The sequence below is a fragment of the Ictidomys tridecemlineatus genome, chromosome Y (assembly GCF_052094955.1).
Source record: "Ictidomys tridecemlineatus isolate mIctTri1 chromosome Y, mIctTri1.hap1, whole genome shotgun sequence".
Taxonomy (NCBI): Eukaryota; Metazoa; Chordata; class Mammalia; order Rodentia; family Sciuridae; genus Ictidomys; species Ictidomys tridecemlineatus.
Window position 1 is genome coordinate 27966649 of NC_135494.1, and position 1153433 is coordinate 29120081.

At 37.0% G+C, this 1153433-nt stretch overlaps 5 pseudogenes; 1 reads left to right on the forward strand and 4 right to left on the reverse strand.

The window, feature by feature from the left end:
* Positions 1 to 273730: 273730 nt before the first annotated feature.
* Positions 273731 to 874528, reverse strand: LOC144371914 (protein transport protein Sec61 subunit alpha-like; annotated as a pseudogene).
* LOC144372138 (guided entry of tail-anchored proteins factor 1 pseudogene) lies at positions 395021 to 395458 on the forward strand (annotated as a pseudogene).
* Positions 649651 to 650085, reverse strand: LOC144372139 (guided entry of tail-anchored proteins factor 1 pseudogene; annotated as a pseudogene).
* LOC144371875 (dolichyl pyrophosphate Glc1Man9GlcNAc2 alpha-1,3-glucosyltransferase-like) lies at positions 660913 to 663102 on the reverse strand (annotated as a pseudogene).
* Positions 874529 to 1139615: 265087 nt separating the features above from the next.
* On the reverse strand, positions 1139616 to 1140242 carry LOC144371876 (E3 ubiquitin-protein ligase RNF152-like; annotated as a pseudogene).
* Positions 1140243 to 1153433: the final 13191 nt, after the last annotated feature.

Genomic DNA, 1153433 nt, shown 5'->3' on the forward strand with positions numbered 1-1153433 from the left:
CCCATTAAGGCCCCTACAGGGGTCTCTGATGGTGGAGGACCCACTGATGCTGTCAAGCATCTTCAGATAATCAAACTTTTGAAACCACAAATCCCTGAGCTCACATATCATCCCTTAGTGCTGCCTAAATCCCAGCTCCCAGATTTAGATACCAATACATTAGATATTTTGGAAACTACCTTCTTCTTGCTTAATAATTCCAACCCCACCCTTTCTGGTGATTGCTGGCTCTGCATGACAACAGGGGCAGTCATGCCTATGTTGGTTCCTATTAATTCTATCATAGACAATTATAATACATGCCAACCCAGATTTCCTTTTAAAGTACAGCCTATAGGCACATTTACATTATGTCTTTTAGGCACAATGCAAAATAATACCTATGATATTGATGTTGGAGTTACTTCCTTTGGAAATTTCTCAACAGTAAAAAATTATTTCTCATCCACCCCATCTCTTTGTCCCCCCAATGGCACAGTTTTTATGTGTGGAGGAAACTCAGCCTTCCCCAGGCTTCCAGCGAATTGGACCGGTGGCTGTGTTCTTGCCTTATTACTCCCTAATATAACTATTGTCCCAGGAGATGAACCTCTACCCATTCCTAGCCTAGACACCTTAATTAAAAGACATAGGAGGGCAATACAGGCCTTACCACTCCTTGCCACCCTTGGAATTACAGCTGCTGTGGGCACAGGTACAGCTGGCTTAGGCACAGCTATACACTCTTACCGTCGCCTATCTCAGCAACTTATAGGTGATGTACAAACTCTATCAGGAACCATTAAAGATATACAGGACCATATAGACTCCCTGGCAGAAGTGGTCCTTCAAAACAGACGAGGCTGAGATTTGCTGACAGCTAACCAGGGAGGTATTTGCTTGTCCTTAGGGGAATGATGCTGCTTTTATGCCAATAAATCAGCCATAGTACGGACTAAAATTAAGCAGCTTCAAGAAGATCTAGAAAAGAGACGAAGGGAACTATTTGAAAATCCCCTCTGGACTGGGCTTGATGGATTTTTACCCTACCTTCTTCCACTATTAGGCCCTTTGTTGGGTTTACTTTTAATAATGTCCATAGGACCCTGCATTATAAACAGGCTGGTTCAATTTATTAAAGAACAGATTGATATTTTAGCCTCTAAGCCCATACAGGTTCACTATCATCATCTGGAGATGGAAGACCGCACTGCCAACATTTAAAAGGATGCTATACCCTTCTCACAGGCTTATTTCTTAAGTTTACATCCCCACAGATCCTCCTTTCTTAAAAGTGTCCTTTTACCTGAACTCAAACAAGACCAAACCAAAAAGTAAATTGTATGATATTTACTAATTACTGGCCTGTCATTTTGACTCTTGTTTTTTCCTTAGATTCTGTATTTTTTGAGCTCATGGACAAGTTAATGCTTTCTGATCAGTTCTATTTTTGATGAACTGTGGAGTTTTTAAACATTGCAATGGAAATTAAAAAAAAAAACTACAAGGCTTTGTGTATGTGTTACACTCATGTTATGTGTTGTATGTCCTATGTCTGTGTGTGTGTGTATCCATATATCATGCAGTTATATGATAATTGGCAGGTATACAAAGAGTGCTCAGAAGAAAAAAAAGGGGGGGGATCCAAATATCTTTGATTCACGTGATTCAAATGGTTCAATTTAAACTGGGTAAACAGATAGAAGTAAAGATGTCTTTAAAATTAAGTTTATAAGTTTTTTCTAGGTGTTCAAAAATAAAACCTAATAAAATTTTGATGTCTATGAAATAATTGCTTAAATTCAGAAATTTCCAATATTATTTCAAAATGTGAAAAAAAAGAAGGTTAACAGATGAAAAAGAAAAACTAAAAGTTTCTCGATATGGATTTAATAGAGGGAAAATCTGTTTCTGGATAAAAAAGTCTATATGATTAAGTTAACAAAAGAGCTTAAGCAAGTGATGAAAAAGGTCTGTGTAAATTGGTTATATGTATAAGTTTTTAAAATTATACAACTATGGTTAAATAACAACTGTTATTTCTTCAATATTGTAATGTTATTTCTTTAAGAGCTAAACTCAGTCAATATAAAATCATCAATGTAATTATGGTGCTATTAATTCATATCTTCCAGGTATAGAAGCCTGTAAGGTAGAAGCTTCAAAAGAGCATTATATCAAGCTGGTGTTCTGAAGTTATATGGTAATTTTAGGCTTAAAAAAACATGTTGGAGATTTTATTTATATCATTTGTGTTCTCTAACTGGATTTGTTATCAATAAGATATGTAAAATTCCATGTTACTTTACACTGAGATACAATTTAAATGTATTTTCAAGTTAATGGGAGCCTAATCTGTGTGAAGGTTTTATTGTACAACACAAAAGTACTTTGCTACTTAAAAAAAAAAAGGCGGGGGGTAGAAGTTTTCAGCCTTTAATTCATGTTGTAGATGTGATGTGTTAGCTAATGTTCATGTAAACATGAGCAACAATTTATGTAGGCTTTGTAAAATGATGTCTAAAAAACAAAGATCAGCTTCAGAACTATAGTACTTAAGATTTATAAAGAGCCCTGCCTTGCCTGAGATAAGGCTCTATGTCCTGTCTCACTACATGTGAGAGCAACTATGAAAGAAGCAGACCAGATTTCAGTACATTTAAAAGTTGTGTCTAAAAGTTGGTTCTTGTCACGATTACCAGGATCTCAAACAGGGGATTATAATGTATAACTCTGCCAGAATTCAAGGTAGCTATTACATAAACTAAATATGCTTTTACCCTAGTTAATTTTAGTTTGTAGTTTGCTTATAGGTGGTCTAAGGATTGCTTGTTGCTGTTCTACAGAGGTACTGATTTAAGAACACACAATCTGGGCTAATTTAAGATAAGGAGTTATCACCTACAGGATAGAGAGACATTAAAGCCCAGTACTATTAATATAAGGCTTTTAAAACTTATTTGCTGGATGTTTAAGATTAAGTTCTAAAATTAAAGTTAAATTAAAAGGGCCAAGAAAACCAATATTTGGCTCTTGCCCTCAGAGTCAGTCTGAGTCAGGGAATAGGGGACTTCTCCAAAGGGCTCTGCAACCCTAGGCCACATACCCTCCTGAACAGGGAGATTAATGAGACCAGTGGAGGACAGAAAGCCAATCAGTGCATTTGCTGTGAAGAGGAGGGTTACCAGAATAGGGAGACATCCCTGATGCTTCCAAGGGAAGCCACGTGGTCAAGCAAGGCCTGGACCCATCCTAGCGCAAATGGCACTAGCAGAACTGAGAAGCTGCTGTGAAGTTCCCCAGGATTTCCAGAGTAACTCAGCTGAGTTAACAATAGGTAGAAACAAAAATCAGTTTGACTTGCTTCATCTTAAACACTTAGCAAAGACAGTAAAAACCTAAACACTGCTATTCCTGGGCATTTTAAATGATAATAATAGTTAAATGTAACTTCCAAAAATAAGTAAACTGGAGGCTACAAAAGAGATTTTCAGACAGGAATGCCTGATAACCATCAAAAGGAACTGCCAGAATAGTTTTTAGTTTAAGGCATTTATTTCTAACCTACACAGGTAGGCTTAATGTTTGCTAGTATGGTTATCCAGCCCTAAGTAACAAAATTAAAGATTTCTCTATTAGACATTGGCCGGTAAGGTGTGGTCATATATTTTATATAAGTAAGGGGGAGATGCCAGGGACCAAAAGGGAGTTCTCCTTCAAAGAATAGCCTGACAGTGCCAGGGACCAAAAGGGAGTTCTCCTTCAAAGAATAGCCTGACAGTTACAAGAAACAGCCCCCTAGGAGACATCTCGCCTGGGAGACACCCTGCAGCCATTCATTTCCCTGAGACATCCTGCGGCCATCTGTCTTCCTGAGACATCCTGCGCTATCTCACCTTGTGAAGACTTCTAGCAACTGCCGATTAGAGAGCTCCCCCCTCCCCAGCCCATAAATACCCCTGTGTGAACAATAAAAGTTTGCAGCTTGATAAGAACTTTTGTCTTGCTGTCACCCTTCATGTCTCTTGTCCCTTCATTCCTCCCCATCTAGGTTCGGTGCCCACATTGATGTGTCCTGCCGGTCAGGGCAACCAGGGAGGAGATGGGCACCAATGTGCCTTAGGAAAAACAATCAGTCAATACCAAGTACTCAAGCACAACTTGGACCCTGTAATCCCAGGAACATGAAGGCACCAGTTTCAGAGAAACACAGCTGTGGGATTTGGAAAGGGAAAGTGGAGAATGCACTGAGTAGAGTACAGAGAGAGGCAGATGTGCAAAACAGAGGCTTAATGCTCATAAGCTGCAGCCTAGGGTGGTGCTTCTGAAAAGAACAGCGAGGACTTTGATTTGCACTCTGTGCTTTGTTTTGTGTGAACTTGCCAGATGTGACAGGTTCATATGCGACTCATGTGATGACAAATCCAAGTGAAACAAGCAAAGCTGAGCGAAATCACTGTTGCACATGGAACTTTCTGATGCTGAGCAACTCATTGTTGGGTCAGGAACAATTAGGAGAAATCCTCTTCTCCACAATGTGCCAAATGACTCACGTTTGCTTTCTCTGGGCTACTACCCAGAGCTTCTCTCATAGCTGTGGCCCTCTCCAAGGCATACGTGGGCCTGTTTGCTGAGTCGGGAGTGCTTGTGGGCAGGACACAGCCCAATCTACTAAACTTGATGAAGGAGAGCAGAGGGAGGCAGCACTGTTCTTCTCCTATGCTGAGTGCTAGAGGCGCAACCACAGCAGGGCACTCTTTATTGACATTGTATTGCCAAAACTCTGGACCCAAGAGTCTCTTCATAATGCACCTCCTGTTTCTGCTTGAGCTCTTCAAACAAGACTTTGTAGCACTCCACCTTTTTACATAATTGAAAATACATAAGATCTACAAATAAAAGCCTCCCTTCAAAAGGAGTTTGCATCTTCTTGTTTTCCAAGGCTGGGCATCTTGGGCACAGCTTTTCATCTCTAGTTGTCAGATCTCTTCTGGTAGGCCTGTCTTTCTTCCTGTCATGTTCTCACTCTACCATTTCCCTCCCATTGTCTACCTTGTAGGAGACACAGGGGCTCAGTTGTTGATCCCTGGGTGTTTAGAGCCCCCAGACCAACTTTTCCAGGGACAAATCACCTCTCGAACTATGCAAAGCCCACAGATGTCCCTTTTCTGAGTCTTCATGACAACTCCAACTGGCCAAGATCACACCTGATTTTTTCTATGTGCCTCTTCTTCTCTTCGCTGCTGATCACCCTCCCCACCCATTGGCTGTTGTTCTAGCCTAGCAAAGAGACTGCTACCTGTCCACACTGCTCTCACAGCCCAGGAGCTCCCAAAAAATCCCATATCTATAGCCGCTCACCTTCTCACCCTCATCAGGGACCACATACATCCTCTCTGTGGCAGCCACCAGGTCTCTATGAACAGTCACTTCTTGTGCTCTGGAGTTTCCTTCTGGGATATGCATGTCTCTAATTAGCACAGGCTGGTATTCTGATGCGTTAACCCACAGTATACAGTGCACATCAGTGCGAAACATATCAGAGAAACCGAACTAAAAAAACTTTTAATTTGGGGCTCTATCAATCTCTATTAAGAAATACATTAAAATAATAGTTTTTAATTGATTATAAAAAATACATGAAAGGGGAATGCATTACAATTCTTATTATACATATACACCACAATTTTTCATGTCTCTGGTTGTATATAAATTATATTCACACCAATTTGTTTCTATATCCATATATGTTTGATTATGATGTCCATCATATTCCACCATCTTTACTAACCCCATGCCTGCTCCCTTTTTCTCTCACCCTTCTGCCCTATCTAGAATTCTTATATTCTTCACATGCTCTCCCTCCTTAACCCATTAGGATTCAGCCTCCTTATATCAGAAAAATTCAGCATCTTTTTTTTTTTTGAAATTGGCTAACTTCACTTAGCATTATCTATTTCAGTGTCATCCAATTACCTGTAAATGATATGATTTTATTCTCTTTCATTGCTGAGCAAAATTCCATTGTGTATATATGCCACATTCTTTTTTATCCATTCATCTACTGAAGGGCATTGAGTTGGGTTCCACAGTTTAGCTATTGTGAATTGTGCTACTATAAACATTGATGAGGCCTCTGTGGTTATGCTGGAAAGATGTCAGCCACTGACCATAAGCCTGGTGCCACCTCCAACTCAGTCTCTCAAGACGTGTTTATGAACAGAGCAGATCAACAGCGCAGACCTTATTCTCATCACCAAAAAAAACAAATTTTGCAATGATCAGTTTCTCTAGAATAACCACAAACTTCTGGTTACCTGAAGATTAACCTACTGTGGTGAATTTCCCAAAAACCTAACTTCTTTGTGTAACAGGGTATGATATTTATGGCAATTGATGCTTAGCATCCCAAGCAGCCATGTTGTATAGATGGATATCTAGCCCTAGTCATGCAATTTGCAATTGGCCTGCACCCTGTATTATTTGGTGGAGGCATGAGTTTCTTCTGGGTTTAAGGGTTTTGGGGGGGAATTTTAGTGGAAAGGTGCTGGATTATTTGGTGGAAAACAAGAAATGGAGGGAGGGCATGCAGCCAAAAGGCAATTACTGAATATATTTCACAATAATTGGACAAAAATGGAATTTTCAAGAGATTGCCAAGTAAGACAGGAACTGGAAGATTAAATAATTGTTAAGGAGAGGAAGACAAAAGAGGTATGACTCTGAAGGTGTTTTCCCTTTTTGAAATACTATACTGGGATAAAGTTCATCATCCTTAAATACATGAGTGAGTAAGCAGTTTGTAATATACTTCTCACCTCTGGACAAAAATCACCATATTATATTTGAAATACTTCCATCAGCTCTGAAAGAAGACCTGAAGCTTCTATAGTCACTCCCAGAACCCCCACCCTTCTTTCCCAATAGCTACCCTACATTCTCTCTGCATGAACTAACTAGTTCTTGATATTTACAATAGAGATTACACCTATTCTTTGATAAAGTTGTCTTTATTTAGCTCAAGGTGTGGAGGAGCCCTGCAGGTCATGTATCACAACTGTCTCCCTCTTAAACTGGAATAATCCATATTCTACCTCCCTCATCCTCTCCATTGTTCTGTCCATTCTTTATTTGTTTTTTTTTCTGCTTTTTAGGTTTGAGCACCACTGACATGGCTCCCTGCAGCTGCATAGCCATCCCACTGGTCTTTGTGGTGAAGTAAAGTGGCAGCAGAACACTGGAGCAAGGAATTGTGGTACCAGTGGGATCCAGGTGGCAAGCATGACCTACAGCCATGTGAACTCGCCATACAGGCACCATTAATCAGAGCCCAGGCCAGTGAAGCCATGCCCACTTGTTACTTATGCTCATTCAGGCCTGGGCCCAGTACTGAAGGCCTGTTGCAGAAGCCCCCTTCCTGCAGTGCTGCATTCCCATTCCAGCACCTAAATCTTTCCCTCTGACCTGTCTTAAGGAAATGGAAGTTGGCAGATCTGAATAAAAGTCAGAACTCCAGAGCCGACTAATAGCATTATTGCCTTTCCAAGCTCTCATTAGCATAAGTTTGGACCAATAGCACTAACCCAAGTGCTATATACACCCTGAAAAGTGCTATATACTTCCCTGGCAGGTCAAATCTGCTGTTGCTGTCACCAGCATCTTTTTTTATGACAAGTATTTGGTTTCCAATCTTCAATAAATACTATGGTTACATTGATTCAATTTGGTTTGTGGATTCCATCCATCAAAAGCACAAGATAAAAATCCGAAATAGAAAAAAAAATTGGTAGTTTGCTTCTGAGGTTTTCTGCTGCACTTTTTGGCTTCACTTGCCATCAACCATGGTGAGCTTGCTTTTGTCTCAAATCCATGGTTTTGTAATATAGCTATGAACTTCACACACAAACATTATTATCTCATTGTGTGGCTATAGTTCTCCAGAGTGTATACTTAGAGGGGACTTATTGGGTTTTGTGGCAACTCCCAAGTTTCATTCCTTAAATAGTCTCCCCTGATGTGATATAATGAAACCAGGACTAATGAAGGTGGGACATCTCTAATCTCCTTGGTGCCACACAGCCCCATGAATCTACCTGTCTGGAGGCTCTCAGAACTGTAGCTTAGGGTGAACAGGAGTTTTTATTTTTTGGATGTGGATGGGGACTCACTGGTAGAAGTGAATATCAATCCCTGGCTCCCTCTGTTTTTTGGAGATCCAGGAGTGAGCTCAAAGTTCCACCCTCTAATTACATGCTGGCCACTCTAGTACTCAGTCCGGGCCTCCAAAGGCTTCTCATAATTTCACACTAAGGTAAGTCCCACAGGGTATACTGAGTAAACAACCACCCAAGCACTGTTCCTTGACCCTCCATTGAAAAGGAAAAGTGTGTCGCATGGTGGCAAAGGCTAAGGCACACTCCAGATCGCTATCATTACAATAGCTCTTCCTCTGCTGACACAGTGCCTCTCCTAGGACTTCTGCAAGTGCCCTCACTATCCCAGCACCCACTCTGGTTCTCCCACCATCTGCCCCATTCTGCAACCAAAGTGGTTCCTTCAAAACCTATTACTTCATGTAACTCTCTAGTCAGAGGCTTCCAGGCACTATGTCTCCCCACCACACCACAGTCCTCACAAGACCTCTGGAGCACAGCAAGATCTGGCCCTCACTGCCTCACACCTGTTGAGAGCCACAGCCGAAGAAGCCCCTGCAAATTTTCAGCTGCCAGCTGATTGGCTCCTCTGTGGTTATGCTCATTGGGCTGTTTCCCCACCCTTTCAGATCACAGAGCTCCTAATTGGGGGATTTTTTTCACTTTGCCCACATGACCCAGCCAATCAGCCTCAAGAGAAGGATGAGTGGGGGAGTTGAGAGGCTTGTGGGAAGCTGGTGTTGGCAATTGGGCTCTGAGGGAATTCCTGGAGAACCTCCTGTGGTGCGGCATGTGTATTCTAAAAATAAAGTTTGTTTCTGCTTGATAAGTTGCTCGTGAATTGTGCCCAGCCAGATTGTGGCACATACCCATACTGGTCAGTCTTTGATTCACCTGAATTTTTCCTGGCTCCCCTTTCTTTTCTAACACTTCATGCACTACCTCTCTCAGGAGCTGCACAGGGTTCCAAGGTCCTCTGACTAGCCCTGTGAACCTCAGAATGCCTGCTTTTACAACTGTGTCCCACAGAACCCCTGCCATCAGCACTTTTTCCCCCAGGTCCCTGCTCCTGGAATTGTGCCCCTCAGGACACCCTGCCACCAGCACTGCCTCTGCAGGACCCACAGTCCTCCTACACCTCTCTTCAGGTTTCTGCTGTTATCATCTCTCATCATATCAGGGATCCCTAGAAAGTGTTGAGTTCCTCTCTCAATGCCCTCTCTGAACTCTTCCTAGGTCTGATTGTGATCTTCCAAGTTCATGTGCTGGAAACCTCATTCTGGAAAAGAGTTCTAATAGGAGGAATCTTTAAGAGCTGACTGGTCTGTGCAGGCTTCACCCTTTTTTCTCTCACTTAGTCTTGGCCTTTCTAGCCCTAAACTGTGAGAAAATTAAATTTATTTTTTTTATAAATTATTCAATCTGTTTACATGTTGTTACAGCAGCACAAAATAGACTAAGAAACACTTTAACCTGGCTTCACAGTACTAAGCAGTACAGAAGACCTGCATGCTTGATTAGGCCTCTGTCCCCAGAAATGAGGGCATGGAATACGTTTTTTTACTGCATATGTTCATCAGTTTCTGGTGGAGGTTCAGAAAATATTTGTTGATGATTTAAGTCTCTCTATGACTGAAATAAGCATTGTCACTCTGTATATTAAAAAAAGATGAGAAATAAACAAAAACATACAAAGTGTAATGACCACAGCAAGATCCTTTTTATTAAGTCTGACATACAGAGGTGAATAATGCAAATCACAACACAGATAGTTTGACAAGACAGGAGAAAATACAAAATAAATAGCCACCATTAAGATTGCCTTGGTTATCTAGACCTACCGTCATAAGAAACTCCATGCACATGTCAACCACCTGTGTTCTCCCCAGGCTCTGATTCTGTTTTCTGTGTGAGTCAATTCCACACAATGTAATTTTGTCAAATGTAATATAATTGCTCAATGAACCTCTGCACACTCACAAAACTGTGTAACCAGATATGTTATCAATAAATAAACGTGTTATTTATTCTGACAGGAAGAGTCTGGACATTTTCATCTGTCTCATGAAGGTCCAAATTAAGGTAAGCAGTATGGCAAAGATGGAAAGCATGTGAATTGGACAGTCTGAAGACAGTTTCTCAGGCTGAATAATCCTTACAGGTTCTAGGCCAAGTGTGGAGGACACAGCAGGGTGAGAACAAAGAGTCATAACCTTCCTGGGGCCATGGTGAAAACATGCTTTCTGAAAACATTCTAAGATCTGTGTGCACTGTGTGCTGGAGACTTTTGACTGCTCTGTTTTCCAGAGTCCCAGGCATCTTGTGTCTTGCTAACAGCTCCTCAGGAAGTATTCCTGGCAGAGCCTCACCTGCTGCTGATACAACAATCAATAATACAACAACAATCAACAATACAACAGTGGTTCTCAAGGTGCCTAGATCCTGCCTTGCTTGCACTTTGGTCTCTTCAAACTCAGGGAAAGGGGTGACTACACCTTTGAAATGATGCTGCTGGTTTCCAATCCATGCCATGTGTACTCTGCAAGAGGCAGTTTCCAGAAGTCACCTGAAGATAGTTAGCTGCTCTGAACCTATTACCTCAGAACCCGAGTGGGAGGTAGAGTGGGAAGGTTTGGGTCCTTCTAGCTCCAGTCATCTACAATAGGAATCATGCAAATCCAGACAGTGAAGAGGAGCATTAATGGTTTATATCAGCCATGAAATTAACTAGATAGACTGACTGGTCAAGAAGTAACATGTAAAATATATCAGCTATGACATACTGAAAAAAACACAGAAAACAGACACTTTCTTTATTTATAAACAATTGAAAAAGATGATAACTAATAAAGATCTTCACAACAATTATATGGATGGTTACTCAAGTTTTAGGATCATTACAAGTGGTAGGCCAGGTATAAAAGCACACATAGAAACTATCTAAAAATTAATTTAAAAAAATCAGTAGACACACCCAACATTCTGTTATATTTGTCCATTGCAGAAAAGACAAAAATTAGTCCAGACCACATGGGTTCGGCCTCATTCTGCATGTTTGAGAACCATTGAATGAGACCTGAAAACAATAGGACTCAACTTTTGACAATCTGGTCTGCATGGTGGGCATACATCTGGTTGCTCTTCTCAGTGCACAGAAAGCAGAAATTAGTCAAAGGCCACTGGATAACAAAGGCCTTGTGGGGTCCCTGATGTGCTGTGCTTTTCTGTTGGCAGGGAATAGGGAAGCTGCCTGGCTGTCAAGTGCAGGTGGGCACACCAGAGGCCCCTATGATGAAGCACTATCTGGAGGCACAGCAGGATTCATCCCATACAAGAGGAAGCTGTGTTTCACACACAGTACCTAGCAAGTAAGGCCAATGTCTGCAAGGCAAAGAAGTGGGCTTGAGTACTACAAGGCAATGTGCCTTGCAGACCCTGCTCTGGCTCCTTATTTTGCCTTGGCCACTGGGACCAATGTCTATTGGAGGCAGTGAAGTAAAAAGCCCAAGGTAGAGTTATCTTGAGTCCTGTATGACCAGGGCCAGCAAAAGGGAGAAGAAAGCTATCCTGCAGCAGCACAAGACACGGTAGCCAGACATGACCCCACCTGGTTGTCTGAAGCTTGTCCACAAAAAGCACAGTCCTGTGAAAGACCAGGAAAATTCAGGGTGTGGAAGACCATAGACATCAATTGGTAGGAGAGGCAAGGTTTTTTGAGTTCCAGGGGAGTCATGTGTGACACTTCAGAGGCTTCAGGACCTATCCTGAGGACCCAGGGACACTGGGAGCCTTTGTGAACCCTCATGGAGAAGCAGCCTAATGGGACTTCTGTGTTTTAACATAGCTTTGCTTTTGTTCTCATCAAAGCTTCTCCCTGTGACTTCCTCTTAGGAGAGAGCCAGTGTTGAAGTCAATCCTTATTCTCAAACTGCAGAATAGCTTCTCCCAGGGCTGCAGCATGGGCAGTAAGCATAAGCTGCCATCCAAAATCCCCATGCTGATGTGGGCCCAACGTGGATAAAGCCAGCACCAAGGCAAACCAGGGCACAAAATCCACTGAGCTTAGGCAGCCCTGCTGGGCCTAGTGTGGATACCTTCTCTACACAGTGCTACATCCAGAACCCCCAGGTTCCATGATCGCAAGACCTCAACCTCTTGCTTGACAGAAGAGAAAATGAGAGTGGAGCAAACCTGAATTTAAATTGAGGCTCAAGCATTGTTGTAATAGCTTCAGTACTTTTCCAAACCCTGATTAGCATAAATTTGAACCAACAGCCTTGATCCAAGTGCTAGATTCATTGCTCACTTACTACACTTAGATGGTGACCTGTTATTGGGTCTGTTTTTATCTCTGTAGGAGTACTGATTTTATTTTCATATCAATTAAATTCTATTCCATTAGTCCGCATTCCTTATCTCATTAATTTAATTCTTTGGATTTCATTACTTTAATTCTTTAGATGTGTGAGGCAAACTTAGAAAGACATTAGTGGAAAACTGCTAGAGCTTATTGGAGAGAGCACAGCAGAGGTTCAGAGCTACAGCACTGACAGTTATGATATGCCACTTAATGATAGTGGAGAAGATTCAGACTTTGCTGGCTTCAATCTTCAAAACTTACATTTGTATATGATGTGGATTTCTGGATGCTAAGCCAAATCAGCCATCCTATTGGTGCTTGCGAAGATGCAGTTATGGAGCTCATGTGGCCCGTGGCCCTGAGGAGACTGCCATGTAGCCAAGGTAGTCTTGAGGCATGGCAGACCAGTGCTGACATAGGTCAGGTAAAGCTATTCTGACACTCTGTTGAATCCTGGATTGTACACATGGGCACACCTACCATAGAAGTACACTCAATAGCAGTGCCATGGCTTCAGAAATGCACTGAGAATGTGCATTCAATGATTTAGTCTCCTGATTCCCAAAGTAGGGAGCAAAGTAAATCTAAGTGTGAATTGGATTCAGGACTAACAATGTAATTATTGATTTTCCAAGCCCTAGTTACCATAGTTTGGACCAATAGCAGTAAAACAAGTGCTGTATACATCCCTAGACTAGCAAACATGGCAGAGAAAACCTGCTGTCTGTTTCTTTCTTGTGTGGCATGAGTTGTGTTCATGTTACTCAATTGATTCTAATATTACACTCACTCATACTGGTTTGATAATTTCATTCTTTGAATTCATAATATACAAAAGAAGAATGAAAGGTGAGCTGCTGGATTCTACTGCACCACTGGTGGTCATGGTTTGACATTAGGAGCTGCAGTGCTTCCTCGCTGCAGAGGCCTATAGCTTGTGCAGATCTCACCCAGCAGCAGCAGCAGTGAATAAAGTTTCACCTCAAAACTGTGGTTTCCTAAGGCATCTCCTCTTTTATTAGCTGCTAACCCTTAAAATGAGCCAGCTTGGCTATAGTGATCTGCATCTTTACAGACTGGTAACCGGCAGAACTTGTGAATTCAGCTTCTTAAACTCTCTCTCTCTCTCTCTCTCTCTCTCTCTCTCTCTATATATATATATATATATATATATATATATATATATATATATATATATATATATATAATTCAACTTCTTATACTATATATATATAATATCTAGTGTATATATATATATATATATATATATATATATATATATATATATATATATATATATATATTGCTTCTATCATTGTTGCTTGAGTACAGACAACAACTCTAATGAGTGGCTACCTTATCTGTTTGTGGTGTTGAGATTTAAGATAAGTTTCAAGATGGAGCCCTGGACCAGAATGCAGGAACATAGAGATCTCTACTAGCTTTTGCTGTTGACCTTTTCACACTGGGTTTCTAAAATCCTTGAAAAAATGAACATAGTAGCTCTGGCCCCTTGAGATCACTAGTAAAAAGACTTTGTGAAGCCCACTGATTCCCAAACAAGAAAAGAAAAGTGCCTAGTGCCAATAGGGTGAACATCACCCTGTGTGGTGAAACTGCAATTTCTAGAGAGCATGTGTTTTTGTTTATTTCATCATTTTATTGTTATTTTACTGTGTGGTCTTAGGCTGAAGTCCATCAATCTATAAGAATGAGTTTATCATATAGAAAAGTGTCTTGCTCTGGTAAGGCTATGTTGGGAGGACTCAAGCTGGAATTAAGAATCACTGTCAGAAAAGAACTGCAGTCTCTGCATGCACATCACAGAGGGACATGGCCTTTTTTCTAGCACTAAGGGCACAATAATGAGACCAGTTGGAGATGAAACTTCACCTTTTCCCTTCGTGGGATGAGTCTGTGCACACTGCAGGCCTATGCAGCCAAGAAAGCCTGTTTTAGTTTTTACTGTTAATCACAGCAGAGGATGCCTGCATTGTCAGCTGTGAGGGTGGGAATTGGTCACTACAACTACAACTGAACAGTGTGTTTCAGCTTTGTGCTAGAGCTCCATTCATGGGGAGGGCCTCCAGTATTGTGAGAGACTCTAGAACTTCACTACTAATTTATTTCAAGGTTATTCTCACACAAATCCAAAGGATGTCCCAGAAGATAGGCATGAAAGCAGTATATTTTTTTAAGTATAAAAAATAGATACAGAACTCTTGCAATGGCAAGAGGGAGACCTACAGAAGGTTTTCAGTGTAAGTGAGCAAGCCTAGGAGATTATCTAGTACTTGGGTCAATGATATTAGTTCAGACTCATGATAATCATAGTTTGAAAAATTACTAATATGATTGTCACAACACTGAAGCCTGAATTTGCATTAAAGTTCACCCAAATAATAATATTTTTGCAATATTGGGTGGCAAGCAAGAAGTTGAGGTCATAAGATTGTGGAGGCTTGAGTTCTGGAGACAATGCTTTGTCAAGTAGGCATACACACTGTCCTAAGCCTGGTCTTGATAAATCAGGTACACAATAATGTGGTGGGCTCCATCTGGCTACAGCTTCAACCCAAACTCTAGGCCATGTGGGCAGCCATTCCAGAGCTCTGGGACAAGGGTTAGCTTCAGTAAGGTATTATGATACAGGAATTATACTCTAAAGTAAACAATGATGAAAATATCAGGAGACTAATGTACCTTTCTTCCAGTCTCCTTCTCTTATGAGCATGGGACTGTTTTCCAAAGTCCATGAGGTGAACATCACAGCACCTGGGTATCATTGCTAACCTATTATGCCAGCTGTCTTCCAACAAGACAGACATTAAAGAAACTAAAAAAAAAATTAAAGTAATACTGCATTATTATAAATTTTCTCTGGAAAATACATCTACTTTTTAATAAATTGTCTATTCTAATGTGCAATGAGTTTAAAATAACTTAAAACAAATTAATTAATATTTCTAAAATTTCCCAATCTTTGTTTCACTGAAAATATTTATACTTATTATTAACTCACAGGAAATTGTTTGGGGGGTCCTCATAATCTTTAAAAATGTGAAGGGATTCTGCAGCACTAAGAAGAGCTGATACAAGAGTGTTCCTGAGAAATATGAACACAGTTAGGTCACTGGGGTTGGGTCTGTGAGTGAAGGACAGGGCTCAAATGGATCCACATCTAGTTTTTTTTAAAAAAACTAGATCCAGTTTTAGAATTTTAGCATTCTGTGGAGCTGGGTGGTTTTTATACCATACTTTTGTATCTTTTGATGTGTCTTAAATAATTCATAATGAAAATAAATTGTCATGAACATGTCAATTAGAGTGATGGAAGGAATTACCAGAAACAATATCAACAAACATGGCTGAGTTTTGGGTTTAGTGTGAGGACCAAGGTGGACAAGAAAGGCTGTAAGACTCAGCACCCTGGCAGTTGAGCAGGTTCCATTCCACTTGATACTGGATACACCTCCTCCGCACCTTGACAAATTAGAATCTTCAAACAAATCAAGTGAAGAGAAACGGGGGAAATGGAAAACACCATGCAAAATGTAGAGATGAGGAGAAGTTCTGCAAGGAGGAGGAACTGCACCCTCTGTTAGGTTGTGGGACTATGGGGGCTTTTTCTTCCCCTTCATTTTTTATCTATTCTGTTATGTGGCTGTATAATTTTATGTAAACCATGAAATTATTTTTTAAATTAACAATAGATGAAAAAAGACATTTTTTTTCCTCCAGGGAAAGACTGGCTACCACATGGATGCCTGGTGGCTGCCAACCTGCTGCTTCTTAGAGACTGTGATTATAGGTGGATTCTTCATCTCTCCTAGACTCTTCTTTGGCTGCCTGTCCTCAGCTGGTGCTGCTCCCTCCAGGGCCTGCTCTTTCTGGATCTGGTCTTCTCTGTCTCTCTGTTTCCTCTTCTTTATTTAGAAGATTACTAATCTTTGAATTGGAGTTCACCCTTAATAATTTTAAATAAACTCTATTTGCAAAGACCATGAACCTCCCATTCGAATATTCAAGGTGAACATGAATTGGGGAGTACATCATCAACATACTACAGAGACCAAGTAAAATGAATTACTAAAGACACATGCTCCAAATATACTTCTTGCTTCAAATAAAGAAGTACATGGGTTAAACGTACGCTCCTTTGATAGAACTCTAAAGCAACACTGTACACACACACACACACACACACACACACACACACACACAAACTGTTTAAATTTCTAGAACAACAAATCATTTTTTGATGTGATATGTGTATCAACCACCCATAAATCCAAAGATGTACTCATCAATATGAGTACTGAATACCTTCATGCTTTTACACTCTTCCAGGTGTATTAATTTGTAACTGAAACTGAGCTTTCACAAGAACCAAGTTCAACAGAAAATATTCTCATTCACCCTCCAATTGGCAAACAGAAAATTTGTTATATAATAGGCATTAGCATAGTATTTGTAGGTATAATTATAAAATTTGCTGTAGGTGTACTATTCTCTTTGAAGACATGTGTTTGTCTGTGAGTGTGTGTATGTGAAGTGAATGGGTGGATAGATAGATATTGATGCTAGACAGGATCACAGTGGATAGCTGGGAGGGTGCTCTCCAGTACTGCCGTCTCTTAATGGCACAGCTCTCTTTGAAGTTGGGCTGGGTGCATGTGACTGAGCCCTCATAGTAGTTTGGATGGATCATTTTCCTCACTTTCATACCTGGAGAAAATTCCTCCAGTTTCTGTGTACTGTGAGAACAGATAGCCATGTATCACAGGTGGCTTTAGTACCAGCTCAAACCAGCATGAATCCCTGGGTCAGCAAGGACTCGCAACCGGAATGGAAGTGAGAAATAGCCATGCTTGTCGATTTCATGGAGCCTTTTTTTAAGTGTCTTTTCTTGCCATAGTTTGGGCATTTAGAGATTTTCCAAGGCCTATTTACTGAGGCGTTTTCCACTGGGTGGTGCTATTGGGAGGAAGTGGAACCTTTGAGAGCTGGGCTTATTCTTAAGTCCTGAGGCCCCTGAGATGTATCCATGATGAGAAGTATGGGACCCTATCTGTTTCCTCCACCTCTTTGACATCCTGGCTGATGACAGGAGAAGTTCTTCTCTGCCACACCCTCTAACCATGATTGACCACCCCACCACATGTCCAAAGAAACAGCACCAACCCATTATGAACTAGCATATCTAGAACTGAGGGTCCAAAGTAACCCTTTGTCTTCATAAGATACTTATCTCACATATTTCTTACAGTGAAGAAATTGGACTTACACAATTATCAACTTTCTAGAGACTCTGAAGCAGTAATACACGCCCTCCTCTTGCTCTTATAGCCCAGCATCCACAGTGCCTCTTTGAGGCAGGCCTGGGCAAGTGCATGACCTGTTTCCTTGTAGATAGAGCTCTTTCATGAGGCTGGCTCCTCTGCCTTACTTGTTGTTATTGCCCAGGCCCAGGTATAAGGAGCACACGACTTTCTGATTTGTCTTTCTGGATAAAAGAGGAAGAATTTGTAAAAATCTCAATTTTCAAGTAGAATTTTTTATAAAGTCGATGCCTCTATTATTACCACTAAAGTCTCACACCTGAGTTGTCACAGATCCAATTGAGCCTTTAGCCCTCAACAATGAACTGTCTGCACTGGTTTCCAGACCCTTCCACTCTTTTCTTCCCCATCCCAACTCCAGCCTGCCCAGCTCTCTGGGCATATATCTTCCCACTTCCCAGGAATGAAGGTGACCTGGTGGTAATGGCTCTTTTACATCTTGGCATACATAGCGGCAGGAAGACACACTCTTATTCACATCACTTCCTGCAGCTTCAAGAGGTATTCCACCTCATGTCTTTACCAGTTGTCTCTGCTCTGTATATTCTCCTGTATGGCCATGTTCCTCCCTGCAGTGTATAAACATTCTAAAAATTTTCATCTCTTGTGTGAGAGAGGGGTATTATTTTATTTTGTTGCATATGTATTTCCAGTTTTCCAGCACCATTTGTTGAAGATGCCATCTTATCTCCAGTGTATGTTTATGGCCCAATTACTAATATAAAATAATTATAATCTTGTCAATTAGTGATTAGTCTCTGTGTCCTCTGTTCTGTACCATTGGTCTACAAGTCTGGTGTGGTGTGAATATCATCCTCTTTTTGTTATTATTTCTCTGTAGTATAGTTTATATCTGTTATAGTTATGATACCTCCTTTGCTATTCTGGCTAATAATTCCTTTAGCTATTCTGGGTCTCTTAATGGATCAAGGACCTAGGAGTTACACCCCAGAGACTCTGCATCTAATAGAAAAAAAATGGCCCTAAATCTTCATAATATGGAGTTAAGGTCCCAACTTCTTTGATAAGATTTTGATAACATAAGAATTAAAATAAAGAATAAAAAAAATAGGATGAAATCAAACTAAAAAGATTATTCTCAGCAAAAGAAACAATCTATGAGGTGAATAGAGAGCCTACATCCTGAGAGCAATTTTTTACAACTCACATATCAGATAGAGCACAAATATCTAGGGCTTACAAAGAATTAAAAAAGCTAAGCATCAAAAAAGAAAATAATAATAATAATCCAATCAACAAATAGGCCAAGGACCAGAAAAGACACTTCTCAGAAGAGGATACATAATCAATATATGAAATATATGAAAACATGCTCATCATATCTAGTAATCAGAGAAATGCATATCAAAACTACTCTAAGATATAATCTCACTCCAGTCAGAATGGAAGATATTATAAAGACAAACAACAATAAGTGTTGGCGAGGATGTGGGGGAAAAGGCAGGCTCATATAAATTGTTGCAGTCAATATGGAAATCAGTATGGAGACTCCTTGGAAATCTGAGAGTGGAAACACCATTTGACCCTGCTATCCCTCTCTTTGGTCTATAAACAACAACATAAATCTTTAAAAAAGTATACTATAGGGACACAGTCATATTAATGTTGATAGCAGCACATTTTACAATAGCTAAACTGTCTGAATGCCTTTCAGTGGAAGGATGGTTTAAAAAAAGTGGCATCCATAAAAAATGGAATTTTACTCAACAATAAAAAAGAAAAAATTATGGCATTTGCAGGTAAATAGATGGTATTATTGAAGATAATGCTAAGTGAATTTAGCCAATCCCCCCAAAACAAAATGCCAAATGTTTTCTCTGATATATGGAGGCTGACTCATAGTGGCTTGGATAGGGAGGAGGAGCACAGAAAAGTAGATGAATTTTATATAAGAAAGAAGGGTTGGAGAGAAAGGGAGGAGGCAAGGATTGCAAGAATGCTGGAATGTGATGGACTTCATTATACATAGCACAAGGATGAAGAACCACATTGGGTGTCAACCTACTTTATATACAACAAAAGTTATAAAAAAACTGAGGTATATATGTGTAATTAGATTTTTAATACAAAAAGGTACATTTATAAAGGCATGAAATGGCGTGAACATATTCTATATACAAAGATATGAAAAATTGTGTTATGTGTAATAAGAATTGTAATGCATTATATTGTTGTGTATTTAAAATAATAAAATCAATTAAATAAAATATAAACATTTCTATTTATTAAAGCAAAACTTCCCCTCTGGATCCTCAAGTTGACAGGAAGGAAAAGGGAGCTACACTCGCCCCAGGCCTCAGACAACATCATGTATACAAAAAACAGGCATCATTTCAATTCAGCTGTATCCCTTTTTTCCAAAAAGATGCTTTTTTAGCAGATGGAGGAGGCCAGTGGACACTCTCCAACAGGTTTTTAGTATCTCTGGCTTTACCACAGTCAGGGAAACTGACAGTGTGCAGAAACATTCCTAAGCTCACAGGCTCAGGTATATGCTTCTCTTCAAAAACCTTCCTACTTCTGCACAGCCCATCCCCTAATGGTGGAGCTGCATATCACAGTGGCTCTGCCTCTGACTGCAGTTATCTTCAACTGTGGAGTTCACCTGAGAATCACCACTGGAAAAGGGAGGCTCTGCCACTGCAAAAAGAGTGGAGGATGACCTGGGCAACCTCCAACCAGGCCCTCTGCATAGAGGTCACAAGGCTTTGTCCTGGTCCTTGTGGTCCTCAATTCTGTGGTCAGAGTGCACACAAATCTGTTCCTGTCTGCTGGCCAAGCTTTTAATACAGGTGTGCAGTTTACCTGGATTCAGTAGCTCAATTCCTTTTTCCTGCCAGACACATTCTGTATTTTACTCCTGAATGATCAATTCCCCGCTTAGACCATGGCTTTGATAAACATGGTATCACATCATACACTCAACATCAAAGGGCCTTGCCAAGAATCTTGTATGTCCTTCTGTGGTCTGCCTCTAGGAATGTGAGAACCCTGAGCTAGGTGATAAAATGTGCTAGATTCCCAGTGAATTTCTGTTTAATGAATGAGTGGAAGGAAAAATAATCCCCCTTTAATACCCATAGCTTGTCACCAAGTTTGTTCTATTTTATTTCCTCAAAACTTGCATGTCCCTAAGCTCCTTTCCCTGCTTTCCTAGAGTGAGTTACCTGGAGTAACTTCCTGCTGAGCTTGGAGCACAGCTCCTGCTAGACCTGTCACTCAGCATCTCACACTCCTCAACACCACTCTGATGGCCTTGGATGTACCACACATCACACTGCTATACCACTCAGAGCCTCTGCACAACTGCTCTCATCCATACTGTGTGGAAAATGAGACAAAGGACGGCAATGAGGCCTTTTTGTGATGGGATCCAGTCCTATTATAAGCATCTCCCACATGATTTCCCACTCATTCTCCTAGCACCAGCCAAATGAAAGTATCTCATGTGCCCCATGCCCAGGTATTTTTCTGAAGATAAACTTTTAGTTTTAGTTCAGTTTTACTTTATAGGAAAATTAAAAGACACTGCAAAAGATTAGTGATACCCTCAGCTAGTTTCACTAATGGTTAGCATAGACATGGTTTGAACATCTGTCACAATCAATCAATCTACACTGACATGTTGACTAATTCCAAGTATTACTCTGTAGTTCTTGTCTTTCTTCTGTCTACAGATCACACCAAGGACACTATGTTATGGGGTGTGGTCATGTTGTGTGGGCTCCTCTGAACAGTCATGATATCTCAATCTTCCTGGTTTCAAAGTACTTCACAGAAGCATTGAGAGGCACTAGTCAGGGCTTTGTACGTCATTCTAAACTACTCTGCTTTGAAGCAATTTTCCAGCCTATGATCTTGGGCTTTTATTCTATTCAGAAGAAAGAAATTAATTCACAATTAAAATAATTTCTGTAATATTGAAACAATTACTGGTAATAACAATCTTCTCAAGCAAATTATCCTGGGAGTTATTTAGAAAGAAAAAAATGAACAGCAAGTGCAGTTGGAATTTGAGTTAACAGCTAATTCTTCAACTGCCAGTTTAGAATTTAAGAAAAGTACAATTTCTAAAAAAAAGAAAGAAAGAAAAGAAAAGAAAAAGGAGGCTGAAAGAGGATAGGAGAAAGATGAGGAGAGAGGGAGACAGGAAATGTTCTGTGTCGACTGAACGTTAGAGTTTTTAATTTGAGAAGAACAAGGATTTGGTAATATTAATCCACCTGTGCCCTTGATTTTTATGGAGACTTCTAAGTACAAAGAGAGCAGTTTGTTATGACTGAAGGGAAACACATCCCTATAGGCCTTCATCCAGGTTTAAAAAAAAATAGGAACCACAAAGGAACGTGGAGCCTTTGAAAATCTATAAAGATGAGTAGGAACAAAGGACATTAAAAATTAATTCAAAAGACTGAAACTGCACCACTATGAAATCCCCTGGATTAATCCCCTTGTGGCTGGGGTTTGGTCTTGCATGGGGGCAAGGTTGTGAGTGGGAGCTGCTGTTCAGGAGCTTACCCAGGTGGTTTTAAGAGGGCCCCAGAGGCACAGGTGAAACCTGTTATCTGACTCATGTCATTATGTTAACTTTAGTTTCTGCTTGGTAGTTTCCTAAAGCAGCAGATACCTGGCTACCTTGCAATTGAACCTGCCCTTGAGTAGACCAGGGAGTCTGTAACTGATGCACTCTCCTCCTCTTGGAACTACAGAATTCACATTTCTCAGGTCAACCATTCATATCAGGTGACTTAAATTCCAAGCACAGTTAAAGGGTGTGTGTGTGTGTGTGTGTGTGTGTGTGTGTGTGTGTGTGTGTTTTCCTGAGGCCTGAGTTTTAATCACAGGCTGACCCATGGGTGTTGGGTAGAAATACACCTGGTCAATCATGTATGTCCACATGGCCAGACTATAGAGCCCATGTGGTCACTCAGCCTGGATGTTGCTGCAAAGACATTTTAAAGATGTGATTGACACTGAATTCTGCAGAACGAGAGTCAACAGATTTCCTTCCATAATGTGAATGGGCCTCAGCAAATAAAATTCCTTAGGAAATAAATCCTTAGGTTTCTGAAAAGAAACCTCTGCCTGCAGAATAATTCCAGATAAAGCTGCAACCTCAGCACTTCCCTGGGCCTTCAGCCTGCAATATGCCCTGCACATCACCTTAAACTTGCTACTCTCCAAAGTTGATGAGCCAGTTCATTAAAGTAAGGTGCTCTCTCTCCCTGTCCCTTTCAGTACTGCAACTACACAGTTCAGAAGATCCATGCTTCCTAACATGTGACCAATGTGATCCTACAGATAGGTTGGAACTTACTAGTGACAGGGAGTTCAACATGCTGCAGTGTAAATGAAGCAACAGAGGTCTCCTCTCAGACTGGGCTGGAAGTCACCCTACCATGGACTTTGGTTCTTGCAGGCCCACACTGGGCATACACTCTGGACACATTGCATTTTCTTCTACTTGGCAAAGTTGGGAAGTGTGCAGGAACAGAGTTTTGCTATTCTATCATCTTCAAACTATGAGATGCCATTATTTGAACTATCAATGAAAGTGATGCTTGAAATTCATCCTCACCAGAAAGGCATTCTCTCACCCAGGAACATAACCAATAAGGAAATTACACTCAGAGAAAAGGTAAAACTTAAGAGAATTTAAGAAAAAAAAATCAAAGAACTTCCCTGATGACCCTAGGTGGGATCTGTGTTGAGGAATACTTACAGAATTGAACTCTGGCCAATGTTCAATGACAGGGGCCCAGTATTATAATGTACTCTCTGAGAATCAGTTACTTCAACATTCCCTTATTCTCACCTTGGTAATCTGAGATCCTAGAGGATTCTCTTTTCTTTTTGAGCCTCTTTCTCCTCTCACTGCCACCAAATATGAGAATATGAGTAGATCCTTATTTTCCAATAGAGGACCTCTCATTTCAGATGAACTACCAATGGTGAGGGATCATTTGGAGAATACTTTCTGGCAAAGGCTGTATTTTAATCATCAAGTGCATAAGTATCATTTTTTCAAAAAGTTAAAATGTAACCACATTTTCAGTTAATTTTTTTTCTGTTTTGAGCATTTTGTCTCCTTAAATATTGAGGTATCTTTTAGCACTCTGAGTTGCCACCTCATTATCATGTGCTTTTTTTTTCATAGTACATAATCTGCCTCTTGTTGAGAGCCATATTTAAGTCGGAACGGCACCTAGCATTTTGCCAGAGGAAATGGTTGAAAGGTGAAGCCAGTGAGGCATTGAGATGATGATGGTTATGTTAAGCTGTGTATTCAATTGTATATAGACTTTTACTGTCTAGCAATAGGGCTGCTCTTGCTGCCTCAGGTGCCTGTTACTTTGGAGTTCCTTTTCAGTTCTCACAGGGTTCAAGACGAAAGGCACAGAGCCTGGCAGAGAGCAGGGAGAGTTCCTGGGCAATGTGCATGGAGTTCTGGTGGAGTTTGGGCAATAGTTTCCTGTTTGAAAATACAAGTGCTTTGCGGCAGCTCGGTGATTTGTGCCCAGACTGCAGCATTTGGTGGCCCATAATGGGAATGCCTGAAGCTTGGGGGTAAGTAAAATTGCTTGCCCCTAAGAGAAGGTGAGAGAATAAGTGACCATTTCAGAAAACAATGTTTTTTTGTTTTGATTGGTTTTGTTTTTGTTTGAAGCTAACTGTCCCTAGAACTTTCTCAGAAAAACTGGGGAAAATGGTTGGCTCAATGTTTGAATTTGTTCACCCCTAAGATAGAAATAGATCACGAATATACATTTCAAGATAATAAGAAAATTCATACAATGCATTTTTGTTTTGTTTTGGTTTTATTCTGTATCAGTTTTGTTTTGTGTTATCTTTATAGTAGAAATATTGAATCAGAAAGTAGTAAAAAACAAACCAAAAGAATGTCAGGTAAATTGTTAGAGGTTAAGACTATGGTAGAAAACATGTTAGATAAAGCAAAAGAGAAGGTCTCTTGAGCTAGTAAAACAGAGGAAGAAAATTTAAAAAAAGAAGAGCCATCAGGAGGGGAAAAAGTTACAACAGGAGGCTCCTACTAACACCTTTCGATCACCAGAGGGCATAAATGCCCAACCAACAGCTCCATCTATGGAGACAACATATTCTGGGGCCCCCCAACCCCCATAGTTGATAGATGGGATCCTGAGACATGACTTCAAAGATTAGCATGCCCTGAACTTAAGCAGGCAGGATGACAGCAAATTCACCATGCTTTAAATTTCAAAACAGTGAAGCAGTTAAAAGAGAATGTAACAACCTATGGTCCCCAAGCATTCTTCACTGTAAGCATAGTCAAATCCACTACCAACTTGGACATGACGCCAGCATATTGGGCTAGTATGTGTAAAGGTGTGCTAAATGAAGTTCAATATTCTTATGGAAGGTTGCCAATGGGGAATTTGCATGGAGACTGTTAGGCAAAATACAGTAGCCTTTTATTCTAAGAGAAATATAGATATGTTGTTAGGGAAAGGACCTTATGAGGGTCAGCTGCAACAAATTGCATATAATTGTATAATATACTCACAAATTGCTGCAGATGCATTTAGGAAATGGAAGACTTTACAAGGTCATGGAGGTATACAAGGTAAAGGAGCTAATGAATCTTATGCTGAATTTGTAGACAGGCTTATTCAAACAGCTACAAGAGTTTTGGTATATACAGAACAAGCAATGACATTAATTAAACAGCTAGCCTTTGAACAAGCAAATCATGTTTTCTTGGTGCAAACAGGCCATTAGACCATGAAAACATGAAGATTTAAACATATATATTAAATTATGTAGAGACATTAATGAACAAGGGCAAGTATTGGCAGCTGCAGTACAACAGGCTTTAGATGCCAGACTAAAAACATGCTACAATTGTGAAAAATCAGGACAATTTAAAAGGAGTTGATGCATAAGAGGGGTGTTTAACAAACCTAGGTATCAAAGGGGTAGAATACCTGGTATTTGCCCAAGATGCCGTAGAGAGAGATTGGGCTAATGAGTGTCATTCTCAAACCACCTTAGAGGGTACTCCTTTATCAAAAAGTGGACAAGAACCAGGTGTTTACCCAAGGTATCAGGAGAAAGGTATTGGGCTCCATTACCAAATAATAGACAGAAGGGCCCAGTGCTCTGGTGCCCATGACCACAAATATATGGGGCACTGGAAGAACACAGAAACACCATCAGGGTAGTTCCCAGGACACATTATACATCAGATCACTCATTAGACAATCCAGAGTGAGTGCAGGGTTTGACATCTGTGCCTCTGCCAGAGCAGTACTAACTCCAGAGTTGGAAGTTAAAATCATTTCCACATTGGTAAAAGGATCTTTTCCCCAAAGAACAGTAAGCTTATTATTAGGACACAGTTCTTCTACTCTAAAAGGACTTATGATAAGTCCTGGAGTAATTTATCCTTATTATGAAGGGGAAATAAAAATTGTAGCTAGTTCTTCAAGAGGTGTATCAATAATTTTACAAAGAGATAGAAGAGCACAGTAATTAATAATATCCAGCCTGCATGATAAGTTTTCCAGTATATCTATAGAACGAGGTTCCAGGGGATTAGGCTCCACAGGTGTAGATTGGGCTATGCTGTCTTTAAATTTAGATTCTCGCCCAATGCTAAAACTAAATATTCAAGAACAAGAATTTAATAAGCTACAGGACACAGGTCCAGACATTAGCATCATCTCTTCTCAAGAATGGCCAAAACATTGGCCATTACAATAAGCCACTCAAACTCAAACACTTTGAGGCCTAGGAGTGGTGACTAATCCCCATAGAAGTGCAATGGTATTAGATTGGAAAGATCCGAAAGATATGAAGGAACTATACAGCCATATGTATTGAATCATCTTCCTATAAATATTTGGGGATTAGACGTTCTAGATCAATTGGTTTTGACATTAACAAATAACATCAATTCAAATGTGCCCACTATTATGGGTAGACAAGGTTTTAGGAAAGGAAAAAGATTAGGAGAACAAGAACAAGGTATAGCAGCACCAATACAAATAGATCAAAGAACAGAGAGACATGGATTGGGTATTCAGGAGGGGTCAATGAGACAATATAAATTACTTGGAAATAATAAAGACCTGTATTGGTTCCTCAGTGGCCCCTGACTAAAGAAAAGATACAAGTAGCCCACGACCTTGCCAAACAACAATTAGTGGAAGGACATATATATACTTCCATATGTCCCAATAATACTCCCATTTTTGTCAATAAAAAGAAATCTGGTAAATGGAGATTTGCAAGATTTAAGAGCCATTAATAATGAGATAGTTATTATTATCATAGCTTGCTCAATCGGGGATTACCCCATTATCTGCTTTGCCAAAAACCTGGTATGTTTTAGCTCTAGATATTGAAGCTTTTCTGTTTGTTTGTTTGTTTTCTGTTTTTTTGTTTGTTTGTTTGTTTGTTCTAATTCCAATTTATCTTGAGGGGATAGTCCACGTTTTGTATTTACTATCACTGAACTGAATCATGAAGGTACTGATCAGATATAGATAGAAAGTACTCTCTCAAGGGATGGCTAACAGCCCAACTATGTGTCAACTTTATGTTAACAAAGCAATCCAGCCCCTTAGAAAACAAAATCTTGAACTACAAATATTTTACTATATGAATGATGTATTATTAGAACACAAAGATAAAAAAAAATTTAGAAAGTTATGCCATACTTAGAAACTTATTAAAAAATTATAATCTATAGATAGCAATATGTAAAGTATCATTACATTTTCCAATTAATTATTTAAACGTTCTATGGTCTATTCACCAAAATTTCAAATATGAGTAGATCAACTCAAATCACTTAACAACTTTTAAAAGTTATTAGGAGACCTAAATTGGATAACACCTTATCAAGGCATACCCACAGGAGAGTTGGAACATTCATTTGATATCCTAAAAGGTCCATCAGGTCCAAATTCACCCTTCATGTTAACACCTAAAGCAAGAAATACATTAAAAATTATTGAAACATATATGAAAATATGCATTTGGATAGAATTAATATATCAAATTTGCCTTTATTACTTATTGTGCTACTAATAGAAAATATTTCAACAGGAGTATTTTGGCAAGAAAGTCCATTATTGTGGATACATTTATCTTATTATCTTAACGTTATTCTTACTAGGTATCCAGAGGCTGTAGGACAATTCATACTCAAAGAAATAAAAGCAGCAAAGTGAGTGTTTGGAATTTCTACCAGTACAATTATTACTCCATATACTATGGATTAAATTGATGAGTTAGCTAATGAGTTAAATACTTGGGCAATAATCATGTTTAATCATGTTTTATTTGATAATCACTTGCAATCTAACCTTTTGCTGTTTTTCTGGTCTTCACATCCTGTAGTTTTTCCAAAATCTATCATGAATGCTCCAAATATATTCAATAATAGGTCAAATAAGGGTACAGCAAAAGTAGTTACCCTTGATCAAACTTTTACATTTGTAGTACCCGCACAATCAGCTCAAAAGGTAGAGCTTAATGCAGTATTACAAGCTTTTGTGATGTTTAAATATTATGTATTTAATTTATTTTCTGATAGTATATAGTTAATTCTATACTATTGCTTGAAGATGCTGGTAGAATTACTACTTCTACTATTTTTTCTTTGCTTTCCACTATCCAAAGTCTAATCTGGGATAGAAAAGATCCATTTTTTATAGGACATATAGGGGCATATACAGGATTGCCTGGAGCCCTTAGTTTGGGAAATGATTTAGCAGATAAAACTACACATGACCTACATATTTTCTCTACACTAGAAGAAGCTACAAATTTTCATAAAAAGTTCCATGTTAATGCTAATTCTTTACAAAAGCATTTTAAAACAACTAAGGGAAAAGCTAGACAAATAATGCAACAGTGTCAAAATTCCGTGAACATTTTACCACAAATTAATCTTGGAGTCAATCCTAGAGGACTGATGCCTAACTATATTTGGTAGTTGGACCTCACACACTTTCCAGAATTTTGAAAATTAAAATATTTGCATGTTGCAGTTGATACTCTTTCAGGATTTTTGATGGTTCCCCTTCATGCTGGAGAAAAAAACTAAAAATATTATAGCTCATTGCTTAAAAAATTTTGCCACTGTGGGTGTTCCAAAACAATGAAACATAGATAATGGTCCTGGGTATATCTCTACCCCTTTTAAACAATTTTGTTCATAATTTGGCATTACTCATATAACAGGAATCTTATACAATCCACAGGGAAAAGGCATAGTTAAAACAGCTCATCAAAATATTGAAATGTACTTATTAAAGCAAAAAGAGGGAATTGGGGAGGGTTATATATCCTCCAAAGATAAACTTAAAATAACTGTTTTTACTCAAAACTTCTAAAATTTGGATTCCTCGGGGCTTAGTGTCGCAGAAAGGCAAAATATGTACATAAGCCCAAGGTACTTAGGAAGGATATTCTAACAGGACAATGGAAAGGTCCTGACCCAGTGATTGTCTGGAGTCATAGGTCTGTTTGTCTGTTTCCACAGGGAGGACAGCAGCTGATTTGGATTCCAGAAAGATTAACTAAAGCGAATTCTACAGACCAAAAAAAAGATGACTTGTTTCAAATCCATAACAGCTGATATCCTTACATCTGTGACTGTGGTTCTCCCACACCTGGAAACTAATGAATAATTAACATTAAAGCGTATTTCAAATGTAAAAAACCTTGGGCTTGCTTGTGGGAATGCCTTCAGACCCATTATGCAAGTTACAGGAATATGGATGGATATGCAAAGAAGAGTCAAACCCAGGTCATAACTAGGATGCCTTTTTCAATATCTATTTTATTATTTCCTTTTCCCATATCATGAAGTTCTATTTTATTTTTTGAGCTCATACAGACCTAGGTTAATGTTTTTCTGATCATTTCTATTTATTGTCTGTGGAGTATTTAAACATTGCAATGGAGATTTCACCTTTTAAAAGCTACAATGTCTTTACTACTATGTTATGTATTGTATGTATTGTATTATGTGTGCACACTTTTGATTTGTGTTGTATGTCTTCATGAGAAAACGAATCCAAATATTTATTTTATTTACGTGATTTAAATGTTTAATTTAAATTGGGTAAACAGCTGTTGAGGATTGTTTTAAGATGTGAACAAAAAAAGAGGTTAACAGATCTGCTTTTTACTTCCACTTTTCCTTTTCATTATACCTAATTCTATTCAGAATACTAAATTGTTTAGAAAATTACTTTTTTTTAGTGCCTGCTGGAATGCTACATAATTTTTTTTAGCCATCATTGCCATAATTCCTATCTTTATCCAGTGTCAGTGAAGACAAAGATAAAACCAAACTACAGTTTCTGTGATAGCTATCACAACAAACTGTATAAACTAATCCATCAATGAATAATGTAACTTAACAAGTAATGCTCAATCAAGGAGTCAACTTACTTTGGGAGAAAATGGACATATTAATGGATTCTTCTACTTTAAACTGCTTGCAGAACTTCCCAGGACTATGTATCACTTGTATTCATTGTGAACTATCCTCCCCCTTCTGCTTGTGATGATCTAAAATTTGGGGGCCAACAGAGGTGAGGCAAAGAACCTCACCCCCCTACTTGAACCAAGAGCAAATTTCGGGGACAACAGAGGTAAGGCAAAAAACCTCACTCCCCCACTGGCACCAAGGATAAATTTGTGGGCCAACAGAGGTGAGGCAAAAAACCTCCTCCCTCCAACTGGTGCAAAGGCCAAATTTGGGGGCCAACAGATGTGAGACAAAGAACCTCACCACCCCCCCCCCGCACACTGGTGCAAAAGCCTATCCACAAGTATGGCTGTATGCTGGACCAGTAGTCAATATCGGGTAAGATTCAATTACAGTGGTACCAACCTAAGACAGAAGGGTTACGTCTTGAGGTCAGCTCATGTCATGATGGGTAAGGACTATATGTAGTATTGGACAACTTAAGGCAGGCAGGTCCCTAAGCTACATGCTTGTTGTTTAATTAAACAGAAGGTGGGAGATGATGAGAGCCATAGTAAAGTTGGAATGACTGACACCTAGCCTTTTTGTTAGAGGGAATGGTTGAAAAGTGATGCCAGTGAGCCATTGAGATGATGATGGTTATGTTGAGCTGTGTATTCAAATGTATATAGACCTTCACTGGCAATAGGGCTGCTTTTCCTGCCTTGAGCACCCTCTACTTTGGAGTTCCTGTTGAGTTTTCAGGGCCCAAAAGGGTAGGTGCAGAGCTTGGGAGAGAGAAGGGAGAGTTCCTGGGGAGTGGGAATGGAGTGCTGGTGGAGTTCAGGCAATAAAGTTTTCTGTTTGAACATACAAGTGCTTTATGGGGGCTCAGTGATTTGTGCCAGGCCAGACTGCAGCAGCCCCTGGTAATAATAAAAGGTTCTCTCTAATTCTTCTTCAAGATCTTTGACATGCTTTCTATAGATCTCCAGCTGTTCAGTTGTATGGCTGATGTTTTCATTCACTTTGGAAAGTTTCTTCTCTCACTCTTCCTGGTAATTTTCCTCTACTATTAATTTTCTTTGGAGTTTCATTACAGTTTTTGATTTAGTTCAATAATGACATTAAACTTCTACTAAAAATTCTTATTCTCTCTTTTAAATTATGTATTTTTGACTGCAAAGATGCTCACTCTGTTCTAAGATTTTTACTATGTTCTATAAGGTTTTCTTTTACTTCATTTTCTTCAGATAAGAAAGTAAACATTTTTTTCTCCTTCTAAGATTTTAAATGTGGCATTTAACTTAGCACCCTAAACCTGTTCCTTCAAAGCTTCTTTTGGCTGATCATCTGAGAATAAATCTGATTCACTCTTCATTTTCAATTCCAAGTTACCATCATCTTTTAGTTCTTCTCAAAGCACAGAAGCCTAATCTTTCATCTGCCACCAAGTGTTCAGTAAGAGACTAATTTGTTTTTCTTTCTCTCTTAGAACTTGTTCTGCATATACTGTAGAGTCTTCCAGTGTTATTTTCTGTTTATTAAGGTCATTCACTTTTTCTCTCAGTACTTCAGCTTTTTGTAAATGTTGTTTATGACTATCCTGAAGTTGGAATTTTTTTAAAACCTCTTTTGTTGCTACCTTAAACCCTTCTGCAATTGTTTGAAATATTTTCAAGGTTGTTTCAGCTTTGGTTGTTAGTAACTTGAGAGGTTTTGATTCATCTTCTAGGAACTTAATCCTTCTTGATATATCTGCTATCAATTCAACCTGTACAGAATTTTAGTTTTCTCTTCTTTTAGCTCTTTTTCTAGAAAGAGTATTTCAATCCCAATTTTAGATTTAGAGATATCTAGCTTTTCATATATTGCCTCCAAATTTTCTGCTTTTATGGACTTCTTCTTCAAAATGGCATCCTTTAAAGATTACTCTAAGCCTTCATACTCTTTTTGAACAAGGCTAACTTTTTCAAATAGTTGACAATTTTATTCAATTAATCCAGCAAGTTTTAGAGTAAGCTTTTTCTCTCTTCTCACATAACACCTGCTTCTAATACATTGACAATATCGCCACAGAAACAGGAGAACAGCAAAAAATCAAACAGCTGCATATATCACCAACTCCCAAGGATATCCATAAAGATGAGGGCCTGGATTCATATCTGCAGATAATGATGCCAAAGCCCTGAATACTTCTTCCAAGACCAACCCACATACAGTTGAAGGACAACCCCTTCATCACACTAAGGCTGCTTTGCTTACATCTCCTGCAGACAAGGCCTGCCCAGCTACACCCAAAAGCTGTGGACACTCAAGTCTTTGGTCAGGAATGCAAACCTGAGCCAGGCAAAAGAGCATACCATTGTGAAAAAGCTCTAGGGGTGACGGATTTTGAAGCTTTGGGCATAGACAAGGGAAGCCAAAGTCATATGCTTTCAGGGGCCTAGCACTTTCAAATGCCTTTCAGGGAAGTCTTGGCTCCTTCACTATCTTGTGCATCCTGAAGAAGTGCAAGTTCAAGTCTGCTCCAATTGAGGCAGAAAGGACTCCTGTCCATGTCACCCTCCCCTTGGTTTAGTTTTAGCCAGGCCAAGGTGGAACTTATTATATCCTATTCCATTCAGTCATAATGTCAACTAGTTTAATATAACTAAAATTCTAAAGTTTTGTAAAATGATTTAAAGAGATAGTTCATCATATATTTATATTTGTAACACTTGCCCTTTTATTGTAATGACTCATTTCTTGTCCTCCCCTCTTGTCCACTTCCTTCTCCCTCCCTTCTTTCTTCCCTTTCTTCCTCCTTCCTTCCTTCCTTCCTTCCTTCCTTCCTTTCTTCTTCCTCCCTTCTCTCACTTTCCTTTTCTTCCAGTGTTGGGAGTTAAACTCCAAGGCTTTCTCCATGCTAGGCAAGCTCTCTAACACTGAGCTACATCTGCATCATGCTGACTCTTAAAACAAAAATAATCTGATTTATTTCTATATAAAAATTCTCATGTCAGATTATTTCAAAAGTATTTTTTTTTTAGAAATGTTGCTAACATGGGCAAAAATCAGTTTAACAAGTTGCTTTTCTAAAATGCTGCATATATAATATTTCTAAAAAAAATAAAACTTGAGGTTGGAGTATGGCTCAATCGGTAGTGCACTTGCCTGGCATGCACTAGGCACTGGGTTCAATCCTTAGCACCACATACAAATAAAATAAAAATATTGTTTCAACTGAAAACTAAAAAATAAATATTAAAAATTCTCTCTCTCTCTCTCTCTCTCTCTCTCTCTCTCTCTCTGTGTGTGTGTGTGTGTGTGTCTCTTTCTCTTTTTCTCTCTCTCTCTCTCTCTCTCTCTCTCTCTCTCTCTTTCTCTCTCTCTCTTCATAAAAAATACTTTGTAATTTAAGTTGGCTTTCATATCAATTTTTTTAGAGTACCACTTATTTAAGTCTTCAAAATCATTTTTCAGATGTTCTTTTGACTCCTTATAATATATAAAACTTCTAAGAAACTGGGCAATTATAAATATATAGCAAAAAGAAGGATAAGACGTGACTCTTTGAAATGGCTTTAGTTTCTGTAAATGAATTAGGATGTTGTTAAGATAGAGTTCATCGCTTGATGTAAATAAAAGACATCTAATATATTTTTGTTCCTAATTATGCTTGAGTTTCTGATCAGCCAAATCTAATGTTGAAGGAAAGAATTCACTAGTAGTCTTTGGTTTCCTAAATGTCTCTGAAGTTCAAAGGCAATATGCCACCATGTATAATTAGACCAATTCTATTTCTAGGGCCAGAGGTTTATCAATGTAAACTAAAACTCTTTTTCAGTTCCAAAGGATATGAAAGTTTGGAAATATTTTAACAATGTAATTATGTGATATTACAAATAAGTTAATTAGTTTGTGGTGAATATTTTACAATATTATTCTGTATCAGAATCAAATTATTAATTTGGCACAGTGTCACACACCTATAATCCTATTAGCCATTTAGGAGGCTAAGGCAGAAATATCAAAATTTCAAGGCCAGCCTTAGCAATTTAGGGAAATCTTGTCTCAAAAAATGTCCACAGATTGTTCCAGATGCATTAAGCTGCAACAACACTTGCTGCTGTCCGCTGCCAACTCATGACCCTGTAGGCCTCACTAGATACTAAATAACATGTCTTTTCTTTATCATTTACCAAATGGTGAGCCTGGAGACTTTAAATTCAGCAAATATGACATCATCATATTTTGATGACATATTGTTGAAAACTGGTTCAACAGGGTAAGTCAATGGGATCAATAGCTTTTTTCTCAACCAAGTTAGTGCAGATTAATAAACCACAGCTTCAGCTCCCACCTTAGTACAAAGCACTATATGACTTTGAAGTGAAAGACAAAAAAGCAGCAGACAATGACTGCCTTCCATTTTTTTAAAAATGATGCTCTGACTGTGATTCAAAGAGGGGATGTAAGCTGTGTTGAAGGAATGTTGGCAGAAAAAAATAGGAATACTTATAATTTCCTACATTGAGTTTAACTTGGCTGCTAAGGATGTGACACAATGGAATAAGCCTCCGATGCCTTCAGTTGATGCTGTATCATGTACCTCAGCAGCAGCCCAGAGAAGCACTGGCCCAAAGCACTCCCGACACCAAGAAGAACACCAAAAATCTCCACTCCTTCACTTCCTTCACTTTGGCAAACAAGTCCTTACCTGCATTCCAATACTGCAATTTCATGGAGGTCATCCCTCCTGTGCTCATCAGCTCCAGCAACCCTCAGCTGCCACAAGGTTCAGAGAACTTCCTAAGATTTCCTTAAGTGTCCATTCTCAAATTCACGAGAGTACTTCCATGTTCACTGTGACCCCACACCCAAGCAGCACATTGTCAACTGGCCGCTTATTCATTTTCCCATTGGATATTCCCTCTCCAGGTGCCTGTGGAACTATGAATCCTCCCTTTCCAGCACTACCTTCTCCTGGCTACCACTATCCTCTCATGTCCATCCTGCAATGTGCTGTGCTGCTTCTTCTGGAATGATACCCTGTCTCATGGCAGAATCCACTGCTCACAGGTTAGAAGATTGAATATTGTAAAAACATTAGTTCTCCCCAAGATTATCTACATATTTGATGATATCTCATTACAAATTCTCGAAGTCAATTTTCTGGAAATGCGTATGTTAATTCCAAATGTATATATTAATAAACATATATCAATTTCAAAATTTAAACCAGTATACATCATCTTAGAAACTGGGATCATAGTATGGTGAAAGTAATTAGGAAGGGTTGAGTTTTGAGTATTAATTATTCTTGCTTTTTATATGATCTACTTAATTTTTAATGATGTTAGGGTTTAGCAATGATTTGCAAAATTTATTTTAAAATACTCTCATTTATAAATAAATGAGGGTTGATTTTAGCAAATCAATGATTACAAGTATCCAGGGATTATTAGATATCTATGATTTTCTTACCAGAAATCCTTAAGTACTGAAATAATATTAGCCTAATTAAAAGAAAAAAATAAAGAAAAAATAAAATGAAAGAAACTACAGCCTCTGATCCAAAATATGTAATTTGATTTTCAAGACGAAGTAGGTTTTTAAATAAATAAGTCAATTTTTTTTTTTTTTTTTTTTTTTTTTTTACGATAGGGCTGGCTCTCCTTACATATTATAGGTCAAGTCTATGGATTTAGATCTGGAGAAAACTTCATATAATGTTCTGCAAGCCATGTAAGAAAAGGAGGGTCATGAAGTGTCCATGGTTCCTTTAAAACAATATACATTATTCCCAAAGACAACACCTCTGGCCCCAAATTGTAAGTCAACCATTGAAGATGCAAATTCCAGACAAAGATGATTTATAATTAAAGTAATCACAAAAGACTAGAAATTTGTTTATACATTACATCATAACAACTCCAGAAACCTTTTATCCATCATATAAATGTTGGTTGATAAATGAAAATTAATAAGCCATGAGTTTTCAGTATGTCTTCAGGAGAGCCCTAGAAATGCTACTATGCTGCATTCTTTCAGGAGGTTTTCTTCTACCTATTATTGTGTAAAGTTTACACTAGTACAAATTCTTTAAATTTTAATTGAAGGACAGCAACCTGTGTCTTGGGTATTTCATAGGTGCCAATTTCTAAGGTGCCAGATTGTATATATGGAAAGAAAAGCCTTTTGGCTAACACAGGAGCTGAAACAAATGGCTATTTTGTTCCCTAAATATTTCTGGACATGGAATATAGTGAAGAATGATGATTTTACTGAAGATGGATTTAGAAGGAGCAGTTTATGAATAAGAAAATGTCGAATAAAATATCACACTGTTCTGAATGATTGCAGAAATGAATCCTATTTTAAACCAAAGATAATACTCTAAACAGGCCAGACTTTAGGTTAATATGAATCTATAGTTTGCTTCTTGCATGCACTTGCCTTCAACACATTTACAGAACACATATGCTTTGTTGTGTGACCTTTTGGCTGAGTCCTGATTCCTCAAGTTTCCATATCTGATATACTTGTAACACCCCGAGTTATTGAGGTCAACATGAGGATCCTAAGTCCATGAAAATAAATCTCTTGTTCACATTCTGCAATTAAAAACAGGTTAAAAGGGGCTGGGGATGTGGCTCAAGCGGTAGCGCGCTCGCCTAGCATGCGTGCGGCCCGGGTTCGATCCTCAGCAGCACCACATACCAACAAAGATGTGTCCGCCAAGAACTAAGAAAAAATAAATAAATGTTAAAATTCTCTCTCTCTCTCTCTCTGTCCCCCTCTCTCTCTCACTCTCTCTTTAAAAAAAAACAGGTTAAAAGCAAGGAACTCATAACATAAGGTAACTCCTTTATGAAAAGTCAAGCGGCTGTCCTATATGATTTCAATTTTAAACTATTATCTTGATATGTTTAGGGCTTTAATTTATGGAACAATCAGGCAATCTTTATATTTAACTTTAAATACCTGAATATTAAAAATTACCTTAGATAAACATTTAAGGTGAAACTTCTGAACAACTTGTCACTTTTATTGTACAGCAATGATTTGTAAACAATGGTATGATGAAATCCTAGAGTATAATTTAGGAACATAAAAACAATTCAATAATTAGGCAGAGATTATGTTTAAACAATCTTAGCAGACTAAAAGTAATAAGTATTAAATTAATCAACACAGCTTAATTGAAGCTCTATGTGTAACATTTTTTATTGGACTTGTTATTAATGGACTTTTAAATGGTACCACAACTTTAACTCTGGGTAAATATGGATAATGAACCACTGTTGCACACACAAAAAAAGAACAAACACTACTTTAATAGCCCTTTCTTTCCATGGACCTTTTTCTGTTTTACAGAGTAAAAACACTGAGGACTCTCTCTTTCCCTCCCAGGGATATCTACATGGGTTGGCAAGATATTGTGTTGAAGGCTGCTGAAATAACTAAAGAAAAATAGTGAAAAAAGTAAAATGCAGTAGCTAAGGCTGGAAATGATAAAAGAATATTTGTTTGTCTTCAAACATACTTTTGTTTTCAAATTTGTACTTCTTGTATTTTTTAATTTAAATGTCACCATAATATACAGTCATATGCCACCTAACACTTTGGTAAACCAAAGACCACATACATAATAGCATGTACCACATAGCTAAGCATGCAGTAGGCTATACCATGCAAGTTCTAACATGTGTGCACAATATCACCTAAGATGTTTTTCTCAGAGGTATCCCTGTTGTTAAGTGCATAACTCTACATTTAAGAATGCTCTAGTTTTATGGTGGTACAGACTTAGCTGAACATGTCTTCCAATCTCTTCAGCTTTCCGTTTTTGGCTTTCTTTTTAACTTTCCCCTTCTTTTTTTTTCCACTTTTGTTTTTTTTCCTATCAGTATGGTCCCCTTTCTTATGGTTCACATTTATTTGTCTCTCTAGAGAGTGCAAAGTCTGATCACTGGCTGTGGACATAGATTCTCTTCCTGATTGTAAAGTTCAATCTGTGTCTTCTTCCATGGGATAATAACATAAAATAAAGACAAGATATATGGTGAATCATAGCCACAAAAGTAAGTAAGCAAAAATGATTGAGAATTTTACTTTTTAACATTTTTTACAGCAAAATAGTCCTTCTATCAACTTTGATTACAACACTCTTTAATTTTGAGAAGAATTAGAAGAAAATATGGGATGTTGATGAGTCCCATACACACATGTCTGCTCTGTGAAAAGGATATACCACAGAAAGACAGAAACAATTTCCTGGCTAGATAGCTAGATGCTTCTATATGCACAATAACATTCTGGTTTCTACACAACATGTATGAGTGAATTATTTCAACTCTCCTTACAAAGCACAGACCTCTCAGAGACTTTGCATTATAGTGGCAAAATAAAAGAAAAGAAAACAAGCACGTCTCCTTTATCAAGTGCTTTCTTTCTTTTAGTAAAGGCAGTTTAGACACATCCTTGTCACTCATTAATTTGGTAAATTGTGTCACTTAATAAAATCACACCACTGTTAGCACAGGACTTCTTTCCTAATGGTCCAAATAGGTCTATTTATGAGTTTTGGAAACCAAGTTGTTGGCTTTTTGGATTTTAAAAACAATAGATCCTCAAGGGTTCTGAAATGTTTTTTTTATATTGTTAATGTCAACATCATTAGTGAATGCTAACCTAACATTTCATTTTACTCACTAATAAACGGGTACTCTCTTCTGAGAGTAAGGCCTAAGGAAGCATCAGTAAACATTTGTTGAATAGATGACCATATAAACAAAGAGCTAAATATATGAAAAGTTCTGGTTTTTTGCTCTCTACTTATAAAGAATTACTTTACAAAATTTAAAACCATAAGGGTATAAAGATATTTTTTAGTAATTTAGTATTTTTATTGGAAAAGCAAAGACCAGATGTAAAAAAACTACACAGGATGACTGACTGTCTTCAAAAGGTATAATTTTAAAATGACAAAGTGGCTTAAATAAATAAAATATTAATACTGGAAAATTTCACTAAATTCAACAAATCTTCTGACCACCACCAACTTTAATCAATTAATGATAGGTAAATATCTATGTATTAAAAATTGATGAGAGTGGCCTCCTGGGTATACAAAGCTCTACATAGGAACTGAGCATGTGATTGTAAATATTGTGGTTTTTTAATTCTTATTTTAGTTGATTATTTTGACTTTGGAAAAGGGGAAAAATTAACAGCCAGCAATGCAGATGATGTCAAATAAAAGGATCTGCTGTTCTTGCCTCTGACTTTTAACACAAAATGTCAATTTTTGGCAAGGGAAACAGGTTTTTCTGAACAACAAATGTAATAATGAAGACAAAGATAAGAGCAAATGCCATGAAACATGAGGAAAAGTCAATTGATATTTAGAAGGGTACTACAGAATGGGTTTCAAAATAGAAGAAAATTTCAAATTCTTTACTCCTAAGATACTCTACTCTAAAACACACTGTTTAATTTTAAAACCATCTCTCAGTACATATGAATAGATAGATAAAAATACTAGAATTATTCTTCCATTGTTCAATTTTACTCTGCATTCTAAACTTCTCTCTAATCCAGGCTCTCATATGAATTGAGTAAAATCTCCCAATGGTAATGGTAGTATGTCACTTGCATTCTTCTTCTCTTCGAACAAAATGCTGCAGAACAGGAACAAGGAGGCCTCACATTCAGTTTTATAAATGCTTGCATATTTGCTTATGGTTCCCAAATGATTTTCACATTTAAATGATGGTTCACCATGGAGGTTTTCTACCCAGTGTGATATAATGGCATTTTTTTTCAAAGTCAAAATCAAATGTAAGGTTCATAATAATCAAAAGGGTAGTACCCATAGCACTATTTATGGTGTAAAAAGTGTAAAATGCAGGGCTGGAGTTGTGGTTCAGCAGTAGGCTGCTCACTTAGCATGTCAGCATCAAAAAAATAAAATATAGATATTAAAATTATTTTTTAAAGGATAGAATGCATAGAGATTTGCTGAGATCATGTATATGGGGCTGTGACAATGTATACTCATGGAGAGTGTGTGGTGTTATCAAGAAGAAGCACCCCTAGGGCTGGGGTTGTGGCTCAGTGGTAGAATGCTCACATAGCACAATAAGAGGCCCTGGGTTCGATCCTGAACACCGCATAAAAATAAGTAAAGATATTTTTTCCAATTACAATTAAAAAATAGATATTTTAAAAAGGAGATCCCTTGCTGGAAGGATTGTGAGAATTAGTATGCAGTTACAGAGCTTCCTGAGCAAACCAGAGGCAAAAGGACCAGTCAGGAACTCCTAACAATAACATCAAATATTAAATAATGAGAGGTCAGGCTGAATTGTAAAGAAGGCATAAAATTAGTGTTCTTGAGAATACATTAAGAATGCTTGGCAATGAAGAGTTTATACAATGAGATGATAATTCCAAATTTTGAGCCTGGAAGTGCTAATGAGAAAAATCATGATCATCCATTTTTATGTGTGCAACACTAAGTGTGTAAACACAATTTCTTCTCTATCTTTTGCACTGCCAAGTGTCATTATTCACCTGAATTATTCCATTAATATTATATAAAGAAGAAGCAAGAGTTGTGGCTCAGTGGTAGAGCACTCACCTAGCACATGCAGGGTACTGGGTTCAATCCTTAGCATCACATAAAAATAAAATAAAGGTATTGTATTCAACTACAACTAAAACAAAACAACAGAATATATAATATGTAAATGTATCCTTCTTACCACCAACATTGCTACTTGCCTTACCTTCCCCCCAATGACCCATTTCAAATTCATGGTCACAAAAATTATAATATTTTACTTGAAATTCTTTAAAAACTTGTAAAGTTCCTTAGAATAAAATGTAAACAATTAAAAAATTTACCATGGACTATGATCCTCTCTCTACATACATCTGAAACTCATTCCTCACTATGATCTTACAGATACTGTATACAACATTCTAACAGAGCTATGAACTACAGAAATCTTGAGATGGGCCCCATTACACACACTACACATAGCCCCTCTTTACCCAGTTGAAGATTCTCAAAAGGGAGTACTGGACCGAAGCAATATCTTTCTGGGAAACGTTTTCCACTTCTACATCTACTTTCTTCTCCACCTGAAATCTACACAAGCTGGGTGGGTGGCCCACACTTTGAGGCCATAACAACCTGTACATTACCATTACACTCAACCACACAACTTATTATGAGTTGATTACATCTGGGTTAGATTGCTCCTAGACCCTCAGGAACTTACAGCCAAAATATCAGAATATAGGTGCCAAGTTTCATTAATACATGCTTTGATATTTAAGTAGTATTTGTATTATGTGATATCCCATTTGGAAGATTGTTTATATATTCCAGAAAATTACAGGATTTTAAATAAAAAAAGATGTATTCTAAGTGTGATTTTGGTGAAATATTTAAATACTTTATTCTTAAAAAAAGATTATGAATAAGAATTCTATAATTCACACAATTTACATATGAATTTCATGCACTTTTGCTGAAGTTACTTTTAATCTGAAAAAAAATAAATTTAAGAAACAGTTTTGGCTACTTCACATGCAGACACCCATGCTAAATTCACAAAATGCAGTGTTTTCTGTGAACTTGACCCACTTTTTTTGGTCATCTATGACTCCCTTGTGTTGTCCTGGACTGAAGGCCTTCTTTTTTTCTTTAAGGTTCCATGTGTGATCAGCCACAATCTGTAAACCTATACATCTTTTGATAGAAATCTACAATTTTTTCCACATCCTGACTCCTGTTACTTATGCTAGAATGAAGGTGCAAGTGCTAATACATTTTTTAAATATCAATTTCAGTTCTTTTGAATAAATGCACAGAGATGGGTTCGCCAGTTCCTGAGAGTTTTAGTTAATTTTTTTGAGGAACTGTCATACTGGTTTCCATAGCAGCAATAGCATTTTTTACTCCCACCAATGTAGGGGTGCCAATTCTCCTAGTCCCCATTAGCACTTGATGTCTTTTTTGGGTTTTTGAGAGAACACATGGAGCTGTAGTATGTGGTGTGATGTTTCATTGAGGATCTGATTTTCATTTCCCTGAGCACCTTATAACAATCATCTGCCACACACCAAATCAACTGAATCAAGGATGAAGATCACATGATTATCAAATTCAACACCTTCACAACAAAAACACACAATAAATTAGAAATAGACAGAAATTAACTCAACCCCATAAAGGCCATACATGAAAACCTAATAACTAATATAATACTCAGTGGCAGTGGATGCTGTTCATGTATGATCAGGAATAAGGCAAGAATGCCCAAGTTCACCACTTCTCTTCAGCAGAGTACTAGAAGCCCTAACCAGAGAAGCTAGGAAAGAAAGAGAAAGAAAATATGCCTCAATTAGAAAATAAGTAAAAAAGTCTCCATTTGCATATGGCAATCTTATGGACATAAACCCATAATATTTCCATAAAAAAATCAGTGAAAAATAACATGCCTGCATTTTAAAAGATGAAAAAAGATGCTTGTCTTATGCCACTTGCAAATCACTTCAAAATGAGTGTAAGACTAATGTGAGACTTATGGCTATAAACTTCCTAGATAAAAACAGGAGAAAAAAACTTTGTCTAGTCATTCTTAATAGTCTCAGAAATGATTCGATGTTTCTTTCTTTTTTTGTTATAATATCAATAGCACAGACAACAAAACAAGTATAGATAGTGGACAACATCTTCCCATACTGCAGAAGGGGACAAACAAAGTTAGGACAGAAAACAACCTGCAGTTGTAAGGAATGCTTGTACACTGTGAATTTCCAGAATATATAAGAATGTCCTAGAGTTTAATAGCCAAAAAAATTACCAAATGAAATCATTTCCAAGAACTGGAAGAGACATTTCTGCAAAGAGACCCATCTTTTTATTAGCCTAAGCACCCCCCAGGAAAGGTATGGTTGTGAGCAAGAAATGATGCCCAGTTACTTTCCCCAAGAATCTGAGGTCTGATCCCCAGCTGGTGGGGACCTTGATTACAATGATCAATTTAAAAATTGCCACAATGACAATAAATATGTTATTTAAATTGAAATTCTTGGCCAAAATTTAAGCATGCACTTTAAATTTTGGTATATGTTCTGAAACTTCTCTGACAATTTTGCATTGCAATTATCAGAGCATGAGAATTCCATTTTCCAATCATGTCAGCATTAGATTTTCTCATTCTCTTTATTCTTTGTATTACATAAGTACACACCCATACTTTACATATTCTTTGGATAACTATATTGACATGAAATGCCATCTCAAGTTTATAGTATTTCATATTTTATAAATGACCTACATCTGTCTTTTTCCTTTTTTAGTAGGCTGTTTGTTTCTTTTTCTGGAATTATAGGAGCTTGGTGTATGATTAACCCCTGGTGAGTGAACTGTCCAGACACCCACAGAAACATCACCAAAGTACGGTTTTCAAGCAACTGTCAACAGTTTTGCCTCATGTACAGAGCTCTTTGCCAGCTTAGAAATTCTGATTCTACTTCTAAATTTCCAAAGTGAAGTCAAATTTTTCAGATATGATATTCTGGTGAATATGGTTGATATTATTGACAAGTCCGAGAAGATAATTTCAATATTTCACAATGATGTTTTATTTTTACATGGATAATATTTGTAATTTGAAATTAAGTACTATAATATGAGCAATTCAAGATTAATTAATGAATAGATTCACTCCATGAAATACTACTGAAAGTAAATGCAAATGAAATCAGGAATATACATGAGCTGCTTTCATTTATCTATTTGTATGTCTATCTATTTATTTATCTATCTATCTGGGCTATTTGTTTCTTGCTTAGCTCCTAGGGACTTTCCTGGTGGAGGGATTGACTTGCAAGTTATCTAGGCCCTGGCAGCTGTGCAGGTTGTAAAGTAAATTCTGGGCCAGGCATAAGCTCTCACAGGGGTCTCCTGGTGGCAGGATGGATCCAGGACTATCCCGTGCATGGGTTCCCATGCATGTAAGAAGGGCATATTTTGAAGGAGCAAGAGCTCCAGCAGGGTTCTGCAGGTGGTAGGATAGCCCTGGGCCTATCCTGAACTCCTGTTCCTGCACAGGTCGTCGAGAAAGACCTGGGCTTTGTATAGCTCTGAAGTGTGTCTTCCTATGGGCAGAGGTGATCCTTGGTGGATGTTAAGTTCTAGTCTGTGTATCCAGTTGGCAGGATGAACTCATGACTAACCTGTGCTGAGGCTTCCCTGCAAATCTACATGGTCAATCTGGGCTGAGACTGAGCTCCTGCTAGGTTCTGCTGGTGGCAGGAAAGACCAGGGCTTACCCCATGCTCCTGCTCCCGCTCAGTTCATAGAAGCTAATCTGGGCCAGTACTGGGTCTTGGCTGGTGTCTTTCTGTTGCAAGAGGAGAGCCTGGGCCATGCCTGAGTTTCAGCAGGAGTTTTAGTTGGTGGAGGCTATCCTGAGCTGTAGCTTGGTTGGCTGTTGGGTGCAGGTTGTCCGGACTGAACCTGAGATCTGGTGAGGGTCTCACAGAGGCTTAATGGACCCTGGGATACCCTGTCCCTTGGCTCTTGGGCGTTTTGGCAATGTAGATCTAGGTAGAACCTGAGATCCAGGGGGAGTCAGTCGGTGGAGGAATGGATCCTGGGTTACATTCAGCAACATCTTTTGTTTAGATCGGAAAAGCGGACCTTTGTGAGACCTATGGCTACAAATTGCCTAGGGGAAAAAAAAACGAAGAAAAATAAACTTAATTTTTCAGTCATTCTCATTAGTATTGGCAATGATTTCTTTGTTTTTTATTTTTCTTCCTTCCTTCCTTCCTTCCTTCCTTCCTTCCTTCCTTTCTTTCTTCCTTCCTTCTTTCATTCCTTCCATCTTTTCATCCTTTGTTTCTCTGTCTCTTGTTCTTTCTGTCTTCTTTCTTTCTTTCTTTCTTTCTTTCTTTCTTTCTCTCTTTCTTTCTTTCTTTCTTTCTTTCTACAACATCAATAGCATGGACAACAAAAGCAAGAATAGATAATAGACAATATCTGCTCATAATGCAAAAGGGGACAAAAGTCAGGGCAAGAAACATTCTGCAGTTGGAGGAAACACGTGAAACTTTGAATTTCCAAAATATATAAGAATGTCCTAAATTTTAATTGGAAAAATGTTACCAATCCAATGAAAATATGGCCCAAGAGCTGAGAGAGACATCTCTAGAAGGAGGCCTCTCTTTTTTTTTATTGTAATCAACCCCCAGGAAAGGCATGGGTGTGAGCAGAGAAATGGTGCCAAGTGACTTTTTCCAGGGACCTGAGGACTTATCCCCAGCCAGTGAGGACTTATCCCCAGCCAGTGGGGACATTTATTACAATGATCAATTTCTTTGTAAAATTTAAAAAAATTGTCACAATAACTATACATATGTTATTTGAGTTGGAATTCCTGGGTTAAAAGAAAATGTGAACTTCAAATTTTGGTATATATTTTAAACTTCTCTTCAGAAGGGTTATGACAATTTTACATTGCAATTATCAAAGCATGACAATTCCATTTTCCAACACTGACAACATTAGGTTTTCTCATTCTCTTTATTCTTTTTATGTGATATGCACACACACACAAATGTACTTTATATATTATTTGGATTACTATATTGACATGAAATATTATCTCAATATATGGTATGTCATATTCTATAAACAGCCTACATTTGTCTTTTCCCATTTTTATTAGGCTGTTTGTTTCTTTTTCTTGAATATTAGGAGCTCAGTAAATGATTAATCTCTGATGAGCTGTTCAGAAGCCCAAGGAAATGTCACGCAAATACTCTTTTCTACCAACTGGGAACAGTTTTGCCTCATATAGAGAGTTTTTTTGCCAGCTTGGTAATTTTAGTTCTATTTACCAATTTCAGACATGAAATCAAAATTTTTAGATGGGGTATTCTGGTGAATATGATTGATATTTATGAAAGTCAGGAAAGAAATACTTAATATTTTACAATCATGTTATATTTTTACATGGATAACATTTGGGCCACCCAAATCAAGCCTAGGTAATAGAAGTAAGTCTCTTACATTGAATAGAGTCAATACATGAAGTCCTACTGACAGTAAATGAGAATAATGTCAAGAATAAAATGAGCTACTTTTCTTTCTTTTTCCTTCTTTCATTTATTTAGTTATTAATTGTTTTGGTTATTTATTTATTCATGAGTTCCTGGGGTGGTTTCTCCTGGTGGGATGGACCCATACCTAAGTATGGTCCTTGTAGCCATGCAGATTAATTAGTAGGATCTGGTCAGACCTGAGCTCCATTGGGAGTCTGCAGATGGGTGCATACAGTCCTGGGCCCTTCCTGAGCCCTGGAAGTGTCTGCCAGTGGACTGAATTAGTTGAGCCTCAATTTGGGTTAAGCCTCAAATCTGGTGAGGGTATACTGGTGGCTTGATGGTCTCAGGCCTACCCTAGGCAAGGACTCCCAGGTAGTTGCAATATGCTGATCTGAGCACAGCCTGAGCTCCATAGGAGGTCAGCCAGTGGTGGGGTTGTCCTGGGCTTACCCTGAGAATGAGCTCAAGAGAGTTTGGACAGGTGGATCAGATCTATACATAAGCTCCTTCAGTGATTGGCTGGTGGGGGAATGGACCTGGGGCCATCTGTGCCCAGGCTTCCACTGAAGGTTGTCCTGGCAGATCTGAGATGATCCTGGGCTCCCAAAGTTGTCTGGCAATGAGAGGATGCAGTCCTGATCTGAGCCTAAGAACCATAGAAGTAAGGTGGTGGCAGGTAGAACCATGCTTTCCCTGGGGCCCAGCTCCTGAGCAGAGGTTGAGCTCCAGTGGAGGTGTGCAGGTGGTGGGATGCAACCAGTTCTACACTTTTCAGGGTTCCTGTGCAGGTCAGTGAGGGAATCCGGTGCCAAGCCTAAGCTCCACCTGCTATCAAGCAATGATAGAATGAACTCAGGCCTACTACCCTGGAACTGGACTCCTACAGGTATATTAGAATAACCTGGGCTTAGCCCAAGCTCCAATAGGTGTCAGCAAGTGAGAAGAGGCAGTCCTATCCTGGGCCTGAGCTCTGGTGTGCATTTGACCATAGATAAAGGTGATATTGGGCGGAGTCTAAGCTCTAGCAGGGTTCGGTCACTGGTGGGATGGCACTGCACCTACCCATGCTCAGCCCCCCATATGGGTGGACTAGGCTGATCTTAGTAGAGCCTGAGCTGAGTAGGTGTCTGCTTGTGCAGCGAGGCTGTACAGTGTGTCCTGAGCTCTGCTAGGGGCCTGCTTGTGGCAGTTGGTCCCAGTCTTATCTTGAATCAGTCTCTCACACCTGTCAGCACTACTGATCTGGGTAGGGTTGGACTTCTGTGACTGATTGTCAATGGGTGGAGTTATTCATGGGTGGAGCCTGAGCTTTGATGCCAGTCTCATTGTGACTAGATTGACTTGGGCTACGTTGGACTTGGGCTTCCTCTCCTGCCAGGAAACAGAGTGGGATCTTGGCATAGCTAGAGCTCTGGTGGGTTTCTGTAGGTAGCAGAATGGAACTGGGGCTCCTCTTGCCCGGGTTCCCAAAGGTCAGTGAGGCCCATCTTGGCAGTGTTTGAGCTCTGCCTGTGGGTGAAGGTGGTCCTCTGTCTGGCCTGAGTGCTTCTTGGGGCCTGATTGAGGCAGATGGTCACAGACCCATCTTGAGCCAGGCTCTCGAGCATCTCAGCAAGTGTAATCTGGACTAGGGCTTAACTTTAGTGGCTGTCTGACAGTGGGCAGAGTCATTTCTGGGCAGAGTCATTTCTGGGTGGAGCCTGAGCTGAGGTACCAGTCTAAAGGTAACTGGATAGATATGGGCTACCTGGGCTCAAGTTTCCTACTGCCAGGTGGAAGAGTTAGATCTAGGCAGAACTTGACCTCTGGTAGCGTTCTGCATTTGGTATAATGGAACAGTCCTCTCCTTGCCCAGGCTCTTGCGCAGATCAGGGAGGCCAATATTGGCTAAGTTTCAGCTCTGCCTGTGGGCAGAGGTGGTCCTGTGTCTGGCCTGAGCGCTGCTTGGGGCCTTCTTGTGGCAGTTGGTCCCAGACCTAACTTGGGCCAGGCTTCCTTGTCTGTCAGAGAGGGTGATCTTAACTGGGGCTGAATTTTGGTGACTGTCTCACAGTGGGTGGAGTCATTTCTGGAGTCATCTCAGGTACCAGTCTGAAGGTGACTGGATGGACTTCTGCTACCCTGTGCTTAGGCTCTGTCTCCTGCCAGGTCTTCGAGTTCGATCTGGGCAGAGCTGAAGCTCTGGTGGGGTTCTGCTGGTGACAGGATTGAGCTCAGCCTCTCCTAGCCTCAGCTTTTTCACAGGTCAGCGAGGAGAGTCTGAGCTCTGCAGGGGTCTGCCTGTGGGTGTTCTTCCTGTGGGTGGAGGTGGTCCTGGGCTGAGCCTGAGCTTAAGCAGTGCGGCAGTCTGGCTGTGCACAATTCACAAGCCACTTATAAATCAGGAATAAACTTTATTTTTAGAAAGCACACCCCACCCCCCCAAGAGCTCTTCAGGAATTCTCTCAGAGGCCAACTGCCACCATCAGCTCTTCCAGTGAGCACCTCAACGGCACTTTTCCTGCCCTTGAGGCCTATTGGCTGGTTCACGTGGGTGGAGCCAAAACAATACCCCAATGAGCAGTTTCTTGGTCTGAAATGGTTGGGAAATAGGCCAATGAGTGTCACCACAGAGGAGCAAATCAGCTGGAAGTTTCTGGGACGGAAGTGAGCTAAGCAACTGGAAGTTTGCTGTGGCCTATGTGAGCCAATCAGCTAGAAGTTTGCTGGGGCCCTTTTGACTGTGGCACTCAACATCTCCCCCTCTCTGTTTAATTAAACAACATGTGGCTTAGGGACCGTGCCTAACTTAGGTTGTCCAATACCACATATGGTTCTTACCTGTCATCGAATGAGCTGTCCTCAAGGCATAAGCCTCAAGTCTTAGGTTGGTACCATTGCAATTGGACCTTACCGGTCATTGACTACCGGTTCTGCATACAGCTATACCTGTGGACAGGCCTTTGTACCAGTGGAGGGGTGAGGTTATTTGCCTCACCTCTGATGGCCCCCAAATTTTAGCTGAATGACCATAACAAGTAGAAGGGAGGAGGATATACTAAGCCAATTGATGGCTCCTTTTGGAAAAATTGTACCACCAATGACACCATTAGCAAAAGTACCCTGGGACTACCACAAGTCACTGCACCAACAGATAATTCACTATGCATACAAGTGATACATAGTCCATGCAAGTTCAGCAAGAAGTTCAGTAGTAGCTATTGCAGAAGCTGTAGATTGGTTTTATCTTTGCCTTCACTGGCACTGGGATGAAGATAGGAATTCTGGCAATAATGGCTAAAGAAAAAATTATGTAACATTCCAACAGGTACTAAAAGAAAACAATTTTCTAAACAATTTACATTATCCTGAAGAGAATTATTAAATATAATAAAAAGGAAAGATAAAAGAAAACAAACAGATCGGTTAACCTCCTTCATTTTTTACATATTTAAACAATCCTCAACAAATGTTTACCCAATTTAAATTAAACCATTTAAATCACCTGAATAAGAAAAACATATTTGGATCTATTTTTTCATGAGTGCTCATCATATATGATATATGGACTTACGCACATACAAACATACAACACAAAACACAAGTGTGCACACATAATATAATGCATACAACACATAACATAATAGTAAAAGCCTTGTAACATTTTACAGGTGAAATCTCCATTGCAATATTTAAAACCTCCATAGTCAAAAAATAGTACTAATCAGCAAAACATTAACGTAGGTCTGTATGAGCTCAAAAAGCAAAATAAAATTTTATGATGTGGGAAAGGGCCCTAATAAAATAGATATTGAAAATAAAAGCATCCTGGTTTCATTAGCCTCCAGTTGTGGGAGAACCACTGTCGCAGATGTAAGGATAGCCACACTAGAGTTTTGGATATCAGTTGTTATGGATTTGAGCCAAATCATCTTCTTTTTGTTCTGTAGAAATTGCTTTAGTTAGTCTCTCTGGAACCAAAATCGGCTGCTGTTCTCCCTGTGGAAACACACAAACAGACTGCTAACTCCAGACAATCACTGGGGTAAGCACCTTTCCATTGTCTTGTTAGAATATCTTTCCAAAGTACCTTAGGCTTATGTACATTTTTGGACACATATGCTTTTCTGTAGCACAAAGCCCTAATAAATCGAAATTTAAAAACTTTAAAGTAAAAATGTTTATTTTAAATTTTTCTTTGGCGGATATATACCCTTTTCAATTTCCTCTTTTTGCTTTAATAAGTACATTTTAATAGTTTGATGAGCTCTTTCAACTATGCCTTGTCCCTGTGGATTGTATTAGATTCCTGTTACATAAGTAATGCCAAATGATAAGCAAAGTTGTTTAAAAGATGTAGATGTAAAACCAGGCACATTATCTGTGTTTAACTGTTTTGGAACGCCCACAGTGGCAAAATTTTGTAAGCAATGACCTATAATATCTTTAATTTTTTTCTCTGGCATAAAGGGAAACAATAAAAAATCCAGAAGAAATATCAATTATGACAAGCAAATATTTTAATTTTCCAAATTCTGACAAGTGTGTGACATCCATCTGCCAAATATGTTTAGGAATCAGTCCCCTAGGATTTACTCCAACATTAACTTGTGGTAAAATGGTCACACAATTTTGGAATTATTTAATTATTTTTCTAGCTTGTTTCTTAATTATTTTAAAATGCTTTTGTAAATTATCAGCATTGACATGGATCCTTTTATGAAAATTTGTAGCTTTTTCTAGTGTTGAGAAAATATGCATGTCATGTGTAGTTTTATCTGCAAAATCATTGCGTAAACTAAGGGCTCCAGGCAATTTTTTATCTTCCCTGATATGTTTTATAAAGAATGGATTTTTTCTGTTTCAGATTAGATTTTGCATAGTGGAAAACAAAGAGAAAACAGTATAGAAAGAGGAAATCTTACCATCATCTTCAAGCGATACTATAACATTAAGTATACACTGACTAGCAGAAAACAAGTTAAATAAAGAATCTTTAAACATCACAAAAGCTTATAATACTGAATTAAGCTCTATCTTTTGAGCTGATTTTTTTTGGGTACTAAAACCATAAAAGTTTGATCAGGTGAAACTACTGCTGCTGTACCATTATTTGAACCATCATTGAATATATTTGCAGAATTTATGATACATGTTTTTCTTGTTATTTTTGGAAAACTTACAGGATGTGATGACTAAAAAAGACAACAAACGACTAGATGGTAAGTGGAAATCTAATGTTTTAAATGAAACATTAGATTTGCACATGATTATTGCCAAAGCATTTAACTCATTAGCTAACTCATCAATTTGCTCCATAGTATATGGATTAATAATTTTATTGAAAGAAAATTCAAATACTCCCTTTGATGCTTTTATTCTTTTGAGTATTAATTGTCCTACAGCCTCAGGATACCTAGTAAGAATAGTGTTAGGAGAATACAATAAATGTATCCATGATAATTGACCTTCTTGCCAAAATACTCCTGCAGGAATAATTTTTGTTGGTAGTTCAATAAATAATAAAGGCAAACTTACATCAATTCTATCCAAATGCATATTTTCCATATATGTTTCAATGATTTTTAATGTCTTTCTGTGTCAGGTGTTAACATGTGGGGTGAATTTGAATCTGATGGAGCCTTTAGGATATCAAATAAAGGTCCAACTCTCCTATTGGTATGCCTAGATAAGGCCTTATCCAATGTATTTCTCCTAATAACTTTTGAAAGTCATAAAGTAATTTGAGTTGATGTACTCATAATTGAATTTTTGGTGTATGGACCATGGTTTAGGATAATATAACTCCTAAATAATTAATTAGAAAATTTAATTGTACTTTATCTATTACTATCTCTAGATTTTAATTTTTTAAATTAATTTGTAAGCGTAGCATATCATTCTAGCAATGTGTTTTTATCTTTGTGTGCTAATAATACAACATCCATATAGTAAAATATTTGTAGTTCAGAAGTTTGATTTCTTTGTGGCTGGATTACTTTGTGAACATAAATTTGAAACATAGTTGGGCTGTTAGCCATCCTTGAGGAGTACTTTCCATTCATATCTCTGATCAGTACCTTCATTATTCAGTACAGGGATAGTAAATGCAAAACGTGGACTGTTCTCAAGATGAATTGGAATTGAAAAAAAAAAATCTTTAATACCTATAACTAAAACATACCAAGTTTTTGGTAAAGCAGACAATTGAGGAATCCCCAATTAAGCAGGTCCCATAATAACCATCTCATTATTAATAGTTCATAAATTTTGCATTAATCTCGATTTACCAGATTTCTTTTTGATGACAAAAATGGGAGTATCATGGGGATATGCAGAAGGTTGTATATGTCTCTCTACTAATTGTTGTTTGACCAGGTCATGGGCTGCTTGTATCTTTTCTTTAGTTAGGGGATACTGAGGAACCCATACTGGTCTTTCTGATTTCCAAGTAATTTTTATTTTCTTGAAGACTCCTCCTGAAAATTCAATTCATGTCTATGTATTTATTGATCTATTTTCATTGGTGACACTATAATTTGTCCTTTTTCTTCCAATCCTTTTTCTTTCCTAAAACCTTGTCTAGCCATAATAGTGGATACAGTTGAATTAATGTTATTTATTAATGTTAGTCCTATTTGATTTAGGACATCTCATCCCCATAAATTTATAGGAAGGTGATCCAATACATATGTCTGTATAGTTCTCTTACATCCTTCAGGATCCTTCCAATCTAATACCATCGCATTTCTATGGGGATTAGTCTCCACTCCTAGGCCTCAAATCATTTGAGTGGCTTGTTGTAATGGCCAATGGTTTTGCTATTCTTGATGAGAGATGATGCTAAGGTCTTTCAACTGTATCCAGTAGCCCATTAAATTCATGTCCTTAAGCATTTGGGTTTAGCATGGGGCAAGAATCTAAATGTAAAGAAAGTATAGCCCAATCTACACCTGTGGAGCCTAATCCCCTGGAACCTCTTTCTACTGTACCAATGAAAAATTTATCATTTAGGCTGAGGATTGTTAATAACTGTACTGTTCTATCCCCTGGTGAAATTGCTGATATTCCCTTTGGAGAACTGGCTATAATTTTTATTTCACCTTCATAATCAAGATTAGTTACCCCAGGACTTATCATATGTACTTTTAGAGAAGAAGAACTGCATCCGTATAATAAGCTTACTGTTCCTTTGGGAGGAGGAACTTTTACCCATGTAGGAATGATTTGAACTTCCATCTCTGGAGTTAGTACTTCTCTGGCAGAGAAACAGATGTCAAATCCTGCACTTCCTCTGATTTCTTTAGTGAGGGAGCTAATACATATTGTATCCTGGGTACTACCCTGATATTGCTGGGTTCCTCCAGTGCCCCATATATTTGTGGTCGTGGGCCCTGGAGCATTGCGCTCCCCCCATCTGTTTTTTGGCAATGGAGCCTGATGCCTTTCTCCACAATATCGTGGATAAACACCTGGTCCTTTTCTGGTTTTTTTTTTTTAATAATGGATTACCCTCTATGGTGGTTTGAGAATGGCATTCATTAGCCCAATATGTCTGTACATCATTGTGGGCAAATACCCAGTATTCTACCCCCTTGATACCTAGTATTATTAAACCCTCCTCCTATGGGGTAATTCTTCTTAAAATGTCCTGTTTGTTCACCATTGTAGCATGTTTTTGGTCTGGCATCTAAAGCCTGTTGTACAGTAGCTGCCAAGACTTGCCCTTGTTCATTAATGTCTCTACATAATTCAATATATGTGTTTAAATCTCCGTGTTTTCATAGTTTAATAGCCTCCTTGCACCATCTGTTTGCTTTTTCATAGACTAGCTGTTTAATTAATGGTATTGTTTGTTCTGTATCCCCCAAAACTCTGGTAGCTATTTGAATAAGCCTATCTACAAATTCAGCATAAGGTTCATTAGTTCCTTGTATTACCTTAGATAATTGACTTTGTAAATCTCTATGTCCTTGTAAATTCTTCCTTGCCCTAACTGCATCTACAGCAGTTTGTGACTATGTGGCAGAATCTTATGCAATTTGTTGCTGCTCACCTCCATAGGGTCCCTATTATAACAACATATCTAGATTTTTCTGAGGATAACGGGCTGCTGCATTTAGCCTACACATCTCCGTGCAAAATTCCTCATTGGAAATCTTTCATAATCTTCCATAAATCTTCCATTTAGCCCACAGCTTTACACATATTTGTCAAATCTGCTGGCATCATTTTCAAATTGGCAATGGATTCAACCATGCTTACAGTGAAGGGTGCTTGAGGACTGTAAATTGTTACAGCCTCTTTTAGCTGCTTCACTGTTTTGAAATCTAAAGCATGGTGAATTTGCTCCCCTTCTGCCTGCTAAAATTCAGGGCATGCTAATCTTTGAAGTCCTGTTTCAGATCCCATCTATCAACTATGCGGGTTGGGGGCCTCCCAGCGTATGGAGGTGGAGCTGTTGGTTGGACACTTATACCCTCATGTGATAGAAAGGTGTTAATAGCAGTCTCCTGTTGTAACTTTTCCCCTCATGACATTTTCTTCTGTAAACTTTCTTCCCCTTTCTGACTACCTCAAGAGGCCTCCTCTTTTACTTGATCTAAAATGTCTTCTTTTTGACTAAGTAAACAAGATTGTACCAATGTCCATAACAGTAACGTGTCAACTGGGAGAGTTTCTGAGCTTTCCTTTCCTACCTTTTTAAATCATCAATGTATGCCTTAATTTTTCTTGATATTACTGGGGTGCCTCCTTCCTCTAACAATTTACTTAATATTTTGGGGTTTGTTTTTTACTTATTTTTAGTTCCATATTTCCGTGACAAAGACACCCCTCACTAAGAAAATGGAAAACAAAACTGAAAAACAATAAAACAAAAATGCATTACGACAGCCTTTTATCATCCTGAAATCTCCATCCATACTTTCTCCCTATCTTTTCCTCAGACGCAAATATTTTTTCCTCAGTTGTGTGTGGTTTTTCTTCCATCTCTTTCATCTCCAGGGACAGGCAACATAAAACAAAAGCAAAACAAAAAAAAGAAGAATCTTAAAATGGCTACATATACTCCTGCCGTGCCCTCAGGGGCGAGCAGTTTACCTTATCACTTCTCCTCAGTTGTTCCCCATATGGGCCACCAAATGCTGCAGTCTGGCTGGCCACAATTCATGAGACACTTTTCAAGCAGGAACAAACTTTATTTTTAGAATGCACACCCTGCACCACAAGAGCTCTTCTGAAATTCCCTCAGAGCCCAACTGCCACCATCAGCTCTTTCAGCGAGCACCTCAACCGGCACTCTTCCTGCCCTTTAGGCCGATTGGCTGTTTCATCTGGGGGGAGCCAAAATAAATTCCCAATGAGCAGATTTGTGGTCTGAAAGGGCAGAGAAAATGAGCATCACCAATGAGCATCACAACAGAGGAGCCAATCACCTGGAAGTTTTGTTGGGCACTTTGGCTGTGGCTCTCAGCATAGCAGGTGTCAGAAAGTGGAGGATTGGAACATACCTATCATTTCCTTTGCTCTGGTGCAGGTGGTCCAGCTGGATCTGGGCTGGGACTGAGTTCTGTAGGGTGTCTTTTCTATGGGTGGAGTTGGTCCTGGGTCAAACCTGATCTCAGGTGGAAGTCTGGTGGTGGCCATATGTTCCCAAGGATACCCTGTGCTAGGGCTTCTGTGCACATCTGCAAGGCTTCTCTGATTGGATGCTGAGATACAGCAGGGGGTTGGCTGGTGGCAGGAAGGAACAGGACCTACCCTTGTCAGGATACCTAAGCTGATCAGCAAGGTGGATCTGTGTTGCAGCTTGGGCAGGGGTCACCTTTGTGCCCAGAGTATCCTGTTTCTGGCCTGAGCTCTGCTCAGGGACTGCTTATGGCAGTTGGGGCCAGGATACCTTGGGCCAGGGTCCTGCGCCTGTCAGGAAGGCTGATCTGGACTGGGGCTGAACTTCAGTGACTGTCAGTGGGTAGATTCAGTCATGGGCGGAGTCTGAGCTCTGGTGCCAGTCTCCTGGTTATGGGATTGCCTTGGGCTATCCTGGGCTTGGGCTTCGTCTTTTGCCAGGTCATGTAGTTGTTTCTGGGCAGAGGTGGAGCTCAGGTAGGGTTCTGGACATGGCAGGATGGAACTGGACCTCCCCTTGCCTAGGCTCTGGCACAAGTCAGCAGGGCCAATCCTTGCCATGTCTGAGCTCCGCCTGTGGGCAGAGGTGGTCCTGTGTCTTGCCTGAGGGCTGCTTGAGAACTATTTGGTCCAAAGCCTACTATAAGCCAGGCTCCCTTACTTGTCATCACTGCTCATCTTTGCTGGGGCTGAACTTCTGCAGCTGTCTGACAGTTAGCAGAGTCCATTATGGGTGAAGACTGAGTTCTGTTGCCAGTCTCTTGATGACTGGAAGGACATGGACTACCCTGTGCTCAAGTGTTCTCCAGCCAGGTCGACGAGGTGGATCTGGGCAGAACTGCAGCTCTGGTGAGGTTCGGCAGGTGGCCAGATGGAACCAGGCCTCCCCTTGCCCAAGCTCTCGCACAGGTCAGAAAGGCCAATCTTAGCCATGTTGAGCTCTGCCTGTGGCTGGAGATGGTCCTGTGTCTGGCCTGAGGGCTGCTTTGGGTCTGCTTGTGGCACTTTGTCCCAGACCTACCAAGGGCCAGGCTCCACTGCCTATCAGATAGGTTGATCTTCACTGGGGCTGAACTGAGTTGACTGTCTGATAGTGGGCAGAGTCATTTCTGGTAGGAGCCTGAGCTCGAGTGCTAGTCTGAAGGTGACTGGATGGATTTGGGCTACCCTGGTCTTGGGCTCCGTTTCCTGCCAGGTCGTCAAGTTGGATCTGTGCAAACCTGGAGCTCAGGTGGAGTTCTACAGATGGTGGGATAGACCTAGGCTTTCCCTTTCTTGGGCTCTTATGCATGGTAGAGAGGCTAATCTGGGCCTTGCATGAGCTTTGGCCAGGTTTTGCCTGTGGGTGGTGTCAGTCCTGGGCTGAGCCTGAGCTCAGGTGGTGGTCTGGTTGCGGCCATATGTTCCCAGGGCTACCCTGTTCCCAGCTTCCTGTGTACATCTTTAAGGCTTACCTGGTTGGATCTTAAGATCCAGGTTGGGGGTGCTGTTTGCAGGAGGGAATAAGATCTACCCCTGTCAGGACTTCTGAGTGGATCATCCAGGTGGATTAGGGCACAGATGAACTCCAGCAGGGCACAGCTTTTAGGCACAGACTGTCCTGTGTTTGGCCTGAGCTCTGCACAAGGTCTGCTTGTGGCAGTTGGGACCTGGCCTACCTTTGGCCAGGCTCCTAGACCTGTGAGCAAGGCTGATCTGACTGGGGCTGAACTTCAGTGACTGTCCGTCAGTGCACAGAGTCAGTCATGGGCAGAGCCTGAGCTTTTGTGCCAGTCTAATGGTGACTGGATGCATTTGGACTACTCTGAGCTTGGGCTTTGTCTCCTGCCATGTCATGGAGTTGGATCTGAGCAGAGCTGGAGCTCTGATGGGGTTCTGCATGTGCCGGGATGAAACAGGGCCAATATTTGCCTGGGACCCCAAGAAGGTCAGCGAGGACAATCTTGGCCAAGTTTGAGCTCTACTTGTTGATTGGTGGTGGTCTTGTGACCTGCCTGAGCTCTTCTTAGGGCCTGATTTTTGCAGCAGGTATCAGGCCTACCTTGGGCCAAGATCCCGTGCCTGTTAGTGAGGCTGATTTGGGCTGGGGCTGAAGTTCTTTGACTTTCTGTCAGTGGGCAGAGTAGGTAGTGGGAAGAGCCTAAATTCAGATGCCAGTCTCTTGATGACTGGAAAGACATGGGCTACCCTGGACTCAGGTTTTATCTTGGCAGCTCTTTGACTTGGATCTGGGCAGAGCTAGAGCTCTGGTGGGCTTCTGCAGGTGGCAGAATGGAACAGGGCCTCCCTTTACCTGGGCTCCTGTGGAGAGTAGTGAGGCCAAATCTGGGCCTGTGTGAGCTCTGGCAGGGTTCTGCTTGTGGCAGATTCAGTCCTGTGCCAAGCCTGAGCTCTGGTGGTGGTCTGTTGTTGGCCATATGTTCCCAGGGATACCCTCTCCCCAGGCTCCTGTGCATATCTGTAAGGCTTATCTGGTGAGAGCCTGAGGGGGCCTGATGTTTGTCTGAAGGACCATAGCCTACTCTGGGCTTCAGCTACCAGTAAGGTTGTTGAAGCTGAAATGGGCAAGGATTGGCCACCAGTGAGTGTCTGTTGGTGGGCAGTCTGTCCTGGTCCAAACTTGAACTCTGGAAAAAGCTGCTAGAGGGTGGAGACAGTCCTTGGTAGAACCTGAGCTCTGGCACCAGTCTTGAGATGAGGGGGGTGGACTAGGGGTATCCTGGGCCCTATCTCCTGTGCAGGTCTTCATGGTGACTCTGGACTGGATCTGAGCTCCTGCAGTGGTCTGCTGGTGGGCAGAACCAGTCGTGGCCTGAGTCTCAGGGAGAGTAAGCCAGTGTTGGGATGGACCCGGACCTATCCTTTCTTGTGCTCCATGCAGGTTCTCGAGGCTGATCTGGGAAGAGCCTGAGCTTGGAGCTCAGGTCTCTGCCAGTGTGGGGATATAGTCCTGGGCCAGACCTGAGCTCGGTGCAGGTCTCCCAGTTGAGGGATAGACACAGGCTTACCCCATGTCTGGCCTCCTTCCAAGTTTGGTGGGGACAGATTTGGACTGTACATGACCTCTGGTTGGTGTTTGCATGTGAGTAGAAGCAGTCTGGGCTGGGTCTGAGCATTACATTGGTGGCGGGATGAAACCAGGCTACTAAGCCCCAGCTCCAGTGCATCCAGGAAGGGCCTGATCTCAGGCGGGTTATCTCTGACCTTTATTTTATTCATTTGTTCATAGAAGGTACTGAGAGTCAAACTCAGTGTCTCATATTTGGGAGACAAGTGTTCTATCTCTCAGTGACAACCTCAGCCCTATTTGATTTTTGTTGACCATTAGTCATACCATCTTTTTGTTTAATATCATTTTTTTCATGCATGCATTTGAAAATTAATAAATAACTACTATGTGATATCACCAGCAATGCTTCCCAAGCTGGCCCAAAATTAGATCTTGATCCTCAGCAGGATTACATCCCACACATCCATGTCACCTCTAGCATAGGTGTGTAAGAGAGATGACTAAGACATGGTCCATGATTCTGAACTTTTGAGAAAAATTGCTTTGAAAAGTAAAGGATAAGTGGTAATTTGACAGAGATATTGCAGAATGTAGAGCAGATATGTTTTTGAAAAACATTTATGTTTGTAAAGTTTGTTTATTTCCTTTTTGCTGGCGTTCATTTATCTGTAATTTTATTTTCCTTTTTTTGGAACAGGGATCACACCCATGGCTTTGGGAATAAGAGGCAAATGCTTTGTTGCTTTGCCATTGAGTCTCTTCCTAGCTTATTCATTCATTGTCAGCGTGGGAATTCAGGACTGCTTATATGAATGAATCTACTATGAAAGTTAAAAAGAAGACTGACCAATCACATTTATAAATGTGCAACCCAATTAGCAAAACTTTGGGTCAATAGCATTGGTACTTCTTTCAAGTCCTAATTAGCAAAAGTTTGGACCAATAGTATTGGATCAAGTGTTATATAAAGCCCTTGAAGGCTGTTCTGAGGAAGAGAAGCTGCTGCCCTGGAGTTCTCCAGAGTTTTGCTGAAATTTTCAAGAGTTCCTGAGTCCACAGGAGGTCTGCCGTAAGTCCACAGAAGTTCCAGCTTGCTTTTTTCTTGGAGATGATTCTTCAACTTTGAAGAGATGGCCCAGAGAAGAAGAAATGGTTGAGTATCTGCTGGGGTCTGCTGCAACGCTGGATTGAATGGCCCTCCATAAAGAGTTAGGTCTCCTCTCTGCTTCAGAGGTCTTCTGGCCCTGTGTGTGCAGACCCCTACCTGCCAGCAGAAGCCATGGAGTTTCATCTTTGAACTCTGGTTTCAAAGGTATTGTTAAATGTTAGATACTTAGCATCATAATATTGAAATTTGTTAATTTTAATTTCTAGTAGTGAAAATTGTGATATTTATAAAGAATATAAAATTATTTCCAACAGTTTTGGAGGTAAGAAGCTTGAAAAAGTCTGTCCCAATAGTTTTGACATCATTTGGCAGAAAAGTGAGAGAGACTATACCCAGTCTTAAAAGGCCTTTTTCTTTCCATTCATTTGAAGTTGATTCCAGACACTAGAAAAGCAATATGTCAATCAATGGAAGGGTAACTGATGTGATACAGCAATCTGTATACAGGGTAAAGTTGGAAGTTAATAACCCGCTTGAATCAAACTATGAAATAAGATGTATTAAGAACTGTGTAATGTTTTGAACGACCAACAATAAAAATAAATAAATAAATAAATATTTAAAGAAACAGAGAAAATGTTTCATTTTATTAATTTTCACTTATTGGTTATTTTTAGTTATGAAATTAATTTGTTTTTAATTTTTTAAGTTGTTAATGGACCGTTTATATTATTTTATTTATATGTAGTACTGAGAATTAAACCCAGTGCCTCATACATACAAGGAACGTGCTCTACCACTGAGCCATAACCATGGCCCATAAAATTCATTTTGATATAGTCCATATTTGTATAGTTATACCTTATCTCTTTAGAATTGCATTCTTAGGATGTACATGGTTGTGGAATTCACTGTGTTGTTTCCACATTTATAGTTGGGAAAGCTGCATCAGAGTCTTTGCACTGACCTTTTTTTTTTTTTTTTTGCTTATGTCCCCTCCTTTCCCTCCATTCCCCATTGTCTACTCTACTGCACTTTTGTTCCCATCACTCCTCTTGTTTTGAGGTAGCTTCCACATACCAGATAAAACCTTTGTCCTTTTTTTTTTTTTTTTTGTAAACTGGCTTAGCTTCACTTAGTTTGATTGTCTTCAGGTGGATCCACTTATGGGGAGATTCAGTAGTAATATTTTTTTTTATAAATTAGTATGTTTTCTTTAATCAACTTTATGAGAATATTGTTCTAATTCTACATGACAATGGAATGCACTTTTATATATCATACATAAATGTAGTATGATTTCTCAGTTTCTGATTGTGCAGGTTTTAGCATCATATCAGTAATGTATTTGTATATGTACTTTGGATGATAATGTCTGATTCATTCTACTATCCATTGTACCCAATATAATCCTTCCCCTCTTTTCACTACTCTAGGCAATGCAAAGCAACTTTATACTTCCCTACCCCCCAACTCCCCTTACTTTGATTAGCATAAACATATCCAGAAAAATTTCAACCTTGGTTTTTGGGCATGGGCTTAACATTTAGCATGATAAGATCCATCCATTTACCAGCAAATGTCAAAATTTTATTCTTCTTTAAGGCTGAGTTGTATTCCATCATACATGTGCTTGTGTAAAATTGTATTTTTTTATATTTTATATATATATATATATATATATATATATATATATATATATATATGCACACACACACACACACATACACACCACATTTTCTTTATTCATTTATCTGTCAAAAGGAACCTAGGTTAGTTTCATAGTTTAGTTGTTATTAGTTGAGCTGCTGTAAACATAATGTGGCTGTGTCATTATAATATGTTGATTTTAAGTTATTTGTGTATAAAAAGAGGAAAGTGATAGCTGTGTCAGATGTTGATTCCATTCCACATTTTCTGAGGAATTTTTTTACTGCTTTCCATTATGGTTGCATGAATTTCCAGTCCCACAAGCAAACTTTTCCTCACATCCTTGCCAACATTTATTGTTATTTGATGATTTTATTCTTGATAATCATGGTTTGACTGGGTTGAGATAAAATCTTTGAGTTGTTTTGATTTGCTTTTCTCTAGTGTCTAAACATTGAATATTTTTTCATGTATTTCTTGCTTTTTCTGTGAGGTATCTGTTCATTTTCTTAGCCCATTTATTGATTAGATTATTTGTTTTTATGGTGATAAGTTTTTTGAGTTCTGCATATGTTCTAGGAATTCATGCTCTGAGGTGCATGTGGTGAAGATTTTCTTTCATTCTCTTTTCACATTATTGATTTTTTCCTTTGCTGAGAAGATGTTTTTAGTTTGAACCTATGCTGTTTATTTAACCTTGAATTTACTTCTTGGAATGTAGGAGTGTCCTTAAGGAAGTCAGATCTTAGGCTGTCATAGTGAAGAGTTGAGCCTAATTTTTCTTCTATTAGGTCAGAATTTCTGTTCTAGTGCCTAATTTTTGATCCATTTTCAATTGAATTTTATGTAGAGTGAGAAAGAGGGCTTGACTTTATTTTTTTTTTCATGTGGCTTTACAATTTTCCCTCCACCATATGTTGAATAGGATTTTTTAAAATATAATATATGTTTTTGCGGTCTTTGTCAAATGTGAGATAACTGTGTTTTTGTGAGTTTTCCTCTGTGTCTTCAATTCTGTACCATTCATTAGTCTCTCTCTTGTTTTGGTGTCAAAACAATGCTGTCTTTGTTACAGTGACTCTGTAGTACACTTTAAGCTATACTATTATGATATGTCTTACTTCACTCTTCTTGCTAAGAATTGCTTTGGCTATTCTGAATCTCTTATTTTTCCACATGAATTTCATGGTTGCTTTATCTAGTTCTGTGAAGAATTGTCTTTGAGATTTTTATATTAATTCCATAAAAATTTATGCCCAAACACAAATTAGTTAAAACTATGAAAAAGAATCCCAGCTCACCATGGACCTGAGAGCTATCTTGTCACTGGTTTCTTTTGAGCCAGCCACTATCTCTTTCACACTTGGTGGTGGCTAAGCTGAGGTGACTTGTTAAATTTTGAGGTTGAGGGTGTCTTAGATTTTAGTCTACTCTGCATATTGGTGCCGAAGTTCAGGTACACTTTTGCCACCACACAGCCTGGGATACCTTTCTGGGTTTCTTAAACTTTTAATTGTGTCTGAAAATTTCTTTGGGCCTTTTAATCACTTTACTTGATCAACTTCTGTGCCCTAGGCATAATACTAAGTGTGGAGTATGGAGTGAATAGGCCAAGTTCATGCTTCCATGGAACTTAATGAAGTTAGTAGGATAAAAATAGCATCTATGTCTACCTCAATGTTACTGTGAAAATTAGAAGACCGTATGTCTGGTAATAACTGCAGTGCTGAGGACTGTAATATTGTTGAGGAAATTTGCATAAGATTTCATTAGGCAACACTTTGATTTTATATGGGAAGTCTGAGTAATACAGACATTTAACACAGTAATATAAACTTTATATCTGAAGCCTGTGAATTTCAGGGATCCCTGTGTGTTGCTTGTCTCCAGGTCAGATACACCACCCTGTGCTTACTCAATACAGGTTTGGATAGAACCATGAGAGCCAGTGCTTCATTGTCAGAAAGTCAATTCTGAGTTCAGATTAGAATCCTGGAACATTGGCCTCCTGTGCAAATCTCATTAAGTTAATCTCCATTAGCCTCAGATCTAACCTTTCTAAAAATAGAATGCTGCACTTTTTTCTGAGGGCCCTTGGGAGGATTAAGGAAGCAGACTGGATGGGACAGGCAGTTTCATCCACACAGCCTTCCTCATGAGGCCAGGAAGGTGGTTCACAGGGAAGATGCTTAGATGAGGAGGGCTGTAACTCATGGGTGGGCTAGTCTGTCTGATGCATTAACAATTTGAAAGAACTCCTCGGTGGTAACATAGGTGTGTGTGCATGGAAGATATAGGTCACTATGCATGTGGCCTTGGATTATATCTGTCCCTGGCCTCTTTTTTTTGTGGTGTTGGGAATTGAACCTAGGGCCTGGTAAACAGGGGACAGCATTTCACCAACTGAGCTATATTACCCACTTCTTCTTTATCTCTCTGGTTTCTGGCTACCAGGAGCCCAACAACTTACTTCCATGACACCCTTCTGCCATGATGTTCTGCCTCACCTCAGACCTGGGGCAGTGGACTGGGCCTAACATGGATAGAATCTCAGAAATTATGAGCTCAAACTAAACTTTCTCTCCTCTAAATGGATCCTGTCAGGTATTTTGGTAATGGTATTGACATCTGACTAACACAATGACTGTTATGGGCAAAGTTGGGTAAATGTTTTTTAGAGCTCACCATGAAGGACATACCTAAGACATCTCGGTGAAAAAATACTTACAGACACATTTTACCATGGGGAAGAGCCAGGCACAGAGGCTAGCAGTTTAAGGAGTAGGGATTTCCGTCTAGTGTGTGTAGGTGAGAGAGGAGAGTAATTTGGTGGGCAGAGGGTGGAAGGAGAGGTAGGTGTGTGGGACAGGAGTTTAGTGTAGACTGATTGAGCTCTGATATAATACTGTGCTTGTGAGAGTACCCCACAGGTATGGGGATGCTAAAGGTGGAGAGCATAGAGTTGATAAATCTAGAAGGCCACCCTTCCCTAGTGCTGAATAATATTCCTGAAGGGAGGAATGAAAGGAATCACTTGGATTGCCAGGGTGGGCAATCTGTAGCTTGTGTAAATATGCAGAGAGGATTAGGACACCTGTGTGAACAGGGGACCAGGTGCCAGAGTCCTATAAATACTGCTGCCCTGACTTGGGATTGTGGTATCAAATAAGACCCTGGTTTCCCTTCCTGTGAATGCAAGCCTGAAAGGGGGCTTGCTAGGTCATCTGGTAGTTCTGTTCAGGTTTTTTGAGACTCTTATGTCATTTGCCTTTATCCCCACCAGCTACAGAAGCATGGTTGTCTTCTCTCTACCTCCTGATAGAAGCCGTCCTAATTGGCAGGAATTGTTCTCTTGTGGGGTGATTTGCTTCTTTGATGGTTAATGACATGGGGAAACTTTTCTGATGTCATTTTAATGTTGGGCAAATGTTGTCTCCAGTTCGACTTTCTTCTTGCAAGATTTTCCCGTCCTCCAGATCCACTTTCTCCTTCTTTACCTTAGTGGGCCTCATTCAGTTTGGCAGCATAAAACTCATCCTTTTTTCCCCCATTTCTTTATGTTCCTTTTTTCTTGCTTTTGTATTGAGCAATACAGTATTCCCAGGGGTAATAAACACACTAATGCGTACTCATTTGCTTTACGTGTATTTTAATGTAAAAACCAAAGCCCTCTAAATGGACATATGCATCCATAAATAGCATACAAATAACACACAGTATTTACATTTTAATAGCTTATGCTGTAAACACTATTCCACGGTTTACTTTTTCCCTCAGTGTCTAATTTCACAACTTCTCTCTGCTGTGTTGTGCTGTACATGAGATGTGTAGTCTGCCCCTGTGGCATAGTCCCAAGTCCACTCTGCTGTCAATCTTCTCTAACTTGGGTAGCTTCCTCTGCCCTCTTTGGTTCTTGCTTACTGAAGGGTACTAAAACACAACATAGTGTAATTACATAAATATAACTCTTGTTTCTCTCAGATTGTAAATTCTTATAAGGCTGAAACACTATTTGAGATTCTTCTGCACTCTAGCAATTGATGAGCTTGCACCCAATGCAGCACACAGTCAGCTGAATGCTGGAAGTGTGGCCAGGTAATGTGGCAGCTTCTCCAAGACAGAATGCACCTGACTAGGGAAGAGACTTTCCACTTAGGAATGAATTTCCCCCAGGATCTCATGCTTGGTTACAGAGAACTGTGAAGTGATGGAGGGGTTCTTGACCTGCACTGTCCAGCTGGGGGATTTGACTGCAGATATTGTAATTGTGGCTGATTATTGGAGAAACTGAATTTTAAATTGTGTTTATTTTTGATTAATTTCAATTTAAATAGTCATATGTTGCTTGTGTCCGAATGAAAAGAGCAGATGCTGTCTGCTGATAGTAAAAAATAGTTTTTGTTGTTGATGTTGTTGTTGTTTTTCTTGTTGTTGTGTCCTTGAATGGTCATCCTAAAACTTAGGAATGATGAGTAATTTAGCATACATTCACAAAGAGCCAAAGGTGCCTATTGTGTGCTGGGTTTCTTTACCTCTATGGCAAAGCTGATGGCATCTCTTGATAGGACCATGAATAAGACAAGACATCTCTGCAAGGCCCTTCAGAGAGTGCTTTTAAAAAAATGGTAGCCATCAATCTTCTCAGCCCCTGGACCTTAGTGTGTAGTGTGCAGTAGAGATGTGCATTTTACCTACAGCTCCTGCTCTTTGAGTTTGAAGAGGACAGAGTGGACTGTGGCAGCCAGGTCACCCCCATCCCAGCTGTGTCCCTGAAACCCAATGTTGGGGTCATTTCTGGTTTTATAGCTTGAGTACTGCTGCAACTCTTTGAGAGTGCCAGCTGTTTTTGCACCCTGAATGATGGTATGAGCACCTTGATCCTTTTTGGCCCTTTTTAAAGGTTTCAGGACTTGTACTCTCTGTCTGGCTGCTCGCTGGCTCTCTCCTTGATTCCACAGATCACAGGAGCCTCTTCCAAAATTCCAGCTATGATCTTGCTGTGTTGCTTCTCAGCTCCTCCAGGGTTCCTTCTTTCCTGGAGGTCAAAACCCACTTCCTTTGACATGGGTGCATCCAGTCAGTCTGTGTCTCCCTCTCCCTTATGGAGTCCTGCTTCCTGGTGTTCTTGCCATTGGGGCCCAGCACATGCTCATCTCCCCCATAGGGTGCTCTTGATGATTGCCCTTCCTATCCACAATGCCTTTGTTTTCCCTTTCTGCCCTACCCAGATGGCCATGTCTCCTCACTTTCCTTTCTCCCAGAGCTGTGACCCCAGTGCCCAGGCAAGCACTACCTTCATGTGAAAAAGACCCAGCCTCCTCACTGCCTACATCTGTTTCTGCCTGAGTTTGCATCTGGCTGTCTTGCTGAGTGCTTATGTTCATGGGTTTTCTTTCTATACTTTAAAACCCATGAAGAAAAGGGTGGTTTCTTGAGTATCTTTGTCCCCACGGCACCCCCACACCAAGCACATCAGAAGTTGAAGATTTGTTAAAACAAGTGAGAAAGTTAACAGCAGCTTTTCAGTATCAGGATCTGGGTCCTTCTAGAGAAGGATCCTTTCCTAACGAGAAGGACTCCTAGACACTCACAATGTGGCAGTTTCCCCAGAGAAGTCCTTTGTGTATGAAACCACAGAATGTATCTCTTCTTCACAAAATCACAGGTCTCTGTGTACCAAGAACTTTTAAATATTTGCCAAGAGAGGATGGCCACTGTGGAGAGCACAGCACCACTCATGATTCCTGCAAGCTAACACTTGGAAACATGGGTTGTTTCTCATAATGCTGGTGAAAGGCAGCATCAGCCCTTGCTTCACTGAGTGTATGCTTGTGGTCCAAGGCAGCATTTAAAGTGAAATTTACCTTGTTGACTTCACGTTTAGATTTAGGTGCAGTGTTGACACTTCTATGAAAGCAACTCGCTTTTGTTCTCAATTTGAGCCAGAGACAGATTGCTGGTTAGCAGAGCTGTCAGAAATGTCTTGACCAGATATCCTGATGTCTTGAGTTTCCACAAGTTGCCACAAGTTGCCACAAGATTTATTAAGAAAGATGCACTGACACCCATCACAACTCAAGAGAGGGTTTGATGAGTCATCAATATGCACAGGGAGTGCTGTTGATTTCTGGATTAAACTACAAAAGCAACTTTTGGTAATGGAACAAAAGCTAAGAAAAGGTCTGAAATGACTACAAATGGAAATCTTAAAATCTAGCTGTTTCTAGTATCTATAATATAATAAAATTATATTAGAATATTATCCAGCTTGTGGGAGAGACTGCACAATGAGGCATTTACCAGAGCTGCAGGGAAAGGGCCAAAAAAGGCATGGAGCTCTTGGGCAGTTAATGTTTTATTCATGTTGAATTCTCCTTCCTCTGGTTGTCATTGCTATTTTTGCCTCAATGGAGGATGGGTGCTACTGCTTGACATTGACAATGACATTACCTTGAGGGTTTCTACTTTAAATTATGATGAGACAAAGAAAAGACATGGCACTTCAGCAGGAGAATAAAGTGAATAGCATCCTTGCAGAAACCTGCAAATTGAAAAGAGCCAAGATCAGAGAGCACAGGCCCCATGCACTCTGTGGCCACACAGCAAACCCTGGTGAAAGCTTTTTCTTCTGAGGCCTGGTACCTGTAATGGGCCAAGAGGAGCAGCAGGGAAACTACCAGTAAACCTCGGATTAATTGCACATTTTGTGAAGTTAAAATGCTTTGTTATCTATCAAGACCTTAAATAAACATCTGAATATTTCTTCTTAACTGAGAAAGCCAGTAGTGTAATATGGTAGGTATCTGTCCCTTTAAATGGCCCTTGATAAAAAAAAAAAAAAAAACACTCAGTGAATATGTTCTGGAAAATGTGAACGAGGCAAATGTGCTTGCTGTTCATCTGGTCCTTATATAAGAATCAGATATTAAAAATTGAATATTGAGTGCATGGCTGCATCATCATTGTTACCACCCATGCTGATGAAAGTTTTCCTTTGAATTGTGCTTTTTAAAGACTCCAAGTATTTTGCCTAGATATTTGCTCTGGATCTCATAACATTGGTGGGGTATGGAGATGTTACTTTCATTTTAATCCTGAGAAGACTAGGGTAGCAGAAGTTCTTGGGTTATTACTGAGACCACGATGAGAGTCTTACAATTGAGAGCACACTGTTTTTTAGGTACTAAAGCTAAAAAATATTTCCCCATTCAGTGCATAAGAAGACTCCAAGAAAAAAGATTGCAGGGTACAGATGGATGGCATAACCTACACATTGCTGTGCACCTTTCAGTATCTTCAGTGAGTCTTCTGTTTCTTGACTTTGGGAAGTGAACACGGATGATGTCCTCTTCTGTTTTGGTGTACCAGCATCTTCTTGGCTTGCTGACCTCGTTAAGCTCTCCTGATGGTGCAGGCTTAGGAATAGCAGTCTCCCTCTTGTCCAAGCTGTTGGGAGCCCTCACAACTGGCCTGTAGGGAGCCAGCCTGTGCTCAGGGACAACTGTGCTCCTTGCATGCAGCTCCCAGTCTGGATCTTTAGTTGTTAATGGCATGATGATACAGTCCTGCATCTTTTTGTATTTCTTAAGGAAGTTTTCTATTTGATAAATTTATTTTCGATGTGCACAGTATACAGAGAGTTCTCATATCCCCAACACCAGGTGCCTATCATAAATGAGTGAGCACATTTTTTACAATGTTGAACCCATGTGGAAGAATTAGTATTGAGGTAGGTGCTTGATTAATCCAGGTATCCTTGCATAATTATTATTTCTAAAATTGCATTACAAAAGCATAATTTTATCTAAAAAATTTGCTTTTGTCTCTCAGTATTTGCAAGCATGAATAACTCCCAATATTAAAAAATGGTCTAAATATTTTTCAATGTCAGGCTAAAAGTTGGTGGTCATTTTCCAAGAAACCAACAAGAAAAAAAAAAGTTTAAAATGGGACACCAACCTGGAAGAATCTCCCAAGGAGACCAATAAAGCTGCATCTTTGGAAATTTCCTCCAGTGAGAAATAAACCCCCTTCATTTGTCTATGTTCCCTCAACTTTTTTCAGCTTTCATAAACAGGACCACCTCAGGAAAAAGGTCAAATAAATTTTAAAATTTATATTTGCTAAACTCATAATTTTGATTCAATATGCTTAGGTTAATATGTTCTTCTGATTATACTCTGCTTTATTCTAAGGCCAATTTACAAGGGTTAACTCTCAATCTAATAGGTTCTTAAAAATAAGCTACAAGGCTTTTGTTTGTCTATTTGCTTTGTGTGGGTGAACCAGTGTACTGTCTGTCTACATGTATTGCCATGTCTACATGTATTTGATACAAAAAATTGAAATATAAGCTAATAAATTAAAATTTTAAAAAATGGATCTAAATACTTTTGGTTAATATAATTTAAAAGATTCAATTTAAATTGGGGAAATAGATAAAATACAAATGTCTTTAAAGTTACTAATGCACAGATTTGTTTCTATATGGCTATACAGCTGTTAAAATGTTAGTGTCTACAAAGTTTCTGATATTCATTGTCTCTCGGGTTTTTATTCAACAACAACAAAAAAAAGATTACTAATACTATTCAATGCACTTGTCTGATACCTTGTTTTTAAAAAAAGATATGTAAATTTCATCTAAGCATATAAAAAATTAATCATATATGTGTTTGTTAAAGACATCTAATTGGTACAAAGTTAAAATGCTAACTGTTAAATATAATATCAAATGCTCTTAACTCCTTAAATTCCTTAAGGTAAAACATTTAAACAATGTTGGTGTTTTCATAAATTGGTAAACTAAAAAACAAGTTTAAATTTATTTTGTGTTATTATAAAAACAAGGTTACTATAAATTACAAAGTACCAACAGGTATAATTCTACATACAAAGAGTCAATATGCTTCAATTATATTTCAGTTAAAGTACTGTAAATAACAAATATTTCATATTATTACAAAAATTAATTTAGCTAAATTCAAAAATTTATAAGGGTTATTTCAAGGTACAAACAAACAAAAAGAGATAAATGGGTTAATATTATTTAAAAGTTTTAAATATAAAAATATGTTTAATGAAAAACTTTTCCAGGTAAAAAGTCTTTATGTGATAAAGTATAATTATAATACATCTAAGTAAACAACAAAAGGCTCTAATTAAGTAATATAAAGGTCTATAAATAAAGACAAATATTAAAGGGTTTATTTGTAACTAAGTTGTAATAGTTAAAACTATTCAAGGTTGTTCCTTAAGGACAAATAATAATGTACTGTTATATTTATATGTGAAAATGAGAAAAACTTCTAAAAAAATTTTAAGTGTTAATTTTTATCCTCTAGAACAAGTAATCTTGGAGAAATTAAGGGTTTTACATCTGTGGCTAAACAACAACTGTTATTTTAAAGTATTGTCCTACATTACAAAGTCTAGATTTTCCTTTAAAAGTTAACCTTAGTTAATATAAAAACATCAATAAAAGTGTGGTACATTACTCTTATTTACAGATTAAATGTGTCCATATCTTTCAGGTATACAAGGTAAAATATTTAAAGAAACATTTTATCAATGTGGTATTCTCCAAACTAAAATTGTCTGTAATGGTAAGTTAAACTTATAAAGATAATAAATTTTATTGGAAATTTATTTATTTCAATTGATGTTTTGTAACCAAATCTTATGTTACCTTTTACCCTAAATTTCAAAAGTAATGAGAGCCTAATCTATTTAAAGTTTAATTATTATAAAACATTCTTCCACTTTTCCATATTTAAAAAAAATTAAAGGCTCTCAGCTTTTTATTAATTAATGTTTCAAATATATGTCATATTGTGCTAGCTAACATTTATACAGAGTCAAAAATCAATATATGTAAACTTTATAAAATGATATCTAAAAAGAGAGACAAATATCAGCTTTAAAACTAAAACACTTTACCTAAGATTTGTAAAAGGCCCTGACTTACCTGAGATAAGGCTCTGTCTCCCACCTAAGAGCATGTCAAAATAACTTCAAAGTAGGCCAGATTTTAGTTAGTTTAAAGTTATATTCAAACATTAATTTATTAAAAAGATTACTGTGATCTCAAATAAAAATACAATGTATAACTCAGCCAAGATTCAAAATTATATATAAGCTAAATATGTTTTTACTATTAATTTCACTTTGCATTTTCATTATATCTAAAAAAAATGTGACCACTGCACTCAGAGCAACCAAAAAACCTTTACTGTGACAGTGTCTGATTAACACAAAGAGAGAGACAGAGAGAGAGAGAGAGAGAGAGAGAGAGAGAGAGAGAGAGAGAGAGAGAGAAAAAGAGAGAGAAAAAGAGTGAATGACAGCAGACAGGGAAAGTAAGAGAAAAGGGAGAGAGCAAGAGAGGAAAACCTGGCAAGAGAAAGTTTTTATAGCCGAAATCTAATGGGTCTTGGGGTCTGCAAGCTGCCTTGTTGGTGTATAGTGATTGGATCATACAGTCGATGCTAAGGTGTTACCTTCTGCCTTCAGGAAGATCTTCAGCATTATGTAAATTAATAAATAAAATAACAATATTGTGTTATGTAAAAATTAACTGTAAATTTATAAACATTAAGTTAAAGTCCAGCATTCTTATTTTAAAACTGGTAAACCTGACTTGCTGGATGTTTAAGGCCAAATTTAAATATTAAGGTTAAAATAAAGGGGACACGAAAAAAAAAACAATATTTGGCTCTTGCCCTCTAAGTTAGCCTGAACCCAGGACAGGAGAAAAAGCTTTGCAACTCTGTGCCACATAACCTCATGATAAGGGAGATTAATGAGACCAATGGGGAACAGAAAGCCAATGAGTGTAAATGATGAAAAACAGGAGGGTCATTTAAAAAGGAGAGATGCCTGATGCTTCCAAGGGAAGCGATCTGCTCAGCAAGACATTGACCCATCATAATGCAGATAACACTAACAGAGCTAAAATGCTACTCACAAATTCCTCATGAATGTCCTCCAAGGAAACTCAGCTGATAAGATACCGATAAAAACAAAGTCAGTTTGACCAGCTTGGTCTTAAGCATCTAGCAAAAACAGTTAAAATAAAAGTACAACCATTCCTGGACATTTAAAAATAAAACAACAGTTATTTTAATGTAACTTAAACTGTACACTAGTGTTATTTTCCCCCAAAATAAGTAAGACTGGAGGCAAAAAAACAAAAAATTCTTAGGCAAAAATGCCTGATAACTATCAATAAAAAACTGCCAGAAGTTTTTAGTCAGTTTAAGGCCAACAGATCTTCCTAACTTCCTACACAGGTAGATGTGATCAATGTTTATTAATATAATTATCTAGCCCTAAGTAACAAAGGGATCTTTATTAAAAATAGAGGTCATGCCAAGAAGGTATTTTTACAAGAATTAGATGACATTAACTAATTTAAGTAAATGTTTCTACATTCCTGATAATTCTGACAATTTTAGAGATTTATGTTCCCTAAAAAGAAAAAAAAATGCCTTAGTAGGCTTTGTTAGGCCTTGTTATGGGGACATTTTCTCAAGTCTTCTGCCTCCTGGTAAACAATTATTAACTTATGTCATTTACATGATATTCATGGACAGGTTTAAAGTGCTATTTTGTATTAATCTTACTTCAGCACTTATGTCTTTTTGTTTCTCTCATAAAAGTGCCCACCCCAGGTGAATTTACATCCTGTTCTTCCTGAACCAGGTTTTTACCATGGACTCCATGACCCACTCAGTGTCTAAAAAGGGACTCCAAACTGCTTGCCCACTGCACATCGCCCCCATTCAGTGATCATTGCCCTTTTCCCTTATGGCACTTGGAGGTCCCTAATATTAGAGGAAAAATTATGGTCAACATAGATGTTCCCCAATATGTCTAGCTCAGGGAGCTATATCTGAAAAACTACTCCCAAGATCACCCTGGGTGATCTCTATTAAAGAGACACTTGCTTCCACAACCCAACTTATAAGTGGGACAACTCCCCATTCACCAAAAATTGTTCTTTCCGGGTCTCACTTCAAACTTCTTGCCTATATCTCCAAACTGTCACTAACTTTAAACTATGTAACCTACTATTTTGATGAAATAAAGGGAAAAGAACACCTGGACTAATTAAAAGTCCAGGTCTCACTAATTTATCAACATAGACTGGCTACCCCCGTTTTAGTTCCCCTTCTAGCTGGTTTGGGAATAGCTGGATCTACTGCTCTAGAACCTGCAGCTCTTTTCACATGATATATATATCAAATAGGTATAAATTTAAACTTCAAACAATTTGTTCCAAAAACCTATTCTCAAGGTCCCCTTGGTTGAGTACTAACATTTCAGCTCTAGTTGGACTCCTAGTCCTTCACCTGATTGGTATTACTGTAGGACCCTGCCTCTTAAAAATCCTCCTAAATTATATACACAAAAGAATGTAGATGGGGTCAGATTTATGGTCTTGCGAGCCCAGCATAGTCCCTTAAACACAGAAGGATGAAACAAAAATTGAGGACTAATGATGTGCAAGATTGACATCAAACCTACTAAAACCAGTGGGGAATGTGATAGTAGGAGCAAAAGTGACTCTATTTTGTTTTATGACTTCATCCTGTAAAACAACCATGCTAAGTAGAAGAGTCATAACTGGATCAAGATATTATTTTCCTTTTGCTATAGAAATCTTTAAGAACACAGAACTACCTAATGGGGTATTGTTTCTGTAACTAGGGTAACGAGCTCTGTTTCTGTAACTGGGGTTACTGGGCTAACTGTGATTGGTTAGGCATCCCTCCGCTTGACTGCAGTGTCCCACTTCTTTAACCTGGCTTGCTTGCATTGTCTAGACACCCCGAACATCCCTTTTGCAGTTTTCAGGCTTATAAGGATTGCCCTTGTTATTTTGGATGGTTGAACAGCTTTATGTTCTGGTCAGCCACCACCTCTGTGCTTCAATAAAGGCTTGATTTGATTATATGTGAGTGGTCTGGAAGTCGGTTTATGAAACCCTGGGACAGAGCTTTAAATATAACACTTAGTTATTTGGTTTGGTTTGGTTTTGGGGATTGAACCCAGGGGTGCTCTAGTTTTAAGGTATATCCCAAGCCCTTTCTAGTTTTTATTTTGAATCAGAATCTCACCAAGTTGCTGAGGCTGGCCATTAACTTCTGATCCTCCTGCCTGATTCCAAGCTGGGATTATAGGCTGGCTCCACTGTGTCCTGGGCATTCTTTGTTGTTGATGACATGGATGGTTGAGGAATGCTTATCAGGCATATGTAGACTAACCCTTGGCTGTGATTTGCCTGATGGTTTTTTTTTTTTTTACCACATTTTTGTTGGTGTTTGGGGAAAAATACTACAGAGACCTTTCCCATGCTCTGGCTTTGAGGCTGTCAGCCATCACCTTGACTGCACTGCTGCTGTCAGCCTCTCTCACCAAGATAAGGCAGCATGAGTCAGGTTTCTCCAGGACATAGGTGACTCATATTAAAATGGAAAACTCCTGGACAACCATAAACTGAGCTTATTCGAGCAAAACAAAAATGATTACAAATCAGGCAGCCCCAGGAACCAGAAGAGGTCCAGCCATCAATGTGACCAGGCAGGGTGTATGGAAACTGAAGAAGGGAGTTGCGACCTTGTGCTTGCTCTGTTAACACCTCCTCTGACTGATGTCAGCCACAGAGATGAAATATCAACCATATGGTCCATCCTGCCTGGGAAAGAATCTCAAGGGTGTAAGTGCCTTCTGCAGGTCCTCCTTCACCCTTTTTCATTCTGAACTGTGCACATTGGAGTAGGTGCCATGCAGGGCCCACTATGGAGGAGCAAGGAGCCAGGATGGAGCCTCCTTGAGGGTGGACTGTCTGCTGGTCACTCATATTGCTTCCAAGGGAGGGGACCCTCTACATACCCCACTTACCTGCTTATGTCCCATGATTCCTGATACTTCTCTTGGATATTGACCTGGATATTATTGACCCACACCTTGTGTCACCTTGCCCCTTTGATCCAGTTTCATCCTCAGGCATTTTTCTGGGTGCTTCTGTGTCTCTTGACACCTTCCATCACCTGATAGGACTTTTTGTTATAGGGGTTTTCTTTTAGTGCTTCCTGACTTCTGGCACCACCAGAGACTCTAAGGATGCCTTGTTTGTTTTTATTTTCTTGCCCAAAAGTCACCTGTCACACAAGGGAGTCCTAATTTGTCTTATTGAAGAGTGAGATTAGAGAATAGGATTATGTGAAACTCCATTTTTATCAAGGGGATATTTATAGGAAATGAATAAAGACAGGTGACATATTGTAATGTGGGCAATTTAATCTACTTGGGCTTCTAGGAATCATGGAGAGCAGCATCAAGTCCAGCTGGGTCTCAGTCCATAGGAAGGCGGGGTTTCTTTTGCTTTTTTTACAAAGTCAATGAAGAATAGAACTTATGACTGTATGCCATTATATACAATAGTTCACAATGTTATTGCAAGCTTTTCACATAGTTGAGAAATATCGGATGCTTTCATAGATGGGCTTTCCTGATTGATGAGCTTGTGCTAGTTCCAAAACCAAGAGTTCAGTGAATTAGTTACAAACTAAAGAGGGGAATATAATATTTATTGGGAAAACATGTGATTTGTATATGCTAAGCATTTAGGAGGACCAGATTTTTAAACAGACTTATACAAAAGCAAAGGCATAAAAGAGAACCTATACTTAAATTTAACCATAGGAAAAAGTTTGAACTTGCATGACAAAAAACAGGAATCAGCCTTAAGCTTGGAGGATGGTACACAAAGAATTACTACAACAACAGTAAAAAGACCAAGAAATTAAAAATGAGAAGTGTGAGCTTCAGTAGATAAAAAGGAAAATCAGAACAGCAAAACTACTGAGTGAAGTCCACCTCACAAGGCCTTAAGTGACCACCTATCCCAGTTCCAGTAAAGTAGAATTGCACAGGCCTCATGCTATCAAACAGGTACTGTAGAAGAGTCCAAGGTGCCACCAAGGGTCAGCTCTCCTGCCCACTGCTGTTGGGGTGAGTGACCAGGCTCTATGGAAGAGACATTTATAGAGCCAAACCCACCTTGATGATGCTTCCCCAGGCCCTAGCAGCTCAAATTCTAAAGATCTGTCCTGTAGGAATGCACAAGGGACTCACAAGCATATAAAAAGTAAGAATGCTCTACAGTGTTGAGAACCACAGCCGAAGGGGCCCCAGCAAACTTTCAGCTCCCAGCAAACTTCCAGCTGCCAGCTGATGATTGGCTCACAGCGGCCCCATCAAAATCTAGCTGATTGGCTCCTCTGTGGTGATGCTCATTGGAGATGCTCATTGAGCTGTTTCCCTGCCCTTTCAGACTGCCAGCTGATGATTGGCTCACAGCGTCCCCAGCAACATCTAGCTGATTGACTCCTCTGCGGTGATGCTCATTGGGCTTTTTCCCATCCGTTTCAGACCACAGACCTGCTCACGGGGGGACTTCTTTGGCTCCACCCAAACGACCCAGCCAATTGGCCTCAAGAACAGGAGAATTGTGGGAGGTGGTGAGATTTGTGTTTGTGTGAGAGGCTGTGGGAAGCCAGTGGTGGCAGTTGGGCTCTGAGGGTTTTTTCCTGAGGAGCTGTTTTGTTTGGCGTGTGTGGTCCAAAAATAAAGTTAGTTTCTTTTGACAAGTGGCTCCTGAATTGTGCCCAGCCAGACTTCGGCACTGCATTATAACAGCAAGAAGCCCTAAGACCTAGGGTGCATAGGAGAAGGATGAATGAGCAACAAGTAGCAGATGCTTAGGAGGGAAACTAAACAGCTTCAAAAAGAATGAATAAAGGGGCTGGGAAATTATCTCAAGTGGTAGCGTGCTCACCTGGCATGCACAGGTTGCTGACTTCGATCCTCAGCATCACATAAAAACAAAATTTCAACTCTTTTCAACTCTTTTCTATGTACTTTACAAAATGAATCTCTATTTGAAATCCTCCTGCTGAAAAACAAAGTGTGAATTATTATTGCTCAATTGATAAAACATGGAGTAATGCAAAATATTTTCTATATGTATATCCATGTGATTATAAAAATATTTTTAAGGTAGGAAAAAATACTCATGACACCATAGTAATGGTAATAATTGGGGATGTTTTCGGTAGGAAGCTTAGAAATGCAGAATAACATATATTGTGATCATCTAATCTATAATAAGAATGGATTCCTGTATAAATAGTAAACTTAAAAATTTTATTTATTTTTCTGTTGTACTGAAGATCAAACCTAGGGCCTCACACATGCAAGGCAAGCAAGCACTCTACCACTGGGCTATAACCTCATTCCTAAAAATTAATTTTTAAAAAATAAAGAAAAAATTACATATATCTCAGAAAAAGAAAAGAACACAACGTTTTTGCTCTTAAAAAGGCAAATTGTATTTCTAACCATATTTGCCAAAGTTCCAAGAGCTGCCATTTATTGCTGAGGAGAAAATAGCATTCATGTTTAGAAGTTGGTTCATTTTTGGCTAAATGCACTTTTCATGCACATAATACATGGATCACTGTGGTTTTCATTTCTTGTTTCTTTTCAAATAGTTTTATTGCTTCTTCTTCCTGAAGATTAACAACTCACTTCCCTTGCCTGCAGAGTCACAACTTTTTCAGTTAAGATAAGATTAAGATAAAAATGCATTGATTATAAAAGTAATAATCTTCAGATAAAAGGGGCTTATTTAAAAGGACTGTAAGGAAGAAATCTTCAGCAAGAACTTGAAGAGATATCCTCTGTCCTCTAGCAGAAATGGAATCAGGCCATTCCTCTGCTTGCATTCTGAGTAACCAAGACTTGAGCTTATTGCTACCAGCTCCTCCCCTCCTCCCATGGAGGCTGAAGACAGTAACCTGGCTGTTCTGGAGCCTCTTTCCCCTGGAAAACATGACCTGTGAACCAAGCTACAAAAATCTCTACACTGGGAGAGGACTGGAACTGAGACTCCTGAGAAATCCAGGAGAAGTGGGAACTTGAATGTTTTCCTCCAGCTTCCCAGTTCTAAAGAACAAACCTCATTAACCTGTTCCACTGACTCCTTTTTCCTCTGGTTATTGTGCTTCAAGAATGGGAAAAACTCTCATTGACATCTGGTATTTTCTTAATCAGTAGAGACATAAATGTTTTACTACTGGTGAACAGAACTTTCTGTGTTCCGGTGCAATACTAGTATGGGATGTCATGACTAAGGTTCCCCTGCCTCTTGCTCTTTTAAAGCTACAAAATAGAACACCTTCTGCCTGAAGACACCATTCATCCATTTCTGCCTTAACTATTTGCTCATCATTCGGGTCACAAACCATTGTGTAAACACATTTCTTGTGTTTATGGAGCTTATCCAGAGGTAAGGAGACATTATGCAAAGGCCATAAAGTGCAAATCCTTGGCTTTGTGACCCCTGCATTTCTACCACAACCACTTAGCCCTTCTGGTGCTGCTTCAAATCAGCCACAGCCCCTGCAGCCACAGACAAATGGAACTGGCTGTGCTCTAGCAAAACATAATATGAATATGAATGTTAATTAATAGCAGGTTGGGGAGTAGATTTGCCTGGAGGGTTGTACTTTGCTGATCTCTGATATAGATAATAAATTTAATAAAAATAAAGCTTATAAAATTATTAGAGGATATAAAAGAAAAGGAAAAAGATTTAAAGTGTGGAGCAAATGAGCCATGCAACTTTAAGGGTCTAAGAAGGTGACACCCGGGAAAGACTTGGAGAGTGACAGCCAGTCCTGGGCTCTGAAGGCAGAAGCTTTTTGCAGAGGAGAAGTGTTGTCTTTGTTCATTAGTGTTTATGTTCCTTAGGATAGCTCTTGCTTCTTCAGCCACTGTATGCCATAAACCTGCCCCTCAGGATGCTCTGTTTCATCTTTTCTTAGTCAGCTCTAAACTGACCATTGATTTCTGGATGCTGCCTAGTTGATAGCTGTTACCAGTTTGTGTTGAACATGGAAGACAAGAGAGAATCAAAAATCTTCCTTCAGTTTGCAAAATAATCCCAAGATTTCTCATCCCCTTTATTAAGAAGAGGGGTACATATGGTTAAAGGATAAAACCATATTTTGAGTTTTGTTTATGTTTTGGATGTTATCTAACTCACACGGCTTAAATAAAGTAAATATTCTAGTATTCTAAAAAAAGTATATTTTCTTCATTTTTTTATGTTACCATGATTTGTGCATCAAAATGAAATGCAACAGAATCACAGTGAATTTCATTTTATGTTTATCCTAAAATTCCTATGTACTGACAAAAGCAGACCAGACTATTTGATGCATTTTCTTAAATAAAAAGAGGCCTTAAAGCAGGAAGCAGAGGCAGATTCCTTTTCTCCTTTTTCAGACTTTCAGAAGTCTTCAGAATCATTACAGAGGTCAATGATGGGTGCCACTGGAAACTCTGTGTGAAGATTCCTTTGGGATTTAAGTTTCTTCGATACCTGCTAAAAATTTATTTCAAGTTTAAGTTGATTCTAGTACAATGCTCCTAATTTCATTATATTTGTGGTTGTACAACACTCACTTCAGGTGTGAAGTCACATGGGGTTCTTTCCAGTTACACTTTTATTTTTTATTTTGCTTATCCCAGACTAAGATTATTTTCTATCTTTTTGATCAGAGCAAGAATAAATATTTTTTTAAAATGCAGAGGGAAAGATATCCAGCGAGAGACAGCACATTTTCTGCCTCCATGCTAGAGGTATAGAGAGTAGGCCAACAAACCCATTCAGCTCTGCTGAGCTATAATGTCTGTCCTGCTCCAAACAAAAATCCTGCCACTCCTACCACAGTCCTCACTTGGCAGTGTTCAAGTACAAGAAGAATGCTGTCACTCTTTGAGACTATGCTTTTCTGTAGTGCAAAGAAATTGGGGTGCTTTAAAAATATCCCCCTTTATCACAGAAAAAGGAGCCCCAAGATGACACTCAAGAACTTGTTCCACAGAAGCCGTGTAGGCTAGGTGAGAGCAGGAGGATAAATTCAATGTGCTAAAAGGAAAAAAAGGGGGGTAATCTCACCAACTAAGAGTACCTGGTTCCGCAAAACTGTCTTTTAGGAATGAGGAGGAAGTAGGTGATGACTCTCCCAAAGAAATGCCATGTTCCCGACAATGAGGTATGTCCCTGGACCTGCTGAAAGGAATGAAGTTGAAGAAGACAAACAAAATTACTAATTAGCAACATAAAACATATAAAAGCACAGACAGCAACACTGTAATTAATACTGAGTCAATATTTCTCTCCAGTTTGTGGAGAGTAAAAAATATTTAAGATCACTATAGCTCAAACAGATTGTCAAGATAGTCGTGCAAAGTGATGGAAATGTTGACATCAAAAGCATAAAATGTGTGTTTTAAGTAGCTAGTCAAAGCACAGAGTTGTATATGATTGAGATTAAGTTATTAACTGCATAAAATGGTCTAAGATTTTTATATAAGCTGTGGTAACCACAAAGCAAAAATCTACTTCAGAAGCACAAAACACATATAGAAGAAAGACTAAGCATACCAGGTGCTGTAAGTTGAGTATGTCCCCAAGGGTTCAAATGTTGTTTTCATGAGAGCATCAGTATAGGGTTTTTGCTTATCCACTGTCTTAGTCCCCTGACACACACAACTCTGCCCAGGAAGGAAGGAAAGTTGAGCAGACAGTACTACTCAGGGTGCATCCACAACTCTATGGTCTTATTGCCAAGGTTGGAGTTCTGGACTCAGTAGTCACTCATTTTGTGATTATGTTGGGCCAGTCACTTAAGCTCAGGAAACCCCACTTAAGTCCTGAGAAACAATAGGAATTACTTTTCAGGATTGCTGGAAAAGGTTATACAGAAAAATGTGGGAAGCACTTGACCCTCACTCAGGATGGCTCTTAATCACATCTCTATGAGCACTGAGCTGTCAATGGGATCCAGCACCCAGCCAAGATCAGGATGCCCAAATGTTAGTAGTCACATGAGTAATACTTATCATTACCCGTGGCAGTTCTGTTCAATAAAGTCACATGGAAACTTGAGCTGGGGAATGTTGGAGTTTTTATTCTAGTAGCAGCAGGGCCAGGTGCCTTTCAGCCTCTGGTTGCACTTGCTTGCAGCCACCCACCAATATGTCACCTTGTGGCATGTGTGATTCTGTTTGAGACATCTTAATTGATACATGGTGCTAATTGGTTAGCATGAAACAGGGCCCTCAGCGAACACCTTGTGATAGAAGGAAGATTCTTTGATTTGTGTGTTCTCTCTTAGACAATCTCAGCCTTCTTTTTCTCAGGAGACCAAGAGTACTTCAGTATGATATATGGAGGGTGTTTAAACAGAGCTCTGCACAGGTGGAGAAAAAGACACTTTTTTTCAGTTTCTTTTATACAAAAAGCAATGCAGAGGCCTCATCCAGCCTCAGCATAGAATATATCTATCAGGTGGCTCTGGGCACATTAGCGCTGATTTGGGGGTTACAAAAAACATTTACAAGCAGCAAACTTGAAAAAACAGAATACATATAATGAAGATTGGCTACACCTAAGGTGGTAACTTTTGGAAAATGTTCACTGTTACTATTGTTGTAATTAGAAATATACTTTAGGACAGGGTTAGAGAGAGACCTCCCTTCCATCTGGCAGTTCTTCAGGGTGTCCTGGGAAAGCATGGGAAACAGGAATCTATCTTCAGGTTGCTCTGTGCCAAACATTCCCCCTTTCCTTCTATACTTTCTCTTTTTTTTCTTTTTTACTTCTTGGCATTTGCAATGGTCTGGATTGAAGTATAACAGTGGCTACAAAGACCACATGCCATCTCCCATCTCCTAGGAGCTATAGTGCTGGGTGCTGGGAGGCTAAGGCAGACATGCAGCTACCAAGCTGCATGAGACAGGTAACATCATAGACACATTTCTGAGCCCAGTTGGAGATCCCAATATCATCCTGCTGACCTCCCTGTCCTGGTTAGCCAGGATACTCAGTCATTGGAACAGAAACTTGAGCACTAACCAGAGTTCAATTCTGTGGGTATTTCTCAACCCAGATCCCACCTAGGGTCATCAGGGAAGTTCTTTGATTTTTTTCCTTAAATTCTCTTAAGTATTTACCTTTTCTCTGAATGTAATTTCCTTATTAGTTATGTTCCTGGATGAGAGAATGCCTTTCTGGAGAGGATGAATTGCAAGCATCACTTTCATTGATAGTTCAAATAATAGCATCCCATAGTTTGAAGATGATAGAATAGCAAAACTGTTTCTGCAAACTTCCCAACTTGGCCAGATAGAAGCAAATGCAATGGGGCTAGAGTGCATGCCCGGTGTGAGCCTGCCGAAACCAAAGTTCATGGCAGGGTGACTTCCAGCCCGTCCTGAGAGGACACCTCTGATGGCTTCATTGACACTGCAGCATATTGAACTCCCTGTCACTAGCATGTCCCAATTTACCTGTAGGCTCACGTTGGTCACATGTTAGGAAGCATGGATCTCCTGAACTGTGGAGTTGCAGTACTGAAAGGGACAGGGAGAGAGAGGGACTTACTTTAAGGAACTAGCTCACCAACTTTGGAGAGTAGCAAGTTTAAGGTGATGTGTAGGGCAGATTGTAGGATGGAGGCCCAGGGAAGTGCTGAGGTTGCAGCTTAATATGGAATCAGTTTGTGGGCAGAGGTTTCTTTTCCAGAAGGAAGCCCAGACTTATTTACTAAGGAATTTCATTTGGTGAAGCCCATTTACATTATGGAAGGCAATCTGCTTGACTTTCCTTCTGCAGAATTCAGTGTCAATCACATCTTTAAAATACCCTTGAAGCAACATCCAGGCTGATGACCACATAGGCTCCATAGTCTGGCAATGTGGACATACATGATTAACCATCACACTCTCTTCTTCTCACCAGGTATCTTCCTACCCAACACCCTTGGGTCATCCTGTGATTAAAACTCAGGCCTCAAAAAAAACCACACCCTTCCACTGTGCTTGGCATTAAAGATAGCTAACAGGTGAATGGTTGACCTGAGGAATGTAAATTTTATAGTTCCAAGAGTAGGAGAGTGGGTCAGTTACAGACTCCCTGGTCTACTCAAGGGCAGGTTCAAATGCAAGGTAGCCTGGTATCTGCTGCTTTAGGAAACTACCAAGCAGGAACTAGAGTTAACACAATGACATTGAGTCAGACAACAGGTTTCACCTGTGCTTCTGGGGCCCTCCTAAATCCTAAGCTCCTACACAGCAGCTCCCACTCCCAACCCCATCCCCTATACAAGACTAAATTCTCAGCTGCAAGAGGGCTCTGCATTACTGATTTCTAGGGGATGTCACAGTAGCACAGTTTCAGTCTTTTTAACTAATATTCAATGTCTTTTTTCCTACTCACCTTTATAGACTTTCAAAGGCTCCATGTTCCTCTGTGGTTCCTATGTTTTATCCCTGGATGAAGGCCCATAAGGATGAATTTCCACTTCTGTCATTAGAAACTTCTCTTTTTGTACTTAAAAGTCTCCATAAAATCAAAGGCACAGGTGGATTATTATTACCAAGTCTTTGGTCTTCTCAAATTAAAAACTCTAATGTTTAATCAACACAGTACACTTCCTTTCTCCCTCTCTTCTCATTTTTCTCCTTCCCTCTGACAGCCTCCTTTTTTTCTTCATTCCTTTTTTTCCTTAGAAATTGTACTTTCCTAAATTCTAAACTGGCAGTTGGAGTATTGTTAACTTTAATTCCAACTATTCTTGATGTTCATTCTTTCTCTTTAAATAACTCCCAGTGTCATTAATTTGAGAAGATTGTTATTACCAGTAATTGTTTTTATACTACAGAAATTATTTTCATTGTGTATTAATTTCTTTCTTCTGAATAGAATAAAAGCCCAAGATCATAGATTGAAAAATGACTTCAAAGCAGAGTAGTTGAGGATTATGTACAAAGCCCTGAGTAGTGCCTCTCAATGCTTCTGTGAAGGTCCTTGAAACCAGGGTAGAATGAGATATCATGACTATTCAGAGTAGCTTCCACAAAATAGCCACACCCCATAACATAGTGTCCTGGGTGGATCTGTAGACAGAAGAAAGACAAGAACTACAGAGTGAGTAACACTTGGAAATTAGTCAACATGTCAGTGATTATAACAGATTGATTATAACAGATGTCCCAACCATGTCTATGCTAACCATGGGTGAAACTAACTGAGAGTATCATTAAAATTTTGCACTGTCTTTTAATTTTTCTATAAACTATAACTGTAATAAAACTAAAAGCTAATTTTCAGAAAAATACCTGGGCATGGGGCACATGAGATACTTTCATTTGGCTGATGCTAGGAGAGTGGGAGATCATGTGGGAGATGCTGATAATAGGACTGGATCCCATCACACAGGGCCTCATTGCCTGCCTTGGCCTCATGCTTCACCCATAATGGACGTGGGCAGTCATGCAGAGGCTATAATGGGCATAGCAGTGTGATGTGTGGTACATCTGAGGCCATCGGAGTGGTGTTGAAAAGGAATGTGGGATGCTGAATGACAGGTCTAGCAGGAGCTCTGTTCCAAACTCAGCAGGAAGAAATGAGACCTGGAGTAACTCACTCTAGTAAAGCAGGGAAAGGAACTTAGGAACATGCAAGTTTTGAAGAAATAGAAGAGATCAAATTTGGTGACAAGCTATGAGGATAAAAGGGAGATTTTTTTCCTTCTACTCATTCATTAAACAAAAATTCACTGGGAACTTAGCACAATTTATTACCTAGCTCAGGGTTCTCACATTCATAGGAGCAAGATAGACCACAGAAGGAAACACTAGGTTCTTGGCAAGGCTCTTTTATTTTGAGATTATGTTGGGATACCATGTTTATCAAAACCATGGTCCAAGAGGGAATTGATCATTCAGGAGTAAAATACCAAATGTGGCTGGCAGGAAAAAAGGATTGAACTACTAAATCCAGGTAAACTGCACACGTGGATTGAAAGCTTGGCCAGCAGACAGAAACAGACCTGTGTGCACTCTGACCACAGGACTAAGGTACACAAAGAGCACAGCCAAGCTTTGTGACTGCTAGGCAGAGGGCCTGGCTGGAGGCTTCCCAGATCACCCTCCTCTCTTCTTGCAGTTCCAGGGCCTCCATTTCCCAGTAGTGATTCTCAGGCGGACTCAATTGGTGAAGAGAGCATCAGTCAGAGGCAAAGCCATGGTGCTCTGCACTCTACCATTAGAAGATGGGCTGTGTAGAAGTAGCAAGGTTTTTTGAAGAGAAGAATTAACCTGAGTCTGTGACATTAGAAAAGCTTCTGAGTGCTGTAAGTCTCCCTGAATGTGGTGAAGCCAGTAATGGTAGAAAACTGCTGGAGAGTGTCCACTGGCATCGTCCGTCTGCTAAACAGTGTCCTTTTGGAAAAGAGGATATCGCTGAAAGGGAATGATGATTATTGGTATTCATGAGGTTGTCTGAGGGCTAAGTGTAGAACCCTTCTTCTTCCTGTCACCTGCAGGATCCAGAGGGGGAGATTCACTTTAAAAATGTAAAACTTTTTTTTAAAAAAATATTTAATTGATTTTATTTTTTTAAATACATGATAGCAGAAAGCATTACAATTCTTATTACACATAACACAATTTTTTATATCATTGTATATAGAGTATGTTCACACCATTTCATGTCTTTATAAATCTATTTTTGTATTAAAAATCTTATTACACATATATACCTCAGTTTTTTTGTAACTCTGGTTGTATATAAAATATACAATTTGTGTCTTCATCTTTGTGCTTTGGATAATGATGTCCATCACATTCCAGCATTCTTGCTAATCCCATGCCTTTTCCCTTTCCTTCTAACCTTTCTTCCCTATATAGAATCATCTACTTTTTCTGTGCTCTCCCTCCCTATCCCAGACACTATGCGTCAGCCTTATTATATCAGTGAAAACATTAGGTATTTGTTTTTTGTGGGGATTGGCTAAATTCACTTAGCATTATCTTCACTAATGCCATCTATTTACCTGCAAATGCCATGATATTTTTCTCTTTTATTGTTGAGAAAAATTCCATTTTGTATGCATGGCACATTTTTTTTTATCTGTTCATCTACTGAAGGGCATCCAATTTGGCTCACAATTTAGCTATTGTAAAGTTTACCGCTATCAACATTAATGTGACTATGTCCCTATAGTATACTGTTTTTAACTCCTTTGAGTATAGCCCAAGGAGAGGGATAGATAGGTCAAATGGTGGTTCCCTTCCAGATTTCCAAGGAATCTCTATACTGCTTTCCATATTGACTGCACCAATTTGCAGTCCTACCAACAATGCATGAGTGTGGCTTTCCCCCACATCCTCGCCAATACTTATTGATGTTTGTCTTTATAATAGCTGCCATTCTGACTGGAGTGAGATGATATCTTAGAGAAGTTTTGACTTGCATTTCTCTGATTGATAGAAATAATGAGCATGTTTTCATATATTTCATATATTGATTATATCCTCTTCTGAGAAGTGTATTTTCAGGTCTTTGGCCCATTTGTTGATTGGGATAATTGTTATTTATTGCTTAGCTTTTTGACTTCTTTGTAAACCCTAGATATTTGTGCTCTATCTGATATGTGAGTTGTAAAAATTTGCTTCCAGGATATAGGCTCTCTGTTCACCTCATAGATTGTTTGTTTTGCTGAGAAGAAATTTTTTAGTTTGATTACATCCTATTTATTAATTCTTGATTTTAATCTTGTGTTATAAAAGTCTTATCAAGGAAGTTGGGGCCTAATTCCACATTATGAAGATTAGGGTCTAGTTTTTCTTCTATTAGATGCAGAGTCTTGAATCTAACTCCTAGGTCCTTGATCCATTAAGGGACCCAGAATAGCTAAAGGAATTGTTAGCAAGAAGAACAAAGCAGGTGTCATCACCATAACAGATATAAACTATACTACAGAAGAATAATAACTAAAAAGGATGGTATTGGCACCACAACAGACTCGTAGACCAATGGTACAGAACAAAAGAGAAAGATAAAATTATAATTATTTTATATAATAAAAGGTGCCATAAACATACACTGGAGATAAGATAGCATCTTCAAAAAATGGTGCTGGAAAACTGGAGGAAATTCATATGCAACAAAATAAAACTATACCTCTCTCTCACACACAAGAAATAGAAATCTTCAGAATGTTTACATACTGCAGGGAGGAACACAGACATGCAAGAGACTATACAGAGCAGAGGCCATTGGTAAAGATGGGAGGTGGAATACTTCTTGAAGCTGCAGGAAGTGATGTGAATAGGAGTGTGTCTTCCTGCAGCTATGTGTGCCAAGATGTAAAACTTCCAATCCCACCGGGTCACCTTCATTCCTAGGAAGTGGGAAAATGTATGCCCAGGAATGTGGGCAGGCTGGAGTTGGGATGGGGAAGCACAGAGAGGAAGGGTTTTGAAACAAATGCAGAAAGTTTGTTGTCAGGGGATAAAGTCCCAGTTGGACCTGTGACAACTCAGGTGTTAGACATCAGTGGTAATAATGGAGGCATATACTTTATAATAAATTCTACTTGAAAATTGGCTTATAAATGAGATTTTTACAAATTCTTCCTCTTTCATCAAGAAAGACAAATCAGAAAGTCATTGCTCATTATACCTGGGGATGGGCAATAACAACAAATAAGGTAAAGGATCCAGCCTCATGAAAGAGCTCTATCTACAGGGGAAAAAAGTCCATGCATTTACCCAGGCCTGCTGCAAGGAGGCTGGAGGCTGGGCTATAAGAGCAAAGAGAAGGGCGTGTATGAGTGCTTCAGAGTCTCTAGAAAGATGATAATTGTGTTAGTCCACTTACTTTTATGGTAAAAAAAATGTGAGCTAAGTAGCTTATGATGAGAAAATATTTCTTTGGACCCTCAGTTCTAGAGATGCCAGTCAACAATGGGTTGGTGCTATTGGTTTGGACATGTGTTGGGGTTGCCCATTATGGTGGGAGGGTGTGGCAGAGAAGAACTTCTCCTGTCATCAGCCAGGAAGTCAAATGGGAGGAGAAAACAGCTAGGGTACCACACTTCTCCTCAAAAACACACCTCAGGGGCCTCAGACCTAAGAATAAGCCAAGCTCTCTAAGGTTCCACTTCCTCCCAATAGCACCACCCAGTGGAAAACGCCTCAGTAAATGGGCCTTGGAAGATCTGTAAATACCCAAACTATAGTAAGAAAAGACACTTAAAGAAAGGCTGCATGAAATGGACAAGCATGGGTGTTCCTCACTCCCATCCCAGTTGCCAGTCCATGCTGACACAGGGATTCATACTGGATCGAGCTGGTACTGAAGCCACCTGTGGTGCATGGCTATCTGTTCTCCACAGTATAGAGAAACTGGAGGAATTTTCACCAGGCCTGAAAGTGAGGGAGATGATCCACCCAATCTACTATGAGGGCTCAGTCACATGCACCCAGCCCAACTTCAAAGGGAGCTGTGCCATGAAAAGACGGCAGGACTGGAGAGCACTCTCCCAGCTTTTCACTGTGATCCTATATAGCATCACTCAAGTTCAATATCTATCTATCCACCCACCCACCCCACATACACACACTCAGAAACAAACACATGACTTCAAAAAGAATAGTTCACCTACAGCAAATTTTATAATTATACCTACAAATACTATTCTAATGCTTTGTCCATTATATAACAAATTTTCTGTTTGCCAATTGGAGGGTGAATGAGATTATTTTTTGTTGAACTTGGTTTTTGTGAATGCTCAGTTTCTGTTACAGATGATTTAAATCATTAGCACAAAAAAATAATAAGTAAATTATATATATATATATATATGTGTGTGTGTGTGTGTGTGTGTGTGTGTGTGTGTGTGTGTGAATTTGTTATGTTAGTCTATCAAAATGTGCAAATATATTGTAGAGACTTTATAATTATAACTGCATATTTTTATGAGACTTGAAGAGGAATTTTTATCAAATTTGCTTTCATATATAGATTTAGCACTGTCTTTTATTATATAGGCTTAGTAAAATATATAAGAAAAAAAACATCATGTTGTGAAAAAGTGAACAAAATCATGTACTGAATGCACAGCTTTATGTACTCTGTCCACCATCTTGTGCCTACCATTTCCCTTCCCCAATGGGAAAAAATTTTCAATATTATAAAAAAAAATTTAATACTTAATTATTTATGATAGGCATCTGACTCTAATTGTTTAAACTCAAAAAAAATAAGATATTCTCTTAGCTATGGCATGTCCTGTGTGATACTTAATAATAAGAGAGTATTGGTGTTTTCTCTTTAAGCAACTGAAACTCTAAAAATAGTCTCATAGTCGGAAGAATTTGTTTAAAACTTTCTTTTGCACAAAATAACCATTTTTTTTCCTGAAAAGATAGGAGTTCTTATCATGTGTGTGTTCGAGACAGAGAATCTTGGAAAAAAAAATAGAAGTGGGACAGGAAAGAACTTGGTAAGTACTATTAAGAAAATACAAATGCTTTCACTCTAAATTTTTGTTCTTTCTGTAAGAATAGACTTTTGGCAGACAAAAGATAAATATGAAAGTACATTAAGTTAGAATAACTTTATGTAAGCCACCTATTGTGGAGATCAATTGCCATTTTGTCTCAAGGACATTTACCCAATACATCAATTCTTGCAAAATTCCTTGAAAAAGTTTTCTTTGTTGTTGTTGCTTTTTTTGTTTTTTTTAGTAATAATATCATAAATTCACGGTAGGATATATATGTACAATAATGGTAATTTTATCTTAGTATTTTAGCTCCTTATTCTCCCAGAATTTTCTGTAAATTCAACCATTTAGTTAACAGAGGTGTAGTCATTCTTCAATTTTTTTTTTTTAATTTATATTTCAGATTTCATTTGGTAAGGAAGTCTGTATTAGAAATAATATTAAGAGAAAAAAGATATACTAATATAGCTTATGGTTATTAGATTCGAGCTACTTTCAATCATGGACTAATTTTACACTAAAAGTAGTGTAAAATTTGATATCTGACTTTAGCTGTATAAATATATAATGAAACATTTTGAATCCCTTTTGTTACCTAATTTACAAATATTTAAAATTGTGTTACAGTTTTGTTTTGCCATTTAATAACAAGCTCTATTAGAGAGGGAAAATCTTTTTGACATTTCCACCTTATGGAATAATTCACGGGGCTTAAAAACAAACCAGTTTTATGTGAAAGGATATTAATCTTAAGGTTGTATTATCAAATCAAAAGAGGAAATTACAAAGAAATATCTCTTGTATATTCTCATTTGTGGGGAAGGAAGAAACACAACCAATGGCAGACACAGGTGTGTGTGTGTGTGTGTGTGTGCACGTGCGTGCATGTGTGTGCGTGCACACACACACACACACACACACACACACACACACACACACACTTTTTTCTTTAGTATGTGCAGACTCCAGGAAGATGTTGATAAAATTAGGCTAATTCCCACCTAAGATAGGAGTCCATCTCATCAAAAATTATAAAGACTACATTTCTATTTTTTGTAAATACCAGTTTTTGTATTTTGACTAGCCATATTTTAATGTTTTAAACTTGCTTCGAATGCCTGCACATGCCTTGAACTCATCCATGCCTGGCTTTTCCTGACCAGGTAACAACCCTCTCTGAAAACTTAATGGTGCCTCGTGAATTTTTATGTTGGTATCTGAATGTATTTCTTAACTTGAAATGTTGAGTCATGTGGATCACTAACCTACTATCTGATTTTGTACTATACTTGTCAAAATCCTGTTAACTGTAAGTTCTCAAGACACCACCCTTTGAAACTTTTTGTGCTATAAAACTTATTTCCTGAAAACTGGGTGCTGATCTCTGACCCATGTTGGGACAGATAGCTGATGATCAGATCTCTTTTTGTACACAAATAGAATCTTGCTTTATTTTGATTTTACAAAGGATTTATTCTTATTTTGTTTGCATGGTGGTTGAATGATGAACAAAAGCTAGCAGCTGTTGGTAACTCTGGAGAAAGACCTGGGGGGAGATTTTACTTTCTAGATATTCCTTTTTGTGCCATTTTAATATTTACTTTATTCAAAACTAAAAAAAATGTTGAAAATAAAAAAAAAGGTTTTTTTTACCTTAAAAACATCTGACTTATACTGTGCTTTGAGGATGGATCACTGTCCCCCTCACAGCCCTTAGGTTTGGTTTTCTGGACACAAGGAAGACACTGGTAGCTCATGTTAGCTTCTGTTTTGTAGGACTTTGTTGGCACTAGAATACACTGAAGAAAAGGTTAATAAATGAAGCCCCACAAGAAGTAAGTTGAGTGACAGGCTGTATCCACATTTCAGGGTGCAGATGGTGCAGCCTTTGCAGATTGAGGGAGACCTTGGTGCCTTGTTTGTACTTTGCCATCCATGTCAGATTCGAAAATTCACAGGATTTGAAGCATGTATTCTTTTTCATGTCTGTGGTGGACAGTAGATTCTCAGGTTGCTGAGAGGAAGAGCAAATCTCAGTGTTTGTTTGAGAGTGCTTTTTAAAAAGAGTCTTATTTCTAGTGTTTGGGTGTATAAGCCCTTATCCCCAAATTTATGACTCATATGTGACTTTTCATTATTATCAATTGTTTAAAATTTTATTTACTTTTATAAAGAAAACATGTTTGAGGAATAATTATAAAGTAGGTTTTGTAATCCCTGTTTGAAGATGAGAAAGCTAAAAAGATTCATGCTGAGTGGCTCTGCCTACAGTTCACAGCACTGCAATGCTTATCCTTGTAAACCTCTGCATCCTCATGACTGACGGTTCTTTAAATTACCTGCTTCATAGGAAAGTGTTAGGTACTAAATGAGCAGGTATATGATAAAGGGTAGGTATTTTGTGATGTTATTATTTTCTCATTTATTCTTACTTAAATATTTAAGGCACTATTTGCAGGCCACACATTATTTTGCCCCACATTTTTTATTGGTACATTATATTTTTATATAATGATGTAATTTTTTGTTATGTATTTGCACGTACACACAATATAGCAATATCATTTGGCCAATATCACTCCCCACCTCTTTCCCCCTATCTCCACACTTTCCACACCTTGGTCTCTTTCCTTTATAGATCTCACTTTGATTTTCATGAGATCCACTTTCACTTTTGTTTTCTTTTTTTCTCTCTAGCTTCTGTGTGTCCGAGAAAGCACAAGACCTTTGACCTTCTGAGTTCCACTTAGTTTACTTGAAATTATGGTCTCTAGTTTCATCTATTTTAGTGCAAATGACATTATTTTTTTTCTTTATGAATGTAGAAAGATAACTGTATATTAAAATTATATATATATAGCTGAACAAAGTGGTGCATGCCTATAGTATCAGCAACTTGGGAGGCTGAGACAGGAGAATCACACATTCAAACTTAGTCTCAGCAACTTAGCCAGGTTCTAAGCAACTCTGAAAGACCATACCTTTAGTAAAATATTAAAATAAAAAGTTGAGGATGGTGCTCATCATTAAGTTCTCCTGAGTTAATTCCTGAGACTAAAAAAGAAATGATAATCCTGTATAAATACCATATTTTTTATTGATTTGTCCATTGATGGAAACTTATCCTGGTTCCATAGCTTTGTTATTTTGTCCTGTGCTGCTATAAATATGACTATGCATGTATATCTATAGTAAGATGATTTTAATTCTGGAATTCTTACTGCAGAGTTGTATAGCAGGGTTATATGGTGGTTCCATACCTAGTCTTTTGAGGAGTGCCTCTATACAGACTTCTGTACTTGCAATAATTTGAAATTACACAAACAGTATAAATGTGTTTATTTTTCTCTATATCCTCCATTCTATTTATTATTATTTGTTGTCTTTATGACTACCATTGTGATTGGTGTGCAATGAAATCTTGGTTAAAGTTTTTGTTTTTCTTTTCCTTTTTTAATAAGAACTTTATGGTTGTACATAGTAGCTGCATTCATTCTGATGAACTTACACATGCATGAAATTCAATTTCAGATCAGGACTCCCCTTTTATCTTCCATCATCCTGCCCATCTCATTCTCCATTCTTAGTGTAGTTGATTTGCATTTTCCTAGTTGCTGGTGATGTTGAACATTTTTTCACATGTTTGTTGGTCATTTTTTTTGAGAAATTCATCTTTGATTCATTTGCCCATTTATTAATTGGGTTATTTGATTTTTTGGTGTAAAGTTTTTTGAGTTCTTTATATATTTTAGATATTAATCCTTCATCAGAAATCTGCTAGAGTAGGTAACAGATTTTTTTCCCATTTTGGAGGTTCTCTCTTCACGTTTTTTTCATTTTTTCACTTGGCGTGCAGAAGCTATTTAGTTTAATGCCATTCCATTTATTAACTCTATCATTTCCTGAGCTTTAGAGGTCCTATTGAGAAATCATTGAGCCTAAAAACTGGAGTATTTACCCTATGTTTTTTTTTTTTGGTGTTGTATAAATTTTGGTCTAATTCTTAGGGCTTTGATTGATTCTGAGTTGATTTTTGTGCAGGGTGAGAGAAAATGGTCTTGTTTTATTCTTCTACCTATGGAAACCCAATTTCTTTTTAAATTGTCTTTCGTCCAGCATATGTTTTGTTGCCTTTGTCAAAGATCAGTTAGATATCTGCAGATGTGTGGCTTTGTCTCTATGTCTTCTATTCTGTACTATTGATGAAAACTTCTCATTATCAGTAGCAGGTGTGGAAATGGTAAATAATATCATGGACATGAATACAAAGTATCCCCCAACTATCTCTGTTGTATCCCCAGACTTTGGGCTCCTTCAGATAAAAATGAAACCCAAGTGGAATTGTTGTACCTCTCTGAAATTGCAGCCTTACCAGAAAGGGTCTACCCACCAGATTGCCCACACCAAGCTCAGTGCTTCACAGAGAGCTGATGGTAACTGTGTCAAGATCCTGAACATTCTTATGTTGAAGATATGTTTTCAAAATTTATGAACAGTCTCAAAGATGTAATTTTATGGCCTTTTTTATTCACTTATGTTCAAAATCTAAGCTTATAAAACATCCTAGTTTTGTTCTTCTACATATGGACAACCATTTGTTTATAAATTCTGTCTTTTTAATTTATTTTTATTAGATGATCAAAATATTTCAATGATCTTGAAATACCATACATTTGATTCAAATGGGCTACATAATCTTAATCTTATTTTTCCATGTGTACAGATTGCACGATCACATTTGGTATACAGAAACATTTATACTAAAGGCCATACTTTTCTCCAGTGTATTCTGCTGCCCTTTCTATCCCCCACTCCCCTCCCTTTCTCTCTTTCTCCCAATCTACTGTGCACTCTCTCTCTTTATTCTCCCACCTCACACCATCTTATATGTAATTTTGCCTAATAATGAAGGTCTCCTACCATCTTCTGTTAAATTACCTTTCTCTCTCCATTTCCATGCACCTCTCATCCCTATTTAACGGTAATCTTCTTCTCATGCTCTTCCTCCCTGCTCTGTTTTGAGGGGCTCCCCTTATATCAAAAAAGACATTCTGCATTTGTTTTTTAGAGATTGGCTAGCTTCACTTAGCATAATCTGCTCTAATTCCATCCATTTCCCTGCAAATGCCATGATTTTGTTGTTTTTAGTGCTGAGTAATATTCGATTGTGTATTAATGCCATGTTGTTATTTTTTTCCATTCATCAATTGCAGGGCATCTGGGTTGGTTCCACAGTGTAGCTATTATGAATTGTGATGCTATGAACATTGATGTAGCTGTGTCCCTGTTGTATGCTCTTTGTAGGTCTTTTGGGTATAATCCAAGAAGGGGAATAGCTGGGTCAAATGTGGTTCCATTTCCAGCTTTCCAAGGAATCTCCATACTGCTTTCCTAATTGGCTGAACCAATTTCCAATCCCACCAGCAATGTACAAGTGTACCCTTTTTCCCAAATCCTCACCAGCACTTGTTATTGTTTGACTTCATAATGGCTCTCATTTTTTACTGGAGTGAGATGTTATCTTAGAGTGGTTTTAATTTTCATTTCTCTAATTGATAGAGATGGTGAGCATTTTTTTGTGTGTGTAATTGTTGATTGATTGTATGTCCTCCTCTGAGAAGTGTCTGTTCAGATACTTGGCCCATTTGTTGATTGGGTAATTTGTTTTCTTTTTGTTTAATTTTTGAGTTCTTTGTATACTCTGGAGATTAGAGCTCTAACTGAAGTGTGAGGGATAAATATTTGTTCCCAGGATGTAGGCTCCCTATTTACCTCTCTTATTCTTTCTTTTGCTAAGAATAAACTTTTTAGTTTGAGTATGTCCCATTTGTTGATTCTTGCATACAGGATGAAAAAGGCAATAGCACATCAGACACTACAGAAATACAGAAGACAATTAGTGAAGCCCAGGACTGGATGGGTATACATAAGAGTTTTACAAAACCTTTAAAGAAGAACTAATACCAATGTTTTTCAAGTTATTTCAGGAAATGGGAAAACAGAGAGAATTTTCAAATTCATTCTACAAGGCCAAGAGCACCCTGATTCTCAAACCAAAGACACTACAAAGAAAGAAAAGTACAGACCAATATCTCTAATGAACATAGATGCAAAAATTCTCAATAAAATTTTGGCAAATCTGATACAGAAACATTTCAAAAATATTGAGCATCAAGATCAAGTAGGAATCATCCCTGGGATGCAAAACTGGTTTAATACATGAAAATCAATATGTTATTCACCACATAAATAGACTTAAAGATAAGAACCATGAGATCAACTCGATAGATGTAGAAAAAGCATTTGACAAAAGTATAGCATCACTTTATGTTCAAAATACTAGAAAAACTAGGGATAACAGGAATATACCTCAACATTGTAAAAGCTATCTATGCTAAGACTCAGGCTAGCATCATTCTAAACAGACAATAATTGAAAGCATTCTCTCTAAAATATAGAACAAGAGAGGGATGCTCTCTTTCACCACTTCTGTTCAACATATAAAATCAACACACATAAATCAAAGGCATTCCTGTATATCAGTGACAAATCCTATGAAATGGTAATGAGAACAACCATCTCATTTACAATATTCTAAAAAAAATATTTGGAAATCAACCTAACAAAAGAGGTGAAAAAAGTATGCAATGAAAACTACAGAATCCTAAAAAGAGGAATAAAAAAAGACCTTAGAAGTTGGACAGATATACCTTGTTCATGGATAGGCAAAACTAATATCATTAAAATGGCCATATTACCAAAAGTACTCTACAGGTTTAATGCAATTCCATTCAAAATCCCAATGACATTTCTCACAGAAATGGAAAAAGCAATCATAAAATTCATCTGGAAAAATAAAAGACCCAGAATAGCAAAAGCAATTCTAAAGAGGAAGAATAAAAATGGCGTTATAGCAATACCAGATTTTAAACTACACTATAGAGCAATAGTAACAAAAACAGCATGTTACTGGTACTAAAACAGGCAAGTAAATAAATGGTACAGAATAGAGGACACAGAGGCCAATCCACAAAATTACAACTACCTTATATTAGACAGGAGTGCCAAAAGCATGCAATGGAGAAATAATAGCATTTTCAACAAATGGTGCTAGGAGAACTAGAAATCCATATGCAAAAAAATGAAATTGAATCCCTTTCTCTCACCTTGCACAAAAGTTAACTCAAAGTGTATTAAGGAGCTAGGAATCAAACCAGAAACTTTGTGTCTGATAGAAGAAAAAGTTGGCCCTAATCTCCATCTCATGGGGTTGGATTATAAATTCATTAATAGGACACCTATAGCACAAGAGTTAAAAATTGTCTTTCTTCCAGTGGATTTATCCCTGAGGCCTGGGGATAAAACATAGATATTCAGGGGATACTTTGTTTTCATCTCCATGATATAAGCAGATCCTTTCTCCTCATTTTCTAGTGTGTCTAATGAAAACAGATGAGCTATCTGCCATCATAATCTGCTTAAAAACTATATTAAAACATTGATACCTGGAAATTTTACATTGTCCATTTTTCTCTAAACTCTATTTCCAGTCCATTTTTCTCATTTTAAATTATGACTTTGGGTTATGTCGTTTTGTCCAGCAGACTGTCCTTGCCTCAACTTGCCAGATCAGTTGCAGTGTTTGTTTGCATATACAATTTGTGTTATTAAAAAGCTCATTCTATTCAGTGAACAAAAAATCACTGTTTATCACAATCACTCATTTATAATGATCATTCTGGTGAAAACTCCATGAAGTCTTTGTTGAATTTTTTAAGAACAAAATAATTGGAAACCATCTTACTCGCAAAAGAATTCATTGTCCTCTTGTTAGAGTAATTTATATTCTTTCAAGATTTTGAAATGTATATGAAAAAGGCATTATTACTGCCAAAAAGATTTAAAAACTAAAAATCCAAACTAAACAAATAAGTATTCCTGTTTCTTTTTTCATCTGGATAAGAAAACAGGATTATTAATTTTATGTTATTTTTGAAAGCATAACAGTTAATTTTTATATGTTCTGCATGTGAGTATAGTGTGTGTCATATGTATGTTTCTGTTTCACTAAAACCTTGGGGTACAATTTACCTTGTTCCATTAGTGGATTTTTTCCCCCATGTAATCTAGTTGGTAAAAATTTGCTTTTACTTTCAAAATAAATAGTTAAAATAATTATCTTTTGTCATAAAAGTCTGACTTTTTTTTATACTTAATTAAATAGGTCAATATATATTCATGTAACAACTATCTCAGTATTGATTTCTAAATTTAAGACAGTGTTTTCAATATGTCTTCTAGAGGACTCCAGTCCCCTCCCTGTGGTATTAAATTAGAGCTTCTCTCATCTGCAATCTCTACTATTTCTTAATTCACCAAAAGACACCATTTAATTTTTACTCCATTTGCCACAGCTTGGGAATTGATAATAACTGGCATCAACAAAGATGCAGGTAAGCATAACATAAAATGTTTGAGAGTTTCAGAACCATTTTAAGAACCTTTAGCATCATCACACCAAGTTGTGTATTCACACACCTTCTATGGCAGTGGTTCCACACTTGGAAATATGCCCTGAGGAAAGGGTATAAAAACTGACATGAAAGTATTGCCTTATGGATATTATTTGCATTAGCAAAAATAAATAAATTAACAAAGGCAGGTTATTGGGGGTTTGTGGAATATTTTTCAGTAGGAAAATAAATAATTTTTATATAATCTCAATATAATGAATGAAATAAATAAATTATAGTTATAAAGGTCAACATAAGCAAACATAAAATATAGTGTTGAGGGTAAAAAAATATCTCACCAGGTAATAAAAAGTCAAGACACCATACAAAGGCAGTCAGTAACTACATACTTGTACATGTGAAAATTTGTTATACACTGAAGGTGCTCTTTCAGGTAAGTAGGAAAACTATGGATCACTCAGTCAGTGAAGCTCAGATCATTGATTTCAAAATGGGAAAAGTACTAGATTTCTCCCTTGTACCCTTAACAGACATTTGCAAAAGAAGATCCAATTTCATAAGAAAGAAGTTTTAGAAGACAACAGCATTGGCTATCTTTATGACTTGAAGTGGGGAAGAATTTTTAAAGCAGAAGAAACATTTATCCTCATTTCAATGAAATATTCTTGGAGAGGCTTTTTCTTTATATCCTGTGTAGTGTGTGGTCATTTCTTTTGCCTTGCTTTATCTTTCCAATAATACTTGTGATGTCTTGAAACTTATTTGCCTATTTTCCATCCTGGCTTCCTTCTTTGTAAAACTCCATGCTTGTGATTAATTGTTTCATACTTACTATTGAGTAAACAGAAAATCTGATAATGTTGGACTATACTGAAACAAATATGTAAATCAAATAAGAGGATAAACTAAGTGCAAAGACTTGCAGAACAATACCAAGACTAATAAAATTAGTTGTTCTGATAAAATAATTAGTAGAGGGTACAGATAATTCACAACTAATAAACATGAAAGACACTCAGCCTTACTAATATAAAGACAACGCATGTAAAAATCACATTGAAAAACTATTTTCCCCTCACCAGGTTGGCAAAAACTGAGTAAATTGGTGGGACTATTAATTAGTACAACTACTGTGAAGACTAAGGTAGCCTGATCTCATAAAGCTGGAGAGGATGCGGGTATTTATTATCCAGACATGAGCCTTAGAGAAGCTTATATATACAAAACAAACCTGAAAAAACAATTCATTGTAACATAGATTGTAGTAGCTGGAAATTAGAAAGAACTTAAATGTCTAATGACTTGAGAATCTAAATCTAAATTTCAGAAAAGTGAGTTTGAATACTGTAGAGTAGTTAGAAGAAATTCATTATACCTAACTGAAGCTGCAGAACCAGTCTCAGAAACATTGCCTTGAGAAAAACAAAATTTTAATAGTGGGCACACTATAATGCTGTTTAAATTTTAGGAACATGACATGTGGCTTAAATCTGTTTCTCAGAACCCAGTATGGCTAAGAAAATTGCATCTTGTGTTCAACCACAAAAGAAAAAAAAGACCACAACTCTGATTTTAAATAAAATTAAAGCAAGCTTGCATTGTGTACACACACGAAAAAGACCTGATCAGGGGCTGCCTCTTTAAACCTAGGCTAAAAATCTGCATCCCAGCTTTCCAGGAAAAAGTTTTTATAGCACAAAAAGTTGCAAAGGGGGGTGTCTTTAGAATTTATAGATAATAGAATTTTGACAAACATAGGTTAATGATCTACATGGCTTATTATTAAATGGTAGGAAATATATTTATATCCAAACATCATAATTTATGAGGTGCTGCTGATGTTTTAGAGAGGGTTGTTATCTGGTCATGGGGAGCCAGGATTTATGAGATACCATTAGGGATTTAAAGAGGGTAGTTTTCTGCTCAGAGGAAAAAAAAAGAAATGGGTTAGTTCAAGGCAAAGGCAGGAATTCCACAGAAGTTTAGAAATCACAGTAATTTAGAGTAAAACAGAAATTAACTTTTCATGACTTTGTGATGAGATGGCTCTCAAATTTAAGATGGAATAGGCTGGGTTAATCACTCAGAGTACTCAACTTCAAATTCAGGGCAGTGTAGACATGTATGTACAAGAAATACCCAATAGAAAAATTTTTATGTGTCAGCTAAAAAATAAATTTTACTGTTAACACTTGCTACCAGCACATTGTTCTAATTGACAGACGTTCCAATCAAAACCATCCTCAAAACCAGTTGGTTTGGGGCTAGGATTGTCACTCATTGGTAGAGTACATTCCTTGTATATGTGAGGCAATGGATTCAATACTCAGCACCACATAAAAATTAAAATATAAAGGTATTTTGTTCACCTACAACTTAAAAAAAATGGTTGGTTTCCCTGTCCTTACAGGTGAAGTTTTCTACTATTACATTTTTGTACCAGTTCCACATGAAATATCCTTTAGTTGGAATTTTCCCACAAACCCTAATGTGTCTTCAGTCAGCCATTTTTGCCAGTTACTCTATGATTTCCCCATATGTTTAAGGTGATATAAGGTCTGATTTGTACAGTGAATATCATTGTTTTCAGTGCCAGTTACTCTGTTTATAATTGTATAGTAACTACAATGATGCCATCACAAAGCAAGATGAGGGACTCAGGTGTAGCTCAGTGGTAGAGCATTGTCTAGCATGTACAGGGACTGCAACTGCTTTATCTGAGGAGATGAGGTGGAAGATTTTGAGTGTCTCTATATTCCTCAGAGCTTAATATAGTGATTCTGCTTATTTTTAGTTCTGTTTTATTCTCTAGTTAATAATATTAAAAAATCTTTCCTCAAGCAAGATTTCTGTACATGTCTCTTAGTAGTAACTTGTTTAATGTTCAAGTAATATGTATGCTTACAAATGTTGTCTTTTTTATTTATTGAGATATATTAAAATATCTTCTTGCCATTGTGGATCCGACCAACTTTATAATTTTGCCAAGTTATTCATAAAACTTTATGCATATGCTATCTTGTTAAATAAATAGTGGCCTCAAGAGGCTGGGTGTGGTGTTATTTAAAATCATAGTTCTTATTTTCAATATTATTAGTAATTTTTATTCCTCAAGCTGAGTGAAAGCCAATCACATGCTTATTTTATTAAAAACAAATGTTTAAAGTTCATTTTATGTGCATAAAATGTTTCATACTTTGAAATATGTATATGCTTATAGCACAATAAAATAAAAATAGTCACTTTGGATTAACAAAATTATGGATTTTTAAATTATTTTTATGTTTTCTTTGTGAAATTGTATTTACTTGGATGAAAACTATTTTTAATTTTTAAAGAAAACCTATAGTAAATAATCATGAAAAAGTTAACACAAATACTTAAGTGTTAGAGTAACACTTAAGTATTTCAGCTGTGTGATGTCCCATGTGGGAGAGTGTTTTTAAGCTATAAATCAGGACAGGTGGCCCACTTTGTTCTAAAACCTCATTTCCTAATCTTATTTTTTTCATATGGGAAATTTCACTCCCACACTTCTTTTTAGCCAAAAGTAAAATTATTTAAATTTCAAAATAAAGTATAAGAAAAAAATCAGTCTTTGTTTCATTTCTGCTGAAAATCAGCTGTAAGTAACAGCAGAAACTGCTCATAGGGAGTTAAAGTACCCCTTCATCCCTGGCAAATAAATAAATAAATAAATAAACAAATAAACAAACAAATAAATAAATAAATAAATAATAGGTTAATAATTAATTAATCAATAAAAACTCTTACTTTGGGAACAGAGTGGGCTGATATAAAGAGTCACCAGAGCTAGGTACATTGCTTATAAATTTCAATGCTTTTTGATATGTAGTTTAGTTAAAATTTAAGAAGTACAATATCTTATATTGAGAATTATATGACTCTTTTACATTGGTGACTCTATCCTATTCTGTGTCAATCTCCAGTGAAGACGATGCTGAGAAAAAATTTTAAAAGATCTGACAAAATAATTAGTGTAAATGATTGTGTATCTAGAAATCAATGAAATACATTTGTAGATTAAAAAAATCCAAAAGTGTTTACAAGGAATTTATGAGATTTCACTTTTATATATAAAAGGTTGATATTGTATTCAATTTTTGTCTTCCTTTTTTAACAGATATCTTAAAATTTATTAGGATTGTAAAATAATAATATTTTTAAGTTCAATTTAAATTTTTTTTTTCTTGCCTTCTGGATTTGTATTTTGTTAATTATCACTGCAACTGCTTCCAAGGAATGAAATTTTATTTTGAAATGGAAGAAACCTAGAATGTCATTTTCCATGCTAAGTTTATTGCTTCTTGATACCCAGGTCATAATTTTTTGTATTTGTGGAATTTAAATTTAAAAAAAATCTACCCATTTTCAGGAAAGTAGTCATTGCAGGGAGAAAAAAACCCAACAAGTAAATGAAGATAAATAGATAGATGATAGATGATCGGTAGGTAGATAGATAGATAGATAGATAGATAGATAGATAGATAGATAGATAGATAGATAAAAAAGAAATTATGTGGAATTAGATTTTTAAAATACTACAGTACCCAAAAGCATGCACTAGCAACTGGGTTCTTGTTAATATTCAACAAAATTTCATGTGAACATCAGAGATTCTGGATTTCTAGACATCTCCACCTGGGTCAGGACCTTGCTGAGGGCTGCTGCTAAGACTGCAGCTTATCTACTGCTGTGTTCACAGAAGGGGCCTCCTGGAGTCACTTCAAGGAGTGGTGGGTGCACTCTGTTTCCTGGATTACTGTGAAAAGGACTCTTCTGTCTCTTTAGGCCCATCAGTGGCACCAGGGAATTGAACACTATGTGCAATGATTGCAGGCAGGTGATGTTATGGGTTGCATTATTGACATGAATAAGCACACCATGATATTCACAGTATATGGCAAAATTTTGCTGAATGATTCAGGTTTCAAGATGTCTTTCAAAGACTTCAATGTTGGTGATGATGAGTCTGCTCATTTGATTAATTTTAAGTTTGTGGTACAGTGAAACCATGGTTCTGATGCCTGGTGTTGTAGGGTAAGTGAGCGGAAGAGCCAAAATTTTTATGTTCCTTGGGCACACAAGGCCAATTGGATCAGGCACCATTGTAATATCTGTAGCAGAATGGCTGGTGCTGCTAGCTTGGATTTTGATAAGGTAGGAATATCTTTGATTAGTGTCAGAAAACAAAGGTTGGGGCAAAGGATGGATTTCCACAGTCCTGAATGGCTCAATTTGAATTCCCCTGGTTAATGAGCTGCTTATAGCCTGTTTCTCTTTATTTCACAAAACTGCAATGAGAATCCACAACTAATTAGCTCCTCTGCTTGAATCTGAGGTAACTAAGAAAAAAAAAACTGGTCCTCTGTTTATTTAGATTTCAGTGTGCCAGTGGGTGTTGCTTGCATAACCTCTATTTTACAGAAATGCTTCATAGAAGCTCCATGCAGAAGCAGTCTTCTCTGGGCCATGAGATAGGTCTGGAAGTCCAGTTGTAAAGTAAATTTGAGGACTTTGACAAACCAAAGGAGATGGTGCTTGTCTTTCAGAGATGTACTTCTATGTGATGGCAAATGGTCACATGTGCCTGTGTAGGGTTTAAATTAAAACACATTAATAATTGCACTTCTCCATTACACTAGCTATATGTCAAGTGTTCAGTGCCCAGCAGTGGCTAGTGGTAGCTTTAAGGTGTAAGTTAAGTAGCTTTCAGTTGGGAGTCATTGTAATAAAGCTGCACTGAACACTTAGTACAACAACCATTGTCAGTACCCCTGAATACTTTTTTATGATCCACCAGAGATGGAATTACTGAATACATTCTGTGTCTGTTTTAAGGTTCCATGATAAACCATAGCAGTGGTGCCATATATAAATAATGATTAAAGAATAGCAAAGAATATGGCAGGTCTCATTGCATTCCCACCACCTGGATTTGAATACTTGGTCTGAATCCTTGATAAGTGGATAGACAAGAAGGACTATTTCATGCCAAATCATATGCAAGGTCCAAATCAGATGCCATGGTCCCAGGTCCATGACTACTGTGGAACAACTGTGGAGACTTTCTTCTCTGGGTTTTGGTGTGTTTGCACTAAACATTGGATCATTTCCTGCCACAGTATATCTTGGGTGTGAAACTAGCTATGGAGATTACTGAATCCGTACTTGTGTGGACAGTTGCACTCCAATTTTGTGACTATTTATGGTACCACTTCTCTGAAGTGTCACTTAACAATACATATAAAGAAACTGTAGATTGTAAATTCCCTCCCCCTGACTCCTGCAGATTCTGATCCTTGTTCTTCTATCTCCAGCTCCTTTGTTTGTTGCCTCCCTCTGCCTGTGAGCCTCAGTGCTGAAGATGCATTGCTACCAGCCATTTTTCAGTACATCTCATACATGGGTGGCCTGTGATCTTCAGCTGGTTTTCTAATGAGTAACTACTCAATGAAATTTATCTGATGGACTCACTCTCATAGAACTTGAACTCTGGTAGGCAGGAGCTGAGGATGGGAAAAAGGTTAGAGAGTGAGATTTAAGTGTCCTTTAGCCTTCCAGTTACATTCTTATTTTCTAACTTAATCAGGTTTCTATCACTGTGACAATGAAACTGAAATGTTTATACTATTTTTTGAAGATGAGGTCTGCATAAAGAGGAGGCCTCTAAGGTGAGAATTTGGTTATGATCTCCCAGGTCACAGTGGACCCCCAACAGCACAGTGTCCGTTTCTACTGCTTTCTGCATTCTTCTCTTCTGAATTGAACAATGAAATCCACAGCAAGGATTAGTGAGAGTAAGAGTAGGATTTATTGAAGAATAGAAATAGAAATGCTACTCTCCATTTGTGAGAGGGGGAACCAGTGAAGGGTTTTCCCTCCACCTGTGATAGTGTAGGGGAGTGTAAAGCACTTGTGTCATTGTTATGGTTCCATACTTATTCCATTTAGCATATGAACAAAATACCAATTCTGCTGATCCAAACTTATGATAAGTAGTGTTAGAAAATATACTAATGCTATTGCTTAGCCCTAAATCCAATTTACATTATTTTTAATTTTCATTTTCTTTTGGCCTCTTCTCTTTGCAAAAGTTTAAGATAGAGAATCCTATAGGCTCAGTAGGTAGAACAGGGGTGCTTATGTTCTGTATCTGCAGCCCTGCCTAAATTAGGGATCTGCACTGGCCCATGTGGAGTTGATTGTTGATAAGATGATAGGTCAGTGTGCCTTGGCTCTTCTGCAGAGATGGCCGCCTGTGCCTCAGACCACACTCACCAAAGTGTCCAACCCACCTGGGGCTGCCACTGTATTACTGTTTCTTCATTCCACTGCTAGGCTGCAAATTCTTTGTAGGGATCATGGGTTGGAGTGCATAGCTCGGTGGCTAGGGACCCATGTCTATTGTCACCTTATATAAATGACATATATGGAGTACAGACTAAGAGACGAAAGATGGTGGAATGGAAGAAAGCTGGATTTCAGGCTATGATGTACGTCAGTACCAAAATATTGGTGTACAGCTTCTCAGCATGTTCTATGAATAACATTTTATATTAGACACTCAAATGGCTTAAGGACTCAGAAATTTTGGTACAAAAAAAAAAATGAGGCACTACATCATTAATGGCCTGGCTGCCCTATGAGTGCCTCTGGTGCTAATTCACCACAAACAGCAGAAGGGTGAAAAGAGTTTCGGTTAAGAAAAGCCTGAGATGATAAAAATGCTTCCAGATCTTATTCAGAGACTTGAATGTGTGCTGGAGATTGAAAACTATGCTCTATATCTCATCTGGCCTCTGGGAACTGAATCAAAAGCCATATCTTGGTAAGATTATTGCCCTGGTGACTAGGGGTCTTGGGATATCTGGGGAAAAATAAGACCACAGCTGCAATATCTCAGCCAGCACAAATAGAGTGACCAAGGAGTTGCCGATTGAATAAAACAGGCACAGAGTTTTATTCTCCATCCTCTGTGATTCAAGTAAGAAGGACAAAGGGGAGCTCAACTCAATTGTCCTTTGTGTCTGGTGGATAATGTGACCAGCTGAAGTGAACTAGGAGTCTGACCTGGCAGGGTGAATACCTGAGGGGCTAAACCCATGAATGCTGTGCTCATGGGCAAAAGTTAGTAGAAGATTAGCCCCTCTGCCCAACAATTGATTTTTAGGGAGTCTCCTGAAGACCAGACCCAAATCAGAGATGAGCTCCTGTCTACCCTAGGTGCTAGTCAGTCTAATCTCTCCCAAGGTGGCACCACTTAACAAAGCCCATTAGGTCTGATTAGGCTTAACCTCCATCTACTGGAACTCTTCTCACTGAGTGCTGCAGAAGTGATACCCTGAGTAGACCAAAACTGTGTACCCCACTGTATTCCAGGCATCAAACTGGGTGAATGGAGAAAATAATACTGCCAGTACTTCATAACTACTTCAAACTCATACTAGTGGGAAGGGAAGCTGAATCTTATATCAAATATCTCAATCTCAAGCCATTCCCACTGGCAACTCAGAGAAAAACTCAAAAACAGAATGGTGTTAACACCTCCCACCCCTTGTTCTGTCAGTATTTAACTCAAGAAGAAAAGAAAAAAAGACACTAGGACATTGAAAGTGACCACTGAATACAATAAACTTTTTTGACCATCTCAGTGAAGATATTTTCTTTATTCTACACTAAGATGTTGTGTTTTCTAAATTTTCATTAATTTTTATTAATTTTTTTCCCTAAAATAATTAGTGGTAGAAAAGGGGTCTGCAATGGCCCAGGTAGAGTTGGTTGTTGCTGAGATGATAGGGCAGTGTGAATTCTGGCTTTGCTGACTGGTTCATGCACACACTTATTTTTTCTCTAATTTTTAGCATTTTTAAATGTAGCTATTATTTCCTAGCATTCTCAAGTATCATGAATTCACCTGATAGGTCATGTGAATTCACATGATAAGTCATGTGAATTCCAGTTGTGCTGATTGGTTCAGAGACATACATACATACACTTATTTCTTCTCTCATTTTTAGCATTTTTTAAATGTACTTATTATTTCCTAACATTCTCTACGAGGTGTTTGGGTTTGGGGATTATATATTTTGTTTTTCTTTTTAACTAGTGTCCTTTTTTTCCTTTTGTTTCTCTTTGTTTCTTCTTTAACTAAGGGCCAAATTGTGTCGCTCTTTCCCTCTTTCCCAATAGCTTGCTGCTTCTATTTTCTCCCTCCTTTCATACAGAGAAAATATACTGCATCTCTTCTGAATTGTCTGTTGATATTTTGAAATTGAAAATTCTTTTATAACTCCCTAAGTTCTTTTTTACCTAATCAAGTGTATATTTACCATGCTAGAGAACTAATGTATTTATATAACCACTGCCCCCCTTTAGTGCTACTACAGTAATTACTACTGTGTATGATAAAGTTGACATCTTTACTAAAGCCATGTGTAGTTCATGGTGATTGTTTTCATTGTTGGCAATTGACAAATCTATTATTCTGGTTTATTGGTTGTAATGAATGTCCCAGAGTTCTCTATTTACATGGCTGATGAAAACTCTCAGGAATCTTTGGATGAACAGTGACAGAGAAATGAGTTCAAATTGTTAAGGCAGAGCAAGAAAATAATTCAGGGAGAATGATCTAAGAAGTTAAGAAGTTCAGTGGCAGATGGCCTAAGGCAAAACTGCATCTGGTTGCTGGTGAGGTCAGCAGAAGTGATCTCTCTTGATCTGCTTGCTGATTTCTGATTGGGTGTAATTTTTTTTTAAGGATGTCTATTTGGAGTGACAGGATGGACACTAACTTTCTCTGCAACCCTCCCTGATGGTTGTACCATGAGTCCTGACCTATACAGCCTGATTGGTCACTGACCATAGTCAATCAGTGTGTCCTGGGAGGATGGACTCTTCTGATAGGCATTATTGATCTTGATAAAATTAATTAAATATAAATATTAAATTAAGTGCTCAGTTAATATTAGTATCATATTTTGTAATAAATATAAATACACTCACTGTCAATGAATTTCAAAGAGATAAAAGATAATCTAAGTGATCAAGTATTTGATATTTTTTTCTGTGATATGGTGTTCATAATTCTTTCTGTGCTTGATTGAAAATTTGAGCTATTTTAATTTCGTGAGGAATATACTAATGTCTCATGTTAATTTTATTTATATAAGGAATAAAACCCAAGTGCACTCTACCACTAAGCTACATTTCCACACTTAACATATATATATATATATATATATATATATATATGTTAAAATAAAAATATATATATATATATTTTTTTTTGAAACAAGATCCCTCTAGAATGCCTAGGCTGCCCTGAACTTTGCTTTCTCTCCTCAGCCTCCAAAGTAACCAGGATTGCAAGATTAAATATGTGTTACATTTCACAAATTTGAATTTTTTTGTTTGTTATTATAATTTAACCCAAGGATCATTTACCACAGAGCCGTAATTCAGCCCTTATCCTTTTTTTTAAATTTTTGAGACATGATCTCACTAAATTTCTTATGGCCTTACTAAGTTGCTGCAGATGATCTTGGATGTGTTATTCTCCTATTGTAGCCTCCCAAGTCACTTTGATTACAGGCATATGCAACTGTCTCTTGCAAAATGAGATCTTCTACTAGTCATTGCACTAAATTATTTTGCACTCAAAAACATGTTTCATAAGATATAGAGTTTTCCATATATTTTATTTTTTTAGTTGTAGTTGGAAAAAATATCATTTTTTTATGTGGTACCAAGGATCCAAGCTAGGGCCCCACATGTGCTAGGTGAGTGTTCTAACACTGAGCCACAATCCCAGTCCAAGTTATCAAAATATTTAACTTAAATCCATTTCCAACTCTTTTTAAAGGACTAAAGATTGAGCCCAGCCCTTGAGCACAATAAAAAGTGCTCCACATTGCCAGGCACAGTGGTGTGTGCTTATAACCACAGCAGCTCATGGAGGCTGAGGCAGGAGAATCCCAAGTTCAAAGTCTAACCCTAACAAAAGTGAGGCACTAAGAAACTCAGTGAGACTTTTTCCTCTAAATAAAATACAAAAGAGGTCTTGGGATGTGACTCAGTTGTTGAATGCCCCTGAGCTCAATTCCAATACAAAAATAAAGTGCTTCACATCCATACATATTAAACATTCAACTTGAATTTTCTGTGTATTATTATTTACACTGTAAATTTTTTTTTGAAATACAGGTCTAAAAACTGTTTATCATTGGGAATTTCCTTAGTCACACTTCTCACAATTCTTTTATTATGTGTTATATTAATTTTGTTTGTTACATACAAACCACTGTATAGAGCTATGATAAGTTAATTTAGACTTGAATCAAAAATATGTTAAAGAGATGGTATTTACAGTCTCAAAAGACATTTTCTAAACTAATTTGTGGAAATCAAATTTGCTACTCATTTTTTAAAACTTTGCCATATTGCATTAAACTAGGTTTGGCCTGAGGACAACTCCACCCTTGAGTCTGGGATCTGACAATGAAGGTAGTGCTCACCCTACCTAGTGAAATCTTAGTGCAGAGGACACTCCTAATACTGCAGAGTCTCAGAAATTGCAATACTAAGCCTGTGAATTGCAGAATCCTAGGAATGGGGTTCTGTGTGACCTGGAAGTGGTTTTAAGCCTCACTGTTCCTCTGCATCATCACCCCCTGCCATGTGGGAGGCATAACTGCTGTGAAGATATTCCAGTCCTTAGGACTGAAAATAAGTGGGTCATTTTGTCTCCATTCTCTTTTCCTTAATTAAGAAACTCCACTAAATGTAACATGTCTGCCAAAGTCTCAGCTTGGCACAGAATCACGAGCCACCACACACCTTGTAGATTCAAACAGCAATCCTTTATCCTCGAACTCACACCGGCCTCTAGAAACACGTTCTCGGGAAAATCCAAGTTCTGCCCGCCCAATTCATGTCCCCAAAACTTTTTGTCCATGAAAACTCAGAGGAAACTCAGGCAGCAGAAACGTCCTATTCCCTGCAGCAATAATCTTAAACCTGGAACTTCCCTAAAACCACATTGTCTGAAAACGGAAAAACCTTAAATTTGTCTTAAACCGGGAACACCTTAAACTCAAGAAGCAGGAAACTTTCTCAAATCTGATAAGCTCTAAACCCGGATTTGCCCTGGTCTTTGAGCAAGGTCACCTTACTAAAGCATACATGTAATGTCCCATCAAATGTCCTCTAAGCAGCATGGGGTACGCTGGCAAGGAGATTTCAATGCGTCATTCCTACTTGGCAATGGTCCTCAGCATCTCCCCTCTTCTGATTAATTAAACAACAAGCAATGTGGCTAAAGGACTGTGCCTGGTAGGTTGTCCTATTCAATATATGGTTCTTACCCGTCATGGGAGAACTGACCTTTAGGCATCAGCTTCCTGTCTTAGGTTGATATCACTGAAACCAGATAAACCCATAACTAACTACTGGTCCAGCATTCAGCCATGCTTGTGGATAGGCCTATGCACCAGTGTGTGTGGGGGGGTGAGGTTCTTGCCTCACCTCTGTTGGCCCCCAAATTTATCCTTGGTGCCAGTGGGGGGGTGAGGTTTTTTGCCTCGCCTCTGTTGGCCCCCAAATTTTAGACCATCAGTAGTAGAAGGGAGGAGGATACAGAAATGCCATGACACCAAGCCAATTGATGGCTCCTTTGGAAAAATTTCGTCACTGATGACACCATCAGCAAAGATGCCACAATTACCACAATTAACATGGAGTGCGCTGGCAAGAAAATTGCATCACTGGTGAAACCATCAGCAAAGATATGCCAGCAGTTCCACAATTTGCTGCCCTAGACGATAGTTCACAATGCATGCAACTGATATATAGTCCAGGCAAGTTCTGCAAGCAGTTCAAATCGGAGGAGTCTATCAATATGTTCATTTCCTCCCAAAGTAAATCAAGTCCTTGATTGAGAATTATTTGCTGAGTTATATTCATTGATGCATAAGTTTATAGAGTTTACTGTGACAGCTATCATAGAAGCTGTAGTTTGGTTTTCTTAGTCTTCACCGGCACTGGGATGAAGATAGGAATTCTGGCAATGATGCTAAAGAGACATTATCCTGAACAGAATTATTAAATATAATGAAAAGGAAAGATGAACGTAAACAAACAGATCTGTTTATCACCTTTAAAAACAATCCTTAACAGCTGTTTACCTAATTTAAATTAGTAAGCAAACAGATCTGTTAACCACCTTTGAAAACAATCACTAACAGCTATTTACCTAATTTAAATTAAACCACTTAAATCACGTGAATAAAAAAAAATTTTGATCAATTTTTTCATAAGCGCTCCTCATATATGAAATATGGACATACACACATACAGACATAAAATACAAAACAGTGCACACATAACATACAACACATAATAATAACGGCCTTGTAGCTTTACCTAGGTAAAATCTCCATTGCAATGTTTAAAAACTCCACAGTCAAAAAATAAAACACAGTCAAAAAATAAAACTGATCAGAAAAACATTAACCTAGGTTTGTATGAGCTCAAAAAATAAAATAGAACTTTACAATATGGGAAAATGCAATAATAAAATAGATATTGAAAAAGAAGCACCGTGGTTAATCGCTGTTACAGATGTAAGAATAGCCAAGCTGGAGCTCTGGATATCAGCTGTTATGGATTTCAGTCAAATCATCTTCTTTTTCTGTAGAAATTGTTTTGGTTAACCTCTCTGGAATCTAAATCGGCTGCTGTTCTTCCTGTGGAAATACACAGACTGAGCCCCGACTCCAGACTATTACTGGCTCAGGACCTTTCCATTGTCCTGTTAGAATATCTTTCCAAAGTACCTTAGGCTTATGTACATTTTTCGGATACATATATCTTTCTGAAGCACTAAGTCCTGATGAATTCAAATTTAGAAAGCTTAGAGTAAAAAATTTATCTTTGGGAGATATATACCCCTTTCCAATACCCTCTTTTTACTTAAATAGATACGTTTTAATAGTTTGATGAGCTCTTTCAACTATGGCTTGTCCCTGTGGATTGTAAGGGATTTCTGTTATATGAGTAATATCAAATGATGAGCAAAATTGTTTAAAAGAGGTAGAAGTGTAACCAGGACTGTTATCCGTTTTTAACTGTTTAGAAACACCCACAGTGGCAAAATTTTGTAAGCAATGAGCTATAACATCTTTAGTTTTTTCTCCGGCATGAAGAGAGCCCATCAAAAATCTGGAAGAAGTATCAACTGTAATATGTAAATATTTTAATTTTCCAAATTCTGAAAAGTGTGTGACGTCCATCTGCCAAATATGGTTAGATATCAGTCTTCTAGGATTGACTCCAAGATTAACTTGTGGCAAAAATGTCACACAATTTTGACATTGTTTTATTATATGCCTGTCTTGTTCTTTAGTTATTTTAAAATGCTTTTTTAAAGTATTAGCATTAACATGAAACCTTTTATGAAAATTTGTATCTTCTTCTAGTGTAGAGAAAATATGTATGTCATGTGTAGTTTTATCTGCTAAATCATTGCCCAAACTAAGGGCTCCAGGCAATCCTGTGTGTGCCCCAATATGTCCTATAAAGAATGGATCTTCTCTGTCCCAGATTAGACTTTGTATAGTGGAAAACAAAGAGAAAACAGTAGAGGAAGGGGAAATCCTACCAGCATCTTCAAGAGATATAATAGCATTAACTATATATTGACTATAAGAAAATAAATTAAATACAGAATCTTTGAACATCACAAAAGCTTGTAATACGGCATTAAGCTCTCCCTTTTGAGCTGATTGTATGTGTACTAAGAATGTAAATGTTTGATCAGGGGTAACTACTGCTGCTGTACCATTATTACACCCATCAGTGAATATATTTGGAGCATTCACGATAGGTGTTTTTCTTGTCGTTTTAGAAAAAACTACAGGATGCTTAGACCAAAAAGACAACAAAGGATTAGATGGTAAATGATTATCAAATGAAACATTCGATTTACACATGATTATTGCCCATGTATTTAACTCATTAGCTAACTCATCAATTTGCTCCATAGTATATGGAGTAATAATTTAATTGGGAGAAATTCCAAACACTCCTTTTGCTGCTCTTATTGCTTTGAGTATTAATTGTCCTATAGCCTCAGGATACCTAGTAAGAATAGTGTTAGAAGAATAAGATAAATTTATCCACAATAATGGACCTTCTTGCCAAAATACTCCAGTAGGAATATTTTTTGATGGTAGTACAATAAATAATAAAGGCAAACTTATATCAATTCTATCTAGATGCATATTTTCGATATATGTTTCAATAATTTTTAATGCCTTAGGAGTTAACAATTGGGCTAAATTTGTATCTGATGGACCTTTTAAAATATCAAATTAAGGTCCCAACTCTCCTGTTGGTATGCCTAGATAAGGCCTTATCCAATTTATATCTCCCAACAACTTCTGAAAGTCATTAAGTGATCTGAGTTGATCTACTCGTATTTAAATTTTAGGAGGACGGACCATGGTTGAGGATAATAAAACTCCTAAATAATTAATTGGAAAATTTAATTGTACTTTATCTATTCTTATCTCTAGATTATAATTTTTTAACAAGTTTGTAAGTGTGGCATAACATTCTAGCAATGTGTTTTTATCTTTATGTGCAAATAATACATCATCCATATAGTGAAATATTTTTAGTTCAGGATTTTGATTTCTAAGTGGCAAGATTGCTTTATTAACATAGATTTGACCCATAGTTAGACTGCTCGCCATTCCTTGAGGAAGTACTTTCCATTCATATCTCTCATCAGGACCTTCATTATTTAATGCAGGGATAGTAAATGTAAAACGTGGACTATCCTCGGGATGAATGGGAATCGAGAAAAAACAATCTTTAATGTCTATAGTTAAAACATACCACGTTTTTGGTAAAGCAGACAATTGAGGAATCCCTGATTGAGCAGGTCCCATAATAACCATCTTATTATTAATGGCTCTTAAATCTTGCAATAATCTCCATTTACCAGATTTCTTTCTGATGATAAAAATGGGAGTATTGTGGGGAGATATGGAAGGTTGTAAATGTCCTTCTGCTAATTGTTGTTTTACCAGATCATGGGCTACTTTTATCTTTTCTTTAGTCAGGGGCCACTGAGGAACCCACACTGGTTTTTCTGATTTCCAAGTAATTTTGATTGTCTCAGTGGCTCTTTCTGAAAATCCAACTTATGTCTGTCTGTTCCTTGATCTCTTTGAATTGGTGCTGCTATACTTTGTTGTTGTTTTCCTAATCTTTTTTTTTTCTTTCCTATCACCTTGTCTAGCCCTAGTAGTGGGCGCCTTAGGAATGATGTTATTTGTTAACATCAAACCTAGTTGATCTAGGACATCTCATCCCCATAAATTTATGGGAAGATGATCTAACACATATGTCTGTATAGTTCCTTCACAGCCTTCAGGATCCTTCCAATCTAATACCATAGCACTTCTATGGGGATTAGTTGCTTCTCCTAGGCCTCAAAGTGTTTGAGTGGCTTGTTATAATGGCCAATGTTTTGGCCATTCTTGAAGAGATATGATGCTAAGGTCAGCACCTGTGTCCAGCAGTCCATTGAATTCATGACCCTTAATATTTAGTTTTAGCATTGGGCAAGAGTCTAAATTTAAAGACAACATTGCCAAATCTACACCTGTGGAGCCTAATACCCTGGAACCTCTTTCTACATTAAGACTAGAGAACTTATTATGTAGGGTGGGTATTATTAACAACTGTGCTATTTTATCTCCAGGTGAAATTAGTAATATACCTCCTGGAGAACTAGCTATAATTTTTATTTCACCTACATAATCGAGATCAATTACCCCAGGATTTATCATAAGTCCTTTTAATTTAGATGAACTATGTCCCAATAATAAGCCTACTGTTCCTTGGGGAGGAGGTCCTTTACTCCTGTAGGAATAATTTGAACTCCCATCTCTGGAGTTAATACTGCTCTGGCAGAGGCACAGATGTCCAACCTTGCGCTCCCTTGGGTTTGTCTGATGAGGGATTTAATGGACAATGTGTCCTGGGCACCACCCTGGTGGTGTTGCTGGGTTCCTCTACTTCCCCGTGTATTTGTGGTTGTGGGTCCCAGAGCATTGGGTCCCCCAGTCCATTTTTTGGCAATGAAGCCAGATGCCTTTCTCCACGATATTGTGGTTAAATACCTGATCCTTGTCCGTTTTTTGATAAGGGAGTACCTTCTATGGTGTTTTGAGAACGGCATTCATTAGCCCAATGTCTCCCTCTACAGCATCGTGGGCAAATACTAGGTATTCTATTCCTTTGTTTCCTAGTTTTGTTAAAATCTCCTCTTATGGGCAACTCCTTTTAAAATGTCCTGTTTGTTGACAATTATAGCATGTTTCTGGCCTGGCATCTAAAGCCTGTTGTACTGCAACTGCCCAGACTTGCCCTTGTTCATTAACATCTCTACATAATTTATTATATGTGTTTAAATCTTCCTGTCTCCATGGTCTAATAACCTCTCTGCAGCAATGATTTGCTTGATCATAAGCCAGTTGTTTTATTAATGGCATTGCTTGTTCTGTATCCCCCAAAATTTTGGCAGCAGTTTTAATAAGCCTATCTACAAAGTCAGCATAAGTTTCATTAGGTCTCTGTATTACCTTAGATACCATGTCCTTGTAAAGTCTTCCATGCCCTAACTAAGTCTGCAACAATTTGTGAATATATAGCAGGATCATATTCAATTTGTTGCCATTTACCCTCATAAGGTCCTTTTCCTAACAACATATCTAGATTTCTTTGAGGGTAACCAGCTGCTGCATTTCGCCTAGCTGTTTCTGTGCAAAATTTCTCATTGGCAACCTTCCATAACAAATACTGTCCTCCACTTAGCACAGATTTACACAAGCTAGCCCAATCTGCTGGCGTAAGGTCCAAGTTAGTAATGGATTCGACCATGCTTACTGTAAAGGGAGCTTGGGGACCATAGGTTGTTACAGCCTCCTTTAACTGATTCACTGTTTTAAAATCTAAAGCACGTTGAATTCACTGCTCTCCTTCCTGCTCAAGTACAGGGCATGCTATTCTTTGAGGTCCTGTCTCAGGATCCTATCTATCAATTACAGGGTTTGAGGGCCACTCAGCTATTTAATCGGTGGGGCTGTTGGTTGAATTATGCCCTCTGGTAATAAAACGGAGTTAGTTACAGCCTCTTATTGTGACCTTTTTCCTAATAACCCCTTTTCCTTTAAATTTTCTTTCTCTCTCTGACTAGCTCGAGAGACTTTCTCTTTTGCTTGATCTAAAATGTCTTTCTCCATGGTCTGAATCTCTAACAATTTACTTAACACCTTTTTGGTTTCTTTTTTACTAATTTCTAATCTTCTATAAAGATAATGCAACCCAATAAGATAACACAAAACAAAACCACAACTGAATGAAACAAAAACTGAATAAAAATTGGCTGTATCAGTTTTCTCTTTCTCGAGGCTAACAAACCTTGAGCAAACCATTTTTCCCAGTTTGCCTGAGAAATTTCTAGGGACAGGCAACTTGAAACAAAAACGAAATAAATCAAAACAAGAACACATTGTTTTTTGAAATGGTCACCCATTCTCTCACTTTCCCTCAGGGTCGAGCAATTTTACTCACCTCCAAGTTTCATACGTTCCATGTAGGGACCACCAAATGCCAAAGTCTCGGCTTGGCACAGAATCACGAGCCACCAAACACCTTGTAGATTCAAACAGCAATCCTTTATTCCCGAAATCACACCGGCCTCTACAAACACTTTCTCGGGAAAATCCAAGTTCTGCCCACCCATTTTACATCCCAAAAACTTTTTCTCCATGAGAACTCAGAGGGAACTCAGGCAGCAGAAACGCCCTATTCATTGCAGCAATAATCTTAAACCTGTAACTTCCCTAAAACCACATTGTCTTAAACTGGGAATGCCTTAAATTTGTCTTAAACCAGAACACCTTAAACTCAAGGAGCGGAGAAACTTCCTCAAACCTGATCAGCTCTAAACCCGGATCTGCCCTGGTCTTTGAGCAAGGTCACCTTACTAAAGCATACATGCAATGTCCCATCGAATGTCCTCTAAGCAGCATGGGGTACGCTGGCAATGAGATTTCGATGCGTCATTCCTACTTGGCAATGGCCTTCAGCACATGTCTAAGAGGTTTTCCTTTAGCCTAAAAGTATGGGATGCAAATTAAAGGTTATTAATTGTCACATAATTATAAATCTGTGATACTTACATTTAAGATCTATTCACATCTTATGGAAATATTATATTTAAGATGCAACAGTATTTCTTATTAATGTTTTTGATCCTAGTATGCTCTCTGAGCTATGGCATGCAAAACTGTTATGAAATTTTTAGCAAGAATTAAAATAAAAATACATTTGTTGACATACTTGCATACATAAAATATTTATCAAAGAAATGAAGTTTGCATGATGGTCTAACTCAAATTATACCAAAAATATAAATCACATTCTTTGTCTTTGCAAATTTTGAGGAGAAAAGTGAGAAGAGACAGCAGAATTTCTGCTGAGGAGTGAATCCTAATGGAAATGGAGCAGAAAATTTTGTGGAGAAATATGAATGGGTGATCATTTCTCAGAGATGAGCAGGTGTAGGGCACAGTGTTAGCTTTCATAGAGTTCTGAGTGTTTTATAGAGGCCTCCAAATGTCATACTATGAAGAAAGACCCCTTCAGGCTCATGGGGAGGTTTATACAAGAAGTCAATCTTGGTTGCCCATTTCTACAGGTGCTCAGTTTATTGGTTGCCCATTTCTAGCTGTGCCAACCCAAATCTTTTCACTGCCTCAAAGGAATAAATTTAGAAGACTCAATCCACTCCCCTAACTAAAGAAATTGGGGTCCAAAGTATTAAGGACCCTGCACATACAGTCAATAATTGATTGCTACATTGATGGATTAGAGAAGAATGTGCTCCTGTTCCTCTTTGGATGACATCCTAGAAATAGACCAGTGTTGTAGCTACCTGAAGTTATGCACTTGCAGGGACTAGCAGTACATTTTTTGTTCAGTTGTGACTTGGTCTCTGGCTAGTCTAGATAAACATGTGCTTGGTCAAGTAGAAACTAGGGTGTTATATGGCAGAGGTGCTAATTTTTCATGTGAACACAGAGGGATGAGCATTAGTGCACATTGAAAGTGAAGTCCTCAGAGTTTGAGGTTCATAGATAGCCCAGCCTCTGTAAGCACATGCTATACCTACAGCTGCAGGTATGCACTGTACAGTAAGCTTAGAAGGCTGGAGAGGGCAAACTTGTCACAGAGGAGCTTCCATAGCTCCTTCTCTTGAAGAGCAAATCATGAATGAGTTTTGTCAGAAAAACCTTATGTGTATGGTCAATATTATGATGTGCTAAGGCCTCACTGAGAATGCATGGGCATGTCAATGAGAAAGTACATTTTCACAAAGGATGCTGAGAGAACAGATAAATGCATAGAAAATAATGGAATGAGATTCTCTCCCTCACTTCATACACACAAAGAGACACAAACATACACACACAGACACACACACATACATACACTCACAAACACTCAAAATTACCTTAGAACTCAATGCAAACCTAGACTAAAAACTCTTAGGAAAAAATATAGGAATACATCATTTTTGTCTTCACCATCTAAGCAACAAAAATAATAATGAGTAAATTGATTTTTCTTAAAAATCAAAAATTTTTAGCATCAAATAATGCACTAAGAAATTGAATTGACCACTCACAGAATGTGGAAAATATTTGCAAATCATAGATTTTAACTCAGAAATTACTGTTACCCCAAATATAGAAAAAACTGTTACAACTAAGCAACAAAAAAAATTCAATAAAAAAGTGTAAAAAGACTTGAATATGCACTTCTGTAAAGGTTATTATGTTGTTCAAACAATCATCCTTTATCATTTTTCATTAAGCAATTGCAAATCAAAATCATAACAAGAGATCACTTTATGCCTAGAAGGATGGCTACAATCAAAGACATGGACAATAGCGTATGTTTTCAGTGATAAGAACACACAGTAATCTGGGGAAGAAAATGTAAAGGATGTGCCTGATTTCTAGCACAGTCTGGCAACTCCTTCTATGTTAGACACAGACTTACTAAATGAACCAGCAATTTCACTTCTAGGTGTACATTCAAGAGAAACTAACATAGGCATGTTCACAAAGGTATAAGAGTGTTCACAGCAGCATTATTCAAATAGCCAAAAAGTACAAGTGACTCAGTCAACTAACAAAATAGATTAATAAGTATGGAATATCCATCTGATGGAGTGCTGTTCTGCAGTAGAAAGCAATGGGGTATTGATAATATGCTATGGCATGATTGAATCTTGAAAATTTCATGCCAACCCAAAGATGCCAGTCACCAAAAGACAGGGTCTCATTAAGTTGCTTAAGGACCTGATATTATCCTTGATGAATAAAGGGTCACTTTCTTTGTCCCATGTGCAGACAGCCACACATATCCTCAGTAAAAGTTAGAGAGACAGGGTTACTGAAAAATTTCTAGGAGAAGCCAGGTTCTATAGCGTGCTTTGCATGTTTTCTGCCCCAAGTTCCCTGGGGTCACAATACCTTTCAACACCTGTTTCTCCAGCAGGTCCTCTAGACAGAAGGCAGCATCTCCCAGTATATTTTTTGCCATGCCATGGCATTGGCCTGCCCAAATTTCTCCATTCCTGCCTTCCTCTGGACCTCACCAGAGAGCCACTTTCTAGGTTGCTCAGGGCAGAGCTCATTGCTCTCAGGCAGCAGGCCCTGCAGCCTTCAAAAGGTGCTTTCCTTAGAGATGTGAGCTAACAGAATAGAAGGGACTCAGGAAAAAGTGCATCATGCTATTTATATCACAGATTTTTTCTATGGGTAAATAAAGTATATTCATAATTTGAATAGAGGTTTACATGTCCCAAAGGAAGTTTTTATTTTTTATTTCCAGGAATCTATCACTTTAAAACACTCTAAGGATAGGAGACCACATTTGTCATATTTTTGACCTTCATAAAATTGTATGTTGAAAAAGAAGCCAGAAAAATTAAGGTGTATGTTGTCCTCAGACCCAATATTAATATAGCTAATGGCATAATGACTCATTCAACCAAAATTTCATGCAAGGCTTTAGCCAAAGCATGCCATCAACAACCAAGCTCTCTCAAATGAATCCTCAAATGGACACCTCACCAGACTGGATATCTCAGAATGTGTCACCATCTAAAACAACCATTGAAACTGGGACACTTTCTATCATCATGAGAACCCACCTGTCTGTTCCTTTAGACTCAACAGCATCCTCACAGGCACCCCTAAGTTGTTCTCCATTTTAAACATTTTATTGTGATTAACATATAAATGATGTAAAATTTGCCATGTAATGACTTAAATATATTATTTTTTTTTTTAGTTGTAGATAGTCATATCTTTATGTGGTGCTGAGGATTGAATCCAGGACCTTGCACTTTCTAGGTGAGTGCACTATCACTGAGTCACAACCCCAGACTTCAAATTTTTAAAAAACAATCTTTTTACTCAATGCTCTCTGATCCACAGAATATTTGAGAAATATTGATATCCCTGAATAGATAAATTTAATTCATTTCAGCAAAATTCTATCATACCCCTTTCCACTAATATAGAAGAATAGATGCTGACCAATTGAAAGGAAATATTTCAGACCTTTGGTAAAAACACTATAGAATCAAAGAATCCCTGTAATGGATAGAAAATTATTAAATAATTCAAGTTTAATTGTTTTTGCTTATCTATTTTGGGCTTGTATTTTTTTAATGGAGATATACTCATTTCCTTTTTAAATTATTTTAATAGATATTGAAACATAATCATGGGCTGGGGTTGTGGCTCAATGTAGAGCTCCTGCCTAGCATGTGTGAGGCACTGGGTTTGATTCTTTGTATTACATATAAATAAATAAATAAAGTAAATGTCAATCAAAGACCAAGACACTCACATATCAGTGAACCACAGCAAAATGTGTATAAAATAAGAAGATGTAAGAAAAAACAGGGACAGAGTGAAGTTAAATTATGGTTTTCAAATTCCTACAAGTTTTCTGAGAACTGGACCATTTTTTTTTTTTAAATCTCCTATTTCCATGACATGTTTAGTTGTTTTATGGTGTATTCTTAACATGGTATAGTTATTCTTTTTTTTAAACAAAGAAGCTAGCTGATTTTTATTATCATTATCAATGCCAAACAAAACTTTAAATCAACAAAAATCTTTCATTAAGCATTAAGTTTCTTTCACACTTGCTACAATCAGAGTAAATGTGTTTATTTGTATAAAGGGATAGCCTTTAATTGGAGTTTAAAATATCCCCAACTGCAAGATTATATATGTAGAACTCCAGCTAATGCTCATATAATAATGCATTATTATCCAAATTAAATGTACTCTCCAGATTAAGATAAAATGGAAATAATTTACTCATAGCACACATATTTAAACATCTTTGTTTACAAATTACTATCCTAAAAATTATCATTCCACTGAGCTTCAATTGGAACAAATGTGTAATCTCTTAAAAGCAGTTACTTAAACTAAAAATGAGATATATATTATTTTCGAAGGAAGATAAAAACTATTGTCAAGATTCTTGTTGTTCTTCAGAATGTTCAGTAGCAGGCTCATTTGAATGTGAAATCAAACCTTAAGGGAATTCACTTATACTTTCAGAATGCAGGGCTGGGATTTGGGGAAAGAAATCCAGCTCTATGGGGGAGATAATGAGGATAATGTGGTCCCATTAGAAATGGAGGGGTTTGGTGGGCACGGTGGAAGATATTTTTGATATGCTCCACACATGTTTCCTGGAGCAAGTGAAGGGGAAAACGGCCCTCTCATTAACAGACATCTTGAATCCACTAGAAACAATGGACCTCTGATTGAAGGGATAGGTGAGAAAGCAAAGCCAGAGTCAGTCTCTTGGTTTTCAGCAGGGAGAAATGAATCAGGCACATTGAAGTCTCCAAGATGGACTTTGGTTTCATTTTTACTGGATTCTATTTCTGAAGATGTAGCCCTGTCCGTTTTATGCAAAGGCGGCATAGTGGAACTTCTGAGTTCTGCTGATCCAGATGGGCTACCATAATTAGAATAACATCCATCTTGCCTTTGTAGAGAAAGCTTTGAATCAGAATATGGTTGGCCTTGTTGAAGAATCAATATTCTATGGACCTGTTACCATGGATGTGCCAGGGGCCCAGTGTTGGAAGCTGCTCTCTGAGGATCAGTTAACTGATTACAGTTTGATTCTTTTTTTTCATTGCTAGTCAGATGGTGCAGAGGATTTTCTGGGACCCTTGAACCTCTATCTCATCCCACTGGTAATAAAGGTGAGAGTATGAGTGGACTATTATTTTCCAAATGAGAAGGACTTGTTTAACATGAAGTTTGACCCAAAGGTGAGGGACCATTTGGTGAATTTTCTCTGCCAAAGACTCTATTTGAAACATCAGGCACAGAAGCATCTTTTTCTACAATTTTAAATTTGAACTCCATTTCAGTTATTTTTTCTCTGTTGTGAGCATTTTGCTTCCATAAATCATTGAGGTATCTTTAAGCACTCTGAGCTGCAAACTCATTCCCGTGTGGTTTTTTCTCATAGTACATAACATGCCTCTGATAAAAATGAATGGTTATCTCCAATTCTTCAAGATCTTTGGCTCCCTTTCTATAGGTCTCCAGAAATTTAGTTGGATGGCTAATCTTTTCTTCCACTTTGGAAAGTTTCTCCTTTTGCTCTACTTGGTAATTTACCTCTCCTATTATTTTCCTTTGGAGTTATGTTACATTTTCTTCATGTAGTTCCATCATGGCTTTAAGTTTCTTCTGAAGATTCTGATTCTGATTTTCAAACTGTGTATTTTCTTGCAAACTTGCTTTTTCTGTCTTAAGATTTTTAATATGTTGAATAACACCTTCCTTTGTTTTAATAGATTCAGATAATAAAATATAAACTTTGATTTCTTTCTCTTTCTAAGGTTGTAAAGGAGGCCATTAACTTAGCAACATATACAAGTTTCTTCAAAGACCCTTTAGGCAGATTTCTAAGTGAGCACCAATTTCTGATTCACTCTCCATTTTCAACTCCAAGTTACCTTCCTCTGTTAGTACTTCTCTAAGCATAGGAGCCCAAATTTTTATCTGCAGCAAGTGTTCAGTTGAAGACTTAATGTGATTTTCTTTTTCTCTTAGAACTTGTTCTGCATGTATTTTAGAGTGTTCAAATATTTATTTTTGTTTGTTTATTTGTTATGGCCACTCACTTTTTCTTTCCATACCTCAACTTCTTTTAAAACCTGTTAAAATTATTAGTAACTGTGCTATTCTATCTCCTGGTGAAATTACAGATATAACCTTTGGAGAACTGGCTATAATTTTTATTTCACCTTCATAATCGGGATCAATTACCCCAGGACTTATCAAAAGTCCTTTTAGAGTAGAAGAGCTGCGCCCCAATAATAAGCCTACTATTTTTTTGGGAAGAGGTTGTTTCACCCCTGTGAAAATGATTTGAACTCCCATCTCTGGAGTTAGTACTAATTTGGCAGAGGCGCAGATGTCCAACACTGCGTTTCCTCTGGTTTGTCTGATGAGGGATATGATGGACAATGTGTCCTGGGCACTACCCTTATAGGGTTGCTGGGTTCTTCCAGTGCTCTGCATATATGTGGTTTGGGGCCCTGGAGCATTGGGGCCCCCTGTCCATTTTTTGGCAACAGAGCCCAATGCCTTTGTCCATGATATTGTGGATAAACACCTTGTCCTTGTTCGTGTTTTGATAATGGAGCACTCTCTATGGTGCTGATAACGCCAAGGTCATGGGTTCTATCCCTGTAAGGGCCACCAAATGCTGCAGTCTGGCTGGGCACAATTCAGGAGCCACTTGTCAAAAGAAACTAACTTTATTTTTAGAACTGCAAATGCCAAACAAAACAGCTCCTCAGAAAAAAACCCTCAGAGCCCAACTGCCACCACCGGCTTTCCACAAGCCTCTCACCCCAACACCAGCCTCTCCACCACCCACAATCTTCCAGCTCTTGAGGCCGATTTGCTGGGTTGCATGGGTGGAGCAAAAGAAGTCCCCCAATGAGCAGCTCCGTGGTCTAAAAGGGCAGGGAAACAGCTCAATGAGCATCACTGCAGAGGAGCCAATCAGCTAGATGTTGCTGGGGCCGCTGTGAGCCAATCGTTAGCTGGCAGCTGGAAGTTTGCTGGCAGCTGGAAGTTTGCTGGGTCCCCTTTGGCTGTGGCTCCCAACACTCTGAATTTGAGAATTTTCATTCAAAGCCTTTTTTATTGCTACCATAACTTATTTTTCATTTAGTTGAAATATTTTCAAGGCTATTTTAGCTTCAAGTATTTGTAATTTGAGGGATTTTGATTCATCTTCTTGGGATTAAGTTATATATATCCACCATCGATTCATCCTGTTAACAATGTTAAGTTTTCTCATCTTTTAGCTCTTTTTTCTTGAAAGAGTATTTCATCCTCCAGTTTAGATATGGACCAATCCAGGATTTCATATCTTGCCTCCAAATTTTCTGCTTCTATTTACTCCTTCGCCAAAATGGCATCCTTTAGAGATGACTCTAAGCCTTCATACTGTTTTTGAACAAGGGTAACCTTTTCAAGTAGTTCACATTTTTCTCCAATTAGTTAAGAAAATTTTAGAGCAAGCATTTTTTTTTCACTTCTCATGGAATGTCTGCTTCTCACAGACTGGCAACTTCACCATAAAAACATGGGAACAACAAAAAATCCAATAAATGTACATATCACCAACTCCCATGGAAAGCCATAAGGACTGAAAGGTTAATAAAATAGGTACTTGTCACTTGTTTTTCTGTATGCTTAACAAAACACTGTTGAAATCTTGAGAATTGTTTGCTAAATCTTGTTCCCAAAATGTGCTGTCCCCAACTGCCAAACTGTAGGATGCACTTCCTCACTCGGTTGCAAGCAAACTGCCCACTTGCCCTGACCCATCAATGAACTTCCCTTCCTTCCCTTTCCAAGGAAAGTATATAAGCTCTGCTTAAGCTGTTCTCAGGGCTCTATCTTTCTTTGCTCTAGTGAGCTCTGAGCCCCAGCATGCTGGTTCCCAAATAAACCCTTTGCTGTTGCTTGAGGCAGTCTCTTGGTGGTCTCTTCCTTCGACATTTCGCCGATCTACTAAAGGACTAGGGTGTGTTTTTATTTCTTCAGAAAATCCACAACACAATCCTCTTTACTTCTACCAGTACCACGTGCAAGTAGGGCTGAGAGGCAGCTGTTGCCCCTCCATCATGCTAAGGCTACTATGGCTATGCCCTCCACAACCAAACTATGCTCAGTCACACCAAAACAGGCTTTGGACACTCAAGCCTTTGGTCAGAAACAAACATGCACCAGGCAACAAAGCAGACCATTGTGCACCACCAGGTAAGGGAAGGGCTATGGGCATGGGTATGGCGAGTCCTGGTCATGAGCTTCCAGAGGCATAACACACTCAAACTACCTTTCAGAGAAGTTTTGGCCCCTTCACTATGCTGTGCATCCTCACACAGCACAGGTTTATGCATTTCCCAATCAAGCCAGAGAGGAGTCATCTCCACGTCACCCACCCATTAGTTTGGTTTAGGTTAGGCCAAGGCAGAACTCTATACAGTCATAATGTCATCCAGCTTGATGTCACTAAAATTCTAAAGCTCTGCAAACTTTTTAAAGAGCTAGTATATAATATATTTATATTTATACAACTTGTCCTTTTGTTTAAATGACTCATTCGTTCCCATGCCCTCCTGTTCCCTCTTTTTTTCTTCCTTCCTTCCTTACTTCTTTCTCCCTTTCCTTTTCTTGCAGTATTGGTGGTTAAACTTCAAGGCCTAGTACATTCTATGCAAGCTCTCTAGCCCTGAGCTACATCTCCAGCTCTGTTGAGATTTTCTATACAAGCCATGTGATTTCTTGCCATAGAAAAAATCTCACATTAGACTATCTTAAGAGTAATTTTAGAAGAATTGCAAAATGAGCACAGTTTGGATATGTTATTTTTAAGTAATACAGCTTATGTAATATTTTTAAAGAAGAAGCTTAAAACTTGAGTTGGTTTTCATGTCAGTTTTTGTAGAGTAATATTTACCTAAGTGTTTTCAAAATCCTTTTTCAGATGTTTTCTTTCACTTTTCATAGGATGTGAAAACTTCAAAGCAAGCTGTTCATTATAAATACATAGCAGTGAGAAGGATGAATAAATGAGATCCTGCTTCAAAAAAAAAAATAAAATGCTGCATGAGATTTACAAAAAGACAGGTGACACCAGGGTATTCAATAGGAAACAGTGTTTATTTGTGTGCATTCCAGCCTATTGAATTCTTATCCAAAGACTGGCCATTTAGTGTAGGGAGTGATCCCTTATATAGTCTGGTGAGTTTCTGTTTACATATTAAGTTTGTCTTCATATGAGGTAATAAACATTCATTTGAGCATTCTATTACTATACTACAAAGTAGCAGGAATATTCAAAACTGATTTTATTAGGGCTCCAAATGATACAGATGGCATCATGTTCTCTTTCCTTTCTTCTCAGAAATCTCTACCACAAAATGTAAATCAGTGGTAAAGCACCCCTAGCTTCTATTCTCAGTACTACACCAAACAATTGGCAGAAGCACTTCATTTAGAACAGAAAATTTAGAATTACAATGAGTTAGAGTGAGTAAAGTTTGCCCTAGGTCCCTTAGACAAAGAGCTCTCTATCTTTGACTGGTTTAAGCTGGTTCTTCCAGGTCTCTTCTAAAGATCAGTTTCTAAAACAAAGACACAACTTTAAGTGATTTTAGGAGTGAACTTCAAATGATGTCAGCAGTGAGCAGCTCTCTACTGCAATAACAAATGTTGCTAAATTCCTGCTTATCATGTTGCTCCCTTCAGACTTTTTCCTGCTGGTTAAAAAAGTCTAAAATGGAGCAGAACATTACATCTGTATCTCTTGAGGGAATCCCTTTCTCTTAAGCTCTTAAAAACAACTCCTTGGCAGCACCTCTAGTATCAGAGAAGGAGAGAGTTTGAATGGCCTTTGAAGGTAGTGCGTTGAGCACTGATCCCAGGCTCTGAGCTCACTTTACATCCCTGGGTTGTGGTTGTTTTCTGGGGCATCTCAAGGCCCTAATTTTGGAGAATTTTATTTCCATCCCACCTCTATGCCCTCCAGTTAACTGAGAACTTCAACTGCAGTATCTGGAGTTGGGGAGGTTCTTCAGGCAATTGACTGTTTTCTTAGCAGTCTATCTTGACCTTGACCATACAGAAGGCAGTGCCCTTGGGGCTACCCAGTAGAACACTTTTGGGCTGTTACTTATGGGGTTGAGTCTTAGCAGTTGTTGCCAGATAGGTGTTTACCCTTGTGCCCAGGATCTCCCTCCCTGAGGTAGTAGTTACTTTTTGATTAAGGCTGAAGGCTATATAGGTTCCAGACACTCACTTTTCTCACTTTCTCTGCCCACTGGTATCATAATCTGCTATTTCTCTCACAGCCCATTGACCAAGGTACAGGTAATCCAGGAGGCTTTAAAGGCTAGTTATGTAGGAGCGGGTGGAGCCACTCTGAATTCTGCAAAGGGACACCCTTGTTCTGAGAGGCTGCAGTGATTGGAATCACCTGCATGTTTTCTTCTAAACTATCTTGACAGTGGGGTTGTGATGAATGCAGTCAGAAATTTCTTTAAATCAGCTGTCATTGTGGCTAGAGGTGGACCCAGAAGCCTGGAATTCAGGGCTATTAAAAAAAAAGCATTTTAGGGAATGTTATACAGGAGAAAAATTGTTCGTTAGGGGTATTTAGGGTGTGGGGAAGCTTGAAAATGTCTCTGAAGACCTTCCTGGGAAACTTGGTAAGAGGTGCCAAGAGGACAGGCAGGAATCCTGACCCACCAGCTCATGATCCATCACTGCTCAGTAGCCATAGATTCAAACCCTCATCTTCATGCAGTGCTGACTGCCAAGTGGTGGCTGAAGTGCAGAAGGCCAGAGCAGTTCAGGTCTTTGTGGGATGATTTCAGAGTCCAGCAGTGATGACAGGCTTGCTGGCTACACACTGGTATGAATCAAAAGGCATCATCTAAGCTCTCCATGCAATGAGTGTGGATTAGTGCAGAAATATAACCTGATACAAAGAGCTCCTTCATGTTCTTGGGCTTCTGACCTGTTCTGAGTATCACAGCTAGATTTTAATATGAGCAGAATCATATGTAATGGAGTAGAAACTATCACCAAGAGACAACTTGTCAGTGGCCAAAGTCATACATCATTGAGGTGGCTCAACCCAGGTTAAATTCAGGCATTATCTCTTTACTCAGTCCCTCACACACTCAGCTCTATGAGCTTCTGTCAGTGGTAGGTCAGCGGATCTAAGAGATGGTCCTAGGAACCATTGTGTGCTTTTCCAGTGGCAGGATTTTGCATTTACTGTGCTCTGCTATCCCCATAAGAAACTTGGGTTAAGGTGATCTGCATGGTATAGGATAGAAAATAAAATACTGAAGATGTCCTGAGATTTGGCAATGAGCACACAATTAGTAAGCAGCAAACAGGGACTCGACCAGGGGTTCTACAAGCTCTTTGTTCATGGGCCTGGCCTCATGACTTCTTATTGATGAGGAAGCTCACTAGACCTGCCTGGGTGGGAGGGTGATAGAGGTGGAAGGTGGACTCTTATTCACTTTCTGGGTTTGTAGCACCTGTGAGGTTGGCTTTGACTGCCCTAGGTCATATCCTCAGGCCAGATGAGGAATCAAGTAATTTTTATTTTTTCTCCTTTGATATTACCATAATGGGAGGTTGCTTAAAATTAAATGTTTAGTAAATGTTTAAAATATTTATTTATTGGTGCTGGGTCCACATCGAAGGTCTTTGTGCATAATATGTGCAGACTCACCACTGAACTACTTCCCTAGCACCTGAACAGTTTTAGGAAAAACTTTTCCTATTTCCAGATTTTAGTCAAGATGAATTCGATGAATATAGTCAATTTCTAAGACTTATACAGAAAGTATTAGTCAAAGAGTAAGGGACACTTGGTAAGAGGTGCCAAGAGAACTGGCAGGAATTTCTATCACTGCCAACTTCCATATTCAGAAGGCTTGTGTTGATGTACATTACAGCAGTGTGAGTGTAGAAGAAGCCCTCTTGAATGCTGTTAGTGAGCCTAATAAAGTTTTTCTTCCTAATGTCTTGCTGCAGGGAACACCCAGTTGTTGTGTAGTGACAGGACAGCTAGTCCAGGGCTTCTCCTGTCTCCAGGCTGAAGGGTGATTTTTAAGCCTCTGCAAACTTTTGCACACCAACTCTAGTGTCACATACAATGGAAGTGAGTAACTAAGTAAATGAAGTGGAAGAAGCCAAGGACATACTCAGACCAAACCTGTGGGCCACATGCTAGATTGTGTGGCCCTGAAAGGTGCTGCAGAAGATCCTAGGTGTTAAGCATGGTTCTCTGTGCTGAGCATTTATTAAGCCTCATGGTTGTAAAGCAGAAGCATCTCAGCCCCCAGATGGAGGAGCATCCCTTGCCTATGTGAGTCTCCAATATGTGATTGGCCAGGCCTCAGACAGGTGGCTTCCCCTCCTGAGTTGCCCCCTGGACATTTACCTGATACAAAGTTCACCACAGCCCATTCCCAATACTGAGAGCCTCAAAGAGCTTTGTGTATGTGGGTGTTCTCTTTCATATTTGCCACAATAAAAATTAAAACTGAGAAATTAAACAACACTTAGTTCATTTATGTCTTCATTTGAAGGTAATATAAAACTTTTAATGTTAACATAAACAATCTTTTTTTAATTAATTTATTTATTTTAATTAGATTTATGTGACAGCAGAATGCATTTTTATTACTTTCATGCAATTGCAGCACAACCTTTCATTTCTCTGGTTGTACCTAATGTGGCATCATACTATGTGTGCAGTCATACAGGTACCTAAGTTAATGATGTCTATCTAATTCCACCATATTTCATCTCCCCATTCTCCCTTCCTACCCTCCATCCATTTTGTGCCATCAAAGTTTCTCCATCCCCCCTCCCATTATGGATAAGCATCCACTTATTAGAGAGAATACTCAGCCTATTTTTTTAATTGGTTTACTTTGCTTAGCATAATATTCTCTGGTTTTATCCATTTACCTATAAATGCCATAATTTATTCTTTTTTAATGCTGAGTCACATTCCATTAAATACATATACGAGAGTTTCATTATGCATTCATCTTTTGAAGGGCATCAAGAATATTTCCACAGTTTAGCTATTGTGAATTTAACTGCTAAAAACATTGGCTGCATTACTAAGCCATAATCCCAGCCCACGTTAATTATTTTTAAGTGCACAAAAAATTTAGAAGTGGTCAGTACATTCACTATCACAACCATCTGTTGCTAGACTTTATCTTTAAAACAGAAACTCTGTACCCATGAAATAATGCCATCCCACTGCTCACCCACTCCCACTCCCCTTCTTTTCGTATCTGTGGATTTAATGACTCTAGATACATCTTCTATAGAATCATGTACTAAGTGGTTTTTGTGTGTGTGTGTGATTGTGTGACTACACTTAACATAATGTGGGGTGAATTATATTCCGTTGTGTGGATGAACATGTTTATTTATTCCTCCATCAATGGATGCTTGCATTGCTTCCGCTCTTAAGTTCTAGGAAACTACTACTTGGCATATCTGAAAGTTTAAGCACTAGAGGAGGTGGACAATCTATAGAAAATGAGCTGTGGTTGGGATCTCATGGGTCCATGACTTACACCTTGATGTAATCTATAGGCAAGAGGAGACATGAGCTGATCCTGGTGAGGGCACCTGCAGATATCACAGATGCTACAAGAAAGATCAGAACATCCTCTTGACATTACAGAAATCGAGGCAATAATGAGACTCAAAGATAGACTTGATAAGAGAGCCCACACCAAAGGAAAGGGGAAGTAGAGCCACACAAGGAACACAAGAAGCAATGAATGTGAGTGAAGGATGAGCAAAGCTCAGGTACACTCTTCTTTCCAACATCACAGGTTGCACCTTGCTATCTTGTATTTATCAGTTGATGAGCAGAAGCCTTAATGTATAGTAGGTTTCAGCACTTCAGTTTCCTATATCACAGTTACCTGCACCATTTAACAGAGGGAGTATCTTTTACAGACTTTCCTTTTAAGGACTTAGAAGTTCCTTGAGTACATAGGCTGAGTCTACATGTCCCAAGTGGCCTGACGCATAGTCAACACTAGACCTTTCTGCAGTCTTAGACTGAGGGCAGGGGTCAAGTCCAATAAGGAAGATGTAGAAATCCATCAGTTGAAAAAAGATGAAAGACACTGTGGGAATATTGATCATCCTTTATTCAGAGATGGCAATATCCCTCAGGTCCTTTTGCATACTCCTTTTTAATATAAAGGCCAGACAAAGAAGGCGCATTGCCAACAAGCTGGTGCATTCCCACAGGCAAATGTTTATGACCTTGATTTCATATGTTGAATCACCATGTTTTTGACCTTTACCACAAACTGACCATAACATAGCCATTTCATAGCCTTAGTCACTCACTAAAAGCCAAACAGCTTACTGGAAGTCTGGCAAAGGAGCCATTTTGGCCTTGCCCCAATACATGGCTTCAGCTTGAACACTGATCTTCTGCAAACTGTTCACCAGTTTTCATACACAGAGGCAAGGACTACCTGTGATTTTTCTCCTTAGGAGCTGACATCACTGATAGAGAGGACACAGCAACAATAAGTCACTGGGACCAGAACCTTGAGAACAGCTTATCATTATGAGGAGAGAGAGAGGCCTCATTCCTGCTCATGCTGAGAAAAGAAGGGCCTTGAGAATTGTTTCTGTTTTGGGAATAAGTTTTAAGATGGCACAAAACAACAATAAAAGCAAATGATTATTTGCCTGTAGAGATGGTAAGAGGTTTTGATAACATATTATAATTATTTAAATTATTTACAATAATTATATTTAACGTCATCTGACTGTTATCAGGTGAGAATTTTAGAGCTTGCTTGGGGATATTTGCTATATGCAGGTAACCTTCTTCTTCCCTGATTATTAAGTCATCTTGAAAGCAAGACAAGGAAGATTAATAAAACATAAATATTAGCTGCCTGGCATTTCTTTTGATATGATGGGGATTTGGGGGGAAAAACAGAAACATACTCATAATTCAACATAATATTTCTGTCAGAAAAAAAAAGAAGTAAGACTGGAAGATTTTTAATTTCCTTCAGTGTCCAAAACCTCTGTTTCCTTTCTATATTTAAGGTCAGTCAATAGCACTTTGAAGTTAAACCATTTTTGTTTGATCCAGTATTCTATATCATTTTTAGTCCAAGTTTCTCATTGAAGGAGAAAAAATAAAATTATTTTGTAAATACCCCAAAGAAGTACAGAGTTGCTATACAAATGTAAAGGACATTTAAAGACAATGGAATGTCCAATATTTATGCAAGACAGAATACAAAGTGATGACTTGTTTTTACTTTTATAAGCTCTGTATCCCAGCCACATGGCATGGTGAGTCACTGAAACTGGGATGACCATAGATGGCTGTACTGTCCCAAATAAATATAAAATTAAAATAATTATAAAATATAAAATTACACACTCATGGGGGAACCCATAACTATGTATCTCACTGATAGTATAAACATAAAGATAAAGGGGGAAAATACAAACTAATATAAGTAACTTTATAACAAAGCACTCTTGCAGGATATTACTGGTAAGATTTATTTAAAAAAATAAATAAGTAATCCTGAACTGAACTTAAAGATTTGTCTGGGCAGTGTTAGGGAGTATGAGTCCCATGTGTACCTGGGGTTCAGGAGATGATATTGTAATCAACTAGTGTTCTCACTGTGGGAGAAACAGATGCAATGTGGAATGGGAGTGGATTGGATTCAAAGTCTCAAAATGAACTTTCAGTCAGTTGATTGATCATGCAATCAGTAGTTCAGTCATTCTATCAGCTCTGTTTACTGAAAAGGCCTAGAGGCAAATACAACACAGTAGCCATGACCACCTGATTATTTCCGCATCATTTTGTTTCCAAATGCCATATACATGCAAGATATGGCTCATTGGAGAAATGGTTGATTATTCCAGGGCGTCATCAAGGAAAGCATAAGCTAAGCCTACAGCATCCTGCTGATGAAAAAAGTAAGATCATATTCATCAACCCATGGAATATATTCAAAGGACTTGGGAAGTGCTTCAATGGGCCCACTTGCAAATTATAAATATTTTGAACCTAAAAAGGAATATTGGCAAAAATGGGTGGCACCACATTGAATAAAAAGTCATACCATGAGACCAATGGTTACAAGCCGTAAAAACCCACAGGGGAAGGTAAAGAAAAGCTATTTTTTACAGAAGAATAACAAATGACAAAGGGGAAGAGAAAACTAAACATAAAAATAATATATTCTACAATTACCAATGTAATAATTATTTTAGGCAAAAATGTTGATGTATGATGCACTTATTGAGGGAAAGAATATTGGGAATGCAATATATGCACACTAAGGTTTTGCTTCACAGATGGCTTATTAAATACAGAGGGGAAGACAGGTATCTTTGCAATAAGACAATATCTGGGTGACACCAGCATCCCAGTGGCCACATTGAACAGCACCAGGATTGAGTTAATCAGGGGGAGGAGGAAGAATGACATCAAGTCCCTCTGAGGTGATGCACAGGGACACAGCACTTCCCTAGAAGGAACAATGCTCAAAAAATGCACAATCATACCTCCAGTCTCCCAGTCTCCAAGGGAACAATCAGAAGAGTACATGTTAATACCACCTGCAAAACGACTGACAATGCCAAAAGAGAGAACAGTAAAGTATGGATAACTTTTTCTAGAACAAGGGCCAACTGAGCACCTGGAAGCCATAAATAATCTGTGACTGAATCTTAGATCAAGAAAACAAAAATCCCAGTCTCACAGGATATTGTCAAGAAAATTTGCACAGTAGCTCTTTATTAGACAGCAGTGTGTCAGTCCCTGACTTCACTACAGAGCCCCTAAGCCTCCTCCACATGGTGCATCTCATGTTCTACTCAGGTCTGTCAATTCTTGTCTGCTAATAGGGTTGAGATCAGTCTACCTTCTTCTGTTGTTCCCAGGACATCCAGGACATTTGGAACTTGGTTGACTGCTGTCATGAACAATTTTACCTTCCAGGCAAAATGTCAAGAATCAGTGCATAAAGTCACTCTCTCTGCCTCTGCCACCCTTTCTGGCAAGGAGCGGCTAGGATCAGGTGAGGAGGATGATAGAGCAGCCAAACCAAAGTGAGGCTTCAATCAGTCTGTGTACCGTCAGGCCTACAATGAGCTTAATCTCCTTCTAATCATGTCCCCCCAAAACCCCTGACCACACTGGACATGTAGCCTGAATAAGATTAATGTCAGATACATGCTGAATTGACTGTTATCTTAGCACAAACAGCTTATCTCAGGTGATATATGTGTGTTCAAATCTGAGTGCAAATTAAAATAGCCAAATAAGTTACTTAAATAACAAATAAGTCAAAGAGTTTACCTTTATATGTGGTGACACACCACATGAACATAGGAACTCTATAAAGCCAGGAGTTCTGTCTTGTGGGAGAATAAGGTTGCACATCAAGGTACAGCTGAATATGTGCCATATTCTGAAGCCCCAGGACACTTTATCACTATGAACATCAGCCAAGAAGGCTCTGCTCTTCATGGGAAATGTGAGCCCCTGTGTGAGGGAGGAGGAAGGTATAATCCTTCTACCCCTTCCTGCCTAGGGAATTCACTAAGCAGTTGTACCATTGATTACTTTGATTGCTGGATAGAGCTGGACACTCTGAAATCCAGGTCAATTCTTTGTGTCTCTGAGAGAAGAAATAGAATGTGGGTGTCTCTCACCATAACGCTTGCCCATATTTTGCACTCACGGTAGCGGAAACCCTGCAGAACACATCAAATAGGACTCTGGGTGACAAAGGTGCTATATGATCAAATCTGGGGCCCTCTTATGCAAATGTCCATTCACTTGTGTACACAATGACATGGAAAGAAACATAGGAGGCTGTGCAGAGGCTGCCCCTCCAGTGTCACACTGGGAAAATCATGGCAGAGAAATTCACTGTCTGCCCCCTGCTCTTGTGCACACAGTCAATGTTGTGTGTCTTCCTTCCCATGTATGACAATACAAGCTCATGCTGTGAAATGACTTGGGAGAGGGTGGAAGGCGTGGTGGGTAAGAACTGCATCTGCTTGGTGAGGGTATGGCTGCCTGTGCATCCACCAACATGTTAAACAACCTTTCTGTGGAAGGTTTATTAGCTTGAAAATGAAATAGGGACAGGGCCTCCCCAGGGCATGATGAGGATGTAATGATTTGGTTCATGCAAAATTCTTACAAAGGCACCTGCCTCATGTGTACTCAACAGGCATTATCTGTTGTTGTTACAGGTCTAGGTAATAATAGTAATATAATACAATTTCTGAGACAAAAGGGAAGATCCATTAGAAAAAATAAATCTAGCACCATGAAAACACTTCATGTTTTGCTTTCATAGGAAGCAAAAGCGATTAGAGCAAATAAAATGGGAATGAGCCTGGGTGATAAATAGGGTTCATCGTTTGAGAGATTAAAGTCAGAAAACAACAATCACCTGCAAGTACCTAGTACCATGCAAAAGAGATCAAACTGAGTGAGCTGCATCTCCAGTTAAAACACAAATCTAGGGCATGAGAGCATTGAAGAGTTCAGAAAAAAAAATTGGTTTTTACCAGGAAAGCACTACCCACCTCCTACCCAGTGGCTAAAGGAGATGTCAGGAAGCCCCAGTAGAGAACAGGGGTTCACAAACAGTTCTAGCTGCCAGGAACCTAGTGGTGAACTTGTGAAACTACAAAAGAAAGGAAAGTGACCCTATTGTGGAGGGTGTTTCACCCAACCTCCTAGTGCAGCAGGGGCTGGGCCCTCTGTGGAAGATAGAGAAACACAACCTGAGTGCAGAGACCCTATTGCATATGTGCCTGGTCTATTGGAATGGTGAGAGTACATGGGAATGATTTTCTGGAAGAGTGTATTCATTACTCACAGGAGGTGGCATCAGCATGGGAACAGTGAAGATTAGTGCCCTGGGGATGAAGGATAAAGTCCCTCTTCAAAGTGTGTACTTTAGGAAAGTGGATCCTTGCACAGAGCTGGCCCTTTGCACCCACATTCCAGCAGTCATGTAAAGCAGGGCATTTTAGGACAATTGCCAGAGATGGCATTCACATCAAATCCAGCTGGTGGTCTGCACTTCTTATGGAGGCCCAGGGAACAGGGAACAATATTTTTTTGGCATTGCCAGGCTGGGCGTTCTTCACCTCAAACCCCATTCTACTTCATGCAGGGTAGGGAAGGAGAAGGGAGTTGCCATTTTCCACTGAATAACAGGGAAAGTGCAAAAAATCAGGAACCTTAATGTAATGAAGTCCTAAAGGTAAAAGGCTCAGATAATGAGGTTATGGGAGTCCAAGGAGTAAAGAAAATGTGGACCACAGAATTCAATTACATCAAGAGGCTTTCTTACAGAGAAACTGAATATAAATGCTGGGAATGACTAAGATGAGAGGCAATCCTTTTGGAAATAGTAACAAATCCAGCAGGTGGTCAAAATAACATTGAGTGTAACAGGCCAGGCTTAGTAAATAAGGGTGTGCAGGTAGTATGTGTTATATAGAGGCCTCTAGATGCTTGGGTCAAACGTTCTAGCAAACTATAATTTTTATAACACACAAAGTCATTTGCTGTAGTTTCAAAGTCCTCCAAAAAACCCATGTGCCTAAGACTTGGTAACCAGCCTGTGGTGTTACTGGGTGATAGTGGAACCTATAGGAGTTGGAGCCTATTAGAAGTAAGTTATATTACCAGGGACATGCCCTGAAAAGAGTAATGGGAATTCAGTCCTACCTCTTCTTTTGCTTCCTGACTGCCATGATATGAGCAGACTCTTTGGCCATAGGGTCTCACCATGATGAGCTTCTTTAGGCTCGGGCCCAAAGAAACAGAGCAAACAGACTAGGACCTGAAACTCTGAATTCATATAAATCTTCACTCCTTTAAGCTGATTTTTTCTTAATTGTTTTTGAAAACAATGGGAATCTGGCATCCATGAGAAGTGGGGTGGAAGGTAGATGGACAAAGAAATTCAGGACCTAATCAGAAGTGCTGCTTCTGCAGAATGAGGGAGTGGCTGCAATCTATCATAAAAAAGCAATCAAGTAGGTATGAAAATAACCATAGCCTGCCCACGGCTTTCTCTATTTCCAGGGCTATGCTAGGACTTGACAGAGTATCCTATTTAATTAGAATTTTAGCAATTATACATAAATGTGTTCCTACCAAGAAAACTTCCTCTGGCACAATGAAAAAAATACAATTGGAAAAATAGCACATCTGGTTAAAATGAAGAAATAAGAAAGGAAACAATTCTTCAGCCATTAGGAAGTACAGGCTCTCTATAGGGAAGAAGTGGTAGATCATCCTTTGGGGCCTGGGCATCCTATGGGCTGCTGCCTCATTAGGTAATGAAGAATGTGCATGCCCCTTCATATTTTACTATTCATCTCTTCCTCTCCACTACAACTGACCATGATGCCCCACAATTGTCATAACCTAAATGTAGGTGAGTCTACTGTTTTATTGGAACTCATAGTGGTCTGGTGTATATCATGTCAGAGAGCATGGTGTTGTGTAAGGACAGAGACATGGACATAACAGGATCTTGGCTAATATTCCAAGTCCCGTCACTTCTTCTCTATGGAACCTTGGAAAAATAACCAGCTCTCTTGGGACCTCAGATGCTACATTACCAAATAAAGCACAGAGGCCCTGTATTACAGATGGTAGAACAAGATCTGAAAAAGTAGGGTAACTAACTCAAGGCCATACAACTGATAAGCTAAAGCCTGGGAACATTGTCATTGCACATGATCCAAGGCTCATGGAGCACATAGGGGATCAGCATCAGGCCCACAGTGTTTCTGTTTCAAGCTCCCTGCATCTTCCTCAGTTGTCAACTTCAAATAATACACACAGGACCATGTGCAAAAAATGAAAAACCAAATATCTCTGTATAACCTAAAACTTTCCCAACTTGGCCAAATGCTTTAGTTGTTTATTTTCAGCATTAATATAAGTCATTTGTAAACAAATAATGTAGTTTTCATATTACCAACAAAATCTAAATAAATTATAGGGCTAAGAAGTGATTGAATAATTAGTAATTAATAAAATCTTTACATAGTTATTCAAGGTTCCTATTTTATTAAAAGGTGAATCCTTCCAACATTGGGGCTATCTTAATTAAAGATCTTTAAAATTGTGCAAAACCCATAAATGTTCAGGAAATATTAAATAACAGAACTAAGAATACATCTCTGCTATCAGTACACAGTGAGGTATTGTTTTTAACCAAATTCATATTAGAAGAACAAAATAAAAAAATATGTTAAAAATTACAAGCAACCATGAAGTGCAGAAGAATAAAGTTAAGGCTCAAGACCAGAGAAGATAAGTTTTGGTAGAGTAGGGACCTTTCTTTTATTTTTTTTTAATTTTTATATTTTACTTGTAAATGGACACAATACCTTCATTTTATTCATTTGTTTTATATACAAGTGAACCCAGTGCTTAATACATGAAAGGCAAGTGCTTTACCACTGAGCCAGAATCTCAGCCTGGCGTCCTTATTTTTCTGAGAGTACTTTCAGAAACCAGAGGCCAGAGTAAGAATAGGCTAGCAAGCATTGTTTCAATGAGACAAACAATGTATGAAAAAGAAACCTCTTAACATGCCCACCTACAACTCCTTTCTAATAATTAAAGGAACACTGGCACCAGGATATAAAAATTTGGGTATTGCTGTTTTATTTTTTTTAAGTTCAATATGAAATTCATAAGATATATTTAACTTAGATAAGGAGTTCATCAACATTAATATTCAGCAAGCATTCACCTATCACAATCTCATGAAATCGTCAAACACCAACAAGGGGCTACTATGCTTCTTTAGCATAAAGTACTTTACATTGATTCATTACATCTTTCTACAGATCACTATTCCCCATTGGTGTTGCAATTGCAAGTGGAGTAAATGATCATTTAACTTGCCTTCTCAATGCAAAATGGGAAGAGTGGAAGGCCAACCATTAAAATAGGTTAGCTCTGACACTTCCTTCTGCCTTTTGGTTATCTTGTATAACATTTTATACCAAATACAATCCCAAGATAACAACCTATGAGGCCTCAGGTTATTCACCTACAAAATAGGGTCAATGCTTCTGGTGTCAAGCAGAGTCTGACTTATTCTTTCATCCAGAATCAATTCTTAATGAGTTCAGACCTCCAAGGCATCTTTATGTCTTTCTCTTCTGGTGAATCCCAGTGCCCCAGAAAATTCTCTGTTCCAAATTCCAGAAGTTTTTCCTGCTCCCATCTCTTGAGAATTATGATACCTTCCAGAAACACACCTGTTTTCTGTCTTGAGACAAACCTGGGTCTGTAGAGTCTTCCTATTCTTCCAACTACCCTACATACTAAGGGACTCACCAGGTGCAGATGTAGCAGCATCAGAAACAGTCCCAGGTAGAGTTTGCAGCTGTTGGAGAAATTTTCTCCACTGGTGTTGGATTGAATATAGAATAACATGCCATTAATACAGAGAGGCAGTTGTAAAGTAAAAGAGAATTGTGGCTCTTAACAGAGCTGTGATTCTCATCTGCAAATTTTTTCAGAAAATAGGGAAGAAAGAAAACTTCCCAACTCATTCTACAAGGCAAATATTCTTTTAGAAAGAATCAAGAGTAAACATGCAAAAAAAAAAAAAAAAAAAAAAACACTTAATGTCCCTCCTTAGGAAAAGCAAAAATTTATAATAAAATACTGGTCATCTGAACAGAGCAACACAGACAAGGAGTACATAATATAAACAGGTAGAATTTTCCAAGAATTACAGATTTGTTTAATATCTCAAAAACAGTCAGTCATTGAGAATGACCATCATCTGCACCACAGAGGGCACCACAGGCCTGCTGCATGCCTGTTACCTTCCCTAAGCACTGCTAGAAAGCCTGCTGCATGAAAAAGAAACAATATTTTTTAGAATAAGAAGTCTGAGACCAAAGAGCAAGCTGTGGAAAAAGGATAAAGAAATTTCAAAAAATTCCCTGAACAACTCACAAAGAGGATGCCTACAGAATATCTACTCCCCAAAAAGCCACCAGGTTATATGTTAAATGATTTCATCAATTTGAATATTTATTTTGTCTTTTGGTAAATACATTTTTCTAGGAATTTTCCACTTTACAGGAATTTACTGCTGTGTTGTTATAAAAGTTTTTATAAATATAGTTTTCTAGAAATTTGTCCACTTCATCTGAGAGTCCAGCTCTATGGATATAAAATTTTCCATACTCTCCTCTTGTGAAATTTTAAAATGTATGTGAGCCAGGCAATGATGTGAGCCTTTTCATCCTCTGTCAGGCCCTTGCACTTCTCATTCACCCAGGATCAGTAATCAGGGATCTATCCCGTTTACTCTTTCACTCGAAAAAAACTTTTGGCTTTGTAGACCTTCTTCATTGAGGATTTTTTTTCCATTTGTTAACTTGTGTTCTTTGGGTTTTCAGAACTGTCACCATGTCTGGGCTCCATTGTTCCTCTTTTTCTTACTTATTGAGAAGGTGCTTCTCATCTGGGTTTGCTCCCTCTGTCCACCCTGTGTACACAGGAAAACCTGTATGTTTTCCCCTAACAGTGGCATTAGTTGAAGCCTGCAAATTTTTATAGCCTTTCTATGTTCAGTTAAAAATAATATCTGTATTCTCTTGGGATTATTTATATTCCAATATTATTGAGAATTATATTGCTTCTAAATAGGGAGAAGTACACAGGAGCATTTTCTAAAAATGTATGATTCCTCATTGAATTACAAAAAAATAAATAAAAAAACTCTGAATGATTGATGAAAATCTATGATGAAAAATATGATCAGTTTTGAAAATTTGTTTAAAAACACTGGTTTATATGCCCTGAAATGTTGCATTATTCTCTCAGTGTTTGCACATTGATTAAATCCTCTAAAATTGGATCCATTACTTATTTATACCAATTTTGGTTCCACAAGTATGTGTCCATGTGCATGTGTGCATGTATGTACTGCTTAAAATTGAACCCAGGACCCTATGCCTGCTATGGAAGTGTTCTACCCCTGAGCTACAGGCTTAGACCTGCTTTTCTATATAACAAAAACTTCTAGTTCTGGGGTTGTGGCTCAGTGGTAGAGCACTTACCTAGCAAGTACAAAAGTGAGGCACTGGGGCACCAAATAAAAATTTTTAAAAGATGGTTACTTTTAACCTACAACCAAAAAAAAATATTTAAAAAGAAAACTTTTATGTTTTACTTGTCTGTCTCTTTTTTAGATTTGTTCAATTCATATAGATACACAAAAGTCTGTAAAATATTTTCACATTATACTATATTCTTCAACATAAATCAAGCCTTCATAAATTTCAAATAAGTTAAATAATTCAGCTTTCAGAGTATTTTCTTTAGAATAAATTAGAATTAAAAAATATTAGAAAATAAGGGCTGAGGCTGTAGCTCAGAAGTAGAGCACTTTCCTAGCATATGTGAGGCACTGGCTTGGATCCTCACCACCACATAAAATTAACAAATAAAATAAAGGCATTCTGCCCGTCTACATCTTTTTTATTTTAAATTTTAAATATGAGAAAATCACCATACCCATAATAGGTATCTATAGAAATATACATATATTCACACATACATACCAGGTTATTAGGTGTAATAAAATAATTAAAAAAAATCTTCCAAAGAACAAAGCCTTCTGTGATCATGTGATCATCTCTCCATAATATTTGTACTTAAATTCTATTTTGTGTAATATTAAGTAGTCATACCACTGGTTTTAAATATTTTTATGGCTTAACTTTCTGAATTATTTTCTTTACAATTTTCTGTGTACTTATGTTCTAAATTGTTTCATATAAGAAATATCAGTTTTTATTTAGTCTTATTTATGGCTTTTAATTTGAATATTTATCCTACTCCATTTTGCATAGCTCTTTTAAGTATTCTGGATTATATTATCTTGTCAACTCATCCTTCTTTTTCTTTGCTTTATTTTGGCTTCTTTTGAATGGATTATTTTTAAATTTTTCAATTTTCTTTCCATCAGCTAGAAAGTCAGAAACCCTGAAACATTTGTTAAAGGATTAGTTATAGAAAATGATATGTTACTGATGGGCATAAAGCTGGAAGAGAATGGGAGTGTGCCACTTCTGAAGCTGTCCATGAATTGGAAGCTCCAGGTTGATTAGGCAGGGATCCTGCTCTCCCCCACTTGAGCTGCAGGTGAAAAAAGTATTGTTCATCATGATGGTAGTCACAGTGGAACAACAGGAAGAATCACTTGGAGGGAACAGCAACCATGTGGGCTAACCTCATTCAGTAGGTATAAAGAAAAATGAAAATTAGGAAATGAAGACTGTGTAAATTCCTAATGTGTGACTAGTTTCACTTAGAAAATATTGACCTAGAAATTATACAGAAAAAAGGAAGGCTGTGGGGAGGAGGAGTGGAGGAAATAGTTAGTAAAGTTAGCCAAACCCAATGAAACAAATGTCAAATGATATAAGAAGGCTGACTCATAGTGGAATCGGTAGGGGGAGCATAGGAGGAATATACAAACTCTAGACAGGGCAAAGGGGTAAGAGAGGAAGGAGGTGGCATGGGTTAGAAATGATGGTGGAATATGATGAACATCATTATCCAAAGAACATGTATAAAGACACAAATTGATGTGAACATACTTTTTATATAACTAGAGATAAAAAGTGTGCTCTATATGTGTAACAGGATTTGTAATGCATTCTTCTGTCATTTATTTTTTTTAAAAAATCAATTTAAAACAAAACAAAAAGCTAAAGGGAAGGGGCCTATACTCATTAGTAGCACTAGAGGGTGCCAGAAAACTGGAATTCAGTAAGAGAAACCCCATGATATGCATTGAAAAGAAAAGAACTTCAAACAGGATGAATTCAATACTGCACAAAACGTGCCCCTGCCAAATGACAGCTGGGCTTTTAACTCAGTCAGTTTGCTCACATTTTTTGAATTCTACGTGTCTGTTTTTGGGATTTTATTATTTAATTTTTAGGTTATTTTTTCTTTTTTAAAAATATTTATTTTTTAGTTGTAGTCAGACACAATAATTTTATTTCGATTATTTATTATTTATGTGGTGCTGAGGAGCGAACCAATAGTCTCGAGCATGCAAGGCGAGCACTTTACCACTGAGCCACAATCCCAGTCCCAGGTTATTTTTTTCTTAAACTTCTATTTAATAAGTGCCCCAGAAACACAGTATAGAAATAAAAAAGCCCAAGAATACTCTGATTTACAATTAAACATTTGGAGAAATAAAAGAGGATTTTACCTTGTTATTAAAAGGGCACATTATGTCCCCACCCCCAAAGTGACAAAAGCAAATGAACCAAAAACATTAAAATACATCCTAAGGGGGCTGTGTTGTTGCTCAGTGGTACAACACTTGCCTAGCATGTGTGAGACACTGGGTTCAATTCTCAGCATGGTATATAAACAAATGAATAAAATAAAAGTTCATCAATAGCTAAAATTTTTTAAAAAAATACATCCTAGATCATCAGTAAATAGAGAATAAGTATCTGGTGGTCACATACTGTTTCACAAGCAAAGCAACTTCAATGAGTCATTTCTGAACTGTGAAATTAACTGGAGCCATGGATGAATAAACATTGTCTATCCAAGAGAAAGTAATGTAGGTAAGAGAGTGTTGTCTGTTACATCTTCACAGGGGACGCCCCCTGTCTTCTTTATCTCAAGACTAGAACTTGCCCTACAGTGTTATGAAAGGGTGTCACTTAGAATTAAAGGACACTACATATAACTCAAATCCACACAGAGAAATTAAAGTAGCAGCTAAGGCAGTTATGTCCTGTGGAATATGAAACAGGATTCACATGCCTATAACTCCTTTTACCCAATGTTCATTTTAAAAGACAACTGAAGAAAGCAAGAGTTACAAAATTGTGTTGAAGGACTTAAAATAACAGAGAGAAGACTTGTTTTACAAAAGAGCCCAAAGGAAGTGTGAGGAAATTGAGTTATATTGGAATCCAGTATTTGTACCATATTGAACTTAATATTAATCTGATTTGGTTTGTTTTTAAAACCTCATAAAACTCCCTATGACTATTACTAAGAAGTTAAAATTTAAAATTCAATAAAAGAAATGAGACTTAAAATAGTACACTAGAATGTACCCACTTAACAGTAAAAAAGGATAAGTGGAGGGTCTAGTGTCTTGGCTCAGTAGAAACACTTGCCTAGCACATGTGAGGCACTGGGTTCTATCCTCAGCACCACCCAAAAGTAAAGGTTAAAAAAAGAAAAAAGAAGGCATAAGTGGAGAAACAGAAACGTCACACACATGCCATATCAAAACATGAACCAGACGTGACTTCTACCTCCTCAGTAATCACGCCAAATGGAAATGGACTAAACCCTAAAATCAAATGGTATAGATTGCCCAAGTGGTTTGAAAAACAGGATCATGTATCATATTGCTAATGAAGAAACATCTTAAGATTCAAGAATATAAATAGGTGGAAAGAATTAGGGAGGATAAAGACATGGCAAATAAGCAAAGTTGGCATGACTCCACTGAAACAGAATAATAGACTTTAGAACATAACTGGTTACAAAAAAAGGGAAGGACATCTTATGGCAAGTGGTCAATTTATTAAGAATGTAAGTAGGAATAAACAAACATTAGGAAGGAAAAGAGCACCATTAGGAATGAAAAGTGACAAGATTAAGGGAGCAACCAATCATTCAATGTTAACAGTGGAGACTTTGACATGCCACCTAAGTAAGGAAGAGAACAACCAGGAAGATCCTTGAGGAGTGGAATCCTGAGCAACAGCATGTGGGCACCTACAACAATATTATGTATTCTGTCCAGAGCCTAGCTGGACAGTGAATCCCTGTGACTAGTGACTAATGCAGGTGCCATCACTGCATCCTTGGGGGAGAGACTACCTGCCACAGTCTGGCTGGGCACAATTCAGGAGCAACTTGTAAAAAGAAACTAACTTTATTTTTAGAATTACAAACGCCAAACAAAACAGCACCTCAGGAAAAATCCCTTAGAGCCCAACTGCCACCACAGGCGTCCCACAAGCCTCTCATGCACATCCCAGCCTCTCCACCTCCCACAATCCTCCGGCTCTTAAGGCCGATTGGCTGGGTCATGTGGGCGGAGCCAAAGAAGTCCCCCAATGAGCAGCTCCATGGACTGAAAGGGCAGGGAAACAGCCCAATGAGCATCACCACAGAGGAGCCAATCAACTAGATGTTGCTGGGGTTGCTGTGGGCCAGTCATCAGCTGGCAGTCTGAAAGGCGGAGAAACAGTCCAATGAACATCACATCAGAGGAGCCAATCAGCTAGATGTTGCTGGGGCCGCTGTGAGCCAATCATCAGCTGGCAGTCTGAAAGGCAGAGAAACAGCCCAATGAACATCACATCAGAGGAGCCAATCAGCTAGATGTTGCTGGGGCCGCTGTGAGCCAATCATCAGCCAGCAGCTAGAAGTTTGATGGCAGCTGGAAGTTTGCTGGGGCCCCATTGGCTGTGGTTGGCTGTGGGTATCAACATCTCCCCCTCTCTGTTTAAACAACAAGCATGTGGCTTAGAGACCATGACTGCCTTAGGTTATCCAATACTACATATGGTCCTTACCCGTCATCAGATGAGCTTACCTCAGGGCATCAGCCTCCTGTCTTAGGTTGGTACCATTGTAATTGGATCTTACCCATCATTGACTACAGGTCAAGTATACAGCCACACCTGTGAAGGGGTACCAGCGGGGGGGGGTGAGGTTCTTTGCCTCACCTCTGTTGACCCCAAATTTTAGCTGAACGATCATGACAAGCAGAAGGGAGGAAGATACACCAAGCCAATTGACGGCTACTATTGGGAAAATTATACCACCGATGACATCATTAGCAAAAATACCCCAACACTACCACAAGTCACTGCACCAACAGATAGTTCACAATGCATACAAGTGAGTTCACAATGCATACAAGTGACACATAGTTTAGGCAAGTTCTGCAAGCAGTTCAGTGATGGCTATTGCAGAAACTGTAGATTAGTTTATCTTTGTCTTCACCGGCACTGGGATGAAGATAGAAATTCTGGCAATAATGGCTAAAGAAAAAATTATGTAACATTTCAGAAGGCACTAACAATTTTCTTAACAATTTACATTATCTTGAAGAGAATTATTAAATATAATGAAAAGGAAATGTGAAAGTAAACAAACAGATCTGTTAACCTCCTTTTTTTGTTTACATATTAAAACAATTCTTAACAGTTATTTACCCAATTTAAATTAAACCATTTAAATCACGTGAATAAAAAAAAATATTTGGATCCATTTTTTCATGAGTGCTCATTATATATAATATATGGACATACGTACATTCAAACATATAACACAAAACACAAGAGTGCACACATAATATAATACATACAACACATAACATAATAGTAAAGGCCTTATAACTTTTTACAGGTGAAATCTTCATTGAAATGTTTAAAAACTCTATAGTCAAAAAAAAAATAGAACTGATCAGCAAAACATTAACCTAGGTCTTGTATGAGCTCAAAAAACAAAATAGAACTTCATAATATGGAAAATGGCAATAATAAAATAGATATTAAAAAAAAGCCTCCTGGTTCTGTCGCAGATGTAAGGATAGCCAAATTGGAGTTTTGGGTATCAGCTGTTATAAATTTGAGCCAAATCATCTTTTTGGTCTGTAGAAATTACTTTAGTTAATCTCTCTGGAATCCAAATTGGCTGCTGTTCTTCCTGTGGAAACACACAAACAGACCCCTGACTCAGACAATTACTGAGTCAGGACCTTTCCATTGTCCAGTTAAAATATCTTTCCAAAGTACCTTGGGCTTATGTACATTTTTTGGACACATATGCCTTTCTGCAGCACTAAGTCCTGATGAATCCAAATTTAAAAAGTTTAGAGTAAAAAGGGTTATTTTAAGTTTATCTTTGGGGAATATATACCCATTCCCAATTCTGTCTTTTTGCTTTAATAAGTACATTTTTATAGTTTGATGAGCTCTTTCAATATCTCTTGTCCCTGTGGATTGTATGGGATTCCTTTTATATGAGTAATGCCAAATGATGAGCAAAATTGTTTAAAAAAGGTAGAAGTATAACCAAGGGCATTATCTGTTTTTAACTGTTTTGAAATGCCCACAGTGGCAAAATTTTGTAAGCAATGAGCTATAACATCTTTAGTTTTTTCTGCGGGAGCCCATCAAAAATCCAGAAGAAGTATCAATTTTAACATGCAAATATTTTAATTTTCCAAATTCTGTCAAGTGTGTGACATCCATCTGCCAAATATGGTTAGGTATCAATCCTCTAGGATTGACTCCAAGATTAACTTGTAGTAAAAAGGTCACACAATATTGACATTGTTTTATTATTTGTCTAGCTTGTTCCTTAGTTATTTTAAAATGCTTTTGTAAAGTATAAGCATTGACATGGAACCTTTTATGAAAATTTATAGCTTCTTCTAGTGTAGAGAAAATATGTATGTCATGTGTAGTTTTATCTGCTAAATCATTGCCCAAACTAAGGGCTCCAGGAAATCCCGTGTGTGCCCTGATATGTCCCATAAAGAATGGATCTTTTCTGTCCCAGATTAAACTTTGTATAGTGGAAAACAAAGAGAAAACAGTAGAGGAAGGGGAAATCCTAGCAGCATCTTCAAGGGATATTATAGCATTAACTATATACTGACTATCAGAAAATAAATTAAATACCAAATCTTTAAACATCACAAAAGTTTGTAATACGGCATTAAGCTCTACCTTTTGAGCTGATTGTTTGGGTACTAAAAATGTAAAAGTTTGATTAGGTGTAACTATTGCTGCTGTACCATTATTTGACCCACCAGTGAATATATTTGGAGCATTCATGATAGGTGTTTTTCTTGTCATTTTTGGAAAAATTACAGGATGCAATGACCAAAAAGACAATAAAGAATTAGATGGTAAGTGGTTATCAAATGAAACATTAGATTTGCACATGATTATTTCCCAAGTATTTAACTCATTAGCTAATTCATCAATTTGATTCATAGTATATGGAGTAATAATTTTATTTGGAGAAATTCCAAACACTTTCTTTGCTGCTTTTATTCCTTTGAGTATTAATTGTCCTACAGCCTCAGGATTACCTAGTAAGAATAGTGTTAGGAGAATAAGATAAATGTATCCATAATAATGGACCTTCTTGCCAAAATACTCCTGTAGGAATATTTTTTGTTGGTAGTACAATAAATAATAAAGGCAAACTTATATCAATTCTATCCAAATGCATATTTTCCATATATGTTTCAATGCTCTTTAATGACTTTCTTGCTTCAGGCGTTAATATTCGGGGTGAATTTGGATCTGGTGGACCTTTTAGGATATCAAATAAAGGTCCCAATTCTCCTGTTGGAATACCTAGATAAGGTCTTATCTAATTTATATCCCCAATAACTTTTGAAAGTCATTAAGTGATATGAGTTAATCTACTTGTATTTGAATTTTGGGTGGATGGACCATGGTTGAGGATAATAGAATTCCTAAATAATTAATTGGAATATTTAATTTACTTTATCTATTGCTATCTCTAGATTATAATTTTTTAATTAGTTTGTAAGTGTGGTGTAACATTCTAGCAATGTGTTTTTAGCTTTGTGTGCTTATAATACATCATCCATATAGTAAAATATATGTAGTTCAGGATTTTCATTTCTAAGTGGCTGGATTACTTTGTTAACATAAATTTGACACATAGTTGGGTTGTTAGCCATTCCTTGAGGGAGTACTTTTCATTCATATCTCTGATCAGGACCTTCATGATTCAGTGCAAGGATACTAAATGCAAAACGTGGACTATCCTCAGGATGAATTGGAATTGAAAAAAAAAACAATCTTTAATATCTATAACTAAAACATACCAAGTTTCTGGCAAAGCAGACAATTTAGGAATCCCCAATTGAGCAGGTCCCATAATGACCATTTCATTATTAATGACCCCTAAATCTTGCAATAATCTCCATTTACAAGATTTCTTTTTGATGACAAACATGGGAGTATTATGGGGAGATTCAGAAGGTTGTATATGTTTTTCTGCTAATTGTTGAATGATTTGAACTCCCATCTCTGGAATTAGTACTGATCTGGCAGAGGCGCAGATGTCCAGCACTGCGCTCCCTCTGGTTTGTCTGATGAGAGATCTAATGGACAATGTGTCCTGGGAACTACCCTGATGGGGTTTCTGGGTTCCTCCAGTGCTCTGTATATTTGTGGTTTGGGGCCCCAGAGCATTGGCACCCCCTGTCCATTTTTTGGCAACAGAGCCTGATGCCTTTGTCCTTGATATTGTTGATAAACACCTTGTCCTTGTTCATTTTTTGATAATGGAGTACCCTCTATGGTGGTTTGAGAATGGCATTCATTAGCCCAATGTAATGGAATACCCTCTATGCTGGTTTGAGTATGGCATTCATTAGCCCAATGTCTCCCTCTATGGAATCATGGGTAAATACCCGGTATTCTTCTCCTTTGATATCTAGTTTTGTTAATCCCTCCTCCTATGGGGCAATTCATTTTAAAATGTCCTGTTTGTTGACAATTGTAGCATGTTCTTGGCCTGAAATATAAATCCTGTTTTAATGTAGCTGCCACAATTTGCCCTTGTTCATTAATGTCTATGACATCTAAAGCCTGTTTTATTGCAGTTGCCATGACTTGCTCTTGTTCATTAATGTCTCCACATAATTTAATATATGTGTTTAAATCTTCCTGTTTCTATGGTCTAATGATATCTCTGCACCAATGATTCACTTGGTCATAAGCCAGTTGTTTTATTAATGGCATTACTTGTTCTGTATTCCCAAAAATTTTGGTAGCTGTTTGAATAAGCCTATCTACAAATTTAGTGTAAGGTTCATTTGCTACTTGTATTATCTAAGATAAATGACCTTGTAAACCTCCATGTCCTTGTAAAGTCTTCCATTCCCTAATTGCCTCTACAACAATTTGTGAGTATTCGCCAGAATCCTATGCAATTTGTTGCTGCTGATCCTCATAAGGTCCCTTTCCTAACAACATATCTAGATTGCTCTGAGGATAACCAGCTGCTGCATTTCACCTAGCCATCTCCTTGCAAAATTCCTCATTGGCAACCTTCCATAACAGATACTGACCTCCATTTAGCACAGCTTTGCACATATTAGCCCAATCTGCTGGTGTCATGTTCAAGTTGTTAATGGATTCGACCAAGCTTACAGTGAATAGTGATTGAGGACAATAAGTTTTTACAGCCTCTTTTAGCTCCTTCACTGTTTTGAAATTTAAACCCTGGTAAATTTGCTGTCCTCCTACCTCAAATACAGGGCATGTTAATACTTGAGATTCTGTCTCAGGATCTCAACTATCAACTGCAGAGGTTGGAAGCCTCCTAGCATATGGAGGTGGTGTTGTTGATTGGACACTTATGCCCTCTGGTAATAGAATGCTGTTAGTAGCAGTCTCCTGTAAAGGTGGTGCTGTTGGTTGGACACTTATGCTCTCTGATAAAAAGGTGTTATTAGCAGTCTCCTGTTGTAACATTTCCTCTGATTGCTTTTTCTGCTTTTCACTTTCTTCCTCTGTCTGACTAGTTTGAAAGACCTTCTCTTTTACTTGAGTATTTTTCTCTGTCTGACTAACTTGAGAGACCTTCTCTTTTACTTGAATCAATATGTCTTCTCTTACCTCTACCATTGTCTGAATTGAAGGCTTTGGACTAAGCAAACCATATATGAATGCCCACAATGGCAATGTGCCAACTGGAAGAGTCCCTGGGTTGTTCTTTTCTATTCTTTTTAAATTTTCACCATGATGGTTCCATTGTGATATATTTAACAACTCCTCCTTAAAAAGCCATGGGCTATATTTTTGTATTGTATCAACGTATGCCCTCACTGTTCTTGATTTTACTGAGATGCCTCTTTCCTCTAACAATTTACTTAACAGTCTTTTGGTTTTTTTTTTTACTAACTGCTGATCCCATATTTCTACTATAATACAACCCAACAAGGTAACACCTAACAAAACCGAGACAGAATGAAATAAAATAGAATCATGAAAACTCATTATAGCCTTTCGATACTCCTGACATGTGCATTCGTCCTTTCTCCCTATCTGTTCCTCAGACGCAAATAGTTTTTTCTCAGATGTGAGAGGTTTTTCCTCTGTCTCACTCATCTCCAGGGACAGGCAACTTAAAACAAAAATGAAGCAAAACAAAAGAGGAAACTTAGAATGGCTACCCATCCTCTTGCCCTGCCCTCAGGGGCGAGCAGTTTACTTACTCTCAGTCGCTCCCCTTGTGGGCCACCAAATGCCGCACTCTGGCTGGGCACAATTCAGCACTTGTCAAAAAAAAAAAAACTAACTTTATTTTTAGAACTACAAACGCCAAACAAAACAGCTCCTCAGGAAAAATCCCTCAGAGCCCAACTGCCACGACAGGCTTCCCACAAGCCTCTCACGCACATTCCAGCCTCTCCACCTCCCACAATCCTCCGGCTCTTGAGGCTGATTGGCTAGGTCGCATGGGCAGAGCCAAAGAAGTCCCTCAATAAGCAGCTCCGTGGCCTGAAAGGGCAGGGAAACAGCCCAATGAGCATCACCACAGATGAGCCAATCAGCTAGATGTTGCTGGGGCCGCTGTGAGCCAATTATTAGCTGGCAGTCTGAAAGGCGGGGAAACAGTCCAATGAGCATCACCGCAGAGGAGCCAATCAGCTAGTTGTTGATAGGGCTGCTGTGAGCCAATAATCAGCTGGCAGCTGGATGTTTGCTGGCACCTGGAATTTTGCTGGGGCCCCGTTGGCTGTGGCTCTTAACAACTACCTGTGCAGAGGTTCTTGAAGGTTCGGAGGGCACAGAGGCTTGTCCTTGTGGCAATGAGTGTGTGCTTTCAGAGGTGCTTTTTATGCTGTGCTATTTAAAACACAAAAGCTATCCAAAATGATGCTTGAAGATCTGAAAAACTTCAAATAATAGTGAAGAATTAAATAGCTTAGATTTTTTAAAATGTAATGTTTTGAACAACTAATAACATTTTAAAAAATATTTTTAGATGTAATTGGACACAATACCTTTATTTTATTTATTTGTATGTGGTGCTGAGAATCAAACCTAGGGCCTTAAACGTGCTAGGCGAGACAACTACTGCTGAGCACAGCCACAATTCAACAGCTTAGATTTTGGGGTTTGATTTTTTCTGGGGTTGTTCACCAAATCTACCACAGGCAGGTCTACTAAGTTGTGATTTGAAGTCAATGTGGGAGCTTCTTAAATATTAACATGTCCTCTATCTTTTCCTGGGTCCCAATTACGAAGATATGTGTTTTATAACAAGTCATTAAGCTGCATGGGTAGTGATATTCTTTTTTTATTTGTAAGTGCCCTACCTAAAAAAAAAAAATCATGACTTTAAAAAGGTATTAACTGATTCTGATAAAGTTATCAGAATCCCGAAGAATTTGTTGGGAAACAAAAGAAGAAATAAAGTCATCTATAACAGAAAATATTTGATTGACCTGAGAATTTTCTTCAGAATTATGTGAAGAGTTGGTGGAATTCTGCTTCAAATCTCCTGTGAAAGATTAAGGTTGGATTTTGCTCCTAACAAGTGACAAGCAGGTTTCTGAGAAAGTAATGACCTTGCAATAATCCATTTTTAAGCACTTTTGTAGTCCTTTCACATCTAAAACACTTTTTATTCCACAAAACACTCTTGGGGGTGGTCGCTCTGATTATTCTCATTTCCAAAATTAAAAGAGAGGCACAGAAGAGTTCTATAAATGTGTGAGTGAAGAGGAATAGGTGGTTCTGAACCCCAGCAGAACCACCACAGAGCCCCTTTTCAGAGCTGCATGAGCACAAGAAACACATAGGAATTCAAAATGCCCTGTACACAAGTCTTCTTGGAAAGTTTACTGATGAATGAACTTCTTCTATTCAAGAAATTAACTGATAAGTATAATAAGACTCTTGTAGTGAGCAGGGTTCCTTATGTATAAATTTGATGAAAACAGATTCATGGCTTATGAGTATAGAACAGAATGAAAATGCTATCAATTCCAAAGGAAAAAAAAATGACATAACCAAGTACAATTAGGAAAACAGAGAATGAAAATATATTTAATATGGTGACATCAATTAATGATTGTATAAATAAATTTAAAGGATTACAGTAAATCCTAAGAAAAATAAACTTGGAAAAAATGAGCATGGGGAATAAGAATATGAAAGAATTCAAAACAAACTATTTTCAAGCCCCTGCAATGCAAGTAACCAACAGAAAATACCTATAGATTCAATGAAAATATTCTTTTAATTAAAGATAATTCTAAAAAACCCAAACTATAAACCTTCCATTTTCAAAAGGCACACAAAGCATAACATTAAAAAATATAGATCACATTGAAAAAAATATATTCTTAAAGAAACAAGTGAAACAAAGTACAATGCAAAAGTAGAATCAAATACATTGATAACATCTGCAGTGTAAGTGGCTTTAACTTGCCTATTACAGGCAAAAGGACTTGGTGTGGATCAGAAAGTAAAATCCAGGCATTTGTATTTACGCACTCAAGAAAGGTCATCTCAGGAATGATAAACCAAGATAACAGCCAGTGTTCCTGAAGTTTGACCATTTCCAAGGCAAGTAACTAAATTGATTCTCCCACACCTGGAAGCTAATGAGTAATGAGCACTATTAAGGCTTATTTCAAATGTAAAAAACCTTGAAATTATGTACTAAATAGTTAAGAAGGTTGTTTTCTTAGTGCCTGCTGGAATACTACAGGATTTTCTTTAGCATCATTGCTGGAGTTTCTTACTTCGTCCCAGTGCTGGTGAGGACGAGGGTAGAAGAATTTCCAGTATTGCTGAAAACTGTACGAAACTGTACGAAAAGAACTAGATGAGACTTCGGATCAAGCTAGTGGCTTGCAGAACTTACCTGGACTGCGATTTAAGCTAGCTGCCTGCGTGAATTACCTGAACTGTGATTTACCTGGACTGTGAGTTAATCTATTGAGACACTGCTTTACCTGGACTGAAACAACAAACTGTAATCTACAACCAATTGTAACTCGGTATCTTTGCTAACGATGTCATTGCTGATATAATTTTTCCAAGGGCTTCTTGCATGGAGCCATCAATTGGCTTGGTATTGTGGCATTTTAAATCTTCCCCTTCTGCTTGTAGCAGATTATTTATGGTGTTTCTGTAAAAACCACTATGGTTGTTATTTAAATTAAACAAATGGGGGAAATGTTAGGGTCTGTAAACAAGTCAGGATTGTGCCTGGCATTTTGCCAGAGAAAGTGGTTTGTGAAGTAACACCAGGGAGCCATTAAGTGTGGAGACTCCTTATTGGTTCACTGCTGTGTCTAGTTTATGATAATTAAGATAAGCTGTGTAAAATGTATATATACCCCTCCTGTCCTACAATAAATGGCTCCCACTCCAACTGTATCAATCTACACAAGTTGCTCCTTATCCACCGGTTATTTTGCTGCAGCCGAACTGTGACAGTTCTGGAGCTCTGGATGGGATCATCCTGGGAATCTGGTGTTGGGAAGTGGCCAAACTGTGCAACTTTCTAAAATTCAGATTACTTTTTTTTTTAAATTATGAGACAATATCATGCTTACATTTCCGGTCAGCCTTATGATCTTTCTGCCTCCATCTACTGAGTAACTGGGGTTTTAGAATTGTGCCACCTTGCTCTGCAATGTTTGTTTCTGCATTTCAAGTTTGAAAGTTTATATCAATATATCCTCAAGTTTTCTGAAATTTCTTTTAGTCACAGCTGGTTTACTAACAATCCCTGCAAAGACATTCTTCATTTGTTTTATTTTTGCTAATATATTGTTTTTTTTTGAGAATGTATATCATACTTATATAAACATCTGTTCTTTTTATGTTGCCTGCTTTTTCCTTTAGTCTTTACTATTAAAATCACAGTTGTTTTAATTTTATGGTTTGATTATTCTGACATCCTGCCTTATCTGAGTCTAGTCCTGACACTTCTCTGTCTCTGCCTTCTCTGCTTGTGTTTAATTATTCATTATAATGCTGTGCATGACTTCTAGGTCAGAGACTTCAGGCACAGAGATAGTGATATGGATAGTGACTTGGTTGTAAGGTTTGGGTTGAGGATAGGCATTGTTTCTTGCAGTGATGAAGTTGTGTACTATTAGCAAACCTGTGTTCGTCTTTTACAAGAACATCATTTCATATTTGTATCCCTTTTGCCTGCCCCTAAAATGGGACACGAAATATCAAATGGACTAAATTTGAGCATTTCCTTCTCCAGGTTGGTGTTTCCCTGATTAAACCCAGTCAGGTGGGTTCAGTTCAAATATTTTCTCTTCATTGTAGGCCTCATTGAGAAGCAAAGAATGTTCTAGGAATATTTGAAAACAGTTGTTCTTCCTCTCTTCAAAAAGCATTAGTGTTTGTTTTCTCCAACCTTCACTCTGAGGACCTGTAGGCTACTGGAGATTATAGATAGATAGACATTGTTTGAACTCAGGGGCACTTTACCACTGATAGCTACATCCCATAAACTTTTTATTTTTATTTTTGTTATTTTTAATTTGATTAGAGCATTATAATTATACATAGTATTTGGGTTCATTTTGACAATATAATGTGTGCAAGAAATTTGATTAAAATCCACATTTCCCTTGCACATTTCCTTCCCTCCTCCTTCTCCCTATTCTCTTTCTTCTCCATTATTGATTTTCCTTTTGCTCCTTTATGTATTTTTGTTTGGTATTTTCTACATTTACATAAAACTGTAATTATTTTTGTGACATTGAAAAATGTATATAACAATAAGTCTATTTCATAATTCTATCCCTTTTTCTTTTTTTCCTCAAACCCTCTTGTTATTCTCCTCCAGTGATCAACCCTAGATCTTCATGATATCTTATCCCCTCCCTCACCATCATCTTTCCCTTATTTGGACTAGCTCCCACATATGTGAGAAATCACTGGGCTCTTGATTTTCTGAGTCTGGCTTATTTTGCTTAGCATGGATTTCTAAATTTCTTTTTCTTACCTAAAAAATGCCATTATTACATTACTTTTTATGGTTGAGTAAAACTTCATTGTGTGGAGATATATTTATTTTTCTTGAATGGGTCAAGAAAACCTATAGATATTATATTGTATAATATCTATAGGTTTTCTTGACCCATTCATTTGCTGATTAGCATCCAGGTGGATTCCATAATTTGGCTATTATAAACTGTGCTACTCTAAACTGTGAAGTGGCTGTATGATTACAGAGTGCTGATTTTAGGACAAATAGCAAGGAGTGAGTTATTTGAGTCATATTGGCTTCTATTACTAGGGTGTTTTGTGTCTGTTTTTGTTTATTTGAGGAGTCCCCACACTGCTCTCCACAGTGGTTGTACTAATTTTTAGTTTGTTTTTTAAGACAATGCCTTACTAAGTTTCTGAGGGTCTCACTAAGTTCTGAGTCTGGCCTCAAACTTATTGCCTCAGCCTCCCAATTCACTGGGTTTACAGGTGGCACAACTACACCCAGCCTCTTATTTTCAAGTTTTTATGTTGTTGTTCTGATTCCCATTTATTTTATTATTTTTTGCATGGTTTATCTTATCTCATTCTTGTACATTGTATCTGTAATTTATACTTAAAATGTGTCCCTTGTTTACAGCATGTAGATAGATTTTTGCTTTGTAAGTCAGTCTAGTCATCTTTGCCTTTTAGCTTTATTATTAGAATCTATCATGTCATTTTAATTATTAATAGGGTTACGTTTAACTGTATGTACCATCTTGCAATTGAGTTTAAATTTGTTCCATGGTTTTTTTTTCACCTTCTCTTTTCTTATGGATTAATTTTTAAATTTTTAAAATATTTATTCTATCATTGGGTTGTTAGCTATTGATCATTCCTTTGTTTTTTAGGTGTTTGTTTAGAATCCAAAACATGCACCTTTAAGTTACCTCAATGTACTTCAATTTATTTTATTACTTCATTTTTCAAAAAGTACCATACAAGAGTGAAAAGAATGTCACTCCATTCCCTATCTTGAACTTTGTGCTTTCATAACATACAAATTCCTACATATTGTTTTTGTGTAGTCAGTGGTTATTTTAATGGTGACTTAAAAATTAGAAAAAAAATACATTTATATATATATAATTTTATTTTTTTAAGTAGATGAAGATTTCACCTGAGATTTTTGTTCTGTCTAAATGATGTTTTTTTTTAGTATTTAAGGGCAAGTCTGATGCATTGAATTCACTTGGATTCTGTGCCAAAAAATGTCTTTGACTTTTACTTTAGAAATACAGTCACAAGTTATAGAACTCCAGGTAAATAATTGTCCTCCCTATATATTGTCCTCTTTTCTTCTGTATTTTTAGCAATTTGATTAGAACCTGCCTTGATATATTTTTCACTGTTTATTCTGTTTGGGTTACTTGAGGTCCTTGGATATGTGACTTTATAATTTTTGTCAAATTTGGAAATATTCAGTCATTATTTTTTAAGATGTCTTTTATTTTGTTCATCTCTACTGTCCTGGGATATAAACTACACTTATGTTCAAGTGAATGGAATTATACCCGCAGGACACGATTGTTTTGGTTGTTTATTTCTTTGATTTTTTGTCATGTTTCCTCTATGCTTAATATTAAGTGGTTACATTTTCAACATGCTCCAAGATTACTATTATTGTCCCCAACCCCTGTCAAAATTCTAGCTGATTTTAAAGCCTCTTTGTGCACTTGGACAGGACTGAGCCTATGGCACCCCCAACCTCTCCTTAGAGGGTCTACAGTGTGCCCTGCACCACAGCTTCCCATGAGTTCTCTGTTGGCCTGCCCCTGGCTCTTGTGTACTACATCACATTGATTTCTCCCAATAACTGTTTTATTCTCTGAGCTATAAATTGAATGTCTTTTCTCTTTTCCTGCATCCTTCATCCCATTCACTCATTCTTCCCTATTCTTTGAGAACTCAGATGCACTCCACCTTTATCTTTGCCTGTCCCCACTCCTGTCCCATGATATTCAATCACCTGGCTTGGTAGTACTCCATCTATCTTCAGTTGTCTGATTATTTCATTCACATCTGTCTCCCCAGCCAGTCTCTCAGACATAGGAGGGTGGGGCCTGAATTTGTTTATTTCCATGTCCTCAGAACCGTCACTGGGCCATGGAGAGAACTGGGAGAAATCAGGGAGGTCATATCTGGGCTACAGCAGGCAACAGCATTGGTCAAAACCAGCCTCACACTGACCCTGGACCCCCAGCACCATCCTGCTGCCAGCTGTACATTCTAGAACTTAGATGAGGTTGGAAAATGACCTGGATCACAGTGAGTCTCAGGCAGTTTCTGATGGAAAGAAATGTCCCAGTTTAAAAAAAAAATGTTTGCACTGTCAGAAGAGCAGAAGGTGAGAGCTCCTGTTTCTTGTCAGTGTGCTATTTAAAGGAAGAGGTTCTGGAATGTTGCTTAACTAGCTCTTCCTCGCTTATAGCTCTTACACACCATCTAGGGCTCTTCTATTTTGTAACTTAACGTGCTTTCTTGAATCTAATGACCTAGCAAAGGATGTAGCAGGTAAAATTATTTTTATATTTTTGGATATTTATTAAAATGTGTGTTTTATTGTTTTTAGTAAATGACAACTAACCATTTCTGTTGTGCATAGAAAGTTAATCCCAGTTTTATATAGTGCAAATGAAAAGGTACTGATCTAATATAAAATGAGAGAACATAAGAAATACCATTGTATTCTGATTGGTCTTAGAGAAAATAAAGATAAAGACACAAAAAAACCTGACACATTGAAACTAACTCTACCACTGAATATAAGCTCCTATAGAAATAATATGTAGAAATAAATCTTTAGTTGCACTGGTAATTATCATTTCTAGTAATTAAATAAAATATTGTTTATTTTAGTCTGGAAAGATATAACCAGTGGAAATATTGATACTTATGTGCTGTAAGGAAATCACTTTTGTCTTCTGGAACCTGACAATGAAGACTTCATCAAGAACTACATAATCACTTGTCTAGAACTATCATTGCTTGCCAACTTTTACATTTTTTTTTCTCTTTGCCTTACAATTGTCTTCTTGTTTATACAAATTTAACTCAGTAGTTTTAGAGATTGGGAGTCAAAAATTTTTACTGTCAGAGTAATTTATTACATACGAATAAATGTATTTCTCCACGGATTATTTAGGTATCTATATAACTTAATGTATAGCATAAAATTATTTTTAAATTAACAATGGATCAAAAAGACAGATAATTTTTTTTTCTCCTGGGAAAGACTGGCTGTTATGTGGTTCTTTCTCTCCTGGTTCCTCTCACATGTATCCTCCTCTTTGCTCTTATAGCCCAGCCTCCACAGTGACTGCTTGCAGCATGCCTGGGTCATGGCCTGTTTTTTCCTATAAATAGAGCTCTTTCAAGAGGATGGATCCTCTGTCTTAATTTTTTTATTGTCAGGCTCCAATCATAAGGAGCATACTACTTTCTGATTTATCTTTCTGCATGAAAGGGGAAGAATTTATCAAAATGCCATTTATAAGCAAATTTTCAAGAAGAGTTTATTAAAAAAGCAGGTGCTTCCATTATTACCACTGAAGTTGTATGCCTGAGTCATCAAAGGCCCAGCTGGATCTTTATCCCCCAAAGATGTCTGCAATTCTTTTCAGATATCTCCTCTTTGTGCTTCCCAATCTCAACTCTAGCCACCTACCTCTCTGGGCAGACATCTTCACTTCCCAGGTATAATGGTGACCTGATGGAAATGGCTTTTTCCCATCTTGGCACACACAGTTGCAGAAAGTCACACTCCTGTTCATGTCACTTCCTGCAGCTTTACAAAGAATTCCACCTCCTATCTTTACCAGTGGCCTGCTCTGTAGTGTCTCTTGCATCATTGTTTCTCATTGTAGTGTGTAGACACTCTCAAGATTTCCATTTCTTAAAGCAAAACTCCCCATCTAGAGCCTCCTGGTGACAGGAAGGACAAGGGAGTGATGTTTTCCCCAGCCCTTAGACAACCTTTTGCATACCAAAATAGATAGAATTTCCTTTTTTCTTGGTCCTCTTTAATAAAAAAATCTGTTTAACAGATGGAGGAGGCCAGTGGACACACGAGAAGAGGTTTCTACCATTACTGGCTTGACCACAGCCAGCAAGACTACAACACCCAGTAACATTTATAAGCTCACAGGCTCAGATTAATCTTTGTGTTCACAAAAACCTTTCTACTTAAGAACAGCCCATTCCATAATGGTGGAGCTGAAAAGAGAGTGGAAGGTAAGCTAGGCCGTCTCCAGCCAAGTTCTCTGCCTAGCAGCCACAAGGCCCAGCCCTGCTCTTCGTGGCCCTCACTCTTATAGTCAGAGTGCACAAAGCTCTACTGCTTTCTGCTGGCCAAGCTTTTAATCCACCTGTGCAATTTACCTGGATTCAGTAGTTCAATTCCGTCTTCCTGCCAGCCACATTTTGTATTTTACTCCTGGGCAATCAATTCCACTCTCAAAACATAGCTTTGATAAAAATGGTATCCCAATATGCTCTCACCACCAAAGGGCTTTGCCAAAAAACTAAGGTGTATTTCTGTGGTCTGCCACCCTCCTTGGAATTTGAGACCCCTGAGTTGGGTGCAACATGTGCTAGGTACCCTGTTAATTTTTGGTAAGTAAGTGAATGAGTGGAAAAAACAAAATTACCCCCTTTTTCCCCACAACTTGTCACCAATTTTGATACATACTGTTTCCTCCACAACTCTCATGTCTGTCAGCTCCTTTCCCTGCCTTCCTGGAGAGAGTCATCACAGGACTCATTTTTTTCTGCTGAGCATAGAACACAGCTCCTGCTACACCTGTCACTCAGCATCCCACCCTCCTTCTCAACATCACTCCAGATAGCATGGAACATAACACACATCACACTGCTGTTCCTCTGAGAGCCTCTGCACAGCTGCCCATGTCCACACTGGGTGGAGCATGAGGCCGAGGCCAGCCATGAGGCCCTGTGTGATGTGATTCACTCCTATTTTCAGCATCTTCCACATCACGTCCTACTCACTCTCCCTGAACCAGTCAAATAAAAATATTTCTTATGATCAATACACAGGCTTCTTTTTTGAAGACAAACTTTTAGTTTTAGTACAGTTTTAGTTCATAGATACACTGGAAAGACAGTGCAGAAGTTTAATATTACCTCTCAGCTAGTTTCACCAATGGTTAGAATAGAAATGGCTCTGAACATCTGTCACAATCAATGAATCTACACTGATGTGCTGACTAATGTTCAAGCATTAATCATTCTGTAGTTCTTGTCTTTCTTCTGTCTGAAGATCCCACCTAGGATGCTATGTTGGGCAGCATGGTCACCTTGAGTGGGCTCCTCTAGGCAGTCATTATACCTCAGATTTCTCTGGGTTTTGAGAACCTTCACAGAAGCATTGAGAGGCCCTGGTTGGGGGTTTATAGGACATCCTCAAATGCTCTGCTTTCAAGACATTTTCCAGCCTATGATCTTGGGCTTTACTCTGTTCAGAAGAAATAAATTAATTCACAATAAAAATAATTTCTCTAATATTGAAAGAAATACTGCTCATTACAATTTTCTCAAGATAATGATCCTATGAGTTACTTAAAGAGGAAAGAATGAACTTCAAGAGTAGTTAAAATTCGAGCTATCAGCTATTCCTCCAACTACCAGTTTAGAATTCAGGAAAAGTACAATTTCTAAAAAAGAAAAGAAAAGAAAAGAAAGGGAGAAAGGAAAGGAAAGAGGCTTTGAGAAGAAGGGAGGAAGAGGAGAAGTTAGGGAAAATGAAGGTTTACCACATCCATTGAACATTAGAGTTTTCAATTTGAGAACAACAAAAACTTGAAATAATAATCTACATGTGCCCATGATTTTATGGATATTTCTAAGTACAAAGAGAAAAGTTTGTTATGACAGAAGTGGAAATACATCCATAAGGGCCTTTATCCAGGGATAAACAAATATCCAAAAAGGAAAGTGGAACCATTGAATGCCCATAAAGATGAGTAGAAACAAAACATATTAAAAATTAGTCAGAAAGAATGAAACTGCACCACTGTGGGTAGGCCTAAAAAAATGAAAGACCTTAAGAAATAAAACTGGACTTCCCTCTAGAAAAGGAACCTCTGCCTGCAGACTGCTTCCAGACTAAGCTGCAACCACAGAACTTCCCAGGACCTCCAGCCTGCAATTGGCCCTGCACATCATGTTAAACTTGCTACTCTCCACAATTGGTGAGACAGTTCCATAAAATAAGGTGCTCTCTCTCTCTCTGTCTTTCTCTACTGCAACTCCACAGTTCAAGAGATCCATCTTTACTTACATTTATGATTCTACAAGTAGGTTGGGACATGTTAGTGACAGGGATTTTGCTATGCTAAAGAGGCAATGAAGCCTCAGAGGTCTCTTCTCAGGCCTGGCTGGAAGTCAACCTGCCTTAAACTCTTGTTTTAGCAGAACCAAACTGGGCATGAACTCTGGCCACATTGCACTTTCTTCTACCTGGCCAAGTTGGGACATATGAAGAAACAAAGTATTGCTGTTCTATCATCTTCAAACCTTGGGATGCTATTTTGTGAACTATCAATATAAGTGGTGCTTGTAATTCATCCTCCCTTCCAGCACAAGCTGTGGAATTGCTGGCCCTCTTTCATGCTAATCAATTAGCAGGTGTATATCCATTAATGTGCCACAAACAGAAGCACACATACCATAAGGTGACATATTGGTGGGTGACTGAGAGCAAATGCAACCAGAGGCTGGAAGGCACCTGGCCCTTCTGTACCTAAGGTCAGCACCCTGGCACCCCCCAGCTCAAGTTTTGAGGTGAATTCACAGAGCATAACTGCCACAGGTAATGAGAACTATAATGCAGTTGACTACTTATTTTTAAGCATCCTGATCCTGGCTGGGCTTTGCATCCCGTGGGCAGTGGCTCAGTGCTCACGGGGATGTGATGGAGCAGAGTCATCCTGAGTAAAGGTCAAGTGCTTCTCACTTTGTTCCCCAGGCAACCCTGAAAAGTAAACCTTGTTATTGCTCAAGACTTGAGTGGAGTTTCATGGGCTTAAATGACTCCCAAGGTAATCACAAAACCAGTTAACTGCTGGGTCCAGTAATCCAGCCCTGCCAGTCAGACCATGGAACCCTGGGTGCACTCCGAGTGATACTGCCCACTCACCTTCTTTCCTTCTTTCCTTGGCAGAGTCATGGTTGTTGGGAGACTAAGATAGTGGGTACTCAGAGAACCTAGACTAATGCCCTCATGCAAATTACATGTAAAACCTTGAGGAAATATTTGACCCACAGCACCTGGTGGGTTTATGCTCGCTTCTATTTGTGTTTTGTGCTTTTGAGGTAGATTTTTGCTTTTCGATTACCACAGCTTATATATAAAAAAGACAATTTTATGCAGGCAAGAACTTAATCTCAATCATATACAGTTCCGTGCTTTGACTAGATACTTAAAACACACATTTCATGTTATTGATGTCAGCATTTCCATGACTTTGTACCAAGTATCTTGACAATCTGTTTCATCTATAGTTGTCTTAAATATTTTTTTCTATCTCCATACTGGAGAGAAATATTGACTTAGTATTATTTATATTGTTGCAATCTGTGCTTTTATATGTTTTAACGTTGCTAATTAGTAATTTTTTTTAGTCTGTTTTAACTTTACTCCCTTCAGCAGTTCCAGGGACAGATCTCATGGAGGGGAATGTGGCTTTTCTTTGGGGGTGTCATCACCAACTACCTCCAAATTTCTGAGGACAGTTTTGTTGGAAAAAGTATTCTTGAATGGCGAGTTTTTTTTTCTTTTTCCATTTTTTTCTTTAGAACATTGAATTTATTCTCCTGCTCTTGTCTAGCTTACAGGGTTTCTGTAGAACAAGGCCTTGAGTGCCACCTTGGGATTTCTTTGGAATAAGGAGGGACATTTTTAAAGCACCACAATTTCAGTGTACTGCTGAAAAGAAGAGTCTCAAAGAGCAACAGGGTTTTTCATTTACTTGAACTCTGCCAGGTGAGAACTGTACCGGTTGCTGCATGAGTCTTGTTTAGTGGGTCACAATTTATAACAAAGCAGAGTTGAGTGACATGGAGGCTTGAAATGTATTCTCTTTCACTTGTGATCTCTGGGATTTTTTTTAATTGTTTTAATTGTTGTTGCTCTGATCAAAGAGACAGAAAATGATTTTAGTCTTGGATAAGCAAAATTTTAAAAAAATGTAGTTGGAAGGAACCTTATATAATGCCATTCTTCTAGCCAGTGTGAGATAGCCACAAATTTAATGGAATTAGGAGCATTGCACTTGAATTAACTTAAACTTGAAATAAATTTGTAGCAGATATCCAAGAAAATTAAATCCCACAAGAATCTTCACACAGAATTTCCAGTGACACCCATAATGGATCTCTGCAACACTTCTTAAGACATGAACATTTGAAAAGAGAGAAAAGGAATCTGTTTCTGCTTCATGCTCCAAGGCCTGTTTTTATTTTAGGAAGTGAATCAAGTGGTCTCATCTGCTATTGTCAGTAGACAGGAATTTTAGAAAACATATAAATGGAAGTTCACTGTGATTCTGGTTAACTTTTAAATACAGCACAAAAGCATGGTAACATAAAAACTGAAGAAAAATACCCTTTTAGAATTTTAACTTTATTTAAGCTACATGAGTGATATAATATCCAAAACAAAAACAAAACTCAAAACATGGTTTTATCCTTTACTCACATGCACCCCACTTATTAATAAAAGGGGTTAAAATATGGGGATCAGTCTGCAAACTGAAGGAAGGTTTTTGATTCTCTCTTGCTCTTCATGTCCATCACAAACTAGAAATAGTTATCAACTGGACAGCATCCAGAAATCCAAGGTCAGTTTACACCTGACCAAGAAAAGATGAGACCAGTGGTCTTGAGGAGCTGGCTGGTCGCCTGCAGTGGCTTAAGAAGCAAGAGCTGTCCTAAGGAATATAAGTAGAAAAGAACCAAGACAACCCTCTTTCTCTGCCTGCAGCTACTGCCCTCAGAGCCAGAGCTGGCTGTTACTCTCTAAGGCTTTCCTGGGTGTCACCTTCTCAGCCCCTTAATGTTGCAAGACTGATTCTCTCCACATTCCATATCACCTTTCCTTTTATTTGTTATCCTCTAATAATATGGTAAGTTTCCTTTTTATTAAGTTTATTGTGTAGATCAGAGATCAGCTAAGTATAGCCCTCCAGACAAATCTGGCCCTTCACCTGCTATTAATTAACATTAATATTCACATTATGTTTTACTAGAGCACATTCAGGCCCCTTTGTCTGTGGCTACAGGAGTTTTGGCTGCTTTAAAGAAGCACCAGAAGGGCTATAAGGTTTTAGTAGAAATATAGGGGACACAAAGCCAAGGATTCACACTTTCTGGCCTTTGAAAAATGTCTCCCTACCTCTGGACAAGCTACACAAATACAGAAAATGGATTTGCTCAATTGTGTGTCCCAAGTGCTAAGCAAATAGTTAAGGCAGGAATGGATGAATGAGGCTTCAAGCAGAAGGTGTTATTTTTTGTACCTTTAAAAGAGAGACAGGCAGGGGAACCTGAGTCACCACATCCCATACTACTATTGCACTTGGAACACAGAAAGTTCTGTGCACAAGCAGTGAAACCTTTATGTCTCTACTTATTAAGAAAACAACAGATGTTCATGAGAGTTTTTCCCATTATTCAAGTTCAAGAACCAAAGGTATAAGGGCATTAGTAGAGCAGTTTGATGAGGTTTACTCTTGAGAACTGAGAAGCTGGAGAAACCATTCAAGTCCCCACTTCTCCTGGATTCCTCAGGAGGCTTAGTTCCAATCCTCTCCCAGTGGTAGAGGTGCACTTACAGATTAATGTAGCTAGGTTCACAGGTCATGTTTTCCAGGGTAAAGAGGTTCCAGAATAGTCTAGTCAGTTTCCCCGGCCTTCATGGGAGAAGGGGAGGAGCTAGTGGCAATAGGCTCAAGTCTTGGTTACTCAGAATCCAAGCAGGTGTATGTCCTGATTCCATTTCTGCTAGAGTACTGAGGATAACTCTGTGATTTCATGCATAATATTTCTTTCTTACAGTCCTCTTAAATAAGTCCCTTTTATCTGAGGATTAATGCTTTTATAACCAATTAATTTTCATTTTAATATGTACTGAAGTTGTGAATCTGCAGGCAAGGGCATGAATCAGGAAGCAAAATAAAGAGAAGCCATTTTAAAAGTATCAAAAAACAAAAACCACAGTGATCCATGTAATATGGGCATGAAAGGTGTGTTTAGCAGAAAATGACCTGACTTCTAAACATGAAGGCTATTTTCTTCTCAGCAATAAATGGCTGCTGTTGGAACTTTTGCAAATATTGTTACAAAACAATTTGCCTTTGTTAAGAGCTAAACTTTGTGTTTTTTCTTTTTTTCTTTTTCTGAGATATAATTAAATTTTTTTTCCAAAATTAATTTTTAGGCTTGGGGTGATTGCTCAGTAGCAGAGAGCTTGCTTGCCTTGCATGTGTGAGACCCTGGGTTTGATCCTCAACACCACATAAAAATAAATAAAATTAATATTAAATGTTACTATTGATACAGGAATCCATTCTTCTGACTGCAGGTTAGATCATCACAATATGATATTTTGCATTTCCAAACTTCCGCCCTCAAACATCCACAATTATTACCATTACTATGTTATCTTGAGTATTTTTACCCACCTTAAAAAGTACTTGTATATCCACATGGATATACATAAAGAAAATACTTTGCATTATTCCATGTTTTATCATATAGAGCAATAATAATTTATAATACTGTGCTTTCTTCATTCCAAAACTTGTTTTTAAGCAGAAGGATTTTTGAGAAAGGTTTATTTTGTAAAGCAGAAAAAAGAAAGACAAAAAGAAAGACTTCAATCTTTTTGAAGCTGTTTACTTCTTATCCTAAGCATCTGCTACTTGTTGTCCATTCATCCTTCTCCTGATGGTCCCTGGGTCTTAGGACATTTTGCTGTTGTAATGTAGAACATTCTTACTTGTCATATGCATTTGAGTGCTGCATGCATTTCTCTAGGACATACCTTCAGAATTTGAGCTGCTAGGGCCTGGGGAAGCATTATCATGGTGAGTTTGGCTCTATGAACTTCCCTCCTTTTGAGCCCAGTCACTCACCCCAACAACAGTGGGCACAGGTGCTAACCCTTGGTGGTACCTTGGATTCTCTCACAGCACCTGCCTTGACAGCATGAGGCCTGTGCAATCCATCCTCACTGGTGCTGGTGTGTGTGTGTGGGGGGGGGCACCCAAGGCCTTTTGAGGTGAACTTCACTCAGTTGATTAGCTGTTCTGATTTTTCTTTTTACCTACTGAAGACTAACACTTCTCATTTTACATTTGTTGGTCTATTTACTGTTGATGTAGGAATTCTTTGTGTACCATCCTTCCAGCTTAGGGCTGGATTCCTGTCTTTTGTCATGCAACTTCAAACTTACTGGTGTGGTTATATTTAAATATAGATTCCCTTTTACACATTTTGCTTTTTTTATGAGTCTGTTTAAAATTCTGGCCCTCCTCCATGTTTAGCAGATACATATCACATGCTTTTCCAATAAATGTAACATTTTCCTCTTTTGCTTGGGCCACTAGTTCAGTGGACTGTGGGTTGTAGAACAAGCATGGGCTCACCCCTCAGGCAAGCCCATCTATGAAAGCATCTGATCTTTATCAACTATGTGAAAAGATGGGAATCACATTGTTTACTATTGTGTCTGATGGCATAAAATCAAAAGATCTGCTTTTCAGTGACTTTGAAAAGTAGCACAAACCCCCAGATTACATATGGACAGAGATCCAGCTGGACTTGATGCTGCTCTCCATGACCCCTAAAAGCCTAAGTAGATTAAAAGGCACACATGGTCATATGTCACCTGTCTCTTTTTCATTTCCGACAAATATCTCCTTGGTAAAAATGGACAGATTCACCATATCTCATTCTCCAATCTCCATAAGAGAAATCAGAACCCCCTAGTGTGACTGTGGGGAAAGGGCAGAAAACAAACAAGGTGTCCCCAGAGCCTCTGGTGAAGACTGAAATTTGGAATCACTAATAGAAAACCTCAAGAACACAGAGACCTACAAAGTTATGTAAGGTGTCATGGGACAGAGCAACACCCAAAAATGCCTGGGGACAAAACTGGATCAAAGGAACAAGGTGACACAAAGTGTGGGTCAATAATATTCAAGTCAATATCACTCCAAGACAAGTATCCAGGAGTCATATGACATAAGCAGGTAGGTAGGTTATGTAGAGGGTCCCCTCTCCTAAAATTAATCTGAGTGACAAGCAGACAGTCCACCCTCAAGGAGGAGGCTCCATCCCTGCTTCTTGCTCTTCCTTAATGGTCCCTGCATGTCACCTACTCCAATATGCACAGTATGAAGTAAAAAAGGGTGAAGGAAGACTTGCAGAAGGCACTGACTTGATTTAGCTCCTCTCCCAGGCCTGATGGCCCACATGGTTAAGATGTATCATTTCTGTGGCTGATGTCTGTCAGAGGAGGCACTAACAGAGCAGACACATAGTCATCATTCCCTGCTACAGTTTTCATATACCCTGCCTGGTCACACTGCTGGGTGGAACTCTTCTGTTTCCTGAGGCTGCCTAATTTATAATCATTTTTGTTTTGCTCAAGTAAACTCAATTTAAGCTTGTCCAGCTTGTTTTCCTTTGTAACGAGAGTCAGCATGTCCTGGAGAAACCTGACTCATGCTGCCTTAGCTGGATGATGGAGGCTGACAGCAGCATTGTAGCAAAGGTGGTGGCAGGCAGTCTCAAAATCAGGGCATGGGAAAGGTCTCTGCAGTCTTTTGCCCAAAACACCAACAGACATGGGATCAAGAGAAAACTGCAAGGCAAATCCCAGCCAAGGGACAGTCTACAATATGCCTGATCAACATTCCTTAAAACCATCCAAGTCATTAAAGACTAATAAAGTCCAAGACATAGTGAAGCTGGCATATAATTCTAGCTGGGGATCAGGAAGGAGGCCCACAAGTTCATGGCCAACCTCTGTAACTTGGTGAGATCCTATATATATATAAACAAAAACAGAAAGGGCTTGGGATATAGCTTGAAAGTAGAGCACCCTTGGGTTCAATCTCCAGGACCAAACCAAACAAAAAACTAACAAATCACAAAAACTGAGATACTGCCACAGTCCCAAGGAGCTTAAGGAGGCATGGTGAATCCTGGAGGGGGTTCTGGGGCACAGAGGACCTCAGGATTATTTAACCACCCGCCTGGATACTAATGCTTACACATGGGTTCAGCATTGTGAAAAATGTACCCACTCATATACAATGGGAACCTGGCATCAGGGATATGGAAACTCTCGGTACTGTGTGCAGATCCAAAAAAAATCAAATTAAAAAAAAAACTTCCTTAAGAAAAATGAAAAGGTGAAGGACTGTGTCCTCATGCCATTAACAACTGGAGATCCAGACTGGAAGCTGCCTGCAAGGTGCACAGATAGCCCTCGGCATATGCTGGCTCCCTGCAGGCCAGTGATGATGGTTCCCAATAGCTTGAACAAGGGGAGACTCTCCCTGCTATTTCCAAGCTTGCAGCACCAGGATGGCTTGATGAGGATAGCCAGTCAAGAAGGTTCTAGTACACCAAAACCAAAAGAGGACACCATCTATGCTTACTTCCTTAAGATGATGAACAGGAGAGTCACTCAAGAGACTGAAATGTGCATAACGCTATGTAGGTTATGCAGTCCATCTTCAGTCCTGCCATCTGCCTTGCTGGATTCTTCTTATGCACTGACTGGAGAAAGATATTTTAGCTTTAGTACATAGAAACTGATGGCTCCCAAATGTAAGACTGTCACCATGGCCTCAGTAACAACCCAAGAATTTCTGCTACCCTAGTCTTCTCAAGCTTAAAATAAGAGGAACATCCCCAAACCCCACCAGTGTTATGAGGTCCAGAGTGAATACCTAGGCAAAGTACTTGGAGTCTTACAAAAGCACAGTACAAATTAAAACTTCCATCAGCATGGCTAGTAACAATAATGATGCAGCCATGCATGTAATATTGGAAATCCGATATCTGTTACTTATCTAAGAACCAGATTAACAGCAAGTACCATCACCTCAGTCACATATTCCAAACATATTCACTGAGTGTTACTTGTTTATCAAGGGATGTTTAAAAGGACAAATACCACATTGCATTACTGGCTTTCCCTGTTAAAAGAAATATTCACATGCTTATTGAAGGTCTTGATACATCACAAAGCATGATTATATCACCAAATGTGCAAGTAATCTGAGGTTTGCTGGTATTTTCCCTGCTGCTCCTTTTGACCCATTACAAGCCCAATGCCTTAGAAGTAACAGCCTTTACTAGAGTTTGCTGTGCAGCCCTAGAGAGCATGGGTCCAGACCTCTCTTATCTTGGCCTCTTTTCATTTGCCAGTTTCTGCAAGGATGCTCTTCTCTTTATTCTCCTGCTGAAATTCCATCCCTTCTCTTTGTCTCATCACAAATTTAGTATAAAGAGCAATGACAACCAGAGGAAGGAGATCTAAAAATTAATAGAAACATTAGCTTCTCCTAGAGCTCCATGCCCATCCTGATGCATTCTCTGCAGCTCTGACAAAGGCCCTGACTGTGCAGTCTCATTCACAAGCTTGATAATGTGCGCCTTGCAGAGATGTCTTGACTTATCCACAGTCATATCAAGAGGCACCATGGGCTTCACCACGGAGGTGAAGAAACTCAGCACACAGTAGGCCACTTTATCTCTTTGTTAAATGTTTGCTAGATTACTCATTATTCCTAAGTATTAGGATGATAATTTAAGAACACAACAATAACAACAACAGCAACAAAAAAAAACAACTATTTCTCACTATCAGCAGGCATCATCTGCTTTTACATCCTTCCACAAGACCCTCAGGACTATTAAAATAAAAATTAAAATTAAATAAATTTTAAAATTCAGCTTCTCCATAAAATCAGCCACATTTACACAATCTGCAGTCACAACCCCAGCTGGATAGTGCAGGTCAAGAACCCCTCCATCATCACTGCACAGTCCTCTGAAACCAAGCATGAGCTCCTGGGGAAAATTCACTCCTAAGTGGAAAATCACTTCCCTAGTCAGGTGCAGCCTGTCTTTGGGGATACTGCCACACTGACCAGCCATACCTCCAGTATTCAGCTGACATTTTGCTGCATGTAGTGAAAGCTCATCAAGTTCTGGAATACAGAGGAAACTCAAATATGGTTTCTGCCCCAAACGAGTTTACAGTCTAAGAAAAAGAAGAACCGTGTTAACTGTAATTACAGGATATTTTATTGTAACATATATGATGAAGCATGAACCAAACAGACAGGGAAGAGGAAGCAACCCAAGTAAGAGAAAGATGAATTCAGGGTGGAATTGGGACCATAACACAGGGGCAGCTGGAGCCAGAATTTCACATCACATGTACAGCACAGCACAACACAGCATGGAGGGGTTGTAAAAACAGACACTGAGGAAAAAGGTAAACCATGAAACAGTGTTTAGAGCATGAGCCATCAAAATGTAAATTCTGTGTATTATTTTTGTGCTATTTATGAATGTATATGTCTATTTAGAAGGCTTTGGTTTTTAAATTAAACTGCAAATAAGAAAAATGAGAAACCATTACCAATTGTAATATTGTATTTCTCAAAACAAAAAAAAGAAGTAAAGAAACATGGGGAAATGGAGGTCAAAAAGATGAGTTTTATGGTGAAAAATGGAATGAATCCCCCTCAGGTAAAGAAGGAGAAAGTGGATCTGAAGGGCAGGATGGGATAATCTATAAAGAAGAAGGTGAAACTGGAGATAACATTTGCCCAACATAAAAATGGCATCAGAAAAGTTGTCCCATGTAATAAACCATCAAAGACACGCAAATAACCCACAAGAAAGGACACCTCCAGCATGTTAGGATGGCTTCTATGAGAGGGCAGAGAGAAGGCAACCATGCTGTAGTAGTTAGTGGGGATCAGGGAAAATGGCATAAGAGTCTCAAAAAAATCAAACAGAACTACAAGATGACCCAGCAAGCTCCCTACAGGCTTCTATCCACAGAAGGTAAAACCAGGACCTCATAAAACACCATACACCATGTCAGTGTAGCAGTATTTACAGGACCCTGTGAACCTGGCCTGCTGTTCACACAGGTGTTCCCATCCTCTCTGTAAACTTCCAAAAGCTCCAGAAGGCCAATCCTGGCCACCCAGGTGATACCTTCCATGCTTCCCCTGAGGCAAGTTCTTCAGCCTTAGGGAAAAGTTGCTTTCTGGGTTGTTCTGGTCTTGGTACTCCTCTTTCACTCCCCCATACCTGTGAGATTCTCTAACTGGCAAGATCTTTCATCAGAGGTCAGTCATTCTATACTCAACTCCTGTCCCACTAACCTTGCTCTCCTTCTATGTTCTGCCCACCAGACTACTCTCCCCTCTACCCTACAAACACTGGACTGAAATTCTTACTCCACAAATGGCTAGGCCTCTGTGCCTGGCTCTGCCATATGGTAAAATGCATCCATCAGTATTTCATCAGAGAGATGTCTTAGGTATGTTCTTCATGGCAAGCTCTAGAACAGATTTACCACATTTTTCATAACAATCATTGTGTTAGTTATACATCATCACCATGAACAAAATACAGGATCCACTTAGAGGAGGAAATATTTATTTTGAGATCATGTTTCTAAGATTCTGTCTATGTTTGGCTCAGTCCACTGTTCCAGGTCTGAGGTAAGGTAAAATGTCATGGCAGAAGGGTGCCATGGAGGAAAGTTACTGGGCTCATGGCAGCCAGGAAGCATATATATATATATACAGAGAGAGAGAGAGAGAGAGAGAGAGAGGGGAATATAGCTCAATTGGCAAAGTGCTTCCTCCTGTCCACAAGGAATCCTGTCCACAAGGCATTAGATTCAATCCCCAGCACTGAGAAAGAGAAGGGTGGGGGCAAAAGGCAGATATTATCCAAGGCAATATGCACAGTGATCTATTTTCTTCAGCTACACCCACCTAAGTTATCACACAGTAGTTCTTTCAAATTTTTAATCTATCAAACAGACTACCCCACCCATGAGTTACAGCCCTCCTCATCTAAGCATCTTACCTGTGAAGAGCCTGCATGGACTTATGAGGATGGCTGTGGGGCTGGAACTGTGTGTCCTTCCCATTCTTTCCTTAATCTTCCTGAGGGCATACTATTTTTACAAACATAAGTTTCAAAGATTATGGAGATTAACTTAATTAGATTTGCCCAGGAGGCCAAAGTGCAAGGATTCAAACCCGGGCAAGCCACCTCCACATCTTGCAGTCTTGGTGCTGGTTTACCATGTCACTTCCAAAGTCAGCATTCCCTGGGGTGAAGGGGTAATTTTTAAACCTAGAGGAACCCTAGAAATTACCATTCACATCTTCCACTTTGAGGGATGAAGAAAGGAAGCTACAGAAACCACCTGTACAAAGGTCACCTGGGAGTCCTTGGCTAAGCCTGGGCCCAATGTGGCTGCTTGAGCTCATTAAAGGCTCTCACTGCACCTGCCCCTCTGTGAAGCTACCTGCCTCCCATGTTGAATGAGCACAGGAGGTCAGAGAGTCCTCACAGCACCCTGGCCTGCATGGACCCCTCAGTGAAGTCAAGCACGTCTGACCTGGATCAAAAGTTCACAAGGCCCTGCTTCTGTCATATAGGCCATATTTTCCAGGGTCAGTCCACTGATGCAGTCTTTGCTCCACCATCTTTGTGGATCTGCTGGAGATCCTGTCACCAGCAGTATGTAGCCAGCCAGGTTAACTGAAGATGCATGCACATTTCATGCATGCTTGCAAGGCTATCCTGTGGCCTATTATTTTTCCTCCTCAGTCTTCCCATCTGTAGAATGAGAAAAACATAAGTGTGTACTTCAAAACACTTTTGTAAAATTTCAAAGATCACACACTGAGTGCTAACCTGCTCCTTAGCAGAGGCTCATGAAATTTATTTTAATCCATCACTACTCTTCTCCACTGTCCTGTCCACATGGGCTCTGAAGAGGCAAGAGGTGTCCCTCAATGGAAGTGGCAATAGCTTGCATGTGCCAGAAACCTGACTGGTGAATCCACTCCTCCAGCATCATGGTGAAAGTGAAATGCCCCTCTTTCTGAAAAACACAGAGCCCTGTCCTTTCATGGTTCTCAATCTGGTAACCCAGTCACTGACAGTGATCTCACTCAAGGAGAATGTTCCTGGGGCACCACCCGCCATTGGAGCAGAATCAAGGGTATACCTTACCCTTCAAAAACTATGCCTTTGATCTGCAACCACTCCAGAAAATTGGAATTTATTTTCTTTCATTTGATGTAACTTGCAGGCTTTGATGAGCTAAGAAATTCCTAAGTAAATAGCAAATTGTCATTAGGCCAAGTGTAGTCATTTGAAGTGCATTTGAATGACTGTGTGTCCCAGAAGGCTCTGCAGCAAGATGGCAAGCATTGGGTGTATGTTTCTCAGGAGCTGCTCAGGAACCCTGACGAATGCCCTCTTAGGCCCCCTTTTTGCCTCCTCACCCCAGCCCCACTCCAGATGTCTGGCTAATATACCCTTAAAACCCAAGGTCTGACAAAGAACCTGGAGAGAGACTCTTATAAAACCTCTTAAACATCTGGATTGCTAAAATGAGCTCCTATTCTAAACACAATCTTAGTTACTCATTGCACTTATTCAGTGTGATGAAATAGATTATCTCTAAGGAAATAAGTGGAGGATGGATCCCTTCTACCCCACCAACCAGCCCAGTGGTTACACACACTTATCCACAAAGCACCAGGGCTCTCTGAAGCTGGATGGTCATTCACTGTGGCTCAGGTCCTGGATTTGCTTCCACAGTATTTTCGTTTCTCATAAGCATAATGGAAGCTTTATTAAATAGCCAACATTCAAAGAAAAAGAGAGTGACAAAAATTAACTGACTTACTACTTAATTTTATTCTACCTATTTCTAAAAGAGAAGTCATGGCATCTCATAAAAATATATAATTCAGTAACATTATATTATACAGACAGAAATTCAGACAAATGGAAAACAATAAAAATGATAATGAAGAGTAGCTGAAGACCCTCTAACCATCAAATATTAGTTGATGGGGTTTCCAGTAGCCAGAACATAGAGGAAAATATAATTAAAATGTTCACAGAGCTTCTACGTAGGAAAAAAAAATAAGAGAAGCTTCTCCTTAAAGCCAGATTGAAGAGCCATCCCAGGAGGTCATAGTAGCAGGAGTTCCAGAGTTTTCTGATCAGAGAGAGCCAGCCAAGAGTCCAGGATGTGCTGAGCTTGTAGTGAGTCAAAGCCCTATCGGTTCCAGCTCTTTGGCTTACTAAGATGGCGACTCCTTGGAGAGCCACAGGTTTCTGAGGAACAGTTAGGAAGCTGAGGGAGAAGTGCTGGCTCCATTTCCCTGCTATCTCTCTAGGATCCACCACCAGCATCATTTGACAGCCGTGCTTCTGCTAAGTTGGACATTGTGAGTGGTGCCAGGCACTCCTCTAGGAAACAACCTGCACTAGAGACATGCTCCTGCACCACACTGTAAGGCTGGCAGGCCTCATTGTTGCCCTTGACCCTGGCCACAGCCCTGTTTCAGAATTACTCAGGCATTAGATATAGAGAAGTAATTATTTTCTTGGCATTTAGAGTCATCACATCAAATATTTGCAAGTTTGTTTCTTAAGCTTCACTGAGACAAAATTGATAAATGCTGTATATGCAAATGTATAACTTGATGTGGAGATACATGTACACACTATGAGATGACTTCCAGTCAAGCAATGAGCATATCCATCACCTGGCATGGTCACCTTCAGATGTGTGGGCAGAATCACTAGTGAAACTGGAGTTTTGAGATGAAACACAATTTACTTCCTCCACTGGTAGGTAGAGTCTAAAAAAGCTTGCAGTCCTGCAGCCTAGAAATATTGCAGCCTTTAAAGGTGGGCCATGCCCTCCAATGTTGCACAAATGCCAGCAGATCACCCTCAATGTCTTTTTCTTAGGTGCTGCTCTCCAAACTTCAAAAAATAAACTCCTTAGAGCAGGATGAGCATTAAACTCTAGGACATATAAAAAATTCAAAAAACTTAAATTCAAAAAACCAAATAACCCAACCAATAAATAGGCTAAGGAACTGAACAGACACTCCACAGAAGAAGAAATACAATGGATCAATACATGAAAACATGCTCAACATCTCTAGATATTGGAGAAATGCAAATCAAATGAAGATTTAATCTCATTCTGAGTTGCCATCATGAAGAATATAGGTAACAATAAATTTTGTCAAATATGTGGTGAAAAAGATACACTGACACAGTGCTGGTGTGACTGCAAATTGGTGTAACCACTATGGAAAGTAGCATGGAGATTTCTCAGAAAACTAGGAATGGAACCACCATTTGACCCAGCTACCCCACTCCTTGGTTTATTCCCAAAGGACTTAAAATCAGCATATTGTAGTGATGCAGCCACTTCAATGTTTGTAGCACCTCAATTAACAATAGCTAGAATATGGAAACAACTTAGGTGTCTTTCAGTAGATGAATGGATGAGGAAATGTGGAATATATACTCAATGGAATATTACTCAGCTTTAAAAAAGAGTAAACTCATGGAACTTTGGAGTTTGAGTTGGATAATATCATGCTAAGCAAAATAAGCCAAGACCAGAAAACTGTGTGATAGGAGGAGCAAATGTGACTCAATTTTGGTTTGTGACTTCATACTCTAAAACAACCATGCCAAAAAGAGAGTCATGAGGGGGGCAAGGTGTTCTTTTCCTTTTGCTATAGAAACTTTTAAGAACACAAAACTACCTAATGGGGTATTGTTTTTGTAACTAGGGTAACAGGGCTCTGTTTCTGTAACTGGAGTTACTGGGATAACTGTGATTGGTTAAGCTTCCCTCTGCTTGACTGCACTGTCCTGCTTCTGTAATCTGGCTTGCTTGCATTGGCTAGACCCCTGTAACATCCCTTTTGTTGTTTTCAGGCTTGTAAGGAGTGACCCTGAAATTTTTCAGGGCTGATCAGTGGAACAGCTTTATGTTCTGGTCAGCTGCCACCGGTGTGCTTCCATCAAGTCTTGATGCGATTATATGTGAGTGGTCTGGAAGTCAGTTTATGATACCCTGGGACAAAGCTTTAACTATAACAATGAACTTCCTATTTTTTCAACAAATATGCAGATATTAATTTACAATAAGGATGGTGGTAGTAGAAAAGAAGAGCGTTACTTTAGATTAGGTAGAAAGAAGTGATGGGAGGGGAAGGAGGGGATGTGGGGATAGAAAAGATTGTATATTGAAACAGACATTTTTACTGTATGTATATATGTGACTGCATGACTAATATGATTCTGCAACATGTACACTCAGAAAAATGAAAAATTATATCCCATCTATGTATGATATTTCAAACTGCATGCATGCATTATACTTTTATATATAACTGAAACAAAAAAAATAGAGCAGAGCCTAAAGCCTCTAATCCCAATTTCCCTTCCTGTCATAACCCCCTAAAATGTCCCTATTAGCAATGAATGAATGTATAGAAATGAATTTGTTCCTGTCCACTTTATTTTATATACATATATATGAAATTATATAGTGAAAGAAGTAACTTCTTAACTTTAACATTGTTTATAAGATTCACATGTCCCACTGCCTAAAACCCAAATCTCTTCATCTTTTTTGATAGTTTTCTATGGTGTTTTTTTTTTTTCTATGAATGTGTTTTGCTTTAAAGAGTGTTACAACCAGTGGGCATTTGGGTTGCTTCCTCTTTGGAGTTATGATGAAGTATCCTTCTATATGATAGCTGTTGTAATGTATTTGAGTAAATTGCATGGAAGTATTTTTGTTATTTATATTTGTTATTTATATCCTAAGCATAAATTTTATCAGTTATATGTATTTGAAGTTGATTATATATTACCAAATTCTTTCCAAAATAACTGAGTGAATTCAATCCACTAGTAACATGGAGACACTCTAATTACTCCATATCCTCAGTTATATTTATTACAGTCTGTCTTTTTTTTTATCTTAGTGATTCATCTGAGTAGGCAATAGTGATATATTGTGTCTTAATTTGCATGTCACCAATGACAAAAACCTTCTGCATTTAATTTTTTTTAAAATTTCTAAATGGCCAAAAAATAAATTCTTTATTTCTGAATAAATGTTTAAGATGTAATATAATGTCCATTGTTTCCAAAAATTTTCTTGAACAGATATGATTAATACTGTTAATCACATTTACTGCTATTACTATTTTACAGTTAAAATAAAAAATTAAATTTAACATAATTGTTATTAATCTCCATAAATATAGTTTCTTAAATATAGTTTCTTAAATGAAATTACAACTGACATCCAACTACTGCTGAGGGCCATTACCAAGTAGGAATGATGCATCGAAATTTTGTTGCCAAGCGTACCCCATGCTGCTTAGAGGACATTCGATGGGACATTGTATGCATGCTTTAATAAGGTGACCTTGCTCAAGGACCAAGGTGAATCCAGGTTTAGAGCTGATCAGGTTTGAGGAAGTAACCGACTCCTTGAGTTTAAGGCATTGCCAGTTTAAGACAATGAGTTTTAGGGAAGTTGGAGGTTGAAGATTATTGCGGGGATTAGGGTGTTTCTGCTGCTTGTTCCTGTTGAGTTCTCATGAGATTAAAATGGGATTTGGAGATAGCCTCTTGGAGGAGGTGAATTGTGTGGGCAGACGGGAGAATGCGATTGCCCCTGGACCTGTGTGGAGTCGGTGTGAGAGCGGGAATAAAGAATTGCTGTTTGAACCTACAAAGCTGTGTGGTGGCTCGTGATTCTGGTGCCAAGCTGAGACCTTGGAAACTACTTTCTCCCTTTTTGTTCAGTTGTTAAAGAAACAACAGAATACAGTCTCAAATCTCTTCTCAGAAAGCTGAATTTACCTCCATTATCCCGGCACTGAGATTATTTTCTACTACTTTAAGCATTACCACAGATTGTGAATATATAGATAAACTTTTGCCTCATATTTCTGCAGCTGTGTTATCCCCTCATTTGTATTCCAATTCGCTATCTCTTTTTTAACCCTTCAGACTCTTTTACAGCATCACAAGTCTCCCATCTTCCTTTCTCATATGCACAGCCACACCAAGATTCCTGGACCTCTGACAAAGAATAACTCCAAAACAGATAGAGTTGTGAGATACCTAATCTTTTATTGTCAGATGCTGTAAAACTCTTTCATTTTTTCATCAAAATACTAATTGATTGAAGCTGAGGTTGTGGCTCAGTGCTAGAGCACTTGCTTAGCATGTGTGAGGCCCTGGGTTTTATCCTCAGCACCACATACAAATGAATGAATAAAATAAAAATATTGTGTCCATCTATAACTAAAAAATAAAAAGTCAATAAACTCATGCATTTTCTGCTCATGAATGGAGATGTTTTCCATTTCTTCCCCCAAAGCTTAGCCATTGTGGATAACTGTTCTTACTGTAAACCTTTCTGAACCCCTATGTGGAAATCTATAAACCCAAAAGGACTATATTTTAATGCACTTAAGCAAAAGAATTTTAACCAATTTCCCTCTCTTTCATCCTTATTTCTTTCTTTATATTGCCACTGATAACATTCTGGGTGTGTTTGGGCTACTGCCAGTTGATCTAAAAATTTACCTGATTACAATTCTCAATTATTACTCTGTTTTTCCACTGTGGGCAATTCTACTTATTTAAACAACAGATTATATATTATTATATATATATATATATATATATATATATATACTGTGCTTTTGCATAATTTGCTACTCATTGGAATATAATTTTAACTCATATAATTACTCATACTCCTACCAAACAATCTGCTTGAATGAGCACATCATACTCTAATGACATGCCAAATACATAAAAAAAATTAAAAAGGGGACAAAACCCAAGGTAGAATAAAATTTTTAATTTTATGAAAATGAGCATAAAATAAAAGATATAGGGGACAATGGGAATTAAGTGTACTTAAGTGGTGGTTTGTAATTCCTAAAAGTTTTTCTGAGAGCTTGAAACTTCTAGTATTTGAAATCTTCTGTTTACAGGACAGTCATGTTTTCTTGTTTACACTGAATATGCCCTTGTTATTCTAATTTATAGAAGAACATGCTGATTTTTATTATCATCAATGCCAACAAGGCTTCAAATAAATTAAATTATTTCATTAAACATAAAGTTACTTTCACATATGCTACAATCATCATAAGAACAATTTTTTGTATAAAGGCATATGCTTTCTTTGGATTTTAAAATATTTCTGACTTCAAATTTTGTATATAAATCTCCCAATGTAGCCTATATAAGAGTAAATTAATCAAATTAAGTTACACTATCTAGAATAAAATAAAATTGAAATAATTTACTCAAATGATTTTTTTAGAAATCATCTTTATTTTCAAATAACTATCCTAAGAATTATAAGTCCTTTAAGCTTTAACTGGAGCAAAAGTATAATCACTTAACTAAAAGCAGATAATTTAACTAAAAATGAGAGATAAGTCAAATTACTTTTAAAGAGAAATAAGAAACATCAGGTTTCTTGTTATGGTTCTGGATGTTCAGTAGCAGTCTCATTTAAAAGGGAAATCAACCCTGAAGGGAACTTTCAGAATGTGGAGATAGGGGAGGAATGCAGCTCTTGTAGAAAGATAAGGAGAAAAACACCTCAGTTAATAGAAATTTCCCATGGGAAATGGAGAAGGTGGTGGGCCCGGTGGAAAATAATCTCCAGATGCTACATATATATTTCCTGGAGGGGGTGAAGGAAATAAAGGTCCTCTTCTCATGAACTGACTCTTTGGGTCCACTGAAAACAATGCACTTCTGACTGGAGGCAAAGAAGAAAAAAAAAACAAAACTAACAAAACTGGAGCCAATTGCTTTATTTTCAACAGGCACATTAGAATTACCAAGATTTACTTTGATATCATTTTTACTAGATTCCATTTCTGAAGACAAAGGCTCAACCATTTTATCCAATGAAGGCATATTAAAAGTTTTGTGTTCAAGTGGTTCAGATCATCTACCATAATTAGAATAATATACATCCTGCCTTTGTAGAGGAAGATGTGAATCAGAATATGGTTGGCTGGGTGGAGGGATCATCATCCTACAGGGAGGTGACAGGCTCCATTTTTATAAGACACTCTGAGGATAAATTAACCCAGCATAGCCTAATTTTTTTTCTTTCATTTGTAATCTGAGGTCCCAGAGGATTCCCTCAGCCTCTTGAGTCTCTTTTCCTCCCACTGACACTGAAGATAAGAATATGAGTGGAGCCTTCTTTTCCAAAAGATGACCTCTTGTTTCAGATAAAGATTGACCCAATAGTGTGGGACAATTTGGAAAATGCGCTCTGGCAAAGGCAGCATTTGAATCATAAAGTGCATTAGGATCTTTTTCTAAAAGTTTAAAATTTAACCTCCTTTTCAGTTAATTTTGTCTGTTTTAAGCATTTTATTTCCTTAAATATTGAGGTATCTTTTAGCAATCTGAGCTGCCAACTCATTATCAAGTTCTTTTTTCTAATAGTACATAATCTGCCCCTGATAAGAATAAATGGTTCTCTTAAATTCTTCTTCAAGATATTTGATTTGCTTTCTACAGTTCTCCAGTTGTTCAATTGTATTGCTGATATTATAATACACTTTGGAAAGTTTCTCCTCTCACTCTACCCAGTAATTTTATTTTTCCTATTAGTTTTCTTTTGAGTTTTATTACATTAATTGATATAGTTCAATTATGACATTAAGTTTCTCCTGAAGATTTTCATTCTCTTTTTAAATTGTGTATTTTTGACTGCAAAGATACTTGCTCATTATTAAGATTTTTAATATGTCTATAAGGCCTTTCTTTACTTCATCTACTTCAGATAATGTAGTAAACATTTTATTTTTTTCTCTTTCTAAGATTTTATATGGGGCATTTAACATAACACCATAAACCTGTTTCTTCAAAGCTCTTTTTGGCTGATCATCTAAGTGAGCCCCAGTTTCTGATTCTCTCTTCATTCCAAGTTGCCATCATCTTTCAGGTCTTCTCCAAGCACAGAATCTCAATCTTTAATCTTCAAGGGAACTTATTTCTACTTTCAGAATGTGGAAGTAGGAGAGAAATGCAGTTCTTGGGGAATGATAATGAGCAAAAAACACCTAGTGAATAGAAATTTTCCATTGGGAATGGACAGAGTTGTAGGCCTGGTGGAAAATAATCTCCAGATGCTCCATTAATGTTCCCTGGAGGAAGTAGAGGAAATAAAGTTTTTTTTCTCATGAACTGACTCCTTGGGTCCACTGAAAACAATGCACCTGTGACTGGAGGGAAAGATGAAAAAACAAAATGGAGCCAGTTGTTTGGTTTTCAGCAAGTGATCAGTCAGAGACTTAATGTGACTTTACTTTTCTCTTATAACTTAGTCTGCATATACTGTAGAGTCGTCCACTGTTATTTTCTGTTTATTAAGGGGATTCACTTTTTCTTTCCATAATTCATCTTCTTGTAAAAGTTGTTACTGATTATCATAAAGTTGGGAATTTTCTTTCAAAAACTCTTTTATTGCTGCTATCTTAAATCCTTTTGCATTCATTTAAAATATTCTCAAGGTTATTTCAGCTTTGGCTATTAGTAACTTGAGAGATTTTGATTCATCTTCTAGAAACTTAATCCTTCTTTATTTGTCTGCCATTAATTTATCCTGTTGAGAAGGTTTAGTTTTCTCCTCTTTTAGCTCTTTTTCTAGAAAGAGTGTTTCATCCCCAAGTTTAGATTTAGAACTATCCAGCTATTCATATATCACCTCCATATTTTCTGTTTCTATGGACTTCTTCTCCAAAATGGCACCCTTTAGAGATGACTCTAAGCATTCATTCTCTTTTTGAAAAAGGCTAACTTTTTCAAGTAGTTATCATTTTTCTTCAATTAGTCCGGCAAGTTTCAAAGCAAGCTATTATTCTTTTCTCACATAACATCTGCTTCTAACACATTGACAACATCTCCACAAAAACAAGAGAACAGCAAAAATTCTATAGCTGCATATATAACCAATTCCCAAGGATATCCATAAAGATGAGGGCCTGGTTTTATATCCACAGACAATGATACCAAACCCTGTGTACTCCTTTCAGGACCAGCCCCAAATACAGCTTAGGTGCACTCTAAAAAAATCTTAAGATATCAAATGCAATTTGTTATTATTTAGCTAATGAAACTACAAATTCCCTCTAGAAGTTTTCATATTATCAATATAAATTTATTTTTTTTCTTATCTCATATTGCAAAGCTCAATTAAGTGTGTTTTAGGGCAATGCCTTTTTAACATCCTAAAAGAGCTATATAAAAAAAGTCAAGCTACTAAAAAAAATATGTCCATCTTTGCAAGACAAATATTTTCACTTTTAAAGTTCTGAATATGATGTATCTTAAAATCTACAGTTACAAGTAATAGGAAATATTTGGTTCTGTTATGTTTCATCAAATCAAATCCAAAAATATATAATAATAAGGTATAATTTCTGGCAATATTTGATTATGAAAAAAATTACATATATATATATATATATATATATATATATATATATATATATATATATATCTAACTAAACCTTCTGAATAGGATGAATTAATGGCAGATATATCAAGAAGGATTAAGCCCCTATATATTTTATAAAAGTAAAAAAAAAAGAAACATTACTGTATGCATGTTCTTGGCTGCAACAGAACTGATTTATTATGATGGATACAGAAGCTGCTTTCTAACAACCAGGGTGGTCATATAATTTGCATAGGAGGAGGAGCAGATTATACATGTTCTGACCTGTGAATCACAAATAGGGCCTTAGAGATAAGGGGACCTAGAATAAAAAACTCCATTTTAATCCAGAGAGAAAGACACAACATGGAGGAACCAAATAGATTCAATGAGACGCAAATGCTGGCTCTTGCTATCTCTGCAGAATGAACGTAAGTGTTATAAATGATGACAGATACCAGGTAATACATAGATCCCAAACCCTTCTCTTGGCCCCCAGGTGGTGCTTCTGCCATGATTTCAACACTGTGGAGAGAAGGCAAGCCTGTTCAGCTCCATAAATGCAGTCACTTGGGATGTGCTCAATCCAGTTGATGAGAACAATCAACCATGTCTCTATGTACATCTCTGTAGAAAAGAGGAAACATACCAGTAGAATAAGTTTGGGACTTTTTGCTCCTCACCACTGTCCTCCACTACATGTTAGTAGCTTTTTATCAACAGCCTACTAACTATCCATAATGGCATTTGCAGGATGTGCTACATCCGTGAAGACATCTGTCTAATCAAAATACTCCTCAAATGATGTTCCTCTTTTTAGAACAGTGGTAATATGGTGTTTTAACTTCAACAGGTTACCATAACTGAGTTCCAGCATAGAACAAGAACCTTCTGGCCCAGTATCTAACAGAATGCAAACAGTGGAGGGTGGGTTGCTGAGGCATAGACCTGAAAAAGTGAGATTGCAAATCAGTTTTCAGTGAGGGAATGGGTCCAGGCCAGGTGAAAAAGCCTGATCAGACATAAAAAGTATGGCACTTGGGAAAACAGAGGAGGAGCTAATGGATCCAGGTGGCCTTGCTCACAACCCTGAGGCATAAAAGGCCTTTTTGACTCTCATCCTCATGACCACCAGCAGTGAGGACACTGCTTATTATTTGTTTGCTTGTTTGTTTTTAAGAAAAACCAAAATTTGCTAAGATGCAAGGCTCATCGTATAATACAATATATTTAGTGAAATGTCACTGATGACCTATTATAACATACAGAAAATCTTTCTCTGTCCCCCACCTTTCTTGCACACAGGCAGCAGTTAGCCAAGAGCTCACTCATTTGCCCAGACCTGAGCCTCAGATTGTGGATTACAACAGATCTCACAGAAGTTATGAGGGGTTATCAGGCAGGATGTATGTTATCATGCAGGTAAGAAAATGAGTATAGGTAATAATTAATTAATTAGCATTAATGTTAAAACTAGAAACAGTCTCAAAAACAATCAAACTGCATACGCCAGAACTTCTTAAGCTTTATTCTAAAAATTTCAAACAATGGATTTTCAAACATAAAATTTACTAAGAACCCCAATGCATAAAAGAAAATCAAAAGGAACTGTTAAGGCAGCAAAGAACAATAGCAGATAAAGCTTAGAGCCTCCTCTATGCCATCAAACTAAGAAGTTTGCCTAACCAAAAGACTCCTCAGATGATCTTACCTCTCCTGACAAAAAGTCCCAAAACACAGTTTGAAAATCAGTGACATTGTAGTCAAACTAGATGAATGGGATGGCAAAGACTTCTGGGAATTTGCATAGGATGCCTACCCTGAGGAGTGGAAGAGAATTTTTTTACAAGGGTGGATTTAAAGATGTGTTGGCTAAATTGAAAGAAACCAAGTATCTAAAAATAAACCTGACTTTACATACACGACCTTTTACATACACCTGACTTTACATACACCTGACTTTACATACACGACCTTTGTCATACACTGAGCATCACTGGGTCAGTTGCCCAGTGTTGGGTATACATGCCCTTGCTTGCCAGGCTCAGTATGAGTTTTCAAGGGCTAATATGACTCCATTGAATTTCACCTTAGTGTATCAGAAGAGACTCATGCCCAATGTATCACACACACCCACAGCACTCAGATGCTGGCCAAGAAGAATAGAATCCTAGCCAATGAAGACAAACATTGATGGTATATTCTGCATAGACATGGGCTCTGATGGGTCTAGGCAGGGCCAGTTTTCTCCTTTTACACAAAGGAAGAAACACACATGTTAGTGGCTCAGGACTCAAAGAACTACCCTTGAATATCCTCCTGTTGTGATCAGAAGATTTAAAATAAATTTGAACTGAACCAGTGCTGGATGATCTGCAGCCTTGCCCATTGCTGGGTCTTGAAACCCTCCAGTCACCTGGAGTACCATGACATCCTCAGCTGCCTAAAACCCTGAAGCCATTTCATCTCTGAATTCTGCCAAAGGGAAGGAACAGCACTGGACACCATGGCCATCTACTAGTCAGAAGGTCAGGTGTTCATGGACCAGAGGCCCATGTGCTCTTTTCCCAATTAATGGAATTGAAGTTATGGAGATTCTGGGTCCCAGTAATTCACTCTTGGTGTATCCTCAGCAGAATTGTTTTGCCATGGGACACATGTTCAAGGTATCCACCACAGTATCATGGCATGGGGAAGAATCTCTTAATGTCCACCTCCTGCTGCCCTCTGAACGTCTCATTGAGAGGAAGCACTCTTGTTCTTAAAAGAGAAACTATTTTATTACAACATGACCAGCGCTGTTATGGTTTGGATGTGAGGTGCCCTCCTAAAAGCTCATGTTAGGCAAGGTAGCAGTGTTCAGAGCTGAAATGATTACAATATAAGAACCATGACCCTAAGCAATGGATTAATCCATTTGATGGATTTGAAGACTACTGTACTGGATGGGTATCCATAGGCAGGTGGGGCATGGCTGGAGGAGGCAGGTCCCTTGAACATGCCCTTGGGGATTATATTTTGTCTGCCAAGCTCCTCCATCTCTCTCTCTCTCTCTCTCTGCTTCCCAGTTGCCATGAGCTGAACAGATGTCCCCTGGTATACCCTGCTGCATGATGCTCTTCCTCACTCTTAGGCCCAGAGCAATAGAGTTGGGCCAACAATGGACTGAGACCTGTGAACCCATGAGCCCAAATCGAGTTTTCTTATTTAAATTGTTATTGGGGGGCATTTTGGTAACTGTGATGAATAGCAGATGAACACTGGTCCTTGAAAACATCCATCTCCTTCATCTGGTCTCATCTTGGAAAGGGTAATGCCTGTTCCTCCCTGATGGGTGACACAATTAGACACACAGAGCTCTACCATTGATGTGGAACAAACCCCATTTCTGTCTTCTAAGCCATCACAGTCATCACTGTGTCCTAGTAAGAATCCAGTTCTGGCTCACAGATATGGATCCCCTAGAGCATACTTGCCTCTTTCCAAATATTTTGTAGCCTTCACTTTTTAATCATCAAGATGGCCCAGGGAAGCATGTATTCTCACACATGCTCCTCACCCAAGTACATGGAGACACAGGGAGAATAATTAAATCTCCCATGATTACACAGTTAGCAAGAGGGACAGCCAAAATGTGAGTTCCAGAGATGATTTTCTAAGCCATTCTCAGAACTGGCTTCCTGACAGGACACATTGTCCCACTGCTTCCTGAAGAGGCTCATCATGGGTCCTGGCCTACATGGATACAGGAAAGCCTGTGGCCAAGTTCAGGGACCTGAGTGAGCACAGAAGCTCCATACAAGCATCAGTGAGGACATGAAATGTCAGAATCCCACCATGTACATGGATCATATGGGCACTGCAGGACCTGTGAAGAGCAGTTTGTCTAATGGAATTGAAGTTATGGAGATTCTGGGTCCCAGTAATGCACTCTTGGTGTATCCTCAGCAGAATTGTTTTGCCATGGGACACATGTTCAAGGTATCCACCACAGTATCATGGCATGGGGAAGAATCTCTGAGCCTGGAGACGACTCAAGCATCCTCTTGCACCAGACAGATAAGCAACTTGCCATGTCTACTAAAAGTCACACTATCCATAATGACTGACAAGATGAAGCCAAATCTGGCAAAATCAGACATGGAAGAATGTACATGAAGTCTGAGTCAGGTAAAACTCAGATGTAATGTTAGTGAACAGCACTGGGTACTGTGAAAATAAAGGAACACAGGAAGCCACTGCCTGAGTCAGCAAGTGATGACTTCAGAGTCTGTGGTTGGGCAAGGGCACAGGAGTCTTCCAAGAACACCTGCAACCTAATGTGGCACCTGACTGATCACTTCAACTGCCTGTCAATTATAATAAAGGCATGCATTCTTTCTGTATGTGTCTTATTGCACAATTTTAATAAAATAGAGAAAAATAAGGGTTCCACCAACACAAGTAGCAAATTTCCTTACAAATATCTTTAAGACCCCCTCTATGCCCAAGTGACTCTGGGCTACTTTGCCCACAACTACAAGTTTTCCTCTTTAGATCTGCTTCTCCATCAAACAGCAGCACTCCACCTGACCCCAGCTTTATCTTCAAAAATCTGCATGTGTGAAGCTGGTTTTGAACTGGTGCCTCAACCTCCATGTGAAAGGACACCAGGCTCAATCACACTATTCTGAACATACAAGACTCCTGTCATCATTGCCTTCATTCCAGAATCAACACCAAGTCTGGGGGAGGGAGCTCTTCCTATACATTTTACCTTTCCTTAAACTCCTATTGTTCCTTTACTGTTCTACTGTTCATATGGCTGTTTTACTGACAGACTAAGCCCCAGTAAACCTATGGGCTTCTGAACAGAAGTATAAAGGTCTTACACTTGTATCAGATTCTCTGGGGCTTTCTGAGTATAGTAATGATATACTGATTCTCTGTCCACATCCCTATCTTTTCTGTCCCACCAAGCATCTAACCATTTGTTGTGTACTGCCCTCTGACACATACCCATCATGATCCTCAATGTCACTTGATGCCTCTTTCTGTGAATCAGTGGCATGCTTGTGTCTTGGCTTCGCACATCCATCTAAAGGTTCTGAGTTGCTCACACCACAGTTAATCACTCTGATATCATCTGATGGAAGAGCTCATGGAGAGAGAAGACACCAGTGGCTGAGATTTTCCTCTGGGGTACTAAGACACTTCTTAATCCATATGTGCTTCTGTCAATCTTTTAGAGTAGGTAGAATCTGGAATTTGGCTATAGAATCAGTTCGTCCTAGGGAAGAGCAAGTCTTAAGTATACTCCCAGTGCTCCAAGTGTTGCTCCAATTTATAATGTTCCTTGGGTCCTCAGAATGATCTGATGGAATGGCACATTTTGCATCTATTATTTTTCTATCAAATTTTTAAACAAAGAGAAGTCACTCAACCATGATGATGCAGATAGAAAACAGTAGAAGCAGTATTCCAGCTGAGGGAGTATGCAGGTCCCCATGACAGAATCAGAAGCTGCTAATTATTTTGGAACAAAGCAGGAGAAAGCCTGATATCTCTGCCTTCCTTTTGTATTTGTCTTCAGACTCTTGCTCAGCTCTGCATGAAGGTGTGTTCTCCTTTATGGAGTACTCTTCTAAATCCTGATAGCATAAGGTTTATTAGACCTGATTTACCTAGTCTTCACAAGATGATATGAGAATAACTAAGGAATTTCTAAGGTTTTCAGTGACAGCCAATGTCAGATTTCACATCGTCCTGTTCCACAGCCCTGGAGTGGCCTATAAGTCTCCATTCATTGCCATGCAGCTCGCACAAACAGCAGAACCTTGCATAAAGATCAGCTGATGACAAGGCTGGCCAAACCAAGCAGGTGCACATGTCCAGTCAGAAACAAATTGCCCCCTTCTGGACCTACAGTCAATAGACAAGCCCCTTCTAGGAGCACCAGAGAGATAATTATGACAGAATCAGTTTTCCCAGGGCTGCAAGCTTGTTAAGCCCTCTTGCTCTGCCTTATTCCCTGCTCTTTTTAACCCCAAATCTCATGAGAGCATTCCATGGAAAGAACCAAGACCCTGAAGCTCACTTTGCTTTTCTGACATAGCCATGATGAGGCTGATTACATGTTTCCCATGTAATCAGTTGAATATTCAAGTTAGGTTTCAAAGTCTATTCTTTCATAAGTTTGAAGGGAAAAACTTACTATTCATCTTAGTTGGTGTTAACTATCATACTGGGCACTGGTTAGTTTATAAAATATCACCATATATCTCTGATTTTAATCAGATTTTAAAGTACTTAATGTCAACATACAAACAAAATTAGAGAATGAAAATCTCTTTCATTTTCCTGCCCACAGGCCATTGGGCTGAATTAAATATCTGTTAAAAAATATGCATTTCAATGTTTTTGAAACAAAAAAGGTATATATTAACACACTTATAATTTTAGAAAGTCTTATTTTATAAAACTCTGTACAGTATGTCTCTTTTATTTTTAAGAAAAAGAATGCATGGCTTTTACAATTGAAAAGACATAAGACCAAGTAGAAAAAAGAATGGATGTAGTCCAAATTTGTTCCATTCAGGGGAGGACTCAGTCCATCTTCTGACTCCTTCCAGAAATTGTTTCTGCTGGGTTGTCTGTGTAGCTGTATGGTGTAATCCTGGCCCAGTGCAAAAGGCCCTATTCTTTCCTTGGGGCTGCAGAAATAAGAAAAGCAGAACAACAGCAAACAGGGATGGAATTGTAGTTCAGTGGCAGAGCACTTGCCTAGCTTGTGTGAGGCACTGGGTTTAAATCTCCGAACCACATTTAAATAAATAAATAAAATACAGGAAAATAAATAAATAAAACCAAAAGCAAACCTTTTCTGGAATGCTGTTGCACAATAGGGTGGTAAATATTTGTAACAGTTAAATATGATATATTTCAATAAGCTTAAAGAAAAGAGCCCACATGTTTCCACAGTATACAAAGGGGAAATGTTTAAGGATGTAGGTTTTTTTAACCTGATTTAAACATTGTACCTTATTTGGTGTATCAAAACATCACATGATACTCTATAAATACCTTCAATTTTTACATTTTATATATCAGTTGGCCACCAATTTAAAAAATTTTCCATATTCTCTGAAGTTTTATAAACAAAAATGGTTAAAAAGTTATTTATGAATCTAATCAATAAATTCTGAATATTGTAGGCATTCTCATTTTTATTTCACTTACTATGGGGTTACTTTATCTAGGGTTTTGGTATTTTCATTTAATATATTTTGGCACACAATTAAGTAAAAATTAAAGTTAAGTTTGCCCTGCAGCAAACATAAAAGTCAGGTTCTGGAACATGTGTTCCTATAAGATGTTAGGATGACACAGTCAGTTCCTCTCCCTGTATCAGATCCCTTGTGATACTCTGCCTGACCATTGTTCTACTTTTTCTGAATAACTTGTTTATTTATTATATTTGCTACTTGTTGTCTGCTTTTTTTAATGAGAATGACACCCACAAAATAGGTGATTATTTTTTTTTATTAATTTATCATAAGATACTGTGAAGCAGTGGTTGGCAGATACTGGGTACAATATGAATGCTTGTGTGAGCAAATGCAAAACTATCTACAACTCTAAAATGTGAATTGGCGAATAAAGATAAGGAATTCTGCAAGGTGAACTTCAAGTAAGAGTGATTCTATAAGAAAAGCATCAAGAGGCATAGGAGATATATATACGCTAAGGAGGCTTCAAAGATATTATTGAATTACTCCAGCATTCACTTATGCAAAATTAACTTTCTTTGATTGCATACAGTATGCTACATGGAACCAGGAAAACCAGGAAAGCTGCCCCTGAAATACAGAAAATTTTCTACCTCAGGGGTATGTCTTCTGAAATAAAGATCAAGACAAGGTGTGAATTCCCATCTGTGCTACTCTTTTCCTTGGCTCTGAGTGTAGATTTAAATGGGGAAATACATGGAAAATGAAATCTCTCTCTCCCCCTTTTTTTTTTATTTAACAAATGAGATAACTGGGAATCACGAGTTTCTTAAAGTAGAAACTATTTTGCTTTCCCTCTTTTCCCAAAGCAGCAGATTCCTGGGCTCACCAATCAACTAATATTGTGAGTTGGAGGAGGATGCAGCTGCCTTTGTAACCGCGATCAATTCTCTCACTTCCAGGGCTGGTGGCTACATACTCCCCAGGCCCCACCCTGTAGCAACTGAGATGCAGGCAGCCTTCCTGCCAAGAATACCTTCCCATTGGATGATCTGGTGACACAGGGGACATCAGGACTCTCCTGGGATTTAGACTGACAGTGATCCTGGACCTGGTGAATGCTGCCTGTGCCTGCATTACCTGCTGGGCCCTGGCCAGGCACCCTTAGCTAGTGGGAAAAAAGAAACAAAGTTATAGGCACCTGCCAGGGACATGAATGCAAGCCAGGGGAAATGGGACTCTCATTGCTGCCAAGCAGATTTCTATGACATTTACCTGCATATTGCTGTTTCACCCCAGGGATGACCAATACCAATGTACGGTGATAGAGTTCTCTATTGTCTGGTTGTGAAACAAATGAAGGAGAAGGAAAGGCTTAACCTTGTGTATCCTATTTCTTTCTTTTTCAAAATTTCTCTTATGCTGTTGGGGATGGAATCCACAGCCTCACACATGCCAGGCAAGTGCTGTTCCCATGAGTTCCACCCCAGTGCAATCTTCTCTTTCTTTGTGTTTCATTCAGTTGTCAGTAGCTGTGCTGGTTCTTACATCCAGTGCATCCCAAACCTGGCCTTGACTCCATACCTTCATTGCTCTCACCTCCCTGGTCAAGCTGTGGTCTCTCCTGTTTGCTGGGATGATGCCAGATGGGCTCCTGGCTTCTCCCACCTGTAGACTCCTATCATGAAGGAAAAGACCAGTGGAGGGTATATTTCCCATCTTTTTCTTTTTAAATTAAGCATTACAACTACTAAAGTTTGAATGACCCCTCCAGGCCCAGGTGGGAAAGCTTTTGTCTCAGCCCACAGGTGCTATTGGGAGAAGGTGGGACCTTTAAGGGGAGGAAGTAGTGGGAAGTTTCCTGTTAGGGGACTGCTTTCAGGAGACTGAGGAAACCTGGCCTCTTAATTTACCACTCTCTGCTTCCCAGCCACCATGAAGTGAGTCACTTTCCACCATGCACTCCCAGATTATGTGGTTCACCCCAGGCCCAAGAGCAACAGAAAAACTAACCATGAACAGAAGCCTGCAAACAGTAAGCCAGAATATACCTTTGTGTTTCTAAGCTGATTACCTCAGATATTTATCACAGTAATGGAAAATAATGCAAGAATGAAGCAAGGGAGGGGGACCACAGTGAAAAAGGTGTAACAGTAAAAAAATTGGGTGAAACATCCTGTAACCAAGTCAGAAACAGCACCTTGCCAGCATCCCATATGGCTGCATCCCAGCCCTAGTCCCTCCTCCATCCAGAAATAATCAGCCCCATTGCCCACATGCTCAAAGACTAAGACACCCCATGTACCACTTGGCATGTCTTGGTGCAGGTCTTGGTTTGCATGTTCCTCACCCTGTGTATCTTTTCCTTGGTCTCTCTTTGTTACAGTGGCAGGTCCTATTACCCATGGAAGTTCTCACACCAGGATTCTGCTAATGAATATTTAAAATATAGTTCACACCTTCCTTTTTCTTTCCTCCATATCTCTTGCAGAATGGCAGCTGGATGTAGAGACCTGTACAGAGTGACCTGTGATGCTAAAAAAAATTCTGAATTTTAAGTTAGATATTGGGACCTGAGGGAAATAACATTAGAAACAATATCACAATACTGATGTCCACCAATTGAAGCTCACTAGGGTGTCACCTTTGGTCAGAGTCAATTAACTTAGATTTCTGGTGGCTCCACAGCCACATAGAAGCATCTCAGAAAGAAGCGAGGAGAAGTGCCCCTTAGAGGGTTCTGGCTTCTATTCAATGACTCCAAGATATGAGTCATGACAGGGTCAAGAAGTGAGGCAGTTTGGTGATTGTGCATCTTAATTACTTTTGTCTCAGGGGTGGGAAGATTACTGGAGAGTCACAGTTTATGTTGGTAAAGAGTCAGCTGTCACTCATGTTAGAAAAAGGATGGACTCAGTGATTTTTCTGGACTTAGAGTCAGCCTCCACCTAATTTTTTATATTACCACCATGTGTTTTTGTCTAAGGTTTTCATTCTATTAACAGTGCATGCTTTGACATGGGGAGATCATGGATGAGTCACCTATTGTCAGCAAGGTCATTTCCCTTTCTCAGTTCCTCTCAGGGTCTAGATGAAAGCATCACTGATGTTATTTTATCAATGGCCATATTGTTAAAGGCCTTGAATTTCAGTGAGAGGATGTTTATACCTAGTAAGGTACATGATATTTAAATAGGATGTGTCTTCCAAAAGCTCATGTGTGAGACAAAATGGAATTGTTCAGATGTGAAAAAATTATACCATTAGAACTGTAACATAATCAGTGGATTAATTAATTTGATGTGTTAATAATTTGAAGAGGTTAATGGGTGATATTTACAGGTGAGTAGGATTTAAGCAGGTCATTGGGGATGTACCTTTTTGTTTATTTTTGTCCCTGAGCAGTGAAGCTTCATCTTTCTTTCTCTCTCTTGGTAGCCATGAGCTGAGAAGCATTTATCCAAATTCTACCATGATATTCTGCCTTACCTCAGATCCAGAGTGATAAAGTCGGCCAGGCATGGACTGAAGCACTGAAACCATGAGCTTAAACAAGGTTTTACTCCTCTAGGTATTTTGTTTGGTATTCTGGTGCCAGTAATGGAAATCCAACTAACAGTGGATAAGAGAGCCACCAGGACATTTGGGTGCTGGAGTGCTCAGCTGAGCATAATGCTTGAGGGATCAGTATCCATCAATATTTGGGGAGACAGATGATGTGAGGCAGATCTAGGAAGAGGCAGTACTAGAGGTGCACCTGAGGGGAGGAAAGGATGAGGCTGCAGCCAGACAGGAAACTCACAGAAAATGGAGTGAGTGGGGAAGCTGAGGTCTGCCTGCTGCATTTTTTTTCTAGGCAAAATGGAAAGTGATGGTGAGCTGTCAAAACTAGTCCTGGTTCTCCCAGTCACTTGGTCAGATGCCTCAGGACTCTCTATTGTGAGGGCTCCCCATGACCCCACTCTGGCCAATGGGGTCCTGGGAAATGTTCTTATATCTTGTCAAAGTAGGAGTGTAAAAAATTTGCTCCCTAAATGACCATTTTCCTCTTGTTCTGGCAAACCTGTGGTAGGTAATGCCTGGTGTTATCCTTCAAGGTTTTGTTCTAAATTTCTCAACATATTAAGAATTTTCTTAGTTAGGAATGTGGTCCTTTGTAGTGCAAAGCATACCCATTGGAGTGCCAGAGACAACTGGACAGTCTGAGGTGGCAACACACCTGTCCATGGAGCCTGAAGAGGATGAGAAGCTGGGGAAGGAGCTGTACTGGTGGTGGGTAAAGAAAAAAAAAACTTTGTTAGAATCTTCCAAGGGGTATGTTGACAGTGAATGTCAAGTTTTGGATCTTGGAATAGAGACAGCCTGTGAGGAAGCAGGTGGAATCCTGGCCCAAGGCTGTGGATTATGTCACAGGATAGAAATCCAGCAAGTGATCAGAAATTCTTGGTAAACCAAGACTAATGGTTCTCCATGTTTTCAGATATGGCTATTAGAAGTTGGTAAATTCAAGGTCTGACTGGATTTTTGCCCTTCCAAGCCCTGCCAGAAAAATAAACCACATCACTTGCAACTATACAGACACGACCCACTGCTCACAGGAGATTTTATTTCTCCTTTTCTGTGCCTTTGTGGGTTTTTTTCTTTGTTTTTATTCAATGGTATAAATTCAGCTGTCACTACACTCTCTAAGAATTTTTGCATCAGCAGAGTGGCCTGCTGGAGAGATAGAGCCTGTGCACACAGGAGAAGGAGAAAATGGAAGTGTGGGGTGCAGGGCTATGACTGTGAATCAGGAAGCATGGGTCTCATGGCGAGTCAGAGTTCAAGAGTGGGAAGGAGGCCTGGGAGGACCCTTGGTCTGCTAATCCCTCTCTCTTTTAAAATGTCAACCTCTAGTGACTTTAAAGTAGAAAAAGATATGGGGAAAGTGAGTAACAGAGTTGTCCATTTTTCTAGAACCAGGGATGAATTTGACATTGGAGCCAGATCTACTCCTTGGTCTTGCTTTCTTCCCTTCCCATCACTGAAAATAAGATGAATAATCAAAAGAGGGCTTGGAACAAAGAATCATAGGATCCACTCCATGCTGAGGGACATCGTTTAGAGTGCTCTGTGGAGCAGACGAAGCCAAAAAGGGTTACAGACCTGAAGGGCAGGAGTAAGAAGCTAGGAGAGATGGAGCTAGGATCCAGTGGGGACAGTGGAGGAAGGTTTGGAGAAGGCTTCGTATGTTCCAGAGATAGGGTTGATTTACTGTCCTGATGGACTGCTGAAAGTGATGTGACACAAATGACTCCCAGGTTTCTTAACATTAACTGAGATGGTTTAGGAGCAGCAGGTTTAGAGGGAGATTGTCTCCATCTGTGCAGGCTGCTATAACCAAATACCATAGACCAAGCAACATATGCATGACATAAATTCATTCCTTATCATTCTGGAGGCTGGACATTCTGAGATCAAGTTGCCAGCAAATTCCATGTCTTGCCCATTCTGGCTCATGGAGAGGCCTTCTCCATGTATCCTCACAGGTAAATGAGCTTCTGGGTTTCTTTGATAAGAATGCTAATTTCACTCATAAAGACTTATCCACTTGACCTAATCCCCTCCCAGAGGCCCCTCCTGATACTTTTGGAGTCTGGATTCAGCCTTTGGCTTGTTGTGTGGGTAACCAGCATTAAGGATAGAGTGAAGGCATGGACATTTTCACTTGGACAAGTGGCATTTTGATTAATCTTGGCAGGTGGAGTATGATTCAGAGTTAAATAGAGTTTCAGGCCATAGATATGAATGTTGGGGGACCTGGGTGGTGTTGAAAACCTCTAGCTTCAGAGGATCTCCTTAGAGAGAATGCTAATCTTATCAAATATGGGGGCACCTCTTTTATCCTGGGCAAGTCATGTCATTGCTTGAGACTTTTTCTTGACTTAAATATGTGAATTGAAGTATTTTTTCTCTAACTTCCTGTCTTGCTCTGAGATTCTGCAGTAAATTGTCTTCAAAACAAACATATTGGTCCAAACTGACCAAATGGGTGCTTTCCACACATCAGTGCTGATCTCTTCTAGATTAAGATCTGGGTTACCTGGATTATCATGGGACTATCACTGCAGGTACTCCTGGTGTGAGATCTGCGATGGCTCCAAGTTCTTCAAGCTGATCAGCAGAAGGTGTATCTACAGGAAGTCAGAACCACTCAAAAAACCAATCAAGGTGGACCAGTCACTTTTGCAGCCATATCCCCAAAACCTGTATGCAATATGTTCTTCTCCAAGCCATGAAGCTGAGCACTACAAAAACAACAGAGCCCATTAGGAAAAAATTTACACTTCTCCCTCTATCAAAATGTGAAGAAGAAAGCCTTTTCCCTGACTCTACCCACAAGGTCATTGGTCTATAACTTCTTCTATAGCACCTCGTACAATTGTCTAACCCAACCCCAGCCAGGCTCTCCACAATTCCCAAGTCCTTATCTGTGGTGTCCTCATGGAAGTCAATGTCAAAAGCCAGCTTACCAAATGGAAAGGCAGCACAGATACTAAAAACACAGAACCAGAAGTTATCACTCAACATTTATAGTCACTGTTGAATACTGTTCTGAGAACAGATTGGATATGTGTCTCTCTCTGCTGCTTAGCCTTTTTTGTATAAATCTGGATCCCTCTGCACAAAGCCCAGGTCTTTAATTGTTGAGGCAGAAAAGTCCTAGCACAGCATTTATTTAAAAAATATATAAAGAAAATATAAAATATTCTCTCATATAAGACTAAGAAAATGTGCTCTGTCACAAAAAGCCAAGTAATTGAAGATATGTTTGTATATCTCTCACTTCATATGATATTTATAATCCCCAGCAAGAGCACAATGTGATCTCACACTGAGAACTGGTTCTGAAGCTAGTTTAAAAATATAGTTGAGAAAATATTCAATTTTATCTTCTAGTTGTGTTTTCCCCTCATTTTTTTTTTGATTCTCTGAAATCCATCCAGAATTGTTTGATACTGGTGTGCAGGATGTCATCTTACTAAAATGAAGTTTGACTGAGCATGTGTTTCCCTAGGAGAAATTGGTTTCTCTCCATACTATCATAGACTCCAACCCCTAGGTTTTCCTAACTGTATGGTCTTAAAGTTCAGTGTCAGTTTATAGACCAACTCCCAGTCCCTTGTTAAGTGCTATAAAGAAAAGGACACACAATTAATGTGGTATGAGCTTGCAGTACACCACCATGTGCACAAAGCACACTTACATCCAGTAATAACAAGACCATGTGAATAAGATACAGATAGATAGTTCTGCAGATTAGGAAAGGCCAGGTCCTTCTCCAAAAGCTCTGGACAATTAATGCAAAAGCTATAGAATTCCCACTATGGAACAGGGTCCATCCAGCTAAATGGTGGCCAGTGAGTGTGTGAAGGCAAGAGATAAACTGATTGGGTGGGGGGAAGTCAGCACATTAAGGTTGTGTCATCTATGTATGTGACCTGGAGACTTGGACTTGGCCTGCTGACTATGAAGCACTGGCTCTCATGGTTATAAAAGAGGCTTCAAGGGTCTCCAAAAACCTGTATTGAGTAAGCACAGGATTGTATGTCCGACCTGGAGACAGGCAACACACAGGGATCCCTTAAGTTTACAGACTTTAGATATAAAGTGTGTTAAATGTCTGTTTTTATTACAGAAAAGTAACAACTTTACATTACTCAGACTTCCCAGACAAAAACAAGATGATGCCTGATGAAATCTTCTGCAAATATCCTCAACAGTATTTCAGTCCTCAGCACTGCAGTTATTAACAGACATACTGTCTTCTAAGTTTCACAGTAACATTGAGGTACATGCTATAATTATCCTACTAACTTCATTAAGTTTCAGGGAAGCATGGAATTGGCCTATTCACTTTGTACTCCATACCTAGTATAGCGCCTAGCACACAGAAGTTGATCAAGCAAACTGATTAAAGGACCCAAAGAAATTTTCAGACACAATTAAAAATTTATAAAATCCAGCAAATTTTCCCAGACTGTGTGGTGGCAAAGTGTGACTTAATCCCAACCTCAGCACCATCATGCAGAGTAGACTCAATTCTAAGACACTGTTAACACAAAAAGGCAAACAGTACCCTCAGCTTAACAACCATCACGTGTGCAGGAAATAGTGGCTGGGTCAACAGACACCAGTGTCCAGACAGCTGTCAGGTTCATTGTGAGCTGGAATTCTTTTATACAGATTTAACTAATTTGTGCATGTGCATACATTTTCATGCAATTCATATAAAAATCCCAAAGACAATTCTTCACAGATATAGAAAAAGCAATCATGAAATTCATGTTGAAAAATAAGAGATGCAGAATAGCCAAAGCAATCCTTAGCAAGAAGAGTGAAGTAAGGCATATCAAAATAGTATAGCTTAAATTGTACTATAGAGCCACGATTAAAAAAAAAAAACAGCTTTGTATTGGCACAAAAATGACACAAAGGCCAAAGAATGGTACAGAATAGAAGGCAGAGACAAACTCAAAGAAAAAAAAAAACATAGTTATCTCATACTAAACAAAAGTGACAAAAACATACATTTAAAAAAAAAGCCTATTAAAAAAATGGGAACATTGTACAGCCACATAAAACAAAAAGAAAGTAAAGCGCTCTCTCCTCTCTACACAAAATTCAATTGAAAATGGATAAAAACTTAGACACTAGAACAAAGATTTTCACCTAATAGAAGAAAATGTAGGCCCAAATCTTCACTGTCAGCCTAAGATCTGGCTTCCTTAAGGAGACTGCTACATTCCAAGAAGTAAATCAAAAATCAATAAACAGGATAGATTCAAACTTAAAAGCATCAAAGGAAATAATCATTAATGTGAAAAGAGAGTCAACATAATGGTTAGAAAATCTTCACCACATGCACCTCATAGCATTAATCTCCAGGACCTATGCAGAACTCAAAAAACTAACACCAAAAAAATGAATAACCAAATCTGTAAATTGGCTAAGGAACTGAAAAGACACATCACAGAAGAAGCAACAGATACATGAAAAAAAAGTTCAACATTTAGCCATTAAAGGAAAGCAAATCAAAACTACTCCAAGATTTCATCTCATCCCACTCACAAATGTGATTACCAAGAATACAATCAACAAGTATCAATAAAAGTTGGCGAGCATGTGGGGGAAAAGGTGCATGCACACATTGAATGTGGGACTGCAAATTGGTACAACCATTATGGAAAGCAGTAAATGTGGAATGGAACTAACATCTGAAACAGCAATCCCTTTCCATATTTTATACCCAAAGGGCTTAAAATCAGCATATTACAATGACACATCCACATTATTTTTCAGCAGCTCAACTCGTAACAGCTAAACTATGTAACTAACCTAGGTGACTTCAACAGGTAAATGAATAAAGAAAATATGATGCGTATATACACATATGTATACACACATATACATATGAAAAAACACATTTAATATATATATATATATATATAATGGAATATAACTAAGTCTTAAAGAAGAATGAAATTATGACATTTGCTGTTAAATGGACGGAGCTTATCATGCTAAGTAATAAGCCAATCCCCAAAAACCAAAGGTTGAAAGTTTTCCCTGAAACACTTTTGATAATCACAAAAGTGATGGGGGAAAGTATGGAAGAAAAGAGTTGCTTTAGATTGCATAGAGGAGTGAAGAGAGGGGAAGAGGTATAGTGGGTAGAATGGATATTAGAATAAATCAGACATTAAAATCCAAAATACATATACAAATTCATGACTGATTGATGCTAAATCTTGCACGACCAGAAGCACAATAAATTATACTACATTTATATATGATACGTGAAAGCGCATTCTATTGTCTTGTAGAATTAGAACGATTTTTAAGTAGATTAAAAAGCATATCAATTTGCAGAAAAAAATATGACTACTATATCTGCCTATAAATTGATCCTCCTGGAGATAATCATGCTAACTGAAGCTAAGCCATTTTTTTAAAAAAAATAACAAAAGATAAATGTTTCTTTCTGGTATGTGAAAGCTAAGCCACAACAGAAAGGCTGATGGGAACAGAAGTGCAGTAGATTAGACAATGGGAATGGAGGGAAAGGAGGGGGAAAAGCAAAGGAAAGAAAGTGCAAGGACCCTTACACAGCTTTCCTATGTAGATACGTGGAAACAACACAGTGTATCCTACCACCATGTACATCCTAAGAATGCAACTCTACAAAATATAATTATACAAATATGGACTATGTCAAAAGGAATTTCATGGGCCAGGGTTGTGGGTCAGTGGTAGAGCATTTGCCTAGCATGTGGCATTGGGTTTAATTCTCTGCATATAAATTAAATAAAATAAATGGTCCATTAACAACTTAAAAAATTTAAAGAAATGGGTTTTATAACTAATAATAACCAATAAATGAAAATTAATAAAATGAAACTTTTCTTATGTTCCTTTAAACATTTTGATAGCACTGAAATAAACTTAAAATAAATGGAAAAAAAAGGGCTTTTAAGAGTGGATTTAGCCTCTTCCAATTTTCTGCCAAATGATAACATTACTATTGAGACAGACTTTTCCCACTTCTGACCTCTAGAACTGTGGGAAATAATTTTTCACTCTTTATGAATCTCATAATTTTCACTACTATAAATTAAAATTAATAAATTTCAATTTATTAATTAATAAATTAGACACTAATTATCTAATATATATCGATACCTTTGAAACCGGAGTTTGAAGATGAAAATCCATGTCTTCTGCTGGCAGGTAGGAGTCTGCTTGCGCCGGGCAGGGAGGTCTTTGCAGAAGAGAAGAGTCTTAGCTCCTCATGGTGGGCCATTCCAATCAGCATTGCAGCAGACCCCAGCAGATCCTCAACCATTTCTTTTTCTTTTGGCAGTCTCTTCAAAGTTGAAGGATCATCTCTGGGAACCAAACCAGGCTGGAACTTTCGTGGAACTTGGGTGGAACTCCTGCAAAACCCCAGGAAACTCCAACTAAATTCCTATGAAACTCCAGCAAAGCCTTCATGGCCTCTGCAGATTCTCTTCATCAGAACAGGCTGCAAGGTTTTTTTTTTTTTTTCAATAGCTCTTGGTAATGCTCTTGGTCCAAATTTATGCTAATTAGGACTTAGAAGAAGTACTAATGCTATTGCCCCCAAGTTATGCTAATTGGGTTGGACACATAAAAATTTCATTGGTCAGTCTTTCTTTAATATTCATAGAAACATTTATATATAAAAGCAGCCCTGAATTCCCACACTGATAATGAATGAATGGGCTGTGAAGCTGCTCAATAGCAAAGCCATAAAGCTCTTTCTTTGCATTCCCAAAGCCATGGGTTACATTCTCATGACAAAATAATAATAATAATAATAATAATAATAATAATAATAATAATAATAATAATAATAATAATTAAAGATAAATGAATGGCAACAAAAAGAAAATAAACAAACTTTATCAATACATAAATCCTTATTCAAAAACATACCTGCTCTGAGTTCTGCAGGATCTCTGTCAAGTGACCCTGTATCTTTTATCTCTTCAAAATAATTTTTCCCAAAAGTTGAGAGTCGTGGAATATGTCTTAGTCATGACTCTTTCATACCTATGACAGAGGTGACGTGGATGTGTGGGATGTAATACAGCTGAGGATTAAGGTCTGATTTGGGGCCAACTTGGGAAGCATTGCTGGTAATATCATAAAATAGCTAATTATTAAAAAATCAAATGCATGCATGAACAAATGACATAGAACCAAAAGATATTATGATTAAAAGTCAAGAAGAAGTAATTAGGGCTGGGGTTGTGACTCAGTGTTAAAGCTCTTGTCTCCCATGTGTGAGGCACTGGGTTTGATTCTCAGTATGACCTATGAAAAAATTAATAAAATAAAGTTCCCAAGACACCAGGCCAAGGTCAGGTTCTTCCCAGATGCAGTGGAGTTGGGGCCCAGTCTAGCCTAATTTCATAACAACACCAGCAGAATTCTCAGGCCCAGACCAGGACTGCTTCCATTCACAGTCAGAGTTCATGTACAGTCTAGATCTTTCCCCACTGATCTGCACAGGAGGTCAGACAGAGGGTAGGCCCCCGCTTATTCCTCAACCAGTAGACCTGCATGGAGCTCAGTTCCAGCCCAGAACCACCTCCACACCTCTGCAGAAATCAGCTGGAGCTAAGATTCTCCCCAGATAAGCCTCAGCAACCTGCATGGAGCCCAGGAAAGGGTAGGTCCCGGGTCCATCCCAACAGTGACTGACCCTCTCTGGAGCTGAAACTCAGGCCAGGACTGCCTGTGCCCACTAGCAGACCACTGAAGGAGCTCAGATCCAGTTCAGAGCCACCACAAGGATCTACACAGGAGACAGGGCTTAGGGTGGCCTATGTCCATCCACTTACCATGAGACTGATACCAGAGCTCACGTTCTGCCCAAGACTGTCTCCACCTACCAGCAGCTCCATCCCGAGTTCAGGTTTGGAACAGGACAGACTACCCACCAAGAGACACTCACCAGTGGCCAACCCCAGCCCATTTCAGCCTCTACAAACAGTGTGGTAGCTTAAGCCCAGAGTTGGTCCCTGTCCTTCCCTCCACCACCCTGCTGGATATCAGGGTCCTACAAGAGAAGCCTTGCAGATGTATGCAGGAGCACTGGCAGAGAGTAGTTCTAGATATATATGGCCACTATCATACCTCAATTTGAGCTCAGGCTGCACCCAGGACATACTCTGCCCACAGGCAGAACCCTGCAAAAGCTATTACAAGGCCCAGATTGGCCTTGCTACCCTGTGAGGGAGCACAGGTAAGGGGAGGCCAAGTTTCATCCAGCCACCAACCTATCCCCCCAGTAGATTTCAGGCTCTTACCACATAAGCCATGCAGATTTCCAGAGGAGTCTGGACACAGAGTAGCACTGGGAATATACGGCCAACAACAGACTTTCACCCAAGTTCAGGGTCAGCCCCAGACCAACTCTGCCCATAGGCAAGAAACTCTCTATAGCCTAGACTCTGTCAAGGTCCATCTGGATCACCTGCATCACAGCTTGGGCAAGAATAGGCATGTTTCATTCCACCACTGGCTGACCCCTCTGGAGCTCAGGCTCAGCCCAGACCCACCATCACCCACAAGCAGACCCCCTGCCAGAACACATAAATGGTCCATACTGGCCTTGCTGACCAATCAAGAACCCTAGTAAGGGGAGGCCTAGCTCCATCCCGCCACCAGAAGAACTGTACCACAGCTCCAGATCTGTCCAGATCCAATAAAATGACCTGGCAAAAGATGTAGCCTGATTCCCAGGGTAGCCCAAGTCCATCCAGTCACCTTCAGACTGGCACCTGAGCTCAGGCTCCATCCAGAAATGACTCCTCCCACTGTACGACAGTCACCAAAGTTTAGCCCCAGTGCACATCAGCCTACTGACATGTGCAAGAGGCTAGCCCAAAGTAGGTCTGGGACCAACTGCCAAAAGAAGGTTCCAAGCAGAGATCATGCCAAACACAGGTCCACCTCCAATCAACACATGGAGCTCAACTCTGCCAAATTGGCCTCACTGACCTCCTCAGGAACCCAGGCAAGGGGAGGCCAGGTTTCATCCCGCCATCTGCAGAACCCCATCAGAGCTCCATCTCTGCCCATATGCAACTCCATGCCCTAGCAGGAGAGGAAGCTCAAGCCCAGGGTAGCCCAAGTCCATCCAGTCACAATAAGATGGGTACCTCAGCTCAGGCTTCTCCCATAACTGACTCTGTCAGTCACCTAAGTTCAGCCCCAGTGCACATCAGCCTGGCTGACAGGCCCCAGAACCTGGCCCAAGGTAAGCCTGGGACCAACTGCCACAAGCAGGCCCCAAGCAGAGCTCAGGCCAAACACAGGACTGCCTCCATTCAACAGGCAGAGCTCAAATTTGGCCAAGTTGGCCTCCCTGATCTGCTTGGGATCCCAGGCAAGGGGAGGTATGATTTCATCTCTCCATCTGCAGAACCCCACCAGAGTTCTACCTCTGCCCAGATCCAACTCCATGACCTTGCAGGAGAAAAAGCCCAAGCCCAGGATAGCCCAAGTCCATCCAGTCACCATGAGACTGGAACCAAATCTACTCATGACACAATCCACCCATGTCATACAGTCACTGAAGTTCAACCCCAGGCCAGATCAGCCTTGCTGACAGGCACAGAAGCCTGACCCAAGGTAGGCCTGGGACCATCTGCCACAAGCAGGCCCTGAGCAGAGCTTAGACCAGACACAGGACAGTCTCTACTCAAAGGCCGAACCTTGCCTGAGCTAATCTGTGTCCCAAACCTGCCTCTCAGATCTGTTCAGTAGTCCTAACAAGGGTAGGTATTATTCTCTCCAGCCACCAGTCGACCCCCCGATGGATCTCAGGATCCAACCAGATAAGCCTTGCCGATGTACTCAGGATTCTGGGCACAGGGTAGCCCTGGGAACATTTGGCCACCATCAAACCTCCACCTGAGCTCAGGCTCAGCCCAGGACCAACTATGCCCACAGGCAAGACACCCTCCAGAGCTCAGTCCCAACCCAGGTCAACCTTGACCACCTGGTCAAGGGTCCAGGCAAGGATAGGCCTGTCCCATTCCTCCACTGGCTGACCTCAGGATGGGCTCAGGACTACCTCCATCCACAGGCAGACACCTGCTAAAGCTCATAAATAGTCCAGACTTTTCTTGCTGACCTGCACAAAGCCCAGGCAAGGGGAGGCTAAGCTCCATTCAACCACCTGCAGAACCCCACCAGAGCTTCAGCTCTGCCAGACCCATATAGACAACATAGCAGAAGATAGAGCCAGAGCCCAGGGTAGCCCTAGTCCATCCAGTCACCTTCAGATTGGCACCCGAGCTTACACTCCACCCAGAAATGACTCTGTCCACACTCAGACAGTCACCTAAGTTCAGCTTCAGTCCAGATGAGCCTCGCTGATAGGCATGGGAGCCTGGCCCAAGGTAGGCCTGGGACCAACTGCCACAAGCAAGCCCCATGCAGAGCTCAGGCCAGACAAGGGACCTCTTCCTCCCACAGGTGGAGATCAAACATTGCCAAGATTTGCCTCCATTACCTGTGTGGGAACACAGGCAAGGGGAGTCCTGGTTTTGTTGTGCCACCTGCAGAACCCCACCAGAGCTCCAGATCTGCCCAAATCCAACTTGATGACATGGCAGGAGACGAAGCACAAGACTAGGGTAGTCTATGTCTATCTACTCACCTTCAGACTGGCACCTGAGCTCAGGTGCTGCCCACGAATGACTCCACCAACTATTAGACAGTCTCCAAAGTTCAGTCACAGCCCAGATCAGAATTGCTGACAGATGTAGGAGACTGTCCCAAGGTACCCTGGGACCAACTGCCACAAACAGGCCCCTAGCAGAGCTCAGGCCAAACAAACTACAGCCTCCCACCACAGGCATCTATGTGAGACCTATTGGCTATGAATTTCCTAGATAAAAGAGGAGGAAAAAACCCTTCATTTTCCAGGCATTCACATTAGTCTTTGAAATGATTTCTTTCCTTTCCTTTCCTTTTCTTTCATTTCTTTTCATTTCCTCTCCTCTCCTCTCCTCTCCTCTCCTTTCCTCCTTTCTTTCCTCTTCCTTTCTTTCCTCCTTCCTTTCTTTCTTTCCTCCTTTCTTTCTTTCTTTCTTTCTTTCTTTCTTTTTTGATACAACATCAATAGCACATACAAAAAAAGCAAGAATAGATAATGGACAAGATCTGCCCATACTGATCTGTGTTGTTCATAAGGAGGTGTCAGAACTCTGTGGTACTTTACCACATGCAGGTGACAGTTCAGTTCTGAAGTAAGTCATCTGCCAATCATTTACATGGAAAAAAGCCCCAGAAAGAGAATCACATTTCATTTATATTAAATCCCATCTTGATCAAAATACAGGGCATGATGAAATAATTTCCTGCTTATTCACTATTTGTCACTTCTCAGAATTAAATGAACAAAGTTGTTAACCACCCCATCATATACTCTAAAGCCAGCAAACAGAAATGCCGGATGGTGCTTGCAATGAGAGACAAGTGGTGCCAAAGGCTTCATCAGAAAGCTGTCACTGAGCTCTGACATAATAACAGGAAATAGAAACATTATTATCACCACTGAACAAAGAGAACAAAATCTAGGATCAGTGAAGCTCAGTCCTTTCAGAAAGATACTCTTGGTGAAGCAAGTCCTTGACCCCAGACTTCTCCATGCAAGAGACTCTTCTCTACACTGCCTGGGCCCTTGCCAACTAAGAAACAATAGAAAAATAGCACCCTACTTTCTCTGCATACTGGAAATGAATGCAGTGTAAATTTGGGAGAAGAAGGGGCTTTAACCTCTAATTTGATTTTTAAAGAAACACGTAAAACCAGTTCATTATAAAATCAAATAAACACTATGTAGCTTTAAGAAATAATAGCAAAGAAATTTTAAGAATTAGCTCATCAAAAATGGGTATTAGCATTCACCATAGGGAATGACACCACAGTTCATGCATGCAATTATTAATTAAACCATCCACCTGTAGCTTTCAGGAGTGAGAATAGATTATTCAATGAGGGCAGGGCTCAGTATACTACAAACAAAGATGGTTTAAACACGCTAGGGCTTACTCTTTGCAATAGATGTCCTAGCTGTCAGTCACTAAAATAGCATGGATATAGCTCAAATTTCACCAAATTATGTTCTAAAAGTTGAGTAAATCAGGGACTATGGTTGTAGCTCAATGGTACAGCACGTTCCTTACATGTGTGGGTTTGAAACACTGGGTTAGATTCTCTGCACCAATTAAAAAATAAATAAAATATCATGTCCATCTACAACTAAAAAATAAATTTAAAAAATGGGATAATCGCTGTGTGTGGTGGTGCAAGCCTATAATCCTAGAGGTTCTGGAAGCTGAGGCAGGAGAATCAAGAGTTCAAAGGCAGCCTCAACAAAAAGTGAGGCACCAAGCAACTCAATGAGACACTGTCTCTGACTAAAATACAAAATATGGCTGGTGATTTGTCTCAGTGGTTGAATGTCCCCAAATTCAATCCTTGGTATCCCCTCCCAAAAAAAGATGGGGAAATCATGAGCTGCCATTGATTTAAGCTAAATGTATAAAATTTTATGCTTTGACCCAAGGAAAGGTAGGAGATGCCAAATACAAAAACCCAATGTTGAGATATATTGCACTACTCATACATGCAAACCCTGTCACATGTCATCTTTAGTAGAATCTTAAGTTACTTGATTTCTATGTTTTCCTCCTACTTTTAAGTTAGCAGTAGAAATTGAGCATGTCTTTATTTGTAGCTATGCATATGATTCCAAGTTCAAGACCAGCTTTAAAGAGAACCTGTCTCAAAAAATTTAAAAGTTTGGGGATGTAGCTCAATGGAAAAGCACCTCTGGGTAAATTCCCAGAACCCAAAACAAAACAAAACAAATTTTAAAAAGCTACTAGTAGAACAGACACAGAATCTGTGCTTAATTTGTTTATTTCACAAATCATAGAATCTGAAACACTGTTTAAGTTTTATATTCTGTGTCCTTAGTAAATTGGCTCCAATGAAAATAACTCCTTGTACTTAGCAAAATAGAAACAAACCAAAAGGACAAACAAAAACGTACTGGAAAAGCGGTCTATTGAACAAAACATCAAGGATGAAAGGAGACAAAAGAAGAATCACAAGTTTTTCAAAATCATTTTCTCAACTTTTTACATAAGTTTGAAAATGCATTCCTTTATTTATTCTACCCAGCCCCACTCTTACCTTTGCAAAGGAAGGTAGGAAATTCAAGAGATCAATGGATAAGAAGACAGTGATGAGCCAAGTCGCCTTTGCAAGATGATTAAAAAACAAAAACAAAAACAAAAACAAAAAACCACCAGAGCTTTTCCCAAAAGAAAAGAAGACTGCTGCACATACAGGCAGTTCCAGGGGACTCTCTGAAAAGTGTGTTGTGGCTAAGTGTGCCTAGGAACAATAGAGACTGACTCCACCAACAGTGCAAAACTGTGAAATATCCTGAGGGAAGTATGTCAGTTCAGTACTCAAACCACCTATGCAAGGAACTACTTTTCATTTCCAGTTCATAATGCAATGAATTTCTAATAAAATGTCGTAAAACTTTTAGAGAAATTAACATTTTAAAATCAAGACATAAAGAATGCATACCAACAATTTCAAATTATTAACAAACAGGCATTAAATTTCTCCCTTAAACAGGTATAAAATTGGGACTAGGGGTGTGTATCAGTGGTATCGAACTTGTCCCAAACATATGGGGAATTGGATTTGATTATTAGTAACACATAAAATAAATAAAATAAATATATTGTGTCCATATACAACTAAAAATTATTTTTAAAAAATAAATATAAAATTTCTAAGCCTTCACACTCAGTATCTTTACTCACCTTGTCACACATCAGTAACAAGTTTTGAGTGGCCAGATTCCTGGTCCATGGCCACACTCTTGAATAACAATGCATTTAACCACAAAGTTACCATATTCTGTAATATGCATCAACATCTGTTGGATACCATTTGGGAAATGCCAATGTAGAGCACAAAAATACATAACAGGGTTAGAATCAAATTCCCAAAAAGTATCCATCCAAGCCACCTACACATTATGGAATTTTCTAGCTGGAACTCATAGCTGAGATAAAATAAAACCTCTATTTCTTGCTTCTTTTAGGTGAGAACAAAAAAAAAGGAAAAATTTGAGATGTTCACTAGAGGATCTCAAATGACAGTGTAAGTTGAAATTGCACTCCTTTCCCTGCTGCCAACCATTTCTGGCCTCAGGGCTAACATCTTTGTCCTGGAAGCCTCCTGATTTCTCAGAAATGACCTAAATCTTTCCTTTCTCTTGTTGACTATTTGTGTCTTCATTGAGCTAAGCAGTTTCTCCCAAAAGGTAAACACAGTACCTTTTAGAAAAGGTCTTCCTGAATTTGGACGCCCAGTACCAAGCAAAGCTAGGCAAATAGAAGGCAAGCAATAAATGTTAAAGGGACAGATAAATAAAAGAGTGGATCTTCTCAGTGTTATTTCATAAAATAGAGCCCTTACATGATGCTTCTGTGAAACACATCCCAGATCAACTATAAAAAAAAGGATGCAGAAAAGTGACAATTCAACACATCAGACAGATAAGCATAAATTCCTAAAAACACAGATACATTTGAATACCTTATTTACAATGTTAATAAACTTGAGAATTAGCCTAATTACATACCAATACCTTATTCTTGAATAAGAGAGATCTCAAGGTCCAGGTTTCTAACTACTTAACAATTTTCAGGGAAGGTTATAAAAACAAGCTGGGTATGAGTCACGTGTTTGATGAAAGAGGGTATAAAAATCTTCTCACCTAACACTACAAGACTCATACAAACAGATGATGTGGAGCCTGTAGCAGTTTCCTTCCAGAATGGGTTCAGAGAAAACAAAATAAAATATTTATGGAGCAAAGCCCAAAAAAGTTGCAGATGGTAACAGAACTTCAGAGACTCAGGGTTCAATCTCTTTCCTGGAGGAACATGAGGCTCAAGTTCCTTCAAAGCAGTTTATACCAAGCAAGGGTAACTTGAGGCTATGGTGTATTCCATTTCAGAATCTGGAAACTAAAGAGTACTGTGAATATAACAGGAAGAGTCTCCATGGTATTGAATGAAATTGAATTTAACCAGTGTAACAGTTATGGGAACTTTCCCTGACTTTTTCTTTTTTTTGGTACTTGGGGTTAAGCCCAGGGGTGCTTAAACACTGAGGCACACCCTTAGTGTGTGTGTGTGTGTGTGTGTGTGTGTGTGTGTGTATTAGAGACAGGGTCTTACTGAGTTCCTTAGCAACTCTCTGAGTTGCTGAGGCTGGATTTGAACTCGAGATCCTCCTGCCTCAGCCTCGAGACACTGAAATTACAGGCATGCAACCACTTGACATGGCTTCCCTCAGCTTTTAAAAAAGATGCATAATAGAAACACTTCAGTGCAAAGTGTTAACTACTGAGGTAATTTATGAGCTTGCAATGAATATCTTTACTAGGCACAGCTCCATAAGATGACTGCTCTTACCACAGGGGCATGGGAGTTGCTCTTTTATTTTTCTTCATGGGCTCTTTTACAATCTTGCTACCCTATAATCATCTTTCCTTCATCTGAAAAACTTTTTTGAAAAGTTTTATCTAATTCCTCTGGTACACAACTATGTATACATTCATAATCTCTCTCTCCTACTGATTTTAACTGATTACTCTTTTTGATTTTTTTGATTTCTTTTTTAATTTTTTAAATTTTTTACTATTATTAGTTGTTCAAAACATTGCAAAACTCTTGACATATCATATTTCATACATTTGATTCAAGCAGATTATCAACTCCCATTTTTACCCCATATACATATTGCAGATTCACATCAGTCTTCTTTTTTTAAAGCACTAATCACTTCCTCAATTTTTAAGAGTCATTGCATGCAACACCAAATCAGACATTGAGTAAGTTTTTGCTGTTTAGTCATTGCAAGGATCTCATTTTCTGGAAATGCTTTGACAAATTTTGTAGCAAAAAAACAGTTCTCAACTGTAAGTCAGAAAACTTGGCTTCCAGAGCAAGAGATGCTACTCACTAGTGTAGAATTTCTTCAAAGGCATTGAACAAGTCTACAAAGAGCCTCAGCTATATCATTAGATAAACAAATAACCCATAACCCATTGCACTCTAATGACAACCTGATATTCTGTGAGATGAAAGAACCTATCTGCAGAGGAACACTACAGATAATGTGGAGTGGCTGGTAATACAACTCATGCTAGCAATAAATTCCCTTCATTCAGAGCCCAAAAAAATGGATTATTACTCTGAGGAATAATTTTTATGTTCAATCAAGTATAACAAAATAATCCAACCTTTGGACTATTTAGAATAACAATGTTATAAACATAAAAATATTAACAAGGTCCTGCTAAAATCAGGTCTTTCAATTTATTGAAAAATTCTAAACTAAGATCTTTAGAAAACAAACATTTGGAAACACTTAATAATTACTTCTTGATTTATTCTCCAACTATGAAACCAACTGTGAAGTTCTGCTCACAGATTTTGGGTTACCATATACAAGGGGAACTAAGAAGGGGAATATTGGTCAAAGAAAAAAAAATGACCTTTTTTCACTTCAGGTTTGAGGTGTTTTTTAAGCAGCTTGGAAAACTTTGCCCATTGTCTGTTCATCTTGATTTGAAAATATAACTTTAAGCTCAAAGACAGATAACTTTTAATAATGTAGGCAACTAAACCATCCTTTAATTAATCTACAAATAATCTCAGTCCCTCTACAAAATAAGAACAAAATCTGCACAAAAGCTGATATGCAGAAAAAAAAGACCAATTCAATTTATTCATGTCATCCCTTAGCAGAAAAATGGGGAAAAGATTTTATATTCAGCCAATATGTATTAACAGAACCTGAAAATAAATTTCAAATCATGTACTGGACCACACTGCAAGCCAAATTTAATTTTATACATAACCCAGAGTTCTTATGTATGCTCTGCCAGTTTTTGTCTTGTTCTTTCTAGGTAAAGAGTCAAATGATCAAAAATTGAAAGAAAGAAAGAAAGAAAGAAAGAAAGAAAGAAAGAAAGAAAGAAAGAAAGAAAGAAAGAGAACACACACACACACACACACACACACACACACACACACACGAGAAACAGATGGAGCAAGGTAAGGTGCAGGGAAAAAATCCTGCCTCATAAGCTGTTAAGATACAACAATATAACTCTTTCTAAAATAGCTATTTTCACAAACCTCTTTAGGCAAATTTGGGAACCCTCCCCCTTTTTGGTGACTACTTAGTTTTCTGGCAGAATTAATTAACAAAGTAAATGAAAAACTTATGTGAACAACTGAAGGATTTGAATGGATATGTGACAATAACCAAGGGGTGCATTATTTATAAAGAGAAATCATGGACTAGGGCTATGTGGCTCAGTAGTATATCATTCACCTGGCATGAAGGAGGTACTGGGTTCAATCCTTAGCACCACATAAAGATATAATAAAGATCTTGCTACAACTAATATATATATATATATATATATATATATATATATATATATATATATATATATTAAAAAGAGAAAGATAAATTACTCTAATGCTTTATACCAACCTGCCTGCTGACTGCAGGCCAGCCGGATGGTAAGCCAGTTCCTGAGTTATACTCCATGGGGTCTTTGAGCCTATAGATGTGTGGCTTCAGGAATTTGTGTTTCCCCTGACCTATAATCTGTTTTTCAGTGCTTTCTAAACAAAATTACCAAGGAAAAAGCATTTACCTGTTCTCAATGAAGAAGTTTAATGACATCTTGATAAAGAGCACAAAATGGTTTTCAAGGTGGGGAACAGGAAGTTTTCTATTTTGATAAAACAAACCCTCCTATGTGACCCTATGCCAGCACCTCAGCAGGGTAAATGCCTTCAGAGCTGACTCAGCAGGTGCCATTTCCACAGGAGCAGCTAATTCTGCATTCTTTGCCTACACCTGCTGCAGTTATCCAGCTCTCAGGCGACCCTGTTTGCACCATCAACTTGTAACCCAACTTCCCATCTCTATCTTCCCAAAAGCATTTCCTAATATACTCATGTAATAATCAACATATTCTGCCCCCTTTTTGTGAGAGAAAACACAAATTGTATCCTAGCCATGAACAATGCTTTAACACTTACTTATGTAATATCAAAAATCTCCATAGCGAAAACAGAAATACGACTCAAGGAGCCAAACCCAACTGGTTGATAAGCATCTGAAGTTTCTGAGGCCTTATATTAATTTAGCTTAATATGTCAGAAACAATGCCTGTGGTCTTCAAAAACTGATTAACTTGAAATATTGAGTCAACTTCACTGAGGTCACTTCACAATCAAAGTTAAGCCATGTTTAATTCACTATCAAACTTAAGACTTGGTATGTCTATAAGACAGGAAAGCATGAATGGTGGCTGATATCCCCTGGGTGTCTATCTCTTAGGAGATGTTTTCTGTTAATTATGCCAAACAGTCTCAGAATCCCAATCAGCAAGGCCTCCACCTTTCCCATGGTCCTTGTGTAGGCATTCCATCCAAGGCATCTTAACTCTGATTAAAGATCTCATTCTCTCCCCTAGGTAAGTATCAGCTAATAATCAAGAACAGAATGTGTGCATAAAAAAAAATTAAAAATCATGCCTCTTCTATGTACAAAAGTACACTCCAAACTGTGTATGCACCACACCCATGTGTTGTTACTTTAAGTGCAGTATGATACCAAGTGTCAAGTCATCCTGACACTTAAAGTTGGTTGCATAATTGTGCACCAAAGCTTCACCTGCTGCTATCATTGCCTATTTTGAAAGTATATTATTAGTATTATAAACTAAATGATATTAACTATGTTAATAAAACCTTAAAGAAAACCTAGAACAGTGCTATTAAAACTTGAGGTTATGACATATATAAGCTTTAAGAAATAAATTTGGCAGAGTGAGGCAATTCTTTTTTCAGAAAAGAAATAGTACTGAAGATGGTTGGGAGCTGTGATAAAGTGGAGTATCATTTTATGAAACTTGGGGCATGCAAACATGTTGGTTGCATTACTGGAAAAGCATTCCTGAGGGCTGCAGTGCAGGCTGGAGATCCACTGCATGTCCACCTAACTACAGTGCAACTATTATCTATGGGGCTGATCACCGTATCTGGGTGGTGTCTACAGTAACTGGTGTGAAGGCAGCTTATGTCAGAAACTCCATGGGGCCCAGCAGGTCTTCTGAGTACTTCCTCTCTTGCTTGTACTGTCTGCTCTGCTCCACTTGCAGTTTCTCTTTGGGCAGAACAGATTCATAACAAGGAGCATACCTGAGTAGAAGAAAATAATTTGAATTCTCTATGTTGCCCCCCAAGCAAAAGGGAAACCCTAAAAAAGATGCATAACAGAGTTAACTACACCCTTAGTGAATGTGAAGATGGGCAGAACCTTCTGTGAGAAGTGAGAAGAGAAACACACCAAAAAAAAAAAAAAAAAAAAACAGAGGCAAACTAACTTTATTTCTTCAGAGCAGCACACAAGTGGAAAGAAGAAGCCATCAATGTTGAAAATCTCAAGCATTTCTTGAACAGGCTGTGTGTCATTTGAGAATGAGATGCTTGGGACACTTAGATGAACTCACTGGTTCTCCATGGGTGCTGATTTGGTGAGCTTAGAGTGTGAGCAATACAACCTAGCAGGGGAGAAACATTAAGGAATGTAAAACATTTTCATCTCAGAGCATCCAAGAAGTGACAAAGCAATGCACAATGCTGGAATGCACTAACTGTAATGTGACACACTAAACTCTTACTAAAGAAAAAAAAATGTTTTTTTTTTTTTTATAGACCCAGGCTACCTGTTAGAAAAGGGATCATCCAGCAAACGGAAATGTCTCCATGTTGCTAGAAGATTTTTGGTGCACAAATTATCTTATAGTAAAGAACATAATGATGGTAGGAAATATTCTTCAGGAAAAGATGTGACTTTAAATAGTTACTTTGTCACTTAGATGGTGCAACTTTCAGCAAATCACCTCACTTTTCTAAGCTTTGATTTTGCCATCACCTTCTAGAATTGCCCTGATGATTAAATTTATGGTTTAAAATGTCAGTCTTGAGGCTTGTGCTGCAGATCATTGATACCCCACTTGCCTGGCATGTGTGAGGCACTGCATTTGATCTCAGCACCACATATAAATAAAGGTTTATCAATAACTAAAAAATAACACTAATTTTTTTAAAGTGTCAGTATTAGACACACCAGACACTTTTTTTCAGGTTCTTTTTTAAATACTATAACCTCTTTGATTTATAAATTCAAAATAAAATCATGTAAAAATAATGAAAAAAATGTCAACATTATTTCTTACAGTGTATTGTTTAGAGAGAGATTTTATGCCATTTGGTTTATATTACAATTTATTTCACCTGATATTTTAGTTGGCATCTCAAGCACTGCAGGATACAATTAGAGGCAGAAAAATAGTACTTGATAATTGCTCATTTTTGCCCCAGTGATCTACTGCTCAGGCTACTCTGACTATTCCAGAACTCGTTTTTTTTTTAAATTAGTCTCAAGGACTCACTAGAAGAAGGGAGGTCGGGTCCTCCCAAATTCACACTCTGACCAACACAAACATAACTCTCTATTTCAGTAAAACACTAAAAAACAACACTAAACTTAAAAAAGTGTTTTTTAAAATCAGATTTATGACACATGCTTTGCATTTTAATGATACCTGTTTTTTATCTCTGGCATGCCAAGATTTTTACCAAGAACATTTTTCAATGCCAAAAACATTATTTCAATAATATTCATATATTCATGCAACAAAATCACTATAAAGTAACTCTCTAAGAATTCCCTGAATATAATAAAAGCATCTTTGAAATTTTATGAGGTAGCAACACAGTCATTGAAAAAGGCCTGTTTCTGTGTAGAGAGTTCAGTTAATAGACATGTTATTTTAGCTATTCTTATTACAGTCAAAACAAGTATTTACTATAATCCAAATATATTGCTCAGTTTAAGGGACATTTTAAACTAATGTTAACAGCTATCTCACAGTCATCGATGTAAAGTGTTCTGCAATGTCTGAGACAGGAGAGACTAAAGTGAGCTACCTGAAGTCTACAGTTTGAACAGCACTCAGTGCTAAGCCATTTGACAGCATCCCCACTTGCATCTTGGTCAACCCATACTAGATCCATGAGAACAACATGGCTGTTCTCAGTCTGAGCCAAGAAGGTAAATAACAATAGTGAGTAGGAAACCTGAATCACCTCTCTTTAACTGATGTATTACATTGCTCCATGCCTCTTCTGCTGAAATTTTCTGAAAGCACCAGGATACCTCACACTTTTGCTCTTTAAAACACCTGGAATGCTCAAAGAAAAACACTGCATAACATTTAAATTGAATGGAGACACGGCTTAAAACTGTTGCTTTTGAGCCAAATCTTGGTGTCAAAGAATATCTCCACTCCTGTCACACAATGTTCACTTACAACAAGTGTTGTCTCCTCAAAGTTACCAATTTAGATTCAATTTAGGATCAGTTACAATTTGGATTCTATATCACCCACTGAAAATAAAATAACGTGAGCATAAACCCTGAGAAGATGTTCTTAACTACTATGAAACAGCAATGGGTAACTCAAACTTCACATGTGGCTCTGAGCAATATCAATCTGAAGCAAGCAAACCATGTGAGAGAATGTGTCCTTCAATGACAGGCAAAATGTAGTTTCTTTCATTTAAAAAATATGGACAAACACTTTCTCTTCATAAAAAAGTTTCAAGATAATTTTCTTCCAGAATTTCAAAACACCCCCATCCTTCCTGTGCCATGTGCAGTCACTGAAATGTTTTGCACTCTTATTGTTCTATTTAATTGATATTCTGTAATAAAAGACACAAAGCTCCCAACTCAGTTTTCTAAGCACTAGATACTTTCAATGTATTGAAAGGAAAAGCTTTGAACTGAATGCAAAACCAAAAATGATGAGATATGCCATAAAGCTAAAGTAAATATGCCATGAAGCTAAAGTAATGCTGTCTTATCAGATTTGATTAATGATACAAAATTTCCCCACTATTCTCTGACCAATGAAAAAACACTTGTACATTGCTGGTGGGACTGCAAATTGGTGTAGCCAATATGGAAAGCAGTATGGAGATTCCTAAGAAAGCCTGGAATGGAACCACCATTTGACCCAGCTATCACCCTTCTCGGTCTATTCCCCGAGGACCTTAAAAGAGCATATTATAGGGATACTGCCACATCGATGATCATAGCAGCACAATTCACAATAGACAGACTTTGAAATCAACCTAGATGCTCTTTAATAGATGAATGGATTAAAAAACTGTGGCATTCATACACAATGGAGTATTACACAGCACTGAAAAACGACAAAATCATGGATTTTGCAGGAAACACCATCAATTTTGTAGGAGAAGAGGTCGTTGCCAATGCCATTGCAGCACAACTCTTCACTGCTTTTAGGGTAGGGAGAGTACCCCTCAGTGGAAATGAGTCCACTCACAGGTGAGTCTCTTCCACTATCATGAAGGATTTAGTGTGTATACTATGAGTTCATAGTACCACTTCTTATACTAAGCAGACCCTTCACTGATGCCTAAGAAGATGTTGGGCCTGATGCTTTAAAGAGAGAAGAACAGCACTCGAGTGAATGCCAGGCCACTCCCTGTGTCCTGTGCATCTCACTGTTCTGATTCTTAATCCTGTTTCTCTAGAGTGCCATTGTAATGAATCTTCTTCAATGATACAGAGAAGTTAAAACAACCACTGAGGAAGCACAGAGCAACAGTCTCCAGCTTACTTTCAGGAAACATTGCTTGCTTCTTGGACTACTAGACATGTCATTCAAGAGTCTAGGAATTTGTCTATTTTGCACTACAACAGATTTTGTATCATTAATCAAATGTAAGCCTCAAAGGGGACACCTTAGAGGACACATCTGGAACTAATGGGGTTGTTATTAACCCAGGACACATAGATGGTTCCAGCTGAGCTTCAAGTCACACAGATGTGAGGCTGAAGCATTCCCTACCCTTCATGAAAAAACAAATGTGACAAGTATGGGCTGTTCCCTCCATGCCCTACTGTGGACTGAACAATTTTTAGCAATTTGTATTCAATTCCCCTTTATGAGGGGACCTACAGTTTTCAGTCACCCCAGGGATTAGTAATAGTGTCAGGAAATACTACTCATTAGGTTAGGTCTGTTACGTAAGGAAGCCTTAAACCAATCCTGTTCAAACAATGCAAGGCAGGATACACAACTCACTCAACACTTTTGTTTCAAGTAAGATAAAGTAGCATGTCTCTCCTGGCAGCCACTAGAAGCCAGAGTCACTGCCACCACACAGAATGAATTGTTGACTCAGAAGTGTGTTGCTGGTTATGTTTGTTTATTTCAGGAAATAGAGAAGGTGAAAGTGACAGGGCATGGCACTTAAGAGCTGGGTCTGAAGATGGGCCATAGTCCCACCTCCAGTTCTGCATTTCTGAACAATAATCTGGAGGTAACAGGTATACCCAGGAATGAATACACACACACACACACACACACACACACACAAACACACACACACAAACTGACAGTAGAGAGCACATAAGGCTTGGTAGCTGGCATGTTATACTCAAAAAACATTAGATTACTTAAAAGACAAATATGACTGTAGATGCCATTTTATTGGCTATTTGTAAAATTTATTTTATTTCAGTCTTCTTTTTATTGTATATAATGGGAAACTCAAAGTGATATTGAAGGATAATCCTTTTGGCCATTCTGTAAGAAGGCATGACATGATTATATACAATGACAGCCCTGTTTAGTTGTCAGTAGTATTTCCTAGAAGTATCAATTACAAATCTATTTACACATGAACATGAACAGAAGCTCTTAGACACATATTTGTGAAAAATACATATTTTGTTTGGTCCATCTATTATGATTATCTCACCTTCTTGGTAGAAAACAATGCTTATATTATTTGCAAGAGAAATACACAAACAATTCTAATAAAACTAACCAACCATCTGTTCCTGGTTACAGAGCTGGACCAAGAGATTTTTTCCCATATTATGTCCTTGTGGCATCATCCATCTTAATTTACCTGATAATATGGTTCACAAGACAGGTCTTCAGTAAAGGATTATGTCTTGGCAGGAGACTGTCTCACAGATGATATGCTGATTAGACTGGAGAGTGAACCCATTACAAACACAGAGTGAACACAAGACATCCAGGACCTGAAAGAAAAGCAACACTGGAAGAGTCTTATTGGCCTTGGATACAAATTTGGCAGCATCTTCCAGGAAGCAAACCCACCCACCCCCCAGGTACATCTGACTCAGCTGTGTTAACACATGGTGGGAATTCCACTGGTTCTCCAACTTCTCTTCACACACAAATTGAGAGCTCTTTAGGCCCCTACTGATACAATGAAGAAACACTGATCATTATTTTACACCTGGCGTCCCCAATAAAGTTCATGTGCCAGAAATAAGATATCTAATGTAGTAATGTTCAAAGGTGAAATGAGTGGATCATGAGAGCTGTAACTTAAATCTGTGGATGGATCAATGGCTTTAATGGGGGACTGTAACTGTAGAAAAGTGGGGTACAGATGGAAGAAGTAGGTCTCAGGGGACTTGCCTTAGGGATCTGTATTTTGTCCCTGGCCTCTCACTGGCTCTACTTTCCGGTTGCCATGCATTTAGCAGCTCTGCCCTGTCATGGCATTATACCAAGGTGTTCTGCCTCACTCAGAATCATTCATGGTGATGAAGTCTGCTGACCATAAACTGAGCCTCTGAAACCCTGAGCCAAAATAAACTCCTTCTCCTTTAAATACTTCTTGTCTCAGTCATAGCATCAAAAAGCTTCCTAAAACGTAGTACCTGAGTGAAGGCTTGAGACAAAGATACAGTAGTGTGCTTCACATACAGAAAGAGTGGGGGGGGACAGACAACACAGGGCCAGGTTATAGGCATATTGGCAGCACAGATGTAATCCTGCAATAATGAAGTCTTCCTCATGCAGCTCCTTCCATCTCCCTGAGGTTTACAGTATGGAATGTTTCTCAGTTTACAAAATAAGGGAAATATACAAATGAATACAAAGAAAATATAATAACACAATAATATACCAATGGAAAAATGACAGAATATTACTTATCTTAAAGTTTGAAAAAGAAAAAAATCTCATTGTGAGCATAAATTTGAAAAGCTTCATGAGTACATCCATGTTTCATCACTTGGGAGAAAGCCTACCTTATCAATCATGGCATTGGTTTGCAGCCATGATCCCAGTTCACAGGGCACAAGATGTCTCCACTTCCCTCCCTCACCAACTACACATATATACATCTACACGTACGACTGAGGACTGAGACTTACACAATATCGGAACGGCCTCTGAAGCATCTTGCCAAAAACTCCACACCCCTCAGAATTCACTTTCTTGGAAAAGAAATATACAATGTCTGTTTACAAAGGCAGAATATAAAAGTAACTCTACAACTTTTATGATCTGCTCTAAACTCTAGTCCCAATTCACTAGAAAATTAAGGTTTTCAATGCTAATTTCTTTACTTATAATTTGTTAAAATATGAATGTATATTTGGTTAAAAAGCACCCCAAAAAATCTTGAGATAATCTGGAGGTTGTTCAAAATAAGTGGCTGATTTCCAATAACCTACTAGAAACTGAAAATCAAAAGTAGCAGAAAATAATAATGTAAGAAGCTGCTAAGTTAAAGAAGTTCTCTTAAGTGTAGTAGAACTGTTTGCTTTAGTTGTCATTAAAAATGCAGAAAGGAAACAAACTCAGTAATTCTGAGCTGATGTTAAACTAACATAGGGGAAATGAAAAAAAGACTTTTTAAGATAAGTCATGCTAATTCCTGATGTTTTATTTGGTCTTTCAGTATTCTTTACAGAACATAAAACAGTGTATTTCTTTAAATGAAGTTTGTCATTGTGGTTGTGTTTATGTTTTGCATTCTCCATCACATTCATTTACAGATTGTTAAGGCCACTTTTCCATTGCAAAGGCAGAGCCAAGTGCCTGTGGCAAAGACCTTACTGTTCATAGAGCCTATGGCATTTGCTATCTGGCTGATGTGGGCAGATGTTTGTGTCTCCCTGAAATTGGTATGTTAAAATCACAACCTACAGAGATGACATTATGAAACAGGTCCTTTTGGGAGATAATTGGGTAATGATGGCAGATCCATTATAAATAGGACTAGTTACCTTAGGAAGGAGGACCCACAGGACATGTCCATTCCAGCATGGAGGATGAGCTTTCTATGAGAAGAGGAAGCCTTGCCAGACAACAAATCTACTGTGTCCAATCTCTAACTTCTCACCTTGCAGAAGAGAAAGTAATACCTTTTGTTGTTTATAAATACACAGTTCAAGGTACTTTGTCATAGCAGCCCAAAGACAGACTTTGGCCTTTAACTGCAAAAATGAACAAAATCCCTGCTATAGATTTGACTATTAGGAAGAAAAGACAAAGAAAAACAAATTCTTTTGTAAATAAAAACTCATGAAGGTCTATAGCATACATATTAAAGAATATTAAAGAATATGTAAGATTCATTTCAGATATGAACATCACAATCATCAGGAATAATAACATGACAATAAAACACTGACTTTTCTTATATGTAATTTAGTCTAATTGAAGGACATCAGGAATTTGGCTTTACTATTAAAAGTGGGTTTTTTTCTATTTTTCTTGGTCAAATCCAATAAGTAAACCCTTAGTTTAATTGTACATACTAGTAATGATCAAAAAACATCAGATAAATCATAAATATTTTCATCTGTTGAAATAAGTTTTAAATATGCTTGTTTATTAAAGTGAAAAATCTCAAGAAACTAGATACACCTGAGGACTCATTTTCAAGACAAACAAATAATATATAATCATGAGCAGTTTAAATTATACTAAGGTATTCCTTGAGCCCTTTAATGAGAAATAAAGATTACAGCAACACTCAACTAAAGATGATATGACCACTAAATATTAAATATATTAAATAAAGCCCAGAAATAGCAGAGTTTCATAAAGCTTATTGTTACATCTCAAATAAAAATTTAAAAGCTTGGAAATTTTTAATAGTATTATGGCAATGAGAGAATTATGAATGTGCTAGTAAAAAAAAAATTGGATTTTTCCAAGTGACACCAAATTGTTTTAGTGAATTTTTAATGACATGGAACTACATAATGTATAATATAACATTCTGAGAGTAGACATACTTTCTATTGCAACTGTGTACTTTTACAAAATACTAAATTCAAAAGTGACCACAAGCTAATACAAAAATATGTTATTGCTGGTTATTGTTGGATAAGTATACACCTCTTTCAGTATATCAAAGGTCAATGGAATTAGTATAAATAAAATTGGCCAAAGCTCCTTCTCATGGTATTAACATCTTGAGAAAAAAAAAGCATGCATGTGAAGGAAGCTAAGGGGAGCAGAGTTATGGTAAGGAGGGCTCCATGAAGAAAAATGTCCAAGGAGCATCTTTGTTGTTTTCTGGGTTTTCCCTTCATCAGTAATAATGAGGCTACAAGACTCTCAGTTAAATGTTAAGACATAAGAGCTTCTGTGGGATCAAGAATTTGAGAGGTTCAATAAAGATACATAATGGGTGCTTTATCCTACTCATTTAAATTAAACTGCAACAAGTGATAAATATTGTATCGCATCCAGTCTTGCTTTCTCTTAAGGGTGGGCATAGAAATTTGGAAAAACTGCAGATATAAGAATTAAATAAACATGGCCTGAGCTGACTGAAAGCTGAATTTTCTCCTGTTATGCAAGGAAATTTTTACTCACCCAGAACAATTAGTTGGAGTTGGATTACAAAGCAATATGTGGCATAATTGCATCATATTTTAAGCATTTACTGTGGATTTTAATGTCACAGTTTGTTCGAAGTTTCATCAGAAGAGTATTTTTGTTTGCAATTTTAATACACAGCAATTTGAAGTCAAGAAACTCAGTTTTGATAAAAAACTAAAAATTCTATTTTCTTAACATTTTCAACAATTATAGAAAGAGAAATATACAAAGATAAAAGGTGCATTTTACTTGTTTTCTGCAATAGAGCCCAATTCATGAAATAAATACAAATTATTCTAAATAGGAGTCCCACATCTCACCCAAATGGGGAAAGATAAATGGATTAAATTGATACTAATATACAATAATATGAAAGTTTAAAAATAACAATGGCAAATAAGAACAGGCAGGAAAAACACATAATTACACATACTTCAAATTGTTCATAAAGGTTTTGAGGTGAAAGAACAACATATTCTCATTATACCTTGAACTCACATGAAGTTGAGAAGAGAAAGTGACAGAGATTAAGATTAAAGTACAAGAGAGCTTGGCAAAATAGAACAGGAGAGAAAATTTAAGAAAAATGAAAGTTAGTGTCTCACATTCTTATTCACATAGAATATCATGGAAAAAATACAAAAGCAAAAATGAAGGGCATAGGGTATGTTTTGCATTTTGTTTTGTTATTGTATTTTTGTAGAACATAATGAATACAGGAGTACTTTACCACTGAGCCACAATCCCTAGCCCCTTTAAAATAATTTGTTATAGTTGGACAAAATTGAACCCAGTACATACCTCACCCTTGCAAGGATCTTGCTAAGATACATACGGTTTTCCTAAGATGCTGAGGCTGGCCTTGAACCTGTGGTCTTCCTGTCTCAGTGTCTGGAGTAACTCAGACTACAGGCATTCATCACCACACCTGGTTTTAAAGTGTGTGTTTGGAAGATAGATGTGAGTCAAAGTTTCCCAGGGTCAGTCAGTTATGGAAAAATACAAAGAATGAACAATGGGATTATGATGCACTGTGTGTGTGTCCCTCAGGCTCTCAAAGGCTGGCTGCCTTAAGTTTAGAGACTTATGAAAGTAGAGGCTAAAACTATTAATTAACAGAGTGTCAATTAAAGGAAGTTTCTGATAGAACAACTAAATAAAAAAATGTTACAATCTGATTCTATATTTATTTTTTTTTAAAGCCAAAAGAATGCAGAATGACAGTCTTGAAACTCTAGATTTTGTAAGACATCCTCATGTTACTGACTTCTTGCTTTGGAGATTTTATTTTGTCACTTATTCTATAATTTATCATGGAATACATCCAAGAGGCTGCTAACTGTTCTAGGTCTTGGGAATGAGCAAAAAGAGGAGTATAAGTTGCCATCACTCCTGCTCTCACACAGTTTACAGTGTGCAAGTTCAATCCTAACTGCACTATGTCCTTAGACCTCAAAAGAGTCACCTCTAAGATGCATGGCCTCATGTGCTTAACCTGTAAAGTGGAAAAAACAGAATCCACATAAAAGCATAACTTTGGGAATTCAGTGGTTTAACCCTTACCCAAAATTCTTGCAACCAGAAGTATTTCATATTTTGAAATATTTGCATATACATTATAGGATATCTTGGGAATGGGGCAAAATCTAGACTTGATTGATATTTGTTTCACATACTTTATATTGAAGGCAATTCAATATAATATTTTAAATAATTTTCAACATGAAACTGAAGTCTGCCCAACAAGTGAGTGTAAGAGGTGTTCTTCCCCTCAGGGATGCTAGCTAAGGTGAGTTCTATGCCTGTGCTCTGACTGTTCTGTCATAAGAAGTTAGGTGTCTTGATTTCTCCTTGTGGTACCATATTGGTGCTTGTAAAAATTTAGATTTGGAACATCTAAGATTTCTGACTTTTGGATTAGGGATGCCCCAGTTACACAAAATTCTCAGCATAGTACATAAATCCATTTAAGATTTCCTTTGCTGTGCAATGAAAACCTAAGCAGTCACTAAAATTTGCAAAACATTAATGATTGCATGTCTCTCTCTGAAGGGCAGAATCCACAGCAAGGCTGGCATATGAACAGCATGGTCTAAAGTCCCTTGAATAAATTTTAAAAGCTATGTGCACGTGAGAATTATTAAGATGAACTCTCCAGAGCAAGGGCAATGCAGATTAATCAGTTCTTAAAAAGTAGATTCTGAACAGATGATGCTACTCATTCAGGACACAGACACTTAACATGAAGCATGACTGAAAGACAAGTGACCCAGTGTGTTACCTGATAAATAGTCATGGTAGTATTCATAAATAACTTGAGTAGAGAAGCCAAACCGAGTCAGGCCAGACAGTTGCAATAAACAGCCATCAATTAGCAGTAGTGCATAACAACTGCCACTTTATTTCTGTTCCTGACAAGAAAACACTGCCTCAGCACCCCACAGGACTAGAAGCAGGCCAGGAGGAATGTGAAATTACCATCTATTATATTATTTTCTAATAAGCAGAGTTCCCAAGTGAGGTCTCACTGGATCCCATGTCTTGTCCTGAGTCAAGATATCCTCTTTATTCCTCTGGCTCATGAGGACTGTATGAATGTCCCCCTGAAGGGCTGTGCAAGGTGAAGTAAAATCAGCAAGAAGTGGTAAACCTGTGCAGGCTATAGGTAAATGGGCTCCAGAGGAACCCTGGTCATTGGAAGGGAACAGGACATAAATTTGGATTCCAAAAATTTTCTCACCCACGCCCTGCTACCACACATACACACATACAAAATACATACACAAAATTTCACTGGATTAGGGCCTGGCATGAGGGGGAGGCTGTAGCCTGGAGAAAGGACAGGAGAACAAGACAGCTGGGAACAACTAAGGTAGACTTGTCCCCACAGGCTGGCAACTGCTGACTTTCTACAAAATTTGCAGTGGGGCAGCCCAGGATTCTGGGCCAGGGTAGAGTACTGTCAAGACAGTGCAAGCATCGTGGATTAGAAAAAACAGGATCCAGAGAACAATATACCCATTTCTGGGTCCATGCCTGCTCATCAAACAGGGAGACACTGGTAAACACAAATCACCACAATGCCTCAGTCAGATCAGGCTTATCTCCAAGGCAGCACTTTCTTCTATACAGTCAGATCTGAAGAGTTCTGCACTGTGATGCCAATGGCTGTCAGACTTCGCCTCATGTTCTTCCTAAATAGGACCTATCAGCAGCTGACATTCCAGGGCAATGCAAGCTTCCTGACCATATGAGAGCAATCTGTCACAACTATCATCAAAAAATCACAGAAAGTACCACTGAGGCAGAATTAAAAGCAAGCCAAGAATAGAAAAGAACATGGTAAGTATACACAGAAAATTAAATACCTTCTGTCAACCTGAAATGCTATTCAGTAAGAAGACACATTACAGAAGAAAAGGGTCTTGTAAATGAACAATACAGGGAGCCACCATTTAGGAACTGGGCCATCCAGGACTATTTCTGTCTCTAAAAGTTGAAAGGACACCAGCAACTTCCAGTGCCTATTATTTGAAATGAGTAATGTTCTTGAAAATGTATCCAGGGAAAATGACGACAAAATCACCCAATGATATATCATAATAAACTAAAATATTTTTCCAACATGAAGAAGGTTCAGAACATTTGGAAAAATACTTTCTCAAACTATGATTTGTTACCTATCTCATTAAACCCAAGCTTTAATAAAAGCATTCTGAAAACAGTAAGCTTTTCAGATAAGAAAGAAACTGAATGTTTTTCCAGTTTTCTATTAAGAAAATTCTGTGTCATTTAGAGTTTGCTTCGGGGGACTTTTTCCGCCATTTCATATTGCTCATAAAATAGAGTGAAATACAGGAATCACTCCTTTTTTTCTTTTCAGCTATAACTTACTGCTTGGGAGAAGAAGGAAACAGGAGCATGGCTGCCTGCACACATTTCCAGCCTCACTTAAAGATGCTTAATTTTTGACACTAGGCTAACAACTAAATAGGTAACTTTTAATTATGTATTTTATTTCAAATGTTTAGAATGGATATATCCTAAAATGAAAGCAAAATTTCTCTGCATTCACAAGTAATCAGTCAGTATTGTACATCTGGATTAGAATTCCCTGGGATTATTATATAAAATATTAATCACCATAATGTGACATAGGTGAGCTGTGGGAGCTGGTGGATGATGATGGTGTGGAGCCATAGGACCTAAAAGGCACTGACCTAAATATCCATTATATAATTTCCATTAGAAGTCTCCAATGTAATGATTTTTCCAATTTAGTTTTTCTTCCTAGTTCAGGATCATGATCTCTCAGGTTCAGCATGACTGACATTCCCAGAAATCCAAAACTCATGCTGCCTTTTCCAGGGCCATATCCTGCCTTTTCCAGGGCTGCCTTTTCCAGGGCCAGTACTTAATCACTGAGCCACAATCCCCAGCCCCTTTAAAATAATTTGTTGTAGTTGAACAAAATTGAACCCAGTACATACCTCACTCTTGCAAGGATCTTTCTAAGATACATATGGTTTTCCTAAGATGCTGAGGCTGACCTTGAATCTATGGTCTTCTTGTCTCAGTGTCTGGAGTCACTCAGACTACAGGCATTCATCACCACACCTGGTTTTAAAGTGTGTGTTTGGAAGATAGATGTGAATCAAAGTTTCCCAGGGTCAGTCAGTTAGGAAAAATACAAAGAATGAGCAATGGGATTATGATGCACTGTGTGAGTGTCCCTCAGGCTCTCAAAGACTGGCTGCCTTAAATTTAAGGACTTATGAAAGTAGAGGCTAAAACTATTAACTAACAGAGTGTCAATTAAAGGAAGTTTCTGATAGAACAATTAAAGAAGGTTCTTTACTTTTCTATAACATTTCTCTTTCCTAATTCCTGGATATCATATTACAAGATCCTTAATGGGCTGAACTTTGCAATGTTTTATTTGCTGTGGTTTTCCCAGCTCCTAAAATATACTGTAGCCACTAAATACACTTTTCATGAATGAATGAATGAGTAATCCAAATTTACTTCTTAAAAACACTTATATTCAATATGTAGCTTGTGCATCAAGCTAATGTTCTTACAACTACTTACTTGCAAGTCATCTAGCATAATAATGTTTATTAATCAGATACAAATTTCTAGAGTTGAAGATAGTTTTTTCTGATATGTGAAATGTGGAAGCTAACCCACAACAGGAGGGGTGATGGGAACATATGTGCAGTAGATTAGACAATGGAGAGAAAGAAGGGGGGATATGAAAAGGAAAGACAGTGGAAAGACTCTGATGCAGCTTTCACATGTATATACATGGAAACAACACAGTGAATCGCACCATCATGTAAATCCTAAGAATGGAACTCTAAATAGACAAGCAATAATTATACAAATATGGAATATATAAAAATGAATTTTATGGGCCAGGATTGTGGCTCAGTGGTAGAGCAATTACCTAGCATGTGTGAGACACTTGGTTAAATTTTCAGTACTGCATACAAATAAAATAAAATAAATAGTCCATTAACAACTTAAATTTTTGAAAAAAAATGAATTTTATAACAAAAATAATCAATAAATTAAAATTAATAAAATGAAACATTTACTAGGTTTCTTTAAACATTTTCATAGCACTGAAATCAACTTTTAATGAATGGTAGAAAAAGGAGAGCTTTTAAAAGTGGGTTTATTCTCTACCACTTTTCTGCTAAATGATGACACAACTAGCGGGACAGACTTTTCCTGCTTCTGACCTCCAGAACTATGGGAAACAATTTTCATTAATATAAATCAAAATTAACAAATCACAATATTTATAGGCTGATTATCTAACATATAACAATACCTTTGAAACCAGAGTTCAAAGATAAAAAATCAAAACTTTTGCTGGCAGGTAGGGGTCTGCACATGCGGAGCAGGGAGGCCTCTGCAGCAGAGAGGAGTCCTAACTCTTCAGGGCGGGCCATTCCATCCAACATTGAAGCAGACCCCAGCAAAGTAAAGACAACCATTTTTTCTTCTTTCAGCAGTCTCTTGGAGAATCATCTCCAGGTACCAAACCAGGATGGAACTTGCACAAAACTCTGGCGGAACTGCGGCCAAACCCAGGCAAAACACCAGCGCAGAAATCTCCAAGGTGTGGATTGCTTCTCTTCCTCAGAACACCCTCCAAGGGGGTTATATAGCACTTGGTCCAATGCTATTCGTCCAAACTTATGCTAATTAGGACTTGAAAGAAGTACCAATGATATAGGTCCAAAGTTATGCTTATTGGGTTGGACACATAGGAACGCCATTGGTCAGTCTCTTTTTTTAATCTTCATAAAGGCAGTCCCGAATTCCCATGCTGACATTTAATGAATGGGCTGGGAAATGGCTCAATGGTAAAGCCTCAAAGTGCTTGCCTCGCATTCCCAGAATCCTGGGTCTGATCCCTGTTACAAAATGGAAAAGGAAAAAAATTACAGATATAGGAAAAATAAATTTCAGTAAAAAGAAAATAAACAAACTTTATGAATACATAAATCCTTATTTAAAACATACCTGCTCTGCATTCTGCAAGATCTCTGTCAATTGACCCCTTATCCTTTACCTTATCAAAACAATTTTTCCCAAAAGTTGAGAGTCATGAACCATGTCTTAGTCATCTCTCTTCTGTACCTATGCCAGTGGTGATGTGGATGTGTGGGACTTAATCTGGCTGAGGATCAAGGTCTCATTTGAGGCCAGCTTTCAAAACATTGCTGGGGATATCACATAATAGCTACTTGTGAAAATTCAAATGCATGCATGAACAAATGATATAGAAACAAAGATAGTACGATTAAAGGTCAAAAAGAAGCAAACAGGGCTGTGGTTGTGACTCCCATGTGTGAGGCACTGGCTTTAATTCTCAGTACTACATATGAGCAAATGAGTAAAGTAAACGTCCAGAGACAGCCTCCTGAGCTAAGGCTCTTCCCAGATGCATTGGAGGGGAGGCCGGGATTAATCTCGCTTCCTGAAGAACACTACACAGAACTCCAGGTCTGCCCAGATCCAAGTGGTCGACTTGGCAGGAGACAGAGCCCTAGCAGCAGGGTAGCCCAAGTCCATGTAGTCACCATGAGACTTGAAACCAAGATCAGGCTCCGCCCATGACTGACTTCGCTCACTGACAGTTACTGATGTTCAGCCCCAGCCCAGATCAGCCTCTCTGATAGGCGTGGGGGCCTGAACGACAGAAGGCGTGGAAACAATTTGCACAAGCAGGCCCCAAGCAGAGCTCAAGCCAGACACAGGACTTTGTCTTTGTCTTCAGCAACAGGCCAAGACCTGCCTCAGCTCATCTGCAGCCCAAATCTGCCTTCCTGATCCAAGCGGTAGGCCTGGCAAGGGTAGGTCTTGTTCCATGCCACCACCAGTGGACCCCCCACCAGATTTCAGGCTCCAACCAGATAAGCCTTGCAGATGTTCATAGAAGCCCCAGTGCAAAGTAGCCCCAGGAACATATGGCCACTATCTGACCTCCACCAGAGTTCAGGCTCCACCTACGACAGACTTCACCCATAAGCAAGACCCTCCAGAGCTGTCTTAGCCAAGGTCCACCTCGACCATCTGTGAGCGAGCCCTGGCAAGGATTGGAATGTTCCATTCCTCCACTGACTGACTCTTGCAGGAGATCAGGTTTGGCCCAGGATCGCTCCCCTGCCGGAGCTCATAAACCGCCCAGATAGGCCACCCTGACCTGCACAGGAACCATATAAGGGGGAGTCCGGGTTCCATCATGCCACTTGCATAATACCACCAGAACTCCAGATCTGCCCAGATGCAACTCGACCAACTGGCAAGAGAGGAATCCAGAGACTAGGTCACAGGAGACTGGCCCCAGAGCTCAGGCTCAACCCACAACTGACTCCACCCACTGACCTACAGTTGCTGAAGTTCAGCCAGAGCCTGGATCAGCCTCACTGACAGGCTTGGGAGCCTAGCCCAAGGTATGCCTTGGACCAACTGCCACAAGTAGGCCCAGAGCAAAGCTAGGCAAGAAACAGAACAGCTTCTGCCTACCAGTATTTCCCCTGTCAAAGCTAATATGCATATGCGTGCCAGATGTGCCTTGCTGACCTGTACTGGAGAACTGGCAAGGATCGGCCTGGTTCCATCCCTCCATTGGCCGACTCCTGGCTGAACTTCAGCTTCATTGAAGTCTTCCTGGCTCCCCTGCACAAGAGACAGATGGCAGGGTATGCCTGGGTGTTTCCTGCTGCCACATTCTGGCTGGGCACAAATCATGAGCCACTGAAGCAGGAATAAAATTTATTTCTGAAGTTCACCAGCACACTCCACACATGCTCCCTGAGAATCCTCCCCTAAGGCCAGGCAGCTTGTCCAGGAACTAGCAGCCAGAAAAATCCCTCCTCCAGCACGTCCCCAAGCAATGGGAACTCTCCAGGAATTCCCAGGAGAGCTCAACTGGAACTCAAAGAGAACTCTGTGAGAACTCGCTGGCGTCACCTCTCAACCAGTACTTCTGGCAAAAATGACATGAGTCATCCTGACTTGGGTAGTGGCTCTCAACATCTTCCCCCTTCTGTTTAATTAAACAACAAGCAATGCGGCTTAGAGACTGTGCCTGTTGGGCTGTCCAATACTACACATGATTCTTACCCATCATCAAATGAGCTGACCTCTAGGCATTAGCCTCTGTCTTAGGTTGGTACCACTGTAATTGGATCATACCCTTCACTGACTACCAGTCCAGCATATAGCCATACTTGTGGATAGGCCTTTGCACCATTTGGGGGGTAAGGTTTTTTGCCTCACCTCTGTTGGTCCCCAAATTTGGCCTTTGTACCAGTAAGGGGGTGAGGTTCTTTGCCTCACCTATGTTGGCCCTCAAATTTTAGACCATATCTAGCAAAACAGAGGAGCATACAGAAATGCCACAAAAAAAGCCAATTGATGGCTCCTTTGGAAAAATTGTATCACCAGTGACACCATCAGCAAAGATAGGCCAGCACTACCACAATTCGCTGCACCAATTGTATTCACAATGCATACAAGTGATACATAGTCCAGGCAAGTTCTGCAAGCAGTTCAAAGAAGAGGAATCCATCAATATGTTCATTTCCTCCTAAAGTAAATTGACTCCTGGATTGAGCATTACTTGAGTTATTATTTATTGAGGTATCAGTTTATACAGTTTGTTCTGATAACTATCAAAGGAGCTATAGTTTGGTTTTATCTTTGTCTTCACTGGCACTGGAATTAAGATACAAATTCTGGCAATGATGCAAAAAAAATATGTAACATTCTAACAGCTACTAAGAAAACAATTTTCTGAACAATTTATATAATCCTGAATAGAATTATTAAATATAATGAAAAGAAAAGGTGAAAGTAAACAAACAGGTCTATATAACTGCTTATTTGTTCACATAGTAAAACAATTCTCAACAGCTGTTTACCCAATTTAAATTAAACCATTAAAATCATGTGAATAAAAAAAATTGGATCCAGTTTTTCCTGAGCACTCCTCATATATGATATATGGAATTACACATACAGACATACAACACAAAACACAATTGTGCACATATAACATACAACACATAAGACAATAGTAAAGGCCTTGTAGCTTTACACAGGTGAAATCTCCATTGCAATGTTTAAAAATTCCTCAGTCAAAAAATAAAACTGATAAAAAAACATTAACCTAGGTCTTTATGAGTTCAAAAAATAAAATAGAACTTCCTGATGTGAAAAATGGCAATAATAAAATAGATATTGAAAAAAAGCATCCTGATTAATGACTGTTGCAGATGTAAGAATAGCCAAACTGGAGCACTGCATATCAGCTGTTAAGGATTTGAGTCAAATCATCTTCTTCTTGGTCTGTAGAAATTGCTTTGGTTAGTCTCTCTGGAATGCAAACTGGCTTCTGTTCTCCCTGTGGAGACACACAAAGAGAACCCCAACTCCAGACAATCACTGAGTCAGGACCTTTCCATTGTCCTGTTAGAATATCCTTCCAAAGTACCTTAGGCTTATTTACATTTCTTGGACACTATTTCACAGCACAAAGCTCAGATGAATCCAAATTTTAAAAGTTTAGAATAAAAATGGTTATTTTAAGTTTATCTTTGGGGGATATGTACCTCTTTCCAATTCCCTCTTTTTTTAATAAGTACATTTTAATAGTTTGATGAGCTCTTTCAACTATGCCTTTTCCCTGTGGATTGTATGGGATTCCTGTTATGTGAGTAATACCAAATGATGAGCAAAATTGTTTAAAAGTGGTAGAAGTATAACCAGGGGCATTATCTATTTTTAACTGTTTTGGAAAACCACAGTGGCAAAATTTTGTAAGCAAAGAGCTATAATATCTTTAGTTTTTTCTCTGACATGAAAAGAGCCATCAGAAATCCAGAAGAAGTATTAACTCTAACATGCGAGTATTTTAATTTTCCAAATTCTGGCAAGTGTGTGACGTCCATCTGTCAAATATGGTTAGGTATCAGTCCTCTAGGATTTACTTCAAGATTAACTTGTGGTAAAAAAGTGACACAACTTTGACATTGTTTTAATATTTGTATAGCTTGTACCTTAGTTATTTTATAATGCTTTTGTAAAGTATTAGCATTGGCATGAAACCTTTTATGAAATTTTTTAGCTTCTTCTAGTGTATAGAAAATATGTATGTCATGTGCAGTTTCTATCTGCTGAATCACTGCCCAAACTAAGGACTCCAGGCAATCCTGTATGTACCCTGATATGTCCTATAAAGAATGCATCTTTTCTGTCTCAGATTAGAGTTTGGATAATGAAAAACCAAGAGAAAACAGTAGAAGAAGGAAAAATCATACCAGCATCTCTGGGATACTATAGAATTAACTATATACTGACTATCAGAAAATAAATTAAATACAAAATTTTTAAACATCACAAAAGCTTGTAAAAATGCATAAAGCTCTAACTTTTAATCTGATGTTTTGGGTACTAAAAATGTAAGAGTTTGATCAGGGGTAACTACTGCTGCTGTACCATTATTTGACCCATCAGTGAATATATTTGGAGCATTCATGATAGGTGTTTTTCTTGTCATTTTTGGAAAAACTACAGGATGTGAGGACCAAAAAGACAACAAAGGATTCGATGGTAAGTGATTATCAAATGAAAAATTAGATTTACACATGATTATTGCCCATGTATTTAACTCATTAGCTAACTTATTAATTTGATCCATTGTATTTGGAGAAACAATTTTATTTGGAGAAATTTCAAACACTCGCTTTGCCGCTTTTATTCCTTTGAGTATCAATTGTCCTATAGTCTGTGGATACCTAGTAAGAATAGTGTTAAGAGAATAAGTCAAATGTATCCACAATAATGGATCTTCCTGCCAAACTACTCCTGTAGGAATATTTTTTTGTTGGTTGCACAATAAATAATAAAGGCAAAATTATATTGATTCTATCCAAGGGCATATTTTCCATATAAGTTTCAATTTTTTAATGCCTTTCTTGCTTCAGTTGTTAACATGGAGGGTAAATTTGGATTTGATGGACCTTTTAGGATATCAAATAAAGGTCCCAACTTTCCTGTTGTTATGCCTAGATAAGGTCTTATCCAATTTATGTCTCCTAATAACTTTTTGAAAGTCGTTAAGTAATTTGAGTTGATCTACTCATATTTGAATTTTTGGTTGATGGACCATGGTTGAGGATAATAGAACTCCTAAATAACTAATTGGAAAATTTATTTGTACTTTATCTATTGCTATCTCTAGATTATATTTTTTATATATATTTGTAAGTGTGGCGTAACATTCTAGCAATATGTTTTTATCTTTGTGTACTAACAATAAATTATCGATATAGTGAAATATTTGTAGTTCAGGATTTTTATTTCTAAGGGGCTGGATTGTTTTGTTAACATAAATCTGACACATAGTTGGGCTGTTAGCCATCTCTTGAGGGAGTACTTTCTATTCATATCTCTGATCAGGACCTTCATGATTCAGTGCAGGGATAGTAAATGCAAAACGTGGACTATCCTCAGGGTGAATTGGAATTGAAAAAAAATCTTTAATATATATATAACTAAAACATACCAAGTTTTTGGCAAAGCAGACAATTGAGGAATCCACAATTGAGCAGGTCCCTTAATAATCATCTCATTATTAATGGCTCCTAAATCTTACAATAATCTCCATTTTACCAAATTACTTTTTAATGAATGGGAGTATTATAGGGAGATGTGAAAGGATGTATTTGTTGCTCCACTAATTTTTGTTTGACCAGGTCATGGGCTGCTTGTATCTTTTCTTTAGTCAGTGGCCACTGAGGAACCCATACTGGTATTTCTGATTTCCAAGTAATTTTTATTGTCTCAGTGACCCCTTCTAAAAACCCAATCCATGTCTATTTATTCCTTTATCTATTTGAATTGGTGCTGCTATACTTTGTTCTTGTTCTCCTAATCTTTTTTCTTTCCTAAAACCTTGTCTAGCCATAATAGTGGGTACATTTGGATTAATGTTATTTGTTAATGTCAAACCTAATTGATCTAGAACATCTCATCCCCATAAATTTATAGGAAGATGATCCAATACATATGGTTGTATAGTTCTTTCACATCCTTCACGGTCCTTCCAATCTAATACAATTTCACATCTATGGGGATTATTTGCCACTCCAATGCCTCCAAGAATTTCAGTGGCTTGTTGTAAGCACCAATGTTTTGGCCATTGTTGACGAGATATGATGCTAAGATCTGCACCTGTATAAGGTAGCCCATTAAATTTATGTTCTTGAATATTTAGTTTTAGCATGGGGTGAGAATCTGAATTTAAAGACAGCATAGCCCAATCTACACCTGTGAAGCCTAATTCCCTGGAACCTTTTTCTATATACTACTGAAAAATTTATTAAGTAGGCTGGGTATTAGTAATAACTGTGCTATTCTATCTCCTGGTGAAATTACTGATATACCCTTTGGAGAACTAGCTATAATTTTTATTTCACCTTAATAATCAGGATCAATTACCCCAGGACTTATCATAAGTCCTTTTAGAGTACAATAACTGTGTCCCACAATAAGCCTACTGTTCCTTTGAGAAGAGGTCCTTTGACTCCTGTGGGAATGATTTGAACTCCCATCTCTGGAGCTAGTACTGCTCTGATGGAGGCACAGATGTCCAACCCTGCGCTAACTCTGGTTTGTCTGATGAGAGATCTGATAGATAATGCGTCCTGGGAATTACCCTGATGGGGTTGCTTGGTTCCTCCATGGTGTTTCTGGGTTCCTCCAGTGCCCCACATATTTGTGGTTTTGGGCCCTGGAGCATTGGGCCTCCCTGTCCATTTTTTGGCAATGGAGCCTTATGCCTTTCTCAAAATTATCGTGGGTAAACACCTGGTCCTTTTCCATTTTTTGATAATGAAGTACCCTCTGTGGTGGTTTGAGAATGGCATTCATTAGCCCAATGTCTCCCTCTATGCATCATGGGCAAATACCAAGTATTCTATTCCTTTTATACATTGTTTTGTTAAACCCTCCTCCTATGGGGAAATTCCTTTTAAAATGTTCTGTTTGTTCACAATTGTAGCATGTTTTTGTCCTGGCATCTAAAACCTGTTGTACTGCAGCTGCCAAGAATTGCCCTTGTTCATTAATGTCTCTACAAAATTTAATGTATGTGTTTAAGTCTCCATGTTTTCGTGGTTTAATGACCTCTATGCACCAACGATTTGCTTGGTCATAAGCTAGTTGTTTAATTAATGGCATTGCTTGTTCTGTATCTCCCAAAACTCTGGTAGCTATTTGAATAAGCCTATCTACAAATTCAGTGTAAGGTCCATTAGCTCCCTGTATTACCTTAGATAGTTGACCTTGTAAACCTCCATGTACTTGTAATTCTCTCGTGCCCTAACTGCATCTGCAGCAATTTGTGCATATATAGCAGGATTATATTTAATTTGTTGCCGTTGACCCTCATAAGGTCTTTTTCCTAACAACATATCTAGATTTCTTTGAGGATAACCAGCTGCTGCATTTCGCCTAGCCATCTCCTTGCAAAATTCCTCATTGGCAACCTTAATAACAAATATTGTCCTCCATTTAGCACAGATTTACACATGCTAGCCTAATCTGCTGCTATCACGTCCAAGTTGGTAATGGATTCGACCATGCTTACAGTGTAGGGTGCTTGAGGACCATAGATTACAGCCTCCTTTAAATGCTCCACTGTTTTGAAATCTAAAACAAAACCGAAACAGAATGAAACAAAAATGGAGCAAAATATTGTATCAATTTTCCTACTTTCGTGACATGTACATTTGTGGTCTATTTCTATCTTTTCCTCAGGGGTGAAAAACTTCAAACCTTGAGCCAAACATTTTTCCCAGTTTGCCTGAGAAAGTTCTAAGGATAGGCAGCTTGAAACAAACAAACAAAAAAAAAAAGAAATATAAACAAGAAAAAATTTTCTCACCTGGCATAAGGGCCGAGCTTCAGGAGTTCCCTGCACAGGCCACCAAATGCCGCAGTCTGGATGTGCACAAATCCTGAGTCACTGAAGCAGGAAGAAACTTTATTTCTGAACTCCACCAGCACACTCCACACACGCTCCCTGGGAATCCTTTTGAATGCCCTGTCCAGGAACTAGCAGCCAAAAAAATTCCTCCTCCTACACTTCCCCAACCAATGAGAAGTCTCTGGGTATCCCTGGGAGAGCTCAACTGGAACTCAATGGGAACTCCGTGAAAACTCGCTGGAATCACTTTGCAACCACTACTTCTGGTAAAAATGCCATGTGTCGTCCTGACTCGGCTGTGGCCCTCAACATCCTGCCACCTGAAGACCCCTGCTGGACTTCAGGCTCCACCCTGATCTGCCTTGAGGATGTGCACAGTAACCCTGGCAAGGGTAGGCCTGGTTTTGTCCCGCCACCTGCAGTACCCACTCAGAGCTCTGGCTCTTCCCAGATCTGCCTCACCAACCTCAGTTTAGCCTGAGTCCATCCCATCACCTGGAGACTTGTGCTATAGTCTAGGCTGCCCCAGGACTGCCTCCATCCACCATCAGCTCCTGCAGGAGCTCAGGTTTGGCCAGGAGGGAGTCTGTCTACTGGCAAAAACCCACCAGTCTCAAAACCCTGAGCAGAAGCAGGAACCCAGTGTAGACCCGGGTCCCTCCCACCACCAGCAGGGACTGGCTCTGCTCACCTCCAAACCCCCACCGGGTCTCAGACCCGACCTTGGATAGCATCAAGGACCTGAGTGAGAACAGGAGCAAAAGATAAGCCCTGGTTCTTGCAGCCACCTACAGACCCCCCGTCTGAGTTCAGACTCCACCCAGATCTGCATTGCAGGCCTGCATGGGAGCCTGGGCCCAGGATAGCTCAGGGTGCATACCACCACCATGAGACTTTCACCAGACTACAGGCTCAACCCAGGCCTGCCTCCACCAACCATCAGCTACCTCCAGAATTCAGGCATGGCCCAGGGTCACCTCTGTCCACTGCCAGACACCCAATGGAGCTCAGCCCAGCCCCATGACAACCTTGGTGAACTGAATGGGAGCCAGAGTGCACGGTAAACATGGGTCATTCTGGCCACTGGCTGTCCGCGCCAGATCAGCCCAGACCTGCCTTGCCAATGTGCACAGGATCCCAGGCACAGGGTAGGCCCGAGTTCATCCTGCCCCCCTCCAGAACCCCACCAGAGCTCAGGCTCAGCCAAGGACGGACTCCACCCACTGGCAGACCCACTCTGGAGCTCACAGGAAGCCCAGATCCGCCTCATTGACCTCGACAGAAGCCAGAAACCACATTAGGCTTGGTTCCATCCCACCAGTCAGCAGAGCCACACTAGAGATCAAGCTCTATTCACATAGGCCTTGCCCCTATTGTAGCTCAGGCATAGCCCAGGACTGAATCCACCCAGCATCAAACCCCTCTGGAATTTAGGCTTAGCCCAGATCAGACTGTCCGACCTGCATTAGAGATGAAACCCAAGGTAGCTCATCTGCACCCAGTCACAGCCGACCCCCCTCAGGAGCGCAGGCTCAGCCCAGGACTGACTCCACTTTCCTGCAGACACCTGCCAGAGATCAGCCCCAGCTCAGACAAGACTGGGACCCAGGCCAAGGTAGGCCTGGCTCCATCCTGCCACCAGCAAAACCCCCACTAGAACTCAAGACAGACTCAGGAATGCCTCCTCCCACAGGCAGACACCTTCTGGAGCTCAGGATCAGATAATATCAGCCTAATCCACTCCATGGGAGCCTGAGCAAGGGTAGGCACATTTCCATCCAGCTAGTGTTCGACCTCTGCTGGAGACTAAACTCGAGATTAGACCACCTCCACATTTCTGTCACATGCCCAACGGAGCTCAGGCCTGGGCCAGAACTGCCTCTGCTCACTAGCAGACACCTTCTTTAGCCTGGACTCAGCCCAGATTATCCTATTACACCTGCGGGAGTCCAGAACCAGGGCAGGCCCAGGTTCATCCTGCCACTTTTAGATAGCCACTGGAGCATAGGCTTGTCTCAGGATTGCCTCCTCTACCTGTGCAGGAACCATAGTAGGGGGTAGGACTGGTTTCATCCCACCACCAGCACACCTCCAATGGATCTCAAGCTCTGCCCAGGAGCTGGACCCCAGGGAAGACTCTGGTTGTACCTGCCATAACCTGACATCTGTGGTTTTTAGATTTGGCCAAGGACTGCCTCCTCTTAGTGCCAGGCATCTTTGGGAGCTCAGGATAACCCCAGATCTGCCAGGATGTTCTGTTTTGGGACTTCGGGAACACTTTAGTCCCAGGTCCATTCCACCACCAGCATGTCTGCCAGATCTCAGGTTTGGCCCAGATCCACCTTGCCGACCTGCACTGGAGCCACAGCTCAGTATAAGCCTGGGTCTATCCCACCAACAGTTGACCCCAGTCTGAGCTCAAGCTCTGCCCAAGACAGCATCTGTCCATGGGCACACCCTGCAGGAGTGGTGGGAAAAAAAATGACTTCAGTTGGGAACTTCAAAGAACCAGAATTCTCAAACTGGCAAAGAGATCTCTACAAGAGGCAAAACTGTTGCCAGTCTAGAAAAACCATATTCTGGTGCTGTTACTATGGGTGTCTGCATAGCTCACAAGAGGTTAATTACATACAGGGCTCATATGAGTCAATTAAGAGAAAGACAGAGGCCAATTAAAATCAGAAAAGCTAAATATAGGCTGTTTATACAAGATGAAATACCAGAAATTGAGATGGCTTTCAATGCCAACAATACAGTGTTCCAAAAAAAAAAGTACATTTATATTTTTCTCTATCAGATACAAAGAATACAGAGAATGAGAAATATAAAGCAACAGTGTTGGAAAATGGAATTATTATGCTCTGTTAATTGAAATACAAAATTGTCATAACTCTTCTGCAAAAAAGTTTCAGAAAATATGCGAAAATTTAAAATGAATGCCTACTTATAGCTAAAAAATTTCAATCTAAATACCTTATATATTGTTATTGTGGCAAAGTTCTAAATTTTGCCATAAAATTGTTTATTGTAATCATTTTACAGGCATATATAAAATATATTTTATTCTAGTTTTTTTGGTGTAGTTGGACACAATGCCTTTATTTTATCTATTTATTTTTATGTTGTGCTGAGGATATAACCCAAGGCCTTGCATGTGCTAGATGAGCAATATAATACTGAGTTACAACCATAGACCGTCTAGTTTTTTATTTCTTAAAGAATACTTTTACATATCTGTATACATATTCCTGTATATTATATCTGAGACACATTTAAAAAAAAAGTTAACACATGTGCTGGGATTGTGGCTCAGCAGTAGCACATCTGAGGCATGGGTTTCATTCTCTGAGTTATATATAAATAAATAAAATAAAGATCTATCAACAACTAAGAATTTTTTTAAAAAGAATATAGATGGTGTTTTTTTTTAAAGAAACAAAGTTAACAGCTTCAGTTGTACAAGTTCATGCTCATGATATGAGACAAGTAACATGTTAACGTTTTTTAAGAGTATGGTTCTATGGTGCCATGTAGAATCACATTATTATACAGCAATCACCATCATTTGTCCACCCTTAGTACTATTCTACTCCCCAATTCAACATGTCTTCATTAAATACTAAATTGACATTTTTCCCTGTTCCTAACCCAGTAACAACCATTCTACTTTCTGTCTCTATGAATTTGATTATTTCAAAGATTCATTTTAACACCACAAATGTAAAAGAGCAATGTGAGCAGGTGTATGTGTGTACATGTACATGCACACATACACCTTCATAAACATACAAAATATGCATTAGTAACATACTTTGCTTTCTTGCTTTCCACATTTATGCTTATAAATCCTCCAAGATTGTATAAATATTCATTTATTTTCTCCCAGGACTTTGATGATTTATACATTTATCAAAGCATTTGGAGTTTATTTTAATGTACATAATGAGATAGAGATTGGATTTCATGTACTTATCTACATCATTAGGCATATTCAAAATTTACTGAATAAATTGTCTTTCTCCAAATAAAGGAAATGTAACCTTTGTAACATTATAAAGAATTTTATCCATGCAAGTATTTCACTGATATTTATTTTGAGTTCTGCCACTCTTCCCAGTTCTTACACTTCAGATATTACAACTCTCTTTGTGAAGTTAACTTTTGATGCTAAATTCATGACTTACTTTACTTTTCAAAAATGATATTTTGTGCTGTGCATAATGGTGTATGCCAATAATCCCAGTTTCTAGAGGGGCTGAAGCAGGAGGATTGAGTGTTCAAAGCCAACCTCAGGAACTGTGAGGCAATAAGCAACTCAGGAAGACCCTGTCTTCAAATAAAATACAAAATAGGGCTGGTGAGCCACAGAAGAAAGGGCCCCAGCAAACTTTCAGCTGCCAGCGTATTTCCAGCTTCCAGCTAATGATTGGCTCACAGTGGCCCAAGCAAACTTCCAGCTGCTAGCTGGTGATTGGCTCACAGTTGCCCCAGCAAACTTCTAGCTGCCAGCTGATTGGCTCCTTTCCAGTGATGCTCATTGGGCTGTTTCCCCACCCTTTCAGACCACGAAGCTGCTCATTGGGAGACTTTTTATTGGCTCCACCCATGCAAGCCACCAATCAGCCTCAAGAGCAGGAGGAGTGAAGGGGTTGAAAGGCTTGTGGGAAGCTGGTGGTGGCAGTTGGGATCTGAGAGAATTCCTGAATATCTTGTGTAGTGTGGCATCTGTGTTCTAAAACTAATGTTTCTTTCTGCTTGATAAATGGATCCTGAATTGTGCCCAGCAAGACTGTGGCATTTAATGGCCAGTACAGAGAAGGACTGAGGGTAAGTGATAAGGTAAACTGCTTGCCTTTGAGGGCAGGGTGAGAGGATGGGTAGCCATGTTAAGATTCTTTTTTGGTTTTGTTTCTCTTTGGTTTTAAGTTGCCTGTCCCTGGAGATGTGTAAGGTGAAAGAAAAGCCACTCACATCTGAGGAAAACCTATTTGCATCTGAGGAACAGATAGAGAGAAAGGACGGATGAACATTTCAGGAGAATAGAAAGGCTATTATAATGATTTTTTGTTTTTCCACTTTTGTCTCATTCTGTTTCGCTTTTGTTTGGCATTATCTTGTTGGGTAGTATTATAGTCATAGTAGAAATATGGGATCAGAAATTAGTAAAAAACGGTGGCAAAATGGAGTATTACTATGTACTAAAAAATTACAAAATCATGGAATTTGCAAGTAAATGGATGCCACTAGAGCAGATTATGCTAAGTGAAGCTAGCCAATCCCTGAAAAACAAATGCCAAATATCATCTTTGATATAAAAAGAGCAACTAAGAACAGAATAGGGAGAAAGAGCATAAGAAGAAGATAACCATTAAATAGGGATGAGAGGAGAGAGGGAAAGAGAGAGATTACGAAAATTGCATGTAAAAAAAGGAGACACTCAATGTCATAAAAAAATACATATAAGAGGAAGGGAGGGGAAAGGGGAAAAACAAGAAAAATAAATTACAGTAGATGGGGTAGAGAGAGAAGATGGGAGGGAAGGAGAGGGGAGAACAGCGGGATAGTAGAGGATAGGAAACACAGCAGAATACAACAGACACTAGTATGGAAGTATGTGAAAAAAGTGAATGTGTAACCGATGTGAATCTGAAATATGTATATGGGGTAAAAATGGAAGTTCATAATCTGCTTGAATCAACTGAATGAAATATGTCAAGAGCTTTGTATTATTTTGAACAACTAATAATAAAAAATATAAATAAAAAGAGAAATTAGTAAAAAATGAAGCAAAAGACTGTTAAGTAAATTGTTAGAGGAACGAAGAATGTCAGTAAAATCAAGAACAATCAGGGCATACATTGATACAATACAAAAATGTAGCCCATGGCTTTTTAAGGAGAAGTTGTTAAATATATCACAATGGATCCATCATGGTGAAGATTTAAAAAGAATAGAAAAGAAATTCCCTGGGACTCTGCCAGTTGGCACATTGTCATTGTGGACTTTCATATCTTGTTTGCTTAGTGCAAAGCCTTCAGTTCAGATGATGGTGGAGGAAGGAGAAGACATATTGATTAAAGTACAAGAGAAGGTCTCTCAAGTTAGTCAGACAGAGGAAAAGATTCAAGTAAAAGAGAAGGTTTCTCGAGCTCATCAGACAGAGGAAAAAATTCAAGTGAAATAGAAAGTGTCTAGAGCTAGTCAGACAGAGGAAAAATTCAAGTAAAAGAGAAGGTTTCTCAAGCTAGTCAGACAGAGGAAGAAAGTTTAGAGCAGAAAAAGCCATCAGAGAAAAAGTTACAACAGGAGACTGCTACTAACACCTTTCTATCACTAGAGGGTGTGTCAAAAAAATAGCACTACGTCCATATGCTGTGAGGTGCACAACCCCCTTAGTTGATAGATGGGATCCTGAGATAGGACGTCAAAGATTAGCATGCCCTGTATTTGAGCAAGCAGGAGGGAATCGAATTCACCATGCTTTAGATTTCAAAAGAGTGAAGCAGCTAAAAGAGGCTGTAACACCTTATGGTCCTCAAGCACCCTTCACTGTAAGCATGGTCGAATTTATTACCAACTTTAACATGATGCCAGCAGATTGGGCTAGTATATGTAAAGCTGTGCTAAATGGAGGACAATACCTGTTATGGAAGGTTGCCAGTGAGGAACTTTGCCAGGAGATGACTAGGCGAATTGCAGCAGCTGGTTATCCTCAGAGAAATCTAGATATGTTGTTAGAAAAAGAATCTGATGAGGATCAGCAGCAACAAATTGCATATGAACCTGCCCTTTACTCAAAATTGCTGTAGATGCAGTTAGGGCATGAAAGACATTAGAAGGACATGGAGGTTTACAAGGTCAATTATCTAAGGTAATACAGAGAGCTAATGAACCTTATGTTGAATTTGTAGATAGGCTTATTCAAACAGCTACCAGAGATTTTAGGAATACAGAACAAGCAATGCCATTAATTAAACAACTGGGTTATGAGCAAGTGAATCATTGGTGCAGAGAAATCATTAGACTATGGAAAGAGGAAGATTTAAATACATATATTAAATTATGTAGAGACATTAATGAACAAGGGAAATTCTTGGCAGATGCAGTACAACAGGTTTTAGATACCAGGCCAAAAACATGCTACAATTGTGAATAAAAAGGGCATTTTAAAAGGAATTGACTCATAGGAAAAAAAAAACTAGGTATCAAAGGAGTAGAATACCAGGTGTTGGCCCACAATGCCATAGAGGGAGACATTGGGCTAATGAATGCTGTTCTCAAACCACCATAGAGGATACTCCGTTATCAAAAAACAAACAAGGACTAGGTGTCTATCCACGATATTGTGGAGAAAGGCATCAGTCTTCATTGCCAAAAAAATGGACAGGGGGACCCAATGATCTGGGGCCCAAGACCACAAATATATGGGGAACTGGAGGAACTTAGCAAACCCATTAGGGTAGTGCCCAGGACACATTCTCCATTAGATCCCTCACTAGATAAACCAGAGGAAGCACAGGATTGGATATCTATCCCTACACCAGAGCAGTACTAACTCCAGAGATGGGAGTTCAAATTATTCCCACAGGGGTAAAAGTACCTCTTACCCAAGGAAAAGTATGCTTTTTATTGAGATGCAGTTCTTCTACTCTAAAAGGACTTATGATCCTGATTATAAAGGTGAAATAATAATTATAGCCAGTTCTCCAAAGGATATATCAGTAATTTCACCAGGAGTTAGAATAGCACAGTTACTAATAATACACAGCCTACAGGATAAATTTTTCAGTCATACTGTAGAAAGAGGTTTCAGGGCATTGGGCTCCACAGTTATAGATTGGGCTATGCTTACATTAAATTTAGATTCTCACCCCATGCTAAAACTAAATATTCAAGAACATGAAATTAATGGGCTACTGGATACAGGTGCAGACTTTAGCATCATCTCTCATCAACAATGGCCAAAACATTGGTCATTACAACAAGGTACTGAAACACTTTGAGGGCTAGAAGTGGACTAATCCCCACAGAAGTACAATGCTATTAGATTGGAAGAATCCTGAAGGATGTAAGAGAACTATACAGCCATATGTATTGGATAATCTTCCTATAAATATATGATAATGAGATGTCTAACATTAACAAATAACATCAATTCAAATGCAGCCACTATTATGGCTAGACAAGGTTTTAGAAAAGGAAAAGGATTGGAAGAAAAAGAACAAAGTATAGTGGCACCAATACAAATAGATCAAGAAATAGACAGTCATAGATTGGGTCTTCAGGAGGGGTCACTGAGACAGTAATAATTACTTAGAAATCAGTAAGACCAGTACAAGTTTCTAAGTGTCCTCTGTATAAAGAAAAGATACAAGCAGCCCATGACCTGGTCAAACAACAGTTAGTGGAGGGACATGTACAACCTTCTGTATCTCCCCATAATACTCTCATTTTTGTCATCAAAAAGAAATCTGGTAAATGGAGATTATTGCAAGATTTAAGAGCCATTAATAATGAGATGGTTATTATAGAACCTGCTCAATCAAAAATTACCCAATTGTCTGCTTTGCCCCAAACCTGATACGTTTTAGACATAGATATTAAAGATTTTTTTTCAATTCCAATTAATCCTGAGGATAGTCCACGTTTTGCATTTATTATCCCTTCACTGAATCCTGAAGGTCCTGATAAGAGATATGAATGGGAAGTACTCCCTCAAGGGATGGCTAACAGCCCAACTATGTGTCAAATTTATGTTTACAAAGTAATCCAACCACTTAGAAATCAAAATCCTGAACTACAAATATTTCACTCTATAGATGATGTATTGTTAGCACACAAAGATAAAAACACATTGTAGAATGTTATGACACACTTACAAACTTATTAACAATTTTTAATATAGAGATAGAAATATATAAAGTAGAATTAAATTTTTCAATTAATTATTTAAAAGTTCTATTATCCTCAACCATGGTCTGTCCACCAAAAATTTAAATACAAGTAGATCAATTCAAATCACTTAATTACATTTAAAAGTTATTAGGAGACATAAATTGGATAAGTCCTTATCTAAGTATACCAAAAGGAAAGTTGAGACCTTTATTTGATATCCTAAAAGGTCAATCAGATGCAAATTCACCCCGAATATTAATGTTTGAAGCAAGAAAGGCATTGAAAATCATTGAAACATGTATGGCAAATATGCATTTGAATAGAATTGATATAAGTTTTTCTTTATTATTTATTGTACTAACAACAAACAAATATTCCTACAAAAGTATTTTGGCAAGAAGGTTCATTATTATGGATACATTTATCTTATTCTCCTAACACTATTCTTTCTAGATATCCAGAGACTGTAGGACAGTTAATACTCAAAGGAATAAAAGCAGCAAAGGGAGTGTTTGCACTTTCTCTCATTAAAATTATTACTCTATATAGTATGGATCAAATTGATGATTTAGTTAATGAGTTAGCTACTTGGGCAATAATCATGTGAAAATCTAAAACTTCATTTCATAACCACTTAACATATAATCATTTATTGTCTTTTTGCATCCTGTAATTTTTCCAAAAATGACAAGAAAAAAAAAACCTATCATGAATGCTCCAAATATATTTACTGATGGGTCAAATAATGGTACAGCAGCAGTAGTTACCCCTGATTAAACATTTACATTTCTAGTACCCAAACAATCAGCTCAAATTTAGAGCTTAATGCAGTATTACAAGCTTTGTGATGTTTAAAGATTCTGTATTTAATTTATTTTCTGATTGTCAGTATATAGTTAATACTATAATATTCCTTGAAGATGCTGGTATGATTTGTCCTTCCTCTACTGTTTTCTCGTGGTTTTTCATTATCCAAACTCTAATATGAGACAGAAAAGATCCATTCTTTATAGAACCTAACAGGGCACATACAGGATTGCCTGGAGCCCTTAGTTTGGACAATGATTTAGCAGATAAAACTACACATGACCTACATATTTTCTCTACACTAGAAGAAGTTACAAATTTTCATAAAAAGTTCCATGTCAATGCTAATATTTTACAAAAGTAATAAAAAATAAATAAAGAACAAGCTAGACAAATAATAAAACAATGTCAAAATTGTGTGACCTTTTTACCACAAGTTAAACATTGAGTCAATCCTAGAGGACTGATACCTAATTACATTTGGCAGATGGACATCACACACTTGCCAAAATTTGGAAAATTAAAATATTTTCATGTTACAGTTGATACTTCTTCCAGGTTTTTGATGGGCTCCCTTCATGCTGGAGAAAAAACTAAAAATATTATAGCTCATTGCTTATAAAATTTTGCCACTATGGACATCCCAAAACAGTTAAATTCAGATAATACTTCTGGTTATATGTCTACCTCTTTTAAACAATTTTGCTCATCATTTGGCATTACTCATGTAACAGGAATTTCATACAATCCACAGGGACAAGGCATAGCTGAAAGAGCTCATTAAACTATTAAAATGTACTTATTAAAGCAAAAAGATGGAATTGGGAAGGGGTATATATTCCACAAAGATAAACTTAAAATAACCCTTTATACTCTGAATTTTTAAAATTTGGATTCATCAGGTATTAGTGCTGTTGAAAGGCATATGTGTCCAGAAAATGTACATAAGCCCAAGGTACTTAGGAAGGATATTCTAACAGGACAATGAAAAGGTCTTGACCCAGTAATTGTCTGGAGTCAGAGGTTTCTTTGTGTGTTTCCACAGGGAGAACAGCAGTCGATTTGGATTCCAGAGAGAATCGAAAGCAATTTCTACAGATGAAAAAGCAGATGATTTGGCTCAAATCCTTAACAGCTGATTTTCAAAACTCCAGTTTGGCTATACTTACATCTGTGACAGAACCAGGATTTTTTTCCAGTATCTACATTATTATTGCCCTTTACCACATCATGAAGTTATATTTTGTTTTTTGAGCTCAAAGAGACCCAGGTTAATGTTTTTTTCTGATCAGTTCTATTTCTTGACTGTAAAGTTTTTAAACATTGCAATGGAGATTTCACATTTTAAAAAGTATAAGGCCTTTACTATTATGTTATGTGTTGTATGTATTATATTATATGTGCACACTTGTGTTTTGTGTTTTATGTTTGTATGTATGTGTGTTCATATATCATATATGAGGAGCAGTCATGAAAAAATGGATTCAAATTTTTTTATTCACGTGATTTAAATGGTTTAATTTAAATTGGGTAAGTAGCTGTTGAGTATTGTTTTAATATGTGAACAAAAATGGAGCTTAACAGATCTGTGTGTTTACTTTCACCTTTCCTTTTCATTATATTTAATAATTCTGTTCAAGATAATGTAAATTGTTCAGAAAATTATTTTAGTGCCTGCTGGAATGTTACATATTTTTTCTTTAGTCATTATTGCCAGAATTCCAATCTTCATCCAGTGCCAATGAAGACAAAGTTAAAACAGCTACTGCAATAGCTATCACTGAACTGCTTGCAGAACTTGCCTGGAATATGTATCACTTGTATACATTGTGAACTCACTTGTATGCATTGTGCACTATCTGTTAGTGCATCAACTTTTGGTAGTGTTGGGGTATTTTTGATGATGATGTCATCGGTGGTACAATTTTTCCAACAAGAGCCGTCAATTGGCTTGGTGTATCTTCCTCCTTTGTGCTTCTCATGATCATTCAGCTAAAATTTGGGGGCCAACAGAGGTGAGGCAAATAACCTCACCCCCCCCCCCCGCTGGTACAAAGACCTATCCACAGTTGTGGCTATATGCTGGACTGGTAGTCAATGACAGGTAAGATCCAATTGCAATGGTACCAACCTAAGACTGGAGGCTGACACCTTGAGGTCAATGATGAGTAAGGACCTTGACACCAATGATGGGTAAGAACCATATGTAGTATTGGACAACCTAAGACAGGCATGGTCTCTAAGCCATATGCTTGTTGTTTAACCAGAGATGGGGAGATGTTGAGAGGCACAGCCTAAGGGGCCCCAGCAAACTTTCAGCTGCCAGCAAACTTCCAGCTGTCAGTTGATGATTGGCTCACAGCGGCCCCAGCAAACTTCTAGCCACCAGCTGATTGGCTCTTCTGTGGTGATTATCATTGTGCTGTTTCCCTGCCCTTTCAGACCACAGAGCTGCTCATTGGGGGACTTTTTTTCGCTCTGCTCACGTGACCCAGTCAAAATGCCTCAAAAGGAGGAAGGGGGGGCAGGTTGAGAGGCTTGTGGGAAGCTGGTGGTGGCAGTTGGGCTCTGAGGGAATTCCTGAAGAGCTCATATGGTGTGGTGTGTGTATTCTAAATATAAAGTTTATTTCTGCTTGATAAGTGACTCCTGAATTGTGCCCAGGCAGACTGTGGCAACAACTCTCTGTGTGAAATTACCTTTTAGTGCTAAATCCATTACTTACTTTACTTTTCAAAAATAATATTTTGTGCTGTGCATAATGGTGTATACCAATAATTCTAGTTGCTAGAGGGGCTGAGGCAGGAGGATTGAGAGTTCAAAGTCAACCTCAGGAACTGTGAGGCATTGAGCAACTCAGTAAGACCATGTCTTCAAATAAAATACAAAATAGGGTTGGTGATGTGGCTCAGTGGTTGAGTTCCTCTGAATTCAATCCTTGGTACCAAGTAAAAATTTTAAACACACACACACACACACACACACACACACACACACACACACGTACATATCACACACACATACTTTAATTACTTAATTTTTCAAAATGATTTTAGACCTGTTTTATCTCACATGATACTTTACTTGGAAGCAATACTTTATACATCTTGAGAGGGGGAAAATATATAGCTGGTGAACACTGGCCTCTCTCTCTCAAGAAATATACTTTACCTAATAAATGTGATTCTTATTTTTATAGTTTTATTTATGCAGAAACCAAAACTCTTGAGAACATCTGAGTGCTGCATATAAGTATTTACTTCCTTTCTAAGTTCCACCAATTTCTTTATTTTTTTGTATTGGAGATTGAACCCTGGGGAGCTGAACTACATTCCTAGCCCTTTTTTTACTTTATTTTGAGTTGCTTATGGCCTTGCTCATTTGCTAAGGCTGGCTTTACACTTGTAATCCTCTTGCCTCAGCCTCCATGTGACAGTTTATCATGTTCAATCACTTTATTATTTAAAAAAATATTTTAAAGTTGTTGATGGACCTTTATTTTATTTAGTAGTATGTGGTGCTGAGAATCAAACCCAGTTTCTCATGGATGCAAGGCAAGTTCACTACCACTGATCCAAAACACCAAGCCCCTCAAGCACTTTATTCTTAACACATAAGACACATTAATTTGTGCATCTGTGTGCTCCTGTCATCTTTGTCTTCATTACAAAATCAACACCAAGTCTGGTAGACAAATCTCTTCTTAAATGTCCTACCTTTTCTTAAATTCCTAGGGTTCCGTTACTGTCCTCCTGTTCCTTTTGCTGTTTTTCTGGTGGAGTGAGCTCCAGCATACCTGTGAGCTTCTGCACACCATCACAAGATCTGACACTTTTATTTGATTCTATGGGGATTTCTGAGTACAGTAATGATGTGTTGATTTCCAGCAATGACCCTAAGCTAGAATCTCTAGTTTGGTAGTGCTGGTGGTAGCACCCTTGCCACTCTTACTGTTCTAAGGAATCCTCAAGAATATACAATAGAGGAAAACAGATGAGTGCCCAAGCAATTTACTAATTACACCACAGTGTAGAGAACCTCAAACACCGTGTGAACACCACAGTTCTGGGATCTGGGGAAACTGAGCATTATCCCTGGCCTCATGGAATCCAGAGGGCACCCTTGCAGAGGAAATGGCAGGCACTAGAGCTCTGAAGCAGCAAGGAATCTGGCATGGCCCTGCAGGCTCCCAAGGCAAGCTGTGGAATGGGTAATTTCCAGAGGCCCTTGTGGGCCATCATAGGGCTTTGGGTTTTTCTTGGAGCAAGATGGAAAAATCACTGGAATATTTCACGTTATAGGGTGAGATGGTGTTTTTATTTTTTTCACAGTATTGAAGATTAGTTTATTCTGGCTACATGTTGTAAAAGTCCTAATAGTTGATCTACTTTTTAATTTTTTTTTCATTTATTTTAATTAGTTTTACATGACAGTATAATACATTTATGCACTTTGATATATGATACATAAATTTGGTTAGTATTTAAAAGGCCTATGGTTAAAGAGCCTAGTGAGGGTGTCTATAAAGTCCTGAGGAGTTCCAGGAGGAGGTTCACATACCATGCTGGAGGCAGGGACCAGGGCTATTGTAGTAGATTGTCCACAGGGTCATTTCTTCATGCATCACTAAGGCAAATCCAGATGAAGGTACATAGAACGGACCTCATAACTTTGTTCCCATTGAATTAGGGACATCCCCACTGAGGTCACTGTGTAGATTTTTATGCTGAAAAAAGGAGAAGGCAATCACCAGCGAGGTCAGACCAATAAAGAAAGAGATCTGAAGGCTGTGGATCCCCAGACATGGGGTTTCTGCACTCTCTGTCCCAGGTGGTAGGCACACTGGGTGTGTGGAGCAGAGGAAATCTGAATCCTCTGTACTTACAAATATGTCAACACAATCACACACTCTTCATACACACACTTGTACACTTGCATAGCAAAAAAAAATCACAAACACACTCACACATACACACCTTTCCACATATACATATGTTCATCCTTGTGCGTGAATAACACACACACAAGAAGCATAAGCACACAAAGGTGCCACTCAGTCACTACATTGTCCTGAGAGAAGACAGTATCATTCCAACCAACAAATCAATGTCTTTCACCACACACTCACCCCACACATAGCCCATCAGCACATGTGCACAGGACACATTGGCTTCTCAGCAGTGCAGAAAAGACATACACCTTTTGGTCTTTTCTGAATATAAACACATGCTCACTCATATGTTTTCATCTATGGAGAATCTGAGCTGCTGGTGACTTGATGCAGTGCAGCTCTCAGGTGCCCTGGGTGCCAGAGGATGAAGCATCACAGATGCAGGAGCTGACGAGGGCTATGGGGAGAAAGCAGAGGGAAACTGAACCTGAAGGAAGACAAGGATTCAATTCATGAATAGCCGTGAAAAGTATTTGTTTAATCATTTTGCTGTAAGTGATGACTTCATTTGCTTGTTTTTAAATTATCCTTTTGCTCCAGGGAATCCGAGCTCACCTAAAGCACAAGTTTGGTATCTTCAAAGCTTCTTCTCTAAGAACTTGAATAAGGTCTGACATATACCTATTCCCTTAGAGAGTAACTGCAGAGTCCTTAAGTGCCTACACAGCCCACCCTGGGCTCTGAGGGATGTGAAGTGCCTGGCTTCTTACATGATGAGCTGTTTTAATCATTCACGAGCAGGTAGGATCTTCTTCCCCTTCACAAGCAGGTGAGATTTGTATTCTTTCACCTGGGAAGTGGTTTTTAATAAGACAGAACCAAGCTTCCAAAACCTATTGGTGACATTAAAACTGTGGAAAAAAGATTTGTATTCTTTCACCTGGGAAGTTGTTTTTTAATAAGACAGAACCAAGCTTCCAAAACCTATTGGTGACATTAAAACTGTGGAAAAGGCAGAGAGAGGGGAATGAAGAGGAGGACTATAGGGAGAGAGAGAAGAGAGATGAAAAGGAGGGGAGAGCTTCACATAGGAATTGAAGAACAAAGACTGGACACCCTCAAGGTCAATTGCCTGTGGACACTAAACCTAAGTTCCACTTGGGGAATGATACAACCCAGAGGACAGAGGGAAATTGGGACAGTGTGCAGGTCAACAATCATGTGGTCTGTCTAAATCCTTTCTTGTTTCTGGGCCTAAATTGTGCATAAACTCAGGGACTGAAACAGGGCAGAGTTTTCCTAAGAGTCCATTCTGCTCATTGTTATTTTTTAGGTTTGAGGTGATCCCCCAAAGGTCATGTTTGAAGCAATATAAGAATTATTAGAGGTAAATTGATTAAATCATGAGTTCTGAACTAATTAATCTACTGATATGGATTTATTGGGCCTTAATTCTATGAAGCTAGGCTGTGGCTTGAGAAAGTGGGTCACTGGAAGTGTGCCTTTGTATTTTGTCCCTGGTTCATGAAGCTGTCTCCCTGCTTCCTTGTTGCCATGTCCAAAGCTGCTTTCCTCCACCACATCTTTCCAACATGATATCCTGCCTTTCCTCAGGCCCAAAAATGGAATCGGCTAACCATGGACTGAAACTCTGAAACCATAAGACAAAATGAACTTATGTTCCTCTAACTTTTTCTTGCCCTATCTTTTGGTCATAGCAACAAAGAACTGACTCAAACAGGCACTTTTCAGGGGGTGGTTTAACAGCATTTATTTTATTAATTATCAGAACAAAAAAAAATAGCCAAAAGGTCATGATAAGGTTAACTAGAGAGGAGGCCAAAGACTGGGAATGTAGGTGATGTGCCCTGGGGGAAGCATAACCACAAGCTGTGGGAAGAAGTGGGTGCCCATATGTTGGAAATGCTGTCCTAAGTGACCTTGATGCAGTGTTCTGCTCTGTGGCTTTAAGGCATAAATGTCCTAATTATCAGGCTGTGCACAAGTTTTTTCAAGTGGGGTCTTGAGGAGTTCTCTGAACCCTTCAACCACCCTGATCTTGGAACAGAAAGCAGATCTTACCTCATGCTGTCATCCACCTTCTGGAAGCCAAGAAGCATCCTGAGAAGTTGGGAATATCCTAAAGGCCTTAGACCCTGCAAAAGTGTACTCTGGGCCTTTACCTTGGTTGTTCCCTCCTGGGATACTCTTCCTTGTGCTCTAATTTGATCACCCTTTTCTTCAGCTCCCCATAAATATGTCAGTGCTCTCTGCATGCCCCCACCTGGCACATGCCCTTTCCAATCTTGAACTCATGGTAAAGACTTGTCTCCAGGGCTGGAAGCATCCTTTTTACTTGGCAACACACTGAGGGCCCAGTGAAGGCTGTGAGAGGAGAAGCAGTGTGGGAAGTTCACTGCCAATTTTTAGCAGTGTTCTGGGTTTTGCTGGGTAAAAATAAAATACCCTCCCATAACCTAGTCTCCTCCCTTTGCCTTCCAAACATACTCTGTTTCTCGTCCAAGCCACCCAAGGCTGTTTCCTTTTTTCAGCAAAGATGTGGTGTCTCCATAGTCGAACCCTAGCTGGTATCAGACTATTAAAAACAGTAGGTGGATCTGAGACTCAGTCAATCAGATTTTGTGCCTAATATCCTCAGAGAGTCTATTAGGGGGCCCAAATGGGTTTTATGGCTCACCAGGCTCCATGGGGCCAGGAAGAAAGCTTCTGTCTCTCAAGACACCCACAGATTTACTTACAGTGTTTGCATTCCACAAATGACTTGTGCTGCAGTCTGGCTAGGCACAATTCAGAAGCCACTTGTCAAAAGAAACTAACTTTATTTTTAGAACTACAAATGCCAAACAAAACAGCTCCTCAGGGAAAAAACCCTCAGAGCCCAACTGCCACCACCGGCTTCCACAAGCCTCTCACCCCCACACCAGCCTCTCCACCTTCCGATTGGCTGTGTTGTGTGGGCAGAGCCAAAGAAGTTCCCAAATGAGCAGCTCAGTGGAGGAGCCAATCAGCTAGATGTTGCTGGGGCCGCTGTGAGCCAATCATCATCTGGCAGTCTGAAGGGAAGGGAAATAGCCCAATGAACATCACCGCAGAGGAGCCAATCAGCTAGATGTTGCTGGGGCCGCTGTGAGCCAATCATCAGCCGGCAGCTGGAAGTTTGCTGGCAGCTAGAAGTTTGCTGGGGCCCCTTTGGCTGTGGCTCTCAACATCTCCCCCTCTGTGTTTAAACAACAAGCATGTGGCTTAGGGACCGTGCCTGCCTTAGGTTGTCCAATACTACATATGCTCCTTACCTGTCTTCAGATGAGCTGACCTCAAAGCATCAGCCTCCTGTCTTAGGTTGGTACCATTGTAATTGGATCTTACCCGTCATTTACTACCAGTCCAGTATACAGCCACACCTGTGGAGAGGTCTTTGTACCAGCGGGGGTGTGAGGTTCTTTGCCTCACCTCTGTTGGCCCCCAAATTTTAGCTGAATGATCATGAGAAGCACAAAGGAGGAAGATACACCAAGCCAATTGACGGCTCTTGTTGGAAAAATTGTACCACCAATGACATCATCATCAAAAATACCCAAACACTACCAAAAGTTGATGCACTAACAGATAGTTCACAATGCATACAAGTGAGTTCACAATGCATACAAGTGACACATAGTCTAGGCAAGTTCTGCAAGGAGTTCAGTGATGGCTATTGCAGAAGCTGTAGATTAGTTTTGTCTTTGTCTTCACTGGCACCAGGATGAGGCTAGGAATTCTGGCAATAATGACTAAAGAAAAAATTATGTAGCATTTCAGAAGGCACTAAAAGAAAACAATTTTCTTAACAATTTACATTGTCTTCACCGGCACTGTGATGAAGATAGGAATTCTGGCAATAATGGCTAAAGAAAAAATTGTGTAACATTCCAGAAGGCACTAAAAGAAAACAATTTTCTTAACAATTTACTTTATCTTGAAGAGAATTATTAAATATAATAAAAAGGAAAGGTGAAAGTAAACAAACAGATCTGTTAACCTCTTTTTTTGTTACATATTAAAACAATTCTTAACAGTTTTAAATTTACCCAATTTAAATTAAACCATTTAAATCACGTGAAATAAAAAAAAATATTTGGATCCATTTTTTTCATGAGCACTCATCATATATAATATATGGACATACGTACTTTCAAACATATAACACAAAACACAAGTGTGCACACATAATATAATACATACAACACATAACATAATAGTAAAGGCCTTATAACTTTTTACAGGTAAAATCTCTATTGCAATGTTTAAAAACTCTATAGTCAAAAAAAAAATAGAACTGATCAGACAAAACATTAACCTTGGTCAGTATGAGCTCAAAAAAAAAAAAAAACAAAAAAAAACAAAATAGGACTTCATGATATGAGAAAGGGCAATAATAAAATAGATATTGAAAAAAGCATCCTGGTTCTGTCCCAGATGTAAGGATAGCCAAATTGGAGTTTTGGATATCAGCTGTTATGGATTTGAGCTAAATCATCTTCTTTTTGGTCTGTAGAAATCACTTTAGTTAATCTCTCTGGAATCCAAATTGGCTGCTGTTCTCCCTGTGGAAACACACAAACAGACCCCCGACTCCAGACAATCACTGGGTCAGAACCTTGGTTAATCTCTCTTGACTCCAAATCGGCTGCTGTTCTTCCTGGGGAAACACACAAACAGACCCCCAACTCCAGACAATTACTGGGTCAGGACCTTTCCATTGTCCTGTTAGAATATCTTTCCAAAGTACCTTGGGCTTATGTACATTTTTTGGACACATATGCTTTTCTGCAGCACTAAGTCCTGATGAATCCAAATTTAAAAAGTTTAGAGTAAAAAGGGTTATTTTAAGTTTATCTTTGGGGAATATATACCCCTTCCCAATTCCGTCTTTTTGCTTTAATAAGTACATTTTAATAGTTTGATGAGCTCTTTCAACTATGCCTTGTCCCTGTGGATTGTATGGGATTCCTGTTATATGAGTAATGCCAAATGATGAGCAAAATTGTTTAAAAGAAGTAGACGAATAACCAGGGGCATTATCTGTTTTTAACTGTTTTGGAATGCCCACAGTGGCAAAATTTTGTAAGCAATGAGCTATAACATCTTTAGTTTTTTCTCCGGCATGAAGTGAGCCCATCAAAAATCCAAAAGAAGTATCAACTGTAACATGCAAATATTTTAATTTTCCAAATTCTGGCAAGTGTGTGACATCCATCTGCCAAATATGGTTAGGTATCAATCCTCTAGGATTGACTCCAAGATTAACTTGTGGTAAAAAGGTCACACAATTTTGACATTGTTTTATTATTTGTCTAGCTTGTTCCTTAGTTATTTTAAAACGCTTTTGTAAAGTATTAGCATTGACATGGAATCTCTTATGAAAATTTATAGCTTCTTCTAGTGTAGAGAAAATATGTATGTCATGTGTAGTTTTATCTTCTAAATCATTGCCCAAACTAAGGGCTCCAGGCAATCCTGTATGTGCCCTGATATGTCCTATAAAGAATGGATCTTTTCTGTCCCAGATTAAACTTTGTATATTGAAAAACAAAGAGAAAACAGTACAAGAAGGGGAAATCCTACCAGCATCTTCAAGGGATATTATAGCATTAACTATATACTGACTATCAGAAAATAAATTAAATACCAAAACTTTAAACATCACAAAAGTTTGTAATACGGCATTAAGCTCTACCTTTTGAGCTGATTGTTTGGGTACTAAAAATGTAAAAGTTTGATCAGGTGTAACTGTTGCTGCTGTACCATTATTTGACCCACCAGTGAATATATTTGAAGCATTCATGATAGGTGTTTTTCTTGTCATTTTTGGAAAAATTACAGGATGCAATGACAATAAAGACAATAAAGGATTAGATGGTAAGTGGTTATCAAATGAAATATTAGATTTGCACATGATTATTGCCCAAGTATTTAACTCATTAGCTAATTCATCAATTTGATTCATAGTATATGGAGTAATAATTTTATTGGGAGAAATTCCAAACACTCCCTTTGCTGCTTTTATTCCTTTGAGTATTAATTGTCCTACAGCCTCAGGATTACCTAGTAAGAATAGTGTTAGGAGAATAAGATAAATGTATCCATAATAATGGATCTTCTTGCCAAAATACTCCTGTAGGAATATTTTTTGTTGGTAGTACAATAAATAATAAAGGCAAACATATCAATTCTATCCAAATGCATATTTTCCATATATGTTTCAATGATTTTTAATGTCTTTCTTGCTTCAGGTGTTAACATTCGGGGTGAATTTGGATCTGATGGACCTTTTAGGATAGAAAATAAAGGTCCCAATTCTCCTGTTGGAATACCTAGATAAGGCCTTATCCAATTTATGTCTCCTAATAACTTTTGAAAGTCATTAAGTGATTTGAGTTGATCTACTCGTATTTAAATTTTTGGTGGACGGACCATGGTTGAGGATAATAGAACTCCTAAATAATTAATTGAAAAATTTAATTGTACTTTATCTATTGCTATCTCTAAATTATAATTTTTAATAAGTTTGTAAGTGTGGCATAACATTCTAGCAACGTGTTTTTAGCTTTGTGTGCTAATAATACATCATCCATATAATGAAATATTTGTTGTTCAGAAATTTTATTTCTATGTGGCTGGATTACTTTGTTAACATAAATTTGACTCATAGTTGGGCTGTTAGCCATCCCTTGAGGGAGTACTTTCCATTCATATCTCTGATCAGGACCTTCATGATTTAGTGCAGGGATAGTAAATGCAAAACGTGGACTATCTTCAGGATGAATTGGAATTGAAAAAAAAAAACAATCCTTAATATCTATAACTAAAACATACCAAGTTTTTGGCAAAGCAGACAATTGAGGAATCTTCGATTGAGCAGGTCCCATAATGACCATTTTATTATTAATGGCTCTTAAATCTTGCAATAATCTCCATTTACCAGATTTCTTTTTGATGACAAAAATGGGAGTATTATGGGGAGATACAGAAGGTTGTACATGTCGTTCCGCTAATTGTTGTTTGACCAGATCATGGGCTACTTTTATCTTTTCTTTAGTCAAGGGCCAATGAGGAACCCATACTGGTCTTTCTGATTTTCATGTAATTTTTATTGTCTCAGTGGCCCTTTGTGAAAATCCAACCCATGTCTGTCTGTTCCTTGATCTATTTGTATTGGTGCTGCTATACCTTCTTCTTGTTTTTCTAATCTTTTTTCTTTCCTAAAACCTTGTCTAGCCATAATAGTGGGTGCATTTTGATTGATATTATTTGTTAATGTCAAACCTAATTGATCTAGGACATCTAGTCCCCATAAATTTACGGGAAGATGATCCAATACATATGGCTGTATAGTTCCTTCACATCCTTCAGGATCCTTCCAATCTAATACCATTGCACTTCTATCGGGATTAGTCTCCACTCCTAGGCCTCGAAGCGTTTGAGTGGCTTGTTGTAATGGCAAATGTTTTGGCCATTCTTGACGAGAGATAATGCTAAGGTCTGCACCTGTATCTAGTAGCCCATTAAATTCCTGTCCTTTAATATTTAGTTTTAGCATGGGGCGAGAATCTAAATTTAAAGAAAGCATAGCCCAATCTACACCTGTGGAGCCTAATCCCTTGGAACCTCTTTCTACAGCATGACTGGAAAATTTATCATGTAGGCTTGGTATTATTAGTAACTGTGCTATTCTATCTCCTGGTAAAATTATTGATATACCCTTTGGAGAACTGGCTATAATTTTTATTTCACCTTCATAATCGGAATCAATTACCCCAGGACTTATCAAAGTTTTTTTAGAGTAGAAGAGCTGTGTCCCAATAATAAGCCTACTGTTCATTTGGGAAGAGGTCCTTTTACCCCTGTGGGAATGATTTGAACTCCCATCTCTGGAGTTAGTACTGATTTGGTAAAGGTGCAGATGTTCAACCCTGCGCTCCCTCTGGTTTGTCTGATGAGGGATCTGATGTCTTGGGCACTGTTCTGATGGGGTTGCTGGGGTTGCTGGGTTCCTCTAGTGCTCCATATATTTGTGGTTTCGGGCCCCGGAGCATTGGGGCCCCCTGTCCATTTTTTGGCAACAGAGCCCGATGCCTTTGTCCACGATATTGTGGATAAACACCTTGTCCTTGTTCATTTTTTGATAATGGAGTACCCTCTATGGTGGTTTGAGAACGGTATTCATTAGCCCAATATAATGGAGTACCCTCTATGGTGGTTTGAGAACGACATTCATTAGCCCAATGTCTCCCTCTACGGCATCGTGGGCAAATACCTGGTATTCTACTCCTTTGATACCTAGTTTTGTTAAACCCTCCTCCTATGGGGCAATTCCTTTTAAAATGTCCTGTTTGTTCACAATTGTAGCATGTTCTTGGCCTGGAATCTAAAGCCTGTTTTACTGCAGCTGCCACAATTTGCCCTTGTTCATTAATGTCTCTGGCATCTAAAGTCTGTTTTACTGCAGCTGCCATGACTTGCTCTTGTTCATTAATGTCTCTACATAATTTAATATATGTGTTTAAATCTTCCTGTTTCCATGGTCTAATGATATCTCTGCACCAACGATTCACTTGGTCATAAGCCAGTTGTTTTATTAATGGCATTGCTTGTTCTGTATTCCCAAAAACTCTGGTAGCTACTTGTATAAGCCTATCTACAAATTCAGTGTAAGGTTCATTAGCTCCTTGTATAATCTTAGATAATTGACCTTGTAAAGCTCTATGTCCTTGTTAAGTCTTCCATGCCTTAACTGCATTTACAGCAATTTGTAAATATACACCAGGATCATATGCAAGTTGTTGCTGCCGATCCTCATAAGGTCCCTTTCCTAACAACATATCTAGATTTCTCTGAGGATAACCAGCTGCTGCATTTCGACTAGCCGTCTCCTTGCAAAATTCCTTATTGGCAACCTTCCATTACAGGTATTGTCCTCCAGTTAACACAGCTTTACAAACATTAGCCCAATCTGCTGGCGTCATGTTTAAGTTGGTAATGGATTCGACCAAGCTTACAGTGAAGGGTGCCTGAGGACCATAGGTTGTTACAGCCTCTTTTAGCTCCTTCACTGATTTGAAATTTAAAGCCTTGTGAATTCGCTGCCCTCCTACCTCAAATACAGGGCATACTTGAGATCCTGTCTCAGGATCCCAACTATCAACTGCGGGGTTTGGGGTTCTCCTAGCATATGGAGGTGGTGCTGTTGATTGGACACTTATGCCCTCTGGTAGAGGTGGTGCTGTTGGTTGGACACTTTCGCTCTGTGATAGAAAGATGTTATTAGCAGTCTCCAGTTTTAACTTTTCCCCTGATGGCTTTTTTTGCTCTAAACTTCCTTCCTCTGTCTCACTAGCTCGAAAGACCTTCTCTTGTACTTGTATCAATATGTCTTCTCCTTCCTCTACCTTTGTTTGAACTGAAGGCTTTGGACTAAGCAAACCAGATACGTATGTCCACAATGGCAATGTGCCAACTGGCAGAGTCCCTGGGTTGTTCTCTTCTATTCTTTTTAAATCTTCACCATGATGGTTCCATTGTGATATATCTAACAACTCCTCCTTAAAAAGCCATGGGCTATATTTTTGTATTATATGAACGTATGCCCTGACTGCTTTTGATTTTACTGGGAAGCCTCCTTGCTCTAACAATTTACTTAACAGTCTTTTGGTTTGTTTTTTACTAATTGCTGATCCCATATTTCTACTATAATACAAACCAACAAGATGATGCCAAACAAAACCGAGACAGAATGCAATAAAAATGGAACCACACAAAATCAATATATCAGCCTTTCTATCCTCCTGACATGGAACCTGACATATGCATCCGTCCCTTCTCCCTATCTGTTCCTCAGACGCAAATAGTTTTTCCTCAAATGTGAGCGGTTTTTCTTCCCTCTCACTCATCTCCAGGGACAGGCAAGTTAAAACAAAAATGAAGCAAAACAAAAGAGTAAACTTAGAATGGCTACCCATCCTCTCACCCTGCCCTCAGGGGCGAGCAGTTTACTTACCCTCAGTTGCTCCCCGTGCGAGCCACCAAATGCTGCAGTCTGGCTAGGCACAATTCAGGAGCCACTTGTCAAAAGAAAGTAACTTTATTTTTAGAACTACAAACGCCAAACAAAACAGCTCCTCAGGGAAAAAACCCTCAGAGCCCAACTGCCACCACTGGCTTCCACAAGCCTCTCACCCCCACACCAGCCTCTCCACCTCCCACAATCCTCCTGCTCTTGAGGCTGATTGGCTGGGTTGTGTGGGCAGAGCCAAAAAAGTCCCCCAATGAGCAGCTCCGTGGAGGAGCCAATCAGCTAGATGTTGCTGGGGCTGCTGTGAGCCAATCATCAGCTGGCAGTCTGAAGGGCAGGGAAATAGCCCAATGAACATCACCGCAGAGGAGCCAATCAGCTAGATGTTGCTGGGGCCGCTGTGAGCCAATCATCAGCCGGTAGCTGGAAGTTTGCTGGCAGCTGGATCATCAGCCGGCAGCTGGAAGTTTGCTGGCAGCTAGAAGTTTGCTGGGGCCCCTTTGGCTGTGGCTCTCAACAGACTTGTCAAAGACATAATATAAGCTGGTTGTCATTGCATCAGCTGTCATTTGCATCAGTTGTCATTCCAGCATCTCAGAAGGCTGAGTCAGGAAGGTCACAAATGCAAAGTCATCCTCAGCAAAGGCAAGGTTCTAAGCAACTCAGTGAGACCCTGTCTCTAAATAAAATACAAAATTGTGTTGGGGATGTGGTTGAGGGCCACTAAGTTCAATCCCCACTATCAACAAAACAAAGCAAATATTTACTACCCAGTTACCCAGGGAGGTATCCTTCTCACAAGTTTTCATGAAGACCACAGATTCACATATGTTTCCTTGCACTTCCTGGGTAAGGCATCTGCTCTGAATTCACAATGCAGAACCCAGAGCCTGTGCAGGGTTTATGAGGGGCACCTCCCAACAAAACCCCAGGGATTCCCTCTAACCATTGGAGAGCTAGTAGAAAGGGCTCTATGTTATCTCCAGAAGGGGGACCTGTGATAGCCTGGGAGATGAGGCAAAAATGGTCTGGGCAGATGAGACCCTCAGAAGACATATAGGCCTGTGGTGTCCAATATGCATGAACTTGTGGTTCTGTGAGTCAGGGGTCAGGTACCCAGGAAAAATGTGCATGAGTTCCTGGAAGATAGAAGCAGCTTCTTGTCTTGGAGTCCCAATTCCTGGACCCTAATGCCAACCAGCTCTCTGAAGCTCTTGGACTCCGTTCCACCCTAGCCTCCCCATCTCTCACTCCTGCACTCTGGAGGTCTCTCCTTCCCAACCTCAGCCTATTTTTGTGTCCCTTTCAGTCTTTCTTCCTCTGTGCACTTCTCTCTGTCTCTGTCTTTCTCTATTTTCTGTGTCTTGGTTTTGTCCCTTTCTGGGCTCCACATACCACAAAAAAAAAAAAAACAGGGATCACTGTGTTTGTAGATGAAGAAGAAGTGCTGGGAACATTCAAAGTTGTGCAAAGTGGGCTTTGAACTTTGTTGGTCCTGGTTGGCTTTGAACTTGGTCTTTCCCTATGCCCCTTGCTCCTTTCTAATGGACCCACTTTGCACAGCCATATTGTCTTTCACCTGGGCAATGACTCCTGTCCCTCTGCACATGTTGTGAAGAGCCTGAAATTGCAGAAACCTCAAGTGCATGCTTATGAGCCCTGTAGATGAGGAGTGACCTGCTTGACCTTGGGCATGTTTCTATCTCTCTAACCTCATGGCTTCCATCTAAAAATCATATATATTCACTAGGCGCAGATCACAAGAGTAAAGAGAAATTAATTTGAGGAACAATTTTTGTTCAACCAAAGCAGGAACATAAGCACAGCCACCTCCAGGGCCAGGCCAGGAACATAAACAGCAGAGGGATGAACTGGAAGTAGGGCAGAGTAGGGACTGTGGCAAACTGGAGAGCTTAGGAGGCAGAGACCTTTCCACTCAGCTTCAGCTGATTACTGCTATGCACAGGCATGTCTACTGAACATGGTTAAACTCTAGACTTTCTACAGCTAGAAGACAGATCTGTGCTTAAATTTGTTCATATGGAGAATTTTACTTTATAGACAGGGTGTAGACTGGTTTTCACCAGCCTTCCTTTCTGCATATGAGGCCATAGCAAATGGGCCTCTCTGATCACCCACCTCTGCATAAAGGTCACAGGCTGAAGACTCACTGTCACAGAGCATCCCTTTGGGTTAGTAAGCTCTTTTACTTTAAAAAGTGTAACTTCACATTTTGAGTTTTGGTAGATGGTAACAGGGTGGCAATTGACTGAGGGATGCTTTCAGATTGGGAATGTAATTTGTCTCCATTAGTGAAGTTACTGAGACCAAGCCTGCATGTTGAACAGAGTTCAGGAAATCTCACTCTACCTTCTAGAAATTGAAGAGCGGGAGCTTGGGCATTCATGTTGTGACTGTGAGGATGCAGGCAAGAGATGAAGACCTGATATTCTGAGAAAGAGCAGAATGCTGAAAGACCCTGAAAACACAGTGATATCACACTGATGTGACACCAGCCCTAGGTCCTCAGAGTTCCAGGAGTTTTGTTCATATAGGACAAGAAGATATCTTGTAAATCCTAAAATTATTTGTTGAATGTTCTATAACTACAGCCAAACATAACCTAATTTACAGTATCTTCTGTCCAGAGTGAGCTCTGATGGAGCCTTGCTCAGGAAAAAATCAACAAAAATGCTATTGAGCCACACTTACAGACTGGCCATTTTCTAGGCTCTTAGATTTTGAGATGAATTGAAATCAATCCCTGCTTTCACAAAAGTGGCAAACATAGAGGAAACAACATGCAAAATTGTCAGGCCATACACATCGGTCTGCCATTGCTCATGGTTACTCCACATTGGAAATATTATGCTTAAAGACCTGCTGGATCCTGGGTGACCAAAAATGATGGAACACCATATGTCTTGTTGGATGAAGTGAATCTGTGCAGAACCAGTCCTAGGTCCATGAAAGTTTATACTAAAAATTCAGAAAATTCTAGAAATTTCTGATTATGGACACTTGAGTCAATCAGGTCAAATCAGTTTCCCATGTGTCCAGTGCCATGGCTCTGCTGGCTGGGAATATAATGGCCTTGATGGTGTGTGTGGTAGGCAGCTCCCAAACAAATCATTGCCCTTCTAGTAATCCCTGTTGTCTAAATGCTCAGGCTTTGGTGTCCCTTCTTTGTAGAAAGCTTTACCAGCCTCATGCAAGTTCCAGTTACAATCATGCACAGTGTGACTTTTGTAAAAACAATCTTTTATAAACAAACATCATTGTTAAATTTGGGTAAAATATGTAAACATCTATGAATATACATAGGAATTTAATTTCTGAAGTAGATAGTGGATTCTTTTTAAAAAATGTTCCAAGGCCCCTGGGGAACTTACTCTACTTCAATTTATATATTTCTTATTAGAATTTGGTAAGAATATTGAAGAGGAGAGTGGTCCCTTCACTGAGTTCCAGGCCAGAGCAGTGGCACCTAGATACCTACTGCATAGCTCTCTAGAACTGCTTCCTCTGCATCACTGAAATTTTAGACCTTTTGATTGACAGATACCCACCCACCACCACCAGCAAACCCCCCCTAGCACTATCTAGAACATATTACAGACCTCAAGTGTTTGGAATCCAGTATTGTTTGTTGTGGAATTGGTACACTTCCCTTGACCATCTGTGACGCCCTTGAGCTCTCATAGACTGCAGGCCTTCTTCCTTTTTTTAAGGCTCCATTGTGTATTCACCATCAATCTGTAAACCTATGCATATTTTGATGTACATCTAAATAGTTTCCACATCCCAACTCCTCTGACTAATACTTTAATGAGGGTGGAAGTTCTTATATCTTTTTCAAATCTCAATTTCAGTTCTTTTGAGTACATACACAGAAATGGGGTGACCAGTTCCTAAGAATTCAAGCTCTAATTTTTTTTAGGAAATACCATATCAGTTTTCACAGTAGCCACACCATTTTGCAATCCCTCCAATAGAAGGGTTCCAGTCCCCTAATCTCCACTAGCCCTTGATGGCTTTGGTGGGGTTTTGATAAGAACTCATGGAGCTGTAGAATGTGCTGTGATGTCTCATTGATGTGCTGATTTTCATTTCTCTGTACACCTTATAACAGTCATCTGTCACACACCAAATCAACTGAGTCAAGGATTAAGATCACAACAAATACATTCAAAAAAGTGTAAATAATCATAAATTAACTCGACACCATAAATGTCATATGTGAAAACCTCAAGTTAATATCATACACAGCAGTGAGGGGGGAGCTGTTCCTGTAAGAGTAAGAACAAGGCAAGGATGCCCAAGCTCATCACTTCAGTTCAGAAGAGTACTGTAAGCCCCAACCTGAGCAGTTAGGAAAGAAAAAAAAGAAAATACACCCCAACCAGTAAAGAAGCAGTAAAAATGGCCTCCATTTGCATATGATGATCTTATGGACACAAAACTATAATGACTCAATAAAAAATCAGTGAGAAATAATAAATGAACTCAGTAAAGTTGCAGAATACATAATAACTTATAAATCTTTCTTGCATTTCTATACATTAATGATGAACTGTCTGAAAAGAAATTAGAAAAATAATAATAATCAGGAAGAAACTTAACTAAGCATGTAAAAGGTCTGCACATTGTAGACTACAAAATATAGATTAGATGATTTCCAAAAGATACGGAAGCAAAAGCATTGCATGTTCATAGATTAGGAGATTTAATACTGTTGAAATATTCCCACTAACATAGCCATCTGCAGATTTAATGCAATTCCTGTCAAAGTCCCAATGGCACTATGTTTTCCAGAAAGAGAATTGAATGATTCTAAAATTCATACAAAACCTTAAAACAACTCAAACAGATAACACAATAAAACAAACAAAAACCCTTGGACAGGAACAGAAGTAGAGGTTCACGGTTTTCTGATAACAAAGCTACAGCAATTAAAATGCCATGGTACTGGTGTAAAACAGACCTAGAGATGCACTGAAGAACACAGACAGCCCAGCAGTAAATCCATCCACCTATGGACATTTGGTCTTCAAAAGGGAGCTAAGAATACCCAACAGGTTGGAAAACTGTACTCCCACATGCCAAAGATTGAAACATGATTCTTATCTTATGCCACAGGTAAATAAATCACTTCAAAGAAGGTAGAAGTCTTCAATGTGACACCTATGGCAATAAACTTTTTATAATGAAAAACAGGAGGGAAAAAACCTTCATTGTCTAGTCATTCACATTAGTCTTGGGATTATATCTTTTCTCTTTATTTTTTTCTTTCTTTTTTTGTTTCTTTCTCCCTTTTTTCTTTTGTCTTTGTCATTTGTTTTTTCCTTTTGACAAGACATCAAGAACATGGACAACAAAAGCAAGAAGAGATAGTGGACACTATCAGCTCATATTGCTGAAGGGGAAAAACAAAGTCAGGGAAGAAAACAACCTGCAGATGGAAGGAAACCCTTGCACACTGTTAATTTCCAAAATATATAAAAATGTCCTAAAGTTTGATAGCAAAAATAAAGCAAAAAAAGAAGCTAATAATTCAATGAAACTATTGGCTAAGGAATGGGACAGACATTTCTGCAAGGAGACCTGTCTTTTTATCAGCCTAAGCAGCCTCTAAGAATGGCTTGGGTGTGAGCAGAGAAATAGTGCCCAGTGACTTTTCCCAGGGACCTGGGGTCTGATCCCAGCTGGTAGGGATCTTTACTACAATGAAAAATTTCATGATAAAATTTAAAAATTTGCCACAATGACAATAAATATGTCATTTAAATTGAAATTCTTAGGCTAAAGGTAAGCATGTACTTTAAATTTTGGAATAGGTCCTGCAATTTCTCTGCAAAAGGCTTATGACAATTTTGCATTGCAATTATCAGAGCATGAAATTCCATTCTCCAACACTGTCAATATTAGATTCTATCATTCTCTTCAGTCTTTGTATATGATAGACACAAACACACATACTTTATATTTTCTGTAGATTACTATATTGATATGGAATGTCATCTCAACGGTTTGGTATGTCATTGTTAATAAATGGACTACATTGGTCTTTTCCTATTTTTATTGGTCTATTTGTTTTTCTTTTTGAAATGTAGGAGCTGGGTATATGGTTAACCTCTGGTCAGCTGTCCGGACCCACCAAGAGGAGCATCACAAAATACTGTTTTCTCGTAATTGGCAACAAGATTGCCTCTCACAGAGAGCCCTTGCCAGCTTGGGAATTCTGGTTCTTCTAAATTTCCAGTTGAAGTCAAAAATTTTCCCCAGCTCTGGCGGTTGTCTTTTGGTGAGTAGCGGTGGTCCTGGGTGAGGCCTGGGCACAGGCTGGGGTCTGCAGGTGGCAGGATGGACCCAGGCTTATACTTGGCCTTGTCTCCACTTCAGGTCGGCAAGGTGGATTCTGGCCAAGCTTAGGCTCTGGAGGGTGACTGCCGGTTGGAGTTGGCAGTCTTGGACTGAGCCTGAGCTCTGGCAGAGGTCAGCTACTGGCACGATGCTCCTGGTCTTACCCTGAGCCTGGGATCCCACACAGGTCAGCGAGGTGGATCAGGGCTGCGCCTGAGCTCTTGCAGGGTTTGCCGGTGGCGGGATGGACCTGGGGTACCCTGTACCGGGCTCTTGCTGCAGTTGGTATTGGCAGACTTTGGGCGAGACTGAGCTCCCAAGGATGTCTGCCTAGGAGCGAAGGCCGTCCTGGGCCGAGCCTAAGGTCCTACAGGCGTCAGCCAGTGGCAGTTACAATCTAAGCCTACCCTGGGGTCGGCTCTTGTGCATTCCTGAAACCCTAGCCAGGTTCTGTGGGTGACTGGAAGAAATGTGGGCGGACCTTTGCCAGGGCTCCCCACGCAGGTCAGCGAGGAGGTCCTAGTAGACCCTAAGCTGCAGCAGGAATCTAGTGGTGGCCTGATGAACATGGTCTTAAGCCTGGGCCTGGGCTGCACTGCACTTCTTTCAGGTGAATCTTGGCGAAGCCTAAGCTCTGGTAGGGGTCTGCATGTTGTGGGATCCTTCCTACTCTGGATCTGGACTCCCGCAAGAGTATTAGGCTGATCTGGGCTAAGCCTGAGCTCCAGCATGTTTCTGGCAGTGAGCAAAGGCATTTCTAGCATGGGCCGAAGCTTTGGGAAGGATATGTGGGTGGGTGGAGATCCTGGCACTGGCAGAAGCTCTGGTGGGGGTCTGCTTGTGGCAGGTTGGTCCCAGGTCTTCCTTGGTCCAGGCTCCCTTGCCTGTCAGCTAGGATTATCTGGTCTATGGCTGATCTCTGGCAGGTGTCCTACCATGGGAAGACTCAGTCCTTAGCCAAGCCTGAGTTCTGTTGCCAGTATCAAGGTGTCTGGATGGACTCAGGCAACCCTGGGGTTGGACTTCAGCTCCTGCCAAGGTCGGTGAGTTGGATCTGGTAAGAGCTGGAGCTCTGATTGGTTTCTGCCTGTGGTGGGATGGAACACAGCCTACCCTTGCCCCCTGACTCAGGCACAGGTTTAGGTGGTGGATCTGGGCTGTATATGAGATTCAGAGGATGTCTGCCTATGTGCAGAGGTGATCCTGGGTCTGGTCTGAGCTCTGGTGGTCTGGTGGTGACGTGATGGTCCCAAGCCTTCCTTGGTCCAGCTTCCTGCGCCTTTCAGTGAGGCTGATGGGCCTGGGGCTAAATACAGGAAGGTGACTACCAGTGTGCAGAGTCAGTCCTGGGCAGAGCCTGAGATCCAGAGGTGGGGTCTGCCAGTGGGTGGAGTCAGTCCTGGGTCAAGCCTGATCTTCAGTACCAGTCGACTGATGACCAAATGGACCCGGGCTACTCTGGGCCTAGGCTTCTGCATAGGACCGCAGAGAGTATCTGAACTGCACTTGAGCTCCTACAGTGGTCTGCTGGTGAGCAGAGGCAGTCCTGGCCTGAATCTCAGCCTCCACAGTGGTCTGCTGCTGGCTGGATGGGCCCATGCCTAGGCTCAGCCCAGGACTTCTTGTGCCCACCTACAGACCCCACTGGAGCTTTTGCTGTACTCAGGACTGCCTGTGTCCACCAACAGGCTTGGATGGGGAGCCTGGTTTAAGGTAGGCCTAGGTCCATTCCAACACCAGCTGACCCCCACCAGAGCTCACACCAGAAACAAGATTGCCTCCGCCCACAGTCAGAGAACCACTTGAGCTCAGGCTCAATGGAACAGTTCCACTTTGCATATATGCATGGAGCCCTGTCACTGCAAGATGTCCGCTTGAGCTTAGCCTCAGCCAAGGACTGCCTCTGCCCACAGGCAGAAAGTCTCTTGAGCTCCAGCTCTGCCCAGATCTGACTCACCAAACTTGGGAGTTGCTGGAGTCCAAGCTCTGGGCTGCTGGAGTTCATTCATCCACTATTATATTGGAGCTGAGGCCCAGGGTAGCCTGGGTCCAACCAATCACCATCAGACTGGACTGAACCTCAAGCTCTGCCCAGGACTGATTCCACCCACTGGTAGACATCTGCCAGAGTTCAGCCCCATCTCAGATCAGTTTTGCTGGCAGGCGCAGGAACCTGGACCAAGGAGGGCCTGGGCAATCCGGCCACCTCAAACCCCATCAGAGCTCATGCCTAAATAGGGACTGCCTCTGCCCACAGGCTTAGCTCAAGCACAGACCTTACTTGTGGACCTGTGCTTAAGCTGGTGCAAGGGTTGTCCTGACTCTTTGTTGCCAGTTTCATACCTCTACTGGAGCTTATATTTGGCCAATCCCACCCCAAATTATCAGCAGACCCACACAGGAGCCATCACCGTCATGCCACCCTTGGACAGACTGGCGCCATCAGCATCATGATTCATTAGAACATTGGTGGCTATAGGGAGAGATGTCACATGACTCTGTACGGGAGCAGGGGACATGGGGGGCTGTGGGCCTGGGGACCCCCAGAAAGACCCCTAGAGCTCCACCTGTGCTGCTCTCATCCAAGGACACAAGGGACTTAAGCAGGGGTGGGGGGTGGGTGGGAGCACAGTGACAACCAGGCAGGCCTGCCTACCCCACCTCTGCCTGCATGAGACTCAGCCACCATCCTTGTCCCTTGTGGACCCTATTCCCCATTGCCCCAGCCATTGGAGAACCCCAGATCCCAGCTGGGTGCCAAACCCAGGCTGGAGGCTGAGGCTGGAGGCTGAGGCTGGAGGATCGCAAATTCAAGGCCAGCTTCTGAACTTGTGAGATGCTGTCTTAAAAATTGAAAAGGTCTGAAAATTGGCGGTGGCCAGCGCTCCTGGGTTTAGTCCTGTCCAGCGGTCTCCACCACAGGAGTGAATCTGACACCCATGGCACCCGCGCTCCGCTGCCAAGGGGCAGCTCTGGCCTATGGCTGCCTGCACTCTTCACCCAAAGCAGGAACTTGTCGCACTCAGGACATGGTGGCGACAAGCTACCAGGGTCTCGAGGCTTCAGTGCACCCCATTTGACTATGGTGCATTCCTCCAGGTGACCTGGGAGACCTTTGAGGTGACCATTCCCCTGGGCACCATCCCTGCAAACCAGCGGCCTCGTGACTGTCCCAGCCCAGTATGACTGGCCTAGGCCAGAGGCCCGGGGTTTCCAAAGTGGAGAGAGAAGATGTCCTTTACCAGGAGCCTGGGAGCAGCTGCACACTGAGGATGCACCACAGCTGACTGGAGTCTGGACAAGAGGACTTGGCAGAGTGGTCCCCTGAGGGCACCGAGCTTAGCCAGGTGAGGGTGGAGGTGGCAACCCCAGGTCTTCCCTGGAGAAGGACAAACCTTCCTTGCCTCGAGGTGGCCATGAGGTGACAGAAATGGCAGTCCTGGTTCTGCCCCAGCATGAGGCTCATCTGGACACTTGGTGGGAGAGAAGCCACTCATGGCTGGGCAGGGAGCTGTGTCATCCTGAGCCCAGAGGTCCCAACTCCCCCCACAGGAACAGTCTGCACCCAGAGAGTGCCACCACTGGTGAAGATGGGGACATGCTGGTGACACTGCCCATGTCCCCAGAGGAGGTGCGACCCAACACCTGACCACCCCTAAGTCCACACACAGAGATTTTGTTCTTCCAACCAGAGTAAAAAAGCGACCTTTGTAGGGTCCAGGCACGCCATGGTGGCTGCACACATCACTGAGGGGGTGGGGGAAAAGGAGGCCAAAACCAAAGTCAGACAGAAAACTGGGACAGCACTTCCCATCCCTGTCAGGACTGCAACTGCCAAAGCCAGAAGGAGGAGAGGAGCTCCGCCAAGGGTGTCAGCCCCATGGTGTAGAGGAGGGGTAGATGTCAGCCAGATGGCAATATCTCCACATGCCACAGCACTGCTGCCCCCAGCCACCACTGCCTTCCAAAGAACTGCCTGGCATCCTCCCAGGTCCTTGGGCAGGTTTGGCTCTCTGAAAAGCAGGGTTCCCATGCTGCCCACCTTGCTTGGCTTCTTGATGAAGGTCTCAAAGGACTGGGAGATATTGGTGACCGCCAACAGGATCCCTGTCCTCAAGCTGATGGTGCTCAGGAAGATAGCGAGGACCTAGAGATCCCCAAGGCATAGGCCCCCAGAGGCTGCCACCATGGCTATGTTACTGGGGGAGGGCAAGTGGTCAGCCCTGGGCCACCACAGAGCTCCCAACCTGGCCACCAGTTTTGCCCATGCCTGAAACCATAACCTCAGGAGGCCCCACCACCTCCCTGAAGCATTATCTGCTAACTCTCCTGTGCACCCCACTAATGCTATGGGACCTAGTTTCTGCTAGGGGACTGTGACTAGTCCACACTGAAAAGCTGATGGATGCAGTGGTCCACAATGTAACCCCAGTAACTCAGGAGGCTGAGGCAGGAGAATCACAAGGTGGAGGCCAACCTCACCTACTTTGCAAGGCCCTAAGCAGCTCTGCAAGAATGTGGCTTTTCCCACGGTTGCTTCTTTCAGGAAAGGTCACCAAGTGAGAACCCACAGGAAAACCTAGACTGCCACCTGACTTTGTAGACACAGCCCTTCTCACTGTGGCTGCTGCCGAGTGGCAGATGAAGAGCTAAGAAAATGGCAAAGGGCACCAGGGAGGCTGAGGCGTAGCGGCACTCAGGCTACCTGGCCGTGGCCCAGCTGGTCTCTCTCTGCCATGACCTTGTCTTCTGGAATTAACCTCCCTGCTTCAAACACCACCAGCCCTTTGTGGCTCTGCTGGCCTCTCAGCCACATCCACCATCTCTCTTTTTTCGGTCTTGGGGGTTTAACCCAGGGGTGCTCAACCCCTGAGCCCTCTTCCCAGCCCCTTTTTTGTATTTTATTTAGATACAGGGTTTAACTAAGTTGCTTAGGGCCTCAGTAAGTTGCTAAGGTTGGCCTCCACCTTGCCATCCTCCTGCCTTGGCCTCCAGACATGCCCCACAGAGCCTAGCACTTCAGCTCAGGTCCATCTGGAGTCCCACTCTGTGTTCAGAGCCTGGGAACCTGCTCCTGGATGCCTAGGGCAGCATGCCACCAGCATGAGCAGAGGTGAGGGTCCCCTGCTGCCAGAACCCCATGCTTGGTCACAAGGCTTTGTGTTCCTGACTCTGCTGAGGGCAGCAAGCATCTTTTCTCATGACCCTAGCATCTAGCACTTAGCAGGTTCATGAATATTCAATGACACAGGGGCTTTGCCTACCCTTTGATCCGAGAATGAGACCCATAGACACTGGAGACACCAAGGCCCACCAAAGCTGGAGGCCCGGGAGCCACACCTGCTGTTTGGGGGCAGGTACTGCACTCACTGGTTGAGCTCACGCATCATGGATGTCTCCCAGTGGTCCTGCATCATCATCTGCTGCTCCTTCAGTTGCTTGGCCACCTGCATGATGTCCAGAGAAGAGGATGGGCTCAGGGGTGGGTTCAGAGGGAAAGGTCTCAAGCTGCTGGACAATTAAAGGGTTCTTTCTGCAGCTCTATGTCTTTACACGAACTTTAAAATGCCCTAAAGGCTAGGGGTGCACCCCTGTTATTTCAGTGGCTTGGGAGGCTGAGGCAGGAGGATCACAAGTTGGAGGCCAGCCTCAGCCACTTAGCAAGACCCTGAGCAGCTCAGCAAGACCCTGGCTCTAGATGAAATCTAACAAGGACTGGGAGGTGGCTCGGGGGTTAAGTGTCCCTGGACCAACAATGTGCCATAAGGAGAAGACAAAACAAGTGTGATTTTCCATTCTGACTTTAGGTTCTCTGACCTGCTGCTGATGGCTGAGCTCCATTCGTCTGTCCTTAATGTTCTGAACTGTGTCACCAAGGTGGGTGGCCCATCTGCATGTCATAAGCCATTACTGTGACAAAACAACAAGTTTGAGTGACACTTTAAGCACGTCTGTGATGCAGTCCGGTTGGGCAAAATAACTGGGAGGTGACAAGCATCTTGAAGGTTGAAGCAGGAACTGCTTTATTGTGGGGAAGCTTAGAGGGAACTGAGCGGGAACTCAAGGTAGCGGGCACCCAAGGTAGCAGGAGCCGCCTTATTGCAAAACAGCAGAGGTATATTTACCTAACTGATTACACACATCTTGACTCAATTAGCATCATCCAGTTATGGAACTCAGCCAATAAAATGAGCTGAGTAATGGCTCAGTGGCATTGGTTCACAAACCACTCCTCCTGGCAAACTGCAAGGTGCCATCTTGACTTGATTTGTGTTCCCCAACACTTCCATTCATACCTACCTACGTCCTTGGCAGAGGAGCCTGAGACCTCATCCCAGGTCTCAGAGAAGAAGGCACAAGAGCCCAGAATAAACATGAGGTACATTACCACATAGACAGGATCCTCCAACACAGAGCCAAAGGACTCCAGCGGAAACAGGTAGTAACACAGGCCACCAACTGTGTAGGTGCAGGCGGGGCCTCCAGAAGATTTTCCTTGGAAGAAGGAACAGAATGTATGGGACACTGCGTCTACTGAACCTGAGATTAAAGATGAACCCAGACCAAAGACTGATTGCAGCCAGGTACAATGACACATGCCTGTCACCCCACAGCTCAGGAGGCTGAGGCACGAGAATAGCAAGTTGGAGGCCAGCTTGGCAACTTAGAAAGGCCCTAAGCAGCTCAGTGAAAACCTGGCTCTAAATAGGGCTGGAATAGGGCTCAGGGGTCAAGGGCCCCTGGGTTCAGTCCCTGTTACAAAAAACGTCCTGCACAGAATTTGGGAAAGGACACAGGAGAGGAGATCTGTGGGTGAGACACTTGGTTAGGAGCAAGATGCACAGATGCTGAGCAGTGCCACCCACACTGTGGCCAGGAGAGGTTCCTTGGAAACATCTGACTTACAAACCAGGTGCCCAACAGGCTGACAAGCAGAGGCCCATTAAAGCAGGCCAACAGCATCTGGGAGATGATGTAGAGGTGGGGACCAGAATGGACTGCAGGAAGATTGGGACATTGGAGGTAAAGAAGAGCTCAATAAGATAGTTGTGGTACTCGCCCTGGTAGCATGCAGTCTTTATGGGCAGGTCCACCCGGAAGCCCTGAGGACACAGAACAGGGGCCCTTCACTGCCTCACTGCTTCCTATGGTCCAGAGACGTGGGAGGTGGCACCACCTCTGGAAACCTGACTTCTGACAGTGCTAAAGAGCACCTACCTCTTCCCTTACTCCCACTGTGTTTGGAGCACACATAGAAAACAAAAAACAGAAAAACTGGTTTTAAAATGTACTAAAGGGCACTCTATGGCCATTTGTATCTAAACAAACAAACAAACTAAACCCAATTATACTGAAACCAGAGACAATGGTGCATGCCTGTCATCACCAGCAGCGCTGGAGACTGAGGCAGGAGAATTCCAAATTGGAGGCCAGCCTCAGCAACTCAGTGAGACTCTGTCTCTAAATAACATATAAAAAGGGTTGGGGATGGTGCTCAAGAGTTAAGTGCCCCTGCGTTTCATTTATGGTACCAAAAAATTAAAAAAAAAAAAAGAAATACAGACTTTCTGACTTCCTGTGCTCATGCTGGACACACCAGGAAATGGATGACCACAGAAAAGACAATGACAGGGGTGATGAGATTCATGAGGTCTAGGAGATTCTGGCAGGAGAAAGCCTCTCTAAGTGCTCAGATTTGTCTGTGCTCCTGGCCCAGAGATGAAACCATGCAACGATGGTGCCCTCCAATTCCATGCCTGTTGGCAGAGGAGGACACCAATGTGAAGGGAAAAACAAGGGGCTGGACTCTGCTGGGTCTTAGGCTGCCTCCTGGCTAAATCAGAGGCAGGAGAACAGAATCAGCCAGGAGACTAAGCCAGGAGACTCAGCCAGGAGTCTCAGCACCCACAGTCACAGGGTCACGGTCTGGATATTTTTTGGCACCAGGGATGGAACTCAGGGGCCCTTGGCCACTGAACCCCATGCCTAGCCTCTTTGTATTTCATTCAGAGACAGAATCTTGCTGAGTTGCTGAGGCCTTATTGTTGCTGAGGCTGGCCTCCAAGTTGAGATCCTCCTGCCTCAGCCTCAGCAACAGGCCACAGACCGGCCAGGGACACTGAAGCACAGGGCGCCAAGGTCCGACCACTTCAGAAATGGTGTGAGACTTACTTTAGGACAAAAACACAGTGGGAAACACTGTCACCATGGCCCCTGCTGCCAGGTCAGTGCTTCCCTAGACGTGGCATCTGTGGGCAGAGTGGCTAACAGCTGGGGACTCAGATGTACCCGTCTCTCCCTGGGACAGCATTTTTCTGTCATCCCAGAGTTGGGACAGCAGGACTCCCATCACTTTCTGGACGGCCACTCAGATGGGCCATCTGTCCTGTAGACCACATGGATGGGATGTCTGTGACAGAGAAGCTGTCCTAGTGTTCCCTGGCCCCCTGGCATCCCCGTGGTTGTCTTCTGACAGCCCCTCTTCCTGCTGCCTCTGGCTGTGTGGGAAAACAGCTGATGTCCCTGTGGTCGAGAATCTGGAGACATGAAACCTTGAGCATTCTATAAAAGAGGAAGTTCAGCAATCCCAGGGGGAGAAAGCAGGGACATGTCATGGCTCCTCTTGCCACCAATGACTTCTCTGTTCTCTCTTCTCTTGCTTCACTGAGCTAAACCTAAAACACACCAGCTCATCTGTGCCCCAGGGCCTTTGCACCTGCCAGGTTCTCTAGACAGATCCATAACACTCTTCCCCAGTCACCAATTTTTCTTCTCTGCTCTACTCTGACCCGGAACCCTGGGGTGACACTGATGCTCACATGTCTTACGTAATATCTCTTTGTATTCTTAGCACCCACAGAAGTGCCTGGTGCTTAACAGCGCCTGCCTGACAAGTTTCTGGAATGAAAGGTGGGTGACAGCAATGGCGGGGTGAGGGCCTTAGGAGTTTTCTGAATGTTTAATGTGGTCATTTCTTGCAAGTCTCTACCCACTGATCTCTGGGAACTGGGTTGTTTCATGTGCTATGTCGCCCTGGGGGCAAAAGCAGTGTGACATCTGTACTGTCCATCTCCCTCCCAGCCTGGATTGTCCCCCACCTCAGGGAAGATGGACCAACTGTGCTCTCCATTTTAGGGTACCTTCTACATCCCACTTTCCAAGTTGCAAGTTGAGCCCTGGTGGCACTCCTGGTAACAGGTGGCCCTTCAAGCTGCAAGCTATCTGTGCCTGCTCCACCCTCTTCTTGCTGTCCTGGGGTGTCCCCATGGCTCCACCATTTTGGCTCCTTAAAGCACCACTCAAAGCCCCCCAGGTAGTCCCTGTGCCCTGACAAGTCTCAGAGGTGGCCAAGGGCATCTACCTTCAGGTCTCCATTGTCTGTGTCCTTCAACTCTCAGTAAGTTCTAAGGCCCTCACTCTGATGTCACAGTGGCTGGCTCAGGCTGGATGGCTGTGCCATCTCCCCAGTCATTTTTTTAGCCTGTCTCCCAGGGATAGCAAATCATTCCTTCCAAAACTGTCTGCTAACTCACTATCCTGCTCCAGAGAAAAGTCATCCTCTGGCTGGCTGCCATGGCTCAATCCTTCACTGACTGGTCCCCTGTGGCCACCACTGCTCCCTCTCCTTTCAAAGGCAGACCTCACCAAAGCCAGGAGGTCTTAGCAGACACCCCTACTTCCACACAGCTTTCACTCCCAAATCTACAGCTGGGGCCCAGCTTCTTTGCACTCCCAGATCCTGAATTCACCTTAGATTTTCTGAAATTCTAGGAAGAGTCTGGTGTCACTTTGCCTACTCTTCTGTAAGTGTCCCCAACCCTCCTTCCCAAGGTCCAGTCTTTCTTATGGGATCCCTCAGGCACCCTGCAGGGATTCATCTGCAGTTTCCTCAATTTGATGATGTGGCACTGGAGGCTGGCCGAGAACAAGCTCCACAGTCAATTCCAAGAAAATACAAAAATGCACACAAATATTTTCCATGAGAGACTTCCCAGCAAATAACAGATTCAGGATTCAAAGGCCAAAAGAAAAAAAAATTCAATTTCCCTCTCCTAAGAAGTCTCACATATTTTGAAATTTTTATTTTATTAAGATTTGTAAGCCAGGTGTCATGGTGCACACCTGTAATCCCATGGCTCTGGAGGCCAAGGCAGGAGGATTGGTAACCTCAGCCAAATTGGGGCTCTAAGAAACCCAGCGAGACCCTGTCTCTGAATATAATACAAAAGAGGGTAGGGGATGGGGCTCAGGGGTTAACTGTCCCTGAGTTCAATCCCCAGTGCCTTCTGTCCCAAATTGGCAATACTGAGGATTGAACACAGGAACAGTCATTCTACCCCAGCCCTTTTGAGACAGAGTCTCACTTATTTGCCAAGGATATCCTTGAACTTGTAATCATCAACTAACTGCTCCTTGCCTGAACAAGTGGTATGGTGTAGCAATTTCATTTTTAGAATCTTATTCACTAAGAATAACTGCTAAAATATGTGCAGATGATTGCCCGAGGATATTCGTTTCGATGCTAACTGTGAGTGAGAAAGGACTGAAATGTCCACCAGAAGATAATTGGCTAAAATCAACACTTCTTTATCCTTGCAGTAAAGGTTTCTGCTAAGAAATATGAGGCAGGATTACTCTGTGTCATATTAACTACCCTTGAAATATTTTTATAAGATGTGAAAGTTTAAATTTCATTTTGAATATAAGTGTTGTTGTTGTTATTATTATTATTATTATTATTATTATTATTTACAAGGTATTTATCCCAGGACCACTTAACCTCTGATCCCTGTCCCCAGCTCTTTATATATTTTATTTAGAGACAAGGTCTCACTGAGTTGCTTATGGCTTCACTAAGTTGCTCAGGCTGGCCTCCAACTTGTTATTCTCCTGCCCCAGCCTCCTGAGCTTCTGGGATGACAGGCTTGAACCTCTGCACTCAGCTATATTTTTAAAACTTCGCACACTGATAATTCAGAGGAATTGTTTCTGAAACACATGTTTTCCCCCAGAGGAATATCCTGCATGCAGGGAAACTTTCTGCAGAGGTGCCCCATGGGAGGCAGGGCCCTCATCTTCATTGGTGTTTATGTGGTGGGGTTGAAGGCCTTCCTCAGGATGGTATAAGAAAAGTTGCTTGAGATAGAGAGGGAGAAGCCAGAGTCCAGGCCATGACTTTGTAAAGAAGCTCATCCAAAAAAAGAATGATCGAGCTTGCCACAAAGAACTGCAGAATTAAAATAAATAAATTCATAAAAGTGGACTCTGTGTTACTGGCCCCAAGGTCCTGATTCCTTCCATCTTCAATGATTGGGCTTTCTACTATAAACTCCAAATAAGAGATCCTTCTCAATCTGTCTCACAGGAGTTCAGAAGCCAAATCCAGGGTCTTTCTATTCTCTAATTTTTTTTAAATCTATTTTTTTAGTTGGAGGTGAACACAACATCTTTATTGTATTTTTAGGGTGTGCTAAGCATAGAGCCCAAGGCCTTGCGTGTGCCAGGTGAGCCTCTACCACTGAGCCCCAGACCCAGCCCCTACATTTTTTGTTTTTGCTTTTTAATTGTTTAGGGGTTTACAGGTGGACAGCATGCCTTTATTGATTTTAATATTTCTCATCATAAATGGGCACAGAGTATTTATTTGATTGATTTCTTTTTGGGTGGTTTCCAGCCTCCAAACCAGGGCCTCACCCTGCTCAGGCCAGTGTTTATCCCTGAGCCCAGCCCTTAGCCTGGCCTGGCCCCAGCTCTGGCTGAATACTGATGAGGAGGAAGAGAGATGGCGGGGTCACTCAGGAAGCGGGGTGCGAGTAGGTTTCACCTGCATGGTGATCAGCAGACAGATCTCAGCGCCCATCACTGAGAGGACCCTGTCCATGCCTGTCATCACATCCATCATAGAATGACTGATGGTGACGATCATGCTGAACAGTAGGTTACCAACAAAACTCTGAACAGAGTTTGGCAGGACCATAGATGACAAATACTGACACTGCTCCCCCCTGCCCTGGGGACTTGGTGAGGAGTGTCCAACTGTCACACATCAATGCACATAAGAACTCAGAGGCTTTGTTCTTTTTTGTGGCTTTAGGGATTGAACCCAGGGCCTTGTGAATTGTAGGCAAGTGCTCTACTACACCTCAGCCCAGTCATCCTAAATTCTTTGTTTAAAAAATGATCTTGAGGAGCTGGGGATGTGGTTCAAGTGGTAAAGCGCTCACCTGGCATGCATGCGGCCTGGGTTCAATTCTCAGCACTACGTACAAACAAAGATGTTGTGTCCACCGGAAAAAACCTGAAATATAAATATTAAATAAAATTCTCTCTCTCTCTCTCTCTCTCTCTCTCTCTCTCTCTCTTCTCTCTCTCTCTCTCTCTCTCTCTCTCTCTCTCTCTCTCTCTCTCTCTCTCAAATGATCTTGAATTCTTAAGATGAAAAAAAAATTTAAAAAAATTGTCAAGTGTAAGGAGAAAACTTCTGGGGCTGTAGCTCAGTGAGAGAGGCACTAAGTTCCATTCCCAGGTTTTCAAAAAATTAATGTTAAAAACAAAGAGAGAAAGAGAAAAAACAACCTGATTTGGGCTTTAGAAAAATAATGTAAATTTCTTTTGTTTGTTTGTTTTGCTTTTGATACGGGGGATTGAACTCAGGGGCACTCAACCACTGAGCCCTATCCCCAGCCCTATTTTGTGTTTTATTTAGAGACAGGGTATTACTGTGCTGCTTAGGGCCTCACTGTTGCTGAGGATGGCTTTGAACTCACAATCCTCCAGCCTCAGCCTCCTGAGCTGCTGGGATTAGAGGTGTGTACCACTGTACTAACCCAAGTATATTTTTTAATGTCCAAAATAGAAATTAGAAAAAAAAACACTTATTAGTGCTTTAGAAGAATAATGCATTAATTTAAGGCATTGAATAATAAATGCATTACTTAATATTTAATTATGCATTACTTATTTTATTAATGATTAATGCATTAATACATAAAAATATTCTACAATCTTGATTTATGTCTGAAACTCATAAATTTAAGTTAGATTGATTTCTCACTCAATTATTTTACCTTCTAACTTAAGATCTCTGAGGCATGCTGTATAGAAGATGGCAGAGTAGAAAATTGTAACTATTGGTTTCTAAATAATACATTCCAGTTAACAGAGGCTAGGCTTGGCTGGTCCCCATTATTGGCGCTGCCTATCATTTGATATGGCCAATACTGAGACTCCAGAACTATTATCTAAATTTCTTCTGCATCACAAAACTAATCAACAGCAGAGATAGACTGAGAGGATAACCTTTTTGCTCATTAAATCTTTTTAAATGCCAGAAGAAAAATAGCACTTGCTAAATAACTACCATGCACTAGGCACTGTGGGAGTGATTATAAAATTTAATCCTTTTTTAAATTTAGTACTGAGGACTGAGCATACATGCTCATTGAGACCATGTATCTAAATAAAATATAAAATGGCTCGGGATGGTGCTCAGAGGTGAAGCATGAGCACCATCCCCAGCCACTCTTTATTTTATTTAGATACAGGGTCTCAATGAATTGCTTAGGGCCTCACTAAGTTGCTGAGGCTGGCCTCTAACTGGTGATCCTCCTGCCTCAGCCTCCAGAGCTTCTGCAATTACAGGCATACTCCACAGCACCTGGCTTTGATTTAATTTTTATGACAGCTCTGAAGTAGATGTCACCTCCATGGAAATCATGCCTGGTGAAGTGGTGACCTCCATGTCCTGATTTTTCAAGTACATCCTCTGGGGCATTCCTGGCCTTTCTCCATACCCAGAATCTTCCAGAAGTTCTCTCTTACTAACAGGAAATGGAGCACCTACAGGGTTGGCAGGCCAAACATACAGGCAAAACTGGGCTGTTTTAATGCCTCCAATTTTAGAGCCAATTCAAATTTTCAACTAGACACCAGAACTATATCCATGATCTTTCTTAAACTTCTGGGCTCCATTGAAGAGGGCTTAGTCTTTTGGGGTGTTACACACTTCATTTTTCTTGGTTCCAGCCAAGAGCTGCATGATGAAAATTGTAATCATACCCAGCTCCATGAGTGTGCCGAAGGAAAGAGGAAGCCACAAAGCTGCTGTGAGCTCAGAAAAGCAAGACATGACTTAATAAAATGAACCTAAAAAATTGCAAGTTACCCCTTCTCCACACTGCATAGGCTTCAGGTTTCAGGCAGCAATTATAGACTAACTCCCCCAAACCAAAGATAAGAACACAACTGAGTCCCTCTGTTGAGCCCACCACGCCCCATGTAATTCTGTTTGGAAAGTCATGTACCCCTCAAAAGCCTACTGCATTCCCATCCCCATGGATAGATACATTCTGGCTGGACAGAGGTCAGAGAGGCCCATCCTTCATCAGTTCATAGAACTAGAGAACATTCCAATCATTTCCAGAGGCTGCAGACAGGGTTGGCACAATTGGATCTAGTTGGGAATCAACCTTTTCTTCCCATCATGTTCAGATGAGCTCTGATTCTGAGTGACTGGAACATCATTGGAACCTCATTTTTAAACCATGTCCATCAAATGCACCAACAACATACATAAGAAAATCATTTCCAGACCCACAGGTGACTGGTTAGAGTCAACCCTCCACTGTCACTCATGGTTTTGATTTATATATTTCACTTGTAGATATAAAAAAGATGCATCTGAGAAAACAATGGAAAGTTCTGGAGAATGTTCTAGATGGACTCACCATCTCATTTCAGGGATTTCAAACTCTCTAGTTTTTTTCAAGTTTTCAGAAATTCTCAAGCAGAGACTTATCTTGCTCTTCCAGATTTTGTATTGCATTCAAATCGAACCCAAGAAAGATGGTGTTGCCCAGGCTGAAAGCACCGTTGATCTGACTGTACGACGTGGCACATGCAGACTTTCCAGGTCACGAAGCTTCCCATTCTCTGAGCTTCACAGAAAGGCTGTCATTCAACTACATGGTGCTGGTCCAGCAGAGAAGAGGCAGAGTGAGTCTGAGCCTCCCTCTGTTGAAGGCCAGAATCCCTCACATCCGGTAGAAAGAGTCTGCAGAATATGAGGCCATTATATGAAATAGAGGATCTGGAAACAAGCAGAAACCACAGGAATGGTGTGTGTGTCCCCCCTCTTCCCCCTTCTCTAACAACAGCACAGAAGACTGTATTGGCCTGTCAGCAGACCAAGAAGATGAAGGGGGGGTGGCCTTCCACAGCACCTTCTCCTTCAACTGGATCTACAGAAGAGGCAGAGTTAGAGGACATAAAGTTTCCCAGTAAGTAAATAAAAATGGAATCACACAGACCCTTTCTCTAATCACCAAGGAAGGCCAAAGAGGGCTGGGGGCACAGCTCCATGGGGAAGCACTTGCCTAGCATGCATGATGCTCTGGGTTCAGTTCAGAAGATACCCCTTCCCAAAAAAGAGAAAAAGCCACACCATGCACCAAGCAGTGTCCTGAAAGGTGAGTCTCATGCTTTCTGTGGTCAAAGCCAATGTGAAGGTGTCTGTAGGTGTCATGTCAGAGAATACTCATAATTATATAGCATCATGATCTTTCCAGTGCTTAAGTGAGTTTAATAGCAAAGCTGTGCTCTTAACCACTGACATGAGCAGTTTAGATTCTCAAGGTGAGGCAAGAAAAAGGTAAGTTCAAAGCCAGCCTCATCAAAAGTAAGGCACTGAGCTACTCTATGGGACCATGTCTCTCCATAAAAAACAAACTAGGGCTGGAGACATTTTCCCTTGCTTCTGAGTTCAATCCTAGAGATAAACAAATAAACAAACAAACAAACAAACAAATACATTCTTTCCATTGTTAATATTATTAAAATAATATTCTAGTCTTTATATTATTTACCTCTTCTCTGAAGTTCAGTATTTTTTCTTCTACTAGTTTTGAGTCTGAATTGTTCTTGATTTTCTAACTCCTTGAAGTAGAAGTCTTGGTTGTTTTCTCTTTTGATGTAGGTATGTACTGATCTAATCTTCTTAAAATTGCCTCTGCTCTATGCTATAGTGTTTTTTATTTTGTGTTTCTGTCATAATTTTTCTAAAGATTTTTTTAAATTTCTATTCTATTTATCAATAGACTCTTGTTTATTTGAGAGCTTGTTGTTACATTTGCAGACATGCAGGATGTTTCTGAAGTTCCTACTGTTGCACATTTCCAGTTTTATTACATTGTGTTCAGGAAAAAGTCATTTTAAATTATTTTTAGCTTCTAAAATTTGTTAAGGTTTGTTTTGTGACTTAACCTTTTGTATAGTCAGTCTAGAGAATGTCATTGTTACTGTTGTGAAGAATTTGACTTCTTTTCACTTTTGTTGAAAAGTTCTGTCCATCTGCTCTGAAGTGTACTTTAAATCCTGTATAAACAAAGAAGAAGAGACAGAAGCAAGGTTCAGAGGCAGAATGACAGAATGGCAGAAAGTCTCCTTGTCCAAGCTGCCAGCTTTACTTATAGTAGTAGGTTCCAATAGGTCACTAGCATCAGTAGTACATTATTGTTTATTGTGCCATTAGGCTATAGATTTAGCAATATTATGAAGCTTCATTGATAGTTACCTATTAAGATTTCAACTTGCAATGTTAGGAGATTTATGTGGCTCTCAAGTAAGTCCATTGCTTAAAGTTACTATTATGTGAAAAGCTTCAGGGGCAGCAAAGCTTGGCAAAACACTGGTTTTCAAAAAAGATAGTCCTCCAGGAGCTCAGTGCTTTTAATGTCAAAAAGATTTCTCATGCAAGGCCAGACCACTGCTATTGATGATGCCAAAGTCCACTTTTAGCATCTCGTAGACTGAGTCATTTGCTCTGGAAAACAAACACATATTAAAGTTCAGTTTGAAGCACTTATCTCAGCATAATGTCAAGAACACAGTATATGGCCCATTCCCCTTTGTCATATAAGGAAAAAATTGCCACCTTAGACCCACATATGGCAGTGTTCAAAGAACCTGGACCACAGCTGCCTGTCTGTGGCCCCATCTCAGGATGAGCTTTCAGGATCCTCTGTGGACAGAAGGCTTCTCCTCACTGAAATAGAAGCTGCAATAGATTCCTTCCCAAAACATGGTGCCAGTTCCCTCCCCAGTTCATCCAAAGAAAGAGATGCCATTTTCTGATTGATTGCCACCTTATAGCCCACATCAGCAACCTCTGTAAAGGCCCATTGACCAAAGATTAGGCTAACAAGTTCTGGAGATGAGAATGTGGGCCTGTCTTTAGAGGAGACTCTGTTGCCTAGGTCCATGTGCTAGATGGTCACTGGCACTGTAGGTGCTGCTGCTACTGAGCATTCCATCTAGTGGGACAGAGAGCTGCAGAATGGGAACACATGGAGGGACCCCTTGAAAAGCATCTTCAGACCCTTGGGCAGTGGAACCATAAGAGTTGCTGAATTGGCCTCCACTCAAACAGCTGTCAAGTAGGAATAATTACAGGTGTCCTCTTCAAGGACTCAAGGTTTCTAATTTTTGAAATGGTGTTCTCTTGAAAAAATTTTAAAAATGATTCCTGGCTCCTGATATATATAATTATATGTATATACTTGTATATGTGTGTGTGTGTGTATATATATATATATATATATATATATATATATATATATATATATATATATGATTTTATATAAGTCTGTCTATATATGTGTTTATGTATGTGTGATTTTAACAAAATCTTTACACAAAATAAGGTATAGATGACTGAATCATACAGGATGTTCCTGAGAGGCAGACTAAACCTTCCCTGTGTTCTTTCACTTTTTAGTTAACCCTTTAACAGAAGGAGAGGAGAAGCTAACACCAAACAGAGGCAAGGAGGGGCAGCTGCACTGGGTAGTTGCAGAGGTGCTGCGTGGCCTGGTGAGAATAGCCTGCAGCTGCCTCCTTCTTCTCAGATCAGTTGTGAAGTGTAAGCTCACTGCGAGACACAGCCTGATTCATGCCCCATGACCCATGATGTGCTGGCTGTCTTAATCAGCACTGTGTTTTGGTTCCATGGCCAATGGTTAAATATTATCAAAAAGTAATTGGGTTTGTCAAATTGATTGACAGGGAGACCCTCCCCTCTTTCATTAGTGATTGCTTCCATTTGGATCTAGGGGTCCCCAGAGGCCAGGTGCTAATGTGGTTCCTAGTCTGATGTTGACAGGGTGAAGATCCTTTGGGGACTTTGTAGAAGGCTCTAGATCATGGGCCTTGAGGGAGGCTACATGAAACCAGCTCTATCTTCTTTCTCCTTTGTTCAGCGCAAAAGTGAGTAGATGTTTTCTCTACCCCATGCTCCCTGCCACAGGGTGCTAACTCAGCACAAGCTCCCATACCTGACCAAAATCTAAAACCTTTAAAACTATACACCAACAAACCCCTTCTCTCTGCACGTTTATAACTCAAGGTTTGCTCCAGTAATGAAAGCCACCGAAATGTCACCATGTTGTCTGGACTACAGCAGCAAAGAAAAATCCAAGAAGGGAGATGGGGATGGATTCCAGTCACATTTCCCAGTGCACATTGGACCAGGGCAACAGCATGTAGAGGGCCTGTTCTCTGCAGAAAGCCTAGGCTTTGATTCTCCTCTTCCCTGTGGACAACAAAGCCTCCCTCTGCCCCAACAGCAGTGCTTAAAAGAAGAGGGCTTTGAATATGGGTTCTGGTGGCTCACTTCCTGAGGTCTAGGTCCAACAGCCAGATGAGGCAGGAAAACACTTGCCCCCACTTGCCAAAAGCACATCACTTTCATGCATAGAGCCATGTCCTCTGTCTTGTTTTCTTGGCTTCAGCTTATCTCTTCTGAACCTTTCCAATTTGCTTCTTTTTCTAATCTTTTAATTTTTTGGCAACACAACCTTTTATCTTCTGGTTTTATCTTTATTACTCACATTCCCTCAGGATGAGTATTCATTACAATATTTTAAATTAAGACCTACACTGCCTTCCTAGTTGTGTGCATCGGGGCTCCCCACACAACATGTGTAATTCTTATCACAGATTTCAGGCAGTTTGTACATTATATTCTATTAAAATCTCAGTTCCACTCAAGGTTGTCACAACCCAGGGATCACAGCTTCCTGCTATATGATGTGCTGAGATATATTCACACTTGCCTGTTAACAGAAATTTCTCTCCACAGCCCTGTGTTTCACACCTCATTTGATATCACAATGCACCAGAAGGCATAAAAAGAAGTGGTCATTTATTTACATTTTGGAAGGGATTCTAGAGGGATACTATATAAGCATAAATTATCACACCACAACTATAATCCCTGGCCTTCTTCAGCCCTGGGGAGGAGGGTTGGTCCAGGAGCTGTCAATCACACGGCTCTTTCTCAGTCACTTCTATGAACTGCAGACTCTGCTCTCAGAAAACATCAGTGACAACCACCTCCAAGAACTTGTGTTGTTCTCTGCATTTGAAACATTATCATTTGAACAAATATTTCAACAAAATTTTCTCTGCATGGAGCTTGGACACCATCACCTACCCAGTGTCCAAGGATGCAGAGATAGATGGCACCCAAAGTATGTTCTGGGGATATAAGGACTCCTGACACTTTGGTTACTGTCTGGCTCACTCTCACTAAAGTCTGCTTCAGAGTCCATGGCCCCCAGATTCCCTCCCACCTTCTATCCCAGTCCTTCAGCTGAGGTTGATGGGAACCCCTGACTTCAGGGCTGGCTATGACAGTTTCTCAGGGGATCATATGATCATAGTTATATCCCGAGAGCCAGGGATGATCAGGACCTGTGCTGGGCCTGTCTGGGAAGAAAAGCTTCTATCAGAATGACCACATCAGCAGATGGATGCAGATGTAGTCAGTATCCACCATCCTCTTTCAGGATGAAGAGAATCTGAGAGCAATATAACCATGGGAAGATGGGAACAGGCTCTGAAGAGAAAATTGGAGCCCCAATCTAACACTCCTGATTCCCATCCACCATGAACTTCACCTGCCTGAAGACCTTCATTGTTAAAGGAAAAATAGACAAAAGCACCTGATAAACCAAGCACCTGAGAGGAACTTTTCCACCAGGAATATGCAAAGCAGTGCTATGGGTTACAGTGTGGGTCTGGAAAGTCCCCCAAAGTCTCATGCACTTAAAGGCTCAGTCTCCAGTGCAGCAATGTCCAGGGGTGGGGCTGATTGGAAATGACTCCATCCCCAGGGGCTGACCTCCTCAGTGGAATAATGCACCAGATGGATTGAAGATGGGAATGGATTATTGGGAGTGGAATCCCATTGGAGGAAGGTTATCACTGGGGATGTGGCCTGAGAAGGTTCATCTCATCCCCAGATTCTGTCTTCTCCACTCCCAAGGCCTGGAGCTGAGCAGCATTCCCCACCACACCCTCCAGCCATGATGTTTTGCCTCACCTCAGGCATAGAGCAATCTATTTTACCTACTATGAACTAAAGCCTCTGAAATGGTCAAAGTTAACCTTCTTTCCTCAGAGCTGTAGGGGTCAGGTATCTTGGTCACAGTAATGAAAAGCTGCATAACACACTATGAAAAACAGAATAAAGCCACAGCCCTTGACAGACACCAATTCTGACGAGTCCTATCTGCAACTCTCCCCTCTTCATTCCCTAATGAGAGAGACCATCTCCCACTACAAAGCCCAAAATATTACCGAACATGTGTAAGTCGCATTGATCCCAGGCATTGGGCACTCACCTTCCTTCCCATAAAACCTGCAAAGCCACTGCCCAGGTGTTCATTCTTAATAGTAGCAAAACACTCTGTGGAGTGTTTCAAGATGAATAAATAAATAGATAAAAGTATCATGACTGCTCACCCCAGCCTGCTTGTTCTGAGTGGGGCTGGGATTGAGGCTCAGTGGTAGAGCACTTACCTAGCATGTGTGAGGCACTGGTTTCAATTTTCAACATCACATTAGATAAATAAGTAAATGTACTGTGTTCATCCACAACTAAAAATTATTTTTAAAAAAGAGGCTAAGTGTTCTGTCTTGTTCCATGAGTACCAGTGGTGCAAAAACTCACAAAATCCAGAGAAGACTTATCATTAAGAGAGACTCAAAGAAGGAGTGGGCAGGGGGCGCTTGCAGGAAGAAGTCCACAGCTGATCAGGGTCATATGATCTGACCTGGCACTCAGGACTTTCTAGAGGGAAGAAAAGAAATCCAGTGCCTCCCTGGGAACCGTGCCCTAGTGCCGGGTGGGCCCCCTGTCAGCTGGACTGGATGGGTTTCCAGAGTGTTTCTGAGGTCACCAGTCCCAGCAAAGGCTGTGTTCCCCTCTCAGTCTTTCTTCTTTTTCTAGCCTGCTCGGGTCTAGGGTGGGTCAAAAAACGAGACAGTCACCTCAGGAGTCAGAGCTCGCCCACGCCAGGGTGGGAGGACAGGCCCCAGGACATAAGAGCCTGGTAACAGGGGAGGCCAGAGGCCCTAGGTCACCTCTGCACAGAGGGCTGGAGGCCAGTGGTGACTGCGGGCTGCTCGCCATGCACTGGGCCTCCATGTGCCACTCCATGCCCCGGGTCTCATCTCTCAGATCGCTGAACTCTGAAGATTTCAGGGCTTGGTGGTGTCTATGGCACTCTGTTCTAGGGCTCTTACCTGTCACTCTCCATCACTATGAAGGCACCAGCATTGAAGCCTGCATTCCTGGGGGTTCTACGGTGCCACCTGCTGTGTGCCCTGGAGGACAGGCTGCCCGTCATCTGGAAAGGACCAGAGCACAGCATCATCTCAATGACGCTGAAAGTGACCCATTGGGGAAACCAACTCCAGGATGAAGTTCCTGGGCGCCTGAAGGGATCTCAGGGAACATGTGAGTTGAGAGTGGCCTGCAGAATGTGGGTTTTGGGAGGAGTTTGCGTCCTGTAGGCTGTTCGACAGCAAAGAAGACCCTCAGTTTACACTCTGGGCTGGCCAGTCAGTGGGCACTGTCAGGTAGGAACACCTGGGGCCACCCGTGGGAGGTCAAAAGGATGAAAACAACCCCTCCATTCCTGGGGTGGCAGAGCCTAACAGAGGGGCATTTTATAAAAGATATGAAGAGCTGGAAAATGGTCAAACTAGTGTATTTTAAAGTTGAAATAAAAGCTTGCAAAATTTGAGGACCGTACGGTTGTGTACCTATTGTCTAAATAAATATTAGGTCATTGACTTTCTCTACCCTTTTAGTTTTTTTTTTTTATTTTAGTGAATAATCAGTTTTGCCAGCATTTTCTTCAGGAGCTGAGCATTACCCACAGCAGGGAAGACAAACTTACAATTCTCAGATTGCTTTTGACTTCAAGTCTGTGCTCCTGCACTTCTGAATTTAGAGGAAAATTATTTCTTGATGTATTTTTCATGTGTGATTTCTTCCCTTATCCTCTAGGACCCGGTGGTATTTGTTCATTGGTTTTTATAAGCATCTATTGAAATGTAGTTTTTGTATGAAATACTCCCAGTTGCCACAGAGTGTAGTTTGAAAATTAGAAAGTGCGGTCAGAGAAAGCTGCTAGTGGCTTCATTTTCCAAGAATGTAAATCATTTTCTTTTTGTGATTTCAGGGAGTTGATATTACATAGCATCTGAACTTTGTGGGGACAATTTTTGGTAATACATCTGTCATTAAAAAGGCTTTGGGGTTTCCTTTCTAGGAGCAGTGCATAAATTTAAGCCAAGCAATGTTGAAGGATAAGACGTTTTTAAGCATCTAGAGCATTATAAGACTACTGTAGAAATAAATTATAACAACCAAGACCTACAAATGGTGTGCAGAATGGAGTGTGGGAGAGGGGTGAAGACCAAAAAAGAAAGAAAAACAGATGACTTTGCTTTTGTCCTTTGTAATATCAAATTTGTAGCACTTGTCATTTTCTTTGGGTTTAGTTTTGGGAAATAAAAGGTTTATATTTAAAAGAAAATACTTCACAATATAAAACAATTGACATTTGAATGCCTTTTGAGTATGTTTGTAAACTTATTGGATTCATATTTAATATTAAAATGGACTTTTGGTAGGATTATTAGATATAAAGGGTCCCTGAGGGGAAATCTCATATCAGTTTATTTGCAGTATATCTTCTTCAGAAAGCAGACTGGCTATAATATAAACTAACCCACCCTGCAATATCCCCCTTTGAATTGCTTGTAAGAATCCCTGAGATTTGCAATTGATAAGACAGAGTAAGCAGCAGTTCTTGCAGTGCTCAAAACATTTTAGGAGGCAGGAAATCTTTCTCTATATCCAGTCCCTCTTTTTGGTCAGTATCAGGGGTAAGTACAAAATTTGAACTTGAAAACTTAAGATGCCACTTGTTCTACAGGAAAATGCCTGAAAAGAGCATGGCTATGATACAGACACTACTTTTGAAAACAAATTCCAGTGCACCAGGTAACAGTTTTTAGCTACAAATTTTTAAAAAAATTATTATTAGACTGGGCTAGCTGAATTAGGGGTGAATTAGAGCTTTTTCTAGATTCTGTATCCTGATTCCACCTTTAACTATGCTCATAAAGCTTTTGGATTTCAGAACTTATGACATAATAGACTGTGTACACTTTTGTAGCAGACACTTGGAATGAGAGTTTCAAACAGAATTATTTTTTACTGAACTGTCAGTCTTAAAGTTCAATGCAAATGATTCCTGTCTCACAACATACTTTTTTTCATAAAATTATTCTTTTTGTGGTTTTCAACTGGAATATTACACATTTTAATTTCTAAAGATGCGGGATTTTTTAATAAAACCTGAAAACAATTTTTTATTACATGGAAGGCAGAACCAAGATAAGATTAATTCAATCCAGATGTAAAAAGTATGTGAATTTTAAATTTGAATGATCTTAACAAACTTTATTTTTCTTGATGAGGCTGTCTGGTTCTCAGATAACACTTACAAATTATCTTGTAGGTTTTTTTCTGAATTGATAAACAAATATATGGGCATTCTCAAAAACCATTTTACCATGATTTTAAAACTTTAAAAGGAAGAAAGTGGAGATTTTTTTCTTATTATTTATTAAGACATACTTCATAATGCTCTAGTTTGGAACATAAAGGCTTTTTCTCAAGTGGGAAAATGAGTTCTTTAACACTTTGTATCCTTATGGGCAAGGTATAGAGACTTTCTTTTTTATTCATACAATTTCAACTTTTTTCTTTTACAGACAAAACAAGTTTTAGTCTTCAATGGAATTCTGCTACAAAACAGTTTGTAGTTTTGAGTGAAGCAATTGGTTCTTGTATAAAGGCTTTCAATCCTCTATGGCCTTCTTACTCCTGAAAACAAACAACAAAAATAATTTATGAGAAAACTTCAGTGTATTTCGTAATCTGTGTCCATAATATTGGAATTCTAAAAGGTATTTGTGGCATACTTACAGTTATATATTTTAGAATGTCTTTGTATAAATAATATATATATATATATATATATATATATATATATATATATATATATATACATATATATATATATCACAATTTGAGAGTTTGCTACATTGTGATTGTGTTTAAAACAGAAGGAGGAATAGGAGAAATGTAAGGAAAGAATTTATGCTAATGAAATTTTAGTTAAACTATATCCTTCCTAAACCTAAGCAAAGAAAATGGTATTGTGGGCCTCTGTAGTTAAACTTCAATGTAGGAGTAGACTTTTTAAACTGTATCTTATCTTGGGGTAGAGACTTGGGAGGGGGCTATAGCAATAAGTAAAAACAAGTTTAAGAGATAATTTGAGATGAAGGAGGAAGTAGAATACTGGGCAATCTGTTGCAAGGAAAATTTAAACTTAGAAGGATAAGTATTTAAAACAAAGCTGAGGTAGGAAGATCTTTTAATTTAGATGTGGGAATTAAAGATTGAGATTTTCTTTAGTTGAGGATAAAGAACTGAATGAATGGAATTGAGCTACTTGTAAGCATGGAATATGTCTCTTGTTGATAATTGCCTTGGAAACCTTGTCTGCCTCAGTGTCATGTTGAATCACTACTTTGATGTCAAATAACGTACAGAGATTGGGTGCTTATTTCTGTCCCATACCTCTACCAAAAGCCAGTTTATTTTTAAAAGATTGGGAACATATTTTATCTAAGAGCTAATGATGAAATAAATACAAATATTTAATTATTTCCTCAGCATTTGGGGAAGCTGCTAATGCCTCCCTCTTAGGCTGTAGGACCAAAAGGAGTAACAGCAGTAACAGATGAAGTTATAATAAAGTTTTGCGTATAAATGAGCAATCTGTATGTCCCATTATCTTATGTAATTTAGGGTATAGTTATTTCTGATGCAAGTTTGTATACTATCCCTGTTTATATGAATCATAATGAGCAATCATGCAGTATACCATAGTGATCAAAAAACTACAGAACACTGAGAATGGCTAAGAATTAATTGATCTGACAATTGGTCATATTACCTTACCAAGATAAAAATCTTCTAAACAAATTCCTAGATGAACTCACTACACACATAATGAGAAGGCAGTGCTTTTCTGGACAGTTATTTGAGTTTTATAGCATTATCTTGAATGTCTTTTCTCATCTGTGGCCTTTCCAGTAGAGTTCCATCTCTACAGCAAAAAATTGGTAGAGATTGGTTCATTACTGAGGTGCTTGAATTAATGTGGTGATAGTTGAGGTGATTTTCATACCCTTAGTATTCCAGATATTTTCTGATGTTTTCCTAGTTTTTTTTTAATCTTATAGAAAACAACACCTTATATTAATTGATAGCCATAGTTTTATGTGAGAGAAGAATTCATTGTAAGAATGAATTCTGGAAGAAGATCTTAAGAAATGAATTGAAGTTGTACAATTTACTTTCTAAGTGCTTCTCTTTTTGGTCATATTAAATGATATGTAATGAATTTTCTCCCCAGAGGTAGCACCACTTCTGGTATATCATTTCTGGTATATCTGGTAGATGTCCTCTTTCTCCTCCTCCTCCTCCTCCTCCTCCTCCTCCTCCTCCTCCTCCTCCTCCTTCTCCTCCTCTTTCTCCTTTTTCTTCTTCTTCTTCTTCTTCTTCTTCTTCTTCTTCTTCTTCTTCTTCTTCTTCTTCTTCTTCTTCTTCTTCTTCATGAGGGTGGGAACTCATTATGTTATTTTTGCAAATTTATTCTTGAATTATTATATATAGCCAGGAAAATCCACAAATCAGAAACATATAGCACAAAGTTATAACATTTGGGCATCTGAGTCAAGGAAGAAAAAAAACCCCACTGTATGGTCATTGTCTTTGTACCAAGGTTAACTACCATTCTGACTGTTAATGTCATAAGTGAATCTATTGTTGTTGGACTGAATTTAAATTCAATCAAACATAAGATGTCATTTTTGTGTCTTCTTTAACTCAATATAATGCCATGTAATATGTCCAAATTGATAAAAAATAGTAACTTTTTTATTTGTATGATTGAATATACCTAAGTTTTTATCCATTCAGCTGATAAACATTTGTTGGTTAACATTTTAATAGCTCATAAAGTTAACATTTTAGGTTGGAAGGAGAACACAGTCTTATGATTAACAAAATAACTTCCAATTTTTTCAGAATAGTCCATTCTTTAAAACAAAACAAAACAAAAAAAGCTGCAAAGAAGGATTCATTTTTTGCATTCTTCCTGTGTTTATGCTTCTCCCCCTATACAAATTCCTTTGCTTACTCTACATCACCTCCTCCAAATTAAGTTATCTTTTCTTAAATAACCATGAAAACATTCAGTCTTTACCAAAAATAGCAGTGAAATTCTGATGTTAAAGTCTGTGATGGTCCCAAGAAAGCTCTTTGTATAAAACATAGGGTTATGTTTTTACTGAGAGATCTAATAAAAGAATACAAAGTGCATGTAAAGGATAATTATTTGTACAAATATTTTATTTCATGTTTACCTCAAGAATAAAGGACACTTCATGGTTCAAGAAAAGGGTCAACCTTTTAGTTTAGGCCCATTAAAATGTGAAAATAGATAAAATTATAGATGTTTTACAAGTTTGTAGTAAATATATCCTGCTTGGATGAGATACTGCTTATAATAGCAGAATTTAGCTTGTCTAATGTTTGATTTTTTTTTCCTTTTAAAAGTGCTGATTATAGATCCACTTTGATAAGTTGCTCAGTGAGTTATTAATGTATATTATATTTTAAGTATAGAAGAGAGGCAAGAAATTGAAGTGTTAAAAAATAGATATTTAAGGTTAGTCTTCTGGGGTCCAAATCCAGTTCTGTTATTCTCCATTATTATGTAATTTTGGGAAAGTTACTTCAACTCTGTGAAACTCTTTCTTCATCTGTAAGTAATAATAGTAACTTACCACAGAGTTGTTTTGATTATTAAATAAAATGTTTCATATAAAACAACTGGCCTGGTCTCTGCCGTATAGTAAAAAGTCAATAAATGTTGGCTACTATTACATAAGACAAAAAGAAATTATATATAGAAAGATTTGTGGAGAGAGAGAGACAGAGAGACAGAGAGAGACACAGACTGACTCAATGGTCTCTGTCTTCAAGAAAAAAGATGTCATTCATTGCGAGTCCAAGAAAGCTGATCCCAGATTTCCTCATTTTGCAAAACACTCTATAAACTTGACAATAAGTAAATCTATCACAGTCTTACAAATTCACTAAAATGCATCTGGCTTCTCTTTGCCCTAATTAAATATGGAAGGCCTTGAGACTTCTTGTTTCCTGGGATCCCTTTTCCTTGGATGAATGGAGATGATGTGTGGAGTCCTCACTTTTCTTCTTTGCAGCACCCTGAACCTCTACCTTATTTTCAGTCTTTGACACCTTTGGGGGCCTCCTCTTGCATAAAAATAAGATATATTTGAATTTACCTAAAAATATTTTACCATCAGAATATGATGACATCAATTTTGTTCTGTTATATCCTGCCAGCTGAGTAAATCCCTCAATAATAAAATAGTCTACACACGATCAGCAGTATTCCAATAGAAAACCTTTATTACTGGCCAGAGCTTGCTCACGAACTAAGAGTTGCCACTACTGATGTTAGGGAAGGGTTGAAAAGAAAAAAAAAAAAAACAACCACAACGTTACTGTTTTGATGGCATTATTTTTGGTCTTATCAGTTTACAAAGACCCTAAGAACCTCAGCAAGATCTTGTCTCAATTTTTTTTTAAGAAAGAAATTTAAAGGGGCAGGGAATGTGGTTCAAGCAGTAGTGTGTGTGACCCAGATTGGATCCTCAGCTCCACATACAAACAAAGATGTTGCATCCGCTGAAAAAACTAAAAAATAAATATTAAAAGTTAAAGAAAGAATGAAATTTAAAATCTTGTGGGGGAAAAAAAGGGAAAAGAGAAAAAGGAGTGGGAATAGAGCTACATTAGTGTAATACTTGCCTCATGTGCACAGGGCCCTGGATTTACCCAGAATAAGTACACAGTCAAACACACACACACACACACACACACACACACACACACATGCACACTCACACACCAAAAAACTCACAAAAACACATACTCACACAAACACAAAATCTGGCCATATTGCTCAGTATTTTAACACTCAATATTATTTAGAAAACAAATAAGATAAAAAGCAGAATTTCCATTCATCTCATACTGTTTTGTTCACCCCCCCATGGGAATATTACATATGAGCAAAGACATACATTATTTCTAGGATGAACTTGAAGTGAACCAGAGAAAGGCTGAGAACTGAATTAAAGAAATTAAAAAACAAAACATATTTTTAATTTCTCATCAGAGAAGAAATTTTAAAATGGATATGTTTTATTACACACATATAAATAATGCAACATGCTATGGATTCTGCAACCAGAAAATTGTATCTGTATTACAACATTCTTGTAAATTGAGGCTGGGTGCAGTGGCACATGCTTGCAATCCCAGTGGCTCTGGCGGCTAAGACAACAGAATTGTTAATTCAAAGACAGTCTCAGCAAGAGTGAAATGCTAATAAACACATTGAGGATCTGTCTCTAAATAAAATATAAAATTGGTCTTAAGATTTGACTCAGTGTTCAAGTGCCTCTGAGTTAAATCACTGGTCTAAAAAAAAGAGTTTTTCAAATTGAAAATATTAAATTCCACATGAGAACATGAAGAGGTGAAGTAAATATGGCAATGTTTATGGTCTATAAAACAAAAGATACACAAATCTCCACTATTAGAATATTTTATCTGGGAGTATAACAACAACAACAACAAATACACACACACAAAAAATATATATATATATGATACATTTTGGAACTTTCTTTAAATTAGAGGATTTAAATTAGCCTCAAATTATAAATCATTTTCAGGTCTTTGGCTGTTGTGCAGGGGCTGAGACCCAGTAAACAAGGTTTAGGGCTCCAGAAATTTAAAAAAAGTTGTAAGGAGCAGGTGTGATAGTAGGGTTGCTTTATTTGAATGCAACAGTTTTCTCTAGCCAGATTCTAGCTTCCAGACCTCAGTTCCCTAAATTATTCCATACTATATATATATATATATATATATATATATATATATATATATATATATATATATATATATATATATATATATTTAACTGCAGGTCAAAGAAGACACATTGCCAATATTTTACCAAAGTAAGTGCATAAACTCAAGCAAATGTTTATGACCTTGAGTATATACACTGAATAAATGTGTTTATGAGCTTTGCTATCTACTCAAACCATAGCCCTCTGAAAGGCCTGCCCCCTTGTAACACACTCAGTCACATTTGGCCCTATAAAAACCTCATGGCATTGAGTATTTTACAACTTCTGCTATAAAGAGCAGTGCTAACTTCTCCATTTTCAAGGCACTACACAGAATGCTATTCATCTCTAAATCATGCAGACATAAAAACAAATGAGTCAGGGAATCTCTTGCCCCTTGTTTAACTTATTTTTATAAGTCCACAAATTATACTTGATTGGTAAAATGTGATAAAATTAAATTCCCGGGCGCACCCTGCCTGTAGTTCACTGGAGCCATTGGCTGCTCATCATTTTATGCATGACCATTGACTGGATTTGCTGGCCTTTATCCCTTCTCTCTTTCCCTGACTCAATCAACATTATGAGGAAAGTTGATGGGAATTTTCAAAGTACAGAGATCCTCCTCTACTGATTGTGCTCTGGCTTTATAGGCTTCTTGTTTGTCTTCCAATTTTCTCATTGTGTCAGTCTCTCATACATTTTTGTCAGTTTCTTTGTTGTTGTTCATTTGTTTTCTTTTGTTTTGTTTTGTTGGTAATGGGGATACAACAAAGGCACTTAACCCCTATGCCATATCCCCATCCCTGGTTTGTATTTTAAATAAAAATGTGGTCTCTCTGAGTTGCTTAGCACTTCACTTTTTATGAGGGTGGCGTTGAACTCAGGTTCCTCTTGCCTCTACCTCATGAGCAGGTTGGATTACAGGTGTGAACCACCACATCTAGCTTTGTGTCACTTTTTTTCTGTCATATAAGTATAAACCACTCGTACTGTGGACCTAGCACCTGCACATGGTCCTTAGGCTATTTCTACAAATCATCAGTGCTACTCCTGCCATTTTTCTATAGTCCTTTGTGTAAACTAGTTTGTGACAGTTAAACTTGCTGGGTTCTTGCAAATACACAGTGCAATCAGAAGCCTTCCTTAAGTTTACAAGAAATGCATCCTATTATATCTTAACTCTTCATAGGGATACATTCTAATAGGATTGTGGACACTGAGTTTTTTTATTGTTTTTTGATTGCCATAGGTGCTTCCTGCTCCACAAACCATCACCACTTATATATCAGGGATCAGGTATCTCTCACCTGCAAAAGATCCTAAAAACTACACCAGTTGTTTTGTTGCAGATCTGATCCAGGCAGCAGAGGTTGGGTCTCTAACAGTTGAAATATATGAGGCACAGTAGACATAGTAGTCATGCTTATGCAGAGGTGGCCATAGCCTCCTGCATCATTCCATAGGATATATATATACATAATCAAAAAAGAAAGGCAAATTCAAAAATTTTACATAGTGAATACTTACTGAAAAAGAAATATTTTTGATCTTGAATACATATACTGAATCAGGGTGTTTATTACCTTAAATACATAATAAAAACAAACCTGCTAGAAGCATCAGCAAAACAGCATATCTATTGCCATCATGGGCCTGCCCAACAATTCACATTTTTAGGATCCCTCATCATAAAATCCAAACATCTGAAGTCACCTGAAATAATCCCGTAGCAAAAAGGTTAGACCTCTGCATCTCCAGACCAAAACAGTGTATGCTTCAAAGTCATGTGACCAGAACACAAGACCCCTGCCTAGTATTACTAAAAGCCTCCTCCAGATGGTACCCAGACAAGCTTATCATTCATGCAAATGATCATTGGTTAGTTGCTTTGTGGCTGCAACTTCAGAAAGCATATGTGCTGAAGCCATACTAATATTATTTTAGTCATCTAGAATACATAAACAACTAAATATTTTACATACTCATCACTGTTCTGCTGTTAACAAACAAAATGTAATGTGATTATGCAACACAATATTATATATTTGATATTTTATTCATTTACTAGAAATAGATCCTTCAGTCTGTGTCTTAAGGCTTGCGCTCTATGCTCTCTCAAAGCAATTATCTGCATCTTAGTCAGCATGGATGAATTTAAAAAAATAAAAATAAATAAAGTACCTCATCCCTGGGAATAACTGGACTTACAGGCATACACCATTAGGTGAGTTTGTATACTCAAGTTTAAGAATGTTACAAAATAGCCATGTACAGAGTCATGCACTTTAATACTAGTGATACAGGTTTCTGATGCATGAGGATCAAAAGTTTAAGATTAGCCTAGACAACTGAGAAAAACCCTGTTATAAAAAAAGAAGAAAAAAACTCGAAGTGTAACTCAGTGATAGAGGAGTTATGAGTTCAATTCTTCATATTGCTAACTAAGTTAGAAATATGAAACAAAAATATTATTAAAATTAATACTATTAACATTTTATTTTATAGACTTCTCTCTAGCTATAAATTCATAATAATTTTGCACAGGTATTGAAACCAGTGTTCTATAGAGAGCAGAGAAAGCATAGAAATTTTACAAGATGAATTATATTTTCAAATTAAATCAAGTTTTACACTTAATCAAATTGTATAAATAAAATGAGAATCAACAGGCTCCTAATTAAAATAATATTTCCTCATTATGTGTCAAAACAAAACCAATGTTTAAACCTTAGTAAATAAGAAACCATTTAAGATGGGGTGATTATCACAGCTCTATGTCTGTTTGACATCCCAATTTTGCCTTTGTATGAACTGAAAAGAACTGCTATAATGATGTGTTTCTGTAATTTCAGTGATGCAGAAAATTTAGGCAGGGAGATTTCACATTCAAGGCCAGCTTCAGCAACTGAGTAAATACTAAAGCAAACAAACAGACAAAAAATGATTGTTTTGGGTAAGGTGCACACAACAATAATCCCAGAAGGATGGGAAAATGAGGCAAGAAGATGGTAAATTCAAAGTCACTCTCAGCCAAAGTGAAACCCTAGACAACTCAGTGAGACTCTATCTCTAAGTATACTAAAAAATAGGGCTGGGGATGTGGCCCAGGGTCAAGTGCCCCTGGCTTTAATCTCTGGTACAAATAAAATAAAATAAAATAAAATGAAATAAAATAAAATAAAATAAAATAAAATAAAATAAAATAAAATAAAATGGGGCTGGACGTGTGACTTTGTGCTTAAATGCCCCTTGGTAAGATGTCTGGTAAAAAGAAACAAAAATTCTGCTTTTTTGAATGTGTCAGTATCTAACATCAAAAAGAATATGAAAATATTGATAACTCATGTAGCCTGAGGTTACTTTTGGCTTTGAGATAAGGTAGAGTTGAACAGAATACCAGTAAATTTACTTGATACTTGTGAGACTTAGCAAATATTTTTTCACACTGAACACCTATGTGAACCTCATCTATTATAAAAGGTACAATAATCATAAATGTCAACATGTAACAATTCTTCAGCTTCATCTATATACAGAAAGTAGATGAAATGTTTTCACTCTTAAAAAAATGTAGAATGTGCTTCCAAAACTTTGATTATGGTCTCTTATTATTTTTTATGGATTATGTAATGCTGTGGCTATGAAAGAGTATTAGTCAGGTATCTGGTCAAGAAACATTTGAATGTTTTTGTTTTTGCTTTCAGACACTGTTACCTGCATGAGAACAAGCCCACATTATTATTTTTTTAATCATGAGTTATTTTGGGAAAAAAAAATCAGAGTGTTTTATTGGCAACCAGATTACACTCTAAAGTTCAGTGTACTTACCAACCATCAGCTAATCATATGCAGCAAAGACTTCAGGTGAACTCAGCCTAAATTGACAGTAATCCCAAATATGAGCTAATAAGTTTTTGAACAAGTTAACTAGTGACAGATAATAATTTATTCACTATAGGTTGGATGCCAGGATTCAATCACATGATATGCAGAGGTTGAATGAAAAACAGCAGTCATCTTAAAGATAGTAATTTATTTTTTCTTCATTAAAATTTTATTAACTCTCTTAATAAACTGAATTGAACTATAGAAAAATATTTATAGACATATATGCCTTTAATTATGAAAATATTCCCCCAGTACCTTATAAATTTGGTATAAATATTAGAACAATTATTAAAGCCAAATATCTCAATCCTGCCTCTAGGGTCAAGGTAAAATTACAAATAAGTTTCCCTTTATTGTATTTTTATAGTAAAGTCTGGGCTACTGAAAAATCTAAATACCTGGCACCATCCACCTCATGGGACACCAATTCTTTATGTTTACCCTGTGGGATCTAAAATGGGAGTCAGATTCTGCCCATGTGGGGAATGCCTCCATGTACTTATGCAAACTGCACTTGGCCTATTGGGGAAGAACCTTCTAGAATGGCCAGCTGTAGGGGCTGCCCCTTCCCACTCACTCAGTGGCCCTCTAACCCTGAGATGGTCAGTGATGGGGATATGCTGAAGGGACCCAGGAGCCAATAGAAGGCTCTGAACAGCCCAGCTGGACCAGCCTGAGCAATCAGAGAGAGTCATTCTTGGTTTTCACCCAGTGCGTAGTGACATTCCCTAGTCACGCTGATGTCAGAGGAACTTGGTCAACATAGGGGGCTGGGCTCAGCCACCTGCAGGTTCTAAGTCACTAAGGTAAATGTGTAGCCACTGAACCCAGGAAAAACACTGCCCTCCACAGGTGGACAGGAGAGTAGGGACCATGTGGGTTTGAAGTGTCCCCTGGACCCAGCCAGGAGGTGCTGGTCAACACCATCTGGATGCATCAATAGCAAGCACCTCTGACACAAGGGTATGGTGGACTCTCCACACCCAGGGTCCCATTCAGGTCATGAGCTCAACTGAGGGACACGAGCAGAGCACCTGACCAGTCCTCCCCTAAACTGTTGAGGTCACTAAGAACAAGAGCCATTGAAAAAAAGGTCATGGCCCAGGGAAGCCTTTAGAGATGGGACACCAAGTCCCCTGGCTAGAATTTTAGGTTAGAAAAAGGAACATCAGGGAAAATGGAAGGTGATGGTTGCAGGTGGTGACTGGGTCCTAACTACAAAGGATGATGGGTGACACATAGAATACACTGCCACTGTCTCATTGCTCTGCAAGCCAAAAACTGTTCTAAAATGCTATGTTCCCCCATTATGGCCCTAGGCATCGAAGCCAGGGCCTCACATGATTGTAAAAGGTTCCAAGAAGCCATTGCAGTGGGGCTGGCCTGTCATCCCAGCAGCTCCGGAGGCTGAGGCAGGAGGATTGCAATTGGAGGCCAGTCTCAATAATTAGCCAAGTCCTAAGCTACTCAGCGGGACCCTGTCTCTAAATAGAATATAAAATATGGCTGAGGATGTGGCTGAGAGGTTGAGTGACCCTGGGTTAAATCCCTGATACCTCCACCAAAAATATGGAAGCTGACTGGCCATGAGAGCCCAGAGCAGCTTGGGCACCTATCTTGGTACGTGGAACTGGCCTCATTAAAGTCCTGGGTATTTGGAGATTGTGGTCTTAAGATCTGACTTTTAAGGGCAGATTTTGCCTGGGTCCCTCCTTTGACCCAGAACCCAACCTTATCCAGGAACAGGCCAGAGGCCGGAGTGACAGGAGGCCCCAGTTGTGGGTTGGGACAGAGATGCCCTTTTAACCAGAGGTGTCTTCTCATATCTGCTGCTCAAGTGTCGGGGAGGTGGCCTGCTTGCTCTGGGCAGCGGTGGCCCTGGATGGACAGGTGGGATAGCCAAAGAGCCTGATTACAACATTCATCTCCCAGAGGAAGTTTTGACGAGTGACACATTGCCCATGGTGGGCAGTTTCTCCATCCATTACGGGCAGGACAGAGCCCGGACGGGAGCAGGGGATTTGTCACATCTTATTGGGGTGACACACCAACTAGCGGCCATGACAGCACCCCCATTTTTTGCCCCATTTCAGCCAGAGCCAGAAAAATGGTTGTGATGTTTAGATGAAGGGGAGGGGGCCTGGTCCCCAGAAGTGGTTGAGGTGGTCACAGCTGGGCCCAGGCTCTTGGGTTCCTCCCAGCATGGGATTAAGTTGCCAATCAATCCCAGCTTCCTGCTCACTCTCAGACGCCCCTGTGAGAGTGAGAACTCAGAACACGAAGGGCATTTTTTTGGGCACCAGGGTTCCTTACACACTGACCCTGTCCCCAGCTTTTTTATATTTTATTTAGAGCCAGTTTCTCACTGAGTTTCTCACAGCCTAAGTTGTTGAGGCTGGCCTCCAACTTTTAATCCTCCCTCCTCAGCCTCCCAAAATGCTGGGATGAAAGGTATTTGCGATCCAGCCAAGCTCCTTTCTGTTATTTGAGCCTCAGTTACCCCATCTGTAAGATGGGCATCTGTCTCCTATCACTGGAGGTGTGTGACCATATCCCATGAACCTGGGAGGTGATGTGTGATCAGCCACCCAAGTAGCCTGGATTGAGAGGAGCCCCCACTCTGGGTCCCTTCAGGAAAAGGACCTGGCAGTCTGCAAAAAGAAGATCCCCCACTGACCAGCTCCACCGTCCCCTCCCAGATGCTGGGTTTAGAAGAAAAATCTCTATTTGGAGGATTAGAACTGGAGGCCTGAGGAGGGCCCCAGAGCCTAGGATCAGACCAGGGGAAGTTATTGGCTCCACCCAGTGTCCCCACTGGGAGAAAGATCCTGGGATGCTGCCGCAGGGCTGTACCAAGTGGAGGAAGAAGGCATCTCCCTCCGTCCCAGGCCTTGGTAAGCAGAGCCTGGGACAGAGGGCAAAGGCCATCCTTCTCCCCACTCACCCATTGGTCAGAACTGTGCCTTGTCCCCTCCCCATGGTGATTCACCAAACTGCCACTTCCCATTTGGAGGATATCAGGCGGAAGGCCCAGTATAGGAGGCTGCTCATGAGGCCTCTTTTTCCTCATCACCACAGCAGGGGTGATTAATTGGTGCAGCTGGCACTATGCCCAGCTGCGTTGACATCCCGCCCCCGCCCTGCCCCACGAGATCAGTGGGTGTCTGCAGGTGGGCAGTCATGATAAGATGGGCCCATGGGCCCCTGCTAATTGCCTTCTCCATCACCTTCCATTGCTGTCACCTGCATGCTGCATGGGCAGATTGGTGCTGACATTGTCATGATTCATGGGGACACCGTTGGCCATGGGGAGGAACATCGTGTGACCCTGTGTGGGACTCAGGGGATGGGAGGAGGCTGTGGGCACGCAGTGGGACCCCTAGAGTTGGCACCCGCACCGGGCTCATCCAAGGGCCCAGGGACTTCATCAGGGGTGGGGGCAGGAACACAGTGACAACCAGGCAGGCTTCCTTACCCCACTCCTGCCTGCGCCAGACTCAGCCACAATCCTTGTCCTTTAAGGACCCCTTTATCCATTGGCCCAGCCCCCACAACTCTCTGATGATAAATGTTGGTCATAAGAGCCCCAAGCAGCTGTTAAACCCTGCCTGATGTGACCAGCTCAAAATCTCTCCTCCCCCTGGGTCCCCTTGTCCTTTTTCTGTGTTCATCTTGGGATACTCATTGGATCCCAGCCATGCGCATAATAAAAGAAGGTCCTAGAGGTGACAGATCTGAACCCCTGAGGGAGTTGTGCCTTGTTGGCCACCTGGTCGAGGGGAGGGCACACTGGATAGAGAAAGCTTGCTTTGGCATCAGAGGGAGGCACAGTAGGCACAGGTAGGATGGGTGGAAGCTGATAGCACACACTGTACTAAAAGCCACCAAGTTGTGTCACTTCTGGGCCATTCATCACTCATGGCAGGAGGACCCAGTGTCAATGAAGAGGCAGGTGCTGGAAAATGGAAAGAGCCCTGAGATACCTGGGCTGTGACCTTTCCCCAGAGCAAGGGAGAAGGAAGAGAAGGAGGGAGGGGCCTAGACTCATGGGGGTACCAGGAGTTTCATGAGGCTGAGGCATGGATGGCTGACCTGCAGAGCACTTGAGTGGAAGGTCAGTAGCTTCAGGGCCCCAGGCTTGTGAAGCTGGTGGTGAAGGATTCCTTTTGTTCTCACCACCATCTTGCCAGCCATGGGCAGTTTCTGCTCTCTTTCCTCAGGACAGAATTATCAGCATTGTGTGGGTGTCACAGGATGAGTTACACCACACCACCAACCTCTGATCAAGATGGATAGTCTATGGACTCGCCCCAGTGAACCTGTCGGAAGATGAAAAGTGAACATGCACATACACACACACAAACACACACACACACACACACACACTCACACACATACACACACACATACACACACTCACACATACACACACACACACACACACACACACACACACACACAAGTCCATATGTGAGTCACTTGGGTAGAAGTTTGGAATCACCTCTGACTCTGTGCCTCCCTCCCATGTCTGATCTTTTAAAATTTGCTGGATCCTCCATGACCACCAGCTGACTCTGTCAGGTCATCTATCTCTCCAGCCACTGCACAGGACTCTTGATGGCTCTTTCTGCTCTGCACATAGTCCTCCATCCTGCAATCTGCTTTCCACCACAGCCAGAGGAACCTGGTGACAGCAGAACCATGTCTGGCCTCATTGTTAAACAGCCAGTTAAATGAGCACTGTTTAATGCTCGCATGTCCATTCCACCTAGAGAGAGACCATGGTCCTCACAGAGCCTGGGAAGCCCTGCAGCTCTCTCCACCCCACATGGCCTTGCTTACCCACAAGCCATGTTCACCTTCCCACTTTCCAGCTATGAGCCAAGCCCACCTCAGGACATTTTCACAGCCCCCCTGAGATCCTGGCTCAGTCCTTCACCTGTCAGGAGTTACTTTGTGAGACTGGAAAATACCATCTATCTCTTCTACCGCCCCAGGCTGCCTAAATCTCATTTTACACCTACATTAAAATTCTCTAGCACTTACACTATGATATCCCAGCTAAACTGTAAGCACCATGAGGACAGAGACTTCTAAATCTTTCATTTGATGCCTTATTCCAGGAATGAATCTATATAAGTAATAACGATCTCTCCAGTCACTCTGCTATGCCCTGCAGGACCTCAGAACCCAGCCAAAACTAAGATTCAAGGTCCCTTTAATGACCCAAAGCTGAATTTCTAGACACTCATAGAGCATCTGGAAATATTTATCTTGAGAATCAGAGGAGCCCTTTTCATCCTCCACTCCTCAAAGGTATTTGTTACCTTAGTATTTCTACTTTATGGCTTATTTGGGGGACTCTGACCCCAAAGATTTCAGCAAAGTGAAATTAATTTCTTAGTATCTCTCTCTGCCCATCTGCTTCTTCCAATTTCCCTTTCCTCTTGGCTAGTCAAAGCCCCTGTATTGTGTGTCCTAGATACTCCCCCTGAATCTCCCAGGTATTGCCCATTGGTCTGTTCCTACTAATCACAAAGACATTTTTCTAATGTCCAGAAATTCTGTGAGTGTAATGGGGATTTTGCATTAGGAAGAAAACAACTGAAAACCACATATCTGACAAAGGATCTATATCCAGAATATGCAAAGAGTGCCATAGCCCATTAACAATGAAAGACAACCCAGCTTCAAAAAGCAAATATCTGAACAGGCATTTTCCTTAAAAAGCCGTGAAGCTGATCATGACTGTCTGTGTTCAGCTTGTTAGTTACTGGAGGAAACCATGATGAAAACCACTTTATGCATCTGAGGAAGCCTGGGATCTGACACCTGGCAACCCTGGGTGTGGGGAAGATGGGGAGCAATGGGTGATCTCAAGGCTGCTAGTGGAATGTAAAATTCTGCAATTACTTTGGAAAACATTTTGGCAATTCCTCAAAAATTTAAACATAATGTTAGCCTATGATTCAAAAGGGCCACTTCTCACTAGGTCCGCAACAGAACTGAAAACAGATGTTCAAGTCAGCATTGTTCATCCCACTCAGAGGGTGGCCTTTGGGAACATCCACTGGTGTGGTGCTGAGCCTCACAGCATCATCCAGGTGAAAGAAAATGGGCAGACCATAACATAGAAGAACATAGTGACCATTGGAAATTTTGCACTAAAGGAAAACAGCCACACACAGAGGGCCAATGCTTGCCACAGAAGTTCCCAGAGTGACAAAAATCCATGCAGACAGACCAGAAATTGTGGGACTGAGGATCAGGGAGGCACAGGGGTGACAGTTAATGAGGTAGCAGGAATATTGTCAAATTTGCCAGTGCTGATGGTTGTGCTGTTTTGTAAAACAGCAACAACCCACCCATCATAAGTGTCCCAAGAACCTATGCATCTTGTCCACAAGAGGCAAGAGGAAGCCTATAACAGGATATTTTTAAGTTAGAAAAACTCATTATTTTTGTTTGTTTTAATTAGTTACACATGACAGTACAATATATTTGAATCAGATGGGATTTAATTTCTCATTATTCTGAGTGTACAGATTGCAGAATCACATTGGTCATGCAGTCACATATATACGTACAGCAATAATAATGTTTATTTCATTCTACTAACTTTCTTTTTCCCTTCCCCTACCCTCTTCTCCAACACTTCTTTCTGCCCAATCTAAGGTGATGCAATTCTTTTTTTCCCCTCACATCATCATACATGTATTTTGTATAATGATAAGGGTTTTCTTTCATCTTCCATGCAATTCCCCTTCTCCCTTCCTTTTCCTCCCACCTCTCTTTCCTATCTAGATGTAATCTTCCTCTCATGCTCTTCCTCCCTATCCCATTTTGAGTCACCCCTCCTTATATCAGAGAAGACATTTGGCATTTTTGGGGGGAGGAATTGGCTAACTTCACTTAGCATAATCTACCCTAATGATATCCATTCCCTGCAAATGCCATGATCTTGTTATTTTTTATTGCTGAGTAATATTCCATTGTGTATAAATTCCACATTTTCTTTATCCATTCATCTATTTAAGGGCATCTAGGTTGGCTCCTCAGTCTAGCTATGGTGAATTGTGCTACTATAAACATTGATGTAACTGTGTCCCTGTAGTATAGTGTTTTTAGTTTTTTTGAGTTATAGTCTGAGAAGTGGAATAGCTTGGTCAAATGGTGGTTCCATATCCAGCTTTCCAAGGAATCTCTATTCTGCCTTCCAAATTGGCTGCACCAATTTGCAGTCCCACCAGTAATGTATGAGTTTATCTTCTTCCCCCTGCATCCTCACCAGCACTTATTGTTTTACTTCCTAATGGCTCTCATTCTTCCCGGAGTAAGATGGTATCTCAGAGTAGTTATAATTTGCATTTATCTGATTGCTACAGATGTTGATCATCTTTTTGTGGATTTGTTGATTGATTATATATCCTTTTCTGAGAAGTGTCTGCTCAGATCCTTGGCCCATTTGTTAATTGGGTTATATAGTTTTTGGTATTTAACTTTTTGAGTTCTTTGTATACCATAGAGATTAGAGCTCTGACTGATGAATTTGTCATTTTCAATATCCTCACACAGGGCTGAAGTGTGGCCAACAGGAGATTGGAGGCCACCAATGTTCTGCCCTTGTTTTCCCCTTGTTGAACATCACCAGAGCCACCATTCACACTCCCATGCCACAGTACAATTCTGTCATGAGAATGTTTATTCATCACAAGGGATGCACTCCAGTCCCTGACTTGGAAGGACCACCTACCACCAGTCACACATGGTAACATGTTCATGCAGATGCTCTGAGAAAATGGCAACCTGGGAGTGTCTCAAGTCCTCATGCTTGTCGCATGTCCATGTGGTTAGGCTCCTCCATGGCCTGTCACAGCCTCTTGTCCATACTATGGGTCTTCCCCATAAAGTCATCAGCACTTAGTCAGAGGGTCTCCAACTTGACTGCTCACTGCCACAATCAGCAGTGTGACAGCAAAGCTAACCATTGAGGCTCATTGCAGTATCAGTTGGTAGGAATAAATCCTTTGCTTGATGATTTTTAATAGTGCCTCAAGTCACATGGCTGGGTTTGAGAAACACTCCTGGAGCAGAACCAAAATGCACACAAAGCACTGGACACAGAGTGGATTCAGTTAGCAAATGTGAGGCTAGGCTGCAGATGGCAGTTGTTCCCTGGGACACCTTCTCCGAAAATACCAATGAGTATAGAAAGAAAGGCCAATTCCAGGGTCTCTTGGGCCTTCTGGCTTCGAAAACTTGGGACAGACCAGGGAATGCACTGTTCAACTCAGGATGTCAGACTCCTCTCCCTGGTGCCACCTGTGCTGAGGGTGCCCTGCTCCACAATGCCACCTCTATCTTTAGATGGCAAGACCCAGCCAATGCAAGTAGTAAATCTCATTTTGGTTGAGCCTTAAACAGATGTCTAGGTGCAGCCTAACAATCTCAGGCCTGCCCCAGCCTCTGGGGAGGTGATGTACACAGCCTGAACCCTGCACATGGCCACATATTCCTAGGAGTGTTGTGTAAAGTAGGACAGGGTGCCAATCACTCAGTGATTCTGACAACTGTGTTCCCTCTCTCTAGAGCAGCCTCACCTCAGGAAAAAGAGCAGCTGCCATACACAAATCAGCCAAAAAGCTTCCAGCAAATTCTGCTTTAACTGTCAGGTGGCCATGTCCGAATGCTCCACCACCCACTTTATCTCAGGGACTCTCTTGACCCAAGTGGGTTTTAGCTGCTCTCTCCAAACCTCTTATTGAATCCAGAACTTTTTCCTCCAAAAAATGGTCTTACCTCTGTCCCCCCATTATCCTCTGTTCCCAGCCTTTTTTGGGGGAACCCCTGCTGTGGTCTGCACACTTAAGCACTACGTCTCTGCCTTGAGTGAGGGAATCCAGGTTTTCATTGTGTCACAGCAGGAATTTATGCTCAGAAACTGATTTTAGGTGCTGTGTTAGAGGAGGGGATGTTTACCTGCCTGACTGTGGTAACCTCTGCATTAGGAATAGCAAAGCATTGTACTGCATCCCTTAAGTGTCCAGAATAAATAAAATGAAAATAAACTCTGGATTTTATTCTTGATCTTGATGTTTGCTCAGTACACCAGCACTTTTTTCATTTTTTTCCAAACATCCCTATGTAGCCAGTCAGACCTGTTGAATTTATATCAAAAAGTAAAATTCTATGTCTTATATTTGTCTTGTTGATTTCTGAAGTTATAAAACACAGTGATTCAAGTTGATGCAAATTCTAGGAAGACTGCGCTGGGCAGAAAATGGATAAAGTCATATTAGTGACTTTTTTTAAATGATTGCATTATTTTCTAATTATATATTTGATACTTATTTAGGACCAAGATTACCAATACTATTTTGTAAATTCTGTTATCAAATTTGTGTAATTGCATAAAAATATAGTGGAAAATGAGGAAACACATACTTTTTTTATTATGGACATGAGCACAGCAATGGTGCTCTGAGTTGGGCTATATTAGCAGCCTGTTAAGTGCAGTTGTATGTTAAAACAACTTAAACATAGAGATTGACAGTGTAAATTAAAAGCCATTTGGAAAAATAATGGCTAAAAAAGGAAAACAATAATTTTCTAAGCATGCCCTGTCATTTAATGGCTTTGTACTATTGAAGAGACTGCTAAGACACAAGTGTGTCTGCCTAGGGAATCAGGACAGCCCCTCTTCTCTGCAATCACTGATGGAGGCTCTGTGTACCATGGAGAATGGTGTCAAAGCCAGTGTTTATCAGTCACTTCATGTGAGCTGGCTAAGCTGTGAATTTATCCCCTCATTTGGTCTCCATAATGGCCTTAATAGGTGGGGTTTTATAGGTGTAGCCATCTCACATTTAGGGAAAGTAGTACCCAGAGAGGTTAAGCAACATGCAGAGATCACACAGCCAATGAGGGGCCAGCTGGACTTGGCAGCAGAGTCTGTGTTCTACCATTCCAAGTATAGGACATCCCTCCAAGTCAATGAAGCAAAAATTCAGACCTATTACAGTGAACTAAAAACTTTCTGATTTCAGGAACCTCTGTGGTTTCTTAGCCCCTGAAATGAGACCTAAATATATTTGGTGTTCAGCAAAGATTTCTAAAATTAGAGAATGGGTGAGAGTCATGTTGTAATTAAGTGATGAAGAGATACCATGCCCCAGAATAGAGGAAAACTGGAAAATGGGCTCAGTCGAGGTTCACAGGCTCATGGCTCATGAGATCAGAATCTGCTCACCCCACAGGGCACATGACAGTGGGTGGTGTCCCCTTTGAATGGGCGAATCACTTGGGACATGGATAACCATGGAATCCTACAGGTCCTGTCCATCAGAACCTCCACACAGCCAAGCTGGCTTGGGCCTTAGGTGAGGGAATCTGCTTACTGTGTTATCAGTATTTATGTCTCCTCAATTCTTATCTTAGGGCTTTACCTTTTCTTCTTGCACATGCAAATCTGAAAGTCATTTTATTTTTTTCTGCCAAGATTTAAAGTTTTAACCTAACAATGATAATTGTTAGATTATCATAAATATGATACATATCATAAATGCCTCAAGTTCAAATTAATGATAGTGTGTGTGTGTGTGTGTGTGTGTGTGTGTGTGTGTGTGTGTGTGTGTGTCTGGGGGTGCAGTAGGGCTTTGATTTTTAAAGATGTAGCAAAACGAACATTCAGATAAGGGTGATAGGATTTTATGACCCCAGTGTGAATGCACCCTTATCAAACTGATCTGTTCACCAAGCCCCCAGGGTGGGAAGTCCAAGGACAATGTTTAGGTCTTAATGTCAGAGTGATCTAGGGGTGTGAGGCCTGGAGTCAAATAGAAGGGGCCTTACTGTCTCTTGACAGATCCACTGATTGCCCTCTTGCTTTGGTTATTGATGATATTAGTCATCTTGGGGTAAATGACAGGTGAGCAGTCCCTGTGTTAGAGGTGGCTGGACAAAGGTGGTTTGAGCCTCTTGCTCTGTGCTGGCCTGTCTCATCAATCAAAAGTGCTACAGGGATGAGAAAACTAACATTGAGTCCCTTCTCACTCTGTGGATGTAGGTTCACATGCTCATTTCACATCACACTTTCCCTTCAGCTCTTTTGCATCCTGTATGTACAAGCATGTTTGTGTGTCAATAATTTTGTGCAGCTGGATTCCATTTCAGTGATGAGGCCATCAGTGATTGGGACATCATCTTAGCTCCTATCACAACCATCTACATCTGGTAGCTTTCTTTTCAAGCCCATGAGGAAAAGAAATCTGCAGCAGATCAGTAGTGATGGCAAGTTAACTGAAACTGAGATACACAAATCTTTTCCCACAAACTCAAGTACTGCTGATGTTGAAGACAAAAGTCAAAGAGGAGTGGTGATTCCTTGGCTTCTGTGGGGTGCAGCACATAGATACCACTGTCCCCTCAATCCATGGAACTTTCACTTGAGAATTTTTTTAAAGGGCTTGCACCTGATATCTTGGGCTTTTTGGCTCATCTGTCTCCCTGCAGTTCCCAGCACAGTTACTCTTTCCTTACAGCATCCTACTTCTTTACCTAAATTAGAATACTCTTCTACATTAGACATGGTCTATTCTGCTCCTGGCAAAAGCCATGCTGGGCCAGTTAATTTTTTAATCTTTTTAATTGGAGGGACAAATTACTAGAAGTAGCTTATGTTCTGCTTCATGCAAAAGATGCCTTGTCCTAGTCCTATGGGTCACGAGAATGCTCTTGAGTGAGGGCTTTTTCCCATCTTTCTAGCTGCCTCAGCTACCAATACAAGACCAAAAGAGAGCTTCCCACTCCTACTTTTATCTCTTTCTAATCACCTCTTTCTCAGGTTAACCGTAGTTATTTTCTTCTGGCTTGCAAACAAATAATCTCCTCCCACATTTCTACATATTTAAACATTTTTGGCTCAATAGTTTATCTATTGAGTGCCAATTCAGTGCTCAGAGTTGGTCTGAGATATTAGCAAGGCCTGTGGAATATCTGCCCTTGAAAGATCAGGAAACTTCCAGTAGGCATGGTTGTGGGTTTGGGCACTGTGCAGTTTCCTGAGGACAGAGACATTTGGATAACATCACCAGTTAAGGGTTCTGGTTACAAGGGAAGGACATAGATTGTTCATGTGTTATTTTCTTAGCACTGTAATAAGGTAGTCTTGCATCCCACACACATGACAGCATTAAACTGAGTCCTTTTCTTCTGGATTCTGCCATAGGTTCTCTAGAGGACCTTCAGGAGAAGCTGCTTTATCTGCAGCAAAATCTCCTGGCTATAGACAAGTCCTTCCCTGTGCCCAGGCTAGATACCTCTCAAGCCCCCTCAACTTCTGTTCTTTGCAGAATGACATGGTGTCTTGCAGTTATGGCTTCCTGCACTGACCAACTGGCCTATTTCACAAGGTCTTGGGCCAATAATCCTACTGGTGACTGTGTTGTAACAGGTCCTCCTAATCACAAAATCATCTGAGGGAGCAGAGAATTTTTGCTTTTCTCCCCATATCTGTTGATTTACCTCTTTTGGTGTTTTTTTTTTAAATACTGGTAAATCTAGAAAAAAAATTTAACCATACAACTTCACAATTACTCATACAGTAAAAATATATTTGTAACTAAAATTTTAAACCAAATTCAAAAATTCACCTGAAGCTGAAAATTACCCAAATACATCCTACTTCATTTTTTCTCTAGCACCTTGAAGCCTATCAAACATTTCAACCTGACATGGTTGACAGTGAATGTGGGTTTTTCATGTTTTCTTTGACATAGGTGTTTGAGAAATAAGCTATTCAGTTACTTAGTCAGATAAGATATCTGAGTCAGAAATGTATTTCCCCCACTTATTTAGTACCTTAACATATTTAAAATAGGAACATATTTCAACTGAAAAGAGAAGCCATTAATATTTTAGCATCCAACTCAGATTTTACATTGATGATTGATAGAAATAAAAGTAGTATGTACTTTCGGAGCACAGATACTCGTTTTAAAAACACTTTTTTTCCACCACAGAATAGATTTTCTTGTCCTTTAAGAAACCCAGGTTGACAGGAGAGACATGTGGAAGCTCAGGACCAGTATGCTTGGCACTGCCCTCGGTGTTCTGTGTCACCACAATATACCCCAACACACCTCACCTCAACTTTCTTCTCTCCTGTACTTTTATAGTTTGGGAGTCAGAGTGTGGAGGGGTTGCACAATAAGCAGTTATGTTGAGTGATCTCACCTACTTTTCTAGAGTGCCATATGTCCCACAGTACAGAACACCACAGCAGCAGCCAGTGTGTGGAAAAACCATTAAGGGTTAGAAGGTCCCAGTGCCCACTCATTTCTAAACCCCTGTCGTTGGTGGACCATAACTTGGCAGAATACCTTCTCACCTGGCCTGTGCTCAGGCTACACCCCTAAGAGCCAGTGACACTTATTGCTTCTACCATATTTTATTGATGGCCATCTACATGCTCGTAGCTGAGATACAGAAAGGTGGCTTCCCCCAGTTCCATTTTTTTTATTGTGTATACTAGTATAACACACTTCTCATGGGCTTTTCAAGATTAGTGCTCTTGTCATCAGCTCTGGTCACCATGCTGTACTCTGGCTGGTGGACTATGGCAGGCCTCTTCCAAGGCTTGACCCTATTCTTCCACCCCCATCTCAGCAACATGGCTGCCTCCTGAGAATGAAGGGATGCTGCACCCAGGAATGACCAAGCAAAAAAGTGGAAACAATCCAGACCCCTTCTTGACTTTGGATTAAGGAAGACACTTGGTTAATAGTTAACACCAGCAACCATATCAACTCAGAATTTTACTTAAGAGGAAGTAAATCAGGGTTCTAATAAATCCAATAAATGAGAAGTGGAGAAAGGAAAAAGGATGCTCTTCAGATCTCAAAGAGAGTGAAGTGTACACAAAAGAGCTGACTTTCATTGAACACATTTTTGCACCTGCCTATCTGCTAAAGCTCTTCTCTGCATTATGTCACCCATTGCTCCCAACAACCGTATGAGAAAGAAGCTGTCATCTCCTTTCCCAGATAAGAAAAATGGGGCTTAAGACACACTTAGTGTTCTCCAAGTCACAGTATAATAACAAGTTCCCAGAGTTTGGATCAAAGTTACTGACTACACATGTGCCTCTCTACAGCAGGGAATGTGGCAGGCTGGCCTCTGAGGGCAGCTCCAGTTGGTCCTGAAAACATGTGGGGGAAAGAATTTCTGGTCACCAAGCAAAACTGATGGGTTGAGCAGGAAGGTATGGTGATGCCTCAGAGAGGTTTCCAGGTTCCTGGGAGCCTCGTATGGGTTGGCTGGATCAGCAGATAGAGTCTAAAAATTCTGGAGTCCAGAGGTGTAACACAAAGACTCAGCAGGGCCCTGCTCCATCTGGAAGCTCCAGGAAAGGGTCTGCCTCAGATCCTCTCATAGTGCCTAGTAGTTCCTTGGCTGGAGAAGCAGGGTTAAGGCCCACATGGAGCTCTCTGGGGATGTATGTCTGAATCTGTATCCGAATTTCTTTTCTAATGAGGTCCCCAGACATGTTGGATTAAGGGCCCAGGCTGCTCCAGGATGACTCCATTTTAATCAGCTACAACTGCAATGACAATGCTTTCTATTCAGGTCACAGTCTGAGGAGCCAGGGAGGGACTCAGGGGTAGGAAAAGTCAGCACCTAAGCCAGGCATTGCCTTAGCTGTGATATCGACTTCCCTTTATTCCTTTGTAAAAAAATAGAAAATTAGAGAAGCCCATCTTTGGGACTGTAGTAAACTATTAGTTAACCATGCATTTGTCTCTTATTCAATGTCTAATGCTTTCAGGGACTTGTGTAAGCAAAAAATTATTGTCTATTTCCACACAAGATGAAACTCATATTAATAATCCCTGGTGAAAACAGCTGAGGTAACAAGTTAGGAAGCGAGAATCAAACAGTGACCTGACAGTGACATTAGTGTGAGAAGTAATGTCCAACCAGGACTTTGATGCCATGCAGGAGGTAGATTTGGAAAGGCAGGCAAAATTCCCTAGAGAGCCAACCTCTTCCTCTCACTAGAAAAAAATATGATTTAAATATGTTGGAGGAGAGCCCCAGACCTAAAGAAGGGTACCTGCAGAAGATTTCAAGTGTAAGCAATTTCAGGGGCTATCATTCCATCCCACAGTGTCTCCCACAAGGCATGGCAGCATGGGACCCCTATTTCATTGGAGACAGTAAGGCCCAAGATATTGGCAGTGCCTATTCAAGGTCCAGGGGACCAAATGGGAGGGCTATGTGTCCTTTTACTTAGCTGAATCTGCCTTGCCATGCCATAAAAAGACAGTTCATTCCCAAATGAGTGATACCCCAGGACCCTCTATATGTACTTCTCATTCAGGTTAGGCACTTGCCATATATATATATATATATATATATATATATATATATATATATATATATATATATATGTATGTATATATAGTTTGTTTGTTTTATTGAAAATGAAAATGCAATCCCTTCTCTGGGAGGTGAAGGTCTTAGCATGTGCACTCACTTCCTACAACTCTGAAAGCACCGTGTTTCTCCACAATTTTGATGGCAAAAGTTTGGGGGCTGTTAGGATTTGTGCTAAAGAAAAAAAATCAAAGCATGATCAAGCAGTAGATTTTTGGACTATGGGGCACTGCACCATAAGTTTCAGCCAAGATGTAGAAAAAAATAAATAATGAAGCTAAGACTCAAGGCTGAACACTCGACCCCCCTTCTCATCTGGTGCAATGGAAACCCACATCTAGTGCCTGCCCCATCTGTCAGAAGGCAGAAGAAGACACTACTATGGGATCCAATCACCGTATGCCAAAAAGTCAGTTTGCAGACCCAGAGACTCCATTATATTTGGACAATATAAAAACTATATATCTCCCTGCTCTGTTGGCTGTGGGTGGTTAAAATGTGGATGGTTGATAAGGAAAACAGATAATAATAACAACAATAATATATTTAGATGTTTCTGCTACAACTGTGTTCTTTGGGAGCTGGTTGGAAGTGAAGGAGGCCTCAGCCAATGCCCTGCATCCTCTGGGACATAACATATGTTTTTTCTCAGCTCCACCTCCCACAAATACACTTTGTAGTACAATAATCAATGTCTAGTTGCAGAGCAAGAAATTGGCTACAATAGAATATCCAGAACACCACTAATTATGGGGACCCCCACTGTTGGTTCATTTATCTTTGACTTTGTCCTCGAAGAAAAGAATAATTTATCAGCAAACTATCCTCAGCAATTTTTAGAAATGATGCCAACTTGCACAGAAACAGATACATGTCTCATGTAGATAAAAGAATTTAGGCATCTTTTACCTAATTTTATGTGTAGATTCTGAAATGAAAGTGACCCTAACACTAGGATTGTTCAAGAGATCTTTATTTCAGTAGTTCAAAAGGAGAAAAGAAGAGAGAGAGAGAGAGAGAGAGAGAGAGAGAGAGAGAGAGAGAAGAGAAGAATGAGAAGAATGAGAAAGCAAGAGAAAGCAAAAGCAAAAGAAGAGATAGGTCAATAGAAAAAAGAGAGAAAGAGCAAGAGAGGGAGAGAGAGAGAGCAGAAGCAAGAGAGAGAGGAGCCTGGAGGGAGAGAGTTTTCATATAGTTTTTATATTGTCCAAATATAATGTAGTCTCTGGGTCTGCAAACTGACTTTTTGGCATACAGTGATTGGATCTCATAGTAGTGTCTTCTTCTGCCTTCTGACAGATGGGGCAGGCGCTAGATGTGGGTTTCCATTGCACCAGATGAGAGGGGGGTCGAGTGTTCAGCGTTGAGTGGTGTTGCGTGTTCAGACTTGACACAAACAGGTAATAAAGGACTAGACAGAGGGAGATTTGGGTGTGTGGGTTACCCTGCAGCTAACATTTATTCAGACTTTCCTGCAGACAACTTATTGCAGCCTGCTCTGCTCCTAAAAGATTTATTCTCAAATAAGTAAAGCACCCAGTTTTTTAAAAGACAAATACTTAAGCAACTAGGATTTTGTTTTATTACATTTGCTTTTGCATAAAAAAGTATAGATCTCGGGTGTATTTTTCACCATATAAGCCAATTTTTACCTCACAACCATAGCTCAGTCTCATTTAAAGGGCTCCCAATTGACGAACAGGTAACCCTGGAAAGAAACACTGGAAATCAAGCTCAGGACATTTATTGCAAAGTGGAAATTTTGTGACATCATTATTTGTTGTAGATTTTCCATGGGATTCAGATTTTCTTACAACTTAACTTCTCTCCACATCCTAGATCTGGGCTTTAAAAAAAGGTGGCCCAATTGTCACAGACAAGTTTCACTGATTATGTTAGTACCAGAAAGCTCTTCTCCCTCCAAGGAGAACTGTCTGTGCTGACAGTGACCTCAGGGTCATGTTATGCCTCCTACATGCCATGTACTGTTCCAAATCCTCTGCAGACATAGTTCACTGAATCCTTAAAGCAATCCTGCATGAAAGCTATTATTGTTATTATATTTCAGGAAAGGTCAAACAACTTGCTAGAATTTGCAGAGGTATTAAGGATCTGAGCAGGAATATGAGCCCAGGTAATCCAGCCCCAGACCTTCCATAACTGTTTTCTATGTCTATCCTATGACCTGTGACTTTGCCTGTTTTTTATGTTTTCTTCTGTCCCTAGAGCCAGAGACACAACTGGAATAGGCATGTAACTTAGCAGAACCAAACAAATTTTGTTAAGAAGATTTCCCAACTGTTGGCCCACAGAACATTACTCTTTCCTCTGAGATTTCTCCTTATTATCAGGATGAGATCCTGGAATTGCCCAGAGCTGTGTTTTCAGCTCATGAAGAAAAAGTTCCCTAAATAGATGCAAGCACAGATCAAGATATGTTATGCAAATGAGAGAAAGATAAAGACCTGGTGGTCTCCCAATCAACTTCCAACCAGAGAGTTAGCAAAGTCTTTTTGTATGCATAAACTGTTTTGATATGGTTATGTGGTACTTTTCTCTTTAAGAGACTTGAAAAACAAAAATGGAGAGTTAAAATCATGTATTTAAACATACATGCTCACATTACAGCCATGTAGCCAAGGCCCTCAAAGACCTGACAATTAAAATATCCACACAGAATTTTCCAAATTGAAGCTATTAATAAGGGGCATAATGAATGAGAAAACCAGGTGAGCAGATCCACTGGCCATTCTGTCATGGACCACTGCCAGCACCCCTTTGTGCTAGCTGAGGAGTGCTGCTACAAGGTTCAAAGTCAACTCCCACAAACTGGTACAAATAAAAGCAACCTCAGAGCACAGACATCATGGGCTATGCTTCTAAAATACATAGCCATAGATACAATGAGGGAATTCAATTATTATTAAATTTAGTCTTCACTTACCTGGTCCTACAATGCACACTTGATCTGGGCAAGACATGACAGGGAACCCAGTAATCAGGGAAACAACTTTTGGATGTTAGCTGAGGTCACAAATTCTCCTAAACCCATTTCAAATCAGTTGGTTTAATTCTTTTGTTGGGGCTGACTACTCAACACAAGATCTTACAAATGTGCAGTCTTGTTTATATGCACAAATGTTAAATGGGGATAGCAGTGTAAAGGTCGGGTGAACGTTGGAGGAAAAGACCACCAATTGACTGTCTCATGCAACAGCAAAGGGTTTATTGGGTGTCCAGCATGCTGGGGCTCAGAGTTCACTTCAGAGGAGCAAAGAGTTCTGAGAACAGCTTGAGCAGAGATTATATACATTCTTTGGGAAGGACAGGGACTTCACATACAGCTTAGCAAATCATCACACGTTGCGGGAAAATCAAACAACAACTCTAAAACATGATTAGCACATTCACTGGTGGGAACAAGTCTGGTAGGGATTATTGGTCAGTACAAAGAAGGGTATACATTCAAACTGATTGGTTTAAGCCCTGAGATGTGTGCGTGCAGGAATGCACGGTTTTTAGGAGGGGGAGCGTTGTTCTTACAGAGCAACCAGATGGTCAGGGGAGATTTCACCATATATTTCAGTGGCTTTTCCAGGACTTGTTTTTAACTTTTACATGAATTTCAGGTTCCAGGAAAACAGAACTTAATCTTACTTCAGGAAAATGTAACTTAACAGAACTTGAAAACTTTACAGAACTTGAAACAAATCTTATCATTTATATTTCAATTTCTTTTACCTTTCAGCAGGTACTCGTGTTTTGTGCATTTAAAATCCAAAACATTATTTATATAAACATGAAGCATGTAGTTGTTGTGATACAGAAGCTTCTGTTTTTGTAGAATATAAAATCTTTTTCTATGCACAGAGAACACATGTATTTGCCTGGGAATGCAGGCAATTTATGTGATGTAGATATACTCATATGCTAAAGAATCTGCACAACATTTCCATAATGTTTACCTTGTGAATGCTTCATTCTTCTGCCCTGTGAGCATTTCCATCCTATGCAGACATCCATGGGTCTGAGAAAAACTTAAGCACGCACAGTATCCCAGAACCACCCTACAGCCAGGTCTCCATTCTTACCATGGATCCAAGCTCTGAGTTCCAGCTCAGACTCTCCTCTTTCAGCTTCATTCAAGGTTCATGGAATTTCAGAAGGATTAAAATGCAGTCCCAAATGCAGAAGGATGAACCCTGTTTCTTTTTTTGAAAAATAGACCTCTTCCTTTTTGTAATTTTTTTTTCACTTCTGCTGATTTGAACTGGCATCAGAAACAGTAGCAGATACTGAATTAAGATAGAGCTTTTAAAAAGAGATTAGGGGGTTGGTTAAGAATTGTAATGCAAAAATAAATTTAAAAAATAAAAAAAAATAAAAATAAATAAATAAAGTACTGAATAAAAAGAGATTACATTGGCCAATAAAAATGATTTTATTTTTATTCAAAACAAAAAGAAATCAAGAGGATGAAATAAAGGAAAAAATTACTTGTAAAAACTGACAGATAATTTGTGCCTAAATAGAAGTGGGTTTTTTTTTCTTTAATTTTTGGTGCTCACATGGGTGAGAACATTGGTGCTCACATGGGTGAGAATGTTCTACATGGGTAGAACATTACAACCACTCACTTTGTCTTAATTTCCATGTTTAACAATTTGTTCAGTGAAACAAGAAAAAAAGCTGTTAAAAATAAAATAAATCTGAAGAATGGTACCTTAAAGAGTAAAATTGGTTGGCATTTTGAAAAGATCACATTATATCATTTATAAATAAATAAATTTCTATGTTTTAGCATATTATTTTATAGCCAACCTCCAAAAAAAAGTCACATCCTAATCATACCACAGACATGGGCAATAAGGAAAAGCATTAGAAAGGAAATGAATGAAGGAGGCTGAGAATAAATTAACATTTATGGTAGATGAAAAATGAATAGATATTGATTTGTAATAGATGAATAGGTATTGATTTGTAATAGATGTTTTACTTATATTAACTGTTGTAATCATAATAGAAGTATCACACAGGGTAATATAATGTCTAGTATTATGGATAATATAAAAACTATTAACTATCACTCATGAAACTGTTTTTATATAAGAAAAAATAGGCTTGGAAATTTTAGGCTTACATTTGTAATATCTTTTTTCTATCTTTATCTGAACAGAGAACTGAGGAGTGGGCTCTATTAGGACATTTATTTCCAAATACTCTTGGCGAATAAGTGGCAGAGTAACAGAGCCCAGACTTCAAACCAATTTATTACATGGTCTCATGCTGGGTACACTGCAAAATGCTCAACAGAGTTTCCAATGTGCAGTAACTGTCAGTTGAAAACAATGTTTGCATGGAGCCAAGAGGAATTAACCTGGCTAAACCAACAGCAAATTCAGTAAACTATATCAACGGATTTAACTGGTGTGCCAAGAAAACAAGTTAAGCAAATACAAGTACTTGGTAAATGTTAGGGTTGACAATACAAATAAGAGAGAAAAAAATCTTTTAAAGAAATAGTTGTCTTTTATGTCCCTACTGTGGTGAGCCGCCTCTGTCGTTTATGCAGACTATGGTCGCCATTACAAGATGGCGCTGACTCCACTGTGGTATGTGACAAACAACTCCTTATTTGGGAGAGTTGGCACATGGTTTTTCATCACCCTATGAAAAAGTTCCACGTGGCAGCTTTGCATTGGGGCTTGAGATGCTATATTAAGGCTGGGAGGGGCATCCGAGGGATTAGTAGAAGAAATATTAAGGGCCTGAATAAACCGCTGAAAAAAGATTCTCGAGTTGCGTCTTCCTTGCGGGCAAGGGGTTGCAACACCTACCTCACACCACACACTCTGTACATTGAGAACAGTGCCTCAGGGTCTCTCTCAGGTACAAGCCTTGATTAACTTCTGTTGTTTGAGGCAGCCTCACCAAAGCAACCACACCATGCACTCTTGCATGAGGGTATTCAGAGGACAATGAATCTCCACTGGAGCCCAAGAAGCCATGCTGGACTAGAACCTGGCACAGTGGGATCTTCATATCAACCACCCCTGGAATTAAATGGGCACAGGAGAGACAGAGGAGAAATAAGAGGTGAACATGGCTTAGAGTGACATAGTGGGCTCACCTTGGAAGTATTATGGCACTTCTTAAAAGTGAGTGAACTGGAATCTTTGCTGTGTTTTGTTTGTCCTGGGCTAGAACACAATGTACAGGAAGGTCATCCTGGTGCAGGGAGGAAAAGGTCAGCAAACTTTTCTAGTCAGGTTTTTCACTGCTGTGACTCCTAAATCTGACAAGAACAATTAGAGAAGAAAAGTGTGCTTGGAAACTCACAGTTCAGAGATCTCACTTTAGACGTCATCCAAAAATTATGGTACAATAGTGTGGCAGAGGGAAGCAGCTGGGGACGTGGCACAAGGAAGCAGATATATTGTTATAGGGACAAATGAGGCAAGGCACTAAAGATAGCAAAAAACAGTTTTATTTGGTTTCAGGCAGGTTCAGAGGGCACAGCTTTTTCTGTAATCAATTAATCCCCTACACCCCAAGTTTAGGGAGTTTCAAAGTTTAATACCAAGCATCTAAGAGGAGGGGCTCAGAAGTTCACAATCTTCAAAAGTTTACACAAAAGCAGCTTTTTTTTTTTTTTTTTTTTTTTTTACTTTTCTGGGCATGTTAACACTTCAAGGACAACACCTGAGAAGAGGAAAGCTTCTTCTTTCTTCTCCCTTTTCTTTCCTCCCCCTTCCATCTGTTACCATGGAACCAAATTATAATTATCTTAAAAATATAGACATCTCTGTGAAGCCCATCTAAAGGCCAGAGACCTTTTTTGCACATTTCTTCATAGTACTATATGGTATATGTATGTGAAAAACTAGTAAGGGGGTGTCCAGAACCCGGAGTGCTGGTATCTTCTCAGCCAGTGCCCAAGTAAACAAGGTGACAAAAAAATAGGAAGTTTACCTATATTGGACTCTTTTGTGGAGACTCTTTTCCTGACAGTCCTAAAATCAGCCATGGAGAAGAGGGCTTTTCTATGGATAAAGGGGATTCCACTTTTAAAAAAATGCATTTGGAAGCCTAGTCTTCCTAAAATTGTAGTGAAGCTCTCATGACCTTCACAGTCATGGGATCTATTTGGAAACTGATCACTAGATATATTTCTAAGAATAAATCATTGCTTTGCAGCATGAAATCTTTATTTAAAAAACTATCAGCCTAGAGTTAGGTGTCACCATTTAAAGTCCATAATAGAATTTTGGACCCAAGACCCATGAACAGCAATAAGGCAGAATAAGACCCACCACCATGATTTACACCACATCATCACCATGGAGCTCCCTGGAACATCTCCTGCTCCTAAATATCATAGAATTAGAGGAAATTAGGTCTCCTCCAAGCACAAATTCAACATATCCATAAAAAGTTCACATTTCCAACAGAGGCTCACAGGTTGAGTTTGCACTTTACCACCCCCAACAGTGCCGATGCCTACAAACACCCTGGCTACTGGGGCCAGTGGGATTGTTTCTGGCCCCTGCATTCTGGAGAGGGTCTCACAGGCCACCCACGCTCTTCAGCCTGGTAGTCACACTCTGTTCTCAATCTCATTACCTAATACCTTCATCTTTTCTTAGCCATTTTGTTATCTCCTCAATCCCTTTGTCTTTATGAAAAATCACTGTAAAAGAAGAAACGTTTGACTTTCCAGTAAAACACAAAAAGTGAATCCTAAGAAAATAGAATTTAATAGTAGGAAGAGGTCCAAGTGGAGACTGCAACACTCTGCACAACACAAAATTGTTAAAATACAAGAGGTTGAGGTAAGTCCAGCATTGCCCACAACTCAAATGGGAGGGACCCAAGCTCACAGCTTCCTATTCACTCTATTGTGTCCTTCCTTTTCTCTTTCCCTTCTTTCCTCTCCTCTCTCATTACCAAAGAGCACAAATTTGGATGTGTACGTTAAACCAGGAACGTAAGAACTACTTTATGAAAATAGTTAAAACTCAATTTTGTAAATAGAAAGGCTATAATCCTTTTGGATGAATTGATTTAGTCTTTGAGTTGCAAATTCCACCCCAAATCCGGCCTTGTTGTAGAGAATACATAATTTTTTTTGCAATGACTTTCAACTAATCTGATCATCATTGTAATAAAGATCACATGCAAAGAGAATTTAGGCATAGAGTAATAATTTAAATTTTTTTTAAGAGAGAATTTTTTATTTTTATTTTTATTGTTTAGTTTTCGGTGCACACAACATCTTTATTTCTATGTGGTGCTGAGGACCAAACCCAGCACTGCATGCACTACCACTTGAGCTACATCCCCAGCCCCTTGAATTTTGAATGTAAAAACTTCTTGAATTTACTGGATAGGCTAAATAAGAAGCTTCTTCTATTATTTCCCTCTTAGGTTGACTTTGTAGGAAAAAAAAATTTGCAAGTAATGCCTATTGACAACTGGGGCCATTAACTATGGTGTTATGAATCTAAAACCTTGAATGGTCATCAATATATGTGGTTGAGAATCTCATTGGGTCAATACATATCACTTTAAAAAGAAAAGAAATTTACAAATACTTTGGCACCTTTGCCTTCTCCCTTGGGTGTGCACCAGCCTTGAGGTTCTATTTGTTTTGCTTTGTTAATTTGAAATATTGAATGGCCAAAAGCAGCAAATTAAAAAGCATCAGACAGTTTCTTGATTTCTTTACCCTTATAATTCCACGAGATACTCAGCTTTTCCTCAAACTGAAATAAAATTGGAGGAGGGGGACATTTGTCTTTACAATTCATGTTTCTTTGCCTGAAGTGACAGAGGCATTAAAAGCCAGAGAATAACTGAAGGAGTGAAGCAAAACTCTAAAATTAATATATTAGTGCTCAAGATTAGATTTTTATCCAAGATTGTGATATTATCTATATAAAATGGAATTTTTCATAGAAACATTTGAAAATTTAGTGAATCTTTATCTGTTTATTTCACAGGTTTCTCAGAAGCAGGGACTTCAACTCCTTCCTAAGAGAGCACTAATGAAGCACAAATACATTCAGTACTCAGGCAACCCATGGAGGACCGAAATTTCTGGATGCAGTGTTGCAGTAGACCAAGAGTGGTGACTCACCAGGCACCTAGATGCAAAGTCAGAAACCATCAAAGGCCCAGGAAAGCTCTGCACTCAGTCTCTCCCAGGGTGAGAATGACAGAATTATTGCAAGTTATATCACAAGAGCATAAAGAGACTCAGGTCCTAGTGAAAAATAAAGGAACACAGTGGGAAAAGCAAATTCCAAATAGATCATGTAATTCAGTCACTATTAGCACATTATGATGAATGTCTTTGACTATTGTTTTCTGGTTTTATAAGATGCTAACATAGCAAGCTGTATGTGAGATGTATGGGAACGTGGCAACTTTTCCAGAATTCTAAAGTCATCTCAATTTTATTTTAAACAAAATTTGATACTAATATTTTTGCCACTTCTTCTCCACAATATACAGATTCCTCATTTCCAAAATATAAAATGCCCTCCTAACACTGAAGCAGTAGCTCCTCCCCATCACACTGTCTCTTTGTAGCTCAGTTTATCTTTATGGAGCAACTAGCATGTTCCTGTTTTAAAGCTAGCCCAAGATGTTTACAGAAGTATTAATTGTGGTCCACACCCTTGTAGTACTCACATGATAGCTATAGACACCAGCCAGTTACATGAAGACAAGTAAATTCCATTCCCTATTCTAGTAAGTTGCCTAAAAAAAATTCTTTCACCTTCTAATGTTTTGAGAGTGGGATGCCTTGTGCATTTTACAGGGTACCAACATTGCAATTGGCATCATTTTTTTTCTCAGTGGTACAATGTAACATTGGTGCATTTTTCATAGAGGGGATTTCAGATTCCATGGAAGATGGGGATGAAAGTCTAATGTATTCCATCATGATCCATGAGAGCAAAAAGAGAGAGGCTTCTTGAGGGGTGCGACTGGGGCCAGTGCCTCACTTGTGCTGGAAAAGAAGAGGACATTTGCCCCCTTTCCCTCCACAGGCATGATGTTTAATTTGTTCTCTACTATCTTTTCTCTCCAAGATTCCCTGCCCTTCCTGGGCTGAGCTCATCCAGACCTTTCTACCCAGTTCACTCTCCACCCTGTCACCCTCATGTTCTGCATTTTCTCCATATTTATTGAGTATGAAGAACAAATAGAAATTATATATATTTTAATAAAGTTTCCATTGTAGAATGATTACTATGATCAAATTAATTAACACACCATTGCTTCTTCTTTTCTATGGGATAGGATGGCCATTGTGCCCTGGCCTGGGTTCCCTAGGAACAAGGTGCTTTCCTGTGCTTCCTGCTCTGTTGGCTGGATGCCAAGGGCTCCCAGGTACCTGAAAAGAGCCAGACCCTGGCACCACAAGAAAATAAGTCTGTTGACACTAATTACCTTGTGCTACTCTCTTGAGATCTGGGATTTCTTCATATGAATATCTGCTCTTTCTTTAATAGTGAGATAATGTATAATGTTATGATATCTTCAAGATAATCACAATCTCAATTTTGAATTAAAAGTTACACTGACTAGACATGACCAATCAATGTAAGGCAGTCTCCTTGATGAGATCCCAGAATAGAAAAAAAAATTAGGTAAAAATTTAAGGAAACCTGAATAAATTATGTACTTTAGCTAATAATAATGTGTCAATATTGGTCTATTACTTGTATCAAATGCAATACAGCCAAGCAACATTTTAATAACAGGGGAAATTGCAGGTGAACTGACTCTATCAGAATGGTTGAGTCTGCTCACTTATTTTATAAATCCAAAATTGTTTTCAAAATAAAGCCTATTAACATATAAAGTTCCAGCTAATTTGATGGATAAGTTCTAGAGATCTATTTTTTATAAACGTTCCTGTAGTAAACAACAAGAAATAATTCACTTAGAAATTGTCAGAAGCATTGCTCTCCTTTTTAGTACCCTTCTAACACCCTGCACAGGTGTACACACCAAGCCACAGAGACACCTGTCCCCACCCACATAGGTGCTGGAGATCCGGCTGCTACTTGAAGATGGTGATGACATCAATAGGTGTTTGGCATACCCAAACTCCCCAAATTATGCATATTCAACATTTGAAGCTCTTTGTATATCAATTTTACCTCAGTAAAGCTGCTTCTAAAAATAAATTTAAACATTTAAATGCCAACATTCTAAAAATTCACATTGATTGGATGCTTGCTTCTGCCTAGCACAGCATGACGACCTGTTGGAGCTGGCTTCCTCATGGGCTCAACATGGCAACGGGTCAGACTGTAAATTCTCTTTCCCTCACCTTAAGCAGTTTTCTCCTGTCCCCAGAATCCTGTCCCCACAGTTGTCAGGGAAGCCCTGGGTCTCACCTGATCAGCACTGATGCTCGATTGCTCATGGCTGGCTTTCGAAAGGCCTGATGGGTATGCAGAGGTGGCTCTCTAGTGGGTATTTCAGTGACCATCCAAACACCACAGTCTTGCTCAGAGAAGGCCACCTCTCCTGCTTCCTGCTCCAATTCCCTTTGCATCTGTCCCTGCAGAAGAGCAGGGCCTCACACTACTAGGGTCTTCATTCCCTGTTTAGCTCCTCATCCAGGCCAATATATCCCCTGTGGGTGCAGTGGTGGGATGCCTTATTCCACTGATCCTCCAGTGCAGCCACCCACTGCGTGGTCATCAAGGCCTTGCTATCTACAGGGTGAATCCAGGCCAAGCACTTGTGGCTACACCCACCTAATTGGCAGATTCACCTAGAGCTCTGATGGTGGCTCTGGCAGGTCATATCCTCATCCCTAAACTTGTTTCTTGTGTGGAGAGGGATTAAGCTCATAACACAGCTCTGCAGAAACACTTCCTGGGCTGTCCCCACCATTTCTAAAGTTCCTGAGGATCTGATGCATTATTATGCTCAGTGGGTTTGTCTTAGAGAAAAGAGTTTGTGGTAAAAATAGTGAGAGAGATCTTGACATTGAAGATACAAATAAAAAGGAAAACTACCAAAATTTATTTTCTAGCCCTCTATGAAAAAGAGAGTCATGCCTATATATTCACAGAGATTCAGGAGGCTGAGGCAGGATCACAATATCAAAGCAAGCTTCAGAAATTTAGTGAGGCCCTAAGCAACTAAACAAGACCCTGTTTTAAAATTAAAAATAAAAAGGACCAGAGATGTGGCTCAGGGGTTAAGCTCCTCTTGGATCAACCCCAGTAACCCCCTGTCATAAGGGGGCAAAATTGTGACATAGGCAGTTGAGAGGAGAAATAAAAAATTTCCATGCACTTCTGTCCCTTTCAATGAATTATTCAATCAAATGACTCAATGAAATTCCACTCTTCACGTTCTTAATCAAAAAAATGACAATTCTTAATGCTAGGCACTGCAATAGACAAAATTAATTCACAGCAAACAATTCTAGATTAATTCTAAGCACTGCAAAGCACCCTTAATCATGATTGGCTACTGGCAGACATTCCTCCTGCATGCTACCTTTAAAGGCCTTAAGACTAGGCTTTGAGTCTAGCAGATGCACACTCACTCAGGCAGCAGTGATAAGGTCCAGAACAAAGGCAGGCTTTTACTGGCAAGGTGTAGATGACTGGTTGAGGATAGGATCAGAGGAAGGAGTTGTGGCTTTTACTAAAGCCCAGATGAGGTGGTAGAGTTTGAGAGTGGTGAGGATCATGCGGAGGCTAAGGAAATGAAGACAAGTGATAGGGTGTCAGGTCGTCATCAGGCTCTCTAGCTCAAGTGCAGCCTTGTTTCTGCTGGCTGAATCCTGGTTCATTTGCTCTATCATTGATACTAAATTTTGAAAGTTTTTTGACCCCCTTTCAATCCTTATCAGCTACTATCAGGTTTCTCAGTTACATCAGTCACACTGGGTCAGAAACAGCTGGTTTTGTGGTCGCCACCCTGATCTTCTCACCTTTCCCTCTTGTAAGAGGAGGACACCCTGCCAAAGCCTTCACTCTCTTTATCAGGGTGAGAAAGAAGGAGCCTGTTTGAGGCCTCACTAGACAAATCTGTGGGTGTGCCTGGTGAGTTTGCAGGTTTTTTTTTTTTTTAATGAACTTGCTTAGGCTAAGGCCAAAGGCCATCCTACCACCCCCACTGCCCTCCCCCCAAAAATTCAGGTTATTTGTTACTAATATATTTACCATAAAAACAAATTAAAGAGCAATGAGCAGAGCAGAAAAAAAGGGCATGCAGCAAGTTCTGCGACCTTCTTCACCTTCCATTGTGGACTGAGGAGCAGCGTGGGCTGCATTCCCTTGCCCCTCAGCCATAGGTCTCTGCACCTGCACAAAATATCTCCCACAGCTGCAGTCAGTGGGGAGGGTGCAGGCAGTTGGAAAGTGTTCAGCCTGAGCAGCTGAGTCCACTTAAGAGCTCAGGTGGAAGAGATGCCTCCTGGCCCCTGAACAAGCCACCTGCACTGCCACATCACAACCTCTGTCTTAGTAGAAAGCACAATAAAAACAAATAATTTTTCATATCTGATGGCACAGCTCACTGGGCTGGCCACTGCACACACCTGGAATGCCCTGCAGCCACAAGGCCTCCTGCCATTCCCTCAGGCTCCCCACTGTGTGCTTTGCTTTGTTATGAAAAATACTTAACCAGAGAGCTGTCCTCTTAACACATTTTAAAGGGCAAAATGTCATTACATATGAAAATATGTGAATAAACCATCCTTATTTTCAAACCATCATTCTTAGCTCATAAGAGCTCATTAAAAATAGTTGCACCGTAGTTTCCCAGCCATATTGCTGTCTTGGATGGGTTCCTCATAGTTTTAGCTATTCCAAAAATAATCTGTAAAACATAACCATCTTACAAAAAAATAATAAAAGAAGAAGTGAGTGCAGAGGAAGTATTTTTGGTTGGGGAATGATTTCTTTTCTCTCCTATCCCTTTTCAACCAGAACATAATTTCTTAAAATTCTAGGTTTTGGAGAGAAGCTCTGTTTTTAAATTGATTGGATCTCTGTTTCTTAGACTCTTTGTGTCTCTCACCCCTACTAAGCTGTTTTTCTGGTGTAGTTGTACTGAGTATGAGCAGGTGGGATTCATTGACCCCCCTAAGGATGACACCTACCAGCACTGAGAGAGGAGCCAGAGAAAGCCAGACTAAAATCCAGTTGTTAAACAGAGCTGAGAAGAATAGAGCTGAGTGACCAACTGTGAGAAAAAATAGCTCCAGCACAATCCTCCACCAAATATTGCTTTCTGAGGCAGAGGAAATGCACTTTATGAGCACACTTTTGTTTAAGCTGTTATATAAAGCCATCTCCATTTACAGGATGAAAAGTCTTGGAGTCATCAGGATGAAGACAAGGTGTGGTGGGGCTCATCTAAATAATTTTTGTTTTTCCAAGTTTTTTTAAATTTCTATTTCTATAAGATCATTAGCCTCTAAAATGTCTTCTGGTTAATCTCTTAGGTGAGAATAAAGTGGCACCCCCTCTCTCCACATTAAAAAAAAAAAAATTAACTGGGCTTCTCCAGCAATTCTCACCATGGCTGATTTTGGGTCTGTCAGCCAAAGAGTCTCTGAGAAAAGGTTCAATATGGATAAATTTCCTATTTTCCTGTTGCCCTGTTAAGCTTGGCCACTGGCCAGGAAGATACCAGCACTCCAGGTGCTGGGCACCCCCATAATAATTTTTCACAAATTTATGCAGTATAATAGTTTGTAGAAATGTGCTAACAAGGCTTCTGTCCTTGATCTGGGCTTCACAGAGATGTATACATTTTTTAAGATAAGAAGAAGATACCAATTTGGCTTCATGGTAATAGCTGGCAGGGGAAGAAAAAAAAGGGGAGAAGAAGTTGTCCCTTTCTCAGGTGTTGTCCTTGAAGTATTAACTTGCCTAAAACAGTGAAGGAAAAAGCTGCTTCTGTGTGAACTTCTGAAGACTATGAACTTCTGAGCCCCTCCCCTTACATGCTGGGTATGAAAACTCTGAAACTACCTGTATTCACTGTTCAGGGGATTCTTTGATTGCAACAAAGGCTGTACACTCTGAACCTGGCTGCAGCCAAATAAAACTTTTTCTGCTATTTTTGGTGCCTTGCCTTGTTTGTCCCTACAACATTTTTGGCAACCCGAATGGGACAGAGGAAATAAGGAAGGCTATTCTGCCTCTCTTGTTTCTGGGGACAGGCTTCCCTGGGGCTGTGGGGAACAGCATTCCCCTTTGTGCACCCAGGCAACTCTTAGCCTAAAGGAGGCTCAACTTACCTAGCGCCCTGGGGCTTTCACCCAGGAGCACAATAGAACCCAGAGGCAGTGGGAACCAAAATTAGGGTTTTGGAGCACCGCCCATACGACCAGGTTCCATTTGGTTGATTAGCCCACCTGACTTCTCCTTTGAGGCCTAAGTGAGTAAAAGAGAGGCTTGATCTTCCTCTGTTGGATTCCAAGTACACTCCAAAGTGGTTGGAGCTGAAACAAACCCAAGGAATCACCCAAGTAGTCTCTGTTCAGGGTCAGCAAGCAGAGGCGAAACCGTGGCTCCCTTTTCTGTTTGGTTTTAAATTGTTCGAATTCTGTCAGTATAAAAATTCTGTCCAGGCTTTGTCTATGTGAAAGTGTGTGAATGAGACAGACAAAAGAAAGGGTTCCAAACCAACCCTAGGGTCAAAGTGAGTGCAGAGTCCTCATCTGTGGCTCCGTGGAACTTCATACAATCTATGGTGGAATTTTACCAACCAACATCTAGGTGAAAGCTCCAGATTGGGGGTTGATACTCACCCGCAAGGTTAAGAGGGCCCTAAGTCCCCGTGAAGGGAATGGCTAGAAAAAGAGTTTTGTCCTAAGTTTGTGACACTGACTCAGGATAATACCCATGAGAGGCACACAAAGTAAACAGAGTTCTTTGAACCCCTTGGAATGTATGTTAAAAAATTTTAAGAAGGGTTTTAAGGAAAATTATGGGGTGAAACTCACTCCACAAAAGTTTCATTCTTTCTGTAGCAGAATGGCCCACCTTAGGTGTGGGCTGGCCACCAGAAGGATCTTTAAATGAGAGAGTCATTGCTGAGGTCTTTTTAATAGTTGTTGGTACTCCTGGGCACTCACACCAGTTCCCTTATATTGACTGCTGGCAAAAAATAGTACAGAAGCAGCCCCCTTGGTTGAAAGCCTATCTAGATGGATAGTCCAAGCTGATGTTAGCACAAAACATAGAAGCCTCTAAGACACAATAAAAGGCACATAGATAGAAGGCACCTGACAAAAAATGGCAGAGAAAAACCAGTTTTGTCAAGTGATCCAGAAGAGACTCCACCACCATATGTACCACTCTACCCAACCTTACCAAGACCACTGGACCAACAGCCTGCACCCACAGCCCCCTGAGCTTCAGAGGTTAAAGATGATAGTGCTCCAACACCCTCTACTCCTTCTTCTAATTTGTCCTTAGAGCCAAAACTTCCCCTGAACCTAAGTCTTCTCTTCCACCTCCTGAGACCAAAATGGGAGCCTATCCTAAAACTAGAGCCATTACTCAAAGGAGAGTGCTACAGATGCCTTTACGAGAAGCTAGAGGACCAGCCTATGTTGACCAGGAAGAAAACATTCAAGGGAGACAATGCATTTCACCTACACTGACCTTTTAAATTTGAAAAAAATCATACTCCATTCTATACAGAAAAGCCTTAGGCAATGATTGATTTGATACAATCCATTATACAATCTCTACCTGGGAGGACTGCCATCAACTCCTTCTGACTCTATTTAATACAGAGAAACATAGATGGGTAACACAAGCAGCTTTAAAATAGCTAGAGAAACATGCTCTGGATGCACAAGGCAATATCCAAGCCTATGCCCAAGCCCAGTTCCTGGACACTAACCCTGGATGGGACCCCAAAAATGAGGAGGACCTCCAGAAGATAAGGAGATATTGAGAGGCTTTTATAGGAGGCCTAAAGGAAGGAGGAAAGAAAGCTCTAAATATGAATAAGATATTATAAATGATCCAGAAACCAGATGAAACCCGAGTCAATTCTACCAATGACTGTGTGAGGCTTTTTAGCTCTTTACTCCCTTTGATCCTGAGGCACCAGACAATCAGCAGATGATAAACAGTGCCTTTGTTGGAAAAGCTCAGGGAAACATTCGCTGAAAGTTACAAAAACTAGAAGGTTTTGCTGGAAATTGTGCCAATAAACTGATTAAGGTTGCTGCTACAGTGTTCACCAATGGAGATCAAGAGGCCCAATGAGAAGCAGACAAAAACATGAAAATGAAAATGGATTTACTTGCAGCTGCCTTTATTGTGAATTCAGGAGTCCCTCAAAGGGGGATCTTGCCAGAACAAAGCCAAAACAATATTCCAAATTGCAGTTAAATGCAGAACCAAAGAAAAGTCTGGCTGGAGGGATCTTTACATCCTGAGATTAAGCTGAGACCAAACCAGTGCAGCTACTGCCATCTAGAGGGCCACTGGAAGATTGAATGCCCCAGGCAGAAGAAAGCCAATTGGGCTGCTGCTACTTCTTACCAGGACAAGGGAAATGAATCATTAGAGGATGATACCAGCCCTACAAAAGGGTCTCCCATGATGCTCAATGCCACAAACACCCACCTGATACCCCAGAAAAGAATTTTGTGGGACTGGCAGCCATAGAAAGTTATAATGAGGACTAAGACTGACCAGGCTCCATCCCATTGGGCCCCCAAGAGCCTATGGTACAAATGTTTGTAGGGGGCCAACTCATGGACTATATGGTGGACATTGGGGCGCACAACTCAGTGGTGATCAGTGGGACCGCTTTCAAAACTACAATTATTTGGGTCACATGCAACAAAGCTCTTCATTCTTTCCTGTTGCCTTGGCAATAAACTTTAGCAGGTTAGGAAGTAACTCATGAGTTTCTGCATATGCCAGATTTCCCAGTACCATGATGGGTCAGTTGAGACTTGCTAGAAAAACTCTGGGCCCAAATTACTATTGATGCAAGAGGTCAGGCAGCTTTATTATTGGGAAAAAAAATTAACCCTCACCATTCCCCAGAAAGAGGAATGGCACCTCTTCAGCTTAGTAGAGACACCACAACAAAAGCCAGAGCTTCCTTTCCAAGTTTCAGGAGTATGGGCAGAGGAAATCTCACCTATATTAGCCCAAAATATTGCCCCAATAATAGTGGAATTAAAACCAGGAGTTATGATATTGATCATGTTCCTCATAAGGCACAACTAGGGATTCAAAAACATCTGGACAAACTTTTAAGACATGAGATTTTCAGGCCATGTCAATCAGCATGGAATACACATCTTTTTTTTATTCAAAAACAAGAAACTGATTACTACAGACCAGTCTAAGATTTACGTGTAGTAAATCAAGCCACAGTCACTTTACATCCTGTGGTCCTCAATCCATATACACTCTTAAGTCTTCTTCAGGCTGAAGCAGCATATTTTACTTGCCTGGATTTTAATGACACCTTCTCTTTTATTCAACTGGCACCACAGAGTCAGCAGCTCTTTGCCTTTCAATGGGGAGATTCCAATGGGAACAAAGGCCAATTGACCTGAACTAGATTACCAAAAGGTTTTAAAAACTCACCCACTATCTTTGGGACAGCACTGGCTCTCCATTGGCTGACCTAAGGACCTTTCCTGTAAGGCATTGTGGTGCACACTGCTCCAATATGTAGATGATCTATGTTGGCTGATGCAACTAAAGAGGACTGTATGAAGGGAACACAACTGCTCCTCCCTCTCCTATATGAGACTGGTTACAAAGTTTCAAAGAAAAAGGCCCAAATCTGTTAGGAAACGGTCAAATACCTTGGATTCTATCCAACTCAGGGGCAACGACAGCTGGGCTCTGAAAGAAAACAGGAAATCTGCTTAATTCCAATTCCTTCAAACTGCTGCCAAATTAGAGAATTTTGGGGAGCTGCTGGATTCTGCTGTATATGGATCCCCAGATTTTCAGTTATGGTGAAACCCCCTCTAAGAAGCCACAAAGTGGGGAGAACAAGATCTTCTGATGTGGGGCCAACACAAAAAAAAGCCTTTGAAGACATTAAACAACATCACGAGTGCACCTGGATTAGGGTTTCCTGTCTTCATGAAGCCTTTTTTCCTGTATGCCCATAATCGATCTGGAGTGGCTGTGGGAGTTTTGACTCAGATGCTGGGAACATGGCACCATCCAGTGGCCTATTTGTCCAAAGAGCTGGATTCTGTAGCCAAGAGCTGGCCACCTTTTTTACGTGCCCTTGCAGCCAAAGATTTTCTGGTGTTGGAAGCTGATAAACTGAAAATGGGGCAAGAACTGGTTTTCAGAGTTTGTCATTCAATTTTGATATTGTTAGAATATAAAGGACACTAATGGTTGAGTAATGAAAGAATGATTAAATATCAGGGCATGAAAGCCCACGTGTTTGCACTGAGGTTGTTAAAACTCTAAACCCAGCAACTTTGCTGCCCATTGGACCTGGAATACCTGATCACAAATGTGTTAGGGTCATGAATAAAGTGTTCTTCAGCATACCAGACCTAACAGACCAGCCTCTCAAGGATGCTGATGTAGAGTACTTTACAAACAGAGGCAGTTTTATTAAAGATGGGATTTATTTCGCTGGATATGTAGTGGTCACTTTGGACTCTACTGTTTAGGTGAAACCTCTGCCACAGGAAACTTCAGCAAAAAAGGCAGAGCTTATTGCACTGACTCGAGCACTTCAGCTGACAGCCGGAGTCTGTGCAAATATTTTCACACACTCAAAATATGCATTCACCACCCTGCATAATCATGTGGCATTATATAAAGAAAAGGGGTTAATGAACTCAGGAGGAAAAGACAAAAATTATGGGAAAGAAATTCTTAAACTTTTAGATGTGGTGTAGGCTCCCAAAAGGGTTGTGGTTATGCACTGCTGGAGTCATCAAAAAGAAGATACTGTGGTTGCTCAGGGCAACCAGAGAGCTGACAGAGAGGCCAGATCAGCTGCCTACAAGTGAAAAGATAATCCAGCCTTGGATTTAAATGCTGCTCTCCTGCCAGACCCACTAACACCATGGGAGCCAAAATATTCCTTGTATAAAAGTAATTGGTTTAGGACAGAAGAAGGAAGTTATCTCCCTGGTGGATGGTGGAAATTTTCTGATTGCCATATAGCCATTCCTGAGATTGTAGCCCCAGCCTTGATCAGACAGTTCCATAGAGGGACACATATTGGACATACAGTACTTAAGACAATTCTGAGCCAATATTTCTATATCCCTAGGCTCACAAGCATTACCTGGGTGATTTATGAACAATGTGAGTTGTGTGCATGTAACAATCCACACCAGGGCCAAAACTTTCACCAGGAATTCAAAGTATAGGAGGAGCACCTTTCAAGGATTTGGATGTAGACTTCATGGAACTACCACACTTATAGGGCTATAAATATCTTCTGGTGTTTGTCTGTTCATACTCGGGTTGGGTAGAAGCCTTTCCAACCTACTCTGAAAAGATTTGAGTGGTAGCAAGAGTGCTCCTCTGAGAAATTATTCCCAGATTTGGTATCCTGATAATTATTGGCTCAGACAATGGGCCAGCTTTTGTGGCTGAGGTGATACAATTACTGGCCCAAAATTTAAATATCAGATGGAAGTTGCATACCGCCTATAGGCCTCAGAGTTCTGGTCAAGCTGGAAGGATGAACAGGACTTTGAAGACTCATTTGAGTAAGCTGTGTTAGGAGACACACTTACACTGGGATGAACTTCTCCGTATTGTACTTTTGAGGATTAGATTCACTCCCACCAGGAGGACTGGATTTTCTCTTCATGAGATAATGTTTGGAAAGCCTCCCCCTCTTATTAGAGGTCTATAGGGAGACTTAAGAGAGATAGGGGAATCCCTTAGGCAGCAACTTCAGGCCTTTGGAGGAAATTTTGAAGCTTCTCAACCAATGGGTTAGAGAGAGGATGCCAGTAAGTTTAACCATAGATGCACACTTCTTCAAGCCAGGAGATTCAGTCCGGGTCAAAGAATGGAATATTTAATTTTTAAAACCTCTTTGGAAGGACCCTTTCTCTGTTATTTTATTCAACCCAACTGCAGTCACGGTTGCAGAAATAGCCCCCTGGATTCATTACACAAGACTCAAGCCTGCAGCTGCAGACTGGGAGTGCTCTCCAGATGCCACAACACCCTTGAAGCTGACCATCTGAAGAAAATTAACATCAGAGAAGCTTAAGAATCAGAAAGACAACAGCCCTGCTCCAGTCACTCTGGAAGCTGACTGGTCTATGAACAGCCAAAGCTTGTTTCAGCCACACAGGAGGGAGTTGCTTATCTATTCATCGTGAAAGATAAACCTCCTATGAAAACTAATGAACCTTTTTAACCTCTAAGATAATTATTATAGTGTAATGGTTAATACTCTGGGCTCTAAAAAACAAAATTTCACTTATGTTCATTATCTTACTTATATAAGTTTCTAAGAATTGTTTGATGTTATTAGTTTGGCTTTGCTAACTTAAGCTGTCTAACCTATGCTAACCAAAATGTTACTCTATTACTTAGTATGGGTTCTTTTGTTTATCTTAAGGAGTTCTGCCCTACTCCTACCCCAACAGTGGAGATCATGCAAACCACATGCCAAGCCAATCTACTATAACCAAAAGGTGGTAAAAAAAATATACTAAGGACCTATCCCACCAGAGGAATACTATAGGTGGATGATGGTTTGCCTCTGGGAAAAAAAAAGAGTCTACATGGCACCAATCAAATCACAATTTAAGGAAAAAATAACTTGCCCAGAAAATTTCCCCTTTACTAATGGCCACTAGACTCCCAGCCACTAACTTGGAAAAGTTTTATAAAAAGTGATTCCAAATCAGCTGCCTTGAGACCTACTCTAAGTCCTTACCCTAAAGCTAAACTGTATGAAGAGTTGAGGCCAAATCTCAACCTTCCTCCCTTAGGGAAGAATCACTTTCTGGACCTATCAAAAATAATTGCTAAAAACCTTGGGGTTAAAAGTTGTTTGGTCTGTGGGGGAGCCAGTATTAGTGAGAAATGGCCATGGACAGGAATAGGTCTAGATGCTTACTCCCTACAACTTTGGAATAAAAGAGAAATGAAACTAAAAATGAAAGGCCCCCAAGAATGGGTTCTTATTTCAGAAATATTTGGTGAAGAATACATTTGCAGAATTGGACCCCATCATACACAATTTGTTGGTGAAACCTCATGTAATAGAATATTGTTTTGGAACTCCACCTGGTGTCCAGAGAAACCTACTTAGTTTGGGGCAGATAACCCAGGCTGGCTAGGAATTAGAGATCTAATATGCAAAAAGTCCCATAAGAGAAGAGCACTTTTTGACTGTACGTGTCTAGACAGTAACCAGATCAGACACTAACCAGATCCCTGAAATCCATAAATTTTGGAGCATCCCAGCTCCCACTAACTAGAAAGCTCTAACTGGAAAGCATCTATTTGTGGGAAAAAGACTTATACCCAACTTCCAACAAATTCGAGAGGAACTTGTACTACTGGCACTATTAGACCAGGTTTTTTCTTACTGCCTAATGCTAGTGGAAAAGACCTAGGAATCCCCTTTGATGAGGATCTAGGGCCAAGAAAAAGGAGATACATTGGGAAAAAGATTGATCTAGGAGGCCACCAATCTTAGGGTGAAGATGAATGAACACCCCCAGAAAATTATTGCCACTTATGGTCCTGCTACCTGGGCACAAGAAGGCAGTTGAGGTTATAGGACTCCTATTTACAAACTGAACAGAATTATCTACTTACAAGCTGTACTAGAAAAGATAACTTATCAGACTGCCATAGGTCTTGACCTCATAGCTACACAACATCTCTGCCATCTCTCAAAACCGCTTGGCATTAGACTTCCTACTGGCAGAAGAAGGAGGAATATGTGGAAAGTTCAAACAGCTCAGATTGTTGCATCCAAATAGATGATAATGGACAATCAGTCAAAGATATAGCAAACAACATAAGAAAAGTGGAACACGTGCCATTTTAGACATGGAGAAGCATTAAAGTTTGGGACCCTAACACACTTTTAGGGGGTTGGTTTTCAACTCTTGGTGGGTTTAAAAGCTTAATTGGTATAGAGGGTATTCTGCTCTTAACCTGTTTATTGGTTCCATGTTTGGCTCCACTGTGCATTATAACTATTGGTTCCACTATAGAAGCTGCTGTTGAAAGGAAGACTACAACTAAAATTCTGGCATTGTATAAGGCTTGAGGCCAAGATAATATAAATGGTTCTCTGTAATTTAAAGATTAAATAATGGGGAACATCATTAAACTGGCACCCTCTCTTCACGGAAAAGGTCTTAACTGGGCTTCTCCAGGCATTCTCACCATGGATGATTTTGGGTCTGTTAGCCAAAGAGTCTCTGAGAAAAAAGTTTAATATGGATAAATTTCTTATTTTCCTGTTGCCCTGTTTAGCTTGGCTACTGGCCAGGAATATACCAGCACTCCATGTGCTGGGCACCCCTTTAATAATTTTTCACAAATTTATCCAGTATAGTAGTTTCTAAAAATGTGCTAATAAGGTTTCTGGCCTTAAGCTGGGCTTCACAGAGATGTACACATTTTTTAAGATAAGAAGAAGATACCAATTTGGCTCCATGGTAACAGCTGACAAGGGAAGAAAGAAAGGAGAGAATTTCTCCCTTCCTCAGGTGTTGTCCTTGAAGTGTTAACTTGCCTAAAACAGTGAAGAAAAAAGCTGCTTTTGTGTGAACTTCTGAAGACTGTGAACTTCTGAACCCCTCCCCCTTACATTCTTGGTATAAAAACTCTAAAATTACCTGTATTCACTGTGCAGGTGATTGATTGATTACAGCAAAGGCTGTACCCTCTGATCCTGGCTGCAGACAAATAAAACTGTTTCCTGCTATCTTTGATGCCTTGACTACAACAGTTTTTTATTATTTTTTTCCTACAACAGTTTAGCAGAACGCAACACACATGTCCAGATGGCAAGCAGCTTTGGAGTTGCAGCGGCAGCAGCAGTGGACTTCTGACTCCAGTCCTCCTGGAGCCATCCTCCAGCCCCTGAGCTGCCCTGGACCCCCACCATGCTCCCAGATGGCGCAAGACCCTCTGTCCCCAGCCCTGCCACTCAGCCCCAGGCCCTGCTGCTGTTTTTCCCCACTGGAATCACGCTACAACTAAGCCCCCTGTGGCCCCTTGCATTCCTCTTCCTGGTGTCCCCCCCACCCTTCGACATGCCGCCTGCCACCAACCCACTGGCCACCATGTCTATGGAGCTGGAGGAGGCCCTGCTGCTCATGGGCCCAGAGAGGGCCAAGAGGACAGTGAGAGGGTAGTGGGAGAGACAAGTACTGCAGTGGCCCCTAGTATAAGAGCAGCCACAAGAAGAACCAGCTGGGCAAGTACAGCCAGCTGGTGCTGGAGTAGTCTGCAAGCTGGGCGAGCAGGGGCTACTTGCTTTGGAGGCGAGAAAGCTGGTGGAATTTGACCAGCAGAATGGCCGCACCTACCTCAAGTACTTGGTGCACGCTGGTGCAGAACAACTTGCTGCTGCAGGTCAAGGGCACAGGACTACCAGCTCTTTCAAGCTCAACCAGTAAAAATAGCTGGCGGCCAGCTAGCAGTGGCCCCACACCTGCGCTTGCAGCGTACAAGCCCAAGAAGGGGTGAGGGTCACGGTGCCACATTGACTCCTGATCCACCAAAGGAGACCCAGGCATCAAGCAAGTGTCCCAAAGGCTGCTGCCACCAAAAACAAGGGCAGCAGGAGTGGCAGCAGCAAGGCTACAAAGGCAGCCAAGCCCAGCAACCCCACGGTGCCAAAGAGCTGCAAGTGAGTGCCCCAGCTCCACCCAAAAATGTTCAGGGGGATGTCCCTTGGGGGGCTATGACCTCCTCTCCCCTCCCCACTTGCCACCTAGACTCCCCTCCCCCACCAGTGGACTTGGCCTCCCCTTCCCCATGCTCTGTGGAGAGATTTTTGAAATAGCCCGGGTGCCACCCTGATTGGCTCTGTCCCTTAGCAACACCCATTGACGTGGTTGTCGCCCCACCTGGAGCAAATGGGCAGGGTCTGGGTTGGCCAGCTGCTGCAGTAGCGAAACCCGGCCCCCTCCCCTCAAGGCCTCTGGGCTCTGGACAATTGCTCAGGGTGCAACAATTGCTCAGTGTGCAGCCCTCCCCCCTCCCCAGCCACAAAAAATGATTGTTGACCTTTGCAAAAAAAAAAAAAGAATAATTCAAGTGTAGACAGAAGGATTTAGAAGTGAAATGTGGTGGCATAGAACTATAATTTCAGCAGCTCTGGAGGCTTAGACAAGTGTCTCTCAAATTCAAAGCCAGCCTCAGAGATGATGAGGTGCTATGCAACTCCATGAGACCCTGTCTCTAAATAAAATATAAAATAGGGCTGGGGATGTGGCTCTGTGGCTGAGTGCCCCTGATTTCAATCCCTGGTACTCACTGCTGCCCCCCATCCCCCCAAAAAGAAGGATATAGAAATCTGTATCTAATTTTAGAAAGTCACTTTTGAATAGTTTTTAGTGCTAAAAATTAACCAATGTGCTGACATTTTCATATAATTCCTATTTCATTGTCTCTAAGATGCCATCATCTTTAAGACACTTAGAACATACTTATTCTATGTATCACTCAGAAGAAAAATTGCCATGAGGTTACAACATGCCAATTTTAAAATACCATCCATCTCAGATGTGCATCTAAAAAATCAATGAAATTCCTTAATTATAAACCACAGAATTGTACGGTAAATTATTTGTTTTACTTCCAGTTAACTCTTATGTCTCTCAAATGTAAAACTTCATAAAGGCATGCATGTTTTGTCCATTTGACAACATATCCTCCATGCTTAGAAAATAAAACATTTTTTAATATCTTTATAATTTGTTATTTATTTAGTTTACTTAGGAACATGTGAATATGAAAAAAAGTTATAATTTTTAATCAGTATTTTTAACAGTACTGACATCTTTTATTCTGGGACATTTTACTTGCTAAAAATAAAAAAAAAATAATGAGTTTCAATTTGGCTAACTTCTCAGGTCAAAGAGATTCAATATATCTCTAGAAAATTGAAAATATATATTTTTCCGAAATGTCTTTATTTACATGTTTGTTTCCACACACCTTTCAATAGCAATGAGCAACAAACACCTTACATGATTCTTAAAAAGTAAAAATAAACATCCTTTTTAGAGTTAAACAAGTTGAAAAAAATTTTGTTTCACTGTAGTTAACTTGAGCTAAATTTTATTTTAATTCTTCTCTTTCATAAATAGCAGTGTTTCAAATAAAAAGATAATTTGTAATAAGCCATACCATGAGGATAAGTATATGTACATCTATCTACATTTTCCATATTTGCTAATATATACACAAGTATAAAGGGTTATTTTAAAACTGATTGCATCTGGGCATGGTGCTGCTTGCTTTTAATCCCAACAATTTTAGAGGCTGAAGCAAGAGGATCCCAAGATTGAGACTGCTTCAACAGCTTCAGAAGATTTAATTTCAAGAAGGGGAGAAAGGGCTGGAACTCAGTAGTAGAGTGCATCTGGGTTCAATCCCTAGTAAGTAACCCACCCCCCAAAAGTGATGACATGAATATATATTCTACTCAACTCACACCTGCTATCATACACACTGCTGTCACTTCCCAACTCTGTTTTCACATAAAAATGCTAGAATGAGTCTTGTGTTTAGTTGTCAACATCTTAATGTGAATTCCAATTAAAAACAGAGAAAATTTGCTAACAGAAATCAACCTTGCCTCTTAAGATTCTAGAATAATTGAAAAAAGTGTCACTAATTAAGATCGTGTCCTTTTTTATGTCAGACACTTCAGAAAAAATAATTTTCCCAGAAAGAAGTTTTTTCGCACCCTATTTTTGTTAAAATTAAGAAGATAATAGATATGTTCTTAATAGTATTTTCAAAGAGGCAGAACTGTCCTTAAGGAAAATTTTTAGTTACCAAAGAGACCAGGGAACACCCAATTTAGTGTTTGGGGGCATTAGTGTTTAGGGCACAGGATCTAGGCTTCACATAATGCTTGGGTGCGATGGATCTGAATCATCAAGATTCATCCTGGCCACAAAAATCTTAAAATGGTTTAATTGAGCCCATTTTAAATGAACATTACTTTAAGATACAATATTTAAAAGATTTATAGGAAACGCTACCCTCACCTCTTGCCTCGAACTATGTAAGTCAAAGTAGTAAGGAATGCTTGAGAATAAGGAAACTAAAAATTAGTGCTAATTTATTCACACTACACATGAACTCAACATAAATTAAATTTATAGTGAGTATACATAGACTAGTATATATGCTAACAGTATGAGATGGCACATAAAATTTACACAATGAATCCAAAAATTTCAATCTTATTAATATTTTACTTATTATTTATAGCAACTGAAGGAATTAATTACTATTTTTTCAAGTACCAGTACCTCAAAGCACAAGACACAAATAATGTGCTCTGACATTGTGGGGGGAAAAAAAGGGATCCATGCAAGGGTCATAGTATGACCTGTGGGTAGACTGAGGCAGCCTGTAATTTACCTTGGTATGTCATCCCTACTTCAATCTAGCCTCTTCTTATTATTAGCATATATAAGGTTGTCCCAACACTGTTTTCTCCCTAGTTTCCATCTTCATCTCCCTGTTGATTTTTCTGTTTGAACTAGATCCTAATATATACTTTTTTTAACCAACTCAAACTTCTTAAATTGCAGCAGTTGCAAGCACTAAAATGCAGGCTGTCTTCCACTAAAGCTGAAAGTTCTGGTTATAATTGAGACAGCAATGCATGTCATATATTGTCTCCCTTTATTTCTGTTCTATGTGTTAGTGAAAGTATCAAACCCACTTTCACTTATGTGTGTAGGTAGGTTCTTTTTTTTAGGAACCTACCTCACTGCTCAGTAGAAAATTGAGCTTGGTAAACATTCAACACCAAGTAGAGGAGCCTTGGTACTGGGGTGGACAACCAACTATTCCAGACTAGAATCGGTGCTTCAAGGGGAATCAAACATTTTTTTGCCTGAGGCAAGGCTTTGGCTTCAGTATTCCAATTTTGTTGTGCTAGTAACCCCACCCCTGGCATACAAGAGTCACTCTAAGCCCACCTCTGCCCTCTTACATGGGGCCAATAGATTGTTAATGGTGGGAGACTTCTGGGAATCAGACAAAAGGCATAGAAAAAGCCTGTCCCAATGAACTCACATACCATGCTGCATCCAATTTCAGAGTGGATCCAAAACACACCCTCAGCAGCCTCACAAAGACTGAAGGAAATAAGCTGGAAGCACTGCTGGGAGAAGGAATGGAAGAAAGATAGTGGTGCAGGCCTATGCTAGTGTTGGAAGCCCATTTCATCATGTCCCAGCAGTGTGACTTTGGGCAGGGCACTGCACCTTTCTGTGCAGTCCCAGCATGAAATCGCACAAGTTAAGTGCCTGGCACACAGAAAAATGGAGCTGCCATGGCAAGCAGTGCAACTTCTCTACCCTGAGAAACTGAGACAGGACATTTTAAGAAAAGATTAACTGATTTTTCTTCAGGGATGATGTTCCAAAATATCTTATATGCATCCTTTGGAAATTTAAAGATCCTTTTAAATTGAAGTATTCCAAAAGCATTTTGCCTTAGTTTTTAGAATTACTTTAGCCTTTTAATTTTTTGATGTGTTTTTAAACCAATTTCTTTGTAGTTTAACATTTTATAAATAGGCTATTTTGTATAAATTTTAACTCCCTCATCTGAGACTTCTAATATCTATACCACCAGAAATTAAAGTTGATGGGCTTTTTTGAAAGAAATTACTAATAATCTTCTTGTTCTTCCATTTTATCCAATATTTGACTTTAAACTTCTCCCTTCTACATTTTATATCTTGAATTCTGTATCTAATACTTGTCTTACCTTTTTGCATTTTTTTTATCTGAAATATCTTTATTTGATATTTTTAACCATTTTTAAATCTGGTTTCTATCTCCTAGTTTTATTTTAAGGTTGGTACATTCACCTTTAGTTGCTTTTTTTTCTCCTAGTTTTTTTTCCTATTTTATGGGTTTAAAATTCTTGTCTTCCTACATCTTTTCTATCTTCCTACATCTTCTCTATATTTTTTTACCTTTTTGTAATTCTGTCTTTAAAGTTTTCCTCTTCAAATTTTTAATCTTTTTTATCCAAATATCGTTTATCCTATTATCTTCTCATTTTATGTGTTTTTTTAAAGTAATGCTTTTAAGATTAACTAGGCTTCGAAAGATGCAATTTTTTCTGCACCATGAAGGCATCTTCACCACCTTTAATTTAACCTTTTAAAGCCTTTTATAACTTACTTAGATATTTTATAACTTTTTACTGAACCACATAAAGATTCTCTCATCTAGAAACATTTCTTTTTTATTTAACATTTCATATTAAAATATGTTTCAACATCTTGAATCTCTTTATGTCTTTTTTCTAGCCATTAGCACTTTTTATAAATTCACATTCTGAAACAACCCTTATAAAATTTCTGAATTTAGACAAATTACTCCACTTCAATAAGATGAAATACTTTCATGTTTTTTTTTTCTTTATGGTACCATAATACTATAATTGAAACCCAACTGAAACTTCTTATACTCTTTGTATATAAATTACACCTGATAGAATGTTAACTCTTAGTAACTTTGTTTCAGCAAAGACACAGACACAAAGCAATATTAAACATTTTTTCCAATTACCAATTTATGAAAACACACATAATGTTTAAATATATTATCTTATAAAACTTAATAAGTAAAGAGTATTTGACCTTATATTTACTAGTTGATGTTTTAGCAATTTAGCTTTGTAAATTAATCAGATGCTGTAAAACCCAAGATCTCAAGCAAGTGTAGTAAACACAACTAGCCATCTCTTTTTTTGTTGAAGAAAAAAAATTTTTTGATGGTCTCACCGTGATATATTTAACAACTCCTCTTTAAAAATCCATGGGCTACATTTTTGTATTGTATAAACATATGCTCTAACTGTTCTTGGTCTTATTGCGGTGCCTCCTTCCTCTCTCTTCCTCAGGGGTTAGCAACTTCAAACTTTGAGTCAACCTTTTTCCCCAGTTTGCCTGAAGAAGTTCTAGGCACAGGCAACTTGAATTAAAAACAAAATAAATCAAAACAAGAACACATTGTTTTTTGAAATGGTCACCTATTCTTTTGCTCTACCTCAGGGGCAAGCAATTTCACTTACCTCTAAGCTTCAGGTGTTCCCCGTATGGGCCACCAAATGCTGCAGTCTGGCTGAGCAAAAATAACTGAGCCACCACAAAGCCTTGTAGGTACAAACAGCAATGCTTTATTCCTGAACTCTAACCAGCACTCTACACACACTTTCCTGGAACACACTGCTTCCACTGGGCTCCGGGCGCCAATTCTCTCAGAACCCTGGGAGAACTCAATGGGAACTCCAAAGTAGCAGGCGCTTAGGGCAGCAGTATCCACCCTAATCCCAGCAGGATTCTTCCTAATCCTGGAGTAACTCTATTCCCAGCAGGATCTGCCCTAAACCTGGAGCAGGATCACCTTGCAACTATTCCCTCTGACAAAATTGCCAGGAATTATTCTGACTAAACTGTGGCTCTCAACAAGCAAGCATTCAAGATTATGTAGAATACCCATAGGAAACAAGGCATCACAGGCTCTGATGTGGGAATATATGGTTAATTTTTGCCAAGCTGGAGCTTCTGGGGCTGATGGTGGTATCATAGAAGACACTCAGCAGGCAGGTCGTACAAAAAAGAAATCCCCCCAAAACCTGTGGAAATAGATTATTTATTTACATTTGATGAAATCTCTAAAATACTGAGACAAAAAAAGTCTGTAACTATAAGTCCCATCGTTATCAACAACCCTAGGTGTATTACAGCCAAGATACCAATGGTAATGTTTGTGGGCTAGATCCTGTGCTAGAAAAGAAATGTGAAGTTGTAGAAGAAAATGGTGTTAGCTGAGACCTCAAGATAAACTTCAGAGAAAAATATTTCTTATACTAATAAAATAATATAGTTTGTTGGTGTTTTTCATCTTTTTTAATATTCCATATAAATAGTATATATCTTAGGAGAAAATGAAAAAAGTTTTTTCATTTCAAATAGTATCATCTTCATAAATCTCAGCATATTCTATTACCAGGGATTCACCCAATATGCCTTTTACCCACTTCAGTTATCAAGTCTTTCTAACACTCTCCAGGTGCCATTCCCATATTATTAGCAAATCATGTCTGGATTATGTAATGGTATCTGAGCTCCTCCTTTACTTTAGCTTTTCTATATATTCAGAATTACCATATATTTTCAAAATGGTTCTAGATATAATTTTATCTTGATATAATCTCAGAGGTTTTCTGGGGGTAGTGTGTAACTTTGATTTCATCTTTCTCTTTGATTAAACACTAGAAACATATTGAGAACTCTACAATTTTTGGTGAATAGAAATAGAATGATTGCACAAAAGTAAAAAATTGCAACCTTCTCAAAAAATAAATCTCAATGTAGTAGGTATGAACATAGGTGTATTGTTTTAGTGCTGTATTTTTTCCCACTTATTACCAGACCTAATGTCTTTAATATATCATCAAAAATGACACTGAGAAGCATCCTCTCTAAGATGTTCTTTTATAAATTTGTATTTATGTTTTTCCATTGAGTTCAAGTTTTACCTTGATGCTAAATATGATCATCTCATAGATGAAATCAATTACTTATATTCTATAGCTATTATTTATGAAAGAACAGCTATAAAATATGGATGTATTTTTGACATAAAATGTCCTCAATAAAAATGTTGATCATTATGTTTTAATTATGCAGTTCCTCATATATGAGACTTGGGAGATTTAAATCTCTTGTTTTAATAATGGCTATATATGTTGCTGTTTCAGAATATTTTCCATGATGTTAGAATATTCTAGATTATGTGTAGAAAGCTCTTTGACAGTATTTTAGGACTGTCTTTGAATCCCTAGTGTAGCTATTCATCTTACGTACATGTTATTATCATGACCAGAAAAACTATCTTAAGTGACCAAAGTCCAGCTATTGAATATCAGTTTTCTCCTCAGTAATATGGAATACAGGTGGTAATTAAAGTCACAGTTCAGGTCAACTCAAAGTCATTCCATTGTAAGGTTTTTAATTAAAGGACAATTATTAGACCAAAGCCTATAAGATGAACTTCCATAAGAGTCCCAATATTCATCTGCTTGAAGTAATGTATTTGTCCTGTAAAGAAAACATGCATAAACTTGAGACAAAATAAAATTGATGTTAATCTGATGGCATATTTTTTATAAAAGGTATGTTGTGTTTTAAGTCAAGTGTCTGAAATAGTGGGCATATATTTTGAATTGTTTCCAGCTATATATTTAAAAATACCAGTCATTAGTGCTAAGATTATGGCTCAATAGTAGAGCACATGTGAGGAACTATGTTCAATCTTCAATACCACATGAAAAATAAAATAATAAAATAAAGTGTAAACAAGTTTGAAAAAAAATAACAGTTACCAGAGACCCATGTAGATGAGGCTAAATCATTCCATGACTCTTTAGACTTGTAGATCCAAAAGACATGACAGTAAGAGAAACCAAAATAGTGAAACATTCATGAACATAGGATGCCATTTAAAAATCTGAGGTGATATAGATATTTGGTTAAAACACCAAAGAGTTTATTTCTGTTTATTTCAATTTTTAAATTGAATCTACTATTTGTACTTGGATATTAGACCCATTATTATAACTCAACATGTGTATATAGTGTGTAATTTTCAGACCAGGGAAATTTTTATCTCATTAAAATTATTATTTTTTGTTTGAGACCTTCAAAATTCTGGCTTTTTTATTTATTTAAGTAGTTATTATAGATTTCAATCAATTTATATTGTTATAAAACCTATGAGTTTCTTTCTGGTCTTAATTGTTTTTGGCACTGCTTACACACAATCAGTCTTTTTCTCATTCTTATCATAAATCTGAAAATCTTTTGTTTTCTCAGTTTCTGAAAGATCAACTTTTCAGCTTTAACACATAAATTCCACATGCAGTATTTGTGGAAAATAAATGCCACTATTAGGAAAATAAAATATTATCCTTAATTAATAACTAGGGAAATTGGCACAATTTTCTGCATTCATTCATTTGGTTTTTTGAACTTTTCTAAAATCATAAGTATAGAAAAAGAATAAAAAGATATAAATAAAATGTCCATATTTGTTCAAGATTTTTTGGGTCACATTTAATCACTAGGAATAAGTTTTTGACATCTATGTTTATAAAAATGGCACATGTTAATTCTTATAAATTTATTTATAAGTGAATATATTATATGTATGTTTTTATATTATAAGTTTAAATAGATCCATATTACTATGGAATAAATAACTTTTAAAATTGTAGTAGAGTTGGAACAGTGGTAAAGACCTGTCAAAACAGAGGATGTGGAGGCTGAGGCTGGGGTATTGGTAGATAAAAGCCAGCCTCATTAACTTGGTGAGGTCCTGAGAAACACTTTAACTCTGTATCAAAATAATAGAAAGGAAGAAAGAAAGAAAGAAAGAAAGAAAGAAAGAAAGAAAGAAAGAAAGAAAGAAAGAAAGAAAGAAAGAAAAGGGAAACCAGACACAGTAGCACACACCTGTAATCCAAGTGGCTCAGGAGGCTGAGGCAGAAGAATCATGAGTTCATAGTCAGCCTCAACAATGGTTATTAACTAAGCTAATTAGTGAGACTCTGTCTCTAAATAAAATTTAAAAAATGGGGCTAGTGATGTTGCTCAGTGGTGGAGAATCCAAGAGTTCAATCCCAGTAGGGCCAAATCAAATAAATAAAAGGTGCTGGGAATGAGGCTTGCCTTGTGGTTCACTGGCACTACAATTTCCTGTCATGTGTGAGGCACTGGGTTTGATTCTCAGAACCACATATAAATAAACAAAGATCTATCAACAAAGAAAAAAATATTTTTAGAAGACTGGAGATATATCTCAGTGGGTAACCACAAAATACACTCACCCTCTACCCCTTCTCTACTTGGGATGCCCACCCCAACACATGTGAAACAACAATGTCTCAGCATGACCACATATCGAGCAGTACTCCTTTAACAGCCCACCAGGACCCATTCAGATCTGTGTCTGTCCTCAATTGGTGCCCATCCTTCCATACAACCATGAGCCTGCAAGGGCTCTACACAGAGTCACCCCTGAACAACTGGTTGCTAAGGTCCAGGTGAAGGTATCCCTTATTCATTCCACTGGGACATTATATTTTTTAAAACATGTTTCTAACATTTCAAAATGGCATGTTTAGGGCTGAAAGTACAACTCAGTAGTAAATAATGTTTCACATGTGCCTGGCTTGGGTTCCAACCCTAGCACTTAAAAGAAAAAAAAAAATCCAGGCAGGCCTGGTGGCACATGCCTATAATGCTAGTGGCTACGAAAGCTCAGGCAGGAGGCTTACAAGTCCAAGGACAGCTTCAGCAATATAGTGAGGCCCTAAAAATCTTAGAAAGACACTGTTTCTAAATAATAAAAATGGTTGGGGATGGTTGCTCAGTGCTTAAGCAACCCTAGATTTAGTACCAACAACCAAAAAGAATACCAAACCCAGACTGTTGTAGGGACAAATGAGATAAGGCACCAAAGACAGCAGGAAACAGTTTTATTTGGCTGCAGCCAATTTCAGAGGGCATAACTTTTGCTGTAATTAATCCCCTGAACACTGAGTTATGGAGTTTCAGAGTTTTATTCCAAGCATGTAAGGAGAGGGGCTCAGAAGTTCACAGGCTCTCAACCAAGGGGGTTGTTTCTGTAATATCTCTTAAAGCAATCAATATAAGAGAATTGGTTCAGGAATTCCAACAATAATCTGAAAAATTACCTCAGCAATGACTCTCTCATCTAAAGATCCATCTGGTGGCCAGGCCACTCTAATTCACAGAGTATACAACTTCCCTTTGTCCATCTCATTCACATACTTTCATACACTTTCTCACATTCATGTCCAGGACAGAATTTCCAGACCGCCATAATTCCAACAGTTCCAAACCAGACAGAAAAGGAAGCTATGGTTTTCCTCTGCTAGCTAACCATGAACAGAGACTACTTGGGTGACTTTCCTGGGTCGGTTTCAGCTCCAACCACTTTGGGTACTAAGGACCCAACAGAGGGTAATCTAGCCTCTCTTTCACCTGCTTAGGCCTCAAAGGGGAAGTCAGGTGGGCTACAAAACCAAATAGACCCGTGTCCTACCTGTTCAGATGGATGATGCTCCAAAACCCTAATTCTGGTTTCTGCTGCCTGTTGGTTCTATTGTGCTCCAGGGTGGATGCACCAGGGTTGCAGCCCCAGGACACTGGGTAAGTGGATCCTCCTTCAGGCTAAGAGTCACCTGGGTATGCCAAAGAGAATGCTGTCCCCCACAGCCTCAGAAAAGCCTGATCCTGGAGACAAAAGAGGCAAAATAGCCTTCCTTATTTCCTCTGTCCCATCTGGGCCACCAAAAATATTGGAAAAACAAAGAAGGCAAGGCACTAAAGATAGCAGGAAATAGTTTTATTTGGCTGCAGCCAGGTTCAGAGGGCACAGCATTTGCTGTAATAAAACAATCCCCTGAACCCTGATTTCAGGGAGTTTCAGAGGTTTATACCCAGCATGTAAGGGGAGGGACTCAGAAGTTTACAGTCTGCAGAATTTCACATAAAAACAGCTTTTTTTTTTTTCACTTTTCTGGGCAAGTTAACCCCTCAAGGACAACACCTGAGAAGGGAAGATCTGCTTCTCCCCTATCTTTCTTCCCTCTTCCAGCTGTTTCTGTGGAGCCCATTTATTACTTATCTTAAAAATGTAGACATCTCAGTGAAGCCCAGATCAAGGCCAGAAGACTTGTTTGTACCTCTCTTCAAAGTACTATACTGAATATATTTGTGAAAAACTAGTAAGATGGTGTTTAGCACCTGGAGTGCTGGCATCTTTCTGGCCAGTGGCCCAGTAAAACAGAGCAACAGAAATACAGGAAGTCTATTTACATTAAACTCTTTTGCAGAGACTCTTTTTCTGACAGTCCTAAAATCAGCCATGGTGAAGAGAACTTTTCTGTGGAGAAAGAGGGTGCCACTTAATCATCACTTGTCATAATTTTCTGATCTTCTGTGTGATCCTCACCACTCTCAAAGTCTACCACCTTCTCTGGACCTTGGTGAGAGCTTCAACTTCTCTCTACAACACTGTCCTCAACCACTTTTGCACTCCATACCAGAAAAATTATGCCTTTGTTCTGCACCTGAAAACTGCTGTGTGAGTGAGTGTGCGTCTGCTAGACTTAAAGACTAAGGCTTAAAATTTTTGATCTAAAATTTGAATTTAGTAGAGGAAATGTCTGTCACTAGTCTGTCATGTTAAGGGTGTTTTGCAGTGCTTAGAATTTATCTAGAATTACTACTGTGAATTTATCAATCTATAATGTTTGCTGTGAATGGATTATATCTATTGCAGTGCCTATCATTAAGAATTGTCATTTTCCTGATTAAGAACCTATAGAGAAAAATTCAGTAATTTGAAGAAATAAAGCATTGAAACTGGCAGAAGCATGTGGACATTATTTATTTCTCCCCTCAACTGCATATGTCTCAATTTTGCCCCCTTAAAACAGGAACACATTGACTATACTATTTTATTTAGAAAGAGTCATTATTTCTAATGTTATCTAATTTTTTCGGCTTTCTTCTTATGTGAAAGGCTCACATCAATAAAGCAAAATATTTTAATATTACCCTTCAGATTTTGGAGAAGAAAAAAAATACAAATAAGGCATCCTTTCAAAATAAAATATGCAAAAAAATAATTGATCATGATGAAACTGGAGTTTTAAGATAAAAATAAATTTTTCATTTAACCAATTTTCTTTGGAATTTTTCTCACAAATTTTGAAGAATAAAATCTATAAACACTCAGCAAAGGTAAGAGTAAGAAGAATAGGATTTATTTTAGCAAGGAAAAATACAACTTCAATGATGTGTGAGAGTGTGTGATAGCAGAAAAACCCATTTTGCTGTGCCAGCTTCACAGTTTATATATATGGGTTAGGCATCGTTACTATCAAATGGGTTCAAGCAAATGGGTTTAAGTTTGTCCTATCTGTATTCTACCCTCCTTCCAGTGACTTCCATCTGAGTTAACCCCAAAGACAAAGTATTTGGTAAAAGGTATTCAGGGTTGTTTTTTTTTTTGTTGTTGTTGTTGTTGTTTTTTACATTTGAAATAGGCTTTAATGGTGCTTATTAACATATCTATCCATTAGCCTCCAGGTGTGGAGGAAAGACCTATACTATACAACTGCTTGGTCTTTTTAACTATCTATTTTATTTTAACCTCAATTAAGGTGATCAGGGAACTCTGGCATTGAGAATTTAAAGAGTGAACTGTAATTCTAAAGATTTAATCTCAGATGTATGGTTAGCTAAACATGATTTTTTTGGATATCAGATAGCCATTCTGGATTTGAGATACTTTTCATTATACATTTAGAAAGCTCAGGAGGCATTAGGATGATGAGTTAAAAGCCATCCTCAGCAACTTGAGATTTCTAAGAAACTCAGTGAAACCCTGTCTCTACATAAAAATATAAAAAATTTTTGAGGATTTGAATCAGTAGATAAACACTATTGGAAATAATTCCTGGTATAAAACAAACAAACATATAAAAAGCAACAACAAAACAAAAGAAAAAATTCAGGAGGAGCAAAGACTGGGATCTCTAAAAACAACAGCTTCTCTCATGCAGGAACACAGCAAATGGAGCTGGGTCCTCTTCTATTAATTATCCCAGTCTTCACCTCACAATCTAGGAAAATACTAAGGTAGCAGCACACAGATGCCCACATAGGAATTTAGTAAGGCCCTCAAAACATTATACAATCATGGAACAGAAGGCCTGGGGTCTCAAATGCTGATCCAATCTCCACTACACTAGTCAGAGAAAACTGAAGCCTGAATTGCCAAGGAGAGACCCTCTGGCCACCAGACACTGAAGACAATAATGAGGATTCCTTGGCCACAAATTCCAGTTCCTTCCATTGCTGTCCCAGTGACTTCAAACAGTTTCCCTACTCAGTCTCAACATAAGAACACACACTTACCATTTCCTGGCTTTCAGTATGCTTAGTGTCCCCATTGTAGTTTTTTTTTTTTTTTTTAGCTCCTGTGTAGCACAGAAACCTGCGGTTCCCAATCTATGACAGGAAACACAGAAATGGATTCAAAGAATGGCAGGCTTCAGAAACAAAAGGAACAGAAGAATGTGAAACCCCACCCCTCATCACTGACTCTGTGTTGATTGGACAGTTCTCACCTAAGAGACAGATTGGAAAGGGCTTCAGACACTTCCTCAAAATTGAGCCTGGTAAGTCTACTATTTGAGTGACAGTAAATTGTATTCAGACCAGAAACAGAGTTACAAAGACAAGTTCTTGGCTACTCTTTTTTGTTGATAAAAGACTTTAGATCAACAATGTGTTTTGGTGCATGCCTGTATTCCCAGCACCTGTGCATCTGAGGAAGAAGGATTGTGGGTTCAAAGCCAGCTTAAGCAATATTAAGGATTAAAAAACTCAGTGAAACGCTATCTCTAAATATAATACAAATAGGGCTATGAATGTGACTCAGTGGTCATATGCCCCTCAATTAAATTCACAGTTTAAAAAAAAATGGGTATAAGATCAAGGGGTATTCACTACTGAGACCCATGATCACAGATAAATGGATTTATGGATGGATAGAAACATACATAGAGTGTTAGGAAAGGGTCTCAAATTCTTCTGTGATGGCTTTTCAATTAACTGATTTTTCAGGAAATCTCCACATCCCTGATTTCTTTTTATTTGCTGTGAAATGAATTAAGTGCCTAAGGACAGAATTATCTTATGGCAGATTTTCCTCCAAATACATAGATCCAGAACAGACAGAAGTAAAATCTTCACTGTATATAAAGTTAAGTCAATTTATGAATACATATGTTATATTTTTATAAAAATTATTACAATTAATTTTTTTTAATATTCATGTTCTCTTGTCTTATGAGAAAACAGCTTGAGATTTCAACTCATAAGTAATTCTCTGAGGCAGTAATATCACCATCCCCTAGAAATAAGGAGACACAGGTAAAATTTTAAATTTTCTATTATTAACATTAATAATGAAAAAGGGTGGAGGGTGCCAGGTCTCTATATCTGTTAGCACCCCAGACCCTAGAGTATAAGTAACTAGAGAATAATTATGCTTTGAGATTAATCAAAGAATTATATCCTTTATTTTCTTTTGGTATGGAGTATTATGAGAATATTAGCACAAATCCCTGGCATTAATGTCTCTGTGTATGTGCATATATAACTTAATACAACCCATCAACAGAGTCAAATTTGAATTTAAATGAAGAAAAAGTAAATCACTGTTGCCAAGGTTAAGCCCCAGTAGGAATCAAGTGTCCTGAACTACAGGTGCTGAAGGATAAGTGGCGTCCATGAAAAAAGAAGAGAAAGGATGACAGGTTGCAAGTTGTGAGCAGCCTTCAGAAGTATCTGCTGCCCCTAGAGAGTGTTTATTTTTATCTTTTTTTTGGTAGTTAATGTATAACATCAAAACTTCTTTGGTTTATGTAATTTTCAAGAGTTACAATTTTTTGGACATATATTAATTATCTAAAATATTGAGCACATTGTTTAAGATATTTTCCTGTAACCTTTGCCAATCATGATTAAGCTTTTACATTTTCACCCTAATACCCAGGGGCTCGAATACACAACTTGACTACCCATACTTGAACTATTATTACCTTTCAACTTTAAATCATACCTATAATTATTCCACTGACCTTTAAATTTAAAGCATACTTATAATTATTGGTAAGCTTTTTTATTTCTAAAGTCCCAATAAAACACACTTAAAACAGTGAAATCCTATTACTTAAAAGCTTACTACTCTGAACTGTCTCAAAAATATGTCTGTATCAATTTTACATTATAATGTTTTTAAATTTCAAGTTAATTTTCTATTTTCCTGTTACCTACTTAACTGCTTTCTTAAAGAATTTCTTTGATCATTGGTCAAGGTACATGGATTCTGATGACTTTGTAATCTTTAATTAACGGGCAGCTGTGGACCCCAAACCATTTGTCATTCATATTAACTATTTCCTATTTTTATCACAAATTCCTGTGTAAAGCAAAGGAGAGTCTGTTAGTTGGAGAAATATATGTCACATAGGTTGTGGCTTTAGAATGGGGGGCTTAGTGTAAATTGTTAAGCTTTTTCTCAGGAACCTTGATTTGCAATCTTTCCCCCATAAACTACTTGAGAAATAAAACTATTGTTGTATCCTCAGAGATATTGAAACATATCTCAGGGCATGTCTTAATTGTACCCTTAGTCTCATTCTGAAAATTTTTCTGCAATCTCAGGCAACACATACTTTTATTATTGATTGATGTATGCCCTTTTATTTATATAATGAGTATCATAAACAAAACACTTAACATTCCTAATGGTTTCAGATTCCATGTGTTTCTGCTCTGACACAGCATCCCCCATGTGACCATGTAAGTGGGTTCAGGAACACCTTTACACACTATCTATAAGACACCATATGACTTCATATGACTTCTGTGGAACTTGTAATTGAATCCTGGAATCCAGCCTATAATACTGGAATAGTTATGTATCACTGGATTTCAAGTCATTCTATAACTTATTGGCCCACTTGAACCCTGATTCAAATCCCCAGCCCTATTTTATATTTTATTTAAAGAAAGAGTCCCACTGAGTTACTTAGCACCTCATGTTTGCTGAAGCTGGATGTGAACTCATAATTCTCCTGCTTCAACCTCCCAAAATACTGGAATTTATTTCAGTAGTGCACCACTACACTCGGTTATGTTCACATTATTTAATGCCAGGTTTTCCCTCTCTGCATTATCAACTATTTTTTTTTCCATTCTACATTCCAAATGAATGATGTATTTATAATGTTTTATAAATAACTGGATTGCAGTTTAAATATTTTGCTTTCTCTTTGTGACCATTTTTTACATGAGAGAAAAGCAGACAAGCAACTTAAAATTTGAAAAACAAAAACAATGTGTCTTTTCCCTCTCTGTCTTTTCAGGCACAGAAACCTTATCAAAATGTCTGATTTGAAATTTTTCTTTTAAGACTTTTTTGTGTGATGCATGCTCATTCTAATCTCCCATATTGTCCTACTTGGGGGTTTCATTACTGCTTGACCAAAAGCAGTGAAGAGACACCATATCTAAAGTCTGTTGAAGTGTCTAGTGAATATCATTATTTTTTTTCCTTCTAGAGAGCAGTATAAAGTATGAAGTGAAGGCCACTCCAGGGAGTCCCTGAGAGCCCTTCAGATGTTAAGAATCTTTTAGTGATATAGGGCTGGGACCCTCTGGGAAACTGAGGTACTGTGAAGACCACACTCCTTAAAATACAGATTTTTTTTCAATCAAGACATAAAGTTCCCAAACTTATAGATCAGAGTTTCAAGCAAATAAGTTTATTAGAAGTGATGTCAAAGAGTAAAAAGGTGACATTCTAAAGAGAGAGAGTTTCTCTCTGAAAAGAAAACTCTTACATGGCTGTCTTGAATTCTTTTTTTTTTTTTTTGAGATCTAAACAGAGATTTCAAAGGGTCCAGCCCAGGTACAGTTCTTGACTTTGTACTGACAGTTTGGAAAACATCAAACTCTCAAGTATCCACTGCCATCACAACTTTAGGTTAATTATATTAATGCTCACCATTTCTAAATGAACCATAAGCATCAATTTTTGCAGATTTTGTTACTAGTAGGAATTAATTACCCTTGTTTCCTCTGATTTTCAGAATCTGGTGTAACATGGTGACAAAATTCTCCTGTTCAGGGTAACTTAAGTTGCTCTTTGAACATTATTTTGAAACTGCATTTCTCCTGCAGATAACAGTTTGTTAAGGAATGTGACATATCCTGTCCAGCTAAGCCAGAAAGAATGCAAGTAAATTGCTTTTTAGAAAATGAAGCGTGGAGTCAATATGTTGGTCCTATTTATTTGTTTATTTATTTGTTTGTTTGTTTATGGTACTGTGTGTTGAAACCAGAGCTAGTCTATCACTGATCTACATCACCAGCCCTATTTTTATATTTTATTTAGAGACAAGGTCTCACTCATTTTGTTAGTGTTTCTCGGATAAGTTGCTAAGAGTGGCTCTAACTTCATAATTCTCCTGCCTCACCCTCCTAAGGTACTAAAAATATAGGCATGTGGCACCAATACCAACCTACAATTTATCTAAATCTGTAAATAATACTACAATGAAAATGGAATGCAGTGTTTTCTATGATGTAATGGCTCTAGTATTTTTTATAGATACATACCCAGAATTACTACTAGTGGAACATAAGTCTTTTTTATTTTAACTATTTGAAGAACCTTAACACCATTTTCAAAAATAGCTTCATTCAGTTAATATTCTCACCAATATTTTTTCAACTGAGTGTTTTTATATGATGCTTGTATGCTCTGGAGTACCTACTATATTTCAGATTTTTATTTTTTTATTTCTAAAAATAAAATAGATAGGCAAATGACTTATATTTTATTTATTCATTTTTGTATGGTACTGAGGCTTAAATACAGTGCCTATGATGTGCTGAGCTAGAACTATACAACTAAACCAGAATTCAAGCCCCAATCTTTGAGATTTTTAGCATAGGCATTCTGACAACATTGCGCAAAGTGCAGTGTATTTTTATTTGAGTGATACATTAAATTACCAATGCAAATGTGTTAGATTCTAGGCTTTAAAGTAGCCAGAGAAAGAGTGTCCTGTAATTATTGTTTGTGATGAAACAGGGATCTGTGATTTATAGAACTTTGTGAAGACTACTGCTGAAAATTTTTGCGTTTGGAAATAGTTACAAACAATGCAAATCCAATGGTTTGAAATATATAAAGATTCGCACATGCTCAATCTCTATTGCTTATAGAAATTGAAAGTTTAGGATATAATCCCATGAACAGAAGTCACTAATATTAGACATTCAGTTCATGGAGAAACTTCTTCCAAAAACCAATTAGTAGGAGTGGAATTATTACTGGAGTGAACAAGGATAGGTCAGGGCTCAGAAAGTGCTCAAATCTTACTGGGTCTATCAGGAGATTAATTAATTTTGTCCTTTTGTACCCTTAATTGAATCAAAAGGGAAGTAATTCTACCATCAAGAGAGGTTAGCAAAACCACTGGTAAATATCTTTTGGGGACAACTGACACCTTTGAGGTGTAATTTCTATGCACTGACTTGTGGTTGTGAAACAAATCAAAAGGCTTACTTAGTCATAGCAGAAAATCACTTTGTCATTTTTATACTTGTATTTTGCTCCTTCTTTAACCAATGAATAAATTAAGATAAAAATCACAAAAAAATTTAAAGTCAGTTTATATATGATCTCAATCTCCCCTTACTGAAGGTGCCCTCAAATTTGTAGGCATGTTTCTAAAAAATATGGCATTTCAGTAAACAACTCAAATGCCCACATGTACCCTAGCTTTTTCTATTCATTTGATTGTAGATATTTTTTTTACTTTTCTAATGTATGTAAATCTCAGAACTCATTTATGATTTTGTCAAAGTAACACACATAACATGAGTAGATGTGTATCAGTATATCAGTAGAGAAAGTGTGGGTTAGAAGTCTTCTCTTTTGCTATATTTCTGTTATGGTCCAGCTGTGAGGTATTCCCCAAAAGCTCATATGTGAGACAATGCTGGAACGTTTGAAGAAAAAATGACTGAATTATACCCTTAATTAATAGAATCAATCCCTAAAATAATTAACTGTGTGGTAACTGAATTGATAGTGTGTGGTTGAAGAAAGTAAGAATTGTAGATATAGCTTTGAAATCTAAATTTGTATATTCACCAAAAAAAAAAAATCTGTCTCTTTACTGTGATCACTATGTAAGTTGATTCCCTCTAACACACCCTTTTGCCATGATGTTCTGCCTAACCTTGATCCCTGAGAAATGGAGCACTCATCTATAGACTAAGACTTTTGAAACCCTAAACCTGTAAATAAACTTTTATTCTTCTACAATTTCTTTGGTTAAATTCTTAGTCACATTGTTGAAAAAGGCAACTAAAACAACTTCAAACCTGATCTCAGCTTAATATCTGCTTTTTGTGATGAGTTTGAACTCAGTACCTTACATATTCTGCACACCAACTCTCAGGAAACTTTTACCCCTTCTAACTTTAGATTGTATTGTATTATCCATTTATTTCTGGTGTCATTTTTTATATGGATAGACTTAGCCCATTGTATTGCTCTTAACATTAAAAAAAATACATGCATATGGATTCATCTTTTTGTTTTGTTCATACTCTACTATGACTCCTTGGTCTTTAATAATGTATTATAAGTTTATTATATACATCAGTGTCTCTTAATGATTGTAATAGTTGATTTGTTTCTCTGAAGGAGAGGTTTTGGAGGTGTTTCATATATACTTTTCATTTCAGGTAATTTTTTTTTTCTTCAGTCTCTTTCTTTTAAAGAAGAAGCATGCTGTAATTTCTTTGTTAATGTTTTCCTTAGTTGTAACTGTACACAATATCTTTATTTTATTTATTTATTTTTAAGTGGCTGATGATTGAACCCAGTGCCTCACATTTGCTAGGTCAACACTCTATCATAACCCCAGCCCTATATGCTGAAATATTGGTGAAAAGTATTACAGGTTACATTCTAGGAAAACTGTTGTGTCTGTAATGATGTGTAGTATCTAAATACATGAGTGTAATTGGGTGTTTTCTGTCCTAGTTTAAGCTTTGATTTACCAATAAATTCTAGATATTTCCCCTTAATATGTATATGAAATGTGTGAAGTAGTATACAAATGTGTTTTTCACTGTTATGTTGAATGTAGTGTGGCAAAAATATGTCTTAACAGTAGAAACTACTTTACTCATACTTTATTATTTTTATCTTTATAATGTGCACATTATATTTTATTTCACCTTACAGATTTCACCTGTATGGACAATTCAGCTCTACTTTTATATATTATTATGGTTTTTAAGAGCAGTCGTTTTTATAAGTTAATGCTACTGGTGGGGAAGTATCATGTCCTTCAATAAGCACACATTTTTTACAAACAGATAGCAACTTATAATTCATCTGTAGTAAATGAGAACTTTTCATTCCACATCTTCATGAATACTGTTTAGTTTTATGTATTTGGTTATATTTTCTTGTCTTTTTTTAGATATTTTTAAGATGCTGACATTTTTATGACTACTGAACCCTTAGATACCATCTGTATAAAGAGAATAATCAAGTCGCCTGTTTGTTCTTCTCTTGGTGTCATTGTCTTTTTCATTCTAAATGTATTCATTCATGCATCAGGTAAATTATTTAACCTGTTACTTTATACCCTTTAATGGTATGACTTTATTTATTATTTTAATGCCCAATTTATTAATTTTGTAACATTTTCTTTTGTGCAATTTTGAAAAAAAATAAGGTTCTTATTACTGTGTGGTTCTTATGACTGAAATCAAGTGTGCCTTTCTATTTAAAACTAGACTCTAGTCTTAATATTATATGAGACAGAGTCTCAGTAAGTTGTTCATCTCTATGAAATTTATTTTATTATTATTATTTATATGAGACAGTGGAATGCATTATAATTTATATTACACATATAGGGCACATTTTTTATGTCTCTTCATGTGTACAATATATAGCCTAGGATTGTAGTAGTATACAATCTAAATGTCAGTACACAGTATGATATTTTCAAAAAAAGCAAAATCACTTTGAGTGCATTTTTTAGAGTTAATGCCTGTCTTTTAATGAGGCATTTTCATACACATACTATACATTACAAGAACTGATGTAAGTTTTGTATGACTGCTTTATTTCAGATTTACCAGAGCATTCATGCAATTTTATTTGTTTCTCAAAGCTCAAAAATTTGACACCACTGACACATTAATGGCTATTATTGGAGATTAGTTTTATTTTGAATATTATTATTATTATTATCATTATTATTATTATTATTATTATTATTATTATTATTATTATTGGTATTGGGTTTTGAACTCAAGGGCACTCAACCACTGAGCAACATTTCAAGCCTTTGTTTGCATTTTACTTAGACACAGGCTTTCAGTGAGTTGCTTAGCACCTCCCTTTTGCTGAGGCTGACTTTCAACTCACAATCCTTCTGCCTCACCCACCTTGTTAGTTTTGCAAGATTCTTACTCTTTTTTTCTTTGATACTGAGGGCCTGCTATCCTCTTATGTCATTGATTGCTGAACTCAGCAGTTTTCAGTGTGCTTCTTTTCACATTTTGACACCATTTTCAGCAGATCCAAGGTCTTAAATAAGATAGTCCTTAATACATAGTTTCTCATTTTGACTTCTTGGTTAATGATTTGTTTCCATCTGTAGGTAGATCCAAACTATTATTGAATTAAATAGTTTTTATTCCAGTTTCTTTACAAAATTCTTTTTTTTTCCCTTTTCTTAAGTCACTATGTTTCAGGTTACAGTATTAACAGGAGATGCTTTCAGGTCATGGGAAATATAATTTCAAGAAAAAAAGAATTTTTTGAATGAATACTAATGCTTTTAATAAAGGAAAAAATGATTTGTTGAGACACATAAGGAAAATTGACAATATTAAAATCATGTTTAGGATAGACTAGAAAGAAATCATATTTAATAAAAGAATAAATGCAATTCATCCAGAAAGATTTTTAAAAATTTGAAAATGCCTTTTACTCAGAAGCCTGCAGAACCATCATTGGATTTGGTAGAAAATAGCAGCATAAAATCTTTTAGGTTCTCAGGTGGAGACTAAAGAAAAAGAAAAATGTTGATGGCTTTAATAGTTCTTTTTCTCCTTATGAGTTTTTTTAATTATAATTACTTTTAATTTGATGGAGAGATACTAAAATCTTTGATGGCCCAGGGAGAATTGCCTCACCTCTCCACCTCCTATGCCCTCCACCATATTTCTTTCTTTTTTTTTTTTCTCAGTCCACCTTTGGCCCCCTCCTCTGCCCTGTCCTTTCTCCAGTGACAGGACTTGGCAGCAATCACTGCCAAGGAGGAGGGGTGAGGAATGGCCTGGCTCAGAAGCCCCCTCCTCTGCTCACCAGCTCACATGGTCCATATTTCTTGGCAAACGCTGAGATGCAGAGGAGGAGGGGGAGGAGTGGAGCTGGAAAAGAAAGAAGAGTAGGAGGGAAAAGGAGGAGGAGTGGAGGAGGAGGGGGAGGAGTGGAGGAGGAGGAAGGAGTTGGGGGAGGATATCCATTGAAATAACAACCTGGCAGAAGTTATTAACACCTGAACTTGACTGCCGCAGTCTCAGCTACAGTTTCTGAGGGAAGGTCAGCACCCAGGGCAGCCACCACCTGAAAGACCACTGGAGCCCTTCACCGTGCCTTCCCCAGGGGCTGCGAGGGCAGGTGGGAGGCAGGCAGGACCTCATCCCCTCATCCCCACCGCCCCCCGCCCCCCCCCCGCTCTGACTGCCCTTGGAGCCCCCCCAGTGATGGACGTTTCTGGGTGCGGGCACTGCTGCCCCAGTGAGCAGTACCACACTCATATGAATACATTATGTTGTGGCCAGCTGCGGCGGAGCTGGGAAGTTGGGGTTTGGGGACTGGGAGGGCGGCAAGCGGTGTCCCGGGAAAGGAGGCACTCTAGCGCCTTGCTAAAGCTGGAGAGACGAATCCCCTAGCGCGAGGCCGGCGAGGCGGCAGCCCACAGTGCAGGCCAGAGGTGAGCTCCGAGCACAGGGAGGCCCCGGGCGCAGGCGCAGCCCCCACTGGAGAAGCGAGTGCCTGAGGCCAGATCCGTGGGGGAGTCGGAGACAGCCTAGGCTCCAGCTCTCCCTAGGGCACAGGCTGAGCTTGGCAGGTGACTTGGAGAAGGTGCATATTTGATGGATGCAGCGCAGGGTGGGAGTCGGGTGAGGGGAGGCAAGACTCGGGAAGTGCTGCGGGTGTTGAAGGTGAAGTGGAGTGTCAGAGGCAGACAGCGGATGAGCCTCGAGGAAGTGGAGAAGGAGGACAAGGGGAACCCCGCCTGGCAGGCGGCTGCCCTTGTCATAGCCAGGCGCAGGGACGAGGAAGGGGCTCTGCACACTGCGGGCTGACGGGAAGAAGCGGCAGCGGGCAGGGCGGTGGCGGCTCCTGCAGAGTTGGCCAGGGCGATGGGAGCCAGGCTGGGTAGCGGTGGGGAGGAGATGTGCCCCCCGCTCCCGCCAGCTGCGGTGGGGAAGGGGAGCCCTTAGAGGGGATCCAGGAAAGGGGCCTCAGAGGCGCTGAGCTCGCCCCCCCCCTTAACTTTCTGGGTGGGCATGTGTGCCAGAGGGGAGCTGGATCCTGCCTGGGCAGGAGGAGCCCACCCGTATTTCATTTCAAAATTGCATTTATGGAGTTGTTGATGTCTAAAAAAAATTTCTTTATGAAAAAAACAAATTAACTCTCAACTTATCTTTTATTCATTGTAATTAAATTATTTCTTTGTACATAGAATGAAAAAAAATTATTAAATTTATTTGAAGACATTTGATTATGCAGTCTGCCTATTTTAATGTTAATATGACTTGCAAAATTGAAAACTGCAGAGCAATTCCAAGTCAATAGAAAAATCTCTATACATCTTTAAGGACATTCACCTCAAAATGTGGTTTTAAAATGAGACACTTCACCATCTGACCAAGAAGAGAAAGACAAGAAACCAAATAAAATACTAGCAAACTTTGACAGAAACTCTCTTTCAGAAATTAGACTTACTAATCTTCACATGAGAGTCTCCATTTTCTACAGAGGGCTTATTCTTTAATATACAAGACTCCCTCTCCTCCCCACTAAAGTTTCTGAGAACATTGCACTGGTTTCTTAGGACTTCTGGCCAAGTTTCTTCCTTATGAACCACTGACATTCTGCAAATCTCCTCTAAATATTGTGAGAGATAGAAGTGGCTTTTTACTTGGAAAAGTAGTTGTGATTTAGAATTATCAGTGAAATCCCTTGGGGCTATCATGTCAACAGCTGTCAGTAATAATATGTACTTTGCTGGCCACAACATAATGTATTGATATGTATAAAATAATGTTATAAATTGGAAAAGAAATATTTTTAATAATTTATCAGCATTTTTATGCCACAAGATAATGCAGCCTTATGAATAATACAGAGCTTTTTGTGAGCATCATGGTGATGTAGGTAATAAATTTACCCTGTTCTCTGTCCTGCCAGGAGAGTTGTAAAGCAGTATATATTAGTTCTCCCTTGTGATAATAAATAACTTTAGTATTTCCGTAGGCTGTAGCTAACATTTACTTCTGAGGTCTTCAAGAACAGTGTGCTCTATAAACACTTCCAGAAGTGTTTATACTGGCTCTGACACTCCTTGGTAATGTTTCAGTGAGTGATATGATCAGATAACAAGTGGCAGTATTTCTCAAGTATTGATATTGTGATATCTCTTGTAGTTTATTTCCTGAAGTAGCTGATTTTGTCTTAATTGGATCTGTAGTTCTTTATGTCTATTTTTAATGTGACTTTTTAAAAGTGGTTTATACACTTGTGCACCTGTTCTAAGTGATATCACCCTTTTTTTTCTCAGTTATTTTTGCATGGATAAGAAATCAATATGTCCTTACTGTTCTTGTTTTATTCTTTTGAAAAAATACAGACACCCTTATAGGAAATGTTTCTCTGGAAACTGAAATAGCCATCAATTCATCACCTCTTCATGTGTTACAAATGGTAACAAGACATCTGCATTGGTAGAAAATCATAATTGATTATATCAATATAATTTAGAGGAAACATGTTTACATAAACGTTGTGAGAATTGCCACACTTTCTATGTTTATTAATTTATCCTACAATAATAGCAAGGATTGTGATTTTTGCATAGGAAGAAAAACTGATATTCAATCATTCTTTTGGCTGATAACATACAACTTAATTTTTAACATGTTGTAATTTCCTCACAGGATAACAAAAAAGAAATAAATTTATAAGAAGCACTTTATTGAAGGTAATAGCTTTTCTACAAGGGGTGAAACATTTTATTTTATTCTTATTTTCTTAAAATTCCAGAGTAATGCTGAGAAAGTACTTAAGCACTTTCTTTATTTATATACATTTTTGGATGTTTATGGGTCTTTATTTTGTTTATTTTGTTTATATGCAGTGCTTAGATGAAACCATGTGCCTCAAACATTCTAAAAAAGTGTTCTACCATTGAGTCACAATACCAGCTCCTGGCACATGTCTTTCAGCTCTTTCTTGATGTGTAGAATTTCTCACGCATGCCTCTGCTGTCTTTATCTAAGTATCCATACATTTACTTCACACTGATACAGTGATTTGATGCACATACAAAATACCATTTACTGCAACGAAACAGCATGGTTTATGACTTAATTCCATTTTAAGCATTCAAGCTAATTAGAGGCATAAAGCTATAAGAATAGTGCCTTTTAATCCACTGGTATATTAACCTATATAAGATGGGTGGGCTTTTTATACAAAAAATTCTGAAGTATTCCTAAAGAATATTTTGATTGAAACAGGTGGAAAATAATATTTGAGGCCCACTGCTTTTTGTATTAATGCAGAGACCATTAGGAGCAGCACACTAGCTGAGCTGAATAAAGATGGCCAATTTCTAAGAAAATCAGAATTTATATAATACTTGACCTTTTAGATCACATCAGGTTGACTCCTTTGTAAAGCAAATGTGTAAGCCACGCAGCTCACAAGACATGACATGGCTCCTCCACGTTCCACCTGGTTTATGAGGCCTCTGTTTGGCAGCAGAAGATGCTCAACACTGGCTCCCACCGAAGAGATTACTGCAGTCCAATATTGGGATTAGAAAAGTGTAGTAAACTATGGTGAAAGCAATTTTGAAGACAGATGCCTTCTGTTTGTTTCCAGATAAAAGACAGTAAGGAAAATATGAGTGAAAAAGTCCTTTTCCATGAACTCCTTTTTGTTTTGGTTTGTGAGCATACCCTATAGAAGAAAATAGAATTCCCACTGTGAGGGGAAACCTGGGCCTCCAGTGATTGTTATAGAAGAATAGAAAATGCTTACACCAAGAGTATGCTATGAAATATTTAGTATAGGACTGCCTACTTCTTTGAGAGAAGGCTCTGTGGTAAATAGAAGATGCTGGTAAAATCTTTTCTTTTGGTTTCATAAAGCCTAGAGTTTTATTTAATGTTTGACATCCATTGAGTTTTAAAATATAATCTTAGCATCCCTGCCATAGGTTAATATGAAAGGTGATTTAACATACTTTGGTGGGCTAACATCAATTGCTTCTTTTATGGGAAATATTTTCTACTAAAAAAAAATTAAAAATGGCCAATAATCTTTAATAGGAAATTTTATACATCATTGAATGGAGGCTTTCTTAAATTTTTTTTATTCAAACACATCTTTTTTTAAGAGAGAGAGAGAGAAAGAATTTTTTAATATTTATTTTTTTAGTTTTTGGTGGACACAACATCTTTATTTGTACATGGTGCTGAGGATTAAACCCAGGGCCGTGCGCATATCAGGCAAGCATGCTACCACTTGAGCCACATCCCCAGCCCCTTCAAACACACCTTTTATTTAAAATATAGAAATGACTGGCTTTACAAAGCCAGTCATGTAAAAAAAAATCAGACACTTTATAGTAAAAGTAAACAGATCACTCACATTATATTTTCTACAAACATATATTATTTACCATTTTATTTAGAGAAATATAAAAGAATCAAATTATTTCACATACATATAAAAGTTAACCTTATATAAAACATATATACATTAATACATAGTGTTCTAGAATGCATATGCACAAACACATTCTAAAATATATAAAAGATTTCATTGACTTAGAGAAAAATATCAGAAAGTATCTAGTATTGATATTATTTAATAAACTTTCATGGATAAAAAATTACAAAATTGTGTCTAAAGTTATGAGAAATAGTTTTATATTTTTTCTTTATCTCAAGAAAATAAGTTTTCAGAGATTTATCAGAGGATAAATAATCTGTCATTCCTCACAATCTTATCATGCATTCACTACTTTTCTTATTTCTAGCATTGTAGTACTAGATTCTCTGGTACTTAAGAATTCTTTCTTTGTTTGTATATTTAGTTTTCCACTTCTACCTATTTTGATTTACTTTCTTAATCATTCTTTGTACTCTGTTTTTTTTTCTGTCTCAAAGAATAGAATTAAATGAGAGCATATATTACTTTTTAAATAAATGAATATATTTTAGTTGCTTCAAAAGTATTTTTTTTCTTAATATGTTATAGTTATTCTTGAGTGTTGCAAATTCCACAATGGACTATATAAAACATTTTCAACATATATAAACATGCTTTTTTTAATTTTTACTTTTGTTTTAAAATATTTTATTTCCTCTGGCTTTGCTCACAGTCTTTTATAATGTAATTTTTAGATTTTATTCTAATTTGTTATACATGACAGTAGAGTGCATTGTAATTCATATTATGCATATAGAGTACAATTTTTCATATCTCTTGTATACATCATAGAGTCACAACATTCATGTTTTCATACATTTACCTAGGGTAATGGTATCCATCTCATTCCAACACTTTCCTATCCCCATGCTTTTTTTCTTCCTTATTCCTCCTCATTGCCTTATCTATAGTTTGTCTATTCTTTCTATGCTTCTCCATCCTTTCCATTACGTATCAGCAATTTTATTTCACAGAAAACATTCAGCATTTGGTTTTTGGTGATTGACTTACTTCATTTAGCATAATATTCTTCAGCTCCATCCCATTTACCTGAATATGCCATGATTTCATTCTCTGATGATGACCAAAATCCTATTTTGTATAAAAAGGACATTTTCCTTATCAATTCATATAGTGAAGGGCATCACAGCATACTACAAGAATGCAGCTACAACAATGTTTATAGTAGCACACAATTAAAAATTGCTTTTAACTATCAGATTATAAATGCTTTTTTATAAAAATCTAATATAAAGATATAAAAACTCTACTTTACATGGTTTCTATTGAACACTGTGGATGTTGAAGGTGTTGAATATTTTCTTATATAGTAATCATCAGAAATACTATGTTTTTTCTAATAAAATTTTTCTAAAATGAAAATATTAAATGGAGAACCCAATAAAGTAATAACCTTGCCTCATAATTTATTAGGTGTAAGACTTTGTGACTATTATAGTATTTTTTAGGTGTAAAATCTCAGCTAGATTTCATTTTACTTTATTTTATTTTTTACACTTCAAAATTTTATTTATTTTTTATTTGTTCTTTTTAGTAATGCAGGACAGTAGAATATATTATACATATATGCAGTACAACTTCTTGTTCTTCTGGTTTTACGTGATGTTGAATTACATTGGTCGTGTATTTATATATGAACATAGGAAAGTGATGATTGATTCAGTCTATTATTCTTTCTATTTCTATTTCCCCTCCCTTTCCTTCATTCTGCTTTGTCTACTCCTAAGTGCTTTTATTCTTCCCTACTCCTCCCCTTCTTGTGAATTAGCATTCACATTATCAGAGACAATATTAGGCACTTGGTTTTTGGAATTGAATTATTTCACTTAGGATGATATTCTTTTTCCTATCTGTTTCCTGGCAAACACCATAATTTTATTTCTCTTTATAGCTGAGTAATATTCCATTGTATATATGCCACATTTTTTTATCCATTTATTTGTTGGAGATCACTTATTCTGGTTCCATAGTTTAGCTACTGTGCTATAAGCTGCTATAAACTTTGATGTGTCTGAGTCACTATTTTTAAATTCTTTAGATATATAACAAAGAGTGGGATAACTGGGTCAAATGGTGGTTTCATTCTAAGTTTGTTCAGGAAACTTCATACTGTTTTCGAGAGTGGTTGTACCAATTCTCAGTCCCACCAGAAATGTATGAAGGTACCTTTACCCCACATCCTTGTCAACACTTATTGTTACTTTTATTCTTGATAAATGTGATTCTGACTGGTGTGAGATGGAATCTCAGTGTAATTTCAATTTGCATTTATTTTCTAGAGATGTTGAACATTTCTTCTTCTGTGAAATGCCTTTTCAGTTTCTTTGCCCATTTATTTATTTGGTTACTTGATTTTGTGGTATTAAGTTTTTTGAGTTCTTTATATATCTTGTTCTCAGAACATTTTAATTTTTGGATCAAGAGAATGGGGGCAGGGGCTGTACAATATCGAGTTGACTGGTATCACTTTGACCTTGAACCTAGTGCTTTTGCCTGATATGTCATCTGGTTTCCTTGAGCTTGAATCTCTGTCTTGCTTCTAAGACAGAGTATGCTTGTTTCTATGCATCCACGCTTCTTTCTTCTTTCTTTCATTTTTTAAGCCATTCTTCCTCTATAAGTAGATTTCTCTTATCAACTTGTGGATCTTTTGAATGATGAGTAGACCTCTGCTTCTTTTGTTATTATGTTTCAAATGACCACTGGGGATCTTACCTCTTATTGATTTTTTTTCTTAAACTGTAACAGACACTGACTTTTTCTTTTATATTTTAATTTTTTATTTATTTATTTTGTATTGGTTGTTCAAAACATTACAAAGCTCTTGACATATTATGTTTCATATATTAGATTCAAATTGGTTATGTACTCCCATTTTTACCCCAAATACAGATTGCAGAATCACATCTGTTACACATCCACATTTTTACATAATGCCCTATTAGTAACTGTTGTATTCTGCTACCTTTCCTATCCTCTACTATCCCCCCTCCCCTCCCCTCCCATCTTCTCTCTCTACCCCATCTACTGTATTTCATTTCTTTCCTTGTTTATTTTCCCGTTCCCCTCACAACCTCTTATGTGTAATTTTGTATAACATTGAGGGTCTCCCTCCATTACCATGCAATTTTCTTTTTTTCCTCCCTTTCCCTCCCACCTAGTGTATCTGTTTAATGTTCATCTTTTCTTCCTGCTTTATACATAAATGTGCAAAAGGCTTAATTGTTCTAAGGCAAGGAAGCAATGTAAACCATAATTGTAACTACGCAGTTATAAATCACATTTTTAAACAGAAGGGCAGAAAAACAGCAGAAGGACAGAATTAAAGAACAAAATAAAGTTATTGACTCAAATAGAAGGCTTGAGAATCTTTACTAAGAGAGTAAAGATATCCAGAAATTCCTCTTTATGAAGATAATTTGTGAAAGGTGTGAGCTTTTTGTTTCTGAAGAAATCTTTACAGAAAGTATAGAATAAGAGAAGGAATAGTAAAAGCACAAAAGTCACAGAAGGAAGCTCAAGTCTAGTAAGATATTCAGCTATAGGGTTGGGGATATAGCTCAGTTAGTAGAGTGCCTGCCTCATATGCACAAAGCCCTGGGTTCAATCCCCAGTACCACCATAAAAAAAAAGATATTCAGTTACAAATTTTATTGTGTTTATCATGATGTCATTTAGAATTATTATTAGAATTATTATTTAAATCAGGAATTGAACCCACAGGTGTTTAACTACTGAGCCAAACCCCAGCTTTTTTTTTTTTAACTGAATCTTACAGAATTTCTGATATTGGCTTTGAGCTTGCAATTCTAATGCCTTAGTCTCTAGAGCCAACCAAGATTACAGGCATTTGTCACCATATCCAGCGAAATTTTTTTAACTGACTTTATTTCTATATATCAGGACTTCATCTGAAAATGATTGTATTTCTTTTGCTAATGTTTTATATATAATCTGTACCTTATACCATTAATAACCTAAAAACTCTTTATGTAAATATGATATTATCTTGGCATAAGTGGAATGACTCTACACTTTCTTGAAGTGACTCCCTAAGTATGGTCAACCATAATGTCAAATCTTTGATATTTTTTCATAAGAAATTTGGAAAAGAATGTAGAACTTTAAAAGTTTATTGTAATAAAGTTAAAAAGCCTTGAAAAATATGTCCCAGATACTTGTACTTCAATCCATTAGGAGTAATGCTTTAGAGTGTATAGTTGAGAAAATAAATGTTGTTTAGGACATCACATCTCAGTGATTTATTTAATTAATGTTTATTGCCCACTCTAAACGTGTAAAATGAACAAAATCTAATGGGCAGGCAGGTCTACTGAATGGGTTACATCTGAGATAGTTCTCAGAACTCTGGGGTTCCTGCATTTCATGGTTTTTATGAATCATTTTTCCTCTACAATTTGTTAGTATCACAAGAGTACTTGTTCTCAACAAAAATATCCACCTTAGTCTCCCAGACCTTAGCAACCTTCACTTTGTGATGGTGTGCTGTGGGAGAGGCATGAGCCTTCAGAATCAGTTTTAGCATTTACCACATTTGTTTATGTTACTAGGCATCTTAAGAGATTTTTTTGAGCATAAAGTATGCTTAGAAAGTTATTTTGTGTATGGAGAAAAACTTGCATTTTTATTTAACTTGCCTCTTTGCTGACTCATGTCTCTTAACCAGTGATGTGTTTCTGTTCATAATTTTACATGAATAATAAATGAAAAAGCATATTTAATAGGATGAAGTTATAAGTAAAAATAGAACGAGTCATTATGCCTTCATTAAGATTGCCAAATGAGAAAGGAAATAAATTTATTTTAAATATTTGTAATTTAAAATTATTGTACTTAAAATATTATAGCAAATAGGGTAAATTTAAAACTCTTTCTTTATCTTAATCTATATGGTTGAAACTTTATAACTTAAAGATTATTTTTTCAAACCTGAGCTCAATGAATCACACCTCACAAGGTGCAAAGCTAAAAAATGAAGGCAGAGAATTTGTATATTAAAAACAAGATTAAAAATTAACAAAAAATAGATGGCTATTATAAAACCGGAAAAATAATTTTGAAAGAATTCTTCAGAGTGAAAACAGAAGATTGGACAAGAAGAATAAATTTTCCTTACATAATTCTAAAATGAGAGAAATGAGATATGGAAAAGGAAAGATAGAACATGAAAAAATAATATTCCCTACTGCTGAGTGGGAATGTGAATCTTGAAAAAGCTTAAAGTCTTTCCATAAAGTAAAAAGTGATCATGCATAAAGGTGCAAAATCCACAGTTGTCCCTGAGTTACCACAAGTCTACCTGTCTAAAGATATGGGAGACAATCTTTCAAGATTTTTGAGATAAGGTTTAAAACTAAACATTTAAGCCAGTCAACCTTTCTTTAAACAAGGAGCTATAAAGACTATGGTGTCTACAAAGACTTCATATCCTGTGATATTACTGTGTCTTTGTTTTAAACAATTTTATCTGTTGCTTTATGAATTTTAAACAATGACTGTATTCTGTATTTGAGTCCTTTGTAAATTACCTGATAAATGTTGAATTAGAAAAAGTTATCTACCATAGCTGGAATATCAATTAGGACATGGTGAAAGGCATTAAAATTAATGAATCTAGAGAACTAGAAGTAAAAGTGTCCTAGATATATATGTAAATGTGCTAATTTACATTTAACTTCTGGATTCTTACCATGTACCCATTGAAATATAAGATTTGAAGAAAAATGTTTTTTTCAGACAATATGTGCTAGTCTGTCCTTTGTCTTGGCTAAGGGAAATCAGACCTCTTAAGACCTCCTCCATTCCCCCTTGATATAGCACTAAATTCTGTGTTGTCCTTGCACTGGCTTTGGCTTTGTTTTTCAGGTCCTACTGTTTCATAGTACTTTTTGTTCTGACATTATTTAAATACTGCTCTCATTCTGGGTGGTTTTACACATTCTATATTAATAGCACAAGTACAGGGTGATTATTAATTATTAAAGAAATACTAACGCAATTTACTACTAAAAATAGATAAAGCGAGCTAACCATTATTTAACTGTTTTAAGACCTAAATATAACTACTCAAAAACTTGTTCTTCATTTTTTTTTTTATGTCAGAGTAGAAAGATGTTAGAGAAAAACATGGACAGAAAAAGAGGATGTATAAAATTTTCTGAGGTTAAACTTTGTTGTGCACACCCATTTCTCAAGACTTTGCTTAGAATTCTGATTTTTTTTTTCATCTAATATATTAAATCATTAAGATTTGGTAAATTAGAATGGTTATTAGTTCTGACTTTATATCAAATTGATTCTAGATATTTTCTTGCCAAGAAATTATTTATTTCATGATCCTCTGATTTTTGAGGCTTACTTAATATTCTTATCATCTTTCTCTTATGCTTGCATTATTCAAAGAAAGAATTAATGTACTCTTTCATAAGTATTTCTTAAGAGTAAAAACTTCAGAGTATTTGTTTGGGTAACAAAAGTATTTTTAATTAATATTATAGTTAAACAACTCTAAGTACTCCTTTCTATGTTTCTATATTTTCAAATTGAGGTTTTCTTCAGAGCATATATTTCTGAGTACTTGTGTTTCACAATAACAGACTCAGAAATTTTAGTCACTATAAGTCATTTATTTACTGAGATATGTAAAATTTGAATTTTTAATTTTTACAGCTATAATAATATTTGATAATAATATTTATGATGCTTTTATGAACAAAGTATATTACAAAAATATATGTATTTCACTATACCTTAATAAAAATGGACATGCACATGTATAATTATTTAAATCTTTATTTTCACCTCTGAGTATACTTTACCAATATTACTATAAAATAAATCATATAACATTAATAAATTTATGTTTATTTGTTTGTACCATATTTGTTTATTATGTTATTGTTATATACATACTGCTGGTTAAAACATCTTAAAAAGATGTTTTGTGAAGCCTCAAGAAAACAGTTTTAAAATGGAAATAAAGGGGCCTTACCTTTGGCCCTTTGGTAAAGTGCTTTGTGAAGGAATGTGTCTGAATCAACCTCTTGGCACTGTGTGAGGCTGTGGTTTAGTTTCTCAGCACCCCATAAAACTAAAAAAAATCCCATATTACCATCCAAAACTAAAATTACAAAAAACAGCAAAAAAAGTAATTTTGGATTAAATCTCTCACCTTTCTCTGGTAAGGCTCCTCCATGAAGTGAGAAAAGGGATCCTTTAGTCAAATGAGGTATTCCAAGCCTTGCAATAGCTAGCACATAGGTGGTTGGTTTTTTCATGACTCCAGGACACATAAAGAATCTACCCCCAGCAGTCAGTAGGCCTCTAATTTGAGAATCAGGGCAGTATTAAACAAAATCTTCTACTAAATCTCATCTAAAATTAGTCAAGTTCCCAATGAAGCTACACAAACCGAATTTCTATCAACATTCTCTGTTGATAGAAATTTTTATTTGCCAAAGTCAGTTGTAGTCATTTCCTATGGAGTGATAGTCATATCCTATCACTAACTTTTGTATCCCAGATCTGGTCTCTTTACTTCTTAAACCCAGCTTCCCAGTTTCTTCTCTGCCTCAAGCCTCCCATTCCCATGGGTGACCCCACTGCCCCTTGTCTAAGACAGTGTACTTTCACTTAAGTAACTCCTCATGCTCTGTCTAGTGTGTGTCTACTTCAATTATCTGTTCACAAAAAGAACTTGGAACTGCAATCTTTGTCATTGCATCCATCTGGCAAGAACATCTTTCATGATTAGAATTTGAAAATGACTAGAAATAGAAGGAAGAAAAACAGCTGGATGATATAGTGTATACCTGAAATCCCAGCTATTCAAAGTTTAAGGCAGAAAAAAACAAAAGTTCTAAACCACCTTTAACCCCTTGACCAAACTTTGCCTCAACATTTTTAAAAGGGTCAGGATTTAGTTCTATGGTTGGGAGAATAGGATATCCTAGATAGATTAAACTGCAAGAAGTACAGGCAGAGGGCATGCTAAATTAAAAGGAAGAAATCTACTAAATTCTGTTCATAAGCAAGATATAGTTATATATGGAGAATCTCAGGATTCCAAGAAGACAATTGGCACAATTAATAAATTAAGCAACAGTGTCAATACAAAACCCCATGCACATAAACTGTGTTTCTATACACTAATAACAAAAAAAAATATATGGAAAGAAAATCAAGAAAACACTTTCATCTGACAAGTAAATAAAATGTAATACTAGACCCAATGTAATACTACCCAATAAAGTAGATCAAACGTGAAAAATTAAAAACAAGCAATGAAAATTAAAATAACACCAAAAAGTGAAATATATCAATGATCATGGGCAGGGACACTTAAACTTGTAACATATCAACACTACCCAAAGAAATCTACAGTTTCTGTTCTATTCCTAAAAAATTGTTAACTTCTTTTTTTCATTAATACTATTTTTATTTTATATTTTCACTTACTCATATTAGTTTTACATGAAAGTAAAGTATATTTTGTTTTATTCATAAAACATGTAATACATCTTATTCTAATTAAGATTCCAGTCTTGTTGTACATGATGCAGAGATTATTCATTGCAAAAGTTTAAAATTCCATCCTAAAATGATAGGAAATATGAAAGCAACAAACTTTAGAAACATTTTGTACAAGAACAAAATTGATTGTCTAACCTGGCATAATTTCAAAACTCCCTGCTATAAATTTACCGGTCATCCAAACACAAAAGATAAAAATGTTGATTAATAAAACAGGAAAAGAAAATCCAGAAATGAAAAAAAAAAGTTCTCAAGTGATTTCTGACAACAGCATGTCATTTCCATGTACAATCTTTTCAAGACATACTGTTGAGAAAACTGAATAGACAGCAACATATCAAACAAGGAAGTTGGGCCCTTAAAGAATAACTCAACATGAATAGAGTACATAAATGTAAGATCTGAAACTCTAAAACTCATAACACACAAAAGAAGAAGCCCAATGACAAGGGATTTTGAAAGTGACTTTTTGAAAAACACATCAAAAGCACAAGCACCAAAAGGAAAAAAAAAAAAAAACAACTTAACTACATCAACCCAAAAACTTTGTTTAATCAAGGGACACAGTCATTAGTGAAAAGATGACTCACTAAATATAAGAAAGAATTTGAAAATTATATTTCTGCTTAGAATTAAGATCTATGATATAAAGAGCCCTTATACTTAAACAATAAGAAAACAACAACCCAATATTAAAATGGGAAAAGAACTTCCACAGTTGTTTCTCCAAATAAGATATGCAAATAGCTGGGAAGCACATGGAAAGATGTTCAATATCAATAATCATTGGAAAAATCAAAATCAATATCACAATGAGATCCAGCTTCAGACATGATGGAAAAGAAAGAAACAGAAAACACAAAAATTCCTGATTGGCTCCCATCCACCAGCCCAGGATACAAGAGGCATATCCACCCAGCACCACAACTGAAACATAAAACACCAGTGCTGCTGAGAATGTGATGGAGCTGGAACCTAGTGGGTTAGAATGCAAAGTAGTACAGTCTCCGTGGGAAACTGATTGGTGGTTCCCCAAATTATCAAAAGGATAATTCAAATGACCCTTGAATTCTACTTTTTTTGAAGAGATATTTATATGTTTATAATTTCTTCAGGATTATTTATTATACACAAGTGTCCATTGAGGAAGAATATTTTAATTTTTTTGTTGTGCATTATAGTTATACATAAGCATGGGATATAGTTTGTTCCAAGTCAGTCCTCAGAACTTGCCCTTTTCCTCCCCTTCTCCCTGACCCTGTTTGCTTTCTTCTTCTATACTGGTATTCCATCCGTGTATTTATAGTTTTCTTAACTCATGCTTTACAGATATAAATAAAGATACAACTCACTGTGGTCTCCTCATATATGTATATAGGATAGTTGGTCAATTTCATTGTACAGTTTTGCCCTTTTCTATCCCAAAGAAGAATGTTTTTACATGTAGCACACGACAGAGTATTATTTGGTCTAAAAAACAAAGAAAATCTTTGCTGATAGTAGAGCATGGATGGACCTTGAGAACACATACTGTATAATCCTACCTATGTGAAGTACAGTACACAGAGTAATTAAAATAATACAAATAGAGAATGGTAGCTTCTTAGGGCATGAGGAAAATTGATGATTAGTGTCTAACAAATGAGCTTCAGTTTTGCAAGATGAGAAAATTTCTGTGGCTGCATGCTGGTTTCAGAAAAATGGAAAAATAAATGTAATGAACACCACTGATGTGACTTCCCAAATAGTTGACATGGTAGAACTTTGCTGTGCATATTTGAAAATGTATATAAAATTAAACTCCTTCTACTTATTTCCACACAAATAAAAACCAAGTAAATTCTACACTAATAGAAACTGATCAGAAAAAAATTTCTCATGAGTAGATATGTGAAAGGATCATTCAGGTTAAAAGGATGGATCACGGGCGTTCTATTAAGGAATTTGGAGCCCGACCCCACAATATGTAGATCGTAGCCAACTTTTCCTTCTATCAACTTTTCTTTCTATTAGAACTCCCGTAGCCCAAGAGTTAATGACAAGAATAAACAAATGGGACCTACTTAAACTAAAAAGTTTTTTCTCAGCAAGAGAAACAGTAAAAGAGGTAAATAGAGAGCCTACATCCTGGGAACAAATTTTTACCCCTAACACCTCAGACAGAGCCCTAATATCTAGAATGTACAAAGAACTCAAAAAATTAAACAATAAGATAACAAATAATCCAATCAAGAAATGGGCCAAGGACCTGAACAGACACTTCTCAGAGGAGGACATACAATCAATCCACAAGCACATGAGAAAATGCTCAACATCTCTAGCAATCAGAGAAATGCAAATCAAAACCACCCTAAGATACCATTTCACTCCTGTAAGATTGGCAGCCATTATGAAGTCAAACAACAATAAGTGTTGGCGAGGATGTGGGGAAAAGGGCACACTTGTTCACTGCTGGTGGGACTGCAAAATGGTGAGGCCAATTTGGAAAGCAGTATGGAGATTCCTGGGAAAGCTGGGAATGGATCCACCATTTGACCCAGCTATTGCCCTTCTTGGACTATTCCCTGAGGACCTTAAAAGAGCACACTATACGGATACGGCCACATCAATGATTATAGCAGCACAATTCACAATAGCTAGACTGTGGAACCAACCTAGATGCCCTTCAATAGATGAGTGGATAAAAAAATTGTGGCAGCTATACACAATGGAGTATTATGCAGCACTAAGAAACGACAAAATCATATAATTTGCAGGGAAATGGATGGCATTAGAGCAGATTATGCTAAGTGAAGCTAGCCAAGCCCTAAAAAACAAATGTCAAATGTCTTCTTTGATATAAAGAGAGCCACTAAGAATAGAACAGGAAGGAAGAGCATGAGGAAAAGACTAACAGTAAACTAAGACGAATGGGGGGAGAGAAAGGAAGAGAGAAGGGAAAACATATGGAAATGGTAGGAGACCTTCAGTGATACACAAAATAATAAGAGGTTATGAGGGGCAAGGGGGTGGGGGGGAAAAAGGGGAGAGAATTGAACAACAGCAGAGGAGGTAGAGAGGGATGTTGGGAGGGGAGGGGAGGGGAGGGGGGATAGTAGGGGATAGGAAAGGTAGCAGAATACAACAGTCACTAATATGCCATTATGTAAAAATGTGAGTATGTAACAGAAGTGAGTCTGTATTATGTATTTGGGGAGTTCAAAACCCAATTGAGTCGAATGTATGAAAGATGATATGTCTTGAGCTCTGTAATGTTTTGAACAACCAATAAAAAAAAAAGGATGGATCACTCATTTGGTCATGCCAAGAAATAATGAATACAAAGTGGGTAGCTCCCCAGAAAAATTTAAAGCAAGTATCATTGTACAATCAGTTTTTAACTCCTCTCCTAATATGACTGAGGTACAGTGGTGTAATAATTATAGAGCTTGTGATCTTGCCAGAGCATGCACACCATGAGGCCAGTCATGTGCACATATGGGCCAAGGACTTGTGCTTATGGTCTCTGTCTTTGTCTTGGCAGAGTTAAAAATGCAGGGGAGTATGCAACAGATGCAAAAACAACTCTCTCAACAATTGTTTTTGGATCTGTGAAACTTCTGGCAGTTTCCTTCCAAAGTCAGTCCCTTTGAACCACAATGGCCATACCTCACATCTTGGAGGAAAAGCGCCCCCCCCCACTACTCCTGAGGAACCATCCCTGATAAGCTCCCATTCACCAGCCCAGGATCTAAGAGGCACATCCACCCACCACCTCAACTAATATAGACAACGTCAGATAAGAATGAGAAAGAAAAAATCACTTTTGGAGCTTCAGATCAACAGAAAAAAGGGTCAGTACACATGGAAAATGCTTGCCAACACCAATGTGTTCTTGCTACCACTTACAGCCACAAATGCACTCAGATGCCACCCAGCCACAGAGACCTGTGAACACCTTTTGCTGAGGCACATACACGTGAAGATGCACACTCATTAAAACCCCTTTTGCCACAGATATCATTAAAACCCCTTACATTTTGAGACAGGTGTGTGACCCACATCTCACTATCCCACCAAACATACAGATGCATAAATCACCCTTATCCTTGCCTTATACATACACCACCACTTCCTTTCTAAGAAAATATACTCTATGCATACCAACAAGTACACATGCTTGTTATCACCCAGGTACTGATGGACATGCAATTGAAATGTATGCTTTTCCAAATGCAGGCTTATACATTCCTAGATATTCTACACTTCCTGAAGACATGCACATATCACAAATCACAAAGTATGCATGCACACAGAAAAACAACATGCAACTCATCTACACAAAAAAAAACTAATTGTTACCAGAAGTCACATAAATAAAATCCTAAGTACTCTAGAAAATCTCACGGACATGATCCTCTAAACAGAAATACACGTTCATCCCCAACATACACAAAAAGCTCTTTGAAATTCCCCCAAATTGAGTGCAATTAGATATACCCTGATTAAAACATGTAACATCCTTAACAACTAAAGGACACAGGTACAACCACCAATACACACACACGTATACATAACTCCATATTCCCAGAATCACTTGATTTGCAAACACCAACTAAAAAACACACATGAAGTTTTCCAACCCTCTCCAAATGTACTCACAATGATGTCAACCACAATCTCTACTCATTATCATTTCCCAAATACACATAAGGCCTTAATGCACATATTTTACCCCTGCACTCTCTAATCTCACACCCTTCCCAAACCAAAAAATAAAATTAAATTAAAAATTCAATATTTTGTTAATATTAAAAAGTATTCACCAAAATAGTCCATTAAAACACTCTTCTTAATAATTATTCATAAGTCCCACCACATCATAAGTAACCCTTATACACTGAAAGTAAACAAGCCTCCTAACTTTTATTCCCATATAAATATAAATTTACATTCTCTCAGTGGAAACACACACCACCCATCTACAGTTTGAGAATGAATACTCAGCCATCACATTTCCTAAACACTTTTACAGTCCTAGATTACATAAGTCTGAGAACACATGTGTCTGTCTGAATCTACAAATCTCCAGTACTCCCACAGACCCAAAGTACTTGCACTCAGTATTAATGGGTGCAGAACTCACTATTAATGTACAGAACTTGTTATATTTCCTGATAACTCAGTCAACAGCACACAACACTATGAAAATCTGAAAATCTTCAATTGCATAAACTTCCTATATTCCAGATGCCTGAATGTAAACCCAGAGTTCCTCATGCCCAAATTAAAACAAATACACAGCAAAATCCAAACAATTCCAATCAATAATCTTTCTTACAAAGTGTCACACATATTTCAGTCACCTCCCAGAAACTCTTAAAATAGATATGAACTAGGACTAAAGAGGCTGGATACATCAGGAGTTTTCAGAAAGCAGATTTATTGGCTGTAGCCAACTGGTCCAGAGTTTAGCTCATGCCTGAGACATTATCTAGACAGATAATTTCAAAATATTTTGAATTTTATAACTCATGGGGAAAATGGGTCTTGAAGATTCACTTGACAAGTGTTTTTCATTCCATTCTTTAGGCCAGAAACAGGTTTCACAAGATTTTACCAAACACACACACACACACACACACAAACAAACAAAAAAAAAAACTTGGCATTTACAAGAAAGAGAAAGTTACAACCACAGAACCACCGTAACCTCTGCTTACATGCTGCTGATTTTACAAGAGAAGAAGCTTAATTATAGCAAGGGTCTTTTGGTTGGGAGCGTCTGGTGTGCTACAGATACACATACCTTTAGACCCCAGAAAAACACACACCAATCAGTATCATCTGAAATGCAATCACACAAACTCTCCCTCAGTAACTAAAAAGATGAAACAAATTACTTATTAACATATGACAAATTTTTTTATTCTCAAATGAAAACATATACAATTACCTGTATGTTGCGAACATGCATGTACAAAAAATGCCTCAGAATATAAAGTTCAACAACAATGTCTCAGACACAGGCACTGCTAACTCCTCCTACTCACAAAGGATACCCCTCAATTCCCAGGAATTAAATGATTACATCAAAGCCCTAAATAATATAATACACAGCCGTCCTCTTGAGATATTATCGATAGAATCTGTACACATCTATGTTCCACATATACATAACTTTAAACACCCCAACATTATTCTATTCTCTCCAAATCTCTGTACACCAAAGATTATGTCCCTAAATTCTCACTTAGACACCATGAACATACATATACATTCTAAAATTGGAAAATGCACAGATCCAAAATATAATGGTAAGACAACATCCTAACTCTTCTCAAATGCATTCATAATAGTCACGTTCACAATAGTCCACAATGCCAACAACACCTACAGAAGCACCACTGAAATCCTAAACACATGTTCTGCCAGAAAGGTACTCAGCCAACACAACACCAAGGGCTTGTGCACCTGGGCTCTCCCATCAGTCATGTCAGCTTCAATTTCTGAATGGGGTCTGATATTACTGACATGTTTGTTGCTCAAAAGATGAGTAAATTATCAGCTTTTCTGGGCTACATTCAGACAGAAGAGGTGAATATGGTAAGAGAAAGGGCCTGAGGCCTCTTGTGTTTTGGACAGCAGATGTCCTAATCACTTTCCAAGCCTGTGATAATATAACTGAGATCACTACATTCAAAGGAGCAGAGATTTATTTTGGCTCATGATTACAGAGAATATAGTCTATGGTCACTTGGCCCTCTTACCTCTGGGCCTATAGCAAAAGAGAAAAACTGGCAGAGAGTGTGTGGTAGAGGAAAACTGATCACCTCATGGCTGCTAGGAAGCAGAGAGAAACAGAGACAGAAGTGCATTAGGGTCCCAGTAGCCAATCAGGGGAACATCCCCAATTAACTAATTTTCATCAACTGGGCCCCACTTTCCAAAACTTCCAACACCTCACAATAGTGCCTTCAGCTGGGAACCAGACATTTAAAAGGTGAGCCTTTGAGGAACACCAAATGTTAACACAAGAACACCTACCCCAAAAGCTCATGTCTGTCTCACAGCAATAAATCATTAAAAATAAATAAATAAATAATCAAACAAATAAATAAATAAATAATCATTTGAACTCTAAGAATCCACAAATATCAATAGTGTATTCTCAACAGTTTTTGTCTGAGACTCAAGGGAACACAGTGATGCTGAATTCTTAATTGAAAGTGTTTTTCTGCCATTTTCTTTTTTTTAATTAATTAGTATAGTTTTCTTTTCTCCCCACAGCTTTAATTTTATCTTAGTGATTAACGATAGGGTCAGTTAAAAGCACTAAACTCAGTTAAAAGTCCTCTTGCACTAGGCACTCCTCCTTACTTGGTCATACGAAATGTCCAAATGAATAGGTATTGGAAGAAGTGTAGAGAAGACACTGACTAGAATGGAAACCAGACACACACACTTTGAGAATTGCAAGCATATAAACAATCACATTATCTTAGATTCACAGGTCTGGAATGTGTCAGAGTCCACTAGACCAAGATGAAATCCATACAATACCAGCTTTTCTAAATGACATTTTTTAAAATATATATTTTTCATTGTCCATGAATCTTTATTTATTTATATATGGTTCTGAGAATTGAACCCTGTGCCTCACACATGCCAGGCAAGCTTTTTTCTAGTGAGCCATGAACCCAGCCCCCTCTAAAGGACAGTCTGTCAACACTAGTAAACTGTGCTTGTGTCCACCTGTCTAAGACTGAAAGAACAATTCCACACAACACACTGTATACTGTTGAGAGCCACAACCAAAGGGGCCCCATCAAAGTTCCAGCTACCACCAAACTTTAAGCTGCCAGTAAAATTCCAGCTGTCAGCTGATGATTGGCTCACAGCAGCCCCAACAACTTCTAGCTGCCAACTGATTGGCTCCTCTGTGATGATGTTTATTGGGCTGTTTGCCTGCTCTTTCAGACCACAGAGCTGCTCATTGGGAAACTTTTTTGGCTCCTCCCATGTGACCCAGCCAATCGGCCTCAAGAAAAGAAAAATTTGGGGAGGTTGAGAGGTTTGTGGGAAGCTGGTGGTGGCAGTTGGGCTCTGAGGGTTTTTTTTGAGGAGCTGTTTTGTTTGGCATGTGTGGTTCTAAAAATAAATTTTGTTTCTTTTGAAAAGTGGCTCCTGAATTGTGCCCAGATAGACTGTGGCATTTGGTGGCTCACATGGGGAACGACTGAGCGTAAGTGATCAGGTAAACTGTTCGCCCCTGAAAACAGAACGAGAGGATGAAAGAGAAGGGAAAAAAGCAAAGAGAGAAGAAAAAAAAAAGGTAGAGGAGAAAAAAAGATAAGAGGAGAGGAAACACACATAAAATATTTTAAAACTACTAATGTCAGGAATAAAAGAAGTTCATCAACACTGATGTCATGGACATTTAAAAGTTATCAAAAATATTATGAAAATTATGTATGCTTATGAATTTTAAAATGCACTTATTCCTTGAAAGACACAAAATACCAAAACACAGTGTCTTCATATATTCATGAAGCTATGTAACAGTAAAAAACAGGTGGATTGATGTTATTTTGAATTGACCAGAAACTTATTTCTCATCTTACTGGAGGATGAGTGGGTTCAAAATCAATGCAAGCCATCAGCAGTTTCAGTGTCTGATGAGGATCCACTTCCTAAAATATGGATGAATGTGTTCTCACATGGCAGAAGGGGTGAGGATACCTGTGGCTTCTCTTATCAATGGACTAATCCCACTCATGAGGTTTCACCCTCAGAAATTAACTGCCTTTCAAAGTCCCTACCTCCTAAAATCATCACATAGGAGACAATGTTTTAACTAATATATATTAGAGGGATACTAACTCAGTCTATAGCATTCACAAAAGCAGAAATAAATAATTTTAAGTAGGTTTGGTTTAAATAAAAAAAAAAAGGTGAATAGTCAACAGTCTTCCAGTAAAAAAAAACAGGTGCAGATAATTTCACTGTTAAATTATACCAAAAATTTAAGGAAGGGATGATGACAATAACTTATAATCTCTTCCAGAAAATAGAAGAACATAGAACATTTTCCAAATTATTCAATGGGGCTAAATACAAAAACAAGATAAAGGCAAAAATAGAAAAAAATACATGCTGACCAATATCTTTCAAGAATATAAGATTTTTTTAAAATCCACAAAAAAAGTATTGGCAAACAGATTCTAGCAATACATAATAACAATTCTACACCAAGACCAAGTGATATTTATTCCAGATGTGTAAGACTAGCTTAACATTCAAAATATAGTTAAAGTAATTAACTCATCAATCAGACTAAAGAAGAAAAATTATTTGATCACATAAAAAGGTCCAGAAAATGAATCTGACAGACTTCAATGTTCATTCATGACTAAACTTTCAGGAAACTAGGAATACAATAGAAATTCCTCAGTTCAATTTAAAAATCTATCAAAAAAAATAAGAAACCCAACAGCAATGTAATACATAATGTGAACAGCTTAATGATTGCTCCTAAGATCAGAAGGATGGCATGAATACCCCATTTTACTGTTCCTGGATTCTTAGCTAATGGAGTGTAACAACAAAAATTAAAAAAATAAATTTATGCAAATTTTTAATAAAGAAATTAAATGCTTTTATTCACAGATGACTTGATTTTTATGTAAAAAAATCTTAAAGATTCAACCAGAAAAACTTCTATAATTAAAAAATGGTTATACAATGTTCCATGATATTAAGTTACCATACAAAGTCAACTACTTTCCTATATAACCTTCAATGAACAATGGGAATTTGAAATTAAAAACACAATACTATTTGCATTAGTATCAAGAAAATGAATACTTTGATATAATCTCGTAAAATATGGTCAGAGTCTATATGAGTAAAATTTGAAAATTCAATTGAAAAAATTAAAGAAGATTTAAGCAAATAAAAAGATGTTTCATGCTCACAGATGAGAAAAAATAATGTTGTCAAGAGGTCATTTCTCTTCAAAATAATCTATGCATTTAATACAATTCAGTGAAGACACCAAAAAATTTATTTTGTGGAAGTTAAAAAACTTATTCAAAAGTTCTTATAGAAAGGCTTAAGACACATATAGTCAACAATATTGGAGAAGAAGAAAAAACTTATATGACTTGCAAATTGGAACAAAACAGAGAATCCAGAAATGAAAGCACATAAACACAGTTAACTGTTCTTTTACAAAAAAGCAAAGGCAATTCAATACAGGAAAGATAATTTCTCCACACCAAGTAAAATCTTTGTATATTTATCAGTTGAAAATGGGGGAAGAGGAAAAAGAGAGATGGAAAAGCAGCAGCAGTAGAAAAAAAAGAAAAAGAAAAAATTAATCTAGATATGATCTATGCTATTCAGTTTTTCATTGCTGATACTAAAGTACCTGACACAAATTGGAAGAGGAAAGATTATTTTTGGCTCACAGTTTCAGAGGTTGAAGTCCTTGGCAGGATGGTTCTATTTCTTAGGACTGAGGTGATGCAGAATATTATGGTGGAAGCATTTAATGAAAAAAAAAAGTTTTCAGTTCAGGGAAGCCAGGGAGCAGAGAAAGAGAGGCAAAGAAACAGGCAATGGAGAAGATAATCTCCAGGTTTGTTCACAAGTGACCTACTGGCTCCAACTAGTTCCTGCCTCCCAGAAGTCTATTCAGCTATCAATAAATTAATCCTTTGATGAGGTTAGAGAACTTAGGATCCAATAATTTTCTAAAATCCCCATCTGTGCAACTTGATCACTGGGGACCATGCTTTCAGAACATGAGCCCTTTGAGATCAAAAACCATAACACTAGATCAAAACCATAACACTAAAACAATCCTTACTCCTTTCAATAAATATTTATTCAACCTGCATCTAAGATGTAATTTTTATTAACATTATTAACATTATTTTAAATTGGGAACTCTTAATTATAAATATTTATGGAATAACATGATTTTTTATATATGTATACGATATGGAATTATTAAGTGGGCAAGCTTATTGACATATCTATCTAGTCATTCAATGATCTCATATTTTTTTGGTAAAACATGTTAAACTTACTTTTAGTTATTTTGAAATATATAATAAGGTTCTCATTAAATTTTTCTGCATATGCTATCCAGTTTTCTCAAAACCACTTGTAAAAAGGCTGTCTTTTCTCCAATGTATGTTTCTGATATCTTGTCAAGGATCAGATGACTCTAAATGTAGGGATTTATCTCTGTGTCTTCTATGTTATTCCACTGAGGACATGTCTGTTTTGATACCAGTGTCTTGTAACAATCATTTTACTCTCTACTTCTATGAGTTAAACTTCAAAACCCAAATTTTTATAGAAGACATTTCTAAAATAGCATCACAAAGTGTCTAGGTGACCTTGAATTTGACAGTGAATATTAAAATTCAATAGCAAAATATAATCCATGAAAAAAAATACTAGTAAATTGTAAGTTTGATAAAATGAAAACCTTTAAGAACCTGGAAGGCTGAGGTGGTAGAAATATATGGGTCTAGTATTTAAGACAAACCTGGGCATAATAGTGAGATATAATCACAAATAATGCATGAACCAATCAATCAATCAATCAATCAATCAATATCAAATACTCTGGAAAAAATGTTGAAATAATAAAGAAACAAATCATAGACTGGGAAAATATATTTACACAAAAAATATCTTCTTAAAACCTCCATCCAAAGTATAAAAGTAACTCCAAAAATACAATAATAAAAAAAAAAACCACAATTAGTAAATAGATTTTAAAAAACCTGAAAACTCATTTTACCAAAGGAAATCTACACATGGAACAAAAGCTTGTTAAAAACTACATAATACCATGTGTCATTAGGGATTTTTAACATGACACTACTATGCAACAATTGAAATGGCTATTTTTTAAATGACAATATCAAATACAAGTGAGAATATGAAGTAAAAGAAACTTTCATGGGTGTTGGTCAGAATGAAAAGTGGTACATTCACTTTGAAAGACCACTCTGAAGTTTTTTGAAAAGACATAGTTTTACTTTAAAATCCAGCAATTTCATGCCTAAGTATTTGTCTTAATGAGTTAAAAATTTATGTTCAACAAAATCCTGCACATTTATATTTATGAAAGATTTGTTGATAATCACAAAATGGGAAGCAACCCAGATGTCTTTCTCCTGGTTAATAGATGATCACACAGAACTTCATGCATACAACAGAATATTACTCAGCAATAAAAATAAATGAGGTATGAATCCATAAAAAGACATGGAGGTATTACAAATGTATACTAGTAAATGAAAGATGGTAGTCTAAAAATGCTATATATTAGAAAGTTTAAACTATACAACATTTTGGAAAAGGTAAATTGATACAGTAAGTTAGAAAACTCAATAGGTATCAGGAATTTAGGAGGAAAGAAGGGAAGGATAAATAGGTGAATCTTTGGGGATTTTAGGGTGGTGAAGGCATTCTATCATTATGCATTCTATCAGAAGCCACAAAACTGTGTAACTTAAAGTGAAACAATATAAGTTATGGAATAGAGCTAATAATATAGTGACAATTTGGGGGTCATTAATTGCAGCAAATGTGTCCCACTAATGCAAGATGAAAATAACAGGGGAAAATATGTGATGTAATAGAGAGGTAGGTATGGTGTGGATACCTGTTACTGCATGCATTATCTGTCCAATTGGTTTGTATTGATAAAATTTCTACCTTAAGAGCAGAAAATAAAAACAAACAAGAAATTAATGAAGTCAGAGAAAAAAGAACAATCAGCACAGAAATCAATTAAGTAAAACACTTCTAAAATCTATAAAAACAAAAGCTGTCTCTAGAACAATTAAAATAACCTTGATAAATCTTTAGAAAAATGAAAAGTAAATTTAATAGTAGACACAAATTACAAATATTAGGAATGTGAGACATTATATCACTAAATATTCTATGAATATTAAATAAAAAGTCAACTTGTCCTTTTGGCACATTCTTGTAATCCCCAGGGCTCAGGAGATTGAGACAGAAGAATTGAGAGTTTGAGGCTAGCCTCAACAACTTAATAAAACCCTAAGCAACTTAGTGAGACCCTGTTTCAAAATAAAAAAAAAATGAAAAAAGATAGGGTTGTGGGTTCACTGGTTAAGCACTTCTGGGTTCAATACCAAGTGTAAAGGAACACTTGTAGAAGAATACCTGTAAGGAGGTGCACAAAGAACAGACACAGACACACAAGTACAAGAAAACACAGGAGTGGAGAGGAGCAAAATGAAGTGATGATGAAGAAGTACAGAAGTGAAATGACCACTCTTCCCTGCCTTGGAGTTTATAACTCAAAGAATATATACTTCCTGTTACTATGACTATATTTTAATTAGTATTTCTTAACCAAAGTGTTAGCTAACTTAGATAAGATCCCCTTAATACAAACACAGAGTAATTTCTCTCCAAGGGCATTGTTAAGGAGACCAGATAATTACTGCTTAGTTGTGTAATTACCTCACAGGGAGGAGGCTGGGTATGCCAATTGTGGAAATCAGGGCACCAGTTAACACCCCTGGAAATTTGCTCACCAGGGGAAATGCTTCCATGTATATTTCAGTGGACAGAATATTTACAAACAAGCACTCAACCACATTCCCCTCAAAAAAAGAATCAGAAAGTATTATGAATTACGTTATGCCAATAAATTTGAAAACAATTATAAAATGAATAAATTCTTACAAAGTTCAAAATAAACCAAAACTTACTCAAGAAGAAATAGATTTGGTCAATTGTCTTGTATCTATAAAAGAAATAGAAATTTTAGTTAAAAATCCTTGTACCAATACCAATCCAGTCTCAAGTGGCAACAATATTGAATTCCAATTACAAAAGGAAGAAGTAATAAAATTTTACACAAAACTATAAAGAAACATGAATTGCTTTTCGACTCACCTAATGGGTCCAGTATTATTTTCATGAAAGAAAAACCCAGGAATGATCATTGCAAGAGAATATTATTACAAACTAAAATCACTAATTCCCTAATGATTTTCCCCAACACTCCCACCGCACCCCCCCCACACACAACGATCTTGGATGCAAAAGTGCTAACCAAAATTTGGCAAAGAAAATTCAACAATATATGAAATAGGTTAATATATCATACCAAAGTTTTTCATAGAGATAAAAAGTTGATTCAACTTTCCAAAATTGATTAGTGCAATTCCATATCAATGATATAAAATGACATATATATATGTAATATGCATATACATTACACATATATATTTGTAAAATCAATAAGTGTAGAAAAGTATTTCCTAATAACGCAACATCGACTTCTGTTTAAAATTTTAGCAAACTAGGACTAGAAAGTAAGGGTCTCAATCTGACACAGGGAATCTATTAAAAATTTATCAGAAACACAATACTTAATGGCAATAGACCAAATCCTCAGAAACAAACGGGGTTTTGTACATATCATTTCTTTCTGTTTGCTACTAAAGAGTCTATTGATGTACTCAGTTAAGGGGGGGAAAACACTAAAAATTATACTAATGAAAAAATTAAAAAATAAATTAACTTTATTTGCAGAAAACATGAAAGTTAATAGTAAAAGTCACTGAATCTTTTAAAAATGTCTGGAAGTAATAGTAAAATTTCAGGATTCAAGATCAACATACAAATAAAAATCAATTGTATATATGGTAGAAGTGAATGCTCATAGAGATTTACAAAAAGATACCATTTTGTTTTGAGTCTATAGCTCAGAAAACACTCTCAACTGATTTTTTTCTAAATTGAAGAGTCTTTATTTAGCTAGCTGGTGACTGCTCTCTGATGGACCCAAACTGTTTCTGCCAGGAACAGTATGGGGTGCAAGTTCTATGGGGTTTATAAGGGGAAAAACAACATCCTCAAAAATGTAGATGCAAGCAAGCAAAGAGAACACAGAAGCTAAAGTTAACAATCACCCACCCAAAGCATATAACCACATTTTTGTTCCAAACACATGCAGTACAAAAATAAACAATTTTTACAAGAAATAAGTTCTATAACTAGAGCTGAATTTTGGAACTTCCAAATGTAGTCACTTAGGCAAGGTTTTGTTTTGTTTATTTTGTTTTTAAGTTTTCAATGGACTTTATTTATATGATGTACTGAGAATTGAACCCAGTGTTTTACAAATGCTAGGTAAGCGCTGTACCAATTACCACAACTCCAGCCAAAGATTAAATTCTTTTAAGTACAGTCAGGATAACTTAACATTATTTATCCTATTATCTAATCTTGTCTTATCTATTAATATTCTCCATTTTATAGGGTGCTTATTGGGCTAATCCATAATTTAAGTTGGGCTATAACAATTAAAGAAAGCATCAAAAGTGTAATGTGTGTAGAAATAAATTTTACAAACCTCATTTTAAAAAGCAGGGCTATTGGGACTCAGTGCGCAGTTGCAGGTGTGCCTACTGATGAGGTACCCTTGGAGCTTTGGATAGAGGTTCCTGGGCTGCAGGGAGTATCTGGGAAGAATGGAAAAACTTGACCAAGTTCCACAGCTGGACGTGGCTGCTGGTCCTCTGCTTCCTGTTTGGATGCAATGTTTTTCTGATCCTCCTTCTGACTTTGTCCTCCCTCATGTGCAGAGTGCTGCAGAATGATGTAGAGCCAGAGCCGCAGATGAGGGTAGAGATCCAGGATATGAGGCAGGAGTTCTCCATGATAAACAAGATGAATGAGTTTGCCAGATATGCCAGGCTGGAATGAAAGATCAACAAGATGGTGGACCAGCTCAAGACTTATATGAAAGAACGGACTGCTCAACTAGCCAAGATAAAATGATTTTTAAGTGTTGCTTTCTGTACTTTGCAAGCTACCTTAATGATGTCACTCATTTGGAAGTGTTATTCTGTCCCTGTGACTGTTGTGCTGAGAAAATGGATAATACCACTAGACCTCCTGGTAGCCTTTCCTGCTAGAACAGCAGGTGGTGTTGGAATTATTAGTTGGATTTTAATCTGTAACAAGTTGTGGTGACCCCTTGTACTTTACGCTTTCAATCAAAAAGAAAAATGAATACCACTGTGGGATTTTGTTGTTGTTGTTAAACTAGGGGTTGAACTCAAAGGTTCTTCACCAACTAACCCCAGCCACAGTCTTTTTTTATTTTTAATTTTGAGACAGGTTTTTGGTAAGTTGCCCAGCCTGACCTCAAGCTTACCATCCTCAAACATCTTCCTCTTGAGTTTTTGAGTTACACTTGTGCCCCACCGCACCTGTCCCAGCTATTATGACTTCTACAATGATTCTCTTATTAGGTAAAAAGTCTGATTGTTGCTTAAAAATACAAAACAACAACAACAAAAAAACCCAAAGTACATAGGGTAGTTTTTTTTTTTTTGAATATGTTTTTGGGCTTTATGTGAGATTCTTGTAACAATCCCAGTATTCTACAGTATTCTACAGTAACACCAGATTTGAAAAAGGATGGGGATATACATGTCTTACTCCTAATTTGCTCTATTTGAACATTGTGGTACTGTTGCCAACTGGAAAGTCAAAATTTTCAAAAAACTTGAATACTTTTAAATATATTTTAATTTATATATTTTTTAGTTGTAGATGGTGCTGAGCATAGAACCCAGTGCTTCACTAATGCTAGGCAAATGCTCTACCACTGAGATACAACTTTTTCAGCCCAAACTTAAGTACTTTTATATGTATTTTAGAAAGTTTTATTACAACTACTAGAACTTGAACATTTGGTTTATTGTCTATTGTAGTAAAATTGAAAGAATAACACTAATTGACATTGTGTGTTCTTTGTGTCTAAAGTCATTAGTTGGTTGAACATTTCTATAGTATCTATCATCTACTTATTTGCAACTGTTAGTTTTTAATTACAGTGTTTTATAAATTTATTGATGAGACAATAATGTATTGTTTTGTGACTGAGTGTTTTGTATTGAAAGCATTTCAAATTAAGTATGTTTTATAAACATTTAATATTTCTGCTGTATAGATTGGAATGAATTTGAAAAACAAAACAGGGAATCTGATTAAGTTAATATGATTCAACATTTTACTCTTCATTGTGTCTGAATACGTGTCTATGTTTTCACTTTTACAATCATATATATACTCATATTTCCTGATATACATATTCAGTCTTTACCCCTAATCCTAACACAAACAAGGATTATATTAACCTTTATCTTACCTCTATATCTGAACCAAATTTTACTTATACCCATATATGAAAATATGATTTTTTTTTTGAAACCAGAATTTAACTCACTCAAACATGAGGACAGAGCCACATTTCCAGACCTATTTTGTATTTTATTTAGAGACAAGATTTTTTAGTACCTTGCTGCTGCTGGGGCTGTGTTGAAACTTATAATCCTCCCATTTCAGCCTTCAGAGTGGCTGGAATTTCAGGTGTTCACCACTGTGACTGGAAAGAATATGAATTTTAAAGTGTATTCTGACTTCTATTTTCAATTATCAATGTTAAATTTGCATTTGTATTACGCTACATCCTTTATGGGATATGTATCCTTGCATTCCCATCATTACAAAATGTGTAATTACATGGCTCACTTGTTAATTCTTCCTTGTATTACTACATGTGTGTTTTGTACATAATTTCATAGGTGTATTGTTAGAAATATTCATATTTCTACAAACACTTGCTAATTATAACCCTAACTCAAACCAAAATTGTATGTAAACACTTAACTTATCTAAATTACTAAACCAAATTTTACTAAAAGCAGGTTAACTACGATAAAATTTTATGTGTATTTTAACTTATATGTTCAATTATCAATATTAAATTTGCATATATACTGGTATATATTTTTTATAGGTTATATTCTTCATCCCCATGATAACCAAATTTGTAATCACATGACTTACATTTTACTCATACCTGTGACACAACACGTGTGTTTATATATGTTATGAACCATAATTTCATAGTATATTCTTATGATTATTGATATTTCCCAATTCAAATATTCATTCTTTCACTAAAAGCTTAGCACAATCCAAAATTTTATATTGATCTTTATATTACTTCTATAAAAAAATTACTTCAACCTTTATACACCAATAAGATTTTAGAGTGTACTTTTACTTCTATTTTCAATTTTCAAATATAAATTTACATACATATTACTATATCATTTATAGGGTATCTATTTCTAACTCCATATTTACAAAATGTCTCATCACATTATTTACAAAACACTCTCCCTTGTGTCAGGACATGTATCTTTTATGTTTTTTACATATTTTTACATGTCAGTTATGTGAATACAGATATTTTCCAGCATATGTGTCCATTCTATTCCCAAATCCTAACTCAAACTAAAATTTATATTGCCTTTACATTATCTCTATATCTAAGTCAAATTTGACTTGAATCAAAATACACCAATATAAATTTTAAATTGTATTTTGACTTCCATTTTTAATTATCAAATTAAAATCTGCATATATATTAATATATATCATTTATAGTATATAGCCTCCAATCAACCTATATACAGGAGATGTAGTTATATGACTAATATTTTACACTTCTCTGTGGCACAACATGTATATTTATATATGTTTTGTACATATTTTAATGTACATTCTTAGGAGTATTTTTATTTCCACATATACATGCTAATTTTTTAATCTTAAAATTAACTCAAAACCAAAATTTCATACTAAACCTAATCTTACCTCTACATATCAATCAATTTTTATATAAATCTATGTACACCTATATCAATATTAAAGCATATTTTTACTTCTAACTCAATTTTCAATATTTAATATACATATTTTATAACAATAAATCCTTTATAATATATATCATTTCATTTCCCATATTTATAAAATATGTAAACACATTACTCATATTTTATTATTTTTTTGTCAGAACATGTATGTGTCTGTTTTCATACAGAACTTCACATGTACTTTCTAATGAATATTCATATATCCTCATATATATGTTAATTCTTTAACCCTAACTTAAACCAACATTTTACATAAAAACTTACTTACCTAAGTACTTAAATCTAATTTTATTTAAAATCTTGTATACCAAAATGAAATTTTATGTGTATTTCACATATGTAATCATAATATGTATCAATATTAAATTTGCATTTATATTACTACCCAAATTTTATGAGATATATTTTTGCATTGCCATATTTACAGAACTTTTAATCACTTGACTAACATTTGACTCTTTCCTGTGTCACAACCTGCATGCTTATATATGTTATCATACATATCACAACACATACATTTTTATGAATATTGATATTTCCTGATACACATTATCATTTTTTAACCTTAACCCTAACCCAAAACAAATTGAAATATTAAGCACTACCTTACCTCAAGACCTAAACCATGTTTTATTTAAAAATATGTAAATCAATATGAATTTTTATGAGTCTCTTTATTTACATAAACATTACAATATACCATTTATGGGTTATATGCTTGGGTTCCCATATGTAAATAATATTTAATCATCTTACTCAAATTATACTTTTTCCTGTCTTAAAACATGTATGTTTATACACACTTTAATGCATATTTCCACACATATATATGCTTAAAATATTGAGATTTCCCAATTATTGTTCTTTAACCCTAAGCCAATTCCAAAGGAAATTAAATATTGAGCTTACCTTTATATCTAAGAAGAATGTTACATGAATTCATGTATCCCAATTATGAATTTAAAGTTTATGTTTGAATTTTATTTAAAGTTTTAATGTAAGATATTTATATATATATATATATACACACACACATCTCCATATGTACAAAATATATGATCACATGACTCAAAATGTACTCTCCTCTTTGTTAGAATAAATGTAATATCTTCACATATATTATTTTGAATATTTATATTTCCCAAGGTACATATTCATTCTTTAATGCAAGCAGAATCCTAAGTAGAATGAAATATTAATCCTTACCTTACCTTTATAACTAAACCAAATTTCTCTTAAATCCATGTACAATCATATAAATTTTAAAGCTTATTTTAGCTTGTATTTTCAATTATCAATGTTAAATTTGCCTATACATTACATTAAACCGTTTATGGAATATATGTTCGTTAGAGTCTGTAAACAAGTCAGGTGGGCACCTGGCATTTTGCCAGAGGGAGTGGTTAATGTTGAGGTCTGTAAACAAGTCTGGATGGCACCTGGCAAAATGCCAGAGGGAGTGGTTTGTGAAGTAATGCCAGTGAGCTATTAAGTGTGGAGATTCCTTATTGGTTGACTGCTGTATCTAGTTTATGCTAATTAAGATAAGCTATGTGGGATGTATAAATACCCCTCCTGTCCTACAATAAATGACTCTCTATCCTGCTATTACAATGAATTCAAGTTGTTCGTCACTCCTTGGTTGTTTTGCTGCAGCCAGACTGTGGCAGATGGTGGCCCATTACGGGGAGCCCCCAGACACTCTGGGATAAGTGACGAAAAAAAGCTGTCCGTCCATAGATAGGCTCGCCTTATGCAGATAGGGCGAGATGAAAAATGGCCATTTTGAGAAAATGGAGAAGATTGATACAGTTTGTTTGTGTCTTGTTTTGTCTCAGTGTATTGTATTGTCTTTGTGATGAAAATATGGAAGTGGTGTTAAGTAAATTTATAAGGGAAAGAGGCACCCCAGTGGAACCAAGAGCAGTTAGGGCATGTGTTGATAATAACCCAGGAACTTTAATCAGAAAGAAAAAAAAAGTTCAGAAGAAAGATTATCATGAAAAATGTTGCAGCAAAAGGCTATTACTGAATACTTTTCGCTACTGGAGGATGCATCAATTGGCGCAGCGGCAGTCAAACCGGTTTGAGCACCTGCTCAAACCGGTCATGGCACAACAAAGACTTTCCAAGTGCTGGCAGCAGGTGAACACCACTGCAAGAGCCCAAATCCAAACCTGTGCCCGGAAGCAGTTTGAGTTCGGTACACTCCCCAGGGCCATCCAGGACTGCCGCTACAGCCTGCAGAAGATGCCCGGTCCCTAAAGTTTAATCATTTCCAAGGCCAGTAACTACAATGGTTCTCCCACACCTGGAAGCTAATGAGTAAGGAGCACCATTAAGGCCTATTTCAAATTTAAAAAAAACCTTGAGATAATGTACTAAATTGTTCAGAAGGTTTATTACTTAGTGCCTGCTGGAATGCTACAGGATTCTCTTTAGCTAGCATTGCAGAGATTCTGCCTTCATCCCAGTGCTGGTAAAAACAAAGGTGAAAGAATTTCCAGTGTTTCTGAGAACCTGAGGAGACTTCGGCTGAGAACCAGATGAGACTTCGGATCAAGCTAGCTGCCTGCAGAACTTACCTGGACTGTGATTTAAGCTAGGTCCCTACAGAACTTACCTGGACTGTAAACTTACCTGGACTGTGATTTAAGCTAGCTGCCTGCAGAACTTACCTGGACTGTGAGTTAATCTATTGAGACACTTCTTTACCTGGACTGAGACAACAAACTGTAATCTACAACAAATTGTAACTCAGTATCTTTGCTAATGGTGTCCTTGCTGGTATAATTTTTCAAAGGGCTTCTTGCATGGAGCCATCAATTGGCTTGGTATTGTAGCATTTTGTATCCTCTCTTTCTGTTTGTAGCAGATTATTTATTGTGTTTTTGTAAAAACCACTATGGTCGTTATTTAAATTATACAAAAGTGGGAAATGTTAGAGTCTGTAAAAAAGTCAAAATAACACCTGGCATTATGTTGGAGAAATGTTAGAGTGCTTAAACAACTCTGGATGATGCCTGGATAAATGTCAGAGGGAGTGGTTTAAGAAGTAACAAAAGCAAGCCATTAAGTGTGGAAATTCCTTATTGGTTTACTGCTGTATCTAGTTTATGTTAATTAGATAAGCTGTGTGGAATGTATAAATAACACTCCTGTCATACAATAAACGGCTTCCACTCCTGCTGTATCAACGTACACAAGTTATTTGTCACCACCCCCCCCCCAGGTTATTTTGCTACAGCTGGACTGTGGCAGGAAATTAAACATAAAATAATGTATAATGAACATAGACATATTTTAGAGACACTTCAGAGTAATAGGCTTTTAAGTAATAGACTTTCACTATTTTAAGTGTGTTTTATTGGGACTTTAGAAGTAAGAAAGTTTAACAGTAATCATAGGTATGCTTTAAAGTTAAAGGTTAAAGAAAAAAATTATGGGTATGCTTTAAAGTTAGAAGTCAATAATAGGTCTGGAGATATGCAGTCTAGTTGCATAACCTAGCACCTAGTGATCGAGGTAGGAAAATAAAAGCTTAATCATGATTGGCTAAGGTTACAGAAAAATACTTTAAACAATGTACTCAATATTTTAGGTAATCAATATATGTCAGAAAAGATTGTAACTCTTGAAAATGCTTTGAGGGTATCCATTAATGACCCGAAAAAACACCTGTAAAAAAGGTATAAAAATAGATGGCCTAAGCAGTGGCGAGATTGCCTGGCATGCAAGCGAGCATGCCCTTCCTTTCTTCCTCCTGGAGATGAGATTGGTAAGATTGTTTGAGAGAGGGAGGATATAAGTAAGAACACAGGGGATCCAACATGGCGGCTGGCGAGGAAGCAGCGATGATTCCAATGTCTCCACATTAATGGGATCAGAAAGACCCATTGGATCAGCTGCAGCCTACCTATGGAGGAACTTCTAGCAAAATTCCCTTAAGAGGAGAGCTGCTGTAAACTGATAGGTTTATTGGAAGTGACAGTTTGCCCCAGAGAAGTGGATCTTGGATGGCCACGCGGGCACAGAGGTCTAGTCCCACAGCCATCAGCCGCTCCTGCAAGAGGCTTTCTCGGGAGGCCCAGCTCTCACTCTGCAAGCAGCCACCCCACCTGCCTGGTTCTTAACCACGCGGCTGCATTTACCTGGCTCTACAGGCAGCCCCGTGGCGGTTGCAGAAGTCAGGTCCTGCAGCCAGCAGCCACTTTTGCAAGTGGCTGGCACCAGGAGCGGTGCTGCCGGAGCTGCCAAAACCGGCAGACGGCCCCGACAACTGGGTTCTCATGGGAGGCCCGTGAGTGGCCGCCACACCGACCCTGCGAGCAGCTGCCACACCCACCCGGCTATACAGGTGGCCCCCTGGTAGGCACAGAGGTCCTATTCCGTGGCCACCAGGAGCTTCTGCAAGTGGCGGCGGCCCGGAGCGGAGTGGGTGCCTAAACTGGCAGATGCCCCCGCCATCCCGGTTCTACCAGGAGGCCCTGCTCTCGCTCTTCGAAAAGCCACACCACTCTCCTGGATCTTAGCCACACAGCTGCAGCTGCTCCACTCTTCAGGCGGCCCCTGGCGGCCTGACTCCGCTAGAAGGGTCCGCGCATGGCACAGCAAATGGCCATGCCCTCTGGGCTCTGCTAACAGCCCCGCCCACCTTGCGAACAACCGGGAAATTTCAAGATCTCTCTGTGGGCTTGACCGTCAAAACCAAAGGACTCTCGACCCCCAACTCTCCCTACTGCCAGAGTAAGGCAGACCTGAGAGCCACCAGCGGAAGAGGCCTAGAAGCCTGCCACCATGGGAGACATGCCACACCAATTGGAGTAGGGGCAGATCAGAGCAACCACCTGCATCCGGATCAGGCCCAACTACCCGAGAAGGTGGGAGTCACGTTACCACAATTAGAGTGGGGGCAGAGCAGAGCCGCCACCAGCTCCCGCAGGGTGGGCAGACCTGTGAACGACTGGCAGAGCAGGCCTAGCAGCCTGCCAGCGCGGTAGACAGATCACCCCAAATAGAAAAGGAGCACAGCCACTACCCACACTGCAAGGGAGATTTTTCAACTATACAAGAGTAATATAAATAATTAGGGGAAACATTTCAAAAACACAACAGTTTCACAAGGCAGAAAGAAACGCAAGCAGTATGAAAAGACAAGGAAAGAAAGGACCACAAGCAATGCAGGTCAACTCAACTTTAGAAGAGGTAATAGCTGCAACAGAGGGAATGTTAGAGAAAGAGTTCAGGATATACATGCTACAGATGATCTGGAGTCGCAATGAAGACATGTGACAGCAAAATCAGACAATGAAAGATCACATTGACAAGGAACCACATAAACAAATCCAGGAAGTAAAAGATCAATTTCACAGGGAGATAGAGGTAACAAAAAACAAACAAACAGAAATCCTAGAAATGCAGGAAGCAATAAACCAACTTACAAACTCAATTGAGAATACTACAAGCAGAGTAGATCACGTAGAAGATAGAACATCAGACAATGAAGACAAAGTATTTCAACTTGAAAAGAACATAGACAGCTCAGCAAGTCTGCTAAAAAACCATGAGCAGAACATCCAGGAATTATGGGATAACATTAAAAGACCAAACTTAAGAGTCATTGGTATACAGGAAGGCACAGAGCTCCAAATCAAATGAATAAACAATCTATTCAGTGAAATAATACGAGAAAACTTCCCAGACTTTAAGAATAAGAGAATCCCAAATCCTAGAAGCCTACAGGATGCCAAATGTGCAAAATCATAAGAGATCCACACCTAGACACATTATAATGAAGATGTCCAACATACATTATAAAAAGAAAATTATAGAAGCTACAAGAGAAAGGAAGCAGATTACATTTAGGGGTAAACCAATTAGGATAACAGCTGATCTCTCAACACAGACTCTGAAAGCTATAAGATCCTGGAATAACATATTTCAAACACTGAAAGAAAATGGGTTCTAACCAAGAATTGTGTATCCGGCGAAATTAAGCTTCAGGATGGAAGATGAAATTAAAATCTTCCATGATAAATAAAAGTTAAAAGAATTCACAGCTAAAAAAACATCTTTTAAAAAAATCCTTGGCAAAACATTACAGGAAGAGGAAATGGAAAATAACATTGAAAACCAAAAGTGGGAGGTAGGACAGTAAAGGGGGGAAAGTAATCAAAGAGGAAAACAAATCAGGTTTAGTAACATTAATAAACAAATATGGCTGGAAGAACAAACCATATCTCAATAATAACCCCAAATGTTAATGGCTTAAATTCACCAATTAAGAGACACAGGCTAGTAGAGTGGATCACAAAACAAGACCCAACAATATGCTGCCTACAGGAGACGCATCTGATAGAAAAAGATAAACATAGACTGAAAGTGAAAGGTTGGGAAAAATCATATCACTCATATGGACTTCGGAAACAAGCAGGAATGTCCATACTCATATCAAGTAAAATAGATTTCAAGCCAAAGTTAATCAAAACGGATAAAGAGGGACACTACATACTGCTCAAGGAAACCATACACCAAAAAGACGTAACAATCATAAATATATATGCCCCAAATAATGGTGCAGCTATATTCATCAAACAAACACTTCTCAAGTTCAAGAGTCTAATAGATCACCATACAATAATCATGGGAGACTTCAACACACGTCTCTCACCACTGGACAGATCTTCCAAACAAAAGTTAAATAAAGAAACTATAGAACTCAATAACACAATTAATAACCTAGACTTAGTTGACATATATAGACTATACCACCCAACATCAAGTAGTTAAAGTTTTTTCTCAGCAGCACATGGAACCTTCCCAAAAATAGACCATATATTATGTCACAGGGAAACTCATAGAAAATATAAAGGAGTAGAGATAATACCATGCATCTTATCTGATCATAATGGAATGAAACTTAAAATCAATGATAAAAGGAGAAAGAAAAAATCAAGCATCACTTGGAGAATGAACAATAGGTTACTGAATGATAAATGGGTTTTAGAAGACATCAAGGAAGAAATTAAAAACTTCTTAGAATTAAATGAAAACACAGACACAACGTATTGGAATCTATGGGATACATTGAAAGCAGTTCTAAGAAAAAAATTTATTGCTTGGAGTACATTCCTTAAAAAAAGAAAAAACCAACAAATAAACGATCTCATACTCCATCTCAAAATCCTAGAAAAAGGAGAGTGAAACAACAGCAAAAGTAGTAGAAGGCTAGAAATAATTAAAATCAGAGCTGAAATTAATGAAATCGAAACAAAAGAAACAATTGAAAAAATTGACAAAACTAAAAGTTGGTTCTTTGAAAAAATAAATAAAATCGACAGACCCTTAGCCATGCTAAGGAAGAGAAGAGAGAGTACCCAAATTTCTAGCATACGGGATGAGAATGGCAATATCACAACAGACACTTCAGACATACAGAAGATAATCAGAAATTATTTTGAATCCTTATATTCCAATAAAATAGAAGATAGTGAAGACATAGATAAATTTCTTAAGTCTTATGATCTGCCCAGATTGAGTCAGGAGGATATAGACAACCTAAACAGACCAATAACAATAGAGGAAATAGAAGAAATTATCAAAAGACTATCAACTAAGAAAAGCCCAGGACTGGATGGGTATACAGTAGAGTTTTACAAAACCTTTAAAGAGGAACTAACACCAATACTTTTCAAACTATTTCAGGAAATAGAAAAAGAAGGAGAACTTTCAAATTCATTCTACAATGCCAACATCACCCTGATGCCTAAATCAGACAAAGACACTTCAAAGAAAGAAAACTACAGACCAATATCTCTAATGAACCTAGACGCAAAAATCCTCAATAAAATTTTGTCGAATCGGATTCAAAAACATATCAAAAAAATTATACACCATGATCAAGTGGGATTCATCCCTGGGATGCAAGGCTGGTTCAATATACGGAAATCAATAAATGTTATTCACCAAATCAATAGACTTAAAAATAAGAACCATATGATCATCTCGAGAGATGCAGAAAAAGCATTCGGCAAAGTACAGCATCCCTTTATGCTCAAAACTCTAGAAAAATTAGGGATAACAGGATCATACCTCAACATTGTAAAAACAATCTATGATAAGCCAGAAGCCAGCATCATTCTGAATGGAAAAAAATTGAAGGCATTCCCTCTAAGATCTGGTACAAGACAGGGATGCCCTTTCTCACCACTTCTGTTCAACATAGTCCTCGAAACACTGGCCAGAGCAATTGGACAGACAAAAGAAATTAAAGGCATAAAAATAGGAAAAGAAGAACTTAAATTATCACTATTTGCAGATGACATGATTCTTTACCTAGCAGACCAAAAAGGGTCTACAAAAAAATTATTAGAGCTAATAAATGAATTCAGCAAAGTGGCAGGATATAAGATAAACATGCATAAATCCAATGCATTCCTGTATATCAGCGACAAATCCTCTGAAACAGAAATGAGGACAACAACTTCATTTACAATATCCCCCCAAAAAATAAAATTCTTGGAAATCAACCTAACAAAAGAGGTGAAAGACTTATATAATGAAAACTACAGAACCCTAAAGAAAGATATAGAAGAAGACCTTAGAAGATGGAAAAATATACCCTGTTCATGGATAGGCCGAACTAATATCATCAAAATGGCGATATTACCAAAAGTTCTCTATAAGCTCAATGCAATGCCAATCAAAATCCCGACAGCATGTCTTGTAGAAATACATAAAACAATCATGAAATTCATATGGAATAATAAAAGAATAGGCCCAGAATAGCAAAAACAATGCTAAGCAGGAAGTGTGAATTAGGCAATATAGCAATACCAGACTTCAAACTATACTACAGAGCAATAGTAACAAAAACAGCATGGTACTGGTACCAAAACAGGCGGGTGGACCAATGGTACAGAATAGAGGACACAGAAACCAATCTACAAAACTACACTTATTTTATATTTGATAAAGGGGCTAAAAGCATGCAATGGAGAAAAGATAGCATCTTCAACAAATGTTGCTGGGAAAACTGGAAATCTATTTGCATCAAAATGAAACTGAATCCCTTTCTCTCACCGTGCACAAAAGTTAACTCAAAATGGATCAAGGAGCTTAATATCAAATCAGAGACACGGCGTCTTATAGAACAAAGAGTTGGCTGTGATCTACATACTGTGGGGTCAGGCTTCAAATTCCTCAATAGGACAACCATAGCGCAAGAGTTAACAACTAGAATTAACAAATGGGACTTACTCAAACTAAAAAGTTTTTTTTTTTTTCTCAGCAAAAGAAACAATAATAGAGGTAAATAGGGAGCCTACATTCTGGGAACAAATCTTTACTCCTCACACTTCAGATAGGGCCCTAATATCCTGAGTATACAAAGACCTTTAAAAATTAGACAAAAAGACAACAAATAACCCAATCAACAAATGGGCCAAGGACCTGAACAGACACTTCTCAGAGGAGGACATATAATCAATCAATAAGTACATGAAAAAATGCTCAACATCGCTAGCAGTCAGAGAAATGCAAATCAAAACCACCCTAAGATACCATCTCACTCCAGTAAGATTTTCAGCCATTATGAAGTCAAACAACAACAAGTGCTGGCGAGGATTTTGGGAAAAGGGTACACTGGTTCACTGTTGGTGGGACTGCAAATTGGTGCAGCCAATTTTGAAAGTAGTATGGAGATTTCTTGGAAAGCTGGGAATGGAACCACCATTTGACCCAGCTATTCCCCTTCTCGGTCTATTTCCTAAAGACCTAATAAGAGCATGCTACAGGGACACTGCTACATCGATGTTCATAGCAGCACAATTCACGATAGCAAGATTGTGGAACCAACCTAGATGGCCTTCAATACATGAATGGATAAAAAAATGTGGCATTTAGGCACAATGGAGTATTACTCTTAATTAAGAAATGACAAAATCATAGAATTTGGAGGGAATTGGATGGCATTAGAGCAGATTATGCTAAGTGAAGATAGCCAATCCTTAAAAAACAAATGCCAAATGACTTCTTTGATATAAGGGGAGTAACTAAGGACAGGGTAGGGACGAAGAGCAGAAGAAGAAGATTAATATTAAATAGGGATGAGAGGGGGGAGGGAAAGAGAGAGAGAAGGGAAAGGCATGGTGATCCTCAGGGTTATACAAAATTACATACAAGAGGAAGTGAGGCGTAAGGGAAAAATAATACAAGTGGAAGAAATGTTTTACAGTAGAGGGGGTAGAGAGAAAGGAGGGGAGGGGAGGGGAGACAAGGGGGGATAGTAGAGGATAGGATAGAGAGCAGAATTCATCAGACACTAGAATGGCAAAATGTAAATCAATGGAAATGTAATTGATGTAACTGATGTGATTCAGTAATCTGTATATGGGGTAAAAATGGGAATTCATAACCCTTTTGAATCAAACTGTGAAATATGATATATCAAGAAAGATGTAATATTTTGAACGACCAACAATAAAAAAAAAAAGAGGTATAAAAATAAAGGCCCCTCCGAGGACAGCCGATCTTTCTGGAGGCTGCTTGTAACTTGCAGCCCGTTGTCCTATCTTTTTTTCTTTTGCTGATGCCACTCCTCCTTCAGGACTTCCAGATTTCTGCTAGGGCTGTATCCTGGCAGGTGTGTGTGTTAGGAGTTAGAGTGTCTCTGGATTTCTTGCCAGGGAGTTCACTGTGGCTGTACGTAAAGTGGCTCCTGACTTTTCTAATGTTGGGTTAGCACTCTGCTGCCTGGCTGGATTTGCTCATCTGCTCTTAGAGTCTCTGCCCAGTCTTCAGGTTCTTCTGTCTAGCATCATATCATCTCCAAAAAGAGATAGTTTGGCTCTTCCTTTACTCTTTGCATGCCTTTCATTTATTTCTCTTGCCTGATTGCTCTGAGTGCAACCTCTAGTAATGTACTCATGCAAAAGTGGTGTGAGTGGACACCCTTGTCTTTCTCCGTCTTTTGTGTGTGTGTGTGTGTGTGTGTGTGTGTGTGTGTGTGTGTGTGTGTGTGTAGGAGAGTACAGTGAGGCTTGGTAGGGTGAGCTTGGAAGGCTTCTTTCCTCCCTTTCTATTTATGGAAAGATCTGAGAAGTAACTGTTCGTACTTTGGACATTTGATAAAACCGGCGGTGGAGCCATCTATGTTTGTTTTTCCTTGTGGGAGACGTCATTGCTGACTCAATCTCACGCCTTGTTCTTGGTCCTCTAAGTTCCTGTGCCCTCTTGATTCCGTTTTGATAGGTCCTGGGTGTACAGAAATTTGTCCCTTTCTTTTATGTTTTCCAATTATTAGCATGTACTTTTTAAAAATGTTCTCTAATGATCCTTTGAACTTCTGTGGAATCAGTTATAACGTCTTTGTTTTCATGTCTATGGTTGTTTATTTGGGTCCTCTCTCTTTTTTGGTTAATTCAATTAAGTATTTGTCAAGTTTGTTTATTTTTAATAGGATGGCTCTTTATTTTATTGCTCATTTATGTGGTTTTCTTGGTCTCTATTTCACTTATTTCTGCTCTGATCTTTGATATTTCCTTCTTTCTCCTAACCTTAGGTTTGGCTGAATGGGTCCCGTCATTTTGCTCCTGAGTTGCACTCTTGGGTTGTTCATCAGAAGTCCTTGTGCTTTCTGATTTGGCTCCTCTGCTCATAACTTGCTCTTGAGACTGACAGTCCTACACTCCACGACCCTGAGTGTGTGGTGCTTCTATGTTCACTCGCTTCCAGCAAACTGTAACTTTTTTTCTGATTTCTGCCCTATTTGTTGTTCAAGAGCATGTTTCCATGTTGCTGTATTATTTCTAACAATTTTTCTTGTTAGTTTATAATTTTATTGCATTGCAGTCTGAGAAAATAATGATTTTTTTATTTTTCTGAATTTACTGAGGCCTGTTTTATGGCCCAAGATGTAGGCTGGCATTGAGAAAGCACCACAGTCTGATGAGCCTAAATGTCTACAGCTCTTAGTGTTCTAGAGGGTCTGTGAGGTCCATGTGGGGAGCGGTGTGCCATGGAAAGCATTGATATTATTCCAAAGGCAGCTTGAAGACAAAGAATCCTTACAACCAGTGAGCCAAGAATCCTCCAGGACTTACAAGGTACTCCTCTGCTCACGGCTCTTAACAAGAGTGAAGCACAAACACAGGCAGCCTGTGAAGGAGCTTTCTCCACAGGGTCACCAAGATAAGGAAGGTGTGGATTTCCCCCTCTCGGCAAACTGGGCTCTGGAAACTCTGGTCGTGACCACAGCTTCTGTTGTGGTTCTTGTGAAGGGGGCAAAAGCTTGTCCTAGCCAGGAACACCCTAAGGCCCCCCATGAAAGGGACCGAACACTCTTGAATTCTGAGAGTACCCTGGTTTGAACATTTGTCCTGGGAAAACGTGTGCAGCAGAGAGATGGGTGTTGAGAACATAGGGTCTGCGCCATCCTCAGAGGGTGAGTTCATCCTCTCTCCTGTTTGCCCTGCGTCCTTCTGCCATGTGGTGATGCAGCAAGCAAGCCTGGCTGATGCTGGAGCTCAATTGGAGCCTTATTTTTCATCCACGTCACCCACTCCCAGGTGTGCTCTTAGCAACACAAGACAGACCAGATAGGGAGACCGTTAGGAGGCGAATGATCAGGGGCTCACTTCTTCTTCTGGCAGACAATTTCAACTTCTGAGAAAATCTTTAACAGAGCTGAATTCCCTCTTCCAAGTGACTGCTTGGAAGTAAGCCAACCAGAAAAGATCACAAAATACTAGCCTTGCTTCTTTTGGACTGTTTGCTTGAGATTGCCAGTTTCCCTGGGAGAAAAGTATGTAAAAGAAGTATGTGCTGTATAGCTAAGAGTAAGTTGTGATTCATTAAAAACATTTTGACAAACTCTTCTGAGGTTGGAGCTGAGGGCAGAGGTGAGGGTGGGGCTTGTGGCTCATTATGTGGGTGAACTGAGCACGCTTTACTCCTCCAACCTCCTGCAAGGTTTGCACACTGTTTCTTCTTCTCCATGGAGACCAGTGTACCGTGTGGCCACCATGCCATTCCTGACTTCGAGGGCAGGCACCAGCCTGCCCGTCCATGCCCTACCTTTTACCCCACAGCCTGCCCATCTTCTGACTTCCCTGGTCCACACCCCAGGGCTTCTCACCATGGCTCTGTTAGCAACACTGCGTGAACGCCCTGTGGGATCCCCATATGTACCCTCTGCCAGCGAACATGATCCAGCCCACCACCATTGGCCCATCTCCTCCTGCTTGGCCCTGTTCAAAGCCCCCCTCCCATGAGTCACACCGTCCACTGCCTGCTGCTCACAGGTCCCTGAATGTCCCCTCAGCAGTAGCATGGCTTTCTAGTGTCTCCTTCCAGCACTTCAGGCTGAGTTCCTCCTTCCTCTCTAAATACTGCTCACTTCCTCCCAGGAGCCACGTCCTTAGGGACTTGTTTTGTAACATTAGTGTTGAGGACGTCCTCTTGGCTGCTGTCTAGCTCTTTCTTGGCACTGTCCAGGCTTCGAGGCCACCTCTGCATCTCCATGGTATTTGCCTCTCCCCAAAAACCTCTGGCCAGGAACCTTGACACCTTGTCCTTTCACTATCCTGTTGTGCAGAGACCTGTGGCCAGCACTATGCCACTCAGCCATCTGTGTTGACCGGAGCCCACACAAGGGCAGCCAAACTTCTGCAAGGACCATCACTTTCCTGCACATGGGTGTTCGTCTTGAGCAGACTCTCCCAGCACCACAGAAATTATTTGTGTGGCTCAAAAAATCCATCATCTCTGATTCTGCAGTCTGCAGGTTGATGGGCTCTGGGACACCTTGTTGGGCAGCTTCATTGCCTCAACACAAGTTCTGGCTGTCACTGGGTGGAAGAGGTCCTGCACCTGCAGCCCATTGGCCAGGATTCTGCTCTGCAGCTGTAGGCTGGGCGAGGATATGGCAGCCCTTGCTTTTCAGACGTCCTGCTCTGGCTTCTCCTGTCATCCTTGGTTCTGCTCCTGAGAATTCCCTGTTCCTGGGAACTCCATGGTAACGGTGAGCACATGAAAACTGCTGAAAACCACTTTTGGTTTCTGAATTAGAGAGTGTGTGTGTGAGTGTGAGTTTCTGTCTTCCATACCATCCACTATCTGTCAGTCTAGATATCGACCCATCCATCTATATCTATATCCACCTGCTCTGTCTTCCACAGCCACCAACCTGTGTGAAGCCCTCTGTCTCTGGTTGAATCTAGGCCTGCACCTGTCTCTGATCTCGGTCTCCTGTATCTGCATCTGTCTACTTTATCACTCCTGTCATCCTTCCATCTCTCTGTATGAATCTCTGTTTTCCTCAACAGTACTCCCCTCTCATCCACAGGTTCACTCTCTGTGGTTTCAGTTACCTGTGGTCAACTGTGGGTTAAAAAATGTAGATGAAAAATTTCAGATGAAAAATTCCTAAGTTTTTAGCTCCACACCAGCCAATGTAGTGTGATGAGCTCCCATGGCATGGCCCTGTGCCCTCCTAGGAAATGAAGCATCCTATGGAGCATCTGTGCATTTAGATATTGTCTTCATCCAGCTGCCATCTGCATATCATCTGTCATCCACCCATCTAGGTCTTGTCCCCATCTAGCTGCCAACTGCCTATCATCTGTCATCTGCTTATCATCTGTCATCCACCCATCTAGGTATCATCCCCATTCAGTTGTCATCTACGTATCATCTGTATCCACCCATCTAGGTATCCTCTTCATTCACCCATGTATTATCTGTCTAACTCTTTTTTCTTTTTGTCTGTCAATCTACCTACATACTTGTCATCCAACTATTACCACTCTCAGCCCAGTTGCCCCATGTTATGGTTTAGATGTGGTATCCCCCAGAAGCTCAAGTGTCAGACAATGCAAGAAGTTTTGGAAGAGAAATGTTTGGGTTATAGCCTTAGCCAAATCCATGAAATGATCTCTAATGGGATTAACTGACATGGTAGGGTGTGGTTGGAAGAGGTGGGAATTGGGGTGTGGCTTTGGGCTATCTATTTATTTCTGGCAAGTGGAGACCTCTCTCTGCTTTCTGATCATTGTGAGGTGAGCTGCTTCTCTCTGCCACACTCCTCCCCCATGCTGTCCTGCCTAACCTGCAACTCGGAGGAATGGAACTGGCCTTTCATGGACTGTGAGCCCAGCCCTCAAATAAACTCTTCCTCCCCTATGGATGTGTTGGTCAGGTCTTTAAGTCACATCAGTGAAAAAGCTGATGGAGGTTCCAGCATCTATATGTTCATGGGACATGAGGTATCTGTGTTGATGTCACACTGACAGAACACAGGGTCATAGGAGAAGCTGAGGGTCTGTGTTCTCAGTGCTCTTTGTATCTAAGGACCATGTGGTGAAAATGTTCTGCATGGTGACATTTCAAACCTTGAGTTGTCTTTGATGCTCTACGCTTTATGCTAGTCTTATTACTAGTTCAGTGCAGAAAACTGCATATGCCTAGAATCTGAGGTTCTCCTTACACTGAACCAAGAACTCCTAGAGCTGAGAGAGAACTTGGCTGCCAGACTCCTTCTTCCTCCATGAGATACTCTTTAAAGTGGATTTTAGTTTGTTTTTCTATTCGACACAGGTATCATTTAGATTGTTCTCTAGAACTTCCAAATGGCTAGCCCTGCTTGCTGGTCATTCTTTCACCAATAGTCACTGACATCATTCCACAGTGGCCAGAAAATGTGGCCTGCACTGCCTCATTGAGGAAGGATTGTGACCCCTCTGGGGTTCTGCATGTATCACAAACCTCTTCTGGTCTCACAGTCTTACCTATCTGTCTATCACACAAGTATTTCTAATAATTTTTTGAAATACTTGTACAAATCCATTTATTTTTTTGTCTACCTGATCAATGTGGTAAAATTCTCTGATATGGTTGTGGATTCGTCAATTGCACCTTTTATTTTCACCCTCTTTCCTAGACACTAAGTAGGAAGGCATTGCTACTGTGCACCTGCTCCTGCCTGATGGGGGGACACAGGCAGAATGCAGGTGCTTACAGCACTTCCCAGGCCCCTGTCTTCCCGCACGGGTGTGAGGTCACAGGGTGCAGATACATTTCACACCCAGACATGAGTCTTGTCCCCAGGACATCTGGTCACCTCATACTTCCCTCTCAGAGCCAGCCTAATCTGACACCTGGACCATGTGTCACTGGGGGGATGCTGTGGGAGGGCTTCTGACCATGTGCTATTTGCTCTGGGTAAACCTAAGCCACGATTTCTGTGTAGGGTAGATCTTGACTTCAATGGCTAATCCCTATTGCCATTTTTGTGCATGGGTCCCAGGCTGTGTTTTATTTGTCCTTACTAAAGAGTTCCATGGGAGGGACATGCAGACCTGACCTGCCTCTGGGACTCCAACCTCGTGTATTTCATACAGTGACTTGATGGACACACAGGCATTCCCACTGCCCACATTCTCCCTGCCCAGGGCTGCTCTAGTTCCAGCAGGTTCTTTCTTTCCTCTTAATATGCTTTGTGCTTTTGACTCAGAATAGAATTTCTGAATGTAATTTACAATACCCAAATGTGCACTCAGGGATGGCTAAGATAAAAACTAATGATAATAACAACAGCAACCAGGACAGCAGATTGTGACTTTACCAAAATCAAAATTACCACAAATATCTGATTCACTTTCCCTTAGAGCTTCCCCTGTGAATTGTCTGGCCTTGGTGATTCAATAGAGATCATCTCAAAGTCTTATTTAGTCAACACTGTTTACTGTGACCTGATGTGGCCAGGGACCTTAAGCCTAGGCGAGTCCATGGGGTCACATCCAGTATGATCTGATGTGGCCAACGACCCCAAGCATAGGCAAGTCCCTGATTTGGTGCAGGGACTCCAAGGTCACTCATGAACGATGATGAGAAACCTCTTTTCCTTACATATTTCCCAGCCTTGGGTACAGTGATGGAAGACAGACTCAGTGTCCATGCATTGACGCTGGCAGAAATGCAAAGCAGGAGGGAAGTAGGGCAGGAGTGGGGAACCCATCAGCTTGGTTTTTGAGATGTTTAGGTTTTAGTTCAAGTGACCTGGCTTCAATAAGATTGGATTGGTGGCAGTATTCCAGCAGAGTGACCTGGAGATAGGGAGGTGGAGGCAGCTTGGACTCATGGCACTGGGCAGTCACCGGGTCCCTGGGATTGTCTGAGACCAAGAGGCTGTCCATGCCTTCCAGCCCTGTGCCCCCAGGAACACAGCTGCAGGTTATCCTTGGTTGCAGTGAAGATTGCCCTTCTCCACCCCAGCAACCACAGCATGCTCAGGAAGCCGACATGGAAAGAACCAAGGGATTGGGGCTCATCTGGGTCATCCCAAGAGCAATTGAGGAGGCAAGTATGTGTTTGCTTGGCAACTGTCAGAGGGCGGGCAGTTGTGATGGTGCCTCCCTACACCCCACCCAGGGGTGGCCACACAGCCAATCAGCTGTGGCTGTTTTGGGCTGGTGCGCTTAAACTGTGCTGATACAGAAGAGGGAGGTGGCCTGGTTCTCAGAGGGACCACGAGGCTGGCATGAGAGAGGGGGTTACATGGGAGAGAAGAACCCTAGGCCAGTTCTGGGATGTTTCCACCGTGCTCCTGCTCGAGCAGGGTGGGTGTTGGACATGCTAGAGAGTCGCGTATATTGGAGGCTTGGTTCTAGGTTCTGCTCTTGGGAGGCGATGGAGACTTTGGGCTGGTGGGAGGGCATTAGGTCATTGGAGTGTGCCCTCTGGGGGGACAGTAGGACCTCTGCTCCCTCCTCTTCTTCTTTGCTTCCTGGCTGAGGACCTCAAGGGTTTTCTCCACTGTGATGTGCTGCTTCACCACTGACCAATCCATCATTGCCTGGATTCTCTAACATGTGAGCCAAATACATTTTATCTCTGTATAAAGTTAATTATCTCAGGTATTTTGTTGTAGTAACTGTCCATTTTTTTGAATGTCAATCTACTTTTCACTATGGCTAAGATCCAGCAGTCCTCACATGCGGGTGGAAAACCCCACCCACTGCTGTGGCGAGCAACTCCCCTCTGCCTCTCTGAGGTTTTGTTCAAGAACTGCTATTGATGCACTGTCCAATGGGTGGAGCTGCATGCATGGGGGAAGGCGATTGGCCAGGGTGTGGGGTCCTGTGGTGAAGCAGAACTAAGGCGTCCTAGTATAAACGCACACTAGTGAGGGCTGTGCACATAACCTCAACAGGGTTGAGAGTGCCCGGCTTCCCAGGGAACTGTTCCCAAGCGCGCCTTCCATGGGGGTGCCCAGCCACTGGGGTGGGGGGAGGGAGTGGAATATCCTGAGCCAAGGAATACCCTGAGTGAGGCAGAAGACACTTCAGTCGGATTCGTACATTTATTGGTACATCTGTGCGTTGGGTGGCCCAGCAAGCGACTCCACACACGTGCTTCTGCAAGGCTGGCACTCAATGCACCTGGGCCAGGTTGTGCCTCTTGTACAGCAGCGCACGCTGCTTCTTGTGCTTGCACAGGAAGGCGCGCAGCCCTGTGGTGGGGAAGGTAACTGGCGCTGGCCGGGAGGCGGTGGCTCCCTCCTGGGTCAACCAGGAACACTGAAGGCAGCTGGAGGCACATGGCCGGCCCCTGGGGAGGAGGGAGGGTCCATGAGCGTGCCAGAGAGCAGCCTGAGAGCTGGAAGGGGCGTGGCGTGGCGAGGCAGGTGCTCTGTACCAGGGTTGGGCGCACAGTGCACTGCTCAGGAAGGCCACAACGCCACCTGACAGCCCCGCATAGCAGTGGCTCAGCCAGATGAGTCATTTGTGCAGGCCCTTCTGCAGGTCACGTGTCCCCTCGCTGCTCACAGGGTATTCTGTGCTCAGCCTGAGAGGACAGGAATCGCAGGGAGCTCTCCATTACCCTTGATGATTTGACGCAGGGACTCCAAGGTCACCCGTGAAGAATTATGGGGTGCAGGGACTCTGAGATCATATTTGGATGGCTCCGTGGTGATTCATGGGGGCTGTGAAAGCACCCTCAGACAGATGGAGCCCTGCCCTACCCATCTATCTCCTCTCTTCCCAGACACATGAAGGGCTCACATGATTAAGGCTGTCACACCAATGGCCCAGATGTCTGAGGAACAGCCCTGTGGCCTTCCAGGAGCTCCGGAGCTGCAGAGTGACATGGCTGGGTGGGCACAGAGGGAGGGGGCACAGGTGAGAGGTCAGTAGGTGGGCACCACAGATGAACACATGTGGGTGGGCCCAGGTGGGTGGCCCAGGTGTGAGGCTGGAGGGTTGCAGTGGAGTTGAGGGCAGGGGAGAGTAGAGCGGGTAGGGAGAGGACTTCCTCCTGCCCTCCCCAAGAGGTCAGGCGCCCATGCCTGCCCTCTCACAGTGGCCACACACATGCACCCATGGTCTCCAGGTAGTCCTTAAAGTTGTCAGAGGGCAGCACCTTCTCCTGCGTGAGGCTCTGGCATTGCAAGGTCCACAACCTTGAGCAGGTTGTACTTGGTGACAATCATGTCTTCAGACCTTAGGTCCAGGTGCAGGATATGCTGAGTGTGCAGGAACTGGGTGACACTCAGCATCTGCCATAGGTAGTCCTTCACCTTGGATTCTGAGTATGAGGTCCTGGGGGCAGAGGTGGCTCAGGACAGGCCCTGAGGGGCATGTGCACAGGGAAGGAGCAGTGGACTGGGAAAGGCACCTGGTTCTGACACAGCTCAAGGTCAGGCATTCACAGGAGGGTGGCAGGCCTGGCATTCCCTCCCAGAACCCTGCGTCATCTGCCTGTTCACCCATCCATTTACCGAGCCCTCTGCCCCCACCTCTCTGCCAGGCATGGGAGCAGCTTGGGCCCTGAGCACAGCTCCAGGATGAGAACCAGGTGCCAGGGGCTGAGGTAGGCAGCATGCAGCTGGGCCAGGTGCGGGTAGCGCAGCCTCTTGAGCACCTCGTATTCCTGAAGCATGGCTGCCCTGTCCTCAGGCCTGTAGGGAATGATCTTGGCGGCCAGGGCCTGCCCGCTGGCCTTCTGCCTGCACTGTCAGACCAGGCTGAAGCGGCCCCTGGGAGAGAGACACAGCAGGACCCGAGTGGCCCCCATGCACTCAGAGCAGCAGAGACCATGCTCAGCAGGGGCAGCAGCCAGACACAGGTAAGAGGCTCTGAGCTGAGCATGGGAAGCTGGGGGTGGGAGCACGAAGAGCCAGTGGGGCAGCTTGAGGAACCATCCCACTACCCGCTGTCCCCAGAGGCCCCTGCACCTCTGGATCTGCATCTGGAAGGCAAAGTTCCTGGTGCTGGGGAGAGGCGGGGCTGGCCGCCCCTTGCTACTCTCCTCCTCAGAGGCTGTTAAGGAGGGGCAGGTGACAGGTTCAGGAGGATCCCAATGCAGGCTCTCGCCTTCTCTTTCCTCACTCCTCCTCAGACACCAGACAGTGGCCCTGCCTGAGTTACCGCTCTGGCCTCTGCTCCCTCAGGTCATTTTGCAGAAAAGAAGGGAACTTGGATTCAGGACATAACAAAGCCCTCATCATAAGTGTGTTTGGGGATATGCATCCTGAGCGGCAGTGTGCTTTCCAGGATGGACCAGGGAAAACCATGGCATCACACCATCCTTTCCCAGGCCCACAACAGACACTGTTGATCCATCAAACCACTCTTCCACCAAACCCAGATCCAGCACCCAGGAAGTCACTGCCAACTCTTGGGGTGGCACCAGTGGGTGTGGGTGAGTGAAGGGAACTGAAGGGTGAGGGCCCCAGAATGTGCAGGCTTTGAATGCTGGATGAGTGCAAGAGTAGCCACCATAGGGTCTGCAGTTGCCACCACAGGATCCGCAGGCAGGAGGGTGCCTGTTCTGATCTGCCAGCCACCCCATTCACTGACTGCCCAGGAGTGGCTCACCCAGGTGGCGGGGCCCTCCCAGGAGGACCTGCCCGAGGGGCTGCTGTAGGGGCCCATTCCTGCCTTTCTGATGCATGCTGTCTTGAAGGTATACAAGCCGCCCCTGGACAGCTTATTGGTGAGGTAAAAGCAGTCGAAGATTTCAGAGGCCAGGGTGGTCCAGGTACCACCTGGTCACAGATGGAGAAAGAGGCAGATGGGGAGTAAGGAGGAAAGACCTTCCCCAGGACACAGAGCAGGCTGTGGGCAAGGGCCCTCCATGCTGACCCTGGGGGCATGCTGAGCTTCAGGGGTCCCAGAAGAAGAGGGCAAAGGGCCCACACAGTACCTTTTATGTAGCACTATATGATGTATGTCACAGGGCCATAGGACTCCATGGGCTTCCAGACCAGCAGCAGCCTGCCTGTGTAAACCTCCTAGATGTCCGGGCATGGGGAAGATGAGGGGTGCTCTGCAAGAGGCCACCCATGGTCTGGGTCAGCATCTAATCCCCAGGGCTGATTTCTAGCTGGCCAAGCCTCACCCTCCCTTACTTTCTGAAAACATTAGGCTCCTAAGCCCACCCTCTCCCAGTGCCATTTGTTTGAGGTGGGTGAGTTCCTAGAAAGCAATGGGAGGAGGGGTGTGCCTCCTTCCCTAGTGCACAGTCAGATGTCTGCCCAGCCCTGCCCATCAGGATCCCTCCTGGCAAGCCCTTCGCCAGAGTATGTTCAGGCCTCGGTGGAGTGGCCCAGGCTTTGATCGGGGGGCCTTGCCCTGGTTTCTAAGCTTTGCTGAACGCCCCAGTAAAGGGCCTGAGGTCAGTCTGCAAGTTCCAGACTGGGCCAGCAGCAATCTCAGCTGCCCACACACCCCAGGCACTGCATACTCAGCTCCTGACTGGACTCTGATGAAGACACAAACAGGATGGGGCTCCTCCCTCCTGCACCACTGGAGGGCAGGGTGGCACCCTCGACAGGGAGCTCCGTCCCTGGCCAGCAGAGGCCTGGGGCCAGCTCCTGGAAGTAGGGTGCACAGCAGGCTGGAACACTGCAACATCGCTCTCCCCCTTCTTGGGCATGCTGCTCTCCCACCACTGATTTTCATCTGTCTCCTGTCAGTCTCCTGCCTCCTGCCAATGCCTGAAGATCCTGGAAAGTCCAGAAGGCACCCACAGAAGCCACATGCAATGCCCAGCCCATCAAGACTGGATTGCTCGGTAACTCGGATGCACCTGTGGTCACCTCCTGAACCCCAAATTCCACAGCTTCACAGCTGAGGGAGTGGCCCAGTCCAGCTCACGCAACGAGACTCAGCACCCCCAGCCCAGCCTCCCTGGTCTGGCAGGGATTTCTAGCAGAGCGCACACACCGGCCTTCCGGACTATGCCCGTGGTGGTTTCTGTGCCCAGAGGGTTGCTCACACTGCAGGTATACATGCCCAGGTCCTCAGAAGTCACCACCAGGATGGTCAGCAGCTGGAAGTTCTTCAGGGTGGAGTAGATGAGGAGGTGGCCATTGCTTTCCAGGAGGTCCCCATCTGTGACAGCAGAGAGCTGGTCTGAGTTTCCCCTATACAGTGAGGGCCCCTGCTGCCCTGATTGTATCTCAACCCCTTACATTTACTCCAAGTGGCCTGGACAGCTGGCTGGGCTAACACCTGGCAAGCCAGTGTCACTGACTAACCCACGACCATGGTCTCATCTGAGAGCTCCCTCAGGAAGGTTGTTACTGAGGCGAAGGCAGGAAGAGCCTTAAGAGAGAAGTCCAGGCCAGAAAGTGTTGGCAGGAAGTAACACTGCCTCCTCCTGGAAGGCCTCCAAGATTGCTCAGCCCCCATGCCCAGCCTGCCTCTGGGCTTAAGCCCCATAGGTGGGTGGGGGCTTGCCCCTCTGGTGTAGGCACCATGGCGGTTGGGAAAGGACCCTGAGACAGTGGGGCCTTCTCACCTTGGTCCCTGCCCTTCAGACCTGACAGCCATAAGGAAGCCAGGCCTGCCTTCTTCCTGGGGGGGCTTCTCCAGGCCTGCAGGATGAGGGGGAAGGGTCTCAGTAGGGAGGTCTGTCCTCGGGCAGCATCAGCTTTCTCACACTGCCTGTTCTTCCGGGAGGCCCAGGTCTCAAAGACTGGGGTATGAAGACAAGCTGGACCTGCTTCCCATCTCCCTGAGCAGTGGGCTGTTGGGGGCTCTAAGGCCTACAGTGCAAGAGGGGGTTTCTTTGGGCTGGGGTCAGGCTGGGGTCAGGAGGGTGGGGGTCACAGAGGCTGCTCTGCACTTTGGAATTCCAGGCAGCTCAGGGGTCAGGGAAGCTGGGATCAGCTGTGCCTAGGGTCGAGTTGCTTTGAGATCAGGAGAGGCCTGGAGTCAGGAAAATCTGGGGCCATAGGCCTGGGCTCGGAAGGTCTGAGGTCACTGAGGGTGGGGCCATAAGACTCCTTGGTCAGAGGGTCTACAGTGGCAGAGGCTTCCCTCTCCCCAGGTGCCCTCCCTGCAGCTTTCTCCAGGATGGTGTCACATGCCCAGTAAGGCAGGTTCAGGTCAGCAGAGGTGCCCCCAAAACTCAGGTAGAGCTGTGGGTGCAGTTGGGAGGTAGGGGCAACAGCACCAGAGGGGGTGCCCAGCAGGACCCTGAGTACAAAAGGGTGAGTGATCCTAAGGTGCAGGGATGTGACAGGGGATAGGACAAGGAGAAGGTCACCTTTCGGCCTACCTTTGAGGATCCAAGAGATGTGAGCCATGGAAGCCTTCACCCTCTGGTGCAGCCCAAGTTCCAGGATTTCCTCCAGTGGCAGACACTTTTCAGGGATCTGGAATAGCCCACAGGAGGGGGACCACTTGTGCTTTCTGCTGGCCGCAGCCTCCCACAGCAGTGCCTCCAGGTACTCCGGCTTCTTTATCCAGGCCAGCTCGAAGGCCCAGCTCCCCTGGCCAGGGCCAGGCAGCCTCAGGAGAGGGTGGCTCTGCCTGCTCCCAGGGCTTGGGGACCCTTCTGAAGATCATTAACTCAAATGGGAGATACTTGATGTCATACAGGTCAGAGAGGTTGAGGTAGGTGGGATCCACCTATGAAATGTCTAAGGACACAGTGTGGGCAGCTTCTTTATCCCCTGACAGGTCCCGGATCTGCACCAGGGACACCTGCCCATCTTGCTCCCACGAGGTCAGCTCTGGGGAAGCCCTCAGGGTAGCCCCTCTGGTCTCAGGCACTGGCCCCAAGTCAGCCTGGGGTTCAGGGCTTTTCACTGCAGCCTCGTCCTGCTCCTCAGAGGACTGGGATATGGCCCATGCCATCCTGGCCCACAAGAGACCCTGTCCTATCATGCCCCCTGCATCCCCACCAAAGGCAAATGTACTGTAGCCCGCCACCTCCGCATAGCCCCCACAGTACCCCAGGGCAAACTTCCGTGTGGTGGCCTGCTCCTGAGGCCTTCGTAAGGGGGGTGTTGAGTCAGGGGAATGTTCAGCCTCCTGAGACACGCTGCCAGTGTCGAGGAAAGGGCTGAACTCCATGCCTGTGGGGCAGGTTAGTTCCAGGGAGCTGGAGGAGCTGGTCCAAGGCCTCCCATGTCGAGAGATGCTGCCAGGCTCCTTCTCAGAGCCTGGAAAGGGGCTTATTTGGGCTGGGACGCATGCACCCACAGACGCACCCACACATGGATGCAGGCACGAATGGACGCACAGCAAACTACTTCTGTGAGTGAGTTTCCTGAGGCCTAGAAGTTTCAGGCAGATGGTAGAGAAGCACGTATCTTCACGTAGCTGAGGACTTCCCTTTCGAATACTGCCTGGCCTGCTCTGCTCCTGGCAAAGAAGATTTGTTGCCCTCTGGGATGAAGTCCCTTCTGGCTTTCCACTTTGCAGTTCCTGGTAAAGATGTGAGGCTTCCCACAAAGGCAGCCTTGTGCTCACCACTATGCTCCTTTTGGACATTGTGGATCCCAGTGGAGAGCCTCAGATAGGGAGGGCACCAGTGTGTCCAGCAGTTTGTGGGATGCAGCACTGACCGGAGCAGCATCATGGGACCAGAGCTGGGTAAGTAATGCATGGGGAAGAGGCAAAGTGTGTCTCTCTCTCTGTTAGGAGGTTCATGGATGTGCCGACCCTGCTGAGTCCTGTTTGGGATAGGAACCTTGCTGGATAGTTCTTAGGGAACCAGGAGAAGGGTTAGGTAAGAGGTGGGAGGGGCAGGAGGTGGGTGAGGTAGGAGCTCTGTGGGGTAGGAGCTGGGTGGGATAGTGCAGGGGAGGGGATGTCCTGTGCTGTCCCTAAGAGGCAGTGACTGAAGGGGTGAGCATGCTGAGGCTTTTGGGGTAAGGGTCCTGGCTGGAGATCTTAAGGGACCTGAGCTGGGTGGAGTAGTGTCTGGAGAGGAGGCGCACTGTGCCTGTTGCCACTAGGCATTACCTGGTAACATTCCTGGGTAATGGCCCATTCTCAACACACAGGTGAGTGCATGAAGCACACAAGCTTGGGTAGGCATATTGCAAACTGTTTCTTTGCTCTGAGTTTCCAGCCATCCAGAAGTGGCCAGTAGACAGTGGAGAAGCATGCTTTTCAAGTACCTGGGATCCTTCCTGCTGAACCTGGGAGCAGAGCCTAGGTAGAAAGACTTCAGTATCCTCAGCAATGTGTGGCATATGGCCCTGGCTGATGAGGTTTTGGGGGACCAGACTGGATGGGGTAGGTGCTAGGTGTGGTAGTGTGTGAGGAGGGGGACGCTGTTTCTGTAAAGTGGTGCCTGGAGAGAAAGCTCATGCTGAGGCCTTTGGAGGCACCACCCTGGCTGAAGAGGCTTCAGGGAAACAGAGCTGGGTGAGATAGTTGGTGGGGAGGGGGGTGTCTGTTACTGTGTTTGTACCTGTGAGGATATGCCTGGAGAGGGCACTCTTGCTGAGGCCTGTGGGAACAAGGCCCTCACTGGAGAGGTGTTAGGACACCAGGAACTGGATGGGGTAGTACATGGGGAGGGTACTTGCTGTGCCTGTCGCTGCAATGCAATGCCTACAGTGGGTGCTTGTGCTGAGGCCTGTGGGGGTGCAGTCCTGGCTGGAGAGTTATCGGGAGACCAGAGTGGAATGGGGTGGAGGTTGGTGGGGTAGGAACTTTTGTGGGGTGGGGTGCACTGTGCCTGTTCTTGCTAGGGGGTAGCTAGAGGGGGCAGTCATCCTGAGGCTTGTAGTGGCCCAACCCTGGCTGGAGAGGTCTTAGGGGAACAGAGGTGGGTTAGGTAGTACCTTGGGAGGGCTGAACTGTTTCTATAACTTTGAGGTAGGGCTTAGGAACATCCCTGCACATAGCCCCGCTCTTGACACACATGTGCATGCAGTTTACACACATTCACTAATTCATGCAGGGACTTATCCCAAACTGCGTCTGCACAGTGGATTTCTGGGTAGCCTAAAAGTGTACTGCAGATTGTTGAGAATCTGGGGCCTTCAAATCACAGAGATCCTTTCTACTGATGGCTGCCTGGGCTGCTCCAGTCTTGCCCCTAGACTATGTCACCCTCTGGGAAGGTGTCCTTGCTATCCTTTCTCATTCATTGGTGAGGATGTTGGGCCCCCCACAGGGGCATCATGGCCCTCACCACCACCTCCTGTTGGTCTTTGTGGACTTATGAGAACAGTCTCAGGTAGGGAAGGACTCCAGTGTCCCCAGTGGCATGTGGCATATGGCTCTGGGAGGAGAGGTTTTAGAGCACCGGAGCTGGGTGATGAAGGAGTTTGGTGGATAATGTGTGGTGATGGGGCATAGTGTGCCTGTCTCTGGGAGGCTGTTATTTGAGGGGATGCCTGGGGGGGGGCTCAGCTCTGGCTGGAGAGGCATTGGGGACTGGAGCTGGATGATTAGAGCTGGGTTGGGTAGTGTGTGTGGAGTGGGCATACTGTGCTGGCCCCTCTGAGGTAGTTCCTTGAGAGCGGCCTCTTTCTGAGGCCTGTGGGGGCTTGGATCTTTGCAGGAGAAGTGTCCTGAGACCAGATACTAGGTGGGATAGTGTGTGGGGAGGGGGCACTCAGTGCCTGTGGCTGCAAGGTGATGACTGGAGCAGACACACGTCGTGGGTGAGGCCTCTGAAGGGTGAAACCCTTGCTGGAGAGGTGCAGAGGGACTGGCAGCTAGGTGGGGTAGGGGTGCCTGCTGAGAGGGAGTGCCTGGAGGGGGCACTAGTGCTAAGGCCTGTTGAGGTGAGGAAGTGGGGCATAGGAGTTAGTGTGCTTTTCCTGGGTGCTCTTAGCTGGAGCTGAGTGGGTGTGGCAGAGGTTGCAGGGCAGTGGAGCAGAGGCACTTGAGTGCTGTTTCTGGGTGCTCCTGGAGGCAGCTGAGTTTGTGTGGTGGAGGTTTTAGGGCTGGTACCTGGCTTCAGTATTGGGACCTTGTTGCGGGAGTAAGTGTGAAAGAAAACTTCTGTTGGGGGCTGGCCTGAATGGGAGGATGTTAAATGAAGAAAGTGAAACACCTGGTTTAAATGGGAGTACACATGTATCATTTTTAAAGCTGTGCATAAGGTGTATCACTTTAAAAGCTGTGTTGTCAACTTTATTTGCCAGTGTTTTCTTTTGTTTGTCCTCCCAAACGAGTAAATTGCAAATTTTTAGTATAAGTCTATTCTCTACACTCTGTACATATTATTTATGTGTTTTATTTTACCTTATATTTTATTACAATTAGGTGATTTATAATGATTCATTGTTTATATATCAATGACTTTCATATTTTAAATGAATCATTTTTATGGAAACCATTTTTTTAAGTCCTCATTTACTTTGCTTTTTAGTTCACTATTTCCCAGTGAGTACAATTGCTCATCCATTGGCATTTCCCTTTTTGCTGGACAAAGGGTATATTCATTCTGAAATAGTTTGATGTGTATTTTGTCCAGTGTGTGTTACTCAAGCTTCATGGAAATTTAATTATCAGTTTTTTTATTGGTTGTTTAAAACATTACAGAGCTCTTGACATATCATATTTCATACATTATATTCAAGTTGGTTATGAACTCCCAATTTTACCCCAAATACAGATTGCAGAATCGCATTGGTTACACATCCACATTTTTACCTAATGCCATATTAGTAACTTTTGCATTCTGCTACCTTTCTTATCCTCTACTATCCCCCCTCCCCTCCCCTCCCATCTTCTCTCTCTACAACATCTACTGTAATTCATTTCTCTCTTTGTTTATTTTCCAATTCCTCTCACAACCTCTTATGTGTAAAATTGTATAACAATGAGTGTCTCCCTCCATTACCATGCAATTTCCCTTTTCTCTCTCTTTCCCTTTCACCTAATGAATCTGTTTAATGTTGATCATGTCTTCCTGCTCTTCCTCCCTGCTCTGTAGGCAATTAAGAATATTAACATTAACCAGCAGTATTATAATTTATTCTTTTTTTTACTTTTGGGATTTTGCATTAGGATTGAAAATATCTGAGGAGTATTATTTCTTAGAAGTATTTTTAAGTGTAGCAGATGCAACCAAGCTTACACATTTCCATTAAAATATGTAGCCCTTAATCCTGGGCTGGGGTTGTGGCTACACCTCAACATATATGTGTGTGTTGGTGTGTGTGTGTGTGTGTGTGTGTGTGTGTGTATGCTTTGAAATCCTGTCACTTTTGATTTTCAATTATGTAGAATACCTTTCTGAGTGTTGATTATATTAGTATGAGTTCATTTCATCGTTTTAAAATACCTCGAAATGTAAATGAGGGCTCTCATGAGGAAAATAAAGGTGTAAATTTTCGTTTCCCACAGCGGTTCTTTGACGTATCCCAGGGCCTCCAAGCCCAGGCTAGTGGTTTGGTTTAGAATGATGATGGTATTATTGGAGAAAAAGAATGAATACTTGATTGTTTTATTTGTTCATATGAGTTATAATGAAGAATAAAATGTATTTTGACATACATAAATGGAGTATAACTTCTCATTCTTTTGGTTGTACATGATGTAGATTCACACTGGTCATGTAATAATATATATATATATATATATATATATATATATATATAGGTTAATAATGTCTAATTCATTCCACTATTCTTCCTATCCTCTTACACTCTTTTAGTCCCTTCACTCCCCTCTGCCTTATCCAAATCACCTGTATTCTTCCCTAGAGGACATCCTCCTATCTCAGTCTCTAAACTCATGGACATTACAGGTGTGCACCACAGTACCTGGCTTTTCTTCTCATTTATTCTGACATCCCAGGCAATATTTCTTTTCTCAAAGATTTATATTGTTTAACACCTCATAAGTACGTATTAATTACTTTGATTCCTGCGTAATATCTGTCTCAACTCTTATATTTTTTATTGTAAATATATTTAAAATATCCTCCTTTCTATCTAGTTACAGTTATTCAATGTTGTATTCACCCGCCTCTGCCATAGAACATAATAACTTATTCATCCTAACTGTAATGGTGTTCTGGTTTATCAATCTCTCTCCATCCTTCCACCCTCTACACTCTTCCCAGCTTCTGGTAACAACTATTCTTTCAACATCTATGAGATTGACTTTTGTAGAATTCACATATAAGTGGAATCAGGTAATATTTGTTTTTCTGTGCCTGGATTATTTTATTTAACTTAATGTCCTCCATGTTTATCTCTGTTGTTGTGTATGACAGGACTTCTTTTAATTTTGTGGTCAAATAATATTTCTTTGTATATATCACATTTTCTTTATCCATTTGTCAGTTTATGGGCACATCTGTTGTTTTCATTTCCTGGCTATTATGAACAGTGCTGCAATCAGTAGGGTAGTGCAGGTGTTTCTTTGCCATGCTCATTTCATTCCTTTTTGTATTCATTCCCAATAGTCGAATTTCAAGATTATGTGGCAGCTCTATTTTTAGTTTTTAGAGGACTCTCCATACTTTCTTCTATAATAACTAAACTAACTACATTTCAACCATCACACTCCTCAAAAATATTTTTTGTGTCTTGCCTACCACATTTATCCCAATATTTCCCTAATATTATGGCTTTCCAAGTATGAAAATATCTACCTAGCCAAACCATTATCTCACTGTTCTAAATACTTTCATGTAAATAAAAAGTTTTTACAACTGTTTCTCAAACACAGAATGACAGTTTCTGTCTGGAACTTTACTAAATTTTTATGCAACAATATCTTTGACTTTCTCAATAATTTACATAGTTTATTCCAGTATACTTAATTTTAAGTGTTTACTGTGTTATTATAAAATTGATGTGTCATTTTTACTTTACCATATTTGTTAATAGTACCTGAATTTTACCTTTGTATCCCAAGGGATTGAATCTAGGGCCTTGTGCATGTGAGGAAAGCACCCTACCAACTGAGCTATAACCCCAGCCACAGACTATATTATAAAAATGGAGAATTTCAGAGATACCATTGAATTTATGTATTGAGATGCAAGAATAAATAAAATGGCCACATGAGTCATGAATAAAGAATAATTTGAGATTATTCAAAAATAATATCAATAATGATGATATAAATTAAGATTTACTAATAATTAAAATGTCTATTTTTCTAGAACTTAAGACAAATAATCAACCTTGTCAGCAAGAAAATGAGCACATGCATTATTATCTAGGCAGTATATATATCCATGTAAGGTCTGAAAATATTTGGCTTTTAATTGGTGCTAAAGTTAAGAAAAGTCACACATCACTATTGCTGAATTATTTAAATAAAATTCTTGTTGTTAATCTTTTCCTTTTTGCTGACATTGTAAGAATTTCTAGTAGACATATTGTATTAACTTATTGAGGTATTCTGCTTAACTTTCATCACAGACTCCTCAAGATTTACATTTAATATGTAAAAATATTTTGACATGAATAATCAATTTTTATTTCATCAACACTTTTTCTTTTTCTTTTTTTTTTAGGGAGAGTGAGAGAGGAGAGAGAGAGGATGTTTTTAATATTTATTTTTTAGTTCTCGGCGGACACAACATCTTTGTTGGTATGTGGTGCTGAGGATCAAACCCGGGCCACACGCATGCCAGGCGAGCACACTACCCCTTGAGCCACATCCCCAGCCCCAACAATTTTTTTTAAGTTATGTATTTATGAACCACATAAACAAAAATATTCTACAAAGGTGATAAAAAAATGAAGAAAAGTAAAACAATTCCATTAAACACATAATAATCTATGTTCACCATTGAGCATCAAATTTTTAAATTATCATATTTTGGCATTTTTCCCTTTGTTTCCTAACACAAATTATGTTATTCAATACATCTTATAAAAAATCCCTTTATCTCTTATTAATAATGTTTTCCAGCTAAAGCAGAATTTTCTAAATATTTCTCTGTGTGTGTGTATGTTTGCGTGCATAAACGTGTATGACTGTGTGTGTGTGTGTGTGTGTGTGTGTGTGTTTGTGTAGAGAGAGAGAGAGAGAGAGAGAGAGGGGAGAGAGAAAGACAGAAAGACTTTTTATGTTACGTAAATATATTTGTATTTGTATGGAAACTCTGGTATAATTTTGCTATAAAATTTGTACTTAAAAATGAGGTATCTGATATAAATAGTTTATAAACAGAAAAATAAAATATCTGATAATAAACAGAAAAATGGAAATTGAAAAAGTATTATCTGCTGGTACATTTTTTTATTTTGTAATTCATCTTTTAATATTAGATATTGATCAGATAATTTCAGTACACAGTGAGACTAATTATTTAGGAAGATCATCAATATTAAATGCATTTGAGAAGTCCAAAATAACAGCTATGTTTCCATTTTGTTTTTCTTTTTTTAGTTTTAACAGTTTTTTCACTCTTTGCAAAGTATAAACTATCACCACCTCCTTTTCTCATATACTATAGCTACCTAAGTAAATTGTTTAGAAAATTTATAATGTATTCTCCAGTATGTTACATGATCTTTAAAGTTTGAGACAAATGATTTCAACTCTTTGTATGTTTTTTATATTGTTGCGATTTTTTTCATTATATTAGAATACATGTAAAGGGAGGTAATATCTCTATATTTCAATGTTGAAATTTTTAAAGGTCTTAATCACAGTACTTGTTGTAATACGGAGTTATATACATACCAGAGAATAACATTAATTTGAAAATATATGACATCATGACAATTAAACAGGAGGATTGCAAGTTCAAGGGCAGCCTCGGCAACTCTGTGAAATCCTTTCTCAAAAATGGTTTCATCTGCTTCACTGAAATAAAATATTGGGGATCTTGCTCAGTGGTAGTGCATCCCTGGGTTCAATCTCCAGTGTTAGAAAATAAATGAAAAAAATAAATGAAAAATAGAACTAATTAGTGGATAACAATTTCGTGAAATGAATGGATATTTTATAAGATAACACATTAAAGGTTGTTTCTTTATTTAGGCAAAACAAACAAAAAGATAAGGTTATTTTGTCCTAATCATAATATTTATGACTTATGAGACTTATTTGATAATTTTAAATTACTGAAAAATTGGTATATTACTTTAGTTATCTATATTTCTTTTTGTTAATAATTAGTTGTCAGCTAGTTATATCTAGTGTATAGTGGACATGGTTTGGCCACCATTCTTTGATGATATAAAACATTTAATCATAAATATGGCTTAAAAATCCTAATCTGGAGGCTTACTGAAGCTGAGGTGTGAATGGCAAATAATGAACTACGAAAATAATAACAAGGACTTTGGAAAATGTTTATTTTTCTCTCTCTTTCTCTGATTGATATAAATCTATCTATATGTTTATCTATTTATTTATCAACATGTTTGATTGGAGATTGAAAAGGCAATTTGATATTATTTCTTTTTATATGACAAGGGAGGAAAAAGTCAACTTGTCCTCTACAAAGGACTCCAAGATGGGTGTTCTGTCATGACAAGTCATCAAGATTTGAACCATTTGCTATTTGGGAACTGAGGCAATTTACTTTTTTTCTGTTCCTATTTCTCTATCTAAAAGGTAGCAATAAATATAATAGCTTGTTTATAATTTCCATTAGTTTTAAATAAATGATGTGGAAACAAGCTGCCATGTATACAGTGCCCAAAAACATAGCAGCGACTCTTGCCACTGTCATCTATCTGGAGGTCCTTTGTCATCATATCACAACAGTGCTGAAGTATCAGAGAGATTTAATCCCTGACAGTATTATTAATTCTCTGTGATCTAAATAGTGACAGCGAATCTTTCTGGGTATGGTTTGTCATAAATCAGTTGATGTTGAATGGTTCCTTTTCCATACAGATGTTTGAAAAATTTTATGCATTGTTCACTGTTGAGTGACATTCTCGAAACACATTCAACTGCAGCTATTTTAAATGTTACTACTAAGAACCCCTTCCCCAGTTGTCTTCGTGACAACTTTATTCTGTAGCTTTTCCTATTATTTTCACTTACATCAGAAATTTCTCTCTAAAAATATTCACTCTTATCACATTTTTTTCAGATGTACCTTGAGGATAAAAATACAAACAAAAAAGAAACTAACATAAATATAATGATAATAAATTCTTTTTGTTAGTTGATAAACATATAGAAGTTCTCTAATTTAGTCTTTCCAGTGATTCTTCAATATGGGTGATTGTTTTCCCAATTTTAACTGCTGAAGAGACTGGAAAAAGTAAGATGAATCATGTTTTAGTGATGTCATCTTTTCTTTGTTAGTGAGACTTAATGCAGAATCTGTCAGTTATTTTTCTCCTTCTTGCAACTTAGAACTTAACATGCTTTTATGCACTGAAAATAAATACTAAAAATAAAAAAGAAATTCATGTTGCATATCTTTGTTAAGGGAATAGTATACTAGAAATCCTCAGTATAAGCAGTCAGATATAAGGTAAAAATAAAATTTTTAAAAATATCTGTATCAGTATTTCTGAGAATAATTTGAGAATGTGATCTAAGGTATTTGAAAAAATGTTACGACACTTCACTGAAATAAATAGCACTGTTATTGTTTTTGAGAAAAAAAATAAACACTCAGGATATTTTTAATTAAAAAATAAGTTATAAATTTAAGCTATAAAGGATAATACTTAAATATTTAAATTTAACAAAAACATTTGTATAGAATGGAAAAGTGTACATCAAGTATAACTATTCATAATAGAGATACCTGGAAAATAAAAAGGAGTATTTCTACAAAATATTTAACTGTATCATTATACTATAGTAAAGTATTATAGTGTGGACACAAGATAGCAGGTCTATTATATGAGAATAAAAATGGATAACTAGAAAATTTGTAATTTTTTGAAAATAAATGTAATAAATTAATTATAGAACTTTAAATTTTTATACTATTAACTTCATTTCTAAAAATCTTGCCAGATGTTACAGAAAAAAACGTGTAACATCTTATGGATTAACACATGCATTGTAAGTTAAACGTAGAACACATTGGTGTTCAAGTTCTTACAGAAATGACATTAAGCACCTTGCTGCAGACGAACAAGCTGTAGGTAAATTTTTCTCTTTGACATTATAACCTGTTTCTTTAGTAGAATTGCATAAGCATCTCAATAAAGTTCAGAATGAATGCACATTTAATTAAGGATGACAGTAATTTTTTGTAGTTTTTAATTGCCATCATTAGAAATGTAATTAATATATAATTTTCCTACAATAAATATAACATTAGAATTTCAACTATTTTGTAGAAATATTATTCCAGTCTCATCACAGTGAAAACTTTAGTAAACTTTGTATAATCCTTAAAACATTTTATAAATATTATGCAAATTCAATATTAATAAGAGATCAGTGTAGTTTGTATTTCTCCCTAAAAATGGCATTTTAAAACAAAAGTGCATATTTATACCTACTTTCATCTTATTTTCAGATGTGCATCTATAAGAAAAAGTGGATTTTTGTGAAAGGTAATAAAAAATACTTTTTTGTTAGCTTACAATGTATAATATGCAATTTTCAAAGAACACTGGGAATTATGTACACATTAAATACATATAATCATATGTAAATATTTTAGTGTATATATATATACATACATATATGTATGTATGTATATATATATATATATATATATATATATATATATATATTATACATAATATAAAGCAATGTTTTCATGTTCTAGAACAGAAGTATCTAGGGAGTTATTTCAGATTTCCTTACACTAAATTCTTAATCACCAAGTTAAAATGGATGTATCTCTCTCAATACAGCATTAACTAATAGAAATAAAAAAATACTATGATTTCTAAATTAATTTAAAAACTACCTGTTGCATTACAAAATGGCAAGGTTGGGTCTGGGATTGTGGCTTAGCAGTAGAGTGCTCGCCTAGCATGGGCAGGACGCGGGTTCAATCCTCAGCACCACATAAATATAAAGGCATTGTGTTGTGTCCATCTACACCTAATAACTTAAATATTTAAAAAAATAGCAAAGTACTAAAATTAGAATTCAAATTCATATCTGTATATATTTTCAAATATTTGAGCTCTTTTCAGTTTTCCACATGAGTCCAAAATAACAATGAAAATACCTAAATCCACACCATACTAGCTAAAATTTTCACAATATCTAATTACATACTTATTATACTCAGATTCCATGGTCACTCTTGGAAGTAACTAAAAGTGTTTCTAGTAGTAGTAGTAGTAATAGTAGGTAAATGTTATTTTTTTAAAATCCAAAATTATTTTTTCAATTTGTAATTTTTTTATGGTTTATTTATTATTTCTGCTCATGTGTTGTTAAGAGTTATGTGACAGAGCAGCCCTGAATGAGGCTATGTAAGTTTCGTGAAAGTTACATAACAAAATACTACAAACTGTGTAGCTAACAACAGACATTTATTCTCTCAAAATTCTAGCTGTCAGAATCTGAATTTAAGGTGTGAGAAAAACTGTGCTCCTTCTGAGACTCTGGATAAAATCTATCGATTCCTCTTCCTAGCTTTGGTGATAACCATTAATCCTCTTCAATTTTTGTCAGCTTGAAGCTGCCTCACTCCAATCTGCTTCTGTTCTCACAGGTCCCTCTGTTCCCATTATCTTATATATAAGTCCTTCAAGCATATTTTTAAACATATTCCCTTATGTTTACTGCAAGTAATAAAAACATAATGGATTTTTACCATCTTAGCCATTATTATAGACTGACAGATTAATTTTGTTCTAATTGTAATTTAAAATAAACAACTTACAAGAATGACAGGCTTATTGCGTATTTTATTTTACAGTCCGAAGCTCTATTAAGTATCCCATTTTGTAATGCCATTTGAACATTCTTAAGTTAGATATGTAAATAGTTGTTTGTATTAAAATATGCTGGTATTTTAAATCTATAATTTTCAGTTAGAAATAAATTTTTTTAAATGATACTTAAAAAAAGAAACAGTAATTCTTTTAGAATAACATCTTAGCTATTTTACGTGTGTAATAGAGTAATATTAACAATTCACATTGTTGGAACAACCTAGGTACTCTTCAACAGATGAATTGGTTAAGAAAGTATAGTATATATACACAATGGAATATTACTCAGTCACAAGGAGAATGAACATATGGCATTTGCTTGTTATTTGATAAGACTGAAGCTGTCATGCTAAGTGATATAAACCAGTCTCAAAAAAACCAAAGGCCAAATGTTCTCTCTTAGATGTGGATGCTAACCCATAACAAGGGAGGGGAAGTATAGGAATTCACTAAATTGGACAAAAGTGAATGAAGGGAGGGGTGGAAATAAGTAAAAGAGTAGAATGAATTTTACATGATTTTTGAATGTGCATATGAAAACATGAGCAGTATACCTGCACAAGAATGGGATAAAAATTGGAATGGTTTGCACTCCATATATGCATAATATGTTAAAATACATCATAGGGTCATGTGTATGTAAAAAGAAAAAAAAATTTAAAAAGGAGAAATAATTTTATATAGGTTTTGTATTCAAATTAACATATTTTATGCTGTCAGTAATGAGAAATAAAATAATGTTTTCTTATAAATAAAAAGAATCAGTATTTGCATATTTTCTTTTCCCAGAACGTTTATATGATCATTTGCTTTTTTTGTTATACCATTCTCTTGTTTTCACTTGAAAGACTGCCTGTAGCAATTCCAAAAAGGAAGTCTAGTGGTTATTAACTCACTCAGCTTTTATTTTTTTGGCCAAAAAGTTGTTATTTTTTCTTAATTTTTAAAGAAAATTATTGCTGGAGCTCTCTTCTCAGTTGTTAAATTGTTTTTAGTTTGTGTGTGTGCATCCTTTTTCTTTGAAAAATGAATACATCATATCTGACCTAAAGTTTTTTTTCCAAAAAATCTGCTGATGTTTTTCTGAAAGCTCCATCTTAGGAGATAAATCACTCTTCACTTCTTGTATTCAATGTTTTATATTTTCATTTTATTTATTTATTTATTTATTTTCTAGTTGCTGATAGACTTTATTATTTATTAATATATGGTGCTGAGAATTGAATAGAGTTTTATTTATTTATTCATATGAGGTGATGGGAATCAAACCCAGTGCCTCACACTGGCCAGGCTAGTGTGCTTCTGCTGAGCCACAGTCCCAACCCATAAAAAATCTTTATTTTAAATTTTGATTTTTACAATTCTACTTACTTTGCGTCCTTTTTGGATTCATCTCAATTATTTTTCTTTGAGTTTCTTGAATTTGGGTATCCATTTTCTTTCTCAGAATTGAAAAAAAAATGGCCTTTATTTTTTAAAATGAGTTCTACTCACCCTTCTCTTTCTCTTCTTTAGAGATACATTCAAAACACATATTTGTCCTTGTGATGTTGTCTCATAAGTTCCTTAGAGTTTCTTCAAATTTAAAATTTTATATTTTTAATTTTCTTTTTGTTTCAATCAATAATTTCAAAAAAATATTTTATTTTAATTGTTGTTTTATTTAAATACTTCATGTTGGCATTTTTACACTTTACATGCATTTTCCTGATTTTGTGTCTTTTTTTAATATTTATTTTTTAGTTGTAGTTGGACACAGTATCTTTATTTCATTTTTTTATGAGGTGCTGAGGATTGAACCCAGGACTTTGTGTGTGCTAGGTGAGTGCTCTACCAATGAGCCAGAATCCCAGCCCTTTTGTGTAGTTTTCTGCTGTTTCCTCATAACACATGTAGGTATTTTTATGAGGACTATTTTTTTCATTTCATGAAACTATTCATAGACCTTCAAAGTCTTAGGGTTAGTCTTTGTAGAATTATCTCATTTATTTGATTTATTTGTGTTTCTTTGTTTTTTCATGTGTCTTGTTATTTCTGTTATAATATTTTGTTTTGTTTTGCATTTGAAGAAACAGCTACCTCTTCCAGACTTTGTGAATCAGTTTTGTATCGGGGACAAGTTTCACAAATTAGCCAGAAATTTTGGAATCCCCTTGGATCTTTAATGCGAGTGGTTCTTTTATGGTCTTGAAAAATTATTTCTGAATTAGGTTTGCTGGTTTCTTTAAGAAAGTTTTGTACTCTCTTTCTCCCCCTGGTGTCTCATTGCTGTATATAGAGTCTGATGCTTAGACAATCCTTTGGATCTCTCTCTGGTTCTCAGCTCAACTCAGGTATTGAAAGAAAGAAATTTCCTTATATGAGCCTTGAGACAAGTGAGACAAATCATTTCCTCAGAAATCTGTCTCTCCCTAAAAAACACCTATAATATTGGAAGCATATCCACCCTTCCTCCTAAGAAAGTGTCATGAATTATGTTTGTCTTGCTGGGTTGGGCATGGGGTTGATAGGAAGTGAATGGAAATGGCCTTTTTTTTTACCTCTTTAAATAAAACTGTGTATTCCTGGAATACCCCAATTTCATAACTGGCTTATGCAATGTTCTTATGAGATCATTGGACCATAATCTTTGTGTGTCAATATTTGTGATGAAGTGAGGTCTGGGGCTTTATATTCTGAAAAATTTCAGACATCACTAAAGGAAAACATTTTTATTTAATAAAAAAGTTGATACTAGGCTATTCATATTATAATGTGACTTTCATTCAAGTATAATTTCTTAAATGTGAGCTACATTGCAGCATAACATTTATTTTACAGGAAAGCTTCATTACACTTCAGCCACGTTTATCTTATGGCCATTGAGTAACTACAAATAATAACATTTATAATATTTGTGGTATTGTTTAAATATCCTAAACCTTTTGGGTTTTCAAGTTGCAATATTCTTGTAAAATATGTATTATTTAAATTATTTTTCAATGCTGAAGAGCTGAATGTATCCAAATAAAGTCATATACATTCTCAAAATTTATAATTCAATTTTCTCAAAAAAGTTTAGTAAAATAGTATTTTTTGTGAGCCCTGAAATAAGGAAATCTGATGAGCACACTTAAGATTTTTATATTTTAAGGTGTTAGATTATAAACCAAATCTGAAATCAAAAAGAGTTTTCCATTTAATTTTTAACATTTGATTTTTTTCTCTCATTGTTTTATTGAGAATATTTTGCATTTCTTTAATTTGTTCCTCAGAGCCCCTATACATTCTAGATTTTACCTTTTAATTCTATCCCATATTTCATGAAATTCAGCTCCTATTCTCTTAACATCTTCTCTCCATGATCAAGTTTCTTTGCCAAGATTATGTGTATTGTCTTTATTATGTCAATATCTATTTTTCAAATGATGTATTCTGTTGGTAATGCTTTCCATTAAATTTTAAATTTGGTTTATTTATTCTTCAGTTTCAAGGGTTTCCAAATTATTATTCTTCAAAATCTATATCTCCTTCTTGACATGATCATTTACTTCTAATATTTTCTCTCTGATTCCAATCTTTACCTCATTTTTACCTCATATATCTTCTTACTCTTGAAATTTCTAAATTTATTCCTTGACATTTCCTATGCTGCAGTATTAGTAGAGTCTATTGTTGAATCATTCTGTTTTCGAAGTTTTCTTCTCTTGTTTATTTTTTTCATGTTGTTTATGTCTCAACCTACCTATTCAAATGGATCTGAAACAGTGAGGATTTTACTCTACCAGCTTTTAGTTATCCTGTAATTTTCCAATGCCTCGGATATTAAGGGAAGTCAAATAACTGCAGGAACCTATGCATATAACAAATAGGATTAAATTAAGTACTTAGTTTTTATTATGACATGTACAATATTGATTGGAACAATAAACAGAAATTGTAGGGTCAGCAATTTCTATCATTAAAGATAATAGTTAATCATTAATTATGTCCATCAAAAACTTAAACAATTGGTATTATCTATGACTTCCAGTGTTTTAACTGCTTCTATTGCATTAGTGGTGGGGTCTGAAATTATACAAACTAACCAGTGGTAAGAGAAGTTAAAAATAGAGATAATTAAGAGTAAAGAAGAATATATTAGGGAGACAAAGATTTGAAATTTCAAAATAGAGCTGATCCATAGACAACATATTGTTTGTTATTTATGAGGGGGAAGAGAAGAAATAAAAGAAAAGAAAAACTAGAGGAAGAGTTAAAGAGAGAACAATGAGTCTGGCTTTTTTGGTTTAACATCTATTTATTTATAGATTTTTTAAATTACTGCATTATAGACATACAGAACATTGAAAATTCACCATGCTTTATTCATAGATGTACAAAGAGAGTTTAATTTGTTTCATTCTACTGTTCATCTCTCTGTTTGTTCTCCATGCCTTCCATTTAACCCCTTCCACAGATATCTCTATTGAATGCCCTCTTTTCCATTATGTTGTCCAGTATTCACATATGAGGGAAAATATTTGACCTTTGGCTTCCTGAGTGTGGCTTATTTTACTTAGAATTGTGTTCTCATTTCATCAATTTTCCACCTAGTGCCAGAATTTAATTCTTCTTAATGAGTAAGTAAAACTTCATTGTGTATATACACCATGTATTCTTTATCAATTACTCTGTTGATTGGTTTGATGGCTGGTTCTGTAATTAGGTTATTATGAATTGTGTTGCTATAAGCACTGATGTGCCTGTGTTTCTATAGTATGCTGATTTTGAATATTTTGGTATATACCAAGGAATGAGACAAGTGGATCAAATGGTAGTTTTATTCCAAGTTTTGAAAGGGCTATTCATTCAGTTTTCAAGAATGGCTGTACTAATTTGAAGTCCTACCAACACTGCATTTCCCCATGAATTATTCATTTTTTCTTTTCAAAAAAATTTTTCAGGTGTATGCACAGTAAAGTGTATTTTGACGTATTATACAACATGGACTATAACTTTCCATTCTTGTGCTATATATACTTTAGAGTTACACAGATTGTATAATTCATATAAGTACATAGGAATGTTATGTCTGTTTCATTCTACTATTTTTCCTATTCCCATCCTCTCCTTTCCCTTTATCCTTCTATGTCTAATCCAATAAACTTTGTTCTTCCTTTCCACCCAAATGTTCTTTCTGATATTTGGATCTCTGCACAATATTCTTGATAATTGATATTTTGAGTGGAGTGAGATAAAATCTTCATGCAGTTAATTTGGAATCTAATAGTTTTATTGAAGTATAGGGAAAGAGCAAGGACATTATAACAGACTTTCTCTTCCTTGTAGTTTTGATTGTCATTTCCCTGATTCCTAAATATGTTTTATGTATATTTATATACACACAAACACAAACACACACACACACACTACTTGTATTTTTTCTTTTAAACAATGTCTGGTTTAGATTTTGTGACTGTTTCGTTTAGTCATTGGGGTTTAATATTTTTTAGGTTTTTTTATTATTCTGTATATTAATTTCCTGAGGAACAGATGAAAAATATTTTATCATATTCGTAAGCTTTTTCTTTACATTCTTGTTTCCTTTGTTGTGCAGAAGTTTTTTTTTTTTAATTTCACAATAAAAATTTTATTATACAATTTGTCCAAAAATCAATGTATCAAGAAACATGTCTGAAGAACGGGAGAAGGCAAAGGGGGCAGGGCAGGGTGAAGTGTCCCAGGCAGAAGAGTCTCTGGTGTCTTCGGCAGGTGAGGGCAGAGGAATCGCAGGCTGTCCACTAGTCCTCTATGGCTCAGCTCTCCACTTTGACTTCGGAGCCAGAACAGGTCTCCTGATCCGGCTCTGGCTTCCTTGTGCTGAAGTTTTGAAATTTGATTTCATCTCATTTATTGACTGTTAGTTTTATTTCTTGTGCTTTAGAGGTCTTGTTAAGTTGATGATTTTGTCAATATGTTGGAGTGTTGGGCCACATTTTCTTTAAGCAACTGTAGGGTTTCTGGTTTAATTTCTAGGTCTTTGATTTAATTGGAGATGGGTTATATGCAGGGTGATAGGGATCAAGTTTTATGCTTTTCACATATGAATATCCAGTGTTCATAGCACCACTTGTTAAATTGTTTCTGTTTTCTTCAACATATATTTTTTGCCCCTTTGTCGCATATCAGGTCACTTTATCTATGTGGGTTTGTCTGTGTTTTCTTTTCCATTCATCTTCAGGTCTGTTTTGGTGCAATATAATGCTGTTTTTTTTTTAACTAAAGCTCTGTGAATAAATGGATATCTGGTACTGTGAAGATCTCAGCATCATTCTTATGGTTCAGGATATATTTGGATGTTCTATTTCACTTCTGTGTCAAAATGAATTTGAGAAATGTGTTTTGTCGGTGTGCTATGAAGAATGTGTGTGTTGTGAAGGATGTCATTGATATTTTTATTGGGATTGTACTGAGTCTGTTCACTGGTTAAGGTAGTATGACAATTGGGATAACATTAATTTTGCTTTTTTCAAGATTATTGAAAGTATTTCCACTTCTTAAGATTGTCTTTGATTTGTTTTACTTCACCATTTTATAGTTTGCATTGTTGAGGTTTTTCATCTCCTAAGTTAGATATTTTCCAAAGTATTTTCGATAGGGGTTTTGAATGAGACATTTTTCTCAATTGTTTTGAAGAGGGTTTGCTATTACTTAAAGGACTGTAATTGATTTATGTATTATTTTCTTGTATCATCTCTTTTAGTAGATTTGTTATCAGCACTATAAATTTTCTGATGGAGCATTTTAAATCATCTAAGTAAAATGTTAATGTCATCAGTAAACAGAGGCAACAGGACTTCTTTTTTTTATGTGTATGAAATTAGTTTCTTCTCTTGCCTGTTTGCTGTTGCTGGGGATTCAAGGAGTGGTGAAAGTTTACTTCCTTGTTTTGCTTTTGTTTTGAAAAAAAATGTTTTAATTTTTTTTTAAATTCAGTTTGATGTTGGCATTTTGTTTCTCCTTCTATCACTAGTCCCTCTGGTGTTTTAACCTGAATGGGTCCTGAGTGTTGTGAACAGGCTTTTCTAAAACTACTGATTATATCATGGTATTTTTGTACTTAAATTTGTTCATACAGTAAATTTTGTATGTATGTGTGTGTGTGTGTGTGTGTGTGTGTGTCTGCGCGCGCACACTCATGCATGCATGTGCGCATATGTATATATGTACACATATATGTTCTTAAATTTTTTTTGAAATTGGGAATTGAACCAAGGGATAATTTTCTAATTAGCTTCATGTGCCACTATCCAATTTTTAATTTCGTTCATATTTTTGTAAATGCATTATAGTATTACAGAACAATGGATTTATTGTTAAATATTCACATATAAATCTAATATAAAAAAAGCAATATTATACCCAAGTGTTTCCCTTTTTTTTCTTCCCTCCCCCAGGTCTTTTTACTCGTTTTTTTATTTCTTCTTTTTAGATATATGTGACACTAGAGTACATTTGAAGATATTATATATGGATGAGATATACCTTATTCAAATTAGGATCCCATTCATGTGTTTGTACATGGTGTGGAATTTCACTGGTCATGAATTCATATATATACATAAGAAAGATATGCTAAAATCCATCTCATGTCTTTCCTATTATCATGCTGCTCTCTTACCTTCATTCCTTTGTATACCCCGATGAACTTCGATTATTTCCTCCCTGTCCCTTATTGTGTATCAGAATCCACATATAAAACAAAGTATATGGCCTTTGGTTTTTGGGACTGACGTATTTCACTTAGCTTGATAGTTTCTAGTTCCATGAACGTATTTGCAAATGCCTTAATTTTATTTTTCTTTAAGGCAGAGTAATGTTCTATTGTGTATATATAACCATATATTGTTTTGGATATTTGATTTTAAGAGAGACTAGGATGAAGGTTCAGAAGCTTGGAAGAGAAAAGCTATTGGTATGATTCTGTAATTCCCAGGTGTCTTTATGGGGAATAAAATAGACACTTTCACCCCAGGCCATCTGTTTAAGACTACAACAGTATATCTCAAGTCACTTGGAGAGCTCACTCAAACTCAAGACTTCTGGGCCTCAACTCAGAGTGTCTGACTCAGGGCCCGGGGTGGCCCTTCTTTATTTCTTACAAGCACTCAGGGTTTGCTGAAGTTCCTAGTCTAAACACTTCCAACTGATGGCCCTGGTCTATAAATTTCAGGGGCAGTGAAGGTGACATAAGGTCCTCCTTGGTTCCAGTCTTCACCTTCTTTCCCTACCTCTTTTCCCAGTGCCCTACATAGAAACCTACTGTAGCTCTTACTTAGATTACACCTGCATATGTCCATGATAAATTGGAGCATGTGGAATCTTCCAGTCTCAGGGGCCTTCAGCAGTTTCTGATTTCTTTTCCCTGAAGACTGCAAGCCCTATCTATGTACTTCAACCACTGTCTTCATATCAGTTTTTAGAATCTCATCTTTTGTATTTCTGATTTCCATGTGAATTTGAGAACATCGTTTACTCTTAGAATTTCACACTGCATTTTCATAATATTTTATCCAGGACATTGTAGACACAGGATGTTGCTGATCACAATGGGATTTCTCTTTTTCCCTTTTGTGAAGAAGCTACCAGTCTGGGACTAACTCCTCTACTGAGTGTCAAGGAGAAGCCAGACATGGGCCCTTTGGGGTTCTTAGGACTACTCTGAAAAATAATACTTACTGGGTGTCCTAAAAAATCAATTTATTGTACCACAGTTGTGGAGTCTAGGAGTCCGAACTGAATTATTATAAGGTCTAGGGGAGGATTTTTTCTTGTCTCCTCAAGCTTTCAGTAGTTGTAGGAAAATCTTAGCATACCTTGCGGTGTAGATTCATTTCTCCTTTTTCTGTCTAGATTATCACATGTCGTTCTTTCTGCACAGGTATAATTGTCCAAATTTCCTCTTCTAAGGTCATGAATCATCAGATTACAGCCCACTCTAATTGACTATAGACTCATACAACATTTTTATGTGCAAAAACCTCATTTAAAGATGAGGTAATAAGCTGATATGCTGGAAAGGACATGAATATTAAAACCAGAGCATGTATTGAGCACTTAATGTGCCCTACTTCCTGTATTTTTAATGGAAGCACTGTGAGGTACACACAGGCATCACTCACACCGAATAAACTAGGATATGAAACTCAGTAAAGTTGTGCTCCAGCCAGAAGCACATGGAACATACAAGGTTGTAGTCACAGTGTAGCAGTAGCATGGGACCACCTGTCCATTGAAAGAACCAAAGGCCAAATGATGTTTATGATATGTGGATACTAACAAATAATCAGGAGGGAGAAGGAAGAATGAGACATGTGTAGACATGAGACTACTTCCCAGAAATAGTCCCAGAGTACTACAAAGTACTTCAAATCTTTTAGTAGCTTCCTCTCTGAGAATCTTAGAGCAGGAATTGATGCATAAAATAACAATGCTCAAATTTACTCAATTATTCCAAAAGTTGCAAAATTATACTTCTAGATTTAGATTACTAGAATTTTATTGAACATCCTATGTGGGTTTATAGTATGGAATTAAAAAAATATCTTTCTTCACTATTTAGATATATAAATTACAGTAGAGTGAATTCTGAAATATTCTAATCACATAGAGTAATGCATATAACTTATTCTAATTAGGATCCCATTCTTATGATTGTAACATGATACAGGGCTTCATTGTGTGTGTGTACTCACAGATGAATATAGGAAAGTTATGTCTGATTTATTGTGTTTTTTCTATTCCCAATTCCCCTACCTTCTTTTATTCCCATCTGTCTAATCCAATCAATATGTATATTTTCTTCTCCCCCCCTGATTATTTGTTAGTATTCACATATCATTAAGATTATTTGGCTTTTGGTTGATAGGGTCTATTATGCTGATTTTATGTCATTTAGGTTTATACTGAGAAGTGGGATAACTTGGTCAATTGGTGGCTCTATTACAAGTTTTCTGAGGAGTCTCCATACTGCTTTCAAGTATTGGTTACACAAATTTGCAGTAAAACCAGCAACATATAAATGAACTTTTTTCCTACATCCTCTCCAACATTTATTATTACTTGTATTCTCGATAATTGTCATTCCAATTGGAGTGAGACAGAATGCCCGTGTAGTTTTAATTTGACTTTTGTAATTTGTAGTGATGTTGAAATTTTATTTAATATATTTGTTGGCCATTTGCATTTCTCCTGTGATGTGCATGTTCAGTTCCTTTGCCCATTTGGAGATTGGAATGCTTTTTTTTACAGTGTTAAGTTTACTGATTTCTTTATATATCCTCGAAATGAATGCTGAACCTGATGTTCAGGCGGCAACAATTTTTCTCCCATTGTAGTTTCTCTTTACATGCTTGATTATTTTCTTTGCTGTAAAGAAGATTTGTAAATGTCCCTCTTGAAGCAGTTCAATAATAAATGATACATGGAAAGCAAAATATAAATTACTTGTGTGTGACTCTCATTTAAAGAGTCATAATACCTTCAAGAGATAAAGGCAGTGATAATCCTATTTAAAAACATGAAAGTAGGTTCACAAAACGTAGGCCCTTTAGCAAAATCCCAGTTCCAGTATGTCATAGAGTAAAGATAGAAACCTAGTTCTGCACTATTATTTGTGTTGTCCCTGAGCCAAGCTGTAGTAACAGGCCCAAAAATCTAATGAATTCAGTTTGTGTGAATAGAGATAATAAGAAATTCTTATTTAAACCCACTGGCCCAGATAGTATGATGGTTTAGCATTATGTCCTCTTTGCCAGTATTAGATGTTGACAATTTCAAATATTGTATAGGATTTATCATTGATTTTCTAAATAAAGATGTCTTGTGTGGGTGAGGTAGGGAGAGAGGCTATTCTTGTAACATAAAAAAAATTGCCTCATTTAAAAGTTGACAGATATACCTGAAGCATGTTAGAACAGTCAGTGAAAAAACTCAGAAGTAAGCCTGTATTCTCGTTTAAATTGATAAGATACATATATATATATATATATATATATATATATATATATATATATATATATATATTATTACAAACTGACATTTGTTTTGCCTGTTTTATTCCCTTTTGTTTTCCATTTTGACAACAGAAGAAAAAAATAAAGAAAAAAAATGCATAAAAAAGACACAGGAATAGATAAGAGAAGCAAAATCGTAAGACCACAAACATATGGAAGAGTAAGTGAAAAGGGTCTTCTCTCCTGTACCTTATATCTGGGAAAGATTTTATTGTGCTTCAGAGTAACAGCTTTATAACTAGACGGGGCCCCTCTCTCTGTGAATTTCTCCACTGATTAACTTTCAAAATGATCACTAAATTTAATAGAGATAAATCAGTGTGTACTTGAAAAAAAGTTTGTGGTGCATGTAGTGCCTTTTATATAAATAAGAAGTTAGGAGATGGTTAAAATACCCATATCTGAATTGTTCAACATCCTTCATTCAAGGCACATGATGAAAACAAAACTAGTATCCTGGGAGGCACCTGACCTTTGTCCAACAGCTGGTAAATAGTATCCTCCTAGGAGTAATAAGAATGGTGAAAGTTTATTTTGAAGTGTGAAGTTCCAGATTAGTTGGTAAAATGATCCGTTGCTTAAGGGAGAAGATAAAGATGGTCTCCTTCACCATAGAGGTGGTGCATCAAAAGGTATGTGTGCTCATGATTCTTTACACTCTGTAAATGGTGTGTGAGCATTTTGTGAGCTTGTTGAGCACTTATGGAAGTATATACAATGCCTTGCTGTAACCTTTGATTACTAGCATCCTTAAGAGTTGCTACATGGAGTAAGCACTCCCTAATTAGTGTTTCTTCACAAACCATTATCTGTATAAAAGGGCTACTTTGAAAATAGAAAAGAATCATTTGTTGAAACATGAACATATTCACATGATGTAAAATGGAGTTCTTAAAAAGGAATTTGGAGTCATCATCAGTGAAAGAGAAGACTGGCAGACTCCAGGTGTTACCAGATCCAGGTCCAGGCTCCTCATTACTGGAAAACCAGTAGTCAGGAGATGTGAATAAGTGGGAAATAAATCAGGTTTACTGAAGATCCAGCACACTGGTAGAGGGAGGGTGCTGTCATCCTCATAGTGTCCTCTTGGTAATCTGAGGGAAACAAATAATTTTTATAGGGAAAGAAATATGGGATTGTGAGGCAGTGGGAGAGGTTTCTTTAAGCAGAACTTTTGTCATTGAGGGTGTGTTTCCTTTTCTGTCTTTCTGAATGGACCATCACAATAGAGCTTGACTTTCTGGGGCTAGTACCTATACTTTTTTTTGAATCAACATATTTCTTTCTGCATGGTAAATGTCACAGAAATTTGCTTGTTTTGTGTTGGTATATAGCTAAAAACTAAAAAGAGGCATGACACATTCTGATTCTATCTGAGAATCACTAGATATTCTGGTTTTTGTAAATCTAAAGAAACATTATACATCTTAATCAGTTAGCCACAGCTTCTCTCCAAAATTTAGAAACCTGGGTAGAAGAGAGTGTGTAACTCTGTGGGGTACACAGGAGGAAAGCTGAAGTAAATAACTAGGACAGCTCCCAGTGGTAATGTTCTCCCTACATTTTTCTTTTTTTTAAAGAGAGAGAGAGAGAGAGAGAGAGAGAGAGAGAGAGAGAGAGAGAGAGAGAATTTTTTAATATTTATTTCTTGGTGGATATAACATCTTTGTTTTTATGTGTTGCTGAGGATCGAACCCGGGCCACAGACATGCCAGGGGACTGTGCTACTGCTTGAGCCACATCCCCAGCCTCTCTCCACCTTTTTCATTGATATTTTTTAATGAATAAAGAGGCACTTTACCATACAACTGAACTTATATATTTTTAATTTTAAAAACATTTTTGTTCCATTCTCTCATTAAGTTGTTGAAACTTGCCTCAAAGTTGAGATATTCTGTCTTGGCCTACTGAATAGATGAGGTGACAAGTATACACCAGTGCACCTGGATAAGGGTGGCAACTGTTACACAGAAATAGTCCTTATTTTTATGTTTTAATATATTGTTATTAAAATGTTTGAACACTCACAAAAATATAAGTACATGGAATACCATCCATCCTTTTTCTGTTATCACACTGTTTAAAAACTTAGCTCTAAAGTACTTAATATGGAAGGATAATTCTTGAGCAGGCCAGCATATGATGAAATATAGAGTATAGATTAAAAAACTTTTAATTTAAAGAAATGTACAAGCTTTTGAATTTTTTCTGAAAATGAACCTGTTTTCATATGTACTTTATTATAGACAGAAATGGAATGATATAGATGAAAAGAAGAGCTCATGAAAAAACAGGAAGTAAATTTTAGCAGATTCTGGATGGGGAGCCAAGGTAAATACAAATGAATTTAATCTCAGTTCAGTAAGAATTAAAAACGTTCTGCTTCATGTAAGCAGGGTTACATTCCCAAGAGGCTGGCCTGTGGTACCTGGAGTCTTCTGTACAATCCTGGATGAAATCACCTGCGAGCCCAACCCCATCCTGGAAAGAAATCCAGCAGCAGGTAGGAAAGGCTCTAGGTTGACCAGGGGGAGTGGGAATTGTTCCATTCTTTGTCAAAAGGAGTTCCAGGGGAGCAGCACAGTGTTGCTGAGGAAGGTTGGGGTGAGAAATAGATGGGGGAGGGGAGACCTTTGAAGCCTGTTCAGGGGTTCTGTGCAGAGCAGAGGAAGTGGAGGCTGCATGTTTGTTGGGGGCAGCAGCTTTTCAGAGGTAGGGTTATTACATGGAGGAGGAAGTATTTTATGGTGACTGATTGTTGGCATTGGTTAGAGAGAAACTTTTGGTATTAAGCATATTGAAATAACAAATATGAAATCCAGTTTCTGAAAAACATTTAGCACTTTTTTTTTTCAATGAGGAGTTTCCTGCAAACTTGTGACTTTTTCACCACAGTCAATAGGTCATAGCTGGTTGGTAGGGTTTCATTGTTTTGTATACCAGTAATTTAAAACAAGCTTACCTTGCCAAAAGCTCTTTTTATATATCTCTTCTGGAACTTTTAATTTTATTTTACATTTTCCAATAAACAGTGCCTTTCCACTGACATTTGTCATCAAGTTGTGCAAGCTGAGTATTCAGTAACTTTGCTGTCTGTCCCATTCAATGTTTTAAGCTCACCCATCTTAAAAACTACCCTGCCACTGAAAAGCTGAATATTCAGCTGTCCTGGTGTAAATGCCAGTGTGTTGCACTTTGTACCATCAACCCCCAAGAATCACAGCATGCCAAGATGTAGGATCCTATCTTTTTGAGACCTACAGCTCCAGGAGCAAAGTGTCTTCAATTTTTCTGCTTTAAGGGAAGAAGAAACCCTCAATGCTGCAGCTGTCTTGGATCAGGGAGGCCCAGCAATTGAGAAGCAAAATATCACAGGAGCTAGAATAGTGTCTGGATCTTCTAAGAGACCCTGCAGTGTAGTCCCCTCCCTCAAATTTCAGAGGTTGCTTCTCTGGAGGCTCAGGTGTATGCCTGAAGCAAGTGAGGTTGATCAGAACTGTGAAGTGGACCTTCTCAAAATCACAAGTAGAAAGAGAAATAGGAAAGACCAATATCTAAGATCAGTGTTGTTAAGAAACAGATGCATAGGGGCTGGGCTTGTGGCTCAGTGGGAGAGCACTCGCCTTGCACATGTGAGACCCTGGGCTCCATTCTCAGTGCCACTTAAAAATAAATAAGTGAAATAAAGTTATTGTGTGCAACTACAAGTAAAATATAATTTTAAAAAGAGAAAAAAACAGATGCTTATTGCTAGTCTGACTTACTCATATATTGATGTTTGGAGTTGAGAGAACAGAAAGTTGTTCTGACCAAAAAAGTAGAAGCTATGAATGGATGAGATCTTCGTATTTTTGAAAAAGTAGAATTGTCTGGTAATTGGTCGTTGGCTGACAGCATGCACCCCATTTTCCGGGAACATCAACTCTGCTGCTGGTGAAATCCACATTCAGCTCATGGGCCATTATCAATGTGTGCCACTTTGGTAGCTCTGTTCAGATAAGTGGAAGTTTCTGAGGTACTGTTTTCAAGTAAAGACATGATGTTGTTGGTCCTGGTGCATCAGTAGCTGATAAGAGCAGACTGTGTACTTGCATCTGTATTGAAGAACCAGCCTTTGAACATGGACTTGAAAATATTTGAGGAAGGAAGCTGTGACATACAGCAGAATTTGAACAAAAACAAAGATGGCAATATAGTTATTGATATTGTACTTATAATAGACATTTAAAAATCCAACAATCTACCAATAGATGTGAAAACCATGACTGAAGTGAAGAAAGTGAGGAGTTCTGGCATTCTTTTCAGAGAGTGCCAGTAGCCCTCTACTTACTCACTGCATTCTATACTGCCTTCTGGCGACTTGTGAATGAATTATCTCCATAGCCTCAGTTGATACATGTGCAATGTTTCTTTCCTCTGGCAATTAAATCATATGATGATTTTTAGGGAATAAATATTGTTTTTAATTTATTCCTCATTGAGAGGAAATTCTCAGAAACTTAAGCGCATTTTTATATATTCCAAAGTACATTTTATACTGTAGCTACTGCTTTACCCTCTTATGTCTTTGTAACCAGTCAGGTGGCTCATCACTGTGTGATATTCTTTCTATTTTTATGTGATCCCTGTTTGTTCTTAATTTTTCTCTCTAGCTTTTTCATAGGGTATAAAACCTTCAACCCTTTGCATTCTGTGTCTGATTATGTCACTGATCATGTCATTCCTTGTTCTGTTCAAAACTTTGCTGGACATAGCAGTCTTGTTTGGTAAGTATGTACTTTCAAAGCTTGCAATACATTATTCCAAACCCCTTGATTTTAAAGTCTGATGTGAAAAGTTTGAAGTGAAGCTTATAAACATAAATATAATGAAATTTATACAAACAAATATAATTTTACATAAATGTGACCTAATATTTTTCATGTGTATCTTTTACTATTTTTCTTTATTTCTATTGTTAGATCCTTTGATTATAATATGTCTTGCAGAGCTGCTTTTTATCTTAATGTTTTTCTTTGGGATTCTGTATTTATAGTGTATGTATATGTCTATCTTATTTTTAATGTTTGAAATTTTATTTAGTGTTATTTTATCAAAAAGTTGACAACATTAGCCTGAATCTCTTTGTTCTTTTCCAACTTTGTCCTAAATTTTCTATTTGACCTTAAGCCCAAAGAAGTGGTGTTTGCCAACCATGTACCGAAGGTTTTGAAAATGTAAGCAAAAGTAAACTTTCCTTCTTAAAATTGTTGTTTGGTATGTTAGTCACATTAATAGATAATTATTAACAGGGAAGGAGATATTTTAATCAAAATTTTGAGCTTTGTTTTTCTTCAGTTTATTATCTTTCAGGTTTTAAGGCTATTTTGAAGTGGAACTTAATGTATCTCAATTTTATATATTAAGATTTTTATTTTCATTCATACTGGTTTTGCTTCAATGTTGAGTTTCTCTTCAAAGTCAAATTGAAAAAAAATGATTGAGACTATAAATTAGATCCATTAGATCCTCCAGGATATATTCTTATTTAATATACATAAGCTTATCTCAAATTATTTGGAGAGTTATTCAGGCTGGGCTACTTGATTTGAACAAAAGGAAAATTTAAATTAAAAGCTTCAAGTTATAAATGCATTTTGGAACCAACTCATATCCTTCTCAGCTATATTGGTGTTTATATATTGTGACTTGTTAACCACCTGTGGGAAAAAGCTGTTCCTATTATTATCTTGCAACTATTTTTTAATATTAAGTGATATTTTTCTCAAGACAAATCATAAGTATGTTTTCCACTGATATTTTGACAGCCATATTCAATACACAGTTTTTAAATAACAAATACTTTTACCTCTAAATCTGTTTTCTGACAGAGTACAGTAAGCAAATGTTTTGTGGATTTGTATTGAAAATTAAATAACTCTACCCAATGAAAAATATAAACATATATCTGAATCAAAAACATCAAGGTATGTTTCTATTGTATATGTAATAAAATAAGATTTTGAATCACTTCTTCTTCATACTTATAAATTATTCTTTTAAAAATGATTGTAATAGAGTGACATGAATTTAATGAAATTCTTAAAGCTATATGAGCATCTCAATTACAGTTGGATGGCATTCCTTTGTCTCTCATTAATACCTGACCATACGACACAGAATAAAAATTCAGTAATGAACTTCCCTATGGTTGGAAGAATGATTGAGATTAGTGTAGAAACAGAAGATCTGTCCATGAACTATAAATGCTCTTCAGCAGGGAGTAAATGCTAATATAATTAAATATCTATAACTATCAGCTACAATAACTTCTATATTATGCTATGTAAGTAAGTCATTTTATGTTGCCTTTAAAAGGTATATGGGTAAGGTTACTTTTATCGTTTTCTATTTTTTGATTCTTATTCTTTATTATTCAGAAAGTTTTTCCTTGGAACTTATTTTTGCATTTAGCACTATTTTGGATGCTGGAAAATATATAATAGCATTTTTATCTGGTATTTAATATATTTACTTTTATATTGGACAGGTTGTCTATCCTGTTCTGTTTTAGAACATAAATATATCTGTAGGGATATCAAATTAGGGTTAAAATAAATAAAGGACCCAAACAAAAAGCACTTAAGTTAGAAAACCACAAGCCATTGTAAAAAGAGAATTAATCATCCTGTCTTTTGTTAAGTGTGTCCACATTTAGAAGGTCAGGGGCTCACCCTGCTTATGAATAGGTTTAGTTCTTTTGTAAGTCTTGAGTGTCATAATCTATCTATCTATCTATCAATCTATCTATCTATCTATCTATCTATCTATCTATCTATCTATCTATCTATCTATCTATCTATCTATCTATGTTTAGTAGAGTAATATAAATATGCAGAAAAACATACACATACATGTGTATGTATGTAATAGGGCTTCCAAGAGACAGAGCATCGTTAAATGATTATAGATATTTGTAGATTTTTAAGCTGAAACAATCAGTTCACACTGGCTATTTTGTTTTCAACATTTTTAAAATTTGTACATTATGATTGTATATAACAAGGATTTGCGTTATATATTTATACATGCACAAAATTTAACAATATAATTTGGCCAATATTGCTTCCCAGCACTTTTTCCCTCCCTGCCTACCTCTCAACCCTTGGTCTTTTTCTTTAATTACCTCCCTTTCGTCTTCCTGAGATCATCCCCCACATCTTTCTATTTCTTTTTCCATTCTAGCTTGCACATATGAGAGAAAGCATATGATCTTTGATCTTCTAAGTTTGACTTATTTTGTTTAGTATTATGGTCTCCACCCATTTTTCTGCAGATGACATAATTTTATTTATTTTATGGCTGAGTAAAGTTTCACATTATCTTACTTCTTCTTGAATTCCTAGCATTAGGCACACAGGGAAGCTAGTGTTAGTCCATCATATTGATGATAGTAATAGCACAGCCCTGCTTTCTCGTTCGCCTCCAATTTTGGTGTTTCTCATGTGTGCCTGCCATGATCCTTTGGGTGATCTTTCATCCTTGTGGTGGAATAGTATAACTTGCAGTAAGGATAAAGGATACTAAGCCAGAGAAGGAAACAGATGGCTGTGGAGGGAACTCCATTAGTTTGACTCCATGTCCATCATTTTTTTTTTCTTGAGAAGCTTGTGTGCCAATTTTAAGCCAGAAAATGTCTGCAGTATGAGGATTGCCTTTATCTTATAAAATTTTATTCTTCTTGTATGTATCAGAGTATTTTTCACATGTGAACTATAATTCTGTATGTAGTATAATTTTGATAATTATTTGACTTTCTCATTTTTTCTGGTTTGGGATATGTTAGTATTGTAATAAGGTTTTTCATTAATGAAATAGGTGGTTTGGATCAGGTGATTTCTAATTCTGATTTCATCTTTGATACACCTTTTAATCTTTTACAGTTATTTGATATGTATTTCTTTTTTCCTGAGCACCTAAAAACATTTTTTATTCATTCTATTTAGTTGTACATGGCAGTGGAATGCTCTTTGACACAACATACAAAAATGGAGCATAACTTCTCATTCTTCTGGTTGTACATGACGTAGACCCACTGACCATGTAGTCATATATGCACATAAGGTAATTATGTCAGATCCATTCTGTTATTCTTTCTACCTCCATTCCTTTAACCCTTCCTTCACTCCCCTCTGCCCTATCTACAGTACCACTGTTTGTCCCTAGGAACCACAACCCTTATTGTCAACTAGCATTTGAAAACAGTGAAAACATTCAGCCTTTGGTTCTTTGGGAGTAGTTGATTTTGTTAAGCATGATATTCTCCAGCTCTATTCATTTATCACCAAATTCCATAATTTCATTCTTATTTAAGGCTGAGTAATATCTGGTTGTGTATGTATATCACATTTTTTTTATTTTTTTCATTTGTTGAAAGGCACTTAGACAGGTTTTATAATTTAGCTATAACATTGATGTGGCTGCATCACTATAGTATTCTGACTTTAAATCCTTTGGGTATGAACTGAGAAGTGGGATAACTGGGTCATTTCCAAGATTTCTGAGGAATCTCCATGCTGCTTTCCATAATGAAAAATTGAAAATTTGCCTTCCCACCAGCAAGGCATGAATGAACCTTTTTTCCTACATCCCCCCAAAATTTATTGTTGCTTGAATTACTGATAATTGCCATTCTGACTGAAGTGAGATGAAATCTCAGTGTAGATTTGACTTGCATTTTTATAATTACTAAAGGAGAACATTTTTTCATATATTTGTTGATGGCATTTTTTACTGCTGTGCAGTGTTTGTTCAGATACTTAGTCCATTTATTGATTGGGTGGTTGTTATTGTTGTTGTTATTATTAATATTTTTAGTAGTAGTTGTGTAAAGTTTTTGAGTTCTTCATATATCCTAAAGATTAATGCTGAAACTGAGGTGCAGGTGGTAAAGATTTTCTCCTGTATAGTAGGCTTTCTCTTCATATTATTGTTTCTGGAGCTGAAAAGAATTTTAAAGGCCGCTTCTTTGATTCCATCCCATTTATTGATTCTTGATTTTACTTCTTGTGTGGTATTGGTGTTGTTTAGAAAGTAAGTTCCTAAGCTTACATTCCTATTTTTTCTTCAGTTAGTTGTAGGCTCTCTATGTGATAATGCCTAAGTTCTTGATCCACTTTGAGTTGTGTGCAGGGTGAGAAGTAGGGGTTTAATTTCATTTTGCTACATGTGTATTTCAAGTTTTTCTAGAACAATTTGTTGAAAATGCTATCTTTTATTCAGTGTTTGTTTTTGGTGCTGTTTTATAATATTAGATAACTGTACTTCTGTGGGTTTTTCTCTGTGTCTTCTCTTCTTTACCATAGTTCTGGTACTGACTGTAATGCCTCCTGCATCAATTTTCTTGCTAATGACTGCTTTGCTTATTCTGATTCTCTAATGTTTCCAAATGAGTTTTATGGATAATTTTTCTATTTCTACAAAGGAACTCATTGGTTTTATATGAATTGCATTGAATCTGGAAAGCACTTTGGGTAGTATGGTTAATTTGACAATATGAATTCTGCCTAAGATAGGCAGAATTAGGGCCTGGGAGATCTGTCTATCTTCAAAGGTCTTTTATTTCTTACTTCAGTATTCTGTAGTTTTTATTGTAGAACTATTTCATATCTTTTTCTATATATATTCCTAAGTATTATATTGTTTTCTGAGGCTATTTTGAATGGGATATTTTTCTAATTCCTCTTTCAGTTTATTTGCCATTGATATATAGGTACATAAATTATTTATGGGTGTTAATAACCCAATGAATTTTGACGTATTGTATCCCTGTTCCCATTAATTTCTGAAATTTTTTCTTCTCTGATTGTATCTATTATCCAATCTTAATCCAGAGTTGTATATTTTAACCTCCAGGCATTCAAAGGTTTGTTTCTTGTCATTAACTTCTTATTTCTCTCATTTATGATCTCATAGGGCACAAGAAGTTATCTCTATTTCTTGTATTTACCTTGTACTCAAAAATATAAATTTTTCTTTTTGGTTCAAGGAATTGAACTCAGAGGCACTTGACAATTGATCCATATCCCCAGCCTTATTTAGATGCAGGATCTCACTGAATTGCTTAGAATCTTTTGTTTGCTGAGGCTGCCTTTGAACTTGCAATCCTCTGTCTTAGATTCCTGAGCCGCTGGGATTACAGGTGTGCTCCACCATTCCTGACAACATGAACTATTTCAAAGAATGGTCATTGTTTCATGGAGAAGCAAGTAAATTTATTTTTGCTGAGTTAAATAGTCCATAGATGTCTGTTCAGTCTATCTGATTAATGATTTCCATTTACTTCTGAAGAAGTAAATGGAAAACTTGCAAGTTTTTCTTTTTGGGTGGGCATGGTACAGAAAGGTTTCCCCAAAACTCAGCAGTGCAAAGATTATGCAGTGTGGTCCTCACAAGGCCTTTCATCTGCCACAAAAACTCTGTGTTCCATATATGTCTCCCTCTAATTGTCACCTCAACCACCCCCCCAACACAAGACCATTTGTAGGAATCTTGTTTTGTTTAAATGCATTTACCCAGGTGTTGGGTATATGACTTAGTGGTAAAGTGCTTTAACATATATGAGAACCTGAGTATGTGCTTATCTCTTTAAAAAAATGACTTGCCAAAATTGTTTTTGCCAATAAAAAAGCTTATCAAGGGAGATTAAGGGATACTGGCTGATGTGGGCCATATGTGTAGGTACTGACCTGAAAGCCTAGAGAAGCAGAGAGTCCATGAGTGTCTCCATGCATCCATTCACTCATTTTGCAAATTTGAGTCCTGGAAGATAAAGTGCAAGTCAGTTATGTAGGTTAGAACAGTGTCCAAGATAGTATATCTGGTCTCCTTCATTTCAGTTAATCTTTAGGGGTAAAACAAATTAAGTACAATAAATACAATAAAGAAGGTTCTCTAAAGGACACAAACTAGGCATTCAGTGTTCATGGTTTCAAGACTGGATTGCTTCTGAGTGAGGGTTTCATTATCCTGTGATGGCAGGAAAAGTGGGGGCAAGGTGCTGCCAGAGGCATTAAATTAAGTGCAGGAAAAAGAAATAATGCCACAGACCCTGAGGGGAGGGAGCAAGATCAAGGGAAGGTACAAAAGGATTTCAGAGATCATTGCCTGGTCATGGGGACTGTGGACCATGATGAGTATTTTGAACTTTATTCTAAGAGGAATAGGAAGTCATCTGTGCCTGAATCAGGGTGGGTGTCATGGGTTGGCTCCTGGTATAAACTTTCTTCATTGAACTGATTTTGTTTGAACCCAACTGTTATGATGTTCTCCCATTTTCATTATATCAAGGTCTCTAATTTTGTTGGACCATTCATTTAATGAAGACTTTTTGTGTTCCTTGTATTACCACATTTCTCTGATTTTTCTTGACCCTAGTAGCTTGAAAAGGTGCATGCACATTTGAAGAAACCATTACTTCTTCCAGACTTAAGGACTTATTTGAGGATGGGAAAGCTTTTTCCTGCAGAGCAGTATGGGAGAACATGCTGACCTAGTATAGCACTGGTCTAGTGGCATGGAGCAACATCTTTGTTATCTGAGGTTGAAGGATGCATTGCTTCTCTTTTAGCAGGCACAACTATTGGTAACATGAGAACCTTCAAGGTCATTGGTGGCTAGAGCTATGGGAAATCTAGAGTTGCTATGAGGACTAGCTGGGTCATAGATAATGCCTCCAGATCCATGCAGAAAAGACTAGAAAGGGTGAAAGAAATATGGGCCAGTCAGTGTGCACACTTTGGTGCAGTGTCAGCTGCAGGTATGTGCAATGTAGACAGGCTATCTGTGGGCAGAGAAGTAGTAAGGAAAAGCTAGGACCAAGGACAGAAACCAAGGCTGGCAAAGGTGGGACCTAGTTTGTTAAAGCACAAGACTGTAAGATCAGATCTGATTGTAGACATATACGGCTTCAGGGAAGGACCAGAATTAGAGCTTTGCCTGGCTGCTGTGTATCTACAGATCTGAGGCCTAATCATAGATGCATAAAGCTAGAAACTTTACCTGTGAATTGAAGTATGGTGGGAGGGACATGGAGGTGTTGAGGATGGCTGTAAACATGCACTATTTTTTTTGTGAGTGGAGCTGAGGAGAAACTTGTGCATTGGCACAGAACAAGTCTCTTCAGGCAAAGCTACATGGTCGTGGGGATGGTTAATGGGACTCTGGGTGCTTACATATAACACTATGAAACAGAGCTGGTGACACATGTGTATGTAACTTCAGAGGCTGCTAAATATAGCGAGCAGTGGCCCATGACAGGTGTTGGAAGTGGTATTGTGCATGTGCAACTGCCAGTCCAAAATCTGGCAGTGTGCATGGATATGGCTGCAGGTGTACACCCATCATATGGGATTGTGCCTCCAGTATGGGCTGCAGCCTTCATGTTCTCTTGCATAGGAAAAGGCTCTTTGGTGACCTTGAGTATGGATTTGTGGCAACTCTAGCTGAGGTTACCTTGGGTAGGCAGAATCTAGAGGTAGTGGTACAGGTGCTTGGAGACTGTGAATGCAAACACCTTTGAGGCTTTTTGTAGTAGGGAAAGATGCCGGGTTTCTCTGTGGCTGTTGGTTTCCTCAGTGGCAAAAACTACTGCAGTGTGTTTGGAGCAAGCACCTGAAGTATGTAATGGCAAACCTTGAGGGAACGCCATAAATGAAGGCTAGAGTTGTTTAGAGAAGAAGACAGTGCAGAGGCTGTGGGGGTTCTGGGCACAGTAGCCACTGGGAACCATAATTTCTTCGGATGCAAGTTGATCCATGTGTTGCACCACTTCTTTGTTTAAGGTCATCTCCAAATAGCTCATCTCTTCTTCTCTGCTCAGTAATCTGGGTCAGGAGAAACTAAATCAGGACATTTTGGTACTACACTGGAAAGCCTAGGATGATGGTTGTTACACTATTCTCCTTTTGCTCTTGAGTGGAACTGGGGGGCTGCTTACTCCCTCTTTGTGTTGAGCAGAGCTATGTCAGGGAGTGGATGATGCAGCAGAGTGAAACTGAAATTGCTTTTGGCACAGTTTTTCTGTTGTTTTCTTCTAATCTGTTGCTTTAAATTAAATGAATTCCTGAATTTTTCCAGATTTTTTTAATGGACATCTTAAGTCAGGAATCTCTTTTTCTGCCATTTACTAAATAAAGTAATAGGAAGAGTGCAGAATTTGTTTCCTGCTTTGGACATAGGCAGCTGTGCAATGGCAGAGAGGATGAGTCCTGCCCACCCAGGTCTGGGTGTGGGGGGTTCTCACCTGCCCACCATTGAGGCCCACCTGATTCTGGTGGAGCATTTCACTCACTGTATGGCTCTTGTGGGGTCTCAGAGCAGTCCCACCTGGTTCTTGGTGGGGTCTGTACAGAATAGCCAGGCGCTGATCACAGTACAGGGGGCAGACCTTCCAGGAGCAAATCATCTAGGGCCATGCAGATTGTGGAATGTGCATTTGTATTCATCAGTGTTACCTTGCAAGGACTATTTTGCTAGTTGGTTGGCAGACAGGTAATGGCAGACTTGCTTTAGTAGGCCACTTGACAGAAGTTGTTACCTAATTGTCTTTAGGATGGATAGAGCCTGGAGAAAGTTCGTTTATATAAGCCTGGGAATCAAGTTTTTCGGATATAACCCTCTTGGGAAGATTTACCAGGCTGCCAAAAATTGTGAACTGGGAAGAATTAAGCATTATCTGGGACGTGGATGTAATGTTGATGGTACTGATCATAAAAACAGGTAATAGGGTCTGGAAGGCCAGGGACTGAGGGGTAAGGGACCAATGGGCTGATGGCATTGAAGCCTGCACCATCCAGGATGTGCCAATGGTAGAACAGCAGAAAGGATACCAGTTCTCCTATCACCAGAATATTTGACTTTAATATTCTGTGGAGTCCTCAATATCCAGGACCTGCACACCTTGGAAGTTCAGTACCCAGGATTTCTAATGGGCAGCTAAACAAAACCAAATTTTTAACTGGTTTCCCGGACACTTAAAATTTCCCTATAAGGTCATTGATTATTTTTAAAAAATAAAATACACACAACAGGTTTTAATGTACACATTTTCAAAAGCATTGAAAAATTTTCAGATGTAATATCTTACCTGTTATGTCCCAAGAGCCTCACAAGAAAACTGAAATGGGAAGATGGCTCTATGTTCTTTCTTTTTTTATATTTTTAAAATTCCTTCACACGAGTATATTTAGGGGTGTCACTTCCACCTCTAAAAGTAAGATTTTAGTTATTTCTCACATGCTTCAGTCACTGATTTATGAAATTCTTACGATAACTTGGTGTCATCTTGATCATCCAACCATTTTCATAACAACAGTGTGGACAAGCCCTAAATTTTCTGCAAATACTTCATTAACTTCAGTTAGTGAAGTTAACTACTTTAACTACCTTTCCTCAGAGGACACTAGAGTTCACTGGCAACTTTCACACTTTCCAAAACACAAAACAAAGCATGCTTTTTAAATTTTGTTATCACTTTAGACGAAAGAAAAAAGCATCTGCCAAAACTTCTCACACAAAATTCCAGAATTGCTGATTCCACTGTTCCAGTACCCTTTCCTGTAGTTATCCATTACTGTATATCTGTACAAGCATGAAGAGTGGAGCATTGGTTGAGAGCATCAAGGCAGTGCAAGCTCTCAGTCACCTGGGCCAAGGGAGTAGCACACAAAAGGTGCCTAGTCTGTACAGTGCTGCCTGCTGCTTCCCTACTGTAGCTAGCCCTACCCTGTTCTGAAGGGACTAAGAGTATCAAAGGTAGGCCCTGCTTGTGGTTAGTGCATTAGAATACTCACTGACCCAAAATGTGAGCTCTCTCTGTGGTTATCAATTTCACAAAACACAAATAAGAATATCTGTACATTTTTTTAGTTCCACACGCAGTCATTGAGGGTCATGATGACACTAAGAAAATGTTTGCAATGAACAAAGACTTGCCATTCTGTGTATCAAAATACATTATTAACTTTCACAAATTACTTCTTTTCCAATGATCAAAAGATTAGTGACTAGAACAGAAAAAAAAGAATACTCAAATATCTGGAAGGGAGAGTAGAATGGAATTGGTAGGTAGTGGCATGCACAGTTTTAAATGTGGCACAGCAGTTATCATTAAATCATCTATTTGATGATAAACAGCTCAAGCCATAATAAACAGCCCAATACCACTACTCTTCATCTTCAAAATATTGTAGCTGCGAAATTTATTTCATTTGTTAGACTTAAATTCCTTCTATTGCCAAGGACATAAATATTTTTTTCTATGTTCATATGTCACTTTCACTTGAGCATCTGTACAATTAGAGTATTTTATCTGATTAAATTAGAATTTCAAGGTTGGAAATGTAGCTCAATGTTAGAGCACTTCTTGCATGTCAAAGCAAAAGGTAAGGGTGTAATCCACAGCTAAACAACAACAATAACATTGTCATCATCATCAACATAATAAATTTTAAAAAGAGAGGTAAGAAAAAAAGAATTCTTTTTTCAAATTCATTATTTCTTAGAATGCCTTTGCCAACATGAAGAAAACATTTATTTTTTTTTTCTAGTACATTTCTATATAGAATGTCCTCTGGTGCATTTCATCTATTGTAGATATTACTATACATAATTTTTTATATATGTATATTTTATTTTACATATGCAATTATAGGTTAATAATTTTGTTTTGGTGAGAATAGAAGAGAGCAAGTATAAAAGATTATTACTCATGAAAAATATAGCTTTACTTTATAAAAGTTTCACATATAAATACTAAACTTTTCAACTTTAGTATTTTTAAGTGATACTTTTATAAAGTAAAGTATTAAAGAATTATTCTTTAATTCTATTCATTTGTACTTATAAAATAAATATGTTTTTAATACGCAAGAACTGCACAGCTACTTATTTTGTATTTGACATATTCTACTATCTCAGAGAACTCTTACATAAAAACTTTCTAGGTATGACCAGTTAATTAAAACTGACGTGATAGGACTCAATTTCAAATGAAACAGTTCTTCTCCCTTTTCACTCATGCATTCATGGAGGTAAGAAATTGTAAACATTCCTTGTGAAAAATAAAGACAGTATTAAATACTGAACATTTAAAACACCTGATTCAAATATAAATCCCATATATATAAATAATGAATTAATTTAACCATACTAATTCATTTGGTTTTTTTTTCCTTAGGCATTAAGTTTACTTTTGATTTGGCCTTTTACTGTTATTATTCAGCCTACTTTACCTATCATACATATTTAAACTGAATTTAAATGCCATCCATGTCATGAGAACTGCCATAAATCTATTGTTTGTCTCACATTTCACTTAAGGTAAGGCACCATGAATTATGATGCTTCTTCATTTTGTTTATGAAGAAAAAATTATATGCTGCCAATTATAGTTGTAATGCAGCCCGAATTATTAGTGGGATTCTATTGTCAGTGTTGTTAAAATGATAAGAAAAAAAAATCATCTTAGACTCATTGAAATACATAGTTTAAAAAGTATTTTATTTAAAATCACTACAATACTACTAACTTATTAATTGAAATACTCTTAGTTGATAAAAAGCAATAATATTGATTACAATAGCTACCAATTATGGATCTGTCGCTGGTGCTGAAAAACCTTCAGATGTTTTACATAGATTCTCCATTAAGCATCCTGGTAGTATTCAGGGAGATACTAATTTTAATCTTTACTTTTTTAGGAAATAGAGGGAGAGTAAGAGTGTGGGATAAGTAAAACCAATGGAACCAGGCACAGTCGCACATACCCATGATACTGAGGCGAGAGCATTGGATGTTTAAGACTACAGTTTAAGACCACAGTGGTCAATTTAGTAAGACCTGCATCAAAATTGTTTATATAATGAAAATGTGCTTAGGATATGACTCATTAGTTGAGTAACCCAGGGTACAATCCCCAGCAGTATCAGAAACAAGAAATAAGAAGAAAATGTCAGTGGCATAGGCTGATCATTCATTAATAAAATAAGTAATGACAGCTACTAAATATTGTACCTTCTTCATAAGCAAATAGAGGAATTATGAGCTGCTTAATGTTTAAATTGCATTAATAGTTGTATATTTCAAAAGGTATCTTATGAATTCCTTATAAAGCTTCTTACTTTCACAGAACCCCTCTATATTATGCCTGTGCCTATGGCAATCCAGCAGTGGTGACTCTTCTAGTGAAGAGAAAATGTAATGTCTATTTGTGTGACAGTGATGGCAACACACCATTGATGAAGGTAGATATACCAGTAGTTTTGCAGGAAATGAATATGATGAAATGCTTAGAAAAAAAATTGGTTAATGCCATTTAGTTATAACTAATGAGTAAAACGTGAAAGATTTTTCTTGGATTTCCATAATTTACAATCCATTTCTTGGTTAAAACCAACAGGCCCTACAATATGAGAAAGAGGAATGTGCAATTATTTTTCTAGAACATGATGCCAATTTAAGTGTTCACAACAACAAGGATGAAACTCCGCTCCACTATGTTATCTTATATAGGGACACATTAATAGCAACAAAACTGCTTTTATCCAACGCAGATATTGAAGCCAAAAACACGTTACATACATCAATCACTGTTATTTTTTAAATATTTAAAATTTTTTCTTAAAATTAACAGTAATGCATGTTAAAAAATACTGATCATAAGCAAATTTTCTTTTGATTAAAATACTAGCAAATGTTGAAAGTTCTCCTCGTATTCTTCCTCCTCCTTTTGTAGCTCATGTGTGTATTTAGGTTGCCTCCATCAGTTGAATCCACACTTAGAATTCAAGAGAATCATGCAGAAATCAGAACTTCAAGCCTCTGTGAAGGAACCTGATGCGGTCCCCTTGAGCCACAACACTGTATGGTGTGGTGTGCAGGGCTTGCCTCCCACATGCTGGGCAAACATGTTCTTCAGTTTGCTTCTGGCAACTGTAGCACTTACTCCAATCACCTACGTTGCCTCTATAAATGAGGTTACAACTCCTCTTTTTTAATACAGTGTGATAGAGATTTCATGGTGTTTTCAACTGATATACAAGAATATGGACTACATAATATATTATGAATCTGTTTCATATGGGATTAATTGTTTGAATTTAGAATTTGGAAGTTAAATAGTTTTCTCTATATATACTATAAATATCATGTTCCCACTAGAATTTTTGAAAGCCTGATTAGGTCACTCATTGCTAGAATGGGTAAATTATTACTAGAAGTAGATAACTCATGGATTGTGCCAGCTGTACTATGTATCAGTCTTCAGCTTTGTTCCTTAAAAATGCAAATGTTTAGTTCTTTTCATGATGCTACAAGTAATCTGTGTAGATCAGCATAAATCTTGATGATACACAAAATTTCTGAATTCAATTTTGCCTAAAATTATAAGTAACTTTAAGTAGCAATGAAAGTGGATGAGAATAAAAAGAATTTTGGAAAATAACCAAGCATTATGTTACCAGGATTGTTTTTACAAGTGAGAATACATTTTTAATGTTATTTTTATTAGAGTCTATAGTTTTAAATAGTAGTTGAATTCATTCCCCCAAAATCTTACATGCATAGAATTCCAGTTGAGTCATTGATTTCCACTTTTCCATCTGTCTACCCCTCCTCCTCCATTTCCCCCCTCCTATTCTCCTGGACCTCCTTTCACCTGTCTATTTATTTATATTTGGTTGATTATTTTTACTTATACATAAGGGTGTGATTACCTGTGGTATATTTATATATGCATATAACATGAATTTTAAAGATTTCCTTCTTCATTGCCTTCCCTTTTTCATTATCTCTGTGCCTCTCAATCTTCTTTTTCTACACTAATGATCTTCTTTACATCTTTTGATATTCTGTTCTTTATTTTTCTTTAATTAACTCCAGCTTCCTCATATGAAACCTTTTACCTTTGAGTTTCTTATTTGACTTATTTCACTTAGCATGATATTCTTGGCTTCCAACTCATTTACCAAAAAATGACATAATGTATTTTTATGGCTGAGTAATACTCCATTGTATGTATGTGCACCAGAATTTCTTAATCCTTTCATCCATTCACAGGTACCTGGGTTTATTTCATAATTTACCTGTTGTGAATTGTGCTACTGTAAACACACATGTGACTGTATTAATATACAGTTACACGTGAAATTTTGTTTTACTAATTTTGGGAAAATACTGAGTAATGGGATAGCTGTTTCATGTTGTTGTTTCCTTCTGAGATTTTGGGAAATCTCCAAACTGTTTTCCAGGGTGGTTGTACTAGTATGTAGTCCCACCAACAGTGTACATGTGGCCTTACCCCCACATTCTTTTTTTTTAAGCAGGAAGAGAGAGAGAGAAAGAGAGAGAGAGAGAGAGAGAGAGAGAGAGAGAGAGAGAGAGAGAGAGAGAGAGAGAAAGGAGAGAGAGAATATACTAATATTTATTATTATTATTATTATTATTTGTTTTCAGCAGACACAACATCTCTGTTTGTGGTCCTGAGGATCGAACCCGGGCCACACGCATACCTGGGTAGCATGCTACTGCTTGAGCCACATTCCCAGCCAAACATTCTTACCAGTATATATTACTGTTTGTGTTCTTGATAATTACCATTGTGGATGGAGTAAGATAAAGTCTTAGTGTAGTTTTTATTTGCATTAACATAATTGCTGGAGATGCAGAAGACTTTTTTATATATAGTTGGGACATTTGTGTTTCTTTTGAGAAATTTCTGTTTAGTTCTTTTTCTCAGTTATTGACTGGGTGGTTTTTTTGTTTGTTTGTTTGGAGTTTTTAAAAATATTTATATTTTAATTCTTATTGGACACAATGCATTGATTTTATTTATATTATCTGCTGCTGAGGATCAAACCCAGGGCCTCATATGTGCTAGGTGAGTGCTCTACCACTGAGCCAAAATCTCAGCTCTGTGTTAATTTTTTTTTGAGTTGGTTATTTCTCTTTGTTAATCTGTTCTCAGTGGATTAGTTGGAAAAATTTTCCCCAATTGCATAAAAATAATATATTTTTGTATTGAACTTCCTGACATGTAAGATAAATATCTATCAACTTATAATAATAGAAGACACAAGAACAATTATGAAAAAGCAACATAGTTTACTCAGACTCTATCAATTTTAAGCAGAAATTCCTTACATTGGAATCTGGGATTCTGATTTCATAAATACAAAATAATCGAGTGGACTTGTATAACATGGAGAAAACTTCCATGTTGCTGGAAAGCTCTCAGAAATATATTCCTCTAACTTCAATTGTTCACATGTGAATATCTCCAATAAAACATCAGTGTCAAGTCCATGTTAAGCAATGGAAAAGCTATTTATGTACTACAGGAAATACAATGCACAGTTGTGTAAATTTTCTCTAACAGTAAAACAAGGAATCTTTTCTATGAGGCTTGGTATTACTGAAAAAGTAGACGTTCTTCAGAATATGATTTATACACCCTACTAGTGAGTTGAGAATTTGGCTTGTTAGTGAAATATAATACTTATATCCTTTACTAATATGTATTAGGGAATGGGTCTATTAAGATATAAAATACAGTTTATGTCCTAAAGATGCTCTTGGTTGAGGAGGGTTCATGTTACATAACTCCAAGATGCCAGGATGAATGCTTGACAGCGGCAAAGATCCATGAAAACAGTAAATGTATGAAGCAGTTTTAGAAATGCTGGAGTTCATGTGGCCACTCTAGGCAGAATAGAGGCATCTCAAAATGAAAGAGCAGCACTTATGGAAGAAGAATGGGGAGAGAAGAGAGTGGCTACACTTAATTTACATTATTATTATATGCTGATGTTCATACAGTATTTTGTAAGGTTAACTTCAGTTGAAAAATAGCAATTTTGTGAATAAACTATATTTGTTGTTTTTCAGAGTGGTCAAACACCACTTTTACTCACCATAAAGAAAAATAGAAAGATGATGGTAGAATTTTTTATTAAGAATAAAGCAAACATACATGAAGTTGATGATAAGGGAAGGTATAGTACTTTATTTTTTTTGGAAAAAGGTTAATATTGTAGTAAAATAACTCAAGTTAAAAATATTAAATTAATGGGAATGACATAATCATTGGAATAGAGTGAAATTTATGAAAATAAACTAAAATTGAGGAGAAAAGCAATTATTCAAACTGAGCAACACAAATCAGAGTATGTAGTATGATTCACATGCCCATATAATTATTGGCTGATGATCACTATTTGATTTTGTTGTTCACATAATCTTGTATTAGCTAGAGTTTTCATGTTAGTTTTTTAAAATAGACTTTTAGTTTGAGCTTTTATTCAGTACTGAACTTTTTAAATTTTCTGCAGTATTTCATTTTCTTGTATAGATTTCTTTTGGAAATGCTGTGTTGAGTATACATAGACATTGAGAATTATTTTTTTCTTTATATGACTATTTGCTTTAAATTACTTAATTTGTAGAATATTTATTTCAGATTTTTCCTAAGTGATTCCTATTTAGTCTTAACAAATTTTGAACATTTATAATGAAAAAGAGTGTAACATATGCTTGAAATCTGGTTGCAAGATTATACATGTAGCATTGATTTCAATGCCTGGCATATGCTTCTCAGAGTGAATGACTGAAATGACAATTATTATTATTATTTTCACCAGTGCTACTGTTATTATGTTATACCTGCAAATACCATTTTTACTCCTTGACCTTTGGCTGACTGTGAGTTACAATATATTACATCACTCTAAGAAAGAAAGGGAGCTTTATTCATTGAAATCTTTGCCAACTCCAGATGAATGACCTCATCATAATTAATGTTCTTTGAAGGATTTTAAGTTTGTGACTCTCCCCTTTTGGGACACGTGATTTATTTTTTATGTGTTTGTCATCATTTTAGACTTACAAATGATTTAGAAGGATTAAGATTTGATCTTCCAAGATGTATATGTCTGTTCGTGTATGTAAATCTAGATGTCAAATTGGTAAAATGTATTACAATGGCTTTTTAAATAAACTTATTAAAATATCTAAATTTGAAGTTATTTTAGAACAGCCCTCATGTTAGCTGTGGAACATAAATCAACACACATGGCTGAGCTGCTTCTTCAATGTGGTGTTAATGTGTCTGCTTCAGATAATTGTGGAGAGATTGCCTTGTCTTATGCCATTGCTAGTGAAAATACTGCATAAGTATTTACATTACAATACTAATCAACATTAGATATATATCTACAATAGTTACACCTGTTGCATCTTATATATGAGGTGAGATTTCATAGCATTACTATGTATGGAACTGTAGTGATTTAGGAGAGTTCATTAGTCAGAAACCCTTCAAAGTCTAGCCAAGAAGCAGTAAAGATGCTTTGATTGGGCAAAGAGAAGGATGGATGGAGGGGTAATAGAGGCAAGAAACATGGTAGAGTGAGGTAGATATTATTACCTTGGTACAGGTATGACTGCATATATGATGCAATGGTACATCATGTATAATCAGAAATGAAAGTTTTTGCAGTTGTTTCCAATAAATCAAATTGCACTCAAGTGTTATATGTACATAATTAAAATGGATTAGTTATTTTTTTAAAAAAAATAAGTAGTGATGTGTGCGTGAGTCACCTTCCCCTCTTCTTTCTTTTTCTTCTCATGCATGCTGGGAAATTTTCCTAACACTGAGATATACCACTAGCTAATATCTTAGGACTTCGTAAACCTTTATCCTTAGGGTTTTCAGCATTATCCAATTCATTTCATGCATAACCCCTCCTGTCAGGGAGAGATAGTATCACACCTATGATTTTATAATTTGCTATTTAAGTCTTGAAATTCCCTGTTTAGCTTAAGTTAGCTATTCTACTATCCCCCTTTAATTTATCAAGGACCTAATGATATCCTTGAAGTGTAAGGAAGATAATTCTGTAGTAAGATGGAGGGGAATAAATAGATTTTTAAATTGTTCCTTTGTCTCTGTCAGTTCTGTTGCTGCGGTGTTTCTGCCAGACCTGGCCCTGCAGTCTGGTAGTGAAGAGTTTTTATTTCAAAATATCCTGATTGATCCAATCCCTGAGTCTTCATGGTAACCCCCACTTAGACTCAACACTCTTTTTAGTTCTCATGCACTTATGCCTTTTTATTCAACAGTTGTTTCCAAGCAGAAGCACTCTGCTTTGACAGCTTGGCCTCTAGCTTTGGCCAACAAATACTAAGCACTCTGACTCTGTCCCCCTTTTAGGAACCTTATGTGGAATCCCCACATTAGCCTTGCCCTTTCTTTTAGGACTTTTGTCTTTTCTGTCATAAAATTAAAATCATTCAAATTTATTAGATAGCTTCAAGTAAATCTTCAAGTAATCTCTAGAAGAGATCAGAGTTTTCTGTCATCTTGGCTAATAGATCTGTGCCCCAAATCCTTCCATCCCTTGAAATAGATTTTTTTTGACTGCAGGGGGTTCCATATCACTGTTTTTAATGGTGAGTGCCAATTTAGATTGGCACTTCTAGTAGTTTTCCTAAGCAATGGAAATTTCCAAGCTGTTGGAATCGCTTCCTAAAGTTTTCAGTATTTATTAAGGTCTGCCTCAAAAGGAATAGGTTAGGCAGATTCATTGAATCTAAAAGAGCTAAGCCCCATCATGACTCCTCAGTGTCCATTGTGTTAAAGAAAATTTTGTATTCCAAGTCAGTTGGAGATCAACATGGAAATGGAGCTACACTTATCTGCTGATTCTGTTTAACTAGGTAGAGGAGAAATAGTAGTAGTCTAAGTTTTTGGAATTTGTTAATTTCTTGCCTTTGTTATTTTTGATTAATTTCACAGAAGGGGATGATTATATGCTCTAATTTAAGGAGATATTTATAAATAGTTTTAAATTAATTGTTTATTTGCTTTGATTTATAAAGCACAAAGAAGTGCCCAATTGAACATGAAAATTAGGACTCAAGCATTTTTTAAAATAATTTTAACTTTTGAATATTAGAACCTATAAAAAATGCACATTAGTTCTAGCTGAGATTGTAAATAGTTAAGTATGCCATTATTTTACTATTTTGCTTAATGTGTTTCAATATTATCTTAGTAAATCTCCATAACAACCTGGTGAACTAAAGTGATACAACCCTTATTTTTTAAAAGACCTTAAGCCTAAGAGAAAGAAGTTGTGCAAAAACAAAAAACTATTATTTACAGAGACAGGGCATTTTCTTAGTTCAAGCTACACCAGTTAATATATTTACCTGTTCTATTCTCAATTAATGATCATTTCATCTTTTTTCTTCTTTAACTTCAAGCTATGGATGCAGTGACACATGGGTCCATAGCATAAGAGCCTGAGACTGAACAATTTCTTGAGCCCAGGTATTTAAGATCAGCCTGACCATCATCATAAAATACCATCTCACAAAACAGAAAAAAAAACAAACATTGTACAAATAATTTTCATGTTAACAAAATGTTTATAGGGCATACAGATTAGGAGAGCATATGAAAAAGTTCTGATACTAGATCTAGAACATTATAAAGTATTGAATTATATTTAGTCAGTGTTTTCATATGAGTGTTAAAATACCAATTTTATTACTTTTTCAAATATAGAAACAGGAATTTAATTCTTCAATACTTGAAAGCACAATCTAGAACATCAGTAAATTTCAATCCAGGTTAAACTTAAGAAAACGAGTTACTCTTGGTGTTCATGCCTTGTGTAAATAAGAGTAAGAATGTTTGATCACAAAAGAAGAGTGCAAAAAAAATAAATGTTCAAATTCCATTCATATTTTTTATATCTTTATTGCTCATATAGAATCCAGGATATCTTAATAATTAACTCTAAGAAATTTATCATCTAAATGATATTGTCTGAAGAAATTTTACATTAATTTTGACCCTGAAATTTTACGTCTTAGCAGAAGTAAGAATATTTTTAAATTATACATTCTGTTTCGTATATGGTCACATGATAGCAGATTGGACTTGTTATAATGTCAACTGTTAATATCAGCTTCTATTGAGTGCCTACATTAGTGAATTTCACAGTTATATTTCTATACACACATATACAATACTTGAATCCTGACCACTCTACTTATTTCCATTTTTCCCTCAACTCCCTTTTTCATCCCCAGTTACCTTCCCTTTTCCTTAATGTCCCCTCCACCATTTTCTAGTCATTCTTATTTTTTTTCCAGATTCCACATGTTAGGGAGAGAATGTGATAATTGCTGTTTTGTTTCTGATTTTTTCACCTTAACATGATGACCACCCTTTCCATCCATTTTACAATTATTGTCTTTGTTTCTTTTTTGACATTTTTATTTGGGGTTTGAAATATACCATTTCCTGGGCCTTTTTTTTTATTTACTGAGAAAGCTTTCATTGCCTGTAGCCTGTACCTCTTCTCCATGATGTGTACAAGTGATTCATAAAAGTATTCTATGAATTGTGTCTAGTGGTTTTTTTTTGTTTACAATTATTTTGATTGTTGTTGATATTGTCTGAATGTAATATTTCATCATTAACTTCAAGCTCTGGTATTTTTTTTCTTTCACTTGATCTAGTCTATGGGTCTAACTTCAACTGGATATATTTATTTGAGGTATTGAGCTCTTTATTTTCAAGATTTCTAATTGATTCTTTTTCAGAATCTGTATTTAATTGTTTTTTCATGCCCTGCATTGTTTTTCTTAATCTACTCAGTTTTTCTTTGCTTCATCTTTGAAATAATTCACTATTTTAACATTTTTTTTTAAATTTTTTCTGGCATTTTTTATATTGCATTATCTTTAGAAATAGTTCCTAGGGTAATTAACTAAAACTGTCATGCTACTTTACTTTTTATCTTTCTTATTTTTCTATATTGAAATTTGTACATCTTCAAAGATACATATCTTTTCCACATTTATTTGAGTATCTGCTTAGAAAACTGTTTTTCCTGGATAATGTGTCTTATGCTATTGATTAAATGTGTGATGTTGAACTATTTTCCAAATGGTGTCTCTATTGTAGTTTCCTATGTCTTATCTGTGACTCCTGAATGATGATAGCTTTCACTGATAAGTAACAACTCTCTTTGTCAGTGTTGTGACAGTGGAGTCATGTTAGTGAAATAGTGATATAGGCATTAGAGTATCTGAAATGCATTTTCTGTGGTGGTTTCTCCATACTTGTCAATAATATGGTGTCTGCAAATATATGGGAGATACCTAGGCTGAGAACCTGCATAAATGAAGACCTCAAACTCGCATAATTCTTTAAGAGTTTCTTCATTTATTTCTAGTCTTGCTTTAGTGTCTCCAGACCACTGAATTTTAGTCATCTCTTTCCATTACTAAATGTGTGTGTTAGGTTAGAGCTTTTTATCGCTGTTCTTATTTTTAATTTTTTTTCAGCACCAGGTTTTATTTTATTTTTTTAGATATGTATGACAGTAGAGTGTACTTTTTTCATACATGGGCTACATCTGATTCTATTTAGGATCAGAGAGAACTTTTGGCCTTTGGTTTTTTTGGTATTGGCTTATTTCAATAAGTATAATAGTCTTAAGTTTCATCCAATTACCAGCAAGTGCCATAAATTTTATTCTTCTTAATGTACTAGAAATACTCCAATGTGTATATGTACCACATTTTCTCTAACCTTCCATCTGTTGAAGCTCACCTAAGTTGTTTCATTAGCTTAACTATTGTGAATTTGGCTGCTGTAAACATTTATGTGGCTGTGTCACTGTAGTATATTGATTTAAAGTTCCTTGGATATATATATATATATATATATATATATATATATATATATGTGTGTGTGTGTGTGTGTGTGTGTGTGTGTGTGTGTGTGTGTGTGTATGTGTGTGTGTGTGTTTGTGTGTGTGTGTATATATTCCCAAATCTCCATCATGTCAACTTAGGAACTGATTTCCTCAACAAGACTTCTAAGTTGCAAGAAATAAAGTCAAGATTAATCTGGAGTTATAATGGGTTGAATGGTGTTTCCATTTCAAATTTTCAGAGGAATCTCCATACTGTTTTCCAGAGTACTTGCAGCAATTTGCAGTCTCACTAGCAAAGTATGAGTGTAACTTTTTTCTTACATTCTCTCCAGCATTTATTGTTACTTGTATTCTGGATAATTCCTATTTTGACTAGACCAAGAATGGAATATCAATGTTGTGTTAATTTTCAATTTCTAATTTCTAGAGAAATTAAGCATTTTTGTGTTTTTTTTCTAATTTTTATTGATTTTATAATTTTTAAGTGCACAATAAGAGTGGAATGCACTACAATCCTTATTACACATATAAAGCACAATTTTACCTCTGAATATAAAATAAGCTTATGTCAATTTATGTCATTTTACATGTACTTTTTGCACTGTTTATTTTTATTTGTTTCAGTTAGTTACACATGACAGTACAATGACCTTGACATATCATACATTTCAACCACATGAGATACAATATCTCATTTTTCTGAGTACACAGGTTGTATATTCACATTTATCATACATTCACATATATATACCAATAATAATAATGTCTATTCATACTACTATCTTTCCAATCTTTCCAAACTCTCCTCTCCCCTCCCATTACTTCTCTTTTTTTTAATCTAAGGTAGCTCTATTTCTTTTTTTTCTCACATCTTCATACACGTGGTTTGTATAACAATGAGGCTCTCCTTTCACCATCCGTGCAATTCCCTTTCTCCCTCCCTTTTCCTCCCACTCCTCTTCCCTGTGTATAGGTAATCTTCTTCCCATGCTTATTCTCTCTTTTTTATTTTGAGTCACCGCCCCCTATATAAGAAAAGACATTTGGCATTTGGTTTTGGGGGACTGGCTGAATTCACTTAGCATAATCTGCTCTCATGCCATCTTTTTTCCTGCAAATGTCATGATCTTATTATTTAGTGCTAAATAGTATTCCATTGTGTATATATGCCTCATATTTTTATCCATTCATCCATTGAAGGGAATCTAGGTTGGCTCTACAGTCTAATTATTGTGAATTGTGCTACTATAATCATTGATGTGGCTGAGTCCCTGTAGTATGCTGTTTTTAGATCTTTTGGGTATAGTTCTAGGAGAGGAATAGCTGGGTCAAATGGTGGTTACATGCCCAGTTTTCCAAGGAATCTCCATACTGCTTTCCAAATTGGCTGCACCCATTTACAATCTCAACTGCAGTGCAATTCTGATCAAAATCCCAATGATATTCCTCACATAAATAGAAAAAGCAATTATGAAATTTATCTGTAAATATAAGAGACCCAGAATAGCAAAAGAAATTCTAAGCAGGAAGAGTGAAACACATGGTACCACTATATCAGATCTTAAACTATACTACAGAGCAGTAGTGACAAAAAAAAAGCATGGTACTGGCACCAAAAGAGGCTGGTGTACCAATGGTACAGGATAGAGGACACAGAGATTAACATACAAAAGTACAACTACCTTATATTAGACAAAGGTACTAAAAGCATGCACTGGAAAAAATATAGCATCCTCAACAAATGGTGTTGGGAAAACTGGAAATCCATATGCATCAAAATAAAATTGAATCCCTATCTCTCACCATGCAAAAAAGTTAACTAAAAATTGATCAAGTGTCTAGGAATTAACCCAGAAACTCTGCATGTAATGGAAAGAAAAAGTAGGCCCTAATCTTCCTCATATGGAGCTAGGCCCCAACTTCCTTAATAAGATGCCTATAGCACAAGAGTTAAAATCAATATTAAAAAATGGTATGAATTCATACTAAAGAGCTTTTTTTCTCAGCAAACAAATAATATGTGAGGTGAATAGGAAGCCTACATCCTGGGAACAAATTTTTACCCCTCACACATCAGATAGAGCTCTAATCTCTAGGGTATACAAAAAAACTCAAAAAGCTAAACACACACACACACACACACACACACACACACACAAATAATCCAATCAACAAATGGGCCAAGGACCTGAACAAACACTTCTCAGAAGACGATATACAGTAAATAAACAAATATAAGAAAAAATTCTCACCATCTCTAGCAATCAGAGAAATGCAAATTAAAACTACCCTAAGATACTATCTCACTTCAATAAGAATGGCAGCCATGATGAAGACAACAAGTGCTGGTGAGGATGTGGAAAAAAGGTTACCCTCATACATTGCTGGTTGGATATTGAGAATTTTTAAAATATATTCGCTCACCACCAATTGTATTTCTTGTTCTGTGAACTACCAGTTTCAGATTCTTTGCACATTTATTGACATCCTATGACCATTATAAGAGAATATTAACTATATTGGGTTTTGTGTGTGTGTGTGTGTGTGTGTGTGTTTGTGTTAAGTTTTTTTGATTTTTTTTCATGGGTGCAAGTAGTGGGGATTCAACTCAGGGGCATTCAACCACTGAGCCACATCCCCAGCCATATGTTTTATTTTATTTCATTATTTTTGTTGTAGTTGGACACAATATACATATTTAATTGTTTATTATTTATTTATTTATTTTTATGTAGTGCTGAAGATCAAAACCAGGGTATTACACCTGCAAGGCTAGATCTCTAACACCAAGCACCATACCCAGTTTTGTTTTGCATTTTATTTAGTCACAGAGTTGCTCAGTGCCTCACCATTGCTGAAGCTGCATTTGAACTCTTGATTCTCCTCTTACAGCCTCCTGTGCTGATTTGTTTTCAATTCTTCATATATCCAGAAGACTAATGTTCTGAGGTGCAGGTGGTAAAGATTTTCTCACAATTTATAGGTTCCCAGTTCATGTTCTTGATAATTTTTTTTCGGTGAGAAAGCTTTTTACTTTGTTACCTTCCAATTTATTGATTCTTTATTTTATTTTTTGCAATTTAGAAGTCTTGTTGAGGAAGTCAGTTCCTAAGCCAAGATGAGGAAAAGTTGGCCCTTATTTTCTTCTAGTGGGTACAGAATGTCCAGTTTAATGCCAAGTTCTTTGAAGTACTTTGAGTTGAGTTTTGTGCAGGGATATGTTTAGGGGTTCAATTTTACTCTGCCACATGCATATTTCCAGTTTTCTCAGTACCATTTGTTTACTAGGCTGTTTTCTTTCAATGTATGTTGTTAGTGCCTTTGTCTAGATTAACAAGACAGTGTATATTTGATTTTTGTCTTTGTTATGTCTTTTCTGTTTCACTGGACATTTTGACTGTTTGGTGCCAATCCTATTCCATTCTTGTTGCACTATAGTTTAATTTGAGATTCGATCTTGTGATGTCTTCTGTCTCCTTCACTTTTTTTTTCACTAAGGATTTGTTTGAATATTCTGGGCCTCTTGTTTTTCCAAGTAAATTTTATGTCTGCTTTTTCTATTTCTTTGTGAAATATCATTGACATTTTAATAGGTGTTGCATTAAAACTATAGCATTTTGGTAGTATGTCAATTTTGGTAACATTAATTATGCCAATCCATAAACATTTGAAATATTCAATCTTCTAGGGTCTTCTTCATTTTTTTTCTTTAATGTTTGGTAATTTTCATAATATACGTCTTTCACTTCTTAGATTGTTTCCTGATTATTTTATTTTTTAAATTGTTTTGAATCCCTTGTAATTGATAGGCAGATGCATAATTTGTGTACAGGATCATAATTGATTTATGAATGTTAATTCTATATCTTGCTACTATGCTGAATGTGGTTATGAGTTTTAAAAATTTTGTTGTGTAGTTTTGTGTCTTCTATATACAAAATATTGTTGTCAGCAAATAGAGATATTTTGAGCCTTTTTATCATATTCATAGTCCTTGAATCTCTTTTTCCAAACTGCTCTGGTTAGAATTTCAATATTCATAGGTTTAATAGAAGTGGTAAAAGAGGACACCCTGGGATTTTTCTAGTTTTTAGAAAGAATGTTTTATTTTTTTTTTCATTTGGAATCACGTTTGTTTTGGGTTTTTTGGTATAGAGCTTTTAAAAGTGCAATTACATTTGTATTATCTCTAGTTTTTCTGCCACTTTGAACATGAATGGATGCTGTATTCTGTCAAATGCTCTTTCTTCAGCTGTTGAGATAATTATGTTATAATTTTATGTCTATTAATAAATTCTGATTTGCTTTCCATAGGTTAACCAACCTTGCTTAACTGGAATGAACACCACTTGATCACGGTGCACTCGGCTTTTAATATGTTTTTTTTTTATGTAGTTTTTTTTTCAGTATCTCATTAAGAGTTGATGCATGCATGTTCATCAGGGATATTTGTCCAAAGTTTTATTTCTTTGATGTATCTCTGTCTGGTTTTGGTATCAGGATTATTCTTTCTTCATAGAATGAGTTTGCAAGTGTTTCATCTTTTCTATTTCATGGAATAATTTACGGAGTATTGGTGTTAGTTCTTCTTTAAAGGTTTGGTAGAAATTGCCAGAGAATTTATCCAGTTGTCGACTTTTCTTTATCGGTAGGTGAAAATATTGATCTATGAAAAATAAGTTGCTTCAATAATGTTAGAAATCTCTGGGTTTAGAGGTACAAACCTAAAATTCCAGCAGCTTGGGAGGCTGTGACAGGAGAATTGTTAGTTCAGAGCCAGCCCCAGCAATAGCTAGGTGCTAAGCAACACAGTGAGACCCTTTCTCTCAATAAAATACAAAGCAGAGGTGGGATCTGGCTCAGTTGTTGAATATCCCCAAATTCAATCCCCAGTACCAAAAAAAAAACTACAAATGAGAAAAAGAATTATGAATACATATAAATGTCCATGAATCATTCAGGTAACAATTAAATAGAAAAGGGAAAAATATATTTAAAAGAAATAGATCTCAGTGCTTTTGTGGTGCCAGTGATTGAACCCATAATATCATGAAATTCAGGCACATTCTCTGCGAGTGGGCTACATTTAAAGCTGCTGTCTTCCACTTTTAGTACTTTTTTACATTAGTATAGGACATGAGGGCCTATAGATTGCATGCTGAAGAAGTTTGAAGTCTATAAACATCTTCCACTTATGAGGACAATTGAGAAAATTGACATCATATTGTATAACTCAGTACTAAATAGACCACCCCGCTCTCCTGGGACCACATAAACTCTTCTTTATGGAATTTAAAACTTTCAATAAATCATAGTTTGGGCTGGGGTTGTGGCTCAGTAGTATAGTGCTCACTTAGCATATGATAAACACTGAGTTTGATCCTCAGCACCACATAAAAATAAATAAAATAAAGAAATTGTGTCCAACTACAAATAAAAAATATTTTTTTAAAAAAGTCATAGTTTATAAAATTGACATCTAAAGGTCTTTTATATCTACCTTGCCATGTGAAATAAGACTAAAATGTCAATAGAATGCATGAATTGAAATACTCCTCTTCTTTTGAGTGGTGAATATAAACTCAGTGTATATGATTTAACAGTACAAGTCTTTTGTACTCCCCCTTCTCCACATCATCATCATCATCACCATCATCGTCAGCATCATCATGATTATTTATTTCACTGTTGGGATTGAAGCCAGAGCTCCTTCTTTCTACGCAATACATTACCACTTACTCTTTTCTCTGCCCTACCAGTAGATTCTCTCAGAGTAAATGTCTTATTCTTTTGTTGTTGTTGTATTGTTTTTTTTTCTATACTTTTAATGAAGTGGAAAAGAATTTCTTCTATATGGAGAGACAATGTTTGGCTCATTCTGAAAGCATTAGTGAGTTCATAGCCTATTTAAATATTTTATCATATGAGCTATTACTACATAACAACTTGCTGCTACCTCCCTAGTGCTTTTATCTATATTTCCCTATGACCATGTGGTACGGATAAGAGTGTATAAACTCTGAAGGTTGTCATCTACCAACACTTTTGTCCCTAAGAGAAGTAAAGTTTTGTTTGTACCACACACAAGATAGAAAAAGTAGCTGAAAGTAAAAGATGAGCATATTAGCTGTGTCCTACACTGGAATGCCTTTAGAAGCTGTTCCTAATTTGTATACTGCTTTTCTCTAATTTCTGTAGATTTTTTTTTCATACATTTGTTGACCATCAGTAATTTTTCTGTGAAGTGTCTGCTTAATTTCTCTGCTAATTTATTAAATGGGTGGAGGTGGGTGATGGTGTTGTTATTACTTTTAAGCTGATTATTATTATTATTATTATTATTATTATTATTATTATTATTATTATTATTATTTTATCTATCCTGGAATTTAATGCATTTTCTGAGGTGCAGGTCGCGAAGGTATTTTTTCCTATTGTGTCAGCTCACTTTTCATGTTCTGGGTTTTTGTCTTTGCCGTGAAAAAACTTCTTAGTTTGATGGAGCACCATTTATTGAAAATTGATTTTATTTTGTGTTGAGGGGCCTGCCCTTTCTGCATCTACTCTTGGGAGCTTGAGGGCATACAGAAACCCCTGCAAAAACAGTTGCAGATAACTCTTGGTGCTATATTATGCAGCAAAACTAGCTTTCATACTGGCTATGTTCCAATTTACATATAGCAGTCATGATACACCAGAGGGGATAAACAATATATAATATTATGGGAGTCCTGCCACCAAGAGTCTAGCAACTGCCTTGTACCAACTAGGGAGTAATTTCTTGTCAAGAAGCAGGTAAATGGTGCTTGCCAGTGTTCTGAGAACACTCTGTTTCAAAACAAAGTGTTGTATGTTATGACATCCCTGCTGCATAATGAGAAAGATGGGCATTCCTCCACGTAGATCCAAGGTCAGGCCCACCAACAACTTCTTGTGCTTTAGAGATTTTATTAATTAGTCTGTTCCTGAGCTGATATGTTTGAGTTTTAGCCCTACATATTTTTCTATGTGGTGCAGGGATTCTGGTCTAATACCTAACTAATTGATCCACTTTGAGTTGAGTTTTGGGGCATGGTCAGAGGATTAGGGTTCAATTTAATTCTACTACATATGGATTTTAGATTTTCTCAGTGCCCATTTGTAGAAGAGGCTATCTTTTCACCAGTATATAATATTTATGTCTTTGTCTAGTATGAGGTAATTGTATTTATGTGGGTTTTTCTCTGTCTTCTGTTTCATTAGTGGTCTTACGTGTTTTGTTGCCAATACCATACTTGTTTTGCTTTATAGCTCTGTAGTGTAATTTGGAGTCTGATATTGTGGTATCTTCTGCTTCATTTTTCTTGCTATGTATGGTTTTGGGTATTCTAGGTCTCTTGTTAATCTAAGTAAATTTCATTACTGCTTTTTTTTGTTTCTGTGAAGAACATCTTTTGGCTCTAGAAGAAATTTGCATTAAAATTTTATAGCACTTTTGGTAGTATGGTAATTTTTACAATATTAATTCTGCCTATCCAAGAACATGGGAAGTCTTTCCATATCCTAGGACTTTCCTCAATTTATTTCTTCAGTGTTCTGTAATTTTTATTGTAGAGGTCTTTTACCTTTTTTTTTTCTTTTAGTTTTTTTTTTTATTTTTTTTTCAAGTGTTTCTTATGCTATTTAGAATAGAATAATTTCCCTAATTTCTGGTTTAGCTCATCTTTTATTGAGTATAGAAACAAAGTAGATTTATGAATGTTACTTTTGTATCCTGCAATTTGATGAATTCATTTGTGTTCTAGAAGCTTTCTAGTGAGTATTTTTTGAGGGAATCTTCTTAATATACAATCACATTTTCTTCAAACAGTGCTCATTGTAGCCCTTCCTTTCCTATTCAAATCCCTTTAATTACATTCTTTTGCCAAATTTCTCTGGGAAGAGATGAAAGGACCTGATTTGTTCAGCTTTCTATTTATCATTCAGTCGTGAATTTGGTCTTCTGGTATTTTGTTTATTTATGATCTGATAGATTCCAGAGTATTATCTCTACATTTTGTATTTGTTAAGAGTTGCATTTTGTACTAATGGAAGTAGTGAAAGTGGGCATCCCTGTCTCATTGCAGTTTTTAGAAGAAATTCTGTATTTGTTCTCTATTTTTTAATTATGTTGTCCTTGGGTGTGTCATGTATAGCTTTTACAATGTTGAGGTATGGTTTTTTCATTTTTGTTTTTTCTAGTGTTTAAAGCATGAGTGGTTGGGGTATTATGTAAAAAAATAGATGATGCATTTATTTTTATAATCATGTGTTCTCATCTCTGTATCTATTTGTGTGATGAATTACATTTATTGATTTCCATTTGTTGAATCAGTGTTGCATTCCTAGGATAAAACCCACTTGGTCATGTGCACTATTTTTAAAAATCTATTTTTGTATGAGATTTAGCAGTATTTTATTGAGGAGTTTTGCATCTATGTTCATCAAGGATATTAGTCTGAATTTTTCTTTTATTGATGTATCTTTGTCTGGCTTTGTATCAGTGTGAGATAGGCTTCATTTAATGAATTTGAAGAATTCCTTTTTATTCAATTTCATGAAATAATTTGAGAAGGATTGGTATTGGTTTTTCTTTAAAAGTTTGGTAGAAATTGGCTGAGCATCCATCTGGTCCTAGGCTTTTCTTAGTTGGTAGGGTCTTGATGACTATTTCATTCTCATTTGAAATTGATCTCTTTAAATTTTCTATATACTTCTGGTTAAATTTTGGTAGCTAATGGCTCCTAGGATTTACTGATGTTTTCTGAAATTTCTAGCTTATTGGAGTATAGATTTTGAAAAATAGCTTCTATTTATGTTCTGTTTCAGTGGTATCTGTGCTGATATTTCCATTTTCACCATAGGTTTTGGTACTTTTTATTTTTCTCTGATAGCTTGGTTAATATTTATCAATTTTGTTCATTTAAAGTTTTTTTGATTAATTTTTTTTCAGTTTTTAAATCTTGATTCTATCAATTTCATCTTTGATTTTTATTATTTCCTTTATTTTGCTGATTTTTGTGTTTTTCTCTGGATCCTTAAGATATAATGTTAGATTATTTTACTCAATAACTTTCTATTCTTTTAATGTATCGGCTCAACGCTATAAACTTTTCTCTTAGAACTGCCTTCATAGTGTCCCAAAGGTTTTTATATATTGTATCACTAATCTCATTTACATTTAATTTTTTTATTTAAACTCTGATTTGTTCATCTATCTGTTCATTATTCAATAGTGAATTTACTCTCCTAGTGTTAGTTTTTTTTTTTAATTTATTTTGTTGATTTCTCGTTTTATTCCATTATGGTCTGGCAGAGTTAAAGGTATTAGCTCTATTTTTGGTATTTGTGAAATGTTGCTTTATGAACTAAAATATGACCTATTTCAGAAAATGTTCCCTGTGCAGCTAAGAAGAAAATGTATTCAGTCATTGATGAGTAAAATATTCTGTGCATTTCTCTTAAGTCTAAATTATTTATTGTAATTTTGGTTCTATATTTAATTTTTGTTGGGATGATCTTTCTATTGATGAGAGACACGTCTTAATATTCCCAATATTATTGTGTTGTGATCTGTTTGATTCTCCATATTGAAAAGGAGCTCTTTGATTACTTAGATGCTTCATAGTTTGGAGCATATATATTTACCACTATTATTTCTTTCTGTTGTATTACTCTACTAAGCAGAATGAAAAAGGAATTTTTTATATGTTCTGATGAACTTTTGCTCAAAGTCCATTATATCAGTTATAAAAATAGATACACCTTGTTTACAAGATCCATGTGAATGATATGTTATTCCAATCCTTTCACAGTTAGTCTGTGTATGTACTCTTCTAAGAGGTGAGTCTCTGGGTTGTTTTTTTTTTCCAATTCATTCTGCCTGTGTATGTCTGTTGATGAGTTGAGTCCACTAACATTTAGTGTTATTATTGAGAGATGATTTATGTTTTTGGTTATTTTGGTTCATTTCTACTTATCAAGTTGAAATAGATTCTACTTTAATTAACTATTCTTTTAGTTTTTGCTTTCTGAATGTTTTTATTTGCATATTTTATTTTTTTCTGAATAAAATATTTATTGAGTGTGTTTTATAAAGCCAGCTTTCTAGTTGTGATTTTTTTAACTTTTTTTTTATTCTGAATGTTTTAATTTCATAATAAAATCTGATATGATTCAGTATTCTATGCAGAATCTGTTTTCTTTCAGAGCTTAGTATATATTATTTAAAGACCTTCTATGTTCTAGGGTCTTTGAAAAATCAGCTGAGATCTGGATTGGTTAGCCTCTTAATATTACCAATCATTTTTCACTATGAGGTTTTAAAATTCTATTATAAGTAAAATTCTATACTTATTCTGTATTTTAGGCATTTTTATACTATTGTGGCTAGGAGTGTTGTAATTCTGTATATTTGGAGTTGTATATACCTCCTGTATTTGATTTTTCATTTCATTCTTAAGATTTTGGAAATTTTCAGATATTTCATTGAAAAGATTGTTTATTTTTTGTTTTAAAATTCAATACCTTCATCTATCACAATGAATCTTAAATTTGGCCTTGTTTATTATCATATATATATATATATATCATATATACATTATTTTTAATTCTGTTCATGGTCTGGTAACAGCTTTTCTCCATGATGAACTTTATTGTCAAGATTATGCGCTACTTCCTTATTACCTGAATATTTGTCCTTTAAGTCACCTAGTGTATTGGTGATACTTTGTATTGCATTTTTTATTTGGTTTATTGATTTTTGAATTTTGAAAATTTCTGATTGATCTTTCTTTAGAACTTCTAATTCCTTATTGATATTTTAATTCTAGTTTCTTCTCTGTGATTTTACTTTTTACATTATCTTTTATCTCATAGATCAGTTGAAATGCAAACATTCAAATTTTATTCTCTGATATTTTCTTCACTGTGGTTTTTGTGGAATCTGCTTTTGAGTCATTCTGGTTTGTTTGGGATGCTTTGTTCCCATGTTTGTTCATATTGTTTGTGTGTGTGTGTTCATGTATCAAAATGGATCTCTAGCAACAGAACTTCTATTCTGTGCATTTCTAGTGATCCTGTAGATTTATTGTTTTTCAAGAAATTTCTTCCATCTCTTAAGAAATATTCAAAAGTTTGTGCTTAATGTGCACAGCTCTTTGACATGGCAAGGTCTTCACCATTAAAGATACTTGAAGTTGCTTTTTAAGGAACAGTGGTGCCTTTTACATTTAATTTAATTTTATTTTGCTACCACTGCTATGTGTCAGGGCTAATATAGAGGCATTGTGGACTTCCCTGGCTTCATGCATTCTGAAGTGGAAGTCACTTGACCATAATTCATAATTGATCTTAGAAATATGAAAGCCTGTAGAAGGAAGGAAAGACAGAAATGTAACAATTTTGAATATTGCTCAGAGAGTATGATTTGAAAGCATAGACATTGCTGCTTTGAAAAACAAACTTGCCTCAGGAAGGCTCACTTCTTACTTAGGGGACACAGCCTTCCTCTGGAGTGGAGGGACATTTGTCCCCCCAGGATTTTTGTCCTTATTTTGGAAAACCCAGATTTTCTGGAGAGAGGATACCCAACAAATAGAGAAGGGGGCTGGGGTGGTAGGGCAGAAAGTGGGCAGCCTCAGTGGTTTTCCAAAGCCTTGTGATTTTGTTTAAAAAAAAAGAAATAAGAAAAAAATCCATGAATGTTACAAAAGTAACATTTTCTGATTGATTTTCTTACACCCCTTTCCCCTTTTTTGAGTCCTGGTGGTGCAGCGTGGTAGTTGCAATGATTTGTTTCCTTTGATAATTTTGGCATTATTCTCCAGGCTTTTTCCATCTTGTTCACTGATGTTGTTTCGTCTGATGATATCAGATGGTTTGGTAATGATTACCTAGCAGTTCCCTCAGTCACTCAACGTTAAGGAGCACTGTCTCCATTTACCCTATGGCTGGCTGCTGCTGGTTTCTCTCATTTCTATGGAAAAAGAATACGTCTTTTTTCCCAGCCTCAGTTTAAAACTTTTGAACAATTTGTACTGCTGTCAGTTTTTCTCCATCTAGCAATTGCCTGTTAATTACAGTTCTTAGTATTAATTAGCACTCAGGCTGTGTCCACGTACCCTCAACCCAACATCCAAAACTAGTGACTTTTCTCTTTTTCCTTCCCCTTCTTTGTCTTCTTCTGCCAGCCCCGAGCTTTTCCAAAGTCCATTTTATAAATTTGATAGTCTAGAACCCTGGGAAGAGTGTAGCTCACCATTAGTAGTGTTTTCATTAAAATAATTGAGATGCAATAAATAGAGGCATTCTGAGGTTACAGGTTTCTTGATTCATCTGAGACCTCATACAAGTGTAAATTGTCGACATTTGTTTGGCTAAATGTACATGATCTTGCAGGAAGGGCAAAACAAATCTTTTGTATGTTCCATAGCTTTCCATTTGGATTGTGGTAATTAATTTAATTGTGCTAATTTAATTGTGGTAATTTAATTCTAATATTTAACTCCCCCAATCAAGTTACCTATCCTTAGCTTTGGAAAAGCCTGTTTCATTCTAGAAAATATTCTTTATGTTTAGTAATTGCTATTTAGATTCTTACACCTGTTTCCTTGCAAAAACATAATAAGCAATAAAATAAGATAACTATGTGCCTCTGGAAGGAGAATCCTGCTAAACGTTTAACCATAAGGTGCTGAGTTTGCATTAATAATGAAAAGTGCAAAATGCTTGTGACTTAACAGTCATAAAATAATTCCACAGAACCTGCCAGCCTTGGCGAAAGTTGCCTGCTACAGCGCTTTCACAGAGAAGGAAGAGGGGGAACTATGCAAGAAGGAAACCGGTGGTAGGCATCTTGGAGTACAGTTATCCTGGCTGGAGTGGGAAGGCTGGGATCTGGTTCAATCTAATACAAAGTTGCAATAATTGCTATATCGGTAGCCAACTCTAAAGCTGGTGGCTGTGGAATTCTTCCACTGATGTAGGATTTAATAGTCTGGCAATTAGATGCATTGATTTCTCTTAACTTTTCATTTGGATGAGTAAACAAAAGGAATTCACCACTGAAGCCAATGTGCAGTCTTGCTGCCTGGCTCTGGAAAAGACTCATTTATGTGTCACTGGTGAGAGAGTTTGTTTTCAAGGCAGCATTAGGACCAGCTCCCTCTTTTAACATTCCTCCCCATTTTAGCAATGAAATGAAGAGAGCCTGTTCAAATACTGTTTAAAAAGACACAACAGCGTCTACTTCTGTCTGAAAAAGTAAAAGCAACCATTGCTGCCTCTGGTGATTCAAGAGTAACATCTTTGTCTCAGGGTGACTCAACTTGGTTGCATACTTTTGGCATGTGGTCTGTTGGATATCAGAGGGACAAAACACTTTGTCTGGGCTCTTCAGAAGAATGTCTTTCTCTCTTCCTCTCCTCCTTCACAACATTCTAGGACTTGGAGCTACCTGTACCAGGAGCTCTGTCAAGCCCTGAGTGGGGGTGACCTCATTTGGGTGTTAAGGCCGTATCTTGGACCTTTTGGAAAGCTGGTGGCTGGATACATTAATGGTTCAGTAAGTGTGTAGATTATAAACTCTCTTGAACATTAGTTCCCCCTTACTTTCTGCTCTGGGACCTGCAGTTTTTCTTAAGTTTCACTAACTTATGGCATGCAGGCATCTTAACTCTTTTGAGGTAATCTAGTCGTGGATGGCAGAGTTTCCTGATGGCCCCAGCCATTTTGCAAGGTGTGTGGGTGGCTTTAGGTGCTTGTTTTTCCTGAACCCTGGCTGAAGTCCAGACTTGTCTATGCATTGTATACTGATGTTTGCAAAGAGTATTATCTTTATTTTTTGAAAATATTGGTATAGATATCAGGGTTTCTTCCAATCTGAGTGAGTGTCTAGGGTAATTAAAACAGAAAAGCACCTTGGAAACTCTTAGTGCCTGGTTATAATAGGTAACTTCAATAGGTGTGGTTGTGCCAATTTGTCAATTTTTGCAAATTCCCATTGGTTTGCAAGGGCGTTTTGTGTGCAGATATATCAGTCTGTAATTAGAGTAGTTTTGCACTTCAAATGGATTAGTGAAGCCTGGATTGGTTATATATCCCACTTGAAGTTTTCAGAGCTGGCTGCCAGTTCCCTTAGCCTTCTGTGGGTGCCAGGCAGGGTGAAATGAGATAAAGATGGAAACTTTTGATTCATAGCATACCTGCCAGGATGGGGTGGCAGCCAGCAAGTGGGGTTATACACTCAGCAAATGAAAATACTTTATTGCTTTCAATGATCACCAATTATCTGATTGCTCTTCAGGGCTGCCTTTAAGGAGAGTGCTGTTTTACCTATCTCTTTGTACAAAGGTTTGATTTTTAATGTCTTGTGAAAAGGGTTCTCTTTTCTTGATTGATGTGAGGAATAAAAGCATGATGGTAGTATCTCTTTGAAAGCTATTGTATTGTCAGTCCTGCCTGAGAGCGGGAGGGCCTCCCAGAATTATAGATTAGTGCTGTGAAACACTGACATTTTATTTGTTACCGTTGCTGTTGTTCTACTTGCAAAGTCAATTACACAATATTGGAGCTCAGTTACCCAGTTGACTTTGGAAGTAGCAGTTACTTTCATTGTATTCCTAAGTATATAATTTTGTATTGTTATTGTTGCTTTGTTTTCTCCTTTTCCTTTTAAACCTGCCTCCCTCCCTGGTTACCTCCCCTTCCATATGCTAACTGCACCCCCACGCCCCGCCCCCATATAGTCTGAACATGGGAGCAAGCAAATACTCTGGTTTCAAATGTGATCATCCAAATTCAAACACCACATCATCGTTATCTCCGAATTCTTCTCATTCACATCTCAGTGGCTTTTTATTAATATAGTGACTACAGCAGCCAAGAAAAAAAATAATAAAAAAAAAACCCTCATCCAACAAGATTATAGTGTTGATAATCTCTTATCAATTGGGTTGTTTTCTGGATTGGGAGTTACTATGATTGGCAAATTTAGAGCTTGATTTTTAAATATTTTTCCTCCTCCCTTCAACGTCCTAGAGCCTGTAATTCGAGCTGAACTACGGTCCTGGGTAAATGGGAACTGGCAAACAATTTATTATTATTTTTGTTGTTGTTGTTGTTGTTATTATTATTATTATTATTATTATTATTATTATTATTATTATAGCAGATGTAGCATTCAGCTAGAGCCATTGAGTTTGGGATTTAGGATCCTGGATGGCCTTTTGTCACGGGTGGAAGAGGTCTCATAGGAGAAGCATGCATTCCATTCTTTCACTGCAGATGACAAATCAGGTTATAAGGTTTTGTTCTGAGGAGATTCCAGTCTGACTTTTTGGGCATACTTGGGCTTGGGAACGATTTACATCCCAGTGTGAAATTTTGCTACTGAATGGAAAGAAGCCTCGTCATGTCTAAAGCTGAAAATGGTTCCAGAGGATGTTTTTATTTACTTGCCATCTTCACCATCCCTCCCTTCTCCAGAAAATCTGAAAGTCCTGAATTCCTTAACCTGGTTCCAGAAGAGGTGGTCACCTGGAGTAGGGGCTTGCAGAACCGTTTCTCTCACCACACAGAACAAGGTGTCAGAGATACGCTGGCACTGCTCGCCACCACTGCAGACTGCAGATAAAGGGCTTCATCAGAAAACTCCGTCCAAGGACACTAATTGTGGACCCCCCGAAGTTATTATTATGAACCACAAGACAAGAGCCTGTGTTCGCCAACAATATTTCAGGACTAAATTTGTTTTTCTCCAAAAATTGAAAATTAATGTCTTGAAGTGAAAGCAGAAATTCATGTCATTTTCTTAATTGTGAAATAAAATGGGGCTCTGTGGATGTGCCCAGCAATTTCCCTCTCCGCCATAAAGGGGGTTGCTTGGCCTATGTTGCCACAGTCTGGCTGGGCACAAAATCATGAGCCACTTAAGCAGGAACAAACTTTATTTTTAAAACTCCCGCAAATGCCACACATTTGGCCTTCTCCCAGGACACACTCCACCAACAGGGAATCTCTTCTCTGGTATTCCCTCCTACTGCACATCCCCAACAAATGGGAACTCTCCAGGAATTCCTCCAGAGCTCCAAAGTAGCAAACTGAGGCAGACAGCAGGGGTCTACTCTCCAATTGAATGCACACCTTAACATAATCATTATCATCTCAATTGCTTGCTGGCATCACCTTTAAACAAAAAATGCCATGCGTCATTCCTACTTGGCTATGGCTCTCAGCATCTCTCCCCTTCTGTTTAATTAAAAAACAAGCAATGTGGCTTAGGGACCGTTCCTGTTAAGTTTTCCAATACAACATATGGCCCTTAACAGTCATGGGATAAGCTCACTTCTAGGCATCAGCCTCCTGTCTTAGGTTGGTACCACTGCAATTGGATCATACCCATCACTGACTACCAGTCCAGCATACAGCCATACTTGTGGATAGGTCTTTGCACCAGTGTGTGTGGAGTTAGGTTCTTTGCCTCACCTCTGTTGGCCCCCAAATTTGGCCTTGGTGCTAGTGAGGGGGTGAGGTTCTCTGCCTCACCTCAGTTGGCCCCCAAATTTTAGACCGTCACTAGCAGAAAGGAGGAGGATACAGAAATGCCATGATACTAAGCCATTCATGGCTCCTTTGAAAAACTTGTATCACTCGTGAAACCATCAGCAAAGAAATGCCAGCACTACCACAATTTGCAGTACCAGCAAATAGTTCACAATGTATACAAGTGATACATAGTCCAGGCAAGTTCTGCAAGCAGTTCAAAGTGGAGGAATCTATCAATATGTCCATTTCCTCCCAAAGTCAATCCTCTCCTGAGCATTATTTTTTGAGTTATTATACATTGATGCATCAGTTTATACTATTTACTGTGATAGCTATCAAAGAAGTTGTTGTTTGGTTTTATCTTTGTCTTAACCAGCACTGGGATAAAGATAGGAATTCTGGCAATGATGGCAAAAAAAAAAAAAAAGTAACATTCCAACAGGCATTAAGAAAACAATTTTCTATACAATTTAAATTATCCTGAAAAGAATTATTAAATACAATGAAAAGGAAAGGTGAAAGTAAACAAACAGTTCTGTTAATCTCTTCATTTTTACACATATTAAAAAATCCTCAACAGCTCTTTACCCAATTTAAATTAAACCATTAAAATCACATAGATTAAAAAAAAAATCCAGATTTATTTTTTTTTTCATGAGTGCTCCATATATATATATATATATATATATATATATATATATATATATATATATATATATGGGACATACGCACACACAGACATACAACACAAAACACAAGTGTGCACACAAATGTACCACACATAAGACAATAGTAAAAGCCTTGTAGCTTTACACAGGTGAAATCTGCATTGAAATGATTAAAAACTCCACAGTGAAAAAAATAAAATGGATCAGAAAAACATTAACCTAGGTTTGTATGAGCTCAAAAATAAAATAAAACTTTACAATGTGGAAAAATGCAATAATAAAATAGATATTGAAAAAAAACATCCTGGCTAATCACTGTAGCAGATGTAAGAATAGCCAAGCTGGTGCTCTGGATATCAGCTGTTATGGATTTGAGTCAAATCACCTTCTTTTTGTCCGGTAGAAATCACTGTAGTTAGTGTCTCTGGAATCCAAATAAGCCACTGTTCTCCCTGTGGAAACACACAAACAGAACCCCGACTCCAGACAATCACTTGGTCAGGACCTTTCCATTGTCCTGCTAGAATACCCTTCCAAGTACCTTAGAATTATGTACATTTTTTTGGACACATATGCCTTTCTGCAGCACTAAGCCTGGATGAAGCCAAATTTATAAAGTTTACAGAAAAAAGGATTATTTTAAGTTTAACTTTGGGAGAAATATTCCCCTTTCCAATTCCCTTTTTTTGTTCTAATGTGTACATTTTAATAGTTTGATGAGCTCTTTCAACTATGCCTCGTCCCTGAGGATTGTATGGAATTCCTATTACGTGAGTAATGCCAAATGATGAGCAAAATTTTTTAAAATAGGTGGAAGTATAACCAGGACAATTATCTGTATTTAACTGTTTTGGAATGGCCACAGTGGCAACATTTTGTAAGCAATGAGTTATAATATCCTTAGTTTTTTCTCCAGCATTAAGGGAGGCCATCAAAAATCCATAAAAAGTATCAACTGTAACATGAAAATATTTTAATTTTCCAAATTCTGGCAAGTGTGTGAAGTCCTTCTGCCAAATGTGGTTAGGTATCAATCATCTAGGATTGACTCCAAGATTAACTTGTGGTTAAAAATCACAAAATATTGACATTGTTTTATTATTTGTCTAGCTTGTTCCTTAGTTATTTTAAAATGATTTTGTAAAATATTTGCATTGATATGTAACCCTTTATGAAAATTTGTAGCTTTTTGTAGTGCATAGAAAATATGTATGTCATATGTAGTTTTAACTGCTAAATCATTACCCAAACTAAGGGCTTCAGGAAATCCTATATGTGCCCTTATATGTCCTATAAAGAATGGATCTTTTCTGTCCCTCGTCAAACTTTGTATAGTGAAAAACAAAGAGGAAACAGTAGAGGAAGAAGAAATCCTGCCAGCATTTTCAAGGGATACTATAGCCTTAACTATATACTGACTATTAGAAAATAAATTAAATACAGCATCTTTAAACATCACAAAAACTTGTAAAACTGCATTAAGCTCTAGTATTTGAGCTGATTGTTTGGGTACTAAAAATGTAAAAGTGTGATCAGGGGTAACTACTGCTGCTGTACCATTATTTGATCAATCAGTAAATATATTTGGAGCATTCATGATATGTGTTATTCTTGTGATTTTTGGGAAAACTACAGGATGCGAGGACAAAAAACAACAACAAAGGATTAGATGGTAAGTGATTATCAAGTGAAAAATTAGATTTAAACATGATTATTACTCAAGTATTTAACTTATTACCTAACTCATCAATTTGATCTTTAGTAAATGGAGTAATAATTGTATTGGGAGAAATTCCAACAACTCCCTTTGCTGCTTTTATTTCTTTGAGTATTAATTGTCCTACAGCCTCAGGATACGTAGTAAGAAGAGTGTTATAAGAATAAGATAAATGTATCTATAATAATGGACCTTCTTGCCAAAATACTACTGTAGGAATATTTTTTGTTGTTGGTAGTACAATAAATAATAAGGGCAAACTTATTACAATTCTATCCAAATGCATATTTTCCATGTATGTTTCAATGATTTTTAATGCCTTTCTTACTTCAGGCATTAACATTCAGGGTGAATTTGAATGTGATGGACCTTATAGGATATCAAATAAAGGTCCCAAATCTCCTGTTGTTATGCCTATATAAGGCCTTATCAAATTTATGTCTCCCAACATCTTTGGAAAATTGTTAAGTGATGTGAGTTGATCTACTCATAATTGAAATATTGGTGAATGGATCATTGTTGAGGATAATAAAAATCCTAAATAATTAATTGGAAAATTTAATTGTACTTTATCTACTGCTATCTCTAGATTTTAATTTTTAATAAGTTTTAAGTGTGACATAACATTTTAGCAATGTGTTTTCATCTTTATGTTCTAATGACAGATCATCCATATAGTGAAATATTTGCAGTTCAGGAATTTGATTTCTAAGTGGCTGGGTTGCTTTGTTAACATAAATTTAACACATGGTTGGGCTGTTAGCCATCCCTTGAGGGAGTACATTCCATTCATACCTCCAATCAGGACCCTCATGATTCACTGAAGGGATAGTAAATGCCAAATATTGACAATCTTCAGAATGAATTAGAATTGAAGTAAAATCATCTTTAATATCTATAGCTAAAACACACCAGGTTCTTGGCAAATCAGACAATTGAGGAATCCTTGATTGAGCAGGTCCCATAATAACCATCTCTTTATTAAGAGCTCTTAAATCTTGCAATAATCTCAATTTACCAGATTTCTTTTTGATGACAAAAATGGAAGTATTATGGGAAGATATAGAAAGTTGTATATGTTCCACCACTAATTGTTTTTTGACCAGGTCTTGGGCTTCTTGTATTATTTCTTTAGTCAGGGGCCACTAAGAAACCCATACTGGTCTTTCTGATTTCCAAGTAATTTTGATTGTCTCAGTGGCCCCTTCTGAAAACCCAATCCATGTCTATTTATTCTCTGATCTATTTGAATTGGTGCTGCTATACCTTATTCTTGTTCTAATCTTTTTTTTTTCCTAAAACCTTGTCTAGCCCTAGTAGTGGGCACATTAGGGTTAATGTTATTTGTTAATGTCAAACCTAATTGATCTAGGAAATCTAATCCCCATAAATTTATAGGAAGATTATCTAATACAGATGGCTGTATAGTTCCTTCACATCCTTCAGGATCCTTTCAATCTAATACCATTGCACTTCTTTGGGGAATAGTCACCACTCCTAGGAGTTTGAGTGGGTTGTTGTAATGGCCAATGTTTCGACCATTCTTGATGAAATATGATGCTAAGGTTAGCACCTGTATCAAGTAGCTGATCTAATTTATGTTCTTGAAGATGTAGTTTCAACATTTGGTGAGAAACTATATTTAAACACAGCATAGCCCTATCTACACCTGTGGAGCCTAATGCCCTGGAACCTCTTTTTACAGTATGATTGGAAAATTTATCATGCAGGCTGGGTATTATTAATAACTGTGCTATTTTATCTCTTGGTAGAATCACTGGTATACCTCTTGGAGAACTAGCTATAGTTTTTATTTCACCTCCATAATCAGAATCAATTACCCCATGACTTATAATAAGTCGTTTTAGTGTAGAAGAGCTGCATCCCAACAATAAGACTACTATTTCTTGTCAAAGAGAGGCTTTTACTCCTTTGTGAATAATTTGAACTCCCATCTTTGGAGTTAGTACTGCTCTGGTGGAGGCATAGATGTGTAACCCTGTGCTCCCTCTAGTTTGTCTGATGAGGGATTTAATGGACAATGTTTCCTAATCATTACCCTGTCGGTGTTGCTGGTTCCTTCATTGTCTCGTATATTTGTGCTTGTGGGCCCCAGAGCATTGGGCCCCCCAGTCCGATTTTTGGCAATAGAGCCTGATGCTTTTCTTCATAATATCATGGTTAAACTCCTGGTTCTTGTCCGTTTTTTCATAACGGAGTACCCTCTATGGTGGGTACTCCGTCATTCATTAGTCCAATATCTCACTCTATGGCATCGTGGGCAAATACCTGGTATTCTATTCCTTTGTTACCTAGCTTTGTAAAACCCTTTCCTATGGGGAAATTCTTCTTAAAATGTCCTGATTGTTGAAAATTGTTGCATGTTTTTGGCCTGGCATCTAAAGCTTGTTGTATTGCACCTGCCAAGGCTTGCCCTTGTTCATTAATAAATCTACATAATTTAATATATGTGTTTAAATCTTTATGTTTCCATGGTCTAATGACCTCTCTACAGCAAGGATTAGCTTGGTCATAAGCCAGTTGTTTTATTTACGGCATTGCTTGTTCTCTATCCCCAAAAACTCTGGCAGCTGTTTGAATGAGCATATCTACAAATTCAGCTTAAGGTTCATTAGCTCTCTGTATTACCTTAGATAAATAACCTTGTAAATCTCAATGTCCTTGCAAAGTCTTTCATGCCCTAACTGTGTCTGCAGCAATTTGTGCATATATAGCAGGATCATATTTAATTTGTTGCCGTTGAACCTCATAAGGTCATTTTCCTAACTACATGTCTAGATTTTTTTTGTGAATAACTCGGTGCTGCATTTCGCCTAGCTATCTCCTTGCAAATTTCCTCATTGGTAATCTTCCATAACAAATATTGTTTTTCATTTAGCACAGATTTACACATGCTAGCCCAATCTGCTGGCATTATGTCCAAGTTAGTAATGGATTTGACCATGCTTACATTGAAGGTTGCTTGGGGACCATAGTTTGTTATAGTCTCTTTTAATTGCTTTACTCTTTTTGAAATCTAGGGCATGGTGAATTTGCTACCCTCCTGCTTGCTCAAGTACGGGGCATGCTAATCTTTGAGGTCCTTTCTCAGGATCCCGTCTATCAACTACGGGGGGTTGAGGGCCACTCAGCTGTCTCTATAGGTGGAGCTGTTGGTTGAATTACACCTTCTGGTGAAAGTGTGGTATTAGTAGCAGCCTCCTATTGTAGCTTTTTTCCTAATAGTCCCTTTTCCTTTACATTTTTTTGCTCTTTCTGACTAGCTCAAGAGACCTTCTCTTTTGCTTGTTCTAAAATATCTTTCTCCATGGTGTGAACCTCCATCAATTTACTTAACACTCTTTCAGTTTGTTTTTTACTAATTTCCAATCTACTATAAAGATAACGCAACCCAATAAGATAACACAAAAACAAACCAAAACAGAATGAAACAAAAATGGAACAAAAAAAAAAAATCATTGTATCAATTATCTCTTCCTCAGGTCTGAACAACTTCAAACCTTCAGCCAGCCATTTTTCCCAGTTTGCCTGAGAAAGTTCTAGAGATAGACAGGTTGAAACAAACATAAAATAAATCAAAGCAACAACACATTGTTTTTTGAAGTGGTCACACATTCTCTTGCCTTCCCTCAAGGGGGAGCAATTTCACTTACCTCTGAGCTTCAGACGTTCTCAATACATGCTACCAAATTCCACAGTCTGGCTGGGCACAAAATCACAAGCCACTCAAACTGGAACAAACTTTATTTCCAAAACTCCCGTGAATGCCATGCATGTGGCCTTCTCAGGGACACACTCCACCATTAAATTCTTCCTCAGGAATTACCATTAAATCCTTCCTGAGGAATTACCTCCTACTGCACTTCCCCAACCAATGAGAACTCTCCAGGAGTCCTGCAGAAGCTCCAAAGTAGCAGCCCATGGTGGACATCAGAGGTCTAATATCCAATGTAATGCACATCTTAACATAATCATTGTCATCTCAATGGCTTTCTGGTGTCACCTTCCAACCTAAAATGCCATGCCTCATTAGTACTTGGCTATAGCTCTCATCTATATATCACATAAAAACAGGGATTGGGAGCTGAGGGAAGCGGGCCTTGGTGGCACTCTTTGTGCTCCTTGGGGGCTATTTTGGGATGGAGACTGTGCCAATACAAATCTTTTTTCTTGAGCTCTTGGAGAGTACATTGTTGAGGATGTTCAGTCACTGGTGATATATTTGCTGAGATAATTCAAAGCATTGCACTTGGATAAGTAAGGGGAGCCCTGGTGGGGAGGGAAAGTGGCTTCCTACAGATGTGTGGGTCCCCAACTATCATGTCCTTTCAATGTTGCATGGTGAAGCTGCTTAAAGTCATGCATTCCTGGGCTTGGATCCCAGAGACCTCTGCTCACCTGGCTGACCTGAGCAGTGGCTCAGATCTCTGCATCTTTCCTTTTTAGAAATGGGGGTAAAATATGAATAATACAAAATTTACATGTTAACTATTTTTAAGTAGTATTTAAATACCCAACATTGCAGCTGACATTACCCCCAAGTAGTGATGGCTGGGAGAAGGCCATCAGTTTAACTTCAGTCTTCCAGGGCAGATGTTAAAAAACTGGCTCAGAAGATGATTTGGGGTCTCAAAAGCTCATGGTTCTTTTTCTTAGTCCAGAGTGAGAGGTGCCACTAAGAGAACAGTGACCTAGCCCAATCAGGGCCAGTGTGACTGGGGTTCTAGGGACAAGGGCATAAACTTTCTAGTGATCTGGTGACCATTCCCAGGATTAGAACATTTTCCCTCTCTCTAGGGGTGCCACTCTTCTTGAGACTAAGCCTAGCTGAGTGTGAGCTCCCCTAGTGTCCCCCATAGGCCAGATCTCAAGTGGCTCCCACACATGCCTCCCAGGGCCCAGGAAGCATTGGCTCACCCAGCCCAGTGCACTTGTGGCATGTTTGTCTGTGATGGGGAGAAGGGAAGAGCAGGTGTTACAAGATGGCCACCTGGCTGCCTTGATTTGTGGTGTCCTTGAAGACCCATGTTGGGCCTGCAGGTCTGGGCTTTGCCTCAGCATGAAGTCTCCTCTTCCTCTGCCTCTTCCAAAGTGCAGGCAAACGTTTTCATCCCCTGATTACCCTGTAATTGAGATTTGCCCTTTCTTACCTGGGCATGAATTGTTTTTTTCAACATTGTCATTCCCTGTCCTGCTGTGTGGTTTATCTCTTTTCTTGATCCAAATTAAATAAAATATACTCTTCACCAACTTTTTCTGCACCAAATTTTTTCTGCCTGAGGGAAGAGTGATGGTCATCTGGGCCTGTTCAGTGAGCAGAGCATTCCTGGCTATAGTGGGGGGTGAGTGATGGCAGGTGAGGAGCTGTGCCTCTTGTCCTGGGTTGCGTGGGGACTATGGAGCACTGGCAGCATACAATGTGTTTCTGCTTCCTGAACAAGAGATTTGGTTTTGTCCTTAGCCTCCATGTGGCTGTAGGTTTGAATTTGGGGAGTCAGCAGACAATCAGCAGCTCAAGGGAGAGGACAATCAAGGAGAGCAGACTGGCAGGCTGGTGGTGCAAATTGGAAAAAGTTACAGTTTTCCATCACCTAAGGTAGAGGCTGCAGAAAGTGCTAGGTTCTCTGGGGATTCTCGAGCAGTACAACTGTTCTGGATGCCCCAAGAGATCGTCTGCAGATGCCCTGTGCACCCCAGAGGGACAGTGGTAAGCCAGGGCCCTGGGCATATACATTGGGAAGATACAGGCCTTTACTGTTGTTGCCTTTGAATCTCTCAGAATTTTGAAAATCACAGAAAAGGGACCCTGGAGTTTCTTCATTCAGACATGTGTGTGTGTGTGTGTGTGTGTGTGTGTGTGTGTGTGTGCCTGTACCTGAACACTGCTGTTCTCAGAGAGCTCTGTGTGTGTGTGTGTGTGTGCGTGTGTGTTTGTGTGAGTGTGTGTGTGAAATATGTGCATCTTTAATTTCACACATCCATCTGCCATCTGGCTCCCACAATTTAGGTGCATGGGTACTCGCTCTACCTGTTGGGGCAACAGAGAACTACTCAGGTTCCCAGTCCCCAGGAAAACCCTGTTGAGAGCTGGTAAGGTTTGTCCTGCCTTCCACATGGGAGAGCACCTTTCCCGGGACAGGGCAGTCTGGAGGGGCCTCCGGGTCCTCATGCTCCATCACAGATTAGGACCCAAGCTGGGATTCTGGACTAATGTGTTTAAAAATAAAAGGACTTTTTAACTGAATGAGTGAAGGTGTAAACTGTTGAGGGAATGAACTGGTGAGCAAGCGAGTAAGTGAATAAATGATAAGGTCATGGCTAATGAATTCCTAAGAGAAACAGCGAGTGGGTGAGCTCCTAGGAAGGACTTGGGCCCCCATGGGTGTTACACTCTCTGGTCTCTCCCAACCTCCTGGTCTCCCTTAGCCTTTATTCCTGCTCATGAGGTGAGGCTGCCAACCCTCATGCCTCTGGACCTGGGGGTGGTTTGTGCCATCCTTTTTTTTCTCAGGTGGTCCATGTTGTGAGATGGTAGTTGCTGCTCGTGAAGGGCCTGTGCCCTGTATGGTGCTAGGCTTGAAAAATAGTTAAAACGCAATATGAGATTTTTATATTAATTTGAAATAAAATGAAATGTTTGACTCAATAAATCCCCATTCTGCTGCTTATGGTCATCCTGCCACAGATATTCAGGGGTCAGATGGAAAATCCTTAACTGGCTTATTGCTGGCCAGTGCTGGGCAGTTCAGGTACCATTGAGTGGCCTTCAGGAACCTTCTCATCTTTCAGGGAGGGTTTGTCTCAGAATTAGCACTAAGAGTAAGGGGTAAGGTTTGGAAAACGAAGCCGGAGGGAGGAAGTGGGCAGTACTCACAGCGAAGCCTGCTGCCCAGAGCAGAAAACCAAGGCCCACTCTGAGCTGGCAGAGTGGTGCAAGCTAGTGATCCCAGCAAGTGAACTCAGGAGTCTGAGGAAGGAAGATTTCAAATTTGAGGCCAGCCTTGGTATTTTAGTGATGCCCTTAACAATTTAGCCAGATCCTGTCTAAGAATAAAAAAATAAAAATAAAAACGACTGGGGATTTGGCTAGGTAGAAAAGCACCTCTGCATTCAATAATCCCCAGTACTATATAAATGAACGAACTACCCTATCTCTAAGGTGAGGCTCAAAATGCTTTATTTTTCTTGTGGGGGGTGAGTGTGGGTTGGAGGCAATGTTTTCCATGATCTGGGGCACGATAGTGTCCTCTTTCAGTCTCAGTTTCCCTATCTATGAAATGGGATGGAACCGGTTGGATCTGCTGCTTGTCTAAGGTTGTATAGGATTTTAATTCTTGAAATATAAGAAGTGCAAATATACAAAACTTTGCTTTTAAAATAATGAAGGCTAAGCTGGGTGCGGTGGTGAAGGCCGGTAATCTCAGTGACTCAGGAGGCTGAAGTGGGAAGATCACAAGTTCAAAGCCAGCCTCAGCAACGGTAAGGGAATAAACAACTCAGTGAGGCCCTGTCTCTAAATAAAATATATAATTTTGTTGGGGATGTGACTCAGAGGTTGAGTGCCCCAGAGTTTAATCCTCAGTACCATAAAAAAAAAAGGTTTCTTTTCTAAGTGCTTGGGCCACAGTGAATGCATCTGAGTTGGCTGCTCTAGGGCATCTGCTGCAGGGTAGCTGGGTTTTTTCTAGCCCTTTTTATAAGATTTAGGGTGAGCAATAGATTGGGAGAGGCTTGAGGATTGATGGTGATGTTTCCAGGTGTCTTAGAGGGAGAGTTGGTGGTGATGGACATCTTTGGTCCCAGCTGGGGGTGTCCCAAGCTTTTTAGCTCCAGGTGTTCTGCAAAGCAGGGCTGGTCATCAGGGAGTTTCTGTAATTCAGTGGTGAACAGGCCAGAAACATATCAATCCAGAGTCACCAGCCCTGATTCCTTGGGAGGACACAGGGAGGGACAGTCAAGACCTGGCTCTTTGGGCACCATGGGGCTCTGCCTATTTCTCATCCCCTGTTCCTCCACAAGATTCTCACAGCAGATTTCTGATCTACTTATTTCAGTTTCACAGGTGTGCTGACTGAGGAACAGAAGTCTCTTGCCCAAGGTCATACTGCAGAGCTGGGACTTGAGGGCAGGTCCTATCTAGGTCCAGAGCCTGAGCCAGTCACCACCACCTTTATTTAAAACTTCTTCTGCTTTTGTGAAGGACAACAGAAGCCAGACTCTGATTTGGGTGAGAGAGCCATGAATAAAGGCACCCAGTGAGAGTCCTCCTTCCCACCCTTTGGTCCATCCATGGATTTCTGCCTTTAGGGCTGTCCATGTTCAAATTGTGGGAAAAAAAAATCCACATAGTAAAAAAAGAGTCCTGCTTCTTTCCCAGAGCACAAGCATCCTGGGTTCTCCCTTTCCCAGGGCCATTTCAGTGGTGTCTTTACACTAGACCTGGGTGTGTACACCTGTATGTGTCAGTTTAAACACAGATGGTGCCTGCTACTCCCTGGCTACACTGACTCTCATTCCATACTTTCACATAGCAGAGATTTCATTTATGGTTGCACAATTAGCATTATTGTAGGCACTTAAAAAAATAACTTGACCTGAGCCCAGCATCTGGAGTCTTTGAGGATGGGTTCCAGGTAAGTGTTTCTTTGAAAACTTCCTGGGAAACTTGAATGTGCAGCCAGGGCTGAGAATTGTTGGTAAAGGAGTTAGCACCACATGTGTGTCACACATCACATTACAGCCAGAGAGGCTCTATGGAGAGGATGTACCAGAATTATTGATTGTTTTCATGGTGTAGGAAATTCAGACGCAAGACCTTCAGCATCCTAGGCAAGAACTGGACCACTCAGCTACATTCTCAGCACTCTCGAACTTACAGTCCTCTAGTGGTGGACATACAGTTGCTTTCTAGTATTTTGCTGTTAGTGACAGTGCTGCAGCAAGCATCATCAGATATCCATTTTTTTGTGTTCTTGTTTTTAGTATTTGTTAGGCTGGACTCTTAGAAGTGGAATGGAGAGAGTTGTAAGCTGAGTAGCCATACAGAGGAGGGTTAGTTATTTCTTCTGGTGGGATCCCACTGCCGACTCTCCCATTCTCTCTCATCTATATCTATGCTCACAATGCAGTGCTGGATATAATCGGCAGGAAACAACAATAAACATTTAATCTGTCACCTGCTGGGTGACATCCAGCCCTCTTGGTGATGCCAGATTGTGCATCCCTCCTGATGTCCATCCTCTCCCCCACCAGAGAACTGCTGCCCTGGGCCAAGCACAGTGAAGCTGGCTGTGTAGGAGTGGAGGCATATGCCCCAGAAGAGGTTGCCCATGTGTCTGTGTGTGCACAAGTCCATGTGCCTGTGGTTATATGTACTTGTATGTGAGTGTGTTTATGCTGGTGTGCTCATGTGTGCTCACACATGCAACTGTACATGTGTGCTTGAGTCAATGTGAATGAATGTATGTGAATGGCCTTGTGTTTCTGTAGCTGGGGGAAAAGGACTTTTTTCATTGCTTGCCTGGTTCAGAATCTCAGTACAGGCGCTGTGTTACTTTGGGTACAGGTTGTACCCAAAGTTTGGAACTCCTAGGTTCATAGATTTGCACCCAGAGAGAATGCACATGGGTGAATTTACTTTATATGCATTCATTCAAAAAATTTTAGCATCTTCCATGTGGGGATCACTTTGCTAGACTCAGTCCTATAAAAAAAAAGAAAAGCAAGTTCTTTATTCTAAGAATCAGCTGACCATTTATAAAGCTGTGGTCATGATTATAAAGTATTTTCTATGGCCAATGCATTTGGCAAACACTGTAAAAAACAGTTATAAATTTTTAAAATCTTTAGGGGTGGCTGGGGATGTGGCTCAAGCGGTAGCACACTCGCCTGGCATTCGTGTGGCCGGGGTTGGATCTTCAGCACCACATACAAAAAAAACACGTGGTGTCCACTGAAAAACTGAAAATAAATATTAAAAAAATTGAAAAAAAATTTAATCTAATTAAAATAAACCTCTAGGGCTTTTCTGAGCCTTTCAAATGCTAATGTAGGATTCAGATATTTCTAGTAGTTTGTGATTTCTGAACATATGAGATTACTCTTTGTGGAATTCTCTTATCTTGGACACAGTTTGGGTTTCAAGTCTTTTAGGGTTGACATTGTTTACTTGCTGTTTATTTGTTCATTCACTCAGCCCAAGTGTTTACTGAGCACCTATTATATGCCAGGTATGCTCAAGGTGCTGAAGTTCCACAGTTGAGAAGAAAGAAGTGTATTCTAGTTAGACCAAGGGGACCATCTACAAGTATATGGGTCCGGTCCATTCATCATGGAAAACCAATTCTGGAATAGGCAGAAAATGGTTTGGGAGCTTTTCTCATTAGGGCCATCCTGGAGGTGACACTGGAGCTCAGATGACAGGGGGGTTCATGAGGGGATTTGGGGACCCAAAAGTTTTTGCTGTTGATGCTTCCGCTGGGCTCGGAGGGGCTGGGAGGTTTTAGGAAGTTTTGAGAGAGGGCTCTCTGAATCTTGCCCTCACATTCTTGGAGCAGCTGCTACCAACTCAGTACTCTTTTGTTTTCTCTGGTGCAGACCAGAAACTAGAGAGAGGTTTCCCCTCATGTTGAGTTAGTTAAACTGGATGGTTGCAGGCACAGGTGCTTCAGGGTTTGGCCCCTTTCTTTGCTCCAGACCTATCTTGATGTAACTCTCACCATGAAAGGAGGAGAATGACTCCTCCCTGGGCCTTCCTGCTGTGCACACCACCTGGCCAAGCGCCTTGCTTGTGTGCCCATGCCATGTCCCCAGTGCCTGGCACTGAATTCACATTCTCCCCACCCCATCTGACAGATGGAGAAATGAGACCAGGAGGCTCCCCAATCCATTCCGCTGAGGCCCAGCCCACAATCCAACCTTTTTTCAAGCCAGGCTGTGACCCAAAGCCAGTGGTTTGTGTGGGGGGCGTGTGCCTTGGTGTTGGGGACAACAGAGATTTCCAGGAGGGATGAGCTGAGGCCCCTTAAAGCCTTCTGGAGCCTGTCTGCAGAGTGGCCCCATAGGGTTTGTGTCCTGAGAGAGGAGCGGGAAGAATGGGGTTGGGGGTGTGGTGAAAGGAGGGGGACAGAGAAGCGGCCTGGGAGAGGAAGGGGGCAAGGGTGGGAGAGGGCGCAAGGCTTGGGTGCAGTTGGGTAGGCAGTTTTGTAGGATTCAAGCGAGGGGGTGCGGCGGTGATGGGAAAGGGGCGGGCATGGCAGATTAGGGGGCCTGGAGATTAGGGGGCCTGGGGATTCTTCCCGCCCCTCCACTGGGCAAGCCTGGCTAGCTTTTGGGAACGCCGGCCCCTTCTGGGCCCTTGACTGCCTGGCTCGCCCAGGACCTCTTAAGGGCCACCGTCCTGAAAACTCGGGGGGATCTGCCTGGCAAGGTCCAGGCTGTGGCTTTTTGGGTGGAGCCAGTTTGTTCCCAGCAATGGCCACTGGCTTCTAGGAGTCTCGCGCCCTGGGACTTGGGATGGGCTGAGGTCCCCACTGCCCAGATATGCGCCTTGGGGGAGCCCTGGGGTCCCTAAGCACTGATTGGCCCTCAGATTGGGGCGGGGTTAAAGGAAGCAGGGACTGCAGCCTGGACCATGCGAATGTATGGCAATAAAAATAAATGCACTTTGCAGGTACTAGGGACTGTTCTGCACACTCACTTCATTCATTCCTTAACATGCACTTCACAGTATTCATGAGTAAGACCATGATTATTCCCGTTTTACAGATGAGAAAACTGAGGCACAGCTAGGACCAGATAGTATTTGATTATAGGCCTCTCTGACTCCAGAACTGTGTCGTCCCTGTAGGGTATTCAGGTGCATGGATGGGCTGGGCATCTGGGCATGGGGGCTATTCTGAGTGTATTTGTAACACAGGCTCCTTCCTCAGAGTATCCTCTGAGGGATATTCTGAGTCTAGGCCAGGCCTTTTGCTGTTGTGGGGTCTCTCTACAGCACACAGTCGGTGGGGTGGGCAATTCTTGCTGAGAGACTACTCTGCTTATCTGATTTAGAAAGGGTCCTCAGGGAGAACATTACAGAGGACCTAACGTGAGGTTGCCCCTGGTTCTGTGTGCCTTCCCCAGGGTTGCAAAGGAGGAAAGAGAAGAGAAAGCTGTGGTCCCTTCCTGTAAGGACCTAAAAAGACGAAATCTGGGGAATCTTGGGCACATATGACTGGAAGGGCAGGGACGAGTGCTGACTGGCTCTCCTGAAAGGATTTGAGCCCAGGTGAAAAAGAGCCTGTGGTCCCTTCCTGTAAGGACCTAAAAAGACGAAATCTGGGGAATCTTGGGCACATATGACTGGAAGGGCAGGGACGAGTGCTGACTGGCTCTCCTGAAAGGATTTGAGCCCAGGTGAAAAAGAGCCAGCACAGGACAGTGGTAGAGACTGCCTGGTATGAGTGGCATTGTGAGGTGATCCTTTGTGCATGCACATAGGGTCTGTCTAAAGAGTCCCCAGGGCAGTCCACCTTGACTTGGAGCTTTGACCCTCAAGGTCCCCAGATTTTCTTCTTGGTACCTCTGAGTACCAGGGAGTAGGTTGTAGGATCCTTTCTTGTTTGTCTAATGAGGAAAGGAGGGCCAAAGAGGCCAGCAGCCTTGTCCTCCTGCACCTGCAGCAGGACTTTTGACCATCTGTCAGTTGGGATGTTTATTTCCTGGTTCTCCATATCCCATGGAGAGGAGTTTACCAAGTCTTGCTTCCCCCTTACCCAGATGTTATGGTTGGAGGTGGAAATGAGATGCTGGTGGGTGCCCCGATACTCCCACCCAAGTCCTTGAGCCTGGTTCTAGACTGAGCTAACACCATCCACAGGATCTAGCTAGCTCAGTAAGAAAACAGCTGCCCCCATATTCCCATTATATCTCCAAGTGCACTTTAATTGGGTCTCCAAATGGAATTTATTCTGAATTTCCTTTCTGGCTCCAAATACCCATTGCTCAGGCTCTTTTAGGGGAATGGAGAGGGCTTTGGATTCCAAGGACTGAGTTTATTTTTCCACTTAGACTTTCTGGGCGAGTCTGAGCCTGTCCCAAAACTTTTCTGTTCCTCTTGTCTTGCTTTATTTTTCTTAGGAGTGTCCCAAGTCTGCTTCTGGGGAGGGAAGTTTGACATGAGATGAAGGGGACAGGACATTTATCTATAGTGCTTGCTAAGGTGTACTCTGGGCCAGCTGCATGCTGAGTGCTTAATGAGCCATTTCTCATGAGTCCTATCAACAGCTTAGTGAGGTTGATACAATTATGCTCACCTGTCTGCAGTTGAGGCTGCTTTGAGGGAGAGCCAGGGATCCAAGTTCATATATGTACATCCTAGTGGCTTGATGCAACCCACCATGCCTGCCTGAGTAACTCCCAGAACAGCAGAACAGCTTCTAGATACCTGGTGAACCACTGACATCCTGGTCCCTCTCCCCCAGGAGTTTGTCTCAGGGACAGATGGGCAAACAGTTACAAACTCTGAAGCTGGAGACACTGTGTTCCCCCTGAAAACCCATTTGTGGCCAGCTCCAACCTACTCCCTACTCTGGGCCTGGAAAGCTACTGAGGTTCAAGTCAGGGAGAAGCAGCTTGGACTGGACAGGTGTGGGAGAACAAGGCCAGATCCTAAGAGATTTGAGTGGGTTCTGGGCTGGGCTTTACCTGCTTCTTGGTTTCTTGGCTACTGCAACATAGCAGGGTCCATCACTGGGTCAAGCTGGGCCAGCAACTTTATTCTTCCAAGTGGGAGGTGCTTACCACTTTTAGGGACTTGGGGTGGACAGTCCTGTCTTTTATTCTGTCCCCTCCTATCCCATCCTCCAGGCCTCAGGATCTCCACTGGCTCAACTTGGAAACTTGGATGTGCTTGTTGGGGGTGTGTGGCCTTGCTGAGGAACTCAAATTGGGGCCCTGCCCTCTGGGCCTCTTTCTGTCTCTACCCAAACTGTCCTCTGGCCCTGGGCCTGGCCTTTAAGTCTGTATCATATTCATTGTGACATCTCTGCAGAATGGGTGGGTGTTTGACCCCTCCTGAGCCTCCTTTCTCAGGCTGCTATTCAGGGGGGCACCCTTGCTGGCTGAGGGGCTCTGAGCTCCAACCCTTCTCCCTCCTGAACTCTAGCTCCTCAGCCACTGAACTTACCCTCTAAATTATCTGCCCTCTGTTCGCTCTTTCGCAAGCATCCTGGAACCCAGGGACCCTGGAGGCTTCTGGACCATATCGAGTTGCCGGGGTATTGTTTCATTTTGGGGGGGGCATGCAGGGTAAAGGGGCTGGGAGCTGGAAGATAGGCTGATGACTGGGTCAGGGCCAGCAAGGGGTGGAGGCTGACCACCAGCCCATGTCCCTGGATCCAACTGTGATCCCCAGACTCTTCCACTTAGGGTCTTGGGCCTGGCTTCCCCTCCAGCTGGGGAGCAGCACTCTTTGGCATTTCCTGTCTGCCTGCCTTTCATTTTGCACCCAGGCTCCCAAGAGGTTCCTCTGGGAGAAACAAGAGCCTACTCTAACCTTTCTTCCTGATGACAGGACCTGACTTGGCCTGGCATGGCGGCTGTCCCACTGAACCTGGAGTTTGGCTGGACCTCATCTCCCTACATTTCTCAGCACCCACCTTCTGGCTGGGCAGTGGGGTCCCAGCCAGGCCCCAGCCGGGCCTCCTTTCATGTCTGAGCCAGAGAGCCATGGTCTGAGATGCTCCTCAGAGACCCCTGGGCTAGAGTCAGTCATGCCTGTGGGTTCCGGAAGAGGCTGAAGTGTTGCGGATTAGGAGAGGAAAGCATAGGCCTTCTGGTGCAGGAGCCAGAACCAAGGCTTCTCTGGACTTAATTCTGGGGTGGTTTTGAGGACCGCCAAAGCCACAGCACCTCGCTCCTCTCCCTGATCCCCAGGCCCACTCCACACATGTGCTTGCCTTTCCAGGCATCCTCCCCTGGTCCCTTCCCCATCAGTGCCTTCATGAGCTCCTTGGGCCCCTCCCCCTGCCCTCCTGGGCCCCCCTCTTCTTCCTTGATCCACTTTAGTCCTCTGTTACTGGGGGTGGAGAGCCCACAGCCGGCGGCTCTGATCCTGGCTGCCTCTCCCAGCATCCCTTGGAGCGGGCTCTGGATGAAGCCAGCAGGCTGAGCTGGCCTGGCCCCAGGGACTGACACACTGTGTGGTCCTAGTGGCAGCCTCCCTGCTCCCTCCATGGGCAGACAATTCTGGACAGCTGCCCCAGCCCAGGCCCTGGGGTGGTCTTGTCAGGACCTGGCTTCTGTTTTCTCGAGCACCAGGGAGCAGTGGCTTCAGAAGTTCCTTCTTCCTTCTTGCCAAGAACCATTTCCAGAGGGGATGAGGCCAGTTCCAGGTCCTGGCCTCCACCCAATTTTCCCCTAAGTCTATGCTGCACAGCACGAAGCTCCAGTCAAATCCTGTGTCTGCTGTTAATCTGTGTTACTTGGTGAGCTCCACTGGCCCTCTCTGTTCCTCACATGTGCGTTTAGGGAGTGGAGCAGATCACTGAGGTTTACCAAGCCTCACTGTGTTCCAGTGACTTGGCTAACTGCTGTACATTGATGACCTCATGGTCCATGAGCACACTTTCCTATTTGGAACATAAGGCAACTGAGACACAGAAAGGGGAAGGAACATGCTTTTGAGGTCACTCATACATGGGGTCCTGGGCAGCCTGATGGGTGACTTGTCTTCACGCTGTCATTCTCTAATTGATCCTGGCACTGGGGCTATTAACTCTTCAGGGACTAGGACAGGGTCCTCTGAGGACTTGAGATTGGGGCTTCTCATTGGGGGGCCATTCATTCATTCTGCTAAGGTGCCTTGCCGCCCTGCCACATGACAGACTGTGGAAAGCTGAGTCCCCAGACAACCCAGCTGGGGACACCCCATCTCCCAACCTGAGTCCTGGTCCTGGGGTTCAGGGACCTGAGTCCAGCCTGACTGTGCCCTTGAATTAACATCACCCAGAGCATGGGTGGGGGAGTTCCCCCTCCCAGCATGTCAGCTGCAGTGTGAAGAGCGGACAGGAGTTCCCTGTTAGGACCTCAGCAACCCTCTCTTTCTTTCCCAGTGAAAGGGTAAAGTTTCTAAGGTGGAAAGCTTGAATTAAAATGTAAAAGATTAAGTATTATTAAGTTCCTCTGTTACTCCCAGATTCCTGAGATAGTTAAGACAACGCCCTACTGGCCATTTAGCCTAGGGCCCTGTGCAGTTTGTCACAGGGCCGGAACCAATCAGTTCGAATGTGTATCCCACTTAGGAGTGACCAATCACCCCTGCCCGACCTGTTCCCGCCAATGAATGTGCCAATCACGTCTCAGTCTCAGAGTTGTTGTTCAATTTTGCCGCGCCTCATGATGATTTGTTCTGATGTATGCAAAGCCCACTGCCCTCTCGAGAAAGTATACTTAAGCTCTGCTTGATCTCTGCTCTGGGCTCCGGGCTGCTCTCCCTTCTTGAGTGAGCACGAGGCCCCAGCACGCTGGAATGGATCCCCAATAAATCCCCTTTTGCCAATTGCATGGAGCCAGTCTCTTTTGTCGTCTCTTTCTCCGATGCTCAGCCGGACCCTTACATTTAGTGCGTTGGCTGGGAACTAGGCATTGCCGGACAGGGAGACCCTAACAACGGACTGCTCCAGGGGGTAAGTAAGGCGCCTTTCTCTTTATCTTTCTGTCTCTCTCTCTCTCTCTCTTTCTCTCTCTCTCTCTCTTTTTCTCCCCCTCCTCCCTCCCACTTCTTCCTTCTTGTTTTGGTTTTGAGATCGCTCAGGTTCGATTTCTGGCTCACTAGGGAGCATAAGCTCCAAGAGAGTGTCTGTCTTTTGCGATCGCTCTTTTGCAATCACTCGGGTTCAATTTCTGGCTCAGCTTTTGCAATCGCTCAGGTTAGATTTCTGGCTCAATGGAGGGCATAAGCTCCTAGAGGGCATAAGCTCTCAGAGCCTTGGGTTGGGTTGGCAGTGCGTGGCTGTCAGTGGAGAACATAAGCTCCCCCTGGTGGTGGCAGCAGACGTGTCCGGAAGCTACAGGCCACCCCTCCAAAGGACGCTTTGGGGGGGGGACTAGGGGAGACGGAAGTGCCCCCCATCAGGTAGAGGGGTGAACGAACCCTCGTTGGTGTATTTTGCTGCCAACCCGTCTGGCCTTTGCCAGCTATTCTCTTTCCCTCTGGTTAAGTCAACTGTCTGTCTTTAATTTTTGCTTCTGAACTTGTGTTAAATTTTTAGTGTGTGTCTGTGTTTGTGTCACGTTTGTGTTGTCTCTCTGCGCTTCAGAGTGGCCCACCCTTGGAGTTGAATGGCCCCAAGGATAGTCCCTCCATCTCTCTCTAATCTGCAAACTCAGAGATATTGTCCTTCAGCCGGGACCGCATGGCCATTCGGATTGGATTATGGCTTCTAACCTTTCTGGACCTCTGCGAATCTCTTCCTGCATGGGTGGGGTCCGCACAGTCCACTGGGAGGATTCCACCCGGTGGTATGGTTGATCTGTTCTGTCCCTGTTCCTCCGGCCCCTCCACCCACCTGTCCTCTCCACCCCCTGGGCATCTCCCCTCCCGGTGGGGGATGCTCCCGCGGGCACAAAGGAAGGGCAAATGGAATCAGGGGTTAGGTCGGCGGGGGACTACCCCTTCTTTCCCTCCTCTTCCACCACAGCTGGGCAGGCGGGGTTGGAGATGGAGTCAGCAGGGGACTGCAAAAAAAATTGGTGTTAACTGGCTTTAGAGATGGGAATCAAATTTTCAGTCACAAATTTTAACACTCTCGAGGAGACTTCTAAGGAGTCCCCACTGTGCTTTCTTGGGGAAGCCTGGCACTCAAAACAACTGCAAGCAGAGGATGAGCATTTTGGGAGCTGGGTACTAAAAGGTTAGGAAAAAAAATGCCTAGTGCCTAAGGTCAAACCAAACTGGAGGAGACAATTTTGTAAGTGAAAGGGAAACTGAGGAATTCCCAGCAGCTGCCAGAGCCATTTTCGCTTTGGGGATATTTCCTCATAATTTCCCTGCACTGTAAAGATTACTCCACCTAAATGCAGTAAAGTCAGTCACACTGAGACCCTTGATTTTACACCTATAATTGCCCCTATGTGAGGACAACTTGTCCACTCATGGGAAATCTAAGGTGCCACTGATAGGAGTCATAATTAAATGGAAATTCAAAACCTGGAGAGATTTTTTTTCTTATCTGGTCTGTTTTAAAGGTTATTATAGATTCTTTCTTGTGGATAATCTAGGCTAAATGAGTGTCTAAAAGATGTTTCGTTGTAACATCTGGTATCTAAATGAGTTTGAAGCATTGAATAATGTTGCAGTTAAAATTTAGGGTTAGGTAAATGTTTACTTTGTGATTTCAGACAACTCATGACAGAGAACTTAAATACTTAGGATAGAAAATTAAAAGAACTCTACTTCCAAGTTAGCAAGTAATTCCCAATCATTCAGTTTTATTTTTTCACCAATTTTTGAACTGGGTAGCCTAAGGAGATTTCACTAGGTATACAGTGCATTGATTTGGGCAAGGATAGTAAATTATGATTTGGTATGTGTTTCTCTTTGTGTAAGATTTAGAAAAAAAGTGTTGAATTAAAACGTTATTCTGGCTTTTTGAAATGACATTAATTAGCAACAGTCTTGGGAATTTTCAAAGCTTAATTTCAGATATGCATGGTAGTGTGTGGTTCTTTTTAAATTATTTTAGGCAAATTTAATGTAACTTAATACTACTTTAGAAACTTCAGAACAAAGAAAGTAGCTTAATGATCCCGAAGGAACTTCTTCTGACCGTGGCTTTTATATTATCAAGAAAGATCCTATTTTCAGTTTTGTGTGAGCAAGTTTTTCTAGTGTAGGAAGATATAAAGATGAAATTTTGTAAATTGTATCTTAAACTTATCATAATTTTCAACTTCCAAACCTGAAAATTTTAACTTATTCTTAAAATGACTTAGGCATAAAGTTTCTGCTCAGAATTCCGGTTTTCCCAGGTCCTTCCAGACCTCAGTCAGGACTTAAGTTGTTATGCAAATAGAAGAAGCCTGGAGCACTCAGTAGAAGACAGATCTGAGGACTAAGGAAAAAAAAAGAATAAAAGTGTCTTTATGGGAACTCAAACTAGATTAAACCAAAGAAGTAAATTGTATGGTATTTCCTAACTACGGGCCAGTCATCTTTTTTTAGGACTCTTGCTTTTTTTTAGATTCTGTATTTTTTTTTTTTTTTGAGCTCGTGATTCTGATCCTGAAGACCTAGGTTAATGTTTATCTGATCAGTGGAGTTTTTAAAACAAAAAAGAAAAAAAACATTGCAATGGAGATTTCATCTGCAAAAAGCTACGAGGCCTTTATTATTGTTATATGTGCACACTCTTGTTATGTGTTGTATGTTGGTATGTTTGTATGTGTGTATGTCCATATATCCTGCAGTGATATAACAATTGACAGACGAGGAGTGCTCATGAAAAATTAAAAACAGATCCAAATATCTTTAATTCACATGATTCAAATGGTTCAATTTAGATTGGGTAAACAGATAAAAGTAAAGATGTCTTTAAAATTAGCCTTCTACATTTCTCTAGGTGTTCAAAAAGGCCCTAATAAAATGTTAACTCTGCTTAAATTTAAAAGTTTACAAGTATTGTTTCAAAGTGTGAACAGAAGGAGGTTAACAGAATAAAAAGAGAAACTAAAAAGTTCTAGATATGGATTTAATAGAGAAAAATGTGTTTCTGGATAAGAGTTTAAGTAAATAAGAGGGTTTAAGTAAGTGATAAAGAAAGTCTGTTTAAGTTGGTTATAAGTGTAAGTTTTTGAGCAAGTAATCTTAAGAGAATTTAAACAGCTGGTTAAACAAGTGCTGTTATATTAGAGAATTGTTCTATATTATTTCTTTAAAAGCCAAACTTGGTTAACATTAAATCATCAATGTAATTGTGATGTTATTAATGTGTTTATATCTTCCACGTATACAAGTCTGTAAGGTGAAAGCTTCAAAAAACATTATATCAAGCTGGTGTTCTAAAGTTGTATGGCGATTTTAGGCTTAGAAAGAAAAAAAAATGTTGGAGATTCAATTATATCATTTGTGTTCTATAACTGGACTTGTTATCAGTAAGATATATAAAGTTCTATGTTGCTTTCTACACTGAGACACAATTTAAATGTATTTTTAAGTTAATGAGAGCCAAATCTGGGTAAAGGTTTTATTGTAAAACACAAGAGTACTTTGCTACTTTCCTACAAGAGGTTAAAAGCCTTCATCCTTTCCTTAATTCATGTTCTAGATGTGATATTATGTTGTGTTAGCTAATGTTCATGTAAACTTGAGCAAAAGTTTATATGAGCTTTGTAAAATGATGTCTAAAAAGCAAAGATCAATAATACTTAAGATTTATAAAGAACCCCGCCTTACTTGAGATAAGGCTCTATGTCTCATCTCAATACATGTGGGAGCGACTATAATAAAATAGACCAGATTTTAGTGCATTTAAAGATGTGCTAAAAATTTTGTTTTTGTCACGATGGCCAGGATATCAAACAGGGGATTATAATGTACAATTCTGCCAAAACTCTAGGTAGCTATTACATAAACTAAATATATTTTTATCCTAGTGAGTTTTGCTTTGTAGTTTGATTTTATATGGTCTAAGGATTGCCTGTTTATGTTTTAAAGAACTCACAACCTGGGTTAACTTAAGATAAGAAGTTATCACCTACAGGATAGAGAGATAGACATTAAAGTTCAGCACCCTTAATATAAGGCTGTTGACTTATTTGCTAGATGTTTAAGATTAAGTTTTAAAATTTAAAATTTTGCTCTTGCCCTCTGAGTCAGTCTTAATCAGGGAATAGGGAACTTTTTCAAAGGGCTCTGCAACTCTAGGCCACATAACTTCCCGAGCAGGGAGATTAATGAGACCAGTGGAGGGCAGAAGGCCAATCAGTGCATTTGCTGTAAAGAGGAGGGTCATCAGAGAAGGGAGACATCCCTGATGCTTCTGAGGGAAGCTGTATGGTCAAGCGAGGCCTGGACCCATCCTAGTGCAAATGACACTAGCAGAACTGAGAAGCTGCTGTGAAGTTCCCGAGGACTCCCATGGTAACTTAACTGACTGTTAACAATAGGAAGAAACAGAAGTCAGTTTGACTTGCTTCATCTTAAACACTTAGCAAAGACAGTCAAAGCCAAAGCACAGCTGTTCCTGGACATCTTAAATGATAATAATAGTTAAATGTAACTTCCATAAATAAGTAGACTGGAGGCTACAAAAGAGATTCTTAGACAGAAATGCCTGATAGTTGTCAAAGGGACTGCTAGAGTAGTTTTAGTCTAAGGCCTTTATTTATAACCAACGCAGGTAGGCTTAATGTGTGCTAATATGGTTATCCAGCCCTAGGTAGCAGAATTAAAGGTTTCTCTAATAGACACAGAGGTCATACTAGTAAAAGGATATTGCAGGATCAGATGACATTAAATTATTAGACTATATTTTAAGGGAAAAGACATCTGTAACCCTAAATGTTAGTTGTTGTGTTGACATCCCTGACATTTCTGACAATGTGACAAATATCCTTAAAGATTTACATGCTCAGATGGAAGCCATGTCCTCAGCAACATTTTCGTAGAAACAGTATCTTAACCCCTAGTTCCTGGTACTGCCTGATAGAAAACATTGTTAATCTTTGTCTTGGCCATTATACTCATTGGCATATTTATGTGCTGTGGCATTTCTTGCTGCATCAATATGGTTCCAGTACTAATCAATTCTTGTTTCTCTTATAGACCACCTATCACTGGAATGGCCCTCCAGCCTATTACTTCTCAATTGGACTTTTAGCATGGACCACTCGATAGACCCGATATTTTTAAGGGGGACTCCAAACTGCTTGTCCCACACCATCCCTTTTCAGCCTGAAAAAGCCAAAGAGATCCTCTTTGTCCCCCTTCCTCATAGCAGTAAGGAGTTCCCGAATTAGAGGGGGGAATGAAGCCAGATTTAAAGTAAGGTAGGCAGTGTAGTTAGATAAATCAGGGTCTAATACCGAGTGAAATCTAAAATGGAGGCCATGCTAAAAATGATTCCAGGAAACACAGGACAACCCATGGTAATCAGAAGGCAATATGCTCCACTGACAGAGATGAAAAATGAGACTCCCCAATAATTATTATAGAAAATCTTTTTGACTGATGCAATTCATCCCTGAGGAAAGTTTATATGAAGAAGCTAATGTAAGACTATTCTGTAAAGATTTTTTTAAATAAACAGGGATCTTTCGTTTTTAACCTTCTTTGTGAACTACTGTTTGGTATCACAGTTTATAAAAGTGATGGGACAAGAATGTGAATTTATTTGTTTGAAATCTACAGAGATTTACATAAGCTTAGTCACCTTTTTGTTCCAGAGCTTGGAACTTCAGGACATAGTAATGTAAACAAAATATGTTAAACTTTAGACATTCAGTAAACACACACACACACACAAACACACACACAACTTTTTATAGGAGCAATTGGTAGTTCTGGTATTATATGCTATTGTGCCAGGGTTTGAGAAAGATTTAGAAAGTGCTAAAATCTCACTCAAGCTAAGAGTAGATTACTGGATTTCTCCCTATTTTACCTAAAACACAAGCTAGTGTGAACTTCATCTGTCAGCAACAGCAGTTGGAAAAATATGCTGGCAGATTTTTTTTTTCTGGGATACATTGACAGCTTATTCTATCACAGCTGGAGGTTAATTGGAAGATATGTTAATGAGCACTATTAAGGCCTATTTAAAATGTAAAATTATTAATGCCAAGTTTTGGGAACACCTTCAACAAAGTCCTTTGTCTCTTGGTGAAGTTGCAAGAGAAAAGATGGGTCATGGAAAAGAACAAAGTGAACCCATATGGTAGTCAGGATACCTTTTCTAAAACCTATTTTAAAATTTTTTTTCATGTATTCTAAAAAATATCTGTAAACTCTTAAGATGGCACACAAATATGAGTTTATCTGGTATCATTCCCCATCCCACATGTATTTATTAAAAAACAGGTTTTCAATTAGTTTCTTAGTTCCTTGCTTTTGCTGAGGGTGGCTTTGAACTCATGATATGCATGTATAATTCTCCTGAGCCACAGGGGTTATGGCCTGTGCCATCACGTTTGCTTCAATTGAGTTTTTAAATATATAAGACAAGTTTATGAAAATGCAATTTAGAAGCATTCCTAATATTCAAGCAAACACTTTTGTTCTGATGTAGCAGGGAATAAAGGTGCAACTGGACTTTAAATTGTTGGAAAAAGCATTAACGGCAGCTGTACCCCAGAGAAAAACCCCAAAATGGAACCTAAGGACCTCTTCTTCCTATTTTCCTCTTTTCTGCATTTGTGCAAAAAGTTTCCGCCCATGTGAACTCCCCCGCCAGCGCCAATTTCAAATCTTGCTGGCAGGGAAACTTAGCCCCAATAAGATCTAATTCCTGGCTCCAGAGCTGATATCTTGAAGAACTTGACAGTAAATGGGTGGCCTGCCATTTACCTAAGCCCTACAATCTCCCCGTTAGTTCTATATAAGCACACAGCCTTTTGCAATAAAATTGGAATTCTCCAGGTGAAGTGTCTTTTCGTGAAAAATTCTTTCATTCTGCTGCCGCCTGTGAGGATAAGGGTGAGCTCTTTCCAAAAAGAGCCCCATTTTCCGCTCTGCTGAGACACTCTGCCCTGGATTGCTTTTTTCAGACGCTGGCTTCCTGCACTCACCACTGATCTGACCTAGGTAAGTTTTCCCTGTGTTGGCTCGCCAACTCCCTTCAGGCTTGCAGTGGTACTGTGATCATGATTGTCCAGCACACTCCAGATGCCCCTGAGAGAGGAAGGAACCAACGCCACTAAGACCTTTACTGGTCGCAGTGAACCCTCTGGTAATCCATTTCCCTTTGGGGTGTGAGGCTTCTGAGTTTACATGAGAGGCTTTGTGGTTTCTTTCCTCCTCTGCTGCCACTGCCAGCTAGAGCTGCTGTTTTCTGTGGGACTGCTTTGTCCAGCTGAAGCTGCTTTTCTGCTCAGGGAAACTGAAATCCCAGCCTGGAGTTGCATTCTGCCATAGCTATAGTTCTGTTTTGATTGCTGACTTTTTCCACTGCAGTCAAAAGCTTTCCTGACATTAGGTTGCACGTGGCTCCCACCCTATTGGGTCTCATAGATTGCACTTCACTGGTGATGACCAGGTAGTGCCCTCTGTAGATCCTTGTGATGGCTGGTCATTTTGGGGATGCCCATTTGAGCCCTGTTCGCCCTGGGATTCCAGGAAGCCATTTCAGCCCAGGTTTTGGTTAATAAAAAATCTGGCCACACTCTTCTCACACCAGACATCAAGCCCAAACATCTAATCAAATTCTGTACCCAAGATTGGCTTAAGTATCCACTGGATAATGGCAATCATTGGCCTCCAGAAGGCTCCTTAGATTCAAACCTCCTCTGGGACCTTTTTAACTTTTGCTGGCATCTGAAAAGGTGGAGGGAGATTTCCTGCATTGAAGGTTTTAGCCTTCTCACACAATACCCTGCTCTCTGCTCCTCCTGTTTTTTCTCTCAAGTCCTTCTTTCTTGCAAACCTCTCTCTTCCCCAACTTCTATTCCTGACTTCGCAGATTTTTACTCATTTGACCCGGCAGATGAACCTACACCTTATCCCCCAGCCCTATTCGTTCCTTCTCTCCCACAATACCCTCCTCTTCCTCTGCCTGATTCCACAAATCCTTAGCCTTCAGTTTCATCCCCCTCTCCTCCACCCTCTTCTGCCCGCACCACTTCCTCATCCAAAGAGACACAGGCCATGGCAATGTTATACTTTTGTACATGAACACAGTATCTTTAATATTATTATTATTATTATTATTATTATTATTATTATTATTATTATTATTATTATTATTAATGTGGATCCAGTATCGAACACACTGCCTCATGCATACCAACCAAGCACCCTACCACTGAGCCACAACCCCAAAACATTACCTGGTATTATTTTTTAATATTTACTTATATTTTATTAATTTATATGTGGTGATGAGAATTAAGCTAAGGGCCTCAGATATGCTACGTCAGCACTGTACCACTGAGCCACACCTTTAGCTCTTTCCTGGTACTTTTTAAATACATGTTTTAGATAAATTTTAATTTGTAGGCTTAACCCTTTTGCAATATCTGTTTGAATTAAATCAATAATTTAAAAATCAGTGAAATGTCTAGTTTTATCTCAAACTCTGATTTTACTTCCTTTATTTTATCCCAAGATACAGACACCTGATTACAGTGTCTGACTTAAGAATCACCCTTGAGAAAATTTAGTGTGTTTTGTCAGCATTTCAAACTCCAATATTTACCTACTACTTAGTTTTAGAAAAATCTTATATAATTTTCCCATTAGGAACCAAATCTCTTGGAGTACTCAGAAAAATAATTATCTGAGTCTTGACTTTTAGAAAGCAGTTTGAGTTATAAGTATGAAGCCTTTAAGGCAAGAAGATAAATGATCTGCAGGTGAAAGGAACCTTTTCATCAATATTATTATTTGATTTCCTTTGTTAGATACTGTGAATAAACATACAATAACAATGAAAATGAAATAATTTCTTTAACAAAAGTGTTCCAATTTCTTTAGACATATATCCAGAATTATAATTACTGGGTTCTAGAGCATTTTTAACTAAATATTTTTATTTATTTTTATTTGTTTAGGCACTTTACCACTGTGTTACACAAACACACACACACACACTTTACCACTGTGTTACACAAACACACACACACACACACACACACACACACACACATATATATATATATATATATATATATATAATACGACAGGATATCACTGCGTCACTTAAGCTATTATCAAGTTTCTGAGGCTAGTCTTGCACTTAAATTCCTCCTGTTTCATTCTCCTGAGCCACTAGAAGTATAGACACTCACAGCAATACCTGCTTCAAAAAAATATTATTAGTGGATTATGTGGACTTTTATTTTGAGCTTTTAAGAACCATGATAGTTTTTTCAAGAGTATTTTTATTTACTTTATATTGTAACCAAAATTTTTATGTATACATATACACATATACTCCGAAGTCCCTACTATGTTTCAGATATTTTTTTAGATTTTTGTGCTTTGGGGCTAAGAATTGAACTTTGGGGGTGCTAAACACTGAGTTATGTCCCTAGTCCTTTTTTTTTAAGACAGATGATATATCACTAATATATCACTAAGTTGCTTATAACTTTGGTATGTTGTTAAGGCTGCTTTTCTATACACAATCCTCATTACTCAGCCTCTAGAATAATTGCCACCACACCTAGCTCTTTCAGATTATTATAATAACCTTTTCAACAACACAGCTCAGGCTACAGAACATCTCTTTGACTGATGCATTTTATCCCTTTTAAGAGTTTATATAAAGTAGCCAACATAGGACTATTTTTTAAAGATTTGTTGGAAAAAACAGGGATCGTTGTTTTTTAATCTCCTTTCTGAATTACTGTTTGGTATCATTGTTCATAAATGTGGTGGGAAAACAATGTAAACTCGTTTGTTTGAAATCTACAAAGTTTGACAAAAGTTCAGTAACCTTGTGTTCCAGAGCTTGGGACTTCAGGACATAGTAACATAAACAAAATATTTTGAAGTTGACACATTCAGTACACATATACTCACACACACAAACACACACACAAAAAAACTCACACAAACACACACAAACACAAACACACAAAAAAACAAACACTTTTTCTAGGAGTGATTGGTAGTCCTGGCATTATTACTAGTGTGTTAGGGTTCAGGCAGAATTAAGGAAGTGCTAAAATCTCACTCAAAATAAGAGTAGTTTACTGGATTCCTCTATATTTCTTCTAAAAAACAAGCTAGAGTGAAATTCATCTGTCAGCAACAGCAGTTGGGAAAAGATGCTTGCAGATGTTTTTCAGATAAAATGACATCCTTGATATTTGGGTATTTCTGTGTCTTTTTCACAGCACATGAAACACTTGTGAAGGCTTTTATGACTCCTAAATATCACCACAATTTTTTATCACTTCTCCCATATTTTTTCTTTCTTTTGTTTATGGTGCTATAGATTGAACCCAGGACCTTGTGCATACAAGGCAAGCAGTCTAAAAACTGAGCTACATTCTCAGCCCCTCTCTCATATTTCTGTTTACTATAGGTGATGATAGTAATTGTGGATTTTACTCCAAATGTGGTACTTTGCTCAAGATAGGACTGATATCCAGTGGATCTAGATCTCTCTACTCATTCATGATTTTTGCAAAGAGACACTTATAGTAGTTTTTTTAAAAAAATTAATGTATCTATAGATGGAGAAAGAGAGTCTCATTTTAATATTCTGCTTTATTTTCAACATCATTCCCTCTTAACATTTGCCTTTTATACTGTTGTTAAGGTTGGAACTGACTACCTTGCATATTCTGCACACACACCCTAACAGTAAACTTTACCACTAGGTCCCAATTCTAAATTTAGGTTGAATAGATTCATTCATTCATGTCTAATGTTAGTTTTCATATGGTTGGTTTTACATACACCTTTCTATTGTTCTTAACAATACTATTGGCATACATATGGTTTCAGATTTGATTCATGTTATAATTTATTGGTCTGTATTATTGCAATATAGTTTTATAATATACATTAAATGTGTCACATAATAACTATATTATATGTTTTTTATTATAGGATTTGAGGTATTTTACGTATTTTATTTCCAATATAAATTTATTTTTTAATCTCTTGTTTTCTTTTCTTTTATTTTGTACTGGGAATAAAACTCAGGAGAACTTAGCCATTGAGCCATATCCCTATACCTATTTTGTATGCTATTTAGAGATGGTGTCTCACTGAGTTGCTTAGGACCCCATTTTCTTCTGATGCTGGCTTTGAGAACATAATACACCTGTCTCAGACTCCCAAGGTGCTGGGATTACAATTGTGAACCAGCATGTCCAGCTCTCTTTTCGTATTTAAAAGAAAACATGCTAAAATTTTAATGGGAAAATATTATATATTAAATTGAGGTAAAATAGTTTTCTTTATAATGATTTGTTTTATTTACACACAAGGCATTTCATGTGCTTTTTTTTTTTTTTTTTTTTTTTTTTTAGTTTGTGGTAATTCCTACATATTTTCCTTGAAAGCCATTATACATGTAACTTCAATAAAATACTTATGTGGTATTTTGTACTGTAATGAAACCAAAAAAAAAAAAAAAAACCTTTTGTGCTTTAGAAGCCAAATTTTCTCAAACTTTATTATTTTTTAATCTTTGAATGTACCTCCTTTTCCTCCTAGGCCTCAGATTTCCACTGTATTGATAAGTATAACTCTAGCTTTCTGCTATCACATAACTGTACACTATCATCGTACAAACTTACTATAATTTCTACAAGTCTAAGCTGCTTGGTGGAGAATACATATATATATAAACAGTTTTCATGAAGAAATAATAGCAATTTCTACTCCATTTTTAGTTCATCAAAATTTGTTTTGTGTGCTTATCCATACTCTGTATTCTTTTGTGGTGTGGTTTCTTACTGAAAATTTAACTCAGGGGCACAAAGAGCCTGGGTAACACACAGATGCTTAAGGCCTTGCTGAGATTTTGAGGCTGGTTTTGAACTCAGGATTATCTTGTTGTAGCCTCCCAGTCCAATGGGATTAGAGGTATTTGGCAGAAAACGTGGTCTTATTTTATTTTTATATTGAAATCTATATCATTTCTGAAAATAATTTATTCTTGATATTAAGAAAGCAAAGAATACCATTTTTTCCCACAAATAACCCCCTTTTTGTAAAACATGTCAGTAGTGTCAGATGTATACTTTATTGTTTTGTAAATGGCAAGTTGTTTATTATTTCTATTATATTATTATTATTATTATTATTATCTGTGTACTAGTTACAAAAAATTATCTGTTCATATGTTTATAACACATATACTCTTTTCTCTTTTTATATTGTATTAAACTGTTTGAATTATTCAAAGTTCTACCAACTATAATATAGTTTAACAGAAAAGACCTGGACATTTATTAGACTATTTCTGAAAGGGGGCGGGGGAAACTAGCTAACCATTACTTTTAAATTATTTACATCCTTGACACTAAGAGTGTCACTTATTACTTTTTTATTTTTGCATGATCTCTCTCTCTCTCTCTCTCTCTCTCTCTCTCTCTCTCTCTCTCTATCTATCTATCTATCTCTCTGTCTTTTTTAAAAAAAAGGGTTTTGCTGATTTTCTTACAGCCTTATTAAGTTGCTGAGGCTGCGTGACTTTAATCTAATGTTATAGAATCTAATGTTATAGAAGTTAGCAATATATATATATACCAGTGTGTGTGTGTGTGTGTGTGTGTGTGTGTGTGATTGTACACTCACCAGGAATGTATACACAATATCAGGAAAGCAGAAGTGAATTAAAAAAATGAATATATGAATAAATAAAAAAATAAATAAATACAATAGATGAAAATGTACAAAGATTTCATGTGACTGGAATAGTCAAATATTGATTGTGGCTACACAAATCTATTAAGCTACATAGAAACTGTTTTACACGACCTACTTAAACCTACTCTGTGAATTTTCAATTACACTCCAAGGTGGGAAGACATAAAAACATAACCCATTCATCTGACTCTTTCTTTTGGGGAGTGTGCCAGAGTTAATTTTTTTCTTTTTATTCTACTTTATATCTCCCTACAAAGTAACTTCCTCTTACCCCCTTGCTACCATTGATCCACCCTTAGACTTTTTAAATCTGAACCTTAAGCTGGTCCTTCTTTCTCTCTTTACTTCACAGCACATTTTTCTGTACACCATCTACTCCACCAATACTTTTTCATGAATACTCACTACTACATACTCAGTATCCACCAATCTCACATCCTGACTCATCCCAATTCTGCATTTTCCATGGATCACTTTGAGATCCCCTCCACTCAGATATCAATAGTCCAGAGTAAGATCAAGTTAGGGTGTTATATATGCAGGTATTTAGAAGACATTTACATAGAAATAAGCCTATAAAAAGTGTGATTATTTTGGCTGAGGTTAAAAAGAAAATCTACAGACTGCACATTTAAACTGAAGTGTCTAAAATTTATTAATCTCAATAATTTGGAAAAAAATTTATAAAAAGGAGAATAGAGAAAATAACATGATATATATAAGTGACAAATCTGAAGACACACCAAGTGTATATATCAAAAAGTGTCATATATTTAGGCTTTTTTTGTAGGTGGACAAAACACAAAGCCTTTATTTTTTTATGGTTTGAGAGGTCCTTCACATGCTAAGCTAGTGCTCTAACACTAAGGAACAATCCCAGCCATCCATCATAATTTCCAACCCCATAAACCCTCCTCTTCCCTCCCAACCACCAACAGGTCATTTTGGTACACACTGATGTATGCTATGAAGTTATAGAAAAAAACATATACCTTATAATAATATAAACAGATAAACTTTTGTAACTAATACCTAGTATAATAATAATAATAATAATAATAATAATAATAATAATAATAATAATAATAATAATAAAAATCAACTTGCCATTTAGACAAAATTAAAGTACACATCTGGCATTACTGACATCTTTTTTTAAAAAAAGACATATTTTCCAAAAACAGGGAAGGTTTTTTTTGGTGAAAAATGATATCCTATGCTTTCTTAATATCAAGAATAAATTATTATTAGAAGTAATATATAATTCAGTGTAAAAATAAAATAGAAGAATATTTTATGGCACACACCTCTAACTTTATTGGATTGGGAGGTTAATGCAAGATAATCCTGAGCTTGAAACCAGTCTCAGAAACTTAGCAAGTTTCTAAGCAACTATGTGAGACCCAGTCTCTGTGTTCCCCTGATTTAAATTTCCAGTAAGAAACATCAACAACCAGAAAAATTCAGAGTATTGATGAGGACACAAAACAAATTTTCATGTTTATATATATATATATATAAATTATATATATATAATACTGCTCACTAAGCAGGTTAGACTATAGAAATTATAGTATTCGTTTACCATGGAAGCATATATTTACGTGAGAGCATAAGGCTAGAGCTACACTTGTCAACACAGTGTAAATCTTAGGCTTAGGTGGAAAAAGAAGGTAAATTAAAAAAAATAAAAATAATAAAGTTTGAGAAACATTTGTTTCTAGATTCCAGAAAGATTTTTGGTTTTATTAGAGTACAAAATACCACATAAGTATTATACTAAAGTTATATCTGTTATATATATTACATGTACAGAGGCTTTCAAGGAAAATACATAGAACTTATCACAAACTAAATAAAAATTTACCAAAGCACATAAAATATCATGTGAGTAAATAAAACAAATCATTACAAAGGCAATAATTTTAACTTAATTTTATATATAATATTTTCCCATCAAAATTTTGTCATGTTTTTCTTTAAATACAAGAAGAGAGCTGAACAATGAGGTGCACAATTGTAATCCCAGCACTTGGGGAGGCTGAGACAAGTGTATTGTGAGCTGAAAGCCAGCTTCAGCAAAAGTGAGGCCCTAAGCAACTCAGTGAGATACCATCTCTAAATGTCATACAAAATAAGTCTGGGGATATAACTCAATGGCTAAGTTCCCCTGAGCTTAATTCCCAGTACCAAAGAAAAGAAAAGAAAAGAAGGGAGCAAAAAATAAATAAATTTATCTAGAAAATAGAATATGTAAAATTCCTCAAAACCTTTAATTAAAAAAAAATAATATAGTTGTTGTTCTGTGACACATTTACCTATATTGCAATAATACAGAAGAATAAATTATAGCATGAATCAAATCTGAAACAATATGTATGTCAATAGGATTGTTAAGAACCATAGAAAGGCATATATAAAACTGATCATATGAAAAATAACATTAGATTGAATGAATCAATCTATCCAACCTAAAGCTAGAATTGGGATCTAGTGGCAAAGTTCACTGTAAGAGTGTGTGTGCAGAATATGCAAGGTAGTCAGTTCCAACCTTAGCAACACTATAAAACACAAATATTAAGAGAAAATGATGTTGAAAATAAAGCAGAATATTAAATGAGACACTCTCTTCCATCTATAGAAACATTTAAGACAAAAACTATTATGAGTGTCTCTTTGTCAAAATCATAAAAATGTAGAGAGATTTACACACACTTGTTATTAGTCCTGCCTTGAACAATGTGCCACATTTGGGAAAACATTTCCAATTTCCATTATCACCTATAATACACCGAAATGTGAGAGAGGGGCTGAGGATGTAGCTCAGTTTTTAGAGTGCTTGCCTTTTAGCAGAAGGCCCTGGGTTCAGTTTCTAGCACCACAAAAAAAGGAGGAGGTGAAGAAGGAAAAGGAGGAGAAGGTGAAGGAAGAAAGGAGGAGGAGGAGGAGGAGGTGTAAAAGAAGGAAGATGAAAAAGAGGAGAAGGAAGAGGAGGAGGAGAAGGAGGAGGAGAAGGAGGAAGATGAGGAAGAGAAGGAGGAAGAGCAGAAGGAGGAGGAGGAGACAAAGGAGGAGGAGAAGGAGGAGGAAGAGGAGGAGGATAAGAAAGATGAGGAAGACAAGGAAGAGGAAGAAGATGAGGAGGAGGAGGAGAAGGAGGAGGAAGAAGAGAAAATCTGGGAGAACTAATACACAAAGAAATTGTGGTGATATTCAGGAGCCATAAAAGCCTTCACAAGTGTTTCACCAGTAATGATCAAGAAATAGAAATATCCAAATATCAAAGCTGTCAAGGTATCCCAGAAAAAAAAAAAATCTGCCAGCATATTTTCCAAACTGCTGTTGCTGACAGATGAAGTTCACACTAGCTTGTGTTTTAGGTAAAATAGGGAGAAATCCAGTAATCTACTCTTAGCTTGAGTGAGATTTTAGCACTTTCTAAATCTTTCTCAAACCCTGGCACAATAGCATATAATACCAGAACTACCAATTGCTCCTATAAAAAGTTGTGTGTGTGTTTGTGTGTGTGTGTGTGTTTACTGAATGTCTAAAGTTTAACATATTTTGTTTACATTACTATGTCCTGAAGTTCCAAGCTCTGGAACAAAAAGGTGACTAAGCTTATGTAAATCTCTGTAGATTTCAAACAAATAAATTCACATTCTTGTCCCATCACTTTTATAAACTGTGATACCAAACAGTAGTTCACAAAGAAGGTTAAAAACGAAAGATCCCTGTTTATTTAAAAAAATCTTTACAGAATAGTCTTACATTAGCTTCTTCATATAAACTTTCCTCAGGGATGAATTGCATCAGTCAAAAAGATTTTCTATAATAATTATTGGGGAGTCTCATTTTTCATCTCTGTCAGTGGAGCATATTGCCTTCTGATTACCATGGGTTGTCCTGTGTTTCCTGGAATCATTTTTAGCATGGCCTCCATTTTAGATTTCACTCGGTATTAGACCCTGATTTATCTAACTACACTGCCTACCTTACTTTAAATCTGGCTTCATTCCCCCCTCTAATTCGGGAACTCCTTACTGCTATGAGGAAGGGGGACAAAGAGGATCTCTTTGGCTTTTTCAGGCTGAAAAGGGATGGTGTGGGACAAGCAGTTTGGAGTCCCCCTTAAAAATATCGGGTCTATCGAGTGGTCCATACTAAAAGTCCAATTGAGAAGTAATAGGCTGGAGGGCCATCCAGTGATAGGTGGTCTATAAGAGAAACAAGAATTGATTAGTACTGGAACCATATTGATGCAGCAAGAAATGCCACAGCACATAAATATGCCAATGAGTATAATGGCCAAGACAAAGATTAACAATGTTTTCTATCAGGCAGTACCAGGAACTAGGGGTTAAGATACTGTTTCTACGAAAATGTTGCTGAGGACATGGCTTCCATCTGAGCATGTAAATCTTTAAGGATATTTGTCACATTGTCAGAAATGTCAGGGATGTCAACACAACAACTAACATTTAGGGTTACAGATGTCTTTTCCCTTAAAATATAGTCTAATAATTTAATGTCATCTGATCCTGCAATATCCTTTTACTAGTATGACCTCTGTGTCTATTAGAGAAACCTTTAATTCTGCTACCTAGGGCTGGATAACCATATTAGCACACATTAAGCCTACCTGCGTTGGTTATAAATAAAGGCCTTAGACTAAAACTACTCTAGCAGTCCCTTTGACAACTATCAGGCATTTCTGTCTAAGAATCTCTTTTGTAGCCTCCAGTCTACTTATTTATGGAAGTTACATTTAACTATTATTATCATTTAAGATGTCCAGGAACAGCTGTGCTTTGGCTTTGACTGTCTTTGCTAAGTGTTTAAGATGAAGCAAGTCAAACTGACTTCTGTTTCTTCCTATTGTTAACAGTCAGTTAAGTTACCATGGGAGTCCTCGGGAACTTCACAGCAGCTTCTCAGTTCTGCTAGTGTCATTTGCACTAGGATGGGTCCAGGCCTCGCTTGACCATACAGCTTCCCTCAGAAGCATCAGGGATGTCTCCCTTCTCTGATGACCCTCCTCTTTACAGCAAATGCACTGATTGGCCTTCTGCCCTCCACTGGTCTCATTAATCTCCCTGCTCGGGAAGTTATGTGGCCTAGAGTTGCAGAGCCCTTTGAAAAAGTTCCCTATTCCCTGATTAAGACTGACTCAGAGGGCAAGAGCAAAATTTTAAATTTTAAAACTTAATCTTAAACATCTAGCAAATAAGTCAACAGCCTTATATTAAGGGTGCTGAACTTTAATGTCTATCTCTCTATCCTGTAGGTGATAACTTCTTATCTTAAGTTAACCCAGGTTGTGAGTTCTTTAAAACATAAACAGGCAATCCTTAGACCATATAAAATCAAACTACAAAGCAAAACTCACTAGGATAAAAATATATTTAGTTTATGTAATAGCTACCTAGAGTTTTGGCAGAATTGTACATTATAATCCCCTGTTTGATATCCTGGCCATCGTGACAAAAACAAAATTTTTAGCACATCTTTAAATGCACTAAAATCTGGTCTATTTTATTATAGTCGCTCCCACATGTATTGAGATGAGACATAGAGCCTTATCTCAAGTAAGGCGGGGTTCTTTATAAATCTTAAGTATTATTGATCTTTGCTTTTTAGACATCATTTTACAAAGCTCATATAAACTTTTGCTCAAGTTTACATGAACATTAGCTAACACAACATAATATCACATCTAGAACATGAATTAAGGAAAGGCTGAAGGCTTTTAACCTCTTGTAGGAAAGTAGCAAAGTACTCTTGTGTTTTACAATAAAACCTTTACCCAGATTTGGCTCTCATTAACTTAAAAATACATTTAAATTGTGTCTCAGTGTAGAAAGCAACATAGAACTTTATATATCTTACTGATAACAAGTCCAGTTATAGAACACAAATGATATAATTGAATCTCCAACATTTTTTTTTCTTTCTAAGCCTAAAATCACCATACAACTTTAGAACACCAGCTTGATATAATGTTTTTTGAAGCTTTCACCTTACAGACTTGTATACGTGGAAGATATAAACACATTAATAACATCACAATTACATTGATGATTTAATGTTAACCAAGTTTGGCTTTTAAAGAAATAATATAGAACAATTCTCTAATATAACAGCACTTGTTTAACCAGCTGTTTAAATTCTCTTAAGATTACTTGCTCAAAAACTTACACTTATAACCAACTTAAACAGACTTTCTTTATCACTTACTTAAACCCTCTTATTTACTTAAACTCTTATCCAGAAACACATTTTTCTCTATTAAATCCATATCTAGAACTTTTTAGTTTCTCTTTTTATTCTGTTAACCTCCTTCTGTTCACACTTTGAAACAATACTTGTAAACTTTTAAATTTAAGCAGAGTTAACATTTTATTAGGGCCTTTTTGAACACCTAGAGAAATGTAGAAGGCTAATTTTAAAGACATCTTTACTTTTATCTGTTTACCCAATCTAAATTGAACCATTTGAATCATGTGAATTAAAGATATTTGGATCTGTTTTTAATTTTTCATGAGCACTCCTCGTCTGTCAATTGTTATATCACTGCAGGATATATGGACATACACACATACAAACATACCAACATACAACACATAACAAGAGTGTGCACATATAACAATAATAAAGGCCTCGTAGCTTTTTGCAGATGAAATCTCCATTGCAATGTTTTTTTTCTTTTTTGTTTTAAAAACTCCACTGATCAGATAAACATTAACCTAGGTCTTCAGGATCAGAATCACGAGCTCAAAAAAAAAAAAATACAGAATCTAAAAAAAAGCAAGAGTCCTAAAAAAAGATGACTGGCCCGTAGTTAGGAAATACCATACAATTTACTTCTTTGGTTTAATCTAGTTTGAGTTCCCATAAAGACACTTTTATTCTTTTTTTTTCCTTAGTCCTCAGATCTGTCTTCTACTGAGTGCTCCAGGCTTCTTCTATTTGCATAACAACTTAAGTCCTGACTGAGGTCTGGAAGGACCTGGGAAAACCGGAATTCTGAGCAGAAACTTTATGCCTAAGTCATTTTAAGAATAAGTTAAAATTTTCAGGTTTGGAAGTTGAAAATTATGATAAGTTTAAGATACAATTTACAAAATTTCATCTTTATATCTTCCTACACTAGAAAAACTTGCTCACACAAAACTGAAAATAGGATCTTTCTTGATAATATAAAAGCCACGGTCAGAAGAAGTTCCTTCGGGATCATTAAGCTACTTTCTTTGTTCTGAAGTTTCTAAAGTAGTATTAAGTTACATTAAATTTGCCTAAAATAATTTAAAAAGAACCACACACTACCATGCATATCTGAAATTAAGCTTTGAAAATTCCCAAGACTGTTGCTAATTAATGTCATTTCAAAAAGCCAGAATAACGTTTTAATTCAACACTTTTTTTCTAAATCTTACACAAAGAGAAACACATACCAAATCATAATTTACTATCCTTGCCCAAATCAATGCACTGTATACCTAGTGAAATCTCCTTAGGCTACCCAGTTCAAAAATTGGTGAAAAAATAAAACTGAATGATTGGGAATTACTTGCTAACTTGGAAGTAGAGTTCTTTTAATTTTCTATCCTAAGTATTTAAGTTCTCTGTCATGAGTTGTCTGAAATCACAAAGTAAACATTTACCTAACCCTAAATTTTAACTGCAACATTATTCAATGCTTCAAACTCATTTAGATACCAGATGTTACAACGAAACATCTTTTAGACACTCATTTAGCCTAGATTATCCACAAGAAAGAATCTATAATAACCTTTAAAACAGACCAGATAAGAAAAAAAATCTCTCCAGGTTTTGAATTTCCATTTAATTATGACTCCTATCAGTGGCACCTTAGATTTCCCATGAGTGGACAAGTTGTCCTCACATAGGGGCAATTATAGGTGTAAAATCAAGGGTCTCAGTGTGACTGACTTTACTGCATTTAGGTGGAGTAATCTTTACAGTGCAGGGAAATTATGAGGAAATATCCCCAAAGCGAAAATGGCTCTGGCAGCTGCTGGGAATTCCTCAGTTTCCCTTTCACTTACAAAATTGTCTCCTCCAGTTTGGTTTGACCTTAGGCACTAGGCATTTTTTTTCCTAACCTTTTAGTACCCAGCTCCCAAAATGCTCATCCTCTGCTTGCAGTTGTTTTGAGTGCCAGGCTTCCCCAAGAAAGCACAGTGGGGACTCCTTAGAAGTCTCCTCGAGAGTGTTAAAATTTGTGACTGAAAATTTGATTCCCATCTCTAAAGCCAGTTAACACCAATTTTTTTTGCAGTCCCCTGCTGACTCCATCTCCAACCCCGCCTGCCCAGCTGTGGTGGAAGAGGAGGGAAAGAAGGGGTAGTCCCCCGCCGACCTAACCCCTGATTCCATTTGCCCTTCCTTTGTGCCCGCGGGAGCATCCCCCACCGGGAGGGGAGATGCCCAGGGGGTGGAGAGGACAGGTGGGTGGAGGGGCCGGAGGAACAGGGACAGAACAGATCAACCATACCACCGGGTGGAATCCTCCCAGTGGACTGTGCGGACCCCACCCATGCAGGAAGAGATTCGCAGAGGTCCAGAAAGGTTAGAAGCCATAATCCAATCCGAATGGCCATGCGGTCCCGGCTGAAGGACAATATCTCTGAGTTTGCAGATTAGAGAGAGATGGAGGGACTATCCTTGGGGCCATTCAACTCCAAGGGTGGGCCACTCTGAAGCGCAGAGAGACAACACAAACGTGACACAAACACAGACACACACTAAAAATTTAACACAAGTTCAGAAGCAAAAATTAAAGACAGACAGTTGACTTAACCAGAGGGAAAGAGAATAGCTGGCAAAGGCCAGACGGGTTGGCAGCAAAATACACCAACGAGGGTTCGTTCACCCCTCTACCTGATGGGGGGCACTTCCGTCTCCCCTAGTCCCCCCCCCAAAGCGTCCTTTGGAGGGGTGGCCTGTAGCTTCCGGACACGTCTGCTGCCACCACCAGGGGGAGCTTATGTTCTCCACTGACAGCCACGCACTGCCAACCCAACCCAAGGCTCTGAGAGCTTATGCCCTCTAGGAGCTTATGCCCTCCATTGAGCCAGAAATCTAACCTGAGCGATTGCAAAAGCTGAGCCAGAAATTTAACCCGAGTGATTGCAAAAGAGCGATCGCAAAAGACAGACACTCTCTTGGAGCTTATGCTCCCTAGTGAGCCAGAAATCGAACCTGAGCGATCTCAAAACCAAAACAAGAAGGAAGAAGTGGGAGGGAGGAGGGGGAGAAAAAGAGAGAGAGAGAGAGAAAGAGAGAGAGAGAGAGAGACAGAAAGATAAAGAGAAAGGCGCCTTACTTACCCCCTGGAGCAGTCCGTTGTTAGGGTCTCCCTGTCCGGCAATGCCTAGTTCCCAGCCAACGCACTAAATGTAAGGGTCCGGCTGAGCATCGGAGAAAGAGACGACAAAAGAGACTGGCTCCATGCAATTGGCAAAAGGGGATTTATTGGGGATCCATTCCAGCGTGCTGGGGCCTCGTGCTCACTCAAGAAGGGAGAGCAGCCCGGAGCCCAGAGCAGAGATCAAGCAGAGCTTAAGTATACTTTCTCGAGAGGGCAGTGGGCTTTGCATACATCAGAACAAATCATCATGAGGCGCGGCAAAATTGAACAACAACTCTGAGACTGAGACGTGATTGGCACATTCATTGGCGGGAACAGGTCGGGCAGGGGTGATTGGTCACTCCTAAGTGGGATACACATTCGAACTGATTGGTTCCGGCCCTGTGACAAACTGCACAGGGCCCTAGGCTAAATGGCCAGTAGGGCGTTGTCTTAACTATCTCAGGAATCTGGGAGTAACAGAGGAACTTAATAATACTTAATCTTTTACATTTTAATTCAAGCTTTCCACCTTAGAAACTTTACCCTTTCACTGGGAAAGAAAGAGAGGGTTGCTGAGGTCCTAACAGGGAACTCCTGTCCGCTCTTCACACTGCAGCTGACATGCTGGGAGGGGGAACTCCCCCACCCATGCTCTGGGTGATGTTAATTCAAGGGCACAGTCAGGCTGGACTCAGGTCCCTGAACCCCAGGACCAGGACTCAGGTTGGGAGATGGGGTGTCCCCAGCTGGGTTGTCTGGGGACTCAGCTTTCCACAGTCTGTCATGTGGCAGGGCGGCAAGGCACCTTAGCAGAATGAATGAATGGCCCCCCAATGAGAAGCCCCAATCTCAAGTCCTCAGAGGACCCTGTCCTAGTCCCTGAAGAGTTAATAGCCCCAGTGCCAGGATCAATTAGAGAATGACAGCGTGAAGACAAGTCACCCATCAGGCTGCCCAGGACCCCATGTATGAGTGACCTCAAAAGCATGTTCCTTCCCCTTTCTGTGTCTCAGTTGCCTTATGTTCCAAATAGGAAAGTGTGCTCATGGACCATGAGGTCATCAATGTACAGCAGTTAGCCAAGTCACTGGAACACAGTGAGGCTTGGTAAACCTCAGTGATCTGCTCCACTCCCTAAACGCACATGTGAGGAACAGAGAGGGCCAGTGGAGCTCACCAAGTAACACAGATTAACAGCAGACACAGGATTTGACTGGAGCTTCGTGCTGTGCAGCATAGACTTAGGGGAAAATTGGGTGGAGGCCAGGACCTGGAACTGGCCTCATCCCCTCTGGAAATGGTTCTTGGCAAGAAGGAAGAAGGAACTTCTGAAGCCACTGCTCCCTGGTGCTCGAGAAAACAGAAGCCAGGTCCTGACAAGACCACCCCAGGGCCTGGGCTGGGGCAGCTGTCCAGAATTGTCTGCCCATGGAGGGAGCAGGGAGGCTGCCACTAGGACCACACAGTGTGTCAGTCCCTGGGGCCAGGCCAGCTCAGCCTGCTGGCTTCATCCAGAGCCCGCTCCAAGGGATGCTGGGAGAGGCAGCCAGGATCAGAGCCGCCGGCTGTGGGCTCTCCACCCCCAGTAACAGAGGACTAAAGTGGATCAAGGAAGAAGAGGGGGGCCCAGGAGGGCAGGGGGAGGGGCCCAAGGAGCTCATGAAGGCACTGATGGGGAAGGGACCAGGGGAGGATGCCTGGAAAGGCAAGCACATGTGTGGAGTGGGCCTGGGGATCAGGGAGAGGAGCGAGGTGCTGTGGCTTTGGCGGTCCTCAAAACCACCCCAGAATTAAGTCCAGAGAAGCCTTGGTTCTGGCTCCTGCACCAGAAGGCCTATGCTTTCCTCTCCTAATCCGCAACACTTCAGCCTCTTCCGGAACCCACAGGCATGACTGACTCTAGCCCAGGGGTCTCTGAGGAGCATCTCAGACCATGGCTCTCTGGCTCAGACATGAAAGGAGGCCCGGCTGGGGCCTGGCTGGGACCCCACTGCCCAGCCAGAAGGTGGGTGCTGAGAAATGTAGGGAGATGAGGTCCAGCCAAACTCCAGGTTCAGTGGGACAGCCGCCATGCCAGGCCAAGTCAGGTCCTGTCATCAGGAAGAAAGGTTAGAGTAGGCTCTTGTTTCTCCCAGAGGAACCTCTTGGGAGCCTGGGTGCAAAATGAAAGGCAGGCAGACAGGAAATGCCAAAGAGTGCTGCTCCCCAGCTGGAGGGGAAGCCAGGCCCAAGACCCTAAGTGGAAGAGTCTGGGGATCACAGTTGGATCCAGGGACATGGGCTGGTGGTCAGCCTCCACCCCTTGCTGGCCCTGACCCAGTCATCAGCCTATCTTCCAGCTCCCAGCCCCTTTACCCTGCATGCCCCCCCCAAAATGAAACAATACCCCGGCAACTCGATATGGTCCAGAAGCCTCCAGGGTCCCTGGGTTCCAGGATGCTTGCGAAAGAGCGAACAGAGGGCAGATAATTTAGAGGGTAAGTTCAGTGGCTGAGGAGCTAGAGTTCAGGAGGGAGAAGGGTTGGAGCTCAGAGCCCCTCAGCCAGCAAGGGTGCCCCCCTGAATAGCAGCCTGAGAAAGGAGGCTCAGGAGGGGTCAAACACCCACCCATTCTGCAGAGATGTCACAATGAATATGATACAGACTTAAAGGCCAGGCCCAGGGCCAGAGGACAGTTTGGGTAGAGACAGAAAGAGGCCCAGAGGGCAGGGCCCCAATTTGAGTTCCTCAGCAAGGCCACACACCCCCAACAAGCACATCCAAGTTTCCAAGTTGAGCCAGTGGAGATCCTGAGGCCTGGAGGATGGGATAGGAGGGGACAGAATAAAAGACAGGACTGTCCACCCCAAGTCCCTAAAAGTGGTAAGCACCTCCCACTTGGAAGAATAAAGTTGCTGGCCCAGCTTGACCCAGTGATGGACCCTGCTATGTTGCAGTAGCCAAGAAACCAAGAAGCAGGTAAAGCCCAGCCCAGAACCCACTCAAATCTCTTAGGATCTGGCCTTGTTCTCCCACACCTGTCCAGTCCAAGCTGCTTCTCCCTGACTTGAACCTCAGTAGCTTTCCAGGCCCAGAGTAGGGAGTAGGTTGGAGCTGGCCACAAATGGGTTTTCAGGGGGAACACAGTGTCTCCAGCTTCAGAGTTTGTAACTGTTTGCCCATCTGTCCCTGAGACAAACTCCTGGGGGAGAGGGACCAGGATGTCAGTGGTTCACCAGGTATCTAGAAGCTGTTCTGCTGTTCTGGGAGTTACTCAGGCAGGCATGGTGGGTTGCATCAAGCCACTAGGATGTACATATATGAACTTGGATCCCTGGCTCTCCCTCAAAGCAGCCTCAACTGCAGACAGGTGAGCATAATTGTATCAACCTCACTAAGCTGTTGATAGGACTCATGAGAAATGGCTCATTAAGCACTCAGCATGCAGCTGGCCCAGAGTACACCTTAGCAAGCACTATAGATAAATGTCCTGTCCCCTTCATCTCATGTCAAACTTCCCTCCCCAGAAGCAGACTTGGGACACTCCTAAGAAAAATAAAGCAAGACAAGAGGAACAGAAAAGTTTTGGGACAGGCTCAGACTCGCCCAGAAAGTCTAAGTGGAAAAATAAACTCAGTCCTTGGAATCCAAAGCCCTCTCCATTCCCCTAAAAGAGCCTGAGCAATGGGTATTTGGAGCCAGAAAGGAAATTCAGAATAAATTCCATTTGGAGACCCAATTAAAGTGCACTTGGAGATATAATGGGAATATGGGGGCAGCTGTTTTCTTACTGAGCTAGCTAGATCCTGTGGATGGTGTTAGCTCAGTCTAGAACCAGGCTCAAGGACTTGGGTGGGAGTATCGGGGCACCCACCAGCATCTCATTTCCACCTCCAACCATAACATCTGGGTAAGGGGGAAGCAAGACTTGGTAAACTCCTCTCCATGGGATATGGAGAACCAGGAAATAAACATCCCAACTGACAGATGGTCAAAAGTCCTGCTGCAGGTGCAGGAGGACAAGGCTGCTGGCCTCTTTGGCCCTCCTTTCCTCATTAGACAAACAAGAAAGGATCCTACAACCTACTCCCTGGTACTCAGAGGTACCAAGAAGAAAATCTGGGGACCTTGAGGGTCAAAGCTCCAAGTCAAGGTGGACTGCCCTGGGGACTCTTTAGACAGACCCTATGTGCATGCACAAAGGATCACCTCACAATGCCACTCATACCAGGCAGTCTCTACCACTGTCCTGTGCTGGCTCTTTTTCACCTGGGCTCAAATCCTTTCAGGAGAGCCAGTCAGCACTCGTCCCTGCCCTTCCAGTCATATGTGCCCAAGATTCCCCAGATTTCGTCTTTTTAGGTCCTTACAGGAAGGGACCACAGCTTTCTCTTCTCTTTCCTCCTTTGCAACCCTGGGGAAGGCACACAGAACCAGAGGGGACTACACACCTTTCTCAGCAGCCACCTCTCTTCATCCTGCGCAACCTGTCACGTTAGGTCCTCTGTAATGTTCTCCCTGAGGACCCTTTCTAAATCAGATAAGCAGAGTAGTCTCTCAGCAAGAAATTGCCCACCCCACCGACTGTGTGCTCCCCCAAGGTAGAGAGACCCCACAACAGCAAAAGGCCTGGCCTAGACTCAGAATATCCCTCAGAGGATACTCTGAGGAAGGAGCCTGTGCATGAATTTGAAACGGCAAAACAAGAATGATGACTACGATCTGCCTGCTAAACTATCTTTAATTTCTTGGACATGAACAAATACACTCAGAATAGCCCCCATGCCCAGATGCCCAGCCCATCCATGCACCTGAATACCCTACAGGGACAACACAGTTCTGGAGTCAGAGAGGCCTATAATCAAATACTATCTGGTCCTAGCTGTGCCTCAGTTTTCTCATCTGTAAAACGGGAATAATCATGGTCTTACTCATGAATACTGTGAAGTGCATGTTAAGGAATGAATGAAGTGAGTGTGCAGAACAGTCCCTAGTACCTGCAAAGTGCATTTATTTTTATTGCCATACATTCGCATGGTCCAGGCTGCAGTCCCTGCTTCCTTTAACCCCGCCCCAATCTGAGGGCCAATCAGTGCTTAGGGACCCCAGGGCTCCCCCAAGGCGCATATCTGGGCAGTGGGGACCTCAGCCCATCCCAAGTCCCAGGGCGCGAGACTCCTAGAAGCCAGTGGCCATTGCTGGGAACAAACTGGCTCCACCCAAAAAGCCACAGCCTGGACCTTGCCAGGCAGATCCCCCCGAGTTTTCAGGACGGTGGCCCTTAAGAGGTCCTGGGCGAGCCAGGCAGTCAAGGGCCCAGAAGGGGCCGGCGTTCCCAAAAGCTAGCCAGGCTTGCCCAGTGGAGGGGCGGGAAGAATCCCCAGGCCCCCTAATCTCCAGGCCCCCTAATCTGCCATGCCCGCCCCTTTCCCATCACCGCCGCACCCCCTCGCTTGAATCCTACAAAACTGCCTACCCAACTGCACCCAAGCCTTGCGCCCTCTCCCACCCTTGCCCCCTTCCTCTCCCAGGCCGCTTCTCTGTCCCCCTCCTTTCACCACACCCCCAACCCCATTCTTCCCGCTCCTCTCTCAGGACACAAACCCTATGGGGCCACTCTGCAGACAGGCTCCAGAAGGCTTTAAGGGGCCTCAGCTCATCCCTCCTGGAAATCTCTGTTGTCCCCAACACCAAGGCACACGCCCCCCACACAAACCACTGGCTTTGGGTCACAGCCTGGCTTGAAAAAAGGTTGGATTGTGGGCTGGGCCTCAGCGGAATGGATTGGGGAGCCTCCTGGTCTCATTTCTCCATCTGTCAGATGGGGTGGGGAGAATGTGAATTCAGTGCCAGGCACTGGGGACATGGCATGGGCACACAAGCAAGGCGCTTGGCCAGGTGGTGTGCACAGCAGGAAGGCCCAGGGAGGAGTCATTCTCCTCCTTTCATGGTGAGAGTTACATCAAGATAGGTCTGGAGCAAAGAAAGGGGCCAAACCCTGAAGCACCTGTGCCTGCAACCATCCAGTTTAACTAACTCAACATGAGGGGAAACCTCTCTCTAGTTTCTGGTCTGCACCAGAGAAAACAAAAGAGTACTGAGTTGGTAGCAGCTGCTCCAAGAATGTGAGGGCAAGATTCAGAGAGCCCTCTCTCAAAACTTCCTAAAACCTCCCAGCCCCTCCGAGCCCAGCGGAAGCATCAACAGCAAAAACTTTTGGGTCCCCAAATCCCCTCATGAACCCCCCTGTCATCTGAGCTCCAGTGTCACCTCCAGGATGGCCCTAATGAGAAAAGCTCCCAAACCATTTTCTGCCTATTCCAGAATTGGTTTTCCATGATGAATGGACCGGACCCATATACTTGTAGATGGTCCCCTTGGTCTAACTAGAATACACTTCTTTCTTCTCAACTGTGGAACTTCAGCACCTTGAGCATACCTGGCATATAATAGGTGCTCAGTAAACACTTGGGCTGAGTGAATGAACAAATAAACAGCAAGTAAACAATGTCAACCCTAAAAGACTTGAAACCCAAACTGTGTCCAAGATAAGAGAATTCCACAAAGAGTAATCTCATATGTTCAGAAATCACAAACTACTAGAAATATCTGAATCCTACATTAGCATTTGAAAGGCTCAGAAAAGCCCTAGAGGTTTATTTTAATTAGATTAAATTTTTTTTCAATTTTTTTAATATTTATTTTCAGTTTTTCAGTGGACACCACGTGTTTTTTTTGTATGTGGTGCTGAAGATCCAACCCCGGCCACACGAATGCCAGGCGAGTGTGCTACCGCTTGAGCCACATCCCCAGCCACCCCTAAAGATTTTAAAAATTTATAACTGTTTTTTACAGTGTTTGCCAAATGCATTGGCCATAGAAAATACTTTATAATCATGACCACAGCTTTATAAATGGTCAGCTGATTCTTAGAATAAAGAACTTGCTTTTCTTTTTTTTTATAGGACTGAGTCTAGCAAAGTGATCCCCACATGGAAGATGCTAAAATTTTTTGAATGAATGCATATAAAGTAAATTCACCCATGTGCATTCTCTCTGGGTGCAAATCTATGAACCTAGGAGTTCCAAACTTTGGGTACAACCTGTACCCAAAGTAACACAGCGCCTGTACTGAGATTCTGAACCAGGCAAGCAATGAAAAAAGTCCTTTTCCCCCAGCTACAGAAACACAAGGCCATTCACATACATTCATTCACATTGACTCAAGCACACATGTACAGTTGCATGTGTGAGCACACATGAGCACACCAGCATAAACACACTCACATACAAGTACATATAACCACAGGCACATGGACTTGTGCACACACAGACACATGGGCAACCTCTTCTGGGGCATATGCCTCCACTCCTACACAGCCAGCTTCACTGTGCTTGGCCCAGGGCAGCAGTTCTCTGGTGGGGGAGAGGATGGACATCAGGAGGGATGCACAATCTGGCATCACCAAGAGGGCTGGATGTCACCCAGCAGGTGACAGATTAAATGTTTATTGTTGTTTCCTGCCGATTATATCCAGCACTGCATTGTGAGCATAGATATAGATGAGAGAGAATGGGAGAGTCGGCAGTGGGATCCCACCAGAAGAAATAACTAACCCTCCTCTGTATGGCTACTCAGCTTACAACTCTCTCCATTCCACTTCTAAGAGTCCAGCCTAACAAATACTAAAAACAAGAACACAAAAAAATGGATATCTGATGATGCTTGCTGCAGCACTGTCACTAACAGCAAAATACTAGAAAGCAACTGTATGTCCACCACTAGAGGACTGTAAGTTCGAGAGTGCTGAGAATGTAGCTGAGTGGTCCAGTTCTTGCCTAGGATGCTGAAGGTCTTGCGTCTGAATTTCCTACACCATGAAAACAATCAATAATTCTGGTACATCCTCTCCATAGAGCCTCTCTGGCTGTAATGTGATGTGTGACACACATGTGGTGCTAACTCCTTTACCAACAATTCTCAGCCCTGGCTGCACATTCAAGTTTCCCAGGAAGTTTTCAAAGAAACACTTACCTGGAACCCATCCTCAAAGACTCCAGATGCTGGGCTCAGGTCAAGTTATTTTTTTAAGTGCCTACAATAATGCTAATTGTGCAACCATAAATGAAATCTCTGCTATGTGAAAGTATGGAATGAGAGTCAGTGTAGCCAGGGAGTAGCAGGCACCATCTGTGTTTAAACTGACACATACAGGTGTACACACCCAGGTCTAGTGTAAAGACACCACTGAAATGGCCCTGGGAAAGGGAGAACCCAGGATGCTTGTGCTCTGGGAAAGAAGCAGGACTCTTTTTTTACTATGTGGATTTTTTTTTCCCACAATTTGAACATGGACAGCCCTAAAGGCAGAAATCCATGGATGGACCAAAGGGTGGGAAGGAGGACTCTCACTGGGTGCCTTTATTCATGGCTCTCTCACCCAAATCAGAGTCTGGCTTCTGTTGTCCTTCACAAAAGCAGAAGAAGTTTTAAATAAAGGTGGTGGTGACTGGCTCAGGCTCTGGACCTAGATAGGACCTGCCCTCAAGTCCCAGCTCTGCAGTATGACCTTGGGCAAGAGACTTCTGTTCCTCAGTCAGCACACCTGTGAAACTGAAATAAGTAGATCAGAAATCTGCTGTGAGAATCTTGTGGAGGAACAGGGGATGAGAAATAGGCAGAGCCCCATGGTGCCCAAAGAGCCAGGTCTTGACTGTCCCTCCCTGTGTCCTCCCAAGGAATCAGGGCTGGTGACTCTGGATTGATATGTTTCTGGCCTGTTCACCACTGAATTACAGAAACTCCCTGATGACCAGCCCTGCTTTGCAGAACACCTGGAGCTAAAAAGCTTGGGACACCCCCAGCTGGGACCAAAGATGTCCATCACCACCAACTCTCCCTCTAAGACACCTGGAAACATCACCATCAATCCTCAAGCCTCTCCCAATCTATTGCTCACCCTAAATCTTATAAAAAGGGCTAGAAAAAACCCAGCTACCCTGCAGCAGATGCCCTAGAGCAGCCAACTCAGATGCATTCACTGTGGCCCAAGCACTTAGAAAAGAAACCTTTTTTTTTTATGGTACTGAGGATTAAACTCTGGGGCACTCAACCTCTGAGTCACATCCCCAACAAAATTATATATTTTATTTAGAGACAGGGCCTCACTGAGTTGTTTATTCCCTTACCGTTGCTGAGGCTGGCTTTGAACTTGTGATCTTCCCACTTCAGCCTCCTGAGTCACTGAGATTACCGGCCTTCACCACCGCACCCAGCTTAGCCTTCATTATTTTAAAAGCAAAGTTTTGTATATTTGCACTTCTTATATTTCAAGAATTAAAATCCTATACAACCTTAGACAAGCAGCAGATCCAACCGGTTCCATCCCATTTCATAGATAGGGAAACTGAGACTGAAAGAGGACACTATCGTGCCCCAGATCATGGAAAACATTGCCTCCAACCCACACTCACCCCCCACAAGAAAAATAAAGCATTTTGAGCCTCACCTTAGAGATAGGGTAGTTCGTTCATTTATATAGTACTGGGGATTATTGAATGCAGAGGTGCTTTTCTACCTAGCCAAATCCCCAGTCGTTTTTATTTTTATTTTTTTATTCTTAGACAGGATCTGGCTAAATTGTTAAGGGCATCACTAAAATACCAAGGCTGGCCTCAAATTTGAAATCTTCCTTCCTCAGACTCCTGAGTTCACTTGCTGGGATCACTAGCTTGCACCACTCTGCCAGCTCAGAGTGGGCCTTGGTTTTCTGCTCTGGGCAGCAGGCTTCGCTGTGAGTACTGCCCACTTCCTCCCTCCGGCTTCGTTTTCCAAACCTTACCCCTTACTCTTAGTGCTAATTCTGAGACAAACCCTCCCTGAAAGATGAGAAGGTTCCTGAAGGCCACTCAATGGTACCTGAACTGCCCAGCACTGGCCAGCAATAAGCCAGTTAAGGATTTTCCATCTGACCCCTGAATATCTGTGGCAGGATGACCATAAGCAGCAGAATGGGGATTTATTGAGTCAAACATTTCATTTTATTTCAAATTAATATAAAAATCTCATATTGCGTTTTAACTATTTTTCAAGCCTAGCACCATACAGGGCACAGGCCCTTCACGAGCAGCAACTACCATCTCACAACATGGACCACCTGAGAAAAAAAAGGATGGCACAAACCACCCCCAGGTCCAGAGGCATGAGGGTTGGCAGCCTCACCTCATGAGCAGGAATAAAGGCTAAGGGAGACCAGGAGGTTGGGAGAGACCAGAGAGTGTAACACCCATGGGGGCCCAAGTCCTTCCTAGGAGCTCACCCACTCGCTGTTTCTCTTAGGAATTCATTAGCCATGACCTTATCATTTATTCACTTACTCGCTTGCTCACCAGTTCATTCCCTCAACAGTTTACACCTTCACTCATTCAGTTAAAAAGTCCTTTTATTTTTAAACACATTAGTCCAGAATCCCAGCTTGGGTCCTAATCTGTGATGGAGCATGAGGACCCGGAGGCCCCTCCAGACTGCCCTGTCCCGGGAAAGGTGCTCTCCCATGTGGAAGGCAGGACAAACCTTACCAGCTCTCAACAGGGTTTTCCTGGGGACTGGGAACCTGAGTAGTTCTCTGTTGCCCCAACAGGTAGAGCGAGTACCCATGCACCTAAATTGTGGGAGCCAGATGGCAGATGGATGTGTGAAATTAAAGATGCACATATTTCACACACACACTCACACAAACACACACGCACACACACACACACACACACAGAGCTCTCTGAGAACAGCAGTACAGGCACACACACACACACACACACACACACACACACACACACACACACACACATGTCTGAATGAAGAAACTCCAGGGTCCCTTTTCTGTGATTTTCAAAATTCTGAGAGATTCAAAGGCAACAACAGTAAAGGCCTGTATCTTCCCAATGTATATGCCCAGGGCCCTGGCTTACCACTGTCCCTCTGGGGTGCACAGGGCATCTGCAGACGATCTCTTGGGGCATCCAGAACAGTTGTACTGCTCGAGAATCCCCAGAGAACCTAGCACTTTCTGCAGCCTCTACCTTAGGTGATGGAAAACTGTAACTTTTTCCAATTTGCACCACCAGCCTGCCAGTCTGCTCTCCTTGATTGTCCTCTCCCTTGAGCTGCTGATTGTCTGCTGACTCCCCAAATTCAAACCTACAGCCACATGGAGGCTAAGGACAAAACCAAATCTCTTGTTCAGGAAGCAGAAACACATTGTATGCTGCCAGTGCTCCATAGTCCCCACGCAACCCAGGACAAGAGGCACAGCTCCTCACCTGCCATCACTCACCCCCCACTATAGCCAGGAATGCTCTGCTCACTGAACAGGCCCAGATGACCATCACTCTTCCCTCAGGCAGAAAAAATTTGGTGCAGAAAAAGTTGGTGAAGAGTATATTTTATTTAATTTGGATCAAGAAAAGAGATAAACCACACAGCAGGACAGGGAATGACAATGTTGAAAAAAACAATTCATGCCCAGGTAAGAAAGGGCAAATCTCAATTACAGGGTAATCAGGGGATGAAAACGTTTGCCTGCACTTTGGAAGAGGCAGAGGAAGAGGAGACTTCATGCTGAGGCAAAGCCCAGACCTGCAGGCCCAACATGGGTCTTCAAGGACACCACAAATCAAGGCAGCCAGGTGGCCATCTTGTAACACCTGCTCTTCCCTTCTCCCCATCACAGACAAACATGCCACAAGTGCACTGGGCTGGGTGAGCCAATGCTTCCTGGGCCCTGGGAGGCATGTGTGGGAGCCACTTGAGATCTGGCCTATGGGGGACACTAGGGGAGCTCACACTCAGCTAGGCTTAGTCTCAAGAAGAGTGGCACCCCTAGAGAGAGGGAAAATGTTCTAATCCTGGGAATGGTCACCAGATCACTAGAAAGTTTATGCCCTTGTCCCTAGAACCCCAGTCACACTGGCCCTGATTGGGCTAGGTCACTGTTCTCTTAGTGGCACCTCTCACTCTGGACTAAGAAAAAGAACCATGAGCTTTTGAGACCCCAAATCATCTTCTGAGCCAGTTTTTTAACATCTGCCCTGGAAGACTGAAGTTAAACTGATGGCCTTCTCCCAGCCATCACTACTTGGGGGTAATGTCAGCTGCAATGTTGGGTATTTAAATACTACTTAAAAATAGTTAACATGTAAATTTTGTATTATTCATATTTTACCCCCATTTCTAAAAAGGAAAGATGCAGAGATCTGAGCCACTGCTCAGGTCAGCCAGGTGAGCAGAGGTCTCTGGGATCCAAGCCCAGGAATGCATGACTTTAAGCAGCTTCACCATGCAACATTGAAAGGACATGATAGTTGGGGACCCACACATCTGTAGGAAGCCACTTTCCCTCCCCACCAGGGCTCCCCTTACTTATCCAAGTGCAATGCTTTGAATTATCTCAGCAAATATATCACCAGTGACTGAACATCCTCAACAATGTACTCTCCAAGAGCTCAAGAAAAAAGATTTGTATTGGCACAGTCTCCATCCCAAAATAGCCCCCAAGGAGCACAAAGAGTGCCACCAAGGCCCGCTTCCCTCAGCTCCCAATCCCTGTTTTTATGTGATATATAGATGAGAGCTATAGCCAAGTACTAATGAGGCATGGCATTTTAGGTTGGAAGGTGACACCAGAAAGCCATTGAGATGACAATGATTATGTTAAGATGTGCATTACATTGGATATTAGACCTCTGATGTCCACCATGGGCTGCTACTTTGGAGCTTCTGCAGGACTCCTGGAGAGTTCTCATTGGTTGGGGAAGTGCAGTAGGAGGTAATTCCTCAGGAAGGATTTAATGGTAATTCCTGAGGAAGAATTTAATGGTGGAGTGTGTCCCTGAGAAGGCCACATGCATGGCATTCACGGGAGTTTTGGAAATAAAGTTTGTTCCAGTTTGAGTGGCTTGTGATTTTGTGCCCAGCCAGACTGTGGAATTTGGTAGCATGTATTGAGAACGTCTGAAGCTCAGAGGTAAGTGAAATTGCTCCCCCTTGAGGGAAGGCAAGAGAATGTGTGACCACTTCAAAAAACAATGTGTTGTTGCTTTGATTTATTTTATGTTTGTTTCAACCTGTCTATCTCTAGAACTTTCTCAGGCAAACTGGGAAAAATGGCTGGCTGAAGGTTTGAAGTTGTTCAGACCTGAGGAAGAGATAATTGATACAATGATTTTTTTTTTTTGTTCCATTTTTGTTTCATTCTGTTTTGGTTTGTTTTTGTGTTATCTTATTGGGTTGCGTTATCTTTATAGTAGATTGGAAATTAGTAAAAAACAAACTGAAAGAGTGTTAAGTAAATTGATGGAGGTTCACACCATGGAGAAAGATATTTTAGAACAAGCAAAAGAGAAGGTCTCTTGAGCTAGTCAGAAAGAGCAAAAAAATGTAAAGGAAAAGGGACTATTAGGAAAAAAGCTACAATAGGAGGCTGCTACTAATACCACACTTTCACCAGAAGGTGTAATTCAACCAACAGCTCCACCTATAGAGACAGCTGAGTGGCCCTCAACCCCCCGTAGTTGATAGACGGGATCCTGAGAAAGGACCTCAAAGATTAGCATGCCCCGTACTTGAGCAAGCAGGAGGGTAGCAAATTCACCATGCCCTAGATTTCAAAAAGAGTAAAGCAATTAAAAGAGACTATAACAAACTATGGTCCCCAAGCAACCTTCAATGTAAGCATGGTCAAATCCATTACTAACTTGGACATAATGCCAGCAGATTGGGCTAGCATGTGTAAATCTGTGCTAAATGAAAAACAATATTTGTTATGGAAGATTACCAATGAGGAAATTTGCAAGGAGATAGCTAGGCGAAATGCAGCACCGAGTTATTCACAAAAAAAATCTAGACATGTAGTTAGGAAAATGACCTTATGAGGTTCAACGGCAACAAATTAAATATGATCCTGCTATATATGCACAAATTGCTGCAGACACAGTTAGGGCATGAAAGACTTTGCAAGGACATTGAGATTTACAAGGTTATTTATCTAAGGTAATACAGAGAGCTAATGAACCTTAAGCTGAATTTGTAGATATGCTCATTCAAACAGCTGCCAGAGTTTTTGGGGATAGAGAACAAGCAATGCCGTAAATAAAACAACTGGCTTATGACCAAGCTAATCCTTGCTGTAGAGAGGTCATTAGACCATGGAAACATAAAGATTTAAACACATATATTAAATTATGTAGATTTATTAATGAACAAGGGCAAGCCTTGGCAGGTGCAATACAACAAGCTTTAGATGCCAGGCCAAAAACATGCAACAATTTTCAACAATCAGGACATTTTAAGAAGAATTTCCCCATAGGAAAGGGTTTTACAAAGCTAGGTAACAAAGGAATAGAATACCAGGTATTTGCCCACGATGCCATAGAGTGAGATATTGGACTAATGAATGACGGAGTACCCACCATAGAGGGTACTCCGTTATGAAAAAACGGACAAGAACCAGGAGTTTAACCATGATATTATGAAGAAAAGCATCAGGCTCTATTGCCAAAAATCGGACTGGGGGGCCCAATGCTCTGGGGCCCACAAGCACAAATATATGAGACAATGAAGGAACCAGCAACACCGACAGGGTAATGATTAGGAAACATTGTCCATTAAATCCCTCATCAGACAAACTAGAGGGAGCACAGGGTTACACATCTATGCCTCCACCAGAGCAGTACTAACTCCAAAGATGGGAGTTCAAATTATTCACAAAGGAGTAAAAGCCTCTCTTTGACAAGAAATAGTAGTCTTATTGTTGGGATGCAGCTCTTCTACACTAAAACGACTTATTATAAGTCATGGGGTAATTGATTCTGATTATGGAGGTGAAATAAAAACTATAGCTAGTTCTCCAAGAGGTATACCAGTGATTCTACCAAGAGATAAAATAGCACAGTTATTAATAATACCCAGCCTGCATGATAAATTTTCCAATCATACTGTAAAAAGAGGTTCCAGGGCATTAGGCTCCACAGGTGTAGATAGGGCTATGCTGTGTTTAAATATAGTTTCTCACCAAATGTTGAAACTACATCTTCAAGAACATAAATTAGATCAGCTACTTGATACAGGTGCTAACCTTAGCATCATATTTCATCAAGAATGGTCGAAACATTGGCCATTACAACAACCCACTCAAACTCCTAGGAGTGGTGACTATTCCCCAAAGAAGTGCAATGGTATTAGATTGAAAGGATCCTGAAGGATGTGAAGGAACTATACAGCCATCTGTATTAGATAATCTTCCTATAAATTTATGGGGATTAGATTTCCTAGATCAATTAGGTTTGACATTAACAAATAACATTAACCCTAATGTGCCCACTACTAGGGCTAGACAAGGTTTTAGGAAAAAAAAAAGATTAGAACAAGAATAAGGTATAGCAGCACCAATTCAAATAGATCAGAGAATAAATAGACATGGATTGGGTTTTCAGAAGGGGCCACTGAGACAATCAAAATTACTTGGAAATCAGAAAGACCAGTATGGGTTTCTTAGTGGCCCCTGACTAAAGAAATAATACAAGAAGCCCAAGACCTGGTCAAAAAACAATTAGTGGTGGAACATATACAACTTTCTATATCTTCCCATAATACTTCCATTTTTGTCATCAAAAAGAAATCTGGTAAATTGAGATTATTGCAAGATTTAAGAGCTCTTAATAAAGAGATGGTTATTATGGGACCTGCTCAATCAAGGATTCCTCAATTGTCTGATTTGCCAAGAACCTGGTGTGTTTTAGCTATAGATATTAAAGATGATTTTACTTCAATTCTAATTCATTCTGAAGATTGTCAATATTTGGCATTTACTATCCCTTCAGTGAATCATGAGGGTCCTGATTGGAGGTATGAATGGAATGTACTCCCTCAAGGGATGGCTAACAGCCCAACCATGTGTTAAATTTATGTTAACAAAGCAACCCAGCCACTTAGAAATCAAATTCCTGAACTGCAAATATTTCACTATATGGATGATCTGTCATTAGAACATAAAGATGAAAACACATTGCTAAAATGTTATGTCACACTTAAAACTTATTAAAAATTAAAATCTAGAGATAGCAGTAGATAAAGTACAATTAAATTTTCCAATTAATTATTTAGGATTTTTATTATCCTCAACAATGATCCATTCACCAATATTTCAATTATGAGTAGATCAACTCACATCACTTAACAATTTTCCAAAGATGTTGGGAGACATAAATTTGATAAGGCCTTATATAGGCATAACAACAGGAGATTTGGGACCTTTATTTGATATCCTATAAGGTCCATCACATTCAAATTCACCCTGAATGTTAATGCCTGAAGTAAGAAAGGCATTAAAAATCATTGAAACATACATGGAAAATATGCATTTGGATAGAATTGTAATAAGTTTGCCCTTATTATTTATTGTACTACCAACAACAAAAAATATTCCTACAGTAGTATTTTGGCAAGAAGGTCCATTATTATAGATACATTTATCTTATTCTTATAACACTCTTCTTACTACGTATCCTGAGGCTGTAGGACAATTAATACTCAAAGAAATAAAAGCAGCAAAGGGAGTTGTTGGAATTTCTCCCAATACAATTATTACTCCATTTACTAAAGATCAAATTGATGAGTTAGGTAATAAGTTAAATACTTGAGTAATAATCATGTTTAAATCTAATTTTTCACTTGATAATCACTTACCATCTAATCCTTTGTTGTTGTTTTTTGTCCTCGCATCCTGTAGTTTTCCCAAAAATCACAAGAATAACACATATCATGAATGCTCCAAATATATTTACTGATTGATCAAATAATGGTACAGCAGCAGTAGTTACCCCTGATCACACTTTTACATTTTTAGTACCCAAACAATCAGCTCAAATACTAGAGCTTAATGCAGTTTTACAAGTTTTTGTGATGTTTAAAGATGCTGTATTTAATTTATTTTCTAATAGTCAGTATATAGTTAAGGCTATAGTATCCCTTGAAAATGCTGGCAGGATTTCTTCTTCCTCTACTGTTTCCTCTTTGTTTTTCACTATACAAAGTTTGACGAGGGACAGAAAAGATCCATTCTTTATAGGACATATAAGGGCACATATAGGATTTCCTGAAGCCCTTAGTTTGGGTAATGATTTAGCAGTTAAAACTACATATGACATACATATTTTCTATGCACTACAAAAAGCTACAAATTTTCATAAAGGGTTACATATCAATGCAAATATTTTACAAAATCATTTTAAAATAACTAAGGAACAAGCTAGACAAATAATAAAACAATGTCAATATTTTGTGATTTTTAACCACAAGTTAATCTTGGAGTCAATCCTAGATGATTGATACCTAACCACATTTGGCAGAAGGACTTCACACACTTGCCAGAATTTGGAAAATTAAAATATTTTCATGTTACAGTTGATACTTTTTATGGATTTTTGATGGCCTCCCTTAATGCTGGAGAAAAAACTAAGGATATTATAACTCATTGCTTACAAAATGTTGCCACTGTGGCCATTCCAAAACAGTTAAATACAGATAATTGTCCTGGTTATACTTCCACCTATTTTAAAAAATTTTGCTCATCATTTGGCATTACTCACGTAATAGGAATTCCATACAATCCTCAGGGACGAGGCATAGTTGAAAGAGCTCATCAAACTATTAAAATGTACACATTAGAACAAAAAAAGGGAATTGGAAAGGGGAATATTTCTCCCAAAGTTAAACTTAAAATAATCCTTTTTTCTGTAAACTTTATAAATTTGGCTTCATCCAGGCTTAGTGCTGCAGAAAGGCATATGTGTCCAAAAAAATGTACATAATTCTAAGGTACTTGGAAGGGTATTCTAGCAGGACAATGGAAAGGTCCTGACCAAGTGATTGTCTGGAGTCGGGGTTCTGTTTGTGTGTTTCCACAGGGAGAACAGTGGCTTATTTGGATTCCAGAGACACTAACTACAGTGATTTCTACCGGACAAAAAGAAGGTGATTTGACTCAAATCCATAACAGCTGATATCCAGAGCACCAGCTTGGCTATTCTTACATCTGCTACAGTGATTAGCCAGGATGTTTTTTTTCAATATCTATTTTATTATTGCATTTTTCCACATTGTAAAGTTTTATTTTATTTTTGAGCTCATACAAACCTAGGTTAATGTTTTTCTGATCCATTTTATTTTTTTCACTGTGGAGTTTTTAATCATTTCAATGCAGATTTCACCTGTGTAAAGCTACAAGGCTTTTACTATTGTCTTATGTGTGGTACATTTGTGTGCACACTTGTGTTTTGTGTTGTATGTCTGTGTGTGCGTATGTCCCATATATATATATATATATATATATATATATATATATATATATATATATATATATGGAGCACTCATGAAAAAAAAAATAAATCTGGATTTTTTTTTTAATCTATGTGATTTTAATGGTTTAATTTAAATTGGGTAAAGAGCTGTTGAGGATTTTTTAATATGTGTAAAAATGAAGAGATTAACAGAACTGTTTGTTTACTTTCACCTTTCCTTTTCATTGTATTTAATAATTCTTTTCAGGATAATTTAAATTGTATAGAAAATTGTTTTCTTAATGCCTGTTGGAATGTTACTTTTTTTTTTTTTTTGCCATCATTGCCAGAATTCCTATCTTTATCCCAGTGCTGGTTAAGACAAAGATAAAACCAAACAACAACTTCTTTGATAGCTATCACAGTAAATAGTATAAACTGATGCATCAATGTATAATAACTCAAAAAATAATGCTCAGGAGAGGATTGACTTTGGGAGGAAATGGACATATTGATAGATTCCTCCACTTTGAACTGCTTGCAGAACTTGCCTGGACTATGTATCACTTGTATACATTGTGAACTATTTGCTGGTACTGCAAATTGTGGTAGTGCTGGCATTTCTTTGCTGATGGTTTCACGAGTGATACAAGTTTTTCAAAGGAGCCATGAATGGCTTAGTATCATGGCATTTCTGTATCCTCCTCCTTTCTGCTAGTGACGGTCTAAAATTTGGGGGCCAACTGAGGTGAGGCAGAGAACCTCACCCCCTCACTAGCACCAAGGCCAAATTTGGGGGCCAACAGAGGTGAGGCAAAGAACCTAACTCCACACACACTGGTGCAAAGACCTATCCACAAGTATGGCTGTATGCTGGACTGGTAGTCAGTGATGGGTATGATCCAATTGCAGTGGTACCAACCTAAGACAGGAGGCTGATGCCTAGAAGTGAGCTTATCCCATGACTGTTAAGGGCCATATGTTGTATTGGAAAACTTAACAGGAACGGTCCCTAAGCCACATTGCTTGTTTTTTAATTAAACAGAAGGGGAGAGATGCTGAGAGCCATAGCCAAGTAGGAATGACGCATGGCATTTTTTGTTTAAAGGTGATGCCAGCAAGCAATTGAGATGATAATGATTATGTTAAGGTGTGCATTCAATTGGAGAGTAGACCCCTGCTGTCTGCCTCAGTTTGCTACTTTGGAGCTCTGGAGGAATTCCTGGAGAGTTCCCATTTGTTGGGGATGTGCAGTAGGAGGGAATACCAGAGAAGAGATTCCCTGTTGGTGGAGTGTGTCCTGGGAGAAGGCCAAATGTGTGGCATTTGCGGGAGTTTTAAAAATAAAGTTTGTTCCTGCTTAAGTGGCTCATGATTTTGTGCCCAGCCAGACTGTGGCAACATAGGCCAAGCAACCCCCTTTATGGCGGAGAGGGAAATTGCTGGGCACATCCACAGAGCCCCATTTTATTTCACAATTAAGAAAATGACATGAATTTCTGCTTTCACTTCAAGACATTAATTTTCAATTTTTGGAGAAAAACAAATTTAGTCCTGAAATATTGTTGGCGAACACAGGCTCTTGTCTTGTGGTTCATAATAATAACTTCGGGGGGTCCACAATTAGTGTCCTTGGACGGAGTTTTCTGATGAAGCCCTTTATCTGCAGTCTGCAGTGGTGGCGAGCAGTGCCAGCGTATCTCTGACACCTTGTTCTGTGTGGTGAGAGAAACGGTTCTGCAAGCCCCTACTCCAGGTGACCACCTCTTCTGGAACCAGGTTAAGGAATTCAGGACTTTCAGATTTTCTGGAGAAGGGAGGGATGGTGAAGATGGCAAGTAAATAAAAACATCCTCTGGAACCATTTTCAGCTTTAGACATGACGAGGCTTCTTTCCATTCAGTAGCAAAATTTCACACTGGGATGTAAATCGTTCCCAAGCCCAAGTATGCCCAAAAAGTCAGACTGGAATCTCCTCAGAACAAAACCTTATAACCTGATTTGTCATCTGCAGTGAAAGAATGGAATGCATGCTTCTCCTATGAGACCTCTTCCACCCGTGACAAAAGGCCATCCAGGATCCTAAATCCCAAACTCAATGGCTCTAGCTGAATGCTACATCTGCTATAATAATAATAATAATAATAATAATAATAATAATAATAATAATAACAACAACAACAACAACAAAAATAATAATAAATTGTTTGCCAGTTCCCATTTACCCAGGACCGTAGTTCAGCTCGAATTACAGGCTCTAGGACGTTGAAGGGAGGAGGAAAAATATTTAAAAATCAAGCTCTAAATTTGCCAATCATAGTAACTCCCAATCCAGAAAACAACCCAATTGATAAGAGATTATCAACACTATAATCTTGTTGGATGAGGGTTTTTTTTTTATTATTTTTTTTCTTGGCTGCTGTAGTCACTATATTAATAAAAAGCCACTGAGATGTGAATGAGAAGAATTCGGAGATAACGATGATGTGGTGTTTGAATTTGGATGATCACATTTGAAACCAGAGTATTTGCTTGCTCCCATGTTCAGACTATATGGGGGCGGGGCGTGGGGGTGCAGTTAGCATATGGAAGGGGAGGTAACCAGGGAGGGAGGCAGGTTTAAAAGGAAAAGGAGAAAACAAAGCAACAATAACAATACAAAATTATATACTTAGGAATACAATGAAAGTAACTGCTACTTCCAAAGTCAACTGGGTAACTGAGCTCCAATATTGTGTAATTGACTTTGCAAGTAGAACAACAGCAACGGTAACAAATAAAATGTCAGTGTTTCACAGCACTAATCTATAATTCTGGGAGGCCCTCCCGCTCTCAGGCAGGACTGACAATACAATAGCTTTCAAAGAGATACTACCATCATGCTTTTATTCCTCACATCAATCAAGAAAAGAGAACCCTTTTCACAAGACATTAAAAATCAAACCTTTGTACAAAGAGATAGGTAAAACAGCACTCTCCTTAAAGGCAGCCCTGAAGAGCAATCAGATAATTGGTGATCATTGAAAGCAATAAAGTATTTTCATTTGCTGAGTGTATAACCCCACTTGCTGGCTGCCACCCCATCCTGGCAGGTATGCTATGAATCAAAAGTTTCCATCTTTATCTCATTTCACCCTGCCTGGCACCCACAGAAGGCTAAGGGAACTGGCAGCCAGCTCTGAAAACTTCAAGTGGGATATATAACCAATCCAGGCTTCACTAATCCATTTGAAGTGCAAAACTACTCTAATTACAGACTGATATATCTGCACACAAAACGCCCTTGCAAACCAATGGGAATTTGCAAAAATTGACAAATTGGCACAACCACACCTATTGAAGTTACCTATTATAACCAGGCACTAAGAGTTTCCAAGGTGCTTTTCTGTTTTAATTACCCTAGACACTCACTCAGATTGGAAGAAACCCTGATATCTATACCAATATTTTCAAAAAATAAAGATAATACTCTTTGCAAACATCAGTATACAATGCATAGACAAGTCTGGACTTCAGCCAGGGTTCAGGAAAAACAAGCACCTAAAGCCACCCACACACCTTGCAAAATGGCTGGGGCCATCAGGAAACTCTGCCATCCACGACTAGATTACCTCAAAAGAGTTAAGATGCCTGCATGCCATAAGTTAGTGAAACTTAAGAAAAACTGCAGGTCCCAGAGCAGAAAGTAAGGGGGAACTAATGTTCAAGAGAGTTTATAATCTACACACTTACTGAACCATTAATGTATCCAGCCACCAGCTTTCCAAAAGGTCCAAGATACGGCCTTAACACCCAAATGAGGTCACCCCCACTCAGGGCTTGACAGAGCTCCTGGTACAGGTAGCTCCAAGTCCTAGAATGTTGTGAAGGAGGAGAGGAAGAGAGAAAGACATTCTTCTGAAGAGCCCAGACAAAGTGTTTTGTCCCTCTGATATCCAACAGACCACATGCCAAAAGTATGCAACCAAGTTGAGTCACCCTGAGACAAAGATGTTACTCTTGAATCACCAGAGGCAGCAATGGTTGCTTTTACTTTTTCAGACAGAAGTAGACGCTGTTGTGTCTTTTTAAACAGTATTTGAACAGGCTCTCTTCATTTCATTGCTAAAATGGGGAGGAATGTTAAAAGAGGGAGCTGGTCCTAATGCTGCCTTGAAAACAAACTCTCTCACCAGTGACACATAAATGAGTCTTTTCCAGAGCCAGGCAGCAAGACTGCACATTGGCTTCAGTGGTGAATTCCTTTTGTTTACTCATCCAAATGAAAAGTTAAGAGAAATCAATGCATCTAATTGCCAGACTATTAAATCCTACATCAGTGGAAGAATTCCACAGCCACCAGCTTTAGAGTTGGCTACCGATATAGCAATTATTGCAACTTTGTATTAGATTGAACCAGATCCCAGCCTTCCCACTCCAGCCAGGATAACTGTACTCCAAGATGCCTACCACCGGTTTCCTTCTTGCATAGTTCCCCCTCTTCCTTCTCTGTGAAAGCGCTGTAGCAGGCAACTTTCGCCAAGGCTGGCAGGTTCTGTGGAATTATTTTATGACTGTTAAGTCACAAGCATTTTGCACTTTTCATTATTAATGCAAACTCAGCACCTTATGGTTAAACGTTTAGCAGGATTCTCCTTCCAGAGGCACATAGTTATCTTATTTTATTGCTTATTATGTTTTTGCAAGGAAACAGGTGTAAGAATCTAAATAGCAATTACTAAACATAAAGAATATTTTCTAGAATGAAACAGGCTTTTCCAAAGCTAAGGATAGGTAACTTGATTGGGGGAGTTAAATATTAGAATTAAATTACCACAATTAAATTAGCACAATTAAATTAATTACCACAATCCAAATGGAAAGCTATGGAACATACAAAAGATTTGTTTTGCCCTTCCTGCAAGATCATGTACATTTAGCCAAACAAATGTCGACAATTTACACTTGTATGAGGTCTCAGATGAATCAAGAAACCTGTAACCTCAGAATGCCTCTATTTATTGCATCTCAATTATTTTAATGAAAACACTACTAATGGTGAGCTACACTCTTCCCAGGGTTCTAGACTATCAAATTTATAAAATGGACTTTGGAAAAGCTCGGGGCTGGCAGAAGAAGACAAAGAAGGGGAAGGAAAAAGAGAAAAGTCACTAGTTTTGGATGTTGGGTTGAGGGTACGTGGACACAGCCTGAGTGTTAATTAATACTAAGAACTGTAATTAACAGGCAATTGCTAGATGGAGAAAAACTGACAGCAGTACAAATTGTTCAAAAGTTTTAAACTGAGGCTGGGAAAAAAGACGTATTCTTTTTCCATAGAAATGAGAGAAACCAGCAGCAGCCAGCCATAGGGTAAATGGAGACAGTGCTCCTTAACGTTGAGTGACTGAGGGAACTGCTAGGTAATCATTACCAAACCATCTGATATCATCAGACGAAACAACATCAGTGAACAAGATGGAAAAAGCCTGGAGAATAATGCCAAAATTATCAAAGAAAACAAATCATTGCAACTACCACGCTGCACCACCAGGACTCAAAAAAGGGGAAAGGGGTGTAAGAAAATCAATCAGAAAATGTTACTTTTGTAACATTCATGGATTTTTTTCTTATTTCTTTTTTTTTTAAACAAAATCACAAGGCTTTGGAAAACCACTGAGGCTGCCCACTTTCTGCCCTACCACCCCAGCCCCCTTCTCTATTTGTTGGGTATCCTCTCTCCAGAAAATCTGGGTTTTCCAAAATAAGGACAAAAATCCTGGGGGGACAAATGTCCCTCCACTCCAGAGGAAGGCTGTGTCCCCTAAGTAAGAAGTGAGCCTTCCTGAGGCAAGTTTGTTTTTCAAAGCAGCAATGTCTATGCTTTCAAATCATACTCTCTGAGCAATATTCAAAATTGTTACATTTCTGTCTTTCCTTCCTTCTACAGGCTTTCATATTTCTAAGATCAATTATGAATTATGGTCAAGTGACTTCCACTTCAGAATGCATGAAGCCAGGGAAGTCCACAATGCCTCTATATTAGCCCTGACACATAGCAGTGGTAGCAAAATAAAATTAAATTAAATGTAAAAGGCACCACTGTTCCTTAAAAAGCAACTTCAAGTATCTTTAATGGTGAAGACCTTGCCATGTCAAAGAGCTGTGCACATTAAGCACAAACTTTTGAATATTTCTTAAGAGATGGAAGAAATTTCTTGAAAAACAATAAATCTACAGGATCACTAGAAATGCACAGAATAGAAGTTCTGTTGCTAGAGATCCATTTTGATACATGAACACACACACACAAACAATATGAACAAACATGGGAACAAAGCATCCCAAACAAACCAGAATGACTCAAAAGCAGATTCCACAAAAACCACAGTGAAGAAAATATCAGAGAATAAAATTTGAATGTTTGCATTTCAACTGATCTATGAGATAAAAGATAATGTAAAAAGTAAAATCACAGAGAAGAAACTAGAATTAAAATATCAATAAGGAATTAGAAGTTCTAAAGAAAGATCAATCAGAAATTTTCAAAATTCAAAAATCAATAAACCAAATAAAAAATGCAATACAAAGTATCACCAATACACTAGGTGACTTAAAGGACAAATATTCAGGTAATAAGGAAGTAGCGCATAATCTTGACAATAAAGTTCATCATGGAGAAAAGCTGTTACCAGACCATGAACAGAATTAAAAATAATGTATATATGATATATATATATATATATATGATAATAAACAAGGCCAAATTTAAGATTCATTGTGATAGATGAAGGTATTGAATTTTAAAACAAAAAATAAACAATCTTTTCAATGAAATATCTGAAAATTTCCAAAATCTTAAGAATGAAATGAAAAATCAAATACAGGAGGTATATACAACTCCAAATATACAGAATTACAACACTCCTAGCCACAATAGTATAAAAATGCCTAAAATACAGAATAAGTATAGAATTTTACTTATAATAGAATTTTAAAACCTCATAGTGAAAAATGATTGGTAATATTAAGAGGCTAACCAATCCAGATCTCAGCTGATTTTTCAAAGACCCTAGAACATAGAAGGTCTTTAAATAATATATACTAAGCTCTGAAAGAAAACAGATTCTGCATAGAATACTGAATCATATCAGATTTTATTATGAAATTAAAACATTCAGAATAAAAAAAAGTTTAAAAAATCACAACTAGAAAGCTGGCTTTATAAAACACACTCAATAAATATTTTATTCAGAAAAAAATAAAATATGCAAATAAAAACATTCAGAAAGCAAAAACTAAAAGAATAGTTAATTAAAGTAGAATCTATTTCAACTTGATAAGTAGAAATGAACCAAAATAACCAAAAACATAAATCATCTCTCAATAATAACACTAAATGTTAGTGGACTCAACTCATCAACAGACATACACAGGCAGAATGAATTGGAAAAAAAAAACAACCCAGAGACTCACCTCTTAGAAGAGTACATACACAGACTAACTGTGAAAGGATTGGAATAACATATCATTCACATGGATCTTGTAAACAAGGTGTATCTATTTTTATAACTGATATAATGGACTTTGAGCAAAAGTTCATCAGAACATATAAAAAATTCCTTTTTCATTCTGCTTAGTAGAGTAATACAACAGAAAGAAATAATAGTGGTAAATATATATGCTCCAAACTATGAAGCATCTAAGTAATCAAAGAGCTCCTTTTCAATATGGAGAATCAAACAGATCACAACACAATAATATTGGGAATTTTAAGACGTGTCTCTCATCAATAGAAAGATCATCCCAACAAAAATTAAATATAGAACCAAAATTACAATAAATAATTTAGACTTAAGAGAAATGCACAGAATATTTTACTCATCAATGACCGAATACATTTTCTTCTTAGCTGCACAGGGAACATTTTCTGAAATAGGTCATATTTTAGTTCATAAAGCAACATTTCACAAATACCAAAAATAGAGCTAATACCTTTAACTCTGCCAGACCATAATGGAATAAAACAAGAAATCAACAAAATAAATTAAAAAAAAAAAACTAACACTAGGAGAGTAAATTCACTATTGAATAATGAACAGATAGATGAACAAATCAGAGTTTAAATAAAAAAATTAAATGTAAATGAGATTAGTGATACAATATATAAAAACCTTTGGGACACTATGAAGGCAGTTCTAAGAGAAAAGTTTATAGCGTTGAGCCGATACATTAAAAGAATAGAAAGTTATTGAGTAAAATAATCTAACATTATATCTTAAGGATCCAGAGAAAAACACAAAAATCAGCAAAATAAAGGAAATAATAAAAATCAAAGATGAAATCGATAGAATCAAGATTTAAAAACTGAAAAAAAATTAATCAAAAAAACTTTAAATGAACAAAATTGATAAATATTAACCAAGCTATCAAAGAAAAATAAAAAGTACCAAAACCTATGGTGAAAATGGAAATATCAGCACAGATACCACTGAAACAGAACATAAATAGAAGCTATTTTTCAAAATCTATACTCCAATAAGCTAGAAATTTCAGAAAACATCAGTAAATCCCAGGAGCCATTAGCTACCCAAATTTAACCAGAAGTATATAGAAAATTTAAAGAGATCAATTTCAAATGAGAATGAAATAGTCATCAAGACCCTACCAACTAAGAAAAGCCTAGGACCAGATGGATGCTCAGCCAATTTCTACCAAACTTTTAAAGAAAAACCAATACCAATCCTTCTCAAATTATTTCATGAAATTGAATAAAAAGGAATTCTTCAAATTCATTAAATGAAGCCTATCTCACACTGATACAAAGCCAGACAAAAATACATCAATAAAAGAAAAATTCAGACTAATATCCTTGATGAACATAGATGCAAAACTCCTCAATAAAATACTGCTAAATCTCATACAAAAATAGATTTTTAAAAATAGTGCACATGACCAAGTGGGTTTTATCCTAGGAATGCAACACTGATTCAACAAATGGAAATCAATAAATGTAATTCATCACACAAATAGATACAGAGATGAGAACACATGATTATAAAAATAAATGCATCATCTATTTTTTTACATAATACCCCAACCACTCATGCTTTAAACACTAGAAAAAACAAAAATGAAAAAACCATACCTCAACATTGTAAAAGCTATACATGACACACCCAAGGACAACATAATTAAAAAATAGAGAACAAATACAGAATTTCTTCTAAAAACTGCAATGAGACAGGGATGCCCACTTTCACTACTTCCATTAGTACAAAATGCAACTCTTAACAAATACAAAATGTAGAGATAATACTCTGGAATCTATCAGATCATAAATAAACAAAATACCAGAAGACCAAATTCACGACTGAATGATAAATAGAAAGCTGAACAAATCAGGTCATTTCATCTCTTCCCAGAGAAATTTGGCAAAAGAATGTAATTAAAGGGATTTGAATAGGAAAGGAAGGGCTACAATGAGCACTGTTTGAAGAAAATGTGATTGTATATTAAGAAGATTCCCTCAAAAAATACTCACTAGAAAGCTTCTAGAACACAAATGAATTCATCAAATTGCAGGATACAAAAGTAACATTCATAAATCTACTTTGTTTCTATACTCCAATAAAAGATGAGCTAAACCAGAAATTAGGGAAATTATTCTATTCTAAATAGCATAAGAAACACTTGAAAAAAAAATAAAAAAAAAAACTAAAAGAAAAAAAAAAGGTAAAAGACCTCTACAATAAAAATTACAGAACACTGAAGAAATAAATTGAGGAAAGTCCTAGGATATGGAAAGACTTCCCATGTTCTTGGATAGGCAGAATTAATATTGTAAAAATTACCATACTACCAAAAGTGCTATAAAATTTTAATGCAAATTTCTTCTAGAGCCAAAAGATGTTCTTCACAGAAACAAAAAAAAGCAGTAATGAAATTTACTTAGATTAACAAGAGACCTAGAATACCCAAAACCATACATAGCAAGAAAAATGAAGCAGAAGATACCACAATATCAGACTCCAAATTACACTACAGAGCTATAAAGCAAAACAAGTATGGTATTGGCAACAAAACACGTAAGACCACTAATGAAACAGAAGACAGAGAAAAACCCACATAAATACAATTACCTCATACTAGACAAAGACATAAATATTATATACTGGTGAAAAGATAGCCTCTTCTACAAATGGGCACTGAGAAAATCTAAAATCCATATGTAGTAGAATTAAATTGAACCCTAATCCTCTGACCATGCCCCAAAACTCAACTCAAAGTGGATCAATTAGTTAGGTATTAGACCAGAATCCCTGCACCACATAGAAAAATATGTAGGGCTAAAACTCAAACATATCAGCTCAGGAACAGACTAATTAATAAAATCTCTAAAGCACAAGAAGTTGTTGGTGGGCCTGACCTTGGATCTACGTGGAGGAATGCCCATCTTTCTCATTATGCAGCAGGGATGTCATAACATACAACACTTTGTTTTGAAACAGAGTGTTCTCAGAACACTGGCAAGCACCATTTACCTGCTTCTTGACAAGAAATTACTCCCTAGTTGGTACAAGGCAGTTGCTAGACTCTTGGTGGCAGGACTCCCATAATATTATATATTGTTTATCCCCTCTGGTGTATCATGACTGCTATATGTAAATTGGAACATAGCCAGTATGAAAGCTAGTTTTGCTGCATAATATAGCACCAAGAGTTATCTGCAACTGTTTTTGCAGGGGTTTCTGTATGCCCTCAAGCTCCCAAGAGTAGATGCAGAAAGGGCAGGCCCCTCAACACAAAATAAAATCAATTTTCAATAAATGGTGCTCCATCAAACTAAGAAGTTTTTTCACGGCAAAGACAAAAACCCAGAACATGAAAAGTGAGCTGACACAATAGGAAAAAATACCTTCGCGACCTGCACCTCAGAAAATGCATTAAATTCCAGGATAGATAAAATAATAATAATAATAATAATAATAATAATAATAATAATAATAATCAGCTTAAAAGTAATAACAACACCATCACCCACCTCCACCCATTTAATAAATTAGCAGAGAAATTAAGCAGACACTTCACAGAAAAATTACTGATGGTCAACAAATGTATGAAAAAAAAATCTACAGAAATTAGAGAAAAGCAGTATACAAATTAGGAACAGCTTCTAAAGGCATTCCAGTGTAGGACACAGCTAATATGCTCATCTTTTACTTTCAGCTACTTTTTCTATCTTGTGTGTGGTACAAACAAAACTTTACTTCTCTTAGGGACAAAAGTGTTGGTAGATGACAACCTTCAGAGTTTATACACTCTTATCCGTACCACATGGTCATAGGGAAATATAGATAAAAGCACTAGGGAGGTAGCAGCAAGTTGTTATGTAGTAATAGCTCATATGATAAAATATTTAAATAGGCTATGAACTCACTAATGCTTTCAGAATGAGCCAAACATTGTCTCTCCATATAGAAGAAATTCTTTTCCACTTCATTAAAAGTATAGAAAAAAAAACAATACAACAACAACAAAAGAATAAGACATTTACTCTGAGAGAATCTACTGGTAGGGCAGAGAAAAGAGTAAGTGGTAATGTATTGCGTAGAAAGAAGGAGCTCTGGCTTCAATCCCAACAGTGAAATAAATAATCATGATGATGCTGACGATGATGGTGATGATGATGATGATGTGGAGAAGGGGGAGTACAAAAGACTTGTACTGTTAAATCATATACACTGAGTTTATATTCACCACTCAAAAGAAGAGGAGTATTTCAATTCATGCATTCTATTGACATTTTAGTCTTATTTCACATGGCAAGGTAGATATAAAAGACCTTTAGATGTCAATTTTATAAACTATGACTTTTTTAAAAAAATATTTTTTATTTGTAGTTGGACACAATTTCTTTATTTTATTTATTTTTATGTGGTGCTGAGGATCAAACTCAGTGTTTATCATATGCTAAGTGAGCACTATACTACTGAGCCACAACCCCAGCCCAAACTATGATTTATTGAAAGTTTTAAATTCCATAAAGAAGAGTTTATGTGGTCCCAGGAGAGCGGGGTGGTCTATTTAGTACTGAGTTATACAATATGATGTCAATTTTCTCAATTGTCCTCATAAGTGGAAGATGTTTATAGACTTCAAACTTCTTCAGCATGCAATCTATAGGCCCTCATGTCCTATACTAATGTAAAAAAGTACTAAAAGTGGAAGACAGCAGCTTTAAATGTAGCCCACTCGCAGAGAATGTGCCTGAATTTCATGATATTATGGGTTCAATCACTGGCACCACAAAAGCACTGAGATCTATTTCTTTTAAATATATTTTTCCCTTTTCTATTTAATTGTTACCTGAATGATTCATGGACATTTATATGTATTCATAATTCTTTTTCTCATTTGTAGTTTTTTTTTTGGTACTGGGGATTGAATTTGGGGATATTCAACAACTGAGCCAGATCCCACCTCTGCTTTGTATTTTATTGAGAGAAAGGGTCTCACTGTGTTGCTTAGCACCTAGCTATTGCTGGGGCTGGCTCTGAACTAACAATTCTCCTGTCACAGCCTCCCAAGCTGCTGGAATTGTAGGTTTGTACCTCTAAACCCAGAGATTTCTAACATTATTGAAGCAACTTATTTTTCATAGATCAATATTTTCACCTACCGATAAAGAAAAGTCGACAACTGGATAAATTCTCTGGCAATTTCTACCAAACCTTTAAAGAAGAACTAACACCAATACTCCGTAAATTATTCCATGAAATAGAAAAGATGAAACACTTGCAAACTCATTCTATGAAGAAAGAATAATCCTGATACCAAAACCAGACAGAGATACATCAAAGAAATAAAACTTTGGACAAATATCCCTGATGAACATGCATGCATCAACTCTTAATGAGATACTGAAAAAAAAACTACATAAAAAAAAAAACATATTAAAAGCCGAGTGCACCGTGATCAAGTGGTGTTCATTCCAGTTAAGCAAGGTTGGTTAACCTATGGAAAGCAAATCAGAATTTATTAATAGACATAAAATTATAACATAATTATCTCAACAGCTGAAGAAAGAGCATTTGACAGAATACAGCATCCATTCATGTTCAAAGTGGTAGAAAAACTAGAGATAATACAAATGTAATTGCACTTTTAAAAGCTCTATACCAAAAAACCCAAAACAAACGTGATTCCAAATGAAAAAAAAAATAAAACATTCTTTCTAAAAACTAGAAAAATCCCAGGGTGTCCTCTTTTACCACTTCTATTAAACCTATGAATATTGAAATTCTAACCAGAGCAGTTTGGAAAAAGAGATTCAAGGACTATGAATATGAAAAAAAGGCTCAAAATATCTCTATTTGCTGACAACAATATTTTGTATGTAGAAGACACAAAACTACACAACAAAATTTTTAAAACTCATAACCACATTCAGCATAGTAGCAAGATATAGAATTAACATTCATAAATCAATTATGATCCTGTACACAAATTATGCATCTGCCTATCAATTACAAGGGATTCAAAACAATTTAAAAAATAAAATAATCAGGAAACAATCTAAGAAGTGAAAGACGTATATTATGAAAATTACCAAACATTAAAGAAAAAAAAATGAAGAAGACCCTAGAAGATTGAATATTTCAAATGTTTATGGATTGGCATAATTAATGTTACCAAAATTGACATACTACCAAAATGCTATAGTTTTAATGCAACACCTATTAAAATGTCAATGATATTTCACAAAGAAATAGAAAAAGCAGACATAAAATTTACTTGGAAAAACAAGAGGCCCAGAATATTCAAACAAATCCTTAGTGAAAAAAAAAGTGAAGGAGACAGAAGACATCACAAGATCGAATCTCAAATTAAACTATAGTGCAACAAGAATGGAATAGGATTGGCACCAAACAGTCAAAATGTCCAGTGAAACAGAAAAGACATAACAAAGACAAAAATCAAATATACACTGTCTTGTTAATCTAGACAAAGGCACTAACAACATACATTGAAAGAAAACAGCCTAGTAAACAAATGGTACTGAGAAAACTGGAAATATGCATGTGGCAGAGTAAAATTGAACCCCTAAACATATCCCTGCACAAAACTCAACTCAAAGTACTTCAAAGAACTAGGCATTAAACTGGACATTCTGTACCCACTAGAAGAAAATAAGGGCCAACTTTTCCTCATCTTGGCTTAGGAACTGACTTCCTCAACAAGACTTCTAAATTGCAAAAAATAAAATAAAGAATCAATAAATTGGAAGGTAACAAAGTAAAAAGCTTTCTCACCGAAAAAAAATTATCAAGAACATGAACTGGGAACCTATAAATTGTGAGAAAATCTTTACCACCTGCACCTCAGAACATTAGTCTTCTGGATATATGAAGAATTGAAAACAAATCAGCACAGGAGGCTGAAAGAGGAGAATCAAGAGTTCAAATGCAGCTTCAGCAATGGTGAGGCACTGAGCAACTCTGTGACTAAATAAAATGCAAAACAAAACTGGGTATGGTGCTTGGTGTTAGAGATCTAGCCTTGCAGGTGTAATACCCTGGTTTTGATCTTCAGCACTACATAAAAATAAATAAATAAATAATAAACAATTAAATATGTATATTGTGTCCAACTACAACAAAAATAATGAAATAAAATAAAACATATGGCTGGGGATGTGGCTCAGTGGTTGAATGCCCCTGAGTTGAATCCCCACTACTTGCACCCATGAAAAAAAATCAAAAAAACTTAACACAAACACACACACACACACACACACACACACACACACACACAAAACCCAATATAGTTAATATTCTCTTATAATGGTCATAGGATGTCAATAAATGTGCAAAGAATCTGAAACTGGTAGTTCACAGAACAAGAAATACAATTGGTGGTGAGCGAATATATTTTAAAAATTCTCAATATCCAACCAGCAATGTATGAGGGTAACCTTTTTTCCACATCCTCACCAGCACTTGTTGTCTTCATCATGGCTGCCATTCTTATTGAAGTGAGATAGTATCTTAGGGTAGTTTTAATTTGCATTTCTCTGATTGCTAGAGATGGTGAGAATTTTTTCTTATATTTGTTTATTTACTGTATATCGTCTTCTGAGAAGTGTTTGTTCAGGTCCTTGGCCCATTTGTTGATTGGATTATTTGTGTGTGTGTGTGTGTGTGTGTGTGTTTAGCTTTTTGAGTTTTTTTGTATACCCTAGAGATTAGAGCTCTATCTGATGTGTGAGGGGTAAAAATTTGTTCCCAGGATGTAGGCTTCCTATTCACCTCACATATTATTTGTTTGCTGAGAAAAAAAGCTCTTTAGTATGAATTCATACCATTTTTTAATATTGATTTTAACTCTTGTGCTATAGGCATCTTATTAAGGAAGTTGGGGCCTAGCTCCATATGAGGAAGATTAGGGCCTACTTTTTCTTTCCATTACATGCAGAGTTTCTGGGTTAATTCCTAGACACTTGATCAATTTTTAGTTAACTTTTTTGCATGGTGAGAGATAGGGATTCAATTTTATTTTGATGCATATGGATTTCCAGTTTTCCCAACACCATTTGTTGAGGATGCTATATTTTTTCCAGTGCATGCTTTTAGTACCTTTGTCTAATATAAGGTAGTTGTACTTTTGTGTGTTAATCTCTGTGTCCTCTATCCTGTACCATTGGTACACCAGCCTCTTTTGGTGCCAGTACCATGCTTTTTTTTGTCACTACTGCTCTGTAGTATAGTTTAAGATCTGATATAGTGGTACCATGTGTTTCACTCTTCCTGCTTAGAATTTCTTTTGCTATTCTGGGTCTCTTATATTTACAGATAAATTTCATAATTGCTTTTTCTATTTATGTGAGGAATATCATTGGGATTTTGATCAGAATTGCACTGCAGTTGAGATTGTAAATGGGTGCAGCCAATTTGGAAAGCAGTATGGAGATTCCTTGGAAAACTGGGCATGTAACCACCATTTGACCCAGCTATTCCTCTCCTAGAACTATACCCAAAAGATCTAAAAACAGCATACTACAGGGACTCAGCCACATCAATGATTATAGTAGCACAATTCACAATAATTAGACTGTAGAGCCAACCTAGATTCCCTTCAATGGATGAATGGATAAAAATATGAGGCATATATACACAATGGAATACTATTTAGCACTAAATAATAAGATCATGACATTTGCAGGAAAAAAGATGGCATGAGAGCAGATTATGCTAAGTGAATTCAGCCAGTCCCCCAAAACCAAATGCCAAATGTCTTTTCTGATATAAGGGGGCGGTGACTCAAAATAAAAAAGAGAGAATAAGCATGGGAAGAAGATTACCTATACACAGGGAAGAGGAGTGGGAGGAAAAGGGAGGGAGAAAGGGAATTGCACGGATGGTGAAAGGAGAGCCTCATTGTTATACAAACCACGTGTATGAAGATGTGAGAAAAAAAAGAAATAGAGCTACCTTAGATTAAAAAAAAGAGAAGTAATGGGAGGGGAGAGGAGAGTTTGGAAAGATTGGAAAGATAGTAGTATGAATAGACATTATTATTATTGGTATATATATGTGAATGTATGATAAATGTGAATATACAACCTGTGTACTCAGAAAAATGAGATATTGTATCTCATGTGGTTGAAATGTATGATATGTCAAGGTCATTGTACTGTCATGTGTAACTAACTGAAACAAATAAAAATAAACAGTGCAAAAAGTACATGTAAAATGACATAAATTGACATAAGCTTATTTTATATTCAGAGGTAAAATTGTGCTTTATATGTGTAATAAGGATTGTAGTGCATTCCACTCTTATTGTGCACTTAAAAAATTATAAAATCAATAAAAATTAGAAAAAAAACACAAAAATGCTTAATTTCTCTAGAAATTAGAAATTGAAAATTAACACAACATTGATATTCCATTCTTGGTCTAGTCAAAATAGGAATTATCCAGAATACAAGTAACAATAAATGCTGGAGAGAATGTAAGAAAAAAGTTACACTCATACTTTGCTAGTGAGACTGCAAATTGCTGCAAGTACTCTGGAAAACAGTATGGAGATTCCTCTGAAAATTTGAAATGGAAACACCATTCAACCCATTATAACTCCAGATTAATCTTGACTTTATTCCTTGCAACTTAGAAGTCTTGTTGAGGAAATCAGTTCCTAAGTTGACATGATGGAGATTTGGGAATATATACACACACACAAAAACACACACACACACATACACACACACACACACACACACACACACACACACACACATATATATATATATATATCCAAGGAACTTTAAATCAATATACTACAGTGACACAGCCACATAAATGTTTACAGCAGCCAAATTCACAATAGTTAAGCTAATGAAACAACTTAGGTGAGCTTCAACAGATGGAAGGTTAGAGAAAATGTGGTACATATACACATTGGAGTATTTCTAGTACATTAAGAAGAATAAAATTTATGGCACTTGCTGGTAATTGGATGAAACTTGAGACTATTATACTTATTGAAATAAGCCAATACCAAAAAAACCAAAGGCCAAAAGTTCTCTCTGATCCTAAATAGAATCAGATGTAGCCCATGTATGAAAAAAGTACACTCTACTGTCATACATATCTAAAAAAATAAAATAAAACCTGGTGCTGAAAAAAAATTAAAAATAAGAACAGCGATAAAAAGCTCTAACCTAACACACACATTTAGTAATGGAAAGAGATGACTAAAATTCAGTGGTCTGGAGACACTAAAGCAAGACTAGAAATAAATGAAGAAACTCTTAAAGAATTATGTGAGTTTGAGGTCTTCATTTATGCAGGTTCTCAGCCTAGGTATCTCCCATATATTTGCAGACACCATATTATTGACAAGTATGGAGAAACCACCACAGAAAATGCATTTCAGATACTCTAATGCCTATATCATTATTTCACTAACATGACTCCACTGTCACAACACTGACAAAGAGAGTTGTTACTTATCAGTGAAAGCTATCATCATTCAGGAGTCACAGATAAGACATAGGAAACTACAATAGAGACACCATTTGGAAAATAATTCAACATCACACATTTAATCAATAGCATAAGACACATTATCCAGGAAAAACAGTTTTCTAAGCAGATACTCAAATAAATGTGGAAAAGATATATATCTTTGAAGATGTACAAATTTCAATATAGAAAAATAAGAAAGATAAAAAGTAAAGTAGCATGACAGTTTTAGTTAATTACCCTAGGAACTATTTCTAAAGATAATGCAATATAAAAAATGCCAGAAAAAATTTAAAAAAAATGTTAAAATAGTGAATTATTTCAAAGATGAAGCAAAGAAAAACTGAGTAGATTAAGAAAAACAATGCAGGGCATGAAAAAACAATTAAATACAGATTCTGAAAAAGAATCAATTAGAAATCTTGAAAATAAAGAGCTCAATACCTCAAATAAATATATCCAGTTGAAGTTAGACCCATAGACTAGATCAAGTGAAAGAAAAAAAATACCAGAGCTTGAAGTTAATGATGAAATATTACATTCAGACAATATCAACAACAATCAAAATAATTGTAAACAAAATAAAAAACCACTAGACACAATTCATAGACTACTTTTATGAATCACTTGTACACATCATGGAGAAGAGGTACAGGCTACAGGCAATGAAAGCTTTCTCAGTAAATAAAAAAAAGGCCCAGGAAATGGTATATTTCAAACCCCAAATAAAAATGTCAAAAAAGAAACAAAGACAATAATTGTAAAATGGATGGAAAGGGTGGTCATCATGTTAAGGTGAAAAAATCAGAAACAAAACACCAATTATCACATTCTCTCCCTAACATGTGGAATCTGGAAAAAAAAATAAGAATGACTAGAAAATGGTGGAGGGGACATTAAGGAAAAGGGAAGGTAACTGGGGATGAAAAAGGGAGTTGAGGGAAAAATGGAAATAAGTAGAGTGGTCAGGATTCAAGTATTGTATATGTGTGTATAGAAATATCACTGTGAAATTCACTAATGTAGGCACTCAATAGAAGCTGATATTAACAGTTGACATTATAACAAGTCCAATCTGCTATCATGTGACCATATACGAAACAGAATGTATAATTTAAAAATATTCTTACTTCTGCTAAGACGTAAAATTTCAGGGTCAAAATTAATGTAAAATTTCTTCAGACAATATCATTTAGATGATAAATTTCTTAGAGTTAATTATTAAGATATCCTGGATTCTATATGAGCAATAAAGATATAAAAATATGAATGGAATTTGAACATTTATTTTTTTTGCACTCTTCTTTTGTGATCAAACATTCTTACTCTTATTTACACAAGGCATGAACACCAAGAGTAACTCGTTTTCTTAAGTTTTACCTGGATTGAAATTTAATGATGTTCTAGATTGTGCTTTCAAGTATTGAAGAATTAAATTCCTGTTTCTATATTTGAAAAAAGTAATAAAATTGGTATTTTAACACTCATATGAAAACACTGACTAAATATAATTCAATACTTTATAATGTTCTAGATCTAGTATCAGAACTTTTTCATATGCTCTCCTAATCTGTATGCCCTATAAACATTTTGTTAACATGAAAATTATTTGTACAATGTTTGTTTTTTTTTCTGTTTTGTGAGATGGTATTTTATGATGATGGTCAGGCTGATCTTAAATACCTGGGCTCAAGAAATTGTTCAGTCTCAGGCTCTTATGCTATGGACCCATGTGTCACTGCATCCATAGCTTGAAGTTAAAGAAGAAAAAAGATGAAATGATCATTAATTGAGAATAGAACAGGTAAATATATTAACTGGTGTAGCTTGAACTAAGAAAATGCCCTGTCTCTGTAAATAATAGTTTTTTGTTTTTGCACAACTTCTTTCTCTTAGGCTTAAGGTCTTTTAAAAAATAAGGGTTGTATCACTTTAGTTCACCAGGTTGTTATGGAGATTTACTAAGATAATATTGAAACACATTAAGCAAAATAGTAAAATAATGGCATACTTAACTATTTACAATCTCAGCTAGAACTAATGTGCATTTTTCATAGGTTCTAATATTCAAAAGTTAAAATTATTTTAAAAAATGCTTGAGTCCTAATTTTCATGTTCAATTGGGCACTTCTTTGTGCTTTATAAATCAAAGCAAATAAACAATTAATTTAAAACTATTTATAAATATCTCCTTAAATTAGAGCATATAATCATCCCCTTCTGTGAAATTAATCAAAAATAACAAAGGCAAGAAATTAACAAATTCCAAAAACTTAGACTACTACTATTTCTCCTCTACCTAGTTAAACAGAATCAGCAGATAAGTGTAGCTCCATTTCCATGTTGATCTCCAACTGACTTGGAATACAAAATTTTCTTTAACACAATGGACACTGAGGAGTCATGATGGGGCTTAGCTCTTTTAGATTCAATGAATCTGCCTAACCTATTCCTTTTGAGGCAGACCTTAATAAATGCTGAAAACTTTAGGCAGTGATACCAACAGCTTGGAAATTTCCATTGCTTAGGAAAACTACTAGAAGTGCCAATCTAAATTGGCACTCACCATTAAAAACAGTGATATGGAACCCCCTGCAGTCAAAAAAAATCTATTTCAAGGGATGGAAGGATTTGGGGCACAGATCTATTAGCCAAGATGACAGAAAACTCTGATCTCTTCTAGAGATTACTTGAAGCTTTACTTGAAGCTATCTAATAAATTTGAATGATTTTAATTTTATGACAGAAAAGACAAAAGTCCTAAAAGAAAGGGCAAGGCTAATGTGGGGATTCCACATAAGGTTCCTAAAAGGGGGACAGAGTCAGAGTGCTTAGTATTTGTTGGCCAAAGCTGGAGGCCAAGCTGTCAAAGCAGAGTGCTTCTGCTTGGAAACAACTGTTGAATAAAAAGGCATAAGTGCATGAGAACTAAAAAGAGTGTTGAGTCTAAGTGTGGGTTACCATGAAGACTCAGGGATTGGATCAATCAGGATATTTTGAAATAAAAACTCTTCACTACCAGACTGCAGGGCCAGGTCTGGCAGAAACACCGCAGCAACAGAACTGACAGAGACAAAGGAACAATTTAAAAATCTATTTATTCCCCTCCATCTTACTACAGAATTATCTTCCTTACACTTCAAGGATATCATTAGGTCCTTGATAAATTAAAGGGGGATAGTAGAATAGCTAACTTAAGCTAAACAGGGAATTTCAAGACTTAAATAGCAAATTGTAAAATCATAGGTGTGATACTATCTCTCCCTGACAGGAGGGGTTATGCATGAAATGAATTGGATAATGCTGAAAACCCTAAGGATAAAGGTTTACGAAGTCCTAAGATATTAGCTAGTGGTATATCTCAGTGTTAGGAAAATTTCCCAGCATGCATGAGAAGAAAAAGAAAGAAGAGGGGAAGGTGACTCACGCACACATCACTACTTATTTTTTTAAAAAAATAACTAATCCATTTTAATTATGTACATATAACACTTGAGTGCAATTTGATTTATTGGAAACAACTGCAAAAACTTTCATTTCTGATTATACATGATGTACCATTGCATCATATATGCAGTCATACCTGTACCAAGGTAATAATATCTACCTCACTCTACCATGTTTCTTGCCTCTATTACCCCTCCATCCATCCTTCTCTTTGCCCAATCAAAGCATCATTACTGCTTCTTGGCTAGACTTTGAAGGGTTTCTGACTAATGAACTCTCCTAAATCACTACAGTTCCATACATAGTAATGCTATGAAATCTCACCTCATATATAAGATGCAACAGGTGTAACTATTGTAGATATATATCTAATGTTGATTAGTATTGTAATGTAAATACTTATGCAGTATTTTCACTAGCAATGGCATAAGACAAGGCAATCTCTCCACAATTATCTGAAGCAGACACATTAACACCACATTGAAGAAGCAGCTCAGCCATGTGTGTTGATTTATGTTCCACAGCTAACATGAGGGCTGTTCTAAAATAACTTCAAATTTAGATATTTTAATAAGTTTATTTAAAAAGCCATTGTAATACATTTTACCAATTTGACATCTAGATTTACATACACGAACAGACATATACATCTTGGAAGATCAAATCTTAATCCTTCTAAATCATTTGTAAGTCTAAAATGATGACAAACACATAAAAAATAAATCACGTGTCCCAAAAGGGGAGAGTCACAAACTTAAAATCCTTCAAAGAACATTAATTATGATGAGGTCATTCATCTGGAGTTGGCAAAGATTTCAATGAATAAAGCTCCCTTTCTTTCTTAGAGTGATGTAATATATTGTAACTCACAGTCAGCCAAAGGTCAAGGAGTAAAAATGGTATTTGCAGGTATAACATAATAACAGTAGCACTGGTGAAAATAATAATAATAATTGTCATTTCAGTCATTCACTCTGAGAAGCATATGCCAGGCATTGAAATCAATGCTACATGTATAATCTTGCAACCAGATTTCAAGCATATGTTACACTCTTTTTCATTATAAATGTTCAAAATTTGTTAAGACTAAATAGGAATCACTTAGGAAAAATCTGAAATAAATATTCTACAAATTAAGTAATTTAAAGCAAATAGTCATATAAAGAAAAAAATAATTCTCAATGTCTATGTATACTCAACACAGCATTTCCAAAAGAAATCTATACAAGAAAATGAAATACTGCAGAAAATTTAAAAAGTTCAGTACTGAATAAAAGCTCAAACTAAAAGTCTATTTTAAAAAACTAACATGAAAACTCTAGCTAATACAAGGTTATGTGAACAACAAAATCAAATAGTGATCATCAGCCAATAATTATATGGGCATGTGAATCATACTACATACTCTGATTTGTGTTGCTCAGTTTGAATAATTGCTTTTCTCCTCAATTTTAGTTTATTTTCATAAATTTCACTCTATTCCAATGATTATGTCATTCCCATTAATTTAATATTTTTAACTTGAGTTATTTTACTACAATATTAACCTTTTTCCAAAAAATATAAAGTACTATACCTTCCCTTATCATCAACTTCATGTATGTTTGCTTTATTCTTAATAAAAAATTCTACCATCATCTTTCTATTTTTCTTTATGGTGAGTAAAAGTGGTGTTTGACCACTCTGAAAAACAACAAATATAGTTTATTCACAAATTGCTATTTTTCAACTGAAGTTAACCTTACAAAATACTGTATGAACATCAGCATATAATAATAATGTAAATTAAGTGTAGCCACTCTCTTCTCTCCCCATTCTTCTTCCATAAGTGCTGCTCTTTCATTTTGAGATGCCTCTATTCTGCCTAGAGTGGCCACATGAACTTCAGCATTTCTAAAACTGCTTCATACATTTACTGTTTTCATGGATCTTTGCGCTGTCAAGCATTCATCCTGGCATCTTGGAGTTATGTAACATGAAACCTCCTCAACCAAGAGCATCTTTAGGACATAAACTGTATTTTATATCTTAATAGACCCATTCCCTAATACATATTAGTAAAGGATATAAGTATTATATTTCACTAACAAGCCAAATTTTCAACTCACTAGTAGGGTGTATAAATCATATTCTGAAGAACGTCTACTTTTTCAGTAATACCAAGCCTCATAGAAAAGATTCCTTGTTTTACTGTTAGAGAAAATTTACACAACTGTGCATTGTATGTCCAGTAGCACATAAATAGCTTTTCCATTGCTTAACACCGACTTGACACTGATGTTTTATTGGAGATATTCACATGTGAACAATTGAAGTTAGAGGAATATATTTCTGAGAGCTTTCCAGCAACATGGAAGTTTTCTCCATGTTATACAAGTCCACTCGATTATTTTTTATTTATGAAATCAGAATCCCAGATTCCAATGTAAGGAATTTCTCCTTAAAATTGATAGAGTCTGAGTAAACTATGTTGCTTTTTCATAATTGTTCTTGTGTCTTCTATTATTATAAGTTGATAGATATTTATCTTACATGTCAGGAAGTTCAATACAAAAATATATTATTTTATGCAATTGGGGAAAATTTTTCCAACTAATCCACTGAGAACAGATTAACAAAGACAAATAACCAACTCAAAAAAAATTAACACAGAGCTGAGATTTTGGCTCAGTGGTAGAGCACTCACCTAGCACATGTGAGGCCCTGGGTTTGATCCTCAGCAGCAGATAATATAAATAAAATCAATGCACTGTGTCCAATAAGAATTAAAATATAAATATTTTTAAAAACTCCAAACAAACAAACAAAAAAACCACCCTGTCAATAACTGAGAAAAAGAACTAAACAGAAATTTCTCAAAAGAAACACAAATGTCCCAACTATATATAAAAAAGTCTTCTGCATCTCTAGCAATTATGTTAATGCAAATAAAAACTACACTAAGACTTTATCTTACTCCATCCACAATGGTAATTATCAAGAACACAAACAGTAATATATACTGGTAAGAATGTTTGGCTGGGAATGTGGCTCAAGCAGTAGCATGCTACCCAGGTATGCGTGTGGCCCGGGTTCGATCCTCAGGACCACAAACAGAGATGTTGTGTCTGCTGAAAACAAATAATAATAATAATAATAAATATTAGTATATTCTCTCTCTCCTTCCTCTCTCTCTCTCTCTCTCTCTCTCTCTCTCTCTATTTCTCTCTCTCTCTTCCTGCTTAAAAAAAGAATGTGGGGGTAAGGCCACGTGTACACTGTTGGTGGGACTACATACTAGTACAACCACCCTGGAAAACAGTTTGGAGATTTCCCAAAATCTCAGAAGGAAACAACAACATGAAACAGCTATCCCATTACTCAGTATTTTCCCAAAATTAGTAAAACAAAATTTCACGTGTAACTGTATATTAATACAGTCACATGTGTGTTTACAGTAGCACAATTCACAACAGGTAAATTATGAAATAAACCCAGGTACCTGTGAATGGATGAAAGGATTAAGAAATTCTGGTGCACATACATACAATGGAGTATTACTCAGCCATAAAAATACATTATGTCATTTTTTGGTAAATGAGTTGGAAGCCAAGAATATCATGCTAAGTGAAATAAGTCAAATAAGAAACTCAAAGGTAAAAGGTTTCATATGAGGAAGCTGGAGTTAATTAAAGAAAAATAAAGAACAGAATATCAAAAGATGTAAAGAAGATCATTAGTGTAGAAAAAGAAGATTGAGAGGCACAGAGATAATGAAAAAGGGAAGGCAATGAAGAAGGAAATCTTTAAAATTCATGTTATATGCATATATAAATATACCACAGGTAATCACACCCTTATGTATAAGTAAAAATAATCAACCAAATATAAATAAATAGACAGGTGAAAGGAGGTCCAGGAGAATAGGAGGGGGAAAATGGAGGAGGAGGGGTAGACAGATGGAAAAGTGGAAATCAATGACTCAACTGGAATTCTATGCATGTAAGATTTTGGGGGAATGAATTCAACTACTATTTAAAACTATAGACTCTAATAAAAATAACATTAAAAATGTATTCTCACTTGTAAAAACAATCCTGGTAACATAATGCTTGGTTATTTTCCAAAATTCTTTTTATTCTCATCCACTTTCATTGCTACTTAAAGTTACTTATAATTTTAGGCAAAATTGAATTCAGAAATTTTGTGTATCATCAAGATTTATGCTGATCTACACAGATTACTTGTAGCATCATGAAAAGAACTAAACATTTGCATTTTTAAGGAACAAAGCTGAAGACTGATACATAGTACAGCTGGCAAAATCCATGAGTTATCTACTTCTAGTAATAATTTACCCATTCTAGCAATGAGTGACCTAATCAGGCTTTCAAAAATTCTAGTGGGAACATGATATTTATAGTATATATAGAGAAAACTATTTAACTTCCAAATTCTAAATTCAAACAATTAATCCCATATGAAACAGATTCATAATATATTATGTAGTCCATATTCTTGTATATCAGTTGAAAACACCATGAAATCTCTATCACACTGTATTAAAAAAGAGGAGTTGTAACCTCATTTATAGAGGCAACGTAGGTGATTGGAGTAAGTGCTACAGTTGCCAGAAGCAAACTGAAGAACATGTTTGCCCAGCATGTGGGAGGCAAGCCCTGCACACCACACAATACAGTGTTGTGGCTCAAGGGGACCGCATCAGGTTCCTTCACAGAGGCTTGAAGATCTGATTTCTGCATGATTCTCTTGAATTCTAAGTGTGGATTCAACTGATGGAGGCAACCTAAATACACACATGAGCTACAAAAGGAGGAGGAAGAATACGAGGAGAACTTTCAACATTTGCTAGTATTTTAATCAAAAGAAAATTTGCTTATGATCAGTATTTTTTAACATGCATTACTGTTAATTTTAAGAAAAAATTTTAAATATTTAAAAAATAACAGTGATTGATGTATGTAACGTGTTTTTGGCTTCAATATCTGCGTTGGATAAAAGCAGTTTTGTTGCTATTAATGTGTCCCTATATAAGATAACATAGTGGAGCGGAGTTTCATCCTTGTTGTTGTGAACACTTAAATTGGCATCATGTTCTAGAAAAATAATTGCACATTCCTCTTTCTCATATTGTAGGGCCTGTTGGTTTTAACCAAGAAATGGATTGTAAATTATGGAAATCCAAGAAAAATCTTTCACGTTTTACTCATTAGTTATAACTAAATGGCATTAACCAATTTTTTTTCTAAGCATTTCATCATATTCATTTCCTGCAAAACTACTGGTATATCTACCTTCATCAATGGTGTGTTGCCATCACTGTCACACAAATAGACATTACATTTTCTCTTCACTAGAAGAGTCACCACTGCTGGATTGCCATAGGCACAGGCATAATATAGAGGGGTTCTGTGAAAGTAAGAAGCTTTATAAGGAATTCATAAGATACCTTTTGAAATATACAACTATTAATGCAATTTAAACATTAAGCAGCTCATAATTCCTCTATTTGCTTATGAAGAAGGTACAATATTTAGTAGCTGTCATTACTTATTTTATTAATGAATGATCAGCCTATGCCACTGACATTTTCTTCTTATTTCTTGTTTCTGATACTGCTGGGGATTGTACCCTGGGTTACTCAACTAATGAGTCATATCCTAAGCACATTTTCATTATATAAACAATTTTGATGCAGGTCTTACTAAATTGACCACTGTGGTCTTAAACTGTAGTCTTAAACATCCAATGCTCTCGCCTCAGTATCATGGGTATGTGCGACTGTGCCTGGTTCCATTGGTTTTACTTATCCCACACTCTTACTCTCCCTCTATTTCCTAAAAAAGTAAAGATTAAAATTAGTATCTCCCTGAATACTACCAGGATGCTTAATGGAGAATCTATGTAAAACATCTGAAGGTTTTTCAGCACCAGCGACAGATCCATAATTGGTAGCTATTGTAATCAATATTATTGCTTTTTATCAACTAAGAGTATTTCAATTAATAAGTTAGTAGTATTGTAGTGATTTTAAATAAAATACTTTTTAAACTATGTATTTCAATGAGTCTAAGATGATTTTTTTTTCTTATCATTTTAACAACACTGACAATAGAATCCCACTAATAATTCGGGCTGCATTACAACTATAATTGGCAGCATATAATTTTTTCTTCATAAACAAAATGAAGAAGCATCATAATTCATGGTGCCTTACCTTAAGTGAAATGTGAGACAAACAATAGATTTATGGCAGTTCTCATGACATGGATGGCATTTAAATTCAGTTTAAATATGTATGATAGGTAAAGTAGGCTGAATAATAACAGTAAAAGGCCAAATCAAAAGTAAACTTAATGCCTAAGGAAAAAAAAACCAAATGAATTAGTATGGTTAAATTAATTCATTATTTATATATATGGGATTTATATTTGAATCAGGTGTTTTAAATGTTCAGTATTTAATACTGTCTTTATTTTTCACAAGGAATGTTTACAATTTCTTACCTCCATGAATGCATGAGTGAAAAGGGAGAAGAACTGTTTCATTTGAAATTGAGTCCTATCACGTCAGTTTTAATTAACTGGTCATACCTAGAAAGTTTTTATGTAAGAGTTCTCTGAGATAGTAGAATATGTCAAATACAAAATAAGTAGCTGTGCAGTTCTTGCGTATTAAAAACATATTTATTTTATAAGTACAAATGAATAGAATTAAAGAATAATTCTTTAATACTTTACTTTATAAAAGTATCACTTAAAAATACTAAAGTTGAAAAGTTTAGTATTTATATGTGAAACTTTTATAAAGTAAAGCTATATTTTTCATGAGTAATAATCTTTTATACTTGCTCTCTTCTATTCTCACCAAAACAAAATTATTAACCTATAATTGCATATGTAAAATAAAATATACATATATAAAAAATTATGTATAGTAATATCTACAATAGATGAAATGCACCAGAGGACATTCTATATAGAAATGTACTAGAAAAAAAAAATAAATGTTTTCTTCATGTTGGCAAAGGCATTCTAAGAAATAATGAATTTGAAAAAAGAATTCTTTTTTTCTTACCTCTCTTTTTAAAATTTATTATGTTGATGATGATGACAATGTTATTGTTGTTGTTTAGCTGTGGATTACACCCTTACCTTTTGCTTTGACATGCAAGAAGTGCTCTAACATTGAGCTACATTTCCAACCTTGAAATTCTAATTTAATGAGATAAAATACTCTAATTGTACAGATGCTCAAGTGAAAGTGACATATGAACATAGAAAAAAATATTTATGTCCTTGGCAATAGAAGGAATTTAAGTCTAACAAATGAAATAAATTTCGCAGCTACAATATTTTGAAGATGAAGAGTAGTGGTATTGGGCTGTTTATTATGGCTTGAGCTGTTTATCATCAAATAGATGATTTAATGATAACTGCTGTGCCACATTTAAAACTGTGCATGCCACTACCTACCAATTCCATTCTACTCTCCCTTCCAGATATTTGAGTATTCTTTTTTTTCTGTTCCAGTCACTAATCTTTTGATCATTGGAAAACAAGTAATTTGTGAAAGTTAATAATGTATTTTGATACACAGAATGGCAAGTCTTTGTTCATTGCAAACATTTTCTTAGTGTCATCATGACCCTCAATGACTGCGTGTGGAACTAAAAAAATGTACAGATATTTTTATTTGTGTTTTGTGAAATTGATAACCACAGAGAGAGCTCACATTTTGGGTCAGTGAGTATTCTAATGCACTAACCACAAGCAGGGCCTACCTTTGATACTCTTAGTCCCTTCAGAACAGGGTAGGGCTAGCTACAGTAGGGAAGCAGCAGGCAGCACTGTACAGACTAGGCACCCTTTGTGTGCCACTCCCTTGGCCCAGGTGACTGAGAGCTTGCACTGCCTTGATGCTCTCAACCAATGCTCCACTCTTCATGCTTGTACAGATATACAGTAATGGATAACTACAGGAAAGGGTACTGGAACAGTGGAATCAGCAATTCTGGAATTTTGTGTGAGAAGCTTTTGGCAGATGCTTTTTTCTTTCGTCTAAAGTGATAACAAAATTTAAAAAGCATGCTTTGTTTTGTGTTTTGGAAAGTGTGAAAGTTGCCAGTGAACTCTAGTGTCCTCTGAGGAAAGGTAGTTAAAGTAGTTAACTTCACTAACTGAAGTTAATGAAGTATTTGCAGAAAATTTAGGGCTTGTCCACACTGTTGTTATGAAAATGGTTGGATGATCAAGATGACACCAAGTTATCGTAAGAATTTCATAAATCAGTGACTGAAGCATGTGAGAAATAACTAAAATCTTATTTTTAGAGGTGGAAGTGACACCCCTAAATATACTCGTGTGAAGGAATTTTAAAAATATAAAAAAAGAAAGAACATAGAGCCATCTTCCCATTTCAGTTTTCTTGTGAGGCTCTTGGGACATAACAGGTAAGATATTACATCTGAAAATTTTTCAATGCTTTTGAAAATGTGTACATTAAAACCTGTTGTGTGTATTTTATTTTTTAAAAATAATCAATGACCTTATAGGGAAATTTTAAGTGTCCGGGAAACCAGTTAAAAATTTGGTTTTGTTTAGCTGCCCATTAGAAATCCTGGGTACTGAACTTCCAAGGTGTGCAGGTCCTGGATATTGAGGACTCCACAGAATATTAAAGTCAAATATTCTGGTGATAGGAGAACTGGTATCCTTTCTGCTGTTCTACCATTGGCACATCCTGGATGGTGCAGGCTTCAATGCCATCAGCCCATTGGTCCCTTACCCCTCAGTCCCTGGCCTTCCAGACCCTATTACCTGTTTTTATGATCAGTACCATCAACATTACATCCACGTCCCAGATAATGCTTAATTCTTCCCAGTTCACAATTTTTGGCAGCCTGGTAAATCTTCCCAAGAGGGTTATATCCGAAAAACTTGATTCCCAGGCTTATATAAACAAACTTTCTCCAGGCTCTATCCATCCTAAAGACAATTAGGTAACAACTTCTGTCAAGTGGCCTACTAAAGCAAGTCTGCCATTACCTGTCTGCCAACCAACTAGCAAAATAGTCCTTGCAAGGTAACACTGATGAATACAAATGCACATTCCACAATCTGCATGGCCCTAGATGATTTGCTCCTGGAAGGTCTGCCCCCTGTACTGTGATCAGCGCCTGGCTATTCTGTACAGACCCCACCAAGAACCAGGTGGGACTGCTCTGAGACCCCACAAGAGCCATACAGTGAGTGAAATGCTCCACCAGAATCAGGTGGGCCTCAATGGTGGGCAGGTGAGAACCCCCCACACCCAGACCTGGGTGGGCAGGACTCATCCTCTCTGCCATTGCACAGCTGCCTATGTCCAAAGCAGGAAACAAATTCTGCACTCTTCCTATTACTTTATTTAGTAAATGGCAGAAAAAGAGATTCCTGACTTAAGATGTCCATTAAAAAAATCTGGAAAAATTCAGGAATTCATTTAATTTAAAGCAACAGATTAGAAGAAAACAACAGAAAAACTGTGCCAAAAGCAATTTCAGTTTCACTCTGCTGCATCATCCACTCCCTGACATAGCTCTGCTCAACACAAAGAGGGAGTAAGCAGCCCCCCAGTTCCACTCAAGTGCAAAAGGAGAATAGTGTAACAACCATCATCCTAGGCTTTCCAGTGTAGTACCAAAATGTCCTGATTTAGTTTCTCCTGACCCAGATTACTGAGCAGAGAAGAAGAGATGAGCTATTTGGAGATGACCTTAAACAAAGAAGTGGTGCAACACATGGATCAACTTGCATCCGAAGAAATTATGGTTCCCAGTGGCTACTGTGCCCAGAACCCCCACAGCCTCTGCACTGTCTTCTTCTCTAAACAACTCTAGCCTTCATTTATGGCGTTCCCTCAAGGTTTGCCATTACATACTTCAGGTGCTTGCTCCAAACACACTGCAGTAGTTTTTGCCACTGAGGAAACCAACAGCCACAGAGAAACCCGGCATCTTTCCCTACTACAAAAAGCCTCAAAGGTGTTTGCATTCACAGTCTCCAAGCACCTCTACCACTACCTCTAGATTCTGCCTACCCAAGGTAACCTCAGCTAGAGTTGCCACAAATCTATACTCAAGGTCACCAAAGAGCCTTTTCCTATGCAAGAGAACATGAAGGCTGCAGCCCATACTGGAGGCACAATCCCATATGATGGGTGTACACCTGCAGCCATATCCATGCACACTGCCAGATTTTGGACTGGCAGTTGCACATGCACAATACCACTTCCAACACCTGTCATGGGCCACTGCTCGCTATATTTAGCAGCCTCTGAAGTTACATACACATGTGTCACCAGCTCTGTTTCATAGTGTTATATGTAAGCACCCAGAGTCCCATTAACCATCCCCACGACCATGTAGCTTTGCCTGAAGAGACTTGTTCTGTGCCAATGCACAAGTTTCTCCTCAGCTCCACTCACAAAAAAAATAGTGCATGTTTACAGCCATCCTCAACACCTCCATGTCCCTCCCACCATACTTCAATTCACAGGTAAAGTTTCTAGCTTTATGCATCTATGATTAGGCCTCAGATCTGTAGATACACAGCAGCCAGGCAAAGCTCTAATTCTGGTCCTTCCCTGAAGCCGTATATGTCTACAATCAGATCTGATCTTACAGTCTTGTGCTTTAACAAACTAGGTCCCACCTTTGCCAGCCTTGGTTTCTGTCCTTGGTCCTAGCTTTTCCTTACTACTTCTCTGCCCACAGATAGCCTGTCTACATTGCACATACCTGCAGCTGACACTGCACCAAATTGTGCACACTGACTGGCCCATATTTCTTTCACCCTTTCTAGTCTTTTCTGCATGGATCTAGAGGCATTATCTATGACCCAGCTAGTCCTTATAGCAACTCTAGATTTCCCATAGCTCTAGCCACCAATGACCTTGAAGGTTCTCATGTTACCAATAGTTGTGCCTGCTAAAAGAGAAGCAATGCATCCTTCAACCTCAGATAACAAAGATGTTGCTCCATGCCACTAGACCAGTGCTATACTAGGTCAGCATGTTCTCCCATACTGCTCTGCAGGAAAAAGCTTTCCCATCCTCAAATAATTCCTTAAGTCTGGAAGAAGTAATGGTTTCTTCAAATGTGCATGCACCTTTTCAAGCTACTAGGGTCAAGAAAAATCAGAGAAATGTGGTAATACAAGGAACACAAAAAGTCTTCATTAAATGAATGGTCCAACAAAATTAGAGACCTTGATATAATGAAAATGGGAGAACATCATAACAGTTGGGTTCAAACAAAATCAGTTCAATGAAGAAAGTTTATACCAGGAGCCAACCCATGACACCCACCCTGATTCAGGCACAGATGACTTCCTATTCCTCTTAGAATAAAGTTCAAAATACTCATCATGGTCCACAGTCCCCATGACCAGGCAATGATCTCTGAAATCCTTTTGTACCTTACCTTGATCTTGCTCCCTCCCCTCAGGGTCTGTGGCATTATTTCATTTTCCTGCACTTAATTTAATGCCTCTGGCAGCACCTTGCCCCCACTTTTCCTGCCATCACAGGATAATGAAACCCTCACTCAGAAGCAATCCAGTCTTGAAACCATGAACACTGAATGCCTAGTTTGTGTCCTTTAGAGAACCTTCTTTATTGTATTTATTGTACTTAATTTGTTTTACCCCTAAAGATTAACTGAAATGAAGGAGACCAGATATACTATCTTGGACACTGTTCTAACCTACATAACTGACTTGCACTTTATCTTCCAGGACTCAAATTTGCAAAATGGGTGAATGGATGCATGGAGACACTCATGGACTCTCTGCTTCTCTAGGCTTTCAGGTCAGTACCTACACATATGGCCCACATCAGCCAGTATCCCTTAATCTCCCTTGATAAGCTTTTTCATTGGCAAAAACAATTTTGGCAAGTCATTTTTTTAAAGAGATAAGCACATACTCAGTTTCTCATATATGTTAAAGTACTTTACCACTAAGTCATATACCCAACACCTGGGTAAATGCATTTAAACAAAACAAGATTCCTACAAATGGTCTTGTGTTGGGGGGGTGGTTGAGGTGACAATTAGAGGGAGACATATATGGAACACAGAGTTTTTGTGGTAGATGAAAGGCCTTGTGAGGACCACACTGCATAATCTTTGCACTGCTGAGTTTTGGGGAAACCTTTCTGTACCATACCCACCCAAAAAGAAAAACTTGCAAGTTTTCCATTTACTTCTTCAGAAGTAAATGGAAAACATTAATCAGATAGACTGAACAGACATCTATGGACTATTTAATTCAGCAAAAATAAATGTACTTGCTTCTCCATGAAACAATGACCATTCTTTGAAATAGTTCATGTTGTCAGGAATGGTGGAGCACACCTGTAATCCCAGCAGCTCAGGAATCTAAGACAGAGGATTGCAAGTTCAAAGGCAGCCTCAGCAAACAAAAGATTCTAAGCAATTAAGTGAGATCCTGCATCTAAATAAGGCTGGGGATGTGGATCAATTGTCAAGTGCCTCTGAGTTCAATTCCTTGAACCAAAAAGAAAAATTTATATTTTTGAGTACAAGGTAAATACAAGAAATAGAGATAACTTCTTGTGCCCTATGAGATCATAAATGAGAGAAATAAGAAGTTAATGACAAGAAACAAACCTTTGAATGCCTGGAGGTTAAAATATACAACTCTGGATTAAGATTGGATAATAGATACAATCAGAGGAGAAAAAATTTCAGAAATTAATGGGAACAGGGATACAATACGTCAAAATTCATTGGGTTATAAATAATTTATGTACCTATATATCAATGGAAAATGAACTGAAAGAGGAATTAGAAAAATATCCCATTAAAAATAGCCTCAGAAAACAATATAATACTTAGGAATATATATAAAAAGATATGAAATAGTTCTACAATAAAAACTACAGAATACTGAAGTAAGAAATAAAAGACCTTTGAAGATAGACAGATCTCCCAGGCCCTAATTCTGCCTATCTTAGGCAGAATTCATATTGTCAAATTAACCATACTACCCAAAGTGCTTTCCAGATTCAATGCAATTCCTATAAAACCAATGAGTTCCTTTGTATAAATAGAAAAATTACCCATAAAACTCATTTGGAAACATTAGAGAATCAGAATAAGCAAAGCAGTCATTAGCAAGAAAAGTGATGCACTAGGCATTACACTTAGTACCAGAACTATTGAAAAGAAGAGAAGACACAGAGAAAAACCCACAGAAGTACAGTTATCTAATATTATAAAACAGCACCAAAAACAAACACTGAATAAAAGATAGCATTTTCAACAAATGGTTCTGGGAAAACTGAAATACACATGTAGCAAAATAAAATTAAACCCCTACTTCTCACCCTGCACACAACTCAAAGTGGATCAAGGACTTAGGCATTATCACATAGAGACCCTACAACTAACTGAAGAAAAAATAGGAATGTAAGCTTAGGAACTTACTTTCTATACAACACCAATACAGCAAAAGAAGTAAAATCAAGAATCAATAAATTGGATGGAATCAAAGAAGCAGCCTTTAAAATTCTTTTCAGCTCTAGAAACAATAATATGAAGAGAAAGCCTACTATACAGGAGAAAATCTTTACCACCTGCACCTCAATTTCAGCAGTAATCTTTATGATATATGAAGAACTCAAAAACTTTACACTACTACTACTAATAATATTAATAATAACAACAACAATAACAACCACCCAATCAATAAATGGACTAAGTATCTGAACAAACACTGCACAGCAGAAAAAAATGCCATCAACAAATATATGAAAAAATGTTCACCTTTTTATAGTAATTATAAAAATGCAAGTCAAATCTACACTGAGATTTCATCTCACTTGAGTCAGAATGGCAATTATCAGGAATTCAAGCAACAATAAATGTTGGAGGGATGTAGGAAAAAAGGTTCATTAATACCTTGCTGTTGGGAAGGCAAATTTTCAATTCCTCATTATGGAAAGCAGCATGGAGATTCCTCAGAAATCTTGGAATTGACCCAGTTATTCCACTTCTCAGTTCATACCCAAAGGATTTAAAGTCAGAATACTACAGTGATGCAGCCACATCAATGTTATAGCTAAATTATAAAACCTGTCTAAGTGCCTTTCAACAAATGAAGAAATAAAGAAAATGTGCTATACATACAAAACCAGATATTACTCAGCCTTAAATAAGAATGAAATTATGGAATTTGATGATAAATAAACAGAGCTGGAGAATATCATGCTTAACAAAATCAACTAATCCCAAAAAACCAAAGGCTGAATGTTTTCACTGAATTTCAAATGCTAATTGACAATAAGGGTTATGGTTCCTAGGGACAAACAGAGGTACTGTAGATAAGGCAGAGGGGAGTGAAGGAAGGGTTAAAGGAATGGAGGTAGAAAGAATAACAGAATGGATCTGACATAATTACCTTATGTGCATATATGACTACATGGTCAGTGAGTCTATGTCATGTACAACCAGAAGAATGAGAAGTTATGCTCCATTTATGTATGATGTGTCAAAGAGCATTTCACTGCCATGTACAACTAAATAGAATGAATAAAAATGTTTTTAGGTGCTCAGGAAAAAAGAAATATATATCAAATAACTGTAAAAGATCAAAAGGTGTATCAAAGATGAAATCAGAATTAGAAATCACCTGATCCAAACCACCTATTTCATTAATGAAAAACCTTATTACAATACTAACATATCCCCAACCAGAAAAAATGAGAAAGTCAAATAATTATCAAAACTATACTACATACAGAATTATAGTTCACATGTGAAAAATACTGTGATATATACAAGAAGAATAAAATTTTATAAGATGAAGGCAATCCTCATACTGCATACATTTTCTGGCTTAAAATTGGCACCCAAGCTTCTCAAGAAAAAAAGATGATGGACATGAAGTCAAACTAATGGAGTTCCCTCCACAGCCATCTGTTTTCTTCTCTGGCTTAGTATTCTTCATCCTTACTGCAAGTTATACTATTCCACCACAAGGATGAAAGATCACCCAAAGGATCATGGCAGGCACACATGAGAAACACCAAAATTGGAGGCGAATGAGAAAGCAGGGCTGTGCTATTACTATCATCAATATGATGGACTAACACTAGCTTCCCTGTGTGCTTAATGCTAGTAATTCAAAAAGAAGTAAGATAATGTGAAACTTTACTCAGCCATAAAATAAATGAAATTATGTCATCTGCAGAAAAATGGGTGGAGACCATAATACTAAACAAAATAAGTCAAACTTAGAAGATCAAAGATCATATGCTTTCTCTCATATGTGCAAGCTAGAATGGAAAAAAAATAGAAAGATGTGGGGGGTGATCTCAGGAAGACGAAAGGGAGGTAATTAAAGAAAAAGACCAAGGGTTGAGAGGTAGGCAGGGAGGGAAAAAGTGCTGGGAAGCAATATTGGCCAAATTATATTGTTAAATTTTGTGCATGTATAAATATATAACGCAAATCCTTGTTATATACAATTATAATGTACAAATTTTAAAAATGTTGAATACAAAATAGCCAGTGTGAACTGATTGTTTCAGCTTAAAAATCTACAAATATCTATAATTATTTAATGATGCTCTGTCTCTTGGAAGCCCTATTACATATGTACACATGTATGTGTATGTTTTTCTGCATATTTATATTACTCTACTAAACATAGATAGATAGATAGATAGATAGATAGATTGATAGATAGATATATAGATAGATAGATAGATGATAGATAATGACACTAAAGACTTACAAAGAACTAAACCTATTCATAAGCAGGGTGAACCCCTGACCTTCTAAATGTGGACACATTTAACAAAAGACAGGATGATTTATTCTCTTTATACAATGGCTTGTGGTTTTCTAACTTAAGTGCTTTTTGTTTTGGTCCTTTATTTATTTTAACCTTAATTTGATATCCCTACAGGTATATTTATGTTCTAAAACAGAACAGGATAGACAACCTGTCCAATATTAAAAGTAAATATATTAAATACAAATTAAAAATGCTATTATATATTTTCAAGCATCCAAAATAGTGCTAAATGCAAAAATAAGTTCCAAGAAAAAACTTTCTGAATAATAAAGAATAAGAATCAAAAAATAGAAAATGATAAAATTAACCTTACCCATATACCTTTTAAAGGCAACATAAAATGACTTACTTACATATCATAGTATAAAAGTTATGGTAGCTTATAGTTATAGGTATTTAATTATATGAGCATTTACTCCCTGCTGAAGAGCATTTATAGTTCATGGACAGATCTTCTGTTTCTACACTAATCTCAATCATTCTTCCAACCATAGGAAAGTTCATTACTGAATTTTTATTCTGTGTCATATGGTCAGGTATTAATGAGAGACAAGGGAATGCCATCCAACTGTAATTGAGATGCTCATATAGCTTTAAGAATTTCATTAAATTCATGTCACTCTACTACAATCATTTTTAAAAGAATAATTTATAAGTGTGAAGAAGAAGTGATTCAAAATCTTTTTTTTATTACATCTACAATCGAAACATACCTTGATGTTTTTGATTCAGATATATGGTCAAATGTTTATATTTTTCATTGGGTAGAGTTATTTAATTTTCCATAAAAATCCACAAAACATTTGCTTACTGTACACTGTCAGAAAATAGACTTACAGGTAAAAGTATTTGTTATTTAAAAACTGTGTAATGAATATGGCTCTCGAAATATCACTGGAAAACATACTTATGATTTGTCTTGAGAAAAATATCACTTAATATTAAAAAACAGTTGCAAGATAATAATTGGAACAGCTTTTTCCCACAGGTGGTTAACAAGTCACAATATATAAACACCAATATAGCTGAGAAGGATATGAGTTGGATCCAAAATGCATTTATATCTTGAAGCTTTTAATTTAAATTTTCCTTCTGTTCAAATCAAGTAGCCCAGCCTGAAGAACTCTCCAAATAATTTGAGATAAGCTTATGTATATTAAATAAGAATATATCCTGGAGGATCTAAAGGATCAAATTTATAGACTAAATCAATTTTATTCAATTTGACTTTGAAGAGAAACTCAACATTGAAGCAAAACCAGTATGAATGAAAATAAAAATCTTAATATATAAAATTGAGATACATCAAGTTCCACTTCAAAATAGCCTTAAAACCTGGAAAAGAATAAACTGAAGAAAAACAAAGCTCAAAAGTATGATTAAAATATCTCCTTCCCTGTTAATAATTATCTATTAATATGACTAATATACCAAACAACAATTTTAAGAAGGAAAGTTTACTTTTCCTTACATTTTCAAAACCTTCAGTACATGGTTGTCAAACACCACTGCTTTGGGCTCAAGATCAAATAGAAAATTTTGGCCAAAGTTGGAGAAGAATATAGAGATTAAGGCTAATGGTGTTAACCTTTTTGTTAAAATAACACTAAAAAAATTTCAAAAATTAAAAATAAGAAAGACATATATATACACTATACATACAGAATCCCAAAGAAAAAACATTAAGATGAAAAGCAGCTCTGCAAGACATATTATAATCAAAGGATCTAACAATGGAAATAAAGAAAAATAGTAAAAGATACACATGAAAAACATTAGGTCACATTTATATAAAATTATATTTGTTTGTATAAATTTCATTATATTTATGTTTATCAGCTTCACTTTAAACTACTCACATCAGACTTTAAAATCAAGGGGTTTGGAATAAAGTATTCCAAGCTTTGAAAGTACGTACTTACCAAACAAGACTGCTATGTCCAGCAAAGTTATGAACGGAACAAAGAATGACATGATAAGTGACATAATCAGACACAGAATGCAATGGGTTTAAGGTTTTATACCCTATGAAAAAGTTAGAGAGAAAAATTAAGAACAAACAGGGATCACATAATAATAAAAAGAAGATCACACAGTGATGAGCCACCTGACTTGTTACAAAGACATAACAGGGTAAAGCAGTAGCTACAGGATGAAATATACTTTGGAATATACAAAAATGCGCTGAAGTTTCTGGGAATTTCCTCTCAATGAGGAATAAATTAAAAACAATATTTATTCCCTAAAAATCATCATATGATTTAATTGCCAGAGGAAAGAAACATTGCACATGTATCAACTGAGGCTATGGAGAGAATTCATTCATAAGTTGCCAGAAGGCAGTATAGAGTGCAGTGAGTAGAGGGCTACTGGCACTCTCTCAAAAGAACTCCTCACTTTCTTAACTTCAGTCATGGTTTTCAAATCTATTGGTAGATTGTTGGATTTTGAAATGTCTATCATAAGTACAATATCAATAACCATATTGCCATCTTTGTTTTTGCTCAAATTCTGCTGTATGTCACAGCTTCCTTCCTCAAATATTCTCAAGTCCATGTTCAATGGCTGGTTCTTCAATACAGATGCAAGTACACAGTCTGCTCTGATCAGCTACTGATGCACCAGGACGAACAACATCATGTCTTGACTAGCAAACAGTACGTCTGAAACTTCCACATAAACGAACAGAGCTACCAAAAAGGCACACATTGATAATGGCCCATGAGCTGAATGCGGATGTCACCAGCAGCAGAGTTGATGTTCCCGAAAAATGGGGTGCATGCTGTCAGCCAACCACCAATCACCAGACAATTCTACTTTTTCAAAAATACGAAGACCCCATCCATTAACAGCTTCTACTTCCTTGGACAGAACAACTTCCTGTTCTCTCAACTCCAAACCTCAATATATGAGTAAGTCAGACTAGCAATAAGCATCTGTTTCTTTCTCTTTTTTAAATTATATTTTACTTGTAGTTGCACACAATAACTTTATTTCACTTATTTATTTTTAAGTGGTACTGAGAATCGAGCCCAGGGTCTCACATGTGCAAGGTGAGTGCTCTACCACTGAGCCACAAGCCCAGCCCCTATGCATCTGTTTCTTAACAACACTGATCTTAGATATTGGTCTTTCCTATTTCTCTTTCTACTTGTGATTTTGAGAAGGTCCACTTCACAGTCTGATCAACCACACTTGCTTCAGGCATACAAATGAGCTTCCAGAGAAGCAACCTCTAAAATTTGAGGGTGGGGACTACACTGCAGGGTCTCTTAGAAGATCCAGACACTATTCTAGCTCCTGTGATTTCTTGCTTCTCAATTGCTGGGCCTCCCTGATCCAAGCCAGCTGCCAGCATTGAGGGTTCCTTCTTCCCTTAAAGCAGAAAAATGGAAGTCACTTTGCTCCTGGAGCTGTAGGTCTCAAAAAGATAGGATTCTACATCTTGGCATGCTGTGATTGTTGGGGGTTGAGGGTACAAAGTGCAACACACTGGCATTTACACCAGGACACCTAGATATTCAGCTTTTCAGTTGCAAGGTAGTTTTTAAGATGGGTGAGCTTAAAACATTGAATGGGACAGACAGCAAAGTTACTGAGTACTCAGCTTGCACAACTTGATGACAAATGTCAGTGGAAAGGTACTGTTTATTGGAAAATGTAAAATAAAATTAAAAGTTTCAGAAGAGATATAAAAATAGCTTTGGGCAAGGTAAGCTTATTTTAAATTACTGGTATACAAAACAATGAAACCATACCAACCAGCTATGACCTATTTACTGTGGTGAAAATGTCACAAGTTTGCAGGAGACTCATTTTTTCCTCCTCATTGAGGAAAAAAAAAGTGCTAAATGTTTTTCAGAAACTGGATTTTATATTTGTTATTTCAATATGCTTAATAACAAAATGAAGTTTCTCTCTAACCAATGCCAACAATCAATCACCATAAAATACTTCCTCCTCCATGTAATAACCCTACCTCATGCTCAGGTACAGGACCTACAGCCTTGAGCACACAGATTCTTACTGGTGTGTGTCCCCAGGCTTGGCATTCTCTAACCTCTTCAAAGATCAATCAGCCAATGTCCAGACCCAATCTGGTACTCCTCAGCCACTTGCCAGTGCACTGCCTCCCACTCCTTCCCCTCCCAGGACTTCTAGCGTAATCCCCACAAGAACCCTGTCCTGACAGGGTCCTGCATTCTATCAATTCCACTTTCTGGCAGCTCCCACTGCCTCCCACTTTCCTGCTGCTCACTAATACCTAGACACACATCCCAGGGCTTCCTGGCATCCAAAGCAATGTGGAGCACGTAGAAGGAAGATGGTCCTCTCAGTAGCAATATTCAGGCACACACTTCCCCATCATGTAGGCCAAAAATAACTTCCAATTTGCATCATTCCCCTGGAATCAAGCAGAATCCAGATTAGGGGGGCTCTCTTCCATCCTTAAGCACTGGTGGTGGTGTCTGCCAAGTGAATTTTGAACCAGAGCCCACACTGCCTTTCTGCTAAACTGCAAACCAGTGCCTCCTAGCTTGCAGCAGGGTCTCCAAGTGTCTCCAATCTACTGATTCATGGTCAGCCTCAGATTCTCTCTCCAGCACCTGTAAGATTACACTTGGTTTGAGTGTGAGAACTGATGTTTCTAGGAGCCATTCTCTTAGCATTGGAGCACCATTCTTCCCATTATACTTGGTGTCCCATCCCATCAACACAACCTGTCATACACAGAAATAAAATTTAGAGTGCAACCCTATCACGAAATACTGTTCACAATAAACCAGTTCACTGACTTGAAGCTCAAAAAACTTCTACTCAGCAAGCAAGTCCTGAAAACTACCAGGCCAAGGATCAGAGGCAACGGTGCTGCTATTTCAATACATTATTAATACCAAACACAGTGTGTTACTAACATTCAGACAACAGGGATACATTTATCAAAACTGAGCACAAAGAGAATGAGCTAAAATAACCATGTTAATATATTAAACTACCACGAATATGTACAACTCTTGTACATCTAAGTTTCTACTGGTCAAAATATAAACATCACTTATAAAAGAAGGAGAGAGAAAATAAGAACTTCACTCACACTAGACTATTTTGTTAGGTTTACATACAGAAAGAAACTGGAAGCAAGAAAGATAAGGAAAGGAAAGGCAATGTCCTCACCATTATTACAGTACTAACAGATCAAGGTTAACTAAAACAATTCCAGATTCTTCTACCTAGAAAAGATAAACACAAATCTCAATATATAGAATTTTTTTCACAACATATAATGCTTTTCTGTTCAGAGATATCTTGAAGGATCATACTGCAGTATCCTTTTTCTTTCCTACTTGAGAATGTCATGAGTCCCCTCAGGTTCAAAATATTTTGAGTATTTAATTGCACATGTGTGAGTTCTATTTAGACTAAAATTCATCTCATCACACACTTCAAAAAAGGATCTACAGTGGTCTAAATATCTGTATAGACATTGGGGACCATGTTAATAAACAACATGGATGGCTACTCTGTTTATTGGGAAAAAAGAAATAAACGTCAAGGAACAACTACACAAAATGTTTCTGACAGCATTAAGTTGTGCATGGATGTGGAAATCTTTAGCATACAAAAGAGTGGACCGCTGCCATTCAGTTGAACTGGGATGAACTATCAGTGAAGAAGAAAATAACCACTCCTGAGAATAATCAGGTAAAGTATAGACCTACACTAAAAACCTGCAAGCTCTTCTGCAGAGGAAACACAACTCCTTTCACCTAACTTTCTGAACCTTGACTTCAAATGACACCGCTTCAGAACACTTATTTATGTAAGAAATCTCTACTTTATTCCAGTCCAAGTGTGCTTCCCATACCCGGAAGCCCTCCTAGTTCCCAAGCTTGGCATGCTATCACCTCTGAAAAGCTGCTGCCCCCAACAAACACGCAGCCTCCACTTCCTCTGCTCTGCACAGAACCCCTGAACAGGCTTCAAAGGTCTCCCCTCCCCCATCTTTTTCTCACCCCAACCTTCCTCAGCAACACTGTGCTGGTCCCCTGGAACTTCTTTTGACAAAGTATGGAACACTTCCAACACCCCCTGGTCACCCTACAGCCTTCCCTACCTGCTGCTGGATTTCTTTCCAGGATGGGGTTGGGCTGGCAGGTGATATCATCCAGGATGGAACAGAAGACTCCAGGTACCACAGGCCAGCCTCTTGGGAATGTAACCCTGCTTACATGAAGCAGAACATTTTTAATTCTTACTGAACTGAGATTAAATGTCATTTGTATTTACCTTGGCTCCCCATCCAGAATCTGCTAAAATTTACTTCCTGTTTTTCCATGAGCTCTTTTTTTCATCTACATCATTCCTCTTCTATCCATAATAAAGTACATATGAAAACAGGTTCATTTTCAGAAAAAATTCAAAAGCTTGTACATTTCTTTAAATTAAAAGTTTTTTTAATCTATACTGTATATTTCATCATATGCTGGCCTGCTCAAAAATTATTCTTCCATATTTAGTACTTTAGAGCTAAGTTTTTAAACAGTGTGATAAAGAAAAAGGGTGGGATGGGATTCCATGTACTTATATTTTTGTGAGTGTTCAAACATTTTAATAACAATATATTAAAACATAAAAATAAGAACTATTTCTGTGTAACAGTTGCCACCCTTATCCAGGTGCACTGGTGTATACTTGTTACCTCATCTATTCAGTAGGCCAAGACAGAATATCTCAACTTTGAGGCAAGTTTCAACAACTTAATGAGAGAATGGAACAAAAATGTTTTTAAAATTAAAAATATATAAGTTTAGTTGTATGGTAAAGTGCCTCTTGATTCATTAAAAATATCAATGAAAAAGGTGGGGAGAGGCTGGGGATGTGGCTCAAGCAGTAGCACAGTCTCCTGGCATGTCTGTGGCCTGGATTCGATCCTCAGCAACACATACAAACAAAGATTTTGTATCCACCAAAAAATAAATATTAAAACTCTCTCTCTCTCTCTCTCTCTCTCTCTCTCTCTCTCTCTCTCTCTCTCTCTTTAAAAAAAGAAAAATGTAGGGAGGACATTACCACTGGGAGCTGTCCTAGTTATTTACTTCAGCTTTCCTCCTGTGTACCCCACAGAGTTACACCCTCTCTTCCACCCAGGTTTCTAAATTTTGGAAAGAAGCTGTGGCTAACTGATTAAGATGTATAATGTTCCTCTAGATTTACAAAAGCCAGAATATCTGGTGATTCTCAGATAAAATCAGAATGTGTCATGCCTCTTCTTAGTCTTTAGCTATATACCAACACAAAACAAGCAAATTTCTGTGACATTTACCATGCAGAAAGAAATATGTTGATTCAAAAAAAGTATAGGTACTAGCCCCAGAAAGTCAAGCTCTATTGTGATGGTCCATTCAGAAATATAGAAAAGGAAACACACCCTCAATGACAAAAGTTCTGCTTAAAGAAACTTCTCCCACTGCCTCACAATCCCATATTTCTTTCCCTATAAAAATTATTTGTTTCCCTCAGATTCCCAAGAGAACATTATGAGGATGACAGCACCCTCCCTCTACCAGTGTGCTGGATCTTCAGTAAACCTGATTTCTTTCCCACTAATTCATATCTCCTGACTACTTGTTTTTCAGTACTGAGGAGCCTGGACCTGGATTTGGTAACACCTGGAGTCTGCCAGTCTTTTCTTTCACTGATGATGACTCCAAATTCCTTTTTAAGAACTCCATTTTACATCATGTGAATAGTTTCATGTTTCAAAAAATGATTCTTTTCTATTTTCAAAGAAGCCCTTTTTTACAGATAATGGTTTGTGAAGAAACACTGATTATGGAGTGCTTACTGCATGTAGCAACTCTTCAGAATGCTAGTAATCAAAGGGTACAGCAAAGCATTGTATATACTTCCATAAGTGCTCAACAAGCTCACAAAATGCTCACACACCATTTACAGAGTGTAAAGAATCATGAGCACACATACCTCTTGATGCACTATCTCTAGGGTGAAGGAGACCATCTTTATCTTCTCCCTTAAGCAACGGATCATTTTACCAACTAATCTGGAACCTCACACTTCAAAATAAACTTTCACCATTTTTATTACTCCTAGGAGGATACTATTTGCCAGCTGTTAGACAAAGGTCAGGTGCCTCTCAGGATACTAGTTTTGTTTTCATCATGTGCCCAGAATGAAGGATGTTGAACAATTCAGATACTGGTATTTTAACCATCTCCTAACTTCTTATCTTTTTTATATAAAAGGCACTACATGCACCACAAACTTTTTTTCAAGTACACACTGATTGATCTCTATTAAACTTAGTGATCATTTTGAAAGTTAATCAGTGGAGAAATTCACAGAGAGAGGGGCCCCGTCTAGTTATAAAGCTGTTACTCTGAAGCACAATAAAATCTTTCCCAGATATAAGGTACAGGAGAGAAGACCCTTTTCACTTACTCTTCCATATGTTTGTGGTCTTACGATTTTGCTTCTCTTATCTATTCCTGTGTCTTTTTATGCATTTTTTTCTTTATTTTTTTTTCTTCTGATGTCAAAATGGAAAACAAAAGGGAATAAAACAGGCAAAACAAATGTCAGTTTGTAATAATATATATATATATATATATATATATATATATATATATATATATTATCAATTTAAACGGGAATACAGGCTTACTTCTGAGTTCTTTCACTGACTGTTCTAACAACCTTCAGGTATGTCTGTCAACTTAAATGAGGCAATTATTTTTTTATGTTACAAGAAGAGCCTCTCTTCCTACCTCACCCACACAAGACATCTGTATTTAAAAAATCAATGATGAATCCTATAAAATATTTGAAAATTCAACATCTAATACTGGCAAAGAGGACATAATGCTAAACCATCATACTATCTGGGCCAGTGGGTTTAAATAAGAATGTCTTAATATCTCTGTTCAAACTAACTGAATTCATTAGATTTTTGGGCCTGTTACTACACCTTGGCTCAGGGACAACACAAATAATAGTGCAGAACTAGGTTTCTATCTTTACTCTATGACATACTGGAACTGGGATTTTGCTAAAGGGCCTACGTTTTGTGAACCTACTTTCATGTTTTTAAATAGGATTATCACTGGCTTTATCTCTTGAAGGTATTATGACTCTTTAAATGAGAGTCACACACAAGTAATTTATATTATGCTTTCCATGTATCATTTATTATTAAACTGCTTCAAGAGGGACATTTACAAATTTTCTATACAGCAAAGAAAATAATCAAGCATGTGAAGAGAAACTACAATGCGAGAAAAATTGTTGCCACCTGAACATCAGGTTCAGCATTCATCTCAAGGATATATAAAGAAATCAGAAAACTTAACACTGTAAAAACAAGCATTTCAATTACCAAATGGGCAAAGGAACTGAACATGAACATCACAGGAGAAATGCAAACGGCCAACAAATATATTAAATAAAATTTCAACATCACTGCAAATTACAAAAGTCAAATTAAAACTACACGGGCATTCTGTCTCACTCCCATTGGAATGACAATTATCAAGAATACAAGTAATAATAAATGTTATACAGGATGTAGGAAAAAAGTTCATTTATATGTTGCTGGTTTTACTGCAAATTTGTGCAACCAATACTTGAAAGCAATATGGAGATTTCTCAGAAAACTTGTAATGGAGCCCCCAATTGACCAAGTCATCCCACTTCTCAGTATAAACCTAAATGACATAAAATTAGCATAATAGACCCTATCAACCAAAAGCCAAATAATCTTAATGATATGTGAATACTAACAAATAATCAGGGGGGAGAAGGAAGGATACATATTGATTGAATTAGACAGATGGGAATAAAAGAAGGTAGGGGAAATGGGAATAGAAAAGACACAATAAATCAGACATAACTTTCTTATATTCATCTATGAATACACACACACACAGTGAAGCCCCGTAACATGTTACAACCATAAGAATGGGATCCTAATTAGAATAAGTTATATGCATTACTCTATGTGTATAGAATATTTCAGAATTCACTCTACTGTCATTTATATATCTAAATAGTGAAGAAAGATTTTTTTTTAATTCCATAATATAAACCCACATAGGATGTTCAATGAAATTCTAGTAATCTAAATCTAGAAGTGTAATTTTGCAACTTTTGGGATAATTGAGTAAATTTGAGCATTGTTATTTTATGCATCAATTCCTGCTCTAAGATTCTCACAGAGGAAGCTACTAAAAGATTTGAAGTCCTTTGTAGTACTCTGGGACTATTTCTGGGAAGTAGTCTCATGTCTACACATGTCTCATTCTTCCTTCTCCCTCCTGATTATTTGTTAGTATCCACATATCATAAACATCATTTGGCCTTTGGTTCTTTCAAAGGACAGGTGGACCCATGCTACTGCTACACTGTGACTACAATCTTGTGTGTTCCATGTGCTTCTGGCTGGAGCACAACTTTACTGAGTTTCATATCCTAGTTTATTCGGTGTGAGTGATGCCTGTGTGTACCTCACAGTGCTTCCATTAAAAATACAGGAAGTAGGGCACATTAAGTGGACAATACATGCTCTGGGTTTAATAGTCATGTCCTTTCCAGCATATCAGCTTATTACCTCATCTGGAAATGAGGTTATTGCACATAAAAATGTTGTATGAGTCCATAGTCAATTAGAGTGGGCTATGATCTAATGATTCATGACCTTAGAAGAGGAAATTTGGACAAGTATACCTGTGCAGAGAGAACGACATGTAATAATCTAGACAGAAAAAGGAGAAATGAATCTACACCGCAAGGTATGCTAAGAATTTTCTACAACTACTGAAAGCTTGAGGAGACAAGAAAAAATCTTCCCCTAGACCTTCCAGAGCAGATACCTTATAATAATTTAGTTTGGACTCCTAGACTCCAAAACTGTGGTACAATAAATTGATTTTTTAGGACACCCAGTAAGTACTATTTTTCAGAGAAGTCCTAAGAACCCCAAAGGGCCCATACTTGGCTAATCCTTGACACTCAGTAGAGGAGTTAGTCCCAGACTGGTAGCTTCTTTTCATAAAAGGGAAAAAGAGAAATCCCATTGTGATCAGCAACATCCTGTGTCCACATAGTCCTGGATAAAATATCATGAAAATGCAGTGTGAAATTCTAGGAGTAAACGATGTTCTAAAATTCACATGGAAATCAGCAATACAAAAAATGAAATTCTAAAAACTGATATGAAGACAGTGGTTGAAGTACAGAGATAGGGCTTGCAGACTTCAGGGAAAAAAAATCTGAAACTGTCAAAGGTTCTTGAGACTGGAAGATCCCACATGCTCTAATTTATCATGGACATATGCAGGTGTAATCTAAGTAAGAGCTACAGTAGGTTTCTCTGTAGGGCACTTGGAAAAGAGGTAGGGAAAGAAGGAAAAGACTGGACCCAAGGAGGACCTTATGTCACCTTCACTGCACCTGAATTTTATAGACCAGGGCCATCAATTGGAAGTGTTTAGACCAGGAACTTCAGCCAACCCTGAGTTCTTGTAAGGAATAAAGAAGGGCCACCCTGGGCCCTGAGTCAGACACTCTGAGTTGAGGCCCAGAAGTCTTGAGTTTGAGTGAGCTCTCCAAGTGACTTGAGATATACTGTTGTAGTCTTAAACAGATGGCCTGGGGTGAAAGTGTCTATTTTATTCCCCATAAAGACACCTGGGAATTACAGAATCATACCAATAGCTTTTCTCTTCCAAGCTTCTGAACCTTCATCCTAGTCTCTCTTAAAATCAAATATCCAAAACAATATATGGTTATATATATACACAATAGAACATTACTCTGCCTTAAAGAAAAATCAAATTAAGGCATTTGGAAATACATTCATGAAACTAGGAACTATCAAGCTAAGTGAAATACATCAGTCCCTAGAACCAAAGGCCAAATACTTTGTTTTATATGTGGATGCTGATACACAAAAAGGAACAGGGAAGAAATAATCAATGTTCATTGGGGTAGACAAAGGAATGAAGGTAAGAGAGCAGCATGACAATAGAAAAGACATGAGATTGAATTGAACATAACTTTCTTATGTATATATATGAATTCATGACTAGTGAAATTCCACACCATGTACAACCACATGAATGGGATCCTAATTTGAATAAGGTATATCTCATCCATATATAATATCTTCAAATGTACTCTAGTGTCACATATATCTAAAAAGAAGAAATAAAATAAGGAGTAAAAGGACCTGGGGGAGGGAAGGAAAAAAAGGGAAACACTTGGGTATAATATTGCTTTTTTATATTAGATTTATATGTGAATATGTAACAATAAATCCATTGTTCTGTAATACTATAATGCATTTACAAAAATATGAACGAAATTAAAAATTGGATAGTGGCACATGAACCTATTTAGAAAATCATCCCTTGGTTCAATTCCCAATTCCAAAAAAAATATTCAAGAACATATATGTTATATATATACATATGTGCACATGCATGCATGAGTGTGCGCACACAGACACACACACACACACACACACACACACACACACATACAAAGTTTACATTATGAACAAATTTAAGTACAAAAATACCTTGATATAATCAGTAGTTTCAGAAAAGCTTGTTCACAACACTCACCACCCATTCAGGTTAAAACACCAGAGGGACTAGTTATAGAAGGAGAAACAAAATGCCAACATCAAACTGAATTTAAAAAATTAAAACATTTTTTTCTCAAAACAAAAGCAAAACAAGGAAGTAAACTTTCACCACTCCTTGAATCCCCAGCAACAGCAAACAGGCAAGAGAAGAAACTAATTTCAAACACATAGAAAAAAGAAGTACTGTTGCCTCTGTGTAATGATAATATTAACATTTTACTTAGATGATTTTAAATTATCCATCAGAAAATTTATAGTGCTGATAACAAATCTACTAAAAGAGATGATACAAGAAAATAATACATAAATCAATTGCAGTCTTTTAAGCAATAGCAAACCCTTTTCAAAACAATTTAGAAAAATGTCTCATTCAAAACCCCTAAAAAAATACTTTGGAAAATATCTAACTTAGGAGATGAAAAACCTCAACAATGAAAATTATAAAATGGTGAAGGAAAACAAATCAAAGACAATCTTAATAAGTAGAAATACTTTCAATAATCTTGAAAAAAGCAAAATTAATGTTATCCCAATAGTCATACTACCTTAACCAGTGAACAGACTCAGTACAATCCCAGTAAAAATAGTCAATGACATCCTTCACAACACACACATTCTGCATAACACAGAGACTAAACATATTTCTCAAATTCATTTTGACACAGAAGTGAAATAGAACATCCAAATGTATCCTGAACCATAAGAGTGATGCTGAGATCTTCAAAATACCAGATATCCATTTATATCACAGAGCTTTAGTACAAAAAAAAAACAGCATTATATTGCACCAAAACAGACCTGAAGATGAATGGAAAAGAAAACACAGACAAACTCACATAGATAAAGTGACCTGATATGCGACAAAGGGGCAAAAAATATATGTTGAAGAAAACAGAAACACTTTAACAAGTGGTGCTATGAATACTGGATATTCATATGTGAAAAACAAAAAACTTTATCTCTATCACCCTGCATAAAAGCCAACTCCAATTGAATCAAAGACCTAGGAATTAAACCCGAAACTCTACAGTTGCTTAAAGAAAATGTGGCCCAACACCCAAACATATTGACAAACTCATCGACTTAACAAGACCTCTAAAGCACAAGAAATAAAACTAACAGTCAATAAATGAGATGAAATCAAATTTCAAAACTTCTGCACAACAAAGCCAGAGCCGATTCAGGAGACCTTTTCTGGCTCCGAGGTCGAAGTGGAGAGCTGAGCCAAACAGAACAGCCTGCGATTCCTCTGCCCTCACCTGCCAAAGACACCAGAGACTCTTCTGCCTGGGACACTTCACCCTGCCCTGCCCTCTTTCCCTTCTCCCGTTCTTCAGACATGTTTCTTGATACATTGGTTTTTGGACAAATTTTATAATAAAATTTTTATTGCAAAATTAAAAAAAAAACTTCTGCACAACAAAGGAAACAAGAATGTAAACAAAGAGCTTATCAATATGATAAAATATTTTTCATCTATTCCACAGGAAATTAATATACAGAATTTTAAAAAACTAAAAAATATTAAACCCCAATGACTAATCGAAACAGGCACAAAATCTAAACCAGACATTGTTTAAAAGAAAAAATACAAATAGTGTGTGTGTGCGTGTGTGTGTGTGTGTGTGTGTGTTTGTGTGTGTATACATATACATAAAACATATTTAGGAATCAGGGAAATGACAATCAAAACCACAAAAAAGAGAAAGTCTGTTATAATGTCCTTGCTCTTTTTCTATACTTCAATAAAACTATTAGATTCCAAAAGAACTGCATGAAGATTTCATCTCACTCCACTCAAAATATCAACTAACAAGAATATTGTGCAGAGATCCAAATATCAGAAAGAACATTTGAGGGGAAAGGAAGAATAATGTTTATTGGATTAGACATAGAAAGATAAAGAAAAAGGAGAGAATGGGAATAGGAAAAATAGTAGAATGAAACAGACATAACATTCCTATGTACTTATATGAATTATGCAACCTGTGTAACTCTACAGTATATATAGCACAAGAATGGAAAGTTATCTTCCATGTATGTATAATACGTCAAAATACACTTTACTGTGCATACACCTGAAAAAAATTTTTAAAAAGAAAAAAAGAATAATTCATGGGGAAATGTAGTGTTGGTAGGACTTCAAATTAGTACAGCCATTCTTGAAAACTGAATGAATAGCCCTTTCAAAACTTGGAATAAAACTACCATCTGACCCAGTTGTCTCATTCCTTAGTATATACCAAAATATTCAAAATCAGCATACTATAGAAACAAAGGCACATCAGTGCTTATAGCAACACAATTCATAATAACCTAATTACAGAACCAGCCATCAAACCAATCAACAGAGTAATTGATAAAGAATACATGGTGTATATACACAATGAAGTTTTACTTAGTAATTAAGAAGAATTAAATTCTGGCACTAGGTGGAAAATTGATGAAATGAGAACACAATTCTAAGTGAAATAAGCCACACTCAGGAAGCCAAAGGTCAAATATTTTCCGTCATATGTGAATACTGGACAACATAATGGAAAAGAGGTCATTCAACAGAGATATCTGTGGAAGGGGTTAAATGGAAGGCATCAGAACAGAGGGATGAACAGTATAATGAAACAAACTAAACTCTCTTTGTACATCTATGAATAAAGCATGGTGAATTTTCAATGTTCTGTATGTCTATAATGCAGTAATTTAAAAATCTATAAATAAATAGATGTTAAACCAACAGAATCCAGACTCATTGTTCTCTCTTTCACTCTTCCTCTAATTTTTCTTTTCTTTTATTTCTTCTCTTCCCCCTCATAAATAATGAACAATATGTTGTCTATGGATCAGCTCTATTTTGAAATTTCAAATCTTTGTCTCCCTAATATATTCTTCTTTACTCTTAATTACCTCTATTTTTAACTTTTTTTTACCACTGGCTAGTTTGTATAATGTCAGATCCCACCACTAATGCAATAGAAGCAGTTAAAACACTGGAAGTCATAGATAATACCAATTGTTTGAGTTTTTGATGGACAAAATTAATGATCAACTACTATCTTTAATGATAGAAATTGCTGACCCTACAATTTCTGTTTATTGTTCCAATCAATATTGTACATGTCATAATAGGAACTAAGTACTTAATTTAATTCTATATGTTATATGCATAGGTTTTTGCAGTTATTTGACTTCCCTTAATATCTTCAGCATTGGAAAATTACAGGATAACTAAAAGCTGATGGAGTAGAAACCTCATTGTTTCAGATTCATTTGAATAGGTGGGTTGAGACATAAACAAATGAAAAAAAAAAAAAAACAAGAGAAGAAAACTTCCAAAACAGAATGATTAAACAACAGACTCTACTGATACTGCAGCATAGGAAATGTCAAAAAATAAATTTAGAAAGTTCAAATGTAAGAAGATATAAGAGCTAAAAAATGAGGTAAAGATTGGAATCAGAGAGAAAATATTAGAAGTGAATGATCATGTCAAGAAAGAGATATAGGGAAGATGGCCGCTACGTACAGGGGTTGCTGAAGTGTTGAGCGTGGGGCTCTGAGCAGCGGCTTTAATCGAGATTTTAAGCAGCGTGTTAGAACTCCTTTCACCATTAATCTGTAGTGGATCACCTTGCCAAGCAGCAGAAAAAACAAGGAGATCGAAAGAGAGACGCTTTTCTGCTCAGAGCCGCGGGTGCTCTGCGCCCATCTGCTGCCTCTTTCTCTTCGCTACTGGCAGAGGAGCTGAATACGTAATCATCAGCGGATTGTAAGTACCTGACAAAGAAACCTCAGTACAACACCTTTTTTTTTTTTTTTTGAATATTTTCTATGCAAAGAGAGTTAGTGGTTTGGGATTGTTGGCTGGGCGGTGGTTTCGGGGCCGAAAATCCACTCCGCGGAAGCCGCCATTTGCTTCCTGCTCTGACTACATCGTCCTGCTGCCGCACCTAGAGACGGGAACTGGGCTGTGTGCCGAGTCCTATCCTCTGAAGGCGGGACCACGACTCCGAACGCAGCGGTTGCGTGTTCCCTGCTGCACCTTTGAGCAAAAACGGTTCTGGACTTGCTTGGCAGTCCCCTGCTAGGGGACCTGTGCTCCGGAGGGAGGGGCTGGAGAGCTGTGGCGGCAGCCGCTTGGACACAGGCACCTAGCCGAGGAGCGACGGAGGTCCCAGCGTCGCTGCTAAGGCCGCGGACAACCGTGGCGCCAGAGCGCGGCCCACAGCCCGCCTGCTCAGGATCACTAGGCAAAGCTGAGCTGACGTGGAGCTAAGGCGTGCAGCCGGGGCCCCTCAGAAAGCACACACTGAGCACGAATCAGTGGCATGCAAGCTCTGGTTCGCCTGCTTCTCCTGTCTCAGCACTAACGATCCCACTGAAATAACTAGTCCCACCTGAACTCACAGAGGTAAAAACCAACTGAGCACCATAGCCGGACCCAGGGAATCAGGAGGGACGTGGGACCTGCAGAGCAGAACTCACAGCTATTGCTTTCCACCAGTGCTGACAACAGAGGTCCCTTGCACCAGATACCAGGGGAGTCACTACCTGAGGGCAAACAAGTTCGCTGGGGCCCTCAGCCCCAAGCCATACAAACTTGGGGTCTGAGGGAGGCAAACAGAAAGGGTGTGGCCAGGCATCCATGAAAACAGAGCTCCCAGGAGCAGCAGACCCAGCGTGTAGCTAGTAGTGTGATAAGCGTCACAGGTGAGCGGGGCCTGGATTGAGGAACCACAAGAGAAGACTCTAAGTACTCAGGATTGGAGACCCACACAGTCTGGGAAGAAGAGCTGAGGCACAGTGATTGGTTCCTACCTATCAAGAAAAGAAGCCTGGCCCAGTGGGCATAGCTCCACCTACTGGAAGAGAAGTTAACCGAGCTCTATGACTGCATTTATTATTATTATTATTTTTCAATGATTATTATTAGTACTTTTTTAAATTTTTCTATTTTTTTATCTTTTTATTTTTTTTATTTTTATTTTTATTTTTTTATTTTTTTTTTTTTACTTTTTGATGTTGATTAGTTGTTGTTCTTTAACTTTCTTATTAATGGTTTCAATTTTTTAAATTCTTTTTATTCTATTATGGTTACTATTATCTTTTAAACTTTAATTTTCATTTTTTATTATCACTATAATTTTTTTTTGTTTTAAAGTCTTAATTTTTTGTTCTTTTCTTTCTTTCTTTTCACTTTTTTCTTCTGTCTTTTCATTTCTTTTCAATTTTCTTACTTCCCCTTTCCTGAACTCTACCTGCCTACACTCATTCTCTTTAGTGACTTCTTCCCTTCCCTTCTATTATCTCTCCTCCCAAGCATCCAATAAATTTATAAGAATAAACAATAACTCAGCAGTCAAACAGAACAAGAAGTAACATGAGCATAAAAAAGCAAGGAAGAAAAGGAGTACAAACAATGAAGGACAGCCTAAATATTCAGGAGGACTTAGAGTCATCAGAAAAATGGCCATATAAAGAACTCAAGGAACACCTTAGACAGATGGAAAAGAATCTTAAAGATCACATTGAAAGTGAATTACAGAAACAGATAAAAGAAGAAGTTAAGCATCTTTATCAGGAAATAGAGATTATTAAAAAAAATCAAAATGTAATTCTGGAAATGAAGGAAACGGTAAACCAAATTAAAAACTCTATCGAGAGTATCACCAACAGAGTGGAACAAGTAGAAGCCAGAACGTCAGATAATGAAGACAAAATATATCATCTTGAAAGGAGTCTAGCCAACTCAGATAGGCTGGTAAAAAATCACGAGAAAAACATCCAAGAGATTTGGGATAATATAAAAAAACCAAATTTGAGAGTCATCGGGATAGAAGAAGGCACAGAGATTAATACCAAGGGAATGAGTAACCTGCTGAATGAAATAATTACAGAAAACTTTCCAGAAATAAAAAAGGAAACAGATATACAAATTGTAGATGCATACAGGACACCGAGCACACAAAATCACAGTAGACCAACTCCAAGACACATTGTTATGAAGATATCCAACATACAGAACAAAGAGAAAATATTAAAAGCTACAAGAGAAAAGAGGCAGATTACATTTAGGGGTAAACCAATAAGGTTAACAACGGATTTTTTATCACAGACGCTAAAAGCGAGAAGATCCTGGAACAACATATTTCAAACACTGAAAGACAATGGTTGCCAACCAAGAATTTTGTATCCAGCAAAATTAAGCTTCAGGTACGACAACGAAATAAAAATCTTTCAGGATAAACAAAAACTAAAAGAATTCGTAGCCAGAAAACCAGCATTGCAAAGCGTCTTGAGCAAAACATTACATGAGGAAGAAATGAAAAACAATAACCAAAACCATCAGTGGGAAGTGCCTCTATAAAGCCAGAGGGCGGGGGAAAGCTAAGCTAGGAGAAACAAACTAAAAGAAGATAAATAATCAAACATGACTGGAAGTACAAACCATACATCAATAGTAACTCTAAACGTTAATGGCTTAAACTCTCCAATAAAGCGACATAGGCTGGTAACATGGATTAAAAAAACAAACCCAACAATATGCTGCCTCCAGGAGACGCATCTGATTGGAAAAGACATACACAGGCTGAAGGTGAAAGGTTGGGAAAAAATATACCACGCACACGGACCTCGCAAGCAGGCAGGTGTGGCCATCCTCATATCGAATAAAATCGACTTCAAGACTAAATTAATCAAAAGGGATAAGGAAGGGCATTATATACTGTTAAAAGGAACCATTCACCAACAAGACATAACAATCATCAATATTTATGCACCAAATAATGGGGCTGTGATGTTCATGAAAGAAATTCTCATCAAGTTCAAGAATCAAATAGACCACAATACAATAATTATGGGTGACTTCAACACACCTCTCTCACCATTGGACAGATCTTCCAAACAAAAGTTGAATAAAGAAACTATAGAACTCAATATCACAATCAACAACCTAGACTTAACTGACATATATAGAATATATCATCCAACATCAAGTGGCTATACTTTTTTTTCAACAGCACATGGATCCTTCTCAAAAATAGACCATATATTATGTCATAGGGCATCCCTCAGTAAATATACAGGGTGGAGATAATACCATGCATTTTATCTGATCATAATGCAATGAAAATGGAAATCAATGATAAAAGAAGGAAGGAAAAATCCTACATCACATGGAAAATGAACAATATGTTACTGAATGATCAATGGGTTACAGAAGACATAAAGAAGGAAATTAAAAAATTCTTAGAGATAAATGAAAACACAGACACAACATATCGGAATCTATGGGACACAATGAAAGCAGTTTTAAGAGGGAAATTCATCGCCTGGAGGTCATACCTCAAAAAAAGGAAAAACCAACAAATAAATGAGCTCACACTCCATCTCAAAGCCCTAGAAAAGGAAGAGCAAAACAACAGCAAATGTAGCAGAAGGCAAGAAATAATTAAAATCAGAGCAGAAATCAATGAAATTGAAACAAAAGAAACTATTGAAAAAATTAACAAAACTAAAAGTTGGTTCTTTGAAAAAATAAATAAGATTGACAGACCCCTAGCCATGCTAACGAAGAGAAGAAGAGAGAGAACTCAAATTACTAACATACGGGATGAAAAAGGCAATATTACAACAGACACAACAGAAATACAGAAGACAATTAGAAATTATTTTGAAAACCTATATTCCAATAAAATAGAGGATAGTGAAGACATCGATAAATTCCTTAAGTCATATGATTTGCCCAGACTGAGTCAGGAGGATACCCACAACTTAAACAGACCAATATCAATAGATGAAATAGAAGAAGCAATCAAAAGACTTCCAACCAAGAAAAGCCCAGGACCGGATGGGTATACAGCGGAGTTTTACAAAACCTTTAAAGAAGAATTAATACCAATACTTTTCAAGTTATTTCAGGAAATAGAAAAAGAGGGAGCTCTGCCAAATTCATTCTATGAGGCCAACATCACCCTGATTCCGAAACCAGACAAAGACACCTCAAAGAAAGAAAACTACAGACCAATATCCCTGATGAACTTAGATGCAAAAATCCTCAATAAAATTCTGGCGAATCGGATACAAAGGCACATCAAAAAAATTGTACACCATGATCAAGTAGGATTCATCCCTGGGATGCAAGGATGGTTCAATATACGGAAATCAATAAATGTTATTCACCACATCAATCGACTTAAAGATAAGAACCATATGATCATCTCAATAGACGCAGAAAAAGCTTTCGACAAAGTACAGCATCCCTTTATGTTCAAAACACTAGAAAAACTAGGGATAACAGGATCTTACCTCGACATTGTAAAAGCTATTTATGCCAAGCCTCAGGCTAGCATCATTCTGAATGGAGAAAAATTAGAGGCATTCGCCCTAAAATCTGGAACAAGACAGGGATGCCCTCTATCACCACTTCTATTCAATATAGTTCTCGAAACACTGGCCAGAGCAATTAGACAGACGAAAGAAATTAAAGGCATAAAAATAGGAAAAGAAGAACTTAAATTATCACTTTTTGCGGACGACATGATTCTATACCTAGAAGAACCAAAAGAGTCCACAAAAAAACTACTAGAACTAATAAATGAATTCAGCAAAGTAGCAGGATATAAAATTAACACGCATAAATCAAAGGCATTTCTGTATATCAGCGACAAAACTTCTGAAATGGAAATGAGGAAAAACACTCCATTCACAATATCCTCAAAGAAAATAAAATACTTGGGAATCAACCTAACAAAAGAGGTGAAAGATCTATACAATGAAAACTACAAAACCCTAAAGAGAGAAGTAGAAGAAGATCTTAGAAGATGGAAAAATATACCCTGTTCATGGATAGGCAGAACTAACATCATCAAAATGGCGATATTACCAAAAGTTCTCTATAGGTTTAATGCAATCCCAATCAAAATCCCAACGGCATTTCTTGTAGAAATAGATAAAGCAACCAGGAAATTCATATGGAAAAATAAAAGGCCCAGAATAGCAAAAGCAATTCTAAGCAGGAAGTGTGAATCAGGCGGTATAGCGATACCAGATTTCAAACTATATTACAGAGCAATAGTAACAAAGACAGCATGGTACTGGTACCAAAACAGACGGGTGGACCAATGGTACAGAATAGAGGACACAGAGACTAATCCACAAAGCTACAACTATCTTATATTTGATAAAGGAGCTAAAAGCATGCAATGGAGGAAGGATAGCATCTTCAACAAATGGTGCTGGGAAAACTGGAAATCCATTTGCAACAAAATGAATCTGAATCTCCTCCTCTCGCCATGCACAAAAGTTAACTCAAAGTGGATCAAGGAACTAGATATCAAAACAGAGACTCTGCGCCTGATAGAGGAAAAAGTTGGCTCCGATCTACATATTGTGGGGTCGGGTTCCAAATTCCTTAACAGGACACCTATAGCACAAGAGTTAATAACAAGAATCAACAAATGGGACTTACTTAAACTGAAAAGTTTTTTCTCAGCAAGAGAAACAATAAGAGAGGTAAATAGGGAGCCTACATCATGGGAACAAATTTTTACTCCTCACACTTCAGATAGAGCCCTAATATCCAGAGTATACAAAGAACTCAAAAAATTAAACAATAAGAAAACAAATAACCCAATCAACAAATGGGCCAAAGACCTAAATAGACACTTCTCAGAGGAGGACATACAATCAATCAACAAATATATGAAAAAATGTTCACCTTCTCTAGCAGTTAGAGAAATGCAAATCAAAACCACCCTAAGATACCATCTCACTCCAGTAAGATTGGCAGCCATTATGAACTCAAACAACAACAAGTGCTGGCGAGGATGTGGGGAAAAGGGTACTCTTGTACATTGCTGGTGGGACTGCAAACTAGTGCAGCCAATTTGGAAAGCAGTATGGAGATTCCTGGGAAAGCTGGGAATGGAACCACCATTTGACCCAGCTATTGCCCTTCTCGGACTATTCCCTGAAGACCTTAAAAGAGCTTATTACAGGGATACTGCCACATCGATGTTCATAGCGGCACAATTCACAATTGCTAGACTGTGGAACCAACCCAGATGCCCTTCAATAGATGAATGGATAAAAAAAATGTGGCATTTATACACCATGGAATATTACGCAGCACTAAAAAATGACAAAATCATGGATTTTGCAGGGAAATGGATGGCACTAGAGCAGATTATACTTAGTGAAGCTAGCCAATCCCTAAAAAACAAATACCAAATGTCTTCTTTGATATAATGAGAATAACCAGGATCAGAGCAGGGAGGAAGAGCAGGAAGGAAAGATCAACATTAAACAGATACAATAGGTGGGAGGGAAAGGGAGAGAAAAGAGAAATTGCATGGTAATGGAGGGAGATGCTCATTGTTATACTAAAGCACTCATAAGAGGTTTCGAGGGGAATGGGTAAATAAACAAGGAGAGAAGTGAAATACAGTAGATGGGGTAGAGAGACAAGATGGGAGGGGAGGGGGGGATAGTAGAGGATAGGAAAGGAAGCAGAATACAACAGATACTAATAGGGCATTATGTAAAAATGTGGATATGTAACAGATGTGATTCTGCAATCTGTATTTGGGGTAAAAATGGGAGTTCATAACCAATTTGAATCTAATGTATGAAACATGATATGTCAATAGCTTTGTAATGTTTTGAACAACCAATAAAAAAAAATAAAATAAAATAAAAAAAAAATAAAAAAATTAAAGACAAAAAAAAAAAAAAAAAAAAGAAAGAGATATAGATTTTGAAGAAGGATAATTTGGAAACTCTTGAAATTGAAGAATCAATAAACCAAATTTAAAATTTAATGGAAAGCATTACCAACAGAATACATCATTTGAAAAATAGATATTGACATAATAAAGGCAATACACATAATCTTGGCAAAGAAACTTGATCATGGAGAGAAGATGTTAAGAGAATAAGAGCTGAATTTCATGAAATATGGGATAGAATTAAAAGGTAAAATCTAGAATGTATAGGGGCTCTCAGGAACTAATTAAAGAAATGCAAAATATTTTCAATAAAACAATGAGAGAAAAAATATCAAATATTGAAAACTAAATTGAAAACTCTTTTTGATTTCAGATTTGGTTTATAATCTAACACCTTAAAATATAAAAATCTTAAGTGTGCTCATCAGATTCCCTTATTTCAGGGCTCACAAAAAAATATTATTTGTTTTTTAGGGATTGGCTAGCTTCACTTAGCATAATCTGTTTTAGTGCCATCCATTTCCCTGCGAATTCCATGATTTTGTCATTTTTTAGTGCTGCATAATACTTCATGGTGTATAAATGCCACATTTTTTTAATCCATTTATCCATTGAAGGGCATCTGGGTTGGTTCCACAGTCTAGCTATTGTGAATTGTGCTGCTGTAAACATTGATGTCGCAGTATCCCTGTAGTACGCTCTTTTAATGTCTTCAGGGAATAGTCCGAGAAGGGCAATAGCTGGGTCAAATGGTGGTTTCATTCCCAGTTTTTCCAGGAATCTCCATATTCTTTGATATAATGAGAGCAACTAAGAATAGAGCAGGAAGGAAGAGCAGGAAGAAAATATTAACATTAAACAGAGACACGAGGTGGGAGGGAAAGGGAGAGAAAAGGGGAATTGCATGGAAATGGAAAGAGAACCTCATTGTTATAAAAAACTACATATAATAGGTTGGAAGGGGAATTGGAAAAAAAACAAGGAGAGAAACGAATTACAGTAGATGGGATAGAGAGAAAAGATAAGGGGGAGAGGGGATAGTAGAGGATAGGAAAGATAGCAGAATACAACAGTTACTAGTATGGCATTATGTAAAAATGTGTATGTGTAACCGATGTGATTCTGGTCTGTATTTGGGGTAAAAATGGGATTTCATAAATCACTTGAAACTAATGTTTGAAATATGATATGTCAAGAGCTTTGTAATGTTTTTAACAACCAATAAAAAATACTATTTGACTAAACTTTTTTGAGAAAATTGAATTATAAATTTTGCGAATGCATATGAATTTATTGGATACATTCAGCACTCCAGCATTGAAAAATAATTTAAATAATACATATTTTACAAAAATATTGCAACTTGAAAACCCAAAAGGTTTAGGATATTTAAACAATACCACAATACTATAAATGCTATTATTTGTAGTTACTCAAGGGTCATAAGATAAAAGTGGCTGAAGTGTATTCAAGCTTTCCTGTAAAATAAATGTTATGTTACAATGTAGCTCACATTTAAGAAATAATACTTGAATGAAAGTCACATTATAATATGAATAGCCTAGTATCAACTTTTTTATTAAAAAAATCTTTTTTTTGAGTGATGTCTGAAATTTTTCAGAATATAAAGCTACAGATCTCACTTATCACAAATATTGACACACAAAGATTATGATTCAATGATCCCATTAAAACATTGCATAAACCAGTTATGAAATTGAGGTATTCCAGGAATACACAGTTTTATTTAAAGAGGTAAAAAAGGCCATTTCCATTAACTTGCTGTCAACCCCATGCCAAACCCACCAAGACAAACATAATTCATGACTACTTTCTTAGGAGGAAGGGTGGATATGCTTCCAATATTATAGGTGTTCTTTAGGGAGAGACAGATTTCAGAGGAAATGATTTGTCTCACTTGTCTCAAGGCAAGGAAATTTTGGAAATTGAGGAAATTTCTTACTTTCAATACCTGAGTTTAGCTGAGAACAAGAGAGAGCTCAAAAAGATTGTCTAAGCATCAGACTCTATCATACAGCAATGTGACACCAGGAGGAGGAAGATAGTACAAGACTTTCTTAAAGAAACCAGCAAACCTAATTCAGAAATAATTTTTCAAGTCCAGAAAAGAACCACTCCCATAAAAGATCCAAGGGGCTTCCAAAATTTCTGGCTAATTTGTGAAATTTGTTACCGATACAAAACTGATTCACAAATTCTGGAAGACATAGCTGTTTCTTCAAATGCAAAAACAAAACAAAAAATTATAACAGAAATAACAAGACACATGAAGAAATACAGAGACACAAATAAATCAAATAAATGAGATAACTCTACAAAGACCAATTCTAATACTTTGAAGGTCTATGAATAATTTCATGAAATGAAAAAATAGTACTTGTAAAAATACCTACATGTGTTATGAGTAAACAGCAGAAAACTACACAAAAGGCCTGGGATTCTGGCTCATTGGTAGAGCACTCACCTAGCACACACAAAGTCCTTGGTTCAATCCTCAGCATCACATAGAAAAATGAAATAAAGATACTGTGTCCAACTACAACTAAAAAATAAATATTAAAAAATGACACAAAATTAGGAAAATGCATGTAAAGTGTAAAAATGCCAACATGACAATATTTAAATAAAACAACCATGAAATAAAATATTTTTTTGAAATTACTGATTGAAATGAAAATAAAATTAAAAATATAAAATTTTAAATGTGAATAAAAATTTTTGATGGGTTGGGGTTGTGGCTCAGCAGAAGCACACTTGCCTGGCCAGTGTGAGGCACTGGGTTTGATTCCCATCACTTCATATGAATAAATAAATAAAAGTCTGTTCAATTCTCAGCACCATATATTAATAAATAAATAAAGTCTATCAGCAACTAAAAAATAAATAAATAAATAAATAAATAAAATGAAAATAAAAACTTTGAATACAAGAAGTGAAGAGTGATTTATCTCCTAAGATGGAGCTTTCAGAAAAACATCAGCAAATTTTTTGGAAGAAAACTTTAGGTCAGATATGATGTATTAATTTTTCAAAGAAAAAGGATGCACACACACAAACTAAAAACAATTTAACAACTGGGAAGAGAGCACCAGCAATAATTTCCTTTAAAAATTAATAAAAAAATAACAACTTTTTGGCAAAAAAAAATAAAAGCTGAAAGAGTTAATTACCACTAGACTTCCTTTTTGGAATTTCTACAGGCAGTCTTTCAAGTGGAAACAAAAGAATGGTATAACAAAGAAAGCAAATGATCATATAAACATTCTAGGAAAGGAAAATATGCAAATACTGATTTTTTTTTTATTTATCAGAAAACATTATTATATTTCTCATAACTGACAGCATAAAATATGTTAATTTGAATACAAAACCTATATAAAATTATTTCTCCTTTTTAAAAGTTTTTTTCTTTTTACATACACATGACCGTAGGATTCATTTTAACTTATTATGCATATATGGAGTAAAAACCATTCCAATTTTTATTCCATTCTTGCGCAGGTATACTGCTCATGTGTTCATATGCACACTCAAAAATCATGTGAAATTTATTCTACTCTTTTTCTTCTTCCCACACCTCCTTTCATTCCCTTTTGTCCAATTAAGTGAACTCCTATACTTTCCCTCCCTTGTTATGGGTTAGCATCCACATCTCAGAGAGAACATTTGGCCTTTGGTATTTTTGAGACTGGTTTATATCACTTAGCATGACAGCTTAAGTCCCATCAATTAACAAGCAAATGCCATATGTTCATTCTCCTTGAGACTGAGTAATATTCCATTGTGTATATATACCATACTTTCTTAATCAATTCATCTGTTGAAGAGTACCTAGGTTGTTCCAACTATGTGAATTGTTAATATTACTCTATTACACACTTAAAATGGCTAAGATGTTATTTCAAAAAAAATTACTATTTCTTTTCTTTAAGTATCATTTAAGAAAATTTATTTCTAACTGAAAATTATAGATTTAAAATACCAGCATATTTTAATACAAAACAACTATTTACATATCTAACTTAAGAATGTTCAAATGGCATTACAAAATAGGATACTTAATAGTGCTTGGGACTGTAAAATAAAATATGCAATAAGCCTGTCACTCTTGTAAGTTGTTTATTTTAAATTATAATTAGAACAAAATTAATCTGTCAGTCTATAATAATGGCTAAGATGGTAAAATCCATTATGTTTTTATACTTGCAGTATAAAAACATAATGGATTTTACATAAGGGAATTAATGTTGCCCCTTAAACAATATGCTTGAAAGACTTATATATAAGATAATGGGAACAGAGGGACCTGTGAGAACAGAAGCAGATTGGAGTGAGGCAGCTTCAAGCTGACAACAATTGAAGAGGATTAATGGTTATCACCAAAGCTAGAAAGAGAAATGGATGGATTTTATCCAGAGTCTCAGAAAAAGCACAGCCTTGCTTACACCTTGAATTCAGATTCTGTCAGCTAGAATTTTGAGAGAATAAATGTCTGTTGTTAGCTACACAGTTTGTAGTATTTTGTTATGTAACTTCCAGGAAACTTACAGAGCCCCATTTAGGGCTGCTCTGTCACATAACTCTTAACAACACATGGGCAGAAATAATAAATAAACTATAAAGAAATTACAAATTGAAAAAATAATTTTGGATTTTAAAAAAATAACATTTACCTACTATTACTACTACTACTAGAAACACTTTTAGTTACTGCCAAGAGTTACCATGGAATCTGAATAGAATAAGTATGTAATTAGATATTGTGAAAAATTTAGCTAGTATGGTGTGGATTTAGGTATTTTCATTGTTATTTTGGACTCATGTGCAAAAATAAAAAGAGCTCAAATATTCGAAAATATATACAGATATGAATTTGAATTCTAATTTTACTACTTTGCTATTTTTTAAAATATTTATTTTATTAGGTGTAGATGGACACAACACAATGCCTTTATTTTTATGTTGTACTGAGGATCGAACCGGGTCCTGTCCATGCTAGGCGAGCGCTCTACTGCTTAGCCAAAATCCCAGTCCCAACCTTGTCATTTTGTAACACAACAGGTAGTTTTTAAATTAATTTAGAAATCATAGTTTTCTTTATTTCTATTAGTTTATGCTGTATTGACATACATCCATTTTAGCTTAAAGATTTAAAATTTAGTGTAAGGAAATCTGAAAAAACTCCCTAGATACTTCTGTTCTAGAACATCAAAACATTGCTTTATATTGTGTATATATATATACATACATACAAACATATATATATATATATATATATATATACACTAAAATATTTACATATCATTATATGTATTTAATGTGTACATAATTCACAGTGTTCTTTGAAAATTGCACATTATACATTGTAAGTTAACAAAAAAGTATCTTTTATTACTTTTCACAAAAATTCACTTTTTCTTATAGATGCACATCTGAAAATAAGATGAAAGTAGGTATAAATATGCACTTTTGTTTTAAAATGCCATTTTTAGGGAAAAATATAAACTAGACTGATCTCTTATTGATATTGAATTAGCATAATATTTATAAAACATGTTTTAAGGATTATACAAAGTTTACTGAAGTTTTCACTGTGATGAGACTGGAGTAATATTTCTACAAAATAGTTGAAATTCTAATGTTATATTTATTGTAGGAAAATTATATATTAAATACATTTCTAATGATGGCAGATAAAAAACTACATAAAAATTACTGTCATCCTTAATTAAATGTACATTCATTCTGAACTTTATTGAGATGCTTATGCAATTCTACTAAAAAAAAGGTGATAATGTCACAGAGAAGAATTTACCTACAGTTTGTTCTTTTGCAGCAAGTTGCTTAATTTCATGCTGTAATAACTTGAACACCAATGTGTTCTACTGTTTAACTTACAATGCAGGTGCTCATCCATAAGATGTTACACGTTTTTTTCTGTAAATTCTGGCAATATTTTTAGAAATGAAGTTAGTAGTATAAAAATTTCAAGTAATACAATTAATTTATTACATTTATTTTCAAAGATTAGAAATTTTTTAGTTATCCGTTTTTATTCTCACATAATAGACCTGCTACCTTGTGTCCACACTATAATGATTTACTATAGTATAATGATACAGTTAAATATTTTGTAGAACTACTCCTTTTTATTTTCCAGATATCTCTATTATGAATAGTTATACTTTATGCACACTTTTTCATCCTATAAAAATGTTTTTGTTAAATTTAAATATTTAAGTATTATCCTTTATAGCTTAAATTTATAACTTATTTTTTAATTAAAAATATCCTGAGTGTTTATTTTTTTCTCAAAAACAATAACAGTGCTATTTATTTCAGTTTAGGGTTGTAACATTTTTTCAAATACCTTAGACCACTTTATCAAATTATTCTCAGAAATACTGATACAGATATTTTTTAAATTTTTATTTTTACCTTATATCTGACTACTGATACTGAGGATTTATAGTATACTATTCTCTTAACAAAGATATGCAACATGATTTTTTTTATTTTTAGTATTTATTTTCAGTGCATAAAAGCATGTAAAGTTCTATGTTGCAAGAAGGACAAAATAACTGACAGATTAGATTCTTTATTAAGTCTCAATAACAAAAAGAATATGATACAACTAAAACATGATTTATATTACTTCTTCCAGTCTATTCAGCAGTTAAAATTGGAAGACAATCACCCATATTGAAGGATAACTGGAAGGACAAAATTAGAGAACCTCTATATGTTTAGCTTATCAACTAACAAAAAGAATTCATTATCATTATATTTATGTTAGTTTCTTTTTTGTTTTTATTTTTATCCTAAAGGTACATCTGAAGTAAAGTGACAAGAGTGAATATTTTTAGAAAGAAATTTCTGATGTAAGTGAAAATAATAGAAAAATCTACAGAAGAAAGTTGTCATGAAGACAACTAGGGGAGGGGCTCTTAGTAATAAGATTTAAAATAGCTGCAGTTGAATGTTTCCCGAGAATGTCACCCAAGAGTGAACAATGCATAAAATTCTTCAAACATCTGTGTGGAAAAGGAACCATTCATCACCAACTGATTTATGACAAACCATACCCAGAAAGATTAGCTGTCACTATTTAGATCACAGAGAATTAATGATACTGTCTGGGATTAAATCTCTCTGATACTACAGCACTGTTGTGATATGATGACAAAGGACCTAAAGATAGATGACAGTGGCAAGAGTCGCTGCTATTTTTGTCTGGCACTGTGTACATGGTAGTTTGTTTCCACGTCATTTATTTAAAACTAATGAAAATTATAAACAAGCTATTATATTTATTGCTACCTTTTAGATAGAGAAATAGGAACAGAAAAAAAGTAAATTGCCTCAGTTCCCAAATAGCAAATGGTTCAAATCTTGATGACTTGTCATGACAGAACATGCATCTTGCAGTCCTTTGTAGAGGACAAGTTGACTTTTTCCTCCCTTGTCATATAAAAAGAAATAATATCAAATTGCCTTTTCAATCTCCAATCAAACATGTTCATAAATAAATGGATAAACATATAGATAGACTCAGATCAATCAGAGAAAGAGAGAGAAAAATAAACATTTTTCAAAGTCCTTGTTATTATTTTCATAGTTCATTATTTGCCACTCACACCCCAGCTTCATTAAGCCTCCATATTAGGATTCTTAAGCCATATTTATGATTAAATGTTTTATATCAACAATGAATGGTGGCCAAAGCATGCCCAATATACATTAGATATAACTAGCTGACAAATAATTATTAACAAAAAGAAATATAAATAACTAAAGTAATATACCAAGTTTTAAGTAATTTAAAATTATCAAAATAAGTCTCATAAGTCATAAATATTATGATTAGGACAAAATAACCTTATCTTTTTGTTTGTTTTATCTAAATAAAAAAACAACCTTTAATGTGTTATCTTATAAAATACCCATTCATTTCACGAAATTTTTATCAACTAATTGGTTCTTTTTTTCATTTATTTTTATTTATTTATTTTCTAACACTGGAGACTGAACCCAGAGATGCACTACCACTGAGCAAGATCCCCAATATTTTATTTCAGTGAAGCAGATGAAACCATTTTTGAGAAAGGATTTCACAGAGTTGCCAAGGCTGCCCTTGAACTTGCAATCCTCCTGTTTAATTGTCATGATGTCATATATTTTCAAATTAATGTTATACTCTGGTATGTATATAACTCCGTATTACAACAAGTACTGTGATTAAGACCTTTAAAAATTTCAACATTGAAATATAGAGATATTACCTCCCTTTACATGTATTCTAATAAAATGAAAAAAATCGCAACAATATAAAAAACATACAAAGAGTTGAAATCATTTGTCTCAAACTTTAAAGATCATGTAACATACTGGAGAATACATTATAAATTTTCTAAACAATTTACTTAGGTAGCTATAGTATATGAGAAAAGGAGGTGGTGATAGTTTATACTTTGCAAAGAGTGAAAAAACTGTTAAAACTAAAAAAAGAAAAACAAAATGGAAACATAGCTGTTATTTTGGACTTCTCAAATGCATTTAATATTGATGATCTTCCTAAATAATTAGTCTCACTGTGTACTGAAATTATCTGATCAATATCTAATATTAAAAGATCAATTACAAAATAAAAAATGTACCAGCAGATAATACTTTTTCAATTTCCATTTTTCTGTTTATTATCAGATATTTTATTTTTCTGTTTATAAACTATTTATATCAGATACCTCATTTTTAAGTACAAATTTTATAGCAAAATTATACCAGAGTTTCCATACAAATACAAATATATTTACGTAACATAAAAAGTCTTTCTGTCTTTCTCTCTCCCCCCCCCCTTTCTCTCTCTCTCTCTCTCTCTCTCTCTCTCTCTCTCTCTCTCTCTCTATACACAAACACACACACACACACATACACACACACAGTCATACACGTTTATGCACGCAAACATACACACACACAGAGAAATATTTAGAAAATTCTGCTTTAGCTGGAAAACATTATTAATAAGAAATAAAGGGATTTTTTATAAGATGTATTGAATAACATAATTTGTGTTAGGAAACAAAGGGAAAAATGCCAAAATATGATAATTTAAAAATTTGATGCTCAATGGTGAACATAGATTATTATGTGTTTAATGGAATTGTTTTACTTTTCTTCATTTTTTTATCACCTTTGTAGAATATTTTTGTTTATGTGGTTCATAAATACATAACTTAAAAAAAATTGTTGGGGCTGGGGATGTGGCTCAAGGGGTAGTGTGCTCGCCTGGCATGCGTGTGGCCCGGGTTTGATCCTCAGCACCACATACCAACAAAGATGTTGTGTCCGCCGAGAACTAAAAAATAAATATTAAAAACATCCTCTCTCTCTCCTCTCTCACTCTCCCTAAAAAAAGAAAAAGAAAAAGAAAAAGTGTTGATGAAATAAAAATTGATTATTCATGTCAAAATATTTTTACATATTAAATGTAAATCTTGAGGATTCTGTGATGAAAGTTAAGCAGAATACCTCAATAAGTTAATACATTATGTCTACTAGAAATTCTTACAATGTCAGCAAAAAGGAAAAGATTAACAACAAGAATTTTATTTAAATAATTCAGCAATAGTGATGTGTGACTTTTCTTAACTTTAGCACCAATTAAAAGCCAAATATTTTCAGACCTTACATGGATATATATACTGCCTAGATAATAATGCATGTGCTCATTTACTTGCTGACAGGGTTGATTATTTGTCTTAAGTGCTAGAAAAATAGACATTTTAATTATTAGTAAATCTTAATTTATATCATCATTATTGATATTATTTTTGAATAATCTCAAATTATTCTTTATTCATGACTCATGTGGCCATTTTATTTATTCTTGCATCTCAATATATAAATTCAATGGTATCTCTGAAATTCTCCATTTTTATAATATAGTCTGTGGCTGGGGTTATAGCTCAGTTGGTAGGGTGCTTTCCTCACATGCACAAGGCCCTAGATTCAATCCCTTGGGATACAAAGGTAAAATTCAGGTACTATTAACAAATATGGTAAAGTAAAAATGACACATCAATTTTATAATAACACAGTAAACACTTAAAATTAAGTATACTGGAATAAACTATGTAAATTATTGAGAAAGTCAAAGATATTGTTGCATAAAAATTTAGTAAAGTTCCAGACAGAAACTGTCATTCTGTGTTTGAGAAACAGTTGTAAAAACTTTTTATTTACATGAAAGTATTTAGAACAGTGAGATAATGGTTTGGCTAGGTAGATATTTTCATACTTGGAAAGCCATAATATTAGGGAAATATTGGGATAAATGTGGTAGGCAAGACACAAAAAATATTTTTGAGGAGTGTGATGGTTGAAATGTAGTTAGTTTAGTTATTATAGAAGAAAGTATGGAGAGTCCTCTAAAAACTAAAAATAGAGCTGCCACATAATCTTGAAATTCGACTATTGGGAATGAATACAAAAAGGAATGAAATGAGCATGGCAAAGAAACACCTGCACTACCCTACTGATTGCAACACTGTTCATAATAGCCAGGAAATGAAAACAACAGATGTGCCCATAAACTGACAAATGGATAAAGAAAATGTGATATATACAAAGAAATATTATTTGACCACAAAATTAAAAGAAGTCCTGTCATACACAACAACAGAGATAAACATGGAGGACATTAAGTTAAATAAAATAATCCAGGCACAGAAAAACAAATATTACCTGATTCCACTTATATGTGAATTCTACAAAAGTCAATCTCATAGATGTTGAAAGAATAGTTGTTACCAGAAGCTGGGAAGAGTGTAGAGGGTGGAAGGATGGAGAGAGATTGATAAACCAGAACACCATTACAGTTAGGATGAATAAGTTATTATGTTCTATGGCAGAGGCGGGTGAATACAACATTGAATAACTGTAACTAGATAGAAAGGAGGATATTTAAAATATATTTATAATAAAAAATTATGAGTTGAGACAGATATTACCCAGGAATCAAAGTAATTAATATGTACGTATGAGGTGTTAAACAATATAAATCTTCAAGAGAAGAAATATTGCCTGGGACGTCAGAATAAATGAGAAGAAAAGCCAGGTACTGTGGTGCACACCTGTAATGTCCATGAGTTTAGAGACTGAGATAGGAGGATGTCCTCTATGGAAGAATACAGATGATTTGGATAAGGCAGAGGGGAGTGAAGGGACTAAAAGAGGGTAAGAGGGTAGGAAAAATAGTTAAATAAATTAGACATTATTAACCTATATACATATATTATTACATGACCAGTGTGAATCTACATCATGTACAACCAAAATAATGAGAAATTATATTCCATTTTTGTATGTCAAAATACATTTTATTCTCCATTATAACTCATATGAACAAATAAAACAATCAAGTATGCATCCCTTTTCTCCAATAATGCCATCATCATTCTAAACCAAACCACTAGCCTGGGCTTGGAGGCCCTGGGATACGTCACAGAAATGCTGTGGAAAACCAAAATTTACACATTTAGTTTCCTCATGAGAGCCCTCATTTACATTTTCAGGTATTCTAAAACGATGAAATGAACTTATACAAATATAATCAACACTCAGAAAGGTATTCTACATAATTGAAAATCAAAAGTGACAGGATTTCAAAGCATACACACACACACACACACACACACACACACACACACCAACACACACATATATGTCGAGGTGTAGCCACAACCCCAGCCCAGGATTCAGGGCTACATATTTTAATGGAAATGTGTAAGCTTGGTTGCATCTGCTACACTTAAAAATACTTCTAAGAAATGATACTCCTCATATATTCTCAATCCTAATGTGAAATCCCAAAAGTAAAAAAAAAATAAATTGTAATAGTGCTGGTTAATGTTAATATTCTTAATTGCCTACAGAGAGGGAGGAAGAGCAGGAAGACAAGATCAACATTAAACAGATTCATTAGGTGGGAGGGAAAGAGAGAGAAAAGGGAAATTGCATGGTAATGAAGAAAGACCCTCATTGTTATACAATTTTACACAAAAGAGGTTGTGAGAGGAATGGGAAAATAAACAAAGAGAGAAATGAATTACAGTAGATGTTGTAGAGAGAGAAGATGGGAGGGGAGGAGAGGGGGGATAGTAGAGGATAGGAAAGGTAGCATAATGCAAAAGTTACTAATATGGCATTAGGTAAAAATGTGGATGTGTAACCAATGTGATTCTGCAATCTGTATTTGGGGTAAAATTGGGAGTTCATAACTAACTTGAATATGTCAAGAGCTCTGCAATGTTTTAAACAACAAATTAGAAAACTGATAATTAAATTTCCATGAAGCTTGAGTAACACACACAGGACAAAATACACATCAAACTATTTCAGAATGAATATACCCTTTGACCAGCAAAAAGGGAAATGCCAATGGATGAGCAATTGTACTCACTGGGAAATAGTGAACTAAAAAGCAAAGTAAATAAGGACTTACAAAAATGGTTTTCATAAAAATTATTCATTTAAAATATGAAAGTTATTGATATATAAACAATGAATCATTACAAATCACCTAATTGTAATAAAATATAAGGTAAAATAAAACACATAAATAATATGTACGGAATGTAGAGATTAGACTTATACTAAAAACTTGCAATTTACTCTTTTGAGAAGACAAACAAAAGAAAACACTGGCAGATAAAATTGAGAACACAGCTTTTAAAGTGATACACCTTATGTACAGCTTTAAAAATGATACATGTGTACTCCCATTTAAACCAGGTGTTCCACTTTCTCCCTTTAACATCCTCCCATTCTGGCCAGTCCCCAACAAAAGTTTCCTTTCACACTTACTCCTGCAACAAGGTTCCAATACTTAAGCCAGATACCGGCCCTAAAACCTCCACCACACAAACTCAGCTGCCTCCAGGAGCACCCAGAAACAGCACTCAAGTGCCTCTGCCCCACTGCCCTGCAACCTCTGCCACACCCACTCAGCTCCAGCCAAGAGCACCCAGTAACAGCACACTAACTCCTATGCCCCACTTCCTCACCTCAACAGGCCTTAGCACTAGTTCCCCCTCCAGGCACTCCCTCTCAGCAGGCACCTCTACCCCACCTACCTGCCAGTCCCTCTGCACCTCTCCAGCAAGTGTTTCACCCCCAGAGGTCTCACCCACGACGTGTGTCTGCTCCAGTCATCACCTTGCAGCCACAGGCACTGAGTGCCCCCTCCCCACAAACTAACCCACCTAGTTTCTGGTCCCAGAACACCTGTCCTGCAAAGATCCAAGCCCCCACAGGCCTCAGAAAGATGCCCCTCTCAAGGAACCACCTCAGAGGGGCCAGCACAGTATGCCCACTCTACACACACTACCAAACCCAGCTGTAATCATCCAGCTCCAGTCCCCAATGCCTCTCCAGCCAGGGCTGAGCCCCCCACCCAGGGGGCTCACCTCAACAGGCCTTAAAATAACAGCCTCCCAGAGACAGGCACACTTTGCCCCGTCACCACACATTATCCACTGAACTCCTTTACCACCCAGCTCTGGTGCTCTAAAACCTCTCCTCCCAGAGCCATATGCCACATGCCACTGGGGACACTGGAGTCCTCCCTACCTGAGACTGTCCTCATAAGTCAACAAAGACCAACAGGAGGTGGTGGTGAGGGCCATACTGCCCCTGTGAAGGGCCCAACATCCTCACCAATGAATGAGAAAGAACGGCAAGGACACCTTCCCAGAGGGTGACATAGTCTAGGGGCAAGACTGGAGCAGCCCAGGCAGCCATCAGTAGAAAGGATCTCTGTGATTTGAAGGCCCCAGATTCTCCACAATCTACAGTACACTTTTAGGCTACTCAAAAATCCACTATGCAGACGCAGTTTGGGAAAGTCCCTGCATGAATTAGTGAATGTGTGTAAACTGCATGCACATGTGTGTCAAGGGCGGGGCTATGTGCAGGGATGTTCCTAGGCCCTACCTCACAGTTATAGAAAAAGTTCAGCCCTCCCAAGGTACTACATCACCAAGCTCTGGTCCCCTAAGACCTCTCCAGCCAGGGTTGTGTTCCTACAAGCCTCAGGATGACTGCTCCCGCCAGCTACCCCCTAGCAAGTACAGGCACAGTGCACCCCACCCCACAAAAGTTTCTTCCCCACCAACCTCTACCCCATTCCACTCTGGTCTCCCAATAACTCTCCAGCCAGGACTGCACCCCCACAGGCCTCAGCACAAGCACCCACTCTAGGCATTGCATTGCAGTGACAAGCACAGCAAGTACCCTCCCCATGTACTACCCCATCCAGTTTCTGGTGTCCTAACACCTCTCCAGTGAGGTCCTTGTTCCTACAGGCCTCAGCAAGAGCGCCCTTTCCAGGCATCTCCTCACAGGTACAAACACAGTGTGCCCCCTCCCCACCAACTATCTCACCCAGCTCTGTTCCCCTTAAGCCTCTTCAGCCAGGGTGGTGCCCCCAAAGGCCTCAGCATGAGCTTCCTCTCCAGGCACCACTTTAAAGAAACAGCGTGCCCCCTCCACACACACTACCACACCTAGAACCTACCCCATCCAGTCTGGTTCCCAAACACCTCATCAGCCAGGGCCATATGCGCCACATTGCTGAGGACACTGGAAGTCTTCCTACCTAAGCTCTGCTCTCAGGTTCAGTAGGAAGGATCCCAGGTACTTGAGGAGCATGCTTCTCCACTGTCTACTGGCCACTTCTGGATGGCTGGAAACTCAGAGCACAGAAACAGTTTGCAATATGCCCACGCAAACTTGTGTGCTTCATGCATTCACCTGTGTGTTGAGGATGGAAAATTGCCCAGGAATGTTACCAGGTAATGCCTAGTGGCAACAGGCACAGTGCGCCTCCTCTCCAGACACTACTCCACCCAGCTAAGGTCCCTTAAGATCTCCAGCCAGGACCCTTACCCAAAAGTCTCAGCATGGTCACCCCTTCAGTCACTGCATTTTAGGGACAGCACAGGGCATCCCCTCCACTGCACTATCTCAGCCAGCTCCTACCCCACAGAGCTCCTACCTCACCCACCTCCTACCCCTCCCACCTCCTACCTCACCCTGCTCCTGGTTCCCTAAGAACTATCGAGCAAGGTTCCTATACCAAAAAGGACTCAGCAGGGTCGGCACATCCATGAACCTCCTTACAGGGAGAGAGACACACTTTGCCTTTTCCCCATGCATTGCTTACACAGCTCTGGTCCCATGATGCTGCTCCAGCCAGTGCTGCATCCCACAAACTGCTGGACACACTGGTGCCCTCCCTACCTGAGGCTCTCCACTGGGTTCCACAATGTCCAACAGGAGCACAGTGGTGAGCACAAGGCTGCCTTTGTGGGAAGCCTCACATCCTCACCAGGAACTGCAAATGGAAAGCCAGAAGGGACTTCATCCCAGAGGGCAACAAATCTTTTTGGCCAGGAGCAGAGCAGGCCAGGCAGTGTTCGAAAAAGAGGTCCTCAGCTACGTGAAGACATGTGCTTCTCCACCATCTGCCTGAAACTTCTAGGCCTCAGGAAACTCACGCACAGAAGTAGTTCGCTGTGCGTCTATGCGTGTGTGCATCCATGCGTGGGTGCATCTGTGGGTGCATGTGTCCCAGTCCAAATAAGCCCCTTTCCAGGCTCTGAGAAAGAGCCTGGCAGCATCTCTCGACCTGGGAGGCCTTGGACCAGCTCCTCCAGCTCCCTGGAACTAACCTGTCCCACAGGCATGGAGTTCAGCCTTTCCCTGAAAACTGGCAGCTTGTCTCAGGAGGCTGAGCATTCCCCTAACCCAACACTCCCCTTATGATTGCCTCAGGAGCAGGCCACCACACGGAAGTTTGCCCTGGGGTACCGTGGGGGCTATGCGGGGGTGGCGGGCTACAGTACATTTGCCTTTGGTGGGGATGGAGGGGGCATGCTAGGACAGGGTACCTTGTGGGCCAGGATGGCATGGGCCGTATCCCAGTCCTCTGAGGAGCAGGACGAGGCTGCATTGGGAAGCCCTGGACACCAGGCCGAATTGGGGCCAGTGCCTGAGACCAGAGGGCCTACCCTGAGGGCTTCCCCAGAGCTGACCTCGTGGGAGCAAGATGGACAGTTGTCCCTGGTGCAGATCCGGGACCTGTCAGGGGATACAGAGGCTGCCGACACTGTGTCCTTAGGCATTTCATAGGTGGATCCTGCCTACCTCAACCTCTCTGACCTGTATGACATCAAGTATCTCTCATTTGAGTTCATGATCTTCAGAAGCGTCCCCAAGCCCTGGGAGCAGCCAGAGCCACCCTCTCTTGAGGCTGCCTGGCCCTGGCCAGAGGAGCTGGGCCTTCGAGCTGGCCTGGAGATCATAGAGGAGCCGGAGGATCTGGAGGCTCTGCTGGGGGAGGATGCGGCCAGCAGAAAGTGCAAGTGGTCCCCCTCCTGTGGGCTATTCCAGATCCCTGAAAAGTGTCTGCCACTGGAGGAAACCCTGGAACTTGGGCTGCACCAGAGGGTGAAGGCATCCATGGCTCACATCTCCTGGATCCTCAAGGGTAGGCCGGAAGGTGACCTCCTCCTTGTCCTATCCCCTGTCACATCCCTGCCCCTTAGTATCACTCACCCTTTTGTACTCAGGGTCCTGCTGGGCACCCCCTCTGGTGCTGTTGCCCCTACTTCCCAACTGCACCCACAGCTCTACCTGAGTCCTGGGGGCACCTCTGCTGACCTGAACCTGCCTTACTGGGCATGTGACACCATTCTGGAGAAAGCTGTAGGTAGGGCACCTGGAGAGAGGGCAGCCTCTGCCACTGTAGACCCTCTGACCAAGATGTCTTATGGCTCCACCCTCAGTGACCTCAGACCTTCTGAGCCCAGGCCTGTGGTCCCAGATTTTTCTGACTCCAGGTCTCCCCTGATCTCAAAGTAACTCGACCCTAGGCACAGCTGACCCCAGCTTCCCTGACCCCTGAGCTGCCTGGAATTCCAAACTGCAGAGCAGCCTCTGTGACCCCCACCCTCCTGACCCCAGCCTGACCCCAGCCCAAAGCAACCCTTTCTTGCACTGTAGGCCTTAGAGCCCCCAACAGCACTCTGCTCAGGAAGGTGGGAAGCAGGTCTACCTTGTCTTCACACCCCAGTCTCTGAGACCTGGGCCTGCCGGAAGAACAGGCAGTGTGAGAAAGCTTGTGCTGCCCGAGGACAGACCTCCCTACTGAGGCCCTTCCCCCTCATCCTGCAGGCCTGGAGGAGCCCCCCAGCAAGAAGGAAGGCCTGGCTTCCTTATGGCTGTCAGGTCTGAAGGGCAGGGACCAAGGTGAGCAGGCCCCACAGTCTCAGGGTCCTTTCCCAACCGCCATGGTGCCTACACCAGAGGGGCAAGCCCCCACCCATCTATGGGGCTTAAGCCCAGAGGCAGGCTGGGCATGGGGGCTGAACAATCTTGGAGACCTTCCAGGAGGAGGCAGTGTTACTTCCTGCCCACACTATCTGGCCTGGACTTCCCTCTGAAGGCTCTTCCTGCCTCCTCCTCAGCACCAACCTTCTTGAGGAAGCTCTCAGATGAGACCATGGTCATGGGTCAGTCAGTGACACTGGCTTGCCAGGTTTTAGCCCAGCCAGCTGTCCAGGCCACTTGGAGATAAAGTAAGGGGTTGGGATACAAGCAGGGCAGCAGGGGCCCTCACTGTATAGGGGAAACTCATACCAGCTCTGTGCTGTCACAGATGGGGACCTCCTAAAAAGCAATGGCCACCTCCTTATCTACTCCACCTTGAAGAACTTCCAGCTGCTGACCATCCTGGTGGTGACTTCTGAGGACCTGGGCATGTATACCTGCAGTGTGAGCAACCCTCTTGGCACAGCAACCACCACGGGCGTAGTCCGGAAGGCAGATGGGTGCGCTCTGCTAGAAATCCCTGCCAGGCAAGGAAGGCAGGGCTGGGGGTGCTGAGCCTCGTTGCGTGAGCTGGACTGGGCCACTCCCTCAGCTGTGAAGCTGTGGAATTTGGGGTTCAGGAGGTGACCACAGGTGCGTCCGAGTTACCGAGCAATCCAGTCCTCATGGGCCGGGCATTGCATGTGGCTTCTGTGGGTGCCTTCTGGACTTTCCAGGATCTTCAGGGGTTGACAGGAGGCAGGAGACTGACAGGAGACAGATGGAAGGCAGGGGTGGGGGAGCAGTGTGCCCAAAAAGAAGGAGAGCTGTGTGGCAGTGTTCCAGCCTGCTGTGCACCCTACTGCCAGGAGCTGGCCCCAGGCCTCTTCTGGCCAGGGGCGGAGCTCCCTGTCGAGGGTGCCACCCTGCCCTCCAGTGGTGCAGGAGGGAGGAGCCCCATCCTGTTTGTGTCTTCATCAGAGTCCAGTCAGGAGCTGAGTATGCAGTGACTGGGGTGTGTGGGCAGCTGAGATGGCTGCTGGCCCAGTCTGGAACTTGCAGACTGACCTCAGGCCCTGTACTGGGGCGTTCAGCCAAGCTTAGAAACCAGGGCAAGGTCTCCCGATCAAACCCTAGGCCACTCCACCGAGGCCTGAACATACCCTGGCGAAGGGCTTGCCAGGAGGGATCCTGATGGGCAGGTCTGGGCAGACATCTGACTGCCCACTAGGGAAAGAGGCACACCCCTCCCTCCATTGCTTTCTAGGACCTCACCCACCTCAAACAAATGGCACTGGGAGAGGGTGGGCTTAGGAGCCTAATGTTTTCAGAAAGTAAGGGAGGGTGAGGCTGGGCCAGCTAGAAATCAGCCCTGGGGATTAGATGCTGACCCAGACCATGGGTGGCCTCTTGCAGAGCACCCCTTGTCTTCCCCACGCCCGGACATCTAGGAGGTTTACACAGGCAGGGTGCTGCTGGTCTGGAAGCCCGTGGAGTCCTATGGTCCTGTGACATACATCATACAGTGCTACATAGAAGGTACTGTGTGGGCCCTTTGCCCTCTTTTTCTGGGGCCCCTGAGGCTCAGCATGCCCCCCAGGGTCAGCATGGAGGGCCCTTGCCCACAGCCTGCTCTGTGTCCTGGGGAAGGTCTTTCCTCCTTACTCCCCATCTGCCTCTTTCTCCATCTGTGACCAGGTGGTACCTGGACCACCCTGGCCTCTGACATCTTCGACTGCTGCTACCTCACCAATAAGCTGTCCAGGGGCGGCTTGTATACCTTCAGGACAGAATGCATCAGAAAGTCAGGAATGGGCCCCTACAGCAGCCCCTCAGAGCAGGTCCTCCTGGGAGGGCCCCGCCACCTGGGTGAGCCACTCCTGGGCAGCCAGTGAATGGGGTGGCTGGCAGATCAGAACAGGCACCCTCCTGCCTGCGGATCCTGTGGTGGCAACTGCAGACCCTATGGTGGCTACTCCTGCACTCATCCAGCATTCAAAGCCTGCACATTCTGGGGCCCTCACCCTTCAGTTCCCTTCACTCACCCACACCCACTGGTGCCACCCCAAGAGTTGGCAGTGACTTTTTGGGTGCTGGATCTGGGTTGGATGGAAGAGTGGTTTGATGGATCAGTAATGTCTGTTGTGGGCCTGGGAAAGGATGGTGTGATGCCATGGTTTTCCCTGGTCTATTCTGAAAAGCGCCCTGCCGCTCAGGATGCATATCCCCAAACACACTTATGATGAGGGCTTTGTTGTGTCCTGAATCCAAGTTCCCTTCTCCTCTGCAAAATGACCTGAGGGAGCAGAGGCCAGAGCGGGCACTCAGGCAGGGCCACTGTCTGGTGTCTGAGGAGGAGTGAGGAAAGAGGAGGGGAGAGCCTGCATTGGGATCTTCCTGAACCTTTCACCTGCCCCTCCTTAACAGCCTCTGAGGAGGAGAGTGGCAAGGGGCGGCCAGCCCCTCTTCTCCCCAGCACTAGGAACTTTGCCTTCCAGATGCAGATCCAGAGGTGCAGGGGCCATTGGGGACAGCTGGTAGTGGGATGGTTTTTCAAGCTGCCCTGCTGGCTCTTGGGGCTCCCACCCCCACCTTCCCATGCTCAGCTCAGAGCCTCTTACCTGTGTCTGGCTGCTTCCCCTGCTGAGCATGGTCTCTGCTGCTCTGAGTTCATGGAGGCCACTCGGGTCCTGCTGTGTCTCTCTTCCAGGGGCCACTTCAGCGTGGTCTGACACTGCAGGCAGAAGGCCAGCGGGCGGGCCCTGGCCGCCAAGATCATTCCCTACAGGCCTGAGGACAGGGCAGCCATGCTTCAGGAATACGAGGTGCTCAAGAGGCTGCGCTACCCGCACCTGGCCCAGCTGCATGCTGCCTACCTCAGCCCCGGGCACCTGGTTCTCATCCTGGAGCTGTGCTCAGGGCCCGAGCTGCTCCCATGCCTGGCGGAGAGTTGGGGGCAGAGGGCTTGGTAAAGGATGGGTGGACAGGCAGATGACACAGGGTTCTGGGAGGGAATGCCAGGCCTGCAACCCTCCTCCAAATGCCTGACCCTGAGCTGTGTCAGAACCAGGTGCCTTCCCAGTCCACTGCTCCTTCCCTGTGCACATGCCCCTCAGGGCATGTCCTGAGCCACCTCTGCTCCCAGGACCTCCTACTCAGAATCCAAGGTGAAGGACTACCTATGGCAGATGCTGAATGCCACCCAGTTCCTGCATGCCCAGCATATCCTGCACCTGGACCTAAGGTCTGAAGACATTATGGTCACCAAGAACAACCTGCTCAAGGTTATGGACCTTGCAATGCCAGAGCCTCAAGCAGGAGAAGTGCTGCCCTCTGACAATTTTAAGGACTACCTGGAGACCATTGGTAGATGTGTGTGGCCACTGTGAGAGGGCAGGCATGGGCGCCTGACCTCTTGGCGGGGGGCAGGAGAAAGTCCTCTCCATACCAGCTCTACTCTCCCCTCCCCTTAACTCACTGCAACCCTCCAGCCTCACACCTGGGCCACCCACCTGGGCCCACCCACATGTGCTCATCTGTGGTGCCCACCTACTGACCTCTCACCTGTGCCCCCTCTCTCTGTGCCCACCCACCCATGCCACTCTGCAGCTCCGGAGCTCCTGGAAGGCCACGGGGCTGTTCCTCAGACAGACATCTGGGCCATTGGTGTGACAGCCTTAATCATGTGAGCCCTTCATGTGTCTGGGGAGAGAGGAGCTAGATGGGTAGGGCAGGGCTCCATCTGTCTGAGGGTGCTTTCAGAGCCCCCATGAATCACCACGGAGCCATCCAAATATGATCTCAGAGTCCCTGCACCCCATCATCCTTCACGGGTGACCTTGGAGTCCCTGCATCAATCATCAAGGGTAATGGAGAGCTCCCTGCGATTCCTGTCCTCTCAGGCTGAGCGCAGAATAACCCGTGAACAGCGAGGGGACACGCGGCCTGCAGAAGGGCCTGCACAAAGGACTCATCCGGCTGAGCCGCTGCTATGCGGGGTTGTCAGGTGGCATTGTGGCCTTCCTGAGCAGTGCACTGTGCGCCCAACCCTGGTACAGAGCACCTGCCTCGCCACACCACGCCCCTTTCCTCTCTCAGGCTACTCTCTGGCGCGCTCATGGACCCTTCTTCCTCCCCAGGGGCCGGCTATGTGCCTCCAGCTGCCTTCAGTGTCTCTGGTTAACCAAGGAGGGACCCACCGCCTCCCGGCCAGCGCCAGTGACCTTCCCCACCACAGGGCTGTGTGCCTTCCTTCGCAAGCGCAAGAAGCAGAATGCGCTGCTGTACAAGAGGCACAACCTGGCCCAGGTGCACTGAGTGCCAGCCCTGCAGAAGCACGTGTGTGGAGTCGCTTGCTGGGCCACGCAATGTATGTACCAATAAAATTTTTATGTACCAATAAAAGTGCGAATCCGACTGAAATGTCTTCTGCCTCACTCAGGGTATTTCTTGGCTCAGGGTATTTCGCTCCCACCCCCCCAGTTGCTGGGCACCCCAATGGAAGGCGGGCTTGGGAACAGTTCTCTGGGAAGCCGGGCACTCTCAACCCTGGTTGAGGTTGTGTGCACAGCCCTCACTAGTGTGCTTTTATACTAGGACGCCTTAGTTCTGCTTCACCACAGGACCCCACACCCTGGCCAATCGCCTCCCCCCATGCATGCAGCTTCACCCATTGAACAGTGCATCAATGACAGTTCTTGAATGAAACCTCAGAGAAGCAGAGGGGAGTTGCTCGCTACAGCAGTGGGTGGGGTTTTCAACCTGCATTTGAGGATTGGTAGATCTCAGCCATAGTAAATAGTAGGTTGACATTCCAAAAAATGGACAGTTACTACAACAAAATACCTGAGATAATTAAATTTATACAGAGATAAAATGTATTTGGCTCACATGTTAGATAATCCAGGCAATGATGGATTGGCCAGTGGTGAAGCAGCACATCACAGTGGAGAAAACCCTTGAGGTCCTCAGCCAGGAAGCAAAGAAGAGGAGGGAGCAGAGGTCCTACTGTCCTCCCAGAGGGCACACTTCAATTACCTAATGCCCTCCCACCAGCCCAAAGTCTCCATCGCCTCCCAAGAGCGGAACCTAGAACCAAGCCTCCAATATGCGTGACTCTCTGGCATGTCCAACACCCACCCTGCTCGAGCAGGAGCATGGTGGAAACATCCCAGAACTGGCCTTGGGTTCTTCTCTCCCATGTAACCCCCTCTCTCATGCCAGCCTCGTGGTCCCTCTGAGAACCAGGCCACCAACCTCTTCTGTCTCAGCACAGTTGAAGCTCACCAGCCCAAAACAGCCACAGCTGATTGGCTGTGTGGCCACCCCTGGGTGGGGTGAAGGGAGGCACCATCACAACTGCCTGCCCTCTGACAGTAGCCAAGCAAACAAATACCTGCCTCCTCAATTGCTCTTGGGATGACACAGATGAGCCCCAATCCCTTGGTTCTTTTCATGTCGGCTTCCTGAGCATGCTGTGGTTGCTGAGGTGGAGAAGGGCAATCTTCACTGCAACCAAGGATAACCCACAGCTGTGTTCCTGGGGGCACTGGGCTGGAAGGCATTGACAGCCTCTTGGTCTCAGACAATCCCAGGGACCAGTGACTGCCCAGTGCCATGAGTCCAAGCTGCCTCCACCTCCCTATCTCCAGGTCACTCTGCTGGAATACTGCGACCCATCCAATCTTACTGAAGCCAGGACACTTGAACTAAAACCTAAACATCTCGAAAAGCAAGCTGATGGGTCTCCCACTCCTGCCCTACTTCCCTCCTGCTTTGCATTTCTGCCAGCGTCAATGCATTGATACTGAGTCTGTCTTCCATCACTGTACCCAAGGCTGGGAAATATGTAAGGAAAAGAGGTTTCTCATCATCGTTCATGAGTGACCTTGGAGTCCCTGCACCAAATCAGGGACTTGCCTATGCTTGGGGTCGCTGGCCACATCAGATCATACTGGATGTGACCTCATGGACTCGCCTAGGCTTAAGGTCCCTGGCCACATCAGGTCACAGTAAACAGTGTTGACTAAAGAGGACTGTGAGATGATCTCTATTGAATCACCAAGGCCAGACGATTCACAGGGGAAGCTCTAAGGAAAAGTGAATCAGATATTTGTGGTAATTTTGATTTTGGTAAAGTCACAATCTGCTGTCCTGGCCGCTTTTGTTATTATCATTAGTTTTCATCTTAGCCATCCCTGAGTGCACATTTGGGTATTGTAAATTACATTCAGAAATTCTATTCTGAGTCAAAAGCACAAAGCAGATTAAGAAAAAAGAAAGAACCTGCCAGAACTAGAGCAGCCCTAGGCAGGGAGAATTTGGGCAGTGGGAATGCCTGTGTGTCCATCAAGTCACTGTATGAAATACAGGAGGTTGGAGTCTCAGAGGCAGGTCAAGTCTGCATGTCCCTCCCATGGAACTCTCCAGTAAGGACAAATACAACACAGCCTGGGACCCATGCATGAAAATGGCAATAGGGATTTGCCATTGAAGTCAAGACCTACCCTACACAGAAATCGTGGCTTAGGTTTACCCAGATCAAATAGCACATGGTAAGAAGCCCTCCCACAGCATCCCCCCAGTGACACATGGTCCAGGTGTCAGATTTGGCTGGCTCTGAGAGGGAAGTATGAGGTTACCAGATTTCATGGGGACGAGACTCATTTCTGGGTGTGCAATGTATCTGTACCCTGTGACCTCACACCCGTGCGAGAAGACAGTGGCCTGGGAAGTGCTGTAAGCACCTGCATTCTGCCTGTGTCCCCCCATCAGGCAGGAGCAGGTGCGCAGTAGCAATGCCTCCCTACTTAGAGTCTAGGAAAGAGGGTGAAAATAAAAGGTGCAATTGACGCATCCACAACCATATCAGGGAATTTTACCACATTGATCAGGTAGACAAAAAAATAAATGGATTTGTACAAGTATTTAAAAAAAATTATTGGAAATACTTGTGTGATAGACAGATAGGTAAGACTCTGAGACCAGAAGAGGTTTGTGCTACATGCAGAACCCCAGAGGGGTCACAATCCTCCCTCGATGAGGCAGTGCAGGCTACATGTTCTGGCCACTGTGGAATGATGTCAGTGACTATTGGTGAAAGAATGACGAGCAAGCAGGGCTAGCCATTTGGAAGTTCTAGAGAACAATCTAAATGATACCTGTGTCGAATAGAAAAACAAACTAAAATCCACTTTAAAGAGTAGCTCATGGAGGAAGCAGGAGTCTGGCAGCCAAGTTCTCTCTCAGCTCTAGGAGTTCTTGGGTCAGTGTCAGGAGAACCTCAGATTCTAGGCATATGCAGTTTTCTGCACTGAACTAGTAATTAGACTAGCATAAAGCATAGAGCATCAAAGACAACTCAAGGTTTGAAATGTCACCATGCAGAACATTTTCACCACATAGTCCTTAGATACAAAGAGCACTGAGAACACAGACCCTCAGCTTCTCCTGAGACCCTGTGTTCTGTCAGTGTGACATCAACACAGATACCTCATGTCCCATGAACATATAGATGCTGGAACCTCCATCAGCTTTTTCACTGATGTGACTTAAAGACCTGACCAACACATCCATAGTGACGGAAGAGGGCTGGGCTCAGAGTCCATGGAAGGCCAGTTCCATTCCTCCGAGTTGCAGGTGAGGCAAGACAGCATGGGGGAGGAGTGTGGCAGAGAGAAGCAACTCACCTCACAATGATCAGAAAGCAGAGAGAGGTCTCTACTTGCCAGATACAAATAGATAGCCCAAAGCCACACCCCAATTCCCACCTCTTCCAACCACACCCTACCATGTCAGTTAATCCCCTTAGAGATCATTTCATGGATTAGGCTAAGGTTATAACCCAAACATTTCTTTTCCAAAACTTCTTGCATTGTCTGACACTTGAGCTTCTGGGGGATACCACATCTAAACCATAACATGCGGCAACTGCGCTGAGAGTGGTAATAGTTGGATGACAGATAGGTAGGTAGATAGATTGACAGACAAAAAGATGAAAGATTTAGACAGATAATACATGGGTGAATGATGAGGATACCTAGATGGGTGGATACAGATGATAGGTGGATGACAACTGGATGGGATGATACCTAGATTGGTGGATGACCGATGACAAGCAGATGACAGGTGATAGGCAGTTGGCAGCTGGATGGGGACAAGACCTAGATGGGTGGATGACAGATGATATGCAGATGGCAGCTGGATTAAGACAATACCTAGATGCACAGATTTTCCATAGGATGCTTCATCTCCTAGGAGGGCACAGGGCCATGCCATGGGAACTCATCACACTACATAGGCTGGTGTGCAGCTAAAACTTAAAAATTTTTTACCTGGAATTTTTTACCTACTTTTTGTAACCCAGTTGACCACAGGTAACTGAAACCACAGAGAGTGAACCTGTGGATGAGAGGGGAGTACTGTAGAGGGAAACAGAGATGCATACAGAGAGATGGAAGGATGACAGGAGTGATAAAGTAGACAGATGCAGATACAGGAGACAGAGATCAGAGACAGGTGCAGGCTTAGATTTAACCAGAGACAGAGGGCTTCACACAGGTTGGTGGCTGTGGAAGACAGAGCAGGTGGATATAGACATAGATAGATGGATCGATATCTAGACTGACAGATAGTGGATGGTATGGAAGACAGAAACTCACACTCACAAACAAACACTCTAATTCAGAAACCAAAAGTGGTTTTCAGCAGTTTTCATGTGCTCACCGTTACCATGGAGTTCCCAGGAACAGGGAATTCTCAGGAGCAGTACCAAGGATGACAGGAGAAGCCAGAGCAGGGCATCTGAAAAGCAAGAGCTGCCATGTCCTCAGCCAGCCACCGGCTGCAGAGCAGCATCCTGGCCAACAGGCTGCAGGTGCAGGACCTCTCCCACCCAGTGACAGCCAGAACTTGTGTTGAGGCAATGAAGCTGCCCAACAAGGTGCCCCAGAGCCCATCAACCTGTAGACTGCAGAATCGAAGATGATAGATTTTTGGAGCCACACAAATAATTTCTGTGTTGCTGGGAGAGTCTGCTCAAGATGAACACCCATGTGCAGGAAAGTGAAGGTCCTTGCAGAAGTTTGGCTGCCCTTGTGTGGGCTCCAGTCAACACAGATGGCTGAGTGGCATAGTTCTAGCCACAGGTCTCTGCACAACAGGACAGTGAAAAGACAAGGTGCCAAGGTTCGTGGCCGGAGGTTCTTGGAAAGAGGCAGGTGCCATGGAGGTGCAGAGGTGGCCTCGAAGCCTGGACAGTGCCAAGAAAGAGCTAGACAGCAGCCAAGAGGACGTCCTCAACACTAATGTTACAAAACAAGTCCCTAAGGACGTGGCTCCTGGGAGGAAGTGAGCAGTATTTAGAGAGGAAGGAGGAGCTCAGCCTGAAGTGCTGGAAGGAGACACTAAAAAGCCATGCTACTGCTGAGGGGACATTCAGGGACCTGTGAGCAGCAGGCAGTGGACGGTGTGACTCATGGGAGGGGTGCCTTGAACAGGGCCAAGCAGGAGGATGTGGGCCAATGGTAGTGGGCTGGATCATGTTCGCTGGCAGAGGGTACATATGGGTATCCCACAGGGCATTCACACAGTGTTGCTAACAGACCCATGGTGAGAAGCCCTGGGGTGTGGACCAGGGAAGGCGGAAGATGGGCAGGCTTTTGGGTAAAAGGTAGGGCATGGACGGGCAGGCTGATGCCTGCCCTCGAAGTCAGGAATGGCATGGTGGCCACATGGTACACTGGTCTCCATTGAGAAGAAGAAACAGTGTGCAAACCTTGCAGGAGGATGGAGGAGTAAAGCGTGCTCAGTTCACCCACATAATGAGCCACCAGCCCCACCCTCACCTCTGCCCTCAGCTCCAACCTCACATGAGTTTGTTAAAATGTTTTTAATGAATCACAACTTACTCTTAGCTATACAGCACATACTTCTTTTACATACTCTTCTCCCAGGAAAACTGGCAATCTCAAGCCAACAGTCCGAAAGAAGCAAGGCTAGTATTTTGTGATCTTTTCTGGTTGGCTTACTTCCAAGCAGTCATTTGGAAGAGGGAATTCAGCTCTGTTAAAGATTTTCTCAGAAGGTGATATTGTCTGCCAGAAGAAGTGAGCCCCTGATCATTCACCTCCTAACAGTCTCTCTATCTGGTCTGTCTTGTGTTGCTAAGAGCACACCTGGGAGTAGGTGACGTGGATGGAAGAGAAGGCTCCAGTTGAGCTCCAGCATCAGCCAGGCTTGCTTGCTGCATCACCACATGGCAGAAAGAGGCAGGGCAAACAGGAGAGGGGATGAACTCACCCTCTGAGAATGGCGCGGACCCTATGTTCTCAACACCCATCTCTCTGCTGCACACGTTTTCCCAGGACAAATGTTCAAACCAGGGTACTCTCAGAATTCAAGAGTGTTCGGTCCCTTTCATGGGGCGCCTTAGGGTGTTCCTGGCTAGGACAAGCTTTTGCCCCTTCACAAGAACCCCAACAGAAGCTGTGGTCATGACCCCAGAGTTTCCAGAGCCCAGTTTGCTGAGAGGGGGAAATCCACACCTTTCTTATCTTGGTGACCCTGTGGAGAAAGCTCATTCACAGGCTGCCTGTGTTTGTGCTTCACTCTTGCTAAGAGGCGTGAGCAGAGGAGTACCTTGTAAGTCCTGGAGGATTCTTGGCTCACTGGTTGTAAGGATTCTTTGTCTTCAAGCTGCCTATGGAATAATATCAATGCTTTTCACGGCACACCGCTCCCCACATGGACCTCACAGACCCTCTAGAACACTAACAGCTGTAGACATTAAGGCTCATCAGTCTGTGGTGCTTTCTCAAGGCCAGCCTACATCTTGGGTCATAAAACAGGCCTCAGTAAATTCAGAAAAATCAAATAATCATTATTTTCTCAGACTGCAATGCAATAAAATTAGAAACTAACAAGAAAAATTGTTAGAAATAGTACAGGAACATGGAAACATGCTCTTGAACAACAAATAGGGCAGAAATCAGAAAATAAGTTAGAGTTTGCTGGAAGCGAGTGAAGATAGAAGCACCACCAACTCAGGGTCGTGGAGTGTAGGACTGTCAGTCTCAAGAGCAAGTTCTGAGCAGAGGATCCACATCAGAAAGCACAAGAACTTCTGATGAAAAACCCAAGAGTGCAACTCAGGAGCAGAATGACGGGACCCATTCAGCCCAACCTAAGGTAGGAGAAAGAAGGAAATATCAAAGATCAGAGCAGAAATAAGTGAAATAGAGACCAAGAAAACCACATAAATGAGCAATGAAATAAAGAGCCACATTTTTTTATTCATTCATGTATTGAAGGGCATCTAGGTTGGTTTTACAATCTTGCTATTGTGAATTTTGCTGCTATGAACATCGATGTAACAGTGTCCCTGTAGCATGCTCTTATTAGGTCTTTAGGAAATAGACCAAGAAGTGGAATAGCTGGGTCAAATGGTGCTTCCATTCCCAGCTTTCCAAGAAATCTCCATACTACTTTCCAAATTGGCTGCACCAATTTGTAGTCCCACCAACAGTGAACCAGTGTACACTTTTCCCCACATCCTCGCCAGCACTTGTTGTCGTTTGACTTCATAATGGCTGCCAATCTTACTGGAGTGAGATGGTATCTTAGGGTGGTTTTGATTTGCATTTCTCTGACTGCTAGCGATGTTGAGCATTTTTTCATGTACTTATTGATTGATTATATGTCCTCCTCTGAGAAGTGTCTGTTCAGGAACTTGGCCCATTTGTTGATTGGGTTATTTGTGGTCTTTTTGTCTAATTTTTAAAGTTCTTTGTATACTCTGGATATTAGGGCTCTATCTGAAGTGTGAGGAATAAAGATTTGTTCCCAGGATGTAGGCTCCCTATTTACCTCTCTTATTGTTTCTTTTGCTGAGGAAAAAACTTTTTAGTTTGAGTAAGTCCCATTTTTTAATTCTAGTTTTTAACTCTTGCGCTATGGGTGTCCTATTGAGGAATTTGGAGCCTGACCCCACAGTATGTAGATCATAGCCAACTCTTTCTTCTGTCAGACGCCGTGTCTCTGATTTGATATTAAGCTCCTTGATCCATTTTGAGTTAACTTTTGTGCATGGCGAGAGAAAGGGATTCAGTTTCATTTTGATGCAAATAGATTTCCAGTTTTCCCAGCAACATTAGTTGCTGGTGCTAACTTTCCTCCATTGCATGCTTTTAGCCCCTTTATCAAATATAAGATAGGTGTAGTTTTGTGGATTGGTTTCTGTGTCCTCTATTCTGTACCATTGGTCCACCCGCCTCTTTTGGTACCAGTACCATACTGTTTTTGTTACTATTGCTCTGTAGTATAGTTTGAAGTCTGGTATTGCTATATTGCCTGATTCACACTTCGTGCTTAGCATTGTTTTTGCTATTCTGGGCCTATTCTTTTATTATTCCATATGAATTTCATGATTGTTTTATGTATTTCTACAAGAAATGCTGTTGGGATTTTGACTGGCATTGAATTGAACTTATAGAAAACTTTTGGTAATATCGCCATTTTGATGATGTTAGTTCAGCCTATCCATGAACAGGGTATATTTTTCCATCTTCTAAGATCTTCTTCTATATCTTTAGGGTTCTGTAGTTTTCATTATATAAGTCTTTTACCACTTTTGTTAGGTTGATTCCCAAGTATTTTATTTTTTGGGGGGATATTGTAAATGAAGTAGTTGTCCTTATTTCCATTTCAGAAGATTTGTCGCTGATATATAGGAATGCATTTGATTTATGCCTGTTTATCTTATATCCTGCCACTTTGCTGAATTCATTTATTAGCTCCAATAGTTTCTTTGTAGACCCTTTTGGGTCTGCTAAGTAAAAAATCATGTCATCTGCAAATAATGATAATTTAAGTTCTTCTTTTCCTATTTTTATGCCTTCATTTCTTTTGTCTGTCTAATTGCTCTGGCCAGTGTTTCGAGGACTATGTTGAACAGAAGTGGTGAGAGAGGGCATCCCCGTCTTGTACCAGATCTTAGAGGAAATGCCTTCAATTTTTTTCCATTAAGAATGATGCTGGCTTCTGGCTTATCATAGATTGCTTTTACAATGTTGAGGTATGATCCTGTTATCCCTAATTTTCCTAGAGTTTTGAGCACAAAGGGATGCTGTACTTTGCTGAATGCTTTTTCTGCATCTATCGAGATGATCATATGGTTCTTATTTTTAAGTCTATTGATGTGGTGAATAATATTTATTGATTTCTCTATATTGAACCAGCCTTGCATTCCAGGGATGAATCCCACTTGATCATGATGTATAATTTTTTGGTATGTTTTTGTGTCCGATTTGCCAAAATTTTATTGAGGATTTTTGCGTCTAGGTTCATTAGAGATATTGGTTTGTAGTTTTATTTCTTTGAAGTGTCTTTGTCTGATTTAGGAATCAGGGTGATGTTGGCCTCGTAGAATGAATTTGAAAGTTCTCCTTCTTTTTCTATTTCCTGAAATAGTTTGAAAAGTATTGGTGTTAGTTCCTCTTTAAAGGTTTTGTAAAACTCTACTGTATACCCATCTGGTCCTGGGCTTTTCTTAGTTGGTAGTCTCTTAATGAATTCTTCTATTTCCTCTATTGTTATTGGTCTGTTTAGGTTGTCTATATCCTCCTGACTCAATCTGGGCAGATCATAAGACTTAAGAAATTTATCTATGCCTTCACTATCTTCTATGTTATTGGAGTATAAAAATTCAAACTAATTTCTGATTATCTTCTCTATTTCTGAAGTGTCTGTTGTGATATTGCCTTTCTCATCCCGTATGCTAGTAATTTGGGTTCTCTCTCTTCTCTTCCTTAGCATGGCTAAGGGTCTGCAGATTTTATTTATTTTTTCAAATAACCAACTTTTAGTTTTGTCAATTTTTTCAATTGTTTCTTTTGTTTTGATTTCTTTAATAACAGCTCTGATTTTAATTATTTCTTGCCTTCTACTTCTTTTGCTGTTGTTTTTCTCTTCTTTTTCTAGGATTTTGAGATAGTGTATGAGATCGTTTATTTGTTGTTTTTTTCTTTTTTTAAGGAATGTACTCCAAGCAATGAATTTTCCTCTTAGAACTGCTTTCAATGTGTCCCATAGATTCCAATATGTTGTGTCTGTGTTTTCATTTAATTCTAAGAAGTTTTTAATTTTCTCCTTTATGTCTTCTAAAACCCATTGATCATTCAGTAACCTATTGTTCATTCTCCAAGTGATGCTTGATTATTTCTTCCTTCTTTTATCATTGATTTTCAGTTTCATTCAATTATGATCGGATAATATGCATGGTATTATCTCTACTCTTTTATATTGTCTAAGAGTTGCCCTGTGACATAATATATGATCTATTTTTTGGGAAGGTTCCATGTGCTGCTGAGAAAAAAGTGTAACTACTTGATGTTGGATGGTATAGTCTATATATGTCAACTAAGTCTAGGTTATTAATTGTGTTATTGAGTTCTATAGTTTTCTTATTTAAGTTTTGTTTGGAAAATCTGTCCAGTGGTGAGAGACGTGTGTTGAAGTCTCCCATGATTATTGTATGGTGGTCTATTAGACTCTTGAACTTGAGAAGAGTTTTCTTGATGAACATAGCTGCAACATTATTTGGGGGCATATATATTTATGATTCTTATGTCTTGTTGGTGTATGATTTCCATGAGCAGTATGATGTGTCCTTCTTTATCCCTTTTGATTAACTTTGGCTTGAAATCTAAATTTTTAGAAATGAGTTTGGACACTCCTGCTTGTTTCCGCAGTCCATGTGAATGGTATGATTTTTCCCAACCATTCACTTTCAGTCTACGTATATCTTTTTCTATCAGATGCGTCTCCTGTACTCAGCATATTGTTGGGTCTTGTTTTGTGATCCATTCTACTAGTCTATGTCTCTTAATTGGTGAGTTTAAGCCATTAACATTTGGGGTTATTATTGAGATATGGTTTGTTCTTCCAGCCATATTTGTTTATTAATGTTACTAAACCTGATTTGTTTTTCTCTTTGATTACTTTCCCCCCTTTACTGTCCTACCTTCTTCTGTTGGTTTTTAATGTTATTTTCCATTTCCTCTTCCTGTAATGTTTTGCCAAGGATTTTTTTAAAAAATGGTTTTTTAGCTGTGAATTCTTTTAACTTTTGTTTATCATGGAAGATTTTAATTTCATCTTCCATCCTGAAGCTTAATTTCGCTGGATACACGATTCTTGGTTGGAACCCATTTTCTTTCAGTGTTTGAAATATGTTATTCCAGGATCTTATAGCTTTCAGAGTCTGTGTTGAGAGATCAGCTGTTATCCTAATTTGTTTACCCCTAAATGTAATCTGCCTCTTTTCTCTTGTAGCTTCTATAATTCTCTCCTTATAATGTATGTTGGACATCTTCATTATAATGTGTCTAGGTGTGGATCTCTTATGATTTTGCACATTCGGCGTCCTGTATGCTTCTAGGATTTGGGATTCTGTCTCATTCTTAAAGTCTTGGAAGTTTTCTCGTATTATTTCTCCGAATAGATTGTTTATTCATTTGGTTTGGAGCTCTGTGCCTTCCTGTATACTAATGACTCTTATGTTTGGTCTTTTAATGTTATCCCATAATTCCTGGATGTTCTGCTCATGGTTTCTTAGCAGACTTGCTGAGCTGTCTATGTTCTTTTCAAGTTGAAATACTTTGTCTTCATTGTCTGATGTTCTATCTTCTACGTGATCTACTCTGCTTGTAGTATTCTAAATTGAGTTTTTAAGTTGGTTTATTGCTTCCTGCATTTCTTGGATTTCTATTTGTTTGTTTTTTGTTACCTCTATCTTCCTGTGAAATTGATCTTTTACTTCCTGGATTTGTTTATGTGGTTCCTTGTCAATGTGATCTTTCATTGTCTGATTTTGCTGTCACATGTCTTCCTTGCGACTCAAGATCATCTGTAGCATGTATATCCTGAACTCTTTCTCTAACATTCCCTCTGTTGCAGCTATTACCTCTTCTAAAGTTGAGTTGACCTACATTGCTTGTGGTCCTTTCTTTCCTTGTCTTTTCATACTGCTCACGTTTCTTTCTGCTTGGTGAAACTGTTGTGTTTTTGAAATGTTTCCCCTAATTATTTATATTGCTCTTATATAGTTGAAAAATCTCTCTTGCAGGGCGGGTAGTGGCTGTGCTCCTCCTTTAATTTGGGTGATCTGTTTGCCGCGCTGGAGGGCTGCTAGGCCTGCTCTGCCAGTCTTTCACAGGTCTGCCCACCCTGCGGGAGCTGGTGGCGGCTCTACTCTGCCCCCACTCCAATTGTGGTAACGTGACTACCACCCCCTCATGTAATTGGGCCTGATCTGTATGCGGGTGGTTGCTCTGATCTGCCCCTACTTCAATTGGTGTGGCGTGTCTCCCATGCTGGCAGGCCTCTAGGCCTTTTCCGCTGGTGGCTCTCAGGTCTGCCTGACTCTGGCAGTAGGGGGAGTTGGGGGTCGAGAGTTTTTTGGTTTTTACAATCAAGCCCACGGAGAGATCTTAAAGTTTCCAGGTTGTTCGCAAGGTGGGCGGGGCTGTTAGCAGAGCCCGGAAGTCATGGCCATGTGCTGGGCCATGCGGGGACCCTTCTAGCTGAGTCGGGCCACCAGGGGCCTCCTGAAGAGCGGGGCAGCTGCAGCTGTGTGGCTAAGATCCAGGAGGGTGGTGTGGATGTTCGAAGAGTGAGAGCAGGGCCTCCTGGGAGAGCCAGGATGGCGGGGGCCTCTGCCAGTTTGGGCAGCCACTCCACTCCGGCCCGCTGCAACTTGCAGAAGCTGCTGGTGTCCACAGGATAGGACCTGTGTGCCCACCGGGGGGCCAGGTGTATAGCCGGGTGGGTGTGGCAGCCGCTCGCAGGGTGGGTGTGGCTGCCGCTCATGGGCCTCCCGTGAGAACCCAGTTGGCGGGGCCGTCTGCCAGTTTGGGCGGGTCAGGCCGCACCCCTCCTGCTGCCGCCAACTTGCAAAAGTGGCTGCTGGCTGCAAGACCTGACTTCTGCACCCACTGCGGGGCTACCTGTAGAGCCTGGTAGCTGTGGCCACGTAGTTAAGAACCGGGCAGGTGGGGCGGCCGCTTGCAGAGTGAGAGCTGGGCCTCCCATTAGAGCCCGGATGGTGGAGGTTGACTGCCAGTTCGGGCGGGGCGGGAAAAGCTGCTCTGGGTGCCAGCCGCTTGCAAAAGCGGCTACTGGCTGCAGGATCTGACTTCTGCACGTGCCGCGGGGCTGCCTGTAGAGTTGGGTAGCTAAGGCCACGTGGTTAAGAACCGGGCAGGTGGGGCGGCCACTCTCAGAGCAAGAGCTGGGCCTCCCGGGAGAGCCTCTTGCAGGAGCGACTGATGGCTGTGGGACTAGACCTCTGTGCCCACGTGGCCATCCAAGATCCACTTCTCTGAAGCAAACTGTCACTTCCAATAAACCTACCAGTTTACCGCAGCTCTCCTCTTAAGGGAATTTTGCTAGAAGTTCCTCCATAGGTAGGCTGCAGCTGATCCAATGGGTCTTTCTGATCCTGTTAAAGTTGAGACATTGGAATCGCTGCTTCCTCGCCAGCCACCATGTTGGATCCCCTGTGTTCTTACTTATATCCTCCCTCTCTCGAACAATCTTACCAACCTCATCTCCAGGAGGAAGAAGGGAAGGGCATGCTCGCTTGCATACCAGGCAATCGCGCCACTGCTTAGGCCATCTATTTTTATACCTTTTTTACAGGTGTTTTTTCGGGTCATTAATGGATACCCTCAAAGCATTTTAAAGAGTTACAATCTTTTCTGACATATATTGATTACCTAAGATATTGAGTACATTGTTTAAAGTATTTTTTCTGTAACCTTAGCCAATCATGATTAAGATTTTATTTTCTTACCTCGATCATAGGTGCTAGGTTATGCAACTAGACTGCATATATCCAGACCTATTATTGACTTCTAACTTCAAAGCATAACTTTTTCTTTAACCTTTAACTTTAAAGCATACCTATAATTACTGTTAAACTTTCTTACTTCTAAAGTCCCAATAAAACACACTTAAAATAGTGAAAGTCTATTACTTAAGAGCCTACTACTCTGAAGTGTCTCTAAAATATGTCTATGTTCATTATACATTATTTTATGTTTAATTTCCTGCCGCAGTCCAGCTGTAGCAAAATAACCTGGGGGGGGGTGGTGACAAATAACTTGTGTACCTTGATACAGCAGGAGTGGAAGCCGTTTATTGTAGGACAGGAGTGGTATTTATACATTCCACACAGCTTATCTAATTAACATAAACTAGATACAGCAGTCAACCAATAACCAATAAGGAATTTCCACACTTAATGGCTTGCTTTTGTTACTTCTTCCTTTTTTTTTTTTTTGTTTTTGTTACTTCTTAAACCACTTCCTCTGGCATTTTTCCAGGCATCATCCAGAGTTGTTTAAGCACTCTAACATTTCTCCAACATAATGCCAGGTGTTATTTTGACTTGTTTACAGACTCTAATATTTCCCCCTTTTGTATAATTTAAATAACGACCATAATGGTTTTTACAGAAACACCATAAATAACCTGCTACAAACAGAAAGGGAGGATACAAAATGCTACAATACCAAGCCAATTGATGGCTCCATGCAAGAAGCCCTTGGAAAAATTGTACCAGCAAGGACACCTTTAGCAAAGATACTGAGTTACAATTTGTTGTAGATTACAGTTTGTTTTCTCAGTCCAGGTAAAGAAGTGTCTCAATAGATTAACTCACAGTCTAGGTAAGTTCTGCAGGCAGCTAGCTTAAATCACAGTCCAGGTAAGTTTACAGTCCAGGTAAGTTCTGTAGGGACCTAGCTTAAATCACAGTCCAGGTAAGTTCTGCAGGCAGCTAGCTTGATCCGAAGTCTTGTCTGGTTCTCGTCACTTACCCCAGAGTGTCTGGGGGCTCCCCGTAATGGGCCACCATCTACAACAGTCTGGTTGCAGCAAAACAATCGAGGAGTGACGAACAACTTGAATTCATTGATATAGCAGGAGAGGGAGTCATTTATTGTAGGAAAGGAGGGGTATTTTTACATCCCACATAGCTTATCTTAATTAGCATAAACTAGATACAGCAGTCAACCAATAAGGAATCTCTACACTTAATAGCTCGCTGGCATTACTTCACAAACCACTCCCTCTGGCATTTGCCAGGTGCCATCCAGACTTGTTTACAGACCTTAACATTAACCACTCCCTCTGGCAAAATGCCAGGTGCCATTCTGACTTGTTTACAGACTCTAACAAACATATATTCCATTAACGGTTTATTGTAATGTACAGGCAAATTTAACATTGATAATTGAAAATACAAGCTAAAATAGGCTTTAAAATTTATATGATTTTACATGGATTTAAGAGAAATTTGGTTTAGTTATAAAGGTAAGGTAAGGATTAATATTTCATTCTACTTAGGATTCTGCTTGCATTAAAGAATGAATATGTACCTTGAGAAATATAAATATTCAAAATAATATATGTGAAGATATTACATCTCTTGAGAGTACATTTTGAGTCATGTGATCATATACTTTGTACATATGGAGATGTGTGTATATATATATTAATATCTTACATTAAAACTTTAAATAAAATTCAAACATAAACTTTAAATTCATAATTGGGATACATGAATTCATGTAACATTCTTCTTAGATATAAATGTAAGCTCAATATTTAATTTCCTTTGGAATTGGCTTAGGGTTAAAGAACAATAATTGGGAAATCTCTATATTTTAAGCATATATATGTGTGGAAACATGCATTAAAGTGTGTATAAACATACATGTTTTAAGACAGGAAAAAGTATAATTTGAGTAAGATGATTAAATATTATTTACATATGGGGACCCAAGCATATAACCCATAAATGGTATATTGTAATGTTTATGTAAATAAAGAGACTCATAAAAATTCATATTGATTTACATATTTTTAAATAGAACATGGTTTTGTTGTTGAGGTAAGGTAGTGCTTAATATTTCAATTTGTTTTGGGTTAGGGTTAAGGTTAAAAAATGTTAATGTGTATCAGGAAATATTAATATTCATAAAAATGTATGTGTTGTGATATGTATGATAACATATATAAGCATGCAGGTTGTGACACAGGAAAGAGTCAAATGTTAGTCAAGTGATTAAAAGTTCTGTAAATATGGCAATGCAAAAATATATCTCATAAAATTTGGGTAGTAATATAAATGCAAATTTAATATTGATACATATTATGATTACATATGTGAAATACACATAAAATTTAATTTTGGTATACAAGATTTTAAATAAAATTAGATTTAAGTACTTAGGCAAGTAAATTTTTATGTAAAATGTTTGTTTAAGTTAGGGTTAAAGAATTAACATATATATGAGGATATATGAAAATTCATTAGAAGGTACAGGTAAAATTCTGTTTGAAAACAGACACATACATGTTCTGACAAAAAAATAATAAAATATGAGTAATGTGTTTACATATTTTATAAATATGAGAAATGAAATGATATGTATTATAAAGGATTTATTGTTATAAAATATGTATATTAAATATTGAAAATTGAGTTAGTAAAAATATGCTTTAATATTGATATAGGTGTACATGGATTTATATAAAAATTGGTTAATATGTAGAGGTAAGATTAGGTTTAGTATGAAATTTTGGTTTAGAGTTAATTTTAAGATTAAAAAAATTAGCATGTATATGTGGAAATAAAAATAGTCCTAAGAATGTACATGAAAATATGTACAAAACATATAAATATACATGTTTTTCCACAGAAAAGTGCAAAATTTCAGTCATATAACTACATTTCCTGTATATAGGTTGATTGGAGGCTATATACTATAAATGATATATATTAATATATATGCAGATTTAAATTTGATAATTAAAAATGGAAGTCAAAATACAATTTAAAATTTATATTGGTGTATTTTGATTCAAGTCAAATTTGAATTAAATATAGAGATAATGTAAAGGCAATATAAATTTTAGTTTGAGTTAGGATTAGGGTATAGAATGGACACATATGCTAGAAAATATCTGTATTCACATAACTGACATGTAAAAATATGTAAAAAAAATAAAAGATACATGTCCTGACACAAGGGAGAGTGTTTTGTAAATAATGTGATGAGACATTTTGTAAATATGGAGTTAGAAATAGATACCGTAAAAATGATATAGTGATATGTATGTAAATTTATAATTGAAAATTGAAAATAGAAGTCAAAGTACACTCTAAAATTCTTATTGGTGTATAAAGGTTGAAGTAATTTTTTTAATAGAAGTATTATAAAGATCAATATAAAATTTTGGATTGTGCTAAGGTTTTAGTGAAAGAATGAATATTTGAATTGGAAATATCAATATTCATAAGAATATACTATGAAATTATGTTTCATAACATATATAAACACATGTGTTGTGACACAGGCATGAGTAAAATGTAAGTCATGTGATTACAAATTTGGTTATCATGGGGATGAAGAATATATCCTATAAACAATATATACCAATATATATGCAAATTTAATATTGATAATTTAACATATAAGTTAAAATACACATAAAATTTTATCGTAGTTGACCTGCTTTTAGTAAAATTTGGTTTAGTAATTTAGATAAGTTAAGTGTTTACATACAATTTTGGTTTGAGTTAGGGTTATAATTAGCAAGTGTTTGTGGAAATATGAATATTTCTAACAATACACCTATGAAATTATGTACAAAACATACATGTAGTAATACAAGGAAGAATTAACAAGTGAGCCATGTAATTACACATTTTGTAATGATGGGAATGCAAGGATACATATCCCATAAAGGATGTAGCGTAATACAAATGCAAATTTAACATTGATAATTGAAAATAGAAGTCAGAATACACTTTAAAATTCATATTCTTTCCAGTCACAGTGGTGAACACCTGAAATTCCAGCCACTCTGAAGGCTGAAATGGGAGGATTATGAGTTTCAACACAGCCCCAGCAGCAGCAAGGTACTAAACAATCTTGTCTCTAAATAAAATACAAAATAGGTCTGGAGATGTGGCTCTGTCCTCAAGTTTGAGTGAGTTCAATTCTGGTTAGAAAAAAATCATATTTTCGTATATGGGTTTAAGTAAAATTTGGTTCTGATATAGAGGTAAGAAAAAGGTTAATATAATCCTTATTTGTGTTAGGATTAGGGGTAAAGGCTGAATATGTATATCAGGAAATATAAGTATATATATATGATTGTAAAAGTGAAAACATAGATACATATTCAGACACAATGAAGAGTAAAATGTTGAGTCATGTGATTACATGTTAGAAATCAAATAAGTTTCAATTCAAATTAACTTAATCAGATTTCCTATTTTGTTTTTCAAATTCATTCCAATCTATACAGCAGAAATATTAAATGTTTATAAAACATACTTAATTTGAAATGCTTTCAATACAAAACAATCAGTCACAAAACAATGCATTATGGTCTCATCAATAAATTTATAAAACACTGTAATGAGAAACTAACAGTTGCAAATAAGTAGATGATAGACATTATAGAAATGTTCATCCAACTAATGACTTTAGACACAAAGAACACACAATGTCAATTAGTGTTATTCTTTCAATTTTACTACAATAGACAATAAACCAAATGTTCAAGTTCTAGTAGTTGCAATAAAACTTTCTAAAATACATATAAAAGTACTTAAGTTTGGTCTGCAGTTGTATCTCAGTGGTAGAGCATTTGCCTAGCATGAGTGAAGCACTGGGTTCTATCCTCAGCACCATCTACAACTAAAAAATATATAAATTAAAATATATTTAAAAGTATTCAAGTTTTTAAAAAATTTTGACATTCCAGTTGGCAACAGTACCACAATGTTCCAATAGAGCAAATTAGGAGTAAGACATGTAGATCCCCATTCAGTTTCAAATCTGGTGTTACTGTAGAATACTGTAGAATACTGGGATTCTTACAAGAATCTCACATAAAGCCCAAAAACATATTCAAAAAAAAAAAACCTACCCTATGTACTTTGGGTTTTTTTTTTGTTGTTGTTGTTTTGTATTTTTAAGCAACAATAAGACTATTTACCTAATAAGAGAATCATTTTAGAAGTCATAATAGCTGGGATAGGTGTGGTGGGGCACAAGTGTAACTCAAAAACTCAAGAGGAAGAGGTTTGAGGATGGTAAGCTTGAGGTCAGGCTGGGCAACTTACCAAGAACCTGTCTCAAAATTAAAAATAAAAAGGACTGTGGCTGGGGTTAGGTGGTAAAGAACCTTTGAGTTCAACCCCCAGTTTAACAACAACAACAATATCCCACAGTGGTATTCATTTTTTTTTATTGAAAGTGTAAAGTACAAGGGGTCACCACAACTTGTTACAGACTAAAATCCAACTAATAATTCCAACACCACCTGCTGTTCTAGCAGGGAAGGCTACCAGGAGGTCTAGTGGTGTTATCCATTTTCTCAGCACAACAGTCACAGGGGCAGAATAACACTTCCAAATGAGTGACATCATTAAGGTAGCTTGCAAAGTACAGAAAGCAACACTTAAAAATCATTTTATCTTGGCTAGTTGAGCAGTCCGTTCTTTCACATAAGTCTTGAGCTGGTCCACCATCTTGTTGATCTTCCATTCCAGCCTGGCATATCTGGCAAACTCATTCATCTTGTTTATCATGGAGAACTCTTGCCTCATATCCTGGATCTCTGCCCTCATCCGCGGCTGTGGCTCTGCATCATTCTGCAGCACTTTGGACATGAGGGAGGACAAAGTCAGATGGAGGATCAGAAGGACATTGCATCCAAACAGGAAACAGAGGACCAGCAGCCACGTCCAACTGTGGAACTTGGTCAAGTTTTTTCATTCTTCCCAGATACTCCCTGCAGCCCAGGAACCTCTATCCAAAGCTCCAAGGGTACCTCATCAGTAGGCATACCTGCAACTGTGCACTGAGTCCCAATAGCCCTGCTTTTTTAAATGAGGTTTGTAAAATTTATTCGTACACACATTAAACTTTTGATGCTTTCTTTAATTGTTATAGACCAACTTAGATTATGGATCAGCCCAATAAGCAAAGACTAGATTAGATAATAGGATAAATAATGTTAAGTTATCCTGACTGTACTTAAAAAAATTTAACCTTTGGCTGGAGTTGTGGCTAAGTGGTACAGCGCTTACCTAGCATTTGTAAGATTCTGGGTTCAATTCTCAGCACCCCATATAAATAAGGTCCATTGACAACTTAAAAACAAAATAAACAAAACAAAACCTTGCTTAAGTGACTACATTTGGAAGTTCCAAAATGTAACTCTAGTTATAAAACTTATTTCTTGTAAAAATTGTTTATTTTTGTACTGCATGTGTTTGGAACAAAAATGTGGTTATATGCTTTGGGTGGCTGATTTTTAACTTTAGCTTCTGTGTTCTCTTTGCTTGCTTGCATCTACATTTTCGAGGATGTTGTTTTTCCCCTTATAAACCCCATAGAACTTGCACCCCATACTGTTCCTGGCAGAAACAGTTTGGGTCCATCAGGGAGCAGTCACCAGCTAGCTAAATAAAGACTCTCCAATTTAGAAAAAATTCAGTTGAGAGTGTTTTCTGAGCTATAGACTCAAAATAAAATGGTATCTTTTAAAAAATCTCTATTTATGAGCATTCACTTCTACCATACATACAATTGATTTTTATTTCTATGTTGATCTTGAATCCTGCAATTTTACTATTACTTTCAGACATTTTTAAAAGATTCAGTGATTTTTACTATTAATTTTCATGTTTTCTGCAAATAAAGTTAATTTATTTTTTAATTTTTTCATTAGTATGATTTTTAGTGTTCCCCCCCCTTAACTGAGTACATCAACAGACCCTTTAGTAGCAAACAGAAAGAAATGATATGTACAAAACCCAATTTATTTCTGAGGATTTGGTCTATTGCCATTAAGTATTGTGTTTCTGGTAAATTTTTAATAGATTCCTGTGTCAGATTGAGACACTTACTTTCTAGTCCTAGTTTGCTAAAATTTTAAACAGAAGCTGATATTGCGTTATTAGGAAATACTTTTCTACACTCATTGATTTTGCAAATATATATGTGTAATGTATATGCATATTATATATATGTCAATTTATATCATTGATATGGAATTTCACTGATCAATTTTGGAATGTTGAATCAACTTTTCATCTCTATGAAAAACTTTCGTATGATATAATAACCTATTTCATATATTGTTGAATTTTCTTTGCCAAATTTTGGTTAGAATTTTTGCATCCAAGATCATTGTGTGTGTGTGCGGGGGGGTGAGAGTGTTGGGGGAAATTATTAGGGAATTAGTGATCTTAGTTTGTAATAATATTCTCTTGCAATGATCATTCCTGGGTTTTTCTTTCATGAAAATAATACTGGACCCATTAGGTGAGTTGAAAAGCACTTCATCTTTCTATATAGTTTTGTGTAAAATTTTATTACTTCTTCCTTTTGTAATTTGAATTCAATATTGTTGCCACTTGAGATTGGATTGGTATTGGTACAAGGATTTTTAACTAAAATATTTATTTCTTTTATAGATACAAGACAATTGACCAAATCTATTTCTTCTTGAGTAATTTTTGGTTTATTTTGAACTTTGTAAGAATTTATTCATTTTATAATTGTTTTCAAATTTATTGGCATAACGTAATTCATAATATTTTTTGATTCTTTTTTTGAGGGGAATGTGGTTGAGTGCTTGTTTGTAGATATTCTGTCAATGGAAATAGACATGGAAGCATTTCCCCTGGTGAGCAAATTTCCAGGGGTGTTAACTGGTGCCCTGATTCCCACAGTTGGCATAACCAGCCTCCTCCCTGTGAGGTAATTAGACAACTAAGCAGTCACTATCTGGTCTCCTTCACAATGTCCTTGGAGAGAAATTACTCTTTGTTTGTATTAAGGGGATCTTATCTAAGTTAGCTAGCACTTTGGTTAAAGAAGTACTAATTAGAATATAGTCATAGTAACAGGAAGTATATATTCTTTGAGTTATAAACTCCCAGGCAGGGAAGAGTGGTCATTTCACTTCTGTACTTCTTCATCATCACTTTATTTTGCTCTTATCCACTCCTGTGTTTGCTTGTACTTGTGTGTCTGTGTCTGTTCTTTGTGCACATCCTTACAGGTATTTTTCCACAAGTGTTCCTTTACACTTGGCATTGAACCAAGAAGTGCTTAACCAGTGAACCCACAACCCTATCTCTTTTCAATTTTTTTTTATTTTGAAACAGCATCTCACTAAGTTGCTTAGGGTTTTATTAAGTTGTTGAGGCTATCCTCAAACTTGCAATTCTTCTGTCTCAATCTCCTGAGCCCTGGGGATTACAAGAATGTGCCAAAAGGACAAGTTGACTTTTTATTTAATATTCATAGAATATTTAGTGATATAATGTCTCACATTCCTAATATTTGTAATTTGTGTCTATTATTAAATTTACTTGTCATTTTTTTAAAGATTTACCAAGGTTATTTTATTTGTTCTAGAGACAGCTTTTGTTTTTATAGATTTTAGAAGTGTTTTACTTAATTGATTTCTGTGCTGATGGTTCTTTTTTCCGTGACTTCATTAATTTCTTGTTTGATTTTATTTTATGCTGTTAAGGTGAAAATTTTATCAATACAAATCAAATGGACAGATAATACATGCAGTAACATGTATACACACCATACCTACCTCTCTATTACATCACATATTTTCCCCTGTGATTTTCATCTTGCATTAGTGGGACACATTTGCTGCAATTAATGACCCCAAATTGGCACTACATTATTAGCTCTATTCCATAACTTATATTGTTTCACTCTGAGTTACACAGTTTTGTGGCTTCTGAGAGAATGCATAATGATAGAATGCCTTCACCACCCTAAAATCCCCTAAGATTCACCTATTTATCCTTCCCATCTTTCCTCCTAATTTCCTGGTAACTATTGAGTTTTCTAACTCTCTGTATCAATTTACCTTTTCCAAAATGTTGTATAGTTTAAACTTTCTAATATATAGCATTTTTAGACTACCATCTTTTATTTACTAGTATACATTTATAATACCTGCATGTCTTTTTATGGATTCATACCTCATTTATTTTTATTGCTGAGTAATATTCTGTTGTATGCATGAAGTACTATGTGTTCATCTATTAATCAGGAGAAAGACATCTGGGTTGCTTCCCATTTTGTGATAATCAACAAATCTTCTATAAATATTAATGTGCAGGATTTTGTTGAACATAAATTTTTAACTAATTAAGACAAATACTTAGGCATAAAATTGTTGGATTGTAAAGTAAAACTATGTCTTTGCAAGAAACTTCAGAGTGGTCTTTCAAAGTGAATGTACCACTTTTCCTTCTGACCAACATTCATGAAAATTCCCTTTACTTCATATTCTCACTTGTATTTGATATTGTCATTTAAAAAAAATAGCCATTTTAATTGTGGAATAGTAGTGTCATGTTGAAAATCCCTAATGATACATGGTATTATCTAGTTTTCAATAAGCTTTTGTTCCATGTGTAGATTTCCTTTGGTAAAATGGGTTTTTAGGTTTTTTTAAATCTATTTATTAATTGTGTTTTTTCCTTATTATTGTATTTTTGGAGTTACTTTTATACTTTGGATGGAGGTTTTAAGAAGATATTTGTTGTGTAAATATATTTTCCCAGTCTATGATTTGTTTCTTTATTCTTTCATCATTTTTTACCAGAGTATTAGTTATTGATTGATTGATTGATTGATTCATGCATTATTTGTGATGGTATCTCACTATATTTCCCAGGCTTGTTTTAAATTACTGGACTCATATATTTCTACCACCTCAGCCTTCCAGGTTCTTAAAGGTCTTCATTTTATCAAACTTATAATTTACTAGTACTTTTTTTTCATGGATTATATTTTGCTATTGAATTTTAATATCCACTGTCAAATTCAAGGTCACCTAGACACTTTGTGATGTTATTTTATAAATGTCTTATATTAAAATTTGGGTTTTGAAGTTTAACTCATAGAAGTAGAGAGTAAAATGATTGCTACAAGACACTGGCATCAAAACAGACATGTCCTCAGTGGAACACCATAGAAGACACAGAGATAAATCCCTACATTTACAGTCATCTGATCCTTGACAAGATATCAGAAACATACATTGGAGAAAAGACAACCTTTTAACAAGTGGTTTTGAGAAAACTGGATAACATATGCAGAAAAATTTAATGAGAACATTATTATATATTTCAAAATAACTAAAAGTAAGTTTAACTTGTTTTACCAGAAAAATATCAGATCATTGAATGACTAAATAGATATGTTAAGAAGCTTGACCACTTAATAATTCCATATCGTATACATATACAAAAAATCATGTTACCCCATAAATATTTATGCATTGATTTTGAACCCACTCATCCTCCAGTAAAATGAGAAATAAGTTTCTAGTCAATTCAAAATAACATCAATCCACCCGGTTTTACTGTCACATAGCTTCATGAATATATGAAGAAACTGCGTTTTGGTATTTTGTGTCTTACAAGGAATCAGTGCATTTTAAAATTCCTAAGCATACATAATTTTCATAATATTTTTGATAACTTTTAAATGTCCAGAACTTCAGTGGTGATGAACTTTTTTTATTTCTGACATTAGTAGTTTTAAAATATTTTATGTCTGTTTCCTCTCCTCTTATCTTTCCTTCTTCTCTACCTTTTTTTTCTTCTCTCTTTTCTGTTTTCTTTTCTCTTTCAGTTACCTTGGCTTGGGTTTTATCAATTTTATTGATCTTTTCAAAAAAAATGAACTTTTAATTTTGTTGACCTTTTGATATTGCTTTCCCTTTAAAATTTTCATTGATTCTTGTTTTAAGTTTTGTTTTTTTTTTCTGATTTATTTAGGCTCTTTCTCTATTTTCTTAAGGTGGATGCTTAAATTATTAGTGTTAATTTTTTTCAGTGCTAAACTCTTATTTCTAAGTACTGTTTTCTCTACATCCCTCAAATTTTGACCAAAAGTTTTAATTTTCAAAATGCTTTCTAATTCTTCTTGAGACTTTGGCTTATGTGTTATTCTGAAGTCTATGGTTTGATCTTCAATATTTTGGGAATTTTGTTGTATTATTGTGATATAGTTTTATACTTTACTTTGTTGTTGTCCAAAGATGTGTTTTGTGTGATCATTATTCTTTTAATTTGTTCAGTTGTGTTTTATATCCTAGCATGCGATCCATCTTGGTTGGAGTTCTATGTGAGCTTGAGAAGAATGTCAATTGTGCTATTGTTGGATGAAGTATTCTATATATGTCAGTTAATTCCAGTTAATGAGCAAGCATCAATCATCATACTTGGCCTCTTTAGACTGATATTATATGGAAATGTTATTCTCTTGAGAGTTGGAATAAAAAGATAAACTAGCCAGAAAAGTGGTTGTGTACCTCTCTTTTCCTAGCATTGCTAGCAGCCAGCCAGGTTTAAGATTTACTGACCCTGCCTGTACTTCCTTGTATTACCACCAGAGCAGCCTGGACGTGGGGCTCTGCAGGTGTGTGGGGCAATGAGTGCAAAGTGGCAGATGAATAGATGTGTCTGCCAGTTTCATCTTTGCCCCACATCAGAGAGGAGAGAAAAGGCATGAAGGGTGTGTGCCAAGAGACCTCTGCATCGAGTGAGATATTGGATGTGGGATGGAGGAACCTCAGATAATGTGGACGTGAACCCTGTTTCTGGAACGTTGCTTAAGATGCTCACTCTTTTGAAATTGCAGACCTGCAACACAGTAGTGGTAGGGGGTACTTGTAAGTACAGCAGATATTTTAAACTTATATTGAAAACTTAGAAATTGTGTTGTTATTGTTAATAAATATTGACAAATGTAATCTGTGGTCTGTTTCTGAAAATGTAGCTTTAAAAGTATCTCCAAATTTCACCACTATAATTTTTTTTCCTCTTGTTGCATCTAAAGTATAAGAAACATGTTTTGACTTTTGTGAATCTAAATGTAGGCTGCTGTTTTGTATATTTTTTGAGTAAGTGCAAGTTCTACTGAAACCTCATATTAGTGCTAGAATATTGACAGATGAGATGAGGTGAGTGCACATAACAGGAACTTGCAACTTACACAATTTTATTACAAATGTGTTTCATATAAACTATGTAAGAAAAAGTAATAGAGGTTTGGCTGGCTCTGTCCTGCATAGTGTAGATCCTTGCAGTTGCTACTCTGCAGAGTAGAGTGGACCAGAGAACTCTGGCACTGCACTGGCAGGCACAGCATCAGGAACAAGAATAAATCTGGATTTTTCTGACATTTTCTGGGAGACTACCAGCTCCTCTTCCTAGAGGGCTTTTGCTTCGTTGAAAAATTGTTTGACATTCAGGTTGTTTTAAATGTTCAAATGCTTATATTTTGTGATTTGTTCTGTTTCTGATTTTTGTGGGTTCAGAGTAGTCATGTTGATTGCTCTGCTCTGAATTTACCCTATGATATGCTAGCCAAATCCTTTCAGCAGACTTCAAGGCATTTTAATCTGACAATTAAAAAAAAAGGTTTAAAAATCTTTATCCCAGGCCTTTTCTTTTTTTTGAGGAATTTTTAAAACAGTCCTCATGTCTTTCACTCTCTCCATTCCTCATTAAGTTTTTTTAATTAGTTGTGGCTGGGCATGGTGGTGCACTCTTGTAATCCTAGGGGCTCAGGAGGCTGAGTCAGGAGGATCATGAATTCAAAGCCAGCCTTAGCAACAGTGAAGCACTTAGAAACTCAGTGAGACACTGTCTCTAAATAAAATAAAATAAAGGGCTGGGGATATGGCTCAATTGTTGAGTGTTCCTAAGTTCAATCCCTAGTACCATCCTTCCCTCAAAAAAAAAAAAGCACATTGTGGGCAGAAGGACAAATTAATGTGATTTAAAAAAAAGTCACTTTGCTGCCATGTATTCAGATTAAGTTTTGTCATCTTGGAAAAGTTTAGACTGAAGGGAAAGGCATTGCAAAGTTACTCTTCCATCATTCATCCCTCTGTGCCAAATGGCTTAATGATTTCATTTCACTGATTTAAGACCATAGTGTATGTGAGTCCCTGAAACAAATGAAAATGCAAATACTGACCTGCATTTCAGAAACAATTTTAACTTAGCTTTGTGTAACCACCTCCACAAATTAATTAAAATTGAACATTTACATAAAACCTAATCATTAAGTCCTGCAAAAAAATTTTATTTTGCTAAGAGATTTAAAAATAATTAGACTAATTAATTTGTTTGTAGAAATATATTATCAGATAATTCCACACACAGTCACTGAAGTACAATTAAAAAGTAAGTCACTAGTTGTCACTATTACCTGGAGGAAATGTGGCTTCAGAAAACTTTGCCATAAAAGAAGCAGATGGCTTGGCTGCCTTTCCTGTTTCCTTAGTTTTAATTGCATAGTATTGATGTTGTTAACAGTTTTATTCTTTGTTTTCCATTGGTATTGCATTCCCTGAAACCCAAGAGGATACCCCCTCTGACACTGAGCATTCTTGCTAAAGAGTCACATGTGCAGGTGCTCTGTAGGGAGGGGCAGTACACTTGCCTACAGTGAATGTGTTTCTACACTCAGCTTTCGGTGGCTCTCTGGGTGACTCTGTAAATTTCAGTGCTAGCTTTTTCATGTATCACCTCTTTTTTAATTTGTTGTATTTAGTACTCAAATTAATGTTAAAAAATGAATTGACATTGCCATGAACATTTTAGATAATAAGGTCAATCTCCATAGGGAAGAGATGGCTATTGATGTTTCTTCAATTGTCAAGATTATATTTAAATGGCTTGTGGCTTCAAAGGTTCACATAGACTAGAAAAATTATATTTGATAACTCCTTAGGGCTCCCATTCTGATAGTACAAATTGTGGAAGTAGAAATAATCGAGAATAGGACAGGCGCTGTAGCTCAGCAGCAAAGTGCTTGCCTAGCATGCATGAGGCAGTGGGTTTGATCCTCAGAACCACATAATAATAAACAAATAAAATAAAGGCATTTTGTCCATCTACTACTATAAAAAAAGAAATAATGGAGAATAAATGTTATTAATCTTATTAGGTAAGATAGATAAGCTAATATTTTTTTTGTTTTCTGAGGATTTGAAAATTATTGTCTGTGTGTGTGTTGTGTGTATGTGTACACAAGTAAGACACTTAAAACTTGTATTTGAAATTTGTTATTACCAAGTCATTAAGAGCTATTCTCATGTCTGTGCTATCCTCTGAAAAATCAAATTATTTATTTATTTATTTATTTATTTATTTATTTATTTATTTTTGCTTTACTGAGGATTAAACCCCAGAGTACTTTACCATTGAGCTACATCTACTGCCTTTTTTTTTTTGAGATGAGATCTCCCTAAATTGATTAGTGCCTTGCTAGTTTGCTGAGCTTAACCTCAAACTTGCAGTTTTCCTGCCTTAGCCTCCTGTGTTTGAGAAATTTTAATGAGAATATTGCCAGTAGGGTGGAAAATCAGGTTCCAATACAAAATCATGGACCTCAGTGATTCTAAATGCTTTTGCTGGCTAACCTTTATTTTCATAAAAAGTGCTTTAAAAATTTAAATAGCAGTTTTCTGTACACATTATGACTAAACTGAAATTTTCTTGAGAACCTACATGAATGTAATGAGATGCACATACATATCTAAAAAAATGCATAGGTCTTTTTCCCACACAGACTGAATGCCATTTTTCCTCCATTTACTAGTTCTCAGGAAGAAACCGTTCTTCTCTATGTGTAAGCTTGCATGAGGTTTGGTCATGAGAGCAGCTCTTCCAGAATAGGACTTGCTGAAAGTTGCACTCTCAGAGATCATGCACATTTTTACATGATCTTTTGAATCAGCAGGAGATTTTTGAGTTAGATGAATTTTGCAGAGAGGGTAAAATGTTTCTAGATAGCCTGTACCATTGGCTTGTGTTTACTTTTTCCTCCTCCCTTCCCCTTTACTTCTCCCCCTTTCTCTATCTTTTTTTCTCTATATACTCTCTCTATTCCTGAGGATAAACCAAATTGTGTGAACTGCAAATATAGTCTATTGACACATGATCTATTATTTAAAAAATATGAGCAACTGCGTGGGCTGCCTTCTAAAATTCTTTTAGTCAAATGAGAGTGTTTTATGTGGAATAGTTCTCTTGAAAGAAACTCTAGGGGAATTTTGAACACAGATTCTGAGTTAGAGTTCTGTTTTCAGTATACACAGTTGTCATTTCCTTCACTTCCTACTGGGAGATACAGCTGGAGGAAGAAAAATGTTTTATCGTTTTCCATGTGAATCTGCCATTTATTTATTTCTAGGTATCTGGAGGAAGAAGAGGGAGAATAATAAAATGTCCATGTTTTGATTGTTTGTCCAGTTCTTTAAATCTGTCTCATGGATTGTCACTCTGATATATTGGGTTCACTCTTCTCCCATGTAGCAACTACACAGTTACAATCTAACACCTGCTTCATTTTCTCAATTAGGTAAAGCACACACTCTACCTGACAAATTATTTGCCCACACTACTCTAAGGAAGATTGAAGTACATATTGAAGTACATTTTATTACTTGATGGTGATATCTGAGGAGTGGCCACACGTACAGATCCATGAAGTCAATTCAGTAGGTAGGTCTGACTTGGAATTTTTGCACTTGTAATATTTCTCCAGAAGCTTCCTTTTGCTTTCTTCCCCAGTCAAAAGTGCCCTTTATATTTCAAAAAAAGAAATTCTGCATCAGTATAGGTAGGACTTACACTTTGAATCACTCTTCAAAGGGAGATAATGGTTGTTTACATCCATTTCCATTGATGTCTTCCCTCCTCTCCATTAAGTTAAAAAAATTGCTCATGGAAATGTCCCTGACCATGACTGGGGGTGCAGACAAATCTATTTTGTTGGCCTACATGGGAAGCAAACCCATGATGTTCAAGTAATATGCTTGACCTGAGGAATCTCCATATTGATACTTTGATTTGAAGATTTGTATACTTTCTTCATTGAAGCCTTGTGGAAAGCATTACTTTTTTATTATTTTTGTTATAGTGTATTAATCCTACAAGTTCCTGCAAAGTATACCAGTTTCAAGTATAAATATGCACAGTGTCACCTAAGAGCAAGACAACTGTAGTGTATAAGATATTCTTTTTTTGCAGAAATAAAAAATGCTGTTTTATTTATGTTTTCTTCAGTAGATGAGTCTAATTATCCTTTATATCCTGACAATGGTTGACATAGTATACAAATAATTATGTGGTTAAGAAGACACTGTTAGCTTTCAAAAAACATAGCAGTCTGAATGATCTCAGACAATTTTAACAGAGAAAGATGAGTTTTTTTTTTTCAGATGAATTTCACTGTTTATGGAGAGCAGTAGCTTCTTACCATGGTAACAATCAGGTTGCTAGGCTCGACAAGGCCAATGATGGAAGAATAATTCTCTAAACAAATCTTCTAAAATGAATGTCTCATGCCACAAGCAACTTTTTTTTAAGTTCTGATTAATTTCCCATGAAATAATTGCTTTGCCTACTTCCAAGCAGTTCCTCTATTCATTGCTCCTTTGTCTTGCTGATCCGAGGACCAGTCAACACTGAAATATACAGTATGAATCAAGCATGTCTGACGCCCACTGCACAATACACTAAAGTCAGTAACAAAGGGAAAAAAGGAGCACTTCAGCTTCCAGGAGGTAAAAGGCAATACAAATTCACAGCAGACTTCCAGAATCTCCAAGCCAATAAGGTTGAAAATTTACATCCAATTAAAAAGAGGTTTTTCTTTTCTGAATAGAATCTTCAGTGAATAAATACTATAGATGGAGAATAGTAACATGAGTAAGATTTTAATGGGAAGTTCTGGGGCAGTGAAGAGTAGAGGGAAGAGGGAATAATGTCCTGTTGTGGTCAGAATCAGAAAAATTTAAGCATATCCTGCTTTTTCCACAGACAATTGGATTATTGGGAGAATTTCGAGGAGTATTGCTACTTGCCATTGAGGCCTTAGGGATCTTGTTGGGATCAAGAAGTTTCAATTCCAAACCAATGACATACAGAACTTTGTCCAAAGAACTGTATAAGGCCAAGAAGTCTGAAGCCCAGTATGCATGGCAGAGGCCCCTCTAGAAAGGAAAAAGTTGGGCAAAGACTTGAGGCAGCTGGTTTAAGGCTAGGAAAAGACCCAGTGAAAGAGCAGAAACTAGAAAAACAATGAGGCGCAGCAAAATAACACGGCAAAGCTAAAACTGTTCTATCAGACAGACCGATCTGGTTTATTTGCAGCAAAATAGTAAGAGCGTAGCACGTATAATACTGAAACTGGTGCTACAAAGAAGTAGATGTGCTTCAAATGTAGGAGAACGGCAAAGATAAATGTTCCTTCCACATGCCTTTTCTGAAATAACCGTGCAATGGAGAGCAACATTAATCAAAATAGGAATCCATTGTACTGGAAATGAATATCTGTAATACCAGTGGCTGAGGCAGGAGAACTGCAACTCTAAGGTCAGGCTGGGCAACTTAATTAATTAAGATAGCTGGATGTAGAAATATAATTTGATCTCATAGACAGCATACACAAAGAGTGCATCTGTAAAGATGACAGAAAATCTCTGGAAAAATAATGTCCTTAAACTGCAGTAGTTCATATTATGAACATTATGCATCACTTAATCAAAATATTTGGCAACAAGTGACAGGACGCATTCAAACCACACAAAAAAGCGGGATAAGCCAAGGTCCACTCTGAAGTTGCCTCATAATACCAATGTGATATTGACAAACTGTGAGTGATAGCAAGCCAGTTGTGGTGTACTTCAAAATCTGTAGAATAGTAAGTGCAAATGAGAAGGCATTTGAGGAGAGTCACCCAGATCACCAAAGCAGAAAACCAATTGCCACTACACGTTAGGGTTCTAAGCGCCACCATTGCTGCAGCACCAAACACTTACCATGTATAAGTTATTCTTACCTAAGAACACAATCAAACCTAAGTACTTTGTATAAATCACAGACATGCAGAATGGAGGCTCTTAACAGTTTCTCATTTCTAGGAATATAACGTCTTGAGCATTTGTTAAAAAATTATTTAATAGTGTCTTTGTCAAACTCTCCAAGAGTTTTCTCTCAGTAGTCAAGTCATTCAGTGGACATGGATGATTTGTCCTTATTTGAGAAATGCTGTCCACACTCTTTATTGCTAAAGGAACATGTTCAATCTCAAGTAATGCAATGAGTGCTAAGAGGGTCAATATAATCTATAAAGGCTTGAATAACAGGGACTAAACTTTTGCTGATATTTTAACTGAGTCAGCCTCTTCTTTCCTCAGTAACATGCTTGTTGTTTGCCTATAGTGAGTCTGATCTGTATCAACCTGGTGTGTATAGGAAGGCTCCCTGTGAATAGGAAACCATACATTGATGTAGGCTTGGGGAAATGCCCTTGGAAACAGTGATCAGTGTCTTTGTGGGCATTTGAACCTGGAGTTTTTTAAAAACAACTTTTGACAAACTAGTAAACAGATCTGTATTCATAGTATGTGAACACATTTCCCAGAAATATGAAGACTAGCATGTGTTTGCATACTTACAGAAAACAATAGCATTTTCTTTAATAAAAGTTCATATAACTTTGAAGCCCATAGTGTCAAGTGAGGAGAGATCCAGGTTTGGTAGGGTCTGAAGCTTGTGAAATTGTAGGAGATTCTTTAAGCAAAATCAAACTAAATGACCATAAGAACCCATTCTCAGTGCCTCTGCCAGGCATCTAGGGTATTATGAGGAGAACTCAAGCCGCATGTGCATTAATAAAAATCTTCTATTCTGTGTACATTGTTTAGAAAAAGTGAGATTAAATCATTCCAAAGTACCTGATAATTATACTAACCAGGGAAAAAGATTCAAATAAATCAATGCAAAATTGAAAAAAAAAAAGAATTTGCAACTAATCTGGAGATCTCTAGGGAATATTTTGAAAAATCACACACTTATAATTGGAAAATCCAGAAATGAATAAATTTCTAGACACACATAACAACAAAAATTGAACTATAAGGATCTATAAACCTTAACAGAACAGATATATCCAAGGAGAGCACATCAGGAACAAACTTCCAACAAACTAAAGCCCAGGGCCAAATGGCTTAACTCCTAAATTTTATCAAAAGTTTACAGAACAACTGCCAATTATTCTCAAATTATTTAGAAATATTGAAAAAAATGAAAAATTTTTCAAATGTATCCTATGAGACTAGCATTGCCCTAATATCAAAACCTGCACAATAACACTAATAGCCTGATGACCATAGATTTAAAATTCTCCAAAAAACACTAGCAAATTCAATCCATCAGCACAGCTACAGGTTTAAAAATCATGACCCCACGTGAACCACAGGAATGAAAGATGGTTCAATATATGAAAGTCAATACATGTAATTTCATTTCATAAACAGAATGAGGATTAAAAATCATATATCTTGCTAGGCATGGTGGCACACGCCTATAATGTCAGCAACTTGTAAGGCAGTGGCAGAAGGGTCTTGAGTTCAAAGCCATCTTCAGCAATTTAGTGAGGCCCTAAACAACCCAGCAAGACCCTGTCTCTAAACAAAATACACACACAAAAAAATGGCTGGGAATAAAGCAGTGTGGTTATGTGCCCCTGGGTTCAGTCCTCAGCATCAAAAAAACTCATGTATGTCAACAGACCCAGAAAAGGTATTCGATAAAATTCAACACAGTTCTATTATAGAAACTCTTGAAAAGCTAGAGTTAAAAGTACAGTTTCTGAACACACAGGCTGCATATTAAATTCTAACCCACATTGTACTAAACAGGGAAAGACTCAGATTGTTTCTGATAGGATCTGGAATAAGGCAAGGTGTTGACTTCCTTTGCTCTTCAAAAAGGACTGAACACATTGACTCAAACAGTAAGAAGAGAGAAAGAAAAAAAGGACATCGAAGTAGGAAAGGAGAAGGTTAAATAATTATTAGCAAACAACATAAATTTTTATACAGAAAAAAGTAGAGATTGGTATACAAAAATTTCTCCAAAATAAAAAAAACTATTAGAACTGATAAATTAATGCAGAAACTGATAAATGAATGCAGTCATATCCTCAGTTGGAAAGTACAAAATCAACAAACAAATATCAGTAGCCTTATTATAGATCAAAAACAGAATTGTTAAGAAATAAAACATGAAAAAAATCTCAATTATAATAGTTAATTAAAAAAACTATCTTGAAACAAACTTAATGAAAGAAGTGAATGATCTCTACAACAAAAATTTTAAAACACTGATGAAAATAAATTGAGGACACACAAAAGAAATACATCCTATTTTCATTTATTGGAAGAATTAATATTGCTAAAAACCCTTAATACCCAAAGCAATTGACATATTCAATGTAATACTCATATAACTTTTTTTAACATAGCTAAAAAAATAGTTGTAAACATCATATGGAAGGACAAAAGACCTCAAATACTCAAAACACACTTAAGCAAAATGAACAAAGCTGGAGTCATTCTAATATCTGTCTTCAAAACAAACTACAAAGATATAATAATCAAAATAGCATGGTAAGTTGGGGTTTTAGCTCAGTGATAGATAAGAGTATTTATAGCAGGTGGGAAGCACTGGGTTCACTCTTCACCACAAAAAAATAAATAAAGAAAATAAAAATATTGTGTCCATCTACAACTAAAAATATTAAACCACAGCATGGTACTGGCATAAACAGACTCCAGACCAATAGAACATAACAGAAACCAATATTAAACTATTATTAAGATATAAGAAATTATATATATATATATATATATATATATATATATATATATAATCTCCAACTGATTTTTAGAAAAGTAGCAAGAATGTATGTTTAGAAAGTAAGCTCACCAATAATTGTGGGAAACTGATCATCCATATGCAATGTTAGACCCCGTTCTCACCAGACAGAGAAATCTATAAAGTGGATCAAACACTTAATACCTAAGACCTGAAATAATTAAACTACTAGAGGAAAATACGAGTGAAACACAGACATTGATCTTGCAAAAAAAAAACAACAAAAGCAAAAATTAACAAATGGAGTTTACAAACTAAAAACTGTCAAGAAAATATTTGCAAAATGACAAGGGATTGCCTTCTGGAAAATATGTAGAATCTCAGACATTTCTCAAGAGAACTGCAGAAGAACTTTTAAAATGTATTCATGCACAAAAGCCAAGTTCAATAATAAGAATTACCTACAGTGAAAGTTTTTATGTGTATTTAATGCAGGAATACGTTTAATATTAAGAACTATTCAGAGTGGAAGTTCTACTATCTAGAGTAAAAATTTAACCTACAGAATGGGAGAAAATATTTGCCAACTATCTGAAAAGAGATTAACTTCTGGAAAAAATAAAGAATTCAATTCAATGGCAAAAAAAAAAATCATATAGTTAAAAACCGGACAAGTAACCTGAACAGGCATTCTCAAGAGGACACACAAATACCCATGAGCACAGGAATAAATGTTCAACACCATAATTATCAGGTAAAAGATCAGAATCTAAACAAGCTATCATGACACCAGTTTTAGGTGCTCATTATTAAGACACAGAACAAAAAAGCTGGCCAGGAGTCACTGAGAGGAAAACCTCCACACTGGTTCTAAAAGTGCAAACTGGTGCAGCCACTATGGGAAACAGTCTGCATGTCCCTAAAACCTAGAAACAGAATGATCATATTTATAGCAGTATGGTGTATATGTATTCAGGGAAAACTCATTCCTTGTTTTGAAGAGGAATCTGCACTTGCACATTTACTGTGGCACTGCTTACAAAATCCATGATAGGTTATCAACTCTGATGTCCATCTTAGATGAATGGACAAATAAAATGTCATATGCATGCACACAGGACTGTTATTCAGTTTTTTAAAAATGAATTTGCAGCAACATGAATGGAACTGGAGAACATTTATGTAAAGTAAAATAAGTCAGGCACAGAAAAACAAATACTGCATATTCTCATTTATTAGTGGAAGCTAAAGTTTATCTCAAAGATACAGAGGATGGTGGTTACTGGAGCATGGAAAGGCTGTGTGGGAGGGAGAGGGGAGAAGAGATGGTAATGCATGTGGTGGTGCACCTGCATAGGAGAATAATTTCAATATTCTGCAGCAGAGAAGCATAATTAAAGGAGCAGAGCAGCTTTTTAAATATTTCAAAATATCTATTAGCTTTTAAATGTTCCCAATACAAACCTGCCTATTACTGATAATTTGTGTAACTCACTATATACATGTACTGAAATGCCACACTTTGCCCCATAAATATGTGCAATTTCTATGTTTAAGTTAAAATAAGGTAAACATGGAAAGGCTGTGTGGGAGGGAGAGTGGAGAAGAGATGGTAATGAATGTGGTACAGGTGCACCTGTAACAGGAGGTGGCGCATACCTGTAATTCCAGCAGGTTGGGAGGCTAAGGTAGGAGGATCACAAGTTCAAAGCCAGCCTCAGCAAAAACAAGGCACTAAGCAACTCAGTGAGACCCTGTCTTTGAATAAAACTTAATAAAAAAAGTTGTGGGGCTGAAGCGGTGGGGGGCACTGGGCATGTGGCTCAGTGGTCAAGTAACCCTGAGTTCAATTCCTGGTACTCAAAATTAAAATAAATAAATAAATAGATAGATAAATAAAAATAAGATAATAGTAGTATTAAAATTTAAAAATGATTCCTCTAAATACTGACAATGAAATTGCTTCTAATAAAATCACTGGGGCTTTTCACTTACCCAAGGACACCAGGCTACTGTAGGTCTACAGCATCAAATCCTTGTAAAAGGTCCTCTGAGCCTCATCCAGGTCCTGCCACTCCTCCCAAGTGAAGTCCACAGACACATACTTGAATGACACCATCCCCTGTAATGGAATATGTCTCCTCAACCCAAGCCCTCTACCCTGGGTCAGAACAGAAATACAGAGTTCACTCTTGTGTGAATGTGTGTCTTACTTATGTCTTTTATAAGATACAGCTTGATTTATATTATGGGAGAGGAAAATACCAATAACAATACCTTGTCTTTGTACTAATTTGGTAACCTTACATCACTATTATAGAATTCCTTTTATAGATTTAGAAGTTCACAGCAGTTCCTTGTTCACAGCAGAAACAGGATGAAAAAAGTTCTGTTTGTAAAAAGAGATAAATCTAGTGTGAAGACTTCAATATGAACACATACTTGAAATACAATGTTTAATAAACTAAGCCACATATTTGTAGTAAGATAGGGTGAGAAAGAAGAGGAAAAACAGATTGATCCATGTTCCCAGCATGTATTTTACTTAGATGAATGTGTCCTGGCCCTTGAGTCAGACTATTAAATTACAAAGAACCCACGCCAGGCTAATGGAACTACAGTGGTGTCAGTGTAGGTGAGGCTGCGTAGGCTGTGACATGTGGTAAAGGCAGCAAGTGTGTCGGGGACTGACAACCTAGTGATGTGAATATAAATGCTTTGCCTAATTCCAACAGTTAAAAAATCATGTGCCCACTCTTATTAGAAAATATTGATAGATATAAAAGTATATAAAGTGCTCTCACAGTGGGGGATGGAGGGGTTGGGGTTGTGGGTCAATGGTAGAATGCTTGCTTAGCATGTGTGAGTAACTGGGTTCGATTCTCAGCACCACAGATCTAAATTTTTTTTAATTAAAATACTCTCACAGGAAGTCTTGTATTTACATTCTAGATTAAACAGATCTGTATTTTGGAAGTCTTCCCCTAAAAATAATGGAAAAACTTAATAGGAGAGTCAGAGAAGAAACTGGTGACACATGACCACCTACACCAGGGAACAGAGCATTAACAATGCAGCATAGAGTACTCATCCTAGAAGAAGAAAAAATAAATAAAAAAGAAGAAATAGAACAGGGTACTAATTTTAGTTTGAAAGTAAATGCCTACTGCAAAAACAGGCATTTATTTCCAAGCTATCTGCATAAGCAGCAGTGTAGACCCAGGCTTGGAAAATACAACAATGGCCATGATGGGCAGTCTGACCTCAGACATGCTGTGTTCGAAGTCCCTGTGATCAGATGTGTAGGGATGCCCACCTGGTAAGTGGATGCATGGTCCACAACTCAGAGGAGAGGTCAAAGGTAAATTAAAGATTCAGGAAGCAGCAAGACCTCAGGGACTGCTGAATACATCTAAATGGATGAAATGGCTTGAAGAAAACCTAGAAGTTGAAAGAAAAATTTGATGGGAAGATAAAAATATGAGAAGTGCAGAAGAACATTTAAAATGTATTTCTGCATGAAAGCCAAGTTCAATATTAAGAAATAAATGAATGTATTTCATCATACACATAGCACTGTGGAAAAACAAATGGCACCCATTATAGACTCTTAGGAAATGTTTTTAAAAATAGTATCCCACTTGTAATGAGCACCTTCAATATAATGGCATGATCTGAATGTGAACACATGTGTCTTAGATCCAAGGCAGCATGACAGTTCAAGTGGACACAGGGAGGAGAAACATTCTACATTATCATAGCACTGAGTGCTACTTCACAGGCATGAATACAAACAAAAAGGGAAAAACAAAAGTGAAGATTGTATAAGAATCTCCTGAAAAGTGACTCAAAATAGGAATATTCAAAAAAGTAGAAGACTATAAATACCACATATTAAAATCTATATGTATGCACAAACATCCATAAAATAATAAAAACATCAAAAAGAAAAATCTTCTAGCAAGACAACAAAAGATAGGCAAGTGGATTAGAGTAGAATAAAAATAGAAGATGAAAAAAATCAAATAAAAAGACATTCATAAACAGTAAAATTGTGCATAGGGATATCAGTGTTCCCTAAGCTAGTCACTGCGATTATCTCATACAAATTACACACTTGTAGATGCAAACAAGTTGATTCAAATTTGCTATGAGAAAGTAAGCAAAAACAGACAATGTATGACAGGCAATCTTTGTGTCCTTCCCTGCTTCAGAGGCTGGTATACCAAGACAAATACCACAGACTTTGACGCTCCAGTGGAACTTGGTTCTGGTAGTTCTACATGCTGGGAACCCAGGTCCAGCAGCCAGCTGATTCAGTTCCTGGTGTGGTCTCCTTCTGGTTTACACATATCCTTTCCTGGAAAAAGAGAGAGAATTCCATCTTCTTTCTACACCATCAATCCTATAGCCCACTTTGAGGACTTCATTTTACCATAACTATCTCCCAAATGACATCTCCATGAGAAATGAAAAGTCTGGTGTTTCATTTTCAAAATACAGTATTTAGCCTTGAATATAAATATGGGAGGTAAGAAAAGCAGCAAGAGAGAACAGAATGGAAAGTTAAAGGCAGATAACATTAGAGTGTGGAAAATTCACAGTCCCTTTACATACAGGAGGTGAGGGGAAAGGGCCTGCTGAACCAACAGAGAGGTAAACTGCAAGATGCACTAACCTCAAGAAGGCTTTCCAGCTACAAGAGAACAAAGGGAGGTGGGGGACAATTAAAGATGCATTTCTTTAAAAAACCCAATATAAGACAGTAAAACCCAGGTGATGGCATACCCCACAGTAGGGGTGCAGGGGCAAAGAGGGGCTTGTGTACTAAGGGATAAAATGCTGATTGCAACTTCTCTGGGTATGTCTGCTCCCTCAGACACCAGATCTTGCAAGATCATCATTAAAGTCTTGCTTTCTCCACACCTTTGTCTCTCAATCTATTCTTTGGGTTTGGACAGGTGAGTGTGTTTCTCACAATTTTCAAATATAATCATATTTGGGCTTAGAATAAGCTTCCCACATAGAGGGGGTCTTGTGGGGTTGGGGCAGGATTCTTACACAGTATTAACTGTGGTGGTTTTCTATGACAAAGAATTACAGATCCCCTCACAGTGAAACTCAAAGATTATTTATAATCTTCTATTTTCCTTGGTTGGCCAATGGTGTATAAATGGAAGTGATACATGCTTGATGTGAAATGTCCCTCCAAAATTTATATGTTGAGGGTGTTGTCTCTAGTTCAGCAGCATTCAGATGTGAGTTCTTTGGAAGGTGATAGGATCATGAGAGTTTTGCCTCATCAAAGGATTAATCCATACGTAGATTCATAATGTGAGAAACAGAAAGTTTGGTGGTCCACTTTCAGAACTTAGTACTAAGCCTTAATTGGTAAAATCCAATTGAAACCATTTTAACTTTAGCCTTTTTCTTTGCCCACCCCAATTTTAAAATTAGCCAACTGATAGAGTATAACCCAGACCACTTCCTATCAGGACAAGAGGAGACACTGTTGAGAGTCTCCCTGAGAACTCCCCGGGCCTTTCAAACATGGAGATAAACAAATTACCAGTGGGAGACAAGAACTCTCTGGGCCTTTTAGATAAGGAGCCCCTAATGCAACATGGTGGCAGACAAGTTGCCAGTGCGCGGATAACAAGTTGTTTTGAAAATTTTCTAATTGGTCCTCCCGTCCTCCGTGATCGTGGACAGCTCGTGCCACCCATTAATCTTATGCAGGGTAGACGTGCATGCACCATAGGTGATGATCTGACCTTTACTATGATTGGCCCCGGGAGCTTCCTGGTTTAAAATAACTGACTCTCACTTTCTATATATGCTAGAACCAGCTTGCAGTAAAGTGCTTCATCTTTGTCGCTGCTATTTGTGTGTGTGCATTTTAATCTCCAACAACGGACCTTGGCCTTTCAGACACTGTGTCAGGGATAAAAGCAGGCAGACTGCCCACCCAGCACTTGCCAGCCAGGTTTGGTGGCACACCCTTCTGGAAGGAGTAGAGTCTGCCAAGCCCATCTACATGCCTGAATTCCTGCGGCACCTTGGTGTTTCTAGCAATGACACATGGGCTGCTGTAAAGTAGTAAAAAATTAATAGGTGGGGTAGTTGGGGAGGCAGGTCACTTAGGGTATAACCATGAAGAGTATCTTCTGTCTCTGTGCTTTCTCTCTTCTTCCCAGTCTCCCTGAAGTGAAAAGCTCAGCTCAAGCATGTACTCCCACCATGACACTTACTCACCAAAGGCCCAGAAACAACAAAACCAAGTGAACTACAATTAAAAAAAAATAAATATTTTTGTTTAAAATAAGAATTTTTATTTCTTTTATTTATTTATTTATTTTTGTTTTTTTGCATTCTGGGGATGAAACACATAAACTCGTAGGCTATAGGCAAAACCACTAGAAAACTAAGTTACATCCCCAGCCCAGAATAAGTAGTTTTGTTATTATTTTTTAACCTTTATTTTATTTATTTATTTTTATGTGTTGCTGAGAATCGAACCCAGGGCCTTGCACGTGCTAAGGGAGCACTCTACCACTGAGCCACAGCCCCAGTCCTTTGTTATTACTTTCTGTGAATATATTTTGTACAATTTTGGCATCACAGCACTGTTGACTCAAATGAGATGAGAACTGCATCTACTATTCATGTTTTAGAGCACTGGGGAAGAACTAATATTACATCTCCCAGTGTTTGGTTGCATTCTCCAATGTACTATAACAGGGACATGAGACTTCTTGGTGTGCAGCCAATAATTATTGCTGATGAAGCCCTCTGCACTTTTGGTAGGTCTCTTCAAATTATTTTCTATCTTGTGTCTAGTCTGTATTTCCAGATACTGGCCCATTTCATGTGAATTACCTAATAAAATGACATAATCACTGTTCATATTCTTTTTCTCTCGATATAATTATGTTTTTTTAAGGGAGATAGTAACATCTCCTGTGTAATATCTGAATTTACCTGAGTCTTCTATTTTTTCCCGGTGTTTTGCCTTTTGAAAAAGCTGAGAGGTAAAAGGTATTTATGAATTTAGTCATCTTAACCTTATTTATTATCCATTGTTCTCTTGATTTAATTTTTTTCTTTCTTTTTTTTCCTGATTTATCACCTCCAGTCACATTAACCCATTACAGCTTCACTGCCACCCAACTTCTTTTTACTCTAATTAGCAAATATTTTACATTTCCATATGGTATAGGAAGAAGAGTATGTTTTATTTGTAATTTTATACTACTGCTTTCTAGCTCAGTTAAGAGTAACAAGAAGAAACTGAGTGTTACACTGCCTTTTACATCTTCATACATCCTGGAATCATTACCAATGAATGAATATGACTGGCTGTTGCTGATGTTGTTCTGTTTAGCAATTTCCTGTTATTTTGCTGGGGGTTGGGGGGTAGATCCACAGAGCTCTTCACAGGGCATGCTGGAAGTCCTAGAACTGAACAAGCTGACTGACCTGGGAACCATGTTTTAATGGACCCTGGGCAGTGACGCATCAACTCATAAACAAAGTTAAACTGAACCAAGTGATTGTATCCTCTGAATAGTCCTGTTACTACCGGTGAGCTTAGTGGGCTTTGCACATGCTGTGATGATCTGGGTGGCTGAAATTTTTGCTTTGCTTTAAATTCCTCATTTGTCATTTTCATGTTCACAGACAAATGCTGAAACTGTCTGAAAATAATTCACAAAACTGTTAAATATCATAAAATTTTGCAACTGCTAGTTAATATACCATCTGGCTAGTAGACATGATACTACTTCCCAGAAATGGTCCTAGAGTACTACAAAAGACTCCAAATCTTTTTAGTAGCTGCCTCTTTGAGAATCTTAGAGAAGGAATTAATGCATAAAATCAAATTGCTCAAATTTACTCATCATATATCCCCAAAGTTACAATATTACTCTCCTAAATTGAGATTACTAGAATTTCATTGAGCATTGTATACAGGTTTATAGTATGACATTTTAAAATAAATTTTCTTAACTATTTTTAGATATGTAAATGACAGAAGAGTAAATTCTGAAATACTACATATACATAGAATATAGCATATAACTTATTCTACTAAGGATCTTATTCTTTTGGTTGTATATAATATGAGGTTTCACTGTGTGTATATTCATAGATGAACATAGGAAAGTTATGTTTGATTCATTCTGTCTTTTCTATTCCCATTTCTCCACCTTCCTTTTATTCCCCTTTGTCTAATTCAATCAACTTTTCTCACATTGTTGTCAACATGTTCTATTACTTGTACTCTTGATAATTGCCATTCCAACTAGAGTGAGATGGAATGACTGTGTAGTTTAATTTGCATTTCTCTAATTTGTAGCGATGTTGAGCATTTATTTCATATATTTGTTGGCCATTTTCATTTCTTTTATGATATGCCTGTTAATTTCCTTTGCCCATTTGGTGATTGGAATACTTGTTTGTACTGTGTTAAGTTTTATGATTTCTTTATATATCCTGGAGATGAATGCTAAACCTGATGTGCAGGTGCAACAATTTTTTTTCCCATTTTAAGTTCTCTTCACATGTTTGATTGTTTTCTTTTCTGTGAAAAAGATTTCTAGATGAGAAACTCATTTAACTCTTGAAGCAATTCAATGATACGTGAAATATGAAAACCAAAATATAACTTACGTGTGTCATGCTCATTTAAAGAGCCATAATACATTCAAGAGATAAAGGCAGTGATAATCCTATTTAAAATCATGAATGTAGGTTCACAAAATGTAGGCTCTTTAACCAAATCCCAGTGTCAGTAAGTCATAGAGTACAGATAGAAACCTAGTTCTCCTCTGTTATTTGTGTTTTCCCTGAGGCAATCTGCAGTAACAAGCCCAACTATCTAATAAATTCAGTTTGTTTGAATAGACATAATAAGACATTCTTATTAAAACCCATCAGTCAAGATAATATGATGGTTTAACATTATTTCCTCTTTGCCAGTGTTAGATGTTCATGATTTAAAATATTGTTTAGCATTCATCACAGATTTTTTTAAACACAGAAATGTGGGTGGATAAAGTAGGGGGAGAAGCTTGGCTAATGATCATATAAAACAACAAATTGATTCATTCAAAAGTTGACAGATGTTGCTGAAGGGTGTTTGAACAATCAGTGAAAGAAGCTCAAAAAACTCAGTGAGAAGTAAGCCTGTATTCTCATTTCAATTGATACATATATATAAATGTATTAATACAAACTGCCATTTGTTTTGCCTCCTTTATATCCCCTTGTATTTCTTTACTTCAGAAGAAAAGATTAAAGGAGAAAATGCATAAAAGTACACAGAAACAGATAAGATAATCAAAATCCATAGACAACAGGCATATGGATTTTACTTAAAGGGTCTTCTTTCCTGTACCTTATACTTAGGAATAATTTTATTGTGCTTCAGAGTAACAGATTTATAACTAGAAAGGGCTCTTCTGTGAATTTCTCCACTGATTAACTTTCTAAATGATCACTAAATTTAATAGAGCTCAATCAGGGGGTACTTCATTAATAGTTTAGGCACATGCAGTGCCTTCTAGATAAAAAATGTAAAAGTTTAGGAGATAGTTAAAGCACCACTATGTGAATTGGCCAAGATCATTAATTTAGATCACATGGTGAAAAAGAGCTTGTGTACTGGAGGCACCTAACCTTTGTACAACAGCTGGCAAATAATTTCCTCCTAAGAGTTGAAAGAATGTTGGGAGTTCATTTTGAAGAATGAGGTTTCAGATTAGTTGATATAATGATCTGTTATTTCAAGGAGATAAATATGGTCTGCTTCTGCACCCTGGAGGTGGTGCATCAAGAGTTATGTGGGCTCATGATTCTTTACACTCTTTACAAAACGTGTGACCACTTTGTAAGCTTGTTGAAAACTTATGGAAGTAAATACCATGCCCTACTGTACCTTTTGATTACTAGCACCCTGCAGAGTTGCTACAGGTGTAAGCCCTCCATTATCAGTGTTTCTTCACAGACCACCATCTGTATAAAAAGGGTTACTCTGAAATTAGAATAATTTGTTGAAACAGGAGCCTTTAGACATGATGTAACAGGCAGTTAAAAAAAAAAAACAAGAATTTGGAGTCATTATCAGTGATAGAGAAGACTTGCAGACTCCAGGGGTTACCAGACCCAAGTCCAGGTACCTCATCACTGGAAAACCATTAGTCAAAAGATGTGAATTAGTGGGAAAGAAATCAGGTATACTGAAGGTCCAGCACACTAAGGGATTGTGGGGCTGTCATCTTCATAGTGCCCTCTTGGGGATCTCAGGGACACAAAGGGTTTTGTAAAGACAGAAAGATGGGACTGTGAGGTGCTGAGAGGGAAGGTTTCTCTTAGCAGGATTTTTGTCATCCAGGGTGTGTCTCCTTTTCTTCATTTTTTTAAATGCTTTTTTTTCTTTGTTTACTTTTCTTTATTTTTTTATTGGTTGTTCACAACATTACAAAGCTCTTGACATATCATATTTCATACATTAGATTTAAGTGGGTTATGAATTCTCAATTTTTACCCCAAATGCAGATTGCAGAATCACGTTGGTTACACGTCCACAATTTTACATAATGCCCTATTAGTAACTGTTGTATTCTGCTACCTTTCCTATCCCCTACTATCCTCCCTCTTCTTCTCTCATATCTTCTCTCTCTACCCCATCTACTGTAATTCATTTCTCTCCTTGTTTATCTTCCCATTTCTCTCACAACTTATTATATGCAATTTTGTATAGCAATGAGGGTCTCCCTTCATTTTCATGCAATTTTCCTTTTCTCTCCCTTTTCCTCCCATCTCATGACTCTGTTTAATGTTAATCTTTTCTTCCTGCTCTTACTCCCTGCTCTGTTCATAGTTGCTCTCATTACATCAAAGAAGACATTTGGTATTTGTTTTTTAGAGATTGGCTAGCTTCACTAAGCATAATCTGCTCTATTTCCCTGCAAATTCCATGATTTTGTCATTTTTTAGTGCTGCATAATACTCAATGGTGTATAAATGCCACATTTTTTTATCCATTCATCTATCGAAGGGCATCTAGGTTGGTTCCACAGTCTAGATATTGTTAATTGTGCTGCTATGAACATCGATGTGGCAGTATCCTTGTAGTATGCTCTTGTAAGGTCTTCAGGGAATAGTCCGAGAAGGGCAATAATAGATGGGTCAAATGGTGGTTCCATTCCCAGCTTACCCAGGAATCTCCATTTTGCTTTCCAAATTAGCCACACAAATTTGAAGTCCCACCAGCAATGTACAAGAATACCCTTTTCCCCACATCCTCACCAGCACTTGTTGTTGTTTGACTTCATAGTGGCTGCCAATCTTACTGGAGTGAGATTGTATCTTACTGTGGTTTTGATTTGCATTTCTCTGACTGCTAGAGATGATGAGCATTTTTTCATATACTTGTTGATTGATTGTATATCCTCCTCTGAGAAGTGTTTGTTCAGGTCCTTGGCCCATTTGTTGATTGGGTGATTTGTTATCTTATTGTCTAATTTTTTGAGTTCTCTGAATACTCTCGATATTAGGGCTCTATCTGCAGTGTGAGAAGTAAAAAATTTGTTTCCATGATGTAGGCTCCCTATTTACCTCTCTTATTGTTTTTCTTTCTTAGAACAAACTTTTTAGTTTAAGTAAGTCCCATTTGTTGATTCTTGTTATTAACTCTTGTGCTATGGATGTCCTATTAAGGAATTCGGAGCCCAACCCCACAATATGTAGATATGAGCCAACTTTTTCTTCTATAAGACGCAGAGTCTCTGATTTGATATTAAACTCCTTGATCCATTTTGAGTTAACTTTTGTGTTTGGCAAGAGGGGAGGATTCAGTTTCATTTTGTTGCATATGGATTTCCAGTTTTCCCAACATCATTTGTTGAAGATGCTATCCTTCTTCCATTGCTTTTAGCCCCTTTATCAAATGTAAGATAGTTGTAACTTTGTGGATTAGTCTCTGTGTCCTCTATTCTATACCATTGGTCCACCCGCCTGTTTTGGTACCAGTACCATGCTGTTTTTGTCACTATTGCTCTGTAATATGGTTTGAAATCTGGTATCTCTATACCACCTGATCCACACTTTCTGCTTAGAATTGCTTTTGCTATTCTGGGTCTTTTATTTTTTCATATAAATTTCATGATTGCTTTACCTATTTTTTCAAGAAATGCTTTTGGGATTTTTATTGGCATTGCATTAAACCTATAAATAACTTTTGGTAATATTGCTATTTTGATGATATTAGTTCTGCCTATCCATGAACAGGGTACATTTTTCTATCTTTTAATATCTTCTACTTCTCTCTTTAGGGTTCTGTAGTTTTTATTGTATAAATCTTTCACCTCTTTTGTTAGGTTGATTCCCAAATATTTTATTTTATTTTTTTTTTGAGAATATTGTGAATGGAGTGTTTTTCCTCTTTTCCGTTTTAGAAGTTTTGTCGCTGATATACAGAAATGCCTTTGATTTATGCGTGTTGATTTTATATCCTGCCACTTTGCTTAATTCATTTATTAGTTCTAGTAGTTTCTTTGTAGACCCTTTTGGGTCTTCTAGGTATAGAACCATGTCATCTGCAAATAGTAATAATTTTAGTTCTTCTTTTCCTATTTTTATGCCTTTAATTTCTTTCATCTGTCTAATTGCTCTGGCCAGTGTTTCGAGAACTATATTGAATAGAAGTGATGATAGAGGGCATCCCTGTCTTGTTCCAGATTTTAGAGAAAATGCCTTCAACTTTTCTCCATTCAGAATGATGCTAGCCTGAGGCTTAGCATAGATAGCTTTTACAATGTCAAGGTAAGTTCCTGTTATGTCTAGTTTTTCTAATGATTTGAGCATAATGGAATGTTGGACTTTGTCGAAAGCTTTTTCTGTATCTATTGAGATGATCATATGGTTCTTTTCTTTAAGTCTATTGATGTGGTGAATAACATTTATTGATTTCCATATATTGAACCATCCTTGCATCACAGGAATAAATCCTACTTGATCATGGTGCACAATTTTTTTGATGTGTTTCTGTATTCGATTTGCCAGAATTTTATTGAGGATTTTTGCATCAAGGTTCATTAGAGATATTGGTCTGTAGTTTTCTTTCTTTGAGGTGTCTTTGTCTGGTTTCAGAATCAGGGTGATGTTGGCCTCATAGAATGTATTTGGAAGTGCTCCCTCTTTTTCTATTTCTGAAATAACTTGAAAAGTAATGGTATTAATTCTTCTTTAAAGGTTTTGTAAAACTCTGCTGTATACCCATCCTGTCCTGGGCTTTTCTTGGTTGGTAGTATTTTGATTGCCTTTTCAATTTCATCCATTTATATTGGTCTGTTCAAATTGTGTGTATCCTCCTGACTCAGTCTGGGCAAATCATATGACTTAAAAAATTTGTCGATTTCTCCACTATCTTCTATTTTATTGGAATATAGGTTTTCAAAATAATTTCTAATTGTCTTCTGTATTTCTGTAGCATCTGTTGTGATATTGCCTTTTTCATCCCGTATGTTAGTAATTTGAGTTCTCTCTCTTCTTCTCTTCATTAGCATGGCTAAAGGTCTGTCAATCTTATTTATTTTTTTGAAAAACGAACTTTTAGTTTTGTTAATTTTTTCAATTATTTCTTTTTTTAAGTTAATTAATTTCTGCTTTTATTTTAATTATTTTCTGTTTTCTGCTGCTTCTGGTATTGATTTGCTCTTGTTTTTCTAGGGCTTTGAGATGTAATGTTAACTCATTTAATTGTTGACATTTTTTTCTTTCAAAAAATAAACTCCATGCAATGAGCTTTCCTCTTAGAATTGCTTTCATAGTGCTCCAGAAATCTAGATATATTTTGTCTGTGTTCTCATTTACCTATAATTTTCTTTAAGTTTTCTCTTTGATGTCTTTGGAAACCCATTGTCTATTCATTAGAATATTATTTTGTTTCTAGGTGTTAGAATGTATTTTTTATTTTATCATTGATATCTAATTCCATTCTATTATGATTTGATATAATGTAGGGTAGTATCTCTACTTTTTATATTTGCTAAGGGTTTTTTGTGGCATAGTATATGGTCTATTTTAGAGAAGGATCCAAGTGCTGCTTAGAAGAATGTATATTCTTTCATTGAAGAATAAATTATTCTATATGTGTCAATTAAGTCAAATTATTTTTTATATTATTAAGTTCTATTATTTCTTTTCTCAGCTTCTATTTGGAAGGTCTGTCTAGTAAAGAAAGAGGTGTGTCAAAGTCACCCAAAATTATTGTGTTGTGGTCTATTTGATTTTTGAACTTGAGAAGAGTTGTTTGATGAATATAAAGGCTTAATTGTTTTTGATATATATATATATTTAAAATTGTTATGTCTTGTTTGTGTATGGTTCCCTTTATCCTGTTTGATTGACTTTAGTTTGAAGTCTACTTTATTTGATATAAAGATGGAAACTTCTGCTTGCTTCCACAGTCCATGTGAGTGGTACAATTTCTGCACACTCTTCACCTTATGTCTGTGGGTATCTTTTTCTCTGAGATGAGTCTATTGGAGGCAGCAGATTGTTAGTCTTCTTTTTCTTAATCCAATCTGCTAGTCTATGTCTTTTGATTGGTGAGTTTAGGCCATTAAAATTCAGGATTATTATTGAGACATGATTTGTGTTCCCAGCCATTTTTTTAAATTTATGATATTTAATGTGGCTTGGTTTATCCTCTGATTTTCATCTTTGTTTTTTTTTTCTTGGAATATTTTGCTGAGGATTTTCCATAGTTCAGGTTTTCTAACTGTAAATTTTTATAACTTTTTTTTATCATGGAAAGTTTTTATCTCAACATCAAATATGAAGCTTAGTTTTGCTGGATATAAGATTCTTCATTGGCATTCATTTTCTTTCAGAGCTTGGTATTTGTTGATTCACAGTCTCCTGGTTTTGAGGGCTTAGGTTGAAAAGTCTTCTGAGATATAAATTGGTCTCTCTCTTTATGTGATCTGATTTCTTTCTTTTGTGACTTTAAAAATTATATTTTTATTTGGTATGGTGGGCATTTTTCTTATAATGTGCCTTGGTGTAGATAGATTGTAATTTTGTATATTTGGTGTCCTGGAATCCTCTCGCATTTGGTATTCCAATTCATTCCTCATGCTTGAAAAATTATCTAATATTATCTCATTGAAAAGATTGTTCATTTTTTTGATTTGAAACTCTGTGCCTTCCTCTATACCAATAACTCTTAAATTTGGTCTTTTTATGCTGTCCCATTATTCTTGGATGTTCTGTTCATGATGTCTAAGTATCTTCACTGTGTGATCAAATTTATTCTCTAGATTGTGTACTTTGTCTTCATTATCTGACATTTTTTTTTTCTAAGTGATATGGTCTATTGGTTATGTTCTCTGTTGAAATTTTTATTTGATTTATTGTATGCTTCATTTCACGGATTTCTGTTTTTTTCTAGAGTTTCTGTCTCTCTCTTAAAGTAATTTTGTGCTACCTGTATTTTCTCCCTTATTGTTGAAGTGATCAATTTATGCCTGTATTTGCTCCTTTAGGTAATTTAAAAATTCACAGATCATTTTAATTATGACATTTTGAATTTCTTCTGACATTTCATTAACTTCTCTTTTCATGGGTTCTGTTATTTTAGTGTCCTTGTTTGTTTTGGGCACTTTCCTCCAACAGTTTTTCAAGTTGTGTTTGTGTCTTCTTTATTTCAGTGTGAATCTGAGATATTACATTTTTTTACCTATATTCTTGTTGTACCTGTGTATATTATCTGTACCTTGACTCTATGTTGAGCTTCTAGACTCTACTGGTGTCCCTCAATGAATGCTTCTGCATACTGAATCTGGGTCCTGCATAAGTTGGAGTGGGTAAGTGTGGGCAGCCAGTCTGAATGTTTCACATTCTTCTCCCTGGAGCAGAGAGGCTCTCACCATTCCTACATTATGAAGTGACCTGGACATTGCCCCAGTCCTGGAGGTTGAGGATGCATCTTCAGAAGAAGGCATGCCACCCTATGGATTGAGCTATGCTCACTTGTTCTTTTATGATATTACCCCCTTGCTCTGTTTGGGATAGAATGTTCAATGGAAATGCCTTTTGTGTGTCCATTTCTCTTGCTCTGGTTTTAAGTATGACCTTCTTATTTGTCAGCCAACCTTTTGAAAGCAGGCTTCAAAAAAATAGACTCAATCCCTGAAACCAGATCCTTTGCCTCATTTGAATGGCTTCTCCTTAACAAAAATGTTCAGTTTGCATGTACTCTTTCTCTCTTCAGACACTTAAGGTCAGAGAAGGCATCACAGGACCCCCCCCAAAAAAATGTATTTCTGACTCTTTTGTGATTATTTTATGCAGCCCAGTTGACCTGGAGTTACCCTTGGTGTTTTTATCATGAGAAACATGACAGGTGAATCTGAGACACTGGGCTTGAGTTCTCTTGGCAGTCAGGTGACTTGGTGGTCTGGGCTAAAATTTGGCTCCCACAGCACTCTGCTGGTCAGAAAGGGTTGTCCTGCACTTGAGGCTAGGCTCTGGTGGGTGTCTGCCCCACCAGGGTAGGGTGGACTGGGATTGCTGTGAGCCTGGAACCACCAGGCCAGTGTTGATTAGTTTTTCTTGAAGTTTATTTTGTTTCAGGAGAACCAAGATGGCAGCATGTAATTTTTTATTGATTTTTTTTGAATCTCAAAAGCAGTGCTTATTTGTTATATTATGTTGTTATGAGCATAAAGTAAATAAAAATATAGTGCAATCTCTAACCATGCACCAAAATTAACTCAAAATTGAATAAGGACCCAAGAATTAAACCAGAGACTTTGTGTCTAACAAGAGAAAAAGTAGGTTCTGATCTTTTTCATGTGGGATTAGGACACAACTTTCTTATAGCCCAAAAAGTTAAACCAAGTATAAATAAATAGAATGGAATCAAACTAAAAACTTTTTTCTCAGCAAAAGAAATAATTTGTGAAGTGAACAGAAAGCCTACACTTTTTTACTCTTCACACATCAGATAGAGCACTAATCTCTTGGGCATATAAAAAAATACAAATGCTAAGCACCAAAAAAAAAAATAATAAATAACCCAATCAACACATGGACTAAAAACTGAAACAGGTACATATAAGAAGAAGATACACAATCAATTAACAAATATATTTTAAAAATGCTCATCATCTCTAGCAATTTGAGCAATGTAAATCAAACCTACTCTAAGATATTATCTCACTTTAGTCAGATGGCAAGTATTATGAAGACAAACAACAATAAGTGTTGATGAGGATGTGGGGGAAAAGGTACTCATCTTATCCTGGTAGGACTAAAAATTGGTGCAGCCCATATGGCAAATAGTATGGAGATTTCTTCAGAAGTTGGGAATGAAACCACCATGTAATCCACCTCTCCCTATCCTCGGTCTATACCTGAAGGACTCAAAAAAAGCACACTTCAGGGACACAGCCACATCAATGTTTATAGTAGCACAATTCACAATAGCTAAAGTGTGAGCCAACCTAGATGCCCTTCAGCGGATGAATGGATAAAAAAACATGGCATATATACACAATGGAATTTCACATAGCAATAAAAGTCAATAAAATCATGGCATTGACAGGTATATGGATGGCATTGGAGAAGATAATGCTAAGTGAAGTTAGCCAATCCCCCAATAAAATAAAATGGTTAATGTTTTCTCTGATATAAGGAGGCTGACTCATAATGGGGTAGGGAGGGGGAGAATGGGAGGAACAAATGAATTCTAAATATGACAGAGGGGTGAGAGGGAATGGGAGGAGACAGGGAATTAGCAAGGAGGATGGAATGTGATAGACATCATTATCCAAAATACATTTATGGAGACATAAATTAGTTTTCATCATACTTTATATAAGAACAGAATTATGAAAAATTGTGGTATATATGTGTAATATAAAATTTTATGCATTCTGCTGTCATTTTTTATTTTAAATCAATTTAAACAAACAAAAAAACAACAACAAGAAAAAGAGCTTTGTCTGGCAAGAGAATGGAGAAGTTACAGGGCACTTTGGAGAAACATATTAGATAATCAATATTTACGAACAGTTGAGCATTATTGCTAAAAATTTTAGGAAATGGTCCATCTCTTTCTACACCTATAAGGAAAGGAGCATGAGCCATTAAGGTCCACAAAGAAATAGTCTGTGTACTATTGATGATTAAGTAGTTAAAGAATAAATTAAGAATATAGAAGGCTGGGAGACATTTTGATGTGAATTTATCCCATCTGTTCAGATTGTTTGACCAACACTTTAACATCACCACAGGATTTTGAACATTGTGGTTTATTGTCATTGATGATGCTTTCTCATCTTGAGAGTCAGTTTTTGCATCTGGGGAATCAGCCATCAAGTGTTGCACAAGTCTTGCTGGGATCCATATTGGTGTACATATTTTGAAAAAACACAAGCAAAAGCTTTCACTAGGGTTAATAAAGAGCCTGGTGGTTGCCATTGTTGTTTTTGAGGATATTTTCAGACCACTTATGGTAACTTGAGGGACTTGTTAATAACTCCTAGTATCTCTGTATCAGGTTATGGTTAACATCCTCAAATTTCAAAAAACATACAATAAATAAAGCCATATTGGTTAACATATGAGGAATTTCATCAGTTAGCAAGGGATTCTAGCTCTAATTTTTGTGTTTTGAGCCAAAAAATTTTGATGGGCTGTCTCAAAAATGGCTGGTGCTTGGGAATTAATAGGAATTCTTGAAAAATATTTAATGTTCTATTGCCCACAGAATACAGCAAACATTTTGTAAGTATAAGCTGAACCATTGTGTGCTGTTACATAATGTGGAAAACATTTTGTCACAATGCATTTGAGCATATGTTAAATGACATGATTATTTTTTCCCCAACCATAGGAGTAGCTGTAATTAGTCCAGGAGATGTGTCAATTGTGACATATAAATAGTTTAATTTACCAAGCAAGGGTATGTGTATGACAACAATCTTCTATAAAGACAATGCCTTTAAACCCCATGAAATGACTCTTGAGATTGTAAGACACCCCCCCCCAAAAAAAAGAAGCATAACTTTTACAAGTTTTCACTATCTGTTTAGTTTGTAGGATACTGAGTGTAGAAAAAAACTGTTTAAGAGAGTGGACTGAATGATGGAATTGAGCATGTAACTCTTGCAGAGTCTCAATCAGTTCCATATTCACTTCTCATGGCTTGTTCTGTTAAATTTTTAAACTTTGAGATAAATCCAGGTAAAACAGTATGTGATAAATTCAGCCCAATTTTATCTTAAGACTGTGAGCCATCTGTCACAAGGTCATGAAAAGTTCATTTCTGTTTTAATGTAAAATACTAATATTTCTATTTGGCCTGATCACACTTTGGTGTTTTAAAATTGCTTGGAACTCCTGCCCAAGTTTTGAACTTACTTATGCCTGGCTCTCCCTCACCCGATAAAAACCCTTCCTAAAAATCTCAGCTGCTCCTCATTATTTCTGATGATGGATTCTGAGTTTACTTCCTACCTTAAGATATTAAGATATGTAGATTGTTAACCTGCTATCTGCTTATGCATTATGCTTCCCAGGATCCTGTCAGCTGTAAGCTGCCTAGACATCTATCTTTGTAACTTTTTATGTTAGAAAAACTTCCCTGCACTTAGACCAGGCACTGTACTCTGGCCCTACTCTTGGGCAAGGCAATTCACTGATCAGCTCTTTTGTGAACTCAATATAAGCTTGTTTTAATTTGGTTTAGAATTAGCGTCAGTGGGCTTTGCTTTGCATTCTGGGTTCAACATAAGAGCTCTGATATGAGTGATGAACAGTGGGTTAGTATATTTTTGGAGCACTCTTTGAGAAGAAAGATGGAGTATATCCAAAGCTGATTTTGCTTTTCCTTTAATAAAGAAACAAGGAAACCTGGCTATAATTTAGGCACAATAAACACTATCAGTAAAGATGTATATATACTGACTTATCTTCAATGACCCCAGTGGTTGCCTGTAACTCTAATAATTGGGGTAAGGCAGGTAGCTCCTTGTAAGTTCAGGTTTTGTATTCATCCCTGGTAAGATTATAAATAAGAATTAAAAAGCCACCAAAATAACTGGCATCAGTACTGATAAGGTCAGCTCCAGGAATTTGTTTATCACAAATTATCTTTAAAAAATAAACTGTTTTATCAAATAAATCTTGGATAGGTTTTCAACGAGTAAATGATTAACCAATGAAAAAGTCATAATTGAATGTTTAAACAGGATATTATTTTTTAAATGAAGGTTTACTTTCTGTTTAATTAATGGCAAGACAAATTTATTAGGTTTTAGACCAAATAATTGAAGAGTCCTAGTGTGTAGTTGTAATACCATTAGACAAAACATAGTAAGTTGGGGGTAATTTTGAAAGAAAAAGCAGCAGAAAGATGCATTGATTCTAAATGTCTACTTTATTCCTGGAAAAAAAGACCAGTGGGAATAGGTGAGGTGTATAAACTATAGTAATAATGTCCTTGTCAGTATTCCATTGGCTAAGATGCAAATCAGCAAGCTGATTATTAACCTCTTATAAGGCTTTGTAAGCTTCAGGAGTTAATCTTCTTAAAGACAAAGAATATAGATCATTCTCCAAATATTGGAACAGAGGAGGTAGAGCCCTTCAAAGAACCTGTTGAAATGTAAGCCAATTTTTGTTTCCTAAGACCTTTTGTAAATCATTTAAAGAGATTTTATGTAAATGTTGAGAGCCTGTACTAAGATCTCTGCAAGAGTTAATAAATGATTCACAAAAAAGTGAAAATGGGCTAATTTTTGAACATTTCCTGGAGCTCTATTTAATTTAATTTTTTTAAGTGTTGGACTTGTTGGAAGATGAAGTCTAGGTCTTGTGCAGAGGGGTGGGCTAAAATAACGTCATCCATATAATTTATAATCATGAGGTCTGGTACCTTTAAGAAAGGCACCAAAGCGTGGAATATATAATATTGACTGGTTTTCATGCCTTATGTTAAGCCAAACATCACCATCTCTGACATGATACAGCTTGATTTAATATATGCAGAAAGAGTCAACTCCTCTATATGGCACTGTTGCAACATCTGTGAAAAAAGAAAAACATAAGAGCTTATAGCCAAAGAGGAGACTTCTTGCTCTTTCTACACTCTTTTTCCTGTTCTTTCTCCATTTTTACTTAAATCTCAACATCTCATATCAGATACCCCTTTTCTTCTACATCTGTGTTACCCTCCTCTTGCTCACTGTCTTTTGTTCTTGTTAGCTTTCCACATTTTCCTTCTGATCTTCTTTTGCAATAGCTGTCTCTCCCAAATAATAGTGGGCCACTGCTGCAATTTCTTCTCCACCCGGAGTGAGCCACTAACAGCTAGCAAAATAACATAAAAGTAGTTTGAGGCTTGTTTATGTGTTTGCTACTGCTGCTGAGGAGCATTTTTCAGAGCCAGTTGGAATATTGAATATTCCTTCCAAAGGAAATCATGGATTTTTAGCTAATAATTTTTTCCAAAAGTTTTTAATTTTTCATAGTTTACTTTTGTACCCTGGGCATTTAAAAGCTGTTGTGCAATTAGTAGATGAGCATGTTTATGTTAACCAGGTAAATTACCCATTGCCCTGACCGCTTATGTTTTGAGCTTTGAGTTTCCTTATGGCCAGAAATCCCTCAAGCAAAATCACCTGATTATCCAATGTTTGAGCACCAGAATGTTGAAGGGACTGCCCTTCCAATATCTACTGTGGGAGCCTGAGGGCATGGAGAAACCCCTCCAGAAAATGTTTCAGAGAGCGAAATATGCTTTATTTCACAACAAAATAGCTTTAACAGTGAGTATTTGTCAATTTACATATAACAGTCATGATATGCCAGAGGTGATTCACAACAGACCATCTTATGGATGTCCAGACATCGAGAGTCTAGAAACTGACATGTAGGCTGACCTTGCACCAACAGGGAAATAACTCCTTGTCAAAGAAACAAGGAATTTGCACTTGACAGTGTTATGACAGAAATTTGTCCCCAAACATAATATTCTATGTTATAATTTCCCAGCTAAACAATGAGCAAGATAAGCATTTCTTCATGTAGTTCCAAGGTCAGGTCCTGCAACAAAAACTAAAAGTAAATATTTATAAACTCTTACTTAGAACTAAGGCCTGTTATCTGAGCCTTTATGCTAGTGTCTCTTGAGTACCTGGAATTGTTTTTTGTAACAAAATCAGTAATGCATGTATATTGGTCATGACACACACTACCTTCAAATAGTTAAAAGGAAAATATGATTTGTAAAGGGTGAAAAGTACACAGTGAATGAAAAAAAACTGTACTAACCTCCTATTCTGAACATCACTATACACATATTCTGCATAATTTCAGTGCAAAGTCTTTTACTATATGCTTGGATACTTGCTCTTGACCTCTCTTGGCCTTCTACCACTCTGTAATGACTTTTAAATGAATGCCCTACCGCTCTCTTCTGTCTAGTAAAACCTTATGCATCCCTTGCAGACCTGGAATAGATTTTCAGACTTAACCCATTAAATTCTCAGGAACTCAATTCTATGACTATTTCAATGAAATTGATACAGGTGCATTAAAATACGTTTGAACTTATCATTGAGAGCTTATATATTATCATGTTTCTGTTAATCAACATTATATTTATTTTAATGTACTTACAGTCTTATAACCATTACATATCACATAATTATATGTCATATACTGTATATAGGTTTTCATATGTGTTCCACATCTGGGACCATGGGACACAGTTTCTCTTTCCATGGCTGCATCTCACACAAAGAAAAAGGGCTAACATCAGCCATTTGAGTACATATGCATAAGACACCTCTTGGGAAGCAAATAACATTCAGAAGTAGGTTCTGCACAGATCCACCTTGGCTAGAATAAAGGCATGGAACGTGAGATTTCAGGGATGGCAATAGCCAGAGGTTCTGCAACATTGTGCTGGGTGAGAGGCAATGTCTGCTCAGTATCAGTGGCATCAGGAACTTTCCTAAGAAATATGCAGTATAACCTTATGGTTTTTCCCAACCGTAGATTCTCAGACCCGTTTGAAAAATCTTTAAGCTACCTAATGCCCTTCAATAATTGTTTAAGTTTTGCAACTAAGTATTCTGGAAGATACATAAAGTACAAAATTTGCATCTTATTCCAAGATATTTTAAGACCATTAGTGGATCATGCATAACTTGCTTCTTTTAGAATACACAGGGACTTACACATTATAGTGATAGTTTAAGACATCAAAATATAAACAAGAGTGGAGTCACAGAGATTTTGATGTTTTAACAACTTTAGGTAGAGTGAGCAGTCTGTTTGACCACTTCTTACCTGCCCACTAATAATTAAGTACTGTGTTTTCTGTATTGAATATGGGCAGGACCATGACCAATTGCATCAGTGTTAAAGAAGCTTTGTGACTTCCAAGAATAAATAAAATGACACAATAGACACACTTCTGCCTTATATCCTGAGATACCCCAAGACATCATAACAAAGTCTGGCTACCCAAATACCACATGCTGAAGTTAGCTGAGACCATATTGATAAGCCATATTAGGTGTTCTCACTGACAGACCCAGCTGAGGATTCAGTTGTGAGACACAATCTGATGTTTTGTGTAATTTTTTTTTAAATGATACTTGTATAGTCTAGTCTTTCTTTGACTTTCTTGCCAAGATTTTATTATTGGAGGAAAAATAACTCTTGCCTGGTCTTGCCTTATCTGGCCTTGCCTTGCCTCTTCCTGGCATGGCTGCTGAGAAGTTAAGATTTGCTTGGCCTTGCCTTCTTTTCCTTTCCAGGTCTAAGAAACCTCTGTATTCTCAAATATTAGTATTAAGGTTCTTATTCCAGCTGCCAAGAAGGGTAATAACACAGATGGTGAAAGGGTACAGACATCATTATACAAAATACATGTATGAAGATGTGAATTTGGTGTCAACATATCTTATATATAAACAGAGATATGACAATTTGTGTTATAAAATGTATTAAAAATTGTAATGTAAAAAAAGAGAGCTCATGTATAATGGCATAATTTGGCATGAACATACTTTATATACAAAGTTAAGAAAAATTGTTCTGTGAATGGATAAATATGAATGTAATGAATTCTACTAATGTCATGTATGTAAGAAATAAATAAGTAGATAAATATATGAATAAAATAATACCATGTCACATTTATTCTTTTGTGTTTTAATACTCAGGGGATACTCAGAAATATTCTTTTTTTTATTTCCTCTTTTTTATTGAGTGATATCCTTCTTGCTTAAGACACTCCTATGTTAACAAGCTCATAAAATATACATTGTTTTAGTATCCATTAAAGATAATGTACCTGTTTTTATAGTCTATTCAGCATTGTTTTGGCCATACTTACCTCTCCATTATTTGCAATGAATTATATATATATATATATATATATATATATATATATATATATATATATATATTAGCATTGAAAAAAAATATATAATGGCTCATCAATATTTTATATATATATATAAATATAATTTATATATAAAATATTTAAAATACTTTATATATAAATTATATATATATATATACATATATATATATAAAATATTGATGAGTCATATTATATGTGTTTTCACTGATAAAGATTGACAAAAAGGCTTTCTTTCAAATGCATAGCAAAATGTCATAATGAGGAAAGTTCCCATTTTGTTCTTGTTTGATTGTATGTTTCAATTATAACAGGATTATAGTGTAGTGTATATATAGCATTTTTTTTTCTGGGTGCTACTAGGGACTAAGCCCAAGATTGCATTACTTCTGAGATGTACCCCGCAGCCTATTTATTTATTCTTATTTTGAAACAGTGTCTAAGATTCTGATGTTCTTAATGAGTTGCTGTGGCTGGCTTTAATTTTGTGATCCTCCTGATTTATTTTCCCATTAGTAAGATTTCAGGCCTGCACCATTGTAGCCAGTCACTATTTTTTTTTTTAACATTACATGCATGTGGCCCAGAAACCACATTAAACCAAGATAGTTAATAATAAATTCAAAAAGATATAAATTAACTAAAAGTCCCCTTGAATATTTTTTTAAAGAGAGAGAGAGAGAGAGAGAGAGAGAGAGAGAAAATTTTAATATTTATTTTTTTTAATTTTTGGCAGACACAACATCTTTATTTGTATATGGTGCTGAGGATCGAACCCGGGCTGCACTTATGCCAGGTGAGTAGACTACTGCTTGAGCCACATCCCCAGCCCTTGAATATTTCTTAGTAATATATTATAAAAGCTAATTTTAAAATTTTGTTCATATGTGCACATAAAAGCTCCATGAATAATAAATATTTCAAAGACAATATTTCTGTGTAAACACAAATTAGCTTATTTCAGGATATTCAAATATACAAATTGGTCATATGGATTAATTGAATTCAAAAACAGAAATAAAAGTGAAAAAAATGTTTAAGTAATGTCATTTAGAAATCTGAATTTTTGAAAATTTTACATAGTCACTTGAAAAATATTGTGTGACACAAGTTGAGATATGCTTACAAAGGAGCAAGAGAGGTACATAAAGTACTTTTAAAGTTATTTGCTACATTAGCAGAAAATTGGATATTTTTTGAAGACCATCAAATTAATGCCTGTAGACCAATCTACAGCATGGTCATATATGTAAATAAAGGCACCTTTTTGACTCTTTTTTTTTTATTTTATAGCTGCTAGGCATCAACCTCAGGAACTTTCATGCACACTTATAGTAGGCAATCAGCCTGCCACTATTCTAGTAATAAACAGATTTGGAATGAGTCCACTCCCATTCATTTATTGTCTACTACAGATTTCAGACAATAGCAACAGAAATTTATTGAGTCCCAATTCCTAACATAAATAAAATTATTATTTTCCAAATTTATCTCTCATTCATATCTCATTGTGATTTTTAAGATATTGAGGATTTTTTTTACAATATATCAGGTTTTCTAAGTGAAAAATTATAAGATTAATAATTAAAGAACTTTTAATCTTTTTTGTGTATATGTCATTTATCTCCTTTCTTTGCTTTAATGTTTCTATTTTCTATTTAAGTATATGAACAGCATTAGCTGGCATGCCTCAGGTTCAAAATCTTAATTGAAAAAATTAAGTGTTTTGCCATCTAAAAATGACGCTATCTCCTAATTTGCAAAGAGTTGCTCATTTCTTTTTTACTTTCAGTGGTGTTTTAATTAGAAGTACTCACCAAGATGCATCTTTATCTGTACTCCTCATTAAAGTGTTGATTAGACATGAGAATAATCTCTTTAACTTATGGATTACTATATTTAGAAGGTATTCTTCTTGTTTTATAGATTTTCTATACAGTTGTTCTAATTAGATTTTTCCACTTCCATTCATTTGTAGAACTTTTATGCCATTGAGTTTATATTCATGTTTTTTGATATTAATAAAATAAAACATCAAGACTTCCATGATAAAATTCTGCAGTCCAGAACATATTGAAGCACCTTAGAATCTAATGATCTGATCCTTAAATTTACCTGGAACTCAGTTATTAACCTATACTCTCTGAATGTCCACCTAATGGTAGCTTATAGTCCACTTTCTGATATTATTTATTCATTCATATTTGTTACTTAGAGTTATTTTTATTTGTTTGAAATTTATTTTAAAAATAGTCCTCCTTCTTGATTCTCAAGTGAATTGCTATTAATTACCTGACATATACTTTTGTGATTTTGATTAATTTATTCATTGGTATAGGAGATTGAACTCAGTGGTAGTCTTTCACCAAGCTCCGTTTCAAACTTTTTCATATACTAATCTGACAGAGTCTCATTGTTGCTTAGGGCCTTGGTAAATTGTTCCAACTGGCCCTGAATTTGTGCTCTGATTTAGCCTCCGAAGTAAAATCATTTGGAAAAATGTACACGTAAATCTCCTGAACTTTTTGTTTGTTAAATTCTCTTTTCTCAATTGTGGTTATTATTCTTTCTCAATACCTGTATTAAAGTTTTACTTGCCTTATATTTCCCTTTATTTAAGGTTAATAAGCTTGGCATAGTGCTTCATGCCCTTAATCCCAGCATGGTAGAGGTGGAAGGAAGTAGAGCATCCTAAATTGGAAGCCAGCCTGGGCATTTAGTGTCTCAAAATTAAAAGTGGTCATTTAAAAAGGATGGTGTGTACAGCTCAGTGGTGAAGTACCCCTGGGTTCCATCGCCAGTACTGGGGGTCAGGGAGATTGAGAACCACAAATTTAATGATCATTTGTATTTTCAATTATATATTTGATAGATTTTTTCCTAAAATTTAATTTATTTTCATTTATTTTTTGTTTTTTAGTATTTCTTAATACTTTAAAAATTGTAGTTTTTGACATTCTTGTTTCTTAATAAAAACACTAAGAAACTTCATTTTCTAGGCCCCACATATTTTACAGAATAGCATGGCTCTGTGTTATGGCTCTTCTTCAGGTGCTCCTTGAACTAGTTTGCCTTTGGTTGAGATTTTTAGTTTCAAACTTCTCTCTCCTGGTGGCTGCACACAGGGGAAGATCTTCACCAGCAAGCCCAGTTAAGTATTTCAGGGCTTTGTCACCCTTGATGTGGATACACTCTCTCCAAACACTTAGCTTTCTAGGAAGAAAGCTGTGAAATTCTATCAAAAGTACATAAACGTTTTTTTCCACCTGGTTTCTGCACTGTAGGTTCTTTGATGTTCAACGGTTATTTCTCTTTCCACAACCACACATAAAAGTATATAAACAGCCTCAATACCAAAGCCAAAAGTTGTAGTGAAACTAATAAGAACTTGGAGATAGTAGGGCAGAAACCAAAATAGCCTCACTAAATGTAAGTAAAACTTTGGGCAGGTTTCTCACAGATCAGCTGGTGTGTCCCCAACTTGGGGAAAAAGCTGATCTGTGAGAAAGGCAAAAGTTTTACTTTACCATTTAGTGAGGCTATTCTTGGTTTTGCCCTCTATCTCCAGTTCTTATTAGTTTCACTACAACTATTTGGCTTGGTATTGAGGCTGTTTATATACTTTTATGTGTGGTTGTGGGAAAGAGAAATGATTTCTGTAGCTGTTCTGGTGGAGTCTAAACTCCCTTCATCCACGTGGGAGTTCTTGTTATTAGAAGTGGAAATGTTCAATTGATGAATGAGTAATTGTAAAATTAAGTGCATGTAAATAAGTGTAGATGTGTTAAAAGTAAAATTCAATCATAACTGCTGGTAGCAGGCCTTGCCTGGCCTTCGGGGCTCAGCCCCCAGTTTTTTGTTTTTGGCCAGCTCCAGGGTCGTGACGCAGGCTTGAGGTTTCATGTTTATCTGCCTCAGACATATGTGCCTCTTTGGGAACATCTTGGCCTTCTCAAGCTTTCTGATAAGGCATGGTCACGGTAACCCAAGAGTAGTAGGTGTTATTCCTCCCCTGTTTTGGCTAAATTTCCACTGCAGTTATAGAAAGTATATAAGGGAACAAACTTTGGCAATAAAGCGCACACATGCCTCCTCCTGAATGAAGAACCTTGGTGTCCTGTGATTTTTTTTTTTTTAACCTCGATGTACTTCACCGAACTCGGTTCCTGAGGCAAGACGTGGCAGGTAACTTTGGAAAAAGTAATTCTTGAAGTTATGCAGGAAGAGAAAAACACAAGAATGAGATTCACAAATGAATGGAAGATTTGGGATATGGCTTAGGGTAGAGCATATTCTGGATTAGATTGGAATATTATTAATCAATCAATCACTTTATAAAATAAAAAAATAAAAACTGATTTTAATTTAGTGTTTGCAGACCGTCATTTTGAAAGGCATTGTATCGAAGTGGATAATGGAGAATAATATTTGTTCTTCTTTAACTGTATGTATCTTTACATAATGATCATATGTAAAACTTTGAACATTTTAAAAATTACATATGTAACACCAAAAATGCTAAAATATAAATTCATAAAAATTTAATCTACAGTCACCATGAAAATTTTTTCCAGATTTATTAAATAAACTGAGTATTGATTTTCTCATTATTAATGATAACACAGGGATGGGGTTGTTTTTCAGTGTAAGAGAATTTTTCTAGCATGGATGAGGCATTGTTTTTGATGCTCAGCACCACATATAAATAAATAAATTAAATAAAGGTCTATCAACAATTAATATTTTTAAAAAGATAAAAGAATAAGTTTCAAGGCAGATAAGCAAAGTGCTTATTAATATTTAAATGGTGAACTCAATAATAAAACCTGAGGGCAAATTCAGAAAATATTCTTATTTCATAAACTGAATTGTACAGAAAGTCTGTAGAACAATGATGAGGTACATATGAAGTGTGTTGTGCAAACAAAAGAAAAAACATACATGCAGGTCACCACTTAGGTTTCACAGCATTAGAGGAACATTGGATCAACAAATCAAGACTAAATCTACAATGTAGTTTGTTTTGGCAAATAAAGTGTTTCTGTTGTTTCCTTTTGCCACATTAAGATATGTCCTTAGGCTACATATGTGCTATACATGTACTCTACCAGTGAGCCTCACCCCCTTATGCTGAAAATATAGTTTTATTGGAATGCCATCAGGCATTTAATTATTATATTTGCAGATTTTAGGCTATGACCACAGATAACTTCTGGTCCACAAAGCCTAAAGTCTTCATGATGTTCTCCTTTAAAGAAATATTTGCAAATTCCATTGGCATTAATATTAATATCACAAAATATATTGACATATTGATGGAGCAGAGATCCCTATGTGCAATCTACCAGCAGCATTCAGGATAACTTGAGAGTCAAATATTTGATCATTGATCCACTGATTATGAAAATTGAAATCTAATTATAAACTGAAGAAAAATATATAGAACTACTACTTAAATACACCATTCAAAAATCAAAATCAAAGATATCATGAATAGCCCAGAAATGCTAAAGGAACCATCCCAGATTAAAAAAAAAATAAAAACAGAAGAAACAAGACCACTGGATACAGTGAATAATTGATATTAAAATTTTTCAAAATTAAATTTATTTTGGTTCAAAGACAATTTTTAAAATAACTCAAAGTTTTAATAAGATTTACAGAGTAGAAATTCACAATATAGTTTACTTATTTTGTTCATTGCAACATAGTTACAGAGATAATTTCTCATTTTTAGATAATGTGAGATTTTTTTTATTTACAAATAAAAAGACATTGTGTGCATTTTGCAAATGTTTCAGAGATAAAAACTGTTATGTATGTAGACTTATTTAGAAATAAAGAATAACATTAAGGAAATGTTTCTTATGAATTTCTTTCATTGCTGTCTTAAATCTTCTATAAATCTGAGATTATCAAAATAGAACATTTCTGAAAGAAAAATAAATTTTAAAAATAAGAACAAGTAATAGCAAACAATAAAATAAACCATGAATCTGTATAGGTATAATAAATGAACAAATTTAGTGGTGAATGATACACATTTATATTTATATTAATATGTATAGTCTCAAAATATCTTCACACAAATAATAATTACAAAGTAAAATCCTGCAAATACCACATGAATGACAAATATTAACATCAGCAGTAATGAGGATATTATAAGTAACAAGATGTGATTCAAAGTGAAAATCATAGAATTGATTTCTGTGGTACTCTTGCCAAAAACATATAATCTAGCTCTAATCTATTTTAAGCACATTCTACAAGCTTTCCCTCTGAAAAATTCAAGGTCATGAAGGTTAAGAAAAGACGAAGGATTATTTAATTCAGAAGGCATCTATAAAATAAAACAATTGAGTTCATTTCATGTCTCTGAAGGAAATAATTTTTTTATAAAAAACAATATTAGGCTACTATAAAAATATGAAAATAATCCGAGGATTAAGTGGTTCAAGGCATTATGATACAATGTATAAGTGTTGATTTTAGAAACAGCATTTGCTTAAAGTGTATTTTTTTCTTTTTTTCTTTATACAATCTTGGAAAATATTAGTGAAATTGCAGGTTCTAATGTAAAGTACTTTTTCCCACTGAAGCATTTTAAAATGAATTGCTAACATATGCCATCTTTCATAATAGGTTTAGTATTTTCTACAAGTCAGAACATGCTAGATAACAATATAACCTTCATAATGAAACTGATACAATTAACAACTATGTTGTTACCTGTTAATATTTGAAAAATATACTCATAATAAATGAATGTTGAATTGTAGTTATCTAGCATGTTCTGACTTGCACAAAATACTAAAAATATTATAAATAAAAGCATATGTAAGCAATTCAATTTAAAAATGCTTCAGCACACAAAAGTACTTTTTAGAACCTGTTAATTTACTATTATTTTGCAAGATTGTATAAACAAAGAGAAAAAAAAAGATAAAACACTAAGCAAATATTCTTATTAGAGAAAAATAATAAGTTGGTGCCTGAAATATAAATTTAAAGATGTCAGTATAATAATTACAATACATTAATCCATTATTAAATATAGTAACCATCATGTAAAAATAATGTTGCCTAATTCTCTGGACCCATATTCAGTGATATAATATAAATAATCCATTATTAATGTAATATTTAGATCTACCAAATTAGTGTTGACTTGGTTGCTGAATTGAGATTAAATGCCAACATTTAGATAGTCTGAAAACACATCTAAAAAAAAACTGAGTTGCACTTCAAATTTTTTTACAGATATAAAAAATTTTCATATTTTGATAATTTCATTATATATGTTACAGACATCCATTTCAATAAAGTATTTACATCATACATTTCATAAATAATGTAAATATTATATTAACAGTCTGAAAAACACAATATTAGCTTTCATATTTTTTTCTTAAAATCTCTGTATATCTTTATGATGTTTCCAAAAGTAAATCTTGTCTTGTCTTATTAGTAATTCTTAAGGCAGAAGCTCCTATGGTCAGGATTCAAATCCTGCAGCAAGAGAAAAAGAATTATATTTTTTCTCAAACATTTTATAAGTATAAATCAGTGAAGAAGTTTAGAGCTTTTCATTGTTTATAAAAAGAAAAAAAAATATGTCCACAATACAAAAATCACTATGCAATGCAGTATGCCCATATTTTCATACACAGTTTTCATTATGACTGAGCATCAGAGCTTTGGATTTTCCACCCCTTATCCATAAATTTGACAACTATTTGCTAGGGTATTCTGGCAAGAAGTGGGATGACAACATGGAGATGATAATGGATACCTCTCTACAGTCATATACAATAGCTTCAAAAGAAGACAATCAGGCAATTTCCATACAGAGTCATTGGCATTAGAACAAGGATAAAACAGTTTACTATTGGAACACTTAGAAGGGACTTCTGTCCCAAATTTATGTCAGTATTTGAGGTCCTTCAATGGAAGTGATACATGAGTTAACACCTGAAGTAAAAGGAGAAATTGTGAGAGAAAGGGAAGAGGTGCATGCACACACCGAGATGAGAAAGAACACTTGTGGAATCACAGTGGTACAGTGTCACTAGAATCTAGAGCAAAGTGCCAATAAAGCAAGTGAGATGAGATAGCCTGAGTAACCTGACAAAAATTCAGTTGTTTGGATATTTTAATTTTTGGCTAAGAAATTTCATACTTTTATTGAGGCAAATGTAAACTAATGACAGAGTCATGACAGGGTATTTTAAATGTGTGACTGTTACTAAGTCAGTCTGGGAGGTTGGCCATAAACCATAGAAAATGGGTGATGCCATTTTTTTCCCACAAAAAAGAATGTCAGTGTATAGGCTGACAGTTTCATAGAGAGGCAGAAGTGGGAAAAAAGCAGTTTCACACTTAAGGTCTTTAATTTGATGATATTCAGAATTGGAAAAAAACACATAGCTCTTTAATTGTAATTTATTTCAGAAGTTATGACCAGCAGTTTTTAAACATTTGGCTCATTATAGATGTGCACTTGATGAGATATGTGGTAAATACTTCCAACTGTTATATAAATATCACCATGTAGAGTGTTCTTTGTATAAAACTCTTCTCTTAGTTATTCCACAAATAGGGTCTAAAATATATTACTGAAAATAGTAAGTATGTTTTAGTGATAACAATAAGGTGGTGTCTAATGCTTTTACACATCTGATGTGAAAACAAATGATTTTTAATGACAGAATTGCCATTCCTGTCTTTATGTTCTATTTTTGAAGAAAATTATTTTAAACAAAAATTTTTACTGGTGCATTTGACTATATAGATAATAGAGGAATTGATTATGACATATTCACAGATGCACATAAAATAATTTGATCACTTTTTCTCTCTAGTAGTTTTTTCCTCTTCTTCTCCCTTCACATTTGAAGGCATTCTGCAGTGATTACAGAGACATATCTTTGAAACGTGATGAAAGAGTTTAAAAAAACACTCTTCTATTCAGGCTAGCATGATATGGCAAACTAAATTTCCACAAGGAAATGTAGAACTATTACAATAAGTTTTACATAAACTAGCTTATGCATAAGAAAAAGAAACATCACTTTCTCCCAGAAATACATTGTCAAAAGACTTGCCTCCCAAATCCCCTTTGCATTGTGTGTACATTCATACACAATTTATCACTGTTTTTTAAATGGTAAATTATCTTATCTTTTTCTGGTAAGAACTAATAAGAACAACTTATACTTGCATCCTGCGTAACAATTAACTTTCATTCTCTTTTTGTAAATAGTCATCCAATTTCATGACTCTGAAGCACTTCAAACCCGATTCTCTCATTTTTTTCAGAAAGATATTCATGTAAGCTGAGAAACTGAAAAAAAACATATATCAGCTATTAAATTAAATTGTAATTTATATTTTAAAATTATTTCTTTCTGTCATAATTATTTAACTTCAGCATTGTTTTAAAAAGCTTAGATTTGTCCTCCTGTGATTTTTTAGGTCAAAATGCCAAATAAAAGAATAAGGTTGAGGCCACATTTAACAAAGATATGCATGGCTTTACTATGTGTTAAGAAGTTCATCAAAACACCATTGAAGCAGGGTGTGATGGTACATGCCTGTAATCACAGTGGCTTAAGAGGCTGAGACAGGACAGTCTTGAGTTCAAAGCTAGTTTCAGCAACCATGAGGCCTAAGCAACTCACTGAGACCCTGTCTCTAAATAAAACATGAATAGGTCAAGTGTCCCTGAGTACAATCCCTGGTGCAAAAAAACATACAACCATAAAACATAAATAAATAAAACCATGGAAGCTCTAAACCAAGGTGCAATGAAAACAAGATGGTATCATTTATTTGTTATTTTCAAGCAGATATTTCATTATTGTAATAATACCCCTGATAAAAAAAATTTTCGAATATTATAGAAATATCTTCAAATGGGTTCAAAATAGTTAGACATTGTTTTTCTTATTAGATCTTAAAAATATAGCTCATCATTTTTGGACTAATATTTGACTCGCTCAAATGAAGTCTTAGTATGAAGGAAATCACTGGGTTGTACTGAAAGGCTCCTATCATACAATGCGACTCTAACCCTAACCTAACCTAACCCTAACCCAACCCAAGCCAGGGAGTTGGGGACAGCACTGAGTGTGGAAAAGTGAAATGAATCTTGTGGTGAGCCGTTCCTGCGGACTGTGGTCGCCATTACATGATGGCGCTGGCTCCGTTGTGGTCTGTGAAGGACAACTCCATATCAAAGAGAGTTGGCGTGTTCCCAGCTCCTTATCAGAGAAAGTTGGCGTGTCATTTTCTAGCACCCTGTGAGAAGGGTACATGTGGCAGCTTCGCATTGGGGTTCGCAGTGCTTTATTAAGGCTGGGAGGGGCATCCGAGGTAGTAGTAGAAGAATTATTAGAAGAATATCAAGGGCCTGAATAAACTGCTGAAAGAAGATTCCTGAGTCGCGTCTTCCTTGCGGGCAAGGGGGGTCGCGACAAGTGGTGCCGAGACCCGGGAGAAAAGAAACAAAGAAACACCCAGGAACCAGAACTTTCAGCAGTCAGGGAGGTGCACCGGTAAGTCCCAAGTAACGTGGGACCCGCTGTTAAAAAGCGGGAAGCTCCTCTGTAAAGAGAGGGTGCTACATCTTATAGCAATTGCACTCTGAATTTTTGTTCTCTTTCTGTGTATGTTCGTTTTGTTTTGTGTACTTTCACTTTCAATTTCTGTGTTTTCTTGTGTTGCGTCATGGGTGCCGTGACTTCAAGTCCACTTCTTCTGGCCTTAGATGGCTTTTTACATTCCAAGGGACTGGAGGTGAAACGCAGTACCTTAGAGAAATTTTTACAGAGGGTAGATACAGCTGCACTGTGGTTTGCATTTTCAGGCAGCCTCACTACACCCAGCTGGCATAAATTAGGCAGAGACCTTGACTTTGCTCGTGAGCAGGGCATGCTAGAGGGCGGGGTGATACCCCTCTGGAAGATGGTCCATAGTTGCCTTACGGATGGCAGATGCCAAGAAGCGCTTGTTAAAGGGCAGGAGGTTTTAGAACAATTGCATGAGGAAAAATCAGAAACAACAGAGAGCGAAGTGTCTCAGGAAGAGGGGAGTGTGCGGGGCGTGGAGAACGGGAGGAGACTGTATCCAGATCTCAGTGTGCTGCGCACGCCCCCATTCGAAAGTGGGTCAGAGGTAGAAGATAATGAATAGGAGGAGCTGGAGACGCTGTCTCGGCAGCTAGGGAGTTTAGGTACAGGGAACAGAGATAAGCAAGGGCTCAGGAACGGGCGGCCTCCCGATCCGCCTCCGTATGGCGGGGGTGTTTCAGGACAAAGTTTCCACGCCCAAACAAAGAGGGCTGCCGCTGCTTTCCTCTGTTCCTCAGGGCTGGCATATCATCGCTATTGACATTAAAGACTGTTTCCTTTCTATTCCTTTGCATCCTAAGGACTCACAGTGTTTTGCCTTCACCCTTCCCTCGTGTAATCACGAGGAACCAGATCAAAGGTTTGAGTGGGTTGTTTTACCACAGGGAATGTCTAACAGTCCTACGATTTGCCAGATGTATGTAGGGAAGGCACTCGCACTTCTCAGACAACAATATCCTTCCATCAAGATTATTCATTATATGGATGATGTATTATTGGCAGCCAAATTAGAACAGTCAGTTAATGAGGCCTATAAAGACCTGGTGAAGTTGTTAGCTCAGTATGGATTACATATTGCACCTGAGAAGGTTTAAACAGGGGATTCTATTCAGTATTTGTGAGCGACGATTAAATATGACACGTTAAAACCACAAAAAGTTACTATAAGAACTCAAGATCTCCAAACTCTAAATGATTTTCAAAAACTGTTGGGAGATATTAATTGGATAAGAGGTTATTTACATATTCCTAATATCGTGCTCCAGCCTTTGTATGCTATTATTAAGGGTGGTCCAGATCTTACTTCCCCTCGTACCCTCACTACAGAGGCCAGAGCGGCCCTTATAAAAGTAGAAGAAGCTATACAACATGCTACTCTATGCAGGCTCCAGAGTGATAAACCTTTCCAGTTATGTGTGCTTGCCACTATGCGGCAGCCTACTGGAGTACTGTGGCAAGATGGGCCTTTACTATGGATCCACCCACATGTATCCCCAGGAAAATCTTTAGAATACTATCCTGATGCTGTTGCAGCATTAGCACTTAGAGGGATTCAACAGAGCATTCAATTTTTTGGACAAGCACCTTCTTCTCTTATCATACCCTATTATAAAGTTCAACTTAATGTTTTGTGTGCTACTCTGGACAACTGGGCCATTCTATGTTGCTCGTTTCAAGGGGATATTGATAATCATTACCCTTCTCATCCATTACTCCATTTTGTTAAAGAGCATCCCATCATTTTCCCTAAAGTAACTTCACCCATTCCAATTCTGGGGGCTGTTAATATTTTTACTGATGGCTCTAAGTCTGGAATGGGAGCTTATGTGATTAATGACTCTCCCCCTGTCCAGCATCAATTTGCTCCTGGAAATCCACAATGGGTAGAACTACAAATTGTCATTGAAGTTTTTAAACAGTGTTCTTTTCCTTTCAATCTCATTTCGGACTCCATCTATGTGGTGCAGGCGCTCAAAATTCTGGAGGCTGTAGGAGCTATTAGTGACACCCATGCTGTGTCTGCTTACTTTAATCAGCTTCAACAGCTTATCCGTAGCCGTACTGCCCCTTTCTATCCAATGCACATTCGGGCTCACACCTCTCTTCCTGGCCCGTTATCACAGGGTAATGCCTGTGCTGACTCGGCAACTAAAAGCCAGTTGGTATGCTTGGCCTCCTCCTTAGAAGAAGCTAAATTGTTTCATCACAACTTTCATGTCAATGCTATGACACTGCGTAGACGTTTTTCCATCTCCAGAGCAGATGCTCGTCAGATAGTATTACAATGTCCCCATTGTGTCACATTTCTTCATCCTCCTACTTATGGTGTAAACCCACGAGGATTGAAGCCATTGGTCATCTGGCAAATGGACGTAACTCACGTGCCTGACTTTGGTAACCTCAAATATGTACATGTTTCTATTGACACATACTCTGGAATTATTCATGCTTCTGCTTTATCGGGAGAAAAGGCACGTAATGTTATTACTCATTGCTTAGAGGCATGGGCAGCATGGGGTGCACCTGCATCCCTTAAGACTGATAATGGACCTGCTTATATGGGCAGACAGTTTACATCTTTTTGTTCTACTATGGGAGTACAACTTGCTCATGGGTTGCCTTACAATCCTCAAGGGCAAGGCATTGTTGAACGTGCCCACCGCACCTTAAAAGAAACTTTAGAAAAACAAAAAGGGGGAATAGGAGTTGACCACACTCCTAAAGAACGCCTGTCCTTAGCTCTTTTTACCATTAATTTTTTGAATTTGGATATTCATGGCCGCTCTGTGGCCGATAGACATGTGTCCCCTCAGCCCTCTGTGACTGGCTATGTTAAGTGGAAAGATGTTCTTACGGGCCAATGGAACGGCCCTGACCCCGTGCTGACATGGGCACGAGGATCTGTATGTGTTTTTCCCCAGGATAGCACGGAGCCGCTGTGGATCCCTGAACGCCTGACAAGAAGAGTCTCGAGATCTACTAAGCAGCAGCAGGAGGTGCCACAACAGTCCCATGATGAGGAGCTTCATTCTGATGAGTGCTCTGGCTCTGATGCTGGTGCCAACGGTACAGATGGCACCAATGCAGTGGTGGGCAGTGGCACGGGCATGGCCAATGCCAATGCCAGTTCATAGTAATTCTAGTGTCCTCCCCACTCTTTTTTCTACCTCATGTGAGATGTCTGCTCCTTGTACCTCTCCTAGAGGGGACATGGAAAATATTTTTAATCAGTCTCAAGTTAATCTCACAGGAGTTTTTTGTTTCAGCCTTAGGAACACTAATTGTATTAGCCTTAAGACCAAAAATTTGACTAACTGGGAGGACCCATTGTGGTCCAGTCGAGTCTCAGGGAGTATTCTCAGTGCTGTATTGAGCCAAGTAGTTTCAGGGAAGCAATCAGGCTCAGGGACCCCCGCAACTAGCTCTGTTTTAAACATAACTACTTTAGCTATTATCTCCGAGGTATTAATCCCAATGCCTCCTTCTTCTAATAGTACTTGCTATGCCACTCATTTCAAGGCCTCTCCTTACTGTACCCCTAATTTTGGTTTTCCCCCGACATTTACGCCTTGTCAGGATCATTCTTGGGAGAAACATCAAGTTGCTAAAGGTTTCTCCTTTCCCCCCCTCTAAAGAGATATGTTTATATCTTTAACAACAATGCCAACTCCTCTACAGGAACAGGTTGGTCCTGGTTTCAATGGCTAATTTCCAATGAGAAGGGGGCTTCAGCCGATATTTCCGCATTGGCTCAATTACTAGGAGCCAAAAGTTGGCTGGCTAATATTTCTGACACTACTAAGGAGAGTGAACGAGGTAATAGGCTTACATCTGTTTCGTTCAACTCTCTGTTACATTATGCCACATTGCCTCCTGCAATGGTCTGTATCCAATCCCTGTTCCTGTTCCTTTTAGCTAATCACACCTCATCGGGGATGCTGGATTGTTCTATTATTACCTGTTTCTTATCTGAGTGTTGGAATGGTTCTTGGACTGTAGCAGTAATTATGAAAATTCCAACTTTTGTCCCAATCCCAGTCACTGCGGATCCAGATAAATTTCCTATTGTAGAGCTACTTAGAGTCCACAGAGATTTTGGAATCACAGCAGCTATAGTGACAGCTGTGGCGGCATCTGCTGCTGCAGCAGTTACGGCCGGAGTAGCCATGGCCAGTCAAGTACAAACTGCTGCCACCATTAATCAAGTTGTTCAACAAACGTCCACTATACTTGGATCGCAAAATGCGATTAATCAACATATTTTGTCAGGGATTTTAGCTACCAACCAAAGAATAGATTTTCTTTAAGCTCAGGTAGAAGAATTGGCTGACCTAGTACTTTTGGGCTGCATTGACCAACGTGCACATTTATGTATAACCTCTGTCAGATTTAATGATTCCAGGAATGCTTCCCACATCATTGGTGGATATCTGGCTGGAAATTGGTCCATGGAAGTGAAAGACATGATCCAGTCTCAACTAACCCAGATAGCTGTCTTGAATAGTACCCGTGTCGATCCCGTAACTCTGGGTCAATTCACCAATTGGATATCTTCTGCTTTTTCCTTTTTTAAAGAGTGGGTGGGAGTAGGCATTTTTGGTGCACTGTGTTGTTTTGGTATGTTCCTCTGTTTGTGGTTTCTCTGTTGCCTTAAGGCTCGTAGTGCTCAAGATAAGGCTATGATCATACAAGCTCTTGCTGCTTTAAAAACTGGCAACTCGCCACAGGTCTGGCTTGCGCATCTTAAGCACTAAACTTTTGACATGGTCATTGCACCCCAAGTTATTATAACATTGCACTGGGATTGACATGTCTTTCCTCGTTATTCTCTTAGTGTCAGAAAGCCCTTGCACTCTGCCGGTCTTGCTACCATTGCACACAGATGGGTTTCTACACTAGTGCCTTTGACATGGTCGTTGCACCCCAAGTTATTCTAACATTGCACTGGGTACGACATGTCCTTCTTTTGTCTTTCTCTTAGTGCTGGAAAGCCCTTGCACTCTGCGGGTCTTGTTGCCATTGCACGCAGAAGGGTTTCCACACTGGTCTTTATCTATCACTTTAAAGTCCGTGCCTTTCTTTCAGGGTGCTGCCAACTTGTTTGTAGTTGTACTTCTGCATGGCCACAGTTCAACCTCAGCTATTCCCTCTTACTCACCATCGTCACGATACAGGATGCGAGGCAAGGCACTGCACTTGAGTGATCCATTGAGAAGAGGGACCTCAAGGGGAGCATGTCCTATTGCATGCGGGTTTGACGTGTCTCCGCCCCGCCCCACGAAAAAAGGCGTCGGCTGATATGGTGTCAGGTCTGGGGAAGGCGCCCCCTGGGGCTGGCCCATACTATGCAGCCACTTTTGCACAGTGGGATTCTACCTCTACTCTCGCCTGTATTGTCTTAGTGAAACAAAAAAGGGGAGCTGTGGTGAGCCGTTCCTGCGGACTGTGGTCGCCATTACATGATGGCGCTGGCTCCGTTGTGGTCTGTGAAGGACAACTCCATATCAAAGAGAGTTGGCGTGTTCCCAGCTCCTTATCAGAGAAAGTTGGCGTGTCATTTTCTAGCACCCTGTGAGAAGGGTACATGTGGCAGCTTCGCATTGGGGTTCGCAGTGCTTTATTAAGGCTGGGAGGGGCATCCGAGGTAGTAGTAGAAGAATTATTAGAAGAATATCAAGGGCCTGAATAAACTGCTGAAAGAAGATTCCTGAGTTGCGTCTTCCTTGCGGGCAAGGGGGGTCGCGACAGAATCTGATCAATTTTTTTTGTGAATCCATATGAAAATATCACAGTGAATTTCACCTTCATGTATATTCATAATGCATAATTCAAAAAGTAACTTAAAAACTACAAATAAGTATAAGAATATTAGAGAAAAAGAAAGAGAACACAAGGAGAAAGAAGGGGAGATAAAGTGGAAGTCCTGGTCACTAAATTAGAGCACATTATATTTTATGCTTTTTTAATTATTTCAATAATAATAATTAATAATAATTAACCTCAATATTATTTATGTCTAAATGCACTTTCAAAATTTTCATCAAATAAAAAAATAATTTAAATTTTCCATAAGAGTAAGTGGAGGGATAGTTTCTCAGTGGTAGAGTACTTGCCTACACATGTGAGGCACTGGGTTCAATCCTCAGCATCACATAAAATAAAGAAAATATATAACTAAAAAATATATTTTAAAAAGAGAGTAGGTAGTAATTCTCCATATGTGGGCACAACACTAAAAGAATCAGAACAGAGACAGTGTATGCAATTATGGGTTTGTAATTTCTCTAAAGAAGTGTACATATTTCTAGGGGGCTTCAAACTTCCAATTAAAGCAATGTTGGCGGAAGAGAGACAGAAATCAGTGATGTATGACTTTGCAGGTAACAATGCTGCCCTCTTGAAAGACTGTCCTTGAAAGATTTTTGAGAATGCCATTAGAAATATGGATATTTTAATGATAAATATAGCAGATGATGTATACCTTAGTTTATTTGACTACCAATGCCATTTTACTATGTTGAAGTATATTAAATCATCATGGTTTCCTTAAACACATGCAACTAGAAAATTTTAGTAAAGCTATTAAGATTCATATTTAGTTAACCAGTTCAAGGTCTTAAAGAATGTTTCTTGAAGATATTTTCAAGCATTTATTACCATCATTTGTATATTCTACTTATTAACTAGATAAATTAAGCATTTGACAATGAGACGATTCAGAGCAACAGCCACTGGTTCAGAACAAGATAGGTGAGTGGGTGATCAAGATAGATTAAAGCTGCTGCCTAGAAAGTTGGCCCATGAATTTGTTACCAGGGCATTCTGTCATGCACAGGCCCCAACACTTATCATCAGAATATTTTTAACTACTTTGCAGGTTATACTTTCCATCATCACAAGTATGACAATGTAGAGAGAAAAAACTATATAGAAAATTTTGTCTCTAGATACCATATAAGGATAATATTTAAAAATTAAAATAAAAATCAGTTAATCTGTCAGGTGTCAGAATGTCTCCAGAGTGTAGTTATAGCAACACTGGACACTTAGGGTTTCAGTTATAATCTTTCAAAAATTGTGAAACTTGTTCATGTTTCCATGTTGAAGCAGTTTTGTCACAATATAACTATGTGAATCACAAAACTTCAAAAATACTTAACTAAAATTCTAATAGACCAGATTACATAAAGGAGAACACTAAGGGAAGAAAGCTTAATAGTTTACCTTCAGATGTAAAATGCTAAGGTGAGTGAAAGATAAACTTCCTAGACTAATATTTCAAGTTTACATTCATTTCCTAACATTACTTCCACAAATTATAGGGTCTAGTTTGCTTTTGCATGCTACTGATCTCATCAACCTGTCTCAAAGTTATGCAGTAGGCACAAATTAAGGAGACTAAGTTGCTCTATTTCAGTCTAGGTTTTGACATACTTGTGGTATTTGGATTGTTCTATATGGAAGTGCCTATATTCTCTCAGTTGCATTTCTTAGAATTTTCAGTTTAGATTCCAGATGGCTAATTCTGAGTTCCATCTGACTTCTTATTGAAGTACAATTAGTCTTTCTGAACTGCTCTGTAATTTCCGGAGCTGCTTTTTGTGTCTAAAAAACATAAATATATATATATATTTTTAAAATAATTAGAACCCAAATAATTATTATGTAGTTATTTTATTTACTTCTGAGTCAAAAATTCAGACAGCAATTTGAAAAGTGAAGAAAAAAATATTAGACTGTAAACTTCTGTCATCAGTATCAATTACATTAAATCTGAACAGATAATAATTGAGTTCTTCCTCTCCCCCCTTTTCCCCCTCTTTCCCTGCCTTTCTCCTCCTCCTTTCTACTGCAAATGGAACCCAGGGCGTTACACAGGCTAGGCTATCTACCATTGATCTGTGCTCAAAGTAATGAATAATCCTAACATTAGCACTCAGATCATTCAATAATTTAAAGAATAATAGAATCCATTCAAAATATGAAAGTTGAAAATTTTAACTTAACAATTCAAAAGTATATTTCTGCATCATATTTTTTTCTCCTCATAGTCTTACTTATGCCCACTATTATCAAATATCCAACAGTTATCTGATGTAAATTATTACTCAGATCAAATTAGCTGAAAGGATGATGTAAATTGTGGTATTTGAAGGGGCATCAAATGTCTTCCTTCTCTTAGAAATCTACACAACATCTTTCTTTAAGAGATACAGAATACACCTATATTACGTATTCCAAAATACAGTTTACAATGAAATGAATTAAAGCAAATTGTACATAAGTAAGATAGCCTGTAAAATCAGAAATACTTGTTTTTGCTTCTCCTCTAAATCCCATCTTGCTCGATGTTCAATATGACATTCCCACCCTACTCCTTGGCCTTTTTCTACTCAAGTGCTTTGTATGTGCCTTGGAAAGTTTACTAAATTTTCTTCCAACTTTTTTTGATTCCTTTCTATTTTTTCAAATGTATCTTGTATACTTTTTATAAAAAACAAGTTCTGCACAAAACATTCATAGTTTGTTCTCAAATGTAAATGCTTTGAAGATGCATTTTTCATCTTTGTGGTGAGATCATCCATCTGCATGAATAAAAGAAGTATGAAAAAACACAATATGAAAATAAAATACTGAAAATATTTGACACAAACTCAAACAACAAATTTTACATAAATTCAATTGCAACAAAACATAATCTGTACCAGCATTATGAAGAGTAGATTAAGTTTCTATAATAAGGTATACTAGCTTTTCAGTTGGTAAAAATTACACATCTATAAATCCCAATTCTGGCTACATAATAAATGTTGAGGAAATCTATATAGAAGATGATTTTTTCCCACATTGAATTTACTATTGGATTAAGTGAATTTAATTTTATATTTTGTCACTGAAATATAGTTAAAATAAAAGTCTTAACAGGCCAATCTACTAACAAAAATATTGATTGATATCAAATAGTAATTTTGTTAAAACAACTATTAGGCATTAATATTTTCCATTCATTCTAGAATACCTGTGGATATCAGATATTACTCTCACCTTTGGATAATTTATATCTCAACAAGATAATCACCATGCAAACACTGTTGGTGACAGAAAAGTCAGAGAAAGTGCATGAAAAATAAAAAAAAATATTTTATGTGATCTCTGAATAAACATGATCAAGTGAATAAAAACAGACAAGTCAGAAAGTACAGCATGAATGAGACAGAGATACGGTACAATTGGCATAACACATTAAGACCACAAAAAGGCAGGGAAATAAAAGCATGTCCAAGTACTAACTTGTAAATAGATGCCCCTAGTCATGTAGTACTTGAGTTGTCAAGAGGTGGAAGAATTTTATGGTTTAGCAACTGATAACTGGCTAAGTTACTTGGTCATAAAACAAAATTCTACTAGACAACAGAAAAAAATAAAATAGTGATACTTGCTACAACACAGAGGATCCCACAAAAAAAGAATTCTAAGTCAATGAAACTGGTAAAAAACAAAAGACCTACTGTTGTATAAATTCACTTGTATGAAATATCAATTTCAGAGTAATTTTAGAGTTAGAACTATAAGCCAACTTCCAAACAAGATTTTCAAAAAGCAAAAGTTAATATCAAGAATCAGAAAATGATGGCTGGTAGTTCAGTGGTAGAGTGCTTGCTTAGCATGTGTGCAGCTCTTTGTTTGATCCTCAGCACCACACATGAATAAATAAAGAAAATGTGTCCATCTACAAATAAAAATATTTTTTAAAGCATCAATATGGGGCTGGGGCTGTAGCTCAGTGATAGAGTGCTTTCCTTCCATGTGTGAGGCATTGTGCTTGATCCTCACCACCACAAAAAACATAAAGATATTGTGGTCTATGTACAACTCTTTTTTTTTTAAGATCAATAAATTGGTTGGTATCAAACTGAAAATCTTTTTTACAGCAAAGAAAATCATCATGAATTATGAGCAGAAAACCTTCTAAATGTGAAAAAATCTTTGCCATGTGCACCTCAGATAGAACATTAATCACCAGGATGTACAAATAATTCAAATATTTTATCACCAAAAGAACACCAACCAATAATCCAATCAATAAATGGGCAAAGGAACTGAAAAGACACTTCTCAGAAGAACATATGCAAATGGTCAGAAAATATATGAAAAAATTCAATTAGAGAAATGCAACTGCCACACTGAGATTCCATCTCACTCGGGTCAGAATGGCAACTGAAGAGAATAAAATAATGATAGATGTTGGTGGCAGTGTGGGGAAAATGTTCACTTACACATTGCTGATGAGACTGCAAATGGGTGCAATCACTCTGGAAAGCAGTATGGAGAGTCCTCAGAAATCTTAGAATTTAACTGCCATTTGACCCACTTATCCCACTCCTTGATTTACACACAAAATCTTTAAAATCATCATACTACAGTGACACAGCCACAACAGTGTATAAAGTGACTCAAATCACAATTTTCAAGGTATGAAACCTTCAATAGATGAACAGATTTAAATAATGTGTCATGTACACAGGATAGAATATTAATAAGGTGTGAGAAAGAATTAAATTACGGCATTTGCCAGTAAAAAGATGAAACTGGAGATTATCACCCTAAGTGAAATAAGCCAATCCTCCGAATCCAAAGGCTGGAAGTTCTCTTTAATAAATGAATGCTAACACACAGTAAGGAATGTGAAAAAAAAGAACAGAAGTTCATTGAATTAAGACAAAAGGAATGGGAATGAAAATGGAAACAGAAAAGACAGTAGAATAAATCTGAAACAACTTTCCTTTATTCACATGTTAATACATGACCAGTGTAACTCCACATAAAGTACAAATATAAAAATGTGAAGTTATAGTCTATAATGTAAATATTCAAATACAGTCTACTGTCATATATATCTAAAAAGAATAATAAAGAAACACCTTACTGAAGGGACATAGCCACATCCATGTTTATCACAGCACAATTCACAATAGCTAGACTGTGGAGCCAACCTAGATGCCCTTCAAGGGATGAATGAATAAAATCATGTGGCATATATACTCAGTGGAATATTACTCAGCACTAAAAATAATGAGACCATGGCATTTGCAGGAAAATTAATGACATTAGAGCAGATTATGCTAAGTGAAGTTAACCAATCCCAAGAATAACAAATGCCGAGTGTCTTCTCTGATATAAGGGGGGTGACTCAATGTGAGGAAGAGAGGAAGAGCATGGGAAGAAGATTACCTCTACACAGGGAAGAGGGGTGGGAGGAAAAAGGAGGGAGAAAGGGGATTTCAAGGATGGTGGAAGGAAACCTTCATTGATATACAAAATACATGTATGAAGATGTGAGAAAAAAATAATAGTGTTACCTTAGATTAGGTAAGAGAAGTGATGAGAAGGGAGGGGGAGGCTGGGGAGATAGGAAAGATAGTAGAATAAAACGGACATTATTATTACCATGTGTATGTATGTGAATGCATGACCAATGTGATTCTGCAACCTGTATACTCAGAAAAAATGAGATATTTTATCCCATGTGATTCAAATGTATAATATGTCAAGGTCATTGTATTGCCATGGGTAACTAATTAAAACAAATTTAAAAATCACATAAAAATAAAATAGTCTTGCCTAAAGTTAAAAAATAAATAAATAAATAAATAAATAAAAGTACTATGGTTTACATTTGTAAATTACTAAAATAATATATTGGTAGTTTTCTAGGACTTTGGACTTGTAGGGATTAGAAAACTGACAGCTAAGAGGTTTCAGGTTTCTTTTCAAAACGATGAAAATGGTCTAAAATTATGTAAATGGTTACATACCTCTGTTAATGTACTAAGAGACACTGTATTTTACATACTATATGGGTGAATTCAATGTCAGGTGCATTACATATATTATAAAAATGCCTTTTAAGAGATGTACTGAAAAAAAACTTAGTTAATATTTTTAATTGTCTAGTTTGGATAACAGTCCAGATATAATACAAATATTTATATGCTTTATAGTACAAATATTTATATTTATATATATCTAAATAAATAAAAAAATAAATAGCCTAAGTTTTTCAATAATTAAACTAAAACCTAAACATATCTGTATTTTGAGAAAAGCTTAAAAACATTTGTACACATTTTTAAAGTCAATTTAGTAATTACTTTCAGATTTTGAATAGATGCACAAAATTAAAGTAAAAATAACAAATTTTTCAGAAACATTCAATTAAATAGTACCTCTATTTAGTTTTCCTTGTTGTACCATGGAAGTAGACAGCATGAAAAGCTGCTGGGTTATAGAAATAAGTCTCAGCTTTCCTCAGACTAGATATTTTAATGAAAGATAATGATTTTGTAAGAGAAAAATTCTAAAAGAAAATTTTAAGTGTAAGAAATAAGTGCAGTATAAAGATCCCCAAATATAATAAAATCAATTGTAATGAAAATATAAGGAAAGCTCTTCATTGAAATTAGTATTCCAGAATAACTTTTATTACTTAAGTAGGTGTTGATTTACAGATTACATGTTCAATTTTCTACATACTTGACTTGTCATTTGTCTTAGTTTCTTCATTAAATCCTGTCTTTATATTTTAAATTTATGTGAAAATGTGCTAAATCTTCTAGAGAAGCCTCTGATACACATTGTAGTTTCAGGGTACCAGCTGGCTGTTTTTCAAGATGTCTTGCAACTACCAGATATTTTTGTTAATGATTTTGTTACTCAACTCACTTAAAAAATTTATTATTATTATTGTTATTGTTAATATTATTATTATTATTATTATTATTATTATTATTATTATTATTCTATAATGATGTTTACTCTGAAAAAAATATCACTACATACAACAGAAAGCTGCTGTTTATTTCTGAATTCCCTTAAGAAAATAGAAGATTGTGTACTCCTGCTTAGTCACTATCACATTCCTTACACAAGAGGGTGAGCCCTGTATCTCTACATACTGACCTTGATAAAGTTGCAATGTTTAACCAACTACTGACATCTCAATCAAAAATGGTTACACAGGTCTCATCGGTAGTGGTGAATTCTACAGAGGTTATTATCTCTCTCTTATTAGACACTCAAGTTAATACTCCACATCATCATATCTTCAAAGCTTTGCTAAAATAATTCCAAAATACTTCCACAAAGAATAAAGGAGATGCTATGTAACCTGGTCTCCACCTCACTGCCTGTCCACATCTCCTAGATTTCTCACTGGTCTTTATACCACTCCTGGTTTACATAAACCCTGCCACCCTCATTAGTCTTGACATGGGGGTTCAGTGCCAAGTTAATGAATTTTAGATGGCTACAATTTTCTTTGATACTATATAATAGAAATTAGGCAATGAAATGAAAAAAACTATTTGCAAGTTATCATGAATATATGCATTAAATTACAGATGAAATCAACTGTGGTTTTGCTGCAATTCATCACATTAGTCCCAATTTATGATAATGACAAATAGATGCTTTTAAAGAGTGGACAAGACATGAATGAAAACAAAAACAAATATCAGGACAGTTATTTTCAGATTTATGATAAGCTTAAATGACTAAAAATAAATTTACCAACTAGAAATATATAAAAATATACTGAAGAAAGTCTATTACAAAATACAGCATCTACATTTCAGTTTAACTGTAAAATCTGAAATGAACTGTAAAAGTAACTAATTTATTTGAAACTAGGTATGAGCATTTTTATTATTTGTTTCATTGTGATCTTCAAGTATAGCAACAAGAAGACATTAAAATTATTATTCAGTAATGATATGTAGCTCATTGGTAGAACATGTGTTTAGCATGTGCAAACTTTGGGTTGAATTAATAGCACCAAAATAAGATATCTTTTCAGCATTATTGAGACCATATTACTAATGTCAGGTTATAAACCTAAAAAAAAATCTTAACTCAACTTCTTAAATCTTTATAGGAAACATTTTCCTAAATTGAAGGGTCAGGCACAAGTTTTAAAATTTTCCTCCTTTTAAAATATTAAAATACATTTTAACTAAGTTTTTTGTGTTTAGTTGACACATCAGTACCTATAGTTATTTTAAAATATGTACACAGTGTGTAAAAATCAGAGCAGAGAAATTGGAATACTCAGCACTTCAAACACAGATTGGTTGTGCTGCAAATGTGGTCTAAGTTATTTTTGCTGGACAACAGGTTGTAGTTCTGTGTTGATACAGAAACACATTCATAATATCTACATTTTTATATTCATCAAGATTCAACATTTAGCCATAAGCAGATATCACTTGGAGTATTCCTCTGAAGACTCTTTATAAAGATATCTTGCTTGATACTTACTTCTTCTGCTTTTTCCTTTCCATATTGATCCAGTTGTTCTTTTAAATGATTAGTTTCATTTATTAATTCCAAATATATGTTTTCCAGCATGAGACAATATCTGTCATTCTGAGCTTGAAGTTTTTTTTTTTACATCATAAAATTGGGTTTGGACATTAATAATTCCATCTATTTTATTTTCACCTTTGTTCTTATAGTCATGCAATTGGTCTTCATGCAATGTAGTTTCTCTTTGTAGTTTAGATACCTTCTCTTTAGAAGCTTCCTGCTTTCTGAGATGTTCATTCCTTTTTCTTTCTTCATTTTGATACCTGTGTTCCATCTCCTTCAGTTGGCACTGTCTTTAATTTAGGTGTCTGTTTACTTGATCTGTAGCCAAAGTCATGACTCTTCTCTGATGCAGCTCATTTTCTACGTCACTTGTTTTTACTTCAGACTTTAGAACCTGTTGGGAAAGAATCTCACTACTACTGTTTAGGTTAGATACATCAATATTCTTTTTTTCTTGTAAACTATCTGTTTCTGATCTTTCTGTGCTTTGTTTTTCACTCTCAGGTGTGAAATTTTCCAATGTATTCTCAACTTTCCAAATACCCAAATGTTCATTGTCCTGAAATATTTCGATAAGTGTTTCCTCATTTAATTTTTGTGTCCTTGGAAGGCTGGTATTTTTTTCTCTTATAATTGCTGTATTCTCAAAGCACTTCTTTTCCTGGTTCTGATATTTTAATGTGTCCATTCCCAGTCTCTTCATGGAGACCTCATGCTTCTTCTTGTGATATTTATGCAATAGCTTGTTCTCTGTCCCATCACTAGGAGAAACCTAAATAAAACCAAGGATACATTTAGCTAGCACTCAATAAAATGATGTTTCATAATTTTCACTAAAATTAAGAAAAAACCTGTTTATTTATAACAGGGTTATAAAGAGTTTCAATAAATAGATACCCACAAAAGAAAAAAAAATGGATGTAAACTTCTGAGTTTATAAAAATATAAATTCCCAAGAGTTCAAAAGTTAATTTAAGAAGATGGATCTATGAGAGTAAAAGAAAATCATAACTTAAAGAATGTAAGAACTGCCAGGTTCAGGGGCTCATGCTTGTAATACCAGTGTCTCAGGATATTGAGGCAGGAGGATCACAGGTTCAAAGCTAGTCTTCAGCAATTCAGTGAAACCCTGACTCACTCATAAATAAATAATAAATAATAAATAAATAAATAAATAAATAAATAAATAAATGGCTGGGATGTGTCTCAGTGGTTGAGCACCCTGGTTCAATTCCTGGTTATAAAAAAAGAAAAATAGTAAAGATTAAAAAATTCTGCATTATACCAGAATGAAAGAATAGATTAAGTGATTATTTAGTTTGCCAATGTAAAAAAAAAATAACTTTGCAGAACAGAAAAAAGAGAGAAAACCCCACATTTGTAGTTATCTAATACTAGACAAACACACTATAAAACGTGCATTGGGGAAAGGATAGGTTCCTCAACAAATTTTGCTGGGAAAATTAAAAACACGGATGTGATAGGAGAAATTTAACCCCTATTTCTCAAAAACAAAGTGAGTCAAGGACCTAGATAATAGATAAAAGACCCTAGACCTATTACAAGACTATACAAGCCCAGCACTCTATCTTGTCAGTGTAGGAACTGAATTCCTCAAAAAAGACACTTAAAGCACAAGAAGTAAAATAAAGAATCAGTAAATGGGGTGGTATCTTTAAAGCAAAGGAAACCATCAAGAATGTGAGTAGACAGCATATAGAATGGGATAAAATCTTTGTCACTGACATGTCAGATAGAGCATTAATCTCCAGAATATATAAACAACTCAAAAAATAACTCACAAACAAAAAATAACCCAATCAATAAATGAACAGAAAACTGAACAAGCACTTCAAAGAAAAATATGCACAAAGAGTTAACAAGTATATAAAAAAATATTTAACATCTTTAGCAATTAGAAAAATGAAAATTAAAACGACACTGAGATATAAAGAATGCAAGTAACAATAAATGTTGGTGAGAATGTGGGGAAAAGATTGACTCATACATTGCACCAAGCAATTTTTCAGGAAAGCAGTATATAGATCTCTCACAAAATCTGGAATGGAAAGACCATTTGACCCAGTTATTCTGCTCCTCAGTGTATCCTCCAATGATACTATAGTGACACAGCCACATAAATATTTATAGCAGCTCTTCACAAAAGTTAAACTGTGGAACCAAACAAGGTGCCTTTCAACACATGGAAGAATAAAGACAATGTGTTATATATACACAATGAATTCAGCCATGAAGAATGAAATTATGGCATTTGCTGGCAAATGAATGAAACTGGACACTGTCATATCAAGTGAAATAATCCAGTCCTCCAAATCCAAAGCCTGAATATTCTCCTTAAAATGTAGTTGGTAACACACATAAGTGTGGAGGATAAAAGAATAGAAGTTTGTTGGTTAGACCAACGTGAATAAAGGGCTGAGAGGGGAGGGAAATATAGTAGGATGAATCTGACATTACATTCCTATGTTCACATATGAATACATGACCAGAAAAACTCTACATAGAAGAAGTTATATGCTATGTATGTGTAACACACCAAAAGAACTCTATTGTAATGTATACCTAAAAACAATAAATAAAAATTAGAATTTACTACTTCTCTGTTGATCCACTTTTAGAATCGTATGATCTACCCTTTAAACAGTTAAAAATTTCAAATATTTTATTATGTATCTATCTGTTGGGATGGCTTAGGTGGCAAATAAAAGAACACCTAACTTTAAGAAGAATAAGTTTGCAATCTGATACCTCATGTATTCAACCAGACCATAGTAAGAGCCTTAGCTCTACATCTACTGAGAAATAACAGAAGTTCTCCAATGTCTTTTTCCTAAAAAAATTCCTAGCATATTCTGTTTTCTAACATTTTGTACCTGTGAATGAGAATTGCATCTATTAATAAATTATAAATGTAGAAACAGCATTAAACACATGATCTATATCAATGAACAATGTATCACAATTCTGAAAAGGAGCACAAGGCTAAAAACATAGGCAAATTGCTCTCTCTCTCTCTCTCTCTCTCTCTCTCTCTCTCTCTCTCTCTCTCTCTCTCTTTCTCCCAATAATTTGAAAACAGAAAAAAATAATTCAGGGAACATTTCCTTTCTGCACATGTCTATCTCTTTTTGTTTGCAATAATGTGTTACTAAAATTTCATATTGTAAATTCTGGCATTATGGTCTCATGAAAATTGTCTGTAGGTTTCATTATGTTTTGCTAAAATCTACAAATTTATTTCAGCAAGATTTTGGCTGTATATTAGCAGGTGACAGAAGTCTAAAAGATTAATTTAAGAGTGGGACCTTCAAGATTAAAAAATAATTTTAAAACGTAGATTTATTTTTCATGAGTAAATGTCTTACATTTCACTTGCACAAATGACAGATAAATTTGGGTGAGTGAAAACATTTCTTGGGGTGGGGATGTGGCTCAAGTGGTACCGTGCTCACCTGGCATGCGAGTAGCCCAGGTTTGATCCTCAGCACCACATACAAACAAAGATGTTGTGCCCACCGAAAACTAAAAAATAAATATTAAAATTCTCTCTATCTTTCAAAAAATTTAAAAATTAAAAAAAATTCCTTAAATGCAAACAGAAATGTAATTGTGAAACATTTTTTTAAAAAATGATTTAAATAGGTGCATAGATATTTAGTTTGTATTTTAACATAAAACACCTAAATTTGTATTTATGTCAGTGATTAAACTAAACTTCTTCATTCAGAAAACAAATGCTGAACAACTACCAGATGAAAAGTTTTTCTCTAACTGGTTTTGTCATAAATATCATCATTTAATTTTAGAGTCAGATAACATTATGGTATTTTTTTTTCTGGTTTATCAGATCTTGTTTTAGTTTTTTTATTGCCAAATAATGAACATTGTGTTTTAAATCAAAATAGTAGTCCACACCCCAAATACCCATGCTTTGGGAAACAGCAGACTGCATATAAATGGAGGTCCTATAAGTCTGTGTTTCCTGGCATTGTGGGAGATGTCTGAAGTGTGTGGAAGTACACACACATGATGACTGCATGTTGGTAAAATTGCCAAACAGCACATTCCTTAGACAACATTGCCATCATTAAGTGAAACATGGCCACATATAATAAGTTAAAGGGATTTTAAAAATAATTCAAATGAAATACAGTAAAAATTTGAAACTTTACTGAACGTTCATTTACCTGATTAAAATGATTTTTTTGCAGTCTCCAATTCTGTATCTATTGTACAAACAGAGATTTCAGCTTGCTTTCTCACTTAATCCTTTTTGTTAAATTCTGTTTCTTTTTCTTTTAATGGTTTCTTATTTTTTTCATGTAACATATCATTATTTTTTCTCTTCACCTCATCTTTTTTTAAGGTATATCTGAAATTAATATAGATGCCTTTTAATTGATTTTTGACAAAAACCAAAAATGTCTTTTCATGTTCTGGCTCTTTGTGTGCTGATTTAGTATCTTAATAAAATTTTTATGTTCTCTAAAGCTATTTAGTTTAGCATTTTAAATTTCTCCTTTAATCATGTGTAAAACATACATAATTGAAAGTCAATAATAAAAGATTGTTTTGTCATTTGATAAGTTTCTGTTACTAGCAAATCTTTTAGATACAACAGAAAAGTAAATTAGAAATGATTTGGTAAATTGACAAGTTTAAGGTAATTTATTTTTTGCACAATCATAGGTCCTCTCCAGTTAAAAAGATAATTTCATGTCAAATAAGTTTTAAAGTCATTGTTTATATACAAACTTATGAGTTCAGTAGTAATATCATTTATCTTCATAAAATATGTCAGGCATACCTATAATTGGCTTACAGTGTAACAGAATATTCAGACATTTTTTTTTTCAATATGTGTCTTTTGGGGCTGGGGCTGTAGCAAAGTGTTAGAGTGTTTGGCTAGCATGAGTAAGGTGCTGGGTTTGAACCTTAGAACCACATATAAATAAAATAAAGATATATAAAAATATGTATCTTTTGTATTACTATAACCCCGAACTGGGATAAATAATCTAATACTTGTTATTATAATTTTTATGTTTCTTTTATGGTAACACTCTCAACTTACCTTTTTGATCATTATGTATTTTACAAAAAAACTCAAAATCCATTTTTTAACAAGATGGGACCTAATATTTAATCCAATAATGAAGAGTAAAGTTCTTTAACAGATGAAAGGATAAAAAAAAAATGTGTGTGTGCACACACACAATGGAATATAAGAAATAACAAAAATAAATTTATGTCAACATATAGTCTACTGTCATGCATACCTAAAAAACATAAAAAGTATAAGTTCTTTCAAAATAGAAATATGAACAAATTTATAAATGAGAATAAATTTGAATTAAATATAATCTGTTTTCATTTTATTTTTTAATGAATGTTAATGTTAGAAGTGTAGCCTAGTATCTAGCTCAGCACTAGCACATCACACTAGTAACACAGAACCCTGAGTTTGATCCCCAAAATCAGCCTAAAAAGTATAAATGTATAACATGTTTCAGGGCAGTGAAAAATGCCTCGCTGGTGGAATACAAACTTTCTTGAGAGAAATTTAAAAATCCTGTAATCTTTTTAATGTTTTCCAAATTTAACCAAATAACTCTATATTGAATTTTTTTCAAAAGTAAACAAAAATATAGAAAGATATATATATATATATTTCTCATCCCCAACTTTGGTACCAAGGATTTAACCCCCAAAAGCTAAATCTCTTAGCTACATCCCAAGGTCTTTTTCATTTTTTTCTTTTGTTGGAGAGAGGGTCTCATTAATTTGCTTAGGACATTGCTGCTATGTTAATGAGGATTATTTTAAACTTTTGATCCTCCTGTCTTTGTCTTTCAAGCTGCTGGAATTATAGGCACATGCCATGGTATCTGAGTAGGAAATGATTTTTTTTTATAAATGATAGTTCTTGAAATATTAATTGTAATAAAAAGTTAAAAATATAAACAAATAACAATCCCAAATTATTCTTGTTAAATAAATAGATTACTAGAACATGGAGTTCTATAGAGACATTAAAATGGTGATGAGGAAAAATATGAACTTAGTTTTTAAAAGTAATTACATTTAATAATATGCTATGATATTTGTAAGTATTTTATAATTTATTCACGTTTTATTCTTTGCAAAGTGCTAACAGATGAGGCAGTAGTTAAACAAATTGTCCTTCTCATTTTAATGGATTAAAGGAAAAGATTCCACTCCTTCTTTCAACCTAGGATATAATACCTCAAATTGTGGAGTTGTTGTTTCAATTCTATATTTTCTTGCTTAAACTCTCATACCTTCTTTTTTAGCTCATGAATCGCATATTCTAGTTGTGCATTTTTTGAAAATGTAATGAACACTGTGTGCATTGACTTTTTGCTTTTTATTATTCTTTGAAGTGATAGAACTGCTTTCTGGGTTTTCAATAGGCTAACAGAATCTGTCAGATAAAAGAAGATAGAAATAAAATATGTGACTAATTTAAATATATGAATGCTGTATATTCCGCATGCATTATTTATACACTAAAACAATGAGTGCATAAAACACGTGACACAATATGCTGAACTCTAAAGATATAGCAGATGAGATTAGACCCCTATTGTTTTTTAGCTTAAAATCTAATGGAGAAGACAGACACAAAAAAGATCATTATAATTTTAGACAGATGATATTAGAAAAGAGGTTTGTGATCTAATCAATAAATCTTACCTTTAGAAGAGATTCCCTGAGGAAAATAAAAATACAATGAGAAATGAACAGAAATCAGGCACAATGTGAATAACATTATTCTTTCCAATATAAAAATTCAAGTTTTCCAACTCCCCTGTGGTCTATACTTGTCTTGTAAAGAAACTAAGAGGGACACTCCCACTATAACCTGCTGCTGGACTTTGGTCTTCAGAGAGACTCTGTTTACTAGGTTCATTGCTCAAGGTATTAGAATATATCAGCACTCATGTTATAAATAAATATTCTATTCAAAGAAAGAACTGTGTAGAATATGTTGTTCTTACCTTGGACATGTCCATCATCTTTCTCTTTTGCTTTATGATGTTTCTCTCCAGATGAGTGAGAAACACACATCTGTGGAGAATCCTCAGAAAATACCTGTGAAATAAAGGACCCCAATGAGCTGCATGAAGACTTCACTATCACTCTTTTAGACAACACCCAAGTTTTGGTCTTGGAAGCAGCTAACTAACATGTAAATAACTACAGACTTAGCAGTCATACTTTCCATAGGGTTTCTTAGCATTGTGCTCCAGATGAAGCTTAACACTTATCTTCCAATGGTTCTTGAGTTGGTAAAAGCAGGGTGGATGTCATAGAAAAGGCATTCCTTGACAACATACTAACAAAGGTGCATACACCCCAAAGGACGGGAGAAATGATATTTATTGTAACTCATCCAACTTTGAATTAACAATCAAATATGAGAAGGCTTTTGAGTCTTAAAGAATTTTGAGGAGTATGTTTCATATTAAATAGGATTACACTTTTTAAACAATGAACTAACAAAATTTTTGTTTGAAAATATGAGACTTAGGTGTTCAGTTGGGGATTTGACACTGAGATATGGCCCCTGCCCAGGATACACACCAAAGAAAAAGCTGTAAACCCAAGAACCTACATATGGCAACCAAATAAAATAATTCAAGATGTGTGCTAAATCTCACACCAGGAATGTTGGTAATGTGAGAAAGAAGATGAGATAGCATCTCTAACTTCCATCATTCCCCCATTAATGCACACAAATACATTTCTTTATTATACTAAGAAATTTTGATAAAATTATTCTACATATTGACTAAATTTTCTGCAAGGATGAGAAACAAAATGAAAAGGTCACCACAGAAAAGTTGTTTAATACATGTAAGAAGACAGAAATTGCGTCAACATAGTTTATACACAACCAGAGATATAAAAAATTGTGCTATACATGTGTAATAAGAATTATAATGCATTCTGCTGTTATTTATTTTTTAAAAAATCAATAAAAAATAACAAAGAATCATTAACCAGGATGTAAAGTTAATATATATATATATATATATATATATATATATATATATATATATATATATATATTAACTTGTAGCAAATAACTACTGATTTTCATTAAAATTTTGAGACTTTGAAAACATCACCCTTTCACATGAATGCAGTCAGTGACCATTATCATTACCATTCATAACCCAAGTGGTTATTCATCAGTCTCAAATTTAGTCTCAACTTTTTATTTTTCAAAATGTGTATGCAAGTGGAAGCACAAGCAAAATTTAGAATTGTTTTTCCTCCATTACATATTAAATTTAGCTATAAGTTGACAGGACTACTAATGCTATTTTCAGATTCTAACCAGTTCAGCTTGGTTTTAGATGTAATTAGTAATCTATAATGCCTGAATTCCAAAAGGCTATTTAAAAGATATTTTCATTTGGCCCCCTTTACTTTCCTTAAGAAAGAAAAACAAGAAGAAACAGGAAGAAATGCTTTATATGTAGACATACCTGAGACTGGGTACATTGAGCATCATCAAAACTTTTGTGCTTTTCTCCTGAAGTCATGTCAAAATGGGTCTCTACTGATAAACGAATACATTTACTCACATTCCTTAGAACTGCATTAGAAAGCATGAACATCAATCCAAATAAAAAAGGATAATTGTAACACCAAAACAACTTAATATTCCCAAATATGATTTCCAATTAAGTTTAATATTTGGTAAATAATTACTGGTTTCAACTTTCCACAGTTTTTCTTTTTCCTTCTTTTTTTTTTTTGTGTGTGTATACACCTTGGGAGTGGACCCATAAACTTATGCATTCTTGTCAAATACTCTACCATTTAGTTCTATCCCATGACCACTTTAATTGGCAACTGGAGTCCTCTGAGTGGACTGAATATAGCCATCTTTCAAGGCTTGGAATTGCAAGTAGTTGTGAATAAAGATGTACCCATTTGCAACCAATAAACATTGAGTTTTCAGGGAGTAATTTTTTTTTGATCCAAATCTTCAACACACATCTTATAGAGACATGACTGGATACAAGTTTCAGTGCAAACCATAGTGCCAAGATTTGTCTACTCAAGATCAATAAAATTTGCTCAGAAACAAGCTTGAAAATACACATGGAAAGAAGGGCTGATTCTGGGAATATGTTAGTATAGAGTAAGCTGCGTTCTAAGCTGCACTATTGCATGGAGACCAAAGAGTTGGTGAAGAGCTTCTCAGCAAAGTGAGTGAAAGAGGGATTTTATTCAAATCCCTAAAATTTCTGAACACTGAAAAAGTGCAGAGATTCAGTAAAATGTGTACCATAAATAAAAATCTTACAACCTGCATGCAGATCTGCCTCAGACTAAGGGGTAGAGAGAAGAGGAAGTTAGATTCTAAGTTGTACTATGATGTGCCCTGCTAAGGAGAAACTTGAGATCAAAAATATTACTTAAACTGATCTGACCAAAAGGTGCACTATGCACTGGTGCTTAAAAAGAATGCTCTTATCTCAAAGAGTGATGGGAGTGCTTAAGCCATAGCCATCCTCAGAAAGAGTGCAAAAGTATTTATTTGATTCAGTTCCTCTAAACAACACACACACACACACACACACACACACACACACACACACACACACACACGCATATGAGGATCCTGGAAGTGCCTATCAAGGAACCTAGGTTGTGCCTCATGGAAGGTAGAAAAAAATGGTGCAGGCTAGACAACCCATGCGACTCCAGTGAGAAGGGCAAAGGGGGAACTATGTGTCTGGAAGCTAATGTGACCAGCTGAAGTGTCAGAAAAAATGACCTAAGAAGGCAGAGAAAATATGCCCCCAGGGATGGTGTTTTTTCTGGATACTCACCCCTCAAAACGACAGGGGAGAGGTGAGTAGCCAGAGAGCAGGAGATGGTTAGAGCATGAAATTCTGTAGGCCCACACACAGAAAAGTATTAAATAGGTCAGGATTTGTCTCAGAATAAAGGGATAGGTGAAGCCTAATGCCAGAGGAGAGCTGAGGCAGAGAAAAGGTACAAAGATACAGAATGAGGCTTGGCTCATGTCAGGAAATATTTCTAAGAAATTTCAGAAGGTTGACCTTTCACATTCTAAAGAGATGCTTATGGTGATATTTGCATGGTGGCTATTTCACTCCAAAGGCTGGGAATAGGGAGAATGTAATAGTATAATATATAGAGGAAACAACTAAGAATTGAGGGGATATTCTCAGAAACACAAAGGAGAGATCATTTTCTGTGACTACTGATGACATAGTAAGGAAAATCCTTCCACCTCTTTGGGAAAACCACCTTACATGTGAGAACACTGGTAGCATTTCAAGTGTTTTAACATTGTGTTCCCTGGAGTGTTGCAATGTAAAACTTACCCAATTTGACTGTTTTTTTTTCTCCTTGCCAAATCCTTTTAGTGAAAGCGCCTCTTTTATTGTGATGGGATCAGTGCACTTAGAAAAAAGATAGTACATAAAGAGAGTATTTTTCATTGAATACAAAGTTAATAATTTAGAATAAATATAGAAATTTAATTACCTTTCTGAAATCAGATGAATCCCTAGAGGCTGAAAAACAAAAGGGGTATGTAATCAAGCAAAGTTGAAGAGGAAAAAACAACCCATATATTACAGATGCCTCCACATTCATCTGAGGTCCATGGTTCAGCTGTGCTAAAAATTATGCTATCTCCTTGGTTTCTGTGCTGGCTGGTTTGGCTGACAACAATAATGTGACTAAAGGAATTTTGTGAATAAATTTCGTGAAACATGCTGTTCATTTCAAAAACCTGAGATTATTTGTCCAATGACCATAAATAAAACAGACAAGGAAACATATACCAATGCAAAGATACAGATTGATGGAGAATCCAACAATCCTCTAGTGGAGAAGCAAAGAAGGTCCTTAAGAGATTCAATGGCAAAGGTGAAGTCAAAACAAAAACAAGCCATAGAACCTATCTTACTGAAATACTATTGAAAAGATTTAATCTTTATAATTTTAAGTATGTATATATTTACTGCATTTGTCCTTTCATTTTTGTTTAGTAAGGCCAAAGCTGTGTTCAGATCCCAGGGAAATGTTAGGCTCATTTCTCAACAAAGATATCTGAAGGAGTAGGTTGATATACATATTTTGAAACTGAAAGCTATGACATTGATGATTTGTTTCTTATATTCAGGTGAAATGCTGGTTCCTCTTGTGCATCCTCTATTCCTGTATTTTCTGGTTTAAACAGATTAGATTTTCATGATCCCCTTGTGTGAGAACAGATTGTTTCTACATTTAAGAAAGAAGGTTTAATTTGTTTAAACTTTTGAGACACACAAATTTAAAGGGAAAGTTGAAATGGAAGAGTACAGCATTATATAATAACAATAATATATGATTACACAAACACACACACACACATATATGACAAAGATTTTGGGTATTCAAAGAGTAAACTATATAAAAATTTCTGTTTGCAAATGAGTTTGGTTTGGTGTGACTTGCCAGTGTTTTAAGTGTATTCACAAATGGCCAGGCCTATAAAAAAATTATAATTAGATTTTGAAGGATGAGGATGAGCTCAGTAATGAAGTGAATTTCTAGAATGCCCATAATCAAAATTTCATTTTCAGGCAAATAGGAAAGAAATACAGAAAGTAATTATGTAAGGAAAAAAGACAGAGAGAAAGGTAAGGGAGTAGAAAGAAAAGAAGGAAGGGAGGAAGGAATGAAGGAAGAAAGGAAGGAAGGAAGAAGGAAGGAAGGAAGGAAGAAAGAGAGGAAAGAAGAGAAAGAGTAGAGCTGTCATTAAAAATTACTAATGATTCTGAAATGTAATTTTGCTCCTCAGAATGACTCAATTTAAACCACAGCAAACAGTATGTCTGAGAGGTATGGAGAAAAGAATGTCATGGCTGGAATCTTTCCCCAACTTACAAGCCCCTCATGATTCAAATGATGGACAAGTTACAGTCTCTCACATATTGTGAAAGATAGATATACTGATAGCCCCTGAATTGCATGCTCTAAGTTTCCCTTTCATTCTCTCCAAGATCACCCAGCTAACTTATTTTGTTTCTTCCACATTTCTTCTTCCCAGAAACTTTTCAAAATATTTATTTATTTATTTATTTATTTATTTGTTTGTTTGTTTGTTTATTTATATGTGTTCCTGAGAATAAACCTAGTGCCTCAGGCATGCAAGGCAAGCACTCTACCACTGAGCTTCAACCCAAGTCCACCATTTTTTCTTAATTTCCAATTTAAAGATTAGACCTAAGAAATATAAATTCTATACTTTGAGTTCTTATCACTTGCCAAGAGACAAAATCAGAATAAAAACTAGATGTATGCAATAACTTTATTACACTTGATGTTCCAGTGGCTCTGCATTTAGTTTCGCTAAAAGGAAATCTTCTCCTTACCTCTTTACATGGTGGCCGGCAGATAGAGATCATTGGAATCACCTTACATTGAAGAAAAGATAGATGTGAAGACCAGGTAAGTCAGAGTATACATTTTGAATAGGGATCCCCAAATATGATCTATTAGAGTCTGAGAGTCTGGGTCTGCACTTAGTCTGCTTCTCATTCCCCTGCCTTCAAATGACTTACAATAATAGAGCCAGTTTTCCACCCAATGATGTTCCCAAACCTGAACGATGAGAAGAAGTTTTTTCTCCTTCATTTACTCACTGTATTCTCTCTGCTTTTCTCAGTGTCTTTTCTCCCTTCTCCTTTTCTAATTGTCCAAAGAATATTTTAAAAACCTATGAATTTAAGTATCAGTCCATAACAATTTGCACATTTTTCCACTTCCCATACTTCTGTGTCTGCCATCTGAGCTTCATCCCACGTAGTAGCAAGAATGTCTATGATATAGGTATTTTTATTTTTATTTTTTTTAATTACAATATTGTTTTATATAAATTTATGACCAGACACATGGACTTATGAACATTCCAGTTAAAAGGAAAAAAAAAAACTTCCTTTCTTCATGATCAGTTTTTCACATGTCAATTCCTTTCTAATGGCAACTCAGAATTGAGTGGTGAGAAAAAATATTCACACTTTGAGTCATTTGCACAACTGGAAACACCCACTTTCTTTTCACACTTTAAATAGGTGGTCTTTTTATTCTGGTACATGACTGAAATTTATCAGCCTTCATGGCTTCTTTTTCTTTCATTTACTCGCTGCACTCAATCTCTCTGACTTTCCCAATGTGTTTTCACCCTTATCCTCTCTACTTCATAATTTCCAACTTTCCTATGATCTATGCCTGTCTTGTATAGAAACTAAGAGGGACACTCCCACTATAACCTGCTGCTAGACTTTGGTCTTAAGAGAGACAACTCATTATCTTTCTCACTTTTTAATTATTATATGTTTACTAGGTTCATTTTTCCAATTATTAAAACAAATCAGCACTCATTTTAGAAATCAATATTCTGTCCAAAGAACTGTGTAGAGTATGTAGTTCTTTCCATGGACATGTCCATCTGCTTTCTCTTTTGCTATATAATGCTTCTCTCCAGATGAGTGAGAAACACACATCTGTGGACCACCCTCAGAAAATACCTGCAAAATAAAGGACCCCAATGAGCTACATGAAAACTTCACTATTACTCTTATAGACATCACCCAAATTTTGGCCTTGAAAGCAGCTACCTAAAATGTAGATAAGTGCAGTCATATTTTTCACAGGGCAACTTAGAATTTGTACTTTAGATGAAGCTGAACTCTTGTCTTCCAATGGCTTCTGATTTGGTATAAGTAGGATGGATGTCATCGAAAAGGTATTCCCTGAAAATTCAATAACATAAATGCATGTATTCTAAGAGTGTAAACAACCATATATCAAAACCCCACAAGATGAGAATGCATTAAATACTTAATTAAACATTATTGAGAAATATAATTAATATTATGTTGCCTTACATGTTTTAAATAACAGACTAATAAGACTCAGTGTGATAAGAGATTTGGAATTATGTGATGTTGAGCAGTAATAAGATTTATTGGACTTGCCTCATTTTGGTCATCACAGTCTCACAAGATCAAAAGAGCTTATAGTAAGTGTTTCACTGAGAGAAAATTCAGTTTAATAAAATGACAAAGTAGGGTTAAGAAATGTTTCTATGGTACTGTTAGAAAGCAACACACAGGATCTGGGTAGAGTAAACAACATGTTCCTCTGAGAGAGAACTAAAAAGTACACCAATGAAGAAAAATGACAACACAAAAATGTACAGAACTTCCTGACTATTTTTCAGAGCTTGAGTCATATTGGCTCCTCTGTGCATTCTGGATAAAAAACAATAAGCAGCTATGGAAAAAAGAAAACCTGGAGAGAGCCTCAGACCAAATGAAACCCAGAATTATGGCTTTTAGAATAGTAAATGAATTCAAGGATTTCACAAGCCATCCATGGGCTGGGTATGTGAGCTATGCACATTTGAGTATATGAGAAAAACTGGTCTGAAATTACTGTCTGATTAGAATCTGCATGGATGTGTGTCTTTTCACTCACTCTGCCTTTGACACGCACAGAGCACCTGAGATGGGTGTGATTTTCCATGTTTATATGTAACTAAAACTGATCCACTGGGAAGGACCATCTTTTACCATAAATTTACTCAATGACCATCACCACTATATATGTTCATTAATTAAAATGGTTATTAGCAAAAGCACTAATTTTAACTTCTTCATTTTCAGGGGTTAAAAAAACAGAAACCCAAATAATATTCAGAAAAAAAAATGCCCGGATAATATTTATCTATATGTTATTCTGAATTTTAATGCTATTTTAAGATTCATAACCAGATAAATTCTATTAGGTTTCAATATTAAATTATCAACTTTAGATTTCAAACAACTGTTATGAAAGGTAATAAAATTTGCCCATATTGACTTTTCTTAAAATAAGGGATACAGTAAGAAATCAAAAGATTTAAAAAATATATCTGAGTGAACACACCTGTTACTGCATATTTTTGGTGTTATCAAGACCTTCCTCCTCTTCTTCAGATGATGAGAAACAAAGTGATTCAGCTAAAAAATGTATGTAGATATACGTAAACAACTTAGAATATTTAGAGTGAATGATAGTCTGCCAAAAATAAAAAGTGATAATGAGCTTGAATTTTAAATGCTATTACCTCTTTAACTGTTTATTGGTGGGGTATACTTGTGTGTACTCAGTGATTTAAACCTAGAACATTGCAACCTTGGAAAGAGCTCTGCCAGAGTTGTGTATTTGTTTATTTTTGGAAACTGGGTCTCTCTAAAGTGTTTGTATTGGCCTAAGACTGCCATTCTTATGTCTCAGTCTCCCAATAGCTGTGTTTAGAGGTGATCCACTGTACCCAGCAGAGAATTTTTTTTCAGGGAATGTTTTTAGTGGTATAAAACTTCAATAGTCTACCTGAGAAGACACTATGTATCACCAGGTTTAAAAAACCAGAATATCTCAAAGGTATATCCACTCAAGATGAATGAAAATTTGCCAGAATTAAATTTTAAAAACACTATAGAAATGTGAGGATACACACAATTTGGTATTCTCTTCCACATAACAGTAACTTTTAAATACAAGTATTCATCAATAGTCATTTCCACAGTGACTTAGACTCTACTCTTATCAATGAATATCTTGCATATGCAATATTTTTCTTTATTACTCTAAACAAATGTGTTCTTCTGTAAGACTTAGTCTGTTCAGTCCTGCATGATTATCAATCTCCTTGTCATAAACTGCTTTTTACCCCCTTGAGGTGTCTCAACATTTTAGCCACTGTTCAACTGAATACCTACCAGTTGACTTGTAAATGACTCCTTCTCCTGTCTAGCCCTTTGGCTCCTGAACTTGAGAAGACCTCTTTTATATCACTTTAGCATCAACAGTTTATTTGAACCGAGAATTATTATGTTCCCTGTGAGAATAGAGTAAAAATGTGCCAGAAATAATGGCTTTCCTAGAGCTAGGATTCAGCAGAGACTAAAGGAATGAGGTTAAAAACAAGAGGCAGAAAATGAGGAAAGCTTAAAAGGCTGTAGCTAGACACAGAGTGAAGCATTAAATAAATTAAGGGACTCATTTTAGTGCTTGGGGGTCAGTTTCCTGAATCTTGGAATTACCCAATTTTCCAATGAATAAGAGAAAAAGCTTTATGGCAGAGGCACTGATTAGCATGTTAAAGTATCTGTGTTCAGTCTCCACCATTGAAAAGTAAACTATAAACAAAAGCAAACAAAAAAAGAAAGAAAAGCATGAAGAGGGAATATATAAAGTGGTTTGTGTAAGTAGTTTTGAATTTACAACTCTGGGTCAATAAAAATTATAAAAGAATAATTTCCTAAAAATACTTTATTAGTTTTATAGAAAATGAATAATATAAAGAATACACAATAATACTTTGTATGGTTTAACACAGAGATAATCACAACTGATGAAAGACATAGAATCCACAGCTGCATAAAGTACAACACGGGTTCAATAAAATTATTCAATAAAGTGGGTGTTATATTTGAATTGAAATTAAATTTTAATTGGGTCTTGTTTAACACACTATACTTAATCTCTGGGTTAAGACAAATATTTTTATGTTCATCTCCCAAGATTTGGAAATTATTGGCAGCTATGCAATAAGATTTTATAAAATTTTGGAGGAAAATAGAGCCTCATAATTCACCTAACAGGTATAAGAATTCTGGGAAATTTAATTTTAAAAATGTCTGAGATAAAGATTTTTTTAGAAATAATTTTGTTGTGACTTTAAAGATATAATTTTAAATTTGTATGCCAATATAGACACAGGAATGTGTATGTATGTGTGTATGTATGTATATGTATATATATTTTTACCTGATTTGCATACCCTTTCTTCTGTTGTCCTGACTGTATTTTTTTTAAGAAAATACCTCCTGTTTAAGATAGACTGTATGGGTTTGGAAAGTAGATATTAAATACGTGTTGTACATTTTATACTATACACAGTTAATAATTCAAGATAAACATAAAAGTTTATAATTACCTGCACAACAGGATGTGTGAAATTCTGAAATACTGAAAAGCAAAAGGGATGTACAATTCACAGAACATGAATATGACAAAATCACCTACACCTTCTTGCTGAATTGACATGTAGTCAAGTTCCAAGGGTTAGCTTTGATAAATAATATTTTAACATTTGGACTTCTGTGTTTGCTGGGTTTTGTTTAGTACAGCAGCATGATTCAAATATATTGAAGAAAAACATCCGATATTAGTTTAATTAAGCATAGAGTTAAGTTTTCAAAAGTGAGATTACATTTCCAATCACCACACATACCAATAGGGAATATACACATACCAAGTAAAGGTGCGGATTGATTGAGGAATATCTAATCAAAGGAGCAAAGGAGAAACTTTGGGGCATAAATATATAAAATAAAGAAATAATTTAACAACAGGTATGTTTAATGTAGCCTATCACAATCATTTCATTAACTTTATTACAGGTATGTATCCTGTTCCTCCATTTGTCCTACAATATAGTAAGTCCAAAGTTGTGATAACCATCAAGTGGAAAGTATAATTCAATTCCATTTAGGGGAAAGTTCTGAGAAATGATCATCTTTGGTATACACTTATTAAAATAATCATTTTTCCATACCCATGAAGGACAGTGGTGTATCTTCTTTTAATATATCCTCTGGTCTGACCCACTCAAAGTTCCTTGATTCATTCATTTGAGAAGACATAGGAACTGTATCTAATAAATATTTTTTAATAAGCATAAAATATTAATATATGGTAATCCAAAGGGGAAAAGTGAACTGAAATGCAAAAGATTTATCAGACATAAAAAACCTTTTATATTTCAAATTCATTAGCATATATACAAAAAATAACAGCTTTGGTATGCAACAAATTAACCCAAGGAGTCTGCTGTTTACAAAATGAGCCTTGTTTGATATAACTTCTTTGACTTTCAAAGATTTTCATAAAATGTCTGTCATATCAGAATACTAGCTATTTAGAGAAAAGGACTTGGCAGAGTAATTGAGTGCATTCCTAGCATGCCCAAAGCCATGGTTTCATTAAAGAAAAAAACTAATTGTCTTTTTAAATGTCCCATGTTTCTTAAATGCTATGTTTCTGATCTCAAATACTGATATCAATACATCCCTATACTTGGTAGTTATGGAGCAAAGAAATTAAAGTGGCTGGTTGCCCCAATTATAATAGTTTCCCCTGCTTAAAACCATCTCTGGACTAGTAATTTTCACTTTTGTTTGAAGACAAACATAGGGAAACTAGCTGAAATGCATTACCTCAGTCTCCTTATTATTAACTTAAAAATTACATAGCTAATTTTATTCCCTCTTCACTACCCACTCCTTTGATTTTCAAAAGCTATCTCTAGACCTGTAGTCTTGATTTTTTTTGTTGTTGTTGTTTAGATTATTCCCACTACTTTTTTTTTCCAATGCAGTAACTGTATCTTAAAAATGCAATTTCTAGGAGCTGGGTTTTGGCTCAGTCTTAGGACACTTGTCTAACACATATGAAGTACTGGGTTTAATCCTTAGCACTATATAAAATAAATAATATAAAAATATTGTGTCAATTTACAACTCAAAGAATCTTTAGAAAAATACAATTTGGGTGCTTGGGTTATGGCTCAGTGGTAGAGCACTTGCCTTGTATGTGCAAGGCTCTGGGTTTGATCCTCAGCAATACATAGAAATAAATAAATAAATAAAGTTATTGTGTACAACTACAAAAAATATTTTAAAAAATACAATTTCTGTTTCATCCATTTATTTTTCCCCTTTGCCAACAGACATAATCAAAAACAAAGTAAGATTTATTCTCTAATATAATATAGTTATGCCATGAACTAAGACACAATGGCTCTTAATTTAGTTTTTAAAGGGCAATTCATTCAACTGATCTTGCAAATCAGAATGTAGTCTTTGTATCAAGGAACATTTGAAGCATCTTTGAATGTATTCAGGATGTAGAACCAAAGACCTGCTGAGTCAGAACATACATTTTGTACATGGTCCCCAAGATATGATTTAATAAAATTTGAGAGTTCTTAGGCATGCTTAATCTTCTACCAATTCCTCTAACTTCACATGCCTATTTAATGTTTCTTTTTGCTTTATTATTTTGTTATTGGTACTGGGGATTAAACCCATGGGTGTCTTACAACTGAGCAACATCCACATCCCTTTTTATATTTTATTTACAGAAAGGGTTTTGCCTCATTCAGTTACCGAGCTGGCTTTAAAATATAAATTATTTCTCTGTCTTCAGCCTTCAGAGCCATTGGGAATAAAGGCATGCACCATGTGTCTGGCCATTTATTTCATCTATTTAAAATTCTCCCTATTTTGTAGATGTATTAGAAGTCATAATCTTTCAAAGGAATGTTTCATCAGGCCATCATCAATGTGCATCTGCTTATTTTTTTCTTTTTCTTTCTTCTTTCTTTTGGTTGTTGTTGTCTATAGTCTTTTCTCATTCTTCATTTCTGAATTCTCCTCTCCCCTTTCTTATGTTCCAACTTTTCTCTAATTTCAGCAGGTCCGGACTTAATAACTCAGCTCCTCTAGGACCACTCCAACTTACCCTGTGGTTGCAACTTGATAAGATACACTATTACAACTCCCATACTATTTATTATTTTCATTTCTTTCACTATTTAATCATACTAGTGATCATGTTTTAAACATGAATTATATCCAATAATTTTATAATGAGTAGTTCTTATCTTCTGTATGTCCATTTATATCATCTTTTTCTCTTTGATGTGCATCACCAAATGAATGAAAAACAGTATTCTGAGTAAGAATCTGAGATATAGTCGTCTGGTAAAATTAAACAACTAATGAATTATATGAAGATTGCCTAATCAGTATTCTAAGGAAACACCTAATTTTCCAGATTTGAAATGAATTAGATTTAAAAACTAGAGAAGTATACATTAAAAATTGAAATATTTTATATCACAGTGTTATATATAGTCTGCAAATCAGCCAAATATTTATTCATTTGTCTACTAACACTATAAAACCAGGATAGAAGGACAATAGAGAACTATCAATACAAGGGCTAGGGTTGTGGTACATATATATATGAGATAATGGGGTTCATTATAACTTATACAGAATGCATATAACATATTTAGACAAATCTTACTGCCCAGTACATTTTCTAACCCTTTCAATATCTCTCCACTAATTCACCAAAAGCAGTTGTATGAGGACAGTTTATACTAAGGGCTACCTCCATTTGAAAATCTAAGATATTTCAATTTGAAAACCTCATAATGCACCCCAAGGTCTAAGAAAAACCTCAGTAAATGAATTCTAAAACCAATACAAAAAAAAGAATTAATTAAAGTCAGAGCCAAAATTATAAAATACATAATTTAAAAAAACATAGTAATAATGAAACAAATAGTTTGTTTTTAAAATGGTAAATAAAATTGATAAACCCTTGGCCAAGGGAACTAAAAGAAAAAAGAAGATACAGATTAATAAATCTAGTAACAAAAAGTGAAATATTAAAACAGATACCACTGAAATCCAGAAGATCTCTAGAGACTACTAGAAAACTTATATTTCAATGAATGGGAAGAAAATTAGACTATTTTAAAGAATAAAATTGAAAGAGAAATAAATCTAAGTGATATTAATGAAATATGTCATAAAATGTTGAATCAAATAGACAGAGAAAACCATACCTCAAAAACAAGCAATTAGGTTGAAGCAATAATAAAAAGCCTTATGGACCAGAGTTTCAGAGGTGAATACAGGCTAAATTTTATCAGATATTTTAGAAAGAACTGATATTAATCCCCGATTACATTTAAGAGCAAAGGAAAAATGCTTCCAAAGCAATTCTGAAAAGTATTACCCTGACTGAAAAAGTAAAGATTGGACAGAACAAGAAAAAAACTAGATATCAATATCCTTGAAGAACATAGTATAAAAATTCTCATAAAATCTTTGCAAACCACATTCAACAACACATTACAAAATAACATTAATATCAGGCATAGTGATGTAGGTCTATACTCTCAAAAAAAGCAGGTTGTTTGAGGAACACAGTAATTTCGAAGCCAGCCTGGGAAATTTAGTGAGACCTGTTATCAATACATGCAAATCAATAAAACTAATACCACACATATAGAATCAAGAGCAAAATTACATGATCTTTTAAAAAGCGGCAGGAAAAGCCTTTGAAAAATTCAATGGCCCTAATGACTAAGCCCTGAGAGATTAGAAATAGGAGAATTTTATTAAAATAAAGACCAAGTATACCAAATCCAAAGCCAATAGTAAAATGAAGAAGAACATTTTCTCTAAAATCAGGAAATACACAAGGATGTTCATTGCTGCCAATCTCACTAATCACAGTACTTAAAATTTTCAAAAAAGAAAAAAAATAAAAGGGAATCAAGTAGGAAAGTTAAAATGTTAAATTATTACTACATGCAAATGATTTAGTCCTATTCGTAGAACATAAATAATATATTATGAAAATTCTACTTTGATGAATGAATTCATCAGAGTAACAGGATACAAAATAAACATATACAAATAAACTGTTTGTCTACATATCATAGCAAAACTAGAGAGAATAAAGCAAGAGTAATAGCTCATTCAAATAACTTTAAAAATAGCTACGAATAACCCTAAACAAGAAAGTGAATGACCTCTTCAAGAATAATTACACATTAAAGAAAAAAAATAAGAAAACAATAGGAAGTTAAAAGATCTGCTATGTTCATAGAGAAGCAGAATTAATATTGTGAAAATGGGCATAGTACCATAAATTAATTATAGATTTCATATATTCCCATTCAAATTCAAATGATATTGTTTGCAGAAATAGGGGGGAAATAACTACTTCTAAATTTGTATGGAAGAAAAACAAACAAACAAAAAAATACTTAGACAAAGTGATACTGATCATAAGAGAAACAATGGATAAACCACAATGCCCAATTTCAAAATATAAAAAAGAGACATAGTAATAAAAAACATGGTCCTGGTGTAAAGAAAGACCCATAGACCAATGGTTAGAAAAGAAGTCAGAAAGCAAACCCAGGGGTACAGTCATGTGATACTAGGCAAAGACACCAAAAACATATTTTGGAGAAAAGACAAACAACATTTTAGAAATAGTGTTGGAAAAACTAGATATCTATATGTGAAAGAAGAAACCTAGATGCCTATTTTATAACACTGTACAAGAGATTATTCAGAAAGAACTAAAGACATATGTACCAGACTAGAAGGTTTACAAATACTAGAAGAATATATATGGAAAACACTTCAGTATGTAGGCAATAACTTCCTGAATGGAGCCCCCTACAGCTCAGAAATAAGAGCAACAATGGATAAGAGAGGGTGCATCAAACTGAAAAATTCCTGCATAGTAAGTGAAATACAAAACAGTAAGAAGTGTTAGCCTCCAGAAATGGAGAAAAGCTTTGCTAGCTATTCTTCTGACAGAGTATTAATATCCTAAAAATATTAATGCAAATATCTTATTACCAGAAAAACAAAAACCTCTTCAATAAATGAGCAAATGCACAGCTAGTTCTCAAAATAAGAGATACAAATGGCCAACACTTCAAAGGAAAAATTAAAAAAAAAACATAACATCTTTATCAATTGGGAATATGCAAATCAGAACAACATCAAGCTCCCATTTTTCACCATTCAAAAAAGCAATCATCAAGAAGGCAAATAATATTGGGAAGCTGAAGAGAAAAATCTCTTACATGTCAGTGGCAGGAACATAAATTACTATATCACTATGGAAATTCATATGAAGGCTACTAAAAAACTGAATATAGAACTATTTTATTATTCAAATATACTACTCAACACTTACCAGAAAATATTAAAGTCAGCTTATTTTAGAGATATACATATGCCCATCTTGCCATGACACTATTAATAATAGGCAAGTTATAGAATCAGGCTAGATGCTAGTTAATAAAAGAATGGATAAAGAAAATGTGGTATATATAAACAAGGAAGATTTCTATGCATAGAGAACAACAAATCTAAGTTAATTTTAGGAAAATGAATAAAACAGAGAAGCATAATGTTAAATAACATAAGACACACTCAGGAAACAAGTATCATATATTTCTCTCACATGAAAAACTATAGGTGGAAATTTTCAACATAAAAATAGATGAATAATAAATTTTATACCTTAGCTCTTCATAACTGAAGTAAAATTAAAGTAATTTCAAAAACAAAAGATATCATTTACATTTAACCTTATTTTAGCGTCTTCAGGATATTTGCAAATATATTTCCTAACCTGGAATAGTTCATAAAAATAGTAGTGTTTTACAATAAACATTAAAATAAGTAAATACAGAAACAGTCTAAAATTTGAAATTTCAAAATTTAAGATAGAATCTATATATTTTAAGAAACTATAATGAAAATACAACAATTCTGAAACTACAGTATTACCATACAATTATTGAGTGTTTCTGCTTCTAAAACTTGTTATTACTTTGCACACACCATTTATTCTTTGATAAAATGAAGAGTAAATTTTTAGAAAATTTCATTACTTCAAATGTCTTTAGAATTTTTATTGGTTCTTCTCAGTTATACGTCAAAATAGAAGTTATATACTAGAATATAATTATAAGAGCATAGAATATAATTTGTTCTAATTCAGGTCCTAGTACTTCCTTCTGTTCTTCTAATTTTTCTGCTGTTTTTTTTTTAATTACTGTCACTTTTAGTGGAAAGACTCAAAGTATGGATATGAAAGCCATTTTAATACAAGTATTAAGGTACATATTCTAGATTTTTGGGTTGCCATAATTTCCAATATTACTTTAGTATAAATATGGAGCCACGGAAAGAAATAGAAAATATAGGTCTCCTCAAATGCTATGATACCAAAATATCAAGGTTCCAAGTAAAAAAAGAAAAGTTATGTGCAATGTATATTATATATTCCAAACTAAAGGCACCAGGAAAATTTCACAATTTTATAAAAATTAATTTAGGCATGAGTATTGTAAGTCATGTAAGAATGATTTAAAAACCATAGTAATGAAAACTGATAAAAAATCTTTGAATAAATATTATATTTTCTCTACTGTTAGAAAGCTGTTTTTAATGCAATTATTCTTTCACTATGTATTTCACAGCCCATTGTTACTTCCAGTTCCCACAATCCCCAAGTACTTGAGAGAACAGTAATACAAATAGCATTAAAAAAATCAACATAATTCTTTAAAATTGATTCTTAGCAAATATTCATGTAAAATATAAGAAAAAATATAGCTAAATTTTCAGCATTAACATTTTAAAACACAAAATTCAGAGCAAGAACATGAGGTTTTTCACAAAACATCACTTTACCTTAATAGGAGCTTCATAACTGTCCCAAACCATTGCAAACAAGGAATCAACTGAGTGTGATTTTTTGATAGATCTTTAAAGCAAAAATGTATAATGAAAATGGTGAATAGTTTTCTTTTTAAAATTAACCCTGTTTAATTTAAGGTATAACTTATTAAATGGTGTTTCTTGAATGATTAATTAAAATATGACCTCCAATTATAAAAATAGTTTGTGTTTACCTCTTTCTTACTCTACTGCTGTGAATCTATAAAATATTCAATATAGATATTAAAGCATTCTTAGTTCCAATTCAGAGCAATAGCCAGTACATGAACAGAAACAGATAATAATTTGTTCTTGCAAATTGCCTATCTTGAAGGCTGAATTTTAAACCCAATTAATGGCTGACATTTTTTTTTCACTTGAACTGAAACAAAACTCTGGAAACACAAGACAAGATAACAAGAGGCACAGTTCTCTCTCGTGAATATCCAGGAGTCAAAAACTAAGCAATATTTTTCTTCAGCATGGAAATCACCAATAGTAATAAACTACTTATTCCCTCTACCCACAAATAATGCACAGAGTTCTCTGGAACTTTAAAAATTACTGAAAGTTAAAAAGGGAATATATATGTTATTTAGAATATCTTTGTAAGAAACATTGAAATAAATTATAAAATTAATTTCTCCTGTATAGGTCTCACTTTATTCAGGTCCTCATAAACTAGAAAACCCTTTAAAACCTTTACAAGTACTCAGACACCCAGGGGAAAAGACTGTAAGAAAAGCAGAGTCTTGGTATTTGTACTGCTGTTTCCCTAGCTATTATGTAAATACCCTCCTTTCTCTGAAAATCCATTTCCCAGTCGCTCTTCTGCAAAACTCAGTGGCAGTCTCTAAACTTGAAATTAACATCCCTTGAATATTCAGATAGTTAAACTAAATGGAGTCTCAATCATTGGCCTGTCTGAATACCTTTCCAACTACTCGACTGAAACTTTGTAATAACTTTCCCTGCCAAACAATCCTTTGCCCAGAACTACATGTACATTTTAAGGACATCAGGAATTTTGAAAGAAAGTGAAGGTAAATGAAAACCTGATTTGTGCCACAGATTCACGTATTCTAACAATTTCCACAGTCTGTTTCACTAGTTTATAATCCATTCTTGCATCACAGAGATGAAAACAGGCAAAATACAAGCTATTAAGACTTCCTCTAAATTTTGTATTGATATGCCTTTATAAAGAGCTTTTAATATTCTGTGTCCTTCATTCCTGATTTGTGCTCATCAAACTAATCATAAACCCTAAGATTTTGGTCTCTTTTTTAAAATACTTATTCCTACCCAACACGGTGTCGTTACTCTGGGTGAATACTTTTATAGCCCGTTCCTTCACTAGTTAAATTTTGATCATCTACTACTGTGTTTACTTAAAAATTCTAGTTTTGTCCTCTTTAGTTGGGTTTCTATAATCAATGTTCAATCTATTATTTAAAAATCACCTTAAAAATGATAACCAGAAAATGTACTGAGCTCAGAATTAATGAACTAGAGTTTAAATCTCATTGTTGTTATTGTTTGTACCCAGAAAACTCCCTTTAAAGTATTTAAGTTTCAGGTACATCCTCAAAACTATCATTTGGCAGGCATGTAGAACACATGCTGAAAGACTAGAAGCCTTCTAAAATTCCTTAAAACACTGAAATTTCTAAACTTTTGATCTGTCAAAAGAAAAAAAAATGTTCAATTGACAAAGTAAAACAGAAACTCAAAGAGAACAAAACAGAAAATACAAATAGAAATTAAACAAAAGTTTACAGTCATAAAAAAGAAAAAAAAAGTATAAAAGTAAAAGTCTTCATAAAATTGTTAGGGGTAGTAATTGAAGAAAACCTAACTGGAAAATCAGGAAGTAGAGAAATTAGAATGTCCTCTAAGGATTAATATAAGTAATACAACATTGTCTAAATAATGTTATTAATAACTTTCAGTAAAATAATTTCTCTACAGCACTTGCCTGATCTTCTTGTATATTAGAAACCATGAGGCCATAACTCTGTGAGAATTTCCATAAAAGCTTTTGATATATTAAAAAAAAATCCTAATTACTAGTGGAACTGTCAATATCAGGACAAAATCTTGGACTACAACCTGGCTTAACAGGTAAAATTACATCAAAATTAACACACAACTGCCTTTGACTTTCTAAATTGATGATACACAATATAAAAGTTAAAATGTGAATATACATGTTATTTAGAATACATTTGTCAGACAGATTGAAATAAATTGTAAAATTGAGTTTTCCTGTATAGGTTCCACTTGGTATCAACCTGTACAGTGGAACAACACAATGGAGTTTTTAGCAAGGTAAGACTACACTCTAAACACAGGCCTGAAACTTATTAATTACACAAGTATTGGACAAAGAGTCAACCTCTATGAATAACAGCTCTTTATTTGTAATTAACAGATTATAATAGCACAGATACTTTCAAAATGCTTATAAGATAACTTTAGGAAACAAGTGTTAACTGAATGTGGTTATAATAGCACAGATACTTTCAAAGTGCTTATAAGATAACTTTAGGAAACAAGTGTTAACTGAATGTGGTGTCTGTCCCACACTAGAATACTTAACAAATTCCTATATCTTCACTTTCCACTTAGTTAATAGACATTTTTTTTAAATCTATATATTTATACCTTATTAATGAGTCATCTTTAGGACTTTCTTTCACTATTAAATAAAACAGTAAAGTATATAATTAATCAAAAACAGAAATATAAAATATAAAATTCTATGACTCTCATTATTTGTTATAAAATCTTCCTCCAGACCCACACTTGGAGAAAAAATTTTTAGAATTAATATTAATTGTACTTATGACAGATAAGTAATGAATGCATTAATGACTCCTATGTTTCCCACTTTGTACTTATCAAATGCAAGGAAGAAACAACAGGAATTATAAAAGTTTGATACTTAAAAGTAAACCATTGGTCCCATAATAATAATCCTTGTAAAAGATGCAAAAATGAAAGAAAATCTTATCATTGTCAATTAAAGTAGCATACATATATAAGTTTCAAACAAGGGTAGACATGATGGTGAATTAGCAGGAAGTAGATTTTATCACAGCTTCACCATCTGGGACTCTGAGAGTGAGAAAACTGCTTCTCTGTGAGGTGGGAGATAAAGCATGCCACTGATACTCAATATTGGATAGAGACCTTGAAAACTGGGGAATTTGGGGTATATCAGACAAAGATGAGAAACAGAGCTGGAGCTTATGATCAGATGTGAATGGGGGAAATAAGTACATTATGACAAATAAAGACTGAAAAGTGATGCAGACAAGGGGCTAGGGTTGTGGCTCAGTGGTACAGTGTTTTTCTAGCATGCATGAGGCACTAGTTTCAATCCATGTAAAATAAACTAAAGATACTGTGTCTACCTAAAACTAATTATATATATGAAAAGTGCAGCAGACAGTCTTGGAGTGCAGAATGTGGGACTACATGGTCAAGCTATTCTACTCATTAAACTGTGGCAGGAAAGTCACCACTGGTCTGCCTGGAATGTACACAGAGTTGAAGCTAGAGACATATTTAAACATCTGCACTGCAATGGTACCAACTCAGACTGGGAATTTAGATCCATGTCTTGGGGCTCAGTATGATATATAAATCTGGCAGACACCATCCACAAGACATATACTGAACCTAGCAAATCAGGAGAGTTTCTGGCAATGACAGTATTTCTCCTGGAGGTAACACTAGTCAGATAGGCTAAAGAGAGCCAGTCCTCCTCTCCTCCCTTGACACAGCTGTGCCCAAGACCAGTTGCAGTTGCTTCAAAATCTCAATGAGCAGGAGCGATGGACCTTGGTGCTTGAGGCCACACCTAAGGAGGTAATAAAGAACAGTACCCTGAAAAAAACAGAACTGGTAAAGGACTGGCATCCCTGTCCCATGAATGTGGCCCTGGGGAGAAGCGTAAAGTAGAGTTCTATGTGTGCACTGATTTATTTATGCCCAGTAACTCCTCATGAAGTGAAACACCTGGGGCAAAGAAAGGAACTCTCTGCCTCCCCTAAGAACATATTTTAGAACCTAGCATGACTTATACCCTGGGGGTGGAGCTGACAGCACCTTTCACAGATCCTCATACCATCCCATGGAGAATGAAAACTGAGAGATTGGAAGACACTTTGGAAGAGACAGAAAGCACATAGTCTCAGTAACAATCCTTTTTGATTTTTTTTTTTTAGTTTTTGTATGTGTACTGATAGATACATGAAGGACATTCATACACTTGTACATATTTGTTTATGCTTTCTCATTTGTACTATTCTAAAACATACTTATTTTTCCTTACTTGTTGTTAAGGGTTCAAGTTATCAATTAGCCTATTTTGGATTGAGTTTGTGTTCTGTTTCAAACCTTTTATTTCTTTTGTCTCTATTGTTTTTCTCTTACAGTCAAATTCCATTATTCTCACTTTACTCTTTATTTTTTTACTTGTTTTTGCTTCTTCCTCATAAACAATACATCGTATACCACTTTGTTTCTGCCCTACTCACATCTTGAGACTGCTAATCCTTTTCTATCACCATTGTTTTTTTCTTCATAATGAACTCTATTTTTAATTTCTCCCAGAACTCTTAGTTTATCAAACTCCACACACCACCTCTAATGCTAAAACAACAATTAATACAATTGAAGCTATAGAAAACACCTATTCTTTTATTATATGATTACTTACTGTCATTACTGATATAAGTTGATACATTTCTGTTTATTGTGCCATCTACTTTGTGTGAAAATAAAAATTAAGTATGCAATTTAGTTCTATATTTTTTATGCACAGTTGGTTGCAATTACTTGGCTCCTCCCCAATCTGTGAGCCACAAGATATCTGCAGGATCACTACAAATGCACAGAATAGAAGTTCTGTTGCTAGAGATCCATTTTGATACATGAATAGATACACAAACTATATGAACAAGCAAGGGAACAAAGCATGCCAAACAAACCAGAATGACTCAAAAGTAAATTCCACAAAAACCACAGTGAAGAAAATATCAGAGAAGGAATTGTGAAAGTTTATATTTCAATTGATCTATGATATAAAAGATAATGTAAAAAGTAAAATCACAGAGAAGACACAAAAAGTAAAATATCAATAAGGAAATAGAAGTTCTAAAAAAAACTAATCAGAAATTTTCAAAATTCAGAAATCAATAAACGAAATTAAAAATACAATGAAAAGAATTACCAATACATTAGATGACTTAAAGGACAAATATTCAGGTAATAAAGAAGTAGTGCATAATCTTGAAAATAAAGTTCATCATGGAGAAAAGATGTTACCAGACAATGAACAGAATTTAAAAAAATGTATGTGATAATAATAAAAGGTCAAATGCAAGATTCACTGTGATAGATGAAGATATTGAATTTTAAAACAAAAAATGAACAATGTTTTCAATGAAATAACTGAAAATTTCCAAAATCTTAAGAATGAAATGAAAAATTAAACACAGGAGGTATATACAACTTTAAATATATAGAATTACAACACTCCTACCCTCAATAGTATGACAATGCCTAACACAGAATAAGTATAGAATTTTACATATAATAGAATTTTAAAACCTGATAGTGAAAAATGATTGGTCATATTCATAGGCAAACCAATGCAGATCTTAGCTAATTTTTTAAAGACCCTAAAAGCTAGGGGGTCTTGAAATAATATATACTAAGCTCAGAAAGAAAACAGATTCTGCATAGAATACTAAATTATATCAGATTTTAATATGAGATAATAACATCCATAATAAAAAAAGTTTAAAAAATCACAACTAGAAAGCTGGCATTATAAAATACACTCAATAAATATTTTATTAAGAAAAAATAAAATATGAAAATAAAAACATACAGAAACTAAAACTAAAAGAATAATTAATCATAGTAGAATCTATTTCAACTTGATAACTAGAAATGAACAAAAATAAAAGGAAACATAAATTATCTCTCAATAATAACACTGAATCTTAGTGGACTCAACTTATCAATATACATACACTGACAGATTGATTGGGGAAAAAAAAAAACCCAAACATAGCCTGTCTCTAAGAGACTCACCTTTTAGGCAAATATATACACAGACTAACTGTGAAATGATGGGAAAAACATATCATTCACTTGGATCTTATAAACAAGGTTATCTATTTTTATATCTGATATAATTGACTTTGAGCAGAAGTTAATCAGAACAGATATACATACACTGACAGATTGATTGGGGAAAAAAAAAAAACCCAAACATAGCCTGTCTCTAAGAGACTCACCTTTTAGGCAAATATATACACAGACTAACTGTGAAATGATGGGGAAAAACATATCATTCACATGGATCTTATAAACAAGGTTATCTATTTTCATATCTGATATAATAGACTTTGAGCATAAGTTCATCAGAACAGATAAAAAATTCCATTTTCATACTGCCTAGTAGAGTAATACAACAGAAAGAAATAATAGTGGTAAATATATATACTCCAAACTATTAAGCATCTAACTAATCAAAGAGCTCCTCCTAAATATAGAGAATAAAACAGATCACAGCACAATAATATTGGGAACTTTAAGATGTGTCTCTCATCACTAGAAAAATCATACCACAACAGTTAAATATAAAATTAAAATTACAATAAATAATTTAGACTTAAGAAAAATGCACAGAATATTTTACTCATCAATGACTGAATACATTTTCTTCTTAGCTGCACAGGGAACATTTTCCAAAATAGACCATATTTTAGTACATAAAGCAACATTTTACATTACCAAAATAGAGCTAATACCTTAAACTCTTTCAGACCCTAATGGAATAAAACTAGAAATCAACAAGATAAAATTTTTTTAAAAAAACTAACACTAGGAGACTAAATTCACTATTGAATAATGAACATATAGATGAACAAATCAGAGTTTAAATAAAAAAATTAAATGTAAATGAGAATAGTGATACAATATATAAAAACCTTTGGGACACTATGAAGGTAGTTCTAAGTAAAATGTTTATAGCATTGAGCCCATACATTAAAAGAATAGAAAGTTACTGAGTAAAATAATCTAACATTGTATCTTAAGGACATATAGAAAAACACTAAAATCGACAAAATAAAGGAAAAAATAAAAATCAAAGATAAAATTGATAAAATCAACATGTAAAACAGAAAAAGAAATGAATCAAATTTTTTTAAATGAACAAAATATATAAATATTAACGAAGCTATTAGAGAAAAATAAAAAGTACCAAAACCTATGGTGAAAATGGAAATATCAGCACATATACTACTGAAACAGACCATAAATAAAAGCTATTTTTTCAAAATCTATACTCCAATAAGGTAGAAAAATCTAAGACATCAGTAAATTCCAGGAGACATGAGCTACGCAAATTTAATCAGAAGTATATAGAAAATTTAAAGAGATCAATTTCAAATAATGAGAATAAAAAAGTCATCAAGACTCTACCAACAAAGAAAAGCCTAGGACAAGATGGATGCTCAGCCAATTTCTACCAAACCTTAAAAGAAGAACAAATACCAATCCTCCTCAAATTATATCATGAAATTGAAGAAGAGAAAATTCTCCAAATTTGTTAAATGAAGCCTATCCCAAACTCATGCTAAGTCCAGACAAAGATTCATCAAGAAAAGAAAAATTCAGACTAATATCCTTGGTGAACATAGAGGCAAAAATCCTCAATAATATACTGCTAAATCTCATACAAAAGTATATTTTAAAAAATAGTGCACATGACCAAGTGGGTTTCATTCCAGGAATGCAACACTGGAAATCAATAAATGTAATTCATCACACAAATAGATACAGAGATGAGAACACTTGATTATCAAAAGATGCACCATCTAGTTTTTATATTAAAACCTCATCTATTCATGCTTTAAACACTAGAAAAAATAGGAATGAAGGAATCATACCTCAACTTTTTAAAAGCTATACATGACGCACCCGAGGAAAACATAATTATGAAAGGAATACAACTAGAGTATGTCTTCTAAAAACTGCAATGAGACAGGGATGCCCAGTTTCACTACTTCTATTAGTACACAATGCAACTTTTAGCAAATACAAAATATAGAGATAATACTCTGCAATCTATCAGATCATAAGTGAATAAAACACCAGAAGACCAAATTCATGACTGAATAATAAATAGAGAGCTGAACAAATCAGGTCTTGCCAGAGCAATTTGGCAAAGGAATGTAATTAAAGGGATATGAATAGGAAAGGAAGGGCTAAAATGAGCACTGTTTGAAGAAAACGTGATTATATATTAAGAAGATCTCTTCAAAAAATACTCACTATAAAGTTTCTAGAACACAAATGAATTCATCAAATTTCAGGATACAAAAGTAACATTCATAAATTAACTTCGTTTCTATACTCCAATAAAAGATAAGCTAAAAGAGAAATTAGGAAAATTATCTTATTCAAAATAGCATAAAAAACCACTTGGGAAACAATCTAACAAAAAAGGTAAAAGACTTCTACAATGAAAATTACACAACACTTAAGAAATAAATTGAGGAAGGTCCTAGGAATGCAAAGACTTACCATGTTCTTGGATAGAAAGAATTAATATTGTCAAAATTACCAGACTACCAAAAGTGCTATACAATTTCAATGCATTCCCTTCCAGAGCCCAAAGAATGCTCTCTCTTCCAGAGCCCACAGACACAGAAAAAGCAATAATAAAATTTACTTAGATAAACAAAAGACCCAGAATTCCCAAAACAATACCTAGCAAGAAAAATGAAGCAGGAGGTATCACAATATCAGACGTCAAATTATGCTACAGAGCTATAAAGACAAAACCAGTATGGTATTGGCAACAAAAGAGGTAAGACCACCAATGAAACAGAAGACAGAGACAAACCCACATAAATGCAATTACTTCATACTAGACAAAGGCACAAATATCGTATACTGGTGCAAAGATAGCCTCTTCTACAAATGGTGCTGAGAAAATTTAAAATCCATATGTAGTAGAATTAAATTGAACCCTAATCCTCCCACCATGTACAAAAACTCAACTCAAAGTGGATCAATTACTTAGGTATTAGACCAGAATCCCTGCACCGGATAGAAGACTACATAGGCCCAAAACTCCAAAATATCAGCTCAGGAACTGACGTATTAATAAAATCTCTAAAGCAAAAGAAGTTGTTGGTGGGCTTGACCTTGAATCTACATGGAAGAATGCTCATATTTCTCATTCTGCAGCAGGGATGTCCTAACATACAACACTATATTTTGGAACAGAGGGTTGTCAGAACACTTGCAAGAACCATTTACTTGCTCCTTTGACAAGAAATTACTCCCCAGTTGGTACAAGGCACTTGCTAGACTCTTGGTGGCAGGACACCCATAATATTATATATTGTGTATCCCCTCTGGCCTATCATGACTGCTATATGTAAATTGGAACATAGCCACAACAAAAGCTAGTTTTGCTGCATGATATAGCAAAAGCAATTATCTGAAACGGTCTTTGAGGGGTTTCTGTATGCCCTCAAGCTCCCAAGAGTAGATGCACAAAGGGAAGGCCCCTCAACACAAAGTAAAATCAATTTTCAATAAACGGTGTTCCAACAGATTAAGAAGCTTATTCATGGCAAAGACAAAAACCCAGAACATGAAAAGTGAGCAAAAACAATACGAAAAAAATACCTTTGCCACCTGCACCTCAGAAAATGCATTAACTTCCAGGATAGATAAAATAATAATAGTAATAATAATAATAATAGCAAAAAAGCTTAAAACTAATAATAACACCATCACCCACCTCCACCCATTTAATAAATGAGCAAAGAAATTAAACAGGCACTTCACAGAATAAATACAGATGGTCAACAAATATATGGAAAAAAACACACCTACAGAAATTAGAGAAAAGCAGTAAACAGATCAGGAACAGAAAGCTTACAAAGACATTCCAGTGTAGGAGACAGCAAATATGCTCATCTCTTACCTCCAGCTACTTATTCTATCTTATGTGTGGTACAAACAAAACTTTACTTCCCCTAGGGACAAAAGTATTGAAAGATGATAACCTTCAGATTTTATACACTCTTATCCATACCACATGGTCATAGGAAAATACAGAAAGAAGCACTACAGAGGTAGCAGCAGGTTGTTATGTAGTAATAGCTGATATGATAAAACATTTAAATAGGCTATGAACTCACTTATGCTTTCTGAATTAGCCAAATATTGTTTCTTCATATAGAACAAATTCTTTCCCACTTCATTAAAACTATAAAAAAATACAACAACAACAAAACAATAAGACATTTACTCTGAGAGAATCTATTGGTAGGGCAAAGGAAAGAGCTATGTGGTAATGTATTGCATAGAATGAAGGAGCTCTGGCTTCAATCTCAACAGTGAAATAAATAATGCTGACAATAATGGTGATGATGATGATGATAATGTGAAGGAGGAGGAGTATGAAAGGCTTGTACTGTTGAAACTATATAAACTGAGTTTATATTTCCCACTCAAAAGAAGAGGAGTATTTCAATTCATGCATGCTATTCACATCCTAGTCTTATTTCACATGGCAAGGTAGATGTAAAAGAGAATTTGATGACAATTTTATAAACTATAACTTTTTAAAAAAAGATTTTTTAGTTGTAGTTGGACACAATTTCTTTATTTTATATATTTTTATGTGGTTCTGAGGATCAAATCCAGTGTTTATCATGTGCTAAATGAGCACTGTACTACTGAACAACAACCCCACCCCAAACTATGATTTTTTGAGATTTTTAAATTCCATAAAGAAGAGTTTATCTTGTCCCAGGGGAGCAGGATGGTCCATTTAGTACTGTTATACAATATGATATCAATTGTCTCAATCCTCTTCATAAGTAGAAGATGTTTATAGCCTTCACACTTCTTCAGCATGCAATCTGTATGTCCTCATGTCCTATACTAATGTATAAAAGTACTAAAAGTGGAATACAACAGCTTTAAATGTAGGACACTCATAGAAAATGTGCCTCAATTTCATAATATTATGGGTTCAATCACTGGCACCACAAAAGAACTGAGATCTATTTTTTTTGAAATATATTTTTCTCTTTTCTGTTTAATTGTTACCTGAATGATTCATGGACATTTACACATATTTGTAATTTTTTTCTCATTTGTAGTTCTTGTTTTTTGGTACTGGAAATTTAACTTGGAAAAATTCAACTTGGGGAAATTCAACAACTGAGCCACATCCCATCCCTGCTTTGTATTTTATTGAGAGAAAGGGTCTTACTGTGTTGATTAGCACCTAGCCATTGCTGAGGCTGGCTTTGAAATCACAATTCTTCTGTCTTTGCCTCCCAAGCTGCTGGGGTTATAGGTTTGTACCATTGAACCCAGAGATTTTTAGCATTATTGAAGTAAATTATTTTTAATAGATCAATATTTTGACCTACGAATAAAAAGGTCCACAACTAGAAAAATTCTCTGACAATTCCTATCAAACCCTTTAAGAAGAAGTAACACAAATACTCCTAAAATTATTCCATGAAATAGAAAACAAAATATAAAAGGATGAAACCAAGAAAGAAAAGGAGTACAAACAATGCAGGACAGCCTAAATATTCAGGAAGACCTAGAGGTATCAGAAAAATGGTCAAATAAAGAACTCAAGGAATACCTTAGACAGATGGAATAGAAACTTAAAGAGGATATGAGACAGCAAATCTAAACAGTGAAAGAACACATTGAAAATTAATTACATAAAGAGTTAAAGAAAAAATTAAGCATCTTTATGAGGAGATAGAGATTATCTAAAAAATCAAACAATAATTTAAAAATAAAGGAAACTATAAACAAAACTAAAAACTCAAATGAGAGTATCACTAACAGAGTGGAGCAAGTAGAAACCAGAACATCAGATAATGAAGACAAAATATATCATCTTGAAAAGAGTTTTGCCAACTAATAAAGGCTGATAAAAAACCATGAGAAAAACATCCAAGAGATATGGGATAACATGAAAAAAAAACAAACTTAGGAGACATCAGGATATAGGAAGGTACAGACGTTCAACCCAAGGGAATGAGCAACCTGCTGGATGATAGAATTATAGAAAACTTTCCAGAAATAAAAAAAAAAATGGATATACAAATTGTAGATGCATACAGGACACCGAGCACACAAAATCACAGTAGACCAATGCCAAGACACATTGTTATGAAGATATCCAATATACAGAACAAAGAGAAAATATTAAAAGCTACAAAAGAAAGGAGGCAGATTACATTCAGGGGTAAAGCAATTACGTTAACAATGGATTTTTCATCACAGATGTTGAAAGCAAGAAGATCCTGGAACAACGTATTTCAAACACTGAAAGACAATGGGACGACAACCAAGAATTTTGTATCCAGCAAAATTAAGTTTTAGGTATGACAACGAAATAAAAATCTTTTATGATAAACAAAAGTTAAAAAAAATTGCAGCCAGAAAACCAGCATTGCAAAGCATCTTGAGCAAAACACCACATGAGAAAGAAATGAAAAAACAATAACCAAATGCTACAGTGGGAAGTGCCTCAGTAAAGGCAGAGGGCAGGGGGAAAGCTTATCAATGAGAAACAAACTAAATTAAAAAAAAGACAAATAATCAAACATGGCTGGAAGTACAAACCATATATCAAGAGTAACTCTAAACATTAATGGCTTAAACTCTCTGATAAAGCGACATAGGCTGGTAACGTGGATTAAAAAAACAAATCCAACAATATGTTGCCTCCAGGAGACACATCTGATTGGAAAAGATATACACAGGCTGAAGATGAAAGGTTGGGAAAAAATATACCATGCACACGGTCCTCATAAGCAAGCAGGGGTGGGCATCCTCATATTGAATAAAATCGACTTCAAGACTAAGTTAATCAAAAGGGATAAGGAAGGACATTATATACTATTAAAGGGACCATTCGACAACAAGACATAACATTTATCAATATTTATGAACCAAATAATGGTGCTGCGACATTCATAGAACAAATTCTTCTCAAGTTCAAAAATCAAATAGACCACAAAACAATAATTATGGGTGACTTCAACACACCTCTCTCACCATTGAACAGATCCTCCAAACAAAAGAATACAGAAACTATAAAACTCAATATCATAATCAATATCCTAGACTAAACTGAGATACATAGAATATATATATCAACCATCATCAAGTGGATATACGTTTTTCTCAGCAGCACATGGATCCATCTCAAAATTACACCATATATTATGCCACAGGGCAACCCTCAGTAAATATAAAGGGGTGGAAATAATACATTGCATTTTATCTGATCATAATGGAATGAAACTGGAAACAATGATAAAAGAAGAAAAAATCCTACATCACATGCAAAATAAACAATATGTTACTGAATGATCAATGGGTTACAGAAGACATAAAGGAAGAAATCAAAACATTATTAGAGATAAATGAAAATACAGACACAACATATAGGATTCTATGGGACACAATGAAAGCAGGTTTAAAAGGGAAATTCATGGCCTGGAGGTCATTCCTAAAAAAAAAAAAAAAAAAAAAAAACAATAAATAAATGAGCTCACACTTCATCTCAAAGCCCTAGAAAAGTAAGAACAAAACAATAGAAAATGTAGCAGAAGGCAAGAAAGAATTAAAATCAGAGCGGAACTCAACGAAATTGAAACAAAAAAAACTACTGAAATAACTGACAAAACGAAGAGTTGATTCTTCGAAAAAATAAATAAGATCAACAAACCCTAAGTCATGCTAATAAAGAGAAGAAGAAACATAACTGAAATTACTAATGTATGGGATGAAAAAGGCAACATCACAACAATTACTATAGGAATACAGAAGATAATTAGGAATTATTTTTAAAACCTGTATTCCAATAAAATAGAACATAGTAAAGACATGGATAAAATTGTTACATCATATGATTTGCCCAGACTGAGTCAGTTGGATACACACAATTTGAACAGACCAATATCAATGAATGAAATAAAAGAAGAATCAAAAGATTACCAACCAAGAAAAGCCCAGGACCACATGGGTATACAGCAGACTTTTACAAAACCTTTAAAGAAAAATTATTACCAATACTTTTCAAGTTATTTCAGGAAATAGAAAAAGAGGGAGCTCTTCCAAATTTATTCTATGAGGCCACATCACCCTGATTCTGAAACCAGAAAAAGACACGTCAATAAAAGAAAACTACAGACCAATATATCTAATGAACCTAGATGCAAAAATTCTCAATAAAATTCTGGGGAATCTCATACAAAAACACATCAAAAAATCTGTGAACCATGATCAAGTAGGATTTATCCCTGGGATTCAAGAATGGTTCAATATACGGAAATCAATAAATGTTATGCACCAAATCAATAGACTTAAAGACTTATATGATCATCTTGATAGAAGGAGAAAAAGCATTCGACAAAGTATGGCATCCCTTTATGTTTAAAACATTAGAAAAACTAAGGAAAACAGAAACCTACCTCAACATGAAGAGGTAATATCTGCAGCATATGGAATGTCAGATAAAGAATTCAGGATATACATGCTTCAGATGATCTGGAGTCTCAAGGAAGACATTAGACAGCAAAATCAGACAATAAAAGATCACTTCAACAATGAATTACATAAACAAATCCAGGAATCAAAAGATCAAGTATACAAAGAAATAGAGGTTATAAAAAACAACAAACAGAAATGCTAGAAATGCAGGAAGCAATTAACCAACTTAAAAACTCAATTGAGAATACTACCAGCAGAGTAGAACACTTAGAAGATAGAACATCAAACAATGAAGACAAAGTATCTTAACTTGAAAAGAACATATACAGCTCAGCAAGACTGTTAAGAAACCATGAGCAGAACATCCAAGAAATATGGGATAATATAAAGAGACCAAACTTAAGAGTCATTGGAATACAGGAAGGAATAGACGTCCAAACCAAATGAATGAGCAATCTATTCAATGAAATAATTCGAGAAAAGTTTCCAGACTTGAAGAACGAGACAGAATCCCAAATCCGAGAAGCCTACAGGACGCCGAATGTGCACAATCATAAGAGATCCACATCTAGACAAATTATAATGAAGATGCCCAACATACAGAATTAGGAGAGAATTTTAAAAGCTACAAGAGAAAGAAAGCAGATTGAATTTAGGGGTAAACCAATCAGGATAACAGCTGATCTCTCAACAAAGACTTTGAAAGCTAGAAGATCCTGAAATGACATATTTCAAACACTGAAAAAAAATGGGTTTCAACCAAGAATTGTGTATCCAGGAAAATTAAGCTTCAGGATGGAAGATTATATTAAAACCTTCCACGATAAACAAAAGTTAAAAGAATATGCAGCTAGAAAACCATCTCTCCAAAAAATCCTCCGCAAAACATTACAGAAAAAAAAAATAAAAAATAACAATGATAACCAACAGTGGGAGGTAGGACAGTAAAGGGGGAAAAATAATCAAAGAGGAAAACAAACCATCTTCAGTAAAATAAATAAACAAATATGGCTGGTAGAACAATGCATATCTCAATAATAACCTTAAATGTTAATGGCTTAAACTCATCAATTAAGAGACACAGGCTAGTAGAATGGATCCAAAACATGACCCAACAATACGCTGAAACAGGAGATGCATTTGATAGGAAAAGACATACATAGACTAAAGGAGAAAGGTTGGAAAATATCATATCACTCATATGGACTTTGGAAACAAGCAGGAGTGTCCATACTCATATCAAATAAAATAGATTTCAAGCCAAATTAATCAAAAGGGATAAAGAGAGACATTGCATACTGCTCAAGGTAACCATACACCAACGAGACATAACAATCATAAATATATATGCCCCAAACAGTAGTGCAGCTATGTTCATCAAACTCTTCTCAAGTTCAAGAGTCTAATTGACCACCATACAACAATCATGGGAGACTTCAACACACCCCTCTCACCACTGAACAGATCTTCCAAACAAAAGTTGAACAAAGAAACTAAAGAACTCAATAACACAATTAATAACCTAGACTTAATTTATATATATAAATATATATATATATATATGTCAATATATAATACATATATATTATATATATATATAATATATATACCACCCAACATCAAGCAGTTACACTTTTTTCTCAGCAGCACATGGATCCTACTCAAAAATACATCATATAATATTTTCGCAGGGCAACTCTTAGACAATAGAAAGAAGTAGAGATAATACCATGCATCTTATCTGATCATAATGGAATGAAACTGAAAATCAAGGATAAAAGAAGGAAGGAAAAATCATGCATAACTTGGAGAATGAACAATAAGTAGCTGAAAGATCAATGGGTTATATAAGACATCAAGGAGGAAATTAAAAAAAATTTAGAGATAAATGAAAACACAGACACAACGTATGGGAATCTATGGGACACATTGAAAGCAGTTCTAAGAGGAAAATTCATTGCTTGGAATTCATTCCTTAAAGAAAAAGAAAAAAACCAACAAATAAATGATCTCAGACTTTTTCTCAAAATCCTAGAAAAAGAAGAGCAAAACAAAAGCAAAATAAGTAGAATGCAGAAAATAATTAAAATCAGAGCTGAAATTAATGAAATTGAAACAAAAGAAACAATTAAAAAAATTGATAAAACTAAAAGTTGGTTCTTTGAAAAAATAAATAAGATTGACAGACCCTTAGCCATACTAATGAAGAGAAGAAGAGAGAGAGAACTCAAATTACTAGAATACAGGATGAAAAAGGCAATATCACAACAGAAACTTCAGAAATACAGAAGATAATCAGAAATAATTTTGAATCCTTATACTCCAATAAAATAGATGATATGAAGGCATCAATAAATTTCTTAAGTCATATGATCTCCCCAGATTGAGTCAGGAGTATATAGAAAACCTAAACAAACCAATATCAATTGAGTAAATAGAAGAAACCATCAAAAGATTACCAACTAAGAAAAGCCCAGGACCGGATGGGTATACAGCAGAGTTATACAAAACCTTTAAAGAGGAACAAATCTGAATACTTTTTCAAGTTTTTTCAGGAAATAAAATAAGAGGGAGAACTTCAAAATTCATTCTATGAGGCCAACATCACCCTGATTCCTAAACCAGACAAAGACACTTTAAAGAAAGAAAACTACAGACCTATTTCTCTAATGAACCTTGATGCCAAAATCCTCAATAAAATTCTGGCGAATTGAATACAAAAACATATCAAAAAAATTGTGCACTATGATCAAGTAGGATTCACCCCTGGGATGCAAGGCTTGTTCAATATAGGGAAATCAATAAATGTTATTCACCACGTCAATAGACTTAACAGTAAGAACCATATGATCATCTCCATAGATGCAGAAAAAACATTCGACAAAGTACAGCATCCCTTTATGTTAATAACTCTCCAAATCTAGGGATAACAGGAACATACCTCATCATTGTAAAAGCAATCTATGCTAAGCCTCAGGCTACCATCATTCTGAATAGAGAAAAATTGAAGGCATTCCCTCTAAAATCTGGAACAAGACAGGGATGCCCTCTCTCACCACTTCTGTTCAACATAGTTCTGGAAACACTGGCGAGAGCAATTAGACAGACGAAAGAAATTAAAGGCATAAAAATAGGAAAAAAATACCTTATATTATCACTATTTGCAGGTGACATGATTCAATACCTAGCAGACCCAAAAGGGTCTACAAAGAAATTATTAGAGCTAATAAATGAATTCAGCAAAGTGGCAGGATATAAAATCAACATGCATAAATCAAAGGCATTCCTGTATATCAGCAACAAATCCTCTCAAATGGAAATGAGGTCAACCACTCCATTCACAATATTCTCAAAAATAATAAGATACTTGGGAATCAACCTAACAAAAGAGGTGAAAGACTTATACAATGAAAACTACAGTACCCTAAAGAGAGAAACTGAAGAAGATCTTAGAAGATGAAAAAATATACCCTGTTCATTGATAGGAAGAACTAACATCATCAAAATGGCGATATTACCAAAAAGTTTTCTATAGATTTAATGCAATGTCAATTAAAATCGCGACAGCATTTCTTGTAGAAATAGAGAAAGCAATCATGAAATTCATATGAAAATATAAAAGACCCAGAATAGAAAAACAATGCTAAGTAGAAAGTGTGAATCAGGTGGTAGAGTAATACCAGATTTCAAACTATACTGCAGAGCAATAGTAACAAAAACAGCATAGTACTGGTACCAAAACAGGCGGGTGGACCAATGGTACAGAATAGAGGACACAAAAACCAACCCACAAAACTACAACTATCTTATATTTGATAAAGGGGCTAAAAGCATGCAATGGAGAAAGGATAACATCTTCAACAATTGGTGCTGGGAAAACTTGAAATCCATATGCAACAAAATGAAACTGAATCTCTTTCTCTTGCCATGTACAAAAGTTAACTCAAAATGGATCAAGGAGCTTGATATCAAATCAGAGACACTGCATCTGATAGAAGAAAAAATTGGCTATGCCGTACATACTGTGGGGTCGGGCTCCAAATTCTTCAATAGGATACCCATAGCACAAGAGTTAATATCTAAAATCAACAAATGGGACTTACTCAAACTAAAAAGTTTTTTTCTCAGCAAAAGAAATAATTAAAGAAGTAAAAAGGGAGCCTACATCCTGGGAACAAATTTTTACTCCTCACACTTCATATAGAGTCCTAATATCCAGAGTATGTAAAGAACTCAAAAAAATTAGACAATAAGATAACAAATAACCCAATCAACAAATGGGCCAAGGACCTGAACAGACACTTCTCAGAGGAGAACATATAATCAATCAATAAGTACATAAAAAAATGCTCAACATCGCTAGCAGTCAGAGAAATGCAAATCAAAACCACCCTAAGATACCATCTCACTCCAGTAAGATTGGCAGCCATTATGAAGTCAAACAAAAACAAGTGCTGGCAAGCATGCGGGGAAAAGGGTACACTTGTACATTGTTTGTGGGACTGCAAATTGGTGCAGCCTATTTGGAAAGCAGTATGGAGATTTCTTGGAAAGTTGGGAATGGAACCACCATTTTACCCAGCTATTCCCCCTCTGGTTCTATTCCCTAATGACCTAAAAAGAACATGCTACAGGGGCACTTCTACATCGATGTTCATAGCAGCACAATTCACAATAGCAAGACTGTGGAAGCAACCTAGATGCTCTTCAATAGACAAATGGATAAAAAAAAATGTGACATTTATATACAATGGAGTATTACTCTGCATTAAAAAATGACAAAATCATAGAATTTGGAGGGAAATGGATGGCATTAGAGCAGATTATGCTAAGTGAAGCTAGCCAATCCCTAAAAAACAAATGCCAAATGTCTTCTTTGATATAAGGAGAGTATCTAAGAACAGAGTAGGGAAGAATAGCATGAGAAGAAGACTAACATTAAACAGAGATGAGAGGTGGGAGGTAAAGGGAGAGAGAAGGAGAATTGCATAGAAATGGAAGGTGACCCTCAGGGTTATACAAAATTACATACAAGAGAAAGTGAGGGGAAAGGAAAAAATAATACAAGGGGGAGAAATGAATTACAGTAGAGAGGGTAGAGAGAGAAGAGGGGAGGGGAAGAGAGGGGAGATAGTAGAGGATAGGAAAGGCAACAGAATACAACAGACATGATTATGTCAATATGTAAATTAATGGAAGTGTAACTGATGTGATTCTGTAATCTGTATACAGGGTAAAAATGGGAGTTCATAACCCACTTGAATCAAAGTGTGAAATATGATATATCAAGAACTATGTAATGTTTTGAACAACCAATTTAAAATAAAATAAAATAAAAAAGATCATCAAATACACACAGATGTTAAACTGGACTGAATCATTCAATGGGAATCTAATTCTTGGCTACACTTCCACAACCTCATGATAACCAGAAGACCTTCCTAGCTTTCATCTTCACTGAGGGACTCAAAACTGTGCCTCCCTTCATGAGTCCAGCCATCTCCTGTCCCTCATTATGTTGCGGCACCAGATGAGCCCACACACCTAGAGGAGTCAGTATTGCTGGAGACATTTCAGTGTAAGAAAATATAGCAATGATTCACTTGCAGAAATGGCAACAAAACATATAAATACATCCCACTAAACCTAAAATAAACAAATCATCAATTCAACTTCTCAGAAATGCCATTGCCAACCCCGACTTAAAGGATGTTTAACAGAGGGTATATTGGAGTATTGAAAGAAAAGGATCTGATCTTATAGTGAAAACATATCTGGTTTCTGCAAATTTTGCTAAAACAAACACCAAAAAAACCATGGCTGATATCCTAAGGAACCCATGTCCTGAGGGACCCTAAGGTTTAAGTTTCTTTAGCTTCATGAAAAGTCTTTCTTTAAACAGAAGACATTGCTGAGGAAGAAACTCTAAGGAAAAGTGATTATCAGCACAGTTCAATAATTCACCAGTGGGCCAGATGAAGACCCTTAACATTGCCTATAAGCCCTGCCAGTTGGACCTCCACCTGCACTCCAGCCTCATCTCCAATGGCAGAAGCTGGCCCTGTCTGCACTCTCCCTCTCTGGCTTCCTTTTGTTACACCTGTGTCACTCTTCCCTCAACATATGTTTTGTCTAAAAACACAGTTCACAGACCTGGTGGTGCAAAAAAACCTTCTGGGGAGATTTTATAAATATCAATGCCCAGGCCCCATCTCGGGGTAATTAGATCAAAATCTCTAGGATTGGATTTCGAGCATGAGTGTTGAAAACTCTCTCCAGGTGATTTCAGAGTGCAGCTAGGATAAGAGCCCTACCCTATAGTGCTTCTTTTCTAAAAACCATTGACGCTTATTCTTTCTTTACATCCCAGAATGAGACCTTTCTTTGCCCACCTGGACTTTGTCACATCCACCATATTGCCTACCCTCATCAACCATATGATAATGAAAATAGCTAATAACATTGTCCAAGTTTTATTGTGTTAGCCACCCTTCCAAGGGCTTTGTCATTGTCAAAAGCAAAGAAAGCATCTGAAAACTAAGAATGAACAGCTAAAGATTCTGCACATTTGTTTGTGGTACAAAATCAATGACAATCACCTGTTTTGAGTACAAACTTGAGCTCTGGTGACCTGCTTTAGAACTATGCTTGACATCAGATCATGCTTCTATCTTAGTTATCACCAGCATAGGGTAGGGATAAAAATTTGTCATTCCTATTATTAATAAAAGAGGCCAAGGATTGAAGGGCATTATTAGCTTTCAATGGAAAGCAAGCCAGGAATATTGTTAAACACCTTATAATGTACAAAACTGTCCTACCACAAAAAAGAATTGTAAGCTTAAAGTATCAATTAAAAATCCTAAATATATAAACAAAAGTGAATGTGTTCACACAGAGAATTAGAACACTTTATCAATATTTTCTAAATAGAGGTAGTAGAAAAACCAAATTTTGTGAATACCTTCTTCTGGAGGTACCATTTAAGCACAGATCCATTATCATGCATTGCAAGAATAATTTTAATATCAAATTATCTTCTTTAACAAACAAAAAAAAGAGAAAAAGAAAAAATTGATTTGTCTCTGTGGTTTGTGTAACTTGGACTTCTTCATTTATTTATAGTATTAGTATAATATCATCACTACATGTGCACTGTTTCATCTTCTAGGAAAATGTAACTCAAAAGTGACTCAAAGAGATGTTAACTTAAAGAAAGAATTTCTTGTTAGCTATCTCTGGTATGTTCTTGATTATTTCTTCATTTTTAACTTACTGATTCTCTCTGTAGCTGCATCTAATGTATTATCTAACCCTTCCATTGAGTTTTTTTTTAGTTTCCCTATAATGCTTCTCTTCAAACACCCAAAAAAATAAAATAAAATAGTTTTATTTTATATTTTTTTCAAATCTACTTTGTGTCTCCTATCTCTAAGATCTTGTTTCCTTCTTGTTTCTTATTACTTCACTAATTTCTTTATTCATTTTGAAATAATGTACTTTAAATATTTAAATAATCCCCAAAACTGGTGTTCCTAAGGATTAATTCTATGGTTTGCTTTGTGGAGCCTGGATTCAGGATACATTCTTCCAGAGATATTTTACATTTGCTTCTATCAAATGTTCAATAATTTACTTTGATGATAATGTCTTGGTTTGGTTGTTATTTCAGCATGTTATTTCCATTTCTCTGAAACCCCCAAACTATGTGAGAATAGTTTTGTAGCTACTTATATATCAGGAAATCTTTTTTCCAGTAATTCTTGAGCCAAAAGCATTCCCTGGTCCACCCTGTTCACTGGTATTGCTTCCTTATCTACTACTTTATGCACAGGGATCTCAATTTCCTTTCCAGTTGGCCTAAACCTTCATCTTCTGTCTTGTGATTACTAATACCTACTACAACCATTCTAGACTTTGGTTTTACTGTAAATATTTGGCTCTGGGAATTTTTCTCTTAATTGTAAACTCAGCAGTACACTGTATTTTGTGTACAGCATTTCTTGTATAGTATATACGTAGCCAGTAACATGGTCTTAAGTCATCATTATCAAGTGTTATATACCCTACATAATTATAACACTAGCAGCACAATGCGTTGTTTATACCAGCGTCTCCACAAAATCGTGAGTAACCTGTTGCACTATGTTTCTGGACTGGCTACCCTGCTAATAAGAACTGGGAATTTTTCAACTCTGTTGTGATCTTGTGGAACCACTGTTTTATACGTGAACCTCTGTTGACCAGAACATCAATATGCAGTGGTTCTATTGCTTGGAGAACCCAGACTGATATAGTCATACGTCCATGCAAGATTTACCAGTCATATTAAATTCATTTTTTCAAAAAATATTGATAATGTCCTATTTTGTGACCAAGGGTTTGCAAGACCTGATTAGATCATCCTTATTTTGTCCTCATAATGTTATCAACTCGTACTAGAGCTCTCAGCCACTTCAATTTTCTATTTTTAAATGTTTTCTATTAAGGAGAGACATAAGCAAGATGGCTGACTACAAATGCTAGGCATGCTTCAATACACAGAGGCAGAGAAAGGGAGAAAAGGAGAGAGAGAGAGAGAGAGAGAGAGAGAGAGAGAGAGAGAGAGAGAGAGAGAGAGAGAGAGAGACAAAAGACCAAAGAAATGCAACAACTATTCCCCTGGAGCCTTGAAGCAGTGCCAGAGTGAGTGGGGATATGGCAGAGATGTCTCAGAGCATGAAGCACATCATGGTCTTTCAAAAAAGAGAACCCAGCACACAGCATCTACTAGCCTGTGTCTTGAGCAAAGAGGCCCTTAGCAGTCCTAAACATCATTATGTGGTTCATGACTGTGTTTACATGTGTGTGTGTGTGTGTGTGTGTTTGTGTGTTTGTGTGTGTGTGTGTGTTTGTGCAGAATCTCCTATTGGTTCCATTTCTCTGGAGGACTCAGATCTATATAACTATATTTGGGAAAGGCTCATCATTACTAATAAATCCATTTTTTAAGAAACTGTTGACAACTTCTGATCACCACGCATCAAGCCACGACACCTGAGCATTTAGTGCTGGAGAAGCTGCAGATTTCATAGAGTCTAAGCCCCACTGGGGAAGCTGCCAGGTTTCCCACTACTGCATTGCCCCAGAGAAAGAGCCCAGCCCACGGGGAACCCTCACCCCACCAGCATCCTGCTCCATGGCTCCAGCTTGAGATGAAGTGTCCAGGCAGCTGACCTGAGCAGCTTAATTTACTGGTCCTTATTCTGCTACTGCCTAGGAAAATTACCTGGAGTATTTAGTAAATTACTGTCTCTTGTCTTTTGTTTTTGTTTTTTTGAAACTCTCCAAATTATAAAGAAAATTATTCCTGTAAATGAGAGGTGAGATGAAGAGATGATTGTCTGGTCTTCTAGTTTTCTGCTCCAATGATATCATAAAGTGACCTGGTGATGATTTTAAAAATAGTCAAATCTAGGCTCTTCCTTGGAGGTTTATGTTCAATAAATTTAATAGGGTCTGGACATGGGTATTTATACTATTTCCTGAGATTCTGACCCAACTCCTGGAGAAAAATCACTAAATAGAGAAGTATAATTTACAAAATCCCAGATCCCCAAAACTGAAGAAATAACTGGGAGAACTGGAGTTTTACTAGGTACTCCTGCCTTCCAATTTCTTTTTTCTGATCAAATAAGTTTAACTGACATTTGTTTTTCTCTATTTCCATTGATGGGAAGTTAAAAAAAGTACGATTAGTAATAAATTTTTGGCTTACAGAATACAATCTTTTTTCTTTCAACCACATTACACATCTACTATTATTTAAAGGATGATTAGAAACTTTCTTATGGTAGTATTTCAGTAAGCAGAGAGAGACCAAGTTTTTAAGGATTTTATGTCTCTGTTATTAAGATCATTGGGTAAACAAAAACTTACTTTAGAAAAAATTTTCTTGGTTAGAAGATAAAATTGAGGACTGCAGACTAAATATAACCCACAGATATATTTAATTTGCCTTCATTTACCAAGTCAAAATTTAAAGTGCAGGTAATTTAGTGTCTTTCATGATGCTAAAGTAAATTCATGTAGGTCAATGTAAAACTTTTGTTGATTCACAAAATTTCTGAATTAATAAATAACTTTAAATTGCAAGTAAAACAGAGTAAAAGAGAATATGGAAAGTAGATGTATAGTATGATAGTGATAATAATGAAAAACCAGGATTATAATTATAAGTGAGAATATATTTTGTGTTTAGCTTTTCAACAGCCAATACTTCTATAAAATTTAATCTTATAGTAGGAGCAAACTCGGGTACCTATTAAGAAAAAAATCAAAAGTCATTTGAAGAGACTTTTAATTCAAAACCACTTTTCTTAAAGATCTATTGGAGCAGGAGTGTCTGACATGGGCATCTGGGATCCTGACACCATAAATAGAATTGCATGGGTTCACACAACATGAAGAAAATTTCTCCCTTATTTGAAATCTCTCAAAGCTATCTCCCTGCAACTCTTAATTCCTCAAATGTAACCGTTTGACACACACACACACACACACACACACACACACACACACACACACACACAAATGGTCAAATTGGTATTAAGGGTGGCAAATAACTTCTTTAATACTGGACATATAATGAAGAGTTCCATAATATTTCTCTAACAAGTAATTAAGAAATTTTAATGAGGAGGCTTAGTATTTATGTAAAAATAGATATTCCTTGGAACACAGATGGATGAACCATACCCTTGAATAACAAAATAATAGCACATTAATTCAACAAAAATACCTAAATCATTTACCGTCTACATTTGATAATTTGGGGTTTTTGAGATAAAAGATCTAGTACCTGTCCTCAAGAATTTCATGGTTTAGAAGAGAGTTGCAACCACAGAGCATCAAGATACATTGAAAAATGCTATGATGGAGACCAAGATTTCTGGAATCCTTTAAGTCTTTTATAAATTTCCATTTTCAGTTAAGAAATTTTGTAAATAAATTGTTTTGTTTTTTCCAAGGATAGACACATGCCACTTTTAGTTGCCTTGAAGCACAACAGACAACAAGTTGAAGCACTTCTAATTAAGAAAAAAAGCAAATATACATATAGTTGACAAGCAGAAAATGTAGAGCAGTGATATTTTTAACAGTTTAATGGAATGATAAATAATTCAAGTAAAAATATTAAATTAATGGGAAGAAAAAATATTAACTTACACTTATTGGGATAAAGTGAAATATCACCTTCTAGAAAAGCAATTATATGACTGAGAAATACAAATAGCATTATATAGTAAGATTCTATGGCCCAGAGCAGGCATATGCTCACTTCTGCCACTTTTGCCTCCTTCTCTTTTTCCTCCTATGTATAGGTAGGGCAAGACAAAGGTAAAATCTGGCAAAGCTATCACAGAACTTTAGTTGGATGGTTGGTAACATGCTTATGCTGAGACCAGTGACTGAACTCCATTTAGCTTGTTTTCTAGGAGTGAGGAAAGAGCAGCTCCCACTCAGCGTCATTGAAGTCAACCTTGTTTAAGCAAAGTAAATCTTTTTAGGATGAAGCTTGAAAGGTCCTGCAGAAGAAGGACATGGGAGTGGAAGCCCACAGGAAGAAAGATATTGAGATATTTGAGGAAACTGAAGTACAACTTATTTAGATAGTACTTATGGAAACAGAGTCTCACATGCAGTACTCTACCTAAGAGGCAATCATTGCCACTGAGTGTATGAGTGTCTGTGAATATTTCCAAGTGCTTTTATCTCCCTGAAAGACTTTTACTGGGAAATTAATTGAATTTTATAATTTATAATGTTATAATATGTCTAAGAAAAAAATTACCAGAAACAACATATACATTTGTTCTTTTCTCTTTTGTGTCTTCATCTTTCAAAAAATTAACATGTTTCAGGAAGATCCCTGTGCCATTTCTGAGTAAAGGGAAATAATAGATACATTTTCATAGGTGGTTTTCATGCCAAAGCACCAAGGCTACCATGTTCACGTTAGCCCACTCTGATTCAGGGAGAGACAAGGGAGCAGGAGCAGTATATTATTCTACCTCATGCTAGATTATAATGCTTTTTTCAATCCATGCCACAAAGTTTATGTTGTTCGCTGATTGGATTCTTCAGTTTAGGCGTCAGGGCATGAAGTGTTTAAGAATAAATGATTCTCACACTAGGACAATTTGAAATTGATCTAAGTTTGACTTCACTGAATAATTCATAGAATGGGAAAAATGAAGGCAGAAAGAAGAAAACAAATGTTTTCTTAAAATGGAGGTCACATTTTAATCCTATCAGTCCAAAACCTCATTTAATATAGTGGTATTCAAACACTAATCAAATTTTATTATTTAAAAAATTGGACTCACCCATTTTTATAATGCATTTTGCTCTAAAGATTTGCAGAGGAACCTGGTGCTGGTGATATCAAGCCTACTTCAGAAGAGAGCAACAACAAATCTGATACCAAGGTAAATGCCCTATTGTCAAATTCATTTTCTTGCTACAAATTTTATTTTTAAAGTGCTTAGTCTTACAATTTTTTAAAAAAATTTCTTGTTATTTTATTTGTAAATGTTCTTTAAGAAATTATTTGATACATTTTTGGTTTTTTTTGTGTGTGTGTGTTTCATACATACCTGACAATAGTGGTATGACTGCATTCGTTTGTAATTATCCACTTACAGCACAATTTTTGTAACTCTATAATATATGTTCATGTCAAAATGACATTATACATGAGCTCTTTTTTTGCATTACAATTCTTAATACACATTTATGATGCAGCAGAGTTAAATCTGATAATTGAGAAAAGTAGGGGCTTTTGAAAATTTATAACCACTGCAAAATTACATTAGTAGTAGCATTCTAATGTCACAGGAAATATGAGATTTGGTAAAGAATTATTTAGATAAATTAATTGTGACATTCAAAATCAGCTTCCATAATTTATAACACTCAGGACAAAATAACTCTTTAATGAATTGACTAAGTATTTATGTATCTTGAAATTTTCCTAATGCCTTTAGTTTGAATGCTATGAAGAACACTGCACATAATTTTTTCTCTTGGCCACTTTATGTTTTCATGTCATATACTTTTTATGCGAGCTTTTTCTCAATTTTTAGTCTGGGTTCATATTCACATTTAAACTGTGAGAATTTGTTAAAAATTAGGAACTTTAAAGCAGTTTCTCAATATTTCTATGTTAATGGTATTGTATTTTACACTGGTTTTGAGTCTTTTCCATTAAGGGTATTTAAATCTCTTAATCTAATTAAACACTACATGTTTTAGCAAATAATAACAAGTTCTCCAAGCAGAAAGTTTAAAAAAAAAAACATGGTATGATTTGAATTACCAAAAACTTTTATTGTATTGTTTTCAAACATACACTCTGAATTTTTATGTCTTCATTGATAATTTTAGGTTCAAAAATTTGTTGAAATGTGGGTGTGTCTTGGAAAACTGAGAATAGGGTTTGATGTAAATACTTCTACATATATTGTGAACCTAAATAAATCAGCAGAGAAAAAGATATCTGTATAATGAAGTGTTTTAAGTAATAAGAATGAGGTAGCTAATCATTAAGGCTCTTGGATTTCTGAGAATATGGCTTTGGTTTATATTTTCCTTTGAAGTTCAAGAGGTAAAAGTTCTAGTGTTTTATCAGAAAGTAAAGTTACAAATAAGAAGCAAACAAAGTGAGGAAGTGTCACAAATAGGAAAGTGTAATGGTGTGAACTGATCAATATAATCAGTAAGTCATAGGTATACTCTATAGGAATAAGGCAAGATAGAATACATAATCACCAAGACACATAGATTAAAGACTATAGGAATAAAGTAAGATAACACAGATAAGTGATAGTAAGGCATAAGTTTTATCAGGAATAAGCCTAAGTAATAGTAGAAAAATCATGTAACTGTAAAACATAGAATTTAAGCAGTAGGATAAGTCAGTGTGTCAGTATAGTTATAGAAAAAATAAGCAAGTAGGTTAATATAGATATATAGATAAGGTCAGATTATCATAGCAACTTGATCTTATAGTCTTAAATATAATAAAAGATTTAGGATTTATAGATAATAGTAAATGGCCAGATGAGAATGTGTGTTTTGGATATAAAAGAATTGTAGTTTTAAGTAGGCATCAAATAAGTTACTAGTATTGAGTGTGTAAAGCAATTGCTTTGGTAGAGTCTCATTAGTCACTTGCAACAATTCCCACCATACTGGGATTACTGGAATAGGGTCATTGTAGTCTTTTGAATAAGAAGTTGTGACTATAGAAACTCCATTTTAGTTTCTATGTTTGAGTCTCTTAAAAGAGAGGACTGCATGTCTCATTTTTAGAAAATAGAAATGAAAGCTGTTTTCTTATAAAAATTGTTTTTCTAGACTTTGTACCTTAAAAAGTATACCTTTCTCAGTATGCAGTGGTGGTGGTTGTTGAATTAAATCTTGGGTTTGTATGCCCTCATGGGTCTGCATGACTTTGAAGTAGATTCTTACCTCACCGACCCCCCACCAAAATTCAGGGTATGACTGTTTAACACTTGCTTGAACCTGGGACTATGTTCAACTTAAATGCAAAGCTAATGCTTTTTTTAGCTTCTGTTTTTGGCTTATTTGCTGGATGAAAAATTCCAGTATTGCCTAGAGCCCACAGATCCCATTTATTAATTTTTAAATTTCTGTCAATGTCTTGCTTATATGATGATAAGCATGTCACTGAGTTGTGTTTTTTGTCCTTATATTCTCCTTGAATGAACCAGAAGTTGCTGTCCTCCCACAGAGCTTGAGTCTCTTTATGCGTTACAGTCCCTGGCTGTCTTTTTAGATTTGAATTTGGACTTAGAGTGCTTTCTGAGGCTTATCCCCATAATAAAAGTAGGTAGCAGAATATTCCTCACTTTTTTAAGCTTTGATCTAAGATTAATAATTTAGATCAAAATTTTTAAATTTTTTTGAAGCTCAATCTATGTACTATTAAATATAAAATACCTTTTTTCAACTTACACCTACTCTTAAGTGTTCTAATTACCAGTTCTCTCTTTCAGAGGGAAATGGGGGAAATTTATGTTTCCCTACTAACAATGTTACAGATTTCAGGCCTTTTTTTTTCTTGTGGCAGGTGAAGCAGTTTGAAGCCAAATGCAATTAATTATTAAGCTGTCAACTAAATTTTTGTGGGTTTAAATATCATCAGTCTAGAAAAATTAAGATCATTAGTTAAGGGCTTAGCTTAATTCATTCACATTCAGTTGATGTGAGATAGATAATCCTGAAATTTGGTTAGGAATTTAAATATTAGTAGTTGCTTTAGAGATTTAAAGGTTTTTGTCTAAATTTAACCTTAATTTCTAGCTTAATATTGATAGTTAAGCCATAAGGAAAGGGAGAGGGTTAATGTAATTATGAGAGTTAGAATGAGAGGGTTTATTTTTGTGCTATTGAACTGTCATTTTATTTTAGTACTGTTGGATGATGGAAATAGTTTTAGGGATGTTGACTGGATAAGTAATATATAGAAATATAGGTTTAGTAAAGCTAATATTGGTATTGATATAGGTATAATGATATTGTTATTTGATACAAATTCTTTGATAATAATTCATTTTGGGGTAAATCCAGTTAGAGGGAGAAGTTCACTTAGAATATATAAAAAATACTGAAATTAGTAGAGGATAACTTTTTCAGATGTTGGAGAGTGAAAGAGTGGTGTTTTTTTTTTTATTTTAATGGAATAGTATGAACATGTCGATTGTATTTATAATGTAAATAATCAGATTAAGTGAGTAAATGTGGGATTGAATATAATGACTGCTATTATTCAGCCTATGTGGGCAATTGATGAGTATGCTGAGATTTTTCATAATTGTGTTTGATTAAGTCCTCCTCAGTCTCCTCATACATTAGACAGAATTGCTATTATTATTATGGACAATTTGGAGGAGCAATTTGAAACATAATGAAGATTGGGGCAATTTTTTGTCATGTTTGTTAAATTAGTGCTGATATAAGTTGAACTTCTTGGGTAACTTTTGGGTCTTATAGGTGAAATAGGGCTTGTCCCATTTTTTTGACAACAATACATCAAGTATTAGGGGTGAAATTTGGTTACGGAAGTTGATTAAGATTCATTGTCCTGAGTGTATAAAATTGATGACTCTACAGCCTGAATTAAAAAATATTTGGACATAGTTTCTGTAGATTGAGGGTTTGCTTTGTTAGTTAAAATAGGGATAACACTAAAATCATATTAGTATGATTATTTCTTGTCCTACTGAGTTAAGTAGTCAGTGGGAACTAAATAGTGTAATTAAAGTTCCTGAAAATGAGGTGAAATCCATGGTAGAGGCAATTAGGGAATTAATTAATACAGAAAGGTTATAAATCAACATTTTGGGGGGAATGGCCTGATAGCTTATTTAGCTGACCCTACTAATAGGACATGATGTATAAGGTAGCATGAAGAATTTTGGATTCTTAAGATTAGGTTCAATTCCTATGGTTCTAAAAATGAAAGGGTTTAAGTATCTATTTTTTACTCTAAGAATGTAACTTTTTTGTCAGACATATTTCCTTAGGTTTGAGGCATACATATGCCCTGACAATGGGAAGGGAGATGTGTGATATGCATAGAGCTAGTGTTAGGGGTTATGAGTTATTTTCATCTTAATTGTATGAGTTATATCAGAATCACGGGTATGATTCCGATAGAAATGTTGAAGTTAGTACTAGGGTTTTTAATGCAAAACTGAATATGAAGATTTCAGCGATTTTTGGCTTCAAGAGTGGACCTATAAAAAGAGTTGTGGTTAAAGCATTTATTATAATGATATTAGTATATTATGCCATGAAAAATAAGGCAAAGGGGCCCACAGCATATTCTAGGTTAAATCCTGATACAAGTTTCTACTTCTGACAGATCTAAAGGAGCTCAATTTGATTCTGATAGTGTTGAGATTTGATTCTGATAGTGTTGTGATGAATCATATTATTGCTAGTGGTCATGTGGGTGGTAGTAATCCTATGAATTGTTGAATTGCAATAATGGTTCATAATTAAATGATCTGTTTAGAAGAAGAATGGACAGTAGAATGATTACCAGGTACTTCATATGATATTGTGCTGCAACTTGTACTGCTGTAATTAGAGCTCTAAATTGGATGCTCATCTCAATCATAAGATTGTACATAAGGCTAAGCTTGAGGTTGCTAGGATAAAGAGAATGTCCATATTTATGTTGATGAAAGATCATGGTATGAGTAGGGGAATTCACATTTTAAATCCCCGGGTTAGGGAAGGTGCAATAATAAATATAATGATGGAAGATATTAGAGGTTTGTGTGGTTCTTTAATAAATAATTTTATTGCATCAGCAAATGGTTAAAGAATGTTTAACTTTAGTTGAATTATGTTTCAATAATAAAGAATGTTTATTATTGAATGTTTATTAAATAAAGAATGTTTAACTTTAGTTGAATATTGTTCATTCAACTAAAGTTAAGAAAGCTATGGCTAATAGAACTAGGACAACCAGGAATAGTAAGTTTACTAAAAACGAGTGTTAAAAAGAGAAGTTGGAACCTCTGGTAATAAAGTGTTATGCAATTGCTTGGCTCTGCCATCCTAACAGACCCTGTTCTAGGGCAAGTTAAGTAATGGTTTACAAAGTTTAGATTATTTTATCCATTATTTTAAGGAAAAAGTGTAGAATTGGCTTTAATTCTGTTGTCCTTTTTAACTGAAAAAAATATTTTAATAGCTAGAAACCGACCTAGGTTTCTCCAGTATGAACTGAGATTATGCAGGACTTTAATTATTGAACAAATGAACCATTGATAGCAGTTATACTATCTTGATGTCCTGATCCAACATCAAGGTCATAAATCCTACTGTTCATATGGACTCTTGAGTAAGATTTCACTGTTATCCCTAGGATAACTGATTCTATTGATCAAATAGCTTGAGTCAATTAATGAGTTTGAATTTAGGCAGGTTGTGTCTGGATTATAATCATTCCAAGGTTGGTTTATACTCTGAGGTCACTCCAATGAAAATTTTTAGCCTATAGGCAGGGTTTTCTATCCAAAGAGGTTAGTGCCAAGGGTTCACAGCTATGGTTATATAATTAAATTTTATATATATTAATGAAACTAAGTGCTTTATTATAAAATTTTTTAGAGAAAGAAATTGTAGTGTAGTCGAAATAGGCATTATCAGTATTATTTGTTTGGTCCAAATTCTGTTGTATTTCTTTACATATTCTGCTCTTATTTCTTTCCTTTCTTTTTTGGATTAAACACATGTTCACTTGACTGGTCATGTTTTCCTATTTCTGTTTGTTTCTTTCTGCTCCCTTACCTTTCTAGAAATGTTTTACCTGTAGGCTCAATATTTCCCTCAGCCACCTGTGCCTCCATGGTGGTTTCGTTAATTAGTCTTTCTGTTTTCTATTTGTTGTGTGGACCTGTCATTCATCCATCATTTGCCTACAAGATTCATTATTGCCTTTGTCAGATGCAGCCAAATGTATGCAATCACTTGTCTTCAGGTATCTGACATACAGGATAAAAGGACTCTATCCCATCTCAGTTGTAAATTGTCCTCAAAACTGAGCTCAAGAGGTACTTTGTGCAAATAAAAATCACAGGAACATTCAAAACTCATTAGTAATTACTTTGAATTTCTAAAATATCATATTTTGAAAAATATGCTGACCTACTGATGGATCAAATCTTTACCCAGGATTATTGTGTTCAAGAAAATGATCTATTGGATGTCACGGTATCTGTGTAATAACTGACTGGGTGTGAGGGGAGTAATGTTTGGAGATTTCTCTATTATCTCTTATAATTCTCAATCTATGTGAAAATTCAGGTCATTAAACGGCAGAATTGGGGTTGGAATGTACATCAGAATAATTAAGAATCCTGTTTTCTTTCCAATGTATCCTGTAGTAATACTGAATATTATAATTATTTTATCAAATGTAATTCTCATTACACATAAAACCTTCCTTTTTTCCAAGAATTTCCCTGAAGGAAAAGGAAGTGTATGTGGAGATGTTCAGGAATCCAATAAAGATGGTAAGATATTTGAAGTCTCCTTATTCTTGTTTTTTTATCAACTTGAGATTATAGACATTTTTATTAAGATAGAAGCAAAATGTGAGATGGAAAAACAAACAAATGCCATTATTTGCACTTATTTAATTAGAGGTCATTTGGAGAAGCAGTATACACATCTCATAATCATGTAAATGATTCTAATGTGTTCCACAAATTGCATATGCTGTACATTCTAACAGCAGCTTTGACGTTTTACTTACAATTCCTAGGGTTGTGAATTGCTCCTCTGTCTAGGGATCATGTTGTTCTCCACAAATCAGTATGTTTACTTTGTTATATGCTCACTTTCCTATAATTTTTCTTTTGGTACCAGGGTTGAACTCATAGGTACTTTACCATTAAGCCACATGCCCAGCCATATTTGGTATTTTGTTTAGGGAGGGTATCACAAAGTTGTTGTGGGCTTTTCTACTTTGCTGAGGCAGGCTTCTAACGCAAACTTCTCCTGCCTCAGCTTCTGAACACTGGGATTACAAGTGTGTGCCACCATACACAGCTCCTATAATATTGTCATTGGAAACATAAACTTGATACTGGAATCTTACCTTTATGTTTCATTAAACGTGTATTCCTGATTTTTCTAAAGTATATTCTGTCAGTTTTTGCTGTAAATATAAAGAAAAAGTCCAAAGCTAAAAGTACTCATCATCAAATTATGCATAAGAATTTTTCTCTGTACTAACTTTGTCTGAATTTCTGATTATTTTTGAAACCTTGATGTACAATTGATTATGTGATCCTTTTGCATTTTAGTCTCTCAAAAGAAACATCCTCATATTAGGGTAAAATATTTTCATTTTTTCCTAGTATTATTAACTATATGTTTTATGACTATACAATTTTAATATAATATCTTGTTTCAAAACCTACAAGGCTGCCTTTGAAAAGAAAAATAAAGTAAATGAGGTAGTTAAAGTGAATGATGCAAGAACATTCCAATCAGGTAAATTTTGATATAATGATTTTCTGGAAAAAATTACATTAAACTCTTGAATTGTAAACAAAATTCCCAATTCTTTTTTTTATTTCCAAATTCTATGGAAGGGTTTCACATAAAAAATTCAAATCTAAAATTGAGTGTCCATGATTAAAATATGTTATATATAAGCCTAGAAAAATAATTGTTTTTCAAAGATTACCTTTGTCTTAGATGTTGCTACATTTAAGACTTTGTAAAACTTTTTATTAGGGCATTATAGCTATATATAATATTGGAGTTTATCATTGACATAACTATATATGAATAGAATATAATTTGTTCTACATAATTTTTAGGACCTCTTTCTCTCCCCACCTGCCTTCTATTGTTCTCCTTCCTCTATCCTACTGGCCCTCCTTCTCTCTATTTAGAGTTTTTAATGTTTGTGCTTCTCCATAGACACAGAGTTGAAATGTTTTGTGGTATATACATATGTTTGCCTAGCCCAATTTGATCAACATCATTCATAGTTGCTCCCCTTTTCTGTCTCTCTAGTCTTCCCATCTATCCTCTTTTTCAATTCCACTCGTATCCCTTCCATTTTCATAGCATTCTTCCCATTTTTCTTTATTTTGTTCTAGGTTCTGCATAAGAGAGAAAACATTCCTTGCTTGACTTTCTGAGTCTGTCTTATTTTACTCAGTGTGATGTTCTCTAGGTCAATCCATTTATAAGCAAATGCCATAATTGACTGTTATGGCTGAGTGAAAAAAACATTGTCTATGTATACAGTCCTTTCCATCCATTCATCTACTAATGTGCACTTGGGCTGGTTCTATATCTTGGTCTTATGAATAATCCCTGCTATAAAAATTGAAGTGACTTCATTGTGCTGATTTTAGTTGTTTTGAATAAACAGGAAGGAGGAGTGGGACAGCTGGATGGTTCCATTCCTAGCTTTTGAGAAATCTCTATGCAGTTTACCAGAGTGATTTTATAAATTTGAAATCTGAAGTCTCCATCACCAGGTATGAGTGTACCTTTTCCCCTTTTTTTTTTCAGTGTTTTGCCGTTCTACTAATTTCCTCATGGTGAGGTACTTTATTCTAAATAGTTTTGACTGAAAACCTGGAGACACTTTTGTGTACAGGACACAATAAGTATACTTCTTATAATTGTTGTTTTGCCATTGTTCCAGAAAGCTCCTGCTATGTGTTTGGCCCTTTCAGCTATATGCTAATTATTTTGCTAGTGACATGTTTTTCTGTAAGTCTTTTAGCTTTCAGTTAGGATTATGGGCATGAGTTTAGGAATCCAACACTGAAAAATCTTGTTACTTTTCTTTTCATTTGACAAATACAAAAAAAAAAAGACATGTGATTTTATTTAATGCCTTAATTGCCTATCAGTAAATTAAATAAGATTCATTCAAGAAGAATCTCCATGAATGGTCCCAAAAGAATACGTTGTAATAACATATCAGTCTCATACCATATTTCATGTTTTTATACTGTTGATTAATTTTACCTCTTTATTTATTTAATAACAGATGAGAATTCTAAAAACGAAACTTTAACCAGGTATGATTTTATGGATTTAAAAATTGTATTTGTTGTTAGGGCTGGATTGTGGCTCAGCAGTGGAGTGTTTGCCTAGCATGTTTGAGGCCCTGGGCTCAATACTCTGCACCACATAAAAATATGTAAATAAAATAAAGGCATTGTGTTTATCTACACCCAAAATATTGAAAAAAATGTATTTGTTAAGTATTTAGAGCATACATAAAAAAGGAGGGTGTTTTTGAGTGTTCTGTTCTATCATGTGCCTGGCATTTTCTCTCTCTCTCTCTCTCTCTCTCTCTCTCTCTCTCTCTCTCTCTCCCTTTCTTTTATACCAGGGATTGAACCCAGGTTTGTTTAACCAGTGAGTTCTATTTCCAGTTCTTTTTAAATTTCTTATATTAAAAGAAAGTCTTGCTAAGTTTTTTAGGACAATGCTAAGATGCTGAGGCTAGTCTTGAACTTGGGATCCTCCTACCTCAGCTTCCCAGGTCACTTGGATTACAGGCTCCACCACACTCAGGCACTTTTTTTTTCTTAATAGTAATAACAGCAACTTGAAGCTGTGTTTCTATAACCTACTGTTTACAATTTAAACAGTCATTCAGAGATTTCAGCTGATTATTCTCATGATTCCAAAAATAATAAGTACCTAACGTATGATGGCAGATGAATATATGACTGTCTGCCTGCTTGGCTGACTAGTATATACATTTAATAGAGACTCATGGGGCATTTTTATTTTTAACATTAAATCTTTTTTAAAAAATCTTACAATAGAAATGATTATAGGACCATGGGTTTTATATGAACAAAGTCAGGTAAATCTGGGAGACAAAATATTTTATTGAAAGTATCTATATAGTGATGTATAGGCCATGTTATAAAATATTAATTACATGTGAAATCTTTTTAGAAAATATTTTAATTAATTTATCTATTTCCTGATTTATTAGTTTTGATTTATCTTCAGGCTACAACCACTATGTAGTTCTATCTAAATACTTTTTTCTTCAGAGTCTTTTAACTTTATGTGAGTATAATTTATATGAGTATTGCCTTGTGTTTTTATTTTTGTCATTATTTTACATTCTTTTCTACTTTTCTTTAAGTTTCTTCTGATCTATTAAAAAAATTCTGCCAGCTAAGCATTCCTGTTTCTATATACTTCATCAAAAACACAGAGAATTTCAGGGTTTCAAGAAATCTAATCAACTAGTCAAAGTAGTACTTCCAAATGTGTTTATCATCCTGGGCAAATGGTAGTTATGATAAACAATCTTCAACTTAAAGGGTATTAAAAGATTTTCTGGATATAGTAAGTGGCCACAGTAAAATCTAAAATCAGGTTCCTAACTATTAGCCCAATATTTTACAATTTTACTACTTCTGTAGGTGTTTCTTGTTTTTTATTTATTGTTTCATTGTTTCTTTTTAGTTAAACATGACATTATAAATCATATCACATAATTACAAAAGCATGGAACATATCTGGTCATAATGCAATCCCCAGTATCTCTTCTTCCCTTTCCCTTATCCTCTTCTTTCAGCCTCTTCCTATCCTCCACTGATATTCCTGCCATTTTCCCATAGATATTTTTATAAATTAAATGATTACAGGTGTGCACAATGGTTTCACTATCATATATTCATATATGTACATAGGAAAATTGTGTCAGATTCATTCCAGGTTTTGTCTTTTGCTTATTTCCCCTCCCTTCTCTTGACTCCTATTTGTCTATTCCACTGAAATTCTATTTTTTTAATGCTCCCACCCATTTATTTTGGATTAGCTTCCACATATCAGACATAATATTTAAACTTTGGTTTTATGAGAAAGTCTTATTTAATTTAGCATGTTAGTCTCCAGATCTATCAATTTATTTATATTTTTATAAAGTCATTAATTTCTGTTATTTCTCCATTAGGTATATATACCTCACTACTTGTATTCTTGACAATTGTCATTCTGGTTGGGGTGGGATGAAATTGCAGTGTAGTTTTAATTTGCACATACCTGAATGTTTTAACAATAGAACTTGTCTAGTGAACCCAACAGTAGAAGGTGAGAGTGAAGGTAGTGCATGATCGCCATCTAGAGAATCAGAATGGAAGCAATAGAGTCTTTACAAGTTTAAAGAGAAACAATGCAGTTTTGGAGGCATAGGTTTTGAGAAAAGAGATCTGAATATTAGGTTTTATGGCCAAATTGTTGAATGCCAAACAAATATGAATGACAGAGGATGTTGGGCGCTATCTAGAAAAGCATGCTTAAAATTTGTGCCAAGGGGATGCTTAACAGGTTATTGTGTACTTTTCTGCTTTATTGGAGAAAAGGGAAAAACACAAGTTTCTGTGGAAAGATTTTAAAATAATTTGAGCCACTGAGAAGAGCAGTGAGAATAGCCTAGAGTTCCTCAAGCATCATAGGGCTTTAAGTTCCTGAACTTCAATTTTCTATGTCCGTGAACATCAGATGTCTGCTCACATTCATCCAACTCACTAATACCATTTCTATGTAGGGTTAGAGAGGGTTGTGATTGAGTGGCAGAGCCATCATGAAGCTTCAGTTGAGTAGTTGGGTAACATGCTCACACTGAGTTCAGTGACTGACAAATATTTAGCTCGTTTTCCAGGAGCAGAAAGAGAGATCTCCTAACTTTGTGCTTTGAGCCCAACCTTGTTTAAGAAATCTTCATCTTCATAGGAAAAAGATTTAAAAGTAGGAGATTGCCTTTGAGTCCTATAAAAGAGGGCCTTTGGAGTGGAGCCCACAGAAAGAAAGTTATTTAGATTATACTTAGGGAAACAGAGGTACAGCTTCCAGTATTCTACTTTGCCAATAGCCTTTCCCCTTGAGCGTCTGAATGACTATCATTTATTCTGTAAATAGTGTGGTATGGTTTTGCTGGGCCAATTGATTTTTCTTTTTAGTTTTAGAACTAACCTCTGTCCTGATTACCATATTGCATGTGATAATATCCATCATCACCAAAAATGTTGAAGAATTCTTATCTGAATGGGGTAATATGGACATTAAATTGAATTATTATTTCATGTTCCTAATGGCTAAAAACAGTGAATAGCACTTCATATAAGAGCAATTATACATTTTTATTTTTGAACTCTAAATTCATGTGCCATTAACTAAATGGGTTTTTTGGATTTCCAGGGTGAATTACTTGCTTGTTTATATATTTAATATACCTGTCCTCTGTCAAAGATTAACTGGCAAAGATTGTCATTTGTTCTTGTTTTTGTTTAATTTATACATGACTGTGGAATAAATTACAATTCTTATTACACATATAGAGCACAATTTTTATATCTATGGTTGTATATACAGTGTATTCATACCAATTTATGTCTTGATACATGTACTTTGGATAATAATGATCATCACATTCCACTGTCATTAATAACCCCATGCTCTCTCCCTTCCTCTCCAACCACTCTGCCCTATCTAGAGTTTGTCGTTTTCTTCCATGCTCCTGCTCCCTATCCTATTATGACTAAGAATCCTTAAATCAAAGAAAACATTTTTTTTGGGGGGGGGCGTTTTGGCTAACTTCACTTAGCATTATCTTCTCTAACTTCATCCATTTACTTGCAAATGCCATCATTTTATTCTCTCTTATTGCTGAATAATATTCCATTGTGTATACATGCCACATTTTTTTATCCATTCATGTATTGGAGAGTAACTAAGTTGGTTCCACAGTTTAGTTATTGTAAATTGTGCTGCTATAAACATTGATTTGTACTATACTGTTTTATACTCCTTTCTGTATAGACAGAGGAGAGGGATAGCTTGGTCAAATGGTGATTCCATTCCCAATTTTTCAAAAAATCTCCATACTGCTTTCCAATTTGGATGCACCAATTTGCAGTTCCACCTGCAGTGTATAAGTGTATTTTTCCTTTGAATCCTCACCAACACTTATAGTTATTTGTTTTGATTAGTTGCTAGTGATGATGAACATTTTTTCATATATTTGTTGATTGATTGTATGCTATGTTTTGAGAAGTGTCTCTTCAGGCCTTTGGCCCTTTTATTGATTGGATTGTTGTTTTCTTGGTGTTTTGTTTTTTGATTTTTTTATATACCCTAGAGATTGATGCTCTATATGATGTGTGAGGGTTAAAGATTTGCTCCCAAGATGTAGGATTTTTATTCACCTCACAGACTGTTTTTTTGCTGAGAAGAAAAGTTTTTAGTTTGATTCCATCTCATTTATTGACACTTGACTTTAATTCTTGCATTATAGGAATCTGATTAAGAAAGCTGGGGCCTAATTCCAAATTATAGAGATTAGGGCCTACTTTTTTTGTATTAGACATAGGCTCTCGGGTTTTATTCTTAAGTCCTTGATCCATTTTTGAGTTAAGTTTTGTGCATGGTAAGAGATAGGGGTTTAATTTCATTTTGTTTCATATAGATTTCGAATTTTGCCTGTATCATTTGTTGAAGAAGCTATCATTTCTTCAATGCTTGTTTTTGGCACCTATATCAAATATAAGATAACTGTAGTTTTTTGGGTTAGTTTCTGTGTCCTCTCTTCTGAATCTACATATTTTTGGTACTCATTTGATTGATAGTAAAAGGAGTTGAATAAGATAACAAAATAGTAAGAAAACATGTCTTAATGTACATAGAATAATAGCACACAGGCTTTGGGTAGATTCTGCAACTCTTTACTTACAAGAAAGAATTTGAAAGAAATATACTAAGAAAGAAATGTCAATCTAGAAGTATATGGCACTATAAAAGCTGACCTAAGATTTAACCTAATTAACTGACATAGAACTCCCTGATGACACAGGTTACTGGGGGGAAACATTGCAGTGCAACTTTATAAAGTCAGAGATCAGGTGAGACAGAAGACACATTGGTTATTGAAATATTAAGAGAATTCCTAATAGGTGGGAGACTATAAGATGCCCTCTCTAGGAATAAAAATATAAATTTCCAAATATCAGGAATTTCAGACACCATGATAGGCTAAAAACTTAATACCAAAAAAGAAAAGATACCAAATAATCCAAATTAACTGAAAAGACACTTCACAGAAGAAATACAATAGTAAAAAAAAATGAAAAAATTCAGCATCTTTAAAAATTAGAGAAATGGAAATTAAAACTACAAATAGAACCCATCTCACTTCATTCAGAATAGCAATTAACAGGAATGGAAGTAATAATAAATATTTGTGAGGAAGTGGGGAAAAAAGTTCACTCCTACATTGAGTACTAATATGAGCACTCTTCAACCTATCAATCCCTGAAATCTTTACATTCAAAACATTACAAATCCTAGTACTAATTTCAACATTTCTAACTCATACATTTATTATAAAAAAATGTATAACCCCTAATGCTAGCTCTATGCATGTGACACATCTCCCTTCTCATTGTCATGGCATATGTAACCCTCAAACCTAAAGAAATATGTCTGACAAAAGAGTTATTTTCAAAAAGTATATAATATAGACTTAAACCCTTTTATTTCTAGAACTATAAAATTTGAATGAAACCTTAAGAATTAAAAATTTTTCATGTTATCTTACACATCAATATTATTATTTTTAGCAAGGTTAGCTACATAAGCTAAAATGTTGGTTTATACCATCCAAAATGTTGTTTATACGTTTCTTTTACTAATTAATTCCTTAATTGCCTCTACCATTGATTTCACTTCATTTTCAGAAACTTTAATTACACTATTTAGTTCCCACTGACTACTTATCTCAGTAGGAAAAGAAATGAGCATACTAGCTATCATCCCTATTTTAATTAACAAAGCCAACACTCAATCCACAGAAACTCTATCCAAATATTTCTTAATTCAGGCTCTAGCATCACTAGTTTTATACATTCAGGACAATGAACTCTAATCAACTCTTCTAACCAAATTTCAGCTCTAATATTTTTCCCATTTCACCTATGAGACACTAAAGTTACCCAAGGAGTTTCACTTATATCAGCACCAATCCAACTAACATGAACAAAAATTTCTCCAAACTTCATTAGGTTTCAAGTTTCCCCGTTAATTAATTTGTCCTTAGTGATAATAATAGCAATTTTGAATCATGTATCAGGAGACTGAGGAAGACTCTATCAAACTCAAGTATGAAAAATCTCAGCACACACATCAATTGCCCACATAGGCTGAATAATAGCAATCATCATATTAAATCTTACATTGACACATTTAATATGGTTATTTACATTATACATACAATCCACATGTTCATATAATTCCATTAAAATAAGAAAACCACCACCCTTTCACTCTCCAACATCTGAAACAATTTTCCTCTACTAGCTTTAGTAATTCTTATATATTCTAAATGAACTACCCCCACTAACTGAATTCAACTCAAAATAAATTATTATCAAAGAATTTGTACCAACTAATAACATAATTATACCTATATCAATTCCAATAATAGCTTTACTAAGCCTATATTTCTATATACGACTTATCTAGTAAACATCCCAAACACTATTTCCATCATCCAAAAATACTAAAATAAAATGACAGTTCAAAAGCACAAAAATAAACCCTCTCTTGCTAACTCTCATAATTACATCAACCTTCTCCCTTCCCCTTTTGGCTTAACTAAATCTTAAGCTAGGCGTTAGGTTATATTTAGACCAAGAGCCTTCAAATCTCTAAAGCAACTACTAAAATTTAAATTCCTGCAATCAGGACTATCTATCTCACATCAACTGAATGTGAATCAATTAAGCTAAGCCCTTAACTAACAATCTTAATTTTTTAGACTGGTGATATTTAAACCTATAAAAATTTAGTTCACAGCTTAATGCCTAACTGCATTTGGCTTCAAACTGCTTCACCTACCATTAGAAAAGAAAGATCTGAAATCTAAAACATTTTTAGTAGGAAAAAATAATTTTTTACAACTTCCCTCTAAAAGAGAGAACTGGTAATCAGAACACGTAAGAGTAGGTGTAACTAAAAAAAGGTATTTAATATTTAATAGTACATGGATGATGCCTCAATAATTTAAAAAAAAAATTTATCTAAACTCCTAATCTTAGTTCAAAGCTGGAAGAAGTGAGGAGTATTCTGATACCTATTTTTATTATAGGGACAAGCCTCAGAAAGCACTATAAGTCCAAATTCAAATCTAAAAAGACAGCCAGGGACTGTCACCCACATAGAGGCTCAAGCTCTGTTAGAGGACAGCAATTTCTGGTCTATTCAAGGAGAATATAAGGACAAAAAACAACTCAGTGACATGATTATCATCATATAAACAAGTCAATGACAGAAATTAAAACATTAATAAATGGGACATGTGGGCTCTAGGCTAGAATGAAATTTTCCATCCAGCAAGCAAGCCATTAACAGAAGCTAAAAGAGCATTAGCTTTGCAGTTCAGTTGACCACAGTCCCGGGTTCAAGCAAGTGTTAGACAGTCATATCCTAAATTTTTTTGGCGGGGTCAGTGAAGTAAGAATCTACTTCAAAGTCATGAAGTATCTGTATAATGCCCCATGAGGGCATTCAAACCCAGGATCTAACTCAACAACCACCAACACTGCATCTTGAGAAATGTACAATTTGTAAAGTGTAAAATCTAGAAAAGCAATTTTTATAAGAAAACAGCTTTCATTTCTATTTTCTAAAAATGAGGCATGCAGTCCTCTCTTCAAAGAGACAGTAACAAACATAGAACCTAAAATGGAGTTTTACAAATTTTTACTCAAATGATTAAAATAACTCTATTCCAGTAATCCCAGCATGGTGGGAATTGTAGCAAGTGACTAATGAGACTCTACCAAAGCAATTGCTTTACACACTCAATACTAGTAACTGATTTGATGCCTGCTTAAAACTACAGTTCTCTTATATCTAACACACAGATTTCATCTGGCCATTTACTATTATCTATGAACCCTAAATCCTTTATTTTATTCAAGATACAAGATCAAGTTGCTATGATAATCTGATCTTATCTATATATCTGTATTAACCTACTTGCTTATTTTTTCTATAACGATACTGATACACTGACTTATCCTATAGCTTAAATTTTATGTTTTCAGTTACATAATTTTCCTACTAAGGCTTATTCCTGATAAAGCTTATGCCTTACTATCACTTATCTATGTTATCTTACTTTATTCCTATAGTCTTTAATCTATGTCTCTTGCTGATTATATATTCTATCTTGCCTTATACATATAAACTATACCTATGACTTACTGATTATATTGTTCAGTTCACACAATTTCACTTCTCTATTTGTGACACTTCCTCACTTTGTTTGCTTCTTATTTGTGACTTTACTTTATGATAAATCACCAGAACTTGTACCTCTTAAACTTCAAAGGAAAATATAAGACAAAGCCATATTTTCAGAAATCCAAGAGCCTTAATGATTAGCTACTTCAGGTTTATTACTTACAACACTTCATTATACAGATATCTTCTTGTCTTCCCACTTATTCATGTTCACAATATATGTAGAAGTCTTTACATCAAACCCTGTTCTAATTATTCCAAGACACACCCACGTTTCTTACCTTGCAGTACCTCAAGAGTGACAACAGAACTTTAAAATGAATACTTAAATAACTAAATACACAAATTTCTGAACCTGAAATTATAGACAGAGACATAAAAATTCAGAGTGTATGTTTTAAAAGACTACAATTAAGAAGTTTTTGAAAATTCAAATCATACTACATGGTTTTTCAGACCTTCTGATTTAAGAACTTGTTATTATTTGCTGAAAACATCTAGTCTTCAATTAGATTAAGAGATTTAAATATTCTTAATGGAAAATACTCAGAAACCAGAGTACAATAAGATACCTTTAGAATAGAAATATTGAGAAACAGCTTTAATGTTTCTACTTTTTAACAAATTCTCACATTTTAAATGTAAATATGAATCCACACTAGAAATTGAGGGAAAGCTCTCATAAAAAGTACATGATATGAAAATATAAAGTGACCAAAAGAAAAAATTATGTGAATTGTTCTGCATAACAGTCAAACTAAAGACATTGGAAAAATTTAAAGATTTATTAATACTTATTCAATTTATTAAAGATTTATTTTGTCCTGAGTATTATAAATTATGTTATCTGATTTTGAAAGTCACTGAGAACTTATCCAAATAATCATTGATCAAATTTCATATTTCCTGTGACATTAAAATTCTTCCACTAATGTAATTTTGCTATGGTTATGAATTTTAAAAAGCCCCTACTTTCCTAAATTATCAGATGGAACACTGGTGTTGTATAGAGGTCTATTAAGAATTGAAAGGCAAATAAAGAGAGCTCATGTATAATGTCATAATTTGGCATGAACATACTTTATATACAGAGTTAAAAATATGCTGTGAATATATAATTATGAATATAGTTATTCTACTATTGCATGTAAATAAGAAATACACAAAAAACAAGATATTGTATCAAATAATTCCTCAAAGAACATTTTGAAATAAAATAACAAGGAAAGCATTGCTAAATTGTAAGACTAAACAAATTAAAAACAAAATTCACAGCAAGAAAGTGAATTTGACAATAGGGCATTTACCCCTAGGTATCAGATTTGTTGCTCTCTTCTTAAGTAGGCTTGGTATCAGGAGCACCGGGTTTCTCTGAAAAACTTTAGAGCAAAATACATTATAAAAATGGGTGAGTCTGATTTTCTAAAATAATAAAATTTGGTGAGTGTTTGGATATCACTAAATTAAATAAGGTTTTGGACTGATAGGATTAAAATGTGACCTCCATTTTAACAAAACATTTGTTTACTTCTTTCTGCCTTCACTTTTCCCATTCTATGAATCATTCAGTGAAGTCAATTTCAAATTGGCCAAGTCTGAGAATCATTTATCTTCAAACACCACCTTTCCTAAAGTCTGAACTGAAGAATCCAATCAGAGGCCAACATAACCATTGTAGCCTGTACTGAAGGTAACCTGATAATTTAGCATGAGGTAGAAAGATATACTGCTCATTCTCCTTTATCTCTCTCTGGATCAGAGGTGACTAACTTGAAAGTGATAGCCTTGATGCTTTGGCATGGAAACCACCTATGAAAATGTACTTATTGTTTTCCTTTACTCAGAAATGGCACAGGGATTTCCCTGAAACATGTTAATAGTTTTAATGATAAAAATACACAAGAGAAAAGAACAAATGTATATGTTGTTACTGGGAATTTCTTTTTTAGACACATTAAAACATTATAAATAATAAAATTCAATTAATTTTCCAGTAAAAGTCTTTCAGAGTCATAGAAGCACTTCAAAATATTCACAGACACTCAGACACTCAGTGGGAATGATTGCCTCTGAGGTAGAGTACTGCATGTGGGACTCTGTTTTCATAAGTTCTATCTAAATAAGTTGTACTTCAGTTTCCTCAAATATCTCAATATCTTCTTTCCTCTGGGCTTGCACTCCCATGTCCTTCTTCTGCAGGACCTTTTGAGCTTCATCCTATAAAGATGTACTTTCCTGAAACAAGGTTGGTTTCAATGACCATGAGTGGGAGATGCTTTTTTCTCACTCCTAGAAAAAAAAAAGCTAAATGGAATCTCAGTCACTGGTCTCAGCATAAACATGTTACCAATCATCCAAATAACGCTCCATAATAGCTCTGCCACATTGTACCCCTGTCCTACCCTCCCTCTACATAGGAAGAAAATTTGTCAGTTGGCAAAAGTGGCAGGAGTGAGCACGTGTCTGCTCTTGGCTATAGAATCATACTGTATAATGTTATTTGTATTCTTGCAATTCATATAATTCCTTTTTTAAAAGGTGATATGTCTTCTTAAGTTTCACCTTATCCCAATAATTCTAAGTTAATATTTTTCTTCCCATTAATTTAATATTTTACTTCAATTATTTTTCATTTCATTAAACTTTGAAACATATCACTACTATACCTTTTATCCCTGTCAACTACATGTATATTTGCTTTATTTCTGAATTAAAAGTGCTGCAACTTGTTGTTTGTTGTGCTTCAAAGCAAGTAAAAATGGCATGTGGTTATCCTTGGAAAAAAAAAACAAAACAATTTATTCATAAAATTTCTCAATTAAAGCAGGAAACTTATAAAAGACCTAATGGATTCTAGAAATCTTGGTCTCCATCATAGTATCTTGGTGATGTGTGGTTGCACTCCCTTCTAAACCAAGAACTTCTTGAGGACAGAGACTAGATCTTTTGTCTCAAAAACCCCAAATCCCAAAATGTAGAAGGTATATTATTTATGTATTTTTGTTGAATTAATGTGCTAAATTTCTTTTCAAGAGCCAGATTTATCAATCTGTGTTCCATGAAATATCTACTTTTCCATAAATACCAAGCCTCCTCATTAAGATTCTTTGATTCCTTATTAGAGAACTACTATAAAACTGTTCATTATATGGTAAGTATTAAAGAAGTGTTTGCCATCATTAGTACAAATTTGAACACTTTTTGGATAAAACAGTTACATTTGAGGAATTAAGAGTTTCTAAGAGACAACTCTGAGAGCTTTCCAATAATGATGCAGCTTCCTTTATGTTGTATAAACCCACATGACTGTATTTATGGTGAATGGACACCAGATACCCATGTCAGGCACTCCTGCTCCAATAGATCTCTAAGGAAATGGGATTTGAATTAAAGGACGCTTCAAATAACCTTTGATCTCATTCTTAGTTGGTCCCTGCATATGCTAATATTATAAAATAAAAGCTGTTTAAATTATCTGTTAGAAAGTGCAACACAAAATATATTCTCTCTTTTAATGATAATCCTGGTTTATAATTATCATCATTTTCATAGTCCACATCTACTTTTAAAATTCTCTTTTACTTTGTTTACATTTTAATTGCAATTTAAAATTATTAATTCAGAAATTTTCTGAATCAATAAAAGATTTACATTGACCTACATAGACTAACTTTAGCATCATAAAATACACTAAATTACCTGCACTTTAAATGGTAACTTGATAAATGAAGGCACATTAAATATACCTGTGGGTTACATTGAGTCTACAGTCCTCATGCTCAATTTTATCTTTGCTGTGCATATGTTTCTAAAAGCTCATGCACAAAGGATGTATTTGCATGTAAAATCCTTCCTTTATTTAATACCATATTTTGCTCCTAAAATGAGGCATCAAAATATAATACAAAATTCATAATATCTTCATTTCAAATTTCTCCACTGCCTATGAACTAATACTCCATTTGTTTACTGTTCTCCTGGACTATTATTTAAATAAGAATTTAGTTGCATAAAAATGCTTGAGAACAGGTTATTAAGAGGAACACCCTTTATGTTTCTACTACATGGTTTTCAGTTTTTAAAAATGCTAGGCTAATTATGCCATTCCCTAAAAAACAATAGACCTAATGACATAGAATAGCTGACAAATGCTGCTAAAAATATTCAACATTTGGTCTTATTCTAAGGAAACAACTCATTTCTAAAGTCAGCTTTTGTACACTCAATAGTCTAAATAAAAGAAACATAAAATCTTTAAAATTTTGGTCTCACTTACTGAAAGACTACCATAAGAATGTTTCTAATCACCCTTTAAATTATAGTAGATGATTCATGTGGTTGAAAGAAAAAAGGTTGTATTTTGTAAGCCAAAAATTTATCACTAATCATACTTCTTTTAAATTCCCAGCCATGGAAATAGAAATTAAAAATATGTAAGTTAAACTAATTTGGTCAGAAAAGAGAGATTGAAAGGCAATAGTACCTAGTCAAACTCCAGTTCTCCCAGTTATTTCTTCAATTATAGGGATCTGAGATTTTGTGTATTACACTTATATTCTCCAGGAGTTGGGTCAGGATCTCAGGAAATATTATAAATATCGATGCCCAGGCCCTTTTGGATTTGCTGAATATAAACCTCCAGGAAAAAATCCTAGGTTTGTCAATTTTAAAAACTTCCTCAGGTCACTTTGTGATACCATTTGAGCAGAGAACTAGAAGACCGGACAATCATCTCTTAATCTCATCTCTTATTTACATGAACAATTCCCTTTATAATTTGGAGAGTTGCAAAACAAACAAACAAACAAACAAACAAACAACAACAACAACAAAAAAAGACAGTAATTTACTAAATACTCAATGTAATTTTTCTAGGCAGTGGCAGAATAAGAACTAGTAAATTCAAAATGCACCTTAGTTTCATATGTAAGCTCCTTAGCTCCCACATTCCAGTAAGATTATGTAGATTTGAAAGCATGGTTTGACTCTTATCTAATTGGTTGGTTGAGCCAGACAAGTGTCATTTTGGACTTAATAATTTGTTCTCCCCAGACTTCTCCATAATTATTGCCTAGTCACTGCCAACATGGTTTCTTCAGAACACTCCTAAAACTGCCTTTTAAACACATTTGCAACTCTGCATCTTCCTTCCCTAAATTAAATGTTGCTCCCCAAATCGAATGACACCTCATTCATAAACAGAAACTGAGAAAAGTTTACAAAAACTAAACTCTTCTTGGTATTTTTTTCTTAATTTATCTAAATTTCCTCATTGGAAAGTTATTCACTTTTCCACCTTTCCTGCTCAAGCCTTACCATAGAGAGATAATTAACTTTTATCCAACTTTTCCCACAGCAAAAATATAACCATTTATTCTAAAATTCTTTGTTTCGTTTGAGTTTTAAGATAAACCCTATTTCCAATTTGCTTCTCTGTTTTCTTTCACACTATTCAGAAAAACGTTTTACTGCAAAAAATAATTTGGACACAGAAAATGTTGTAACTTTAAAACATTTTCAGTATTTTTACAAATATTTGCAATTGGTACATACCAAAAAGCTGTACCTTCTACTACTTTTAAAGTATTGATACTTGAAGTAAAGTCTCAAGAATCTATTCATGTCAACACATTTTTCTGAACTGAGTGCTTCAGCTTCCAAATATGGAAATAGACCTTACATATGTCATTATTTAAACAAATATATTTCAAATAATCTGAAAATAAAATCGGGTTTTGTGTTCTTGTTTTGAAATTCCATATTTGCATTATATGAAAGCAGCTTTTCTGCCATTGCTGTGCTGCTACAAAAGAAGGCACTGTGAAGAAGACAGTAACCATTTTTGTCCTGAACATTTGAATTGGCCCCATTATGGGGAAGAATATTTACACAGCGCTCATGGTGGTGTTCTACTGCCTGTTGGTATTGTACCAAGAAATATATTATAAATTCAAGAAATGCAAGCCAAACATTTTACAGGTTCCACAAATTAATTACATTTAAATTATATTAAGCCCCTTTATGCATTTCAATTATATTTATATAAAGCCCTTTTATGAATTTCAATCAAATCCACCTCCTGCAGAAACCCTAGGCTACTAACTACATACATTATTCAGAGGTGTGTTGTAGTAATTATCCAAAATTTCAAGGTTGCATTTCTTCTCTATTTAGAGGGCCACTACTTCCAAATGTCCAAAGGCACAGCATAATGGAGAGGGTTCCTGGGAAAGTAAGAAGTTTCATTAGGAGATCACAGATTACTTTCACTACCTATGGAATCCAATATGTGAGCCAATCTAGTCTGCCACAGTGTGGAAACTAAGCAGCTCCAAGATCTAGTATTTTTCAAAGACAGAATAGTTATTCAGAGACAACCCTGCTAAACAAAAGTGAGCTTGCAGAGCCTAAAGGACAACCTGAGATCTCAAAGTAATTCCAGCCCTCTGGAGAGGAGTTTTCTCCTGTAAACACTATGAATAGCTCCAAAATATAATACATCATTATGGACCAGAAATCAATTCAGGGAGGTCTTAAAGACCTCAGTTGTTTCCCAAGAGAACCTTAGGATTCACAGTATTTTCCAAAGAGGTTACCATAGACCTCTTCAGTGATCCTCCTCCACTCATGATTATCCAGGTTGCCAGTCTGGGAACATGCTGACTATGCTTGACCAAGAAGCCCCACCCACCTGCACAAAATGGCCAGTCTTGGCGTGTCCAGTTTGGCCAGTGGTTCCTAGAAGTCCTGCCACATGCTCTCCAACCAACGCTGGACTCCTCTGGCCAGAGTAGGTGGAGGTTTGGGATATAAGGTAATAAATGCAGTACCGAAAACAGAACTGGAGGTGTAAGACTGCAGGTCCCACTAGACCATTTATATGTAGGAGTGTTCCATTTGCTGCACAAAGCCAAGGAATGCTTGCAGCGGCAGCTCAGGTACACCTGAAGAAATCTCAAAGCCTACAAGTTCCAGTCAAAAAATTTCTGACTGAAGTGCAAAAAGTCCTTTCTGGGGTAGTGGATGACTAATACAGGACACCTCCAAAATTCTGCAGCATCCAGGCTGCTTTGCTGTACCCCACAGTCATGGACAGCCTTTGCCAAGAGCCTATCATCTACAAATGTTGTAGTCGGGGCTTGTGATCTGACTGGGCTGAATTAAGGTTCAGAGTCCTTGGGTTCTAGCATCTAGGTAGCCCAGAGTCACAGTGGTGATGCATCCAGGTGGAGCTACTTGTATGAGTCCAAGGATACACTTTATGCACTGTGTTGTTCTCAAGGTCCATGAGAGAAGCTGTGACAGTACCCCGGTCCATTTCCCCCCCTCCCCGTTATGGCCCCCACTCAGGTAGGGGTGCCCTCTCCAGGGTATAGCCTGAACCTCCTTGAGGCCAAAGGACACTAATAGGAGGGCTCAGTGCCTGGCTTTGCTAAGGCATCTGCCTTGACATCCTTTGCAGAGCAGAGACCCATGACTGCAATGAAAAAGCCTGATGTGTTCACAGCTTCATTAAGTGTGAAAGCTCCCAATGAACTCTATGCTCTCTCAAGAAGTAACTGCAATTAGTGCAACACTTGCAGAAAATCCAGGCTTGTCAGCAAATCTGGTTATGAAGATAGTTGGCTGCTTAAAGCAACACTGAGTAAGCTTTTAAAAGTTAATGAATGGGTACAAGTGGAGTATACCAAAAAAAAGAAAAATCCATTTAAGAGTGAAAATGGCACCCCTAAATATGCTAGTGTGTAACAACATTAAAAACAAATAATAGAAAAAAAAGCCAACTTGCCATTTCAAAATGTCCCTGTAATTGTCCTCAGTAGAGGACATGTATACATAGGTCTACACTGATGCAAATGGATTCTAGATGGTATTCGAAGAATTTTTTGTCATTAAGTTGCTAGATTATGGGAAACATTTTTTTCTATAATATAGATAATATACTTAAAAATGTGTACATTAAAACAAAGTATAGGTACAAAATTTTGGGATTTAAATCACTTTTAAGTAGTCACTCAATCATTCTCTAGGAGAATTTTAAGTGGCTGGAAAGCAGGCTAAAGTGTTTTTTTTTTTTTTGTATTTTTTTTTTTTTTTGCTCAATAAGTCTGCCTAGTCCCCAAGTGTTGAGAGCCATAGCTGAGTCAAAATGAAGCATGGAATTTTTGCCAGAACACAGTGGTTGAGAGGTGATGCTAGCAAGCCATTGAGATGATAATGGTTATGTTAAGCTGTGTATTCAGTTGTATATTAGATCCCTGCTGTCTTCCTTGGCCTGCTACTTTGGAGGTCTTTGCTATTTTGGAGTTCTCCCTGAGATTCCCGGAGAGTTCCCATTGGTTTGGGTGGTACAGGAGGAGAGATTTACAGAGGAGAAATTTCCAGTTGGTGAGTTGTGTCCCAGGAGAAGGCTGCGTGCATGGCGTTCAGAGGAGTTAAAAAATAAAGTTTGTTCCCGCTTCAGTGGCTCATGATTTTTGCCCAGCCACACTGCTGCATTTGGTTGCCTGTGCATGCAGAGAACACCTCAGGGTAAGGAATAAGGTAAATTGCTGAAACCTTAAAGAAGGCGAGAGAATGGGTTACCATTTCAAAAAACAATGTGTTCTTGTTTTGATTTTTTTTTTTGGTTTTTGTTTTTGTTTAAAGCTGCCTATCCCTAGAACTTTCTCTGGCAAACTGGGATAAATCGCTGGCTTAAGGTTTGAAGTTTTTCCACCCCGAGGAAGACATACAGATAGACCATGAATATACATTTCAAAAAAATAGGAAAATTGATACAAAGATTTTTTGTTCCGTTTTTATTTCATTGTGCTTTGGTTTGGTTTTGAGTTATCTGCTTGAGTTGCCTTATCCTTGTAGCAGAAATATGGGATCAAAAATTAACAAAAAACAAACCCAAAAAATTTTAAGTAAATTGTTAGAGGAAGGGGGCACCCCAGTAAAACCAAAAAGAGTCAGGGCATACATTGATACAATACAAAAATGTAACCCATGGCTTTTTAAGAAAACTATATCATCACCAAAAAGTAAGTCTGATTCCATTGTAGTGGAAAAAATATAACAAAACTTTTTAGGAACCTTAAGCTTAGTAAATAATGCCAGCAATTAATAAATGGGATGACATCCAAAGGAAAAGCTTCTCCACAGCAAAGGGAATAACTAGGTATGTGAACACAGAGCATATAAAACAGGAGAGAATCTTTGGTAGCTAATCTTCTGATGGATAATTAATACATAAAGTATATGAAAACCTCAAATGCTTTACACACAAAAAAATCAAATGACCCAATTAGTAAGTAGGCAAATAAAGTAAACAGAGGCCAGAAATTTATGAAAAATGTTCCACACATCACTAGCAATAAGGGAATCAGAAATTAAAAGTACACTGATTTAATTTCAAACCAGTCAAAATGACAGATATCAAGAATACATATATAATAATATAACACGAGTATGTGGAGAAAAAGGAATGCTTGTACTGTTGTTGGGATGGTAAATTAGTACAACCACTACTCAGTATGGAGTTTTCTCAACATACTAGGCATGGAACTGCCACATGACCCAGAAATATCATCTTTCAATGTTTATTCTGATAAAATAATGTCAACTTTGTACAGTGACACATGCATGCCCATATTTTTAACAGCAAAATCCACAATTGCCAAATTATGGAAACAGCATAGGTGTTCATCAAAGGTGAAAAGGTAAAGAAAATGTGAATATACACAATGGAATTTTATTCAGCCAGAAGGAAAAATAAAATTATGTCATTTACAGCAAAATGGATTTTGTTAAGCAAAATAAATCAAAGTCAGAAGGTCAAATGTTGTATGCTTTCTCTCACATGGAGAAGCTAGAGAGAAAAAAGGTAAAGAAATGTTGGAACAAAATTATGAAAATAAAAGGGAGATCAGTAAAGGAAAAAGATCTAGTGCTGGGAGGTAGGGATTGGCGGGGAGTGTTAGTGACATTGGCCAAATTATATTATAGTTTGGGTAGTTTGAGAGTACATAAAAATCCAATGGGTACATACTAAAACTAAATTCAAATTTAGTTTTAGGAGCAAAGAAAGATTAATTTTTTTAATTTAATATATGCTAATTTTATTCAACCTTGTGAATTTGTGTATTCCATATATACATGGAAATACCCATTATCTCCAACAACAATTAACTCTAAATCCTCTTGGGTGGAAAAAAATAACAACTCATTTTTCTATAAAGCCCTTGGATTAAAGAGGAATTTGAAATAATGAGAACATATTTTGCTACAAAAAAATATTTTACAGTGAATAGAGTAAGGTTGTACTGAGAGAAAACATAGTCTTCTATTTATTTTTGAAAGTCTAAAAATGAGTAATATAAGTTTACTAATGAATTATTGACCAGGCTGAGTAAATTAAATAAAAACTTAAAAAACATAAATAATTTAAAAAGGATAACTAAGAAACATGTAAAACTAAATGTGTAGAAACGATAAATAAAAGCAAGTTTGAAAGGTTAAACCAGAAAAACAGAAGCTTTATAAAAACATTAAAAAAAAATAAGGTCAGAATTTAAAAAAGTAAAAAGCGAGGTACAAAATATTCTAAAATGATAATAAAATAACTTTATATTTTATTATCATTTTAGAATGTTTGTAGAAGTTCTAGTAAGTCTAGGTACAAATTCTATAGCTAATGGAACAAAATGAATTATTATATTCTGTCTCTCAAAGATTTCACAGTTTACTAAAACATTACCTTGAAATATAATTTGCCCATTGTTGAACACTGAGTTAATTATCAATGTGCCTTAGTAATAGAGCTTTGGATTTCCCCATTCTTCATTCCTCATTCAACATTTTTATGGTAAGGTAGCATCAGAATGATAAAATTATGAGAATGTTCACTCTTTACATATTCAATCCCCAGTACTGAAAAACAAAAACAAATAAATAAGTTCAATCAAGAGAATAATAATAATATCATAATAAAAATCAAGTATAATGGAAATTGATAAAATGCTAGGAACTGAAGTTAGTATCCTAAAATGCTTTTTATTGTTTAAAGATTTTAGATTTTAGATATTAAATGTCCAACTTCATACATACTTGACTTGTGACTTGATCTAGTTTCTTCTTAATTCCTGTGTCTCCTCTTCTAAATGAAGGTGACAATCAGATAAAACTTCAAGTGAAGCCTGTTCTTTTTGAAGTGGTTTCACTGCTATCTGGTAAGATATTTCTGTTAATAATTTTATAAATCATATTATGATTTCTAAATATTAACCTTACTTAACTCTTATATAGTTCTCTGAAAAATATCACCACATACATCAGTCTATCTTCTGTGGATGTGCTCTTATTTCTGGATTCTGTTGAGGACACAGAAGGTGTTTTCTTCGAGTCTGATCACTTTTAAGTTCTTTAGACAACAAATTCGTCCCTCTATCTGTTTCTACCCTGATGCAATGCTTGGCAACCTACTGAATTCTCAAACATACATGAGTATGTGGATTGGACCAGGGCTGGTGAATTCTACAAAGAACATTACCCCCTTTTTTCTTAGAGACTCAAATTGACACCAGAGTTTCTCACACATTCACTCCTCTACTCAAGTCTTTCCAAAAGATTTCCAACTAAGTATAAAAAAGAGACCCTAGGTGACCTTGCTCCCATCTACTTCCCTGAACACAGCTTCTAAAAATTGCTTCACTCCTCACTCCATTCCTGGTGTACTTGAGTCCTGCCACACTTTGCTAGTCTCAAAATGGGGATTCAATGCCCAATTAGTGAACCACAGAAAGCTATAATTATCTTTGCATTGGATGAAGTTGTATCTTTTACAACACTAACAGTTAAGTCTGAACAAGTTGTCTACAAATATGCAGGATTAATGACAGAAATGATGGGTAGCTTAAATCAACTATGATTTTGCTGCCATTAATCCCATTATGATTTCACAGAAAGTATATGCTATTAAAGAGGTGAGTGGTCTTAAAAAAATAAAATGGTGATTTTTAATTCTGCTATTACTGCCATAAATAAAATAACTAAGCAGAATAGATAAAATGCTAGTGAAGGAGAATTATTTAAAAAAAAATATATCATCTACACTTTGGCTCAGCTGTCAAAATTGCCCATTTAACTCAATCTACATATGAGCACTTTTTTTGTCGACTTCATCATGGTCTTAAAACAAGAGAACATCAAGATATTACAAATATTATTCAAGGGTGGAATATAGTTAACTAGGAGAGAATGTGCTAAGCATATGAAAGAACTTGGGTTCAATTTCCAGCAGTGTAAGAGAGGGTGATAAAGCAAACATGGTAAGTCCTTAACACATGAAGGGTATGTAGGATTTCTTGGTATTCTAGCAAGCTTTTTGTAAGTATGAAATTGAAAGGTTATCAAAATATTTTTTCATGTTTAGTTTGCTTAATTGCATTCCAATAGAGATCCATACATTCTATTTTGTTGGTATGAACCTTCTGGGTCTTCTAATCCACAACAGTTCATATTTCTTTTCTTAGTGCTGCTTATTTGTGTGTGAAAGTGAATAATTTGTTTGGTTTGGTTTGTATTTTTTCCTTGCATTACATGTTCCTGCAAACTATTTCATAGCTTGATTTAATATAGTTTTTACTGAATGTATTTTGGTTTTTTATTTTTTAATTTGTTTAAATTAGTTACACATGACAGTACAATTATCTTGATATATCATATATTTGAATCAGATGGGGTATAATTTCTCATTTTTCTGAATGTACAAGTTGCAGAATAACATCAGTCATGCAGTTATGTATACACATACAGCAATAATAATGTGTATTTTATTCTGTTGTTTTTCCTTTTTTCCCTTCTTCTCTCATCCCCTCTCATCAGTTCTCTCTACCCAATCTAATGTGACACACTTTTTTTTTCTTTTGCCTCACTTCATCATACATGTATTCTGTATAACAATGAGGGTCTCCTTACATTTTTTATGTAATTTCCTTTTTCCCTTTGTTTTCCTCCCACTTCTCTTTCATATCTAGAGGTAATATTCTTCTCATGCTTCTCCTCCCTACCCTATTTTGAGTCACCCACCTTATATCAGTAAAAACATTTGGTTTTTAGGGATTGGCTAACTTCATTTAGCATAATCTGCTCTATTGCTATCCGTTTCTCTGCAAATGCCATGATCTTGTTATTTTTCAGTGCTGAGTAATATTCCATTGTGTATATATGAAAATATTTTTTATCCATTCATCCATTTAAGGGAATATCTAGGTTGGTTGCAAACTCTAGCTATTGTACATTATGCTGCTATAAACATTGATGTGGCTGTGTCCATGTATGCTATTTTCAAACTAAAAAGTTTTTTTTTTCCTCAGCAAGAGAAGTAATATGTGAGATGAATAGGGAGCCTACATCATTGGAACAAAGTTTTACCCCTCTCACATCAAATAGAGCTCTAATCTCTATGGTATCACAAAAAATAAAATAACCCAATCAACCAATGGGCCAAAGACCTGAGCAGACACTTCTTAGAAGAGGATGTACAATCAATCAACAAATATATAAAAAAATGCTCACCATCTCTAGCAATCAGAGAAATGCAAATTAAAACTCAGTAAGAATGGCAACAATTATGAAGTCAAACAACAACAAGTGCTGGCAAGGATGCAGGTGAAAAAGCTACACTCATACACTGCTGGTGGGACTGCAAATTAATGTAGCCAATTTGGAGGGCAGTATGGAGATTCCTTGGAAAGCTTGAAATGGAGCCACCATTTGACCCAGCTATTTCTCTTCTCAGGATATATGCAAAAGACCTAAAAGCTTAATTAAATTTGAATTCAAGTGAATAACTACATTTTTTAATATCAGTATAGGTATATTAAATATTTGTAAATTAATATCTTCAAGCTTCATAGGAACCACAATGCCTTTTTTACTCAGTTTACAGCATTAAGTATAAATATCTCAGATTCAACATTTTCGATTGTTTTTGGCAAATTTTGAAAGCAGTACTATGTACCTCTGAATCTTTAGTTTTAATCACCACATAATTGTACATATTTATAAGGTACAATGTGATATTTCAAAGCATGTGTACAATGAATAATGACCAGAGCAGGAAAATTAACAGACATCATTTAAAACATGGATTATTTATTTGTGTTGGGAATTAGGTCAAATGTAAATTTGGCAAAAGTGAGGTTGTTTTGGAGTTGATAGAGCAAGTATGTTTATAGTGTGTGGATTTTTCCACACAATTAGATTCAACATTTAGTCATAAGCAAACATTACTTTGAATTCTCCTTCAAAGGTAATTCATATGTTTTTATGCTTAATACTTACTGTTCTTTCTGTTATCTCATTTTCATATTTATAGTCTTTCTTCAATGTGATCATATGTATTTCTTAATTTATTAATTATGTTTTCAAGAATGAGATTGTGGTTTTTAGTCTCAGCCTGAAGTTTTTCTAGAATATTATGACATTGCTGTTGGATACTTATTACTGTGTCTTTATTGACAGATTCATTGTGAGGTTTGTGCAATTGCTGTTGAAGCAATGTATTTTCAGTCTGTGGTTGTGATCTCTCCTCTATGGAATCCTGCTTCCCATAATATTTATTCACTTTAGTTTGTTCCTTGTGATATGTGTATTTAATTTTCTTTATCTGACACTGTGCTTGCTGCAGGTCTCTTCGTAGAGTTTCTAAATTCAAAGTCATTTTTTTAAAAGCATTTCTTGTCTGATGGACTTTATTTTTTAGGCTACAGAGTTGTTTATCATACTTAACAAGCTTTTTCAAAAAAACCTCACTATCAGCTTTGAGAGATATCAAACTTTATTTTGGCTTGTGAACACAAGTATTCCTCTCTAGCTGACTGGAAAGCTAATTCTTGGTATCCTTTTGATCTCTGGCCTTCATAATGATGGAAGGGTGCAGTAGCCAATATGGCATGGTACGACCTAACTTCTGTTTCCAGTCTTTCCCTGTTTTCTTTTTCATACGCCAGTTGAAATTTTAGGATTGTTATCTCACCTTTCATCTTATTAAATTGTTCATTATCCTGGAATGGATTTGCTCTAGCTGTTTCCTCTTTCTCCTTGATTGTCTTTTGAAGGTCATAATACTTACTTTTTAAAATTTCAATACCCTCAAAATATTTATTTTCCTTTTCTTGGTTCTCATGTTTTATTGTGTCTATTTCTGTTATTTTCATAGCAATTATATCCTTTATCCTGTGATATTTATCCAACAGATCTTTTACCATACCATTTTATTTCTAATAGAAACCTAAGAAAAATCAAGGAAATTGTTAGGTAGCACTCAATTTCAAAAATTATACATATATATATATATATATATATATATATATATATATATATATATATATATATAATTGTCTCCAGTTGAAAGTCCATTCATTGAAACACTTAATATGTATGGAGAAAAATTAGAGCTAAACTTCAGACCTTATTAAAGCTTATATTCTCAGAAGTTCAAAAAGTTAATTGAAGAAAGGGAATAAATAAGAGTCCAAAAGAAATGATGAGTTGTAAGAATCTCAGAATTAAAAAAAACACTTTTCATGAAGTACAACAGACACAAGAAATAGAATCAGTGATTAATAGCTGTGACTATGTTTACAAAAAGGTTTGCATACTAATATATAAACCCAACTCATTGTAAGAGCCTTAGTTGTACATATACTTGACTGATAAAAATTTTCCAAATTTTTTTGGTTCTCCATTTCTGAAAAATTTTTATACATAATACACTTCTCAAAAATAGAAACACAAATTGACAAGAATATATGAAAATCTTCAGCATCTCTAGAAATTAAGGAAATGCAAATCAAAATTACACTAAGATTTTATCTCACTCCAGTTAGAACACCAATGATCAGGAACATAAATAATGACAAATATTGGCGAAGATGTTGGAGAAAGGCACTCTTTTTACATTGAGGCTGGGACTAGAAACTAGTACAACCAGTCTCAAAAACAATGTAGAGATTACTCAAACAAATAGGAATAGAATCACCATGTGATGCAGCTATTCCAACTCCTCTTTAAATATCCAAAATATCTAAAACAAGCATACCACAGCAATACCCTTCAAAATTTATTGCAGAACAGTTCACAGTAGCCAAGCTATGGAACCAGGCCAGATGTCCATTAATGGATGAGCAGATTAAAAAATGTGGTAAATATACACCACAGAGTTTTTACTCAGCCATAAAACAGAATGTTAGAAGGGCATTTACCCGGAAATGCATAGAAATGGTGAAAACCATGCTAAGTGAAATAAACCCAACTGAAAATCAAAGGACGAATGTTTTCTTTCATAGGTGGAAGCTAGAGAATAATATGGGAAAGAAGCCAGTGAGAGAGGAGATCAGAGAGCAGAAAGATACAGGAAAGATGATTGAAGTAGATGTAGGAAAATTAGAAGTGGGGAAGAAGAAAAGGGGAAGATGAATGGAACAAATTTAACAAAATCATGTTATGTATTCACATATAAAGATACCAAAGGCAATTTCACTTAAATGCATATAGAAAAGAAAGGATGCTTAATAGAGAACAGAGGAGGATAACAGGAAAGCGAAAGTGAAAAAAAAAAAGGGGGAATGGTGCTTGAAATCATATTCCTTGCACATATGATTTTGATAAAATGAACCCAAATACTATTTATAATTATGGTACTCTCATAAAAATATTTTAAAAATAAAGAGACTATTAAAGCACATTAAACTTTATCCCACATAGATAGCACAAATTTTAATCTCATAAGAGATAAATTTCTCAGAGCAAAAATATCTCCTAAAAGCAGTGTGAGACAGCATCATGAAACACAATATTTTACAAAACATTTAATAAGTTTCCTGATAGTTTCAAAGTAATTTAGCCTGTGTTATAACATAAAATGCCCAAATTAACAAATATGATAGTGAGTTAGCTTCACTCATCTTTCATTACTACATTCAGAAAATCATGTGGAACATCTATTAGATGTCAACATTGTGATAAAAAAATTTTAGCCATAAAAGCCAAAAGATGCCTTTTGTTTTAAACCCAAATAATGTAGTCATGCATAGCATAACAATGCTTTGTTAGACAACAGACTGGTATGCAACAGTGGACTCGTAAGATTATTTTGCAGGGTAGACATCTTCTGTTTGTGCAAGTTCAAGCTTATGATTGCATAATAATGGAATTACTGAAGGACACCTTTCTCAAATCTTATCCCAATCATGAAGTGACACATGATCATATATATAAAATTATACAAATAATATAACTAAAGTTAAAATAAAGTAAGAAATTTGACACTTATTTTACCTGCTTTAACTTATTTATTTCAGTATTCAGTTCCATATCTCTTGTTTTCAGAGCCATTTCAAGTTGTCTTTATATTTCTATTTGTTTATTATAATTCTTTTCTTTTTCTCTTAACTGGTGCTTAATTTATTTTCAAAAGATGATCAGCATTTTTTCTCTTCTTCTCTTCTTCTTGTAGTTCCTATCTGCAGTTAAATTAGTTATCTTAAAATTAATTTTGTTAGAAAAAAAAAGTTTACTTTATGAACTGCTCTTCATATGTTAATTTATTATCCTAATAAAAATTCTGTGTTCTCAAATACATATTCCTTCTTGTTTTCACATTTTATTTCCTACTTCAATAACTCTCAAAGGGGATATAATTATATATATATATATATATATATATATATATATATATATAAGATTTAGATATACAAAAGTAATAAAGAACATTCTATTATTGGGTAGGATTCTGTTACTAATAACTCTGGTAAAAATTATGCAAAAAAATTTTTGAGATGAATCTGTAAATTCACAAGTTGAAACTTAAGTTGAAGAATTCCTCCTGAGTTCTAAATATGATTTAAAGTTGTTTTAAAAAATTATTGTTTAAAAACCGGTTTATAAGTTTACTGGAAATAAGGTTTATCTTCAAGAAACACTAAACATATCCCTTAAAATGATTCACAATGTAATATAGTACCTTTATAGGTTTTCACACAACACCTAACAGCACATTACTATATTATACTCCTTATCTAATTCTTTTTATTAGACTTTTTATTATTTCTTTTTGGGTAACACTTTCAAGTGATCTTGTTGATTATTATGTACTTTATAAACAATGAAAAAATTAGTCTTGGAACAAGACAGAACCTTATATTCAATCCAATAATAAAGAGTATATGTCCTTTTACCAGAGAAATTGAACTTATTTTATTTATATATGAGATAAATTGAAAAAATAGTTATCACTTTTTAATTCATATTTTATTTAATGGGTCTTAAGAATAAGACAACATCTGGGGATATAGCTCAGCAAGAGCAGACCTATACACTTGAACAAAATCCTGGGTTCCATCCCAGGCACAAGAAAAAAAATGTGTAATTTTTAAAAACATGTTTCTTCACTTTGGAAAGTGCCCATTTCATCCTTTTTTGGAATTGTAAATTTACATAATTTTTTTAGAGTACAATTTAGAAATACTGATTAAATACCTTTTAAAAATGTCTCTGCTTTAAATAAATAATTGTATTTTGAAGGATGTATTCAAAATAAACATATAGAAAACAATTTCTATAAATGAAGTTTCTTGAAGCAATGATTGCCATAAAAATTTTTTAAATGAATAAAAGACAGTTGAAAACTTTTATTTGTTAATGAATATTGAGATTCCTGTAAAGTGGGCTTTTACGTAGCCAGTAAAATTGTGTTTGGGAAGAATATGCATTCAATTGGTGGAAGTAATCATTCCTACCAACTTGTTTTTATTTTCAAGATTTTCACACCCCAGAAGAATTAGAAGTTTTCTCCCTTATGAAATGCCAAGAAGAAAGTCAGGAAATACAAAATGTCTTATGCTTGTAAATTTTATCAAAATGGATTTTTCTCTCATGTGTAACTAAGTAGAACTAATAAATTTTTTTTTTTAGCAAAAAATGGATCATTCAAACATTTCTTTAAAGTTAGGATATCATACCTCAAATTAGAGAGTTCCTGTTTCCACTCTGCTTTTTCATGCTCTAGCATGGCATTTACTTTTTTTGCATATGATAGCTTCATTTTCAGTCCACAAACTTTAGTTATCATCTTTGTAAGTCTTTCTATAAATAGTAAAAACTGTAAACAGTGATATTTTCTGTGTTCCATTGTTCTTTGAGATGACTGCATCCTTGATTTTGGATAGGCTCACAAAATCTGTATAATAAAAAAAAAAAACATGAAGTAATGATTGCAATGCAAATGCTTTAAATGAATAAAATACAGTCAAAGATGTATTTTTTAAAAACAAACAACAATAAATTTTTAAAACAAACATGATAAAAGTCAAATATGTGAATATTTTTCATATATGAAGGACTGTACATTTTCACAGGCACTCATGCACTGAAGAAATGCATATAAAGTTCCTACAACTTTTGGCACATTATAATATATTCTATAGAAAAACCTACCAGATGAGATGCATGTTCTTCTTTAGCTTAAAGTGTAGAGGAGAAGACAGACAAATAAATGGATAATGTAGGAAAACAGAGTTCTATAATCACATTAGGAAATCAGAGCTACAGAAAATTTTCTCTGAGGGAATTATGACTCTGCAGAGAAATGAAAATTATCAGGAATCAGCTGGGCAGAGGGTGAAGAAGAGCATTCCAGTCAACATACAGCATGTACTGAGGCTCTATGACCATATGCTTTTGGCCAAGAGGAAGTAACAGGTACTGCTTCCTGATCCCACCAGAAACTACCCAAACCAAAACAGGCCAAAGATGTTAAACTGCATTTTCCAAGACTATGGACACTTCAGACAATGAGGGAAATGATCCCCAGTAGACAGGAAACAAATGATATAAGCTTTGTAAGTGTACCATCTCCTTGTTGTGAGAGCTTCAAGGTGGTGATACAAGAAGAACAAGCAGAAGGAGAGTCTACAACCCTCTCTGAGCTGAGATGATGGAGCTGAGATTCTGGTAAAACCAAGACACAGAGACATCACAGGATAGAGCAGGAGAGGAGAAAGTACTACAGAGAAAGAATCCTGGACATCTGCAGAGGACCCACTTTGAATTTTTAGCAGACTAATGGATGACTAAGGAGTGCCAAGAAGAAACCTGAGATCCAAAGAAAAAGCATTGCTTAACGTTAGAGGAACCGTCTCCTCTTCACAGAGTGCCAAGAAGGGTGTCTCTGCCCATCAGTGAATCTGGAAAATTTGATATTTCACAGGATACAGTTAGAGTCATCAGCAACTTCCAGTAGTGAAGAATTCATAACCAGCTGATCACCTGAACAATCATAAAAACAAGACTGGAAATAATATCAAGCTCATTACTAGTAACCTGACTGACTTCCAAAATAAAATTCAGAAGGAGAAGAGGAGGATGAAAGATATAGTTAAAAAAAAAAAAAAAACACAAACTACATCTGAAAGGAGGAACACTGATAGAAATCAAAGAGCATGATGATAGGGTAGTCCAACTACATTAACCATTGAACAATACAGGATTAAACTCTGGGAGTTGTCTTATACACAGATTTTTTTGTGTATTTGTTTTAGGAAATTATGAACAATTTGAAAGATCTCAGAGAAGTCAGGAGATGTTATAGTATAAAACTGAACTACTCAAACAATAATGTAGTCACCTCCTATGGTTACTGAGTTGTTGTGAACTGCTGCATAAAAGGACACATGATGCTAATTATCTCCATGGGAGTAGTTGGTCTCCAGCAAATTGGCTATTACTGTAATAAATGATCTCTCACAGTTTTTATACATTTTTCCTCATATTCAACACCTTTAACATACAAAATATGTTAATTGTTTCTGTTAGAAAGACAGCTTTGGTCAACAGCAGGCTATTAGTACCTCTGATTTTTTCAGATTCAAATATACACACAGATTTTCTTTGATTGCAAAGGTGGGTGACACGCCTGACACCAACACTGTTCAAGGACCAAATGTATATTACAAAAAGCTCTAAAAAATTTAAATTAAAAGGCAGGTTGTTAGTATGAACAAAATGGTCTGATTCAACTCTATGCTTTCTACAATAAATATGCTTTCTACAACTATGTGCTTCCCATTTCCTACAGGAAATACATTTTTTAATGTAGACAAACATTGGTTAAAAATATAAAGATAAACTACACTGACACTTGATAAAAGAAGGCTTTATGAGAATGGCTACATAAAGGCAAGATGAGATTTCATATTACAAAACAGTACCAGCAATAAACATGGTAATTGCACAGTGATAAAAAATTCAATTGATGAAAAAGATGATATATCTATATGATCCCAAATGTTTTGTGTACCATATAGATACAAAATTCATGATGCAAGAGATTGATAGAGCTCCAAACAGTAATAAGCAAATTAACAGTTATCATTTAAGGGGCCAAACTCCTCACTCAATAAGTGGTAGGAAATGTAGGCAGAAAGTCAGCAAGAATTTAGAAAAACTTAACACCACCATTCTCTACCAAAATGAAACAGATGCTAAGATCAGATAATAAAATGTAATTTAAGATTTCATAATAATTTAACCATGCACTTTATGTTTCCTGATTATGAAGTCATGATCAGAAATTAATAACAAAATATTTCTGGCAAATGACAAAGTTATCCTTTTTGTTGGCTAATATTCCATTGAGTGTGTGTGTCTATTTACTTCATATGTATAGGTATATGCATACATATATCCTATTTTTTTATTCGTTCATCTGTTGAAGGGCATCAAGGTTGGTTTCTTAATACCTAGTTTCTAGAAAGAATTTTACATGATTCTAAAAGAGATAAGAGATATATGAGATATGAGATATCTCAATCATTCTGCTCTTATTTTTACAGTGTACCCCATCAATATGTCTCCCTACTATGTCAGCTTAAGATCAAATGGCTAACAAAAAGAATTAAAATGCTATAACACAAATGACAGAATCTGTTATTTGCACAAATAAATAAGTTAGAGTTCATCAATATTTAAAACTGAAGCTCTTAAAAATAACTGTTAAAAGGAGAAAATATCAAGACACAAAGTGGCAAAAATTTACTGCAAAAAAAATAGCTGATAAGGAATGGTATCCTGAGAAAAGAGTGGAATGAATTTGACATAAGTTTTCTATCTAAATACAGGAATACACCACACTGAATCTCAATAATGTGTACCTTCACAAGATTGGAATCCTGATTAGAATAAAACATATTCCATGCTTGTATGAATATATCAATATGGATCCTACTGCAACGAATAATTTAAAAGAACAAAAATAACAGAGAATTAAAAGAATAAGTGACAAAAAATGTCATCCAAATTAATAAGCACATGAAACATCCTCAACTTTACTGGTCATTAGTGTAAGGCATATTGAAACCGCACTGATGTGTGCATGTGTGGAGAGCACCCTCTTAGAAAGGTTATAATTATTAAAAATTGACCATACAAATTGATATTGAGGATAGAAAAGAATGGGAGCTTTCATACCATTGGAATTGAAAAAGATGGAAATATTTTGGAAAGCTGTTTGAGACTTCTTAATTAGGGAATATATAGCGGCATGAGGAGTATTTTGTAATTAATGGGTTTCTTAACTGTTTTTTAAAAATTTGTTCTATCTCAATATATATGACACTAGAATGTATTTTGGGAAATTAACATTCATAGAGTATAATTCATTTTATTTAAGATCTTATTCTTGTGATGGTACATGCTGCAGAGTTACACTGATCATGTATTCAAATACGAGGCTAGGCAAGTTATGTCTGATAATTCTATTTTCCTCCCCTCATTCCCTCCCTCATTTTCCTTTATTTAGTGATGGATTTCTATTCTTTCCCTTCCCACCCTCCTTGTTTTGGGTTAGCATATATAAGAAATAACTTTTGGCCTTTCATTTTGGGGGATGGGCTTATTTCAATTAGCATAATATTCTCCAAATCTATTCATTTACTAGCATGTGCCATTATTTTAATTTTTTCTTTAAAGCTGAGTAATACTCAATTCTGTATATATTTTGTATATATACCAAATTTTATTTATCCATTCATCTGTTGAAGGACAATTAGTTTGTTTCCATAGCTTGCCTATTGTGTGAATTGAGATGCTACAAACAAATTTTGCTATGTCACTACAGTAGGTTGATTTTAAGGAGTGAAATAACTGGAACAAATGGTGGTTCCATTCTAAGTTTTCTAAGGAATCTCCATAATGATTTACAGAGTGGTTATAAAAATTTGCAGTCCTACAAGTCCTATGAGGGTACCCTATTCCCTACATCCTCAACCCATATCTATTGTTGCTTGTATTCCTGATTGTTGCCATTCTAACTGGAGTGAGATGAAGTCTCTAGTACAGTTTTAATTCGCATTTTCTCTAATTGCTAGAAATGTTGAACATCTTGATTATGGTATTTAAATGTTTTTAACTCGTATGTTAAAACGTCAAATTGCATACTTTACATATGTGCAGTTTATCATATTTTCAATAATGTCTCACATTGAAACTTTTAAAACAAAAAGCTGTACTCTAAGGACAAACATCTAAGACAGTGGTTGGGGCATATCAATGCAGGATAAGCTAGAGAACTAAAATATTTTTCACCTTATAGCAAAAATATATGAGAGCTAGGTTTTAAGGATAGGGTTAACATGTTCATATCTGAATTTTTAAAAATGTATAATTATGATTGCAGGCTATGGGCATGGTTTTAGGAGGTGGGGTATCAGGAAAAAGAGGTTAGTTCAGACTTCAGATAGAGACAATGATCATGATCAAGGCACAAAAGACAAAGATCATGTTCAAGGCACAAGAGAGCAACACAGCCAACAAAAAAAGCCAGGGTGCCATTCACAAAGAAGAGTGCAGTGCAAATTATCCTAGCTCTTTGGCTCAGAGTGAAACCCAGTTTTTCATCTATTTTAATATAACGTATATTTCTGATAGGAACAGCTATAAAACATCACCTCTCCCTGGTGCACTGCTAAGCAATGTTATTGTATTATTAGTATAACATAATGATATTTCTTATTTATGCATCTATTATTATAATATACATAAAGGCCTAATTTTTATGCAAAGGCCCTGCCTTTACATGATGTTTTATGTTGTTCAATCAACTGTACAATTTTTTTTTCATTAGGGTTAGCCAACTCACAATCCTCTGAGGCTGTTTGACACTACTTACTTAAGTTATCAAACTTTTCCATGGCATTGGCCGGTGTTTTTACCTGTTTTTTAAAAAAAGATTTTTAAATGTCCCTCAAATATTGATACCACATACTAAATTCATAGAAGAAACATCTGTCTCTTATTTTATATGCAAAAAAGGCATTTGTTAAATAAGAGCTAATTCCTGTCAAAAGGATGTCTTTATCAATGGTGACTATTTCTTAATCACTTTCACAAAGTAGAAATCTTTAGCTAAAATGATTCTCTATTATTTTGGGTTATATGTATTTTTTATAGGGGCAGGGTAAAGGAACTAGAGATCGAATTATGGGGCATGTGACTACTGGGCTACATCCCACCCTATTCTGTACTTTATTTAGAGACAGGGTCTCACTGAGTTGCTTAGCACCTCTCTTTTACTGAGGCAGGCTTTGAACTCTCAATCTTTCTGCTTCTGCCTCCCCAGCTACTGGGATTACTCGGATGCACTACCATTTCTGGTTCATGTTATATTTTACAATACAATATAAATTTTAAAATTATATCACTTAGCATTTCACAGTGTGTTTTTGAATAAAATACTACCTTTTATTATTTTTAACAATACCTTTCTTTTTGAGTTAGATGCTTTCTTTCTGGCCCTAATAAAAGAAAAGACACACACATAAAATCATTTCAGGTGAATATTAATATATTAATAAAAATGTATAATATATATTTTATTTAAAATCTATACATTTGTTATTATTTCTCCTATTCATAAATTTTACAGGCTATTTAAAATACAATTATTTTCTGCAATCATAAACAGAAAGAGGAACATTAAGGGACAATGAATAATACTACATAAAGAACATTAGAAAAATAAAATTTAGATTACACTATTTGACAGCCAAAGGAACAGTATCATGTTACTTGAATTCTTTAATAGAAATAAAAACAGCAGATTCTGCTATTGTAATCAAAATAAAATACAAATTTGTACCAAGGACTCAAACGTATAAATATGGCTTAAATCCTTATATAAAAAAAGTCTTTTTTGTATAATGATATGAGTTAATTTTTCAAAACCTACAATGCAATTACTGTGCATTTTTCTAACACTCTACAAGGGTTCAACTTGTTTTTATCTTCATAATTCCATAAGGCAGATATCATATAATGTATTATATAAAGGAAGAAACTAGGCAAAGAAAGGCCAAGTAACTTGCTTAAAGGAATAGAGATGGTCAGCAGCACACCCCAAATATAGATTCCAGGTTCTAAACGTGTGTATCACAATATACTATGAAAAGTAATAATTCTCTTCTGGTGTTTTTAAGACACAGAATAGCAGATCAATCTACATTATCATTCCATATCTAGTGATAATTATAAATAATAATTTTTTAATTGTGCCAATATGTTTTAAAACATAGTTTAAAAGCTAGTTTAGTTTCGGTAAACTAAAGATTTTTTTTCCTAAAGAAATTTATCAACAGGCATGATAATCCAACAGTGTATTTATGCATTTCACAAATACTTCCTGAGCACAAAATCTATTTTCAATGCCTCTGTTGTTATGGGGAAGCAAGGGTTGTATATTTTAAAATATCAAAGCAATATTTAGTAGTAGGTTGTGGATAGTTCACTTTTCTGTTGTGCACCAACAAAACTTCCATTTTCCCGATAATCTAAACACCTATCAAGTTGATACACCTGATATTTTAGAGTACCATACAAAATCATATCTACACATGACGATATTCTCAAGAATTAGAATAAAATTTGTTTAACAGGTGTCATGCAACAGATATAAGTGTACTTTAATGTGAAGTTGACAGTATGCTACATAACCAACGTAATTTTTTAAATAATTGCTTACTACATGATATAACAGTGCTATAATAAATACCCTTAAATATATATATATATATATGTGTGTGTGTGTGTGTGTGTGTGTGTGTGTGTGTGTGTGTGTATCCTTAACACATATATTGCATTTAATGTTCCTGTTATACATATAAAAATTTTTCATATATATTATATGCATTACATATATCATATAATATTTGTCCTTAATATATGTGGGCATGCATGCATTTACAGTATATTTTCAATTCCAAAAAGGATTCAGGAATAGAAGTGAGGCTGTTAAGTTTTACGAATAATATTCTAAATCTTTGGTACATGCCTCTAAATTACCCTTCAAAAAGTGCTGATAAATTTAATTTATAAACACTGTATGAGAATGTTCTCTTCATCACAGTTCCCTTTCTTAGTTATTACATTTTAAATATAATTCATCAATACATTCATAATAAAATGGTATCTCATTGTTTACTTTCATTTTTTTTCTGGAAACATTGCAAGGTTGAATATCCCCAGGTGAAGCTTAATGTTTCTTAATCGTGAATGTTAGATCAAATTAGAATGAGATTTAGAGGATAATAACAATTATCTCCTGAGGAGTACTGCCACATGCTTACCCATCATATTCTTGACACTTTGTAAGAGAAAAAGGCTCATGATCATTTTTTCCGCTCTTTGTCTGTTTCATGGGTTCATTATTATAATGAGTGTCTTAAGTATCTTCAAATAGGTCTTGTGATTCTTTTGTTTCAATTGGGTGCTTCATCTTTTTTTCCTCCACATTTAAAGAATGATAAGATAATTATGCTACTTTCTAAAAAAATGTTTCTTTTTTTCTGCTTCTATCATTGATTTTACCTCAGGGTTTAGTTTAATTGACATTATTTCAGCCCACAAAATAATTTGAGCTTTCTTTAATTTTATAAAATACCATTGAAAATTTTTGCCAATTCTGCTTCATTTTTTTTGAGTGAAAATAACAAAGAGTTTTCCAAAATTTCAAATAGAACAATTTTTCATTCCCTGCTTTTATTTTGAGCCATATTTGCTATATAGCATTTACACTCCCTGTAGCTCTGGCAGACAGAAAAAGAAAAGGATAGAAAAGAAGTTCTCTTCTGTCTTTCCTACCTGGACAGTACATTAAACGACCAAATTCAGGGTCTGTGTTATTTTAAGCCTCAGTAAAGAGGAATATTTTTCCTTTCTTCATTAAACTTAATATAAAGAATCGAATAGAACTCAATACAATAATTCTGGGTGATTTCAACAAACCATGTCATTATTTGATAGGTCATGCAAACATAAACCAAGAGTAAAAAGTAGAATTAATGAAATAAACTTAACAAACATTTATAGAATATTTCATCTATTGAAGTGAATTCATTTTACCCGCAAAGGCACATGAAACTTTCTGTAGAACAGATAATATTTGGGAGCACAAAGAAAGTCTTAGCAAATACAAAAAGAGATAATTCCTTGCATTCTATCAGATAATGATGGAATAAAGTTAGGAATTAAGAACCAGATAAAAATTAGAGACCATTTGAACAGCTTGAAATGAAGTAATACACTTTTCTATCAGGAATTGGCCAAAAAAAAATTAGGGAAGAAATAAATTTCTAAATTATTAAAAACAAATGAGAATAGAACAATACCAAGACTTCTGGGATTGTATGAAGGCATTCCTAGTGGGAAATTTATAGCACTGATTTTTTACATTAAAATAAAAAAACAAACAAAAAAATTTAACATTATATTTAATGCCATCAAAAAGAACAATATAATTCCAAAATCAGTAGAAGATAGGTAATAATTAAGATAAGAGCTTAAATTCATGCAATTGAGAATTAAAAAGCAATACAAAGGATAAATGCAACAAATTTGATTCTTAAAAAAGATGAGCAAGAGTGATAAACTCTTAACCAAACTAATCAAAAAAAAAAAAAGAGAAGTCTCATTCACATTAAAACACTGGAGAAACTTAGGATAAAAGGAACAACCTCAACATTGTAAAGGCCAATAAGAAAATCAATAGCCAATGTCATACTGAATGGATAAAAACATCAGAGCATTTTGCTCTGAACACTGGGAAAACTACACACCATATAAAGTAGAATGCAACTAGATCCATATCTTCACAATGCACACAGTTCAATTCAAAGTGGATCAAAGACCTAGGAATTATACTAGAATTTTTGCACCTGCTAGAAGAAATCATAGGCTCAACACTCCAACAAATTGGTAGAGGCAACAACTTCCTCAACAAGACTCCTAAAGGGCAAGAAATGAAATTAATAATCAATTAATTTGTACAGCATCAAGTTGCAAAGCTCATGTAAGCAAAAACAAGAAACAAACGGGAAAAATAACTAAAATTAACTTATAATTCTCAAAAAAATGCAAATGGTCAAAAGGATATGAAAAGATGTTTAACGACCCTAGAAATGATCAAGAATACAAACAACAATAAATGTTACTGGAACTTCAAATTAACACAAAGACTCTGGAAAACAATATGGAGATTTCTCGGGAGTCTAGGAATGCAACACCCTATGACCGAGCTATCCCACCTCTCAATAATTATCCAAAAGAACTAAAGTTAGATACTATAGTTATATAGCAGGACAATTTACAGCAACACAATTTTCAGTAGCCAAATATTAACCCAGCCCAGGTGCTTGTTAACAGATGAATGAATAAAGAAAAACATGTTGCACATATACACAATGGAGTTTTACTCAGGCATAAATAATAATGACATGATGGCATTTCTTGGTAAATGGATGGAATTGCAGAATATCATGCTCAATGAAATAAGTCACTCAGAGAGTCAAGAATGTTTTCCTATATGTAATATACTGACAAATTGACCTCTTTTCTAAGGATAAAATTTAGGTATAACTTGCAACGTTAACAGACATATTTTAAGATTAATCATAAGGTAAAAGACTTTGAAAATCAATATTAAAATATGATCTATTGATTATGAAAGAATATTCTGAATGGTAATTGCATTTGGCATATACTAATTACTAAAGAAAAAAAACAATATGAGAGCAGGAATTTAAATGTTCATGTTTTACATACCAGTAACTGGATATTTTCAGATCCTTCAAGTGCATTTTGCTCTTCATCTGATGTAATTTCTAAAGATGGAGTTGTTTAAAAATGTACTGGTAACAATAAAAAAAATGTAATACTCTATCAAATTAGAATTAAAGAAGCCAACCATCATCATCATTATCATCATAATAAAAATTTATATTTATTTTCCCAATAAATAATTCGAATGAAGCTTAATCTTTATTAGAACATCTTCTTCTTTTTATCTTATTTTATTTTGTTGCAGTTCATCTCATTTGGATTGGTTTTCACTGATATGTGTGTGTGTGCATATGTGCTACAGGTTTGAACCCAGGGCTTTGTACATGCTTTGCAAGTACTCTATCAGTGAGTTCCAGCCAATGCCTTTTAATTTTATTTTGAGACACTGTCTTTCCACAGTGTGTAGGCTCGCCTCAAAACTTCCATTTTTCTCACTCAGCCTGCTGAGTAGCTGAGATTACAGGTGAGCTCTAAGTCACTAAGCAAATATGGATTTTTTCAAGAAATAATCCTACTTTGTAGAAATAATTCTACGCTTTCTATTTGTTTACTTTTATACATTTATATTACAGGTATGGAACATATTCCTCAAATTGTCCTGCAATTTAAAAAGTACAAAGTATGCTAAAAGTCTCATGGAATGAATATACATTTCTCATTAAATAAAGTTTGCTCAATTGATCAGTTTAGCTATTTGCTTTGAGAAAAACTGTTCACTGAAAAATTTCTTGATTCTACATACCCTTTCCGGATCCTGATGCATTTACATTTCTTATATACTTTTGTTTCACCATGTTCAAATCACTTGATGCACTCATGTAAGAAGATGTAGGAACTTCATCTAAGAAATTATATATAGTAATCTTACAATTTTAGAATATGATAATTTAAAAAAGCAGTAAATACAGTCATAGAATTAGACATCAATACCCTTTGTATTTCAAAGGCTAGGGGTGAGGCTCAATTGTTGGAGAATCTTCTTAGCATTCAAAAGCCCTGATTTCAAAACCCTTCTTTTAAAAAGAACAAAAGGAATTCAGAACACTAAATTCAATGGTACAGTATGTACCTGTAAATTTATAGCTCTTTGGAAATACCCTGGAAAGAATTGATTTTCTTCTATAAAAAACAGTACAAGATGATAATGAGAACATACAGGAAAGAGAAAAACATGAAATAGGATTGATTTCATAGTACAAACCCCATCAAGTCAGGGAATAAGAGCACTGACTTAACAGATACATAATGTTGAACTAAGGTTCAATGATATTATCTGCATAGACTTGGTGTCAAGTTAGTACTAAAACTGGTTTTTAAAGAGAGTTGTTCTCTAGGTTTTAAAAACTTGTCTTTAACTCGTGGAATCATGGACGACTTTTGTTTTACCCCAAGAATAAGAGATTGTAATGTGCACCAATGTCCAGCAATTCAGTGAGAGTTTTTCTAACATATTACACTCTAAAAACATCAAATTTTGAATCCCTAAGAATTTCTGGGAATTCAAGTGGTGTAAAGATAAGTGTAGGAGAATTCAAAACTAAGATCATTTTTTTTGTAATTGTATATATATATTTTTTAAACACGGATACTAAACATTGGCATTTGCCAAGTTTTCTCAAATATTTCCACCAAACGTTGAATAAGAAAAGAAATAAAAATCGAAAGCCTTCGATAAGCAGAATTTATATAATCAAAATGACCAAACTACCAAAAGCACATTATAGATTTAATGCAATTCCAATTTAAACCAATGATATTTCTCATAGAAATGGAAAAAGCAACCATGAAATTTATTTGGAAAAATAAGAGACACAGAATAGCCAAAGCAAACCTTAGGAAAAAGAGTCAAGAAGGTGTACAAGAACTTAATCTATACTTCAGAGCTATAGTAATGAAAACAACATGGTATTGGCACCAAAATTGATATGTAGATCAATAAAACAGAATAGAAGACACAGTCACAAATCTACATAAATAGAGTTATCTCTTACTAGACAAAGTAACCAACAACATGCATTATAAAAAAGTGGTGCTAGGAAAACAAGAAATCCAAATGCAGCAAAATAAAATTAAAATTCTATCTTCTACCCTGTACAAAACTAAGCTCAAATTGGATCAAGGAACTAAAAATTAGACCAGACTCTGCACTTAATAGAATAAAAAGCAGGCTCAAATCTTCATCATGTTAGCTTAGGATCTGATTCCTAAAGTGCAAGAAATGAAATCAAAAATTAATAAATGGAAAGTATTTAAACTAAAATGCTGCTTCTCAGCAAAAGAAAATATCAGTGAGGTGAAAAAAAAATCTATTTAAGAAACAAAATTTTAGTACATTCACATCCAATAGAGAAGTAATCGTCAGGATATATAAAGAACACAAAAACTTAACACCAACACTTAACACCTAAAAGCAAGCAACCCAATCAATAAATGGGCTAAGGAAATGAGCAGAGACTTCACAGATAAAGATATACAATTGTTCAACAAATGTATGAAAAACTGTTCAATATTTCTAGCAATTAAATAAATGCAAATCTCAAATAAGTTTTCTTCTCACTCTAGTAAGAATGAAAATTATCAAGAATTTAAGCAACAATAAGTGCTGGCAAGAATTTGGGAAAATGTATACCATTCATTGCTGGTGAAATTGGAAAAAAGTTGAAGAACTTTGGAAAGCAATATGAAGATTCCTTAGAAAACTTGGAATGGAACAACCATTTGACCCAGCTATCCCATTCCTGGGCATATACCTAAAAGACTTGAAATCAGCATTCTATAGTTATGCAGCCACCTCAATATATATATATATATATATATATATATATATATATATATATATATATATATATTTATATATTTATATTTATATATATATATTTATATTTATATTTATATTTATATTTATATTTATGTAGCAGCTCAATTTACAATAGCTAAACTGTGGAACCAACATAGATGCCCTTCAATAGATGATGAATATTAAAGATAAGCCTTAAAGAAGAATGAAATTATGGCATTTAAATGTAAATAAATGGAGATGGAGAATATTTATTTTGTAAGCCTACCCCACAAAACCAAAAGGCAAATGTATTCTCTGATATGTGGATGCTCCTCCGTAGTGGGAGCATGGGGAGGAAAGGGAAGAATGGAGCAAGTTTAGGTTGAGCAGAGGCAGGAAGGAGAGGGGGAGAAGGTGTGTGTTGGGGAGAAGACAGTAAAATGAAACAGACAGTATTACCCCATGTAAAGGTATGATTCCATGTATGATGTGACTCTACATAATGTACAACCAAAGCAATGAAAAATTGTGCTTCATTTGTGTAAAAAATTAAATTAATTAAAAACCAAATGTGACACAAAAACACAACCAAGAATGTAGGTTTGACAAAAAATGAAGTCAGACTGCCAAAATTAGTTTATGATTTCCATAACCAGAAATCGAGTAGAGCAGTGTTCATTTTCCAATGGCAATATTCTGGGTGATGCAGAGAAAGTCTGACCACAGGATAAACTCATGGCCCTAAGAGGATAGCTGTATCAGGACTGTAACATTTTGTCTCCTAACAATGACACACCAGAATTATTTGCACCTGTTTATTACATGATGGAGCCTATCCCTCAAGTTCTCCTGTGATTTAGTATGTTAAAAGTCGTGATAAAAGCCAGTGGAATACACAATTCTCATCAAAGAAAGCTTTGTGAACTATTAAACTGAGATACATATCTTTAGAATCACAGTTTATTTTAAAAAGTTATCTTTTTCCATACCTGCATTGAACGCCAGTGTGCCTACATTTCTTGCGTAATCTGGCTGAGCTATGTTTGCTGTTCTCAATCTTTTCCTGTGAGAAGATGTACCAAGATCATCTAAAAAGTGATGTAGAAAAAACTCAAATTATTTGAGTTTGGTAATAAGAAAGGAGAGAAAAACAGGTATATATGAATGATTAGATATGAATATCCTTTATTTTTTAAAATCCATGTAGTTTATTCTCAAAGTAACAAATTGGGTATTCAAAGACTAAAGTCTAGAATGTGTTTGGTTCCCAACATTACTCTGCTATGGTATAAATTGTGAGTCTAAAAATTTTTAATGAAATTACTACCTCATCTATCTAGTGTTGAGCATGTAGCTCAGTGACAGAGTGTGTTGCTTGTATGACTAAGGCCATGGGACCCATTGCCAGCAAGAACATCAGAGGGAAAATGTGAATCATGGGAAGATAGTCCCTATCTTTCAAAATCCAGCCAATGTTCCTGTAAAAAACCTCATCTCTTATTAATAACTAATGTCAATACAACATATATCCCCTCCCTGCATATTATGGAAGAGGAAGAATGCATAACTTAGGTGTCTTTCCATGCCAACATAATCTCCTGCTTCCCATAATCTCTGGAGCAGAAATAATCTAATCTTTGCTTCCAATAAAATGTTTCATTTGCTTTCCAAATGCATTTTCACAAGTTTCCTCATCATTTTTTTAATTACCAAGCTAATTCCTTCCTTCCTTTCTTCGTTTGTTCCTTCCTTCCTTCCTTCCTTCCTTCCTTCCTTCCTTCCTTCCTTCCTTCCTTCCTTCCTCATTTCTCTTAATTTCAGCATTTTCCAAGTATCCTCTTGACTGGTGGTTGTCATGCTTACAATATTACATTCTCTGTACAAACTAGTCCCACTTTGTCTCTTTCCTCCATACTTAGCAATTGTACTAAAGAATTATACTTTCTGTCCCTTCAACTTTTGGGTCTTCCATATTTGTCAGAAAGCATGTTTGAATATAACAAGAAAATATAAGCCATCTCTGGATCTTGTTATTCTTTAAACATATATCCAACAGATCTTCATCCAGATTTTTCTAAAAGGAAGTCAATACCTTGCTAAATAGAATGTAGTAAAAATACCAAAAATTAAAATAAATGTAGAAGCCTCTAGGAATGTAGAATTCCATACCTCCTCTGCTCAGACAGAATGTCCCTTTTTTAACATGGTGCTGACTGGATGATTTTTTGAGGCAACAGAAGCTCTGATGAACTGTATCAGTTTTCAATTCCCATAGTTGATCTCAATTTGGCACTCACCCTACCTGTCATGACCCCAAATTGAAGCTGTATGAAAAATCACAGACTATTTGATAGACATTTTCCTGCTGTGATTTTCCTGATGTCTTCAGAAAAATCATACAATTTTTTCCCCAAATTCTCATGTTCTACACTACATGGCTCTCTCTTAGGAGAACCAACATTTTAAAATAGCATCAAATTATACACATAAATGGCTCACTATGCTCAAATGTTCATATTCATTTAAGAAAAAAAATAGCTCTACATGATCAGCTACTTTAATCTTTGATGCCTTCCCAATAGTGAGGAATACAGGCAATGTGAAGAATTTCCACTTCTCAGACAAGTTTTGGAACTGGAAGTGCACAAATTCTCTCCACACTTGGAATAGCCTCACCATCATCTTTTTAAAGTATTACATAAATTTCACTCCCACCAATGTATGCACCACTTTCTTTTCTTTTATATACTTTTTCATTTCTCCCTTTCTTATTCTTTGTTCCCAATGCTCACATCCTTTTCTTTATTTTTTAACTTTCCTATCTGAAGGTGTTTGAAGATGGAATCAATAATTCAGCTATTCTAGTGATACTCCTAATGAAATGTCTTGCTGAGCCTTTATCCAATATGCCACTCATATATCTTTCATTTCTTTTTCCTTACCACTTACTTGGTGCCTCCCTTCATGTGTTAGAATATAGCAGTGTACATGCTTTAAGTAACATTCAACCTGCAAATTTTATAGGACATGTAACTCTTACCTTCTTTATGTTTATTGATTTTCTGTTCAGCTCTTTGATCTTCAGCCACAGTAAACTTGCCAACACAGCTCAGTGGAAGAGGCTCAGAAACACTCTGGTAAAATTACCATTGATAATGTGTTGCAGAAAGTTTTCCTTCTTGCTTATTAAGAACAGATCTAAATTCCTATTACTGAAATCAAGGGTACTTAAAAAGCAGACAAGAATTTATTTCAAACTAAACCCTTTCCAAAGGGAACCTCATATATACTCTCTAGAACAAGAATAATTTGTCTTCTCATTTCTACTGTCTATGTTAACACAGCATGGAAGGAAAGAGGGAGACATATGCAGAGACAAGGTCCCAACTAATGTGTATATTTTAGGAAAGAAATAATTTTACTACATGGAACTCTATTAATGCATTCAGTACCAATAAGAAGAGAGATATTCTTGAACAAACCCTTTACACAAATTCTCATCTACAAACTTGTTATAATACAATGTTTAACATTTAGGGCACTCAAATGGCAAGCATTGTTCTAGTGGAATAAAATAAATATAGTTGGAATGATAAAAGACTTTGAAAATATTATGTTATATATAAATGGAACATTGTAGCAGCTGCTTAATAGGGTAAACAAATACCTAGAAAACTACATATTTTGGTACTCTTTTGATAGAAAAAGAAGTTGAATAAGATGACAAAATAGTAAGAAAACATTTCTTGATATACATTAATAAATAGCACACAGGTGTGGGTAGACTCTGCAACTCTTTTGTTTCAAGAAAGAACTTGAAAGATATATACTAAGAAAAAAAATGTCAGTCTAGAAGTTTATGGCACTACGGAAGCTGACCTGAGATTTAACTTAATTGACTGGCTTAGAAATCCATGATGACACAGGTTACTGGACAAAAACTTTACAATGGAACTGTATAGAGTCAGAGACCAGGTGAGACAGAGAAAACATTGGTTATTGGAATATTAAGAGAATTCCTAAAAGACATAAGCTACTATCACACCCTGGTAGGTGGGAGACTATAAGATCCTCCTCCAGAGATAAAAAATGAAAAACTTCTAACAATCTCAGAAAAACAGAAACAATTTAAAACCATTTATATAGACTGTCCATCACACAGTCGGTGACTTCTCATACAGCTTCAATTTGGGGCAAAAAATGTCAGTAGAGTTAACAGGATATACAAAGAACTTAAAAAACTTAACACCAAAAAGGGGGAAAAAAAAACAATAACCCAATTAATAAGTGGGCAAAGGGACTGAAAAGACACTTCACCAAAGAAAAAAATGCAATGGTAAAAAATATATGAAAATAATATTCAGCATTTCGAAAAATTTAAAATAAAACTATAATGAGAATCCATCACATTCCATTCAGAATGGCATTTATCAAGAATGCAAGTTACAGTAAATATTCATGAGAATGTGGGGAAAAAGTTCACTCCTACATTGCTGGTAGGACTGTGAAATGGTGAAAGCCCTATGGAAGACAGTATGGATCCTAGAAAAATTGGAATAGAACTACCAATTATGCCAGTTTGTGTGCTCCCTGGACTATACTCAAGAGAGTTAAAATCAGCATACTATAGTGTCACAGCCACATCAATGTTTAGCCCCTAAATTTACAAACACCAAGCTAAATAATCAAAACAGGTTTCCTTCAGCAGATGAATGGATCAAAAATGTGATATACATACAATTAAATATTACTCAGCTACAATGATGAATAAAACCTTTATATTTTCTGCTAAATAGAAAGAAGTAGAGACTATCAGGCTAAACAAAATAAGCCAATAAGAAACAAACAAACAAACAAATAAAAAACAATGTTCAAATGTTCTCTCTGATATGTGGATGCTAATCCACAACAAAGGAGGGTAGAGAAGAGAAGAATAGAAGATCATTGAATTAGAAAAGAGGAATAAAAAGAAGTGAGGGATGTCAGTATATAAAGTCAATAGAATTAATTGGACTTAACTTTCCTTTTTTAGAACTGAATACATGATCAGTGTAATTTCACATTATGTACAACCACAAATATTAGATCCTAACAAAATGGGTTACTCTCCATGTGTGTATAGTATGTCAAAATACACTCTAATGTTATATATATCTAAAACACCAAATAAAAATTTAAAAATAAAATAAAATGATAAAAGAGAAAAAGAAATCAGTACAGCTGAGGATAGTTTTGGAATTCCATGTGTGGCCCTGGAGACATGGGGCATTGCAAATTCTATCTTACATACCCTTAGTGGCTGAGCAGGAAATCATTTCTTCCAAGGTTTCTTTTTGTAGGCTGACTGTATTGTTGATTCATGCAGTTTTTTATACCTGCACAACCCATCTGCATTATTAATTGACTGGGGATCCAGATTCAACTCGTCTCCCTCTTTGTCTCTCTTTGAAAATCCCTCCATTTCTTTTCAGCCCTGCTCTCCATTAAACCCTGCCTTTCTCCTCCTATCTTCTCCCCAACAAGATCCCATCCACAAATGCCTGGAGGTATTAGGGATGATTTTATCCTGTGCTACCACCATTTCTGAGGGGCCCCTGCGATCTTTGGACCTCATCTGGTTCTCAGATAGTAGCTCCTTTATACATGAAGCGGTTAAAGTAGCAGGGTATGCTATCATTTTCCTCTCATCCATCATATAGCTAAAACTTCTCTCACCCGATATTACCAACCAACAAACTGAACTCATAGCTGCCACAAGGGTGTGAGAGCTAGCAGAGGAAACAACCGATCTCCCATGCAGATATTTTGAAGAAAGGGAGCTATTGAACACCAGAAAAAAGGCAGTCAGTAATTCCACACTTATTTCTGGCCTAATATGAGCCTCCAGGCTGCCTTCGCAACTGGGAATAATTCATTGCAAGGCCTACCAAATTGACTCCTCCATCCAGGGTTCTATCCATTCTTGTCTCTCATTAAAAATTCCTCCTTCTCTTTTCAGCTATGTTGCCTCACATGATCCTGCCTACCAATGGTGATCTTTGCTGGTTCATATGATATTGCCATCCAATTGTGACCTTGCAGACTCACATTATTCTTACCCAACAATCAGCTAGCACTGCTGGATAACATGATTTTTACCCACCAATTAGAAAGCACTCCAGCCAACTGTCAAACCATTCAACCATTAAAGTGTCAAAACTGTCAAACTGACCCCAGCTATATAAATATGCAGAGCTCTTTCTCAATAAATGAGCATTATCACCGATGGCAAGCCTTGATTGTTCTTTCAATACTGGAAATCAAAACGGACCAACAGTAGGCCATTATACTGAAAGAGTAATGAAAAGCCCAGGACCAGACAGAGTCATGACAGAATTCCACCAGACCACCACAGGAGACCTAATACCAGTGTTCCTCAAAAGAATTACAAAGCATACTAAAAGAAAGATCATGGCAAACACATTATACAAGGGCAATATCACACTTACAGGATAAGTGCATGAGAACAAAACAAGGAATGAAACTTATTTCATAACATTCTTGAGGAACAGAGTTGCAGAATCCCTCATAAAACACTGGAAAACAATTTTAACAATACATGTCAATGATTATACACCATCATGAATCTGGTTTAATAAGAAAAGTGCAATGATGTGTCAACAAATGGTAAATCAATAAATGTAGTTTCTCACACAAAGCACCAAGGAGACAAACGTAATGATAATTTAAAAAGATGTAAAAACAGATATCCACAGACTTGAACTCTGAAGCTACAAACAGCATGAACTTACAACAGGATTACCAAGGCTATGTATGCCAAATAACACAAATGGAATAAATAATGGTGAGAAGAGCATAGGATTTGCTCTAAAATCGGAAAAGTATGAGATGTGCAACCTCCCTACTCCCAAACAGAACAGCACCTGAACAGCTAGTAAAACAAATGAGACAAAGAAAGAGAACAGAATGTAAAAAGTCAATGTACAGATTAAAGATTGGGATTTGGGCACAGAGGTTAAAGAAACCCAAAAGCAATCCTCAAAAACAAACAAACAAAAAAGAATAAAAATGATAATAAAAGTTGGTGAGGATGTCAAAGAAATACTATATTTACACATTATTGTTGTGACCACAAATTAGGGCAACCACACATCACAGCAACCACTGTGGGAAGCACTATGGAGATTCCTCCAAAAACAAGCAATGGAACCACCCCAGGATCTTGATACCCATGCCTCTTTTGTGTTCAGCTGACAAAAGGGACACAAGTGTATCAATGTCTGTAGCCCCATAACCCTTACCAGCAGGTACTTATTGAATAGATGATACAATGAGGCCTATATACATGAACAATATTTAGTAGATGTTGAAGAATGAACTTATACCATTTTCCATGAGTGGAAGAAAGTGAAGAATACCATGCTCAATTCAATAAGTCATAGGAGAATATGGAGCATTGAAAAGATTTCAATCAAGGCTTAAGGTAAAGCAACCTACTAGGAAAAAGGTGGGCATGGATATCCTGAAGTGAAAGCAAAGGCTAGTAGATCAGAAAAATATCTTTGAGAGAACACAGGAGTTAGGGTAGTGGAGGGAAGGTTGATGAAAATACTCTACAAGACTGAAATTATTTCATGGTAAATTGCAATTCAATTTACATCTATAAATAACCACTAAATAAACAAATGAATGATAGTTCGACCATTAGATTAGAGAAAGTTGAGTGTGCAAAAAAATAAGAGAGAGAAACCAGGGTCTGAATGATGTAAAAAAAATGTGTATGAATATGTCCTTATGAACCCAACTATCATGTACATGTTTAATCCAATGCAAAAGCAAAACGGATGGAATTGGGCAAACTGGATACCCATACCAAGAAGAGTGAAACTAGGTCTCTGTTTCTCCTTATGCACAACACAACATAAGAGGGATAACAAACCTAGATATAACAAATGAGATACATGGCAGCCATTGGAAGGAATACAGGGGAAACACCTCTGAATACAGGCATGAAATAAGACTTTAGGAAAAAGAATATTGCCCACGAGAAAGTGCTCCCAAGAAGTGGTAAACATGAGCACATCCAAATTCTATCTTCAGAGCAGCAAATAGAACAATTCACAGGGTGAGGAGAAAGCATATAGCCTAGGAGATGAGTTTTTGCCAGTTTCTCTTGGACAGTGGATTGCCATACTAACTATATAAACAGCTGAATGTACTGAGCTTTAGAAAGACAAACAACCCATTTACCCAATGGTACATGATCATGAAGTACACAAAAGAACATGGATAATTGCTCAGCTCATCAAGGTAGTAAAAATCCCAGTATTCACACATCAGGGACATGTATATCAAATTGCAACAGTGAGTCTATCTTACCCCATTCTGAAAGGTAATATTGTGAACACAAATAATACATACTTATGATCATGTGAAAATAGAAATATTTCAACATTGTTTGTTAGGATCCTTATTACTACATCCACTATGGGAATCAGAATGGAGCAAACTGCTAAATCTCAAAAGGGCCCAGATGTACCAATGCCCACTCTTGAATGAAAAACTCTAGTCATTACTCAAACAATGGTTTATTTTGGGGCATGAAAATCTCTCTTCCAGCTTCCAGTAGCTATTTATTGGCTTTGCTTTCTAGTTCTTTATTCCACATTTGCAGGCCTGACAGTTGTTGACTCCCCCAAAGCACAACCCTATCCTTATGCCTGTCCTGGTGAGACACCTTTTTTGTTTTGTGACCCTGAGTTAGCAGCCCAATGTGTAGGATCATTGTCACCCTTATGAGGATAAGAGATGATATGCTAAAACAAAACAAAAAACAGAATAAGAAATCAAAGATGTGGCCAGGGGATGGGAAACAAGTACTAAAACATGCCTTACTTTGGGGTCAGGTGATGAAGGGGTAGCATCACGAAATTCCTTCTTCGTGATATGTATTACACTGGAGATTGAAACCACATGTTCTTTTTCACTCTCAAAATGATTGTTGTCCAGCAAGGCTTGGTGTTCTTGTTTCCTGAGGTCGATTTTACGTGTTATGGGAAATAGTCAAAGTAAAACATACATGAAACTCTGTGTAATTGTAAGTCAATTAATAGCATATTTGGCAGTCTTGATAGACATTACCATGATTCCTGAAATTTGGGATAAAAAGGAACAATCATGAAGCATAATGTAATGGAGAGGATAATCAGAAACTATTTGGGAAACTTATACCAGCTTTTCCTACTTATATGCACATCACAAATTCAAACATATCCAAATCAAGTCATGAAATTGAAGATATGCTCAAAAGCCTACCAGCAAAGCATAGCCCAGGACCCAATGGAAGCCTAGTCCTGTTCTACCAGACCTTCTAAAAAGAGTTAATAGAAACTTCCCTTCAGAACATTCCATTCAGGGGAAATGAAGAGAACCATGCCAGACTCATTCTATGAATGTTTCATTTCCAGAATTCCAAAATCAGATAAAGACACATGAGGATAAATCTTGAGGCCAATAAGCCTTATGAAAATAAATGCAGATCATCCTAATAAAATGTGGGCAATTCACTTTCCAAAGCAGGAGAAAAAGATAGAAAACCACAGTCTTATGTGTTTCATCCATGGATACAATTTTGGCTTCATAGATGGAAACCAACAGACGCCATTCACCATACCAACACACACAGAGACCAGATTCTTAGATATTCTCAATAGAAGCGGAATAAGCATTTCCCAAAATAAGGGTTCAAAACACAAGAGAAACAAGTGATAGTAGAAACATACCTCGACATTGTAAAAGCTTTTTATGGATTTAAAACGGAGACAAAACAAACCATATTTAATATATATGCTAAAAAACATGAGCAAGCATTATATGAAGGTTTTTCTCAGCAACACACAGATTATTTTATAAAATATACCACATCTGAAGCCACAAAGCATTGCTCAGTCCATCCAAATAATTGAAATTTCACCGTGCATCCTATCAGATCATCATAGAATAAAATTAGAAATCAAAAACATAATAAAAAATAAAAGCTTCTGTAACAAATATAAACTAAATGCATGCTACTGATTGACCAAAGAATAGCAAAAGACATTAAAACAACATATAATACTGTTATAACACAACATATCCAAAACTCAGAGGCATTATAATGGTGGTTAAGTGAGGAGAGCACAGAACACTAATTTAATTCATTACAAGAATAGAAACTTCCCTAATAAATAACCTAAATAATAGAAAAAAAGAACAAATCAACATTAAATGCAGCACAAGTTGGGAACGAATAAAAATCAGAGGCAAGATCAATGAAATGGGAACAACCAAACAGTTTCTAAAACAACAATGATACAAAAAGTTGGTTTTTTTAAAAAAATAAGATAAAATGGATAAACCTTAAGCCATGCTTATTAGAGAAAGAATAAAAAATACAACTTTCTAAAATTTATGATGTGTAAGTAAATGTCAAACAGACAACTTTAGATTAGAATAGAGAGCCTAATCAGAAAATATTTGCAAAACTTACACTCCAATCACATAGAAAATCATAAAGACATTGATAAATTTCTACATTGATATTACCTCCCCAAACTGAGCGTTGACAACATAGAAAATTAAAAAGATCAATTTCAAACTATGAAATAGAAGATACTATTCAAAGCCCAGCCACAATGAAAAGCAAAAGCACACAATGGGATCTCAATGTATTTCAACCAGACCTTCAATGAAGAATTAACATCAATCCTGTTCAAAGTATTCTATGAAAAAAAATGGAGGTGACACATCAAAACTTCTCTATGAAGTTACAATCATGCTGATTCCAAAATCAAAAAAGACACATCAAAGAAACAAAACTTCAGGGCAATAATTCTAATGTACATATAAAGAAATTTGTTTTGTTTTGTTTTAAACATATTTCTTAGATATGAAACAAGACAGAGATGCCCCCTTTTATCATTTCTGTTCAAAACATTCTTTGTCACTCTAGCCAGTGCTGTTAGGCCAGGGAGAAGAAGAAAGTGTTTCACATAGGAAACCAGCAGCTAAAAGTTGTGTAGTTTTTACTACAATATGATTCTGTACTTAGAAGATTTTAAATATATAAAATCTGTCTACATCTCATCTGAGAGGGCATTAATAAGAATATTCAAACAATGCAAAACACTTAATGCCATAAATCCAATTAAGTCAATTAATAAGAACTAAACAAACACTTTTCAAAAAAAGAAACACAAAAGATCAAATAAGTAAGAAGAAAAATGATATAAGTATCTACTAACCAAGGATATGCAAGTCAAAACTACACAGAGATTTTCCTCTGAATTCAGTTAGAATGTTGAACACCAAGAATATAGACAATAAATGTTGGTGAGAACGTGGGAAAAAGGTACACTCATACATTGTTGGTGGGACCACGAGTTAGTGCAAACCCTCTAGAAGAGAGAATGAAGATTTCTCAAAAAACTGTGATTTAAACCACCATGTGGACATATATTCATCATTTATATGTCCAAAGTGGAAAAATCAGCAGACCAATAGGTATACAAATACATCAATGTCTATAGCAAAAAAACACACAGTAGCCAAGACATACTGAATGGAATATAAATGTGGTATATATACATACAAAAGTTTTACTCTGTCTTTTTCAGTGAGATCTAGCCATGAGCCAATAAACAGATGGAATTGGGAATGTCACACAAAATGCAATAAGTCAAATGAGAAAACCAAGCAAAGAAAAGTGGAATGGATATCACGAAGTTAAGGGAAGATTAGTAAAGTAAAAAATGATTGATGGGGAAGTAGAAAGGTTAGATTCGTGGAGTGAATAGGCAATGAATGTGACATAATTACTCAATGTGCATGTGGAAGTATACTATGGTGACCTTCATCTTTATGTATCTCAATAAGCACTGATAAAAAATTAAAAAATAAAAAAGTGGAAGGGTGTCCAGTAGAGGAGAGAAAGGTTAGGAGGAGAGAATAGAAAAGGAGGAACTCAGGTCTGAAATTGTGCCAAAAAAATGCATATATGATTATATCACAATGAACTCAACTTACGTTCAACCATAAGGCACTTTACAGAAAAACACATGGTATTGGTTAAAATGGATATCCATATGTTAAAAAATGGATATAGATCTTTATATCTCCCCATGAACAAGACAACACAAAATGGATAAAAAACATAGATTGAGTAATAGAAATGCTGTTAATGCTTCTAGGTAATCCAGGGAAACATCTCATCATATACCACAGACTAAGGCTTTATGAACAGAAATATTAGAGCAGAGGAAATAATAGTGCAAAGACACAAACAGAAGTGCATCAAAGTAAAATTTTCATAAGACCAAAGGGACCCACCAATATAGTGAGGAGAAATTTTATAGCATAGAAGGCAATCCTTTCTGGCTAATCTTTGATAAAAGATTTGTATACTAAATATATAAATTTCCAAGTAAGAAATTCAGCACTTTAAATGCAAACAACCGATTTAATCAATGCACCATAAACAGAGAGGTAACCAAGGAAAATGTATAATTGCTATTCACTGTCTTTAGCCATCAGGGACATGCAAATCAAAATTCAATTCAGAGTATATCTTACCCCATTCATAAAGAAAATATTTAAGAATTCAAGAAATAAACATCAATGATGATTGGGGAATAGGAATTCATTAATTTTATTGGTGAGGATGTATATTATGACACCTACTATGGTAATTAGGCGGTTACTCCTAAAACTAAAAAGAAAAATATTAATTGCCTCAGCAATAACATGCCCCACTATTTACAAAAAAAACAATAAGCAGTATACACACAATGGACTAGTTTTAAGACATAAGAATTGTGTTATGTAGCAGAAAAATTGATGGAACTGAACAGCACCCTATTGAATCAAATAAGCCAGATACAAAAAGGAACATGTTATTAGTGAAAAGGTTCATCACCAAATTTGAGAGAAGACAATTAGTGAAAAGGGAGAAGAGAGAAAACTGAAAGAGGAGGAGATGCTAAGGCAATATTTTGGGAGTGATATTCTTCACACTAATTTATACACATATGAAAATATGCCACAGTGAAACCCTCTATTCTGTATAACAAATGTGCACAGTTCCAAAACTATAACTATCTTAATCATTTTCATTAGTACTAAAATAAAATAATTATTTGAACTCAAACTAAGACGGGAAGTGATGAAATTCATTAAGTATCTAAAATGTGTAGGCATATATTTGAATGTGTTCTTATATTTCACAATCATAAAATGATCGTGTTGATATTATCTCACACCCTGTTTTCAATTTATCCAGAATATGAGGAGATGAATGGTAGACAAGTGTTTTCTCTGGAGAGATCATAGTCCTCTCCTAGACCTTAATGGTGCTGGCCCCTTCCCTTCCTTGATGGGTCCACTTAAATGTCACACATGGAAAGACCTTCACTTATTCTAGAATTCCACTCACCCACTTTTTCATGTCGGAACTATTTTAGTACTCCATATATTTTAAATATGTGAGATTTATATGTCTTTCAATTATTAATTAAAATGAATTTTAAGTGTTTAAGTAGACCCTTGTCTACAGTAACTGCTATCCTTAACTTCACTAATTCTGTTGTTTGCAGTACATCCTTTGTGTTCACTTTCTTATAAGATCGACATAGTTATATTTCTCTTCATTAAAGACTACTTCCTATTTTTCTGCCTTCTAACATTTAACTTCACCTTTCAGCTATTCATTTCTTTTTTTTTCTACTTATTTCCCTCCAAAACAGCATACATGACAATCTTTTCTTTTACCAACATCTACAAATCTCAACCCTGCACATAATTCTTTCTTGGTGGTATACATATTTGCTATTGTGAACTACTAGGGGCCTTGTATTTCTTTTTATGATCAGTATCACCATTATAAGTATATGGAGAATAATATGTTAAAAAGGGGGAGTGGGAAAAATTTGTTACAAGGAGCCTTACCTTCATTTCAGGTGATGAAGGAGGAGTACCATGAAGCTCTTGACTTTGATTCTTCTGGCAGGAGCAGTCGAAAATATACATTTTGCTCTTTTATCAGAAAAATTGCTGTCACATGAGGCTTGATTTTCTTTCTTGTCCTGGTCACATTTTACTTTCATGAAAACAAAAAGTAAAATACACATGAAACTCTCTGTAATTTCAAGTCAATAAACAGTACAAAAATGGAAAGTCACCAAAGAGATTACCATCATTCTTGGATTGCCAAAAATATTTACTAACTTCTCCTTTTCCTTCACAGTCAGTCTAGAAATGGAAAACATGATAAATTTAAGGAGCAAGCATTTAAAACAGGTTCTTCTCAGAAACACAAAGATCATTTTATAAAATAGACCACATCTGAGGCCACAAAGTAGCTCTAAGTCATTCAAAAAATTAGAAAATTACCTTGCATTCCATCAGATCATCATGGAATAAAATTAGAAAGCAACAGCATAATAAAATATAAAATCTTCTCTAATAAGTATAAGCTAAATAGTATGCTACTGAATGACTGATGGATAGCAGAGGATGTCATGGATAAAATATAAGGTATATAAAATAAATTAGAATAGTCACACAACATATCCAAAACACTGAGACACTATGAAGGTGATTCTATGAGGAGAACTCAGAGCACTGATTTCATTCATTAAAAGAATAAAAATTTTTCAAATAAATAACATAAGATTACATCCCATAGCCCTAGAAGAAGAAGAGCAAATTAACACTAAATGTAGCACAAGATGAAAATTAAAATCAGGGTCAAGTCAATGAAATGGAAACACAAAAAAGTTTCTAATATAACAATGATAAAAAAATTGTTCTTTAAAAAATTAGATAAAATTGATAAACCTTAAGCCATGCTAATAAAAGAAAGAAGGAAAAAATTCAATCTTCTAAAATGTGTGATGTACACGGAAATATTACCAAAGACAACATTGGATTTTAATACAGAGGCAAATCAGAAAATATTTTGAAAACTTATACTCCAATTACATAAAAAAATATAAAGACATTGAGAAATTTCTATATTAAGTTTTCCTACCCAAACAGAGCCTAGACAACATAGAAAATTTAAAGACAATTTCAAGCAATAGAATAAAAGATATTATCAAAAGCCCAGCCACAAAGAAAAGGCAAAGACAATGGAATCTCAACTGATTTCAACCAGATCTTCAATGAAGAATTAACATCAATCCTCTCCAATTTATTCTATGGAAAATAAAAGTACAGGGACACTTCCAAACTCGTTCTATGAAGCTAGAATCATGCTGACCTCAAAATCAGGCAAAGACACATCAAAGAAACAAAAATTCAGTCCAATAAGTCTGATATACATAAAAAAAGTTCTTAATAAAGTGCTGGGAAATTGGATACCAAAACACATGAATAAGATGTGTTATTAGTAGTGCACCACTGGCAAGTGGTTTTCACTCCAGAGATGCAATATTGGCCAATCATAGGGAAAACAACCAATGTAATTCATCACCTCATGATACAAAAAGACAACAATCCCATAACTGTCTCAATAGAAGCACAAAAAGTATCTGACAAGGTTAAAATTAAAACACCAGTAACCAGGAGAATAAAAATATACCTCAGAGAGATTCATTGCTGAATTCTTCCAGTCCATCAAATGACAACTAATAATAATGCACCCCCAAAGATTACATGGGAGAGAAAAGAAGGAGACTGGCAAATGCATAATATTTGCTAAATTATAAGAAACCTGAATAAGAAGAAAACAAGGAAATAAAATTATGTAATTATATATTTGAGGAAGATATTTGCAAAAACCCTCAAGGAATACTTGAAGACAATTTCAACAACACATGTAATCATTATAGAACAACATAAAATTCAATTAATTAGAATAATGCAAAATGGTACAACATATGCAAATAAATGCAGTACACCACATACACAAAGAAAAAAATCTCATGATAATTAAAATAGAAGCATAAAATGCCTCTGACAAAATTCTACCATTTCTCATGAGAAAAATTCTAAAAAACAAAGAACATCAAGAACTTGTTATAGAATTACAAAAGTCATGTGTGGCAAAGGCAAAGCCAAAACCAATGGCATACTGAATGATGAAAATCTATGGCATTTCCCCTAAAATAGAAACAAGAATAAGCTCTGTATGATCACTACTCCTATACAAAATAGCACCTGAAATTTTAATCAGAGCAATTAGACAAAAGAAGCAAATAAAAAGTAAGTCAAATTATTCCTTTTTACATATTATGTGATCATCTTTTAGAAGATCTTAATGGCTCTCCCAGAAGAAGTTAAGATGGGATAAACAAACTTAGTAAAGTAGCTGAAAACAAAATCAACATACAAACATAAATGATATATGTATACAATAAAATGAATGAAATCACGATAACAACACCACTCACAATAGAAATAAATTTATACACAGGAATTAAACAAGGTAAGAGATTATATAACAATGCAAAGAAAACTGCATAATCATAAAAAGGAAATTTTACAAGATAAAAGTAAATACAAAGACCTCTAATATTCATGAAAAGACAATATTGAGAAAACACCCACATACATAAAGTGGTACAGAGTTAATGGAATCTCTAGCAAACCTCTAATGACAGTTCAGAAGGCTGACACATGAAGATCAAAAGTTCAAAACCGGTCTCAGGAATGGTGAGCGCTAAGCAACTCAGTGAGACCCTGCCTCTAAATAAAATAGAAAATAGGGCTGGAGATGTGGCTCAGTATTCGTGTATCCTTGAGTTCAATCTCTGGTACTAAAATAAAATAAATAAGTACAGAAATTTTTATAATTTGAATCTTAGAATGTGACATGAAGTTTTAGAGTGAATATGTTAAAACAGAACTATGTAAAAACAATCTTGTAATTAATGTTTTACAATATGGTGAGAGTCTTTGTTTCCAGAACTGATTATTATTTGTAATATATCCTTCAGATGGATGAAGAGATTTAAATACTCTTTTAATGGAAGTACTCAAAAAACATGGGGGCAATAGCATTTTCATACAAATTTTTTAAAAAAAAATTTAAAATTTCTAAATTTTCATAGTTCTTAACAATATCTAGTGTAAATATAGAACCAAGGATTGAAAAGGAGAAAAATCTATACCAAAAATGATGTGATACTAAAATATAAAGTGGCTCAGAGAACAACTAATACAGGCAATGTGCTTTGCAGCTTTCAAACAAAAATCACCATGATAATTACCAAAATTAATTAATTAAAAATTAATTTAGATCCAAATATTATGTTAGTCACATCTGTAGGACTTAGGTCACAGTAAATAAACTTAAACAAAAATCCGTGACCAAATCTCATTAATTATCTTCAGCTGGAAGGCTCTACATAATCCAGTTTTTGTATCACTACATATTTTCTAGCTGCTACCACCCTTAAGTGCTTGAAGACCATCACTATGTACAAAAGTATAAATATAAAATAAAGAAAAATTTCAAGTGCACATAACATTGTTTATTTTGCAAAATTCCAACATAAAATAACCAGAAGATCACTGCTAATTGTAATGGTAAATACTTCACAAAACAAAATTCACATCAAAACCTTAATTTCTCAATGGGCACTTTACCTTGGTATCAGATTAATTTGTTCCCATCTGGTATGTAAGCCCATCTTCAACAGAACCAGATTCCCTGAAAAATCACTAGAGCAAAAATGAAAAACAACATTGAATGAGCCCAGTATTTAAAAAATAATAAAAGCTGGTCAATATCTGGATATCACTATATTACATGATTTTTCTAGATTGATGTAATTAACGTATGACCTCTGTTTAAAAAAAACATTATTTTTATCCCCCTGAACTCTACTTTTATAATCAATGGAATAGTAAAAGAAAACATACTTAGTTCTCTTTTAAAGGTGATGACCAGGTTGACAGAGCCTGAGAATAAACCTTTTTAAAAAAATGGTGATAAAGGCTGAACAGAAAATCCAACTAATTGGAGAAATCACTGCTATTACCTCAACTGAAACAAAAACTGGTAACCCAGATGAGGTTTTGACCTCAAATGCACTGTCTGTACTACCTTGTATCTCCAGGAATCAAAGACTAAGCCACATTAACTTGAAAATTACATGTATAGTTCCTCAGCATGAAAACAACTTCCCGAAAAAAATCTATTGCTCCCCTTTATCCAGAAATATCATAGGGAGCTACCTGTTCAATTTAAATTGTTTGAAAGATGAACTTACAATTGTAAAAAACAAATGTGTAATGTGTTATTGAGAATACTTTTTCCTACTAGATGGAGGCATTATACATTATAAAATGCAACTCATGATCTTATAAATAGGTCTTACCTTATTCAGTACCACATTAAATGCCAAGTAATTCAAAATTCTGTAGGCATTCAGACACTCAAGAAGAAATATTATTAGCAAAGTAGAGTTCTGGAAGCTGTACCTCTGTTTCCCTAAGTACTATCTAAATAACTTCCTCCTCATGGGGTCCCACTCCAAAGGCCATCTCCTGCAGGACTCAAAGACAATATCCTACTTCTAAATCTTCATCTTATGAAAATGAAGATTTCTGAAACAAGATTAGGCTCAAGGGACAAAGTTAGGGGCTCTCTCTTCCTGCTCCTGAAAAACAAGCTAAATGAGTGTCAGTCACTGACCTCAGTGTGAACATTTTATACAGCTACTCAACTGAAGCTTCATGATGGCTCTGCCACCCAATCACAATTCAGCCCAACCATACATAGGAATAGAATCAGTGAGTTGGATGAATGTGAGCAGACATCTGTTCGGGGAAATAGAAAATTGAAGTCCAGAACTTCAAGCCCCATGATGCTTGAGGAAATCTAACCCTTCCTCTTATATCTCTCTGCTCTTCCCAGTGGCTCAAATAATTTTAAAATCTTTCCACAGAAACTTGGATTTTGCCCATTCCTCCAAAAAAGCAGAAAATCATGAAACAGCAACCTCCCTTGGGCATCAATTTTTAAATATGCCTTTCTAGATATCTCCCAACATTTTCTGTCATTTATGTTTGTTTGGTCTTTAACAAATTGTCCACAAAACTTAATATTCTGATATCTTTCTGAAAGTGTGCATATAAAAATGTAAACATGCTGATTATTGGAGAACATGATCCCTAGACAGAGGAGCAATTCACAACCCTAGGAATTGTGAGTAAAACGTCAAAGCTGCTATTACAATGTACAGTATATGCCATTTGTGGAACACATTAGAATCATTTACATGATTATGAGATGAGTATACTGCTTCTCCAATTGCCCTCTAATTGAATAAGTGCAAATTATGGCATTTGTTGGTTTTTCCTTCTCACATTTTGCTTCTATGTTAATGAAAACAAGAAAATGTCTATAATCTCAAGTCAATAAACAGCACAAGAATGAGTAGACTTCAAGTATCTTACCAGCTTTCTTGGATTGCTGAATATCTCCACATACACTTCCTTTTCTTTCAGGTATATTCTGGGAAGAAAGAAAGGATTTATGTGTAATGAGCAATACATTTGATAAAATAATTATAATATTCAGCATTACTAAAGGATACATTGGAAAGAACACAGGTTTCTGAATTATTCTAATATAAACTTCAATCCTAATTCTGCCATGTAAAGACCTGCATTTTAACATAGGTTGCGAATTATAAGAGATGATAGAGACATCTCCAAACATTACTGCCCTCACCTCTAGTAAATTATTACACAGATATGTAGACATTCAATAGATTTTCTTGACCACAATAATCCTGGGTATAAATTTGATCCATTGGTAGCTCAGTGTACTTGTCAAAATCTGACATTTAAGAAATTCAAAGTAATTACTCATGTTTCCATGATTTTTATTTGCACAAAGTACATCTTGAGCTCAGTTTTGAGGACAATTTACAATTGAGATGCGATACAGTCTTTTTATCTTGTATGTCAGACACTTGAAGACAAGTGATTGCATACATTTGGCTGCATCTGACAAAGGCAATAATAAATCTTGTAGGACAATGACGGATGAATTACAGGTGCACAAAGCAAATAGAAAACAGAAAAATTAATTAAAGAAGCCACCATGGAAGCACAGGTGATGAGGAAAATATTGAGCCTAGGGAATAAAACATTTCTAGAAAGGTAATGGAGGAGAAAAAACAAACAGAAAAAGGGAAACATAGCCAGTCAAGTGAACATGTGTTTAAGCCAAAGAAGAAAGGAAAGAAATAAGAGCAAAGCATGGAAAGAAAGACAACATAGAATTTGGACCAAACAAATAATACTAATAATACTGATTTTGATTACATTACAATTTCTTTCTCTAAAAAATTCTATAATAGATCAGTTAGTTTCATTACCATATGTAAAATTCAATTATATAACCATAGTTATAAACCCTTGACACTAACCCCTTGGGATATGAAATCCTGCCTATAGGCCAAAAATTTTGGTTGGAGTGACCTCAGAGGATAAACAAACCTTGGAATAATTATAATCCAGACACATCAGTCTAAATTCAAACTCATTAATTTACTCGAACTATTTAATCAGTAGAACAAGTTATCCTAGGGATAACAGCGCAATCCTACTAAAGAGTCTATATCGACAGAAGAGTTTAAGACCTTGATGGGTTGGATCAGAAAATTCAAAGAATGTAACTGCTATTAATGGTTCATTTGTTCAATAATTAAAGTCCTGCATGATCTCAGTTCAGACTAGAGAAATCTAGGTCAGTTTTTAGCTAGTAATATATTTCTCCCAGTTAAAAAGAAAACAAAATTAAGGCTAATTCTATAATTTTTCCTTAGAATAATGGATGAAATTATCTCAACCTATTAAACCATTACTTACCCATCCCTAGAACAGGGTCTGTTAAGATGGCAGAGCCCCAAAATTGCATAACACTTCAAACTTTATTACCTGAGGTTCAACTCCTTTTTGTAACTCATGTTCTTAGTAAAATTATTATTTCTGATTGTCCTAATTTTAGAGGAATAGCTTTCTTAACTTTAGTTGAATAAAAAGTACTGGGTTACATACAACTCCAAAAACGCCCAAACATTCTTCATTCGCTGATGCAATAAAATTATTTATTAAAGAACCACACAAACTTCTAACATCTTCCATCATTTTATTTATTATTGTACCTTCTCTAGTCCTTACCCTGGCATTTAAAATGTGAATTGCCCTACCCACACCCTGACCCTTCATCAACATAAATTTGAAAGTACTGTTTATCCTTGCAACCTCAAGCTTACCCATATGTGCAATCTCATGATTGAGATGAGCATCCAATTCACAGCCATAATCACAGCAGTATAAGTTGCAAAACAATCTCATATGAAGTAATTCTGGCCATCATTCTCCTATCATTTCTACTTATAATCAGGACATTTACTTTATCAACTTTTATTGCAACTCAACAATTTTTAGAAATATTATTATTACCAACATAGCAATAATATGATTCATCTCAACAGTAGCAGAAACAAACCATTAGAAAGAGGAAATTGTATCAGGATTTAACTTACAATATGTTGTGGGCCTCTTTGCCTTATTTTTCCTGGCCGAATACACTCATATAATTATAATAAACACGTTAACCACAACTCTTTTTCATATAAGTACTCTTCAATCCACCAATCCCTGAAATATTTATATTCAGTTTTGAATTAAAAACCCTTGTACTAACTTCAACTTTTCTATGAATTCAAGCATCATACAGATGATTTTGATATGGCCAACTCATACACTTGTTATGAAAATAACTTATAACTCCTAACACTAGCTCTATATGAATATGACACATCTCTCTGCCCATTGTAATGGCATGTGTACCCCTCAAACCTAAAGAAATATGTCTGACAAAAGAGTGACTTTCATAAAGTAATATAGGTTAAAACCTTTTTATTTCTATAATCATAGAATTTGAACCTAACCTTAAAAATCTAAATTTCTTGATGCTACCTTACATACACATCATTTCCTATTAGTAGGGTCAGGTAAATAAGCTGTAAGGCTATTCCACAAAAATGTTGGTTTATACCCTTCCTGTACTAATTAATCCCCTATTTGCCTCTACCGTTAATTTCACCTCATTTTTCAGGAAATTTAATTACACTATTTAGTTCCAACTGACTACTTACCCTAGTAGGACTAAAAATAAGCATACTAGATATTATCCCTATTTTAATTAACAAAGCAAACCCTCAATTCACAGAAAAAAGCATCCAAGTATTTTTTAATTCAGGCTCTATAATCACTTGTTTTATACACTCAGGACAATGAACTCTAATCAACTCACCCAACCAAATTTTACCCCTAATATTTGCTGTGGTGCTGTCAGTAAAAATAGGACTAGCCCCATTTCACCTATGAGATTCAAAAGTTACCAAAGGAGTTCCACTTATCAGCAGTAATCTGACTACCATGTCAAAAATTGCCCTAAACTCCATTATGTTTCAAATTGCTCCCTCAATCAATTTGTCCTTATGACAATGATAGCAATGAAAATAATACCAATTCTGTCTAATGAATGAGGAGGCTGAGGAGGACTCAAACAAAGCATTCTACAAAAAATCCTGGCCAACTCATCAATCACCCACATAGGCTGAATAATAGCAATTATTGCATTCAATCCCAAATTGACTATATTTTATCAGATTATTTACATTTAAAATACAATCAACATGTTCATGTTATTCTATTATAACAAGAAAACCACCACCCTTGTTTTGAAATAACTTTCAGTCACAGCTAGCAGCTAAGAGTAGCTTGGAAGTGCCTAAAATATCCACCTTCCTTCAGGCCTGAGAGGAGCGCCTGAGAATGGGGTAAAACAACATCCTCAGTACTTGGGTTCGCATTGCCAAATTACCAGTCCAGGAAACTGAGAGTCAGGGGCATCAGAGCATGCAACAACTTACTCAATAAGGGCTAAAGACCCTTCCAGATTGCTTTCCACAATGACAGCAATATTTAGAGATTCCTCACAGTGCGGTTACATTAGGCAGAAGATGATTGGCTTATGGATATTGTCTTGCTTATGTATGATCAACAGGCACACCCCACTTGAACCCTATAACAGTTCTGTGCATTCGAAAAATAAAATGAGCTACTGGACGACTACCTGAGGTAAGTCTTCAGCCAGTTCTCTCACAAGCTCCCACAGTCTGTATGATTATTCCGAATCTCTACCAACCCCACCCCTCAAAAATATAGCTGAGTGACCATCGACCACAAAGGGACTTGGGAACACACTCTTTTCACTCTTCAACATAGGAAGTAAATTTCCTCTACTAATTTCAATAATACTTATTGTACTTATATCTCTCTAAGTGAACTTTTCCAACTTACAAAATTCACCCCCAAAATGAATTATTATTACCTTATATCAAATAGCAATGTCATTATATGTATCTTTATCAATACTAATAACAGCCTTACTGAACTTATATTTCTATATAGGAGTTATCTACTCAATAACGCTAACATTATTTTTATCATCCAAAAACACTAAAGTGACAATTCAAAAAATAAAAATAAACCCTCTCATGCCAACTCTCACAATTGCATCAACCTTCTCCCTTCCCTTTATATCTTAGTTATCAATCTTAAGATAGGAATTTAGGTTAAATTTAGACCAAGAGCCTTCAAAGCTCTAAGCAAGTACCACTACTTAATTTCTAAAATCATGACTATTTATCTCACATCAACTTAATAGAAATCAATTACTTTAATTAAGTTAAATGTTATCATAATTCTCTAGACAGATGATATTTAATCCTGTACAGATTTAATTAACAGCTTAATGCCTAACTGAACTAGCCTCAATCTACTTTATCTGGCATAAGAAAAAAAAACTTAAAATCTGTAACATTCTTAGTAGGATAAAAAAATTTCCCAATTTGCCTCTGAAAGAGAGAACTGGTAATCAGAACACTAATGAGCAGGTATAACTGGAAAAGATGTAATTGATAGTACATTGACTGAGCATCAAAAATTTTAATAAATTTTGATCTAAACTCCTAATCTTAGCTCAAAGCTGGAAAAAGTAAGGGATATTCTACTACCTACTTTTACATTTGTGACACTTCCTTTTTTGTTTGCTTTTTACTTGTGGCATTAGTTTCTGATAATTCACCAGAACTCTAATCTCTTGAACTTCTAAGGAAAATATATACCAAAGTCATATTTTCAGAAATCCAATTGTCTTCATGATTAACTACCTCAGGCTTATTACTTTTAAACACTCTTTTGTTATTTCAGATATCTTCTTGTCTTCCCATTTATTCAGGTTCACAATATATGTAAAAGACTTTAAAACAAACCCTATTTTCAGTTTTCCAAGACACACTTATGTTTCCTATCTTGCAGTATCTCAAGAGTGACAACAGAGTTTTAAAATGAACACTTAAATAACTAAGTACACAAATTTCTGAACCTGAAATTATAGATTATGACATAAAAATTCAGAGTGTATATTTTGAAACACTGCAATGAAAAAGTTTTTAGAAGTTCAAATGATACCATAAGGTTTTTCAGACTTTCTGCTTCAAGAACTATTTATTATTTACTGAAGATATGTAATCTTTAATTAGATTAAGAGATTTAAATACTCTTAATGGAAAAGGCTCAAAACCAAAATAAAATACCATTAAAATGGAAATATTGAGAAACAGGTTTAAAATTTCTACTTTTTAACAAATTCTTACAGTTTAAATGTAAATATGGAACCCAGGATAGAAATTGAGAAAAAGCTCTTATAAAAGTATATGACATGAAAACAGAGTTGCCAAGAAAAAAACTATACGCAGTGTTCTGCATAGTGTTTAAACTGAAAAAAATTAAGAAAACTTCATGATTCATAAATATTTATTTGATTCATTAAAGATTTATTTTGTCCTGAGTATTAAAAATTATGGAAGCTTATTTAAAAGTCACAGTGAATTTATTCAATAATCATTGACCCAATCTCTACTAATGTAATAACAATATTTCTACTAATGTAATTTTCTGTGGTTATGGATTTTCAAAAGCCCCTACTTGCCTAAAGAATCAGATGGAACGCTGATAAAAGATAAAATTAAAATCCCAACACATTGTTATCAGATAATTGCTCCTAGAACATTTCCAAATAAAATTACAAGAAAAGCATTGCTAAATTGAAAGACTAAAAACTTCACAAACAAAATTCACATCAAGAAAATGAATTTAACATCAGGTCATTTAACTTGGTTTGATTTGTTGTTGCTCTTTTCTGAAGTAGACTTGGTATCATCAGCACCAGGTTCCTCTGCAAATCTTTAGAGCACAATGTATTACAAAAATGGGTGAGTCTGTTTTTTAAAGTAATAAAATCTAGTGAGTGTTTGGATATCACTATATTGAATCATGTTTTTTTTCTTTTTTTTTAAGAGAGAGAGAAAGAATTTTTTAATATTTATTTTTCAGTTTTCGGGGGACGAAACATCTTTTTTTGTATGTGGAGCTGAGGATGGAACCCAGCACACCACGAATGTCAGGCCAGCATGCTACTGCTTTAGCCACATCCCCAGCCCCAGAATCAGGATTTTGACTGATAGAATTAAAATATGGCCTGCATTTTAAGAAAGCTTTTTTTTTAACCTCTTTATGACTTTGCTTTTCTCATTCTATGAATCATTCAGTGAAGTCATACTTAGATAAATTTCAAACAGTCAGAGCGAATATATTAGCCAAGTTTGAGAATCATTTATCTTCAGAAACTACTTCCTGCCCTGAAGGCTGAACTGAAGAATGCAATCAGAGTCCAAAATAAACTTTGGGGCCTGGACTGAAACAAACCTGATAATCTATCATGAGGTAGAAAGATATACTGCTCCTTTCTCCCTTTTCTATCCCTGGATCAGTGTTGGCTAACTTGAACGTGGTAGCCTTGGTGCTTTGGCATGGAAACCACTTACAATATGTACCTATTGCCTCCCTTTACTCAAAAATGGCACAGGAATTTTTCTGAAACATGTTAATTGTTTGAAAGATGAAGATACACAAGAGAAAAAATGCATATGTTGTTGTAGGGAATTCCTTTTTAGACAAATTAAAACATTATAAATTATATAATTCAATTAATTTCCCAGAATAAGTTTTGCCTTATTCAGGGCCATGAAAGCACTTCATAATATTCACAGACACTCAGACACTCAGTGGGAATGATTGCTTCTGAGGTAGAGAACTGCACGTGGGACTCTGTTTTCCTAAGTACCATCTAAATAAGTTGTACTTCTGTGTCCTCAAATATCTCAACATCTTTCTTTCTGTGGGCTTCTACTTCCATGTCCTTTTTTTGTAGGACCTTTCAAGCTCCATCCTATAAAGATGTACTTTCCTGATCAAGGTTGGGTTCAATGACCATGAGTGGGAGCTGCTCTTTTATTACTCTAAGAAAACAAGCTAAGTGGAGTCTCAGTAACTGGTCTCAGCATAAGCATGTTACCAACCATCTAACTAAAGCTCTGTGATAGCTCTGCCAGATTGTACCCCTGAACTACCCTACCTAAACATAGGAGGAAAATGAGAAGGTGGCAAAAGTGGCAGAAGTGAGCATATGCCTTCTCTGGGCCATAGACCATGTGGTTGAGCAACTCCTAGTTTTTTGGTGCTTAAAGTCTGGTAAACCACCCTCATGTTCCTATGTACTCTACACAATCTTCCCAGTAGCTCAAAAGGTTTTAACATCTTTCAACAGAAACCTGAAAGTCTTTCAGTTTCTACAAGAAACAACTTGTTTTGGACTCTTTTGAACCCCTTATTTTAATATTATTTTCTACATAGTTCTCAAAATTCATTTCCTGAATTCCTGTTTTGTCTTCATCAAACCAGGTGTTACTTCTTCTGGGAAAACAATGATCCTACCTAACTTAGTTCTTTCTATTCAATATGCCCTCTCTCTTTAGCTCTATTATGATCCTCTACCTTCAGATTCACTTACTAATTCTCTTCCTATTATCCATGTTTGGGCTCACTAGACTCACTGTTCCATTTTATTGTTAAAACACTCACCAATGGTACTGTAATTCAGGACAGTATTTGAATTTCCATTAAGGAATATGATTTCCAATGCCATTGCTGTTACTTTCTACAACCAGATAAGGTTATTTAATATATTTAAGTTTTAGTTTGTCCATCCTAAAAATCATTTGGGCAAAATTTTAAAAATATTTTGAAGTATTGAAGGTTTCTTTGTCTCATAACTATGAGTCTTTAAAATTTTGTTATTCTCTGTGATTTTGATTTTAATCTAGAGAATAATTTAGTACTTAGCTGAAAGTAATTTTTTAAAAGACCAAACATCAACAAAAGCAGAAGAGAAAGTTAAAAGTTTTTTCAAGAAAACATCCTAGCCATAGAAAAAACATAAATGATAAAAAAAAATCTTTTTAGAACTAGGCAAGGGCGCTAGCTTGATGTGACAATCAACTATGAAATCAAGAACTAGATAAATCTATTAAACTATTCTCTAAATAATTATTGAAGAAGAGTAATGTAATTAATAACTATATATTATTAATATTAGTAGTAATCATTATTAACAATTAATAATTGTTTATATATCACAGACAGGTAATATGTATTCTTCACTTCCAGGAAAACAATTCCTCATCAGTAATTTCATGACTTAAAAAAATCTGTATTTTTATTCATATGTGGTGCTTAGGACTCATCCCAGGACTTCACGCATGGTAGGTGAGTGCTCTACCTCTGAGCCACAAGTCCAGCCCAATTGCCTGACTCTGCTTATGTAAAACCAATGGTCCTATGACCACTGGTATGTGAGATTTGCCCTAAAATGTTTGAAGTTAAGAAGTTACCATTTGCTGGGTCTTGTGGCGCAGGCCTGTAATCCTAGCAGCTCTGGAGGTTGATGCAGGAGATCATGAGTTCAAACCCAGCCTCAGAAAAAGTGAGGTGCTAAACAACTAAGTGAGACCCTGTCTCTAAATAAATTTGAAATTAGGGCTGGGAATGTTACTCAGTGATCAAGTGCCCCAGAGTTCAATTCCCAATACTAAGCAAAAGGTACAACACTTACTTGTGCAAGTTTTTAAAATATTAGCACAAATTCAAGTACAAACGGGTTTTTTAGAAAATGCCTGATTTAAGCATTAACAGACAAATAAATTTGAACTTATGAATTCATCTTCTATGGACCTAAATCTTAATCCTTTGTGTCATACAGGTCTCTATCAATCTATGGAAAAGGGCAATAGAATAAATTTATCAGACAAACAGGCTGATGATCAAATCAGAGGCCAGCTATAAGATTATAAGATCAGGGCCCATTAGTCAACTTTTTTGAATGACTGGTGCTTAATCAGTAATTAATAGGTTACAATAGCACAGATACTTTCAAATGTGTTGTGATGAAGTGCTAAGCACATATTATGGTGTCTGGCTCAGACTAGAACATCCAACAATTTTGATTTCTTTCTGTCTGCATTCCCTCATTAGATTATGAGGTCATTTTATTTCTTTTTTAACTGGTAAAATCCTACCTGGCTGAGGTCTGGGGATATAGCTTATTTGTAGAGTACTTTCCTTGCATGAACAAAGGCCCTGGGTTCAATCCCCAGCACCACCAAATAACAAAAACATACCTGGTTGAAGAGTCATTGCCCACTATAAAAGCAAATGGTGAAATAAATATGTTACCAACAATACAAAACACAAATAGTAAAAATTCATGAATCATGCTTTCTTATAAAACAATTCTTTCAGACCATTACTGAAGACTATTCTACACTGGCTATCAATTATACTACTGATAGGCAATTAATGCACTGTGAATCAAGGATACATAAAAAGAGAAAAGGTACAGACTGTAGGCATAGCAAACTTATTCTGTGAAATAATACTAAAAAATGCACCGTATCATGGAAAATATATAGATACCCAGGAAAAGAAAGTGTTTAAAATCCCAAGTGGACCTGATCAGAAAAGAAACTCTCCACATCATATCTCTAGCTAACTTGAAACACAAAACCCTCTTTTACACATAAATACTGACAAATTATGATGAGGCTTAGCTCTAGTTTCAATGAATTTACTTTAGTTTTTGAGAATGCTGCTTACTGTCTTATTTGTGAGAATGAACTTGAAATGTTCTGAAAAAATGAAGAAGACATGAAAGCATCATGGAAAATTTTTATTGCCATGGGAATAAAATCACTTAAGGTACCAATTATAATTAGCATCCTCCCTGGGAATCACTGACATGGGGCCTCCCACAACCAAAGAAAATGTGCTTTATAAAATATAATGGGGCTTTGGGCTACAGATCAGTTAGAAGAGATAAAAAGGAATTCTTAACTTTTTCTATAACATTATTTGAGACTGTTGGATTATTTTGAATGATCCAAAAAGACAAACAAAACCTCAAAGGACCACTCATCATAAAGATCTGGGCTAGCATGTGGACTGCACATACGGTTTTGAGTGGGAGGGCAGGATTGGCATGTTCACCCTGGGGTGACCAAAGCTAGGAGATCCAGCTACCAAAGCAGAGTGCCAACTGGGAAACAATAGATGAAGTGATAATCATACGAATACTTAGAAGGAAACTATGCTGTAAATTTTAAGTCTAATCTTATATCACCATGAAGACTCAGGGATCTGGATAAGTCAGGACAACATGGTAGTGAAGTTAATCATTACCAGATTGTAGGACTACTTCTAATTGCAACATTACAGAAACCCAATGGACAGAAACAAAAGAATGTCCAGGAAGTCCTTTTTATCTACCATCTGGTGAAAGATATTTCTCTTCCTTAGGCATAAGAAACTCCTCAAAGAAATCCAAGGAGAATGGTTGAACAACTAGTTCCTAGAGAAAGTAAGATTTTCTGTTAAACTCTGACATGGGGCCTCCCACAACCAAAGAAACTGTGCTTTGCAAAACCCAAAATGACTAGAAAAATACAAATAACCAAAACAAAAAATCAAAGATATGATGTTATTTGTGCCCCACATTAAGGGGTTATATTTAGAATATAATGGATAATGCTGGGATAATGCTTAGCATTAATCAGCTATTTAAAAATTTATAAACTTAATTTATTTATGAATATAATTGAATAACATAATTTTCTCCTATACTGAAGCTAATCAATCAGTTGGCTTACATAAAAGTTTTAAAAGTCCTGAGACAGGGTTCTACCATGTACCAGAAAGTGGGTGGGGCTTAATGAATCCTACATACATTGCGCCTTCTAAGGAGTCCTGATTTTTGCAGGGGTCTTGACTGCAATCCAAACATACCTGAACTATGAAATCAGATTGTTGTGTAAAATGCATTAGTTGTAATTATTTTGAACCTCCATTTAATCATATCATTTTAATGTAAACACTTACACATTGAAACCACTAGCAATAGTGTGAGATAATGCATTTTTTCCAGACTGATCTTCAGCAAAGACATCAATACTTTTTCGAAGAAGAAGCTCAACTATACGTTTTGCATCATATTTTGTGGCAAGTATGAGGGATGTTCTAAAATAACAGAGAGATAACTTTACCCTTAGGTACTTTAAATGATTAATTGTCTTTAATAAAATCATTTAAACAACTAATCTTTTTAAAAATTTAAGTTCTTGATTGTGTACAAATAACCTTTATATATACTAACACCCACATGTTTATCTTTGCATATTACCTCCACATCAAATAGAGAAACACAAGCAAGAAACCTCTTATCCAATTTGGGTATTACATAACAGAAGTTGCACATTTAATGTACTTTGATGGACCGCACTATGATGAGGTCATTTGGCTGAAATAGGTAAAAATTGAAGTGAAGAATAATCCATTTTTTACTCTAGTCTAATGTAACATGTTATAACTCTCTATTCACTTCAAAGTCAAATAAGAAAAGGCTGTTTGTAAGCTTAAAACAATAGGAATAAGAATGATAATAATTATAGTCACTGCAGTTTCAGGTAATGATAATCAGGGGCATTTGCTAGGCACTGAAACCTCTGCAATATACATAATTTTCTAACCACCTTCAAGTATATATTATCTTCATTTTCAGGAATAATATTTAGTGGTGAATAATGTTTCTAAGGTGACACACCTTGCAATTAGCAAAGGAAGGAATGGAAAAACAGTCATGTTTGGATCTAAAGACTATCACTTGTCTTTTGCTCACCCATCTATGACTTACGTTTATTAGCAAATGTTTATCCCATTAAAGCTGCTTTTCTTCCCTTTGCTCGATTCAATTAAAAATATAGCCATCAAAGTATGTTAGAAATGAAAAGGCGGGGATTAAAAATAATCTACCAATAGCAATTAATACTCACCTAGAAATAAAATAAACAGAATTTTCTTCAAAAAGCCGTTTAAGCAAACGATCATCCAAAAGTAAATAACTTTCAACATCTACTTATGATCAATAAAGCATTGTAAAAGGAAACATACATAAGATGCAGAAGTTTAAATATGATAAAAGGTTAAGCAATTCACTATTGAATGCAAAATTAAACATAAAGCCAATACTTTGTAAAATTAATGTAAAATACCCTTGGCTAAAGGGTTGATAATGTGAGAAATCAAATCAGTTTACAAATGACAAGCATCAACAAATATTATAATGGAATCTGATTATACTATATAATGTTATTTCTATTAGCCCATATAATTACTTTTCTAAAAGGTGATATTTGTTCCTATATTTTAATTTATTCCAATAATTGTAAGTTAATATTCTTTTTCCCATTAATTTAATATTTTTACTTCAATTATTAATATCATTACATTAAACTTTGAAAGATATCACTACTATACATTTTATCGTTGTCAACTACATGTATATTTCCTTTTTTTTTTTTTTGAATTAACAATGCTGGGACTTGTTGTCTGTTGTGCTTCAAAGCAAGTAGAAGTGGTGTGTGGCCATCCTAGGAAAAGTAAAACAATTTATTCACGGAATTTCTCAACTGATGCAGAAAAATTATAAAAGACCAATGGGTTCCAGTAATCTTGGTCTCCATCATAGCATTTATCCATGTTTATTGATGTTATGTGGTTGCAGCTCCCTTCTAATCCAAGAACTTGTTGAGGACAAGGACTAGATCTTTTATCTCAAAACCTCCAAACCCCCAAACCTAAAGGTAATTGATTTGGGTACTTTTGTTGAATTAATTTGCAAAATTTTCTTTTTTAGAGTGTAAATTATCCATCTATTCCAAAGAATATCTACTTTTCCATAAATACCAAGCTTCATCATAAAGATTCTTTGTTAGAGAAACATTATGAAACTGTCCATTACATGTCCAATATTAAAGAAGTCTTTTGCCATCATTAATACCAATTTGAACATTTTTTGTATAAAACAGTTACATTGAGAAAATAAGATTTGCTATCAGATAACTCTTGAGAGTTTTACAATGAGGAGGAAGCTTCCCTCATGTTGTATAAACCCATGTGATTCTATCTATGGTGTTGGGATCCCAAATACCAATGTCAGGCATTTTTGCTTCAATAGATTTCTAAGAAAATGAGTTTGGAATTAAAAGAGTCTCAAAATAACCTTGGATTTTATTCTTAATTTTTCCCTGAATTTGCTGATATTATACAATGAAAACTGTTTGAATTGGCTGTTGGAAAGCTCAACACAAAATATATGCTCACTTATAATAATAATCCTGGGTTATAATTATCTTTACTATCATAGTCCACATCTACTTTTTAAATTCTCTTTTACTCTGCTCCCATTTTAATTGCAATTTAAAGATATTAATTCAAAAATTTTGTGAATTAACAAATGTTTTACATTGCCGTACATGGATTAAATTTAACATCATGAAAGACACTAAATCACTTGCATTTTAAATGGTGACTAAATGAATGAAGGCAAATTAAATATATCTGTGTGTTACATTTAGTTTACAGCTCTTGATTTTATATTTACTGTGAGTATACAAGTTGTCATGTTCAAAGCAAGTGTTTGCATGTGAAATATTTCCTATCTTTAATATCAATTTTCACCCAAAAATGAGACCTCAAAGTATAATACAAAATATTCATAATATCTTCATTTTAATATTTTTTCTACCAACTATAAACACATACTCCATTTGTTCACTGTTCTCCCAGATGATTATTTAAATAAGAATTTAGATGCATGGGAATGCTGACACTAAATTATTAAGAGACGCCCCCATGATGTTCTTACTACATAGTTTTCTGTTTTTAAAACTGCTAGGCTGTTTATGTCGAGCCCAGAAACAAAAATAGACTTAATGATATAAAGTAGCATCCAACCTCTGCTAAAAATCTTCAACATTTGCCATTCCTAACAAAGAAAATCATTTTTCAAGTCAGGCTTTGTTGACCCAATAATTGGAACGATAACAGAGACATAAAATCTTTAAAAGGTTGGTCTGTGCTTATTGAAAGACTAGCCAAAAGAAAATTTCTAATCACCTTTACAATAATAGTGGTTGATTAATATTTGTTTAAAGGAAAAAGGTCGTATTCTGTAAGCCAAAAATATATCACTAATCATACTTCTTTTTAGTTTCAAGCCATGGAAATAGGAAAAAAAAATGTCAGTAAAACTAATTTGGGCAGAATGGAAAAATTGGAAGAAAGTTGTACCTAGTAAAACTCCAATTCTCCCAGTTATTTCTTCAGTTTCGGAGATCTGGGATTGTGGGAAGCCGGTGGTGGCATTTGGGCTCTGAGGGTTTTTCCTGAGGAGCTGTTTTGTTTGGCATGTGTGGTTCTAAAAATAAAATTTGTTTCTTTTGACAAGTGGCTCCTGAATAGTGTCCAGCCAGACTGCAGCATTTGATGGCTCGAATGGTGAGAAACTTAGGGTGAGTAAACTGCTCGCCCCTGAAGGGTAGCCATTTTAAGATTTCTTTTTTGTTTTGCTTCAATTTTGTTTTAAGTTCCCTGTCCCTGGAGATGAGTGAGATGGAAGAAAAACCATTCACATCTGAGGAAAAACTATTTATATCTGAGGAACAGATAGGGAGAAAGGTCGGATGCATATGTCAGAAGGATAGAAAGGCTATAATAATTTTTTGTTGTTATGTCTCGGTTATGTTTGGGGTCATCTTGGTGAGTTGTATAATAGTAGAAATATGGGATCAGAAATTAGTAAAAAAAAAAAAAACTGAAAGAGTGTTAAGTAAATTGTTAGAGGAAAAAGAAATCCCAGTAAAATCAAGAGCGGTCAGGGCATACGTTGATACAATACAAAAAGGTAGCCCCTGGCTTTTTAAGTAGGAGTTGTTAAATATTTCACAATGGAAACATCTTGGTGAAGATTTAAAAAGAATAGAAAAGAACAACCCAGGAACTTTGCCAGTTAGCACATTGCCATTGAGGACGTTCATATCTGCTTTGCTTAGTCCAAAGCCTTCAATTCAGAAAAAGGTAGAGGAAGGAGAGGACATATTGATTCAAGTAAAAGAGAAGGTCTCTCAAGTTAGTCAGAAAGAGAAAAAGATTCAAGTAAAAGAGAAGGTCTTTTGAGCTAGTCAGACATAGGAAGGAAGTTTAGAGCAGAAAAAGCCATCAGGGGAAAAGTTACAACAGGAGACTGCTACTAACACCTTTCTATAAGAGGGTGTAAGTGTCTGACCAACAGCGCCACCTCTACAGGAGACTGCTACTAACACCATTCTATCACCAGAGGGCATAAGAGTCCAATCAAGAGCACCACCTCCATATGCTGGGAGGCTCCCAAACAGTAAGTGTCTGACCAACAGCGCCACCTCTACAGGAGACTGCTACTAACACCATTCTATCACCAGAGGGCATAAGAGTCCAATCAAGAGCACCACCTCCATATGCTGGGAGGCTCCCAAACCCCGCAGTTGATAGTTGGGATCCTGAGACAGGATCTCAAGTATTAACACGCCCTATATTTGAGGTAAGAGGGCATCAAATTTACCATGTTTTAAATTTCAAAACAGTGAAGCAGTTAAAAAGGCTGTAACAACCTATGGTCCTCAAGCACCCTTCACTGTAAGCTTGGTCAAATCCATTAACAACTCGAACATGACGCCAGCAGATTGGGCTAATATGTGTAAAGCTGTGCTAAATGGAGGTCAATACCTTTTATGGAATGATGCCAATGAGGAATTTTGCAAGGAGACGGCTAGGTGAAATGCAGCAGTTGGATATCCTCATAGAAATCTAGATATGTTGTTAGAAAAAGGACCTTATGAGGATCAGCATCAACAAATTGCATATTATCCTGGTGTACTCACAAATTGCTGTAGAGGCACTTAGGGCATGGAACACTTTAAAAGGACATGGTGGTTTACAAGGTCAATTATCTAACGTAATACAAGGAGCTAATGAATCTTACGCTGAATTTGTAGATAGGCTTATTCAAACAGCTACTAGAGTTTTTGGGAATACAAAAAAAAAAAAAGCAATGCCATTAATAAAACAAGTGGCTTATTACCAAGCAAATCATTGGTGCAGAGATATCATTGGACAATGGAAACATGAAGATTTAAACACATATATTAAATTATGTACAGAAATTAATGAACAAGAGCAAGTCATGGAAGCTGCAGTAAAACAGGCTTTAGATGCCAGAGACATTAATGAACTAGGGCAAATTGTGGCAGCTACAGTAAAAAGGCTTTAGATGCCAGGCCAAGAACATGCTACAATTGTGAAGAAACAGAACATTTTAAACGGAATTGCCCCATAGGAGGAGGGTTTAATAAAACTAGGTACAAAAGGAGAAGAATACCGGGTATTGGCCCATGATGCCATAGAGAGCGACATTGGGCCAATAAATGCCATTTTCAAACCACCATAGAGGGTACTTCATTATCAAAAAATGAACAAGGACCAGGTGTTTCTCCATGGAATTATAGAGAAGGGCATCGGGCTCCATTACCAAAAAATAAACAGGGCGGCCCAAAGCTCCAGGGCCCAAAATCACAAATATACAGAGCACTGGAGGAAATCAGCAACCTCATGAGGGTAGTGCTAATGACAAATTGTCCATCAGATCCCTCAGCAGACAAACCAAAATGAGCACAGGGTTGGACATCTGCGCCTCCGCCAGATCAGTACTAATTTCAGAGATGGGAGTTCAAATCATTCTCACAGGGGTAAAATGACCTCTTTCCAAAGGAACAGTAGGCTTATTATTAGGACGGAGGTCTTCTACTCTAAAAGGACTTATGATAAGTCTTGGGGTAATTGATTCCGATTATGAAGGTGAAATAAAAATTATAGTTAGTTCTCCAAAGGGTATATCAGTAATTTCACCAGGAGACAGAATAGCACAGTTACTAATAACACCAAGCCTACATGATAAATTTTTCAGTCATACTGTAGAAAGGGCTTCCAAGGGATTAGGCTCCACAGGTGTACATTAGGCTATGCTTTTTTAAATTTAGATTCTTTCCCCATGTTAAAATGAAATATTTAAGGGCATGAATTTAATGGGCTACTGGATACAGGTGCAGACCTTAGCATCATCTCTCGTCAAGAATGGCTAAAACATTGGCCATTACAACTAGCCACTCAAATGCTTCAAGGCCTAGGAGTGGAGAGTTCCCCATAGAAGTGCAATGATATTAGATTGAAAGGATTCTGAAGGATGTGAAGAAACTATACAGCAATATGTATTGGATCATCTTCCCGTAAATTTATGGGGACCAGATATCCTAGATCAATTAGGGTTGAAATTAACAAATAACATCAACGAAAATGCACCCACTATTATGACAAGACAAGGTTTTAGGAAAAAAAAAGACTAGAAAAAACAAGAAAAAGGTATAGCAGCACCAATACAAATAGATCAAGGAACAGACAGACATGGGTTGGATTTTTCAGAACGGGACAATAAAAATTACTTGAAAATCAGAAAGTCCAGTATGCGTTCCTCAGTGGCCCATGACTAAAGAAAAGATACAAGTAGCCCATGATCTGGTCAAACAACAATTAGCAGAATGACATATACAACCTTCTGTATCTCCCCATAGTACTCCCATTTGTCATTAAAAAAAAATCTGGTAAATGGAGATTATTGCAAGATTTAAGAGCCATTAATAATGAGATGGTTATTATGGGACCTGCTCAATCTTGGATTCCTCAATTGTCTCCTTTGCCAAAAACTTGGGATGTTTTAATTATAGATATTAAAGATTGTTTTTTTTTTTTTCAATTCCAATTCATCCTGAGGATAGTCCACGTTTTGCATTTACTATCCCTGCACTGAATCATGAAGGTCCTGATCAGAGATATGAATGGAAAATACTCCATCAAGGGATGGCAAACAGCCCAATTATGTGTCAAATTTATGTTAACAAAGTAATCCATCCAGTTAGAAATCAAAATACTTAACTACAAATATTTCACTATATGGATGATGTATTATTATCATAAAAAGCTAAAAACACATTGCTAGAATGTTATGCCACACTTACAAACTTATTAAAAAATTATAATCTAGAGATAGCAATAGATAAAGTAAAATTAAATGTTTCAAGTAATTATTTAGGAGTTCTATTATCCTCAACGATGGGCAATCTACCAAAAATTCAAATATGAGTTGATCAACTCAAATCACTAAATGAATTTCAAAAGTTATTAGGAGATATAAATTGAATAAGGCCTTATCTACGTATACCAACAAGAGAGTTGGGACCTTTATCTGATATCCTAAAAGGTCCATTAGATCCAAATTCACCCCAAATGTTAACATCTGAAGCAAGAAAGGCATTAAAAATCATTGAAACATATATGAAAAATATGCATTTGGATAGAATTGATATGAGTTTTTCTTTCTTATTTATTGTACTACCAACAAAAAATATTCCTACAGAAGTATTTTGTCAAGAAGGTCTATTATTATTTATACATTTATTTTATTCTAACACTATTCTTACTAGATATCCTGAGGCTTTAGGACAATTAATACTCAAAGGAATAAAAGCAGCAAAGGGAGTGTTTGGAATTTCTTCCAATAAAATTATTACTTCATATACAATGAATCAAATTGATGAGTTAGCTAATGAGTTAAATGTTTGGGCAATAATCATGTGCAAATCTAATGTTACATTTGATAACCACTTACCGTCTAATCCTTTATTGTCTTTTTGGTCATTGCATCCTGTAATTTTTTAAAAAAATGTCAAAATATACACCTATCATCAATGCTCCAAATATATTCACTGATGGGTCAAATAATGGTACAGCAGCAATAGTTACACCTGATCAAACTTTTACATTTTTAGTACCCAAACAATCAGCTCAAAAGGTAGAGCTTAATGCAGTATTACAAGCTTTTGTGACGTTTAAAGATTCTGTATTTAATTTATTTTCTGATAGTCAGTATACAGTTAATGCTATAATATCCCTTGAAGATGCTAGTAGGATTTTTTCTTCCTCTACTGTTTTCTTTTTGCTTTCCACTATACAAAGTCCAATCTAGAACAGAAAAAATCTATTATTTATAGGACATAACAGGGCACATACAGGATTGCCTGGAGCCCTTAGTTTGAGCAATGATTTAGCAGATAAAACTACACATCACATACATATTTTCTCTACAGTAGAAGAAGCTACAAATTTTTCATAGAAGGTTCTGTGTCGATGCTAATACTTTAAAAAGTGTTTTAAAATAACTAAGGAACAAGCTAGACGAATAATAAAAGAATGTCAAAATAGTGTGACCGTTTTACAAAAAGTTAATCTTGGAAACAATTTAAGAGGATTTATACCTAAGCAAATTTGGCAGATGGACATAACACAAAAAGTATTTTCATGTTACAGTTGATACTTCTTCTGGATTTTGGATGGGCTCTCTTTATGCTGGAGAAAAAACTAAAGACATTATAGCTCATTGCTTACAAAATTTTGCCACTGTGGGTGTTCCAAAAAAGTTAAGAACAGATAATGGTCCTGGTTATACTTCAAACTCTTTTAAACAATTTTGCTCATCATTTGGCATTACTCATATAACAGAAATCCCATACAATCCACAGGGACAAGGCATTGTTGAAAGAGCTTATAAAACTATTAAAATGTACTTATTAAAGAAAAAAGACTGAATTAAGAAGGGGTATATATTCCCCAAAGATAAACTTAAAATAACCCTTTTTACTCTAAACTTTTTAAATTTGGATTCATCACGACTTAGTGCTGCCGAAAGGCGTATGTGTCCAAAAAATGTACTTAAGCCCAAGTTATTTTGGAAAGATATTTTAACAGGAGAATGGAAATGTCCTGACTCAGTAATTGTCTGGAATAAGGGGTTTGTTTTTGTGTTTCCACAGGAAGAACAGCAGCCAATTTGGATTCCAGAGAGATTAACTAAAGTTCTGACCCAGTGATTTTCTAAAGTCAGGGGCCTGTTTGTGTGTTTTACAGGAAGAACCACAGCCGATTTGAATTCCAGAGAGATTAACTAAAGTACTGACCCAGTGATTGTCTAGAGTTGGGGGCCTGTTTGTGTGTTTCAACAGGGAGAAAAGTAGCAGATTTGGATTCCAGAGAGAATAACTAAAGCGATTTCTACAGACCAAAAAGAAGATGATTTGGCTCAAATTCATAACAACTGATATCCAAAACTGCAGTTTGGCTATCCTTACATCTGCAACAGAGCCAGGATTCTTTGTTATATATCTATTTCATTATTGCCCTTTCCCATATCATGAAGTTCTATTTGTTTTTTGAGCTCATACAGACCTAGGTTAATGTTTTGCTGATTAGTTTTATTTTTTGTCTATAAAGTTTTTAAAACATTGCAATGGAGATTTCACCTGTAAAATGCTATAAGGTCTTTATTATTATGTTATGTGTTGCAATGTATTATATTATGTGTGCACACTTGTGTTTTGTGTAATATGTTTGAGTGTACATATGTTCATATATCATATATGATGAGCACTCATGAAAAAATGGATTCAATTTTTTTATATCACGTGATTTAAATGGTTTAATTTAAATTGGGTAAACAACTGTCTAGGATTGTTTTAATATGTGAACAAAAAAGGAAGTTAACCAATCTGTTTGTTTATGTTCACCTTGCTTTTTCATTATATTTAATAATTATCTTCAGGATAATGTAAATTGTTAAGAAAATTGTTTTCTTTTAGTGCGTTCTGGAATGTTACATAATTTTTTCTTTAGCCATTATTGCCAGAATTCCTATCTTCATCCCAATGCCAGTGAAGACAAAAATAAGACCAATTTACAGCTTCTGCAATAGCCATCACTGAACTACTTGCAGAACTTGCCTAGACTATGTGTCACTTATATGCATTGTGTACTCACTTGTATACATTGTGAACTATCTTTTGGTGCAGTGAGTTGTAGTAGTGTTTGGGTATTTTTGCTGATGGTGTCATTCAGCTAAAATTTTGGGACCAACAGAAGTGAGGCAAAGAACCTCACCCCGCCCCCCCGCTGGTACAAAGACCTCTCCACAAGTGTGGCTGTATACTGGACCTGTAGTCAGTGATGGGTAAGATCCAATTAAAATGTTACCAACCTAAGACAGAAGGCTGACACCTTGAGGTCAGCTCATCATATATCGGGTAAGGACCATATGTACTATTGGACAACCTAAGGCAAGAATGGTCCCTAAGCCACATGCTTGTTGTTTAAACAGAGAGGGGGAGATGTTGAGAGCTACAGCCAAAGGGGCGGCAGCAAACTTCCAGCTCCAGGAAACTTCTAGCTGCTGGCTGATGATTGGCTCACAGCGGCCCCAGCAACATCTAGCTGATTGGCTCCTCTGTGGTGTTTCTCATTGGAGATGCTCACTGAGCTGATTCCCTGCCCTTTCAGACCATGGAGCTGCTTATTGGGGGACGTCTTTTGCTCCATCCATGCGACCAAGTCAATCGAATTGGCCTCAAGAGCAGGAGGATTGTGGGAGTGGGAGAGACTTGATTTTTGTTTTGAGAGAGGCTTGTGGGAAGCCGTTGGTGGCATTTGGGCTCTGAGGGTTTTTCCTGAGTAGCTGTTTTGTTTGGTGTGTGTGGTTCTAAAAATAAAGTGTGTTTCTATTTACAAGTGGCTCCTGAATCGTGCCAAGCCAGATTATGGCATTGGGTTTTGTATATTATACTATCTATTTAGTGATTCTTTTCCAGGAGTTGGGTCAGAATCTCAGGAAATATTGTAAATATCCATGTCCAGGGCCTATTGAATGTATTAAATATAAACTTCCAGGGAAAAGCCTAGATTTGACAATATTTAAATTTTCCCCAGGTCACTTTGTGATACCACTGAAGCAGAAAACTAGATAACCAGACAATCATCTCTTCATCTCCTCTATTATTTACAGAAACAATTCCCTTTACAATTTGGAGAGTTGCCAAAAAATAAAAAAAAAATTAAAAATAAACAGGCAATAGAGAGAGTGATTTAACAATACTCCATGTAATTTTCCTAGACAGTGGCAGAATAAGGACCAATAAATTCAAAATGCAGCTTGGTTTCATATGTAAGCTCCTTAGCTCCCACATTTTAATAAGATAGTGTAGTTTTGACAGCATGGTTTGACTCTTATCTAATTGGTTGGTTCAGGCAGAAAAAATCATCTATCCGTTAATAATTTGTTCTCCCCACTAGCCTCCGCATAATCACTGTCTCATCATTGCCAACATGGTTTTCTCAGAACCCACCTATAACTTCATTTTAAAAACGTTTGCAACTCTGCATCTTCCTTCCCTAAATTAAGTATTGTTGTTCCCCAGATTGAATATCACCTCATCCATACACAGAAATTGAAACATAATTACAAAACTAAACTCTTCTTGGTATTTTTTTTTTCTTAATTACCTAAATTTCCTCATTGGAAAATTATCTGCTTTCCCACATTTGCTGCTCAAGCCTTACCACAAAGAGATATTTAACTTTCATACAACTTTTCACACTGCAAAAAGATCATCATTTATTGTAAAATGCTTTATTTTGAGTTTTAAGATAAACCCTATTTCCAGGGCAAAACTGTGCCTGATGAGTAAATCCCACCCACCTCCCTGCAACAGCAGTATAGGTGTGGACAGTGTGGCCAAAGGTTCCTGAAAGTCCTGCCACCTGCTCCAGTCACCCATAGACTTCTCTGACCAGATAGGTGGATGTTTGGGATATAAGGTGTTTAAGGCAGTACTGGAAACAGAACTGGAGGTGCGACAAAAAAGCATGATGTGTTTGCAGTTTCATTAAGTGAGAAATCTCCCAGTAACTGCTACCCTCTCTCAGGGGAAGTACCTGCAATTAGTGCAAAGCTTGCAGGAAATACAGACTTCTCAGCAAATCTGGTTATGAAGATAGTTGGCTGCTTAAAACCACACTGAGTGAGCCTTCAGAAGTTGAAGGATGGGTACAAGTGGACCACCCAAAAAATAAATAAAATATTTTGAAGACTGAATTTAGAACCGCTAAATATGCTAATGTGAAATAACATTAGAAACAAAAGACTGCTACCACTGAATACTCACGTAGCAGCTAACAAATGAAGAATGGTTACCAAGCAACCCTGCACAACAGAGACAGGAGCCATCTTGCCATTTCAAAATGTCTTTGTAAGGGTCCTCAATAGAGAACATATATCCATATACATCTGCACTGATGCAAATACATTCCAGATTGTGTTCAAAGAATTATTTTTGCCCTTAAGTTTCTATATTATGGAAAACGTTTTGTGTGTGATCAAACATCTGTGGTGGGCCCAGTGGTTTTGTCATTGGCTTCCAAATGACATGTGACTGACAAGGTGCAGCCAGCAGACCCTAAAATATAAAGGCATGTTGTTGTAGGGAGAGAATTTGTTTTGATGCTCAGAATCGAGTTGCTACACTCAAGTGGGGAAGATATATGGTATAGTAGCCCTGTTTGTGTTTTTTTCTTCAGACCCTGTCTTACCCCATGTGACAGAGCTCCCTACAGCACTGTGTCCCAGTTGACCTCTTTGTATTTAATAAACAAACACCAAATTTCCAGGGAAGTTGCAAAAAATGCCATTAAAACTGGAGGGTGAACCAATGTCTTCACAATTTGATAAGAGCCATAGCCAAATAATATGATGCATGGCATTTTTGGTTGTAAGGTGATTTCAGAAAGCCATTGAGATGATATGATTATGTTAAGATCTGCATTCTAATGGATATTGGACTCCTGCTGTCCACCTCTGCCTGCTATGGAACTCCTGGAGAGTTCCTATTGTTTAGAAAAGTGCGGTAGGAGAAAAATCAAGGGAAGGGACTTCCTGTGGGGGTCTGGGAGAATGCTGCGTGGGTCGGTCGGCAATTGTCCAGGAAGCATAGGGGCATCAGCATCAGTTTCTAAAATACAGTTTGTTCCTGCTTGAGTTGCTCGTGATTTTGTGCCCAGCCAAACTGCGGCAACTGGTGGCCCGTACAGGGAATGCCTGAATCTTGGACGTGAGTAAAATTGCTTGCCCCTGAGAGAATGGGTGACCCTTTCAAAAAACAATGTGTTCTTGTTTTGATTTATTATTATTATTATTATTATTATTATTATTATTATTATTATTATTATTCAAGCTGCCTATCATCAGAACTTTCTCAGGCAAACTGGTAAAAATGGTTGGCTCAAGTTTTGAAGTTTTTTATCCCTGAGAAAGATAAAATTCATACAATAATTTTTTTTTCCATTTTTGTTTCATTCTGTTTTTGTTTGTTTTATGTTATCTTATTGGGTTGCATTACCTTTATCGTAAATTAGAAATTACTAAAAAACAAACCAATAGACTGTTTAGTAAGTTGTTAGAGGTCCAAATTACGGTAGAAAACATGTTAGTTCAAACAAAAAAGAAGGTCTCTCAAACAAGTCAGACAGAGGAAATTTAAAGGAAGAAAGCTTAAAAGACAAACAACCATCATGGGGGGAGATACAACAGGAGGCTGCTACTAACTCTATTCTATCACCAGAGGGTGTAAATCAACCAACAGCTCCATCTATACTGAGTGGCCCTCAATTCCCATAGTTGATGAACAGAATCCTGAGGCAGGACCCCAAAGATTAGTATGCCCTGTACTTGAACAGGTAGGAAGGAAACAAATTCAATGTGCTTTAGATTTCAAAACAGTGAAACAAAGGAGGCTATAACAACCTATGGCCTGCAAGCATCCTTCATTGTGAGCATAGTCGAATCTATTACCAACTTGGACATGATGTCAGCAGATTGTGCTAATGTGTCTGTGCTAAATGGAGAACAATATTTGTTATGGAAGGTTGCCAATGAGGAATTTTGTGTGGATATAGCTAAGTGAAATGCAGCAGCTTGTTATCAAAGCAATCTAGATATGTTGTTAGAATAAACCTTATGAGGGTCAATGGCAACAAATTGAATATGATCCTGGCCTATTTGCACAAATTGCTGTAGATGTGGTTAGGGCATGAAAAACTTTACAGGGGCATGGAAATTTACAAGGACAATTATCTAAGGTAATACAAGGATCTAATGAACCTTACACTGAATTTGTAGATTGGCTTATTTAAAAAGCTTCTAAAATTTTGGGGGATACAAAACAAGCAATTCCATTTTTAAAATTACTGGCTTATGACGAAGCTAATTGTTGCCACAGAGAGATCATTAGACCATGGAGACATGAAGATTTAAACACATATATTAAATTATGTAGAGACATTAATGAACAAGGGCAAGTCTTGGCATCAGTATAACAGGCTTTAGATGCCAGGCCAAAAACATGCTACAATTGTGAACAAACAGGACATTTTAAAAGGAGTTGCCCCATAGAAGGAGGGTTTAACAAAGCTAGGTATCAAAAAAATAGAATACTGGGTATTTGCAAGCGATGCAGTAGAGGGAGACATTGGGCTAATGAATGCCATTCTCAAACCAACATAGAAGGTACTCCATTATCAAAAAATGGACAAAGACCAAGTTGAATATACCATGATATCATGGAGAAAGGCATCAAGCTCCGTTGCCAAAAAATGGACTGGGGGGCCCCATGCTCTGGGGCCCATAACCACAAATATACAGGGCATTGGAGGAACCCAGCAACCCCATCAGTTTATTGCCCGGGCCACATTGTCCATTAAATCTCTCATCAGACAAACTAGAGGAAACACATGGTCAGACATCTGTGCCTCCACCAGAGCAGTAATAACTCAAGAGATGGGAGTTCAAATCATTTTCAAAGGAGTAAAAGGACCTCTTCCTCAAGGAACAGTAGGTTTATTATTGGGATGCAGTTCTTTTACACTAAAAGATTATATGATAAGCCCTGGAGTAATTGATACCGATTATGAACGTGAAGTAAAAATTATAGCTAGTTCTCCAAGAGATACATCAGTAATTTCACCAGGAGATATAATAGCACAGTTATTAATAATACCCAGCCTGCATAATAAATTAAAATCTTTTTGTAGAAAGAGATTCCAGGGGATTAGGCTCTATGGGTGTAGATTGGGCTATGCTGTCTTTAAATTTAGATTCTCACCAAATGCTAGAACTAAAAATTCAAGGACATAAATTTAAAGAGATACTGGACACAGGTGCTGACCTTAGCATCATATCTCGTCAAGAATGGCCAGAACACTGGCCATTACAATAAGCCACTCAAATGCTTCGAGGTCTAGGAGTAACAAATAATCCCGATAGAAGTGCAATGGTATTAGATTGGAAGAATGCTCAAGGATGTGAAGAAACTATACAGCCCTATGTATTGGATAATCTTCCTATAAATTTATGGGGATGAGATTTCCTAGATCAATTAGGTTTGACATTAACAAATAATATCAATCCTAACACTCCCACTACTAGGGCTAGACAAGGCTTTAGGGAAAAAATGAGAGAAAAAGAACAAGGTATTACAGCACCAATTCAAATAGATTAAGAAATAAATAGACATGGATTGGGCATTCAGAAAGGGCCACTGAGACAATCAAAATTACTTGGAAATCAGAAAGACCAATATGGTTTCCTCAGTGGCCCCTGACTAAAGAAAAGATACAAGTATCCCATGACCCGGTCAAACAACAATTAGTGGAGGGACATATACAACCCTCCGGACCTCCCCATAATACTCTCATTTTGTCATTAAAAAGAAATCTTGTAATTGGAGATTATTGCAAGATTTAAGAGCCATTAATAATGAGATGGTTATTATGGGACCTGCTCAATCAGGGATTCACCAATTGTCTGCTTTACCAAAAACCTGGTATGTTTTTGCTATAGATATTAAAGATTGTTTTTTATTTTTCAATTCCAATTCATCCTGAGGATAGTCCACGTTTTGCATTTACTATCCCTGCACTGAATCATGAAGGTCCTGATCAGAGATATGAATGGAAACTACTGCCTCAAGGGATGAATAGTAGTTCAACTATGTGTCAAATTTATGTTAACAAAGCAATCCAGCCACTTAGAAATCAAAATCCTGAAGTACAAATATTTAAGTATATAGATGATGTGTTATTGGCACATAAAGATAAAAACACATTGCTGAAATATTATGTCATACTTACAAATTCATTAAAATATTATAATCTAGAGATAGCAAAAGATATAGTACAATTAAATCTTCCAATTAATTATTTAGGTGTTCTATTATCCTCAACCATGGTACATCCACCAAAAATTCAAATATGAGTAGATCAACTCAAATAACTTAATGACTTTCAAAAGTTACTGGGAGACATAAATTGGATAAGGGCTTATCTAGGCATAGCAACAGGAAAGCTAGGACATTTATTTGATATTATAAAAGATCCATCAGATCCAAATTCACCCCAGATGTAAACTCCTAAAACAAGAAAGGAATTAAAAATCATTGAAACATATATGGAAAAATGCATTTGGATAGAATTGATATAAGTTTGCCTTTATTATTTATTGTACTACCAAAAAAAATTTCCTACTGGAGTATTTTTGGAAGAAGGTGCATTATTATAGATATATTTATTTTATTCTCCTAACACTATTCTTACTAGGTATCCTGAGGCTGTAGGACAATTAATACTCAAAGGAATAAGAGCAAAAAATGGAGTGTTTGAAATTTCTCCCAATAAAATTATTGCTCCCTATACTATAAATCAAATTGATGAGTTAGCTAATGAGTTAAATACTTGTGCAATAATCATTTGTAAATCTAATGTTTCATTTGATAATCACTTACCATCTAGTCCTTTGTTGTCTTTTTTTTTTCTAAGCATCCTGTCGTTTTTTCAAAAATGACAAAAAAACCTATCATGAATGCTCCCAATATATTAAATGATGGGTCAAATAATGGTACAGCAGCAGTAGTTACCCCTGATCAAACTTTTACATTTTTAGTACCCAAAGAATCAGCTCAAAAGGTAGAGCTTAATGCAGTATTAAAAGATTTTGTGATTTAAATAAATTAAATTCTGTATTTAATTTATTTTCTGATAGTCAGTATATAGTTAATGCTATAGTGTCCCTTGAGGATGCTGATAGGATTTCCCCTTGCTCTACTCTTTTCTCTTTGCTTTCTACTATACATAGTCTAATCTGAGACAAAAAAAAAAATATCAAGTTTTTTATAGGACATATCAGGGCACATACAGGATTGCCTGCAGCACATAATTTGGGCAATTAATTAGCAGATAAATCTACACATGAAATACATATTTTCTCCACAATAGAAGCTATAAAATTTCATAAAACGTTCCATGTCAATTCTAATACTTTACAAAAGCATTTTAAAATAACTAAACAACAAGCCAGACATATAATAAAACAATGTCAAAATTTTGTAACAATTTTTACCACAAGTTAATCTTGGATTCTATCTCAGAGGACTGATACTTAACCATTTTTGGCAGATAAACGTCACACACTTGCCAGAATTTAGAAAATTAAAATATTTGCATGTTACAGTTGATACTTATTTCAGATTTTTGATGGGCTTTCTTCATGCCAGAAAAAAAAAAAAACTAAAGATGTTATAGCTCATTCCTTACAAATTTTTGCCACTGTGAGCATACCAAAACAGTTAAAAACAGATAATGATTCTGGTTATACTTTCACCTCTTTTAAACAATTTTGCTCATCATTTGGTATTACTCACATAACAGGAATTCCATACAATCCACAGGGACAAAGCATAGTTGAAAGGGCTCATCAAACTTTTAAAATGTACTTATTAAAGCAAAAAGAGGGAATTGGAAAGGGGTATATATCCCCCAAATATAAACTCAAAAACTTTTTACTCTAAACTTTTAAAATATGGATTCATCAGGGTTTAATGCTGCAGACAAACATTTGTTTCCAAAAAATGTACATAAGCGTAAGGTACTTTGGAAGTATATTCTAACAGAACAATGGGAAGGTCCTGACCCAGTGATTGTCTTCAGTCGAGATTCTGTTTTTGTGTTTACACAGGAAGAACAGCAGCCAATTTAGATTCCAGAAAGATTAACCAAAACAATTTCTACAGACCAAAAAGAAGATGATTAGATTAAAATCCATAACAGCTTATATCCAGAGCTCCAGCTCTGCTATTCTTACATCTATAACATGATTCACCAATATGCCTATTTCAATATATATTTTATTATTGCTTTTTCCCACATCATAAAGTTCTATTTTATTTTTGAGCTCATAGAGACGTAGGTTAATGTTTTCTGATCAGTTTTATTTTTTGACTGAGGAGTTTTTGAACATTGCAATGGAAATTTCACCTATGTAAAGCTATAAGGCCTTTACTATTGTCTTATGTGTTGTATGTTACGTGTGCACACTTCTGTTTTGTGTTGTATGTCTGTATGTGTGTATGTCCATATATCATATGTGAGGAGTGCTCATGAATAATGAATTTTTTTATAAAAAAATAAAGTTTTTTTTATTATTTACGTGATTTTAAAGGTTTAATTAAAATTGGGTAAACAACTTTTAAGGATTATTATAATATGTGTATAAATAAGCAGGTTAACAGATCTTTTGTTTACTTTCACCTTTCCTTTTCATTATAGTTAATAATTTTGTTCAGGATAATGTAAATTGTTCAAAAAATAGTTTTCTTAGTACCTGTTTGTATGTTACATAATTTTTTAGCATCACTGTCAGAATTGCTATCTTCATCCCAGTGCCAGTGAAGACAAAGATGAAACCAAACTATACTTTCTTTGATATTTATTTCAACAAACTGTATAAACTGGTGCATCAATGAATAATAGCTGAACAAGTAATGCTCATTCAGCGAGTATATTTATTTTGGGATGAATTGGAAATATTTATAGATTTCTTCACTTTGAACTGCTTGCAGATCTTGCCTGGACTATGCATCACTCGTATGCATTGTGACCTATCTGTTGATGCAGTGAATTATGGTAGTGCTGGTGTATTTTTGCTGATGTGTCACCAGTGATGCAATTTTTTCTAAGGAGCCATCAATTAGCTTGGTGACATGGCTTTTCTGTATTCTCCTCCCTTCTACTAGTGATGGTCTAATTTGGGGGGACAATAGAGTTGAGGCAAAGAACCTTACCCCCCCACTGGTGCATAGGCCTATCCACAAGTATGGCTATATGCTGTACCGGTAGTCAGTGATGGGTATGATCCAATTGCAATAGTATCAACCTAAGACAGGTGGCTGACGCCTAGAGGTCAGTTCATCTGATGACAGGTAAGAACCATATGTTTAATTGGACAATCCTAACAGGCACGGTCCCTAGCCACATTGCTTTTTGCTTAATTAAACAGAAGGGGGAAGATGCTAAGAGCCACAGTGAAGTAATATGATGCACCACATTTTTGATTGAAAGGTGACACCAGCAAACCATTGAGATGATATGAATATGGTAAGATCTGTATTCTTATGGATATTGGACTCCTGCTGTCCACCTCAGCCTCCTACAGGACTCCTGGAGAGTTCCCATTGGTTGGGGAAGTGCGGTAAAAAGGAATTTCGGAGGAGGGACTTTCCTGTGGGAGTCCAGGAGAATGCTGCGTGGGTCGGTTGGCAATCATTCTGGGAGCTTAAAGGGAATTGGAATCAGTTTCTAAAATAAAGTTTGTTCCTTCTTGAGTGGCTCGTGATTTTGTGCCCTGCCAAACTGTGGCAACAATACACTCAGGGAGACATTCATATCCCAATGGTCACAGTTACCTACAAAGAGAGGATTCAGCTCTATTGCCTCTTGTTTGTATTGGAAAATATGAAACCGTGTCCTCCTGTTCCCATAGATGCAGACCAAGCTTTGATGGTCTAACTACAAAGAAATCTAAAGCACAAAGCTATATTTCTAGTGCACAAAAGTCAGAGGCAGGTAGTCAAGAAGTTATTAGGCAAGTACAACTCCTTGTTAATGGAATGTTTACCCTGTCCCCTACATTTGGGATCTCTTCTGTCGCATCCAAGTTTGTGAGGTGAGGGTCCCCTGCTGCCAGCACCATCCCTAGAGTGTCCCATTCTGGGTCACCAGGCTGCATGCTCCTGGCTTTCTTCTGAAGGCAGCATGCATATTTTTCCATATTCCCAGCAATCAGCACTTAGCAGGTTCATAAATATCCAATGACAGAGAGACATTTTCTACCCTGTCATCTGAGAATGAGACACATGGACACTGGAGACCACTAGGCCTACTGGTGCTCGAGGCCCGAGATCCGCAACTGCTGACTGGGGGTTGGGTAATACACTTGCTGGTTGAGCTCATGCACCTTGGATGTCTCCTAGTGGCCCCACATCACCATCTGCTGCTCCTTCAGCTGCTTGGCCACCTGCATGATGCTCAGAGAAGAGGATATGCTCAGAGGTGGGTTCAGAGGAAAAGGGCCCAAGCTGCTAGTCACTTAAATGGCTCTTTCTGTAGCTATACATCTTTACCCAGACTTTAAAAATGCCCTAAGTGCCCAGAGTGCACCCCCTGTCATTCCAGCGGCTTGAGAGGCTGAGGCAGGAGGATTGCAATTCCGAGGCCAGCCTTAGCCACTTAGCAAGGCCCTGAGAAGTTCAGCGAGACTCTGACTCCACAATAAAATCTAACAAGGGCTGGGGGATGGCTCAGAGGTTAAGCATCCCTGGACCAACAAGATGCTGTAAGGAGACCAGACAATGTGTAATTTTCCACTCTTGCTTCAGGTTCTCAGACCTGCTGCTGACAGCTGAGCTCCACCAGTCTGTCCTTAGTGCTCTGAAATGTCTCAGCAAGGTGGGTGGCCCATCTGCATGACAATCCTTCACTTTGACCAAGCAATAAGCTGAGTGACACTTTAAGAATTTCCGTTCGACACAGATCATAGAGAAGAAGGCACAGGATCCCAGCATGAACATTAAGTATACTACTGCATTGTCAGGGTCCTTCAACACAGAGCCAAAAGACTCTGGCAGAGACAGGTAGTAACACAGGACATCAACTGCATAGGCACAGGTGGGGCTTCCAAAAGACGTGTCCTGGGAAGAAGAAAAATAAGTTCTGGGATGTTGCATCTACTGAACCTAAGCTTTGAGATGAACTTAGAACAGATCAAAGACTGTTATTGCAGCTGGGCACGATGACACCTGTCTGTCACCCCACAGCTCAGGAGGCTGAGGAAGGAGGATGGCAAGTTGGAGGCCAGTGTTGGACACTTAGAAAGGCCCTAAGCAGCTCAGTGAGACCCTGGCTCTAAATAGGAGTGGAACAGAAACCAGGGGTCAAGGACCCCTTGGTTCAGTCCCTTTTACAAAAAAAAAAAACCTGCACAAAATTTGGGAAAGGACCCAGGGGAGGAGATTTGTGGGTGAGAAACTTGGTCATGAGCAAGATGCACAGATGCCGAGGAGCAACACCTGCTCTGTGGCCAGGAGAGCTCCTTGGCTGACAGATTAGGTGCCCAAGAGAATGGCTAGGGTCACTGAAGCACAGGGCACTAAGGTCAGAGCACTTCAGAAATGGCATGAGACTCACTTTAGAACCAAAGCACAGTGGTAAACACTGTTACCATGGCCCCTGATGCCAGTTAGGTGCTTCCTTAAATGTGGCATCTGTGGGCAGAGTAGCTAATGGCTGGGGACTAAGAAATCCCAATCTCTCCTTGTGACAGCATTTTCCTGTCTCCCCAGAGTTGGGACAGGAGGACTCGCGTCACCTTCTGGACGGCCACTCAGATGGGCCATCTGTCCTATAAACCACATGGACAGGATTTCTGTGACATAAATTTTCTTTGCATTCCCTGGCCCCTGGCATTCATGTGGTGGTCTTCTGACAGCCCCTCTCCCTGCCACCTTTGGCTGCGTGGGTCAACAGCTGATGTCCCTGTGGTTGAGAATCTGGAGACATTAAAGCTTGAGCATTTTGCAAAGGAGGAAGTTCAGCAAACACAAGGGGTGAAAGCAGAGACTTGTACTGGCTTCTCTGGCCACCAATGACCTCTCTGAACTCCCCTAACTTTCTCCACTAAGCCACACGCCAATGCTCAAACACATCAGCTCATCTCTGCCCTGGGGACTTTGCACCTGCCAGCTTTTCTAGGATGGACCCATAACACTCTTCTCCAGTCGCCCCATCTTCCTTCTCTGCTCTACTCTGGCCCAGGGCCCTGGGATGACACTGACACTCACATGTCTTATGTTATCTCCCTTTGTATTCTTAGCACCCACAGAAGCTTCTGGTGCTTAACAGCACCTTTCTGACAAGTGTCTGGAATGAAAGTTGAGTCACAGCAATGGCAGAATGAGGGCCTTAGAAGATTTCTGAATGTTTACCATGGTCATTTCTTGCAAATCACTACCCGCGGATATCTGGGAACTTGATTAGTTTTATGCGCTAGTGTTGCCTGGGGGTGAGAGTCTTGTGGCATCTGTACTGTCCACCTCACTCCCAGCCTGGACTGTCCCCCACCTCAGTGAAGAAGGACAAGCTACACTATGCACCCTAGTGGCTCTTCCACACCCCACTTTCCAGGTCACAAGCTGAGCTGGGGTGGCACTCCTGGTATTAGTTGGCCCTTCCAACTACAAGCTACCTGTGCCTGCTCCACCATCTTCTTGCCCTTCTTGGGGGTGTTCCCATTGGTCCACCATTTTGGATCCTTACAGCACCACTGAAAGACGCCCAGGTAGCCCCTCTGCTCCAGCCAGGTCCCAGAGGTGGCCAAGGGCAGCCACATCCATGTCTCGGTTGTCTGTGACCTTTATCTCTCTAAGTCCTGAGGCCCTCACTCTGAGGTGACACTGGCTGGCTCAGGCTGGATTGCTGTGCCAATTCCCCAGCCATTTTCTCAGTCAGTCTTTCAGGGACAGCTAATCATTCCTTCTAAATCTGTCCCCTCACTCACTATTCTGCTCTAAAGCAAAGTGAACATCTGGCTAGCTGCAGCAGCCCAAGCCTTCACTTACTAGCCCCCTGTGGCCACCACTACTTCTGCTCCTTTTGAATGCAGCCCCCCTCAAGCCAGGAGGTCTTGGCGGACACCACAACTCCTACACAGCTTTTGCCCCCACATCCATGGCTGGGGTCCAGCTGCTTTTCACCCCCAGATCCTCAATTCACCATATAATTTTTTTAAATTCTAGGAAGAGTCTCATGTCCCTTTGCCTACTCTTCTGTAAGTGTCCCCGACCTTCCTTTCCGAGGTTTTGTCTTTTCCATGGGATCCCTCAGACCCTCTGCAGAGACCTGTCTGCAGTTATCTCAATTTGATTATGTGGCACTGGAGGCCAAGAATAAGCTCCACAGTCAATTTCAAGAAAACACAAAAACGCACACAAATATTTTCAAGAGAGAGACTTCCCAGCAAATAACAGATTCAGGGTTCAGAGGCCAAAAAAAAAAAAAAAAGTCAATTTCCCTCACCTAAGAAGCCTGACATGTTTTTCAATTTTTATTTAATTAAGATTTGTAAGACAGGTGTCATGGTGCATGCCTGTAATTTCAGTGGCTCTGGAGGCTAAGGCAGGAGGATTGCAAATTGGAGGCTAATCTCCTCCAAATTGGGCTTCTAAGCAACTCAGCGAGACCCTGTGCCTGAATAAAATATAAAAGAGTATTGAGGATGGGGTTAAGGGGTTAACTGTCTCTGAGTTCAATCCCCAGTGCCTTCCACCTCAAATTGGCAATACTTTGGACTGAACCCAGAAACAGTCGTTTTACCCCAGCCCTTTTTGAGACAGGGTTTCACTTATTTGCCAAAGCTTCTTTGAACTTGTAATCATTGCACTAACTGATGCTTGCCTGAACAAGTGGTTTGGTGTAGCAATTTCATTTTTAAAATCTTATTTTCTAAGAACAACTGCTAGAACATGAGCAGATGATTGCCCAAGGATAGTCACTTTGATGCTAACTATGACTGAGAAAGGCCTGAAATGTCCAGCAGAAGACAATTTGCTGAAATCAACACTTCTTTATCCTTGCAGTGCAGGTTCCTGCTAAGAAATATGAGGCAGGATTACTCTGTGGCATGTAAACTGTCCTTGAAATATTTTTATAAGAGGTGTTATTATGATTATGATTATGATTATTATCACTATCATTATTTGGTACTAGGGATTTAACCCAGGATCACTTAACCTCTGAGCCCTTTTCCCAGCCATTTTTATATTTTATTAAGAGACAGTTGCTCAGTGAGTTGCTTAGGGCATCACTAAGTTGCTGAGGCTGGCCTCCAACTTGTGATCCTGTTGCCTCAGCTACCTGAGCTGCTAGGATGACAGGCTTGAGTTTCTGCACTCAGCTATATTTTTAAAACTTTTCCCACTAAAAATTAAGAAAAAAATATTTCTGAAACAGACATTTTCCCCCAGAGGAATACTCTGCGTGCATAAAAACTTCCTGCAGAAGTGCCCAAAGGGAGGCAGGGCCCTTATCTTTGTCTGTGTTGATGGTGGTAGGGTTGAACACTTTCCCCAGGATGGTTTTATAGATGTTGCTTGAGATGGAGAGGGAGAAGCCAGAGCCCAGGCCATGCCCTTTCTAAAGAAGCTCATCCAAAAGGTAGATGATCAAGCCCACCACAAGGAACTGCAGAATTAAAATAAATAAATTAATAAAAGTGAACTCTGTATTACTGGCCCCAGGGCCCTGGTTCCTTCCATCTTCAATGACTGGGCTCTCTGCTATTACAACCAAATAAGAGACCTTTCTCAATGTGCCTCATGGGAATTCAGAAGCCAATGCCAGGGTTTTTTGATTCTCTATTTTTTTAATCTATTTTTTAGTTAAAGGTGAACACAACATCTTTGTTTATTTTTATTGAGTCCTGAGGATGGAGCCCAAGGCCTCATGCCAAGTGAGAGCCTCTACCACAGAGCCCCAGCCCTGGCCCCTATATTTTTTTTTGTTTTTTAATTGTTTTCAGGTTTGCAGGTGGACAGCATGCCTTTATTGATTTTAATATTACTCATTGTAGATGGGACTTTATTTGATTGATTTATTTCGGGGTGGTGCCCAGCCTCCAAGCTGGGACCTCACCCTGCTCAGGACAATGTTTAGCCCTGATCCCAGCCCTGAGCCTGGCCTGGCCCCAGCTATGGCTGAGTACTGCTGAGGAGGAAGAGGGAGTGCAGGGTCACTCAAGACGCGGGGTGCGAGTGGAGGTCCACCTGAGTGGTTATCAGCAGGCAGATCCGAGCGCCCATTTTTGAGGGGTCCCTGTCCATGCCTGTCATCATATCCATGATGGACTGGCCAATCGTGATGATCATGCCCAACACTAGAATTTTAAAAAAACCCTGAGCAGAGAGTGGCAGGAACACAGATGACAAATACTGACACTGCCCCTGAGGACTTGGTGAGGAGTGTCCAACTGTCATATGTCAAAGCACACGAGAACTCAGAGGCTTACTGGTGAAAGCACCTTTGGTCTTTTTTGTGGCTTTAGGGATTGAACCCAGGGCCTTGTGGACAGAAGGCAACTGCTCTACTAAACCTCAGCCCAGTCATCTTAAATTCTTTTTTTTTTAAATGATCTTGAATTCTTAAGTTGGAAAAACATTTTAAAAAATTGTCAAGGGTAAGGAGAAAACATCTGGGACTATAGCTCAGTGGTAGAGGCACTGGGCTCAATTTCAAGGTCTGCAAAAATTAATATTAAAAACAAAAAGAGAAAGTGAAAATAATACCCCAATTTGGGCATTAGAAAAATAATGCAAATTTTGTGTTTATGTTTGTTTTGTTTTGGTACCAGGGATTGAACTCAGGGGCACTCAACCACTGAGCCCCATCACCAGTCCTATTTTGTGTTTTATTTAGAGACTGGGTCTCATTGAGCTGCTGAGGGCCTCACTGTGGCTGAGGCTGAGTTTGAACTCAAAATTCTCCTTCCTCAGCCTCCGGAGCTGCTGGGATTAGAGTCATGCACTATGGTACTAATCCAAGTCTATTTTAAAATTTACAAAATAAAAATAAAAAAAAACAATCAGTAGTGCTTTAGAATAATAATGCATTAATTTAAGGCATTGAATAATAAATGCATTAATTAATATTTAATAATGCATTACTTAATTCATTAATGATTGATGCATTAATACATAAATATATTTTACAATCTTGATTTGTATCTGAAACTCACAAATTTAAGTTAGATGGATTTCTCACTCAATTATTTAATCTTCTAACTTAAGATCTCTAAGGCATGCTATATTGAAGATGGCAAACTAAAAATTTATATATATTGTTTTCTAAATAATACTTTCCTGTTAAAAGAGCTAGGCTTGGCTGATTCTGAGGCGTGTCCCAATTATTGGGGCTGCCTATCTTATGATATGGCCAATACTCTTAACCTAGTTTAACAGCATGTAGAAATGGAGACTCCAGAACTATTATATAAATTTCTTCCACATCAAAAAATTAATCAACAGCAGAGCTGGACTGAGAGGATCACCTTTTAGCACATTAAATACTTTTTAATTGCAGAAGAAAAATAGCACTTGCTAAATAACTACTATGCTATAGGCACTGTGAGAGTGATTATTCAACGTAATCCTTTCTTATTTTTTTTTTTTAGTACTGAGGACTAAGTAGAGGTGCTTCATCCCTGAACTCCATCCTCAGCCATTTTTTAAATTTTATTTAGAGACAGGGTCTCACTGAGTTGCTTAGGGCTTCACTAAGTTGCTAAGGCTGGCCTCAAAGTTGCCTCAGCCTCCAGAGCTGCTGCAATTACAGGTGTACTCCACAGCACCTGGATTTAATTGAATTCTTATGACAGCTATGAAGTAGATTCCACCTTCTTTGTGAGGTAGGAAAATCATGGGTGGTGAAGAGGTGACCTCCATGTCCTGATCCTTCAAGTCCATCCTCTGGGCCATTTGTGCCCTCCACTGCCTGCCTGGCCTTCCCTTATACCCAGTACTTTGCAGAAGTGATCTCTCACTAACAGACCATGGAGCACCTACAGGTTTGGCAGGCCAAGCACACAGGCCAAACTGGGCCATTTTAATGCCCCCAATTTTAGAGCCAATTCAAATTCTCAACTAGATACCACAACTGTACCGATGATCTTTCTTACACTTCTGGGCTCTGTTGAAGAGTGTTTGATCTTTTGGAGTGTCACCTACTTCAATCATCTTGGTGCCAGCCAAGATCTGCATTATGAGGCCCAAGGTGACAATTACAGAGATGCCCAGCTCCATGAGTGTGTCAAAGAAAAGAGGTAGCCACAAAGCTACTTTGATCTCAGGAAAGCAAAACATCATTTAATAAAAATGAGCCTACAGAATTGCTTGTGACCCACTTATCCACACTGGATGGGCTTCAAGTTGCTGGCAGCAATTATAGAATAACCCTCCATAACCAAAGATTATAACACAACTTAGTCCCTCTGTCTAGCCTCCCAGACCTCATGTCATTCTGTTTCGAAAGTCACGTACCCCACAACAGCCTGCTGCATTTCCATCTCCATGGACAAATCCATTCTGGCTGAACAAAGGTCAGAGAGGCCAGTTATTCATCAGTTCATAAAACTGGAGAACATTCCATTCATTTCCTGAGTCTGCAGATGGGGCTGGCACAGGCACAACTGAATCTAATTGGGAATCACCCTTCCCTTTCCATCATGTACAGATGAGCTCTGATTCTGAGTGACTGGAACCTCACTGGAACCCCATTTTTAAACTATGTCCTTCAATTGCACCATAAACATTTATTATTTCCAGACCACAGGTGATTGGTTAGAGTAGACCCTCCACTGTCACTCATGGTTTTGATCCATATATTTCACCTGTAGATATGAAAAAGATGCAGCTGAAAAACCAATGAAAAGTTCTAGAGAATGTTCTAGGTGGACTCACCATCTTGTTTCAGGAATTTCAAACACTCTATAGTTTTTTCAAGTTTTCAGAAATTCTCAAGCAGAGACTTATCTTGCTCTTCCAGGTTTTGTATTGCATTCAAACTCAACTCCAAAAAAGATGGAGTTGCCCAGGCTAAATTCACCATTGATCAGGCTGTTCCACATGGCTCATGAAGACTTTCCAGGCAACGGAGCTGCCCATTCTCTGAGCTCCACAGAAAGGCTGTCATTCAACTAAACGGTGCTGGTCCAGCAGAGAAGAAGCAGAGTGATTCTGAGCCTCCCTCTGTTTGAGGCCAGAATCCCTCATCTAGTAAAAAACGTCCATAGAATCTGAGGCCATAATACCAAATAAAGTATCTGGAAACAAGCAGAAACCAAAGGAGTGGCGCCTGTGTCCTTCCTCTCCCTCCTACCCCAATGCCAGCACAGGAGACCAGATTGACTTGACAGCAGACTAAGAACAATAAGAGCAGGATGGCTGTTCACAGCACCTTCTCCTTCAACTGGATTTTCAGAAGAGGTGGAATCAGAGGACATAAAGTTTCCCAGTAAATCAATACAAATGGAGTCACACAGACCCTTTCTCTGATTACCAAGAAAGGCCAAGGAGGGCTTGGGGTAAAGATCCATGGAGAAGCACTTGCCAAGGATGTATGATGCTCTGGGTTTAGTCTCCAGCAGACACCCTCCCCCCAAAAAAGAGAAGCCAAACCATGCACCAAGCAGTGTCCAGAAAAGTGAGTCTCAGCCTTTCTGTGGAGAAAGCCAATGTGAAGATGTTTGTAGGTATCACGTCTGAGAATCCTTATATTACAGCATCATAACTTCTCACTGATGAAGTGATTTCAATGGCAAAGCTGTGCTCTTTACCTTTGAAATGAACAGTTTAGATCCTGATTGTCAGGCAAGAGGAAGGCAAGTTCAAAGCCAGCCTCAGCAAAAGTGAGACACTGAGCCACTCTAGGGGACCTTTTCTCTCCACAAAATAAATAAATAAATTAATAAATAAATAAATTAATTAATTAATTAAAAATAATTAAGTCTGGAGACATCTCTCAGTGAGTGGTTGCTTTATCCTAGGGATTAATAAGTAAATGAATAAATGAAAAAATAAATAAATCAATAAACAAATAAATAAATAATTTTTTCTGTTGTTGATATTTTTAAAATAATATTTTAGTCTTTATTTTATTTACCTCTTCTCTGATGTTTAGTAGTTTTTCTTCTACTAGTTTTGGGTCTGGCTTGTTCTTGATTTTCTACCTCCTTGAAATGGAAGACTTGGTTGTTTTCTATTTTGATGTAGGTATGCACTGATCTAATCTTTTTAAAATTGCCTCTGCTCTATGCTATAGGGTTTTTAATTTTGTGTTTCTATCATCATTTTTCTAAATTTTTTTAAAAATTTTCTTCTATTTATTCATCAACTCTTGGGTATTTGAGAGCTTGTTGTTACATTTGCAGACTTGCAGGATGTTTCTGAAGTTCCTCCTGTTATAGGTTTTCAGTTTTATTACATTGTATTCAGAAAAAAATTTTTGAAATAAGTTTTAGCTTCTAAAATTTATTAAGATTTGTTTTCTGACTTATTGTCTATTCTGGAGAATGTTGTTGGTACTGTTGTAAAGAATTTGTCTTCTTTTGGGTTTTGTTGGAAAGTTCTCTTAAGTCCATATGCTCTGCATGGTACTTTAAATCCTGTGTAAACAAAGAAGAAGAGACAGAAGCAAGGTGCAGAGGCAGAATGTCAGAATGGCAGAAAGTCTCCTTTTCCAAGTTGCCGGCTTTACTTATAGTAGTAGGTTACATTAGGTCACTGGCCTCAGTAGTACATTATTGTTCATTGTGCCATTAGGCTATAGATTTTGCAACATTATACAGCTTCTTCCATAGTTACCTACTAAGGTTGCAATGTGCAATGTTAGGAGATTTTTGTGGCTCTCAAGTAAGTCTTTTGTTTAAAGTTACTTTTATATGGACAGTTTCATGTGCAGAAGAGCTTGGTAAAACAATGTTGTTTTCTAAAAAGAGAGTCATCCTTAAGTGCCTAAGGTCAAGGTCAAGGCTGATAAGATTCTATCCAAGAGCTTCCTCATGCAAGGCATTGCCACACAGCTAGGTATTGCAAATGTATTAGTTATCTTGCTAGTTTCTGAAAGAAACTACAGAATATCCCAAACATAGGAAACAGCATGCCTGTTAAATCCTGGGAGTTTGCTCACCAGAGGAATGCTGTCCTTATATTTCTATGGTCAACACTTATAATCCTGTGTCTCTTTTTTGATGTTTTTGGATGAAAGGTCCATCCATTTTTCAAACTCTGTTACTAGAAGTTCTCTATTAATATGCATTGAAGACTCTCTCCCTTGACATGAAGTAATGTCTGTCTTAAGTCTTTGTGTTGTAGTATTATGTGATTTTTTTATTTATACTTATGATAGTTTCTTGCTTAATTAAAACCATTTATCATTATATAATAATTTTGGCTATTTTTACTTCTGGTATTAAGGTTTATTGTTTGTGATATAAGAAAAGCTACTTCTAATTTTTATTTCCATTTTCTTGAGATATCTTTCACTTATTCTTCACTTTTATTCTATGTGTTTTTTTTAAAGGTGAAATGAGATTCTTCTGCTGAGGGCCATTACCAAGTAGGAATGACGCATCAAAATTTCCTTGCCAAGCATACCCCATGCTGCTTAGAGGACATTCGATGGGACATTTCATGCATGCTTTAATAAGGTGACCTTGCTCAAGGACCAAGGCGGATCAGGGTTTAGAGCTGATCAGGTTTGAGGAAGTAACCGGCTCCTTGAGTTTAAGGCATTGCCAGTTTGAGATAATGGGTTTTAGGGAAGTTAGAGGTTGAAGATTATTGCTGGGATTAGGGTGTTCCTGCTGCTTGTTCCCGTTGAGTTTTCGTGAGATTAAAATGGGATTTGGAGATAGCCTCGTGGAGTAGGTGAATTGTGTGGGAGACGGCAGAATGCGATTGTCTCTGGACCTGTGTGGAGGCGGTGTGAGAGCGGGAATAAAGAATTGCTGTTTGAACCTACGAAGCTGTGTGGTGGCTAGTGATTCTGGTGCCAAGCTGTGACCTTGGCATTTTGGTGGCCCGTACGCAGAACGTCTGAAATTTGGAGGTGAGTAAAATCGCTTGCCCCTGAGGGAAGGCGAGAGAATGAGTGACCATTTAAAAAAAAATGTGTTTTTGTTTTGATTTCTTTCATTTTTGTTTCAAGCTGCCTATCCCTAGAAATTTCTCAGGCAAACTGGGAAAAATAGTTGGCTCAGGTTTGAAGTTTGTTAGCCCCGAGAAAGAGAAAATTGATAAAGTGAATTTTTATTCAGTTTTTGTTTTATTCAGTTGTGGTTTTGTTTTGTGTTATCTTATTGGGTTGCGTTATCTTTATAGAAGATTAGAAATTATTAAAAAAGAAACCGAAAAAGTGTTAAGTAAATTGTTAGAGATTCAGACCATGGAGGAAGACATTTTACATTAAGCAAAAGAAAAGCTCTCTCGAGCTAGTCAAAGAAAGAAAGAAAATTTAAAGAAACAGGGGTTATTAGGAAAAAGGCCACAACAAGAGGCTGTTACTAATTTTGTTTTATTACCAGAGGGCATAATTCAACCAACAGCCCCACCGATGGAGACAGCTGAGTGGCCCTCAAACCCCGTAGTTGATAGATGGGATCCTGAAAAAGGACCTCAAAGAAAAGCATGCCCTGTATTTGAACAGGTAGGAGGGCAGCAAATTCACCGTGCTTTAGAATTTAAAACAGTGAAGCAGTTAAAGGAGGCTGTAAAAACCTATGGTCCTCAAGCCCCCTTCACGGTAAGCATGGACATGACGCAAGCAGATTGGGCTAGCATGTGTAAATCTGAGCTAAATGGAGGACAATATTTGTTATGGAAGGTTGTCAATGAGGAATTTTGCATGGAGACAGCTAGGCGAAATGCAGCAGCTGGTTACTTTCAAAGAAATCTAGATATGTTGTTAGGAAAGGGACTTTATGAGGGTCAGTGGCAACAAATGGAATATTATCCTGCTGTATATGCACAGATTGCTGCAGATGTAGTTAGGGCATGGAAGACTTTACAAAGACATGGATATTTGCAAGGTCAACTATCTGAGGTAATACAGAGACCTAATGAACCTTACGCTGACTTTGTAGATAGGCTTAATCAAACGGCTGCCAAAATTTTTGGTGACACAGAAAAAGCAATGCCATTAATAAAACAACTGGCTTATGACTAAGCAAATAGTTGCTGCAGAGAGGTTATTAGACCATGGAGATATGAAGATTTAAGCACATATGTTAAATTATGTAGAGATGTTAATGAACAAGGGCAAGTCTTCGCAGCTGCAGTACAACAGGCTTTAGATGCCAGGCCAGAAACATGCTATAATTTTGAACAAACAGGAAATTTTAAAAGGAGTTGCCCCATTAGAGGAGGGTTTAACAAAACTAGAAATCAAAAAAATAGAATACCGGGTATTTGCCCACGATTCCGTAGAGGGAGACATTGGGCTAATGAATGCCGTTCTCAAACCACCATAGAAGGTACTCCCTTTTCAAAAAATGGACAAGGATCAGGTATTTACCAACGATATTTTGGAGAAAGGCATCAGGCTCCATTGCCAAAAAATGGACTGGGAGGCCCAATGCTCCGGGGCCCCAAACCACAAATATACAGGGCAGTGGAGGATCCCAGCATCACCATCAGGGTGGTGCCCAGGACACATTGTTAATTAAATCCCTCATCAGACAAACCCAAGGGAGCACAGGGTTGGACATCTGCGCCTCTGCCAGAGCAGTATTAACTCCAGAGATGGGAGTTCAAATCATTCCTACAGGAGTAAAAGGACCTCTTTCCCAAGGAAAAGTAGGCTTATTATTGGGACGCAGTTCATCTACATTAAATGGACTTATGATAAGTCCTGGGGTAATTGATCCCAATTATGTAGGTGAAATAAAAATTATAGCTAGTTCTCCAGGAGGTATATCAGTAATTTCACCTGGAGATAGAATAGCACAGTTGTTAATAATACCCAGTCTACATAATAAGTTCCCCAGTTGTAATGTAGAAAGAGGTTCCAAGAGATTAGGCTCCACAGGTGTAGATTTGGCTATGTTGTCTTAAAATTTAGATTCTCGCCAAATGCTGAAACTAAATATTCAGGGTCATGAATTTAATGGACTGCTGGACACAGGTGCTGACCTTAGCATCATATCTCTTCAAGAATGGCCCAAACATTGGTCATTACAACAAGCCACTCAAATGCTTTGAGGCCTAGGAGTGGTGACTAATCCCCATAGAAGTGCTATGGTATCAGATTGAAAGGATCCTGAAGGATGTGAAGGAACTATACAGCCATATGTTTTGGATCACCTTCCTATTAATTTATGGGGACGAGATGTCCTAGATCAACTAGGTTTGATATTAACAAATAACATCAATCCTAATGTGCCCACTACTAGGGCTAGACAAGGTATCAGGAAAGAAAAAAAATTAGGAAAACAAGAACAAGGTATAGCAGTGCCAATTCAAATAGATCAAGAAACAGACAGACATGGGTTGGATTTTCAGAAAGGGCCACTGAGACAATCAAAATTACTTGAAAATCAGAAACACCAGTGTGGGTTTCTCAGTGGCCCCTGACTAAAGAAAAGATAAAAGTAGCCCATGATCTGGTCAAACAACAATTAGCGGAAGGACATTTACAACCTTCTGTATCTCCCCATAATACTCCCATTTTTGTCATCAAAAAGAAATCAGGTAAATGGAAATTATTGCAAGATTTAAAAGCAATTAATAATGAGATGGTTATTATGGGACCTGCTCAATCAGGGATTTCTCAATTGTCTGCTTTACCAATAACGTGGCATGTTTTAGCTATAGACATTAAAGATTGCTTTTTTTTTTTTTATTCCAATTCATCCCGAGGATAGTCCACGTTTTGCATTTACTATCCCTGCATTAAATCATGAAGGTCCTGATGAGAGATATGAATGGAAAGTACTCCCTCAAAGAACGGCTAACAGTCCAACTATGTGTCAAATATATGTTAAAAAAGCAATCCAGCCACTTAGAAATCAAAATCCTGAACTAAAAATATTTCACTATATGGATGATGTATTATTGGCACATAAAGATAAAAACACATTGCTGGAATGTTATGCCACACTTACAAACTTGTTAAAAAATTATAGTCTAGAGATAGGAATAGACAAAGTACAATTAAATTTTTCAATTAATTATTTAGGAGTTCTATTATCCTCAACCATAGTCTGCCCACCTAAAATTCAAATACGAGTAGATCAACTCAAATCACTTAATGACTTTCAAAAGTTGTTGGGAGATATAAATTGGATAAGGCTTTATCTAGGCATACCATCAGGAGAGTTGGGACCTTTATTTGATATGTCTGAAGAGGCTTAGGTTTCTTACCTGTGACAATATCTACCCTCCTGACAAATACTATTTACTCTTTTATGTTTGCTTTTATCTTTGATGATGATAATGATGATGATGATGACTATTATCATTTTATTAATGTTTATAAATCTTAATTATATGCTTTAAAGAAATATGCATTTATTTAAAAATATTTTATAAGTAAATAACAGTGATTATTTAGGGATCATAACACTAACCTATAAATCAGTTAAAAAATCGGATTTTAAAGCTTTTTAAATCAAAACAATAACAATAAAATCAGAAGAAATGAATGTTTTGGTTATTGGGGTAACTGGATATGATTGAACAGTTAAAAGAATTTTTGCCTAATTTGATTGAATTCCAACTGCATTAAAAACTAAAGTCAGCTGGGTGTGATGGTGCACACCTGTAATCCTAGCACTTCAGGTGGCTAGGGCAAGAGAAACACTTGGTATTAAGGTGTAATTTTTGTGATGTAAGAATAGCTACTTCTGTTTAATTTTTGTTTCCATTTTCTTGAGATAACCTTCTCTTATTCTTCACCTTCACCTATGTGTTTCTTTTTGAGGTGAACTGAGATTTTTCTTGGCAAAATATAGGTGGTTTTAGTTCTATCAAAAATAAGTACCTTGTGGTGGTTGGTGCTTTTTAAAGTGCAAGGATCTCACATTAGATTTCTTGGCTCCTCTTATGTAGAAGGGAATGGGGGACTTGACATCTCTTGGAATCATAGCATGCAGAGAAGGAGCTCACAGCTACAGAGTGTGATGTTCACCCCCAACTTTTTTTCCAGCCAGCTTTCTCTGCACAGCGTTGATTTGGATGAACCATTCAGAATGGGAGTCATATTGGGGAGGCTGGGATTTGATTTCTCCTTTTGTAGCTTAAAATTTATATTATCAGCACCAGTCTTTAGAAATAAAAAATATTAAAGACTGAGGGGGAAAGTCCACTAGGCATCCATCTAGCTGAGGGGCCTGCAGTAGTGTGGAGAAGGAAGGCAGTACCTTTCCAGCCTGCCAAGTGCCAGGTGCAGGCTGAATCAGGTGTATGTGAGAAGGGAGCCTATCTGCTCACTCTCAGGAAAGAATAACAAAGCCCTTTGGCCTCAGGTGTTCTTTAGCCCCCTGGGGGAGAGGAGAAGGGATCATCTTTGACCACAACCTGGCATGTAAGCACCATCTAGTGGGTATATTAGGGACAGTGAGCATGATTCCCTTCTGGGAAAAGAAAAAAAATCAAAGCAGATTTTAAAAATGCCATATTGTCCATTAGAATTTAGAAATGAGTTCCCTGGACTCTGCAGAGCCAGTCAAGCATGGGGAACAAGGGCACTTGCTGTTTGCTTTGAAGCTGGCATGCAGATGGTGGGCTCAGAAAAAAGCAGAGCCATTGTGATTATTTACAAGTTGCACCTATTCTAGCTGGTCTGAGCCTGTGCTGCCCATTAGGAAGCATTCTGAATGCCACCATTTTTTTGTGTATTACCACTTTAAATAAAAAGAACAAGAAAACATAGCATTAGCATTTCCCATACGTGCATTATGTGGCATTTGTGTAGGTGTGTTCCTGTGTCTCACCTTCACAATAACTGTTAACACAACACTAGAGAGTCCATGTGACCCATTTGCAGATGGGACAACTCAGGCAGACCTGCTGAAGGCACAGTTTTAGAAGAGAGTAAAACAGAAACTGAGAAGCTTGTTTTAGTGTGAGCACAGACATCTCCCTGGTACCCAGCTGTGGGGAAGGGATCTCCCCCCAGAGCCAGAACAGAGACAGGCAATGCCATTTGTTGGCAATAACTCTCTGTCATTTCTGAACAGAAATAGAATGCTTGTGGAAGGCTTCTGGAAGCCATGGTGCCCATGGAAAGCTTCCACAGCCACGGTTCCATGTCGAGATCAACAGCCTATTCACCTGCCAACAGTCAAATGGGACTTTTGTTTTTTAAGAAAACCTTGTCTCCAGACAGACTCTCCATGATTCACCACCTTAAATGTGGTTTCAAACAGAACCTGGAGTCCCTCACATAATCACTCCTAAAGTTGTCACTCAGGCCTCATCACCCAGAAAACTGAATGCTCCTAGGGTAGAAGCCCTTGACTGATGTTCCACATGATGGCTCTTTAATGGGTGGATAAAAAATATTACTGCTATTGACACAGCCCTGTGGAACACTTCCTCGCATGTATGTATGTATATATATATATGAATTTATATAAGTCTGTCTATATATGTGTTTTTGTGTGTGTGATTTTAACAAACTCTTTACATAAAATAAGGTATAGATGACTCAATCACACAAGATGTTCTCGAGAGACAGACTAACCCTTCCCTGAATTCTTTCACTTTTCTGTGAACCCTTTAACAGAAGGAGAGAAGAAGCTAACACCAAATGGCGGAAAGCAGGGGCAGCTGTACTCGCTAGTTGCAGAGGTGCTGCGTGGCCTGGTGAGGACTGGCCGGCAGCTGCCTCCTTCTCAGCTCAGGTGTTTAGTGTCAGCTTACTGGGAGACACTTCCTGATTCATGATTTATGACCCATGATGTGCTGGCTGTCTTAATCATCAATGTGTTTGATTCTATGGCCAATAGTTAAATATGATCAAAAGGCAACTGTGTTTATCAAATTGATTGTCAGGGTGGCCCTCCACTCTTTCATTAGTGAGTGTTTCCATTTGGATCTGGGTAGTCCTTAGAGGCCAGGTGTTGATGGAGTCATTAGTCTGGTGTTGATGGGGGGGGAAATTTGGGGACTTTGCAAAAGGCTCTAGATCATGGGCCTTGAGGGAGGCTGCATGAAGCCAGCTCCCTCCTCTTTCTCCTTTGTTCAGGGCAAGAGTGAGTGGACATTTTCTTTACCCACGCTCTCAGCCACAGGGTGCTAACTCACCACAAGCCCCAAACCTGACCACAGTCTAAATCCTCTGAAACTGTAAACCAACAAACCAATTTTCTGCAAGCTGATGCCCCAAGTGTTTGCTCCAGTAATGGAAGCCAGCAAACTGTCACCATGTTGTTTGGACTACAGCAGCAAAGAAAAATCCCAGAAGGGAGCTGGGGATGGATTCTAGTTTTCGAAACATGGTAACATTTCTCAGCACATGTTGTACCAGGGGAACAGCATGGGGAGGGCCTTTCCTCTTCAGAAAGCCTGGGCTCTCCTTCCCCTCTTCCCTGTGGACAGAGCCTTCCTCTGCCCCGACCACAGTGCTTAAAAGAGAAGGGCTTTGAACTATGGGTCCTGGTGGCTCACCTCCTGAGGTCTAAGTCCAATAGCCAGACTAGGCAGGAAAACCCTTGTCCCCACTGGCCAAAGACACGTGGCTTCCATGCAGAGAGCCATGTCCTCTGTCTTGTTCCCTTTGCTTCAGCTTATCTGTCCTGAAGCTTTCCAATTGCTTATTTTTCAAATCTTTTCTCTTTGGCAATACAACACTTTATCTTCTGGTTTCATCTTTATTACTCACATTCCCTCAGGATGAGTATTCATTACAATATTTTAAATTAAGGCCGTCACTGCCCTTCTAGTTGTGTGCATCAGGGCTCTCCACACAACACGTGTCATTCTTATCACAAAATTTCAGGCAGTCTGTACATTATATAATATTAAAAACTCAGTTCCACTCAAGGTTGTCACAACCCAGGGATCACTGCTTCCTACCAGATGATGTGCTGAGATATATTCACACTTTTTTTCTAGCAAAAAGTTCCCTCCACAGGCCTGTGTTTCACATCACATTTGATATCTCAATGCAACAGAAGGCATAAAAAGAAACAGTTATTTATTTACATTATGGAATGGATTCTAGAGGGATACTAGATAAGCATAAATTATCACACTACAGCCACAATCCCTGCCCTGATTCAGTCCTAGGGGGGAGGTTGTGCCATGAGCTGTCATTAACACAGCTCTTTCTCAGTCACTTCTAAGAACTGCAGACTCTGCTCTCAGAAAACAACAGTGACAACCACCTCCAAAAACTTGTGTGGTTCAGTGCATTTGAAACATTACTGTTTCACCAAATATTTTACCAAAATTCCCTTTTCATGGAACCTGGACACTATCACCTACCCAGTGTCACAGGATGCAGGGAAGATGGCACCCACAGCATGCTCTGGGTGTATCCGGATCCCGGACACTCTGATGACTGTCTGGCTCACTCTCACTTAAGTCCCCATAAGAGTTTATGACCCCCAGGTCCTCTCCCACCTTTCATCTCAGGCCTTCACTTTGGGTTTGAAGGTTTATGGAAACCCCTCACTACAGGCCTGAGGTTGATGAAAACCCCTGACTTCAGGGCTGGCTATGGCCGTTGCTTAGGGGATGACATAATCATAGTTATATCCTCAGGGCCAGGAATGACCAGGACCTATGCAGAGCCTGTCTGTGAAGAAAAGCTTCTATCAGAGTGACCACATCAGCAGATAGATTAAGATATAGTCAATGTCGACTATCCTCCTCCAGGATGGAGAGCACATGGGAGGAATACAACCATGGGAAGATGGGGACAGGCTCTGAGGAGAAGGTTGGAGCCTCTATCCAACACTTCTGAAGACATTCATTGTTACAAGATAAAATTGAAAAAAACCACCTGGTAACCGAGCACCTGAGAGGAAGTTTTCCACCAGGAAAATACACAGCAGTGCTGTGTTTTATTGTTTGGGTCTGGAAAGTCCCACAAGGTCTCATGTACCTAAAGGCTTAGTCCCCAGTGCAGCAATGTCCAGAGGTTGGGCTCATGAAAAACTGACTCCATCCCCAGGTGCTGACTTCCTCAGTGGAAAAATGCACAGATGGATTGAAGATGGAAATGGATTATTGGGAGTGGGACCCAACTGAACGAAGGTTATCACTGGGGATGTTGTCTGAGAAGGTTCATCTCATCTCCAGCTCCTGACTTCTCCACTCCCAAGGCCTGGAGCTGAGCAGCTTTCCCCACCTCACCCTCTAGCCATGATGTTCAGTCTCACCTCAGGCACAGAGCAATCTATTTCACCAACCATAAACTGAAGCCTCTGAAATGGACAGACAATATAAACCTTATTTCCTCATAGCTATAGGGGTCAGGTACACATTGTGCAAAACAGAATAAAGCCACAACCATTGACAGACACCAACTCTTAAGAGTACTAGTTTCTATTCTCTCCTCTTCATTTCCTGATGGCAGAGACCACCTTCCACTACAAAGCCCAAATACTAGTAAACAGGTAATTTCAAAGAGCACCTGCTTCTTGGACAAAGGCAGAGATCCCACAGCTTACTGATGAGCTCTGAAGTGAAGACTCCTCTGGAGATTGATTGTAGAAAAAGACACTTAGGACAAATCCCAATCTTTTTCAACCCCTGAATACTTCTGGCTGAGTTTTAAATGCCTGGAAGAGCTGAAGCCATCTCATGACCATGAGGAAATAAGGTAGAGGATGGTGGTCATTTCTCTGGCTGAAATGGAGTAGGAGGAAAGAAACACTGAGCAGACATATATGTGGTATCACTGTGTCACCAATAATAGGACCAACCAACTATGAATTCTTTGTGATAGGAGATGACAAAATTCTTTTGTAACTGTCATCTGTGGGCAAATGATCTATTACTTGCAGCTGAATCTCCTGAGGTAATGTTAACAACTCAGGAATTTGGGGTTCTCAGTATTTGGGTATGTTCAGGATTTGGAGATGCTTTATATTTGGGGTGCCCAGTATTTTGGTGTGCTCTGCAGATAGACATAGATTTCCAGAGATATTTTGGTCACCTGATGCTGCTGAAATAAGTTTGAATGGAGGGGTGTCCAGATCACCCAGGCAGTGGTTCTTAATAGGCTTCTGAGCAGCACTCATCTGAGCTTCTCTTGCCCCTCAAAGAGGAGGGAGAGAAAAATTCCAGTTGATGCCATCAGGGTCACCAGGAAGAGGCAGCCACACCATGCTACACCAGGGAACAGGCTGTTACCACCAACCACACACCCACCAAATCTTCTATGCCTGTAGTCCTCAAAGAGTCTAACAGAGAAGAACAAAAAAAGAAAAGACTATGACAATGCAGAATGACAAAGCAGTTGCACCAGGGGCTCGTGTGCCCAGATGAGGAGCTGGTGCCTCACCCAGGGTGAGGCCTGAGCCGCAATGGTGTCTGTACAGCTGTCATGGTCATTAACCTGAATAAACACTGAAGATGCTTGCTCCACACATCGGAGATGGCAGGGGCCGAGACTTCAGGCAAATGATTTTGCCATCTACCAAGAGTCCCGATGCAACATCATCAGTGAGAACCTCTCTCTGTGGCACAGCTGAGCACAGCCCACATACCTGAGGCTCGAGCCCCAGCTGGAGAAGAGAGGCTGCCAGCCAGCAGCACCAGGGACCTAGCTTAAGACCAAAGACTTGCACCAGTCCCCAGATGTGACATCCGAACAATGACTATGTAGGTGGTAAGGAATAATGACCCAAAGCTAGAGCTTCCCTCTGTCTGCCACAAAATGTTCACTTTCTCTTGCCTGTTATGTCAGTTCTGCTTGTCCCACTACATTCTTTAACCCTTAGTTAAAAACAATAATACTAACAATAATAAAGATGATCTAAAACTAGATATTAAGCCCTGCATTGTGATAAATGTGAACTCAGGGGCTCTGGACACTTTCCACCTAATTAGGCCTTTGTGCATGAAGAGCAGAAGGACCAAGATCTACCCCATGTGTTCCTGAACCACAGCCCTTCAGAAGCTAGGCTACTGAGCTGGCAGGAGCACATCTCCTCAATGGAGCTGCTTCTGTCAAGATGCCACATCCAGCCCTGGGTTCCACTCAGTCCTCTGTCCCTTGACTGCTTTGGGCCTTGGGCCTCTAAGCATTCACCTGCCCTGCATGTCCAGTGGCCCATGGAGACCAGAGTATCCATTATATGGGTGCTGCTGTGGTCCACTGACCTCTGGTCTCCATTGCTGGTTCTAAAGGCTGTGATCGTCACACCCTCTGCCATCTTAATTCGGTGAGGTAGGTAAAAACATTTATAAGAAAACATCCCAGGTCAACTCTGCAAGCCAAAATGACACCATAGTGGGGAGTGTGGGCATACTGTCCTTCCCCCAGGAGAAAGAATAACACTGTGAGTGGCTTTCCTCTGAAAACAAAGTGTCCTGTTCTTTCTACAAGTGCCTGAAAATCAGTGCCCAAAGCGTTGACCATTTCAGTTAATTTTAACTGTAGTCTGAGTTAGGACAGGTCACTTCCTTCCACTGGGATTCATGGGGTGTGATGGGCATATGAGGAAGCAGATGGATTCTTCTTCTCACCTGCAAGTGGGTAAGAGTCACCATGCGATGGGGAAGGCCAGGAGTTGCCACGTCAGGGACCCAAGAAGCCACTGCACCTAGCACACAGTTATGGGGAATGCTCAGCAAGGCTTTTCAAGTCTTTTTCTTGAAAACACAAAAGGAATGCCAAAGGCAGATGAGGCCCATGTGCAGAGAACAAAGACAGGAATAGGAAGACCATTCCCAGCAATGCTGAGACCTGGGAAGCCAAGATAACCTCAAGATTAATCATCAGACCACACACAGTCCAAAGTGCTGCTGGTTAAAACAAGATGAGCAAAAGTGAAGAAAAAGTAGACAGTGATATGGGAGGAATGATCTACAGATTATCTGTCTGACAAGGTCTAATATTCAGAATATGCAAAGGATTCTTTCAAATAAATAACAAAAAGACAAATCATGTAATTAAAAAATAGACAAAGGTCTTGACTCACAATTCTCCAAAAAATACATACAGATGGCAAACTGGTGCATGAGAAGATTCTCACCATCATCAGTCACTGAGTGTAGAGAATCAGATGTAACTGTGTTACTATTATTGTCCTTGATGGAGTCTACCTGCAAATGGGATATTCTGTCAAGGTATAGATAAGTAACAGCAGAAAAGGAGGTGTCTGCTGTCCTTGGGAAGGCCTACTTGCAAACAAGAGGCTCTTTCAAGGTTTAGATAAGGTAACAGGGGACATGCTTGAAAATGAGGTGTCTGCTGTCCTTGGGAGGACTTGCCTGCAAATGGAATGTTCTGCCAAGTGGGCTAGGAGGGCACTAAGAAAAATTTTATTATCTGTTCTTAACAAAGAGCAGAGCTCAACATACTCCAGGCCGAGAATAGATTAGCCATGAGAAGCGGGTCACTTCTGATTAGAAAGTAAAACTACTATATGCTATGTTTAATTATCTGAAAGACCTGATTTATTGATGTTGGAAGGCTGCCTTCTTTGTTCACAATACTATAAAAAGATCGCTTGTACACAATAAAGGACTTTTTTTCTGCTGCTGCTTCACTTGCTCTTCTTCTTCTTCTTCTTTCTTTTCCCTTGCTGACCAAGTGAATTACTGCAACAACTGAGAAATGCAAATCAAGACCACAGTAAGCCACCAATCCACACTCACTCACTGGTTAAAATATGACATAAATTAGGTGGCAAGGTTCTGGAGAAATCAGATCCTCACATGTTGCTGGTGGGGATGTAAAAGGCACAGCTGCTCTGGAAATGGTTTTCCAGTTTCTCAAATTGTTAACCTGGAAGTACTGTAGGACCCAGATATGCTTTCCCATGTGAGAAAACTAGAAAGCAAAAATAAATAAAAATATGGGGAGGGTCTCATGAAAATAGATGAGAAAGCAGAAGAGGAGGGAGTTGTAGCAGGGAGGATGGAGTGTAAGGGCAGCCACTGGAAAATGAAGTAGACCGAATCGTGTTTGTGTACTTACAGATGCAAGAGATTCCCCTAATATGTATAACAATGAATTTCTTATAAAATGAGTACAGGACCCAGTAATCCCATTCCTAGGCTTAGATTTCAATGAATTGTAAACAGATAATCAGTAAAATACTAATACAAACATGTGCACAACAGCACTTTGTTTGTTTGTTTGGGGTTTTTGATTTGTTTTGTTTGGTACCAGTGATTGAACGTAGGGGCACTTAGTCACCGAATCACATTCCCAGCCTTTCTTAAATTTTGTTTAGAGACAGGGGTTACTAAATTTTGGGGGGAGTTGTTAAGTTCATCAGGCTGGGCTTTGAACTTGCAATCCTCCTCTCCAGCCTTTTAAGCCACCTGGATTAAACCTGCACATCACCACTTGACAAGTGCTGTTTATAATGTGCACAGGTGACAAGAACTCAAATGTCCATTGACTGTTTAGGAAAAACTAAAGAATGGTATATTCATGACATTGGAGTATTACTGAGCTCTACAAATGGCTGAAGAAAGATGCATGCTAAAACAGTGCCCATCAAAACACTCTTCTACAAAGTGTGAGGAAGTGGATATATTGAGTGGTATGATTCATACAGAAGGTGAACCATAGAGACAGAAATGCAGATCTGTGGTCTCCAGGGTCTTGGAACAGAAGGGGAATGGGGAGGTACTGCTTAGCTAGTGGGTACCAAATTTCTGTTTTGGGTGATGTGCTAAGTGCCACTGAATTGATGGCTTTGAAATTGTTAATTTTATTGTTACATGACTTCTAACTCAATCTTAAAAATAGAAAAAAGTGTGAGGTGGGTACAGGTAAATGACCCATCATGATTCCATGTGGCTGAAACTAAAAAAATTCTAAAATGATTTGTCAAAATCATAGCCCCTGTATGGCCCAAGCGAGCAATGTTTTTGTAGCAGAACTTGAGGCATTGAAGGATGCGACATGAGGGCAGCGTGAAGCTCCTGCTGCTGCCTGCCCAGGGAACCCTGCAGTGAGACTGTGAACTCAGGCATGCCTCTCTAACTAAAAGAAAAGAAAATGCGATATTGTCACATTTTGCTGCCCTCTGTCATGCTGCCCTCCACTCCTGTTGCTCTCCCCTTTCTGACATGAATCCTTTCCCAGCTGTCCTCCTTTCCTTCCCCCCTCCTCCTAATGCCCCCTCTTCTGCATCCCCTCCTCTCTCTGACAAGTCTGTACCCAGACTTTCAGCTGCTTGGCTGTCATCTCTTGTTACAGGCATTTCCTGAGAAACCTCGGCCAGGAGAGATGGCATTCACTGGAGACCCTCACAAGTCTTGCCCTGACTCTGCTGTCCCTCTTTCTTGATCCTGTTTGCTTTTTAAATAACTTGCACAGGTGGCAACTTCCCAGGGGGTGAGTATAGTGGTCCCTGTGTGCCACGGGTAGGGACCACTATGGAAACCTGCAATGGAGTATTACTTAGAGATCCTTAAGGCTGCCAATCACCTTCTCCCACTCACTGTTTTCAACATCCCTTTACACTTAAGAACTGCTTAGGATCAAGTGATGTCTATGAACCCCAAGGAAATAAGGATGTACACAGCTCAGGATGGAATGTGAGTCTCAGATGGTATGGGCCACAGGCCAAAACTGTGGACGCACTTTTTTCAGGATACATTGAACAGTAGGAAAAGGACTTAGTAACCAACACCAAGATGCCTCTGATATCCTGCTGCAGGCCACTCAGGCTGAGGCTTCTCATCGATCCATGGCACCCTCATCCCACTTGTTGGTATGCATGCTTTCTGCTCCCATTTTCCATGTGAGGACGCTACTAAGGTGTCATTGGACAGACTCTTGTGTGGGTGGCCAAGGAAGAAAACTGTCCATTTCATTCATCAAAAGTAAAGATGGCTCATATGTGGAGACCAGATTCCACCATTAGTAAATAGCCAACATGTAGGCGAGTGAGGTCAGTGCATCCACTAGCTCATGGCGCCATAACCCCTGGGAAAAACACTCATGATCCAAATGCGAAGGCACCATGACCAGCCGAGGCCACACCCGAGAATAGCTTGACAGGTGCGAACTGGACAGCAGCAGCTGAGAGCCCACAGGGCTCTAATGGGTCTGTGTAGCTTCCAGTACCAAAATCCACGGAGGCCATTGCCACACCAGCAGGCTCTGCACAGACTGCCTCAGGCCTCGCCTGCACCATGCTGATCTCTCCAGCAAAGGTCCAGGTCTAATTATTTGGCCTCCCAGATGAGAAGCCTGGGGAGCCAAGCAACATGATCAGAAGGTGCACACACTGCAGGACAGGCTAGAGCCCAGATATGGCCCTTGGGAGGCAGAGAATGGCTGGCAACCCAGGGGCCTGGCTCAGGCCATGGCTCTGCCAGAAGCTAAGACTGTAATGGAAAGTGCTGAGAGAAAAATGCAGCAGTGTCTGGCGTGCTCTCCAACCCCACATCCACCCAGCACTCAGGATGTGGCTTTATGTAGAGGGGAGTCCTCCACCCCTGGAGTTCCTTAAGGATCTCGAGAGGAAGTTTCTTGTTTTAGTGTGGGTGCTCAGTCCAGGAAGTTGTGCCTTTATGAGACAAAACAGGAAAAGACACAGTGTCACGGAGAAGATGAAGAGCAGAGACTGAAGCACCTTCTGTTCCCCACATAATCTGCACTGTGAGCTTGGGCACCCCCGTGCCCAGAGCACAGATCACCACTGCTCTAACCACCACTGGTGTGGAAGCTGATGGACACTTGTGCAGGGCTATTTCATTAAGTCCTATGATGTTTGAGTGGAATGCAGGTACAGAGCAGGAAGAGGGCACATGTGGGCAGGGCATGTGTGGGGCAGGTAGAGAGCAGGTAAAGGGCAGGTTCTGGCATTCATGTTATACATATGATGCACAGAGGATGCATCAAGAATATCTAGGGGACAAGAGCTATGTAAATAATACAACATAGCAGGTGAGGAGAAATGAATGGTATGATTTTGCTGTGCAGGCTTAAGAAGCCCAAAGCATGCCATCCACTGGCCCCCAGGACAGCAGGAGTCATGCAGGATGAGGGAGGCAGGTGGGCCATTAAAGATCACAGAGGAACTGGGAGCAGGTTGGTGTTCAGCTGACTTCCAGTGAGACCTGGGCAGTGTCCCTGAGCTGCTGGGATTTGGCATCCATGTACATGAATAGTGTGTGATGACACACAGCCTCTTTGCCATGGTGAACTTTCAATGAGCCACCCATGTGCCCCGCACAGTGTATTACAAACTGATCGATGTTACTGTTACTTTGTGAACATGAACCACCAGATACTCCCCAGACAGGACAAATTTAGCACTCGGTCCCACCTAGTGAGTCCCTATGAACTGCTCTAGCACCCCAGTCAGCAACCAAACACCTCTCCTGAGGTTCCCTGGGAGCTGCACTAAGACCCCAGCAACATCCCAACCACTTCCCCTGAGGTCTCTGGGAACTGCTCTAGGACCCCAGTAGCAACCGAACCACCTCCCCGGAGGTTTCCTGAGAACCACTCTAGGACCCCAGCAGTACCTTAACCAGCTCCCCTGAGATAGCTGGGAACTTTGCTAAGACCCCAGGGGTACCCCAACCACCTCCCCTGAGGTTCACTGATAGCTGCTCTCAGACACCAGCAGCGCCCCAATCACCTCACCTGAGGTTCCTGGGAACTGCTCTACAACCCGAGCAGCACCCAAGCCAGCTCCATTGAGGTTCCCTGAGAACTGCTTTAGGACGCCAGCAGCACCGCAACCATCTGCCCTCCAGATATGATTCATTTTTCCCCCCTCATGTTTCTTGGCAGAAAATTCTTTCTACATTGCAAGGCAGGGCAAACTCTTCTCTTTGAAATTGCAAATCCACTTTTTTTCTAAATAAAGAACTCCTGCTCTAGAGAAAAATCAAACTCTGAACCCTTTGGACTTGAAGACCTTAGTGCATAATCTGACAAATTCTCAGAAATTGTATGGTGGTTTCTTTTTTTTTTTATTTTTTTTTAATTTTTTTATTTTTTATTGGTTGTTCACAACATTACAAAGCTCTTGATATATCATATTTCATACATTAGATTGAAGTGGGTTATGAACTCCCAATTGGTGGTTTCAATTGTAAACACACACACACACACACACACACACACAAACACACACACTCACACACACCAACTCTGCTTCATGACTGCTCAAGTTCTATTAATAGAGCCATTTTCAGTGCAGCTAACTATTGAGGTTTAATTGATGCCCCTAGTTCTTTCAGGCAGCTAATCCAATTAAATTTACACATGAGGCTTCTCATGGTCACAGTGTGGCTGCCACAGCCCCAGATCATATACCCACACTCATAAAGGAAGAAAGCATGACTTTTTTCCTCATAATAAAAATTCTGGAGCCAAAATTTTATGGGATGAACCTTATTGAGTAAACAATTTTTATTCCTGCACCAAGGACAAAGTTAATCTTTTTTTAATCATTCATGAAGGGTTATCAAAGAGAAGCTCCTAAAAGAAGATTGAAGTTTTAATGAAAGTGGAGTGCTGTGTATAAAAATAATATCAGCCTGATGCCAAACTATTGAGATTATACATCTTTAACAAAAGTTAAAAGTTGTTCCTAATCACAGTCCTCAGTCCAAATCTTCCTTCAGTTTAGGTTATATTTGTTTGGAGCAATTTAAGCCCAGACTCCAACACTGATTCAGCCAAGATAGAAATCAGGAAAACCATCCCACTCACAATAACCTCAAAAAAATACTTGAGTACTAATCTAACCAAGAAAGTGAAAGATTTTACAATTAAAATCATACAACACTGAAAAAAGAAATTGAAGAAGATCCTAGAATCTGGAAAAGACATCCAATGTTCTTGTATTGGCAGAATTAATCCTGTCAAAATGGCCGTTCTACCAGTATAGTAATATACAGATTCAATGTAATCCCCATTAAAATGTTAATTATGTTTTTCACAGAATTTGACAAAACAGCCCTAAAATTCATTTGAAAGAATAAGATACACAAAATAGTCTAAGTGATACTAAGCACAAAGAGTAACAAAGGAGGCATCACAATGATGTACAGGATTTCAAACCATACTACATAGTAGTAGTTACAGAAACAGTATGATTTGGCATAAAAACAGACATGATGACCAATAGAATAGACTAGAAGACACAGAAACAACCCGCACACTTACTTGACAAAGTTTCCAAAAATCTATGTTGAATAAAGATAGTCTTTCTAAAAAATGGTGCTAGAAAAACTGGACATGCATACGTAGAAGAATGAAACTGGACCTCTGTCTCTCACCCAGCACAAAAGTCAAGTCTAAATGGACCAAAACCTTAGGAATTAGAACAGGAACCTTCCAACTTCTCAAAAAAAAAATATGGTCATTATGGTCAATACTCCATCATACAGATGCAGCACAAGCTTCCTCAAAAAAAAAAAAAAAAACACTACACCCCAAGAAATAAAAATAAAACAAGAATCAGTGAGTGGGGTGACATCAAATTAAAAGCTTCTGCACAGCATATGACATGATTAAGGGTGTTAAAAGAGCACCTATGGAATGGCAGAAGACCCTGGCCAGCTGCTCCTGTGAGGGGGATTAATACCCAGAACACATAAAGCACTCAAAAAACCTTACCACCAGAAAACAAATAACCCAATCAAAAAGTGGAAAAAAAACAACTAAACAGACACTTTTCAAAAGAAGAAAAACAAGTAACAACAAATATATGACAAAATGCTCACCAGCCCTAGCAATCAGAGGAATGAAACCCCCCCCCAAAAAAAAAATATATATATATATACATATTTCATATCCTTCCATCTGAATGGCAATTATCAAAAACACAAAGAATTATAAATACTGGGAAGAACTGTGGGGGAAAAGGCACATTTCCACATTACTGGTGGAGCTGCAAATCAGCACAATCATTCTGGAAAGCAGGATGCCTAGAAGTTCAGGCTGCTCTCTTATAAAGCTATCTGTTCTTGGTCTTTTTTCCTCCACTTGTTAACTGTCAATGACTCTTCCTTGAGGAGTGCCTGTAATCCCTTGCTGCATTCTTGTTGCCAAGCACCCTGCTTGCATGTTCCAATCCTCCAGGATCTCAAGAGTTGCAATTTCACTTTGCGATAAAGATGCACTTCACATATATTGTGTTTGAAGCTGCCAGTAAGAAGAGCCCACACAACCAAGATGGCAGAGATGTCAGAGTAGTGGGTGAGATAGATCCTGCTGTTTTCCAAAGACAATGGCTAAGTGAGAAGAGACTTCTTCTTTTCCTCCCCTCAAATCTATCCTCCAAATTTATCCTTTCTTCATTTTTTCTTTAAAAGGAAATTCCTGGAATGGTGGTATAAGGATTTATAAGGATTTTTTATTATAATGGAAGCAATGTTCCTTTCTTTGTGTGCACCAAATGTGGCAGCATATGCAGAGACTTGAGGAATTATACGTAGGTTTTACTTTCATGATACCAGGACACATATAACAGATGACACCAATTGGTATAGGGTTGTTAACAGGGAATTTTTTTGAGAGCATTGTAGTAATTCCTAGTAGTTGCATTCATCCTGACAAAATCCTTATAAATCCTTATACCCATATTTAAGGGACCCACTAGGCTTACTGCCACCAGGATGATGCTCCCACCAGGAAGTGCCCCAGTTGTTCCCCCTGTGCAATCCTGAGCCTTGACCACTCTTCTCAGTCTTGGGGCCTCCAAGGGCTGCCCTCACACACCTGGGGCAAGCATCAGTGACCATCACCTTCATTGAGCACCCCCAGGCCCCAGTAAGAGATGTCACCAACCCTGTATTTAGGGAAGGATCCCATGGGCCAGAGGTACTCAGATTCAGAAGTACACAGGATTGCTGGTGCCACCAGGGATACTTCAAAGTTCTGAAGTTTCTCCAGAGATGAGATTGGGCTTGTCAAGAGGACACACTGACATGAGCTCCAGGGGGTTACTCTGCCAGGGGCTCCAGTTAGCCCTCACCAGGCAGTGTGGTCTGGGGTACATTTCAGAGGATTCCATCATGTAGGAGGAAAGTTAGATCACAGCCCTAGAGCTAAGCCCAGCCACACGTGCAGTGCCTCTGCTCTGGTTAAGCGGAGCATACAGATCCTGTCTGTTTGGCCATTTGCTCAGTCTATGATCAATTAGCAGAGAGCAACTTGCATCCCAATAGGGATATGAAGGCTGGCAAGGCAGGCCCTGCTACGTGTGCCTTTCAAAATGGGATATAATAATAACAAGAATCAACAAATGGGACTTACTCGAACTAAAAAGTATTTTTCACAGCAAGAGAAACAACAAGAGAGATAAAGAGGGATCCTAAATTGTAAAAACAAATTTTTACTCTTCACACTTCAGATAGAGCCCTAATATCAAGAGTATACAAGAAACTCAAAAAATTAAACAATAAGAAAACAAATAACCCAATCAACATATGAGCCAAGGACCTGAACAGACACTTCTCAGAGGAGGACATACAATCAATCAACAAGTACATGAAAAAATGCTCACAATCTCTAGCAGTCAAAAAAACAACAAGTTCTGGCGAGGATGTGGGGAAAAGTGTACACTTGTTCATTGCTGGTGGGACTGCAAATTGGTGTGCCCAATTTAGAAAGCAGTATGGAGATCCCTGGGAAAGCTGGGAATTGAACCATAATTTGACCCAGCTATTCCCTGAAGACCTAAAATGAGCATACTACAGGGATACTGCTACATCAATGTTCATAGCATCACAATTCACAATAGCTAGACTGTGGAACCAACCTAGATGCTCACAATCTCTAGCAGTCAAAAAAACAACAAGTTCTGGCGAGGATGTGGGGAAAAGTGTACACTTGTTCATTGCTGGTGGGACTGCAAATTGGTGTGCCCAATTTAGAAAGCAGTATGGAGATCCCTGGGAAAGCTGGGAATTGAACCATAATTTGACCCAGCTATTCCCTGAAGACCTAAAACGAGCATACTACAGGGATACTGCTACATCAATGTTCATAGCATCACATTCACAATAGCTAGACTGTGGAACCAACCTAGATGCCCTTCAATAGATGAATAGATAAAATTGTGGCATTTATACACAATGCAGTATTACTCTGCACTAAAAAATGACAAAATCATGAAATTTGCAGGGAAATGGATGGCACTAGAGCAGACTATGCTAAGTGAAGCTAGCCAATCCCTCACAACTAAATGCCAAATGTCTTCTTTGATATAAGGAGAAAAACTAAGAACAGAGTAGGGAGGAAGAGCATGAGAAGAAGGTTAACTTTAGACAGGGACGAGAGGTGGGAGTGAAAGGGAGAGAAAAGGGAATTTGCATGGAAATGGTAGGAGACCCTCATTGTTATACAAAATTACATATAAGAGGAAGTTAGGGGAAAGAGAAAAAAACAAGGGGGATAAATGAATTACAGTAGATGGGGTCAAAAGAGAAAAGGAAGGGGAGCAGAGGGGAGGGGTGATAGTAGAGGATAGAAAAGACAGCAGAACAAATTAGACAGTAGTATGGCAATATGTAAAACAGTGGATGTGTAACCGATGTGATTCTGTAAACTGTATACGGGCTAAAAATAAGAGTTCATAACCCACTTGAATCAAATGTATGAAATATGATATGTCAAGGACTATGTAGTGTTTTGAACAACTAATAATTTAAAAAGGCAAGAAAATGGGAAATAAACTTTAATGATTACAGGGCAGAGTAAGGAGGCCTGAGAGTATGTGAGAAGATGTCTCTGCACACCTGATAGGAGGTCCTAGCCCAGTGGGTCATCCTTCTGCAGGTGCCTACCCAGGAAGCAGAAAACCTTGAGGATGTGAATATTTGGCCTCTGACTTGGCAAGGGACTGGAAGGACCAAGATTCAGGGAAAATGCATCTGCCAAGAAGTTGAGCTTGATAGGCAAGAGTACAGTTCCAGGGTTGCACAGGAAGCGATCTGGGTGCAGGCGAAGACCCTAAAACGTGTCCTGGATCCTGGGAGGGGCTTCCAGCTCTGGCCTTACCACTCAGCATAACTTTCCATCTGAGAAAGTCAAATGTGGTGGATGCAGGGTGAGAAAACTCAGGAACAACACTAAACCATGTGGTTTACGTTAATGTCTGTTCACCGAGTCCCTGCTACACACCAGGAGTTGACTACCTATTGTTTGCTGTGGGAATGGCCATCCCCAGAGGCACCCAAGTAGCTTAGTGAAGTTGGGACCACATACCTGCCTTGAGGTCAGACTCCAGCATGAAGCCATAGAAATCACCACACCTCTGGCCCTCCAACACCTCATATGTAAAATTGGGATGTTGGCAGCAGCAGTTACCTCTCAGCATCTCTGCAAAGATCAGGATCTTATGTACATATAAGTTTGTGAAGACTCTGCCAGGCTATCTTCACCACACAGGCTCATGGTGATGGGCTATGGGGTTCAGGCTCTTCCCCCTCAGTAGCCACTCCTGCCCACCTGCCACACTCCAGTCACCTTCAGTCCCACTCTGCCTCAGGGACACACACACCTGGAGAGAATCCCTCATGAATTATCAACAGCTCCTGATCTGTGTCTCTTCATACAGAGGGCCCTTGAGAACAGTGCCACTTGCTCACACCCAGTGACTCAGAACCAGGGCTTCCCGAGGTGGGGGGCACCCTGTGCATTTTATGCACCTCAGGCTGGGCTGGCTTTACTTCAGCTTCTGTGATTGACATGTGCGGCCAAGGCAGAGCATCTTCATGGAGAGAGACTCATCTAAGGAGAATCTATGCAATCACCCAAGCCAATCAGATTCTTCATTTTTGGCCACAGTTGATTGGCCAACAAAGAGACAGGTGACCAGAACTTTTCAGGAAATTTTGAGCCCAGTTTTCTTTCTACAAAGCACTGAGGGCTCCAAGTGTCCTGCACCTGCCTGAGACTAGAGCCAACAGAAGAAAACAGAGGCAACAGATAGACAGAGATCACTTTCTGGCCATATCTCTGAGCACCTGGATCTAGCCAGACCTGAGAATATCCTTGAGCTTTTCAGTTATATGTTTCAGGAAATTCTCTTAAGCCACATTGGATTTGACTTATTCTATTTGTAATTGTAATTACTTTCACTGGCAAAATCAGGCACTGACATTTTTACCACTCAGAAGACCAGACAAAAATCTTCTGAGGTCCACAGTAGACACACACACAAAAGTATCTTCTGAAATTCAATGCAAAATTAAAAAAAAAAAAAAACATGGTGAGAGGGTACTTCTTGTTCCAATCATTTCTGTGAATACAGAGAGACAATATTAAGTAAAGGAGATCCATGGAAACAGCCAGAGAGTCTCTCCTGCCAATATTTATAACACTAAGAACAAATATTAACAAAGCTAAGATAGACAAATTCGATTTATAGCCGCAAAGCAATCTGACCTTTTATACAATTAAACTCATTTTCTGTCCAACCTGCTATTTGTAGAATGCTTGCTGACATAAACTTTCAAATGCTCAAGAAAGAACCACTTTCACTTTATTGTGGTGATTCAAAGAAGTTCATGAGCCAGGGAGAAATGTCATCACCTCTACTTCTCTCACTCAGACTCACTTGGACTTTTCCTTGGTGCTCTGGGCACTCTTGTCCTTGAAGAGCTGTCAGTCACCTGGGTACTCAAGTCTATCATGACGCCTTCACAGTTCACTTGCAATCTGTATTAAGATGATCATAAGAACTGCACAGAACTTCCTTCCAAGTACCAAATTTATAGACAAAGGAACACCAACATTGCCTCTTAGATTTCCAAAGAAAAATAAAACAGCCCAAGCCAAACTCAAGATCAACCCACCCAAATATAAAAACAGAACTTCCCCTTTATGCCCTTGTAAAAATGACCAGCAACCACCTTTTGAACCACGCCAGACACTGGAGTCTCAATGTGCTGCTCACATCAAGTGAGATGTGTATGTCCCCATGCTCCCTGCCACTGTCCTCCCATGCATGACTTCAGAAGCAACCGGGTTCCTAGCCACACACCATGCAGCCTCAGGGTGGTCTTCTGAAGGTCAAGCCATCCTATCGCACTCAAAATCACACTGGAGCCTTCTGCTGTGGGGACTGTGCTTTACCCCTACTGGCAGAACTAGCTGGAAGCCAGTGTGAAGGGAGGCTGGATATAGAGGTAGGCTGGTTACACACCTACTAGGGCTCATCCCTCAGGATCTCAGCTTTGCTAGAACCTCTCATCTGACATCCCTCTCCCTGTAAATCACCCTGCTGCCTGCTCATGAGTGCTTCTGGCACTCTTTAAGCTAAAGCCCCCCATTGTGCTCTGTTCAGGGTGCATCAGTACCTGCCTGGTTTTGAAATGCCACTCTCAGCCCTCTGAACATTTCCCCTCACACGTAGGGGCCCTTGGTTGTCTGGACCTTTCCTGTCCATCCTTAAAATTTCAAGGTGATGGTCCCTCCTCCAGAATGCACTCTCAGGGCAGAAGTTCAGGCTATCTGCTGATTCCATTAACTGCTTTCCTTCAGAGCACCTGCCATGCTACATCCACCATGCATGCTTTATTAGTGTTGTCCCTACTGGACCGCGAGGCTTCATCTTGCAAATTGTTGCACACCCTACACTTGGAACCATGCCCTGCACTCACTTGGTGCACAGGATGCAATTTTCAAATTGAACAACAAATGCTGTGGGCACCTGGAACTGACACATCTGGACTTCTTCCTGCTCAGAAGAGGTCCAGCAAACTGCCATTTAAGGCAATCTTCTATGGTCTCCCAGCTTGGGGATGATGGCTCCCTTCTGCCACCCATGGCCTACAGCTGCTAATTAGAGATGTGCCTTCTTTGAAGTCCTATTAGAGCCAACATTGCAAATCTGGGCACAAAGGCAGGCCAGTAAGCAGGGATGGAGGTCATCTTCAGGGATAGAGGTTTTCCTCAGGACCCCAGGACAGCATTCACTTGCCCTTCCATCCACTCCCTGGTGCCACCACTGAGGGTTGCTCAAGACAGCCACCATGAAGTCTTCTAAGTGTTTTCACTTTACCTTACTTGCTCCTCATAAAAACACATGACTGCCAAAGAGAAACAATCTATATTCTCACAATCTCCCATAGTCAATGCAGAACCTGGCTGCAATAGAACCCTGGCAGGAGGATTAAAGAGGAGTAAACCAGCCAGGGCCACAAAGCTGTGCACTCTCTTTGAGGTGAGATTTAGGCTGTGGTTTCAACCCTCTCCCTGTGACAGTTCATAAAAAGGCATCTTACAGAAGGGCCAAAAACAGTGTCCTCAGGACCTGACATTTAGGTTCAAAGCCTAGCTTTGCCCCCGTTGGACCTATGAACCTGAGGCTATTTATTCAGTCTGTCTTGTTTCAGTGTTTCTGTCTACAAGGTGAGGACAAGCATGCTAATGTGGGTGGCATCTCCAGGGACTTAATGAACACATGCACACATACCTTAAGCACAGTGCCTGTCTTGACTGTGTCAAATGCCTACTTGTCCCTCCTTCTGCTGTATTGTGAAGACACTGGGAGCAGAGAACTACTGCAAGGCATTGGTGCCTTTAGGAAGGGAGGCCTGGTGGGAGGGATCTCAGGAACAGGGGTATCCTTGAGAGGTGAGAAAGAGTCCCAGCCCTTTCCTCTTTCTTCTTGCTGCTCACAGTCATAAGAGCAACAGCTTTAATCTCTCACCAATCAGCACCACAGGTTCAAATCAACAAGTGCCCAATTCTTAGGATTGAAACTTTCAATGCTGTGGGCTGAAATAAACCTTCTTACTCTATATGTTGAAATCATCTCAGGAATGTATCACAGTTACAAAAAGCTGACGCCACACTTCCAGCCACGACCATCTTCCCTGTCCCCACTACATGCTTCCAGACTTTCATAGAGGTGGAAATCTCATTCCACCCTGCCCATAGCTCTGTCCCTGGGTGAAGAGGAAAGCCCAGAGCAGGCATGTCTTCCAGGCCATAAACTCAGAAAACATTTCTGTAACTTTCTAATATTCAAATCAGTTTCAATTCTCAGCCCCTTTGACCAGGCTAGTTTTTAAAATAAAGCTGAAAGAGATCTCTTCTTACATTTTCTGCACCCTCTTAGGAATCAAGGGCAGTGGGTAGGCCTAGGGTTCTGACGCTGGACAAAGAGGAGAAAGAAATGACAAATAGGACTTTTGTCATCCTCGCACGCAGGCCTTGCAGCCTCAGCACTGTGCCTCCTTGTCCTTCAGGTTAGCAATGGGTGAGAAGGTGGCTCTGATACTCACCTGAAAGGCCAGGGGTTTGTCTAAGGTCATTATGTCCGATTCCCAAAACCCTGGGAAGATACAGAGCCTCCAAAGGCCAGGCAGGTGGTGTAGAGTTAGTTGGCAGGTAGAGACTGGGAACCTGGTGATTATATTCACAAGTCCAAATCTTGAGACTGCCCCTATGAGTGGCCTCAGGCCCCTTTCAACTTGGAGAGGAGGCAGCTCTCTGGAAACAGGACCTGTCATTCTCATGTCATGCACACCACTGGGCAATAGAGATGTAGCTTGAGCCCCTCTGCAGAGGCAGTCTCAAAGGAGCTCATGCCTCTTGTCTTTCTGACTATTCTCCAGGAAAATTCTTCTCCATTTGTAAAGTCCAAGGCATACCTCCTGAGACCACACTTGACAGTAAACTTTAATGGTGGATGGATGGATGGTGGAGGATGGATGGATAGATAAATGTGTAGATAGAGGGATGAAGGGTGGAGGGGTGGTGAGTGATGAATAGATAGATAGACGGATGAAAGAATGGATAGATGGATCATAGATAGAAGGAGGGATGAATGATAAATGGATAGTAGTTGGATAGATGGATAGAGTCAAACAGAAGGACAGACAGATGGAGATAGGTATTTCTCCATCTCAAGGTTAATCCTCTTAGAAGACATTTTCATTTTTTACTCCACACTTCTAATGTCCTACCTGATTCAGTCAGATCTGCTTTATAAATAACTACCTACAACAATGTTGGTGATATTTACAAACTAAGATTACAAATAAGATTATAAAAGGTAAATCTGATACCTCAGCCACAAAAGTTACCCACAGTAGCTTTCCAGCCTTCAGGAGGAGAAAAGATCACTGAGCATTGGCAAAGTGTGGGGGTTCTCATCTACATGGAGGCACACAAAGACCAAGGAAACCAAGCTCCGGCTGACATTGCCTTGAGTTGTCTTCCTGCAAGGCCAAAGTCCATCATCTGCACACAGACCAGAGAACACACTATTCTTAATTATTCAATAACACAGAGAAACAATTTGGGTGCTCGCATTCAAAACGTCTCTCTAAATGTTCAAGCCAAAAAGGCTAAGCACCTCTTTTTTTGACAGTATACACCCTACACTCCAGATTTTAAAATGTACACCACCCCTTCTGACAGTCTTTAGACATAGCCTGTAAACACTGCCTGTCCAGAGAAATAAAATTAAAACATGCCTAAGGTCTCAGAGAGCTCAAAATGTATTTCAAACCAGATCAGTTTTGAGCAAATAAATCATCACTCTGCTTGGTGCAAAGGAAAGTAAAATCTATTCATATTCTCAAATGTTCCAGGCATTTTTTCATTAGTTATCATCACTACAACATTATTCTTTATGCATAAAACACTTCAATCTCAGTATGCCACTATCCAGTATTCAAAAGTACCAATTAACCCAGTGCCTGTGCATGTCCAGACCACAGCTTGGTCTGGCCTTCTTTCTATTCCAGTCATCAAACCTTGGCTCCTTCTACACTCTTGCTCCATTAAACATCAACAAATGCTTACACATATTTTGGGCTCAGAAAATATGGACACCAAAAATACAAAAGCACCAGAGATTTCTTCATGTCTTTCCTACAAGAATATAAGTTTTCTGAAAATCAGAGAACCACATCCTTCCACTCCACAGTAAGTGAAAAAGCAATGCCTGATAAATAGGAGACACTCAAATATTTGTTAAATTAAGAAATTAATGGGTCTCCCACAGATGCATTAGTACAGATCACTCAGTGTTAAGACCCTGGCATTAATGGGATCCTGATTTAAGTCAGTTCATTTTCTTTCTTTCAGTCACCAATCCTATTAGAAAATACAAGAAAGTAACAATAATAGAGGCTTGGAAACCTCAGCCTGACAGTCACAACATGTCCAACACAGATGTCATTAGCACCTGTTCTCACATGGCTTTTCAATGGTAAGAAAGCCCAAGGTCAACCATCACATCAAGCAGTAGGTCCCTGAGGTGTTCCAGTTTCATCTTTGGTGTGATTCAAAAGTAATGGCCAGGCTCAATGTGTACCCTCCACCTGGGCTTCAACTCTTGAGAGGCCATGACATTTTTTACCCTATGAGTTGTTGCTGGGAAAAAAAAACACGAGGATTTCAAAAAGTCAAGAAAAAATGTTAAGCTTTCATCTTAAATCTAAAATTCTGGCAACTTATTCAATTTTTAAAATATGAATATTATTTAGTTTTAGTGAAATAAGCAGGCACAGAAGACAAAGCCAGTATGAGCTCACTTACATGGGGAATCTAAAACAGCTGAATGCATAGGAGCAGAGATTAGAATGAGGGTTTCCAGGGGCAGGGTGAAGGGTACTGGGCAAGAGCAGCAAGGTCCAGCTGGATGGCAGGTGAGCTTCAGTGACCATGACAAAGGAAGGCAACTCTAATGAATGATAATGCATCATGTGCTTCAGAACTGTAGATTTACATATTTTCACCATGCAAAAATAAAAAATATAAAGTATTTGAAAAAGTGAGGTGATATATTTTTTTTAATGATCCTGATTTGATCATTACACCTTGCAAACATACATCCAAATATCATATTGAAACCCCCAATTATATCCAAATATTAACTGTTCATTAAAATAAAAATTTTAAAGGAAATAATTTAAAATGAAAAAAAAATATCTTTTAACTGGGAGACAGCAGTGTTTTCAGGTTTTGTGAAAGACACCCTAAGGGTCCATGAGAAAATTTCATTTGGTAACATGATTTTATAATGCTAAATATGAGGCAAAAGAGGAAGAGCAGGAAGGCCACTAATTTTTTTCAATCTTCTGACTAAACGAGATGCAGAGGTTCCAGTGGGTGTTAATGGCTTTAAACTTCACTGATATTTGCAAATCCTGCCTTTTGATAGAGAGAACAAATGAGCCTCACAATCAAGGAACTGTGGAGTCACTGACAGATAAAATGTGCTCAGCCCAGTGGAAAAAGAATAAATCCAGGGCTGGGGATGTGGTCCAAGCAGTAATATGCTCACCTGGCCTGCACAGAGTGCTGGATTTGATCCTAAGCACGACATAAAAATAAAAGATGTGTGTCCTCTGAAAAGTGAAAATAAATACTAAAAAACTCTCTATCTCTCTCCTTTTCCTCTCTCTCTTAAGAAAAAAAAAGAATAAAGCCAGAAGATCAGAAGATTGATTTTTCTCAGGGAGTAATATAAAATTCAAAGATAAAAACAATTCATTAAAATATATGTCTGTTAAAATGAACATTGTAATGGAGAGTAGCTTGGGTGGATACAGAGAGGACCAGGTGGCTCAGAGTTACTGAACTCTAGGAAATGCCTGTCACTAGCTTCTCAACTGGACTCACACACAACTACATCCCTGCAGCTGCACAAAAAGTGGCTCTGAGCTACAAGTTGGGGTGATTCTCTCAGCACCTTCTCAGTTCAGCTAATAGGAGAGTGGCTGAAACCACACAGAAGTCCAATAGTTTGTTCAGCAGCTCAGATGATAAAACAGGAAAACACACCTGAAAAAAAACCATGCTGCTGAAAAAACTTCAGTTGATTCTCAGTCGTCAAAAATTAAGCCACAGTCCCTGCCTTTGCCTTTATGTCTCCACCACTTGCCATTCACAGAACGGCTGGGAAAGGAAAGCCTTGAACAAAGAGTGAAGTAAAGAGAAGGCAGAGAGCAAATGTTATAAAAGCACAGTTGCCATAATACTCACAGAGTTTGACTGGGCTGTTACACTTCAGTGAATGGTCGAACCCCAGAACATATTTTTAAAACATTGCTGAGCTGAGTTTAATAAAATTCCTGGGGTCAGTAAAGAGGCTGATCCATCTGTCTTCCACAGATGTTTAAACACTTGTGAGGACTCCTGCTTTCATCTCAATTTATTTAATGGTTCTGTCACCAGGAAATGGAGACTCAGATGTAAAGTGACCTGTGCTAGGTCCTCAAGAGACAGTCAGAGAAAGATGGAAACTTGAACCCAGAAATGAGCCAAGTTCTAGGCAGATAGTGTGCAGGACTCCTGCAGAAACCACCAGATCAGAATCAGCAGACCTCTCTCCCAAGCATCTACCTAGGCTGATGCCAAATACCCCATGTGCCTGGGGGATAGATAGCACCCAGGGTGCACTTGCCTCAGCAGATAGAAATCACCTGCTGACTTGAAGGAGAAGGTCAGCCACCTCCAGGTTCTTTTGAGCCCATCTGAATTGCTCATGTGGATGCACATACACATGAATATTCACACGTACATGTTCACAGATGATGTATTTGCACACACAGTGGCAGACACCCAGAAAACAGATCTCCACCAAGATCACTCTAGTTTTAGCACTGCTGCAGTGGCTAGTTTCACATGCCATCTTCAGTGGCTGTCACCAAAGCATGCTAGCCTTCTCTACTTTCTCCAATTCTTTCCCCCAGCGCAGCCTTGAACAAGCTGCAATACCACCCTCAGCATGTAGATGTCCATCCTCCGCTCCGTATATATCCTCTTACACAGTTACTCCTTTCCAAGTTGAAGATTAATCTTCCTGGGAAAACAGCAAGATAAGAGTTCAAATGTCTGCCTTTAACATAAGGATAGAATCAGAAAAGCTCCCAGTCCCACCCCCTCTCCCTGTCCTGGCAGCACCTGAAAATATCCTTGCTTCACCCAAGATGCAAAGTCATCCCTGGAGCCAGGAACATTTGCCTTACATGGCATTCGAATGCATCTTCAGCCTCACTTAATAAAGGACTCTTATCCCTGAAAAAGCCACTACTTTAAATTAAAGGGGTAAGGTGCTGTGAAGTAACAAAGGGCCACAAACTTAGGGATTTATTACCCTGGACTTGTGGCCCCTTTTTTCCACACTTAGAGCCAGTGTACCATCTGATTCTATTCTTGACTTTGAACCTGCACATACTTCTGGTTATGGACCCTTTGGGTTCCACTGGGCCAACTGGCTAACCCAGCAAGGACTTCCCCATGCTATTCCAACCTGAGGACACACTCTGGGACAGCAGTCTTAAAAGTCCTTCATTGCCCCCATATTATATAAGGGCACAGAACACAGAAGGGTCTGGGACTCAGGAATTCTGAACGTGGACCCTCTGCACTTGCTCTTTGTTCTCAAGGGCACCAGATTGACCCCCATGTCACCAACACCAAAATCCAAACCTCTAAATGGCTTCCTCCCTGATCTCCTTGCTCCTTTACCTGCAGGATAAACCTCCTCTTGCCTCAGCCACCTCTGGAACTCAATCCATTGGCATTAATCCAGGGGAAGCTCCCCACTCGTCTGCAGTAGAGGAGCCTTTAGGACAATGACTCACACATTCCTCAAACACACCTGTATGCTTCATCTGTCTCAAAAAACACAGGGGTAGGTCCCAGCATGACTATGCCACAGCACTAGGAAAAATCAGATTGCACTAAGTGAGTCTCACTCCATGGCCTGGAGATGCCTAGATATCTGCATATCACCAGCTCACCCACCCCAAAATATCCTACCACCACTATCCATAGAGCATCTGAAGGTAACAGCAGGAGGCTGAGGACTCAGAAAACCCATCACCTATGTCATGTCCCGTACACATGCCAGAGAAGGCATCTTTTTCACCTAGCATTTGCCTTTCACTCATTTTGACACCTGCAGTGCACACACAAGTGCCCAAACAGGTGTGTGCCAAAGAGGCTTGTGACAGTGGAGAGGCCCTAATGGGTCACTGACAGCCCCATCTCATGATGGACTCCCCTCAACCAGCAGATAAGGAAGAGGGTCTTGGAACTAACTCATTGCCTTTGAACCCCTCCCTCAACCTGATCTCTCCCCATAGGTAAATCCCTCTACACTAAACATGAATGCCCTGGGAAGTGAAAGAAACCTGAGAGGACAGGGATGAGAAGAGTGTAAATATCTCAAAACCAGATGGCTAGCCACTTGCATGAATGCTTCTCAGCGACAACCAAGCCACTCCAAAGACACAGGGCAGAAAGGGGGGGACATAACTCATTGTAGAGGGCTTGCCCAGCATGTGTGAGGCCCTGGTTCCATTCAGAACTGAGAGGATTGAGAAAGGGAGAGTGTGTCAGTGCACCCTCCACTGAGTCTGGACTCTTTTCTCATCTAAATGTATATGTGCTGCCACCAGCATTTCCAGACTTCAGAATCCCTTTCCCATTCAACTCCATTTTGCTTTTTCCTGGAAACTATCTGTATTGTGGCTTATTGGATGTTTTCTTCTAAATCTGCTTTCTGGTTTACATTTCTCCAAGTATAAGAAAGAACTTCTGCCCACAGAGTGCCCAGAAGAAAGTCCACCCCATGCCCAGTACAGCCTGACTTATGTAAAAACTGAAAATGAGGGGAAGAGCACCCCAACAGTGAGAGAGAAACAGAGTGAAGTGATTTAATTCAGTCATATCCTGCCATTTGCCAAAGGCTCCCAGCCTGGACCATGAACTCAAAGCCACAGATGGGGAGACCACTGAGTGGCTGTGGGATGTCAGAACTGGGGCATCAGGGAGTGCCTCCCTGGCTTATCAGGGTAGAAGGAGGTTGCTGAGGGAAGCAGCTCTGGCTAGGGGAGCCCCATGGCCTGTGGGACTTCAGGAATCCACTGAGTTCTTCACTCTCCCTGTTCTTCCCAGAGAGCAAGTGCAGGATGCCTACATGACCTGTGAGAGGATCCAAGGCAAAGGTCTTCTAGACCTGCCAAGTTCTGGACAGAAGCTAAAAGAACAAAACTGAAAACTCATAGGAATATGGAGTGTGATTTCATCTGTGTGCAGGCCTCACCAGAACCAGTCTTCCACTTGCTCTGGATATCAATCATGCTGTCATGAAAACACACAAGAAAACACACAACTGTGGCATGTCAAAGTTTCTATCTGTTTATACATGGAATGTGTGCTACATAAAGGAAGCTGGCAGTCCCTAGCTGCAGAGCAAGCTGCTGCCACCCAAGGCTAACTATTTAACATAGATGGCATTACACAAACCTGAGACCTGATTTAATTTCTCCAAGTGGGTTCAGTTTCTTTCAGAATAAAAAGCAAAGAAGGGTGTTTCTCTATTCCAAGACTTAGTATAAGTAACTCCAAAAATATGTGTCTTTTAGCAATAAAACAGACTCTTTATAGTAACTGATATTCCAGATATTTTCCACGGCCCCTGTTTTTATTTTATTTTATTTTGTGGTGAATTTCATTAAGTGCCTAAGGACAGGATTATTTCATGGCAGAGTTTCCTTCAAATACATGTATCCAGCAAAGACAGAAGTTCATTAGTCATGTATATAAGGTTAAATTAATTCATGAATATATGTGTATATTTTTATAAAAAGAAATATTAAAATTACTTTAAATTTTCTTTAATATTCATGTTCTCTTTTCTTGTGAGAAAAGAGCTTGAGATTTTAATTACTAAGTCATACCCTGGGGCACTAATATCCCCATTCCCCAATAAATAAGGAGACACAAGTAAAATGTTAAAGTTTCTAGTATTAACATTAATAATGAAAAAGAGGTAGAGGGTGTCAGATCTCCAGATCTCTAAGTATCCCAGACACTACAGTATAAGTAACTAAATAAAAATTATGCCTTGAGAATAATCAAAGGTTTATTTTATTTTATTTTTTTTGGTATGGGGTACTATGAGAATATTAGCACAAATCACAGACATTTATGTCTATAATATATAATATATATATATAATATATATATATATATAATATATATATTATATAGTATAACTTAATACAGCCCATCAAAAGAGTCAACTTTAGATTTAAATGAAGAAAAAGTAAATCCCTATTGCCAAGGCCAAGACCCAGTAGGAATCATGAGGTCCTGAAGTAAGAGTGGTGTCAGGTGCTGAAGGATAAGTGGCGTCAATGAAAGAAAGGGAGATAGAATGATGGTTGCAAGTTATGAGCAGCCTTCACAAGGATCTGCTGCCCCTAGAGGAATATCCTTTTTTGTTTGTTTGTTTTACCTTTGTTTTTTAGGTAGTTTATGGATAGCATTAAAACTTCTTTGGTTTACATAATTTTCAAAAGTTACAATTTTTTCAAACATATATTAATTATCTAAGATATTAAGCACATTGTGTAAAATATTTTCCTGTAACATTGCCAATCATTATTAAGCTTTTACATTTTCATCTCAATCCCTAAGGGCTCAAATACACAACTTGACTACACATCTCTTGACCTATTATTAACTTTTAACTTTAAATCATACCTTTAATTATTCCATTGATCTTTAAAATTAAAATATACTTATAATTATTGGTAAGATTTCTTACTTCTATACTAAAGTCACAGTAAATAACATTAAAACAGTGAAAGCCTATTTCTTAAAAGCCTACTACTCTGAACTGTCTCAAAATTATATCTATATTAATTTTACATTATTCTTTTTTTTAATTCCAAGGTAATTTCCTTTTTTTCATAAGACTTATTTAACTGCTTTCTTAAAAAGTTTCTTTGATTATTGGTAAAAGTACACCAATTTTCATGTCTTTGTGATCTTTAATTAAAGAGCAGGTTCTTCACCTCAAACCATTTTTCATTTATATCAACTATTTGTTTCCTATTTTCATAATGGATTCCTGTGTAAAGAAAAGAAGAGCCTGTTAGTTGGAAGAATGTATTTCACACAGAGTGAGGCTTTAGGATGAGGGGCTTAGAGTAAATTGTTAAGTTTTCTCAGAAACCTTGATTTGCAATCTTTTACCCATAAACTTTTTTGAGACATAAAACTACTGTTGTGTCCTCAGTGATATTGAAACACATCTCAGGGCATGTCTTAATTTTACTCTTAGTCTCATTCTGGGAATTTTCCTGCAATCTCAGGCAACACATACTTTTATTATTGATTGATATATGCCCTTTTATTTATATCATGAGTATCATAAAGAAACCACTTTTTATTCCTTATGGTTCCAGATTCCATGTGGTTTTTTTCTGACACAGAATCCCCCAGTGTGACCGTATCAGTAGGTTCAGGGAAACATTCACCACACTATCTATAAGACACCACATAACTTCATATGACTTCTGTGGAACTTGTGATTGAATGTATAACTTGTGATTGAATCTTGTGATTGGCATGCAACCTATAGTATTGGAATAGTTATGTGTCACTGGAAAACATGTAATTCTATAACTTATCAGCCCACTCAAACCCTGAGCCAAATCCCCATTTCTATTTTATATTTTATTTAAAGAAAGAGTCTCACTGAGTTTTTTAGCACCTGATGTTCGCTGAAGCTGGAATTGAACTCATGATTTGCCTGCTTCAGACTCACAAAATACTGGGATTAATTTCTACAGTGCACCACTGCACTCAGTTCTTTTAACATATTTAATGCCATCATTTCTTCTCTGCATTGTCAACTATGTTTTTTTCTATTCTATATTCCAAATGAATGCAGTATTTCTATTTTTTTCAGTAGAACTGCATTGCCATTTAAAGATTTTGCTTTCTCTTTGTGAACATTTTACATGAGAGAAAAGAAGACAAGTAACTTGAAAGTTTGAAAAATAAAAACAATCTGTGTCTTTTTCCTCTGTCTTCCCAAGCACAGACACCTTATCAAAATGTCTGATTTAAAATTTTCCTTTTAAGACGTTCCTGTGTGATAAATCCTCATTTTGACCTCCCATATTGCCCTACTTGAAGGTTTTATAACTGCCTGATAAAATGTGTGAAGAGACATCATATCTAAAGTTTGTTGAAGTGTCTAGTCATTATTATTCCTTTTCTTTCCTTCTAGAGAGCAGTATAAATTTTGAAGTAAAGGCACTAAAGAGATTCTCTGAGAGCCCTACAGATGTCAAGGATCTTTTAATGATACAGGGCTGGGACTTTCTGGGAAACTGAGTTACTATGAAGATCAAGCCCTTAAAAATGCATTTTTTTTTCAGTCAAGACATAAAGTTTCCAAACTTATTGATCAGAGTAGCTGGCAATGAGTTTATTAGAAGTGATGTGAAAGAGGAAAAAGATGACACTCTAAGGAGAGAGAGTTTTCTCTCTGAAAAGAGAACATATCTTTCTTGCATGGCTCTCTTGCATTCTAGTTTTCTTGGATATTTAAATAGAGATTTCAAAGGGTGCTGTCCAGATATAGTTTTTGACTTTGAACTGACAGCTTGGATAACATCAAACTCTCAAGTATTTACTACCATGTCAATTTTAGGTTAATTATATTAATGCTCACCATTCCTAAATACACCCATAAGCATACATTCTTGTAGATTTTGTGGTTAGTAAGAATTACCCTTGTTTCTCTGATTTTCAGAATCTGGTCTTTAATACGGTCACAAAATTCTCCTGTTTATGGTAACATTCGTTGCTCTTATGAACGTTATTTTGAAACTGCATTTCTCCTGTTAATTCCTTAACAGTTTGTTAAGGAATGTGAGATACCCTGTTCAGCTAAGCCAGAAAGAATGCAAGTAAATTGATTCTTAGAAAATAAAGCATGGGGTCAATATGATGCTCCTATTCATTTTTTTCTTTATTTGTTTATTTTTTTGTTTATGGTACAGTGTATTGAAACCAGAGCTAGTTTTTTATGGTACAGTTTATTGAAATCAGAGCTAGTCTACCACTGAGCTAGATCGCCAGCTCTATTTTTATATTTTATTTAGAGACAAGGTCTCACTGATTTTGTTAGTGTCCTTTGGATAAGTTGCTAAGACTGGCTCTAATTTTATAATTCTCCTGACTCACCCTTTCAAGCTACTAAAAGTATAGGCAAGTGGCACCATAAGCAAGCTACCATTTATCATTTATCTAAAAAGTACTTCAGATTTTTTTTTAACCAGGTTCTGTAAATAATACTATAATGAAAATAGACATTCAGTGTTTTCTATGATGTAATGACCCCGGTATTTTTTTTAGATACATACCAAAATTACTACTAGTGGAACATAAGACTTTTTAATTTTAACTTTTATAAGGTGTGTTGTAGCTAAAATCACAAAATTAAGAGATTTACAATTGCCTATAGTTATGTCTCAATTATGGTAAAAACTGCATTAAAATAATTGAATACTTGGTATGTCACAGCAACTCATGTGGTGGGAACAGCAGCAGTGGCCAGGCAGCACAGTTTCAGAAGGTTCCTGAGAGCCACTTCCTGCAGCACCTGCATGAGCTTTGTGCTCTCAGCCAGCAAGCTCCAGAGGAAAGTCAGCTCTGAAGAATGTGAAGCTAAGAAGAAGCCCAAGAGGAGGTCTCCCAGGCTGTCTGCTTGGACTCTTCTACCAAAGCAGATGCCAAAAGCAGAAAGGTTGTCTTTCATGGTCAACATACAGAAATGGTGCTGTGAATGAATAACTGTGATATGAGATAATAAATGCAGTTTTGCAAATATTTCCAAAATAGAACTGACGGGAAGCAGCAAGTAATCAAGTTGACCATATAAAGGGTATGTTCACAAAAGAGAGATTTTATAAGGATAACAAAAGAGGAATTTGATATTTTCAGATGGAGCACAGTGAGACTGAGAAGTCTGTGAAAAGAAAATAGGATTTAAGGTGGTGCATCATCATCTGCTTAACTAGAAATACATTAGACAGTTAGGGAAACTGAAAGACTTTAATTTGATTGAAATTCACAGAATATTTCTATAACAAAGGGAAAATTGCCAAAAGAAAAATTAGAGAGTACATTGCTTAGTCTTTTAATAAACTATGATTTTATTCTTAAGCAAAGACAGAAATAACATGGGGACGTTTACATTTTAGAATAATCTCATTGGCTTTATTGATGATGATTGGATAACAGGATGTAAGACCTACGAATGAGGGGCTCAGAGTAGAGCTCACTATATTTTAGCAGAAAGAAGATGCAAATTTTAATGTCATTATCAATTATTAGACAATGTTATTTAGAGTCAACAAAATATGATTACATTGAGAAGTAAATTGAGAATTAAAGTTGATATATGTTTGATTTGATATATTTTGACCTGGAATTTATATATTTAAAAAAAACCCTTTATAATGAACACTAAGTGTTTGCTCTGCCTATATAGATGAAATATTTGAAGGATTCACTGAGCCTGACAATTTTAGTGTTTTAGCCTTCTGATGCATTAATATGAAATGTTATATTTTAAGTAATGGAAGTATTTTTTGTTTGAATTACTGCTGTCTAAAAAAGGTATTTAAATAGGATTATATCAAACAGTAATTTATTATGTCTGTTTTTATTATTTAATTTTCCTTTTAATGTGTTATGGAAAACAGACATTTAATAATGAAATATTAGATTTATTTTCCATAATTTTGAAAAAAAAATAGCTAAATTATCTAAGGCAAGAAATAAAAAGTAAAGTTTTAGAAAGCCTGATATGTAGTAAGAAGTGGAGGAACTAGAAGTGTGCAAAATTTGTTGTTAGAGACTGATCCTTTCCATCTCTTCCAGATCCTTCCCTGACTCTTACCATTTCTCCAAATTTGATATTGATACTCTCCTCTCACCTTTTTCCAAATAGGCAATTACATTACTTTCTGTGATTGCAGAAATTGATTATTACATTATATTAGATTTTGACACTAAATTACACACTGGTGAGAAAGCCATGCTCTTCATTTGGTTTTTATTTTCATCACTAAGACAATAGAAAGGTAACTTGCATTCTGTAGTCACAAGTTACTTGAATATTTCTAATAAAACATAACACAAACATTATGTTTTATTTCATTAGGATCTCCCGAAGGGAAATGATTCTTTGTTTTATACTAGAGCCTGTTTTCCCAAGTTTTGTAAAGGAAAATTTCTCCAGGTATTGTCAATTAACTCCTAGACTATGAATATGGAGAAAGAGGAAACAATTTCAATGATCCAGATGCAAAAGAAACATTAAATGTTTAAAGATATATTATCTTTTATATTCTTATGAAATGCTGAAACACAATTCTTTTTTAATTTAATTATTAGTTGTATTTGGAAACATACCTGAATTTTATTTATTTATTTAAATTTATGTTGAGCTTAGGATTAAATGCAGGGCATCACACTTGCTAGGCAAACACTGTATCACTGAGCCACAAGCCCAGCCCCCGTAAATACAATCATTGTCTAAAGAAATATAGAAAGAAAAAATCATCACTTTATATGCCTGTAGATCTAATAAATCTACAAGTGGTTTTGTTATATCATACTTGGAGAAAAAATGAGAATGGAAGTAAAAGTTTTGCCATTCAGTTTTCTCAATCTGAATGCTCTTGTACTCGAAGCAAGACTTGTTGATTTTCCTCATAATTAAACATAATCTACATTCTGCTACAGCAACACATTCAAAAAGAGAATAAGGTACCAATCATTTACTTGCAGAAAGAAAGTTAAAAATTTGCTGCATGTTGCTTCGAAATAACCATTTAGGTTTTTAAAAAGTATCCAAGGTTTTCACCCACTTTCTCCTTAAATTATCTTCATTGAACATAATAGACAGCTAATAAAAATGTGACCTTATGTGGGAGAAATATTATTTTCAATCAATCACTTCATTGGATAAATGTTTTGAGTCATTTAATGGTAACTGAGTAATTCTGCTCTACTGGCATATATGGGAGACACAATTAGGATTACTGTAATTATCAACTACTTCCTACAAGCAAATAGAAATGATAGCTAAATAATCTTTAAGTTAATAATATTAACTATCTCAATTATAAAAAGGTAAAGAATATGAGTTATTTAATATTCTTTTTCGAATTTCAACTCACTGTTTTTCCTGGAATTACACTACATTATGTTGAAGTAATTGGCAAACTATACTATTTTGAGTGTAAATTTTACAAATATTGAATTTACTGCCTTCTGAATAAAATCACAAACTCTTAAAAATGGGATATTTACAGAAGGAAAAACATTAACTAATATAACTATCTAAAAAATTATTATACTTTACTGGTCAGTCATAGTCATAGTATTCTTATAAATACATTTTAAAACATTTTTGTAGTTGTAGATGGACAGAATGTGTATATTTTATGTTTTTTACTTGGTGCTCAGGATCAAACCCAATGCCTCACACATGCTAGGCAAGCATTGTGCCACTAAGCTACAGCCCTAGTTACAAGGCATTCTTTTTAAGAATCATTAAGTTTACACATATTTTTTTTGAAGGGAATGAGTATTTGTTCATCTATGATCAACACTTTTAGGCTAATTTTCCGTTTTAATTCAAGTTTCTTAAAAACCTGCTTTTATTCACATTAAAAAAAACTGCTTGATATGTACTCAATAATTAGATGATAAATTAAGATGTAATTATTCCTATAAGTAAGATGTGGATGCACTGAAGCAAACACCAGCAAAAGTGAGGGCATGCTGCTAAACCGTCTCACCTACTTTTATCATGCTGTATCCACTTTAGGAATTCAATTTATGTGGTTAACAAAACTTTCAAAAAATTCATTACATCCTCACAACAGTTCTACAATGGGGAGATCAACTTAATCTTTATTTTACAACTTGGGAAACTGAAGAACAAAAATATCCCATAACTTATATAAAATGGCATGCCAATAGTGGCACAGCAAGTATCTGAGCAGTCTTGCTTCAGTAGCAGGATTTTTCCAACCTCAGTCACGCAATTCAGTTAGCAATCATACTAAATTCACATTCAGACTCAGTACTTCTGGTTATGGGGAAACAAAATTTTGAGTTTTAACAATCACATGTATGATACATATGTTGCTGGTCTGAAGATCATCGTTTAATTAGCAAAGTTCTAATCTACATTGAAAAATAATGAGAGACATGGCAACCAACAGAAATACAGTTTATCCTCAAAAAATTACTTTTATGTGCAAATTGCCAACTTATGATTTAGAACTTATACTACTTCTTTTTCTTTCTTTTAAAATGGAAGTTAACAAAATTTGCAAGTATTATAGTATTTACAAGTATTATAGTAGCTGAGTTCAGGTTTTGCTAGTCAGCATATAATTCATATAAGCTTGAAACTGTAATATCTACCCCCCAATAAGGCCTTCCCCTCATCCAAAATAATGATTTACAATTACTTCTGAATATCTTCTTTAACATAGATTCAGTCCAAACCCATTAATATTTAGGAGTACATGTTTGTACCCTCTATATAGAAAAAGAAATTCAAGGTTAACTTAGAAATTCAGCACCTTTCTAAACTTTTGCTGCTTACACAACTACTCACTGTAAGTGGAAAAGAAGCACATTCTTTGATAAATAGAATGTAAATGTGAACACATTACTAAACAACTCTCATCCATAACTTTCTGTAAAACAAAGGGATGTTCATAATAATTTCCCTTCACACTCACTGGTGAATTGATTTTTATACCCTAATCTAAAATATAGAATGCAAAAACTATAAAAGTAAACCAAAAAACATATATTATTTCCCTGTGTTTAAACTGCATTGACCCATAGGCTTTCAATACTTAAAACCTAAAATACTGTCAAATCATTAGAAATTGCATCTTTATCAACATTTTTTTTTACTAAAAAAAGAAGTATTTTTATTGACATATATTCAAACACTTTTAAAGTCATGCTTTTAATTTGACAATGATATCTACCCAAAGGCCATCCTGGATGTGTACATTAGACCTAATTATGTAACTAAAGAATAACTTATTAATTAAAACAAAAGATGGGATTTAAGACAAATATCCCTAGTAAAAATAATTCTGATTTTCCTATATCTCATTCAACATTTTCCTGAATGTACCCAGATATAATTAACATTTCGTCCCTGAGGGATAATTAACACTGTCACATACTTTGACAAGTTTACACACACACACACACACACACACACACACACACCATCCCCAAAACAATAATTAAATACTTGCACCTGGAAGTAGCAAGCATAAAGTTTCAAAGGTCTCATGCAATATTAACCAATAAATTCTAAATGTACTTAGGATTGTGGAATCCCATTTTTAATTACAACATAAATTAACAAATCTAAATAATACAACTACCATAAGCTAAAATTCTCATTTATGCAACTATGAGTTAAAAGAAATATAATACCACAATATATTGCATTTTATGGCATGAAATCAAAAACACAATACAAATTTAGGCTTTTCTATCAGATTACAAGAACTACTCTTCTACCCAGAAGAATCCAAAGACACACAAAAGCATGTGCATTATTTTACATTTGAGGTATATGGAAAAAAGTCTCTCCCCAAAGTAGTAAGAAACAACTTCTAATTTCCTAAGAAACTTGTATTTTACTTTTTTTTCCTGAATCACTTACACAGCCACAAAGAAACTCAGATATTAAAGAACTATAAAAGTTTAAAGATGTCATTTTAAATAGCCAACAGTCACCAAAGAGTGTGACAAAAGAAAATAGATATAAGTATTCCAAGTTACTGTGAACAAGCAAGCCCAAAGTTCTACTGTTTTACTAGTTAAATCACTAAATGTTAAGCATTATTTCATGAATTTAAATGAAATCTAGTATATAAAGAGAAAAATATATGCGATAAGTGAAACTTACTTTCTATTTCACAGAAAAATTTTATTCCATCTAAAATCAACCTGTGACCTTGTGGAAACAGTCTTGGGTTAAACACTTAAAGCACATTCCTTTACAAAATGCACCAGTACATTACTGCTCTGAAAGCATTCAATATGTCTACTCTGTTCTCTAGATGTATATCCATACACTGATTTAAGTCATTTGCAAAAAAATCAACAGAAACCCTTAAAAACGTTTGACCTGACATGCTACTTTAAGACTTGTGAGTTTTAAATTGACAGATCTTTACATCTTTCATAATGGAAATTATCAGAATATACTCTGAAAGTTAAGTGATTCTTCCACAGAGCAAATTTAACTTGATCTCATAATAGGTACAGGTTTGACACACCATTTAGAAGGCTAAAATAAATACTGATATACTTCTTCTCTAAAGCAATACTTTTCAACAAAATTATAATGCAAGTTACACAGATAATTTTGAATTTTCTAATAACTATTCTAAAATGATAAAAATACAATTTTTAAAACACTAAACATGCCAAATATTATTTCAACATGTAATAGATATCTTTAAAATATTATTCTTTTAAAACTTGTAATAAGATTTCAAAATTCAGTATGCATTTCACACTTTCAGCATATCACATTTTTAACTAACCACAACAACCTGGTCCATAGTCAGAATGTGGCTAGTGGCTACACTATAGAGCAGTATATTTTTAAGTAATATTTTGAGCTGTGACATACCACTCTATTTATAATTAGTTCAAATTCATGTCTCCTTTTTGAACTGAAATGCCTGTGACTACACATATAAACAAAACTGTTAATTCACTGGATTAATCAGGATCAAATTCCCCTTATCTGGGGATCTGGTTAACACACACAATAAGTAGCAAATAGATTATTCCTTATTATGTCTCAAGTAGACTTCAGAGATGGTGCTGATCAACATGAGAAAACACAAATTGTAGCAAAAACACAGGTTAAACACCAAAATATTTTTACATCGAATCATAACACTGCCTTTATTCTAGCATCCCTTCCCCTCTAATTCTTGAGAACATACATCTATGCAATTTGTTTATAATATTGCTCTCTAAATTGGATAAATGTTGTCAACCATACAATCACCATTCAAAAATCAACAGAACACAATATAAGACATAAATGAACAAAATCAACCAGCTACTTTTAATACAATTTGTCAACCAATCTTAAACTATAAGTTCCATTGAATTTGATTCTTCTCACAATTACAATTAATTTACTGCTAAGAATTTTCCCAAGTCATTAGGATATTTGCTTAAAATATGAATAATTTCAAAAATGTGTTTTTTAGAAAATAACAGCTACAAAAATAGCTTAGCACATAAAATTTATCCTTTAGGTAAGTTACTTAATAAATAAAACTGAAACAACTATACTCTTGATTAATACTTTTACATTTTGTATCACCATATTTAACAATTTCTAAATTTGGATAATCAGTTCAGATTGCAAACAAGCAATAACTTTAAATGTTAAAACCTTACAAGTTTCTACAAAATACTTGTGAATAAAAATAATCCACAGAAAAACAACAGAAAAATCAACACCACTCAAAAAAATGTTAGCAAGAAGCACAAGATCAGTATATTCATAAGTACAGAATATATGATACATTCCAAAGAGTATTTTTCTCCTATTTTAATGTAATTCACCTGGGCAATTTAATCAGAGTTTTCTGTCATCCTGGTTAACAGATCTGTGCCCCAAATCCTTGAAATATATTTCCTTTGACTGCAGCGGGTTCCACATCACTGTTTTTCATGGTGAATGCCAATTTATATTTGCACTCCTAGTAGTTTTACCAAGTAATGAAAATTTCCAAGCTGTTGGAATTGCTGCCTAAAATTTTCAGCATTTATTAAGATCTGCCTCAAAAGGAATATATTAAGCAGATTCATTGACTCTAAGAGAGCTTAGCCCCATCATGACTCCTCAGTATCCATTGTGTTAAAGAAAATTTTGTGTTCCAAGTCAGGTGGAGATCAACATGGAAATGTAGCTACACTTATCTGCTGATTCTGTTCAATTAGGTAGAGTAGAAATAGTAGTAGTTCAAGTTTTTGGCATTTGTTAATTTCTTGCCTTTGTTATTATTGATTAGTCTAACAGAGAGGGATGATTATATTCTCTAAATTAATGAGATATTTATAAATAGTTATAAATTAATTGTTAATTTGCTTTGACTTATAAAGCACAAAGAAGAGCCCAATTTATCATGAAAATCAGGAATTAAGCATTTTTTAAAATATTTTTTTAACTTTTGAATATTAGAACCTATGAAAAATGCACATTAGTTCTAGCTGAGATTGTAAATAGTTAAGTATGCCATTATTTTACTATTTTGCTTAACATGTTTCAATATTATCTTAGTAAATCTTTATAACAACTTGGTGAACTAAAGTGATACAACCCTTATTTTTTAAAAAAACTTAAGCCTAAGAAAATGAAGTTGTGCAATAACAAAAACTATTTTGTTACAGAGACAGGGCGTTTTCTGAGTTCAAGCTACACTAGTTAATATATTTACCTGTCCTGTTCTCAATTAATGATCATTTCATCTTTTTCTTCTTTAACTTCATGCTACGGGTGCAGTGACATACATTTACCCCAGCTACTTAAAAGCCTGAGGCAGGACAATTGCTTGAGCTTAGGTATTTAAGATCAGCCTGACCATCATCATGAAATACCATCTCACAAAACAGAAAAAAAACAAACATTGTACAAATAATTTTCAGGTTAACAAAATGTTTATAGGGCATACAGATTAGGAGAGCATATGAAAAACTTTTGATACTAGATCTAAAACAATATAAAGTATTGAAGTATATTTGGTCAGTGTTTTCATATGAGTGTTATAATACCAATTTTATTTTTTTTTTGAAATACAGAAACAGGAATTTAATTCTTTAATACATAAAATAACAATCTAGAACATCAGTAAATTTCAATCCAGGTAAGACTTAAAAAAATGAGTTACTCTTTGTGTTCGTGCCCTGTGTAAATAAGAGTAAGAATGTTTGATCACAAAAGAAGAGTGAAAAAAAATGTTCAAATTCCATTCATATTTTTATATCTTTCTTGCTCATATAGAATCCAGGATATTTTAATAATTAACTATAAGAAATTTATCATCTAGATGATATTGTCTGAAGAAATTTTACATTAATTTTGACCCTGAAATTTTATGTCTTTGCAGAAGTAAGAATATTTTTAAATTATACATTCTGTTTTGTATATGGTCACATGATAGCAGATTGGACTTGTTATAATGTCAACTGTTAATATCAGCTCCTATTGAGTGCCTACATTAGTAAATTTCACAGTGACATTTCTATACACACATATACAATACTTGAATCCTGACCACTCTCCTTATTTCCATTTTCCCCTCTACTCCCTTTTTCATCCCCAGTTACCTTCCCTCTTCCTTAATGTTCCCTCCATCATTTTCTAGTCATTCTTATTTTCTTCCCAGATTCTATGTTAGAGAGAGAATGTGATAATTGGGCTTTTGTTTTTGATTTTTTCACCTTAACATGATGACCACCCTTTTCATCCATTTTACAATTATTGTCTTTGTTTATTTTTTAACATTTTTATTTGGGGTTTGAAATATATCATTTTCTGGGCCTTAAAATTTCTACTCAGAAATCTAATATTTTTCTGATATGTTTATAATTGCTTTGGCCCTTATTGTATATTTCAGTTTACCTTTGGTAATTTTATAGACTATGATTTGGAGAAATACTTTTTGGGCCATGTCCATTTGGTATTCTAAAATCTTATACCTGGATGTCCATAACTTTCACAAGATATAAGAAATAGTGTCTTTTATTCACTGAGAAAGCTTTCATTACCTGTAGCCTATACCTCTTCTCTATTATGTGTACCAGTGATTCATAAACATAGTCTATGAATTGTATCTAGTGGTTTTGTAATTTGTTTACAATTATTTTGATTGTTGTTGATATTGTCTGAATGTGATATTTCATCATCAACTTCAAGCTCTGGTATTTTTTCTTTCACTTGATCTAGTCTATGCGTCTAACTTCAACTGGATATATTTATTTGAGGTATTTAGCTCTTTATTTTCAAAATTTCTAATTGATTCATTTTCAGAATCTGTATTGAATAGGTTTTTTCATGCCATGCATTGTTTTCCTTAATCTACTCAGTTTTGCTTTGCTTCATCTTTGAAATAATTCCCTATTTTAACATTTTTTTTTGAATTTTATTCTGGATTTTTATATTGCATTATCTTTAGAAATAGTTTCTAGGGTAATTAACTATAAAATACTCATGCTACTTTGCTTTATATCTTTCTTATTTTTCTATATTGAAATTTGAACATCTTCAATAATATATATCTTTTCCACATTTATTTTGAGTGTCTGCTTAGGAAACTCTTTTTCCTGGATGATGTGTCTTATGCTATTTATTAAATGTGTGATATTAAATTACTTTCCAAATGGTTTCTCTATTGTAGTTTCCTATGTCCAATCTGTGACTCCTGAATGGTGATAGCTTGCACTGTTAAGTAACAACTTTCTTTGTCAGTGTTGTGAGAGTGGAGTCATGTTAGTGAAATAGAGATATAAGCAGTAGAGTATCTGAAATGCATTTTCTGTGGTGGTTCCCCCATACTTGTCAATAATATGGTGTCTGCAAATATATGAGAGATACCTAGGCTGAGAACCTGCATAAATGAAGATCTCAAACTCGCAAAATTCTGTAAGAGTTTCTTCATTTATTTCTAGTCTTGCTTTAATGTGTCAAGACCACTGAATTTTAGTCATCTTTTTCCATCACTAAATGTGTATGTTAGGTAAAAGCTTTTTATCGTTGTTCTTATTTTTAATTTTTTTTTCAGCACCAGGTTTTATTTTATTTTTTTTAGATGTGTATGACAGTAGAGTGTATTTTTTACATACATGGGCTACATCTGATTCTATTTAGGATCAGAGAGAACTTTTGGCCTTTGGTTTTTTTGGTATTGGCTAATTTCACTAAGTATAATAGTCTCAAGTTCCATCCATTTACCAGCAAGTGCCATAAATTTCATTCTTTTTTATGGATAAGAAATACTCCATTGTGTATATGTACCCCATTTTCTCTAACGTTTCATCTGTTGAAGCTCACCTAGGTTGTTTCCTTAGCTTAACTATTGTGGATTGGGCTGCTGTAGACATTAATGTGGCTGTGTCACTGTAGTATATTGATTTAAAGTCTTTTGAAGATATATATATATATATATATATATATGTATGTGGGTGTGTGTGTGTGTGTGTGGGTGTGTGTGTGTAAATGTGTGTGCGTGTGTGTGTGTGTGTGTGTGTGTGTGTGTGTGTATATATATATATATATATATATATATATATATATGCCCAACTCTCTATCATGTCATCTTAGGAACTGATTTCTTCAACAAGACTTCTAAATTGCAACAAATAAAATCAAGATTCAACTGGGGTTATAACTCATTGAATGGTGTTTCCATTCCAAATTCTCAGAGGAATCTCCATACTGTTTTCCAGAGTATTTGCACCAATTTGCAGTCTCACTAGCAAAGTATAAGTGTAAATTTTTTCTCACATTCTCTCCAGCATTTATTGTTACTTGTATTCTTGATAATTCCTATTTTTACTGGAGCAAGAATGGAATATCAATGTAGTGTTGATTAGCATTTTCTAATCTCTAGAGAAATTTAGCATTTTTGTGTTTTTTTTCTACTTTTTATTGATTTTATAATTTTTTAAGTTCACGATAACAGTGTAGTAGAAAGCACTACAATCCTTATTAAACATATAAAGCACAATTTTACCTCTGAGTATAAAGTATGTTTATGTCAATTTATGCCATTTTACATGTACTTTTTTTGCACTAAAATTTGTTTTTAATTTTTATTTGTTTCAGTTAGTTACACATGACAGTACAATGACCTTGTCATATCATATATTTAAATCACATGAGATACAATATCTCATTTTTCTGAGTATACAAGTTGTAGATTCACATTGATCATCCATTCACATATATACACCAATAATAATAATGTCTATTCTATTCTACTATCCTTACAATCTTTCCAACCTCTCCTTATCTCTCCCATCACTTCTCTTTTCTTAATCTAAGGTAGCACTATTCCTTTTTTTCTCACATCTTCATACATGTAGTTTGTATAACAATGATGCTCTCCTTCCAACATCCGTGCAATTCCCTTTCTCCCTTCCTTTTCCTCCCACCCCTATTACCTGTGTATAGGTAATCTTCTTCCCATGCTTTTTCTCTCTTCCCCATTTTGAGTCACCCCCTTATATCAGAGAGGATATTTGGCATTTGTTTTTTGGGGACTGGCTAAATTTACTTAGCATAATCTGCTCTAATGCCATCCTTTTCCCTTCAAATTCCATGATCATTTTATTTTTTAGTGCTGAGTAATATTCCATTGTTTATATATGCCACATGTTTTTATCCATTCATCCATTGAAGGGCAACTAGGTTGGATCTACATTCTAGTCATTGTGAATTGTGATACTATAATCATTGATGTGGCTGAGTCCCTGTAGTATGCTGCTTTTAGGTCTTTTGGGTATAGTCCTAGAAGAGAAATAGCTAGGTCAAATGGTGGTTACATTCCCAGTTTTACAAGGAATCTCCATACTGCTTTCCAAATTGGCTGCACCAATTTACAATCTCACCAGCAGTTCAATTCTGATAAAAATCCCAATGACATTCCTCACATAAATAGAAAAGGCAATTACGAAATTCATCTGGAAATAAGACACCCAGATTAGCAAAAGAAATTATAAGCAGAAAGCGTGAAACTGATGGTGTCACTATACCAGATCTTAAACTATACTACAGAGCAATAGTAACAAAAACAGCATGGTACTGGCACCAAAACAGGCTGGTGGACCAATGGTACAGGATAGAGGACACAGAGATTAACCCACAAAAGTACAACTACCTTATATTAGACAAAGGTACTAAAAGCATGCACTGGAGAAAATATAGCATCCTCAACAAATGGTATTGGGAAAACTGGAAATCCATATGCAACAAAATAAAATTGAATCCCTATTTCTCACCATGCACAAAAGTTAACTCAAAATGGATCAAGGATCTAGGAATTAAACAAGAGACTGTGCATCTAATGGAAGGAAAAAGTAGACCCTTATCTTCCTCATGTTAAACTAGGCCCCAACTTCCTTAATAAGATGCCTATAGCACACGAGTTAAAACCAAGAATCAACAAATGGGATGAATTCAAACTAAAAAGTTTTTTCTCAGCAAGAGAAATAATATGTTAGGTGAATAGGGACCCTACATCCTTGGAACAAATTTTTACCTCTCACACATCAGATAGAGCTCTAATCTCTGGGGTATACAAAGAACTCAAAAAACTAAACACACACACACACACACACACACACACACTCACACACACACACAAACACACACACACAAATTATCCAATCAACAAATGAGCCAAGAACCAGAATAGACACTTCTCAGAAGAGGATATACAATCAATCAACTAATATATGAAAAAATGCTCACTATCTATAGCAATCATAGAAAGGTAAATTAAAACTACCCAAGGATACTATCTCACTTCAATAAGAATGGCAGCCATGATGAAGACAAACAACAACAAATGCTGGTGAAGATGCGGGAAAAGGGTACCCTCATACACTGCTGGTTGGATATTGAGCATTTAGAAAATATATTTGCTCACCAATTGTATTTCTTGTTCTGTGAACAACCAGTTTCAGATCCTTTGCACATTTATTGACATACTATGACCACTAGAAGAGAATATTAACTATATTGTGTGTGTGTGTGTGTGTGTGTTAAGTTTTTTGATTTTTTTTCATGGGGGCAAGTAGTAGGGATTCAACTCAGGGGCATTCAACCACTGAGCCACATCCCCAGCCCTATGATTTATTTTATTTTATTTTTATTATTTTTGTTGTAGATGGACACAATTTATTTATTTACTTGTTTATTATTTATTTATTTATTTTTATGTAATGCTGAAGATCAAACACAGGGTCTTACACCTGCAAGGCTAGTTCTCTAACACTGAGCCCCATACCCAGCTCTGTTTTGCATTTTATTTAGACATAGAGTTGCTCAGTGCCTCACCATTGCTGAAGCTGGATGGATTTGAACTCTTGATGCTCCTCTTTCAGCCTCCTGTGCTGGCTTGTTTTGAATTCTTTATATATCCAGAAGACTAATGTTCTGAGGTGCAGGTGGTAAAGATTTTCTTCCAGTTTGTAGGTTCTCTGTTCATGTTCTTGAAAATTTTCTTTCCTGTGAGAAAGCTTTTTACTTTTTTCCTTCCCATTTATTGATTCTTGATTTTATTTGTTGCAATTTAGAAGTCTTTTTGAGGAAGTCAGTTCCTAAGCCAAGATGATGGAAAGTTGGGCCTATGTATTCTTCTAGTGGGTACAGGATGTCTGGTTTAATGCCTAGTTCCTTGATGTAGTTTGAGTTGAGTTTTGTGCACGGATAGGGGAAGGGGTTCAATTTTATTCTGCCACATGCATATTTCCAGTTTTCTCAGTACCATTTGTTTAAGAGGCTGTCTTTTCTTTTAATGTATGTTGTTGGTGCCTTTGTCTAGATTAACAAGACAGTATGTATGTGATTTTTTCTTTGTGATGTCTTTTCTTTATCATTGGACATTTTTCTTGTTTTGGTGCCAATCCCATGCCATTTTTGTAGCACTATAGTATAATTTGAGATCAGATTTTGTGATGTCTGCTGTCTCCTTCACTTTTTTTTTTTACTAAGGATTGTTTTGAATATTCTGGGCTTTTTGTTTTTCCAAGTGAATTTTATGATTGCTTTTTCTATTTTTTTGTGAAATATCATTGACATTTTAATAGGAGTTGCATTAAAACTATAGCATTTTGGTAGTATGTCAATTTTGGTAACATTAATTCTGCCAATCCATGAACATTTAAAATATTCCATCTTCTACAGTCTTCTTCAATTTCTTTCTTTAGTGTTTGGTAATTTTCATAATAGAGGTCTTTCACTTCTTAGATTTTTTCCTGATTATTTTAATTTTTAAATTGTTTTGAATCCATTGTGATTCATCAGCTGATAAATAATTTGTGTACAGGATCATATTTGATTTATGAGTGTTAATTCTATATCCTGCTACTATGATGAGTGTGGTTATGAGTTTTAAAAATTTCGTGGTGTAGTTTTGTGTCTTCTACATATAAAATATTGTTGTCAGCATATAGGGATATTTTGAGCTTTTCTCTTCATATTCATGTCCCTTTAATCTCTTTTTCAAAACTGCTCTGATTAGAATTTCAAAATTCATATGTTGAATAGAAGTGGTGAAAGAGAGCACCCTTGTATTTTTCTAGTTTTTAGAAAGAATGTTTCATTTTTTTTTCATTTGGAATCATGTTAGTCTTAGGTTTTTTGGTGTAGAGCTTTTAAAATGTTCAGTTACATTCATATTATCCCTATATTTTCTACCATTTTGAACATGAATGGATGCTGTATTCTGTAAAATGCTCTTTCTTCAACTATTGAGATAATTATATTAGGTTTTTTAAGTCTATTAATGAATTTTGTGTTGATTTCCATAGGTTGAAACATCCACATTTTTACATAATGCCATATTAGTAACTGTGGTATTCTGCTACCTTTCCTATACTCTACTATCCCCCCTCCCCTCTTCTCCCATCTTCTATCTCTACCCCCATCTACTGTAATTCATTTCTCTCCTTGTTTTTTTCCCATTCCCCTCACAACCTCTTATATGTAATTTTGTATAACAATGAGGGTCTTCTTCCATTTCCATGCAATTTCCCTTTTCTCTCCTTTTCCCTCCCATCTCATGTCTCTGTTTAATGTCAATCTTCTCTTCCTGCTCTTCCTCCCTGTTGTGTTCTTAGTTGCTCTCATTATATCAAATAAGACATTTGGCATTTGTTTCTTAGGGATTGGCTAGCTTCACTTAGCATAATCTGCTCTAGTGCCATCTATTTCCCTGCTCATTCCATAATTTTGTAATTTTTGTGCTGCATAATACTCCATTGTGTATAAATGCCACATTTTTTTATCCATTCATCTATTGAAGTGCATCTGGGTTGGTTCCACAGTCTAGCTATTGTGAATTGTGCTGCTATGAACATTGATGTGACAGTATCCCTGTAGTAAGCTCTTTTAAGGTCTTCAGGGAATAGTCTGAGAAGGGCAATAGCTGGGTTAAATGGTGGTTCCATTCCCAGCTTTCCCAGGAATCTCCATACGGCTTTCCAAATTGGCCGCACCAATTTGCAGCCCCACCAGCAATGTACAAGAGTACCCTTTTCCCCACATCCTCACCAGCACTTGTTGTTCTTTGACTTCATATTGGCTGCCAATATTACTGGAGTGAGATGGTATCTTAGGGTGATTTTGATTTGCATTTAACTGACTGCTAGAGATGGTGAGCATTTTTTCATGTACTTGTTGATTAATTGTATGTCCTCCTCTGAGAAGTGTCTGTTCAGGTCCTTGGCCCATTTCTTGATTGGGTTATTTGTTATCTTATTGTTTATTTTTTTGAATTCTATGTATAATCTCGATATTAGGGCTCTATCTGAAGTGTGAGGAGTAAAAATTTTTCCCAGGATGTAGGCTCCCTATTTACCTCTCTTATTGTTTCTCTTGCTGAGAAAAAAATCTTTTTACTTTAAGTAAGTCTCATTTGTTGATTCTTGTTATTAACTCTTGTGCTATGGGTGTCCAATAAGGAATTTGGAGCCCGACCCCACAATTTGTAGATCGCAGCCAACTTTTTCTTCTATCAGACTCAGAGTCCCTGATTTGATATCTAGCTCCTTGATCCATTTTGAGTTAACTTTTGTGTATGGTGAGAGGAGAGGATTCAGTTTCATTTTGTTGCATATTGATTTCCAGTTTTCCTAGCACCATTTGTTGAAGATGCTATCCTTCCTCCGTTGCATGCTTTTAGCCCCATTATCAAATATAAGATAGTGGTAACTTTGTGGTTTAGTCTCTGGGTCTTCTATTCTGTACCATTGGTCCACCCGCCTGTTTTGGTACCAGTACCATGCTGATTTTGTTACTATTGCTCTGGAATATAGTTTGAAATCTGGTATCACTGTACCGCCTGATTCACACTTCATCCTTAGAGGTGATTTTTTTATTTTTGGGTTTTTATTTTTCCATATGAATTTCATGATTGTTTTTTCTATATCTACAAGAAATGCTGTTGGGATTTTGACTGGCATTGCATTAAACCTATAGAGAACTTTGGGTAATATCACCATTTTGATGATGTTAGTTCTGCCTATCCATGAACAGGGTATATTTTTACATCTTCTAACATCTTCTTTTATTTCTCTCTTTATGGTTCTGTAGTTTTCATTGTATAAATCTTTCACCTCTTTTGTTAGGATGATTCCCAAGTGTTTTGTTTTATTTTTTGATAATATTGTGAATGGGGTGATTTTCCTCATTTCCGTTTCAGAAGTTTGGTCACTGATATACAGAAATGCTTTTGATTCATGCATGTTGATTTTATATCCTGCCACTTTGCTAAATTTATTTATTAGTTCTAGTAGTTTCTTTGTAGTCTCTTTTGGGTCTTCTAGGTATAGAATCATGCTGTCCACAAATAGTGATAATTTGAGTTCTTCTTTTCCTATTTTTATTTCTATTATTTCTTTCGTCTGTCTAGTTGCTCTGGCCAGTGTTTCGAGAACTATGTTGAATAGAAGTGGTGATAGAGGGCATCCCTGTCTTGTTACAGAGTTTAGAGTGAATGCCTTCAATTTTTCTCCATTAATAATGATGCTAGCCTGAGGCTTAGCATAGATAGCTTTTACAATCTTGCTTGGCAGTCCTTTGATTCTTCTTCTATTTCATCCATTGATATTGGTCTGTTCAAATTGTGTGTATCCTCTTCACTGAGACTGGGCAAATCATGACTTAAAAAATTTATCAATGTCTTTACTATGTTCTATTTTATTGGAATATAGGTTTTCGAAATAATTCCTAATTATCTTCTGTATTCCTTTAGTATCTGTTGTGATGTTGCCTTTTTCATCCCGTACATTAGTAATTTGAGTTCTCTCTCTTCTTCTCTTCGTTAGCATGGCAAAGGGTCTGTCGATCTTATTTATTTTTCCGAAGAATCAACTTTTCGTTTTGTCAGTTTTTTCAATAGTTTCTTTTGTTTCCATTTCGTTGATTTCCACTCTGATTTTAGTTATTTCTTGACTTCTGCTATATTTACTGTTGTTTTGCTCTTCCTTTTCTAGGGCTTTGAGATGAAATGTGAGCTCATTTATTTGTGATTTTTTTTCTTTTTTTGAGGAATGACCTTCAGGCGATAAATTTCCCTCTGAAACCTGCTTTCATTGTGTCCCATAGATTCCAATATGTTGTGCCTGTATTTTCATTTATCTCTAAGAATTTTTTGATTTCCTCCTTTATGTCTTCTGTAACCTATTGATAATTCAGTAACACGTTGTTCTTTTTCCATGTGATGTAGGATTTTTCCTTCCTTCTTTTATCATTGATTTCCAGTTTCATTCCATTATGATCAGATAAAATGCATGGTATTATCTCCAACCCTTTATATTTACTGAGGGTTGCCCTACAGCATAATATATGGTCCATTTTTGAGATGGATCCATGTGCTGCTGAGAAGAAAGTATATCCACTGGATGATGGTGGATATATATATATATTCTATATATATAAGTCTAGGATATTGATTGTGATATTGAGTTCTATAGTTTCTTCATTCAACTTTTGTTTGGAGGATCTGTCCAATGGTGAGAGAGGTGTGTTGAAGTCACCCATAATTATTATTTTGTGGTCTATTTGATTTTTGAACTTGATAAGAATTTTTTATGAACGTTGAAGCACCATTATTTGGTGCATAAATATTGATAATTTTTATGTCTTGTGGCGAATTGTTTCTTTTAACAGTATATAATGTCCTTCAATATCCCTTTTGATTAACTTAGTCTTGAAGTTGATTTTATTCCATATGAGGATGGCTACCTCTGCTTGCTTACGAGGACCGTGTGCGTGGTATATTTTTTTCCCAACCTTTCACCTTCAGCCTGTGTATGTCTTTTCCAATCAGATGTGTCTCCTGGAGGAAGCATATTGTTGGATTTGTTTTTTTTTTAATTCATGTTACCAGCCTATGTCGATTTATTGGAGAGTTTAAGCCATTAAGGTTTAGAGTTACTATTGACATATTGTTTGTACTTCCAGCCATGTTTGATTATTTGTCTTTTTTTTTCTTTTAATTTAGTTTGTTTCTCCATGATAAGCTTTCCCTCTGCCCTCTGTCTTTACTGAGGTATTTCCCACTGTTGGTTTTGGTTATTGTTTCTCAATTCTTCATCGTATTGTGTTTTGCTAAAGATGCTTTGCAATGCTTGTTTCCTGGCTGCAAATTCTTTTAACTTTTGTTTATCATGAAAGATTTTTATTTTGTGTCGTATCTGAAGCTTAATTTTGCTGGATACAAACTTTTGGTTGGCATCCATTGTCTTTCAGTCTTTGAAATATGTTGTTCCAGGATCTTCTTGCTTTCAGCATCTGTGATGAAAAATCCAATGTTAACCTTATTGCTTTACCCCTGAATGTAATCTGCCTTCTTTCTCTTGTATCTTTTAATATTTTCTCTTTGTTCTGTATATTGGATATCTTCATAACAATGTGTCTTGGCGTTGGTCCACTGTGATTTTGCATGCTAGGTGTCCTATATGCATCTACAATTTGTATGTCCATTTCCTTTTTTATTTCTGGAAAGTTTTCTGTAATTATTTCATCCAGCAGGTTGCTCATTTCCTTGGTTTGAACCTCTATACCTTCCTATATCCTGATGACTCTTAAGTTTGTTTTTATTATGTTATCCCATATCTCTTGGATGTTTTTCTCGTAATTTTTTACCAGCCTTTATGAGTTGGCTAGACTCTTTTCAAGATGATGTATATTGTCTTCATTATCTGATGTTCTGGCTTCTACTTGCTCCACTTTGCTAGTGATACTCTCATTTGAGTTTTTAGTTTTGTTTATAGTTTCCTTCATTTCTAGAATTATTGTTTGATTTTTCTATAATCTCTATCTCCTGATAAAGATGCTTAATTTTTTCTGTTCTCATTATGTAACACATTTTCAATGTGTTCTTTCACTATTTAAATTTGCTGTCTCATATCCTCTTTAAGGTTCTATTCCATCTGTCTAAGGTATTTCTTGAGTTCTTTGTTTGTGAATTTTTCTGATGCCTCTAGGTCTTACTGAATATTTAGGCTGTCCTGCACTGTTTGTACTCTTTTTCTTCCTTGGTTTCATTCTTTTCTATTGTGTTTTCTATTTCATTTTCTATTTCATAAAATAATTTGAGGAGTATTGGTGTTAGTTCTTCTTTAAGGATTTGGTAGGAATTGCTAGACAATTTATCTAGTTGTGGACGATTTTTAATTGGTAAGTCAAAATATTCATCTGTTAAAAATAAGTTGCTTCAATAATGCTAGAAATCTCTGGGTTCAGTGGTACAAACCTATAATACCAGCAGCTTGGGAGGATGAGACAGTAGAATTGTGAGTTCAAAGCCAGCCTCAGCACTGGCTAGGTGCCAATAAACACAGTGAGACCCTTTCTCTCAGTAAAATACAAAGCAGGGATGGGATGTGGCTCAGTTGATGAATATCCTCATGTTCAATCCACAGTACCAAAAAAAATAACAAAACTACAAATGTGAAAAAGAATTATGAATATGTATAAGTGTCCATGAATCATTCAGGTAACAATTAAAAAAGAAAGGGAAAAATATATTTTAAAAAATAGATCTCAATGCTTTTGTGGTGCCAGTGATTGAACCCATAACATCATGAAATTGAGGCACATTCTCTGTGAGTGGGCTACATTTAAAACTGTTGTATTCTACTTTTATTCCTTTTTTACATCAGTATAAGACATGAGGACATACAGATTGCATTCTGTAGAAGTTTGAAGTCTATAAATGTCTTCCACTTATGAGGAGGATTGAGAAAATTGACATCATATTGTATAACACAGTACTAAATGGACCATCCTCCTCTACTGGGACCAGATAAACTCTTCTTTATGAAATTTAAAAGTCTCAAAAAATCATAGTTTGGGCTGGGGTTGTGGCTCAGTAGTATAGTGCTCACTTAGCACATGATAAACACTGGATTCGATCCTCAGCACTACGTAAAAAAAATAAAATAAAGAAATTGTGTCCAACTACAACTAAAAAATATATTTTTTAAAAAAGTCATAGTTTATAAAATTGTCATCAAATGGTCTTTTACATCTACCTTGCCATGTGAAATAAGACTAGAATGTGAATAGCATGCATGAATTAAAATACTCCTTTTGAGTGGTGGATATAAACTCAGTTTATATAGTTTTAATAGTACAAGTCTTTTGTACTCCTCCTCCTCCACATCATCATCACCATCATCATCACCATCATTGTCAGCATCATCATCATTTATTTCACTGTTGAGATTGAAGCCAGAGCTCCTTCATTCTATGCAGTACATTACCATTTAGCTCGTTCCTCTGCATTACCAGTAGATTCTCTCAGAGTAAATGTCTTATTTGTTTGTTGTTGTTATATTGTTTCATAGTTTTAATGAAGTGAGAAAGAATTTGTTCCATTTGGAGAGACAATGTTTGGCTCATTCTGAAAGCATGAGTGAGTTCATAGCCTACTTAAATGTTTTATCATCAGCTATTACTACATAACATCTTGCTTCTACCTCCATAGTGCTTCTTTCTGTATTTCCCTATGACCATGTGGTATGGATAAGAGTGTATAAACTCTGAAGGTTGTCATCTTTCAACACTTTTGTCCCTAGGGGAAGTAAAGTTTTGTTTTTACCACACATAAGATAGAAAAGGGAGCTGGAAGTAAGAGATGAGCATATTTGCTGTCTCCTACACTGGAATGTCTTTGTAAGCTTTCTGTTCCTGATCTGTTTACTGCTTTTCTCTAATTTCTGTAGATGTTTTTTTCCCATACATTTGTTGACCATCTGTATTTCTTCTGTGAAGTGCCTGTTGAAATTCTTTGCTCATTTATTGAATTGGTGGGGGTAGGTTATGGTGTTATTATTAGTTTTAAGCTTTGTTTTTTGTTGTTGTTATTATTATTATTATTATTATTATTATTATTATTATTATTATTATTCTATCTTGGAAGTTAATGCATTTTCTGAGTTGCAGGTGGCAAAGGTATTTTTTCCTATTGTGTTGGCTCACTTTTCATGTTCTGGGTTTTTGTCTTTGCTGTGAAGAAGCTTCTTAATTTGATGAAGCACCATTTATTGAAAATTGATTTCACTTTGCATTGAGGGGCCTGCCCTTTCAGCATCTGCTTTTGACAGCTTGAGGGCATACAGAAACCTCTCCAAAGACAGTTGCAGATAATTTCTTTTGCTATATTTGCAGCAAAACTAGCTTTCATAGTGGCTATGTTCGAATTTACATATAGCAGTCATGAGAGGCCAGAGGGGATACAAAACATATAATATTATGGGAATCCTGCCACTAATAGTCTAGCAACTGCCTTGTACCAACTGGGGAGTAATTTCTTGTCAAAGGAGCAGGTAAATGGTGTTTGCCAGTGTTCTGACAACACTCTGTTCCAAAACATAGTGTTGTATATTAGGACATCCCTGCTGCACAATGAGAAAGATGAGCATTCCTTCATGTAGATCCAAGGTCAGGCCCACCAACAACTTTTTTTGCTTTAGAGATTTTATTAATAAGTCAGTTCCTGAGCTGATATATTGGAGTTTTGGGCCTACGTATTCTTCTCTCTGTTGCAGGGATTCTGGTCTAATACCTAAGTAATTGATCCACTTTGAGTTGAGTTTTTGTGCATGGTGGGAGGATTAGGGTTCAATTTAATTTAACTACATATGAATTTCAAATTTTCTTAGCACCATTTGTAGAAGAGGCTATCTTTGCACCAGTATATGATATTTGTGCCTTTGTCTAGAATGAGGTAATTGTATTTATGTGGGTTTGTCTCTGTCTTCTGTTTCATTGGTGGTCTTACCTGTTTTGTTTCCAGTACCATACTGGTTTTGTCTTTATAGCTCTGTAGTGTAATTTGAAGTCTGATATGGTGATACCTCCTGCTTCATTTTTCTTGCTAGGTATTGTTTTAGGTATTTTGTGTCTCTTGTTTATCTCTTTCTGTGGGCTCTGGAAGGAAGAGCATTTCTTTGGGCTCTGGAAGGGAGTTGCATTGAAATTTTATAGCACTTTTGGTAGTATGGTAATTTTGACAATGTTAATTCTGCCTATCTAAGAACATGGGAAGTCTTCCCATTCCTAGGATCTTTCTCAATTTATTTCTTGAGTGTTCTTTAATTTTCATTGTAGAGGTCTTTTACCTTTTTTGTTAGATTGTTTTCCAAGTGTTCTTTATGCTATTTTGAATAGAATAATTTTCCTAATTTCTCGTTTAGCTCATCTTTTATTGGAGTATAGAAACAAAGTTGATTTATGAATGTTACTTTTGTATCCTGAAATTTGATGAATTCATTTGTGTTCTAGAAGCTTTATAATGAGTATTTTTTTGAGGGGATTTTTTTTTTATATAGAATCACGTTTTCTTTCAACCGTGCTCATTTTAGCCCTTTCTTTCCTATTCATATTCCTTTAATTACATTTCTTTGCCAAATTGCTCTGGCAAGAGATTAAAGGACCTGATTTGTTCAGCTCTGTATTTATCATTCAGTCGTGAATTTGGTCTTCTGGTGTTTTATTCACTTATGATCTGATAGATTGCAGAGTATTATCTCTACATTTCTTATTTGCTAAGAGTTGCATTTTGTACTAATAGAAGTAGTGAAAGTGGGCATCCCTGTCTCTTTGCAGTTTTTAGAAGAAATTCTGTAATTGTTTTCCCTTCATAATTATGTTGTCCTTGGGTGTGTCATGTATAGCTTTTACAATGTTGAGGTATGATTCCTTCATTCCTATTTTCTCTAGTGTTTAAAGCATGAAAAAATGGGGATTTATGTAAAAAATAGATGCTGCATCTATTTTGATAATCAAGTGTTCTCATCTCTGTATCTATTTGTGTGATTAATTACATTTATTGATTTCCATTTGTTGAATCAGTGTTGTATTCTTGGGATGAAACCCACTTGGTCATGTGCACTATTTTTTAAAATCTATTTTTGTATGAGATTTAGCAGTATTTCATTGAGTATTTTTGCACCTATGTTCATCAAGGATATTAGCCTGAATTTTTCTTTTCTTAATGTGTCTTTGTGTGGACTTAGTATCGGAGTGAGATAGGCTTCATTTAATGAATTTGAAGAATTCCCTTTTTTTCAATTTCATGAAATAATTTGAGGAGGATTGGTGTTGGTTCTTCTTTTAAGGTTTGGTAGAAATTGGCTGAGCATCCATCTGGTCCTAGGCTTTTCTTTGTTGGTAGAGTCTTGATGATTTTTTTATTCTCATTATTTGAAATTGATCTCTTTAAATTTTCTATATACTTCTGGTTAAATTTGAGTAGCTCATGTCTCCTGGAATTTACTGATGTCTTTTAAATTTTCTAGCTTATTGGAGTATAGATTTTGAAAAAATAGCTTCTATTTATGCTCTGTTTCAGTAGTATCTGTGCTGATATTTCCATTTTACCATAGGTTTTGGTGCTTTTCATTTTTCTCTGATAGCTTGGTTAATATTTATATATTTTGTTCATTTAAAAAAAATTTTGATTCATTTCATTTTTCAGTTTTTACACCTTGATTTTATCAATTTCATCTTTGATTTTGATTTTTACCTTTATTTTGCTGATTTTAATGTCTTTCTCTAGGTCTTTAAGATATAATGTTAGATTATTATACTCAGTAACTTTCTATTCTTTTAATGTATGGGCTCAATGCTATAAACATTTCTCTTAGAACTACTTTCATAGTGTCCCAAAGGTTTTTATATATTGTACCACTATTCTCATTTACATTTAATTTTTTTTATTTAAACTCTGATTTGTTCATCTATCTGTTCATTATTCAATAGTGAATTTAGTCTCCTAGTGTGAGTTTTTTTAAAAGTTTTCTTCTTGTTGATTTTTAGTTTTATTCCATTATGGTCTGACAGAGTTCAAGGTATTAGCTCTATTGTTGGTATTTGTGAAATGTTGCTTTATGTACTAAAATATGGTCTATTTTGGAAATTTTTCCCTGTGCAGCTAAGAAGAAAATGTATTCAGTCATTGATGAGTAAAATATTCTGTGCATTTCTGTTAAGTCCAAATTATTTATTGTAATTTTAATTTTACATGTAACTTTTGTTGGTATGATCTTTCTAGTGATGAGAGGAACATCTTAAAGTTTCCAAAATTATTGTGTTGTTATCTGTTTTATTCTTTATATTGAGAAGGAGATCTTTGATTACTTAGATACTTCATAGTTTGGAGCATAAATATTTACCACTATTATTTTTTTCTGTTGTATTACTCTACTAAGCAGTATGAAAATGGAATTTTTTTATCTGTTCTGATGAACTTTTACTCAAAGTCTATTATATCAGATATGAAAATAGATAACCTTGTTTTTATGATCCATGTTAATGATATGTTTTTCCCATCCTTTCACAGTTAGTCTGTGTATATATTTGTCTAAGAGTTGAGTCTCTCGGAGACAGGCTTTTGTTGGGTTCTTTTTTTTCCAAATCAATCTGCCAGTGTATATGTGATGATGAGTTGAGTCCATTAACATTCAGTGTTATTATTGAGAGACGATTTATGTTTCCTGTTATTTTGGTTCATTTCTACTTATCAAGTTGAAATAGATTCTACTTTGATTATTCATTCAGTTTTAGTTTCTGTATATTTTTATTTGCATATTTTATTTTTTTAATAGAATATTTATTGAGTGTGTTTTATAATGCCAGATTTCTAGTTGTGATTTTTTAAACTTTTGTTTATTATGGATGTTATTATCTCATATTAAAATCTGATATAATTTAGTATTCTATGCAGAATCCATTTTCTTTCAGAGCTTAGTATGTATTATTTCAAGACCTTTTAGCTTTTAGGGTTTTTGAAAAATCAGCTGAGATCTGGATCAGTTTGCCTCTGAATATGACCAATCATTTTTCAGTATCAACTTTTAAAATTCTATTATACGTAAAATTCTATACTTATTTTTTATGTTAGGCATTTTCATACTATTTTGTCTAGGAGTGTTGTAATTCTATATATTTAAAGTTGTATATACCTCCTGTGTTTAATTTTTTATTTCATTCTTAAGATTTTAGAAATTTTTAGTTATTTCATTGAAAAGATTGTTCATTTTTGGTTTTGATATTCAATACCTTCATCCGTCACAGTGAATCTTAAATTTGGTCTTTTCTTATTGTCCCATATATATTTTTTTTTAAATTCTGTTCATAGTCTGGTAATATCTTTTCTCCATGATGATCTTTATTTTCAATATTATGCACTACTTCTTTATTACCTGAATATTTGTCCTTTAAGTCATCTAGAGTATTGGTGATGCTTTGCATTGCATTTTTAATTTGGTTTATTGATTTCTGAATTTTGAAAATTCCTGATTGATTTTTCTTTAGAACTTCTATTTCCTTATTGATATTTTACTTCTGTGTCTTCTCTGTGATTTTACTTTTTACATTATCTTTTATTTAATATATAAATTGAAATATAAACTTTCAAAATTCCTTCTCTGATATTTTCTTCACTGTGGTTTTTGTGGAATCTGCTTTTGAGTCATTCTGGTTTGTTTGGCATGCTTTGTTCCCTTACTTGTTTATATTGTTTGTGTGTCTATTCATGTATCAAAATAGATCTCTAACAACAGAACTTCTATTCTGTGCATTTCTAGTGATCCTGTAGATATCTTGTGGCTCACAGATTGGTGGGGGAGCCAAGTAATTGCAACCAACTGTGCATATAAAAATATAGAATTAAATTGCATATTTAATTTTTATTTTCACACAAAGTTAGTTGGCACAATAAACAGAAATGTATCAACTTATATCAGTAATTACAGTAAGTAATCATGAGTTATATCTTTCATAAAATAAAAAATAGGTGTTTTTTATAGCTTCAATTTTATTAATTGTTGCTTTAGCATTAGTGGTGGTGTGTGGAGTTTTATAAACCAAGAGTTCTGGGAGAAATTAAAAATAGAATTCATTATGAAGAAAAAAGCATTGGTGATAGAAAAGGATTAGCAGTTTCAAGATGTGAGTAGGGCAGAAGCAAAGTGATATACAATGTATTGTTTATGAGGAAGAAGGAAAAATATGTAAAAGAAATAAAGAGTAAAGTGAGAATAATGGAATTTGACTGTTTGTAGGAGAAAAGAAATAGAAACAAAAGAAATAAAAGGTTTGAAACAGAACACAGTAGGCTAATTGAAAACTTTAACATTTAACAACAGAGTAAGAAAAATTACTATGTTTCAGAATAGTACAAATGAGAAAGCATAAACAAATATGTACAAGTGTATGAATGTCCTTCATGTATTCATCAGTACACATACAAAAACTAAAAAGAAAAACAAAAAAGATTGTTACTGAGACTATGTGCTTTCTGTCTCTTCCAAAGTGTCTTTCCATCTCTCAGTTTCCATTCTCTATGGGATGGTATGGGGAGCTGTGAAAGGTGATGTCAGCTACACCCCCAGGATATAGGTCATGCTAGGTTTTACAATATTTTCTCAGGGAAGGCAGTGAGGTCCTGTCTTTGCCCCAGGTGTTTCACTTCATGGGAAGTTACTAGGCATAAATAAATCGGTGAACACCTAGGACTCTACTTTACTCTTCTCCCCAGGCTACATTCATGGGACATGGATGCCAGTCCTTTACCAATTCTTTTTTTTTTCAGGGTACTATTCTTTTTTACCTATTTAGGTCTTCCCTCAAGCACCAAGGCCCATCACTTTTGTTTATTGAGATTTTGAAGCAACTGCCACTGGTCATGGGCACAGCTCTGTGAAGGGAGGAGAGGAGGACAGGCTCTCTTTGGCCTATCTGACTAGTGTTACCCCCAGGAGAAATACTGTCCATGCCAAAAATTCTCCTGATTTGCTAGGCTCAGTATATGTCTTGTGGATGGTGTCTTCCAGATTTATATATCGGATTTAGCCCCAACACATGGATCTAAATTCCCAGTCTGAGTTGGTGCCTTTGCAGTGCAGATGTTTAAATATGTCTCCAGCTTCAACTCTGTGTACATTCCAGGCAGACTGGTGGTGAATTTCCTGCCAAAGTTTAATGAGTAAAATAGCTTGACCCTGTGGTCCCACATTCTGCATTTCAAGACTGTCTGCTGTACTTTTCATATATATAATCAGTTTTAGGTAGACACAGTATCTTTATTTTATTTTACATGGATTGAAACCAGTGCCTCATGCATGCTAGGCAAACATTCTACCACTGAGCCACAACCTTAACCCCTTGTCTGCATCACTTTTCAGTCTTCTTTTGCCCTAATGTACTGATTTCCCCCAATCATATCAAATCCTAAGCTCCACCTCTGTTTCTCATCTTTGTCTTATATACCCCAAATTCCTCAGTTTTTAAGGTCTCTGTCCAATATTGAGTATCAGTGGCATGCTTTTATCTCCCACCTCACAGAGAAGCAGTTTTCTCACTCTCTGAGTACCATATGGTGGAGCTGTGAAAAAATCCACTTTCTTCTAATTCTTCATCATGTCTACCCTTGTTTGACACTTATATATTTATGCTACTTTATTTGACAATGGTAAGGTTTTATTCCATTTTTGCAACTTTTAATATGGATTATGATTATGGGACCAATGATTTACTTTTAAGTATCAAACTTTTATAATTCTTGTTGTTTATTCCTTGGATTTGATAAGTATAAATAGGGAAACATAGGAGTTGTTAATGCATTTATTACTTTCCTGTAATAAATACAATTAATATTTATTTTAAAAATTTCTCCGAGTATGGGTCTGGAGGAACATTTTATAACAAAACATCAGAGTCATAAAATTTTATATTTTATATTTATGTTTTTGATTAATTATATATTTTACTATTTTATTTAATAGTGAAACAAAGTCCTAAAGATGGCTCATTAAGAATGTATGAATTTATTGATTTTAAATAAAAAATGTTTATTAACTAAGGGGAGCGTGAAGGTAGAAAAAATTGTTGAGTATTCTACTGTGGGACAGACACCACATTCAGTTAACACTTGTTTCCTAAAGGTATCTTATAAGCACTTTGAAAGTATCTGTGCTATTATAATCTGTTAATTACTAATAAAGAGTTGTCATTCATAGAGGTTGACTATTTGTTCCATATTTGTGTAATTAATAAGTTTCAGGCCTGTGTTTTGACTGTAGTCTTACCTTGCTGACAACTCCATTGTGTTGTTCCACTGTTGAGGTTGATACCAAGTGAGACCTATGTAGGAAAAATCAATTTTATAATTTATTTAAATATGTCTGACAAATTTATTCTAAATAACATATATATTCACATTTTAACTTTCATATTGTGAATCATCAATTTAGAAAGTCAAAGGCAGTTGTGTGTTAATTCTGATTTATATTTTACCTGAAAATCCAGGTTGTAGTCCAACAATTTGTCATTATATTGACAGTTCCACTAGTAATCAGGATTTCTTCTTAATATATCAAAAGCTTTTATCAAAAATCTCACAGAGCTATGGTTTCATAGTTTCTAATAAACAAGAAGATCAGGCAAGTGTTGTAGAAAAATTATTTTACTGAAAGTTATGAATAACATTATTTAGACAATGTTGTATTACTTGTATTAATCCTTATAGGACATTTTAATTTCTCTACTTCCTAATTTTCCAGTTAGTTTCTCTTCAATTACTACCCCTAACAATTTGATGAAGACTTTTACTTTTATACTTTTTTTTTCATTTTTTATGACTAAAACCTTATATTTAATTTTTATTTGTATTTTCTGTTTTGTTCTCTTTGAGTTTTTGTTTTATTTTGTCAATTGAATATTTTTTTTCTTTTGACAGATCAAAAGTTTATAAATCTCAGAATTTTAAGGAAATTTAGAAACCTTCTAGTCTTTCAGCATGTGTTCTACATGCCAGCCAAATGATCGTTTTGAGGATGTACCTGGAACTTAAATATATTAAAGGAAGTTTTCTGGGTACAAACAATAACAACAATGAGATTTAAATTTTATTTTCTTAATTCTGAGCTCAGTAAATTTTCTGGTTATCATTTTAAGGTGATTTTCTAAATAATAGATTGAAGATTGACTATAGGAACCGAACTAAAGAGGACTAGACTAGAATTTTTAAGTGAACACAGTGGGAGAGGATCAAAATTTAACTACTGAAGGAAAGGGCTATAAAAGTATTTACCCAGAGTAACAATACTGTGTTGGGTAGGAATGAGCATTTTAAAAAAGAGACCAAAATCTTAGGGTTTATGATTAGTTTCATGAGCTCAAAACAGGAATGAAGGACACAAAACATTAAAAGCTCTCTATACAGGAATATTAATACAAAATTTAGAGGAACTCTTAATAGCTGGTATTTTGCCTGTTTTCATCTCTGCAATGCATGAATGGATTAGAGACTAGTGAAACAGACTGTGGAAATTGCTAGAATACATGAATCTGGACACAAAACAGGTTTTTATTCACCTTCACTTTCTTTCCAAATTGCTGATATTTTTAAAATGTACATGTAGTGCTTGGCAAAGAAGTGATTGGCAGGAAAATTTATTATAAAGCTTCAGTTGAGTAGTTGAAAAGGTATTCAGACAGGCAGATTATTGAGACTCCATTTAGTTTAACCTTGTGTCAGAAATCTGAATATTCAAGGGATGTAGATTTCAAGTTTAGAGACTGCCACTAAGTTTTTCAGATGAGTTACTGGGAAATGGATTCCCAGAGGAAGGGAGGGTATTTACATAATAGCTAGGGAAAGAGAGGTACAAATACCAAGACTCTGCTTTTCTGGCAGTCTTTTCCCCTGGGTGTCTGAGTGCTTGTAAATGGTTTAAAGTGCTTACTAGTTTATGAGGACCTGAATAAAGTGAGACCTGTACAGAAAAAATCAGTTTTATAATTTATTTCAATGTTTATGACAAAAATATTCTAAATAACATATATATTCACTTTTTAACTTTCAGTAATTTTTAAAGTTCCAGAGAAATCTGTGCATTATTTGTGGGTAGAGGGAATAAATAGTGTATTTTTATTGATGATTTCCATGCTGAAGAACAACATTGCTTAGTATTTGACTCCTGAATATTCACGAGAGAGAACTGTGCCTCTTGTTATTTTTTCTTGTGATTCCAGAGGTTTGTTTCAGTTCAAGTGAAAAAAAATTTTCAGCCATTAATTGGGTTTTAAATTCAGCATTCAAGACAGGCAATTTGCAAGAACAAATTATTATCTGTTTCTGCTCATGTACTTGCTATAGCTCTGAATTGGAACTAAGTGCCTTAATATCTATATTGAATATTTTATAGATTCACTGCAGTAGAGTCAGAAAAAGGTGAACACAAGCTATTTTTTTAATTGGAGGTCACATTTTAATTAATCAATCAAGAAACACCATTTAACATGTTACACCTTAAATTAAACAGAGTTTATTTTAAAAAGAAAACTATTCAACATTTTTGTTATACATTTTTGCTTTAAAGGTCTATCAAAAAATCACACTCAGATGATTCCTTGTTTGAAATGGTTCAAACAGCTATGAAGCTCCTATTAAGGTAAAGTGATTTTTTGTAAAAAACCTCATGTTCTTGCTCTGAATTTTGTGTTTTAAGATGTTAATGTTGAAAATTTAGCTATATTTCTTTTATATTTTATATGAATATTTGCTAAGAATCCATTTTATAGAATTATGTTGATTTTTTAAAAAAAATGCTTTTTGTATCACTGTTCTCTCAAGTACTTGGGGATCATGGGAGCTGGAAGTAACAATGGGTTGTGAAATACATAGTGAAAGAAAAATTGCATTAGAAACAGCTTTCTAACTGTAGAGGAAATATAATATTTATTCAAGGATTTTTTGTAGCAGTTTTCATTACTTTTGCTTTTAAAACATTCTTGCATGACTTACAATACTCATGCCTAAATTAATTTTTATAAAATTGTGAAATTTCCCTGGTGCCTTTAATTTGGAATATATAATATACATTGCACATAACTTTTTTTTTTAACTTGGACACTTAATATTTTGGTATCATGGCATTTGAGGAGACCTGTATTCTCTATTTCTTTCCATGGCTCCATATTTATACTAAAGTAATATTGGGAATTATGGCAACCCAGAAATCTAGAATCTGTATATTAATACTTCTATTAAAATGGCTTGCATATCCATACTTTGAGTCTTTCCACTAAAAGTGTCAGTAATTAAAAAAAAACTCTAAGTAAATAGCAGAAAGATTATAAGAACAGAAAGAAGTACTAGGTCCTGAATTAGAACAAATTATATTCTATGTTTTTATAATTATATTCTAGTATATAACTTCTACTTTGATGTATAACTGAAAAGAACCAATAAAAATTCTAAAGAAATTTGAGGTAATGAAATTCTCTAAAAATTTACTCTTTATCTAATCAAAGAATAAATGGTGTGTGAAAATTAATAATTAGTTCTGGAAGCAGAAACACTCAATAATTGTATGGTAATATTTTAGTTTCAGAATTGTTTTTTTTCCATCATAGTTTCTTAAAATATATAGATTCTATGTCAAATTTTGAAATTTCAAATTTTAGGTGTTTCTGTATTTACTTACTTTAATGTTTATTGTAAAACACTACTATTTTTATGAACTATTCCACGTTAGGAAATATATTTGCAAATATCCTGAAGGAGCTAAAATAAGGTTAAATGTAAATGATATCTTTTGTTTTTGAAATTAATTTTATTTCAGTTATGAAGAGCTAATGGATAAAATTTATTATTCATCTATTTTTATGTTGAACATTTCTACCTCTAGTTTTCCATGTGAGAGAAATACATGATATTTGTTTCCTGAGTCTGGCTTATATTATTAAACATTATGCTTCCCTGTTTTATTCATTTTCCTAAAATTAACTTAGTTTTTTTATTCTCTATGCATAGAAATCGTCATTGTTTATATATATACCACACTTTCTTTATCCATTCTTTTATTAACTAGCATCTAGCCTGATTCTATAACTTGCCTATTATTAATAGTGTCATGGCAAGATGGGCATATGTATATTTCTAAAATAAGCTGACTTTAATATTTTCTGGTAAGTACTGAGTAGTATATTTGAATAATAAAGTAGTTCTATGTTCAGTTTTTTAGTAGCCTTCATATGAATTTCCATAATGATATAGTAATTTATGTTCCTCTCATTCACATGTAAGAGATTTTTCTCCTCATCTTCCCAGTATTATTTGCCTTCTTATTGATTGCTTTTTTGAATGGTGGAAAATGGGAGCTTGATGTTATTCTGATTTGCATATTCCCGATTGATAAAGATGTTATGGTTTTTATTTTTTCCCCTTAAGTGTTGTCCATTTGTATCTCTTATTTTGATAACTAGTTGTGCATTTGCTCATTTATTGAAAAGTTTTTTTTGTTTTTCTGGTAGTAAGATATTTGCATTAATATTTTTAGAATATTAATTCTCTGTCAGAAGAATAGCCGTCAAAGCTTTTCTCCATTTCTGGAGGCTACCACTTCTTACTGTTTTGTGTTTCACTTACTATGCAGGAATTTTTCAGTTTGATGCACCCTCTCTTTTATTTTTATTGGTTGTTCAAAACATTACAAAGCTCTTGACATATAATATTTCATAAATTAGAATCAAGTGGGTTATAAACTCCCATTTTTACCCCAAATACAGATTGCAGAGTCACATCGGTTACACATTCACATTTTTACATACTGCCATATTAGTGACTGTTGTATTCTACTACCTTTCCAATCTTCTACTATCCCCCTCCCCTCCCCTCCCATCTTCTCTCTCTACCCCATCCACTGGAATTCATTTCTCTCCTTGTTTGTTAGCCCATTCCCTCACAACCTCTTATATGTAATTTTGTATAACAATGAGGGTCTCTGAAGCACCTTCTCTTATTCATTGTTTCTCTTATTTTCTGAGCTGTAAGGGGCTCTATTCAGGAAGTTATTGCCTACATACTGAAGTGTTTTCCATATATTTTCTTCTAGTATTTGTAAACCTCCTAGTCTGGTACATATGTCTTTAGTTTTTTCTTAATAAACTCTTTTACAGTGCTAAAAAATAGGCATCTAGGTTTCTTCTTTTACATATAGACATCTAATTTTTCCAACACTTTTTCTAAAATTTTGTTTGTCTTTTCTCCAAAATATGTTTTTGGTGTCTTTGCCTAGTATCACATTACTGTACCCCTGGGTTTGCTTTCTGACTTCTTTTCTAACCATTGGTCTATGGGTCTTTCTTTACACCAGGACCATGATTTTTATTACTATGACTCTGTTTTATATTTTGAAATTGGGCATTGTGGTTTATCCATTGTTTCTCTTATGATCAGTATCACTTTTTCTAAGTATTTTTTTGTTTGTTTGTTTTTCTTCAATACAAATTTAGAAGTAGTAATTTTCCCCCCATTTCTGCAAACAATATCATTTGAATTTGAATGGGAATACATGGAATCTATAATTTATTTATGGTACTATGCCCATTTTCACAATATTAATTCTGCTTCTCTATGAACATAGCAGATCTTTTTACTTCCTATTGTTTTCTTATTTTTTCTTCAATGTGTAATTATTCTTGAAGAGGTCATTCACTTTCTTGTTTAGGGTTATTCCTAGCTATTTTTAAAGTTATTTGAATTAGCAATTAGTCTTGCTTTATTCTCTTTAGGTTTGCTATGGTATATAGACAAACAGTTTATTTTAATGTGTTTATTTTGTCTCCTGTTACTCTGATGAATTCATTAATTATTTTTTTTTATGAATTCATTAATTAAAGTAGAATTTTCGTAATATATTATTTATGTTCTTCTAATAATAGGATTAAATCATTTGCATATAGAAATAATTTAAAATTTTAATTATCCTATTTGAATCCCTTTTATTTCTTTCCCATTTTCTAAAATTTTAAGTACTGTGATTAGTGAGATTGGCAGAAATGAACATCCTTGGGTATTTCCTGATATTAGAGAAAATATTCTTCTGCATTTTACTATTGGCTTTGGATTTGGTATACTTGGTCTTTATTTTAATAAAAATCTCCTATTTCTAATCTCTCAGGGCTTTGTCATGAGGGCCACTGAATTTGTCAAAGGCTTTTCCTGCCACTTCTTAAAAGATCATGTAATTTTGCTCTTGATTCTATATGTGATGTATTAGTTTTATTGATTTGCATGTATTGAATCATCCTGGATCAAAATCAGCTTTTACGGATTTTTTTGGTATGTGACTAGAGTCTGAAACCAAGAGCATGGTATGAAGGAACCACATCCCCAGTGCCTTTTATTATTCACTTTGATAACTGGTCTCACTAAATTTCCCAAGCTGGCTTTCAAATTACAGTGTTCCTAAAACAACCTGATGCTTTTCTGAGAGTATAGACCTACACTACTATGCCTGATATGTATGTTATTTTGTAATGTGTTGTTGAATTTGGTTTGCAAAGATTTTATGAGAATTTTTATACTATGTTCCTCAAGGATATTGATATCTATTTTTTTTCTTGTTCTGTCCAATCTTCACTTTTTCACTCAGGGTAATACTTTTCAGAATTGCTTTTGAAGCATCTTTCCTTTGCTCTTAAATGCAATGGGGGACTAATATCAGTTCTTCTTTAAATATCTGATAAAAATTAGCCACATATTAACCTCTGAACCTCTGGTCCATAAGGCTTTTTATTATTGCTTCAACCTAATTGCTTGTTATTGAGCTATGGTTTTCTCTATCTATTTGATTCAACATTTTATGACATATTTCATTAATATCACTTAGATTTATTTATCTTTCGATTTTATTCTTTAAAATAGTCTAAATTATTTTCACATTTATTGAAATATAAGTTCTCTAGTAGTCTCTAGAGATCTTCTAAATTTCAATGGTATCTGTTTTAATATTTCAATTTTGTTTCTGGCTTTATTCATCTGTATCTTTTGTTTTTATTTTGGTTACCTTGGCCAAGGGTTAATCAAGTTTATTTACCATTTTAAAAACAAACTCTTTGTTTCATTATTACTATGTTTTTTTATAAAATTATCTATTTTATAATTTTGGCTCTGACTTTAATGAATTATTTTCTTGTCTTGGTTTTAGAATTAATTTATTTAGGTTTTTCTTAGACCTTGGGATGCATTATGAGATTTTTAAATTGAAATATCTTAGATTTTCAAGTGGAGGTAGCCCTTAGTATAAAGTGTCCTCATACAACTGCTTTTGGTGGATTAGTGAAGAGATATCGGAAGGTTTAGAAAAAGTACTGGGCAGTAAGATTATTCTAAATATATTATATGCATTTCTGTATAATGTATATGCATTTCTGTATATATATATATATATATATATATATATATATATATATTCCACAACCCTTACCCTCATGTTGATAGTTCTCTATTATTCTTCTATCTTGGTTTTATAGAGTTAGTAGACAAATGAATATAATATTTTGCTAATTGCAGAGTACATATAATACTGTGATATAAAATATTTCAATTTTTAATGTGTACTTTTCTAGTTTTTAATCTAATTTATTTCAAATCTGGAAAATTAGGTGTCTCCTTAGAATACTGATTAGGCAATCTTCATATAATTCATCAGTTGTTTAATTTTACCAGATGACTATCTCTCAGATTCTTCCTCAAAATAGTGTTGGTCATTCATTTGGTGATACACATCAAAGAGAAAAAGATGGTATAAATGGACATACAGAAGGTAACAACCACTTAGTATAAAATCATTGGATATAATGCATGTTTAAAACATGAGTACTAGTATGATTTAATAGCGGAAGAAATGAAAATAATAAATAGTATGGGAGTTGAAATAGTGTATCTTATCAAGTTGCAACCACAGGGTAAGTTGGAGTGGTCCTAGAGGAGCTGAGTTATTAAGTCCAGACCTGCTGAAATTAGAGAAAAGTTGGGACATAATAAAGGGGAGAGAAGAATTCGGAAATGAAGAATGAGAAAAGACTATCGATAACAACAAGCAAAAAAAAAAAAAAAGAAAAAGAAAAAGAAAAAGTAAGCAGATGCACATTTATGATGGCCTGATGAAACATCCTTGGAAAGATTATGACTTCTAATACATCTACAAATTAGAGTACAAAATAGGGAGAATTTTAAATAGGTGAAATAAATGGCCAGACACATGGTGCATGCCTTTATTCCCAATGGCTCTGGAGGCTGAAGACAGAGAAATAATTTTTATTTTAAAGCCAGCTCAGTAATTGAATGAAGCCCTTATATATTCAGCAAAACCCTTTCTCTAAATAAAATATAAAAAGAAATGTGAATGTTGCTCAGTAGTTAGACACCCATGGGTTCTATCCCCAGTACCAATAACAAAATAACAAAGCAAAAAGAAACATCAAATATACATGTTAAGTTAGAGGAATTGGTAGAAGATTAAGCATGCCTAGAAACTCTCAAATTTTATTGAATCATATGTTGGGGACCATGTACAAAATGTATGTTCTGACTCAGCAGGTCTTTGGTTCTACGTCCTGAATACATTCAAAGATGCTTCCCATGCTACTTGATTCACAGACTCCCTTCTGATTTGCAAGAGCAGTTGAATAAATTGCTCTTTAGAAAATCTAAATTAAGAGCCATTGTGACTTAGTTCATGGCATAAATATATTAAATAAAGAATAAATCTTGCTTTGTTTTTGATTACGTCTGTTGGCAAAGGGGAAGAACAAATGGATGAAACACAGAAATTGTATTTTTCAAAATATTTTTTGTAGTTTTAACCAATGACTTTATTTATTTATTTATCTATTTTTATGTGGTGCTGAGGATCGAACCCAGAGCCTTGCAGATGCAAGGCAAACACTCTACCACTGAGCCATAACCCAAGCCCCCGAATTGTATTTTCTTAAAGATTTTTTGAGTTGTTAATTGACACAATACCTTTATATTAGTTATTTAATATAGTGCTGAGGATTCAACCCAGTACTTCACATGTGTTAGACAAGCGCCCTAAGACTGAGCCTGAACCCAGCTCCTAGAAATTGTATTTATAAGATACAGTTACTGCATTGGGAAGCAAAAGTAGTGGGAATAATCTAAACAACAACAACAAAAAAAAAATCAAGACTACAGATCTAGAGATAGCTTTTGAAAATCAAAGGGAGGGGGTAGTGAGGAGGGAATAAAATTAGGTAGGTAATTTTGAAGATAATAATAAGGAGACCGAGGTAATGCATTTCAGCAGGTTCCACTATATTTGCCTTCAAACAAACGTGAGAATTACTACTCCAGAGATGGTTTTAAGCAGGGGAAACTGTTAGAATTGGGGAAACCAGCCACTTTAATTTCTTTGCTGCATAACTACCAAGGATAGAAATGTATTGATATCAGTATTTGAGATCAGAAACATAGCATTTAAAAAATATGGGGCATTTAAAAAGACAATTAGTTTTTTTTTTTTTAATGAAACCATGGCTTTGGGCATGCTAGGAATGCACTCAATTACTCTGCCAAGTCTTTTTCCTCTAAATAGCTAGTATTCTGATATGACAGATATTTTATGAAAATCTTTGAAAGTCTGAAAAGTTATATCAAACAAGGCTTATTTTGTAAACAGCAGACTCTTTAGGTTAATAGGTTGAATACTAAAGCTGTTATTTTTTGTATATATGCTAATGAATTTGAAATATAAAAGGTTTTTCATGTCTGCTAATTCTTTTGCATTTCAGTTCACTTTTCCCCTTTGGATTAACATATATTAATATTTTATGATTATTAAAATTATTTACTAGATACAGTTCCTATGTCTTCTAAAATGAATGAATCAAGAAACTTTGAGTGGGTCAGACCAGAGGATATATTAAAAGAAGATACACCACTGTCCTCCATGGGTATTGAAAAATGATTATTTTAATAAGTGTATACAAAAGCTGATCATTTCTCAGAACTTTCCTCAATGCAAATTAATTATACTTTTCACTTGACGGTTATCACAACTTTGGACTTACTATATTGTAGGACAAATGGAGGAACAGGATACATACCTGTAATAAAGTTAATGAAATGATTGTGATAAGCTACATTAAACATACCTGTTGTTAAATTATTTTTCTTATTTTATATAATTATGCCCCAAAGTTTTTCCTTTGCTCCTCTTATTAGATATCCCCATTGTCTCAATCAATTGGCACTTTACTTGGCATATGTGCATTCCCTATTATATTTGTGATAATTGGAATTGTAATCTCACTTTTGAAAACTTAACTCTATGCTTAATTAAACTAATATTGGATGTTTTTCTTCAATATATTTGAATCATGCTGCTGTACTCAACAAAAACCAGCAAACACAGAAGTCCAAATGTTAAAATATTATTTATCAAAGCTAACCCTTGGAACTTGACTCCATGTCAATTCAGCAGGAAGGTGTGGGTGATTTTGTCATATTCATGTTTTGTGAATTGTGTATCCCTTTGGCTTTTCAGTATTTCAGAATTTCACACATCCTGTTGTGCAGGTAATTATAAACTTCTATGTTTATCTGGAATTATTAACTGTGTATAGTATAAAATTTACAACACGTATTTAATATCTACATTCCTAACCCATACAGCCTATATTAGACAGGAAGTATTTTCTTCAAAAGAATACAGTGGGGAAAACAGAAGAAAGGATATGCAAATCAGGTAAAAAATATATATACATATACATGCATATACACATACATACATATTCCAGTGTCTATATTGGCATATAGGTTTAAAATTATATCTTTAAAGTCACAACAAAATTATTTCTAAAAGAATCTTTATCTCAGACATTTTTAAAATTAAATTTCCCAGAATTCTTATACCTCTTAGGTGAATTATGAGCCTCTATTTTCCTCCAAAATTTTATAAAAACTTATTGCATAGCTGCCAATAATTTCCACATCTTGGGAGAAGAACATAAAACTATGTCTGAACCCAGAGATTAAGTATAGTGTGTGAAACAAGACCCAAACAAAATTTAATTTAAATTCTAATATAATACCCACCTTATTGAATAATTACATTGAACACGTGTTGTACTTTATGCAGTTGTGGATTCTATTTCCTTTATCAGTTGTGATCATCTCTGAATTAAACCATACAAAGTATTATTGTGTATTCTTTATATTAATCATTTTCTATAAAACTAATAGAGTATTTTTAGGAAATTACTCTTTTATGATTTTTATTGACCCAGAGTTGTAAATTCAAAACTACTTACACAAACCACTTTATATATTCCCTCTTCATGCTTTTTTTTCTTTTCTTGTTTGCTTTTGTTTTTAGTTTACTTTTCAATGGTGGGGACTGAACACAGATACTTTGGCATGGTAAGCAGTGGCTCTGCCAAGAAGCATTTTCTCTTATTCATTGAAAGGTTGGGTAAATCCAAGATTCAGGAAACTGACCCCCAAGCACTAAAATGAGTCCCTTAACATACAAAAATGAGAAATTCAAATATTAGATGGTAAACCCAAAGAACTTAAACAGTTGGTGTGTTTTATTCTAAATGCCATTTGAAACCTTCTGTAACAGTACAGAGCCTCTTATTTCAGAGACCCAGCTTTGTTCTCCATTACTTAATGGAATTTCATTCTACACTGGTCCCAGAGAATGATATATTCTCTATTTTTCATGAAACATTTTTTTTCCATTCTGGCCTGCTTCCCTCTATTTTGCACTCCTGCCACCTTATTATTCATTTCTGCTCATGCATATGCTCTCCACACTCATCCTATCTTCAGCATTTGGAGCCATCCAGCTACAATGCAAAGGTGACTATGAACCTCTCTAGAAGATACAAGGCCAGCTTTTAAAATTACCCAGAAATCTTCCATGCATTCAGCCTAACACTTTATCCTTTCCCCTAATTTTACTGTCATATTGATGGCTCCTCACCAATCCCTATATTTTCAGACAAATACTGACCCATTTAATGCTTCACTCTGTGTCTAGCTACAGCCTTTTAAGCTTTCCCCATTTTCTGCCTCTTACTGGTAACCTCATTCCTTTAGTCTCTGCTGAATCCTAGCTCTAGGAAAGCCTTTATTCCTGTAACCTTTTTACTCTATTCTCATAGGGAACATAATAATTCTCACCTTTGAGAGGTGAGAATTATTAACTGTTGATGTGAAGGTGATATAAAAGAGGTCTTCTCAAGTTCAGGAGCAAAAGGGCTAGACAGGGGAAGGAGTCATTTACAAGTCAACTGGTAGGAATCTAGTTGAACATTGGCTGAAATGCTGAGACATCTCAAGGGGGTAAAAAGCAGTTTATGACAAGGAGATTGATAATCATGCAGGACTGAACAGACTAAGTCTTACAGAACAACACATTTGTTTAGAGTAATGTAGAAAAAATATTGCATATGCAAGATGTTCATTGATAACAGTAGAGTGTAAGTCACTGTGGAAATGACTATTGATGAATAGTTGTTTTTAAAAGTTACTGTACTGTTATGGGGAAGAAAATACCAAATTGTGTGTATCCCCACATTTCTATAGTGTTTTTAAAATTTAATTCTGGCAAATTTTCATTCATCTTGAGTAAATATACCTTTGAGATATTCTGGTTTCTTAAACCTGGTGATACATAGTGTCTTCTCAGGTAGACTATTGAAGTTTTATACCACTAAAAATATTCCCTGAAAAAAAATTCTCTGCTGGGTACAATGGAACACCTCTAAACACAGCTATTGGGAGACTGATACAAGAGAATGGCAGTCTCAGGCCAAAACAAACACTTTAGAGAGACCCAGTTTCCAAAAATAAACAAATATAAAACTCTGGCAGAGCTTTTGCCAATGTTGCAATGTTCTAGGTTTAAATCACTTAGTACACACAAGTATACCCCACCAATAAACAGTTAAAGAGGTAATAGCATTTAAAATTCAAGCTTATTATCACTTTTTTTTTTTGGCAGTCTATCATTCACTCTAAATGTTCTAAGTTTACGTAAATCTACATACATTTTTCAGCTAGACCACTTTGGTTCTCATCATCTGAAGAAGAGAAGGAAGGTCTTGATAACACCAAAAATAAGCAGCCACAGGTGTGTTCCCTCAGATATATTTTTTAAAACTTCTGATTTCTTACTGTATTCCTTAATTTAAGAAAGTCAATATGGGCAAATTTGATTACCTTTCATAACAGTTGTTTGAAATCTAAAGATGATAATTTAATATTGAAACCTAATAGAATTTAACTGGTTATGAATCTGAAAATAGCATTAAAATTCAGGATAACATATAGATAAATATTTTTCTTATGATTCAGGCAGAATATTTTTCTGAATATTATTTACGTTTCTGTTTTTTTAACCCCTGAAAATTATGAAGAAGTTAAAATTAGTGGTTTTGCTAGTAACCATTTTAATTAATGAACATATATAGTGGTGATGGTCATTGAGTACATTTATGGTAAAAGATGGTCCTTCCCAGTGGCTCAGTTTAGTTACATATAAACATGGAAAATCACACCCATCTCAGGTGCTCTAAGGGTATCAAAGGCAGAGTGAAAGACACACATACATGCAGATCCTAATCAGACAGTAATTTCAGACCAGTTTCTCTCATACACTCAAATGTACATAGCTCTCACACCCAGCCCATGAATGGCTTGTAAAATCCTTGGATTCATTTACTATTCTAAAAGCCATAATTCTGGGTTTCATTTGGTCTGAGGCTCTCTACGATGCCTCTCCAGGGTTTTTTTTTTCCATAGCTGCTCTTTTTTTATATCCAGAATGCACACAGAAGCCAATATGACTCAAGCTATGAAAAATAGTCAGGAAGTCCTGTACATTTTTGTGCTGTCATTTTTCTTCATTGGTGTACTATTTAGTTCTCTCTCAGAAGAACATGGTTGTTTACTCTACCCAGATCCTGTGTGTTGCTTTCTAACAGTACCATAGAAACATTTCTTCAACCTACATTGTCATTTTGTTAAACTAGATTTTCTCTCAGTGAAACACTTACTATAAGCTTTTTAGATCCTGTGAGACTGTAATGACCAAAATGAGGCAAGTCTAATAAAGTCTTATTCCTGCTCAACATCACATAATTCCAAATTTCTTATCACACCGAGTCTCATAAGTCTGTTACTTAAAACATTTAATGCAACATAATATTAATTATATTTCTCAAGAACGTTTAATTGAGTATTTAATGCATTCTCATCTTGTGGGATTGTGATATATGGTTGTTTACACTCTTAGAATACATGCATTTATGTTATTAAATCTTCAGGAATACTTTTTCTATGATATCCATCCTGCTTTTACCAAATCAGGAGCCATTGAAAAACAAAAGTTCAGCTTCATCTGAAGTACAAATTCTAGGTTTCCCTCTGGAAAATATGACTGTCCTTATCTACATTTTAGTTATCTGCTTTCAAGATCAAAATTTGGGTGATATCTAAAAGAGTGATAGTGAAGTTTTAATGTAGCTTATTGGGGTCCTTTATTTTGCAGGTATTTTCTGAGGGTGGTCCACAGATGTGTATTTCTCACTCATCTGGAGAGAAACATTATATAGCAAAAGAGAAAGCAGATGGACATGTCCATGGTAAAAACTACATACTCTACACAGTTCTTTGGACAGAATATTGATTTCTAACATGAGTGCTGATTTATTTTAATACTTAGAAAAATGAACCTAGTAAACATGTAATAATGAAAAAGTGAGAAAGATAATGAGTTGTTTCTCTTAAGACCAAAGTCCAGCAGCAGGTTATAGTGGGAGTGTCCCTCTTAGTTTCTATACAAGACAGGCATAGATCATAGGGGAGTTGGAAATTGTGAAGTAGAGAGAATAAGGGTGAATACACATTGGGAAAGGCAGAGAGAGTGAGTACAGTGAGTAAATGAAAAAAAAAAAAAGAAGCCATGAAGGCTGATAAATTTTAGTCATGTACCAGAATAAAAAGACCACTTGTTTAAAATGTGGAATGAAAGTGGGAGTTTCCAGTTGTGCAAATGACTCAAGGTGTGAATATTTTTTCCTCACCACTCATTTCTGAGTTTTCATAAGAAAGAAATTGACATGTGAAGAACTGATCATGAAGAAAGGAAGTTTTTTTCTTTTTAAGTGAAATGTTCATAAATTTATGTGTCTGGTAATAAATTTATATAAAACAATATTGTAATTAAACAAATAAAAATAAAAAATATCTATATTGTAGACATTCTTGCCACTACCTGGGATGAACCTCAGATGAAAGACACAGAAGTAGGGGAAGTGGAAAAATGTGCAAATTGTTATGGACTGATACGTAAATTCATAGGTTTTCAAAATATTCTTTGGACAATTGGGAAAGGAGAAGGGAGAATAGACACTGACAAAAGCAGAGAGAATACAGTGAGTAAATGAAGGAGAAAGGACTTCTTCTCATCGTTCAGGTTTGGGAAAATCATTGGGTGGGAAACTGGCTCTATTATTGTAAGGCATTTGAAGGCAGGGAAATGAGAAGCAGACTAAGTGCAGACCCAGACTCTCAGACTCTAATATATCATCTGTGGGGATCTGTATTCAAAATGTATCCTCTGACTTACCTGGCCTGCACATCTATGTTTTCTTCCATGTAAGGTGATTCCAATGATCACTATCTGCCAGCCAACATGTAAAGAGGTCAGGAGAAGATTTCCTTATAGCAAAACTAAATGCAGAGCCACTAGAACATCAAATGTAATAAAGTTATTTCATACATCTAGTTTTTATTCTTATCTTGTCTCTTGGCAAGTGATAAGAACTCAAAGTATAGAATTTATATTTCTTAGGTCTAATCCTTAAATTGAGAATTAAAAAAGAGGGGTGGACGTGGGTTGTAGCTAAGTGGTAGAGTACTTTCCTTGCATGCCTTAGGCACTGGGTTTATCCTCAGCAACACATATAAATAAATAAATAAACAAACAAACAAATAAATAAATAAAATGAAGACATTGTGTCCATCTACAACTAAAAAAAGGAAAAAAAAAGAGTGGGGATAATTCATAGACAAAATGGAAAATATAAAGTATCAAGACCAGAGATCAAGATGTTGCTTTTGAAAAGTTCCTGGGAAGGAGAAATGTGGAAGAAACAAAATAAGTTAGTTGGGTAATCTTGGAGGGAATAAAGGGGAAACTGAAAGCATGAAATTCAGGGGCTATCAGTATATCTATCTTTCACAATATGTGAGAGACTGTAACTTGTTCATCATTTGAATCATGAGGGGCTTGTAAGTTAAGGAAAGATTTCAGCCATGACCATCTTTTCTCCATACCTCTCAGACATACTGTTTGCTGTGGTTTAAATTGAGTCATTCTGAGGAGCAAAATTACATTTCAGAATCATTAGTAATTTTTAATGACAGCTCTACTCTTTCTCTTCTTTCCTCTCTTCCTTCCTTTCTTCATTCCTTCCTTCCTTTCTTCCTTCCTTCCTTCATTCCTTCCTCCCTTCCTTCTTTTCTTTCTACTCCCTTACCTCCCTCTCTGTCTTTTTTCCTTACATAATTACTTTCTGTATTTCTTTCCTATTTGCCTGAAAATAAAATTTTGATCATGGGCATTCTAGAAATTCACTTCATTACAGAGCTCATCCTGATCCTTCAAAATCTAATTATAATTTTTTTATAGGCCTGGCCATTTGTGAATACACTTAAAACACTGGCAAGTCACACCAAACCAAACTCATTTGCAAACAGAACTCTCTATACAGTTTACTCTTTGAATACCCAAAATCTTTGTCATATATGTGTGTGTTTGTTTGTGTAATCATAAATTATTGTTATTATATAATGCTGTACTCTTCCATTTCAACTTTCTCTTTAAATTTGTGTGTCTCAAAAGTTTAAACCAATTAAACCTTCTTTCTTAAATGTAGAAACAATCTGTTCTCACACAAGGGGATCATGAAAATATAATCTGTTTAAACCAGAGAATACAGGAATAGAGGATGCACAAGAGGAACCAGCATTTCACCTGAATATAAGAAACAAATCATCAATGTCATAGCTTTCAGTTTCAAAATATGTATATCAACCGACTCCTTTAGATATCTTTGTTGAGAAATGAACCTAACATTTCTCTGGGATCTGAACACAGCTTTGGCCTTACTAAACAAAAATGAAAGGACAAATGCAGTAAATATATACATACTTAAAATTATAAAGATTAAATCTTTTCAATAGTATTTCAGTAAGATGGGTTCTATGGCTTGTTTTTGTTTTGACTTCACCTTTGCCATTGAATCTCTTAAGGACCTTCTTTGCTTCTCCACTAGAGGATTGTTGGATTCTCCATCAATCTGTATCTTTGCATTTGTATATGTTTTCTTGTCTGTTTTATTTATGGTCATTGGACAAATAATCTCAGGTTTTTGAAATGAACAGCATGTTTCACAAAATTTATTCACAAAATTCCTTTAGTCACATGATTGTTGTCAGCCAAACCAGCCAGCACAGAAACCCAGAAGATAGCATAAATTTTAGCACAGCTGAACCATGGATCTCAGATGTATGTGGAGGCATCTGTAATGTATGAGTTGTTTTGTCCTCTTCAACTTTGCTTCATTATATACCCCTTTTGTTTTTCAGCTTCTAGGGATTCATCTGATTTCAGAAAGGTAATTAAATTTCTATATTTATTCTTAATTATTAACTTTGTAGTCAATGAAAAATACTCTCTTTATGTACTATCTTCTTTCTAAGTGCACCAATCCCATCACAATAAAAGAGGCGCTTCCACGAAAAGAATTAGTCAAGGTGAAAGAAAAAAAAAGTCAAATTGGGTAAGTTTTACATTACAACACTCAAAGGAACACAATGTTAAAACACTTGAAATGCTACCAGTGTTCTCACATGTAAGGTGGTTTTTCCAAAGAGGTGGAAGTATTTTCCTCACAATGTCATCAGTAGTCACAGAAAATGATCTCTCCTCTGTGTTTCTGGGAATATTCCCCAATTCTGAGTTTTTTCCCCTACATACCATACTATTACATTCTCTCTATTTCCAGCCTTTGGAGTGAACTAGCTATCATGCAAATGTCACCATCAGCATCTCTTTAAAATGTGAAAGGTCAAACTTCTGAAATTTCTTAGAAATATTTCCTGACATGAGCCAAGCTTCATTCTGTATCTTTATACCTTTCCTCTGCCTCAGTTGTCCTCTGGCATTAGGCCTTACCTATCCATTTATTCTGAGACAAATCCTGACCTTTTTCATACTTTTCTCTGTGTGGGCCTACAGAATTTCATGCTCTCACCATCTCCTGCTCTCTGGCTACTCACCTCTCCCCTGTCGTTTTGAGGGGTGAGTAGCCAGAAAGAAACACCATCCCTGGGGGCACACTTTTTCTGCCTTTTTAGGTCATTTTCTCTGACACTTCAGCTGGTCACATTAGCTTCCAGACACATAGTTTCCCCTTTGCCCTTCTCACCAGAGTTACATGGGTATAGTCTAGCCTGCACCAGTTTTTTCTACATTCCATGAGGCACAACCTAGGTCCCTTGATAGGCATTTTCAGGATCCTCATTTGCATGTGTGTTTTTTTTTTTTGTGTGTGTGTGTGTGTGTATGTGTGTGTTGTTTAGAGGAACTGAATCAAAGAAATTACTATTGCACTCTTTCAGATGAAGGCTATGGCTTCAGCACTTCCATCACTCATTGAGAGAAGAGCATGCTTTTTAAGCACCAGTGCATAGTGCAACTTTTGGTCAGATAAGTTTAAGAAATATTTTTAATCTCAGGTTTCTCCTTAGCAGGGCACATCATGGTACAACTTAGAATTAAACTTCCTCTTCTCTCTCCCCCTTTGTCTGAGGCAGATCTGCATGCAGGTTGTAGGCTTTCTTTTTGTTTGTTTGTTTATGGTACACAGATTACTGAATCTCTGGACTTTTTCAGTTTTCAGAAATTCTAGGGATTTGAATAAAATCCCTCTTTCACTCACTTTGCTGAGAAGCTCTTCACCAACTCTTTGGTTTCTATGCAATAGTGCAGCTTAGAATGCAGCTTACTCTATACTAACATTTTTCCAGAATCAGCCCTATTTTCCATGTGTAATTTCAAGCTTGTTTCTGAGCAAATTTCATTGATCTTGAGTAGACAAGTCTTGGCAATATGGTTTGCACTGAACCTTGTATCCTGTCATGTCTCTATAAGATGTGTGTTGAGGATTTGGATCAAGAAAAAATACTCCCTGAGAACTCAATGTTTGTTGGGTGCAAATGTGTACATCTTTATTGAAAACTACTTGGAAATCCAAGCCTTGAAGGATGGCTGTATTCAGTCAACTCAGAGGACTCCTGTTTCCAATTAAAGTGGCCATGGGATAGAACTAAATGTTAGAGTATTTGACAAGAATGCATAAGTTTGTAGGTCCACTCTCAATGTGTATACACAAAGAAAGAAAAAGAGAAAAGAAAAACTGTGAAAAGTTGAAACCAGTAATTATTCAGCAAATACTTAACTTAATTGGAAATCATATTTGGGAATATTAAGTTGTTTTGGTGTTACAATTATCCTTTTCTATTTGGATTGATGTTCATGCTTTCTAATGCAGTTCTAAGGAGTGTGAGTAAATGTATTTTTTAATCAGCAGAGACCCATTTTGACATGACTTCAGAAAAAGAACACAAAAGTTTTGATGACGCTCAATGTACCCAGTCTCAGGAATGTCAACATATAAAACATTTCTTCCCGTTTCTTCTTGTTTTTCTTTCTTGAGGAAAGTAAAAGAGGCCAAATGAAAATAACTTTTAAATAGTCTTTTGGAATCCAAGCATTATATATTACTAATTACATCTAAAACCACTCTTAACTGGTTAGAATCTGAAAATAGCATTAGTAGTCCTGTCAAATTAAAGCTAAATTTACTATGTAATGGAGGCAAAACAATTCTAAATTGTTTTGTGCTTGTGCTTGTGCTTCCACTTGCATAAACATTTTGAAAAATAAAAAGTTGAGACTAAATTTGAGACTGACGAATAACCACCTGGGTTATGAATGGTAATGGTGACTGACTGCATTCATGTGAAAAGTTGATGTTGTCTAAGGCTAAAAATTCTACTGAATATATATATTCACTTTCCATTCTGGTTAATGTTTCTTTGTATTTTTTTTGATTTTTTAAAAATAAATGACAGCAGAATGCACTATAATTCTTATTACACATATATAGCACAATTTTTTATATCTCTGGTTGTGTATAAATTATGTTGATGCAATTTCTGTCTTCTTACATGTATTAAACAATTTTTCTGTGGTGACCTTTTCATTTTGTTTCTCATCCTTGCAGAAAATTCAGTCAATATGTTCAATAATTTTATGAAAATATCTTAGTATATTAAAGACATGTATTTGTGTGCATTAATGGGGGAATGATAGAATTAGAGAGGCTATCTCATCTTTTTTCTCACATTGCCAACATTTCTGGAGTGAGATTTAGCACACATCTAGATTTATTTTATTTGGCTGGCATATGTATGTCTTTGGATTTACAGCTTTCCCTTTGGGGTGTATCCTGGGCAGGGGCCATATCTCAGTGTGAAATCCCCAACTGAAAACTTAAGTCTCATATTTTCAAACAAAAACTTTGTTAGTTCATTGTTTAAAAAGTGTAATCCTATTTAATATGAAACATAATTCTCAAAATTCTTTAAAATAAGACTTGAAAGCCTTCTAACATTTGATGGTGAATTCAAAGTCAGATGAGTTACAATGAATATCATTCCTCCCGTCCTTTGGGGTGTATACACCTTTGTTATCATGTTGTCAAGGAATGCCTTTTCTATGGCATTCACCCTGCTTTTACCAAATCAGAAGCCATTGAAAAATAAGTGTTCAGCTTCATCTGAAGCACAATGCTAAGACACCCTATGGAAAGTATGCTTGCTCAGTCTGTAGTTATCTACATGTTAGTTAGCTGCTTCCAAGACCAAAATTTGGGTGATGTCTAAAAGAGTGATAGTGAAGTCTTCATGCAGCTCATTGGGGTCCTTTATTTTGCAGATATTTTCAGAGGATTTTCCACAGATGTGTGTTTGTCACTCATCTGGAGAGAAACATCATAAAGCAAAAGAGAAAAAAGATGGAAATGTCCATGGTAAGAACAACATATTCTACACAGTTCTTTTTTTGGATAGAATATTTATTTATAATGTAAGTGCTGATATATTCTAATACCTGGAGAAATGAACCTAGTAAAAAAGGAATAAAGAAAAAGCAAAAAAGATAAAGAGTTGTCTCTCTCAAGACCAAAGTCCAGGAGCAGGTTATAGAGGGAGTGCCCCTCTTAGTTTCTGTACAAGACAAGTATAGACCACAGTGGAATTGGAAAACTTGAATTTTTATGTTGGAAAAAATAATGTTCTTCACATTCTACCTGCTTTCTGTTCATTTCTCAGTGTATTTTTATTTTCCTAAGGGAATCTTTTCTAAAGATCAGATTTATGTATTGGATCACAAACCTCTTTTCTAATATCTTTCTAAAATTATAATGATCTATTTTTGTGTCTGTCTTCTCCATTAGATTTTAAGCTAAAGAACAATAGGGGTCTAATCTCATCTGCTATATCTTCAGAGTTCAGCATATTGTGTCATGTGTTTTATGCACTCATTGTTTTAGTGTATAAATAATGCATGTGAAATATATAGCATTCATATATTTAAATTAGTCAAATATTTTGTTTCTATCTTCTTATTTTTCTGACAGATTCTGTTAGCCTATCCAAAACCCAGAAAGCAGTTCTATCACTTCAAAAAATAATAAAAAGCAAAAAAGTCACTGCACACAGTGTTCATTACATTTTGAAAAAAAATGCACAACTGAAAAATGAGATTCATGAGCTAAAAAAGAGGGTATCAGAGTTTAAGCAAGAAAATATAGAATTGAAACAACAACTCCACAATTTGAGGTATTATGTCCTAGGTTGAAAGAAGGAGTGGAATCTTTTCCTCTAATTCAGTAAAATAAGAAAGACAAAAAAAATTTTTTTTAACTACTGCCTCATCTGTTAGCACTTTGCAAAAAAGAAAATGTGACTAAATTATAAAATTATTACAAATATAATAGCATATTATTAAATGTGATTACCTCTAAAAACTAAGTTCATATTTTCTCCCATCACAATTTTAATGTCTCTATGGAACCCCATCTGCTAGCAATCTATTTATTTAAAAAGCATAATCTGGGATTGTTATTTGTTTATATTTTTAACTTTTTATTACAATTAATATTTCAAGAAATATAATTTATAAAAAATTCATTTTCTACTCAGATACCATGGCATGTGCCTATAATTCCAGCAGCTTGGGAGACAAAAATAGGAGGATCAAAAATTCAAAATAATCCTCATTAACATAGCAGCAATGTGCTAAGCAATTTAAGGAGACCCTGTCTCCAACAAAAGAAAAAAATGAAAAAGAACTTGGGATGTAGCTAAGGGATTTAGCTTCTGGGGGTTCAATCCCTGGTACAAAAGTGGGGATGAGAAGAAAAGAAAAAAAAACTTTCTATATTTCTGTTTACTTTTAAAAATATTCAATATAGATATATTTGGTTAAAGTTGGGAAACTTAAAAAAGATGACAGGATTTTTAAATTTCTCTCAAGAAAGTTTGTATTCCACCAGTGAGGCATTTTTTACTGCCCTGAAACATATTACACATTTATAGTTTTTAGGCTGATTTGGGGGATCAAACTCAGGGTTTTGTGTTACTAGTGTGATGTGCTAGTGCTGAGCTAGATAGTAGACTACATACATTTCTAACATTAACATTCATTAAAAAATGAAATGAAAACAGATTTTTTTATTGAAATTCATTCTCATACATAAATTTGTTCATATTTCTATATTGAAAGGACATATACTTTTATGTTTTTTAGGTATACATGACAGTAGACTATATGTTGACATAAATTTATTTTTGTTATGTCTTATATTCCATTGTGTGTGTGCACACACACACATTTTTTTATCCTTTCATCTGTTGAAGAACTTTACTCTTCATTATTGGATTAAACATTAGGTCCCATCTTGTTAAAAAATGGATTTTGAGTTTTTTGTAAAATACATAATGATCAAAAAGGTAAGTTGAGAGTGTTACCATTAAAGAAACATAAAAAGTATAATAACAGGTATTAGATTATTTATCCCAGTTTGGGGTTATAGTAATACAAAAGATACATATTTCTATATATCTTTATTTTATTTATATGTGGTTCTAAGGTTCAAACCCAGCACCTTACTCATGCTAGCCAAACACTCTAACACTGTGCTACAGACCCAGCCCCAAAAGACACATATTGAAAAAAGAATGTCTGAATATGACGTTACAGTGAAAGCCAATTATAGGTATGCCTGACATATTTTATGAAGATAAAAGATATTACTACTTAATTCATAAGTTTGTATATAAACAATGATTTTAAAACTTATTTGACATGAAATTATCTTTTTAACTGGGGAGGACCTATGATTGTGCAAAAAAATTACCTTAAACTTGTCATTTTACCAAATCATTTCTAATTTTCTTTTCTATGGTATCTAAAAGATTTGCTAGTAATAGAATCTTATCAAATAACAAAACAATCTTTTATTATTGACTTTCAATTATGTATGTTTTACACAAGATTGAAGGAGAAATTTAAAATGTTAAACTAGAAAAGCTTCAGAGAACATAAAATTTTTATTAAGATACTAAATCAGCATACAAAGAGCCAGAACATAAAAAGACATTTTTGGTTTTTTGCAAAAATCAATTAAAAGGCATCCATATTAACTTCAGATATACCTTAAAAGAAGATGAGGTGAAGAGAAAAAAATGATGATATGTTACATGAAAAAAATAAGAACCCATTAAAAGAAAAAGAAACAGAATTTAATAAAGAGGATCAAGTGAGAAAGCAAGCTGAAATCTCTGTTTGTACAATAGATACAGAATTGGAGACTGCAAGAAATCATTTTAATAAGGTAAATGAACGTTCAGTAAAGTTTCAAATTTTTACTGTATTTCATTTGAATTATTTATAAAATCCCTTTAACTTATTATATGTGGCCATGTTTCACTTAATGATGGCAATGTGGTCTGAGGAATGTGCTGTTTGGCAATTTCACCAACATGCAGTCATCATGTGTGTGTACTTCCACACACTTCAGATATCTCCCACAATGCCAGGAAACACAGACTTATAGGACCTCCATTTATATGCAGTCTGCTGTTTCCCAAAGCATGGGTATGTGGGGTGTGAACTACTATTTGATTTAAAATGCAATGTTCGTTATTTGGCAATAAAAAAATTAAAAAAAGATCTGACAAACCAGAAAAAAAATACCACAATGTTATCTGACTCTAAAATTAAATGATGATATTTATGACAAAACTAGTTACAGCAAAACTTTCATCTGGTAGTTGTTCAGCATTTGTTTTCTGAACGAAGAAGTTTAGTTTAATCACTGACATAAATACAAATTTAGGTGTTTTATGATAAAATACAAACTAAATATCTATGCACCTATTTAAATCATTTTTTTTAAAAAGTGTTTCACAATTACATTTCTGTCTGCATTTAAGAAATGCTTTTTTTAATTTTTAAATTTTTTTAAAGATAGTTATATAGAGAGAATTTTAATATTTATTTTTTAGTTTTCGGCGGACACAACATCTTTGTATGTGGTGCTGAGGATCGAACCTGGGCTGCATGCATGACAGGCAAGTGCGCTACCACATGAGCCACATCCCCACCCCAAGAAATGTTTTCACTCACAAAAATTTATCTATCATTTGTGCAAGTGAAATGTAAGACATTTACTCATAAAGAATAAATCTACGTTTTGGAATTATTTTTTAATCTTGAAGGTCTCACTCTTAAATTAATCTTTTAGACTTCTGTCCCCTGCTGATATACTGCCAAAATCTTGCTGAAATAAATTTGTAGATTTTAGCAGAACAAAATGAAACCTACAGATAATTTTCATGAGACCATAATGCCAGAATTTACAATATGAAATTTCAGTAACACATTTTTGCAAACAAAAAGAGATAGACATGTGCAGAAAGAAAATGTTTCCTAAATTATTTACTTCTGTTTTCAAATGATTGAGAGAGAGAGAGAGAGAGAGAGAGAGAGAGAGAGAGAGAGAGAGAAAGAGAAGAGAGACAGAGAGAGAGACAGAGAGAGAGAGAGAGAGAGAGAGAGAGAGTGTGCGTCTGTGTGTGTGTGTGTGTGTGTGTGTGTAACATAGTTAAACAGTAAATCTATTAATTATGAGAAAGTATAGAGGGTTTTAAATTATAAACATAATGTACATATTTTGGAGGTGAGGGGTGCAATTTTTGTCCCATTGAATTAAGTAATGTTCTTAATTCAACTGTATTTCTCTGTAGCAGTCCCATGATGACTTTCAGAGTAGCCATATAAAGAGAAAATACTTTTAATATTTTCCAGAGGAATAGTTAATTTTTCTATTATCTCAAAACCCTTGCTTCAAATAGTAGATCTTCTAGTTTGGGGAAGTGACTTTGCTCTCTTGTTGTATTAATGTGCATTACTACTTCCACTGTTAAATAAGGAGGAAATTGGGGCCAGCAAATACTCTGGTTTTGTAAATCATTTTCTCACTTTTAAATAGAGAAACAAACACTTTGCTTCAAGTAATCTCCTACTGCAGTACAAAACACCTTTGGAAAAAATGGTATACCATAATATGTTGTTAGAAATAAATTACTGGTAAGTATTTGTTTCCAATACATAAGATCTGTTTATTTCCTTTATTTTATATTAACTCATGTTTCAATGTTCACTGAGATAAAACAAATGCTACTGAGTAGAACTCTCAGGATTTTCTGAGTAGAGCCTTACACATTTTGCCTTATTTGTCATTTGTATTTTGAAACACAGGCCTTCTTTGGTGTTTATCCATTCATAGGACAGAAGTAACTAGCTTTGTGGATGAGCACTAAAGCAGAGACAAAAGACTTGGAGAAAAATTATGCAATTTGCCTATGTTTTTAGCCTTGTGCTCCTTTTCAGAATTGTGATACGTTGTTCATTGATATAGATCATGTGTTTAATGCTGTTTCTACATTTATAATTTATTAATAGATGCAGTTCTCATTCACAGCTACAAAATGTTAGAAAACAAAATATTCTAGCAATATTTTTAGGAAAAGACCTTGGAGAACTTTTGTTATGTCTCAGTAGATGTAGAGCTAAGGCTCTTACTATGGTCTGGTTGAATACATGAGGTGTCAGATTGCAAACTTATTATTCTTAAAGTTAGGTGTTCTTTTATTTGCCAACGAAGCCATCCCAACAGATAGGTACATAATAAAATATTTGGAATTTTTAACTGTTTAAAAGATAGATCATACGATGCTATAAGTGGATCAACAAAGAAGTAGTGAATTCTAATTTTTATTTATTGTTTTTAGGTATACACTACAATAGAGTTTTTTTTTTTTTTTTTGGTTTGTTACACATACATAGGATATAACTTCTTTTATATAGAGTTTTTCTTGTCAAGTATTCATATGTGAACATAGGAATGTAATATCAGATTCATTCTACTATATTCCCCTCCCCTCTCAGCCCTTTATTCACTTTTGTCTAACCAACAAACTTCTATTCTTTTATCCTCCACACTTATGTGTGTTACCAACTACATGTTAAGGAGAATATTCAGACTTTGGATTTGGAGGACTGGATTATTTCACTTGGTATGACAGTGTTCAGTTTAATTCATTTGCCAGCAAATGCCATAATTTTATTCTTCATGGCTGAATCCATTGTGTATATATAACACATTGTCTTTATCCTTCCATGTGTTGAAAGGCACCTAGGTTTGTTCCACAGCTTAACTTTTGTGAAGAGCTGCTATAAATATTTTTGTGGCTGTGTCACTATAGTATCATTGGAGGATACACTGAGGAGCAGAATAACTGGGTCAAATGGTCATTCCATTCCAGGTTTTGTGAGAAATCTATATACTGTTTTTTTTTGAAAAATTGTTTGGTTCAATGTATGAGTCAATCTTTTTCCCACATTCTCACCAACATTTATTCTTATTTGCATTCTTTATATCTCAGTGTAGTTTTAATTTTCATTTTTCTAATCGCTAAAGATGTTGAACATTTTCTTCATATACTTGTTAACTGTTTGTACATATTTTTCTTTGAAGTGCTTGCTCAGTTTTTTGTTCATTTATTGATTGGTTTATTTTTCATTTGGAGTTATTTTTTGAGTTGTTTATATATTCTGAAGATTAATGCTCTATCTGACATGTCAGTGACAAAGATTTTATCCCATTCTATATGCTGTCTACTCACATTCTTGATGGTTTCCTTTGCTGTAAAGATACCACCCCATTTATTGATTCTTTATTTTACTTCTTGTGCTTTAAGTGACTTTTTGAGGAATTCAGTTCCTAAACTGACAAGGGCTGGGCCTGTATAGTCTTGTAATAAATAGGTCTAGGGTCTTTTATCTATTATCTAGGTCATTGATCCGCTTTGTGTTTGAGAAATAGGGGTTAAATTTCTCATACGACATATGGGTTTTCAGTTTTCCCAGCACAATTGGTTGAGAAAACTATCCTTTCCCCAATGCATGTTTTATAGTGTGTTTGTCTAGTATTAGTGGGGTTTTCGCTGTTGCTTCTCTTCTGCAAAGTTATTTTTTTTTAAATTGGCAAACTAACTAATCACTGAATCTATTCTTTCATTCTGGTATAATGCAGCTAATTTTTTCACTTCTTAACAGTTACTTTTAATATCATATATAAATCCCTGAATTCTAGCCCAGAATGATGGGCAGTGGGCCGGACAATGAGCTGAAACATTTTGATGTAAATGATGCTCAGGGTGACCTAGAGAAACAAAGCAGAACCCAGCAGTGAAGTTCATGTTCACTAAATTTTCATATACCTGATTGTAATTTCAGTGTCTCAATGCTGACAATAGAAATTAGAAGTGAAATGCCTTGATAAACAAAGAAACCTTGGAATTAAAAACTTTACGATCTTTCCTGTGTTTCCCATTTTCATGAAAAATCTTGTAAGTAAATAAACAGTTTACTTAATTTAATTTTGTCATGAAAAAGAAGTGCAATATTTGATGACAAAGCTTGTGGAATTATCTTCAACACCAAAGAAGTTATGTTTATTAGAAAAGTTAATCATATGCATAAGGGGAGCTGAGATGCTAACAACTAATTACTCACAAAAGAAAATTAAATCTAATTTTCTAACTTACATTGCTATCTAGAAATATTTTTATTAAACAAAACAAATTCCAATATAGCATAATAGTAACTCTAAAATTTTAAGGGGGTAATCAAATGTATGTAAATTAGGTTAAAAATCAATGAGTACCAAGAATAACAACAGGTCAGCAGTTTTTCAATGAATGCTTTCATTTTTGTTTTGTTGTTATTCTTAACTATTAGCAGGTACACTAAATCATAATGATATCAGGCAAAATTCCTGAGGAAATGATTCTCTTTGCTACTTGCCTTTTGTTCACCTGATGATTATATGGAGCTGAAGTGAGGAATTCACCTAGGAGAATAAAACCTTGAGCACACATGTAGCTGATTCGAATTTACAATCTTATCTGTCTCTAATCTTCACTATTGACCCAGACTTCCTCATTCATATCATCATGAAGCAAGGCCTTACAGAATGTGCTGAAAATTTTTACTCTTATTTAGGAAAAGGTTTTTAGTACTCAGTTGAGGGTGAATAAAAGAATAAACTAGCAATAAGAACAAAACATGAAGAAAAATATATAATTTTAAGGATTCTCCAAATGTTTTTAAATACTTGTCCATAAGAGTTGAAACTAAAAGCTATATTCAAAGTAATTGTCTAAATGAAGTTATGAGCTTTGGACTAAAAACATTAATAGTCAAGATTGCAACAAGATCACATTCAAGTCTGAAAGAATACACTTGGCCATGTATAAATACTGGGCATATTCATCAATTTATTCTATCATCAAAATATTGACACTGAAAATGTTTTTTTGAAGATGGTTCTTCTTTTTGTTTAGAGTAAGTATGTTTTCTGGCAGGTAAACAGTGGCCCAAGGACTGGCCATTGTCTTTGTTGCAATTATCAACTTGCAGGTGGCCTGTTCAAAGAGACCAATTTATTTTTGGCAGAAGCCAATAAGCCACAGGTGGGAATAGCTACCAATATTGATGCATTTAATAATGATATTCATACATTCTCATATGAATAAAAATTAAACTTTGAATTTAAAATAAATCCTAAAATTGTCCCAAGTGACTGCAATTTGGTACAAAATCCTAACAAAAACAATATGCAATATGCTTTTCTTTCATTTTATACAAGATGTGACAGTTAGATTCAACTGCCATTAAGCTAATCAAAGTTTTGATGTGAAAAAAACAAATTGAAGTGTAATAAAATTAAGAAATACACTTTTTAGATTGTTGAACATGGTGGTTTCTCAATTGTCAAACCATTGCCAGTTAAAATAATGACACATGCATTAAGAACACATCACTGTCACAGCACATAATGGAAGTCACTGGCTTTTCCAAGAGAAAAAAAAATTAGAAAGTGACCATTAATAAACAAATTTCTACCAATATTAGTATGCATTATCTATTAAAATACATTTTTTCTAAAATAGAATGTTAAGAATAAAATTGAATTGCTAAAAGCATATGATCTTTACAATATGACAGTATGTATAAGTAGAAGAACTATAATACATATGATGTTAACCTCTGGATTGTAGACCTAAGGCTTTTTAGAGTTTTTCTTATATGACTATGTTTTTTAAAATAAATTAATTTATTTAAATTAAGTATAGATTATAGCAGAATGCATTTTGTTTCATTATACACATTTGCAGCACAACTTTACATTTCTCTGACTGTACACAATGTAAAGTTGCACCATATGTGTAATCAAACATGTATTTAGGTTAATTATGTCCATCTCATTCCACCATCTCTTCTGCCCCCATATCTCCTTCCCTCCCCTTGGCCCCATCAAAGTTTCTCTATTTTTCCCATGTTCACCTCTCCCCTGCATTATGGATCAGCATCCACTTATCAGAGAGAATTGGGCCTTTGGGTTTTGGGATTCGCTTACTTCACTTAGGATGATATTATCCAACTCCATCCATTTGCCTACAAATTACATAATTTTATCCTCTTTTAATTTGAATAATATTCCATTGTGTATATACCACAGTGTCTTTTTTCATCATCTATTGAAGGACATCTAGGCTAGTTCTACAATTTAGCTATTGTAAATTGAGATACTATAAACATTGAGGTGCCTTTGTTACCATAGTACTGATTTTTTAAATTGATTTTATTTTTTTAATACACAACAGCATAATGTATTAAAATTCTTGTTACACATATAGAGCACAATTTTTTATATCTTTGAATTTAAAGTATGTTCACGCCAAATCATGTCTTTATACAGGTACTTTGTTCTTTCTTGGACTTTTTTCTCCTATTATAAATTACAGTAACTTATACATTTCTTATTGAATAAAGATCTCCAAAAATAAAACTATAAGTTCATAATATGATTATTTTCCAGCACCTGATTCTGAGGATAAAAATGAACAGCTGAAAAAAGCATGAATAATCTAGTTGTTGTATCTATCTCTTATACTATTTACAGATTTCATCTGAGATGAGGTCTGAGTGTTTATTCTCTCACCAATTCTGAGGATATTCCCTTGGAAGCTAAAGAGAATGACCATTCTTTCTTCAAAAGTATGCAAAAGGTTAGCCTCCCTTACTGGATTCTCTGAACAAGCTCCCCTGATCCATGCATATGACTTGAATATTCTTTCAGGTTTCTAATGACTGTAAATGAATTATAAAATTATTTTTAGAATAATGAAATTATTTTTAGAAATGAAGCTATTTCTAGAAATGCTGCTTCAATTTATATTCTCACCAAAGTTATTAAAACTATTATTGTATATTATTTATCTAGAAATTCTAATAATCTAACATTTAAAAATGTCATTTTCTCATTTTAATTTGAATATATTTGTTTCTAGAAAACTTTGCCAGCCATTTGTTCTTTTGAGAAATATATATTTATGCCTTTTATTCAAGTCAAAATTTTGTCTATATGTTATACAGGCAAATTAAAAGCATATTCAGATTGACATGTGATCATTGTTTCTTTAAAATACTCCATGTTTCTTTAAAAATACTCTAATTTAAAGTGTTTCTAAAATTTAAATTATTTTCAAAATGCAACGTTTTGAAAATCAAAAAAGAAGTAACCATGAATTAAAATTTAATTATGGAATCAGTAATACACAGTCTATTAAACTAGTGCTATGAAAATTTATTTATGGCCATATTTATAAGAAAATGCTGTGGAAATGTTTTAAGTGTTGTTACAATTGTATAGTACCAACAGGAGGCTTCATTTACTCAATAATTTTGACTTTATAATACACAGGAACAGTATCCTTAGTGTACTCACTCTCTTTTCACATTGGTACACTAATTGGAAAATATTACAGAACAGTTTATAAAATATTTCTGAAGAAAAACATTATGAAAAACAGAGACCAAAAATCAACATTTAGAGAATTTGACACATTTTCTTCACTCTATGATTACAATAATATCACAACTTTCTGAGGTAGGATAAGCTTAAGACAGTAATGGGAACTTAATATTTCCATCATGAATATTATGCAACAAAGTATTCATTTCAAAATTAGGTAGTGAAGTATCCCATAGGAAATTGTCTACCAGAGAATCTATCAATAATATTTTCCTTGATAAGTTTAATTTAACCAATTTTTATCAGAAATATGAGTGATCTGTATTGTTTTTTTTTTTGATAATTTATATATATGTTTGTGTGTGTATATATATATATATATATATATATATATATATATATATATATATATATTCGGTTTTGATGGATCTTTATTTTATTCATTTATTTATATGTGATGCTAAGGGTCAAACACAGTGCCTCACACATGGTAGGCAAGTTCTCTACCACTGAGCCACAACCCCAGCCTCTATTGATAATTTTTTACAAAGACCATTTCTCTGTTAAACAAACATACCTCCCTATAAAATGGCACTTTTTCTGGATTCAATGAACTTGATATAAAGTGTATAAGAGGAACAATTTGCATTTCCCAAAAGGCCAATCTGCTAGCTCTGTAGAAAATCAAAGAACTCAAATTATTAGACATATTAAGCATGTATGCCTAAAATTCCAACAGAAAATTTTTCAACAAAAACTATTCAATAATAAGCAAATAGAAATGAGTTACAGAATTTCAAATATTTCATGGTAAGTTCAGAAATCTATTCTTAGATTTAAACCCAACTTTATATAAAAACAAGTAGAGTTTCCAGAAAGTATTCTTTAAAATTGTTGTCATATGGTTAAGAAAGAGCATTGCCCTAATATTACTTATACTTTGTCATCAAATTCCTTCTTGTTTCTCCCTATCCCATCATTCTCTAAAAGAATAAGTTTTCAAAATCAACCAATCTTCCCTTCTTCCAGACACATTTCTGAAAAAGCAAATCTGTGTTTACATTTTCAGACCATAGTAATTTTATAGTGGAAATTATTTTTCATCCCATAAGACCGAAATGTCAAAACTACTAATAATAGGCAATTCTAATACAGAACTTCTCATGTTCCAGGTATCCTTCTAAGCAAATTAAACCAATTTACTGAATTTAATTCATACAGCATCCATTGTAGTATTATTTCTTACTATTTTTCTTAGTAGGTGATGTAAAAGTATCAAGACACACCATAACTTATTAGAATATACTTCAGATTTGTTACTTTAATTCAAATAATCTATAGAAATTGTATTTCTTTATAGGTCCATTCCCCTCATTTTGGTGTTAGTATTAGTAGTCATATTATGTCTACATACAATAAACAAATCAAAATTTGCTATAATTTTTCCTTACATATCTTAAATCTTTTAATGTAGCTAAAAAGACAAAGAAGAATCCATAAATAGTTTTTCTCTTATTTTAACTTTTTATTTATCATATTTTGATGGTTTTGCTTATTCCTGTATAAAACTTACTGAAATCACTAATTAGGAATAAAAATAGTTGAATGAATTAATGTACCTGAGAATTTTCTAGGTTTATAGAGGCATCAAGTCTAATGCATAAGGTCTAATATTAAGTGCTTTACAGCAAAATTGAATCAAATATAACATAATGTCATGAGTTAAGTCACAGTATCATAATTGTAAGCCAGATATTAGTGAGCACGGTCTTTTTGATTCTCTCTTTTAGAATATAGTCTTTAACTGAAGACACTGAAAGTGAATCTTAATTAAATTTTAAAAATTATTACAATTTCTTTGTGAGAACCCCTCTCTGTATAACAGAACTAGAAATGACTCATTGAAAAAGGTTTGCATTGTCCATTAACCCTTTATTAATTATTTCATGCATTCACACAATGACCTGGGTTTTATTGACATTTGGTTGTGCACCAGGTATGCCAATATGGTTATGGAGTCATTCACCTCTCTTCTTTCTAATCTCTGCTTGATGACCTCTTCTTTGGGGACAAGGAAAAGTGTTGACTAAGGATGTCTTCTAACACCATTAATAATGTTCAGTGAATGGCTGCTTTTTCCAGGATATACAATTCTGATATCCATTATGTTACTTGATTGTGATCATTTGAAAAGGCACTAATTATATACAGAGAATCAAATGTATATAGAAATTCAGAAAATTTATTTCAATGAGTTTCATTAATATCAGGCCCCATTTACTTAAAATTATTTAGAAGGATGACTTAATAAGAGAATTTTCTATCTAAGAAGCAGTAGTCTTCATTTCAATTTTTAGAATTCAAATTTGCAAACATTACAATGAAAATTCAAAATGTATTTCTACCTATCTACTCTTTACATAGTTTCTAAATAGTTAATTATTTAGAAACCAATCATATTTTGAAGACCAAAAATAATAAAACTGGGAATATTTAGTTGGCTATTTTATTTGGGCAATCTTAAAACTAATATAGGCCAAAACATTTCTAATTTATTGTGAATATATATATTATATATATATGTATGTGTATATATATGTATGCATATATATGAATGTATATATATATATATAATGTGTGTGTATATATACACACACACATATATACACATAAATATGCACCTATATAGAATTTATTGATGTGTTTTAAATTATAAATATGTATATAAAACTCTTTAAATATATATTTTGGTTTTGGGGGCATCAGGGATTGAACTTAGGGGCACTCAGCCACTGTGCTACATTCCCAGTCCTATTTTGCAATTTTTATGTAGAGACAAGGTCTCACTGAGTTTCTTAGCACCTAATGTTTGCTGAGACTGTCTTTGAACTTGTGATACTCCTTCATCAGTTTCCCAAGCCACTGGGATTGTACAGGTGTGTGCTACCTAATGGAGCTAAATATATGTCTTATATGTATGCATGTGTGTCAGTTTCACAAGACAAATTATTAAATTATTATTTAAAAATTCTTCTGAGCTCACTAGATAACAATATACAACAAAATAATACCTTTTGTACCTCATCATATATAAAATTGAACTCCAAAGGCATTGTAATTCCAACTATAAATCATCTAGCAGAAAATATGAGCGTCTTTGTAATCAAGTATTAGGGATTTGTTTCTAACATATGATACCAAGAGTTGATGTATTTGTCTTCACCAAAATTAAAACTAAACTCTACACCTTCAAAAACATGAAGTAAATAAACAGAAAAATGCCTGGGAAAATATATTTGCAAATTGTACATGTGATAAAAAACTGGTGTATATGAAGAATAATATTTAGAATACTCTAAAACTCTCAAAAGTCAACTTAAAACATGATATTAAGAAAAACAAACAAACAAAAAACAACATAAGTAAAACTGGCAAGATAGTCCTACACTTTACCAAAGAAGATAAGTGGATAAGAAATAAGCACATAAAAAGATGTAAAATATCCTTGGTTGTTTGGGAAACATATATTAAAATCGCAATGAGACACAGAAATACCTATCATGTTGGATAAAATTATAAACATACTGAGCATTAGAAAGAATATGAAGAAAGTCTTTTATAATAGATCACTTTAAAAATCTGTCAATTTCTTTAAAAAAATTAACTACATACATCCTGAGACATCCAGGCACTCTAATCTGAAATTTTTGTCTAAGATAGATGAAGAAGTAGGAGGAGAAGGAGGAGAGGAAAAAGGAGTATGAAGAATGAGTAGAAAGAGGAAGAGGAAGAGGAGGAGAAAAAGGAGAAAGAGGAAATACTTCTATAAATACTTATACAAAGTAGTTCATGAGAGTTTTCTTAGAACAAAAATGCTAAATGACCATTAAAAGATTTAATATACTATTAAAAAATTTGCAACAAATCTATATAGTGAGCCATATTAAGAAAAAAATCTACAAGACTTTGGTCCTAATCAGAATAGGATATATTCTATGCATGTGTAATTTTATCAAAATGGGCTGTACATATATACATGTATAATGAAAAAGAAGTAAAAACAAACAAAAAAAGTAATGAATTGTTGATACTTATAATAACATGAAGGAATATCACATAATAGCAAGGGAAAAAGTAAGACAAATTGCATATACAATATGCTTCCATTTATATAGGATTCTAAGTTATATAAACTAATGAACAATGAGAAGTAGATGAGCATTTACAGAAAAGTTTGTGTAAAAGGGTTAATTACACAGATACAAAAAATTTCTGGGATTATGAATAGATTCATTATCATAACAGTGTTAATAATTTCATGCATATATACCTATTTTAAACTTGTACAATCATATACCTTAAATAAGTGTGATTTTATATAAATTATACCTCAAGAAATCTCTTTAAGAATGATTATTGTTTTGAAATTTTAATAACATATATAGCTTCTGGTTTATTAACTCCTTATTATATTTTAGTTTAACGTATAAGATAAAAAAGTAAGAATTTTGAAAGATGAAAATTCACATTGGTATTATTACAAATTATATATGAATCTCTAAAACAGAAGTTAAAAAAGAACATATACATAGAAGGTATTCAAGAATAAAATCTTAGTACAATCTGTTAGCTATTCTCTACTCCCTGACTATATGATAGTGAAAATATGTCTGTTTAACCAAGTACTGTTTCACTTAGAAGGAATTGTCACAAGTATTGGATTTTTTAAGCCCTTAAAGTTTTTAAACTGACCTTAACCATGCAAACCCATAAATGACTGTATTTGAATGGTAGTTCAATATTTTACATATAATTTATTTAGCTATGAAGAATTCAAATATAGGTGCTAATTAAGATGTGGTTTTATTCCTAAGTCCTTGATTTAATTTGAGTTGAGTTTTGTGCATGGAGAGAGATAGGGGTTTAATTTCATTCTGTTATGTATGGATTTTCAGTTTTCCCAGCACCATTTGTTGCAGAGGCTATATTTTCTCTAATGCATGTTCTTGGCAACTTTGTCTAAGATAAAATAATTGTAGTTTTGTGGGTTAGTCTCTGTTTCTTCTAATCTGTACCATTGGCCTAGCAGTCTGTTTTGGTGCCAATACCATATGGTTTTTGTTACTATTGCTACATAGTATAGTTTAAGGTCTGGTATAGTGATGCCGCCTGCTTCATTCTTTTTGCAAAAGATTGCTTTAGCTATTCTGGGTCTCTTATTTTTCCAGATGAATTTCATCAATGTTTATAGCAGCACAATTCACTATAGCTAAACTGTGGAACCAACCTAGATGTCCTTCAATAGATGGATGGATAAAAAAATGTGGCATTTATACACAATGAAATATCACTCAGCAGTAAAAGATAATAAAAATATAGCATTTGCAGGTAGATGGATGGAGTAAAAGAAAATAACACTAAGTGAAGTTAGTCAATTCCAAATAAAAACAAATGTTGATTATTTTCTTTGATATAAGGAGGCTGATCATGGGATAGGGAGAGGGAGCATGAGAGAAATAGAGAAACTCTAGATAGAGTAGAGGAGGTAGAGGTGAAGGGAAGGTGCATGGAGCTATTAATTATAGTGGAATATGATGATCATTATTATCTTAAGTACAGGTATAAAGGCATGAATTGGTGTGAATATACTTTGTATACAACAAGAGATACAAAAAATTGTGCTATTTATATGTAAAAATAATTGTAATATATTCCTTGGCCATATATAAATAAAAAATAAATAAAAATTTAAAAAATAAAGCTGATCCTTTAGTAAAGAAGAAACATAATAAGCAAATTAAACAAGTGAGTATAGACTATTATATAACACAGTTATAGTAACGATTATTGTGAGGCAAAGTTAAGTTTGAAATATTCACCATTAAGAGGTAAAAAAATGCTAGGTGCAGTAGCCAGTGCCTGTGATCCCAGCAACTTGGGGAGTCTGAGAAAAGAAGATCCCAAGTTCAAGGCCAGACTCAGGGACTTAGTAAGACCCTAAGCAACTTAGTGAGATTCTGTCCCCAGATAAATAAATAAGACTAGATATGTAGCTGAGTGGTACATCATTCCTGGGTTAATTTCTTAATACCAAAAAAAAAAAAAGAAAAATGATGGATACTTCTGAGAGGTGGTGAAAGAACACCATTCTGAAAAATCTTTAAAGAAAAGCCATTAGAATTAAAAGAATGAAGGGAATATTGAGTAAAAAAATATCAAAGACAGGGGCTGGGGATGTGGCTCAAGCAGTACTGGGCTCACCTGGCATGCATGAGGCACTGGGTTTGATCCTCAGCACCACATAAAAAAGAAGATGTTGTGTCTGCCGAAAAACTGAAAAATAAATATTAAAAATTCTCTCTCTCTTTCTCTCTCTCTCTCTCTCTCTCTCTCTCTCTCTCTCTCTCTCTCTCTCTTTCTCTTTCAGAAAAAAAAATAATATCAAAGGCAAATAATCTAGAGATTCTTTGAAAAAGTTTTCTAGGAAATGTAAAAATTTATGTCACAAAGAAGGCTTTGGATGATCTTCTATAGAGGTTTTGACATTATTGCACACATTTCTTGTTTTTTGTTAAGTACTCCAGCTCTGTTGTAGAGAAAAAAAAGTATTTGGATACAGAAGCAATAACAGAAGCAGAAGAAGCAGTCAGAATACATTTGCAGTATCCAAGTGAAAGATGATCAAAAAAAATTAATGGATAACAGAAGCAGAAGAAGCAGTTAGAATACATTTGCAGTAGCTAAGTGAAAGACGATCAAGAAAAAAAATTAATGGATGACTGACTAGATTTGAAAGTGGAGTCAAAATAGGATGAATAAGGCAATTGAAATATGAAGGTGGAAAAGATTCAAAGTTGTCTCCAATATCCTTATCCAACACAATCAATAATGAGACATTTACCAAGATTAGAAAAATAACATATGAACTGTTTTGTGAATAATTAAAATTACACATTTAATAAATGTCTACATCCATGAAAAAATTTATTCTGAAACTTGATAGTAGTGTAACCTGTATTCAAACTAGGGGACACATATAACCCCCACCCATGTCAAACTTTTTCACAGTTACTGTTGTCTGCCAAAAATAATCTTAAGGGCTATGCGTGTCCAAATAGGTCAAAGTTTGTTCACAAGACTAGTTATTTTGAATAGATATATGACCTGATACATGATAGATGTATGACCTTTAAAAATTTAATCAATACGTAAAGGTATTAGATATTCAATTCAAACAATGTGATAATTTGACATATGTGTACACTGTGTAATGTTTATAAAAATTAATTACCATATAAACTACAAATACAAATTCTGGGTATATATCTAAAACATATGAAATAAGTAGATAGAGGTCTAAAGCCTGCTGCAGATGCTACTTCCATGCCCAGAGATCTCTGGGCACAACTTGGGTTACTTCGAATAGAAATTCCAACACTACCATCGTTGTTACTGCCGCTAAACAAGAGGTCTCTTGTCAATCAACTGCCACCTGCACCACTGCCATCATTGCTGCTCTCTCTGCTTCTGAGGCTGCTAGCCTGAGATCATCTAGAGGTCTTCTTACTTGGTGCTGGTGCCACAGGAAAAAAAAAAACACTGCCCTAAATGCAACTGAACCTGACACTGCTTCTGACCCCCAGAGATAACCTGAAAACAATGCCCCCATAGCTTCAGTCATAGCTCCCGCTGCAATCACAGCTACTGCTGACCTGCTGCCTGCTGCCAATAAACACTACAACTACTGCTACCACAGCCTAGAGGACTGCTCTGGGGAGACTCCAAATTTGGTTGTACATGGATGCACCCTTTTGGGGACACCAGCTAGGGCCTGATGCCTAGGTGCCAACAGGTTTACCACCACAAGAGCCTGTGTCTGGGGACTCCAGCTGGGACTTCAGCATGGCTAATCCTGAGGTATCTGAAGCTCAGAGCGGTGGAATGGGGACTCGGTTTGCAAGAGCTTATCTAGATTTGGTGATCCCAAGAGATGTCAGAGACAGGGCTTAGAAACTCCTAAACACTGACAGAGACAGTTCAACTTTCCAGCAAGACTTATTTTATTTAGTTTTATGTTTTGATTCATTAATTTCTCTACCTTATTTGGAACAAGATGTTTTTTATGCATCAGTGTGTGGAAGACAATGATATATGATTGGGGTTTTTCATTTTTTGTTGTATTCTTATTTCTTTATTTTTTTCTCTTTGTCCGTCTTCTTCCTCTTTCTTGTCTATTTTCTTGGATTTTCTTTCCAACTTTTCTCCAACCAACAGCCAATCTCTGTCAGCTCCTCTTCTACATTTTCTGTGAATTTTTACTTCTGGCTTCTCTCTTCCTCACTCACAAATAGTGCAAAATACAATACCCCTGTTCTCTCATTCACCATTTGAAATGGTAAATCATTTTAACAAATATTCTTTTTCTACAATAGGTAGTTTTAAAACTCATCATTGTGACTCAGTGCAATAAACAGTAGACACCTTAGTGGGATCTATTAGCTTTAAGGCTATAGATTGTGTTCATTGGGTGCTGTTGATTTTGGTCTTACCAGTATAGGCAAAGCACTACAAACCTTCAGGGACAGTATATATCTAGAGGGTAAAATTTATCCTGTCTTATGTCCATACTTTTAGATGGGAAAAGACACTTCCAAGAAAATCAAAATAAAAACAAGGGAATAAAGCACCCCAAACAAATGAAGATGCTTGAACAACAAAAGCCACTGATAACACAATAGAAGAAGTGTCCGAGAAGAAGTTCAGATTGTATATAGTTAAACTGATATGTTAGATGAAGGTTAGTGTAAGGGATAAAATAAAAAAAAACATACAGGAAGTGAAAGACCACTTCAATAAAGAGAGATTGTAAAAAATAAAATAAACAGAACACTTCAAAATAAAGAAATCAGTAAACCAAATTATAAACTCAAAAGAAAGCATCACTAACAGTTTAGACCAATTGAAAAACAGACCCTTAGATAATGAAGAAAAATTATACAACCTTGAAAAGCAAGACCCAACAACATACTGTTTTCAAGAGACTCACCTCAGGGCAAAGATATCCACAGGCTGAAGGTGAAAGGATGGAAAAAAAAAATCACTTATATTGGATTGCATAAACAGGGGTTTCCATTCCTATTTCAGATAAAGTAGATTTTAAACTAAAGTTAATCGGAAGAGAGAAAGAAGAATATTTCAGACTTCATAAAGGAAGTCTACATAAGGACATAACAATTATAAATATTAATGCCCCAAGAAATGGAGCATTTGTGTACATAAAACAAACTCTTCTCAATTTTAAGAGTCAAATAGACCACAATACAATAATACTGGGTGAATTTAACATGCCTCTCTCACTACTGCATGGATTTTCCAAACAAATCTAAATATAGAAACTAAAGAACTAAATAATGCAATCAATAATTTAGACTTAACAGACATATATAGAAAATTTTACCCACTAATGAGCAGATATACTTTCTTTTCAGCAACACATGGCTCCTTCTTTAAAATAGACAATATTTTATGCCACAAAGCAACTATTAGTAAATACAAAACAAACAAACAACAACAAAAAAAAGAGATAATACCTTTCATTCCATCAGACCATAATGGGATAAAATTAGAAATCAACAATAAAATAAAACTTCAAAGCTACTATAAGAAATGGAGACTAAATAATACACAATTGAATGACAAATAGATAGTAGAAGAAATCAAGAATGAAATAAAAAAATTCTGAGAAGTAAATGAGAACACTGATACAAAATATCAAAATCTGTGGAACACTATGAAGGCAGTACTAAGAAGAAAGTTTATTACATTGAGTGCATTTATTAAAAATATAAAAAGTTGACAATTAAATGACCTAACACTACATCTCTAGAAAAAGAGGAGATCCACACCAAAAGCAGTATAGGACATAAAATAATTAAAATTAGAGCTGAAATTTATAAAATTTAAACAAAAGAAACAATTATAAAATTGACAAAACAAAAACTTGGTTCTTTGAAAAAATAATTGAAATAAATAAAACCCTGGCTATTCTAATGAAGATAAAAAAGAGAGAAAACAAAAATTACTAAATAAAATACAAGATGAAGCAGGAAATATCACAATGCATATATCTGAAATACATAAAAAGCAATTACATAAATAATAATTAAAAACTATATTGAATATTTATACTCTAATAAAGTAGAAAGTATTGAAAACATATGATGATAAATTTCTAGAGACATATGACCTACCAAAACTGAATGAGAATATCATACATGATTTAAATAGATAAATTTCAAGTAATGAAATAGAAAATGCCATCAAAATTCTACCAATAAAGAAAAGACCAGGAGCAGATGTATTCTCAACCCAGTTCTAGAAAACTTAACAATAAATTAACAAAAAAATTAACACCAATATTCCTCAAACTATTCCATGAGATATAAAAGGAGGGAACCCTTCAAAACTCATTTTTGAGGCTAATGTTATCCTGATACCAAAAACCAGACAAAAACACATCAAGGACAGTAAATGTCAGACCAATATCGCTGATGAACATGGATGCAAAATTTGTCAATAAAATTTTGTAAAATCGCATTTAAAATCATATTAAAAAGACAGTGCACCACAATCAAGTGAGATTTATCAGAGGGTTGCAAGATTATTTAAACATACAGTCATCAAGAAATGTAATTCATCTTATTTAAAGACTTAAAAACATGAATCATGATAATCTCAACAGATGTAGAAAAAAGCATTTGACAAAATACAGCACACCTTCCTGTTCAGAACATTAGAAAATCTAGGGCTAGTAGAAATATACCTCAACATTGTAAAAGCTATCTATGCTAAACCCAGGGCCAGCATTATTCTAAATAGAGAAAAATTGAGAGCATTTCCTCTAAAAACTGGAACAAGACAAGGATGTCCTCTTTTACCACTTCTATTCAACATCATTCTTTGAAACTCTAGTCAGAACAATCAAACAAAAGAAAGAAATTAAAGCGATACACATAGGTAAAGAAAAACTCAAACTATCACTTTTTGCTGATGACATAATTCTGTATATAGAAGATATAAAAATTCCACTAGAAAATTTCTAGAACTAATGAATGAATTCAATAAATTAACACTATATAAAATTAAAACCCATAAATCAAACATTTTCCTATAAATCAGTGATGAATCCACTGACAGAGAAACTAGAAAAACTACTCCATTCACAATAGACTTAAAAAAAAAGAAAAGAGAAAACCTGGGAATCAATTTAACAAAAGAGGTGAAAGATATCTACAACAAAAACTACAGAAAACTAAAGAAAGAAATTATAGAAAACCTCAGAAGATAGGAAGATCTCCAAGATCTCAAATACTTCTTGCTATTGGATAGGCATAATTAATATTGTCAAAATGGCCACATACCAAAAGGAGTATTCAGATTTAATAAAATTTCTATTAAAATCCCAATGACATTATTAATAGAGAGAGAATAAGCAATCATGAAATGACCAATATGATTCTGCAACATGTACACTCAGAAATATGAGAAATTATATATCATCTATGCAAGATATATCAAAAGTGCATAAATGAATTCTACTGTCATGTATAACTAATTTTAAAAAAATTAATTTTTTTTAAAAAAGAAGAGAGGTCTTTACCTTCATGCCAACTACAACATTATCATAATGTTGTAACATAGCAACCAAATGAATGACAAAATGGATAAAGGAAGAAAGGAAATGTGGCAAATTCTTATATTATTCAGCCATAAACAATAATAAAATTAGGCCATTTTTCAGAACCTGGATAAACCTGGAGGGCATTATGCTAAGTGAAATAATCCAGACATGGAAACAGAAACACAAATACCACAGGGGATTATTTACATATGGAATCTAAAATGTTTAATTAATAGAAGTAGACAATGAAACTGTAGCTGCCACAGCCTGAAGAATGGAGGGAAATGGGTAGATTTTGGTCTTAATACCCTAAACATCAGTTACAAGATGAGTGAGTATTGAGGATCTAGCATGGATGTATGAATTTGGGGCTCAGAGTTAAAGAATTTGTCTAGTATGTGTGAGAGTGTTAGAGTCTGTGAACAAGTCTGGATGTGCCTGGCATTTTGCCAGAGGGAGTGGTTTGTGAAGTAACGACAGCAAGCCATTAAGTGTGGAGATTTCTTATTGGTTGACTGATGTATCTAATATACGTTAATCAAGATGAGCTGTGTAAAATGTATAAATACCTCTGTTGTCCTACAATAAATAGATCCTACTCCTGCTGTATCAATGTACACAAGTTGTTCATGACACCCCGTTAGTTTGCCCAGCCAGCCGGACTGCAGTATGGGAGCTTGGATTTGATCATGGAGCACTACTAGCCAACAAACAAAATACCTAAAATACAGCAAGGTGAACAAGGTTTAAAACACTATACTATTACATACAACATGATAAGAGCATATTTTATGTCCTCACCAGACATTAGAGTAATTGCCACTTGACCACATTCATTTAATTCCACTAGTTTAGTGGGAGCATCTTAAATATTCTTCAACTTCATTTCTTTTGTTAAATCATTAAAATGTGAGGTTAACAAAAACATTGTCATTATGGTCTTTAACCAAAAAAATAAAATTGTTATCATTTTGTTAACAGTTTTTATCAGAATGCTCTTTGGATTTCAATTAAAGTCTTACTGACATTATTTATGCATTTTTGCATTTTTTTCTATTTTCTTTAAATATGACAAGTTATCATTATTGAATTTCTAAGTTTAATCTACTCTTGATTCCTAGAACAAAACAAACTTAATCCTAGTTGATTTTTTAAGTTAATATCTTCAATTTATTAGTATTTTATATTTAATTTTTTATTTATGTTTATGAGAAAGATTGATGACATTTTTATTATGAATTTAATCCTGGCTTCATCAAATCAGCATAAAATTTGAAAAATAATTTTGTAATTTATAGTAGCTGAAGTAATATTTATTCCTCTAATGATATTTGTTAATATAGAAAATAATTCACTAATGGAACCATATAAAACAGATTTTTTTAGAAAATTTTCTTTATTCTGATGATGTAAATAATTTCTTGATCAAATACATAAGTATTCTGATATCATTTTCCATATGTTGGGTGGTTTTGCTGTTTCTTTTTTCTTATTCACCTCAATTTCTGAATTATTTTTGTATAATTATCCACAAATTTTCTTATTTTTAAAAATTATATAGTAGAATCTATTATTTATAGTTTCTAATGTTGTTGAGTCTAAACTTCTATTTCTTTTTTAAATCATTGTGTTATGTGATCGTATTCTATTTGTTATCAGTGTCCTAATTTTCATTTTTCCTATGCTTTAATTCTTCTTTTTGTTCTTGTCAAATTTTGTTTTTGAATTCTTTAGAGTTATATATAAATCTATTATTTTATTTATTTCTCTTTTAATAGGCACTATAGACTTCAATGTTTCCAACATAAACCTACATATTTTCTCTACACACTGCTTTGACAATATTCCACCAATAAAGATATGTTGCAGAACAATAATATTTTAAGCAAACCCTTTTCAAATTTTCACTGTGGTTTTATAATTCACCCATGTTAATTAAAAATATTTTACCTAATTTCCATGTGTGTAGATTTTTTTGTTACCATTTTTTAATAAGTCTTTCCCTTAAATTTCACTGAGGCCATGGTACAGTTTGAATAACTTAATTTTTTTTAGTTGATTGAGACTTGATAGATTACATGAGATATGCTTGTTAGTGATAAAAAATTATTTTAAATAATTTATATATTATTGCCGGGTACAGTGTGTGATACATGTAAACTCTTTTATGTGTTAATTATTTTTGTTGATATTTGCCCCTATTAACCAAAGTTCCAAACTTTAGTAATTAATCATTGTGAAATAAGTTTTAATATCATACCACTTAACAATAATAAGGCCCTTAGTGATTTCACAGAGATAAGCAATCCAACTCTACAATCCCATTTTAAGGTTGGGGAAAGGTTTAAGGTAACAAGAATGAGAGGAAAAGAAAAATGAAATGTGAGAAAGTAAATTTAAAATTATTCATAACTGAGCTAGCCTCAGTTTTTAGATAATGACCATTTAAGAGAGAAAGTAGGATTTTGTACAGACTTGTGAATTATATCTTGGAGAAAGAGAATTCTTTTTTCTGTCTATTCCATCCCATCTTTTATAACTCATTGTACCAATAGCTCTCAATAGAATTAATTAATTCTTACTAGCTACTTTTCTAAGTTGTGGTACTGACACTTTCTGATACCAGTCAGAACAATTTTTCTGGGGCTTCAGAGTCTGGTGTATTTTACTAAAACAATCTATAATGACTATGTTAATCAGATCTCCATTCCCTGGGAAAGCTGAGGCAGCAGAGGTATCTAAGACCATCCTTTAACAAAAAGTTGAGTGCTGGGGAACTGGAAAAACTAGTGACCTCTGGGAAGCTACAAGACAGTGAGTGTCTGGTAGAGTGAGCAGCTGGAAGTCTCAGGATTGATATTTATCAGCACATACATTTACTTAATGGTTTCCAACCTGCCCAGACCACAGGACCACACCTTGAAACTAAGATGCAATTGCAGCTGTTATTTTCTTTTTCTTTTTTCTTTCTCACCCTTCCTCGGCCTCCTTCTTTTTTCTCTCCCTTCCTTCCTTCTTTCAAATATTTCTCTCCTCATTGCTCTTCCTTTCTATACTAAGAATTTCTTTCTTCATTTTCTTTCTACAATGACTATTCTTTAGCAGTTTTACTGAAATTATCTCTACCCCATATTCAAAGTTTTTTACACTGTCTGAAAATTATTCAAACAAGTGTTTTGCATATGTAGAGGACAGTCCACTTGTACAATGAGATGCATGCTGGCAAAATTTTGCGTGTTATTTTCATGCTCCTTAATGCAGAGCCAAGAACAGAAGCTAAATACAATGAGGTAAGAAGTGTGACACTACATATAAATGAGATATATAAAACCTAGCTGATTTTCATTGAAACAGTAGATTTATATAATATTAACAGAAATAATAAGAAAGTAATTTAGAATCAATTATTAAATAGATTAATTATATCAAATAACTTATTTAAACTATTTGGTGAAGGGGAAAGAAGAAACTTCAATGTATGCATATTGGATGAGAGAAATCTTTTGCTAAACAGATAGCCCCATCAAAATGACTACAGATGAGCCTCCAAAAATGCACATCAAATTTGCTCTCTCCAGCCCAGATCTCTAGTTGATACCCAACTCATCCAGGAAAGACTGACTGTAACAACAGTTTTCTTAAGGTATTATTATCAAATTGTTTTATTGTGTAATAATCTCCTGAATAATTTATTCCAGTTCATAATTAAATATGGCCATGGAAAGAATCAAATACATAAACCCCTGGAATTTATGTGTAAACTTTGCAAACTCATCATGTATATTTATTATGTTTAGACTTACATGTTTGATAATCCAATATGTAAAATTGTGATTCCATTGAGAATATGTAATTGAGTAACTGTTTTATTCTTTGAGTTTAAGTTTTAAGTTAAGCATTATTTTACTCTGCATTTGAAAAACAGTTACAGTTTGCTATATATAATATTTTTAGTATTTATAAATAAGTAATTGATAGATTTCATTTTGTTAGAAAAAGACATAAACTACAAATACATTGTTAAAATTATAAATACTGCTAACATGTATACATACCACTCACAAATATAAGATTTATTGATAATTATAATTAATTTGTGTTAAAATTATTTAAATTAAAAATAAATATATTAGAAGTACTGGCTGAATTTAAATGTTGAATCTGTTTTTAAGATATTAATTCTACAAGTAGAATATCAATTTTCAAAATTCAGTTTCTACAAATGAACTTTTCAATTTTTAAAGACCACCATCCTATACTATGATATTTAATTTAGATACACATGTTACTTTGCCAATGATTCCAAAAATAAATAATATTTTAGCAACTGGGCATGGTGGCACACATCTTTAATCCCAGTGGCTCAAGAGGCTGAGATAGGTTGATCTCAAGTTCAAAGCCAGCCTCAGCCAACAGGAGGCACTAAGAAGCTTAGTGAGATTCTGTCTCTAAATAAAATACAAAATAGGGCTGGGAATGTGACTCAGGGGTCAAGAGCATCTGAGTTAAATTCCTAGTGCACATGACCCCAAATTAATATTTTATTTAGTATTTTTAGAACTCAGAATATCACTTGTTCAATCTCTATAATTATCAATGAGGTTTGTGGTTTATTTAACTGGAAAAGTTACTAATTGAATAGATCTAAATGGAGCCCAGAAATCTCTGTTTGTTACTAATGTCTCCTTTGATTCTTATAATTAACAAATTTGTGATGCACTATCCTCAGGCACATTCCTGTTCCCAATTTGCTCCCCATCAGATGTGAATATTTTCACCTAGTCTTTTGTTTTATGCCATCAGATGTCCTAACAGGAAACTGTTTTCCCTGAAAAGACATGCTTACTGAAAGTTGGTGATTTGTTTTTCTGTCAGGAATTTTTTCTTTGCCTACAGATTAGACCTACTCGGTTTAACTTTTCTATTTTAAGAGTCATTGAAAATGTGTTCTGATCCATCAGGAAGCTTACTAGACTTATCTAATAATAATTCTTTTCAATTTATGACAGCTAATTGGAGTCCAAAAAGCATGAAAAGAACAAATTTAGATGGCAAATCATGCTAGAGTTTGATTCTTTTATACTCCATTCAAAGAAGCTACTCAATCTGTTTATTTAAATATGTTCATATTACACTAGGGATCTTTAGTGTATTTTTTTACAACTTATTAAAAATGATCAAGTTTTTGCTATTTGTAATAAAATCAAATGCTTCACTCAACTGAATATGCAGAAAGCAACTCTACCTTGGTTATCTATTCCTAGGACGTATTATTTGAACATTAAATTTTTCTTTTATAGTTGCTGGATCTGTATCTTAATATAAAATTATAACCTTTACTGTGTAAAATCTTAGATAAACATTCTCATCCAGTGACTACCAGCCAAAGGCTTCAATCAGAAAATGGAAGATTGATTTTTAAAGTTATCAAAATCAATGCCATTTTCTACTGTCACTTAGTATTCAAAATTCTTGACCTGAAGCAGAACTGATTATTGAGGACTGCCTCTAATATTCTCCTGTCTGTCAGCAGCAGAATCACTAGGACTGGGTTGAAGTTTTTAAATCTAGTGGAATTTTTCTAAAAATAAATTGCATAAACCTATCATCTAAGATAAATAGGTCATATAGTACAGAGACGATCTTTTTCAAAAGGAAGTTTTTATCCATGAAGTCTTACATCATCAACAAAATTGTGTCAGCATTCTATGCTCCAACTCACCCTAAATTAAAGTCACCTTTTTATTTATCCTTAGTTTCACTTTCTTCTTCATATATTAAAAACATAATTCAGTTATTTTTATTTTAACAAATGAATACATTTTTGTTACCCATGTCATCCTAATTAGGGACATAAAGATCAAGAAAGTAGTGTCTTATAAGATCACCATATCTGCAAATTTGAAGCACAATAATTGTTCAGTATATGCTAATGGTTCAGCTAATCTAGGCACACTCAGCAAGTAAGAAGCAAAGAAAAGGAAGATAATCAATGATAATCAAATCTGTATTTTTTTCCATCCCTTCAGATGTCATTGTCTTCTCATTTATGGAAGGCAAAACAAAAAGAAGTTATCGAAATAAAAAGGAGAAAAGTGCAGTTTAGAAAAAGGAAATATTCTTGTTAGTTCAAGGGGAGATTTAATTTACTCAACATTGAATGAATGTACTTTTGAAACAAAAAAGGATAACAGAATATTACTGTAGAGATAATGATTATTGCAATATAAAATGCAAAAGTATTGCAAGATGAATTGAATCAGCTTGTGTATATCAGCAGGCAATTAAATAGACAAACTGGTTTATTGATTATAGCAATGTACATTCTGGTCCACAGCACATTGTAGTTTGAACATACCGAAACAAAAACATGAGTATACAAGTATTCTAAATGCACACTTAACTATAAGAAGTTCCTATGGTAAATAAGCCTAGCTTTAATATTCACTAACCAGTATACTATTCTAGTGCACAGTTTGGGAACTTTCATTGTTTACAGCAATGTTAAACTGAGCTAAAAGCCTCTGTTTTCTATAACATTCCATATTCTTTTGTAAACATGTACATACACAATATAGGCATGAGTTAAATTAGATTAAGGACATTCAAAAAGGTTTAAAGTAGACATCCACATTGAAATTACTCAAATGTATTTTCAAATTACAAAATTCAATTTTATAGTATCATTATATCACCTAGGTATAATAAGGTGAATTTTTATGAGTGTATTTGGATAGTAGCTTTTTTTCTCATTTCAGGTTAAAGAGAAATGTGTTATTTAAAATATTTTGTAAAGTGGTAGTTGTCTTCTTCAGAGTTTGTCTTTTTAATTCATGATGAATATAAACTCATGATATTTACATTTTGGAGAATTATCAAATCAGAATTTATAAATATTCTCATCTACTTTATGACCATCTTAGATTTGGTATGCTTGGTTTTCAGATTCCTTGTTCCTATTTTCTTGTTTAATGCAAGTAGGGAGAGCAGTATTTCCTGAGAAAATCTGAGCCAACTGTTAAGTATAACCTCAGTGTAGATAGTCTCATTTCCCACCTTTTATTGAAGTTTCTCAGTTGTTTGGATTTTCACATAAGCACTATGCTCAATTCTATCACTCTGGTTGATGTTCTATATAAAATATTTCCAGATGTCTTACCACATATACAATTATCTGCAGGCCTGATAATATTTTAAAAAATCTATCAAAGCTAATGAGTGATAGCAAATTCAATGTGTTTGCATTCTACATAATATAACCTAGTATGAATTCCCAGCAAAGTATCAGGCACTCAGACAAGAATCACTTTTGCATTCCTGAAATTATCACATGAAGTCTACTCTTTCCAAATTTATAAGGTAAAATTCTACAGATTAAACATTTCCAATATTCTTCCTTAAGACAATATGAACACCTGTGTGTTATATTTACCCATATTTTTCTCAAACCCTTGTAACATTTTCTCATAAAGATTCCCTTCTGTTAAAGTGAGCAAATATTTTACAAAATTTCCACTTCTGTTATTATTTGTTTCTAGCATCTTGCACTTAGGAGATCAATATTCTTCGGAAGTGTGTTAGGTCTGTAAACAAGTCGGGATGGAACCTGGCATCTTTCCAGAGGGAGTGGTTTGTAAGGTGGCGCCAGGGAGCCATTAAGTGTGGAGATTTCTTATTGGTTGACTACTGTAACTAGTTTATGTTAATTAAGGTAAGTTGTGTGTAATGTATATATACCCCTCCTGTCCTACAATAAAAGGCTCCCATTCCTACTGTATCAATGTCCACAAGTTGCTCCTCACCCCCTGGTAATTTTGCTGTAGCTGAATTGCGGCAGATGGTGACACATACTGGGAGCCCAAGAACACTAGGGTGTAAGTGATGAAAAAAAGCTGCCCATCTATAGGTAGGATGAGAGCAAATCTGCTTGTCCCTAGATAGGACAAGAGGAAAAATGGCCTTTTCCAGAAAATGGAGAGGATTGATACAGTATGTTTGTGTCTTCTTTTGTCTCAATGTATTATATTGTCTTTGTGATGAAAATATGGAAGGGGTTTTATGTAAATTGATAAGGGAAAGAGGCACCCCAGTAAAAACAAGAATAGCTAGGACATGTGTTGATGGAAGCACAGGAACTCTTGTCAGAAAGAAGAAAGTTCAGAGAAGGAAAGATTATCAGGAAAAAAGCCGCAGCAAAATAACCGGGGGGTGATGAACAACTTGTGTACATTGATACAGCAGGAGTGGAAGCCTTTTATTGTAAGACAGAAGGGGTATATATACATTACACACAGCTTATTTTAATTAACATAAACTAGACACAGCAGTCAACCAATAAGGAATCTCCACACTTAATGGCACGCTGGTGTTACTTCACAAATCACTCCCTCTGGCAAGATGCCAGGTGCCATCCAGACTTGTTTACAGACCCTAACAGAAGTGTGTTTTTATTTTTGATAAAATTTTGTTATAAAATAAACGTAAATTTATTAAAAATCTATTAAGATAGTAACAAGTCCTCACATGCTCCATATCCAACAACTTTGTTAATATTTTAACATTAATTTTATGTTAAAATTTTATCAATATTTTATGTTAATTTTTATTAATATTATTAAGGTTTATTTGTCATAAATAATATATAAATATTGATACAAGAACTCAAAACTTACTCAGATTTCCTTATTATTTTAATCTAAAATTTTATTTTTAACTGATACTTACAAATATTATGTTATGCATTCATGTGATGGGTATCCATTTGATGTTTTACATATATTGATATGTATGTATCATAATGTTTAAATTAGAGTAAGTATATCTAACTTCCCACTTATTTATACTGATGAAATTTAACATATTTTCTTCTAGATTTTTGAAATATGCAGTATCTTATAATTGTTCATAGTCATACTACTTTAAAACAGCAAACCAGAACTTCTTGCTCCTATTTTACTATAACATACTATTGGTTAGCCATTCTACTCCTCTGATAACAACCATTCTTTTATAAACTTCTAAGACAGTAAAGTTGTTAGATTCCACATATAAGTGGGATCATTCATTATTTATTTTTCTGTGTGTGGTTTATTTCTCTTTAATATAAAGATATCCATTTCTATCCATGTTGTCATAAATGATGAAATTTGAGTCTTGTTATGTTTAAATAAGATTCCCTTGTATATATGGACCACATTTTCTTCATCAGCAGATCAACACTTCAGTTATTTTCTTCTCTTGGCTTTTGTGGGTAGTGCTACTCATTTCCTTATCTTATGTTCTTTAAGTGTCCCAGATTTTTATCCAATTAACCATATTACATTTATTACTCAAGGTTTCTTAAGTTCCTATTTCCATAAAAAAACCTTGCACTTTTTTCAAAGACCTTTGCAATTTTCAGAGTATTACTCAAATAATTTGTAGAATGCACCATAAATGATATTTGTCATGTGTTGTTTATTTTCCATTATATTTATTTATTTTTAGATTAGACTACAGTTCTTTATTTGGGGGAGAAAGAAGCCAGTGGTAAAGTGGACTCCTCATCAAATCATAACCAAGGTATATACTATTGGCATGCATATCACTGCCGGTATTAGCCTCACTCAATGGCTGAGGTAGCCATTCCCAGGATCTCTCATTGTCCAGTTATTTTTGTTTTACTTCTTTCTATAATTTACTTTTAAGAAATAAGTAATTGTGTGAATCTCACTTAAAGGGCAAGAGTTTATGCTCCATCTTCTTGGAGGAGAACTGTGTACATAAATTTTTTGGAATTCTGCATAGAGATTTGTGTCTTCTCTCATATGTATATATTCATTCAGTCATTTATTTATTATATAAGCATGGAAATATATTTATTTTTATTTGGGGGTTTACAGTATTGGTCTTATTGTGCTTTGTTTTTTACTCTCAGGTGTGAAATTTTGCAATTATTCTCAACTTTCCAAATACCCAATTGTTCATTGTCCTGAAATATTTCCATAAGTGTTTCCTCATTAAATTTTTGTGACAATGGAAGGCTGGTATTTTTTTCTCTTAAAATTTCTGTATTCTCAAAGCACTTCTTTCCTGGTTCTGATATTTTACTGTGTCCATTCCCAGTCTCTTAATAGAGACCTCATCATTCTTTTTGTGATATTTATGCAATAGCTTGTTCTCTGTCCCATCACTAGGAGAAACCTAAATAAAACTAAGGATACATTTAGTTAGAACTCAATTAAATGATGTTTCATAACTTTCACTGAAATTAAAGAAAAACCTGTTTATTTATATGGTGAAAAGGTTTAAATAAATAAATACCCACAGAAGAAAAATTAGATGTAAACTTCTGAGATTATAAAAATATGAATTCCCAACAGTTAAAAAGTTAATTCAAGAAGATGGACCTATGAGAGTAAAAGAAAATTATAACTTAAAGAATTTAAGAACTGCCAGATTCAGAGGCTCATGCTTGTAATACCAGTGTCTCAGGATACTGAGGCAGGAGGATCACAGGTTCAAGCCAATCTTCAGCAATTCAGTTAGACCCTGACTCATTCATAAATAAATAAATAAATAAATAAATAAATAAATAAATAAATAAATAAATAAATAAATGGCTGGGATGCATCTCAGTGGTTGAGCACCCTGGTTCAATTTCTGGTTATTAAAAAAAGGAAAATAAATAAAAATTGAAAAAATCTGCATTATACCAGAATAAAAGAATAGATTCAGTGATTAGTTAGTTTGCCAATTTTAAAAAAATAACTTTGCTGAAGAGAAGCAACAGCGAAAACCCCACTAATACTAGACAAACACACTATAAAACATGCATTGGGGAAAGGATAGGTTCCTCAACCAATTGTGCTGGGAAAACTGAAAACCCATATGTCGTATGAGAAATTTAACCCCTATTTCTCAAACACAAAGCAGATCAAAACCTAGATAATAGATAAAAGACCCTAGACCTATTACAAGACTATACAGGCCCAGCCCTTGTCAGTGTAGAAACTGAATTCCTCAAAAAAGTCACTTAAAGCACAGGAAGTAAAATAAAGAATCAATAAATGGGGTGGTATCTTTACAGCAAAGAAACATGATTCTGCTGACATGGTGTCAGGGAAGTGAGCAGAGAGGACAGGCTGGGAGTAAGAGGCACAGGCAAAGGCCACGTCATGCAAGACTGTGTAGTCAGGAAGGTGGTTTGTTTTTTATTGTAAGTGCTTGGGAAGTCATGCTAAGATTTTAAGTGGAAAGTCATAGATATAACTCTTTTTAGGAGTATTCTGGCTGTTTATGTTTATATTGTTCAATAGAGGATTGAAACAAAAATACTGCCTGAGAGACTAATTAATAAATTCAATAAGTCTTCAGAGTACTGCAGGCAAGAAAGTAGAGTCTCAGACTAAGATCCACAAAGCAACAATAAAATATATTTTCAAGGTACTGAGGACAGTATTTTCTGTTTTTTTCTCCTTAAACATTATTTGTTCTTTTTAGTTATAAATAACAATAGAATGCATCTTGATGTATCATATATACATAGGCTTAACTTTCCATTTTTTGTGGCTGTACATGTTGTGGAGTTACAGTGGCCATGTATTCATATAAAGGAACATAGAAAGTTATGTCCTATTCATTCTACTGAGGACAAGGACAGTATTTTCAAACTAACACGTAGTTCCTTCTTAAGTCTCTGGACACTCCCACACATCAAAACCTCCCTTTTCCCCAGTTGTCTTATCTCCTGTCTTATATAATCAGTGTTCATTATCATAAATACTTGACTTAGGCTTGAGTTCAAGCTATGTATTAGGGAAATCTGGATAACTTTATTTCTAATGTTTCTCAAACTCTCAGTAACAGCTCTGGCAAAACATTTGCTGTTTAGAAATTATTAGATATTGAATAAAGAAAAGATATCATTTAACTTAACAATTCTTTTTGTAAATGAGGAGATGCAAGCTTCCTAAGAGGATTCATTTATTATGTCTTAACAGTTTATCCCTTGCATTCTTCACTTTGCTGTGGAAATCACTAATGCTCAAGGAACATGTTTGACAGAGTATAAGTTAACATATTAGTGTGAGGGCTGAAATGATAAAGCAAATGCACTGGCTTCAAAACAAATCATTCAAATTCATTTTGTTTTCCACATTCAGGAGACTGTATTTTTTTAAGTCTAAATTATCAGATTGGGTGTGACCCTGAGTCAGATTGTGGAAATCATGTAGAAAACAGCTATTTGAAATTTTGTCATAATCTTTTATTTAAAGCTGACTTTTAAAAATCCTAATTTTTTATATATGAAAAAAGAATACATTACAATTCATATTATATAAATAGAGCCCAAATTTTCATATCTCTGGTTGTACATAAAGTAGAGTCACATCATTCATGTATTCATACATGTACTTAAGGTAATAATGTTCATCTCATTCCACTATCTTTCTTAACTCCATGCTCCCTTCCTTCCCCTCTCACCCCTTTTCTTATTTAGAGTTGCTCTAATTCTCCTACACTCCCTACCCAAACCCCATTATGAATCAGCATCCTTATATCAGAGAAAACATTTGACATTTGGTTATTTGGGATTGTCTAACTTCACTTAGTATTATTTACTCCAACTCTATCTATTTACCTGCAAATGCCATGATTTTTTTTCTTTTAATGCTGAGTAATATTCCAACTTGTATATATACCACAGTTGCCTTATACATTTATCTACTAAAGAGCATCAAGACTGTTTCCACAGTTTAGCTATTGTGAATTTTGCTGCTATAAACACTGATGTGGGGTTGTCCCTGTAGTCTGCTGTTTTTAACTCCTTTGGGGGGAGAAAGATAGCTGGGTCAAATGGTGGTTCCATTCCCAGTTTTTCAAGGCATATCCACACTGCTTTCCATATTGGATACACCAAAGTGCAGTCCAACCAGCAATGTATAAATTTATTTTTCCCCACATCCTCATCAAAACTTACTGTTTGTATTCTTAATAGCTGTCATTCTGACTGGAGAGGGATGAAATCTTAAAGAGTAGTTTTGATTTCCATTTCTCTAATTGCTAGAGATATTGAACGTTTTTTCACATATTTGTTGATTGATTGTATATCATCTTCTGAAAAGTGTCTGTTCAGTTCCATGGCCCATTGATTAATTTGGTTATTTTAGAGTTCTTTATATAACTTAGAGAAAAGCGCTCTATCTGATATGCATGGGGTAAGAATTTGCTCCCCAAATTTATGCTCTCTATTCAACTCACTGGTTGTTTCTTTGGCAGAGAAGCATTTCAGTTTGAATTCATTTCGTTTTTTTTTGTATATTTATTTATTTTTTTAATTGTTGGTCGTTCAAAACCTTACACAGTTCTTAATACATCATATTTCACAGTTTGATTCAAGCGGGTTATTAACTCCCAACTTTACCCCGTATACAGATTGCTGTATCACATCAGTTACCCTTCCCTTGATTGACACATTGCCTTTCTAGTGTCTGATGTATTCTGCTTTCAGTCCTATTCTCTACTATCCCCCCTCCCCTCCCCTTCCCTCCCCTTTTCTCTCTCTACCCCTTCTACTGTAAATCATTTCTTCCATTTGTATTATCTTGTCTTACCTCTCCATTACATAGTTCTTGATATATCATATTTCACATTTTGATTCTTTCTTCCGTTATAGGAGTCTTTTCATAAGATTTCTGGGCCTAATTCAACATGATGAAGATTTAGGTCTATGTTTGCTTCTATTAGGTGCAGTGTCTCTGGTTTAATTCCTAGGCCTTTGATCCAATTTGAGGTGAGTTTTATGCAAGTGAGAGATGGGGGTTCAATTTCATTTTGCTGCATACGGATTCTAAGTTCTCCCAGCACCATTTATTGAAGAGGCTGTCTTTTCCCAATTTATGTGTTTGGTGCCTTTTTCTAATATAAGATAACTGTAATTAGGTGGGTTTGCCTCTGTGTCCTCTATTCTGTACAAGTCTATTCTGGTCTACAAGTCTATTTTGAAGCTAATACCATACTGTTTTATTTTTCATGCTCTGTAGTATAGTTGAAGCTCTGGTATAGTGATGCCACCTGCTTCACTCTTTTTGCTAAGTATTGCTTTAGCTATTCTGGGTCTCTTATATTGCCAGATGAATTTAATAACTGATTTTTCTACTTCTATGAAGAATGTCATTAGGATTTTGATTGGAATTGCATTAAATCTGTATAGTGATTTTGGTAGTATGTTCATTTTGACAATACTAATTCTGTCTATCCAAGAATAAGGGAGATATTTCCTTTTAATGTGCTCTTTAATTTATTTCTTTAGTGTACTGAAGCTTTTATTGTAGAGGTCTTTCACCTCTTTCACTAAGTTGATGCTAAGTTTGTTTGTTTGTTTGGGTTTTTTTGAGGCTGTTATAAATGAAGTAATTTTCCTCATTTTCCTTTCAGAGGATTTTTCACTGACATACAAAAATGTTTTTGACTTATGGGTGTTGATTTCATACCCTGGTACTTTGCTGAATTCATTTGCTAGTTCTAGAAGTTTTCTGGTGGAATATTTTGGTTAATCTAGGTATAGAATCATTTTGTCAGTAAATCCTATCCATATCCCTCTAATTTCTTTCATATCTCTAATTGCTCTGGCCAGTGTTTCAAGAACTACATTAAATAGAAGTGGTGAAAGAGGGCATCTGCATCTTGTTCCAGTTTTTGGAGGAAATGCTTTCAATTTTTCTCCATTTAGAATGAAGTTGGCCTTGTGTTTAGCATAGAGAGCTTTTACAATGTTAAAATATGTTTTTGTTTTACCCATAGTTTTTCTAGTGTTTTGAACATGAGGGGATGCTGTACTTTGTCCTGCACTTAATCCAGCTATTCCTCTCCTTGGTCTATATGCAAAGGATTTTAAAAAAGCATACTACAAAGACACAGCCACATCAATGCTTAGAACAACACAAGTCACAATAGCTAAACTGTAGAACCAACTAAGATTCTCTTCAGTAGACAAATGGATAAAGCAACTATGATATATATACAAAATGGAATATTACTCAGCATTAAAATATAGTATAGTCATGGAATTTGGAAGTAAAAGGATAGAGTTGGGAAATATTTATGCTAAGTTAAGTAAGTCAATCTCTAAATAGAGAAGTCTGAATGTTTTCTCTGATATGTGAATGATTATCTATGATGAGGATTTTGGGGGAGCATGGGAGAACTGGAGTGACTTTAAATAGGGCAAAGGAAAGACAGGGGATGGAAAGAGGCATTGAGATAGGAAAGATAGTGGAATGAGATGGACATCATTACCCTAAGTACATGTATGAAGATATGAATGATGTATCTCTACTTTGCGTACAACCAGAGATATAAAAAAAATGTGCTTTATATGTGTACTATGAATTGAAATGCATTCTGGTGTCATGTCACAAATTAGAAGAAAAAAAAAGAAAGAAAAAAGAAAGAAAGAAAGAAAGAAAGAAAGAAAGAAAGAAAGAAAGAAAAAAAATTGATATGTTATCAAACTGCTAAGTCTCCTCATGTAGTTGCTATGAGCACAATCTAATCACTCCTTTCTCCACTTGGAAGCCAATATTCTTAGAAACGTTGTTATTGTTCCCAAATAATTTTACTTGAAATAAAAATTTAGAATGATTTATAGCAACAGATATGAAGCAGACAGTGTAAACAAAACATATTCTAGATATTTCTTTGCATACTAATATATGTATGCTATCAAAAATAAATCTGGGCTTAGTTAAGGACTTTGTTTGAAAATATTATTGCAATAGTGGAACCACTCTAACTTTAAGGTCTGCAAGTATCTCAAATCAAACAGAAAAAGAAGACTTTTTTGTTATGAGTTGTAAGTCCATCTAGCTCAATATTTGAGGGAAAATCTGTCCTGCAGATAAGATGAGTAGACAGAAATGTGGTGGTATGAAAGGAAATGTCTATTGCTGTGGGCAATTAACCCTCAGAAAGCTTTTAAGGGAGGTTGTACTTTATTTACAAGTAATATGCAGTGGTTTGCATGTTGCTAGTCTCATTTATCTAAAAAAGAGAATATGTTCATTAAGTATTATCAGGATAAAGTAAGAATTACTGTGAAATTTGGAAGTGTAGTTGCATAAAGTAACTACATGTTTTGTGTAATTACTTCTATGTTGACCGTGAAGAAATAAATACAGGGTGTTATTTGAACGGAGTCCTGGATAATGGCACCTAAATTTTTGCTGTGGTATGAATATTTGTATTCCTCCAAAATTCATATGTTGAAAACTAACCCCACTGTAATTATACGAAGAGTTAGGGTTTTGCACGTGAGTGCATCAAGACAGCTTTGGCTTCATGAATCTGATTAATGGCATTATAATTCAATCTTCAGAAAGTGGTTTGGCACATTCTGCATATGAAGTAACAGGAAGTTCTTTGGAAAAAAAGGCCCTAACTAAGCACCAGTGATATGAGCACTCTGATTTTGGACTTACATGCCTTAACAACTATAAAAAGTAATTACTCTTAAATCATAAGTTATATTATGAATGGGAATTTGTTATAGCAGAGCATATTGACTAACATGGTTTTCTTACATAGTACAATAAGAGATGCATCAATGATCCAATACTTTTTCTATGTCACCCATTATTGCTGGTGATGGTAAAGACATTCAGAGTCTTCAGTAAATACCCGAACATTCACTCTAACCACTGAAAAAATGTTCTCTTCTGAGCCCATAATTATGTCCAATACCAGAAGACTATGAAGGAACACCTCATGATGTCATCTTCTTGTTCTAAAGTCTCTGGAAAGTCTACCTTGTGATGTCATCTTCTCAAGATAACCTAGGTTTCAGATTTTAAATGTTGGCTATTACCAATTTCCATTTGGACTAGCTTTTGTGCCTTTTAAGATAAGACATATAAATCCATGGTTGTGTCACCTACCTTTTGGCAGTAGTATTAATAATAAGGAGAATACTAAAGGACCTTCCTATGGGATTCAACACTAGTTTTCTAGAGAACTAAGTAAGCAATCTAGGTGATGGGTTGGTTTGGAAGAAAAGATCAAGAAAAGCGCTTCAGTCTGTTGAGGATAAATATAGGTACAATCAATTATTTTTTTCCAGTACTTTAGAATTCCAAATTAATGAGGTTTGACTCCTCAATAGTTCAATCAGAATAGAGAAGTCTCACAAATCGTCCAGTAACTATTTCATGTGGACAAAGTCTTTGCATCCCAGCAGGATAATACTGGAGGGCACTCAAGGCTTAGCAGAAAACTTTAGAGCAAGGGAGATTACATATTTTTGTAAACTAAATATGCTACAATTTTAATAGTTTAATGGTTTTATTATTGCAGAAAAATGAGCATAGAAATAAGAATTTAATTTTGGGAATAGGGGATGAAATTTTATATATGTTGGATAATTTTGCCAGTAAAATGTGCCCCTCAGTTAGTCAAAAGAATCAGTGGAATACTCCTCGTGGGGAATACAAGGTCTAGAAAAATGTAATAGTAGTGCAGGCACTGGCTCTTTTACATGGGAAAATTTTACCCTCTGGTTAAAAAATTCATAGTCAGGCGTAGGCTGCCTAGTGATGTTTTGATTGATGATAGTCCACATATATGATGGTGGTAAGACTTTTTTTCTAGTAATACTATAGCTTTTATAGTTTGTGTAAGTACAGTTTATGATGTTTGCAAAACAATGAAATTGCCTAATGATGCATTTTTCAGAATATACCCCGTCATTAAGTGGTGCGTTTTTGTATCAGTAAGAACACATTCATACTATGAGATTTTAGGGATTAAATAAAAGTTCAGATAAGGAAAAAAATCTCAAACACAAAAGAAAATTTACTGGCTGATAAATATGCAAAGCCAGCAGTTCCTAAAGCTGGCCTACTTTTACTCCAGTCAGGAAAGATCTTAAACCTACTCTGCTTACCACATGATCCTTTAATGAGGAATTTAAAATCCCCCCACCCACATAAACTGAACATGTGAAAAACGTTGAATACATGTTGGATGTTTTCTTACCTGGGTGTTACCCCAGCTATTGTTACAAATATGGTTTTCTATAACATTCCAAAGTAATGTATTAACTCCAAAATTATCTACCATCTTTATAAATGTTAACACTCTTTTCTTTAGCCAAAAACAGGTCCATGTGAGAGCTATAAGATCAGTGATCTAATCTATTATTACACAGGTAAGAAGTTTATATTCTATGGGCTTTGACAACTGACTGTCATATCTAGCCTGGAAATTTATTTCTAAAGTGTAGATATAGAACTATCAACAAAGAGGATAAGGTCTGTACTTGGAAGAGAGAATTTGTCAGTCAGGCATGGAAGGGCTGAAACTCCAATGAGGATAATACAATCACCCAATTGTCTCCTTAGGGAGGATAAGGTGGGATAGAAAAACAAAGATTTTTGACATTGGCAGGTACCTATCTGAATAGAGAGAAGATGGATTTTGTAAGAGGTAAGGCAAGAAGCCAAGGAATTTTCAGTCATCTCAGAAAAAGAAACTGAACTGCATGAGGTAATAGATGTTTAGGGTATGACCAAACACAAAATTGGGTTAACTATTGTCTTTTCTTATTTGTGACTATAACTTTTAAATGAAGAGAGAAAGGTACAAAATCCAGGATAAAATTCAACTTTCTCTATGCCTCTAATTTCTATTTTATTTCTGAGATAAGAGGAGTAAGGCATGTACTTCTCTTTCATGAAGTCATGAGATCCTTATATAAAATATAAAGAAAACATTTTAGAAATTTCAATATTGTTATAGAGAAGTCCCATTACAGAGGGTCAGATGCAGATACAATTGCCTTAGTTAAGCACTATAAAGAACATTCTATAGTCCAAGAGAACAATCCACATTTTACAATAGCTAGTTAATCTTAGAAAGCCTGGAGTTACCACATGGTTTCGGTTGATTCGGAGTAGTTTCAATATCAACTAATATATTTCCCTCAGGAAAAATGCATGGCCTACAAAAGGCACTTAGGGACTGAGTGGCAAAACTTAAATATTTCTTGAGTCTTATCATTTTTAGATCCAAAGTCTTTTAATACAATACAGAAGACTTGCATATTTAATATAGAAAGTTTGCATCTATATTGTGGGTAGAGATTGAATCACAAGGAAAGGTTAAATCCCTAAGTTTCAAGGAAAATGTCTCGGGTATTCTGTAAGTCCCTGGGGTATAACTTGTCAAGCATGTGTGTATGTGTCTGTGTATGTGAATGTGTGTGTGTGTGTGTGTGTGTGTGTGTGTGTGTGTGTATTTGTTTATAAAGGTGAATGAGTATTAGAAGTAAGACTGAATGAATAGTTTTAAGAAAGAAGAACATGAATCAATAATGGTAAAATGAGTAGTGCTAGAAAAAGCAAAACAAGAGTCAATAATGGTCAAATGAGCAGTGCTAGAAGGCATATGGAAGCCAGGATGCTGTTGGGGTCTGGCATCAAAAGCCATCCAAATTTTCCAATTATTTTGGACTTGAAGCCTTAGTCTACTTTCTGACCTTATTATTAGGAGTTCATGTGGATCAGTGTTTATTTATTTATTTGCAAAAAATTAAAATAGAAACAAAGATCCCTTTTGTCAGGAAGTCTGAGAACTTTAATTCCCTCAGGTATTAAGGGTACTGGGTTAATTTATGGACAAGGATAGTGGATTCTACATCAACCTTTAAGGACTGCTTCCAAAGTAATATGCCTTATATCTATTATTCTAGATGTCTTACATTCCTGTAGCCAATGGACTTTGGGAACGTGAATGAATGTGTTTTAAAGGTGAGATTTGAGGGGGAAGTAAACAAAAAAAAGTTGGTTGATATTTGTGGGGGAAATAAAAAAAAATGAATGTTCTATCACAGCTGTCAGAGAGCAGAACTTAATTGGAAAAGAGTCTCTTTCTTCAAATGTTAGTTTCTTGGACAAATTTTAAAATATTAATATTCCAATTAAGTGTGTGAATTTCTGCTTAAGTGATTAACAGTGCTTGTATCACTTAATATAAACAGTCATTCTTGGCTTTAAAATGCCCAATAAATATAGGAAAAGTTTATATAGGGTTGAGGATGTAGCTCAAGTGGTAGTGTACTCACCTGGCATGCATGCGGCCTGGGTTGTATCCTCAGGACCACATACAAACAAAGATGTTATGTCCGCCAAAAACTAAAAATAAATAAATAAATATTTAAATTCATTCTCTCTCTCTCTCTCTCTCTCTCTCTCTCTCTCTCTCTCTCTCTCTCTCTCTCTCTCTCTCTAAGAAAAGTATATATAAAGGAACATACCACATGGTAAATTCTCTAATTCCATCACAGACTTCGCTTGAACACTTTGTAGGATTCAGGGGTCTGGCAGGGCATTGTGAAGCACTAGCAGTGAACTAAGTGACTGCACTGCTAGAATCATGAAGGTGATGCGGTGCTCCCTGGGAGACCTCTTCCCCTAGAAACATTTTGAGAAAAACTGGAAAAGATAATTTATAGAGGAGTCATTGTCATTATAGTTCCATTTTTGTTCCATTTAAAATTAAGTAATTTTTACCCCAGAACCCATTTTTTGAAGTAGCATTAACTATAAAAGACTGTGATGTAGTCTAGAATATCACCAAACTGTTGGGGTAATTTTCTTGGAGTTACTATAGTTCATCCTTTTTTACAGGTTTTCTTTTTCTGGTTTCAGTTACCTGTAGTAAAGCATGGTCCCCAAATACTACATGGCAGATTCCAGAAATAAACAAATCATATTTTAAATTGCCCTACAATCTGAGTGGTATGATCAACTCTTATATTGTATTACTCAAAACTATAGAGGATGCAAATAATCCCACTGTCCATGATGTATGCACTACCTGTACATTAGTCACCTAGCAGCTCTCTTAGTTATCAGATAAGTGTTTTCTCAGTAAATGTACTCAAGTGACCCTTACATTGTTCCCTAATGCTATGAATGCCTATGTTATTTGCCTCATTTTATTTATTGCATATCTTTTCATCATGAGGAGAGTGAATACAGTACAATAGGCAATTTTGTGAGAGTATCTGCAATCACGGTACTTATACCATATTATATTGTTATAATTTGTCCAACTTATTATAGATATTATTGATAACCTGCTATTATGCCTAATGTATGAATTAAATTTTATCATAGATATATGTGTATGTGGAAAATATAACATACATGTAGTATTCAAGATTATCTCTAGTTTCAGGTGGCTACTGGAGTTGTTGGAATTTATCCTTTGTGGATACCAAGGGAATACTATATTTAAATTGAAAACACACAATATTGTGTTGTACCAATTTAACTTTATTACTGCATATTGCACTAAAGCATGAATTTAGAGAGAATGGAATTCTGTATACTAATATATTGATTTTCCATACCTCTTCTACAGCAATGTCTTCTGTAGTTCTAAAGTTGCTAATAAACAGGTTTATACAAAGTTTATTAGCAATTTTAGAACTACAGTAGACATTGCTGTCACCAGGAATGGTTCTAAATCGTTCTAGATGTTTTTTAAGAGATACCTTCAAAGACACAATAACTCATTACTTTGTGTTCTACACTCTAACATCTCCCTTGACTTTATTTTAAGAAGGAAGGCCATTTTATTTTTACTCAATGATAGATCTCAGGTATATTCTTATTTAGTTATGTCTATTTTGACTCTGAAGCATTTGGTCTTTTCAAACTACAGAGAAGTTTCTTTCTTTCTTTCATTTTTTATTACATTATTATTGTTATACATAGTAGTGGGTTCATTTTAACAAAATCATATGAGTAAAGTATTTGCTTTCTATCTTCATTTGACCCTCTTTCCCTTTCTTTCTCTTCCCTACTCATCTTCTTTTCATTCCTTTATTTGTTTATTTATTTTGTTCCAGGGATTGAACCCAAGGGTGTGTAACCACAGAGCCACATCCTCAGTCCTTTTTATATTTTACTTAGAGACAGAGCCTCACTAAGATGTTTAGGGCCTTGGTAGGTTGCTGAGACTGGCTTTGAACTTGTTGGGATTATAGATCTATTTATTTTTATTTCATATTTTCTACATATACATTAAGGTGAAATTCCCTTTAGTACACATTTAATGTTAGGGCCAAGGGAGAAGTACTGTTGCTAAAGAGATTATTATAGTTAAAAAGAAAAGTCAAATATTTTGCACTGGAGCAAAAAAAGGTGCTTTTATTTGTATCTCAGAAATTGATCGAACCCCATTCATTGCAGGATGTAAATGTGTAAACTTATTTCAAAGACTTTACTTGAGAACCTCAGAGCATTCTGCTCTCACAGGGCTGCCTAGGGAATTTTCTCCCAGGGTTCCATGCCCCCCATATTCAGTCATGAAAGCACTCAGAAGGCACTGCAGCCATGCCTCAAAGGCTGGAATTTTAGGCATGTAAAATGCAAGAGTTACAGGTTACCAGAGACTTATTTACACTGAGATTTGAATGGGAGCCAAGGCAATGTGTGGCAGTGTTAGAGTCGCTGTAAGAAGCCCCAAGATGGTGATTCATGAAGACATGAATATGAACTGAAGCTGAAGTAGAGATATCAGGAACATGGAATGCCTGCTAAGGAACGTTGCAGGAATGATCAGAATCAATGCAAGAGAATGGCCTGTGAGCATCAGCAAAAAAAGGCTATCGAGTCCGGGGTGCCCAATTTATTTGAAGTTCACATCAGCAATCCTGTGCCTTGGATTCTGAACAAGGATATACGGATTTTAATGTCTGCCCTGCTGCATTTGATCTTGCTTTGGTTCCCATCACTCATTTCTAGGTCTTCATTCCTCCCTTTTAAAATAGAAATATATACTGTGTCATTGAATCTTAGGACTGTAACTTTTGAGCAATTCTGTAACTGTTGCGACTCCAGAGACTCTTGAAGGGAACTGAGTGCATTTTACATTTGTGAAATGGGAATAAACTTTTGGGGTCCTGGGGCAGAATGTTATAGTTTGGATCTGAAATGTCCTCCAAAAGCTCATGTATTCAAATCATGGTCTTCAGTTGGTGGTGCTATTGGAATTTTTATGGATACTTTAGGAGGTAGGCCATACTCGGAGAGAGTAGGTACTGGGGGTATGTCTTATCCCTGCCTTTCCCTTTTACTTTATGTCCATCATAATATAAGCAGGTTCGTTCTGCCATGTGCTCCCCACCATAATGTTCTGCTTCACCAGAGGCCCAAAGACATGAAGTTGGCTAACCATGGACTAAAACCTCTGAATAATGAGAAAAAGATTTATTTCTGTTTTGAGAAAATTTTCTGTGGTATTTTGACATACAAATAAGAAGGTAGCATACCCTAGACAAGAGGTCTTAGTTTATTTATTTTATTTGCAACCACATACAAGACTCACACAGTGTTTTTTTCTAAATCCATCTCTGCCACCTCTTCATTTTCTTAACTTCCATTTTTCCATGTCAAAGTCAAGATCAATAATAAAGTCCTTCTTAATCTATAAACTCCTTTGTGAATATTACCTTCAATTTATTTTCCTAGCTTGACCTTTATGTCATAAGCTTTCTACCATCTACTGTTGCTTTGAATTGTAGTCATTTATAACTGACTCATTCTCTTCTCCTCATTTATTGAATATTTTATTTACTTGGATCGTGATACTTCTCTCTAATAATACTAATCATATCATTTTTTGTGATATCAATGCAAATTTTTCTTCCAGTAGCTTAAAATTTCAGTTCACCCAATGATCTTGCCTTCTGCATCCTAGAGGTACTACATTTTCATATCAATGCTTTTCCTAATCACACTCTCCATTACTTCACTGACAGTAACATTTTCACTCAAATGGAAGTTGAAGTACATTGACATGGAAGTCTTTTATCTATCTCTGAATGAACTTCACTCCCTTTTTAGACAATCTTATTCAATTGTCAATCATTGTGAGCATCCTTCTGCATATAACTTTCACCACACTCATGCTTTTCTAACCTTTAACAATATTAGTATATGTCATGTAATTACATATACATAAATCTAATAACCTATCTCATTAAAGTTTTAGTTAAATCACACACATATGTTACTAATGTATCTTAAAACTAATAATTAATTATAAAAAATAAAATTTTGGTGTTTAGTCTTTTTACATTTGTGACATAAAATTTAATTTTCATACATTCTACTTCTTCAAAAAATTGCAAACTTCTTTCCTTAATTGAGTATAACCTGATATTATTTCATTCTTATTTAAAAAGTAAAATTTTATATAATATTTTTTACTTTCACTACCTCTTTTTTTGCTAAATATTGTTTTTTAGTTGTAAATGAACACAAACCTTTATTTATTTACTTTTATGTGGTGCTGAGAATTGAACTCAGTACCTCAAATATATGAGGCAGGTGTTCTACCACTGAGCTACAGCCCAGACTCCACTATCTCTTCTTTATTTACTCAGCAATACCCAACTGGGAACTATATACTACAACTTACATGACCTGTTATTGAGGACATGCTTACTACCTATGTTCCTAATTTGTTATCATATATTTAAATAGCTTCACAATGTTTCCCTATTTACTGCATCATGAATATCAGTAGCATTTTTTTTTATTTTTCACAATAATCAAACCATAAACTTTATTGTTAACCTATTTAGCCCTAGCTATTACTCTTTCACATTACAGCAGTAGTTTTTCAAGAGCTGTCTTTACGCTCACTGTCTTAAAGTATGCTTTGCTTTCTATTGAATTTTTTTCAGTATAATAGGTCCTCACATGTACAGAATAGAGAAATCATTTCTGTTCCCATTTTTAATTTTGATATTAAATAAATCTCCATACATTCACTATCACTTGATTTGTAAAGAATTTTACATTTTATCCTCATATAAAATTAATAATTTTAACTCTCAATTGTGGCAGGCTCATTTGCAAAAATAATTACTTTGTACTTCTTCAATAAATAGTGAGTTTTTTCAGGAATGGAGCATTGTATTATAAATTTTAATTTCTTAACATACTAGCCCAATATCTGGCTCATATATGTATATTGAATAAGTTTTGTATTTAGTTTCAATTGAATACATAATATGGAAGACTTTCACCTTGTGTAACTTCCTGGGGATCATCTGATACGATGAAATATAATTATTGACTTAATTTATGGACATGTATATTATATTAAAATCCATATCAAAATATATCAGAAGAGTGTATCTTTCTAGGCATGGTAACATATTCATTATTAGGTCTCTAGTTTTTCTAATGATTCAATAGAAAACTTGAAAGTCTTTGTGACTTTATCAATAACACTTTCTTATCTTTAGGCAAGATTTAGATCAGAATTCATCATTACAGATATTCAATTTATGGATATAAGTTGTATTTTTCAACCTTACAAATAAAAACTTTTCATCTTAGAAGCTTGTCTTTTCTTCATTCCTGAAAAGTATATATATATGTGTGTGTGTGTGTGTGTGTATGTGTACACAAAACCACATATATATGCACACATATATTAATATATAAATATATATATGAGGATTTTTCCGCCAAACGCATATAAAAGTCATTTTAAAAGTATGGTTTATTGGAAATACTATTTTTATGAATACTTAATGACCTGAACATATTGTTTTTCTTGTTTCTTCTTTTTCTTTAAAAATAAAAGAGATGTTGGGCTTCAACCCATCGTCACTTTACCACTGAGCCATATCCCTAGTACATTTTATTTAGAGACAAGTTCTTACTAAACTGCTTAGAGTCTTGATAAGTTGCTGAGACTGTCCTTGAACTTGCAATTTTTCTGACTCAGCCTCCAAAATTACTGGTATTAAAGATGTGTGCCACTGTTTCTAGCATGATATGAGCATATTGTTATAACTCCCTCTTCAGCTCATAAAATTTCTTCAGATAATTTTTTTTGTTCTTTGTAATGACTGATTTTTTTTTCCATTTTCCACAGTTTTCTGTTTTTATGTTATAGTAGACAAGAGCAAAACTTCTGATAAAAATGAAGATTCAAAATGTGTAATTGCACTGAAGAAAAGTACAATTTGATCTTAGTACAGGAAAAAAAAAACTAAGTGATCACCATTTTTTAAATATAAAGTCTATTATTTCCATCATTCTCATTCTGAAATAAATCTATTAGAATATCATATAGAGAATAGATCTAGATATTATTTCAAAACTTATTGCTTATAATTAATAATTTCAAATCTATTGATATTTAAGTTTCTATGGGCAATTTGAAAATAAGCAATAAATCATTTCTTTACTGTAGACTATGTGTGACTATTTGAGATGGGGAAAGAAAAGTATTTTTATGTATGTTTGGCAAAAATGTGAATGAGAATTTAGGATGAAAAAGTAATTGCATTATTTTATTTGGAGAAAACCAAATAAAACACACAATGCATGTGGAGCGGCAAAAGATCACAATACTGTTTTGATCATATGGAAACAAAATTAACAACACAATAATAAAAGATTGGTATTGATATCTCCAGACTCTTGAAAGACTTAATATGTTAAGTAAAGAGTACCTTTGTAGCCAGGTGCTGTGGCACAACACCTGTAATCTCAGTGACTCCTGAGGCTGAGCCAGGAGGATAGAGTGTTCAAAGCCAATGTCAGCAAAAGCAAGGTGCCACAACTCAGTGAAACTGTGTCTCTAAATAAAATACAAAATAAGGCTGAAGATGCGACTCAGTAATCAGGTGCCCCTGAGTTCAATTACTGGTACCCCCACCAAAAAAAAAATCTTTGTAAAAGTTACCAGATGTTATAAATTTTGGTCAAAAAAAAAAAAAAAGAAAAAGAAAAAAAGTAGCCCTGTTTAGAGATCATTGTTTGGGAAACTGTTTTTAACTTCCTAATGAAATTAACATTCATACTCATATCTATAGTAATTTAAAACAAAAGAAGTGAAGGTAATAAATTAATGATGTAGAAACTCCCTGGAATGCAAATATTTTAAGTGAAGTAAAGATCTTAATAGCTCTTTATCTGAAGTAAAACTGAAGTGAAATGACTTCTTAAAAATATTAAGGGCCTGCTAAAATAAGTCATTTATTTTTCATGAACTGTTAGTGCCAAAACATAAATACTGAGATCATATCGACCTGTCCAGGGCCTTTGTTCTCCATCTCTAAGTATGGGTTCCTATCAGAGGACCGGGAATTTAGCAAGCTTCATATAAAACTGTAATGACTTTTAAGGCCACTCAGGAAATCCCATCTGCTCAAAAATGAAATTAGGCTTCTTTTTATAGGTTTGAAGCCACCTAAATTTGACCTCTATCTAGCACATCTTTATTCATCAAAATTGTCAATACTGCAAGGAAAAGATAGAAAATTTAAGGTCAGTCACCAGAACATATCATTTGTAAGGTCTTTTATCAAGGTTTCTCAGATAATTTGATTTTGCAAATGCATTTATAGGGAAATAATTAACTTTGAGGGTCACAAAGGGGAGAAAATATAGGTAGGCAATAAAAAAATTTTATCTATGTCATCCAGTTTTTTCTTTATTCTGTTCACTTCCTATACTTAGAAATAGGGCCTTTCATAAGACATGTAAAAAGACAGATAGTCTATTAAATGAATTAAGTCATGTTCTGAGAATTTATAATAGTAGATAAAAGTATTTGCTTGAAAGATGTTTTACTCTGTATGTTCTGAAGTCATAAGTAATATCTGTCAATTCATAGAGATAAAAACCTGTTGGTACTTTCACTGCTTCACTATAAATTCTGAGAGGGTAGAAAAAGAAAGTGAATTTCCTGGAAAAGGTAAAACCTTGAGTACCTAGAGAGGGAATAAAATAAATTGGTGCATAGCCAAAGTAATTGCCATGCCAACTTGACGGGAAAAGTAGAAAAATGCTCTACACATGGGAGTAAAAGTATCTTGTGAATATATGGAAAAATAATGGGAATTATGTTATTGGTAGATATCCTTTGCTTAGTGTATCTCATATTTGATGAGCATACTTAAAGGTTTGTATTTTACCAGATACAATCTTTCTTTTTCTCCAAGTTTACCACTGAAAAGTGTTGATGCCAACAATCTTTGGAAGGACATTTTATGAACGTTTTGGGATTTCAAGGCAGCCACAATATACAGTTTTATATACTTCTCTTTCCATTTCTAACTGTCATAGCACCAGAATGCAACTTAAGAAAGCACAGACATGACCAAGTGGCAAATCCTCATGGACTCTGTTACATTCTTCAAGTAATGTCTTGGATTCCTTCCAGTGTCAAGGACATTTAGTTAACTATTGGGATAGGCATCTATCTAGATGGTTGACTAGTTTTATGAGCCATATAGGGTAAGTGTAGTATCTCTTACACAAAACAGGCACAAACTAAATTTTAACAAGCAATTTAGGAAAGGCAAAAATTATTATTTTATAGAGAAAACTATAAATCCATGACCATTTTACCCTTACTTTCTCAAACAAATTAGGACTACTAAATTAGAAGACATTATATTGGGTTGTCAATATTTTATTTTGGTTGCATATAATGATCAAGTTCACTATGTATTTTGTAATACATTTTGCTGTTATATGCAAATCTGGTTTGTATATTGCCCTTAGTAATATATGCATTTTCTTTTTTTTCATTTGTAAATATTCTTTTTTATCGGTTGTTCAAAACATTACAAAGCTCATGACATATCATCTTTCATACATTTGACTCAAGTGGGTTATGAACTCTCATTTTTACCCCAAATACAAATTGCAGAATCACATCGGTTACACATTCACATTTTTCCATAATGGTATATTAGTGACTGTTGTATTCTGCTACCTTTCCTATCCCCTACTATCCCCCCCTCCCCTCCCCTCCCATCTAAACTGTCTATTCATTCTGTTGGTTGTCTATGAGCATAAAGAGACTGGGGCACTTAGTCTAAGTCTCTTTCCCTTGCTTTTCAAATATTTTCTTTTTCTAGAATTTTTCTTTATTTTTATGTCCAATTTACATTCAAATTAATTTTCTAAACATGGATAGAAGAAGAGACTATCATGTTAAGTGAAATAATCCAGGCTCAGAAAGCCAAAGATCATATGTATTCACTTATATGTGGAAGCTAGAAAAATAAAAGAGGGAATGGATTTCATGGAAACAGAGGTGAGAATAGTCGAGTAGAGAAAGAGATCATATGGAGGGAGGAAAGGAGAAAAATAGGAGGTATTAAGAACAGAAGTGAAGCTAGCCAATTCCTAAAAAACAAATGCCAAATGTCTTCTTTGATATAAGGAGAGTAACTAAGAACAGAGTAGGGAAGAAGAGCATGAGAAGAAGACTAACATTAAACAGGGATGAGAGGTGGGAGGGAAAGAGAGAGAGAAAAGAAATTGCATGGAAATGGAAGGAGACCCTCAGGATTATACAAAATTACAAACAAGAGGAAGTGAGGGGAAAGGGAAAAATAATACAAAGGGGAGAAATGAATTACAGTAGAGGGGGTAAAGAAAGAGGAGGGGAGGGGAGGGGAGGGAAGGGGGGATAGTAGAGGATAGGAGAGGCAGCAGAATACAACAGACACGAGTATGGCAATATGTAAATCAATGGAAGTGTAACTGATGTGATTCTGCAATCTGTATACGGGATAAAAATGGTAGTTCATAACCCACTTGAATCAAAGTGTGAAATATGATATATCAAAAACTATTCAATGTTTTGAATAACCAACAATAAAAAAAATATTTAACCTGAAAAAAAGAATAAAGAAGAATGAAATGAACAGCATTATATAATGTATATGTACAAATGTCACAATTAATTCCACAATTGTGTATCTTGCACCAGTAAAAACTTAGTTCTCTGCCGTTCCACTAAGAAAAAATTTAAAGAAAACCATTCTCCATCTGTCAAATCAAATAGCATACTTACTAAAATCTCTCTTTTAAGTACCAGAAACAGTACTAACAGCACAAACTACAATATGATGTCCTAGATTAGAATAGATAGGAGAAAGCAGAACTCAGAACATACTGAGCACTTGTTATTACAGAATTATTCACAACAAATGACAATTAGATGATGTTGTAATGGGGGAATCATCCTGAATTATAGCCAAAGTTAGCGAGAACCCAGATTTCATAGTGGAAGGCAATCAATCATCTTGTGGATGAAGGAAACAATGTTGGAGGTGAAGAGGAGGTGTGGAAAGAAAAAGTAGATCCTTGGTATAAACATTTTCCTGAATCCTCAGTCAGATATAGACTTGTTACTTGTAGGAATCAATACATTTCTTCACCTTTAAAGTCATCTAAAGTTGATTATTCTATGGCCTGCAGCAACATCAATAAATAACACAGTAATTGATACAGGAACCCCAAAATGTTAAACATTTGACAAACTTTAGTTTACAAAACTGTGCTTTATGGTATACAATATAATCAGGGAAAAGAAAATGGTATTAAAATAATAAATGGTATATGAAACAGACACATCATGTTGTTTTTGTTTATAACTGGAAATATCCACATAGATGTCCCTGTTAGAGTCCTGCAGCAATAAACTTTATTTAAACTGAGAAATTGTCAGTGACTGTTATTTGTAAAAGATATCATTTTGTCAATCACCTTTGAGTTCTGAAAGTGGATAAAACCTATGTGCATTATCTGCATAGCAGATAGATTTAATGGATCATAATTAAACAGTTTTAAGTAACCAAACTGCATTTGAAATACAAGAATGTGACTGAGGTATCAGAAATCCTGCTTTTTCATAACACTATTGTTAATCCTGTTGGAGTGCAGCATGGTAGAAAAGGAAACAGGAGCTTCTTCAGTAATTTATTGAATATAATAACAAATATAGCCTCTCATCTCCATTGTAAACATGTACCAATTCTCTTTAGAGTGGAGAGAAACTAAATTTTAACTCATTAACAAGAGACACTAGCCTGTCTTTTTTGGTAGGTCTCTTGAGTACAAGAGTCAGCTCTGCTGCTTATTTGTGTTTTATTTATACCTTATATATTTGCATATTTTCAAAGACACTTTTTTCTTTAGAGGACATGTTTGCAGTTTCATTTAAAAATAAAATTTAAAACAATACAATATGTTCTACTACCACAGAGTATGAACAGTAAAATTCACAAATTATACTTACAGAATATCTCCAAGTAAACAATATTTTTTTAATCAAATACTCATTCAACACTTAACTATGTTGTACACAGGAACTGTAAAGGCCCTAAAGATAGAGAAGTAAACCATGAAATAATGGCCTTTGTCCTGAATTTTATCCTCTAGGGAAGAAGATTAAAATTAAACAAACACTTACATTAATAAACATAAAATTATATTAATAATAATTATAAAGTTAAAGTAAAGGTGATTACCAACTATAATAGTGTGTCAAGTTAAATCAGGGAACATCAGAGAGACATTTTTGCAATGCAACAATTCAACTAAAACCTAAATCATCAATGAGGTTATCCAGCCAAAATAATGATAAGAATATTCCAAGACTGGGGGAGGGGGTAAATAAGGTAGAAAGATCATAAAGGAAGCCAGGATAATTTTAATGGTTACTGAGGAAAAGATACATGACAACTGAAGCTATGGATACATGCTATTAATAGTTCATACAGTGCACTAAAATTCAACTCCAGAATTAATTAGGGACTTTCTAATAAGTGTAATGAAAACTTATTGAAAATTTTACTGAGAAATTGGGTGTAAATTGTGTAAAGATTATTATTTTGGGATCCATTATGAATAGTGGATTACATGGAGACACAAGAATCAGAAAGTCAAACTAGAATATCACTAGATAGAAGATGGTAGTAGGTGAGGCTTGCCTTTGTTCTAATAGAGATGTAGAAGACAGGAAGAATCAAGAATCATTTTAGATAAGTTTTTAATATCAAGGTAAGTTTGAGTAGCTGAGTGAGTTGAGTTCATAAGGCTAAATTTTGCAAAAAAAGAGGATCTATTTACATTTGGATAATTAATTAGTTAATCTCTCTAGAATATAACAATTATAAGAAGCCCAAATATCAATGTCAAATTGCCACTTTTTAAGAAGGAGGAACTAGAGATGAGAATAAATGTCTGTGATAGAGAAAATTCTTGTATACAAATGAAATTTAGTTACCCAAGTGGATGTGCCTTAGAAAAAGCTTAAAGCAGGTGTCCAAAGAACATCTCTTTTCCACATAAAGGGATATCAAGCAAATATTTCAATATTTTATGCCATACATTTTCTATGGCAGCTAAAAATGTTGCCACTGTAATACAAAAGCATCCAGGGACTACAGTCAGCAAATGGTTGTGCTATATTCTAACAGAAATTTCTTTATTAACATAAACTATAAGCCTGATTAAGGGTTGTGTTTTTTGACATATGATTTGAAGCATTTGAATAAATGGAATTGGAGAAGGAAGAGAAGGAGGAGAAGGAAAGAAATACTAAATCCTGAATCCTATGGATTTTTATTTAATTTGTCTCAGGAACCAAATGGAAATTGGTCTGGAATAAAACTAGAGATCAGGATTTATAAACACTTCATTTATGGTTCCAATGTGCAGCAAATGAAGATACAACTAATGATTTAAATTGTTTAAGAAAAGCCTAAGAAATAGATCAGAGAGGAAGTTTACAAATTAAAGAGAAGATGGAAATGTAGCAAAGAAGAGTAGTTTTCTAATTAAGCAAAATAGAAACTCAATGCATTTCCTTTTATAGTGATAGTATACTCAGTTTACATTTCCACTAATACAACCGTTATTTCCAGAAGGTGAAACAACAGTTGCTGCAGCTGCTGCACTGCTTCTAGGTGGAAGTCATTTCTTTGACTTTCACATACTTAGAGTTCCAGCAAGGAAAACGGGAGAAATGATAATTGAGTTGAAGAGGAGGAGGGTATGGCAGGCTGCCCTTCCTCCCTTGGGTCCTCAGTCAGGTATTTTGCACATGTTCTGACTGCATAAAGACCTACCACCCAGAGACAGAGTGGCAGGTGACAGGCTGGGCTTTTGGGGCCAGAGAGCTCTTTCTTTTTTCTTTTTCTATGCAGGAGAGATTTTCCCTTCATTATACTCTGAGAAGGACTTGGTTTTTGTGTGTGGCTTATCGAAATGACTGTCATTGTTTTTCAGGCGTGTATCATATTATAACAAGGGATACCAAAAGTGAGAATTTGCCATTTTCTGAAAACCTTATCAGAAAAGGAAAAAAAACAAACAAAAAAACCCCCAAAACCAAAAAACAAAATACCCTTTTCTATTTCAAAGAATAAGCAATAAATATTTTTTTTCTAAATTTATATTAAGTTCTAAAGAGTTTCAAAACAAAGTACATTATATCAATTTCAATTATGTGGCAAATATTTACTGAGAGCTTTTCCATGTGTGCCCAACATTCTGATATTAACTATAAGAAATTTAAGAAAAATAAATTCACATTATCCCTGTCCTTAAAATACTCACAACCATTGAAGCAACAAATAAATCACAAGAAATAATAAAAATCAAGTAAAAAAATATGGACATAAATACAAATGGGTTAGATGTTCAAAAAGAAGATAATCTGATAAAATTAGCATTCAGCTTTGACTTTGTGGTGAAGATTAGTATTCACCTGCTCTTTGAAAGAGGATAATAATACCAAAATGTTCACTTTATTGTAAAGATTAAATAAGGAACTAGGGAAAAGATAATTAAATTCCTTCCTTAATAGATATATACTTTTTCAATATTTTCAGGCATATTTTAAAAACCCTGAAAGTGAAAAATGCCATTTTAAATTATTGTAAAGAATATAAGAAGGTTGATCTTTCAACAAGATACAAAAAGCAAAATTTTCACAATAAAAACAGAATAGATTTGACTAGATCACTATTTGAACTTTCTTGCATCAAAACACATCACACAGACTGTATAAAAATCAAATAACAAACTTGCAAAAAAGCATGGGCAATTAATTGAAGTATGGAAGATTTAGAATCATATAAATAATTCAGGAGACCCATGAACTTGAATGGAAATAAAATTACATCATTATCATCAATAAGCTCAAACCGCTTCTTATAAATCTAGACAACACATCAGAGTGGCATGAATCATTCTTGAATTTGTCAAGATTCGTTTTTGTAGATGCTTTTATTGTAGTTTTACAGTGGTCACAGACATCTAAAAATACAATATATTCTCATCACTCTCCAAATCATTCTAGACTAGATTACCACTAAATGTTATTTGATGCATCAATTTGAAAAACATTACTGAGTTATAATTTGTTACTACCTAACAATAATGTAGTGGAGTTTCCTGGAATTCTATGTGTTTTATAAATGAAACTTAAAATTTCCTCTGGGAAGTTCATTAGCTTCACCAAACTACAAAAGGGTCCTATGTCACATACACACACACACACACACACACAAAAAGCAATTGAGAATCACTGAACAAAATGTCAATGTGAACAAGATGTGATAACAATTGTAGAGAAAACAGTTACAGTCAAAGTGATGTAGGGTATGATTTGTAGGAGTTTCTAGGAAAATCTCATAAAATAATAGACTTTTATGAAATCATACTCATTTCTAAGAATCTTTAAATACAGGGGCTGGGGATGTGGCTCAAGAAGTAGAGCACTAACCTGGTATGTGTGCTGCCTGGGTTCGATCCTCAGCACCACATACCAAAAAAGATGTTGTGTCCGCCAAGAACTAAAAATAAATATTAAAAAATATTCTCTCTCTCTTTCTCTCTCTCCTCTCTCACTCTCTCTTTAAAAAAAATATTTAAATACATATGTAGAGACATACGAAAGTAATAGTAGTTTATGTCTCTAGGAATAGGGAAGGTGGATAGGCCATGAGAAGGTAGATAAAGTCTTCATATTTATCTATGGTATTTTAATTCTTTTATTTAAAATGTAAAGAAAAAACAGCTGCCGTTTTTAAAAACTATAAATTCTGGGTAATGGGTACACTAATGCGTATAATTTTTATTTTTTAAAATCTCTCAAATTTTAATAAATTTTGATTCAAGATAAGATACTGCCTATAAAATTATGTAAGATATATAATGTTAACATATATATATATATATATATATATATATATATATATATATGATGAATACTTCATAATGTTTAGGAATTTCTGTTATTGCTATTAAAGAGTCAACTGTTTGGAATGAAAAAGTGGAAAGGGTGAGTCTTCCAGGTGAGGAAAATTTCCGGAGTAAAGACCTGCTAAAAAGGAGTTTGGCAAGAATCAATGAGATATTGTCAGTAAGTCTCTTCATCAGTCTTCCAAGCTGGAGGTATTTTTATAAGCTATTTATCTTACCAGTTCCTGAGCCAGAACATAAGATCCTGACTTTGTAGTGACTAAGGATGTTGGTAAAGGCAGCCCTGAGAACCCTGGAAGCCTGGGGCAGACCTCTGGTGTTTATGGGTTAAGGGGACCGAGCATGCAGAGAAGAGCAGGGCTGGTGCCAACTGACTCAGAGGGGAGAAAGCTCATCAAACAGGATGCCTCACTGAGCAAGAACCCCCAACCCTGACTGTTCTTGCTGAGGAGGGGTGATCCTGTTCAAGGATGTTGCTGAACAGGGTGAAATACTGAAAGGAAGTCTTTGTATGAAAAGCATTTGGTTTGATAAGGAAGGCAGGCACATGCCAGTGTGTGAGAGTAAAAAGTGTAAAAAAGCCACCCTAGCTCTCTGACTTTCTCTTTCTATCTCTCCCTCCTCCCTCTCTCTTCTCTTCTTCCCTTCTTTTCTTTCTTTCTTCGTATGTCTGCAAGTTATTTTCTCAAAAGGTGTGCCAAAGAAGAGAATTAAAGATAATTAAGTTAGGAAGTAGTGATATAAATTATCTTCTCTTGGAAAGTCATGGTATAAAGCAGATATTAAAGACTTGCAGAAGTCTGCTTCCTTTTTCAAACTCTCATCTCCCAAACTGGTTATTAACATCTCCTAGAACTTATATTCTAAGCTAATTTAAGAGATGGTATTCAAATGCTTGAATAAATCAAAACAAATTTAGTTATTTTCAATAGGGGAAATTTTCATAAACACCCGGTTTGCATTTGAAGCATGACACAAAAGGATGATTATAAATTTATTAGAATACATAAAGCTGGATGGATTTCCAAGGCAGCAGGTTACCTGCGAGGTATGGTCATTGTCAAAAGTCTCTTTATGGTTTATGATCCTGTCAGAAACCCTCAGTTCTCCCATATGTACATATACGATGCTCTTTTCCTCCTATTTAATTGTGCCATAAATAATTTCTTCTTATCTGCATATCAATTACAAAGTAATGAATGCCACTTTATATTATATGAAATACAAATCAAGCTCTAGACCCCATGAGATAATTTTCTTGGCCAAACTCCCAGGCCCTGTACTTGGGATGAACTTCAATTGTGTCTCTAGGATTAGTGAGTGTTATGATTCTAAGTGATGATCTGTTTATTTCATGCCACATTTGCAAGCTGTCTTGTACTCATATGTACCATTAAGCATTATATTGAGAATTTTTTAAGGTTTTTATTTCACTTTATTTCTGTAAATTTTCTTTATTCAAATTTATATTAATATACAATTTGTTCATACCTCATCTCTAGAGAGGGCTTTGAGGTTGCTCTCTCCTTACTGGGTGTTTGCAGGAAAAAAAAAAAGCAGGTACACTTCAAAGTTGGAAAATACATGTTTTCTTCTCTCCAATCTTCAACATTCTTGCTCCAGTGAAAACAACGGCATCTTTGCAGATGTACCAAAGGAGATATCTCATTCATTGACTTTTACTCTTTATCAAGCCACATATCTGTGCCAATTTTTTTTTCGATCTGTTCGTACCATTTCCTCTTTCTTTAAGTAAAACTTGGGGTGTCAATTACACATTGGGAATTTATTTGATATCTGTGAGAGAAATATTTTCATCTGAAAGATATTGTCTTTGAAATTGAGTCAGGCTTCATGCTGAGAAAAGGACCAAAGAGATATAACAACTGCTGAAGAAGTGAAACTCATTGTGTAAAATAGTATCAAACACAGAAGCAGCAAACAGTCAAGGTGAGTGACTGGTAGAAGCATTTTCCTTTGACAATTTTGAAAAGCTGTATCTTTATTTCAGTGTTAAAGTGCTATATGCATTTGCTTTCTAATAATTTCTTCTTATATCAGTGCTTAAATAATTTTTTCCTAAAAGATAAAAGATAAGCACTAAAAATTGTATTTTTAACATTAAAGTTGAAATACTTTACCATGAAATTTGAATCACATGTGACTCAGAGGAATTTAGAATATTTTCTGTGGTCTTTGGGTTACCAAATTCTTCGAAATTTTTAACCTATAAACATAAAATTATGAATATAAAAAATAAATTTTATATTAAAATCTATTATGACCTATGTAAATTGAAAACTTTGAAAATTGTAGGTTTGGGGAATAGAACATGTTTCTATCCATGTTATGAATCATATCCTTTACTATTAAGAAAATAGATAGCAACAAGGTTTTTAAATGATAATATAGTATAAATTGCAGGGTCGTTCTGCAACTTCACATTTCACATCTACTTTTTAAGATGGCACCTGGTTTTGAACATGGGACCCTGACACAGCTGGCCCATGAATGATTGCCTTCTTAAATAAGCCAAAGAAGAAATCTTGCATGATGATGATGATGATAGACCAAAGTAAACCCAATGTGTATCCAAAACACATATGCAGTGAAAGGAAAATATTTTTATCTTTTGTTAAATTGAGAATCCACAGATGTAAGATAAACTTTTATATTTCATGGTTAAGTTCAATTGCATTCTTGTGGGTTTTGGTGCTCTTATTAAGCTCATCATTGAAAACATACAACTATTTCTCCTTTTTTTTATCCTCTTTCACTACATAGATTTCAGGCCCTAATTACGTTTTGCTCTCCTGACCTCATCATGCAAACAGGGATGGTATAGCTAGACAAAAATACTTTCTATAGACAATGGTAAGTTCAAAAGACTACACTGATATTATTTCTCTTGCCTAATGTGAAAATACATTTTTTAAAATGCTGCAGGGTTCATGAGTTTTTCTTAATTTATTTTTATTGTGTGTCTCAAGTATTTTAATATTTTTAATGTACTTCATTTAGTTACTCAGGGAATAATTGTCTAGGTTGTCCTTTTGTTTATGGCTTCCCAACATAATTTGCATTTAAAGTATGTTACTTGTACTCTTTGTAAAAACTCATAACTTGCTTGCAAATCACAATATCTACAAAATACATATTTAAATTATATATATTAATTCTGTGTGTGTGTGTAAACACACTGCCATCAAAAAAAAATAAATCTAGTTATATCTCCAACTTGATCAGCTGAGACACTGAGTTTAAGGAAAAATCTGTATACCTTCATAATTTGTAATAAACTAATATTTCTCAGGAAAATTCAAAATTGTAGGTGATTCAAAAAGTTTTACTTCCTGTTCTAGTAAACATGCTTCTAAAATATACCTTAAAATAGTGTTTCCTGCTCTGAGTCTTTTCATCTCTCTACTTACTCTTCATTTGAGATACTAAAAAAGCAGTAACAGAGGCTACAGTACGGTTTGAGAGGAATGCCTGCCCAGCAACCATCAGCTGGGGAAAGTCTTCAAGATTTTATCACATCTTAGAACAACACAGATAATTCAGAAAGAAGAGTAAAGTAACATTTTTTGTCCCTATTGAGATATCTTGTGGAATCAAGTTTCTCAGGGTTAGCTCTATCAGTGTAAAGGCAAGGCAGAATGAAGAATCTAGATGATCCCATCCTCAAGGAGTCACTGTTACACCTACCTGCCAGTCTTTCTTCTTCTGACACTCTCTGTCCATTAAGTGATTTTTATATTGTTCTTTCTATTTATTGTTTTGATGATTTTGGTAAAAAACAATAGGATTGAATGGATATATTCCAGTTTTTCTATTTAAACTTGAAAAAAACTGCCTATTCTAAAACTTGGAAATTTTTCTATCTGAAAAATGAAGAACTTAACATTCATTCATCTTTAAAGTTGTTATAAACAGCAAATAAGTTGATTCATATTAGTTTGATACATGATATACACTTAATGCTTATCAGTCTTATCGGTTATTAATTTCTAAAACGTTAATCTCTTTGAATTTCTTGATCTTTATTACCAGTAATATCAGGAGTATAATGCCAATTTTATATATTGTTTTATAGATTGAATGAGCTAGTAAATGATTTGACCCTTTGCCTAGTGCCTGGCATGTAGTTAGAGCTCAAAAAAAGAAAAGTTACTTGTCATTTTTGGAGCAATGGTAAAGCTCAAAAAGATACACATTTGTTTACCACTTTGCTGGATATCTCAGCTACTTATTCTCAAAAATCAATTCTGTAATCTAGGTTAATTGTGAGCAGTTGTCTTTAGAAAAAAAATGGTAGAACTAAAGAATTAGTAGAACTTTTGTTTGTATTCTGACTTCTGCCTTTATTCTTTCTGGAATATTGCTTACTCAGGCCTCAGTCTTAGTCATGATCATCGTATGCACCAAGTATTTCTCCATTTAGAAAGCAAATATTCTTAAAATATTAGGGGGAAAATTAAAACTCAAGAGATGGTTATACCATAGGATAAAATAGCATTTAAACTAGTTAACCACAGAACTAAAGCATAGGTTGATATTGATGAAAAAAAGAATGTCATAGAGCAATGTGCATTGGGCCAAATGGACACTATGATGGAGATAGACTGTGTGGTACTCAGGTTCAGTCATTGTTCTACCTGCCAGTCACTGACTTGGGGAGGGCTTCTATAGATTCTGTAATAGGTCTGTTGAATTTTCTTCTCATGGTTTTCGAGATTAAATGTGGGCTAGATAGTAATTAAAGTACAATGAAATGATTAACTTCTATAAATTTTTTGGAAAGAAGAGGACATTGCATAGGAAAGCAATAAGGCCTAATGAGCTACTGGAAGCAAATGCTGAATAAAATAAAAAGTGTTCCAACTTCCTTAACAGGTCACACTTTAAAAAGTTCATTTCTTCCCTTTCATATTTTCCTCCTGTTATTCTGAGAGAATCATTGCCTTTGCCTCTTTCCCTGCAGACCTTATATTTCAATCTCACCTGAAACGTATTTTCAGATTATCCCAAATTATTTCAATGGAAAAAAAATAAGCAGGGCTAATTCAAAGAAACATGAAGAAAAAGGAGCTAATGTTTTAACCTAAGAATTTTCAAAATGCAAACTAGACCATTAGAGAATTGTTTAATAAGTTCTAATTATAAATACATTTGTGTGGCATGATCTAATTTATTGGAAAACTAATTTTATTCAATTTTTAATGTGAAAGCAAAACCTACAATTGTTGCCATAATACAACAAAATTAATTTTTCAAGCCAGAAACCATAGCAACAGTTTTTAATAATAGAATATGATTGGCTGCATATTAAAAAATAAAGCCACATTTTAAATAATAAAACTGTTTCTCAATATAAAATAATAATATCTCAAGCATTTTCATGTTTTTATGTGTACAATGTGATATGCTATTTCAGTCTGTAGGGAAACCTATAATTACCAGACCATCTTTTCATTGACTGCATTCTTTTTGTCACTAATCCATGAATTAAAATAATTCAAAGAAAATAACCTGTCTATAAAAGAGAAACCTGAGAATTAGATCTTTTAGAATGAATTCCTTTTATATCAGTCCATCTAATTAAATACACTTTCTTTGTGATTTTGAAGGAAGAATTTTACATTCTTTAAAAAATGGGGTCACTTCAGGAATATTGGTTTCAATCAGACGTCTATCAATTTGACCTGATGTATTTGCATTCACATATTCCAGGAGTTTAAACAAATAGGCAGAAGCTTGCCTTCGACACAATGTGTGTCTATGCAACAAAAATCTGCTGAGAAGAGAACATTTTAATTCAAGCATCCAGATGTCTAGCTTCCTATTGGGCATTGGGCATCACTGCAACAAAACATCTGCATGGCTAAAATTGCTCTCTTTTTTACTGCATTGTTTGGCAGGACCTTCCAAAAGCTTGGTGGAATCACTTTACCAAGTTCCAAGATAGAATTCAAACCATATTGCCTATATGCTTTTCAAATGTCTTGTGGAATAATGTTGCAGGAATATATAAATAGATAAATGACTGGATAACAATAAACAAAAGAATAATTCATACACAGGAAAGGTTCAGGCAGCGATATGTACACATATGGTCCTGCTAAGTGAAAATGATATTGTTGTACCCAAATATAGTCTCAGTACCAGAACTAGTGAATGTTTTATTTCTCAGAAGGTCAACAGGATATTGGTTGCCAAATTCTAATAGCTGTATCCCAGTCATTAGTGACAAAGTCAGAAATGGCAATAAATGATCTTGATCCTAACAGTCTCAATCCTACTTTGAATGAGTTAATCAGAAGGCATACACCTCTCTGCAATGTCTCAAATATGACATACTTAAGTTTATGTTCAGAATAATTTTTCTTATATTCGTATGTACTGTAAATAAATATTTATGGGGAGTATCAGGGTATATTCACATATTTCTCAACATGTTGTGATCTTTTTTGTATCCCAGGATAGTTTCTGTTTTATTAAAGAGCATTTAATTTTCCTAAAGGTACAGACATGACCAGTAAAACCAATCTTTTTGCAAGATTATAGGAACTTTGTTTTTCTAAAATATAAATGCTTACTTTTTTGAAGGGTTTTTTTTTTTTTGATAATCCTGATTGTCCCAAAGTTCTCTCCCATATTCTTCTTTTTTTAATTCTAGACACAGCCATACCAGACCCATTTCCAAATAATTACATTTTGTACATCCTTATTTAGCATCTACAATCAACACAACTTAGCTACAGAGAGAGAAAGGCAGAATGCATTATAAAAGCGAGAGAAGCCATCTGAATAGTACCATGAGATACCCACAAAGAAGCAAGAATGTTACCAAATCTGCATTTGCTATCAGTACCTGATACACTACAACTTGAACCAAATCCAAACTGGTGCTTGCATTTCTGATAAGACTGGATAAGTGAGAGAATACTGATTTAGTAATTCAACTGCTCTATTCTTTCTGGTGTTGATTATAAAAATGTAAAGGAATGCAGCTAATCTACCCCTTCTGTCACACATTCACTTTTAGTTTAACCCAGAATATCCCAAAATTCCTCCTGTGAAACTCAGACTTTAAATATTTCAATATTTTAAGGTAAAAAGCATTCATTTAGAATGAATTTCAAATCAGACCTTTCAAAATTATTTTAATTGAAATGTTACATAGAATTTATGCTTTACAATTACATTTTTGACAAATTCATTACATGTTTAAAAGGTGATTATAATCATAATATTTCAGAGGTCATTGTGCATATAATTATAGAGCTGAAAAAATCCTTTAAGATATATCTAAAATATTTTTAATTCATTTTAACACATGCATAAGGGATACATATCATGGGCATATGTTTTAAATATATTGTTAAACTCTAACAACAAAAGTATAAAAACCTCAACTGAAAAGTATATTGTTTGCTTTTAAAGAACACTAGGAAAATATCTTGCAATTATTGAAGGAAATTAAACTATTTATCTGTATATTTATATAAATTGTTTTAAAAACATATTTTCATTAGAAAAGTGAATTTCTGTTGTTAAATGTGCATTTATAAATAAACTATGAGAACATAAATAGTTACCTTATTTTTTTCTCAAATGTGTAAATTCTTTTATCAACATACATACTAATATACATTTTTACATAATTTCTTAAATATTCCTTAAGTGTTTTTTTCCTTTTAAGAATGAATATCCACTGGGAAAAAAAAACTAAATTTATTTATTTATTTTTTCTTCTTTCCTATCTACAATCAGTCTTAAGTGAGAAATCATTCTTGGAATCCATACTTTAAAACAGCAAATAAGGAAAAAGTTATAAAATACTTTGGGGGTTAAAATCTGTATCCCAATCAGTAAATTTTATCACCTAAAGTGAGTCCCCTGTGGTATCATTTATTATAGCTAAAATGATTGGAACTGGGGGCTCATGACACTATTACCTGTTTTTGCAGATTTATTGAAAATTAGCAATTCCATTTATATCTATAAAATTTCAGGGATTACACTGTTACAGTGTGATAGATTTACAAGTCTAGTGAATCTAGCTGTACCGACTAATACAGCAACAGAAAAAATTTAGAGGTTTGTACTCCTAAAGGAGTTAACCTCTGGATAAAGAAACATTTTTCAAGTGGAATGTGAAAAATTATTGAATCAATAAATTGTCACTGCAGCAAAGTTTAAAAAAAAAAGGAAAAAGAGGTGAAGGGATCAATGGCACAAATCCACAAATCTAATGTGTGTGAGAAGGAATAAAAGCAAAAGTACTCAAAACAATTTGTACTGTCACTTGGTTTGCTTGTAAAATCGCTCAAGGTTATTTATTACTCAAGTACAGTTGCTGTTGGCTATAGGCTTCCTTTTTAGCTGCCTTGCCTCAGATAGTCTAAAGTGGCTTGTGAACATCTGCACATCTTGAATCATGGATCACATATCACATATCCCTCCTAACCCTGGCACAAAGTAGACATACACTAAATATTCATTGTTCCTTGTTTTAATAAATCAAATAAACCTATATACACTGCCTCTGATGTATGCTAATGCCAGAGATATCAGTTTAGTTCTCAAATAAGTGTATAGAGATGATTTGTTTTCTAGGAAATTTGAAAATATTGTAGAATTGTGGCCCTGTGGTCTATGTCTTTCTGACTTTACCAGACACAAAGTTTTATTAAATTATAGTATAACAATACATACTAGTGAAATTTCCTTATTACTTTGTTCCTTGTTTTACTATTATTTAATTAAACTACAAAATACACATATATCTATAGGAGCAGAGCTGCTGTTTAACATATAGCAAGGTACACTAATTTTTGGAAGCCAGCATCTGTCTGGATAAGTCTGGGTCCATGCTAAAATCAGTGGTTAAGTATTTTGAATACTCATTCTTGTTTTAAAGTGCATTACAAAATTACCAAATGAATGAAATGTTGATTCTTTACCTTGCAAAACATTAAAATTTTTTCGAAATAAAAAAAAATCTCTCTCTTCCCCATACACACACTTGATAAGAATAATAGAATTCAGGACATCACCTGACCTGGAGATGGAACAGATATCCTAGAAGTAAAAGTTTTGGTGTTAAAAGATGATTAAGTTTGGTGAGGGGAACGTTTCCTATAAGAAGTAGGAAATGTATAGAGGCTAAGGAGTAGGAAATTTATAGAGGCTATGATAAACAAATACTATTATTATTTTTTGGCTGTGCAATTGGTAAACTGGCAGTAATTAATATGGAATAATCAATAAAAGTGATATTGTTATCTTTCAGTGGTTAATAACTTCTCTGATTGTCAACCTGATAGCTGAAATAACTGTAGGAAAATTTGAACTACTCTTTTTAACCATTCCTTATCACTGTTATAAAACAATGATGCAACTTAGAATTGAAACACCAAACCACTTAGAACCCTTGTTTTTAGTATAAAGTTAACTCTATGTTAAAGTTAAACTGGAGTTTTCAGACTTGGTTTATGTAACATTTCTCTCCCTTATGCTTTTTTTTTAAATTATTATGGAAAGTTGTCAAGTGACAACATGTAGAAAAAAAGTACGAATGAACTCTATAGCTCCATAAATACCTTTTTGAAGCAAAGTCCACATAATTTTTTTTCATTAAAATTCATAATATAAAAGCCAATTTTTGTTTTCTTAGCAACAGAAGAAAATTGTTTGTTAAGGTCTTTACATGTCAGCATATCGCCTTTTCCTTGGTATAATACTAAGTGATAGCCCCATATCGAGCAATTTTAAACCAGGTCTTAGATTTATAGCAGACATGTCAAAATTTGTGATAAATGAAATAGATGTTTAATGACACCTAATGTGTAGTGATACAGGGTAATATAGGCAGTTTGGCTATGAAAAGACTTGCAAACATAATGCCACCAGATTAGAGCAGCTGAAAGCTTAGCATAATTCCATAAGATATTCTGCTACAGAGAGATTTCATAACAGAAAGATCAAGAAAATAATACATTTACTTGAGAATGTAAAAATTACCTTGGATCTTATTTTGCTATTTGCATTCCATCTTGGAACATTCCAAGATATTTTGAGCTTAAGTTTTTCATTCTTTATGTTTATTGAAGGTTCTTATGTTTCATAAGAATAAATACATACTTATTTCTAAGTAAGTATACCTCTGAATTTAAAAGAAAATTGAAAATTACTCTAAATAAACATCAGATTACTAGCCCATCTATTTATGCTCTAACATAATGTTTATCAACCTATGTCAAAATGTTCTTTATCTTATATAGCTAATAGAACTAACCCTTTAGTTGAAAATAGATGTAAGTATATATATTTGGAGAGTACAATAAATAAAACATAAATCATTAATTATTGTATTAATCACCAATTGCCTTCCTATCTTGAAATGTTTCCTTACCATCCTTTACTTGTGCACATAAAACTTAGTTTTTTCTGACAAATGGAATTTTACAATATTTTGGAGACTCTAACATGAATTTGCAGCAACCACTATACCCTTACTCAAAGAACAGTCTTATTTAAATGGACACCATCCTTCTAGAGGGAGCAAATACAAATAAATAGAGGGAGAGAAAGAAAACATTTGCCCAGCAGGAGAGGTCAGCTACAAACGCTCTAACCAATAAGAACACAAGGTGTCTTAGAGGAGGAAGAATAAACAGCTAGAGTTAAATATAGAGAAATAGATCTGTTGGTGTTACTAAATAGGGGTTAAACAACCAGTAATTGAAAGGAGAAAAACGTTGTGATCAGAAAAGTTTTCAGGAACAGACTATATTTATGAGATTCCTTATTATAGTCAATTTGGATATAAAACAAACAAACATAACCTGAGTACAGGTTAACTAAACTTGCATGGGACTAATGGAAGGATTTTTATTTCTTTTCCTATCTTTTAAGTGAAGGGTAAGGGGAAAAAAAAAAGAAGGTGTGACAGTGGATTCAGGAGGTGGCAGAAATTCATTCTTATAATCTGTAGCCCTCTCTCTAATTATCCCTTCCCAGAACAGACTCTATCCCTGTTCACCTACTTCTTTAACCTCAAGTATCAGACACAGATATTTGCTATGAATGTTTTTCTAGTGGAAATCACCAAGGGCACTGAGTTCAGGAGATTAATGGCAAAAGGGGAATACTATTAAACAAGATGAAGTAAGTAAAATACAGAGTTTCACAGAAAGCAAGCAGAAGAATTTTCAAGTTCCTCGGAGCCATGGATGCAAAGTTAAGGTCAAGTCCAGGTGGATCACCGAGAAACAGGATAACACCATCTGAATATAGTTTATATATTTATATTAATTCACCCCCATATGCTTCTCATAAATTATTTCCACATCATGATCACTTGTTGCAAACAAAAAGTTGGCTTTTTTTTTTTAAGTTGGCTGTATATCATTGTGCTAAAGTACTATAGTATCCAAATTTGGTATGTTTTTCCAGATTTTGGTTTGTTTTATCTTTGCTATTTTAATCAAAAGTTATAACAGTATTTGTATGTAAATTAGGCAAGCAAGTCTAATTATCTCATCAGGTTGGAAAATAATATGCTTGAAAATTATGACATATATTGTGAATCTGTGTAATACAACTAACTAGTAAATAGCATTTGTATTAAGTTTCACTGTCACCTGCAGAGTACAAATCTGTTTAATTATACTATTGCCAGCATTGAGTATTTTATTTTTGTGTTATTTCACTCTTTTAACATTTTAACTACTGAGTATAAGGATATAGTCAAGGTTCTTTGTAACAACTTTCAGCTGTCCCAGTTTTACTTGAGAGTTAAGAGTAACTAAAAAAATCAGCTGAAGAGGGTAAAACTGAAAATTTGAACCAGGATTTAGGCATTAATTAGAGTTAAAGCATATTCCTTACTTTTGTTTCATATAAGTGAGTTTTTTTCACATCTTTCTAAGGAGAAATAAAGGCTCTACAGAGGCTGTAAAAGGAGACTGAGAGGGGAAAAAATGGTTGGTTATTAAGTTAGATATAGTATATATCATAGCCAAGTGTCACTACTTTGATTAAGTTGCTGTGGTCTGAATGTTCTTTCCCCCACAACAAATTCAATGCAGCTGGGAGAAGAGGTATCTAGGAGGGGAACAGTTAGTAAGGATGGAGTTCTCAGGAATGGCACTAGTACTCCTATAATTGAGAAACAAAAGATCTGATCTGTCTCTTCCACTATGGACCCTACTAGCAATTACCATATCTGAAGCAGATATAGAAGCCTCACTCTTAGGTAGGTAGTCATACTTGAATGGGTGAGCAGATAAAAGACAATGAAGGGTTACTTATCTTAAAGACAAGCCCCTGGAGCATGCAAGCTTGGTAAGTTAAAACTTCCCCAGCCATAATTACATCTCTTTTCAAAGACACAGTCACACCCTACCAGGTCTTCTGGACCATTCTTCATCACCAAAACTATCAAAATCTCCATTCATCCTGACTATTAAAACATTAATACCCTCATAAATAAACCTTGCTGAGGGCATTTAGAAGACTAGAAAACAATTTAGGGGGCAGGAAATTGAGGCAAAACAGAGGAACTAAATTTCATTAAAATCTCCAATTCTGTGAGGACCATACCATATCTTGGAGGCCATCATGTACTTACTATGTGGTCAGGTAAAAGTCAAAATGTGGTCCTGGGTGGGGCTCTCTGAAAACTTCCCTGGGGCACCCAATAAAACTAGAGGGCAGGAGGGGTGCATTGTCTTTCTTTTCTCTGAGAGGACCCACTCTTTCTTTTCTATCCCTTCTAAAAACCCCTTTTTTCCTTCTCTATCTCTTCTAAAAATTTATGCCTGTTACTTTGAGTGACCTGACTGAAATCTTTCTGATGATGGCAAGAATCAGAATTGAAGAGGGGCCTCTACACTGCCTCATTTTCGTGGCAGGTCTCTACCCCATAACACTCACAAGACACCAGACTCTGTTGGTCCCTTGATCATGGACTTTTAACCTTCAGAACTCTGAGCAATATATACATGCTGTTTATAAGCCACCCAGTTGAAGTTATCTGGTACAGCAGCCCTAATGGACATCAGCTGAGATTTTAACACATCCAAGAGCTGACCAAACTAGTTTGACTCAAATCAGACCAAAAAGGAAATGGCGCCTCAAGTCAGGACAGACTGGGAAAGAAAACTATGGTGCTTTCTCCAAAGTAGTGGTATAGGACAAAGAAATGTCCCACAGGGGCCACTGAAGAGCCATAAGAAGTATTGATCAGTGTGACCATACAGACTTCAACCCAACCAATATCAGGAAAACTAGAAAACAGGGTTCATGGAGACTTTCTCTGCCTTTGTAATTTTTTCCTAAGCCGCTTGTTCCAAATGAGGTAGAAATTAGCTCGGATGTGAGCCTCACTCCAAGGTTACCTCAATTAGGATGCAGCCTTATCCACATGACAAGATAGCTTCAGGTGACTGTCACATATGCTGTATATAAGACTGGGACATGAGATGGGAGGGAAAGGGAGATAAAAGGGAAATTGCATGGAAATAAATAGAGACCCTCATTGCTATACAAAATTACATGTAAGAGGTTGTGAGGGGAATGGGAAAATAAACAAGGAGAGAAATGAATTACAGTAGATGAGGTAGAGAGAGAAGATGTGAGGGAAGGGGAGGGGGGATAGTAGGAGATAGGAAAGGTAGCAGAATACAACAATTACTAATAGGACATTATGTATAATTGTGGATGTGTAACCGACGTGATTCTGCAATCTGCAGTTGGGGTAAAATTGGGAGTTCATAACCTACTTTAATCTAATGTATGAAATATGATATGTCAAGAGCTTTGTAATGTTGTGAACAACAAAGAAAAAAAAGAGACTGTAACATAGAAATAATGAAAGTCAAAATGTTTCTAAGAGTGAAAAATTCTATTATTCAATTGTACAGAACCTGGAACTTAATCCCCCAACCGTTTTGCTGATAAAGCACAGAGCAAAGAGAAATAGTCTCACTTTGAATACACTATTGGTAGGACACCAGGCAGTTTAGGATATATAGAAAATGGAAATAAAGAGAGACAAAGGAAGACAGAAGAAAAAATATTAATTTTCTATAGGCCAAGATCATATAAGTTACTGGCCCGTTTTAGTGGTAGAGTTGCCTGAATATTAGCAGTTTACCTCCCTCATCCCAAGACTCCAAAAGAAAGCAGTGAAATCAAGAAGCAGAGAGGGATCTTACAAAATCTTACAGATCTTATATTAGATAAATTTCTCCATTGTGGCTTTTTGTAAGCATTATGGGATGGAGTTAGAACTTCAGTCCATGCATTTTAGAACACCTCTCTCATTTTATGGCTCAGCATTAAGGATCTGCTAAAGAAAAAATAAACTCTATCTCTCAGCCTAGATGTCTTTAATGATACATATTAACTATAAAGAATGGTGAGTCTCATTGTGGCAAATTGGTACCTGCGTAACACAAATTGATCAATTTCATTACCCATAACTCTCTTCTGTTTCCTCCTTCTCTAGATATCCTCCTTCTACCCTTTTGGTTTCCTTTCTACTTTCATGGAATCCCCCCTTTTTTCCAACCTCTTTTCCTACTGATACCACATATGAGAGAAAATGGATGGATGGTACTTGTCTTTCTGTTAGCTTGGAAACTGTGCTGGGAGATGTATATGAATCACATATTGACTGCAAGGAAATGGAGAGATTCTCTGAGTATTTTATTTTTTTGTCACTCATGTCTATTTTGCACAATGTTTGCCTGTTTCTATAACTAACTACAAATGACTTTTACATCCTAAGAAAAAAAAATACAAAGAGATTTCTTTTTTGTTCCATAGGCACTGAGGATTTCATTTTCAGTCGAAGCTAAAAATGGGCAATAATGTACATCTAAGAGATTTTGTTATTTCTAATAGGTTAAACTTGTGTTCCATAAATAGAAGTTTGACAACCTAGATGCCTTTCAATGGATGAATGAATAAAGAAACTGTGGTATATATACACCATGGAAATACTCAGCATTAATACAGAATAAAATTATGTTATTTTCAGGTAATTGGATGGAGTTGGAGTTTGCTAAGCGAAGTAAGCCAATCCCAAAAAAACGAAAGGCTAAATGTTGTCTTTGATAAGTGGAGCTGATCTATAATGGGGGGGATATGGGAAAAATGGAGAGACTTTGATGGGGCAAAGAGGAGGGAAAGGTGGAGAGGAGGAATGGGGATAGGAAAGATGGTTAAATGAGATGGACAACATTACCCTCGGTACATGTATGTCTGCACATATGGTGCAATGCTACATCATGTTCAACCAGACAAATGAAAAGTTGTACTGAAATTGTGTACAATGAATCAAAATGCATTCCGTTGTCATGTATACCTAATTAAAATAACTTAATTAATTTTAAAAAAGACTTAGCAAAAAAATGAGAAAAATAGAAGTTTGCCAGTATGAACTCTTTCTCAACATAAGGTAGAATCAGTCTCTCTCTTCCTCTCTCTTTCTCTCCCCCAGACACACATTCATGCATGCTCACTAACTGCTAACAGGTAACACACCCACATACTTCCTAATGACTTGATCAAATATACTTGGTAACTTGAAAACAAATACCTCACCAAAAGACATTTTTAACCATACATATACCCTGACATGGGCAATTCATAGCTGGGAGGTAGAGGGTTTTTAAATTTTTTTGGTTTTTTTAAATTATGTTCTAGGGAAACTGAAACACCATACTCCAAAGTAACTAATATAATGAGAAAATTATAAATTTGCTGGGTAAGAGGATAACCTACCCTAAGACAAAGTTGAAATACCTGCTTTTTCTTCATTTTGATTCATCAGTTATTCCATTTCTTTATTTCTCTCCTGCCCCTCCACTCCAATAGCTTTATTTTTCATAACAGCTTAAGTCTCAGAGTTGGAAACATTTCAAACCTATTTATTCTTTAGAATTATAAAGTCAACACTTGCTGGGGAAAAAAACTTGTTTGGGAAAATTAATATCTCTTATTCATTCACGTTGGTTTGGGATTTTCTTTCCCAGTGATACATATAACTCCAAAGACCAGTGTATGACACAGTACTCCTCCTTGCTCAGCATATGTGAAGACATATTTTTGGTCCAAGCTCTGGTATATAATTACTGATGGCACAAAGCTTATATTCCAATATTTAAAAGTGAAAATTATGAATAGAAAAAAGCCGAGTAGGAACCAGAAAATGAGGAGAGAGGCAATAAGTCTTCAATGAAGTGATCAAGGGTGTAAAAGAGTGAAATTAGGTTAAAGAGGTAACAAGGTCTAGCAATATGCTGGAGCTAGTCAAAGTGTTCCATGATCCTACTATTCAGTTTCCAGGAATTTTTTGAGCCTTTCAAATGATCCAGAGGGGGAGAATTTGCATCACGGAAATTCCTAAGCCTTCAAATTATACTCTTTCTCCTGGGAAAGAAGGTTAGTAAGAAAAAATACACTAGTATATAATGCACTGGGGTTTCATAAGCATCATGACATGGTCAGATTATACACCTCATGGAACTCTACTGGGAGTTGTGTACATGAAAATAAAATCTCTTAGGCAATTACTCTACATAGTATTGGGTCAAAGGGCTAGTATGGAAGTATTAAAATCCATAAGAAGCCAGGCACAGTGGTATACACCTATAATCCCAGTGGCTCAGGAGGTTGAGGCAGAAGGATCTCGAGTTCAAAGCCAGCCTCAGCAACAACGAGGTGCCAAGCAACTCAGTGAGACCCTGTTTCTATATAAAATACAAAATAAGGCTGGGGATGTGGCTTAGAAAAACACCATTAGAAAGATTTTTGTAGTTGTTACTGAAAATTCCCTAGTTGAAGGCAGCCAGAATCTCTACCTTCTGCTTGTTGATTATTAATAAATGAAGCATGTTTATGAGATTATGAAACTTCAGGTATAGTTGCCTGAAACAAGATATGTGATAACAATGGCATGTTCCAGAAAACCTACAACCAATGATGACTGAGAGATGCTCACACTTCTTTTCAAGGTACAGTCCATTTGTTAACTGTTATTGTACATCAGACCACTACTAAAATTTGAGCCACAAAATAATTGTTTTAAAAGTTTATTTACTTGGACTGGGGTTGTGGCTCAGTGATAGAGCAGTTGCCTAGCATGTGTGAGGCACTGGGTTTGATTCTCAGCACTGCATGTAAATAAATAAAGTCTATTGACAACTAAAAACAAAAAAAGTACATTTACTCTTGGTGTAATGACAGAGTGTTAAATTGTTGTATTTTTGTCCCAAAATTTCAGAAAACACGCTTTCCTAAGATGGAGACTAGAGAGAAAGGGAAACAGAGGGAGACTAATTTCTAAAGTTCTCTCCAAGGTTCTTATGTCCTAAACTACTCTTTCAGGTAAAGTAAGAAATATGGAGAAAATGAAAAAGTAATAGAAAATAACTGGCCCAAATAGTTCCAAAGAATCTGGGACTTATAGCCATGCAATTCAAAAAACCATAGAAACACTTCCTTTTAACATAACCAGGCGGAACATCATTGATGTTTGATGAAAAGATTGCCTGTTCCATGCAATGGTTTTTTAATAAGATGCTGTTTACATCACCTAGGTAAATACACCAAACTTACTTATGATGATGGAAAAAGAATATGGAGTGATCTGTGCTTATTTTTGCTTTGTTTTTCTATTAAAACAGAGAAGTTAGGGTACAATTTTTTAATGAGTCTTTGGGTTAAATATGACATGGATAAGAGATTGATTAATTATTCACCTATTATAGAGAGCTTTAATTTTTTTTTAAAAAAGAAAGCATATTAACAGCATTCAGGGAGCCTCACTTTAGACTGTCTTACACTCATTGCCTCCTTCAAAAGTTGTCATTTTCCTGATTTACAACACTAAATACCAGGAGGCTATGTAGTAATGCATCTATTATGGTTTGGAAGCAAGGTATTCTCCAAAAGCTCCTGTTAATTCAGTAATATTCAGAGGTAAAATGATTAGGTTATTAGAGTGATACTCTAACCAGTCCATCCTACTATAAAAGGACTGACTAGGTGGTAACTGTAGGCAGATGGGGCATGGCTGGAGGAGGTAGATCACTGAGGGCATGCTCTGGAAGGGCTGTTCTTCTCTGGGACACTGACCACCTCTGCTCTCCTTGCTTCCTGGTCACCACAAGGCAAGCTGCTTTCCTTCATCCTACTCTTCCCCCATGATGTTTTGTATCACAGTGGGGCCAAAGCAATGGAATCTGCACATACAGACTGAGGCCTAGAAAACCATGAGCCTCAAATAAACTTTTCCTCCTTTAAGTTGTTTTTATCAGGTATTTTGGTCACAGTAATGCAAAGGTAACTAAAACAGCAAATTTAATTATTCTTGCTTCATAATAATCTACTGTAAGACTGTCATAATGTTTCTGATCCATTGTACTGCTATTGGATACTTGTAATACTCACGATATATCCCAATTAAAGTACTGTTGTGAATATTGTTTTAAATGTCTTTTGATAGCAACTATACATGCTTCATTTGGATATACAATTAGGAGTGGTATTGATGTGTCAATGCCACCAAGCATCTACTGGTAAATAGATTTCAAGAGTGTTGTGACCATTTACATTTCACCAACAGTGTAGAAAATTCTAGTTACTTCCAACTCCCCACAATGCTTGGTATTGTCAGTTCTTCCATTTTTATATTATTTTGGTATTTATGTGATAGTGATTTCTTTGCAATTAAAATTTTCATTTCTATGATGATCAATGACAATAAGCAGTTATTTCTACACTTAGAGTCTTTGTATATATCTCCTTCTATGGATTTCCTTTCAAAGTTATTTGACCATTCTTCTATTGGTTGATCTCTCTTTTCTTTTTGATTCATGTTTTCATAATTTCTAAATATGAGTTCTTTGCTCTATCACTGTACCTCAAATTTTTTACTATTTTAATGATGCTTTTTGATAAGTAGAAAGTCTTAGTATTAATATAGTAAAATTAATATATTTTCTTTATAGATAGTTTTTATGTGTCCAGTATAATAAAATGTATATACACAATCATAAATATACTCAAGTGCATTTTCTCACTGAATTATCTTTCACAAATTAGTGATACAACTAGAATTCATATTTGTTTAGTATGTAAGTGCTAATTATACCCTTAACTTTGTTATCCTCGCACCAACAGCACACTGTCTTAATTACCTCAGCTTCACTGTAAGTTTAGACATCTGATAGTACAAATTCTCCAACTTTGTTTTTCAATATTGTCTGGACTCTTTATGGTCCTTTGCACTTTAGTAACATTTTAAAATCAGTTTATCAACTTCCATTAAAACAACCGTGGCAATAAGAACTAATATACCAGCATATTAAATGGGATTACATTGGATCTATATATCAGTTGGAGGAAAACCATAAACGTATTATAATGCTAACTTAGTTTTTATTAATTTCTCTCAATAACATCTTATGCATTCCTTTTTATAAGTTTTAGGCATCTTTACCCTTAGCACATAAGATTTTATAATACTTCAATAAAGTATATCATTATATTTTATGCAAATTGTTGCTGCTGTACGAAAATAAAATTTATTTTTGTATATAGATATTTTATCTAATGAGCTTAACGCTAATTCTAAAAGTTAAACTCTAAAACCTTTTTGCATATTTCCCATGAGCATCATCATGTTATCTGCAGGTTAAAAGAGTTTTACTCTTCCTTTTTCAATCCTTATGACTTACTTTCATCTTCTTATCTAATTACAGTGTCTAGGGCCTTCAGAAAATAATGAATAGAAGTGATGAACTTGGCATGCTTGTCTCATTTCTCATATCCAGGGGAAAGTTTTCAACAGCTCATCAAAAGAGGAAAAAAAATTTTTGGTATGTATATTTCTTAATTTATCTTTATATGTATGCTTAAGACATTAAAGACGTTCACTTATAGTTTTCTAAGAATTGTTCAATGAGTTTATGATGAATTATATAAAAGTCTTCTAGTATCTATTGGAATATTGAGATGTTTTTCTAATTCTGTTAAGGTAATGGTTATATGTATCAATTTTCAAATGTCAAACTAGTCTTCAATTCCTAGAATAATGAATGTTACTTTTCAATGCTATTTTATTTTTTCTTATATCACCCAATTTTATTTAACTCAAGTTATGGTAGAAAGTCAATGATAGTTTTATAAAACATTGAAAGCATTTCATCTTTATTTGGTTTTTGTAAGTATCTGTGCTAATATTGGAGTTATTTCTTCCTTAAGTGTTTGGAGGAATTCATTAGTGAAAATATTAGAATTCTCCTTCTCAGAAGGATTTTAACAGTGTAAATATTTTTATACATAGTAGTATTCAAATTTTCTATTACTTTTTTGTTATTTTGGTTAATGTATGAATTCTATTTTTAATGTGTTGTCATTCATTTGTTTCTATACATAATTTCTTATTTCTTTTTGTACTATCAGTATTTATAGTTACCACATACTTACAGATTTCTTCTAGTAAATGTTGTATACCTTACAATTGTATTTCCTTTGTTTTATAGCAATGAAGCTGCTTTTTCCAATCTTTCCTCTACATGTTCTTAATCTGAACAGCTCTCCACGATCTCCAAGTAGATGTTTGTCATATTTCCTCTGTCTTTTCCAGCTATTTTAAATAGAATTGTTGTTTATCAGAAGCATACTGTTGCCTGAAGTAGAAGTCTGACAAGTTATCTGACAAGTTATGCATTTAATTTAAAAACAATTTCCTTGAGGAACTTAAAAATGATATTTCAATTGTCAGAAAATGCCAGTAACTCAGAGAGACACATTTGAGCTCCACATTACTTCTAATTCTTTGTATTATATTAATGCATGTCTGAAACTTTTTAACATCATAAAATCATTTTTAAAAAATAGTAAAATTAATAAAATGCTATATTTAATCATTTTTCCACATATAACAAAAGCAAAACCTACTTTCAAAAGATGTGTAATAAAATGGGAAGTTCTAAGTGTACTTAAAAGAGATGATATTTCTGAAATAATAAGTATTTCAGGAATAAGACCAACTTAAAGCATCACAGCAACATGAGGAATGTAAATTTGGAAGTATAAATTGAACAGACAAAAAGTACCTTGAAGTTACTTGATGGCTACTAAATCTGGAAATAATTTAGTAATATTGTGTTTTGTGACCAAGTCTTAGCTCCTAAGTTTCAGAAGAGTGTAGCAATTATATTCAGTTTAAAATAAATATGCTTTTTTTAGGCTTCCAACGTATATATAAAAGTCAGGACCTAAAAAGGAAATGAATCATATAACTAAATTTCAGAAAAATCTAGTTTGAGTCATTTACAAAGGCATTCCTGTAAGTGTAGAACCAAAAGGGATAGTGTAGTAAGCTAAGAAGTGTTATAACTCCTTAGAACTGAAGACACTAAGAAGAAATGGCTTACCAGAACCAGAAAAAGGAGTGCATATGCCAGGCAACGTTGAGAGAAACAGTGGTCTTAGTTTGAGTTTCACAACAACTAAAGACACCCTGTAGGGAGACAAATGGAAAAATGACCCCCAAGTATCGTAAACAGAATGAATCCTTTCTCTTCCTCCAAGATCCCATTAAGCAATCACAACCAGAGGCCAGTGGACAAGGAAAGCAGATACAAGTTCAATCTCTCTGTAGGCAGGGAGAAAAGCAAAGAGAGATGGAGAGTGGCAAAAGGATGTGGAATTTTAAGTTTGTTTTCAGAGCTTTACTTACTTGACTCTTCTGCATCTCTAATTATTGTGTACTAATGTAACATTTCAAGTCATTTAGGCGTTGGATATTTAGGCACAGTAGATTCAGATAGATGATGAGTATTTAACTCCACAGTACAGATACATTTGTATTTTTTGCATGTAAAATACCAAGAATGAGGTTTGGGGGAGAGACAAGGGGACAGATAGATCAGAAAGAGTCCTCAGAAGGTTCTGTTACAGTGATTATGGAGATAATAAGGCAAAATTAGTTCACCTGGGATCATTTTTTTATCTTTTAAAAATCATTTGGCACTGAATCCCCCTAAAATAAAAACTAGATTAAAAAAATCAGTAATTAAAATAGAAAGCTTCAGATGTACTTAATGAAGATTTTCTTTACTAAAATACTTGTAATAATATTTGTTTGAAACATTATATTAACTTAAAAAACCGAAATAAGAGTTGGCTAAGGTAGAATAATTATAGACAGTTTTTAAATGTAAGTCAAAACTCTACCAGGAAGGTTTCGAAAGGAATGGATACTTTATTAGGTCAGGTTCAATCCACAACTGTGAGTCAATTGAAAGTTAATAGCAGCTTTGTTAAAGGTCATAGACAAATGGCTATTGTAGTTTTAATGAATATTTTATTCATGTCACCTTTAAATTAGATAAATTTGGAAAGAGTAATGATGTAATGCTAAAGGTTCCTTCCTGAAACATTAAAAGCAGGATTTAATTTAAGGCTTTGGAACAAGTTTTGAGGTCTGAAACAAAGGATTTTAGGTATTTGGAGTCTTTTTTTTTTACCATTTATTGCTTGTTAAAATTTATTTCTTAAATATATGTGTTTTATACCAATAATACAGCAGAAATAACAGGCAATTTGTAATAATACAGGGGTTTTTTTTTGAATGCTAACTCCATTACTTAGTGCCTTAGTAAAAAAGAAGAAAATAATTTTTTTTGAGCCTCAGTTTCCTCTTATGAGAAATAAAAAATACTCAGATTGTGGGAAGCAAAGGGATGTAAGTCTTTCAATTAATATCTTTTATTTTCTTCAGGTTTGTTTCAGTAAAATAGAGCCTTTTTTATGTGTGACTCAATAGCCAGAAAATCTAATAAAATACAGAGATGGACCGAAGATGTTTTCCTTGTACATAGTATGATTTGAACTTAAAAGACTCAAACCCATGAATAAATGCAGGCCAGCATTTTTTTCTTAATTTATATATGACAGCGGAATGCATTACAGTAGAGCACAATTTTTCATATCTCTGGTTGTATACACAGTATATTCACACCGATTCGTGTCTTCATACCTGTACTTTGGATAATAATAATCATCACATTCTACCATCGTTAATAACCCCATTCCCCCCTCCTCAGGCCAGTTTTAAAAAAGAAGAAATATAACTGCTTCAGTCAGTGAGAGAACAGAAGAATTCCCTGTTGAAACTCCAGATGTTTAATGTAGGGAGCCTGAACAAAACAGGTCTGGATCTGTCAAGTCTAGCCTCATAGCCTGGCTCAGATAGTTGTCAAATCTATTTCCACATACTCATTGGCTTTTTGATGTCATCTTTGGATAAATATCTATTCCGATATTTTTCCCATTTTGAGTGTGATCATTTAGGTTTTTTTTAAGATGGGTTTTCTAATTTCTTTATTCTGATATTAATCACTTATAGGATAAATAGTTTGCAAGCAATCATAATGTTAAGTGAAACAAGCCAGGCACAAAAAGACCAATACTACATGATTTCATGGCTGTGGAATTTTTAAAACCTTAGCTCATAAAACTAGAGATCATGGTTCCAAGAAGAAGGGAGGGTAAAGAAAGGGTAGGATGGGGGAGAGTGGTTAACAGGAAGAACATCACCACTAGAGAGAAGGAAAAATTCTAATACTCTCTATTGAGGTTGATAATAGTTAACGACATTTATCAGGTAATTTAAAATAGCTGTAAGAGAGGACTTTTAATGTCTATTCACAAAGAAATAATAAGTGTTTGAGATAATGGATTTGTTAATATTGAAATCCCAAATTGATCAACACACAAGGCATAAGTGTGCCAAAACATCACACTGTACCCCACAATGATATAAAATTATTATCTGTAAATAATAATTTTTTAAAATAATTTTTTAGTTTAAAAAAATTAAAGAAATACATGTACATGTCAGGGGTGAGAAACAGGAAAACAAAATGAGGTGAGCAGAGCTAGGTCAATGGAACAAGAATATGTTGTGGAATCCAGTTTATTCAAGTGCATTGAAAAAGCCAATGCTTTGCTTTTGTTTTTGTTTTCAGTAGTGGGGATTGAATTCACAGGTGCTCTACCATTCAGCTGTATCCCTAGTCCATTTTGTTGTTGTTTTTGTTTGGTTTGGGTTTTTTTGTCTACTCACAAAGAAATGATAAGTGTTTTATTTTTATTTTTCATTTTTGACACAGAATCTCACTAAGTTTCTGAGACTGGCCTCAAATTTCTGATCCTTCTGCCTTAACCTCCCCAGTTATTTGGATGACAGACATGCACCAATGAGCCTGGCTGTCTTGGGTCATTTTAAAATATGGGGAAATGTTGTTCAACAAGTAGGATGTTAAATTAAATGGGAGGAATAAGTTATGATATTCTGATGCCTATACAGTGAATATAATTTACAATAATGCATTCTAAGTACTAAAATAGAAGATTTCTAATACTTTCATTGTAAAGAAATTATAAAAGTTTAAGGTGATGGATTTGCTAATTACACTGAGTTGATCATTACCCATTAAAAAATACATGAATCAAAACATAGCAAATATGTACAAATATTGTGTGAATCAAAAAACTAAAAGTTAATTTAAAATAAAATTTTCAAAAGACAAGTAAGCACTTAGATTGTGAAATGTATAAAATATAAAAAATGTATAAAATAAAAACCCTTGTGGGCTGTTGAAGGGTTTATTACTGTTTAAAACTCAAAATACACTAAAAGTCCATGAAGGCATGGAATCTTACAAATGCTTTCTTTGGTAATCAGTTATTGCCACTTTCTTTGATAAAACATTATGTATTCAAACTATGATTTTTCAATAAATTAAAACCTGTCTTGTAGTGGCCCATATATTATCTATTATCCATAACTTAAAATTTATAAATGCCTTTTAAAAAGCTAAATTTTATATGAACTACTAAATAACTGCTTGATCACTTGAAAAACAAACCCATGAACCATGAAATTGGTTAAAAATTTAGTTGTTTTAAACACTATAACCTCTTGTGTTCTTTGTTCCAAATATTAGTAAAGTGTGATTTAAAAATAAAATACATTATACATAAAATTAGTCTTCTATTTATAATTAGTTGCCCTTGACATTAACAGACAATCAGGGAACTAAGGATTTCTTAATGGACTCCATGTAGGGTAACTCCCTGTCAAATCTCAAAAATATTTATCAAAGAATGAATTTAATATTTGTCTAATTATTAAGATAGTCATCCATTCATTCAATGAACATTTATTTAGCCTCTACCCTGTGCATAGTCTTATTTTAGGAAATGAGGATAGAGTAGTAAAAAGATTAAATGCCTGCCCTCGTGCTTCTTACAGCCCAGTGGGGAAAGGGACAAAAATCTCTACAAGGATGTATGATATAAAGTATTTGAAAATAAAACTAAATGAGAAGATAGAGAATGAAAAGGGGTTATTATCCGACCGAGATAATGTAGTTAGGAATGACCTGTCTGAAGAGATGCTTTTCATCAGAATCTTGAAAGTTAGTCTACAGCTCTCTAGAATAAGTATACTCAAGGCAAAAGGAACAGCAAGTTCAAAGTGGTGGTTGTTGGATGTATTCAAGAAAAAGCAAGGAAACTCATTTAGCAAGGTGAGAGGGGTTGGCAGATGGTAGTAGACTTGAGAGGGATCTGTGATAATGAGATTTGTGTGTTTTTAATGAATTGCAATTGCTTGTATTAGGGAAAAGACATTAAGGAGACAGGAGGAGCACTGGGAAGTAAGGTTTCGTTCACCAGCACCACAGCACTTTAGGAGATAGGTGATGGTGATGGAGGTGAGTGGAGTAGCAATGGGAGAACAAGGAGACAGCATATGTAAGATCCTATCTGTGTTTAGTCCCCAGGACCACACACACAAACACCAACACAAACACAAACACAAAAACTCACACACATAATCAATAAAAGTATAAGAGTTTCTGTATGGAGTCTCAGTTCTTATCAACTAAGAAGTACATACATCCCTGTGCCAGTACCAGACTGTCATTATTTTTGAAACTTCGTAGTAAGTCTGACATCTGAAAGTGTGTCTTCTAGTCTTGGTCTCTTTCAGGACTATTCTGGGGATTCTGGATCCTTTGCATATCCATATTACTTTTATAATAATTTTGATATATAAAGCAGATAAGATTTTGACAGAGTTTTCACTGAACCTATTTATCAATTTGGGGAGTGTTATTATTTTGATGATATTTAGTCTTCCAATCTGTGAACTTAGACATTGTTTCATTCATTTCTATTATTTTTCTCCTTTCACCAATAAGCCTGAAATTCTTTCAAAATAAGTAAAACACACACTTGTGCACTTGGAGAAGAAAATATGAAAACCCTACTTGTGAAAGAAATATGTTAATATTTATTTTGCCTAGCTCCAAACAAAACTTCAGGCTACCATCATGCTTCATAATGAGATATTATCTTATTTTTTTTTGTTGTTTTGGCCTTAAGTATACCTAAGAATACCTAAGTTAATGAAATGTAGTATAAGCATACATGTAATGTAAAACAGAAAATGCCATTAAATTATTTTGCAAATAACATACAGGAAAAACAGGGGCCAGATTCTGTTAGGTATAATTCAAACTTGGGTTAATAAACCTCTAGCCAAGCACAGTGGTAGAACATGAAATCCCCTGTGGCTTGGGAGGCTTAGTGAGGCAGGAGGAGTACAAGTTTATAACCAGCCTCATCAACCGCAAAGTGCTAAGCAACTCAGTGAGAGCCATTCCGTCTCTAAATAAAATACAAAATAGGGCTAAAGATGTGATGATTGGTTGAGTGCCTCCAAGTTCAATCCCTAGTAACATAATAATAAAAATAAAATAAACCTCTAAGTTTCATAAGTAAAAAAGAAAAGGGTATATTAAATTTATTCTTCAGATATATTGGTTTCTTTGGTTTTCCAAAATTTCTAATATGTAATATTTTACTGTTTTGAAGGCTTATCATTTAAAAATGATTATCTTATAATTATGAATGATTAATACTTTTTTCTTTATGGTTCAAGAATTATGAAAAATAAAATAGCTATCCAAAACATAAAAATTATGAAAAACAATGATTTTTAAATGATAAAATATGTTTATTCATTCAGGAAATTTTCCAAGCAAAAGGGAATTTCAGATGAAATCTCACATAAGGTGAATATGTTTCTCTTAAAGTACATCTTCTTTCACTTTATCATAGTTATCTTTGATCAAATGCTGTTACTGCCTATTTCCTTAGGGAACTAGAATCCTTTAATGTTTTACATTTTCTGCAGCCAAACCTGTCAGAAGAGAAATTTTGGGAAAGGAGAAGCCAGTCTCAAGAGCAGGGACTCAAATGATGCCTAACTAAATTTAAACAAACAGATTAAAAAGATACGCTAATTCTTTGAGTGCACTCAGTGAGAATTGATAAAAACAACTTAGATAATCATAATTTATAGAGTATTGAGAGATGCTACAAAATTCTGTCTGCTACTGTTCTGAGGGTCATGGTGGCAGCAGCTTATGCACTGATGTTCAGTTTGGGTGCACAACTGAACTACTTGGGCAGCTTTCAAAAACCATTCAAATCATTCTATCCATTCATTAATTTCTAGTGGTTCTATCCATTCACTAAGTGGATATAGAGTATGACTTGGGCACCATGCTTTTTATAGGTCCCGCAGGTGATACTAGGATGTAGCAAAACTTGTCTGGAACAATAACTCTTAAACTTAACTGTGCATCTGTTTCTCCTAGGTTCTGGCTGAAATGCAGATTCTAATTCAATGGAGCTGAACTAGGTTCTAAAATTGCATTTCTAACAGGGTCCAAATTAATGCTTAAGTTGCTGGTGTTTATTGCTATACTTTTCACACACCAAGGTATGTAGAGAAATTGAAAGGAAAAATCAAATACAAAGTCCTTAAACACTGACCACTCTCTCTTATTGAATAGTGTCTCAAAGTACATTTGGAATTGGCTTCAAAACAAAAGAGGAGTCAGCAATTCCTACTAAACTACTATCTCCTCTGACAACTTGGATGCTTCATATTCTCAGATGATTCTGACAATACTCACTACTTTTTTAGATTCAGACTATTGCAAAACACACCAATCTTTCAACTTTTGTGCAGCAAAACCCATTTTCCAAACTGACTTAGACCTTTCCACCCTTTTCTTTTAAATTCCCCTTAAATTCCATGCAGCCCAGTGCTAAATTTCCCTTAATTTTTTGCCATTATAAATTTTAGAAGGACAAAGATTGTGTCCCATATTTTTTCTAGCAAAGGGTAATGCTAAATAAATGCTTGCAAAAACAAGTAGCCAAATATAGCTCAGAAATTATACAGACACTGGAAAGGGCTTGGCCTTAGGAAAAATGAATGGCTAACATATGTTGCTGTTTAATTTATACAATCTACCTGTGATTGAAATCCTATGCTATACTTTTTACAAAAATAGTAACACAAGGTACCATTTGCCTGTTGGATTTTTCTTTGAGGTCTCTTGGCCACAAGCACCAATACAAAACACATCCTGTGTTAGCATCAGACCTGAGAGTTAAGTAATTAGGGAAGTCCTAAGGTTTCCCAAATGCTCTTCTTTATTTTTAATATATTTATTTTTTAGTTGTAATTGGACACAACACTTTTATTTTATTTATTTATTTTTATATGGTGCTGAGGATTGAACCCAGGGCCTCACACATGCAAGGCAAGTGCTCTACTGCTGAGCCACCATCCCAGCTCCTCCCCCAAATGCTCTTCTACTTATTGATTGAAATATAAAATTTTCTGATTTTGAGTTTCATGTTTTTAGGCTCTATGCTATGACTTTGTTAAAATGCAAACACTCCTGTAGGAGAATATTTCTAAAGTGTATTTGTTGGAACATGTGAGTGTGAATGAAGACTTTAAAACCTAGTTGGGAAGGCATAAGAAAGAGTAAGCTGAAGAGAGTTTATGGTATAATTTTGTACACAGCAGTGTCAGAAAGACCTAAAGTCCCCATTTTGATTTTTATCAGGTGAATTATATCTCCTCTTTAAATATCAGCTCAGAATAAAGCAACTTACTCCATTCAGATAATTAGAATGTGCTTTGTGCCCATTATATGCACAGCTCTGTAGCATAATCATAATAAAATAAAAACTTTCCTTATTTCCTTAAATAAATAATCACACTCAAATTAGGAGAAAATGTAGAAACTAATTTAACATTAGACAGGGTTATTGTGAAAGGTACATTGTAAAGATGAGTTAATAAATTACTTAACTCTTTTAAAGTTAAAATATTACTGCTTCTAGTTCATATCCAAAGCAGAAGTAGTGCCTGTGTCAGTGAGGATGACATTGATCATGGATTTTAGTGAAGCATTCCAGAAGCTGGTTACATTTATGAGATGTTTAATATTATTTTTCATCATGTGCCTCAATTTGATTTAGATAATCTTTACTTTTTTAACTATGCAAAGCATACTTTCTGTAAAATATTAATTTAATAAAGCTGGTACATTAAATCCATGTTTAAACAATTTACAGATTTGATTCAGTTTGGCTAGCCTTTTTGAGTTTATTCCCTATTGAAAATGTCTATAGTTTAAGAAAAAATTGAAATTGAAGTAAAATTTCTAGAACACATATACACAAAAATAGGATCCAAATACTCACACAATTAATAATAAATACAAACAATAGAGTCTCAGAAAGTTCTATTTTTAAAAAAAAACTACTAACCTGTGAAATTATTACTATTATTAAGATAGAAAATATTTTTATTTTTATTCATTATAGTCAGTTCTCCCTCCTGTCTCTGAGCCAGGCAAGAATAGATCTCCTTTTATAACATATAGAAGATATATATTAACTTGCATTTTCTAGAACTTTATTATATATTTGTCAATATTCATGACAATTTCTACTTTAAATGGGTATAGTGTATATACATAGATTGTTCTTCAATACAATCAATTAAAAATAATAGGACTAGTTTTAAAAGATTTTAAAAGCTTGAACTTCTTACTTAAAGTCCTGTTCACTGTACTCTGGTGGCGCTCGAGGGTCCTACCTTGTACTTCTTTTCCAGGAGTGATAAAAGCCTTTGCAGCAACTACATATTGCATCTCTAGAAAGACTATCTACCTTGCAGAGCCCTCAGGGATAATCTTGGTAGCCTAAGGTAAATGTTTTCCCATTTCTTCCATCCCTATGTGTTCAATCAACTTAACCAGAAGTAAAATGAAGCAACTAATGTATAATTTCTGCAGTTTTGACTTCCTGATCAAACTGCAAGGTCAAACATGTTCCATAATTCTTCCTTCCCTCTTGAAACACAACAGTGAATGATGACTCCTCTAATCTAAGGATTTGATTACCTATTATTGCAGGAAAGTGCCATCCAGTCATGGTTAAAAAAAAATCTGTTTCTACTAATTTTCTTGTCCTGCTCTTGAAGTGATGTCATGATTTTAGAACATAGTTCCATGCTTTAATATACTGGTACAAAAGTTCTTTCTCACTGAGCTATTGCTGGGAATTAGTATTTGATAGAATACTAGAATTGATACCACTATGGAAAGTATAATTGTTAATCTTTTAATTAAAAATGGAGTAAACTTGCCTTGGGGTGATTTACTAATTATACTAAGTAAACTTGCCTTGGGGTAATGTACTAAACACTTGAAAAAATTTAGTAAAAAAGCAGTAAAGTTTATCTGAAGCCTTTTAGAATTATAATAGGAAGTATCTCAAAAAGATCCCAGGGATCATAAGTTTACCTCAATTCAGACAGAAGATAGTTCTAAATGAGAAGCAAATCCAATTCTTAATGTTATTGGAGTGCTAGTAATGCAAAATAACCCCAGGATAAACCTTCTAGTTAATCAAAAAATCACTTTGAAATTTAATTTCTTTGGAATTCCAGGGTTTTTTTATTATTTTTCTCAAGTTAGCTTCATTTGTAGATATTTGTGATTTCACTCTCTCCCCTTCCTCCCTCTTATTTTTTAACATTGATGACATGGCTTGTTACCCACATTTTTGCCAAGTTATGAAAATATATAGTTTTTTTGTAAAAAAAAAAGTGTTAATTCCGGGTGGTGAGAGCTGATGAATCATATTTCATTATGATGAAACACCTTTACTATCTTGACATTTCGTGTTCACATAATTCCTCTGAAATATATCACTAATCTTCTCAGAGTCTTGTAATAGCATACTATTATATTGAGGAAGCAAATATTGCAAAGTTGTCAAAAGGCCAATTCCAATCTATTTAGGACTTGCACTGCCTCAGTGAAGGCTACATAAACATTCTGTTAATATTCACAGTGGCAGCTCTGTCAATAACTTCCTCAAAAATCAGCAAACTATTGATTCAGAAATCAGCAAACTATTGATTCCCTGACACTGATAGATCTACCTGGATTCACAGTCTTCTTCCTCTCGCCTCTGCCCCCAATAAAGGGCAAAAATCAGCTCCTAAACACTGAAGGATTATTATTAAACTACGGCTGGCATCCTTGATCATTAATTATAATCTTGTGCAGTGTGATTGCAGGAAATAATCAGATTTGTCTGCCAAATTGGCAACATTAAGTAACTAATTTGTTATGACACAGCATCAAGGCTCTGCTCCTCTGCAAACACTGTTAAAATATCAGATAACATCATTAAAATCAGTTAACATATCCAGAGGGAGGTGGTATATGTCCTTAAACTTCCCTATGAAATTATCAAAAATAATTTCAGAGTTCAAGTATTAGAAACTCCCTTCTCTAGAATGACTGACAATTTGGGGCTACTGACACATAGCCCGAGAAGCAGCTGTCCCTCCAGAGTGACTGAAGTGGGCATTGGAAGGTTGATTTCACTAGTGTCGAGGGTAAAAATTAGCCAGGATTGTTATTTTCTCTATGGGGAATTGTTAGAATGCATTTACCCACTTGATTCTTCCTGGAGGGAGGAATTATAGAGGCAGATTGATAGCTCTGGGGTGCATGATTGTGAAAGAGAAGAGATGGTGTTAAGGAAAGCTTGCTAATTCTATGCCCAAGGCTAGCCAGTTTTCTCCAGAGGAAGCACATTCAATTTGTGAACAGTGCCATACACCTTGAAAGTCTCTCTCCCTTCCACTAACAACATTTCACTCTGGATAGCAGCACAATTGTTCTGCAGTGATGCTGCCACCAGTTATTTAGGAAACTTTCTAATATAGGGTCTTTTCTTCACCATTTCCTTTCATCTCCTCCACTGAATCAAGCCCAAATTTCGTGCTTTATCCTTGCCAGAGTTCCCTATTTTAGCATCCCTCCTCAAACACTCAGAGATATACTTTATTTATTTATTTATTTGTTTGTTTGTTTATTTATTTATTTTGCATAAAAATTGTATAACAGTTTCCATCCATGAGTCTTGATTAGAAAATACTACTATAGATATTTTGGTACCAAAATAAAATAGCTAATTATCAAATAGTACTTATAATATACTTTTATAAAAAAAATTCCTAAGTGTTTGTGGGAAAACTCTTTTTCCCCATTCATGATGCTTTCTTCTAAATGACTACTTTAGTCAATTTTTGAATTGCTGTGACTAAAATACCCAAGAACAAATTAGAGGAGGTTTATTTGAGGCTCACAGTATCAAAGGTCTTAGTTTATACAGGGCATACAATGGAGGAAGGGTCCAGTGCAGGAAAGCTGCTTTACTCATGGTAGAGTCAGGAAGCAGAGAGAAAGAGAGGAAAGGGGGACCACATGGAAGATTCACCCCTCCAGGATATGCCCCCTATAATCCATATCTTCCATCTACATGGTACCTGCCCAGATTACCATCCAATCATTCAATTTAGGAGTGGACAGATTAGTTACAGCTCTCAAAAGCTAATCACTTTAGCTCTGAACATTCCTGCATTAGCAGAAGATTTTGGAGGACACCTCATATCCAAATCATAAAAACATTTATGTATGTTTGTCTCTCCTGACCCTTTTATTTACTGCATCTTGGTTGGGGATATAAGTATGGAGAAAATAAACATGGCTTATATATCCAGACCCTCCTTTCTCTCTCTTGAAGATGAACTTCCCACAGAAGAAGCTGTTTTCCACTATTCTCCAAGAGCAGCTCTCTGCCAACCCTCAACTAGCAAGGTTTCTGCCTGAGTTCAGTGCTAAATGTCATAGGTTGGTTGGTGCTGCGGTTTGAATGGGCCCCCTCCAAAATTTAGCTGTTGTCAATGTGATAGTGCTAAGTAGAGACTGTAAGAGGATTAAACATGAGGATTCTTACATCATGAATGGCATAAACCCCTAAAAAATAATCTTCACACAGCATTTGGTTAACTTTCCCTTTCCAATTTTCCCCATGTGAGGAAACAGTGAGAAGGCCATTACAAGAGGTAGACACCTTTATCTTGGATTTCCAGACTTCAGAACTTTGAATTTTTTTTTAATTTTTATTAGTTATCCAGTTTGGGGTATTCTGTTGTAGTAGCATAAACCACTAAAACAACTGTCAAGTGTTCCTAAATTTTGGCGTATATGTAGCAGGCCAATTTGTCTCTTCATCCAAGCCAAGTCCACCAACTTAACATTTGTCAATAACAAAAGTGACATTCTGAATCCTATTGGCCTTCCTTTTGTTTCATTTCAATTTTTCAGAAAACTGGCAAGTAAATAAGGATGCTATTTGTTAGACATCTAAAGAGATTAAGACATTTGCAAGATTTTTCTTAAAAGAATAAATAAAAACAAATAAGTGGAATTTGGAAAAATAAAATGTAGAGAAATATATATAGTGAGGATAGGGAGACAGCCACTGTCTAGGGAAGGCTAGACAGTTAACTAAACTGCCTCACACTAAGCTATGCCCTCCAGTTTGCATTTTCTTAATAAAGAAGTTTACATTTGACCTCCATCTGGCACTTCTTTTGTTTTTCCTTCAATCTTCTTTAAGAACTTGCCTTGGAAGAGGCATTCAATGAGTAGAAGTTAGAATAATTAAAATAAAAGTGAAGAAAATCTATTGAACTAGCATGCAATTTAATCAAATCCTTTTATTTTCTTCATTTTAAGTAACAAATAGGAAAGGTTTCTTTCATACACCTATCATCTCTGCTTAGCTTGTTACAGCTACATTATTCTTGATAAGGTGCTAAATGGTGTAGTGGTCACCTCTTACCAGGCTTTACTGAATCTATTTCTTTCACCAACTGGAGAACCCACATGGCCATGAAACTACTTTTTATCTACACTCATTCTCTATGAGATCTTACCCAATTCACTGGCTTGAAATATCAGCTCAATGCATTTCTCCAAACATAATCTCTTCTTTGAAATACATATTCCTGAGGCAAATGCCTAAATAATACTTTTAGACAACTAATCAGTATCTGCAACTTAACATATCCATAACTGACATCCAGACCTTCCTGTTCAAATCTGCTCTGTTTACCCTAGGATTAAACCTTCATGAAGTGATCCAAGTAAAACCTCCAGTGGAGGAGAGCCAGCCCCCATAGTTCTCAGCCTTTGCCAGGTCTGCCACAGAGCCCTCTCCTAGCAAGCCAGTCCCGAGAAGAGCACCTAGCTACAAGTAAGTCACCAGCCACCCTGATGCAGAGTTAAGATGCTCCATCTGAGCCTTTCCCAAATAGTCAACACAAAGAACTGTGAGCAAATAAGTGGTGGCTATTTTAAGACAATGTTTGGGGGTGGTTTGGGAAAAGCAATAAATATCTGATTCCTTAGCATGATTACTTAGAAACCTAAATCAAAACTGTAGCTTATCTACTCAAAGGGTTTTGGAGACTTCTCCTCACAGTTGGAATAAAATCCAAAGTTTGAGCCATGACCTTAGTTTTTAAGACCTCCACTATCTGGTTTCTGACTCTCACTTGCTGTCATCCACCAGACTTCAGTCATCTTGACCTCCATGTGGTTCCTCAAAAAATAACAAGGCCCAGTGTCACTCAGGGCTTGTGCACAGGCTAATGTCTCCCTATGGAACCCCTTTATACCTAGTTTTTTCTTTTCTTCACTGGTAATATCACTTCTCCATCAGAGAATTTCCAGACTACACAATCTAAAACAAATACAAAAGCAAACAATAACAAGATGAAAATAATAACATAAAGGCTTTTACTCCCTCTCTTCTCTTACCCAACTTTATTTTGATTCATCACACATAGCTGAACTTGATATCATAAGATCTTATGTTTGCTTATTGGTTATTCTCTCCTTCAGGAGAATATGTGCTCTTTGAGGAAGAAAATATTCTGTTTTTCTCCCAACACCTAAAATAGTACCTGGCACAGTCAGTCAACAGTGAGAATGAATGAGTTGTGTAGTGAGGCTGAAACCCAGGATGAAGACTAACAGTGGGAAACAAGCAACTGCTCTACTGAGAGAGGCCCTGACACTGTGAGTGCTCTGTCCACATCTCCTGAGATCTCTCCTCCCAGTGTGTGCCTATTCCCTGGGTTCTATGCATTTTGTTTCATTGAGTTTGCATTTGCAACCTGTTTCTGACGATGTGGGTTGGGTTATATTCTTTATCTGCACATGCCAAGAGCCAGAAATGCCTGAGAGTTTATATATTTTCAAGGTGGCTCAGAATGACCAATAACATAAAATCCAGCCCAGCTCCCTTCCCTAAAGGTGGAATGAACTTGGAGATGTAATGAATGCTCCAGAGTTTTTGTGACATCCAACTGAGGCTGTGGCTTCATGAACTTTTCTCACCTTCTTCCTGATTCCTCAACTATACTACCATTTTCTCCAGGTCCCATTTCTTTAGGGAATGACATAAAAACTTTTTCCACAGTCTGATTTTGAGAAATTAACCTAAAGAAAAGAGACATTGTATAGGTTTTGAAAAGCTATAAAAACCTACATTGGCCTATAAATATGCCATGTATGATGATACCTTTGAAATAATATTTAAATGTTTATTATGTTTACAAAATTGGAAACCCAGAACTTCATAGGTTAATGTACAATGGAAAGTCACTTATGATCTCTACATAAAAAAATGCTATTGGAAATTATTTATTGAGTATTAAGTGCTCAGTTCTAAGTAAAGAACTTTAGATTAATTGTCTTTTTAATCTTTACAATTCTTCTGTGACAACTATTTATATTTTAAAAGTTTTCTCAAACAACAATATACTGTAGACTAAGAGACTGGTGAGAAGACTGCTGCAGTCATGTAAGTAAGACAAAACAGATACTTTAATTTTATAAATAGCAACAGAAATAGGAAGGCCAACATCAGAATCTAAAAAAAACAGAATTTGCAATCAGCCTTGTCATAAGTAGAAGTTTTCTCAAATTCTCTTCACCTTAGTTTTCTCAATTGTGAAGTCAGAGATTTGAAAACAAGTTAGTTCAGAAGATCCTTCCTGTTTAGAAAGTCTCAGAAGAACACTGAGAATGAAATCTTTGAAGATAAACTGAAACTTTTGGGTCTTCTCATAGCATGGTACAATGCAAAGAATTTGGGCTGCAAGGCAAGTGGTATTCAGGTGAAGATTCATGTTCAGATTTTGACCCTACAGAAGTTTCTTAAAATTGCTGAGCTCCAGTGTGCTTTCTGCAAATTAGAAATATCTACCTTACAGGGTTGGTGTAAGGTTCAGAGTTCTATGAAAAATACTCAAAGGGTGTTGGACAAATACTAAGAGAATTTATTAATTTGTAACATTATCTCATTTTCATTTTACTTAATCTAATTTTCTCTAGGTCGCTTTTTAAAATAAAAACCCTTTTAAATTTTGGTCTTTTATTGTTTTCTTTAATTAGAAGTATTAAAGAAAATTTCTTTCTCCTAATTTTATTGTAAAATAAAATCAAAAAAATTATACTATGAATTAAATAGAATTTTGAAAGCTGGACTGGGAGACAAAGTATCAGATTTAATATTGTATCTATGTGAAAACTAAAGATTCCTAATAAATGACTTCCAAACAGATATTCAGATAGGACCAATTTCTTAATGAAGAATTTGCTATAAATTTACAAATGGTATCAAAGAGTCATAAATATACTCCCATGCCACAATGGGAATGCTACCAGAGACAATTTTTATAAATTCAGTCCCAAATGTTGCTTACTAGAAGTTAAAAATAATAAAAAAGAAATGAAAAGGACAAGAATTAAAAGAGAAATAGGAAAGGAAAGAAATCCAGTCTTTTCCAAAACACCCATTTTACAAAGAAATCAAAAGAAGATATGAATTATTTGAAAATTTTCCAAACTGTCAAGGACAGCATCTTAATTCATTCCTTATTTCTTGTTAATATTATATATGATTTTAACAATTTGATTTGAACTGGGACTGAATATTGTATTCAACAGTCAATAAGAAACACCTCATTTTGCAATTTGATTTCTTTTCTAGGTAAAAATAACTATTTACTATAAAATTCTTTATCTTCTGTTATTCTAAAATACATAAATTTATAATAACAAAACAATTGAAAAACAAACATTATTTTAACCAAAGTTTCTTTTAATTGGCTTTGTTTCTGGGATTTCTTTTTCTTTGTTACTCAGTGCACTATTAGAAATGTACTTTAAACCTCAGGAAACCAATTGAACACTTGGAGAGATTGTTATTTTTAACTTAGTGCCCTACCATCATCTTAAAATATTTTACCTAAATACTTTGTAGCAGTGTTTGTTTTTGTTGTTTTGTTTTTGTTTTATTCTGTACTCTCCCTAGAGTTATATATAGTTGAGAAATTCTATTGTAAATTTTTATCTCAATTTACAACATACCTCAACAAAATTATATTTGACTCATGTTTAAGTAGTTACATACGATATTCAAGAAGTCATTATTTCATGCTATGAGAAACCCAAATTTCAAAATTAAATGGCATAATTCTTCTTATAAAAGTTTATAGATTTGAACAAAGAAAATTATAAGCAGATAATATATATAGAATATATTCCCAGTACTGTAATGGTCTCATTCCAAGATGATCACTATTGTATGCTATTACTCAGGAATGAAATCTCTTGGAGATAGGTTGTTCATATTATTATTATTTTAAGTAGATACTGCAGAAGATTTCCCAGTGTACAGTCCCACAATAACACATGAGATTTCTGTGTGCTCTGCCTCTTCACCAAAATTTTGCATCTTCCGTCTTTTTAATTTTGGCCACTCTGTTGTAAGTGTAGTCATGTCATATTGTGACATGTGTGATATTTATATTCCTTGCTAACTGATGATGCTGGACAACATATTATATATACACTTACTAACCATCTGGATATGCTTGTACCACTTTCTTTCTGGCTGCTTTCTTTTACTGTTATTCATAGGAGTCACCTATTCTGGCCTCAGGTCAGAGTTTTGTTTTGTTTTGTTTTTTCATATATTTGTAGTACAAATATCCTCCATCTTTCATGTGTTGTTTGCTTATTATTTTGATGGATCTTTTTCACTAACAGAAGTTCTCTATTTTTATGAAATCAAAGTTCTCAACTTTTCTTAGTAACACTTTTTGTGTCCTGTTTAGGAAATATTTGCCTATTGTGAGGTCATAAAGATATTTTCCCATGTTTACTTTCAGAAATTTTGTTATTATCTCCTTATCTCTTATGATCCTCTTCAAATTGATTTTGTGTATGGTGTGAAGGAGACACTGAAGTTTACTTTCTTTAATACAGATATCTGTTTTACCCTGCAGCTTTTTAAAATTTAAATACCACAAAATCCACAGATTTTAATTGCACAGTTCAATGATTTTGATAAACATATACACCTGTGTAGCCAACAGTATGTAATCAAAATATAGAATGTTTCCAGAAAGTTCTCTCCTGCTCCTCTCTATTTGGTGCACTTGCCCTCACCAAATGCAATTATTGTCGGATTTCTTGTAGCCAGAGAAAAGTTTTGCTTGTTCTTAAATGTGCTATAAACACAGCCATATGGTATGTATTATTATTCTTGTAAACATGTTTTATTCATCTTGGTTATATATCTACAAGTAGAACTGCAACCCTGTATTATTTATTTAAAAACCATCATTTCTTCACTGAATTACAGTGGCAACTTGGTTGTAAAACAGATACATATATGTGTGTGTGTGTGGATCTATTTATAGCTTTTTTGTTCCATTCCATCAGTTTATTATTCCACTCTTATTTCAATACCACATGGTAATGATTAGTGTGGCTCCATTGAAAGTCTTAATATATACTAGTGTGAGTTCCCTGTTTTTCTTCTTCAGTATTGCCTTTACTATTACAGGGCTTTGTATTTCCACAGAATTTGCCTGTCAGTTTCCACAAACCCTACTGTGATTTTGATTGAATTTGCACAGAATATAGAGCTTAAACAAGAGAATTATAATATTGAGTCTTGTAATTCTAGAAGATAGTATCTATTGTCTTCTTTTTTCTCACAGCACCATTTTGGGTTTTTTTGATGTATACATCTTTCACATCTTTCATTGTATTTATTCAAAGGCGTTTGATTTTTTTTTGGTGTCACTATAACTGGCATTTACAAATATTAATGTACTGTTTTTCTAAACTATAAAAAACACCATTATTTTTAAACATTTACCCTGCTTACAAGAAAAATTACAAAATTCACCTATTAATTTTAATAATTTGTTTGTAAATCATTATGATTTTATAGTTACATAATCATATCCACTGAAATTAATAACACTATTAGGTGTTTCTTTTCTTCTAACTCTTAGTTATTTTTTGCCTTATTGTATGACTAAGGTTTCATGTATGGTGTTCAATAAAAATGATGAGAGTGGCGCTGAAGTTGTGGCTCAGTGGTAGAGCCTTGCCTAGCATGTGTGAGGTGCGGAGTCTGATCCTCAGCACCACAAACAAATAAATGAATAAAATAAAGGTCCATCAATGTCTAAAAAACTATTTGAAGAGTAGAAGATCTTTTAAAAAAATGATGAGTGGACATATTTGACTTATTCTCAAACATCAGAAAGATGTTGAATATTTTACCACTATGTATAATGTTAACTGGAGGCTTTATAAAAGAAAAAAAAATCTGATGTCTTTGATAAGATTAAATGTTTCTATTTCTAGTTTGTTGACATTTTTTTTTAATATTTTTTCTCCTTATTCTATTGAGGTGGAAAATCACACATGTTGAATGCAAAATAAATTTCAGAGTAATTTGGACTCTAGGAAATTTCCATTTGTACATTGATAATTAAACTTAACTTCTGAGTAAGATGCATTTCCAGTATCATGAAATGTGCTTATTTTATGTTAATTTCTAAATTATATGTTTAATATATTCATGTGATACTTTGTTATATTGTGTACCTAAGTTTTATAAAAAATTATGAACACAACTCTGTGGACTATTTATTATTTTGTCTTTCCTAACCTCAGGGTACTTAGGGGAAGAACCTGAGACAGCAGTAAGGGGTGGAAGCAGAGGGCAAAGGAAGCCTGGGTCTTTGGTGGCACGGATGAGTTACTGGTCTAACCCTCATATTCATATGCTCAAAGTCATTGTAAATCTCCTTCCTCTTTGAGTTTCTTTTATACAAAGTCAAACACCATTCTGACTAGAAGTGATAACGTTTATAAAAAATCATTTCAAACTGGGCATAGAAAACCTGATAGAAAATACATTTTTTTAAAAAAAGTTAACAAGGAGCTATGCCTAGTCTGCAAAAGCATGGCTGATGTTTTTTCCTCTTGACCCTGTCATTTCATATATGCATATGCTGACTCTGCTTTATCCTACAGCATTGTCACAAACATTTTATTTCCTGTCCTGAGAAACAGGAATTTCAGGTGTTACACTCTTGGGATGAACCTTTGACCAAAAATAGAATGAAACCAGTGGATAAATTACTCCCCTTGTCCTATGGTTTCTTGGAGGCCACTGCTGTGGGATGCAGCAATCGATCACATTTGGGGGTGGCCAAATGGGAACTAGAATTACTCTACCAAAAAATAACACTTTAAATCCTCTACTAAAGGCTCTACTTTTCAGGAAACCCAAGCTATAATACATTCATGTACTATATGTTTAAAATAATTTGCAGATATCACCAACTCAAAAAACTATCAGGAAAATGACTTTTGCTAATAATTTTCTAAACTTCTCCATTGCTAAATCATTTTATTTTGAATTTTAATCATCTCTTCTCACACTTTTAACCAGTTCTGTTTATCAAAAAAAAAAAAAGAAAAAAAGAAAATGCAAAAAAGAAAGACTCCTTATACTTTCTAAATCAGAAAATAAAATTTTATGCCATGTAATTAATTTATATTCTTTCAGGAATATAATTGTGTCTACATTTTAAAATCCAAGATATACCAGAAAATTGAGTGTATCAAGCTTAGAAGTCTAAATGATAACAAAACATTTTTATTAGCTCACAAGTTGAGATATTTATCTGCCATTTCTTAATTTGTCAATAGCATTATGAAATCCCGGTGACAACTTTAAAGTATGTGTTACATCTAATGGCTGTATAATTCATCCTTCAAATAAAAACATTTCTGGCATATTTTGATTTATTCTAATTAAAATTAGAGCATGAATAATAAAACTTTTGTCAACAGAACAATTCCCTTCAAAACATCCCACTTAAGATACATACGTGTTGTAATTATTTCTTTATATGAAAAACTGTGTCTGAAATAAGCTTTAAAAATTGTGATTCTTCACATTGATTTGAAAAAGTGACTGAGGCTTATGTGAGATATTCCAAATTGGGCAAAAACCAAAGCATAAAATAATAGCACAGAGTTTCACCAAAGACCAGTCTTTGTTATATAAAGTAAAAAGCTTTCTAGAAATGGCTACTCAGATTCAAATATACTTTATTAAGAATTTAATGAGGCTACAATTAGGTGAGCTAAAAAATATAGCTAATTTTTTACCTAAATTAAGCTAATAAAAAATTAGGCTAATTTTTATTGAAATTAAAAGCCAACATAGAAGAACAATGCTTCAAATTGTAGCATTTGCAAAGTATCATCACAAAATCAAGAAGTGTTCCTGATGCTTATTAAATGTTTTCTTATGCTGAGATTGAATACGTCAACACAGAGATTAACCTATTTTTTTTTCTCAACCTCAGAGACAGGAAAAATTATTATTCCCATTTTATAGATGAACAAAATAAGCCCAGTAACATTTAAATTTTCCAGATGTCTCATAGCTAATAAATAATGGAATTAGGAGTTGAACTGAAGATATCTAACCACTTAATAAAAATTAATACTACTTGAAAAATACTTCACTGACTGAAGTTCTTTGTTCTCAATCAGCAGCTGTGGCAAGCTTCAGATTTTTGAAGAGTTTGTTTTCATCTGGAATTTGTGAATAATATTTTAATGAGCAGAGAATCAGCCTATCTTCCATGTGATCTGTGTAGCACCTAGGTAACAATGGATATTTTTCTATGACAGATACTTGGCAAACAGACAAACATGAAGGCCATACATTTATTTCAAAAGAATGCTTTTATTATTTAGTAATTTGAGATGGTTTCTAGGCTGTAAAATACAAAGCAATCTTGTGGATCCAACATGGCGGCCGGCGAGGAAGCAGTGATTCCAATGTCTTCATTTTAATGGGATAAGAAAGACCCATTGGAATGGCTCCAGCCTACATACGGAGGAACTTCTAGCAAAATTCCCTTAAGAGGAGGGCTGCCATGAACTGGTAGGTTTATTGGAAGTGACAGTTTGTTCCAGAGAAGTGGATCTTGGCCGGCCATGCGAGCACAGAGGTCTAGTCCCGCAGCCATCAGCCGCTCCTGCAAGTGGCTCTCCCGGGAGGCCCAGCTCTAGCTCTGCGAGTGGCCACCCCACCCGCCGGGTTCTTAACCACGTGGCCACAGCTACCTGGCTCCACAGGCGGCCCCCCGCGGCGGGTGCAGAAGTTAAATCCTGCAGCCAGCAGCCGCTTTTGCAAGCGGCCGGCACCCAGAGCCGCTTGGCCCGCCCCGCCCAAACCGGCAGCCGGCCCGACCAACCGGGCTCTCAAGAGAGGCCCGTGAGCGGCCGCCACACCCACCCTGCAAGCAGCTGCCACACCTGCCCGGCTATTAAGTAAGCCGCCGCTATTGCCCAGCTCTACAGGTGCCCCCCCCACCCCCCACCCCCGCCTTGGGCACATAGGTCAAATCCCGCGGCCACCATCAGCTTCTGCAAGTGGCGGCAGCCCGGAGCGGGGTGGCTGCAAAAACCGACAGAGGACCCCGCCATCCTGGCTCTCTCGCTTTGCAAACAGCCACACCACCCGCCCAGATCTTAGCCACGCAGCCGCAACTGCCTTGCTCTTCAGGCAGCCCCCAGTGGCCCGACTCAGCTAGAAGGGTTCCTGCATGGCCCAGCACATGGCCATGCCCTCCGGCCAGCCCCGCCCACCTGGCGAACAACTGGGAAACTTCAAAAATCTCTTCATGGGCGTGAACATAAGGAACAAAAGACCCTCGACCCCCAACTACCCCTACTGCCAGAGTCAGGCAGACCTGAGACCCACCAGCGGAACAGGCCTAGAGGCCTGAAAGCATGGTAGACACGTCACACCAATTGGAGTAGGGGATGATCAGAGCAGCCTCCCACATTGGATCAGGCCCAACGACCCGAGGGGGTGGTAGTCACGTTACCACAATTGGAGTGCAGGCAGAGCAGAACTGCCACCCGCGCCCGCAGGGTGAGAGAACCTGCAAACGACCAGCAGAGCAGGCCTAGCAGTCCTAGCGGCCCTAGCAGCCCGCCAGTGTTGTAGAAAGATAACCCCAATTAGAGGAGGAGCACAGCCACTACCCACCCTGCAAGGGAGATTTTTCAACTATACAAGAGCAATATAAATAATTAGGGGGAAAATTTCAAAAACACAACAGTTTCACCAAGCAGAAGGAAACGTGAGCAGTATGAAAAGACAAGGAAAGAAAGGACCACAAGCAATGCAGGTCAAGTCAACTTTAGAAGAGGTAACAGCTGCAACAGAGGGAATGTCAGAGAAAGAGTTCAGGATATACATGCTACAGATGATCTGGAGTCTCAAGGAAGACATGCAACAGTAAAATCAGCCAATGAAAGATCACATTGAAAAAAAAACTACATAAACAAATACAGGAAGTAAAAGATCAATTTCACAGGGAGATAACTGTTTACTTGAGGAGATTATACTTCATCACAATGTCTGCTTGAGTCAAAGCACTTTTTAAACAATTTCCTACATTTTCCCATATTTCTTAGAACATATAGTTCCATATTACTGAAATTGCATGGAGAAAAGCACTCACTGGGCTCACCTTTTCACTAGTCAATTGCTATCATCAACCATTAAGGTAACAATAATGTTAATCTTTTCCTTGGATGCTAAAATATTTTCAACCATACTGTTTATACTAAAATAGTTTAGAGTATTTGAGTATAACTATGTGTTGTAGGGTTTTGTGGTTGTTGGGTTATTAGTGATAAAGATTTTTTTATTATTTATTACCTTAAAGTTTGAAAGGTAAAACTAACTCAGTCATTTGGGTATATTAAGTAAATGATACCTCATTAGATCTGATAGAGCATAAAGCTATTTCTTAAAAAAAAAAAACAATTTCATCTTCTGCAGAAAAATAAATATTAAAAATTAAAAACGAATCACAATGTGTTTTTATTTGTTCTGCACAACAGAAATAACATGTGAAATCAAAAGTAACACTTTTTCAAAACAAAAACTGAACACATATAAATCTGCTGTATAAATTTCACTGTAGCTTTAACCTTTGAGCTTTTCACATTTTCCTTTCCTATTTGACTATACATAATAAACAGTGAATAAAGACCAGATCATTAATTATCCTTAAACAAGGACATTTTCCAATGTTGCTGTTTGAGTTGGTTCATCATTTCGAGAGAGATTTGAACTTTGCTATAGAAATGGGCAATTATTTACAATATTTTACTCATGCTTTTTTTTTTCTTCCTGAAGTTTGTTAGGAGGGTTTGAGGCCACCCTCACATACAGATCTGAGGTGCTTGAAAAGAACCAGACATGCAATGTATATTTTGTTGACTACAGAGAATTTCTTCTTGCTTAATTTCGTTGATTTCAAAGAAAGACCTCTGATCTGAATGCATCTGTATGAATAGGCTTTTACACACAGATAGGGAATTACATGTATATCCTACACAAGAAAAGTTTAAGGTCATCATACAAATTTAGGATTTAAAATGTGAGTATGAATGAAATCAAAGTGAAAACCAAATAGGACTGTTGAGAATTCCTGAATTTGCATCCAATTAGGACATAGTTTATGTGGGTTTTTTTTGCATTCATCCTTGGATGTTCCGACAGTGATATCTCTTTACACTCTATCAGTCACATTGAGATACATAGAGAGATAGATAATCCTAAAATATTAGAGCACTATATTTCCATATTTGTTTGTTTGCCAGGGACAGTATGTTCTATAAACTATAATTAAAAAATGACACTAAAGTGATCTTCTAACTGAAATTTTAGACAAAACTCATTGTGGGAGAATGTATTTAGAGTATAAATGTTCATGAAGTAAGGAGACATTTCTCACTAACTTAGATATTCAGGTCTACTAGGTTGTAAATTGTAATTTGACCAGAAGCCAGTTCATGTGAAAAGGATTTTGGAGTAACGACAGAAAGTGTGACACTTTTTTCTGTCCCACCATCTTAATATTCAACTTGACACAGTGGAAATAGAATGATACTACTGTGTCATTTTAAATGTGCAACATGCTCAAGTCAGTGTGAAGGATGCTCATATGCTAAAACAAAAGGAAAACTGCAAACACCCTAGCTTTTTTTTTCTAACATAGGATTAGTATGATTATCACATGCACATTGTACAGCACATCATCAACACTGACTAGAACATAGCCCCTTGTATTTTACCCTATATCTTCATCCCAATTTTTGTCCCCACTATTTTTAAGGCACAAGGCTTGTGTTTTATTTCTATTTACCTTTCCTACTTTCATTTGCATAAATCTGCCTTCAGGAACAATATAGTTTTTATAAAGAGACAATAAAATAATATTCTGTGTATCTATTGGCATCTATTATTGCTCAGTGCTGTGTTTTTGAGATGTATCTATGATGACATACTCATAGACTCCCTGAGAGTGTACTGACATGAGCGACTGACTCACACTAATTATTCTGTAGGGGGATGTATATGTATACATTCATAACAGTTGGGAAGACAACCAATTAAAGGAGTCAAAAAAAATCTGCTAGACAAGTATTTGGTGTTGTGAAATAATAACCAGAGCCTGATTAATTCACTCAGGAACAGTCTATTTAGGTCAAACAACGAGTTGATGTAACTTTTGTCTCAATTGAATGGTTGTTAAAACCCTTACAACATTGTTTCATCTTTGCTGCCTAGTAAAATGTCTGTTAGAATAATGACTTGATATTTTACTGAAAGTCATTAGTCTTCCTGGAATCCACTTGCCAGGCTCTTAGTATTTTTATTAATATTTATAACATTGCTATTTCAAGGATAACATTTTAATTCAAAAAACACAAAGACCTTGATGCTGTATTGGGTCTCACTATTCAATGCAGGTGTCAGTGATTCACGTCTCTAATTAGCATAATGTCAGCACAGTCTGTCCATCCAGTGAAGCCTTGCTTTTAAACATCACACTTTTCGTACATAAGATTACCCTTCCAAATGCTAAGGATTTACTTAGAGTGAATACAGTAAATCAGTTCTTTATATAAGAATTACATTAAATATTAGTTTATAAAAACAACTTAGGCAGGTTACTTTTGTAATCATTGGTAACTTTTAAATGAATCCTAATGTTTTCTAAATAAATAAAATACATATAACATCATAAATTGATTTGTTAATTAATTCAAATAAGGTGCAAAGGATTACAGTTAATTTCAACCTAGTCTTTTTGGAGACTTGTGTACAAGACATTTATTTGTTTAGTTGCTTAGTTGTGATGTCCCAGAGTCTTTGCTTTCCCTAACAAAAGGCTTAACATCCATTAGAACTTGAAGTTATTAAGTCATTAATAGGAGTGGAAGCATACTGAAGTCTTCTAGGGACATTACATCACTTACATTTTCTTTATTTACATTAGCAGATATATTATTTTGCCTACAAAAAGAGAGAAGGCTCATTTATAAAATGTATACAATACATAATATGCCAAAGCTCAAATCTAAAAACCACACTGTTGATATGATATTGTCTTGCCTATTTTACACACAGGAAAACTGGGAACTTGGAAAAAAGGTAACTTTCTAAACATGCCCAAAAAGGCTTTGTGCCTGGATTGAACTAAAAGCATTGTGATCCCCAAAACACGGTTTTCCTCTGTCATACCCTTTCACCATTCTTCATGAAATGATTCTATCTACAATGAGCTAGGCTTCAAACACATTAGGATTTCAGAAAACATCCCCTGAAAAAGGGGAGAAACCAACTTTCAAATTGTCCTCTGTAGTTGGCCAGTTATCAAGATTGTCAAATTATCTTTATCAAAAAAATTATGATCTCATTGATGAGATTAGGAATTCTTCAAGAAATAAAAATATTTTTTAAAATACATAGTTTTGCTCTTCAATAGATGAGTGGATAAAAAATGTGGCATTTATACATTATGGAATATAACGAAGCACTTAAAATGACAAAATCATGAAATTTGCATGGAAATGGATGGCACTAGAGCAGATTATGCTTAGTGAAGCTAGCCAATCCCTAAAAAACAAACACCAAATGTCTTTTTGGATATAATGAGAACGACTATGAACAGAGAAGGGAGAAAGAGCAGGAATAAAAGATTAACATTAAACAGAGACATGAGATGGGAGGGAAAGGGAGAGAAAAGGGAAATTACATGGAAATGAAGGGAGACCCTCATTGCTTTACAAAATTACATATAAGAGGTTGTGAGGAGAATGGGAAAATAAACAAGAAGAGAAATGAATTACAGTAGATGGGGTAGGGAGAGAAGATGTGAGGGAAGGGTAAGGGGGACAGTAGGGGATAGGAAAGGTAGCAGAATACAACAATTATTAATAGGGAATTATGTAAAATTGTGGATGCGTAATGGACATGATTCTGCAATCTGCATTTGGGCTAAAATTGGGAGTTCATAACCCACTTCAATCTAATGTATAAAATATGATATGTCAAGAGCTTTGTAATGTTGTGAACAACCAATAAAAAAAAGTAAAAAAAATGAATAGGTTTTTCCAGTAAAACACACACACATACACACACACACACACACACACACACACACACACAGAGAGAGAGAGAGAGAGAGAGAGAGAGAGAGATAGAGAGAGAGAGAGTTTGTACATATTGTTTTCTCATCTTTAGCTCATTTTAACTAAAATATTGTTTTAAAAAAGTTATTATTATCTTACTGATGGCTTATAATTTTCTAAGTAGATTCTTCACATTTTCTTTAGAAGTAACAGGGGCCATGCTAATTATCAATTATTGTCATGAAACAGAAAGTGAAAACTTTCTTTTTTAAAAAAGGATCTCTTTGGGAAAATATGATAAAAATCTGTGGTTAACTTTATCTAAGCTTTGCAAGGAAAACTTTTCCATTTACAATGTTATGCTACCCACTTGGGGATACTTTAGGATAAAGAGTGGTATCAAACTCTATTTATTTTTTCTTTATTGCAGCACAACTGCAAGATGGTACTCACTAGATGGGATCATCAGAACTCATTTACAGTTCCTATACTTTTTGAAAATAAGGCAATTGTCTCAGATATGCATTCATAACAGGTCTACTGTAACTAATAAGAGCTGGTGGTGGCTTATCTGAAAAACTATAGAATGTCAAATGTCTCTGTCTCTACTTTACAAATATACTAGGCTCAAAATTCAAAGAAAAAGCCATATAGGACAATGTTTATTCATCTATTGGTGACAAAAATTAAGACGTTTACACCACACATTGTTTATCTCTTTTTACAAATATATGGTATCATTCAAAAAGTGACACCAGTGACATATTTTCTATATGTATCTAATGCAAAAAGTAAAAAAGTTAATTAAATGTTCAGATGGTTACTTTTGTGTTAAAAGGTATTGAAAGGTATTGTTTTTTGAAAGAATAAGGATCAAAATAGCATTCCTAAAAACATTTCAGAAATTCCAGAAAGATATAATCATAAAACCCAAGAAAACTACAACCACTGGTATTTCTAATCAAGGAAAAGCCATTAAGAAAATGATCAAAGTCGTGAAAGAATAACATAAAGCATAATTAGAAAAGCTCAAAAATTAGGACAACTCAGAAAATAATTAGAAATAAAAAATATATCAGAAAGGAAAGGTAAATAAGACAAGACTTGAGTTAACAAACACAACAGTTAATGCCTTAAGAGAGATAGAAAATAAAAGAAAAAGCTTTTTGTAAATAAAAAAAACATGATAAAAGAAGAGTGAAACCAAACCAAACCAAACAAAAACAAAATAGAATATACAGTAAAATATGGTTGTGAAGAAGAAAAAAAGCTACATTTCAAAAAAAAAAATCCTGAAAACTCCAATTGAAACTATGTATTGAGAGAGCTCACTTGCAATCCATTTGGATATCCAAAGTCAAGACATCTTCTAGTAAAGTTTCAATAAAAAGAGAAAAAAACTTCAAATTTACCCAAAAATAATGAATATTTTGTATATTTAGGTAAAAGGAGCAAGTGTCTTATAAGAAAAATAAAATTAAATCGTCAGATTTGTTGACAGCAACACTTTGGTCCAGAATAAAGTCTAGTAGAATATCTAAATACTTAATTAAAGAAAATGTGAATGGATATTTTTTATTCAGTGAAACCTTGCAATGTGGGAGATGCCATGATGTGTGGAGATCTCATTGTGGAATGGTGGCCATATTTTGAGTCTCAGACCTAGAGGATAACCTTCCACTTTCTGAGATGAGAGCAGAAATGAATCATGCCAAAGAGGCTGATAGTGTAGAAGTCACTTCCAATCCTTCTGGTCACTTCACTGGATAAAGTGTCACCATGAGCAGAAAGCCAATTCTTCGTAATGATGATTTACAATAGGAAAGTAGCTTTGGGACAGATTTACTATTGCACTATTCACACCACTCTGTTTCTATCACTAAAAAATATTTTTCCTGTAAAAAGCAATGTTAGGAAAGGACATATATATCAGAGCACGTTAATGAACCCCTTTCCTTTTCCTCTTCAGAGCAGTTAGAAGATAAAGAGAGAAAAAACTATATATACTAAAAGAGTGAATAAAAGACCGAAGGCATCCAAACTTGTACAAGAGAGAATGAACATTTGAGCAAATACTCATTTACTAGACGTATTCTAAATTCTTAAATCTCGAGCTACAATGATAATTAGAATGATGCATCTAAAGTACATAAATATGCATTTTTCTTTTTCTCAAACACAATTCTACAAATAATAAATAATAACAGTCCCTATTTATTTACCACTTACTATTTGACAGACCATGTGCTAAATGATATACATAAATATTAACATTAATTTTCAAAACAAGACTAAAAGGCTGGAAGGTTAGAAGTTAATGTAATCAATACCATATTACTTATTCTTTTAACCTGCCATGCTGAGACAAACACATGTTGAAATGTTAAATTTCAGCTGTCATTCAAAGACAATCCTTCCACAGGGTTATGCCAAGTGTACATTTTTCAAAGGAGATGGCTGACTGTGTCCCAAACTTCTCATGTTAAAACTTAATCTCTCGTGCAGTGGTATTAGAAGGCCAAAAGGTGCTAGAAGGTGGGGTCTTTGATGGAACTGGTGTTCTTAAAAGAAGAGAGCTGAGGAAATTTGCAACATGTGAAAATGTAGCAGAAAGTGCCATCTTGGAAGAAGGGAGCAAGCTTTCACCAATCACAGAATCTGTTGGTGCCCTGAACTCAGATTTAATAGACTCCAGAGCTGAGGGCAATAGATTCCTGTCATTTATTTTACTCAGTTTCATTATAGCAGTCTACATGGACTAACACAGATGTGTTCAACATAGAGTTTATAAAATCCTCTCCCACAAATATCAATGTGAGTAATTCTTTTGGACCATGTAGGTCTTGTATGAAAAAAGGTTCACATGGCTCTTATTAAATCCTATCAAAAAAGATTACCTGGTGAGGAAAACTAGAGAAGTTATAGAGGTCTAACTAGACTCCTAGGAGCACAGAAAGAAGAAATTATGAAAGATGCATTTGACCTTTTCCAAGTGAACTTCCAGAGGAAAAAAACTTTAGAAAGGAAAATTCTCCAAAAAGTTGTAAAAAATGCTCAGAAAAGAAACAGGACACAATCGCACATTTAAAACACATAAAATTTTCAGCAAGGACCAATATCAATTCATGACAGTATTAGTCACAAAAGGAGAGTTTCTAAAAATTTTACATCTCCCCTCTCCAGGTACAAGTCCCACATGCTTAGGAACTACTATGATAAGCAAACTGGTGGAAGGAGCATTGAATCCTTAGATGGGTTGAGAGAGAAGAAGCCAACTTCCCTACCCAGGCAAAAGATGCCCACCAGCTACCAGGGGTGGAAAGCAGTCCAAATTTTAAATAGATTCTGGATTCTAAATATTATTTGGTATTGATCGTACTAATTACTTAAATGAGCCTGTAATTTGGTGATTTAAATCAATAATAAGATGTTTTATTATTTATAGGAGAAATGTTACTGGGCCTGTAGGAACAGAGAATGAAGCAGCCCAGAGACAAATTTAAAAGGAGAGAGGAAACTAATATATAAATTTTTTATGGTTACATAGCCTGAGTTACAATTGTTCCACATGAGAATTACATTGACATTAGTGCTGCTGGCCAAGTTAGGACTTCATGGCTTGTCAATGAAATGATTATTTTTGCCATCACTCCATTGCCCCACATGCCTCATACATAACCTCTCTTCTTATTCAGAGAAAAGTCAGCTGACATTCTTATCTTTCACATGCCAAAATGGTGTTTTAAGGATGCTGACTTACGATTCTTGTTTTCAGGTAGCTATTTTTATTCTGAAAGGCAGAGGCTTCTCTGAGATGCCTACAAAATATCATAGCTCTCATAACTCAGCTGCAATGGTGTTTTCCTATTATTTCTGTCACTTATATTACATTTATTTACCTGATTCTATTGTATCACACACACACACACACACACACACACACACACACATACACACATACATAAACATGTGTGTGCTGTGTATGTCTGTCTGTATGTCTTTGTGATCTTGAGTTACATAAAACATTCTGTCTTTCCCAATTTACTTTTCATTCTCTTGCATTCCATTTTTTTGGAAGACAGGCACATTAACACATTCTTTTTCAAATCAATCCATAGTGTCGTATAGAATTTACTCATTAGTGCTCAAGAATGCAAATGTCTGAAATATGTAATGTCTGAAAACATTAATTATATATTAGTAAACCATGTTCTTCTATTCTCTATGTCAGCTTGCTCTGAAACAAATCACTGTTTAGTTCTATGCTAACAAAGTCTTTCAAATAAAGATCCATTTAGCTGTGTGTTTTGATTGAAAGGTCTGTTATCAACGTATCAATGATCTTCTGTATACAGGTATAAAGACACAGATTGTTGTGAATATACTATGTATATAACCAGAGATATAAAAAATTGTTCTCCATATATGTAATAAGAATTGTAATACATTCTGCTGTCATATATAAATAAAAAATAAATAAAATAAGAAACTATCTTCAAAAATTATCTTCTGTAATTAATTTATTTTATTTATTTTATTTTGACAACTATAAGTTATTTTTATGTACAACATGAAATTTTGAAATATGCCTACACAGTGAAATTACTAAATTAAGCTAGTTAACATGTTAACATAACATATTTATTTTTTGTGGTAAGAATATGTCAAATCTGGGCTGGGGCTGTAGCTTACTGGCAGAGTGCTTACCTCTCACATGTGAGGCACTGGGTTCAATCCTCAGTAATTAAAAAAAATAAATAAAGATATTATATCTATCTACAACTAAAAAAAATTAAAGAATAATTCAAATCTATTCTCTTAGAAATTTAAAGAATATAATACATTATTAAATGTAGCCATCATTCATTTTAAAACCATAGATCTTTTGAACAAAAATTTCACATCCTTTAACCAATGTCTCTTCTACTCTCTGCTTCTGAATTCAACATTTTTAGATTACACATATAAATGTGGCATTTGGGTTTTTGTGCCTGATTTATCTCGTTTAATATAATGTCTTCCAGGTTTATTTATGTGGTTGCAAATAACAGCATTTTCTTTTTTGAAGGATGAATAATATTCCACTGTACATACATATCATATTTTTTTTATTTCATTGATGAACACTTGATTTCCTATCTTAGCAATTAAAAAGAATGCTATATTGAACTTGGGAGTGCAGAATGTCTTCAATACTGTGACTTAAGTTCCTACATATCAATGGTCTCTCATGAGAAATTTTTGGAATATGGGAGAGAAAGTTTCAGAATAGCACTGGAGAAGAAAACTGGTTCACACATTAGAAAAATACTGGTTAATAGTTTTTCCCTAAAAGGAGGGCAGATGGTCATATTTACATATTGCACACAGATTTACATTGTGAAAGAAAAAAATCCTCCTGGCCCATTTATTTTTAATTTTGTTCAGTGTACTTTAAGCTAACTGCTGTTATAAGAGGTTGTACTTAACAGTAGGTTTTCCTTATTCCAGAGCTTTTGCTCAATATTCTCTGACATGACTGACTCTCTGGGAAACAAAAACCTATAAAATTATTTATTCATTCTTTTTTATTAAACTATTTATTCAACAAATGTCTCTGATCACAAACAAGTATCTAGGCAATGTGTCTTTCAAGTTCCAGCACTTCACCTCCCACATATTTTAAGCCCTTAAACACCACCCTCCCAGACCACTGTCTCAATTTTCCTAAGAAATTGAGCAAAAAGTGATTTGATTTGCATGAGCTGCACTGGACACTGCCATCTCCCCTACTTATCTCCTGCAAATACATTGCTTTTCATTTATGTTAGACTCATCTTCTGTCCTAAGCTCAACTATTACTTCAATTTAAAGAAATATAGTAGCAAAAATATCCATCAGACCAACTCTACATCTTGTTCATTTGCTGTTATTATGATTAAGAATTTGAAACATGTTCACTGTTATAAGTTAGATACTGCTGTTGGGGGTGCATCTTAGTTAGATTGTACAGATCTCTTAATGTATAGCTTCTGTAGTCCCCTAGAAATTTCAGAACTTTCCAATATGAGTTCTATACTTTTACTTTACTTCCAGAGGAGCCCTCTGGGAGTAAAGGATGCATTTGGCCATGCAAGATAGATTCTTTGCATTTTATTTAGATAAGACTGGACTTATGGCATTTATAGAGAAGAGTGGGATACTTTTGTAGACCCAGAGTATTTATGGGGATATTGAATTTCAGTACAATTGAGGGCATCAACTAGATATCCCATCCCAAAGTTTATTATCCTTCTCATTCCCAAACAGGGTCAGAGTATAGCAAATCTGCCATATTGAGACCTTAGCCTTCTCTGAAATTTTCTTACTTAATTAAGTCCTAGACATCATCTTCAGCTTTATTATCATTTGGCTGCATAAAAAAAATGAGCTCTTTTTGTGTACTATGAAGCAACCCTTCTGGGTTTTACACTTTACATTAAGTTAGTGATTAATCACTCTTCATATGTGATTGTCTTTCTCCAAAGTATAACTTATATTCACCAACAGTCAACAGTACAGGATTAGTTGTAGTTTGGATGTGAGATGTCGCCCAAAAGCTCACATGTAAGAGAATGCAAGATGGTTCAGAGGGAAGATTATTGGATTGTGAAAGCCTTGACCCAATCAGTGATTAATTACCTGATGGGATTGAATGGTAATTAGAGGCAGGTGGGGTGTGGCTTTGGGGTATATATTTGTATCTCCTGAGTGGAATCTCTCTCTGCTACCTGATCACCATGTGAGCCACTTCTGTCTGCCACACTCTTCTGCCATTATATTCAGCCTTACCTTGAGTGGAGACGTCTATTCATGGACTGAGACCTCTGAAACCGTGAAACCCTAAAAAACCTTTCCTCTTCTACAGTTGTTTTGATTGGGTCTTTCAGTCTCAGCAGTGAAAAAGCTGACTAAAACAGGATTCCATAGTCCTTATAATTACAATTTCCCCCTGAACCTCTCAAATCCTTAAAATATTATACCTTTAAATAAATTCCTTCTCTGGTTTTCCATACCAGTTTACTATGGATAGAAATCTTAACAATTACATCCCCGGGATGCACCAGAGCTTTATCTGTACTTCACTTACCACCAGTCATTTTTCCCTCATTATTTATTGATTCAATTCTAACATCGCAATGTAAGGTCTGTTCTCTCAGTTCACTCTTGGAACCAGCTGTCTCAGGTCAGGTGCTCTGAGAAACAGAGGCTTGTGTGCAGGTTTTAGTGTAAGTAGTTTGTTGGAGAGTGCTGTCACTGGCCCCTTTAAGCAAGGTGAGCTACAGGATCTGGGCAGAAAGAGAAGGTGATCTGAGATACAGTTGTAAGAGAAGCCTTTTCTAATTTCACTTGGAGCTCAGAAGCTGAGATAATAATTTTTTCATAATTATCCCAATTGAGTCCAGAGGACAAGCCTGCCTAGTCATTTCATGAGATTTTCTCAAAATGTAAGTGGTCTTAGAACAGGAATACTAAATGTTGGATGACAATAGAGTCAGAGCTAAAAACTGTCAACCAGTTTAAAAGAAGAAAATGGAACCCTTTGGAGATATTCAAGGGTAAGAAAAGTATTTCTATGTAGCCTTTATCAAAAGTTTATTGAGGAAGTGTTCAGTATATAGAGGAAAGGAGGATATAAAATTATGACCTCAGAAAACATCAAAGAAAATTCACAGATGACCTTTGATCCATAGCAGGTGCAAATTGGCAGTATATATCCATGGTTCCTCCAAACCCTAGGTAATATAATCATCTGTTGGTCATCAGAAGGACAAAATGTAAAACTTGAATGAAATGTTCACTACTTCTCTGTGTTCAATATGCTTAATAAAGACCATGTTTTTTAATGTAAAAATAAAAGCAATCACCATACAAGAAAAAAAAAGACATAAATTGGGTTTACAAAAAGGATATTCAAATGTTTACTAAATATGAAGTGTTAATATTTATCAACTACTGAAGAACCCCAAATTAAAGTAAAAAAAATGAAGTTTCATCTGGAACCTATTATTTTCAAGTATTAAAAAGATTGGAAAAAAACTTTGTGTTGTGAAAGTAACAAGATATGATCCTTCTCAGACATTGCTGCTAAGGGTGTCCATTGTTTCAATAATTCTGGAAAGTAATTATCAACTTTAAGAAGTTGCAAAACTCTTAAGCCAGCAAGTATTCTTAGAGATATTCATGGTAATTTTGTTTGTAATTGCAAGAGATTTTTAAAATGCTAGTAACCAAATAAAGTATTGAATAAATAAATTTTGTTATGATATTATGAAGTGAAATACTATGTTGCCAATAATAAAGTTACTGTAGAAAAATAATATTATTTTTGTATTATTGTAATAATTTTAAAGAGAGAAAAGGAAGATTATTAAGTAATAATAACTTTGTAAAACAAATTTTGCAAAATTGAGATTCTATCACATCCCCCCTGCACCCTGCTTTATATTTTACTCAATTTTTTTTTGTTTGGCAATTGCATACATTCAGAGACTAATCCTGAAATGAATCATCTTGCTAGCCCCACTGCTTTTTCTGTGCAAAAGCATATATATACTTGCTATGGTTTGGATGCAAGGCAAACACTAAGGCAACAGACAAGGCAAGAATGTCCAGAGGTTAAATAATCAGATTATGATAGCTGTAACCTAATCTGTGAGTTAATCCATTGGATAAATCAATAATTTGAATGGATTATAGGTGTCACTGTAGGCTGGTGAGACATGGCTGAAAGAAGCAGATCACTGGGGTTGTGCCTTTGAAGATTACATATCTTACCCTTGACTCCTCCTCCTCCCCAACTTCTGGTTGCTCTCCCTGAGCTGTTTTTCTCCACCATAGCCTTCTGCCATGATGTTCTTCCTCATCTCATTCCCTGAGCAACAGAGTCAGTGAACAATAAAATAAATAAACACATAATAAAAATAAATCAGACAAGAAATGGTGTGGTACTATGGAGATGGGTGATCTAACTCATTTCGAGGAATCTCAATAGAGATTTGAATAAAGAAACAGATGGAGGGCCTGCAGGTAAAAATAGGTGAGTATGGCAGCTGGAGCACAGAGCCCATGTGAGGGCCACAAAGTGGCAGAGCACTGGATGATTGGAGGAACTCCTTAGAGGCTCCTTGTTATAATTTGTTATTTAATATTGCCTCCCAAAAGGCTCAAGTATTAGGCAATAGAGTGATGTTCAGAATCTCTTTCAAAATCCAATGAGAAGATTGAATTATTGGAGCTGTAACCTCAAGAATAGATTATTAAAATAGATTAATGGATAAATGAGTTTACAATTCTCATACTCTACTGATTAATCCATGCGTGTGATGGAATAAAATCTGAATGGAATACAGGGTGGTAATTATAAACATTTGGGGTGTGCCTGGAGAAAGGAGGACACAGGGGGGAATGCCTATGAGAACTACATCTTGTCCCTGCATCCTTTCTTTCTCCCTCTGCCTTCCAGCTACCATAAGCTGAGCAGCTTTCCTCTACCACACCCTTCTGCCATGAAGTTCTGCCTCACTTCAGGCCCAGAGAAACAAGTTGGCCAATCGTGCACTGACTCTTTAAAACCATGAGTCAAATAAACTTTTTCCTCCTCTATGCTATTCTTGTCAAGTATTTTGGTCCCAGTGATGCAAAGCTAACAAACACATTCCTGCTAAAGAATGTAGTTTGGTCACTAGAGAGTGGAAACAGGTAAGATCAGATGGCAGAGTGATGGGTTAGAGTCAATTCTAGCCCTAGCAATAGCAAACCACATGATCTTACTTAGGTTGAAAAGAAAAATTCTTCCTTTTATGTAGTAAGCTGATTAAGCAGCTATTGTTACACTCTAGAGGTGATGGTCTAACCTATCAGAGTGGTCAGGATTTATTTTTTTCAATCAATTTGTGCCACAAAAGAGAAAAGGCAAATTATAAACCAGGTTTTTAGTCAAGGTTACCAGAAGAGCAAAACACTCAGAGAAATCCCATGGCCTGATCACAGATATTTTCATGAAGGACGCCATCTTCATTAGTATCTAAATCTCCCTAAAGTGGGTTCTGAGGTCCAGTCATCCAATCAGAAACTAAGGGAGCAAAGAAAATAGTTCGATACATCATGGTGACTTTTGATTACAGACTAATTTATGAACAGTCATTGGCAACTTTCTCAGGCTTTTTAGAGATGGAGTTTTGGGAAGAAGATACTAGAATCCTTCAGTCTAGAAAATAGATCAATTGATAAGTGAAAAAATGGATGAAAGAAAGACAAATTATAGAAAGAGAGAAATCATGTGTGTGTGTGTGTGTGTGTGTGTGTGTGTGTGTGTATGTGTGTGTGTGTGTACAAAAAGCAAAAGTGAGAGAATGACTATGTTCTGAAATGGTAATGGTGGGTAATTCATACATTTTTCCTTAATGAATGGGAGTGAATATTGTTAAGACAAAAATTAATTTTTTTTTTAAATTCAGAAGTGGAGAAAAGAATGGTTTGGCTATTTGGAAATTTCACATTTCCTGGAATTATATCACTGTTTTCCATTACCATTTAATACCCTCTTGCTCTTGCATGTGGACACTGATGTTCCGCTATTGAAATAAATGCAACCATCATTCAATGAGGGAGTCATGAAATTATGGGGAAAAGTATTCCCACATTATTTAATCTAGAAAAAATTGTCCTCTGCCCTTTTGGTACTCTATCCATTATGCATTTGTTGTCTCCACTGTTTTCTGAACTAATAGTTTGTTTCCTCTGAGTACACGGGCACTCTGGCCTATGTAAGAGGCTAGACAACACTCTCAAGGAAAGCAAGGGCTAAGTTCATAGGTCTTAGGGTGCAAGGGAGCAGCTAGGGAAAGCTGAGCAGACAGGAGTGCCTCATTTGTCAGCCAGTCAAACTTCAGGTGAGAAAAGCAAAAAGAAAATCTAACCAAAAAGTTTCTGATACATTGGTACTTTTCACTCTGGTTTTGAAAAGATATGTAAGGGGCTCTGTTTCAGTTTCAGGATAGGCTAGTTTTTAAAACCAAAATGTCATTTGTATTATCTGTGCTGTGTCCCCCCAATGAAAACAAAAGGATGCCCATGTGGAGCAGCACATTGCAGCCAAGGATCCTGGTAAGTCTAGTAGGAAGGATACAGAAGCCTTGTTTTCTGGTCTCTGTGGAGCATTACATCAGGCCCAAAGCATAAAGTCTCTCCTACAGTACTTTTTGATCCATTAGAAGAGCTAGCAAATGCTATTCTTATTCATATGAATGTATACTTCTGAAGCCCATCAAGTGTATTTGTTTCAGTGATTTTCTTTTACTAGCAATGAAAGCTTTAGGCTGATTATAAGCTATGTCGGTTAAAAAATAAAAAAGAAAGGATTTCTTTTTATCCATTTTACATTTGTATGCCTTTTCAGTTTTATCTGGAGTCCCCCTTGGTTCTATTCTGGGAGAAGAGTGAGTAACAGTTGTAGCTTTTCATTTATGAGAAGAAAATCTCCACAGGTTGAAAAGTTCACCTGATACTTAAATTGATATCCTCATCTTGGTTATATTAAGCCATGCAAATCTTTTCATAATGCAACATGAAAATGTATTTTAAAAAGCATGTGCCAATATATGTAGTCTTGGATTTTACTCATCTTAAGAAACACATAATGATCTTAAGATTAGGTGATATTTAGCTGAGATTTTTACTTTTCCTTGAATTAAGTTTATAATTTTGATAATGGGTTAGATTATCTGATAGTCTTTTATTTTTTTTCTTTTAACCTGCCCTCTTTCTCTGCCAAAGTAATAATATGGAAATCTAGAGGTAATACAAATTTTACTTAAGTCACTATGGAGACTCAAAGTTTCTGAGAAAGATAACCTTGCTAAAAAGTTGAGCATTTCATGGATAAAAGAGATGTGTTATACCTATAAGTGAAGGTGGTAAATTAGTTAAAAGGTTAAATATTTACTTTAAGTTTGCTAGATGATGCTCATTTTTGTTCCTTAAGAAATAGGAACATGTGTTTTCAATACTTTTCACACTACCTAGTTTAATAGTTGCTCAGCATGTGCTAATTACATAGATAGAAGGAAGGGATGGCAGGCAATGAAATGATGATGTACATATACATATAGATGCTGGTAATGACCAATGGCAAGTACTTGTATCTCCAGCATATTTTACAGTTATCAGAGTAGCAGATTATTCCTACACTTTTTCTCTCTCCCCGCCCTCATCAAGGAAAGAAGGGGAAAAGCACATAAAAACAACAGACCAGATGGGTAAGATCCTTAGTTTTTTCAATGAATCTTAAGTGAAGGTCAAAATAAATATTTAATGTGAGTCCTAATTAATGAACAACATTTTTTAAAAAATAAAAGTATCTTTCTTTAAGTAATTAGAGAATTCAAAACCAAGTACCATTCTTACTCATAAGTCAAAGACAAAGAGGAGGATAGGTGAAAGAGAGGAGAGGTGTGTTCTATGAGAAAACACCTAGGATTCAAAGCTTTATGGATGTAGGAAACTATATTTCTCCACTAGTCCTAAGTGAGAGTTTTAAACAGCTCAACACCTTTTAAGACCATGTGTGTTTACACTTTCTCTCCTTGTAGGAAAATACGACAAAACAAAATGTTCCTTCTTCATAAAATAAATTTTAACATTTGAGATTGTGGGACGTTTTACAGAAGGCAATGAAAGTTGATGAAGTTAAAATATACTATTCAGAGATTTTAGGGTTTCAAACATAATGGTTCCTTTGGGATACCTCCTAAATGAACCACCATTTAATTGGAAACAGAAAATGCCATTGTTGACGTTCCACCAGACACACTCCTGCAAGAGAGTGTGCAAGTGTTGTCAGCATGTACTCAGCAGACTCTCAGAGGCCATGGACCTCCGTTGTTTCCTCCCCTGGCATGTGCTTAAGCTATAAATTCATCATTGAAAATTAAAAACCCTGAGCACAATGCTCATAATAGTAGCTTCTTTGTTTTCCTGCTTACAGGGCCAGTGAAAGTAGGACTTCCCATAGTGAAACTGAAAATTTAATTTTCCTTACTTCCTATGCAAACTTTATTTTTTCACTTAAAGAAAATCTACATGTGTTGCAAGGGAAAGTCCTGCAGACTTTGGTGACCTATGGGCAGATCAGCTACAGAAAGACAAGATATTTAAAAAGTTGAAAACCAATAGCAGGTGGGTATTTATTGTCATTTCTGTTTTGTTTTATTCAGTAAGAAAATTTTGAGAAAAAAGAATAAAATAAGAAAAAGACCAAAGCTTAAATTTTGGACTGAGTCCATGGACCCTCCATCACACAACACTGTTTTCCCTAGTTCCAGATATTTTTGCTATACACTAAGTTGTCCAAAATTTAGTGATATAAAACAACACTCTTACCATGACTAAAACTCAACTCAAAGTGAATGAAAGACCTAGAAATTAGTCCAGAAACCCTGCACAAACTATTACAAAATGTTGGACCAAACCTCTAACATACTGACTCAGGAACTTACTTCCCTAACAAGAGCCCTAAAGCACAAGAAGTAAAACCAAGAATCAACAAAAGAGATGATAGCAAATCAAAAGCTTTTTCTTGCTAAGGAAACAATAAAGAATGTAAAGATAGAGCCTACAGAATGGGAGAAAATCTTTGCCACCTGCACCACACATAGAGCCTCAATTTCCAGGATATACAAAGAACTCCAAAACTCAACACCAAAAAAAATAATAATAATAACCCAATTAACAAATGGGCAAAGGAACTAAATAGACACTTTTCAGAAAAAGAAATGTGAATAGTGAACAAATATATATATAAAAAAATGTTCAACATCTCTAGTAATTAGAGAAATGCAAATTAAAACTACACTGAGATTTCACCCCACTCTAGGCAGAAAGACAATTATAAGAATACAAGTAACAAAAAATGTTGGCGAGGATGTGGGGGGATATATGTACACTCATATATTGTTGGTGGGACTGCAAATTTGTACACTGCTCAGGAAAGCAGGTGTGGAGATTCCTCAAAATACTAGGAATGGAACCATGACCATCTTACCCATTTATCCCACTCCTCAGTTTATATTCAAAAGATTTAAAATCAGCATACTACAGTAACACAGTTATATCAGAATTTATACCAGCTTAATTCACAATAGCTGAACTATGAAACCAATCTAGATGCCCTTCAACAAAAGAATAGATAAAGAAATTTTTATATATACACAATGGAGTATTACTCAGCTATAAGGAAGAATGGCTATGACATTTGCAAATAAGTGGATTGACCTGAATACTATCATGCTAAGTGAAATAATCCAGTCCCAAAAAATCACAGGCTAATGTTTTCACTACGATATGGAAGATAACACACAATAAGGTGGTAGAGGGGAAGAATAGAAATTTTGTAGATTAGACAAAGGGGAATGAAGGGAGGAGAGGGAAAGAAAGTCTGTGTCTAAGAGTCTCAGCTAAGATGGCCTGAGTGGAGTGTGTAGAGGTGGTTGGATGTCCAACTGAATCATGTTTGGAATCTTGATTAAGCCTATTGGGGACCTTCCTCAATTCCTTTTTAACTCGTGTCTCCTGGCACTGGACTGTCTGAGATGGTTCTTATTTGGCTCTGACCTCTAGGTGTGTTGCTAGAAAATCTGGGGATATCTGTACATCTTTCTCTCGTCTTCCAGGGGGGCTGTCTACACGGCTAGTTTGCTCTTTCCCACAGCTTGGCAGCCTCAAGGTTATGGGATTTCTTACATAGTGGTTGGTTTCTCCTAACAAAATTGCTAAGAGCCAGCTGATATAGTCCTGAAATTCTGAAACATTACTTCTGCACAATCACCTGGTCAAACAAGTCACAAATAAGTGGCCCCATTTAAGAGAATGTGCATCTCAAAAGTAAGAATAAATGATGCAGGTGTTGAATCTGTCATACCACTATTCACACTATAATTCCACTTTTGAAAGTTTTATATAATTCTTTTGTTTCAAATGTTTTAAAAATTAAAGGTAATGGAGGGAAAGGTATAATGCAAGGAATCAAAGGACACATATTTCTACTTTTCAGGGCCTCTCTTACATTAGTAAGCCCTAATATAATAAGAAAAAGATAATTATTGGGAAATTTGGTTGTGTAGACAACAATTTAATAATTATAAATTCTACACCATGCAAAATCCAGTGTATAACCTGGCATGTTTGGATACCCATAAAAAGTTAAAGATTTTTTCATAAGTAATTGTGACCTCTCAGCTCCTTTACTCCCTAATTCAAAACACTCTGGGCTTAGATAGCAAAAGGGTCTATCACTTCTATTGGAATGTGGCTAAATGTGCTTTTATTAAAGGCGGTGCAACTCAAATGTGTTCTAATTCAACTGTATCTGTGAATTTTGCAATTTGGCTCTTATGAACTTTGACAACATGTAAAAGCTTGCATGGAAATTATACTTACTGAGCTTTTAACCATACCAAGAAATATTTTAAGCACTTAATACCTATTAACTAATTTAAATCTCAAAATGAGGTGAATAGTAGTATTATCCTCATTTAACAAATATGATATCTGAAGCAAATTCCTTGACAAAGCTCATAAGGCCAATAACAGATAGGATTGGGATTCAAATTCAGACAGCTACAGCTTTATCCAGCACTTTAACCACTATGTTATACTATGTAAGCCATTTTAGTGTTTCCCAAAGTAGGAAATTGAGCCAAAATTATTATGTAAACTATGTGGAATTTGCTTTTGTATATAAAATTTCCAGTGAGGTGTGGTGGCACAGGTCTATAATCACAGCAACTTGGGAGGCTGAGACAAAAAGATTGGAAGTTCAAAATCAACCTCAGCAACTTAGTGAGGCCCTAAGCAATCTATTGAGACCCTGTCTCAAAATAACATATAAATGGCTGAAGATGTGTGGATGTGGCTCAATGGTTAGTTGCCCTGGGTTCAAACCCCAGTACAAAAAAAGAAAAGAAAAAAACCACCTCTGAGGGTCAAATCCATTATTTTGCATATGTTGATGAAAATACTATCAATCACAAAGAGAAAATATAAGTTAATGAAATAAATAAAATATGGAGTATACTGTATATTTCTCTAAGTAACAAAGTATTAATACATATATTAGAATGTATTTTGGCCATCTGAAATTAAAGACAATTGACTTGGACCTAGCCTTAAAATCCTGCTGAGCATTCGGGATTCACTCAGGATAGATATTGTTACTTACAACCAATTTTTCCTAGGTAAGGTTTCCAGTAAAGTAAACCTCATAATTCGATGTCAAGTATTTTGAGAACCTACCCTTTCTGCTAATTTTCACACAACAGAATGTGTGAGTCACAGGATGAATCTAATTGTACACCTTGACTTTAATCTCCTCTTTGTTAGTAGCAAGTCACCATTAGTACACCATGTATACAGAAGAGTAATTATTAAGTGAATGATTTTTTATACAAAAATCAAATATAATCCAACCAAGAACAATTCTAGATAAAGAAAAAGGGCCAGAAAGCACAACTGTCAGTGTGCCATCTTGGGCCTTGAAGTAGGTACCAAAGGACACGTCATTTTTCTTTCAGAGAAGGAAAATAACAGAGCAAAAATCAGGCAAACGTCTTGCCAGGCACAAAATAGGAAGTGAGATGTGTGATTACAGGTCACAGAACTCAGTGAGTGTCAACAAGTGACTCTCAGAAGCCTGGAGAGCAGCAGGGAGGAACTTGACCTAGTCCAATGTCTGCTGCAATCAGTGAATACCACAGACTGGGTAACTTATAAATATAAGGTGCTTGTGTACCTTACAGTTTTGGAAGTCCAAGAACATGGCATCAGCATCCACTGGGTCTCTGGTAAGGACAAGGCCACTGGATCATGTTGGGGAAAGTAATAGATGGCAAGAAAGAGCCAGCCTGCTGCCTCATTCTTCTTGGAAAGCCACTAATGCAATTGTGGGGCCCTACTGTATTACCCAAGTTTAATGGAACTTAAGCATAGGTCATACTGTTTTAAAAGTAGCCGACTCTTATTCATCCTTAAATTGTCAGTTTATTTTGAGTGAGTTATTTTCCTTCAACAGGAAAATAAGATCCAAATATCCTAGGGCCTTTTGCTTCTGGGTCAAAGAAATCCTAAACAAATTCACTAACATTTAATTCTAAGGTAGGGATTCTCTTTTTTCTAACCATCTCTTAGGGCTTGAGCTTTCTGACTATGTGCCTCCTGCTGAAGCTCTGGAACTTTCCTGCCCACATCTTACCCTAATCATGGTTCAAGAGTAAACAGGAACATGAATTCAATTGCAAATTCAGTTCACACCAGAACCCTGAAAGCTGTGTGTTTGGGAACATAAGTGTATAGAACATATATATTCCACTTTGTGCTTTTTATTTTTATTTTCTGAGTTAAAAAAAAAAAAGCCTTACTTTTTATACTGCCTCATATTAGCCTCTCTAAGATAACTTGAACCATTTTCTTTGCCCTTTTATTGAAGTCAATGGGGCATTGCAAATTATCATTGTACTTGTTAGTCCATAATAGCCATAGAGTTTTTAAAAAGCATTATTAAAGGAACTAATCTGAATGCACATCAACTACTTTTCTCATTTGAATAATACAGCCATGTAATATTTAAACTGCATTAGAAGTGCCCAGTTTAAATTACAGAATATAGCTCCATTTGTGAGGCTCTAATGTGAGTTCTGTGCAGCAAGGATGTGTTTAATTTTTGTTTTCATAATGCCTCTTAAATAAATTGCACAAGAAAATGATTAATAGACAAATTGCAAAGCAAGGTTTTAATTCTATGTGCTGATAAAAGTGTCTTAACATTCATTATATTTCAAAGATTATCATAATTTTCTATGAAATCTAGCCAGAGTAGAGAGGGAGACCCAAAGTCTTTGCTTCATTACTCCAACAATTTCCAAGTAGAGGAAGGCAATAATAACACTTTTAACTCTATTTAGATGAATTGCTCTAAGCTCTGTGCCATAAATATCTTTTTCAATTTTCCAAACAATCCTGATTTGAAGGTATTGTTATTTGCATTTCTGTCTGCTTTGCACTCAACTCCTCGTTACTACTACATGTATTCTAAATCCTCAGAGCAATTTTGGGGGCTAAGATCAACTTTCAACTCCATTTCAGAGATACCAGCTTGCGAGTGAAAATTTTCAAGCTTTGTAGTGATATGACCAGAGCTGTGCCTTAAAATAAAAAAAAATAAAATAAAATAAAAAACTAAATCTGAAGGTAGTCAATAATCTGTTGTGTTTTAGAAGATAGAATTTGTTAGAGAGAATGCCTAATAAAAAAGGCTATTTGCAGTAGTTCAGTAATTACATCATGAAGCCAGAAACCTTAAACAGGGAAAACAAGAAATGAACAGGTAGCAGGAGAAATGAGTACCTGGGCATGAGGAGCTTGTGAAAGAGAAGACTGGGTGAATGATCTTTGCAATCCACAGTATAGAGGGTTGACAGTGTAGGTTAATTAAAGATGATACAAGGGGAGATCTCTTGAAAGTGACGTGTTCGTTTCAAGTTGTAGGGATATGCTTGACTTTTCTCTTTGAATAGTGAAATGAATACTCTGATAAAAGAAACTCAAGGAAGGAATAAAAAGGGAAAGATTTACAAAAGAGCCAAGAGAGGTACATGCGTGCCTCCCACTTTAGTGTGCATGTGGGAAAGTTCTCTATCTTTTCTTCAGCATCTGCATAATCTTCCCTTCAAAAAAGAATGTGATGTGACTGCCAAATCACCAAATAGGATGGCTTCTCCAACTAATCAAAATATATAACGAAATCCTCTCCAGCAACCTAAGTCAGAGGAGCTGAGATCACTACCCATCCCTCACAATAATCACTTCCTATGTGAAGGAAGGAAAGAAAGGAGAGAGGAAGAAAGAGGGGAGGAAGGAGGAAGGAAGGAGAGAAGGAAGAGGGAATAAGGAGGGAGGAAAGAAGATATGTGACAGGTTTAGTAGATGAGGTGATGCTAGGGCTCAGAAGAAAGCACCATGTTCGTGTACATTTTTTTATGATAGTTATAGATATCTAGTTTTTCACTATATTTTAACTTATTTTTCTTATGTTTTCTGCTCATCAGTATTTATTTTAATATTTAAATGGGTAGGGTAGCTGAATGTAATTCAAAATCATTTTTTTCACATTTTTGAAATAGTTTGTATTTCCCCAAATCTATTTTATCTCTTCATTTGTAAGATACCTGATAAATGAAGTCCCTTGATTGCTGTCTAGAAGTTTCCCACCCAGAACATATGCACCAACTTACAGAAAAGCAGCCTCCAGCTTCACCCTGAGGTGATCCTTCATTACTCCAAGGATCTCCTTTTACCATTAGAAATGCTCTTGGTACCAGGTTTTTAGCAGAACGATATAGTTCTTTTTCCTCGAAATTAAACATTTCTATTGATGGGCTTCCTTTTGTAGTATGTCTTAGAACGAAATTACCTGCTGCTTGAACCACTTTGAAACTCCCTCTTGAATATTAAAATTCTAAGTTTAGTGAATGACCACAAATATTCACCAGGCAGCCTTGACCCCTCTGCAGCTTCCTGAGCATGATGTGTGAAGACAATTCAGTCCAATTCTATAATTTCTTCAAGTTCCCAGATATAAACTTAAGATCAATAAAACAGCCAGTGAAATAAAATTAAAATTTCTTGGTTTTGTTGGCTTGATCAAAAGCGGGTGTAATGATGCAGAGAATTTCAACCCCAAATCCTGGTGTTTCATAGAAAAGCAAGAAAAGTCTTTGATTTCAAGAAGGTTCAGTGTCCTTTTATGGAAGGACCTGAACAATGCACTTCACTCTTATCCACACCCGCTTTGTGACTGGCTCCCCAAAGAACTCATCTAGGAACCCTGGTGGTTTTCTATAATATGAACTCCCCTCACAAAAGTACACAAAGACAAGATGAAATTTAAATTCTTATTTCTTTCTCAGAAAAAGTTTTCACTCTCATGGGTAACGTGGGATAGTGAAAAGTACATTAGCAACAGAACTTTTTTAATCTCTTGAATATTAATCCCTATTGCACTATATAAGAAGTTTGTCATTGTTCATTCATTTAGGAAACATGTTCTGTATCTGTTATACTGAAAGTGCTGGGCTAAGAGCCAGAGACAGAAAGTTCAAAGGCAATTCCTGTCTTAGGGAAGCAGGCCACCAAGCACCTAGCTGCTGTTCACCCTTACAGCACAGATATGCAAGTGGTATCATAGGAAAGTCAAACCACACTCGAAAAAACTCTTCTTCCAGCAGAGAGAACATTTTGACTGAGATTTGAAAAGTGAGTAGAAGTCTTAAAAATCTTCATTTTCATCTTCTCTAAAATAAGGGATATAGGTTTCTTTTGAAATAGATGGAAAGGGTTATTTTGTGAAAAGTTAAGAAAAGCCACCTGGGTTGAGGTCTGGCAGGAAGTCAAGGTTCCAGTAATTCTTTCCTTTTGCCCACCTGGCTTAGAAGCCTCTGTGCTTAGCTCACATGTTTTTGTTATCTGCAGGTTTTGACCTGTGTAATATCAACTTTGGCAAAATCGATGGAAGAACCTAAGTATTCTTGGTTTTGTTGGCTTGAAGCATTTCTAGTTGGTGTATAAGCCTTTGCCTTTCTTCTTCTCAAGCAGACTGGGAACTACTACAGGACCACACCCATGCCATACACTTTATTATCTTCTCCCTTACTGCTCAGCACAATGCTTGGGCCCAGTGAGAACTTGAATAGTGCTCAGAAAAGAAGAGGCCGGAATGTTGCTTGTGCTTAAGAAATTAGGTTGAGTAGATCAGCAAGCAAGCAATTTAGCAAAAAACAGCAAAAAAAATTCTAAAGCTAAAATCTCTCATGACTGGCAAATAGTAACAGCCTGGAAATTAATTCTCTATTTATTGCCATTTTAATAACTTTAAAAGTTGGATTTATTAGAATACAGGTTTACAATTATGGTCTGAGGTCGGCCCCTTCTAATGCTTTGTTGATTTACCTCCAGAGATTTATATCTCACTATTTTTACATGAGAAAATGCCAGTAGAACAGAGTGACAGAGCCATTTGTATTTCACCAGCACATCATGGTGATAATATTATTTCCACACTTTAGTGATGGTTGTTTGAACCTCATCATGTCTAATAGAGGAAAAAAGTAGAGGAATTAATATTTGAAAACTCTATGTAGTGTTTAGCATCATTATTGCCACTTTTGCAGCAAGTGCTCTGACATTTAAGTGAGTTCCCATTTACAATATTACTACCATAATCTCCTCATTTGGTAATTGCTTTTCGATACATATTAGGTTTAATTTCTGATATTACTCTTCAATTTAAAAAAAAAAAACTTATGGGTTAACTTGATGGAAAATTATCCTTGGGATTTTACACTATTATGCTAATGTGGGAGAAATGCAATACAGCAAGTTTCTATTGTCATTTTCTGTGGTCTGCAGGAGTTACTTCAATGTCTTGGGTTATGTATGGAACTATGTATGTATGTATGTAATTATGGGGAGCTAACTTTGTAATGGCCACAGGAGCTCCTGCCTGGGACTGGAATAAATGTTTAATAAAGTATTCTGAAACAAGCCACTTATCTGGCTGCTTCTATAAATCCTCTGATTCAGGATGAGTACAGGATATCTTCCTAGAATGTTTACCTCTTCCAAAGCCCTGACAGAGAGCACCACTCAAGTGTGGGATGTTTACAAGCTGGCATGATGTCAGTCAACCAGGGAATACATTTGAGAGGGCAGCAAATCAAGACACTACTGTCTGACAGCTTTGTTTCTACGTGACAGATTGTAAAGGGGATCAACAAGGCAGAGATCAGACATGGTCTCAACACCAGTGTAGAACTTGGTTTTTATAGAAGGGAAAATATCTCTTGGTCCATAGATTGGAATCTAATACAAGATAAGGCACCCCCCAGCTCAAATCATGGACATTCTTAATTATTGCATAATTAACATAATAGCCTCTGAAAAGTTCTGCCAAGCTTACATCTTCTTTCTAACCAAAATCACTCTGCTTCACCTTCTGTATGAAACGCAAAAAATATTTTCAAACCTCCACAGTGCTATAGGATTCCCCTGGAGATATCATATCTTTTGAATTTACAAATCAATACTCACCTATTCTCTAGACCTAATATGAATATCAGTATTACTTACAAAGAGTTGAGTTAGTTGATACTTGTCTCCAGAGTTCTAAGAACACCAAAAGATAAGAGGATGAAGGTGGAAATATGAATAAGTAAAATTTTTCTTCTTTCCAAGTTAAGCAGTAAGACCTGTAGAAAGAATGTTTTTCCCTGAAAACTGTCTGCTTTCCATATGAGTCTATTTACCAAATTCTAGAGATAAGAGTACCAGGACAATACAAGTTATGCAAATACATCTTTGTTCTCAATATTGAAAAACTAGTTTTAACAAACATCAGGATAAGGAGAGATGTGTAATATAACTAAGCAAAGGAATATTCTTAAGTAAACAATAATCAACTTCATTACTTGTTTAAAAATACATGGGATCCTAGACCATGATGTATTTCAATAACTCCACATTCATTGACCTCAATTGAGTATTTTGTCAGTGTTAGGCTCTGGGAGAAATCTAGCAAGATAATGGAAGAAATAACTTAAGGTTACCGGCTAGCAGATATCTAACAACATAAAAATTTTTTAAATGATTGCTGTTTCTCTGTTAATATGTTAAGGATTATAAATATAATCTCTCTGATGATCTCTTGGATAATTTACATGAGGATAATAGTGATAATTTTCTGCGGTACCCATTGAGATGAGTAATCTTCACATTTCAGTGAATAATCAATAAAAGAAATACACCTCTGCAGCTTTCAGCTCTCAGTTCAGAGGAAGTTCCTGTTAAGGTTCTCAGACTCTCTCCTGTCTGTCCATTTCTATAGCAGCTTTGTTGTGTTTTATGATGATAGTCTCATCCCCTTAAGACCAGCCATAGGAAAGGTAAAATAGAAGCATTATTTGTATTTTTTGGTTTTGTATGAGACTCACATTGGGAAACCAGTACGTGGAATAGCATTTGCAGGAGGTCTCCAGGGGGCAGCTCTTACCAAGCACACTGGCTCAACCCAAGTCTGCATGACAATAAAGAATGGGAAAAATTAAAAGGAAAAGTACTTTAATTGAATCTGTATTTGTGGCAATGAGATACAGACCTAGAAAACAAATTTCTTAGTTCTTGCAATGAGAAAGGGTGTCTCCGGGGACCTTCTGCAATGACAGACAAATCGTTGCTGGTTAAACAAGTGCCCCTCCCCCCTATTACCTAGAGATACACTTCAAAAAATCTTCTTTAAGAAAATATCACTGACAAATAAAATAAAGTAAAGAAAAATAAAACAACAAAATAAAATAGGAGGGAAATAAAGACGGGAGACTTGGAATTTTCTCAGTAAAGGGCTTTGCAAAACATAGTGTATTACAGGCACTCAACTCTACTATTATAATGTAAAAAGAATGAGAGAAAATAACATATGCAAATGGTGATAGACAGCCATGTTTCAATAAAACTGTATTTATAAATGTAGGCTGGATTTGGCCCAGGAAGCTATAGTTTTCTGACCACTGATCCTAGATATTTTATGGTATAACTACTCATTCCTGATAGAGAAGTGTTGGCTGGGAAAGAGGAGAGAGTACAATGCACAAGCAGAAAATGTGCAGAAGACATTCAGTATTTACCTAAGTATGTCAATGTTGGCAAGACAGAACACAGATTCATGAAACCAGCTGCAACACCATATAGATGAGTCAAAAAAACATAAAACTGGGTATGCAGAGTCCCAGTCTATCCCAAATAATTGCCAATGTTCTGGGTGCTTTGGTGAGTCTCTATGTATTCACCTGTGCTTTGAGAAAGCTGAGACTGCATGCCAGATTGTCTATTGTACTGGATTATGGATTCATGATTGAAAGAATTTAAACAGCATGAATTACAGAAAATTAAACAGGGAGATTGTACCCTTCCAGATAAAATGTAAGTAAATATAGATTTCTCAGCCATATTTACTATTTTTTTTAAATAGAACATGAACTGATCTTCATCTATTTCATTTCATTCAGGTTATTTGGGAAATGTCAACACTGTATATCTTTACTTTTATTTGGTAGAATATATATATATATATATATATATATATATATATATATATATATATATATATATATATTCAGTTTCCATACATGATATCATAATATATATACACACACACATATATATGGTATAAGTATATATTCTGTGATATACATTATATGAAGTATATATATATATAAATAATTTTATATATATGTATATCTATATATATATAAAGTTCTTGAGTTCTTATGCAAATACAGATCCTGAAGTTAGTCCTTAATTTTTCATAAAATATTTTACCAAATATCTTTAAAAACAATAAACTTTCCTAATTAATAATTGTTTAAGAAACTCATATTCTACCCTTTTTTGCAGAGATTCTCATATTTAAGGATTTTTAATCAACATAACCTTTTTGATTCACAAGTCATTAAAAGAAAAGGTCAAAGTGTTGTATTCAAAATTTAGGTATTGTAGAATCTGAGAGATTTCTCCCATAGCAATTTCTGAGTAAAAATATAATATTAAGATGCAAACTACTTGCCTGATGGGCTAAATGAGGTCTAAAAGAAATGTCCTACTTTTCTAGTAACAAGTCAATTCATACTGTTCATGACTCTGGCAGTAGTTCAGTTTACTGGTTCTACATGCGTGTGAAATGCTAAAAAGCACTATTTCTACAATTTAATTACAGTACCATGCAATTATCATTTGGGATGTATTTCCTCTTTGAAAACTTCTGAATCTACACCAGTTCACCTAGATGTTTCTTTTCTCTCAAGCTTGACTGGAATGGAGCATATGTAGCTTGACATTCTAAATGACTTTCTAATTACTTCATTCATTTATTCTAGTCTTTACAATGATTATATATACTTTGCGGACATAGAAGCACAAAAGTTTGCTTCTTATATATAGCCCATAACCTTTGAGAAAGTTATAAGCATAGAATGGGACCTAAGAAAGCAATTTGTATTTCTTCGAAATGAAGTTTTTTTAGGGATTTTTATTGAATAAAAAGAGTATCTTTTTAAATCAAAGTGATTTTGTGATATTGGTACTATAAAGGTCATTCACAAGCCAGAGTCCTTGGAGAACTTCCAGTTTCCATGCATAATATAAAGCAATGACTATACCTAGACTCATTTCATTAATTTGAAGGGAGTACATCTCAAGTATATTTACAACTTTATTATGTTAACCTTGACATATTTGTTACTTTAAAGAACATGATAAAATATTAGTGAAAGTGAAAGAAGCCTCATTTTGTAATTTAAGAATAAGTGTCTCAAGCAAGTACACAATCTTAAAGACATTGTGAAAACAGAAATATTTTCAAACTAAACAGCAAATATATTAATAATTTACTTTTGTAATTTAAAACACAAAATATTTAAATTGTTTCATATGAAGAGAAGACATAGCCTGAATTATGAAATAATCATACATGTATATGTAAATTTAAAATTACAGCTTTTTGAAGAATGCTGTGAGGATTTGGGAATGCTATTTAAGGACTGGGTTGCATTTACTGTATATCAAAAAAAATAAATTCAACTTGTATAAAATGTATTTTACCAAAGACAAAACAAATATGGAGAATGAAACAGTCTTTCTTCAACTTCAACACACACTCTACACCTTAATTCATGATAAAATTCACCTTTAGAACAAGGACCATCTTGCAGGAAGGTTGGACAGCTCCAGAAATAAAACATGAGTAGTGACTATTTTGCCCAGCAGGCTCCTTTGTCCCTCTACAGAAGGAAAGTTGCCAGCCTTGATTCTGCTGTGTAATTAGCTTGTGGACGGAGGGTCATAAAGAAAGCAAAATTTACATTATTACAGGCCTGTGATTGTTCGCTCATTCTAACTGGAGCAAAAGTGAATTCCACTATGTACATTCAAAGATTTGTTCAATATACTGTCTAATATTTTCCTCCAAGAAAAGCAAGAGTGTGATTAGCAAGCTGGAACACTAAATTTCCTGAATAGAGAGCGAGTTCCCATCCTGTCTGAATGGGATCAAAGAAAATAGAGAATATCCCAAACAAACATAGCAAGTGTTGTTTGTTTACCAAAAAAAAAAAATTAACTGGGGTCTACTGCTATTGTAATCAAATAGTTGTATTCAGTAGAAGTTATATATTGTTCCTATAAATCCTACTACTAACAGCAATAATGCTGCCAATCAAAAGTACTGAAACTGAATTAACAGTTCTTTGTTTTCTCTACCATAAAGGATGAGTTGTAGGTGAAGAATTATTGACAGTTAGATGCAGGCTACATCTTCAGATCCTATGGCCCAAGGTCATGAAGGTGAGAGAAGCAAAATGAGTGCCATGCTCATTCGGCAATAATGGATTTGCAAGAATCTAAAACCAAACTTTCCTTCCAGCTACAGCTTTCATGTCAGAGATATAAAATACATGTACAAGATTTAAAGCATTGTATGTCTAACCCTTTCTGACCCCTTTTACATTCACTTATTAATAATAATAACTATGATAATAATGCTTATGGCCAGGACTGGAATGAGGGTTAATTAGTTAATATTTATAAATCTTTCTGAAAATGAAAAGTACTATTTAAATATCGAGTATATTCTTTTCTCCTTTCACTCCCTACTTTCATATTTTTTCTTTTATCAAGGATCAATTTATTCCTCCTTGAGTCTGGCTAATTTCTTTACTGGTGCTATTTTCTACTCTTTCTCTGTTCCTGCCCTTGACTCACATTGATTCCTGTCACTTGCACATGTCAACCTTGTGCTTCCTCTTCTCCCCTCCAGGGCTTTAATCACCTCTTCTTCGTTTTCATTTCTTCTCCCTGGTCTTCCACTCCTCACTTTCTTTCATCTTTTAGTTATAGATTTATCTTTTTTATTTTTCTATTTTTTTCAACATCTCTGAAATATGGAAACTGATATATGGTAGCTTTTAATTCAATTTTATCTTCCAGTTATTGAGATCAGGAAATAGATAAATTAAATTAGTTGTCCCAGATCCTTTCCTGCTAGATCCTTTCCAGATCGTCTGCTAGTCACAGATGAGGAATATTTAGAATGGTTCCTCCTTTACACCCTGCATAATCACAACAAAATTCTGTTTTTATTGAGCCTCCCCACTTTATATAAAATCCAGATGACCTGTGGGCGTTCAAAACATCCTGATGAGGCTGCGAATTTTCTAAAAGCTTATCATAAGACTGAAGTATTATGTCAGGTGTTAGCTGGTCTCACATATATATGTCACATTGTGTCCAACATCTGAAATATCCTTAGGCAGCAATTAAAAATGGGAATTTACCAACTCATCATCTTTCTAAAATGTAAAAGTATAGAAATAGTACAGCTGTCCCCTTAGGCCAACAAAAAGAAGTTAGCTATAGTTATAAGTATCAAGCAAGTTTTAATTCAATATTTAAAAGATATTTTTCAAGAGATTCTATTATTATAAGAGATTGTGGAAATAAGATGTCAAATATGAAGACATGTTCAACTAGTAATTTCATGACTCCACTAGTTGCTTCCTAATTATCCTTAGTCCTGAGAGTCACAGTCTCTAGTTATATACATTGTCACTTTAATTGTCTGACTAAATCACTTAAACACTGCTCTATTCTTGCTCAAATACCATCGGAGTCTTCCAGTTGATCATAAACTTCAAAGTTTACAAGTTGTTAACACCCTGAAAATCATTCTATCACCTTGTTTTTCAAATTAAATCAAATATTTAGTATATGCTTACTGTCTGCTATGCTAAAGGAAGTCAGCCTGAATTTTTCCATTCATATCTGTTCCTGGAGATCATAGGAGTACCAGCCACTATATTTGAAACTAACATCCACAGAGTCTGTCCTGAGCTCTGCCCCACTGTACATTAATTTCAATACTTGCTCCCACCAACCTGTTATTATGTGATTCCAAAACATCCCTGTGTACTTCAACTTTTGTGCAAATTCATTCATCTGACATGACCTACCATTCTTTTCTCTCTCTCTCTCTCTCTCTCTCTCTCTCTCTCTCTCTCTCAGTACCAAGGATTGAACTCAGGGGCACTCAACCACTGAGCCACATTGCTAGCCCAATGTTGTATTTTATTAGAGATGGGGTCTCACTGATTTGCTTAGTGCCTCTCTAAGTTGCTGAGCCTGGCTTTGAACTTGATATCCTCCTGTCTCAGCCACCAGAACCACTGGGATTACAGGCATGTGCCACCACACCCATTCTTCTCTATTTTGTATTAGAAACTTGGAAGTGATTATCTCTTTTTCTGTTGATAATTATTGACCTGCACGTTTATTTTTCTGATTAATTAAACATGGCTTTGTTATATTTTTCTCAATAGATACACATTACACTCCTACAATGTTTGAAGTGTTGTTCTGAGTTTTTTAGGAGCTATGGGAATGTATGAGACAGTTGCTACCATCAAAGATATTTTTTTAAGGACATAAACAAAGAAGAATATGATATATGATAATGAAGGCCACAAACTAAATTTTATAGAAATATATATGAAGAAGAAAGCATTTTCACCAAGTGAGAAACAAATAAGAAGTACTTAGCATTGGAACTGGTATTGCTGTAGACTAAAATGGGTAGAAGGCTATTTTAGGTAGATTTATTAGTTATCTGTTGCTGTGTAACAAATCAACCCAGAATGGCATATGGCAACAAATATTTAATTTATTATCACATTGATTCCAACAGGCTAGGAATCTGGCTGCAGTTTATTTTGGTGCCTCTGACTCAGGTCTTTCATTGGTTTTCATCAAGCTATTTGCTGTGGATGCAGCAGCATCTGAAGGCTCCACTCTCAAGGTCATTCACCTGGTTGGCCTCATTCCCTTGCCATGGAAGACTTGCTACAGGGGATTCCTTATGACAAAGTAGTGGTTTTCTTAAGGTGAGATATCAGAGACAAAGTACTGAGAGAGATAGACAGAGAGACAGACAGAAACATTCAAGGGAAGAAATCAGTCTTTATAACCTAATCTTAGAATTGATATCACATTATTTCTGCTTTCTTCTATTCATTATACTCAAGTCATTAAATCCAGTCCAAACTCAAGCTGAGGGGATTATGTAAGGGTATTAACAGTAGGAAGCAGAGAGACTTGGGGTATAGCTTAGTGTTAAAGTGCTTGTCTTGTATGCACAGGGCTCTGGGTTCTATCTCTAGGCAGGGGGTGGGGGCCAAAGGGAAGAAACCCACTAATTTTAGCTAATTATCTCAGAGGTAGGGGGCCCTAGCACCTGTCTCAGAGGCCAACTTTTACTGTATTTCTGACCGTTTAGTGAAAAGCCCAGGGATAAAATGTTTCATGGACATTTGACAGCTGGACCCATTTCCTGAATATGGGGAGCTATGATACTACTAGCTTTATGAAGCTACTGAAGAACTGTTGACAATACTTTAAGAGATTGTCTTGGTCTGAGAGATATTTTAAAAAAATTCCACTCGCTGCAGTAAGAAGCATGAATTTGAGATCATAGTCTCAGAATAAAGTCATACTAGTTAAGATGATTATATCTAAAATATTAGATCCATTTGAAATGAGAATTGTCTGGAACTGTTAAATTTTATTATGGAATGTTTATGTATGATATATATCTTGTCCATCCACTAAGTTTTAACACAGGATAGTATATTTCTTCATATCTCTATTGTGTCTGATGCAATGCAATTAGTCAATGTTGTATGAATACTTTTTAAAAAAATCAGAGGAGGATCACAAGAAAGTAGTATATTAAAATGAAAAAGTTTAAAGAAAGATATGGTCAACTTTCTTAAAATAACACAAAGTGAGTTTGACTTTAAAATAGCTGCCTAGATATACAGAGTAGAGAGATTTGTAAAAGCAGTATCAGTATTGAGACAACATAGAACCCAACAACACCCAACAAATGAAGAACTGAGAAATGGAGACTTGAGCACTTCTTTTTAAAACTAGAAGAAAGAAGTTATTAGAAAGAAAAAGAATTTAAATACATACAATAGAAGAAGGACTATATGGTATTAAATCCCAGAAATAAGAGAAAGAAATTAGGATTTTAAAAATGTACAGAATGGTGGCCTCAATTATGGAAAGACACAAAACCAAACTCTTCCTCCAAAAGGCAGGAAGAAAATGTGGGTACAAATGAAGAAATATTTTTACTTCCATAAGAAAGTTTCTGCCACCAAAATGATCAAAACTATACTTTGATTTGTGGGTCACATATAAATGTAATGTAAGGTACAGATAGGCAAATGCAAGGCAAAGCAACTTATAATTTTGCTTCATTTTACATACTTTTGACTGATGGGCCACGTTGAAAAATCTAGTTCTCATAAAATAAGTAAACAGAGTTTTGTGCTAACATCAGGTCAGGTGATTTTAAAAGGATATTGTTTTTCTCCCAGATCATCAAGAATTCTATTTAATGAATATCTGAGCTGCTACAATATGAAACACATCAAGTCAGAAAATGTAGGAGAGACAAATACAAAAACAAAGAGTTCTCGCCTTTGAAGAGCTCTTTACAGAGATAAAAGAGTGAGAAGTTCACAGATTCCTAGAAGACAGAGAAAATAGCATGCGATTATTACTAATGAATCTATGGGGATTTGAAGAAGGTAATAGAAGCATGCAGGTATGGTTATCAGGAAGTCCTCATTAAAAACGTTATGATTTGCATGGAAATGGCAACTGGAAAGCACCTTTAGGAAGAATAGCTAGGAGAAAGAACACTCTACTTTGAGATAAACAATCTGCCTAAAGTAATGGAGGTGGGAGACCATGGAAAATGTTTAGACAGAAGCATCTATCCCAACCAAGCTCAAGCATACAGGCATGAGGCAAGGAGCTGGGTTAAACCTGAAATTTCTGGAACTGTATAATAAAAGGTGCTTTAATCTATGAGTCAGTGAATTTGGCCTATGGTCTAAAGAGAAGGTCCATTTCGTAGTAATAGGCTTTGGAATCAGTGGAGAAAGATTCAGAGAAATCAGTTAAGATGCAATTGCAGTACTCTTCAATGGAACTTCAATGGAAGCAATGTCCAAATTAAAAATATACTTGGGATGTGTGAGGCAAAAATCAAGAGGAGAAAATGAATGGCTGGAAATGAGGATGATCAGGGAAAGCCAGGAATTGCTCCAAAGGTTTTTAGATTTGTTTTCTCTCCTGCCAAGAATTTAGAACATGGGAGAGTCTCCAAGAATAACAATATAAGGATGGTGCAGAATTATTTGGAAGTCAATGCACACTTCAGAAAATTCCCTCTTTGAATTCAGGAGGTCTATCCTGGCCTAGGTAAGTGGTAAGAGCTATACAGTTTAAAAACCTACAAAGGATAAAATCAACAGACCTATTCAGAAAGTGAGCTCCCTCAAAATATCATAAGAAGAAAGAGGAGGGAAAATACTGGCATCATTGTATTATTATACTACAAATACTATAACTAGCAGAATGCAAGAGCTGGTAAGTAAAACTACTGCATTGTAGGTACCAATGAATAAGTGTAGATGAATTCTAAAAGGAAAAAAAAAGTAACTAAGTAATTCTTTCCAGAACATTTTATAGCATCCATTCCTCAACAAACTATTCCTTGGGTCATCAGATGTTAACTTTTCAAGATCAATTACTTTCTTAAGAAATGCCAAGACGTCTTTGTCTTGATTCTTATCAAGGGAGACCTGAGAACAGCATAAAGGCATAGAGAAATGTAAAATGACAACAAGAACATCAGACAATAAGCGTAAGATATATTATTTACCTCCCTGGCAAAGGAGGTGGCAAATAGAAGCTCTGTCCTGTCATCCTGTACTTTGTAGTACAAAGAATAATTTCAAATGAGGCCGGAAGATCTTTCCTTTTTTCTCTAGTTTCTTCTTTGCCTTAAATCAGCAAATCCACAACCTAGGCTCTTACTGATATCAGAATCAAATGCTTCCTAATCCAGGGGTACATAAATTATGACAATAAATGGCTTTGAAAGTGCCTCGAAAGCAAAGCATGAGCATCCCCACCTCACTCTCCCAAGAGATTAAGATGAGCAGTCATTATTTTTGTGAATTCAGAAAACACAGCCTCTGTGTTCAGAGAAAGCATGTATATAATTGTTTGTCTCTGTTTTTGAAGTGTTTTCTCTTTCTTTTTTAATATGAAACCTCAGACACATTCAAGGACAGCTTGCCAGCCTGGTCAAAAACAGGACTATATCTACATATTCACTAAGCCATAAATCTTCTATACTTTGGCTATGTATATATGACACATGACCCTATTTCTCTTCTGTGTTTTTTTTTTTTTAACTCAGAGATGAGGTCTTATGAAAGCAAGCACTTCTCTCACAAGTAATATTTTACACATACTTCTTTGCATCTACCAGGACATAAATGTAACTGAGGCATATTCTGAAAGGGTAGTTTAACACTAATTGTCCTAAATAGACTAATTTCGACCACATAAGCAAGAAATTTTCCTTGGGTGTTTGTGAGCACTATAGTCTTGTATATATGTTTCTAGAACTGGTTATGTTTTCTAGCGACAAATAAACCTTGAATTCTTTGGGTATTTGGTTCAATCTGCCTGTTGGCCATTAATTAGTTCCAAAGAAGTCCCCCTCTTTGCTGCCTGTGGAAAGCCAGCAACACTGAAAGTCTCCTGGACACCAAAGGGAGCACTTGCTTCCATTGTGGCCAGAAAAATCTGTCATTTTTGTTTATTTTTAAAAATAATAATGATAAAATCAACTTTAAAAAAAAAGAAGGTTCAACATCCAATCCAAAGCTCATTTTTCTCTTTCTCATGAGAAAACACAGAACCACATAATTATAAACAATAGAAATCGTATCAGCAGAATCAGAAGAAAAAGTTTTTTTGGCACTTTATCTCATTGATATTTATAAAACAAATAAATATCTTTTGGGTTTACTTGAATATACCAGAAAAATCAACATGTTTAATATGTTAAGTGATTTGGTAAAAAGGGGACTTTCAAACTATGGGTTCCATTCATATCTTCTAAAAGCATAATCAGAATAAATAAAGAAAAGTAGTACATGGTTTTGTAATTTCTAAAATGTCCCTGGATTATAATCAAATGAATTATAACTTCAATGAACTATAATGTCCCCACAAAAAGTGGCTCTTATTTCTTGGGTTTCATATATTTCAAATATTTTATTTTTTTTCAGTTTTTTCATGCATGTTGAGCTTATCAAGATTCATTGTTGCAAGTAACACAAGGCAGCTTTGACTAATTGAAACTAGAAAATTAATTTATTAAAAGTTTACAGCATATGTGGAGCCTCTTGAAATGGAGGGGTCAAACCAAGGATAAGCTGGGAAACTACATAGGAACCATGGGGCTGGGTAGGCATTAGAGACCACCACCACATTAGGGGTAGCATGCATTTTACTCCACTTCATCTCCCTGGTCAGTCCCTGCACAGGCCCACATCTTTGTATCATTACCAGAAATTCCAGGCAGAAGTATCCAAAGCAAGCACTTTAGTCATGTGTCCACACCTTCACTCACTACAAATGGGGAGATACCAGATCTTATATTATACTTAGTGGGAAATGTTATCTGCCTGCCAAGAACCAGACAAAGCACTCATTCACCCAATGTAGCCTCCACATGTTAGACTAGCAAACTGCGTGGTGAATATCCACTATGAGGCTACAAGGAGTTGCACTCCACATGTCACATAATCATATCACAAGGCAGTAAGCATATTTAAATTTAGATATTTGGAAAATTGGATAGTGGGAAATGTGATGGACATTTTTCTGTTTGAAACTTCATTGCCAAATAATGTGTAGTTCTATTGGTACTTATCTATTCTATGAGAACTGGAAGGAGAATACTTCTCTCCATCTTTAACCCTCTTTTTAAAAAGAGCATTACTTTGGTTTTTACTGTAAGCCATTTTAACAATAATGCCACATAAAAACACTACTAGAGAGAAGCTACTTTTTTTTTCATATGCATTAACTCATTTACCTGTAATCACTTGCTTTGTTTACTGAAGTTCCTTAGGTTTTTAAAATCACTCTTCAGGTAATGTTACTCATAACACTAAGTCTCCTTAAATACTAGAAGAATCTAAACTGTCCAATATCTCATGCTCAGTTTTTAAAAATCTATATCATTTTCTGAAAATCTGAAGAAGGTGTTATTCTTATTTCATGGTGCATATTTGTTTCTCTAACTCAAGCATGATTGTCATGTAACCAAAACAACAAGCAATAAATTCTTCTAAATAAATCATTTATAGTAAATTTATAATTGATATCTGAAAAAAAATCTAATTTGGAAATAGAATAACATGGACAGATTTTTAAATCATCACCTTTATGTCAAACGACTAGAGTCCTTTAAGTATAATCCACATATTCTGTCATGGAGAGAATCCAATTGCATACAGTCTCATCACATAGGGCACTGGCTGCCAACATGATATCCAGACCTTCTCATTTATATAGAGAAGTCTAGTAATGTTTGGCTAGAAGAAAATATTCCTCAGTCTTGCAATGAATTATAGGCAGCAATCATAAGTAGGTATTGTAGGAAATTTCTTTATAAAGTGTTTACTCTTTTTGCCTTTCTCCCAGTTCACTTTTTTGTCCCTTTTGGTTATTTCCCTCTCTCCCTCCTATCTGCCTGGAGTCCATTAATCATTTTTATGGCACTGTGACAAAATACCTGAAATAAATTAACTTACAGGAGGAAAAGTCTATTTTGGCTCACCATTTCAGAGGTTTCAACCCATAGTCACTTGGTCCTATCCCTTTTAGGCCTGTAGGCAGGCAAAACATTATGGCGAGAAGTGTGTGATGAGGCAAAGCTGTTTACCTTATGGCGAATGAAAAGAAAAAAATAGTGAGAAAGCATCCAGTCCCAGTGTCCCCTTCAAGGGGCATACCCCCAATGTTCTAACATCTTTCATTAGGCCACACCCCTTAAAGAGTCTACCACCTCACAACAGCTCCACTCACTGGCTGGTGACCAAGTTTTAACACATGAGTCTTTGGGGAACATTTCTCCCCATTTTGTAAAATGATGAAATAGTTTCAGGTATTAACTGACTTGCTCAAAATTATTGAACAAATAAGTACAAATCTTTATGTGGATATTAGATCTTTTAACTCAGATTCTATCTCTGTCTACTATATTATGCCACATTATCTGAGAGATGCCCCCCCTTTCATTCTACTGAGAAGAGTCTTTGCACCACTCCATGGACCAGTGAGAAAAACAACAGTATTTAGGTGATTTACAGGGTGTTCCAAAATTTTTTGCCAAGTTCATTTTAGAAGAACTTAGGAACAGTTATCTTATTTGGGGATTTAAAAGAAGTCTATCAGGGAGATACAACATGAGTGGAGAGGATCATTAAATGAGAGGGTTAAAGGAAACTCTTAAGGTCTATGACTTAATGCAGATACAGGCACTACTTTAATGAAGGAAAAGAGACTAATTGAATATCAAATAATCATAGAATTTTAGTATCAATTTGTACAGTTCAATGCATAGAATAAGCTCACAACTGTTTACATTTGCTTTCTCCACATAAGCAAACTCTAACAAATTCTTTGAAGCACAAACTAAATTGTTTTATGAGAGTCAGTCATGTGGTCCTCCATTTGTAGGAGGCAAATGGTCTCTATAGTCTGTATTACATAAGAGAAAAGCAAAGAGATTCAAATTATAAAAACAAAAACAGTGAATAAATAAGCTTAACCATCTTTTTGCATAAGTTAAAATCGATAATTATGGCAATTAAGAATCATATAAAACTAAGAACAAATTATACCCTCCATAGTAGTGTGTTTCAGTGAATCTTAAAGAATTGCAAAAATAATCTAGTAAACTAAGTCCCTAAGTGGTTTGACCTGGACATCAGGAAGATCTAGGATCAAGTCCTGATTTTGCCACCAAGTGGCTCTGTGATCCTGGATAAATCATATAAATTCTCCAAGCTTTTTTTCTTCTCACCTGTCAAATGAGAATAATAAGTATGTCACAAAAACTCACTGTCAGTAGTCAAGGACAGAATGCATGGTGGGTATTAAATGAGGAGAGTACTCATCATTTTAATTGTCCAGGTACATTAGAATCAGAACTTCCTTTTCCACTGTATCCAATTCTCCTCAATATACCTATTAAGGTCAACAGGTTACAATTTACTCAATGATACTAATTTACTACTAACATTGCCCTAATCAATTCCTCTGTGTATGTGTGTACAAGAGTAGGTGGACACATGTGACTGAAACATCTTGGTAAAAGCAATGTGGTTTATTGGGCAGGGAGTGTTATGGAGATTGCCTTTGAAGAAAATGATGACCCAAAGTGGACTAAATTCTTTTCTAAAATGTACATATTATTTGATGAATGATCAGGCAAATTAGATGGACTTTTTTTTCTCTGAAACGTATCTTGTTGAACCATCATCTCTGGGAGTACATAAATAACGATTTAGTATAATACATAGCCATAAAAATAAAAAAGAATAAAGTAAAATTCTGAATACTGAGAAAAAAAATTCATTCTCTATCTTGCTTTCAACAAGGCTAGAAAACACTGACTGTGGATAAACAAATATAGCAAGTACTCACCTGCCCTTTGGCCACCAAATGTTGGAAATACATATACACAGAAGACAGGAGGCACAAGAGGATACATAATGGCATATACAGTGCCTTTTAAACATTGTTGGATTTTCATAAGATAGTGGTTATGCTTCTTGGGATCATCCAAATTCCCGTTATCTTATTGATACATTTCATATCCTGTTAAGCTACAATCTCCTGGTACACAAGCTGTTTCCCAGATCCTGTCCAAAAGTTAGCACTGAAATTCTCTACTCCTTAGAGCCTAGCTACATGGTACCTTTGCAGGAAAGATACCATGTGGCTGCTTCCCAGATGCACCTTGTCATAAAAGACCCTGCATTGCATGACACACTTCGGTTACTGGCTCTGAAGCAATGATACTTAAGTAAAAACAAAATCAAAAATTAAAAATTCACTAATTCAGAATATACTCTGGTTGAGTATGAGGACAGACAGAACAGAAATATACCTATGAGAGAAAAATTGACTACAGGAATTAATATTGCAAATAGGAAACCGGGGAAATATTTATTCAAGAGAATAATTGAGGGTCAAGCCTAAAAAAGAATAGGTAAGCTAAAATTGCAAACATTTTAAGATCTATTCATTAAAATCTTTAAAAAAATTTAAATTTAAATGGTATCAATAACCTAGGTTTGTATTGTCTCATACTCTAGAACGACTAAAGCTTCATGTTTGTAAAAATATTATGCAATGAAGGTGGTTATGCAAGTTAAATTAGTGAAATTGTACAATTTTTTAAAAGAAACAGGAACAACAATGTTATACTGATTGATCAAATATTAAACTTCCATATCTGGAAATATTCATTGTATCCTTTGAAAAAATATGCATTTGTATACACATATGCGCAGGCGCACACACACACACACACACACACACATTCAAGTATTCAAATATGTGTATGTAGACACATAATCTGCATACACATTCTGCTTATTTTATTTTTTTGATGAATTAAAAAATAAATCAGAGTTGTAGAATCACCTGAGAAAATGAATGTAAATACCTAAGAATACTTTTCAAAAAACAGAAAAGAGGTTCAACTAGAATAAACCCATACTGTTGCCAATAAAATTTTATAAAAATTTCGGTATGGAGGGTAAGTCCACCATCTTTTCAGAAAAATACAGAGTGGAAACAAATGCACAATACAGAGACAAAGACTCAGAATCCAGAACTCAATTTGAGGAGGAGGAAAGGATCACAATTCCCAGAGACCCCTTTACATATATTTGGATGTTTTCCTTTTGTGTACAGTATTGATGAGTGTATTGTGCGCTCATTGAGAAACCAGCCCTTGGTAATTGTCAGGGATATTTATTCTGAGTGCAGACTCTACTGGAAATTAATTGCTTCAGTGCAATCTGAACCACATCATAAATGTCATCTAGAAGTTGCAGGGAGTGAGGAGGCAGTGACAGCTCAATCCGCACTGTTTCACTTAAAGAAGGGTAAAACACTGTGACAGAAGTGCTCTTCGTCAATAATTTAGTCCGCAGTGTAAAGCCAAGCCATGCCAAAGTTGCCAGGGGAGCCGCTGCCTCCCTAGTTTTAATGACACCAGCATGGAGGGGTTGAGGGGCCAGGACAAATCAACATTCACTACACATCTGGGCATGTAGGCAGATGAAGATATCAAGGACTGAGCTGACAAGACAAAGGGTTGAAAAAAGAAGTGTAACCTAGAAAACCTTTACTTTGAATTCTTTGTATAAATTCAAGGGAGATGACAGTTCCTAAGGTCATCTTATATAATAAAACTTCAGTTACCTACATAGAGAATTTTAACCTTTTCCAACATGAAATCAAAGAGGATGGAAGTTTAGTTTTCTAACGTTTAGTTTATGACTCTTAAAATATTCCCATTTTTCCCCCCACTAAGACTCCTTCAATGAGCCAAATGTGAACAGGGATTGCTTGATTTCATCTCATGAACCCTAATTATGGCTCCTCAGAAGACCCACTACAGTTGGAGGCCAGTCCAACTTCCGCTTACCCTCGGTGAATTTGAGATCTTAGCTACTTCACAGTGTGTTTGCCTGAAACTCAAAATTTAGTTTGGGAGCTCCCATTGTAATATGAAAGAAATAATGTAAAATGGCGTGGCCATCCCTTCTTTATTGTACCTTATTTTAAAAAAAAAATTAAATAAAGAAGGAGATATATGTTTTCACTATTAGAAAAATCAGTTTCTGGGACTCTCATGCAAAAGTTTAGGGTTTTTAAAACAAGAACTTTATGAATTGTATAAGTCGCAATTTTGTCCTGATCTTAGGAGGACACCATGCATTCCCAGGTTGTGCTATTCCTGGAACCCCAGAGACAAAATTCAATTATCTCATGCTATGTTTTGTACATGTGAAGGACTTCATAGTTTCACTAAGGAATGATTGGATTCTCACACTAAGGAGATTCAGTTCTCATTGAGGAAATTTACTGTTTCCATTTTTTCCCAATGGTTTTCATACCAAAACCTAAAGTTAGCAATGCTATTAATGCTAATCAAAGGAAAAGCTTAAAATATTTGGCTATAGAAATAAAGAACAAAAGATGATAGATATATGTGATTTATAAAGAAAAAAATATGAGGTAAGCATGAAAGGAATTTTAAATTTATTTAAATATTCTGATAATATTTAATAGTGACTAATATGCAGATGACAGTTAATCAAAACCGAGAATGCCTGAGAAAACAAGGGGCATATTAATTTCAGCATGTGCATTCATAGGAAGTGTTAAGGTAGGAAGCTAGTAAATCCAAATCCCCAAGAGTAAATAGTTATAACCTGTCCATCTTGAAGCTCAGGTAGAAAGTATACAATATAATTTAAAGCACATTTTTAAATACCTTATACAATCCATGTATCCATTGATAACTATAAAACTCAGGAACACAACACAAGAAATTTGAACCATTACTAACAATTACTTCACCATAAATATCCCTTCTACCTAAACACCTGGTACCTAGGAAAGTTCAAAGATCTCGCTGTTAATCTACTAATATTTTCAGAAACTCAAGGGAAAAATTGCAAAAACTCTCTAAGACAGAAGGTAACAATCCTACAGGATTTAGTTTTGACAGGTCTACCAAGCACAATACAACCCAACCCCTGAGATGGGTTTTTCTGATAGAGGGAAATCCCAGGTGTTTCTGTGAAAAGTCTTAAGAGGAAAAAAAATAGTGGGATTTGATACTGAATTCTTATCTAAAATATGTAATAAAGTATCTGTAATGATTTAAGTCAGTAGTCATCAAAGTGAAAACTGTGTGAGAACATATATGATTTTCCATTTAATGACTGATAAAAAAAGAATCAATAAAAGTCATATTTTTTCAGTTGAAGTTGTCCCATCACTTGTGGCTTGTTTTTTTCATTGTTACAGTTAAGGTAGAATAAAAACTACTTAAATCCATTTTTATAAAACAAAAACATTCTCATTTACCAAAAGGATACATAAAAGAAAAGATATTATATTAGAAAATATAAAGTGGAATCATAATGATGATAGATGTAGCTCAGTACTTGCCTATCAACTCCCAAGGCCCTGGTTTCAGTCTCCAGCATCAGGGGTGACAAAGTTGAGCCATACAAAAATCACTGGTGTTTGACTATCTTTTATCAATTAAAATGTAATTTCATATAGCTCTACCTAATATTTCTTCAATTTTTAACAGTTCATTTAAATGACCTCTCTGATAAGGAATTTGAATATTTGTTAAAATCATCCATCCAACACTTTTATTTTTAAGCCCTGCTACATTTCAAGCAATGTATCTGTGTTTTTTTGTGTTAAGCAACTAGTAATGAGAATGCTTTCTTCTTAGGGGAAAACAAAGGGGGATTAGGAATAAGTTTAATATGAAGATATGAGGAGTTCTTTTGGATGACAGCTGACAGAAAATGGGCAAACAGTATCTTTGAAATTCTTTCAGTTTACAGAAAATAAAATTTGGGTGATAATAATTTATCTACTTTTATTTTTTTGTATCTATAAAAACAATTAAAAAAAATTCCACAATCTGCCAAGGGCAAAATAGACCTGGGAAGAAGATATTGCATATGGGCTACATAAATCAATAATGAAAATGGAAGAGGACACAAGTTTCCAATTAATGTCCGTATCACAGACCAAAGTTATCTCCACTTTCTCTCCACAGTCACATGTATGAATCTCCTGAACTCTGGATGGAAGAAAAAAAGAAAGTTATAATTATCACTGGATTGTTGTACCCTGAAATGGGACTGAAAGATAATCATGCTGAAGTGTCAGATTCAAAGGATGGCTGCTTTTTAAAAGCCCGTTAAAAAATATTATTTCATTTAAATGGCAGCATTATCAGAAGGTCTTTGATAATGTAGCTGCTAATTGTGCTCTCTTGATTTCTAACTTTCTTTGAGGTCTTGGGGAACATGAAAAATTAATTAATAATATAAATCTGTGTGTGATTCTACAACAGAAAAAAAAAAGAAAGATGACAATGAGTGGATATGCCAGAGGACAAGGATGGATTTATAGCAAATTAAAAATAATTAATATAACCAGGGAGGGTGGCATGCATCTGTATTTCCAACTACTCAGGAGGCTGAGGCAGGAGGATGACTTAGGCTCAGGAGTTAAGACCAGTCACGGCAACATAACATGACTTTCTCTCCAAAATGGAGAAAACAAAAATAATCAAAAGGAGTTCCTCCAACTAAGAAAAAAAAGTAATTAGATAATTATCTTTAGAAAAGATTAGAAAAAAAGATTGGTTCAATATTTTAAGATCTTAGAACTCCATGGGTTCAGATGGGGAGGTCTGAAAAACCTTCAAAGAACAGATATGACTGATGGTAGACCAGTATAGACAGAGTGTTGACAATCTACCGTTTATTATGTTTATTTTTTATTTTTTGTTTTTGTTTTTATAGAAGGGATGAAGCCCAGCATCACTTAATTATTGACCCATATGCCCATCCCCTCTTATTTTTAACTTGAGATAGGATTTCACTAAGTTGCTTAGGACTTCACTATGTTGTTTATGCTGGCTTTAAACTTGTTATCTTCCTGCCTCTGCCTCTTGAGCTGCTGAAATTACAAGCATTCACTAGTATGCCAAGCTCAAGATCAGTTTTAATGAAGCCAGTTTTCCGTTTTTTAATTATGAAAAAAGATCAAAGAAAAATGACATTTCATAAGACATAAAAATTGTATAAAACACATGTGTAATTACCAATGAATAAAAATAATTTAATTTTTCTTATTAATATGTTTTTGATATCTCTGAATGAAATGAATACATACAAATCTAGTTTCATTTCAAAATACAAACACATGATGGTCAACTACAGCTCATTCTATGAATGTAGGGATTTTTCAACAATTGAATATCTGGTAACATTTGCAAATGAAATAAGAATCCTAAAATGTGATTTTTACCTCCTTTACCTGAAAAACTTCAGCAAATATTGCTAACTATTTAAAATGCTAAGTAAAATTAGAATAGCAAGAGAGTACTCATATATAAAAATAAAAATCTGTTGTTCTAAGGATGCAAAACTTGTGACTTCTGTGATTCAGGAGTGAAAAGATCTTTCTGTCCAAAGAGGCAGGGACAAATTTGGGATGAAACCCTGGGCAACTATGCTGGACAACCTTAAGAAAAACAGAAATATCTCACATGGAGGTATGTGTCTGGCATAAGTGTAACCATCTGTCAAAACTCTATAGCTAAAGAAACTTTGATGTTGAAATTACAGAAAGTTTATCCCTACTAAATGCAAATAAGGAACAGCCAGTCGCTACTATGAAGTGGAAGAAAGATGGAAGTGCCATAGAAACAAAATGAGAGCATTGTTGATAGTCAACAAACGTTTGTGCATCATGGTACTTCTGTCATTTTGGTTGCCTTGTATGTATTTAATTTTTTTTTTCAAATTCCTTATCTCACTGCCTATTCTCAAGCACCTTGGCTCTACATTTTTTTTATTAACAACAACTTCACTCTACAAGTGAGGAAGCTGCAGTTCAAAGAATGATATGAATTGTTCAGGTAGTTAGCTACAGAATTGACTTTAAAAGCCTTGGCCTCTGGGAGGTTCTAAATTTCCCACTCCTTTGGTGAATAATACCCTGTCAAATAAACTCTGCTATATAGTGAAAAATACAAGTTGTAAGACAACAACAAAAAAAACACATAATAATAATCTAGTCAAAATATGATACAAGTAGCATTTGTATATGGAAAGTTTCATGAATTAATTCCACTTCAACTAGTTTCCAAAGACAACTCCAATTCAACTGTCCATCTCCTGAGCAAATTGCCTGCAGGAGATCAGGCTCAGACAAGGACCATCTCTACCCACTGGCAGAAATCTGTGGGAGCTCAGGATCCACACAGTTCTGCCCCACTGGCCTGCATGGAAGCCTGGTCACAGGGTAAGCCCAGGTTCATCCCACCACTGGCAGACCACCGCCAGAGGTCATGCTCTTACAAAGACCACCTTTGCCCTCAGCAGACACTCACTGGAACTTAAGTCTGGCCCAGGTCTTCCCTGCATAGCTGTGAGTCCCCTTCTGAAACTCAGAATCTGCTCCGTTCCACCTCGCCAACCAGGTTGGGGTGACATGGCAGGCCAGCCATAGGGAGGTCTCCGGACCATCCTGCAACTGGCAGATACACGCAGAAGCTCAGCCCAGCTCATATGCCACCCACCCCACCTAAACCCCGCCAAACTGCATGGGAGCCCTGGTATATAGATTACCCCCAGACCCATCCCATCACTGGAACATCCCTGCAGAAGTCAAGATAAGGCCTAGGGCTTCCTCCACCCACCAACACACATCCACCAGAGCTCCTAGTCCAGATATGCTTCCATCATCTGTGTGGGAGCACATACCCAGTATAGGCCCTGGTAGATGAGGCCACTGGCAAACCCCCCTCAGAACTCAGAGACACAGATCTTCCCTACAGACAATTGTGGGAGCAGGGCCGAGGGTGGACTTAGGTCTATCCCTCACTTGCAGACTCCCACCATTGTTCACACTCGGCCCACTTTTGCCTCGCCGTCCTGTGCAAGGGCCCCAGGCACAGGGTGGGCTTGAAACCTTCTGACCACTTGCAGATATCCTGCAAAGCTGAGACCCAACCCAACCCAGATCTGCACCCCCTGACCTGGGCGCAGATCCCAGAGCCCAAGGTCAGCCAGATTCCAACCTACCACAAGCAGACCCCCTCTGGAGCTAAGGCTTGGACCACCAGCAGACACTTGCCAGAACTCAGCCTCTAATCTAATCAGATTGGATCACTCTGCATGGGAGCCTGTGCCCAAGAAAGGTCCTGGTCCATCCTGCCACAATTAAAAACCTGCCTTACCTCAGGACCAGCCCAGATCTCCCCCCACAGACCTGATCGGGAGTGGGACCCAGGCTAGGCTCAGGTCCATCTGTCAAGATCAGACATCCAAAGGACCTCATGCTCTTCCCAGGATCACCTTTGCCCACCAGCAGAAACATGCTGGACCTTCCACCCAGATTGCCTCACTGATATATTCAGGCCCCGTGCCCCAGGGGAAGCCTGGGTCCATAGCACCAATGAAAGACCCCCATAGGATCTCAGGATAGGCCTAGGACTTCCTATGCCCAATGACACACAGCTGCTAATAGTTAGGCCTGTCCCAGATCTGCCCTGCCAACCTGTGCAGGAGCCAGGGATAAGTGTAGCCCAGGGTCCATCCCACTACTGTCAGACACCTATTGGAGTTCACACCAGGCCAGATCCCCTTTTTAGACCTGCCCCATAACTGGGCCTCAGGGAATCTCTAGGCATTACCTGCCTTCAGCTGATGCCTAAAAGAGCTAAGGCTTGGCCTAGGACAGCCTATAGTCACCGCCAGCCATGAGAGGGTGCCCAGGGTCTGCTCAGATTTGACTCCAGGACCTGTGCAGCAGGGAGGGCACAGGTTACCCTTGGGGTCCGTCCAGTCATAGGCAGATCACCAACAAAGCTCAACCCCAATACTTTTCTGTCCATTATGAAACTCAGAATTTTCACTAACTGAAATTAAAATTAAAAAATAGAAATAGCTGCACAATAATTATCTAACAATACCTTTGAAACAAGAGTTGTTCCATGAAAATCCACTGCTGCTTCTCCTGGCAAGTGAGTGTATGGGCGAGGAACATGCCTCTGCAGCGAGAGGAGTCCTAGCTTCTAATGGCATGCCATGCCATCCAGCGTTGCAGCAGAAACCGGTAGAACACCAATCATTTCTTCTTCTTCTTTACGCAGTCTCTTCTAAGTCGAAGAATTTTCTCCCAGTACTAGGATTCATGAAATAAACCATGAGGAAATTCTGGTGCAGCAATCCCGCTCGCAGCAGCAGCTTCTCTACCAGAGAATAGCCTCCAAAGGATTTATATAGTACTTATCCATAGCTATTGGTCCAAAGTTTTGCTAATTAGGATTTGAAAGAAGTACCAATGCTATTAGTCTAAAGTTATGCTATTTTCTTTCGACAGAAACTAATTCTATTGGTCAGTTTGGTCAGTCCTTTTTTTTTTTCTTTTTGAATATTCATAATAGGTTAATTCATGAAAGCAGTCCCAGATTCCTGAGCTGAGAATGAATAAATGGGCTGGGAAGCATCTCAATGAAGTGGCAAAGCACTTGCTTCTAAAAAAAAAAAAAAAAAAAAAAAAAAAAAAAAAAAAAAAAAGAAAAAAGGAAAAAAGAAAATAAACTTTATTAATACATAAAACCTTATTTCAATGCATATCTGCTCTGCATTCTACAGGATGTCTCTCAAGGGACCTCCAATTCTGCCACCTTGTCTTTTACCTATTCAAAATATTTTACCCCAAACTTGAGAGTCAGGATCCATGTCTTAGTCATCACTCTTCTGCAGGTATGGAAGGTATGAGATGGCTGTATGGGATATATTCCTGAAGAGGATCAAGGTCTGATTTTGGGCCAGCTTAGGAAGCACTGCAAGTAATATCACATAATAACTATTTGCTAAATTTTAAAAGCATATATGAACAAATGATGCATAACAAAAAAATGTTATGATTAAAGGTCAAGAAGAAGCAAATAGGGCTGGGGTTTTGGATCAGTGGTTGAGTGCTTGCCTTGCATGTGTAAGGCTCTGGCTTCAATTCTCAGCACCTCAAATAAATGGATATAATCAAGGTCCACAGACACCCACCTGAGTCCAGGCCTGGCCCAGATACACCCCATCCAACTTTTTAGGAGCAGGATCCCTTGCTAGGCCCATTTTCATCCTGCCAAAGGCAGAACACAGCCTTAGCCTCAGCCCCACCCAGGAACGCCTCTGCCTTAGGCAGAAGCCCCCCAGAGTCTAGGCTCATCCCAGATCCATCCTGAGACTCTGCATGGAGCCCGGGCCCAGGGTAAGATGGAGTCCATCCTCCCACCAGCATACCCCTGCTGGAACTCTAGACTGGCTTAGATACGATCTTCGAACCTGCAGGAAAGATGGGGCTCATAGTATGCCTGGGACCACCCAGTCTATGAAAGACAGGGCCTGAGCACAGGCACCATACAGAATTGCCTTTGCCAACCAGTAGAAACACCCCTGACCTCATGCCTGGCCCTGATCAGCAGACCTGGGTGGAAGCCCTCGCCCAAAATAGGCCGTGCACATTCTGCCACCAGCAGACACCGGCCAGAGCTTGGGCCAGGCCCAGATACACCTTGTGTACCTGTGGTTGCTGAGGCTCAGGGAAGGCCCGGGTCCATTCCGTCAATGATGGACATTTGCTGGAGCCCTCTGTCTCCTGGCAGACCCCTGCAGGATCTCAGATCTGACACAGATCTGCCTCACCAACCTGGGTGGGAGACCAGGTCCAGTATATGGCAGACCCCAGACCCTCACTGGAGTTCAGACCTGGGCCACATCTGCCCTGCAGTCCTGCACAGGAACGGGGCCCACAGGGAAGCCCAGGGTACATCCCTTATCAGCAGACTTCCAGAAGCTAATGCTGGTTTTAGGATTGCCTTCACCCACCAGCAGAAATCTGCCTGAGCTCTTGTTTGGTCCAGATTCTCCTCACCAACCTGCTTATGAGCTAACACTTAAGGTAGGCAAAGGTCCATCCTGTCACCAGCTATCTACTTCTGGACCTCAGACTAGGCACAGGATGCCTTCGCCCACCTGTAGACACCCACAGAATTTGGTAAAAAAATTGGCTTCACATTAGAAATTGAAAAGGAGAACCATGATTTCCTAGCTGGCAAAGGGCTCTCTGCATGAAATGAAACTTTTACCAGCTGCTAGAAAACATTCTTTTGATTCTGATCCTGTGGGTGTCTGCAGAGCTCAACAGAGCTTAATCATATACCTATAAGTCAATAAAAAGAAACAAACATCCCAATAAAAATAGGAAATAACCAAACGTTTGAGAGGGTATTCAATGTCAACAGTATAGTAATCCAAAGAAAACATAATGTACATGGATGTGTTTTGCCTATCAAATAAAAATAATAAAGAGAATGAGAAAACCTAATGTTGACAGTATTGGAAAAGTGAATTGTCATGTTCTGATAATTGCAATACAAAATTGTTATAACTTTTTTGCAGAGAAGTTTCAGGAAATATGCCAAAATTTAAAGTTAGCCCAAATAACTTAAATAACTCAAATAACTTAAGCATTGTTGTCATGGCAAATTTATCACCACAAAATTGATAACTTTCATCAAGGTCTCCACCAGCTTGGAATCAGATCTCAGGTCCCTAAGGGAATGTAATCAGGCACCATTTCCCTCCTCAAACCCGTGCTTTTCCTGTGGGCTGTTTAGACTCATAAAAAGCCACATATCCATGCAGAGATGGCTTATCAGTTCCTTAGCCCATAGTTTCATTGGATTATTAGCTTTTTTGCTATAAAACTCTAGAACTTTTATATATTTTGGAAATTAACATCTTGCAAGTGTTTTCTCTCATTTTGAGATTGATTTCCACCTTGAGGTTGGTTGCCTTCTTTAATTTCGGTTAATGATGTTTTCCACTATCTATTCTTCCTTTTGTTGTCTCTCTTTTTGATGTTTTATCAGAAAGAAAGAAAAAAAACATGGCTAAGACTAATATGAATGAGTGGACAATGATTTTTTTTTCTCCTGTTTTCTTCTAGAAAGTTTATAGCCATAGGTCTCGCATATAAGTCTTCTACCCACTTTAAAGTAATTTGCATGTGGCATAAAATAAGCATCTAGTTTTATTCTTTTGCATTTGGGAGTCTAGTTTCTCAGCACCTTGTGTATTCTTAGCCCCTTGTTGAAAATCATCTGACCATACATGTGTGAATTTGCTTTACGGCTCTCTGTGTTCCTCCATGCACCTCTAGGTCTGTTTTATGCTAGTACCATGGCATTTTAATTACTGAAGCTTTGTAATCAAAGAATTTGACTCCTCTACTTCTGATCCTTTCCAAGGATTTTTGTTGTTGTTGTCGTTTTTAGCTATTTGAGTTCTTTGAGGTTCTGTATGAATTTTAGAATCATTCATTTCTAATCCATAAAATACAATGCAATTGGGACTTTGATAGAAATTGCTTCAAGTCAATAGATGGCTGTGTTAGTGGGACTATTTCAACAGCATTAAATCTCATAAACTCTGATCATTAGATGCTTTTGCATCGGTATTTTTTTTAAACCACCTAATCAATATTTTCTAGTTTTCAATGTTCAGACTTTTTCTTGCTTAGTTAAATTTGTTCCTGATTATTTTGTTATTTCTAATTCTATGGTATATACCTGTTTTTTTAATTTCCTTTTCAGACAGCTCATTATTAATGTACAGAAATGCAAATGCATTTTATAAGTTGATTTTGTATTATGCAACTTTATTGAGTTCATTTATTTTTTCTAAATGATTTTTATGGAGTCTTTAGGGTTTTGTGTATATGAGATCATAATAAACAAATGGAGACCTTTTTTACTGATTATTTTCTGATTGGGGCATTTTTTATTTTTCTTTCCTAGATGCTATGGTTAAGGATTCCAGTTCTATGATAAACAGAAGTGGTGATCTTGGGGAACTTTGCCCTATTCCTAATCTTACACAAACAGCTCCCTATCTCACTGCTGAGTATGATATAAGCTATGAAATTTTTTAGATGTGGCCTTTATGGTATTTAATTAATTTCTGTTTATTGCTAGCTTATTGAGTGTGTGTGTGTGTGTGTGTGTGTGTGTGTGTTTGTGTGAAGGTGTTGAATTTGACAACCATATGACCTTCTTTCTTGATTCAGTTGATTTGGGGTGTGTCAGATGACTGTTTTAAGGTGCTCAAGGAAATGAAAATCAGCTCCTCAATGAGACATCTAAGCACATGCTACAGCTCCATGTGTTCTTATCAAGAACCCACAGAAGACATCAAATGCTAGTGGGGACTAGGGGGACTGGAACCCCTCTGTTGGTGGGAATGCAAAATGGCATGGCTGCTTTGGAAACCAGCATGGCAATTCCTCAAAACAATTAGAACTAGAACTCTCAGAAACTGGCCAGACCCCTTGTATTTTCTCAAAAGACATGAAATTGAAATTTGAAAATAATATTATCACTTCCACCTTCATTGTAGTGTTAGTCACAGACAGTTGGGATGTGAAAACAATCTATTTTTTCATCAAAAGATGCAAATAGGTTTCAAATTGTGGATGATCACAGATGGAGCCTTAAAGAAAGAAGGTCTGCAGTCTACAACAACACATGGGAGTCACAGAAGGGCAAGAGAAATGGGCCAGTTCCACAACAAACACTTCGGGACTCCTCACACAGTATGACCATGAGATGATCCAACTTATAGACATAGAGAATAGAAGGGGATTCCAGGGGTGGGGAATGGGGACTTGTCAATCACCAGGTCTAAAATTTCATGAATGATGATTAGGCAGTTCTAGAGAGCAATGCATTGGGTAGCCAGGCCACACTGCTGTGGCCTGAAACATAGTGAAAGTGGCAGCTCCCCTCTCCAATATTCTTACCAAATTCTAACAAGAAATAAATAAATTGAAGTATAGTAAATCCTACAGAGGCCTTGGAACATTTTCTAAAAAGAAAGCTCCTGGGAAAAGCTTGAGCCCCAGTGGGGTCCTGCAGGTGACAGGATGGAACCCTGCCTACCCTTGCCAGGAATCCCACACAGGTCTCCAAAGGACTCCTGAGCTAAGCTTAATCTCCAGCAGGGATCTGGTGGAGGCTGGATGAACTCTGGCCTCATCTGCACCTTCGGAGGTCCCTTTAAATTCAGGCAAGTTAAATTTGGGTGGAGCCTCAGCTCTGGTGGGCATCAGCTGGTGACAAGATGGAGACGGGCATACCCTGAATCTGGAATCTTGCAGGTGTACTAGTATGATCTCAGCTGAGGCCAAGCTCCAGTAGATATCTACCAGTTAGCAGAGGTGGTCCTGGCGTGGGCCTGAACTTTGGCAGCCATCTGTGGGTGGGTGGAGACATCCTTGGACTGCCCTAAGCTCCTGCGGGGGTCTGCTGATAGGTGGAAGTGGTATTGGGCCAAGTCTAAGTTCCAGTAGAGGTCAGAAAGTGGCAACAAAGTGTCAGGCCAACCCTTGCACCAGCTTAAGCGCAGGTAAGCCACAAGTAAGGGCTGTTCTTGAACTCAAAAGGGTGTCAACCTGTGGGCAGAGGCAGTCCCTATTCAGGCATGAGCTCTGATGGGATTTGAGGTGGCAGGATTGCCCTGGCCTTCCTTGGTCCAGGTTCCTGTGCCTGCCAGGGAGACTGATCTGAGATGGAGCTGAACTCTGGCAGGTGTCTATCAGTGGGCGGAATCAGTCCTGGGCAGAGCCTGAGCTTCAGTGCCAGTCTGATGGTGACTGGTTGGACTCCGGCTACCTGGGCCTCAGATCGAATATCATAGGGCTGAATGAACTCTGGCAGCCCAGAGCTTGGGCTCCAGCAACTCCCAAGGTTGATGAGCCGTATCTGGGCAGAGCTGGAGGTCAGAAGAGTTTCTGCCTGTGGGTGGAGGAAGTACTTGGCTTAGGCTAAGCTCCAGTAGTGGTCTGGCAGTGACAGGATGAACTCTTGCCTACCCTGTGCCCAGGCTCCATGCACATCTGCAAGGTGGAACTGGATGGAGCCTGAGCTCAGGTGGTCGTCTGACTTTGGGCAGAGGCAGTCTTGTTTCTAGTGTGAGCTCTGTTGGGGATGGGGGTCAGCTGGTGTTGGAATGGACCTAGGCCTACCTTAAACCAGGCACCCCAGCTGAGCCTGTTGGCGAGGATGATCTGGGTTGGGATGAATTCTCACATGTGTCCACTGGTGGACACAAGCAGTCCTGAGTAAAGAAAATGTTTCAGCGGGATCTGCAGGTTGGCACAAGAAGTCCTGGGCTGAGCCTAGGCATGGGCCCATCCAGTCAGCAGCAGACCACTGTAAAGGCTGAGACTCAGGCCAGGAATGCGTCTTATCTCCTGCAGACCACTGCAGGAGCTCAAGTGTGGTTCAGATTCTCTCTGTGGTCCTGCAGAGAAGCCTAGGCCCAGAGTAGCCTGGGTCCATTTGGTCACCAGCCAACTGGTGCTGAAGATCAGGCTTGACCCAGGACTGACTCCACCCACTGGCAGACAGCCCCTCTGGATCTCAGGCTCTTTCTAGGACTGACTCTGCACACTGGTAGTCACCTGCCTGCATTCAGACCCAGCCCCATCAGCCTCAATGACAGGCATGGGAACCTTGCTCAAGGAAGGACTGGGGCCATGATGCCACTTCCAGATCCCCACCAGAGCTCATACCAGACTCAGACCACTTCTGCACACAGACAAACACCCTCTGAAGCTCATACATGGCCCAGATTCATCACCTAAACATGTGCCTGAGTCAGGGAGCAAGGGTAGGCCATGTTTCATCCCACCACAGGCAGAAACCCATCAGAGCTCCAGCTCTGACAAGATCCAACTAGTCAACCTTGGCAGGAGCTGAAGCCCAGGCCCAGGGTTGCCCGAGTCCATCCACACATCTTGATACTGAAAACAGAGCTCAGGCTTGGCTTAGAACACCTGCCAGAGATCAGCCACAAACCAGATCATCCTATCTGACAGGCAAGGGAGCTTGGACCAAGGAAGACCTGGATCAAACCCACCACAAGGAGACCAGAGTTTAGGCCAGTGCCAGGATATCTCCATCCACCCACAGATCCCCGCCAAAGCTCTGGTAATCACCCTTCAGATCTTAAGGCTTGGCCTGGATCCACCTTGCCAACCTGAACTGGAGACAAGGCTCAGTATAAGCCTGGGTCCATCCTGCCACTCGCAGACCACAGCCTCTGCCCAGGACCCACCCAGGACCGCCTCTGCTCACCAACAGATACCCACTAGTGTTAGGGAAAATTTTTGACTTCAACTGGAAATTTAGAAAAAGAACCAGAATTCCCAAGCTGGCAAGGGCTTTCTGTAAGAGCCAATGTTGTTGCCAGTTACTAGAAAACAGTATTTTGTGATGGGTCTGGACAGCTGACCAGAGGTTAACCATATATAGAGCTTCTACATTTAAAAAATACAAACAGCCCAACTAAAATGGGAAAAAAACCAATGTAGTCCATTTATTAAAAATGACATATCAAACAGTTGAGATGACATTTCATGTCAATATAGTAATCCACAGAAAATATAAAGTATGTGTGTTTGTGCCTTTCAAATACAAAGAATGAAGAGAATGACAGAATCTAATATTGACAGTGTTTGAAAATGGAATTGTCATGCTCTGATAATTGCAATGCAAAATTGTCATAAGCTTTCTGTGAGAAATTGCAGAACCTATACCAAAATTTAAACTACATGCTTAACTTTAGACTAAGAATTTCAATTTAAATAGTATATTTATTGTCATTGTGGCAAATTTTTAAATCTTACCATGAAATTTATCATTGTAGTCAAGGTCCCTACTAGCTGGGGATCAGATCCCAGATTCCTGGGAAAAGTAACTGGGCACCATTTCTCTGCTCACACCAAGCCTTTCCTAGAGGCTGCTTAGGCTGATAAAAAGACAGGTCTCCTTGCAGAAATATATGTTACATTCCTTAGCCAATGTTTTCACTGGATTATTAACTTTTTTGTTTTCTTTTTGCATTAAACTCTAGGACATTCTTATGTATTTTGGAAATTAACAGTTTTCAATGGTTTCCTCCCATCTGAAGGTTGTTTTCTACCCTGACTTTGTTTTTCCCCTTCTGCAGTATGAGTTGATGGTGTCTTCTACCTATTTTTTCTTTTGTTGTCCATTTTCTTGAAGTTGTCTCAAAAGGAAAAAAAAGACAAAGAAAAAAGGAAAAAAATAAGAAAGAAAGAAAGAGAGAAAAGATATAATCCCAAGACTAATATGAATGACTAGACAATGAAGGTTTTTTTTCTCCTGGTTTTCATTATAAAAAGTTTATTGCCATAGGTTTCACATTGAAGACTTTCACCTACTTTGAAGTGATTTGCCTGTGGAATAAGATAAGCATTGTGTTTCAATCTTTGGCATTTGGGAGTACAGTTTTCCAACCCCTTGAGTATTCTTAGCTCCCTTTTGAAGACCACTCTTCATAGGTGGATGGATTTACTGCTGGTCTCTCTGTGCTCTTCCATGCATCTCTAGGTCTATTTTATGCCAGTACCATGGCATTTTAAATTCTTTTAGCTTTGTGATCAGAAAACATGAACCTCTACTTCTGTTTCTGTCCAAGGGTTTTTGTTTGTTTTATTGTGTTAGTTGTTTGAGTTGTTTTTAGGTTTTCTATGAAATTAAGAATCATTCAGTTCTCTTTCTGTAAAACATAGTGCCATTGGGACTTTGGCAAAAATCGCATTAAATCCGTAGATGGCTATGTTAGTGGGACTATTGGAACAGCATTAAATCTCCTAATCTATGAACATGAGATCTTTTGCTTCAGTATCTTTTTGAAATCATTTAATCTATATTTTTTAGTTTTCAATGTGCAGACCTTTGACTTGCTTAGTTAAGTTTCTTCCTGATTATTATTTTTTTTAAATTTCTGATTCTATTGTAAATAACTACTTTTCTAATTTCCTTTCAGTTAGTTCATCATTAATGTATAGAAATGCAAGAAAGTTTTATAAGTTGATTATGTATTCTGCAACTTTACTGAGTTCATCTATTATTTCTCAGTTATTTTTTATGGAGTAATTATGATATTGTATACATAAGATCGACATATGCAAATGGAAGTAATTTTTGATGCTTCTTTACTAGTTGGTGTGTATTTTTGCTGCAGTCCAGCTGCAGCAAAATAACTGGGGGTGTACATTGAAACAGCAGGAGTGGGAGCCATTTATTGTAGGACAAGGAACTTGTGTACATTGATACAGCAGGAGTGGGAGCCATTTATTGTAGAACAGGAGGGGTATATATACATTCCACACAGCTTATCTTAATTAACATAAACTAGATACAGCAGTCAACAAATAAGAAATCCCCACACTTAATGGCTCTCTGGTGCCATCTCAGAAACCACTGCCCCTGGCAAAATGCCAGGTGCCATCCTTACTTGTTTACAAACTCTAACATATTTTTTTTCTTTTTCTTTCCTAACTGCTCAGGTTGGGGCTTCTAGTACTCTGCTGAACTGAAATGATGAGTTTGGGCATTTTTGCCTTGTTCTTACTCTTATAGGAAGAGCTCCACCCTCACTGCTGAGTATAATATTAACTTGAGATTTTCACATATCACCTTTATGGTGTTGAGTAAATTTATAATTATTTCCAGTTTTTTAATATACTTGTTGTGATCTTAATCCTTGATTCAGTTAAGTTGCTGTGTGACAGAGGACTGTTATAAGGTGCCCAGAGAAATAAAAATCAGAACATCAATGAGACATCACAGCACATTCTAAGCTCCATGTGTCCTTATTAAAAACCCACAAAAAACATTAAGTGCTAGTGGATACTAAGGGACTGGATCCCCTCTGTTAGAGGAATTGTGGTTGCTATGGAAACCAATATGGCAGTTCCTAAAAAAAAAAAATAGAACTTGAACTCTCAGGAACTGGCAGCAACACTTCTGTGTATTTACTCAAAAGAACTGAAATTGAGATTTGAAATAGGTATTAGCACTTCCACCCTCATTATAGCATTAGTCAGAGGAATTGGGATGTGGAAACCATCTAGATGTACATCAAAATATGCATAGGTTTACAGATTGTTAGTGAATACACAATGGAGCCTTAAAGAAAAAAAGAAGGCCTGCAGTCCATGAGAGCTCAAGGGCATCATAGATGGTCAAGAGAAGTGTACCAATTTCACAACAAACAATACTGGACTCCAAACACTTGAGGTCTTTAATATGTCCTACTCATAGTCACAAATAGTGCAAGGGGGGGTGGGTTGCTGGAGGTGGGGGTGGGTATCTGTCAATCAAATGCTCTAAAATTTCAGTGATGCAGAGGAAGCAGTTTTAGAGAGCTATGCATTAGGTATCCAGGTGCCACTGCTCTGGCCTGGAACTCAGTGAAGGGGACACTCTCCTCTTCAATATTCTTACCAAATTCTAATAAGAAATATATAAATTGAAGTAGAGTAAGTTCCCCAGGGACCTTGGAACATTTTTTAAAAAGAACCCACTATCTACTTCAGAAATGAAATTCCTATATATATTCATAGATGTTTACATATTTTACCCAAATTTAACAATGATGTTTGTTTATTAAAGATTGTTTTTACAAAAGTCACACTGTGCATGATTTTAACTGGAACTTGCATGAGGCTGGTAAAGCTTTCTACAAGAAGGAGACACCAAAGCCTGTGCATTTAGACAACAGAGATTACTGGGAGGGCAATTATTTGTTTTGGAGCTGCCTGCCACACACACCATTAAGGCCATTATATTCCCAGCCAGTGGAGCCATGGCACTGAACACATGGAAAACTGATTTGACCTGATTGGTGCAAATGTCCATAATCAGAAATTTCTAGAATTTTTTGAATTTTTAGTGTACACTCTCATGGACCTAGGACTGGTTCTGCACAGATTCACTTCATCCAAGAAGGCATATGGAATGCCCTCATTTTTGGTCACCCAGGATCCAGAAGGTCTTTAATCATGAAAAATTTACCATGTGGAGTCACCATGAGCAATGGCAAACCGATGTGTATGGCCTGACCATTTTGAATGTTGTTTTCTCTATGTTTGCCTCTTTTGTAAAAGCAGGGGTTGATTTCAATTCATCTCAAAATCTAAGAGCCTAAAAAATGGCAAGTCTGTAAATGTGGCTCAATAGCATTTTTGTTGATTTCTTCCTGAGCAAGACTCCATTAGAGCTCACTCTGGACAGAAGATACTGTAAATTAGGTTGTGTTTGGCTGTAGTTATAGATCATCCAAGAAATAATTTTAGGATTTGCAAGGTATATTCTTGTCCTATATGAACAAAACTCCTGGAACCCTGTTGTCCTAGTGCTGGTGTTGCATCAGTGTGATATCACTGTGTTTTCAGGGTCTTTAGCATTCTGCTGTTTCTCAGAACATCAGGTTTTCATCTCTTTCTTGCATCCTCACAGTCACAACATGAATGCCCAAGCTCCCACTCTTCAATTTCCAGAAGGTAGAGTGAGGCTTCCTAAACTCTGTTCAACATTCAGGCTTGGTCTCAGTAACTTCACTAATGGAAACAAATTACATTTCCATTTCAAAAGCATCCCTCAGTCATTTGCTACCCTGTTACCATCTACCAAAACTCACAATGTTAAGTTACTCTTTTTAAAGAAAAAGAGTTCACGAACCCAAAGGGATGCTCTTTGACAGTGAGTCTTCAGCTTGTGACCTTTCATGCAGAGGTGGGTGATCAGAGATGCCCATTTGCTATGGCCTCACATGCAGAAAGAAAGGCTGGTGGAAACCAGGACACACTGTCTACAAAGTGAAATTCTCCACATAAAAATATTTAAGCACAAATCTGTGTTCTAGCTTTAGAAAGTCTAGAGTTTAACCATATTCAGTAGACATACCTGTGCATAGCAGTAATCAGCTGAAGCTGAGTGGAAAGGTCTCTGCCTCCTAAGCTTTCCATTTTGTCACAGTCTCTATCCTGCCCTACTTCCAGTTCATCCCTCTGCTGTTTATGTTCCTGGCCTGGCCCTGAAAGTGGCTGTGCTTATGTTTCTGCTTTGGTGTACAAAAAATTAATTTACCTTCACTCTTGTGATCTGGGCCTAGTGAACAGATATGGTTTTCTGATGGGAGCCATGAGGTTAGAGAGATAGAAACATGTCCAAGGTCAAGCAGGTCACTCCCCTTCTACAGGGCTCCTAAGCATGCACTTGAGGTTTCTGCAATTGCAAGCTCCTCCCAAAATGTGCAGAGAGAAAGGAGTCATTGCCCAGATGGGAGACAATTTGTCTGTTCAGAGTGGGTCCTTTGGAAAGGGGCAAGGGGCTCATAGGGAAACACCAAGGTAAAAGCCAAGCAGAATGAACCAAGTCCAAGTCCAAAGCCAACTTTGCACAACTTTGAAAGTTCCCAGCACTTATTCTCCATCTACAACACAGTGATCCTTTGTTGGGATTTAAGTGTTCAGAGTTTAGCTCCTTCAGGCCTGACTTTTTGCAAGGGCTGGGCTGTGATTTAGGCTAGCCTCAACTAGGAGGAGGAAAAGTTCTCTTCCTCTTATCACAAGCCACAAGTTCTGCATGGTTTGGCCTAGAGGAAGAAGCTTCCTGCATACTGGACCTGGGAACAGTAAATTTGGGGATTAGATAATGTCTACAAAGAACTTTGGGAGGGTACTTATCAAATGAACAGGGACAATCTGAATTTAGCTCTGTGTACCCTCTGAGACATGATATTTGGGAAATGTAGATGAAATGTTACTGAAGAATTGCTTGCTTTGTTAGAAGAAGAATATAAAAGGAACTTGCAAATAAACCTCAGCATGCAGGTGCAATTGCTGCCTTGGCTCTGCATCCCCTGTGTCCCGGTGATTTCGCAACCCTTACCCAGGGAACAGAATGCACTAGACATTCACAATACACAAGCTGAACAGGGACCCTGATGGATTGTCAGGAAGGGTGAGTTATTTTTCTTTATATTACAGGGTGATGGGACAATCTTCATCTTCTCCTTTTTTACGTATTCTTAGGCATTCACTTGCCATCTATGTTATTACTATTTCTCATTGTGATATAGAGATTTGTCTTAAGGTGGTCAGGGAATGAAATCCCTGGTTCCCAAAGGAAGGATATATGGATTTGGATAATTGGAAATGGGTCCGTCCTAATGTTGAAAAGTCCATGAGGCAAGGTGAAAAAATTCCGATTCGGTTTTGGTCTACCTGGTCTATTTTATATACAATGTTTAAAGGTATGGAGGAAGAAAGGTTGATTGGCAATTTGCAAAAGGAACTAGCTCTTTCTATCCTATATCTCCCTCTGGATATTAGTGAAAAGGAGGAGGTAGTAAAAGATACGCAACAATTGACTCATAATTCTTCACAAAATTCTGCTGATTTAATTGGTAATGTGACAGAAAAGAAAATGAAAGTAAAAACGACGCTTGATGATCATTCCATCTTGGAGCAATTTAAGCTCTTTATGGAGGAGGTTCTGGGACGTCTCAATAAATTAGAAGCTAAAGGGGATTCTAGGCCTTTATTGAGAACCAGGCCCTCTGCCCCTCCGGCCATTAACCCTTTTATGGAAGCTTCTTTAAAAGCTGTCTAGGAAATGGACTCAGAGCCTTCTGAAAATGAGAATGAAACTCCCTTCTTTGCTTTTCCTATAATCAGGCCTGATCCAGATAATGGAATAGCACATCCACCTCGGTATGAGGGGATTGATATTGATCATATTGGCAGATTAAAAAAGGCAGTGAAAACGTAGGGACCTCAATCTCATTAGGTAAAAGAATTGCTTAATGCTTTTGCTACTCATTACAATAATTTTGCTCCTGAGCATTGGAAGATTGTGGACTGTGCTCTTTTATGGGAACCTAAATATCTTCAATGGCACATGTGGTTTTTATAAGGATGTGCCACTAAGGCTAGAGAAAATATTAACAGTCAAAACCCTGTTATTCATGCCATAGGATATCCTATGTTATCTGGTACTGGGATGTATGATGACATTCAACATCAAATTAATATTCCTCCTGAAATTCATGAGCAATTGAAGGAAAAATGCCTCATTGAGTAAATATGTGTAAGCTTGTGCTGGAGTGGGAGAAATTAAACATCAAAGTTTCTATTTTTACTGCAGCCATGGCTGAAGCCTTTAAACCCAATAAATCAAAAACTTCTTTCAATTGTGGAAAAACAGGTCATTTTAAAAGGGATTGTGAAAAATAAAATAAAATATATAAATAAATTTTATGATACTTTCTAATTACCGACCAGTCATTTTTTCTAGGACTCTTGCTTTTTCCTAGATTCTGTATTTTTTGAGCTCATAAATTTGATCCTACAGACCTAAGTTAATGTTTTTCTGATCAGTTCTATTTTTGATCAACTGTGAAATATTTAAATATTACAATGGAAATTTCACGTAAAATAGCTACAAGGCCTTTATTGTGTTATGTGTGCACATTTGTATTATATGTTGTATGTCTGTTTGTGTGTATGTCCATATATCATGTACATGATATAAAGATTAATGTATATGTAAAGAGTGCTCATACAAATTAAAAAAAATGGATCCAAATATTTTTAATTCACTGATTTAAATGTTTCAATTTAAATTAGGTAAACAGATAAAAATAAGACGTCTTTAACATGTTAATGACTGATATGCTTTGGTTCTAGGAATTTCTTCAACAAAAACAACAAAAAAATGGCTAACACTGTTCATAATAATTGTCTAATGTTTTGATAAAATAAGTAAATTAATTAGACATAACATTATTTGTTTATAAGTACCTTTGATAAATATCTAATTAATTTACAATGTTAATATGCTAAATGTTAAATATACCATTAAATGCTTTTAACTCCTTAAATTACATCAGATAACATCATTAGTAATTTTTTAAGTTGGTAAATAATATAAATAAATAAATAAGTAAATGGTTCTTTATCATCCCTAATGTGTAGACACTATAATTTCATAACAAGGTAAACAAATGTGATAAATTGGGTACTACAAATAACAAAATATCTCTCATTAAAATGGAATAATTTGCTTAAATTCAAAAATTTACAAAGATTATTTCTTAGTGTAAATTAAAAAAGGGGTTAACAAAAAAAATTAAAAGGTTATACATATGGATTTAATAAAAAATGTGTATCTGGAAGTGAGTAAATAAAAGGATTTAAACAAGTGATAAAGAAGTTCTATTTATGTTGGCTATAAGGTTTTAAGTGATTAAGAAGGTCTATGTATGTTGGCTATATATGTAAATTTTTGAACAAATAATCTTAAAAAAATTAAGGATTATACAGATATGGTTAAAAAACAACTGTTATTTTGCAATATTCTAATATGTTATTTCTTTAAGAGAAATACTTAATTAATATAAAAAATCAATAGTAATTATGATACTATTACTCTTCTTTGTATATTAATTGTGTTCATATTTTCCAGGTATTCAAGTCATTAAGATAAAAGCCTTTATCAAGCTGGTGTTCTCCAAAAGGTTACATGGTAATTTTAGGCTTATAAAAATTACATATTAGAGATTTATTTATATCTTTTAATGTGCTATAACTGGGCCTATTATCAATAAGATATATAAAGTTTCATTTTACTTTTTACACTGAGGTACAATTTAAATGTATTTTTTAAGTTATTGAGAGCCCTATCTACATAAAGGTTAATATTATAAAACACAAATTAAAAAATTAAAAAGGAGGAAAATGACAGATTTAAATATGCACTTGTTTAGACATTTACAAAATCAACCTATAGCATTGTTACATCAAGCCTTATTCATTTTAAATTTCCTTAATCTTCCACAAGGAGAAATATTGACAAGAGCAGAATGGCATTTTGAGCAAAAAACCAAAGAAGCAGTTCATGAACCAATCTGGATAAAAATTGCGGCAGATGCTGAATGGCAGCCAGGGATTTTACTTTATAGAGGAAAGGGCTATGCTTATGTTTCAACAAAAAATGTACACAGGCAGTGGCTCCCAGGGCAGTGGATCCAGACCCATCACAATCAGAACGGCACCAAGGGGGGCACCCTATCCACCACCCCAGCCAAGGAATCAAGATCCTGAGCTTGATGTTCTGGTGTCAGCAATGGCACGTCTTCATCTTGGGGCCCGATGTCGTCGACGTCCTAATTTCTCTCCTTTTCCTACGTAGGGTCAAATTAAAAAGCTGAGTGGGGAAAAGCAAAAGGTGCTACAACAAACGGGGAAGAGTTGCACCCCAGAAAATTTATTTCTGGCCATGTGTGCATTATTGACAGTGTCTTCTGCTTCTGAGGTACAGAATAATAATACTCACTATTGGGTCTATATTCCAAATCCATCTTTGCTGGAACCTGTTACTTGGGGTTACATGGATATTACCTTATATACTTCTCCTGCTCTTTTATCTCCCTCTTGGAACAATTTAACATATATGAATATGAATGATGGACCACCATTTAATTTCACTTATAGGAATAATAACAGTAAACCTATATGCTTGGGTGTTCCTCCTTGCTTACAATTAGATTGGCAACATTGGATATTAGTTGGAAATTGGAGTAATGGTTTTCTAACCCATTTACAATGGCTGTCTGCATGGTCTATTAATATGACTTGGGATAATATAACTGAACAAAAATACCCTATGTTCCCCGAGTGTCCTGATTTTACTTATCAGGATTTGAGATACTTCCCTTTCATATGGCAGGAATATTTAGCTAAATTTTGGAAGATATTTCAGGATATCATCATGTGGGTTACTTTTGGGATGTTCTTAAAAATTGTTCAGAATGGAATATTACTGCTTGTGATTTATCTTCTACATACAGAATCCTGCCGAAAGAGAGATGGAATGAAAGCATTTGGAACGACAAATTGATGGCCTGGGGAGATGGCGGAATTGCTTACCCACGTTTGGCTTCAGTGCAGTACCCTCATCATTTACAAACACATTTATGTAAGATTGCTGCTGCAACTAAACCTGTAATCTTGTCTAATGGGTCTTTCTCTGGGACTAGTCAATCTTCTGCTTCTTATAATTTTACTGTATTTAAAGAATATAATGTAACCACATGTGCGCCCATGCCATATCTGTTCTTAATTGGAAATGTTACTTTTGATGAGGAAATTTTATGCTTTAATTGTAAATTGTATACCTGTATTAATACATCTGTTTCCATTCCTTCTGGTTATTCCATTGTGCTGTTACAACAGCGCTCTCACATTTGGCTTCCTGTGAACTTACAAAGACCATGGTCCCAAGATCCTGTAAATACTTTGGTTCTGAAATTTTTTAGACGATTGTTGAAACGTACTAAATGGGTTATGGGAGTTGTAGTTGCCGTAATTCTAAGTCTTATAACAGTGGCTACAGTTGCTACAGTTTCAGGGATAGCTTTACATACTTCTTTACAAACAAAACATTTTGTTGAGGAATGGCATAAAGATTCACATGAATGATGGCTATCCTAAGCTCAAATTGATTCTAGACTTCAAAATCAAATAGATATTTTAAAGCAGACAGTTAATTGGTTAGGAAAGAAGATACTCACCTTAGAACAAAAAATTAGATTAAAATGTGACTGGAATTCAACTTCTTTTTGTATAACTTATATACAATATAATCAAAGCTTACACAAATGAAGTGCCATACAAAATTATCTCGATGGTAATGAAACAGCTCAATTAATGATTGATTCTTTACAAAAGAAAATATTTGAAATTTTTGGAAAAGGGTTTCAACAAGATGATGCTGCACAAATTACTGAATTGTTTTTAAAACAGAGAGATGAGATCCCAAAAGATTTGTTCAAAGTCTTACCCATATAGCTGGAGGAGTGGAAATAGTGTTATGCTTAGTTATTATTCTTTTTGTAATAACATACTGCATGTACATAAGACCATCTCAAAACTCTATATTAACTTTGTGGAAAGCTGTTTTAGAAAAAAAAAAACGAAGGGATTGTTGGGGTTTAAGTTTGCAGAGTTTAGCTCCTTCAGGCCTGACTTTTTGCAAGGGCTGGGCTGTGATTTAGGTCAGCTGAGGCAAGCCTCAGCTAGGAGGAGGAAAAGTTCTCTTCCCCTTATTGCAAGCCACAAGTTCTGCATGGTTTGGCTTAGAGGAAGAAGCTTCCTGCATACTGGACCTGGGAACAGTAAATTCGGGGATTAGATAATGTCTACAAAGAACTTTGGGAGGGTACTTATCAAATGAATAGGAACAATCTGAATTTAGCTTTGTGTACCCGCTGAGACATGATATTTGGGCAATGTAGATGAAATGTTACTGAAGAATTGCTTGCTTTGTTAGAAGAAGAATGTAAAAGAAACTTGTAAATAAACCTCAGCATGCAGTTGCAATTGCTGCCTTGGCTCTGCATCCTCTGTGTCCAGGTGATTTCGTGACACTTACCCAGGGACCCGAACACACTAGATGTTTACAATCCCTGTTTTTTGTGGTATGTGGAGCCCAGAAAGGGATAGAAATGAGGCACATGAAAATAAAGAAAGACAGAGACAAAGAGATGTGCATAGAGGAAGAAAGACTGAAAGGGACACAAAAATAGGCTGAGGTTGGGAGGGAAGAAACCTCCAGAGAGCAGGGAGGAGAGATGGGGAGGCTGGGATGGAATGAAATTCAAAAGCTTCAGAGAGCTGGTTGTCATTAGGATCCAGAGATCAGAACTCCAAGAAAAGTGTCTGCTTCCATCTCCCAGGAACTCATGCACATTGATGTCTTCTGAAGGTTCCATCTGCCCAGCCCATTTTTGCCTCATCTCCCAGGCTAATTCATGTCCCCTTCCAGGAGATAACAGATAGCCCTTTCTACTAGCTCTCCAATGGTTAGAGAGAATCCCTTGGGGTTGTGATGGTAGATTCCCCCTAAGACCCCTGCACAGGCTCTGGGTGCTGCATTGTGGATTAAAAAAAGATGCCCTTCCTAGGAAGTGCAAGGGCACATATGTGAATCTGTGGTCTTCATAGCAACTTGTGAGGAGGATACTTCACTTGGAACCTGGGTAGTAAATATTTGTTTTGTTTTGTTAATAGTGGGGATTGAACTTAGTTGCCCTCAACCACTGAACCACATCCCCAACACAATTTCTTATTTTATTTACAGACAGGGTCTCACTGAGTTGCTTAGCACCTTGCCTTTGCTGAGGTTTACTTTGCATTTGTGACCCTCTTGCCTCAGCCTCCTGAGATGCTGGAATGACAACTGATGCAAATGACAGCTGATGCAATGACAACCAGCTAACATTTTGTCTTTGACAAGTCATTTGTGGAATGCAAACACTATAAGTAAATCTGTTGGTGTCCTCAGGGACAGAAGCTTCCCTCCTGGCCCCATTGAGCCTGGTGATCCAGGAAACTCATTTGGGGCCCCCAATGGACTCTCTGAGGACCTTAGGCACAGAATCTAGTTGCCTGAGTCTCAGCTCTGCCTACTGTTTTTAAAATAGTCTGATACCAGCTAGGGTTCTACCATGGAGACACCACATCTGCACTGAAGAAAGAAAAGAGCCCTGGGTGGCTTGGACAAGAAACAGCATGTTTGGAAGGCAGAGGGAAGAGACTAGGTTATGGGAGGCTATATTTTTTTTACCGAGCAAAACCCAGAACATTGCTAAAAATTGGCAGTGAACTTCCCACACTTCTTCTCTTCTCACAGCCTTCACTTGGCCCTCAGCATGTTGTCAAGTAAAAAGGATGCTTCCAGCCCAGGAGACAAGTTTTTACCATTAGTTCAAGATTGTAAAGGGCATGTGCCAGGTGGGGACATGCAGAGAGTAGTGACACATTCATGGGGAGCTGAAGACAAGGGTGATTCAATTAGAGTACAAGGAAGAGTAGCCCAGGAGGAAACAGTCACGGTAAAGCTCAGAGTACAATTTTGCAGAGTCAAGGCCTTCAGAATGATTTCCAACTTCTCAGGATTCATTTTGGCTTCCAGAAGGTGGATTACAGAATGAGGTAACCTTGTAAGATATGCTTTCTGTTCCAAGAGCAGGGTGGTTGATGGTTTTGGAGAACTCCTCACGGCCCCACTTGAGAAAACTTGTGCACAGCCTGATGAGTAGGACATTTATGCCTTAAAGCCACAGAGCAGAACACTGCATCAAGGTCACCTAGGCCAGCATTTTCAACATATGGGCACCCACTTCTGCCCACAGCTTGTGGTGCTGCTTCTCCCAGGGCACATCACCTACATTCCCAGTCTTTGGCCTCCTCTCTAGTTTACCTGATCATGACCTTATTGCTATTTTTTTTATTCTGATAGTTAATAAAATAAATGCTGTTAAGCCACCCCCTTAAACGTGCCTGTTTGACTCTGTTCTTTGTTGCTATGACCAAAAGATAGGGCAAGAACAACTTAGAGAAGCAAAAGTTTATTTTGTCTTATTGTTTCAGAGTTTCAGTCCATGGTCAGCCAACTCCATTGTTGGGCCTGAGGAAAGGCAGGATATTATGTTGGAAAGATGTGGTGGAGGAAAGCAGCTCTGGACATGGCAACAAGGAAGCAGCGAGACAGCTCCATGAACCAGGGACAAAAAACAAATGCCAAAGGCACACTTCTAGTGACCTACTTTCTCCAGCATAGCTTCAGAGAATTAAGTCCAGTAAATCCATATTAGTGGATTAATTAGTCCACACCTCATAATTTAATCAATTTACCTCTGATAATTCTTATATTGTTTCAAACATGACCTGTGAGTTAACACCTCCTACCTAAATAATAACAGTGTCCAGAATGGACTCATTGAAAAATTTTGCTCTGTTCCAGTCCCTGAGTTTATGCACAACAGAGGTCTAGAAATAGGAAAGGATTTAGACAAACCACATGATTATTGAGCTGCACACTGTCCCAATTTCCCTCTGTCCTCTGGGCTGTACCATTCCTCAAGTGACACTTAGGTTCAGTGTCCACAGGCAATTGACCTTTAGGGTGTCCAGTCTTTGCTTTTCAATTCCTATGTTAAGCTCCCCCCCTTTCATCTCTCCCTTCTCTCTCTCTATACTCCTCCTCTTCATCCCCCTCCCTCTGCCTTGTCCACAGCTTTAATGTCACCAATAGGTTTTGGAAGCTTGGTTCTGTCTTATTAAAAACCACTTCCCAGGTGAAAGAAGAGCAATCTCACCTTCTTGTGAAGGGGAATAAGATACTACCTGCTTGAGAATGGTTAAATCAGCTCATCATGTAAGAAGCCAGGCACTTCACATCCCTCAGAGCACAGGATGGGCTGTGTAGGCACTTAAAGACTCTGCAGTTACTCTCTATGGGAACAGGTATATGTCATACCTTATTCAAGTCCTTAGAGAAGAAGCTTTGAAGAAACAAAACTTGTGCATTAGGTGAGCTGGGATTCCCTGGAGCAAAAGTATAATTCAAAAACAAGCAAATAAAGTCATCACTTACAGCAAAATTAATAAACAAATACTCTTCGTGCCTATTCATGAATGGATTTCTTGTCATCCTTCAGGTTCAGGTTTCCCTCTGCTTTCTCCCCATAGCCCTCCTCAGCTCCTGCATCTGTGATGCTGCATCCTCTGGCACCCAGGGCACCTTACAGCTGCACTGCATCAAGTCACCAGCAGCTCAAATTCTCCATAGATGAAAACAGATGAGCGAGCATGTGTTTATATTCAGAAAGGACCAAAGGGTGTATGTGTTTTCTGCACTGCTGAGAAGCCAGTGTGTCCTGTGCACGTGTGCTTATGGGCTATGTGTGTGGTGAGTGTGTGGTGAAGGACATTTATTTGTGGGGTGGAATTATACTGTCTTTTCTCAGGACAATGTAGTGAATGAGTGGCACCTTTGTGTGCTTATGCTTCTTTTGTGTGTTATGCATGCATGAGGATGAACATACGTATGTGTGGAAGGTGTGTATGTGTGAGTGTGTTCGTAATGTTTTTTTTTTGCTATGCATGTGTACAAGTGTATGTATGTAAGAGTGTGTGATTGTGTTGACATGTTTGTAAGTACAGAGGGTCCGTGTTTCCTCTGCTCCACACACACAGTGTGGCTATCAACTGGGACAGAGAGTGCAGAACCCCCATTTCTGGGGGTCCACATGCCTTCAGATCTCTTTGCCTTATTGGTCTGAACACGCTGGTGATTGCCTCCTCCTTTTTCAGCATAAAAATCCACACAATGATCTTAGTGGGAATGTCCCTAATCCCAAGGGAACAAAGTTATGAGGTCCGTTCCATGTGTCTCCATCTTCTGGCTCTGCCTTAGTGACACATGAAGACATAACCCTATGGACAATCTACTACTATAGCCCTAACCCCTGCCTCCACAATGGTATGCAAACCTCCTTCTGGCACTCCTAAGGCCTGGATAGACACCCTCACTCTTCTCCTTAACCATCAGCCTTTTAAATACTAACCCAATTTATGTATAATATATCAAAGTGCATCAATGCATTCTACTGTCACATATAACTAATTAAAACAAATGAAAAACATTTAAAAGTAGATCAGCTATTAGGACTTTTTTCAACATGTGGCTAGAATAAACTAATTTTTAATACTACGGAAAAAAGGAAACAGATCATGGCACCCTATAACGTGAAATTTTCCAATGAGTTTCCATCTTGCTCCAAGTAAAACTCAAAGCCCTACAATGGCTCACAAGGCCCTCTGGAAACTACCCATCCCACAGATTGCCTTGGGAGCCTGCAGGACCCTGCCAGCTTCCCTGCTGCTTCAGAGCTCTAGTGCCTGCCATTTCTTCTGTAATGGGGTCATCTGGATTCCATGAGACCAGGGATAATGCTCAGTGTCCCCAGAGCCCAGAACTGTGGTGTTCACACTGTGTTTAAGGTTCTCTGCACTGTGGTGTAATTGGTAAATTGCTTGGCTACTCATCTGTTTTTCTCTACTGAATATCCCTGATGATTCCTCAGCACAGGAAGAATGGCAAGGGTGCTGCACTACCAAACTCGAGATTCCAGCTCAGGATCATGGCAGGGAATCAGCAGATCATCACTGTACTCTGAAAACCCCAGAGAATCAACTACAAGTGTCAGATCTTGTGATGGTGTGCAGAAGCCCACAGGTATGGTGGGGCTCACTTCACCAGTAAAACAGTCACAGGAACAGGAGGACAGTAATGGATCCCTAGGAGTTTAAGGAAAGGCAGGACATTTAGAAAGAGATTACTCCACCAGACTTGGTGTTGATTCTGGAATGAAGACAAAGATGACAGGAGCACACAGATACACAAATTAATGTGTCTTGTGTGTTAAGAATAAAGTGCTTGAGGGGCTGGTGTTTTTGATCAGTGGTAGTGCACTTGCCTGGCATCCATGAGAAACTAGGTTTGATTCTCAACACCACATACTATTAAATAAAATAAAGGTCATCAACAACTTTAAAATATTTTCTTTAAAAGAAGAACAAAGTGATTGAACATGATGAACTGTCACATGGAGGCTGAGGCAAGAGGATTACAAGTTTAAAGCCAGCCTTAGCAAATTAGCAAGGTCATAAGCAACTCAATGAGACCCTGATTATAAATAAAGTAAAAAAAAAGGCCAGAAATGTAGTTCAGTGGTTAAGTTCCCCAGGATTCAATACCCAATGTAAATACATACATACATACATACATACATACATACATACATAAATTGGTGGAACTTAGAAAGGAAGTCCTATTTAAATACTTATATGCAGAACTCAGATGTTGTTCTTATGAATCATTTGTGTCCTCATAAGTAAAACTATGAAAATAAGAATCACATTTAATAGGTAAAATATATTTCTTGAGAGGGAGGCCTGTGTTCACCAACTGTATATTTTTCCCCCTCTCAATATGTATAAAGTATTATTTTTAAGTAAAGTATCATGTGAGAGAAAAAAAGGCCTAAAGTCATTTTGATAAATTAAGTAATTAAAGTTTGTGTTTGTGATATATATATATTTGTGTGTGTGTGTGTGTGTGTGTGTGTGTGTGTGTGAGAGAGAGAGAGAGAGAGAGAGAGAGAGAGAGAGAGAGAGAGAGAGAGAGAGAGAGATTAAATTTTTTATTTCATACCAGGGATTGAACTCAGAGACACTCAACCACTGAGCCACATCACCAGCCCTATTTTGTATTTTATTTGAAGACAGGGTCTTACTAAGTTGCTATGTGCCTCACAGTTCCTGAGGCTGGCTTTGAACTCTAAATCCTCCTGCCTCAGCCCCTCCAGCAACTGGGATTACAGGCATACACCATTATGCACAGCTTAAAATAACATTTTTGAAAAGTAACATAAATCATGGATTTAGCACCAAATCTAATTTTAAACAGAGAGTTGTAATATCTGAAGTGTGAGAACTGGGAAGAGTGGCAGAACTCAAAAGAAAGATCAGTAAAAGACTTGCACAGATAAAAGTCTTCATAATGTCACAAAGGTCACATTTCCATTATTTGGAGAAAGACAGATTACTCAGTAAATTTTGAATATGCCTAATGATGTAGATATGAAATCCAATTTCTATCTGATAATGTACATTAAAATAAACTCTAAATGCTTTGATGAATTAAATGTATAAGTCATCAAAGTCCTGGGAGAAAATAAATGAATATTTACACAATCTTGGAGGATTTATAAACATAAATGTGGAAAGCAAGAAAGCAAAGTATGTTACTAATGCATATTTTGTATGTATATGGAGTTGTGTGTGTGCATGTACATGTACACACATACACCCGCACACATTGCTGTTGTACATTTGTGGTGTTAAAATGAATTTTTGAAATAATCAAATTCATAGAGACAGAAAGTAGAACTGTTGTCACTGGGGTTAGAAACAGGGAAAAATTACAATTTAGTATTTAATGGGGACAGGTTGAATTGGTGAGTAGTATAGTACTAAGGATGGACAAATGATGGTGATTGCTGTATAATAATGTGATTCTATTTGGCGACACAGAACCATACTCTTTTTTAAAAAATAACATTACTTGTCTCATATCATGAACATGAACTTGTACAACTGAAACAGTTAACTTTTTTCTTTTAAAAAATCACGATCTAAATTCTTTTTATAAAACCAATTTCTTAGTTGTTGATAGATCTTTATTTTATTTATTTATATGTTGTTAAGAGAATCAAACCCAGTGCCTCAGAAATGCTACCTGAGCCTCAGGCCCAGCCCATGTTTTAACATTTTTTAAAAACGAGTCTGAGATATAATTATATAGGAATATGTATACAGATATTTAAAAGTATTTTTAAAGAAATAAAAAAATCTAGAGGGGCTATGGCTGTAGCTCAGTGCTATATTGCTTGCCTAACACATGCAAGGTCTTGGGTTACATCCTCAACACAACATAAAAATAGATAAAATAAAGGCATTGTATCCAAATACACCAAAAAAAATCTAGAATAAAATGTATTGTATATATGACTGTAAAATGATTACAATGAACAATTTCATGGCAAAATTTAGAACTTTGCCACAATAACAATATATAAGCTATTTAGACTGAAATTCTTGAGCTATGGGTAGGCATTCATTTTAAATTTTGGCATATTTTCTGAAACTTTTCTTTTTTTTTCTTTTTTTTTTTACATTTTAAATTCTTATTTTGTGAGATGGCTTGAGAAAAACTGGCATACATATTTCCTGTGGGATTAGGCATTTCTCATTATTTCTTGGTTTATTGCTTCTCTGTTGGGCTTTCAGCTTAATAAACATGTAGCAAGCTCTAATCACAAGTGAAGAAAAATGAAGGTACATAACAAAACACAACACATTGGAGACACTTGTTCAAATATTTCCTCAAAAAAAAAAAAAAGACTGTCCATTTCACTTATTTTGATTTGAGGTTCTATTCAAAATGTGTGTGTGTGTGTCTGTGTGTGTGTGTGTGTGTGTGTGTGTGTGTAAATCTTAACAACTAAATGAAGACTGGGTTCCATTAAAAAAAAAAGCATAGAAGCCTGCAGTGTTATTTCTTCTCTGAATTTTTACATGGATTCAAGGTTTAATTCTACTTGTATACTCAGCATCTTTATTTTCATTTACCGCATTTAAAGATCACATGGTATGCACATGTATGGTTTAAGGTCTAAGTAGAGTATGTCTATCTCATAACATGATCTTGAAAACTCTTAAGTCACAGCTCATTTAGTTCATGATTATGAGGATGCATGCACTCATCTTCAAAGCTGTTGCCATCCACACTCAGAACAATTCACCTGGCATCTTATAGAGACCTCACCTTCCTCCCTTGGCATCTGTTTTCAGGTGAATCTAGTGGCAACCCAGAGGCCAGCACTCAACATCAAATGGTCAGTGTCGCCCCCCATCATCTCGCTTGGATCCCGTCACCAACACCTACTCAACCCCTAAGCTGGCACCCACAAGAGCCTTCCCTGCACCCCGCCTCAGCCACAGGATATCAAAGTGAAGCGCTTAGAAATGCAAGACATGTTGTGGAGCATGATGCCCAGGAGGAACCACGCCCCGCCTGTCCAGCTCCTAGGCCACACCTCCTGAGGAGCCCCGCCTTGCAGCCGCTACTGTTCCTCAGGGATGGTCACCACCGTGATGGACTTCTGCTGGTTCCCGGGGAGCAGGCGGCAGCCCATGACTCCAGGCAGCAGTGGGCCCTCCTTGGAGATGGGCAAGGGCAGCATGTAGCACCCATTGCTAGGAAGTTTCATCGACCGGCGAGTGCTTGGAGGTGTGCGGAATGGCGTTGACCGCCATGACCTCGGGGTCATCCGGCAGCTGCGACAGGAAAAGCTAGGGGGCAGCTTGGTGATGCTGCGGCACCAGGGGCACTTCACGTCCTTCTGGCTCGTCCTCATCAGCTGGAGGCACACCTAACAACAGGTGTGTTTGCAATCCAGCAGTTTGGGCCTCCGCAGGGGTCTGTACTAGTTGAAGCAGATCTGACATTCCAGCAGAGAATCCTGGGACAGCGTCTCCATGGTGGACCCTGAGCAGCAGGGGCAGCGCCAAGACTAAGGGCAAGGAGCCAGTACTCACAGCCCTCCAATCTGCCTTTCCAGTGCCGCCGAGGGAGCTCACAGACATCTAACATTCGTGGGCGTGTTAAATTCTTTCTCCACAGCGCGCTATGGTGCTCGCTACACTGGCGGCGGCAGGATCGCTGGGTGGTCCCCGCGCGCCTGCCCTGCTAAACCAGACTCAAGCCGCTGGCCGGCGGCCTCCTGCTCCTCCTGCTGCGGGCTGCGGGGCGGCGCCGGCAGCGCAGCCAAGGCGCCTGCAGCCCAGCTCTCCACCCTGCCCTTCGGGTGGCGGCCCACCTGCCTGGCCGCCCTCCGTGTCCCTGGTCAGACACCGCCGCCTATTTTCTGAAACTTTTCTGCACAAGAGTTATGACAATTTTGTGTTGCAATTAAAAGAACATGAGAATTATATTTTCCAACACTGTTGACTTTATGTTTCTCATTCTATCTTTGTATTTGATAGAGAAAAATACACATGTACTTTTTATTTTCTTTGGAACACTGTATTGTTGGCATGGAAAATCATCTCAATTTTTGGTATGTCATCTTTTATAAACAGCCTATATTAAGCTTTTTCGATTTTTATTGTCGTCTGTGTTTTTCTTAATTGACTCATATGAGTCCTGTATGTAATTAAGCTCTTGTGAGCTTTGCAGACACCCATAGTAACAGCACCAAAATACGGTTTTTCTAGTAACTGGCAAAAGTTTTGTCTCTTGCAGAGATCTCTTTGCCAGTTTGGGAATTCTGGTACTTCTTTGAAATTTCCAACTTAAGTCAATTTTTTTTCCCACCACTCCAAAATTGTCTCCCTGTGGACAGATGCTTTTCTGGGCAGAGCTTGGGCTCATACTGGGGTCAGTTGGTGTAGCGATGAACCCAGGCTTATACTGAGCTGTGGGCCAACGTTGAGCTCTGGCAGGCATGCTGGTGGCTGGATCCACCTTGGACTACAGTGTTCCCGAACTCCACTACAGATTGTCTTGGCAGATCTGGAAAAATCCTGAGCTCCCAAAGAAGTCTGGTGATGAGAGGAGGCAGTCCTTCTCCAAGCCTAAAAACCACAGATGTCAGGTTATGGCAGGTACAACCAGGGCAGAGCTTGAGCTCCATTGGAGGTGTGCTGGTGGTAGGGATGGAACCAGTCCTACCCTTACTAGGGTTCCTGCACAGGTAGAGGAGGCAATCCTGAGCCAAGCCAAAGCTCCAGTGGCTAACTAGAAGTTGCAGGATGAACCCAGGCCTACCCTGGTTCTGTACTCCTTCAGGTGTAATATGATAAACTGCGCTGAGTCCAAGCTCCAGCAGGTGTCTGCTAGTGAGCAGAGGCAGTCCTGGCCCAGGCCTGAGCTCTGGCAGGCATGTGACAGAAATGTGGAGGTGGTCTAATCCTGAGTCTAATCTTCAGCAGAGGTCGGACAGTAGATGGATGAAACTGTGCCTATCCTTGCTCAGGCTCCCATAGAGTGGATTAGGCTGATCTGAGCTGAGCCTGTGGGAGGAGGTGTTCCTGGCTCTGTCATGAGCTCTGGTGGGGGTTGGCTTGTGGCAGGATGGAGCCAAGCCTACCTTGGCCAGGGTCCCAGTCTTGTCAGTGAGTCTGACCTGGGCTGGGGCTGAACTCTGTCAGGTGTCTGCAGGTGGGTGGAGTCAGTCCTGGCTGAGCCTGAGATCCTGAGGGGGTCTGCTGTGACTTGATGCAGATGCGCTACTTTGGGCTTCACCTCTCATGCAGGTGGGGCAGTCTGATCTGGGCTGAGCCTAAGTTTCAGAGGGGTTTGCTACTGGGTGGATTCAGTCCTGAGCTGAGCTTGAGCTCCAGTAGGGGGTCTGGTGCTGGTGGGATGGAACAGGGGCTACCCTGTGCCTGGGCTCCGGTGCATGTCGGAAAGGCCTATGTGAATAGAGCTTGAACTCCAGTGTGGCTCTCTTGGCTGGTGGGATGGAACCTAGCCTAATGTGGGTTCTGGCTTTTGCCGAGGTCAATGAGGCATATCTGGGCCTCCTGTGAGCTCCAGAGTGGGTCTGCCAGTGGTCAGAGTCAGTCCTTGGCCGAGCCTGAGCTCTGGTGGGGGTTTGGCAGTGGCAGAATGAACTGGGGCCTACCCTGTGCCTGGGCTACTGTGCTCATTGGCAAGGCAGGTCTGGGGCGATCCTAAGATTCTGCAGGGTCTGCCAGTGGCAGGAATGACTCGTGTTTACCCTGGCTGCATTCTGGCTCCCATTCAGTTTGTCAAGGCTGTTGTGGGCCTGGGCTGAGCCCCTTTGGGTGTCTGGCGGTGGACAGAGGCAGTCCTGGGCCATGCCTGAATTCTGGAGGGAGCTGTTGGTAAGTGGAGGCAGGCCAAGGTTAAGCCTGTGGTTTGGTGGGAGTCTCATGGTGGCGGTTTGGACGCTGGGCTCTCCTGGGCCCAGGTTGCCATGCAGGCCTGCAAGGCAGATCTGGGTGGAGTCTGAACTTAGGTGGGGGTCTGTAAGTGGCAGCAAGAACCAGGGCTTATCCTTTGCTCCCACTCTTGCTCAGGTCCTTAATGCTAGTCAAGGTCTGGTCTGAGACCCAGTGAGTGTCTGGAGGTGAGCAGAGCAGGTCCCAGGGGTCTGCTGGTGGTGGGAGGGACCCGGGTCTACATTGGGTTTCTGCTTCTGCTTAGGCTCTTGAGACTGGTGGGTGTGTGCCAGTAGACAGACTTCCTCCTGGCCAAACCTGAGCTCCTGCAGAGATACTGGTGGATGGAAGCAGTCCTGGGGCAGCCTAGACTACAGCACAAGTCTCCTGGTGACTGGATGGATTCAGGCTATCCTGAAGTTGGTGAGGCAAGTCTGGGAAGTATCTTGCTTAAGCTCTGCTTGGGGCCTGCTCCTGGCAATTGTTCCCAGGCCTTCCGTAGTCCAGCTCCTGCCAGAGAGGCTGATCTGGGCTGGGGCTTAACATCAGCAAATGCCTGTCAGTGGGCAAAGTCAGTCATGGGTGGAGCTCAGGTTCACGTCTCATGGTGACTGCATGGACTTTGGCTACCCTGGGCTAGGGCTCCATCTCCTTCCAAGTCGACAACATGGATCTGGACAGACCTGGAGCTCTGGTAGTGTTCTTCAGGTGGTGGGATGAAACCTGGTCTGCCTTGGGATGTGGAACTGGGTGGAGCTTGAGCTGCAGTAGGTGTCAGCTGGTGGAGGAATGGAATGCCCCCAGCTCCAGGGCACCTAGTTGAAGTGGACCTAGGCTTGGACTGAGCTCTGGAGGGTTGCTTGCCTGTGGGCGGAGTCAGTTATGGAACTATCCTAAAGTTCTGTTGGAGGTATGGCAGTGGCCATATGTTTCCAGGGCTAAAATGTGCCTGGGCTCCTGTGCACATCTGGAAGTCTTATCTGATTGGGGCCTGAGATCTGGTGTGTGTGTGTGGGGGGGGCGGGGGGCGGGGTGGTCTGCTGGAGGCACGATGAAATAGGATCTACCCTTGCCAGGGATAACGAGTGGATCTGTGACGGGGATCTCTGCCCCAAATGTGTTCAGGCAGGGGTCTGCCTCTGTTTGGGGACTGTCCTGTGTCTGTTATGGCCTGCTTTTGGTAATTAGTCCCAGGCCTACCTTGGGCCAGGCTCCCTAGCCTGTCAGTGAGGATGATCTGGGCTGGGGTGAACTTCTGCAACTGTCTGTCAGTGGTTGGAGTCAGTTGTGGGCAGAGCCTGAGCTCTGTGCCAGTCTCACTGTGACTAGATGGACTTGGGCTACCTTGGGCTGGGGTTATGACTCCTGCCAGATGGTCAAGTTAGATCTGGGCAGAGCTGGAGCTTTGAAGGGGTTCTGTTGGTGACAGCATGGAACCAGGCCTCCCCTTGCCTGGGCTTTCGTGCATGTCAGCGAGGCCAATCTGAGTGATGTATGAGCTCCAGCAGGGGTCTGCCTGTGGTGGGGAGATGGTCCTGTGTCTGGTCTGAGCTCTGCTTAGGGCCTGTTGTGGCAGATGGTCCTAGATCTAACTTGGGCAAGGCTCCCACACCTGTCAGCAAGTTTTATCTGGGCTGTGGCTGAACTTCAGTGACTGTCTGCCAGTGAACATACTCAGTCCTGGGTGTTTTTGAGTTCCACTGTCAGTCTCATGGTGACTGGATGATGAACTTGGGCTACCCTGGGCAAGGGCTCAATCTTTTTCCAGGTCTTCAAGTTGGATCAGAGCAGAGTTGGAGCTCTGGCAGGTCTCCTGCCAGGTAAGGGAGGCACACATGGTCTGTTTATGGGCTCCTTCAAGGGTCTGCCTGTTGGCAGAGTTGGACCTGGGCCAAGCCTGAGCTCAGATGTAGGTATCACAGTCACTATATGTTCCAAGGGCTACCCTGTGCCCCAGCTTCTGTGCATATCTGCAAGGCTTATCTCGTGAAAGCCTCAGATTGCACAGGGTGTCTGCTGGTGGCTGGAATGACGAGGACCAACTCTGGGCTCCATCTACCACTAAGGTTGTCGAGGTTGATCTGCCAGGATTGGCCACCAGCAAGTGTCTTTCAGTGCGCAGTCTGTCCTTGTGCCAACCTGAGCTCTGGAGGGAGCTGCCAGAGGACGGAGGCAGTCCTGGGCAGAACCTGAGCTCTGGCTCCAGTTTCACCATGAGTGAATGAACTTGGGCTACTGTGGGCCCTGTATCATGTGCAGGTCCTCAGGGTTTCTCTTAACTGGATCTAAACTTCTGCTGAACTGATCAGCCAGTGGGCTGAAATGGCCCAAGTCTCAGCTCTGGATAGGGTTGGCCAGTGTTGGGATAAACCTGGAATTACCCTTTCCTGGGCTCCATTCCAGTTGGTGAGGCTGATCTGGGCAGAGCCTGAGCTCCGGTGGGTGTCTGCCTGTTTGTTGAGGTGGTTCTGGGCCAGACCAGAGCTCTATCCAGGTCTTCTAGTTAAGAGATGGGCATGGGACTATCCTATGTCTGGCTTCCCTCCTAGGTCATGGGAGCAGATCTGGACTGTACATGAGCTCTGGCTGGTGACTGCAGATGAGTGGTTGCAGTCCTGGCCTGGGCCTGAGCATCCCATGCTGGTGATGGGTTGAAACCAGGCTACATTGGGCCCCAGCTTCAATGCATCTGGAAAGAGCCTCAGCTCAGGCAGGTGTCTGTGGACCTTTTCATTATTCATTTGTTTGTATGTAGTACTGAGAATAAAAGCCAGTGGCTCACAAGTGCGAGTCACAACCACAGCCTTGTTTGCTTCTTCTTGACCTTTAATCATACTATCTTTTGGTTCTATATCATTTTTTCATGCATGAATTTGAATTTTCACAAGCAATTATTATGTGATATCCCGAGCAATGCTTCGAAAGCTGGCCCCAAATCAGATCTTGATCCTCGGCTGTATTACGTCCCACGCATTCTCATCACCTCTGGCATAGGTGCAGAAGAGAGATGACTAAAATATGGTCCATGACTCTCAACTTTTGGGAAAAAAATGCTTTGATAAGGTAAAGGATAAGTGGTCACTTGACAGAGATCCTGCAGAATGCAGAGCAGGTATGTTTTTGAATAAGGATTTATGTATTGATAAATTTTGTTTATTTCCTTTTTGCTGAAATTTATTTTTCCAGTATCTGTATTTCTTTTTCTTTTCCTTTTCATAATAGGGATCAAACCCAGGGCTCTGGGAATGTGAGGCAAACTCTTTGAGGCTTTTCCATTTAGCCTCTTCCCAGCCCATTCATTCAATGTCAGCGTGGGAATTCGGGACTTACTTTATGAAGATTAAAAAAAAGAGACTGACCAATTGTGTTACGATGTGTTTAACCCAATTAGCATAACTTTGGACCTATAGCATTGGTACTTATTTCAAGTCCAAATTGGCATAAGTTTGAACCAATAGCATTGGACTAAGTGCTATATAAACCCCTTGGAGGCTGTTCTGAGGAAGAGAAGCTATCCACATCTTGGACATTGTTGTGCTGGTGTTTCTCCTTGGAGTTTCACTGGAGTTCCACCAGAGTTTCGCGCAAGTTCCACCATGGTTTGGTTCCTGGAGATCATTCTCCAAGAGAAGAAATGGTTGTCTTTCTTTTTCTGGGGTCTGCTGCAACACTGCATGGAATGGCCTGCCATGAAGAGTTAGGACTCCTCTCTGCTGCAGAGGCCTTCCTGCCTCACGTGTGCAGACCTCTACTTGCCAGCAGAGTCCTTAATTTTTCATCTTTGAACTCTGGTTTTAAAAGTATTGTCAAATGTTAGATAATCAGCCTCTAAATATTGTGATTTGTAAATTTTGATTTATATTAGTGAAAATCATTATATTCATAAATAATAGAAAATCATTTCCATTGGTTCTGTATCAGAAGAAGGAAAAATCTGTCCCACTAGTTGTGTCATTATTTAGCAGAAAAGTGGAAGAGAATAAACCCACTTTTAAAAGCCTTTTTTTAAACCATTCATTTGAAGTTCATTTCAGTGCTATCAAAATGTTTAAAGGAACCTAGGAAATGTTTCATTTTAGTAATTTTATTTTATTGGTTATTTTTAGTTATAAAATCAGGGTTTTTTTTAAATTTAAGTTGTTAATGGACCATTTCTTTTATTTTATGTATATGCAGTACTGAAAATTAAACCCAGTGCCTCACACATGCTAGGCAATTGCTCTGCCACGGGTCAACAATCATTGCCCATAAAATTCATTTTGATGTATTCCATATTTGTGTAATTATACCTTATCTATTTAGAGTTGCATTCTTAGGATGTACATGATGGTGCGATTCACTGTGTTGTTTCCATGTATATACATGTGAAAGCTGTATCAGAGTCTTTCCACTGTCTTTCCTTTGCTTATCCCCACTCCTTTCCCTCCATTGTCTAATCTACTGCACTTCTGTTCCCATCACCAGTCCTGTTGTGGGCTATTTTCCACATCTCACATATCAGAAAAAACTATCTACAACTCTAGAAATTTGAATCTGATGAATAAAGGCAATTATGACAGATGACTTGCAATTAAGTTGGTGTAAGAAAATTAGCTTGATGCACAAGCTACATATTGAAAATAAAGATTTTTAAGAAGTACTGTTGAATTACTCATGCATTCATTCATGAAAAGTATATTAAGTTGCTACAGTATACTGTTAGGAGCTGGGAAAACCACAGAAAATGAAACATTGCAAAGTTATACATATTAGGGAACTTATAATATGATATCCGGGAATTAGGAAAAAGAAATGTTATAGAAGAGTAAAGAACCTCCAGAAGGGGAGTGATGATAATTGCTAGCTAATAGATATGACAAAAATTCAATTACCATGTAGGAGAGTATCTCCCTTCAGGTCTTGGCAGATTGAGGGATGGTGTGCCTACATTCTAACCTCAACAGTGAGGCTGAAGTATGATAAATGAATATGGCCTATGATTATATTTGATGGCTTTTTTAGGAGATGTTATTTTATTTAATGTGTAACCTGGTCTTTTCACAACCTATCTTTATATAGTAGGATTTTCCTTGTACTTTGAGATTAATAGAAACAACATTTAAAATAACAAAGCAAGCAAAAAATGAATATAATGGTAAGATTGTAGATGATAACACTTGATATCATTTTTTGAATCAATATCTCAAACCTGGGAGATCAAAAAAAGCATAATAGAAACTGTCACATTGCAAAGTCCTTCTGATACTAAAGTGACTCCATGCTAGATGTTATTATAGTAGAAAATTTCAGGGAACACAGAATATCATGTGATTGCATACAATGAAATTAGATCTGGGTGGCTGCTGGATCTTTTATCATGTAAAGTTATATCAAAACTCTTAAATAATTCTTTGTGGGGAAAATAGGATGTCAGTAACATTCCAAAATGTTTCCCCCAGTTTCTATTGGAAGAATCTGTGCATCTCATTATGTCTTATTATCAGCCAATTTGGCTAATTATTTTTTAGATTTTCATTGTCTAAGAGACAAATTTGCATGGAACTTTACAATTCTGAAGTTATGCTAATGAAATCAGTGGCAAAGAAAATGGATTTTATGTTAAAGACAACTTGTTGGTATTTTAATCTCCTGTTGCTCTGCAGGTGAGCACTGTAGGTGTAACATACATCCTGCCATAAATCATTGATCAAAAGGAGAGAAACTACAGGTTGAGATGATCTCCTCCTAGTTAGCATGTTCTTTGAGCAATACCATGGCTTAGTGTTGTGATGGGACCACAGTCAGCCAATCTTAGAAAGTCAGAGTGAAGACCTAGCTATCAACCAAACACCATTAAGCTGTGTGTGTGTAGAGGGGGTCAACTGGATCATTTGTCTCCCTCCATGTATTTTTTGTTGTTGTTTTGTTTTAGAAGCTGAAAAGCACAGATCTTTAAATCTGAATGTCACTGAGGACTCAGGGTGCCTGGCTGTCCTGTTCTGACATTTACTTTACAAAAAAAGGCTTCCTGGGAGATAGGCAGCTTATTTCTTAACTCTACATGAAAAAATGATGCATAAAATCTGCATATGTTGGATGGGAGAGTTATCAAATGGATGGAATACGGTCATGATGTCACATAGTTGTGCCATCATGAGTTGTGCTTCCTTCTGGTTTAAGTAAGAGTTTCTAGATGGTCCTTCTCCTTCTAAACACCATGCTAAACATTATGTTTGTGAAATTACTCTTAGGATATATTGTGTCTGCTATAAGCAACATTGTGAGAATCTAACTGAAGTTATTGAGGTGCAGATTTCTTAATTAATTAGCACTATGTACCAGGTACTGTTTTGTATTATTTACAAATAGTAGTTATTTAATTCTCATGATGCATTTAGGTGTATGTGTCATTATTTTCTCGAGGTCTTAGAAGAGGTCTTGGATGAGGCTCAGGAAAATTTAATAACTGTACAAAGATAGCCACTTTTCTTGATCTTAACTATCCTGTAATGTTGCCTTGTTGTGCATGAGATTATGAATTAAGATAAAAACATCTTCAGTTATAATGATATGGTATTCTTTTGTGTTCTGTTCAGATTTTTTTTTTTTTTGTATTTTCTTACACAACAGTTTCTAAGTAGATTCTCATGGGCTTCTCTTGATCTTTTTTACTTGACCCTCTTGGCACCCCTAAATGACTCAATTACATTTGCTTATATACTTTCCACTATGAGAAATTTTCAAAAGCCCCAAAGTGAAGATCTAAGGATATAAGGGGGATTAGGAGTGTAAAGAAAAATTTTTTATGGTATAAGTGGCAACAAAACTATATGGGTAGAAATAATGGATTCACCAAGGGAGTTTTAAAATTTTTATTACAAATTGAGAAATTATATGTGCATATATTTATACAAAATTATAATATATATTCACATAGAAAATTAATCAAGCTAATAAATATATCCATCATCTCAAATAATTATTCTTGTAGTGAGAACCTTTGAAATTTACACTGAGAATTTGAAAATACACTGTTATTAACCATATTCAATTCACCATAATTGTACAGTAGATCTCATATAACTCTTTCTACCTATCTAACTGGAAAAAATTCTAACTTTCTTTGGTTTGAATCTCATTGGAAGTTGATCTAGAAACAACATGTGAGGGCACTTTTTTGGGGAGGAAATGAGAACTGATGATAAGCAAGGGGCCTTGAGAGGCTGTGTTAACAAGAGAATAAATGCTGTGGGTAAAAGCAGTTTATTTACACAAAGAAACACATGGACTATGTACCTTAGTTTTCCCACCCAAGGGACTAAGGTATTAGATGGTGCTGTTTTCAGGGGGTGACTATTCTGTCCCCTAGCTTTAATGTGATCAGAGCAAATATTAAAGCAAGAAGTCCAGAATTTACTAGTTGAAAATGAGGAGACTCACTTTAGATTGGCAGATGAGGGTTTACACTAAATCCCGGTGTGGTAGCTCCCAGCCAGCTCCTCTTTCTCTCATTAAGTGATAGCTTGGCTCAGAAAAGGAAGCTAAACAGCACCTTACTTTTTTTGTCAGATTCTGCATCATCAACAGATGAGCAGGATCTCCAGCACATAAAGTTGTGATAGAGTATCTGATCAGTTTATAAGAATGACTGCTCTAGGGCTGGGGTTGTGGCTTAGAGTATTTGACTAGTGTAAAGCCCTGGGTTTGATTCTCAGCACTGTTTATAAATAAATAAAATAAAGGTACATTAACAACTAAAAAATTTAAAAATAATGTCTTCTTTGAATTCTTTGAGGGGAATGAAAGCTAAATTATTTATTATTCCAGGCTTCATGTATGACTATGACTAGGACAAAGTTAATTAAAAAGACGCAAAATTGATCTAAGCAGCAAGTGCAATTGATAGAGTTGATGCATTCCTGAAGATCAGGCTTTTCTTTAGGGTTCTCACGCTTTAAAATCTTTTTCAGGACAAGAGAGAGATGGTGAGGATATCAGGTAGTCAGGAAAGTCATACTTTTGGCATGACTTATTTCTTGTGAAGTCTATTTCTCACACAGCTTTGTAATGCCACAAGCTGATTTTCCTTTGGATACCTGTGAAATCCTGCAAACACTTAATCAAGTGCCCTCTGGGTGTAAGCAGACAGTCTTTGGAGCAGCCAGATTTGGAAGTTTTGTACTCTTATATGCTTGTTAATACTTGTAAGTAGGTTAGGTCAAAGCTCCAGAAATTGTCACAACAGTTTTTTGCAGAGTTTAAACTCATCATTTTCCAAAGACAAAAAAAAAGTATTAATCATCTGTCCCAGAATCCTGTGTCTTAGGAGCCCCTCCTCCTTTACATCTAATAAGGTGTAAGCTATTGAGTTGGAAATAGTTAAGTTCATGAACCATTTAAGTTCCACTGTTAGTGATATAGAAAGCACAGTGAATTGACTTAAATGAAAACAGCAATGTAAGCAGCACTTATCATAACAGAGAAAGAGACAGAAACCCAGGAGATGACCCTGAAAAAGGCAGCATGAGCTTTGGATTTCCTGGAAAGTAATCCATGCTGAAACTGAGAGATCATGATCCTGAAGCAGGGAGAAAAACTAAATTGGAATAATCATGACATTGGAGAATTCTAAAAGAAATTATATGATGGCTATTTATGTCAGTACCTTTTAAGCCCTAGGACTCCACACTAACATCATCCACCAGCACCCACAGCTCACCTATATCACATCATGTAGTTAATATTTTATGTAGTGATCCCAGGGGATTCACATCCAGATATGTGAAGCTGACATATCATTTGCAAAGACAAAGAAATTTTGCTTTCATTTTAGGATATATTCATTCTAAACATTTGAAGTAAATTACATAATTAAAAGTTACTGATTTAGTGGTTAGCCAAGTGTCAAGAATTAAGCATCTTTAAGTGAGGCTGGAAAAGTGTGTATGCAGCCATGCTCCTGTTTCCTTTCTCCACCAAGCAGTAAGTTGTAGCTGGAAAGAAAAAAAAGACAGATAGTGTCTTGATTTGGAGGGCTTCCTGTTTTTGCTCTATTTTATGAGCAATATTAAATAGGGGAAAAAGTCCCCCAACGCAAACTCCAAATGACACAGACTGTTCTTAATAGAAAAATGGAAAAACATTCAGTTCCTTTGAATTCTGAAAAGTTTACTGTTTTCAGAATGCTTTTCTTAAAGCTTGGGTATGATGAGATAGATAACAAATCATAGTTTGAGAAAATGTTTCTTTCAAAAAGTCTTGAACCATCTCCATGTTGGAAAAGATATTTTAGTCTTTTATGATACATCATTGGGTGATTTTGTAGTCATGTTTCCTGGAGACCCTTTCTAGCATATTACTCATTTCAAAAATAGGCACCAGAAGTTGCTGGGGTCCTTTCAACTTTTAGAGTCAGAGACAGTCCTGGATGGCCCAGTTCCTGAATGGTGGCTCTTTGGGTTGTTTAATGATTTACAAGACCATTTTTTGTAATTTTTTGTCTTATTAAATAGTATTTCAGGTTCACAGAAGGTATTTATTTTTCTGTGTACACTTACCATGTTCTCTTCCATTCTTGGCTTGCTTTTAATTCTGCCTCAGTGGTACTTTCTGTGATTCTTTGATGATAGTTGTGACAGGTTTCTCTCATATGGCCAAGAAGCTTGCATTGTCCTGGAACCTCAGCTGCTGATAGGTCCTATTGAGGAAGAACATGAGGCGAAGTCTGAGAGTCATGGCATTACAGTGCAGAACACTTCAGATCTGCGAGTATAGCAGAAACTGCTTCCTCAGAGATAAGCCTGATCTGACTGAGGCATTGTGGTAATTTGTGTTTACCAGGGTCTCCATGTTTGGTGAGCAGGCATGGACCCAGAAATGTCTTGGTATTTGGTTCCCTGGCTCCTGTTTTTTCTCATCCATAAGGCTGCACTGTCTTGACAGTACTCTACCCTGGCCCAGAATCCTGGGCTTCTGCACTGCAAATTTTGTAAAATGTCAGCAGTGGCCAGCCTGTGGGAACAAGTACACTTTAGTTGTTCCCAGCTGTCTTGTTCTCCTGTTCTTTCTCCAGGCTACAGCCTCTGCCTCATACCAGGCTCAAATTCAGAGGAATTTTCTGTGTGTATAATATGTATGTGTGTGTGTGTGTGTGTGTGTGTGTGTGTGTGTGTGTGTGTGGTAGCAGGGGATGGGTGGGAAAATTCCTGGAATCCAAATTTGTGTTCTGCTGCCTCCATTTACCAGGGTTCCTCTGGAGCCCATTTACCTATAGCCTGCACAGGTTTATCACTTCTTGCTGATTTTACTTCACCTTGCACATCCCTTCAGGGGGACATTCATATAGTTCTCATGAGCCAGAGGAATAAAGAGGATGTCTTAACTCAGGATAAGACATGGAATCCAGAAAGACCTCACTTGGGAACTCTGCTTATTAGAAAACAAGATAGTAGATGGTGATTTCACTTTTCTCCTGGCCTGCTTCTAGTCCTGTTGGGTGCTGAGGCAGTGTTTTATTTTCATTTACTGAAATAAAGTTGCAGTTGTTATGCAGTACTGCTGATTGATGGCTGTTTATTGCCACTGTCTGGCCTGACTGGGTTTGGCTTCTGCCACTATACTTATTCATGAATCCTACTGTGACTATTCATCAGGTAACTCACTGGGTCACTTGTCTTTCAGTTGTGCCTCATGTGAAGTGTCTGTGGCCTGAATGGGGAGCATCAACAGTTCAGAGTCTCCTTTTTAAGAACTGATTAATCTGTATTGCCCTGCCCTGGAGAATT